The sequence below is a fragment of the Triturus cristatus genome, chromosome 7 (assembly GCF_964204655.1).
Source record: "Triturus cristatus chromosome 7, aTriCri1.1, whole genome shotgun sequence".
NCBI classification, from domain to species: Eukaryota; Metazoa; Chordata; class Amphibia; order Caudata; family Salamandridae; genus Triturus; species Triturus cristatus.
Window position 1 is genome coordinate 416599336 of NC_140590.1, and position 1041747 is coordinate 417641082.

General features: G+C 45.0%; 1 protein-coding gene and 1 long non-coding RNA gene across 8 annotated transcripts; both read left to right on the forward strand.

Annotated features, from left to right (window-relative positions):
* Window positions 1-137340: 137340 nt before the first annotated feature.
* LOC146809833 (histo-blood group ABO system transferase 1-like) lies at window positions 137341-828868 on the forward strand. 7 transcript variants are annotated; one of them, XM_085616684.1, is made up of 6 exons: window positions 137341-137453; window positions 424552-424645; window positions 510191-510280; window positions 627743-627778; window positions 680771-680905; window positions 826786-828868. In XM_085616684.1, exons 2-6 carry the CDS (start codon window positions 424560-424562, stop codon window positions 827465-827467), a joined length of 1029 nt encoding a protein of 342 aa, XP_085472810.1. In that variant the 5' UTR covers window positions 137341-137453; window positions 424552-424559; the 3' UTR covers window positions 827468-828868. The 7 variants fall into 7 exon arrangements, with proteins under 7 accessions (XP_085472810.1, XP_085472813.1, XP_085472814.1 ...); XM_085616685.1 differs by having other exon boundaries at window positions 137357-137427; window positions 826786-828862; XM_085616686.1 differs by lacking the exon at window positions 137341-137453 and adding an exon at window positions 173127-173213 and having other exon boundaries at window positions 826786-828862.
* Window positions 674624-675347, forward strand: LOC146809834 (uncharacterized). Its single transcript, XR_014966491.1, has 3 exons — window positions 674624-674717; window positions 674822-674878; window positions 674959-675347. It is a non-coding gene; the product is annotated as an uncharacterized LOC146809834 (long non-coding RNA).
* Window positions 828869-1041747: the final 212879 nt, after the last annotated feature.

Sequence of the window (1041747 nt, forward strand, 5' to 3'; positions counted from 1 at the left end):
GGATTGGAACAGCGATTAATACTGTTTCACTATTGGTGTGGGTGTCTATATCTTTACCTGGCATATTGAATCAAGGAAAGCTTCAGAGAGGAGATCGGTGGGGTGTACTGACGCCTGCAATATATCAGGCACGGATTCTTAAGCTCTCTAAAGTTTATAAAGTCCATAAAGCCTCAGAAATGGGGGAAAAAAACACTGGAGAGAACTTGAAGGGCAGTGAACTTAGAAGAGACAGCGGGGAAGGACTCACCCTGGAAAAAGAACAAATAGCAAACAATGCCACCCTTAACAAGGAAAAAGGGGACGAAACAGGTGAACCCTTACGTGCTCATCGAACTGACAAGATTTTGAGAACACAGTAATTGAGCTGGCATCAGCTCAACATACAACTAACAGACATAGGGGTCCTGAAACCAGAGGAATTAAAGCAAAGGAGAAAGAACTGGCAAAGGACTCAGTTAATGACCCGGCAAGAAATGAGGTCCAGGAAAAAAGTAAAATTAAAGATAAAAATATGGAAAAAAAACTGGAAAAAGAAAGAGAAAAGACCAAACGAAAGGAGAGAGAGAAGGAGAAAGAGAAAGAAAATGAGAAAGAGGCTGCCAACACGAAGGTGAAAGGGGTTGAAACAGTGGAAGATGTCAAATTGGAACTAATGGCTAAAAAAGCGCAGAGATTGCAAACGATAAAAAAACCTAAAAGCAACAGCAAAAAACACTGGCTTAATTGAACTTTCACAACCAAGAATCTCTAATATATTTAGCCCTTTGCATAAGGATTGCCAGAGCGATACCACTATGAATGCTGACTCAAATAGAATCCAGGAAGAAACAAGGACGTCTATAGAGATAGACGCGGTAACATTAAAGCAAAGAGAGAAAATGGAGCAATGGGACCAAAAAAAAATAAACCAGGAAATGAAGAAATTGATCCCCTTCTCCAACTCTCCTAATCTACAAAATCCTCCAGCGGGGGAAGAAGTACACTCTCCCTTGGATGAAGACTCTGACTCAGAACTATACGAAACAGGGATGTCTATCTCTAACGGTTCTAGTCAACTAAGTAATTCAAGAGAATCAAGCCCAAGTGCACGAAGGGGAGCCGTATCTCTGGAGATCTCCGGTCCCAACGATTCAAGAGTATCTAGCGAAATCAACATCAGGAAAAAAAAAAGTGGGGAGGGGAAAAAAAGGTCAAAACACAAAAAAGAACGAAACGTGCTGAATGAGGAAACTACACACCCTGGTAATAACACGGACTACGTCAGCAGTAGACCTAATCCCCCTCGGAGAAGCCCAAAGATTAAATTACCAGAAGAAATACCATGTCAAAACCCGGATGCACAGGGAAATCAAGAAAAAATCACCGAACCCTCGTTGTTCCAGGTTCTTTCCTCAATAAAAGAGTTCCACGAGGATGTGAAAAAAGAGAGCCATAAGAACCGCATGGCCATTGAAAAATTACAAGGTGCGGTGAAGAAAGTGGGCAGTATCTGCTCCGAGATATCAGAAATAATGGCCAGCGTAGAAACTCGTACTGAGAACCTTGAAACCGATGTTGCGACGCTTCAAAAAAAAGAAACAGAACAAGCTGGAATAATAAGGGATCTCATGGCCAAAGTGGAGGATCATGAAAACAGATCCAGAAGAAATAATTTAAGGTTTCTTGGAATCCCGGAGAATTTTGAGGGAAGTGATGCCCGGGGTGCAATGATCAACATACTCAAAACATCATTTCCGGAACTGGATGCTTGGGACATGGAAAGGGAAGTCCAGCGGGCCCATCGTTTTCCCCTAATACCATCAAAAAACTTTAATAAGAAAAATCAATATCCAAGGGCAATGTTGGTCTGTTTTGGGAACTTTCTCCTCCGTGAAAAAATGTATGATCTTGCTAGACCCACCACCCAAAGAGAGCACAAGGGTTTTAAATTTTACGCCAGGCCAGATTTCGCTCATACCACTGTGGAGCGAAGATGGAAAATGCGTCAGCTAATTGAACCATTTGAAAAAACCGGAGCAAAAGTATTCCTCCAAAATCTGGCACGCTTGAAAATTATATTCAAAGGTGCAACAACAAACTTTAACAGTGAAATACAGGCGGAGGACTATCTCCGAGAAATTTCAGAGACAGCCTCTCGAAAATCAGGGAAATAATTTAAATCAGATATAATTTGCAGTAAAAAAGAAAAAAAAGAAAAAGAAAAAGAAAACAATATATAAGAGTAATTAACTATTACAATCTGTATTCTGTAAAAGTATTATCGTGGGGAATTTGTGGAATTATAGTCTGAAAGGCTATAGGAATTTAAAAGTCTTTGGCAAAATAACTTTTGCAACAACTATAAATGATAAGCATATTATTTATCTATAACAAATTAGCCTAGTTCACAGGACCTGTTTGCGCAGATGTCACACCCCTGGACCAGATTGGCCCAGGTAACCTTCAAAAGTGGGGGTGGGTGGGGGGGGTTTGAAGGGGAAGGGGGAAGGCCGGACAGGTCAGACATAAAGGTTGGCAAATCTATGTAAAAAAAGAATAGGGATACGATAGTAGGGACTACAGGAAACCAGAACGTCTGGGATACAAAACATGGCACTTTTATTATAGCAGCATGGCTGGGATAAAAGTATTATCTCTGAATATTGGCGGTCTGAATGATCTTAAGAAAAGGCAAATGGTTGCTATTGGGTTACAAAACTGGGGAGCTAATGTCGTATGCATGCAGGAGACGCATATTGAAGGGTCCCAGAGCCTGCTGTTAAATACACTAGGGTATAAATTGGTGTGTGCTACCTCACAAGGTGCCAAAAATCGGGGTGTTGCTATCCTGGCTAAAGGGAGGGGATTGATGTTCAAGAATTCTAAAACTGATAAACATGGCCGGTGGGCTATCACCAATTGCTGCTATGAAACTGGATAAAATATAACAATTTGTGCTATTTATGGGAGCAATAAAGATGACCCCAGGGTCTTTGACGAGGTCTCTAACGAATTATCACACTGGTCTCTTCCGGTTTTGATCTGTGGGGACTTCAATATAAACCTTCCGATCAACTGGTCCTTAAAAGATGACTGGGTCTATAAAGGACGTAAGCCTAAAGTATATCGCTCTCTTAAAGATATGTGTCTTGTACATGGACTTGTGGATAGCTGGCAGACTTCTAATATTAACACTGGCGATCCTGGCTATACCTTTTATTCAAACCCACATCGCACGCATACCAGAATCGATTATATCTTACTTTCAAGCTCACTAATCAAGAACTCTCAAACTGTCAAACTGCCCCGGGTACTATCTGACCACAACCCTCTTTTTTGCACATTGACTATTAGCTTAGCTAAATCAGAGCCTACTTTGTGGTCATTTGAAAAAGCATTACTGAATGACCCTCAGTATCGCATCCATATGAAAGATTGGATACCCAAGTTTTTAGCAGAAAACATTAATAGCACATCAATAGAGGCTGTTTGGGATACGTTGAAAGCAGGGGTCCGGGGTGAAACTATCTCATATTCACTCAGAGTAAACAGACGAGAGAAAGAGGAGCTACGGAGGCTACAGGATGAACTTATGTTAGCAGAAGTAGGACTGATTAGCGCTACTAGCAATATAGACATATCTGGGGATATTTCTAGTACTTTAGCTCAAGTAGCAGTCGCCAAGGCAGCAATTACTAATATATTTTCAGATAAGGCAATTCGGAAAGCCACTGCTCGAAAAGAATTAATTTATGAAGTTAATGAGCAAGTGGGACATCAATTGGCAATACGATTACGACAACAGGCCAATGTTAATCTAATAATGGAGATTTTAGATCCAGTAGAAGACTCAGAACAGATTAAACAAGCATTTTGGTGGTTCTATAAAGAACTATATATGGATAATGGTAATGGAGACATCATAGAAATAGAAAGCTACCTAGAGAATTGTGAAACCGTAAAGCTTGAGGTAAATACACAGCTGGCCCTAGAGGAAACTCCAAACATGGAAGAGGTTTTGATTGCAGTCAAGAGTCTTCCTAAAGGAAAGGCAACAGGACTAGACTGTATTCCATCAGAATTCTATAGCATATTTAAAGAAGAAATTAAACATATATTTAGGGACTTAATTATACATATCTTCTCTGGAGGAGAACCTCCAGGCTCTTGGTCCAAAGCCAAAATTGTTATCTTTGCCAAAAAGGGGAAACCCCCAGAACAGCTAGGATCATACCGTCCAATAACCCTTATAAATGCTGATTCAAAAATATATTCCAAAATCTTGGCAAATCGAATAGCACCTATAATACATAAAGTCATCGTTAAAAGTCAGCATGGTTTTGTTCCTGGAAGGTCAACGATAAATCATATCCAGAGGGTTATTACACTATTTGACGGAACAGAAACTACCGGAGACCCTATGGCTCTGATACTTCTGGATGCAGAGAAGGCTTTTGATAGGGTCTCCTGGCAGTTTCTCTGGAAAGCCATGGCGGCGGTGGGATTTCGAACTAAATTCATACAGGCGTTACAAAAAATGTATGATGATCCTAGGGTTGTTGTATCTGTTAATGGAAGTTTAACCAAGGAAATTGCAGTCTCCAGGGGAACTCGACAGGGATGTCCTTGTTCGCCATTGCTTTTCGCAATATATATTGACTCCTTCATTCGTTACTTGGAGAAAAATAATCTTATAACCCCCATTATATCACAGGGATATGCAATAAAAACATTAGCATATGCTGACGATATTGCTATAGTTACTGCCGACCCCGGAGTAGCAATGCTGACCATCGAGGCCGAAGCCAAGAAATTCGGGTTGGTCTCCGGCTATGCATTAAATCAAGGAAAGACACAAATTGTTCTAAATCAAAAAATCTCTTTGGACGATCCTAGGGTGGTGAAGGGAGCGACATATCTGGGTGTTACAATTTCTTCCAAATTAGAGGAAATTGTGGACTTAAATCTTAAGCCACTACTAAATACGATACAAAAAGATCTACGACGGTTAGACAATCTCCACCTTTCTATTATTGGAAGAGCTAATGCAATTAAAATGGTGTACTTTCCTAAGATATTGTATATATTCAGGGCAGTTTGCCTAGAAATTTCTAATCAGTGGTTTACAGTAATGGAACGTACTTTTTCTAGATTTGTATGGTCATATGCTCAACCCCGGCGGGCATATAAATATCTTACCCTTCCTAAGGACAGAGGAGGGCTTGCACTCCCCAACTTAAGGAGATACTATTGGTCATGTGTATTACTATACAGCAAGGAATTATTACAAAGTCCAAATAATACAGAGGAATACACCGCTTCAATCTTTCAGCTATTGGTGGGGAATTCCTGCTATGGCTATTTTTGGAAATACATACATGACAGTTACCATAAAAAGGTCAAATTTAAGACTCTTTACAGTTGTTTTAAGGTATGGAAGGCTGTAAAAAAAGTATTAGGAATTGGACGTTTTTCATACTACACCCCAGTATTAAATAACCCAATACTTCCAGCAACTATCTTTAAAGATAACTGCGTTAATAAATGGTCTAACTTGGGAATAACACAACTAGGGGATTTTTACATTAACCAGGGTTTTAAATCTTTCAAAGTTTTGAAGGGAGAATTTGGCTTAGACTGGCGGGACTTTTTTGAATATCTTCAGATTAGGGCCTTCCTAACTCACAAATCTGGACTTAAAACATTATGGGAAGAATCTACTGTAGTTATTGTTGGACAAGCTCCCTGACGATCTAGATAAAATGGCAATAAGGTGGCAAAGTAAACTCGATATATCTAAAGAAGCATTTTTGGTCTCTTACCAGTTAGCACAAACGCTTCTTATCTCCACTAAACTTCTGGCACAATTTTATAAAACCTGTTTTTTTCTCTATTATACACCTAACAAGATTGCAAAATGGGGAACTGGTATTGGGACTTGCTGTCCGAGATGCAATCTATTTAAAGCAAACTCCATCCATATCTTCGCCTCTTGCCCAGTGTTAATACCTCTGGTACAAGATATAGAGAGGTTCTTAACCGCTGTTCTTCATAGAAAGGTTGTCTTGTCACCAACTTGGGGTGGAAAACTCAGATAAATCTGAAAACGGCTATGATTTTATTTTTGTTGCTATGGCCGTCTGGCATCTATGTCTAGACCCGTTACCACCCACTTTTCAACAGTGGCTAGCTAGGCTTTTAGCGGTGTACAACATCGAGATAGCTATATATAAGCGGAAAGGCAAAATGCGACGTGAAAGGGGCATGAACATCTGGACTCCTCTCACATCTTGGCGAGAGCAACACGTTTGATTTATTTTCAATGCTACAATGTATTTATGTTATTGTCTGGATTGGGGGTTTTTCTTTTCCTGTGAAGTATTGAATATATTTTGCAAAATTTCCTTTAATGCTTATTTAAGTTTGACATACATAAAGTTCATGATATTAATGTACAGAATGTTTATCTGTCCTGGAGGGGGAATAAATATGTTAAAAACCAATAAAAAATATTACAAAAAAAAAAAAAGGGATCACCCGTGAGGGATGGTTGGGTAGCCTGCAGCATGTTAAATAGTTCCATCCTATTGATTTTATTCCAGGCCCGAACCTTTTTCTATCCTGCCCTACTTTGATGGCTGGTGGTTTAATGGCCAGTATGTTTATATTGAAACTGATCGCCATATGGTTTGACCAGGTAATTGGATGAACAACTTCCAACTGTAGATCAGGATCATTTGAAAAATACTGTCTAAGGTACGTCCTTCAGTGTGAGTTGCTGTGTTCACAAGTTGTTTTAAGTTGAACCAGCAATGTTACCTAAAATTAATGCTGGTTCTTTGTTATTGAGTTCTTCCAAATGAAAATTGAAATCACCTACCATGGTGTCATTTGCATATTGTATATAGAATAAAAATCTGTCCACCAAAGAGAACCCGGGAATAAATCCTGGCCCAAATCAGCAAAAAGGCAGCCCCAGCCACCCCTCGTACGCAGTGGCGGCTGAAAGCTTCGGTGAGTGGAGAGGTGGGCAAATGTGTGGTGGGTGAGTGAGTGGTTTCAAAGAATCAAAACTATTAAGTAAATAAAATAAAAATGTATTTACAGTGGTTGTTGCTGCGTCGTCCTTGCTCTGGCCATCTTCCCTCGTAACTCCAGGGCCCCAGCTAACTCTCTTAACCAATCCTGGCACTGCTGTCACAGCATCAGAGCAGCGCCAGTATTGGTGGGAGCGGCTCTATCTGCGCTCACAAGAGCACTGGAGGCTTTTGCTTTCTCTAACCCAGCTGTTTTAAAACATCTGGGTTAGAGAGGTTTTAAGTGCGCATGTGTGGCTGGCTGTTGCAAGAAGGCTGGCCAAAAAGACATGTGCACTGTAAACATGTGTAAAAGGCAGCCCACCTTCTTCTCTGCGGTTGCCGCCATTCAGCAGCGGCCCCGCACCCCGTCCTGATACACTTTTGGGAGGGGGTGACAAAAAAGAAAATGGTAAATAATTAATTTCCTTACCATTTTATTTTTCCATCTCTGGAGGCATTTCAGTTGGGCAACGCTTCTCTGCTATAACAGAGGAGCCACCCCTGTGTATGAGCTATCTGTATCATTAGATTCAGAAAATAAGTCAAGACATAAAATGCTGTCACCTTCAAGTGCTGCCTACCCCCTCTCATTCACGCTACTTCCTCCACAATAGGTTGAAGCTTTGAGTAGCACTGCTCTTCACATGCTCCTCTGATGTGTGGTATCCAAGCAGACAGTTACATAGCTCAGGAGGTTAATGCGCCCTATACAGCGTTCTGAGCGAAGTCGGTCGATTTAATTCCTGTCTGCTATACCTTTCAGCTTTCTGACTTTGGTGAAAGGTCAATTATTGAATAAATTCCTGGTGTCACTGCGCTATGAAGAGTAGAAGTGTGCACTATATCTGCATGCATTATCACAGTCGCTATTCTAGTGCCAAGGTACACAGGGTTACATGGTATATACAGTGACGGCTCCTTCGCTAAGGCCCAGAAGTGTCGCCCCACTACTTTTAAGCAGTGTGAAGAAAGGAAAAATAAAATGATAACTTGTTGTTATTATCATTTTATTGTTTCCAGCTGCTTTGCTGGAGGTCGGGTGGGGCCGCTCTGCTCTCAGAGTAGGGCCGGGGAGGAGTGGTTTGCCCACTCCAAGTGCGCATGAATGCTTGACCGGCCCTCTGGAGCCGGCCAAACATTCATGCGCACTTTGTATGTTCTCCACGCAGGCTGGATTACAGCCTGCGTGGAGTTCATGCCCAGGCCCCAAGTCTCTGTCTGAGTGCTGTACCATGGCACTCAGACCAAACACAACACTGCATTGCAGCGTTGTGATTGGTCAGAGGAGCCTGGGTGCTTACCAATCACAAAGCTGCATTGCAGCATTGTTATTGGTCAGGGGAGCCAGGGTGTGCTTTCTGGCTGCTGTACTGCCTGAGTCCAACGGAGGAGAGACGGAGCAGAAACACAGGACGCGGCGATAAGGTAAGTAGGTTTTTTTTTACATTCCCCTACCTCCCCCTCCGCCCCCCTCCTCACTATCCCTGATCCGTGCCGGACGCCACTGGGTTTATAAAACTGGCGCGTAACGTGGCTCTGACATTACTCTGGGCCAATTCCATTGGTGTTATATGTGCTTTATCTCACACATGCAGGTTGTAGTGCTCAGACATAGCTTGACCCACAGTGAATGCCCATTCCACACAAGCATTGGCAAAGACAATAGGTTTCACCTCTACAACATCTATTGGCAAGGCGCTGAATGGTGGGAAGCCGACAGATGACAAATAGGTATTATTTATATATTTAATTATACCTATTACATCCTCTGTCGACTTCCCCACTGTGTTTACCTGTGCCAGCCGCAGCATGCTGCACAGCCAGTATGGCTTAAAGTCAAAAAAGAAAAGCGTTATGATGCGCCCAGCGGTAACCGCATCATAACACATTTTAATTTTTTGTTGTGCAACATGTAAAAAATAAATGACAAAGCCAATTATTTGCTTTGCCAATGATTGTTATAGCAGCTGTCTCTTTTGTGCTCACTGAAGGTCGTCCCAGAGGTAGGCGGCACCTGACATCCGCCCCGCCCCCTGAATGACTGGGTGTGTCAGTGGAAGTCTCTACTGAAAACCTCTAGTACACCTCACACCGATCAAGAAAAGGAAAAAGGTCAACGCTGACTTCGCTCAAGTGTTTCGCGCGAATTTAGGTGTGTAATCAGAGCCCGACAGCAAGGTACGGACATTTACAAAGTATGTTGGTGGTTTGCGAGGCTGTGAGAACCGCAGCACCTTCAGAATATGCACTGTTTTTTTCACAGTTCAAACGAAGTCCGTTTTGTCGGGGGTTATGGATGCCCTCATATTCGTAGACGCTCATCCTGAAATGTACTAAATTGATGAATGGATGGAGAGCGCGGGGCCCAGGGGTAGGGTTTTTCGTAGATGAAAGGTGAGCAGGCTTGCTCAGCAAAATCTAGGTGTAAACTGAATATCTCAACACGCAGCCTTTGTCGATCCACGCAGCCTTACATCCTTCTGAGGCTGAGAAAATAAACACAATTTATGTAGGTCTCAGCTACACCTGGTCGTAGTGCCTTGAGACGAAATAGTTCGCAAACTGTGTGCTTTATCTCTACTTAATATGTCGCCTCGATGTCGGGGAAAAATATACAGCTCAAGAGTCATTTGGACCAAAACCGATTAATTTGATGCTGAAATTCATTAGACTTGGTGAATATTTTGGGGGCTTATAAAACGATGTAGCCATTTTTTCTACATAAAGGGTGTAATGTAATGTGAGGCCTCATCTTTGTAAATTAGGGTCACTTGTGAGTCCCCATCAAAAATACCTGAAAAGACCAATATCGAAAACTAGTATAATTAGGGGAGAGGATGAGGCGTAACGGCCAGAACTGCCGATTTTGGACCTGGGGACGTAGGTTCTAATCTCGGCACAACATCCTGTGATTCTGGGCTATTAATTAATCTCCCCATGCCTAATCAAAAGCAAGTGACCTTGTGTAACGTAGCAGGTGCGCATGTAAAGCGCTCTGATAACTTCGCGCTATATGAATCTGTATAAAAAATGTAAAATAAATAAAAAGAATCAAGCATTACACCTGGAAGAGCACGCGATGTTTGCACCAATACCGCGTGGCCAGCGGCGTCACTAGGGTTGGTGTCACCCAGTGCGGTAACTCATGGTGACATGCGGTCCGCACCCCCGCACACCCTTAGTGACGCCACTGCTCCAGCTTCCCGCCTTAGGCACATGCGAGTGGCACACATGAACACCTGAGGCCATCGCGAGCTGTATATACAGCTTGTCATCGTTGTTTTTGAACATCACTGAAACCATAGTAAAGTGAGTATTTATTTAGCTTCCACAGTGCTCTTAATTGTAAACCAATTCGCTCTTTTTTAACCAGCTATCTGTCCGTGTTTATTTGCGTGGCAATGTTGTAGGGATCTGTGTACTGCGTAAATGAATGTTTGTTTTAAGACAACAAAGTAATAAACGAATGCATGAAGAGCTGTGACGCAATACATTTGAGCTGGTCTTCAGGTCTGCAGAAACCAATATTCTGCTCGTGTGGGAAAGAACCTTCTTCGGGGCCTGGGCTGGTCCTTTTCATTGTAAGACGCAGTTAGAACCAGTTTACGGCGCCTTTTTTTTGGGGGGGGGGGAGGGGTGCTGATGATAAACTCTACAACATATATGGTTATGCCTACACCTGTTTACGTCGTGTGATTGTAAATATGCAAAGTAGGAGTTTGTCTGTGCTGTGAGCACCCCCAAAATAACCATACTAGAGTTCAGAAGGCGAATGAGCCATCAAGATGCCTTTACATTCTGATTTCAATCTTGTCACATTTGTTGTGCATTCAGAGACCGAGGTCACATTTCAGGCTATATGTTCTGACAATTTGCTGCTTATTATGTAAAAACAGAAATTAGTGTTTATTTTTCTTTCTCTACAAAGTGAGAATGTTGCCCCACGAAAGAAAGAGGCGCCACTTCTGTTGGCGGTATAGCCTAAAGTTTATAAAAAGAGCGCGCAGCGGGTCAGCCCCCTCTGTGGAACTGGAATCCGAACTTCAATCTACAAAGTGGCGAACAGTTTCTTTTATACCTTGGCAAACGTAATGTTGTCACACAATTGCATATTAAATCAAACATTAGCTCAAGCACAACATTATGTCAATAGGTAATACTTTCTGCAAAAACCAATAATCACTCGTTTATGGAATGTGACTCATGTGCACGTTATTGTTACATTTCCACACCACGGCTGCCCTACTCGTGTCCTTGGCTTATTTTGTGTTTTGAAGCCTAGCCATGCCCTACACGCCTACTTCTCTGCAAGGCCTAACCTCCCACATCCGGTGCCTCTGGCCTGCTTTTCTACATATTTTTTCAGAGATGTATCCTTGCAATGCGGACCCGTGACTATCCATTTGTGCTGTGTGTAATTATAGTTCTTTATTCTACTAAAGCTCGTGCCTGCTTCCCTCCCCCCAGATCCTGACTCCATTTGTGCTTTCTATCCTACACCTGAAGACGGCTTAGGCCTCTATTTTCTTTTAACAAGTACATAACACAAGGATTTGTAAAGAAAGCCATAGGACTATCACGCTGGTGTACAGGGAGTGTAGGCGGAAGACCTGTAGAATGCCATCACAACACAATTTTAACACCTGTATAGGAACTGTACAAAGTATCTAAAATATATGAGCAGTTAGAAAAGCACAGTTTATGGCAATTATAAAGTAGGATGGGAATGGAGATTTTAATCCCATCAACACAAATTGAGAAACTTTACTTGGTGAAGCACAAATGATAAATATTTGGGGCATCTGATTTCCACAGTAAAACTGTACGTCTGTGCAAATGTAGTGGCCATTTCTGTGCTGTCTGTAAATTACAGTGTACTATCACACAGTGTTTTAGTAACATATGTGCGACTGTGCTTTGAAATACACCACGGTCTACACACCACACCTTTACCACTCTTTTGTGGCAAAGACGAGGCTCGTTCGTGTGATGCTTAAAGTATCACAATCCTGATGACTTCAGTGTTGTAACATTGCAGCAACCCCAATCTGAAAATGGTTCCAGCCCCACTGTAATTATGCAAGTCGGAACGGACAGAGTTTGCAGTACAGGTGCAACCCTGTTCTTTCATAAAACGTTAAGAAATGCTGTTTTAGAAACGTGGTGGAATTGCTTGGTTTGCGATGATGCATAAGCATTCCCCGCTGAACGAAACGCTGGTCGTGAGTCCATCCCTTAAAAGAAGTGTGTGGATTTGAGCTACTGCGAATATTAAAGCAGCTTTTTAATGCACACACAACTGTTTGCCCTGAGTTGATTGAACATTATGTTGAGCTTCCAAAGCTGAGATATTACATTACTTGATTGGTACTTTGCACTTCAGAAAAAGACAAGAACCCTTTTGAGTAACTGGAAATAACATAGAACAACACAAAGACAGATGGCTTACTCCTGATGAAACGCATGCAAATGTGTTTAGGACGAAATGTTGATGCTTTATCTTTTATTGTGTCTAGGATGGGGCAGCGTAATTTGGCGACTCCGCATTACTCTTGTAGCGCGGAGTTCCGGCCAAATTCCTTCCATCACTGCATGTTGGAATATTTTCCTGCAAGGCTCTAGAAATGTGAGCGCAAGCAAGATTTGGCATCCTCTAGCACCATTTTTTAAAGTGGGCGATTGCGGTCAGAAGGATGCTTCTCAAGTAGATTTGCTGCATCTCAAGTGAATTTTCTACTTGAGCGGCAGCAAAATCAACTCAAATAGCCATGTGCTCTTGTGCATCTCATGGTGTCGTTTATGCAAGTTTTTGTAGAAATGCTCACGCTACTGGTGATAAATTGCAGCGCAACATGTATATTTCCACCCGTTGATGGTACTCCGTGGAATCTTGCAGAGTTTTTATTAGGCCTGGGCAGAGTTTGCGGAATTCCACTATGCGGAACTCGGCAAAGTGACCCAAAAAACTCCACTGTGCTAAGCAGAGTTTTGCAAGCAGTAACATTTGTTTGGTCATGTCGTTCACGTTGATTTTCAGTGCCGGGTGTCTGTTTCAAACTGTAAAATCAGCACAAACTGCATGATGTTCAGTGCAAGAGGGCTCTGCTTCTTTTCTTGCCACTCTACTTTTCTACCCGAGTGGCAACTTTCTCAAAGTGAATGGAAGGTTTTTCAATGCGAGCAGTCGCGACCATCCATGAACGCCCACGTTGAGAAATCTGACCGCTCACGTTGAGAAAGCTCGCTGGGAAAAGTGGATTTTTCTCGCTCACGCTTGCCAATTTGACGTAGGCTAGCATGACAGAAGAAAAAACTCTGCAAGTTTTTCGGAACTCCGCGTGCTTTGCGGTGTGTGGGAAAAACCCTGCAAACTCAGCGAGCAGAGCGGAGCTCACCACCGAGGCCTAGTTTTTATGTAACTCTGCAGAATTAAGTTCCTCCTTCCCCCCCCCCCCCCACTTGTATCGTGATTAGATCTCACACGGGGATCATACTAAACCTTCATGTTTGCCATGGTCATTAACTGGCTATACAGCTTTTAAAGTAATTGTGATTTCAAGGCAATATGTTAGTATTTTTACCAGTTAGAGTACTGGGGCGTCTACACTTTATCACTGCTACTAATAGATTGGGTATGCATCGAAGAGAGTGGCTTATGCAGACACAAACCTTGTATGTCTGCCTATAAATGAATCCCGATAGACACTTGGGTATGGTTTATCGTACAGCATGTAATATGCAGGGCACAGCTTTGTATTTTTATGTGGCATCGCTCAGTGAGTTAATGTTGTAGCAAAGTTCCTTGTCCTTCCTGAAAGCCACACACCTGATAAAATAGCTGTTTGCAATGAGCATGTTTGGAAAGAGAAAATAGAATGTAATGATGTGCCATAGGAACTTGGTTATAAGCTATCCTGTTTAAGATACTAGAGCACGATCTGCCAGTTTCCAGCAGCTTGAATGAAATGAATGGACCAAACTGTGGGAATTGTATAGGTGTTCTTGAATGGGAGGTGTACATTAAATAAACTCTATTTCATTCAGGATGCAAAAAATATAAACAATATCTGTCTCCGAGAGGTAATGAAGACATTTTTTTAGCACTAAATTGGCATTGATGAATTGTAGTACAGGGCCCTAACGGGCTACCAGGCATATTGTTCAAGTCAAACTTGGAGTACTGGGTTTGCAGGCTTAAGGCTAGATTTCCAAAAACAGGAATTGTTATTTCCTAACTACATTTTTTACAGAATCGCCATTAGAAACTCTGTTAGAATTTGCAATTCCTAATGTAAGAAAACGTACAAACTTCAGATAGCAATTCCTACTCGGGTCTCATATCGACCTACCTCCATGTTTATTAATGAGGTAGGTTGTAATTTGCAAGCCTTTACAAATTGCAGCCATCACAAGGATGGTGGCCTGCTAGGTTCAGCTGACCACCATGTCTGTGATTGCTTTTTAATAAAGTTATAACTTTTTTTTAATTCAGCCCATTTTCTTTAAAGGAAGATGAGATACATTAAAAAAATAAAATGAAATGTTCAAGTTAAATTTTTTTTTTTTAGAGTAGGCAGTGGTTCCATGGACCACTGCCTGCTCTTAAAAAATATTTGTTTCAGCACTCAGGAAGGGCAAGAGTCTCCCAGGCACGCCTTCCCATTTGCTCATAGTTACCACTGACCTGGAGATTTCGGTAAAATATGAATGTTGTGCGAACGTATTTCACTTGCAAACCATTTAAAGCACTGCATCACAACCCTGCCAAATACCAAATTGCTAATTACAAATTGTGATTTGGTAACATGTTACTGAATCACAATTTGTGTTTTGTATATATGAAAAAGTATTTTTACATCAGAAAAAACCCGATTCTTAAAATAGGGTTGTTTCCGACCGCAAAAATGCTTTTGTACATATGGTCCTTAATTTGTTATTTGAAGCCACATTGTATACTCGAAAGGTTCCTAATTCTTCCAGAGGCTCTCCGCTTCATTGCCTTCATAAAAGGGTGACCCTACTAATTATCTATTAATTGCCCTGCTAAGGATCGAGGCAAAAACCTACTCTATTATCCCTTTAGGTGAATTAGAAAGCTGTTGAATCTAAGCAATCAATAACGTTTCTATCAAAACAGGGTTAAGGCCTACGTTTAGCACAGTGGAGAGTGTTGTAAACATGGCGTTTATTGTCTTTCTAGCATCCCGACGTTGGGAGGAGGGGGTTGGGGATGGAGAACTTGTTCACCTGGCACATATATTATTATACTGCTGCCTTCAACAGTGTAGCCTCAAATCTGGGCGAGTTGCACACCTTGTTTTTTCAACAAAGTTCTCCAAGTTTTTTGTACTTCCATTTTTTGCCATTGCGTGCTCAATGTGTCGTGCCCAGCCCAAACAGCACGTAGTAAACTAAACAACAACATATTTAGGGACAACTTTCTGCCCCCAACCATTGGCACTGCTTGTTTTCAAAGTTGCATTTGCAATTCTTTTTTTCTTTTTTTTTTCTTCTCACGCAAAAATCCTCTTAGTCATTTTTCAATCATCGTTTTGCTCCGTTAATAGACCACACTTTTACTTGAATTAATAATAGTCCTCATGCAAGGAAAAAGCCATTTCCCAAATTTCTAATGCTCCTGCTGGGCCATCCGAACCTCTTTTCAAGAACACGACTAGAGCCAAATTCATCCGTAGCAGTTTTATTAAAATCCAATGCATTTCGGGCCTCTAGGGCCCTTCGTCAGGGAAAACTGAAAATGACAATTTACACATGTTTTAGTATTACATCAGCCAATATAAGTGCACAAATACCAAAGATCTTGTGTTTAGAGTTGCCCACTCCTTTTTCTCTAAATGAGTAAAACTTAAAATGCAATATTATCCCTCCCTCGTATTACTGACATATTCAAACCACTTAAACATGGAAGCTAAACTACTACCTCCCGCTCGGTGAACTAATTATCAAACTTTTTCCATTATAGCTTGCAGCCTCGATCTATTCCTTCCTTCTTTCCCCGTCCTGTAAACATAAACCTCCAGAATCTCTCTTCCCCTTCCCATGTCATGCTCCTCAACCTTTCACCCTTTCCCCCAGCCTTCGAAAATAAACATCCTTTAATTCTCACATCCCGTATTCATCTCCTACCTGCTAAGAAGCAATCATCCTCCTCGCTCCGTCCCACATAAAGTTAGAGCGAGGAGGATGATTGCTTCTTAGCAGGTAGGAGATGAATACGGGATGTGAGAATTAAAGGATGTTTATTTTCGAAGGCTGGGGGAAAGGGTGAAAGGTTGAGGAGCATGACATGGGAAGGGGAAGAGAGATTCTGGAGGTTTATGTTTACAGGACGGGGAAAGAAGGAAGGAATAGATCGAGGCTGCAAGCTATAATGGAAAAAGTTTGATAATTAGTTCACCGAGCGGGAGGTAGTAGTTTAGCTTCCATGTTTAAGTGGTTTGAATATGTCAGTAATACGAGGGAGGGATAATATTGCATTTTAAGTTTTACTCATTTAGAGAAAAAGGAGTGGGCAACTCTAAACACAAGATCTTTGGTATTTGTGCACTTATATTGGCTGATGTAATACTAAAACATGTGTAAATTGTCATTTTCAGTTTTCCCTGACGAAGGGCCCTAGAGGCCCGAAATGCATTGGATTTTAATAAAACTGCTACGGATGAATTTGGCTCTAGTCGTGTTCTTGAAAAGAGGTTCGGATGGCCCAGCAGGAGCATTAGAAATTTGGGAAATGGCTTTTTCCTTGCATGAGGACTATTATTAATTCAAGTAAAAGTGTGGTCTATTAACGGAGCAAAACGATGATTGAAAAATGACTAAGAGGATTTTTGCGTGAGAAGAAAAAAAAAAGAAAAAAAGAATTGCAAATGCAACTTTGAAAACAAGCAGTGCCAATGGTTGGGGGCAGAAAGTTGTCCCTAAATATGTTGTTGTTTAGTTTACTACGTGCTGTTTGGGCTGGGCACGACACATTGAGCACGCAATGGCAAAAAATGGAAGTACAAAAAACTTGGAGAACTTTGTTGAAAAAACAAGGTGTGCAACTCGCCCAGATATGATGTTTAAATGTATATGCCCTTTCGAGTTAGCACCCACAGAAAACACAGTAAATTAAAGGAATATTTTGGATGAAGGTCGTTTTCTCATGCAAGGCGGAACATCGCAGTTCACGTAGCAAGTTTATTTTTGGAGTCAGAAGGACATGAAAATTGTAGCAATGAAATACTTGTTAATGTTTAAGTTTCCAACATCGTTCAGCAATAATGTAAATGTTTAGAGTTGCATCAACATGTTTTACTATCCAGTACTTGTTAAATTAGTAAAGCCTCATGGAATAGCAAAGTATCTGTTAAGTGTAAAGCATTATGGTAATGGTAGTTTTTCATGGAAGCGCGGGAGTTTACATGTGATTCAGGTGCTAATTATGTGGAGAGGAGGGGTTGGGCCGTCAGCAAGGAGGAGTTGAAGTGCAGTTATAAGCGAGGAGGGTGAAAGGGAGAGGAAAAACTTTATGTGGGACGGAGCGAGGAGGATGATTGCTTCTTAGCAGGTAGGAGATGAATACGGGATGTGAGAATTAAAGGATGTTTATTTTCGAAGGCTGGGGGAAAGGGTGAAAGGTTGAGGAGCATGACATGGGAAGGGGAAGAGAGATTCTGCAGGTTTATGTTTACAGGACGGGGAAAGAAGGAAGGAATAGATCGAGGCTGCAAGCTATAATGGAAAAAGTTTGATAATTAGTTCACCGAGCGGGAGGTAGTAGTTTAGCTTCCATGTTTAAGTGGTTTGAATATGTCAGTAATACGAGGGAGGGATAATATTGCATTTTAAGTTTTACTCATTTAGAGAAAAAGGAGTGGGCAACTCTAAACACAAGATCTTTGGTATTTGTGCACTTATATTGGCTGATGTAATACTAAAACATGTGTAAATTGTCATTTTCAGTTTTCCCTGACGAAGGGCCCTAGAGGCCCGAAATGCATTGGATTTTAATAAAACTGCTACGGATGAATTTGGCTCTAGTCGTGTTCTTGAAAAGAGGTTCGGATGGCCCAGCAGGAGCATTAGAAATTTGGGAAATGGCTTTTTCCTTGCATGAGGACTATTATTAATTCAAGTAAAAGTGTGGTCTATTAACGGAGCAAAACGATGATTGAAAAATGACTAAGAGGATTTTTGCGTGAGAAGAAAAAAAAAAAAAAAGAAAAAAAGAATTGCAAATGCAACTTTGAAAACAAGCAGTGCCAATGGTTGGGGGCAGAAAGTTGTCCCTAAATATGTTGTTGTTCAACAGTGTAGACCATTTTGTTTGTAGGGAAAACTTGCTGCCTGGGGTATTTCATATGCTTTGAGATGTATCCCCTCCCTTCACTCAGAAATTTAAGTGAGGGTAAAGGCTGGTAATGGTACCAGAGTCTCAAGATGAGGTCACACCAATAAAGGCCTGAAGCGTAGCTGCATTTTGGCGGTTGTATGACAATACCACACAGATGCCTTTACCACATTTTAATTTAATTGCGTTTTAATTTAGTCCTAACATGCCTTAACCACTACACACCCTTAAACTGTAAAATTATCCATACCCCCTTTACACCGACCCACACTTAAAATGAATATTTAATTATTTCCCATTTTTAGGGGGGGATACAGAATCTCCCACCCCACTTTTTTTTTATTTACTCCTTAACCTCTTTTACCACTACCCACCCCATAACCCTAAAATTTCCCTTACTACTCTTTACCACCACATAACCCCCAAAATTACCATTACCACCCTATACACTACCGACCTCTAAGTGCTAAATTTAGCCATACCATTATTTGAGTATACATTCACTCACTTTACCATGCGTGGTAGGGGCATATGTGTAAAGGCACACATACTTGCATGCATTGCAAAGTTATCATTGTAAAGGCTGCTTCCTGCCAAGCCTGGGAAAAGTCAAATTCCTTCAACCACTCCTTCGGTGGATGGTTCTGTATATTATGAATGAAACTAGTTCTCATCTTGAGAGGTCGTTAGAAGGGTTATGTGTTATATATATAATACAGTTAATAAACTGGATGCTAATACTTCCACAAAAAAGATCCTTGTGTTTGGTTGACAAGAAATAATTTTACTAAGACATGGTACCTGGGTCCTCTTACATCGGGGGACAGTCACAGGCTCCCCTAAATCTCGTCTGTTTTCTTTGAAGAACGAGTGTACCACTAAAATTGTCTCCTCGTAGAGGATGTATGTATAGGACACTACTCAGGCCTTCTGCTGGATCCCTACTTAATTATAAATACCAAGTTAATTCCAGTTCTTTCTTGTGGCCAGGAGGTTTTCACTATTATGGTGACTAACAGTTTGGACCGTAAAAAGAAAAGGAAAAAAAAGTAAGGCAATAAGGTTTTCTTTTTGTTTATCATATGGGCAGGACAGTTAATAAATGCACTTGCATGTAAGGTTGTATTTCTTATTTTTTTATTTTTTTATTTTAGAACATTTCTTTATTGTGATTTTCATAATACATGAAATATAACTGTAATCAATACAAAGTACCTCACTTTAATATAAATACTAAAACATATAGGATGCCAATAAGGAATAATGAGATTGAAAGAAAGAAGAGAGAAAATTACAAAAAAGAACAATAAGAAACAGAAGTGCCATCATTCTTAACCAGCACAGTTTAAGCAATAGCTAGTGGAACCCTCCTCCACATAAAACGTCCACCCCACAAACAAACATAATATGACACAAGTCCCAAGCATATCATCTCAGAATCTAGTCCTGAAATGAATGCACTCCAAACACCATGCTATTTGATTGAATAAAAGAAATAGTCCCATGCCAAAGAAAAACAATCGATGACCACAAAGTCTCACAAAGAACCTCAAACCCCACCAGAAACATGAATTTGATCTTTAACACTGTAGATTCTACATCATATGTTGCCAGCCTATAAAGCTCAGCTATCGAATCTTGATGCTTGGGCATCTGTGCTGTACACCAATGCCTCAAAACGCTCCTCTTAACCACCATAAGGGCAGTCGACATACATCTACACCAATGGGAAGTCATATTTTCCAAATCGACAGTCATGCAACAGAGCCATTTTAGTCTGACTCCTTAAAAGGGATAAAACTAGTGAAACTTAGCGTTTCCCATTTATAATGTATTTTATCTAATACAGGGTATGACCAAAGAACAACTCCAACATGTGGAATGAGAAAAAAAGGAGCTTTGTACAATTTGAAAGGAGACCAATACCAATTATGTAGAATTTTAAAATAAGCAAACTTTAAGCAAGCTTCTCTGAGCGAGCGGTCATGATACTTTAAGATTTTCTTCCAGTCACCCTCTGAGTATTCCACTCCTAACTGCTCCTGTCAGTAGAATTTAGTCGTAAAACAAGTATCAGTATAAATTGTCAATCAGTATTTGGTACATATTAGACACACAACTCTTGGAAAAACCCAATAGGCTAAGGTAGCCCACAGTCGGCAAAGCTGATAGTTGAATCGGATCTCACCCTAGTTTACCTCTCCAGCAATGTCACACTTACTAATACTTGCAGAGCTTTGACTGGGGAAGAGAAAGTTTGATTTTAATGACTCAAAGGAACAAAACAAATCCTCATCAAGGAGGTCTCCAATTGTTTTAATTCCCAGTTCTTCCCATAGAGCCCACCTAATCGACTTTCCATCTAAAGTGACTTCCTCATTGCTCCAAAGTGCAGTGTTTCATAAACTGTACTATCCACTCTCAACAGTCGGTGCAAATTTCTCCAAGTGGCCCACATAGCCCTTATGGTCGGAGGACAAAGCAGTGCTGCTGAAACACAATTGTACAAGATACCTAAACCCACAGGAGTCTTAGTAGTAGTATTCTGCTCCTCCCATGCCTTCCAATGTGGCAGATCAGTAACAGGAACCAACAGATAAGCCAGTTGTGATAAATGTTGAACCAAATAGTAAAGCTGCATGTTAGGAAGCTGAAGCAAGCCTTATCTGGAATCTGCATTTAACCTTGACTGTTTAAGTCATGGATTCCCTCCTGCTCAGATAAACCTCTTTATGCTCTGAATTATAGCTTGAAGGGTACGTGCAGGAATAATAAATGGCAACCTACCAAAAACATAGTGATATCTGGGAGCCATCGCCAAGTTAATCGTCTATAACCTACCCTAAACCAAGACCTGTGAGGCGGAACATCTCAGAAAGTCCTGTTCCATCTTATTCATCAATGGCTGGATATTATCAGCCACCATATTTTCTAGACATCTATTTATCAGCAGACCTAGAAACCTCATACCTGAGGCCTTCCATGTGAGACAAAAATCGTCTTGTATGTTTCTCTGATTCCCACATGTGAGTGCTTTCTCCTCACACTTCTATCAATTTATCATATACCCAAAGAAGAAAAAGCCTCGATTAGAGTCTTGAGTTGAGGGACAGAGGAGGCTGTCTCACTCAAAGTCAATAAGATAACTTCTGCGTATTATAAGATCTTGTAAGCAACAACAGGAGTTCTACTCCCTGAATAAATGGAGACTGACGGATTGCCGCCGCAAATGGCTCAAGTGCTAAAAGGAACAACAAAAGCGACAGCTGCAATTCTAAAGTACTGCCACCAGGAGAAAAGGCACCTGTGCGGAGCACCCTTAAGGGCTTGATGTTCTCGGACACATCTAACATTGGAAAATAGATTAAAAGCGAATCCTTGGAATAAATATTTGTCCTCAATAGAAGACCGTGGCTTTGTTGCATCATGGGCATAAAATCTTCCTAATTTAGAGATTAAATACATCATGAAATCCCGGCTATGACCACGCCAAGTATAGATCTCGCGATACAAACCAGAGAAGCATGTAGACGCCCTAATAGTCATGTAATATATTAACAAATTAGTATTACTTAACTGCTGAAGATCTATTTTTATACAATCCCAGTTATTCGCGATTTTTGAATTTAGAGCAGGCTGGCTTAAGCAAATAATATATCTATCAACTGTAGATTGTACAGTTATAAAAACTAATATGTTTTGCTTCTATTGTGCTGTTACACTGCTGTGTCAAATAAACGGAAATTGCTTAACATTCTTTTTTTATTTGATAGCCTTACTAACTGCACAGATCATATGAAATTCTATTTAACTACTAGTATTTCTCACCCATATGTTTCTTTCCCCTGCGCAGTCTACATAGCATTTTCTCGCCTTGGGCATGTACTTCTTCCCCACCTGCTTCTGGGGGAAAAAAACTCTTTTGCACAATTTTTCTATTAACAGATTCAAATTTTATTGGTAAATCAAAAAAAAAGCACCCACGTAGTATTGTAGCGGGGTGCATGTGCGGTGCGCATTACTATAAAATGACATGCTCACAGTGCTGTCCTAGATCTTCTTTTTTTTTTGGTTTCCTCTTAAGCCATGTAAAGGATGCTCTACAGCATTGCTAAAAAACTGTTTGCAAAGCCAGTAGATCCCAAAGGCAAGACATGTTGACTTTGCCATTGCTTGTTATTGTTGCCACTGCCTCATGGCTTTCATGGTCAAGATGTGGTCTAAACATTCAAATTGCTAGCGTGTGGAACTCTGCTTTTCCTTTTCAGACCTGTGCTTTCATAATCTCCATTACGGTCTTCTCCAATCCACTGCTGAGTTTATTTTCCCCTTCCCTCTGCTCTTTTACCCTGGAATAACTCAAGATTAAGTAAAAAAAACGTTTTCTTAAAGCAAAATGTTGAAAATCAGCACTTGCTTAGGTGCATATTTACGACTATCAGGCATTCGCAAAACGTTTTAGAATTCCACCTAGAAACTTAAAAAAGTCGCAGATGTTTGTGTACTTCTGGGCATGTTTTGTTAATTTCTGTTTTGCATACACACAGGCCAAAAAATGTGCAAATGTTCTTGTTGTGTTTTTTTCTCTTTACGAGAAAACATTTTCCCTATGAAGAAACCCCTTCTCTTCCACCTAACCATTTTTTAAAGGGGTTTCCTTCACCTTACACCTTGGAAAGGATTTAATGCCTTTCACAGGAGTACACCTCCAAAGATTAATATGGTGGGATTGGATAGAAAAATGGCATGTAAATGCCCCAAAACACATTTGTTTGTGGTGTTGACAACCTTTCCACGGTATTAACTCACTGGAATACCCACACTGTACCCCTGCTCGCACATTTACTCACACAGTAAGCATTGTGTGAGTGATTTACCAGTGCACAACCAACATAGTGAATTAAAAATGTAGTTTGAACTTGTAAAGTAAGCTGTTTACATATGTGATTAAAACGTATGTGGGCGAGTGGCCTTGTCAGTGAAGCTCAAAAATTCTAATACTCAGAAAAAGATGTAAATGTGGACTTGCAGGTATGTCTTATAAGTGTCCTGAGTGTAGATCTGATATTTTGGATTTCTCACAATGCGCTTGTTCTGGTGTCTTAGCCCTGCACTTACCTTTCCAAAGCCGTGACGGGAACGGCCAGCAAGGGGTCCTTCCTGTATCTTGCCAGCACTCCGCCGTGAGGGGAACGGCCTGCAAGGGGAAACATTCGTAACTTGCAGTGGCGGACGGTGACTTTTGAAAGTGGTGTGGCGTAAAATGTTTGTCATACTTCAGCATAGCGTGCGAGCGTAGCGAGCGAGCCCGAACAACCTAAGAGGGGTTCGGGGGGGTTCTCTCTTGTAAATTTTGAAAAAACAGTGCAAAAATGGTGCATTTTCAAGCAAATTTGAGAAAGCAGAAAGGTTAATAAAGCAATGAAGAAAGTGCAGTTATTACAGTAATAAAGAGATCATGTCATATAACATAGGTAGCTGCTTATTCAGTATAACCACAGAGCTTCATAACAGACTTTGAGATATAATGCATTTCTGAGTACCTCACTGGTGTTTTTTATTTAACAAACAACTAAACAGGTGGTCGGAAACTAGCAGCATTGAACATACATATGTTTACTTTCTGTATCTAAAATCAGCACGTCTGTCTTTAAGAGCAGCAAACTTTTCAATTACTTGAACGTTAAAATCTGAGATATTTTGAACTAACTTGCTCTCTATAGAGAGCATTGCCAAAGCATTTAGTCTTTCCTGAAGCATGGTGTTCCTTAGGAATGTCTTAATCCTCTTTAAGGCGGAAAAAGATCGTTCTGCCTCTGCTGTTGTCATAGGAGTGGTTATGACAATTTTAAGTAAAGCCACTGTCTCTGTAAATGTCTTTTCCATATTAAGTTTATGAATTAAAGCCAGCAAAGACCTGGCATCTCTGGCCTTTCGGTATACAGGCATTGAGTACAGTACAGTCAACTCACTTTTGAGGTCCTCTTGGTTGAGCATAGGATAAGCTTTCACAGCCTCATGCAGAGCATGCTCAGGGAAGGATTCACCATATTTTGCAAAGTTTTGACTTTCCAATAATGCGGCACTCACCAAATGTTTTGTGAAAGCACAACGTTCTTGTGCATGCACAATTACAATGTCACATATCGCCTTTGCATTTCGGACCAGAGTGGTGATGTTTTTCCTGTAGTTTGAAAAATTTGAAGCCTCTGGCAGTTTGTGTCTAAATTGTCAACCTCATTTCTCACTATGCTTATGCGCTCGACAAACATAGCAGTATTTCTTTTAACAGAGACAGTATCGATCTCTCGTGCTTGTAACTGATTGTATAAATTTTCGACAGCTGACATTATGTCTTGAAATAAAAACAGGAAGAACTGAAACTCTCTATCTTTTAGTGTTCTAGTAAAGCCACGGGCTTCACTTTGAGTTTTGAAATCAAATGTTTCATTGACTTCTATATTATGAAAACATTTCACAAGGTCCTCCCTATATTGATATATTAGTTGGACTATACGTATGTTAAAGTTCCAACGAGTTGAGGATCCCCTTGGAACCCTTTTGTCCACAATCTCCTGAAGTGCTTCCGTTCTTTTTGGGGAACGTGAGAAGAATGCTGCCATGCCTCCTACATCCTGAAAGAAAATTCGTGTCTCGGAGATCTTTGATACTGCCTGCTGCATAATAAGATTAAGTTGGTGGGCGTAACAGTGCACGTAATGAGCATAAGGGTACACATCTCTAATTCTTTTCTGTACTCCACCAAGGCTTCCACTCATTACGGACGCACCATCATAGCTTTGTGCAATAAGTTTTTTTTTGGTGCACCTCTGGAAAAATGAAGTTCAGTTGACGCAGTATAGCTGCAGTAATGGTTTCTGTAGTAGAGTCTCTTAAATGAGTGAAACCATAGAACCTCTCCACAACATTATTGTCATTGTCCAGGTACCGAAAGACTAATACGGACTGTGTTTGTGTGGCCACATCAGTGAAGTCATCAGCCTGAATAGCCACAAAGTCTGTGTTTTGCAACTCTTGGACAATATGGCTTCTCATAATTTCGAGCATACACTCCAGGAGTTCATTTTGTATAGTTTTAGAGGTGCCCTTAAAGACTGTAGATGTTGCTAAATGTGCTTCCATTTCCTTGTCTATGCTTGCTATTAAATCCACAAGGCCTTTGAATATTCCTGGATTTGTGGAATCTTTTGATTCATCATGGCCTCGCAATGCCAGTTCGAAAGCACCACAGAAACAAATGCAATCAATTATTTTTGATAGTATGTGCCTATTCCTATCAACTGCTTTATTGTGTTTCTGTATTGTTTGGCGGTATGCACTGTTTATGTGCTGCTCAATCGGTGTGTCTCCCAACATTCCCAGTCTTGTCACGTTTTGCATATGCTTTCTTGTGTGTGCATGCTTCTTGATTTTTTCAGACAGATGCTTCAAGTCTATCACTCCTTCTCTTGTCCAAGGAAAATCACCATTAAACAGCAAGCAGGGGAAGCAGAACAGTTTGTTTCTTGACGGACACCCTGTAAGCCAATCAGCTTTTGTGTACCAGGTGTTTGAGAATGTACGTGTGTAAAATGTTCCTCTGTCCTGGGTAACTTGTTGTAGTTGTAGGTCTGGCCGATCAGGTCCTAATCTCTTTATTTGTAGTTTATCTTCTAGTGGCCGTGCATGGAATGACCGTGTAATTAATTGTTCTACCGTATTCATCATGGATGTCGATGCTGTCCTTACCAATATGAAAGAAGCCTGTCAATAGTCAAAGTACAACGTATAAGATTTGGTGCAATAATATCAAATTTCAGTATAAGTACATCTATCATGTGCATTATCGCAATATATCTCCAAAGCTTCCCTTTGGACAACAGGACTGCTAAAAATACAGCCTTACTGCCTGCTGCCTCTGTGTGCCATAGTGGTTGCTGAAGACACTGCAAAAGAGACTGTTTGAGGGCCTTGAACAAGGCAAGGAAGGAATAGATAGTGCCTTTTAACAACCGTTATTGCCCAAAGCACAGGGCTAAGGCTCAGTATTAGTAAATGCTATCCACTGAGAGAACAATCTTCAGAATGTGCACCCCCCCAACCACCATGTAGAGTGACCAGTGACCACAAACATAGCCCTAATTCCAATCTAAAAAAGATATCATCAGTTTCCTTACCTTTAACACTGTTGTTTGCTGGGTCGTAGACGGGATGAAAGAGCAGCAAATGAGGTTGGGTCCTCCTGTTCTCTGTCCAAAAATTGCCCCAAAATTAGGTAGTGGTTCTTCAGTTAATGTTTCAGGCTTTACCAGGTGCTGAAAATAAAAATATAACAATTTATTTTTGAAACATTAGGGTAATCAAACAAAGACTGGGGGGGAGGGGGGAACATAACGCTACAATTTTTACCTGCTTACAGTTTGCATGCAGCTCTTAGATGACAGTTAATAATAGCTCACTGTTGTATGTTAGGATTACAACTTACAAACTGCAAGTAACAAAATGATCTCTCTGACAAATGCAGTGACTCACTGACCTATTTACATCATGTGCATTTTGTGATCTGCATCACGTACATGTTCTTTGCAGCCACAGGCACATTAACCTTCTGAAGTTCTGCGCTACCTTTCCATGAGTCAAAACTTCCATTACACAAAACTCTGATCTCTCTCTAGGAAAAACATTAGCAATATCCTTGGTGCAACAACATCAGACAGTAGACTGTACTGTAGACAGAAGGGTGGCACTGCACAGGCAGCATGCAGGAGTGAACAAGCCATTTTGCACCAGTGACAAGGCGATTTTACACCTGCATTGGCCCTGTCCAGCCTGCTCGGTTCATAATGTTTGCACTGACAGACTATTGGTAACATGACGGGGCTTATTTACAAGCCGCTTGCGTCACTTTTCCGATGTTAATAGTGACGCAAAAGTGGCGCAAGGGGCTTGTAAATCTGCCCCGACATTTTTAAGAACTAAAAATTGCATTTTGCTTTGGTCAAGTTAGTACAAATTTTGATACACAATTTCCCATAAGTTGAACCTTTGCAAAATTCCTCAGTCTGCTGAGAAACACATTTTGGCCAGGCATCTATCTTTCCTAGATACTGATTTCAAGGTGCATGGAGTAGGGTGGGGTATTTAGCGCATAGAGTAATTAGTACAAAGAAAGCATTTTTAGGCCAGAGCTTGGACCGCCGGCTGGCTAGAGTCCAACTTAAGTCACCCAACCACACACCAACTTAAGTCACCCACATAGGGGTAGTAAGCAGCTGCAGCACTATATAATTGCAACAATACAATGAAGACAATTATATTTAAACCGCTAGTGCAAGACATGCCAGAATGGAAACCAGAAGCCACCCTGGCAAAAATACTCAAGCCAGTCCCGCTCCCTTCACCTCTTCGCTCTAGCTCGCCTCATTCTCGCCATCTATTTTCTCGCTCTCCTCTCTTTTCTCTTGTCCCCTCTGAACTGTCTCCCTCTCTCCCTCTCTCTAGGCCCCCTGTGGATGCTGCAATTAACCCCAGGGAACTGGGGCAAGGGAGAGAGACCCCACCAGCGGTCCCGGGATTTCAAAACCGGCCTCCGGCCCATGGGGGAAATGTCCTATTGAATGAAAGGCCAGTCTCTGCCCTCTCATCACCTCGAGCCCACACCTCCTGTGCCACCTGGGACTCGACTACGACTACTTTATACATGAGACAGACAGGTACTGTACAGTCATTTGTCAGCAAAGGTTTCCAGAGATGGAAAAAGCATTGAATTTGTTGGAGCAAACGGAACGAGGAGGCACACTCTCAGATGACACAACTGGCACGATGCATGATCATGAGGCACCTGACTTGCCACCACTGAGGCTCGAGCCGCCCAGAAGGCGAGCGGCTTTATGTCACCGTCACATCCTTATTCCGGTGATGACTCACAATGGATGTGCCATTTAAACGGCTCGCTATAATAACCTTTCCTGGCTTGGTGCAAACAACGCATTCTGCTACCAACAACACGGGGAAACCTTGTGCGTAGGCGAGGTGCCTGCCGTATGGGACACACTTTGCAAGCTTATGTTGTGAAATGTGCTGCAACGCAGCCCCCTTACATGCCAGAAAGGATTTCCATCACACATGCATTGTTTTTTGCTTATTCCTTTTTACATTTGTATGTTTAATATGTTTTCTGTCTGTACAGCGCACAGATACCCAGACGGGTTATGTTCGCGCCATATAAAACTCCTCAAATCAAATAAACACTACAGCAGAGCTGCACTCAGTACCAACAGACACACCTTTATTCCCCGTGGTGGGCGAATAACATTTTATTATGGCGAAGAATCCAGTTTTAAGAGCACCTTGTTTTAAATGAAATCCTGCCCAGCGAAAAGTCACATTGACGTATACACATGTTCGTAAAGGCAAACCTCTAAAGGCAAGTGACAAGTTTATACATCAAATTTCGGGCTTATTGCCTCTCCAAATGTTTTTGTGTTCTCCAGTCTAGTGGGATGTTTCTATCACAAAGCCTTCTGGCTTCCTCATGCTCCTAAAGTTGCCATGCTCAGTCAGTGCCACTGCCAGCTGAGGGCGGACTGCTGGCAAGGACTGAAGGTGCCCGTTCTTCAGTAGCTACTCAGCTGGGTAAGTGCAAGTGAGGAGAGGGGTTCTTACCGAGCCCTTTGACTGAGGCCCAGTCCCTGACCTGACTCGTTATACATAAGATTCTTCTGTATAACGGGTCAGGTCAGGGACTGGGCCTCAGTCGAAGGGCTCGGTGACGTGATGGTGTACTGTACACATTACAAAAAAATACAAAAACTTAAGCCTCCAAAATCATAGTGAGTGTCGTCGTGATACATACTAGAGTCAAACTCAAAACTGACTGACTCGCTGCTGGCTCCGGCACACTGTATCTCGTCTGCTCGTCGTCGTGCTCGCTCCGACTCGTGACTCTCTCTGTCTCTGACCGTGACTTAGTCCTCGCACCTCGTGGTCGTGTCGTCTCGTGTGGCAGGCAGCAGGCACTGGCGCGGTGACGTGGTGCGCCGAACAGCGTAGAGACTGGAATGGCCAATCACTACTGCATGGCTTCACATTGCCGCAGTGTGATTGGCCATACCATACGCACGGCGCACCAGGGACCGCGGTGAATAAACTCAGCCAATCCTGGTGCTGCATTACCAGCGCCTCTGTGCCAGGAGCGCCAGGATTGGCTTAAGAGCAGGGTTAGTCCCTGTCCATAATGAGACCCGGGGGCCTGCGTTAGGAGAAGCACCCTCGGGTCCCAGTCACCTGTAGTAGTCAAAATTTCTAAGTGCCACACACACACGTGTGCACATGTTCGGGCCAGGATTCCAGAATAGAGCCCAAAACATGACATGCGCATTGCCCACTGCTCTGCTGTCTGCTGGACTGCTGCACGCCGCTATCCACGTCAGCAGCAGCCCCGCCCCCACCCCCCACACACACACCCAGGGCAGGCACAGACTGCGATGCTCGGCTGCGAAATTCATTAATTCAACAACAGAAGCTGCCGTGGCGGTGTGTCCATTGGGGGCGTTGCTTGGGGCTGTTCCAGCTTAGTGGGGCAACGCCCCAATGCCCCCAATGGACGCACCGCCACTGGTAACTTGCCTACACTTCGCCGTGAGGGGAACGGCTTGAGAGACTTCATTACCAAGCATCCCTACGGTGCTGCCTCTGACGATACGAGGCTGCGCCAAACGTCTTTTAAAAAGCCCACTGTGCTCCGCAGCGCGGGACGCGCGCGGTCGGCCCCCTGGCCAAGCCCGGACCTGTCCTTGCCCGTCACTGACAGGAACTGGCTGGGCTGGGCTACCCCCCTAACGACATTTTCCACCCACGATTACAAGGTATTGTTGTGCTTTATTGCCTGTGGGACTGTGCAAAGTGTGCATCGCCTGTGTTGTATAAATTTCAGGGTTCCCTTCTCTGCTATCATTGCAGGTTTTGTGCAGCTCATTCTCTGTGCGCTCATACTCACCTGGAGTCCTTGTTGTAGCTCTATGCCTGTTGTGAGGGGAATGGCCTTTTAAACACTTGTTTTCCCAGCATCCCAAGCCCCGGGCGCTTGGCAATAGTGTCATCAGTCAGCGCCGGGGAGGGGGTTTTAAGCGCACTGGGTTACCCGCCAAGGGCGGGCCCACTTTAGTGCGTTATAGACTGGTAAAGGCTGGGACGGGCCATCCCTCCTTTTCCTTAAGCGGAGCTCGTTTGATCTGCGCGTATACTGTGTCTAAACCTACTATATTGATTTGCCGGCTCTACCATGCCACCTAGAGATGCTAGAGGTAAAGTGGCCAATATTCATCTTACAGGAATTATGGACCAGTTCATTACCAAGGTAAATTGTGTTATTGATCAAGAGATTACGTTGTTGGAACGCCGAGTTTCACAGAACCTTGCGGTGGCCAGGAGGTCTTCAATGGGACACATCGCTAATGCACGGTCCCCTGTTCATCAAGCCTCAAACAGTGGTGCTGCTGCATGTTCAAGTCCAGACTCTCTGACTTCAGATCTATTACCCAGTGGACCAATTGTTGTTTCCGTGGGGGAACAGTCCACGGTTACTGATTCATTGTTGACAGCCCCCTGTTTGCTGCCGTTTGCTTCTAGTATAACGTCGGAATCTAGCTCCAGGCAGTTACGCGAGATGCATCCTGGGGCTATTCCTAAAAATACGCAAGGGCTTTCTATTAACAATGGTGGGAAGAGTAAGACTGGTAGAAAGAAACAGAAAGCTGTGAGTCATACTAGAAACCCTAGAATGACCCCTGCTTTACCGGAACAGCCTGTTATGGTTGCCCAAGCGAATAAAGTTGCACCCTTAGATCATTCATCACTCACCGGAACGGTATATAAGGCCGCAAGTGGGGGGACAAGCCAAGCCGATAGGGTTGAGGGAATGGCCCCTGAGTTGCTCAATATATATGATACAATCAGGCTTCTCCTTCGCCCTGTGGAGGATAGAATATATAAGATCGAACAACATTTAGTTAGGATTGAGCAAGGTCTCGGGGGAATTGTGGATTCTTTAAAGAACGTTCCCCACCCTAGGGTTTCCAATTCATTAGACACTGCTAGAGTAGAAAATGTCCCGGCACTTTTAAAAGATCCACCAGCATTGCCCTTAGATCATCAGGCCCTAACCGAAGTTAATAAGGGAACAATTGCGCCTGTTGCTATTGAATCTACCCAGCATAATATACCTCAGTCTAAAGAGGATTGGAGGATGCCTATTTCCCAGGTTTCCAGGGGGGAAAACATTCCAAATTTGCCTCCGGAAGTTTCTCCATTTGTGGTAATCTTAACAGGGGTCCCCAAATTGAGCAAGCATGAAGTTGAATCTCCTATAACTCTGAGGAACAGGGTTGTGCATTGGCTCAACAAAAATAGACCATTGCCAATACACACAGTGTGCAAGATACTTATGGTTAGGAGGGTGCCATGGGTAGGCCATTAATATTAGAGGGGAATGTATTTTAATCAACTTCAATGACCCCAATATAGTTGAGTATATCTGTAATTGGAGATATTCTAGTTCAGGAGCATCTATTTGCTCTCTTCCTTTGACCTATCTTTATCCCCCTGGTCATTTTACTTCACTAGTTGATGGGTGGACACTGGTACAGCAAGTTGGGAGGGGGTTGCCGCAAGGGGGGTGGCCTAGATCTTTACTACCCCTGGATTCTTTCTCCACCCAAAATCGATTTAGTAGTTTGGAGGCTGTCGACTGACTCCAGGGCAGAGGAGGAGTATCAACTAGTCCTTTGCTCCCCCTAGGCTGTTGTACTCCTGGTTTTATTGTATCACCAAAGTCTCCAGGTCTAGAATTACCCATCCCTGTCATATCACCACAAAGGGTTACTAACACCACTGATCCATATTTGGATCATTCTCTAAGTGCTCTAACCTCCCGTGACAGTCCTTCCAGTCACCTCAAGCTTGTTTCGTGGAATGTGGCAGGTTTGCGCAGCAAGCTTTCCCTTCTGGACTGGAATGCTTTTATTGACGGGTATGACCTGTGTTTGTTCCAGGAAACCTGGAGCCTTGAGCCACTGTACAAGCCGGGCTTCTCCTGTTTTTTTGTTCCAGCAACCTCGGTAGGTCGAGGCCGTCCTTCTGGTGGACTTATGGTATGGGTCAGGGCAGAACTTAATCTTAAGATTACCCATCATACTTGCTCTACATTAGATGTAATGAGACTTTCCATCAAGTGCTCTAAGAGTAATTATACTTGGGAACTCTTTAATGTATATGCCCGAGGAACCTAAGGGGGTGCAAAATCCTCTACTATTTCAGCTCTCTCAGACATGCTCCATTGCTGTCCCTCTGACTCCCTTCTTCTGGTTGCTGGTGACCTTAACTGCTCATTTGAGCCCCTTGCAGCAGACGACATCCTAGGAACCTATGATGAGGATGTTAGATGAGGCATTCCTTCATTGTCACTTAACCCAGTGAAGAGATGGTCATCGGTTGTTATCCAAATAAATGCTTTATTGCTAGAATTCGGGTTAAGAGCTGTCAATGGGCGCACGATTTCTGATGCAATGGGAGCTAATACTTTCATTAGGGTCTCCTGCCAAAGTAGAATTGACTATATATTGGTTGACAGGAGGGCATGGAAATTTGTTGTAGATATGGTCATCATACCAACAATAAATAGTGATCATAACCCCTTGTCCCTTAAAATATTGTAAATGTGGCATAGGAAGGAGCATACCCCTACTTCTGGAATGCGAATGCTGTCCAAGACAGTCTTACCTTCTAACTGCAATAGGTTCCTTAAATGGCCTAAGTTTAATTTGAGTGATCTAAAACTAAACACCCTGGGTCGTAGACGGGATGAAAGAGCAGCAAATGAGGTTGGGTCCTCCTGTTCTCTGTCCAAAAATTGCCCCAAAATTAGGTAGTGGTTCTTCAGTTAATGTTTCAGGCTTTACCAGGTGCTGAAAATAAAAATATAACAATTTATTTTTGAAACATTAGGGTAATCAAACAAAGACTGGGGGGGGAGGGGGGAACATAACGCTACAATTTTTACCTGCTTACAGTTTGCATGCAGCTCTTAGATGACAGTTAATAATAGCTCACTGTTGTATGTTAGGATTACAACTTACAAACTGCAAGTAACAAAATGATCTCTCTGACAAATGCAGTGACTCACTGACCTATTTACATCATGTGCATTTTGTGATCTGCATCACGTACATGTTCTTTGCAGCCGCAGGCACATTAACCTTCTGAAGTTCTGCGCTACCTTTCCATGAGTCAAAACTTCCATTACACAAAACTCTGATCTCTCTCTAGGAAAAACATTAGCAATATCCTTGGTGCAACAACATCAGACAGTAGACTGTACTGTAGACAGAAGGGTGGCACTGCACAGGCAGCATGCAGGAGTGAACAAGCCATTTTGCACCAGTGACAAGGCGATTTTACACCTGCATTGGCCCTGTCCAGCCTGCTCGGTTCATAATGTTTGCACTGACAGACTATTGGTAACATGACGGGGCTTATTTACAAGCCGCTTGCGTCACTTTTCCGATGTTAATAGTGACGCAAAAGTGGCGCAAGGGGCTTGTAAATCTGCCCCGACATTTTTAAGAACTAAAAATTGCATTTTGCTTTGGTCAAGTTAGTACAAATTTTGATACACAATTTCCCATAAGTTGAACCTTTGCAAAATTCCTCAGTCTGCTGAGAAACACATTTTGGCCAGGCATCTATCTTTCCTAGATACTGATTTCAAGGTGCATGGAGTAGGGTGGGGTATTTAGCGCATAGAGTAATTAGTACAAAGAAAGCATTTTTAGGCCAGAGCTTGGACCGCCGGCTGGCTAGAGTCCAACTTAAGTCACCCAACCACACACCAACTTAAGTCACCCACATAGGGGTAGTAAGCAGCTGCAGCACTATATAATTGCAACAATACAATGAAGACAATTATATTTAAACCGCTAGTGCAAGACATGCCAGAATGGAAACAAGAAGCCACCCTGGCAAAAATACTCAAGCCAGTCCCGCTCCCTTCACCTCTTCGCTCTAGCTCGCCTCATTCTCGCCATCTATTTTCTCGCTCTCCTCTCTTTTCTCTTGTCCCCTCTGAACTGTCTCCCTCTCTCCCTCTCTCTAGGCCCCCTGTGGATGCTGCAATTAACCCCAGGGAACTGGGGCAAGGGAGAGAGACCCCACCAGCGGTCCCGGGATTTCAAAACCGGCCTCCGGCCCATGGGGGAAATGTCCTATTGAATGAAAGGCCAGTCTCTGCCCTCTCATCACCTCGAGCCCACACCTCCTGTGCCACCTGGGACTCGACTACGACTACTTTATACATGAGACAGACAGGTACCGTACAGTCATTTGTCAGCAAAGGTTTCCAGAGATGGAAAAAGCATTGAATTTGTTGGAGCAAACGGAACGAGGAGGCACACTCTCAGATGACACAACTGGCACAGCTGGCATGATGCATGATCATGAGGCACCTGACTTGCCACCACTGAGGCTCGAGCCGCCCAGAAGGCGAGCGGCTTTATGTCACCGTCACATCCTTATTCCGGTGATGACTCACAATGGATGTGCCATTTAAACGGCTCGCTATAATAACCTTTCCTGGCTTGGTGCAAACAACGCATTCTGCTACCAACAACACGGGGAAACCTTGTGCGTAGGCGAGGTGCCTGCCGTATGGGACACACTTTGCAAGCTTATGTTGTGAAATGTGCTGCAACGCAGCCCCCTTACATGCCAGAAAGGATTTCCATCACACATGCATTGTTTTTTGCTTATTCCTTTTTACATTTGTATGTTTAATATGTTTTCTGTCTGTACAGCGCACAGATACCCAGACGGGTTATGTTCGCACCATATAAAACTCCTCAAATCAAATAAACACTACAGCAGAGCTGCACTCAGTACCAACAGACACACCTTTATTCCCCGTGGTGGGCGAATAACATTTTATTATGGCGAAGAATCCAGTTTTAAGAGCACCTTGTTTTAAATGAAATCCTGCCCAGCGAAAAGTCACATTGACGTATACACATGTTCGTAAAGGCAAACCTCTAAAGGCAAGTGACAAGTTTATACATCAAATTTCGGGCTTAATGCTTCTCCAAATGTTTTTGTGTTCTCCAGTCTAGTGGGATGTTTCTATCACAAAGCCTTCTGGCTTCCTCATGCTCCTAAAGTTGCCATGCTCAGTCAGTGCCACTGCCAGCTGAGGGCGGACTGCTGGCAAGGACTGAAGGTGCCCGTTCTTCAGTAGCTACTCAGCTGGGTAAGTGCAAGTGAGGAGAGGGGTTCTTACCGAGCCCTTCGACTGAGGCCCAGTCCCTGACCTGACTCGTTATACATAAGATTCTTCTGTATAACGGGTCAGGTCAGGGACTGGGCCTCAGTCGAAGAGCTCGGTGACGTGATGGTGTACTGTACACATTACAAAAAAATACAAAAACTTAAGCCTCCAAAATCATAGTGAGTGTCGTCGTGATACATACTAGAGTCAAACTCAAAACTGACTGACTCGCTGCTGGCTCCGGCACACTGTATCTCGTCTGCTCGTCGTCGTGCTCGCTCCGACTCGTGACTCTCTCTGTCTCTGACCGTGACTTAGTCCTCGCACCTCGTGGTCGTGTCGTCTCGTGTGGCAGGCAGCAGGCACTGGCGCGGTGATGTGGTACGCCGAACAGCGTAGAGACTGGAATGGCCAATCACTACTGCATGGCTTCACATTGCCGCAGTGTGATTGGCCATACCATACGCACGGCGCACCAGGGACCGCGGGGAATAAACTCAGCCAATCCTGGTGCTGCATTACCAGCGCCTCTGTGCCAGCAGCGCCAGGATTGGCTTAAGAGCAGGGTTAGTCCCTGTCCATAATGAGACCCGGGGGCCTGCGTTAGGAGAAGCACCCTCTGGTCCCAGTCACCTGTAGTAGTCAAAATTTCTAAGTGCCACACACACACACGTGTGCACATGTTCGGGCCAGGATTCCAGAATAGAGCCCAAAACATGACATGCGCATTGCCCACTGCTCTGCTGTCTGCTGGACTGCTGCACGCCGCTATCCACGTCAGCAGCAGCCCCGCCCCCACCCCCCACACACACACCCAGGGCAGGCACAGACTGCGATGCTCGGCTGCGAAATTCATTAATTCAACAACAGAAGCTGCCGTGGCGGTGTGTCCATTGGGGGCGTTGCTTGGGGCTGTTCCAGCTTAGTGGGGCAACGCCCCAATGCCCCCAATGGACGCACCGCCACTGGTAACTTGCCTACACTTCGCCGTGAGGGGAACGGCTTGAGAGACTTCATTACCCAGCATCCCTACGGTGCTGCCTCTGACGATACGAGGCTGCGCCAAATGTCTTTTAAAAAGCCCACTGTGCTCCGCAGCGCGGGACACGCGAGGGCAGCACCCTGGCCAAGCCCGGGCCCGTCCTTGCCCGTCACTGACAGGAACTGGCTGGGCTGGGCTACCCCCCTAACGACATTTTCCACCCACGATTACAAGGTATTGTTGTGCTTTATTGCCTGTGGGACTGTGCAAAGTGTGCATCGCCTGTGTTGTATAAATTTCAGGGTTCCCTTCTCTGCTATCATTGCAGATTTTGTGCAGCTCATTCTCTGTGCGCTCATACTCACCTGGAGTCCTTGTTGTAGCTCTATGCCTGTTGTGAGGGGAATGGCCTTTTAAACACTTGTTTTCCCAGCATCCCAAGCCCCGGGCGCTTGGCAATAGTGTCATCAGTCAGCGCCGGGGAGGGGGTTTTAAGCGCACTGGGTTACCCGCCAAGGCCAAGGGCGGGCCCACTTTAGTGCGTTATAGACTGGTAAAGGCTGGGACGGGCCATCCCTCCTTTTCCTTAAGCGGAGCTCGTTTGATCTGCGCGTATACTGTGTCTAAACCTACTATATTGATTTGTCGGCTCTACCATGCCACCTAGAGATGCTAGAGGTAAAGTGGCCAATATTCATCTTACAGGAACTATGGACCAGTTCATTACCAAGGTAAATTGTGTTATTGATCAAGAGATTACGTTGTTGGAACGCCGAGTTTTACAGAACCTTGCGGTGGCCAGGAGGTCTTCAATGGGACACATCGCTAATGCACGGTCCCCTGTTCATCAAGCCTCAAACAGTGGTGCTGCTGCATGTTCAAGTCCAGACTCTCTGACTTCAGATCTATTACCCAGTGGACCAATTGTTGTTTCCGTGGGGGAACAGTCCACGGTTACTGATTCATTGTTGACAGCCCCCTGTTTGCTGCCGTTTGCTTCTAGTATAACGTCGGAATCTAGCTCCAGGCAGTTACGTGAGATGCATCCTGGGGCTATTCCTAAAAATACGCAAGGGCTTTCTATTAACAATGGTGGGAAGAGTAAGACTGGTAGAAAGAAACAGAAAGCTGTGAGTCATACTAGAAACCCTAGAATGACCCCTGCTTTAGCGGAGCAGCCTGTTATGGTTGCCCAAGCGAATAAAGTTGCACCCTTAGATCATTCATCACTCACCAGAACGGTATATAAGGCCGCAAGTGGGGGGACAAGCCAAGCCGATAGGGTTGAGGGAATGGCCCCTGAGTTGCGCAATATATATGATACAATCAGGCTTCTCCTTCGCCCTGTGGAGGATAGAATATATAAGATCGAACAACATTTAGTTAGGATTGAGCAAGGTCTCGGGGGAATTGTGGATTCTTTAAAGAACGTTCCCCACCCTAGGGTTTCCAATTCATTAGACACTGCTAGAGTAGAAAATGTCCCGGCACTTTTAAAAGATCCACCAGCATTGCCCTTAGATCATCAGGCCCTAACCGAAGTTAATAAGGGAACAATTGCGCCTGTTGCTATTGAATCTACCCAGCATAATATACCTCAGTCTAAAGAGGATTGGAGGATCCCTATTTCCCAGGTTTCCAGGGGGGAAAACATTCCAAATTTGCCTCCGGAAGTTTCTCCATTTGTGGTAATCTTAACAGGGGTCCCCAAATTGAGCAAGCATGAAGTTGAATCTCCTATAACTCTGAGGAACAGGGTTGTGCATTGGCTCAACAAAAATAGACCATTGCCAATACACACAGTGTGCAAGATACTTATGGTTAGGAGGGTGCCATGGGTAGGCCATTAATATTAGAGGGGAATGTATTTTAATCAACTTCAATGACCCCAATATAGTTGAGTATATCTGTAATTGGAGATATTCTAGTTCAGGAGCATCTATTTGCTCTCTTCCTTTGACCTATTTTTATCCCCCTGGTCATTTTACTTCACTAGTTGATGGGTGGACACTGGTACAGCAAGTTGGGAGGGGGTTGCCGCAAGGGGGGTGGCCTAGATCTTTACTACCCCTGGATTCTTTCTCCACCCAAAATCGATTTAGTAGTTTGGAGGCTGTCGACTGACTCCAGGGCAGAGGAGGAGTATCAACTAGTCCTTTGCTCCCCCTAGGCTGTTGTACTCCTGGTTTTATTGTATCACCAAAGTCTCCAGGTCTAGAATTACCCATCCCTGTCATATCACCACAAAGGGTTACTAACACCACTGATCCATATTTGGATCATTCTCTAAGTGCTCTAACCTCCCGTGACGGTCCTTCCAGTCACCTCAAGCTTGTTTCGTGGAATGTGGCAGGTTTGCGCAGCAAGCTTTCCCTTCTGGACTGGAATGCTTTTATTGACGGGTATGACCTGTGTTTGTTCCAGGAAACCTGGAGCCTTGAGCCACTGTACAAGCCGGGCTTCTCCTGTTTTTTTGTTCCAGCAACCTCGGTAGGTCGAGGCCGTCCTTCTGGTGGACTTATGGTATGGGTCAGGGCAGAACTTAATCTTAAGATTACCCATCATACTTGCTCTACATTAGATGTAATGAGACTTTCCATCAAGTGCTCTAAGAGTAATTATACTTGGGAACTCTTTAATGTATATGCCCGAGGAACCTAAGGGGGTGCAAAATCCTCTACTATTTCAGCTCTCTCAGACATGCTCCATTGCTGTCCCTCTGACTCCCTTCTTCTGGTTGCTGGTGACCTTAACTGCTCATTTGAGCCCCTTGCAGCAGACGACATCCTAGGAACCTATGATGAGGATGTTAGATGAGGCATTCCTTCATTGTCACTTAACCCAGTGAAGAGATGGTCATCGGTTGTTATCCAAATAAATGCTTTATTGCTAGAATTCGGGTTAAGAGCTGTCAATGGGCGCACGATTTCTGATGCAATGGGAGCTAATACTTTCATTAGGGTCTCCTGCCAAAGTAGAATTGACTATATATTGGTTGACAGGAGGGCATGGAAATTTGTTGTAGATATGGTCATCATACCAACGATAAATAGTGATCATAACCCCTTGTCCCTTAAAATGCTGGAAATGTGGCATAGGAAGGAGCATACCCCTACTTCTGGAATGCGAATGCTGTCCAAGACAGTCTTACCTTCTAACTGCAATAGGTTCCTTAAATGGCCTAAGTTTAATTTGAGTGATCTAAAACTAAACACCCTTGAAGAAATTCTTGCTGATCAGACTCTTAGGCTTTCCGCAGCTTGCAGGGATAGGGTTGGCCCAGCTGCTGCAGTAAAAGTTTATGTGGAAACTATAGATTCGATCGGCACTTTGTTTCTTGATCACAGTAAAAAGCGTCAGAAGAGTGTTAAGCCAGAACAGAAGTGGTTTAATAGGAACTGCAGATCAAAAAAAGACAGCCTGGTCCTTGCTATTAAATCTAATAATCCGGGTGAGGTCAGGCTGGCAAGATTGCAATATAGGCAGGCGCTTGCAGCCGCAAAGAAGGAATGGGAAGAGCTGCGCTGGGATAGTTTAAAAAATGCGAGCCACTCAAAGAACGGCGAGCTCTTCTGGTCTATAGCGAGAAGATTTAACAGCTGCGAACCGGACCAAATTCCCAACTATATAACGGATAGGGAATGGTTCGAGCATTTCAGTAAGCTTTATGTAGGGGATGAGCAAACGGGTGATCTATGGCCCCGAGCTGGGATCACAGTTACTGATTCTGATCAGGCTTCATTTACCAGGATAAAGAAAGAAGAGGTCGAAGCAGCCATTAACAAGATTGTACCCGCCAAGGCTCCGGGGCAGGATGGTATTCCGGGTGATTTATTCAAAGCCAATACTCAGGGATGGGCCTCCTATTTTGTCTTTTTTATTAATGCTTTGTTGGAAGGCTCGCCGGTACCGAACTCCTGGAAGGGAGCTGAAGTAATCCCCATTTACAAGAGGGGCCCAAAGGGGGACCCAGCCAACTATCGTCAAATTAGCCTTATTGATTCTGGACAGAAGTTGGTTGGCAGGGTCCTCCTGGAGAGGATCCACTCTTGGGTGGATGACAATGACGCTATTTCAAAATTTCAGGCGGGCTTTAGAACTTGTATAAGCACGATCGACCAGGTATTTAGGCTGATGCTCCTATACTTGAAGGTGGTCACTATTGGCAAGAGTGGCCTTTATTTGGCGTTTATCGACCTCAAGACCGCCTTTGATCTGCTTCCCCGTGATCGCTTGTGGTTGACCCTGGAGGAGATGGGGATTCCTTCACATATTCTGAATCTTTTGATTCGGATGCACGAAGGTAACTATGCTCGCATTAAATGGGGGTCCCAGAAGCAAAAAAACGATAAAATCCCGGTGAACAGAGGGGTTCGCCAGGGCTGTGTATTGGCTCCTACACTTTTCACACTTTTTGTGAATGGTGTAGTTTCCTTCCTTCTTGAATGCAATGCCGATGTACCTGTCCTGGCGGGTGATAAAGTCCCAGCATTACTTTTTGCGGACGATACGCTTCTAATATCGAAAACACCAGCAGGATTGCAGAAGCTATTGGATCAATTCTCTTTGTTTTGCAAGCTGAAGGGCCTTGCCATCAATACCTCTAAAACCAAACTCCTCTATTGTAACGCGAGCAGATCAGCCAGATCCACCCTGACTCTCGATGGGAAGCCATTGGAGTGTGTCAGAGAGTTTGACTACCTGGGGATCAGAATCTCTGACAAACTCAAATGGCAGCCTCATATTGATAAGATGGTGTTAAATCATAGGCGGGTAGTAGGAGCTTTAGGGAGTGAATTTCGTGCGTGCACCACCAAACCCGTTGCTCCAGCTTTGGAAATATACGTTGCCAAAGCTGTAGGCTGTGCTCTCTATGGCGCAGAACTATGGGGTTTTGGTTGTGTAGATGCACTTGTCACTGGCGAAAACAAGTTCTTTAGGGAGCTTGTATGGCTCCCAAGGGGCACTCCAACCAAGCCACTATTGAGTGATTTGGGCCGGCGATTCATTGAAGACCTAGTCACCCTGCGTCCTCTTTTAAATTGGGCGCGGTTATGGCGTACCCCTGAGCTCTCTAGATATGCTGATGGCCTAAGAGAGGTTATGACCCTTCAAGGAGCCCATAAAATAGGCTGGCTAGCTAACATAAAGAAGCTTTTGGTGGCAACAGGCCTCACAACTGCTTGGGAGCCTGGGGCACTGTTAGCAAAGGAAGAAACTTAGAGAGCCTTTTGGGCATGGGTCGATCTTCAGGAGCAGAGGGATCCTAACCCAGGTAGATTGACTGAGGCATTTCGCCAGCACAAGCCTACACCCCGCCTGGAACCCTACCTAGATTTTATCACGAAGCCTAGGGACAGATCACTTTTTATTCAGTTTAGATTCAGTACCCTTCCCCTCCATGACCGTACAAGTAGGTGGAATTCTCCGCACCAGACACCTGTGGATTGCCCAAACTTTCCAGGCGTTATTGAGAATATTTCCTATTTCTTTCCTGTCTGCCCAGCCTATCTAAAACCTAGACTAAAATGGCTTAAACCTGTGTGCCTGCAGCTTGGAACGAGGGACCATTCTGTCGCACTTAGAATCTTTAAGACTGATGTTAATACTACTATAGTGTGCGGGGTGGCCAAATTTCTCGGTTGGGCATGGTTGATCAGGCAGAAGGCTATCTGAATAATTCAAATGGTTCTTAACATTTACAAAGCTGCAAAAGTTTAATATATTTTAAAAATATTTATTGTATCCAAAAGGTTTTTTAACGACTTGTTTTTAAATATTTTTCTCTGAATTGTCTTTTTATGTGTAAATGTGCTTTTATGATATTACATGTCGAAATAAAGCTTTGTTGATTGATTGATTGATTTCTCGAAACAATATTTAAAAAAATTATTTATTGGTGTGAGATTAAACAAAATAGAGCAAATGCACTTCCAATCTTCTTTTATCTCCGAGGAGTAAACATGGATTATCACAGTGCGACACCACCAATACATCCCCGCCAATCTACCTTCCATTCACACTGTGGAAAGAATTTGCTCTAGTCACTGTTAGGAGTAAATATCACATCATTGCAAGGGCACAAGGACCTCGGAAAAGAGATTGTAAATACCCACACATGTGAAAGTTTGAAGATGTTTACAAATTTCCTGGGCATTCCCACCTTGAGACACCCACTCCACAAACTTCCATGTGAGTAAGTTCTTCAATCTTGCACTGTCTAAGACATTTTGATTCTAGTAAAATTATATGTACAACGTAGTTAATTAAGGGTGCTTTCAGCCAGCTCTCTTCATCCATTAGTCTGTTGGTCTGTCATTCACATTTTGCTTCCACGCACTAAAGCAGATGTAGATAAACATATATAATGTGGTCAGCCTACTAGAGCACTGACTAACTTCCCTTTGAGTGACTGCATTTAGCTCTTTCACAAGGAGCACATCTGCACAAAAGATAGTTCCGTACAGTACCAGCGATTTTGTTTTTACTTTATTATCATTTTAGTGTTGCATTTGGGTTTAAAGCCTCATGTGATATTGGGACACTTTCTACAAGCTCTTCATGTTGCTTTTAATGTGAGCATAAGGCACATTCCAGGTTTATCAGTTCATGTCTCATGCTAGTGCTGTTGTAAATTAATTTTATAGTAGCCTTTGTTTTTTTGACTATTGCTATTTCTCAGCATACCAGATTGTGTCTATTTGAAACTGTTCTTTACAAAGTTATCTTATTTTTAGTATGCACACTATGCGGTGCATTTATAACTGGACTCCTGTATGTCATTCTGTTATGTATTTTAATTGAGTACTACATCTATACTTGTAAACCAATTTAATCTGCTTGTATGGTTCTCTAGTTTGCTTTCAGTTCTCTTGTATATCATGCTTATATAGACCTTTAACTCCAAGCAGTCTATTACAATTTCCTGCCTAAAAGGCCCAATTAATATAAAAATAATTTAAAACACCTTCATTTGTGATGTACAAATGATAAGTATTTGCTGAACTCCAATTTCCACACATTGTTGGTATGCTATAATTTTTTTTATCATTAAAGCTTCATGTCAGTGGGACGTTTTTGGCCATTTCAGTGGAAATGTGCTGTCTGGAGAGGAAAGTGCACAACCACATGATGCTTTTGTAATATATTTATTAAAAGTGTGAGTTTTTAAACATGACCTAAGGAACTTCATGAATCGATGATAACGTTATTTTTTAACTAAGAGGCAAGTCAGGGGTCATGTGTATCCTTAAGTGGGCTAGATTTTTATCATACATAGATCAAAAGTTTAGTTTTATTAAATCAAACGAATACGTTTTTGCACAGCAGACGTGCTGAACTCACATATCTGAAGTTGCTCTCATGTGATAATTGAATGCAAAGGAGACACGGCAAAATAAAATATTTACCTAGGATCACCCAATAGGAGACCAGATTGTGTGAAGCGCATTACAGTTAGGTCGAGTAGGTTATTCAGGGCACTCTACCTGCAGGTCTAGTAATAATTTTATGATTTTTTTTGTAGGCCTTTCTCTGTTTTTGTAACACTAGCTGTCTGCCTTCGCAACCCTGTCTGTTTGTCTTTCTATTTGCAACCCCATCTGTGTGTCTGCATTTTCAACCTCATCTGTCTTTTCAGCCCTGTCTTTCCAACTCTATCAACCTATGTAGATACACAACACTGTCTGCCTTTTCAACTCGTCTATCTTCACAACTCTATCGGTCTATCTGTCTTATCTAACAAATCTGTCTGCACAACATTTTCTGTCTGCATAACTCTTAACCATCTATCTAGTTAGGCAAAAACTATATCTATGCACACTGACTATTTGTGCAACACTATCTAGATATGCAACACTATCTGTCTTTGCAGACCTTTGTCTTTTTAACCCTCTCTAATTATTTGTATTAATGATTTATAAAAAAATCTACAAAGGCTCTAAAGAGACTGGCAGCCAACACCAGACAAATTGAAATTTTTTAGGGTCTGATATTAGGCAAGACCTTTTGAATTTAGTACAGTTATGTGAATAACATAGTCATAGAAGTTTTCAGTCCGGTTCTGTACTTTTGTCCATTGCTGTCATTCACGTTTTTCTTCCACCTACTCTATCATGCATTGTGAGGCAACGGGTCAGCTCACTTCAGCCATTAGCTGATTTCACTATGAGCTATTTCTATGGGAAACGTAACTCACAATTAACCAACGCGATGAGTTCCTTTTGCATGTGGAATGTTTTAATTTACGTGATCAGTGCACAATGTTTTGGTGAGTTGCAAAAGTACACCTGCAGAGTACAGGATGGTCCAATTAATCTTATGTTGCAGATAACTGTACGTTTGAAAGCCTTTTAGAGAAGCTTCATTGTGTAGTATGCTGAAAAAGTAATGAGCCATAGATTGTATCCCTATACCTAAACATGATTGGTGTGTTTTATGGAAACCATGTGTCGGTGTAGCAAAGGGTAGAATTATGTGATTTAAGGTGTGATTTAAGGTTGTGTCATTTAAGTTCAGACATACTTTTGTCCACTTTTGAGACTGCTCATAGCAGAGTAGGGTACTCTCTTTATGAGAGAACTGACTTAAGTAACTGTTCCTTTTGGTATGTTGTGTTAATTTGATTTGTATAGCACATTAATCACCTGAGACGGTATGCAGGTGCTTGGTCAGGTGTGTAGGTTTGTGGTCCCCATGGTGATTATACGAAGAGCCAGGTCTCCAGTTTTTTGCAGAGCTGAAGAAGTGAGGTGGATACTCTGTGTTGAGGGAGTTTGTTCCATGTATTGGGTACGATGTAGTTGAATGAGCTCCCTCCAGTTTTGCTTTTGCAGGTGCAGGGAATGTGTACAAGTGAGAGTGAGGCAGAGCATAGGTGTCTGGTGGGTTCTTGAAAGTGTATATGGCTGTTTAGGTATTCTGGTTGTGTGTTGTATAGGGCTTTGTATGTATGTATGATAAGTTTAAATTTAAATTAGCTGAGCTTGTGAATGGGGAAACAGTGAAGCTTCCTGAGGTGTGGTGTGACGTGGGTGCTGCGTGGGTGGTCCTCTATGAGTCTTGCAGCGGTGTTCTGGGTAATCTGGAGTCTGTGTAGGAGTTGTTTGGAGATTCCAGCATAGAGAGTGTTGCTGTAGTCCAGCCTGCTGGTGATGAGTGCTTGCATGATGGTCCGTCCAGTGGTCTGAGGCAACCATTTGAAGATTTTTAGCAGCATCAATCAATCAAAGAAAAATTTATAGTGCTTAGCTGCTTCCCTAGATGCGTCCTGGTGCTCAAAACAGAGATTGATCACTGAAACGTGTACAGTACAAGATGGAATAGTCTTAATCAAAAAGCAAGGCTTTCAAATTGTTCTTGAAGGTTGAAACAGAGGTGACTCTACTAAGACTGACCTGGAGCGCGTTCCATAGCTTGGGTGTCAAAACCATAAAGGATCTCCCTCCGTACCTAGATTTGGTGAATTTTGGGACTTGCAGTAATAAGAGAATATTCGACCTAAGTGATCATATTTGCTTGAATGGATGAAGTCTTCTTCTCAGATAAGGCTCTCACCGAAAAAGCCGTAAATGCAAGGGTAAGGGCTTTGGATTGGATTTGCTTTATGGCAGGCAGCCAATGAAATTGCTTCAGATGAGGCGATATAGACTGCTGATATGGAACTTTTCTAATAAGCCTGGTTGCTTCATTTTGGACCATGTGAAGTCTTTGACTTAAGTGGGCAGGAAGGCACAGATAGACACCATTTGCCTAGTCTAAACGGGAGGTTACCAAAGAGTAGGCCAATGTCATACATGTATCCTCCAGGATCAAATGCAGTAACTTCTTCAGAGATTTCAGTTTAGCAAAGCAGCTTGAGGACACTTGTTTAATTTGAGTGGAAAAAGAGAGGCTTGAATCAAATACTATTCTCAGGTTTCTAGCTGTAGAAGCAGTGGTTGGGGACGTATTCAGCTCCTCAGGCCACCAAAGACTAGGAGTAGGTGGACCACATGGACCAAAGAAAAGAACTTTGTTTTTTTCTTAATTTAATATGAGCAGAGCATCTGCAGTCGAGGTGTTCTTTTATATATTCAGTCACTTTCAATAGGGCAGTTTCAGTACTCATACTTTGTCGGAAGCCAGATTGCGAGTCGCAAAATCGGCCATTGGATTCTAGAAAGGAAGAGATCTTGCCATTTACCAATTTCTCCAAGATTTTTTCTGCTGCTGTTAAAAGAAAAAATGGAACTAAAATTGCTCTAGTTGGCCAGGTCTGCAGTAGGCTTCTTGCATAAGGGCCTGAGAAACCAGTGTTTCCAATCAGAGGAAAAATGGGCAACCTCTAGGGAAGTGATCAGAATTTTATTGACTTAAGACTGGGCGCCAACATTCCCAGCTGAAGCCATATCACCGAACACCTTAGTGAACTTCACTGGCTCCCAGCCAACAAAAGAATCGCCTTCATGCTCCTCACTCACGCCTACAAAGCCCTTCACGACGCTGGACCAGCATACCTGAACCACCGCCTCTCATTCCACATTCCCGCCAGACACCTCTGCTCCACTCAACAAGCCCTTGCCTCCATCCCTCGGATGCACAAGACAAGAACCGGAGGAAATCTGTCTCCTACCTTGCTGCCAAAATATGGAACACCCTGCTCCTCCACCTCAGGCAATCCCTGTCGTTGACCCAATTCAAGAAGGATCTCAAGACCTGGCTCTTCGACTGAATTCAGACGGGTCAGTAGTCACTCCCTTCCTCTTCCCCCCAGCGCCTTGGGACCCTCACAAGTGAGTAGCCGCGATATACAAAACCTTGATTGATTGATTGAACGAACACCAGTTTGATTTATAGAGGTGATCAACTGTAAGATTCAAGGTGAGCATGGATCTCCTGGGGATCTTGATTTACATTTTTCAAGGTTTTTCAGAGAAACGTCCTTCGAAATTGTAAGAAAATTAGAGACTAGAGGACTTGGTTCTAGCCCTGAGTCTACTGGCATCTCCGGTTTTATGCTTGTGGGAAAGGTTGCATAAATTGTCCGAATTTTATCATGAAATAATAATGGTAGATCATCACAAAGTTCACATAAAGGACTGATTATACTATTAACCACCTCAGGAGCTAGGAAAGATTGAACAGTTTTTTTATATGTAACATGATGTATTTGAAGCTGCCAAGATTCAAGAGCAAAAATACTCCCTCTGTACTATACAGAAGATTTGTGAAAATTTCTCTAAGCTTCTTTGTATTGTGACTTAGCCTTCAACGGTAGAATGTTCTCCAAAATTGCTGGAAATTTTGCACCGGCTCTTCTCTTCCCTTAACGTGGAAGAGAACCACAGAGCTGAGGACTTGGTCCTCTTTGCTTCCTGAGGATTTAATGGAGCCACTGCGTAGGATGTGGAAGCAGGAGGTGCAAATTGCATTGACCTGAGCTGTCATGTTGGGCTTCTTGTCTAGGATGATGCCTAGATATGTTGTGTGATCTGTGGATGTTTGTACCAGCTACAACTACCACCAGGTAGAGTCCCATGGGGAGACCTTGTTGCAGAAAACCAGTACTTGCATCTTGCCGGAGTTGAACTGCAGGCAGTTGCTTCTCATCCAGTTTGCTACTATGGGTATGCAGTTGATGAAGTTGGTTCTGGCTGTGGTTGTTTTTTCCATAAAGTAGAGGATGAGTTTGGTGTTATCAGCGTAGGAGACAATGGTGATGTCTTGTGATCAGATGATGTTGGCTAGCAGTGTCATGTATATGTTGAAAAAGGTGGGGCTGAGGGACAACCCCTGTGGGACTCCGCATATCAACTTCTTGGTCTCTGATGTGAAGGGTGGTAGCCTGACCCTTTGGGTTCTTCCTGTGAGAAAGGAACAGATCCCTTTGAGAGGGGATCCTTGTATGCTAATCTTGTGGAGTCTTGTAATGAGGGTGTTATGGGAGACTGCATTAAAGGCTGCAGAAAGGTTGAGGAGGATGAGGGCTGCTGTTTCTCCTCATTCCAGGATGATTTGAATGTCATCAGCGGTCACAATGAGTGGTGTGTGGGTCATGTGGTTCTTTCTGAATCTTGATTGTGTGTGGTCTAAAAGATGGGGAAGTTCAAGGTGGATTGTGAGCTGCTTGCTGATGGCCTTCTCAATCACTTTGGCTGGATAGGGAAGCAGGGAGATGGGTTGGATGTTGCTCAGTTGATTCAGGCTGGCTGTGGGCTTCTTGAGGAGGACACTGATTTTTTTGCAAGTTTCCGAGAAAGTGGTGGATGTGATGGACGTATTACTGATGTGGGTCAGGGTGGTTCCTACTTGTGATGTATCCAGGTTGTAGATGTGGTGGGGGCATGGGTCCTTTGGGGCCCCAAAGTGGATGGTTGGCATGATTGCCTCTGTGTCATTTCTAGTGAGGGTTGTCTATTCGTTCATGTGGCTGTTATGGTTGTTTGTGGGTGGGTTAGCAACGAGTACTCTGGAATTGGGTTGATATGGAAAGTTGCTGCGGAAAGTTGCTATAGATATTTGTGATTTTTCTGTGGAAAAAGTTGGCTAGGTTGTTGCAGAGTTGCTGTGAGGCAGTGATAGTGGGGACAGCAGCTGAGGGTGAGATGACCTCCTTAATGATCAAAAAGATCTCCTTGCAACTGTTCGAGCTTCCTTAGATGTGGTCCACTAGTGTGTTTTTTGGTGTCTTATTTCCTAGTGATAGTGCCTGAGTGCAAGCTTGTAGGTAGTTCTGTCAGTGGTGTCATGGCTGACTTTCCATTTCCTTTCTAGCTCTTTGCAGTGTCCTTGTTTGGTGTAGGAAGTCTTCTGTGTACCATCTGTTCTGCTTGTATGATCTACTATGCGTGTTGGGTTTGATGGATGGGAGGAAGTCCACGCAGTTCTTGATCCAGTCGTTGATGTTCTTGTCGAGATTGTTTGTGGGGCTAGGTTGATCCGGTGATGGGGGTGCTGAGTCAATCTGCTTCTGTGATTTTGCCCCAGCTGCGGCTTGGTAAAGCTAAACCTGGTAGGGGTGCTGACTTGAGGTGTGTTGACTTCGAAGTGGATGATACAATGGTGGTCCATATGAGCGGTGTGGTGGAGTTGTATGTGATGCTGTCGCTTGTGGTAAAAATGGGGTCCAGTGTGTATCCTGCAGTGTGTGTTGGTTCTTGGTGAGTCCAATGTTGCCCAAGCTTTCGAGCAGTGCTGTGAAGCAGGGGTCGTTTCGGTCTTCAAGATGAAAGTTGAGATCACAGAGGAGAATGTAGTCTCTACAGGCAATGGTGAGTGAAGCAGTGAAGTTGATAATGCAGTTGGTAAAGGCGAATCATGGTCCAGGTGATCGGTAGGTGAGGGTTCCATTCAGAATTAAGTTTTCTGAGATTTGCAGATTGAAGTGCAGGCGCTCCATGAATGGGATGGCGTTGTCTGTGACTGTTGCGCATTTGGTGGATTCCTTGTAGATGATAGCGAGTGCTCCTCCTTGCTTGTGAAGGTGGCCCTGTTGAGCGATCTTGTTGCCCACTGGGATTGCTGTGGTGATGTCAGGAACCGATAAAGGGTTGAGCCAGATCTCGGTGATAAAGAGTATGTTGGGTGAGTCGCTACTCAGCAGGTCCCATATTTCGGTTATATGCTTGCTGAGTGGTTGTGTGCTGAGAAGCATGCATGCGAGTGAGTGGGTGTTGATGTGGCATGTGGTGAATGGGTTGGGATATAGGCGTTAGTGCTTTTGTGACTTGTGTTGGAAGACGGTGTTGAGGGTGTTGTTAGTATTTGGGTTGGGGTGTGGGGTTGTGTGCGCATTCATGTTACAACTGCCATTAAGTAGGTCCGGGGAAGGGGAGAAGTGCAGGGTTCTGTCATGTAATTTTTTGTGCTGATGAGAAAACAAAGTCCTCTTGGTTGGCTTCTCCTTTCTCCCTTCTTCTGGTTGCTGGTGACCTTAACTGCTCATTTGAGCCCCTTGCAGCAGACGACATCCTAGGAACCTATGATGAGGATGTTAGATGAGGCATTCCAATAATTGTCACTTAACCCAGTGAAGAGATGGTCATCGGTTGTTATCCAAATAAATGCTTTATTGCTAGAATTCGGGTTAAGAGCTGTCAATGGGCGCACGATTTCTGATGCAATGGGAGCTAATACTTTCATTAGGGTCTCCTGCCAAAGTAGAATTGACTATATATTGGTTGACAGGAGGGCATGGAAATTTGTTGTAGATATGGTCATCATACCAACGATAAATAGTGATCATAACCCCTTGTCCCTTAAAATGCTGGAAATGTGGCATAGGAAGGAGCATACCCCTACTTCTGGAATGCGAATGCTGTCCAAGACAGTCTTACCTTCTAACTGCAATAGGTTCCTTAAATGGCCTAAGTTTAATTTGAGTGATCTAAAACTAAACACCCTTGAAGAAATTCTTGCTGATCAGACTCTTAGGCTTTCCGCAGCTTGCAGGGATAGGGTTGGCCCAGCTGCTGCAGTAAAAGTTTATGTGGAAACTATAGATTCGATCGGCACTTTGTTTCTTGATCACAGTAAAAAGCGTCAGAAGAGTGTTAAGCCAGAACAGAAGTGGTTTAATAGGAACTGCAGATCAAAAAAAGACAGCCTGGTCCTTGCTATTAAATCTAATAATCCGGGTGAGGTCAGGCTGGCAAGATTGCAATATAGGCAGGCGCTTGCAGCCGCAAAGAAGGAATGGGAAGAGCTGCGCTGGGATAGTTTAAAAAATGCGAGCCACTCAAAGAACGGCGAGCTCTTCTGGTCTATAGCGAGAAGATTTAACAGCTGCGAACCGGACCAAATTCCCAACTATATAACGGATAGGGAATGGTTCGAGCATTTCAGTAAGCTTTATGTAGGGGATGAGCAAACGGGTGATCTATGGCCCCGAGCTGGGATCACAGTTACTGATTCTGATCAGGCTTCATTTACCAGGATAAAGAAAGAAGAGGTCGAAGCAGCCATTAACAAGATTGTACCCGCCAAGGCTCCGGGGCAGGATGGTATTCCGGGTGATTTATTCAAAGCCAATACTCAGGGATGGGCCTCCTATTTTGTCTTTTTTATTAATGCTTTGTTGGAAGGCTCGCCGGTACCGAACTCCTGGAAGGGAGCTGAAGTAATCCCCATTTACAAGAGGGGCCCAAAGGGGGACCCAGCCAACTATCGTCAAATTAGCCTTATTGATTCTGGACAGAAGTTGGTTGGCAGGGTCCTCCTGGAGAGGATCCACTCTTGGGTGGATGACAATGACGCTATTTCAAAATTTCAGGCGGGCTTTAGAACTTGTATAAGCACGATCGACCAGGTATTTAGGCTGATGCTCCTATACTTGAAGGTGGTCACTATTGGCAAGAGTGGCCTTTATTTGGCGTTTATCGACCTCAAGACCGCCTTTGATCTGCTTCCCCGTGATCGCTTGTGGTTGACCCTGGAGGAGATGGGGATTCCTTCACATATTCTGAATCTTTTGATTCGGATGCACGAAGGTAACTATGCTCGCATTAAATGGGGGTCCCAGAAGCAAAAAAACGATAAAATCCCGGTGAACAGAGGGGTTCGCCAGGGCTGTGTATTGGCTCCTACACTTTTCACACTTTTTGTGAATGGTGTAGTTTCCTTCCTTCTTGAATGCAATGCCGATGTACCTGTCCTGGCGGGTGATAAAGTCCCAGCATTACTTTTTGCGGACGATACGCTTCTAATATCGAAAACACCAGCAGGATTGCAGAAGCTATTGGATCAATTCTCTTTGTTTTGCAAGCTGAAGGGCCTTGCCATCAATACCTCTAAAACCAAACTCCTCTATTGTAACGCGAGCAGATCAGCCAGATCCACCCTGACTCTCGATGGGAAGCCATTGGAGTGTGTCAGAGAGTTTGACTACCTGGGGATCAGAATCTCTGACAAACTCAAATGGCAGCCTCATATTGATAAGATGGTGTTAAATCATAGGCGGGTAGTAGGAGCTTTAGGGAGGGAATTTCGTGCGTGCACCACCAAACCCGTTGCTCCAGCTTTGGAAATATACGTTGCCAAAGCTGTAGGCTGTGCCCTCTATGGCGCAGAACTATGGGGTTTTGGTTGTGTAGATGCACTTGTCACTGGCGAAAACAAGTTCTTTAGGGAGCTTGTATGGCTCCCAAGGGGCACTCCAACCAAGCCACTATTGAGTGATTTGGGCCGGCGATTCATTGAAGACCTAGTCACCCTGCGTCCTCTTTTAAATTGGGCGCGGTTATGGCGTACCCCTGAGCTCTCTAGATATGCTGATGGCCTAAGAGAGGTTATGACCCTTCAAGGAGCCCATAAAATAGGCTGGCTAGCTAACATAAAGAAGCTTTTGGTGGCAACAGGCCTCACAACTGCTTGGGAGCCTGGGGCACTGTTAGCAAAGGAAGAAACTTAGAGAGCCTTTTGGGCATGGGTCGATCTTCAGGAGCAGAGGGATCCTAACCCAGGTAGATTGACTGAGGCATTTCGCCAGCACAAGCCTACACCCCGCCTGGAACCCTACCTAGATTTTATCACGAAGCCTAGGGACAGATCACTTTTTATTCAGTTTAGATTCAGTACCCTTCCCCTCCATGACCATACAAGTAGGTGGAATTCTCTGCACCAGACACCTGTGGATTGCCCAAACTTTCCAGGCGTTATTGAGAATATTTCCCATTTCTTTCCTGTCTGCCCAGCCTATCTAAAACCTAGACTAAAATGGCTTAAACCTGTGTGCCTGCAGCTTGGAACGAGGGACCATTCTGTCGCACTTAGAATCTTTAAGACTGATGTTAATACTACTATAGTGTGCGGGGTGGCCAAATTTCTCGGTTGGGCATGGTTGATCAGGCAGAAGGCTATCTGAATAATTCAAATGGTTCTTAACATTTACAAAGCTGCAAAAGTTTAATATATTTTAAAAATATTTATTGTATCCAAAAGGTTTTTTAACGACTTGTTTTTAAATATTTTTCTCTGAATTGTCTTTTTATGTGTAAATGTGCTTTTATGATATTACATGTCGAAATAAAGCTTTGTTGATTGATTGATTGATTTCTCGAAACAATATTTAAAAAAATGATTTATTGGTGTGAGATTAAACAAAATAGAGCAAATGCACTTCCAATCTTCTTTTATCTCCGAGGAGTAAACATGGATTATCACAGTGCGACACCACCAATACATCCCCGCCAATCTACCTTCCATTCACACTGTGGAAAGAATTTGCTCTAGTCACTGTTAGGAGTAAATATCACATCATTGCAAGGGCACAAGGACCTCGGAAAAGAGATTGTAAATACCCACACATGTGAAAGTTTGAAGATGTTTACAAATTTCCTGGGCATTCCCACCTTGAGACACCCACTCCACAAACTTCCATGTGAGTAAGTTCTTCAATCTTGCACTGTCTAAGACATTTTGATTCTAGTAAAATTATATGTACAACGTAGTTAATTAAGGGTGCTTTCAGCCAGCTCTCTTCATCCATTAGTCTGTTGGTCTGTCATTCACATTTTGCTTCCACGCACTAAAGCATATGTAGATAAACATATATAATGTGGTCAGCCTACTAGAGCACTGACTAACTTCCCTTTGAGTGACTGCATTTAGCTCTTTCACAAGGAGCACATCTGCACAAAAGATAGTTCCGTACAGTACCAGCGATTTTGTTTTTACTTTATTATCATTTTAGTGTTGCATTTGGGTTTAAAGCCTCATGTGATATTGGGACACTTTCTACAAGCTCTTCATGTTGCTTTTAATGTGAGCATAAGGCACATTCCAGGTTTATCAGTTCATGTCTCATGCTAGTGCTGTTGTAAATTAATTTTATAGTAGCCTTTGTTTTTTTGACTATTGCTATTTCTCAGCATACCAGATTGTGTCTATTTGAAACTGTTCTTTACAAAGTTATCTTATTTTTAGTATGCACACTATGCGGTGCATTTATAACTGGACTCCTGTATGTCATTCTGTTATGTATTTTAATTGAGTACTACATCTATACTTGTAAACCAATTTAATCTGCTTGTATGGTTCTCTAGTTTGCTTTCAGTTCTCTTGTATATCATGCTTATATAGACCTTTAACTATTATATTAGTAATTGAAGCCAAGCAGTCTATTCCAATTTCCTGCCTAAAAGGCCCAATTAATATAAAAATAATTTAAAACACCTTCATTTGTGATGTACAAATGATAAGTATTTGCTGAACTCCAATTTCCACACATTGTTGGTATGCTATAATTTTTTTTATCATTAAAGCTTCATGTCAGTGGGACGTTTTTGGCCGTTTCAGTGGAAATGTGCTGTCTGGAGAGGAAAGTGCACAACCACATGATGCTTTTGTAATATATTTATTAAAAGTGTGAGTTTTTAAACATGACCTAAGGAACTTCATGACTCGATGATAACGTTATTTTTTAACTAAGAGGCAAGTCAGGGGTCATGTGTATCCTTAAGTGGGCTAGATTTTTATCATACATAGATCAAAAGTTTAGTTTATTAAATCAAACGAATACGTTTTTGCACAGCAGACGTGCTGAACTCACATATCTGAAGTTGCTCTCATGTGATAATTGAATGCAAAGGAGACACGGCAAAATAAAATATTTACCTAGGATCACCAAATAGGAGACCAGATTGTGTGAAGCGCATTACAGTTAGGTCGAGTAGGTTATTCAGGGCACTCTACCTGCAGGTCTAGTAATAATTTTATGATTTTTTTTGTAGGCCTTTCTCTGTTTTTGTAACACTAGCTGTCTGCCTTCGCACCCCTGTCTGTTTGTCTTTCTATTTGCAACCCCATCTGTGTGTCTGCATTTTCATCCTCATCTGTCTTTTCAGCCCTGTCTTTCCAACTCTATCAACCTATGTAGATACACAACACTGTCTGCCTTTTCAACTCGTCTATCTTCACAACTCTATCGGTCTATCTGTCTTATCTAACAAATCTGTCTGCACAACATTTTCTGTCTGCATAACTCTTAACCATCTATCTAGTTAGGCAAAAACTATATCTATGCACACTGACTATTTGTGCAACACTATCTAGATATGCAACACTATCTGTCTTTGCAGACCTTTGTCTTTTTAACCCTCTCTAATTATTTGTATTAATGATTTATAAAAAAATCTACAAAGGCTCTAAAGAGACTGGCAGCCAACACCAGACAAATTGAAATTTTTTAGGGTCTGATATTAGGCAAGACCTTTTGAATTTAGTACAGTTTTGTGAATAACATAGTCATAGAAGTTTTCAGTCCGGTTCTGTACTTTTGTCCATTGCTGTCATTCACGTTTTTCTTCCACCTACTCTATCATGCATTGTGAGGCAACGGGTCAGCTCACTTCAGCCATTAGCTGATTTCACTATGAGCTATTTCTATGGGAAACGTAACTCACAATTAACCAACGCGATGAGTTCCTTTTGCATGTGGAATGTTTTAATTTACGTGATCAGTGCACAATGTTTTGGTGAGTTGCAAAAGTACACCTGTAGAGTACAGGATGGTCCAATTAATCTTATGTTGCAGATAACTGTACGTTTGAAAGCCTTTTAGAGAAGCTTCATTGTGTAGTATGCTGAAAAAGTAATGAGCCATAGATTGTATCCCTATACCTAAACATGATTGGTGTGTTTTATGGAAACCATGTGTCGGTGTAGCAAAGGGTAGAATTATGTGATTTAAGGTGTGATTTAAGGTTGTGTCATTTAAGTTCAGACATACTTTTGTCCACTTTTGAGACTGCTCATAGCAGAGTAGGGTACTCTCTTTATGAGAGAACTGACTTAAGTAACTGTTCCTTTTGTTATGTTGTGTTAATTTGATTTGTATAGCACATTAATCACCTGAGACGGTATGCAGGTGCTTGGTCAGGTGTGTAGGTTTGTGGTCCCCATGGTGATTATACGAAGAGCCAGGTCTCCAGTTTTTTGCAGAGCTGAAGAAGTGAGGAGGATACTCTGTGTTGAGGGAGTTTGTTCCATGTATTGGGTACGATGTAGTTGAATGAGCTCCCTCCAGTTTTGCTTTTGCAGGTGCAGGGAATGTGTACAAGTGAGAGTGAGGCAGAGCATAGGTGTCTGGTGGGTTCTTGAAAGTGTATATGGCTGTTTAGGTATTCTGGTTGTGTGTTGTATAGGGCTTTGTATGTATGTATGATAAGTTTAAATTTAAATTAGCTGAGCTTGTGAATGGGGAAACAGTGAAGCTTCCTGAGGTGTGGTGTGACGTGGGTGCTGCGTGGGTGGTCCTCTATGAGTCTTGCAGCGGTGTTCTGGGTAATCTGGAGTCTGTGTAGGAGTTGTTTGGAGATTCCAGCATAGAGAGTGTTGCTGTAGTCCAGCCTGCTGGTGATGAGTGCTTGCATGATGGTCCGTCCAGTGGTCTGAGGCAACCATTTGAAGATTTTTAGCAGCATCAATCAATCAAAGAAAAATTTATAGTGCTTAGCTGCTTCCCTAGATGCGTCCTGGTGCTCAAAACAGAGATTGATCACTGAAACGTGTACAGTACAAGATGGAATAGTCTTAATCAAAAAGCAAGGCTTTCAAATCGTTCTTGAAGGTTGAAACAGAGGTGACTCTACTAAGACTGACCTGGAGCGCGTTCCATAGCTTGGGTGTCAAAACCATAAAGGATCTCCCTCCGTACCTAGATTTGGTGAATTTTGGGACTTGCAGTAATAAGAGAATATTCGACCTAAGTGATCATATTTGCTTGAATGGATGAAGTCTTCTTCTCAGATAAGGCTCTCACAGAAAAAGCCGTAAATGCTAGGGTAAGGGCTTTGGATTGGATTTGCTTTATGGCAGGCAGCCAATGAAATTGCTTCAGATGAGGCGATATAGACTGCTGATATGGAACTTTTCTAATAAGCCTGGTTGCTTCATTTTGGACCATGTGAAGTCTTTGACTTAAGTGGGCAGGAAGGCACAGATAGACACCATTTGCCTAGTCTAAACGGGAGGTTACCAAAGAGTAGGCCAATGTCATACATGTATCCTCCAGGATCAAATGCAGTAACTTCTTCAGAGATTTCAGTTTAGCAAAGCAGCTTGAGGACACTTGTTTAATTTGAGTGGAAAAAGAGAGGCTTGAATCAAATACTATTCTCAGGTTTCTAGCTGTAGAAGCAGTGGTTGGGGACGTATTCAGCTCCTCAGGCCACCAAAGACTAGGAGTAGGTGGACCACATGGACCAAAGAAAAGAACTTTGTTTTTTTCTTAATTTAATATGAGCAGAGCATCTGCAGTCGAGGTGTTCTTTTATATATTCAGTCACTTTCAATAGGGCAGTTTCAGTACTCATACTTTGTCGGAAGCCAGATTGCGAGTCGCAAAATCGGCCATTGGATTCTAGAAAGGAAGAGATCTTGCCATTTACCAATTTCTCCAAGATTTTTTCTGCTGCTGTTAAAAGAAAAAATGGGACTAAAATTGCTCTAGTTGGCCAGGTCTGCAGTAGGCTTCTTGCATAAGGGCCTGAGAAACCAGTGTTTCCAATCAGAGGAAAAATGGGCAACCTCTAGGGAAGTGATCAGAATTTTATTGACTTAAGACTGGGCGCCAACATTCCCAGCTGAAGCCATATCACCGAACACCTTAGTGAACTTCACTGGCTCCCAGCCAACAAAAGAATCGCCTTCATGCTCCTCACTCACGCCTACAAAGCCCTTCACGACGCTGGACCAGCATACCTGAACCACCGCCTCTCATTCCACATTCCCGCCAGACACCTCTGCTCCACTCAACAAGCCCTTGCCTCCATCCCTCGGATGCACAAGACAAGAACCGGAGGAAATCTGTCTCCTACCTTGCTGCCAAAATATGGAACACCCTGCTCCTCCACCTCAGGCAATCCCTGTCGTTGACCCAATTCAAGAAGGATCTCAAGACCTGGCTCTTCGACTGAATTCAGACGGGTCAATAGTCACTCCCTTCCTCTTCCCCCCAGCGCCTTGGGACCCTCACAAGTGAGTAGCCGCGATATACAAAACCTTGATTGATTGATTGAACGAACACCAGTTTGATTTATAGAGGTGATCAACTGTAAGATTCAAGGTGAGCATGGATCTCCTGGGGATCTTGATTTACATTTTTCAAGGTTTTTCAGAGAAACGTCCTTCGAAATTGTAAGAAAATTAGAGACTAGAGGACTTGGTTCTAGCCCTGAGTCTACTGGCATCTCCGGTTTTATGCTTGTGGGAAAGGTTGCATAAATTGTCCGAATTTTATCATGAAATAATAATGGTAGATCATCACAAAGTTCACATAAAGGACTGATTATACTATTAACCACCTCAGGAGCTAGGAAAGATTGAACAGTTTTTTTATATGTAACATGAAGTATTTGAAGCTGCCAAGATTCAAGAGCAAAAATACTCCCTCTGTACTATACAGAAGATTTGTGAAAATTTCTCTAAGCTTCTTTGTATTGTGACTTAGCCTTCAACGGTAGAATGTTCTCCAAAATTGCTGGAAATTTTGCACCGGCTCTTCTCTTCCCTTAACGTGGAAGAGAACCACAGAGCTGAGGACTTGGTCCTCTTTGCTTCCTGAGGATTTAATGGAGCCACTGCGTAGGATGTGGAAGCAGGAGGTGCAAATTGCATTGACCTGAGCTGTCATGTTGGGCTTCTTGTCTAGGATGATGCCTAGATATGTTGTGTGATCTGTGGATGTTTGTACCAGCTACAACTACCACCAGGTAGAGTCCCATGGGGAGACCTTGTTGCAGAAAACCAGTACTTCCATCTTGCCGGAGTTGAACTGCAGGCAGTTGCTTCTCATCCAGTTTGCTACTATGGGTATGCAGTTGATGAAGTTGGTTCTGGCTGTGGTTGTTTTTTCCATAAAGTAGAGGATGAGTTTGGTGTTATCAGCGTAGGAGACAATGGTGATGTCTTGTGATCAGATGATGTTGGCTAGCAGTGTCATGTATATGTTGAAAAAGGTGGGGCTGAGGGACAACCCCTGTGGGACTCCGCATATCAACTTCTTGGTCTCTGATGTGAAGGGTGGTAGCCTGACCCTTTGGGTTCTTCCTGTGAGAAAGGAACAGATCCCTTTGAGAGGGGATCCTTGTATGCTAATCTTGTGGAGTCTTGTAATGAGGGTGTTATGGGAGACTGCATTAAAGGCTGCAGAAAGGTTGAGGAGGATGAGGGCTGCTGTTTCTCCTCATTCCAGGATGATTTGAATGTCATCAGCGGTCACAATGAGTGGTGTGTGGGTCCTGTGGTTCTTTCTGAATCTTGATTGTGTGTGGTCTAAAAGATGGGGAAGTTCAAGGTGGATTGTGAGCTGCTTGCTGATGGCCTTCTCAATCACTTTGGCTGGATAGGGAAGCAGGGAGATGGGTTGGATGTTGCTCAGTTGATTCAGGCTGGCTGTGGGCTTCTTGAGGAGGACACTGATTTTTTTGCAAGTTTCCGAGAAAGTGGTGGATGTGATGGACGTATTACTGATGTGGGTCAGGGTGGTTCCTACTTGTGATGTATCCAGGTTGTAGATGTGGTGGGGGCATGGGTCCTTTGGGGCCCCAAAGTGGATGGTTGGCATGATTGCCTCTGTGTCATTTCTAGTGAGGGTTGTCTATTCGTTCATGTGGCTGTTATGGTTGTTTGTGGGTGGGTTAGCAACGAGTACTCTGGAATTGGGTTGATATGGAAAGTTGCTGCGGAAAGTTGCTATAGATATTTGTGATTTTTCTGTGGAAAAAGTTGGCTAGGTTGTTGCAGAGTTGCTGTGAGGCAGTGATAGTGGGGACAGCAGCTGAGGGTGAGATGACCTCCTTAATGATCAAAAAGATCTCCTTGCAACTGTTCGAGCTTCCTTAGATGTGGTCCACTAGTGTGTTTTTTGGTGTCTTATTTCCTAGTGATAGTGCCTGAGTGCAAGCTTGTAGGTAGTTCTGTCAGTGGTGTCATGGCTGACTTTCCATTTCCTTTCTAGCTCTTTGCAGTGTCCTTGTTTGGTGTAGGAAGTCTTCTGTGTACCATCTGTTCTGCTTGTATGATCTACTATGCGTGTTGGGTTTGATGGATGGGAGGAAGTCCACGCAGTTCTTGATCCAGTCGTTGATGTTCTTGTCGAGATTGTTTGTGGGGCTAGGTTGATCCGGTGATGGGGGTGCTGAGTCAATCTGCTTCTGTGATTTTGCCCCAGCTGCGGCTTGGTAAAGCTAAACCTGGTAGGGGTGCTGACTTGAGGTGTGTTGACTTCGAAGTGGATGATACAATGGTGGTCCATATGAGCGGTGTGGTGGAGTTGTATGTGATGCTGTCGCTTGTGGTAAAAATGGGGTCCAGTGTGTATCCTGCAGTGTGTGTTGGTTCTTGGTGAGTCCAATGTTGCCCAAGCTTTCGAGCAGTGCTGTGAAGCAGGGGTCGTTTCGGTCTTCAAGATGAAAGTTGAGATCACAGAGGAGAATGTAGTCTCTACAGGCAATGGTGAGTGAAGCAGTGAAGTTGATAATGCAGTTGGTAAAGGCGAATCATGGTCCAGGTGATCGGTAGGTGAGGGTTCCATTCAGAATTAAGTTTTCTGAGATTTGCAGATTGAAGTGCAGGCGCTCCATGAATGGGATGGCGTTGTCTGTGACTGTTGCGCATTTGGTGGATTCCTTGTAGATGATAGCGAGTGCTCCTCCTTGCTTGAGAAGGTGGCCCTGTTGAGCGATCTTGTTGCCCACTGGGATTGCTGTGGTGATGTCAGGAACCGATAAAGGGTTGAGCCAGATCTCGGTGATAAAGAGTATGTTGGGTGAGTCGCTACTCAGCAGGTCCCATATTTCGGTTATATGCTTGCTGAGTGGTTGTGTGCTGAGAAGCATGCATGCGAGTGAGTGGGTGTTGATGTGGCATGTGGTGAATGGGTGGGGATATAGGCGTTAGTGCTTTTGTGACTTGTGTTGGAAGACGGTGTTGAGGGTGTTGTTAGTATTTGGGTTGGGGTGTGGGGTTGTGTGCGCATTCATGTTACAACTGCCATTAAGTAGGTCCGGGGAAGGGGAGAAGTGCAGGGTTCTGTCATGTAATTTTTTGTGCTGATGAGAAAACAAAGTCCTCTTGGTTGGCTTCTCCTTTTGATTACGGTTTTGGCAGGAAAACCATGATCGGGAATTCAGTGATGTCCCTTTCTGTGTAGGTCAACGATGGGCGATCCAGTGATGACACTTCCGCTGTTGATGGGAGAAGGAAAATGAAGTCCTCTTGCTTGGCTTCTTTTTTAAAATTAAGAGGCGACTTTATAAGAGTTTGTCTTTTTACTTGTATGACATTAATTTGAAGTTCAAAGGGCCCGATTCACAAAAGTAATCTGAGACAAAATCCTAAATTTACGACTTTCAGTATTCACAAAGGGCATTTAGGAGTAGTAAAGTTAGGATTTTGTCTCCGTTAAACTTAAGTTTTTTCTTAAGTTAAACTTGAGACCAAAACTTAGGTTTAACTGAGACAAAATCCTAACTTTACAACTCCTAAATGCCCTTTGTGAATACCGAAAGTCGTAAAGTTAGGATTTTGTCTTAGATTACTTTTGTGAATCGGGCCCATAGTTACAAATGCATTCATTTGTTGATAACTGATTGACCCTAATCTGAGGATTTTTGAATTTTAAACCTTTTTTTATCTTTAATATACCTGTATGGTTTGAAATCTTAGCCAAGAAAAGCTCTTACAGCCTCATGCTTATCTAGTGTCCACAACTGCAAGTCCTTTTTTAGGTCTCGCCTGAGCCAGCGCTTTAGCGCTGCTCTGGCGAGAGCTATAGAAAACGGAGATTTGGAAGTGCAAACGAGTGCTTTTCAGGCCCCCAACTACAGTGCATGTGCGCCGGGCGCGTGCACCATTTGGCAGCCTGCGTGTACATTTCGCGGGCGCTTTGATGTTCTCAGTGAGCTGCGCGGCCACTGAGAACATCAAAGCGCCCGCGAAAGTGCTCACCATATGCCAGCCTCCCCTGTGTTGGAGCTTTAAACAACTATAGGGACATCCTGTGTGACTGCAGTTAAATAACAGTCTATTTGGCAAGCTTTTGAGTCCTGCTGAAGCATTCAAATGCCAAGAAATCTTAGTGCACTGGTCCTCCTATTCAGGCCTGGACTCGTTTCAGTTTACACTTCGCTCAGTTCATTGCTTCCACACAGGCTGCATTGGTCCATTTTAAAGATGCCTGCTCTGAAATGTACGTGTGGTTTGTGCTTGGACGTTCTCCGTTATTACTTCAGCTTTAAAATGGTTGGCTGCTGTTCTTCTTTCTTTTCCATGCAGTGTTCCAGTCTCTGCAGCCATTAGACTGTATGTCCTGCAGCACAGGGAACACAGCAGTTTTCTCTTGCGTGGTTATGAGGTTTTCTGCCTCTGCCCTCTTTCAAGGTTACCTGACCTGGTAGCGCATTGAAGAGTACATACAGCACACAAGTCCAACGCCCTAGGACGGTTTTCGATTAAAGCCATCTGATTTATAGAAAGTTCCTTTTCAATTATCAAACTACCTTTCTTTTTCCTTTCGTACCTCAGAACTGATCATAAAGCTTCTCTTATGACTTTTAGTATATATGCATTCAGTATATATGAAATTTTAATGATCTAAAATGACGAAACTTACAATATCAATTTCTGAAGATTTTCTTAAGCAAAAGCAAGAAGACCAACAAAAGGATTTAGAAATGCAGATGTGCCTTAACCATGTGTACCTCTGATGTCAAGAAAATCCTGTGCTTGAATGGAGCAAATGCTGAGATTCTTGTACTTCCATCCCCTTTGAGCAGCCACAGACCCATGGAAGCCCACTCTGTACACCTACAAAGAAACCAGCATTTGGCTGCCAACTTCTTGGTTTTCCCAATTGTTGTTTTCTTATTTCTTTTTGTAAACATTTACTACAAAAACAATTTTGTGTCTTCAAAAAGCACAATAAAACAAGTGGCTAAGCTATATGTCTGCGCAAACTAGTGTGTTCCTATTTTTAAAAGTGAAAAAAAGTCTTTATACACGGTGTTCCAAGGAGATGAAATGGCCATCACACTCCAACACAGGGAAGCATCGCTCCCCACAATAATGTATAATACTCCAGAGCTCCGTAGTGTGAATTAACAAAGAATTCAAATTCATTCCAAATATAGTCCTTATAATTATCTTTATTTTCGTCTTCTTTTAGGCATCCAACAAACGTTTCAATTCTGTAGCCAACACGTGTTTTGTAATTAAGGTGCATCAACCAATGATTTCCTCAGGGCTACAACAATAAATTAACAAGCATTGGCATAGCCAATAGGTCTCGCTTTTGGGACCTTATAAGTATTTAGTTATGTAACTGTTGCATAGTTAAACACTTATAAGGTCCCAAAAGCGAGACCTATTGGCTATGCCAATGCTTGTTCTTTCATTCTACCAAATGGCAGTATATTTTTTCTTATCCACAAAATTGTGTACTTGCATAAATAATATTCCAAACACAGAATCTTTCACATATCTAATTGTCCTTGCAGTTGCTATCTTGTCTGCCACATATACATGTTTACATTGCATCACTTTTGCAGTAAAGAGGAAAAGTCAGTGTGCGAATAAACAAGTGAGAGTAAGTTATATAGCGAGAGAGACAGAGAGAAGTGGGCGAGTGAGCTTAAGAGAGACAACAGGAGTGATTGCCCAAGTTACTTACCAGTATTCTTCATTATCCTTCGCCCAAAGACCTAGTCATAGTCATTTACTTGCGAGGTGAACCCACCTCATTGGCGGGACCAAAAACAGGAAGTACGAGTGGACTTGCCTTAATCCTACACTATATGTGGTATCATTAATGGCCAATCCCATTCTTCTTGACATACGGACCCATCAGAGTCCAGTAGTGTCCAGGAGGGCCATAATGATTGTGACAAGGACTTCGTACTAAGGATAATGAAGATAACTGGTAAGTAATTTGGGCATTATCCCCATATTCTTGTCCCAGTCATTTACTCATGAGGAATACCGAAGCCAATACTGGCCGAAGATCCCATGTCCTCAGAAGTACTGCCCAGAAAACATACTTTTCCTTTAATAATAGAAGATAAAACAAATTCAAAGAAGAAGAAAACAAAGTACAAAGAATCTTCAAGTATTAAAAACTGTTCCCAACACTTTGTGACCAAATGAATTGCTCAAAACCCACCCCCTGAATCTTGTAGTGGTGCAAGAAAGTGCAAGGAGAAGCCCAAGTGCCTGCCCGGCAAATCTCTTCCTCAAGACCGGAACAAAAACAGGAAGAGGATTGTTATTGACCTTTACTCAAGAGTAACTTACTGGGAGGAGGACATAGGATGTAGAGATAATGAATGAGATCTATATAGAGTATGTCAAAAAGAGTGTGCAGGCAAGAGTAAGAAAGTGAGAAATACTGAGAGGATGAAAGAGACAGAAAATGATAAGTTGAGTGATAGCAAGAAAGAGATCACCAGTTTGACTGTTAGAGTGTAAAATTATGGAGCAGTCAGTGTAAGACTGAGTGGGTGAATATCTGCTTGAGGGTGGATATGACAAATGATTTAAGTGTTTGAGAAAGTCTGGGATACATTTTGAAGACCTAGTGACGGATAGAAGGAGCATGGAGGAGAGAGGTAAAGAGACAAATTAGCTAGTGGAATTCTGGAGGGAATCGGGGGAAGAATGCATTACGAAAAGGAAGACAGACTTCTGGCCTTCTGTGGCATGATAACAGCAGGATCAGGTATTAGAGAACTGTGGTACAGGATGCGATAAAAATTGCTGCTTGCACAGTAATTTCTGAGCACTGCTAATGTCTTGTGGTGTTTTCTTGTTCGAATGCCCTCTTTACTAGTGACCCGGTTAATTCCGATATGTATGGTAACTCATGTCACTGCGCATATTCCAATCGTGGGTTTGTGATAAATATCGAAAGGTAAGACCTGCCGATATTTAAGTGGGGGTAAAAAACAAAAAAGAGTCCGATACATGCGAATTTTGGAGCGTGCAGCGAATTATTCCCCAAAAGGTCGCAGTTGGCTCTTATTTATTGCATCTCAGAAAATTCCAACTTGGCCTTAGTCAGTATTGCCTCAGAGTACATTGCCTCCTTATAATCCAGGTTATCATTTTGAAGATGCATATATTGTCTTTTTGTGCAGAAGTTGATAAACAATCCTGGTATTTTTTAACAGTGTGGGTAATGGGTGTCACTGTTACTGAGGTCCAAAATATTGAGTCTAGAATAATGAAAGACTATGTTGCAATAAACACTGACCCACCTATCTTACTGGCGCCAATTGCTGCACAAAATATGCCCTGGTAAAGTAACTCCATAGATTTCTGCTTCCACTGAGAAATATATTTGCAATCGTCAAGTTACATGTTTTTACCATTAAATATTCAGTGGTGTGTTTGCGACGAAGTACTTAGAGCTGAGTAGTTTATGCACCTGACATAAAGATCTACTTATAAACTGTAAGGGATATGTTTGTGTCAGGACAGGGGTAACTCAAACATTCATCTTTCTCAGTGCAATACAATTAGTGTAATTGAGTTTAGTTAAGACCTATTATTATCTAGGGGACAAATATATTTTATAATCTTTTTATAATCTGTCAGTCGTTCTGTTTCCAGTTTCAATTTTAGAAAGAAGTTCTAATCCAGATTACTGGGTTAGATAGCATACTGACGTAATTCTGTTTCTCCCTAAACCAACATTTGAGTAAACCAGAACATCTATTATAACTGTGGACGGGACAGTGTTTTATCTCCCTTTCACAGTTTATTTTATGAGCCTGATATTTGCAATGTGACTTTTATCCTTGCATTCATGTTGTGATTTTTCAATATTTTTTCATGTAGCATTTGGTTACAATGAGCACTGGCACTTTATTCAAGAATATGAAATTTGGGAAAAAGACAAAAATTATTAATGTGGATTGAGGTAATTTAAATTTGGTTTAAGTATTTGTTGTTGCACACTAGCACTTTCTTTCGCACTTTCATTGTGATAATTGGAATATGAAGCACTAAGCACTTTGTAGTGGTAGTAAGGGATAACGGGGTCAACTATGAGTAACAGGCTCTTCTTTGACGGTAACAGCAACTATTGCCCATGATATGCCCTTACGTTAAATTACCATATTATTACCGGGAATAATTTCTTTTTTTGTCAGCACTAGCTGACTATATACACTAGAGCCAGAACTTTATGAACTGTTATAGTGATTACTGTTGTTTGGATGGAATACTTATTGTATTAGACAGCAAATTAATTGAATATCACAACATCCAACTCAATTATATGTTTTTAGGTCATTTAACTGGCCAGTCTTGGGCTCTTTGAGTATTTGTGGAAACATTTAAACATTTTAACCTTGTTTGTGTTACTGTACTATTGATTTTCAATAGTCTGTTCTCTATGTTGTTTTTAACCATTGGTGCACGAGTGATCAGCACATGTATATAAGGAGTTAACAAACACAGAGCATCATGTGATCAAGACCGCGAAGTAGCGGTCGAAACGCGTCATGTACGGCACTTGCCCCGACATTGTGTTTTATTTGTGAAACTTTGCCTGTGTAAGAGCACTTTGAAACTCTGATTGCCGTGGAGTGATCCGTACCTGTTTTGCGCAGCAGTGATCTGTGGGAAGCCAGGAGTGAGTAGCCATCTTCCTTGCCTACAGCAGAAAACATGCATATTTGGCAGAAAATCCAGCTTTCTTTCACATGTAGGGGCATGTTCTGCCTTTTAATATTGAAATATTTTGCACCTTGTGGAGAACTTTCCCTGTTTTTCTCCTCTTTCTCATTAACAAATTGTGAAGTGTTGTTTAAGATGGGGCCCCGAAGACCAATGACTGGCACTATCGCTGACTTGGCTCCAGCGCACACGATGAGTTCGAGCCTCGGGACACCTTTACCTTTGCTCGCTTTTTGTTCATGATTTAGCATGAGAAAGACATCCAGAACATGGCACTAGTACTAAAAAAGACCCGAACTACAGCAGTAGTGCAAAGCCAGTAGAACAGGCATATAACTGAGTGTGTTTTTCAATGAATGGCAAGTTTGTGTGCGATATAGTGGAAGTGTAAGGCTGTGAATGTAAGAATAAGTAAATGTGTGATAAATTCATGCATCCACTCATCCATCTGTCCATGCGCTCTACCTTTCCTCGTCCATGCACTTGGACTTTCATCTATCCATTGATCCACAATTTAATCCACAAGCACTATTTCATTTGAAAGTCACACCGATTGGCATGCCAATTCTTCCTAAACTGCATGGTTACAGTATAGTAAATTAAATTGGTGGCAAAATAGAGCAGAATGCTAAGTTTCAATGTGAGATGGGGGCCAAAGAGTAAACTGTATCTTTTCTAGTTCTGAAAGGCAGGATTCAGTGCCAGAATAAGTCACTGGAGAGTGTGGTTCTGAGATCAGTAGGAATTGAAAGGAAGTACTCGGGAACAAAATATCATACGAGGGAAACGCAGTGCCATTGAAAACAAAAATCCCCAAAGGAAAGTAGGAGGACAATATTAAATAGGAGGGTGGGGCACATGAGCAAAAGCTAATTGAAAGTGAATGCTTATGGACTCAGCAGCAAAATGGTATTTATGGCCAAGGTCCGTGGCATAACACAAGGCCCACTTGGACCTGTGGTGCAAGGTGGAGGGTCACCATTAGTTTACATTTCAGTATTTACAACGTCCTGTTAAAATGCCTATCTGCCACAATCTTTTAAGATTTGCTTGATACAGTAATTTCTTGCAAGCCCAACAGAGGGGCAGTACACTATCTCTGGACCACCCACCCCCCACACCAACACTATTTGTGTTACTCTCAAGTTGCCATGTATGTGCAATGCAAAAAAAGTATGAGCTATTAGCGTTGCAAATGATAAGGTAAGGTTTTTTTCCTCAGAGATAAAACACTGCAGTAGCATATGTAACGCAAAATTTCTTTTATTACTTATGATACTGTTGGGATATTTCTGAACAAAATAAATGTACAAACATTATCATTTGCAACAAAAATAGTTCAAACTTTCACTAATGCAAGACCTACTGCACTGCAAATGCTTGTTTGCCTTGGCAGCACAATCATCAGCTGCAACCTGTCCCAGGTGTAGAACCACTGTCTGCAGGTTTTGTTGCATGACTGCCAAAGCCCTGGTGTTGCTGGATACCCATCTAACCTGTTTAATATCAGTAACATGTGGTAAGTTGTCATCAATTATTCTTGACATTTCTTTGGCAGCTCTTCGTCTCGTCTCTATACCAAACAAATGTGAAAATCCATTTAAAAGTTTTTCAAACTGACCAATTGAGGGATTGGATTTTACAGTGTCTAGAATCCCAAGCTGAAGCTTCTGAGTTTCATAGTGGAATGGCAGAAGAAAAGGAATCTCTTTCTTTAGGAGTGCTACAACCCCTCCCTTAAATCAGGTAAGCATTGTTAAACAAGACAGTCAGTTTCTTTCTTTCTCTCTCCTTCAGTTTTTCCAGTGCTTGCATGAGGGGCTGCTCTGTAGGGGCACTGGAATTTGAAGTACTCACTGTAGGAGTATGAGACTACAAGACCATTTATTTCATTTCTTGGCGGTGCCATGAAACACGTCATATGTGCCTTACTAGTTTCATGAGCTCAGATTGGTTCAATGCGCAACTTGTCACATCCGCTTAAGAATGCAGCGGACTGCTACAGTAGGATATTTTTGGCAAATAGTGCAGTACATTTTTGGTCTTTCTCCCGCCGAACTTTCCTTCAGGGCTTGCCATGGCCAGGATTCCCCCAGTGTGACTAAAAATTTGTTTTCTTTTTGTCAGCATCTCACTTTTTGTTTTTAGTTATGTTAGGATTCTGTGCAGTTGTACCAGCCCCAACTTCATTTGGTTCTTTTTGATTTCCTTCTCCTGGGTTTTCTTTATCAGTGTATTTACTTTTTTTAATCCATGTTGAAGATGAATAGACTTTGTTGAGACCTATTTGTCTGTCAAAAGAACAAAGTGATCAAGTCTGAGACTATACTTGATTCAGTTTTAAACTTTCTGTCCAGAAATGTTCAGCTATTTATGGGAACATATTTTTGACATAGAAGATTGCACTTAATCTTGATACAGGTTTTCTCCTACACTTTTCCAAATTCTTTGAGAACCAAGGGTTGAGCCTGAATGCTGTAATGAACCTCTATGCTGCTACTACACTTCGCAGTGATTCTGTTTTATGCCAAGTTGTGAACTCACTGAAGACTGGTGCTACACTTGCTGCACTCTAGACCTAGAAGCCAAGAAAAAGATTTACACTTTTTTTTGGAAAAGTTCAAGCTTACATAAAGGCAATTCAAATCTACCATCAATGTAACCATTAAAAAACTAACACAAATGAAAAACATTTGAAATTATGTGTAATTGACTGCTTAAGAAAGATGTGGAATAAAATAAAGGAAATAAATAACAGAAACAAAAAAGGAAATCAGGCAAAAATATTAAAAAAAGAAAAATTGCAAAGAAAGAAGGAAGGTAATTAAGAAAGAAAAGAAAGGGGCAAAAGGGGGAAGAAAAAAGTAAAGGGCAGAAAAGAAAAAAGGAAAAACGAGGAAGGCAAGAAAGAAAGAAAATGGAAGGAAAGAGGATACTTGGTATTAAAAAAAAAGAAATTGGATACTAAAAACCAAATTACACCCCACCTATATTTCAATAGAACTGCTGAAAATTAAACACCATAACATGTGTTTTTCCCTAAGCAAATTTTATCAAGTCAAGTCAAGTTATTCTTTATTCGGTTATTAATACAAAAATAACCATAAAAGTACAAAGGCAAAATTACATTTATATAAAATTACATGGGGCCACATATGATAAAAACCGAGTAAGTTCAGATCTCAATTGTTTTCCGTAATTTAAAAACATTTTTAAGGAATGAGGAAATAAATACGACAGTTAAAATATTGTCCAATTTCTGTACAACTAAAAAAGCAGGGCGACAGCGATTAATTTCCATCATTTTTAGCAAAGGTACAACAAACATTTGTCTTGGTCTAGTATAAAATTTACAAAAGAAAAGTATATGCATGTCAGATTGCACTGATAAATCATCGCAGGGACATTTACTCATGATTTTTGACCAATTATTCATATTTGGAAAGCTGAGTGCTCTAAATAGTAGGTTAAATCTAAAACGTGTCAATAAAAACCTTTCATAGTCACTCATTTGTAGCTTTAGATATGGCTGTAAACTATAGCAGATTATGATTTGCTCATGAGCTACTACCGTAGTTTTCTTAAATTCTGTTTTTGCTCTGGTCTCTTGCAAATAGGTCATACATTTATCTTTTAAACATTTCCTCGAAATATTACAAAGAGAGAGAGGATCAGTATAGTAATCCCCTAAACCCAATAGCGTGAGAAAGTTATTGATATAATACAACCATCTGATTTTCCCACACTTCTCTAGACCCATTGCATTTCTCATAATCGTTCGGTTTAAACCAGATTCATCTACGGTCCATATTCTATGCCATAAAAGAACTGGTGCAGTTTTTATTATATCTTCTAAATATGTTTCCCCTAGTTCATTATGGCAAGAGTATGTTGACACACTCTGTGGGACGGCCAGGAGATATTTCATAAAATTGTTTTCAACAACTTGTAATGTGCTGACGTTGGCATAACCCCATAGGCCTGCTCCATAAGTGGCAATTGCTACACAAGTTGCTTTGTAAACAGTCAATATTTCTTTAATTGGTTTCCTCCCTATTTTCCGACTAAAATTTTTTAAAGCCATGATAGACTTACAGTACAACAGTTTCCTTGTCTTAATAGTATTGTTCCATAGCCCAGAGCTATCAATTAAGACTCCTAAATAGGGAAATGTTAAGGTGTCCTCAACTGGGGTATTTCCAATATAGATTGCTTTTTTCTTCCTATGAGCACCCGTCCCGCAGTGCATGGTGAATGTCTTGGAACAATTTATACTTAGATCTAACTGGTTCATAAAATCCGAAAAGGAGGTGACTACTCTTTGCATGGCCTGCGGTGTTCTAGCCATTAGCACCGCATCGTCTGCATATAGCAGAATTGGGATTGATCTATTTTCTACCATTGGTACATCCCTACACTCTGCTATCAGAGTCTTTTCCACGTTATTGATATAAAGTGTAAAAAGAAACGGCGCCAGGACGCAGCCCTGTCTTACACCCCTTCTGATTGCAAATGATCTAGTGCATTCACCATTTTTCCCATATCTTACTCGGGCCGATGCTCCTGCATAAAGGTCTCTCAGGAAGTCAATAATCTGCTTATCCACACCCAGTTTGTCCATTACTAACCAAAGTTTACAATGTGTTACTGAGTCGAATGCTGAAGTAAGATCCACAAAAGTTAAAAACATTCGTCCCTCTTTCACTTTGGTATATTTTTCAATTAAAATATGCAAATTCAAACACTGTTCAATTGTACCAAGACCTTTCCTAAAACCATACTGCAGGTCACTTAAAATATTTTCTTCATTAGCCCAAATATGTAACCTATCTAAAATTACCCTTCCTAGAATTTTAATAGTAGAATCCAGGAGTGATATTGGGCGGTAACACTTGCAGTTTTCACGATCGCCCTTTTTAAAAATTGGGACTATCAGGGATTCACACCACGATGGGAGGAGGCCTTCTTTCAGAGTGGCATTAAACATACGTGTGAGGATTGGTGCCCAGAGTTCCTTGTTATTTTTGAATATATCAACAGGGATTCCATCAGGGCCTGGTGCTTTCCCTGCCAAACTTGCATCAATACATTTCTGCACCTCTGTTATTGTTATTTTAGGTTCAAGTTGGATACTCCTCTGTACATGATCTCTCAGTTGACTGTCATCATGGATACTAACCATATGATCCTGTACAATAGAGTACAAATTAGTAAAATGTTCAGCCCACTCATTCTCAGTGATTGCTACATCTAGTGGCTCCGTATCACTAAAATTTAAAAAGGGGGCATTAACAACCCTCCAGAATGAGGCGGAATCTTTACTTAGCGAGGCGTCACATAAAGCATCCCATGCTTCTAGTTTTAGTGCATTTTTCCTATTTTTAAGGGTCTGCTTATAGACACTCCTACACTTCCTGATTAGGTCAGCATCCTTCTCAGTAGCATGTATAGCATGTTTTAAACTTTTATACGCCTTCGTACATTCAGTATCGAACCACCTCTTCTTCCTTATATTCGTTCCTTTAGAATCAACCCACAACAACTTTCTTATTTGGGCAGTGATTGATGTAAAATTACTAATAAAATCTATATCTTTGGCATTTACATCTGTACATACATAAAATTCTGGCAACATGCTTATAATTAATTTCTCCTGAAATTCTACGGGGCAAATTTTTGTCCACTTCAGAGCATAGCCATTTTTCCGGACCATAGCGATATCGTCTAATATCACTTTAGATTTGGTCCTACCACGATAGTTCTTACATCCCATGGTTATTTTAAAGCTTAATGGAAAATGATCACTAAGTGGGCAATCCAAAATTCCGTATTTCCAGATCATGTCCCTATGTCTAGAGGTCATTAGGGCATAATCAATAGTTGTATTTGCCCCTCTGCCATTGAACGTTGGTAAAAAGGGGATTTCCGGACTGATCAACTTATTTACAAAGTCCAGATCATTTTCAAATATTAATTCATTTAGACAATCCCCTCGTACAGAATGCTCAAAATGACTAAAGCCAATGTCTCTACCCTGTTGTATCCCACACAGCCCATTCTCGCCACTCCTGCATATTTGGCAATTAAAATCTCCTGCCCAAATAATACAATGATCCTCTGACCTCTGCTTAGTTACCGAAGTGATGTTACTACCTAATAGTCTAAAAACATCCCTTGGGTCTTCACCTTGGATGTTATCATAAAAATTAATCAAAATTATGGAAAACCCCTTGTTAACTGTGATCCTTATAATATGATAATATACATTATTAAAAACTAACTCAGTTTTAACTCCTACTAGGAGGTTCGAGACATACGTACACAGACCTCCTTTAGCCCTACCATAAACTGAACTAACCGCTGGGGAAAAGAATGTTTTAAATCCATTAATATGTATGGGTTCAGTTGTCCAAGTTTCCTGGAGGCTAATTACATCAAAATCGCCTACCATTTTATCCCAATTTTCATTGCCCACTTTAGACCTCAGTCCTGCAATGTTCCAACTCATAAGGGACCAAACTTCCCCACTAGGTTGTTCATCATCTAGATTGTTACTACTATCAAGAGGCATTTCCTCACCACGGAATGCCTCAATTAGTGAGCTATCACTAATAGGGACCACCTTAACTATCTCTGTTTCTATGGAGGTGTTCCGAAGCCCTTGGTCCCTTGTCTGGTACCTTTTGAGGATATTCAAATCAGTGGGTCTTTCGTCTCCCTTGAGTCAGTCAATATCTTCTAACCCCTGCAGGCTCTGAAATCTATTTGCTAAAGGGATGTTAAAATTTGGACTGACATTGTCTCTGTGTCTGTACCCATGGTTCCCAGAATACCAGGTATTATCTCTCCTTAAATCCAATAACGGGTAAAAGTAAGTTAAATCTAGAGTGTGAATTTTGCCAGTATTATAGTTTGGTTCCCATTGACAAATGTAACTCACAGCTCTTCTGTCCCTCAAGTTTATGATAATACAATCTCCTTGAATATCTTTATGCCTTTGTCCAATCCAGTGTACCCTTCTAACATTTAATATTTCTACACGAGATTGTCCAGGCAATGGCCTATTGTGATTCAGCCAGTAAATTACCTTATTCTTGAGTTCCTGATAATTTTCTATCTTTCCGTCACTCAATTCTGGTACCCCGGTTAACACTACTGTATAGGGTAATGACTGTGGAGGGAGGTCAATATGTATTTTCTTATCCTTGTCATTCTGTTTATATATGTTTTGATTTATCATTCCCTCCTTATCTCCATATCCCTTACCTTTCTCAATTCTTTTTTCACCAGCACCTGTTTTATTCGACATATCTTTCCCCCTAGATATAATAAGGGGTGCATCTTCCTTCTTGCTCCTTTCAGATAGAGTCACTGCTACTGATGTATGCGGTACACTAATAGCAACATCATCTGCACTGATAGTGCTTACTGCAGCTTGAGATTTAATCAATGCGCCATGATTTCCCAAGGATTCTAAAATACCTGCCCCTTGCTTTTCTAATCCCTCAATTTTATCAAAGAGGGTCTTTAATCTCCCTACCACTGGCAATATCAGGGACTTCATTACCTGCTCTATTTTCATCATAAAATCTACCAAATCGCTCAGTGTAATGGCTTCTTGTAAAGTGGAGGTTTCTTCAATACTATTTGGTGGCTTTCTTTTAACTCCATTCTCTTGGCGAGGGGGTAAAACAGATTTCCTGTTTTTCCCTTTTAATTTCCCTTTCTTGCACACAGTCTGTGCCACTTTTGTCTTCGGTCTACTATTCTGTACCTCCTGCAAGGAGGTTACACCAATTTTCGAACCCATAGAGTTTGTATCTTCATTTCCACATATAATTATCTCCTCCCTATGATCAGAGACATTATTCGTATTAGATTGTCCCTCACTTGGTTCTAATCTAGGAGTTAGAGACAGTCTATTGTCTCGATTCCTAAACTCATCAGGAGGTGTACTTTGTGAAGTTACAACACAAATCGGGTCCTTGACCGGGAAGTCTGCATAAGAAGCCATTAATATAGATTCTTGTGACAATTGCATACTCAACATAGCATTAGAGCGATCCTCTGTATCCTGTTGATGTTGCGCTAACAAACAAAGACTAGGAGGTAGTGATAGCCGCCTCTCAGTGCTCTCAATAGCATTGGCGACGACTCCAATTGTTTTTTGCAGCATCCTGTCTATTGCTGTTAGACTTGGGAGAGGAGTCTTAGCAGGGGCTTTAGTTTTAACGGATGAGCGAGTAGCCATCCGTATAGTTTTCCCCATTGTTCACTCAGAGTATACACTTCAACACTTAGATTTATACAATCAGCTAAATACCTGTGGTACAGGTCAAGGGGGGTGGCCCAGCCCGGCCTCCTTTGGCCCCTGACGGCCACAGACGGCCCGCCCTCTGCCCGGGCTCAGCCCGGCGTCGCCCGCGCGCGTCCCGCGACGCGGAGGAGTCCGTGGCTTTTGAAGCGCCTCCGGGCGCGCTAACTGCCGGAAGTGGGCGGGGCAGCGGTGATTGTCGGGAGCTGTAGTCTCCCCCAACGGCGGCCTGCGATGTCGTGGAGGCGGCGAGGGAGACACACAGCGTGGGCACCCCGTTCGATCAGCAGCAGCAGTCTGGCGTTTCCCTGGCGCAGGTAAGGCTCTGCGCGTTGAAGAAGTCAAGAGCGGTCAAGAGCGGCACCCCCCGCTCCGCCGAGGGGTCCGCGGCTTTTGAAGCGCCTCCGGGCGCGCTAACTGCCGGAAGTGGGCGGGGCAGCGGTGATTGTCGGGAGCTGTAGTCTCCCCCAACGGCGGCCTGCGATGTCGTGGAGGCGGCGAGGGAGACACACAGCGTGGGCACCCCGTTCGATCAGCAGCAGCAGTCTGGCGTTTCCCTGGCGCAGGTAAGGCTCTGCGCGTTGAAGAAGTCAAGAGCGGTCAAGAGCGGCACCCCCCGCTCCACCGAGGGGTCCGCGGCTTTTGAAGCGCCTCCGGGCGCGCTAACTGCCGGAAGTGGGCGGGGCAGCGGTGATTGTCGGGAGCTGTAGTCTCCCCCAACGGCGGCCTGCGATGTCGTGGAGGCGGCGAGGGAGACACACAGCGTGGGCACCCCGTTCGATCAGCAGCAGCAGTCTGGCGTTTCCCTGGCGCAGGTAAGGCTCTGCGCGTTGAAGAAGTCAAGAGCGGTCAAGAGCGGCACCCCCCCAATTTTATCAAAGAACCATTCCTGAAACAGAGTCCAGGAATGCCACGAAATTACAGCAGGCCACTACAAACGAAATTTACAACAGCATTGCAAGGAGATTGGAACTGATAAAGCGAAATATGGCTTGTGCTCACTTCAAATGTGTCCTGCGATCACATCAGGCAACACTGGTGCTTAAGGAATCTCCTTGTGTGCAGATGTGCACTTTGCGAAAGAGAAAAATGCACTGCAGCCACCCCAAATGACTTTAACCAGAGGCCTAATTATGCTGACCCATTGCAACCATGCTGTATGCTGTAGTGGGCAGAAGCAAAATGGGAATGACCCAACAACAGACCAATGGCTGAAAAGAGGTGTCTGAAAGCAACTATAAGTAATATTATACATAATATTTCAGTAAAATCAAAAGGTCCTGGCTAAAGCCAGACCTAAAAAAGCAGTGATGATGCAACAGCATTTCATACCACTTACACAGGCATGCGTGATGATGTTGATATGTATCATAACGCATACGAGCGGAATGACTCCAGGGCCATGTTTTCTTTAATTTACCCATCCGTGAAAGTTTTGCCAGTGCTTTTTACCCATGCTGTGCATCATGCGCAAAAAGCTTTTGGCTGCTGACATGTAGCATCATGAAAATAAGAAGAAAAACAAAACCTGCATGATGATGACACCATTTTCTAGGCTCACACATGTATGAGGACGTGTACAAGTGCAGGCATCACCATAAATGCATGCGCCTATGGAATGAGGGGGCACATTTTTAAAAGTATTTAATGATCAAAAATGGACACCCTTTGGCTTGCCTACAGACAGAAGCCTGTCTCATGTCCTGCCAAGGAGCTAGAATATCACTGAAGTATGTGTTTGTCAGAAATGTGTAATGAGAAAACCTAAATCCGATACTCGAATTGCCTGCGCCATCAGTGTGACATTCTTGAAGAATGGACAATGTACCGTACTGATGACACTGCCATTTGTGAACCAAGAGGCAAAGCAATTGTCATGTGAACACTGTATGTGGCCAGAATATTATAGAGGGACATTGTAGTTTATTAAGTAAAAAACAACAGGTTTTTGTACAGCTGGTATTCTGAACGCACACATTTGAAAGTGCTTCCATGCTTGATTATGGAGAAAGTTAGTTTTGGTGAAATCACATATATGCCTAAGATCACACAATTTAAGCATGGAAATCATTTTTTATCCCGCCAGCTTTTCTCTTACAAAGAGTACTTAAATAGTTTCAGACCATCATGAAGAATTCTGCAACATCACAAATAGGAGTTTACTGCAAATAAACTCTGCACTCAAGGAGGATATTGCACAATCCCAACTAATGCACAACTACTGCAACCAGTACTTAACTGTTTCAAATAAATTTAAATAAATTATTACAAATAATGAACATCTATGGCCAACAAGCCACAACTGTCCAGAATACTGGACTATCCCAGAGAATGCAGACATATCACAAATAACGGAGAGCCATCACAAACCATATCCACCTGCTGCAAACAGAAAGACAAAGATGAAGAATAACCAACTATCACAAGGAATCTTGGACTATGGTTACATAATATAAAGTGCATTTGCAGTGATATTTGAGGTTTCACTATTGTGATGATTACAAGGGGCTCTGTGATTCAGTAGTGTGATTTGGTGGAGTTATGTTGGGCCAAGTGTTTAAATATCAGGTAACGTAAGACACAGTAGTTATGCATTGGCAGAGCTGGGTTTCTATTGTAACAGTGGTCCTGTGTACTGGGATCAATTACATGGAACTTAGGTGGTACTTGTGTGAGGCTCCATGGTTGTGTTCCTACGTATTTCTCAGGTCTAGATTGAGGCACATTTACAGAGCGGCATACATACCAATACTGAAGTTGCTGAGAGTATGCAAAGCCACACGGAAATGCTATTGCCAAGTAAGATGGACTCCACTGCCGTAGAAGCTTGAGTACTTAGGTCATGGCGGAGATGCATCGATAGAGCTGTGCTGTTCCACAGGAGTCTCAGATTAGGCCTGGTTGGGATGTGGGTGTCTATGAAGAGTCGTGCAAGGTCCATCAGTTATCACATAAGGCAGAACTGAAGTGCTTTGGCACAGCTATTCATAGAGATCCTGTTTCACACTGGGTATTCTATTTGCAAGGTTTTTTGGCAGAGCTGTGCATGCATACGTGTGTAAACTAGCAAATATCAACTGAACACACCACCAGATTGTTGTATTGCCCCGTTAAATCAGCATTTTCTCCTCTAATACAATGGTATCCTTCATATCTTCCTCACCACCTCCCCAATTCACTTGTTTTGAATATCATAGCCAGAATAATTTTAATACTTGACTACTGGACGGGTATACGTTATGCTGATGAATAAAGCAGTTTTACTGAATATTTCTATTCAGACACAAGCCAAAGATGTTTGAACAAATAATGAGATTGCCTCAAGTCTGCTCTCGGCTGGAGTGAGAGTTGCAAACAGGTAGTAGTGAGTTCCTGCTCCACCATGTAGTTGTTTGCCCGCTGCTCTGCCCTTCAAAACGAACTTGGGCCCCTCTCTAACATTTCAGCTTTTTGGGGCACAAGGGCAACACCTATTACTGCTACACGTCACATGCTGTACAATTTATGGCACTTTATTTAGAGAGTGACACAGGCCTAGTGGGGCCCAGTAGCAGCCCCCACCCCAGGTGACGGAGCGGGGGAGTTCACGACACCACTGAGATGCCGATAGGAAGGTAAGGAAAAAGAGCGTTCGCAGTGCTTAATTTGAGCCTGTGCTTTCTGGTGCTCAGCACCAGCACTTAATTGGTTTCCGGTGCTCTGCACCGGCATCTAATTGTCAACACCATACTTAGAACAGTCTACCACATGGTGGTGCTGCTCATCTAATTTAGAGATGAGCAGAACAACAATTGTTTAGGAATACAATATACATTAAAATAGTGCCCATACCTGCCTCCACAGCCATTCCTTTAGCTTTGGGGACCTGGAATAATCTGAACTGTTGCATTTACATGTGAGAGAGATGGTTAGTAGTTGTTTTGGCAGCGATGACAAGGGTAATGGGCTGTGCAAGCTGCAGTGGCCGCCTGGTCAGAGCCCTGGCACTTAATATTTTACAAATTAGGCACTGTGCGTTCGACCTTTTGAAATGGAAAAAGAGCCCTTGAGATGCCTCTTCTTGCCGGGTCAAGTTTCCAGTTTTCTGCTGCTGTGTGCAGATATTGTAGAGATCCCCAAGAGGGGGTGAGGCTGACAGAAATGTCCCTCACACGAACCCCTCTGCGGATGTTTCACCTTGGGGCACAAGAGAGGATGAAGAAAGAATGGGTTGCTTCTCAAGGAAGGTATCCACCCAAAGAAACACAAACAAGAAATATGAAGGGTGCTCCAAGCAGATGGTCTGTGCCCACAGCCACTCTCACTGTAGGTAGTGCGCATGCACTTTAAAGTTGAATTTGGCTCTTATATGAAAGATGCAGGACGTACTTTTTCTTCACCCTAAGATTAATGTCGATTTTAAAATGGACTGACTACGCTTGCATAAGTTCTTGAGTGCCTTTCCAATAAAAGAATGTCATTTTCTAGAGTAGCGCTAATTAATCGGCAGCTGCACGAGAAATCAAATGCTATGTGTTATGCAGAGGGGACATTGCAGGTTGTAGACTCCAAAAATGTGACTTCTAATCCCGCTTCATCCCGCTTTACCAACATGGTGTAACCCTGGACAAAGCGCTTTATGTCCCTATTCCTTCAGCATCCTTATCTGATTATATTATTAGCACATTGAGGAGGCTACTGTATTCTATGGAAAACAACGCTCACTTTTCAAACAAATTTATTTCTCACCGACATTCAGATGGGTCTGATATCTGCCATGGCATTTAGGGTCTGGCACTAAAGTGGTGCAAGATAGGCACAGTGCCTATTTTCCAGTCTGAAATGACCCTCCAACGAAGACATATCATCATAGGCCCACTATGCCAACTTTGCGCCTGCCACTATTGATCTGATACTCTGGAGGTAACCTCTTTACCCATTATCCAGTATTGCTAGTGTTCTTTAACCATTACCTGGCAGCTCAAGAATGATAAACTCCCAGCTTAAACAATATGTATAACAGGCTAAATTAAGTCTGAAAAATAGGCAGTGGCCAATTGGGCAATTTCCTGCACAAGTGGGAAAAATACTCACAATTTGTGCAGGAAATTGCTTAATCTGGCAGCTACGTGTTGCACGTCTAGCGTGAAAGGAAGTTTGAATCTTCTCTGCCCACCAATGGAAAGATGCGCAGTCGGCACGGCTATGGCACTCCTCCAATAGCCGCGATGAGGTAAACGAGAGCCTGCGCTTCCTGCAACCACAAGGACACCTTCTAAGACACGGTCCATCATACAGACGTAGCAGTTGTATTCTGTTTAGAGCTATCTTCAAGAAACTATTACCTTTTTGAACACTCTAGGAACACTATAGCGACCACTATGACCGTGCTTATTTTACCTGAATGTTAGCGTTGTGGCAACCGCGGACTACCACTTGCTGAGACTGAAGTTTCACTCCCCCAGCCTATCATTGGCTAGAGCCCAGTCATTGGCTGTTAGCGAATGAGAGCACCCCAAAGGCTCTATCATCAGCATTTCTGATTGGCTCCTTGTCCGTTGGACAAAATAGACATTTAAATCTTCTTGCCCATCACAAAAAACAACATGGTTCAGCCATCGGGCGATATGATTCCACCACCTCTGCTTACATGTAGTAAGAGGAAAGGTATAGGCCTGGCAAGTGGATGCACTTGCCAAGTCGAAATAGCAGTTTAAAACTTCACACACGGACACTGCAGTAACAGGTCTGAGACATGTTTATAGGGCTACTCATGTGGGTGGCACATTCAGTGCTGCAGGCCTACTAGTACCATTTGATTTAAAGGCCCTGGGCACATCTGGTGCACTTTACTAGGGACTTGCGAGTAAATCAAATATGCCAACCATGGATAACCAATTACCAATACAATTTACACAGGGATCCCTTGCACTTTAGCACTGGTCAGCAGTGGTAAAGTGCCCACAGTCCTAAAACCAGCAAAAACGAAGTCATAAAAATTAGGAGGAAGATGGCAAAACGTTTGGGGATAACCCTGCAGAAAGGGCCAGGTCCAACAGTAATGACCATCGTTTGTGTGATATTCATGCAGACATGTGCCTTCTGTAGCTGAATCCGTTTTTGTTGTCTTTTGGATTCTGTGCCCCTGCTAATCCGTAGTAAAGGGCTTGGGTTTTCCCTTTTAAACATGGTAACATAAGCATCCATCAAATTGGCACATTTAATTCATTTATAAATGCCTAGGAAATGGTAATGTATGTACCTAGGGCCTGTAAATTATATGCTACTAGTGGAGGATTACAGATTGTGTGTGATTTTTTTTTATTTTTTTATTATAACTGCCATTTCAACCTGGCAAATTAAACCTTTTGCCAGGCCTAACCCTTCCTATTGTATTGTAATATATGTCACCCCAGAAGCCACCTCATCGGGCAGAGTGCATGGTATTTAAAAGATCGGACATGGGTGCCTAAAAGTTTACATATCCTTCCAGTGAAAAACTTACAAAGTGATTTTTCAACATGGCAAGACTTGGCTCTCTCATAGCAAACCGCGGGTCACTTTAAATTGTATAACTTCAGGTTAGGAATATGCTGAAACCATCGTTCAAAAACTCAAATTAATAGTAATTCACAATCTAAACTAATGGTCAAGTTTTTGGATCTTCAATTACTATTTTGAAAAGCCAGGTGGCCTTTCCCTGCCTAATCAAATGTGCCTTTCTTCCAGCATCCAGGGTCACCTGACTGTTGATGGCTCTCCTGTGGCGTGATGTGTATTCCTCCCATACAGCAGACAAAGGGCTCTGGGTGTGGAGAAGGGTGTTTCCCTCCTGAGCAGGATGGCCTGAGACGTTGTACCTAACCCCTTCCTGGGCTTCAAAGGGTAGCCTGAGGGCAGTACTCTGCCACTTTATGACTTCAGAAGATGTTTAGCTTTGCACTTGCAGATGCAGCTCGCATCTAGGCCTGCTGCCCTTTGTTTCCCTAGACAGGCTGATGCCAAACCCGGTGGAAAGATGTACTGAGCAGAACCAGTTTTAGGGTTCGATAAAGGCATGTCTCCCACTCATAGGCTAGCACTGGGTATAAAAGTGGAATCAAAGATTCTGAAATCGGAACAATCCTGGACCTGGCAAGATTCGTAAGGACTGCCCTGCTATTTGGCGAAGGAAGACCAGACATGCCTGTATTGAACCCAGAAATCAGAAGGGACTCCCGTGGTCACTTGCCTGACTTCCTGTTTCAGCTACAGTGACATTGTGACATTGTCCAGTGACATTGTCTAGAGTCCATTCCTGCTTTCCATCTGACCAGTACCAACTGGACCTGACCTACTTCCCTACGCTGGCCTCTGTTGCAGTGAGTCCTATCTGCCCAAGTGCTGTACTGAAGGTCCTAGATCCTTGGCTGGAGTTAGTGTGCAATTGTCCCTCCATAAGGGAAGGTTGCATCAATTCTGACACAGAGCCTACCAGGGGCACACAGCTTCTACTTAAAGGTTTCACCAGATCTGATGCAGAACAACGCAGAGACCCACAGAGACACACTAAGCAGATTCCAACTGGAAGCCTCACCAGAACCAGCACAGTGTGATGCAGAGTAGCACCACACAGCGCCAAAGGACGTAGAGCTCTGCAGCTTCAGACTGAAAGCCTCACTAGATCCAACTGCGCAATGCAGGACGATGCAGAGATGCACAGCTCCTGACTGAAAGCGTCACTGAATCAAACACAGCACAATGCAGAACCCCACAGAGCAGTGCCACTGCGTCTTTGCATCAAAGTCAGAAGGTAAAACTTCCAGCGGGACGAGCCTGGTTCTGTACCCAGCTCCATGACGGTCAGCCTGAATTTATGACTCTGTCCTGTTCTGGTGCGACCAGATACCTGCCTTTTGGCACTATTTTTCCCCAAAACATTAAAAACTCATTTATTAAAATATTCTCTGTTTTTCTAAATTGGTTTGGAATTTCTTGAGTTGTGGTTTCACTCCCTTACTGTTTGAGTACTACATGCATACTTCACACATTACCTCTAACACATTACACACTGCTTTTGTGCCAAGCTACCAGAGGGTTGAGCACAATTTTATTTAACGACTTTTGTGATTTACCCTGACAAGGAGTTGTGATTATTTAAAGGGGGTTCTTACTCCACTCAAATAATACAAAGTGCATATGCTTAATTAAATTGAATAAATGAGTGCTTTGCCAACCTGGAGATGAAGCCTGCACAATCAGCAAGTCCCGTAATTGTGCTGCAGGTGCACAGTGCTTGAATGTCTAGAGCACCCTATAGCCCTAACCGAGGAGTAGATGGAGATAATTTATTGACGAACTCTAGGGAAACCCTGTTTGGCATGAGTTTCTTTGTCAAAAAACTGTATACCGTTGGGCAACATTTGTATCAGTTTAGGGCGTTTCGCAAATCCAGATTTATTGCCTTGATTCAGGGATTAGGTCTCCGATAGAGTCGCAGGTGACGACCGCATGCCTCTTCAGGGGGTTGGAGGTAGCAGAAATTTTAGTAAGAATTAAAGTGATGCCGGCAAGCTTTGTTGTTGTTATTCCATTTTTAGCATCAGGTATAAGTTATTTAGCGGTTTGGGGAATTTGCATCTGTTTTAAGTGAAAAATGTGTGCACTTCAGTGCAGGGCTGTTTGCCCGGACCTTAAATTTAGCATTTTCTCAATTTCCCTATCATTTGTTTAATTCTCCTCTTTTGTTTTTAATGTTTTTTAAGAGCATACTACAGGCCCCCAGGCAGTGCTAACGGGTCTTTCATCTGTAGTGCTCCGCATCCTACAAGACTACGTCCTCTAATCCAGGAGATTTATCATGGGATGCTGTTGGCCATAGTCTATCGTGGTTATATCATTTCACGATGGCAAACACATTGATTCTACATGTGGCAGTCATGCTTGAACTTTAATACACATATAGACTATTTGCAATACCTTTACAAGTAGGACACTCGCTGCTATGTGAAGGCACCTTTTCTTTTTTATACTTGGAATCTTAATTTATCTAATTTTATCCTGTATGTTGGTGAGTTGGTGTGTATTTTATTGTGCTTGTGTCAGAAGGTGAATGTAAGAATGAGCCTGTGGATTGATGAATGGATGCATGAGTGCAAAGATGACTGGCTTTGCTTGTATGATGATGACTTATTGAGTGCCCAATCACAGTGTCACATAAGGCACTTCTGTTCGTAAGCCAGACCTATTGGCACTGCCAATACCGGTTTTCAGAAGCTGTTTTGTGGTCCTTTCTGTCAGTGCAGGCAATTCCTGACCAGCTGAGAATAAAGCATGGCAATAGTGTAGTGTTGTCTGAAGAAACACTATCCCCCACCTTGGAGCATCTAGCCCTCAACATCAGCTAACTCCCTAGTGATCTGCATCTATTTGAGTGTTGCACGAGAAACCTTTCTATTACTACACCTACGAAGACCTAAATCACTCAGGTAAAGTAAAAACGAGTGGGAATAGTCCTGTTACAATGACTCTTGAAGTTAAGTTTCCTATGTGTGCATTAAAAATCACATATATAAAATAGTGCGACAGTTTCGCTGATCTTACTCTACCTTACTAGTCTCTTTCTGCAGAATTTTTGCCACACATGATGCAAGTACAGAATGTTGTGATAAATATTGGACGATATTTATCAGGAGAAAAATGCAGGGGCGCAACCACCAGTGGTGCAGACTGTGCAGTGCTGCTGGGCCCTGAGGGGTTAAGGGCCCAGCCAGCGGTGCATCTTTAATTTACTACACCCCCAACTCTGAAAGCATTTATTATTACGGACCTTTCTGTGGCCTTGTTGTATGTGTGCTCTGGGGGAGACAACAGAGAGGTAATGGGGGGGCAGCAGATTGGCATATAGATGCTACGGGGGGGCTTGTTTTCATGCTTGGGGTAAACTCGTGCTCGTCTGAGCTGCTTTGTGATTGCAACCAATTAGAAAGCAGCACAGTTGAAACCTGCATGAGGGGCAATAAGTCAAAGAGCTCTGTTGGACTGTGTTGTAATGTTAGACTGTGTTGCATTGAATCTCTGGGAACCCCCAAAAAAGCGGCTCACATGCCCCATGCTGCCCAATCATAAAACATCATATGGCTATTCTCACTGGATTTATTTGTAGGTCTCGCCTGCGTTAGCACGCACCTGTGCTTTCGCTAGCGAGAGTCTTGTGTAGGATAATGGACTTAGAACACGGCCATTACTTAACCATTCGTTTGCAGGCTGTCATTCTTCTTTGCTGCCTTCTAATTGGTCATTGCTTGCCAGATGTCAGTTCTTTTCTTTAGGTGGCGCATGGATTAAGTTTAGTTAGTGTCCCTCCATTATCCTTCCGCTCCTTGTGCTGTGATTCAGGTAGTATTTATTTTTTTAAGCATGGACTCAGTCAACTATGTCCGTGTCATAGCACTTTTATTCTACTTTGCTCCGCAGCCGCCCCATCCTGTTCCTTCTCCCCCTCCAACCGCCCTCCGTCCCTGTTTCTTCTCCCCCTACCACCAACCCCGTTTCCTTCCAACTAAGTTTCTTTTACCCCGGGGGCATGGCCAAGCTGCGGGCTGAGATGGCCGCGCGGCGTTGAAGCTCCGCCGCCGGCCCAGCACTTACACCGCCGTTCCCGACATCCTGATGCGGGCGCTGGGTGTCCGACCCCGGCATTGACTCCCCTGTGGCCCCGGAATACTCCGAGACAACGATCGGGCCCCGACGTGGCCCGGAATGAACGGTGGAGGACGCGGGCTCCCGGCCCTCCAGCCCAAGATGGCGGCATGACTCGGCGGCTGGGATCGGGAACGCGGAGGCGGCGGCCGGCTGTGAGGCAGGTACCCGGGAGGGGGGACTGAGGGGGGGTATCGAGCGCCGGGGCTCTGACTGGTGGGGGTCCGCTCCACTCCCCGCTCCGCTGTTGGCCAGGGTCGGGCCAGACGCTGGGACTTTGCTCTGCGCTTCGGTCGCAGCCTTCCTCTGGGTCTCCTCCTGGGGGGCCCCGGGCAGATACTGTCTGGGGGCCTTGGGGGGTTGACGGGACGGCTGGTTGGCGGAGTGGGTGGGTTGGGGGGGACCCCGCGCTGGGCCGGGTGCCTGGACTGTCTCTGCCCCTGACCCTGGTTCCTTGCCTGACCGCTCCTGTGCTCGGCGGCCGGTACGGCCTGCTCTCCTTCACCCCCACCCCGCATCGCTCGGCCGCGTCTGCTGCGGCCACACCGGACTGCTCCGGATTGATTTGGGCCCTACGCTCCGCGGGGGCGCTACCTGGTCCGGGGAGTGAGGGCCTCGCCCGGCGGCTGACCAACACATGGCAATTCCGCGGAGGCTGCTGCATCGCCCGTGACACGGGCCCAGTGGGTCGCTGAGTGAACTGTCCCCTTGTGCCGCCTCCTCATTGTCCTGGAACCATCTTCCCATCGCGACGCGCTGGTTGCGGCCCAGCCGTGTGGGGGCATGGGTCGTAAGGACCCAAAGCAGAAAACGCTGCCTTTTGAAAAGCTGCCTGAACAACCGGTGGAACAGCGTCCAGATATGCCGGCCCCCTCCGGGGGCCAGCCCGGTGACCCGGCGGCCGGTGCCCCTTCCCCGGACTGGCTGCAGGAGATGCGTGCTGGGTTCAGGGCCCTCGATGGTCGCTTTGATGGCCTGGATAGAACGCTGGAAACAATGGGGGCCAAGATCCAGGCCCACGACAAGAGATTGCTGGAGGTTGAGGCCAGGATATCTGCCGTGGAGGATGGCGCGGGGCAGGAAACCAAGCGCATAGATAGACTGGAACGCATTTTGAAGGAGGTGGCCATCAAGAACGAGGACTTGGAATCGCGCAGTCGGGGCAACAACGTGCGAATTACTGGGGTACTGGCAGACTGGACGTTTTTGTGGAAAAGCTTTTTTCAGATATTTTTGGGAGAGACTCCTTCACACTGGGATTTGTGGTCGAGAGGGCGCACCGTTCCCTGGGTCCGCGGCCTGGCCCGGGGCTCTCGCCCCGCCCGCTGGTTGCCCGTATTATGAACTTCCGAGACCGCGACACGGCCCTGCGACTGGCTAGGGAAGAGGGTGAGATCACTTGGCAGGGCTCGAGACTTTCATTCTTCCCCGATTTTACCGCCATGGTCCAGGAGGCCCGTCGCAAATACGTGGGGGTTAAGGCGGCGCGCCGTAATCTGGGCCTCAAATATGGCATGCTCTACCCTGCCCGGCTCCGGGTTGACATTGAGGGCCGAGTGCGGATCTTTGACAATCCTACTGCGGTGCAGGAATTCTGCCGGACTTACAAGCTGCGCAAGGACCCTCCGGGGGGTGACGAGGATGGTCGATCTCCTCCGCGTAGTGGACCGGCGCTTAGTCAGGACCTGTTCTCTGGCTCTGGAGTCGGCTGAGTCGGCACCTGTGGACTGGCTTTATCCTTTCCTGAATATTTGTTACAGGGGACTTGGGAACTTTTTGCTTTATATATAACTGCTTTGTAGTGCTGGGTGGGTGGCGGGTCATTGTCATCCCCCTCTGGTTGACACCGCTGGGAACACTTTTGGTTCTGATGCTCTATATTTTTCTCTTTGCTTACATTTGGTACTGTTGTTTGAAGCTCTGCTTTTTTTCCACAGGTTGGGGTTTGCCTCACGTTTGCGTGGTATGGCTGGGTGGAGGGTGGGGGGATGGGATTGGTTATTTTGATTTTCTTGACATGGCTGGCATTGTGTTAATTATGCAGGTACACGGAGACACGGCTGCTTTCCTACCCTCCTTACTTGTTGCATGGCACCGATGGCTCAAATAGGCCTGAACGAGTCCCCCCTTGGCCTATCGCTAATGTCTTGGAACGTCGGGAGTCTGAACAACCTGCGTAAATGTAAACAGATATTACATTATTTGAATCGGCATAGAGTTGATATAGCTTTTATCCAAGAGACGCATTTTCACTCCTTGGTTGACTCACGCTTTGCGGCTTCATGGGGCGCTCATAGATACTTCTCCAATTTCAGCAACTACGCCAGAGGCACCGCGGTGCTGATTCATAAGAGGGTCCTGTTCCACTGCCGGGCGTTCTTGGGGGATAGGGAGGGGCGCTACTGCATAGTGCGAGGGGTGTTGATGGGTCATGCTATTGTTCTGGTGTGTGTGTATGCTCCTAACACTGATTCTCCGGAATTTTTTCATGAGCTCGCCGCCCAGCTTGCTACTCTTGAACCGGCCGGCCTCATACTTGGGGGTGACTTTAACTTGTTGCTGGACGAGAGTCTGGACAGTACTTCGGGGGCGGCTCACTCTAAGCCTAGGGCGCGACGCGCACTACTTGACCTATGCAGCCAGTTCTCTCTGACGGACATTTGGCGCAGGCGCAATCCACACACCACTGACTACACACACTTCTCCGGACAACACAACACTTGGACCAGGATTGACTACTGGCTCCTGTCCCCAGGCCTGGCCCCATGGTTCCATGCGATGCAGACCTTCCCCAGAACATACTCGGATCACTCCCCGGTGTCATTGTGCTTGGACGTTCAGTGGTCGGAGGGTTATGAGCGGCAATGGCGATTCCCTGGGAGGGCGCTCCTGGATGACTTATTTGTTCACGAAATTTCCGAGGCGATCGAGGACTATTTCACGCTTAACACCGGATCGGTTGACTCGTGGGCCATGCTTTGGGAGGGGTTCAAGGCATATATTAGGGGGATTTGCATAGCCAAACCTGCTGGGGTCCTAAGGGTGCTGCGCGGGACGATTAAACAATTGGAGACACAGTTGGAGGCAATTGACGCTGAGGCGCAGCTTGCGCCCACCGCCGAAATGTCCGCTCGTCGGCTCCGCCTCCTGACCGACTTTTGGGACGCAGCGGACAGAGAGATTTTGTACCTGGGGAAGTACCAGACTGCGCGTAGATACGGGGAGGGGGATAGACCGGGTCGCACGCTGGCGCAGGCTCTGAGACCCCCGTACAGCAAATCCTTGATAGTCGAGGTGCGGGGTGCAGATGGTTCGCTGCACACGAAGCCCACCGAGATCAGGGACGACTTCCTGGCTTACTACTCGGAGCTATACAAGACCAAGTTAGGTGAATCCTCGGCCTCTCGTGAGGCCTACTTGTCCGAAATCGCGCTAGTATTCCTCGATAGGGGTATGCAGGAGTTCATGGCGGAGCCCATAACTGTGGCTGAGGTTCGGGGTGCGATTAAGGTGCTTCGCAGCTCTTCTGCCCCCGGCCTCGATGGCTTCTCTGGGGATTTTTACAAGGCCTTTGCGGATCTCCTGTCGCCACGGCTTATTGAGGTCTACGCAGAGGCGCTGGAGCGTGGGTCCCTCCCGGCGACCCTTAGTGAAGCGGTAATAGTTCTGCTCCCCAAACCAAATAAAGACCCGACGCCTAGTGGATCGTATAGGCCCCTCTCCCTATTGAACCTCGATTACAAGATACTGGCCAAAATTGTGGCCAACAGACTGTCTCAATTGATGGAATTCATTATATCGCCCGTGCAATCGGGCTTTGTCCCGCGTCGCTCCACGTCTCTCAATTTGCGGACGCTGTTCACGGTTCTCCACAGAATCAACCCGGCCACGCCTGCTGCGGCTATCCTTCTAGACACTGAGAAGGCCTTCGACTCCCTAGAATGGCCTCTCTTCCCCACCACACTCCAGTTTCGGCATAGTGCCTACGGGAGTGGGGTAGACCGCGCGGCGCCAGGGTTATGATTCAGGAGGGGTTATGAACCTGTCAGGACGTTATGGTCATCATTGCTGTTCGTACTAGGATTCTGGTCTGTGCGAGCGTGGGCTGGTCGGGGGGTGTGGGGCGACAGCTGCAGTGTCTATGGAGACTGAATGGTGGGTCCTTTGGCGGGAGGTTCTCCTTATGTTTTTTTTTTACTTCAGACGGATGGGAGTGTTGGGGCGATTACGGGGGGCCACTGAACCGATGCCATTATTAGATGCTATTGCAGATTTGTGGGCCAGAGGTGTCGTGATGTATCTTATCAATGGTTCATTATTGAACATACAGCCAATGTCTTTGTATTGCTTTGTTTTTTCAAAATTGAATAAAGCATTAAAAAAAAAAGTTTCTTTTACCCCCTCCCATTGACAGAAGTAAAAAGATACGCTATGAAGCAGCCAGCACTGGCCACTGCATAGCGCTTTTTTTTTTTTAACAGTCCTGTCACCCACACCTCCTGCACCCAGTTACCCTTCTCCACTAAGTTGCCAATAGCTTGCCCATAGGCGAAACCGATTTGCCAATGCTTGATAAATTATGTATTTTAAAGCTTATAGAACACTACATTTAGGCTGGGTGGGCAAGGTGAAATAAAATGGCCCAAAAGCCACAAATTCTGATAAGACTTTGGTTGCACCTGTTGTGTTTTGTTAACCAACAACACTGGTATTTTAATGTCCTGGACAGTACAGAAATAAAGAAACTCGCCTAAAGCCAGTTTTTTGTCCACTGATCAATATGTACTCTAAACAGTAACGGTAAGGGGAAAGCAGTTTAACCAAACATTAGCAAAGCCAGTAGGTCTCGCCTTTGCAAGAGCTATTGCTTGGCCAATGTGCTTAGACATGTTGAACACCAATGTGGCTGCTGTTCAGCATGGCTAAAAGTTAGTTGCGTGGAGTGGGGTAGATTGGAGTAGAGTGGAATGCGGTACAGTAGAATGTGGCAGCTTGATGTCGAGTGGGGTTGAATGGAGTAGTTGGATTGTGGTTTATTGGAGTGGGGAGTGTGGTAGATTGGAGTGGGGTAGATTGAATTGGGGGACAATGGGGTGGAGTGGGGTAGATGGAAGAAGAGCAAATTGGGGAGGATTACAGTGGGGTAGATAGGAGTTGGGTAGAATGGGCTAGATTGAGTGGAGTGGGATATAGTGGGGTAGATTTGGGCAGAGTGGACTGGGGTGGATTTGGAGTAGACAAGTGGGGTGGTGGGGAGTCTGGTAGAATAGAATAAAATAGATTTAGGTAGATTCGATTGGAGAGGAGTGGGGTAGATTAGGATGGGGTGAGATAGATTGGGGTAGATAGTAGTGGGGCATCGGGTGATTTGGAGTGGTGGGTATTGGAGTGGGATGGAGTGGTGTAGATTGGGATGGAGTGGGGTAGATTGAAGTAGATTGGGGTAAATTGGAGTGGCATAGATTGGAGTGGGCGTATTGGATGGGGTAAATTGGAGAGGGTAGATTGGAGTGGGCGCATTGGATGGAGTAGATTGGAGTAGGGTAGAGTGGGTTAGATTGGACTGGAGTGGGCAAGATTTGAGTGGCATTTGATAGTATGGAGTGAAGTGGAGGAGGGTAGATTGGATAGAGTAGAATGGAGTAGGGTAATTGAGTGGCTTGGAATGGGTAGATTGAGGTGGAGTTGTGTAGAATGGAGTGGGCTGGAGTGAGGTTTGATTGATGGAAGTGGAGTATGGGTGGGCGTAGTTCGCGAAGTAGCACTTTGCGAAGCTACGCAAAGTGAAGTTCGCACTACGCGAGCTACACGTAGCACTTCGCGAACTGCGTAGTAACATGTTCGCACTGTGCAAGATGTTGTTTTCAATGATTACACAGTGCGGACAAGCAACCGGCATTGTGCAATCATTGAAAATGGCATCTTGCACAGTGCGAGCTGTAGTTTTCTGCTGCTCGAGTAGATTTTTACTCGAGCGGCAGCTTTCTCAACGCGAACTGGTAGTTTCTCATCGCGAGCAGTCGCGAGCATACGCGACCCCTCGCAATGAGAAACCTGACCTCCTCGCGTTGGGAATCTCGCCGGGAGGTTTATTTTAGATGCTCGCGATCGCCAACTTGATGTTGCTGATCGCGAACAAGGAAAAAGTCTCGCCGGGATGTCATTTTGCTTGCTTGCGGTCGCCAACTTGAAGTTGAGGACCGCGAGCAAGCAAAATATGACCGCAGCACTACGCAACACTACGCTACGCGTGTTCGCACTGTGCTACGTGCAGTTCGCGTAGTGCGAAGTAGCGCGAACTTCGCAAACTACGCGAGCGTAGCGTAGTGCTTCACCCAGGCTTAGAGTGGAGGTGAGATTGGAGTGAAGTGAGATTGATTGGGATGGAGTGGATTGGGGAAGTGTGATGGGGTAGATTAGGGTGCAGTGAAGTGGGGCAGACTGGGTGGATTAGACTAGGGTAGATTGGAGTGGGATGATTAGAGTGGAGTTGTTGTGGGGTAGTTTACAGTAAGGCACATTGGATTGGAGTGTGTGGTCGATTGAGACGGGGTGGATTGAGGTAGAGTGGATGGGGTAGATTATAGTAGATTGGAGTGGGGTAGACTGTGGTAGAGTGGGGTAGATTGGCGAGGAGTTGTATATATTGCACTGGAGTTTGAAGTGGGGTTTGCTAAATTGGATTGAAGTGGGGTAAATCAGACTGAAGTAAAGTGGAGTGGGTAGTTTTGGGGTACATTGGAATGGGTGGATTAGGGTAGATTGGGTTAGAGTGGGGTATATTGAAGTGTAGCAGATTGGGGTGGGATAGGCTGGAGTGGGATAGACTGGAGTCGGGTAGCTAGGAGTATGGTTGCTTGTATGGATTGTGGTGGAGAGGGATCGATTGGGGTAGATTGGAGTGGAGAGGGGTAGATTAGGGTGGAGTGGATTGTGGTAGTGGGGTGGAGGGGAGTGGGGTAGATTGGAAATATTGAGATGGATGTGGCGTGGATTAGGAGTGGGGTGGAGTGGATTTGGGAGGGGAGTGGGGTGGATTGGGGGTGGGATTGGGCATAAACATAGGCTTCCTGGTACTGAAGTCACCAGCTTTCAGGGGCAGCAGACTTTGGTCAGAAAACCAACATTTTCTACACAGTTTGGGCTTTTTACTGAGACATAGCATATTGTTGGTATTTTATGTGCTTTCAACCTCCTTCCAGTTAGTGGTAAAATTGGTGTGAAAGCACAATGGACCCCAGAAAGCTATACATTTCTGAAAAGTAGACAACATTCTTTTTTAAAGCAAGGTGTCATTTGTGTAGATCCTTGAAGTGTTTTTGTTTTCTTTTAGAAACTAACAGTTGAAAAAAAAAATATTGAAACAGAGTTGAACAAAACAGCCATTTGTGCCAACGTTTTTATCTGTTCATCCCAAAAAATGATCTCAAACAAACTACCCAATCACTGGTGCTATCCAGACTAGACTATGGGACTGCAACTCTCACGGGTACAACAAAATCTCACCTAGCTCCCCTTAAAACAACTCAACGCAGCAGCCAGAATGGTCACTGGAATTAGGAAATATGATCACATTTCACCACCACTCAGAGAACTAAAATGGCTCCCAGTCAAACTACGTGCCAGCTTCAGAACTGCCTGCCTCACGCACAAAGACCTGCACCCTGGAAAACCTGACTACCTGGCCGCCAAACTCAAGAGGGCTGGTCAGACAAAAAACCTTAGGAGCTCCAATTCCCTACTTCTCATCACTATGAAAACACGCAAAGAAAAAAACGCAGCACGGTCCTTCGCAGGAAACGAGCCCAAAATCTGGAACTCCATCCCAGCAGAGATCAGAACGATCTCGTCCTTCACAAAATTCAAAAAACACCTAAAAACCCTCTTCCTCAACCGCTCCCTCCCAAATGGATAGCCGCCACCTGAACGCAAATCCCTGCTAGTCGTTCCCCCTCTGACATTGTTTCTCAAAGACCTACCTCAAACTTGCCCTTCAACACATTTCCTGCTCCTCCCGCCCCCCAAGAGATTCAACCCAAGACAACGTGCACTCAATGAGGTTATCTCAGGACTCTCGTACTACCTCAATGCTGCACCGCACACTTGGAATTCCGAACCATTATTGTATAATCACTGCTCTATTGTACAACTCTTACAAAAACTGTTGTAAAGCGCTCCGATACCCCCAGGTACGGCCAGCACTATATAAAACTCCTTAATAAATAAAAATAAAATAAATCTGTACCAACTTCTAAGTATGACAGATATTAGAAAGCAACATGCCGTTACATCTGCTGGACCGTTCTGGTTGTGGGTGTATATAAGACTTGTAGGTTCACCAAGAACCAGAGGAACCCAGAGCCAGTAACTGAGCTGCATCTTGCAATGTTTTTTCATTGTGTACCTGGTATACAGCAATTCATTAAATATAAAGAGTGAAAAATGGTTACAAAGAAAACCAATATATTTCTGAAATGGGTACAAAATGTACAAAAAGACTGTGGCAATTTTTATGGGGGGGTGGTGCATTGGCACGCCCATTTTGGGCAGGCCCCACCCCTACATATTAAACAAATCCTTGGTGCCTAGTGGGCTTTCTATCACTCCCTCCCCCCGACTGGGGGCAGATCAGGGGCTATTGCCCTCATCTGCCTCAGGGGGGGCGCAGAAAGACTGTGGACTTTAATTTGGGGGGCATTGTCATGCCCATTTTGGCCAGCCCCCACCCCTATATACATAAAAAAGAAATCCCTGGTGCCTAGTGTGATTTCTGTCCCACCTGGGGGGGCAGATCGGGGCAGAAAGACTGGTATTTTGGGGTGGTGGAGGCATTGGCATGCCCATCTCGGGCAGCCCCCACACCTAAATGTGCTCTAAAACAAATCCCTGGTGCCTAGTGCGTCTTCTGCCCCCCGGAGGGGCAGGTTGGGGGCTATTGCTGCCCCATGGGGGGGGGGGCGGAAAGATTTTATATGCCCCCAACAAATTGAGGGGAGCAAAGTCTCTTTCCCAAGGGGCCGCTCCCCCCTCTCTGTTGTTCAGTGGGTGGATTCCTGCTTGGGGATCGCCCTCCTGTTGCAGTCCTCAAGCAGGGATCCAATAAGGGAGGGGTACCATTACGAAGGGGAGATTCTCCTTTTTCCAATGATTCCTCTCCTGTCTGCCTACGTGCTTGGGGCTGACATAGCCCACTGAGCACGAAGGTGCTAGCTCATTTCAGTTTTGGTGTCAGTGAAATGACGTCAGAGCGACATGCGCGCTGATCCTGATTTCACTGAAACAATCCAAACAGTCTCGGCAGCTGGGGAAGCCCTTCCCTAGCTCGCAGGGTTGTTTTGGACTACAAGAAATCCTTCTGGTGCCTGCACCAGAGGAATTTCAAGTGCCATGTATACGGACGGCTGGGAGCCGTCTGACGCACACTGGCACTGTGGCGTCAGACGTCTGCCGGTCATCCGAGGCATGGAAAGGGCTAAACGTAAGCAAACTGAAGGTTCTTTTGTTGTTGTAGTTTTATATAGCAAGAGCATCAGAGAGATTGTATGAGCACCAGTTACATTACCCAGAATCACAGCTTGGTGAGCTGAGGCAGGGACTGGAATGCATTCCCTAGTTCCAAAGTGGGCAGCTATGACCCTAATGTCGCATCCTCTCAATTTTCCTCTCTGTGAAAGGTGTCTCACAGCGAGGCCTATGAAAACATACACCCTCCTTCACCAAGGCCAGAAAGACACTGGTCTGAGTTGTCAACAACAGGCCCTCAGCGAGGCCTCTTCTCTTACTCTCCCCCTTCCCAGCCAACTATAGCCTCAAGGAGATGGCCTGGTAGGGGCGGGTTGAAGAAAATCACAGAGCTGCTGCTGCTGCTCGAGGGGATTGAGGTGAATATGGCCCAACAACCACATCACCTGTCTCAGTTTAACCCCTTCTGTGCCACGCCCTTTCCCCCTCCTGTGCCGGGCGTTACATTAGTGGGCGGGTTTCATGACGAGACTATCTCGTCATGGGCACAGAAGAGGTTAACATCACAACAGGGGAGTGAAACACTGCTTGTTAGGGTTTGTGCTGGCTCCACTGGGAACAAGTTGAAGTCTGCCATGGGCAGAACAATACTGGCCAACACTGGCCTAGCAACGCTACTGGAAGCCCCTACCCTTTCAGAGCCTACCTGCCCTTGATGCTGACCCCACATAAGTGGCCTGGTGGCGGTGGTGAAGACAGTATGGTTCTGTGGGCCAGATGACAGACCTCCTAAACACATTGCGCACAGGTGACCCCTAGGCATGTGCTGCTCTACGAGACATGATGTATCTACAATGTGTGCTTTAACCAAGCTCATCGCCTGCCATTTGTTCTTTGTTGTGCCATTCTGAAATCCTGGCTTTCTATTGGTCCATTGCTTTCAATTGTCCTGCCTCTGTGTGCTTGGTTGATGCCCAGGTGATTTCATTCATTGTTCTTGTTTGGCCATACAACATTTATGGTTCCTACTGACCCAGCGCAAGATGGCCTCTTCTCCCATGTTGGAATGCATGTCAGCCAAAGCCCCGCTGATAAAAAGCCACAATTCAAGAAATCCTTAAGAGAGTTTATTCCAATGCAACCACCGACCGGTAGCACAGTCTCAACAACAGCTCTTCCTCAGCTGGAATGCCCCACAACAATCTATGAGGTAATACATTCTATGACTACTACAAATAGGCTAATTACAACACATCCACCTTACAAAGTCATATGAAATAACAGGATGAATAAAATAATGATCTCCATTTATGACCCAATACATAAGAAAACAGAAAAACAGAGAGTGATTAACAGAAACTACACACAACAAAGAAAAATAATACTTCTGTTCAAAATATAATCTTTGAATCTCCCAGGCAGACACCTGTGTCTATTTAAATGACCAGTGTTTTGGTCTCTGTTCACAGGAACAAAACCACGAGTAACTGCTATGCAGTTAGTTGGCTCAGTGAATTTCCCCAGCCTGGACATACACCAGGTACAGCCATTATCTAGGGTCACAACATTTTATTTTTTAATTGCAGTGATGACAAAAGGACCATGGAAATTAGATGAACCTTTTGTGACCATGCTTAGCTCTCTTCACCAACACACGATCACCCAAATTCCATCTCTTTTCACTGACTGACATCTTGTCATCATACCGCTGTTTATATTTCTGTTGATATTCAGCAAGTCTGGTTTTTCTTAGCTCATCTGTCACAGCACCACTCTTCCAAACAGGAAGCCAAACTGGATTAAGCTTAGAGCTTGCCACCCTACCTCTCAAGGCTTCAAATGGAGATTTTTCAGAAATAGCATTGGGAACAGTACGGTGTGCCTTCCAAGTTTCTCTCAACACGCTGCTGAAAGAAGTCCTTGAATCTAGTGCTCGTTGAGCACAACTCTTGACAACTCTATTCATCCTCTCTGTGAGACCATTGGCCTGTGGAGAATACAGAGCTGTCTTCTGATGAATAACTCCAAGATCTGCAAGAAAAGTATCCATCTCATGGGAGGTAAACTGCACCCCATTGTCAGTGATTAAATACTTAGGAATCCCTTCCGAAACAAAAAAACCTTAAGAAATTCAATCACTGACTTAGAATTAACAGTACCCATGCATTTTGAAACTACCCATTTTGAGGTGTAGTCCACCAAAAGAACAACAAGCCTCTCAAAGGGACCAACTATATCCAAACCTAGCTTAGTCCAAACAGCATCAGGAACCTCCACAGGTGATAGGGGGTATGACCAGTAGTATGAGATTTATCATTAATGGCACACAAGTGGCAATCTTTAACAACACTCTCTACCGTTCGATCCATACCAGGCCACCAATACTTTCCCTGACCCGTGCCTTGGTGAAACTCCTTCCCAAATGTCCCTCATGAGCTAAATTGACTACCCTTTCCTTAAGCTCACCAGGCGGAACCAGTCTGTCACCTCTCATGAGATTTCCTTGACAAAAGGTGAGAACATTCCTCACAGTCCAGAAAGGCTTCAAATCACAGTCAAGATCTTTTTAATCTGGCCAACACCTGGAGATAACTGTTTTAAGGGATGAAAATACCTTATCATTGTTAGCACACGACAACCATTCTTCTTTTGATAATGAAGACTCCATCAACAAATTCACACATTCAAAATCCTCTTCTACATGGTCAGTCGTTAAGGGGAAATGTGACAAACAGTCAGCAGGCTTATTATTTTGACCTGGGATATACTGCACATGAAAATTAAACTCCTACAGGCCTTCACTCCATCTCTTAAGTCTAGGGGTCATGTGATCAGTGTGATGACACGAACCGATTTGAACAAGGGGACGATGGTTAGATTTCGCAACAAACGGAATTCCCCAAACATAAAACTTGAAGTGATGTGCTACCCAAAACACACTCAGTGCTTCCCTCTCAATACAAGAGTAATTGACCTCAGCCTCTCTAAGAGCTCTGGAGGCAAAGGCTACTACTTTTTCCTCCCCATCCACAATTTGAGAAAGAACAGCTCCAAGTCCTCTGAGGCTGCCATCAGTTGTCAGGATGGTTTTCAACTTGGAATCAAAGTGACCTAACGTTGGCATTTTCTCAATTTCAGACTTACTAAGTTGAAGTCTGAAGGACTGGGCTATTCTAAGGCCCAGCGGTGCCAGGGGACAACACCTGAAACCTTCGTGGGTTACCTGTTCCGGCGTACAAAACACAGAGACACGGGACACTTCCGGCGGCGTCAAAGATCAGCGTTTATTTACTGCAGGGATACAGAAGTCGCAAGAAGTACACAACGTGTAGGTTCTGGGAGACTGCTTCGAATTGCAAAAGTGGATCGCTCCTTTTATACACATTTTGGTCATAGAACAAAATGGCAAACAAAGGTTACAACTCAGTTCCCACAGTAAACTTCAAAAGGGTCGCATTCATGTTTCAGAAGCCCGGAACATAATTACAGCAACATTGCCGGTTCCCAACTGTAAAAGCACATCATCCCCACATTAAGCACATTCCATTCTGATTGTAAAAGAATTAGGAGAAGGGACAGAAACAGATGTAAAGGAAGAACAAGGATGCACAACAGATTGGAAAAGAGTGTAGAGAGTAATAACGGAAACTTGATTGCAGGATCAAGGACCTCGTGACTAATGCATGCATGACTGAAACAATAGACCAGCACGGCAAGATGAGCCTTGAGCGGGGCCATCTGCCTTTGCCGTGTCATTTCCCTTATCATAAAAGACACCCTCAAAGAAGCACGTGTCCTTCGTGAAAGCATGGGAATCCTAGGGTCACAAAGCAGACAAGGTCCGTTCGCTGGCTACTTGAGGGCAAGAAACAAAATGGATGCCGCATCTAAAATGGAACCCGAGGGTTCGGATGGACATACCTAGGAATAAGACGATCCGTACATAGTGGCGTAGCGAAAACGCGCACACCCACTAAACTCGTCATTTGCGGTTCGTAGATACCAAACTCGCCCATATTCGAACACACCCAAAAAGTGTCGTTCCGATTCACACGGAACCTCAGACGCTCCTTTTGCCCTCATGTAGGCAAGCACTAGTTGAGATCAGAGTCGATTTCGATATTCATCAGATCGTTCAGCTGTTGCTGGAACATCATTCTATCCATCAATGTCTCCTTGGTAACAGATGGCCGTCTTATACACGTTGTAGCACAAAGGCTACATAAGGCAGGACCACACTGCACACAAAGACAAGACGTGAACAGAAACGTTACAACAACCCCTACGATCATCAGAATCTTCCAACCCCAAGTTGATATCAGGCCCCAAAACCATCCTAGTAGTTTCCAATTACCTTCGTCCACGTGTATGGACTCGGAAATCTTATGCAACTTCGAGATGGCTTGGTAAACAGTTGGAGCGTTGTCAGGAATGAAAATGCAACAGCTCGAATGGATAACTTTGCACACACCACCTCTATCTGCAAGAACAACGTCTAGAACCATACGGTTCTGCAACGTCATAAGTCTATCCGCCTGAAGTTCTGCTGTTAAATTACCAAGAGCACTCGCAGTTATGTTAGCAGTCGACTCTACCACACGGGTCAACTGTCTTAGGTTCCTACTATTAACCATAGGTCCCCAAAACGGCAAGAAACCCTTAAAGAAGTCTCCTGCTTCTTGACCGGCAGTATCCTCTTCGCTAATAACGCCTCTGACAATTCTAGTCTTGTGATAGTCTGAGGCAACTGTAAAAGTCGGTGGCAGAAGATTCGCGATATAACAGGTACCCGAGAAATCACGGGGCAACCATGTATATGCACGTTCATAACATACAAAATTGGTACCCTTGGCAGTCAGAAAAACAGGGGAAGAGAGCATCGGTAGAACATACGTATCAGTACAAGCACTGTTCCCAAGTTGTGCTCTCGGATTTCGACCCAAACCTTTCAAGCAGAAATTACCGAGGTGGGGTACGATCCATATTGGAGACGAGCTCTTAAGCTGTCTATCACCCACTGACGTACTATACTCGGCCTCACTCAGGTCCTTATAGGCTTGCACCTCTTCATCTGGAATAAGCGATGCATCAAAAACATCTCTATCTAAATCCGCAATCGCTATCGCCAAAGGCTTGTGGTACGGCCCAGGACCGAAGCTTGCAGAGCGTGGCTCTCGACTGGGGTAGGAATCTAGTGCACTACGGAACATAGTTTGGAATGCTCGAGCTGACCCTTGGGAGCTATAAGGAAGAACCAGATACGGAATACCCCTATCCATGGTATGTGGCATTAACCCACACACCCAACAGTTGGTAGTATTCATCACCAACTGATGCTGATGTAGGAGTTGAACGAAGGAGTTATTCATGAATTCCGCACGTCTAACCTGTTCATGTTGGGGCAGAGGATGAAAAGAATGTGGAGAAACAGTGGTAATAGAGCTTGATTTAGGAGAAAGAGTAGGTGAAATGGAAGGCAATAATGACTGTATTCCAAAATACACTCCACCCACCAATAGCATAGACACAGTCAGAAACAGTAGAAATACCTGAAACAAAAAACATTTTGTTCGTACAATCTTATGCAATTTTGATCTTTGCGCCGACATCCTTTCTACTTCCAACAGCTTAGAGAATGTCATCCTCTAAAAACCGTCCATGACGTACTTGGCGCACTTCGTTCTGAGTAGCGATTATCAATTCCCAGGAGTTCCCAGGAGTCGACAAAAAGTAACCGACCTAGTGTCAGAAACCTGCTAAACAGAAGGGAGTACCCGCACGGCCCTACGGTTAACCCGGATGATAGGTTTTCCTAAACACTCGGCTTAATACAAATCTCTTTAGCTGTGAAAAGCACACATAAAAAGAAACTCAAAAAAGGATGTAATTGTTCGTAATGTTCGTGGCAACAGTAAGGGAAAATATAAGAAAAATTTTATTAGTCTTTGTTACGTGGACGAAGAAAGTATCGATTTCTTCCAGGTCGAGTCTGTTCTTCAAATAATTGTTCAGCTGGCGAAACAGTGTTCAGTCGATTGGATGACGATTCAGACCTCAAATTCTCTACAACTGGCGACTCAACAGGTGTGTCTGACTGCAATGAATTGTCTCCTACAGGTTGAGCATCGCTAAACGGCACAAAGCATAGAGGGGTCTCAGTTTCCGTTGCCGCTATACCAGTTCTCACCCAACTATCTGTTGGTGAAGGGATCGGCACCTTCTTGGTATGGCCGGCGTGTACCCAGTTCGTTCTGCCTTCCAACCGAACTGCAGTCCTTGTGGCCAATAGCACTTGGAAGGGTCCCACAAATCTCGGCTCCAAGTTGCGTTTTCGGCCAAAATTTCGGGTAACGACCCAGTCACCCGGTTGGAGCCGATGTCCAGGACCCTCTGTCTGCGCCGGCAAAGCTTCAAAGACCTGTTGATGAATTAACCTCAGTTTAGTAGTCAGATCATGAAGATAATCAATTAGCATTGGATACTCAAGACTACCAAAGGCCTTAGGTCTCGGAACTCCCCAAATGTTCGCAGGGCGGCCGAACACAATCTCATATGGGCTGAGCCCTACTCGAGAGTGTACAGTCGCTCTGGTTGATAAGAGAGCCAGAGGTAAGGCATCAGGCCATGACAAACCAGTCGTAGCTTGTATCTTCGCAAGTTTCAGCTTCAGAGTACCATTGTACCCTTCAACTAAGCCCGCTGCCTGGGGATGATTGGCACTATGGAATTTCTGTCGAATTCCAAGGCCCTTACACACACTCTGCATCACATTTCCCACAAACTCGCTCCCGTTATCTGAACACACAATCCGTGGCATTCCATACCGAGGAAAGTATTCCTTCAGTAGGACTTTCGCTGTGGACAGGGCAGTATTATCCTTAAGAGGATAGGCCTCAATCAATCTGGAGAACGCACAAACCACAACTAAAACATACTTCAGATTATTGCATCTCTCCATATGGATGAAGTCCAGCTGGATAACCTCAAAGGGACAGGCAGGAGGAGCAAAATGACCAGGTGGAGTGGGGGTGCCCTTGCCAGGATTATGCATCAAACACACCATACAATTCTTAACCACTCTCTCAGCACACTTAGCAATACCATCATTCTTCCATACAGGAGACAATAACTTGCATATACCTTTTGCACTAATATGTGACAAACCATGAGCCATCGTCACGACGGCTAATACATACGCATCCGGTAACATCCACCTCTGACGTTCCGACAAGTCAACCCAACATCCATGTATGTCCAACTTTCCCGTACTTTCTTTCCACTTGGTCCTTTCAATCTCAGTGGCCTCATTCTGAATTGCTTTCACACTCTCAACAGTGTCTTCACACATACCCGTCTCCGTCGGCCATCTCACTGAACTCGTAACATACATTCGGGTTGCGAGATCCTTAGCCGTTTCCTTAGCAATCTCGTCCGCAAATGCATTACCACGACCAACGTCATCCGTAACCTTTCGATGCGCACTACATTTAACAATCGCTACCTGTTTAGGCAATGTAAGTGCATCCAAAAGATCATTCACAAGCTGCCCGTGTTGGATCTTCGTACCATGCGAAGTCATAAATCCTCTTTCTCACAATCGACCAAAACCATGTGCAACACCGAATGCATACTGACTGTCGGTGAACACATTCACTCGCTTTCCTTTAGACAAAACACACGCTCTTGTTAGCGCAATCAATTCTGCCGCTTGCGCTGAATTCTGACTCAATCTCGCGGTTTCCACAACCGTGCTCAACGTCACTACAGCATACGCAGTCGTCACATCACCATTCGGCAACTTAAAACATGAACCATCAACATACAAAGTACCATCGGGATCTGTCAAAGGAGTGTTTTTCAGGTCCACACGACCCTTCGTTTCTTCCTCAGTTCGTAAATAACAATCATGTGGTGGTACACCATCTGTTTCCATATTAATCGGCAACAATGTCGCCGGATTCAGCACATTACAACGCTTGATCTGTATATGACTTGCCAAAAGGGTCAACTCGTACCCTGACAACCTTGCACTCGTCAGATGTTGAGGTTTTGTCCGATTCAGGAGAGTGTCAACTGCATGCGGAACCATCACTATGAGCATATTATCCATGACCAGACCTGCAGATTGTCGAATAGACACTGCAGCTGCCGCTGTCGCCCTCAAGCAACTCGGCAATGCTCTAGCTACCGGGTCTAAGGTCGAGGAAAAATACGCACATGGACGCTGCTTACCACCGAATTGTTGCGTCAAAACACTCAACGCACAACCTTCTCTCTCGTGAACGTATAGTGTAAATGGCTTACTGTAATCAGGAGTACCTAAAACAGGAGCCGAACACAACGCATCACGTAGGTCAGAAAAACTTTTCTGGCATTCTTCCGACCATGGCAAAGGAGTCGAAACATCCTTGCACGTGAGAGCTATCAATGGCTTCGCTAACAGTGAAAAATTCGGAATCCACTGCCTGCAGTATGACGTGATACCTAGAAAGGCACGCACATCTCTCTGAGTTGTTGGCACAGTCATTCGAGCAATTGCTGCAATTCTTTCAGGGGTCAACCTTCTTCCCGCCTTTGACAATAAGTGACCTAGATAGGTTACTTCTTGACAACAATATTGTAGCTTAGAAGGTGATACTTTGTGATGTAAGTCACATAGATGCTGTAACAGTGACACTGTAGCAGTTTTGCAAATCTGTTCAGTGTCAGCATCTACCAACAGATCATCAACGTACTGGATCAAAGCCGCACCAGCCGGCAACACAAACGCATCAAGTTGACTCTTAAGAGCTTGGCTGTAGATCGATGGACTCTCACAGTAGCCCTGAGGTGCGCGTTTGAACCTGAAGCTGCGACCACCTAATGAAAAACCGAATAAATCTCTGCTTTCCTCAGCAATCGGAATGCTAAAGAACGCATTCTTCAGATCGATTACCGAGAACCATGATGCAGAAGCTGGAATCAGAGTCAGCAAAGCTGTAATATCAGGCACCACGGGAAACTGTGGAACAACAATTTTATTTACTTCCTTTAAATCAATAACAAAACGATACACAGGAGGCTTAGATGGATCAGTTCGTTTCAAAATGGGTAACACAGGACTATTACACACGTTACCCCGTGTTTCCTCGATGACATCTTTATCGATCAAATCGTAAATGATCGCTAAAAGGGCTCGTTCTCCATCAAGAGAGATACGATACTGGGGAATGCGTGGCAGTCGCACGTTTGATTTCAATTGAACAACATAAGGAGGTATATCCAGTAGGCCCACATCATTAGGACCTGTCGCCCACAAAGAATCAGGAAGAGAACTCAATTCCGGTGGGAGCTTATCAGTCGACAGATACATAGGAGAGATCACTCTCTGACCGAGTGTAAGCTCCACTCCCGCAGGAGAACAGTACAAAGTCGCATATAACCGCTTCAATAAATCCAGGCCCAAAAGATTCACACCACAACCAGTAGTCAAAATCAAGGGAGCTTTTAACTCACAAGACCCAATTGTAAGGGGCAAAGGGCTAGAAACTGGATTACTAACGGGGGCGCCAGAGAATCCAACGGAAACATTCGTTAAGCCAGACAAAGGCGCGCCAGGGAGTTTCGAATGAATGATGGAACTTTTCGCTGCACCAGTGTCCAACAGAAAAGGCTCAACTACGCCCAATGTAGCAACTGCGACATAAGGCCCTCTCTGATCAACCGGAACTGATACTTCTCCCTTTCTTTGTCTATGGCTGTCCTAGTAAGTACCGTCAGCACCAACAGCATGCTCGACATAATAGTCGTCCACATGATACTGTGCAGATCTACCAGACGATGGATCGCGCCGATCAAAGCAATTTTGCGAATCTGATGAAGTGGCAAGACGCTCATTCTGATTCTGAGTAACACCGTGACCTCTACCAAGTGACGCTTGCTGAGGACCACTACGACCTCCTCGAGCCGAAACACCATTGTTTCGGTCAAGCAGCACTGGACAATTAAACTTCAAATGACCCTCACCCCTACAATATGCACATTGATTGTACCCCAACACAAAGCGAGGTGTAGAGGAGTCAGTACGCAACTGTGATCTAGAAAACTGCGGTTGTAAGCGATGTGGCTGTTGCGAGTCATTTTGATTCGAGCGCGGGGGATACGCTTGCTGCAATAAGACCTTAGTTTTAAGATCCTTCGTTTTCTTATCTGCGCGCTCGCTTTCTTCCTTCTCTCTATTTTCGTAGTATTGGGCCGTGGCTAATATCTGAGCAGTGGTAGAAACGGCCCACGAACTTTCAGAATTCTTCAACTTGTTGCTTAGTTCGGGCAACAAATTCGATACAAATTTATCAACAAACAACCGCTGACCTCCCTCAGAGCTCATATCCTGACCACTATGATCAATAAACGCCTCCTCAAATCTTGTAAAGAAATCGGAGACACTCTCATCCTTCTTTTGTTTGCACGCAGACAATTTGTCCCAATTAACGCGTATTGCTGGCATAAGTGTCTTCATAAGTGTAATTATCCTCTGGGGCAGATTCTCAATGAGCTGTTCAGGTTTAGCCCCACCAACTTGCCGTCTGTCAGCCGCCGCAAGAGCAACCCAATCACCGCCTAACTCAGCTGCGTGATTCTCTTGACGGATTTTCGCCCAAATCGGTTGAGGTACTACATTACCAAACAACACGTCAATATCGGCAAGGTTCATAACAGTAGCATCCACTAACTGGGATAATTCCTTATAATAACCTGCAGGATTTTTACGGGGTCGGGCAAGGTTTGCTTCACCTGCAAAACTTCCGATCGCTTCCATGGGAGGTGTATCCAAACTCTCTGAAAGTGTGGTAGAATAGCAGGATTAGCATTAGGATCACCTGGCATCCATACTGGGGGAACTTCCCGCATAGGATACTGACCAGGTTTTGCCATCCACTCCGCAGTGGCGTCTTTAAACAATGCGCAAGGTTGCACTGTAGAGCGAAAAGATAACAGACGCTCCAAAGCACGTCGGACGTTATCACCCACAATCGTACCAGTCGAAAACTGATTCTGAAGCTCAGTAATCTCGGGCGGTACATTGTCTACCTCCTCATTATCCCATTCTTCTCTCAAGAATTTACACATTTCCTCGAACACGAATCTTTGCGTGGGCTCATTAAACTGAGAAAATGTCTCAAAAACTATACGCGACGTGTACTTCACAGGATGCCTAATCCATTTACGCGCCATTTTCACTAACGACTCACGTTCCCTACCATCAGGAATTTGACTGCGCCTCTGAGCAACATCCGAAAGATCTGACCCGAGTACTGGTCCAAAAAACGGAGAATAGAGAGTAGCGACAGCATTAAATATACGACTACGAACAGAAGGGGAAGAAGAGGGAGGCACAGGAGCAACAACATTAGGAGTAAGCGTAGAAACGGTAGCAGTAGTCGGGGTAACAGGAGTAGTAGTAAGATTGGGCAGAAGGGATACTGGCAAAGGAGCAGTAGGAAGAAGAGCGGGTAAAGGAGGATGGACAATTTGCGGCACAAGGGGATTCGGAAGAAAAGGAGGAACGACAGGCTGACCAGCAGCCGCCAAAACAACAGATTGAGGAACCAGAGGAATCACAGGACCCACGGTATCTGGTGCATAGGGAGGTGGTGATTTCAATAGATAAGACAATAACGGATCCTCTATCACTTCCTCTCCCGTCTTATCAGAACTAGACGGTAACACCGGATAACATTTATCCACCGCCATATGATGAAGTCTAGCACTAACTTCCTGCTCCTTCTCATCTTTGTCTCGCTGATACTGTTCTGCATTTCGCATCACCGTAATGACACCTTCTCTCTTATTTTTCTTAATCTGTTTGATTTCTTTCTGCTTGGCCTCTTTGCGCCATAATCGAAAAGAATCAAACATGGCCGGCCTAGCCTTCTTTTTAAACAATTTAGCTTCAAGATTATCTAATATTGCAGTTTCGAAACTACCATGTGATGGCCAACTAAGAACACCATCATTTTTAGTGTAACGAATCCAATATTCATTATATACAATAGGACCTACGCCGTGGCGACTATAGAGCTCATAAATTGGAGTTCTAACTGGAGGTATCGGGCATGAATCCTCCAGTCGGGAATCCGTGCTGCAACATTTAAGGAAACCAAACAAAGTACTACGGCCAGGCATCGTGCACACTAGCCGAGTTTACAAACTTCAAGGGCTATCGAATTACGATGTCCTCGCAAAAATGCAAGACCCTCGGTTTTTGGCAATTGCAATCGTCAAATAAAACCCAACAACTAAGAACCAACAACGAAGAACCACAAATGCAATGGAACCATGCAAACAACAAAGTAACCGTCCCAAAAAGAAACTACAAAAACATAAATTCTGGGAGCGACCCACAAATACTTAACTGAAAGAACAATGGCGTCACCAGGAAGGCCTGTCTATCGTCTCGCCGTACAAAGGACTACGCCAGGCGCCAAAACAGGTGACAGTCAGGGCATCAGTCCGTCGCAGCCGTCAGGAGGCGGGAATCTTCGCGGGAAAAGTCTTCGGGCCACTTATTTCGAAAACTGGATCGATTAAGCGGGGTGCACCTTCCCTCGGAGATTTCACACGAAGTTCCTCACGATCGTCGGGCTTTGGACCGGTACCGCTGATGTCGCCCCACTTTGGGCGCCAACTGAAGGACTGGGCTACTCTAAGGCCCAGCAGTGCCAGGGGACAACACCTGAAACCTTCGTGGGTTACCTGTTCCGGCGTACAAAACACAGAGACACGGGACACTTCCGGCGGCGTCAAAGATCACCGTTTATTTACTGCAGGGATACAGAAGTCGCAAGAAGTACACAACGTGTAGGTTCTGGGAGACTGCTTCGAATTGCAAAAGTGGATCGCTCCTTTTATACACATTTTGGTCATAGCACAACATGGCAAACAAAGGTTACAACTCAGTTCCCACAGTAAACTTCAAAGGGTCGCATTCATGTTTCAGAAGCCCGGAACATAATTACAGCAACATTGCCGGTTCCCGACTGTAAAAGCACATCATCCCCACATTAAGCACATTCCATTCTGATTGTAAAAGAATTAGGAGAAGGGACAGAAACAGATGTAAAGGAAGAACAAGGATGCACAACAGATTGGAAAAGAGTGTAGAGAGTAATAACGGAAACTTGATTGCAGGATCAAGGACCTCGTGACTAATGCATGCATGACTGAAACAATAGACCAGCACGGCAAGATGAGCCTTGAGCGGGGCCATCTGCCTTTGCCGTGTCATTTCCCTTATCATAAAAGACACCCTCAAAGAAGCACGTGTCCTTCGTGAAAGCTTGGGAATCCTAGGGTCACAAGCGGACAAGGTCCGTTCGCTGGCTACTTGAGGGCAAGAAACAAAATGGATGCCGCATCTAAAATGGAACCCGAGGGTTCGGATGGACATACCTAGGAATAAGACGATCCGTACATAGTGGCGTAGCGAAAACGCGCACACCCACTAAACTCGTCATTTGCGGTTCGTAGATACCAAAGTCGCCCATATTCGAACACACCCAAAAAGTGTCGTTCCGATTCACACGGAACCTCAAGTCTGTCTCACATTCAGGTGACCACACAAACCGCACCCCCTTCTTTAGTAAAATCCTGATAGGCTCAACAACACTTGAAAAACTTTGACAAACTTAGAGTAGAACTCTGCCATACCTAAGAAGGACCTAACTTGCTCTTTGTCTTCTGGTGCAGGAGCTTTGACAATACTCTTCTTGTATACCATCTCCAGAAATTACATGAACGAGATAAGTAACAGACTTCAGTCCAATTCGGCACTTCTCTCTCTTGACTGTGAGTCCTCTCTCTTTCAATTTGCTCAACACAAAACTGTCTCATGTTCACACTCATCTCTACCATACACTAAAATATCGTCCTGAAAGAACAGGACGTTAGGTAGACCACCCAGAATCATCTTCATTACTCTTTGAAAACAGGCTGCCGCTGAGGCTAACCGGAAAGACATCCTCAAAAATCGATATGCTCCCAAGGGAGTGATGAAAGATGTTAAATGCCTGGAGTCCTTATAAAGCATGATCTGATGATAAGCGGATGATAGGTCTAGCACACTGAAAATGTTGGCTCCCTTCAGCAAACTAATAGACTCTGATAGGTTAGGAAGGGGCTGGCGGTCCACCCAGATCCATTCGTTCAATCCGCGCAAGTCCACACACATTCTTACAGCAGAACCACCATCCTTGGGTGCCAAAACCACCGGAGCTAGGCACTCCGAGGCCTCAATCTCTTCAATTACGCCCAACTTCAACAATCTTTCAAGTTCAAGTCTTTAAGGGTTCAACCATCAAATTTGGCACTCTCTGCACTTTGTGTACACAAGGCTTTGCTGATTTTTTAAGAATGATCCGATGCACAAAACCTTTGAGACAACCAAGAGCATCAGAAAACAACTCAGGAAAATCTTTAAAATATTTATTCACGTGGGCGTGGCTAGCCATCATGGCCGCGAGGACGTGATCCTGCTCGGCTCCCGCATCGGGGTCTGATCTTCTGCTGCCATCCGGAACCATAGCCCATAAAAACAAAGGGTCGACAATGGAAAGACATGTGGAAGGCGCGGGGATTGTTTTGAAGACCTAAGAGAGCCCCGGGAGAGCTTTAGCCCTGGGGGTTGCAGCCAAGGCGGGGAGCGGCCACGCGACTAACATGGCGGCCGGGACCTGCTATTGAGTAGTCGTGGTGGCTGGGGCGCGGCCTTCGGTGCCGGAGCCGCTCTCGGCGCTGTGGCCTTCTCTTTAGCGCCGCGGCACTGAAGGAGCAGATCACAGGGTAGCACAGTGGTCATCCAGCATCTCCGTCGATTCCTGCAATCCTTCCACTGCCAACGGTAAAATGGCGGCCAACCTGGCGTGACGGCCCAGCAAGAGAGCTCTGAGCAGCGGAACCCACCGTTGCAGATGGGGAGGTCGCATTGGGACAAATGTTGGTGAGCCACGGGCGGCTTCTCATCCGCACCACGGAGTGACCGGCTGCGAGGCCCCTGAAGGCAGAGACTACATGCACTGTATCTGGAGGTGAGAGAAAGCGCTGTTTCCCTGCAACCCCCCGGGTGGCCTCTATTTAGCTTTCAAAAGGCTCTCTCCTCCTGGTTGGTAGAGCGCTGCCCCACGAGGGTCTCCAAACATTAGAGCTGCAGGCTGGGACACTTCAAGGAGAGGAGTAGCACCGGGACAGGACCCTCCTGACCTCGGTGCCTGACCCTAAGATGGCGGCCTGATCCCCTTTCATCCCAAGCATGCAAGCCGTCCGGGGGGGTATACAATCTACAGTGGTCATCTGTGGGATGCCTGCTGGAGGCCCAGAGGTGTTCGCTTCGTGACAGGCAAGACACCCTGCCCTGCCGGTCTCTCGGGACCCGCAAATTCGCATCCCCAAGGCCGAGTGAGCAGAGGAACACGCGAACACCTCAACGCCCGGTTTAGATCTGTGATTCGCCCATATGCCTCCTAAAAAAAATCACAAAACAACAAGGTCTCCAGCTACTTTGAAAATTCTAGCACCGGGGACGGACAACCGCTGGGGCATAGCCAACAGAAGGGTACTATGGCGCTATCCAGTAAGGAGGTCCTGGCCAGGCTCAGGGACTTTAAAAGAGTACTACGTGAGGACATCAAAACTGATATCAACGCGTCTCTTGAGGCCTTTAAGTCTGACATGGCCTCTAAAATATGTGAGCTACTCACAGACGTGGACTCAGTGGGGACCCGCGTCCTTGATCTGGAAGCGAAGTGTCAGACCCTTGAAGACTGGGTCCAACCACTTAAAGAAAGCACCGAATCCCTCACAGCACAACTGAACTCTGCCCTGCTCAAATGTGAGGACCTGGAGAACCACTCTAGGCTGGAAAACATCAGAGTGCACTGCCTGGAAGAAGGACGAGAGGGGTCAGACCTGGAGCGGTTTGTCGTGGGTCTCTTCACTAGCATCATGGGATCCGATGACCCGCCAATCCTGCTAGAGCGCGTCCAGAGTGGGCCCCGCTCAACAGGGGAAACTACAACGACCTCGAGACATCCTGTCGAAGTTTACCTCCTTTAAGACAAAGGAACTGGTGCTCCACAGGGCCAGGGGGTTGTTCTGGGATTTTTTTTTTTTAAGTTGCCTTGGTGGTGTGTTATTGGGGTGTGTTAGGTATTTTTTGGGGCAGAGCTAGTTTGATGTGTGCACTTGGTGGCCTTGTTGTGTGTTTTTTTGGTCGACCACCATATTTGTCACGGAGCGTCCGCGGTGGCGGTTTTGCGTTTTTCCACCGCAAGGCCAGCGGAGTGACTGCACGTAAAATTAGGATTCCATTGAGGTGACAGCTGGACGATCCGCTGTTTCCGACCGCCATGATCACAAACAGTGATGAATGGGAGAGCTGGCGGAAGGGCTGATGCATAGCCACCACCGCGGACGCTCTGTGAAAAATATGGCGGTCGACCAAAAAAAAACACACAAGGCCACCAAGTGCACACATAAAACTAGCTCTGCCCCAAAAAATACGTAACACACCCCAATGACACACCCCCATGGCAACTTAAAAAATACAAATCCCAGAACAACCCACACAACACACCTGACAGTAATACTCCATTTTGACACACCCACATAGCTGATTATAAAACCAGCCCCTTCCCTGACCAGAATCCTGTGCACTACTCCAGCCCTGAATAAACTAAACCCTGAAGCACATTGGCTAGGCAAAACACCACACAGCTCACCAGCACAACAACACACACACACACCACCTACACCACCCTCACAACTGCACCTCAAACCATTTGCACATCACACACCATGGCACAAAAGAAAATGCCCAAATTCACTGAAAGTGAGCTGTCAGTCATGGCAGATGAGATAATCAGAGTAGAACCACAAGTGTTTGGTACCCTGGTCCAACAGACACCATTAGCCACCAGAGTACAAATGTGGACAAGGCTAGTCGACAAGGTCTATGCAGTAGGGACCACCCCTCGCACCAAGCAGGAAATCCTGAAGCGGTGGCATGACCTCAAGAGGATGGTGAAAGAGAAGAACAAGAACCGTAAGCTGGCTCAGATGACTGGCAGTGGCCCTCCCATTCCACCAAGAACATTCACTGCATGGAAGGAGAAGGTGCTTGCCATACTGCATCCAGAGAGTCTCACAGGAATAGCCGGGGAGTGCAGGCTGGTAAGTACAAACAAAGGTATACCATTACACTACTATGTACTGTCCTGCACAACTACAAAGCTACACCTCCTATACCAAATTCCATTCATCTACACCACAATACCCAACACAGGTCTCACAGATGTAACATTTACTCCATCTGAATCACCCCAAAGGTAGCCAACAACATTCCCAGTGTTGCATGTGTACAGGCAGCCAGCACTACAACTCCTACCAGGCCCCCTTGTTCCCCAGCTCAGCAAGATGGAGCACTCCCCCCCCCCCCCAGAAGCATGTGGCAGCCATTGCATTGTTCACCTTCACCTAACAGGCAGTAGACATCTTCCCAGGGAGGGGTGTTTGGGGGTGGGAGGCCTGCACTACAACTCCCACCATGGCCCCCTGTCTCACCCCTGAGCAGGATGTAGCACTCCACCCCCCAGAAGCATGTGGCAGCCATTGCATTTTTCACCTTCACCTAACAGGTAGGTAGCCATCTTCCCAGGGAAGGGTGTTTGGGGGTGGGAGGCCTACACTACAACTCGTACCAGGGCCCCCTGTCACACCCCTGAGCAGGATGGAACACTCAACCACACACCCAGAGAGAAGTGTCAGAAATTCCACTCAAATGTGACAACAAAACAGGTAAGTAGACAGTGCATGCACTACGTCATTCCTCTCAAATACATGGTGCCCTATGACAACACCAGCCCTCACATCGCAACAATATTGACCCAGATCCAATAGCCACTTACAGTGTGCAGACAGCTAAGCGTATGTAGCTGTCACAGCAACCAAAGTGTGACTCACCAAATCAGTTGTTGGTGAAATTCAGGGCACAATCATGCACAGCACTGAATCCTATCTGTAAATGCTATGGGGGAATAGCATCAAGGACCATTTGAAAACAAAGTAAGCATGGTCTGTAATACAAATAAAACAATGCAGATGACATGACAAAGGTATGCATGAGATAACAATGGCAGTTCATGCTCAGATGTAACGTCTGCCAGGCAGAGTAATCAACAAAGATGCTTCACATCAAGTTGTTGTGCCGCTAGTTGTTAGATGACAACATGTCCTTGTAACCACAAACTCTGCATGTGGCGCATGTTATTTATTGACATATCACACCATGGACAAGTAATGTATGTACCTCCACATCATGTCATGGTGCACAGTACTGTGCAGACATACAATGTGATAACTAGTTAACTGTGTGGTGTATGACCTGTAAAGAAGATACATCTAACACCAAGCAGAAGGGGTGCACTTCAATGACCATTTACCCTCTGTCTCACAGGTGACCAAGAACTGACAGCAGAAGCTGATGACACCAACCTGCAGAGCCAGTCTCCACCCCCGGAACATGGATTCTCTAATGCTGACTCTCTGGATTTCTTGGATGCGGAGCCACAAGCCGGCCCATCAGGCATGCCAGGGCGCAACAGGTCCCAGAACCCCAGCGTCCCCCCCACCACCACATCAGCAACAACAACTATGCTAATCCCTGCTGTAATGACCACCAGTGCTGCCTGAAACACTCTCCCTGCCTCAGTGGATGACCATCACACCCCACAAATAGAGGAGGTCATAGAGACTACGCGGGTGCGTAGAGTGGTGACGCAACAGGTCCGGGACAGCAGGGCAGCTGGGAGGGCCACTGGGCGTCAAAACTAACCGAACACTGGGACCGAAGCCCTGGCCAACATCGCCAGAGTCCTTGGGGCCTTTGAGTGAGCCCAGGGACACATGGTCTAGGGTCTTGAAGATTCCCGTGAGTGCCGCCTGCTGCTGAGGTGCATAGACACCCACGTGGGCCAAATAGTGGAACTCTTGGGCTAGCTTGTGGCGGTTCAGAGAGATAGGCTTGCGGGCCAAACAACAGCTCCACCTCCCTCCAGTGGCCTGCAGGATGACAGTTCCTCCACCTCCCCTGCGGCCACAGAGAGGGAAGAGTCCTCAGACCACACTGAGCCCGAAGCAGAGGCCCCTCCTGCCAAGCGACCAAGGGGCCATCCAAAGAAATCCCTGAGAGTATCCAGTGGCAAAGCACCAGCCAAACGCCAGTCAAGGAGTCAGCCATGATGGCACCCCTCTTCCCTTTTGCATTGACTTTGTTGACTGTCCTTATCCACACCGTCATGTTAATGGCTTGTGTCTGTTGGACTGGGTCACCACATCAATGTGGTGACTACTCGATTGTCTCATCTATCATCACTGACAACTCATTGATTTCCTTTTCACCTTTTTGTAAATATTCACTTCCCTGTTACATATACCCATTGTAAATAAACACTCCTTATCCACCAATGTTTTCGTGTCAGCTCCATGTTTATCACAGGATGTACAATGTTGTTTATGATTACAATGTACCAGGAGCACGGATTGTTTGTAGGCAATGAGAGGCTGAAGGAACCTAGGAAAACACAAGAGAACAATATTCACTTGTCAGGCGATGGCATCACAGCCATCACACAACACTTGTCATCAAGGTACTTAAATCTACACACATTACAATGAGGAACAGTACCGACATAGACATCCTGTATCTGTGCAAAACTACCCTGTCCCAGAAACATTAGCAGCCAGCACAGAGGCAACAACAGGCTACAGTCACAAAGCTCACCTAGGCCTTTTCATCAACAACGACATCAGCAGACAATGGCCCCGTTGTACGTTTTCACTCACCTTCAAGGGAAGTAGCGGTTGATGAGCTGTTTACGCAGATCGACACCTTCCTCATCTCCACTATCCTCGTCACTGGAGATGGGTGGGTTTCCAGGTGGGGGCCTCAGCTGCTCATCAGCATCTAGGAGCAGGGGGAGCTCCTTGCACAAGGCCAGGTTGTGGAGCATGCAGCATGCAACTACAATCTGACACACTTTTTTGGGCGAGTACATCAGTGCACCTCCGGTCTTGTCCGGGCAGCAAAATCGTGACTTCAGGAGACCAAAAGTACGCTCCACCCCACAACGTGTCCTCCCATGGGCATCATTGTAGCGGATTTCACTTGGGGTCCTGGGATTCTGCAGTGGACTGAGCAACCAAGGCTGGTTGGGATATGCAGAGTCATCTAGGTGTGAGATACACAGACCAATTTTGTAATATAACTGTGGCAGAGGACAGCACGTCACACATACAGCACGCTACTTGACTCTGTGTACTCACCCACAATCCATGCACACTCCGGAAGCAGATTTGCCATCAGCTGTGACACAATGCTGTTATGCAGGATGTACGAGTCATGGGCAGAGCCGGGAAATTTGGTACAGACATGTGGGATTGTCATATCCGTCTGGCACACCACTTGCACATTGATGGAATGGAAATCTTTCCTGCTCCTGTAGATGTGCTCACGTGCCTGTGATGGAACCGGGCCAACATGTGTGCAGTCAATGGCACCTACAACATTAGGGATGTGGCCAAGGGCATAAAAATTACCCTTCACAGCCACCAATTCATGCCTCCTGGGGAAATGGATGTATCTGTCCTTGTAGGTCATCACAGCGGACAGGACATCACGTAGCACCATGCTCACCATGCTGAACATAGGTTGCAACATCCCACCTGCACTGGACACTGTGTACTGGAATGACCCAGTAGTAAAAAAATGCAGGGCCGCCATCACCTTAGACGTTGATGTGATAGCAGTCTGATATGTTCTGCGAGGCCGCAGGTGCGGCTCCAACAGTGCACATAGGTCTTGTAGGGTGGGATGATCCAGACGGAATTTCCATATGACCGCCTCATCCTCCATGTCTGCCAGCACTGTGAAGGATGCACATTTGGTCTCCTCCTAGGTGAGATGAAAGGGGACACATGTCAATGCAATCCACCATGAGATGTGTCCAACATCTTACGTTTTGACTGACACAACGCCAACAATGACTGTCATCACAATTCAGCTTACAGCACAACTTACATGTAGGGACTCCTTCAGCTACACTAGTCATACACTTGTCCACTTTTCAAATAGTGAGTTCCTCCAAAACAAAATCTGACCATGTGAATGCCCAAAGGTACATGTCCACATCTTGCGTAACCAGCCCTGAGAGTAGTTCATACAGCATATGTGTGAAACAGCAACACTGGTGCCTCCTACCTAGCTGCTGTACCTGCCACACCTTCAGGCATAAGTCGAACGGGGCACACATTAACAACACAATGAGCACAGTCTGTGCATTAAGATCAAGTATGTACATGAGCAAAGCAACCTATACAGTGAAATATGCACATTGTGTATTCAGACATTCATCACTGTGTGTGGCTTAGTCAGATCACACATTGACATGTGTACATATTGGAGAGCCCATCACAACACTGATCTCTGTACATGCACAACAATATCACAAGTGACAAGTGAGGGAATACATGCCAATGTTTGCAATCATGTGCACAGACATGGCATGTATAGTCAGCAGTGGGCGAAATGCTACATTGGCATTGTGTTCACTATCTTGTGCCATGGATCATGTGTCCACTGTACTGAACTGGTATTGCCATTGACACACCATGATGTGCTACCGTGCTCCGCACCCGGTAATAGGCACCAATGGATAAAAGCCATATCGCGGTAGCGACCGCCTGGCCTCTGCTTTGCATCACCGCCAACGCCCATGCCCTTACAGCCAATGGGACCCGCAATCGTGGTAGTGAGATACCCATTGGGAAATGGTGGATGGCATGCTCTGCCACCCAAATCACAGTCATAGGCACCAATGGATAGCAGCCATAATGCGGTAGCGACCGCCTGGCTCCTGCGGTGTGTCACCGCCAATGCTCATGCCCTTACAGCCAATGGGACCCGCAATTGCGGCAGTGAGATACACATTGGGAAATGGCGGTTGGCATGCTCCACCACCCAAATCATGGTCATAGGCACCAATGGATAGCAGCCATATCGTGGTAGCGACTGCCTGGCAACTGCGGTGTGTCACCGCCAATGCCCATGCCCTTACAGCCAGTGGGAACCACATTCGCAGTAGCCTAATGCAATTTTTAAAACCGCTGTAGGCGTGCTCCGCCACTACAGGGCTGATCATTGGATGCAATTGAAAGCTGCACGATCACGGTAACGACCGCCTGGCCCCTCCAGTGTGTCACCGCCAATGCCCCTGCCCTTACAGCCAATGGGAGCCGCAATTGCGGTAGCCTAATGCAATTTTGAAAATCTTGGTAGGCGAGTTCCGCCACCGCAGGGCCGGTCATTGGATGCAATTGAAAGATGCACGATCACGGTGGCGAACACCTGGCCCCTGCGGTGTGTCACCGCCAATGCCCATGCCCTTACAGCCAATGGGAACCACACTCGCGGTAGCCTAATGCAATTTTGAAAATTGCGGTAGGCGTGCTACGCCAACGCGGGCCGGTCATTGGATGCATTTGAAAAAAGCTGACCTGGAACAACAATTGCAGCAGCTTAGAACCACAGAAACTACCCCAGGGGGCTATGTATGTGTGGGAGAGAGCCTCACATTTCCACTGCTTTCAGGCACTACTGCCTGACAGTTTTCATCACCAACTGCTGCTGCTCCTGTCTCCTGGACCCAGACACTGCTGCCTGACACTCCTCACCACCAACTGCTGCTTCTCCTGTCTCCTGGACCCAGACACTGCTGCCTGACTCTCCTTAACACCAACTGCTGCTGCTCCTGGACCCAGACACTGCTGCCTGACACTTCTCACCACCAACTGCTGCTTCTCCTGTCTCCTGGACCCAGACACTGCTGCCTGACACTCCTCAACACCAACTGATGCTTCTCCTGTCTCCTGGACCCAAACACTGCTGCCTGACACTCCTCAACATCAGCTGCGGCTGCTCCTGTGTCCTGGACCTAGTGATGGCGAGGACTGAGAACATCAGGGCCCGTCCCTTTACCACAGAGGAGCTGGAGGTCCTTATGGACAAGGTGATCACACAGTATGGGAGGCTATATGGTGCCCCAGATGTCATGGTAAGTATTTCAGAGTGAAAGTGAGAGGGCAGGGAGTGCACACATGAAATTAATCTGCTGCAGTATGTGCCTGAGAGTGTGGGTTTGTGTGATACACTGCCTAGCATGCTGATTTCAGGGAAATGGGGTTTGTAGCCTATTTCACACATTCCCCGGGCTGCAGTTCAGGATGGGAGGGACATGTAGTCTTTTTGCAGCCATACAGTGACACTGCTGGTATGGAAAGTGAGAGTCAGGACAGACTTTGCCTGTGCTAATGAATCTTTGAGTCCATGATGTTTTTCACAGGATCATTTGTGAAATGAGACAGACTTTGCGTCCAGAGTGTCCTGATGGAAGTGTGTTCGACTCTATATTGCCACCATGAATATGTAAGCCTTATGCACAAGAGTGAAATCCCTTTAGGTGACACCCTTGGCGAATAATTCACATATGACACATCAGATTGTTCTACTTTAGAAATGTCCCCCTTCCATTTTCTTCATAATGTGTTCTGACTTGCATGTGTAGGCACTGTTTGCCCTCTCATGTTGTACCTGTATGTGACATTTCTGCTGGCCCACGTTAAACCTCAGTGTGAGCCCCCCTGGCCTGCAGATTCACTGCCCCATTTGACAAGGCCCCATCACTGAATGGACAGAGTGAGACACATGGGTTGTCTGCTACCCTATCCATCAAAGAGCTATCTCAGGCCTGTGGATTGCACAAGACAGACCTTGTGAGAAAGGTGTGAGATTGTAAGATCATGTCCCTAAATGTGACCTCCATGACTTAGTGAGCCATTCAGGGCAAGGACATTGAGGGGTGTGCAATGTTGGACACAGTGAGTCTACCCTGCCACATAATTTCCAATGTAATGTATGTCTTGCTCACTCACAAAGTGGATAGCAGATGTGGGCCTCCTTCACATTGCTTTCTGTGCTGGCATTCTGCATGTGTATGAGATGGGCAGGTACTGTATCCATCCTCATACCTGCATGCATTTTGGTATGATGATCCCATGCTTATGTACTAGGTGTCATGCTGTATTGTCTCTGCTAAACATATCTGTGAAGTTGTGCTGAGTTTGTGCATGCTCCTGTACTGAGAGATAGTGGTACATAACTCAGTATCACTGGAATTTCCTCCTCTTGTCTCTCATGCCTACAGCTCAAAGTCCACCAGCATAAGGCCGTATGGAGGGCCATTGCATGCAAGGTGCGGGCTCTGGGTGTCTCCAATCAATGACACACACACTGTCCCAAGAGGTGGGATGACATCTGTCGGCTGAGCAAAAACGTGGCAGAGATGACGCTGGGGCTGCTCCCTCGGACGGGCAGGTTGGCGCGCCGGAGCTTGACACCACTAATGGCACGCATCTTGGCAGTGACACAGCCAGAGCTGGATGCACGTCTGAAGGACCATCAGCAGCAAGCGGGGGGTGAGTATTCTGGGAAGGGTGACTTTGGTTGTGAGTGACTGCATGTATTCCAAGCCTGAGCCAGTGCTGGGCTCTGTAATGTTGCTAGTGTGATGCAATGGCTTGTAAGTGGCCTCTGTGTTGAGTGCAGCTGTTATGCATTTTCGCAACCTATACTTTCTCATGTCATTGATGTAATGGCCCTTGACGTTGCATTCTGAATTGTGGCCTTATGGCATTGGCTGCATTGGGGTATTCAGGGACATCCCATGGCAGTGAACGGCAGTGTGCCTCATCTGAGTGTGCTTTCATCAATGTGTGCAGTGCCTGACCTCAAATTTGTGAGAACTTGACATCTGACACCAATGTGCAACTGTAGTTGTGCCCCAAAGTACGGCCTGGTGGATGGCATGGGCTCATGGCCATTGTGAACTGATATTTTGTAGTCTGTATCTGTGTTGTCCCCTTATGGTGAATCCATATGTGACTGTGACAACATGTTGGGAGGTACATCTTGTTCACCCCTAGGGACCTAGGTATGCTCAGAGGGATCTGTATGTCTGGTTACACGGAGGCACGGGCAAGCTATTTGGCTGTGTGGACATCACACAGGCCAATTATGCCAAGTTTGCATGATACCATGCAAGTTTTTGACTTTGGAATTATGGTTGCACAATGTGACTGCACAGGGTGGTGTGCAACATGGGGTATCATCATCTTGTTTTGTGCTTTGTTTGCATATGATGTTTGTGTGTATGGCACTAAACTGGACCTATGTCTCTGTATCTTCCACCATCTACCTTGGGCACAGAAGGACACGGGATGGACACCAGTGGTGAGGTATCAGGCACGACTGCTACACATGAGCACACTGACACTGATGTGTCCAGCGCCTTGAAGGGGGACAGGAGTGTGCTTGAAGAATCACAGCCAGAGACACCAACATCAACGTCATCTGAGGCCAGCAGTGACTCCTCTATGTTGGCGGGCACAGGGAGTGGTAAATCTGCCTCCTCTTCCACCACACATCGTCCAGTGCCCACCCTCCCAGCTACTTCCACTAGTGCTGCCCATGTTCACAGCAGTAAGAAGGGAAGAGGGTCCTTCCCCCCCAGGCACCGCTGCCCCTGCCCCTGTCTCCCCTGCTGCCCTCAGTGTTGAGGCTGTGGACCTTTTGCGCCAGCTGTGTGTGGGTCAGACAACTCTCCTGAATACCTTCCTAGACCATGACAAAAAGTTGGCACAGGTAGTTGCCTTCATAGAGGGCATTCATTCAGACGTGGGTGGGCTACACAGGACTGCCCAGTCTTTGTCCTCCACAGTGACGGCAGCCATTCAGCTGTCACAGGCTCAGAGTCCAGATCCAGTCCCTTCGCCACCCCCTGCCAGTGGCTACATCTGACAAGAGTGACCACACACCACAGCCCATAGGCTCAAGATACACCACACGCAGCACACAACAGCAGCACCCTAAGCGGGCCAGAGTGCAGACACCATCCCCCAAACAAACCAATGTCACCCCAGAGCGCAAAGGCAAAAGCACTTCAGGTGACACTCAGGAGCATCAAGCCAAGAAGCAGGCCTTAGGTTCACATGCATCAAAAGCACCCCCATCAAAGGATACTGCCGCCCCAAAAGTGTCTCCCAAAGACAAGCAGACAGTAGCCGTGCCTGCTGTGAAGCTGGTGCCTGCTAAGAGTCCACAGAAAAAGCCCTTTAAGGCAGATTCACCCACAACCTCAACTCCCATCCACAACCCTGGGAAGCTGGGAAAGGAGGGCACTGTATGGGGTTCACCTGGTCAACAGGGTATGGATGGGAAAAGGCAAGGACAGGCCAAGCGTACCACCGGATCCAGCAGGTCACTGGAGGGAGGGCCACCGCCTGTACCTGATGCACCATTGGTGGAGAATGTGCCTGTTGTGGCTGCCCCACCTCCCACTCCTACCAAGACCAAAATTCCCTATCGGATAATCAAGAAGTGGAAAGGCCCCACTTCACATTCTCCCTCACACACTGTGTCTCACAGCAGCATGTCTCCACCTCCACGTACCACCACACCACCCGGTCCAAGCAGCCCGCCGGCTCCCAAAGCCACTGATGCCTCTACCTCAGCTGGTCCTCTCTCTCTCAGGTCCGATCCTTCAACTGGCCCCGACACTCAGCCACCTCCCAGTCCGACTGACAGCCAAGTCTGAGGCAAAGTCCCCCTCACACACCTGTCTCTCCCACAGTGGTGACTGGACTGCCCTTTGTTATCCCCCTAGCTGTGTTGCTAACCATGGCAGTGTACAATCTCACCCATTCCCTGTGCAGGGTCTCATGCACACACGTGCCTACTTTGAAGTTTGGGCTGGCCACTGGCCTTGCGTTCATTCCTGTGTTTGCCCATTCCCTGTGCAGGTTCTAATGCACACATGTGCCTACTTTGAAGTTTGGACTGGCCACTGGCCTTGCCGTTCATTCCTGTGTTTGCCCATTCCCTGTGCAGGTTCTCATGCACACATGTGCCTACTTTGAAGTTTGGACTGGCCACTGGCCTTGCCGTTCATTCCTGTGTTTGCCCATTGTTGGAGGGAGGACCACCGGGGAGTCAGGGAGACTATTCCGGGGCACCTTCCTACCGCAAAGTTATAGCCGAGCGCCGCTGAGAAGCCCCCTGTGGGAGGTCTTTCCCCTATGATCGTAGTAGGCCCAGTAATACCACCACACAGGACTCGATATCAGTTGCTTGACTTGGTTCTTTATCAGCAGTAGTACGTTCAATATTTACAGTGGGATCGAGGGATCCGGTAAGAGTCTCAATGTCTTTTAGAGGGATAGGGTAGCGGGACAGTCTTAGTACCAACCAGGTACGGGAGGGCTCTGCGCCAGACCTTGAGTGCTGGTCTCAGAGCGGCTCGGACGTGGGGAGCCGCGACAGCGTCTGCAGGGCTCGGGTGGTAGTTCCGCTTGGGTCGAGCCGCGACACAGTCAGCAGGGCTCCGGTGGTAGGTCCGCTTCGGTCGAGCCGCGACGAGGTCAGCTGGGCTCTGATGGTAAGGTTCAACAAGGTCGGGCCATGACAGCGTCAGCAGGGCCCCAAAGGTTCGTGAAGGTCTTTAAGCACGGTGGAGCCGCGACGTCGTCAGCAGGGCTCAGTGTGTGGGTTCAGGATGAGTGTTCTTCCGTAGGGTCAGCCGCGATCCGATCAGCAGGGCTCTTGACTCCGGGATACAACTGTCGTCCTGTTGTCGGGTCGCCCCAGATATAGGACTGGAGCCCTTTGATGTCCGGACCCTTGCGCCCGGAGGGGGCGGAGAGGCCGGGTAGGGAGCGGCCAGACGCCCAGCAGGAGAGGCGCCAGGCCCCAGAGAGCTGTGGGGCGATCGCACCTAGGTGTGGAAGGACGGTTGGGGGTCCCATCGATACTGCCCTCCGCCGGGAGTGGGAAGGGTTCACGTGGTATCCCCCGGGCCAGGGGTTGGCGCCTCGATGTCGGGCCTCGCTGGGACAGAGGCCGGGTGGAGCGGAGTCACGTAGGTGGTCACGTGGAGTGGCATATAATCCAAAATGGAGGAGCCCCGAAGTGCATGGGACCTCGTGCGGCTTAGCGAGGGGGAACAGGACCACGCCACGAGGCTGGCTCCAACACGCGTCCCCCCCAGCTGAAGGCATGGAGAGTCACCCATCTCCTTGGGGGTTCTCCTCGCCGAGGCGGAAGAATCTGGACAGGCCATCAGCATTGGCGTGGTCGTTGTGGGGCCGGTGTTCCACGGTGAAGTCCATCCCTTGCAGTGAGATGGACCATCGCAACAACTTGGGGTTCTCGCCCCGCATTTGCATGAGCCACCGCAAGGGCCGGTGGTCAGTTTGGACCCTGAAGTGGGTGCCGAAAAGGTAGGACCGGAGCTTCTTGAGAGCCCATACCACGGCGAAGGCCTCCCGCTCGATGGTGCTCCACCTCTGTTCTCGTGGCAGCAGTCGGCGGCTGATAAAGGCCACAGGTCGGTCGAGGCCCTCGGCGTCCATCTGGGAGAGGACCGCCCCGACCCCGTACTCCGAGGCATCGGTCTGGACTACAAATTCCTTGCTATAGTCAGGGGCCTGTAGCACAGGGGCAGCGCACATGGCCGCCTTGAGGGCCTCAAAAGCGGTCTGACAGTGGGGCGTCCAGTGCACCGCCTTGGGCTGTTTCTTGGAAGTGAGCTCCGTAAGGGGGCCCACAATGCTGCCATAATCCTTAATGAATCGTCGGTAGTAGCCTGTGAGGCCTAAGAAGGCCCGGACAGCGGTTTGGGTTGCGGGGGGCTCCCAAGCCTGGATGGCGTCGACCTTTAACTGGAGGGGCGCCACCTGGCCACTCCCCACCTGGTGGCCCAGATAGGTCACAGATCCTTGACCGATCTGGCATTTACTGGCCTTAATTGTGAGCCCGGCTCTTTGGAGAGCGGCCAGGACTTCCCCGAGGTGTCCTAGGTGCGCGGCCCAGTGGTCGCTGAAGACTGCAATGTCGTGGAGGTAGGCCGCGCTGAAGGCTTCTAGTCCGGCCAGGACCTTGTTCACTAGCCTCTGAAAGGTCGCTGGGGCGTTCTTCATACTGAAGGGCATTACCCGAAAGTGGTAGTGCCCATCGGGGGTGGAAAAGGCGGATCGTTCCTGGGCGCCGGGAGTGAGCTTGATCTGCCAGTACCCAGCGGTGAGATCAAAGGTGCTTAGGTAGCGGGCGGCCCCTAAGCGATCGATCAGCTCGTCTGCTCATGGCAAGGGGTGGGCATCGGTCTTGGTGACTGCGTTCAGGCCCCGGTAGTCGACACAAAATCTGAGTTCCGGGGCAGTGCCGGGGGCGGCGGCCTTCGGCACCAAGACTACCGGGCTGGCCCACGGGCTGTCTGATGGCTCGATGACTCCGAGGGCGAGCATCTTGGAGACCTCGGTCTGTATGCAGGCTCGGACTCGGTCAGGTACTCTGGAAGCGCGGTGTCGCACAGGGGGGCTGTCCCCAGTATCCACGTCATGGACGCACCAGGGGGTCACCCCGGGCGTGAGAGAGAAGAGGGCAGCGAAGGGGTGCAGCAGCTTCTGGCAGTCATGGCGCTGTTCTGATGTCAGGGTGGCGGAGAGGCGGACGCCCTCCAAGGAGCCGTCTTGGCCCGAGGACCCCAGGAGGTCTGGTAGGGGCTCGGAGTCACTTTCGCCCCCATCGTCGGTAGCCAGCAGCAGGCTTATTTCAGTTCGGGCAAAGTGGGGCTTGAGCCGGTTGGCGTGCAGGACCCGGAGGGGGTTCCTCGGGGACTCCATGTCGACCAGGTACGTGACGGGGCTCTTCCTCTCAACTACCTTGAAGGGCCCGGTCCACTTGTCCTGCAGGGCGCAGAGGTCCACGGGTGACATGACCCAGACTTGCTGGCCCGGCTCGAACTCGATGGTTGAGGCATTTTCGTCATACCAGCGGTTCATGTCTTCTTGGCTGGCTTCGAGGTTGGCTTCTGCCAGGGCCCGGAACTTCCGAGTCTGGTTCCGCAGGGTCAGGAGGTACCGGTAGACGTCGGGAGGGGCATCTTGGACTTGTGCCTCCCAGCCCTCCTTGACCAGGCTGAGGGGCCCTCGGACGGGGTGCCCATACAATAGTTCGAAGGGGCTGAAGCCCAGGGATTTCTGTGGTACCTCCCGATAGGCGAACAGGAGGCAGGGCAGCAGGACATCCCATCTCCTCCTCAGGGGCTCTTCCAGGCCCTTGATCATCCCCTTCAGGGTTCTGTTGAACCGCTCGACCAGTCCGTTCCCCTGGGGGTGGTAAGGGGTGGTGAATTTATAGGTGACCCCACATTGCTGCCAGAGGGATCTCATGTACTTTGAAATAAAGTTCGTACCCCTGTCGCTCACCACTTCTTGGGGGAACCCCACCCTGGAGAAGATGCCCATCAGGGCCCAGCCCACCACTGGAGCTGTCACAGTGCGGAGTGGGATGGCCTCGGGGTATCGGGTGGCGTGGTCGACCAGTACCAGGATGAAGCGGTGTCCCAGGGCGGTTCGGGGGTCGAGGGGCCCCACGATGTCGATCCCCACTCGTTCGAACGGGGTGTGGGCGGCTGGAAATGGTTGTAGGGGGGCTTTCACTCGACCCCCAGTCTTCCCGCTAGCCTGGCAGGTCGGGCAGGACCGGCAGTGATGGTCCACGTCTCTTCTCATTCGGGGCCAATAGAAATGGGTCACTAGACGGCTGTAAGTTTTGTCCCGCCCGAGGTGTCCGGCGAGGGGCACGTCATGCGCCAGGTTCAGGAGGAACTCTCGAAATCGGAGGGGGACCACCAACACCCGGCCGGCCCCTAGTTCGGCGACTTTCTGCTCGCTATACAATAAGTCATTGTCCAAATAGACCCAGTGGGTTCCCGTGGGGTCCCCCGCGTCCTGGGCGGCTGCTTGCTGTCGGGCCCCCTCGAGGGACGGGCAGGCCTTCTGCTCTTGCTGGAATTGTTTGCGGGTGGGGCCCCCGTCGTGGCGCCACTGGGCCAGCTCGGGGATCTCGCTGAGGGAGGCGGCCTCGTCGGGAGAAAGTTCGGATGGCCAGGCCTCCTCGTCAGGTTCCTCCGTGCCGGAGGAGGGTGGTAGTTCGGAGCCCGTCGGCTTGTCGGGGGCCGTGCCAGCGGCTGGTTGGGCGGTCATGGACCGGGTGGTGGCGCAGGCCCACTCGGGCAGTCCTAGCATCCCCAGATGCTCTCGGCGTTCCACCTGGGCCCAGGGGGAGCTCTCTAGGTCATTCCCCAGGAGGCAGTCCACTGGGGAGTCGTCACGGACAGTTACTTTTAGGGTGCCGGACACTCCTCCCCACTCGAAGGGGATCCTGGCCATCCGGCACATGCTCTCGGTGTTGTCCGCGGTCCGGACAGGGCATAGGACATGTGGCAGGATTTGTTCGGGGGTCACCAGGTGGCAGCGGACAGCGGTCACACTGGCCCCAGTGTCCCGGAGGGCTTCGGCCCGTCGTCCATTGATGGTGACCCACTGCTGGTACTTCTGGGTGTTGCTTGGGATGGCAGCTCGGGGCACCATTTCTCGGGAGCCCAGGCATACAAGCGACATGGCAGCTGGTTCCCACTCGGGGGACCCGCCGTCACGGTTTTCCTCCTCGTCTTCTCCCTCCCCCAGGGCTGCGGCGGCTATTTGCCGGGGAGGGGGCCCAGCGGTCCCGTTCCGTAGGTTCACGGGGCAGGCCGGGTCGCTCGCATAGTGGCCGGTCTGCTGGCAGCCGAAGCAGGTCACTGTCGGTCATGGTCCAGGCCGTGCGATAGGGGTCCCCCTTCGGCCCAGGGTCGGGGACGTGTGGTTGGTGGCTTGGCCTCATGGCGGGCTTCTGGGCGGCCCGGCCGGGAATTCTCGACTGCGGTGGGACCCCCCTCCTCCGCCTCGCTGGCGGGGAGGTCCCGTGGTACTCCGTTGGTAGTCCCCCACGGGGTTCCGGGGGACCCGGGTGTTGACCCATCGGTCTGCTTCGGCGGCGAAGCTTCCAGGGCTCGGTCAGTTTACTGTCCAGGAGGTGTTGCCTTAGTTCAACAAAGCAGTTGTTGGCGAGGTGCTCCCAGACAATGAGGTCGAACAGTTCATTGTATGAGGTGACCTTGCTCCCTTTTATCCATCCTTCAAAGGCTCGGCTGAAGAAGTCCACGTATTCGACCCACGTGGTACCGGGGAGCTTCTTGCAGTCCCGGAAGCGCTGCCGGTACATCTCGGCTGATAGTCCGTAGCGTGTGAGTAGGGCTTCTTTCATGTGGTCGTATGATGTCATCACCGCGTCGGGGATTTGCAGCAGGGTATCCCGGCCCTCGCTGAGGAACCTCCCCCATAGGCCGGCACCCCAATCCTTCCGGGGTACCCGATGGGAGGTCATGGCTACTTCGTATGCTCGGAACCATTGCTGGATGTCGTCATTTTTATAGTACTCCTTGACGACATCCTTGGGGATATGAACCTTTGGCTCGGTCAGTGGCAGAGCGTCCCGGGCTACGGGGTGCTGGTCTCCCCCGTTTTAGATTTTAGTTCAAGTTCCTTGAGGCTCCTCTCGTGCTCGAGGGTTAGCCGTCTCTCCTCTAGTTCCCGATGCCGTTTCTTTTCCTCGATTTCCTCTTGCAGCCGTAGTTGCTCCAAGGCTATTTTCTTCTCCGCCAGTAGGAGCTCACCGTCCAGCCGGAGTCGGGCGAGGTCCATTTTGTGTGTCTGGACCCTCTCCCGTTCTCGCATTTCTTCGTGGGAAAGGCTGGTTTCTGGGACGTTTCGACCCCATCTGTCGGGGTTGGGGTCGGCAGGTTTCCGTCCCGGGCCGAGGTCCCTTCGGCTCGGGGTGGAGTGGTCTCGGGTTCTGCCCAGGCTTTCAGGGCTTTCTGCATTTCTTCCTTGGTGCCCAATCCTGTGGTTGGGATCCCTTTGTCCTTGCAGAATTGTTTCAGTTCTTTGTGGGTGTATTCTTCCAACCTTTCCGGCTGGAAGGCTGCGGCCACGGTTGCCTCTTGGCCGTCCATGGTTCCCTTTTCTTTTTCCGTCTGGTTAGGTAGTGGGTGCGTTTCTTGCCTGTACGATTGCGTCTGGCTCGGATCCCGTCGCTGGCCACCAAATGTTGGAGGGAGGACCACCGGGGAGTCGGGAAGACTATTCCGGGGCACCTTCCTACCGCAAAGTTATAGCTGAGCGCCGCTGAGAAGCCCCCTCGGGGAGGTCTTTCCCCTATGATCGTACTAGGCCCAGTAATACCACCACACAGGACTCGATATCAGCTGCTTGACTTGGTTCTTTATCAGCAGTAGTACGTTCAATATTTACAGTGGGATCGAGGGATCCGGTAAGAGTCTCAATGTCTTTTAGAGGGATAGGGTAGCGGGACAGTCTTAGTACCAACCAGGTATGGGAGGGCTCTGCGCCAGACCTTGAGTGCTGGTCTCAGAGCGGCTCGGACGTGGGGAGCCGCGACGGCGTCTGCAGGGCTCGGGTGGTAGTTCCGCTTGGGTCGAGCCGCGACACAGTCAGCAGGGCTCCGGTGGTAGGTCCGCTTCGGTCGAGCCGCGACGAGGTCAGCTGGGCTCTGATGGTAAGGTTCAACAAGGTCGGGCCGCGACAGCGTCAGCAAGGCCCCAAAGGTTCGTGAAGGTCTTTAAGCACGGTGGAGCCGCGACGTCGTCAGCAGGGCTCAGTGTGTGGGTTCAGGATGAGTCTTCTTCCGTAGGGTCAGCCGCGATCCGATCAGCAGGGCTCTTGACTCCAGGATACAACTGTCGTCCTGTTGTCGGGTCGCCCCAGATATAGGACTGGAGCCCTTTGATGTCCGGACCCTTGCGCCCGGAGGGGGCGGAGAGGCCGGGTAGGGAGCGGCCAGACGCCCAGCAGGAGAGGCGCCAGGCCCCAGAGAGCTGTGGGGCGATCGCACCTAGGTGTGGAAGGACGGTTGGGGGTCCCATCGATACTGCCCTCCGCCGGGAGTGGGAAGGGTTCACGTGGTATCCCCCGGGCCAGGGGTTGGCGCCTCGATGTCGGGCCTCGCTGGGACAGAGGCCGGGTGGAGCAGGGTCACGTAGGTGGTCACGTGGAGTGGCATATAATCCAAAATGGAGGAGCCCCGAGGTGCATGGGACCTCGTGCGGCTTAGCGAGGGGGAACAGGACCACGCCACGAGGCCGGCTCCAACACCCATTCCCTGTGCAGGTTCTAATGCACACATGTGCCTACTTTGCACTTTGTACTGACCAGTGGCCTTGCTGTTTATTACTGTGTTTGCCCATTCCCTGTGCCGGTTCTCGTGTACCTACTTTACACTTTGTACTGGCCAATGGCCTTGCTCTTGTCTACTTTTGATGCCTATCTGGCTGATATGTAATAAATACATTTACTCCTGTTGTCTGCTTTGTCAGTGTCCTTGCTTAATACAAATGTATCTGTATGGGTATGGTTTAATGTGATACATGCTCTGTATGCCACTTTAACATTGCCAATGACTTGTTTCACTTTTTCAGAGTTTGGCAGAGGTGACAGACACTTCAGTTCTTCTTGACTCTGAGGCTTGGGGGTGCAATGATGGTTGTTTGGGATGTATCTATAACACATCAAAAGTATTGGGAAGTCCCAATAACTAAGGGGGTAAGAGAGGTAGGATTGTGTAGAGTATATCCTCCCATAGAAACTATATGCACAAAAAATACTCTAACAGATCTGGAAGAAGATCTAGTAAAATAAAGGAATGGGGGGAGAGAAATGAGAACTCATAACACGAGGTTGTGCCTAATACAACCGTGGTCGTGGGGAAACTAAGTGTTTCTTTAAGTTACCCTCACACACCCTAGTGGTGTCATGCTTCATCATCGGGTCACCCAGACCCCTAGAAGTCCGGGTGGGCTCGACCACAGTGTTGGGAGTGCTTTTAATATGTTCTACGGCAGAGGGAGTTAACTAGATAAAATACCTCAGACAGATCCCCAGTATCCCTTTATTCTTGGGTCTGTCCGGGTAATTAAAATACTTAAAAAATGGGTCTTTTAGGAGTGTTATGGTCCTAGGCCAGACCCAAGAATAAAGGGATACTGGGGATCTGTCTGAGGTATTTTATCTAGTTAACTCCCTCTGCCGTAGAACATATTAAAAGCACTCCCAACACTGTGGTCGAGCCCACCCGGACTTCTAGGGGTCTGGGTGACCCGATGATGAAGCATGACACCACTAGGGTGTGTGAGGGTAACTTAAAGAAACACTTAGTTTCCCCACGACCACGGTTGTATTAGGCACAACCTCGTGTTATGAGTTCTCATTTCTCTCCCCCCATTCCTTTATTTTACTAGATCTTCTTCCAGATCTGTTAGAGTATTTTTTGTGCATATGGTTGTTTGGGATGACCTACTGTTATCCTAATCATTCTATGGTCAGGTTTGCTAACTTGTACACAGGTCACGTTTGGATGAACTGCCGGCACAGAGGGGGATTCTATCCCCAGGATTGCAGGCAGGCTGTCCACGGTCCATCATGTCTGTATGATCATTCTTGATGTGTGAACAGCAGTGTTGGTGTATGGTCATCTTGTGATGGCCTGTCTTCCTAGTCACATGGGTACATTTGTATGTGTGCACTTGAGTGGTCATGAAGTGTGAAGGGGGTGAAGTGGTCAGTGGTGTTAATGTGTGTGTGCCCCTGCAATGCCAACTACACACATGTATAGCCCAGAAGCTGAGTGCATGTTTGTTTGAATTGTCAGCCATGTGCTTGAGATTGTGTGCAGATGTAGGAGTTGTAGGTTGTGCACTGTGCAGTGTGTTGGTGTGTACTTGCACTCCTGTGGGTCACCTACTTGTTGTTCCTGCCAGTTGTGAGTATGCCGAGTGTGTGACTGCCAAGTCTGTGTTGTGTCTTGTTGATCAGCTATGTGTCTTGTTATTGTTTGTGCTCACTGTGCAGACCTGCTCAGCCACACAGACTTGTGTGGTTTTCTCATGCATTGCTGTCACTTGAGCCATTTTTGGCTCCAGTATGGTATGCGGGATGTGGAGTTATACCATCCCCTAGCTTTGCTTCTGATGCCAACCCATTGTGAGTGACTCCTCCATGTATTTGTGTATTGTACACTCCTGACCTGTCCACTACTGACGTACACAACACTTCACTCTCATGTCACCTATCCCCTTGGGTTGCCAGTGTGTGTGCCTCCCCACCACTTCATGTGTTACACTATGCTTTGTGGTGCTGATCTGTGCATAGGGACAAAGTGCCACTCAGGACAGTTTCCCAATTAGTAGTGTTTGATTTGCTTGTACTGGTTTGCAGTCATGGTTGATCATGTGCGGTGCAACTGTTTGTGCTGCACAGTCCTCTGGTCATGTTGTTTGCCCCTGGGTGTCCCTGAGTTGTGCATCTGTGGGTGTTGGGTTAGCTGTATGTGTGTTTGCTGAGGTACTGCTACCCTTCCTGAGTGTGATGTTCTCTGTGTGCTGTGCTGATTTGTGTTGTGGGAGTACATGGTGTGGTACTGAGATGTGTGTGCTACTGATTTGGTTTGTGTGCACACACTGTTTGTTGTGCATGCAGTGCTGTGAGTGTATGTTGCCTTGTACTTGCCTGGTGTGCATCCCCTGATGTCCAGCTGAGTTTGCAATTTGATGGATTGGCATGTGCATCTGTTGTGTTTTTGTTGTGGATGTATGCAGTGTTTGCGCTGTGTTGGCTCTTTCAGCTGACAGATGCTCTGTGTGTGATGTTCTATTTGCATGACATTGTATGTGAGTTGTTTGTGCATTGTGATACATTCTGATGTGTGTTGCAAGTGTAGTGTGCATTACTTATGTGTGTGTCACATGCGGCAAGGTGGATTCTTGTTCCTGAGCTTGTTTTCAGTGCACATTGTTGGTTTGTCCTCCTATTTTTGACCTGTTACTTGTCAGGATTGTGCATGGGCATGCATGTGGTACACCATGACACCATGTTGACTTGATGGGTGGTGTGGTATGTCTGTCTCTGTTAGCTTATTGTCCCATTGATCCCAGTTTGTGTCCATGATTGTTTTGAGATGATGCATTTCTTGTTTGTGTTGGGGTATGGTGTCTGTGCATTGGTCCTGAGTGACAATGTTGTGTACTCCTGTTCTGTCTGGGGTCCCATTGCATTTCCACTGTTTGTTTGGTCATATGTGAGCTTGTTGAACTTCTGTGTATGTTGTTTGTGAGGTTTGTGTTTGGCTATTGTTTTTGTGCCAGCATTGGTTCAGGCATCCCTGAGTGTGTGTGATGTTTGTGTATGCACCCCAGGGAGTGAGATTGTTTCTCAGTGTAGTCACAGGACATTATTTGCACCATTCTGTGTGTTTGTGTGAAGGATCCAACTTTTGTTTGACAGTCATGGAATGTGACAATGAGCCATGTGTGTTGTTCTGATGACATACACATGTCATGTAAGTTGTGACAAATGTGTGGCTGATTACTGTTTGACTTCAGACACTTCCTACCATCTCTGTGCCTATGCATGGCTTGCCTTGCTGTCTCCCTGAGTTGTTGCAGAGAGGTCACTGTGGTTTAATTTCACTCACTGTGCCAGCCATGTCTGATTTGATGGCCTAAGGGTGTTGTGATATGTTCCTTCTCTTGCATGTGATGTACACATGCTTTGTGGCTTGCTCCATGGCTTTCCATCACTGTCCATCTCACTTGTGGCTAGGCCATTTATTGTTCTCAATTGCTGCTGACATCTGGTATGTGTATGTGGCTGTGTGTCAGTGACTTGACAGGCAGTGTGGACAGTTCAGTAGATGTTCATGTGCAGTGTGACTGTTCATTTTGAGATTGGACTCCGTTTTCTTGACATGAGTGGAGGGTAGGTGTGAGGAGGAGGGTTGCCCTGCCCCTGAACTTCTGTGCAGGGTGTTCCTCTTCACCCCCACCTTCTGAGACACGCTCCCTGGTTGTTTGGTGTGTGTGGTGCAGTGTCTGGGTACACCTGGCTGGCTATTTTTGCAGGGGGGGCACAGGAGGGGAGAACAGCATGTCCTCTAATGGGTGTGGAGGGCCTAGTGTGTGAAGGGTGGAAGTGTGGCCCTATGATATTTGTGCACTGCCCATGCCTGGCGCTGGCCCTGCCTACTACATTGTGCGCATGTTTTCTCGCGTCTGCACCGCTGCAGTGATGTGACCGGGAGATTGCTGTGATTTCCCGGTTGATGAGTGACCTGGATGCGGAGGGGTGATTTAGTGACAGGTTGGACATGTGTGGGTACAATTGGGGGATGTGTTCCTGTCCACACCAGAATGTCTGGTGTGGACAGGAACCGTATATCAGCCCATGAGTTGTGTGTTGTGGTGTGTGCGGAGTTGTGGGATTGCGTATCTGCGGCGTCCGCGATGGTCCATGACATGCTGGTAGTGGTTCAGGAACAGCACCGGAAAGGCGTGTCAAGCTGGATCCATTGGGTTCATGACCGGGAGTCTGGTTTTGCGCTCCGCTGTCCTGCTTCCGCCATCTCTGGTTGGGTGGTTTCTCTGCTGCGGTGTGACGGGCTGTTTGGGGTATCCTGATTTGGACTGCAGTTGAGACATCATTCCGCACGACGGTGGGTCTCTATTGGCTCAAACCGCCGCGATGGCGTGCACATTTTTGGGCGGTTCACGTCGCACCACGACGGATGGGAAATGGGCTATGTTTCCCCTTACTAATATGGCGGACGCGAGGAGCGCTGCTGGCGTGCGGAAAATGTCATTTTACGCCAGCACCGCAGAGGTGCCTCTGCCCGCCATCCTAATGAGCCCCTAAGTTTAGGAGAGAGCCGTGGTGCTGTAGACTGCCTTCTATGATTTTTAACAGATCTTGTAGGAGCCAATTTGTTGGTTGCCATATTGATCCAATCAGAATAGCTTCCTGTGGCTACATTGGGATCACCCATGAGGGATGGTTGGGTATTCTGGAGCATGTTAAATAGTTCCATCCTATTGATTTTATTCCAGACCCGAACCTTTTTCTATCTTGCCCTACTTTGATGGCTGGTGGTTTAATGGCCAGTATGTTTATATTGAAACTGATCGCCATATGGTTTGACCAGGTAATTGGATGAACAACTTCCAACTGTAGATCAGGATCATTTGAAAAATACTGTCTAAGGTATGTCCTTCAGTGTGAGTTGCTGTGTTCACAAGTTGTTTTAAGTTGAACCAGCAATGTTACCTAAAATTAATGCTGCTTCTTTGTTATTGAGATCTTCCAAATGAAAATTGAAATCACCTACCATGGTGTAATTTGCATATTGTATATAGAATAAAAATCTGTCCACCAAAGAGAACCCGGGAATAAATCCTGGCCCAAATCAGCAAAAAGGCAGCCCCAGCCACCCCTCGTACGCAGTGGCGGCTGAAAGCTTCGGTGAGTGGAGAGGTGGGCAAATGTGTGGTGGGTGAGTGAGTGGTTTCAAAGAATCAAAACTATTAAGTAAATAAAATAAAAATGTATTTACAGTGGTTGTTGCTGCGTCGTTCTTGCTCTGGTCATCTTCCCTCGTAACTCCAGGGCCCCAGCTAACTCTCTTAACCAATCCTGGCACTGCTCTCACAGCATCAGAGCAGCGCCAGTATTGGTGGGAGCGGCTCTATCTGCGCTCACAAGAGCACTGGAGGCTTTTGCTTTCTCTAACCCAGCTGTTTTAAAACATCTGGGTTAGAGAGGTTTTATGTGCGCATGTGTGGCTGGCTGTTGCAAGAAGGCTGGCCAAAAAGACATGTGCACTGTAAACATGTGTAAAAGGCAGCCCACCTTCTTCTCTGCGGTTGCCGCCATTCAGCAGCGGCCCCGCACCCCGTCCTGATACACTTTTGGGAGGGGGTGACAAAAAAGAAAATGGTAAATAATTAATTTCCTTGCCATTTTATTTTTCCATCTCTGGAGGCATTTCAGTGGGGCAACGCGTCTCTGCTATAACAGAGGAGCCACCCCTGTGTATGAGCTATCTGTATCATTAGATTCAGAAAATAAGTCAAGACATAAAATGCTGTCACCTTCAAGTGCTGCCTGGCCCCTCTCATTCACGCTACTTCCTCCATAATAGGTTAAAGCTTTGAGTAGCACTGCTCTTCACATGCTCCTCTGATGTGTGGTATCCAAGCAGACAGTTACATAGCTCAGGAGGTTAATGCGCCCTATACAGCGTTCTGAGCGAAGTCGGTAGATTTAATTCCTGTCTGCTATACCTTTCAGCTTTCTGACTTTGGTGAAAGGTCAATTATTGAATAAATTCCTGGTGTCACTGCGCTATGAAGAGTAGAAGTGTGCACTATATCTGCATGCATTATCACAGTCGCTATTCTAGTGCCAAGGTACACTGGGTTACATGGTATATACAGTGACGGCTCCTTCGCTAAGGCCCAGAAGTGTCGCCCCACTAATTTTAAGCAGTGTGAAGAAAGGAAAAATAAAATGATAACTTGTTGTTATTATCATTTTATTGTTTGCAGCTGCTTTGCTGGAGGTCGGGTGGGGCCGCTCTGCTCTCCGAGTAGGGCCGGGGAGGAGTGGTTTGCCCACTCCAAGTGCGCATGAATGCTTGACCGGCCCTCTGGAGCCGGCCAAACATTCATGCGCACTTTGTATGTTCTCCACGCAGGCTGGATTACAGCCTGCGTGGAGTACATGTCCAGGCCCCAAGTCTCTGTCTGAGTGCTGTACCATGGCACTCAGACCAAACACAACACTGCATTGCAGCGTTGTGATTGGTCAGAGGAGCCTGGGTGCTTACCAATCACAAAGCTGCATTGCAGCATTGTTATTGGTCAGGGGAGCCAGGGTGTGCTTTCTGGCTGCTGTACTGCCTGAGTCCAACGGAGGAGAGACGGAGCAGAAACACAGGACGCGGCGATAAGGTAAGTAGGTTTTTATTTTACATTCCCCTACCTCCCCCTCCACCCCCCTCCTCACTATCCCTGATCCGTGCCGGACGCCACTGGGTTTATAAAACTGGCGCGTAACGTGGCTCTGATATTACTCTGGGCCAATTCCATTGGTGTTAGATGTGCTTTATCTCACACATGCAGGTTGTAGTGCTCAGACATAGCTTGACCCACAGTGAATGCCCATTCCACAGAAGCATTGGCAAAGACAATAGGTTTCACCTCTACAACATCTATTGGCAAGGCGCTGAATGGTGGGAAGCCGACAGATGACAAATAGGTATTGTTTATATATTGAATTACACCTATTCCATCCTCTGTCGACTTCCCCACTGTGTTTACCTGTGCCAGCCGCAGCATGCTGCACAGCCAGTGTGGCTTAAAGTCAAAAAAGAAAAGCGTTATGATGCGCCCAGCGGTAACCGCGTCATAACACATTTTAATTTTTTGTTGTGCAACATGTAAAAAATAAATGACAAAGCCAATTGATCTCGCATAGGCGATACCTATTTGCTTTGCCAATGATTGTTATAGCAGCTGTCTCTTTTGTGCTCACTGAAGGTCGTCCCTGAGGTAGGCGGCACCTGACATCCGCCCCGCCCCGCCCCCTGAATGATTGGGTGTGTCAGTGGAAGTCTCTACTGAAAACCTCTAGTACACCTCACACCGATCAAGAAAAGGAAAAAGGTCAACGCTGACTTCGCTCAAGTGTTTCGCGCGAATTTAGGTGTGTAATCAGAGCCCGACAGCAAGGTACGGACATTTACAAAGTATTTTGGTAGTTTGCGAGGCTGTGAGAACCGCAGCACCTTCAGAATATGCACTGTTTTTTTTCACGGTTCAACGAAGTCCGTTTTGTCGGGGATTATGGATGCCTTCATATTCGTAGACGCTCATCCTCAAATGTACTAAATTGATGAATGGATGGAGAGGGCGGGGCCCAGGGGTAGGGTTTTTCGTAGATGAAAGGTGAGCAGGCTTGCTCAGCAAAATCTAGGTGTAAACTGAATATCTCAACTCGCAGCCTTTGTCGATCCACGCAGCCTTACATCCTTCTGAGGCTGAGAAAGTAAACACAATTTGTGTAGGTCTCAGCTACACCTCGTCGTAGTGCCTTGAGACGAAATAGTTCGCAAACTGTGTGCTTTATCTCTACTTAATATGTCGCCTCGATGTCGGGGAAAAATATACAGCTCAAGAGTCATTTGGACCAAAACCGATTAATTTGATGCTCAAATTCATTAGACTCGGTGAATATTTTGGGGGCTTATACAACGATGTAGCCATGTTTTCTACATAAAGTGTGTAATGTAATGTGAGGCCTCATCTTTGTAAATTAGGGTCACTTGTGAGTCCCCATCAAAAATACCTGAAAAGACCAATATCGAAAACTAGTATAATTAGGGGAGAGGATGAGGCGTAACGGCCAGAACTGCCGATTTTGGACCTGGGGGCGTAGGTTCTAATCTCGGCACAACATCCTGTGATTCTGGGCTATTAATTAATCTCCCCATGCCTAACCAAAAGCAAGTGACCTTGTGTAACGTAGCAGGTGCGCATGTAAAGCGCTCTGATAACTTCGCGCTGTATGAATCTGTATAAAAAATGTAAAAGAAATAAAAAGAATCAAGCATTACACCTGGAAGAGCACGCGATGTTTGCACCAATTCCGCGTGGCAATGTTGTAGGGATCTGTGTACTGCGTAAATGAATGTTTGTTGTTTGTTTTAAGACAACAAAGTAATAAACGAATGCATGGAGAGCTGTGACGCAATACATTTGAGCTGGTATTCAGGTCTGCAGAAACCAATATTCTGCTCGTGTGGGAAAGAACCTTCTTCGGGGCCTGGGCTGGTCCTTTTCATTGTAAGACGCAGTTAGAACCAGTTTACGGCGCCTTTTTTTTGGGGGGGGGGGAGGGGTGCTGATGATAAACTCTACAACATATATGGTTATGCCTACACCTGTTTACGTCGTGTGATTGTAAATATGCAAAGTAGGAGTTTGTCTGTGCTGTGAGCACCCCCAAAATAACCATACTAGAGTTCAGAAGGCGAATGAGCCATCAAGATGCCGATACATTCTGATTTCAATCTTGTCACATTTGTTGTGCATTCAGAGACCGAGGTCACATTTCAGGCTATATGTTCTGACAATTTGCTGCTTATTATGTAAAAACAGAAATTAGTGTTTATTTTTCTTTCTCTACAAAGTGAGAATGTTGCCCCACGAAAGAAAGAGGCGCCACTTCTGTTGGCGGTATAGCCTAAAGTTTATAAAAAGAGCGCGCAGCGGGTCAGCCCCCTCTGTGGAACTGGAATCCGAACTTCAATCTACAAAGTGGCGAACAGTTTCTTTTATACCTTGGCAAACGTAATGTTGTCACACAATTGCATATTAAATCAAACATTATCTCAAGCACAACATTATGTCAATAGGTAATACTTTCTGCAAAAACCAATAATCACTCGTTTATGGAATGTGACTCATGTGCACGTTATTGTTACATTTCCACACCACGGCTGCCCTACTCGTGTCCTTGGCTTATTTTGTGTTTTGAAGCCTAGCCATGCCCTATACGCCTACTTCTCTGCAAGGCCTAACCTCCCACATCCGGTGCCTCTGACCTGCTTTTCTACATATTTTTTAGAGATGTATCCTTGCAATGCGGACCTGTGACTATCCATTTGTGCTGTGTGTAATTATAGTTCTTTATTCTACTAAAGCTCGTGCCTGCTTCCCTCCCCCCAGATCCTGACTCCATTTGTGCTTTCTATCCTACACCTGAAGACGGCTTAGGCCTCTATTTTCTTTTAACAAGTACATAACACAAGGATTTGTAAAGAAAACCATAGGACTATCACGCTGGTGTACAGGGAGTGTAGGCGGAAGACCTGTAGAATGCCATCACAACACAATTTTAACACCTGTATAGGAACTGTACAAAGTATTTAAAATATATGAGCAGTTAGAAAAGCACCGTTTATGGCAATTATAGAGTAGGATGGGAATGGAGATTTTAATCCGATCAACACAAATTGAGAAACTTTACTTGGTGAAGCACAAATGATAAATATTTGGGACATCTGATTTCCACAGTAAAACTGTACGTCTGTGCAAATTTAGTGGCCATTTCTGTGCGGTCTGTAAATTACAGTGTACTATCACACAGTGTTTTAGTAACATATGTGCGACTGTGCTTTGAAATACACCACGGTCTACACACCACACCTTTACCACTCTTTTGTGGCAAAGACGAGGCTCGTTCGTGTGATGCTTAAAGTATCACAATCCTGATGACTTCAGTGTTGTAACATTGCCGCACCCCCAATCTGAAAATGGTTCCAGCCCCACTGTAATTATGCAAGTCGGAACGGACAGAGTTTGCAGTACAGGTACAACCCTGTTCTTTCATAAAACGTTAAGAAATGCTGTTTTAGAAACGTGGTGGAATTGCTTGGTTTGCGATGATGCATAAGCATTCCCCGCTGAACGAAACGCTGGTCGTGAGTCCATCCCTTAAAAGAAGTGTGTGGATTTGAGCTACTGCGAATATTAAAGCAGCTTTTTAATGCACACACAACTGTTTGCCCTGAGTTGATTGAACATTATGTTGAGCTTCCAAAGCTGAGATATTACATTACTTGATTGGTACTTTGCACTTCAGAAAAAGACAAGAACCCTTTTGAGTAACTGGAAATAACATAGAACAACACAAAGACAGATGGCTTACTCCTGATGAAACGCATGCAAATGTGTTTAGGACGAAATGTTGATGCTTTATCTTTTATTGTGTCTAGGATGGGCCAGCGTAATTTGGCGACTCCGCATTACTCTTGTAGCGCGGAGTTCCGGCCAAATTCCTTCCATCACTGCATGTTGGAATATGTTCCTGCAAGGCTCTAGAAATGTGAGCGCAAGCAAGATTTGGCATCCTCTAGCACCATTTTTTAAAGTGGGCGATTGCGGTCAGAAGGATGCTTCTCAAGTAGATTTGCTGCATCTCAAGTGAATTTTCTACTTGAGCGGCAGCAAAATCAACTCAAATGGCCATGTGCTCTTGTGCATCTCATGGTGTCGTTTATGCAAGTTTTTGTAGAAATGCTCACGCTACTGGTGATAAATTGCAGCGCAACATGTATATTTCCACCCGTTGATGGTACTCTGTGGAATCTTGCAGAGTTTTTATTAGGCCTGGGCAGAGTTTGCGGAATTCCACTATGCGGAACTCCGCAATGTGACCAAAAAAATCCACTGCATTAAGCAGAGTTTCGCAAGCAGTAACATTTGTTTGGTCATGTCGTTCACGTTGATTTTCAGTGCCGGGTGTCTGTTTCAAACTGTAAAATCAGCACAAACTGCATCATGTTCAGTGCAAGAGGGCTCTGCTTCTTTTCTTGCCACTCTACTTTTCTACCTGAGTGGCAACTTTCTCAAAGTGAACGGAAGGTTTCTCAATGCGAGCAGTCGCGACCATCCATGATCGCCCACGTTGAGAAATCTGACAGCTCGTGTTGAGAAAGCTCGCTGGGAAAAGTGGATTTTTCTCGCTCACGCTTGCCAATTTGACGTAGGCTAGCATGACAGAAGAAAAAACTCTGCAAGTTTTTCGGAACTCCGCGTGCTTTGCGGTGTGTGGGAAAAACCCTGCAAACTCAGCGAGCAGAGCGGAGCTCACCACCGAGGCTTAGTTTTTATGTAACTCTGCAGAATTAAGTTCCCTCCCTCCCCCCCCCCCCCCCACTTGTATTGTGATTAGATCTCACACGGGGATCATACCAAAACTTCATGTTTGCCATGGTCATTAACTGGCTATACAGCTTTTAAAGTAATTGTGATTTCAAGGCAATATGTTAGTATTTTTACCAGTTAGAGTACTGGGGCGTCTACACTTTATCACTGCTACTAATAGATTGGGTATGCATCGAAGAGAGTGGCTTATGCAGACACAAACCTTGTATGTCTGCCTATAAATGAATCCCGATAGACACTTGGGTATGGTTTATCATACTGGAAAGTACAGCATGTAATATGCAGGGCACAGCTTTGTATTTGTATGTGGCATCGCTCAGTGAGTTAATGTTGTAGCAAAGTTCCTTGTCCTTCCTGAAAGCCACACACCTGATAAAATAGCTGTTTGCAATGAGCATGTTTGGAAGGAGAAAATAGAATTTAATGATGTGCCATAGGAACTTGGTTATAAGCTATCCTGTTTAAGATACTAGAGCACGATCTGCCAGTTTCCAGCAGCTTGAATGAAATGAATGGACCAAACTGTGGGAATTGTATAGGTGTTCTTGAATGGGAGGTGTACATTAAATAAACTCTATTTCATTCAGGATGCAAAAAATATAAACAATATCTGTCTCCGAGAGGTAATGAAGACATTTTTTTAGCACTAAATTGGCATTGATGAATTGTAGTACAGGGCCCTAACGGGCTACCAGGCATATTGTTCAAGTCAAACTTAGAGTTCTGGGTTTGCAGGCTTAAGGCCAGATTTGCCAAAAATAGGAATTGTTATTTCCTAACTACAATTTTTACAGAATCGCCATTAGGAACTCTGTTAGAATTTGCAATTCCTAATGTAAGAAAACGTACAAACTTCAGATAGCAATTCCTACTCGGGTCTCATATAGACCTACCTCCATGTTTATTAATGAGGTAGGTTGTAATTTGCGAGCCATTACAAATTGCAGCCATCACAAGGATGGTGGCCTGCTAGGTTCAGCTGACCACCATGTCTGTGATTGCTTTTTAATAAAGTAATAACTTTTTTTAATTCAGCCCACTTTCTTTAAAGGAAGATGAGATACATTAAAAAAAATGAAATGTTCAAGTTTCATTTTTTTTTTTTAGAGTAGGCAGTGGTTCCATGGACCACTGCCTGCTCTGAAAAAATATTTGTTTCAGCACTCAGGAAGGGCAAGAGTCTCCCAGGCACGCCTTCCCATTTGCGCATAGTTACCACTGACCTGGAGATTTCGGTAAAATATGAATGTTTTGCGAACGTATTTCACTTGCAAACCATTTATAGCACTGCATCACAACCCTGCCAAATACCAAATTGCTAATTACAAATTGTGATTTGGTAACATGTTACTGAATCACAATTTGTGTTTTGTATATATGAAAAAGTATTTTTACATCAGAAAAAACCCGATTCTTAAAATAGGGTTGTTTCCGACCGCAAAAATGCTTTTGTACATATGGTCCTTAATTTGTTATTTAAAGCCACATTGTATACTCGAAAGGTTCCTAATTCCTCCAGAGGCTCTCCGCTTCATTGCCTTCATAAAAGGGTGACCCTACTAATTATCTATTAATTGCCCTGCTAAAGATCGAGGCAAAAACCTACTCTATTATCCCTTTAGGTGAATTAGAAAGCTGTTGAATCTAAGCAATCAATAACGTTTCTATCAAAACAGGGTTAAGGCCTCCGTTTAGCACAGTGGAGAGTGTTGTAAACATGGCGTTTACTGTCTTTCTAGCATCCCGACGTTGGGAGGAGGGTGTTGGGGATGGAGAACTTGTTCACCTGGCACATATATTATTGTACTGCTGCCTTCAACAGTGTAGACCATTTTGTTTGTAGGGAAAACTTGCTGCCTGGGGTATTTCATATGCTTTGAGATGTATCCCCTCCCTTCACTCAGAAATTTAAGCGAGGGTAAAGGCTGGTAATGGTACCAGAGTCTCAAGATGAGGTCACACCAATAAAGGCCTGAAGCGTAGCTGCATTTTGGTGGTTGTATGACAATACCACACAGATGCCTTTACCACATTTTAATTTAATTGTGTTTTAATTTAGTCCTAACATGCCTTAACCACTACACACCCTTAAACTGTAAAATTATCCATACCCCCTTTACCCCGACCCACACTTAAAATGAATATTTAATTTTTTCCCATTTTTAGGGGGGGATACAGAATCTCCCACCCCACTTTTTTTTAATTTACTCCTTAACCTCTTTTACCACTACCCACCCCATAACCCTAAAATTTCCCTTACTACTCTTTACCACCACATAACCCCCAAAATTACCATTACCACCCTATAGCACTATCGACCTCTAAGTGCTAAATTTAGCCATACCATTATTTGAGTATACATTAACTCATTTTACCATGCATGGTAGGGGCATATGTGTAAAGGCACACATACTTGCATGCATTGCAAAGTTATCATTGTAAAGGCTGCTTCCTGCCAAGCCTGGGAAAAGTCAAATTCCTTCAACTACTCCTTCGGTGGATGGTTCTGTATATTATGAATGAAACTAGTTCTCATCTTGAGAGGTCGTTAGAAGGGTTATGTGTTATATATAATACAGTTAATAAACTGGATGCTAATACTTCCACAAAAAAGATCCTTGTGTTTGGTTGACAAGAAATAATTTTGCTAAGACATGGTACCTGGGTCCTCTTACATCGGGGGACAGTCACAGGCTCCCCTAAATCTCGTCTGTTTTCTTTGAAGAACGAGTGTACCACTAAAATTGTCTCCTCGTAGAGGATGTATGTATAGGACACTACTCAGGCCTTCTGCTGGATCCCTACTTAATTATAAATACCAAGTTAATTCCAGTTCTTTCTTGTGGCCAGGAGGTTTTCACTATTATGGTGACTAACAGTTTGGACCGTAAAAAGAAAAAGAAAAAAAAGTAAGGCAATAAGGTTTTCTTTTTGTTTATCATATGGGAGTTGGCCTGCCGCTACGGTGGAGTTCCACGCCTCCACGTAGCACCTGAGAGCCCCGCTGTCGCCCCTCCCCCTTCGTGAGCTCGTGGCTGATGGCGGCTGCTCCGCGTTTGCTGCTCTGCACCGCAAGAATGCTGATTTTTCCTCACCTTGGTATGGCACCTCTTTTGGAGTCCGATCGCCGAGATCGCCGAGATTAGCAGCGGAACAGCAGCGGGATCCGATACCGGTACCGGGACTGGGACTGGGACAGCAGTACAGCAATATCGGGACAACGATCGGTGGAAGCCGTCTGACTCTGACCGTTTGAATCACCTGAAGCACTTGAATTATCTGAACTACAGCAGTGCTATATGTTTATAGTTCTCAGCACGGTGAGCTGTCGTCATTAATTAACATCGAGGTCCTCATTGTTGGGAGCTAAGCTACTATTGCAGCAATTTCTCATTAGTTATTACTTTCAGTAAAAGACTTCTGCTATCTCCGCTGCTGTGGCCAGTCCTTGGCTATATTGTAACGCCAGCGATAGCAGTTAAAGTGTGTGAGCTATGCAAGTTCTCAAGCTCCAGTTCTAGCTTACATTTTTTTCTTTTCTTTTCTTTTTTTTTGGATTTGGCGATGCAAGTGTGGAGTTTCTTGCAGCAGTAATCCGATTGGTTGACTATTAATTCTTTACACAGTTGTATAGACAGAGGTGTTAGTCCACGCTGCTAGAGTTGTCTTCCCCGCTGCTGCACTTCTATACTTGGTATTGCAGCCGCTGTGTGGGCTTGATTCTCGGTTTTCAGTACTTTTTTTTTTTTTTTTGGGCTGAATTTCACCTCTAATACAACTGTCGCACTGCTGCTACCGCTGCTATCGCTGTACTCATATTCACTGGTGTTAAGTTATTTCATAATCACCAGTCTTAATAATGGGTAAGCAATTGACGGCGAAGGCTAAGGCCAAAATACGACGTCAGCAGTTAAAAGAGAATTCCGTAAGAGCCAAGCGGGCTGGGTCAGCCGCGGAGAGAGAAATCTCCTCTCTTGAAAATTCTGAGAGCTCTGGAGAAGGTGAGGATGGTCTCTCAGGTGGCAGCCCGACCCAGGTTATTCATCCGAGTCCTTCCAAATCTACTGTTAGTGCGGCAAAGGAGATAATTGCGTCACCAGTGGGGGGAACAGTCGTAGTTCCACTAGGTTCAGAAGCTAAACTACCTGAGATAAATCAGAACCTTAATCCTGTGGACCCACTCGAGTCACAGTCTTCATCTAAAGAGGCTACACCACTCCATGCTTCTAAGGCTTCCAAGGCTTCTAAACAATTCCCGTTGTTTGAGCGAAAAGCAGCAAGATACGACCTTAATAATACAGTTGGTGCTGGGGCAGCATCTTCAAGTGTTTCAACTTCCTTAAACTTTGCTTCTTCAACAGTTATTCCTCCTCCCATTGAAAGTTTTGTTTCGGTGGCCGGTTCCAGTACCTGTTCTACTATTCCGAGTGAGGTGATTTTGTCTCAGAGTCCGATTATGGGGATGGATACTGAAACTGTTGGGGACTTTCAGATCTCAGTTAAGGATATGCTGAATTTAATCCTCCAGGAAATTAGAGAGATGAAGCAAATACAAAAGATGGAAACGGAGGCGATTTGTAAGCGCCTGGACAAAATCGAAGATTCTATGGCTTCATTTTCTAATCGTCTGCAAGAGTCTGAGACTAGAATTTCTAGGGTGGAGGACAATCTTATCATTGCACAAAAAGAGATCATCATTGGTTCTAAATTGTCAAAGGCCTTCGAAACTAAACTGGATGAGTTAGAGAATTATAATAGAAGGTCAAACCTTCGAATAGTAGGGGTACCCGAAAATATCGAGGGATCGGACATGACAAAATGGATTACTTCTTTTTTTTCTCAAGAGGTCATCCCTGAGTTTAGGGGAGATTTAACAATTACCAGGGCGCATCGAGTACCAGCTCGCCCATTCCCCAACTCTCCGTTTCCTCGGACTATTATTGTTAACTTCGCTGATGTTCGGGTTAAAGAAATAATCCTATCTCAGGCCTTTAAGCAAAGACAATTTCAGGTTAATCCCACCACCAAGTGTCGGATTTTTTCCGATATGTCGGCTGCTGCTGCCAGACGGAGAAAGGACTTTGTAAAGATTCTCCAGTTATTTAAGGACAAAGGAGCCCAAGCCTCGATTGCACAACAATCAAAGTTAAAAGTTTTGATCAAGGGCAAATTTTATTTGTTTACAGATGTTGATGAGGCTCGGGAGATGCTTGACAAGTTGGCTTAAGGTTAGGCTAAGGTTGGAATATGGCTTGATTTGTTTAGATGGGCTTTCGCATATTTTAGTTAGGGGTTGGGGGGCGTAGGTGGGAACTCGGGGGTCTTGGGTCTCGGGGCGCACTTCCAAGGCGCTCTTATGAGAGGGGTTGGTGCCACGTGGCCAGCGTGGGAGGGAGATACAGAGGTAGTACAGGGCCACGGGACCAGGGTTAGGGGGGGGTGCACGTGGGTAGAGGGAAGCGGGTGGATAGGGAAGCAGGGAAAAAATGAAACTCTTGTGGTTCACTTTGCAAAATTTTGTTGGCAAGAAGTATTTCTTAATAATTAATGTCTATTGGAGGGGTTAGGGTTGTGTCTTTTAATGTTAATGGATTGAATAACAAACAAAAAATGCGTACTATTGAGCTCTGGATTAAAACAGAGCGCCCGGCAGTTGTGATGCTGCAAGAAACTCATATTTCTGTGGAGAAAATTAATTCTTTTTCAATGTTTAAAAATTGGTCTTTATATCGTGGGTTTTCATGCGCTCAACAATCTCAAAGGGGAGTCGCCCTTTTTATTAATCGTAATTTAGATGCAGAAATTATCCAGTTTGAAGATGGAGGAGCTGGGCGGTGGTGCTGGGCTACTTGTGTAATTAAAAATAGGAATAGGCCAATTACTTTTGTTAGTTATTATGCCCCTGTAGACGATTGTGCCGCCATTTATGAGGAGTTATTCCAGTCATTACTATTGGTCAGAGGAGATATAGTTATAGGCGGGGATTTTAATATCCTCATCGATACAAAACTTGATTCCACGGGTATTTCGAAGAAACAATCTAAACCAAAGTCATTGAGGTCTGTTATGAAGTACTCCGCAGTACTTGATTTGTGTGACCCATGGCGACTGAAATTTCCTCATAAACAAGAATTTAGTTACTGGTCGGGAAGACATAGATCCTCCTCTCGTATTGATTTCTTTTTGGCCTCCAATTCATTAGAATTTTCATATCAGAAATTTTTGCATAATGGCTTTTCAGATCACGCAATGTTGGTGATTGAGTTTACAGTAGGCGAAGAAATTAAGTCCCCTAAGAGATGGATATTTAATAAAATGTACCTACAAGATAGCATCTGGGTATCCTTTTTAAAATCCGAAATTGCTCACTTTATTGCTCGTAATCTACATACGGCCCCATTACATATTATTTGGGATTCACTAAAAGCCTTTGTTCGCGGTATTATTATCGCCAAAGACGCAGAAGAATGGCGTACTATTAAACAGACTAGGACCTTACTTTATCAAAGAATTTCCTCTCTGACTCAGCTTCGACAATCAAATTTCTCTAGTCTTGCGCAAAAAAAATTAAACGAGGCCAAACGTGAATTAAGTACGCTGTTTGCTACACAGAGTGAACAGCAATTCCTTATACAATCTCAAAGGAGTTATGAGGAGAGTAACTTTTCTGGCAAACTCCTTGCTTGGCAGGCTAAGGAGCAAGCCGCTGCAAATTCAATCCGTACTTTGAGATCTCCTACCACTCTGTTAGACACATCACAGCTTGATCTGATTGGTACTATAATGCTTTCTCACTATAAACAGATATACAGTCATCATCAGGAAATAGACCATTCTAGGCTGTTAAATTTTTTAGCAAGATATGATATGCCTTCTTTATCTCAGGCTGATAGTGGTGCAATGATGAGTCTATTCTCAAAGTCAGAGCTGGAATTAGTGGTCAAGAACCTCCCAATCGGTAAGGCCTGCGGCCCAGATGGCCTCCCCGCTGAATTTTTTAAGGTTTTCTTTTGCGCCTTTTCGGATTTGCTACTACAATTAGTTAATTATATGTTAATGAGTGGGCAAGTTCCAGACTCTTTTGGGGAGGGCACAGTTGTGAGTTTTCCAAAAAAAGGCAAAGATCCCAAAGATCCCAATTCATATAGGCCCATTACATTACTTAACACGGATTATAAGATCCTTACTAAATTATTATCAATACGTTTTAATCATATTGCTAAGGATCTTATTCACCCGGATCAGAACGGCTTTGTGGCAGGTCGACAATTAGCCACAAATACACATTTTCTCGTTGAGGCTTTAGATTATTTTCAGACCAATCAAATTCCCGCTCTAATTTTATTATTAGACGCGGAAAAAGCTTTTGACTTAGTGGTATGGACAACTTTATTTGTTATTTTAAACCACTTTGGAATTCCTCCACAGATTATTAGTTTAATTAAAAATTTGTACACGGGTGCCAAAGCAAATATCATCATTAACTCAGTCATGGTCGGTAAAGTATCGGTTCAGCGGGGCACCAGGCAAGGTTGCCCCTTGTCCCCTATTCTTTTTGCTTTTTTTATTGAACCATTAGCCATAGCCATCAGGGAATCCGATAATATCTCTCCTCCAATTTCCTCTATGGCTAAAATCAAACTATATGCCGACGATATTTTATTACTGATTAAGTCGGATATTTAATCTCAAACTGCCGTTCTTCAACTTTTTGAGGAATTCGAACACCTGGGTGGTTATCGTATTAATAAAAATAAAACTGAAATACTAGTCTGTGGGGGGGGCGAGGTTGAGCTACATACTGATTTATCCGGCTGTATTAATCCTAGACCGAAGAGGTATCTAGGAATTATGTACTCGGTTTTTGTCTCCGAGTTAGTTATGTTAAACTTTGATCCTCTACTACGCAAGGTTAAATCTTTATTTAATAGATGGGAATCGTTGCCATTCTCCATCCTAGGGAGAGTGGCACTTATAAAAATGTCTATTCTGCCGCTATTTAACTTTTTATTTTCTGCCATTCCTTGCTTTTTGCCCAGTAGTTTCTTTTCAAAAGTACAATCACTCTTCACAGGATTCATATGGGCAAAAAAAAGTCCCAGGATCGCAATGCGGATCCTTTACGCCGATACAGATTTGGGAGGTTTAGCGGTACCCAATATTAAAGATTATTATAGCGCATATTTTGCTCAATATTTAGAGCGGTTTAAATCCGGAATGCAGACCCCAACCGTGTTTATTAATTTCTTTATTAATAGAATTTGTCATGAGGCTCAGATTCCTTCTCCGTTACATATCCCTAAATTACCGAAACTCACTCGTTATAAGACGATGCTCTGGCTTTGTAAGCGTCAGGCTGTCTTTCTTAAAAGATACTCTCTCCCGCAATTTAATCTTAGAACTCCCTTAAGGAATGCTCTTCATTATTTAGGAATAAAAATTGGAGCTGATACTGTATCACAATGGGCACTTTTGGGATTTCACTCTTTGTTAGATTTTTTGAGGGAAGGGACATGGTTGTTACCTGGAGAGATGCAGCTCCTAATTCCTGGGAACTTTATGTTACTTGGTTCATATGCTTTTATTTTTAAAACGTTGGTACAAGTTGAGCCAGTCAGTATTGGTCCCTCTAATCAACTATGGGACGATTTGTTCACGACTTGTAGGACGAGGAAGCCAGGGGTATGGAAACGTGTCCTTGCAGAATATACGGCGGATGACCTTAGTCAAAAAGCAATGAAAAAATGGCAAGAACAGGAGAATCATATACTCACTATTAATACTTGGAAAATGATAAATAAGCTGAATTTCAGTGTCCTTCGAGGATCTAACTGGAGAAGAATGCTGTTTTTCAGTAAATGGCTCCTGTACCGTACCCCTGCTGCCATTGCTAAAATGTTTCCCAATACTACGGCCACTTGTTTTAGATGCCAGCAATATACTCCCGCAAACTGGTCCCACATTATAGCTAACTGTGTTAAAATAATCCCGTTTTGGAATGAGATATTCGAATATATGCAAAAGTATTGTGGGATTCGGATTACTTATAATGTTAATTTAATATTGTATGGCTACGACTCCGATTTAGGTTTGACAGAACAGTGGGTCAAATTATTATTTATTGCAATGGCAGTTGCAAGGTCATTAATCCTGCAGAACTGGAAGTCAATCCTTGTCCCTCTCTTTACTGTCTGGTTGCAAAAGATAAAGAATGTTAGAAAATCTGAAATGCGATATGCACAGCGAATAGGTGGGATTACGAAGTTTGATAGAATTTGGAATCTTCACTTTGTGTAATGGTTGATTTCCGTATTGTCTAAATTATTTTATTCATGTGATTCTGTAATGTTTTTTCTTTTGCTTGCCAAATTATATTCTTTGTATCAATTGTATTTCTGACACAAGAGTTTCAATAAAAAAAAAAAAAAAAGTGTTTGGTTGACAAGAAATAATTTTACTAAGACATGGTACCTGGGTCCTCTTACATCGGGGGACAGTCACAGGCTCCCCTAAATCTCGTCTGTTTTCTTTGAAGAACGAGTGTACCACTAAAATTGTCTCCTCGTAGAGGATGTATGTATAGGACACTACTCAGTCCTTCTGCTGGATCCCTACTTAATCATAAATACCAAGTTAATTCCAGTTCTTTCTTGTTGCCAGGAGGTTTTCACTATTATGGTGACTAACAGTTTGGACCGTAAAAAGAAAAGGAAAAAAAAGTAAGGCGATAAGGTTTTCTTTTTGTTTATCATATGGGCAGGACAGTTAATAAATGCACTTGCATGTAAGGTTGTATTTCTTATTTTTTTTATTTTTATTTTAGAACATTTCTTTATTGTGATTTTCATAATACATGAAATATAACTGTAATCAATACAAAGTACCTCACTTTAATATAAATACTAAAATATATAGGATGCCAATAAGGAATAATGAGATTGAAAGAAGAGAGAAAATTACAAAAAAGAAGAATAAGAAACAGAAGAGCCATCATTCTTAACCAGCACAGTTTAAGCAATAGCTAGTGGAACCCTCCTCCACATAAAACGTCCACCCCACAAACAAACATATTATGGCACAAGCCCCAAGCATATCATCTCAGAATCTAGTCCTGAAATGAAAGCACTCCAAACACCATGCTATTTGATTGAATAAAAGAAATAGTCCCATGCCAAAGGAAAACAATCGATGACCACAAAGTCTCACAAAGAACCTCAAACCCCACCAAAAACATGAATTTGATCTGTAACACTGTAGATTCTACATCATATGTTGCCAGCCTATAAAGCTCAGCTATCGAATCGTGATGCTTGGGCATCTGTGCTGTACACCAATGCCTCAAAACGCTCCTCTTAACCACCATAAGGGCAGTCGACATACATCTACACCAATGGGAAGTAATATTTTCCAAATCGACAGTCATGCAACAGAGCCATTTTAGTCTGACTCCTTAAAAGGGATAAAACTAGTGAAACTTAGCGTTTCCCATATATAATGGCAATATTTGATCTAATACAGGGTATTACCAAAGAACAACTCCAACATGTGGAATGAGAAAAAAAGGAGCTTTGTACAATTTGAAAGGAGACCAATACCAATTATGTAGAATTTTAAAATAAGCAAACTTTAAGCAAGCTTCTCTGAGCAAGCGGTCATGATACTTTAAGACTTTCTTCCAGTCACCCTCTGAGTATTCCACTCCTAACTGCTCCTGTCAGTAGAATTTAGTCGTAAAACAAGTATCAGTATAAATTGTCAATCAGTATTTGGTACATATTAGACACACAACTCTTGGAAAAACCCAATAGGCTAAGGTAGCCCACAGTCGGCAAAGCTGATAGTTGAATCGGATCTCACCCTAGTTTACCTCTCCAGCAATGTCACACTTGCTAATACTTGCAGAGCTTTGACTGGGGAAGAGAAAGTTTGATTTTAATGACTCAAAGGAACAAAACAAATCCTCATCAAGGAGGTCTCCAATTGTTTTAATTCCCAGTTCTTCCCATAGAGCCCACCTAATCAACTTTCCATCTAAAGTGACTTCCTCATTGCTCCAAAGTGCTGTGTTTCATAAACTGTACTATCCACTCTCAACAGTCGGTGCAAATTTCTCCAAGTGGCCCACATAGCCCTTATGGTCGGAGGACAAAGCAGTGCTGCTGAAACACAATTGTACAAGATACCTAAACCCACAGGAGTCTTAGTAGTAGTATTCTGCTCCTCCCATGCCTTCCAATGTGGCAGATCAGTAACAGGAACCAACAGATAAGCCAGTATTGATAAATGTTGAGCCAAATAGTAAAGTTGCATGTTAGGAAGCTGAAGCAAGCCTTATCTGGAATCTGCATTTAACCTTGACTGTTTAAGTCATGGTTTCCCTCCTGCCCAGATAAACCTCTTTATGCTCTGAATTATAGCTTGAAGGGTACGTGCAGTAATAATAAATGACAACCTACCAAAAACATAGTGATATCTGGGAGCCATCGCCAACTTAATCGTCTATAACCTACCCTAAACCGAGACCTGTGAGGCGGAACATCTCAGAAAGTCCTGTTCCATCTTATTCATCAAAGGCTGGATATTATCAGCCACCATATTTTCTAGACATCTATTTATCAGCAGACCTAGAAACCTCATACCTGAGGCCTTCCATGTGAGATAAAAATCGTCTTGTATGTTTCTCTGATTCCCACATGTGAGTGCTTTCTCCTCACACTTCTATCAATTTATCATATACCCAAAGAAGAAAAAGCCTCGATTAGAGTCTTGATTTGAGGGACAGAGGAGGCTGTCTCACACAAAGTCAATAAGATAACTTCTGCGTATTATAAGATCTTGTAAGCAACAACAGGAGTTCTACTCCCTGAAGAAATGGAGACTGACGGATTGCCGCCGCCAATGGCTCAAGTGCTAAAAGGAACAACAAAAGCGACAGCTGCAATTCTAAAGTACTGCCACAAGGAGAAAAGGCACCTGTGCGGAGCACCCTTAAGGGCTTGATGTTCTTGGGCACATCTAACATTGGAAAATAGATTAAAAGCGAATCCTTGGAATAAATATTTGTCCTCGATAGAAGACCTTGGCTTTGTTGCATCATGGGCATAAAATCTTCCTAATTTAGTGATTAAATACATCATGAAATCCCAGTTATGACCACGCCAAGTATAGATCTCGCGGATACAAACAAGAGAAGTATGCAGACGCCCTAATAGAGTCATGTAATATATTAACAAATTGGTATTACTTAACTGCTGAAGACCTATTTTTATACAATCCCAGTTATTCGCGATTTTTGAATTTAGAGCAGGCTGGCTTAAGCAAATAATATATCTATCAACTGTAGATTGTACAGTTATAAAAACTAATATGTTTTGCTTCTATTGTGCTGTTACACTGCTGTGTCAAATAAACGGAAATTGCTTAACATTCTTTTTTTACTTGATAGCCTTACTAACTGCACAGATCATATGAAATTCTATTTAACTACTAGTATTTCTCACCCATTTGTTTCTTTCCCCTACGCAGTCTACATAGCATTTTCTCGCCTTTGGCATGTACTTCTTCCCCACCTGCTTCTGGGGGAAAAAAACTCTTTTGCACAATTTTTCTATTTACAGATTCAAATTTTATTGGTAAATCAAAAAAAAAGCACCCACGTAGTATTGTAGCGGGGTGCATGTGCGGTGCACATTACTATAAAATGACATGCTCACAGTGCTGTCCTAGATCTTTTTTTTTTTTGGTTTCCTCTTAAGCCATGCTAAAGGATGCTCTACAGCATTGCTAAAAAACTGTTTGCAAAGCCAGTAGATCCCAAAGTCAAGACATGTTGACTTTGCCATTGCTTGTTGTTGTTGCCACTGCCTCATGGCTTTCATGGTCAAGATGTGGTCTAAACATTCAAATTGCTAGCGTGTGGAACTCTGCTTTTCCTTTTCAGACCTGTGCTTTCATAATCTCCATTACGGTCTTCTCCAATCCACTGCTGAGTTTATTTTCCCCTTCCCTCTGCTCTTTTACCCTGGAATAACTCAAGATTAAGTAAAAAAAACGTTTTCTTAAACCAAAATGTTGAAAATCAGCACTTGCTTAGGTGCATATTTACGACTATCTGGCAATCGCAAAACGTTTTAGAATTCCACCTAGAAACTTATAAAAGTCACAGATGTTTGTGTACTTCTGGGCATGTTTTGTTAATTTCTGTTTTGCATACACACAGGCCAAAAAATGTGCAAATGTTCTTGTTGTGTTTTTTTCTCTTTACGAGAAAACATTTTCCCTATGAAGAAACCCCTTCTCTTCCACCTAACCATTTTTTAAAGGGGTTTCCTTCACCTTACACCTTGGAAAGGATTTAATGCCTTTCACAGGAGTACACCTCCAAAGATTAATATGGTGGGATTGGATAGAAAAATGGCATGTAAATGCCCCAAAACACATTTGTTTGTGGTGTTGACAACCTTTCTACGGTATTAACGCACTGGAATACCCACACTGTACCCCTGCTCGCACATTTACTCACACAGTAAGCATTGTGTGAGTGATTTACCAGTGCACAACCAACATAGTGAATTAAAAATGTAGTTTGAACTTGTAAAGTAAGCTGTTTACATATGTGATTAAAACGTATGTGGGCGAGTGGCCTTGTCAGTGAAGATCAAAAATTCTAATAGTCAGAAAAAGATGTAAATGTGGACTTGCAGGTATGTCTTATGAGTGTCCTGAGTGTAGATCTGATATTTTAGATTTCTCACAACGAGCTTGTTCTGGTGTCTTAGCCCTGCACTTACCTTTCCAAAGCCGTGACGGGAACGGCCAGCAAGGGGTCCTTCCTGCATCTTGCCAGCACTCCGCCGTGAGGGGAATGGCCTGCAAGGGGAAACATTCGTAACTTGCAGTGGCGGACGGTGACTTTTGAAAGTGGTGGGCCGTAAAATGTTTGTCATACTTCAGCATAGCGAGCGAGCGTAGCGAGCGAGCCCGAACAACCTAAGGGGGGTTCGGGGGGGTTCGGGGGGGTCCTCCCCCCTTGAAAATTTTGAAAAAAGAGTGGAAAAATGGTGCATTTTCAAGCAAATTTGAGAAAGCAGAAAGGTTAATAAAGCAATGAAGAAAGTGTAGTTATTACAGTAATAAAGAGGTCATGTCATATAACATAGGTAGCTGCTTATTCAGTATACCCACAGAGCTTCATAACAGACTTTGAGATATAATGCATTTCTGAGTACCTCACAGGTGTTTTTTATTTAACAAACAACTAAACAGGTGGTCGGAAACTAGCAGCATTGAACATACATATGTTTACTTTTTGTATCTAAAATCAGCACGTCTGTCTTTAAGAGCAGCAAACTTTTCAATTACTTGAACGTTAAAATCTGAGATATTTTGAACTAACTTGCTCTCTATAGAGAGCATTGCCAAAGCATTTAGTCTTTCCTGAAGCATGGTGTTCCTTAGGAATGTCTTAATCCTCTTTAAGGCGGAAAAAGATCGTTCTACCTCTGCTGTTGTCATAGGAGTGGTTATGACAATTTTAAGTAAAGCCCCTGTCTCTGTAAATGTCTTTTCCATATTAAGTTTATGAATTAAAGCCAGCAAAGACCTGGCATCTCTGGCCTTTCGGTACACAGGCATTGAGTACAGTACAGTCAACTCACTTTTGAGGTCCTCTTGGTTGAGCAGCCTCATGCAGAGCATGCTCAGGGAAGGATTCACCATATTTTGCAAAGTTTTGACTTTCCAATAATGCGGCACTCACCAAATGTTTTGTGAAAGCAAAACGTTCTTGTGCATGCAAAATTACAATGTCACATATCTCCTTTGCATTTCGGACCAGAGTGGTGATGTTTTTCCTGTAGTTTGAAAAAGTTGAAGCCTCTGGCAGTTTGCTGTCTAAATTGTCAACCTCATTTCTCACTATGCTTATGCGCTCGACAAACATAGCAGTATTTCTTTTCACAGAGACAGTATCGATCTCTCGTGCTTGTAACTGATTGTATAAATTTTCGACAGCTGACATTATGTCTTGAAATAAAAACAGAAAGAACTGAATCTCTCTATCTTCTAGTGTTCTAGCAAAGCCACGGGCTTCTCTTTGAGTTTTGAAATCAAAGGTTTCATTGACTTCTATATTATGAAAACATTTCACAAGGTCCTCCCTATATTGATATATTAGTTGGACTGTACGTATGTTAAAGTTCCAACGAGTTGAGGATCCCCTTGGAACCCTTTTGTCCACAATCTCCTGAAGTGCTTCCGTTCTTTTTGGTGAACGTGAGAAGAATGCTGCCATGCCCTCTACATCCTGAAAGAAAATTAGTGTCTCAGAGATCTTTGATACTGCCTGCTGCATAATAAGATTAAGTTGGTGGGCGTAACAGTGCACGTAATGAGCATAAGGGTACACATCTCTAATTCTTTTCTGTACTCCACCAAGGCTTCCACTCATTACGGACGCACCATCATAGCTTTGTGCAATAAGTTTTTTTTTGGTGCACCTCTGGAAAAATGAAGTTAAGTTGACGCAGTATAGCTGCAGTAATGGTTTTTGCAGTAGAGTCTCTTAAATGAGTGAAACCATAGAACCTCTCCACAACATTATTGTCATTGTCCAGGTACCAAACGACTAATACGGACTGTGTTTGTGGGCCACATCAGTGGTGTCATCAGCCTGAATAGCCACAAAGTCTGTGTTTTGCAACTCTTGGACAATATGGCTTCTCATAATTTCAAGCATACACTCCAGGAGTTCATTTTGTATAGTTTTAGAGGTGCCCTTAAAGACTGTAGCAGTTGCTAATTGTGCTTCCATTTCCTTGTCTATGCTTGCTATTAAATCCACAAGGCCTTTGAATATTCCTGGATTTGTGGAATCTTCTGATTCATCATGGCCTCGCAATGCCAGTTCGAAAGCACCACAGAAACGAATGCAATCAATTATTTTTGATCGTATGTGCCTATTCCTATCAACTGCTTCATTGTGTTTCTGTATTGTTTGGCGGTATGCACTGTTTATGTGCTGCTCAATCGGTGTGTCTCCCAACATTCCCAGTCTTGTCACGTTTTCCATATGCTTTCTTGTGTGTGCATGCTTCTTGATTTTTTCAGACAGATGCTTCAAGTCTATCACTCCTTCTCTTGTCCAAGGAAAATCACCATTAAACAGCAAGCAGGGGAAGCAGAGCAGTTTGTTTCTTGACGGACACCCTGTAAGCCAATCAGCTTTTGTGTACCAGGTGTTTGAGAATGTACGTGTGTAAAATTTTCCTGGGTAACTTGTTGTAGTTGTAGGTCTGGCCGATCAGGTCCTAATCTCTTTATATGTAGTTTATCTTCCAACAACAATGAGGTCAATGGCGCCAGATCGCTCAGCAGCGGGTGCAGACTGCGGGCCGGACCCAAGGCCAGAAATCAATTTTATCACAAAGTTCAGTCGCACACACCAATCCTTGTTTCTCCGCTTTTTATTACACGAACAGAGCCAGTCTGTCAACCGACGCGTTTCGGCTTTGCAGTCTTTCTCACGGTAGGGAGACACTACTATCGTCATCTGTTTATAACACTCTATGGTTAAAAACAACCCCATTGCCTTCTGGGAGTTGTAGTGTTTTACACCTGATATCCCAATGACAGAAATAGCATTTGGTCTAATGCATTAGCCATTTGAATTAATCATTGCATTTCTGGTATATTATTGCATGTTGACATGGCCAATTATAATGGTATAGTACACCAATACAACGATAGATATATAAGTAGTTTGCACATATCTAAAGTATTTCAAGTGAAAACTTTAGCGTTTTGGTACCACAGTGTTTCTAATTATTCTATCTGCTGCTTGTGTTAGATTAGTATCTATTCGCTCATGTCCAGATAATATACAGATACAATTACTGCTTGTTTGATTGACATTTCATATGATTGTTCAATTGGTATAATTGTTTCAATTACTGCTTCAGAGATGAGTGTACATTTCTTCATCGTTGTTCAAGCCTTTAGGAGTCTTCGTTCGTAATCGTATTATGTACTTTGACTCCAACTGCCGCAATTTCCTTTTCCTGTCTCCTGCTCTTTCATTTAATGGTATTGTGTCCAATCCAAAGTATTCCATCTTCCTCCAATCGTTGTCTTGGCACTTTGCGAGATGTTTCGCTATCGCATAATTCATATCTTTGTTTTTCACGGCTCTAATATGTTCAAGTATTCGCTTTTTAAGCATGCATGTGGTACTCCCAATGTATTTTTTGCCACATATGCATTGTATTACAGATACAACAAATTGTGTTGTGCATGTGATTCTGTGATTTATCTTTATTGTTTTACCTTCAGGGTCAATTACTTCCTTTTTATTAATGGCAATTTTGCACGCTTTGCAGTAGGAGCATTTCTTGAATCCCATTTGTTGTTGTGTCAGCCATGTTTGTTTTGTCGGTGTGATAAAATGACTTTGTACATGTAGTTTATCTTCTAGTGGCCGTGCATAGAATGACCGTGTAATTAATTGTTCTACCGTATTCATCATGGATGTCAATGCTGTCCTTACCAATATGAAAGAAGCCTGTCAATAGTCAAAGTACAACGTATAAGATTTGGTGCAATAATATCAAATTTCAGTATAAGTACATCTATCATGTGCATTATCGCATATAGAATGTTCTCCAAAATTGCTGGAAATTTTTGCACCGGCTCTTCTCTTCCCTTAAAGTGGAAGAGGACCACAGAGCTGAGGACTTGGTCCTCTTTGCTTCCTGAGGATTGAATGGAGCCACTGCGTAGAATGTGGAAGCAGGAGGTGCAAATTGCATTGACCTGAGCTGTCATGTTGGGCTTCTTGTCTAGGATGATGCCTAGATATATTGTGTGATCTGTGGATGTTTGTACCAGCTCCAACTACCACCAGGTAGAGTCCCATGGGGAGACCTTGTTGCAGAAAACAAGTACTTCCATCTTGCCGGAGTTGAACTGCAGGCAGTTGCTTCTCATCCAGTTTGCTACTATGGGTATGCAGTTGATGATGTTGGTTCTGGCTGTGGTTGTTTTTTCCATAAAGTAGAGGATGAGTTTGGTGTTATCAGCGTAGGAGACAATGGTGATGTCTTGTGATCAGATGATGTTGGCTAGCAGTGTCATGTATATGTTGAAAAGGGTGGGGCTGAGGGACAACCCCTGTGGAACTCTGCATATCAACTTCTTGGTCTCTGATGTGAAGGGTGGTAGCCTGACCCTTTGGGTTCTTCCTGTGAGAAAGGAACAGATCCCTTTGAGAGGGGATCCTTGTATGCTAATCTTGTGGAGTCTTGTAATGAGGGTGTTATGGGAGACTGCATTAAAGGCTGCAGAAAGGTTGAGGAGGATGAGGGATGCTGTTTCTCCTCATTCCAGGATGATTTGAATGTCATCAGTGGTCACAATGAGTGGTGTGTGGGTCCTGTGGTTCTTTCTGAATCTTGATTGTGTGTTGTCTAAAAGATGGGGAAGTTCAAGGTGGATTGTGAGCTGCTTGCTGATGGCCTTCTCAATCACTTTGGCTGGATAGGGAAGCAGGGAGATGGGTTGGATGTTGCTCAGTTGATTCAGGCTGGCTGTGGGCTTCTTGAGGAGGACACTGATTTTTTTGCAAGTTTCCGAGAAAGTGGTGGATGTGATGGACGTATTACTGATGTGGGTCAGGGTGGTTCTTATTTGGGATGTATCCAGGTTGTATTACTCCTGAGGCGGAAGCCGGGAGCTCACCTTTTTAAAAATATATTGTATTTTCTGTGTCACCCTTCGCCGTAATTATCACTTTAAATCCCACTCACCTGCCTGGCTTCTCCAGACACGAGGGACAGAAACCCCTTAACAGCGCATCTCGCTGCAACAAACACTTGGCAGAAGCACTTGCCTGCCGCCATTGACGGCGAGGACACGAGGCCACGCCTCCCCTAGGCAACGCCCACCGCCCAATCCAGTATAAAACGCCGCTCGCAGCGCCACAGAAACAGAACCTGATTACTCCTGAGGCGGAAGCCGGGAGCTCACCTTTTTAAAAATATATTGTATTTTCTGTGTCACCCTTCGCCGTAATTATCACTTTTAAATCCCACTCACCTGCCTGGCTTCTCCAGACACGAGGGACAGAAACCCCTTAACAGCGCATCTCGCTGCAACAAACACTTGGCAGAAGCACTTGCCTGCCGCCATTGACGGCGAGGACACGAGGCCACGCCTCCCCTAGGCGGCGCCCACCGCCCAATCCAGTATAAAACGCCGCTCGCAGCGCCACAGAAACAGAACCTGATTACTCCTGAGGCGGAAGCCGGGAGCTCACCTTTTTAAAAATATATTGTATTTTCTGTGTCACCCTTCGCCGTAATTATCACTTTAAATCCCACTCACCTGCCTGGCTTCTCCAGACACGAGGGACAGAAACCCCTTAACAGCGCATCTCGCTGCAACAAACACTTGGCAGAAGCACTTGCCTGCCGCCATTGACGGCGAGGACACGAGGCCACGCCTCCCCTAGGCGACGCCCACCGCCCCTTTCCTCACCCTTAAAAATGTGCAACCACCGGACGCGCAGCGGACAGGCGCAGCGGGCGCGCCGTCAGCGCGCCGAAGGCGCGCCAAAGGCAAGCCCGTCTGCGCCCGTCATCGCCAAATCATCGCCTCTCGCCAGACCCCCTGGACATTCCCCGTCACCGCCCCTTGCCTACGATAGTAAGACACTTCATAGCTGGAACCCAGGAAGAACCTGCATTAACATTACAGGTAAGCCCGGTTTCACGTGCCTGAAATGCCAAACTTGCAATTTCTCCACTACTAAACCCCACGCCATTCGACAGCTCCTAGGATCGGATAAATTAACCTCCATCACGATATTTCACCTCAATGTAAGATCACTAGCTAAACATCACCTTGAAGTTAATACACTAATCCTGGATGAAAATCCAGATATCCTCTTCCTCTGCGAAACATGGCTTCGCGATGGTATCTCCACCATTCCTAACCTTACGATACCAGACGACTATTTGATGTCGACCATCAACAGAGAGGGAAGAGGTGGTGGTCTCGCTATAATCCACAAAAAAACACTCTCCTGTTCTTTTGTCAAGGGAGATCTGACAGACTCCGAATGCGCCCATTTCAAAATTTTCATAAATCCTAACTTCACCGTGTCGGGTCTCTACATCTACCGCCCACCTGGCCCCTCTTCAAAATTCATTGAGGCCCTTCTTGAGTCAACTACCTTTCTAATAACCAAAAGCCCCAATTTTACCATTCTGGGAGACCTTAATCTTCATTTTGATCTACTCAATGACCCCACGATCAAAACACTCCTTGCAGACCTCTCCGCACTACAACTCAACCCCCTCATCTCCACTCCAACTCACCTAGCTGCGCACATCCTAGACCCAGTTTTCTCAAACTTAGAAGAACTCACCTCAGAGCCACCCCTTCCTATGGGATGGACAGATCACTCCCTTATTAAACTGGCCTTACCGGTCAACAAAAGCAGGCTCAATACGGCTTCGACCAACCGACTAAAAAGACCTTGGCATAAACTGTCTCAAGAGGACTTTCATAAGACCCTAGGGGACTTCCACCTTGACAACAACTCTGATATAAATACCAACTACAGCATGTTTCATGAGTGGATTTCAGGCGGACTAGACAGCCTCATTCCAGCAAAATGGACAAAGGGTCGTAACTCTCCATCTAACCCCTGGTACAACGACACACTCAAAAATCTACGGAAAGAGTGCAAAAAGGCAGAACGCCTCTGGCGTAGGGAATATAACAGAGAAGACAAAGCTAAATACCTTCTGTTACAGAAAACCTACCACAAAGCCATCCGTGCTGCACGGACCGCTTTCTACGCCGACAAAATCGAATCTAGTCCCACCCCCGCTAAAGAAATCTTTAAACTTGTCCAAGAACTACAAAGCAACAAAACACCCCTCCCTACTATTTCCTCTGAGCAACAATGCGAAGAACTTGCCAAGTTCTTCATTGACAAGGTACGGAATATCTACACCTCCTTCCCCCAGCATGTCCCTAGTATTATCAGCAATCTTTCTGTCTCTCCTAACTACTCGACCATGTCCTACATCCCAGAAATCTCCGAAGACACCCTAATCAGACTATGCAACAAAGTCAAATCTGGCTCCCCCGCAGACCCCATGCGCCCGGCCCAATTCCTAGAGTCACTCAACTTCCTCCTACCAGCATTAACTGCCATCCTGAACCTCTCATTCACCTCAGCATGTGTACCTTCTGCCTGGAAGCAAGCGTGGGTCTCGCCTATCATCAAGAAACCCACCCTAGATCCATCCAAACCGGAGAATTTTCGTCCAATCTCCCTGCTCCCATGGCTATCCAAACTCGCTGAAGCGCATGTCAACAGCACTCTATCCCAGCATATGGTCAAAAACAACATTTTGGACCCATCACAAAATGGGTTCAGACCAGGCCACAGCACTGAGTCTGCTCTCTTAGCCACCACAGAGCACCTCCGCACGATTTTAGATACCGGTCAAAGTGCTGCACTGATCCTCTTGGATCTCAGCGCGGCATTTGACACGGTATCCCATGTCATCCTCCTTAATCGTCTGGAGACATTTGGAGTAACTGGTCATGCCTTGGAGTGGTTCAGATCCTTTCTTGAGAACAGGTCCTTTCGAGTCTCTGCCCCCCCTTTTCTATCCAAACCCCACCCTATTGAACAGGGAGTCCCGCAGGGCTCTGCGTTAAGCCCCTCTCTTTTCAATCTTTATGTTCAGCCTCTGGCGGCAGTGGCCAAAGAATGGGGCTTGACATTAGTATCGTATGCTGACGATACACAACTGGCCATCGCTCTCTCAGATGGTCCTTCCAACTTTTCCTCTAACTTTAAAAACGGACTCTCTGCGATCGCCCAATGGATGACAACGAACTGTTTACAACTTAATGGCGGAAAAACAGAGGTGCTTCTCCTTGGCAAAAACACCAGCTTTTGGAATGAGCACTGGTGGCCGTCCTCCCTTGGCACCATCCCTCCCCCCAAAACCCTAGTGAAAAACTTGGGTGTCTGGATGGACGACTCACTCAACTTCCGAACCCACACCAAAAAAGTTGCCGGCACCTGCATTGGCCTACTGAGAAGCCTTAGCCACATACTAGGCTTCTTCGACGCAAAGACCCGCCAACTCATCATACAAGCCACCATCCTCTCGCGCCTAGACTATGCCAATGTGCTCCTTCTCGGTGCCAACAAATGTGAGTTAGCACGACTCCAGCGTGTGCAGAACTCTGCGGCTAGAACTTTGGTCGGCCTTCCCCGCAGATGCTCAGCCAGAGCGACCATCAGAAAACTGCACTGGCTCCCTGTGGACTCCAGAATCAAGTTCAAGACCCTCATTATGACCTTCAAAATCCTCAAACTCAATACCCCCCCTCTGCTTCAACCCCTTCTCACTCCCTACGCGCCGTCACGGAACCTAAGATCTTCCAACCAAAACCTTCTATGCGTCCCACGCATAAAACTCTGCCGCATGGGCGGCCGCTCCTTTGGGTTCCTGGGTGCCAAGATGTGGAATGAACTACCACATCATATTCGCTCGATAGACAACTTATCAGCTTTCCGGAAAGCAGTGAAAACCTTTCTATTCCCTTGCCTGTAAACCCCTTCTTTGTACATGGACTTTCCACGCTTAGGATCTGATCTAGGTTCCAGCGCCGGGACGCCTCATTGCTGGGGCAGCTGTAGCGCTTTACCAAAACAATAAGATAAGATAAGATGTGGTGGGGGCATGGGTCCTTTGGGGCCCCAAAGTGGATGGTTGGCATGATTGCCTCTGTGTCATTTCTAGTGAGGGTTGTCTATTCGTTCATGCGGCTGTTATGGTTGTTTGTGGGTGGGTTAGCAACGCGTACTCTGGAATTGGGTTGATATGGAAAGTTGCTGCGGAAAGTTGCTATAGATATTTGTGATTTTTCTGTGGAAAAAGTTGGCTAGGTTGTTGCAGAATTGCTGTGAGGCAGTAATAGTGGGGACAGCAGCTGAGGGTGAGATGACCTCCTTAACGATCAAAAAGATCTCCTTGCAACTGTTCGAGCTTCCTTAGATGTGGTCCACTAGTGCGTTTTTTGGTGTCTTATTTGCTAGTGATAGTGCCTGAGTGCAAGCTTGTAGGTAGTTCTGTCAGTGGTGTCATGGCTGACTTTCCATTTCCTTTCTAGCTCTTTGCAGTGTCCTTGTTTGGTGTAGGAAGTCTTCTGTGTACCATCTGTTCTGCTTGTATGATCTACTATGCTTGTTGGGTTTGATGGATGGGAGGAAGTCCACGCGGTTCTTGATCCAGTCGTTGATGTCCTTGTCGAGATTGTTTGTGGGGCTAGGTTGATCCGGTGATGGGGGTGCTGAGTCAATCTGCTTCTGTGATTTTGCCCCAGCTGCGGCTTGGTAAAGCTAAACCTGGTAGGGGTGCTGACTTGAGGTGTGTTGACTTCGAAGTGGATGATACAATGGTGGTCCATATGAGCGGTGTGGTGGAGTTGTATGTGATGCTGTCGCTTGTGGTAAAAATGGGGTCCAGTGTGTATCCTGCAGTGTGTGTTGGTTCTTGGTGAGTCCAATGTTGCCCAAGCTTTCGAGCAGTGCTGTGAAGCAGGGGTCGTTTTGGTCTTCAAGATGAAAGTTGAGATCACAGAGGAGAATGTAGTCTCTACAGGCAATGGTGAGTGAAGCAGTGAAGTTGATAATGCAGTTGGTAAAGGCGAATCATGGTCCAGGTGACCGGTAGGTGAGGGTTCCATTCAGAATGAAGTTTTCTGAGATTTGCAGATTGAAGTGCAGGCGCTCCATGAATGGGATGGCGTTGTCTGTGACTGTTGCGCATTTGGTGGATTCCTTGTAGATGATAGCGAGTGCTCCTCCTTGCTTGTGAAGGTGGCGCTGTTGAGCGATCTTGTTGCCCACTGGGATTGCTGTGGTGATGTCAGGAACCGATAAAGGGTTGAGCCAGATCTCGGTGATAAAGAGTATGTTGGGTGAGTCGCTACTCAGCAGGTCCCATATTTCGGTTATGTGTTTGCTGAGTGGTTGTGTACTGAGAAGCATGCATGCGATTGAGTGGGTGTTGATGTGGCATGTGGTGAATGGGTGGGGATATAGGCGTTAGTGCTTTTGTGACTTGTGGTGGGGGACGGTGTTGAGGGTGTTATTAGTATTTGGGTTGGGGTGTGGGCTTGTGTGCGCATTCATGTTACAACTGCCATTAAGTAGGTCCGGGGAAGGGGAGAAGTGCAGGGTTCTTTGATGTAATTTTTTGTGCTGATGAGAAAACAAAGTCCTCTTGGTTGGCTTCTCCTTTTGATTACGGTTTTGGCAGGAAAACCATGATCGGAAATTCAGTGATGTCCCTTTCTGTGTAGGTCAACGATGGGCGATCCAGTGATGACACTTCCGCTGTTGATGGGAGAAGGAAAATGAAGTCCTCTTGCTTGGCTTCTTTTTTAAAATTAAGAGGCGACTTTATAAGAGTTTGTCTTTTTACTTGTATGACATTAATTTGAAGTTCAAAGGGCCCGATTCACAAAAGTAATCTGAGACAAAATCCTAAATTTACGACTTTCAGTATTCACAAAGGGCATTTAGGAGTAGTAAAGTTAGGATTTTGTCTCCGTTAAACTTAAGCTTTACTTAAGTTAAACTTGAGACCAAAACTTAGGTTTAACTGAGACAAAATCCTAACTTTACAACTCCTAAATGCCCTTTGTGAATACCGAAAGTCGTAAAGTTAGGATTTTGTCTTAGATTACTTTTGTGAATCGGGCCCATAGTTACAAATGCATTCATTTGTTGATAACTGATTGACCCTAATCTGAGGATTTTTGAATTTTAAACCTTTTTTTATCTTTAATATACCTGTATGGTTTGAAATCTTAGCCACACTCTGTCTTCCTTGTGGAGGTTCATGTTATTTAAATGTATTGATTTGACGACTAATCTCAGTCATGGATTAGGGTTCCTTATACAGCTCTGTATAGGCCCCAAATTTGCATGAAGAAAAGCTCTTACAGCCTCATGCTTATCTAGTGTCCACAACTGCAAGTCCTTTTTTAGGTCTCGCCTGAGCCAACGCTTTAGCGCTGCTCTGGCGAGAGCTATAGAAAACGGGGATTTGGAAGTGCAAACGAGTGCTTTTCAGGCCCCCAACTACAGTGCATGTGCGCCGGGCGCGTGCACCTTTGGCAGCCTGCGTGTACATTTCGCGGGCGCTTTGATGTTCTCAGTGAGCCGCGCGGCCAGTGAGAACATCAAAGCGCCCGCGAAAGTGCTCACCATATGCCAGCCTTCCCTGTGTTGGAGCTTTAAACAACTATAGTGACATCCTGTGTGACTGCAGTTAAATAACAGGCTATTTGGCAAGCTTTTGAGTCCTGCTGAAGCATTCAAATGCCAAGAAATCTTAGTGCACTGGTCCTCCTATTCAGGCCTGGACTCGTTTCAGAGTTTACACTTCGCTCAGTTCATTGCTTCCACACAGGCTGCATTGGTCCATTTTAAAGATGCCTGCTCTGAAATGTACGTGTGGTTTGTGCTTGGACGTTCTCCGTTATCACTTCAGCTTTAAAATGGTTGGCTGCTGTTCTTCTTTCTTTTCCATGCAGTGTTCCAGTCTCTGCAGCCATTAGACTGTATGTCCTGCAGCACAGGGAACACAGCAGTTTTCTCTTGCGTGGTTATGAGGTTTTCTGCCTCTGCCCTCTTTCAAGGTTACCTGACCTGGTAGCGCATTGAAGAGTACATACAGCACACAAGTCCAACGCCCTAGGATGGTTTTCGATTAACGCCATCTAATTTATAGAAAGTTCCTTTTCAATTACCAAAATAACTTTCTTTTTCCTTTCGTACCTCAGAGCCGATCATAAAGCTTCTCTTATGACTTTTAGTATATATGCATTCAGTATATATGAAATATTAATGATCTAAAATGACGAAACTGACAATATCAATTTCTGAAGATTTTCTTAAGCAAAAGCAAGAAGACCAACAAAAGGATTTAGAAATGCAGATGTGCCTTAACTATGTGTACCTCTGATGTCAAGAAAATCCTGTGCTTGAATGGAGCAAATGCTGAGATTCTTGTGCTTCCATCCCCTTTGAGCAGCCACAGACCCATGGAAGCCCACTCTGTACACCTACAAGGAAACCAGCATTTGGCTGCCAACTTCTTGGTTTTCCCAATTGTTGTTTTCTTATTTCTTTTTGTAAACATTTACTACAAAAACAATTTTGTGTCTTCAAAAAGCACAATAAAACAAGTGGCTAAGCTATATGTCTGCGCAAACTAGTGTGTTCCTATTTTTAAAAGTGAAAAAAAGTCTTCATACACGGTGTTCCAAGGAGATGAAATGGCCATCACACTCCAACACAGGGAAGCATCGTTCCCCACAATAATGTATAATACTCCAGAGCTCCGTAGTGTGAAGTAACAAAGAATTCAAATTCATTCCAAATATAGTCCTTATAATTTTCTTTATTTTCGTCTTCTTTTAGGCATCCAACAAACGTTTCAATTCTGTAGCCAACACGTGTTTTGTATTAAGGTGCATCAACCAATGATTTCCTCAGGGCTACAACAATAAATTAACAAGCATTGGCATAGCCAATAGGTCTCGCTTTTGGGACCTTATAAGTATTTAGTTATGCAACTGTTGCATAGTTAAACACTTATAAGGTCCCAAAAGCGAAACCTATTGGCTATGCCAATGCTTGTTCTTTCATTCTACGAAATGGCAGTATATTTTTTCTTATCCACAAAATTGTGTACTTGCATAAATAATATTCCAAACACAGAATCATTCACATATCTAATTTTCCTTGCAGTTGCTATCTTGTCTGCCACATCTACATGTTTACATTGCATCACTTTTGCAGTAAAGAGGAAAAGTCAGTGTGCGAATAAACAAGTGAGAGTAAGTTATATAGCGAGAGAGACAGAGAGAAGTGGGCGAGTGAGCTTAAGAGAGACAACAGGAGTGATTGCCCAAGTTACTTACCAGTATTCTTCATTATCCTTCGCCCAAAGACCTAGTCATAGTCATTTACTTGCGAGGTGAACCCACCTCATTGGCGGGACCAAAAACAGGAAGTAGGAGTGGACTTGCCTTAATCCTACACTATATGTGGTATAATTAATGGCCAATCCCATTCTTCTTGACATACGGACCCATCAGAGTCCAGTAGTATCCAGGAGGGCCATAATGATTGTGACAAGGACTTCGTACTAAGGATACTGAAGATAACTGGTAAGTAATTTGGGAATTATCCCCATATCCTTGTCCCAGTCATTTACTCATGAGGAATACCGAAGCCAATACTGGCCGAAGATCCCATGTCCTCAGAAGTACTGCCCAGAAAACATACTTTTCCTTTAATAATAGAAGATAAAACAAATTCAAAGAAGAAGAAAACAAAGTACAAAGAATCTTCAAGTATTAAAAACTGTTCCCAACACTTTGTGACCAAATGAATTGCTCAAAACCCACCCCCTGAATCTTGTAGTGGTGCAAGAAAGTGCAAGGAGAAGCCCAAGTGCCTGCCCGGCAAATCTCTTCCTCAAGACCGGAACAAAAACAGGAAGAGGATTGTTATTGACCTTTACTCAAGAGTAACTTACTGGGAGAAGGACATAGGATGTAGAGATAATGAATGAGATCTATATAGAGTATGTCAAAAAGAGTGTGCAGGCAAGAGTAAGAAAGTGAGAAATACTGAGAGGATGAAAGAGACAGAAAATGATAAGTTGAGTGATAGCAAGAAAGAGATCACCAGTTTGACTGTTAGAGTGTAAAATTATGGAGCAGTCAGTGTAAGACTGAGTGGGTGAATATCTGCTTGAGGGTGGATATGACAAATGATTTAAGTGTTTGTGAAAGTCTGGGATACATTTTGAAGACCTAGTGATGGATAGAAGGGGCATGGAGGAGAGAGGTAAAGAGACAAATTAGCTAGTGGAATTCTGGAGGGAATCGGGGGAAGGATGCATTACGAAAAGGAAGACAGACTTCTGGCCTTCTGTGGCATGATAACAGCGGGATCAGGTATTAGAGAACTGTGGTACAGGATGCGATAAAAATTGCTGCTTGCACAGTAATTTCTGAGCACTGCTAATGTCTTGTGGTGTTTTCTTGTTCGAAGGCCCTCTTTACTAGTGACCCGGTTAATTCCGATATGTATGGTAACTCATGTCACTGCGCTTATTTCAATCGTGGGTTTGTGATAAATATCGAAAGGTAAGACCTGCCGATATTTAAGTGGGGGTAAAAAAAAAAAAAAGAGTCTGATACATGCGAATTTTGGAGCGTGCAGCGAATTATTCCCCAAAAGGTCGCAGTTGGCTCTTATTTATTGCATCTCAGAAAATTCCAACTTGGCCTTAGTCAGTATTGCCTCAGAGTACATTGCCTCCTTATAATCCAGGTTATCATTTTGAAGATGCATATATTGTCTTTTTGTGCAGAAGCTGATAAACAATCCCGGCATTTTTTAACAGTGTGGGTAATGGGTGTCACTGTTACTGAGGTCCAAAATATTGAGTCTAGAACAATGAAAGACTATGTTGCGATAAACACTGACCCACCTATCTTACTGGCGCCAATTGCTGCACAAAATATGCCCTGGTAAAGTAACTCCATAGATTTCTGCTTCCACTGAGAAATATATTTGCAATCGTCAAGTTACATGTTTTTACCATTAAATATTCAGTGGTGTGTTTGCTACGAAGTACTTAGAGTGGAGTAGTTTATGCACCTGACATAAAGATCTACTTATAAACTGTAAGGGATATGTTTGTGTCAGGACAGGGGTAACTCAAACATTCATCTTTCTGAGTGCAATACAATTAGTGTCATTGAGTTTAGTTAAGACCTATTATTATCTAGGGGACAAATATATTTTATAATCTTTTTATAATCTGTCAGTCGTTCTGTTTCCAGTTTCAATTTTAGAAAGTAGTACTAATCCAGATTACTGGGTTAAATAGCATACTGACGTAATTCTGTTTCTCCCTAAACCAACATTTGAGTAAACCAGAACATCTATTATAACTGTGGACGTGACAGTGTTTTATCTCCCTTTCACAGTTTATTTTATGAGCCTGATATTTGGAATGTGACTTTTATCCTTGCATCCATGTTGTGATATTTCAATATTTTTTCATGTAGCATTTGGTTACAATGAGCACTGGCACTTTATTCAAGAATATGAAATTTGGGAAAAAGACAAAAATTATTAATGCGGATTGAGGTAATTTAAATTTGGTTTAAGTATTTGTTGTTGCACACTAGCACTTTCTTTCGCACTTTCATTGTGATAATTGGAATTTGAAGCACTAAGCACTTTGTAGTGGTAGTAAAGGATAACGGGGTCAACTATGAGTAACAGGCTCTTCTTTGACGGTAACAGCAACTATTGCCCATGATATGCCCTTACGTTAAATTACCATATTATTACCGGGAATAATTTCTTTTTTTGTCAGCACTAGCTGACTATATACACTAAAGCCAGAACTTTATGAACTGTTATAGTGATTACTGTTGTTTGGATGGAATACAAATTAATTGAATATCACAACATCCAACTCAATTATATGTTTTTAGGTCATTTAACTGGCCAGTCTGGGGCTCTTTGAGTATTTGTGGAAACATTTAAACATTTTAACCTTGTTTGTGTTACTGTACTATTGATTTTCAATAGTCTGTTCTCTATGTTGTTTTTAACCATTGGTGCACGAGTGATCAGCACATGTATATAAGGAGTTAACAAACACAGAGCATCATCTGATCAAGACCGCGAAGTAGCGGTCGAAACGCGTCATGTACGTCAATTGCCCCGACATTGTGTTTTATTTGTGAAACTTTGCCTGTGTAAGAGCACTTTGAAACTCTGATTGGCGTGGAGTGATCCGTACCTGTTTTGCGCAGCAGTGATCTGTGGGAATCCAGGAGTGAGTAGCCATCTTCCTTGCCTACAGCAGAAAACATGCATATTTTGCAGAAAATCCAGCTTTCTTTGACATGTAGGGGCATGTCCTGCCTTTTAATATTGAAATATTTTGCACCTTGTGGAGAACTTTCCCTGTTTTTCTCCTCTTTCTCAGTAACAAATTGTGAAGTGTTGTTTAAGATGGGGCCCGAAGACCAATGACTGGCACTATCGCTGACTTGGCTCCAGCGCACACGATGAGTTCGAGCCTCGGCACACCTTTACCTTTGCTCGCTTTTTGTTCATGATTTAGCATGAGAAAGACATCCAGAACATGGCCCTAGTACTAAAAAAGACCCGAACTACAGCAGTAGTGCAAAGCCAGTAGAACAGGCATATAACTGAGTGTGTTTTTCAATGAATGGCAAGTTTGTGTGCGATATCCTGGAAGTGTAAGGCTGTGAATGTAAGAATAAGTAAATGTGTGATAAATGTATGCATCCACTCATCCATCTGTCCATGCGCTCTACCTTTCCTCGTCCATGCACTTGGACTTTCATCTATACATTGATCCACAATTTAATCCACAAGCACTATTTCATTTGAAAGTCACACAGATTGGCATGCCAATTCTTCCTAAACTGCATGTTTACAGTATAGTAAATTAAATTGGTGGCAAAATAGAGCAGAATGCTAAGTTTCAATGTGAGATGGGGGCCAAAGAGTAAACTGTATCTTTTCTAGTTCTGAAAGGCAGGATTCAGTGCCAGAATAAGTCACTGGAGAGTGTGGTTCTGAGATCAGTAGGAATTGAAAGGCAGTACTCGGTAACTAAATATCATACGAGTGAAACGCAGTGCCATTGAAAACAAAAATCCCCAAAGGAAACTAGGAGTAAAATATTAAATAGGAGGGTGGGGCACATGAGCAAAAGCTAATTGAAAGTGAATGCTTATGGACTCAGCAGCAAAATGGTATTGATGGCCAAGGTCTGTGGCATAACACAAGGCCCACTTGGACCTGTGGTGCAAGGTGGAGGGTCACCATTAGTTTACATTTCAGTATTTACAACGTCCTGTTAAAATGCCTATCTGCCACAATCTTTTAAGATTTGCTTGGTGCAGTAATTTCTTGCAAGCCCAACAAAGGGGCAGTACACTATCTCTGGACCACCCACCCCCCACACCAACACTATTTGTGTTACTCTCAAGTTGCCATGTATTTGCAATGCAATAAAAGTATGAGCTATTAGCGTTGCAAATGATAAGGTTAGGTTTTTTTCCTCAGAGATAAAACACTGCAGTAGCATATGTAACGCAAAATTTCTTTTATTACTTATGATACTGTTGGGATATTTCTGAACAAAATAAATGTACAAACATTATCATTTGCAACAAAAATAGTTCAAACTTTCACTAATGCAAGACCTACTGCACTGCAAATGCTTGTTTGCCTTGGTAGCACAATCATCAGCTGCAACCTGTCCCAGGTGTTGAACCACTGTCTGCAGGTTTTGTTGCATGACTGCCAAAGCCCTGGTGTTGCTGGATACCCATCTAACCTGTTTAATATCAGTAACATGTGGTAAGTTGTCATCAATTATTCTTGACATTTCTTTGGCAGCTCTTCGTCTCGTCTCTATACCAAACAAATGTGAAAATCCATTTAAAGGTTTTTCAAACTGACAAATAGAGGGATTGGATTTTACAGTGTCTCGAATCCCAAGCTGAAGCGTCTGAGTTTCATAGTGGAATGGCAGAAGAAAAGGAATCTCTTTCTTTAGGAGTGCTACAACCCCTCCCTTAAATCAGGTAAGCATTGTTAAACAAGACAGTCAGTTTCTTTCTTTCTCTCTCCTTCAGTTTTTCCAGTGCTTGCATGAGGGGCTGCTCTGTAGGGGCACTGGAATTTGAAGTACTCACTGTAGGAGTATGAGACTACAAGCCCATTTATTTCATTTCTTGGCGGTGCCATGAAACACGTCATATGTGCCTTACTAGTTTCCTGAGCTCAGATTGGTTCAATGTGCAACTTGTCACATCCGCTTAAGAATGCAGCGGACTGCTACAGTAGGATATTTTTGGCAAATAGTGCAGTACATTTTTGGTCCTTCTCCCGCTGAACTTTCCTTCAGGGCTTGCCATGGCCAGGATTCCCCCAGTGTGACTAAAAAATGTGTTTTCTTTTTGTCAGCATCTCACTTTTTGTTTTTAGTTATGTTAGGATTCTGTGCAGTTGTACCATCCCCAACTTCATTTGGTTCTTTTTGATTTCCTTCTCCTGGGTTTTCTTTATCAGTGTATTTACTTTTTTTAATCCATGTTGAAGATGAATAGACTTTGTTGAGATCTATTTGTCTGTCAAAAGAACAAAGTGATCAAGTCTGAGACTATACTTGATTCAGTTTTAAACTTTCTGTCCAGAAATGTTCAGCTATTTATGGGAACATATTTTTGACATAGAAGATTGCACTTAATCTTGATACAGGTTTTCTCCTACACTTTTCCAAATTCTTTGAGAACCAAGGGTTGAGCCTGCCTGTTGTAATGAACCTCTATGCTACTACTACACTTCACAGTGATTCTGTTTCATGCCAAGTTGTGAACTCACTGAAGACTGGTGCTACACTTGCTGCACTCTAGACCTAGAAGCCAAGAAAAAGATTTACACTTTTTTTTGGAAAAGTTCAAGCTTACATAAAGGCAATTCAAATCTACCATCAATTTAACCATTAAAAAACTAAAACAAATGAAAAACATTTGAAATTATGTGTAATTGACTGATTAAGAAAGATGTGGAATAAAATAAAGGAAAAAAATAACAGAAACAAAAATCAGGCAAAAAGATTAAAAAAAGAAAAATTGCAAAGAAAGAAGGAAGGTAATTAAGAAAGAAAAGAAAGGGGCAAAAGGGGGAAGAAAAAAGTAAAGTGCAGAAAAGAAAAAAGGAAAAACGAGGAAGGCAAGAAAGAAAGAAAATGGAAGGAAAGAGGATACTTGGTATTAAAAAAAAAAATTGGATACTAAAAACCAAATTACACCCCACCTATATTTCAATAGAACTGCTGAAAATTAAACACCATAACATGTGTTTTTCCCTAAGCAAATTTTATCAAAGAACCATTCCTGAAACAGAGTCCAGGAATGCCACGAAATTACAGCAGGCCACTTCAAACGGAATTTACAACAGCATTGCAAGGAGATTGGAACTGATAAAGCGAAATATGTCCTGTGCTCACTTCAAATGTGTCCTGTGATCACATCAGGCAACACTGGTGCTTAAGGAATCTCCTTGTGTGCAGATGCGCACTTTGTGAAAGAGAAAAATGCACTGCAGTCACCCCAAATGACTTCAACCAGAGGCCTAATTTTGCTGACCCATTGCAACCATGCTATATGCTGTAGTGGGCAGAAGCAAAATGGGAATGACCCAACAACAGACCAATGGATGAAAAGAGGTGTCTGAAAGCAACTATAAGTAATATTATACATAATATTTCAGTAAAATCAAAAGGTCCTGGATAAAAGCCAGACCTAAAAAAGCAGTTATGATGCAACAGCATTTCATACCACTTACACATGCATGCGTGATGATGTTGATATGTATCAGAACGCATACGAGCGTAATGACTCCAGTGCCATGTTTTCTTTAATTTACCCATCCGTGAAAGTTTTGCCAGTGCTTTTTGCCCATGCTGTGCATCATGCGCAAAAAGCTTTTGGCTGCTGACATGTAGCATCATGAAAATACGAGGAAAAACAAAACCTGCATGATGATGAAACCATTTTCTAGGCTCACACATGTATGAGGACGTGTGCAAGTGCAGGCATCACCATAAATGCATGCGCCTATGGAATGAGGGGGCACATTTTTAAAAGTATTTAATGATCAAAAATGGACACCCTTTGGCTTGCCTACAGACAGAAGCCTGTCTCATGTCCTGCCAAGGAGCTAGAATATCACTGAAGTATGTGTTTGTCAGAAATGTGTAATGAGAAAACCTAAATCCGATACTCGAATTGCCTGCGCCATCAGTGTGACATTCTTGAAGAATGGACAATGTACCGTACTGATGACACTGCCATTTGTGAACCAAGAGGCAAAGCAATTGTCATGTGAACACTGTATGTGGCCAGAATATTATAGAGGGACATTGTAGTTTATTAAGTAAAAAACAACAGGTTTTTGTACAGCTGGTATTCTGAACGCACACATTTGAAAGTGCTTCCATGCTTGATTATGGAGAAAGTTAGTTTTGGTGGAATCACATATATGCCTAAGATCACACAATTTAAGCATGGAAATCATTTTTGATCCCGCCAGGTTTTCTCTTACAAAGAGTACTTAAATAGTTTCAGACCATCATGAAGAATTCTGCAACATCACAAATAGGAGTTAACTACTGCAAATAAACTCTGCACTCAAGGAGGATATTGCACAATCACAACTAATGCACAACTACTGCAACCAGTACTTAACTGTTTCAAATAAATTAAAACAAATTATTACAAATAATGAACATCTATGGCCAACAAGCCACAACTGTCCAGAATACTGGACTATCCCAGAGCATGCAGACATATCACAAATAACGGAGAGCCATCACAAACCATATCCACCTGCTGCAAACAGAAAGACAAAGATGAAGAATAGCCAACTATCACAAATAATCTTGGACTATGGTTAAATAATATAAAGTGCATTTGCAGTGATATTTGAGGTTTCACTATTGTGATGATTACAAGGGGCTCTGTGATTCAGTAGTGTGATTTGGTGGAGTTATGTTGGGCCAAGTGTTTAAATATCAGGTAACGTAAGACACAGTAGTGATGCATTGGCAGAGCTGGGTTTCTATTGTAACAGTGGTCCTGTGTACTGGGATAAATTACATGGAACTTAGGTGGTACTTGTGTGAGGCTCCATGGTTGTTTTCCTACGTATTTCTCAGGTCTAGATTGAGGCACATTTACAGAGCGGCATACATACCAATACTGAAGTTGCTGAGAGTATGCAAAGCCACACGGAAATGCTATTGCCAAGTAAGATGGACTCCACTGCCGTAGAAGCTTGAGTACTTAGGTCATGGTGGAGATGCATCGATAGAGCTGTGCTGTTCCACAGGAGTCTCAGATTAGGCCTGGTTGGGTGGTGGGTGTCTATGAAGAGTCGGGCAAGGGCCATCAGTTATCACATAAGGCAGAACTGAAGTGCTTTGGCACAGCTATTCATAGAGATCCTGTTTCACACTGGGTATTCTAGTTGCAAGGTTTTTGGGAAGAGCTGTGCATGCATACGTGTACAAACTAGCAAATATCTACTGAACACACCGCCAGATTGTTGTATTGCCCCGTTAAATCAGCATTTTGTCTTCTAAAACAATGGTATCCTTCATATCTTCCTCACCACCTCCCCAATTCACTTGTTTTGAATATCATAGCCAGAATAATTTTAATACTTGACTACTGGACGGGTATACGTTATGCTGATGAATAAAGCAGTTTTACTGAATATTTCTATTCAGACACAAGCCAAAGATGTTTGAACAAATTATGAGATTGCCTCAAGTCCGCTCTCGGCTGGAGTGAGAAGTTGCAAACAGGTAGTAGTGAGTTCCTGCTTCACCATGTAGTTGTTTGCCCGCTGCTCTGCCCTTAAAAACGAACTTGGGCCCCTCTCTAACATTTCAGCTTTTTGGGGCACAAGAGCAACACCTATTACTGCTACACGTCACATGCTGTACAATTTATGGCACTTTATTTAGAGAGTGACACAGGCCTAGTGGGGCCCAGTAGCAGTCCCCACTCCAGGTGACGGAGCGGGGGAGTTCACGACACCACTGAGATGCCGACAGGAAGGTAAGGAAAAAGAGCGTTCGCAGTGCTTAATTTGAGCCTGTGCTTTCTGGTGCTCAGCACCAGCACTTAATTGGTTTCTGGTGCTCTGCACCAGCATCTAATTGTCAACACCATACTTAGAACAGTCTACCACATGGTGGTGCTGCTCATCTAATTTAGAGATGAGCAGAACAACAATTGTTTAGGAATACAATATACATTAAAATAGTGCCCATACCTGCCTCCACAGCCATTCCTTTAGCTTTGGGGACCTGGAATAATCTGTTGCATTTACATGTGAGAGAGATGGTTAGTAGTTGTTTTGGCAGCGATGACAAGGGTGATGGGCTGTGCAAGCTGCAGTGGCCGGCTGGTCAGAGCCCTGGCACTTAATATTTTACAAATTAAGCACTGTGCGTTCGACCTTTTGAAATGGAAAAAGAGCCATTGAGATGCCTCTTCTTGCCGGGTCAAGTTTCCAGTTTTCTGCTGCTGTGTGCAGATATTATAGAGATCCCCAAGAGGGGGTGAGGCTGACAGAAATGTCCCTCACACAAACCCCTCTGCGGATGTTTCACCTTGGGGCACACGAGAGGATGGAGAAAGAATGGGTTGCTTCTCAAGGAAGGTATCCACCCAAAGAAACACAAACAAGAAATACGAAGGGTGCTCCAAGCAGATGGCCTGTGCCCACAGCCACTCTCACTGTAGGTAGTGCACATGCACTTTAAAGTTGAATTTGGCTCTTTTATGAAAGATGCAGGACGTACTTTTTCGTCACCCTAAGATTAATGTCGATTTTAAAATGGACTGAATACGCTTGCATAAGTTCTTGAGTGCCTTTCCAATAAAAGAATGTCATTTTCTAGAGTAGCGCTAATAAATCGGCAGCTGCACGAGAAATCAAATGCTATGTGTTATGCAGAGGGGACATTGCAGGTTGTAGACTCCAAAAATGTGACTTCTAATCCCGCTTCATCCCGCTTTACCAACATGGTGTAACCCTGGACAAAGCGCTTTATGTCCCTATTCCTTCAGCATCCTTATCTGATTATATTATTAGCACATTGAGGAGGCTACTGTGTTCTATGGAAAACAACGCTCACTTTTCAAACAAATTTATTTATCACTGACATTCAGATGGGTCTGATATCTGCCATGGCATTTAGGGTCTGGCACTAAAGTGGTGCAAGATAGGCACAGTGCCTATTTTCCAGTCTGAAACGACCCTCCAACGAAGACATATCGTCATAGGCCCACTATGCCAACTTTGCGCCTGCCACTATTGATCTGATACTCTGGAGGTAACCTCTTTACCCATTATCCAGTATTGCTAGTGTTCTTTAACCATTACCTGGCAGCTCAAGAATGATAAACTCCCAGCTTAAACAATGTGTATAACAGGCTAAATTAAGCCTGAAAAATAGGCAGTGGCCAATTGGGCAATTTCCTGCACAAGTGGGAAAAATATTCACAATTTGTGCAGGAAATTGCTTAATCTGGCAACTTCGTGTCGCACGTCTAGCGTGAAAGGAAGTTTGAATCTTCTCTGCCCACCAATGGAAAGATGCGCAGTCGGCACGGCTATGGCACTCCTCCAATAGCAGCGATGAGGTAAACGAGAGCCTGCGCTTCCTGCAACTACAAGGACACCTTCTAAGACACGGTTCATCATACAGACGTAGCAGTTGTATTCTGTTTAGAGCGATCTTCAAGAAACTATTACCTTTTTGAACACTCTAGGAACGCTATAGCGACCACTATGACCGTGCTTATTTTACCTGAATGTTAGCGTTGTGGCAACCGCGGACTACCACTTGCTGAGACTGAAGTTTCACTCCCCCAGCCTATCATTGGCTAGAGCCCAGTCATGGGCTGTTAGCGAATGAGAGCACCCCAAAGGCTCTATCATCAGCATTTCTGATTGGCTCCTTGTCCGTTGGACAAAATAGACATTTAAATCTTCTTGCCCATCACAAAAAACAACATGGTTCAGCCATCGGGCGATATGATTCCACCACCTCTGCTTAGTAAGAGGAAAGGTATAGGCCTGGCAAGTGGATGCACTTGCCAAGTCGAAATAGCAGTTTAAAACTTCACACACGAACACTGCAGTAACAGGTCTGAGACATGTTTATAGGGCTACTCATGTGGGTGGCACAATCAGTGCTGCAGGCCCACTAGTACCATTTGATTTAAAGGCCCTGGGCACATCTGGTGCACTTTACTAGGGACTTGCGAGTAAATCAAATATGCAAACCATGGATAACCAATCACCAATACAATTTACACAGGGATCCCTTGCACTTTAGCACTGGTCAGCAGTGGTAAAGTGCCCACAGTCCTAAAACCAGCAAAAACGAAGTCATAAAAATTAGGAGGAAGATGGCAAAACGTTTGGGGATAACCCTGCAGAAAGGGCCAGGTCCAACAGTAATGACCATCCTTTGTGTGATATTCATCCAGACATGTGCCTTCTGTAGCTGAATCCGTTTTTGTTGTCTTTTGGATTCTGTGCCCCTGCTAATCAGTAGTAAAGGGCTTGTGTTTTCCCTTTTAAACATCGTAACATAAGCATCCACCAAATTGGCACATTTAATTCATTTATAACTGCCATTTCAACCTGGCAAATTAAACCTTTTGCCAGGCCTAACCCTTCCTATTAAAAATATATGTCACCCCAGAAGCCACCTCATCGAGCAGAGTGCATGGTATTTAAAAGATCGGACATGTGTGCCTAAAAGTTTACATATCCTGCCAGTGAAAAACCTACAAAGTGATTTTTCACCATGGCAAGACTTGGCTCTCTCATAGCAAACCGTGGGTCACTTTATAATGTATAACTTCAGGTTAGGAATATGCTGAAACCATCGTTCAAAAGCTCACATTAATAGTAATTCACAATCTAAACTAATGGTCAAATTTTTGGATCTTAAATTACTATTTTGAAAAGCCAGGTGGCCTTTCCCTGCCTAATAAAATGTGCCTTTCTTTCAGCATCCAGGGTCACCTGACTGTTGATGGCTCTCCTGTGGCGTGATGTGTATTCCTCCCATACAGCAGACAAAGGGCTCTGGGTGTGGAGAAGGGTGTTTCCCTCCTGAGCAGGATGGCCTGAGACGTTGTACCTAACCCCTTCCTGGGCTTCAAAGGGTAGCCTGAGGGCAGTACTCTGCCACTTTATGACTTCAGAAGATGTTTAGCTTTGCACTTGCAGATGCAGCTCTCATCTAGGCCTGCTGCCCTTTGTTTCCCTAGACAGGCTGATGCCAAACCCGGTGGAAAGATGTACTGAGCCGAACCAGTTTTAGGGTTCGATAAAGGCATGTCTCCCACTCATAGGCTAGCACTGGGTATAAAAGTGGAATCAAAGATTCTGAAATCGGAACAATCCTGGACCTGGCAAGATTCGTAAGGACTGCCCTGCTATTTGGCGAAGGAAGACCAGACATGCCTGTATTGAACCCAGAAATCAGAAGGGACTCCCGTGGTCACTTGGCTGACCTCCTGTTTCAGCTACAGTGACATTGTGACATTGTCCAGTGACATTGTCTAGAGTCCATTCCTGCTTTTTATCTGACCAGTACCAACTGGACCTGACCTACTTCCCTACGCTGGCCTCTGTGGGAGTGAGTCCTATCTGCCCAAGTGCTGTACTGAAGGTCCTAGATCCTTGGCTGGAGTTAGTGTGCACTTGTCCCTCCATAACGGAAGGTTGCATCAAATCTGACACAGAGCCTACCAGGGGCACACAGCCTCTACTTAAAGGCTTCACCAGATCTGATGCAGAACAACGCAGAGACCCACAGAGACACACTAAGCAGATTCCAACTGGAAGCCTCACCAGAACCAGCACAGTGTGATGCAGAGTAGCACCACGCAGCGCCAAAGGACGTAGAACTCTGCAGCTTCAGACTGAAAGCCTCACTAGATCCAACATAGCGCAATGCAGGACGATGCAGAGATGCACAGCTCCTGACTGAAAGCGTCACTGAATCAAACACAGCACAATGCAGAACCCCACAGAGCAGTGACACCGTGTCTTTGCATCAAAGTCAGAAGGTAAAACTTCCAGCGGGACGAGCCTGGTTCTGTACCCAGCTCCATGACGGTCAGCCTGAATTTATGACACTGTCCTGTTCTGGTGCGACCAGATACCTGCCTTTTGGCACTATTTTTCCCCAAAACATTAAAAACTCATTTATTAAAATATTCTCTGTTTTTCTAAATTGGTTTGGAATTTCTTGAGTTGTGGTTTCACTCCCTTACTGTTTGAGTACTACATGCATACTTCACACATTACCTCTAACACATTACACACTGCCTGACTGCTTTTGTGCCAAGCTACCGGAGGGTTGAGCACAATTTTAACGACTTTTGTGATTTACCCTGACAAGGAGTTGCGATTATTTAAAGGGGGTTCTTACTCCACTCAAATAATAAGACAGTTTCTTACAAAGTGCATATGCTTAATTAAATTGAATAAATGAGTGCTTTGCCAACCTGGAGATGAAGCCTGCACAATCAGCAAGTCCCGTAATTGTGCTGCAGGTGCACAGTGCTTGAATGTCTAGAGCACCCTATAGCCCTAACCGAGGAGAGGATGGAGATAATTTATTGACGAACTCTAGGGAAACCCTGTTTGGCATGAGTTTCTTCGTCAAAAAACTGTATACCGTTGGGCAACATTTGTATCAGTTTAGGGCGTTTCGCAAATCCAGATTTATTGCCTTGATTCAGAGATTAGGTCTCCGATAGAGTCGCAGGTGACGACCGCATGCCTCTTCAGGGGGTAGGAGGTAGCAGAAATTTTAGTAAGAATTAAAGTGATGCCGGCAAGTTTTGTTGTTGTTATTCCATTTTTAGCATCAGGTATAAGTTATTTAGCGGTTTGGGGAATTTGCATCTGTTTTAAGTGAAAAATGTGTGCACTTCAGTGCAGGGCTGTTTGCCCGGACCTTAAATTTAGCATTTTCTCAATTTCCCTATCATTTGTTTAATTCTCCTCTTTTGTTTTTAATGTTTTTTAAGAGCATACTACAGGCCCCCAGGCAGTGGTAACGGGTCTTTCATCTGTAGTGCTCCGCATCCTACAAGACCACGTCCTCTAATCCAGGAGATTTATCATGGGATGCTGTTGGCCATAGTCTATCGTGGTTATATCATTTCACGATGGCAAACACATTGATTCTACATGTGGCAGTCATGCTTGAACTTTAATACAAATATAGACTATTTGCAATACCTTTACAAGTAGGACACTCGCTGCTATGTGAAGGCACCTTTTCTTTTTTATACTTGTAATCTTAATTTATCTAATTTTATCCTGTATGTTGGTGAGTTGGTGTGTATTTTATTGTGCTTGTGTCAGAAGGTGAATGTAAGAATGAGCCTGTGGATTGATGAATGGATGCATGAGTGCAAAGATGACTGGCTGTGCTTGTATGATGATGACTTATTGAGTGCCTAATCACAGTGTCACATAAGGCACTTCTGTTCGTAAGCCAGACCTATTGGCACTGCCAATACTGGTTTCAGAAGCTGTTTTGTGGTCCTTTCTGTCAGTGCAGGCAATTCCTGACCAGCTGAGAATAAAGCATGGCAATAGTGTAGTGTTGTCTGAAGAAACACTATCCCCCACCTTGGAGCATCTAGCCCTCAACATCAGCTAACTCCCTAGTGATCTGCATCCATTTGAGTGTTGCACGAGAAACCTTTCTATTACTACACCTACGAAGACCTAAATCGCTCAGGTAAAGTTAAAACGAGTGGGAATAGTCCTGTTACAATGACTCTTGAAGTTAAGTTTCCTATGTGTGCATTAAAAATCACATATATAAAATAGACATACAGTTTCGCTGATCTTACTCTACCTTACTAGTCTCTTTCTGCAGAATTTTTGCCACACATGATGCAAGTACAGAATGTTGTGATAAATATTGGACGATATTTATCAGGAGAAAAATGCAGGGGCGCAACCACCAGTGGTCCAGACTGTGCAGTGCTGCTGGGCCCTGAGGGGTGAAGGGCCCAGCCAGCGGTGCATCTTTCATTTACTACACCCCCAACTCTGAATGCATTTATTATTACGGACCTTTCTGGGGCCTTGTTGTATGTGTGCTCTGGGGGAGACAACAGAGGGGTAATGGGGGGCAGCAGATTGACATATAGATGCTACGGGGGGGCTTGTTTTCATGCTTGGGGTAAACTCGTGCTCGTCTGAGCTGCTTTGTGATTGCAACCAATTAGAAAGCAGCTCAGTTGAAACCTGCATGAGGGGCAATAAGTCAAAGAGCTCTGTTGGACTGTGTTGTAATGTTAGACTGTGTTGCATTAGATCTCTGGGCACCCCCAAAAAAGGGGCTCACATGCCCCATGCTGCCCAATCATAAAACATCATTTGGCTATTCTCACTGGATTTATTTGTAGGTCTCGCCTGCGTTAGCACGCACCTGTGCTTTCGCTTGCGAGAGTCTTGTGTAGGATAATGGACTTAGAACACGCCCATTACTTAACCATTCGTTTGCAGGCTGTCATTCTTCTTTGCTGCCTTCTAATTGGTCATTGCTTGCCAGATGTCACTTATTTTCTTTAGGTGGCGCATGGATTAAGTTTAGTTAGTGTCCCTCCATTAGCCTTCCGCTCCTTGTGCTGTGATTCAGGTAGTATTTCTTTTTTTTAAGCACTGACTCAGTCAACTCTGTCCGTGTCATAGCACTTTTATTCTACTTTGCTCCGCAGCCGCCACATCCTGTTCCTTCTCCCCCTCCAACCGCCCTCTGTCCCTGTTTCTTCTCCCCTACTACCACCGTTCCCTTCCAACTAAGTTTCTTTTACCCCCTCCCATTGACAGAAGTAAAAAGATACGCTATGAAGCAGCCAGCACTGGCCACTGCATAGCGTTTTTTTTTTTTTAACAGTCCTGTTACCCACACCTCCTGCACCCAGCTACCCTTCTCCACTAAGTTGCCAATAGCTTGCCCATAGGCGAAACCGATTTGCCAATGCTTGATAAATTATGTATTTTAAAGCTTATAGAACACTACATTTAGGCTGGGTGGGGTGAGGTGAAATAAAATGGTCCAAAAGCCACAAATTCTGATAAGACTTTGGTTGCACCTGTTGTGTTTTTTTAACCAACAACACTGGTATTTTAATGTCCTGGACAGTACAGAAATAAAGAAACTCGCCTTAAGCCAGTTTTTTGTCCACTGATCAATATGCACTCTAAACAGTAACGGTAAGGGGAAAGCAGTTTAACCAAACATTAGCAAAGCCAGTAGGTCTCGCCTTTGCAAGAGCTATTGCTTGGGCAATGTGCTTAGACATGTTGAACACCAATGTGGCTTCTGTTCAGCATGGCTAAAAGTTAGTTGCGTGGAGTGGGGTAGATTGGAGTAGAGTGGGATGCGGTACAGTAGAATGTGGCAGCTTGGTGTCGAGTGGGGTAGAATGGAGTAGTTGGATTGTGGTATATTGGAGTGGGGAGTTGGGTAGATTAGTGTGGTATATTGGAGTGGGGTAGATTGAATTGGGGGACAATGGGGTGGAGTGGGGTATATGGAAGAAGAGCAAATTGGGGAGGATTACAGTGGGGTAGATAGGAGTTGGGTAGAATGGGCTAGATTGAGTGGAGTGGGATATAGTGGGGTAGATTTGGGCATAGTGGACTGGGGTGGATTTGGAGTAGACGAGTGGGGTGGTGGGGAGTCTGGTAGAATAGAATAAAATAGATTTAGGTAGATAAGATTGGAGAGGAGTGGGGTAGATTAGGATGGGGTGAGATAGATTGGGGTAGATTGTAGTGGGGCATCGGGTGATTTGGAGTGGCGTGTATTGGAGTGGGATGGAGTGGTGTAGATTGGGATGGAGTGGGGTAGATTGAAGTAGATTGGGGTAAATTGGAGTGGCATAGATTGGAGTGGGCGTATTGGATGGGGTAAATTGGAGAGGGTAGATTGGAGTGGGCGCATTGGATGGAGTAGATTGGAGTAGGGTAGAGTGGGTTAGATTGGACTGGAGGGGGCTAGATTTGAGTGGCATTTGATAGTATGGAGTGAAGTGGAGGAGGGTAGATTGGATAGAGTAGAATGGAGTGGGGTTATTGAGTGCATTGGAATGGGTAGATTGAGGTGGAGTTAAGTAGAATGGAGTGGGTTGGAGTGAGGTTTGATTGATGGGAGTGGAGGTGAGATTGGAGTGAAGTTAGATTGATTGGGGTGGAGTGGATTGGGGAAGTGTGGTGGGGTAGATTAGGGTGCAGTGAAGTGGGGCAGACTGGGTGGATTAGACTAGGGTAGATTGGAGTGGGATGATTAGAGTGGAGTTGTTTGAAGTGGGGTAGTTTACAGTAAGGCACATTGGATTGGAGTGTGTGGTCGACTGAGAAGGGGTGGATTGAGGTAGAGTGGATGGGGTAGATTATAGTAGATTGGAGTGGGGCAGACTGTGGTAGAGTGGGGTAGATTGGCGAGGAGTTGTATATATTGCACTGGAGTTTGAAGTGGGGTTTGCTAAATTGGATTGAAGTGGGGTAAATCAGACTGAAGTAAAGTGCAGTGGGTAGTTTTGGGGTACATTGGAATGGGTGGATTAGGGTAGATTGGGTTAGAGTGGGGTATATTGAAGTGTAGCAGATTGGGGTAGGATAGGCTGGAGTGGGATAGACTGGAGTCGGGTAGCTAGGAGTATGGTTGCTAGTATGGATTGTGGTGGAGAGGGATCGATTAGGGTAGATTGGAGTGGAGAGGGGTAGATTAGGGTGGAGTGGATTGTGGTAGTGGGGTGGAGGGGAGTGGGGTAGATTGGAAATATTGAGATGGATTAGGGGTGGGGTGGATTAGAAGTGGGGTGGAGTAGATTTGGGAGGGGGGTGGAATGGGGGTGGGATTGGGCATAAACATAGGCTTCCTGGTACTGAAGTCACCAGCTTTCAGGGGCATAGCATATTGTTGCTATTTTTTGTGCTTTCAACCTCCTTCCAGTTAGTGGTAAAATTGGTGTGAAAGCACAATAGACCCCAGAAAGCTATACAATTCTGAAAAGTAGACAAAATTCTTTTTTAAAGCAAGGTGTCATTTGTGTAGATCCTTGAAGTGTTTTGTTTTATTTTAGAAACTAACAGTTTAAAAAAAAAATATTGAAACAGAGTTGAACAAAAGAGCCATTTGTGCAACGTTTTTATCTGTTCATCCCAGACAATGATCTCAAACAATCTACCCAATCACTGGTGCTATCCAGACTAGACTATGGGACTGCAACTCTCACGGGTACAACAAAGTCTCACCTAGCTCCCCTTAAAACAACTCAACACAGCAGCCAGAATGGTCACTGGAATTAGGAAATATGATCACATTTCACCACCACTCAGAGAACTAAAATGGCTCCCAGTCAAACTACGTGCCAGCTTCAGAACTGCCTGCCTCACGCACAAAGACCTGCACCCTGGAAAACCTGACTACCTGGCCGTCAAACTCAAGAGGGCTGGTCAGACAAAAAAACCCCAGGAGCTCCAATTCCCTACTTCTCATTACTATGAAAACACGCAAAGAAAAAAACGCTGCACGGTCCTTCGCAGGAAACAAGCCCAAAATCTGGAACTCCATCCCAGCAGAGATCAGAACGATCTCGTCCTTCACAAAATTAAAAAAACACCTAAAAACCCTCTTCCTCAACCGCTCCCTCCCAAATGGATAGCCGCCGCCTGAACGCAAATCCCTGCTAGTCGTTCCCCCTCTGACATTGTTTCTCAAAGACCTACCTCATCGTTGCCCTTCAACCCATTTCCAGCTCCTCCCGCCCCCCAAGAGCTTCAACCCAAGACAACGTGCACTCAATGAGGTTATCTCAGGACTCTCGTACTACCTCAATGCTGCACTGCACACTTGGAATTCCGAATCATTATTGTATAATCACTGCTCTATTGTACAACTCTTACAAAAACTGTTGTAAAGCGCTCCGATACCCCCGGGTACGGCCAGCGCTATATCAAACTCCTTAATAAATAAAATAAATCTATAACAACTTCTAAGTATGACGTATATTAGAAAGCAACATGCCGTTACATCTGCTGGACCGTTCTGGTTGTGAGTGTATATAAGACTTGTAGGTTCACCAAGAACCAGAGGAACCCAGAGCCAGTAACTGAGCTGCATCTTGCAATGTTTTTTCATTGTGTACCTGGTATACAGCAATTCATTAAATATAAAGAGTGAAAAATGGTTACAAAGAAAACCAATATATTTCTGAAATGGGTACAAAATGTACAAAAAGACTGTGGCAATTTTTATGGGGGGGTGGTGCATTGGCATGCCCATTTTGGGCAGGCCCCACCCCTACATATTAAACAAATCCTTGGTGCCTAGTGGGCTTTCTATCACTCCCTCCCCCCCGACTGGGGGCAGATCAGGGGCTATTGCCCTCATCTGCCTCGGGGGGGGGGCGTAGAAAGACTGTGGACTTTAATTTGGGGGGCATTGTCATGCCCATTTCGGCCAGCCCCCACCCCTATATACATAAAAAAAGAAATCCCTGGTGCCTAGTGTGATTTCTGTCCCACCTGGGGGTGCAGATCGGGGCAGAAAGACTGGTATTTTGGGGTGGTAGAGGCATTGGCATGCCCATCTCGGGCAGCCCCCACACCTAAATGTGCTCTAAAATAAATCCCTGGTGCCTAGTGCGTCTTCTGCCCCCCGGAGGGGCAGGTTGGGGGCTATTGCTGCCCCATGGGGGGGGGTGGAAAGATTTTATATGCCCCCAACAAATTGAGGGGAGCAAAGTCTCTTTCCCAAGGGGCCGCTCCCCCCTCTCTGTTGTTCAGTGGGTGGATTCCTGCTTGGGGATCGCCCTCCTGTTGCAGTCCTCAAGCAGGGATCCAATAAGGGAGGGGTACCATTGGGAAGGGGAGATTCTCCTTTTTCCAATGATTCCTCTCCTGTCTGCCTACGTGCTTGGGGCTGACATAGCCCACTGAGCACGAAGGTGCAAGCTCATTTCAGTTTTGGTGTCAGGGAAATGACGTCAGCGCGACATGCGCGCTGATCCTGATTTCACTGAAACAATCCAAACGGTCTCGGCAGCTGGGGAAGCCCTTCCCTAGCTCCCAATGTTGTTTTGGACTACAAGAAGTCCTTCTGGTGCCTGCACCAGAGGAATTTCAAGTGCCATGTATACGGACGGCTGGGAGCCGTCTGACGCACACTGGCACTGTGGCGTCAGACGTCTGCCGGTCATCTGAGGCATGGAAAGGGCTAAACGTAAGCAAACTGAAGGTTCTTTTGTTGTTGTAGTTTTATATAGCAAGAGCATCAGAGAGATTGTATGAGCACAGGTTACATTACACAAGATCAAATTCATTTTTGTTTTAGGCCTTGGGAAATTAAGTGATTTGCCCAGAATCACAGCTTGGTGAGCTGAGGCAGGGACTGGAATGCATTCCCTAGTTCCAAAGTGGGCAGCTCTGACCCTAATGTCGCATCCTCTCAATTTTCCTCTCTGTGAAAGGTGTCTCACAGCGAGGCCTATGCAAACATACACCCTCCTTCACCATGGCCTGAAAGACACTGGTCTGAGGTGTCAACAACAGGCCCTCAGCGAGGCCTCTTCTCTTACTCTCCCCCTTCCCAGCCAACTATAGCCTTAAGGAGATGGCCTGGTAGGGGCGGGTTGAAGAAAATCACAGAGCTGCTGCTGCTGCTCGAGGGGATTGAGGTGAATTTGGCCCAACAACCACATCACCTGTCTCAGTGTAACATCACAACAGGGGAGTGAAACACTGCTTGTTAGGGATTGTGCTGGCTCCACTGTGGCCAAGCTGAAGGCTGCCATGGGCAGAATAATACTGGCCAACACTGGCCAAGCAACGATACTGGAAGCCCCTACCCTTTCAGAGCCTACCTGCCCTTGATGCTGACCCCACATAAGTGGCCTGGTGGCGGTGGTGAAGACAGTATGGTTCTGTGGGCCAGATGACAGACCTCCTAAACACATTGCGCACAGGTGACCCCTAGGCATGTGCTGCTCTACGAGACATGATGTATCTACAATGTGTGCTTTAACCAAGCTCATCGCCTGCCATTTGTTCTTTGTTGTGCCATTCTGAAATCCTGGCTTTCTATTGGTCCATTGCTTTCAATTGTCCTGCCTCTGTGTGCTTGGTTGATGCCCAGGTGATTTCATTCATTGTTCTTGTTTGGCCATACAACATTTATGGTTCCTACTGACCCAGCGCAAGATGGCCTCTTCTCCCATGTTGGAATGCATGTCAGCCAAAGCCCCGCTGATAAAAAGCCACAATTCAAGAAATCCTTAAGAGAGTTTATTCCAATGCAACCACCGACCGGTAGCACAGTCTCAACAACAGCTCTTCCTCAGCAGGAATGCCCCACAACAATCTATGAGGTAATACATTCTATGACTACTACAAATAGGCTAATTACAACACATCCACCTTACAAAGTCATATGAAATGACAGGATGAATAAAATAATGATCTCCATTTATGACCTAATACATAAGAAAACATAAAAACAGAAAGTGATTAACAGAAACTATACACAAGCAAGAAAAATAATACTTCTGTTCAAAATATAATCTTTGAATCTCCCAGGCAGATACCTGTGTCTATTTAAATGACCAGTGTTTTTGTCTCTGTTCACAGGAACAAAACCACGAGTAACAGCTATGCAGTTAGTTGGCTCAGTGAATTTCACCAGCCTGAACATACTCCAGGTACAGCCATTATCTAGGGTCACAACATTTTATTTTTTAATTGCAGTGATGACAAAAGGACCATGTAAATTAGATGAACCTTTGTGACCATGCTTAGCTCTCTTCACCAACACACGATCACCCAAATTCCATCTCTTTTCACTGACTGACATCTTGTCATCATACCGCTATTTATATTTCTGTTGATATTCAACAAGTCTGGTTTTTCTTAGCTCATCTGTTACAGCACCACTCTTCCAAACAGGAAGCCAAACTGGATTAAGCTTAGAGCTTGCCACCCTACCTCTCAAGGCTTCAAATGGAGATTTTTCAGAAATAGCATTGGGAACAGTACGGTGTGCCTTCCAAGTTTCTCTCCACACGCTGCTGAAAGAAGTCCTTGAATCTAGTGCTCGTTGAGCACAACTCTTGACAACTCTATTCATCCTCTCTGTGAGACCATTAGCCTGTGGAGAATACAGAGCTGTCTTCTGATGAATAACTCCAAGATCTCCAAGAAAAGTATCCATCTCATGGGAGGTAAACTGCACCCCATTGTCATTGATTAAATACTTAGGAATCCCTTCCGAAACAAATAAAACCTTAAGAAATTCAATCACTGACTTAGAATTAACAGTACCCATGCATTTTGAAACTACCCATTTTGAGGTGTAGTCCACCAAAAGAACAACAAGCCTCTCAAAGGGACCAACTATATCCAAACCTAGCTTAGTCCAAACAGCATCAGGAACCTCCACTGGTGAAAGGGGGTATGACCAGTAGTATGAGATTTCTCATTAATGGCACACAAGTGGCAATCTTTAACAACACTCTCTACCGTTCGATCCATACCAGCCCACCAATACTTTTCCCTGACCCGTGTCCTGGTGAAACTCCTTCCCAAATGTCCCTCATGAGCTAAGTTGACTACCCTTTCCTTAAGCTCACCAGGCGGAACCACTCTGTCACCTCTCATGAGATTTCCTTGACAAAAGGTGAGATCATTCCTCACAGTCCAGAAAGGCTTCAAATCACAGTCAAGATCTTTTTAATCTGGCCAACACCTGGAGATAACTGTTTTAAGGGATGAAAATACCTTATCATTGTTAGCACACGACAACCATTCTTCTTTTGATAATGAAGACTCCATCAACAAATTCACACATTCAAAATCCTCTTCTACATGTTCAGTCTTTAAGGGCAAATGTGACAAATAGTCAGCAGGCTTATTATTTTGACCTGGGATATACTGCACATGACAATTAAACTCCTGCAGGCCTTCACTCCATCTCTTAAGCATAGGGGTCATGTGATCAGTGTGATGACACGAACAGATTTGAACAAGGGGATGATGGTTAGATTTCGCAACAAACGGAATTACCCAAACATAAAACTTGAAGTGATGTGCTACCCAAAACACACTCAGTGCTTCCCTCTCAATACAAGAGTAATTGACCTCAGCCTCTCCAAGAGCTCTGGAGGCAAAGACTACTACTTTTTCCTCCCCATCCGCAATTTGAGAAAGCACAGCTCCAAGTCCTCTGAGACTGCCATCAGTTGTCAGGATGGTTTTCAACTTGGAATCAAAGTGACCTAACGTTGGCATTTTCCCAATTTCAGACTTTACTAAGTTGAAGTCTGTCTCACATTCAGGTGACCACACAAACCGCACCCCCTTCTTTAGCAAAATCCTGATAGGCTCAACAACACTTGAAAAAACTTTGACAAACTTAGAGTAGAACTCTGCCATACCTAAGAAGGTCCTAACTTGCTCTTTGTCTTCTGGTGCAGGAGCTTTGACAATACTCTTCGCAAGCTCCAGCTTTGGTTGTATACCATCTCCAGAAATTACATGAACGAGATAAGTAACAGACTTCAGTCCAATTCGGCACTTCTCTCTCTTGACTGTGAGTCCTCTCTCTTTCAATTTGCTCAACACAGAACTGTCTCATGTTCACACTCATCTCTACCATACACTAAAATATCGTCCTGAAAGAACAGGACGTTAGGTAGACCACCCAGAATCACCTTCATTACTCTTTAAAAACAGGCTGCCGCTGAGGCTAACCGGAAAGACATCCTCAAAAATCGATATGCTCCCAATGGAGTGATGAAAGATGTTAAATGCCTGGAGTCCTTATAAAGCATGATCTGATGATAAGCGGATGATAGGTCTAGCACACTGAAAATGTTGGCTCCCTTCAGCAAACTAATAGACTCTGATAGGTTAGGAAGGGGCTGGCGGTCCACCCAGATCCATTTGTTCAATCCGCGCAAGTCCACACACATTCTTACAGCAGAACCACCATCCTTGGGTGCCAAAACCACCGGAGCTAGCCATTCCGAGGCCTCAATCTCTTCAATTACACCCAACTTCAACAATCTTTCAAGTTCAAGTCTTAAGGGTCCAACCATCAAATTTGGCACTCTCCGCACTTTGTGTACACAAGGCTTTGCTGATTTTTTAAGAATGATCCGATGCACAAAACCTTTGAGACAACCAAGAGCATCAGAAAACAACTCAGGAAAATCTTTAAAATATTTATTCACGGGGGGCGTGGCCAGCCATCATGGCTGTGAGGACGTGATCCTGCTCGGCTCCCGCATCGGAGTCTGATCTTCTGCTGCCATCCGGAACCATAGCCCATAAAAACAAAAGGTCGACAACGGAAAGACATGTGGAAGGCGTGGGGATTGTTTTGAAGACCTAAGAGAGCCCCGGGAGAGCTTTAGCCCTGGGGGTTACAGCCAAGGCAGGGTGCGGCCGCGCGACTAACATGGCGGCCGGGACCTGCTATTGACTGGTCGTGGTGGCTGGGGCGTGGCCTTCGGTGCCGGAGCGGCTCTCGGCGCTGTGGCCTTCTTTTTAGCGCCGCGGCACTGAAGGAGCAGATCACGGGGTAGCACAGTGGTCGTCCAGCATCTCCGTCGATTCCTGCAATCCTTCCACTGCCAACGGTAAAATGGCGGCCAACCTGGCGTGACGGCCCTGCTAGAGAGCTCTGAGCAGCAGAACCCACCGTTGCAGATGGGGAGGTCACATTGGGACAAATGTTGGTGAGCCACAGGCGGCTTCTTATCCGCACCACGGAGTGACCGGCTGTGAGGCCCCTCAAGGCAGAGACTACATGCACAGTATCTGGAGGTGAGAGCAAGCGCTGTTTCCCTGAAACCCCGGGGAGCCTCTATTTAGCTTTCAAAAGGCTCTCTCCTCCTGGTTGGTAGAGCGCTGTCCTACGAGGGTCCCCAAACATTAGAGCTGCAGGCTGGGACACTTGAAGGAGAGGAGAAGCACCGGGACAGGACCCTCCTGACCTCGGTGCCTGACCCTAAGATGGCGGCCTGATCCCCTTTCATCCCAAGCACGCAAGCCATCCGGGGGGGTATACAATCTACAGTGGTCATCTGTGGGACGCCTGCTGGAGGCCCAGAGGTGTTCGCTTCGTGACAGGCAAGACACCCTGCCCTGCCGGGCCTCTCGGGACCCGCAAATTCGCATCCCCAAGGCCGAGTGAGCAGAGGAACATGCGAACGCCTCAACGCCCGGTTTAGATCTGTGATTCGCCCATATGCCTCCTAAAAAAAAAAATCACAAAACAACAAGGTCTCCAGCTACTTTGAAAATTCTAGCACCGGGGACGGACAACCGCTGGGGCATAGCCAACAGAAGGGTACTATGGCGCTATCCAGGGAGGAGCTCCTGGCCAGGCTCAGGGACTTTAAAAGAGAACTACGTGAGGACATCAAAACTGATATCAACGCGTCTCTTGAGGCCTTCATGGCCTCTAAAATATGTGAGCTACGCACAGACGTGGACTCAGTGGGGACCCGTGCCTTTGATCTGGAAGCGAAGTGTCAGACCCTTGAAGACTGGGTCCAACCACTTAAAGAAAGCACCGAATCCCTCACAGCACAACTGAACTCTGCCCTGTTCAAATGTGAGGACCTGGAGAACCGCTCTAGGTGGGAAAACATCAGAGTGCACTGCCTGGAAGAAGGACGAGAGGGGTCAGACCTGGAACGGTTTGTCGTGGGTCTCTTCACTAGCATCATGGGATCCGATGACCCGCCAATCCTGCTAGAGCGCATCCACAGAGTGGGTCCCGCTCAACAGGGGAAACTACAACTACCTCGAGACATCCTGTCTAAGTTTACCTCCTTTAAGACAAAGGAACTGGTGCTCCACAGGGCCAGGGGGAAAGAATCGATTGAATATCAGGGAGAATCATGTGCGCTATACCAGGACGTTTCCCAGGCCACATTGATGAGACGACAACAGTTCAGCCTCATTACCACCGCGCTCTGAGAAAAGCAAATCAAATACAGATGGACATACCCATTTGGGCTAGCCTTCACTTTTAATAATCAGCACCCCCACTTTACCGAGGTTGAGGGGGCTGCTGCCCTGCTGGGCCTGGCCTGTGCACCGCTGGGGGAGCACTCTACCCCTCAGAGATCCCGAGGGGCGAACAAGACGCAAGGAAGCCACTGGAGATTGGCAGCGAGTTCTGATATCTAGCAAAAAGACCCCCTGACCGCTATGACTTGTGCCGATACGCACGTCCGCTGACAATATCTCCGCTTCAGGGGGGGACTGGCCCTATACTTCCTTAATAAATGACTCTCGTCGAGGCTGTTACCAACCTGCTAGATGGCTTAATGGCGACCCTTTGGACACAACATGGGTCATCCAGAGCATCCATCGGAGTACCAGATGCGGGAATGGTCCTGCCTCTGAGGACATCCAACAACGCAGATCTCAGGTACTGCAATGACTTTAATTCATGATTGGTTTCTTGTTGTTTCTGTTTTTTTTCTGCGCTACCGGGGGATAACAGGGGGGTTTGGGGAAGCGAGGGGGATGAGGGGTGGGACCATTTCTACAGGGGAGATGGGGGTGAAGCTATTATCATGGAATGTTAGGGGCCTCAACTCCCCTAACAAGAGACACAAGTTCTGGAAATACATCGGGGATCAGGGGCCGTTGGTGGTGGCTCTTCAAGAATCACACATAAAACGAACTGAAGAAAGCAGACTCAAGCATAGACGCTATCCCCAGATTTACCCAAGCAACCAGCACTAAAAAACAAAATGGGGTTGCTCTGATATTCCACTCTTCCACCCATTTCATACATGAGGCTACACAGAAAGATAAGGAGGGAAGATATGTTATGGTTTGGGGAACTTTGATGGGCAGACTTTGTACCATGGCGTCGGTATATATTCGCCCAATACTGGGCAAACAGACTTTCTTTCCTCCTTTTTTGATTCCTTAATGGGTTTTGCAGAGGGAGATCTGATAACCTCGTCTGGGATCCCCGGATGGATACATCACAGGCCCATAGAACCAGAGGGGGTATCTTTTCTATGTCACTTAAGCAAACCATCCACCAGTTAGGACTAGTGGACATCTGGTGCCATCTCAACCAGACAACGAAAGATTTTACCTTCTTTTCTCATGTGCACAGATCATATTCCAGCATTGACCATATGTTCTTCAGCCAATCGCTCACCCATGCCGCTACGACCTCCCTCATTCTTCCCAATGCCATTTCCGATCATGCCCCTTTGACAGGCCTTTGGGACTGGCCGGCCCCACGCTCTAAACTGGTAACATGGTATTTCCCGGAGTTCCTATGTAGGGATCGTCTACACCGAGATGATCTGCGCAAGGCAAGTAGAGACTTCTTCCTACTTAATGACCCAGCTGCCACATCCCTAGTGAATAACTGGGACTCGTTTAAGGCAAATTTAAGGGGTCACTGCATCTCTCTGGCCTCCTCCCTCAGGAAACTCTAAACTAAAGAACGCCTGGAATTAGAGCGCGAGCTGGTAGCGGCAGAAGGACAGCACAAAGCTACTCCCTCAGCCCCATCCCTGAGAAAAGTCACGGCCCTCAAGGGTAAACTAAATGCAATTTAAACGAATAGGGCAGAGAAAACGCTTGTGAGGCTTCAGGCTAGAGGCTACGAAGGAAAGGACAAGGTGGGCACTTTATTTGCCAAACAACTGCGAGCCAGGCAGGAGAAAGAATACGGAAAACAAATCATAGACGACCATGGCATGATTCACACTGGGGAAATTGAGAAAGCTTAGGTGTTTCATGATTTTTATTAAACCCTTTACCGCGCTGATAGTCTCAGAGAATCTGAGCAAACGCAGTATGTAGCTCCACATGCCCTGCCCCAGCTTTCTGTTTCCGCTAATGACAGTCTTGGGAGGAGTATTACAATGGAGGAGGTTCAGGCTGCAATTGACTCCCAAACCCCACAAAGCACCAGACCCTGACGGCTTTACCGCACAATTTTATTGCTCCTTCTCTGCCGACTTGGGTCCTCACCTCACTACACTGTTATGACATCACAACGCGGCAAGCAGGAACGCCATCCATGGGCGAAGCCCTGATCTCTATCATCCCGAAATCCGGGAAAGATCCTCAGAAATGCTCATCATATCGTCCCATCGCCCTCCTTAACCTGGACGCCAAATTATATTCCAAAATTCTAGCCACCCAACTCGAGAAATGTCTCCCTGACCTCATTCACCCTGACCAGTCAGGATTCATAAAAGGACGACAGGCACACGACAACCTAAGGCGCATCTTCCATGGAGAGCCTGAATCAGCCATGACATTGAACTCATTACCATCCTCGCAAATGTTACAAAATGGCATACTAATTTTTTCAGAATCAACCTTTCCATCACTCTCAGAAATATTGGAAACAACCACTGTGTGGATAGCATCAGGAATGTCTTCACTTGTACTCTTTTTCTTGGAAGACTTGCAGACACGGGCATAGTGTCCCTTAATCCCACAGTTGTTGCACACACAATCTCTAGCATAACAGTTGGGAAAACTTGACGAGTGAGAAAAACTACCACATCTATAACATAGCCCTCTTTGATAGACATTATTCCTCTCGCGATCAAAAGAACGTCGCTGATGCACATCTCACTCAGTATGTGGTTGAGCATCTTTGCAAGTGGTAGTGTGAGATTGAGTGTTCTTTAATGCATTTTAATTCTTGGTATTCAATGACACTTTAGCGATGTTGTCAGAGAACTCATCACCAATGTCACCATCAGATAGTGTATGTACACCATCTTGACCTTTCTTTGCGCCTTCACTCTGAGTTTGGTTACTGTCTTCACGATTTTTCCTTATTTCTTTAACCCAAGAGGAAGTATTCTCAACACCTTCCATGATAGCAACGGCTTCTGTTAACGCGGGATTTTGGGATAAAAGCTTTTCTTGTACCCTTGAGCTGTTGGTACACCTTACTAGTTGATCCCTTACAAGAGAATCCGAAACTCTCCAAATTCCCAAGTGCATGCCTGGGTCTCGAGAGAAGCAACATAGCTCCGCACACGTTCAGTGGAACCCTGGACTCTTGTGAAAAATCTGTGTCGTTCCAAAACCACATTAATTCGAGGACCAAAATAACGTTCCAACATAGTCATAGACATTTCATACACGTCTGCAGGTTCGCCATCACCATTGCCTACTGGTAAAAGATCCATGCTGTCATAGATATTTCTGCCTTCCACACCCAAGTTGCGTAGCAAAATAGCTTGTTTTCTGAAAGCCGAAAAATGTTCACCTCCTATCGCTACTATGTAGGAATCAAATAAATTGCTCCATCTTTTCCAAGGAAGAATTGGTTCCCCCTTCTCCAACAGAAATGTTGAGACATGCTAGTAGATGTGGCCATAACGCCTTAATTGTAAAAATGAACAATTGTCCAAAATTGAAAATGTTATGAACTGAAATGTTAAAACAAAATCAATGAACTTCCCAACGTGAAAATATCCTGAAATCGTGTATATGCGAGAACAGCCAGTCCTACTCACACCACGAGTCGCGTTTCGTAGCTCCGTTGAAAGCAAATTCAAAATTCACTGTCTGGGGGCCTCAGAACTTAATCAAGATGGCCACTACGTGACCTGACGCGCACATCAAGAGTCAGTGTCAGCGCGGCGTGAGCTGATCATGAATAGATCCGAATGCCGAGACGAAGCAACACACAATGGATATTTTGAAGATAAACTTGTCGCGTGTAGATTGCGGACACGCGATGAGCACACAAAATTTTAAAAGTAAGCCAATAACTGTCTAATTTAAAGATTGTTGTAATTCAGTAAATTTAAGATGTTTTGGTGAGTTCTGAGTTCCGCTTTCAGAAGAAAAAAACGGCGTAGCATGTAATCTGCTATTTCAAACGAAATCCTTTGTTCCCAATGTTTCGGCCAAAGTCTTCCCATCCAAGAATTTTTGATGAATTTTCATCATATATGGGTTCGCTGGGGAATCGGTGGTTGCCTGCACTTGTCCCCAATCAAATTTTTCGTCACCAGTGATTAAAAAGTCACAATCCAAGAAATCCTTAAGAGAGTGTATTCCAATGCAACCACGGACAGGTAGCACAGTCTCAACAACAGCTCTTCCTCAGCTGGAATGGTCCACAACAATCTATGAGGTAATACATTCTACATTCTATGACTACCACAGATAGGCTAATTACAACACCCGCCTCCTCCCGCTGGCTTCTTCATGCCAACAACCATCGGCTCTGGTTACAATCACTTGTTTTACTTATATTTTTAATTGAGAAATTAGTAGCTGCGCCAATGCATCGCCACTTAGAATGCTGTATTGCACTAAGGGAATCCATATTCTCCAGGCAGCTCTTTAATTAAATGATGCTTACTCGGTGCAGCAATTTTTTTTTCCTGACAGAACACTGTGTTCTAGGAGAGAAAGTGGAGCTTTCGCTTGCCCCTGCTTCTGTGCTATGCTCTGTTAGCAAACACTGCACATAGAGGTCACTCACCGGGTTCCTTTGTGTTTCATAATGCTAGTCCGTGGTGACTTGTTTAAGATTCTGATCAACACAACAAACAGTACACATCCTCATTAGACAACGTCTTAAATTCTTGTAAACGTAGAGAGAATTTACACTTTAGCGATGGAACCCTTTGATGTCTTTAATTGCTGGTTATTGCCCTTGATCCTGTTCATTTGCAAATATAACTAAGTTTGTGGGAGTGAACTTGGTTTAGGTTTTTAATTCTTTACAGTTCCTTTGCGTAGTATCCGAATTGGGCACTTTCACACCCATTCCCCCACTGAAGGCTGAAGTATCTATGTCAACTCCGCCGTTATATTTACATTTGGGGTTCTGTACCAAGGTAAAGTTTCAGAGCATGCGTGTTTACAGCAGGAGAGATGAACTGTTCTTCTGTTGGCAACATTGTGCTCTTTCTGAAGTTATAAACAGCCGAGTAAACTGGGGTTGTTTCCAGTCGTGCTTCTTTGTCCTGCAGCGTTTTAAAAGGGCATGACATTGGGTGATTGGGGGAGGGGGGTGTCACGCCTTTGTTTGTTCCAGCTTCGCACTGCGCTTCTGTGTTTTTACGTAAATAGACTGATCTCACACACAAAGCCACTGCGACACCTGTTAGTTAGTGGAAGGCCCTTCTAAAAGGTTGGATGCTAAGCGTTCAGTTGCTTATCGCTGTCATTTGTTGTAATCCTTGTATTAATGAGGTGAAAACTTTGCCCAGAAGCTGCACGAAGCGATACTATGCCACCTAATTAAGTTCTTCCTTGTTGCATAATTTCAGGGGCTCTGCTCATAGCTATCCTTGTGATAAGGGGATGAATAATTGAACAACCTTTTTAATAATTTAAATCATTTCGCCATGGCACCTTGACCATTTCCGCACATTTCCCAGAGTTATTAAAGTGCATATTTCGAAGAATTGCAAATTATGCTTATACCACTCATTCTTAATAGGGTCCTTCAAGAAGTTATCCTTGACTTTCCAGCAATGTGGTGTCTGGCAAGGCAGAGAATAAAACAAGTATTTGAAATGCAACAGGTCTCGCATTTACGCGAGTTAGAGCTATTGGCATTGTAAATGATAATGCCTTTTATTTATGTTTTGGTTTTTAAAACAAATAAAACGCATTGTCATTTACAATGCCCATAGCTTAAACTCGTCTAAATGTGAAACCTATTGCATTGCAAATGCTTGTTGTTTTAAACCCACCACTTCTGCTTTGATAGTCCTCCATGTGTTAACTGTAATTTACAGAATTACATCCACTGTCTCATATTATGACTTCTAGGTCTGGAAACACCATCTTGTGGATAAACGCTTTCATCTTTTGACCCTCTCAGACCAGTGCACACAATGATACTCACATTACACAAATGACAGGCCTTAAGTTTCTCAAGTGGCGAGCAAGGAGAAGGTAGAAGCATGGGATATGTTTACTAGAGGTTAATTCCATGAACGTTTAGACAATGTGCAGATAATGAACATTAAAAACATTACTAATAAACAGACTTCAAGGTTAGCAGTGATGACTGGTTTTGGTATCAAGTTATTCCCCCAATTAGGATCGAAGCTATGAAGAACATATTTATCGGAAGAGTCACGTCTTATGGAGCACTGCCTTTAGGAACAACAGGCACTCTATCAAAATAAATGAACGTGAAGCCGGGACCTAGTTATAATTCACTGCAGTTCATTCCAAGGACCGTTTGTATCAGACACTTATGGAGTGATGGCCACCATTATACAACAAAAAGACAAAATAGGATACCTCCAATCATCCATAGCAGAAAGCTTCAATTCCTCTCCCCATGTATTTCCCTTCTCCCTGTCATAAATCCGGTGATGCACTTCAAATATTATATACTTTCTTCCACTTTCATCACCTATATCACCACTGCTGGCCACCACCTACCTACTCATCATCTGTGAAGGATGCATGCTACCTTGTGTTCTATTCGGTCAAGATCTTAAACAATATGTAGTCCTCAGCAATTTTTACTAATGCGAAAGACTCCTTATTGGTCTCATCCTCAACACATTGTTACTTGAAGTGCTCAACTGTGTCACCCCTTCCTTGTTTCATAAATCGGGGATTACAAGCTCATTGTGTAAAATCAAGTCCTCTATACAATCCTTATGTGCTTGAAATGGATCCACGGGCCCATATCCTCCCTCACTCAAATTATCAGGTTGCACAACTCCTTCATTCAGCACCATCATTAAATCCTCCTGTGCCATTTGTAAAATCAGTTTTTTCGTCTACTCTTGCTGCTTTAGATTGCCCCTCGTCTGGCTTCACAGTGACATCTTCCATGAAAACGTTCAACAGAAATGTCCAGAAGTACCACCTCAATTGGAATATTCTCAAAGGTACCACAACCCACCATGTTCAGAAGCAACAGCAATGCCTGTGCAATCGTGACACCCTCCAAACCTCTATGTACAGATGGTAACTTTATGTGCTATACCATTAAACTTTGCCACAGTTTATCCTCAACACAATGCTTTGAGTTATCTCCAGCTGCATCATTTAGGAGCTGTCAATAAAGTTTATCCTTTATAATTTACAGCCCAATTCTTCAACTGGAGACAATCAGTAGAATGATGTACATAATCAGCAAAAAAATAAACCAGTTCAAACTGAAGTGAGCTCCCACTTCCAAGATAGAATCCGGCCCCAAGTACTATTCACAAGTGTTTCAAACCAGTGCGTAGTAGAAGAGCACCATTGTGTGTACGTACATACGTGTACACTCACTCACTCACTCACTCACTCACTCACTCACTCACTCTCTATACAAATAATAACTTTTCTAGCACTAACCTTGTTCAGTAATAAATACTAATTCATTTTTTATTAAGAAAGACGTTCCTTCTGGGGCAAGGAAAATAAACTACTCTAGAAGAGGCAAGTGTGGAATCGCCTTACACCTGAAGCATCACTTGCAACCACTGTGTCTGATTGTCATCTTAAAATATCTCTACCACCTAAATAAATTACCACAAACTGAGTTGATTTTTAGGTACTATTACGAACGATGTTTATGGAAAACCAAGGAGAGACGACACTTGCATGGAACTTCTGGAAGCAGTCTTTCCTGGACAACAATGAGGCAAGCGATGAACAGGATTTACTCCTAAGAGAAAAAGAGCAGCTCAGATACACCTTTTGAGCTCTGATGGCCTGCACATCTTCTTTGAACTGCCTAAAAGCAGATTCATGCAAAAACAACAATTGATGGACAGAATGCAGAACAATGTCATACATTCACCCCAGTACAGAGATCTGGGCCTAAATCCCTCGTTTTTTTGCTCACCATGCCATTCCAGTTTGAACCCAGCCATATGCAAATCAGTCTTGACCCTGTGCCTCATGGGAACAGTCCAGCCCGAACTGCCAAGCCAGGTCCTCCCTGGACTGGAAACAAGCATCCTAGGACCGGTTTCGGGGTTTCACCCCTCTTCAGCCAGGATAGCTTGATTCCAGTGGCATGGAGAGCACGGGACTCAAGCAGATTCATACACGGCCACTCGTTTTTTTTGCTTGCACTTTCATTAATAATGTAACGCCATATAGTCTAGAGATAAACCTAAGGAAGCCCGACCGTAATTCTCTTCTGTGGAAAGAGTTGTGTTTCTTTTACGTGGCGCTAACCGTTTCAGTCAGTTCTGCGCCTGCCTTGGCTCAGTATACATTAGCAGCTGGCTGCTTAGCTTTCTCCCGGCTCCCTTTCTCTGCGTTCACCACCCAAGCAGAAAGGCCATCCATTGTGCCCTGGGAAGAGAATTCCAGCTGCTGCCTTCGGTATTCCTCCTCAAAGCCGGCTTCTCCACAGCAATTCGGAATCAACAATTCCTCAGCGGGCACTGTGGACGGCGGAAGAGGCTGCAAACCTCCACTCCCACTGGAGTCCAAGAGGGACGGTGGCGCTGCCCACAAGCAGTGAGGTGGCCGAGCGAGGAGCCAGACTGACAGGTTACAGAGGGTGCAGTGCTGCCGGACACTGAATGTAGCTACTAGGCTGTGTGCTTTGATAAGGCCACAGGCCCCACCTTTTGGAATTATAGCTCAATGGTTCCTATGCATGGTGCCCATGCAGACAGGATCCCAGCCCTAGCACTGGAAAGAGAAAGCAGCAGGGAGAAAAAAAACATTTGCAATGCTATAGGTCTCACATTTAAATGCGCGACCTATAGCACTGCAAACAAACGGCTAGTCTGCTTCAAAAGTGTAAGCGGACATGGCCCGTGAATGTAAGCAAAGCACGTCGTGTTGTCATGCCTAAGCCTAAGGTAGGAAAAACTCCATACATAAATAGTACACCTACCGTGTAACAACCAAGTAAAGGGGCCAGTAGCCATAGGAGGTTACAAATGACCTTACTAAGGAGTGACTAACAAGCCTATTTAGGAATCAGAAGATAGCATTTATGAAGGAGTAAGGTTTTGATGCATTTGCGTCCTAGAAGTGGAGCAGTGAAATCTCATAGATTTCACTGCGTCACTTCTACGAGGCTAACTTGCGTGGGAACGACCTCCCTGCATACATTATACCTGATGCAGGTATAATGTAGCGCAGGGGTTTACGAAGTGACGCATCTGCTTAGATGCGTCACTTTATAAATAGTAGCAAGTAAAGGTGCCTAAAAGGAATTTTACTTACAAAAATATATTCTGTAGTTGTTTATCAAGGAATTTCTCAGTGGTTGAGTCTAATTAGATCACAAACCAAAATGTCACCAATTAAAACAATCAGTAAATGAGTAAAAAGAAGAACAGCACAAACACAGGAATATCTTTTGTTAAGTATAGAAATATATTTATATATATAAATCAAATTAAAAAGGAACGACAAACGAACAAAAGATTCAGAAATAAATCATGAAAGAGGTGTAGTGTAATTTATCCTACAGTTCATGAATAAAAACATCTATTCCAATAGAATCACAAATGACATTTCGCCTGATAAAGATAATGGTCACTTAAACACATTAAGTGTTTTTAAAGTAGATGGCAAAGTCGACGTTTCGGTCTTTAATGGCGTCAGTCCATCTTCAGGACAGTGGATATTGCATATGACAAAGACCCTTTTCCTACTGAATGAACTCAGCACGATTGATTCTAATTCGTAGAAGTAAATTTCACACCGCAATTTCAATGGCGGAGCTATCACTGATCTAATAATCAAGATCAGTCCGGCACGATAGCGACAGTTTCAGAGGGAAATCAAACAGCCTCCAATTAGGGTGTCTTGACAGTAACTATCTGTCACGACGTTAGTCGCATACGGGCATCAGTCCAATGGCAGCGAAATTTCTTACACTTTATAAATTGGGGGCATGTTTACGCAGCCAATGCATCACAAAAAGTGACGTAACAACAGCGCAAAACTGTCGCTAGGCCTCATAAATAAGGCCCTCAATATATAATAATGGTGGCTGCACAACTTTTTAATTTTGTGCTGCTTGCACAACTACATTTTTTCAATAGTATATGTTTATTCCACTGGCGTGGCACGCCGCACTTCATCTTCACCATTATGTAAGCAGCGTGGCATGCCGCATGCTTACTCTTTACTTATGGTGGCCGTGCAATTTTTTTATTTTGCGCGGCTCGCACAAGTACATTTTGTAAATGTTTCATTCTTAGCCTGCTGCACTTTTCATCAACATCAATGGCGGCCATACACCTTTGTTTTCTGTTGCGCGGCACGCCCAATTCTTTTATTTACACTGCAGAAGCAGCATGGCATGCCACACACTTCATCATTAATAATGGCAGCCATGCACCTTGCTTTTATTTTGTGCGGCTCGCCCAACTAAATTTTTGGCAAAAAATAAGTGTTCATCTGCAGCAGGACACACTGTGCAGTATATTTATTAATGGTGGCTGCAACTCCACTTCGCTAGTAAAGGGTGCGGTACCCAGGACTATTACTAGGTGTCTCTGTGGTGTTTATTTATTTATAAAGTTTTATATAACCCAAAGGTTATCAGAGGGCTTTACAAAAGGGTGTAAGGAAGGTCAAAAACCCAATATCTACATCAAGTAAGAATACACAACATGAATAATCCCATGATTGACAGAAAAATAACACATAGGAGAGTGACACAAAAAACAGGTATATAGTGGGCTACGAGGGGGGCACACATTGTGGTAAAGAAGATCAGCATCACATGATGGAACAGTGGTTGTAGGATCAATGATTTCGAGCCAATGGGCCTAGCCCAGATTAAGGTAGGAATTTTTCCATTAGGAATCTTTTGGCTTCCAGTTTGAAAGCAGTCGGTGAGAAGATTCGGCATAATTCCGGTGGAAGAGAGTTCCATATCTTTGGGGCCACACCAGAGAAGGCTCGGTGACAAGTTCTCTTTTTGCTAAGGATGAGTGGTTTCGGGAGGAAAGTGTTAGCGCTTCTTGAGGCTCTCCCACCACAGGATAATTCAAGCTTTTGCGCTTGGTATCTTGGAGTTTTGAGATGCAGGGCTTTGTGCAGCAGAACAGCACTCTTTAACTGAATTCTAGCTTTGTAGGGTAACCATTTGAGAGATTTTAGGACTTGGGATATGTGCTCATTTCGTTTCGTACCTGTGACCAGTCTGGCCACAGCGTTCAGTGATGCCCTTAGTGGAGCCAGGGTGTATTTGTGAAGGCCACAGAGCGTAGCGCTGCTGTAGCCTAATCTCAGCAAGACCAGTGCTTGGACCACCTGCTTGAAATCTTTTTGTGGCCGGAATGGTTTGATGCTTCTCAGGGTCCTCATCAGGTGGTTATCTCCCTTACACACATTGCTCATATGATTTTCCATATTCCGGTGCTTGTACTGGGTGATTCCGAGAGTTTTGGCTGAGTCAATGATGAGGGGGGTGCAGTTGAAGGCCGTGAAGTGATTCAGCTTCAAGTTCTAGCTTGGGGATATGGTTTGGGGGAGAGATGAGAAGGAATTCAGTTTTGGAAGTGTTGAGTAGTAGATGGTTCTTAGTTAACCAATTTTGTGTGGCCTGAAGGGTAGTGTTGAATGAGATGATGTTCTCCGGGGATGAGATTTTCAAATAAAGTTGTGTGTCTTCCGAGTACATATGGTAGAGAATGTTTGTGGATTTTAGTGATTTTGCTAGAGGTTCCAAGAAAAGGTTGAAGAGGAGAGGAGATAGGACGGACCCTTGGGGGACACCCATGAGTACTGGAGAGGGCGGTGAGAGGGAGTGGTTTGCCTTGACTCTTTGTGATCTGTGGTGGAGGAAGGAGGAGAACCATTCTAACACCAGACCCAAGAATCCCAGCCTGTTCTTCAGAATGGATAGGAGGTTGTCGTGATTAACCGTGTCAAATGCGGAGGAAAGGTCAAGGAGGATTAGGAGGCAGTAGAGCCTTCTTAAACAGAAAGATTGCAGCTGAGATTTGCATTAAGGGTGCAGTACCTTATGTGGCTAATAAAGGTCCCTTTACAACTCCACAGGGACACCTAGTAACAGCCTATGGCACTACACTCTTTGCTTGCTTCGTGGAATTTCTTTTCTTACTTACTTTTCAGGTCTCGCCCAGGCAGCGCATGCGTTGTCTCATCGAGAGATGCTGTATACAGTATAGTGGGGGAAGCTCCGCCCACTCTCCGAACATCTTTTTGTTTGGCTTCCATCCTAAAGGTTGGCTTCTGATTGGTTTTTCCCTTGTTAGTCCCGCCTCCTAACGTCCATGGCATAATTTGTACACATCCGAGGCTATTGGCCCCTTTACTCAACATTATTTTTTTCCCTGTGTACCCCCGTCCCCTTATGCAGTCCGTGATATTTCGCCAACTCCTCACCACCTACTCCCATTTGTGCCTTCTATCACACTCGCACTCCCACTTTTAATGCAATACATCTTGCGTAAATGCGAGTCATATTGCATTGCAAATGCTTATTTAAAAATAGTGCGCAGGCATCCCGGAAGTGACGTCCCTCGGCTGCACCAGAAAAAAAACCTTGGTTGCGCCAAGTCTTGTTTCAAACTAGGCGCTGTTCACCTCAGTGTTCGATCACCTCTGCCTGAACCTCCCCTCCCCTTCTACCTGGAGCTGCCTGTCACCATCCCACGCCTCCCAGCTGGCGCCTCGATGCCAACGGAGCCCCCGTGCCCGATCCTCTGCCTGGGGATGCCCTATCTGGACTGATGAGGATCTCGGAGCTGTGCCCATCGGACCCTCTGGGCTACCACAACGAGTGAGTACCTCCCATTGTGCTGAGCGCTGCGGGGTGAAGGGTGGGCGCAGACCCAGGCTAGTACCACGATATAGTACATAGCAATAACAGGGATATGGAGAAGCACAGAGTCCCTGCCCACTCCAGATTAACAACCGCATGATAATGTCACTGGCGGGACACCGCATGATAATGTCACTGGCGGGACACACTATCTGTGATTTAAATTCATTGTGAAGAGAAGATTCACTGGAAGAGCACGGGAGGAGGCAGTGGCGGGACTGGCCAGATGTCGGAGCCGCTCTCGGATCTGATGCGCGAAGGGCTGTCAACCTGTCCTGGGCAGTCTTTGTGTAGACTTCCTCTCGAGCTTGCATGCAGGCACACTCCTCTCGCGACATTGATTCGGCCCCTCAGCCTTCTGCCAGCCTGGGAGAGACCAGGCAGAGAGATTACGTGGCGAGGACTCGAGCACTACCTGCTGTGGAACAGGAGGAGAGGGTGCGCCCTGCCCACCTTCACACCCCCAAGCAACTGAACATTGTAAGCCCTTGTCTGACTGTGTTAAGTAAAGTTATAATGATTGTTACATGTGCACATAGGTGTGCTGAACCAAATCTGTGTTTTAATTCGTCTGAGGTGCCCTATATTAATGTTGTAATGAACATTGTAGGATCTCAACCTTTATATAGCTTTTGCGACAGTATCACAAATATCGAACTACTCTTGTGTCGCTGTTGTTTTGATTTGCGCAATCCCTACCTTGTTAACACTACGGGTCTTTATCTTATAAAGTCCCTTTAATACTTAATGCACACGTACATTTTCTAGGGCTAGTGAGAACAACTTTCAAAGCCTCCTGATCTCAACCGTAATATTTATTTTTGCGCCCACTTCAAAATAAACAATTGGTTTATCAGTGCGTCTTTTTTACCTTGCTTGATCTCTGACTTCTCCTTACCAACAAACTATGAAAGCTATACAGTTCCTTTAATATTTATATGGAAGAGAAGCCCTGCCCCCTCTCCGCCTATATTTGTTATTGCTTCGGAACATTCAACATTGGGTGGAAATATGTTACATCTACAACTATATTTTCACAAACAAACATCACACAACCTTAAGTGAAGCTGTAAAAGCTCTGTGAATTAATAATGGTGTAAAATATGCTGGCAATCTGTCAAACATAAATTTGGTCTGTTAAAGGGCTCCCCTTGTATTTACTTGTGGATTTCAAAAAGAACCAGAGCATATTGCTTTATTTTTCATTACGTTTGCTGGAATTAAACATTGTTTGAGGTAAACACTGTTATTTTTGTTCATTTGTGCCTTTGTTATTTCCTGTTTATATATGCATGTCGCACTTATGGGGGTGTAGGCGATCACTAGCTTCAAACCGGTGCAAACAGACATCACACAACCTTTGGTGAACCTGAAAAACCTTGGTGAAATGAAGTATGGTGTAATAAAATGGTGGCGCTACAGCAAAAATAAATTGGTCTGCTGGAGATCGGCCTTTGTATTGATTAGTGACAGTTTTGCCATTGAGCACTGCTGTGCAATCTGCTGTCCCAATCCTACCCTGCCCACCTTCAGTTCAGTCAGCTTGCATCCTCTGTTTTGGGACATCCAACATTGGTTGCTATATTTTACAACCTTAAGTATACTTTTGCAAACGGACATCACACAACCTGCGTTGAAGCTACAAAAGCTATTTTACAGTACACTACAAAATTATTACTATTGCACACTTTCAGAAGCGGGGTTAAAAACTAAGTAAAACAGGAACTAAAAACGGTAAAAAGTACAAGTAAGTAATCTAGGCGCTACTCTGCCACATTACACACATCGCACTATTTTTACATTTGATGAGGGTGTAAGCAAGCACTGATCACTAGCTTCAAACTGGAGTTTTGTGTTTGTTTCATGCAACATCCATAAAAAACGTTTCTTTTATATCAAAAATTGACCCAACATGAGAAATAGGAGGGTGTCCTAGATCATTTCCAGTAATATTATTGACCTGCTCCTGTTACAATATTGAAAACACAAAACTATCCCTGAATCCACAATGTCACACGATTCCACTCCGCACAATTATACACCACACCATGCCACATAAATCTACACAACGGCACACAATTCAGCCCCACACAATTCATCAGCACAGCATAATTACACTCCACATAATACCACTCAACACCACATAATTCACTTCCAAATAATTGCACTCTAATCCATACCACATGCTAGTTCTGCCCTTCCTGCTCCTGTGGTTCCAGTGAGTTTGCTCTGCCTGTGAGGCACTTATAACATAGAGAACCATGCTCTACTTTTGTGCATCTCTAATTTAGAGGCACTGGTTCCCATGTGCGCACAAGTAGCTTGCAGTACAGTTGTCGAAAAGTGAAGGAAAGGTGATCTACCGGAAAAACGGTTGGGGAGGAAACGCGCCCTAAGTGACAGAGCTGCCGACTTTGGAACTGGGAAAACCACATGATGTAATAACCCGGGGCTCATGTAAAGCGATCCAATGCCCCAGAGGCGAGTGCGCACTGTATGAAACAGCAAAAAAACATAAAATCCTGCCAGTGGCATAGCTGGGGAGGGGGGGGGGGGCGGTGAGGGCGGTCCGCCCCAGGCGGCACTATTTTGGGGGCGGAAAAAGGCATTCAGATAAGGCTTGGCTTGCTTTTGTGGACGTTCGGGACAGGCAGAGAAGGAATAGGACTCGGGCAATGTCATCTTCTTTTTTGTGCTGGCAGCTGTCCCCCCCTCTCTTCCTATTATTCCCTCTCTTTCTGTCTTGCTCCTCACTTACTGAAAACCGTGACTTGAAGAAACGGTTCACAACCTCTCTTTCCTTCTTTCATTTAGTTGCTTCCCTGTGAAATGGATCCAGAAAAGAAAAACACTCTTGCGGGAAATGCCCTTTTTCTGACATTTATCTATTCCAAAGTGCAGCGGGATGGAGACAAATAGAAGGTTTTACATATGAAAAAAAATACACACCTAAATAAAGCAAGACAGTTGCAAAGTGGCCAGGTTGGTTTTATTCACATCCAAATACATCAGCCTCACTTTACAGAGTTTGCCAGCGAAGCGGTACTTTTGTTTTCTCGTCTTTCTTTGAACAGAATTGTTGTCCCCAGGTGGGAAAGTGTACCATTCCTGTAGGGACTGCAATACCTGGTTGATGGGTGGATTGGAAAACAAAATGTGTACCATGGCTCTGTGTTTATGGATGTGGTCTTTTTAAACCATACTGCTTACGTTTTGTAAGGATATAAGCAATGGACATTGAAACGGTTCCCTTCAGGGCCCTCTAGTCATGTCCTTAACTTTTCAGGTAAAACCACTGGCTGATTTCTGAATAGTGAGTGAGAGATTGTTAAGGTAACCATGTTGTTTCTGCTTACATTTCACATGCTTTACTTAATCTTGCATTCCCTATGAGTGGTTGCTTTTTTTTAGGCAGCATATTACTCTTATCAAGTGCATCATTTGAATTGAGCCACATCCAAGTGTTTATAGCGGGCACAATTAGGTTGTAGCTGAAGGCAGTGCGAGTTTCTCTCAGTAGGGCAGTATGGTGTTCAGTGGGGGAGAGGATGTGGCACTATGGCCAGAGCTGTCGAATTTGGAACTGGGGAACCAGGTTCAGCCTTCATGACCAGTCCACCAGACCACTCTACTGAGGGAGCATATTCCCATGCTAGACCTTAGAAGGCCCCATTAGACCTTAGAAGGCTTGATGTCTTAGCACAAGCAGGTGTAGCCTAGTGGTGTCAATTGTGAGTTAACCTTGAAGGCCTGTCCACCACAATCCATACTGAGGTTCATCTCCAGTCTTGCAGGCAGGCCTACGAAGCAGCACACCCTAGAGCAACAGTGATCCAGACACTGTGACTCTGTCACTGAGGTCACATGAACCTTGAGCAGGTTCGGGCGGTGCGAACGGTGTCACCGCACTGGGTACCTATTTCGGGTGGGTGCGTAGTGTTTGCAAGTATATTATGGTTTTAAAAAAACTTGCTGCCTCCTTCCTGGCGTCCTGCAATTTTCAGAAACAATAAAAATGTCATGATAACTTCGGTGGTTAATGTTCTTCCTAGAGAGAGATCCGAGTTTTGTCTAGTGGAAAGGTTGACTCCTAGAAAGGTAACACAGAGGTTTAATGTGCCTGCTGCAAAGAACATGTACCATGCAGATCACAAAGTGCACTTCTTTAATGGGTGGACCATGATGAATGGTCATTTAATGTCAGCTGTAGATGATGGATCCCTGAACAGTGTCATGTATGTGCATGTTTGCATTGTGCTGAGGGGATTACCAGGTAATTGTTCACGCAGCTCTCTGATGGATGTCACATGCGGTTTTTCTGAGTCCCCAGACAGATCATGCCAGTCACTGGTGTATTCAACTGTGTAGCCTTGGACCGTGTCATGTATGTGCATGTAACTTGCATGATCGAGGTAACTATTAGCAGCGATACTACGTGTCTCTCGGTCCTCTTTTAAGTGCTTGCCGTCCTTTTTCCCCAGCAACCCCCCCTCCCAGGGGGACCAATCTGAGGGATAGCCCCGGGCGCCACAAGCTCTAGCTACGCCTCTGAATCCTGCTACCAACCCAAAGTTTCTTAACATTCTGAGAAAATTAGTCGGCTACGGAGATTTTACTGTGACTACCATCCTGTAAATATGAAACCGCACAAACAAAAAAAAATAACCCTGCTATCCACACGTTTCATAACATTCTGAGAAAATTAGTCGGCTATGGAAATGTTACTGTCTGACTACCATCCTGTAAATATGTTAATGTTGTTGTTTTGTTGCAAAATTATCCTAATGCAAGAATATATGCCTTGAAATGGCTGGCAAAGTGGGTTCCGTCACAATTTTAAGGTTTTGCCTTATACCGGTCTGCTAAATCAAAAGTGAAACTGCCTATGGAGTTTCATATTATTTCGCAGATAATTTACTTTTTTAAATTCAGAATTATCTCGCAAATCGAAACTTTACAATGTAAAAGAAAAAAGAATCCTCTAAAGGAATGTCAAAACCTAGTATCAACTAAATAAATAAAAGACCCGTATTTAGGAATTGCCACCCGTTTTAGCGTTTCAACAGTGAATGCTCTTTCTTAGGATGGGGGGGGCTGTTCAAGGCCCGCAGACATGAGGCGAGTCAGTGCTAGCTGATAGTGGGGGTGGGGCGGCTCTTCTTCCCGCCACATGTTTACTCTTTAAGGAGACAGATCACGTGGTCCACACGCCTTGCCTGCACACATAGCGATCGTACCTGGCCACGACTAAGCTGGTCTCTAAGTTAACATTAGCCAATAGCCAGTGACAGGCACGGGCATAGGGCTAAAAAGGCTTTTTCTGTCTTTGTTTCCTTTACTTATTAGTCATGAATCATTAATGCAGCCCTAGAACACATTTAAAAGGGCTCTCTATTTATGTGTGTTGCTACAAATATGCACAGATAAGTGCTAAAAAAAAAGCACAACTTTAGGTGATTTTGCTTGTTAGGTCTCGACCTTGCTATCGCGTAAGCGATCGCAAAGCGAGACTATAGAAAGCGGGTTTGAAAAGTGCTCCCAAAAAGCGGATTGCATGGCTAGCACGCGCACAATCACGCGCATCGTGCTGCCATGCAATCTGCCTTTTGGGAGCACTTCAAAGGGTCCGCTCCCCCGCCCCCAAGCACGCGCGCGCCACGCTTCGCCGGTCTTGTCTTGTTTTTCTTTTTTTTTTTTAACTTCAAGCGCGAGGCGCGCGTGCGGCCAATGCTGGTTATTCTCTGTATCTTGCATCTGGAAACAGAAAGCTACACAATTTTCTCCAGTTTCTCCTTCTGTTGGTTCCATGGCTCTGGGTAGTAATGCGCACATTTGAAATGGTGCTTTCAGCATGACCATTTTCATACGATCTAGTATCAAATGCAGCTACTATGTCCTTAACAGAAAAAATAATGCGCGTATTGCAGCGCAACCTTCACTCGCACACCGACAAATGCAGCGTGGGGAGCAAGGAAATCAAGTCACCCTCTTGCACAAGACAGGGTCATCATTACACGCTTCAGACACACACCCGGTGCAGTACAAGGAACTCCTCTCACATACAGACATGGGCGGCACACAACCCCCTGCAGCCACTGCGACGCACAGGGGTTCCCACCCCTTCAAAGGTCCCTCAGCTTTTAAGGGGGACTCCATTCAAGCCAAAGCCAATGAATATATGTGCGATAAGGTCTCATGGGCAGGGGCCCTCATATTTTGCAGGCGGTCGGCCGTCCCTAATAATTTTGAGGGACGCCATTGGGAACTGCACAGACCACAACAAAGCAAACTTCACTTACAAGATCGGCACTGAATGGAAACGTTCCTGGCAGCTGGGTAGCTGGCTACGGGAGTACAACGACCAGCTCACCAAGAAGCGTGAATAAACAGCATTGGAACCAATGTGCCCTAGCACAAGAATAAGATAACATGGAGGAAACATTGATTAATGCCCTGCTGCCATCAGTGTAATAAGGAGACCAACTAAGCTGGTCAGCCATGTATAGTGCGCAGAGAACAGATGCACACCCTAAAGAAATCATAACCATTATAGACACAAGTTGTGTACATCCCTGGTGGCATCAACACAAGCTTTCCGTGCAGGCAGATAAGGCATTGACAGCATCAGAACAGTCTTCCCTTAAACATAAACCATGGAATGCATGGGCAACAGCATTGCAAACTGCGCCCACACCAGTGCTTTAAATGGGCCGGTACTGTCCGGTACCAAGTCCCGGCACTTTTCTATTTTGAGACGGACAGTAGCTGCTCTAATAAATCCCCATGCCCTCCGGTGAATCTTCTGGCTGTATCCGGCCTCGGTCCAAGCATGGATTACCCTGTCTAGCAATCTTGAAAGGCTTCCCGGCGCACACACAGCCGCACCCGAGCACTTCACAGGTCTTTAAAAGACCATTTGCATGTTAATGAGGCCTCGCTGTGGTTTCACCCCTTCTAAGAACCCCTGCAGCTCCACTCTGCCTATGGCTTAAAAGATTCAGCCCCCCCCCCCGAAATTCTTTCTTAGCCCCCCCAGAAATTAGGCTTTAGTTGCGCCTCTGGCAGCGACTAGCCCAAAACAAGCATTAAAAATGCAATAGGCCTCGCCTTTTATTAAGTTAAAGTCATTTGCTTTGCTATATAATAGCATTCGCAAAGCAAATGGCTTTAACTTAATAAAAGGCGAGACATATTGCATTTTCAATGCTTGTGTTCGTTTTGGTTTGCACTTTTAAGGTCAACGTGACATTAAAACAATAAATGTATCTTTCCATGCCGTTTATTTTATGAATAAAGCATACTGACGTCAAGCCAAAAACGATAAAATTCTGATTGCCTTTTGGACGAAGGCTGCACAGTCAACAGTCACTCAACTAGCATTTTCTTCTCCAGCATAACGTCTATACGTGTGTTCATCATCAGTAGTACGGAGGCCTGCGGCTTGCATGTGCGCGCACTGCATTATTACATTAAGTAGTTAGGTAAGGTAGGTAAGGTTACAAGAACTGTGTGATAAAAATTATTTTGCAAACTAAAAAATGTTCTACGCTCTCATAATGCACATCTCTGTGTCAGTCTTTCATTTCCACTGCTACAATGCTCAATTAGCAAGTGTTAGCTGGGAACAGACAACAGGCGCCACTGTGGCACAAGGCCGACAGAGCCATCCTCTTTGAGTAACCCCTCCTTTCTCCTATAACAGCGCTTGCATCCTGCTTCTCCAGGACTCCAGCCTCTCTGCTGGAAACAGACAACAGGCGCCACTGGGGCGCAACATAGACAAAGCCATCCTGATTGATGAATGATTTAGGATTTTGACGTTATTAAAAGTAAACAAACACAGAGAGCAAAAGCAACACACAGACATCCGCCTTAATTGATGTTTCCCCTCTAAGGGCGCTTATTTTACGCCTAGCTCAAATTTTTCTGATCCACCAAAAACCTGTACTTTTTAAAGGATACTATCTTGCACAGTATTGTTAGCATAAAACATATTTTATCCTAAACATGTTGGATTAATTTCAGCATTTCACACAATTTTAGTTACAATCGGGATCACAGCCCATTTGACAGAATGTTTCTAAAAGGAAGCTGTCATTTACATTTTGCAGCTTTATCCCGTCACTGACTTAAAACAGCACACACTCCACTACCTTATTGTCTCTTCCCTTCTCTCACTCTTCCTTCTCTAATTCTCGGTATACTGAAATAACTCTAATCTAATACTATTTTGGAGCCTTTCTTTCTCTCTCACCCCTTTATTAGGTCTCGCCTGAGCCAGTGCTTTAGCGCTGCTCTCGCGAGAGCTTTTGTAAAAGGGGGATCTGGAAGTGCAAACTAGTGCTTTTCAGGCCTCCAAATACAGTGCATGTGCGCTGGGCGCGCGCACCATTTGGCAGCCTGAAAAGCACTGCCAGCCCCTTGCGACGCACCATTTTGTTGCCATAGCAACGAAAATGACGCTTTGCGTGTCTTTTTTAAAATGTCAGTCCCCCCGGGGCACAAGCAGGCATCCACTTCTGTCTTTTTGCTACGATCAGCTGTCCTGACAGAAGTGGATGCCTGCTTGTGCCCCGGGGGAACTGCAGGACGGCTGATCGCAGAGGTTTGTCTTCCCCATTTCTCTCTCACGACCTGGCTTTACTACTCCCCTCTCTGCAGCCCCCTTCTCTCAATGCTCCTCTGTCCCTCGCCATTTTTGTCCTTGCACTGTCCCACACGTGCCCGCCCTCTTTGTGCCGCTCGCTGAATGTATCCCTGTCAAGCCCTCTTCGTCTTGCACCCTGTTGTCAGCTCTTGTCTGCCATTCATCTCCAGCCAGGCCCTCGCGACGCGCTTTCCCCCCCGCTCCCCCTCAACCTCAATGCTTGATCTGCCTTCTTGACATCCATTTCAAACCCACAGAGGCATGAGACAGGCGCGCAATTCATTAAGCAACTATGGGGTTCGCATTGGTTTTCCTTCATGCACTGCCTTTCTTTTTCACTCCTCCTTGTTCTAAGGGTAGTGCATTGCTGCCGCTCGAGGCACTCCCTCAAAGTAAACAAATAAAAGAAAATGTTATTTAAAGAAAAGCCCAAAATGAACGAAAGAAAACCGGATCAGCTTAAATGGTCTATTCACTATGAAAAAAGTAAAAACTCTCGAGTTTGTCAGTGCGTGCTGTGCTGTCTCGCTAAGATTATGTAAATATATTTTTAGCCCACCACGAAATTGTGCTAACCTCGAAGTCCCATCATGCTCTCTGCGCACAGATTTGTTTTCCGCCATTTCAAAACAGTAGATGGGCTTTTGCCAACTCTTTCATGTTGCGGCGGCATTCTTCCTTGACATCTTTTGCGTACAAATAAAGCCCTGCCGAGCCTGGTAGGTGGGCTGTCATCCCCCACCGAGCCCATTCCTGCCTGCTTGTCTCAGATAAAGGCTGGCTCCTTCCTCCCAAATGGGGTCAGGCTGCCTCTGAAATCTGGGACACCTTCTTGCTAAATATTTGTTAACACTTGTTTGCTCGGCCTCCTTCCTGTGCAATATTTTCTGCTTTCCCACGTTTGTTTCCCTGAGGAGTTACACTGAATGATGAGCAGGCACTTTAACTACGTGTGAATGTGATTATGTCTCCCTGGCGCGGTGAAGCGAATAACGTTATAAAGCACAAGCATTGTCAAAGCCAACAGGCATGGATTATGTTAGCTGTCTAACTAATTTGTTCTATTATGTTGCAATGGCTTATGATGTAGTGTGATGTGCTTGGATGCGTGAACAGATATTGCATATACAGACTCCCACGCGCACACAGAAAATATAACTAAAAGCGTAAAAACACACACAAAACTCATACCGTCAGACAACACAGAGATGGGCTTACGCAAACACGTAACCATGGTTGGTAAATGGTTGGATTTTTTGATGGGTGAGTGGTACGTGGATGAACAGAGAATGACTAGATGTGAGGATGGATGTAGGTGTTTTGTTGCAATTGGAGGCTGCAAACGCGCCCAGCACGTGTCTTCTCTAATGACAACAGGGACATACTTTCATGGTGGTGACAGAGAAGTAGCATGCACAATTCACCCGAGTGTTGCTTGCTGCATCACTTCTGCCTACAACAATTCCCTCAACTCTATTGACATGGGAAGTTTTGGCTACTAAAGCAAGATGGCAGTGGCCAAATTGTCTTAAAGCCCTGGGTATGGCTAACAATGAGGAGAACTTTCTTTGCACTTGTTTACCTGCCTGCAACTTCTGCAACCACCACTAACCACTAATTAACAAAGGAGACCTCCCACTGCCTGACGCCATGTGTGCTCTTATCTTTCACCCGAGTAGTCAGCTGTTTGTCGCTAACCCAGCCCTTTCGCATTCACAGACATTTGTTTGCCTCGGGGCCCTGGAGCTCTGCGCCACCCCCAGCTAATTCAAAGGTAGTTCAGTTAAATGGATAGGGCCATTCTGGTGTTTAACTTTCAGCACCAAGGCAGCAGCAGCATGTGTAACAGGAGCTGCTAAAAGGTGCGAGAGAGCTACAACTTTGCCTAGTTCTGATTGCATCAAAGCCGTGCCTTTTCCTGAATGATCACTGGTACGTGGTAATTTCCAGTGAATCTGGAACAGGGCCACGAGTCCTTGTCCGTGTCGACTGGGCGCTTTCTGCTTCCAGTGACATAAAATGTCCATAGCACAGTGTCGTTACTGCTTATATTTTGCTGCCTCCCTGCCTGCCGTGCCCAATAATGAATTTTGGTGGAAAGCAGCTTACAACTCCCGTCCAGACAGCTCTATTCTCTGCTCTACCAGGAAGAGCCAGCCCACGGCGAAATATTTAACAGACAGCTCGCCTCTCGTGTATAATGGTGCCTATTTAAGTAGGTACTGGGGTGATCCGCTGATAACGATAATTTACACTTAGTGAATGCAAGGATTCAAACGTAATATAAACAAGCATTTGCAATGCGAGTTTGAGCTATTGACATTGTAGATTACAATGCCTTTTATTATAAACTCGCGCAAATGATAGGTTTCGCATTTGCGAGAGTTTATGCTATTGGCATTGTAAATGACAATGCCTTTTATTTATTTGTTTAAAAAACCAACACATTAATAAAAGGCATTGTAATCTACAATGCCAATAGCTCAAACTCGTGTAAATGCGAGACCTATTGCATTGCAAATGCTTGTCTGCTTTGCTTTCAAAACCCAAAATTAAATTTCATTCCACTGATTTCTCTCTGTTACCTACGTTGCTTTTTTTAGTACATAGCGTTTAATATATTGGTCATGTCGCTGCTGCAGTCAAACAGACAACATAACACATACTTTGACATACTCACTTACATACATTCACATACTTTCACATGCACCTTAGCAATAACATCAGAGTGCTCCATGACACCCCTGGCTTCACATGCACCTTCTCAATCACATCAGAATGAACCAAAGGGTTGCAAAGTGACAAAATCACTTTCTGCGGATGCAATCCGCCTTTTGGGAGCACTTCAACGAGTCCGCTCCCCCGCCTGGAATTTGCTCCCCCGCCCCCAAGCGCCCGCGCCATGCTCCGCCGGGCTTGTCTTTTTTTTCCTTATTTTTAAAAACTTTAAGCACGAGGCACGCGTAATTGACTCACTCTCACTGAGTCACTCTCTCACTAATTGACTCACTCAGTGAGTCACTGTCTCACTAATTGACTCACTCTCTCACTAATTGCCTCTCTCACAGACTCACTCTCACAGACTCACTCACTCTCTCACTAATTGACTCACTCTCACTGGCTCACTCTCACTGACTTACTCTCACGGCATCACTAATTGACTCACTCTCACTGGCACACTCTCACTAATTGACTCACTCTCACTGACACACTCACTAATTGACTCACTCTCAATGACTCACTAATTGACTCACTCTCACTGACTCTCTCTCTCTCAATAATTGACTCACTCTCGCTGGCTCACTTGCTCACAAATTTACTCACTTGCACTGAGTCACTCTCTCTCTCATTACTCACTCTCACTGACTCAATCTCACTAATTGACTCACTCTCACTGACTCACTCACTAATTGACTCACTCTCACTGGCTCACTCTCACTAATTGACTCACTCTCACTGACTCACTCACTAATTGACTCACTCTCACTGACTCACTCTCTCTCTCATTACTCACTCTCACTGACTCAATCTCACTAATTGACTCACTCTCACTGACTCACTCACTAATTGACTCACTCTCACTGGCTCACTCTCACTAATTGACTCACTCTCACTGACTCACTCACTAATTGACTCACTCTCACTGGCTCAGTCTCACTGACTTACTCTCACGGACTCACTAATTGACTCACTCTCACTGACACTCTCTCACTGACACACTCTCACTAATTGACTCACTCTCACTGACACACTCACTAATTGACTCACTCTCAATGACTCACAAATTGACTCACTCTCACTGACTCACTCTCTGTCAATAATTGACTCACTCTCACTGGCTCACTTGCTCACAAATGTACTCACTCACACTGAGTCACTCTCTCACTAATTGACTCACACTCACTGACTCACTCTCTCTCTCATGACTCACTCTCACTGACTCAATCTCACTAATTGACTCACTCTCACTAACTCACTCACTAATTGACTCACTCTCACTGACTCTCACTAATTGACTCACTCACTAATTGACTCACTCTCACTGGCACTCTCACTGACACACTCTCACTAATTGACTCACTCTCACTGACACACTCACTAATTGACTCACTCTCAAAGACTCACAAATTGACTCACTCTCACTGACTCACTCTCTCTCTCTCTCTAATTGACTCACTGTCACTGGCTCACTTGCTCACAAACTTACTCAATCTCACTGAGTCACTCTCTCACTAATTGACTCACTCTCACTGACTCAGTCTCTCTCTCATGGCTCACTCTCATTGACTCAATCTCACTAATTGACTCACTCTCACTGACACACTCAGTAATTCACTCACTCTCAATCACTCACTAATTGACTCACTCTCACTGACACTCTCTCTCTCTCACTAATTGACTCACTCTCACTGGCTCACTTGCTCACAAATTTACTCACTCTCACTGAGTCACTCTCTCACTAATTGACTCGCTCTCACTGACTCACTCACTAATTGACTCACTAATTGACTCACTCTCAATGACTCACTAATTGACTCACTCTCACTGACTCACTCTCTCTCTCACTAATTGACTCACTATTACTGGCTCACTTGTTCACTAATTGACTTACTCTCACTAAGTCACTCTCTCACTAATTGACTCACTCTCACTGAGTCACTCTCACGCTAATTGACTCACTCTCACAGACTCACTCTCTCTATCACTAATTGACTCATTGACTCACTCTCAAGCTAATTGACTCATTCACACTGACTCACCCTCACTAATTGACTCATTGGCTCACTTTCACACACTCACTAATTGACTCAATCTTAATAACTCGCAAATTGATTCACTCTCACTGACTCACTCTCTCTCTCACTATTCGACTCACTATGACTCTCTCTCTCACTAATTGACTCACTCTCAATGACTCACTAATTGACTCACTCTCACTGACTCAGTCTCTCTCTCATGGCTCACTCTCACTGACACACTCTCACTAATTGACTCACTCTCACTGACACACTCACTAATTGACTCACTCTCAATGACTCACTAATTGACTCACTCTCACTGACTCACTCTCTCTCACTAATTGACTCCCTCTCACTGGCTCACTTGCTCACAAATATACTCACTCACACTGAGTCACTCTCTCACTAATTGACTCACTCTCACTGACTCAGTCTCTCTCATGGCTCACTCTCACTGACTCAATCTCACTAATTGACTCGCTCTCACTGACTCACTCACTAATTGACTCACTCTCAATGACTCACTAATTGACTCACTCTCACTGACTCACTCTCTCTCATGACTCACTCTCACTGACTCACTCTCACTAATTGACTCACTCTCACTGACTCACTAATTGACTCACTCTCAATGACTCACTAATTGACTCACTCTCACTGACTCACTCTCTCACTAATTGACTCACTCTCACTGGCTCACTTGCTTACTAATTTACTCACTCTCACTGAGTCACTCTCACTAATTGACTCACTCTCACTGACTCACTCTCTCTCATAACTCACTCTCACTAACTCACTGTCACTAATTGACTCACTCTCACTGACTCACTCGCTGATTGACTCACTCACTGAGTCACTCTCTCGCTAATTGACTCCCTCTCTCACTAATTTTCCACACTCTTACAGACTCACTCTCACAGACTCACTCTCACTGACTCACTCTCACTAATTGACTCACTCTCAATGACTCACTAATTGACTCACTCGCACTGACTCACTCTCTCTCTCTCACTAATTAACTCACTCTCACTGGCTCACAAATTTACTCACTCTCACTGAGTCACTCTCTCACTAATTGACTCACTCTCACTGACTCACTCTCTTATGACTCACTCTCACTAACTCAATCTCACTAATTTGTGGAAATATGGATTTTTCTGGTCAGTTATGTCCCCTATCTTGGACCCCAACGGTTCTATGTGCATGTTACAAGTACATGTATGTTCCCTCCAGTTCCAGTTATGAAGACGCAAACACATGTGCGTCCACCGTCAACATGTCCTCTGTCAGATCCGCCATGAATAGGCCGGATATTCCATTCCTAAGTATGAAAAGCCACCGGCTTTATATGGTTCACTTATGCCATTTTACAGTCCAGTCAAGTAGGCCCTGATTCTGTCATCGAACTCTTCTTGCCTTCTGCCTCTGAAAGCTCCAGTCTGAGCCTGCATCTGTGACCATGAACTTTGTCTCATTCTCTGCGCGGCTCACGAAGCCTGACATCAGCCTATTCTCTGCCAAGAACTGTATTTCACCTTCGAGTTATCTGTTTCCCCCTCAGCCGATGCATTCCTGTCTAGTAGTTTAAGTAAACATTCCTTCCAGCTACCGAGCAATGGCTCGGCTTCTCTGTCTTATGCAAGTAATTCATAGTCCTGTTACCATGGAATATTCTTACCCCCTCGCATTTAGTGTAGACACTTAGACGCTTGTACACGCACGCACAATCAGTATAGAATAGATTCTGTCCGAGAGTCCTTCTTTTGTGGATAACATAGTTCTTTAAACATAGGATGTTAGATATGATTTGGGATTAGGTTGACTTGACCCCCCAGACTTTTCGTCTCCACATGTAGAGCTAAATGTCAAGTCCCCTTCACCCCCTAGTTGCACGTCAATCACACGTCATGCTGCTGCGCGCGCATCTATGCCAAGTATTATCTTATAGATCCACCTATATATGACATCATAACCAATTATGTTCCTTTTTACTCCTTATTACACCCATTTTCGGTTACGCATATGAATCGTCATTTTCCTTATCAATTGTTACGCCTACTGTATTCGCTTCATTGTAATGTATGTACTATAAAAGTCATTTCTTGTCAATAATGTATGTACTTCACTTCCTGAACCTCCGTGGTGATGGAACTTGGAGCAACCGATTATAATCGTTCATTGGAATAAAGCCCATTCCGAACCTCTAATACCACGGATTCTGCCTCTCATTTTACTGAGCTATTTTATTATGTTTCCGTATCAAATTAAGTCCCGGTAATGTATTTTATTTACCACATGAATGGCGCCCGAACAGGGACACTTTCTCATCTCACGCGCCGGCGGTGAGTTGCAGGCCCGGTCTCCTGCCACAGCTGAACGGACAATAAACGCGTACCAGCAGGATTTCCTGTATCTCCCTCCGGTCAAGCGGGGGCGACTGAGGCTGCGATCAACACCCAGACGAGGCGGTGAGAAGTGCGAAGTATCCCGACCAGAGCCTAGCTGAGAGAGCAAGATCCGAGGTATACAGAGGCCCACCAGTTTCCGAAGTCCCAAGTCGAGTCCAGTTTCCGACGAGTCGAGTCGAGTCCAGTCCGGTCCAAGTCCAGTTTCCGAGGCCTTCCGTTTCCGAAGCTACCCGGTGAGTACCATTGCTGGGGAGGCATTTCTGACGTGCACATAGGTTGTGCCGGTCAAGACGGGTTTGGGTACACAAATCCGGTCTGCACTGTTTTAGCAGTGTATATGTACTGTTTAGCAGTATATCAAGTATCCTGAAGTATCTAGTTATTGTCAAAGAATTATGCTTGGTGATTAGTCATGCAGACGATCATCATTGTTGGTTATTTTAAAGGTTAAAGAAATGTTTAATGTTTAATGTTTAATGTGTTAAACGTCCTGCATATTGTGGTATGAATGGTTGTTCATTATTGTGCTTTTGTACTAAGTGTGTTCAAGATTAAGTATCAGATCAGTTCTCAATATGCCGCTCTTTTCGAAACTAAGACAGATCACTACAAGAAAAGGGGTACTCGAAGAAGCCGTTCCTATTCCTCCTAGGGACACTCCAGGGTACTTCATGTATCATAAACATGGCCTAGACGCTATATTATTTCTTGATTTATGGGTAGACTACACCAAGGAATTACCAGAAAGTCAGAGGTGGCCCACAGCGGGAACCTGGGATGCAGAGTGCATCATGAAAGTAGAGGAAGAATTATGGAAAAAGAAAGCTAGACAATCACAGAAAGACGCCATTGAGTTATGGCGTAAAGAATCACATAGACGAACAGAAAAAGCACGTAGACAGGAGGAGAAGAGTAAAGAGAATTCCAATAAAGTTCGAGAAAATCTATTAATTGAGGAAGGTATCCGAGTGAAATCAGAACAAGTAGACAGACAAAGAAATGCCCTTATGAATGGTATGTATCCCCTTCTGGCCGAAGGATTACCTAAAGCTACTCCAGAAACACCGAAAGACTTGCCACCCCCATTATTTCCAATAAAGGTACATCCTAAGGGGCATCCTAGAACCGCAGAAGATGTTTTTCTTTCCTCATATTTAGATGACGCAGCTCCCGAGTATGCTAATTCTGCCCCACATAGACCGCATACCAGGGAGGTTCAACGCCAAGATCCAGTACCCGTATCCCTACAGCAACAGATCGTGTCACAAGTTCCGACAAGCACATCTGTTTCTACATCTGTTCCTACAGCTGCTTCTATAGCTGTGTCCACACCTATAGTTGCTGTGTCACGTTCGACGAATCCTTTCACACCCAACACCCCAGATGGGGCTACGGGAGGTGCTAGTAACATTTTTTCTACGCCACCCAGAATAAATAAACTTACGTTTCAAGAGTCAGCACATTCACGTACCCCCAAACTCATAAATGCCCGTACGCTTAAGGAACTTCTTATAGATTGTAGATATGACCCTGTGCCCGGAAAAGAGGACGAAATGACCCTAGCATCATTACGTATCAGACGAGCCGCAGTGTATTTAGGGAAATTACCAGGAATGACTGCGCATCTAGATAAAATATACCATTTTGTCCAAACAGGGCGAGATTCTGAATGTATTAACAAAGCTATGGAATACCAGAAAGTGGAAATACAGGGGGAACTGTTACGTTTCCTCATAAATTGTGTGATCAGAAATGAAGACCGACCGGGGGTAGACCCGGAAACAATGCAAATTCTTACCAGATGGAGCCAGAATATATCAGAAGGTAGACATGATAAACAAAATTGTATAATAGCCATGTGCCGAAAGATCCGTAAAGAAATAGAACGCCTACACGAAGAAAGATTAGCGGTAGACGAGTTCGAACAAAACGAGGAGGAAGGGTCAGGACTGCCCGCAGGACAGTCAGACACCATAGCCTATGTAGGTAGAAGAAGATCTTGTAATAGTACTAGACGTCCTATTGACCCGATACGTCCGATATGTCCAGATAATAACAGGAATTTCCAAATACCTATAATTAACATCAGGTCTAACGAGCATTCGTTCCAAGCCGCCGACAAACTACTCCGAGAACGAAGGGGTTATCATTTCCTCGATTCTATGGATGAACAAGATTTAGCTAGGGCAGCTGTCCATTGGGTGGACAGTCCCGGAAAATATAGTGATGATACAGTAGCACGCGCATTTTTGAATCTCACCCCAGATGAACAGCGGTTAGCTGGGATTTATATGATTCAACAACTCATTATACTATATCAGAGTCAGCATTCGGACCCTGGTCCCTTACCTGACATATTGACTGAATTACTCATGAATAGATGGAGAGGTTCAGGTACTAAATTAATTAAAGAAATTCTAGAATCAAGAAAGCAATACATTCTTTTTGTATGTTCAGAACATGTTTCACTGCCCATCAAGGAAAGAACCACGTATTACATGGATAGACAGAATCCCTTACGAGAAGTGCACCCAATAAAGGGCGAGGACAACGAGTTTAAGCGCGTATTTGTATATACGCCCATATCAAAAATAGAATTGTTAGAAATGAAGAAAGTGGTACCCAGTCATGACAAAGACCCAGCGGGTTTTCACCGAGAAATTAAAGACATGTTACTCATGGGAGAGTATACCTATCCCGACATTATGACAATATTAAAGGTATTAATGCCTGCTGGCATTTATGAGAAACTCAGGGAAAAAGAGTGGGAGGTAGGAGACCAAAAGATAGAATGGTCAGTATTAGAAGCAGAAGAAAAGGCCCGAACTGCAGGAGCAGGACTTGGGGATAAAACTAAAGCACTACCAGGTTTATTAGTACAGGTACTGCCACGTTTACTAACTACAAAAAAGGAAGATTGGGGTACAATTTCAGCCTGTAAACAGAAGCAAGATGAAGACACTAGTGATTACTATGCCCGATTTGAAAAATGTTTTGGTATAAATAGTGGCCTAAAAGCAAGTAGCGAATCATACCCACATCTGTTTGTAACAAAATTAGTAGAAAATGCCCTGCCCCAAGTAAAGAATAGAGTATTAAAATTCGAGAGTACCTGGCAAGGTAACACTCCATCACAAATGTTACAAATGTTACAGTACCATCACAATAGAATTAGAGAGGAACAAGAACATGAACACAGACGCATGAAAGACACGAAAATGAAAATGTTAGTTTCTCAGACAGTCCCAGCTGAAGGACATAAAAAGGGTATGACACATTCCGGTGATTCAGCCGGACCTGTAAAAGGGACATGCAATTATTGTAAAAAGCCAGGTCATTACGTACACGATTGTCCAGTTTTGAAACATAATATCGCCATAGGTAAAACACAAGAAAGACCACGACTACCCAGACAGGATCAGAATGAACAAGGAGCTCCGCAGCATGCACAGGCCATGCCAGCTTCACAACAGTCTATACAGTTTGTGCCAGCTGCACCAGCGCTGCCTGTTGCTGCCACACAAACCACGACACGACAACTGTACCAGACCGCACAGTACGACTATCCTGATTATCAACGATACGCATGAACAAGCCTAGAGAGGGAAGTTGACTTACCCCTTATCGAGATCCCTGTAGATCAAGAAGGACCTTATGTACATAGTGAATTATTAGGCCAAGACAGAAAATTTTTACTCGATACAGGGGCAAGTCGGACAACCATAAAACGTAGTGAAGTTCCAGGGGCACCCCTCTCAGGCTCACAGAATATTTCCCTTGGTTTTTCAGGAAAACCTATTGTTAATGAAGTGTCACAACCTCTTCCACTTACGATAGGACCTTTGACCCGAACTACAGATTTATTGCTTACTAAATCATGTCCAGAAAATCTGTTAGGAATAAAAACACTGAAAGCTCTAGGAGCTATAATATGTTGTTCTCCGGAAGGAGTAAGGTTGTTTTTACGTGATTTTAAAGGTCATTATGTGTCTAGAGACATGGATCCCCGACTGCAGACTTTACCTACACATCTATGGGCACAAGGCCCTACTGATGTTGGTTGCATGAATATTACACCATATCGAGTCACATTAAAGGCAGGAGTGGTACTACCACGAATGCGACAATACAAGTTACCACCAGATGCTGTAGTGGCTTTACTACAAATCATTGACGAGCTCATTGCCCAAGGAGTGGTTGTAGAAACCGACTCCAATATATGTAATTCACCAATAATTCCGATTCTTAAACGAACAGATCCAAAGGCCCCGCCAGTATATCGATTGGTTATTGATCTGCGCGAATTAAACAAATGCATTGTGCCACAATTTCCTGTGGTCCCAGATATCTCATCATTACTGACAGCGATTGATTCCGAAGCGACATTCTTTACTGTAATCGATCTCAAGAATGCCTTTTTCAGCGTCCCAATAGATCCGGAAAGCCAATATTTGTTCGGATTTAGTTTAAATGGACGTAGCTTTAAATTCTCACGCGCACCTCAAGGATTTTCAGAAAGCCCCAGCATCTATAGCCAAGCACTGAAACGAGAACTTGACAGTATCCACATGCCAGTTAACACTGCCTTGCTTCAATACGTCGATGATCTGTTGATCACCGCGAGAAGTGAACCGGAATGTGAGAAAGCATCACTGACAGTTTTACAATTTCTAGCCGAAAAGGGGCACAAGGTGTCCCCTTCTAAGCTGCAATTCTGTGTCCAGCGAGTTATTTATCTTGGACACTCGCTGTCCAAGGAGGGAAGGCAGCTTACACCCGACCGCATTCAGTTAATAGCTAACATGCCAATACCTAAGACACAAAAGGAAGTACGGGCTTTCATAGGCCTCACTTCATACTGTAGACAGTGGATCCCTCAATATGCATTTCTAGCAAAACCACTCATTCAGTTGACAACACAGGAGGCAGCCACATCGACTGTTCTCCCTTGGACTCAAGAACATACACAAGCGTTTGAAAGCCTAAAGAAAGCTTTATGTCAAGCACCTGTTTTAGCAACGCCATGTTACAGAAAGCATTTTACACTCTTTGTTACAGAACGCGAAGGTACTGCCTTGTCAGTACTCACACAGGAACAAGCAGGAGCACACAAACCATGTGCTTATTTTTCTAGTACATTAGATCCCGTAGCTCAGGCTTTGACTGCATGCCTAAAATCAGTGGCAGCGACAGCTTTAGCAATCAGACAAAGCGATGCCATAGTGTTAGGACATCCATTGACAGTTCAAGTACCACATGCAGTAGAGGTTCTTGTAAATAGAACGCAAACACAACACTTGACTATAGCGCGACTTACAGGGTACGAACTTACATTGTTTCAGCCACACATAGAAATCAGATGCTGTAACACATTGAATCCTGCCACACTTTTGCCAGTAACCGGAACAGACCCACTAGCCCATGACTGTATTGATGTTATTACAATCACGACGAAACCTAGACAAGACTTAACCGATGTCCCATTGTCAGATCCAGACCTGACATTGTATGTAGATGGTTCATGTATGAGAACAAATACAGGAGAGTTAGTGGCTGCTTACGCAGTCACAACAGATACTGAAGTCATTGAAACTAATCGTATAAATACTTTGTCAGCTCAAGCCGCAGAGCTTATTGCTTTGACACAAGCCTGTATTCAAGCCACAAATAAAAAAGTCAACATATACACTGATTCACGTTATGCATTCGGAGTTGTACATGACTTCGGCGTGCTGTGGCGAGAGAGAGGTTATTTAACTTCCCACGGTGCCCACATTCAGCACGGACCCCTCATTCATGCCTTATTAGATGCAATACATCTACCTACTGCAATATCAATTATGAAATGTAAGGCTCATACGAAGGTTACTGATATCATTTCTCAAGGCAATGATCTAGCCGACAGAACAGCTAAACAGACTGCTCAAACCCAAACATCCGACATGACAAAGACAATAGTCCCGATGCCGACACATTGTATGACAGTTAAAGATCCTACTTTTGACGTAATTGACATACAGACACATGCTACGCCAGACGAAATAAAGAAATGGACTGAATTAGGAGGGATCCAAACGGACCAAGGATGGATGATGAAGGAAAAGTCTGTGTGGTTCCTTCCTGATTCAATGGTCCAAGTTATAGTTAACACTATACATAGTCCAGCACATCTAGGAGAAAAAGCTATGCTAGATAGCATTCAACACATTTGGTTCAATAAACATTTACGAGCAGCAGCCAAACAAAAGGTCCGTACCTGTATGATCTGTTGTCAGTTCAACCCAGGAAAAAGCGTTCCCGTAGAACAGGGTGGATTTCATCCTCCTAATCACCCTTTTGAAGTCCTCCAGATGGATTATATCCAGATGGAACGATGTCGAGGATTCAAATATGTTCTCGTAGTTGTCTGTGCTCTGTCCCGCTGGACGGAGGCATACCCGGTTTCAGATTACACTGCCCCGACTACTGCCAAACAGTTAGTTCGAGAATTCTTCCCACGGTACGGTTTACCACGTGTTGTTCACTCAGATAACGGCCAGCCGTTCTCATCCGAATTAATGAAACATGTTTCACTTCTGTTAGGTTATCAGTGGAAATTCCACTGTGTCCGACACCCCGAAGCAGCAGGTCTCGTAGAAAGACATAATCAGACCCTGAAAATTAGATTGTCCAAAATATGCAGGGAGAAAGGTGTCGACTGGGTAGTAGCACTACCAGTTGCACTCTTTTTCACAAGAATGGTAGCACACTCTCGAACAGGGCTATCCCCGTATGAGGTGATCTTCGGCAGACCACCAAATATGTGGGGGACGCCTATACCACGCAAAATAACTGATATTGACTGTAATATGCTGACAGATTACTTGGCTTCCTTGATGTCTGCACTACAATCTTGTCGTTCACAGGTAGCTGCAGCCTTTCCCGACAACACTGAGGTGAAACCCCATGACGTAATTCCGGGGGACCTCGTCCTTGTGAGGAATTTCGACCGAAAGACTCAGCTGGAGCCCAGGTGGAAGACACCCAAGTTGGTCTTGCTGACCACAAGGACAGCCGTGAAGATTGAAGGCAGGAAAGGATGGATTCATTCAAGTCATATCAAAAAATTTCATGGACTAAAATCAGATGTGAATACCTCACCTTGTGTGTCTTCACCCATTGACTCAAAACTTCCTTTTGTGGAAAAAAGTGACTCTGAACACTATAAACTAAAGCTTAGGCCCAATCAGTCGAGCAATTTGATTGTTTAAGTCCTCTCCAAGGTGAAGCGGTTGAATTGTCTCTGACATGTATCCCTTGGACCTGAATAGAGAATACACCCGAAAAATGTTGAAACGACAGGCGTACTGTAAATCACTGCGTAGCCATTGCATAGTGACATTATTAATCTTGTTTTTCTTAAGTCTTTTAATAATTACTGCAAGTATATTGTTGCACATATATTACCCTATTGCCAGAAATGTTTACAATGTTACTGCTGAACATTCTTTTAGTGACTTACCCCCGCATGAATTGTCTTATAGACTTGCGCTGCGCAATAACACTTTCATTAGTATGTTACATCATTCCCATCAGACTAGTAATGCAACTAATTGTTGGGTGTGTGGCCGGCTCCCTCCCTATCAGAATTATGAAGGAGTCCTGCCTTTCTTTCCACATCCGTTTACACATAATGGCTCCTGTGGAGCATGGTTTAGTTTAATCAATTCCATAGACTCAGATACAGCCGTTTACCAAGACCAGTGGGTATGGGGAAATCTGAACCTAGTTTTATTCAAAATCTGTTACCCTGACAAGGAGGGTCGCCCCAAAGGAACAGGAACTGATCTAGAAAATGAAGTATATGGATTAGGTAACTTCACACCTAATCTCATGATTCTAAATGTCGAATCCGAAGTTGAACTAGTTTTACCAACCATGTCAGTATTCCCAGCGAAAGGTGAATTGTGTGTAAGAAAAGTTGGTTCCATACATATGGGCCATAATAAATGCACTACTATAGTAGAATTCAGTGATCAAGGCAAATCCTCATTTAGAGCTTATCGCCACTCCTACTTTATATGTGGTCAGACTGCATATATGCGTCTACCTCTAGATTGGGATGGTACCTGCTACATTGAATTCCTTTTGCCACCTGTTTTCCTAGCTCCTCCTGATTATTATAGAAATATTCATTTAGTACACAACAGAGAGCGGAGAGATCTCCCAATTGTCGATTACACTGAAACAGCATGGGAAAAATACACAGATTTCAATAAAGGCATCTTTCCCTATATAGGTACTGTTACTAATAGTAAGCTGATACGTAGATTAACTAGAACCCTTGAAGCAGTAGTGAATGAAACTATTTCCGCTTTAGGCAATTTAACAGAAGAGCAGTCTGCTATGCGGATTGTTGTGCTTCAAAATCGTCTTGTCCTTGACGTCATCCTGGCTGATAGGGGCGGAGCTTGTAGGGTCATTGGATCAAGCTGTTGCATTTTCATACCAGAAAATTCGCCATCTGTATATAAAGCTATAACTCGCCTTCATAAGATTGTAAGCCAGATACACCAGAACCCAGGCACTTGGACTTGGTCCGGTTGGTTTTGGAGTGTGATATCAGCCTGGGGATGGAGAGTTCTATCATTCCTAGGTATTGGCCTTCTCATACTATTCAGTTGCTGTCTATGTCTACAATGTGGACCAGCGATCTGTGGTCTGTGTGCCACATCGTGTATTCCACCACCAAGATCTCATTCGTCACGGAAGAAGAAAGAAGAACAAATGATGTTATATGAACAGATCAATGGATTGATGAAGATTGATATCTCTTGACGGGCAAGTAGGGGACAAGGAGGGAATGTGGAAATATGGATTTTTCTGGTCAGTTATGTCCCCTATCTTGGACCCCAACGGTTCTATGTGCATGTTACAAGTACATGTATGTTCCCTCCAGTTCCAGTTATGAAGACGCAAACACATGTGCGTCCACCGTCAACATGTCCTCTGTCAGATCCGCCATGAATAGGCCGGATATTCCATTCCTAAGTATGAAAAGCCACCGGCTTTATATGGTTCACTTATGCCATTTTACAGTCCAGGCAAGTAGGCCCTGATTCTGTCATCGAACTCTTCTTGCCTTCTGCCTCTGAAAGCTCCAGTCTGAGCCTGCATCTGTGACCATGAACTTTGTCTCATTCTCTGCGCGGCTCACGAAGCCTGACATCAGCCTATTCTCTGCCAAGAACTGTATTTCACCTTCGAGTTATCTGTTTCCCCCTCAGCCGATGCATTCCTGTCTAGTAGTTTAAGTAAACATTCCTTCCAGCTACCGAGCAATGGCTCGGCTTCTCTGTCTTATGCAAGTAATTCATAGTCCTGTTACCATGGAATATTCTTACCCCCTCGCATTTAGTGTAGACACTTAGACGCTTGTACACGCACGCACAATCAGTATAGAATAGATTCTGTCCGAGAGTCCTTCTTTTGTGGATAACATAGTTCTTTAAACATAGGATGTTAGATATGATTTGGGATTAGGTTGACTTGACCCCCCAGACTTTTCGTCTCCACATGTAGAGCTAAATGTCAAGTCCCCTTCACCCCCTAGTTGCACGTCAATCACACGTCATGCTGCTGCGCGCGCATCTATGCCAAGTATTATCTTATAGATCCACCTATATATGACATCATAACCAATTATGTTCCTTTTTACTCCTTATTACACCCATTTTCGGTTACGCATATGAATCGTCATTTTCCTTATCAATTGTTACGCCTACTGTATTCGCTTCATTGTAATGTATGTACTTTAAAAGTCATTTCTTGTCAATAATGTATGTACTTCACTTCCTGAACCTCCGTGGTGATGGAACTTGGAGCAACCGATTATAATCGTTCATTGGAATAAAGCCCATTCCGAACCTCTAATACCACGGATTCTGCCTCTCATTTTACTGAGCTATTTTATTATGTTTCCGTATCAAATTAAGTCCCGGTAATGTATTTTATTTACCACAAATTGACTCGCTCTCACTGACTCACTCACTAATTGACTCACTCTCAATGACTCACTAATTGACTCTCTCACTGACTCACTCTCTCTCATGACTCACTGACTCACTCTCACTAATTGACTCCCTCTCATTGCCTCACTCACTAATTGACTCACTCTCAATGACTCACTAATTGACTCACTCTCAATGACTTACTAATTGACTCACTCTCACTGACTCAGTCGCTCTCTCACTAATTGACTCACTCTCACTGACACTCTCACTCATTCACTCATTGACTCACTCTCACTGGCTCACCATACCACAGGAATGTTCCACAGGCAAATTAAAACTTTCTTTACAGTATCCTTGTTGCATCCTTTTGTAGTGTGATCGAAGTATACTACAGTTACACATATAAAGGAATCAAGGCCGAAAGCAAGTACATTAAAATGAAGTAAATATTGCCTACTTGCCACTAGATATATGGGAAATAGTAACTGTGGTTCAAGCATGCAGACAGCGCGGCTTGTTTGCAATTACATTACAAATGCTAACTTAACAAGTGTCAGCAGGAAACAGACCAGAGGCGCCACTAGGGCAGAAGCCAGACAGAACCAACCTCCTTGATTGCTGTTTCCCCTCAGCGGAGTCCGTGCTGCATATACTTAAGGAGCCTGAGAGGTTAATAAGGTCACATTTAAAATTCTGCTTTGGCTTCCAGCGCTTAATATTTGACTGCTCCCACACGCAGGGTGCCAGAAGAAACGGATATGGTGTGATACATAGAAGTAAGAGGGAACAACTGTCAAAATTGAAAATACAAAAAAGGAGTTTTAATAAAGGCGCGTTGTTAGAAACATGCATGCCAGGGTACAACATACATGTTACACAAATATACTAAGAACTATACATTCTACTATTATTCACAATTTTTTAGGTCTCGCCTGAGCCAGCGCTTTAGCGCTGCTCTCGCGAGAGCTTTTGTAAATGGGGGATCTGGAAGTGCAAACGAGTGCTTTCAGGCCTCCAAATACAGTGCATGTGCGCCGGGCGCGCGCACCATTTGGCAGCCTGCGTGCTCACTTTCGTGTCCACTTTGATGTCCTCAGTGAGCCTCGCGGGCACTGAGGACATCAAAGCGGACGCGAAAGTGCACACCATTTGCTTTCACTTTCACGTACTTCTCGCTCCCTGTCTTTATTTCTCATCTTTAACCCCTCGCGTTTACCACTCTCAGACGTTTCTTCTACTTAGCCTCATATTCGCCTCTGTGACTCTTCTCTCACTCCCACCTGTTTCTCTCTCGTTCCCTTTTCATGATTTTACCTTTTGTCCCCAACAGCCGGGCCGTGGGCTTATTACCACCTCCGTGATTGCGCGGACGAAAAACAAACTTGTCGCCTAAGCAGAGCCACCCCGGACTGTGTTTTTACTATTTGCTTAACTGCAGTGTTGTCTAAACGGCTCCCACCGCCTTATTCATGTGCGTTCTTATACAGAGCAACAAAAAATGCAAGCATACACCAAGGGCACCTTCCGGAGGCCTGTCTGGGTTCCCGATGGATGATTCAGCGGGAGAAGGGCCTACAGGCTTCATTGCCTAGAAAAACCATCCCCGCTCAAAGTGGTCCTAGAAAATACAGCCAAGCATGCCCCCCACTTCATAGGCAACACGCATGCACAGATCCGTGCGCTTCCTATGGAACTGCTGGCGTCCATGAGCCGCCTTATAACAAAGCTGTGATATTTGCAGACCGTTCTGCAGTGTGAAATGGTGTCCGTCTGCAAGCCCTAGGCGCGAAATGTCACGGCATCGGCGAGGTTTCTGCTTGACTAAATTCTTCTACATGTATTTAATTCTGACTCTAGCCTCTTCATGGAGGAGATGTTTGCAGTGCCTGCAAGCATACACCAAGGGCACCTTCCGGAGCCCTGTCTGGGTTCCCGATGGATTATTCAGCGGGAGAAGGGCCTACAGGCTTCATTGCCTAGACAAGCATTTGCAATGCATTAAGTCTCGCATTTACGCGAGTTTGAGCTATTGACATTGCAATTAACAATGCCTATTGGCATTGTCATTTACAATGCCAATAGCTTTAACTCGTGTAACTGCGAGACCTATTGCATTGCAAATGCTTGTTTTTGTACTTGCTGGGACATCAAAATAGCAGTGGTGCTGGTAGAAATCCGATCAGCTGGTAACTCCAATCAGAAGACTGAAAGTTTGTTGCAGGATCAGCACATTATTTTAATTCTTCTCCACTCTCCATCCCTGATTGCCATTATAGCTGTAGGTTAGCTTATATCTGAAACCCGATGACAAGTCACTCCTCATTCTCACTGCTTGCCCTTCATTTTCACGCTCACAACGATCACAGTGCTCACAATGCACTTGCGCCATTCATCCTTCTCCTACCCTACCCTACACGAGCACACCGCTCGCCCTGCACCAGGGTCGGACTGGGACCCAAAACCTGCCCTGGCAAAGTGCTTTTTCAGCCCCCGAGGAGTTTGGGGGTGCGGCCGTGCTGTTTACCAGGGCCGGTTTCTGCCAATTTCGTTGCAGCGGCCGATATTGCAGCTATGCTGCAAAAACGGCCCTGCAACAAAATCGACCCCCAAGGGCCCAAAACTGGCCCCCAACCCTGGCGGCCCACCGGGGAGATACCCGGTGCCCGATGCCCGCTAGGGCCAGTCTGGCCATGCCTTGCACGCACATGACACTCCACTCATTTGTCATTTTCACCACTCAACCTACACTCCGTGATCACACTGCATTCCCACTGCTAACCTGCACTCACACATTCATCCTCTCACCCTGTGCTCACACGAGCACACCGACCACCCTGTACTCACAGCGAAGACTCTTTATTCAAGCCCTATGCCATGAACTCATGCGTTCTCCCTCCACCTACCCTGCAGTCACATGAGCACACCGCTCACCCTGTACTCACCGCGATCACACTGCACTCACACCACTTCATGCACTCACGTTTTTCACCCTGCACTTACACAAGCACACTACTCACCCTGCACTCATGTGACACTTCACTCACCTGTCACTCTCACAGCTCACTCTGCAATCTGACTCAAGCAAGCACATCGCTCACCTATAGCTGCCAAGGTTTCAGATTGCTATGTGTGACTTTTTCATAATGTCAGTGTAATTATGAGTGACATTTCAACCACTGTTAAAAATGAGGGTCTCTATTTGGCAGAAGTAGGTACCTTTGTCCGAATAGGGACCCTTGCTTCTAGTCTGGGGAAGGGGGATACACTCCTAAAATAACCCCTGCTTAGCCCCTTGGTAGCTTGGCATGAGCAGACAGGCTTATCTCGGAGGCTGTGTGTTAAGCATTTATGAACACATACAGTAATACAGTGAAAACACTACAAATGGACACCACACCAGTTTAGAAAAATAAATAATCTTTATCCAAACCAAACAAGACCAAACAAGACAAATCCACAATACAGTAATAAAAATATGACTTTCAAATGGTAGAAATAGTTCAGTTCAAAGTAAACTGCAGATGCAACACTTTTCACACAAAGTACCTTGGATGCGTTGCGCACACAAACAAAAAGGGCCGCAGGGAAAGTGATGCGTCGGTTCCTTACACTCAGGGAAGGTGATGAATCGATTCCTTGCTCCGGGGGACCTGAAGCGTCGGTTCCTTACTGCTGCGCAGGGGAGGTGATGCATCGGTTCCTTACCGGAGAGGAGGTGATGTGTTGGTTTCTTAGTGTGTGGGGAGGTGATGCGTGTGTTTCTTACTGCGTCCCCCAACGATGCCACAGATTTGGTGCCTCAATGGCGACGATCTATGACAATATGTGGGTTCTTGCAGCCAACAAGCAGACCTTGCTTCGGAATCGATGTAGTGATCCTGGACTTCAGAGATCGGTGCACTCGATGCGGCGTGCAGCAATTTCTCAAGCCGCGGGCAGGTGCTGCGATGGTTTCTTCAGCGATGCGTCAGAAACAGGTGCGAATGCATTGCGCTTCTCAAAGTTGTGTTACTTTTCCCAGATCCCAGCGGCAAACAGCCGTCAGAGGTCCAAAACAACAGCAGGCACCTCTTAGCAGGTCAGAACTCCCAGCAAGGAAGTTCAGGGGGGCTGGTGGTGAAGTCTTTCTGTCCCTGAGACTTCAGAACAGGAGGCAAGCTCAGTTTGAAGCCCTTGGAGATCTTCCTCAAGCAGGGGACACAGCAAACCGCAATGTCCTTTCTCCTTTCTGTGGCAGCAAGTAGCCACTACAGGCCAACCCCAGACAGCAAACAGCACAGAGTCAGTATTCCTCCTCAGCTTCTCTGGCTCTTCTCCTTGGCAAAGGTTCCTCTCGATTCGCAGAAGTGATCTTTGCATTCTTTTTTATCCCTGAGACTTCCAACAGGAGGCAAGCTCTACTTCAAGCCCTTGGAGAAAACTCTAAGAGCAGGATGAGGAAAGTTCAGTCCTTTTCCTACCCAAGACAGTAGCAACCACTGCAGTCCAACCCCAACAGCACACAGCACAGGGGCAGTACTCCTCGTCCAGCTTTCCAGGTCCTTCTTCCTGGCATGTTCCTTAGTTCAGCAGTGATCTAAAAGTCTGGGGTCTGGGCCCCTCTTTTTATACAGTAAATCTGTGTTCTCTCCTGGCCCAGGGCTCTGAGTCCAGTCCAAACGAGTTCTGGGGGCACTTTGCAAGTACACAACAACCTCCATCGTCAGTGTGAGCCCTGGCTCCAGACACACCACAGGGGGCGGGGCCTATTCAGGTGCAGGTGCTACTCCTCCCACCACTCCAAATGCAGATCTATTCCGCCTAGTGTGGACTCATCCAGACTCTCTGGAGCCACTGCACATCCCCAGCCCCTGTCACTCCAATGCCAGACAGTCAATACACATCCTAGCGGAGGCCCACAGGATGGCTAAACAAGAAAATACCCACTTTCTAAAAGTGGTATTTTCAAACACACAATATAAAAAACATCTTTACTAAAAGATGCATCTTTGTATTCTGAGTTCAGGCATACTAAACTTCAACTTCCTATCTTGTCCCAATGGGAAGTTATATTTATAAGATGTTCTAAATAAATTCCCATTCTATCCCATGGGGGCAGATAGCCTTACAATAGTGAAAAACGAAATTGGCAGTATTTCACTATCAGGACATGCCACACACTACAGGGCATGTCCTACCTTTCACATACACTGCACCCTGCCACAGGGGTACCTTGGGCCTACCTTTGGGGTGGCTAACATGTAAGAAAAGGGCAAGTTAGGGCCTGGCAAGTGGCAGCACCAAACTGCACACGGACACTGCAGTGGCAGGTCTCAGTTTCATTTACAGACTATTTATGTTGGTGGCTCAATCATTGCTGCAAGCCTATTAGCAGCATTTGATTTACAGGCCCTGGGCATACACAGTGCACTGTATGAGGGACTTAGCAGTAAATCAAATATGCCAATCATGGAATCACCAATCCATAAACCCAATTTGTAAGGGAGAGAATAGGTTGGAATTAAATAAAGTCTGATCAGTGCTACCGTACATAATGATGCTTAAATTAGCCTTTGCGGCACCTTTCATATTTAGCTGCCAATTCTAGGCCATGATCACAATTAATTGCTCACTGGCTCTGCAAGTAGTAGCTGTGCTGAATTTTCTGTGTCTCTCAAAGTTGGGCCTCGCTGTACTAATGAATACATTGTTTTGTACTGCTGCATACCTTTCCCATGAGATGGATACCTGCTCCTACTGGCTCAGCTGCAGGCACAGACAGAATGACTTTGCCAGAGAGATAGTGTGTGCCCGGTCTCAGACTCTTAGCTCATCCTTGTGTGCCCCCTTTGTTTCTTGCTGCCTTCCGTGGAAAGTTACTGGGTGGGTGTGTCTTGTGCTCATGCTGAAATGTATAATTGTCACCTTTATGCTTAGGAAAGCAGTCCCTCGGCCTTCCTCTCAGGAGACTGGACAGACCGTACTCCACTGCAGCGTAAGATCAATAAATGCTGTGGTTTGTATTCTCCTATGTTTGACCGACTCTTCATTATTGGGAAGGCAAAGAGGTGGTCCCGAGTGACCCGGGTGACCCTATTCGGGTCACTTCCTTCACATATTCACTTTAGTACTGATCAGCAGTGGTAAAGTGCCCAGAGTCATAAAACCAACAAAAACAGGCCAGAAACAGAAGGCCAAAAAGTCTAGGGATAAACCCGCTGGACAAGCCAGATCTAACAACCACTATAATTGACACTTTCCCACGAGCAAAATCAACAAGTAAAGACGAGGGAACCATATAAATATCAGACATTACACCCATTTGAGCAACAAAAAAACTCTAGGAAAATCTTAAAACCGCTGCAAATCACCAGAAATGGAAGGGCACTGTGGTATCCTAGATGTGTTCTGGAATCTGACCTTTCATCCAGCAGAGCTCCAGAGTTTCGTCACAGTACTTTCGTGGCAGGCAGGCGGAAGTCAGCGCTCACGGACAGTGTGGCAGTAGTTGCGACTTCAGCCGAGCTGCTTATTACTGATTACTGATTCGTGGCAGACAGGTTGTTGTGAGGCTGTCTGCAGATTCGTCACTGAAGCGACTTCCGCCGAGCTACTTATTACTGATTCGTGGCAGGCAGGCGGAAGTCAGCGCTCACGGACAGTGCGGCAGTAGTTGTGAGTCTGTCTGCAGATTCGTCATGGAAGCGACTCATTAGTACCTGGTGTTACTTTTATAGTTAACAGCTGATTCGTCATTTTTTTTTTTAGCTGTATAAGAACCCTCATTTGTCTATCATTATATGCGTGTATTTCCCTTGCTTGAAATTTTATACCAGGTTCTAGTGTAGATAATAAGGAAGGAAGGTGGTGTCTGCTGGAGGGTGACTTCATCATTTTTCTTGTATTGTGTGTTCATTTACACAGTAGAAGTAATGCACAGTTAGCATGTATAGTTTCTGCTAATGTTTGATTTTTACATAAGTCCTTTCTGTGCAGTTGATCTCTCCTCGTTTATAAGTTGAGCTGTTACACTTCAACAACTTGGGGTGCATGGTTATATATATATATTTTTTTTTGTCGTAATAACAAAAAAACAAAAAAAAGGAGTTAGGCAACCATGCAAAACGTCACTTCTCCCCCCTTTTTCTTATCTGAACCTGGTGAACCCAACATTAAATGGAAAAAGTGGAAGAGAGTGTTTGAAAGATATGCGAAGGTCTGTGGAGTGAGTCTTAGTGCAGAAAGAGGGACTTCTCTTCTTTTACATTGTCTTGGGTCTGAGGGACAAGATGTGTTCGATCATTTGGCGGATCTTTCTGATGCTGAGAGTAGGGGTCTTAATGAATATGACATTTGTATTAAGAAATTAGATAATCATTATTTGCCAAAGGTCAGCACCATACTCGAAAGGTATCAGTTCACGAAAAGAATCCAAAATGAAGGTGAATCTGTAGAGGTGTATGTTACACAGCTTCGTAAGCTAGCGGCATATTGTAAATTTGATCAGCTATTAGATGAAAGGATAAGAGACCAGTTTATGTTAGTTTGTAAATTGGAAAAGGTTTGTGAAGAACTATGGTTAAGAGATGAACCTTCTCTAGATGAGGTATTGCAAGTGGCAAAGAGAATTGAGCACTCTTTGAAATGTGTAGACACTCTAAAAAAAGATGTACGTGTATCTGTTCAAACTGTTAAGGAAGAAAACACAGATAAGAGCACATCTAAGGGTGAAGCTACTGTCAGAACAAAAAACAAATCTTTTGTTCCAAAATGTTTTAGGTGTGACAAGTTAGGACATTATGCTAACGACAAGAAATGTCCTGCCTTGAAGGTGATTTGTGCAAAATGTAAGCGTAAGGGTCACCTCTCGTGGTTTGTAAAACAAAAAGTTCAAACAGCAATGTTAAATCCGTAGATACGGAGGTTCAAGAAGAAGACTTTGTCTGTGGACAGATAGTGGTCCAAGTTGAATCTGTGGTTCACGAGATTGCTCCAAATGAACAAAGATCTTGTCCTCTGGATACAATACAAGTAGAGGGTGAGTCAACTAAAGTACTTTTTGACTCTGGGGCAAAAATTACAATTATTTCTAAAGCTTTCTATCACACAAAGCTTGCGCATAAATTACCTTTACTTAAGGCTGATATACGTCCATTGCCGTATGGAGGAGAACCCATACCGCTGTGTGGATATTTTATAGGTTTGATTGAATATCGAGGACGTTATGTGTCCGGAAAGATATAGGTCTCCAAGAAGGGGGACAGTATCATCAGCTGGTTTCACCAGGCTGATTTGGGTGTTATGTTAGACCCTGGGAATCCCTTTCCAATTATTCTTAAACAACAAATTCAGAATGTTCTTCTTACTTCTGATACTGATATTGTGAGTGACATCAAAAGAAAATTTCCGAGGGTATTCAGGAAGGATTTAGGTTGTCTTAAAGATTTTAAGTTGAACATACCTCTACGTCCTGATTCACAACCTTCTATGTGTAAAGTTAGGAGTGTTCCTTTAACGATAAAGGAAGAGATGAGGAAGGAATTGCAGAAGCTTAAAGAGGGTGGAATTATTGAAGAGGTCACTAACACCGAATGGCTTGCTCCGGTTGTCGCTGCACGCAAGGCCAATGGGTCTCTTCGCTTGTGTGTGGACTTGAGGCAACTAAATGAGTGGGTGATTATAGACAAGTATCCCTTACCCAATATTTCAGAGTTACTTACACTTCTTGGTGGTGCCAAAATTTTCAGCACCATTGATTTAGCGTCAGCATACCATCAAATTGAGCTGGAGACAACCTCGAGGGATCTGACGTCTTTTATCACACCCTTCGGAACTTATAGATTTGTTAGGATGCCGTTTGGGCTGGTCTCGGCGGCATCTGTTTTTCAAAGGGCTATGGAGAAAGTTCTTGAGGGGTGTGATGGAGTCTGTGTTTATCAAGATGATATTTTGGTGTTTGCCAAAGATGAAGACGAGCATAGGAAAATGCTATTTAAAGTTTTAGAGAAACTTGACAATGCAAACCTAACTATAAAATTGGAGAAGTGTCACTTTGCAACTTCTTCAATTCATTATTTAGGGCACACAATTTCTGGGGAAGGGATTTCTCCGAAACCCGATTTAGTTGACACAATCTCTCACATGCCTCTTCCAGCATCTAGGGAAGAACTGATGAAGTTTTTTGGTATGGCAGAATACTATAACAAATTTGTGGAGGGATTTGCAGTGCATTGTTCCAACATGAGAGCACTTTTGAAGAGAGGTGTGGAATTCAACTGGTCGGAAGAATGTGATAGGGAATTTGTTGCTCTTAAGAAGAAACTTAATGATGCTCCAAATCTTAAAGGTTGTGATCCCTCAAGAACATCTGTGGTGACCATGGATGCAAGTGTTAAGGGTTTGGGAGCAGTGTTACAACAGGAAGGTGACCATGGTTTGGAAACCATTACTTTTGTATCTAGAGGTTTGAAGGATACAGAATCACGGTGTTCTGTTATTGAGCGTGAAGCTCTTGCCGTGTTCTGGGCTATAAAAAAACTTAAAAGATTTCTGTGGGGAACTACATTTTTTATTAAATCGGATCACAAACCTCTATGTGAAATTTTTGCAGAGAAAGGTATTGATCAGGTTTCAGGAAGGATTTGTAAGTGGGTTATTGCTCTTCAGGAGTATGATTTTGAGGTGAGATATATCCCTGGTGTGGAGAACACAGTAGCTGATGCTCTTTCTAGACTTGTAGAGTGTTCTAGTGAGAAGCAAGATGATGATGATTGGGAAGAGAGTGATTTGCATGTTTGTTTAGTGGACTCTAGTATTATTTATGAAAATGATTGGCGTATCAAGTTATCTCTTGATCCGGTTTTGTCGGAAGTGATGAGTCTAATTCAAAATGGTTGGAGTAAAAAAAATGTTGGGTCAAATGAAGTCGCAAAGTTTTGTGGTGTTAAGGATGAGTTGGCAGTGAGCAAAGGTATGCTCCTACGTGGTACTAGGTTGATACCTCCTTCAGTGTTCAGGTAGGTTTTGGTGGACAAGGCCCATGAATTACACTCTGGTATGTCCAGGACCAAAGAAAGACTTCGTACCTCGTATTGGTGGCCTGGTATGGATTTACAAATTGAGAGGGTTATTAGAAGTTGCATGGTTTGTTCCACAAGTGATAAAACAAAAATGGTAAGAGTGCAACCTATGATTCTTAGAGAGCTTCCTTCTGGTCCTTGGAAAGAGGTAGCACTTGATATTGTAGGTCCAATTCACTCGAATGGGCAGCAAACTTTTATTCCTGTGCTTTTGGATCTGTATTCGAGGTGGCCTGAAATACAGTTTACTTCTGGGATTGAAACTAATCATGTGATTAGATTTCTGGAAGCTCTGATGGCTGGAGAGGGTTACCCAGAATCTATTTTGACGGACAATGGTGTACAATTGGTTTCGAAAGAAATGGAGAGTTTTCTAAAATTAAGAGGGATAAAACACAAAAAATGTTCTCTTTATCATCCTGAAACCAATGGGGTGGTTGAGAGATTCAATAGGCAACAGCAACAATTACTCGGGGCTGGTGCACAGGCTGAGGGTGGCATATACCCTGTGCTATATATAAGCTATAATGCACTTTTGTGTCGGCCCAGAGTGCCTTTCAAGTTCAACAGCATGGTAATATGTCTGGTTTATCTGTGAGCAGTGTGTACAACTAAAGTATGCATATATTTATTTATTCAACCATACATATTTTAAAGGTCTACCACTTACTTCATCGTAATTTGTACAACACTGTTTTCGACCCGTTGAGCAGAATGGCTTAGAAACATGAAGCTTTTTTTAAACACATGCCCATGAACAGCAACATTGTATGCAGGTAAGTGAGAAAAAATGAAATTGTTAAACATGCTATTTTATGGGGAAGCGTATGGCTGCTTCATTATAGCGCACCACAGTTAACACAGACCTTTGTAAACCCAGTTCTACATCACCATTTCAGCTGTCGTGATTTACAAACTGTTCATTCTGTTCTTCTTCTGCCCCCAAGCTGAGTTAGCGTGACTCTCCACCACTGATGACCGGCCCTATCACCGCTTTCTCCTGACTGCATGATATAGCAGTTCACTCTCCCTCAACCAGTGGCCATGAGACGGCTGGATGCTCAGAAATAATTCAACAGTGGGTGGCGAGGCTAATAATCTAGCTCCTGGACCCCAGTGCGGGAGGCCCGGCAGGGCAGGACAGGACAGGTCTGAGGTGTGAAAAGCAGTGTGCTGCGAGCCAGCTGCCGAGCACCATGATTCCCCTGGCCGGGCCTGCAAAACAATATGTGAGGCTGAGCAAGTAGCCGGCCAGTACGCAGCAGAGTCCTCACAAAATGTAATAACTCCAGTCCCGTGCTCTCGGGTAGCAGGACGCAACGTCACATCCTCCTGTGGCGCTACGGCCAATCTGTATCACTCAGTCCATTTGCACCGCAGAAATCAAAGATAGATACATTATAGCAGCACTGGCTGAGCCTGCTTAACTGCTGGGAGCGCCCCAAGCCTATGGGAGCAGCCCGCGTAGGCACTTGTGCGTGCTGCCATCTGCCACACACAGTTGTTTGCAGCACTTTCTTTGACAGCTGAGACTACTGCATTATGCCTGACAATGCATTTCAGTGCGGTGATGCAGAGCACCATGCTGAAATGTTAGTCTAACACCTGATGTGTGGTACTTGGCAGGACTGGACTCACCATGCATTTATTCCTCCCGCTGTGCACTTTCACTCGCACCCAAACTCGTCACATTACTCACCCTGCAGTCACTCCTCTCACTCTACTGTGTGTCACATCGCTAAATATGCACTAAAATATGCACTCACATAGGCACTCCTGTCACTCACAAAGCTCACCCTTTACTCACAATGGCACAGCACGCACCCTGTACTCATACCACGCAAACAGGCACACCACTCACACTACACTTACTCCCTTCACTCACACAGACAAACTTCACAGCCTGCATTCATACAGGCACTCTGTTCATCCTTCCTGCACACAGAGACAATAGTCTGCCAGAACTCATAGGAGTCCAACACTCACCCTGCACTAACTCCTCACCATACACTCACCAGTCACTCTCACAAATCACCCTTCACTCTCGCTGTTCACCTTGCACCACACACAGGCACACCACTCACCCCTCATTGTACTGCTCTCAGCACCCTTCGCTCACTCCTTTCACTCTGCATGGAGTCCTCTCAGTTGACGCTCACTTGGGCCCTCCTCTCACACTGCATACATCATCACATTTTTCACCCTATACTCGCACCACTCACGCTGCACTCACACTATTCACCATCACCCAGCAGTCGCATGAGCACACCTCTTACTCTGCACATATAAACATTACACAGCTGTCATGAATATACACATTTTACAAAGGCACCCACAGAATACCTGCTCTTTCCGTAGGACTAGATGCCTACTTAATTCTGTCTGCAACAATGGGGCTGGTGCAAGAGGGGAGAGTGGACTGAGCATATGGGATGGCACAAGGAGGCAGACTAGTGTTGAGGGTTTGGGGTATGGTGCTGGATTGAGGATCGTGTGACACCGTCAGCCACTCCTGGCTTACCATTCATGTTTCATTCCGAGACATGTAGGTTTTTTTTTTTACTTTGTCCATTAGGGCTCAAAAATGCAAAGTATTACTGGATAAAATCCATGATTGCAGAATAAGATAAGCATTTCATAGGATCAGTTGGATGCTGTGATATTACATGTTAGAACATGGATTCGTTCATTTCCAATACTGTAACAGCTGGATACACATGTGAAACCAAATATAAGCCATGTGCAGCTATTTTAAGGATGTGCTCTTTTCATTCACTTAATGAATGATAGTGGAGCACTCCTTTCTTGATGAAAATCATCCATTTAACCCTCATGTGCTACATTGATAGGCATGATGTCTAGCATGCCTATGTAAACCTCAAAATCATGCGTTCAAGTACTGGTACTTGTTTCAATGTGCAGTCTTGCAAATACAAATGCTTACACGCATACTCTTTTAACACAAAATGATTTGTATTTATTTAAGATGTGTTCACCTCAAATCTTCATAAAACATGTACAAATATACAAAAAAAAAAATTCAAAATGTACATTAATACATCTAGTTATTAACAAATCTGTAAATGACAGATCAGAGAACCTAACCAAAGGGAAGGGCCCCCGCCTAAATGTGCAAAACAACGCCCTGAATCTAAGAAGAGAAAATTCTCTTCTTGAGCCCTTACTCACCAAGGGTTGCCCCTAGGTGACATGCTTCATCATTGGGGCCATCCCAGACAGCTACTGTCTGGGGCGTGCTGCAACTTGCGGAACTACTTAGGAGCACTTTTTGTGAAAAAAATGTGTAGTGCAGTGTATGGGGGAGTGGTGATGGTGATGCTAAAAATACCTATCTAGTTAGCGATTAATTTATTCCTGCTCCTAGTTGGTATGGATAAAAAGGGGTTAATAGTAGGGAGGAAGTGTAACTGCTATGTGTATACTGTCCTTAGTATTTGGTTGACATGTTTCGACTACAATAGAGTAGTCCGATGTGTTCCAAGGTGTCACACTGGATACAAGCACTAATTATAAATTTTACTACTAAGGACACCGACAAAAACCCTAGAGGAATGCATTGATTTAAGCACTGCACACGGTTTGGACCTGCCCATGTGAAAGGTGGACAGGCAATATGTACTAATCTCTTTGTCACTTTATCTCCTTGAACAGATACTACGAGTCTGATTTCAACCGTATGTATTTAATTTTGGTGCTCACATATTAGGTGTGCATCAGTTCTTTATTATATTATTTCTTTAGTATAGGATTGTTTTTCTCATAGAGTGGTACGCCTGGGGCTGGTCCCCATGTGGTCCTGAATTAGAGGTTTAGGGGACACCTCGAAACATGTCGACCAAATTCTAGGGACAGTATACACATAACAGTTACACTTCCTACCTACTATTAACCCCTTTTTAGGTCTCGCCTGAGCCAGCGCATGCACTGCCTTGCGAGACATTTAGTAAGGGGCTTTTTAAAGTGTTACCAGAGGCTTTTGCTGGCCTCAAGCTTGCATTCACGCCTGCAGCCGCCATGTGGGTTTGTCATGGCTCATTAATCCTTGTGTGCCTCTCTCCACCTTGCTTGCGCTTCAAATCCCTCCCTCACCACAGATCGCGTCACCATCTCTACCGGCTCCTTCACATTTCCGCTATTGCTATTTCTTGCACAGCGATCTGTGCAGTGTTTCCTCGCAATTCCCTCCCCCACCACAGATCACGTCACTATCTCTACTGGCTCCTTCACATTTCCGCCATTTGTTCGCGCGGCGATCTGTGCAGTGTTTCCTTGCTGGTCCCTTGAATGTATTCCCCCCCCCCGCCCTCCACTCGCCTCTTCTCTCCCTGTATACAAAAGCCCGAGGGAGGAGGAGGAGTCCCGATCCAGTACCGGATACACAGCGAACACCAAGGAACAGAAATGCCGCTCAAAGTGCAGGTGGAACTTCAAATACGGGCGGTAAGCCAAAACACCTACATACACTGCTAACATACGTTGAAACACAATGTGATAAACAAACAATGAGCAAATATACACACATAATTACACACACATTCTTTTCACCAATACATAAAAACATTCACTTACACTGCACATATACCCGTCCATCCATAAACACAGTCATGCTGATCGCGGCCTCTATCACGCCAAGGATTATAGATTTATATTGACTCTGAAATAGATTCCAGTTCATGGCATTTGTGGCTGAGTCCATTAAACAGCAGCTCATAGGCTCCCCACACACATGTAAACAAATAGGACATGATAGGAAACTGTTGAGGTGTCAGCTAACTGAATACTCTATCGCGCAAACATTAACAGAGAACATATTGCACAAGGGCAACAATGCACACCGCTGCAAAGGCAAGGTCGCGTATGTGTCTGCATCTGTGTGTGTGTGTGCCTGTGTGCGTTTGCCTGTGTATATGAATGCATCTATGTGTGTGTGTGCATGCCTGCGTGTGAGTGCGTGCGTGTCCAGGGCAATGTAATCCTTCACTTCTGTCAACATGAACAAATGTTTTCTGAATGAGACATTCACTGTAAAGTGTCGCCAGGAATTTCCGCAGTACTTCTCGGCTGTGAGATGGGCGGGGTACCTTTTGGGGGCACCCCCATGGCCAGCTGACCCTTTAACATTAGCAAAACCCACTGAGCGCCTGCTTTGGACTTGGGGATTGTTGAGGGCACTGGTGGTACATCACAGTACATGCCAAGCCCCTGCAGGCGGGCACAGCAGGACTTACACTCCTTCAGCATTCACAAGAGTGATTGCACCCTGGCACCTCATACTTTCAAGTTTTGCCGGCGACCCTTGACCTGTCGCTGAGGCTTTTATTTTCGCCTTGAGAAGGAACAAACCAGTCTTTCTTAGTTAGAGGCAGAGCTGTGACCAGCAGAAGAGAGGCCCCTGCAGTGCGTTGGTCTCTTATCTTTCTGTGGAAGGACCAGAGTTGCTTCCTACTCTAGCGCTTTGCGGTAGCCTGCTTGGTGTCTTTTGAAGTGCCCGAATGAGCTTGTTCCAGATATTTTGTCTTGGAATTTGCAGGGCATTGCTTCTTGTAACGATTCTATCCATTGTACCATTTTGCCGCTTTGTGACAGTCGGAGTAGATTTTGTTTTTGTGGTTACTGCCATGGACTCGGTGGTGCAGATATGTTGTTTTCAAGGTTCAAAAAGCCATTTTGCAACTGCACAGGAAGATTGTAAACATCCCCCGGTCTCTTGCTTCATACTCTTCATCCTTGCTACACATGGTAATTGGTGCAGAGTGTGTTTGTACCTCATAATGATTGTTAATGGAGCAGTCCTGCGGCCTAGGCCTATAATACATTTAAGCTGCCATTTTTCAGCGGCTGTAGGGTCGGAACATGTCCCAGAGAGCCTGCGTCTGCATCTCTGCTCACAAAATGCTTTTTCTTTTACAAGATGCTAATTCAAGGTTTAAATAATATACCTACAAACACTTGAATCAAAAATTCTAATGTCTACAGTGCTTGTCATTCATTTACTGAATAAAATGTGTACAATATTTCAATGCTAGAGATAAGGTATGTGCTCTCTGAACACGTGAACCAAACAGGGCAGCTCACAAACAGTAGATCATCCTCTCTAGGGAATCCTCGGTGCTGAACTGTGATAACATAGATGACCAATGGCAAGGGCCACTGGAATTGTGCGATTGTGTGGATGGACCGTGGCGATTTTTGCATAATTGCATATTTGCCGCATTTGCCACATAATCTGCAGATTTTACCCAAAAAATAGTTGTTTCTAGCCTAAACGTTTCAAAAGGTATTAGAAATGCAGCGACATGTGTTGCAGCGCAGTGGAAGCTTGACCGGTCACCTTTTCTGTTGCTTATTGCTATATTAGGGTGATAACACGGTAATAATGTGGTGCAACTAAAGCCCATACAGTGTTAGCAAATTTAAACACGCATTGGCATAGCCAATAGGTCTCGCTTTTGGGACCTTATAAGTATTTAGTTATGTAGCACAATATCCTTGGTGCAACAACATCAACTGTTGCATGGCTAAACACTTATAAGGTCCCAAAAGCGAGACATATTGGCTATGCCAATTCTTGTTATCCATACTGACTAGGAGAAGGAATAAATTAATCGCTCTCTAGATAGGTATTTTTAGCATCACCACTCCCTCATCCACTGCACTACACATTTTATTTTTTCACAAAAAGTGCTCCTACATAGTTCCGCAAGTTGCAGCACGCCCGAGACAGTTGCTGTCTGGGATGGCCCCAATGATGAAACATGTCACCTAGGGGAAACCCTTGGTGAGTGAGGGGACTCAAGAAGAGATTTTTCTCTTCTTAGATTCGGGGAGTTGTTTCGCACATTTAGCAGAAGCCCTTCCCTTTGGTTAGGTTCTCTGATCTGTCATTTACAGATTTGTTAACAACTATATACAGTCTGGAGGATGAACCTAACGTCTACCTCCATCTCCACCCTTTTTTGTTTACATTAATACATCTATTCATTCTGTTCACATCCCAGAATTAAGCCTTTAATTTGTTATACATGTATTCTTTTCTTTCACGCCTAATGCATATCGGGACATGCGTCCCTTCATCAGGGGCCAAATCTGTAAACAACAAAAATAAATATAAAAATGACAATGTGCAGTGTGAACCATTCGTCTTACTTATAGGGGAAGCACTACTACTTGGTGCTGTAAAATATCATGCATGATAGTGATAATAATGCTGTCATGTGGTCTTGATTGAATTTAAAGTGCAAATCCCATGCTGCGATATATCAAGGGAGGGCCTGGCTTGGCAGTTCGGGCTGGACTGTTCCCATGAGGCACAGGGTCAAGACTGATTTGCATATGGCTGGGTTCAAACTGGAATGGCACGGTGAGCAAAAAAACTACGGATTTAGGCCCAGATCTCTGTACTGGGGTGAATGTATGACATTGTTCTGCATTCTGTTCATCAACTGTTGTTTTTGGATATATCAACCAGTCATTGAACCTCATGTGTTGCACCTTGTGTGTTTCAAGATATGTAAACTGAATAAGTGTGTGAATTTAGGTATCGCCTCTCCCCATCCCTGCCTGCAAATTAGTTAGTCGCACACAACTTACTCAATGTCAGAACCGACACTGCACTCCGGTTCGTTATGAGCAAAAACTATCTATTAAAAAAACACACCTATGTTTTTTAGGCAAACACGAAACTCGTTGACACTTATAAATTAAATCAAACTTTACTTATTGACTAACCTGAAGGATGTATGATAATCCAATTTCGTGCTAATCAAAACGTTGTTGCTCATTTCTGTAATACCAAAATAAATGGCCCATCCCCTCTCATAGTGTGTAACAAACAGCGTCCTCCTCGCCAAATGTTCAATAGACTAAGACATTACAAAATATGACCCCACCGTCGCTAACGTCAACCGCAATATAGGAAGAATCCAACAACTTCCAGACACTCCGACCGTTCGAGAGACCCGACGCTAACACTCACTTTTCAAACAATTCTACCCAGGTAAAGTATCACTGATGGACTGCTGCGCATCAGCGTTTGATAATCAAAACTTTAACCGCCATCTTGGGAAAGAATTAGAAACGTGACTGAAATAGAATACCGTGGACGCAAGAACAATGGTTACAATTATGTTGCTCTCACTAATGTACCTCTATGACATGCCCCAATAACATGTGATATCCAAAAATCCTAAGGGTGTCCACTCTCGGTTTATCCTTGTGGGAGATCATACTCTGAATGTTGAAAACCTGGGCTCATACACGTCTTCTTGTAACCAGAAGTAATCTCTTGAAGGAGGTGATTCTAGGCTCTAATAAACCATAATACTAGAATTACCATTAAGTTAATAACCAGAAGATATCCAGGCACTGTCCTGCATTACACTGAAAGCATTGTAATTCCAAAACTTTATTGATAAACCGTAAACAACATTCTCTGAAATTCAATCACTAGGTTCTGGATGTGGTTATTGCATGTTCAAGCATGCAAAATATTAGAGTGTCTAACACAGCAACATGGTCACCTACTGTATGAGTGATGGAATTGTGTTGAATCATGAGTCCTGATGTTCACTCTTTCATCTTATTTTGTGACAGAAAACCACTCATATCGATTTTTTTCATTAAGCCCTCTTGGCTGCTTGTGTCCAATTTTTTTTATCCAAAAAATCACTCTTTGCAATAAAGATCTGGTTAAATCTTTACCCGGAGTAGGTGATAGAGTTTCTATTACCTGAAAGCGTAATTGAGATATAGTGTGACTTTCTGTGGAACAATGTACTGCTAGGCTAGAGGTTTTATTTGCTCTTCGTATAGTACTTTTGTGCTCTGAGATGCGTGTCTTCATTTTTCTCTCTGTTTTACCAACATAAAGTAGTCCACATGGACACTGAATGCTGTAAATCAGATTTCTAGATGCAATCTGCTATATGGGTTACCTCAATGATTTCTCCAGTTCTTGGATGTGAAATTTTGGTACCAGCTATGACATTGTTAAAGTGTATGCAGTTTTGACTTCTCTTTGTTCCCTGTGGTGTTGATCGCTTCTCATATTTCGGTGTCATTAAAAGCTCTTTGAGATTCTTGGATCACCTGTATGCGTATAGTGGTTTTTCTTTGAATATATTTTTTAAATCTGGTTCATTGCCGAACTGGTTGAGTATTTAGAAATAAAAACTTGTCATTGAGATCTAATCTTTTTGTTTTTGTCAAGAGTATATTTTTATATTCATGCAACGTCCTATTTATTGCTTCGTCCAGAATACTCATGGGGTACCCCTTATCAATGTATTTCTGTTTCTGTATTGCCTACTTTCCTCCAGTGTGTTTACTTCTGAGCAAATCCTTTTCATCCTCAGGTACTGAGAGTATGGTAAGTTACGTATGAGATTGTTAGGATGTGCATGAAAACATGTTGTTTTTGTCTGTTTCTTTTCTGTTTACTTGGGCTTGGAGTCCCGATTCTGTTTTGACAAGGAGTACATCCAACAATGCAATGGAAGTATCACTGATAGTGTGTGTAAATTGGATATGAGCATTATATGTATTCAGTTGTTGAATCTTTTTTTCAAGTTTCTCTTCTGAGTCAGTCCACATAAGGAATATGTCATCAATGAATCCGCAGTAAAGTTGTATATTATCCGTCCATTCTGGGTTGCCGTATACATGGTCTTCCTCAAACTTAGCCATGAAGGTATTTGCATAGGCTGGGGCTTCTGCAAAGCCCATTGATGTTTCAGTCAACTGTAAATAAAAATGGTCTACCCACTGAAGGTAGCTGTGATGAAAACAAAAATGTAATAACTCTAGTAGGAATACTTTGTCTGCTCTAATCTTTGGTTGTTTTAACAGTGCCCACTCAAGAGCTTCTATTTCTTCCATATGTGGTATTGAAGTATAAAGCGATTTGACATCGATGGTACATAATGTATAATCCACTCTCTTCAGATTAGTTACTTGCTGGAATTTCAGTAAAAATTCTGTTGTATCTTTCACATAAGACGGCCATCCTTGCACAAAGGGTTATAAGATATTGACCTAATGGTTCAAACAATGTTCCACATCCTGTTACAATCGGTCTGAATAGTGGATCTTGAATGTTTTTGTGGATTTTTGTTAACATGTAAAGACGTGGTCTACGTGGATTTGAGACTGTTAGAAAAGACTTCGTAGTGGTACTGTACATTTTGAAATTAAAAAATCTGTGTATTTGTACATGGTTTATGAAGATTTGAGGTGAAGACATCTTAATTAAATGCAAATCATTTTGTGTTAAGAGTATGAGTGTACGCATTTGTATTGGCAATAGTGCACATTGGAACAAGTACCAGTACTTGAATGTATCACTTTTCATTCACACCATACTTGTAACAAACATTAACAAAGCAATATGCTATTATTTTTGAATAACGTATAGAGAACATATTTTTATTAAGATACATTAAAAGACAAGGCAAGTATAGCAGAAGCTGCTGGGCAAGCTTTTCTAACACAAGACAAGCAGATTGACTAATGGAAGTGTCAGTGGCAGTGTGTCCGTGTGTGAGTGTGACAAAGTACAAAAGTAGAAAAGAGTGCAATAGATATAGTGAGAATGTGTGTTTGTGAGAATGTGTGTGTGTGAGTGCATATGTGTTGTGTGCAAGTGTGCTGTGGATGGGAGGTGTTACATATGACAAACTGCAGGTCCTGACAGGCTTCTATTAAGACCCCATCATTGGCTGTGTGGACTGGAACTGTCTGAGAAAAACGCTAGCCCAGTCATACCCAGCGGCAGGAACACAGAACACGCACCAACACAACTGGCCAAAAGCCCTGGCATGATGCACTTAATTCTTAGCATATGGGGTGGATCAATAGCAAAATTTTGGAACTGATATTTGAGGTAACTCTTGTCATTTAATTTCCTGTACTCATTTTATATAGAGGGTGTCCAATAGCGAAATGCTGACCCTTGTATACTGGAGGGAATTTTTAGAGGTACCCATGACTATGGCTGAAGAATTAATGGTAAATGCCTGGTGCTGTCATATTAAATTAATTCTTTGGCATAAAGGGCTCACCCATGAAAAAATGATGACCTTGGGAAGTCTACTCTTCCCTTAAATCATCTCCAAGAAGTCTGGAATTTGGGGGAAGTATCACACCCACCACTAAATATTTTTCCTTCTATAATGGGTATGAGGTTATCTCTGACCCTATTTCTGGAAATGCTTGTCCTGCCCCATTGCTGGAAAGCTTTAGGGCGGTGCGACCAGTGCAGCTGCACCTAGCGTTAGCTTTGGTGGGGGACGCGGTATTTAAAAATATATTTTTTTTAAAGGCACATGAACTTCCTTGTGCATCAGCAATAATAAAAATGTCAAGATGACTCTGGTGATTAATGTTCCTACTGTGGAGAGATCTGAACTTTGTCTAGTGGCAATTTTGTCTCATTGTAAAGAAGCGCGGAGGTTTAGTGCGCCTGCTGTGAAGAACGTGTAGCATGCAGATCACAGAACTAAGTGTCAGTGAACTATGAGTAGCACTATAAAAAAAATTAAATGTATGTTAGAGAGAGGCTATGGAGAGATGAGGTGCACTGTTAGAGATTGGTAGTGAGGGAATTCATGTAGTAGGAAGGGGCGGCTCCTCCGCAATGGTGGAGGAGCGTTGCCCAGCTGGCTCAGAGACAGCAGCTAAAAAAAATAATAATTTTGTTTTTGTTTTATTTTTAAGCAGCTGGCTCAGCCTGCGTGTACAGGCAGGGTCATGGGGGTGGAGATTAGGAGTGCTATGTGTGCTCTCTAATTGCCCGCCAAACACACATGCACACTTAGGTTTCGCTAATTTGGCTGTATTGAACAACTGGGTGAGAGAAACAACACAGACTCCCTGTGCCTGAGGGAGCGTCTTTTCAGCCTGCTCAGGCCTATCCCCATGCTGCTCACGTAGCATGAGAGAATTGCGGGGATTGGACAGGAAGTCTGATGCAGCCCCAGTGCCTGCTGGGAGAAGGAAGAAGAAAGACCAGGACTGACGGGCGACGTGGCCGGCAACTTAAGGTGAGTTTCCCTTTTTCTTAAAACAATTTATTATTAAACGAACCCCAGCGCTCCCTTTTTATTTTTTTTTAATTTTTTTTAGTTTCATATGTGTATATATATTTATATGTGTCTCTCCACAATTCCACTAAAATATCCGTGCGCTTCATTTTGATTTTTTTTTTAATTTTATTTATTTACAAATACAGAAAATACAGAGATTTGACTTTTTCGGCTCCCACCCCGCCATCCCCCCACTCCCCACCCCCTGCTACTGCGAAGATACTAAATTTCAAGAACACGGAGGAATAAAGAATTTGGGAATATTGAGTTCAGAATCGCCAAGGAGAATTTTACAAGGTAAAAGAGAGAGCAAAAAAGAGATAAAAGGGAAAAAAAAAGAAAGAAAAGAAGGGACAAGGGACAAAGGAAAAAAGAAGTCAGATTAGCCGTATGGTCCAGACCATTCAGGCTGTTCCAGCCAGGTGGTGAAAGGTCCCCAGATATCTAGCCCCTTCTTTCGCCCTTTACAGCCTTTTTTAGCAAACACAGCCTTTTCGAGATGGTAGGTTGCAACTAACCTAGCCAACCATTGGGGGAAAGAAGGTGGATCGATCTCAATCCATGCTGACGCAACGCAGATCCTCCATACTGTCATAGCAACAAAAATAAGCGCTCCACCTTTTTCCCTGTTGACCTCTTCCTGTGTCCCCAACAGTATGGTTATGGGAGTCAGAGCTATAGTCTGTGTAATGACCCTCCGAAGAAAGTCATGTATTCTGAGAAGAACTGGAGTAAGTTTTGGGCAGGCGGCGAACATATGTATTGCATTAGCGCCAAACTCCGAGCACCGGGGGCACAATGTCCCTTTGCCTGCTCCCCATTTGGCAATTTTGCTGGGTGTAATATACAGAAAAAAGATGGTTTTGAAATGTTGCGCCTGTAATTTTGCTGACAGCAGGTCGCTTTGGGAGAGTATCAGTGAGTTATAGAACATACTATGCGGGGCCCTAGTTTTATGAGCCACTTGTCTGCTATCCTAGGCAGGTCATCTGGGGTTTGGCTGTTTAAAGCAGAGTAAATGAGACCAATCCTGGGGATCGTTGGGGCCCGCAGTGTTTTGATAAATTCAATCTCCAAAAACCCTGCAGGTCCCCCGGCTTTTCGGGAGAGAAAGTCGTGAATAGTAAGGTGTTTGAAGATGTCATGATTTTTTAGTCCATGATCTGCAAAGGATTTAACTCCTTTGTTGGAAATTAGGTCTCCTAGCTTAGTGATACCGGCCTTGTACCAGTCCAATAGATAGGACCTGCCAAAAATAGCAGGCAGATTGGAGTTCTTACTAATAGGAGTATAGTAATTGAATGTTCCCAGCCCGTAGGTTTTGCGGATATTACGAAAGACCTTCAAGGAGTTCATCAGCGTCTTGAACCTAACGCGTTTGTAATATCCAAAGGATACTTTCCTGAACAAACAGCAGCGGGTCTCCTCTCCCAATAGAAGCTGAAATGGTAAAGGAAGACCTGTTGAGGGAGAAAGAGAGTGTTCCTTCACCAATTCAGTGCTGTATGGCAAAACTGAGGCCCAATAATAAAGTACTATGTTAGGTAAAGCCCAACTACCCCGCTCCCGGGGGAGAGACAGTTGCTTTAGTGCCCGCCCAGGTTGTGAATAAGCCCAGATAAATTGCGTAAAAAGTTGTTGAAATTTCTGGAGCTTGGCCTTACTAAATTCCAGTGGGATGGAGCGAAAATAGTAGAGCAATTTCGGGAAGTAGGTCATTTTGATTAGGTTGCATCTGCCTACAAAAGTCAGCTGTAAGTTGTCAATTTGTTTGAGGGCTTTCCTTGTTTAGGTAATCAGGGGGGATAGATTCTCGGTTACAATTTCATCTATGTTGGCAGTAATAGTGACCCCCAGATATTTGGCCTGCGTAACAATCCGGCTATCAATCCAGTTTACTTTATTATTCGTTATTATTTGGGTTTTGTTTTTGGTCAATGCATATCCCGAGAGCAAAGGGGAGCAGGAGCATCCTTGCCTAGTGCCCCGAGAGATGTTAAATTGCTCGGTTAACCTCCCATTAATCGACACACAGGCCATCGGGCTCTGGTACAGAGCCCGTACAGCCTGCGTGAGTTTTGGCCCAAAGCCCATCCTCTTCATGACACACCACAGGAACTCCGATCAAATGCTTTTTCAGCATCTAGTAGAATCAGAGACATTGGGTCTCCTGTCACCTGTGCTGCGTCAAACAAAGTAATGGCCCACCTAATGTGTTCAGTGGTGCCCTTCTTTGGAATGAATCCGTGTTGCCATTCTGACACCAGGGATTCAACTACAGTAGATATTCTTGTTGCGAGTATTTTGGAATAGACTTTGGAATCGCAATTTATGAGTGTGATTGGCCTGTAGGAGCCCATCTCTAAAGGTGATTTGCCTTTTTTAAGAAATATAGAAATTTTGGCATTGGACCAGGTGGCAGGAGGGGAAGCCCAGTTGAATGTAGCGGTTACTACAGCAAGAAAGATGGACTTGATTTGGGGTGCGAATATTTTATAGAACTCCACGGGAATGCCATCCATTCCTGTGGCTTTCCCATCTGGAAGGCTAGTTAAGGCTTCTAAGATGTCACCCCAAATCGGGGTAACTTCTAGCTGCTCGCAATTTTCCTGGTTGAGCTGTCTTAGCGTCTTAGCTCTACCTTGTTTATATATTTGGTAATTTCAAGATCTCCTGAATCGGCTGACCTACTATTCTCATCTAAATATAACTTGGCGTAATAATCTCGAAAGCCCTTTTGTATTTTAATAGGATCACTGGTATCTATCCCTGTAGGTAGTTGGATCGCAAGTATTTCCCTGTCTGTGGCCTGCTGTCTGGTTTTGACAGCAAGGTGATGACCGATGCGATTGCTACATTCAAAGTCCATTTCTCGCATTGCCGCCCACTTTGCTGCAGTTTTTTCAACAAATATCGCCCCTTTTTCTGACTTGATAAGTATTACTTCATTTTGTGTGTTCTCAACATCCTGTCCAATATGAACCATTTGGACTAGTTTCGTTTCTGCATTTTTGAGTTTTTTCTGGAGATCGATCATTTGTAATTTATCTTTCTTGTTTTTCCTAATAGAGAACCTTAAGGTCTCTCCCCGAATACCGCTTTTAGTGTATCCCAGACTACCATGGTTGAGGCCGTTCCAGTGTTTATTTCCAGAAACTCCTGAATCCAAGCCTACATCTTGCAAAAGTGCTTTCTGGAAACTCTATCTTGGTGCTTCTTTCCAATTCTCTAGCCCCCCGTTATTCAAAATAAGAGGATTATGGTCTGACATGAAATGCGGTGCCGTGTCTATGGTGCATTTGCCTAATAAGGAGGATGAAATCAGAAAATAATCTAGTCTAGCAAATGACCGGTGCGGTGCAGAAAAGTAGGTATAGCCAGGTTGAGTGGAGTTAAGCGTAGACCAGACGTCGCTCAGCCCATGGATTTGGGCTAGATTAGTCATTGCTTGAAACACTAAGGGTTTCCTGCCTTTATACCTCCACTTGTTGTCTATTTTCCAATCACAGGGCAAATTAATGTTAAAGTCACCGCAGATGATTATTGGAGTGGGTCAGTGAGCTAGCTCCCCAGAAATCAAATTAATGATTCCTGGGTCATCAGCGTTGCTGCCATAGATAGAGCATAAAGTAAAAGGAGGATTAGGGGAGAGGTGGCATTCGGAGATTACCCATCTACCCAGTGAATCGGATTTGACACGCAGATTTTTTAGAGTTTAGAGGAAGTCTCCTTTCGACCATAATTCCTACCCCTTTCATTTTGGCTCCCTGTGTAGTAGCCCCTATAACCTTAAGCCCTAGTGAGTTTAATAGGTGTTTTTGTGATCCCTCTATGTGTGTCTCCTGGAGACAGATGATATCGCCCCTCAAAGAGCGTAAACCTTGCGCTACTTTTTGCCTTTTTAAGGCATCGTTTAGCCCACAAATATTAACAGAAATGAACCTGAGAGTATTTATTTTAGCCATTTGGGTGTTTTGAGTGAAATAGGCCAGAAATTTCTTGATTCGTTAAGTATTCTTCCTTGGTGAATTCTTTAGTCGTGCCCATTGTAAAAGTGAGTGAGTGATTGTATGTGAGAAGGTGTCCTTGATTCCTCTGTGTCATTATAGAAAACCCCCTCCCCCCCAACCCACCCCCCCTTCCTTGGAGCAATCAGGAAAAACCTGAATGACGGTGGTCAGTGGTGAGTCTCATCTGCTAACCACGCCTAAATAAGTTAAGTGTATGTTCGGCTAGTTTGCTCTTAAGAGTTAAAGTAGAGCACTACTAAATCGAAAGACTTTATACTTCGCCTGAAACCAAGCTGATATAAAGAACCCCCAGAAAAGTAAAGATGAGAAGGTTAAAAAGGAGTGGAGAGAGCCAAAAGACATAGGTATCCCTATTTAGCCCTCCCTGTCCTTCCCTCGCACTACCCGTACCCGTGTCTGTGCCTGTGCCTGTGTCTGTGGTAGACTCTCTATCTTGGACCCTTCTTGGACTTGATCTCCTCCAAGTATTCCCCAGCCTTGATGTCGGACAAATATATTTTAAAACCCCCATTAAAGATTACTTTAAGTCTGGCAGGGTTCATGAGGTAAACTTCTGCTCCTAACTGCTGAAATTGGGAGATTAAGTGTCTCAAACGCCATCTACGCTCCACTGTCTGATGGCAAAAGTCGGGTTTTGCAAAAAAGGTTATTCTGTTGGCCCCCTTTTTAGAGTTTGGGTGAGCCTGGTCATAAATCAGCTGCCTCAATAGGAAGTTCCCGAAGTATACCTTGGTTGTCCACCTGCTGCGCTGTTGCCGTCGCGTTCTTGGTTGTTCACCTGCTGCGCTGTTGCCGTCGCGTTGTCTCCTTATGTTGAAGGGGAAGCGATGAGCCCTCTGCACCTCACGGTCCCAATCCCAGCCTGGGTGTTCAGGGAAAGATTCTTGTAGGAGTTTTACAATGAACCGCCTAGGGTCTTCGCCTTCTTTCCCTTCTGGATTACCAAGCAAGCGAAGATTGTTCCTGCGTTGGCGGTTTTCCTGCTCCTCCATCTTCGACATAATATCCACTAGACAGGCGGCATTGGTCTCGTTCTGTTTTTAAGCAGTCGTGGTCTCTATTTCCAAGCATTCGGTGCGTCCCTCGATCATGGAGACATGATCGCTTATGTCGGTGCATGTCTTTTTCAATCGCCTTAAGCCTCCTTGCAACTTTTTAGCAGCCCCTTTAGCTGCTCGATTGTCTAACCGGACCTCTTCCTGGAATTCTTTAATTGAGGCTAGGATTGATGCTAGTGAGGGCTCAGTGGTGACCGTTGGTAAACTCTTTGTCTTTGTCTTTTCCCAGGTTGCTAGGTGAGAGTCGTCTTCATCCAAGGGATAAGACATCTGTGAATCAGAATAATCCCACTTGAGTTGACTGCGTCTCTTGCCCTTGCTTCTTGTTCTCTTGGGCCGCTGCACCATACCGGTGTCTTTGATCGTTTCCTTGCTGTCGTCTTCGCTTTAGTCAGTCCCCCCCTCGTCCGAGGTGGTCTCTGTACCATCAGATACCGAGTAGAAGTTCTCGGGCCCAGTTTCTGGGGTCCAAGGTGCTTTGCACCGGCAGCAGCTTCCAGGCCCTGGATGTAGTTAGCAATACCGGTTTCTGGGGCTATAGAGGGAGTACCAGGACTACTCGGATGGGGCTGCCTTCGGAGTTCAACATTGTGTCAGCTAAAGTTGGCTGGTTTTCCAGTTCAATCGCCTTTTTGCCACTTTTGACTTTAGAAAGACAAGGGGAATTGCTCAGCATTTTAGCTGAGCCTTGTAAGTCCGCAATAATTCCTGCGCCAGGTTGCGGCACGTCCACTGTGTTTGATTCTGCTGAGTCGGTCTCTTGATGCTGTTTTAACACGGGCGGTTGTGAAGTTAGTGGGTCCAGGGGGGCGATCTCGAAGGCGGGGGCATATAAGGGGGTCTTGGCGTTTGCAGTGGATGGCTGTCCTTTGGCACACAAAAACATTTTTGCAAGTGGTGGCTGAGCGCCAACTAAATCTTTAGATGCCCCAGCTCCCCCTGGTCGCCCTGGCAGTTTTTTATTCCCACTAACCTCATGTCTGGACCTGGAAGTGCTTCAGTATAAGCCGCATCTCTAGGCTCAATGTTAGTGGTGACAGCTTTCGATTTGTTGCCCTTCTTGGCTCCCCTGCTGCTCATGGTCAGGGAGCTACGATGGTACTGCTGCTGCCGCCGGCGATTTCCCTCGTGTCCTGGAAGACTAAGCGTCGTGAAGATCGAGGCGGTAAATACGGGGGGATCAAAAGACAAAAGTGAAATAATCCAGAAGAGCCGAGCTAGCGGGCTCCAGGCAGGCAGCGCCCAACGATCCATGGGGTTTAGGAGGCAGACTTCCAATGTTGCTGTGCCTCTTCGAGACAATGAGCCGGGCGTTAGCAATCCTCCCACTGTCAATCGGTGCGTCTGTCTGAGCATCGCAGGGCGCCTAGCCGATCGGCTACGCGGCTGGCGTGAGCGGCTGATTAGCGCGAGTGCTTCACGCTGACTCCATCATCGCTCGGATCTAACACTATCGAACCCCAGCGCTCCCTATCCAGTGCGCACCCTCTCCCTGTCCTTCCAGCTTTTGTATGTGGTAGGAGGTTATGGGGGAGGAGAGTGCCAAAAAAGACGATCATAAAAGCCGCCACCAGTGCTCAAGCTGGCCCTGGCTGGGAGTCAAACCCCCTCGCCCCCTCATGAAGTTCGGGTGTGGTATAAGCCTGGGCGGAGTTCTGCATTCAAAAATCTCAGCCGCGTTCTGCAAGTGGTGGAGTGTGCTGGGTCGAGCCTGTTCGTATTGATTTTTAGCACCAGGTGTTTGTCCTGCACTGGAAAATCAACGCGACCAGCACCATGCGCAGTTTAAGAGGGTGCTGCTACTTTTCTCCCGCTCTAGTAAATTTTCGACTTGAGCAGCAACTTTCTCAATGCGAACAGCAGGTTTCTCAATGCGAGCGGTCATGCCCATCCACGACTGCCTGCATTGAGAAATCTGACTGCCCACATTGAGAAATCTCGCCGGGAGGTGAATTTTTCTCGCTCGCCAACTTGACATTGGGGAGCATAAGCAAGAAAAAAACTCAGCGGAGCAGAGTTTTTTGGAACTCCGTGTCCTCCGCGGAGTGCGGAAAACTCCACGACCGGAGTTCACTGCCTGTGCTTAGTCTAGTTGCGCCCCTGACCAGTGATAATAGCTTGATGGTAGCCTTGGGCTGTTCTTTCACTTGTGTTTTATCTGCCACATCCTAGTGCTGTGACAGATGAAGCAAAATACCCATCTTACAATTCACTAGGGCCTAGTGTATGAATAGCAAATAGGAAGCTGTTGAGGAGCAAAAGAGGGACAAGATGCAAGCTCCAACAACTTGAACCTCCCTTATTCTTTTAGCACCTTCCTGTTGATGAGTCAGAAGAGGGAGGTAATAGAAAGGCAACAAGGCTCGTAAAGAACCCTGTTTAAACACTGTTCCCCGAATGATCTCCGAGATAGAGGCCACAAGGCTAGTGCTTGGGGTTGCAAAGGAGAACCAAGGGGTCGTAGCTGCGACCTACAGCAACTCCTAAATTATATTCATGCCCATGCTCCCTGGTCTGAGGGGCAACTCATATACTGGTCTCCTTCAGCTTGCTCCACCAGGTATACAGGTTTGCTAACATATTGCCATTTGAATTCTCTGGGTTTTAATGCCCTGGTACAAAGCAGGATTTCCTTTCAAAGTACTATGTAAACATTAAAACCAGTGCGCCAAGCAGCCACGGCTGTCCTAGTCCATGGCGCATTGCCAAGCAGCCAATCGGCAAAAAAGAGACTATGAGGGCAGGCCTGAGTGTCTTGCTAAATTTCTTTGCCTGGTTATAACAGACAAGGTGGTTTTCTCTTGAGAATCCCTCTACATTGTTGCTCTAGGCTCACCGTTGCTGTGCCCCTTCCCTATCCTCTATGGTGCTGGGAGGTGGGTGAAGGTCATTTGGGGGGGAGAGTTACCAACCCAGACTTATTGCTTCTGTGCAGCCCACTGAGAAATTAAAGCCTCTCTGGAGAGTGAGTCCCCTGTGAACACGATGCCCAGTATGACTGGGCCTTTTATCCCTCAGACCTAACTTATAGCTGATCCGTACTAATGGTATTTAATACAAAGAGTAGAAGCAGTTCATTGAAAAGTGATGGCGGAAAAGCAGAACATGTGTATAGAAAAGGGATAAGGGCATGGCTTTAAGTGGGGCTGGACCTGCTAAGTCTCAGACCCGGCAGTAACTTAAACTTACTTTAAAACCCATAGTTAGTGGGCCCTATAATTATGTCTTTAACTTTACAAGCACATTACTGATTGATGTCTCAGCAGTGACCATAAAAACCCTCAAAGTAATCCATGTCGGCGATGCAATAACTATTTACATTTAATTTTTTCCTTTATCTATATTTAGTGGCTGTGTGTGTCCAAGTTGGGGAGGGCATGGGAATGAGGAAGGGCTGGATGGAAGTACATGAGTAAGACCGAGCGAAAAGGCAGCGATGAAGAGGAAGCAGATGTCCTTTGCGATATGCAGATGGTGGATTTTAGAAAAGATACAAGGGGTAAAAAAAAGTGTAGTGTCGCGTATATAAAGAAACCCTAACTCGTTTGATTCCCACGGTACACCATAGGCCTGTGACATAAGCACTGGAGGGATGAGTTGAAGACAGGCTTAGAATGTGGAGTTCTGACTTACACGCAGCAGAATAAAGACGTGTACTACTACTCTCTATGTGTAGCTTGGTTACTGGCGAATACCAGGGCTGGTAAGATGCTACAGAAAGGACGCAAGTGTCTAATGGAATGAGAGAAAATAGAGGAAAGTGGTGTGAAGGGGTGAACACAAATGATTGAGACACTGGACTCCTGCCTCTTCCTCAGACCTTAGCAATGCTTAATTTAACAGTCTCATATTTTCAGAATTTAAATATTTTCAGTTCTAGTTATTCACAACAAAATCATTGCTGTTACTCATTTAACTAATACTGCAAACGTGTATTGGCGAACATGTTGTTTTTTGTGTGATACACCTGCATGTAATAGCAGAAAACTCCCGGGCACCCAAATACTAGTTAGGTGTGATGCTGTGGGAGGCACAGGGTTTAGTTCACATTTTATTAGCCACACCCTTAATTGTTTCAGCATACCCACTTGCAAGAGACCACCCACATTTGCACACCACATAAAATACCGGGTGTGGGAGACATAGAGGATGCAGAGCTGAGCAGGAATCAGCGTGGCATGAAAAGAGCAAAATAGTAGGAACGGGGCAAGAGAAAAACTTTGTTACATAGAGTGGAAGATAGAAAAGAGGAAGAGGAGTAACGAAATGTCTGGGAAGTGCGCTGTTGTCAGCAGAAAAAAAGGAACGTTGTTTGTTGCAAGGAGCGAGGAAGACAGAAATGTTCACAAACCTATTGCCCTTTCAGTGTGACCAGTCCAGTCAGCGATAGAGAGATAGATGCAGCAGAGTGGGGGGTGAGTGTCTGAAAAGTTTCAGCACTCCGTCCATCATCACCTTGTGTTTGCTTTATTCATCCTAAGTTGGCAGGTTATGCCCAGACATGGGTCTCTTGCTCACTTTGCCACTGGATTCAAGCTAGCCTGGCTGATGAGGGCAGTTATCCTGAAAATGGTTCCAGGATGCTTGTTTCCGGTCCAGGGAAGACATGGCTTGGCAGTTCAGGCTCGACTGTTCCCATAAGGCACCGGGTCAAGACTGATTTGCATATAGCTGTGTCTGAACTGGGGTGGTGAAGTGAGCTAAAGAATGAGGATGGATTCAACCCAGATCTGTGACTGGGGGTGAGGGTCTGAAAAGTTTCAGCACTCCGTCCATCATCTCCTTGTGTTTGCTTTGTTCGCCCTAAGTTGGCAGGGTTTGCCCAGACGTGGGTCCCTTGCTCACTTTGCCACTGGATTCAAGCTAGCCTGGCTGATGAGGGCTGTTAGCCCAAAACTAGTCCCACGATGCTTGTTTCCGGTCCAGGGAAGACCTGGCATGGCAGTTCGGGCTGGACTGTTCCCATGAGGCACAGGGTCAAGACTGATTTGTATCTAGCTGTGTCTGAACTGGGGTGGTGAAATGAGCTAAAGAATGATTATGGATTCAACCCAGATCTGTGACTGGGGGTGAGTGTCTGAAAAGTTTCAGCCCTCCGTCCATCATCTCCTTGTGTTTGTATAGGTAACACATGTCAGTAATCCCTGTGGTGAAACGTGCGTGCTAGTTTTTTGTACCCAGATAAATTCCTCTTTCTGCACAAAGACTGCTCACCTATCATTTTCCCCAACTTAATTTTGGCAGGTAAAACCTTCTGATATTTACTGGTGGAAAATGCAATGTAAATACCCGGATATGCAAATTTCGGCGCAGCGAGCATCAAAATCTGTATGGTATGTCCCATTTTTGAGGGCTAAACTTGGAATAGATGGTAAATAACCGCAAGGGCAGATTTTACAGTGTGCGGTAATTATTAAATCCAACACTGGGGGAACTCATAATTAGGGGTGGGCGGAATTTGCATAGTCGTGCTACGCAAAGCTCTGCCAAACTGTAAAAAAATCTCCACAAGCACGCAGAAATTCCGCAAACACGTGGAATTGCTTGTTCGCGATGCTTTTTTCCTGTTCGCGAATGCTGTTTGCGTGCTTGGGGGGGAAATATCTTGCGAACACACATTTTGAGAACGCGCACAAGCAAAAAGTTCCGCAAGGCCGCGGAACACAGAATTGTGGGCAATTCCGCGTTCTACCCAGAATGCGAAAATACCCAAATTACCCAAATTCCGTGAGTGGGACGGAATTTACCACCCAAGCCTACTCCTAATCAAGGCCCCAAGTGAAGTTTGTGTGTTAAGGAGCTGCAGAGTGCAAAGCCAAGGTCTTATGTAACAGTATAGTGAAATGTCTCTCTTGTTCTATGAGGTGTGGCCTTGATCCACATTAATTTTACTAGAATAGTTTAAATATAACAGATTATTTCTATTTCACCTAGATATGCAAATGAGATATACAACATAGCAGAGAACACGTCAGAAATAAGCCCCCCTCTCCTAGAAACATATAGTTCTTTGTAGTCTACATCAATTGAGACTAATTTGGGTTTTAGGAACATTAGTTAGGGGTGCACTTGATGCAGTTATCTGAATAACTGTTAGTTGACATGTTCAAATCACAATAAGGTAGAACAGGGGTTGAGCACTGTTGGAAGTGGGGGTCCTTATCGGTTACCGCCGCCACCAAATGCTGAGGCGGGAGTTCCTGACCCCTCGCTTCAACGTTAGGCTAAGTAAGGACACCGTTAGAGATAGCCCTACTCACCCCCTTAGTAGCTTGGCACGAGCAGCCAGGCTTATCTCCAAGGCACGAGTGTACAGTATGCGCAACCACACTCACAGTAACCCAATGATGCCACCACAAATAGACTCCACACGAGTTTTGATAAAATGAGTATAATCTTTATATAAGAAATTATACGATATGACCACACAATAGAAAATCAACATATAAGAATGGGTAGTGTTCTTTCCAGTGGGTTGGTAGGTTCTAATCCCAACCACCGCTTCTAACCAACTGTTAAGCTCACTTCTAACTGTTTCCCAAAAGATTAGGCAAGTCGAATTGCTAGAATCACACACGTTGCAAACTGAAACAAATGCTGCAATGCGTAACGATATTCTCTTGTACTGTGCAACCATAAGTAGCGCCACAGTCATGTACTTTGCAATTGAAGGAATAATGCAATGAGTATCACCACCAGCCTACCCTGTACCAGGAAAAAACAAAGCAATGCGTCACGCTACAACCCTGTATGGTGCAATGAAGAAATAATACACTGCGCCACGTTATAATCATATACTGTGCAGTGAAGAAATAAAGCAATGCTCCACGTTACAATCAGGTAATCTGCAAGTGAAAAATAACGCAGTGCATAGCGCACCAAGCATGTAGGTCATCAGGCACAAATTAGTTCAGGCGTCATAAGACAGTTCAGTAGTTTGTTAGCAGCAATAATGAAAAGTGTAATACCACAGTTTTAGGTGCTCTGTTAACCATGTCCCGTTATGGATCAAATGATGACACAAAAGTACTGCTTCCCACTCTGGCCCCAGTACTGCCCCTCCTTGGGTCAGCATGGGCCGAGATCCAAGCTGAAGGAACGGCTCGCGCAGCTGACAGAAGCGAGAGGCCGAGAGAGTGTCCCTCCGGGCCTGCACCCCAACGCAGGTGGTGATCCATGTTACCGGGGGGAGGGGGGGCGCGACCCCACTCTCCTCTCCGATGTCAGCGACTTGGGCCGTGATCTAGAACTCCGTCACGGGGTGTGGCAGACTCGGGCCGGCGGACTCGGACTGGCGGCTCAGCTCATCCGTGGCTGCCGGTCCGGGCCGCTGTTGGTTTACTCCGAGGGCCCAATGACTTGGCCCTCCTTCCGGCGGTCTCAGTCAACATCGAGATTTGCCCTCAGCACTGTGGAGACTTTACTTCAAATTTGGTGTACACCCTACCCAGGCACTCCTCACCAGAGCCTCGGGTTGCACACACTGTGCGTCCGAGACTCACCTCTTCTCTAGTGCTCATGACGACCCGGCACTCTTCACCAATGCCACGCTTGCACTTCGACACTCACCCTGCGCGTCCAAGTCTCTCCTCTTCTCCCGGTGCACGTGATGTCCAGGCTCTCTTAACCAACGCCCTGGCTGCACCATGACACACAACACACACTCTGCACGTCTGAGTCTCACCTCTTCTCCCGGGTTGACACAATGTCCAGGCGCTCTTCACCAACGCCCTGGCTGCACCACGACACGCAATCTGCGCGTCCAAGTCTCACTTCGTCTCCCCATGCACACCATGACCAGGCGCTCTTCACCAACCCCTTAGCCTGCACCACAACACGCACCCAGCGCGTCCGAGACTCAGCTTACTCCTGCGTGCCCACGATCACAAGGCACAACTTCTGAGGGTCTCAAGCTGCATAAGCACGTGCACACCTCATTGCTTGGGATTTCTCCAGAAACTTTTATGATCCTGTATTTCCAAACAGGGAGCCAGCTCACCTCGGGCCCTTGGGGTTACAAGACTCAGGACAAAGCACAGTCTTCTTCAAGCAGGGGGACCCAGCGCCTCCAAGCACAGTCCTAACAGCCTCTCCTTTAGTTAGAACACCAAAGTGCAGACCAGCCCCAGATCACGAAGCAAGGATTGGTCTTTCCACAGCAGTCTCTTCAGTTGCTCCTTCTTTAGCAGAGGTTCCTCTTGACCACAGAATTGGTCCAAGCCTTTTCAGTCTCAATCCATATCGGTTTCATTCCCTTCTCCACACGCCTTTGCATTACTAGCCCTGGCACACACAGTGCACATCACTAGGGACTTTACTAGTAAGGCAAACATACCAATCATGGCCAACCAATCACCATTACATTTTACATAGGGAACACTTGTACTTTGACACTGGCAAAGTACCCAAAGCATCTAAATTGCAAAGGAGGCAGAGGCAAAAAGTATGGGGTAATCACGCCAAGATATGCTAGGTCTAACACGCATGCACTCCAGCCGAAAAGTGGGGGGAACTACCCACCCTCATGGGAGTTCTCATCACTGAGGTGGAAAAATCTGGACAGACCATCAGCATTGGCGTGTTCTGTTCCCGGACGGTGTTCCACCGTGAAGTCCATCCCCTGTAGGGAGATGGACCACCTCAACAGCTTTGGGTTCTCACCCCTCATATGCATCAACCATCTGGGGGGCCGGTGGTCGTCTGAACCAAGAAGTGGGTCCCAAACAAGTAGAGCCTCAGCTTCTTCTGCGCCCAGACCACAGCAAAAGCTTTCCTTTCAATTGCACTCCACCTCTGTTCCCAGGGAAGTAGACTACTGCTAATGAAAGCTAACGGTTGGTCTAAGCCCTCATTGTTCATTTGTGAGAGCACTGCTCCCACCCCATGCTCTGAAGCATCTGTCTGCACTATAAACTCTCTGGAATAATCTGGCGCCCATAACACGAGTGCGATGCACATGGCAGTCTTCAGGGCATCAAAGGTGGTCTGGCAGGCATCGGCCCAGACCACCTTCTTGGGCTGTTTCTTGGACATCAGTTCTGTCAAGGGGGCAACGAAGGTGCCATACCCCTTCGCGAACCGTCTGTAATACCCAGTGAGTCCTAGAAAGGCCCTCACTCCTGTCTGGGTCTTCGGAGGTTCCCAAGCGAGGATGGTATCAATCTTTGCCTGTAGGGGTGCTACCTGACCGCTCCCCACCAGGTATCCCTAGTACACAACTGACCCCTGCCCTATCTGGCACTTGCTTGTCTTGATAGTTAGGCCCGCCCTCTGCAAGGCCTTCAATACTTTAAAGAGGTGCTGCAATTGTTCCTACCAACTGGAGCTGAACACTGCAATGTCGTCCAGGTAAGCAATGCTGAATTCCTCCAGCCCACTTAGCACCTGGTTAACCAGTCTCTGGAAGGTGGCAGGGGCGTTCTTCAACCCAAAGGGCATAACCCTCCGGCGTTGAGAACGCTGACCTCTTCTTGGCCCTCTAGTTCAAGGCAATCTGCCAGTACCCCGAAGTCAAATCAAATGTACTGAGGTACCGGGCAGCTCCTAGCCGATACACGAGCTCATCAGCTCGGGGGATGGGGTGCGTGTCAGTCTTCGTGATCGCATTGAGCCCACGGTAGTCCACACAGAATAGAAGTTAGGGAGTGGCACCCGGTGCAGCAGCTTTTGGTACAAGGACCACTGGGCTGGCCCAGGGGCTGCTGGATGGCTCAATCACCCCCTAATGCCAGCATCTTGGAAACCTCATTCTTGATGCTGGACCGACCTTATCAGCTACCCTGTAAAATTTTTGTTTCACAGGCAGACTGTCTCTGGTGTCCACATCATGGACGCACCAATGGGTGACTCCTGGGCTCAGGGAGAACAGGGAGGCGAATGGACCCAATACCCGGTGACAGTCCCTCTGCTGTTCCGGGGTCAGGGTAGGCGAGAGGTACACCCCATCCACTGATCCATCCTTCTCCTTGGCTGACAGAAGGTCAGGAAGGGGTTCACTCCCCTCTTCCGCCCCGTCATCTGTAGCCAAGAGCATGGTCACCTCAGACCTCTCAAAGTGCGGTTTGAGGCGGTTAACATGGAGGACCCTCAAAGAGCTCTTAGGAGACCGGAAGTCCACCAGGTAGGTCACTTCGCTCCTGCACTCCACCACCTCATAAGGCCCAGTCCACTTGTCCTGGAGCGCGCAAGGCTCCACTGGCAACATCACCCACACTTTCTGCCCAGGTTGAAACTCGACTAGAGTGGCATTCTGGTCATACCACCGTTTCATATCCTCCTGGCTGGCTTCCAGGTTCGCATGAGCGAGCTACCTGAAATGCCTAGTTTGGTTCCTGACGGCCAACATGTTGCTGTATACATCCTGGGGGGGTTTACTAGGAGCCTTCTCCCAGCCCTCCACCAAACTCAAAGGTCCTCTGACCGGGTGCCCATACAGGAGCTCAAAGGGACTGAACCCCAATGACTTCTGTGGCACCTCCCTATAGGCAAACAGTAGGCATGGCAAGAGGAGGTCCCACTTACGCCTCATGGGTTCTTCCAGACCCATAATCATGCCCTTCAAGGTCCGGTTAAACCTCTCAACCAAACCATTGCCCTGGGGGTGGTAAGGCGTGGTGAACTTATAAGTTACACCACACTCCTTCCACTTAGATTTCATATACTGCAATAGGAAATTAGTACCCCTGTCAGACACCACCTCTATGGGGATCCCCACACGGGAGAAAATCCCCATCAGTGCATGGCCCACCACAGGCGCCATCACCGTCCGGAGAGGGATGGCTTCCATATACCGGTTGGCATGGTCCACCAAGACCAGGATGAACCTGTTGCCTACGGCCGTCAGTGTCAATGCCCACCCTCTCAAAGGGTGTGCTGACGACAGGGAAGGGTTGGAGGGGAGCCTTTTGTTTCCTTCCACTCTTACCACTCACCTGACAAGTCTGACAGGTCCTGCAATGAGTATCAGAACTCTTGCGCATCTAGGGACAGTAGAAGTAGGTGACAAGCCGCTCAATGGTCTTGTTCTGTCACAAATGTCCTGCCAAAGGGACATCATGAGCCAACCTCAATAGGAAGGCTCTGAAGCGCTGGGGCACCACCAGCACCTGGGCTGACCCCGGTTCAGCCACCCTTGGCTCACTATACAGGTGATTGTTTTCCCAGTAAATCAAGTGTGATCCCAACTGATCACCTGCTGCCTGGTTTATTGCCTGCTGCCGTAAGCCCACAAGAGAAGGGCACAACTTCTGCTCCTCACAGAACTCCTCCCTGGAGGGCCCCCCCTCCAGCTGCCATTCGGTCAGCCCGGGTAGGTCCCCCAGTTCAGCCACTTGTTTCCCCGTAGGTTCCAGGGCATTCCCCTCAAAGGGTGCCTTCTCCTTGACCGTGGGGGCTGGGTTCCCACGCCCCCTGCCTCTTATCATATTGGCAGGCACCTGGGCCACTGTTTCAGGCTCCAGGTTCTCTTGAATACCTTTACTGGCTACCATAGACCGAGTGGTCGCACAAGCCCACTCAGGTAGATCCAACATCTCCAAATGTGCCTGGTGCTCCGCCTCCTTCCAGGGGGAACTCTCCAGGTCATTCCTAGCAGACAGTCTACAAGCATGGATGGACTTACAACAACCTTCAAGGAACCTGAGACCCCTCCCCATTCAAAGGAAACCAGCGCCACCTTGCAGAGGCGATCTGAATTGTCTGCTAACATTACAGGGTGAAGCACAACAGGAATTACTTGCTCTTCGGACACCCACTGACACCGGACAGATGTCAAACTGGCACCAGTGTCCCTCAGAGCCTCCACCCTCCATCCCCTAAAGAGACCAAGGTCATAATCGCTTGCTCCTCCCCATTCCAAGGACTCAGTTCCTCCCTCAACGCTACACTCACTAACCCAGGTGTTGGAGCACCAGTGGGTGCAGATTACTTTTTGGGGCATTTAGGGGAAATATGCCCCACTTCCTCACAGAAGAAACACATAGGTGGACCTCGGGGCTCCTTCTTGCCCTTGAAGGCCCAGGCCCTCTTGGCCTCGGGAGACTGGGACCCTTTCTTGGGGGAACTACTTTGGGCCCTTTAGGGGACTCCTTGTGGTTACCCTTGTCCTCCCCAGCTTAACTCATGAACAAGGAGAATCCACTTCTCCTCCAAGATGAGAGCGTTCCTGCTCTCCTCTGCTTGAGTTTTAAATTTTAACACCTCCAACTCATGCAGCCTGACCCTTTGGTTTTTTTCTCCAACTCCTCTGGTGAAAAACTCCTCCCTGAATGGCTACTACCAGCCCCTACGGCTGGTCCCTCCATTGGCAAATCCTGTGGACCAAATCCATTCCGTGGGTCATCCTCATCCACTTCACCATCACCTGTCTCCTGAGCCTCTTTGGCTTCCCACCAGACCCTCAAGGCCACTTGCAGCTCCTCCTTCTTGCCGCTACTCTTCATGGGACATCCCAAAGCCCTGCAGAATTTCCTCAACTGATCAACCTTGTAGGTAAACTGTGCCTTAAAGTCAAACTCTAATTCTGCAGTCTCAGTCTCACCGGCTATCTGGCTCTCCCCCGAGACATGATGTGTGGATTAAAGGTTACTCAACAATAGAACCACCAAATCAAAAACAATATGTTGTTGTGTCGCGGTCTGCAATCAATTTATGATGAACACCAATTACTGTGAGTGATTTTGCACATACGCGTTTACTTTATTTTAGGATCGAATCCCACCTCTCTGCCACCAAATGTTGGAAGTGGGGGTCCTTATCGCTGCCACCAAATGCTGTAGGCGGGAGTCTCCGACCCCTCTCTTCAACGTCAGGCTAAGTAAGGACACCGTTTGAGATAGCCCTGCTCACCCACTTAGTAGCTTGGCACGAGCAGCCAGGCTTATCTCTAAGGCACGAGTGTACAGTATGTGCAACCACCCTCACAGTAACCCAATGATGCCACCACAAATAGACTCCACACGAGTTTTGATAAAATGAGTATAATCTTTATATAAGAAATTATACGATACAAAATCAACATATAAGAATGGGTAGTATTCTTTCCATTGGGTTGGTAGGTTCTAATCCCAACCACCGCTTCTAACAAACAGTTAAGCTCACTTCTAACTGTTTCCCAAAAGGTTAGGCAAGTCGTATTGCTAGAATCACACACGTTGCAAACGGAAACAAATACTGCAATGCGTAACGATATTCTCTTGTACTGTGCAACAAAGAAACAATGCCATACATAGCACCACAGTCATGTACTTTGCAATTGAAGGAATAATGCAATGCGTATCAGCACCAGCATGCCCAGTAACAGGAAGAAACAAAGCAATGCGTCACGCTACAATCCTGTACAGTGTAATGAAGAAATAATACATTGCGCCACGTTATAATCATATACTATGCACTGAAGAAATAATGCAATGTGCCACGTTACAATCAGGTAATCTGCAAGTGAAAAATAATGGAGTGCGTAGCGCACCAAGCATGTAGTTCGTCAGGCACAAATTAGTTCAGGCGTCATACGACAGTTTGATAGTTCGTTAGCAGCAATAATGCAAAGTGTAATACCACAGTTTTAGGTGCTCCGTTAACAGTGGCCCCGTTATGGATCAAATGATGACACAAAAGGACTGCTTCCCACTCTGGCCCCAGTACTGCTCCTCCTTGGGTCAGCATGGGCCCAGATCCAAGCCGAAGCAATGGCTCGCGCAGCTGACAAAAGCGAGAGGCCGAGAGAGTGTCCCTCCGGGCCCGCACCACACCCCAGGTGATGAGCCACGTTACCTGGGGGGGGGGGGGGGCGACCCCACTCTCCTCTCCGACATCAGTGACTTGGGCCTTGAGCCAGAACTCTGGCAGGGGGTGCGGCGGACTCGGGCCGGTGGCTCAGCTCCTCCGGGCCGCTGCTGGTTTACTCAGAGGGCCCAATGACTTGGCCCTCATTTCGGCGGTCCCAGTCAACACCGAGATCCACCCTCAGCCCTGTGGAGACTTTACTTCAAATTCAGTGCACACCCTACCCAGGCACTCCTCACCAGCGCCTCGGGTTGTACTTCGACACGCAAGCCTCGCGTCCGAGACTCACCTCTTCTTTGGTGCTCACGACGAACCGGCGCTCTTCACCAACACCCTGCTTGAACCTCTACAGGCACCCTGCGCATCCGAGTCCCTCCTCTTCTCCCGGTACACACAATGTCCAGGTGCTCTTCACCAATGCCCTGGCTGCACCACGACAAGCACTCTGTGCGTCCGAGTCTCACCTCTTCTCCCTATCTGTTTCATTCCTTTCTCCGTGCGCCTTTGCATTACTAGCCCTGTCACACACAGTGCACATCATTAGGGACTTTACTAGTAAGGCAAACATGCCAAACATGGCCAATCAATCACCATTACATTTTACATAGGGAACACTTGTACTTTGACACTGATCAGCAGTGGCAAAGGACCCAAAGCATCTAAATTGCAAAGGAGGCAGAGGCAAAAAGTATGGGGTAATCACGCCAAGATATGCTAGGTCTAACAAGCACCCACTGCAGAAGTTTGTGTATAACTCACAAGGCACAAGTTTCAACCTGAGCGAGGCAGCGAGGCAGCGAGCCAGCGTTAATGATGAATGTTCTAGAGCAGATCTGTGTGCACAATTAATTTGCAATTCAAGCTGATTAAGATGATTTCAGAGCTGATTTGATTGCTGTAGAGATGTGTGTATCAGCAGTAAGATACTTCCTACATAATTTGTGTGTATTCACGGTCTGGTCCTGAAAGCTCAGCTTTTGTTCTAACAGATCTCTGTCTCCGAGTTTGTTGGAGGTACGGGGACTGCCTAAAACTGGATTTCAGTGTTACGTTACATGTGGAAGGACACAGGGATTATTGTACACTCTCTACATACCCCCAGCCCTCAGAGACCACTTTTTGTGTGGCCCAAAGACATCTGCCATCTTGAAAATGGCCAAAGTGGGTAGGGGTACCCCAAGGAACTTTACCCTATTGTTTAGGGCATAACCCAGGGGCATTCCTACCCACAAGCTTGTTCCAGGCATAAATGTGACCTCTCTAGGCACTCACTTAGGAACACTCCTGGACCTGTGGAAGATCAGCAGAGAAATGAACCTGCTGTCTGAGACTCGAAAAGAGCTTTAATGACCGGACCTGCTGTCCTTCATGTAACTAGGACAAGAAAGTGGACTCAAAGGGTCATAAGACTGACCTCTTTTTAAAGCTACAGCGTTTCAAAAATCTACAAGAGGCCTTTCCTGCAGCTGACCAGTTGCAACTGGACCTGGACTGGGACTCTCCTGTTGGTCTCTTCCTGCCACCCTGTGATGAGTCTCCAAGTTTCTCCCCTGAGATCCTGGGGGCTTTAGAAGTGTACTCCTGTGGTGGATTGGGACTTCAGTCTGATGGTAAAATCTTTGACCAGGACGAAACTGGTTAGTTTATCTGACCACGCTCCATTGCGATCATGTTGAATTGCATCTAGGTCTACGGAGACCATTGACTATCGGTGCCACTTTGTGTTTTTGGACCTATTTCTACTAAAAAGTTTAAAATATATCTCTGGTTTCCATGATTGGATTTTTTTAATTTTAGTGTTTCCTTTGTTAAATTTTACTCTATCTTTCTAATTTGGTTTGGTATTTTTATTGTTTTGCATTGAAACTTTTTACACATTGCCTCAAGTTAAGTCTGTCTTTTCTGTACCATAGCTACAGGGGGCTGAGCTCGGGTTAATTTAGTGACTCTCAGGGTACACATAAACAAGAGTTGTGATTACTCCTTGAGGTGTGTAGTCACCCAACCTAAATAATAATACAATTTCTTACACAGATTTAGTTTGCCAGAATGTTTACTTTTTCAATCAAATATATATTTTGATCCAAGCCTAGGGAGACAGAGTATAGGACAACCGCCACATATGTTTTTCTACACCTTCCATTGGCATTGTGGTTTGTGTCTCACATTTGCTTGCTTTCTATTTCCTGGCTATTTTTATTCGAGCCTGTGTGATCTTGTTCGATTGCATGCACTCTCGCTTGCAAGACCTATTGTTTACAATAAAGGGCTTCAAGCATGCCCATTGCTTAACATTCATTGGTTTTAGTGTCCTTCTTCTTTGCTGTCTCCTAATTGGCCAGTGCAGGCCAGGTGTCCATTCCTGTTTGGACCAAGCAGTGGCAGCTGCTCCCATCCAATAAAAGTGGGGCAGGGACGGGGGAGAACGGGGTTAAAAAAAAAAAATCACTTGCCAGCTGACCAGCTCTCCTCCGTCCTCTGCTTCTGTGTGGAACGGAAGCACACAGGCTCCTAGACTCTTAAGCCAATCACAACGCTGCTATCAACAGCGTTGTGATTAGTCCGAGTGCCGTGGTTTGGCGCTCAGACATGCAGTCGGAGCCTGTGCATGGTCTCCACCCAGGCTGTTTATTACAGCCTGGTGGAGAAAATGCTAAGTGGGCATGACTTTGGTTGCCCCAAAACGGGCAGCCAAAGCGTCATGTGCACTTAAGTGCATGAACCACTCCTCCCCCGCTGGATGTGAGGCAGCCCAGCCCTGCCACGTAAAACTGCCTTATCATGGAAAAATAAAATGATAATAGTAGTCTGTTATTATCATTTTCTTTTTCATTTTTTGCAGTGCTGAAAACCAGTGTGGAGCAGCCCTGGGGCCAAGTACGGATAGTTTGTAATTTGTGTCAGTCCAGCTCTTGTGCTGTGCTTGAGGTCCATGTTTTTTTCACTTTATTTTTTGTTTTCACCACCATCACTTTATTTTTGTGCAGTTGTTTAATGCGCGAACTCGACTTGAAAGTATTAAAGCTCTTTACATGAGCACCAGTTCCACTATAAAGTTATATTACACAAGTCATTCATATTGGATTTGTAGGCATGAGGAGATTAGGTGATTTTCCCAGAATCACAGAATATTGATGGTGGGGCTCAAACCCAGTTCTTTAGATCCAAAGATTGCAGTTCAGGCCGTTATGTCACATCCGCTCCTCTTCTCAGTGTTGCTGCTTTTTTAATCCACTCCCACCCACCATTTCTCTGTGTAGCTGACCCCCGTTCTCCCATGTTTGCCGCTTGTTTAACTGAACAGTACAGTACCTTTTATGAGAGAACTCTAGTCCCAGCAAGTGCTATAGTATCTTTTCATCTTTACAAAAGACTCCGCTTCACACCGCTTGATAGTTTTAAGAACCCCATCTTTCCAGGAGGGGTTATTTCTATATTATTTCAATTGCAGTCTGTGAGAAGTTGGCCTGGCATATGCTGGTCACTAGTTATAGTGGCCACCTTGCACCAGTCCAGTTCGACTCTTATGGTAGCTAGGTTTAAGACAACCTTTTAAAGAAAGCTATCCTAGTGGTAGCTGTGGAGAGCAGCCTTCTGGCTAAGTCTCAGAGGAATGTAAAGCAGCTTGTTTTACCTTATAATCTCTTGAATTACCAAATGAAAGGACACCACACAGGTATATATATTAAATATATATGTATTTATTTCTAGACACACTCTACTAATCTCTTTATGAGATTAGAAGCCAGGAACACATTCAAATATCAACGTTTCACAATATGTTAAGCACAAATATGGTTGGGGCCCTAGGGGCATACCAGACCATATACTAAAAAAGAGGTTTAGGAAAGTCGACTTGCAGAATGACAAGCCCTAGGGCCTGTAGAATCGCTGGGGCTTTACTACTGCAGTGAAAGTAGGTAAGTAACAGACCCACGGGAGATGCATGCAGTGTGTGAACACAGCCGCGGGTTCCCCATTGATTACAATGGAGCAAGTCGCGGTTTGATTTTTAAAGTTTTAGGGTACTTCAAGGAAGTCTACAAGCAAGCCACTTACAAGGTAAGTAATTCGAGGGCCAACACACACTTTGGCACCAGAGTGCACGAGTTATCTCACCCAGGGAAGCCGGGTGCATAGGTGTCTTTTGGTGTCGGGTCACGTCTGTTACGATTCCGTCCCCCAGTCCAACTTTCCTCAGGATTCTGGTGATGCAATAGGGGTTCCACCTCTTGACACCCCCAACTCCTGCACTGATGGCACGGAAGGTTAGGGTGATCAAGTGAGGGAAGGAAAGGAAGGGAACAGCGGGGATTAGAACCTGTAAAGGAAAAACAACATACAAACACGAAACAATACAATGGTAATGTCATGTAAGGCTACTCTCTTACATCCTCACTCTTAAAGTCTCACTACAAAGGAAGACCCCCTCTTTGAGATACCAAGCTCTTACTCATATACTGATTACTGTTAGCACCAATATGTTCTCCCATTCATACTAGCGATTATCACAGAGCCCAGCCCCCCCCTCAGCACCACACATTCATCCATGGCATGACAACAACTGAGGGAAAATAATGCCCCTTCCCCGTCTTGGATAATGAAATGTCTTGACAGGGTTTCATGAAACAAAACTGGTGATTAACAGCTCGCTGCGTTCATTGGCCTCACACAGCGTTTCGAAACGGTTCAGAGAAACACCCCCCGGAACTGAGATTAAATCAAATAGTCTTCAGAATACGGTTACTACACCGCTGGTGGAATGTGCTTCCAAACGAAAGGAAAGTACTGGACTTCTCCCCCAAACCTCTTTAACAAGGTCTCAGACCGGGCGTGTAGGTAAGAAATGTTTCACCCACACCTTCGAACTCAAAGCAGTTGGCCACTCCGTGTGAGTGGGAGTCTCCTGAAGGGAAAACAACGAGACAAACCCCCGCCGGACGCGGGGACAACCAACACTTATCTGGCAGTTACAGCCGTAGTCTCCTGGGGCTGTGTTGCAACGACGTCTTCAGCAGCAGCGTTGCGGCTTTTAAAGTGCACTGAAATGCGGCAGAGACCGGGATCAGCTTGTCAGCTCTGTCCCTCACCGCGAAGGAGAACCGATGCCGGGCTCTCCCTTCTCCAAACGAGATCTGAAACGGTCTCGCACTCCGGAATTACGCACGACGTCCTGTGCGTGCGTCGATCCTTTTGTACACGCGGCTCCACCCCCACCCGGTCCTCGAGCATTCTGGGGTTTGTAGGCCATGCAGGCGCGCACTACCCGATCCCTGACAACATCGCTGTTTTCTATGGAGACCAAAGAAAACTTGCTGCTTGCGGTGACTGAAGAAGCGTCCGGTGGAATCCAAGGCTGGATTCTAGATGCAGATGACCTGAATATTGAAGGGACAGTTTTCTCAGTCAATTGCCAGTGACCCGGGGCCAGGAAGATAGATGCCCACGAATGTCGGTGATTTCAGGGGATCAAGGGTGACCAGCAGCTGGATTCTGAGTGTCCCACAACGTCTGCAGCTGACTGCGGTGTCAGCAACCGGATTGGAGCCAACAAGCCTTGGCAACAGCAAGTCTTGTGATGGGTGAAGAAAGTCGATGGTGCAGACCAGCAAGGTCTGAGGGACTCACCCAGCAAGGGTGTGTGAGGGCAGGCCTGGAGCAACCAGGGGAGCCCTTTGAGTTGATAAGAAAGTCTTCGGGGGACCCACAAGCCAACGGGCAAGGGATCGCGAAGACACCTCTTGAGGAAATGCTTCACAGGAGCCCACAGTCACTCAGGACAGGGTTTGCCTCTAATTTTTGCTGCAAAATCTGCTGGATGCTTGGGTCACAAGTGGTCCAAAGCACAAGTTCATAGAATGTCGTGAAGGGGTTGCACTTGACAATAGTGCACGGTCCGGGTATTGCTGTTCCTCGTCACTCGTGGGGTCCACTCACCTCAGCTCTGCTGGGGACTCACAATGGCCGTCGAGAAGTCAGGAAATCCACTTCTGGAGCTGCAGGGACTTCGGACTCCGGCGGGAGCGGGAAAAGTTTGTGACCGTTGATTAGAGTTTCTGGTGCCTGCCAAGCAGGGGAGTCACTCCTTGACTCCAAGGGTGATTCTTCTGTTTTCCAAAGGTAGTGGAACGTCGAAGGGCCAGGATCCTTCTTTGTAGAGCGTCGTCCAGGGTTATCTGATTTGCAATGGCAAGGTTTCCCTAACTTATACTAAAGGAAATGGGAGGGACTAGCTCTGTGACCACTCCTCCCCCAGTGCAGGACTTCAAAGCACTCTAGGCGTGCACCAACCCAGCCCCAATACACTAAATCCTGTCTGGAAGGTGATGACACCTCCCTGTGACAGGATGCCTATTGTTGGGCCTCCTCCACTGCGAGTTTCAGTCAGCAGCAGGAGGGCAGCCCAGTGTCTGTGCTGGTGGCATCCATTTTGTGATGCCAGGGCTCTTTCAGATTTCTACCGTGTTTCCACAGTGGGTGCATGTCGTCCCCTCTAGAAGGGTCGGATCATACTCCCACACCAGTTACTGGTGTGGGGGTATGATTCCAAGTTGTTTGACACCAAACACGACATGTTTTGATGCAGTCATTCCAAAGTTAGCATTTACCGGTAGGTTATAATGCACTTAAGAGTATATGGTTTAACCGCATCCACAAACAGCCACAGGGAATAGACCCTGCCAGCTGCCCAGGGGCCCTGCTCAGGCAGAGGCACCCCACTCACATTGTAAACCAAGCACCCTGCCCTCAGGATTGATAGGGCCTGCCTTAGGGGTGACTGATAGGTGTATATGTGTGTGTATGGTGAGATATAGGAACCTATACCTCAGTGAGGAGTGCTAACACTACCTTACCCAGGCTGCAGTAGCAGGCCTGTGGTGTCAGATTTAGTCTGCTTCCCAGGGGTGGCATAATACATGCTTCAGCCCCTGGTAGGCCTGTGAAGTACCTATGCCCTTGGTACCTAAGGTACCATATACTAGGGGCTCATAAGGTACCACAGTATCCAATCCCTAGTGCATCTAATATGCACACCAGTCATTTAAGGGAGTGAGCAGATAGGCTGGGGTCCTGGATAGCAGGATCCCAGCCAGACTAGTCAAAAACCATTCAAACACCAGAACAAAAAGTGGGGGCAACCATACAGTCAGATTCCACCTTCCTACACAGTCTGTCTGCTCTTAACATGAATCTTTTTTCTAAAGGAACAATGGCCCCTTACACACAGCGTAGTATACAACAATAGTGCATGCAAATATAATGAAGTCTATGTTTGGAATCCAAATGGGAAAACATACATTTATTGATAGAGAATAAAAGTTAATTGAAGTGGGGGAATGTAAAACGAAAAGGTACGTCACTGGGACTTCAAAACTCGGGTATTTATAACAAGAGGCTAAGGTAAGAAGAAAATGGTCAAGCCACTAATACACAGTACCTTTGCTCATATATCAAAATAAACAAAAACCGAGGATTAAGTCAAGGCAATATAGTCAACATTTGATCCCTTAAGTTGATATAGAGATCATCATCAGGACATAGGTTATGCCTGAGGACGGGTGCTTGACAGGAGTATTCACGAAATATATCATCCGAATATGTTATAAAAGTCAGGTCACCGCAAGATTGGAAAATCACACGGACTGGCCCAAAGCTGCACACAGTAGTGTGTCTTTGCAGTGCGCGAGGACGCTTAAAGGTGTGCCCACAACCATGCAAGGTGAATACCCGACATGCATATTCATACGAATATGGTATAGTAATCAAATCGTGACAGAAGTCCAGTAGATCACGGAGACCAACCCACAGCAACAATTGGTGACTGCAGTGCCTTGACGTAATCTTCTGTAATTGTTTATTTTGATACATGAGCAAAGGTACTGTGTGTTGGTGGCTTGAGCATTGTGTTCTTACCTTAGCCACTTACTAAAAAGACTTTGAAGTTCCAGTGACTTAAGTTTTTGTTTTTATATTCTCCCACTTCAATGAACTTTTTATTTTAAATCAGTGAATTTGTTTTTCCATTTGGATTCCATACATTGACTTCATTATATTTCTATGTAGTATTGTTGTGTATTTTCTTGTGTGTAAGGGACCGTTGTTCCTTTAAAAATACTTGTACCCCAGGTCCCTTAAGATACCTTGGGTTCCCTTGTTTCTTTAAATGTACTTTACATGAAAATAGCAGCAGTGGAAATACCGCTAGAATTTTCACAAGAAGTATAACATTTGTCATCAGAGTAATGTGCACCTGGAGAGGACTATGAGAATTCCATGGCATGGGCATTTCATTGAAATTCAGCTCATCGTCAACTTCATGTAATATTTTCTTTCCTTTTTAAGTTAATTAAATGTGATGTCCCGTGTTCTTTCCTCCGTCTGAGATGCATTATGCTTCATAACTTGAGGCCCCACGATTGTTTCTGTTCAGTGTCTGAAATGTCTAAATCTAATGTGCATGTCAGCCAGACACTAAGAAATGTATACAACGCAACTGGAGGTACTTCTGGCAGGGAAGGGTGAAAACACCATGTAAAAACTCCAGAGCTCAAGGCTATCTTTGCGTATGAACTCTAAGTCTATCGATGCAGTTCCTTGCCTCTCACAATGTAACTGCGGCAGCGCAGGTTCAGTTCTTCAAAATATACACAGATGGACACATCTGTTACTTTTTTTTTATTTGATGACGGTAATTTATTTCCAAGATCGGTCTTGTTTTCTGGATCTAACCAGGAACCTTCCTTTACAGCATCAAGATCGGGTGATGTGGTCCGTTGGCTAGACTGCCGACTTTGGTACTGGAAACCAGGGTTCGAGCCTCTGGGTCGCGTCCACATCCTGTGATTCTGTGCTAATCACTTAATCTCCCCGTGCCTGAATGTGTAATGTAAATACGGTGCTCCTGTAAAGCGCTCCAATACCTTAGGGTCGAGTTTGCGCTATATAAATATGGCAAAAAAATAAATAACTACGACAGAAGAGAGCCCAGGACTAATGATCCTGCCACTTTCTTTTTAGGTCTCGCTACCTGTCCCTGTTTCAGCTACCCACTCTAGCCCATCCTTGTTTTTTCTCTCCCTAGCCCCATCTCTGTTTCTTCTCGCCATTCTAATCCCCCTCTCTATTTATACTTCTAACAGAAGGAATAAAGAGCGCAATGAAATGGCTACAGCTGGCTACATCATAGTACTCTTTTTTTAAATCATCCTGTTATCCACCCCACCTGCCCCCGTTACCCACCCCAATGGATCCCCCATCCCTCTGTTACCCACCCCCACCTGATTGCCAGAGCCAGTAGCTCACCCATAGGTGAGAACTGTTAGCTTTGCCAATGCTTGTTTTGTTTTCGGGTGTCCAGCTTGAATTTGTCCCTTCCCTGGCCAAAAGCCTAATTTCTGTATTCTTCCACCACTACTGAATTTCTGTAAAACAGGCATTTACATCTTGTTCTTATCCTGTCACATTTGCTGTGCATTCAAAGACAGAGGTCAAATGTCAGGCTCTGTCTTCCAGGGAGCTTTGTGTTTACTTTACTTTATCTGACTTCAAAGTGAGAGTATTTATGTGACAATTGTGCTGGCTACTCTGTGTGTTCTATATAATATCTCTTGTTTTCTCGCTCAAAACTAAATTTAAATGTCTATAAAAGAACTGTGCAAATATTTCAGAATATGGAATGCACAAATAAAGCACGTTTTATGGTAATTCAGAAGTGTGGTGGAAACAAATATTTTTAATACCATCAAAACAAATCTATACACTAGGTGATTACTTTTCCACAAATTATCGTTCGAGCGCTGTATACTTTTATCAGTAAAATTGTATGTTTATGTAAATGGTAATGGTCATTTCAATTGAAAAAGTGTTGTCTGTAATGGCAGTGTGCTACCACACCATGCATACTTGACTTTACCCCACTCTTCTCTGCACTAGTGGCAGCTGGTGACATTTGAAAATGGTGGGGTTTAAAAATTTGGGATAAGTGCCCTGTGGCGAACGGGCATAGCAAGTGAGAACATTTTGAACAAGCATTTGCAATGCAATAAGTCTCGCATTAATTACGTTTGAGCTAGTGGCATTGCTAAATATTGCAACACCAATTGCAACAAAAGTCTATAAATTGTAGGCCCCAAAAAGTTTTTTTTTTTTGTAGCAGTGGTGGCATGCTGCGCTTTAGATGAATATGTTTAAAAGTAAAGTGCGCCATACTGCGATTGCTACAATAGTTAATTGTGAATGCGTTAACAATTGATGTGTGCACTGATGGCTGGTAGTGTGTCTGCCTGTAGAAATTGTGCACTGATGTCTGGTGGTGTGTGTGCCTGGTGAAAGTGTGCACTGCCGGCTGGTGGTGTGTGTGCCTGGTGGAAGCGTGCACTGACGGCTGGTGGTGTGTGTGTGCCTGGTGAAAGTGTGCACTGACGTCTGGTGGTGTCTGCCTGGTGGAAGCGTGCACTGACGGCTGGTGGTGTTTGTGCCTGGTGAAAGCATGCACTGATGGCTGGTGGTGTTTGTGTCTGGTGAAAGCGTGCACTGACGACTGATGGTGTCTGTGTTTGGTGAAAGTGTGCACTGATGGTGTGGTTGTGTGTGTGGTTGTGTGTGTGTGTGTGTGTGTGGTTGTGTGTGTGTGTGTGTGTGTGTGTGTGTGCGGTTGTATGTGTGGTTGTGGTTGTGTATGTGTGGTTGTATGTGTGTGTGGTTGTGTGTGTGGTTGTGTGTGGTTGTGTGTGGTTGTGTGTATGTGTGGTTGTGTGTGTGGTTGTGTGTGTGTATGGGTGTGTTTGTGTGTGTGGTTGTGTGTGTGGTTGTGGTTGTGTGTGGCTGTGGTTTTGTGTGTGGTTGTGTGTGTGTGTGTGGTTTGGTTGTGTGTGTGTGTGTGGCGTGGCACCGGTACAAACAAAGGGGTGGAATAATTGTGCGCAAAGAACTGTAAAACCTTGAAGACAGTTCGTGTTTCTTCGAACGCCATTACAAAAAAAAAAAACACAAGGTTAATGAACTGTAAAAGCTTAAGACACTTCGGATGTATTGCAAGTATGTGTTAAGTACGTGGAATGCTCAGTAAGCAGGGCTGATTAATTTGCTATGTAACAGATGCATCTACATCCAGGATTTCATTTGTTTGCATCGAATACCGCAAGAATAAACTACATAAAAATGAGAACTTTTAATTACTGTAGTTTCTTGGTATTAAACCAGCAGTGACGACCTGATTGCCTTTGACCCACTGGAAGCACAATAACTGCTTGACGTTACCCTGGTATTTAAACGGCCCTTCTCGTAATTTGATCACATGAAGGGTTAAGACGAGAGAGGGGGGAGGAGTTGCAGCAACAACAGCCAATGTGGGCCAAGACAAGGGAGGAGGGAGGAAGCAGCGGGCGACGAACTGCTGAAATGATCTCTTGGAGAGTGACTGGCCAAAATTAAACAAAACAAGCAGAGACTTAAAACCAGTTTCAATTTTACAATGAAATTATTATAACTGGCCAACACCCACAATGCGGTATTTGTTCCACGCAGACACTGCAACTTGGAGTGTGACGTAGTATTGGGGGATGGCAGTGTTTATGGTAGTTTTCTTGTGCCGTCCTGAGGCACACGCAGTACCAATAATTATGTTTAGTACTGGTTCAACCCGCCTCAACAAGTCTGACTGCTGCTGGGCATCTCTGCCAACAATATTATAATTTATATTATTTGTACGAAAGGCTGTGTGATCGCGTGGCGGTAATGGGAAGTAGACTAAACAAAACATGAACACGGCGCCCAAAGTAAATAAAATAACAAGGGGAAAGGACTGCAAAGGAGAGCGCGTGCCGCTTTTAATATAGAAAGTATTTTAGATTTGGTGGATGGGAATAAGTGCCGTGCAGGAATGGGAGTTAGGAATGCTGCCATATAAAAGTAATGTCTGCATACTCCGGGGTGGGAGGTGGTGTTGGGGGAAGGCATGGGGAGATTAAGTGAATTGGAAGCAGCACCCTGGCGAGGAAAGAGTGCAAAGACAAACATGCTTGAGAGCAGTGCTTAGGTAATTTACTTAACTGTAGCATGTAGGTAGGTGACGCCCTTTACACAATGAACTGGACACCCCAGCAGCTATTTCACAATGAGATGGCCACTCCGGAGCAGAAGGGGGTGTTAGGGGAAGGCAGAGAGAGATGAAATAAAGTGTAAGCAGCGTCAGGTGTTGCGGTGAGGAGAGGGCAGAAATAAAAACAAATATGCTGAAGAGCTGTGCCCTTATTTAATGAGTAAGTCACTTTCTTGTAGCATGTAGCTGCCATCCTTTACACAGACAACTAGACGCGCCTGCTGCTATCTCACGATTACATGCACACTCCGGGACTGGAAGTGTTGTTGGGTGAATGCACAGGGAGATAATTGAAGTGAAAGCAACCCCCCTTAAAGGACCATGCTTTAAAATGAAGCGCAGTGTACCGCGCTGATCCTTTAGAAAACTAAAAAGAAAATGCAGAGTCCGAGATGACTGTGAAGAAGGAGCACCTAGATACAATAAATAACATTAAAAAAACGTTTTAATTGGGGAAATGTGGCTGGGGAAGCCTGTAGCTGTTCCCCAACACCAACTATCGGTAAATGCGGTCAGGGAAGTCCGTAGCTGGTGTGCTTGCAACAACATCTACGAAAATGTAATTTACAAACAAGCCCGGCGGAGCGTGGCGCGCGCGCGCTTGGGGGCGGGGGAGCGCATTCCAGGCGGGGGAGCGGACCCTTTGAAGTGCTCCCAAAAAGCAGATTGCATGGCGGCACGATGCGCGTGATTGTGCTCGTGCTAGCCATGCAATCCGCTTTTTGGGAGCACTTTCCAAACCCGCTACAATAGTCTCGCTTTCAATCGCTTACGCGATAGCAAGGCGAGACCTAAAAAAGAGTGTGCAAATGGTGCATTTTCAAGCAAATTTGAGAAAGAAAGAAGGTTAATAAAGCAGTTGTGGAAGTGTAGTTATGACATTAATAAAGAGATTTCATATGATATGGACAAAGGTAGCTGCTTAATCAGTATAACTACATAACTTCATGACACTTTGAGATAATAATGTTGAGTACCTCACAGATTTCTTTTTTTATTGATATACCTTTAAAAATGAAATCTACTGAAAATATACAAATTATTGTGATTTGTCGAATTGGACACTATGAGACAGCAAAGAATAAATATTAAAGGGCAGTAGGGCACCTTACAAGACACTGCATCTCATTCAGGGGTATGAAGAAATAGGATCACATCACCCCATCCTGATGATAACTCCATTAGCTACCCTTGCTAGGCCACTACATCATGAAAATCAGCGGCATCATTTACCAACATTGCAAATGATGCAGCTGTTGTTCATGAGGTAGTGGTGGCCCAGCTAAGTCATCAAGACCTGATGCAGCTCCCCTCATATATTGACTGGCAGAAGAAAGCTTGCAACAAAAAAAATGGGTGTTTTGGATCGGATAGCAATTGCAAAGGAGGCTGTATGAGCCCACACTACTTAATGAGAGAAGTGCTAATAAAACAATCATAAAATGAAGGGCTCTGCAATGTCTCAAATGCTCAGCATGGAGTTTCAGAGCAACCATATGGTAAATGTTTGACAGATTGAAGTCAGGCGCACACCAGTGAGTTCAGTGACTCTAATATATGAACAGCAGATGAGGAACAACTGAGGAGGTCTCAAACTACCAGCATTCAAGACATGTTAGGATTAACACATTGTTCACTTTTTGTAGAGAAAATAAGCACATCTGTCTTTAATAGCTTCAAACTTCTCAATGACTTGAACTCAAAGTCTGGGATTCTCTTCGCAAGGTCTCTCTCTACAGAGAGGATTGCTAAAGCATTTAGTCTTTCCTCAATCATAATGTTCAAGAATGTCTTAATTCTGTTTAAAGTGGAAAAACATTGTTCCGACCCTGCTGTTGTCATAGAAGTGGGAATTACTATTTTTAGTAAAGTCACTGTTTCTGTAAGTGATTTTTTCATACTAAGTGTCTGAATTGAAGCGAGCAAAGAAATGGCACCAGTGGCCTGCCGATATGCATGCATTCCGTGCAGTACAGTGAACTCAATTCTCACATCCTCTTTGTTGAGCATAAAATAAGCTTCAACAGCTTGTTTCAGTGCTTGCTCAGGGAAGGAAATTTAATTTGTAAACTGATCACTTTGCAGTAATGTGACACTAACCAAGTGCTTTGTAGAAGAAAAATATTCCTTTGTATGCACAACTATAGTGTCACATATATCCTTTGCAATTCGGACCAGAATACTGATGTTTTTTTGAGAATTGAGAAACTATAAGCGTTTGGCTGTCTGCTGTCTAAATTACCAATCCCTCCTCTGGCTTTGTTCATGCTGGCGACAAACTGAATGGTAGCTCTTCAGACAAAGACAGAGGCATTATTTCACGAAACAAAAACCGAAAGACCTGACACTCTCTAACTTGTAGTTCTAGCAAAGCCAAGGGCCTCATTTTGACTTTTGTATTCAAAGTCATCACTTCTATGGCTTCTATGTTGTCAAAACATTTCTCAAGATCAACCCTATACTAGGCTGATTGTGCGTATGTAAAAGTTCCAACAAGTTAGGGATCCCTTTGGAAGATTTCTAGCCACAGTGTCCTGAAGTCCTCCGTTCTTTTGGGGGACCGCGAGAAGAAATCTGCAATGCCTCCTACATCCAGAACGAAAATTATTGTCTTTGAGATCTTTGCAACTGCTTGTTGCATAATGAGATTAAGTTGGTGGGCATAACAGTGCACATAATGGACATTAGGGTACACATCACTAATTTATTTTTTTGTACTACACCAAAGATTCCACTTATTACTGAAGTACCATCGTTGCTTTTTGCAATACGTTTTTGTTTTTGAGGGTGCTCTGCAAAATTCACATTCATTTCACAGAGTATAGATTTAGCAGTGGTTTCTGCACTAGAGTCTCTTGGATGTGTGAAACAGTAGAATCTATCCACCACTTTACTCTAATTGTCAATATAACAAAAGCTTAATATGGATTGTGTTTTGGTGGCCACATCAGCGGTGTCATCAGCGTGAATAGCCACAAAGTCTGTGGTTTTCAACTATATCACAATATAGCTTATTATAATATTTAGTATGCACTTAAGAAGTTCATTTTGTGTGGTTTTAGAGGTGTCCTTAAAGACTCTAGAACTTGTTAAAATGCACTTCCATTTCACTGTCTGTGCTTGTTATTAAATCCACAGTATACCAGGATTTCAAGAACTTCTAGATTATTCATGCCCCTGTAATGCCAGTTTAAAAGCACCACAGAAACAAATACAATGAGTTATTTTTTACAGTATGCATCTATTCCTATCAACTGCTTCATTATGTTTCTCTGTTTTTCAGTAAACATCGCTTATGTGGGCTTCAATGGGTGTGTCTTCCACAACTGGGGCTCCTCTGCTAAGGCGGATGAGCGTTGCCCCACTGCTCTGTGAGCAGCAAAAAAGGAAAAATGAAATGATAACGCATTGTTGTTATCATTTTATTTTCCATTCTGGCTCAGCTGGTGAGGGGCGGGCTAGGTTGTAAGAGAGGAGCAGGGGGAAGAGGGTAGCACTCTCTTGTGCGCATGACTGTTTGGCCGGCCGTCTTAGGCTGGCCAAGCAGTCATGTGCACTTAGCATGTTTTCCACCAGGCTGTATTGTACAACCTGGGTGGGGAACATGCACAGCCTCCCAATCCCGATCTCAGCACCGAGCCACGGCGCACAGATAAATGACAACATCGCCTCAAGGCAGCATCTTGATTGGCTAGGGGAGTCTGTGAGCCTGTTTGCTTCCTCCCCCTGGAGTCCTGGAAGTGGCTGAAGAGGACCAAGAGGCGGCAGCAGCAGGCTGGCAGGTAAGTGTTTTTTTACATTTATTATTTGATTGCCCACCCACCGTCCCTTCCGCCTTGTTAAGTTGGAGCCTTCACTGGCCTCCCAATATTCCCAGTCTTGTCAGGTTTTCCATATGAATTCTTACGTGTGCATGCTGCTTTTTTATCCGACAAATTTGTCCAAAAAATGTCACCACCAAACAGCAAGTAGGGGAAAGCAGAACAGAAAGTTTGATGAAGTGCTGCCTGTAAGCCAATCAACTTTTATGTATCAGGAGTTTGAGAATGTACGTTTGTACATCTTACCCCTGTCTTGGGCACTTGGTTGTAGTTTTAGGACTGGCCGGTCAGGTCTTCATTTTTTTTGCAATTAATTTGTCTTCATGATTCAGTCCAAGGAATGGCTTTGCAAGTAGCTGCACTACTGTATTCATGGTGCCTTACCAATATTAAAGTTAGCCGTCAGTAATTAAAGTACAGTGTATAAGGAATGGTGCCAACATAACTCATGTTTTTGAACAAATGCATATCTTGTGTATTATAGCAATATATTTCCAACAAAAACCCCCCTTTGCAGAGCATGACTTAATAATATAGCCTTATAGCCTGCTGTCTCGGCAGGCCATACTAGTTCTTGAATCAGAGATATATCTTGAGCTACAGGTGAGGGCCTATATCAAGGCTTGGGAGAGGGCCTTTAACAACTGTAATATCAGCTGGCCTACAACGCTATCATCACATTACATTCCATCCACTGAGGGTAAAATGTTCTAAATTAAGAGGGAAAAAACAGAAAGACAAATGATGGAATGTTGGAACAGAAGGTTGGCAACAGCCATTAGTAGCCCTGAGCCAATTCATTGTTTCCAATGCAACTCCCAAAATTCCACTCTTTTCATATTGATTACACAGTTCCATGCCTCAAATTGTTACTGATGTGACTCCACCCACCATGTAAACCACATTCATTGCCTTTAACTGCTATGTGAAAATAATAATCCACCGGTTTCCTTATCTTAAACCCTGGGGTTGTGCTGGTTGGAATAGCAGCAAAGGAGTTTGAGTTCTGTACCCTCTTGTATTTTGTCCAAAGATTGTGTAAAGATATTCAGGCTTTACCAGACATTGAAAAGAAACATAGGGGCACATGCATCAAGCTAATTACCGGTCGCAAGCGGGCCGATTCGCAGAATCGGCTCTTTTGCGACTGTTAATTAGCCTTTTGGGATGCATCAAGCCCAAAGCCATTCGCAAAATAGGTGATCACAAAATTTGTGATTACCTATGTTGCGAATGCAGTTAGCAAATCACAATTTGCGAGTCCCTAAATACAATGCAAGAAGCATTCTCAGAATGCGACTTTGCATTAAGGAATTGCAAATTACCATCAACTTCAAGTTGATGGCAATTTGCAATTCCTTAGAAAAATGCACGAAATTGCATTTTTCTAAGTGCCATGTCGCGCACACACATCGGGCATGTGTTTGCGTCACATATGCACACATGCCAATTTTGGGAGTGTATCAGGGTGGAATTGTTTCCCATTCATTCCTATGGGCCTGTAGGCCCATAGGAGTGAATGGTAAGGCATTCCGTATTAGCCAATCACAATTTGCAATTCGTTAATAGGGAATGTGTAGGAATCCCAATCTATTTACGTTCTAATTGCTAGTGTCTCAGCAGGCACTCCATCGAGGGCTGACCACACTCACACCCATCCAACACAGGTGCCACGAGTGACGTGGGCCTGTTAATAAAAGGGCCAGAGTGCATGTGCTCATGGCCAGTTAAGGAATCATGCTCCCAGTGTCTACGTTCATTATTACCTAGCATGTGGGCCTAGGGCCCACAAATCTACAATGGCAATGAGGATGAGATCCCTGTGTGTGAGCTGGCTGCTACTTTACTATTCGTCATGGAGGAGTGCGTAGCCCACATCTAGGGCACCCCTTGCACCTGCTGCTTCCTGCCAAGAGCTGTGAAAGAGAGAAAAACATCACAACCAGTACTGTGCTCGAGGCCACTTGATGCTGCCAACTGAGACCGCAAGAAGCAGATCTTCCCTCCCGCACTTGCAACGACCACGAGTGGCAAGAAGACTCCATCCACCCTCTGGCAGCCCAAGTGCCCACAGGTTAGAGGAGCGGAGATCGCTACCCATTGGTTTTCCGAAGGCGAGGGAAGTGTGGATTGGCCTGCGGCCGTGTCCCATGTGAGTATCACTTCCCCTACAGTGACAAGGACAGTGCCTGCATAAGGTATGGCCTGCAGCACTGGAGAGACTGCCGGGGCCTCCCAAAAGATGCATCCATAGTGCCACAGGGCGGCTTCTTACTGCACCACACTGTGGCCGTGCACATGACTGCAATTAAAGTGGCCTGCTGCAGTCCACCTCAGAAAGGAACATGTAAAGACTCGCACAGTACAGTCAAGCACACTGTCTGCCGCTATGCAAGTGTGGCACCTCACCTTTAACTAGTTAGTACTCCACTAACCGTAAGACTAAGCCGGTACCTGCCTGAATGTCAAGATGAATGCCCACAGCGCCCGCATGAGCCGAAAGGGCCTGCAGGCTCAGGAAAGCTGCCGCGACCCGAGTGGAATGGTGGCGGAAGCGTCTAGCGACGGCCCAGAAAGAAGACAAGTAAGTGCTCTGCATGCAACACCCAGGGCTAACCTGGTGAGAAAGTATATGTCCTGCTGCACAGAAATTGTGAACCCCCAGCACCTGTAGTACCTGCGTGGACGATATGACTATCCTTACCCATAGAAGCAAGCCCTTGATTTTCGTTCGATCGAGAACATTATAGCGGACCGGCTGTCTGGACTGAAGCATGGCACCCCACCTAAAGCTGAAAGGAGACCTTTCGCCTCATTTGCAGCTCCAGCCCCTGCGCGGCCTGCGAGGAAAAGAAAAGGGGACTGCCTACCTTGCTTCCCACAGCTGCACCTGCATCTACAGCCCTCGCGAGGCCTGCAACATGAGGGAACACTTAGATAATTGTTTCTGACGCAGGCATGAGTGAGAGCCGGTCAGGGCCATAAGCAGTAAAGCACATAGAACAAGCCCCACTGTGCCCATGTACACAGAGCCTATGACAACTTCTGTTGCCTCACGCTGCATCCACACAGCTCTGCCTGGCACCCGCAAGGAAAGTGAGAAGCAGGGACAGTTGCGAGTGCATGGAGCACCCTTTAGTAGACATCTGCAGTGCCACCTGGTGGCCACAGTGCCACACTGCACGCAGTCAGAGAGACTGCTACGGTGGGTGGGAGAGAAGACTTCCCACAGCAGACCGGTTGGTTGCAGCCTGCCTGAAAAGGATGGAACTAGACGGCACTCTACTCTATGCCACTCTATTCCACTCTGCTCCATTCCTCTCTACGCCTCTGCAATCTACCCTGCACTCCTCCACTCCACCCCACTGCACTCTACACCAATGATCTCTACACCACTTTCCCAAAATCCTAACACTCTGCACCACTGCACAGTTTGCCACTATACTCTACAACACTCATTTCTATGCCACTGCACTTTGCAACACAATACACCACTACACTCTGTCATTTTACTCTGCATCTCTCTATGCCATTGCATTCTACATCCATCCACTCTGCTGTTCACCATTGCACTCTACAACACTCTACCCTTTAACCCTACTCTGTGCCACTCTACTTTGCTCCACTGCACTCTATGCCCCTGCACTTAACTCTGCACCACTCTACTCTGTGCCAGTGCACTCTGCCCCACTCTATTATGCACCCATCTACTCTTCTACTCTGCACCACCAGCGCACTCTACGCCACTGTACTCTAAGACACTGCACTCCACTCTGCAAGACTGCACTCTCCGCCACGTAACTCAGCGCCACTCTACTCAATGCCTCTACACTCTATGCCACTGCACTCTAATCCACTGAACTATTCTCTGAACCAGTCAACTCTACACCACTCTACTGCACTCTACGCACATGCAGTCTATGCCACTGCACTCTACACCACTCTGCTCCATCCACTCTCCCCTGCAACACTGCACTCTATGGCACTTCTTTTTAGGCTGAAACAATCTACTCTGCGTCACTGCACTTTACATCGCTGCACTCTAAGCCACTCTGTTCTGCACCACTCCACTCTGTGCCAATGCACTCTACGCCACTGCAATCTGCTCTGCACCACTCTATGTCTCTGCATTCTATGCCAGTGGACTCTACAATACTTTACTCAAAACCAATGCACTCTACGCCAGTATACTCTGCATCACTGTACTTTACGCTACTTCACTCTACTTCACTCTATGATCCACAATACTCCACACTAAGGCTCTACTCTATGACAATCTGCTCCACTCTATGCAACTGTACAATACTACCACACTTTACAATGCTCTACGCAACTCCCTCTATGGCACTCCATGCCACTGTACTCCACTGCTTTACTCTGCTCCACTATATGCAACTCTACGATGGTACTCCACTTTGAGACGCTCTATGCAACTCTTCATACCACTCCATGCCACTATACTTAAATCTATTCTGTGACACACTTCTATACTCTATCCTAGCCTACTCCACTTTATGCCATTCCGCTCTCCTACACTACTCCACTTTATAACACTCTACTCCATTCTGCACAACACCCTATATGCCACTCCTTTCTGCTCTACACAGCTCCACAACACTCTATGCCACTTCTCTCTACTCGACACGCTACTCCCCCTAAAACACTCCACAGCACTTTATGCCACTCAATTCCACTCCACTCTACTTTACTATGCACCACTCTGTGACTCTCTATGCCATTCCATAACACTCTACTCGACTCCAATTTATGACATTCCAATCTTGTTTACCCTGCTAACCTTTAGCTATGTTGAAAAGCAGCCATGCTGGTGTACATGCATAATCAAGACTTACTGGATTTGCTAGTGCTTGTTAAATTATAGTATTCTGGACTCACACTCATAAACTCCCCCCACCTGTCTCAACAGTTCAGGAGGCTGTGGAAATCTCATATCTTGTTTAATAGAAGTGTGGAAGCGGGCCCATATTTTGTCAGATTGGGGCAGTGTGTCTCCTAAAGTTGCCATAAGGTGTTTCATAGCATGGATAGTCCATGGTTTCATCCACAGTTGTCCCATTGTTGGAAATGTCATGCCCTGTTATCTCTGGGCTATCACCAAATGAGCAGCAAACAATGAAGTAGTAAATTTATCAGGGGCTGAGAAGAAAGAGAAAACTGCTTTTTCAAACTGAATCCTGAAAAATAAACAATTTGATATAAAAACACATAGTGGGTAATGTGCCATTGCGAGTTTTGGTGGCATTTACAAACCAATCTACCATCATCTTCATAGTTTATGATGTCACTAAAACCCCTGGAGGCAAGATTAGACCATATTATACTGTTAGCAGTTGGTGCTTTGCAATTGAATTAGACGTACAAAAAACTTTCCTTTGCCTGCCTCCTCAGATAAAAATATAAATTTTATGGAGGATATCAATGTGCCAAAAGAAGGGTCTTCAATCTGTTTGAAAACCTAAAAGTTGAACACAGATATGTAGAATACAACTACAAATGACACACCTGATGTGATAAAATGTTTATCTTCTCCAGAAATCTGTTATGTTCTTAATTCTATTTCTGCTGCCATCAAATTAAGAAGGAGATTTGCTTTATGAAATTGGAATTCCTCTTAAGCCTGTTGATTTGTATATATTTTATTTTATGCTTTTATGGTCTTCCTAATGACCAAATAAAGATTAACAGACTGACACACGTGATATTACAGGCGAGATTACGTTTCTCATTGCTAATAACCCTTCTAGAGGAATGACTATGAATATAATATTTATTAAATTGAGTACATGTTATTTAAAGAAGAGTAGGCTGCTATCCAGGAAACTATCATACAAAAGTTTTTTTTAAACTTCTATCACAGCCCTGTATCCGTTAAGGAGAATGAGCTGCATTATTTATATGTGTGTATGTATGTATATATGTGTATGTATGTATATATGTGTATGTATATATATGTGTAAAGGGATCCCAAGGAAGCCTGAGGACACCATTTCAAACCGGGACACACCATTTGGATTTGCTGCGCCTTTGCCCTGAATAGTGGAAGCCTAATGGGTTTCAGTTTTTTTGCCTTCCCCACGGAACACTTGTGGTAAATATTTAAATTACCTGTACTATTTTTTATGCGGTAAAGTCTAGTAAGAATAACTCAGTCAAAATAAGAGGCAGAATCCGTGGTATTAGAGGTTCTGAAAAGGGCTTTATTCCTTACAAAGGAATTATAGTTCGAACTAGGCAACCATATTCCATCACCACGAAGGTTCAGGAAGGGATCAGCAAAGCATTATTGACAAGTAAAGATATTTATATGAAAAGCATTACATTAAGACAGATGCAGGAGGCGTAACAGCTGATAATACAGATAATACTACACATACGTAATGAAAATAGGCGTAAACATAGGCGTAAACTAAAAACGTCATTAAACATGATGTCACAGGTGGGTGGATCCATAAAAGAATCCTGCAATGTCAGTAGAAATACTTGGCAGAGATGCGTGCGCAGCCGCATGACATGTGATTGACGTGCAACTAGAGGGTGAAGGGGACTTGACATTTAGCTCTACATGTGGAGACAGAAGTCTGGGGGTCATGTCAACCTAATCCCAAATCATATCTAATATCTTATGTTTAAAGAACTGTATTATCCAAAAGGAAAGGTCTCTCGGACGGAATCTATTCTATACTGACTGTTAGTGCGTGTACAAGCGTCTAAGTGTCTACATGAGATGCGAGGGGGCAGGAATCCTCCATAGTAACGGGGCTATGAATTACTTGCGTGAGGACAGTGAGGCCTGGCCCTTTGCTCGGTAGCTGGAAGAATGTTTACCTAAACTACTAGACAGGAATGCATCGGATGAGGAGCGGAGCAGATAATCTTGAAGGTGAAATACAGTTTTTTTGGCAGGCAACGGGCCGGATCAGGCATTGTTAGCCGCGCAGGGAGTAGGACAAAGTTCATGGATACAGATGCGGGCTCGGACTGGAGCTTTCAGAGGTAGAAAGCAGGAAAAGGCTTGATGGCAGAATTCAGGGCCTACTCGCCTGAATTGTAAAACGTGGAAAGTGAACCACATAAAGTCGGTGGCCTTTCATACTTAGGAACGGAATATCCGACTCATTCATGGCGGATCTGAAAGAGGACATGTTGACGGTGGACGCACATGTATTTGCGTCTTCATAACTAGAACTGGAGGGAACATACATGTACTTGTAGCATGTACATGGAGCCGTTGGGGTCTAAGATAGGGGACATAACTGATCATAAAATTCATATTTCCTCACACTCAACAGAGAGCTTTCTGGGAACTGTAGTAAAATCCTGGCTACTGTGGGTGTACGAGCATGGGATCTGGGGTCGCAACATCCCTTCCAATGGGATTAACGCAGGACACTTAAAGGCATGGGTGGAGTTAAATCGCTGTAGCAGCGGAATCTGAGGAAGGCTACTATGCCAAAATGCATCATGCCTGTGCTGTCTGAATAAACGGCTTCCAAAGTTTCCCCAAGTGGCCTCTTACCTTTCTCATCGGAGGGGTGTCTGTCTGATGTCTATTTCGCGCCAGCCAGAGGAGTGCACGAGGCCCCACTCTGTAAAGTGGCAGGAGAGATGCTGGCATCAGCTGTCGAAGCTTTCTTTTTCTCCAAGTTATTGCATCATTTCCTGCCCATCTCAAGTGCAAGCAAAAGCCAGGGATGCTGCCAGGTGCAGCTCGTGATTACACGAGGAGCCGATTTCACTGCAATATCGACTTGCGGCCCGGCTGACACCTGCGCTGGGGGCTGGAGCGTAAAGGGGACCCAACGAAGCCTGAGGACACCTTTTCGAACCGGGACACTCCATTTGGATTTGCCGCGCCTTTGCCCTGAATAGTGGAAGCCTAATGGGTTTCAGTTTTTTTGCCTTCCCCACGGAACACTCAACAGAGTGGTGCTTTCTGGGAACTGTAGTAAAATCCTGACTACTGTGGGTGTGCGAGCATGGGATCCGGGGTCGCAACATCCCTTCCAATGGGATTAACGCAGGACACTTAAAGGCGTGGGTGGAGTTAAATCGCGGTAGCAACGGCATCTGAGGAAGGCTTCTATGCCGAAATGCATCATGCCTGTGCTGTCTGAATAAACGGCTTCCAAAGTTTCCCTGAGTGGCCTCTTACCTTTCTCATCGGAGGGGTGTCTGTCTGGTATAAATATGTGTATGTATGTGTACATGTGTGTGTGTGTGTTTATATATATATGTGATCAAGACCGCTGTGACGGTCGAAACGCGTCTGAACCGAATTATGTTAGTTGAAGAATAAACTGAGCACCTTTTTTTGCACCAGCAAATACGTGTCCGTGTCTTTGGTGGTACCGGCTGGTACTACGGAAGGTGGATTGGATATATATGTGTGTATATATATATATCCTCAAAAAAGTATCACCGTTACATAGTCGCATCCACCTAGCATGAGGGTGGTCCGTATCAGGACAGATCCTCGCTGGTTCTCTTCAAACTGCAAGGACACCAGGTCCAAGGAAAGGGTCGCTTCAGGGTGGTGAAATATCTTTTATTAATAGTAATGAAAGTCTAGTACCAACGCCTTTCGGCTCAGGACGAGCCTTTATCAAGGTAACACCCAACCACCAGTCAACATAAATAGTCAAACAAGCATGAACCCTGGAGAAAGCACAAGCACCCTTAAGTGACCGTCTTCTTGGGCCTGGTGTCCTTGCAGTGTGGTTATAATCAGCGGGGATCGCACCCGCTACAGAGCAGACGCATGCTAGGTGGATTTGACTAAGCAACTGTGATACTTTTTTGAGTGTTTATTGTACAGTATGGTTATGTACCCAGAGATGACTTGGGTGAGGCTACCCCCATTCAAATTTGCTTGTGGGTTTGATGCTGAAATCTCATTCACTATAGTTTCACAAATTTTGATAAAGTAGCCTCTACGGACAATCTAAATGAAAACGAAACAACTGCACAACTACAATTTCTGCCAGTATCATTCATCAGACTGGTGGGAATGCCTGCTGCAGTGTTGCTGTTGAGTAGGCTAGCCACAGCATCTTTGACTCCACACTCTCTCTTCATCCCAACTCCCTTTCCCCTGGGATTTGCCACTAGAGCAGTGTCTCATCCTGTAAACCGAGGTCAAGTCTTGGGAGAATTTGGGAAACTAGCATCGCCACCCCATTTGAATCATCTGGGATCCAGGTAGGAAGCCACACACCTAACAATCCTTTTGGGTGGCACCATGACCAATCAAGACCAAATATTTATGGATGATCTAGCATGTGCCATATCAGGGGACCTCAATGAAGCCAATAAACTGTGTTAATGCAGCAGTTGCAACTATATCTGAATAGGTTAAAAGCAGAAAATGCAACACTTAAGGAAGAGTTGAAACGAGAGAGGACATATTTCACACAATGGAGGGATACTAAACCCAAGGATAGTCACCCAGTTTTAACTCCACCTGTGTTTGGTGAACAATTTCAGAGAGGGGTGTTTACAACTACTGACCAGAATCTGCATGTATCTGCCTCTATACCCAGTCCTCTGCCCTTAGCAGCTCCAGAATGCTTTCATGGCGACAGTACTTAGTTTGCAGCTTGTAGGAGTCCATGCCAATTACATTTTCTATGCAAACCTCGGGCGTTCCCCCAAAGACGCGGCTAAAGTAGCGTTTGTAATCTCTCATTTGTGAGATGCATCCGCTAACTGGGCAATTGCTTTAATAAAAACCCATTTTGTACAACTATTCTGCTTTCAAGGCTTCCATGGCTAAGTTTTTGGAAAACATGTTTTTTTATCCAAGCAAATGACAATGCGTTATTAAACCGACGACAAGGTTCTAAGGACCTGCTGACTTAAATCACTACTTTGTCGACTGGTGGCAAAAACGCGCTGACACGGAGAGAAAAGAACATCCTTATTCTATCGAGGGTTAAGAGATGACCTTAAAGATTCCTTCTTGCCGATCATTGACCTGCCCGATAATTGTGCAGAATTTATTGATCTTGTGGTTAAGCTAGATCACCAATTGGATGAGTGAAAGAGCTTGTGGTTAAGCTAGATCACCAATTGGATGAGTGAAAGAGTGACCGATCTTGCAGTGACACCAGAGTAATTGTTCTCAAAACTGAGAAGGACTCACAGTAAGACTCTTGATACTGAACATATGCAGATGAAAGCTATAAGGGGTCCACTATCTAATGAGGAAAAGGGACATCACTGTAAATTAAGCATATGTCTTTTTTGTGGCAAAGCAGGTCATTTTGCTAGAGAATTGTCTGCAAAACCAAATGGCAGTGCAAGTGTAGAGTTCGATGAAGAACAGGGAAAACTAAGGTTCTGGCCCAGAAGGGAGATCGTCTTGTTGAGAGAACCCATACAAATCTCACAATATCTGACCAATGTAGGAACACTAATTACCTGACACCTGACTATCCGAGTAACATTAATCCTATCCTCACATAATATCCATGCTTATTGACTCTGGGGCCACAAGCAATTACTTTGATCTGACCCTAGCTGCCAAGCACAGGCTCACAAAAGTTCCCAAAGAAAAACCTGAGCCTGTGCAATCAGTAGATGGTTCAGAGTTGTCTTCCGGACTAATTTGTTTATAGACAAAGACTCTAACCTTAGTGTGCGATGATGGGCATACTGAACGACTTGTCTTTGATCTAATAGACACTCCCTCCTTTGGGGTAAATTTGGGAGTCCTATTTATAGAGAGGGGGGACACTAGGAGCTGATTATTAGGTCCGGTGACCCTTGCTCTCAAAAAGTAACTAGTACACTAAGGGAGTCACTGTTCCTTGTAGAGAAAGAACGGGAAGAAACTTTTGTCATGTGCTACTCTGGCTGTTGGGGACAGTGTGTCCTCATCATATTGCCCTCACACCCCCAGAAAGATGTCATGCTTCATCATTTGGGCTTTGCTCCTGGTCGGGCCGGCGCTGCAATGCCCTACGGGCCTCCCAAGGGTCTCTTTATCGGAGATATTTTGATGAGAAGCCGTTTGGGTGCATGGGTGTAAGTGGCAGTGAAGTCTGAAGTAGTGTGTTAAAAAATGACTGGAGGTAGTGGGTGTTATTTATTAGGGTGATCCCTCTCTCATTGTTAAAACGAAGTGTGTGGTGCTCTTCTTGGGGATTATATGTCCCTTTGTAGCTGGTTATATGTCCCTAATGGACATATATAACAGTCAACATGTTTCGCGCTGTATGTAGCCTCAGAAGGAGATCCAAATCGCTTCTTCATGACCAAAGGAAGTTCAATTTTAGTATCTGTGGCAGCCTGAACTAACCAGTGCTGCCGAATTTGTAGATAGGGGTAGGATTTCCTTTAATATTGGAGTCAGGACCTCATGAGATCAGTGAGGGCATTCGGGAAGGTTCTCCCGTAGTAGCAGGGCCGATCCACCTGCATGCCTCTCCCTGTCTCCGCCTGTCCAAAAATCGATAGGGTACACTGACCCGTAAAGCTTGGACTCCCCATTCTGCACAACTACCTGCTACCAAGAGGCTCCAGATTTGGGAATACATCTGCATTGCGAACAGAAAGCCTTAAACTACCCAAAGAATTCCAGGACTTTCAAGATGGTTTTGACCCTGTGAAAGCCACCCAACTGCATCCACGCAGAGCCTTTGATTGCCCCATAGATCTCCTATTGGGAGCAACGCTGCCCTGCAGTAGAGTTTGCGCGTTGACAGACCCTGAAACTCAATATCTAGGCAAATATCTGGATGAACATCTAGAGATGGGTTTTATGCGCCACTCCACTCACCTGTGTCTTCCACATTCTTCTTCGCCCCCAAAATGAATGGGAGGCTTAGGGTTTGTATGGGTTATAGGGAGGTCAATAAGGTGACTATTAAGAAACTCTACCCTCCGCCATTAATTTCGGTACTACTTGATCAGATCATAAATGTCACCATTTACACAAAACTAGATTTACGGGGAACTTACCACTTAACCCCATGTACGAGAAGGCGATGAATAGAAAACCCCCTTTAGGTCTAAGTTCAGGTTGTTTAAGTATACTGTTATGCCCTTCGGGATATGTAATGCTCCTGCAGTATTTGACTATTTCATTATCGAGGTCTTCAAGGAGTTTTGGGATGTTTGTGCAATAGTCTAGATAGACGACATTCTGATTTACTCAAACTCAGAACAAGAACATCTACAGCAAGTACACTCCATCTTGCAGCACCTTAGGGAAAACACTCTCTTTGCTAAATCAGACAAATGTTCCTTCTGACAGGCATCACTATAGACCCCAAATAGGTTGAAGCCATTACCCATTGGCCAACTCCAACAAATGTCAAGGAAATTTAAAAGATACTTGGCTTTACCAGTTTCTATCGTTGTTTCATCATGTACTTTTCAGGGATAGTGGCGCACATAACACAGCTGCTAAAAAAGGGGCAATCATTCACGTGTTTTCCAGAAGCCAATCAGGTGTTGCAACTGGTAAAAACTAAATTAACCACTGCACCCATTCTTCAGCATCCCAATCCAGACCAGACCTATTACATCAAAGCTGATGCTTGGCTGATAGCCGTGGGAGGTATTTTATCTCAAAAGAACCCAAGAACCAGCCACATGCATCCCATAGCCTTTTATTCCAAAAAAACTTCAACCAGCGGAGCACAACTATATGGTGGCCGAAAGAGAACTTCTAGCCATCAAACTGGTGTTTACTGAATTGCGGCATTACCTACAGGGGGCTAAACATACAGTTACAATATTCTCAGATCATAAAAAGGTACAATTCTTTAGCTCTGTTAGGACTCTCACCCCGTCAAATTCAATGGCTGCATTTCTTTAGTAGGTTTGATTTAATCATCACCTATCGCCCAGGAACCAAGCAGTTACAGTCTGATGTTCATTCTAGACTGAGGTATGCTCACTCTTCCCATTCCACATCAGACTCCCCTACTATCATTCTATTGAAAAAGATAGTCGCACTGAGGAAGGGTGACCACTTTATGGTGGCCTTACATGAAGAATATAAAAAACTAAGGGCTCCATGCATCAATGAAAAAAACGGTCGCAAACGGGCAGATTCTCAGAATCTGCCCCTTTGCGACCGATATTTTTGCATTTGGGATGCATCATCCCAGTAATGTAGTGTTGCTGTTGAGTAGATTAGCCACAGCATCTTTGACTCTAAACACCCCCTCCATCCCAACCCCTTTCCCCCTGGGATTTGCAACTGGAGCAGTGTCTCCTCTTGTAAACCGAGGACAAGTCTTGGGAGAATTCGGGAACTAGAGTCGCCACCCCATTAAAATAATCTGGAATCCAGGTAGGTGGCTTACAACACACTTACACACTCAGTCACTCACTCATACAGCCAAACACCCACTCACCCATGTAGTTACTGACACACCCACTCACCCACCCATACAGCCACTGACACACACACTCACAAATATAACCACTGGCTATTCAGACACCCACTTATATACTCATACAGCCACTCACACACCTGTACAGTCACTCAGACTCCACTCACACACCAATACACACAGCGACTCACATAAACTGTGCTAAAAAAAGGAATCACTTAGTAGTAGTACTCAAAGTATTCTAATTTGACTTTTGTGGTACTTTTAGTATATACGTTTAACACACGAATACCTTTAGAAAACCCTCACAATCAATGAATGTCATGAGTGATGTCATCAGTGACAATCAATGAATGTCATGAGTGATGTAATATGTGAGGTCGTAAACAGTGCTTTGCGGGGCATAAGTTATAGTTATCTCATGTAACTAGAACTGCTGAATTTCACTGGTTTTGTACGATAAATCGGAGCCTAACTATAACGTCCCTGCAACCTTTGTTTTTTTCAGTGAAAATTTATATATATATATTTTTTTAAAATATATATATCCATAGGAAATATGTTGTCTTGCTAATAGCTTTGGCATCGTTTCATGAATCTCCACAAAACTTTCAAAAAAGGTGCTCCTTTTTGACTAGTTTGTCCATGGAAAGGTTGAGGGTGATCGTCAAGTGGGCGCTGAGGAAAAAAAAGGGGTCCCAAATCACAAAATCCCCATGTACATTCCATATACTTCTTTAGGCAGGGCTACAGCAACAACTGCTGAACGTAATTACACCAAATTTGTCAGGAAGCTAGATCTTGGTTCACAGATTATGCTTTTTTGTGATTCTATGCAAATCAGTTGAGCAGATTTTGAGAATTTAAGGTTCCAAAATATTTGTATAGAAGGAGGGTTATGTTTGAGGGAGTCCCTCAAACGAAGTTTTAAAAAACAGAGCATTCTGATTGGCCCAAGGAGATTTTTTTCCCCTTGGGCTACTTCCCTCTTTTGGGAATCTGACTCCTGCTGGAACACGCCCTCTGATTGGTCCTCGGCATCATCAGAAAACTGCTGATGGCAGCCAATATAGGAGTCTGGAACTTAGTCCCCTGTCCTGAATTTTAAGAAAAAAGTGATATAAGGGCAGTGGGCACCAAAATGAATGGTATATTTTACCACAATCCTGTAAAACTCCTGCGGATCGGAAAGAAAATTGTGGCCCAGGACAGCCTGCATTGTTTAATTAATGGGAGGGGACTCATGCCCCGCCCTCTCCAAACTGTATGGGACCCCATCCCTGATTCACGATACTTTAAATATGGTGAGGTTGTGCGTGGCCGCCGGCCCCGAGGACCCCATCCTCCAAGGCCTAATTTCATATATATGGGCAGGGGCCTGAGAGGCCCCCTCCCCATAGCCTTTAAAAGGCCCTGAGGAGCCCATCTCCTGGGTCATCAGTTTTTGAAAAAGGGAGGGAGGCCACAACCCCACCACCCCCGCTCCCCCCCAAGCCTTTATTGGCCCCGGAGACCCAATCCCCGGCCAGCTCATTTTCTTCTTCCTGAAGGGCCCATGCAAGAACTACAAACTTTGTCAATAGATTTTCTACATGTCGCACAGCAGTTGATCTGCTGTGCAACATGGCTTAAAAGAATAATAGCAAAACTCTGTGATGCGGCCAGCATTGTCCGTGCCATAGATTTTTATTTTCAATTTACAATAAAATATGAAGGAAAAGGGGAGGAAGGAAGTGAGTGCAGGAGGAATAGAGCGGTGGAGGGGAGAAGCGATGGAGGGAGAAAGGAAGTGATTAGTTCAGTGAGGTAGGTAAGGGAGATGTGATGAATAACGAAAGAAAGAGGAAATGGGGAAGGAATCGAGATAAGGAAGGGATGAAAAGCGAGGATGTGAGGAAAGGAAGAAGGGAAGGATGGAGGGAGAGAGAGAGAAAGGAAACGAGGATAGGAGAGAAAGCAGAGGGGGCAGGGAAAGAAAGAAGAAAAAGAAAGACAGGACTTGGTGAAAGGCAGAAGGGGGAGGCATGAGTGACTGGAGTAAATGAAGGAGAAATAATAGATGGGAGTAATGGGGAGACATAAGGCCAGGTATAGGTATCAAGGAGTGAAGAGAGATTAAGAAGGGCAAGAAGGATGGAGGAAAGGATGGAATGAAGAAAGATAGTGAGGCAGAGTTGAAGATAGGCGGAAGGGACACTAAGTAAATAGGAGGGAAGGAAGGAAGGGTTTGAGGTATGGAGGAGTCGACGAAGAGTGAAAGATGGTGAAAGATGGTTGAAGTAATAAAGTGGGAAAAGGAGGGAAGGTTATTAATGAATGGAGGGTTAGACAGAGGAAGGAAAGTAGTAAGTAAGGAAAAGTATGGAAAGGTGGGATTAAGGAGGGCAAACAGGAAGGGAAGAATTAGAGAAGAAAGAGGAGAAAGAGAGAGGACGGATGGGCCTGAAGGAAGGATATAGGGTGGAAGAGTTGGTGGAAGAGAACGTAAAAGAAGATAGGAGTGTAGGGTGTGTTTGAGGGAAGGAGGTAGGGTGGAAGAGATTAAAAGGAAGGGAGAGAAGAAGTAGAAGTAAGAAAAGAAAGGACTATGTGAGATGAGCGAAGGAGAAGGAAGTGAACGAGAAAGAGGTAGCATGAGAGGAAGAGACGGGGAAGTGGTTTTGGAAGTAATGAAGAGAAGGGAATGAGATAAAGAAAAGAGAAAGTGAAGGAAGGAAAGGAAAGCGGAACAAAGGTACTGGAAAGAAAGACTATCTGATAGAAGGACACAAGGCAGTAGAGCGTGGATGCAGTGGAGAAGAATGAAAGAGAAAAGAGGACTAGAGGATGGAAGCAATGAAAGGCAGGGAGGGAGGCGAGGCAGAAGGAGCTCACTCATGCTGCGTAAAGTATATGCTTGAAACCTAACACGACCTTTGGAGCCGGGAAAGGGCTGTCATCATGTCAGTTCCCTTGACATGATGGAAGGTTGGCGTTGGGACCTGGATATGTCCTCGGTGCGGGCTTAGAGTCGTGGAAACAGGAGTGAAACAAAGAGAAATACTCTGTGTAAGAGAAGCAGGTATTGGCACTTGCGGCACCTGGAACCGGACCCAGAGATGCTGTGCCCCACTGATTTCGAGCTGTCAGAGCTGTGGCCTACAAACACATACTGCCCTCTCACCCTGATTGGATGCAGATGGTGGCCTGGTTCTCTGCACTCAGCTGCCCACAGTTTGTGATTATTGTCTGCCTTTAGAGGAAAGGTCCAGGGATTTGAATGACCATATAAGACAATAATGAGCACAAAAAAAGAAAAAGGTTACAGACAGCAGAGGATAGATGCATCTGGTCCGAAGACACAAGCTGCTGCATCCCAAGATTGAGGGGTACCCGTTTGTCACAAGGGGAGGGAGGGGGAGAGTGTGTGTATGTGTCTCTATCTAGGCAAAAGACAATTTCTGCATGAGAGACTTGGAGATGGTGTGCATGAAAAAATTGAGGAGAATGCTTTGTGATGTGCATCTGTATCCCAAGATAGTAGGTATTTACTAATGTAAACATGGGACAGTGGGGAGGGGAACTAGAGAGACCAAGATGAAAAAGGATGGCGTGGGAGGGACAGGGACTTTCAAGCAGTGCTCTAGCGCTACTCTTGAAAGACAGGCATATTTCACCCCTGCAGTCTCCCACAAACCTGCACCTGCACTTCGATAGCAGCCTGGCTCTCCATACTCAAATGCCCACAGCTCTTGACTATTTTCGGCCCTTAGAGGAAATGTCAGATGATTTGAATGATCATATAAGACAAAATTTAGCTAACAAAAAAGGAAAGACGGACATGTGGCCAAGACGCAGATGGAGTGAGACACGCGACTCCGGGTCTCCGCTCCACCGCGTCCCGATACTACTGCTGTTCCCTGCCACTTGGTCTCCTAACCTGGGTAGGGAGCTTTGCCTGTAAGCAGTGGCACTGTGGGGAGCTTCTGCCCGATTGAGGGGCACTTGATCATGCCCACAAGCAGGAGAGCCTTGGAGGTTCCTCCAGAGATCGCTCCCGCCACCATTTTTGGAGATGGGCCCTGCAGCGTGAAGGGCTGCTGATCCGCGAGCCCAGGCCTGAAGTGTGCCGGTGAGGGAATACCGCAACAGAGCGGCCCCTGGAATCGGTGCCTAACCCTTGAGGCCTTCTGAATGCTGGGGACCTTGTGGAGGAGCCTCTCACCTCCGCTGCTTCATGGTGCTACTGTTTGTGCCTGGCAGACGGGGAGCTCTGAAGGCTCCACCGGAGATTGTTCAGGCTACCATCTGGAGAGACGAGCCCTGCTGTGTGAAGAACTGCTGAGCTGAGATCCTGGGCCAGGGGAGTGCAGGTGAGGAGATAACTCACCGGGGTGACCCCGGTAGTTGGCGCTTCAACCCCCCCCCACCCCCCGGGACGTTTTGGACACCGGGGATGGCCCGGTGGTGCCTTGCAACCTCACTACATTCTGGCGCTGCTGCTGTTCCCTGCCTCCGGGGCTGCTAGCCGGGACAGGGTGCTTTGCCTAGAGGTGGTGACACTACGAAGAGCTCCTGGCAGATTGAGGGAGATCCTGCTGTGCTTGGGAGCCTGCAAGCTTTGGTGGCTCCCCTGCGGACAAGCCCTACAGTGCGTACATTCTCTGAGCTGCGAGCCCGGGCCTGGGATGTCCCAATGGGGGGGTAGCACATCGGGATGACCCCAGGGTCGGCGCTTGCCCCCTGGGCTCTTCTGGAAGCTGCGGATGGTGTAGTGGTGGCCTACAGACCAAGGAAACCCTGTGAGTCTTGGGGGGTGATTGGACTGGGGAGACCCCGTTGTGCAGTGGGAGAGCCCCGCCACACCCCTGGCCTGACTGTACAGGGGGTTCTTGGAAGCACGGCCTCCCACCGCCATTTTGAGCTTGAGCGAAGCGGAGAGTACCAAAAGGTTGCAACTGGGTCTTGAAGCCCCCATCCCCCCACGCGAGGCGAGAGTCCCCCCCTCCTTTTCTTTTTTTGTCTTTGAGCCTGGTACTGTGAGGTTGGGAACAGAGGGGAATCTTGAACTACCCCCCCACTTCACGGGCTTTGCTGTGGATCACGGGGACCTCACCTGGTATATACTTGCAGTAGAGCGGTCAGCTAGGGGCAAGTAGAGAGCTGTTGGACTTGCAGTATCTCCTCGACCGAACCCAAGGCTAATCTGACCATATAGGGAAGGGATTACCACACTTGCACTATTAACCACCCTTTCACTTTGCCTTGGGGGCTGAGTCTTATCTACGGTTGGAACTGTGCTCTCCGCCTACCATTTTGCCATGCCTCCTAAAAACAAAGCAAATAAGGTCGCTGAATCTGTCACGGGACAACCCAGTAAAGTCCCTTTGGTCTAAAATGAACTCGCAGCTTCAGGAAGACTCTAACTCCTCCATCCCGGCATCAGGGAAACCCTACTTGGAAGTGCCAATCACCCAGGCATTTAAGGTGTCCATGTTTGCAGGAAATGAAGGACGAAATTGGATCCCTTAAGCAGGACTTCAAGACTGGGATGCAGGATATCCGCCAGGAGTTCACAGAGATCGGTGATGGAATGGACGGCCTCAAACACACCATGGACACTATGGTGGAGGACCATGGAAACCTGTGGAAAAAAAGGACAGTAATTGAAGAGCAAAATATCACCCTACGGCTGAAACAAGAAGACTTTGAAAATTGCAGTAGGAGAAATAACCTGCGCATTCGGGTGTCCAATTGGGGGTGGAAGGAAAGGACATCATGGCGTTTACGGCAGAACTCCTACAGGCTATCATGGAGAACAAATACGCTTCACCACCTCTGCTGGACAGAGCTCATTGAGTCTTTGGCCCTCGCAGTCGGCCTCACTTCATTCCAGACATCCTTACCAGAGTTTGCTACTTTACTGACAAGGAAGCCATCTTGAAAAAAGTTCAAAGGATCAAATCTGTTTCGTATAAACGGCTCTCAATTCAAATATTCCAGGACCTGGCCCCGGCCACAATCTGGCAGAGGAAGGACTTCAAAACCATCACAAACCAGCGCAAGGACCTCAACATTAAGTACCAGTGGGGCCACCACTTTGCTCTGATGTTTGTCTGGGAAGGCAAACAACATGTCCTACGTTCCTTGAGAGAAGCACAACCACTTTTGCAGCTTCCTTCGAAGCCTGAGGGAGAGGACCTATTGTCACCACAGGAACCCCGAGATGGGCCCCTCCGCCCAATATGGTCCACAGTCATGCCGCCTAGGTCCAAGCGTCACATGCAAGAACTCAAATCTTCCCAAGTTAAAAGTTAAACAAGATATCATAAGCCACATTCATTCTCTTAGCGGTTCCTCTTCTCCAGATCAGTCGCCAGACCTCAAGGAGTGATATTCTCTGGATGTGCTTGTCCTCTGATCTTCCCTGGTGATGCTTACAGCTAGTTTCGGATGACGCTTCAATTTCCTCCTGTGACATAAAGTCCTGATTCCACCGGCCCCTGGATGAGGTATGAGATGTTGCATACACCTGAGGGTAGAACGCGGATCTTCAACATGGTGCAGAGATGACTTGGTGTGCCCCCGACAACAACTTTGATTTAGATTTCCTTCGAGATGGCCCGGTGGTCGGGGCAACCACTACCTTTTCTTGTACTGCCATGGGCCGGTGGTAGCGGAGACCCGCAAACCTCTTTCGATTGCACCCTCCCCTACCCCCCAGAGTCTTTAAGGAGAGTAACTTTTCCTGAATGGCCCGTCGAAATTGACAATGGGCTGTTCTCGACAGACTCTGATATTATGTGGCCCAGTTGGCAATTGTTATTGTATTTTTTATGTTCCCTATCTTTCTCCCTTTCCCACTTGTTTATTTTTTTTTCTGGATGCTCTGCTTTGGGGAGATTGTGGGATGGGAGTGCTTCATTGTGAAATATTTGGGCTGACTCGAGAATTTTCTGTAGTTACGGAGCTTCTTGAAGGGTAAAAAGATTTTTAAAAAAGAGACAATGTTTATTTAAACTATTGTGCTCTAAAAATCAGTAATTGATCAACAATTAGACAACAATACCTATCAAAAAGATCATTAGCATGATTAACAAACCATATACCATAAAAACCCTGTCATTGTTATAAAACAGATTAGCCAAACCCCCCTCCCCCCTTCCTTTCTGCTGAAACTAAAGGATTATATATTATAGATCTCTGGGATTAGTGGCGGACACCGTACCTTTGCATACATAGGTGGATGTTCTCCATCTCAGTTGACGGAGCACTTTTGCTTCAGGACCTTCACTGTGTGTGTTTTTCAGAACCTCTGTCTGTTATATGACAAAATATGTGTGTTCACAAATAGCAACTGCATTCTCTTGTTACGTCTGACCAGAGAGATGAACAAGTGGCAGTGTTGTTTATCCGTGTCCAGGGTGTTAAGACCAAATCCCAAGAAAGGAACAAAACATGTAAATGTGCAGTTTCTGTGAGAAAATAGTGTGTCACAAAGGTAAGCGTGCCATGTGGTACAGTGTGCAAAACAAAAGTGACCTACAACGTGCAAAATTAGGCTAACATAGGGGAAACGACAATGAGCCACACAAGAAACACATATTATTAGACAGCCTGAAAACACAAGTACTCCTAAAGAGTGCTTGAAAACAATTTAATAAAGTAGCTCCAACAACCGCGAGAAGTGTAAGGAAACATGTTCTTGGTTCATGCACCATGGGAGGGCTAAATGCAAGAAGGGGGCATGACACCTGCATGCCAGGACAAATGGCATCAAAGAAAATGAGAGAAACAGAGAAGTTTACTAATGGAAGGTTCACATATAGTACAACACATGTCCCTTCGTGACAGTGCATGCACCGTCTAGCTGAGACCTAAAAAGTACTATGATGCACCTAGCACTGAGTGCATGATAGCTTTTCTTTTTAACAAACTTTCAGCCATGCTGCTGTACAACATGGCTGGCTAAATAACATTGACAAAACTAATAGATCTTGCATAGGTGTAACCTATTGGCTATGCTAATGCTGGTTATTATTTTCCTGCCACTGAGAGAGTAACCTAGCAATGTTTTTAACGGTCACCTACTCTCCTAAAAACATACTGTGTATTCCCAGAGCCATAATTTTCAAGGGCTCTTTGTAAAGTAAGCCAGTGAACCCCCTAGAGATTGTCAGTGCATGGAACACTGTTGTTAAACTCTTAGTTGAGTGTGGAGGGGGTAGTTATTTATAATCATGTATTCTAAAGCTTTTTTCAGTTGAGTCACATTCTCATATTATAATCTCTGTTATTAAAGATTCAAATCAGACTCAAAGTATAAATCTAACTTCTAATGATCCCCTTTTGCTTCTTCTTTTCTACCCATTTGTAGTGTGTTGTTAATTAGGTTTATCTCACCGAGATCTCTTGCATAAATTCAGATTCTTTAGGCTCAATATAATTTCTTTCGTCCATTACCCTGAATGTTCTTCAGTTTTATCCATCTTCTGACTACTATAAAGTAGCCACCCAACCAAACGCAGAAATAATTCACTGCATTATACCAGGCACATAAAATATTCCAATATTTCAGAGTCATTCGGAGTACCCATGAGTAACCTATGTACCATGTGCAAATCTCTCTAAAGCAAAAAATCATGCATAAGCCTACAGAAATATATTGTGTGCCAGGTGTGAAAATGTTAGCTCAATAGCAAGGTAAATGAATGTGACACTAGATCAAGTGCATGCCGTTTGTCCCACTTAAAGCTGATACCTAATTCTATGTTGAAAGAAATACCCACTGGTTTATATTCTTTGATACCCATCCCTGTCCGAGTTAAGAGCACTTTCTATGCCACTATGATGCTACATATGCTAGCCTACAAGAAGTACCACTCAAGTATACCAGGGTACATCCTACATTTCTAGCCTGTCAAATATGATGAATGATAATTAACTGTTATTGTGGTTAGAATAGATACAGAGGACTTACAAGGTCCAGCTCTGAGACAGGTATTACTTAGATTAAAAGGGAGCGGGCCCTATGGAGAGAGGCGCTTAGGCTTCAGCCTAATGTTGGTTGCCATGAGTATAGGATTTGACAGTCAGAGTTGTGCCCTAAAAAGACTGATTGTAGTGTACGTTTTGGCTTGTGGCAATGTTTATACTCAATACAGCAGCACCTAGTTGTTTATGGTGGCAAGACAATGATCATGGTTGTCATCAATTTTCACTCCTACATATCCATGTATACAACTGAATCAATTTCACACATACTGGCTCCCCTCCATCCCCTGTCTGTGTGAAGGGGGCTCATTAATTGGTTTCATATTACCATAGGAAGAAGGCTGCATGGTGACATGTTAGCCAACGTGCAGGGTTCTTGCACTTTATGGTGAACAGATGTCTCGTATTTTACACGGTGCCCCATAGTATGCTTTTATATATACAGCTCTTTTCAAGCCAGTGCTCTGTAGGTACAGCGACAGGACCATAGGCATATTATAACAAGTCAATAAGAAAATTAAAAAAATAAAAAAAACCTGGACTCCTTAAGATTCTACAGGTACTGTAGACATATATCAAGAACAAGCATTGGCAAGGTCCGCAAGTCATGAGGGCACCTGTTGGAATATTAAGCATGGCGCCCGTGTTGCTGCTAATGTTGAAAGTTGAGCGTGCGCCCGGGTTGGCGGATGGCAATGAGGAGCAAGCTGCAATGCTGGCAAAAAAAAGAAACAGAAAGGGAGTGGCCACTAAAATTAAAGTGTGCCGTGCCTGTTAAAAAATAAATAAATACATAAAAATTAAAAGAAGCAGGTTGCAGGGAAAATATAGGCGCACAACGACAATAAGGAGCAATCTGCAGTGCTGCCTACTACAACAGAAAAATGAACAGAAGAGGCACAGTCGCATGCAATGCTTGTAGAAAAGAAATCAATAACATAGATTATAAGGAGCAAGTTGCATGGAAAAATAAAGGCGTGTGGCCGGTATAGTTACAGCGTGCCATGCTGCAAAAAGAAAAAAGTTGTACTTGTTACACTGCATCTGACAGCCGCTTGAATGCTTCCATATATTCTGTTAATGTAAAAATGCACTTCAATAAATGCGCTGCGGTAGGGGGTTGTGGGCGGCGGCAGCCACTGTTGATTGTACGGTGATGTTATTGTAAAAACTATCGCCATGCTGAAACCTAAAGCACAGCGCCCGAGGCCGGTGGGGCTGCGGACGGCAGGCAACATTTTTTAGGGTGCGCCATAATGTTAAATAAAGTAGAAGAAACTCAATAATGAAAATAGTGCTTACAACACTAAATGACACTTACAATGTAACAACTGAAGTAAAGTGACCAGTAGCCCTGGAAGGTTACAAATGAAGACATGGCCTTGCTAAGGAGGGACTAACAAGCCCATTAACAAATCAGAAGCAAGCATTTACGAAGGACAAAGCCACAAGCCAATGGAAAATACAGGCGGCGAGTGGGCGGGGCTTCTCTTCCGTACTCTACTACAGCAGATCGTCAGAGAAGCGCTTGCGCACTGGCTCAGGCACGACCTAAAAAGTTGCTTCTAAGTGATTAATGTTTTATGTTTGTCCCACCTTTTTCACAATTGTTAACTCACATGGAGTATCACCGCAGGACTTGTCATCTTGCATTTGTGCCCTTGTATTTCATGTCTTTGAAACTTTTTTTTAAGTGGCGATGGAGGAAGAGCCTCTGCCTTGATGGAGAGAAAGCTCCGGCCAGGTGCTACTTCGTATGTCTGTGTCCGACTATCAGGCATGACTGTAGCAAAGTGGCTAGGCGGCTAAGTGGCTGTGCAGCCGTCTGTTACACCACCCTGCCTGGATGGAGTAACCTTTCAGGTTTCGGGCGCACGGGGGGGGGGGGGCACCAAGCAATGGTGAAAGAAAACAGGGAGCGGGGACTCCACCACTCAATCCGCCGCTCAATTCCTCTTGCAGCATTGCTGCAGAAACAGCATGAGGGACTCTGCCGCTCCGTGCCATCGCACCACGTCACTGCCGCCTTGTCCAGCCGCTGCCACAGATTCCTCTCCTGACTCTCCCGGGTCTCCCAGGTCTTTGAGCTCTCCCGGCTCCCTGTTCCAGGCACTAAACTCTGCCGTGAGCTGCCGGCGCTGATTGCCAAAGATGACGTGAGCACGCTGTTTCTGTACACAGGGATTTATGACAATCACTCAAACACTGCACAGCTCGCAGTCTTTTTTTGCAGTCAGCTGCCAGCCTCCTCTGGTTAAGAGATGCTCAACTTGACTTAAGGCAGCTTGGCATGAGGGATGTGGGTGATCGATTTACAGGTGATACAGTGATACTGGTATTCTATCAGGATTTTGGCTACTGACTTGTAGCTGCCATCTCGCTCTTGGCCTTGCTCTGTTGGGAGTGTATTGTGCGCATTCTCTGCCACGCTCCGCTGGGATCTCACCTGCTGCCCTGGATCGATAGGTGTAACTAATTCCAACGGGCAAGAGGCGGTGGAGGAGGTGGTGGAGGAGATGGAGGGAGGCAGCAGTGAGGGGTTGTGAGCTGAGCTGGAGCTCTACCGGCCCCCTGCAAGGCACACCCAGATCTAGCTGGGCCGCTTTCGCAGGGTCATGGGGGCTCACTCTTAGCGGTAACAGCTGCTACAGCATCCACGCTCGATTATACACTCCACTCACCCCCTGCCTCCGTCCTTTTCTCTCATCCTTGACTTCTCTGCTCAGATGAGGTGAAGACCGAGGAGCTTATTTATGAGCCATTGCGTCACTTTTGCGGCGCCGGTGCATCACTTTTTGTGACGCACCAGCGGCGTAAAAAAATGCGCCATGTTGCGTCATATTTACAAAGTGACGCATCTAGCATTATACCTGCGTCAGGTATAATGTATGCAGGGTGGACGTTCCGACGCAAGTAAACCTTGTAGAAGGGATGCAGTGAAATCTATGAAATTTCACTGCGCCACTTCTAGGACGCAAATCTTACGCCTGCCTCACAGCAGGCGTAAGACTCATGCAAGCACATTTGAAATGGGACTTGCCCATGTGAAATGACCAATCGCTGGAGTTGCGTCACTTTTGTTACACACTCCAGAAATGCGTCATTTTTGAGCCTACAGATACATCAGAAATACTGATGTATCTGTAACTCCTTGCGACATGATGCGTCAAACTGTAAATATGACGCATCGTTGGTGTCGCAAGGAGGGCGCAATGAAAAGTGACGCATCGATGTTTTCACACACCTTTTTCAAGCAGCGATGTGTCACTTTTCATAAATGAGGCCCAGAGTTTCCCGGTGACTGGTAGCCAACGTTTCCTCTGTAGGTGACGTCAAGGGCCTTCAGACCTCCGCAAGCTCTGAAAGTAGCCCTGCTCTCTGGCTTCCAGCTTCGTGTTTGTGTTTTGTTGTTCAGTCTCAGCACTCTGCCTGTTTCACATACGCTGCGCTTTCCTACAAAAACACAATAGCACACACACTGCTCTGGACCCCGGCTTTTTGTATGATACCCTGCTCTCATGAATATAGCATAGCCAGCAGGTGAACTGTCTATGTACAGAGCCACGAGAAATAGAAGAACACATCGAACACGTGCCTAAAGACAGGCTGACATAAATAAATGGGGTCACCACCACAGGAACCCCGAGATGGGCCCCTCCGCCCAATATGGTCCACAGTCATGCCGCCTAGGTCCAAGCGTCACATGCAAGAACTCAAATCTTCCCAAGTTAAAAGTTAAACAATATATCATAAGCCACATTCATTCTCTTAGCGGTTCCTCTTCTCCAGATCAGTCGGCAGACCTCAAGGAGTGATATTCTCTGGATGTGCTTGTCCTCTGATCTTCCCTGGTGATGCTTACAGCTAGTTTCGGATGACGCTTCAATTTCCTCCTGTGACATAAAGTCCTGATTCCACCTGCCCCTGGATGAGGTATGAGATGTTGCATACACCTGAGGGTAGAACGCGGATCTTCAACATGGTGCAGAGATGACTTGGTGTGCCCCCGACAACAAATTTGATGTAGATTTCCTTCGAGATGGCCCGGTGGTCGGGGCAACCACTACCTTTTCTTGTACTGCCATGGGCCGGTGGTAGCGGAGACCCGCAAACCTCTTTCGATTGCACCCTCCCCCACCCCCCAGAGTCTTTTAGGAGAGTAACTTTTCCTGAATGGCCCGTCGGATTGACAATGGGCTGTTCTCGACAGACTCTGATATTATGTGGCCCAGTTGGCAATTGTTATTGTATTTTTTATGTTCCCTATCTTTCTCCCTTTCCCACTTGTTTATTTTTTTTTCTGGATGCTCTGCTTTGGGGAGATTGTGGGATGGGAGTGCTTCATTGTGAAATATTTGGGCTGACTCGAGAATTTTCTGTTGTTGGGGAGCTTCTTGAAGGGTAAAAAGATTTTTAAAAAAGAGACAATGTTTATTTAAACTATTGTGCTCTAAAAATCAGTAATTGATCAACAATTAGACAACAATACCTATCAAAAAGATCATTAGCATGATTAACAAACCATATACCATAAAAAACCTGTCATGTTATAAAACAGATTAGCCAAACCCCCCCCCCCCCCCCTTCCTTTCTGCTGAAACTAAAGGATTATATATTATAGATCTCTGGGATTAGTGGCGGACACCGTACCTTTGCAGACATAGGTGGATGTTCTCCATCTCAGTTGACGGAGCACTTTTGCTTCAGGACCTTCACTGTGTGTGTTTTTCAGAACCTCTGTCAGTTATATGACAAAATATGTGTGTTCACAAATAGCAACTGCATTCTCTTGTTACGTCTGACCAGAGAGAAGAACAAGTGGCAGTGTTGTTTATCCGTGTCCAGGGTGTTAAGACCAAATCCCAAGAAAGGAACAAAACATGGAAATGTGCAGTTTCTGTGAGAAAATAGTGTGTCACAAAGGTAAGCGTGCCATGTGGTACAGTGTGCAAAACAAAAGTGACCTACAACGTGCAAAATTAGGCTAACATAGGGGAAACGACAATGAGCCACACAAGAAACACATATTATTAGACAGCCTGAAAACACAAGTACTCCTAAAGAGTGCTTGAAAACAATTTAATAAAGTAGCTCCAACAACCGCGAGAAGTGTAAGGAAACATGTTCTTGGTTCATGCACCATGGGAGGGCCAAATGCAAGAAGGGGGCATGACACCTGCATGCCAGGACAAATGGCATCAAAGAAAATGAGAGAAACAGAGAAGTTTACTAATGGAAGGTTCACATATAGTACAACACATGTCCCTTCGTGACAGTGCATGCACCGTCTAGCTGAGACCTAAAAAGTACTATGATGCACCTAGCACTGAATGCATGATAGCTTTTCTTTTTAACAAACTTTCAGCCATGCTGCTGTACAACATGGCTGGCTAAATAACATTGACAAAACTAATAGATCTTGCATAGGTGTAACCTATTGGCTATGCTAATGCTGGTTATTATTTTCCTGCCACTGAGAGAGTAACCTAGCAATGTTTTTAACGGTCACCTACTCTCCTAAAAACATACTGTGTATTCCCAGAGCCATAATTTTCAAGGGCTCTTTGTAAAGTAAGCCAGTGAACCCCCTAGAGATTGTCAGTACATGGAACACTGTTGTTAAACTCTTAGTTGAGTGTGGAGGGGGTAGTTATTTATAATCATGTATTCTAAAGCTTTTTTCAGTTGAGTCACATTCTCATATTATAATCTCTGTTATTAAAGATTCAAATCAGACTCAAAGTATAAATCTAACTTCTAATGATCCCCTTTTGCTTCTTCTTTTCTACCCATTTGCAGTGTGTTGTTAATTAGGTTTATCTCACCGAGATCTCTTGCATAAATTCAGATTCTTTAGGCTCAATATAATTTCTTTCGTCCATTACCCTGAATGTTCTTCAGTTTTATTCATCTTCTGACTACTATAAAGTAGCCACCCAACCAAACGCAGAAATAATTCACTGCATTATACCAGGCACATAAAATATTCCAATATTTCAGAGTCATTCGGAGTACCCATGAGTAACCTATGTACCATATGCAAATCTCTCTAAAGCAAAAAATCATGCATAAGCCTACAGAAATATATTGTGTGCCAGGTGTGAAAATGTTAGCTCAATAGCAAGGTAAATGAATGTGACACTAAATCAAGTGCATGCCGTTTGTCCCACTTAAAGCTGATACCTAATTCTATGTTGAAAGAAATACCCACTGGTTTATATTCTTTGATACCCATCCCTGTCCGAGTTAAGAGCACTTGCTATGCCACTATGATGCTACATATGCTAGCCTACAAGAAGTACCACTCAAGTATACCAGGGTACATCCTACATTTCTAGCCTGTCAAATATGATGAATGATAATTAACTGTTATTGTGGTTAGAATAGATACAGAGGACTTACAAGGTCCAGCTCTGAGACAGGTATTACTTAGATTAAAAGGGAGCGGGCCCTATGGAGAGAGGCGCTTAGGCTTCAGCCTAATGTTGGTTGCCATGAGTATAGGATTTTACAGTCAGAGTTGTGCCCTAAAAAGACTGATTGTAGTGTACGTTTTGGCTTGTGGCAATGTTTATACTCAATACAGCAGCACCTAGTTGTTTATGGTGGCAAGACAATGATCATGGTTGTCATCAATTTTCACTCCTACATATCCATGTATACAACTGAATCAATTTCACACATACTGGCTCCCCTCCATCCCCTGTCTGTGTGAAGGGGGCTCATTAATTGGTTTCATATTACCATAGGAAGTAGGCTGCATGGTGACATGTTAGCCAACGTGCAGGGTTCTTGCACTTTATGGTGAACAGATGTCTCGTATTTTACACGGCGCCCCATAGTATGCTTTTATATATACAGCTCTTTTCAAGCCAGTGCTCTGTAGGTACAGCGACAGGACCATAGGCATATTATAACAAGTCAATAAGAAAATTAAAAAAATAAAAAAAACCTGGACTCCTTAAGATTCTACAGGTACTGTGGACATATATCAAGAACAAGCATTGGCAAGGTCCGCAAGTCATGAGGGCACCTGTTGAAATATTAAGCATGGCGCCCGTGTTGCTGCTAATGTTGAAAGTTGAGCGTGCGCCCGGGTTGCCGGATGGCAATAAGGAGCAAGCTGCAATGCTGGCAAAAAAAAGAAACAGAAAGGGAGTGGCCACTAAAATTAAAGTGTGCCGTGCCTGTTAAAAAATAAATAAATACATAAAAATTAAAAGAAGCAGGTTGCAGGGAAAATATAGGCGCACAACGACAATAAGGAGCAATCTGCAGTGCTGCCTACTACAACAGAAAAATGAACAGAAGAGGCACAGTCGCATGCAATGCTTGTAGAAAAGAAATCAATAACATAGATTATAAGGAGCAAGTTGCATGGAAAAATAAAGGCGTGTGGCCGGTATAGTTACAGCGTGCCATGCTGCAAAAAGAAAAAAGTTGTACTTGTTACACTGCATCTGACAGCCGCTTGAATGCTTCCATATATTCTGTTAATGTAAAAATGCACTTCAATAAATGCGCTGCGGTAGGGGGTTGTGGGCGGCGGCAGCCACTGTTGATTGTACGGTGATGTTATTGTAAAAACGATCGCCATGCTGAAACCTAAAGCACAGCGCCCGAGGCCAGTGGGGCTGCGGACGGCAGGCAACATTTTTTAGGGTGCGCCATAATGTTAAATAAAGTAGAAGAAACTCAATAATGAAAATAGTGCTTAGAACACTAAATAACACTTACAATGTAACAACTGAAGTAAAGTGACCAGTAGCCCTGGAAGGTTACAAATGAAGACATGGCCTTGCTAAGGAGGGACTAACAAGCCCATTAACAAATCGGAAGCAAGCATTTACGAAGGACAAAGCCACAAGCCAATGGAAAATACAGGCGGCGAGTGGGCGGGGCTTCTCTTTCGTACTCTACTACAGCAGATCGTCAGAGAAGCGCTTGCGCACTGGCTCAGGCACGACCTAAAAAGTTGCTTCTAAGTGATTAATGTTTTATGTTTGTCCCACCTTTTTCACAATTGTTAACTCACATGGAGTATCACCGCAGGACTTGTCATCTTGCATTTGTGCCCTTGTATTTCATGTCTTTGAAACTTTTTTTTAGGTGGTGATGGAGGAAGAGCCTCTGCCTTGATGGAGAGAAAGCTCCGGCCAGGTGCTACTTCGTATGTCTGTGTCCGACTATCAGGCATGACTGTAGCAAAGTGGCTAGGCGGCTAAGTGGCTGTGCAGCCGTCTGTTACACCACCCTGCCTGGATGGAGTAACCTATCAGGTTTCGGGCGCACGGGGGGGGGGGGGGGCACCAGGCAATGGTGAAAGAAAACAGGGAGCGGGGACTCCACCACTCAATCCGCCGCTCAATTCCACTTGCGGCAGAAACAGCATGAGGGACTCTGCCGCTCCGTGCCATCGCACCACGTCACTGCCGCCTTGTCCAGCCGCTGCCACAGATTCCTCTCCTGACTCTCCCGGGTCTCCCAGGTCTTTGAGCTCTCCCGGCTCCCTGTTCCAGGCACTAAACTCTGTGCCGTGAGCTGCCGGCGCTGATTGCCAAAGATGACGTGAGCACGCTGTTTCTGTACACAGGGATTTATGACACTCACTCAAACACTGCACAGCTCGCAGTCTTTTTTTGCAGTCAGCTGCCAGCCTCCTCTGGTTAAGAGATGCTCAACTTGACTTAAGGCAGCTTGGCATGAGGGATGTGGGTGATCGATTTACAGGTGATACAGTGATACTGGTATTCTATCAGGATTTTGGCTACTGACTTGTAGCTGCCATCTCGCTCTTGGCCTTGCTCTGTTGGGAGTGTATTGTGCGCATTCTCTGCCACGCTCCGCTGGGATCTCACCTGCTGCCCTGGATCGATAGGTGTAACTAATTCCAACGGGCAAGAGGCGGTGGAGGAGGTGGTGGAGGAGATGGAGGGAGGCAGCAGTGAGGGGTTGTGAGCTGAGCTGGAGCTCTACCGGCCCCCTGCAAGGCACACCCAGATCTAGCTGGGCCGCTTTCGCAGGGTCATGGGGGCTCACTCTTAGCGGTAACAGCTGCTACAGCATCCACGCTCGATTATACACTCCACTCACCCCCTGCCTCCGTCCTTTTCTCTCATCCTTGACTTCTCTGCTCAGATGAGGTGAAGACCGAGGAGCTTATTTATGAGCCATTGCGTCACTTTTGCGGCGCCGGTGCATCACTTTTTGTGACGCACCAGCGGCGTAAAAAAATGCGCCATGTTGCGTCATATTTACAAAGTGAAGCATCTAGCATTATACCTGCGTCAGGTATAATGTATGCAGGGTGGACGTTCCGACGCAAGTAAACCTCGTAGAAGGGATGCAGTGAAATCTATGAAATTTCACTGCGCCACTTCTAGGACGCAAATCTTACGCCTGCCTCACAGCAGGCGTAAGACTCATGCAAGCACATTTGAAATGGGACTTGCCCATGTGAAATGACCAATCGCTGGAGTTGCGTCACTTTTGTTACACACTCCAGAAATGCGTCATTTTTGAGCCTACAGATACATCAGAAATACTGACGTATCTGTAACTCCTTGCGACATGATGCGTCAAACTGTAAATATGACGCATCGTTGGTGTCGCAAGGAGGGCGCAATGAAAAGTGACGCATCGATGTTTTCAAACACCTTTTTCAAGCAGCGATGTGTCACTTTTCATAAATGAGGCCCAGAGTTTCCCGGTGACTGGTAGCCAACGTTTCCTCTGTAGGTGACGTCAAGGGCCTTCAGACCTCCGCAAGCTCTGAAAGTAGCCCTGCTCTCTGGCTTCCAGCTTCGTGTTTGTGTTTTGTTGTTCAGTCTCAGCACTCTGCCCGTTTCACATACGCTGCGCTTTCCTACAAAAACACAATAGCACACACACTGCTCTGGACCCCGGCTTTTTGTATGATACCCTGCTCTCATGAATATAGCATAGCCAGCAGGTGAACTGTCTATGTACAGAGCCACGAGGAATAGAAGAACACATCGAACACGTGCCTAAAGACAGGCTGACATAAATAAATGGGGTCACCACCACAGGAACCCCGAGATGGGCCCCTCCGCCCAATATGGTCCACAGTCATGCCGCCTAGGTCCAAGCGTCACATGCAAGAACTCAAATCTTCCCAAGTTAAAAGTTAAACAATATATCATAAGCCACATTCATTCTCTTAGCGGTTCCTCTTCTCCAGATCAGTCGGCAGACCTCAAGGAGTGATATTCTCTGGATGTGCTTGTCCTCTGATCTTCCCTGGTGATGCTTACAGCTAGTTTCGGATGACGCTTCAATTTCCTCCTGTGACATAAAGTCCTGATTCCACCTGCCCCTGGATGAGGTATGAGATGTTGCATACACCTGAGGGTAGAACGCGGATCTTCAACATGGTGCAGAGATGACTTGGTGTGCCCCCGACAACAAATTTGATGTAGATTTCCTTCGAGATGGCCCGGTGGTCGGGGCAACCACTACCTTTTCTTGTACTGCCATGGGCCGGTGGTAGCGGAGACCCGCAAACCTCTTTCGATTGCACCCTCCCCCACCCCCCAGAGTCTTTTAGGAGAGTAACTTTTCCTGAATGGCCCGTCGGATTGACAATGGGCTGTTCTCGACAGACTCTGATATTATGTGGCCCAGTTGGCAATTGTTATTGTATTTTTTATGTTCCCTATCTTTCTCCCTTTCCCACTTGTTTATTTTTTTTTCTGGATGCTCTGCTTTGGGGAGATTGTGGGATGGGAGTGCTTCATTGTGAAATATTTGGGCTGACTCGAGAATTTTCTGTTGTTGGGGAGCTTCTTGAAGGGTAAAAAGATTTTTAAAAAAGAGACAATGTTTATTTAAACTATTGTGCTCTAAAAATCAGTAATTGATCAACAATTAGACAACAATACCTATCAAAAAGATCATTAGCATGATTAACAAACCATATACCATAAAAAACCTGTCATGTTATAAAACAGATTAGCCAAACCCCCCCCCCCCCCCTTCCTTTCTGCTGAAACTAAAGGATTATATATTATAGATCTCTGGGATTAGTGGCGGACACCGTACCTTTGCATACATAGGTGGATGTTCTCCATCTCAGTTGACGGAGCACTTTTGCTTCAGGACCTTCACTGTGTGTGTTTTTCAGAACCTCTGTCAGTTATATGACAAAATATGTGTGTTCACAAATAGCAACTGCATTCTCTTGTTACGTCTGACCAGAGAGAAGAACAAGTGGCAGTGTTGTTTATCCGTGTCCAGGGTGTTAAGACCAAATCCCAAGAAAGGAACAAAACATGGAAATGTGCAGTTTCTGTGAGAAAATAGTGTGTCACAAAGGTAAGCGTGCCATGTGGTACAGTGTGCAAAACAAAAGTGACCTACAACGTGCAAAATTAGGCTAACATAGGGGAAACGACAATGAGCCACACAAGAAACACATATTATTAGACAGCCTGAAAACACAAGTACTCCTAAAGAGTGCTTGAAAACAATTTAATAAAGTAGCTCCAACAACCGCGAGAAGTGTAAGGAAACATGTTCTTGGTTCATGCACCATGGGAGGGCCAAATGCAAGAAGGGGGCATGACACCTGCATGCCAGGACAAATGGCATCAAAGAAAATGAGAGAAACAGAGAAGTTTACTAATGGAAGGTTCACATATAGTACAACACATGTCCCTTCGTGACAGTGCATGCACCGTCTAGCTGAGACCTAAAAAGTACTATGATGCACCTAGCACTGAATGCATGATAGCTTTTCTTTTTAACAAACTTTCAGCCATGCTGCTGTACAACATGGCTGGCTAAATAACATTGACAAAACTAATAGATCTTGCATAGGTGTAACCTATTGGCTATGCTAATGCTGGTTATTATTTTCCTGCCACTGAGAGAGTAACCTAGCAATGTTTTTAACGGTCACCTACTCTCCTAAAAACATACTGTGTATTCCCAGAGCCATAATTTTCAAGGGCTCTTTGTAAAGTAAGCCAGTGAACCCCCTAGAGATTGTCAGTACATGGAACACTGTTGTTAAACTCTTAGTTGAGTGTGGAGGGGGTAGTTATTTATAATCATGTATTCTAAAGCTTTTTTCAGTTGAGTCACATTCTCATATTATAATCTCTGTTATTAAAGATTCAAATCAGACTCAAAGTATAAATCTAACTTCTAATGATCCCCTTTTGCTTCTTCTTTTCTACCCATTTGCAGTGTGTTGTTAATTAGGTTTATCTCACCGAGATCTCTTGCATAAATTCAGATTCTTTAGGCTCAATATAATTTCTTTCGTCCATTACCCTGAATGTTCTTCAGTTTTATTCATCTTCTGACTACTATAAAGTAGCCACCCAACCAAACGCAGAAATAATTCACTGCATTATACCAGGCACATAAAATATTCCAATATTTCAGAGTCATTCGGAGTACCCATGAGTAACCTATGTACCATATGCAAATCTCTCTAAAGCAAAAAATCATGCATAAGCCTACAGAAATATATTGTGTGCCAGGTGTGAAAATGTTAGCTCAATAGCAAGGTAAATGAATGTGACACTAAATCAAGTGCATGCCGTTTGTCCCACTTAAAGCTGATACCTAATTCTATGTTGAAAGAAATACCCACTGGTTTATATTCTTTGATACCCATCCCTGTCCGAGTTAAGAGCACTTGCTATGCCACTATGATGCTACATATGCTAGCCTACAAGAAGTACCACTCAAGTATACCAGGGTACATCCTACATTTCTAGCCTGTCAAATATGATGAATGATAATTAACTGTTATTGTGGTTAGAATAGATACAGAGGACTTACAAGGTCCAGCTCTGAGACAGGTATTACTTAGATTAAAAGGGAGCGGGCCCTATGGAGAGAGGCGCTTAGGCTTCAGCCTAATGTTGGTTGCCATGAGTATAGGATTTTACAGTCAGAGTTGTGCCCTAAAAAGACTGATTGTAGTGTACGTTTTGGCTTGTGGCAATGTTTATACTCAATACAGCAGCACCTAGTTGTTTATGGTGGCAAGACAATGATCATGGTTGTCATCAATTTTCACTCCTACATATCCATGTATACAACTGAATCAATTTCACACATACTGGCTCCCCTCCATCCCCTGTCTGTGTGAAGGGGGCTCATTAATTGGTTTCATATTACCATAGGAAGTAGGCTGCATGGTGACATGTTAGCCAACGTGCAGGGTTCTTGCACTTTATGGTGAACAGATGTCTCGTATTTTACACGGCGCCCCATAGTATGCTTTTATATATACAGCTCTTTTCAAGCCAGTGCTCTGTAGGTACAGCGACAGGACCATAGGCATATTATAACAAGTCAATAAGAAAATTAAAAAAATAAAAAAAACCTGGACTCCTTAAGATTCTACAGGTACTGTGGACATATATCAAGAACAAGCATTGGCAAGGTCCGCAAGTCATGAGGGCACCTGTTGAAATATTAAGCATGGCGCCCGTGTTGCTGCTAATGTTGAAAGTTGAGCGTGCGCCCGGGTTGCCGGATGGCAATAAGGAGCAAGCTGCAATGCTGGCAAAAAAAAGAAACAGAAAGGGAGTGGCCACTAAAATTAAAGTGTGCCGTGCCTGTTAAAAAATAAATAAATACATAAAAATTAAAAGAAGCAGGTTGCAGGGAAAATATAGGCGCACAACGACAATAAGGAGCAATCTGCAGTGCTGCCTACTACAACAGAAAAATGAACAGAAGAGGCACAGTCGCATGCAATGCTTGTAGAAAAGAAATCAATAACATAGATTATAAGGAGCAAGTTGCATGGAAAAATAAAGGCGTGTGGCCGGTATAGTTACAGCGTGCCATGCTGCAAAAAGAAAAAAGTTGTACTTGTTACACTGCATCTGACAGCCGCTTGAATGCTTCCATATATTCTGTTAATGTAAAAATGCACTTCAATAAATGCGCTGCGGTAGGGGGTTGTGGGCGGCGGCAGCCACTGTTGATTGTACGGTGATGTTATTGTAAAAACGATCGCCATGCTGAAACCTAAAGCACAGCGCCCGAGGCCAGTGGGGCTGCGGACGGCAGGCAACATTTTTTAGGGTGCGCCATAATGTTAAATAAAGTAGAAGAAACTCAATAATGAAAATAGTGCTTAGAACACTAAATAACACTTACAATGTAACAACTGAAGTAAAGTGACCAGTAGCCCTGGAAGGTTACAAATGAAGACATGGCCTTGCTAAGGAGGGACTAACAAGCCCATTAACAAATCGGAAGCAAGCATTTACGAAGGACAAAGCCACAAGCCAATGGAAAATACAGGCGGCGAGTGGGCGGGGCTTCTCTTTCGTACTCTACTACAGCAGATCGTCAGAGAAGCGCTTGCGCACTGGCTCAGGCACGACCTAAAAAGTTGCTTCTAAGTGATTAATGTTTTATGTTTGTCCCACCTTTTTCACAATTGTTAACTCACATGGAGTATCACCGCAGGACTTGTCATCTTGCATTTGTGCCCTTGTATTTCATGTCTTTGAAACTTTTTTTTAGGTGGTGATGGAGGAAGAGCCTCTGCCTTGATGGAGAGAAAGCTCCGGCCAGGTGCTACTTCGTATGTCTGTGTCCGACTATCAGGCATGACTGTAGCAAAGTGGCTAGGCGGCTAAGTGGCTGTGCAGCCGTCTGTTACACCACCCTGCCTGGATGGAGTAACCTATCAGGTTTCGGGCGCACGGGGGGGGGGGGGGCACCAGGCAATGGTGAAAGAAAACAGGGAGCGGGGACTCCACCACTCAATCCGCCGCTCAATTCCACTTGCGGCAGAAACAGCATGAGGGACTCTGCCGCTCCGTGCCATCGCACCACGTCACTGCCGCCTTGTCCAGCCGCTGCCACAGATTCCTCTCCTGACTCTCCCGGGTCTCCCAGGTCTTTGAGCTCTCCCGGCTCCCTGTTCCAGGCACTAAACTCTGTGCCGTGAGCTGCCGGCGCTGATTGCCAAAGATGACGTGAGCACGCTGTTTCTGTACACAGGGATTTATGACACTCACTCAAACACTGCACAGCTCGCAGTCTTTTTTTGCAGTCAGCTGCCAGCCTCCTCTGGTTAAGAGATGCTCAACTTGACTTAAGGCAGCTTGGCATGAGGGATGTGGGTGATCGATTTACAGGTGATACAGTGATACTGGTATTCTATCAGGATTTTGGCTACTGACTTGTAGCTGCCATCTCGCTCTTGGCCTTGCTCTGTTGGGAGTGTATTGTGCGCATTCTCTGCCACGCTCCGCTGGGATCTCACCTGCTGCCCTGGATCGATAGGTGTAACTAATTCCAACGGGCAAGAGGCGGTGGAGGAGGTGGTGGAGGAGATGGAGGGAGGCAGCAGTGAGGGGTTGTGAGCTGAGCTGGAGCTCTACCGGCCCCCTGCAAGGCACACCCAGATCTAGCTGGGCCGCTTTCGCAGGGTCATGGGGGCTCACTCTTAGCGGTAACAGCTGCTACAGCATCCACGCTCGATTATACACTCCACTCACCCCCTGCCTCCGTCCTTTTCTCTCATCCTTGACTTCTCTGCTCAGATGAGGTGAAGACCGAGGAGCTTATTTATGAGCCATTGCGTCACTTTTGCGGCGCCGGTGCATCACTTTTTGTGACGCACCAGCGGCGTAAAAAAATGCGCCATGTTGCGTCATATTTACAAAGTGAAGCATCTAGCATTATACCTGCGTCAGGTATAATGTATGCAGGGTGGACGTTCCGACGCAAGTAAACCTCGTAGAAGGGATGCAGTGAAATCTATGAAATTTCACTGCGCCACTTCTAGGACGCAAATCTTACGCCTGCCTCACAGCAGGCGTAAGACTCATGCAAGCACATTTGAAATGGGACTTGCCCATGTGAAATGACCAATCGCTGGAGTTGCGTCACTTTTGTTACACACTCCAGAAATGCGTCATTTTTGAGCCTACAGATACATCAGAAATACTGACGTATCTGTAACTCCTTGCGACATGATGCGTCAAACTGTAAATATGACGCATCGTTGGTGTCGCAAGGAGGGCGCAATGAAAAGTGACGCATCGATGTTTTCAAACACCTTTTTCAAGCAGCGATGTGTCACTTTTCATAAATGAGGCCCAGAGTTTCCCGGTGACTGGTAGCCAACGTTTCCTCTGTAGGTGACGTCAAGGGCCTTCAGACCTCCGCAAGCTCTGAAAGTAGCCCTGCTCTCTGGCTTCCAGCTTCGTGTTTGTGTTTTGTTGTTCAGTCTCAGCACTCTGCCCGTTTCACATACGCTGCGCTTTCCTACAAAAACACAATAGCACACACACTGCTCTGGACCCCGGCTTTTTGTATGATACCCTGCTCTCATGAATATAGCATAGCCAGCAGGTGAACTGTCTATGTACAGAGCCACGAGGAATAGAAGAACACATCGAACACGTGCCTAAAGACAGGCTGACATAAATAAATGGGGTTGTGAACTTGTTTTTAGTTGAACCGCAGATGGAGTTCAACCATTTAAACTGCGCGAGAGAGAATAGACTTTTTCGGAGAATTAAAAATACAATAAGAATGGGTTCTTTTTGTGTATCCGACTACGCGTAATAGTGAATGACATCCTTTTCGTGTAACATTTTAAAAATATATGCAGCAGCGGTCTTAGACTGCCTCGCATTAAACGGTTTGTTCATTTTGCGCAGAACTTAATAATATTTAGTTCTTGATACATTTTTGGCCGGTTCTTCTGAATCTACTCCAGTAGAAGATGGCTGCCTTTTTAAACAGACTGAAGAACGCATTAAACACAATTATAGCTTTATTTGCCAACACGTCCCTGTCTTTTTAACTTTCGCACAGCAACCATATTGTAAATTGTCTGGTGGCCACTGATCCCATTGAAGGCTAACTGAAAGACTTATAGACATACCTTAGATGAAACTCTGCTGATGTTTTTAATATTAAAATTAAATAACACTATTACTTAACATATCAGGCAAAAATTTGTTAATTGAAAACATTGTAATCTGCATCCATAAAGTGTTTATTATTGCACAATTAAAGTTTTATGGTTTGCTTTTCAGTCAGTGGAAACCATGCAGTCATTCTGCTTTCACCCTCACTCGCTCGCGCTCTCTCTCGCCCTTGCTCACTGCCACGCTCTTGTGGCCTGGTACTCCCCCAAGTCCCCTCTTTACCTTTGGTACCCACACCCTTGTCCAGATGAGGTCTCCCTCCCTCCTTCAAGGCAAGTATTGAGACCACACCAATTTTTGGATTTTTTGGATTAGTGGGGTGTAACCCCCCGGCCGTATTTATTGCAAAATTAAAAAACATTATTTATTAACATTATGTACAATTACGCAGAAAGGCCAAATACATTGTTAGACCGATGATGTCACATGGCTATCCTTAACTTCTAATACACACGACACTCCTACCGTAAATCTAACAATGCATATATTCACTTTCTGCGTGTCCCCTCTAGAGCCTACGGCACGGTAAATGACTGGCAGCCTCCAGATCCCAGCAAACTAGCAAACTACGCGAAATTACTTGGCCGGAGTTGGCTTGCGCAGGGGGTACAGCCTATCGGATGGAAACTTTCCCACGGGTCCCCCCTGCGCCCTGTGCCTTAAACTCCATAACGGGGGCTGCAGAAATTCTGCATACTTGCGCCCTGATGCGCATGCTCGTGCGGGGGTGGCCACAGGCCCACTGGAAAGAATGACTCCTCGGCCCCCGCACCCTGACAGCCTACCTACCGGCTGTCACTGCCCCTGGAGTTACATGGTTCTGACCGCTAAGGACCGAAGACTATGCTTACCAATCATGACCTTACCGCCTGACCGGAGACACACACAACTAAATACGACATTATTACGTGAAATCAAATAACATGTACTGACATCTATTTAAACGTTATATTTCAATCACATAACTCTGTATTAACCAATCCTGTACTTGACAAGCTTACAAATACTGACACTTTTATTATTATCAAATCACCAAACATCATATGTTCCTTAACTATCTCTTGAGATACCTGTAATAAAAGTAAAAGAGATAAGCAACTGCATTACTGCCCAACACATTTAAAGTGTACCTAATCATCAATTTACATTAATTCTATTTCCTGAGATACCTGCAATAAAAGCAAATGAACAAAGCAAGTACATTACTGACAAACACATTTACAATGTACCAAATCATCAAATTTTCATTACTCCTATCTCCTGCGATACCTGCAATAAAATCAAAAGAACAAAACAAATACATCGCTGATAAACACCATTAAACGTACCCAATCATCAAGTTTGCATTAATGCTAGCTCCTGAAATACCTGAAAGGAAAAAAAATGTAATAGAACAAACCAAAATACATTCCTGGCCAACACAATTAAATTGCCTGCCTTAGGGGATGGTGGGTGGGGAAAATAGATTATGGGCCGCTTGTGGCCCGGGTGCTGTGCCCGTGGGGAGAGCAGAACAAGAGACTGTTCTGCTCCCCAAACCCCCTTTTAAAGGGAGGGGCACGGGCAAGGCCGGTCTAAACCGGCCGGACCCCCACGCTGGATGCCCGCGTGAACCGGAAGCACTAAATTGCTTCCGGTTCACGCCCCGCAGAAACGCCACCTATTGGACGCATAATGGGGGAGTGGGAGTGCTCCCACCTCCTCCTTTCTCCCGGGGACCGGTCCGACCGCCATAATGGCTGCGCGCGCTAATTAGCACTCAGCCTTGTCCATATGGCCTGGTACTCCCCCAAGTCCCCTCTTTACCTTTGGTACCCACACCCTTGTCCAGATGAGGTCTCCCTCCCTCCTTCAAGGCAAGTATTGAGACCACACCAATTTTTGGATTTTTTGGATTAGGGGGGTGTAACCCCCCGGCCGTATTTATTGCAAAATTAAAAAACATTATTTATTAACATTATGTACAATTACGCAGAAAGGCCAAATACATTGTTAGACCGATGATGTCACATGGCTATCCTTAACTTCTAATACACACGACACTCCTACCGTAAATCTAACAATGCATATATCCACTTTCTGCGTGTCCCCTCTAGAGCCTACGGCACGGTCAATGACTGGCAGCCTCCAGATCCCAGCAAACTAGCTAACTACGCGAAATTACTTTGCTGGAGTTGGCTTGCGCAGGGGGTACAGCTTATCGGACGGATACTTTCCCCGGGCCCCCCCCTGTGCCCTGTGCCTTAAACTCCATAACGGGGGCTGCAGAAATTCTGCATACTTGCGCCCTGATGCGCATGCGCGTGCGGGGGTGGCCACAGGCCCACTGGAAAGAATGACTTCCCCGGTCCCCGCACTCCGACAGCCTACCTACCGGCTGTCACTGCCCCTGGAGTTACATGGTTCTGACCACTAAGGACCGAAGACTATGCTTACCAATCATGACCTTACCGCCACAGGACAGCATAGTTGCCCGACTATCTGTCCTCCCCCTCAGGCCACTAGGAAGGTCATACCCTGTAAGTCGCCTGCCCTGAGACTTAACTACAACCCTTTGTCCCAGGCGAGCCGGGTCGTTACCCCCTAGGTGCATGTCCCTGTAACTATACTCTCGTTCCCACATTACGCACCATGGCCTCAGGAAACTGCAAGCAAACATAAAAATAGCGCATCCGTCAGTGTACTGCCCTACTGGCAGGCTAAAAAACGTACACTACTGTGCATGATACTATGTACCAGTGCACTGATGCAAACTTCTCCCTGAGTCACAGGGTAAAGAAGCTTGCCATTCACGTGAAACGGAACCAATGGGCTAACTCTATTCTTGTTCCCAACTTACGCCACATGACCTCGTGAAACTGCATGCAAACATGAAAATAGAACATCCGTCCGTGTATTGCCCTACTGCCAGGCTAAACTTACACTACTGTGCATGATGCTATGTACCAGTGCACTGATGCAAACTTCTCCCTGAGTCACAGGATAAAAATTGCAATTCATATGAACAGAACCGATGGGCTACCGCAAATCAGCCGAATCCAACCCGGCGTCGTGGATGGCGAAACTCATGACTCTTGAACTGGAAGATGGTGAGGCGTGACCCATCGCCACATAGCAAAAGTGGCCCTGACAGCTCGCCGTCATTGCGGTGTGGGTCACCCCACAGATGTCACCCTCATGGATCCACCATACATAAAACGCTGATGATTAGTGCTCCTCACCTTTGGGTAAAAGATGCGGTTTGCATGCCAGGCCCATCGGCTACCCCATACTATCTAGTGTGAAAAGTGTAGAAAATACAGGGTGCGTAGGTATTGTATGATACGACCTGGGCATCTAATGCCGGAATGTGCCCAAGCATAGGTACCGTGATACAAGCATGGACATCCATTGCATAAGTGTTCGGGCACTAGGGCACTGAGTTACTGCGTGACACAATACATTATTAGTATAAGTGTACGAGCACAAAAAGGGGGGTGACGAACCCCAGGCATGTAAATCTTGATTACACAAGCACACAGGGTGCAGAGGTACCGTGCGACACGGCCCTCCCAATGCCTCCGCGTTCAGTCACAAGGGTGCTGAGATTTTACGTGAGACAATACATAACTCATCATAAGTATATGCGCACAAAGGGTGCATAGGTACTGTGTGACAAATCACAGGCCTGTCTTGCGTACGTGTACCAGCACACAGGTGCATCGCTATAGGGTGACACACCAGCTTCCAATGCGTACGTGGCCTGTGATGGGTGCATAGATGTTATTTGACAACAGACTCCTAATTCATATTTATATTTGCAATACCACCCGCTTGCTTATGGGACTCTCGAAGGTGTGACCATGAGGCCTGGGATGTAGTGACATAATAAGTACTGATAATGTATGCAAATGACCACACAGAGACAGGCGCCTTTCGAGACTGACATCAAAAAAGACTTGTAGAATATTGACGTGACATCACCCCGGTTTGCAACGCCTTGATGTAATGCCCATAGTAAGCAGTCATGCTTCTACCATTTCGTCATCAGGGCGAGCTAACCAGGCCGTCTTCATGCTTTAACAAGCAGGAATATGTTCGCATTCGCAAGGCTTTACTTATGGAACTACAAGAATAATGGGTAATATACCGTATATATACACCTTGCTGGCTGCCCTGAAGCGGGGCTTTTAAAACTTAATATTGGCATCAGGCTTTCAATTCTGACCGCCTTGCATAGCCTCAGTTCCATTACATAAGGAACATTGCATGTGACTTTCAACGGGAGCGCCTAGCATCGCGCCATTTGTATTGAGGGAAGGAAGATTGAAAATCATATTACAATTAAGAGCGCCTATTATAGCACCAGTTGCTTTACCTGAGGAACCTCTGAAATCAGGCTTTCAATTATGACCGCTTAGCATAGCCTACATAGGGAACATTGCACGTGATTTCTCTTGAGAGTGTCTGGCACACACTCTGCCCTTTTCTAAGGGTTTTCCCAGTCGATCCCCTATGCCACCCATGGTAAACCAATCCCTGTCATCAGATAGAGAGTATATGCCCTACCGGCACTGCTCAGTAGTGCCCCTGAATCTAAAGGCCTCTTGCCTCTGCCCATGATGTCATTTACATTGAAAATGCAGTTAGTGAGGCACTGTGGTGTAAAGAAGTACCTTCTACGCACCGTATTATCTGTGAAATTCAGCTGCTTCCCGTACAGTTTCGCAGAGCTCACGTCCACCAGAGGGCAACTTGGCGCTGAATAACAGATGTTTATTGCTACCCAACTCAATGGTATTCAGTGTATCAACTCAGAAGGATAAAGGCTGAATGAATCCACCGAGATTTGAACCGGGGACCCTGAGGTCAAACCCAGGCCCCTAGAGTGGACACATTAGCCCCTTAAGCCCCCAGGCCCAACTCCGTATTGAAGACAGCTGCAGATCTTTAATAGTGCTGCCAAAATTACCCACTGAGACCCTTCCTGTTTCTTTTATAAGACGTCCTGATTTACAGAAACTTTTTATAAATTTTTTAAGAACAACCACATTCCTCTGCAGCATGTTCCCACTGGGCTCTCGCAAGGCACCCACAGGAGATAAAAGGAACACAGCCCTTTAAACCATCAGCTCCGCAGTTATTCACGGACATCGGGGTGAGAGAAAGCAGACCCAACTTCCTGTACCATTAGTCTGCATTAGAAACACATCCGCCTGACTTATATGATATGTGTTCTGCATAGATTCAACAATATCTAAAAAAGGAGGTGGTGTATGTGGTGGATTTGGGAAAAAGGGGGTGGTGATGGACAGAGTTTCTGAATGATGCAGAATACTCTTACCAAGTCAAGAGATCATGGTATTAATCCATCACCGTTTTTTAGCTCACTGCACCATCCCAGCTCAGAACCTGGCTACATGCAAATTAGTCTGTACCTGTCCCAGTGCATGATGGGAACAGGGCAAACCAAACTAACAAGCCAATTCTTATACTGGGAAGGAAACAAGCTTCCGGGGACCGCTTTCTGGCATCACAGCCTTCGTCGGCCCGGCTTGCCTGAATCCTGATGGTGCAATGAGCAAGGGACTCACGTCTGGGCATACCCGCCCACACTGAGTGTGGATAAAATCGATTTGGGAAAAAGGGGGTGGTGATGGACAGAGTTTCTGAATGATGCAGAATACTCTTACCAAGTCAAGAGATCATGGTTTTAATCCATCACCGTTTTTTAGCTCACTGCACCATCCCAGCTCAGAACCTGGCTACATGCAAATTAGTCTGTACCTGTCCCAGTGCATGATGGGAACAGGGCAAACCAAACTACCAAGCCAATTCTTATACTGGGAAGGAAACAAGCTTCCGGGGACCGGTTTCTGGCATCACAGCCTTCGTCGGCCCGGCTTGCCTGAATCCTGATGGTGCAATGAGCAAGGGACTCACGTCTGAGCATACCCGCCCACACTGAGTGTGGATAAAATCGATTTGGGAAAAAGGGGGTGGTGATGGACAGAGTTTCTGAATGATGCAGAATACTCTTACCAAGTCAAGAGATCATGGTTTTAATCCATCACCGTTTTTTAGCTCACTGCACCATCCCAGCTCAGAACCTGGCTACATGCAAATTAGTCTGTACCTGTCCCAGTGCATGATGGGAACAGGGCAAACCAAACTACCAAGCCAATTCTTATACTAGGAAGGAAACAAGCTTCCGGGGACCGGTTTCTGGCATCACAGCCTTCGTCGGCCCGGCTTGCCTGAATCCTGATGGTGCAATGAGCAAGGGACTCACGTCTGAGCATACCCGCCCACACTGAGTGTGGATAAAATCGATTTGGGAAAAAGGGGGTGGTGATGGACAGAGTTTCTGAATGATGCAGAATACTCTTACAAAGTCAAGAGATCATGGTTTTAATCCATCACCGTTTTTTAGCTCACTGCACCATCCCAGCTCAGAACCTGGCTACATGCAAATTAGTCTGTACCTGTCCCAGTGCATGATGGGAACAGGGCAAACCAAACTACCAAGCCAATTCTTATACTGGGAAGGGAACAAGCTTCCGGGGACCGGTTTCTGGCATCACAGCCTTCGTCAGCCATGTGTTGGGGAGGAGTGACAATGCGATAGGCATACATGCCAACATTTTAAAAGAGGAAAGTGGGAGATTTTAGAAAAATAATCGGGAGATTTGATTTTCTCCCCTTGACTTCTATCGAGGTATGAATCGGATCTACTGTCATGTATAGAGTGTGCTGCTGCAGGATCTGATATTAGAAACGCAGATTAAAAACAAATCCCTTACTTTTGTACTACAAACTGGAGAGCAAGAGAAAATTAGACCAGTTGCATTCTCTCAATTTAAATAGTCAGTTTTTCCTTTACCTTTCAGGAGCACGGAGAAAGCGCAGGCAGAGAGTCCGTGACAAAGATTTTGTGCATTGGCATGTAGGAGCGGGTTACTGGCAGTGCATACAGCGAGTCTCACTAGACCAGTACCAACTGCAGCCTGCTGAGGAATGCGGTTTTTAGATCTCGTCTAGAAGCGCGCATGCGCTGCATATGCAAAAAGACCTTTAGCCGTCGCTTTGGCTTTTCAGCCAAAAACGTGCATGCGTTCCATTGCCTTCAATGGCAACGCGTGCACTTGTGGAGATTCACTTGCGGGAGCGCGTGGCGCCATATGGTAGCAATTATCGCTCCTGGCGCTGCTCGCTCTCGCAAGTGAAACGGCCAGACTTTTATTGCAGAGTTTCACGCACGCGGCAAATGCTTTTTTTTGTTTTCTTTACACTGCCATGTCACTTTCAGTGAATCCCCTCCCACTCCCTCCTCGTCAGCTTCACTTTTTTTTTCAGAGCACTGATATTTAAAGACTTTGGGGCAGATTTATGAGGTTTTGCCGTAGGGAAGCGCAGCAGGCCTTCCAGCTGCGCTTCCCTACGGCAAAAGAAAAGGGCAGGGATGTGCCGTATCTATAAAATGCGGCGCATTCCTGTCCTTTTCCCCTGCGCCGGCGCACAATGAGCTGCCTGCACCAACGCAGGCACCTCTGCACCATGGAGTAAGGGTGCCTGCGTTGCGGAGATGAATATTTTTATACAGGAAGGGAAACCTTTCTGTACAAAAATAATCACAAGAGGTTTTTCCTCTTTGTATGGGTGCTGCAGAATGCAGCACACATAGAAAAAGGAAAAACGAGGAGAAATAAAGATATTTCTCCCCGTTGCGCCTCCCTTACGCCTCCCCTGGGGAGGTGGAAACATTTGGCGCTGCCTCAGATTTACGATTTCTGGTAAATCTGGGGCAGTGTCAAAAGGCCATGGGTGTTGCTGGGAACGCCCCCAGCAACACCCATTGCACGCCCCTTTAACGCAGAACACTGCGTTAAAGGGACTGATATTTATGAGGCAGCATTAAGCCAAAAAAAGTGGCTCAGTGCTGCCTGATAAATATCACGCAGGCTTCTGCGCCACGGAATGTCACAAAAAGTGACGTTCCGATGGCGCAACGGGCCACATAAATCTGCCCCATTGTGTGTTTCCCGTACTTTAAGGCAAGCGCGCGCACGTATAATTTTTTTCTTCTTAATCTAAAGTATTTGCTAATAATTACAATTGCGTATTGTGAGCCGACAACAAGGCTCGAACACTGGTCCTCAACTCCCAAGTCGGCAGCTCTCACCGCTGAACCATAATGTCGCCCTCAGAGAGCAGCATTCATTTTAAATCCTTGTTTGCTTCATTGCAGCTGGTGTTCCCGCAAGACGGCGGGTGCTACCTCCGAGCCTTTTGCAGCTCTCGCTTCATGCCATTCATGCTTGTTTGCATTGGCTGTCTTTCAGGGACCAGGAACGCAGTGTTTCTGGCAGTTTCTGCCTTCTATGGTGCACTTACAATTTACGCATATCTGCTCATCATGGCCGATGTTCTCAATCCAAACTGCTAAATCGTGTGCACCATGTGATGTCATATGAGTGAGTGCGTTGTATCTAAATATTCAGGCACCTCATCATCCCTCACATGTTTACAGACTTAAGGTGTTTTTGTGTCTGAAGAGAAAGACTGCACTGTTGTTGTGGAAACCTAACATGCAGTCCAGAGCAGCCCTGGTCACGTTCAAGGTGAAACAAGTGCTTTAGAGTGTAATGAGGTCTTTTAGTGACCTGTCCTTCTCTAACTAGAATAGTATTTGCATTCGTGTGTCTCAAACTCTTGGTTGGTTTGTAATGCTCATTTATGTTGACTTTATGGTCGCCTCCCATGCCATGACTCAAATGTGTGAAAGGCGTGTTCGAGGAAATGTTATCTTAGTTAGAACACCCTATCTGGTCTCTGGCAGCAACATTCATTCCAGCTGACACGCCCGGCATTTGCCAAAGCCAGGCTCTCCCTCGTTGACACCATTAATCGTGCTGCTTGTCACTGGTTTCGTATGCGGATTGTATCTTCCTGTATTTTATCTCAGAAGCATGTGTTGACTCTGTAGCATGTGGGTGTCAGAATGTCAGCACCGCCTTAAGCCAGTGCAACAAAAGTCCCCTCTTTCAAACGTAATATTTAATTATTATTTTTCCTCCACAGTGTTGGCCTTTTCCTGTTAAGCTAGATCTCTGTTTCATATCTCTATCTGTAGTGATTTCTGGTGTATGCGCTCACATTACAGTCAGTGCCACCAAGCTCTCCTAGACTTTACAACTGACATCAGCCTGTAGCTATTGTGACCTTAATGCAGCATCGTACACTCATGTTCATGAAGCAGCATCCACTTCTTACCTACCCTCTTCAAAGGGGGTGTTTACCCCTTCTGGAATTCTACCCTGGTCAGTTTTTGTTAAAACATTCAATTTTTTTGATTGAATTATTGACGTCTTTAAAGATTGTGTTTTCATTGGCTCAAGTTTTACAACCAGCCTGCTCTTTGCAGTCCAAACGTAATCATGCTGTGGCCCCATGCCCTAATTGTTGCATCACCTGCATGTCCCCGAAGACTTCCTCTGTTACACCAGCTCTGTAAGTGCTTTCTCCCTGGCGCTTTCAATTTCAAGCTGTGACAGCCATCCATCTCACGCCCTTCATAGTTTTGCTAACTGTAATGTTCCCATTGAATTTCCGGATAGTAGTAAATGGCACTTGTAATTGATTTGTAGAGCGTATTACTTTTGTACCTTACCGTTTGCAGGCGTGGTAGTCATTTATTAGGTCTCGCCTTGCTATCGCGTAAGCGATCGCAAAGCGAGACTATAGAGAGCGGGTTTGAAAAGTGCTCCCAAAAAGTAGATTGCCTTGCTAGCACACGCACAATCACGCGCATCGTGCCGCCATGCAATCCGCCTTTTGGGAGCACTTCAAAGGGTCCGTTCCCCCGCCCCCAAGCGCGCGCGCGCCACGCTCCGCCTGGTTTGTTCAGGTTTGATGCCGCGGTGGGGGGCGGGTGCTGGTGCGCACAAGGCAGAGCAGTGTTAACTGCTTGCGGTGATTTACTGGCTTCACAGGTGATTTCTGGCTTGCGGGCGCGTTTATAACTGATTACACACAGTCTAGGTAAAACTTAAGAGGTAGAGCAGTAGTGTTGCTGCGTACCCACGATGTTGCTGTGAGTTCACCCGAAGGTCACCAGTTAAGGACACATTCATTATTCAAAAGGCACGGGGAGATTAAGCGATTTGCCCAGTACAATCACTTATTTCATGGTGCTCGGTCCGGCCGCAGCTCTGTAGTGCAGTGCTGCTCGCACCCATGGCACGTTGTTTCTTTGTGCCTGAACGCGCTTTCATTGCAAAACACATTCATGCAATGTATTTATGTTGTTTGTTTTTTAATAACCATAACACCGGTTTCACTGGCCGCCATGCAGATTGGGAACGTTATTCTGTCACCGCGGCGTCCAGCCCAATGCCCAGTTTCATGTTTTGTTGTTGTTATTTTTTAATGACCATGGCGCCTGCCTCCCAGGCTGCCATGCACAGATTGGAAATGTATGTTTTTTTCCAAACACTTCCTGCTTGCGATTGCGAAGCCAGTGCTTGTGAAGCTAGCACTTTGCCTCCCAGTATTGGTGCTAATACCTGAGCCCGGGGTATTGTTCAGTCACAAGGATCTTGGTTCGGGCCCCGGGTGTTAAACCTGTGGACTCTCTCAGCATGGCAGATCCCCAAACTGTTGGATGTTTCTGCACCCTCGGCCCCTCCCGTTCACTGCTAGCGGTAGGTATCGTGGGAAACAGTTTTACTAATCAAGGAGTCTGACCGGACTTGTTTAACTCAAAGCGGGAGGCGCACGTGCGGCCAATGCTTGTTTTTTTTGTTGTTGTTAACACCAGCCTTCCCAGGCTCTTCCTCCTCCTCCCCCCCCCACTCCTAAGGTTCAGCTGCCTCCTTCCGGGCTCAACCTCAAGCTGCGCAGGAAGATTAATCCTTTTAGGCGGCTACTTTTTCTGCACCAACTCGGACTGTGCTTTAGTAGAAGTTGAACCTTTTCAGGGCAGCGTTACACAGCAGGGTTAATGCGAGTGCCTTAGCGGATCTAGCGCCTGGTGCTTCTTTTAAACACGGAGTTACATGTTTCTAAAGTAACTGAAGTGTTTTTGTGTAAAGAATGGATGTAGAGATTATATACTGCGTGCTCCCGCCCCATGAGAAAGGAAACACGGGGGCTGGGTGACAGTAGGGTGAGGGGTGTCTTTCAGTTCTGGAGTGCACTATCGCACACAATTGGGTCCGAAGACTCGACTTGCGCAGGAGCACACCACAACAATAGCTTTGCATACAGCACGTCATGCGGCACATTGTGGTTTCTAGGCGTTGTAAATGACAGTTGTATTTCTTCGAACCCTTCAGTGTTCCGCTTCCCTCACAAAAAAGTAAGTTTCACAGAGAAAATAATGACACAGAAGAAACCGCATTATGCAGAGCACTAACAAAAATAAAATAATATATTTTATAACGCAAGGAAGTGAAATCCTGGGGGGGGGTGAGAGGATGTGGCTTAACGGACAAGGCGGCCGACCTTGAATCTGAGAAACCAGGTTCGAGTTTGGCAAAAGGCTCACAAATCCTATGATTCTGGCCAAATCACGAAATCTCCCTATGCTTAGTAATGAATGTGTCCCTCTGTTATGCAACTGGTGCTCGTGTAAAGTGCTCCTATACCTTCGGTTCGAGTTCGCGCTATATAAATCTTCCGTAACGTTTCTCATACCCGGGGGGGGGGGGGGTGTTTTTTTGTTGTTTTTAACACCAGCCCTCCCAGGCTCTTCCTCCTCCTCCCCCCAATCCGAAGGTTCAGCTGCCTCCTTCTGGGCTCAAACTCAAGCTGCGCAGGAAGATTAACCCTTTCAGGCGGCTACTTTTTCTGCACCAACTCGGACTGTGCTTTAGTAGAAGCCGCACCTTTTCAGGGCAGCGTTACACAGCAGGGTTAATGCGAGTGCCTTAGCAGATCTAGCGCCTGGGGCTTATTTTAAACACGGAGCTACATGTTTCTAAAGTGACTGAAGTGTTTTCATGTAAAGCATCGATGTAGAGATTATATACTGTGTGCTCCCGCCCCATGAGAAAGGAAACACGCGGGGCTGGGTGACAGTGGGGTGAGGGGTGTCTTTCAGCTCTGGAGTGCACTATCGCACACAATATTGGGTCCCGAGACTCGACTTGCGCAGGAGCACACCACAACAATAGCTTTGCATACAGCACATCATGCGGCACGTTGTGGTTTCTAGGCGTTGTAAATGACAGTTGTATATCTTCAAACCCTTCAGTCTTCTGCTTCCCTTACAAACAAGCATTGAAAATGCAATAGTTCTCGCCTTTGATTAAGTTAAAGCCATTTGCTTTGCTAATGGTATTGTATAGCAAAGCAAATGGCTTTAACTTAATGAAAGCCGAAACCTATTGTTTTGTTTTAAAATCCCTCTGATCTGGCTATCCCGGGTTTGATCTGAGCCACCACGACAGCTTGCAGTAGAAGAGGCTCCCTGCACTGCATTGAGGTGTTAACACGCAGCACACTCCAGACAAAGGCCTACAAGCAGATCTTATGAAGGCCCTTTCACATTCAGGGACGCAGGGCAATTGGTTCGGAATTTACAAGCTCTAAACAAATGTCCGCTTCCTTTCATCTTGGGAGGGCGGGGTGACGCAGGGGGCAGAGGGAAGCGACGAATAGTGAAGTATGTGACTTTTACAACTTCCTCTGGGCAGGCAGCCTTCCAGCGAATTTACTCGGGAGCACTGTCCATGCGGACGAGCAGAGAAGTGGACACAAACATTACTGTATTCTGCACTGTTGAACAGTTAGACAGTAACATGCGCCTGATCCGCATAAATGCTTACTGCTGTTCTGATCAAAGCCGAACCCGAGGCAGCGAATAAGGGATTACATTGCCGCACTGAGCTACAGTCTTATTTAAATAGGGTTAACTTTACAGTACAAGCATTTGCAAAGCAATAGGTCTCGCATTTATAGGAGTTTGAGCTATTGGCATTGTAAATGACAATGCTTTTTATTTAAGTTTGGTTATTTAAAACATAAATAAAAGGCACTGTCATTTATAATGCCAATAGCTCACACTCGTATAACTGCGAGACCTATTGCATTGCAAATGCTTGTTTAATAAGGGGTTTATCTGGTTTCCTGTTTTCACTGATGAATGTTTGAATTCCGTTTGTATGGCGGCTGTCTCTTCCTCTTCTGCCCCTCACCGAATTCTGCATCTCACTGAATTATTGAATATCCTGTTGGAAATAAAATTACGCTGCTATGGATTTTTAGGTCTGGCTACTGACCTTTTGTTCTTCTCCCACCACCTCAGCTCGTATCTTACTTCCCCCACTCCACCCCGCTCGTCATTGTTTTTTTTTTTACAACTTCTTCCTCTATTTTTCCCGTCAATACATCTTACTCAGCTGCATTACATTGATCCTCTGTTGCTTCCCCCCCCCCATCTTTTTTTCCCTAAACTATGTGTTAGGAGGCCCAGGAAGCTGTAAGTTTCTAGTGGGCTGTTCCTTTCTGTAAATGGGTCCTTTCACTTTTTATGAGACTACTTGATATCTTTGTCGCTCCACATGTGCAATTGGGAAGCTCCAGCAGATTTAAAACGTGACAGTGAGGTTGGCCTGTAAACTTTGGAAATTGGTCCACCTTTTTGCTGCACCTAGGTCCCTTCACTGACATCCTTTGAAGCAGCATGTAAGTTTTAAGGCAACCCCATTAACCACACACTGCCACCAGGTGAAATGTGATACCCATCCGAAAATGTGGTTCATCACCCCACATAGTGGTATCAAGCCCTTACCTTGGTTCTCCTGGCCCTAGTTATCTCCCGTATTGACTATGCAAACTCACTGTATGTTGCCATTCCGGCTTACCAGCTTCACCGCTTACAACTGGTCCAGAACCAAGCAGCCAGACTCATCTTCCACCAACCTAGACATCAACATGTCCGCCCCTTGATGAAGAGCCTCCACTGGCTTCCAGTTGCAAACCACTGCGCATTTAAACTGGGCTGTACTATTTTTAAAGCCCTAGCCGGCCTAGGCCCAGCTTTTATCTCATCCCTGATACTTCGCTACACACCTTCACGCGCTCTCTGCTCCTCTCACTCAAATTTGCTCGTCGCCCCCCCTTCAAGCGGAAAAAACACGACGGCCTTAGTTTTTCTCTCCTGGCCCCCCAACTCTGGAACTCCCTCCCTACTGAGCTCAGGTTAGTAACCTCTTATTCCAGATTTAGAACCCTTCTTAAAACCCTTTTATTCACACAGGCATATGCGTAAGCCATGACCATTACACTTCTGCTGCATCTCTCCCACTAGCGCCATGAAACCGTTTGGTGTACGAGCGCTCTATAAATATTTTTAACATAACCTAACAAGCAGCATATAAATGCTACAGTGCAAATAATGCAGATCTTACAATATAGTCGATTTCCACACTCTAGGGTTTCCCGTTCTTTTGCCTCCACAGTATTGAGACAGCTAATCTTCCTCTGAAAAGAAACTGGATAATGAATGGTCTGCAATACAAATTCACTTCAGTAACAACTGTAGTAACTTTATGCGAAGTATGAAAGTGCTTATGTCTGTACAGGCAAAAAGTGGCTATTCTTTTCTGAGACCATGTTGTTCCCAACGTCGACATTTTTTAGCATGTTCTTTTAATTTGCCAAGTTGTATTATCTTATTGGTACCTAAATATCATAGAGTATCCACCGGGAAGAGCATTGCCAAGGGTAAGTAACTTGTTCATCCTGATGATGACCTTTTAACATGAAGACACGGTTTAAGCGCTCTTGACATCACTACAAACAGGTTCCTTTACATTATATGAGTGATGCTATGGAAACAAATTGAATAGGATGCCATGATCATAAATATTGTGTATCTTGATTGTTTTTGGTTTACATACATTTTGAGTCACTTTTTAGGTCTTGCCTAAGCAGCACCCATATTTTCAATTGGCTCCTCTTGCTGTCCTTTGTAAATGGTGGCTTTTGATTCGTGAATAAGCTTAGTAGTCCCACCTTAGTACTTCCCTCTCTTCTATTGTTGCCTCCCAAGAGGACAGTCCCTCTTACATATATCCTTACTCTCGAGATATCATTAACAATTGTTAAATGGTAGCGGCAGTTTCAGTCGATAACCTTCCAAGTATTTGCCCGGCGATAATCGCCTCTCATACCACTCGATAATTTACCAATAAAAGAGGCAGGCGCCGGAGACTGGAAGGCAGGAAACAAGGTTTTATTCCGTCGGAGCAGAACACATCAGATCAGACAGCAAGGTATCGTCACGAGGTGCTCTAACTGCATCTCTGAGACCTGGTCTCTTATACACTGGTTTATTGCTTTATTACACATAGTACATTCTTGAGATTCTTTTGAAGTACGGGGGAATATCCCCTGGAGCCCCGGTTCAGATCCGATCCCACACATAGATACAGTAGAAGTTCTCACCCTACCCGCAGTGGGAGATGGCTATCGCGCAGCAGGGAATTCCGCTAATTCCCGGGGTGTGTGCAACTGGCCGGGTCTCAGGGGGTAGGGGCTTTGATCTACTGTAATCCCTTTGATGTGGGGTGTTTCCCTTACAGTAGGGGCAATAAACTGCATCCGCAGGGCTAGGTGATGGCCTGGGACCAGTTCGGTCAATGGGGCGCAGAGGAAGGGGGTTATCAAAGGAGAGGCATGACCATGTATGGGTTTGTCGGTCGGAAGTGGTTCCGTAGCAGGGTCGCGCAGAAGGAGAGGGTTTATGGCCTGTATGAGAGAGCGGGGGGTGGCCGGCGCGCGGGGGATGCTTGCAGCGTCAGGGGAACGAGCTGGTGATTGACAATGAGAGAGTGGGGTGCCTAAGATGGCGGCCGTGCATTCGCTGTGCGTGGCGCTGGGGAGAGGCAAGATGGCGCAGATAATGTTCAGTTTGCAAGCTAAATTTCCACAGTCCTCCCTTTTAACATATCTCGCCAGCTTGCCTGGCCAATATTCACCTTTGTTAGCTTTTCAGTTATAGTATCGTCAATGTTCGTCATACATTTCTTAAAGATACAGAGTCTTTAGGGCAGGCAGGAGTAATCTGACACATTTGTACATTGTCTCATACAGTTTGATAAAGTAGGCGAGGAGGAAGTACATTCAGAGTTGCAGTATAGTCGTGTACATGGCTGGTGTTGTATGAGTGTTACCATAAAAAGTTACATTTTCTTAACTTCCCAGTGAACAGTCGGAAGTGACTGATGCAACATCATGAAAACTCAAATAGGAAGATAGTTAATAAAAAAGGTGGTTGGGAGAGGATTTTCAACTTAACATAGGTTCTTCTTTCCAGTGTCCTATTATAAAGAGCCATCACTGGTAAGCTCTTGTTGTTGTTCTTCTTTCGTTGGCACTGTTGAGCACCGGCGGTGGAGCTAAGGTCCAGCTCAAATCTGATGTCTCACGTGGCAGGGTGTTACCACTCACTGTTCTCTGATCACAGTCCTGTTCCTTAACACAGTTCACCACAGGAACTTTTGAGACAGGGTGCCGGCCCTTTGTTCCTCGGTAGTAGGTCAAAGTCATAGTCCAAATGAAAGAGGAAGAGAGAGTGGGGTGGCATGGGATTGGATCAGAAATGCGGACCAAGGAGAGCAGAATCTTATCAGCACTGAGCCCATCAATCGGGCCCGATGGGCTGAGACTTCAGGCACGCTGGTCAGTGAGCAGGGGCCTCGATGTAGCCCTTCGCGCTCATCGTTCTGAATGGTGTCTCGTCTCATACCCTTGTTGCTTCGTCGCTTTCCCCTTGGTCGATGTCATAGATGCTTTATGATCCGTAGCCAGACTGTGCGTCACGTCCGACCCCTTTCTTCCGATGGCTGCAGGTTATCCTTGAATAGGTTATAAGAAACGAAAGTCTTAGAGATCTTGGCAGGGAAGACATTTACGTACTTCATTCTCTCTCCCAACCACTGAGTTGTTGCGGAAATGTTCTTATCTGCTACTACATGATTGGTGCCTATTAGCTCTGATGTTAATGTGTGTGTTACTAATCTATTAATTACTGCGGTGGTGCAGGGTTCTGTGGGTGTCCCTGCCCATCGTCTGGCCTTCTAGGTGTCGGTTTCTGCGCCTTATAATACAAGGTTTGGTAATACCCGTAAGTGTGAGGTGCTACTGTCATGTGTTCATGAGTATCCTTTCCATACAGTAGGTGACCCTTTATCGGTTTAAGACAGGGCCATCAGCTGTTTCGTTCGGGATACTCTGAGACGGCTAGTATAGGGCTGGAGTTATCTCTGGGAGAACAGGGTGCTTTAGACATTCTATTTCGGGCTAACTGGTCAGGGGTAATTCTGAGTGGTGGAGATGGTATCCTTTAAGAACAAAAAAACCACTGACATATAGTCCCCGTGTTGAGGGTCAGATTGGGAGACATCAGTCGTCTTACCCGTCCTTTCCTTCTCAGCTGATTAGGCTTAACGTTCGCAGAAAGGAGAGGTAGTAACGTGGTAAAGTATGGTCGTTTTTGTTTCTGTCAATTTGTTCGAACACCACCGTGTTCAGGCCAATTATACACTTACCAAAGAGGTGTATGTCGTTAATTTATTTAAGAAGAAAAAGAGTGCAAGAGAGAGTCTTTTGCGAGGGAGGGGGAGGGAGAGAGAGAGAGAGGAGAGAGAGAGAGAGAGAGAGAGAGAGAGAGAGAGAGAGAGAGAGAGAGAGAGAGAGAGAGAGAGAGAGAGAGAGAGAGAGAGAGACGTGTGCATCAAGTAGGCTATTTTGGCATACATACGACACAAAACGAGAGAGAGAGAGAGAGAGATGGGTAAGATAATAGGCCACTTGGTGCACACACAACATGGAGTAGCATGGGTCTGTTCCATGTAAGAAAACACAAGCGGGGAAAATACATAAATTCGGTGATCACGTACACACAAATGTTGGATAGGGTGTGACAGTACATGCATCAAGACGGGGACTCAGGGCTGCGTTGAGCACGGGGACCTTCTCCTTTCCTGTCCTCCATTCCTATGCAATGCTGCGTACCTTTAGTATTTGGTAGTTTATCTTATGGGTTGTCTGACCCTTTATTCTCCTCCCTTTGATCGGTGGACGAGTACTTCAATCATACAATGACGCTCTCTTCAAGTGACCCAAACATGAAATGCATACACATTCATATCGTATAGTCGTAGTACACACGCACAATCATGTCATACAGTTTTCCATGTTCCCAATGATGATCTGTAATTTTTCGCACTATCTCGCAACATTTGTCTATGTTTTCCCTGATATTGAACTTGGTGCGGTCCATGTCCACTCCACTCTTCAGTCGGAACTTCGTCGTGACCTATAGAGGGGAAATAAGAGGGGAGGGGAGGTGCAGTATTCAAAATACCCCAGCGCGCGCAGACACGAAAGGTTCTACCTACCATGTACCAGGCTGGCCGCAGGGGTGGGTAATACCACGGACCTATTATTCTTTAGTTCGATGCAAAGATGCTCTAGTTCATTCATCTCCTAAATTCGTGTTCCCTGGTCGTGCATGTAGTTCTCAATTGGTCGTGTATTATGGTGCAGGATACCATACCTTTGCGTGCGACATATACCTTAAGTCATAGCTCATTATTGATTTGACAATTCTCGGAAAAAGGGCAGGCGTGATTGGTACAAATTTCGTTAAACAAAAAGATTTTTAGGCAAATTGTGTCTGTATTATCTGTATGCCTTCGCTTAGGAGTAACAATCATTTATTGAAAAGAAAAACCTTCAACAACCTAGATGATTAGTCATGACACTGATTTCGTAATTCCTTTTTAAGAAGCCCTTTATTTAAAACAATGTCAGTATGGAAAGACGGGCCTACAGCCGCCATAGACCGGCCACGGTGTGAGAGGCGTCGAGCAACATGAGCAACACTGGATTAACATGAAAAAAATCGGTTCCCCCCTTTCCCCCACCATCATGTGTGGAAGCATCGCATACATATATATATATCTCTTTTTAACACAAATGTCACGTGACTGGAACGCCACAAGGAGTTGTAGGCCACTCCTACATCAGCGCCATCTTGGGGTGGGGTCGGGCCAGTGCACAGTCTAAGTCTTTCCATGAATTAGCTGCCGAACCAGAATTCCTTTCGGTAGTTCGAGAACTTTCGTTAGCGTCAACTTTGCGTCAGCATGGCGTCACTGCAACCTTGTAGCAATGCCATGGTTCGTTCTTAGGGCGGGGCAGCAGGCGGGTTCTTCCGCCGACACTCTACTTTCTCACTGCACCAAGCGGAGGCAAGGTGGCTGCCGCCCGGGGGGGGGGCAAAAAGAGCAATGGCGGTGGTTTTGTCCTTACCGGAAGTCCGCAGGAGTCGAATGTCAAATGACTCCAACCAATTCTGCAAGGCTGAGGGGAGCGTTCTGTCAAGAGTGGGGCCCATGCCCTAGCAAACAAGCTTTCGAGTCCAGAATTGTCTCACGGTGGGCCAGGCCTGGAACCGGAGGGGTCAGCCGCCGGAGTTCAATGGCAGCAGTAGCAGCAGCTCTTCGGTACGGCTATCGGAGAGGGGCCAACAGCAGCTACAGCGGCAGTTCAGATGGTATTGCCACCGGAGTGGCATAAGTTGCAGCGACAACAGCAGTCCGGAGGACATCATCATCGGAGTGGGCCCCTACTTACTTGGCTGCGGGGGCCCACTCCCCGCGTCGGGTGCTAGCGGCAGTCCTGGTGAACCCTGTCCTTGGGTGGTTGCCTGGCGGCCGCGTGCAGGGGTGCCGGCTCAGCCGAACGGCGAATGAAGTGGCAGGGCGCAACCCAGCTGGCCGACGTGTGAAAGACCTGGTTGGGGTGCCCTCGTCTGCTGGCGAGCCTCCACCTGGGGAGGTGGGGGAGGCCCGTCCGCGTCGCCTCCCCCTGCCAGGGCACCAGCCCTCATTAAAGAAAGAAGAAGCAAATGGGAAGATCCGCACGGCGTGCCAGGGTGAAATTCAGCAGGCCGATGAAAAAGATGGCAGGGTGCAGCTTAGCTGGCCGGCGAGTCAAAGACGGTTGGGTGCAGCTTAGCTGGCCGGCGAGTAAAAGGCTGTTGGGGTGCCTGGCAAGCCTCCACCTGGGGAGGTGGGGGAGGTCCGTCCGCGTCGCCTCCCCCCGCCAGGGCACCAGCCCTCCGGCGCTTCGTATAGCCTCCGGCCTATTCGCACAATCGGCCGCCACTGATGTCAAGGGACTCCTGCATGGCTTTTATAGCCCAAAATCAACTAAAAAGGACCGCCCAAAACAGGCCAATGTTGCAACTTCGAGGAAGGAGAGGCGAGGACGGTGTCACGTGGACGAAAATGCTTTGGGATGCAGGTCGCAGCAGACTGTCATGTAAATAGTTGTTTAAAACATGTTCTAACCTGTTCATTTTTGCCGGAATGTTGTTATACTTATAATTTATTAAAAATGTTTGACCATACTATTTTGCTGGAGCGTTGTACGTATCAGCGATCTGGTTAGCGTATTCGGCGTTGCTCGATTGCACGTGATCCTAATCAAGTGTGGTGGCGTTGATGGTGGGTATCAACAAACTTCCGGTTGTGTCTATTGGGGTCCCTATTTTTGTTCAGTTCCAAAAGGACCGGGCACTGGGATTTCCAGTGTCCGAACCCTCTACAGAACGCACATTGGTTCCCATCTAAGTCTCTCCGTCCGTTGTAGGGTGTAGGTGTATGGTCTCTAGGGGGTAGCTTTCTAGGGGCGGTTGGTTGGTAGTTCTCCTTCGGGGGTTCCCTTCCTATTGTCACCCCTTGCAATTGTGCTATCATCACCCTCTCCTTTAATTCCTTTTTCTTCTTCTCTGACGCCCTATCGTTCTCGTTTTTCTGGTTTTCGTAGTATTGGGCCATCTGGAGAATTGCTGCGGGTTTGGAGGCTGCCCAACTACTCTCGCTGGTCTGTAGTTTCTGGGAAACTTCTGGCGACAGACCCTTTACATAATTCTGGACAAAGAGGTGGTGTCCGGTTGCGGTGGTCATGTCTTGGCCACTGTAGTCGGAAAACACAGTCTCGAATCGGGAGAAGTATTCAGACACGTCTTCCTGGGGTTTCTGGCGGCAAGCCGTCACTATCGACCAGTCTACCTTTCTTTCAGGGATTAGAGTCTTCAGCTTTTGTACAATCTTATCTGGGAGCTCTAGGATGGCTTTCGGGGGTTTCTGTCCTGGTTCTCGCTGTTTATCTATGGTATCGAGTTGTACCCAGGTATATCCGAACGGCTCAGCGTGGTCAACTTTCCGGATTTGTTTCCACACATCAGCCGGCAGACATAGCCCAAAGAACAAGTCGATATCTGCTAGCGTCATTATCGTTGAGCCTAAGGCTGTACCTAATTCAGTGTAGAAGGCAGTCGGGTTCTTTCTCAAGTCGGGTAGGGTCTTTCTAAAGGTCAAAATATCTTGCCGGTCCCACGGCTGGTAGACCCAGTTATATACAACCCTTCCCTTCGCATCTTGGTGGTTGATGTCGTCGTGTGTTCCCTGACCCCGTGGGGGGACCCAGTAGGGGGCAGCTTCTTTAATGGGCATCATGGCATCGGCCCTTCCTCCCTGGGGTTTAGTTGCTATGGGGGTTTCTGTTTTGGTTGTTTGTCCATGTTCTTTAAGGTGTCGGTAGACCTCGAGTGTACGAGTGAAGAGGTTCGCTACATCGCCCTCTCTTTCTTCTCCGATGTCTACCTTTCTATATAGGGCCGCTAAGCCTTCGGGACCTTTATCGTGGTACCTATCCTCATATGCATTCAGGGCGTGATAACAGAGCCGTACGACAAAGTGTCGTCTGCGGTTGTCGGCATACGATTTATACACGTCCGTTATATACTCCTCACTTTCTTTTCGCTCCACCAGCGTCCCTACTATCTTGTCAATTCCTGCTCGTTCATCTTTAGTTAATCGATTCATTCTGGTGGAATCGTTCTTCCTCATCTCATGGTCATCTAGCGTTATAGCCGACGTTGGGTTCAGTACAGGAGGCTCAGCCGGCGCGGAGGCCGTGAGGGCCGAGGCCCCTGTACTGCTTTCGTTCGTGTTCGGGGGTTGTGGGTGTTGCACTACTGGTTGGGAGGGTGCATACGGAGGGGGCATGTAAATGGTCGGGGGACCTAACAGTAATTCGTCATTCGTTTGCTGCTTGGAGGACAACACAGGGTAGAGCAAAGAAGGGGTCCTAACAGCGTACTGGCCTGAGGTTTCGGGCTCCTGTCTTAGCTTAGTTTCCCTTCTCTCCTTTATGTCTTCTTCTAACTTTTTAGCGGCAAGGTGAGCTGCCTTTCGTAATTCCTTTTCTGCTTTTACTTCTTCCCTCTTTTTCCGTTGCGTCGCTTCTTTGCGCCACATGCCAATACTGTCAAGCATAGTAGGCGTCGTCTTATTGCTACGCAGAGCTACTTCTAGCGCTTCTATCTTGCGGTCGTCGAAGGATCCCATCAGTGGCCACTGACTTTCGGGCTCCTTCTTGGTATATTTATGCCACAGCTTGCTATAAGCCACGGCGACTAGTCCATATTTAGTGAACATGTCCTTATTAGGGGTGCCTTCCAGTGGAGCCGGGTGGTTCACCTCTAATAAGCGGTCCGGGCAGAACCAACTACCAATCAGTGGGGAGAAGATAGGCATGACGGGTTTCAACGGGGACAAAAGTCAGCACTACCTATCTTTTCACTGCTTGCAAAGACTAGACAGAATATCTCTATTCCTCGTTATTTGTAAGCAGAGAATACCTCCAAAGAACCAATATCGAACAACTAGTGTTCGGACAATCAATCAATCAATCAATGGGGAGATAAAGATAGGCACGACGGGTTTCAATGGGGACAAAAGTCTGCGTTACCTACCCTTCACTATTTGCAAAGACTAGACAGAATATTCCTATTCTACGTTATTTGCAAACAGAGAATATCTCAAAAAGCACTATTCTTCAAAACAATCAATGTTCGGACAATCAATCAATGGGGAGATAAAGATAGGCACGACGGGTTTCAATGGGGACAAAAGTCTGCGTTACCTACCCTTCACTATCTGCAAAGGGAGAGAGAGAGAGTATTTCTACTCCTCCCCGTTTGTAGACAGCGAATATCTCAAAAAGAACAATCAATGAGCAATACTAGTATTCAAACAATCAATCAATTATTTCGCACTTTTGTCGTGTTTCACGACCTTACCCGGACCGCATGGACAGTTTCTCGTCTTCCGCCTCCAGCGCCCGATCGTCCTCTATTCTCCGTATTTGCCGCGGCACTCCTGATGGTTCCCAGTCAGGACCGTAGATCACTCGAGAGAGGTCTGCTCGGAACCAGTGAAGTTCGGATGATCGGCTGCCAGACGAGGGTCTATTGGGCAGGAGCTCTCCCGATCGTTGCAGTCGTTCACTCTGTCGTCGGGACCTCTCCCACTGGATCCACGTGTCGCTGATGGGCCCCACGTTTGGGACGCCAATTGTTAAATGGTAGCGGCAGTTTCAGTCGATAACCTTCCAAGTATTTGCCCGGCGATAATCGCCTCTCATACCACTCGATAATTTACCAATAAAAGAGGCAGGCGCCGGAGACTGGAAGGCAGGAAACAAGGTTTTATTCCGTCGGAGCAGAACACATCAGATCAGACAGCAAGGTATCGTCACGAGGTGCTCTAACTGCATCTCTGAGACCTGGTCTCTTATACACTGGTTTATTGCTTTATTACACATAGTACATTCTTGAGATTCTTTTGAAGTACGGGGGAATATCCCCTGGAGCCCCGGTTCAGATCCGATCCCACACATAGATACAGTAGAAGTTCTCACCCTACCCGCAGTGGGAGATGGCTATCGCGCAGCAGGGAATTCCGCTAATTCCCGGGGTGTGTGCAACTGGCCGGGTCTCAGGGGGTAGGGGCTTTGATCTACTGTAATCCCTTTGATGTGGGGTGTTTCCCTTACAGTAGGGGCAATAAACTGCATCCGCAGGGCTAGGTGATGGCCTGGGACCAGTTCGGTCAATGGGGCGCAGAGGAAGGGGGTTATCAAAGGAGAGGCATGACCATGTATGGGTTTGTCGGTCGGAAGTGGTTCCGTAGCAGGGTCGCGCAGAAGGAGAGGGTTTATGGCCTGTATGAGAGAGCGGGGGGTGGCCGGCGCGCGGGGGATGCTTGCAGCGTCAGGGGAACGAGCTGGTGATTGACAATGAGAGAGTGGGGTGCCTAAGATGGCGGCCGTGCATTCGCTGTGCGTGGCGCTGGGGAGAGGCAAGATGGCGCAGATAATGTTCAGTTTGCAAGCTAAATTTCCACACAGTTAATTTGTTTGCTTTCGTGTCACACCACGTTATAGTTTCACATGTTTAAAGCTTGGGCCCAGCGTGCTACAACTGCTTCAACAGTAAATAGAAACAAGCATTGGCATAGCCAATAGGTCTTGCTTTTGGGACCTTGTAAGTATTTAGTTATGCAGCACAATATCCTTGGTGCAACAACATCAACTGTTGCATGGCTAAAAACATATAAGGTCCCAAAGGCGAGACCTATTGGCTATGCCAATGCTTGTTTAATGCAGGAATCGGGAGGCGGGAGATTAGCCTTAAAAACGTTACTCGCGTCTGAATCGGGAGTATTGCCATGCATGGCGGTTGCCCTTAAGGAATAGATTTAATCGTCCACCAGGGATTGAATACATTATAACACCACTAGAAAACAAACACTGTCAAAGCCAATAGGTCATGTTCTTTTCGCCTATGCTAAACACTAATATTAAAAACCGTTGGGAAAGCCAGTGGGTCTGTATTGGCAGCCAAAAGGTGAAACCTATTGGCTTTGCCAATGCTTGTTAATGTTGGTGATCCATCAGAACAAACCTTAGGGATAGAGGATATATATTACGATAATACCTAAGGCTCTTTTAGGTAAGGCAGTATTTTGCTTTGCTTACTGTCATTTTCTTTGCATTTGTATCTTATGACTGTATGCCGGCTGGTTGCCAAATGGTTGACTTGTGGAAAGCTTACGCTCCGTACAATGGGCCTGAGTTTATTATGGTGACAAGCTAATGAAAAAGGCTCGATGCATGATTGTTTTGTTTATTACGAAAAGTAATGATAAAATCAATATGCCTGACATATTGATAGTGAAAACCCTCTGCTAAATAGGCACTTGGATTGTTATTACTCTGAATCACACATTTACTTACACAGTAAGTTTTGTAATTTACTAGAGAAACACCAGCTTTCTGAATTGTAAAATGAATGTGGCTCACACTATGTGTCTGTGTATAGATGTAAGCACACAGTGTGTGTTTCTTTGTCAGTGGAGCCGAAAGAGCCTAATTATCAACAAAAGATGTAAATGTGCACTTACAGGTTTAGTATGTCTTATAGGTGTAGATTTGACATTGCGGAATTGTCAAACCCTGTCCACATTATAGTTTGAAGAATTACATTTAGTGTGAGATTAACCCCTTCGCTGCCAGGCCTTTTCCTCCTCCTGTGCCACGCCCTTTTTTGGCTATTTGGGGTAGTGCGCGCTGAGGCCCCTGTAACTTTTTGACCACATAAGGTATCCATGCCAAATTTGCGTCCTTTTCTTCCAACATCATGGGAATTCTGAGGTTACTCAGGGTTTGTGGATTCCCCTGGAGGGGTCACAGAAATGAGCCAAAATACAGCAAAATGTAGGTTTTTTTGGGGGAAAATGGGAAAAACGGGCTGCAAATCAAAGCATCTTGGTTTTTCCCTGCAAGTGTTATCACAAAAGGGTTTGTGGGGCTGAAATCACCATTTTCCCAGCTTTTAGGGGATATCAGACTTTTGTCAGAAACCCAACATTTTTTACACAGTTTTGGCATTTTTCTGGGACATAGCCTATTTTTGCTATTTTTTGTGCTTTCGACCTCCTTCCAGTTAATGGTAGAAATGGGTACAAAAGCAATAATGGATCCTGGAAAGCTATACATTTTGAAGAAGTAGACAAAATTCTGAATTCAGCAAGGGGTCATTTGTGTAGATCCATCAAGGTTTCTTTATAGAAACTAACAGTTAAATATAGGATAAAGTGAAAATTTGTTGAAAAAAAGCGCCTTTTGTGTCAACGTTTTCACCTGTAACTTCTTCTAATTTTGACTGCTCTTTGAAAGAAATATATCGTAACATCCGCTGGACATTTCTGGTTGTGGGGATATATAGGACTTGTAGGTTCACCAAGAACCCGACGAACCCAGAGCCAAAAACTGAGCAGCAACTTGCAATGGTTTTTTATTATGTACCGGGTATATAGTAATTATTCTGTAAAAATGTGTACATGGAAAAATCGGTATGAAAGACACCTATGTATTTCTGAAATGGGAACAAAATATAGAGTTTAGAAACAGTAGATATTTGCACATTTCCGAAATTGGGAATACTCATACTAGCATGAGAATTATCAGTCATTTTTTAGAATGACTTATTTTTACACAATGTCTTTCATTTGGAAGGCAGAAATGCATCGAAAGTCAATAGGTAATAACAGTTCCTTTACAAATCTGAATTACCCTAAGTCTCCCGATAAAAATGGTACCTCACTTGTAGGGGTAGGCATAGTGCCCACGACAGGAAATGGCTCAAAACCCAACGTGAACACACCACATTTTCACAATGCAAAATTACCCTTTTTTAGCAAAGTGCCTAGCTGTAGTTTTTTAACCCTAGCTCTGCTGGCACCTAGGGAAACCTAGCAAACCTATACATTTTTGAAAACTAGACACCCAGGGGAATCCAGGATGGGGTGACTTGACTGCCTCCCACCATGTTCTGTTACCCAGAATCCCTTGCAAACCTAAAAAATTGCCCAAAAAAACACTTTTTCCCCACATTTCTCTGGTGGAAAGTTCTGGAATCTGCATGGATCCCCAAATTTCCACACACCCCGCGTTCCCCAAAGTCTTCCGAGAAAAATGGTACCTCACTTGTGTGGGTCATCCTAGTGCTCGCGGCAGGAAACGGCGCAAAACGCAACGTGGACACACCTCAATTTCGCTGTGAAAAATGACTCTTTTTTGGCAAAGTGCCTAGCTGTAGTTTTTGAACCATAGGTCTGCCGGCACCTAGGGAAACCTAGCAAACCTATACATCTTTTAAAACTAGACACCCAGGGGAATCCAGGATGGGGTGACTTGACTGCCTCCCACCAGGTTCTGTTACCCAGAATCCCTTGCAAACCTATAAAATTGCCCAAAAAAAGACTTTTTCCCCACATTTCTCTGGTGGAAAGTTCTGGAATCTGCGTGGATCCACAAATTTCCACCCACCCCGCATTCCCAAAAGTCTTCCGAGAAAAATGGTACCTCACTTTTGTGGGTCGGCCTAGTGCCCGCGACAGGAAACGGCGCAAAAATAACGTGGACACACCTCAATTTCGCTGTGAAAAATGACCCTTTTTTGGCAAAGTGCCTAGCTGTAGTTTTTGAACCCTAGCTCTGCCGGCACCTAGGGAAACCTACCAAACCCACACATTTCTGAAAACTAGATACCCGGGGGATTCCATGGAGGTATGGCTTACGTGGATCCCCCAACGTTTTCTTACCCAGAATGCCCTGCAAACCTCAAATTTAGCTGAAAAAATCACCTTTTTCACACATTTTTGTGTGGGAAAGTTGTGGCATCACTGGGCTGACACAAATTTCCTACCACCCAGTGTTCCTCCGGGTCTCCCGATAAAAACGGTGCCTCACTCGTGTGGGAGGCACAAGTACCTGCGACAGGCAAGGGCCCAAAACGTATTGAGGCGACATGAAAATTGCCTACCTCAAAACGACCTGGTTTTGCAAGGGGGGTCACCTGGGTTTTTGGCTTGGTGCTCGGCGGCCACCTAGGGGAACCTACCAAACCCACACATTTCTGAAAACTAGACACCAGGGGGATTCCAGGGAGGTATGGCTTGCGTGGATCCCCCAACGTTTCCTTACCCAGAATGCCCTGCAAACCTCAAATTTAGCAGAAAAAATCACCTTTTTCACACATTTTTGTGTGGGAAAGTTGTGGCATCACCGGGCTGACACAAATTTCCTACCACCCAGCGTTCCCCCGGGTCTCCCGATAAAAACAGTGCCTCACTCGTGTGGGAGGCCCAAGTACCCGCGACAGGCAAGGGCCCAAAACGTATTGAGGCGACATGAAAATTGCCTACCTCAAAACGACCTGGTTTTGCAAGGGGGGTCACCTGGGTTTTTGGCCCGGTGCTCGGCGGCCACCTAGGGTATCCTACCAAACCCACACATTTCTGAAAACTAGACACCCGGGGGATTCCAGGGAGGTATGGCTTGCGTGGATCCCCCAACGTTTCCTTACCCAGTATGCCCTGCAAACCTCAAAGTTAGGCAAAAAATTCACCTTTTTCACACATTTTTGTGTGGGAAAGTTGTGGCATCAGCGGGCTGACACAAATTTCCTACCACCCAGCGTTCCCCCGGGTCTCCCGATAAAAACGGTGCCTCACTCGTGTGGGAGGCCCAAGTACCCGCGACAGGCAAGGGCCCACAACGTAGTGAGGTGACATATAAATTGCCTACCTCAAAACGGCCTGGTTTTGCAAGGGGGGTCACCTGGGTTTTTGGCCCGGTGCTCGGCGGCCACCTAGGGTATCCTACCAAACCCACACATTTCTGAAAACTAGACACCCGGGGAAATCCAGGGAGGTATGGCTTGCGTGGATCCCCCAACGTTTCTTTACCCAGAATGCCCTGCAAACCTCAAATTTAGCTGAAAAAAAATCAGGTTTTTCACACATTTTTGTGTAGGAAAGTTGTGGCATCAGCAGGCTGACACAAATTTCCTACCACCCAGCGTTCCCCCGGGTCTCCCGATAAAAACTGTGCCTCACTCGTGTGGGAGGCCCAAGTACCAGTGACAGGCAAGGGCCCAAAACGTATTGAGGCGACATGAAAATTGCCTACCTCAAAACTACCTGGTTTTGTAAGGAGGGTCACCTGGGTTTTTGGCCCGGTGCTTGGCGGCCACCTAGAGGGGAGCAAAGGCCCTTGCCCAAGGGGCCGCTCCCCCCTCCCTGGTGTCTAGTGGGTGGGTCCCTGCTTGGGGATCGCCCTCCTGTGGCGATCCCCAAGCAGGGATCCACTGGGGAGGGGTACCATTGGAAAGGGGAGATTCTCCCCTTTCCAACGATACCTCTCCCGTCTATCTCAGCCCCCTGAGCACGTACAAAGTAAAACCTGAAATGAGCCTCTTGGCTCATTTCAGTTTCACTTTCACTGTAATACCGTCGGCGCCGATCGTCAATACAGTGAAAGTGGGGGGGCCTCGGGAGCGCGCGACTGTGCTCCATGACGAGTCCAGCTCGTCATAGGCACAGAAGGGGTTAAAAAAATAGAGCAAGTGTATTTCCATTCATTATTTGTTTTTTTCCCTCCACAAGTTAAAGATGGTTTATCGAGGTGAAACACCTTCCAACACCCTCCCCCGCTACTCAACTGCCATTCAGTTCCCTTCAGATGAATGTTCTGAAGGAAGATCATACCATACCATGTAGAAATAAGGGTGGAGGAGAAAATGACAGCCACTTACACACCCACCCATACAGATACACAGCCACTCACTTATGTATACAGTCGCTCACACACACACTCACTCTTCCCTACACCACTCACACGCTCATTCACTCACTCACACAGTCACTCCCAAAGCCACTTACCTTAGTATAAATGTTTAACACTCAGTAACTTTCAAAAAACACTTGCAAGCACTGGATGATATCAACAGTGAAGTAATCAGCATAGACCAACCTGTAGTCTTCATCTCCAAGAGGTTACTCTCCAGGGAATGATGGTGGAGTGCTATAGAAAGATTAGCCTTTGCTGTGGCCTGGGCCCTGAAGAAGTCGAGACCATACCTGTGTGGTACTCACTTCCTTATTCAGACTGACCACAGGCTCCTCAGGTGGCACTTGAAAATGAGGGGTGTGAATCCCAAACTGTTGAGGTGGTCCATTTCTCTACGGGGTATGGACTTCAGGGTGGAACACAGACCAGGGGTAGACCATCTGCATTGGTGTGATCTATCCAGGTTTGTTCTACCTTAGTGATGAGAACTTCCTAGAGGTTAGGTAGATCTCCCCACTTTCAGCTGGGGGAGGGCATGTGTTAAACCTGTAAGCCTTCAGTTGGTCTTGCCCCAAACTTCTTGCCCGCTTACCTCCTCTTTTTGCAGAATGTGTTTTTTGGCCTTAGGACTCTAAGTACTTTACCACTGCTGACCAGTGCTAAAGTGCATGTGCTTCTCTCCTAAACATTGTATTATTGGTGTATACACAGTTTAAATATTTAGTTTACTTAGAAGTCCCTTGTAAGTGGTATACCATATAACCAGGTCCTGTAAATTAAATGCAGCTATAGTGGGCCTGCCTCACTGATTGTCACCCACACCAGTAGCTCTGTATACATATCTCAGGCCTGCCAATGCAGAGCCTGTGTGTGCTGTTTTACTGCTATTTCGACTTGACATTTAAAACTTTTGCCAAGCTTTAAATACCCCATTTTAGTACACAAAAGTCACCCCCAATTTAGGCCCTAAGTAACCCATAGGGCAGGGTGCTGTGCATGGTAGAATATATACTTTTACGTTTTGTATGTCCTGGTAGTGAAAAAAAACCTAAATTAGTTTTCCACTACTGTGAGGCCTACTCTTCTCATGGGTTAACATTGGGAATTCCTTAATACACCATTAAGCTGTAATTCCTGATTAGAAAGGAGTAGTGGTCCCATGTTTTATATCTTTGGAATGGGATAGTAAATATTTTTACCTAGTAAAGTTTGATTTAACAATACTATTTTAGAAATGCCACCTTTAAAAAGTGGAGGACCTGGCTGGGCATTTTTCGGACTTGACTAATCCCTTCAGGTGCAGGATCAAGACTGATTTTCTAATGGCTGGATCCAAACTGGGGGGGCGTGGTGAGCAAACAAATGATGGATTAAACCCAGATCTTTGTGACTGGGGGTTAATGTTTGCATTGTTAAGCATTCTGTTATCAATTCTTATTTTTGCTTTTGTTGCCCTAACTGAGAAGAGTATGCCCAGACGTCGGTTCCATGCTCACTGCACCACTGAATTCAAGCTAGCCTGGTTGATGAGGGGTGATAACCTGAAACCGGTTCCAGGATGCTTGTTTCCGGTCAAGGGAGGACCTGGTTTCGCAGTTTGTGCTGGACTACTCCCATGAGGAGCAGGGTGAAGACTGATTTGTTATGGCTGGGTCGAATATGGGGTGGTGTGGTGAGCAAAAAAATGATGGATTGAACCCAGATCTTTGTGACTGGGGGTGAATGTTTGCATTGTTTAGCATTACGTACAACATTTGCTCTTTTTACCTTTAGAAATGGACTTTTCTCTGTTCTTAGCTCTATGTGCCTGCAGCCTGTCTCTAATACACGGGTGGGTGGGGTGGGTGACAGCTACACTTTGTGCATTCTCGCTAGACAACAATCATTACTTAACTTAGCAATAATCGATCTTCTGTGACCAGGTGAAGTTTTGTGTCTGTCTTGGTGGTCCTCCACTAGCCAGGATTGGGCTGCAAGTGCCATCACTCACATTCTTAGCTGGTCCTGATGCTTGGCATGCAAGCCCGGCCCCCTTTGGGCCATCTCTCTGGCCAGGGTAGTTGAATCCTTTATGAGCATGATCACTAGACTTTGCTAATTACTTTAATGAGGTGTTGGTAGGTGAATGTTGCCTGTCACAATCGTGCCTTAGCCTCCTGGGGCCTTCTTGAATTGCACCCAATGGTGGCCCTGATTGGAGTAATCAGAGGTCACTAGCCCACTTTAGTAACTTTGGCTTTGAGGTCTTAATATGAATTAAGCTTCTCCTGGTCAGACTTCATGGAACCGCCCCCCCCCCACCCCCCCCTTCCCACACAGGCAACAATTATTTGACAAACCCATTCACAATCCGTCAACTCTGCTGCTGCTATCTAAACTGTGTCTGGAAAAGACACGTCAGTAATTGGTCTATTTGGAGCCACCTTTTGGCAACTGTTTCCCTAGGCACATTTCCTTGCTTGTGGAAAATTGCAGACGCTGCTTAATTGTAACGGAGTTGTAATTATCCGGTACCCTTACCCACCCATACTCTGAGCGAGGTATTTGCTGGGGTCGGGAAGTGTTTCTACTCTGAGCTCTGGTGGGTTGCCTGAAGCGTAACACATGCCTACTGTATTTATTGAAATGAAATCCGCATGTTTTAGATTTTATCCGACATTTTCACGTACTAAATTTCGGTAAACTTGACCTGACAATCATTCAGGGTGAAAAGTCTATAATCATTGCATGATTCCTAATTTCAGATTCTGGGGTCTTCGAGTAATCCTCACTGGTTCTCCTTGTCCGTGGACTTAAGTTTTCCATTTAACAGACCATCAGGATTAAAGACGTCCTGAGCTTTTAATCCCCAAATCGTGTGGTAGTTTCAGATTTGTATGCACACACATTGGGATTCCTGATTGAGAGGTAATCACCCCACGTGCTAATTAACGAATGGAGAGATTAATGTACCACAGCAGTTTTCGGAGACCCATTTTACCAGGAAAATAGTGTCAAAATATATTGGGGTGGGGGTGGGGGGGGAGGCATCCCCTGGAAAAAACACATCGCCAGGAACAAAAACGGTGAAACATGCTATAATCATTCATTGTGTTCTTAATTGCTTCTCTGCTGGTGCAACGATGGAACGTATGGAAATGGGTGCTTCGTGCTGTGTTGGTTTGGGTCCTGGTGATTGATGTTGGGTGTCTGCTCAGAGTATGTCTTTCTTCCTCACAGGTCAGGCACCTCTGCTCTCAGTGGTCTCCTCGTCGACAATTTGTAATCGCCAACTCTTACGCGAGCAGCTGAAATCCAACAGTATTTTGGTAAAAGTAAGGAAATACATCAAACTTGTGAGTTGCAAAAGGGTATTTAGCAGGAACTCGTGGGACTGAAGCAGTATGGAGAGGTTAGAGAAAGAGGATGTTTTCCTCGTAGCCAGAGTGTTCTAATAGGGGGATGACTGTCGGGTATGGCTTAAAAGGGTGCATGCTGCCATCACCTTTCAAAAGATATGCCAATTTTGTGTCATAAAAACATCACGAAAACAAAACCCACTTACCGCAGGCAAAACCTGCTCCTGCTGCTGTCCGATGAAATGGAGGCATTGATAACTTAATTATAATGTTCAGTGAAAGAACCGCGAGGAATGAGCAGGTGTCTGAGTAGAGGGAGTGTTATTTAATTAGCAGCTGCAATTCTGTTTGTTTGGGGGTTTAAAATGACAGCATATTGGTTTCCTGCTCAGTTTCTTAAGCTAACTCCCAAGCTGCTCATATTACAAGATCATAGGCAAATTCATTCCACTGGCCACAGCATTTTAGGCGAAAACACAAGGAGTAGAGTAACAAAAGCTTAGGGGTCCCTTCTGCAAGGGGTGGTGAGGGGACCCCGTGCCGTATACAATCTCACCCACATAATAAAATGAAAAAGTGGAATACTATTAGCGCCAAAGAAATTATAAAATCAGACCCCTTCCCCCCCAGCAGCTTGGGTGTAAGTCTAAGAAGAACATGTATGTGAAGGTACGTCCAAAATGGTATGGCGGCCCTGTGGTTTCTATGTTCATTCATTTCATTTCATTTCATTTATTTATCTTTATTTCGGTCTCTCGGACCATAAAAGAATACAGAAAAATACAATAAAATCATGACAATATAAATGTATTCATATTTCATTAAAAAATAGGAAATTACTCAATTTAAAATAAATCATCAAGTTAGTTCATCTGCTGAAGTAATTTAAGATGACGCAAACGGATAAACCACATAGACGTTAAAAATTTAGCAACAGCAAAGGCTATTGAAACCGAAAGATCTGTCTTCAATATTCTAAAAGCAGGGAAATACTGTCTAAAGCCCAGATTTCTAAGCAAAGTGAGAATCCAGTACATCCTTGGTCTTTGGTACGCTGGGCAGAAAAATATAACATGCAAATCTGTCTCTTGTTGGTGCTTACAAAATGGGCATAGGACTGTGTGATCTGAGTGTGCCCAATGTGCCGTGTACACCCTAAGAGGGAGAGTATTATAGCGCCATTGCATAAAAAGCTTCCTTGTGAGTGGCGGGCCCATGTCATTAAAAGTCGGCTCTAGATAGTATGAGTCTTTGAAGGCCAAGAAATAGGCAATGTGGGACCCCTCCCGCACGTTTGATATAGCATCTCGTAGGCAGTGCTCGTAATAAGCCTTCGAGATTAATTTGCGAGAGACCCTGGGGCATGCTGTTCCAGGGTTGTGCCACAGATCTGATCTGTCTAATAGCTCACAAGTGTGCTTTATGTAACTTAACCATGGAATTTGTATATTCTTGCAAAGACGCAAAATCTCTGCCAGCTCCGCTCTATATTTAGAGAGTTCCGGCGAAGACCAGATTTTGCACCAGAAGGTTAGGGGTTTAAGGCCCAACTCTTCTGAAATCGGTCTTAGACCCAAATCTAGTCTAAGTGGCAGGAGAGGTGTACTTACAGGCAGGGCTGCCAACTGCCTGGGAAAAGTATTCTCCGTTACCTGAAGCTTCTGCATTAGCGTGTGCCCCCAGATTTCGGCTCCATAAGTGACTGTCCCTCTAGCCTGTACTTTGTAGATTTGTATACGAGGGCCTAGGGGCCTATAGGTCAGTCCTTTGGTCATCCTGGCAATGCCGCCCACCAACTGAGTCAATTTGATATTTGCCCTTGTTTTGTGTGCGTCCCAGGTCATAGACTGATTAATAACTATCCCCAAGTATTCAAAGGTATAGACCCTCTCTAGTCTAGAGGCCCCTATGGTAGGGCTCGCGCGTGTGGTAGGGGGCGGGTTGAAGATCATGTATTTCGTTTTGGCAGCGTTGATCTCCAGACCGCGTTCCACACAAAAGCTCGCAAACCCATCCAGGACCCGTTGCAGACCCATAGGGGATTTGGAAAGCAGCAGGGTATCATCTGCAAACATAATTGCAGGAACCCTGCTGCCATCCAACTTTGGGGCATCGATGTTACTCAGGGCGCTAAGATGATTTATAACCCAGTTGACAAAAAGACAGAAGAGGGTCGGAGCAAGGACACATCCTTGTCTAACCCCCCTGTCAACGGGGAAAGCGTCCGATAGAGTGCCTCTTCTTCCACATCTGACCTTGGCAAAATTACCCTGGTGCAATCTTCTCAAAATTGAGAGAATGTCAGTAGGAACCCCCAGGTCCATTAGCACCGCCCATAATTTGTCCCTGGGCACCAGGTCAAAGGCGGCGCGAAGATCCACAAAAACTGTGTACAGGCTGCCGCCCTCGATCAGCACCGTCTTCCAGTATAAGAGATTTAGACTGAAGATTTGGTCAGTGGTAGAAATACCTCTTCTGAAACCTGCTTGATAAGGGCTCATGATCGCCGAATCTTCAATCCATTCCTGGAGTCGATTTAGAATGAGTCTGCCAAAGATCTTCTGTGGAACATCTATAAGACTAATAGGTCTGTAGTTGGCTGGGAGCAGAGGTGAGCCCTTTTTGAAAATTGGCACAATCTCTGCGCCCAGCCAAGTACCTGGCACGGCCATGCCTCCAAGAATGGCATTGAAGAGAGTCATAAGGTAGGGGGACCAGACATCTGGTTCCTGCTTAAACAAATCACCCGGCAGCCCATCCAGCCCTGGGGCCTTTCCTGATGCGAGTCCAAGGACGGCAACACGTACCTCCTTGAGTGTAAACGGCTCGCCAGTCTCGACGGGGCAGTGGGATTGGCTAGGCTTTGCCCTGGCGTCCTCGGGTCATTTGTAGAGGGATTGAAAATGGTTCTGCCATATCTTAGCTGAAATATTAGGTTCTATGGCAGATGTCAATTCCTCTGAGCCTGTGTTGACGCAGCGCCAAAATTTGCGCGAGTCCGCACAGGCCAGGGAGTTGGTAAGTTTAATCCATTTATCGTGTTCCCACTCACTTTTGGCATTAGAGGTCAAATACTTGTATGCCAATCGCCTCGCCCTGATGTCCTCACTATCCTTTCCTTCTTTGATTGATCTAAGAAGATCAGTTTTTGCCTTACGGCAGGCACCATTATACCAGAGAGGGCCAGATGTTTTTCCATTGGACCTGGTTGTTTTTTTAGTTAAAAATTCGTAGAGGGTTTTAGCAAGGGCAGCATGTAGCTGTCCTAATTGGAAATGGGTGTCCACGGTGGTGTCTTTCATCATAAGCGCCTCCACCTTTTTCAAGTACGGGCACTACCTGTGCATATAAATTGGGTAATTTGGCCGGATGGGAAGATATTAACGCCCACTTTATACTACGCCTATTATTCCCAAGGACCAGGCTCTCCTCAGTTGCCTCCCTTTGTTCCCCCGTGGCCGTGGGACCGGGATGGCTATAATTTAATTCGAGGGCGTTATGATCGCTATCGTCCCTGTTGGTAACCCAGAAATCTTTAATATGCGACCAGGAGGGCAAGGGGACCAGAATGTAGTCCAGCCTAGACTCACTACCCTGCCTGTTAAAAGTACATCTTGCCGGAATATCGGAGTTAAACCTTCCATTGCATGCCCGCAAGCCGTATTTCAAAGTTAGGGAGGTGATTTGTAGGGCCAGGGGGGACCATGTTTTTGGAGCCGGAGCCTGCGGGGGCGGTATATGCCAGAGGAGATCCTCCTCCATAGCCAGGCCTTCCATGGTACCCAAGAGGGGCTCATAGTGGCAAATAAAATCTCCTCCTATGAGGTAAGGGGTGCCCTCTGCTATGTCGTTCAAGAACAGAGCAAGCTCCGCAATAGTGGGTGACTCCTGGGTGATGTTAGTTGGCCTGGAATAGATATTAATCAACAGGAGACTTTGGGCATTTGGCCATTCCAACAATACAGCAAGAATATCTGCCGAGTTAGTAGGAAGTACATCAGCCCTGCAACCCAGGTCGGTGGCAACCCATATTGCGAGGCCAGAAGGGCGCCCTCTACCCCCCCAGGATGCGTGAGTTGAGAATGTTGCAAAACCCGTGTGGGTGATGTCTTCTCTTGCCCACGTCTCTTGGAGCAGGCAAATATCTTTCTGCTCAATGAAGGGGCTCCAAGACGGGTTGTCCAATTTGTTGGCTAAGCCTGCCACATTCCAGGATAAAATCCTAAGGGAGGAGGAATTATCTGCCACGGGGGAAGGACTTAGGTATGCAACCTCTTCCGAGGCCATCCTCCGAATTTGGCTCAAACCATGATTACTTCCATGATTGACCCACTCAGAAGGTGGAATAGAGGTTAGATAAGTAGTCCATAATCCTCCCTCTGCATAAACTTTAGTGTGCAGAGAGTGCTCCTTCTCTTTCAAAGGTACTAATTGACTGTTGGTTACTTTGTTCTTATTTTTATTCGTGACGCCAGCACCCTCTGACACAAACGGTCAATCCACCATATCTAGACAGCTAAATTGGTTGTGAATTTGAACGTAATCTGATCGGGGAAAACCTATAGTCAGGTTCTCTCTACCTGCCCCATGTCCCCTACTCCCATTTCTCCTAGGTACAAAAACCCAGCCTTCCTCATCTTGATCAATAATTGTGGGGGGATAGAAAAATGAAAGGGGGAGGCATTGGATAGAAGATCCCGTTGTGATATGCGGGCAACTACATATAAGTGACACTGTGTAGGGATCCCTGAAGTTGATCAGTACACAGTCACCCTTAATGGTTTTTTTGGTGTTCCCGAGCCACGGAAGTCTCCTCACCATGAGGACCTCGCTGTTAATGCCCAAAGGGAGGGGCCTGTTTTTAGAGAGCCAGTGAATGACCTTGTTTTTCAAGGCCACCACTGGCTCACTACTTGGTGGTTTTAGTTCGGGAACACCCGCTAGAATGACTGTGTACGGAGCTGACTCAGGCGGAAGATTAACTGGCCTGTGTCTGCTCTCTTGACCCTGTATCCGTGTTTGAGATAGAGTTGGCATATCACAAGGGCAAGGAGTGGGTTTGCAAGATTGAATCAAAGGCCTAGGTATTTGGGAAGAAGATGATCTTAGAGGGTGTGGATGTACAGACTTTTGTGCATCACAGCCTTCCCTGAGTTGGAGTTGGGGTGCTGTCATAGAATTCATGTTTGCACTAGGTGTTTTGGAAGCATCCACTAGCTGGTCAATTCCCTTTTGAACATTTATTAGGCGTGATTCCAAATTTGCAAGGCGGTCTATTAGGGGGGTGAGCATTTCATTCATCAGAGATTTTATATCAAGAAGGGAAAAAGGAAAACCCTCCACCCGTGATGTAGTGCTTTGGTTAGATGGTCTATTAACCTGGGTTAGAGGTGTATCCAGCCCCGTACGATTCGCGCCCTGATGGTTTGCTTCGCCCCTTGGGCTGAGCTTTGGGATCTTTGGCCTGCGCCCCCCTACAGTTTGGACCCTTCTTTTTCTTTTGGGAATTGCTCCCTCCCGGTCCCCCTGTGATGGCTGTATGATTGGATTGATACCATCAATAATAGGTGCCTCAATGGCAATGTCTGCTTTACGAGTAGCTTTAGCCATAGAAAGCCTGGGAGGTGGAAAAGGTAATAGGCCAAGATCTACGGAGGCAGAAATATCACAATCTACAATGGATAGAGACGAGATATTTGACTCCAATGGTGGGAGAGATCCAAGTTCCCCCCCAACATCAGGAGTAACAGTTTCTGGGGGTTGTGGTGGGGAGGTAGCATGTGTAAGAGGACCCAATGACGATCTTCTAACCCAGTCAATTTCGAGAGAAATACGCCTCTCTAAGGTTGTTATATCATCGATCAGCAATGAACCAGCCTTGGCAAAATACAAGTCCAAAGTACCTGTAGGCTTTACAGCGCCCTGCGCAGTTTTGCTCCGGGTTTCTCTGGCAGACATGGTAGGTGCTCTACTCCTCGGTCTTCTCCCACGGGCTCTGAACAGCACAGGAGGGTGGCCCTGTCCCTGCCTCTCCCGTACTCGAACGGCCTCAAACGGCCCGCTCTTTGCCCGGTCTTCGCCCCGGACTGCGCCCCGCTCGCGTCCCGCTCACGCGAGAGAGGGAGGGAGCAATGTAGGAAAGATAATCAGGGGGAGGGATCGGGAAGAGGACCAGGTGCGGCCGATCAATCCAGCAGCAAGGCGCCCTGGTCCTCACAGTCCCGCAATCAAAGGGTAGTCAAGCACGTCCCTTCCGCTCCTCAAGCAGCAAATAAGTTCTCCGTGGCAGCCCCAGTTGGGAAGTGAAGGTCCGAGCCTGCGAGTGGCGCCCGCGAAGCGGGGGCCGCGAGGCTTAATGTAGGTGCTGGGGGAAGGGTCGGGAAGAGGACCTGGTGCGGCCGATCAATCCAGCAGCAAGGCGCCCTGGTCCTCGCAGTCCCACAATCAAAGGGTAGTCAAGCACGTCCCTTCCGCTCCTCAAGCAGCAAATAAGTTCTCCGTGGCAGCCCCAGTTGGGAAGTCAAGGTCCGAGCCTGCGAGCGGCGCCCGCGAAGCGGGGGCCGCGAGGCTTAATGTAGGTGCTGGGGGAAGGGTCGGGAAGAGGACCAGGTGCGGCCGATCAATCCAGCAGCAAGGCGCCCTGGTCCTCGCAGTCCCGCAATCAAAGGGTAGTCAAGCACGTCCCTTCCGCTCCTCAAGCAGCAAATAAGTTTTCCGTGGCAGCCCCAGTTGGGAAGTCAAGGTCCGAGCCTGCGAGCGGCACCCCTATGTTCTATTTCACCATGGAGGTAGGTGCAGCTTTAAAGGAAAAAGTTTACCAGCTGAACAGTGAAGTCCAAGTTCAGTATAGCTGAGGCAGGCGAGGCAGTGCCACCGCCCACCTGCAATTAGGTGGTAGACTTGCCAAAGTTTACGTGATGCACCAGGGCTGGACTGGCTACAGGGTAATCTCGCAGTGGCAGCAAACACATGTAATCTCCCAAACGTTGCAGAACACCTGGACAGCGGATCTTTACAAGTTCAAAACTGCCCTTATTTACAAATGTGGCCACCTTTTAACCTTGTGCTTCGCTACCAGAGGGCACTTTTATTTTGTTCTCAGGCCTATTCTCTGTCCCAGTCCAACCCTGTGATGCACTACATGTTTTTCATCAATTGCTACACTCTGCTAACTTAAAAATGCCTTAACTTCTTTTTCAAGCACACTTGCTGGGAAGAGTGTGAGTGTGAGTGTGAGAGAGAGAGAGAGAGAGAGTGTGTGTGCGCGCGCATACACACAAGCAGACATTTCTCGGTTATGATGTACTGTCTGGCCATACCCTTTTCCCTGGCCAGACTATTTTTCAGGGCCTCCTCTACCATTTATCACACATTCCTAATGTTCCTTTTTTTAAAAATTGCATTCCAGACCATTGATTACACTTTATCCGGCCCGAGCCGGAGAGTACAGGCTCGAGCTGGAGAGTACGGCCCGCCTACGGACGTAAAGTTAGGAGTCGTAAGGGATTTCTGTGAATGCCAAAAATCGTAAGTGCCTTCTGTGAATACCAGAAGTAGTAAGTTTAGGATTTTGTCTCAGATTGATTCTGTGAATCAGCCCCTATATTTGTAATAAAGTTTAAGAAAAATACTACCAAACTGTGATTTTTAACATTTTACTGCACATTTTCCCAGGGAGCAGGTCTAGAAATTCCTAACTTTTACAGCCATCACGGAAAGAAAAATCACAGAATATTATTGTACTTCTGGATGTGCTCTAGCACCCAGCACTAGCATCTATCTGCAGGAACAAATCTCATATGCAGCTTTAAGAACATTGCATATCTCATAGAAGCATTAGATTCTCAAAGAGACCTGTATATGCAACCAGAGAAATAATGGGTCCAGGTGCAAATTATTATTGAGGAAGTTCCATTCAACTCATGCTTTTAGCCTTGAATGGTCCACTATACAAGCTATCAGAATCCTCCGGTAAATGTAATGTAAATTGGAAATAAATTATAGAAATGTAATTTCTATCACATCTTTCCAACTGCAACAGCTGAAAGTTAACACTTGCCAGCTGACACTTCTCTAACTATTCTCTAGCACATATCTAGTAGAAGTGGCCTGCATAAGAAAATATTCGGAAACCCATATGGTTGGGCATACATATTGAACAGTATATGTGACAGGGCAGAGTCCCAAGGAACCCTGTGGTAAGACATAAAGTAGATGGGGATTTTTTTTTTTTTGATCAGTTGGGGGAAAAGCCAAAATTCTTACAGCTGCACCTAGGATATCTAATATCCATCACCCTAGACTTCTGCCAAGATAGCTTTGAGCATGTTGACCTTATCAATCACAGCAGATAGTAGCTGATGTTCCAGAACCAGTGCAACTGGAGTCTGTGAATAAACATGGGCTGGACAGGACAGAAGGCATATTTTCCTTAAACAGCCATTGTATAAATTCACGAGTTTCAGCAATCCAAATTGGGTCCGAGAGCAAGGCTTTGTCAAAATACCACCTGCTAATATTTTTTTCTTTAGTGGCGGGTAAATATAATACCAAGGAGACTAAAGAGTGATCTGAGAACACATTAGAAAAGATAGCAGATTCCACTCTTACAAGATGATTACTTATCAAAAACAAATCCAGTCGGGATGCTGTTTTATATCTGAGTAGCACGAAAAACTCAGTACGGCCTGGGTGGTCGACCTGCCATGGATCTAATAGGGTGAAATCTTCTTTCATAATTTTTAATAATCTAGCTATCTTTGGTTTTAATTGCTGTTTACTCTTCTTAGATGTATCCGGGCCTAGATCTCGAATAAGATTGAAGTCTCCAACCATAATTATAAAACCATGAGCGTTTGTCAACAAATCATAACTCTGTTTCAGGGCCTTAGTGTCATCAAAAATTGGCCCATAGTAATTAAGCCGCACAAAGGCTACCCCGTTAACTGAGACTTCGATCCAGATCCATCTTGCTCCCTCATCCTGAATCACCTTTCCCAGCTCCCAGTCTAGCCCTGAAGAAAGTATGATACCCACCCCAAGTACAAAGCAAAGTATGCATGAGCATACTTCTTGGGGAGTGCAAGGTTAGGGGAATTGGACTTAAAATGTGTCTCTTGTAAAAAAAAAAATCAACTGTGGGGAAAAGGATCTTAACCATTTTAACATTGCTCCTCTTTATTGTACATTTACATGAAATTACCTTCAGTGGTTGTGTCATGCTTCAAAATAAACCATGCAACCTTAACAAATACATGATATAATCTCTCCTACGAAGATGCATTTCTGATGTAATGGACACCTTTTTGATTTTGCCCGTAGTGTCACGCCAAATATCCGCTCACCGACCAACACCAAGGGGCCGATTCCGATAACCTGTCGGACAGCTGTCCTTAGCCGTACCGTGCGACCGACATGTACCCGGAGCCGGTCCGTCCTGTAGAGTAAGTAAGATGCGCATAACTGCCAAAAACACGACCGACACGTAGGCTGTGATTCAAGCTCCATTCTCCGTCCGAGCCGTAACTCCAAGCGCTGAACCGAGTCGCCCGGAAGCAGTATCCATAGCAGTTTCCGGCATGACAAGTACGATGCGTACTTCCTACGCGCCGGACGGGTCCGCACATACGGGACATCACAGCATCCGGAAAACAAGCATATCAGCTACGACTCGCGCCACAAATCAATACACGACTATGAGATGGACTAGCTTGCAGCGGGTACAAGACGGAGCAACAAGCAGCGTGTATGACACGAACACATCATGAATCCCATCGCGCAGGTCATACCAGTACTCTACATCTATGACCGGCTCAGGAACCAACGCTGACGGCGCAGGCGGTAAGTCAGACACCTACCACATAAACAAATGACACGTACCCGCAAAATGGCACACACACACAAGGGATCCACATCCTGACCACTAACAACAGCCCACCATAGGGGTTGCATGGCCAGCACCACTAACACCCCCACCCATAGGGGACCTGTTGCCCATCACTACTGCCACCCCCACCCATAGGGCTCATGTTGCCCATCACCACTGCCACCCCCAGCCATAGGGCTTATGTTGCCCATCACAACTGCCATCCCCAGCCATAGGGCTTATGTTGCCCATCACTACTGCCACGCCCACTCACAGGGGACCTGTTGCCCATCACCCCTGCCACCCCCACTCACAGGGGACCTGTTGGCCACCCCCCGCCACCCCCACCCATAGGGACTATGTTGCCCATCATCCCTGCCACCCCCACTCACAGGGGACCTGTTGCCCATCACTACTGCCACCCCCAGCCATAGGGACTATGTTGCCCATCACCCCTGCCACACCCACTCACAGGGGACCTGTTGCCCATCACTACTGCCACCCCCAGCCATAGGGACTATGTTGCTCATCACTACTGCCACCCCCAGCCATAGGGACTATGTTGCCCATCACTACTGCCACCCCCACCCATAGGGGACCAGTTGCCCATCACTACTGCCACCCCACCCATAGGGGACCTGTTGCCCATCACCCCTGCCACTCCCAGCCATAGGGCTTATGTTGCCCAGCACTATTGCCACCCCCAGCCATAGGGACTATGTTGCCCAGCACTACTGCCACCCCCACTCACAAGGGACCTGTTGCCCATCACCCCTGCCACCCCCACCCATAGGGCCTATGTTGCCCATCACCCCTGCCACCCCCACTCACAGGGGACCTGTTGCCCATCACTACTGCCACCCCCAGCCATAGGGACTATGTTGCTCATCACCCCTGCCACCCCCACTCACAGGGGACCATGTTGCCCATCACTACTGCCAACCCCAGCCATAGGGACCATGTTGCTCATCACTACTGTCACCCCCAGCCATAGGGTCTACGTTGCCCATCACTACTGCCACCCCCACCCATAGGGAACCAGTTGCCCATCACTACTGCCACCCCCACCCATAGGGGACCTGTTGCTCATCACCCCTGCCACCCCAAGCCATAGGGCTTATATTGCCCAGCACTACTGCCACCCCCAGCCATAGGGACTATGTTGCCCAGCACTACTGCCACCCCAGCCATAGGGCTTATGTTGCCCATCACTAGTGCCACCCCCACTCACAGGGGACCTGTTGCCCATCACCCCTGCCACCCCCACCCATCGGGCCTATGTTGCCCATCACCCCTGCCACCCCCACTCACAGGGGACCTGTTGCCCATCACTACTGCCACCCCCAGCCATAGGGACTATGTTGCCCAGCACTACTGCCACCCCTACTCACAGGGGACCTGTTGCTCATCACCCCTGCCACCCCACTCACAGGGGACATGTTGCCCATCAACCCTGCCACCCCCACCTATAGGGACTATGTTGCACATCACCCCTGCCACCCCCACTCACAGGGAACCTGTTGCCCATCACTACTGCCAGCCCCAGCCATAGGGACTAGGTTGCCCATCACTACTGCCACCCCCACTCACAGGGGACCTGTTGCCCATCACCCCTGCCACCCCCACTCACAGGGGACCTGTTGCCCATCACCCCTGCCACCCCCACCCATAGGGACTATGTTGGCCATCACCCCTGCCACCCCCACTCACAGGGGACCTGTTGCCCATCACCCCTGCCACCCCCACTCACAGGGGACCTGTTGCCCATCACTACTGCCACCCCCAGCCATAGGGACTATGTTGCCCATCACTACTGCCACCCCCACCCATAGGGGACCAGTTGCCCATCACTACTGCCACCCCCACTCACAGGGGACCTGTTGCCCATCACCCCTGCCACCCCCACCCATAGGGACTATGTTGCCCATCACCCCTGCCACCCCCACTCACAGGGGACCTGTTGCCCATCACTATTGCCACCCCCAGCCATAGGGACTATGTTGCCCATTACTACTGCCACCCCCACCCACAGGGGACCAGTTGCCCATCACTACTGCCACCCCCACCCATAGGGGACCTGTTGCCCATCACCCCTGCCACCCCCACCCATAGGATGGGTGATGCGCAACACATCCAGCATACTCCAACATCAGGTATGTCTGCCAAATACATCCCCCATAACATCATGACAACAGTGTGTAGTCTGTGACAAATGCCCACAACAGTGATTATGGCCACAAACCTACAATGTAAGTAACAGCACATGTGTGACCAACACATGAGTGTGACATACACAAGGCAAGCATCACCATAGCACTGTGGCAATGTAAAAAGAACACCCCCTCACTGTGTAGAACAGAAGTTAAGTGTGGGCTTCCAAAATGCAGCAGATGTTGAGCATTGTGGTGATGGGGACTAAACCCCCCCTCATCACAGTGACCAAAAGGTAAGTGTCATCATGGTCAAAGCTGCAAATAACAAACAGCATGTATGATCCCTGCTCCCAACACATTAAACACTTCTGGGGCAAACCAGTGGTTGTGTCCCATACACACAGAGATGTGGTGAGGCTAACAGTGCTGTGAAAACATAACACACTCCCGGCCATGTGCAGACAAGCAACACACATGGGGGCTGATAATGCATACAGTGTACAATGACACAAGAGCAGAAGTGACCATCAACAAGCATGCACACATCTCGAAAATAGACACACCAATCAAAACAGCATGTGTAGACTGTAGGTGTCAGCTCACAAACTCACATTCCATGCCAGCAATTGCACCTAACAACCAGGATGAATGTGCACAATGATGTGATATGACTCACAGGAACAGCAGGCAAAATCACAGAAACAACATCCAGACAAAGGCCCACAACAGCAATACAAATGCACTGGTGTACATGCACAAACACAAACAGGCAAACTCACACTGCACATCTGACACAGTATGTGTGTGTGTGTGTGTCACAGTATCCACAGGCAACTACACAACACATGAGGGGGCAGAACCACAGTGACACAGATGTGGACACAGTGCCATACAAAAGTAAACCATCACTGGGACGCCCTCAGTGGGCAATCAGGCATTGGGAGATGAGAGGGAGCACAACAGACACATGTGACACAAGCTGGAATGAACACCAACTAACACAGAAACAGACTGACACACAACAGCTCTACCCCCAGGGACCAGACATTGGGGTGACACAAGCATGCATGACACCTCCACTGTGATGACAAAGGCAGATGTCATACAAACTGGGAAACCCAGACATGTGTCCTGTTCCACAAACGTACATCACACAAACACAAATCACTCAGCATGGCCCCTCATCCATGGACAAACGGAAGCTAGGGAACCATCCATGAAAACATTTACATCAGTCCACCCTCAACACCACACACCCTGAACTGCAACAATGTGTATCTGTGAAGCCCACATGGACAGGTGACATTGCACATGCACCCATGACAAACACAGGAATGTTGGAAGGAACTACGGTGCACAGACACATCACACAAGGACAGTTTACAACCCTGGGGAATGACAGACATACTGCACAGTATGCGGTACATGGCCATGACCTCAAAGCTCACGTAACCTCCAGAATCCCTGCCACAGTCCCAGAACAATGCAGAAGCCAAGGAGACCCACAAGGCACACATGCTGACACCTGCCAGCATCGCAGCCATGAACCTGGCAAGTGGGAGCAGTCACACACACATACAAATGTCTCAATCACTGAAAACTACCACCTAGGGACAACTACATGATTTAGCAAATAAACAGGTGCCTTGTGGAACACTGACTATGTCCCATCTTTGTCTGACAACATCATCACCACTCAGAACTGACAAATCCCAATGATGCTACACCAATTAACAGTAGTGTGTCATGCAACCACACATCTGGTAGCCCATTGGAAAAGTAGTGGGATGAACACAGTACCACTCAGCAAGCATCAACAACAGGAACATATCAAGGGAACACTGTCTGTGTATGAACAGGGATGTGGAGACACACACATGCTCGTACAACACACACCATGGGCCCAGGCCATGTCACTGGACAACACACTTACTTGAGGGGACCCAACTCCTGTGGGAGCCCAGCTGTGCCAAACATATTCACCGCAAGTCTCACTCATGTCTGCAGAACACTTGGTCAGTCAGCCATCAGTTACCACACAATGAAGGCTCTGGTCACAACAGCCTGGGTACGTGAGTCTCCCCTAAGTCATCTGCACATACCCAAAACATATGTCTAGCAAGTAGCACAGAGTACCCAGTTGCTCCTATTACAATGATGCCCACACCTGTAGGTCCAGTGTTGATGAGCACAAAGTATGTGGAAGTGACAAATTGGACAATGGGAAGCACATCATATGTGCATGGGTGCAAGCCAGAGATGTCACCATGCAAATGAAAGGCTCACAGAGAGATGTCCACAAATAGTTGATCCTGACACACCCAGGTAGCTGCAAAGGATGACATGGATACCCACCAGAATAGGATACATATCTCATGGACCACAGGGAGTACCTCACAGCAACACATCAGTATTCAACATTGTAAACAAAGCATCACCGGTGCAAGGGCATGTTAAACATCATCAACATAATGTACAACTAAATCTAGTTCACAGGGAGAAAGAAAAAAGCTTTATTCAGCATTTTAAAAGTTAAACGTCTGTGCAAACAAAAGGCCAATCGCCAGTCCATGGCCAAATGGCAAGGAGTGAAGTAGAGTGACAACTGTCACACCTTGCTTGCCTGCACTGCTAAGGACAGGGTCATCCCCTCGGAAGGGCATACATGGGGGCAGGCAAGGCACCGCAGGGACAGGATCAGGGTGCAGCAGAAGGAGGCAGTGAAGAGGTGGGGGATGCAGGCGAGACACTTGCAACTGCAGTGGAGTTGACTGAAGTGGTGGGTGCTGTCACAACTGTGGGGCTCAAGTCAGATGGGGTAGGTGCCGGCACAACTCCAGTGGGCAGGTCAGATGGAGTGGATTGGCTCACCACTGCAGTGCCCAAGTCAGGCGGGGTGGTTGTGGACTCCAAAGCAGTGCCTACATCCATGGGAGCGGAATGGGGGACAGGTGAGGTAGGCAGGGCAGGGGGGGCACATGGTCCCCACATCAGTGGCACTAGCTGCCTGACCAGGTGTGGAGGAGCAAGTGCTAGGGGGGATGGCCTTAGCATTTTGGGGATGGTGTATCTGTGGGTGGGGGATCCCGGGGCAGGGAGTGGCAGAGGAACCTCTGGAGTGGTGGCCTGGGGGATGGAGGACGGAGACTTTGCCTTGGAGCTGCGTAGTGGTGGGGGGGTCTTGCTCTTCTGGAGCCGGGGGGACTTGTGGGTGGGCTTCTCTGTCTGACTGCACCTGGGGGAGGGTGTCCAGGTGTGAGAGGCACTCCCCTCTGTGTGTGGAGACTTCCTCTTCCCCTTGTAATCAGAATCTGCAGGGTTGGTGGGGAAGAGGCTAAGGTCACAGAGGAAGAGCTTCTGGGGGGATGGGGTTGCAGGTGAGGCAAGGGAAGGGGGCTGGGAGGGAGAGGTCTCGGAGGACTGCGTAGTGGTTGTGGATGACTGTGTGTGTGTCTGCAAACCAGCCGCTGTGAGTGTGGGATCAGTCCCCTGCGCTTGCTTGTGTACACGTCTAGACCTTGGTTTGGGGGTTTCTGTTCTTGGGACAGGTAGGGTGCTAGGAATCGTGGGTGGTGCAGGGGTAGGAGGGGTGCGGGACTGTTGGAGGAGGGACACTGCTGCCATCAGGGAGGAGGCCACGGACTGATTGGACCTCTGTAGGGCAGACATGCCCGAGGAAATGCCCTCCATGAATGACACCTGTTGTGTCAACAGACCCGTGTGTGCATGGAGGACATTCAGCATCGACGTCTGCCCTACATGGATATGTTGAAGCAAGTCCACAGACTCCTTACTCAGTGCAGCAGGGGACACAGGGGCAGGGGGTGCGGTGCATGGCACAAAGGAGACATGCTCACGAACACGGGAGCCCACAGGGACCTCTGGGATGGGAGCCGATGGGAGGGGGGTGGTGGTGGCGGGGACAGCCTCACTAGTTGGGATTTGGTGGCTGATGACACCCGCCTCCACAAGGGAGTCATCCTCAGAGCTGCTGTGGCCCTCAGCTGGGGGTGATGGTGCTGACGACTCCTCTGTGTGGGTCCACTCGCCCTCCGTACCACTGGGTCCACCCGACTCCTCTCCTTCTGTCCCTGTAAGGCTCTGTGGCTCCTCCTGGTCCATGGAGCTGTCCCCTCCTGTGGCCGTGGATGTATCTGGATAGGAATAGGAAGTAAGAGAACAACATCAGTCACCTGCACCGACTGCACACACCACAGTGAGTACATCACACCACAGGGCAAGCCCTGGCATCATCAGCTGAACACAGCTCAAAGTGCCAACACTGTTTAGGATAAGACAATTCTCATTCGCAACATCAACCATGGCACACATATCCCTCCTTGACTTTCACACATATGTCTGTTGCATGTTGGATGCTAATACCCCAATGTGCCAACATGCACCACCCACACATTAGTTGTACATGCAAGTGAACATGTAGGAGTATGTCACTATACACACAGCACATCTCTTGCTACTGACTCAGTACAGGTGTCCGGATGAAGGGATGGGCAGAGACTCATTTCACATGCTTGGGATGCATACCAGCAACACACACTATGATGTACTCATGTCCTGATGGGCAATGGCACAATGGGGTGCATGGTGCACACTTGAACACAATGCAGGATCACTCATAGCAAGTTAAATTCCATGGCACTGGTATGCCCTGAAAGTCAGTCAACACTGTCTTCTGTCACAGGGGCAGGGCATCCAGACAACAACAATATGCACTGACTCACAATCCTAGCTCATGGGTAAAGCTAACTCTGCAGATGACCGGCGCACTTGCCCATCCCATGCAAACAACATATCCAGGACCCAGAAGACCCCACATCATGCAAATCATACATATGAGTCTCTGCAAACACAAATCCCTGTACATTAACACATCACAGTCTGCCATGCATGTAACCCAGCTGCATGAAGGACACAGTTGCATACACCATTGTGTGCTGTCAGATAATCACACACCTATATGTCACACAGGTCTTGTCTCTCACAGTCACATCGCAGATGTCATGCTGACCCTCTGAATCATGGACACCCCAGTTGTACGTAACAACAAGCCACACCCTAATGACACAGAGGCAGACACCTTAGGGCACATGTCACTAAGCACAACCTGCAATTTCATACACATGAGTGGGATTACAGAGTGTTTCTAAATGCCCTTGAGGAGGCATGACTGCCCAGGTCTACGTGAAACAGTGTTTGGCCCTGGACAGTAGTCAGGTGGCTAAGCAAGTGTGACATACTTGATATACATACTCCTGAGGCCCAGAAATTGGAGTCCCCTGCTGCATGGGTTTGTTTGGAATACCCCTGCCACATTTTGCGAGTCAGACCAGCTATTGGTACACATCTCAAGGGCACACACAGATCACATGTTAGATCTTAGGCATTGTGTAAACAATTGACCCACCCATGAAACACACAACAGAGTCACGGGAACAGATGCTGACCGGTAGCTGAAGCATAGCTGACTGCAGGGACACAGTGCCCTAGTGACACAAGCAACAGACTGGAGGGGCCACACCTGTGGAACAGATGAGAAGGGTGCATCACACAATTGAGGGACCCGAGTATTGGACTACAAGACCTATGTAATGTGGAAGTGTGACCAGGCCAAAAGACTGCTATTAGCATGTTAGACATAGTACACAGAGCAGGCATGGACTTACCCCCTTCCTGCTGCTGTCTGGCCTTCAGCTGCCTATCCAGGTCCGGGAAGACCACCGCCAGGATACAGAACATGTGGGGAGTCAGGGTCCGGTGTCCGCCCCTCCTGCGTGGAGATGACAGCTTCAGCTGGACTCTAGCTGTCCTCCGGGTCCAGCCCCGAAGGTCCTGCCACCTCTTCTGGCAGTTGCGGATCCGGGGGGGGCACAGCTGTTTTTTTGGCTGGCACTTTGTGCAGCCACTCCCAGGCTGTGCACGTGTACATGGGGGCAGAATCCTCTGTGTGTTGTGCATATTACCACTGTGATATGCAATTGGACAGTAATGGGCATGAGTCACGGACACAGTGTCAGGTTGGATATGTTTAGGACAGGTCACATACACCCTGAGTCCTGGGGGTGATGGCATGTACGTCACAGTGAGACCTGTAGCCACAATACTGATGTGCACCCACAGTCTGTGTGCATGTTGTGTCTCAGATGTGTCTGATCACATGTTACCAATGGGTGACAGTCTCCACATCCATGTGGTATATGCATCAACCTTGATGGGGTGTGTGTCTAAGAGACGTACATGTAGGGCCGGCAGGAACAACAGTGGCCACTACCTGTGGGACTTACGCTTGCCTTGTGGTGTGTACGTGCTACGCCATGTCCATTGCTGTGTTGATGTGGCAATGCAGGGAGACTGGGTTTCTGCATGGCAAAGATCTGTGATGCCTGGGAGACATGAGGCCTCAATTGTCACTGTGGTGTGTGTCTGGAGGGTTGCAGCAGCACATAGGTTGGGTGACACAGCCAGATGATTGTCCATTGCACTACATGGGACTCATGTGGACATGTGGAATTGAGATGTGAGGTGGTGGTCTTGTGGGTGACATACGTGTCCATGACCAACAGCACACACCTCAGTACATTGTGTAATGTCATGAACTAGCATGGGATATTGATCGTGGGCATGGCCACATGGGTGGATGAACTGACAATCTTCCTTTGTGCATCTCTGTATTGCAGAGCACCATCTGTCCATCAGCCGTTCCCAGACCTGGCAACCATGCAGGAATGCGACTGCATCAGACGGTGCCGCTTCACCAGGCCACTGAATGCAGAGTTGGCGGAGCAGTTGGCGCCACATCTGCTACCTGGTCGGACATACCCTACAGCCCTGACCCCAGAGGTGAAGGTGATGGCAGCCCTGCACTTCTTTGCTACTGGTACCTTCCAGTACACTGTGGCTGCTGCTGGTGGGATGTCGCAAATGATGTTTAGTCGTGTGCTACGCGATGTCTTGGAGGGGATGTTGCAATTCCTTGACCTGTATATCAAGTTCCCGAGCCCAGCTGAACTTCCTGAAATAAAGGATGGCTTTTATACACTGGGGAGGATGCCGAACGTCATCGGATCTATTGATGGGACACATGTTGCCCTGATACCACCACAGGCACATGAGCAGGCATACCGTAACAGGAAGCACTACCATTCGATCAATGCTCTGGTGGTCTGTCTTGCTGACATGTCAATCACACATGTGTGTGCACGGTTCCCTGGTTCTTCGCACGATGCCTACATTATGAGGAGTAGTCGCATTGCAACGCTGATGTCACAGATGCCAGCTTAGCATGCCTGGCTTGTCGGTGTGTACTGACTGTTATTCATTGTGTGTGTTTGTCAAGGTTGTATTCCGCACTCCTACAAAACTCAGCTACTTTTTCATTTTTGTGTGTGTAGGTGACTCCGGATACCCCAACATGCAGTGGTTGCTGACACCCCTCAGGAACCCTATGACACCAGCCGAGCTGCGCTACAATGAGGCACATGGTCGGAGTAGGAGGGTGATTGAGCGGACATTTGGCCTCCTGAAAAGCCGCTTTTGCTGCCTGGACAAGACCGGAGGGGCCCTCCCATATTGTCTGCTGCATGCTACACAACATGGCGGTGCGGAAGGAGGTGCCTCTCATCCAGGATGACGATGACCAACGTCCGGCACCTGTGGAGGATCCCGGCCTGGGCCAAGATGCCAGTGATGATGAAGATGATGGTGACGTCTGCTCACAGCTCATCAACAACCTCTTCACCTGAATGTGAGTTTCCATGGTTGTTATGTGAATGTATGGAGGCAGCCTGGAATGTGTTGTGGCAGCTCTGTTGCTGTATGAGTATGTCTGTGTGCCACTTGACTGGATGTGTGCTGTGATATGTCCATTCAGGTGGTGTGTACTCCACTTTAGGGTAGTACTGCTGACTAGTGTTTGTGTAGGTGTCTTGCAACATGTTTTGTGCATGTGTATTGCATTTCTCTCCTGTTCTTCTGTGCTTTTGACTGTATTTTGTCTGTCCTTCCCAGGGTACTTTGCCTGTTGTGTGGTCAACACTGACCCCCAAACCCCAGAAGCCAACACCAGTGTGGAAGGTGACAATTCCTATCAACTGATGTACCACACATCCCTAAACTTCCATTCTCCAACACTTTGAGAGCGTGTGCCCACTGTTACGTAGTATTACCGTGCAACTGGTGTGGAATAAACGTGTTGCTGATGTGTAATGAACCTGTGATACGCTTTGTTTCATGCGTTGTCTGTCTTCCCACATCTGAATGACATCTGCTTACCTCACCTGTGGACTTGTTACCACTGACTTGGGTTGGTGTTGTGTCTGTGCATGCCAATGCGTTTCAGGTCAACATCATTGTGTGTGATGAGTAACATGGCCATGGTGAGTATGTTTTGTGTTGCCATAGTGGTGTATCTCTCTCACATGTGTCACATCCCCATGACTCACCTTACGTTGGTCACATTGTTGCAGTATTTGGCATGCACTGTGTTGTGTAGCAGATCGACATCTCCCTGAACATGACAAGTTGGAATCACAACAGAGGCAAGTATGGTGTTCTGGTGAGTTTATTTTCAAACATGTGTGAGGGAAGTTCACAGGGTGGTGGGTGCTGTACAGTGGTTTGGGAATCCAAAGTTCACATTGGAGTTGGAAGTGCTGGTAGATGTAATGTCCAGAGTAAAGTCCACAGTCATCTGATACATTGGCACAACATGAACCCTCCACGTCATGTGGGCGAGTTGTGTGCGATTGGACAAGGTGAACATTTTGCGCACAAAGAACATTGTCCAGAACAGATTTAGAGGCCCTGGGGGATGTGCTGGGACATCTGCATCTCACATGTCCTTCTTCGGACGACCCCTTTTCTTCCGGGGGGGGATCCTCATGTGCAGGCCTCTGCGGTGCAGGGGACTCTCGGCCAGAGTCCTCCTCCCTCCCTGTGGCGCTGGCAGATGGTGTTGCGACAGATGTTGTGGGCACACAGGGGGGTGTGGACAGGTTGGTGTTGATCTGGCGGAGGCATTGTAGTATGTCACGATGCACCGCAGTAATGTCTTCCCACTTGGCTTCCATGCGGGCATGGTGGGCGACCTGCTCATGTTGCATGTCCTTGAGGATCGCCACTACCTGGCCAAACCCTCCTGTGCTATCCTGGTACCCATCGAAGATGTGTGCCAGGTGGGGGTCATCATGCAGTCCAGACCCCTCTGCAAGGCGCGCCCTGTGCCTCCCACCCCTCCCAGCACCCCTCTCCACACGGGCAGGACCAGCGGCGGGACGCACAGGTGACACTGGGACCCCTTGGGTGGTGTTGCTGGTGGTGTTTGCTGTAGCTTCCTGGGGGTCCTGTGTCCCTGTGCTGTGGGTGTTGATTGGCCTTGGTCTGTCGATGTTGGTGGGGGTGCCCTGTTGGTGTCCAGATGCTGGAGGCGTGGGTACAGGGGGGGAAGATGTTGATGCTGCTGGTGCTGCATGATGGCTGTAGGAGAGTAGGGTCTGCTATCCTATGGTCACCCCAAATTTTTGCTTTTTGCTTCACTGGTTTTTGACGTATTGAGGCTGTGGGCCTGCTAATCAGACCCCCAGCCTGCTGTTCTCTCTGCTAAATTGACACTATGCACTTTAGGTGCATAACCCATTGGAACTGGATCACCCTGTGAGCCCCTGTAGTAGTGTACCCTAGGTACCCAGGGCATTGGTGTATCTAAGGCCTACCAGGGGTTGAAGCATGTATTGTGCCACCCCTGGGCTAGCCTAGCAATTTGACACAACTGGCTGATCACTCAGCTGGGGTAAATTGGTGTATCCACCTCTTACTTAGGTGTAGTATGCCTATACCTAACCTTAAATGGGACACATGTTAACCTATAAGTCACTCCTATGGCAGGCCTTAACAATCCTGAAGGCAGAGTGCTTGGTTTCATGTCAGATGGTGCTCTGGCATGAGCTGAGCCTGTCTGCTTTGGTCGGAACAACTTCCTTCTACCGTTTCCAGATATCGCCATACCATATACTCTTAAGTGCATTATGAACCTCGCGGTTAAATGCTTTCTTTGGTTTGGCTTTATCAAAACATGTCGAGTAAGGTGTCATGCGAATTGGAATACTAACCCCTCGCCAATTCTGGCGATGGGGTTAGCATTCCACCCTACTAGAGGGACACGACATGTACATAACCTGAAACCCGGGTAAAATCAGACATAGCCTCAGCTCCACAAAATGGACGCTGCCACCACAGACACAAGTCTTCCCTCCTGCTGCTGGGAGTCCTTCCAGCTTGGGAGACGTGGACAAAGGGTTTCCTGCCAGGGGAGGTGCGAGCACCACCCCAGACAGGATTTTGTGTATTGGTCAGGTAGGGCTTGAAAAGAAACAGACATGCCTGAGGCTCACAAGGAGCCTCAGTGCATATGCCAGTTCAAACCGGTCCTGGGGCACACCAGCCCCAGACCTGGGGCGAGCTGGACAAAGGATTGGGGGTGTAACCACCCCCCTTCCTGGTCCCACCCTTAGGGAGGGACCTAGCAGGTAGTCCGGCCCCTAGAATCCGCTTAAAGGTAGGAGCTGTGTCCCAAGACTTTAGACATCCTGGAGTCAACTTGAAACTAAGAAGAAGACGGGAACTTAGACGTTCTGCTGCACAGAAGACTGAAGGAAATCTCCCCTATGGTCAGGGAGTGACCATCTTGCTAACGCAAGCACCATCCAGCAAATCGACGTCTGCTTTGCCGCCGCTTCCTGCCGGAGCCCGAGCCCAGAGACCGACAAGGACTAGACCTCCAGACCTCTCACCGCCCGATCCACAGTTCCTGCAAAGAAGGAACCCGTGGAGGCACCGAGACCCGTGGAGCCAGCCACTTTGGAAGACACTCGAATAAGCTGAAAGCGCAACAACAGAGGCTCCCTCTGAGTTGTGCTTTGGGTCCTGAGAAGCCCAACATCCAAGCAGCATCTGCACCAAAGGTGAGCCCGCCAGCATCTCCACGATCTGCGTGGGGTCCCTCTGCACTTCGCAACTCGACGCGCCTAACCGGTTACTGGTCCGTTGACTAGTGGCCATCTTGGCGACCATCTTGAAAAACTACGATGCTGGTCTGGTTGCTCCAGACTGGCCCCTGCTTCCCTCCAAAGGAGCAGCCCCTCTGACCTTGCTGGTCAGAGCTAACAGCTTTCTTCGATTCCTGCGACTCCTGCTTTTGCCAAGGCTTGTTTGCTTCTCCTGAGTCGCTGACACCGCCGACAGCGAGAGCCTGCGTGGGACAGCTTGTGAACCGACTCCTGGACATCGTCGACCTTCAGGGACCACTTGGCTGCAGAGACAAGCTACATCTCTTTGCCTGTTTGCACCTGACATCGCCTGGTACCTACCTGGTGCCATGCTGGTCACTGGCTAGTGACTGTGAACACTGTCCCCTCTGCTTACAGGTCTTCTACACTTCCGATCCATCCTTGGATCCACCGCATCTCTTCTGGACCGACCGCCTGCAGCATCTTTGTCATCAGGCTCCATTGAACAGATAGACGAAACCCGACGCACTTCGAGCCCTATGCACCAGCTTCCTGTGGGTGAGGTAAAGCTGGCACTCCGGTGCACAAGTGTAGAGTAACATCTCTAATGTCTAGGTTTGAAGTCTTGAATTCGTAGTCCAACCAGAAGACCCTTCTAGCAGTAACTTTTGAACATTTACGCACCCATTGAAAACCGATGGGCGCCCGCGTGTAACTTTCCTCACTGCACACGCGACCCGTGGACCTCCTGGTCACTAACTAAAGTTAGCTCCTTGTAGGCCCAGCGATTCTAGAGGCCCTAGGCCTTCTCATTTTCCTGTTCGTGGTACTTATACCACTATTTTAGTATATGGTTTGAGCGGCCACCAGGGCCTATCCATATAAAGTGCAACTTTCGTATATTGTGATACTTTCTTGTTTAACGATTTGTGCTCCTGTGCTCATAAAGAGTCTAGGGGATACTTTGTGTACACGGGCAGTCTTGATTTGTGATGGGGACATGGATTTGTCCCTCACTGTGAGCCCCAGTAATCTGGGCAAGTACAGACAGACTCCATTGATAAATACAAAAGTGGCTCAAGCCTACAGGGACACATGTGCCAGTGTCACTATGGTGACACCAGGCTTTGTGGATCCTGGACAGTACATACCAGGTGAGAATTACCTGGTGACCAATGCCAGCAATACCACTACTTCCCATAGTGTGGCTATTGTTAACTTCTCGTGGGGAGGGGTAACTGGCCTCAAAAGGGTTGTGGTTAGTGCAGACCTCCCAGTAGAATGTTTGTTGGGCAATGACCTAGAGAGTTCTCCATGGTCAGAAGTGGAGTACAGGACACATGCAGAGATGTTAGGTATATCACCACATGTCCTTGCTGTGACCAGGTCACAGGCCAAAAAGTGCCTTACTGAACCTCAGGTCTTGGATCCTGGAACAATGGACCAAGCACCTTCCAAGAAGAAGAACAGGAGGGTTAAGGCTGTGCCTTCCCCCCTGCCTCCAAGTAAGGATCAGTCTTCCCAGGAGGATGATCTTGAGAACCTTGAAGGAACTGTCCCTGAAGAGCTTGAACCTGACCAGGTTGAGTTTCTGGGGACAGGGGGACCTTCTAGGGCTGACTTGGGGCAGGCTCAGTTATCCTGTCCATCTCTTGAACCCCTCAGACAGCTGGCTGCTGCTGAGGCTGCTGGGAATGCTCAAGGTACCCATAAAGTATATTGGGATGATGGGCTCATTTATTCAGAGGCTAGAGACCTAAAACCTGGTGCACCCAGGAGGTTTGTTATACCTCTGCAATTTAGGGGCTTCCTTCTTACCTTGGCCCATGATATTCCTCTAGCAGGACACTTAGGCCAGAACAAGACTTGGGACAGGCTTGTCCCTCACTTTCACTGGCCTCACATGAATGAAGATACCAAGGAGTTTTGTCGCTCCTGTGTGACCTGCCAAGCCAGTGGCAAATCAGGTGGCACAACAAAGGCCCCCCTAATACCACTACCTGTGGTGGGGGTTCCCTTGGAAAGAGTGGGGATAGATATAGTGGGTCCCATGGATCCCCCACTGCATCTGGGCACAGATTTATACTGGTGGTAGTGGATCATGCCACCAGGTATCCAGAGGCAATTCCCCTTAGGACCACAACAGCTCCTGTTGTGGCCAGGGCCTTACTGGGAGTCTTCTCCAGAGTGGGGTTTCCTAAGGAGGTAGTTTTTGACAGAGGTACCAACTTCATGTCAGGATACTTGACAGCTATGTGGAAGGAATGTGGTATCAACTACAAGTTCACCACTCCTTATCACCCACAATGCAATGGGCTTGTTGAGAGATTCAACAAGACCCTAAAGAGTATGATCAAAGGATTACCTGAAAAGCTCAGGCGAAGATGGGACATCCTTCTACCCTGCCTTCTGTTTGCTTACAGAGAGGTGACCCTCTCCCAGACCTGTTGTCTCAGAACCCTGAAGATGGTTCAGTTAAAGGAGTGACCCTTGGAGGCAACCTCCAAGACAAATGGTCTGGACCCCATACAATCCTGGAAAAGAAGGGAGAGGTTACCTACTTGGTGGACCTAGGCACTCCCAGGAGTCCCCACAGGGTACTCCATGTTAACAGGTTAAAAGCATATGTTGACAGGGCAGACATGGGCTTGCTCATGGCTACAGACGAGGGACAGGAGGAAGAGAGTGACCCTCTCCCAGACCTGTTGTCTCAGAACCCTGAAGATGGTTCAGTTGAAGGAGTGACCCTTGGAGGCAACCTCACTGAGCATCAGCAAATTGAATGTAGACAAGTTCTACAATCATTTCAGCATATGTTCTCACTGATACCTAGTCAAACTGACTGGTGTACCCATGTGGTGGACACCGTTGACAGTCTTCCTGTGAAGAACACATTTTACAGGCAACCTGACCATGTCAGGGACTGTATAAAGACTGAGGTACAAAAGATGCTGGAACTGGGTGTCATTGTGCCCTCAGAGAGCCCCTGGGCTAGCCCAGTGGTTCTGGTCCCCAAACCTCACACCAAAGATGGCAAGAGATAGATGAGGTTCTGTGTGGATTACAGAGGACTCAATGCTGTCACTAGGACAGACGCACATCCTATTCCAAGGGCAGATGAGCTCATAGATAAACTGGCTTCTGCTAAGTTTTTGAGCACATTTGATTTGACAGCTGGCTATTGGCAAATCAGGTTAGCTGAGGAGTCTAAGGCCAAAACAGCATTTTCAACCCCAGGGGGGCACTACCAATTTTTGCTGATGCCCTTTGGTCTGAAGAATGCACCTGCCACCTTCCAAAGGTTGGTGAATCAAGTCCTTACTGGGTTGGATGACTTTTGCGCAGCATATCTTGATGACATTGCTGTCTTTAGCTCCCCCTGGGAGGATCACCTGATCCACCTGAAGAAGGTACTTGAGGCTCTGCAAAAGGCAGGCCTCACTATCAAGGCTACTAAGTGCCATATAGGGCAGAGTAAGGTTGTGTACCTGGGCCACCTTGTAGGTGGAGGCCAAGTTCAACCACTGGAGAGTAAGATACAATCCATCAAGGACTGGTCTCCTCCCACCACCCAGACTCAGGTCCGAGCTTTCTTGGGATGACTGGGTACTACAGGAAGTTTGTTAAGAACTATGGGTCCATTGTGACTCCTCTTAATGATCTGACATCCAAAAAGATGCCCAAAAAGGTTCAGTGGACAGTAAGCTGTCAAAAGGCATTTGATGACCTGAAGAAGGCCATGTGATCTGCACCTATCCTGAAAAGTCCTGACTACTCCAAAGAGTTTATTGTCCAAACAGATGCTTCTGAGTTGGGTGTGGGAGCTGTGCTGTCACAACTTAATGTAGATGGTCAAGACCAACCCATTGCTTTTATTAGCAGAAGGTTGACCCCCAGAGAGAGGAATTGGTCAGCTATTGAGAGGGAGGCCTTTGCTGTGGTGTGGGCCCTGAAGAAGCTGAGGCCATACTTGTTTGGCACTCACTTCAAGATTCAGACCGACCATAAGCCCCTCTTGTGGCTAAATCAGATGAAGGGTGAAAACCCCAAACTGCTTAGGTGGTCCATTTCCCTACAGGGGATGGACTTTACAGTGGAGCACCGGCCAGGTACAGACCATGGGAATGCAGATGGTCTCTCCAGGTACTTCCACTTAGGACATGAAGACACGACTGGTCAAGGCTAGCTTAATGTGCCTGCGTTTGGGGGGGGGGTTGTGTAGGAGAGTAGGGTCTGCTATCCTATGGTCACCCCAAATGTTTGCTTTTTGCTTCACTGGTTTTTGACGTATTGAGGCTGTGGGCCTGCTAATCAGACCCACAGCCTGCTGTTCTCTCTGCTAAATTGACACTATGCACTTTAGGTGCATAACCCATTGGAACTGGATCACCCTGTGAGCCCCTGTAGTAGTGTACCCTAGGTACCCAGGGCATTGGTGTATCTAAGGCCTACCAGGGGCTGAAGCATGTATTGTGCCACCCCTGGCCTGGCCTAGCAATTTGACACAACTGGCTGATCACTCAGCTGGGGTAAGTTGGTGTATCCACCTCTTACTTAGGTGTAGTATGCCTATACCTAACCTTAAATGGGACACATGTTAACCTATGAGTCACTCCTATGGCAGGCCTTAACAATCCTGAAGGCAGAGTGCCTGGTTTCATGTGAGATGGTGCTCTGGCATGAGCTGAGCCTGTCTGCAGTGGTCGGAACAACTTCCTTCTACCGTTTCCAGATATCGCCATACCATATACTCTTAAGTGCATTATGAACCTCGCGGTTAAATGCTATCTTTGGTTTGGCTTTATCAAAACATGTCGAGTAAGGTGTCATACGAATTGGAATACTAACCCCTCGCCAATTCTGGCGACGGGGTTAGCATTCCACCCTCCTAGAGGGACACGACATGTACAGAACCTGAAACCCGGGTAAAATCAGACATAGCCTCAGCTCCACAAAATGGACGCTGCCACCACAGACACAAGTCTGCCCTCCTGCTGCTGGGAGTCCTTCCAGCTTGGGAGACGTGGACAAAGGGTTTCCTGCCAGGGGAGGTGCGAGCACCACCCCAGACAGGATTTTGTGTATTGGTCAGGTAGGGCTTGAAAAGAAACAGACATGCCTGAGGCTCACAAGGAGCCTCAGTGCATATGCCAGTTCAAACCGGTCCTGGGGCACACCAGCCCCAGACCTGGGGCGAGCTGGACAAAGGATTGGGGGTGTAACCACCCCCCTTCCTGGTCCCACCCTTAGGGAGGGACCTAGCAGGTAGTCCGGCCCCTAGAATCCGCTTAAAGGTAGGAGCTGTGTCCCAAGACTTTAGACATCCTGGAGTCAACTTGAAACTAAGAAGAAGACGGGATCTTTGACGTTCTGCTGCACAGAAGACTGAAGGAAATCTCCCCTATGGTCAGGGAGTGACCATCTTGCTAACGCAAGCACCATCCAGCAAATCGACGTCTGCTTTGCCGCCGCTTCCTGCCGGAGCCCGAGCCCAGAGACCGACAAGGACTAGACCTCCAGACCTCTCACCGCCCGATCCACAGTTCCTGCAAAGAAGGAACCCGTGGAGGCACCGAGACCCGTGGAGCCAGCCATCTTGGAAGACACTCGACTAAGCTGAAAGCGCAACAACAGAGGCTCCCTCTGAGTTGTGCTTTGGGTCCTGAGAAGCCCAACATCCGAGCAGCATCTGCACCAAAGGTGAGCCCGCCAGCATCTCCACGATCTGTGTGGGGCCCCTCGCACTTTGCGACTCGACGCGCCTAACCGGTTACTGGTATGTTGACTAGTGGCCATCTTGGCGACCATCTTGAAAAACTACGATGCTGGTCTGGTTGCTCCAGACTGGCCCCTGCTTCCCTCCAAAGGAGCAGCCCCTCTGACCTTGCTGGTCAGAGCTAAGAGCTTTCTTGGATTCCTGCGACTCCTGCTCTTGCCAAGGCTTGTTTGCTTCTCCTGAGTCGCCGACACCGCCAACAGCGAGAGCCTGCGTGGGGCAGCTCGTGAACCGACTCCTGGATGTCGTCGACCTTCAGGGACCACGTGGCTGCAGAGACAAGCTACATCTCTTTGCCTGTTTGCACCCGACATCGCCTGGTACCTACCTGGTGCCACGCCGGTCACTGGCTAGTGACTGTGAACACTGTCCCCTCTGCTTACAGGTCTTCTACACTTCCGATCCATCCTTGGATCCACCGCATCTCTTCTGGACCGACCGCCTGCAGCATCTTTGTCATCAGGCTCCATTGAACAGAGAGACGAAACCCGACGCACTTCGAGCCCTATGCACCCGCTTCCTGTGGGTGAGGTAAAGCTGGCACTCCAGTGCACAAGTGTAGAGTAACATCTCTAATGTCTAGGTTTGAAGTCTTAAATTCGTAGTCCAACCAGAAGACCCTTCTAGCAGTAACTTTTGAACATTTACGCACCCATTGAAAACCTATGGGCGCCCGCGTGTAACTTTCCTCACTGCACACGCGACCCGTGGACCTCCTGGTCACTAACTAAAGTTAGCTCCTTGTAGGCCCAGCGATTCTAGAGGCCCTAGGCCTTCTCCCTTTCCTGTTCGTGGTACTTATACCACTATGTTAGTATATGGTTTGAGCGGCCACCAGGGCCTATCCATATAAAGTGCAACTTTCGTATATTGTGATACTTTCTTGTTTAACGATTTGTGCTCCTGTGCTCATAAAGAGTCTAGGGGATACTTTGAGTAATAAATACATATATATATTTTGAATATATATCTGTGTGGTGTCCTTTCATTGGTATAAAGGGGGGTTACATATGGTAAAACAGCTTGCTTAACATGCCTAAATGAGTTTAGCCTAAAAGACTGCTTAGCCTACGCTACCACTAGGGCAGCTGGTCCGAAAAGGTTGACTTACAACCACACCATAAGGGTTGCTTGGCATGGTACAAGGTGGTCACTTTAATTAGTGAACATCATATACCAGGCCAACTTCTCACAATGGCTCACACCGGAGGGGCCAAGTTCGTCGTTGCCATCTGAAGAGGACAGTGAGAGAGTCAGACCAGAGAGCTCAGTGTCCACCAGAGTCTGGGACTGGGTATCCTCATCATTTGGTGCTGGGTGCCTAGCACCACCTGTGTTTGGAAGAGACACACAATGTGATTTATGTTTCTACATGCATCATTGGTTCACAAACATGACATTTTCTACTTTTCTAACAGATGCCTGCCTGTACACTGCTGTTTCCCAGCTTGTCACGGACAGAGTTTGATATTGTTGTTGGCCATTTGCCAGCATGGCCTTGTGCTCCCCACAACAGAGCCCAGTGTCAGACATCTTGTCAGTCCCTACCCACTCCCTGTGAGGCAAGTATGGTTCAGTTTGATCTTGCTGGGCCACGTGGGTGGGTGAAGGTTGTCTGACTGCAAGTCCCATCATACTCTTGGCTACACCCCTCTTCCCAGCATGCCCATACTTCCTCCCTCTTGACTCTGCTTCCCTGTGAGGGGGTGTGACAGCAATGGCAAGATGGCTGACTGTGACATCCTGGTGTTTGTTCAGCTACAAGTCCAAAGTGAGCCCCTGTGCTTCACACAGCAGCACCAAGTACGGGGTATCTTTTGCTGATATTTCGATGAGGTGTGTGTCAATGCATTGTACCCGGCGAGTTGTGTGGAGTTTGTGTTGAGGGGGGGTCTCGCCATGCTGATTAGTATGGTCAGGGGTGTCAGTCCTCCTTCCCATCATGATACGTGCTTCCATTGTAGGGCGTGAAAGTTGTCTTTCAGGATGTCAGTCAGTGGTGTCCTGCTTCTGATTGGCACACAAGCCCTAGCAGGGCCTTGTGCTCCCCACAGCAGGAGCCAGTGTCAGCCATCTTGTCAGTCATTTTCCACTCCTTGTGGTGTGGGCATGTTTCTGAGAGGTCTTGATGGGCCAATCAGGAGGGGGAGCATTATCTGTGACTACAGGCCCCATCATGCTTTTGGCTACACTAACTTCACCTGCATCCCCACTATTCCTTCCTGACAGTCAGCTGCACTGTGAGGTGGTGGGTTTGTGGTGTCAAACTGTCTGGCAGGGTCTATTTGGCTTAGTGCCACTGGCTTGCTCTATTTGTTTGTAGGTTGGTGCATGTCATGACACAGTTCCCAGTCACTATGAGATGGCAGGTATGGTGTTTGTCTGACTGGCATACACATCTTGGGCTGATTATCTATTGGTTAGTGTAGCTTTGGTTGTGGTGCATGGTTTTACTGTCCTCTTGCCACACAATCTTGGGTATGTTGTTTGTGTACTGACCAGGCTCTGGGATGTCTGTTAGGCCATGGACGCTCTCTGGTGGTAGGATTTCCCGCACCTTCTCCCCCCAGGTCCTGAAGTAGACTGGTTTAGCAGGAGGGCCACTGCCGGTGCACTGACTCAGGGCGTGATCTTTTTTGATGAGTTTCTTGACCCTCCTGCGCACGTCATACCACCTGTTCTGGATATCGTCCTTTGTGCGCCTTGCTGGTGCTTGGGCGTTCACCTTGTCCACAATCCTCGCTCACATCTTGGTTTTCTGTGTGATGGGGTCCTTTGGACCAAAGTACCAAACAAATGTAGCTCTACTCTGATGATCTCGTCTACCAGCACTTTTAACTCACTATCTGTGAACTTTGGATTCTTCTTTGGAGGCATGGTGATGGGTGGTGGTGGTGAGGGATGTGTGTGTGAGGGTGCAAGTGATGGTGGGTTGGTGTTGGTTTTGCTGGGTGTATGTGTGTGTGCTTTTGTGTGAGGTGCTGATGGTGTGTGAGTTGTGTGATGGGTGAGTTGTGAGTGTGTCTGTGGTTGCTGTGTACTGGTGTTTGCTGCTGGCTGTGTCTCCTGTTTGCAAGGGATGAAGGTAGTGATTGTAGTTCTTTATATAGTTGGAGTGGTGGGTGTGTCTTGGTCCCATGGTTTTTTTTTGGTATTTATTGGCTTTGTCATTGGTAGTTTGGTCCTTTTTTTGTCTTTTTTCCTTTGTGTTTTGTAGGCATGAAGGAGACGTTCATGTGACGGAAACGGACGCTGCTGTTGTCTCGTGCGGGCTTCTCCGCCTCGTTCACACTGCCTATCTTCTGTGTTTGGTACGCGTCGTTCGTGGCGGTCTCTATTGCTTGTGTGCCGGGTTATCTGTGCATGTCGGTCGTGCGGCTTGTTCTCCGTGCGAGTCGGTCTGGTTTTACACGCATTGCATCGTACTGCGCAAATCGTACATCGCGGGTACGAGTCGGTCGGCTTCATTCCGGGTTCGTGTCGGTGATATTCGCATCTGTTTTCCGTCCGGATCACTATTTTCCCTACGGCTCGGTCGTACGGCTTGTATTCCGTATGTGTCGGTTGTAATTCACACGCGTTGCATCGTACTGCACAGGTCGTACGGCGCTGGTCCATGTCGGTCGGTATTCGGTCCGGGTCCGTGTCGGTCGGTTCGTTTTCTGCCCGGAATCGGAATCTGCCCCCAAATGTGCAAGCTTTGCTTGTCCCCTGATCACTGCGAGGCCAACTGCAATACCTGCAAGCCTTTCCGATGGAAAAAGACACTTCTTGATTGAAGGGCGTGTTGAGTGGAGATGTCTCACTGCACCAAAGACGATACACCCAACATTTTCGATGGGGAGCATGTCCTGGAGGAGCCTGCTACAGAGGTGGAAGAAGAGGCATTCTCCATCGAGATCTCCAACTCCAATGTGAAGGAAGAATTGGAGTAAACCCTACCACTCGGGCAGCACTTGATTACTGTTGCCCCAGACCCTGCTCCAATGCCCCAAAACACTTTCAAACTTTCACCATCCCCTCCTCGTAGAGGTCGCCGGACTGCCACTGCCATCTGGCAATGGTTGGATCTGAAAAGATACTTCAGATGCCCCGCCTTCGGGCCCAATGCAAAAATAACAGTTGATGGACAGAATGCTGCACAATGTCAAGTATTCAGCCCAGTAGGGAGATCTTTCTTTTTGAATTTGTCACCCTAAGTGGGAAGGGTATGCCCAGACATGGATCCCGTGCTCGCTGCACCACTGGATTAAGGCTAGCCTGGCTTGTTTCCGGTCCAGTGAGGACCTGGCTTGGCAGTTCAGGCTGGAATGTTCCCATGAGGAACAGGGTCAAGACAGATTTGCTTATGGTTGGGGTCAAACTGGGGTGGCGTGGTGAGCAACAGAATGATAGATTGATCCAATTTCCTTGTGACTGGGGGGTGAATGTTTGTTGTTCAGCATTCCGTTCATCATTTGTTTCTTTTTACATTTGCTGCCTTCGGACCCAGCACCGAAAACCTCCAAAAAGGCTAAGTCCTCAGGTTCTACCTCTTCGGATCGAGCACATACCTCAGTCTCCACTAAGCCTTCGGGCCCGACGCGGCAACCCTCATTCGGTGCCGGACAAAAAAATCTCACAAAGTCTCGATTTTGAAATCGGCTGAGCTGAAACCCTCAAAGCAATCCTTCGTTTCCTTGTCCCCAGTCAAGCCTATAAGTGAAAAAAATGACATTAGACTAAGAAAAAACCTCCTTCAACAAGGCACAGGGTGAGTTATAACCACCCCTCCATTGAAGAGGCAGTTAACTTTTGAGGAGGAATTGGACTTTCCTTTACCTCTCAAAAAGAGGACAAAGAACATGGCTATCAGCCCTACACATCATCCACCATCCCCCTCTCCTCCACCTCTTCCAGCATCGCTACCTCCACCATAACCTCCTTCTCCATCTCCACATCTTGACCCTCTGGATAATACACATCCAGGTTCACCTAGGTCTTACACAGGGGGTATAGGAGAACCATTAGGGGAGCCTGATCCTTGGGACACTTATAATACAGACCCAATGACTCCCAATGAGCCAGATCTTTATTCAGCTTGTCCCTCTCCTCCTAAAGCTCCTAGTGCTTACCAGCAAGTAATTGCTGGGGCAGATACGTATCATGGAGTCCAACTACATAGTAATTAGAACAAGTCTTCCTCTTTGATACACTGTCAACCCCACTCATAAAGACACATAGTTTCTGCCCATGCTCCCTGGCATGTTGCATCATGCTGATGACATATATAAAGAGCCAGTGTGTGCCCATGTCATAACCCAATGGGTATATAAAAAATATGAAGCAACTCCCTCAGGCCCCCTTTTCATACATAATCAGGTACCACCAGACTCCATTGTTGCTACCTCAGCTGATAAACAAGCCAATAGTCAGGCAACTGGAGATACGCCACCTCCTGAAAAGGCGTGTAAATGTATTGATGCTTCAGGTAAATGACTAGCTGCTCAAGCAGCTAATCATTAGCACATTGCCAATTCCCAGGCACGCCTCGCAGGTTACTATAGAGCCCACTGAAATGGAAGAATTGCCACAGCATCTCTTAGAGGAACATAGAAAAAGGGATCAACAAATTGTTTGAGGGTCAAGCCTTCACTAACAACTCTATTCGATGTGCCTTCTCTGCAGTGGATGCAGCTGCTAGGGGCGTCAATACTAGCATAATTCTCAGGAGAAATGCTTGGCTCAGATGTTCTGGTTTTAACCGGAGGTTCAAGAGGCAGTTTTAATCAAGCCTTTGACACAGAACAACTATGTGGCCCTCAAGTGTTCACCACATTAGATAAGATAAAGAAAGACACCGATACTGCCAAGGCTATGGGAGCTTTATAGACTCCTACTCTTAAAGAGCTCCATTTGTAGCTCTGGATACAAAGGAGGATACAAATTCCCCACCACAGACACCTCCACTTCTTAACAGAAGCAGGGCCAACCCACCTACACTAAAGGGTTTTTACAAAGGCTCCTTAAGAGGTAATAATAAGAGGGAAGGGCAGGAGTGCTTCAACATGTGGTGCAGCCTCCACTGCCAAACGGTGACTACCCAATCCTTCCTCCCCAACCATACAACACCTGTCAGGGAAAGACTAAAGTTTGTTCACTTGGTCTGGAAATCCATCACAACAGACCAGTGGGTCCTAGCCATTATCCAAGATGGCCTCTGTCTGGAGCTCATTACAACAACACCCAACATCCCACCTCACACACACAGGTTATCACAGGATCACCTAACACTGCTAAAACAAGAGGTCCAAGCCCTTCACCCCAATGGATATATAGAACCAGTCGCCCTTCATCAGCAAGGCACAGGAGTATATTCTCCGTCCTCCTTAATTAAAAAAACTGACAGGTCTCTAAGACCGATCTTAGACTCAGACCTCTCAACTACTGCATTCTATCAGAACATTTTACATGGTCACTCTACAGAGTCTCATTCTACTTCTACAAAAGGTTGACTTTATGGCCACTCTGGACCTAAAGGATTCTTACTTCCATATACCCATTCATCCTGTTCACTGCAAATACCTCAGCTTTATCATAGCAGGAACACACTACCAATTCAAAGTTCTCTCCTTCAGGGTCACTACCGCACAAAGGGTCTTTACAAAGTGCTTAGCAGTAATTGCAGCACAGCTAGGATGATAAAATATTCATGTATCCCCATACTCTGATGACTGGGTCATCAAAGCCAGCAGCCATCACCAGTGTCAGCACCACATACAGCTGACAATAGATCTGCTCCACAAGTTAGGGTTCACTGTTAATGTCCCCCAAATCTCATTTTCAATCTCTTTAACTTCAACCATACTCAGGAGCAATCCTTAACACACATTTGGGGATAGCTTACTCCAACCCTGCTTGAATGTAAAACTTTCATACACTTCTACCTTCAATTCCAGTCAAACAAAACACTCGCAGTTCAGACTGTCATGTGTTTACTGGCTATGATGGCATCTTGCATTGCCATAGTTCCCAATGCAACACTACAAATGTGCCAACTACAGCAATGTCTCTCTCAGAGGTCTCTGTCACAAGGTCACCTTGAGGATCTAGTGTTGATTCACCGCCAAACTCACCTTTCTCTGCAGTGGTGGAACCCCAACAGTCAGTTGCCTGGACCCTGTGCCTCAAATCACTCTAACAGATGCTTCAGAGATGCGTTGGGATACACTCCTACAAAACCTCACAATACAACTCTGTGGGATGCCAAACATCAATCTCTACACATCAACTACTGGGAACTTCAGGCAGTATACCTGGAACTGAAACCATTCCTACCTCATCTATCTCACAAGGATGTCCTCGTCCGGACGGACAAAAGACAGGCATGTACTATTTACAAATTCGGGGGGGGGGGGGGCATTGTCTTCTCAGTTGTCGCACCTCTCTCAGAACATATAGAACTGGGCTCTTCCCCATCGCATTAGTTTGTTTGTGGAATATCAACGATCTTGCGGACAACTATTTTAGCAGGATGCACCAACAGACTTGTGAATGGTAACTTAGTCACAAGTCCTCCTTCCCTACTTTCAAAAGTGGGGGTTTCCTCACATAGACTTGTTCGCCACAGCCGAAAACGTAAAATGCCCAAACTTTGCATCCAGATTCCCTCATGCACTATCCAAGGGCAACACACTTTTGATGAGTTGGTCAGGGATAATTGCCTAGGCTTTTCCACCTCTGCCTCTCATTCCATTTCTGGTTTGGAAACTCAGGCAAACATCTCTCAACATGACCCTTCTAGCTCCCACCTGGGCACATCAGCCATAGTTCACAACACTACTAGATCTCTCAGTAGTCTCACATGAGAAGCTCCCAACATCCCGGACCTTCTCTCTCAGAATCAACAACAAATAAGACACCCAGGCACCAAAATCCTCAATCAAGTGATATGGCTCCTGAGGTCTTAGAGTTTGGCTATTTAAACTTACCATCAGAATGTATGTATAATCTTAAACAAGCATGCAGACCTGCAGCTAGAGACTATTATGCTGCGGAATGGAAACGCTTTGTTTGCTACTGCCAACCTAAACAAATGAATCCTATCAAAGCCACAGTGCAAGACATTATTTGTTACTTGCTTGATTTACAAAAGTCCAATTTAGTTGTCTATCTCCAAAATAGGCATCATCTTTCACTCTTTAAAAGTATTCATGGCAGGACTCAAACGAATCATTCCACCTCATGTACCTCCAACGCCCTCTTGGAACCTAAACATTGTGCTTAATATGCTCATGGATCCTCCTTTTGAGCCTATGCATTCATGCCCCCTTCAATTACTATCATAGAAAGTGGCATTTTTGTTTGCCATTACCTCACTCAGGTGTGTTACCTAGGAGTCATCTTTGATTAAACTCTTATCTTTGACATCCAGGTCAATAGGTCCGTGAGTTCTTACTTTTTCATTATTAAAATGCTGAGTAAGATTTTCCCTCTTATACCAGTTGAACTCAGGGTAGCAGTGGTTATTGATCTCATTACATCACACTTTAACTATTGTAATGCACTATATTTAAACATTGATAAGGCATTGCTGAACAAACAACAAGTCATCCAAAATGTGGAAGCCCACCTGGTATTCGATTTACCTAAATGCCTTTCAGTTAGAGAAGGCGTGCGTTCCCTGCTTTGGCTGCCTGTTAGGGAGCGTGTGACTTTTAAAGTCCTCTGTATGGTACTTCAGGCTCTGCACCTCCAGGAATTGTTACCACTGAGGTCAGAATTTCATTTGCACTCCTTTGAGAGACAGCTTAGATCCTCATCTTTTAGGAAGGTGAACATTCTGAGATTTCAGAAGGCCAGATGGGGTGGTCGCTTCTTTTCTGTAGTAGCAGGTAAACTGTGGAACACGCTGCTTTTAAACAGTACTATGTAAAACTCACATATGGACTTCCACAAGCAAAATTGGCTTTTCTCCTTTCCATAACTGTAACGTTTGTGTCTCTCATCGCATTCTTCTTCTCCATTGCAGCACTTTGACGTCCATGGGCATAATGAGCTTTATACATTTAAATACAAATACAGAAGAAGGGAAATAATGGTTCACTAAGTAATAAGTAAGGCTTCCTGTTTTCCGTTTTTACGGATTTTTACAGATAAATACAGACAGAAAACAATGTGTTTTCTGTCTGCATTTATTTTTAAAAGTGGATAAATACATAAAATTGTGCTTCTTTAAAATTACTCTCCAAGCTGTCTTTCTTGAATTGTAGCCTAACAGCATAGGATATTAAAAAATAGAGTGAAATGACTTTAAATAATGGCATATGTCAACATACATTTGTTGTATAATGCTAATATTTAGTTGATATATTATGTAATATTTGTCCGCTTAAAAACCTAAATTAAGACAGACCCCAAAGTATGAGTGCATGTCCTGTCAGTTAAATAAATATGGAAATTTACAGTTTTGCAACTTTATTTATACAAGAAAGACAACATAAATATGGATTAAGACAGTGTTAGACAGACCGGGAGGGTCGGCCGAGGACAAGGGGAGAGGTCTCCGGGGAGAGCCGTCTCCAGCGATCGTACAGACGAGTAACTTCCCCCCCACAGATGTACACCACACAAAGATAGGTTTTAGCGTTATTTATAAGCAATCTTTAGGTACGATAGAATGGTACAAGGAGGTCAGGACTCAGGGGTCCCCTCGATTCTAGTCTCTTGGTTGGGAAAGGGGGTAGCGGGACAGTCTTGTTACCAATCTGGTAGATGCGATGAAATGATGGATAGCTCACAATCCTCGAGCTCGGTGTTCTAGTTGGACGGGCCGCGGCAGCGCCAGCAGGTCCCGGTGAAGGTGGTCGTTACACGGTCCGCGGCAGCGCCAGCAGGTCCCGATGAAGGTGGTGGTTACAACGGTCCGCGGCAGCGCCAGCAGGTCCCAACGAAGGTGGTAGTTACAACGGTCCGCGGCAGCGCCAGCAGGTCCCAACGAAGGTGGTAGTTACAACGGTCCGCGGCAGCGCCAGCAGGTCCCGATGAGGATGGAGGATGCAGAAGGCCGCGGCAGCGCCAGCAGGCAGAGTGATAGTTCACAAGGCAGGGCTACGGCAGCGCCGGTAGTCCGTCAAGGATGAGTTCTTCTCGGTGTCTCTCGACTCCAGGATACAACTGCCTTCCTGCTCTGGAGCTGCCCCAGTTATAGGTCTGGCGCCCTTTGATGTCCGGACCCTCGCACTTGGAGGTCGGGAGGTCCGGGGTGAGGGAGTCCAGACACCCAGCAGGGGGGTGGAGCCAGCGCCCGGGGGAGCTGGGGGGCGATCGGCACCTGGCGGGGGAGGGCCATCGACACTTCTTTCTCCCATCGACCTGCCAAGTGGTCCGTTCACCTCCTGGGTGGATGGTGGTGCCGGGATGTCGGGGCCTGGCCAGGCCCAGGGTTAGGGTCGAGCTGAGGCCACGCGGCCTCGTGGTGCAGTGTCCAAGATGGCGGCCGGGCCGGGCGAGGGAGCCGGTAGTGGTTCGGCCCCATGATACAGAGATGTCCGGGGGCAGGAGTCCCGTCTGGAGACGGGGTGCGGGTTGTTTCGGTGGGAACACCTGGAGGGCCGGGGCTCGGGCCCTGTCATGCGGGGAGGGAGCAAGCCCTTCATGTGGCCTGTCCAACATGCGTCCGCCCCAGCTGAAGGCGGGGAGAGTCACCCATCCTCTTGGGGACTCTCCTCGTCGAGGCGGAAAAAGCGTGACAGGCCATCTGCGTTGGCGTGGTCTTGGCCCGGTCGATGTTCCACAGTGAAGTCCATCCCCTGCAGGGAGATGGACCAACGCAATAGTTTGGGGTTTTCCCCCCGCATCTGCATTAGCCACTGCAGGGGTCGATGATCTGTTTGCACCCGGAAGTGGGTACCGAAGAGGTAGGGCCGGAGCTTTTTGAGGGCCCACACCACTGCGAAGGCCTCCCTCTCGATGGTGCTCCATCGCTGTTCTCGGGCCAGGAGGCGTCTGCTGATGAAGGCCACCGGTTGGTCAAGTCCCTCGGAGTTCAGCTGGGAGAGGACCGCCCCGATGCCATGGTCGGAGGCATCTGTTTGTACGATGAATTCCCGACTGTAGTCGGGGGCCTGGAGCACAGGGGCGGTGCACATGGCGGCTTTCAGCTTCTCGAAGGCCGCTTGACAGTCTGGGGTCCAGTTGATCTTCTTCGGGTGGTTTTTGGATGTGATTCCCGTGAGGGGCCCCACAATGCTGCCATAGTCCCTCACGAACCGCCGGTAGTAGCCGGTGAGCCCCAAGAAGGCTCGGACCTCGGTCTGCGTGACTGGGGGCTGCCAGGACTGGATGGCAGCGATTTTGAGTTGCAGAGGGGGCCACCAGACCGCTTCCCACCTGGTGTCCGAGATAGGTCACGGACCCCTGACCAATTTGGCACTTGCTGGCCTTGATGGTGAGGCCGGCCCGTTGGAGGGCCTGCAGGACCTCACAGAGGTGGTGGAGGTGGTCGGACCAGTGGCGGCTGTACACAGCGATATCGTCCAGGTAGGCGGCGCTGAACTCCTCGACCCCCGCCAAGACCTGGTTCACCAGTCGCTGAAAAGTAGCTGGGGCATTCTTCATGCCGAAGGGCATGACTTTGAAGTGGTAGTGGCCATCGGGGGTAGAGAAGGCGGATCGTTCTTGGGCCCGGGGTGTGAGACCGATCTGCCAGTAGCCCGCTGTCAGGTCGAAGATGCTGAGGTAGCGGGCAGCCCCCATGCGGTCGATCAGTTCATCCGCTCGGGGGATGGGATGAGCGTCGGTTCTGGTAACAGCATTCAAGCCCCGATAGTCGACGCAGAATCGGAGCTCAGGAGTGGTACCGGGGGCAGCAGCTTTGGGGATCAGCATGACCGGGCTGGCCCAGGGGCTCTCCGAGGGCTCGATGACCCCGAGCGTGAGCATCTTTGATACCTCCTCTTGGATGCAGGCCCGTACCCGATCTGGTACGCGGTACGCCCGGTGTCTGATAGGGGGACTGTCCCCAGTGTCCACGTCGTGCAAGCACCAGGGGGTGACCCCTGGGGTGAGGGAAAACAAGGTAGCAAACTGCAGCAGGAGGTCCCGGCAGCCTTGGCGCTGTTCCGGGGTGAGGGCATCGGAGAGCCGGACCCCGTCCACGGAACCATCTTTCTCCCGAGTCTTCAGGAGATCAGGGAGAGGCTCGGAGTCTTCTTCCGCTCCACTGTCTGTAGCCATCAGGAGGCTGAGCTCCGAGCGCACAAAGTGGGGTTTGAGTCTGTTGGTGTGGAGGACCCGGAGGGGGTTCCGTGGGGATTCCATATCGATGAGATAGGTGACGGGGCTTTTGCGTTCGACCACTTTGAAGGGCCCCGTCCACTTGTCCTGCAAGGCACATGGTTCGGTGGGGGACATCACCCATACTTGTTGGCCAGGTTCGAATTCGATGGAGGAGGCATTTTGATCGTACCATTTTTTCATGTCCTCCTGACTGGCCTCAAGGTTCGCTTTCGCCATTTCTCTGAATCGCCTGGTCTGATTGCGTAGGGTCAGGAGGTACTTGAAGACGTCTGGAGGGGTCTTTAGGGGGGCCATCTCCCAACCTTCTTTGACTAGGCTGAGGGGCCCTCGCACAGGGTGCCCGTACAAGAGTTCGAAAGGGCTAAAGCCGAGGGACTTCTGGGGAACTTCTCGATAGGCGAAGAGGAGGCACGGAAGTAGTACATCCCACTGGCGACGGAGGGGTTCTTCCAACCCCCCAATCATTCCCTTGAGCGTGCGGTTGAACCGCTCGACTAGTCCGTTTCCTTGAGGGTGATAGGGGGTCGTGAATCGGTAGGTGTCCTCTACTGGAGCGATCGGGGGAGGAGGTGCTGGCCATTCTGGTTCTTCTGGTCGGGGGATGGCACGGGCGGCCATGGACCGGGTGGTTACGCACGCCCAGTCCGGGAGGCCCAACATCCCCAGGTGCTCTCTTCTTTCTACGGCGGCCCACGGGGAACTCTCTAGATCATTCCCCAGGAGACAGTCCACGGGGGCATCATCTCGGACCGTCACCTTCAACATGCCGGAGACTCCTCCCCATTCGAAGGGGACGCAGGCCATCCGACATAGACTCTCCGAATTGTCGGCTGAACGGACGGGGCAGAGAATGTTCGGCAGGATCTGCTCTGGTTTTACCAGGTGACAGCGGACGGCCGTCACACTGGCCCCCGTGTCACGTAGTGCTTCGGCTCGGCGTCCATTAATGTTCACCCACTGACTATATTTTCTGGTGTTGGCGGGTAGGGGAGCCCGCGGGACCAGGTCTCTTCCCCCTAGGCACTCTAGAACCATGGCGGCCGGTTCCCACTCTTGTTGTCCCTGCTCGTATTCTTCCTGTTCTTCGGAGATTTGTTCTCCCCCCAGGGCGGCGGCAGCTACCTGGCGGGGTCTCGGAGTTTGGTTCTGTGGACAGTTCGGGTCATTGGCGTAGTGGCCGACTCGCTGGCATCGGTGACACGTGACATTGGCTCGAAGCCCCGCGCGCATGGGGGGGTTGCCCCGGCTGGCCGGGGGCGGGGTGCTGGCAGCGGGAGCGGCCGGGACGGTGTCTCTTCCCCGTCCCTGGCCTCCTCCTCCTCCTCGGGGACGGTGCTGACCTTGGTTGTTCCGGTTCTGTTCGTGCGGCCCTCTCCGGCCCACTCGGGTGCTTTCCCACCGGTCAGCTTCGGCGGCGAGTTGCCGTGGGTCAGTCAATTTACTGTCGAGGAGGTGCTGCCTGAGCTCAACGAAGCAGTTGTTAGAGAGGTGCTCCCACACCATGAGATTAAAAAGTTGCTCGTAGGTCGTTACGTGGCTTCCCTTGATCCAACCCTCGAAGGCTCGGCTGAAATAGTTGACATATTCCACCCAAGTTGTACCCGGGATGCGGGTGCAGTCTCGGAACCTCTGGCGGTACATTTCGGGTGTGAGCCCATATCGGGTGAGGAGGGCAGCCTTCATGTGGTCATAGGATGACATCAGGTGGTCTGGGAGCTGTAACAGGGCATCGCGGCCTTCATTGACGAACCTCCCCCATAGACCGGCTCCCCAGTCACTTCGATCGATCCGGTGGGAGGTCATGGCGATCTCGTAGGCCTTGAACCACTGTTGTATGTCGTCTTCTCGGACATACTCTCGAACGACATCCTTGGGGATGTGGACTTTCTTTTCTGTCGCTCCCGGGGTGCGCGGTCGCTCGGGCACCTCCAGTTCTTTGTTCTGCTTCCGTAGGTCTATCTCTGCCAGTTTGCGCTCGTGTTCGTATGCTAATCTCTTTTCTTCGAGCTCTCTCTGCCTCTGTTTTTCTTCCCGTTCTTCTCGGAGCCGCAGATGCTCTAGGTTCAGTTTTTGTTCGGCTAATTTTAGTACACCGTCCATTTTGAGCCGTGCCATTTCTAACTCATGTAGTCTGTTTTTTTCTCTCTCTTGGATCTCTTCCTGCGAGAGGCCCGTTCTTCGCTCTTCGGGAGCCGTGGTGTTCCTCTCTGATGCTGCAATGTTTTGGTCCGGGGATCTGGCGGCCCCGGTTTCTGCCCACGACTCAATGGCGTGCTTGAAATCGTCTTTGGTACTCAGGCCGGTGGTAGCAATGCCTAGTTCAATGCAGAATTGTTTCAATTCACGATGGCTGTACTCTTCCAATTTCTCCATCTGGAATTTCTCGGTGGATCCGCTCTCTTTGGTTGACATTGTGGTTTTGTCGTGGGGTGAGCTACTCTCTGTACGATTACGCGTTGATTCGGATCGCGCCGCTGGCCACCAATGTTAGACGGACCGGGAGGGTCGGCCGAGGACAAGGGGAGAGGTCTCCGGGGAGAGCCGTCTCCAGCGATCGTACAGACGAGTAACTTCCCCCCCACAGATGTACACCACACAAAGATAGGTTTTAGCGTTATTTATAAGCAATCCTTAGGTACGATAGAATGGTACAAGGAGGTCAGGACTCAGGGGTCCCCTCGATTCTAGTCTCTTGGTTGGGAAAGGGGGTAGCGGGACAGTCTTGTTACCAATCTGGTAGATGCGATGAAATGATGGATAGCTCACAATCCTCGAGCTCGGTGTTCTAGTTGGACGGGCCGCGGCAGCGCCAGCAGGTCCCGGTGAAGGTGGTCGTTACACGGTCCGCGGCAGCGCCAGCAGGTCCCGATGAAGGTGGTGGTTACAACGGTCCGCGGCAGCGCCAGCAGGTCCCAACGAAGGTGGTAGTTACAACGGTCCGCGGCAGCGCCAGCAGGTCCCAACGAAGGTGGTAGTTACAACGGTCCGCGGCAGCGCCAGCAGGTCCCGACGAGGATGGAGGATGCAGAAGGCCGCGGCAGCGCCAGCAGGCAGAGTGATAGTTCACAAGGCAGGGCTACGGCAGCGCCGGTAGTCCGTCAAGGATGAGTTCTTCTCGGTGTCTCTCGACTCCAGGATACAACTGCCTTCCTGCTCTGGAGCTGCCCCAGTTATAGGTCTGGCGCCCTTTGATGTCCGGACCCTCGCACTTGGAGGTCGGGAGGTCCGGGGTGAGGGAGTCCAGACACCCAGCAGGGGGGTGGAGCCAGCGCCCGGGGGAGCTGGGGGGCGATCGGCACCTGGCGGGGGAGGGCCATCGACACTTCTTTCTCCCATCGACCTGCCAAGTGGTCCGTTCACCTCCTGGGTGGATGGTGGTGCCGGGATGTCGGGGCCTGGCCAGGCCCAGGGTTAGGGTCGAGCTGAGGCCACGCGGCTTCGTGGTGCAGTGTCCAAGATGGCGGCCGGGCCGGGCGAGGGAGCCGGTAGTGGTTCGGCCCCATGATACAGAGATGTCCGGGGGCAGGAGTCCCGTCTGGAGACGGGGTGCGGGTTGTTTCGGTGGGTAACACCTGGAGGGCCGGGGCTCGGGCCCTGTCATGCGGGGAGGGAGCAAGCCCTTCATGTGGCCTGTCCAACAGACAGAGAAAATGGCAAAAAAATAAATATGGATGAATACAGATGGAAATGTTAAAAAAATGAATACCATAAAACCAGGCGCCCTCTAATAAGTCAGCAAGGCCCAAATTCAGAGAGTAGGTTTGAGTAAAGTTCCAAGGTGTGTTTGTGATTCAGGAGTGCGTAAATTTTCAGGTAGGGTTTGACAGATAATGTATGAAAGAACATCCTTTTCTGTTGTGGTCCACTGACTTTCGCCTTTAGGACTTTAACAGTGCACTTTCTCCTCAAAATAAAACATCTAATGACCCTTGACTTCAATTCTGTTAGCAAGGTGATTTATCTGCTGTTCATTGGATAATTCCTTCTTCTCAACATCTTGGTGGCCCAAGAAATTCTATTGCGTCTTTTATCCAACTGCCAGAGGAAAATGCGAATGGCAGAATAGAGCCCCTGGCACCAGATACAGTTGACCACAATTTTAACCCCATGTATACCCAAGAAGTAGGCCCATCTGCGAAGAGGAAGCGCTAGGACAGGGCATAGGCTGAGGCTGAGGCTGCTATAGGCCTGGGGTAACCGATGAGAAGGTTAAGGATAAAGTTAGACTTGCTGGTAGAGCGTGTATGAGTAATCAATCAGGACTAGTTCCCTGCAGCTGCCCCAGTAAAAATAGAGTATTACACCCCTAGTCAGAATAAATGGGGAGCCTAGCAGTCCTAAAGCTTTCTGGCTTTAAGACTCCCTCAAAAAACCTGACTACACTGCATCTGTCGACCCAAAAGATGCATGTAGTGGGGCCATGGCAGGATGCAGTCATCACAACCTGTAGATACTAATGCAGTTACCTCACTGTCCATCATTGTGGGGGAACTTCGGCCTGTTTTGATCGCTGTTCTGCCTGGCGATAATCACCGTGCTAAATGAGAACACTTGCCCCAAGCAGTTGTACATTTTAGTTCTGGTCAATGTTCCTTGTCTATCGAAACCCAGGGCAGAAACCCAAGCTAATCTCAAAAACAAGGTTTGCCACTGAATTATTAAAAACCAGCATCTCGGAGTACAATGACATTCTATTTGTCACAAGGGTGGGCTGGATTGTGCCATCTAGTAAGCAATATTCCGGGGACTGTTTGGTTATACATTGTAGCATTCTGGCTCTAGCTGGCCTTATAATTTCTAATTGTTCCCAACATGTCTACTGAAATCTTAAGAACAATCGTATAACTGCTTTGACTTGGGCTATTTCTATCGTACATTTGTTGGCACACAGCCTACCAGAAGAGGTCCACTATCTAGACGACCTGAATATCTCAATGAGTCCCTCCCTAGCTTCAATAGATTCAGTCCCCTATCTGACCTGGAGGCCCTGAACTGACTTTCAACTGTCTATGCTGCTCCCATTGAGATGAAGGTGGGGATTGGGTAACAGAGATGTGTCTGTCTCCAGTGACTGACCTCCTGAGCCGCACCCAGATTCTGCCCCCCTTACGAATCTGATTTTCTGGAACATTGCTGGCCTGAGCTCTAGGAAGTCAGACCCATTCTGGTTTAGTTTAATTATAAACTGTGATAGTGTGATGCTGCAGGAATCTTGGTTATTGGGGATTATTACCTGGGTTGGGCAAGACACTTTCACTGTACCATCCACCCATTCTGTTGGGGAGGGCTGGCCACAATGGTTTGAGTGTCTGTCATTCAACATTATTCCTATAGCATGCAGCCACCCAGGGATTCAGGTCCCATTTATTGTTCATTCCAGCATCGTTAATTATATACCGATTTGTTTTTATAACCCAGGGGCCGAATTGGGTTGTCAAATTAAGGTACTAGTCAATGTTATTGAGATTCTGAGAATTGGAGCTGATTGTATCTTCAGTGGGTTTTCTGTGGTTGTTGGTGGTGACGCCATTGCTAAGCTTGGCTCATATGAAACTTACTGTGATCATTTTGCTGTGAGGGCCCTGGCTGAGCCTGCCCTAAGGTTGACCATAGAGGGCAATTTCTCTTGAAATATCTGTTAACATTTAACCTCTGTAATCTAGCCTAAATTGGGGATAATTTAGCATCTCAAGTCCCTACCTTTATTGCTTGGGAGCAAGGCTCTATCATTGATTATGTTTTTCTTTCCAGGGATTTGTCTGCCTGCCTCTGTAGTTACCAGGGGCACCATCACCAGTGGGTAGTGATCACATCTCAATTGAAATGAAATTTCTTTTGCCGATAGCCCAACAATTAACCTTATGTACATGAGTCACTAGCCTGGCTCCCAGGGACAAGGGCCTTAGATGTGTATCGAATGAGATAGATTTTTCCTCAGTATTGGCCACCACCATCAGGGCAAATCTTAGTCTGATTTTAGACCATCTGTTAACTGTAGATCACCCCTCATTGAAAGTAATTATGACCTTTGAGAGCCTAAATCATTTTATTAAGCCTCTTCTTAAAACCCCACCAAACATGTCAATACCATCCATCCAGGCTGGTTCAATAAGGACTGTAGGCCTGCTAATCATATGCTGCTGGTCACCTCAAACAATTGCCCCAGAGATAGTCTTCTTATAACCAAAGTGAGGCAACTCTATAAATCAACCCTCAAAAAGCATAAGTTATTCCTTAAGGAGGAAGCCTGGATCGGTCTTACCAGGTCATGAAAGGAAAAGGACACTAGAGGCTTTTATGCAATAGTAAATGGTAAAAAGCAAACTGAAAATAGGAGCAATGGTCTGGGTACTAACAAAAAAGCTTCTAGCTGGCTCAGTCACTTCAAAGGCATCTATTCATTTGATAATTGTCTGTTCTCATATTTGGACGAGGCTCCCCTTCTTTTTCCCTTACGTATTAGGTTTAACCTTGATGAGGTAATTACGTTTATCTCTTACAGCCCATCTAGAAAAGCACCTGGGCCTGATGGGGTCCCTATGGACCATTACAAAGAGAATATTGTTCTGTGGGCCTCAATAATTAGCATTATACTGAATGCGGAGGTATCCTTCAGGATTCCTCTCTCCTGATAGCAGGTTATCATTGCTGTAATTAAAAACAAAAAGGCCGGTCTCTGCTGCTATAAGCTGATTTCACTCTTGGACTCTGTGGTTATAGTGGTGGTACGGATTGTCCTGCAAAGAGTTTAGGCCTTGGTTAAACAGATTAAGATGCTAAGTATGGTTCAATATGGGTCTAGAGAGGGCTTGTGGACACAGGAATCTCAGCCGATTGATCAGGAAATGTTCCTTTTTTTAAATGTTTAAATTTTTATTTTTTATTAATCCATAGTATCACAAAATCATATCGTACATCAGACATTCATATGATCAAAGAACGCGCCCAAATATAGATACCCATTTTTCATTTTCTTGAGCCTTTAGCTGAGAATAGGGTGAATTCTAAATGAAATATATTATACATCCTGGCTTTCCACATTTCAAAAGCGGGGGCTTTGGGCTGCAACCATGAGGCAGAAACACAAAGATGAGCCACAGCTATAGCTATAAACAGTAAATAACAATGCTTGTACATAGGTCTTCCAGGCTCTAAATCTTGACCGATCCCTAATAACATCATGGATGCAGAAATTTTAATAGGTACACCAGTAACAGCTGATAGAAACTTTTCGATATAACCGATGTAAAGAGCCAATTTACCACAAGAATAAAAAATATGTAAACTATCAGCATTATCAGTCCCAGAGCAAAAGCATTTACCAACATTTCTTCCCCCCCCCCCCCCATTTCAACAATTTTGCTGGCGTATAATATAGGTTAAACGCAGTTTTAAAAAATTAGGCTTTAAGATTCGCAGATAAGAGGGCTTCACTGGCTATTGCAATATCTTTCTCCAGGAAAACTTCCTGTTCTCCTAGAACATTGGCCCATTTAACATTATGCTTCTCCAGATGATCTACCCTAGAGGTTAAAAGGATCTTATAAAAAGAAATAATAATTGTCCTGACGCCTAATGGCTTCAATAAGTTTATGCGATGCTAGCGCTAGATTTTGTCTACCCAGAAAATCCAGAATCTGGAGAAAGTTAAAGAACTGCGTCCTAGGTAAATTATATTTCATTGCAAAATCCAAGAAAGTAGGATAAAGCCCTCCAGACTCATAAAAATCTCCGTTTTGTAAGATACCCCTACTTCCAAAAAATTAATGCCACATGATCCCAAAAAATCGCTGGAAGTATCCTTAAAGCATTCGCAGGTGTGTAATATGTGATCCCCTCCCCAACATTTCTTTTCCTAATAACCTACCACACCTTAAAAGCAGCCTCTATAACTTTAAAGCATGTTCTCTTATAGTAGCTGTGGTCCGATTCTTTAAACAGGCAGTTTTTAACCTCTGTTCCTAAAAGCATATGATAGATTGATGGGGCTTCTGCAGCATTGCTGACCTCCTCTCCGGTCAATAATATCCGCATTTTGGACAAAAAGCAAGTATAATAATAAAATGTAAAATCAGGGATCGACCAGCCACCCCTTTCTCTTGGGAGAATCATAAATCGTGCGGCTCGTCTCATTTGCCCGGAACCCAAAGAAATTTAGCACAACGTGCCTGCAAATGTTGAAGTTGAACCCGCAGAACTTCTAAGGGAACGGATCTAAAAAAATATAACACCCTAGGGAGTATATTCATTTTTAAGATGTTACCTCTGCCCACCAATGTGAGATGAAGATACCCCCACCTTTCTAAAGATTCTTTTACACTGCTCATTATAGCCACCCAGTTAGCTTCCACCAACTCCTTCATAGACGATCAGATTTTTATCCCTAGATATGTCACTTATCTGACCACTCTTGGATTATTGGGCATACTATTGTTTGTGAAAAGTATTTGCGTTTTTGTTGTATTCAATTTATAGCCTAATATCTCACCAAATTCTTGAGCTAAGCGTTCCACCTCCAATATAGCCGTAACCGGATCTGCAGTAGTTATAGCTATATCATCTGCATAGGCGAAAACAGAGTACTGATTCCCCTGAGCAATAAACGGTTTCACCAAGGTGCTTTTCTCCAACATACTTACAAATAGATTGATATACAGGGCAAACAATAGGGGTGAACAAGGACACCCCTGTCGAGTCCCTTGAGTTATTTTTACCGGCTCCGATACCATACCCATTGAACATATCCTGGCTACCGGTGACTTATATAGTACTTGTATAGCCTGAATAAACCCTTGGCCAAAACCTAACCGATACAAGATGTTCCATAAGTAGTCCCAAGCAACGCGATCAAACACTTTCTCAGTGTCAAGCAATATTAGCCCCAAATCCCTCCCTTCCACCTTGACAATATCAAATAAAGTCACCACTTTATTAACATGAGATACTGTCCCTCGGCCAGGAATAAAGCCATGTTGATGTAGAGAAACAAGTGGTGAAATAACCTTTGCCAACCGATTTGCCAATATTTTGGAATAGATTTTCCCATCACAGTTAACCAGTGAAATCGGTCGGTAAGACCCCAGAACCTTTGGCGGTTTTCCCTTCTTCTTAAATACCACAATGCTGGCTTCATCCCAAGACCTAGGTGCATGCCCATTTTGTGCTGCTCGAATAGTTGCCAAAATATAGTTTTTAATATCCTGGAAAAAAAAAACCTATACACCTTCCCCTGGGAGCTTATCTGGGCCTGCAGCTTTACCAGTCGCCAAATTATTAATAGCCATCTCTAACTCCTCCATCGTAATACAGCTGTCTAAAACCTCTGCCTCCTCATGATCTACCAACATCAAATCCGCTTGAATAGCGGAATTGCTTGCAGAATCCTGTGGCTTCTGTTCAGTATATAAATCTGTTTAAAACTTATCAATAATCGCAAGGATCTCTCGAGGGTCATGAGTCATAGCTCCTAAGTTGTCTCGAAGACCCGTAATTCTATGGGATGCTTCCTTCGTCCATAGCCGTAAAGCTAAACATCGGCCTACCGCCTCACCATACTCCTGGCACTCCTTTTTATAAATTAAATATTTCCGAGCATTTTCCTTATTTCATAGAATATTAATATTTGCCCGATATCTTGCCGCACTAGTTTGAAGATCCGCAATATCATCGTGTTGCAAAATTCCTTGTGTACGTTTTTCCTCGCTAATCTCAATTTAAAATAAAGTTCCTGTAATTCTAATTTCGCTTTCTTTTGATAGTATATCCCAAAACTCAATACTTTCCCTCTTAAACAGGTTTAAAAAGTATCCCAAAGAACCGCTACATTGACAGAGTGTCTATTATTGTCCAAAAAATCTTTAATCCATATCTGCATGTGCTCTTTAAAAACACTATCAAGCAAAAGTTTCCTAACAAATGAGAAAGTTCTTGGGGCTCTGACTACAGAAAGAGCGGGGATTTCCACTACTATTGGTGCGTGATCAGAGGTAACCCTAGGAAATATATGCATCTGGGCCCCCGTGAGTAATGCAGAAGATATAAAAAAGTAATCAAGACGTACTAATTTCTGATAGGGAAGAGAATAAAACGTGAACCCAGGCACCGGAGCTCGAAAGAATCCCAAGCATCCAGTAATCCATGATCCTTTAACAAATTATACAGTGCCTTAAACACCCTGGGTTTCCTCCCTGTGTACCCTTGTATCCCACCCTGTAGTCCTTTATTAACCAAGTTTATATTAAAGTCTCCACATAATACCAAAGGCACCGGCCACAATGCTAGCTTTAAATTCAATTCTTCCAAAACTAAAGATTCATCAAGATTAAACCCATAAATAGTGCATAGTGTACATTGTTAACTACTCAGGCAGCATTCCACAATTGCCCACCGTCCCAATTTATCTGCTAAAAAAATGACCCGAGGTCCAGATGGCCGGTTTAGCAAGTATCACTACTCCCCGTGTCATTAAAGCTTGTTGTGAAACAGTCAAGAGTACAAAACCTAAATCTGTCAACATTTGACGTTTCCACGTTGAAGTTACTATCCTGAAAAATAACTTTAAGTTTGGCTGGGTTTAATAAAAATACTTGCGCCCCTTTAGCCTGAAACAACGGAATAAGCTGACGTAGCTGCCAGCAATTCTCAACTGTGAAGTGGCAGAAATCTGGCCTAACAAAAAACTCAAAATCCTTCCCTGCCCTTTTTTTATCTGCACGGGCTAGCTGGTAGACATCTTCCCCAGCTAAAAAGTTATTGAAGGAGATCAAAAATGCTCTGGGCCTATCAGATGCTTGACCCGCTCTCGGATGGCGAGTAAACGAAAAACAATGTGCTCTTTCTATTTCTCTATTCCAGTCCCACCTAGTTAACTCAGGGAATGCATCTGTAAAAAAATCAACAATAAACCTCCGGAATCTGTAACACTCTAGGGTTTTTCCTGTGTGAACGATTCTCTAAATCGGCCATCTTCCACTGTGTGTCTTGTTTCATGGTACGCAAAGATTCAGTCAAGGCCTTTTGCGCCACAAGTTCATCTTCAAGACTTGAGATGCGTGCCTCCGCTTCATTAAATCTTGATGTAAAATCCGAACAGGTTTTAGCAATGCGGTGTACTGAGTTTTGAAGTTTTCGACAAAGATTCTGCACTCTCTGACTTTCCAATCTTGTTTCCTCCCGGTGGGACATTATTGATTGGTAAATTAGGGCTAAAGATATATCTTCTGGAGGGTTAGGTGATCTGTAGCCTGCCAAGCTGGTCCTTTTCAGATTCCATATTACTGGTTTTGTGATATAATCTATTACGAACAGAATGAGGACGACCTTCCAAGAACTCGCCAGAATCTTTCAAGTACGCCCTGCTATGATCGCTGCCACCGACACCATTTGCTTGGGCTTTGAAAATTGCCGCTAAATCCTCACAAGATGATGTAGACTGATCAGATAATGAAAAATATCACCGGATTCTGTATCCTGTACTTGGGGATTAGAAATTTTATCTGAGATTACCCCAATATCAGAGCCCCCTACAGTATTAGCCATTGCCAATCTTACACCAGAGCTTAAGTCAGGTGTAGCACAAGTAATCACATCCGCATTGGGGATCCCCCCTGTAGTAACAGAAGCGGAGAGAGAGCTCGTATCGTCCATCAGAGAGTGCTTATCTTTACTCCTCCGGTTATCAGGCATACCGTCATTGTTTGGCAAAGTCAAAGAAACTAAAGAGGAGAGGCTCCATTTTTATCACTCGTTATCTCCTCCATTACATGAGCATCAAAATCTTTATCAGCTCCACCTTGCTCTCCTGCTACGTCCACCTCATCCACTTGTGAATAACACACATTCTTGCCCCTTTTTTATCTTTGCCAGCAGTAAAGAGCTCCGGGATAGTACTTTTAGCAAAACTGTCAGATTTCGGCCCCTTAACGGTTATGTCATCTTTTACAGTTTTTGTAACAGCTGGGAGATTACCTGGCGTCTTCACTCCTCCAACGGCGTTCCCTTCGCCAAGAGGATCTTCCTGTGGAAGCACTCTCCCACGTGCACCTTTGGGAGGCATTGTTACTGGCTCGGGATACTCCCCTCTCGAGCCTCCGTATCGCCTCTGGGGCGGACAAACAGCTCAGTGCCAATGCAGCGGGACCGCACAGCAGCTCCACCGCAAACAATCAAGCCTCGCTGTGACCACCACTGCGAAAACGCTCAGCATCCCACAGCTTTCATCACCAGGTGAGTCCGTGACTCAGTATTTCTCTATGGTTCTCTCCCGTTCTCCTCCTGGATTCAATCAGTGCATTATCATCGCTTTTACTGCACTACCGTTTATGGACTCGAGCATCAGGGAGCGGTCAGCTCACACATCCGAGCTTGCGGACGCCATCTTGCCTCCTATCAGGAAATATTCCATTGCCAAGAAAGGTTCTCTTTATCTCACCTTCATGTTCCAGAGTAGAGGATTTGATCGAGTGACACAATCTAAACTATGGCATATCCTTCACTGTCATGGGCATGCCCTAATATCCAGTGGATTTCTTACGAGCACTTCATCATGGGATCTCCGCAATAGTTAGGTACGGCACATAATGAGAATGTACATCTTCTTTTCCCATGTCCCAAGGCATTTGCCTAGCAAGGGTGTGTCCTTGCCCTGATTCTGTTTCTCTTGGATATAAATCATTTCAATTAATTTCTTCTCCCCTAGCGTAAACCCACAGTAAATTCCAACTCTTTGCCAGCGTGTTTTTATGCCGATGATGCAGTCCTACTCTCCCCTACACCCACTCATCTATGGGCCCTAGTTGAGATTTTTTGATATCATTTATGGATTACCTGGACTTAGACACCAGTATCATTCATACTCATTATATTGTGTGCGATGCACAGAGCAGTAAAGTTTAACCAAGTTTATTCGAGAGCAGCAAGATTACCCAGATTGAAGAATTCCCTTAAGTAGGCTTAACATTTGTCGGCTGTTAGAAATTTACAAGCAGGAACCACCATTATAGTCGGGGTAAGCTAGATACACATGAAAAGATAATCCGTGCTCACCCTCTGGTAGCTTGGCACAGAGCAGTCAGGCATATCAAAAGAGGCAATGTGTAAAGTATCTGTGCAACACATGCAGTAACACAGTGAAAACACCACACATGGTTACAAAAAGAAATTATATTTTAATGAGTAAAGCAAGACCATGACGGCAAAAATCCAATTAGTAGAATCGGAATTATGCATTTTTAAGGATGAAATTAAATTATAGTGCTTAGAATAATAAAGCTCCAACCTGAGACATATGGTTGCGTTAGACCGGGGTAAATCCAAAGTTCAGGCAGACTGCGATAGAGGGCAGTCTGGTTACAGGGCTCACGCAGGTGCTGCTGAAAAAGTGCCTTGGGTGGGGGAAGCATCAAAAACGTAATGCAGGGTGCAGAGGAGGTGAGGCGTCATCGTTGATCCCATTGTTGCAAGCGATGTATCGGCTCTGTACAAAGTTGTGCCTTTGAAGTGGGAGTGACTTCAGAGAAGGGTCTTTGAAGTGCAAACGGCTGTTTCTTCCCAGCTCAGGCTCGAGGTGGGGATAATCAGTGCTTTGTGTGGGAAACAGCACACTGCCTATTCAGGTGTAAGTGTCCGCTCTCCCCTCTCTTCCTGCCCAGGAAGAGATATCAGAATGCAGATGAATTCTCTGTCACACCTGCCCTTTCTGTGTTTGTGGCTGTTTGGAGTCCTGTTTGATGTATTCGCAAAAGTCGGCAGCAAACCAATTTTATTCTTTTGTAGTTTTTATCAAAGTCCCTGACACAAGTTGCTATTCTGTGGGAGCTTTCTTAAAAAGTGTTCTTTTTTTAAGGCAGCTTGCCTAATTCTCTGTAGAGGACACACATTACATCAAAGCTCCTAATCTGCTATTCGTTCAATGATTTTAATGTTTTATGACAAATATGTATTATTTTTTAACATCGCTGTTCTTTTATGATTATATATTTTTAACCCCTTCGCTGCTGCGGACATTCCGCTGCAGCGCTGGGGGGGGGCAGGGGGGCAGCGCGGTGGGCCTGTGCTCATGACGGAGCCGCTCCGTCATGAGCCACAGTTGAGCTGTGCTCATGACGGAACGGTTCCGTCATGACTCCGCCCATTTGCGTTGTCGCCCCGCACAGGCGGGGAAACAGCGCCGCGCAGGCGGAGCGGCCGCCAACAGGATTGTCATGACGGAACCGTTCCGTCATGAGCACACGCCAACCGTGGCTCATGACGGAACGGTTCCGTCATGAGCGGGGAAGGGGTTAATTGAATGAAGAAATCAATCAATGTACACAATCAAATGTACAAAATCGTTCAATGATTATTCCAGCAGGGATTGCACAACACTTTGGGACCAGATGTCATAACATCAGAAATGCTCATTTAAAGTGTCGACGCTCTGACCGGTTTCTTAAACAGATGGAGAGCTGAAAAGGACTATTTGTTACCACTTTAGACCGTGGCAAAACATTTTCATCAGTTGAACTTTAAAGAACTATGTTGCTTTTGGCTTTTAAATGTAGCAGCATTTGTTGACTTCTATAATGTAACTAGAGAACGGAACACTCCACAAAAGCATGACACACCACACTAACCTAACACAAAACAAAATAACACAACAAAAAACATAACCAGGTTCAAAACAGTTACTAAGGAAATACAACACAACACAATGCAATAATGTAACATGAAATACACCGCACAAACAAGAACATAGCATATCACCATCACAACAAAGTGTTAGACAATACAATAAAATACACAACCACTACACAGTAAAACAACTTAAAAACATAGTGCAAAAAAAATCACAAAATTATGGAATGACACAAAGTAGCACAGTAACAATGAAAGTACAGAAATAACAACACAACAAATACACCAACACAATACACCACAGTAGTACATTTTTACAACAGCAAACCAGTCCACAAAGCAATACAGAATATTATCAGAACAACAATAGAAAAAAAGAACACAACCTAATACATTAGAACTCTAAGGGCCTTATGTAGGTAAATTACATTTACCACTTCATAAATAACGAATGTTACCGATTCGGTATTTATGAATCGGTAAATGTAATGTAGGGAAAAAAATACCGAATCGGTAAGTGTCGGTATTTTAGAGTCGGTATTTACCGATTCGGTAATGGCAACCTGTATCTCATTGATTCCTATGGGCCAGGAGGCCCATAGGAATCAATGGGAAGCCAGTTACCATTACCGAATCGGTAAATACCGAATCAGTAATGGGGGAGCTTAATCAAGGGTGGCAGGGTGTCACATTGACACCCTGTTGCACCCCTGATTTCTGCATGTGTGCACATGTGGCACACATACATGCCATGAGGGCATGTGTGTCTGCCACATTGCACACATCTAAGGGCTAAAAAATGCATTTACTGAGTCATTTGTCATTTACCACCAACTTACAGTTGGTGGTAAATAACGACTCCCCACACCCACCACACACTCCCCCTACATCTCATTTCTGTATTCGGTATTTACCGAATCGATAAAATTACCGATTCGGTAATTTTACCGATTCGGTAAATTACCGAATACAGAAATGAGCCCCCTACATGTCAAAAGCCTAAATACCGGTCGGTAACGGTATAATTAAAAAATCGGCCGTTACCGACCGGTATTAGGCTACGTACATATGGCCCTATATGTGTGCTACGGTGCTGTTTTGTATTGGTGGTATTGTAGTGGCAAGCAGCTTTGTATCACTGTTGTATTTTGTTCTTTTTGTCTTGTCATTCTTGTATTTTAGTGGCCTGTTTTATTTTATTGTTTTCTCTACTTGTTGCTTTGTTATTGTTTCATGGTTGTGTTATTATTTTGTGATCTGTTGGTGCTATTGTTGTTTTCTGTGCATTATTGCAATTTGGTGGTGTTATTATGGCGTTCAGATGCCTAAACAGTTTGTCTGCTTCAATATGCATCCATAATTTTGTCACACATTACCACCTCCACAAATCTGCTTTTATAACACAGTGGTAATCTACCAAGCACTAAATTACCATACCACCCTTTACATGTAATAAAGCTAACCAAAAAGGTTTTGTGATCTGGCTTACAGAACTTGGGTGTACAAGCCAGATACAGGAGTGTCAGATTCATGCCAGATTTTTAAGATAGCTGCGTAAGTTTTTTTTTTTTACATACAATGAATCAATATGAAACATATTTACCTAATCAGTAATTACCCTGTAAACCTGCTATGTATCCGGCCCATTTGGATCTATATCAGACAACCCTGAATAAAGGTTATAATCATACTGTTTACCTACACATTAAAAGAGGCAATATAAAACTAGCAAATGTACAGCTGCATTGTTCAGAGTTTGCTGTCCTGATTCACACAGGTAAACTGTGGAAGAGTTTGGGCCACATTACGAGCGTAGCCTATATTCTCACATTTGCAGCCATACTCTTCATGTCCACGGATTTAATAATAATATAATAATAATAATAATCTTTATTCGGCAGTTATCACAGCCATAAAAGAAACCACAGTTAAAAACAGCATCAAGTACATTTGCTAGCAACAAGTCACCCAGGTGTACAAAATCTTAAATTGTCATTGGTCTCAGTACAATTCTATTAAAATGGGTCCATAAAAATAAATACACATGCAAGAAGTAAAAACTATTAGAAATTAATTAAAATCAAATGTGCAAATACGCAGAAGTCCCTCTGAAAATCAATCATTTCTTGATTTAAATACTACTCTTAAAATAAATTGTGATAATAAAGAGCTTGAACATTTGACATTAATTGCAAGTGTAAAAGTGCAACATATGCCTTCTTGAACCCCGTTTCTTTTAGGTAGGATTTAAAATCCAGATGCCTCAGATAGGTATAATATTTGCATAAAAATACAAAATGTAGGGTATCCTTTGGAGACCTATTGTCGCAGCGACAGGGACCTCTATCTTGTATACGCAGAACAAAACCTGAGGGGGATGCTAATAGATAATGTAACATATTTAGTCTAAAACGGGAGATTAGAAATCTATCATGGGCATTGGTCAAAATGGAGAGACAAGTCTCCATACCCTGTACTGACTTAACTAGAGCAAATCCTCTCACCATAGGTTTTCTAAATTCCATACTCTCTCGATCCACCATGACTTTTTCAAGAAGCAGGTCTTTGACCAGATTTTTGTCCTGTTTCCTTAGTTGATAATATTTTATAAAAATATTGGCTCTTCCCATTGCCGATAAAGTTTCCTTTATATACCTTAACCATGGAATTTTAAGAGCATTGTCAAGTGAAAGGCAATCACGGATTACAGCCTGGTTAAAGAAGGCCTCTTCTTTAGACCATACATTCACTCAGCACAACAGGAGCTTAGCAGCGACAAGGTAAGATATATACTTAATGCCTAGTTCATCGTGTACAGTGTAAGATGGAGTGTCCTGAGGGACTCTAAACTTCCGCCTTAGAAATGTGTTTTGCACCACCTGTATTTTTTCAACCACCATGGACCTCCAGACCTCTCCTCCATTCCAAACCATAGAGTTACAAGAAGACTGATACAATTTTAAAATCACCCCAGTGGACCATGTACCTATTCTGTGTGTGATTTAGTAAAATTAGGGGACAAGTCCAACCCATTCATAAAGGAGACAAACCTGTCTATTAGGACTTGCAACACCCACGGTGTACGCGCTTAGAGAACGGCGTCATCCACGTACAACAAAATGGGACTGGTCTCCTACCTATTCTTGTTCTAGATGTATGTAGAATTGTCAGGGCAGATTCTAAACCATTTATATATAAAGCGTGGAAGAAAAGGAACAAGGATACACCCTTGGCGTACCCCTCTTGTGCAAATAAAATTGTCAGTGAGTGTACCTAACTTTAGCAGTGGTGTCAGTATAGAGGGTCATTAGAACATTTATAATTGAAGGCTCCACTCCCAGCTCCTCCAATATCATCCACAGTTTGTTGCCGTTCACTCAATTGAATGCTGCGGCCAGGTCCATAAAACCCCCAGAAAATGATCCCTCCTTGGTAATCGTATATTTAGAGATTAAAAGATAAAGGTTCAGACACTGGAATACTGTAGATTTATTTATACGAAAACCTTATTGCACATCTGGTAAAATTGGATTATTGTCTGCCCACTCAGCAAGCCTATTTAATGACACCCTCCCCTGAACCTTCACCGTCGAGTCAATAAGGGAAATGAACTGATAACAATATGGATTATCCCTATTTTCCTTTCCACTGATCTAATATGCATTGGCCTCTAGGAGCCACCTGAGAAAATAGGGTTGGGTGAGGGGGCTTGGTTTTGGCACTACGTCTCTCTTCAATTCTCCTACGTGGTCAGGGAGAGCCCTTATAAGCAGTGGCAGGCGGTGACCCTCAACACTGGAGGGGCGTAGAGGGGGCAAAAGACAAACCCGGTAGGAGAGCCAAAAAGGTAATTAAAAAAAGGATAAAAACTTATTTACCTGTGTTTCCTCTCCTCTGTGTAGTCTTCTTTCTTCTGCCATCAGTGTGACAGCACCTTGAGGAGCATCCGGCAAGTCCCTACCTTATATCCCAATACTGCTCTCATGCTGCAGATGAGACTAATTCTGGAAGACCTTACCGCCTGGACAGAGGATAAATCCATCATCCCTATCAATCAAACAGGCTTTTGTAAGGGCATGGGCACAACCACAAACATTCTAGCCCTGTCCCTATTGATAGATAGGATGAAATTAGAAAAACGACCTCTATTTATATGTTTCATCGACTACTCATCAGCATTCGATACCAGTAAACTCTGGCATAAGCTAATGGGGAAACAAATACCATCTGCTCTCCTAAACCAGCTAATACTCCTTCACACAAAAACATGGGTTCAAGTCAAACTAGGAGACGGCAGGTTCGTATCCCGGAAAATACCAACGACTATGGGGCTCAAACAGGGGTGCGTACTGGCGCCAACACTTTTTAACCTGTACATGTCCGATTTAGCATCGGAATTAGACACATGTAATTCGCATGCGCCAAAAATGGGTGGGTTGCCACTTTCCAATCTCCTGTACGCTGACGACCTAGTGCTGCTGAGCCGGACTCCCATTGGCTTCCAACATCTATTAGATACAACCAGCAGTTATTCAGCAAAAAATGGTCTATCTATCAACTATGATAAAACAAAGGTAATGAGGATTCATCCAAGAAAGGACACCTCCAAGTTCCGCTGGCATATGGCCAATTTGACAATCGATGTGGTAGACCAATACAAATACTTAGGAGTGATTTTAGATAATAAAGGCACATTTAACGCAAAAAAAAGATGTCATCAAAAGAAGAGGCAACTCTATTTCCGCAGCAATAAAATCCATCAAGCATACAATAACCGGTCCAAACCTTACTCCACTATTACAAGTTTGGCGAGCAAACCTCATTCCGGCAATCACTTATGGGAGCGAGTGTATGAGGGGAAGAGACACAGCCACATTAGACAGTATTGTCTCAAGAGCGGCCAGAATGATTTTTAGCCTACCTAAGTATGTTTCACCGGCACAAATAAGGCTGGAATTTGGCCTGCAAAGCCAAGAACTAGCCCGGAAAGGAGCCTATGCCAAGAGTCGGTACAAAATCAAAAGAGCGGAAGCAGGAACATTGAATTCTTACCTATGGACCGAAATACAACAAAAGAAAGACTGTGCAGCCATGAGCTACCTGATCGCATCAAAAGACCGTCTAGGACTGGAAGGAACTTTGGGCAGTATCAGGGTCCTATCCTTGTTTTAAACAGATTGTAAACAAGACAGTGAAAACACTATCATTACTAGAAGACAAGGCGGCCCTCACAGAAAGAACCCATGGATGGTTCGTTGTGCAAAGCTACGTCAAGCCCGCCCCGCAATCCTATCTAGGTGAAGGCTTTAACCGGAGGAAGAAAGAAAAATATCTTCTTCTCTGAATGGGCATTTTACCAACATTGCAGCACCTTCCCCCTTGGAAAAGACCATCGGGTCAGACAACGTGCCGTTTATGCAAGGAAGCTAACAAAAGCATAATGCACCTTTTGTGCATCTGCAGAGAATTACAAGCAGAACGACAATATTTTCTGAATCCACACTTCATAAGCGAGGGGATAAGAACATGTAGGCAAGCAGTAATGGTATGCCTCGGAGGAGGGAACCTCCAGCTGGCGTGTCGCTTCGTACAATTCATGGAAGCAGCTGGGGTGAAACTCTGCCGATAAACCACTAGTATCACCTACCACTGAATCATTCTTCAGTTTTTCTTTCCCAACAAACAAGATGCACTCAGATTGCCCCTCTTTCGGACAACTGATGTTCCAGCATGACTGTTAATTGCAAATTACTTTTACCACAGGCAGCAAGCAATTGGTATATTGCATAACCACTCCTCTAATCGAACTGCGGATGTGGTTTTATTATAACTTTTAATCTTTTAGTCTTATCTCTCTCATAAAAATGCTTAGAATCTGACAATCCACTAAGAAACAGAACGATCAAATCTCTTATCAAAGTACTGTAATTGATACAACTGCGGACATTTGTACTAAAGATGTAAATACAATGCATGGATGTTTTATGAAATGACACTATTGAGAAGTTTTAAATTAGGAACCTTGCTGCTGTAACTTTTGCCACTTTCTTTTAAAGAGAAATTGTAAAGGTTTTAATTGACCGGACAATAAACTATTACTTACTTACTTACTTACTCATGCTGCATATGAGCAGCCCCAGGATTGGCTGGAGCGGTCTGTCTCGATGCTCCTGGAGGCCTGTGCCTGCTCTCCACCCAGCTGTCCGGAACAGCTAGGTGGAGAGGTTTATATTGCACATGTCAGGTTGACCATCGCAAGACAGCTGTCCAAAGTGACTAGCGCGGTGTAAACTGGTGGAGTGAGCACCACTCCCCTGCTGCCAGCCAGCAGCAGTGCCCCACCCCCAAACACTGCTTGGAGCAGTGAAAAATAAAACAGTAATTCTTTTTATCACCTTTTTTTATTTTTCACTTTTGCTTTGCTGGCAGCAGGGGGTACGGCGCTTCTCTGCCCTAATGGTGGGCGACTGCTGCGGACATGTGTGTGTTTAAAGGACCAATATAGGCTAATGCTGTCAAATTTCTTTGCACCCTTAATTTGAGGTATAGTAAAGGATAATTGAGTACTTTTAAAGTTAAGGGACTGCAGTCACACATGTGGTAGGAAAATTGTATGTGTGTAAGTCAGAAATCTCTTTGCATCCCTTGGTGAACATCCAATTGGCTGTAACAAAATGTACACTCACAACATATTTTTCATATGAGCAAATGCCTGATGTTCCGTGCGAGCAAAATTCAACCTTTTGCCTATTTGTACTACAGCAGATTGGGAGAATGAGCTTCTGAGCCTCCACACTGTGTCACCTGCTTATATTATTTATAGATTTAACTTTAAAAGATACACTGGATTAATTGTACCTTTTTTACGGTTCAAGGTTTGATCTGTTCTGGTCTTCTCTCCCTGCTAGGGTCCACCATGTTCTGGGACACAGACACATATGTGATGGATATCTTAATTTTGCGCTCCATTGTTGCTGTTGCCGCCATCATCTTCATTTACAGGTATGTCAGTTATCTCTTCAGTGGTTTCTTGGCCGAGAAGACACATTTGTGACTCAGTATGTTGAAACAAAAGACTGTATCCACGTCTAAGCCATTGCTGTACTGTTCCTTGTGGCAAAAATCAGCTCAAATCATGGGCCTCATTCGTTAAGAGGCATGCTAGCTTTTGCCATTGTTTTTCATGGGAACGATCAGCCAAAGCCCTGTGGGTGAATTCACTGGCTGTATTAGCACCATATACTGTAAGATTACACATTTTTAATGAATACTTTTATTTGATTTATTAAAATCATAAATGGTGGAACATACCACCATGTGGTAAACAACAACATATTGAATAAAAATAAAACATGCCCCCGTGTCCTGGGCAACATTTCACAGATCTACATGATGAGTAAAAACAGGGAGAGTGTTTTTAAAAATACAAGAAGAATAAAAACAGTAATAGCATTTCATAAGACAATGGCCCTCTCATTAAAAGATTGGGGCCAGCAAATGACTGTTATAACATGGGATGCTACACAAGTTAGGGCTTATATTTAATTAGATGTGACTGTCCCCCTTGTCTCAAGTGAAGTGCTTGCAGTGACTTGGAATAAAAGAGAAGAGGAGGGGGAGGAGAATGGCTGTGCAGTGCATCAAGGAGGATCTGGGTCCGGCTGCAGAGTATTCATATGTCCAAGTTCCTATTTTGCTGCTGCCTTTTTTTCGAGCTCTTGAGCAGCAAATGTCAGGAATTTTATTGTTTTGCAGGAAAGTTGTATCGAAGACCCACTGAGGCATTTTATCACAGCTGCCCTGCAGGTCCTGACTTGTGTTTCTCTTAAGATTGGCCTCAGGAGGATCTTCCTTAGATTGTGGAAGGCCGGGCAAATACATAATGGATGTAGTAACAACTCTACTCCCTTGTAATAGAGGCGACAATCCAGAGATGGCCAGGTCCGTAACCATTTTGGGGTAAGGTCTTTGCTCGGAAACCACCCCAATCTCAGTAAGCTTAGTTTCCTCTAATAGTGATCCCTAAAGCAGTCTTGTAAATAGGATTGTTGTTTCAGTTGTTTATACATTGCATCACGAACCAGGCATGACTTTTGCCAGCCACTAATGCTTTGTCTATTTGCAACGATGCTTGTTTGATGGCTTGGTGGTTTGTTTAAAAGCAAGATATGACATTGGTGAATGCCAAGCTTCTTCCAGGTTTAGCGATAGAAGCGCTTGCCTAAGAGACTTGCATGTGGAATTGGTCTGCCTAGCCTGTTTTTCGACCTCTTCCCAACAGTGATGGGGAAGCGTGTTGTCTTCGGCATCCCTCATGCGCCAGTAATATTTGGCCAGGACCCCTTGTCTGGCTGAAATCTGGTTTCTGGTTTGTTAATCTGTATTCCAGGCGTATTTGCACTTGGAAAATATGGCGCAGAATTGAGAACAGTTTAAAAAAAAATCTTGATTGAGCAGGTTTAGCATTTTATGTTTAAAGTATTTTATTCATTCAGTGTGTCACATCCAAACTTACATACCGCAATACGAGATTTGCAAATGAAAAAAGGGCAGAAGTTCAGCATGACACTACATTGCAATACAAACGTTCCCCGCCCCCCCCAACTACCCAACGCCCCCCCGAACCCCCCCCAACCACCCCCCCCCACCGTCCAGTGCGCTACTAACCTGCCGCCCATCTCCCAAAGCTATAGGTAATTGAGGAGGAGGGTTTCAACCCAGTCACTGATCTGGCGTTGCCGGGCTCGTAAGCCGCAGGAGGCGAAGGTACCTCGGACAGGTGAGCTCCCGAAACTCTGTGAGCAGCAGAGAGTGGAAAGGCTGCCACAGTTCATTAAATTGTGTCACATCCCCAGCCACCACCAGAGACAATTTCTCCATCCCCAGCACGTGCCACAGTCTGTGAAGCCAACCCGTTATTGTGGGCACTGTGTCTGTACGCCAGTGTATCAAGATATTCTGAACTGCGGAGCCGAGTGCAATGGCGATCTGCCTACCTCTTCTGGACTTAAGGGGATACATTAGCTCATTTGGGAGTCCCAGCAGGGTATACGCCGGGAAGCGCGGGAGCTCTATGCCGAAACGCAAATCAATTTCATCCAGCACTTCCTTCCAGTAGGCAGTTAAGAGGGGACAGTCCCAGAGAATGTGCGTGAGCGTTCCCCTTTGCCCGCACCCTCGCCAGCATGTATCTGTCTTACTATGATCAAACTCATGAATCCGCTCAGGCGTATAATACCAGTATGTGGACACTTTAGTAAAAGTGTCGGTGAGGCCCATATGGTATGCAGAGTGGCGCGCCCTGTAAGATATGTGGTCCCAGTCCTTGTGGCTCAGTGTCCGCCCAAGCTCCCTCTCCCATCGAGCCCTCCCTGGGTTGTGGAAATGTGTGGAAGGTAATTGCAGAAACTTATACATGTCCGAGATTAGCTTCGAGTCCGACATACGGGACACCAGCCACCTCTCACACGGTGAGAGCCTCCTGTCCGCCACATCCCTAACCTGTGGCTGAAGGGCCCAATGCCGGACCTGCATATAGCGGTGTCTCTCCGTTTCGGGAAATGAGAAGTCCTGCCGAAATTGTGTAAACGGGATGACCCCCTCCGGGCCATACAGGTGATATAATGCTCTACACCATGCCTGCCGCCAATGCGTGAAGGCTCCCCTCTCCGTCCCAGGAGTGAAGGCGGGATTATCCACCAGCGGCGAAAGCGGCGAGGGAAACGTGGTGAGGCCATATCGGAGGTAGGCCGCATCCCAGACTCGCAGAGGCACCCTAGTAACGAAGGAGGCGTAAAGGTTCCTAGGCCGGTGGTACCGGTGCAGGAACGGTATCTCCTGCAGAGGTCGCCCCGCCACCGCTTGGTCCTGGAAAAGCCAATGCTTATCCGACTCCCACCTGCACCATTCGACCAGGTACCTCAATTGCGCCGCTTGGAAATATTTACGGAAGTCGGGAATACCTAGTCCCCCAGCCTCAGGGGACATAAGGGAGAGAGTCCTACGTAGCCTAGGCTTTTTCCCCTGCCAAATGAACCGGGCCACGTCCGACTGTAGCTGCTGTGTACACCCCGTAGGCGGCGGCAGCGGCAGGGCCCTGAACAAGTAGAGTACTTGCGGCAAAATCGTCATCTTGACGGCAGCAATCCTACCCAACCAGGCAAGAATGCTGCGATTCCAGCGGCCCAGCTCGCTCCTGATCTTGGCACCCAAGGCTGAGTAATTGGCTGAAACCATAGCGGGCAACGTAGGGGCGATCAGAATCCCCAAATAAGGTATCGCCTCCGAGGACCAAAGCAACGGGAACCTGTCTTGCAAATGCGCCTTAGTGTCAGCCGCCAGGGAGATATCCAAGGCCACCGACTTCCCCATATTTACTTTGAAGCCCGAGACCGCCCCGAACGCCGCCAGTTCTTCCATACAGGCTAGAAGCGATGTCCGGGGTGCAGCCAATGTAAAGATGACATCATCAGCGTAGAGACTGACCGCGTGTGTGAAGCCTCCCATCCGTATCCCCTCCACCGCCGGCCGCGTCCGCACCCGTTGAGCGAACGGCTCCATGTAGAGAGCAAAAAGCAGGGGCGAAAGCGGGCAGCCCTGCCTAGTACCTCTCTCGATGGGAAAGGCCGCAGAGGTGTGGCCGTTAACCCGGACCACTGCCGAGGGCTCCCTATAGCAGTTAAGGATCATGGAGCGGAACCGATCTCCTATACCCGCCTTCACCAGCACTTGTTCCAGGAAGGGCCAATGCACCCGGTCAAACGCCTTTTCCGCGTCAACCGTGAGCATCATCCTCTCGCCCGGGATCCGGGAAGCCTTTTCCAGCAGGTGGACCACCCGCTTCGTATGATCCACCGCCTGCCGCCCCGGAACGAAGCCCGCCTGATCCGGGTCGACAAGGTCGGGCAGATGAAGCGCCAGGCGACTGGCCAAAATTCCAGTATAGAGTTTCAGGTCGACATTCAGGAGAGAGATCGGCCGATAAGATCCACAGTGCTTAGGGTCTTTCCCCGGTTTGGGGATGACCGTGATGGAGGCCCTCAAGAGGTCAGGTGATATGGCACCAGGTTCCGCAAAGGAGTTGAAGAGACGCGTGAGAACGGGGGCCAGCAACCCGCAGAACGTCTTATAGAAGAGGGCCGAGTAGCCATCGGGGCCCGGCGCTTTGCCGTGCTTGAGTCTGGCAATGGCCGTCACCACCTCCTCTATGCTAATAGCCCTGTTCAGGTGGTCCGCCTGTACGGGATCTAGGGAAGGCAGAGTGACCGAGTCTAGATAGGAGGTCATAGCCGGTACGTCCGTCGGGTCTCCCGCGTAAAGGCCCCCGTAAAACCCCCGAAACACGGCCGAGATGCCTGCATCATCTGTCACTGCACCGCCCGCGGGGTCAAAGAGTTCCTTCACCGACTGGCGCTGCCGGGTGGCCCGGAGTCTATTGGCCAGAAGTTTGCTACAGCGATCCCCCCCCGTGTAGAAAGCGTGGCGCAATCGGAGGGCCGCATATTCCGCCCGGTCCACATCCAAGGCAGCAAGAAGTTTCCTCGCTTCTTTGAGCTGCCGCCAAATCCTCGGAGCCCCCGTTCTGCGGTGTATCAGTTCCAGCTCCCGAACTCTGTCAGTAAGCTCATCCCTCTTTAGCTTGCGCTCTCTATTTTCGGCCGCAGAGATTGATAGGAACTCCCCTCGGAGGACCGCCTTCAGGGCTGCCCACTGGGTGGCTCTGGTGGTATCTGTGTTATCGTTATGTGCCAGATATTCCCGAAGCACCCGCCCAATATGATCCGTAACCGCCTTCCTGTGTAGTAGAGTATCTCGAAGGCGCCAGACCCTCTCCGGGGCGGCCGCCGGTGGCAAGCAAAAGGAGGCCTCAACAGGGGCATGGTCCGACAGGGAAATAACCCCCATGTCCACAGCGGACGCCAGGGCCTGCGCCGGAGAGGTGACCAGGAAATGATCAAGCCTCGCATAGGTCTTGTGCGCGTGGGAGTAGTAGGAGTAATCCCTGGCCGCGGGGTGCTTCTGGCACCAGAGGTCCCCGAGGTCCACCTCCGCAAGTCTAGCCTTACAGTCGGCTGAAAATTCCCCAGCCTGCGGGGAGCGCTGCACCGAACGGTCGACCGCCGAATCAAAGACCATGTTAAGGTCGCCCCCGAGAATGACATGCCTATCCGGCGAGGCCGAAATCTCCTCCACCACCGACTGCAAGAACCGCTCCTGTCTATCATTGGGGCTATAAAGGGAGCCTATCGTGAATGTAATGCCCCCCACCCGAAACCTATGTGCCAACAGCCTCCCTTTTATCTCTGCCAATTTGTGCATGTGTTCCCCCCGGAAATGCCACTAGAATCGCTACCCCGGCTGTCTTGGCAATCCCGGGAGAGAAAAACTGCGTCGGGAATTTACAAGAGCGTAGCCGATGTGTATCCTGTGGTAACAGGTGGGTCTCCTGAAGAAGGCATATGTCCGCCCGTGTATTTTCTAACAAAGAAAGCATTGCGCGCCGCTTAACAGGATTGTTCAGACCCCTGACATTCAAGGTCACAATCTTAAAGGTATGAGGGGGCATAGTCAGACAGGTGTATAAAGGCGCTAGCGTCCTGCGTGGCGATCATAGGGAGCAGGCACACCCCCCCTCCCAAACCGCCAGTCAGTCTCCCAAGGACAGCATGCCAAGCCGCTCCCCCCCGCGCTGCGCGGCCTAATCCCAATCACCAGCCCCGATGTGGCCGGGTCTCCCCCCCCGCACTCCCCAACCCTACAATCCGCCTCCTCGGGCACCTCCTCATCGGCACAAAGCAAGACAAAGGCAGGAAACACAGACATAGCAACAGCTCCGGACAGAGCGCACTGGACTACTCCCACCCCCAACTCCCCAGACCCCCCCCGGCCCCCCACCCCCCCAAAACAACCCCAACCCCCCCTCCCAGTCCCCCGAACCCCACTCCAAACTCCCTGGGTCCCCGCCCAAGCCTCCTTCGATAACATGCAAACAGTCCCTCACGTGTCCCCCCCAAGTCCCGAAACTTCAATGTCCAAGTCCTGCCCCCTGGGAAGCAGGTCTTCGGTGAGGTATACTAGTGAACGTCCAGCCACCACTCCTTCCCCGCCCGCCCCCGCCCCGCCGGCCCCCAAACCTTTATAGCAAATAAAGGCTGTGGTAATCTCCCCCCGGAGCTGCCTCACGCAGTCAATGCTACGTCGCTGACGCCTGTGTTCCCGGCCACTTCCATTACCGCATCGTCCATGCCGGCCCTAATGGTGGGCGAGTCCGGGCGTGCAGTTCGTCCATGGGGCCGACGCCCCGAGACCCTCCGCCATCCATCCTCTCGGGGGCGCCCCCGCCTCTGCGCGGTCCCCCTGCCTCCGGCACCTCGATTCCCAGGACCCCACATGTCTCCTGCAGGGAGCGCAGTTGATGCATCGTACCATTCCAGCGGAAAATGAGGCGAAAGGGGTGCCCCCAGGTATATGGCGTGTCGTGCGATCTGAGAAAGTCCGTAGCCACCTTGAACGATTTACGCTTCTGCAGCGTGATGGCTGACAGGTCTTGGTAGAGGGCCACCTGATGGCCTCGAAAAGTCAGAGACTGCCGCTTCCGCGCCTCCACCATGATGCGCTCCTTAAGTGGGAAATCCGGGAGGAAGGCCAGAATGTCCGGGGCCGCGTCGACGCGCCTCGCTGGGGTCCCACTCTATGCGCTCGGTCGATCCGTATAGGGAACCCATCCGCTTCCCCCAATATCTCACGGAACAGGGCTTGCATACAGCCCGCGACGTCTGCCCCCTCGGCCATGGATGGCAGTCCGCGGACCCTGATGTTGTTCCGCCGAGACCTGTTTTCAAGATCCTCGGCGTGTGCCTGGAGGTCAATCTGCTGGTCCCTGAGGCGCAGCACTTCCTGTTGCAGTTGTTCGACTTCCTCGTCTCTTCTGCGGCCAGTGTCCTCCACCGCGGCCACCCGCTCCCCCAGGCCATCCACTTCCCGGCGCATCTCCCGCACCTCACCTTCCACTTCACTCTTCAGGGTTTGGAAGTCCTCCCTAAGGGTGCTGAAAAGAGACTCCATAAAGGACCTGGTGAGGGGAGGTTCTCCGTTTCCAGTGTCCTGCGCCCCCCCGGAGGTGCCAGGGGACTGCTGCCCAAGATCCGCCCGGTGCTGCTGTCGTCCTAGTAGTTCCGGTAGGGTGCGCTCCCCCTTCCTACCTCCTTTGGTGCCAGCCATGGTCACCGAGGCACGTCCGCTCCCGGACCCACACAGCCACTGGTCCACCTCCTGCAGTCTCCGTCCCCGTGGCACAACGGGCGCCGCTCTCGCCTCCCCTCAGCGTGGTTTCCGGCTCTCCCTCGGGACCACCCGCACCACAGGCGTGAAGGCCGTCCCGCTCCGTGCTCGCGGCTACTGCCACTTGTGGTATGCTCTGCATAGAATGTTATCACTCGTGTGGGGTTCCACGTTCCGGAAACCTGATTTGGCTACCTCGCTGCTTACTTCACCACTCCTTCCGGCCTCTCCCACGGCGGGCACCCCTACCTCCGCATCCAACGCTGCAGCTGCGCCAATGCCGGTGCCGTTGGGCCGCACTTCCCTCTGCTCTGTCCCTTCCCGCTGCGGAAAGGGGCCCGCGGACCCCAATCGCCCTCCTGCACCACCACGTGGGCTCCGAGAGAGAAGTTCCGCAGATGGGCGAGAGGGGAGACCGTCACCCCCTCGCCTCTCCAGCTGGGCCGTTGGCCGCCCTGAATGCACCGCCGTCCCGATTTCCTGGGCAGTCGGCTCTCCGTCGGGGCCCTTCACAGTCCTGCCCCCCACGCTCCACACTGGCCCACCTTGTCTCCCGCGGCGGCGCTCCTCTCCATTCGCCGGTCTCCTGCCGGTGGCTGCCGCCCCGTGTGTCTGGTCCAGGTCCGTTAGGGCCCGGGGGGGAGAAGACTCTCCCCGCTCCTGTGTTGCGCCAGTCGCCTTAGCGGGGGCCCAGCGTCGACATCCCTGCGTGCTAGGGCTGCACCTGGTCTCTCCGAGCCCCCGGGGGGGGGATCCGCCGTGCTGTCACCCCTCGCCGCTGCCTGCGAAGGATTCTGACCGTTAACTGGGCCAGGGCCCGCCTCCGTCGATCGCTGGCCGCCGACCGTCCCTTGGTCAGCACAGGCAGGGGGCCGCGTCTCGCCGCAGCGCGTCTGCAGGCCTCTACAGCACACCGGGGCTCTCGCGTGATGCGCCGGCCGACGGCAGTCACGTCAGGCTCGGTGCGCTGCCCCACCTCCTCGCGGCACCTCGGCTCCGTCCGCATTTTCGCCCATCACCGGGTCTCTCCGGGAGCAGTACGTCGCCCACCGGCCTGCACCGGCGCTCCGCCGCCTCCGCCACAGGTCCTCTCGCTGCTTGGAGGGAGATGCAATGCAGGAACCGAGGCCAGGGGCACCACGGAGCAGGAGCCGACAGGGAAGGCGTCCGTCTACTCCGCCATCTTGGCCACGCCCCCAGGTTTAGCATTTTAGAGTCTTTGGTGGCCATAATTTCCGAGCCATATGTAATTGAGGGCAGATATTTAAGCATGTATATAGGATGTTAGAGTTGTCAATTGCTTTCTTGGCTAGGAGAGTTAGTGCTGATAAGTTTGTTAGGGTGCCCATACCGGCCCGGAATCCTGTTTGTGTCTTTGGAATCAGGTTTTTGCTTCTGACCCAAGTCTCCAGGTCTGCCAGTAGGTTGGATGCGTAGATCTTGGCCTCAACGTCTATTAGGGCTATTAACCTATACTTGTTTTGGTCTGAGCGTGTCCCTGAGTTATGAATCGGTTGGAGGATGCTGCCCCTTCAGGAGTCAGGTATATTCCCGGTCCTTAAACTGTTACAGAACAAGGGGGATAAGAAGCTAGACCAAAACTTAGGATCTTGCCTGAATAGAGCGTTAGGTAGACCATTTGGTCCGGGAGCCCCGTCCGCTCTCAAGTGGTTTACAATCCTCAGAACCTGCTTTGTGTTGAAATCTTTTATTAGCATTTCAGAATCATTAAACAAAAACAAGAAAACTCAAATACAAGTAATAAGGGTAAGGATCATATGATAGAAATTAAAAAAGTAAATCCATATATAAAACAATGTTTAATATTATGCTATCTAGGACAATAAATATATATAACAATATATAAAGGAAAGTGTGAAAAAGCATATACAATCAAGTTTTAAAAACTAAATAACAAATTCAAACATGTTAAGAAAGTAAAATAGGATTCCATATCTGTGAAAATAACTCTAGTTGATCTTGAATATTATATATAATCCTTTCATGCGAAGCATTTTGAATCATAGCAGATAACCAGGACTCTTGAGATGGTGGAGTGGAAGATTTCCATTGTCTTAATATACAGATTTTAGCATTTGCAAGCGCGGTATGTAGGAAACGAGATTGTGGTTTAGAAAGAGTGGGAACATTTCGGAAATCATGTAATATAATATTAGCTGTGGAAAGGGGTAAATGCAGTGAGATAGACTTATGTAAGGTCTGACCTATGTAAGACCAATAATGTTTAACCAATGGACACGTGCAAAGAATATGAACAATATCACTTCCAGAAGCATTACATCTCCAACAATTGGAATGCGGTAACAAGCCTGCCTTATATAATCTAACCGGAGACCAATGCCAGCCAGAATTTTAAATAAGCAAAACTTGAAACGTGCTTCTCGAGATCTCTTATCCAAGCCATCTAGTATATTCATCCATTCCATATCTGAAAAAGAAGTCTGTAAACGTGTTTGCCATTTATGTCGGCGATCGCAGGATAATGGGTGTGAAAATAATTGAGATGTAATTTTTTCTAAGATTAGGAATAAATAATCCCACTCCACTCTATCAAATGCCTTTTCAGCGTCTAATGATAATGCCAAAGCATTATCCTGTAACAATTTAGCAGTATGCAGAGTGTGAGCTAGGGAGCGTGAATGATTTCTGGAAGATCGACCAGGTACAAAGCCCACCTGAGTATTATGAATGAGAGAGGGAATAACTCTGCGCAGACGAGAAGCAAGAATACTAGCTAAAATTTTAATGTCACAGTTAAGAAGTGAAATGGGACGATAACTGCTACAAAGAAGTGGATCTTCTAGAAATGCCGCATGCAAACAGTCTATAATTTTATCTCCAGACCAGCGATAAAATTCTGCTGGAAAAACCATCCTCTCCTGGTGCTTTGTGATAAGGAAGTTTAAGGATAGCGTGAGAAATCTCTTCTTTACTAATGTCTTCATTCAGTATGGATCTATCTTCATCAGAAAGAGATGGTAGTTCTAATCCATTTAAAAAAGACAATATTTTACCCTGATCTATATGGGCGTCTGGAGTGTATAAAGATTTATAGTATGTGGCAAATTCATTAGCAATATCCTGAGGACATGTTAACATGGAACCCTTAGAGCACGGGTACTCATAGTACGGCCCGCGGGCCGCTGGCGGCCCGCCCGCCCTTCATCGGCGGCCCGCGGACCCTTGCATACAGTATGCAAATTCCTTCCTGTAAACAGAGAAGATGGCCGCAGGCGCATACGTAGTGAATACGTATTCAGTACGTATTCACAACGTTTGCTCCTGCGACCATCTTCTCTGCTTATCTCGCCTCTGATTGGCCTGGGCCGCTGAGACGTGACGTGACGTCACACACGGCACCCGGCGCGAAGCACAAGCCCTTTAAAAGTCAGCTGTAACTACCGCTTTTACAGCTGACTTTTGAAGGACCTTTGAAGAAGCTTCCAGTGTCCGTGGCCACGTCGACGTCGACCTCCTCGCAGCCCGCAACCCCGGGGAGGATCTTCATTGCAGCCGGATTCGACCTCCTCGCAGCCCGGGGGAGGATCTTCATCGCAGCCAGATTCGACCTCCTCGCAGCCCGCAGCCCCGGGGAGGATCTTCATTGCAGCCGGCAAAACTCTGATATCCGTCAAGCTGAAGGTAAGTGTATGTAATGGTTGTTACCGCTTCTGTTTTGCCAGGTGCTGGCTTCCTGGGAGAACCGTGTTTGAAAGTTTATCATGCTTTTGAAGCACCTGCTGCAGCGTTTCTTTCTGCAGGCAATTACCAGGCCTCTCATAAATGGTCATGATAACTCGTGCGATTAATTATCTTCCTGGAGAGAGATCAGCATTTTGTATCTTGAGGTTTTGACTTTTCGGTGAAGTTAGTGCACAGGGTTAACATGCCTGCTGCATAGAACGTGTATCAAGTAGAGTACAGAGTGCGTATGATGTCAACAGATCAGCAGATTACTGCTTTTAAGGGAAACATCCTTTTGTTACTTGCAATTTATAATTTAAAGTCCTAATATAGAACAGCGAGCTATTAACTTTCATCCCAGAACGGCATACACTCAGCAAAGTATACATTATTAGAACATTGATTAATGTTGCAAAAAGGGTTAATTTGGCTGGAAATAGATTCTTATTATTACAGAAAACTCCCAACTATGCTGTTTCTTTTTCGACTCTGCGTGTGTGCTTCTCCACACCAAGCACTCTGAAGGTGACTGAGCGGGAGGGGCTGACGCTTCAGGAGCAAGGGCATCTATTCAGCCCTGAATCACGCTGTCTGCAATTTAGAGGGGCCTCACACATTCCTTTTCTGCCCAGGGCCCCAAACATCCTAGAGCAGGCCCCGATTACCCCGAGGCAGCACATGTTTTTCTTCACAGAGCTCAATTACTGTCCTTCCTGTTTTAAGGTAGCTTTGTGGGAGACGTTGAATGTTTTATGGACTAAAGTCGTGGCACCTTTGCCTTGCATCCTTGTTTTTACTTTCAGCTAGCTGGAGATATTTAAGAATGCAGCAAATCAGCTGGCATAGACGGCAAAGTTGAGCTACAATGTTTTGTTAAAATTGTCACATCGAGCAGTAGATGATGTATTATGTGTCAGATATGGCAGGGCCCACTGCAGGGGCCTGTGTTCTACCTCATGGTCACAGGTACAAATCCTGGCGGGTCGTGCCTTTCATCCATCTGAGGTTGATAAAATGAGTTGGGTAGAAATAAACATCTGTTATTCAGCGCCAAGATACCTATGGGTGAACTTGTGCTTATATATACGTGTGTGTGCATGCTATTTATTTCAAATCCCTATTGAGTGACACATTTCCTGCATAAACCACTGGCTTTAGGAAAGCCTCCTGTTTTTCTTTTACAGGTTTACCCATTACTTTGTATGTTTAAACAAAACATTACTTTGGTGTTGCTCACAGATCTGTTGCGAGAAGTGGTGTTGGTCCATCGGTCGTGACGTGGTGTCTGTCCATCGGTCGTGGGGCGTGTCGGTCCATCGGTCGTGTCGTTCCATCGGTCGTGTCGGCCCATCAGTCGTGGGGCGGTGTCGGTCCATTGGTCGTCCGGTGGAAAATCAGATTCGTGGTCCTTGTTACTTTTTGCATAGTAACAAACTAGCTGGAGAGCTCTGCAATGGCCTACAGCCCAGTTTCCAAGCCCTGCAAATGACCCAGATCGATACAGAGCGAACGAAGGACCTTCCAGGAAGCATGGGAAGAAGAGTACTTGTTTGTAGAATGCCCAAAGGAAAAAGCCACCTGCTTGCTTTGCAAAGAGAAAGTAAATGTTCTGAAGAGGTACAACCTGGAACGGCACTACAAAACGCAGCACTCTGGATACACTGCGAACTTCCCACTGAACTCAAAACTGCGATCTGCAAAAGTGGCATCGTTGAAGCAAGCTCTTTTTTCCCAGCAGAAGATCTTCCTTTGCCAGATGAAGGAATCTGAGGCTGTAACAGAAGCGTCTTTCAAAATATGCTACTTGCTTGCCAAACATAAAAAACCATTCTCAGATGCAGAGCTTGTGAAGCAATGTTTCCTTTCAGCAGCCGAAATTTTATTTGACAATTACACTAATAAGGCCAGCATTTTAAAGGAAATCGGTGCATTGCAGCTATCGGATTCCACGTGTGCACGCAGAATAGAGGCAATGGGACAAAACATCCAGGAGCAGGTGATCAATGCAGTGAGAGAGTCACCGTTCTTCAGCATTGCCATGGATGAGTCCACAGACATAGGCGATGTGGCCCAGTTATTAGTTTGGGTGAGGTATCTGGACCAATCGCTTCATCCCAAAGAAGAGCTCCTGTGCCTTTTACCACTGAAAGGGCACACAAGAGGAGAAGATATACTGGATAGCATGTGCAACTACTTTAAAACAAATGACATACCACTGAATACTCTTGTCAGCATAACAACGGATGGGGCTCCTGCCATGGTATGCCATGACAGAGGCTTCGTATCTATGCTTAAAAAGAAGCTCATAGGACAGACTGTGATAGACTACCACTGCATTATTCACCAGGAAGTATTGTGTGGAAAATTAAAGCATGGAGAACTGAATAATGTCCTAAAAGGTGCAGTGAAAATTGTTAATTTTATCCGTGCCAAAGCTCTCAACCATAGACTTTTTAAAGCAATGCTGCAGGAATCTGAAGCAGAATATACCGACGTCTTGATGCACACTGACGTGCGTTGGCTAAGCAAAGGGAAGGTTCTGGAGCGGTTCATCGCATTGCTTCCTGAAATTGTACTCTTTGTTAACAGTAGAGGTCAATCGTTCCCAGAACTAACGGATGTGAAATGGCTTATTATGCTCCATTTTCTTTCAGATATTTTCACACATTTTAATGCTCTTAATTTGACCCTGCAAGGTAAACAACAGCTTGTGTACTCCCTCATGAATGGTATTTATGCTTTTGAAAGTAAGCTTGTGCTATTCAAAGAGCAGCTGGATGATAGTGACTTCACCCACTTCCCAAAACTCTTAGCTGTGATGCAGAGGTTTCCAGATGCACAAGAAATTCTGTCAAACCTAGACCTTGGTGCATGTCTTGAGGAAATATCTGGGGAGATAAAACGACGATTTGCTCAATTCCGAGCCCTCACCCCTCTGTTCAGGCTGGTTGAAAACCTCTGGATGGTGAGTGCACGAAATCTTGACGTTGTTGCCCTTATTGGCATGGAAAGGGCTCAAGCAGAAATAGAGCTCATTGACATGCAGCACAATTCAGCCCTCGAAGCATCTTTTTTGGGGCAAGCACCCAAAGAATTCTGGAAAATTGTGCCCCCTGACAAGTTTCCTCTTCTTTTTACAGTGGCCCAGAAGGTCATTTGTATGTTTGGGTCAACATATGCTTGCGAATGTTCATTTTCCACAATGGGACTGTTGAAGAGCAAACTCAGAAATAAACTTACAGACATACATCTGGAGCAGCTTTTAAGGCTTGCCGGTTCCAACTTGGTACCCGATTACAGAAAACTAATCGGTGACATGAAATGTAAAATAAGTTCGTAGTGTTTGTCTTTAACATATCTATTTTTGGGACTCTGAAGTCTGTGCTGCACTGGGCATATGCTGAATATCCGGTTACTGAAAATTGCCATGCAAACCCACTCAAGATTGCTATTGTCTGCTAATAAAAAAACATTATAAACATGTGCTCCATGTAGTTACATCTGCTTTGGAAATACAGCATTGTCTAGTAATGTTTTGAAACGGCAGTGATATTTTTCCCCCCCATAGCCCCGCCCCATTGACCCCGCCCCCACTGACCCCGCCCCCAATGACCCCGGCCCCACCAGTGCGGCCCTCGGCCAGAAACCACACTGTAAATTTGGCCCCCGAGAGAAAGTTTGTGAGTACCCATGCCTTAGAGGATTGTAAAGCAGGGATAGCCATAGCAACCTCCCTTTGCTTCAATTGTGCTGCTAGAAGTCTACCCGCTTTTTCACCCTGTTCATAATGCCTCCCTTTCATTTTTTGTAAGGCATATTCCGCCTTAGAGGTGAAAAGAGAATTTAATGCCATGCGTGATTGCTCCAGTAATTTTCGATTTTGTAAAGTGGGGCTTTTAGTATATAAACGTGTGAAATTGGTAATGTCCTGTTCCAATTGATTTTGTTTAGCAATATTTTGTTTGTTGAACTGGGCTGCATCTCGCATAAGTCTACCACAAATTTCAGCTTTAGCAGCAGCCCATATGACCCTGTGAGAATCCACTGAATTTTGATTAAGTGTGAGATAATCATGAAGATGTTTTTGCAATTGTTTTTACCAAGGGGTGTTTTATGATGTTGGATGTTCATTCTCCAGGGTTTACGACCTGGTTTGGGTGTCCTAGTCTGTAGACACAAGAGGACCGGAGAATGATCAGAGGTGGATGCCTCCAAAATACAAGCATCTTGGATCGATTGGACCGTTCTCTGAGAAATTAAAAAGTAATCCAATCTCGATAAGGTGCCATGGGAGGGAGATGTGAATGTATATTAAACATCATTTGGGTGTGATAAGCGCCAATGATCTATAAGGCCGTTGTCTGCAATGATATCATTCATAAGGGCTCTGTCCGCTGCATTATTCTTATCAAGTGGTCCAGTTTTGTCCAAAACTGGATCTCTCACCAGGTTCCAATCGCCTCCGATGATGTATTGTGAGGCATAAATCTCCAACAGCAAACGATTCAAACGTAGAAAGAAATCTTTTTTAGCACCAGTAGGAGCATAAACTGAACCCACACATATATGAATATTACCAATGCACATTTTTGCAAAAACATATCTGCCTTGTGAGTCTTCCCATGTTTTAAGTACACAAACTGGTAATGTTTTTCCGATAAGGATTGCTGCCCCACATTTTCGAGTAGGGCCTGCTTCTGAAGAAGTCCCATTGCTGATACTACTGTGGATAACTTTACCCACCCAATCTCTACAAAGTTTTTCAGACTTGAGTGTATTAAGATGAGTCTCTTGAAGAAGAGCCACATCCACCTTTTTAGATTGTAAATAAGAAAGAACCTTCTTCCGTTTGATATAGTGTGTTAATACAGTGACATTCCAGGATATAGCACATAAATCATGAGCAAGGACCATGTTAGAAATAAAATTAAATAAATTTTAAAAAAAAAAGAGAGACTTGCAAAAAGATGTGATGGAAATGGGTATAGAAGAGGAAAGGAAAAAACCCACCAATAAGAAAGATAAATAAAGATAAAGTATAGAAAGCAAATAAAGAAAGATTTATAGACTACAAAAGAATAATAGAAAGAGTATAATATAACAATAGACTTTTAACCGCGGGTCTGGGCGCACTAGAGCACTGCTCTGGGCCGGGACTCCATTAATAAGGAAAATTCAGGGCTAGAACATTTAAAGAGAGAAAAAAGTAGGGGAAAAAAAAGCAATTTAAAGTGGCCAATAACATTGATATGAGAAGCTAGGAAAGAAAAACCTGAAAGAATAAAATAAAGTAAAAATAGTAAATATGAACTAAGCTGGTAAAGAATATGAAGTAGGGGTGGGCGGAATTTGCGAAATTAACTTTCGCAAATTATCGCGAAAATGTTTAAAATTATCGCAAACAAGCGGAAATATCGCGAAGATGCAGAAGTTTTTTTCCGGCATGTTCGCGAGATTTTCTGAATGGTTGCGGGTCGCCAACTTACCCATGTGGTTGCTTGCGGGCGCGGCCATCTTGTTTTGAGTTGTCTCGCGGTGCATGATCGCGAGAAGAAAGACGTGATCGCGCGACGCATGACGTCACTGTGGGTGCGAACTGTCGCGAGACAGCGCAAATGGCTAAAAACAATCCAACATCTCATGAAGAACGCGACCGGATCAAGAAAACTTGTCGGCGAACGCAGGGATTCAGGTAAGGCGATCGCACGCGAGAGTGTATTATTTTACAGCGCGAGCAAGAAACAAATTGTCGCCAAGCTGCGGAAACCGGAATGTTTTACATTTTCGCGCTCTCCGCGGAACGCGAAAATGTCAAATTATCGCAATTTCCGCGAATGGAACGAAATTTTCGCCCAGGCCTAATATGAAGGGATTTAAAATCTGCCCTTTAAAGGATAGCATATTAAGAGAGCATAACATTTATAATATAACATTTTGGAAATATATTAGAAGATTTAAGTCATAGTAAACTAAATATTGATAAAGATATAGGATTTGAAATATATAAATATCTAAGAATAGGTCAAATAGTCAACATCATAGATAAAATAACTATATTGCATGTGATAGATAAATCATGCTCTAATAACCTATAAAGGACATCATCAAGAAATGTAATAGTAGTGAATAATCAAAATCCATAACCTAAATAATAGCCCTAATAAAAGATAAGCATGAAAATTTAATACTAAGACATTTTGATTACTAATATATGTAAAATGCTACAGAGTTGTGACTATCTATTCATGAATACAAGAAAATAAATAGAACATTCCAAAAGGACAAGAGAATTTAACCAGTAAAACAGCACAGAGTTCATCTATATCTGTCAATTAGAGAGACATAAGCAAAAGTAGCTGCAACCTACGGCTTAATAAGTTATATAGGAGCCATGACATCAAAATTATTTCTCATTAGAGGCAGACTTTAGAGGAGAACGGGACTTATCTCGACGTTGTTCCTGAGTTAAAGTAGAGACAGTGTTTAAGGCGGAAGATGTATTATCTTGACTGTGAATAGACCGTTCAAATTCTCTGCCTCTTCAACGGGATTCATGTAGATTGCGACGCATGTCATCCACAGATGTGGGAATAGCTTGAGGATTCCGAGAAGGAGCAGGGGTAGGAGCAGACTGCGTGTCCATGTCTTGAGATGTCATGTCAACCAAAAAATGTTGTAATTCATCTGGAGTGTAGAAGTCTCTTGTGTCCCCATTCTTAGAGACTCAAAAGCGTGCTGGATCAGACAAACCATACTTAATTTCCTCAATTGAGGTCTCATGGAGAGAAACGCTTTCCTTCTTTCATTGGTGTCACGGGAAAAATCAGCTGCCAATCGTATTTCATAACCGTCATAAGAGTAGGAACCCTGTGTATGTGCTACTATAGTTGTCGAACTTGCTCATGCCTTAGGAAACAAGCAATAAGGGGTCTTGGACGTGTGTCTTTACCGTGCCGTGGATGACCTAATCGATGTGCTCTCTGGATCTCAAGCGGTGGATCGAACTGAATGCCAACTAATTTAGGGAGGACATCACACAAAAAGGCTCTGGTATTCTGGCCTTCAATTTTTTCTGGAAATCCAAAAAACGAAAATTGTCTCTTCTGCTGCGGTCTTCTAAATCCACTAACTTACTACGCAGAAAAAGAAGTTCTTCATCTCTAGACTGCGTTGAAGCGATTTTATTTTCAACAATTGTCAAACGTTGAGCAAGACCCTCCGTTTTAGCATGGAATAGTGCTATGTCAGCTCGTATTGATTTAGTTTCTGAGGTAAGAGATGAAAAGTTTATATCCATGTCTGTTAGCCGACAGCTGATTGTTGAAATTTCTTGGAAAAGACGATCCATGGCAGCATTGGATACCGCCATGGAAGTATTATGTGCCTTATTAGAAGTTGATGCAGTGGAGTTTTTCCCAGACATCTTGCGTGGTTGTTTTAATACATCAGCAAATAAAAGTGAATGAGAAGGTTTGTTTCCACTCTTTTTATTAGACATTCACTTCTAACTTCAAATGTCGGAGAATATTTAAAACTGCAGACAAACAACCCTTCAAGTAGAGCGAATGTAAGGCACCAAGATGAGTAATCTTCAGTTGTGAATAAATAAATAATTATCAGGATATTAAATGAATTAGCACTTAAATGACATATGAGCCAGATTCCACAAAGCAAGATATAATCAAGTGCTATTGGAGTCAAAAAGCATTGAGGAAAATATCGCAGCATTTTTATGTAAATTAGTAGAGTAAGCAACCAGTAGGCCTGCAGCTGAAAAACCTCCTTATTTTAATGAAAATGATCATGAGAGAAATAGGTTTGATGATATCATTTGAGTATTGTGGTAGAGCATGAAAAGCATGACCAACAAAAATGAGCTCTTAAGCTGATAGACATATGTCTAAATGGAATATTGTAAAGACTTAAGTTGTGAGGAGAAAAAGAAATGAGGAGTTTGCGCTATATGAATAGCATTGATGCATATTTATGAACATGCAGACAGCATTCAACCTTTCATGGAATGCTGGAAAAATCACTGCCACAATGATTTCCCTCACTTACTTTCAGTAACAATCCTCATGTGAGAGAAAAAAAAAATGCAGATTGAGCAGTTCTGCACTTTGATTATGTTAAGCCTCAAGTGGAGTCGTCATTCATCATATATAAAATATGAGACCGGGAATATTACATCCAGACTGACGCCTGCAACACTTGTAGCCCAATTAGCAGGTAAGCAGTGAAAATTATGTGCTATCAACTCACTTCCTTTTTTAACACATGTCTGTACACCGATTACTTTTAGCAAAAAGTAAAGCTGCCTTTTTTCATAAATAAAGATTGTTTCTTAAATCCAGATTCACATTGTTCCATTCTTAGTCCATTTAGCAGAGGAGTCAGAAGGAATACAAGTCACACATGCTCCAGGGAACATAAATTATTACTGGGCCTGGCAGCCATGTGTTGAAGCAATGTTTCTTATTTCACTGAAGCAGTTGAAAAAAGCTTAACCTTAACCCAGAGAACATAAATTACTGCTGTCCTGGCAGAAGTGTATTGAAACAATGTTTCTTGCTTGAAAAGAAACTGTGGAAAAATGCTTAAAAAGGCAACTTAATAAAATGAGAGGAGCAGTATTTCTTAAAATTGTTGTATTAGCAGTCTTGTATAATAAAAGGGAATTGTGATGTGTTTTTTTTCCTCAGAATACAACACTTCAGTTATAGATGATTATAAAAAGGGCCGGTTTACCTCATAAAGAAAAAATAATTTTGACCGGGAATGTTTCCTCCAGGGTGTCTCTGGAGTCACAGCCCAATTAGCAGTGAGGTCATGGGGAGTTCAGGTTATGCAAGCACCGGGAATCCTAGGATTCTGCTAGGCCAAGCCACAATGTATCCACACCTCAGAAAAGCCAGTTAGAGATGGTCTAGAACACCGAATTTTCACAGCTGACAGCTTCAATGTTCTGATTACTCAGGAATGCCAAAAGAACATCCTTAGACACCTGCAAATAGATGTTCAATCCATTTGAGTGCCGACTCGGAGCAGAGCCTCACAGTTAGGCGGTCATCTTCCTACGTGGCCAGACCACGCCCCCCTCAGAACCTGCTTTGGAGTTATCTTGTCTGTTCCTTTTTGGTGCTCCAGAGTGGCTAGCTTACTGCTTTCTATATAGGTTTCTCTATTTGTGATTTGTCATTTAGTTTGGAATGGCTTTATTGGGTCTGGGGTTGAAGCTTCCACTGATACCAGACTAAGGGTGTGAGGTGAATCTTTTTGCTTGTTGGGATTCCCGGCTTCTGGTGTTGTTCTCAAACTGAGGGTCGGATTGAGCTCTGTTGGAATATCAATTATGCTGTCTATGCGCATGTCCATTGTGGTATTGTATGTTGCATCAATGTGAGCGCTCCAAATTTGATCTGTCATGTAGATTACAAGTTACAAACCTTCATACACAGGCTGTACTTGTTGAGTATTTATAGGACGGAATCAGAGAGATTATTGATCACCACTGGTTAAACTTTGTTACACTGGAAGCACTTGTTGGGAATCCTGGAGTGGAATGGCTGGGAAGGCTACACTGCGGAGAGTTAGGTGATAGACAAAAATCCTTCAATTGAACTTATTCGTAAAAAAGGTTTTTCCTGAGGGCTCAAAGTAAATTACAATTACATCTCCCAACAATTTCAAGTTGCTGCAGGGACAGCCCAGTGGTGCATATTCAATTTAACTTCAGTGATGAGAAACTTTAGTTTATACTCCTGGTAGCCACTGTTTACCACAGTCTACATTCACCTACCCTCATACTCTGAACTGTCTACTGCATTTGACACTACTGTCCTCTCTCTACTTGCTGAGCATCACAGGCCTAATATATTAATGGCTTGTATTCTCTAGCACGTTTTCTCAATTGCCTGGCAATTCAAGTTATGCACATGTGACTCATTTACCATCACAGACTGACAAACCTACTTAGAGATATAGTGGTGCAGATGAAATACGTGTAGTCAATACATGCACAAACAACTTGTACTGACCCACAGGCACATACAGTATGCATACATGTACTGCGCAGACAGTGTGCATATGTAAATTATAACTGTGTTTATATAGCGCTTACTACCCCAGATGAGGCATTGAAGTACTTTCTCGGGAAGCATGCTGCTCCGGAACCTATGGGAAGTGGTTAGTCCAGAGTTATTGGCTACAGTTAGGTACTAATGATAACGTTAAAAAACAAAAAAAAGCACAAACCTTTTACTTTAAGTTTCAATTTAAGTACATCGTAGCAACATTCAACTGGTCTGGCATCTAAAGGTGAAACGATGTAGACATCAACTACAACATTTGGGTTACAACAGATGCACAAGGTTTCTTTTCAGTAGTTCAATGAACACACCTAAAACAGTGACACCTGCTTTGACTGTCAAGTGGTGCAATGAAGCAGTGTCGAAAAGGAGAAGATCACATCCACAAAAGCAGCATGCCCAGAAAGGAGCAGTTAGATATTCCAATTACCAATGTGTTAAAGAAATTATAATGCTCTAAAACACTTAAAATGCATGAAATCCACTCACAACTTTGAGAATTTATTACATTGGGATGTGGCATTGCTCAAGGTCATCCACTGTAAGGGTCTGGATAAGTGATGTTAGAACTGTCAGCCTTAGTCCCCCCAAACATTTTGCCTGACTTCCTCCTTTTTCTACTGATTCTTTTTGTTGGCCTGTAGGACTGTGAGCACTTACCAATGCTGACCAGTGCTAAAGTGCATGTGCTTCTTCCCTAAACATGGTTACATTGATTTAACCACAATTGGGTTATTTTATTTCTCTGTAAGCCACTAGTAGAGTGTCCTGGGCCTGTAAATTAAGTGCTACTACAAGGAGCTAGGTAGTGCCCAGCTGTCCTGTTGGTATATATGTCCTTTTCTAGTAGTGTCCTAAAATCGTATGGGCTCACTTATGGTTTAATTACCCTGTAAATGTTTAGTGGACTCCATTAAATATGTCATTTCATGGATACTAAACTGATGCATATTTGTGCTTCAGTGTGTACTCGTAGAACTAAATATATATTATTTCCAATAATGTCTGTATAGTGAACACCTACAGGAATAGGCACTGCTCAACCTTCATATAATGAGCAGCATTGATGTTTATTCGCTTTTCTTCTGATGGACAACCCAGGAATAGGTAGCAGGAAAACCTGACTGTAGCCAGGAATGCCATGAAACCTAATGCCTGGCTTGCTTCAGAGTAACCTGCCCTGTCGCCTGTAGAGCTGACCTGTGGCCTGAAGGGTAAATGGTGGTCAAGAGACCTTAACATGAAACAGGAGATCTGAACAGGGAGAGCTGATGATGGGCCTCAAGGTCATAAAAACAGACCTGCTAGAGGAATTCACAGGAAGAGGCTCCTCCAACCACAGTACCTGAAGTGGCAGTAATTTTGGACATCCTGATGCCTTGGCAGCCCAGTGGAAGGCCTTGCTACTTGAAATTGCTGTGAACTTCCTTGTGCATCGAGCAGTTTTCAGGCAAAAATAACAATGTCAAGATAACTCTGGTGAATATTTGTTACTACTTTGAGCGATCGTATTTTCGTCTAGTGGCAGTTTAGGCTCATCATAATGTAGCATGGAGGGTTAAGGTGCTTGCTGCAAAGAATGTGTACCATGAAGATCACAGAACTGAGTGTGAGTGAACAATGAATAGCGCTATAAAAAAATTAAATGTATGTCAGTTAGGGGTTACGGCAAGATGAGGTGCACTGTTGGAGAGTGGAAGTGAGGGAATTCATTGAGAATGATGTTATGGGGGAGGGAATGCCAAAAAATACTGTCGCACCGGGTGCCCCCAGCACTAGAGCCAGCCCTGACTGAGAATGCTAGTCCTCTACCCCCTAAAGTTCTGGTCTAGTTGCGCCCCGGCCCCATGTATTGTTATGCGTTGATTTCAGCCTGGTTGAAGAGTTTTAAAATTAAAGAAGCAGCAGCCAAAAACACGGAGCATTTCAAGGTGATGGGGCCGGGTTCCACATTCTGGATTTACTCGGAAACCCCCGGTTGATGGATCATTGGTTCCTGCTAAAAAGTGTAGAGGGGAGAAATACATTGTTCAATCAAATCTTACAATTCCAATAAACCATGACTAACTTTAGTTAGTTTATTAAAAAGCCAGGAATAATTAGACATACAGAAACCTCGAGATGAGGGTGTAGAAATAAATCAGAACTAATACGAAGCCAAACCTACAGGCGAAATTCAATCCGAGAAGCATGATGAGCAGTTCTTGTATCAGGACGCAGACGATAACTGCGTCAACATCAAGCGTAGTCTTCATTTGAGGTTCGTAAGTAAAAAGCATTAGTCTGTCTCTACACTACCATTAACGTGACATCCCTACTTAGCATTTTCCCCACGCAAGTTCAGGAAAAGGTGTGAGCGCGTGAAGACTTCCTGAGCAGTGCACTCACGTTGAATGGGTCAAGTGGCATAAAGCTACTAAGCTTGTTCTAAGATTATCCCTTCTTTTTCTCCAATCAGATCTTCTCTCCTAGCTCAAATTCCCAGGGCACTTTCCCTAACCCCAACACCAAAATTTATGACTCACCAATCCTTACATCACGCGATCGCCCCATCCAGCTAGACACCTCCCTGTAGGTAACTTTCCAGGCGGCTTCGATCTTCCCAGCCTCTGGCTCGATGACCTTGATTGGGAAAGAACACCGTCCCACATTATCAGCACTACTTGTTCAAATGTATCCTCTCCTCTTCTAGCCTAACTCCTAAAACAAAAGCGTAATTCTAACTAACAAAGACAAATTTCTCCACCTGCAACAGAAACGTGAGAAAGAAAAGATCCTGCATACACATGAATATTACAAACAACATTTGTTAGAGAGCCAGGGAAAGATACACATGAGGCCTACAAAATCAGCTAACATAAGAATTAATATGAACTTCACTAAGCACACATATAAATGAACATTATTACTGTGCACATGTAAATCAGGGCTTACACGTTAGCAAATTAAAAAATTCAATTTTCATTAGTCATATGTATAAACGCGTCATGTATAACACAATTACAATGTTAATTTCTCCACGCTATACAAAAACTCTATCACTTCACTTTACACGCTATTACATTATCCAGTCTTGTAACCAATTGTTAATACAACAAAGGAATATATGCAGGTGCAAACTACTCATGATTATAATGCATCTCTACAAATTGAAGAGCACAATCGAACTCTGTCAGTCCCCCCTTCTGATGACAAGTGTCGTCACAATCCATTACATGTAGAAAGAACCGACCTAAACAGAAGTCGTAGCTGGTCTTCCCTATCAAAACTTTTCTAGGTTCTTGAGATTCTCATAGTGACTGTCCTGCAGTCCCTCCATCCTCTCTCACGTTGCCTATGAGAATTCTCAACCTGTTTTGCTTTATGCCCTTTTTATGCTCTTATCGTTACAAGGAAAAGAATCACCGAAATCACAATTATAATTGGCTTCAAAATGTAACCAAGAAATCCCTTCCCAAGATTTGCAAACCATCTTACAATCTTTCCAAATCCTATTCCATCCTTGTCTCAAAAACCTTCTGTTGCCAGGTCCTGTACATGGTGTATCTCAGTAATGTTACTTATATACTTCCTCAGATCCTTGCTAGGGTCTAGGACAGAAGTGCAACACTGTTGAACCCTGTTAGACATGGCATCATTGGCGTGAGTCTCCCTTCCCTTTTGTCGGATTACCTCCTCTGTTTTTGATATGTTTTTGCTGGTTAAATGCGTTGGGCACTGTGCCACTGCTATTCAGTGCCACAGTGCAAGTGCTCCCTATGTTAAATTGATGTATTGAATAGTGACTCCATGATTGGGTTATTTGATTTACTTGTCAGACCCTAGTACAGTGCACCATGTGTGCCCAGGGCTTGTAAATCAAATGCTGCTGGTGGGCTTGCAGCACTGGTTGTGCCACCCACAGAAGCAGCTTGTAAAGTGTGTCTCAGGTCTGCCATTGCAGAACCTATGTGCAGTATGGTACTGCCATGCTGACTGACCAAGTGCACCCCCTTGCCAGTTCCTAAACCTTCCCTTTTCTTCATATCAGACACCCCTATGGTAGGCCCAAGGGCAGGGTGCATTGTAAGTATAAAGTAGGACATGCCCTGGTGTGTGTAGCATGTCCTAATAGTGAATTACAGACATTTTCGTTTTTCACTATTGCAAGGCTATCTGTTCCCCCATAGGCCAGAATGGCCAGTTTGATTATTACATCTTATAATCCTAACTGACTCAGGGAACATGGTAGAAATTCGAATTTAGTATGCCTGAACTCAGAATGATAAAATACATCTTTTAGTAAAGTTGGTTTTAACATTCTGTGTTTGAAAATACCACTTTTAGAAAGTAGGTTTTTTCTTGTCTAACTATCCAAAGCCTGCCTCTGCTAGGTTGTGTATTCCATATTCCTTGTCTGGAGTTTGAGTGGCAGGGCTGGGGAATTCCAGGAGACAGAATGAGTCAGCCCAGTGGTGAATAGGGAGATCTGCATCTAGATGGGAGGGATGAGTTGCACCTGGGACCTGAATAGGGCTGGGCCTTCCTTCCACAATGCTGGCTCCACCTCCTGGGGTGCGGTTGATGTCTCTGCCCTGCACTGTGAAAGAAGAGAAGGAATCATGTCAACAAAGTGCTCCAGGGCTGTGCTTTCCCTCCACAATGCTGGCTCCACATACGGTGGGGCGTTTGATGTTTCTGCCCTGCACTGTGAAAGGAAAGAAGGAGTCCTGTAAACAAAGTGCTCAAGAACTGGTTTGGACTAGGCAGAGGCCTCTCTGCCTAGAGATAACAAAGGATTTTGGGGTATAAATATTGGGACCCAGACCCAAGAACTTTAGATCACTTCTGGGAACAAGACAAACCTTTTGCCAAGGAGAAGAACCAAGGAAGCTGCAGGAGTTTGGACTGCCCCTCTGCCAGTGTGCTATTTGCTGGGTTGGCCTGCAGTGGTGTCTTCATTGCCAAGTAAAGGAGAAGGAACTTTTCAAAGGACTTTCATCATCTTACAGAATATTTCTCTAAGAGCTTGAACTTGTGCTTGCCTCCTGCTGAAGTCTCAGGGACAAAAGACTTCACCACCAGCTCCCATCTGAATTTCCTTGCTAGGAATTCTATCTGCAGAAGCCTGCGTGTCGCTGGAAGCGCGACGCAACGAGAAGAAATGTGTTGCCGCCGCAGCTGTAGTCGTCGCATCGCCGGAGAAGCGTGCCGCCGCATCTCCCACGAAGCGTGTCTTTGTCGAAGCTGTCTGCTGTCGCATCACTGGAAAAGCGTGACGCCATCGACAGGGTCGCCATCGCATCGCCGGAGAAGCGTGTCGCAGGGCCTGTCGCGGCTCCAAAGTACAGAGTCGTCGCAAGGCTGCCAGGGCGTGAACGCGTCACTGTCGCATCGCCGCATCAAGGGCGCCATCTTCTCGCATCGCACCAAGATTGTTGCATCGAATCGAGGCGCCAACTTGCGCATCGCAACCGGGCTGCAGGCCGATAACCTACCCATCACCCCCTCAACGGTAAGGATCACGACGCATCCCCTACTCTGCGCAAGCATTGAGGCGCGACGCATCATCTCTCCCGGAGCACGGAACCGACGCACCTCCCTCTGCGAGCCTTTTGTTTATTTTGCGTTACGCATCCAGGCACTTTTGTGAGAACTGTGTTGCATTTATCATCAACTTGAACTAAGTAACTTTTACCATCTTTTAGTCAATCTTAAGTACAGCATTGTGGATTTTTGTCATTTGTGGTCTTGTGTTAAGTTTATATAAAGCATACTTATTTTTATAAAAACCTGTGTGGTGTCCATCTGTAGTGTTTACACTGTATTACTGTATGTGTTCACAAATGCTTAACACACTGCCTCTGAGATGAGCCTGTCTGCTCGTGCCAAGCTACCAAGGGGGTGAGCAGGGGTTATCTAGGAGTGTAATCCCCTTATCCTGACTTAGAGGAAAGGGTCCCTATTTGGACAAAGGTGTATACCATTGCCAACTGGAGACCCCCAGTTCTAACAAACCCTTAACATTTTACAGAATTTTCCCTCTTTTGCTAACAACACATTTAAAGCAAGGCGGTTCTCTATCACCATAGCTCTTATCGACACCATCTCCCCATCCACAAGTAACAAAGGCTGCGCTGTATTTGCTGACAACTTATCCACAATAGTTGACAACCTTCTAATCTTTATCATTCAAACCCATTCCCAAACTCGGTATCATTGCTCCAAATACATCTCCAACTATCTCTCCTGCACTTGTACCTTGCCTCTCTCTATGGTGTGACTCCCCATCCAAGGGTCCCAAATCTTCAACGTGGTATATCTTGGGAAACACAACAGCCACATAACATGTGCAATACCAATTCAGTGGCAATCGTACATACTAATTTTTCCCACACACAAAATACACATTCGGTACCAGTTGTACCGCTTCTTGCAACAACTTCTTTGTAATTGCTTCAATTGTGGAATGGATCATCTCCTTCCTCTCCGGAAGGACTCAGAGAGTCCGCCTTCCCCCCTTCAGATCCACAGTCACGGAGATCATCTGCGGCGTACCTCAAGGATCCTCCCTCAGCCCCACTCTCTTCAACGTCTACATGACCCCCCTGGCGAACATCGCACGCAAACACGGACTCGACCTTATATCATACGCCGACGACACCCAGCTCATCTTATCCCTCACTAACAACCCCACATCAGCTAGGACCAGACTACATGAAGGAATGAAGGAAGTGGCGAACTGGATGACAGACAGCCGTCTGAAACTGAACACAGACAAAACGGAGGTCCTCATCCTTGGCCCCACTCCCACCGCATGGGATGACTCCTGGTGGCCCCCCGCCCTAGGCAGCACTCCCCAACCCACCGACCACGCGCGCAACCTCGGCTTCATCCTGGACTCTTCCCTCACCATGACCAGACAGGTGAACTCGGTGACCTCGGCATGCTTCAACACCCTCCGCATGCTCCGCAAGATCTTCCGCTGGATCCCCACCGACACCAGGAAGACCGTCACCCACACCCTCGTCACCAGCCGCTTGGACTACGGGAACACCCTGTACACCGGCATCACCACCAAGCTGCAGAGGAAACTCCAACGGATCCAGAACGCTGCCGCAAGACTCATCCTGGACATCCCTTGCCACCACCACATCTCCGGACACCTGAAAAAACTCCATTGGCTACCCGTCAACAAGCGGATCACCTTCCGACTACTCACCCACGCACACAAAGCCCTTCACAACCTCGGACCCAAACTCATCAACAACCGTGTCTCCTTCTACACTCCCCCGCGCACTCTGCGCTCCACCGGACAGGCCCTGGCAGCCCTACCCCGCATCCGCAAAGCCACCGCCGGAGGAAGATCCTTCTCTTTTCTAGCAGCGAAGACCTGGAACTCTCTGCCCAGCCACCTTCGCGCCATACCTGACCACCTCTCCTTCAGAAGGCAGCTCAAGACCTGGCTCTTCGAGCACTGACCCCCCCCCCCTCCCTCCCAGCGCCTTGAGACCCTTGATGGGTGAGTAGCGCGCTTTATAAATGCAATTGATTGATTGTGAAAATTTGATCACACTCAGTCCAACAAAGATCTTATCATAATAGGTCTTAGCAAAGTTTTCCTCGTTGTTCAAAATCTAAAGCTATTGGACCATAACTCCTCTTTGCCTTGTGTGCTAATTCCTCCTTGATCCAATGAGATTTTCCCTATCTATTGTTAAACTTAACTGTTAATTGCCTATCTCTATCCTCTACTTGATCTACAAACTTCTTCTCTATATCATTCAATATACAAGTCAAATTGTGGCAGTGTGCGTAAGCTATGTCTAATGTAACAATAGGTATGAAATACTTCCTTATCCACTCTTCCTGCTTATAGTAGTCATACTTATTCAGGTGCTTGGAAGCTGGAACCTCTGAAAGCACCACATTGTAGTTAGAAAAGTAATATTCATAGTGACGCTTATCCTAAAACATGCTAAGCAATAAGCTACTTGTGATACCACATGTCTGAGGCAGGTGATAACAAATCTATCTCATCTACTGACACAGGCAACTGCATACACACAACAGTCTCTCACATTCATCATATTTACATACTCCTACAACAACCTTGCATAAGCATTCAATGTATAATCACCCTTAGACAAATCTACATGCAACAAGCGACTAGTTTGATCTGGCATAGTTTTATCAGCTCCTAATGTACCCTCTTGTATGCTAGAAGTGGTAGGTGCGGATGTCCCTTGTATTCCCACCACTTCAGCTTCTGCTTCGAGTGAAATTTTTACAGACATGGTAATAACTACTGCTATAACCACTATTACTCCTACTATAAGTGTACCTATTATACACTTTGCTCTATGGTTCGGATTTCCAGACTTCATCTTTAACTGGGTTCAGGTTAGCACAGCAAGAAAATCCACGCAAAGTCTCTTTTTTCTGCCAATTAGCAAAGTTCATGCACAGTTCCTTGGAGTCCTGGAAAACAACCTCACAGCTCGTTGTACAATTATTTACACAGTTCAAAAGGCTTCCTTAGCTGTCTTTCTTCCTCTGCAGAAATCTCTGATTTTATTCTTTCACTCGGGCCTAGGTTATCTTCTTTGAATCAAAAGCATTTTATTTACCGTTCACAGTTCAATCAACAATCTCTCACAAGATCAGAGCCAACTTCATCAAAGACATGCTGTAGGATCTCAAGACGAACTGCGGCAATCTCCTGAGCTGGTGGCGGATACCCAAAAGTTGGAAATGAAAGATCTTGCAAAATCAAACTTCGCAAGCCACTCGGTATCGGATGATTTGGTACAGTCATTGTCAACACTCCATTGGCTTCTATTCCCGTGACTAACAGTTCAATCTCAGTGATTAGTTCTGAAGCTCTACTCGCCACTCATGCAGACCTCAGTCTACTGGTCCCCACTGTTCCTGTCATCTGTGACCAAATAAATCCACTCTGGGCAGCGTATCTCTGGCACGGCACTCTTGCTCTCCTCGATCTCCTTAAGCCCTCCTGTGCTTGCTCAGTGACCCTCCGTTCTGTTTCAGGGACAGGGGCAAGGTCTCTCTCAGGAGCAAGTCCCAGGTTCTGTCTCTTTTGTCTCAACGGCCACGATTCTCTTGAAACTTCTGCTCTTCTTCTCTGCACCCGACCACTTTCCACACCAGTGTTTTCAGCCGAGTGTGACTCTGTACTACTCGCAACGTTGCTGTCTCCCTCAGAGTCGATACCTGGTCCTTGTGTAGCGTGACCCCCCCCCCTCAGCTTGCTCTGATGCGTAACCAGCCTCGTCAGGAACCCCCACAGCTTGTCCTCTGGTGGCCTCACAACCACAGCTGGATTTTCTTCAGGGAGAGGAGCTGTTTCTTCCGAGTGTCCTGAAACTCTGCGAGTGTGGGAGGCGTGAATCCAATTTAGCAAGCCTCCACATTTCAAAGCTGTATTTGTCACCAGAATCACTTGGTACGGACCCCTCTAGTGAGCATCAAGACAGTTCTTCCTAACATGACAGAGGTCCTTCGAGGTTGGTGCAGTAGCAGCTTCAAAAAGGTGAAAGATAGAATGGACCACGTCAGCCAGTCCTTTGAAATCATCAGGGATCAAATCATAGGTGAGGTTTATCGTTGCTGTAGACGGCACTGCTGGCAAGCGCATCGCCCTCCCCATAAAATTTCATGGGGCGAAAGTACTATCCTCCTATCGGTAATGTTATACACATTCATTAGCTCCAAAGGCAATGCATCAAGCCACTTCAAAGATGTGGAAGAACACCCCTTTGCCATCCTCATTTTGAGAGCCCCATTTATCTGCTTCACAAGACCAGACAGCTCCGGCCTGCAACTGCAGTGCAATATCTGATCAACTTGTAAGGCATTCTACAACAGCTTCAAAATCTCACTGTGGAAATGCGTTCCTCTATTCCACTCAAATGAAGTTGGAAAATCAAAGCGCGGTATGATTTCCCTGAGCAACAGCTTTGCTATCACACCTTCTCGTTGTATATGGTTCCACCCACCATGAGAAACCACACACCACAACCAGAATATATATCAATCCATTGCACCTAGGCATCTCAATAAAGTCAAGTTGGATTTTGTTAAAAGGTCCCCCGGACCTTCCAATGAGACTCAATGTAACCACAGTTTTCTTTCCAGCATTCACCTGTGGATACATAACACATCTGTGAGACACCGCTTTAGTAAACACACAGAATCGTGGATTGAAGCACGTTTGTCTGAACACTCGCACCGTGGTATCTCTCCCAATATGAACTGCTCCATGAATCTGGCTAACCATAAGGCTCAGTAAACAATCCGGCAACTCTGCTCGACCATCAGTTGAAACCCAAATGCCATCATGTCTTTTCTTGCAACCTGCTTTAATCCAACCAGCTCCTTCTTGATCTGACACTTCTCCCTACAGAAGCTTGAACTCATCCCAAGTGTCCGCTATGGCTAACATCATGCTGAGCTCAGTTCTTTCTGTGCTCTCACCTATATTGTCCCCATTAAAAATGCAACCTTGTTCAGCGCAAAAAGGTGCAACTTCATCCGCATACCCTATTGCTCAATGTTACGAAGTCCTCCCCTTCCCATGGGCTGTACACTTGACCATAGCTACTTTTGTTGGTCGTTGAAAAGCTTCCAACAATTGTCTCACATATTCCCCCATTTCTGATGGGAGATCCTGATGACTTTAAGAACCCCCTCTGTGACCATAGCTGTCCAAAGTCATGAACCACAATGAACCCATATTGGCTGTTGGTGTAGATGGTGAATCGGATTTGATCAGAAACAAAGCATGCTTGTGTAAAAGCCATGATTTCAGCTACCTGTGAAGAGTGTACTCCCTGTAAACAAGCAGCTTCCACAACTCCAGAAATAGTACAGACAGCAAACGCTGCTCTCAAGCATCCCGCAGTGTCTTTTAGACATGAACCATCAACAAACAGGATTTGGTCTGACTCAGGCAGAGGTTCATCAACAATGTCTGGACTCAGTTTGGTGTAAAGTTCAATCACATAGAGCAAGTCACGATCCTCAGAATCTTCCTGTTCAGTGTTTGGAATCGGCATCGAAGTAGCAGGATTCGACACAGAACATCTTTTCAAGGTTAGATTTTCGGAGGCAAAAATAACCTGCTCATAACGTGTGAGCCGGTTATTCGCAAATACTGTGTCTTGGTTCTCGTCATCAGGAGCTCAACTGAGTGTGGAAAGTAAACAGTAAGAGGATGACCCATCACAATTCTTTCATACCTTTCAATGCTGACACTGGTTGCAGCAACGGATCTGAGACATCCGGGCAACGCTCAAGCTACTGCATCAAATGTAGCTGAAAAGTAGGCAGCTGGTCTACGGATACCCCCATGTGTCTGGGTGGGTATAGACCGTGCACAACCCTCCTGCTCACAACAGAATAATGAGAATGCTTTGTTGTAATCAGGCATTCCCAGAGTCGGAGCGCGCCACCGGCTTTCTCTCAGCTCTAAGAAGGCAACCAAGCGATATCAAAGGGGATGATGGGCCGAGCGTTTGAGCAAATCAAACACTCACCCCCAGACAACTGATCTGGGTTTAATCCATCATCAGGCAACCAAACAGTCTTTATCCCATGGTACCAGATCACTCGCACCCTTGTGTGTCAATCTCTGCAAAGGTTTTGCTTTCAATGAGAAGTTGGGAATCCACTGACAACAGTACCCAACCATTCCCAAAAACATCCTGACTTCCTTTTGTGTGGTAGGCGCATTCATTCTCATGATCGCCTCAATGCCCTCTGGTGACACCTTCCTCTTGCCTTTCTCAATGCTATGACTCAAATATTGGACTTCAGGCAAACAGTTCTGGAGTTTGCTCAGGGCACCTTGTGTCCTCTTTTCGCCAGGTAGTTTAACTGAGCAATAGTATCGACCCTACAAGCCTCCTCAGTCTCCGATGCAATTAGGAGGTCATCAATATACTGCACAAGTACTGAACTCTGCTGCACTATTAAACTCTCAAGGTTCTTTTTCAAAATCTGATTGAAGATTGACAGACTCTCAGTATACCTTTGTGGGATACGACAACATGTTAACACACGATTTTCCAGAGGGAAAGCAAATAAAAATGGGCTTTCCTTGTGTAAAGGTATCGAGAAGAACGCCTGACATAGATTAATCACTGTAAACCATTCAGCCTCACAAGGTTGGAACAAGATCACAGATGGATTCGGTACCACAGGACAACATGGAATTCTGATCGTATTGACCTCTCGAAGGTCCTGCACAATCCTGTACTTCCCACTCGGTTTCTGTGATCCCATTAAGGGCGAATTGCATGGGCTCCTCATGAATTGCTTCAGAATGCCCTGTTCATTCATCAATTCAATCACAGACGTACTTCCTGCCACCGTTTCCGGAGTCAGATTGTACTGGGGTGTTCTTGGAAACTCAGCATTCTGCTTGATTTGTATCTTAACTGGCTCAACTCCTCGAATCAATCCCATCTTTTCTCCCGTAAAGTCCCACACTACTGGAGAGACATAGTCCCTGAAGTCTTCCACCGTCAACACGGGGAACATCTCTATGCAGAGATTCTGATTCACCAGTTTAAATGCAATGTCATCATCATTAGTCTACAGATCTACTCCTTTGGGCGTGCAATAGATAGTACATTTTAATTTACACAGAAGGTCACGACCCAACAAACAGACTGGACTTGAATCACACACACAAATTGGTGTTGGTCTTGAAAGATTCCTATTCTCACATATATTTTGTCTGTTAATGGGTTTGTCATTCTCTTATTGGCAACTCCTACAACTTTGATTGATTGTCCCGTGAGGGGTAGGTTTGGGACTACTGCGGACCTCACAGTAGAATGGGTAGCACCAGTATCAATCAAGAATGTGATAGGATCACTGTCTACATCTGACTCCATGTACAGTCCTTTCTGCTCTACCTCCAAGACTGCTCCAAGAGTACAGTCTTCCTCCCTCCTCAGGCACCGTCATTGCAACGGGTCAGGTGAAACTCATCTAGTGTTTCGATAAAGGGCATCTGCTGGTATACTAGATTCCCTTTTGGAATTCTCGGAGGTTGGGGAACTTGCATTTGCTGACTTGAACTCCCTCCGTTCATGGACCTGGATCTCGTTACGGTACTTACGACCTCAGTACCTGCACTATCGCCTCATCTTGAAGCTGATTTGCTGGATTTAATCAACACTCGTGCTTCCAATGCCTGATTTTGTGACAATAATGACATGCAGTGGTTTTCTTTAGGGTACCAACCTCAATTCCTGTCTTGGGATCTATTCCTCTCCCTCTTCCCTGACCAGTATGAGAAAACAACCCTCTATGATTATTTTCCTGCTTCCGACCCAACGTTCCTCCACTAGTTTGCACTTTGGCTACCCTATTTGCATTCCTCCTCTGGATTAGCATCAGTTTATCCTATAATTTCTGTTGCTTAGAGTCCACTTCCTCTCTACAGTATCAGGCATATCGCAGAATCTCGTCCGCTGACGTGTTGTGCCAGCAAATCAAATGATGTTTGATAATTAAACTAATTTCTGGTCTCAATCCTAAAACAATATTGGAATGAAACTTTCCCATGTCCTTAGAGTCTAGGGTGTCCAACCCACTATACTGCTTAAAGGCTTGCAAGAGTCTTTCATAATAAGCATGTACAGTTTCCTTGGGCACTTGGGTGGTTCGATCTATCTTAACCCAATCAATATCTTGTGGTGAGATCTTGGATTGGAACCTTGTGATTACCTGCTGTGAGAAAGTGCCCTCTTTCTTGCATGGTATGCCCCCACTTTTTGCAGAATTGCTGATGTACTTTGACGGAGTGTGCCCTGGGCTCCTGCCAATCAGGTACCCAGGGCCTGTGTTCCTTCCCTAAACCTGCATTGAAGCCTAAACCCAATTGGCATCTCTGGCCACATGTCAGCCCCTGGTAAACGGTACCACAGGTACCCATGGCATTGTGACGAGAGAAGGCCTATAAGGGCTGCAGCACTTATTGTGCCACCCTTAGAGGTCCTGTACCCTGACACTCACACACTGCCTTTGCAGGCTGCGTGTCTTGGTGCAGAACAAAACAAAGAGTCAACATGGCACACATCCCTGTGTGCCATGCCCACAAACCACTGCCTTGGCATACATCAGTCACCCCTCTAGCTGGGTGCACTATGCCAGTGGTGAGGGTACAGGTGCATGAGCCCTGTACCCCTACAGTGCCCAAGTCCATTCCTGGGCCTTGTAAGTGCAGTGTTGTCATTAAGAGTATATGGTGCTGGTAGTTTGTCATTACGAACTCCACAGCACCATGATGGCTACACTGAAGACTGGGAAGTTTGGTATCAAACTTCTCAGCACATTAAACCCACACTGATGCCAGTGTGGGATTTAATGTAAAATGCACGACAGAGGGCATCTTAGAGATGCCCCTTAAAACTTGACCAACTTCCAATGACCTGACTGAGTGGCTGCGCAGGCTGCCACCACAAGACATGTTTCGGGACACCTGGGTCGAGAGCTTGCTGCTCTCGGGGGCCTGAAACAATGCACATCCTAGGACCATCTTCCAAGCCTCCTCCCCGAGGATGGGCAGGGTTCACGAAGGAGAAGCTTCAAAGACATGCCGCCTTTGTGAGCCTCTCCAGACCATTTGCTGCTTTCAGCAACTGGTTCCCACTGGTTCTACCCCCCACTTTGGGCGGGAGAACCGGCAGGAAAAACAAGTGAGGAAGAGAGGTGTGCCCACCTCTGTCAACTCCACCCCTAAGGTGGGGGAGGTGAGGTGAAGCACAACCTGGAGACCCCGCCATCTTTAAGATGGGGGGACCCAGCCAACCAGGGACAGGCTCCTGCCCCCCTCCCACTGGAGAGTGGCAGAATAGGGGGTGTACCCACCCCAGGGAAGGGACCCATTGGTCCCTGCCCTTTACCTACCTGTAACACCCCTAAATTTAGTATTTAGGGGCACCCTGAATCTTCCTTCCTCAGATCCAGCAACCACAAGAAAAAGAAGAGAATAAGAAGGACGAGAAGCCGTGTAGAGCTAACAAGAGGACGACGCCCACTGACTTGGCCCCAGCCCTACAGGCCTGTCTCCCCTCGAACCTGCTCCTGCAAAACCCCGGTGTGTCCAGTGGACAGCAACCTCAAAAACCCCAGAGGACCTGCCTGCCTTCACTTTCCAAGCTGTTTCTCCCGTGAACACCGGACCGGTTTGAGCTGCAGCTTCTGGTGCCAGCCAGGAACCGCAAATCCCGCACACTCTGCACCCGCCGATTCCAGCCTGAGCTTGAGTGGACAAATACCATGAGGAGGTCCCTCCCGGCGATGCTGACCCGAGATCCGGCGACCTCCGACCTGCCTCAAGCCTCCCGAAGATGCTTGCAGCCTCAATCCAGAGGACCCCCTCTACTGCGACCAGAGCGAATAAGAAAATCCAACGTCCCAAGGCACCCCTGCACCCGACGCCCCACGACCTTATGTGCCCAACCCAGCAGTGCCTAACCAACCCTCAACTTCCCAACCTATCCCTCAAAGTGGTGGTCACTCCTGGAAGATCCTCGTCCCCGAGCCTGCAGTGCTTCTTTGTCCCGGAGAATCTCAATTGAAATCAACAGGGCACCCGACCTTAAAACAGCACCCTGCACCCGGCCGCCCTAGTGCTGCTGAGGGAGCCCCTTTGGTGCTAACTTGGTCCCCAACTTGCCCTGAGCTTAACCCTAGGAGCTTTGCTCCAACAATCCCGTGGCCTGCTTCCCAGCAGCCACCAACCGGAGTCCCCCTATCCTCCATATGATAGCATTGGGCCTCAACGCTCTGCACCCGGCCGCCCTAGTGCCACTGGGAGTGCAACAACAGTGCATCACTGGCCCTGGGAGACCCCTGAGTCTTACTCTAGAACCCTAACTCAAAAGACCGATTACCTACCTGGAAACCAATAACCTCTTTTTCCTCATAGAATAACATTGACACTTTTTCTCCCAAAAGGTTTGTGTCGACTTTTGAAAAATACAAATATACCTTAAAAATCAGCCGAATAACGAAAATGCATTTTCTCACCTGTTTTCAGGAAATGTCCCAGTGCTGAATCTAGGGATCCAGCACTGAGTAAGAAAAAGTATTGTTAACATAACTTACCTGCTAAGTGAATTTCCTCCCAAAGGATAACATTGGTGATGCTAGGTGAGAAAGTTTTAAGTGTCAACTTTTGAAATGCAATAATATTCTTTAAAAATCGTACCTCTAGCTAAAGCGCATTTACTCACCTGTTTTCAGGAAATGTCCCAGGGCAGAATCTAGGATCCAACCCTGTGTTAGTAAAAGTAATCTGAAAAGTAATTAACTGTTTTTTACTTAAAAAGCCCATTCATTATACCTGCAATGTGTTGCAAACTGCTTACTTAAACCTGTAACCAAAACCAGTACAAGTTACACTGCAATTTTGAACTGTGTTCATACAAGTAATTTACTACTGAAATTTTTTTTTTATGCTTACCTGTACCGGGCTTGCTTGGTTCTAGAAATAAAACAACAGTATATTTTTTATACAAAACAATTGGCCTAGAGTTCAGTTCTTGAGTGTGTGAATTCATTTGCTGACTGAGTGTGTACAGCAAATGCTTAACACTGTCCTCTGATACTGCCTTACTACTCAAACCAAGGTACCACTTTAGAGAGTAAGGTTCTATCTAACTTTAACCTCTGCCAAACCTCTGGAGACCCTTGGACTCTATACACACTGTATCCCCCTTTGGTGCAGTATACATTTTTTTAATTTCAAAAGTTTTTTATTGATTGTTTCCAAATAAAAATCTTACATACAATACATGGGGGACCTAACAAAATCGACATAGACATAGACATAGACATGGACATACAGGAGTAAACAATAGGAATAAAGCAATGATTACATGGCCAGTAGAAGTCACTAGTAGACAAAATGGTATGTCGGTACCTTGCAGAATAAACACATGTAGTATCACAGTAACGCTCCTTGTGCGGCTGTATCTGACAACGCTCACATGAGCGGAATCTAGAGAGCATCAGGGAGAACTTAGCAGAAGGAACAGACCATAGGAATAATTCTTATCCAGTGACAGAGGATCGCAGGCATATGAACACTAGGATAAGAGATCTTGTAGAGGGATATTACTATAAATGGTGAGATTCATGGAGGCTTGTGTGAGGTAAAGTAGAGGTCGAGAGTGTCCCACATGTGTCTGGTGGAAGGTCTCCACGGAGAGTTCTGGAGGGTTATATTGGCAGCCCCTCTTAGGTTAGTGACCCAGTTTAGCCAGCACTTAAAGGAAGCTTTGCATGTGTCTTTCCAGTTGCTGAGAATAATTTTAACTGCGGCTGTTAGTAGTAAGTCAAGAAGCGCCCTATCATTTTCATTGAGTGACCTCGCTTGGAGGAAGCCAAATGCTAGTGTCGGGAGATCTCTACTAGGAGAATATGAGAAAAGTTTACGTATGAAATCGAAGATCTTGTCCCAGAAGGGTGTCACACATTCGCATTGAATTAATAAGTGTTCTAGGTTGCCTGTTTTGCATTTGCAATTCCAGCAGATGGAGTCATCCCTGAGTTTGTGTAAGTAGAGTCTGGCTGGAGTCCAGAAGGCCCTATGTAGCAACCAGAACTTCGTTTGTGATAATACTGGGCTGATTTTGTATCTCATGGTTGATTTCCAAGTTTCGGTCCATTCCAGTTCCGAGATCGTAAAAGAGGCATGTGATTCCCAGAGGGATATGAGTTTCTTATTGAGGGTAGAATGTTGTGGGAGTATTAATTAATTTTGATAGGTAGCTCGGGAGGGAAGGGGGTAATGCTGAAAGTTTTGCTTTGGTCACTGCTGATTTTATTTTTAGGAAGTTATAGAATTCTAGCAGATGTAGGTTATATTTGGACTGTAATTCTTTAAAGGAGAGAGGGTAGGCCCCATTGGAGAGCTGATGAGGAGAATAGATCCCTTTATTAATTCCAAGATTCGTTATATAAGGGTTTTCCCTTATAGAGTATTTTATGATTGTTCCAGAGAGATTCAAGGTGAGAATGCTTAAGGCTAATCTCTAAATGCTTGTCAATCTTTAGTAGGGCAGACTATGTGTTCTTGAAGATTGATTTTGAGCAGGTGATCGTATTCAGGTTTGTGGTCAGGAGGGTTGCTGGTGCAAGATTCATAAGAATTGATTTCTCAATGTCTAGCCATACAGGGGTGTATTCGGCCGATGGCATCAGCCAATAAGAGCCTTGTTTTGCCAAAAATGTCGTCAGGTAGAGCTTAAAGTCAGCTAGATTGACCCCTCCCAGTGATTTGTCTAGTCTAAGTTTTTTCATACTAATTCTTGCTTTTTTCCCTTTCCATAAACATTTCGAGAGTAAGGTGTCAAGTTTATGGTGGAATTCCTCAGTTAGTATTAGGGGTAGCATAGTGATTAGGTAGTTCACTAGTGGGGAGATCATCATCTTAATGGCCTCGATCCTTCCCCACCATGTTATAAATCTAGGTGACCATGCATCTAGAAAAGTTTTAATTTTCTCTAGTGTGATGGTTTCATTACGCTGGAGCGTCTCTAGTATTGTGCTACCGAACTTAATCCCCTAGTGCTTAATGTATTCTGGTTGCCATGTGAGTCCAGAGTCACCAAGCATGTCCCGAGAGCTGAGAATATTCAGCAGTTTGACTTCAGACTTATCCCGGTTTAACTTATAACCGGAGTGGATAGAGTATCTTTCTATGGTAGACATAAGTGCCTTGATGAACTCACCCGGATTTTCTGTAACCACGAAGATACAGTTTGCTTATGTGGCTAGCTTCACACGAGTTTCTCCGAAATTTACTCCCTTAATTTCTTCGTTGCATTTGATATCTGTGATTAGGGGTTCTATGGCCAAGAGGAACAGAGCCGGAGAGAGGGGACAACCCTGTCTAGTTCTGTGTTCTAAGTGGAAGGATTCCGACAGTGTACCATTAATGGCAATTCGGGCGGTAGAGTTAGAATAGAGTGCTATCACCATGTTGATGTATGATTCGCCAAGATTAAAACATACCATACATTTCTTTAGGAAAGACCATGATACCCTGTTGAACACTTTTTCTGTGTCCAGGGTAATGGCAACGGAGGGGGTGGCCGTTATCTTGGCTTTTTCCAAAACGTGACAGAGTAATCTAGTGTTGTCATTAGACATGCGATATTTTAGGAACCCCACCTGTGAGTTAGTGATCAGTTTTGGAAGGATAGCGTTGAGTCTATTGGCTAGAATTTTTGCATAGATCTTGCAGTCCAGGTTGATGAGTGAGATCGGTCTATAATTTTTTGTTAAGAGGGGGTCTTTACCTTCTTTCGGAATGACGATAATATTGGCTTCACCCATTGATTTGGATACACAGCCCTCCTTGGCTATAGAGTTGAATAATTTTAGTAGAGTGGGTCTTAAGGATTCGACAAATGCCTTGTAAAAGATAGCCAAGAAGCCGTCTGGGCCTGGGGCTTTATTGTTTTTGAGGGATTTGATAGCGATCGAGAGTTCTTTTTCAGTAATGGGAGTCCCTAGTGCATAACTGTCTGATTCTGATAGTTTTGGTAGGTTCAATGACTGTAGGTATTTAGCGCATTCCTCCGGATTCATTGTTTGTTTATTTTTGTATAAATCTTCGTAAAAGGCATGGAATGTGCTTAGTATCTTATTTTGTTTGGTTTGGATATCATTCTTGGAGTCTTTAATCGAGGAAATAGTGAATTGTTTCTGTTTATGTTTGAGATATGACGCTAGCAGTTTCCCTGCCTTATTACCCTCACATCGTTTGAGTGCCTTGAATTTATTTATCCACACCCCAGCGCGTTTGCTCACTATTTTATTGTATGCATATTTCCTCTTAATTAGTTGGTCCAAGGCGGCTTTGTTGTTGATATTCGCCGAGTGTGAAGTTTCGAGTAACTTGATTTCTTTTTCTAGTAATTCAAGTTCTAGGTTTAGCTTTTTGTTGACCTGAGCTTTGATACCGATAGCGACTCCTTTAATGGTCGCTTTAAGCGCATCCCATAGGGTTGGTGTGCTTATGTCGGGGAGGTCATTTAGAGTGAAGTATTCCTTAATTTCGTTTTCAATTTTTAGTTTATTAGCTGGGTCTGAAAGTATGTCATCGTTAAAGCGCCATCTTTTTGGGGGTAGGATGGTGTGGGTACCTGCAAGCTTAGTGCTGATACAGGAGTGGTCGGAAACTAGTTTGGGGTGATATCAGTTACATCTATGAGATGTGTGAACGGACTTGAGAGATGAATATAGTCAATCCTGGAGTAGGAATTATGTGGTGCCGAGTAAAATGTGTAGTCCCTCATGTCTTGGTGTTGGAGACGCCATGAGTCCTTTAGGTTAAACTTGGAACCATTTTTTTTGAAGACCTCATGTGAGCTGGAGGGATGGTATTCGCATTTAGATTGCCGGTCTATATGAGGGTCCATTGGTAGGTTAAAGTCACCGCCCACTATAATAAGATCTTCCTGAGGGAGGCTCTCGAGAGTATTAGAGACCTTTTCCCAGAAATCTGGGTCATCGGTGTTCGGCCCATAGATGTTGACTACATGGATAGGGTTGTCATCTCTCTGTAGGTGTGTGACTAGGAGCCTACCATCGTCGTCAAGGGTGTGAGAGGTAATAGTGATGTTGGATCTTTTTGAGATAAGGGTGATTACTCCTTTTTTCTTATGGACTGCCGGGGAGGATAAAATATGAGAGCTCCAGTTGTGTTTTATGAATCCTACATCTTCTTCTGAAAGTTTTGTTTCCTGTAGTAGAATTAGATCTCCTTTAGTTTTTGCTAAGTACTCAAAGGTTTTCCTTCGTTTCACAGGGTGATTGAGGCCTTTGACATTCAGAGATACAATATTGAGGTTATCCGTTAAAGTTTTATGTTGTGTCATCTATGTGACTGATTTCGCTTAGAGTGTGGTAAGTCCTATGGTTGATGTACCTGTGCAAGTGTCAACCCTGAGTCGTTTGTTGTAGGTGAAACATGTATACCGGGTTATGGAGCGAGTCATTAGTGGGTTGTTTCTCGCAACGGAGTATGGATGGTAATTGATCTTGAACAAACGTACAGGATAGACCACAACTGATACTAAAGCAAGGTTTGAGTTAACAAGCAGACATAAATGGGATAAAAACATAGTGGAAACAAACAAATTTACATATACCCCCCATCCCCGTCCCCCCCGCCCCTAGTCCTCCCGCCCCTCCCCCCACCTCCCTTCCCTGAAATACTCGAACTCAGGAGCTGCGACGGTAGGTCTGTCTAGGGCAGGGGTCTTCAATCTGTGGGGTGCAACCCCCAGGGGGAGCCTGGTGTCCTAGAAAGGGGGTCGTGCATTCCCTTCGCACTTTTGCCTGGAACTGCCTGAAGCTGCAATCCAAAACGTTCGCTCTTCGTTTTGGATTCCGAATAGTGGCATCTTCAGGCGCTCTCTGATTGGAGGACATCGTGAAAGCATACAGCGTCATCAGTGATTGTACTCCAATCAGAGAAATTGCAGATTTAACATCAGAAAATGCTGGAAACTGGGGCCATAAGTATGCTCTGGCGAAGTGTCTAGAGTGCTTCAATGTTTGTGGTTGCTGCTGCCTTGCACTCCTGCTGCATTTCCTGGACTTCCTCGTTGTCCTTGCGCTGCTGTGTTTTTCCAGGAGCTGGTGTCCTTTTCGTGCTTCTTCTTCGTGGCTGCCTTTGAAATACGATCCCGTGACTGTTTCCTGGTTTCCGCGGCAACCAGAACTTCGAGTTTGTGTTCGATAATAGGATTTTCTTTAGAGAACAATGGTTCTCTTTCACATTTATTTGATTTGGGGGCACTAACAAACAGGATTTATATAGCACGTACACTGCCAGTAGTTACAGTAAAACCTTGAAAAATACATAACTAATGAGAGCAGATGGTTTAGTGAGATCGGGTGCCTCACAAGCAAGCAACGCTGTCAGTGTTTTTAGATCACATCTCGTGTCCTTTGCTATTAAATAGTTTCTCTCTCCCCTAAATCAAGTCCATTCTTACTTTCTCTCCCCATTCTTGTTTCCATCTAATATCTTTCTTAATTACTCCTTGTATTTAATTTTTTTCTTGTATTAACCGCAAATATATTTTAGGCCCAAGTGTTTATATGAATGAAAGAGTGAGAGGAAGAGAAACGGAGAGAAAGAGAGAGCGAGACTGAAGGTGAGAGGAAACCGGGAGATCAATCAGGACAAAGAAAGACAAAACCGGGGATGGAGAGAGGATACAGGAGGCGTGATAAGGACCTGGATAGAGAGGGATAGCGGAAGAGAAAAGTGAACAGTGGGAGAAGGTGCAGAGTGCCTGAGGTGGAGGATAGGTGACAGGCATGTTTGCAGAATAGCAGGAAAGGACGCAGTGTGGGAGAGAATAGCTAAGGGGGGGAGAGAAAATGGTCCAGTGTAAAGGCCAAGGTCGAGAATAATGGGGTACATTTGGAGGGAAGGTTGGGACAAAGAGGAGGAAATGGGCAGCAAAGTCAAATAAGGAATTGCCATTTTTCTGCACACACTGGAAGCTCTGAAAACCTATTCTCCTCTTCTGTATTTGGTCCTGTACAAAATGTATTTCAAAGACCACTCTCCAAGTGTAACAAAGAAAGCCATTATCTTCTCTTTCACAAAATTAATCCATGTGCTGACTCTCAAATAATGAAAAAGTGGAGAGAGTGCGTAGATGATTTCACAGAGGTATCCCTGAATTATTTCTTTCTGAGTACCTCTCGAGCAGGGGTCTTCAGTCTGTGGGGCGCAACTCCCAGGGGGGGCGTGGAGTCCTAGAAAGGGGGTCGCGCATTCCCATCGCACTTTTACCTGGAAATGCCTGAAGCTGTAATCCAAAACGTTTGCTCTTCGTTTTGGATTCTGAATAGTGGCATCTTCAGGCGCTCTCTGATTGGAGGACATCGGGAAAGCATACAGCGTCATCAGTGATTGTCCTCCAATCAGAGAAATTGCAGATTTAACATCAGGAAATGCCGGGAACTGGGGCCATAAATATGCTCTGGGGAAGCGTCTGGAGTGCTTCAATGTTTTTGTTGCTGCTGCTGCCTTGCACTACTGCTGCATTTCCTGGACTTCCTTGTTGTCCTTGCTGCTGCTGTGTTTTTACAGCAGCTGGTGTCCTTTTCGTGCTTCTTCTTCATGGCTGCCTTTGAAATACGATCCCGTGGCTGTTTCCTGGTTTCCGTGGCAACCGGAACTTCGTGGAACTTGTAAGTAGGCTGCCTCTGCCCCAACTCCTCCACCATTCCCTGGCTTTTTACCCCTCAGACCCACACACAAGCATACACGCACGCACGCACACACATTCTTAACTCCAAAAATTCACGCCCACCCTTTCCCCACTGCTGTCTTTGGGATTCCTCTGCTAAAGTAAGTCACACAACAATAACACGAGGTTGGAATAGTGAACGCAGGCTGGAGAGCATTTCTCATAGGTTCAGCCAGGCACCTGCTGACATGCCTTGGCTGTGCTTTCAGATCTTTTATACTTTGCTTGATATCACCAAAAACTCTGCACTGTGTTTTATGACTATTTAAACATTCTCTAAATATGTTATTAGTACATGAGCTGATACTGTGTTTCTGTGTTAAAGTACAATTTTCACACATTCCCATTCTCTTCCATCATCTGCTTGAAACCTCATCTCTCCTTCCACCCATCTTTGTCTTTTATTCTCATTTCTTTTCTTTCACTTTTGTCCTGCTGCTGACGTCACCCATATAATGTTGTCAAATGTGCAGCTTCCACCATAGAAAGCCCAGGTGTTCCCTTCGCTGTATTTCTGTTTGGAAGATTGTCCATGGCAGGGGGGTCAAACTTCCTGTCTCTCTTCTTATCTCCTCTCCCTTAAAATCCTTCAAGTGGCTTCATGTCCGTTTTTGTTTTCTCTAGACCTGTCCTCCCACTGCCCCCGCTGCCACCATTCCAGGGCAGGCATGGCTCTCTGTTTCGCTATTAAGTGCATTTCCCACCATCAGAATCATGTGGGTCCTGTCCCCTCATCTCTTCAAGCTCTGTATTAGACAAAGTGTATCCTTCTGCTCTGAGTAAGCAGTGTCTCTCCCACACTGGGGCTCTCTCAGGTGGGTCCTGCCCTCTCACCCCTCCAGTGGGTCTGCCAGGGCCTAACACTCTATTCCACAAGGTCTCCCTCTGGTGTCTTCCACAGTTGGGGTCTCTCGGTGGGTCCTGTCCTCTCATCCTTCATCTGGCATGGCATGGCCTTGCCCTCTGTGCCACAAGGTCTCCCTCTGTTGTGAGTAATGAGTGTCTCTCCCACACTGGGGCTCTCTTGGGTGAGTGCTGCCCTCTCACCCCTCCAGTGGGACTGCCCTGCCCTGGTTCTGTTCTACAAGGTCTCCCTTCCATTATTATCCAACATATTAACCAGGGAAACTATGTTTTGACATTAATGTTTTTCTGGAGAACAGGTGGAATGAACACTTTTTTAATTTGCCTCAAACTTCCTGTAGAACCTCGTCTCTCTGTAGAGAGGAACACTGTGTTTCCTGTTCTGCCTGTTTATTTGAACAAAGTATTGCTTTCTGGGAATTGTAGTCCTCCAATGTTTGAGATCAGTTGGATTGCTGCACCTGATAACAATAATTTGTAAAAATGAAAGCCTGAGAGTGGATGCATGGACCCTCTTTTACTAATGTTTTGTAAGGGTGTTTGCACTCTGAAAGGCTACACAAAAGTTATTGTCACTCTAATTACTTTTTAAAGGCCTGTATGCTTTATTGCATTGTTATGCACCCTCCAATATATACTTTAGTAAATAAATGCCATGGTGTTTGGCCTTCATTCTGAGATCTAGATCAATAGTGACCTGGTAGCATAGTGTAATTTAGCGTCCCTATGAAAACTAGGGTTCTTTGCAGCGCTCTTAGGCTGGCTTCAGAGCCTGGCCTCTCGGTAAAGAGGGATGCAATGTGGTTCCCCGGAAAAGGTAAGTAAGGTGTGACCCTGAAGAGGCAGGACTGGGTGGTCTGCTCCATAGCACCCCCTGGTAGTATGGAGGTTGTCCATGAGGAGTAAGCAGGTGGTGGTTTGCATCCCAATTTTTATTGATGGGGCAGAATGAAACCTGGGGGAGGGCAAGAAGCAGTGGCAGTTGGCATGGACCCTGAGAAACGGAGATGGGTAGGTGAGTCTATCCTAGATACTGCATTGTCTGTGATTGCCTTGTGGGCTGTGGCCCAGGTCCTGATCTCTGAGGGTAGCAACCCTGAGACAGAGAGAGTAAGGACTAGGAGGCAGGTTTCACCTGCAGCAGTGAGGCTAAAGGAGGGTAGTAGGAGAGTGGGCCATGCTTAAAAAGAATTGCTGAGAAACATTTTCTCCTCAAACCAGTCTCTTGCTGTCTGTATTTATCCATATTTATTTTGTGAATAGATGATGTGATAACTCGTATTTTTCCACATTTACTTAACAGATAGACGTGCACTCATACTTTAATGCCTGTTGCGTTTTTAGACAATTACACTGCCAAAATAATATAATACACACATCAACCAATTGGCATAATAGCACAAATACCTGCAACAATTAATTTAAGCAAATCTCAGTGAGCTTTATAACTCCCTATGCTGGCAATATGTACAGCTACTGGCCTGGATGTCAATAAACTCAGCAAAGAGTCACCCAAAAGAAGCCAATTATCTGCATTTTTCCACTTTTAAAAGTAGATACAGACAGGATATACAATGTTTTCTGTCTGTAGTTATCTGTAAAAATCTATAAAAATGGAAAACAGAGAGCACCAATTATGAGGAGTGCTAAGTTCTAGAACTTTTTGTAAGGAGGGGGTCCTCATGCCTGAAATTTTTGACTAGGGGTGTCTCGGCATCCAAAAGTTTGAAGACCTCTGGTCTAGGGCAACACGGAGTGATTTGATTAAACAGTGTCTCGTCAGGAGAAAACATGTGTGAGTTAACTATGAATGTGTATGAATGTATATGAAGGTGTATAAGGGGTATAACCTGTAATCTCGAAGAGACGCGAGTGAGAATTAAGGTGAATTGAATTGAGTTGGGTGAACAATAGGAACTCAGGAGTAGCCGGCATTATCTTTGCGTATGTCAAACCCCAAACGATAAGAACAAACATTGTATCCTATTGGGTTATGAAGAACGTACATGAGCGAGCATGAGTTGAATAACAGAGTGATTGGCAAAGTCACTAATGAGCATTAAGGTGATTTGAATGGATCGGACAGCATTCAATTTGTATGCATTGAGGGCAAACAGGTATTGTATGAACTTTACATAAACATTGCATTGCATAATCATTTCATAACATTGCATAAACACGTGACAGTGCTTGGCTATACAAAGCGAGGTTGTACAAAGAGAGGATGTCAGATTAGATGATAGCAGGATTTCCAATGATTTCCAATGGTACAACAGATCCAAGGAGAGCAGTTCAAAGGATATCAGGTTTTCCGTTTATTGGAGGAACCTCCAGATAGGTCCATCTCCTGGGAGGGAGACTCTTCCAGGTATCGTACGAGGTCCTGAGGATTAGTAAAGACGTGTGAACTGCCATTCTCCATAATCTTAAACTTAGATGGACCTGCAAATGAGAATTGGATGTTTTTTGCCCTTAATCTGTCTCTCAGTTGTAGGAAGCCTTTTCCCTTGTCAACTGTCTCTTTAGAGTAGTCCTGTGTGAAGTTTATCGGTTGGCCTTCCCAGGTAACGTGGTGATTCTTCCTGGCGAAATTTAGAATGAGTTCTGTGTGTTGGTAGCGGAGTGGTTTGCATATCATTGGCCGTGATCCTTTTTTGTTTGGAAAGCTAAAGGTTGGGATTCTGTGTGCTCGGTCTAGTTCCAAACCATGGTGGAAGTTTAGACCCGTTATCATCGGGATCCAGGACTCAAGGAAGGCCACGCAAGAACCGGCATCTGACTCTGATCCTTGCGGAATGCCAAAAATGCGTATGTTCACTCTTCTGTTACGGTCTTCCAACTCAGCGTTTTGTTTCTTGAGCTCATTGGTGATGATGTGGAGGTGTTTGATTTCTTTGATGGCTTGGGAGGTTGTGTCTTCAGCATCACTTATCCTTTGTTCTGCTTCACCAATTCTTGTGTTCATAGTGTCCACATTTGCGCAAATCGCACTAAGTTCCAATTGCATGGAATCAGTGTTTTGCTTTGTAGATTTCGCTAGATCATGTACCTCCGCCAATTTTTTGAGTATCATATCCATTGTACTGTTTGTCTGGTTTGGCCTTTATTGGTGAATCTGATGTGGCTGGTTCAGGTTTTACTTTCTTGTATGAAGATCTGCCTTCCTTCTCCGCCATATTCGAGCAGGGTTTAAGCGGTGGACGTGGTTAATTGAATAGGCTCAGGAAGAAGACCGCCCCTGGAACTGATAAAAATATACAAGGCAAAATGTACAAGTGTAGCAACATATGGGGCAGGGATATGGGGCCATCGGAATGTTTCCGAATTGCAAAAAGTGGAAAATGCTTTCCTTAGATACTTATTGGCGGTTCCGGCTTCTACGTCCACCTACGTTTGCCATGCTGAGTTGGGAGTTTCATACATTACGGATATTATAAAAATACAACCCCCAATTCTCTGGCATCGCATTTGGAAGTCTGAGTCAAACCGCCTTAACCAGGCAGTCCTACTTGACACCCTTAAATTGGACCATTGTCTCGACATAAAATGGATCAAATATGTGAAGGATTTTATGATAGACATTGGCAACCCTGAATATTTTAATAATCCCCCTTCCATGTTACCTATCTCAAGGAAAGATTTTAAGAAACGCTGTATGTATCACATGGAGAGCCTGAGATTTGCGAGTGAAGCCACAAAACCGTCTGTCTGCCAAAATCTTATGATATCATCTTCATTTGGCATGCAACCGTACCTATACAAATCCGATAGAAGATACGATCGATTTGTTCTCACTCGCTTTCGATTGAACATTTTTCATAGGCTGGTGACATTTCCAACTATTAATAATTGGTCAAATGAACTACCACACTGCCCATGTGATTCTGTCTCCACGCAATCAACTATCCACGTAATTTTATTCTGTAAATTTTATGAAGATTTGAGAAGGAAATGGATAAAACCAATACTCAAAATTTGGGGTATCCGCCAATGCCGTCCAGCATTTCTGGCACTTCAATGTCTCGATAATGAATGCGTAAATTACAATATTATTGTATTTTTAAAAAGTTTGATCAAATGTCGAAATAATATTGATGCAGGACCATTGTGACAAGGACAAAAGTAGAACGTTACACAAACAAAACCAAACGTTGTTTTGGATTTATCCCCCTAAGCATCATAATAATGCAGTAGGGGGTGCTTGTTTCTTTCTTTTGTGCCAAAGCTGTAATCTAATCCTATTGCCCCAGGAAAATGAATGCTAAGTATGGGATTAATGTTTTGTATTTTTATCATCGTCGTTGCCCACTCATCATTTTAATTCTCTAACTACTAAAATGATATGCTGTCCTTTTGTGTTTATTTGCTGCTATATTCTGTATTAATATTAATTAGAGCCTTGTAAATGAGTTTGTTGGCATATGGTGTGTAAATATATATTTTTTAAACTACTTGTTTTTAAATGTTTAAGACGTTCTGTTAAATTTTACATGCTTTTATGGATAGAAATTAACTTTCCGAATAAAGCTTATTCTGATTCTGATTCTGATTCTGAATAGGCTCAGTACTCTCTTTTGCGGACTTGGGTATCAGACATTTCTTGTTGGGTTTTTATTCTCAGAGATTATTATCGCAGAGAAAGCAAGGATGTGGTGCAGATCTTCTGTAGAAAATGTGGGCAGAGCGCAGTGTATCGATGGATCAGTGCGGTTTGTGATTGGCCAGACAGGAAATTGATATTGAGGACTGTTGTGGTAATAAAATGTTGCCAAGTACCTCCCGAAATCAGTTGAGGATCAGTGGTGGTGCTGTTAACGGTAAAAAGTACACCAGTGAATTCCAATGAACTCCAACACACTATATATTTAACTGTGCTCAAACTGGCATTATCAGTAGTGACAGCCGTGATAGCAATGTCTTAGAACGACGTTGTCAGGCACAATGGCACAAAAGGCATTGACAGAAGCGACCTCAGTAGGTGACAGCAGTGGGTTCAGCTTGACAGTTCAGACCATCCGGATAATAGAATCGGAATTACCTTCCTCTGGTGGTAGAGACCTCAATTGAGGGAAAGGCACAGCCGAGGCACAGGCTGTAAAGGACTGCACAGGCTGCAAAGGACAGGCAGATCTATAGTGGTAGCACAAGGTTTTAGTGGTAGCACGAGGTTTTGTAATAATTAGTTTTGCAATTAATAGCTTGAAATATGAGCCCTTAATGAACTACTTAAAGTCATGGTGTGGTTTGCAATGAATGCACTGCCTCAAATGATCACAGCGCGAGTCGCGCAACGTCGCCATTTCGGGAGTACCCGGTGTGTACCACTCGGTGCGCGTTATCCTGCGGGATAGATGTATGGCGGCTGACACAGAGAGCTCGATGCCCACATGCTTGTGGAGGTCAGATGGCCAGAATTTCCTCAATATTATACATTTACATGCATATTTACATTTGCACAAGAGTCCTTTAGCCTGACGGTTCCGATTTCGATGATATGAGTGCTATCAGCGTTACCAGCATTGTCAGTTGAGCGCCATATTGGGGTCAGGCACAGCGAATGGAGCACATCGCGTGTCAAGGCAGTTTATTTGTTTATTTGTGAATTAGTATTGGACCCCCAGTTAGTGAGCACAGTGTCGCTAGCCCACTCTCATCCTGCATTCAGGATGCCACCGATACGAAATAACTCACTGTCGCATTCGCACGTTCATGCATTCACGTGGAGACCAGGAGCGGGACAGATTGCTCAGACTAGCACCATTTCGGAGGACAGGTAGGATGAAATGACATATCTATGTGGTGAGCTAGAGCTGCAGTTTTGGTATCAGTGCGTCGCTGCTCGCTCGCTTGTATTCGCTTTCATGGGTAGGACTATTGCAAGGCGCTTATGGGATGATTTCACCGACCAGTACCTCTAGTTCCCTTTTGATGTACGGTCGTCCCGGGAGCCGGCATTTTGTGGATGACACGTCGGTGAGAGTCATATTTTTCCCTCGGAGTTTATGGTCTTCCCACAATGAATGCGACCGATCTTTTAGCTGACCCTCACGCTCCACATGTTTAGGTGCCAGGAGACGGTGTCCGCAGCTTCAGCCGATCACTTTTACTCCTGATTAGCTTGAGATATCGCTCCTCCGTGTTCCGAGCGATGGAATCAGGCAGCCATAGCCACTGCCGTCCAAGCCATGCCCCCTTTGGTGCAGTATATATATAGAGCCAGTTCCTTACACCTGCTCAAACTTTTTCATGACAAAAGGTGAAGGACCATGTCTTATGGCGTCTCGGTCTGGTTCAGCAGATGGCCAATGATCAGCAATTTTACAAGCAGACTACAAATCACTAGGTACCACACTGTCAAATAGAGTGTTCACATCAATCCACAACACCTTCGAAATCTTCCCAAAATGATCAACTTGTTTGTACCATTTAGCAGGTTTCTCCCTCAGCTGATGAACATTTTTGTAAATACTGCCAAATCAACCCTGCTCCAAGGCACATACACATACCCTCTGCTCGCTACCTCTTGCAATGGATAACCCTCTATTCCAGCTGTCCCCCCTTTGGAGGTGATGTATCTCCTATCCCCTTCTTGAAATTCTTTTTCTTTGACTATCTTTCCTCCCACTTCTCAAGCATGCTCCATGCGCGTATCCATACAACCAGTTCTTGAATGTGTTTACTCAAACCTATATCTCTTTTCACCTTCAATTCCTAATCACTATAATTTAGACTAGGACTTCCCTGTAATATTTTTGTTTTGGACAAATCCATATCATACTTTTGGGCCAATTCAGTCAATTTCTCATGTGCCCGCCTTACGTTACGAGTAACGTCCTTCGCCACAGCTCCTCCTGCTCATAAAGTTCTATCCTTTCAAAGAGCAGGCATCCACAGATTATCTCCTCTACTTCTGCCTTCAACCTTACTATGTCTAACACCTTGACCTTTACTGCAACTTGGCATGCTACCCTGTTCTTCTCTTTTGCTGCTCTGATTCCAGTGGCGATTTCCTATCAGTATATTCTGTGAGACATGCGGACTCCCAGAAACTCCCTGATCGAATCCTACTCCTGACATCCTTTCCACAGGTCCTCTAACTGGAGCTTCCCACATCCTCAAGTCATCACCGCAATCTAACACACAGCATCCCTATTCATACTCACTCCACCGTTCACCGCTGTTCTCACTGGACTGTCCATCTCCGTTGGTCTCTGCTAATCTCTCTCGTTCTCAGCTCTTGATCTTTTGGACTCTCATTCTTTGGGGCTCTATGGGGCTAAACTTTTCCTAAAATTTTCTAGATTCTCCCATCACTTCAAGAGGACATCATCCGACATTGCTTCCAACTGATGGGGCTAGGTTCCATGTTCTAGATTTACTCGGGAACCCCTGGTCGATGGATCATTGGTTCCTGCTTAAAAGTGTAGAGGGGAGAAATACCCTGTTCAGTCCGATCTTTCAATTTCAATGAACCATGACTCCGAAGAATCACTGACTCCAGGTTCTAAGTTTACTTATTTTATTACAAGGCCAGGAATATTTGAACATACACACACCTCAAGATGAGGGTGTAGAAATACATCGAAACTAATACACAGTCAAACCTATGGGAGAAATTCAATCTGTGAAGCATACAAAGGATGACCAGTTCTAGTATCAGGACACAGAAGATAACTGCGCCAGCATCAAGAGTATTCTTCATTTGAGGCTCATAAGTAAAAAGCATTAATCTGCCCCTACACTACCACTAAGGTGACATCCCTACTTAGCATTTTCCCCAGGCAAGTTCAGGAAAAGGTGTCAGCGCATGAAGACTTCCTAAGAAGTGCACTCACGTTGAGTGGGTCAAGTAGCATAAAGCTACGGAGCCCGTTATAAGATACTCCTCCTTCTCCTCCAATCAGATAACCTCTCCTAACACAAATTCCCAGGTCACTGTCCTTAACCCCAACACCAAAATCTTAGGACACACCCATCCTCACATCAAGCGATCATCCCATCCAGCTAGACACCTCCTCGTAGGTAAGTTTCCAGGCTGCTTCGATCCTCCCAGCCTCTGGCTCAATGAACTTGATTCCCAGGCTTTCTATAGTGAGAAAGAACACCATCCCACATTATCAGCACTATTTGTTCAAATGTATCCTCTCCTCCTTAAGACTAACTCTTAAAACAAAAGCGTTAGTCTAACTAACAAAGACAAATTTCTCCACCTGCAACATAAACGTGAGAAAGAAAATATCCTGCATACACGTGAATATTACAAACGACAATTTTTCGAGAGCCAGAGAAAAATACACATGAGGCCTCTAAAATCGTCTAACATAAGAATCAATATGAACTTCACTAAGCACACATACATCAACATTATAACTGTGCACGTTCAAATCAGTGCTTACACGTTAGCAAATTAAATTCTCATTAGTCATATGTGAAATCGCATCATGTAGAACACAATTAGTATTAATTTCTCCATGTTATATCAAATCTCTCTTGCTTCACTTTACACGTTATTACATTAACCATTGTAATAACCAAATGTTAACATGGCAAAGGAATATATACAACTGCAAACTACTCATGATTATAATGCACCCCTACAAACTGAAGAGCTCAATCGCACTCTATTAAAGGCGTTTTTCTCACTACCATCAATAGACATATTAGCACAAACAACCTTGCAAAAAGTGGCAGCTTTCCGTCGAGATGCGAGAGCTGCCAACCAGCCTAGGCCAGACAGGTGAAGTCTCAGCTGCCCATTTTCAGCATTTCCTGATGCACTCACTTTTTTTTTTTTTTTTTTAATAGTGATAATACCTTAGTCTATCTAGTGGATCTAACCTTATGCATTGACTTGACTTTATATAAACCTTTTTAATTCATAAGAATGGTAAACATCAGTGCCAAGTCTGCAAGTCAAGTTTTACAGGAATGTAGTGAAAGGCCTCATCGGAGCCGTAAGACAGGCCTCTGAAGCTCCTGTGGCGCAGAGGTTGGGGGAAGAGGGGAAACCCTTCAGAGCCCTTAGGGCCAATGAATATATGAGAGATACAGGAGTCTTAGGAGCCCCTCTTTCAGGGCCGGCTCCTCCGTTAGAGCGGAGGAGCGTTGCCCCACTTAAAAAAAAAAAAACAAAGTCCCTGATACGAAAAATAAAATGGTCATTTATTGCCATTTCATTTTTCATGCCCGGTCCTGAACAGAGCAACAGAACGGGGGCGGGCTGCCGCTGAGTGACAGCAGCAGGGAGGAGGGTGAGCTGGCTGTGCACTGTTTAAAGTGGGCATGTCTTTGCGGCCGGCTGTTTTGCGATGGCCAGCTACACATGCGCACTTTAAACATCTCTAACCCAGCTGTTCAGAGCAAGCCAAAGCCTGCAGAGCTCTGTGGAGCACCGAGTGAGGCCGCACCTAAAAATCCAGCGCTTCTCTCATGCTGGTGAGAGCAGCACCAGGATTGGCCAAGGGAGTTGCTACATCTAGTTCCAGTTCCTGAGTAAAGAAGAGGTACGTCCTGAGACAAGCTCTGAAACAGCCACGGCCCGTGCAGGAACGGTAGGGCTGGGTGGGGCAGGGTCGCCTGTTGAATCACCCCCCAACCCGATGCCACCACTCTTACCTGCACGGGATGCTCCTGCTCTCAAACGTGCAATTTGTTTTTACTTTGGCTTCATCAAATGAACCTGTGACCTCTTTCTGTGCATTCAGGAAGTTTCACTGAGATTTCAGCTGCTGAAAGCGATGAAGGAGTTATTCCAAGGATGCTCTTAGTGAGAGCCTAGGGCATTTAGAACTAGAGATTTTCTCTATATTGTATGTGGAAAATTTCTTTCTAATCAATTAGAGCTGAATTTACGCCATTTGTTACTTGGGGGGAAATGCCAATATTAAGTCAGTTGCTGAGCGTTGCAATAAAGCAGCTTGCAAGGCTGTGGATGTTCACCTACTTAGGCAGGCATCCCTGCTTTGGGACGCTCACATCTTGTCTCTTTGAACACATTCGCACACATGTAAAGTGACCCCATATTGGTGTAATCATCTATGCGCAAATTCCTACACATATGTGAACTCCTATTTAGCTGGCTCAAAACAAAAAAGTACTTTCAATCCACAAAGGTTTTCACAACTCCTGCATCAATCCGTTTCCACAGATTGTATGAATTCCATGTTACTAACCTACATGAATGGAAAAAAATGCAGCTGCACTTTAAACCTTTACTTTTTTCACCGGGGTGTAACCAGATGGATGTTCAATACCTCAATTAGTCTTGGGGTTTTCTCCGCTCATTTCTTCCCTGGACATAGGACTGCCATGTCTTTTAGGATAGTCCCATCATGTATACCCTGTTTTACATACATTTCCTATCAACATGACAATAACAATTCTAAACAGGTGACCTTTTACCTAGTAAATAACACCAAACCTGAACATACATATATCCAGTTATCTTATTGTTAGTTGCAGAATAGGTAATCAAAAACGCTGTTGGCTTCTTGTGATTTTTTTCTTTTACTTTTTTGATGTTCCAGCCAACACGCGTTTCGTCGTCCGGGAATAAAACCCACGGCTTCCTCAAGGCTGCCTTGAAGCGAAAAATCGTGGTAAACCTCTAAGCCGGTTATACTCCTGTCCCGGCCAGTAGGTGGTGCGTATATGGTCAGTTGTATTTCAACAATACAAGAATAAAAATCCAATTATTTCTGAGACCTGACACGCCGATCCGCGTCGTATTGATGAGTGGAATATTTAGGGGAATCAACAATCGCGCGGTAGATCCACGAATATGGACGTCTATCCACATGCTCACCGGCTCCCAATACAGCTGTGGCACAGACATGAAAACATGTGTTGGCTGGAACATCAAAGAAGAAAAATAAAGAAATCGCAGGAAGCCGAACAGTGTTTTCGGTTGCCTATGCTTCAACTAACAGTAAGTAACTGGATATATGTGTGCTCGGGTGTGGTGTTATTTACAAGGCAGATCCACAGGCTTCATATGTGGCAGATTGGGTGGTTCCCCCACCCTTGAGCACCAGAACAATTGTTATTTAGCCAAAACTTCACTGTGAAGAGTTAGCGCCAATACCACACGGGGACAGATCACCCAGTAAAGATTGTGTTTGACCTTTTACTTAGTAGCTTGCTCCTGTCTCCAGACACCAGTCTCTAGGTATTCTACCATAATCCCTGTACCTGACGTACACAAACATGTCCCTAGGCACAGCAGATTTATTCTGTATAAGGGTCACCACTTTTTTTTCATCCTTGGCCAACAGCCAGCTGTACATGATCACACTTGTTTAGAAAAGCATCGGTGATTGTTTTCAAAACATTTGATGTTTTCAAAACATCCATGGTTGTTTTCAAAACAATGTTGGATTTGGCCCTTTTTGCAGGGTCATCCCTGAACTTTTTGCCTTCCTCCTGTATTTTTTCTGACCTGTTGTTGGCTGTTTTATGACTCTGGGCACTTTACCACTGCTGATCAGTGCTAAAGTGCATATGCACTCTATTGTAAATTGATGTATTTATTTCTTTATTTTTTTTTTTTGATAGTTTTGTATAGCGTGAACAAGACCCTTGCGGGTATCAGAGCGCTTTACAGTGCAGATATATCGATATAAAAATGTAAAAATACAATGAATTAGGTGAATACAGTAATGGTACACATTGGAGAACAGCACATATTTACAAGAGAGTAAAAATGATTCAGGGGAATTTGGCCAGGAGAATCGATTTAACTTCTTTTTTTTAAAAAGCTGTGGATAGATTAAGTCTCGTTTCTGGGGTCAAGGCGTTCCAAATCTTGGGAGCCACTCCTGAGAAGGAACGGTAGTATGTTTTCTTCTTGGAGAAACGTTGTGGTTTAAGTAGAAGATTGTTGGAGCACCCAGTAGATCTGTTACCACCCGATAGTACCACTTTCTCCGCTAGGTATCTTGGTGTTTTGTGATGTAAAGCCTTGTGTGTCATACAGGCGATTTTCAAATGGATTCTGGCCTCAAAAGGTAGCCAGTTGAGGGCACGAAGGTCAGGGGAAATGTGGGAGTTTCTTTTGGAGCCTGTGAGGAGTCTGGCGGCTGTATTGATTGAGGCTCTTAGAGGAGCGGTCGTTGATCTGGGCAGGCCGCAAAGAGCAACACTCCCATAATCCACTCTGGGAATTACTAGAGATTGAACTGCTTGTTTAAAGTCACTTGCCGGTATGAAGGGTTTCAATTTTCTCAGGGTGTTCATCTGGAAATTAGCTCCTTTAGTTGCAGCGCTGAAGTGCGTCTGCATATTTAGATTATTGTCCAGGGTTATGCCTAATGATTTAGCAGAATCAATGATGAGAGGTTGACCATCGAGAGCTGTAATGTGCTTCATCCACTCGCGGATGATGGTTGTTTGGTTGGGAGGAGCGACTAAGAGAAATTCTGTTTAGGGTGTTTAGTTTTAGATGGTTCTTTGCCAGCCAGATCTGTATTTTATGGAGCGTTGTATTGAGGGACTTGATGTCTTCAAGTGAGTGGACCTTAATGTAGAGAGTTGTGTGTCGTCAGCATACATGTGATTTTGGATATTTGAGGAGTTGAGAAGCTCAGTGAGTGGTTCCATAAACAGATTGAAGAGTGTCGGGGAGAAGGAGGAACCCTGGGGTACTCCCAAAGTGATCGGGGACGGGTTAGATAACGATTGGTTAATCTTGAATCTTTGTGTTCTGTTTTGGAGGAAGGAAGTGAACCAGTTTAACACTGTACCCGATAGTCCCATCCTGTGTTTCAAGAGGTCTAGAAGGTTGTCATGTTTGACTGTGTCGAAGGCTGAGGACAAGTCCAGCAGGATTAGCAGGCAGGCCTTGTTTTGATCCAATATTTGTAATGCGTCATCAATTATGTGGGTCATGGCTGATTCTGTACTGTGCCCTGATCAAAAGTAGGCCTGGGCAAAAATTTCGTTCCGTTCGCGGAAATTGCGATAATTTGACATTTTTGCGTTCCGCGGAGAGCGCGAAAATGTCAAAAATTCCGGTTTCCGCAGCTTGGCGATAATTTGTTTCTTGCTCGCGCTGTAAAATGATACATTCTTGCGCGCGCGCGATCGCCTTACCTGAATCCCTGCGTTCGCCGACAAGTTTTCTTGATCCGGTCGCGTTCTCCATGAGATGTTGTATTGTTTTTAGCCATTTGCGCTGTCTCGCGACAGTTCGCGCCTGCAGTGACGTCATGCGTCGCGCGATCACGTCTTTCTTCTCGCGATCATGCACCGCGAGAACAACTCAAAACAAGATGGCCGCGCCCGCAAGCAACCACATGGGTAAGTTGGCGACCCGCAACCATGCAGAAAATCTCGCGAACATGCCGGAAAAAAACTTCCGCATCTTCGCGATATTTCTGCTTGTTTGCGATAATTTTAAACATTCTCGCGATAATTTGCGAAGGTTAATTCCGCAAATTCCGCCCACCCCTAATCAAAAGCCTGATTGGAATTGATCGAGCAAGTTGAAGTGGTCTATGTGATTACTAAGCTGCACGTGGACACATTTTTATAGTAGTTTGGCCAGGGTCGAGATGTTGGAAATTGGGCGATAGTTATTCAGGTCAGATGGGTCCGCCGATGGTTTCTTTAGGATGGGGGATACCTGACCAGCCTTGAGGATGTCTGGGATGATTACTTTTAGAAGAGAGGTGTTTATAATCCTAGTCCATAGGGGCACTAGAAGTGGAGTGAAGGTTTTTAAGTGGGTTGCTGGGAGAGGGTCTGTGAAGTGATTGGAGGGATTCAGAGCCGTGAGCATTTTTAAGATAGTTTCTTCATTGTAGAAGTTGAAGTCGGTCCAGGAGGTATGGATCTTGAGTTTGAGCTTTGTAGAGCATGTAGTCGGGGTACCTGGTGTGGTGAGTGAGGCTCTTGTATGCGGATCAGTATGGGATAATAGATCGTTAAGTAGGTCTGTCTTTAAGTTTTCAGTCTTTATTATGAAAAAGGATGCAAGCTCCTCTCAATTGGGGAGTGTTTCAGGGTTGGCTTGGCCGTGAGTGGGAGACACCCTTAGATTGAACTTTGATTATTTTGAAAAGTCTTTTAGGACGATTCTTGGCTTGGTCTAATTGTTGACGTATGAAGTCAGCTTTTGATCGTCTAATCTTTCTATAATATGAATTTCTCGTGCTTCTTAGCAATTTGAGGTGGGCAGCGGATGGAGCGGCTCTCCATTGTCTTTCAATTGCTCTTAGTGATCTTCTGTCTTCGTTTAGCCTACCATCATACCACGGGCTTCATTCTTTTGCGGTGACTTTTTTCAGTTGTAGGGGAGCCAAGTTGCCTAGTACCTGGTTCATAGAGTGAAAGTAGTGATTGGTCAGATCATGTACAGCATTTAGTCCATCCGGTGGGGGTGTGGGGATGTAACTAGCGGTTGCAAGAGAAGCAGGGTTCATGTTTTTTAAGTTCCTCTTCCAAATTTTTGTTCTCGTAGGTTGGACAGAGAGTAGTTTGACTTCTTCCTTGATATGGAAAGTAATTATGTGATGGTCAGACCAGTCGCAAGGGAGGATCGATTCCAGCTGGGTAGAGTCTGCTTTGGCAATTACTAGGTTGAGGGTTGAACCCTTTTCGTGGGTGGGGGCTGTCACAGATTTGCAACAAATTAAGGTCGGACATAAAAGGCTTTGAGGCTATTGACCTCTGGGTCATCAGGATCATTCCAGTGGAGGTTGAAGTCCCCCAGGAAGATCTCAGTATTTTGTTGTCCGACATTTACAGCTAGGATATCCATTACGTGTTCTATAAAGATGGGGTTGTTTCCAGGAGGGTGGTAAAAAGAATGTAGCGAGCATAAAGGCTTGTTATTGCTCGTGATGTCTAGGCAAAGGTATTCACAGGAGGAGAGCGCCGGTGAATTGGTGCGGTTCACAGAGAGGTAGTTCCTATGGATTCAGGCAATGCCACCCCCTGGCCTATCGAGTCTATCTAGCCTTGTAATGTAATAATTAGGGGGAACTAGTATGTCTAAGAGGGCCGTGGATGTTTCGTTTAGCCAAGTTTCCGTTAAAATTATGAGATCTGGTTAATTCGTTATTATGAGATCAGCTATATTGGCGGCATGACGTGCTGCCTATCTACAGTTTAGTAGGCTACATTTTAGCTGGGTCATGGTGGGAGCGGTGTTGTGGTTGTGAAGGATGGGTACCTTCTTGAGGTTATTTTCAACACTACCTCTGTGAGTATGACTTGAAACTCTACAGGCATTGGGATGGATGGGGTGGATAAAGGACAGTTTTTGCAGGTTGTCCATCTGCACAGGTTCAGGGGGAGGGGATGAGAGTTCGTAGGAGTGAAGTAGGGAGGTAAGATCTTTCGGTGATATGGGGATTATTTTCCTGGTAGGATGTGATGGGGCATTAGGGTAAGGTACTGTTTTCCATCTGGGGGGCAACTGAGACAGGGGGCTAGTGCATGGCCGATGAATATGTTTCGTTTGTGGCATGTGTTGTTGCAGAATCAGGTTGTGAAGGGTTTGTATGTCCTCTTTGCTTTGATGTAGGGATCGTAATATCGCATCAAGTCTGTGGTCAGATTTAGGGGCTATCTTAATAGCCTGGACTGTGGTTAAGTGAGGAGGGGTTATTGCTTGTGTGGGGTCCAGGGGCATGCCGTGAGCTAGTTTGACGTATGGTAGTATACCAATGTGATAGTCCGTAGGGGGAGGGGTGGAGAGGGGACGTGGCAGGGTATTGATGCGTACTTTAGTAGGATCTGATTCGATGTATGGCAGTATTTCTAAGTGGCAGTCACTGGAAGGGGGGGTGTACAGAGGTGATGGGAGGCGGTGTTGATGTGAGCTGAAGGCAGAGGGACCGTATGATTCATAGTGCGGGAGATGGGCATGATGAGACTGCGGGCTGACCAGAAGTAGGTGTGTAAGGAGCGATTAGAACCGAGTCACCAGTGAAGTTATTGGGTATGGCGAGGGAAGTGGGGAGGGGAGTACAATAAATAGGATGGGTGAAGGTGTGGTTGAGGAGATGGAGAGTGTTAGGGCGAGGGGGCGTATGGGAAGGCAGGGGGCGAGTTAGTGCCAGTGTAAAGCGAGGTGGGTATGGAAGAAATTATGGTGGAGCTGGGGGCAGAATAAGGATTATGGATTAGTGACTGGCTTATTTTGTTTACTTGTCAGACCCTAGTGCAGTGCACTGCGTGTGCCCAGGGCGTGTATATCAAATTATGCTGGTGGGCTTGCAGCACTGGTTGTGCCACCCACCAAAGCAGCCTGTAAAGTGTGTCTCAGGCCTGCCATTGCAGAGCCTATGTGCAGTCTGGTACTGCCATGCTGACTGGCCAAGTGCACCCACTTGCCAGTCCCTAAACCTTCCCTTTTCTTCATATCAGACAACCCTAAGTTAGGCCCAAGGGCAGGGTCCATTGTAAGTAAAAGGTAGGACATGCCCTGGTGAGTGTGGCATGTCCTGATAGTGAAAAACAGCCATTTTCATTTTTCACTATTGCAAGGCTACCTGTTTCCCATAGGCCAGAATGGGCAGTTTGATTATGATACCTTATAATCCTAACTGACCCAGGGAACATGGTAGAAATTTGAGTTTAGCATGCCTGAACTCAGAATGATAAAATACATCTTTTAGTGAAGGTGGTTTTAACATTCTGCATTTGAAATACCACTTTAGAAAGTAGGTATTTTCTTGCCTAACTATCCAAGCCTGCCTCTGCTAGGTTGTGTAGTCCATGTCTGGTGTGTGAGTGACAGGGGCTGGGGGATTCCAGGAGACAGGGTGAGTCAGCACAGGGCTGCATAGACCAATCTGCATGTAGAGTGGTGGGAGGAGTTGCACCTAGGACCTGAATAGGGCTGTGCCTGCCTTCCACAATGCTGGCTCCACTGCCTGTTGTGCGTCTGATGTCCCTGGCCCACACTGTCAAAGGAAAGAAGGATTCCTGACCAGAACTGGTTTGGACTAGGCAAAGGCCTCTCTGCCTTCAGACAACAGAGACTATGAGTATAAATACTGGGGTCCAGACCCCAAGACTTTAGATAACTTCTGGGAAACAAGAAGAACCTTTGCTGAGGAGAGGAACCAGAGAGAGAGACTGCAGGAGGAGACTATCCCTATGCTGTGTGCTGTTTGAGGATTGGCCTGCAGTGGTTACCTGATTGCCAAAGAAAGGAGAAAGGACTTGGTGCTACTTTCATCAACTTGTAAGAAGATCTCTAAGGGCTTGAACTACTAGAGCTTGCCTCCTGCCTGAAGTCTCAGGGATACAAGACTTGACCAACTGGGACTCTGAAGTGCCTGCTGTTGAACTGGGCCTTCTGAGAGACTGTGTGTCGCTGGGAGCTGGAAGCACGACTCAAGATGAAGAAGCGTGTTGCCGCCACAGCAGATGTCGTCGCATCGCTGAGGAAGCGTGCCGCCGCTGTCGCCATCGCATCGCCGAAGCGCCTCGCATCACTGGAGAAGAGTGTCGCCCTCGCAGCAGACGCCGTCGCATTACCGGAGAAGCGTGTTGCTGCTGCAGCATCTGTCGTCGCATCGCTGAGGAAGCGTGCCGCAGCTGTCGCCATCGCATCGCAGAAGCGCCCCGCATCACTGGAGAAGAGTGTTGCCATCGCAGCAGATGCCGTCGCATCACCAGAGAAGCGTGTCGCAGGGCCGGTCGCGGCTCAAGAAGATTCACTGAGTCGCCGCTTGGCCGTCTGGGGCGTGCATGCATCAACCCTTTGTTGTCGCAACATTAAGAAGACGCCTACGGCTACAAAATGTATAGAGAAAACACTATTTACAACAATGAATACAAAATTATACATACCAAAATCAGAATTTCAATTTATACAATCATCGACATGATTTTGGATATTATTAAAAAATGGGAAAAACAATAGGCAGAGAAAAAAGTTATCATAAAACCAATTCATACAGTTGATTTTATGAATTTAGAAAATGGAGGAGCAATCCTATACAGAAAATAGAATTTCATGTTGCACTGTTTGCATTCAAACATATGATCCATTATATATTATTCCTTCACATGGACAGCCTGATCAATACTTTTCATCTTTTCACAGCTAAATAGCACATACCTCACAATATATGGTATAATGCGTTTTTCTCATGCCGATGTGTTAAGGCCAGCTGATTTAGAGCAGCATTCTGGGCGGTAGAGTTGTATCCACTCAGAGGTTTACAGTGATAACCGTCTGTCCTAAACAGTACACACAATTGCACAAATATAAGGAGAAAGCCACAGTTATAACCACAAATGACTAACTTATATGTATGTATAAACATTCTTTAGTAAAAATATTGATTTAAGTGTCCAATGTGTTGAAGAGCACCACAGTATCACGATAGGACCCAAAATTGGACCAGTTATTAAGTGTCATTAGAAGTATAGACAGGTCCTAATAAACACACAATCCAAAGTATGCAAAATATACCATATCCGATGAGCACTTATATACACTTAAAAAATAATAAAATCTATATTTTTAGGACAAACAATGATGGGTCCACTGATATTTTCATACTGACCTAAACTACTGTGGTGTACTGCGTATCTCTACTAAAGTCTCATTTAGAGAATGATCTTAACATTTTGATTATATCACAAACAGAAGTCAAGAGTACGGCTTCAGCTATACAATCTACACTTTCGCCAGCAAGAGATGTTGTCTGACCTTCATTGTGCAATATTAAATTCAAAACCTAATTCCATTTTGTCAGCCTTACTCTCGTAACATTTACGACCACAAGGTGTATCAAGTACAACTTAAGTTAAACCACAGTTCATAGTTTCACAATGAACCATAAAGAGAAGCAAAAAAGAAAAACGGCTTCTCTATTTAAAAACCTGTTTCATCAAGTCTGGAATACAATCTAAAAGATGTAATCTCAACCCTCCTTAATATCACCGTGTGACACTGTTAGATCGGCCATCTTAAAATGGGTTGAGGAACCCACAAATGAATGAGTATGCATACTATGTATTTAGAGTATACAGGGGCCATCGTATCCTATACCATATCAAAGATACGAGATTCCAATGTCCTCACGCTAGTCCCACAAAAAAAAAGAAAAGAAATCCCGGGATTAGTTTAAATTGCCCCAAATACTCACAGTGCATAGATGCATCCGTCTTCACAAAAACGTCTCGGCTCGAAAAGTGTTCGCGCTCTAACCGAAAAGCTGTTCCTTATATACGCCTCAATAATTGGTAAATTAATCAATTAGTCAAATCTTAGAAGACTTGTTAAGGCATACTGAAATGGTAGTGGTCGATCACGAATATGAGCGCCATCTTGGAATTACCCAACCCTTACTGTTACTATAGGTTTTGTTTTTAAAGAAAAGGAACATATGTGACCCACCGGGAACCATTGTGTCTTCCCACATTATCACTAAAATATTTCTCAAAAGGATAAATTTAATATTCAGAAAATTTCATTATAAGTCAACTGTATTTTCGGGGAAGAAGAGCTAATTCACATATATATTGCAGACAACATATTTGTATATATTTAAGATTGAACCAAAGCTATTGTATAAAGAGTCTGAATACTCCAATTAGATCAAAAATCTCAGAGTGCCGTATCAGATCATGTGATCCACGACACTCCCACCGTACTCCGATGAGCGCCATTTTGGAATGGTCTTACGAGTGTCCGAAAACCATGTCAATTATAATTCCGAGATCAGAAATCTCGGAGTGCCATTTCAGATCATATGATCCACGACACTCCCACCGTACTCCGATGAGGGTCATTTTTAAAATGGTCTTACAAGTGCCCAAAAACCATGTCAATTATAATTCAGAGAAAAACGTTTAATAAATATTATTATTCGGCGAACATCCCACTTATAAGTATTTATTTAAAATTAATTTTTTAGTATTACGTTTTTAACCTTAACACTGGAAGTGCATTTTATTAAACTAACATACTACTAATATATATATTATTTATTTTTTAAGGTTATTAACATTTGACCTAGGCTACAATATAGAAGACTCAAGGGTATCTTAAATTAACCAAAAGTATCGGAGTCATGTTACCAACAAGTGATCCCCGATTCTCACAACTTATTCTAGTGAACACCATTTTAGAGCAAGATGTCTCTTGAATCACAGAGACATATTGGGCCCGATTCACAGAACTAACTTAAGACAAAATCCTAAACTTACTACCATTTTGGTATTCACAGAAGGCACTTACTCATTTTGGTATTCACAGAAGGCACTTACTCATTTCGGTATTCACAGAAGTTAGGAGTCCTAACTTTAGGACTCCTAAATGCCTTCTGTGAATACCGAAAGTCTTAAAATTAGGATTTTTCTCAGTTTAGTAGTAGTATAGTTAGGACTCCTAACTTTAGGACTCCTAAATGCCTTCTGTGAATACCGAAAGTCTTAAAATTAGGATTTTTCTCAATTTAGTAGTCCTAAGTTTAGGACTCCTAACTTTAGGACTCCTAAATGCCTTCTGTGAATACCGAAAGTCTTAAAATTAGGATTTTTCTCCGTTTAGTAGTAGTATAGTTAGGACTCCTAACTTTAGGACTCCTAAATGCCTTCTGTGAATACCGAAAGTCTTAAAATTAGGATTTTTCTCAATTTAGTAGTCCTAAGTTTAGATTTAGGACTACTAAATTGAGAAAAATCCTAATTTTAAGTCCTTTCGGTATTCATAGAAGGCATTTAGGAGTCCTAAAGTTAGGAGTCCTAACTATACTACTACTAAACGGAGAAAAATCCTAATTTTAAGACTTTCGGTATTCACAGAAGGCATTTAGGAGTCCTAAAGTTAGGAGTCCTAACTTCTGTGAATACCGAAATGAGTAAGTGCCTTCTGTGAATACCAAAATGAGTAAGTGCCTTCTGTGAATACCAAAATGGTAGTAAGTTTAGGATTTTGTCTTAAGTTAGTTCTGTGAATCGGGCCCATTGTCTATAAGTATTACAAATATTATAAAATCATTATATTCATGACAAATTTACATAAAAAGCTTCAGACACTCTATAGCAAGCGCCAATCTGAAAAGGCATATCTTATGTCAAAGGAACATATTGCCCATAAAGAAACTCAGCGATATGTGTGCTGACCCCGATGGTACTACTCATTAAAGCCTAGGGAAATATACATCAATCCCATCTGCTATTACAGCATATTCTTTTTGTAAGGTTTAGGTAAACACAGGGTCCTATCTCATATTTCGCTGACTTTTTTGTAAATTATACAAGGCACCCAATATGTAAAGTCCTTGTTACACAATATTGAGCCAATTACGTAATCCTTAGAGACAAGTTTAAGTGACCTAACCCAAAGTAAACATGTCAAATTGTTCTAAGTATGCCAAATAAAATGCCAGTCTGAATATTACTAAAGTTAACCAATACAATGTATTGTTTCTAGAACATCAGACATCCATCTTGAAAGTAAACTGGAATACTCTATGCCATAAAGGAATATCCTACTGGATTTTTAAGTCTGATCTAAAGCTAAACATGCAAAACCATACTGTACGGTTTATAGAAAATAGTGGAATTTGCTGTTGACATTCAGTCCTGATGTTACACATTGTAATCTGCAAATTCACCGAGCTTCCATCTGTCTAAGCTCCAACATCCTATTTCCCCCTCTAGCATTAAGGCCTATGCAGTCTATTGCATGAAATGTGATATCTCTTTTGCTGGGATGGATGTCAATAATATGTTGTGCTATCGGATTCTGGATATCACCATTCTTTATACTTCTTATATGTTCTTGAATCCGGATTTTGAGACATCTGATGCTGCTACCGACATAGATTTTACCACATGCACAATTGATTACATACACAGTATGTGTTTTATTGCAGTTGATAAACGTCATTATTTGATATTCTCTAGGCCCATTGTATTTAAAGGATTTCTTTTTGTTTAATCCATATTTACAGACTGAGCATCCCCCACAGGTATAAAAACCTTGTGCTTTCTCTGGTAGCCACGTAGATAAAGATGGTTTTAATACCTATACATGGCTTGGGCATAAGATGTTCTTTTTTGTAGAACCCTTTCGATAAACAACTTTGGGGTTCTGTGAGTATTTGGGGCAATTTAAACTAATCCCGGGATTTATTATTTTATTTTTTTGTGGGACTAGCGTGAGGACATAGGAATCTCGTATCTTTGATATGGTATAGGATACAATGGCCCCTGTATACTCTAAATACATAGTATGCATACTCATTCATATGTGGGTTCCTCTACCCATTTTAAGATGGCCGATCTAACAGTGTCAACACGGCGATATTAAGGAGGGTTGAGATTACACCTTTTAGATTGTATTCCAGACTTGATGAAACAGGTTTTTAAATAGAGAAGCCGTTTTTCTTTTTTGCTTCTCTTTATGGTTCATTGAGAAACTATGAACTGTGGTTTAACATAGGTTGTACTTGATACACCTTATGGTCGTAAATATTAAGAGAGTAAGGCTGACAAAATGGAATTAGGTTTTGAATTTAATATTGCACAATGAAGGTCAGACAACATCTCTTGCTGGCAAAAGTGTAGATTGTATAGCTGAAGCCGTACTCTTGACTTCTGTTTGTGATATAATCAAAATGTTAAGATCATTCTCTAAATGAGACTTTAGTAGAGATACGCAGTACACCACAGTAGTTTAGGTCAGTGTGAAAATATCAGTGGACCCATCATTGTTTGTCCTAAAAATATAGATGTTATTATTTTTTAAGTGTATATAAGTGCTCATCGGATATGGTATATTTTGCATACTATGGATTGTGTGTTTATAAGGACCTGTCTATACTTCTAATGACACTTAATAACTGGTCCAATTTTGGGTCCTATCGTGATACTGTGGTGCTCTTCAACACATTGGACACTTAAATCAATATTTTTACTAAAGAATGTTTATACATACATATAAGTTAGTCATTTGTGGTTATAACTGTGGCTTTCTCCTTATATTTGTGCAATTGTGTGTACTGTTTAGGACAGACGGTTATCACTGTAAACCTCTGAGTGGATACAACTCTACCGCCCAGAATGCTGCTCTAAATCAGCTGGCCTTAACACATCGGCATAAGAAAAACGCATTACACCATATATTGTGAGGTATGTGCTATTTAGCTGTGAAAAGATGAAAAGTATTGATCAGGCTGTCCATGTGAAGGAATAATATATAATGTATCATATGTTTGAATGCAAACAGTGCAACATGAAACTCTATTTTCTGTATAGGATTGCTCCTCCATTTTCTAAATTCATAAAATCAACTGTATGAATTGGTTTTATGATAACTTTTTTCTCTGCCTATGGTTTTTCCCATTTTTTAATAATATCCAAAATCATGTCGATGATTGTATAAATTGAAATTCTGATTTTGGTATGTATAATTTTGTATTCATTCAGCGAGGACATTGCCGACTTCGTCAGCCCGCATGCCCTCCCCTCCGCTGACTACATCCTCCTGGGGGACATCAACTTCCACCTGGAGAACAACAACGACCGCAACACCATCACCCTGCTCGACAACCTCGCCAACCTCGGACTCAAGCAGCTGGTGTCCACCCCCACCCACCTCGCCGGACACACACTCGACGCCGTCTTCTTGTGCAGCAAAGACATCGCCTTCAGCCACGCCACTAGACTCCACTGGACGGACCACAGCTGCATCCACTTCAACTTCAGCAGAACGACGATCCACCACCACCAGCAACCGGTTGCCCGAAGAAGCTGGAACAAGATCACAGCTGACCAACTCGCCGCTTCCCTGAGCCAGCACCCTCCCGCCAGCTCAGCAAACCCCAGCCAGGCCGCCGACAACCTCACGAAGTGGATCAGCAACTGCGCGGACGAACTCGCCCCTCTGAGGACACCGCCTAGCAGACCCGGCAGCAAGAAGGCCCCTTGGTTCACCGACGAACTCAAGAGCTCCAAGAAGAACTGCCGAGCCCTCGAGAAAGCCTGGAGAAGGGAACCAACACCAGACAACATTACCGCCCTCAAGCTTGCCACCCGGAAGCACCACCAACTGATCCGCGCCACTAAGAAAACTGCATTCAAGGACCGGCTGGACAACAACGCACACAACTGCAAGGAACTCTTCAACATCGTCAAAGAGCTCTCCAACCCCAACGCCGGAAACAACGACATCACCCCATCGCAAGACCTCTGCAACTCCCTCGCCTCCTACTTCCACAACAAGATCGCGGACATACACAACAGCTTCAGCACACAACCGACGCCCGCCACGACCGAACCACCGCCCCCCACCACCACCCTCCGCGCCTGGACTCCGATCAGCACGGAAGACACCGTCCGCATGATGAACTCCATCCACTCCGGATCTCCAACCGACCCCTGCCCTCACCACGTCTTCAACAAGGCCGACGCTGTCATCGCACCCCACCTGCGGAACATCATCAACACCTCCTTCGACACCGCCACCTTCCCGGAGAGCTGGAAGCACGCCGAACTCAGCGCTCTACTCAAGAAACCTACAGCGGACCCCACCGAACTCAAGAATTACCGCCCCATCTCGCTCCTCCCGTTCCCAGCCAAAGTCATCGAGAAGACCGTCAACAAGCAGCTGGCCGCCTTCCTCGAGACGAATGGATCCCTCGACCCCTCACAGTCGGGCTTCCGAGCCAACCACAGCACCGAGACCGCACTCATCGCTGCTACCGATGACATCCGAGCCCTGATGGACAACGGAGAAACAGCGGCCCTCATCCTCCTAGACCTCTCCGCGGCATTCGACACTGTCTGCCACCGCACCCTTGTGCAACGCCTCAACAACGTCGGAATCCAGGAGAAGGCACTGGATTGGATCAGCTCCTTCCTCAACGGAAGAACACAGAGAGTCCGCCTACCACCGTACAAGTCAGAGGCCACCAAAGTCATCTGCGGCGTCCCTCAAGGATCCTCGCTGAGCCCCACCCTCTTCAACGTCTACATGAGCCCCCTCACGGCCATCGCACGCCAACACAACCTGAACATCATCTCCTACGCTGACGACACCCAGCTGATCCTCTCCCTGACCAACGACCCCGCCGCAGCCAGAGCCAACCTTCACGAAGGAATGAAAGACGTAGCCGAGTGGATGACGACCAGCCGCCTGAAACTGAACTCAGACAAGACGGAGGTCCTCATCCTGGGCTCCTTACCCTCCGCCTGGGACGACTCCTGGTGGCCCCCCGCCCTGGGCTGCGCACCCAAACCGACAGACCACGCACGCAACCTGGGCTTCATCTTGGACTCCTCCCTCACCATGACCAGACAAGTCAACGCCGTCTCCTCGTCATGCTTCAACATCCTGCGCATGCTACGGAAGATCTTCCGGTGGATCCCCACCGAGACCAGGAAGACGGTCACCCAGGCCCTCGTCACCAGCCGACTGGACTACGGCAACGCCCTCTACGCCGGAACCACCGCCAAGCTCCAGAAGAGACTCCAGCAGATCCAGAACGCCTCAGCCAGACTCATCTTTGACATCCCACGACATAGCCACATCTCCGGACATCTGAGAGACCTACATTGGCTTCCCGTCAACAAAAGAATCACCTTCTGCCTCCTCACCCACGCACACAAAGCCCTACACGATCAAGGCCCCAGCTACCTCAACAACCGCATCAACTTCTACGCTCCCAAACGACATCTCCGATCAGCCAGCCACGCCCTCGCCGCCGTCCCCCGCATCCGAAGAACGACAACGGGAGGAAGATCCTTCTCCTACCTGGCCGCCAAGACCTGGAACTCCCTACCGACCGACTTGCGCCTGACCCAAGACCACCTCTCCTTCAGGAAGAAGCTCAAGACCTAGCTATTCGAGCAGTAGCAGCACTCCCCCCCCCCCCCCGAGCGCCTTGAGACCCTCCGGGTAAGTAGTGCGCTATATAAATGCCTATGATTGATTGATTGATTGATTAAATAGTGTTTTCTCTATACATTTTGTGGCCGTAGGCATCTTCTTAATGTTGCGACAACAAAGGGGTGATGCATGCACGCCCGACGGCCAAGCGGCAACTCAGTGAATCTTCTTGAGCCGCGACAGGCCCTGCGACACGCTTCTCTGGTGATGCGACGGCATCTGCTGCGATGGCAACACTCTTCTCCAGTGATGCGGGGCGCTTCGGCGATGCGATGGCGACAGCTGCGGCACGCTTCCTCAGCAATGCGACGACAGATGCTGCGGCAGCAACACGCTTCTCCGGTAATGCGACGGCGTCTGCTACGAGGGCGACACTCTTCTCTAGTGATGCGAGGCGCTTCGGCGATGCGATGGCGACAGCGGCGGCACGCTTCCTCAGTGATGCGACGACAACTGCTGTGGCGGCGACACGCTTCTTCATCTTGAGTCGTGCTTCCAGCTCCCAGCGACACACAGTCTCTCAGAAGGCCCAGTTCAACAGCAGGCACTTCAGAGTCCCAGTTGGTCAAGTCTTGTATCCCTGAGACTTCAGGCAGGAGGCAAGCTCTAGTAGTTCAAGCCCTTAAACCTCTGAGTGGATACAACTCTACCACCCAGAATGCTGCTCTAAATCAGCTGGCCTTAACACATCGGCATAAGAAAAACGCATTATACCATATATTGTGAGGTATGTGCTATTTAGCTGTGAAAAGATGAAAAGTATTGATCAGGCTGTCCATGTGAAGGAATAATATATAATGTATCATATGTTTGAATGCAAACAGTGCAACATGAAACTCTATTTTCTGTATAGGATTGCTCTTCCATTTTCTAAATTCATAAAATCAACTGTATGAATTGGTTTTATGATAACTTTTTTCTCTGCCTATTGTTTTTCCCATTTTTTAATAATATCCAAAATCATGTCGATGATTGTATAAATTGAAATTCTGATTTTGGTATGTATAATTTTGTATTCATTGTTGTAAATAGTGTTTTCTCTATACATTTTGTAGCCCTGAAGAAGTCCAATTGTGGACGAAACGCGTTGGCGGTTGCAAAAAACGTTTTAAAAGATTAAGAAAAATGAATAAAGGATAAAATCAAAAAGCACAAGATGACATCGATCTTTCTTTGGGAAAACAGTTGTGTCAAAAATTACTGTCTGTGTATTATACATGATTCATTCTCTATAAGTGTGCAGGGCTGTTTGTTTTTGTATGTTATTGGGGAGACCAAGTGGGTTTTCTTTGGTTTCTTCATATTGGGACCTAGCGGATTGGGTCTCAAGCCCCTTTTGCACCTTTTTTCTATTCGTATAAGTAGGGACGTTAAGACTGGTGCAGGTATCTATGCTTTGATCCCAAATCTTGTATATTACATTTTAGCAAATTACTTGGAGTGCACATTTTAGGAATATGAAAGTGCCTCTGTTTTTATCTGAACTTTTTCTGTTCATCTTATTAGCACTATGGTAAAAATGTATCCACTATTCACTATATGTGCACTAGCAATCGCTTTTGTATGCTGGTCTCCTGATTGTTGCAGCACATATGTTTTACACTAGGCTGTCGCTGGACCAAGAAAATCTTATTGAAAATTCCTAATTGCCATCCTGTGTGTTTTCTGAGAGAAAGAAAGCACAATTGTCTGAGCGAAACATACTGCACTGTTTTTCACGATCCCTGAGGAATCAGGGTTGTCATGTTCAGTGGTTGCCACAGACTACATACACCGCTTTAGAATACAGGGGGTGGTAGTGGCTCTGTTGAGCTAGCAGGTCTAACAGCTGACATCCTGTGGGGGTGTCTGGAAGAGGTTGGGACACCAAGCCCTCAGTTTAGGTCATCCAAAACACACAGATCCAGGGGGACTCCTAGGAACTACATGATATGGCACCACCAACGTTGGCTTGGTCCCTATATAAACAGTGAAAATCTGAGTAGTTCAGTCGTGCTTTCACAGAAAGCCCTACTCACACCTTATCAGAGACGTCTGAAGTGGGAAGGGAAAATCCACCTCAGCTGAGCAGATATACTCTGTGTATTGGGTGTAGATTTATCAAGCTTGTAAGGATAAACAGTTCCCGAAGTTGTGCAAAACCCTTAGTTATTCTTCTCCTTTTGCAAATGACCGACAACACAAGTGGTTTGTGCTTGGGAGAAGACGGAGCTGCAAACGCTCTTAACATCACAGAAAACTGCAGACATGCGGTTACTATGAAATTGTTAGAACATGGCATACCAGCAACTGGTGGCTGTGTTACCTTCCTGATCAAGGCACACGAGGTGTTCGGATAAGAGGTAGTCTATTCCTGGGTTCAGTTCCCACCTGCAGATCCAGTGACTAAATTGCTGCACACATACATTGTGCCAGAACCACCGGAAGAATACATTCCATATGAAGAAATTGGAGTCCTTTAACTTACCAGCAGCATAAAAACTGGTTTTAAAGTTGCCCTCCCACACACATCTGTCGTGGGACTCTTTCCTCTCAGCATAGAAGGAGCAACCTGGCCGGTCTTAGCGACATACAGTCCACATCCTGAGACAGATACACTACCAGTGGATGAAGTACGTAAAATATAAAAAGACATAGTCCGGCTATGCAGACACATTGTGCAGTTTGTCATGCGAACATTAACAGTCCAACCTGCAAGAAATGCTCCAACTGGTCCACATCAGACCACACCTACAATTAACCCACAGACCCCGAAATCAGTAATAGGGACAATCCCTTCCAAACAGGAGCAAATTTTGTTCTGGATAGCACAAACAATTGCACAGCTGCAAGCTGTATTTTCCCATACAGGTCCACAGGAAAAACATAGAATGCTAGTGATTTGCTTGCCAATGGGGATGGTTCCCTTGATTGAGGATTATACCACTTGAGGAACAATCTTTGCTGCTGTTTACGTCAGAATACACGGTACTCCTTCCTTAGCAGAAGTCCCAGAAATATTGAAACAAATACAGAATGAATACGTGACAGGACCTGCCCTGGATTTGGGAATGAAATTGTAGGGTGATTTTGCCCAAGTCTCGGCAATAATGATGAGCAACATAAAGGGGGAGGCAGCAGCAGTGGCCATACACAGGCGCCTTAGAGAAATTGCACCTAGAAATAGGGAGCGAGACTTACCAAAAATTATCTAAGAAACTTATGCTGAATTAGGTAGAGATAATTTGGGAACCAAAGCCGGGAAGCCACAAATGGCAGGTAGTCCCGACAAGGAGAACTCGAAGCAAGCACCCACTTCTTGTAAAAAGAAATGGGAAAACAAAAATTCTAACAATAATACTTCAGAAAAGAATTCACGATCATGGGGTGGGTCTCCTCAACAGCAATCCTCTGAAAAGAGGTACAACCGTAGGAATTGTGACAACCTTAGGAAACCTGATAGGTATGAGGACACTGATACATGTTCCTTTCGTTCCTTCCAGGGTTCATCAAAAAACTCGGCGTGGGACGGGCGATCAGAAGAAAAGACTGAAGATCGCCCAAAGACAAAAAGGGAAACACATCGCACTTCAGATTAAGCAAAACCTCAATTCAAAAAGAAGAAAGTAGCTGGCTTAAAGATTAGAAATGCCCAGATTACTGAGGACTCATCTTCTGAACGGGGAATGGGCTCTGACGATGTTAGACAGCGCAACAGAAGTAACAATAGCTTGCCAAAACCTGAAGGATTTTCTGGTGACAGCAGTATTGAATGAACATATCACAGTGGAAACACCTGATACCAGAGCTAGTGTCCCGCATAGACTGTATGAAATTACACTTTAAATAGAGGGAGACATCTCAACAAAGGTTAAAGGTCTCTTTTGGGAGCACTTAACATATGGATACGATATACTGCTAGCAGAAAGGGATCGGCCCCCTGAGTTTGTGATGGATTGCGTAAAGAGGGAAAGCGTCATTTTGCCTGGTTTATCCGACCTCGTTCTGGAATCTTTAAAACATTCATATGCACAGGAGGTGTATGCTAGCGCTAGCTACGGCATTATACCGCAACCATGTAGGGTGGGATATGGAGTCAACTCAGCACGAAATCCCATTAAAATCTACTCCAAATCCACAGAGACATTACCCTATTAAAAATGATGCAAAAAGACAGGTCTAAGAAATCTTAGACCAACTCGAAAATCAAGGTGTGATTAGGACGTGCACCTCCCCGATGAATAATCCTTTGTTTCCAGTAATGAAACCTGACAACACATTTCTAGTTTTAGATTACCGACATTTGAACACATGCACATGAACATTTGCAGTTCAATGTGCACATAGTGCCACATTAATGAATAACACTGTGTGGCAGAAATACAAAACATTAGACATCTCAAATGGATTCTTCTGCCAGAATATAGCTCCAGATAGCAGATATTTAACAGCATTTTCCACGCTCTGCACTCAGCGAACTTTTTGCCATTTGCCTCAAGGGTATTGGAACAGCCCGGCGCTATTTTCGGCAAGAATGTCAGAAATATTACAAACTTGCGATGAGGATGCTGTGTCCTATGTAGATGACATCTACCTAACGAACAATGAATTACTTGAACACTTGAGCATGGTGAACAAAATAATTGTTGGATTCGCCAATTTGGGCTTCAAATTTAATTTTAAGAAATCTAAAATTGCCCATCTCAATGTCCTGTTTTTGGAATATTAGCTATCAAGTGAAGGCAACAGCCTGGCAGGCAACTTTGTAGAAAAATGTGTGCTGCTCCAACCTCCAAAGAATCTATATGGTTTGCAATTCATTTTAGGATTTCTAAATTTTGGCAGAACATACATTCTAGATTACGCATAAAGAGTAAAACATTTCTACGACTTAGTCTGACCTGATTTCAGACCACATCAGTGGACACAGCAACACACAAATACTCTCCATTCAGTCCAGGCTGACATGATAGCATCTAAACACTTGCACAGGCATGCAAATTCTACAAATTTGGTGTTTCGGGTCGTCCATGGTTTATCAGGATATACTTATCTCACTTTCAATGAAGGCGAGACAGATCCAATTGCATACACATCACATTTATACACAAATGCTGAAATGCGATTTGCGGCAATGGAGACGATACTGACAGCAGTACAGACTGCTGTAGTGAGAAAAAGAACACTAGCACAAGGGAAACGCATAATTGTTGGAACCCCGGTACCAACTTTAGTAGCTGTTACCAAAGAGAGCATTCCAAATACAAAAGCATTACATCCACGATGGGTACAATGGGCTAATTCTCTCACTGCAACAGATATAGATTACAGATACAATTCTACATTAAAAATACAAGCATTCCTGCAGTATGAACAAGAATATCCTCTCCCGAATGAAATCTTGCTTCTAGAGAAATATGAATATATTATTTACTGATGGATCTGCTCAACCTGCCATAGGAAGTAAACAGTATAGCGCTGAGTGTGCTATGGTAAAAGGACATATCTGGGATGGTAGGTTCCATTCCAGCAATACGACTACACAATCTCTATGAGATTGTACAGCACAGTTGACAGAGCTAAAAGCCCTGATATTAGCACTACAGTACACACATCTGGAATTACCTGCACTGATATTGTGCGATTCGTTTTACTGTGTGCAGTCTTACAATGAATATCTTTATTACTGGGTCAGAATGGGTTTAGAGATTCCATGGGTGGCACAATTAAACAAACTGTTATGGGAACAAGTGGCAAAGCTGAAAGCATGCCTGCAACGTGCTCAAGTTATTGTTACCTTGAGTCACCAGCGTGGTGGCATACACGTTGAAGGGAATTTACTGGCTGATGAAGCTACCAAGGTGACAGTACGTACTGCTGTCATTGCTACAATCACTCGTTCTAGCACGAGGATAGACGGAGAAATACTGATAGCTGTCAAAGCCTCAAAGAACGGCTCCGCAATTCCAAAGGGCTTCCCACTCAAATATTCCTATAAATTAGATGCGCAAAACACACGGTACACTCAAATTCCAGGAGTGGGGGATAGAGTTAGACCAAACACAGATCGTAGATTAGGTTTAATTTTAGCTGCACATGAGGGTCTGGGCTCTACACACGCAGTAGTCACTGCTACAGTTTTGTTCCTAAAGTGGAGATTCTGGTGGCCAAGTGTGTCGAAACAAACAAAAAGACTTATGTCTTAAAGTGTGACATCTGTCAGCAGGTGAAAGGTTCCACCGTAGCACGGCCACCAAAAACACCACTACAGACAGACCTCTCGGATGTGTCTATTTAGATCACTGCGGCCCCTCATATTCAGACGGGGCTTACAAGTACATCCTGGTGGCAGTGGAGTCATGCTCTAGCTTTCTATGGGTTTGGCCTCAGTGCTCGGCTGACCCTGTTACTGTTATAAAGGATTATGAGTCTTCATCGGGACATTCGCAATTGGCATGTTACATTTCGACGTTGACCCTGCGTTTAGCTCTCTGGCTTACAAGGAAGCCATGGAAAGTATGGGCGTGGGCTTGTGGTACTCCTCCCCCTCCCATCCAGAGGGAAACTTGGTGGTGGAGAGGAAAAACCTTGACCTAAAGCAATCCTTAACAGCAAGCGCCAAAATAGAGCCAAAAGACTGCATGAAATGCCTACAGCATATTCAAAATGCGGGGGTGCGCCTTGTCCTCAACCTACCTAGATGCGCTTCAATGACTAAAGCTCTTGATTCCTTTCACTGGCTGCCTATTGAGAAGAGAATTCTTTTCAAAGACTTGTTTCTGTCATCGGAGTATACAGGGCAAAGGCCCCAGCTACCTGCACGGCTTCCTCACTTTGCACAATCCTAATAGACAGCCAAGATCGACAGGAGCGCATCTACTCAAAATCCCTAGGATAAGAAAGGCCGGGATGGGAGCTTGCTCATTTGGCCATTTAGCGGCCAAAAGCTGGAACACACTCCTGTTTGTGCTACGTGCAGAGAAATCTGAACCCACCTTTTGTAGAGGGCTAAAGACCTGGCTATACCAACTCTAGTCCGGTATTCATTCTTCCACTCCTGCTAATGTGCTTCTAGCACAGGGACACACCTTTGGGGGTAACCAGGCACTCTACAAATGAACTATTTTTATTATTATTATTAGGTGCGGGCAGTAGGTGGGTCAATATATCAAGAACACAGTCTGCACTACCTATCTATTTAAAAGAACGCGATTAATTCATTAAATATACCACTCCAGCTAAACCATGTGCTCAAACTGAGGAAAATGAGGCAGTTATTTAAAAAAACATTTTATTTTTGTTTTGCTATTATTCACAAACCTAACAGTTTATAAATCATGTCTTTACATCATAAAATATATACAAAAAATAACACTGGCCCTCAATGGTGAAAATTCCCATGGACTACCTTTCATACCAATCGTTCATACACTCTCACACCCACATAACCCATTCAGACTGTGAAGACACACTTAACTTTCAGATATTATACTAGGATATGATACCAGGTCCCTATAGAGATGCAACATAGAAACAAACTTTTTTTGCACTTTCATAAAGCAGTTGAGTTGCTGGTAGATGATGCACAACTTATAAAGATTTACATCAAGGGTCACAACGTCACTTTGAATGAATAAATGGAAGAAATTGATCAAATCAGCAAATTTCTCACATAAATACTGCACAGTTGTGTCAGTTGAAGTAGCACATGGTCTAGCCAATGAGTGTTGAATAATAAAATATTATAGCCTGTTAAGATAACTCTGCACACATTACAAAAGTACATTAACAAAAAACAGACACCAAGTGTGAAAACGAAAATAGGAAGAAAAATTGATCCGCAACAAATACACAATAATAATTGAAAAAGGAAAAATAAATAAACACAGACAGCACAACCTTCAAGGTCCCTAATTAAGGGGAGATGTTTACAACCCAAACGACAGTATTATCATGTTTTCTTACATGCTTAAGTCTAGTCAAAAACTGACTGCATAAGTTACTTGCCTGGTGAGGAAAGGAAGACCAAACAGGATATATTTGTCTACTCGAAAGATTCAAGCAAAATGATTGAAATGATGACTGGATCTGCAGCAGAAAGCAAACAAACAGTATGTATAACATCCAAAATCAGGATGCATTCTGATGAATGGACAAAGAGAAACGGAAGGCCATTTAGTTACTAACCTGCACAGAAATGATGAATAGGAACAACCAATAGTGAAAACGTTTGAGGATGGCAGCAGGTGTATTCGAATTGGGGCGCCCATCCACTAGGTGGCGTCATCAACCCATAAATGGAAACGGGGAAAACGAATCGTACTCAGACGTACTGTTAACCCCCCCCAAAAAAATTGCATGAAAGTAACGTAATAGGCCTGAGGGGTTTGTTTAAACAAGAATCTCATAGTGGAACAGACAAGATGGCTGTTCTAATGTCATCTCTGTAGAGAGAGTTTGGTCTCAACTTATAAACGGATTAGAATATAAAATATCAACCTAAGACGTCTTTCAAGGCTTAGAATATCTACCAAAAATCGTACTTGCTGACCTACTTCTGACATAGTTTCAAGCATACAGACGGCATCGCACCGATACTATAGGCACTTTAAACGGCTGGACCGAGCAGCCGAGCTCGTAATTAAAGAACATATTGCTACATTGTTTAAAGTATACAGATAGTGTTACACTGGAGTTGCTGATTTTCAAGAAGATAATAACACAGCGGTCTACCTGGGAGTGGACAGGTATCGGCTATCAGGGCGGAAAATCTGCATTTGTCAAGGCTGCTCAAATGCCAGAAGTTTTAAATGCAACGTGGAGCCTTCTGAAACATACAAGGCATAAAGATAAGCGGCTCGAACAAATAAAATTTACCAACAGCAAAAATTGAAAGAAATAATTCACACAATAGCTTGCAGATAGTAAGTGACACTACCTCGTAGTTCGATATGGCTTATCTTCCTGTGTCTTAAATGAGCAGACCATAAGGTAGCGGCCCAGTGATAAAAACAGTATACAAATCCAGATCAAATGCTCCTGAAACAAACGAAAGGCTGTAGTAAAATCGGCAGACTACGAGATAATGCCATTCAATGCAAGCTAATGTCGGCAAATACGGCGATCCGTGAATACCCGCAGAACGCTTTTAAGTGGAAACGCGGGAAAAGCCTGTTGTTTAAATCCTATCTGGCACACGGTGGGTGTGAACTGGACGTATCATCGTGCAGTTCTGGGGCGGGGACTATTACCTGCAGCACGAACAGAGAGGAACTTAAAGGGGCAAAGGTCCAAAAATGATTGCAAAATAGAAACTAACGCTGTAAATTGAAATTATGCGTTTCCCACGAGCATAGAATGACAACGATTCCCTGGATCTACTAGAAAATCTGAAATACTGCACTAATAAAAAAATTTAAAAACCCAAAGCAAAAATAACTACATCATGGAAAATCGCCAATAATCCTGTGGAGACAACCGGGAAACCGGGTTTAAGTGATGGTGCCAATTCATGGAGGGATTATTCTAACAAGAACATGTTTAAGTGTTTAAGTAGGTGGGTCAATAATCTATACGAGATCCAGAAAGCACTGAATAATATGCTAAGAAAATGCTTGGGAGGACGTACCCCCTATGAAATCCTGTTTGGGACAAGAATGTGGGTACCTGACCTCGATTGTGCCAGCACTGTGGTGGATGTAAAACCATTTCAACTGAATGATCATTTGGCTGTTTTACAGGAACTCATTGAATTCCAGGCATTACAAAGCAACGTCCAAGTAAAACACAACGCCACTGGGGAAGTGAAACTGGTTCCGGCAAGACCTGTCTGGGTCCCAAAGTTTGGGAACCTTGTCAGAGAAAAGATTGTGGGAAAGAAGGAGTTTGGGCCCTCTTACAGAACACCTTTACCTGTCCTGGCGGTTCAAAGAACAAGAACAGTTCTCTTCCGCTTCTTGCCAGCCGAAAAGAAAAAAGATCTGTCTCCATTGATCTGATCAAACCACACTATGTGGCTGATTCTCAACAGCAGGCCGCATGGAGTCCTGAGTAGCCGCAGATCTCCACTCGCTACTATACAGGAAGTTCAGATGGAAAGACTAATAAGGTTTCAAGACTCCTCTGTGTCAGATGCCGCAGTATCCACTCACACAGATGGGGGCATCTGAAACTAATACATAGGCAGAAAAAACAGGGGAAATTGAGAAATACAATCAAAATGAAATTATCCTGCCAGAGAAATATATTAGAAATGCTGATCATCACTGATACAGATATATATGTACATTAAAACTGGCCTACTGCAATACAGTACACAAATGAATTTGGTATAAAGATTTATCAAATGTATTCAATATATTACAAAGAATACAAATATTCGAAAATACAATCTGCTGAACATAAAATATAACCCAAGCGCAACCCGACAACTCACACTCACTGATGTTCACTCAGACCAGTGCATACCCATACCCATACATACACAGACGTCCTAAAAACTAAGGATTCACAACATTTTGCATATTAATATATATACAACGATTTAAAGACCTCCTTTGATCCTAAACAGTTAATGACACTGTATAAGTCCACAAGATCATATAAGTGGAAGAAATGATCAGTTCAATATAATTTCATAATTGAAGAGCTGTAGTTAACACAAGTCATCAAATGGAAAAATCTAATTCTTATTATTATGAAAGGGGGAAACCAAAGCACAAAACTTCGGTACTCACCTTGGAACTCCGTATCAACTGGCTGCTCGTGTCCAGAAAGGGACCTTCCCATATCCATTTTCCAGGTTCCAAGGCTTATCCATTCACCGCTTCGGACTTATTGGCGGACTTAGTTTACCTTTGGCTGGATCTCAGGCGCTTCCTTTTGTTGCTTGTCTTGTTTCATTGCACCCTGAAGAAAGTGAGACCCACACCGGGGTAACACACCGAAACGCGCGTCGGTGCTGGAAGTTTTAAGTTTACTTGCTTTCCCCCTTTCATGTTAAGAAGAATTTGATTCTTTCATTCTTTCATTTGATGACTTATATAGTGTCATTAAATGTTTAGGATCAAAGGGTTCTTTGATTATTTGTATATATATTAGTATGCAGAAGGTTGTGAATCCTTAGTTTTTAGGACATATTCACTGGCCTGTGTGAACGTCCGTGAGTGTGAGTTGTCAGGTTGCGCTTGGGTTATATTTTATGTTCAGCATATTGTATTTTCGAATATTTGTATTCTTTTTAATATATTGAATACATTTGATTAAAAAAATTACCGAATTAATTTATGTACTGTATTGCAGTTGGCCAGTTTTCATATACATATATATCTGTTATCAGTGACGATCAGCATTTCCAATATATTGTTCAGGCAGGATAATGTTGTTTTGATTGTATTTCCTAGATGCCGGAATATCCAATAACTGAGTACAAATTACACCTATTGAAAGTGAACAACAGACAAATGACACTGAAATGCAAATTGCAATTAGGCCTACTAATGAACTTTACCTCAACGTGTCTTCACAAGAAGCAACTGCCAGGACTACAAACACTGCTGAACTCCCAAAGAGAGATTGAAGTGTGTCTGGCTACTTCATCAACTTCTATAACTTTTCTTCAGATCCAAGTGAACCTGAGCAAACGCCACCTATTTCCAAGAAAGAAATATTTTGACAAATCTATCACTGGCTGAAAACTTACTTGGTGTGCCCTAGGCTGCATCACTGGTTTGCATTAGGGATCCTGTTCCTTTTAATTTAGATTCACACAGTAACTGTCTTTTTTCTACTACTAAATGGACATTATCTCCCACAACGCTCTGTAGTACAACCTCTGAACTTGGTTTTGAAACCACATACGTCATTACACCGTGAAAAGAGAAACCTGTCCCTAGTGAACATTTCAGCAATTCCAGTACCGGATGGTATAGTTTGGGATAGGGTTTCATATGATGTATTTGGTCCCACCGAACATTTGAAAATTTCACACATGTTTAAAATGTCAATGAATTATTTCATTACCCCGAGTACACTCTCTGATGATTGAGACATTGAGCCCGTAAATGCTATGCTTTCAGATATAGAACAATTTGCTGCATTTTCTTACAGGAAATTGTATGAAGATACACCTGACTACGATAGCATGTTTTGCTACCAGCATTATTGTCATCACTTTTTGCACAGAGCTAGTGTTCCACACACTACAAACACTTACCACCAATGGGAACATTGACCAACGCCACAAAAAGGTAGTTCTGCCACATTTGCACAGAAATGTGCATACCTTTTAGGGTTTAATACATCAGAGCCAATATTCCTACTACTATAAGTTAGTACAGACTAATACAACTGCACAGAAAATGATGCTGACAAATACCAAGCTCATATATTCAGCACCTTTCATCTCCCAACTGTCTATACAAGGTTTTGACTATTGTAGGGACACAATAGACACAAAATCAATCTGGGGGATGAAAGATTGGCAGGTTCAGGGAACAGAGGCTTTATTTAGAACTTGCCTCATACCATTACAGATGATATTCCTGAACAGAACAGTGCAACAAACTACCTGCTACGGGTTCGTAAAATTGAAGACTTGAAAACACCACGCATCCCCTTACCTATACCTATTGCAGGTATATCGAATGACACACTTTTTAGTGAGGAGGCAATGGTTGCCATGCTACAGAATGGTACATACAATTCTTCAACTCCCAATTGGAACGGATGGTTGTTGTGGCCTATCGACACAAATAGGTGTCAAGCCAGATTCAAGGGTAACACCAAAGGGTTTAATATCCATAGGCCTGACTCACACTTTGTACTCACAGACGACCCAGGGGTAGCGACTTCTTATAGTGTTGGGAAGTTATGCTTAGAATGGCTAAAAACCTCAACACTACAACTGGTGAAACAGCACTTGTCCCTTCTAGCAGACGACATGGATCTTAGGGATGTCTTGTTAGGTTCCAAAAAACAGCGTCAAAACCACTTCTTGTATGCCATCTACAATGAATTATGGAATGTCTCCCGACAAGATGCTGCTGAGAGATTGCGGGAAATTGATAGGATTAACCTCGAAAATGGCTTGGCTGTGGTAGACAATGGTATGACCACACTTTCCTCACATAGTTATTCATTGGGCAACATTGTGTCCTCCGCACGCAATCAACGTAATGGAACAAGATTTGTCTATTCTACGGCATGGCATATCTCGATTGCGCCGCATTATGCTTTTAAGCTGGACGCTGCAATCATTGCATTCAGGACACGTGCCATGGAAATACATTAACAGAACAAGTTTGTTTTCGGTTTATAATCTGACTGACAGACAGTTGACTATGGCACGCAGAGATGCAAAGTACACCAGGCTGCTCATTGAGAAATTTCACTGTAGCAGAGTCACCGTTTACAGAATGGTTAATTCATGGATATATCACACTGCCAATCACAACATTTCAGTTCCAATATTGCCAAGCAGACAGATACGAAGCGTTGGGTGAAGGGTTCCTACAGGAAACCTGGGAGTTACCATATAGATATAGGTGCAGAAATAAGGGCACTGAAGTTTTCTTAAGTGGTAAAAACTATGGGAAGGCTTTAAGTGGATCTTTAGTGTGCAAAGAAGTGTCGCTTCATAGAATGTGTAATGCGTCAAAAGCAAACTTATCTTGCTACTTGAAAGGCTCCCCAGCTGCCGTGATTTATCCGGTTTTTGGACAATGAAAGGCCTTAGGAGAGGATGCCTCCTGATCTTGACACGAGTAAAGCTCGGGTCATATCCGGGGTGCAAATGTGGCTTGTGAAGGTTGGTAAACTGCAAAAAACACACAAGTTAGAGAGTGTCCACCAGCTTTCTAAGGCATCCACTTCCCGATTGACCACTCTACCCCAAAAGCAATTGTGTTAACACATAATTTTACACTATAGGGGGAATATGATATACTTGATAAACAATCCATGTGTGCACCACCTACCTGCAGCTTTGCTGCTGGGAATGAAATTATTTGCACACTTAGCTTCATAGAGGTGGACAAATATCTGAATGAATTGTCCACTGCAAGAGGTGATTCTGGTTCTCTTGTTCCCTTCACAGAATCTAGCCACCAAGCAAGCTCCCAGTGGCAGCAATCTTTGAAAACGTAGAGGAAGGCCAAATTAAATAAGCATTATTATGTAAACCAGGAGATACCAATTTATCCCGAGAAGCATAATGTAAGATGCATACCAACAGTTTGTGCTTTATATTTTAGCATTAAAGATTTATAAGTAATGTTTCTGTGTATTTGTGTATTTTCTGTTTTATCTGTTGATGACAGACTGCACTATATATGGATAACCTGAGATTTATTCATATCAATGAAAGCCTTGGTGGCACTAGCTATACCATTATGAGAAACATGTGTTTGTAGCTCATCTCCTGTTGACTCAATGCTCACTGTTGTTTCTTTTCTTTCTACAGGTATACAGAAAACTACACACGATATTATCTATCGCTTCTCTTCTTCTCTGTGGCCCTTATAGTTATATTTGTTGACATTTACTTTTGCAGGTAAGAAATAGTAGAGTTTTAAATTATACCTTTTTTGTTTTTATTACTATACTTTTGCCCTAATTATTTTGATGCTGAGCAGTTTGAAATAAAATCATTGGTATGACTGAGTACACCAGTTGGTCTGCAATTTGGTTCAGTGGTACACATGTGTAGTTCTGCGGTATGTGCTGGTAATCTTGCTCTGACTCTTACTTGAGTGAGTACTTACTGAGGTGCACTAAAAAATAAAAGAATGCAACACACCTGCACTCAAAAATGTGATTTGATAGTACCAAAATGCCAGTGACCATGTGCTAGGTTGTTAATGAATGAGTTATTTCACCATGTTCCTTGTCCATAGTACCACCACCTACTCTGATGAAAGTTGCAAGCACCTCAAAAGCATCCTCCACCACCAATTAATTCCACTTAAATTAACAGGAAAGATCAAGTGTCAGCACACCACCCAGGGCAGTCTTTTTTTCTTTACCCGAAACCATTGGAGTTCATTATCCTGATGAGTGTTGGAAAGTAAAAAGAGTAACTCAGGTGTAGCCCAGGCAACAGCCCATCACTACATTGCTTCCGGAATCTCTTCCAGCCAGTAGTAAAATTACTGGTTTAAAATAAAGACATATAGATACATCCACAGCGACATGAAGACACACAAAGCCATGTCCCTTTTCACCTGAAGCACTGCTTGCCTGGCACATTTTCTACAGCAATGTGGACACCCAAGCATAAAGGCTGGAAGTCTTTCCCTCAGGAAGAAAGACTGATCTCCGATAAGTCCTAAACGGTGGACTGATAAACTCAGGTTTTTGAAAGTATTGTAGGCAGAGTATTTATAATTGGTGCAGGAAATTATAGACTTTTAATATTTGGCATACCGGCTCTGAGTCCCTTGTCAACTTGGTGTTGGTGTAGGCATGGATCAACTAATCATTTAGGGTGGTTGAGGCTGAGGTCATTTGGCACCGCTATTAATGATACGAGGACTTCGATGCAACGGTCTAACAGAAGATTTTAGGTCAAATAGAAGAATCTGAAACTGCTATATGTAATACACCACAGACACAGAATGTCAGCAACCATACATGACCTACCAGAACATGAACATTGTGTCCTGGAGTGATATGGAGTCTTTCCTTCAAATTATTAGAAGTCTTCAAACAGCTACAGTATCAGATAAACAATGGGTATAAGCCTGGCTCTGCTACAGGACCGGAGTAATTGCACTGTGCTCAAACAGTTGGAGAATTTTTTCTCTCAGGGCTAAAACCTTGAAGGGAGAGGCGAGAAGATAGTAAAATTGTATTGGGCAGCCCTGATGCAAACTCAATTGTCTGTCAATTTGTGTACTATCCCCATCATCCAGCACTACAGGATGAGTCTGTTGAGTTTTGCAGAAGTAAGAGAGATAGTAGGTCCTCAGTATTGACTGCTGTGTTACCTTTACTGGGAGGAGCGGTGTATCTATGCGTGAACATTTCTCTGATGGTGGTGTAAATTGCATATTCAGTGGAATTTTGCATTTCACAAATCCTGAAAACTATTTAAAATTAAACCATTAAGCAGTTTCACAGATTTTTTTTTTAGTAGAAACTGTCCCACAGAATACAGGGGTTGAGCAAAATTCTGTTGCATTTTCGCCACAAATCAGTCTTGTTACCTGTGTTTCCAGTGACTTTTTTAAACATGAGCTATGCCTACATTCAATTTTTACTTGAGTCATCCCAAAATATATTTTGTGTAATTTCTGCCTACTTTACTGGATTATTTTTTGATGTTTTGCATATCCTTTGTAGGGAGCAGGGGTAGGTTATGTAATTTCAGGCTCCTTATTTTAGGTCTCAGCCTACCAGACAGCGCAACTGTCTGGTTTCCTAAAGACATCTTGAGGACATTCAGAAAGTTGACCTAGGAATGCAGTCCACCCATTGCTTACCATTGACTTTGAGGTTTGTAACTCACATTTTCTGGCTATTTGCTAGCTTTATTTGCTTTCGCCTGTCCAATTAGAGTTTGTCCATCTCGTTGCCCAAACCATGGTTACAGTATTCTTCCACAAACTTGCTTTCTTTAAACAGGTCTTTAAATCTTGTTCTTATCTTGTCCATTTGCTGTGCCTTCAAAGACTGAGGTCAAATGTCAGGCTATGTCTTCCTGGGAGCTTAGTGTTTATTTTTCTTTCTCTGACTTCAAAGTGAGAGGATTTATGTGACCATCATGCTGGCTACTGGGGATCTGCTTGAGTAAGGCAGTACAGATGTTTTTTTCTAGAGCACAACAACATTTAAAATATAAAACAAATATATAGATCTCTCTCACGCTTTATTTAGCTTCTATATTTCTATGTGGCATAAAGTTTACTCCTTTCCTCACAGTTGATTTAGTAGTATTGCTACAATCTATGTCCAGTTGAGGTAACGTTCTCAAGAACATTTTTTATGGTTAATTGATTTGTCTTACGGTTTTAGAAGTTGCCACTCAGTTTAAATGTAAAGTATTGAAAAGTGGCTCATCTCCTAAAACACATCCTAATGAAAATATTTTTTCATCTACATTAATTCTAAATATCAACTCATGCTCCTATGTTGGAGCATATACTAAAGTGCGCCTATCATATTGAAGACCATTCTGTTCTATCAATGGTGTTCCTATATTATTTAGTTTAAACCGCAGGATACAGAGATCTAGATGATAATCTTATTTCATCATGTACCTGATGTCGAAACGGTGTTTGTTATTAATAAAACTGAATTGGCCTAAATATCTATAATCTTTAGTGACTATGGCCTCACTACTTTGCACGGTCTCCAAATATTAGGGGAAATTATGCCGGTCAGGCTCTTTCAATATCTCTATAGTGTGCATATAGAGAAGCAGCGTTAATGCTCCCCATCTTTATAAACTATGTCTGCAGTGTTTTTAGTAGTAAAGCACGTAACAGTTGCCCAGACCAACCCTAATGGTAGCTAAACCGGATCTTGTTTGGAAACGTGCCAATGCCATCTAAAGACATAAGATGTGAGTGACTTCCCTATTATTAGTCTTTTTCCTCATTTCTGTCTGGGCCCACTGATATTTTGTCAATTCGAGCTGTCAATCCCTTAAATAATTTCTTATATAATTCTTAAGAACTTTTTCAAGTGGACTCGAATTGACAATACATATGAGGGCCCAGACAGAATAGGGAAAAACACAGAGAGCGATGTGCACTTGGTGGTGTTTGGCGGCTGGGGTCGCTATGCCTGACACTCAGCCTCTTGCTACTAGAGCACCCACCTATATACCCACAAGCTGCTCTCTCTGCTTCACTGCAACCAACAATACACCATGGCAGACACAGAGCATGGAGCCCAGAACCGGTGTGTGTAGAAAACTCAACGCAGGTCAACGGTAGGGGTGCACATGGAGGGAGGTGAGGTAGCAGCGGGTTTAGATCCTGTCGCATGAGTAGAGCCATTCTGCGTAAGCGACCCAACCAGGTTTGGGTGCAGCTTATAGACCAGGAATGCTCCCAAGGATGAACTAAGGACCATCTGTACTGTCCCTGTCAGCTACGCAGCAGAATCCGGATTCATCCTATGGCACTTATCATTACAGTATTCCGTTCATAATGGAAAAGCCTAGACCTAAAGCATAGAGCAGAAGAGTAGCTCTTACAGGGAAACTGTACAGATTCACCTGGCTCTAGATCACATCTTAAAGCTTCAGGCAAGGATCGGAAAAATGCCCAAAAGGAAAGTCTTGCCTTGGACAAATGCCAAATCTCACTTAAACGCCCCCGCTTTACACCTATATCCGCCCCCCTGAAGATTGCGCTCTGTACCTTTCCCCTCAATATGTTGGTAAACTGAGGAGAGAAGCTCTGCCAAGAAGGCCCATCTATAGCCACAATACCGGACCTGAATGCTCTCAAGGGTTGCTCAGTGAATACTTTTATAAAATCCCTCTCCAAGAAATTCATCCCTGCCCTCATTGGGCCTATCGGGGTCCAACAAGCCTTCAACAACCCTAAACAGTGAAGGCAGAGCGGCATCGCCTGCTGTTGGGCTAAAATCCCACAGGTCGCACTCCTGCCCAGGGTTAAGCTGGGTGGATCAGTGCATTGAGGAGACACTTCAACCTTATTCTCCATCAGGTTATAAGGAGATGGCTGCTCATGGAGTTGCTCCTGAGAGATCAGTAACAGGGGGAGACAACCCCCTCACTAGCTCGCCGTGTAAAGACGTGGAAAAATAAAGATCCGCATAGCACACAGCACAGGCGGATGGTGACTCCTCAAGTGCACCCAAGGGTGACCGCCTCTCTCCGTCTCCATGTTAGGTAATACCAATGAGACAGGAGCCGGGGAACAAAATGCATCAGTGTTTCTTCCCACCCCATCGGCCGCAAAGAAGTTAAGTAGGGAAAGTATATCAGACCAGGAACTGGGCAACCTATCAGACCACTTTCTTGCTACACTGAAGGCCCAAATTGAAGATTCACTAGCGCAAGCACCAATATTTGGGAGAGATGACTCATGTAGGCCCACCAGCCTCACAGACGCGGGCACACGCCAGAGTCAGAGTCAGAAACAGCTTTATTCGATTTTAAAAACAAAACCATAAAAGCATACACATAAATAAATACATTTTTGAAGAAACAACATCGAATATCTTAAAAAATACAGGATTAAAAAATGATCTAATTCATGGAGATCCTAAATCTCAAAACTGCCTTAAGAAATTGGGACACAGAAAAGATAAGAAATTCATCGTCTAGCATTTGCAATTTGACCAATGCGACTCTACATTGCCTCAGCCCTAATTTTATTAAAACGGGTCGGAGCAAATTTTTCCTTGGTGTAGAATAATATTTGCAAAAAAGAATACAGTGAAGGGATGATTGGGCAGAGACCTGATCACAGGGGCAAGGAATGAGGTCCTTTGACCAACAGTTAATGTCAGGAAATGTGACTAATCTAAAAAAGACATTTAACCTGAAACGGGTCAAGAGCATTCGAGAATAACAGCTGGGGACTAAATTCAAGTACGGCTGTAATCCTTGATTTTGAATAAGTAATTGATTAGCCATAACAGAGCTCTTACATTTCTCTACTTGCCAGCGTTTTTCTATTAAGAAGTGCAGGCAAGATTTCTTGAGGTTCTTTCTTGACAGGTCCGCTAAATTTTCTGGGGAGTCGAAGAATTCTGGGTGGCCCATCTTAGTGAAAAATGTTTTGAGATAGTTAAACCATGGAATCTTTGAAGCCCCATCAAGACTTAAACAGTCCCTGATTATATCCCTATTCAAGCCTGTCGCAGTTCCAGACCACACCTTGTGCCACAACAGAATAGGCTCCAGCTTAATAAGATCCGAGATATATAATATACCCAGTTCTTGGTGGCAAACATAAGAGGAGGTAGTCCTGGGCACAGCCAATAAAAAGCGGAGGAAGGCATTCTGGCAAGTCTGGATCCTCGAAGTATTTACAATCCCCCAAACTCCTGCACCATACAGTGCTGTCGATACACATTTAGATCTATATATATCTAGCAACACTGGTACAGGACGGCCTCCTACCTTGTTTGAGAAATGCTTAACGGCCCCTATGGCTCGTGAAAAAGCTAGTTTTCGTGATTCCCCTGCTGCTATCCAGGTACCCTTTTTATCAAAATTAATGCCCAAATAGGAGAAGGTGTTAACAGTCAGAATTTTTGTGTTGGACAAAAAGGAGTTGCAATAGAGATTATTCTTTTTTGTGCAACACATAGTAAATGTTTTACTTATGTTAATCTTTAGACCCCTATTACCCATGTAATCTGAGAAATTACTAATCGATCTTTGAAGGCCAATTTGAGTCCGAGCCATAATAACAGCATCGTCTGCATATAAGAGGATGGGGATATAGGAATTGCCTATTTTTGGATAATCCTGTTTGTCTTCCAAAAGGTGAGATGCGGCTGAGTTAATATATAAATTGAACAAAAAAGGGGCTAAAATACAGCCTTGTCTCACTCCCTTACCTATAGGGAATTTGGAAGTACAGTCCCCCCGATCCCCAAAACGAACCCTGGCACCTGCATCTCGATATAATTCTCTGATGAATATTAAAAGATTTGGGTCTACTCCCATGTCCTGCATAATTAGCCATAATTTATTATGATTAATGCAGTCAAAGGCCGAGCTTAAATCTACGAATGTGAGAAATAAGTTCTCATTTTTGGCCTCGACATATTTGGCTACCAATAATGCTAAGTTCAAACCTTGCTCCGTCGTCCCCAAACCTTCCCTAAAACCATATTGAAATTGGGAGAGAATGCCACTTTCGTCTGCCCAAGTTTGCAGTTTACTGAGGATAGCTCTCCCAGGGATCTTCATGAAAGAGTCAAGTAAGGAGATCGGTCTGTAGCACATAGGTGCATTGCGATCTCCTTTCTTAAAAATGGGCACCACAATGGCTTCTTGCCACGTCTTTGGGAAGCCCAAATTTGTAAAGCTGTTAAGGACATTGGTTAAAAGAGGGGCCCATAGCTTAGTGTTGGCTTTAAAGATGTCCACAGGTATTCCATCCGGTCCCGGTGCCTTGCCTGCTGGGCTCTTATCAATAGCTCTCGTGATTTCATCCAAGGAAAAGTCTACATTAATAGGATAGGGCAAAACATCCTGAGATCTTAGATTGTTTCCCCCATCTAAAACTACCTTGGGGTCTTCTTGATAAAGCTCCCGAAAGTAGGTCACCCAAGTCTCTTCTGTGATGGAAATTTCAATGGATGCTGATTCCTTTTCAGTAAAGAAGGGGGCATTCACTGCTTTCCAAAAGGCAGTATTGTTTTTTGAATGGCATGCTTCCAATAGGGTGTGCCAAGCATCTTGTTTAATTAGTTTTTTCCTTTTTTTGACTGCCTGTTGATAGGCTAGTCTAGCGGATCTAACCTCAGCCTTATCCCTAGGGACTCGCTTGAGTTGGGTCATTAAGAGGGCGTGAGTCTTACTGCATTCTCTATCAAACCATCTCCTCTTTCTATTGGTCCTAGAATATGAGGATTTTGTAAGTAGCTTTTCCAATTTCCTCAGTGATACTAAGGAAAGCGTCGATCACTTTTGAAAATTCTGCATTCTCAGTAAGGCAGGTATTAAATTCCACTTCCTTAGATCGAATTAAGGTTCCTAGGAAGATTGCTGGTTCCACTTTTTCCCATTTTAAGGTGTAACCATTCTTTGTGGCAAGTTCTAGTCTATAGTTATATAGGTTCTGAACTATAGAATCAGTGGTACTTTTGCCCATCGGAATAGTAAAGGACATACTGAGTGGTAAGTGGTCACTCATTGCTATCTCGCATCGTTCAAATGCACAGATGTGATGTGAGTATCGTTTAGATACTAGGAGAAAGTCAATGACTGAGTTGCAGCCTCTTCCTATGAAGGTGGAATTAAACGGCACTGGTGGTGAGCAGAGTTCATTTGCAAAGCCTAAATCCAGGGAAAACAGTATATCATTAAGTTGGTTTCCCCGGGAGGTGTGAGAGAAATGCGATGAAGAGAAACCTTCCCTCTCCCCCATGTCACATATATTTTGATCACTATATGGGCATAAAGAATAGTTAAAATCACCAAGCCAGATCACACAGGTATCCAAGGGTACGTTTTCATCTATAACATTTAGGGACTCATGTAATTCTTTTAAGGTTGGGGCCCATAGGTCTTTTGGGATATTATTGTAAAAGTTAATCAAGTTTATGTGTATTTTACGCCCAATCGTTATGGATAAAACTTGGTAAAAAGCTGAGACTGGTGAAAAGGATATCTTTAGTTCCTTTAAGCAATTTGACACATAGGTGCATAAGCCCCCTTTGTTTCTCCATCTAAGGGTGTGTATTGCTGGCGTATGGTAAGTGCGGTATCCGTTCATATGTATGGGTTCTACAGACCAGCATTCCTGAAGACAAATGATCGAATACTTTTTTAAGAAAGAAGTACAATATGTATCTCTTAGCCTAGGAGACAAGCCGGCAATGTTCCAAGACAAAAAAGTAAGAACAGGACCTGAATCACCCTCTGTCAGGAAGGAGGCAGGAATAATTTCACAGGGAAAGGCCCTTGCTAAATTTTCTGTGTTAGGTCGAAAAAGATTGGTTTGTGACTCATCACCCATAGTACTTATGATGGTAGTTTCAAGATTGTCCCCAGGGGGGTCTAGCAGTTGTACAGGCCATTGATCGGACATAGATGGTGAAGCGTCATCATGAGCAGCCTCCCCTAAGGACTCAAGAACGTAGGGTTTTGAGGACAGTCAATCGACCATATCCAAGCAACTATACCTGTTTGTTCTTGGAAAAGAGTCCAACCAGCCCTGTTCTATCGGTGCAAAACTACCTCTTTCATAATTAGTGCTAAGGTTACCTCTCCCTACCTTGATCCACATGTCATTGTTTGCTTGATAAGGATAGAAATGCGCAAGGGGTAGTGGGATGATATTAGTGTGATGCGAAAAAGGGCGTACCTGTAGGATGTGTTTTACAGCCTGCATGTCGTTAAATTTGACAACTATGCAATCCCCTGATGAGTCTTTATTAGTTCTGCCCACCCAACTAACTCTCCGGGCAAACAAGATCTTAGCGTGGGTACAGGGGGGGAGCGGATGATTGGTATTGAGCCAATGCATTGTTTTGTTTTTTAGCTCATGGTAGGTCTCGATGTTTTTTCCTTCCAGGCTAGGTACCCCCGTCAATACAACTACATATGGTGCAGATTCTGGTGGGAGATCTATGATAGGTAGTTTGTGAGTGTTACAATGGGAAGGCTCAGGTCTATTCACCTTTGCATTTATGTTCTGTGACAGGACATGATCAGCTAGAACATTAACAGTGGAGGATTTCCGCGGGGATGTAACTCCTGTGATAAGGTTTTGTGTACCGCTACTATTTATGGTGTTAATGTTACAAGCGGTGCCCTCGCCTTTTCCCCGAGATGTTCCTAACAGGGGGGAAGTAGTTTTCTCTTTAGGGTTGCTTGCGGCATTAACAAGTGGGGGCTGTTTACAATGCTCTCTATGAATATCTGTTTTCATCAATTGATTGAGTTCAAGATTGGTCAGAGCGGTTTGTTCTATTTTCTTAAGACGCTCCTCTATCTTGATCAATCTATCGAGAAACGGGCGGGTTGAATGTTCAAAAACCTCCCTTATTTTTAAGTAGAAGCCATCATCTAGTTGTCTAGGGAGGGCTGCAGTGGCTTCAGTCAATGATGGGTCAGCTGCTCCCAAAGTATAATTAAGTGGAAGTTTGGCACTTTTTAATTTAGTCGATCGTGGCTGCTTCCCCTTTTTCCCACAAGGGGCAGCCTTCTGTTTTGGCTTAGACCCTAGAATTGGGGCAGGGGAAGATGGAATAACCTCAGATGTTACATGTGTTTGAGCTCTAGTAAGTACTCCATCTGGATGATTAGTTACAACATCGGCAGGGGTAGAATCAGTCCTGTTGTTACTTCTAGTGCCTATAACCCTTTTCTTTTCCAAAATTATGTCCATAGAAGAGTCAGTACTTTCCCCCTCACTAATCGTACAATTAGTTGAAGTGGAGTTTGCATATTCAACCACAGGGCACACATGAGCAATTTTCCCTAAGGAAGAACGTTTATCATTTAGGGGGTCCAATGAGAGACGTCGCTCTGTGAGATCAATTTCACGAGCTAATAAGTTGGTTGCTCTTACGATAAAATTGTCTAAAGTTCCAGCTATGGAAGTGCCAGCGGCGATGCTCTTAGTCCTGGGCATTCCTCCCGTAGTTTTCAGCATAGATAACTCTTGCTAGTAATTTAATTAGGTGCACGGGGGGTGGCCCAGCCCAGCCTCTCCAGACTCGAACGGCCTCAAACGGCCCGCTCTTTGCCCGGTCTTAGCCCCATGCTAAGACCCGCGCGCGTCCCGCTAGCGCGTGTAGGCAGAGAAATGTTCATATAGTGAAGGGCAGCGGTGTTGGGGGAGGAGTCAGGAAGAGGACCAGGTGCGGCTGTTCAGCTTCACGCGCAGCACCCTGGTCCTCGCAGTCCCGAATACGCCGGTCTCTCGCAGCAATACGAGCAACCAGCGACGTCCCCTCGCCAACCGGAGGCACAATGCAAAGGAGCTAACACCAACAATGCTCCAAACAGCAAGTAGCAGAGTCCCAGTCCCTCGGGCGGCTCCCGCGAAGCGGGGGCCGCGAGGCGCGGTGGTGAGTTCAAAGAGCTGAGGTAAGAATCCAGGCAATCCCAGCGACGGCTAACAGCACAGACCAGTTTCTCAAACGCATTTTCCCTTTCTGGCTCCTCCAGCCCCTCTTTGGCCACATAAGTTACGATCACCAAGGCACTCCTATGGCGATATCAAAAGATGGAACTCCAGATAGATCTAATTCAATCCATTGCCGGGAGCTTAGTGGACCTGGGGCTTGGAATAAGCTCATTGGAAGACCTTTCTGGAGGCGATGGGGTGGACAAACTTTGCTTATGCTCCCTTATGATTGACAAAATAATAATTTTGACTGAAATGCCACAGCCCCTTGTGGAAAGCGCTAAGAGCAAGGCTTATTGTCCTGGGATACATAGAAATGAATTGTTCTCAAATAGCTATATAAATATCTGCACATTTACATTTACATCTGTCCCAGTCAAATCAACTGACAATTGCTGCTGTCCTTCCTCAGTCATGGTAACAGAGGTCCCCCACGAAATTAAAAGAGGGCCCTACTCTATCATTAAACCGCCCACCCACTCCCCTTGCATCGTAGTAGACATGTCCACTCCGAAGCTCTTTCCCATATTTGAGTTGCTACCTAAATCAAACACGGAGATCCCAGAAGGTACAAACATTGAGCTGTTCGCAAGAAACAACGAGAAACCACACACCTCTGGACAAAATGCTAGTGGGACTGTTCACAGAGGACGTAGCCAAGAGTTCTTTAACGCTCTAAATAAATCAACCGTGGCTCCTCGAGAGATCAACTGTGCTCAGCCAACAAAAGTCAACGTACTGGGATCTGGGGATGTTCTACTAGCTACAATTGTCTCTGAGAAACAAACAGCGAAGATAAGTACCTACACAGTCCTTTCTTATACCGACTCAATCAATAGACCATCACTCCTTCAGGGCTCTAAAGTAATTATTCTAAACTCACTCACAAAAGGGCCTCTCAGTTTGCCATCAGCGGTATATACTTTTTTTGGTCCAACATTCCTCTGCCTGGGCCAGAACGCCCCAATAGGTAATATGCAATGGGGACAAATAACCAATGGTCCTGCTTCAAACATGGCATCAGCAGTGACCTTCACAAATATACCTGGCCTGGGGCAGAATTGCTCTGTAACCAAGCCTTCACCAGACCATACACGCCGCCTCTCAGCTGAGTTTAGGCCTCCACCTCCCCAATCTGAGTTTTGGAGTCCTCTCCTACTAGGTCGGGGGGAGTCGCAGATGTGATCACCATGAACAGTTTGAACTGGTGTTCATCCCACACTATACTCCCAATGGCTACCACAAGATAATCAAAAGAGGTAACCTTTTACGTCTATTCCAACATTGAAAGACTTGACCTCTGATGACTTAACATCTATAAAGTTTCCCCAAATATCAGAAAGAGGAAAGTTGGAAGACATCATAACCACATGGTTGAGAAAGGCAGACCGAGACATCTTCTTGAGTGAAGAAAGGATTATTGAGGAGTAGGCTATTGAGCTATCAAAGTTGCACCCCCCCCGAAATACCCCAACGTGCTTCTGCAGCAAGAGCACCCCAGGCCATACAGGAGCATTTTGAGGGGTGTGTGGGATGCTACCCCTGACTGTCTCCCAAGTGTGTCAAAAACAAAAAAACTCCTTAAAAGTATCATAAACTCAAAATCAAAGAAATGTAAAGTGCATAGGAAGAAGTAAGAATTACGATGGGTGGGGACAGTTGGGTAACCACCAGAGCAGCAGCCTAGAGATATACTCCAAGCCACTTCTCTTCGGGACAGTTTTAATCCCAGAAGCCAAAGACTGAGACCAATCTTACAATCACATCATGGAATGTGGTGGGCTTCAAGACAACTTTAACCGGTAAGTATTTGCTGGACTACCAGGACAGAAGTAGCATACTCTGCCTGTACGAGACCTGGGCAGTAACACCTTCAGTTCTGCATTGATTCTATGTACCCTCTAAACCTGCAAATCGCTCCAATCTTTTTGGTCATGCATTGGGACGCCTTTCAATCTACATCAAGCATTCATGCAAGATTGAGGTTGTGCCACTCAACCCAACCTTTTTACCCTTGCAAGTAGCAACAATCTCAGGGGCAACAATCTGCCATAAAATAACTGAAAAACTGTTACTACAACATGCCTACACCAACAAAATCATCTGCCCTCAAGAGCTTGGAGGAGATCTTTCTGGAGTTTGCCATTATGAAATCTTGCTGGTGTGGCATTTTAACATTAGGGCTTGGGGAGCACAAGCAACTCTGCCCCCAAAGCTAAAGAACAGGGAAAAATAAACTTCCAGTTAACCTCAACCAAACGATTATACGGCGCTCAAGGCCCTCATTTGAAGATTTCCTCTACCTGTAAAGGAATCCTAACTATTGATTTTATCTTTCTGTCAGAATCCATAGTGAGCCATCTCATTGATTTTGAGATTCTCAACAGACCTGAAAGTTATCACAATCCCCTGACTCTAACTCTTGAAGTAACAGCTCCCATGGCAGCCAAATGCTGGACAGTGGGCTCTCTCATGGATGTTGAAATAAGTACGCTTGTAAGAAGGATTAAATGGAGGGAGACAGACACCTCAATGTTGGTCTAGTGGCTAGGAAAGGTGATTGCAGAGCACAATACCCTCCCCCAGTGGGACATACACCATGAGTGGGATAGACTCACAAGTGAGTTAGGGGGCCTGCTAGCTGCAGACAGGTGATTGTCAGCAGCACCCAATGGCTAAGGGGAGGAACAGTTCCAACAGCAATACAACAAGGTCATTGTAACAACTCAAAGAGCACTGAGGACGTCCTTAGCTCATTCCCACCGTGAAAACTGCATCAAACATCGTTAATCTGCATAAAAGGTACAACAAAATCAATGTGGGAGACAAAGAAAGCCTTAGAACAAAAGAAATGGCTACAAATAAGCAAAATGCTCAAGGAAACAAGTCTAGCCTGCTTCTGGAACTACATTAATAAACTAAACAACAAGGAAAATGGAGTCCCAGAAGGATTCTGGGTGACACACTTAAAGGCGTTATACACTGATTAGTCAGCCGTATGTGATTATGCTGACAAATGGAGTATCGCAGATCAGTCCTCAGACAACACGCCGGAACTGACCTCAGGGGCCCAGGTCTGTAAACTTATAAAAGCAATGAAAAAAGAAAGAGCACCTGCTTTAACTATGCCTTCCTCTCTGCTCAAGTCCCAGACACATGGAGGGATCCACTTTGTGCCAAGTACTCAAGAAAGGTGATCCGACAAACCCATCCAACTATCGTCTAATAGCATTTCTTGACCTAGAGGACAAAGCAGACGCCAGAACTCTTCTTAAATATCTAAAGGCCTGGGTAACGGGCAACAATGCATTGCCTATTTTCCAGACATGGTTTCTAGCAGCTGCGTCAGCAATCAATATCACCACACTCTCAGTTCTAAGCCATCGATCAGTTCAGAAAAACCAGTCACCGCTCCCCTGCTGGTTTATCATCTACAGTGCTGCCTTCAACAAGGTAGACTGCACCTTGCGATGGAAGGAAATTAAACATGTGGGGCATCCCCCTGAGACTACCAGAGGCAATCATTGCCCTATATTCTGACACGCAGGTCTGAGTGAGAACAGGCCCACAAACCGTCACCTCTACAATTACACCACCTCTACAAGTTCTTGCACCTCTCCTTTTTAACCTACAGACAGCGGACCTGGGCTTATTCTTGGAGGCTTGCTACTAGGTTCCCCTAAGACTAGGTCAGTCAAATTTACACATTCTGCAATACACTGATGTCATAGTTGTAATGGACCACACCAAAGTCTGCATATAGCGAGGAATGTATGATGTTACTTAGCATACCGTTACTCCGCAGGTATTTACTTCGAAGTTTTTACTTCGCAAATACCTTTACTATGCATGATTTTAGTGAGCATGCTTTTACTTCGCAAATATATACAAATACATTTTAAATGCTTTTACTTCACAGTTAATTATTACACATACCGTTACAACGCGTAATCGATACATTAAAACAAAAAATGTATCGTAATATTAACCTATCCCCTGGCATGCACCCTGAACCCTAAAAATACCCCCTACATCCCAAAACCCTATCTCACCCTAACCCCTAAAAATATCCCAGTACCCCAAAACCTAAACGCACCTGGAACCCTAAAATTACCCCCTACCCCCGCAAAACCCTAACCCACCCTCACACCTAAACTTACCCAAGCACCCCAAAACCTAAATGCACCCTGAACCCCAAAAATACCCCAGCACACCAAAACAAATGGACCCTGAACCTTCAACATACCCCATGCACCCCAAAACCCTAACCAACCCTGACCCCTAAAAATACTCTGCACCCCAAAACCTAAATGCACCCTGAACCCCAAAAATACCACAGCACCCCAAAACCTTAAACGCACCCTAAACCCCCAACCCTCAAAATACCCCATGCACCCCAAAATCCTAACCCACCCTGACACCTTAAATTACCCCAGCACCCCAAAACCTAAACCCACTCTGAACCCCAAAAATACCCCAGCACCCCAAAACCTTAACTGCACCCTGAACCCTAAAAATACCTCCTACACCCCAAAACCCTAATCCACCCTGACACCTAAATGTACCCTGAACCACAAAAACACCCCAGCACCCCAAAACCTTAAATGCACCCTGAACCCTAAAAATACCCCCTTTACCCCAAAATCCTAACCAACCCTGACCCCTAAAATTACCCCAGCACCCCAAAACCTAAATGCACCCTGAACCCCAAAAATACCCCCTACACCCCAAAACCTGACCCACCCTGACCCCTAAAAATACCCCTGTACCCCAATACGTAAATGCACCCTGAACCCTCAAAATACCCCATGTACCCCATGTACCCCAAAACCCTAACCCACCCTGACCCCTAAAAATATCCCAGTACCCCAAAACCTAAACGCACCCTGAACCCTAAAATTACCCCACACCTCAAAACCCTAACCAACCCCGGCCCCTAAAATTACCCCAGCACACCAAAACTTAAACGCACCCTGAAGCCCAAAAATACCCCAGCACCCCAAAACTTAAATGCACCATGAACCCTAAAAATACCCCCTACACCCCTACACCCTAACCCACCCTGACCCCTAAAGATACCCCTGTACCCCAAAACTTTAATTTGCACAGTAACTCCATTATGCGTAGTAAGTGCATGCGAAGTAATGGAACATGCGTAGTAAATTCACGCTAAGTAAATGCATGCTAAGTAATGGTATCTGTGAACTTAAATATGCGTAGTAATGGTAATACGAAGTAGTGACTGCGTAGTAAAGCTACAATACCTACAGCGAGCTCTGAGCCGCCTCCACAAATACCACTGGGAAAATTACCTAACGATAAATGAAGACCAAGGCTCTGATCTTTGGCCGCTATAGGAACAAGAAACATCTCACATGGCGCATAGGGAGCAAGCTCATCACATCAGAAAGAAAGTATAACTACCTGTGTTTGGTTTACAGATATCTATAAACCTGCTGCCCACATAGCTGCGCCTTTCTTTTTCAGAGAGGCTATTACATCCAGTGTCAATTGCCTTAATACGAAATTAAAAAGTGCCTATGGGGCACCTATACTTAGGGTCATGAAGGCGACCCTCCTCCCTGCGCTGCAAAATAGCCATCATGCCTTTCTCGAGGACTGTGGTCCTTGTCTAGAGCAAGCACAGTCTACAGACAATAAGAAATGTTTCCAAATGCCTCTTCAAATCCATAGGACAAGACTCCGCCTGGAATTTGGTCTGTCAAGAAATACTTTGGTCTGCGAGTCAGATACTTGAAATATTACATTTGGGTCCTGAAAGAGTTCGACACTCACTTAAAGCCCACCTGAAAGATATATTCGAGACCCTGGGGAATCCGTGGCACCAGCAAATACGAAAATAACATTTCTTCTTTTCAAATTCAAGCATCAGTGTTAACATCTGACACTGTCTGCTACAGGGCCTGCAAAACAGGGTAAAAAGTAGGCAGCTGCAATCAATCTTGAACCAACTGGTTAGCTCTTCCCCAAGGTCCTCCGCCATTTTGTTTCCTTTGAACAATTCGTACTTGGTACACAATCATGTCTATCGAGGCCTTCAATAGATGGACGTGCAGAGATACATGTGCCTACTAGGTTTACTAGTTAGTGGTCAATTTTAACCTGAAATGGGCCCCTCCTGGAAAGGAAGGGGCATGCAGGTTAAGCAATTTTAAGCGTTAATCATGGATGCACCTTTGGTGCTGTTGTCTCACACTCAATGTCACCAGGAGGTCAAAGTTAAAACCAATCTACTTGACCCAGGCGGTTGGCACTTGCCTGAATACCACATCATAATGCTTCTCCCAAACCGATGTAAGATCTTTATCGAGGTGCAGAAAATGTATCAAGGAAAGGGGAGCTCGACCTCGAACTGCCGAGCTCCAGCCCACTATCTTTACCCAAAACTGATAACCGAGTTCTGCACGTAGAAATCCTGAACCTTGAAAATAGTGCGGTATGGGTTTTTTGGTCTAACTGTGGCAACAGATGCGGGAAAGGGGTAATTATCAGCATGACATGCGTTTTGATATTTGAACATTTAACAGTGTAATAGAAGTCATTCCACTTCATTATATTAACTGCCCCCCCACACCTTTCCTAGCTTCCCTCAAAGTACATGGGGTCGGGATGACTAGTCGTTAATTCGGGTTTCCAACTACCCTCTTCCAGCGAGTGTCCTTTGTGCTTGGGTCACCCTTTTTTTGGCTGGGGGGACTAGATCTTGCACTCCCACTGCTTTTCTGCCTCAATGCCAGCTTTCAAGGGAATCAGTTTTTTGATCTATATGAAGAACTTTGTCCTTATAATTGGGGGATGAGGGGCAATTTGGAAATTATTTTTAGTTCCTACAACCATGTTGATTTATGTGGCAATATCAAGGAGCTAGCTCGGAGTGAACCATCTTTATGCACTATACGGCACACTTTTCCTTAGCAGATTATGCCACTAATGCACTTTAGTTTAAGAGGCCCTCCTTGTGCACGGGTGTATGGGGAGATAAAGGGTCTACCTTGATTCAAATGGTCCGGCATGGCTACTAACTGTCTTCAGACTTAGCAGACTGCAGTTTTCTTTGCAAAACACAGAAATCTTTCGCACCATGCACTTTAAACACTCAGCTTCCTGTTTAAGCCCCTCCTTCTGCTCATGCACTTACAATTTACGAGATTCACAAAAGCTAACTTTAATCCCCTGTTTCTCTATGCTGTGGATCCTGCGCTTAATGGGACAGTAAAATATGGCTTTTAATTTCTTGTAATTTTAGTATTTGGATGGATATTGTAATTTCAATATTGTATGTACGTAAACTTACCTTTTTTATTCACTAATCAATACAAATTGACATTGACAGTTTACGCCACTCCACTCTACACTACGCCACTATACACTGAACTACTGCTTTCTATGCCAATTCACTCTATACCACTTTACTCAAAACCAATGCACCATACGCAAATGTACCTATGCCAACTACATTGTACTACTGCCCTTTAAACCACTATACTCTACAACATTTTACTCTGTCACTGGACTCTACACCACTCTACACCATTGTGCTCTATGTCACTGCACTCTATTTTACTCTGCTTCACTGTACTCCACCTCACTGGTCTCTGCACCACTCTACTCTGCAACACTCTACGACCCTGCACTCTGACACTCTATGCTGCAAGACTGCACTCGGTGCCACTGCACTCTACTCTGCACCACTCCACTCTACTACACTCTATACCACTGCACTCTACCCTGCACCACTCCAATCTGCAACCTCACTCTGTGCCACTCTGCACCACTCTACTTAACTCTGTGTCACTCTACTATACGCCATTGCACTCCACGCCACTGCATTTGGCTCTGCACGGCTCTACTCTGTGCCACTTCACTCTATACGATGCACTCTTCCAGGTGGTCCATCTGGTTCCACCCCACCTGGACCTAGTGGTTAGGCTAGGCTCACCCTGACCTTTAATACCCTTATTCCTTTTTTCAAGCTCGGTGTACATTATTTGGCATTGGCGACTGCAATAGAAATGTTTCTGTGATGCCTAGCCAATCACAGTGCAGGAGATTTGTCAATCTGAAATGGAAAAAAAGAAAAAGCTCCCTAGTACATGGTGTGTGCATATATTCTTAGGTCTGAACTTTAAGGTAGCTTTGGCTCTCTCCAGCTATTGTTTTTGAGAAAACAAAATATATTATACATATAGAGTGGCTTTTTGTCAGCCCTGTACATTCGATAGTCTGTTCAGTTGTCATTCACTCTTTGCTCCTCCCACCACAGCATGGGACTGTGGGTAGGTCCAAGTCAGCCATTGCCTTCCCACAAAAATCTGTCAGCGAACTCGTATGCTATAAACTCCTGACATGCAGTCGTGCTTATGGAAGAGAGAGAAGGCTGCTTTCATTTTATCATCTGCTGTTCTGTTTTCCTAAAAGCACTCCCAGTGGCTCACAGGTGAAGAACTGAGTTCCCTGTTCGACAGTAGATGTGTGTTTGTTAGAATCCGGGTTCTCTGGTTGGCACAGGTAGGTACTTGTGACAAGCAGGGAACCTTTCCTCTAGTCAGGGTAAGGGGTTACACTCCTAAAATAACCCCTGCTCACCCTCTAGGTAGCTTGGCGCGAGCAGACAAGGCTTATCTCAGAGCGCGTTAGGTTAAGCATTTGTGAACACATACAGTAACCAAGTGACAACACTACAGATGGACACCACACAGGTATTTATATTAAAAATAAGGATTCTTTATATAGGATTATCACAAGACCATTAAACGATTAAAAATACACAATACAGTTGCTTAGTTGGTATAAGATTGCTTAGTTTCTCTTAAGTTCTTAAATGCGACACTTTAAGTCAATGTACCTTAGATGCGACACGCAGGGCAACGAAAGTGTTGCAGCGATGCAGATGCGTTGAAGTTCTTGGTGCAAAAGAAATAAAGACGGGATCTTCCAGATGCGTTACGCTTCTCCGATGTTGCGAGAAGGCTCGACTCGATGCGTCAGCTACAGCGGCGTCACCTTTGGCGAGATGCGACGACAGCGGCCTTGGCAGCGGCACGCTTCTCCGTGGATGCGAGGCGCTTTTCTGGATGCGGTTCAATGCGACAACTACGATGGCTGCGATGGCGACACGCTTCCTCCTCAATGCGAGACTCTCCTCTCGATGCGGTGCAATGCGACAGCTACGATGGCTGCGATGGCGACACGCTTCTTCGGCGTTGCGAGACACTTCCGGAATGATGCGAGACGCTTCTGCTCAATGCGATGCTGCAGCAGCGACACTCTCTGCGAGATGCGACGGCAACAGCTCCTACGGCGGCACGCTTCTCTTCCTTGCATCGCGCTCCCAGCTCCTTGCGACACGCAGTCCCTCAGAAGGCCCAACAACAGCAGCAGGCACTTACAAAAGACTCTGGGGAGCTGGGAGTCCACTGGTCCTGGGACTTCGTTCAGGGGGCAAGCTCAGTTCAAGCCCTTGGAGATCTTTTCAAAGCACAAGTTGAAGCAAAGTCTTTAGTAGTCTTTCTCCTCTCCTTCAGCAGCAAGGCAACCACTGCAGGCCAATCCCCCAGGTCAGGGACAGTACTCCTCCTACAGCTCTCCCAGTTCCTTCTCCTCAGGCAGAGGTTCTTCTTGTTTCAGCAGGATCTAATTTCTTGGGAGCAGGGTCCCAATACTTATACCCCTAATTCCTTTGTTCCTCTGGGGTAGAGGGGCCTTTGCCCAGTCCAAACCAGTTCTTGAGCACTCTGTTGACATGACTCTGCCTTTCTATTCAGGGTGCAGGGCAGAGACATCAGCCGCTCCGCAGGAGGTGGAGCCAGCATTGTGGTAGCAGAGCACAACCCTATTCAGAGCCCAGGTGTACTCCTCCCACCCATCTGACTGCCAATCTTCCTATTCACCACCAGGCTACCTAGCCCTGCCCCTCTGGGTTTCCCCAGCCCTGTCACTCACACAACCAGACAGGCAGATACACATCATAGCAGAGGCGGGCTGAAATGGTCAGGCAAGCACATACCAACTTTCTAAAAGTGGTATTTGCAAACACAGACTATTAAAATAAACTTTACTAAAAGATGTATTTTATTATTCTGAGTTCAGGCAACTAAACTCGAATTTCTACCATGTTCCCTGGGTCTGTTAGGATCATAGGATGTAATAATTCTAGAAGCCCATTCTGGCCTATGGAGAATAGGTAGCCTTACAATAGTGAAAAACGAAAATGGCTGTAATTCACTATTAGGACATGCCACACACATCAGGGCTTGTCCTACCTTATGCTTACAATGCACCCTGCCCTTGGGCCTACCATAGGGGTGACTGATATGAAGTTAAGGGAAGGTTTAGGGGCTGGGAAGTGGGTGCACTTACCCAGTCAGCATGACAGTACCAGACTACACGCAGGTTCTGCAATGGCAGACCTTAGATACATTTTACCAGGCCGCTTCTGTGGGTGGCACAACCAGTGCTGCAAGCCCACTAGCATCATTTGTATTTGCAAGCCCTGGGCACTCCTGGTGCACCTTACTGGGGTCTGACAGTAAACCAAATAAACCAATCATGGAATCCAACCAACATATACATTTTAAATAGGGAGCACTTGCACTGTGGCACTGGTTGGCAGTGGCACAGTGCTCTGAGCAGCTAACACCAGCAAAACACATGAGGCACAGCGACAAAAAGTGGAAGGGAGACTCACGCCAAGGTGCCAGGTCTAACAGTGTTCTTGTGCTTAAATCGATTTGTCAGTGGAAACAGGTCTATGACACGTCTATACTTATTCAGTTGGAGCGTGGTGGGGGGCAACCCGCAGCAGAGCACAATGGAGGAAGGAGTAGACCTCCAATCTGTGCTCTACTAGTAATGCTAAGTGAAGTGTAATAGATTACACCACCTCTCCAGTGTTTATATGCCAAGTTAGGTGCCGATCACGATCCGTTAAAAAAATTCCCCGTACGACTCGTATCCGGTCTTTTTACCGTACGAATCGTACAAGTGCCGTACAAACTGCCAATCACGATTCGCATGGTAAAAAGTCCATACGAATCGCATTGGGAATTATTCCCCAAACGTCCTCGGGTCGGAAAATGTGTCCGACACGTCCTCGGACGACTTACTGTACAAATGTGAAAAGTGAAGTCCGACCAAGGAATCACGATCCATCCTGTGCGTCCGATGTTACAACCGTATGGAAAAAACACCGTCTGCACCGAACTCCCATAGCAACCATGGAGACATGTGCCCGCATACGCGCACAACACTCCCCCCAGCCCCCTAACGTTCGAGACGTACCCCCCGTGTATGTACACCCCCACCCGTGTATGTACACCCGTGTACGTGTCATACCCCCGTGTATGTACCCCCGTGTACGTGTCGTACCCCCGTGTATGTACACCCCTGTACGTGTCATACCCCCGTGTATGTACACCCCTGTACGTGTCATACCCCGTGTATGTACACCCCTGTACGTGTCATACCCCCGTGTATGTACACCCCTGTACGTGTCCTACCCTCCCCTGTATGTACACCCCTGTACGTGTCGTACCCCCGTGTATGTACACCCCTGTACGTGTCCTACCCCCCGTGTATGTACACCCCTGTACATGTCGTACCCCCCGTGTATGTACACCCCTGTACGTGTCGTACCCCTCCGTGTATGTACACCCGTGTACGTGTCGTACCCCCCGTGTATGTACCCCCGTGTATGTGTCTTACCCCCACCCATGTATGTACACCCCTGTACGTGTCGTACCCCTGTGTATGTACACCCATGTACGTGTCGTCCCCCCCGTGTATGTACACCCCTGTACGTGTCGTACCCCCCGTGTATGTACAACCGTGTACGTGTCCTACCCCCCGTGTATGTACACCCGTGTACGTGTCATACCCCCCGTGTATGTACACCCCTGTACGTGTCGTACCCCCGTGTATGTACACCCCTGTACGTGTCGTACCCCCGTGTATGTACACCCCTGTACGTGTCCTACCCCCGTGTATGTGCACCCCTGTACGTGTCGTACCCCCGTGTATGTACACTCCTGTACATGTCGTACCCCTCCGTGTATGTACACCCGTGTACGTGTCGTACCCCCGTGTATGTACCCCCGTGTACGTGTCGTACCCCCGTGTATGTACACCCCTGTACGTGTCGTACCCCCGTGTATGTACACCCCTGTACGTGTCGTACCCCCCGTGTATGTACACCCCTGTACGTGTCGTACCCCCGTGTATGTACACCCCTGTACGTGTCCTACCCCCGTGTATGTACACCCGTGTACGTGTCCTACCCTCCGTGTATGTACACCCCTGTACGTGTCGTACCCCCGTGTATGTACACCCCTGTACGTGTCCTACCCCCGTGTATGTACACCCGTGTACGTGTCCTACCCCCCGTGTATGTACACCCCTGTACGTGTCGTACCCCCCATGTATGTACACCCCTGTACGTGTCCTACCCCCCGTGTATGTACACCCGTGTACGTGTCCTACCCCCGTGTATGTACACCCCTGTACGTGTCGTACCCCCGTGTATGTACACCCCTGTACTTGTCCTACCCCCCGTGTATGTACACCCGTGTACGTGTCCTACCCCCCATGTATGTACACCCCTGTACTTGTCGTACCCCCCGTGTATGTACACCCCTGTACGTGTCCTACCCCCGTGTATGTACACCCGTGTACGTGTCCTACCCCCCGTGTATGTACACCCCTGTACGTGTCGTACCCCCCTCTGTATGTACACCCCTGTACGTGTCGTACCCCCGTGTATGTACACCCCTGTACGTGTCATACCCCCCGTGTATGTACACCCCTGTACGTGTCGTACCCCCGTGTATGTACACCCCTGTACGTGTCCTACCCCAGTGTATGTACACTCCTGTACGTGTCGTACCCCCCGTGTCTGTACCCCCGTGTACGTGTCGTACCCCCGTGTATGTACACCCCTGTACGTGTCGTACCCCCACCCGTGTATGTACACCCCTGTACGTGTCGTACCCCCGTGTATGTACACCCCTGTACGTGTCGTACCCCCCGTGTATGTACACCCCTGTACGTGTCATACCCCCATGTATGTACACCCCTGTACGTGTCGTACCCCCGTGTATGTACACCCCTGTACGTGACCTACCCCCCGTGTATGTACACCCCTGTATGTGTCGTACCCCCCGTGTATGTACACCCCTGTACGTGTCGTACCCCTCCGTGTATGTACACCCGTGTCGTACCCCCCGTGTATGTACCCCCATGTACTTGTCGTACCCCGTGTATGTACACCCCTGTACGTGTCGTACCCCCACCCGTGTATGTACACCCCTGTACGTGTCGTACCCCCGTGTATGTACACCCCTGTACGTGTCCTACCCCCCGTGTATGTACACCCGTGTACGTGTCCTACCCCCGTGTATGTACACCCCTGTACGTGTCGTACCCCCGTGTATGTACACCCCTATACGTGTCCTACCCCCGTGTATGTACACCCGTGTACGTGTCCTACCCCCCATGTATGTACACCCCTGTATGTGTCGTACCCCCTGTGTATGTACACCCCTGTACGTGTCCTACCCCGTGTATGTACTCCCGTGTACGTGTCCTACCCCCGTGTATGTACACCCCTGTATGTGTCGTACCCCCGTGAATGTACACCCGTGTACGTGTCCTACCCCCGTGTATGTACACCCCTGTACATGTCGTACCCCCGTGTATGTACACCCCTGTACGTGTCCTACCCCCGTGTATGTACACCCGTGTACGTGTCTTACCCCCCGTGTATGTACACCCCTGTACGTGTCGTACCCCCCGTGTATGTACACCCCTGTACGTGTCGTACCCCCGTGTATGTACACCCCTGTACGTGTCGTACCCCTCCGTGTATGTACACCCGTGTACGTGTTGTACCCCCCGTGTATGTACACCCCTGTACGTGTCGTACCCCCGTGTATGTGCACCCCTGTACGTGTCGTACCCCCCGTGTATGTACACCCCTGTACGTGTCCTACCCCGTGGATGTACACCCCTGTACGTGTCGTACCCCCCGTGTCTGTACACCCCTGTACGTGTCCTACCCCCCATGTATGTACACCCCTGTATGTGTCCTACCCCCCGTGTATGTACACCCGTGTACGTGTCCTACCCCCCGTGTATGTACACCCCTGTACGTGTCGTACCCCCGTGTATGTACACCCCTGTACGTGTCCTACCCCCGTGTATGTACACCCGTGTACGTGTCCTACCCCCCGTGTATGTACACCCCTGTACGTGTCGTACCCCCCGTGTATGTACACCCCTGTACGTGTCGTACCCCTCCGTGTATGTACACCCCTGTACGTGTCGTACCCCCCGTGTATGTACACCCCTGTACGTGTCATACCCCCACCCGTGTATGTGCACCCGTGTACATTAGAGTCGTACCCCCACCCGTGTATGTACACCCGTGTACGTCAGAGTCGTACCCCCACCACAACCTCCTAAGTACGGAGCGCACCCCAGGTCCCAACATTACAACCGCATGTACGAGTCGTACCAAGCCACACACAAGGACAGCACTGTACAACAAAATGGCCCATGTACACCCCGTACACACGCTAAAAACGCATGGACACAACCAGGACAAACCAAAACAACACAAGAATACACCATTCGAATGGCACAAAGCCACTAAACATGTCCAACAACCACTAAAACAACACAATCACTGACCTGCAACTGCCAAAAACAAACAGAGGCCCCAAACACCACCACTCCTTATAACACACCCACCCAAACTTCAAACACAGCCACACCCACCAATTGACCAATAAAAAGGGCCCACACACACAAACCATGAGCCTTTGCAACAGACTCACTGCTGCCAGACCCCACAGACAACCTACAGCACCAAACTAGAAGCTTCACCACACCTTACACTTGCACACCTTCACACAACCACCTTCACAAACACCCCCTCATCACATTCACACACACACCTGCACAACCACACCCACACACCCACAACCATCCACACCCACCCCCCCCACCATCCACACCCACACCCCCCACCATCCACACCCACACCCCTCACCATGCCCACTAACAAGAATCCAAAGTTCAGTAACCGATAGTTGGAGGTCCTTGTCGATGAAATCCTCAGAGTCGAGCCACAGCTCTTTGGAACATTGGTCAGACAGACCAGCATTTCAGAAAAAACAGCCATGTGGCAGACCATCGTCGATGCTGTGAATGCTGTTGCGGACACCAGAAGGAACAAGCAGGAATGCCAAGCCAGGTGGTACGATCTGCGGAGGAGGGTCCGAGCCAAGATGACGGATGAACACAACCAGGCCAACGTCACTGGAGGAGGGCCGTCCCGCAGACCCGTACACTACCATCCCTGGGAGGAGAGGGTGATGGCCATACTGCCGGTGGAGGCAGTTGCAGGATTAGGAGGACTCCGAGACCCGGGCGAGTACACAAACAACGCACCTCACATGGGGGGAACGTCTTCCACAACCAAACTCACAAACAGGCACGCAACTACCCCAAGCTATCGCATGACTTAACCACACTCCATGAACACGCACATGCCACTGGCGCCACCATGCCCCATGCACCCAGCTGGACAATGTCAAGTCACAGGCCACAGAAGACACCAACACATGACACGGTAACCCGGATGGCGGGAGGGTGGGCCCAAAAAATCACATAGTGAAACTCAGAAGCAGACAACAATGCCCTCTGCCCATATGGCCTAGGTCACAGCCAGACAAACAGTGTGTCCCCACACAGGAAAGACTCGCCAGCAAATGGCGGACGCCTTGCATTAACACATGGGGGTGAAGGCACTGTTTTGCACATGACAGCAGCTAATGAACAGCCACCATTGTGAAAGAGTGGCAGCACACACCACCACAGCAGCAGTGCAGAGACACACACTACACCCAATGGGTGCCTGGAGATCAGAAACAAACTCACATCAACAAGCCAAGGGCCATTCAAAGATCTGCTAACAGTGTGTGCCCAGGAAGCTGGGCTGAGGTGACAGAGGGTGACACACAGAGGGAGGGAGAGGGGGACAGAGAGGGAGGGAGAGGGGGACAGGGAGGGAGGGAGACACAGGGAGACGGACAGAGGGAGGAGGCTGACACACAGAGGGAGGGAGAGGGGGACAGAGAGGGAGGGAGACACAGGGAGACGGACAGAGGGAGGAGGCTGACACACAGAGGTAGGGAGAGGGGGACAGAGAGGGAGGGAGAGGGGGACAGAGAGGGAGGGAGACACAGGGAGATCAAATCAGCCATGTGGTGTGTGGGAATGTCTGCTCGTCAGCAGGTGGACTGCGTGCATGTAGACAAGGGTGGCCAGTGCCAGCACCCCCCCTCTCCTCCATGGCAAAACACAGGGCCATGTCACAACCTGTGCACAAGCACAACGACAGCTACCTGCATCATTGAAGTGTGTGTAACTACTTCATGTGCCCACGTACAGTGCAACACGGAAGGCGCCAATGCACGGCTCGCCACACCTGCCCACTCCACTGCTGACTGCAGTCACACTTGACGCAGCAAGTAAGACTGTGCCACACATAGTTAAAGGCGCCAAAGCTGTGCCCAAGGGACACACCCATGCACAAGTGCACTGTGAGTGGAATGCAAGACAGATCCAAATTCCCAGAGGAAATGTTCCAACTTTGAAACTGATGAAACATGGATGTTGCATGGACCAAAATTAACATTGTCTCTCTCACACACAGGTCAACCTCGTGGTTCACCCCCCAACACTGGGGGGGAAGACTCACAGGACCCGGCTCTGCGGGAGGCCGATCCCACCAGCAGCGACGACTCTCACCACTCTGTGGACGACCCCGACCAACCTGGCCCCTCTGGTGTCCAACGACCTGCAGCACCTGCGTCAGGTACAACGGGGCCAACCACCACCCCCACTCCTGCCACATCCCAGGAGACACCCAGGATCCCTGCCCCACCACCACAAAGCAGCCAGGCTGGCCAGGAGGGACACGGTGTCCCGGGCACCCAGGAGGAGGCAGGCGACAACGCCAATGCCACCCCTCAGGGGTCCCGGAGACCCGATGTGCCCACAAGGGCAGGCCAGGTGCAAGTGGGCAGGGGTGGTGGGAGTGGAGGACGGCGGAGGCGCCAGCCTGACCAGTTGGCTGTGGATCCGGTATATTCCCATGTCCGAAACATCCTGGACACATACCGGCAGGACACCACGGGCCTGGCCCAGGTTGTGTCTGTCCTCGAGGGGATCAAGACCCAGCAGGCCCAGCAACATGCGGAGCTACATGCCTGTCTACTGCAACACCAACGGAGGATGGAGGACGGACAGGCTGAGCTCGTGACGGCGTACACAGGAATTCACGATACACTCCGTCGGATGGCTGACAACATGGGCAACCCTCCCTGTGCCAGAAGGCGTAGAACATCACCACCCACAGGGAGGGATCAGGAGGAGGAGGAGGAAACATCCGATGGAGCATCCCAGACATCGTCACGGCCTGCTTCTGAGGGTCCCCGCAGGAGGGCGGGTCGTCCACGGAAAAGACCGTGAGGGTCGGCGCTACAGCACCTGGCCCACTGGAGCAACAGCAGCACAGCATCAAAAGACATTCTCTGCCACATGGCCTTGCTGGTCACTGTCTGACCAATGTTGACAAAGACTCTGGCATGGACTCTGAGGATTTCCTATGGCAAGGACACCAACTCCCCTACTGAACACCCGAAAAGCCCCTCATGTCATACCCCCCCCCACTAAAATAAAAAGTCACACCATGAAGAGAAGATGCCTGCTGGTTGCATTATTACCTTACATCTGTCTTGTAAAGTCTAAACATGCCTGAGTTCTCTTTTGACTTCAACCATCCACACCCTGGGGCCTGAGTCTGGCACAGGACACACGGGTCACAGTGTATTAGGCAAGACAGACATGGAGCACCATACACACCCGTGATGGGCCCAACCAGCTGAGGGGGTGGCCGCACAACCGTGCTGACAGACATATTGAGTACAGCAACAGTCATGCGCAGAGGTCAGGGATCATGTCCAGTGTCCTGGGGGCACCCAGGTATGTGTAGACAGGTGGCAGAACCATGTCCTGCAAGCTTGAGTCCGGTGGATGCACATAATGGGGGCCTGGCCAACGTTGGATGCATGGGGATGGCACATGTCACAATACCCACACAGTCATGGACATCATGCACAATACACAGTCTCATCCCACACACAGAGCTTGCATCTTGCTACTCGACACATAGACACATAGCCACTATCAGGGAAAACCATGCCAGACATGCTGGATGCACCGTGGCAACACACCAGCATTGACTGAGAAGAGGCACCTTGGAGGCATAGGGACACCTTTATTAGTCATGTTTTCGGGATTGCAGAGGCAACTTGAAGTACACATGAACACTTCATGTGGAGTAACATGTGGGTCCAACACTGGCACCCCCCTTCTGCAGCACAAATGCGTGATAGCCATGGAACTGGCACACAAGTGTCGGCTAACAGCTAAACACCCACAGCTGCTCACGGAGAGCCTGCCATACACCATTGATCCGCTGATGTGGAAGTCCCACAGCATGTCAAGCCAATGCAAACCGTATGTGTCCGAGGGCAGTGTTACATTCATTGATGCCATCATCACAATCCACTATCCCATCACTGATGACTGTCAACAAGTCTGACCATCTATTCAGGTGTACCCAGCTGCATGTCATGTGGACCATGGTGATGCAACATGGCTGCAGAGGAACCAAACATCGACAGGGGCAGTGTGCATACATCGTGAACAACTGCCACACCCAATACACCCCTGATGCATCCCTTACCCTAAGGAGACTTCCAAACGTGTCCGTGCCTGTAACGCTGAGTCAGCACACGATGACGTGTCCATGAGGAATAGCAGTGCCACAACAATGCAAGCAGCAGACGGCATGCGCAAGTACCTGGGGAATAGAGACACACAAGAAGTCAGCCACAAAAAGCACAGCCACTTGCATGTGCATTTACTCGACACATGTATGGATGACAACATGCTAGGTCACAATTATGACTGGGGAAATACAACCATCACTGGCACCATCACTCCAGTGACACACCCACACACACCTCTGACTCACGTGCCATACATGCAGGTGGAGACACACATCACAACACATGCCACACGGGGACCAATGCGTGCACACTCAGACACTGGTACTCACCACTAAGCAAAGAAGTCGCGTATGAGTCGAGTCCGGATGTCCTCTTGCGGCTCCACATCCTCCACATCACTAGCCCCATTGCCAAGCCCTTCGTCCTCCACGGGTGGATGGTCCTCGTCATCTTGATCCAGGATGAGTGGCACAGCTTTCTCAACTGCCATGTTGTGCAGCATGCAGCAGACCATGAAGATTTTGCAGACCTTCGCCGGGGCATATGGGAGTGCGCCGCCGGTCTTGTGTAGGCACCTGAATCGGCTCTTCAGCAGGCCAAACGTCCTCTCTATCACTCGCCTTGTCCGGCCATGGGCGGTGTTGTAGCGGAGCTGGGCCGGCGTGATGGGGTTGCGGAGAGGTGTGATCAGCCATGGCATGTTGGGATAGCCAGCGTCCCCTACATGGGAAGCACATGGACATCGTTAGAACAGGAGAAGCGGTCGTGCTGGAAGTCTACGCAAAATACAGGACAGACAGACTGTACCCACCAACAACACATGCTCGTTCGTTGCGCAGCTGCGTCATCATTTCAGGCACCCTGCTACGCCTCATGATGTAGGCATCGTGTGCTGATCCTGGAAAACGAGCACAGACATGTGAAATCACCATGTTGGACAGACACACCACAAGGGCATTGATGGAGTGGTAGTGCTTGCGATTCCGGTACGCTACCTCCTGTGCCTGTGGTGGTACCAAAGCAACATGTGTCCCATCTATGGACCCAATGACATGGGGCATCCCTCCCAGGGCATAGAATCCACGCTTGACCCCAGTCAACATTTCAGGGGTAGGAAAATGTATGAAGTCATCCAGGTGAATCAACATGGCCTCTAAGAAATCATGCAGCACACGGCAGAACATGCTCTGGGACATGCCACCAACATGAGCTATGGTATTTTGAAAGGTACCCGTGGCTAGAAAATATAGGGCTGCCATTACCTTCAGCTTGGGTGTCAGTGCCGTAGGATACCTGTGCAGCGGTTGCAGGTGTGGTGCCAGTCTCGCCGTCAAATCCAGAATCAACCGTTGGGGGAAGCGGTAGCACCGGATACAATCATTCTCCCGCATGGCAGCCAAGTCCGAAATTGGTCGGGGAAGAGGCGGCGCTCTGCAGTAATTTGGAAGTGACTAGGAAGAGTGAGTGCATCACAACAACAAATAATTTGTCCTGAGCACATGTTAATCTGTCTATACACATATGCGACATATGGAGTCAGGTATGTGCCACATGCCCTGGACACGTATGGCTGGCAGGTGACACTCCTACCAAGACCCAGCTACACACGGAGATTGAGAACCTCCACATGCCATGGCATGGGATTAGCTGTGTCCCAGTGCAAGTGAACAGCCAGACGCAAGACAGGAGTGACATACACCCACACATCAGCAGAAGTAGGATGTCGATTGCAGAGACTGGTAGCGGAACACTAGAGCCACAGGTCACATGACATTACACTAGGACAGCCCACACAACTTGCCATGAAGGTGCACATGTCATGACTCACCACACATTCATAGAGAGGATGCAGACATGTCCTTGTTACGCTACTCTGTGACCCATGCATACATACGCACCTCACATCCGATACCACATGTGGCACGGTGTGCGGAACAGTGTGCAATGTCAATCTACACACAGACACATGTTGGTTGCTGCAATAGCTGCAGCTTTTGAGGGTGCTCCAACATCAACCTAATGGGAAACTCCCACACATACATGACATAGTCACATCGTGCACCGTGGGTAGTGACAAGTCAGGTGTGGTAACCCCTGTACCGGGCATCAGGGGCAACTTCCGTGTGTTGGTGTCCGTGCCATGCCAGTGTCGGTCATCCCAAGTGTGCAGTACGACATGCACACATGTCAAAGGAGTCAAGGGCATGCCTGGCACACATTGCACCATGACACATTACATCTGTACACATCTCATCATACATCTGGTGCCTTCTCGACTCAGGAGTAATGTGCCACATCACAGCCTGTCACACCTGTGCCCCACACATGTAGTACTACCCAGACAAGGCCTTGATGTCCATCCATGGACAAGTATGTCCGCCCTATTCCTTCCTGTGTAATGCCTGTCACCACTGTGATGTGTGAAAACCGCCGTACTGCTGCTAAGAGTGCCTGTGTACGTTCCCATATCACTATGGGAGTGCTGCCGTATGTGTACCCATAGTGATGGTGAGCGTACAGGCATGTGTACGGTCATTAAGTACGCATACGCGAGAACACCAATAGTGGTACGGACTGTACACACGCCTGTACGTTCACTATCACCATGGGTGTCCTTGCGTATGCGTACTCGTACTGGTACGGCCCGTACACACGCCTGCACATTCACTATCACTATGGGTGTCCTCGCCTATGCGTACTCGTAGTGATAGTGAACGTACAGGTGTGTGTACGGTCCGTACCACTATGGGTGTTCTCGCGTATGCGTACTCGTAGTGATAGTGAACGTACAGGCGTGTGTACGGTCCGTACCACTATGGGTGTTCTCGCGTATGCGTACTCGTAGTGATAGTGAACGTACAGGCATGTGTACGGTCCGTACCACTATGGGTGTTCTCGCGTATGCGTACTCGTAGTGATAGTGAATGTACAGGCGTGTGTACGGTCCGTACCACTATGGGTGTTCTCGCGTATGCGTACCCGTAGTGATAGTGAACGTACAGGCGTGTGTACGGTCCGTACCACTATGGGTTTTCTCGCGTATGCGTACTCGTAGTGATAGTGAACGTACAGACGTGTGTACGGTCCGTACCACTATGGGTGTTCTCGCGTATGCGTACTCGTAGTGATAGTGAACGTACAGGCGTGTGTACGGGCCGTACCAGTACGAGTACGCATACGCGCGGACACCCATGGTGATAGTGCACGTACAGGCGTGTGTACAGGCCGTACCAGTACGAGTACGCATACGCGAGGACACCCATGGTGATAGTGCACGTACAGGCGTGTGTACGGGCCGTACCAGTACGAGTACGCATACGCGAGAACACCCATAGTGGTACGGCCCGTACACACGCCTGTACGTTCACTATCACTATGGGTGTCCTCGCGTATGCGTACTCGTAGTGATAGTGAGCATACAGGCGTGTGTACGGGCCGTACCAGTACGAGTACGCATACGCGAGGACACCCATGGTGATAGTGAACGTACGCACGCGTGTACGGGCCATTGCTATGCATTTGGTGTGCCCTAGGGGCCCGGAACGCACCGTACCTGTGGGTGAAGCTCAATTTTACATAGGGGACACATGAGGGACAAGTATTAAGGCCTACATGCATGCTGGTTGTCATGGAGACCAATTTTTAAGTTTGAATTTGTTCTGGAAGGTGCACAGCAGAAGTCAGTTGGAATGAATCTACTTTCTTGCAATGTGTTTGTGGGGTTGACATCATGCTGAAGAAAAAAACACAATAAGAACCCACTGACTGTGCTAGGTTTGAAGGGATTGGAGGAAACATAGGATGCAAATGTGAGTGACCAATCACTCTGTACTCCTGTGCATGAAACAGGCCAGCAAGGCAGATATAAGGCAGCCAGGTCCCATGAGGGAGCACTTGCCTGCACATATTTCGATTCTACCACACTGCTGCTGCTCCTGATTCCCTGGAACCATGTCAAGGTCTGTGGAGAGGTCACAGCCATTCACCCTGGAGGAGAACCTGGCATTGCTGGATGTGATCCTCCCACAGTACCCCCTGCTGTATGGGCGACCAGGGTATCAGGTGAGTGCAGAGCTACTAGCACAGACTGTGTCCCTTTTTTTGTGACTGTGACTTCTGCCATTGTGTCCAGGTGTGACACACATGCTATGTACTGTAGGGGAGGTTCCAGGGGGGGGGAATGCCTGATGTCTCCCAGCAGTGCCCAGAGACAGGAGGGGTGTGTGCAGAGGCCTCCCAGCAGTGCCCAGAGACAGGAGGGGTGGGTGCAGAGTCCTCCCAGCAGTGCCCAGAGACAGGAGGGGTGTGTGCAGAGTCCTCCCAGCAGTGCCCAGAGGCAGGAGCGGTGGGTGCCTATCACTCCCAGCAGTGCCCAGAGACAGGAGGGGTGTGTGCAGAGGCCTCCCAGCAGTGCCCAGAGTCAGGAGGGGTGTGTGCAGAGTCCTCCCAGCAGTGCCCAGAGGCAGGAGGGGTGGGTGCCTATCACTCCCAGCAGTGCCCAGAGACAGGAGGGGCGTGTGCAGAGGCCTCCCAGCAGTGCCCAGAGTCAGGAGGGGTGTGTGCAGAGTCCTCCCAGCAGTGCCCAGAGTCAGGAGGGGTGTGTGCAGAGTCCTACCAGCAGTGCCCAGAGACAGGAGGGGTGGGTGCCTATCACTCCCAGCAGTGCCCAGAGTCAGGAGGAGTGTGTGCAGACTCCTCCCAGCAGTGCCCAGAGTCAGGAGGGGTGTGTGCAGAGTCCTCCCAGCAGTGCCCAGAGACAGGAGGGGTGGGTGCCTATCACTCCCAGCAGTGCCCAGAGACAGGAGGGGTGTGTGCAGAGTCCTCCCAGCAGTGCCCAGAGACAGGAGAGGTGGGTGCCTATCACTCCCAGCAGTGCCCAGAGTCAGGAGGGGTGTGTGCAGAGTCCTCCCAGCAGTGCCCAGAGACAGGAGGGGTGTGTGCAGAGTCCTCCCAGCAGTGCCCAGAGACAGGAGGGGTGGGTGTGATGCACAGTGTGAGCCTTGATAATTGATTGTGTCTTTGCCCTCATTCCACCTGTGTACTTTCACTGGCACGTACTGCTTTTGCCCTTCCCCAGAGGAGTATGTCCCTATGGCAAAGGTGCAATGCGTTGGCTGCATGACATGCCTTGTTGTAACCAGCTAATTTGTTGCCATATGTGTCTCTGTGACATGTTGCAGGTGTATTGATGTAGTGTCACTTGTTCATCCTCACAGGTAGGCGCCTCTGCCAAGGAGCAGATCTGGCTGACCGCCGTCAGTGCCGTGAGGAGTGCGGATGGTCGGAGGCGGAGCCTGTCCCAGGTGAGGAAACGCTGGCAGGATATCCGGTGCTGGACGCGGAGGATCGCACGGGTCCTGCTGGGGGACTCACCTGAGAGCCATAAGAACCGCGGGCGCCGCCGTCTCTCCCACATCCACAAGCGTGTGCTGGCGGTGGTATTTCCAGACTTGGACAGGCGCTTACAGGAGATGCAGCAGCAGGAAGGGGGTAGGTACATGTGTGTTTGTTGTGTTTCACCAGCATTTGTAAGTGCACTGTTCCATGGATGCACTGCCAGGGTTTAATGGTGCTGTGCAGATCCTGTTACCCACAGTATTGCAGTGCTCTCCTGCCTCCCTTCCCCTCCTTGCAATGTGTTCCCTGGTCTGTGTGAAGTCACTCCGTCACAAGGTTATGTAGCCTGGCACCTTCTCCACGTGTACAATGCCTGCAGCATCATGTGTAGGGGTGGTGTGTAACATGTTTTGGGACCTTGCCTGTGCCCTGTCCAGTTCTGGTCTTGTGGGTTCCATGTCAGTTGGCACTAATGCTGAGTCCAGACATGGGAGTTAGTCTCTCAAGTGTGAGGCCTTACAGCACGCATGTCCTATGTGGTGGCCTGTGACATGATGTGCATGAGTGTGCGGTACGCATAGTATGGGGATGGTAGCGTGTGTTGCAGTCATTCCCATTCAGGAGCATGGAGTTGTGTGGCCACTACTGTCCCCAGGGGCATATTTTCCTAGGTATCATGTGTGTAATCTGAATATGTTGACAATCTCTGTGTCTACAGCATAGGTTGTGCTCTGTGCCATTGTCCTCTGGCCAAATGTATATTGACGTGAAATGTAGTACAAGTGTCCACTGTACAGACTGACCTGATTTTCCTCGTTCATACTCACGGTGGACATTGCCTGTGTGTCTTGTTACAATCATCTGATGATGCCCATTTGTACATGATTATTTGGACAGGCGCACCTTGGGTATTTTGTGTGCAACCTTGATTTGTTGCATCCCATGTGTATTTCACCCAGACTAAGGGATGTAAGTGCTTCCTATGTCTCCAAATAATAGTCTCATGTAGGGGGTGGGTGGTGCGGCCATGGCCTTCATGTCACAACCTGTTATCTCCTTGCTAGGACTGGCCAGTGTGTGATGTTTGTCTGGACATGCACTCAAGGTGCAGTGTGCCAGTCATGGTGGGCATGTTTTCAGTTTAACCTATGCTGCATGTGCCTCTTGTTCCTGGATATGGTCCCTGCTCATCCCTATTTCCTGCCACGCTGTGTGGTGCAGATGCAGTGCTGTATTGTCCCCAGGGCCGTGCTCCTCAGTCAAAATTCCATTCCATCTCATTTGCTATTGTGTCATGCTCTCCATAGTTTTTCGGTGGCATGGTGGGTCAAACAACTGTGTCTTGCATGCCCTACATATGTACCTTGTTTTGTAGATGTAACTCTTCTTTTGTTTCAGGCTATGCACTGTGACCTATGTAGATTGGACTCATGTGACATATGTATGCAGGTGTATGATTAATTTCTGTCTCTTCACCCTGCCCACAGCATCGTCGGGGGACACGGAGGGAGACATGGGCACAGACGGAGCAGAGGGACCGAGCACCAGTGCAGCGGTGACATCGGGGCTGGCACATCAAGTGGGACTGAGGCGGAGGAGAGTGAAGCCGGGGACCTGTCGACTGGCACAACAGAGTATGAAGCTGACGGGTCCGAGGATGATCTCTCCGAGTGGGCGGCGGCTGCACCAGCAGCTGACAGTGGCACTACATCTCGCCCCGCCCCCTCCATTGCCATCAGCCGCCTCCCACTTGCTCGTGTCCCTTCCCAACGTGCCCGGTCACCACATGTCTCCTTCCTGCCAGGCACCACACCCCCTGCCCCTGTCACCTGCCACAGGTCACATGACATTACACTAGGACAGCCCACACAACTTGCCATGAAGGTGCACATGTCATGACTCACCACACATTCATAGAGAGGATGCAGACATGTCCTTGTTACGCTACTCTGTGACCCATGCATACATACGCACCTCACATCCGATACCACATGTGGCACGGTGTGCGGAACAGTGTGCAATGTCAATCTACACACAGACACATGTTGGTTGCTGCAATAGCTGCAGCTTTTGAGGGTGCTCCAACATCAACCTAATGGGAAACTCCCACACATACATGACATAGTCACATCGTGCACTGTGGGTAGTGACAAGTCAGGTGTGGTAACCCCTCTACCGGGCATCAGGGGCAACTTCCGTGTGTTGGTGTCCGTGCCATGCCAGTGTCGGTCATCCCAAGTGTGCAGTACGACATGCACACATGTCAAAGGAGTCAAGGGCATGCCTGGCACACATTGCACCGTGACACATTACATCTGTACACATCTCATCATACATCTGGTGCCTTCTCGACTCAGGAGTAATGTGCCACATCACAGCCTGTCACACCTGTGCCCCACACATGTAGTACTGCCCAGACAAGGCCTTGATGTCCATCCATGGACAAGTATGTCCGCCCTATTCCTTCCTGTGTAATGCCTGTCACCACTGTGATGTGTGAAAACCGCCGTACTGCTGCTAAGAGTGCCTGTGTACGTTCCCATATCACTATGGGAGTGCTGCCGTATGTGTACCCATAGTGATGGTGAGCGTACAGGCATGTGTACGGTCATTAAGTACGCATACGCGAGAACACCAATAGTGGTACGGACTGTACACACGCCTGTACGTTCACTATCACCATGGGTGTCCTTGCGTATGCGTACTCGTACTGGTACGGCCCGTACACACGCCTGCACATTCACTATCACTATGGGTGTCCTCGCCTATGCGTACTCGTAGTGATAGTGAACGTACAGGCGTGTGTACGGTCCGTACCACTATGGGTGTTCTCGCGTATGCGTACTCGTAGTGATAGTGAACGTACAGGCGTGTGTACGGTCCGTACCACTATGGGTGTTCTCGCGTATGCGTACTCGTAGTGATAGTGAACGTACAGGCGTGTGTACGGTCCGTACCACTATGGGTGTTCTCGCGTATGCGTACTCGTAGTGATAGTGAATGTACAGGCGTGTGTACGGTCCGTACCACTATGGGTGTTCTCGCGTATGCGTACCCGTAGTGATAGTGAACGTACAGGCGTGTGTACGGTCCGTACCACTATGGGTTTTCTCGCGTATGCGTACTCGTAGTGATAGTGAACGTACAGACGTGTGTACGGTCCGTACCACTATGGGTGTTCTCGCGTATGCGTACTCGTAGTGATAGTGAACGTACAGGCGTGTGTACGGGCCGTACCAGTACGAGTACGCATACGCGCGGACACCCATGGTGATAGTGCACGTACAGGCGTGTGTACAGGCCGTACCAGTACGAGTACGCATACGCGAGGACACCCATGGTGATAGTGCACGTACAGGCGTGTGTACGGGCCGTACCAGTACGAGTACGCATACGCGAGAACACCCATAGTGGTACGGCCCGTACACACGCCTGTACGTTCACTATCACTATGGGTATCCTCGCGTATGCGTACTCGTAGTGATAGTGAGCATACAGGCGTGTGTACGGGCCGTACCAGTACGAGTACGCATACGCGAGGACACCCATGGTGATAGTGAACGTACGCACGCGTGTACGGGCCATTGCTATGCATTTGGTGTGCCCTAGGGGCCCGGAACGCACCGTACCTGTGGGTGAAGCTCAATTTTACATAGGGGACACATGAGGGACAAGTATTAAGGCCTACATGCATGCTGGTTGTCATGGAGACCAATTTTTAAGTTTGAATTTGTTCTGGAAGGTGCACAGCAGAAGTCAGTTGGAATGAATCTACTTTCTGGCAATGTGTTTGTGGGGTTGACATCATGCTGAAGAAAAAAACACAATAAGAACCCACTGACTGTGCTAGGTTTGAAGGGATTGGAGGAAACATAGGATGCAAATGTGAGTGACCAATCACTCTGTACTCCTGTGCATGAAACAGGCCAGCAAGGCAGATATAAGGCAGCCAGGTCCCATGAGGGAGCACTTGCCTGCACATATTTCGATTCTACCACACTGCTGCTGCTCCTGATTCCCTGGAACCATGTCAAGGTCTGTGGAGAGGTCACAGCCATTCACCCTGGAGGAGAACCTGGCATTGCTGGATGTGATCCTCCCACAGTACCCCCTGCTGTATGGGCGACCAGGGTATCAGGTGAGTGCAGAGCTACTAGCACAGACTGTGTCCCTTTTTTTGTGACTGTGACTTCTGCCATTGTGTCCAGGTGTGACACACATGCTATGTACTGTAGGGGAGGTTCCAGGGGGGGGGAATGCCTGATGTCTCCCAGCAGTGCCCAGAGACAGGAGGGGTGTGTGCAGAGGCCTCCCAGCAGTGCCCAGAGACAGGAGGGGTGGGTGCAGAGTCCTCCCAGCAGTGCCCAGAGACAGGAGGGGTGTGTGCAGAGTCCTCCCAGCAGTGCCCAGAGGCAGGAGCGGTGGGTGCCTATCACTCCCAGCAGTGCCCAGAGACAGGAGGGGTGTGTGCAGAGGCCTCCCAGCAGTGCCCAGAGTCAGGAGGGGTGTGTGCAGAGTCCTCCCAGCAGTGCCCAGAGTCAGGAGGGGTGTGTGCAGAGTCCTCCCAGCAGTGCCCAGAGGCAGGAGGGGTGGGTGCCTATCACTCCCAGCAGTGCCCAGAGACAGGAGGGGCGTGTGCAGAGGCCTCCCAGCAGTGCCCAGAGTCAGGAGGGGTGTGTGCAGAGTCCTCCCAGCAGTGCCCAGAGTCAGGAGGGGTGTGTGCAGAGTCCTCCCAGCAGTGCCCAGAGACAGGAGGGGTGGGTGCCTATCACTCCCAGCAGTGCCCAGAGTCAGGAGGAGTGTGTGCAGAGTCCTCCCAGCAGTGCCCAGAGTCAGGAGGGGTGTGTGCAGAGTCCTCCCAGCAGTGCCCAGAGACAGGAGGGGTGGGTGCCTATCACTCCCAGCAGTGCCCAGAGACAGGAGGGGTGTGTGCAGAGTCCTCCCAGCAGTGCCCAGAGACAGGAGGGGTGGGTGCCTATCACTCCCAGCAGTGCCCAGAGTCAGGAGGGGTGTGTGCAGAGTCCTCCCAGCAGTGCCCAGAGACAGGAGGGGTGTGTGCAGAGTCCTCCCAGCAGTGCCCAGAGACAGGAGGGGTGGGTGTGATGCACAGTGTGAGCCTTGATAATTGATTGTGTCTTTGCCCTCATTCCACCTGTGTACTTTCACTGGCACGTACTGCTTTTGCCCTTCCCCAGAGGAGTATGTCCCTATGGCAAAGGTGCAATGCGTTGGCTGCATGACATGCCTTGTTGTAACCAGCTAATTTGTTGCCATATGTGTCTCTGTGACATGTTGCAGGTGTATTGATGTAGTGTCACTTGTTCATCCTCACAGGTAGGCGCCTCTGCCAAGGAGCAGATCTGGCTGACCGCCGTCAGTGCCGTGAGGAGTGCGGATGGTCGGAGGCGGAGCCTGTCCCAGGTGAGGAAACGCTGGCAGGATATCCGGTGCTGGACGCGGAGGATCGCACGGGTCCTGCTGGGGGACTCACCTGAGAGCCATAAGAACCGCGGGCGCCGCCGTCTCTCCCACATCCACAAGCGTGTGCTGGCGGTGGTATTTCCAGACTTGGACAGGCGCTTACAGGAGATGCAGCAGCAGGAAGGGGGTAGGTACATGTGTGTTTGTTGTGTTTCACCAGCATTTGTAAGTGCACTGTTCCATGGATGCACTGCCAGGGTTTAATGGTGCTGTGCAGATCCTGTTACCCACAGTATTGCAGTGCTCTCCTGCCTCCCTTCCCCTCCTTGCAATGTGTTCCCTGGTCTGTGTGAAGTCACTCCGTCACAAGGTTATGTAGCCTGGCACCTTCTCCACGTGTACAATGCCTGCAGCATCATGTGTAGGGGTGGTGTGTAACATGTTTTGGGACCTTGCCTGTGCCCTGTCCATTTCTGGTCTTGTGGGTTCCATGTCAGTTGGCACTAATGCTGAGTCCAGACATGGGAGTTAGTCTCTCAAGTGTGAGGCCTTACAGCACGCATGTCCTATGTGGTGGCCTGTGACATGATGTGCATGAGTGTGCGGTACGCATAGTATGGGGATGGTAGCGTGTGTTGCAGTCATTCCCATTCAGGAGCATGGAGTTGTGTGGCCACTACTGTCCCCAGGGGCATATTTTCCTAGGTATCATGTGTGTAATCTGAATATGTTGACAATCTCTGTGTCTACAGCATAGGTTGTGCTCTGTGCCATTGTCCTCTGGCCAAATGTATATTGACGTGAAATGTAGTACAAGTGTCCACTGTACAGACTGACCTGATTTTCCTCGTTCATACTCACGGTGGACATTGCCTGTGTGTCTTGTTACAATCATCTGATGATGCCCATTTGTACATGATTATTTGGACAGGCGCACCTTGGGTATTTTGTGTGCAACCTTGATTTGTTGCATCCCATGTGTATTTCACCCAGACTAAGGGATGTAAGTGCTTCCTATGTCTCCAAATAATAGTCTCATGTAGGGGGTGGGTGGTGCGGCCATGGCCTTCATGTCACAACCTGTTATCTCCTTGCTAGGACTGGCCAGTGTGTGATGTTTGTCTGGACATGCACTCAAGGTGCAGTGTGCCAGTCATGGTGGGCATGTTTTCAGTTTAACCTATGCTGCATGTGCCTCTTGTTCCTGGATATGGTCCCTGCTCATCCCTATTTCCTGCCACGCTGTGTGGTGCAGATGCAGTGCTGTATTGTCCCCAGGGCCGTGCTCCTCAGTCAAAATTCCATTCCATCTCATTTGCTATTGTGTCATGCTCTCCATAGTTTTTCGGTGGCATGGTGGGTCAAACAACTGTGTCTTGCATGCCCTACATATGTACCTTGTTTTGTAGATGTAACTCTTCTTTTGTTTCAGGCTATGCACTGTGACCTATGTAGATTGGACTCATGTGACATATGTATGCAGGTGTATGATTAATTTCTGTCTCTTCACCCTGCCCACAGCATCGTCGGGGGACACGGAGGGAGACATGGGCACAGACGGAGCAGAGGGACCGAGCACCAGTGCAGCGGTGACATCGGGGCTGGCACATCAAGTGGGACTGAGGCGGAGGAGAGTGAAGCCGGGGACCTGTTGACTGGCACAACAGAGTATGAAGCTGACGGGTCCGAGGATGATCTCTCCGAGTGGGCGGCGGCTGCACCAGCAGCTGACAGTGGCACTACATCTCGCCCCGCCCCCTCCATTGCCATCAGCCGCCTCCCACTTGCTCGTGTCCCTTCCCAACGTGCCCGGTCACCACATGTCTCCTTCCTGCCAGGCACCACACCCCCTGCCCCTGTCTCCACTGCTGCCGCCAATGCCGAGTCTGTGGACATCCAGCGGCAGTTGCAGGTTGGTCAGGCTGCGATCCTTAATGTCCTCCATGGCCACAGCCAGGTCCTCAACAACATGGAGGCATACTTGGAGGGCATTCATTCATCGCAGGCTGACCAACGCAGCTTGCTGAGGTCGATAGACTCGACACTGACTGCAGCAGTGGGTCTCCTGCAGTGCTACGTCCCACCCCCTACCCCTGCCCCATCCACACTTCCCACTCCCATGCCTGTCCCACGTACACCCAGACGTCAGCATGCACCCACCACAACACACACAGGCACCACACCAGCAGGGAAGGTCCACCGCACACCTCCTGACACGCACACACAGGGTGAAGTAGGCACACCCTCTGGGTCGGGGGGCAAACGTGTGACACGCAGCCAGAGTGGGAGTCCGCATTCCACCCAATCCACTCCCTCCAAATCCCCTCCCCTCAGCTCTCCTGGCCACATCTCCCCCAAAGACTCCTTCATGGCCGCTCTGTCCCTGAGCCCCACAGTGACGCCACCACCTAAGCGGTCAAGGAAGTCCTCGGTCAGGGTGGTTGATTTCCCCCCCCTGTCTACACCCTCCCCCAGTGGCGCTGTGACCCATCCCTCTGACCCCCCCCCCTCCTTGGGGCCTGTGGTTCCTTCGGGTGCAGGGGATACCCTGGAGGACCTTGCTAAGGTGTGCAGCGAGATCCTGGCCTCTGCCTTTGGCCCTGCCCCACCCCCTGTGGTGGAGTTCTCCATCCCTGCACCCACGACGCCTACCCTTCACCCTCCTGTCCCTGCGGTGCCTGTTTCTTCCCCTCCACATGATGCCCTCACCCCTGTGGAAGACGACGGAATGTAACTGTGCAGGCAAGCTAGGGGACACGCATCCCACTGTGTCCCCCATCCAGCTGTGACTTCTGGACTGCCCTATGGGCTTTGTAAATATTGAACTTTCTACGAACATACAATTTTTGATCATGCTGATTAAAGCCATTTTTGTTTCCTTTGAACACTACTGCTTTTCTGATATCGCTGTTGGTGGGGCTGCTACATGATTTTGGGTGGTGATCATGTGTTGGTTGTGTGGGAAATGTAGTAGTGTGCTGGTCATAGGGGGGACCCTGGGATCTGTGTGCCATCACACGGTGTTAGCTAGGTTTCTGTGTTCATGTAAGCAGTTGCTGCATGGTGAAATTGTCCAAAGGTGTATTCCTTCCTCTGTGTACCCTGCCATCTTCCCTGCAGGGTGTTCCCAATGTTTAGCGCAGAGCTGTGTGTGCATTAGCTGGGTGTGTGACGGACTCCTACTTTGCACATGCATGCTGAGCGATGTCTCCATCTGCATCTTTCGTGGCATTCTTGGTAGTCATTGTACTTGTGTATGTGGACTATTGACATGACTTCATGTGTACATGTATTCTTTTCTGCGCTATGCACGCGTATACTCCCAGCCTCGCACACATGTGGTACATGTACTGCAGGGTCTTTGTGCACCTGACTGAAATTTGTGGGCATGGTATCTGTGGCTACTCCACCCTTTGCATTTCATGGGCACTGCTGTGAGTGTTAGGCACACACCCCTCCTGTCTCTGGGCACTGCTGGGAGTGATAGGCACCCACCCCTCCTGACTCTGGGCACTGCTGGGAGGACTCTGCATACACCCCTCCTGTCTCTGGGCACTGCTGGGAGTGATAGGCACCCACCCCTCCTGTCTCTGGGCACTGCTGGGAGTGATAGGCACACACCCCTCCTGTCTCTGGGCACTGCTGGGAGGACTCTGCACACACCCCTCCTGTCTCTGGGCACTGCTGGGAGGACTCTGCACACACCCCTCCTGTCTCTGGGCACTGCTGGGAGTGATAGGCACCCACCCCTCCTGTCTCTGGGCACTGCTGGGAGTGATAGGCACCCACCCCTCATGTCTCTGGGCACTGCTGGGAGGCCTCTGCACACACCCCTCCTGTCTCTGGGCACTGCTGGGAGGACTCTGCACACACCCCTCCTGTCTCTGGGCACTGCTGGGAGGACTCTGCACACACCCCTCCTGTCTCCTGGCACTGCTGGGAGGGCTCTGCACACACCCCTCCTGTCTCTGGGCACTGCTGGGAGGACTCTGCACACACCCCTCCTGTCTCTGGGCACTGCTGGGAGTGATAGGCACCCACCCCTCCTGTGTCTGGCCACTGCTGGGAGTGATAGGCACCCACCCCTCCTGTCTCTGGGCACTGCTGGGAGGCCTCTGCACACACCCCTCCTGTCTCTGGGCACTGCTGGGAGGACTCTGCACACACCCCTCCTGTCTCTGGGCACTGCTGGGAGTGATAGGCACCCACCCCTCCTGTCTCTGGGCACTGCTGGGAGTGATAGGCACCCACCCCTCCTGTCTCTGGGCACTGCTGGGAGTGATAGGCACCCACCCCTCCTGACTCTGGGCACTGATGGGAGGCCTCTGCACACACCCCTCCTGTCTCTGGGCACTGCTGAGAGGACTCTGCACACACCCCTCCTGTCTCTGGGCACTGCTGGGAGTGATAGGCACCCACCCCTCCTGTCTCTGGGCACTGCTGGGAGTGATAGGCACCCACCCCTCATGTCTCTGGGCACTGCTGGGAGGCCTCTGCACACACCCCTCCTGTCTCTGGGCACTGCTGGGAGGACTCTGCACCCACCCCTCCTGCGTCTGGGCACTGCTGGGAGGACTCTGCACCCACCCCTCCTGTCTCTGGGCACTGCTGGGTGGACTCTGCACCCACCCCTCCTGTCTCTGGGCACTGCTGGGAGGCCTCTGCACACACCCCTCCTGTCTCTGGGCACTGCTGGGAGGACTCTGCACACACCCCTCCTGTCTCTGGGCACTGCTGGGAGGACTCTGCACACACCCCTCCTGACTCTGGGCACTGCTGGGAGGCCTCTGCACACACCCCTCCTGTCTCTGGGCACTGCTGGGAGGACTCTGCACACACCCCTCCTGTCTCTGGGCACTGCTGGGAGTGATAGGCACCCACCCCTCCTGTGTCTGGGCACTGCTGGGAGTGATAGGCACCCACCCCTCCTGTCTCTGGGCACTGCTGGGAGTGATAGGCACCCACCCCTCCTGACTCTGGGCACTGCTGGGAGGCCTCTGCACACACCCCTCCTGTCTCTGGGCACTGCTGGGAGGACTCTGCACACACCCCTCCTGACTCTGGGCACTGCTGGGAGGCCTCTGCACACACCCCTCCTGTCTCTGGGCACTGCTGGGAGTGATAGGCACCCACCCCTCCTGCCTCTGGGCACTGCTGGGAGGACTCTGCACACACCTCTCCTGTCTCTGGGCACTGCTGGGAGTGATAGGCACCCACCCCTCCTGTCTCTGGGCACTGCTGGGAGTGATAGGCACCCACCCCTCCTGACTCTGGGCACTGCTGGGAGGACTCTGCACACACCCCTCCTGTCTCTGGGCACTGCTGGGAGTGATAGGCACCCACCCCTCCTGTCTCTGGGCACTGCTGGGAGTGATAGGCACCTACCCCTCCTGTCTCTGGGCACTGCTGGGAGTGATAGGCACCCACCCCTCCTGACTCTGGGCACTGCTGGGAGCGATTGGCACACACCCCTCCTATTTAACAATATGTACGCTTAGTCCATACACGTGTGTGGGTTCGCTCCATGGGGGTACGGGTCGTACTTTCACTGTTGGGGTGGGGGGTACGCTCCATACGTCCGCGGGTGAGGGTACGGGTCGTACTTACACTGTTGGGGTGGGGGGTACGCTCCATACATCCGCGGGTGAGGGTACGGGTCGTACTTACACTGTTGGGGTGGAGGTATGCTCCATACGTACGTGGGTGGGGGTACGGGTCGTACTTACACTGTTGGGGTGGGGGGTACGCTCCATACGTCCGCGGGTGAGGGTACGGGTCGTACTTACACTGTTGGGGTGGAGGTACGCTCCATACGTACGCGGGTGGGGGTACGGGTCGTACTTACACTGTTGGGGTGGGGGGTACGCTCCATACGTCCGCGGGTGAGGGTACGGGTCGTACTTACACTGTTGGGGTGGGGGGTACGCTCCATGCATACACGGGTGGGGGGACGTGTCGTACGTACACTGTTGGCATGGGGGGTACGCTCCTTGCATACGCGGGTGGGGGTACATGTTGTACTTACACTGTTGGGGTGGGGGGTACGCTCCATACGTACGCGGGTGGGGGTACGTGTCGTACTTACACTGTTGGCATGGGGGAACGCTCCTTGCATACGCGGGTGGGGGTACGTGTCGTACTTACACTGTTGGGGTGGGGGGTACGCTCCTTGCATACGCGGGTGGGGGTACGTGTCGTACTTACACTGTTGGCATGGGGGTACGCTCCTTGCATACGCGGGTGGGGGTACGTGTTGTACTTACACTGTTGGGGTGGGGGGTGCGCTCCTTGCATACGCGGGTGGGGGTACGTGTCGTACTTACACTGTTGGGGTGGGGGGTACGCTCCTTGCATACGCGGGTGGGGGTACGTGTCGTACTTACACTGTTGGCATGGGGGGTGCGCTCCTTGCATACGCGGTTGGGGGTACGTGTCGTACTTACACTGTTGGCATGGGGGTGCGCTCATTGCATACGCGGGTTGGGGTACGTGTCGTACTTACACTGTTGGGGTTGGGGGTACGCTCCATGCATACGGGGTGGGGGTACGGTCCGTACATATCCGTCCCCACGCTATGTGATGCTTGTGCGGGCCGTACCCAGGCCTTTGCCACGTGGGTACGAGCCGTCCCGCCATTGTTGGGGTGACGTAGGTGTGGGCGTGGTACGACTCGTACCCACGCTCTTAAGGTGTGGGTACGGGACGTACCTGTCTGGTTGTGTTGCTGGTTCGCGTCGTCAAGAACTTCCGTTGTGGCGGTCGCTGGCTTAGCTGGACACGCCCCCACCCCCTCGTAGTGACCAGGGCCTGAGGGTCAGGTATGTCCAGGGCATGTGTGCTGTGTGACTTTGGTGGGGGTTTTGTGGCCTGCCCTGGTCCTGCCACCCTCCCCCCTTTCCCCCCTCCCTTAGTTGTTCTGACCTTCTGCGGCGTCTGCGTCGGAACCTGTAGAGGAGGTCGACTGCTATGAGGGCCGGGATGACACGTAGGTTCGGGTCCATGTCTGTCCATCGCGTACGGGTACTCCTTGTTTGCGTCGTCCTGTCTGTCCGTGGCGTACCGGTACTCCTTGTTCGCGTCGTCCTGATTTCCCGGCAGTTTTTGGCAGCCGGAAAATATTCACCGTGCGGGATGACGTCGGTGCGAATCGTAATTCCTGGTTCGTGAATGGCAGGCTGCGTGCGTCCCGACGTCACGTCGGCGCTTTCCCGGATCGCATTTGTACGTTTATTATCGTCGGTCGGGGTTTTGTACGATTCGTACGGAAATGGTGTTTCCGTGCGAATCGTAATTCCATGTTTGTATATGTTGACGACCGGGTACGCGTCGGACGGAGAATATGCTCCGTCCGACGGTTCGTACCCGGTTTCTTTTTACAGGATCGTGATCAGCACCTTAGTGTTCTTGGGAACACAGGTTAGTTGGTTAATGTTGCTGCAGATCGGTCCTGAATCCTTTTGAATCATCTGAGCATTTCAAATATCAGACAGAAAAAAAGTACTTAAGTGTCTTACAAAGTGAATACCAACAGCTCGTGGCAGGAATGCTCATATTGCAGAGTGTTTGACAGATTTTCATTATCTTTAGTAGTGGAATCCTCCTAGTGCATTGCCAAATCCAATAGATCTAGCGTCCTCAATTGGGGGAGGTAGGGTGGGGGGGGAAGGATATACGTTTATTTATTTATTAATGCAAGCATATGGCATAAAAAAGAATCTTTACTGCCTAAGCATTTTAGTTAGATGCTCGCTGTAAAAATGTACATTTCTTTGTATAAAGAAAGTAATCCCCAGAAATACATTTTGCATACGAGATCCTTGATGAGTGGTGGAACCGAAGATTTATAGGTTCCACAGTTCCCCATTGCTGTGGCCTACTCAGAATAGTAAGACCTGCGCTAAAAACGCTACCGCCAAAAAGGATTCCCATTTTACTTGCTTTTATGTGCTCTATGTTCGAGAACCTGGAGGAATGGCTGGAAGCCTTGATGGAAATTATTTCAAGACCATTGGGGGCAATTTAAAGCTTAATTACTGGTCAACACCTACCTGCAGGGTGCATGTCCCGTCTGCTTAAAAAGGACATATCAAAATCAGCATAGGAAGATTGGTCCTTTCATCAAGGTAGTGTTAATACAGACGGCAATATCAAGACGAAAGCTTTGCCCTCTAGTGTGGTTATCCATGCATGTGCAGTACTTCCACAAGGAAGAATTACTGATAACTATCTCTCACTTGGTGGGAGCCAGCATGCATTGAACCTTCCATCTGCAGCTACATCCTATACTAATATCTTAAAGGGTGCCTCTCCCTCTTGCTCGAAAAAATCTTAAATTTAATAGAGTAACTCACTAGTTCAAGAGTCAACTGAGAGATACACCTCACATGGACATTAATATGGAGTACCATGTGTAGTGTCTTCCCCAGCCTGGGTACTCGTGAATGACTATGCCAAACATGGAGCTTAGTATAACACGTCTTTTTTTGTCTGCGTGTAACTGAAGTCAACTTTCTAAACCTGCATTTATTTCGCTACACTCTAACACTTATGTCATGGTTCTATGGAGTCCATCAGGAGCTACAAAGGTTTCAATCATTTCCAACTCAGATAACACTAACTTCCCCCCGTTAAATAAAAAATTATTTTTTTGTTACAAATATACAAACAATCATAGCTCTTCAAAAGTCTTCATGGCGCTTTGATCACACATCTCGACTGTGTCTTTGGAAAGTGGGGATATGCAGTAGAAATGTCCATGACCTGCGTTGGCGATGTAGGAACAACAGCAGTCAGGGTTTTCACTAGTCCATTCAGACCCAATCTCTACATTGACCTCAGTGCCACATGTCAGAAATGTGAGGAATCTCAACTTCCTAGTACATTGGGCAGTCACCATTTGTCCTTTACTGGTCACAACATGGACGGGCTCAACATTGAAGGGAGCATCAGATTTTTTTAATCTAGATTGACGGACAAGCACTCTATCTCCTCTAGTGAAAATAACGTCTTTCGCATGTTGGTACTTGTCTGCATAGGAATTCATTTTCATTTTATGATCAAAGTCTTTTACATGGGTTTCAACCTCAACACCTGATCTTCTGGTGGTCCATTGAGGTAACTTGGTCGTCATGGCGCTCCCAAACATCAAGGTTGATGGGCTATTACCTGTGGTCGAGTGAGGGGTCAAAAGGTAAGTTCGAAGAGAAGACTGTAAAGTGCTCTACTATCCAAAGATGTCTGGGTGCTAAGATTCAGAGAGGAGAGAAAGGAAGAAGAAGCATAGAGCTGAATGGGAGCACAAAGGAATCACCAATCTCCTAAGCCTATTTGTTAAATAGCCAGGTTTTCAGCATTTTGCAGAAAGCTAGCAGAAGGCTTTCTTCTTCATTAGCGACAAAGAGTTACAGAGTATTGCTGTACTCGCTATGAAGCTTCTGCCTCCCCATGTGGCTCTTCTGACCTTTGGTATTGCAAGGTTAGCAATACCAAAGGTAAGGACCTTTTTGGCATGCACCATTGAAAGTACTGCTTCATACAGTCAGGACTTTTACTATGCAGTGTCTTAAAAGCAATATGTAAGGATTTAAGTTTGATCTGTTTTTTTTTTTTAACGGAATCCAGTGGAGTGATGGAAGGACCGGGGAAACTGACTAATACTTAGGAATTCCCAGCAGAAGCCAGGCAGCTGCATTTTGAATAATCAGCAGTTTATGAAAAGATTCTTTCTGAAGCCTAACAAATAGTTCACTGCAGTAGTCTATTTTGGCAAAGATGAGAGCCGTGATTACCAGTTTTCATAGGCCCAAGGGGATGAAAGGAAAAAATGTTCTGACCTTTTTGAAAATGAAAAAGCATGAGGAGGAGATGGAGTTCACCTGCCCTTCAAATGACAGTTTGTTATCAAAGTAAACTATATATTTTTTTACTTTGGTGACTGATATGTGAAGCATCCCTAGCTCCTAAGACCACCATTTAGGGTACCAAAAAGGCGGTATTCCTGATGAACAAGACCTCAGTTTTGTCTGAGTTTAGTTTTAGACAGTTAATTGCTATCCATCTTCTAATTTCCTGCTTGCAGTCATGAAAGCAGGAGACAGCCTTGTCGGGCTTCCCTACAACTGACACCATGATCAAGGTGTCCTCCGCGAATGAAAAGCAGTTACATAAATATGAAAAGCAGTTGTATTGATATCTGGCCTTCAATTCTCTTTCAACTCTTTCATTGAGATGTGGAAAGCTGACCTCAATCTCAGAGATCTCTTTTGTGGCCACGATTCCACGATGTCCTTCATGGGCTACTTCAATTAACTGTTGTCGCAGACCCTCCGGAATAACATTTCTGGAACCTCTTAGAATAATGTCTTCCTGAGTAACGGACAGTTCATCTTTGACATTTATAAACTTCTGGTATTCACTGGTAAGATTTCAAGGGTACTGGTGCCAGGACTGGTGTGTAATAATGACTTTTAGTTTTACCATGTCACTATCTTGACTCGTGGCAGTGAAGATTTGTTCTAATGAAATGGCAGCTGGCATGCTTGATTTTACAATGAAATTTACATAACAAAATGAGCAACCTACGCTGGCTGGAACTTATAAGAAGCTACAATGTCATTTAATTTCAGGACACATGGGCCACTAACATGTGTTATAAAGCCAGGGTTACACATCGTTTACACTAGTTACCTCAGGGCTCTCAGGAAGGGCCAAGGGTGGGTACTAACCTTGATATCCACAACATTTCTTATTATGGATGGGCGATTTAAATACTTGATGTAAGGGGTGAGGCACAGTCATTTGTGGCTTAATTGACCTTCAGGGAGAATCGTTGAAATATCTTACCCATAACTCATATGGTGATGCCCTCAATGAGCTTGTTGATCCTTTAATAGCTCAGAAGAGAACGCGGAAAATAACAAAACTGCATTGTAAAAGAAAAAGCTGCATTCTTCTGCAGTGTGCTAGATAAAGCAAAGAACCACACCAAAGAACTTTTCAACGTCATTAAAAAACAAACTTCAAAACCAGCAAAACAAAATCCTCATGTCTCTAAAGAACAGTGTGACAATTTCGCAAAATTGTTCAATGACAAAATCACAAATATTGGACTCTCCCTAGATCTCCATACCCCACCTGAAACCCTTCTCTCAGAATGGAGGGAATCAACACACCTTCACTCTCCTCAAACTCCCAAGAAGCTAACACCCTCCTGGGGCCCTCAGGGTGCGTTAAAATCCTACGTTCTCCCCTAAATCACAGGAGCTTAAGGACCTGCTCACAGAGGAGGAAATCTCAAAGATGATTGCAATCTCCAAGCCCTCCTCTCACCTACATGACCCTCGACTGGCCTAACTGGCACAGTCTCAACCATGCCCCAACACCTCTTTGGACTAAGCTCCAAGAGAAAGGGGTTGATGCCAGATTGCTTCAAACTAGGTCAAATCACCCCCTTGCTAAAAATAAAATAAAAAAACAGGTGCTGACCTGGATGACCACAACAACTTCAGGCCTGTCTCCAACCTTTCGTTCCTGGCGAAAATTCTTGAGAAATGTTTTCTCTTCAAAACAAGAAAGAGTATGTAGTTCCTAAAGAGAGTCGTGAGCAGGTAAGAGAGCCAAAGTAACTATTACTACGGAAGTAGTCCAACTGATATTACAAGGGGATAGGGGAATTCCCTTGTTTGGAACTAGGGCCCTCACACACCCAGCCAGCTAGGTGTCATGCTTCATCATTGGGCCTGCTCCTCGTCGGGTCGGCACTGCAATACCCGACGGGCACCCAATGCGGGGCTCTTTGGCGGAGATCTTTTGTTCCACGCCGTATGGTGTAGTGGGGGTGAGGGGCCCAAAGTGAGTAAATGTGGTGAGTGCAGTGATTAAAAAAGGTAAGGGAATCCAATAAGAGACCTTTATTCAGATAGGTTCCCTGCCTCATTAAAATGAAGGTCGAGTGGCGTATATGTGGCTGTGATAAATAAAATCATTTACGCTCTACTCGTATTTGTACAGGTCAACATGTTTCTTGCCTTGCTCGTCAGGAGGATCGAATGGCAATTCATCAGGACCAAGTGACATACATCTGCACACCAAGGAGAGGTGGAAGCACCTACCTCCCAACTAATCAAACTGTGGGAGAAGTGACCACAATGATGGAGGACGACCTAAAGAAAAACAACAATAACATATTTGTATATATCGTTGTAGACATAGTAATAGTAACGACTCTCTCAACACTGCAATTATACGTTGATAATAATGACCCTTGGTAAGAGAAAACATGCTTCACATTGTTGCAAAATTAAGTGTCAATGTTTCTTGAAAGGCTTACAGTGAGATCATAATGGAAGACTTAAAAACAGGACTCAAACTCGTCAAGAGGATAGTGGCAAATGGACTCACCTACAATTGTAGGAGTCATACCTCAGCAGTTGCCGGCGGGTCATAGGACACCTATCATGTAGTGTCCTATAGGGGCAGAATAGTGAAGAAATCACCAATTAGTTAAAAGCACACCTGGGATAAAGAAAATACCTATGATGCAAAACAAGCAGTAGGGTGGGAGCATCTTGTCCCTGTGTCGCGGCTCATACTGGTGGTGGTTAACTAATGGTTAAAGGCACTCGCTTACCGCTAGATTCAGCCGCCTCTCACCCAAAGCCAGCACCTCAGTTATATAACAACGGCGGCCGGAACCGCTCGTGGATGAATACGAGCTCACCTGATCAGCAATGGATCCTACTATGAGACCTACCCCACCGCCGGTGGAGCGGGATGGCTATAGTCAGCTTGAGTGTGTGTCTCTATAGCCACCGGCGCTAAAATGCAGGCGGGGCCAGCCCCGGAAGGGTAACTGCACGTGATCTCGCCTAGAACTAGGGACACCATAGGCTCATACGCGGGGGTAACCGTGTCGGCCATCTTGAAATGGTGTAAACCCAGTAGGGGCAAGTAAATTACCTGTGTTGCAGTGTCCTAGGTAGGGAGCTGAGAATGGAACGGGGTTCCAACCCAAAAATAAAATAGAAAACAGGCAACCAAAGGAATAAGCGATTGCGTAGTTGTCAAAAAAGGATAATATCAATTAACGGTCTGTTAAAAAAGGTGTAAGGTGAATACACTGTAGTAGGTGTGTACTGCTGTTCGCTGAGGATGTTAAATGCGTCAGGTGGAAAAGGGACACAACGATGGCTGTATCAGGAGTAAAGAATCCAAAGGCCACTAAAACCAGGACTCAGAAAGAGTACCCCTCAATGTGTGTGCAGACAAGGTGAATGCTACATCAAAGAGGAATAAAAAATATATATACATTTTATATATATTGGATAAAAACAATGGGCCAGAAGAGGCAATTTGCATCTTTGGTAACCTGAAGAAGTCCCACGGGGGTAACCCGTGCATATTACTTAACAAAAAGGGGGGACAAGTGGGCTTTAAAAGGTCCTACATACATGCCCATACGAATCAAAACAAGAAAGAGTATGTAGTTCCTAAAGAGAGTCGTGAGCAGGTAAGAGAGCCAAAGTAACTATTACTACGGAAGTAGTCCAACTTATATTACAAGGGGATAGGGGAATTCCCTTGTTTGGAACTAGGGCCCTCACACACCCAGCCAGCTAGGTGTCATGCTTCATCATTGGGCCTGCTCCTCGTCGGGTCGGCGCTGCAATACCCGACGGGCACCCAATGCAGGGCTCCTTGGCGGAGATCTTTTGTTCCACGCCGTATGGTGTAGTGGGGGTGAGGGGCCCAAAGTGAGTAAATGTGGTGAGTGCAGTGATTAAAAAAGGTAAGGGAATCCAATAAGAGACCTTTATTCAGATAGGTTCCCTGCCTCATTAAAATGAAGGTCGAGTGGCGTATATGTGGCTGTGATAAATAAAATCATTTACGCTCTACTCGTATTTGTACAGGTCAACATGTTTCTTGCCTTGCTCGTCAGGAGGATCGAATGGCAATTCATCAGGACCAAGTGACATACATCTGCACACCAAGGAGAGGTGGAAGCACCTACCTCCCAACTAATCAAACTGTGGGAGAAGTGACCACAATGATGGAGGACGACCTAAAGAAAAACAACAATAACATATTTGTATATATCGTTGTAGACATAGTAATAGTAACGACTCTCTCAACACTGCAATTATACGTTGATAATAATGACCCTTGGTAAGAGAAAACATGCTTCACATTGTTGCAAAATTAAGTGTCAATGTTTCTTGAAAGGCTTACAGTGAGATCATAATGGAAGACTTAAAAACAGGACTCAAACTCGTCAAGAGGATAGTGGCAAATGGACTCACCTACAATTGTAGGAGTCATACCTCAGCAGTTGCCGGCGGGTCATAGGACACCTATCATGTAGTGTCCTATAGGGGCAGAATAGTGAAGAAATCACCAATTAGTTAAAAGCACACCTGGGATAAAGAAAATACCTATGATGCAAAACAAGCAGTAGGGTGGGAGCATCTTGTCCCTGTGTCGCGGCTCATACTGGTGGTGGTTAACTAATGGTTAAAGGCACTCGCTTACTGCTAGATTCAGCCGCCTCTCACCCAAAGCCAGCACCTCAGTTATATAACAACGGCGGCCGGAACCGCTCGTGGATGAATACGAGCTCACCTGATCAGCAATGGATCCTACTATGAGACCTACCCCACCGCCGGTGGAGCGGGATGGCTATAGTCAGCTTGAGTGTGTGTCTCTATAGCCACCGGCGCTAAAATGCAGGCGGGGCCAGCCCCGGAAGGGTAACTGCACGTGATCTCGCCTAGAACTAGGGACACCATAGGCTCATACGCGGGGGTAACCGTGTCGGCCATCTTGAAATGGTGTAAACCCAGTAGGGGCAAGTAAATTACCTGTGTTGCAGTGTCCTAGGTAGGGAGCTGAGAATGGAACGGGGTTCCAACCCAAAAATAAAATAGAAAACAGGCAACCAAAGGAATAAGCGATTGCGTAGTTGTCAAAAAAGGATAATATCAATTAACGGTCTGTTAAAAAAGGTGTAAGGTGAATACACTGTAGTAGGTGTGTACTGCTGTTCGCTGAGGATGTTAAATGCGTCAGGTGGAAAAGGGACACAACGATGGCTGTATCAGGAGTAAAGAATCCAAAGGCCACTAAAACCAGGACTCAGAAAGAGTACCCCTCAATGTGTGTGCAGACAAGGTGAATGCTACATCAAAGAGGAATAAAAAATATATATACATTTTATATATATTGGATAAAAACAATGGGCCAGAAGAGGCAATTTGCATCTTTGGTAACCTGAAGAAGTCCCACGGGGGTAACCCCGACGAGGAGCAGGCCCAATGATGAAGCATGACACCTAGCTGGCTGGGTGTGTGAGGGCCCTAGTTCCAAACAAGGGAATTCCCCTATCCCCTTGTAATATCAGTTGGACTACTTCCGTAGTAATAGTTACTTTGGCTCTCTTACCTGCTCACGACTCTCTTTAGGAACTACATACTCTTTCTTGTTTTGATTCGTATGGGCATGTATGTAGGACCTTTTAAAGCCCACTTGTCCCCCCCTTTTTGTTAAATGTTTTCTCTTCCCAACTCAACCACCACATTGACTCGAACATTCTTCTTGACTCTCGCCAATCAGGTTCTAGGAAAGGACGCAGCACAAAAACAGCTATACTTAATATTGCAGATGACATACACATATCTCCGGACAAGGATAGATGCTGCCTCCTCATCCTCCTAGAATTACCAGCGGTCTTCCACACGGTCAAGTTGCTTTTAGAATCCCTCCACAAACAGGCCGGAGCAAATGGCCTGGTTCTGAAATGTTTCACCGCTTACATACACATTTGCTCTCAACTAATAAAAATAAACTACTTGACCTCAGATAACCAGGGGTGCCCCTCAAGGCTCAATCCCCCTCACCTACACTCTTCAATATCTACATTGAACCCCTCACCACCATACTCAAACAAGAAAACATCCCATTCTACCTCAATGCAGGTGACATCCATCTCTACCTAGAAATATTCTCTCTAGAGGACTTATGTTGGCTAAACACCACTCTCACTGAAGTCCAAAACTGGCTCTCCAACAATCACCTGAAACTCAACCAAGACAAGACTGAAACCATTCTACTTTCCAACAATGGACAAACCACTCGGGTCCAAGAGTGGCTAAATACCATTGATGCTTTTTACAGCAAACTGACTCCTGCTGAATTCCTCAGATCTCTGGGGATCACCCTGGACCCAAGTTTGAGCATGTGCCAACACAGAAAGAATCCAGCAAAGAGTGCCTTATGCATCCTAAAACATCTTCACAAAATCAAGCTCTACTTCCCTCTGAATTATCTAAAAATTGCCACACAAGTAGTGGTGCTATCTAGGCTGGTCTACTACAATGCCACCCTCACTGGCATTGCAAAGCTGTACTTAGCCCCCTAAGAGCCACACTAAATGCAGCTGAAAGGATGGTCACTGGAGTATAAAAACACAATCACATATACCCTCCCTAAAACAATCTAAAGTGGCTCCCGATTGAAGCCTGTTGTTTCAAAACTGACTGTATCACTCACAAAGTACTTCACACTGGGAAACTAGTCTACCTTGTGTCCAAACTCACTAAAGCAGGCCAGTCAAGAATGTTAAGAAGCACCAACAAGCTGCTTCTCATCCCACCCAAAAAACAGAAACAAAAGCCCTTGCAAGTTTCTCCTTTGGGAATGCCCACAAAATCTGAAACTCTCTCCCAGTTGACATCAGAACTAATCCTTCCTTCATGAGCTTCAAAGGACAATTGAAAGATCTTCTCCATAATCAGTACCTCAACCCTTCAGACTCCAAAACACACTACTGGAATCTACTCCTCGAACTACATACTATCTGTTCAGTTTCATCTCTAAAAGAAATTGCTCCTATGTGCCATTCAGCAAGTTTTTCGCTCTGTTATCAAGGTCAGCTTCCACTGCTTGAATATGTTTGTAAAGCGATCCGATATCCTCGGATCCTGCCAGAGCTATATTAAACTCTTTAAATAAATAAATAAAAATACCGTCTCCAGTTTACTTTTGACTAATTTACTAAATTCCCAGTTTTAAAGCCATCATATATGGTTAGGGAACACTTTAACATTATGTAGTATCCACTGTTGAAATGTTATGACATACTTAAGGTTCTGACACTTCCTTGGTGATGGAATGTACATATTTGAAGTCTAGAGTGTTATTCAGATTCATTCCCTGGAAGCTGTTTTGATGAGCGCTAATAAATACTACTTCTCTACCTTCAAGCTGCGTTGGTGGTCACTTCAATTGGCGACGCGATTGGGATTTTACTGCTCATCTCAATACCCATGTGTGCGGAATCTCTCCATTCGAGACTTGGCTTTGCAAATTATTTCTTTTACTAAAGAATCGACTTTGGATCAAACAATATTTGAAACTCATTGAAAAGATCTGACGATTTTTTTGCTGCCGATGGGACACTCGGTCTCGGCTATCACTGTTATCATCCAAAGTCTGTGAATTTCACTTACTTCAGTGCGGAACGAGAAGGTTCATTTTACAGCGTCAACCAGCATTTTCATCTAATATCAACAATCTCAGGAATCTCATCCTACCTTCGGCATCGGGTTTGGTCTCCGTACTACATTTTGCTGATAGCTTGGTTGGTGAATCGCTTCAGGAGGTGTACCAGACCCGAGGAAGCCGTTGGTCTTCACTCCTCTATGCCAGCTGATCAAATGATGACGTGGGAGGCGCAGTGGTGATGACGCTGTCACGTCTGTCACGTTGATTGAGAATTCTTCCTGCTTCGACATCCCAGTTGTGAGGTCAGGGCGTTCTGGTCTGTTCACGCGGTAACGTTCTTCAGTAGTCAAGTCGGTGCGTACTCTATGTACTCTGAATATAGTTTTACCCAGCAAGATATTCACAACGAAGGGGACTGTTAGATATTGCTCATGGATCAAGGTACTGTTGTATCGCTCCGCAATTCGTCTTTCATGTAAATCTACCCATCTGAGCAACGATTATCTACGTTCTAGGAAACGCATTAATAACATTGGAGCGCCATCTTGTGGATATTTATATAAACATAAAAGACTCACTTAATGCACTGGGTAAATGGTGACCTTTAATATTATTTTTTTTACATTGCAGGGGCAATCTCACCAAGTATTTCAATATTAGAGTAAATCTTACAATGATTGAGTGATATATTTAAAAAAAAATAATAATAATAAGAGAATAGTAGTTGGTAAAGGGAGAATATTTGTTGTTTACCTTAAAATTTCGTAGCTTGTTCTAGTTGCATTTTTAATCATGCAGAATGTACAAGCACCTTCTCCTTTCCTACAGCTTCCGGGAGACCCACCAGTAGAGTGGAAAGTGTGGTACAGGGCATTTACTAAATATCTAGGAGCCATTGGTGGCCTTAGGTTTAGTGCTGAACGCAAGAGGTTCATCCTTGAACACAACCTTGGTTTTGAGGGTCAGGCTGTGTTAGAACATTTACCTTTACCTGTAGTAGCAGAGGGTGATGAACCATTGAATGATTTTGATCAAGCAATATCAATGTTAGAAAAACAATTCCATGTTGAAGAGTTTGGTAGTAGCTAGGCACAAGTTTTTTACGAGGGATCAACAAGCTTCTGAAAGCATTGTGTCATATGTAGCTTCATTACGTATATTGGCTTCTGAATGTGAGTTTGAAAATTTTACGTCTCAACTCATCAGGGACCAAATTGTTGTACGATGTAGAGATAAAAAAGTTCAACAGAAGTTATTAACTTTAAAAAATCCTTCTCTTGAAGAAACGGTCTCTATAGTCAAGAGTATTGAGTTATCCCAGACGTCTTCCAATGAGCTTAGATCAGACAAATCAATGATTGGTGTTGTTAATGAAGGGAAAAATGTGGCGGAGAAGAATAGTGGGTCTGAGAAAAATAGTAATAAGATAAGAAACAATTCTATGTTCAAAAGAAAAATGTGTGTCCCAATTGTGGTTTTCCTTCGCATTTCCCTAACTCCCGTATTTGCCCTGCTAGGAATGCGTCTTGTAGAAATTGTGGTAAGCAAGGTCATTTTGCCAAAGTGTGTACTTCTAGGAGGAATATTAATGTTGTGTGGGAGGAGAATGACAAAGTGGAGAGTGACACAGAAGTTGTAAGTTGCATGAGTGATTTAATGATAGTGGTCAAAGATGATTGTGAGGAGTGCGCAGATTCCATTGTTGATATCATTGTTGATGGAAAAAGTTTGAAATTGCTTGCTGATTCAGGAGCACGTATGACGATGATTACTGAAGAGTTGTTTGGATCTGTGTGGGGTGGTAAGCACCTTGGACCTCCTGATAGAAGTCCTGTATCATATGAAGGAAGGAAGATTCAACCAAAGGGTTTTTTTGAAAGTACATTAGTCTTCAAAGAGAGATCTATAACTGGGAAGATTTATGTGGCTATAAAAGGGTTAAACATCTTAGGGTGGTATCACCAAGTTATATTCAGGATGACCCTCAGACCTGGCACAAAGGAACCAGTCTCCATTGTTAATGAATTTACAGGTGATGATGGACCTTCCAATTGGGAAAGAAAATTTCCCAATGTTTTTTGTGACACACTAGGTTTAATCAATGGTTTTAAACATCTCATCAAAGTAAAAGAGGGAGCTATTCCAATTAAACATAAATTGTGAAATGTACCCTTGAGTTTTAGGGAGGATTTAACAAAAGAGTTGGAGAAGGTGTGTGAATCAGGCGTGATTGACCCCATCGAGTCCTCCCTTTGGTTAAGCCCATTGGTGGTCACAAGGAAAAAAATGGGAATCTCAGAGTCTGCATTGATTTGCGCTGTCTCAATAAAAATATATGGGTGGACTCACACCCTCTACCCCGCATTGATGATATAGTTGCTAAGTTCCAAGGTTTCAAATGGTTTTCGAAGATAGACTTATCTTCGGCTTATCATCAAGTTGAACTGGATGTATCGTCTAAACATTTGACTGCTTTTGTTTCTCCATCTGGGACCTTCCAGTTCAAAAGGATGCTGTTTGGGCTAGCTTCAGTGGCTTCCATGTTCCAGCGTGTCATGGAAAAAGTCCTGATGGGAGTTAATAACACTGTTGTTTTCCAAGATGACATCCTCGTGGCAGGAGTTTGCAGCTCTTCACATGACAAAAGCTTGCAAGAAGTCTTAAATAGATTATAAGAAAAGGGAATAGTGGGTAACTTAAGCAAATGTATTTTTTGTGTGGAGTCCATCGATTATCTAGGACACTGCATATCTGGAAAGGGGATTCTTCCTAGAGTAGATCTTATAGTCTATTGTCAAGGTTCCTTTTCCCAAAACCAAAGAGCAGGTTTCTTCTTTCTTAGGGATGTGTGAGTTTTATTCAAAATTTATTTCCAATTTTTCAGCCAGGACTGCTCACTTACGTGAACTTTTGAAGAGAGGAACTGTTTTTGTATGGGATCAAAGATGTCAGACTGATTTTGATAATATTAAGAGAGAACTTGGCTCTTGCAAAATTTTGACACCATTTGATCCTTCTTTAGAATCTATTGTATCTGTGGATGCAAGTCTTGATGGCCTGGGTGGTATGTTGACTCAAATGGAAGGTAATGTTGAACATACGGTTGGTTTCCTCTCTCGATCATTACGTCCCAGTGAAAAAAACTATTCTGTCATCGAGAGAGAACTTCTGGCTTGTTGTTGGGCAATTGAGAGGTTTAAAAGTTTTCTCTGGGGTAGATCTTTCAAGCTATTGACGGATCACAAACCTCTTATTCCTATCCTCAGTGGTGTTGTAGTGAAAGACCACACTCCCAGGATCACTAGATTGAGTTCCAAACTCCTTCAATATAATTTTGTGGTTGAACACATTCCTGGAGGAAAAAACATAAGACCTGACCTACTCTCTAGACTGCCTTTACCGGAGGTGAGGAGTGAATTTACTGGAGATGAAGATGAGGAATGTTTAATTGCAAGTATTGATGTGTGTAAAGTGGGGTGTTTCAAGGAGGAAGAGTGGTTTGATGCAATGCATTCTGATTCTGTTCTCAAAGAAGCGAGAAAATGTATCATTAAAGGTTGGCCAAAGGAAAAACATCTGGATAGTGAACTGCAACCTTTTTCAAAAGTGGCTGATTAATTGTCTCTAGAAGGGGGGGGGGGGATGATTTTACGTGGTGATAGATTTGTACCTCCTGCAAGTTTGAGAGATCGTATAATTATGGCCGGACATGAAGGTCATCTGGGGCAAACATGCACCATACGTAGAATTCGTTCAATTTATTGGTGGCCTTCAATGGATCGCCATATAGAGGATATGGTTGAGAGGTGTTTTACTTGTTGTGCCAGTGACAAAGTAATCAAGACTGTTATTCCTCCCAAAGTGAAAGTTGATTTACCATCTGGGCCTTGGATGAAACTGGCGCTGGATTTTATTGGCCCGTTTAATGCTTTGCCCAACAAATACAAGTTTGCCTTGGTCATTGCAGATTACTACAGCAAATAGTGGGAGGTTTGTTTTATGACTGATCCCAATACGAATTAAGTTATTAAGTTTTTAGAAAGCCTTTTTGCAAGAGAAGGGTTTCCAAAGGAGTTAGTGTCAGACAATGAAGTACAGTTCATCTCCAAAGAAATGTCCAGTTTTTTAAATCAATCTGGTATTAACCATCGGCGAGTGGCTCTTTACCACCCACAAGGGAATGGTTTCATTGAGCGCATGAATCGCATATTGGTGGATTGTGTGCAATGGGTGATTTCTGGTAATATTGATATTAAGGAGGTGTACAGAGTATGCTGTGGGCTCATCGCACCACACCGGGCACTGAGTTTGGGAAAAGTCCTTTTGAGCTATTGGGAGGGAGAGTTGCTACGTTCAGCATGTGTCCAGCGTGGAGGAGGCAGTGGGGACTATTGTCCAGGTCGTTTGTGTCATCTTCTCAGGAAAGAGTTGTGAGAGAGACGCATTCTATTGCACACAAAAAAGCTAATGCGAAAGAAAACACTTCATACCATTCAGGACAAAGTGTTCACAAGGAAGGATGGTCCACAAAATCAAGGCGGGAGATTGGGTTAAAATAAAGAATCCTCATAATGTACCCAAAGGTCTCTCAAAATTTAGTCAAGCGATGTGTGTTGATTCAGTTTCACATTATTCTGTGAGAGTCAATGGGAAGAATTGGTGGAATGTATCCAGGATTTATAGAATGCCTGATAAAGTTGTACATCAAATTAGATGGAAATTCAATCCTGTTTGTCTTTCTGGTAAATCATCACTTGATAGTGTGGAGATTGACTTGAGTGGGAAAAGTTCAACCAGCAATGGTATACCTCAAAATATGTCTACTCCTGTAGTGAGGAAGAGTAGTCGTAGGAGACTTGTTCCCAAACGTATGGATTTATGAAGTGTATTAGTTGGTGTAAGTTAAATTAAGTTTCGTTATCAGTATTTATCTATTCTTTTCTTTTTATTTATTTTCTCTATTTTTGGTCTGCTTATTATTGTATTTAATTTTGTTTTTATGGTTTCTCTTTTTCTTCTTAGTTTATTCAATCTTAATGTTTCTGTGAGAAAGGGAGATATTGTAGTATCCACTGTTGAAATGTTATGACATACTTAAGGTTCTGACACTTCTTTGTTGAAGGAATGTACATATTTGAAGTCTAGAGTGTTATTCAGATTCATTCCCTGGAAGTTGTTTTGATAAGCGGTAATAAATACTACTTCTAGCTGCGTTGGTGGTCACTTCACATGATCTATTTTATTTTGATCTCTGATGTTCTGTTTAGTGTTTGTTGTGGATATGAAGTGTTAGATAATGTTTTCAGTGATCATTACTTGCTCTCACTATCCCTTTACTGTAGCGAACCTCCTGTGGAGAGTCGTAGACTTAATGTACATTTTAGTTGCCACAAAAAATTAAGGTGTAATGCAGAAATGGGAAATAGTTGCCAAATCAACATTTTTGTTGTTGTATTTTTGCATGTAAAAATGAGGAATTCTCCATGTGTTTAAATGACAATGGGGGACCACTACAGATCACCACATGCTACAACTCGCTCTGCAGCTCCATTAGGGAGTTGTTGTCTATGTCAGTTTCGAATAGCATCCAGAAACCTTTAAGATGGTTTGATTCAGATTGCTCAAAAACACATGCAGAGAGCATAACAAATGGCTATAGCTATAGCAACTAGGAAAAAAGAAATCAGAGCTGAGGCCTCTGAATCTTTGTTAGCAGCTAGTACCCTGAAAGACTCCTGGGAATTTTGGAAAGTTATCAATCTCCCTTTTTTTAAACTAATTCTACAGACAGGGGTTGAGACCGTGATTGCATCTGATACCTGGGTCAATCATTTTAATGAAGTGTATGGTAAATCTGGCTTGCCAAACAGTTTTTGTGCCATAAGAGAGAATGGCTAATGGCACACGGCACAGGAAAAAAGCTTTAAGAGGTCATATGGCCAAAAATAGGTGCCTGAAAGTGAGAGCACGTGTCTCACCGGGATCCCCGCAGACCCATTCAAAGAAAACTCTGAATTTGGGGCACCTCTGTTTACCAACATTTTGAATTATTTTTGTAAGAAAGGGCCTCCCAAGTCTTGGTCACTCTGTATAAAAGTGCCTATACTCAACAAGCATTTGCAATGCAATCGGTCTCTCCTTTGAGACCTTATAAGTATTTAGTCAAGCAGCAGATTATCCTGGGTGCTGCAACATGGAAGCTTTAACACTAATAGGAACACCAATGTAATGCCCCAACACCCTTATTCCAGCTTTTACAACCAACTTATGCAATATGCATCTTTATATGAAATATTATTAAACGTTTCATAAATTTACGTGTTATCCCTTTGATTCTGCAGCTAATGCTCTTAGCCTTAAAAAGAGCTTGACGCGACCCAAACATTTTCCACCCTATCTCACAGATTAACTCTACTGCTAAGATCATGAGTAGATTTCTTTTATTTTAGACAGTCTAGAGGTTCGGGACAAGGAAAATAACATTATATGTGGTTTGGAGTTTGGGTTTCAGACAGGGTTAGGCTCTGTTGAACAGTGCCTCTTTTTACAGTTATTAATTAATAAATACACTATAGCAAAATCTGTGAATGTCTACCTTGCCTTCATGGGTCTGAATTCAGTTTTTGATCACGTAACTTGCTCCAAGTTCTGGGGCATGGAGGCTAATATACCTAGATGTTTTTTAAGGCAATTACATAATGAGGTATCCGCTTGCGTAAGGTACGGTTCAGAGGCAAAGAATAATCGCATTGTTTAATCGCTCCCAAGGAGTGTGACAAAGGGGCGTAATGGCACTCTCTTGTTGAAATTATATTCAAATGGTTTTGGAAAAACAACTTATACATTTTAATGTGGATGCTCCATGTGTTCTCTCCCTGTGTTCCCCATGCAGGCGATGCAGTGCTCATTGCCCGGAGGCAACTCGGGCGGCAGAAACTGCATGATAACTTTGTAAGCTTTATGAAAGATAGTGAGGTAACAAAACTCACATCATGATATATGGGCCCGGGAGGAATAGGACAAGCCCTTTTTAGGTCTCGCTGAGTCAGCGTGCATGCGCTGCTCGGAGAGATATTTTCTATCTGAGTTTTCAAAGTGCTGCTGGCTGGCCTAGCGCTTGTGTGCACGTGAGCGTGCACGCGCACAGCCGACAGCTTTCAGCCCCGCACCGTCCGCATCGCACACCACTCGCCAGCGCACGCAGCCACCAGCTTTCAGCCCCGCACCGCATCGCACACCACTCGCCAGCGCCAGCCTACTTTTGCCATCGAGCGGCGCGCGCACTTGTTCTACTTGTTTTACTTGTTCCTTCTGTTTGTCCGTAATTTTGATCGTTTTAGGTAAAAGCCCTAGAAGTTGTGCTTTCAAACAATTAATGTTATGCCTTTCACTGTCCGGAGCTACCTAGGATTGGCTTGAAAGCCATAAGCCAATCCTAGTGCTCGCTGCTCCACTGCACGACCAATAAGAGCAGCTTTAGGGTGCCCAGGACCTGCTGAGCATGCTTTTGGTCGTTCGTTTCCGGTTTACACTACAGGGTCTGACTCGTGTGTTTTTGGGAGAGCAACGTCGTGTGCCAGGCCAGCAGACTCAGACCTTGAAGAACCAGAGCACAGAGTCAGCCACGGTTTCCATTACCCCCTACAAACAACTTCTCGAACACTCGATAAGTTAAACAAATGTGTTTTTCAAGTATTTGTAGGTCTGAAAATGATATATGTCTGTTTTTGTATATTTTTGTCTGTCTCTGTTAACTTGTGAGTTCCTATCTGTCTGTCTGCCTTCTACCAAGTCGTTTGCCTCTCTGTTTGGCTCTACCAGTTTGTGGCTGTCTGTCTTCTAATTGTCTGTCCACCATTATGGACGGTTGGTCACCCTGGGCTCCTGGCTGGTGGGTAATATGTATCGTTTCAGAACCCTCTGTGCACCGGGGCTAAGCCCCTGCCCTCAGTCTGTGTGGGAGGAGGAAGCGCCTTTACTGCTACAGAAGGCGCTCCTGTATCGTTATGTTAACAGCTCTGCTCCCATTCTTTCCCTGCCTTACTGCTCGGACAGCAGCACAGAAGGTCACTTATTGCATGGACATGTCTGTCCCACTGTCTGCCGGCCAATGGGTCACTACTTTAATGGCAACCACCCAAAGGAACAGGGAAACCGAATACACCAATTAGCACCTGTTTAGATCATTTAAACAGACAACAACGGTCTCATATGCACTAATTGCATTAAACATTTTACTATTTCTAAGGACTAGCTATACAAAGTAATAACAAAGCTGTTTTGCAATTTTAAATACTCTGTAAGTTCAGCCAAAGCTGCTAAGGATCCATTACCCCCTGCAAAGAACTTCTCGAGTGCCAGCATTTTGCCTTTCTGTCTGCCTAGCTTGCGGTCTACCTACCTTCCTTTTCATAGCGAATTAAGCGGTATTGGCTATGAGATCTCGAAAGTAAATACCAAGGAGCATGAAACTGCCATACTAATGCTATCTATAGCATCCCTCGTTATACTGTCTGGATTACGTTGGGCTGTACATCACAGTGACATCACAGTGTGATTCCATGCATTTTCTGCTTCTCAGTGGTAATATGTCTGATAGATGCTGCTTACGTGATTCAATTTCTGTGGCAACATTAAAACTTACATAATCAGTAAAGCACAAGCCATGTCGAATCCCACAACATACTGCCTATTTGTTGGGGTTGTTCTCTAACAGGAACACAAAGGTATGAACGGCCACTCACCTCATTTGTAAGGGTTTCAGGGAATCTGTAAATATTAAATGGCCTTGTTAGTCTCTAGGAATAAACACCGCTCCTGGTATGGTGCTTTGACGCGAAGTTCATTAAATGGAAATGGCTCAAACATACCTATAACATAGTCCCAGCAGTGGTCAGAGGAACCCGTTTCCTAGTATTTTAGAGAAATACTCAATAGTTTCTGCAAATATTCCTGTACTGTTTTCTGGCACAGGTTTGAATTTCCACAAACATAAAGTCTGGGAGAGTGAGAGGAGTTTTGCAGAGAGAAATCCATGCCACCCTTTCTTACAGTGGTATCCAACACAGAATTTGCTTCCATTAACCCACATGGGGCGTATGTTTCTTTACCTTCAGAACATTCCACAGCTTTATGTTGGTAGTGATGATGCCAAGTCAGGTTGATTGTGGGACTTGCGTAGCAGATTATCTATCAGCCTTTCCTACTGTTTCGCTAGTAATGGATATCTCTCAATCTACTGGGTCTGCAGCCCATGACATTACTTATACCAGTGCATGCTTACATAGTTGTATTACGCAATGGATGTAAAAGTACATTTTCTTTCAAGGTTAAACATGAAGGAGGCTATTAATCTACCTTTCCTGAACTGCAAAATAATGAGTTCTCCATTATATCCACTGTGTGTTTATGTTGCTTTTTCATGGCTTCTCATGTCACCAGTTTTATGTTGTCTCATATGGTTGGTGGGGTTAATATGCTAATGTCCAAAGGTTTACTCTGTCTGGCATACATTCTCAATGTCACTGTGGGGCATATTTATGGGGAATTGGCGTATGGCTGCCCTACACAAATGTGAAAGGGCAGGAATGCACCGTATTTGTGCAATACGTTGCATTCCTGTCCTTTCACCCTGTGCTGGCGCACAATGGGCTGCGTAAGGCCAATGCAGGCACCCTTGCACCATGGTGCAAGGATGCCTCAGTTGCATGCAGGGTTGTTTCTGTGCAGGAAGGGGCACCTTCCTATTAAAAAGCAATCCAGAGAGGCGTTTTTCTCTTTCTATGTGTTCAGGACACATGGAAAAAGAAACAAGCATTGGCATAGTCAATAGGTCTCGCCTTTGGGACATTATAAGTGTTTAGCCATGCAACAGTTGTTGTTGCACCAAGGATATTGTGCAGTATAACTAAATACTTATAAGGTCCCGAAAGCGAGACCTGTTGGCTATGCCAATGCTTGTTTGTCAATGGGAGCAAAAATCAGATCTGCTCCCACCTTTCAATCCTTAGGAGTGCTATTTGATGAGATCTGTACCAGTAGGATGCAGTCTCTGAAATGGTACTCCCCCCAACAGACCCCTTCGCTCGAAAGGGGCAAATGTTATGCTACTACCCAGAATCCGAAAGGCCAACTGGGTTGACAGAAGCTTCACAGCACGATCCATCAAACTTTGAAATAGCCTACCGACCGACATAAGGGCCCTGCCTACATTAACTGCCTTCAGGAACGCTCTTAAAGCCTGGTTATCAAGTAACTAGGGCTAAGTGGATTTGCTCAGGACTGCTAGCACCAAGACACCTCTGGCATTCGTGCGCTCAATAAATTGTTAAAACATAACATAATCTGTTAGGCGTTGCAAAGGCAGCTAATTTTGCTAAAAGAGTTGAGGCACTTTTTAAGTTTACAAAGAATGACAGATCTAAACCTGTTAGGGAACTAGTGGAAGCGTACAAAGATAAATGTTTAGAAATAGTAACTTATGGTTCTGGGAAATGGGGGATGAAGGATTTCCCTACTATACAGCAAGTTGAAAATGGGTGCCTTAATTGTTGACGGTCCCGCAAGGTACTGCTATCCATATCGGTCATGTGGAATTGTCTTGACTATTTCATTGATTTTATTAAAATTCAATCACTTTTTTTGTGGCTGTCCATTTTCTCCAAGCAGGTAACTGGTTTTAATCACAAGGTGCTTATGGACTATGTGAATTTGTATAAGGCGACCTAGAAACCATTGCTGGTGTGCATAAAGACTGTATATAATGGCCTGTGTAAGCCTTAATTTGACACCACTCTAGATGGCTCTTTTACCGTCATTCAAGAAGACGCTGAAGGATCACTTCTGGGCTTGGAGTAAATATAATAGAAACTATATGGAGAATTGCAGAATCATACCCTGCTAAAGTTGAGACCAGGTATGGAAATGTACCTCATGAAGGTTTATATTAATTATCATCAGGCTCTGTTGACTAGACTGAGTCTAAGCACATTGCACTTTATGGCTGTCTTTCCAGAGCCAGTTAGCTATGCAACAAGCCTAGATGTGTGCCCTTGTGATGGTCTCACTGCACAATCTACTCTGCACCATATGTTGTTTTGTAAATTATATATAAATATAAGGAAACAGGTTTTACTACCACTCCTAAAGAAGACCCATTTTAGACAGTACAGACCACCCATGTTTTACATACAATCGCAGTCGTCTGAGAGTCTGCCTGACGACAGTGAATTTTATCCAGCGTGCAATCAACCGTAGGAAAAACTTGGGCTCTGCACAAATTAACCCGCAAATTGTCTTTGATGTATTTTAAAAATTATGGATTTATGACGATTTTAACTTGGTCTTTGGATTTTGACATTTTTTATTATAAATTGGAGAGGTTTATTTAATTAACTATGTGTAATATATTAATGTACTGCGTGCTATTGTAGTGGTATGTGTATATGCCTTTTATGGCCTATTTTCCCTGAATAAAGCTTTTTTGACTGACTGAATATATAGGGAAAGAGTTAAGGACATATCAAGAGTGATTCTTGATGTAAATGTAGCAAACTCTGCTTGTGAAAAAATGACTCCTGGTGTACTGCCTGAGTAGCAATGACTCACAGACTACTGCTTGTGTCCTCCTTAGTGGCTTCCAGACACTTTGGTCTGTGGGGCCGTGCCACAGTAAGTTTTCCACCTTCCTTGCTGTGATGCAGTTACTGTGCTGTGCTGGAAGCGGGTGTTGCCTATTAACAGGGACAGGGTCTTTTACTTTGTTTGGCAAGACACTTGGGGAGAGCATGCCTGCTCTATATCTTTATTTGTAGTGGTATTTCCATTACTCAGTCCTTTTATTTACCATAAAGAGCACAAGTCAATGTTAACTGCCCATGTTAAAGGTAAACTTGTATAAACTTTTTTCTAGATTATAGTTGCGGCTCTAAACAAATACCTAAAAATTAGGCATTTTTAAGTATACATTTCTAATCTACTCAGAAATTATGGTGCTAGGATGTTAAGCAGATCTGGCAAATTGGAATTTTGCTGGCGGTGTTGTCCTCATGCACTAAAAATAGGCAATTTATAGGCCATTTTATGGACTTTGGGGTTCCCGCTATGTGACAACCGTGCCTTAATTTATGGTATTGCAGTAAATTATTCATCAAAACTACTAAACGACATTACATCTGCACAAATTAGCTAGGCACTATAGATACCGCCATGATTTTTCGGACATGGGCCGACCAACCTCCATATGTCTGGTGTTCTCTTAAAAATATCAAAACATTTTTAACCAGGGGTCTCCAGCTCAGGCCTACCAGTCCCTGATCCTTACCAGATGATTTAAACAGTCCTTTTTTTAAGGGATGCTGCCCATTGGGAACAAGCTTAGAGCCAACTGGGGTTAAGTCAATGCAAGATTTCCCTAAAAGCTGCTAATGTTCATAAATTATTAATTCCACAATTGTGGTAAAATGCCGAGTCCCTGTAGTACTCATGGGGCTCTCTTCAGGGCTTTGACTTGGTGTGATCTAAAAAAACTATAAACAACGTTGCTATTTTGTAAATAGTTTCACCCTTTCTCAGTCTACTGTGTAAGTTTATCATGGTCGCTACACAATACCTGGTAAGTGCATGCTCTTTTGCTGCAGGATAAAGTACTCTTTGCTGATGATTTAAAAACAAAGTCATTGACTGTTCTGTCAGGTGCTGCAGAAAATGAAAGAGAATCAATCGTTAAGCGACTGATTGTCAGGTTTGCTATCAAGAAACACTCAAAGGAGTTATTGTGGCATCTTACTTAATTCATGGCGGCATCACTGCCGATGTATCTATCTTATTTAGAACGCGACGGTGTCGCGTGAAGAGCACATCTTCAGATACAGATTAGGTTCTTTCTGCAAGCAAAGAACAGACATTTAATTCATGTCGCGACTTTGGAGGTTGCCGCTTTACAATGCGGACCGAGAGGCAAAACAGGGGATTACTTTTTGATCGGAGAAGCTTGAGCTTTCAGGAATCGTCTTTCCTAGACACAAAAATGGAGTGTTTTGGAGCGTTTTGGACCGTTTCTTTAATTACGTTTTGTTTCTTTCTGAACTCAGAAAACAGGCATATAGTTAGAAGCACTTCTTATGGATTGCCGTTTTACTTTGCGGACATACAGTGTTGTACGTGATGTAACGTACTAGACGGCAGTCAAACCCCATAGTCCTGTTTCTGCTCGCACGCCGCCTGACGTCACTGGCCAATCCGGTGTCGAGGATGGCTGTGACGTCGGGGGGCGGGTAGGCAGGCTAGAAGAGCGCGAGGACGCGAGCCGGCGGTTTTCTCCCCCGCTGCTCCTCGTGGGCCGTAACTTTGGGTATATACATAATAAACGTTCAGAAGCACAAAAATCCTGTTTCGCCTCCCTCATTGGTTCCACTACAAATGGCGACGAGGGTTAAAACGAACGTTACGGCCCGCGAGTGATTTTATTGCTGCCTGATGTCCCCATGTGCTGAATCTACACGCTGGTCTCGCCTCGCTGATTCCCAGGCTCAAGATTCCCTGCTGATGATTGCTGCTGCCTGCCTTTGCCTCCTGCCTCGAGGCCCTGCTGGTGTGCTGCTGAGTGCTGCCTGCTGTCCAGTGGTGCTGTCTCGCCCCGACGACTCCGTGAGCTGCATTGGTGAGCTGCTGTGGAGGGGGCGCTTTCTTTGCTGATGGTATAAACTTCCACTTTCCTGAGGCTGCGTTGATTGCTGCGGCGCCCGACTCCTGCCTCCCTGCGACCGGGGTGTCCTTCCGAGCTTGGTGGGGATTGTCCAGGATCTGCGCCGCTGTCCCACGTGTGCCCGCTCTCCTGCTATGGCGCAACCCATCAACATATGTGTGCCGCCCCTCTTTCTGGACTCCCCTGGTAAGCCGTGTATGAAGTGGAAGGGGTGGCTGCGCGCATTTGAGAATTACATCGTCTCCATTGACGGCGAGGGATATAGCGCTGCACGCAAGAAGTCGCTTCTATTCGGACTGTTGGGGAAAGCAGGCCAGGAGGTTTTTGACAGCTTGCCCGTCTATACGGACCCTCCGGGGGCCCTTGCCCCTCTAGACGTGTACCAGGAGGCGGTCAAGCGGCTCGAGCTGCAATACTCTGAGGAGGGTAATATCATGGTGGGGCGCCATAAATTCGCTTTGCGGAAGCAGGAGGAAGGTGAGACTATCGAGGAGTATATTGCCTGTCTACGTGTGTTGGCTCAAGACTGTGAATTCGGGGAGATGACTGATACTTACCTCAGGGACCAGGTGGTGTTCTACTGCCATTCCAAAAAGGTGCAGGAACGGTTGCTTTCTTGCAGGAATCCGTCGCTGAAGGATGTGGTGGCCATTGCGAAGGCCGTTGATCGTTCCATGGTGTCCACGAAAGAACTTGCGAGCACGAGCCAGGCTTCTAATGTGTTCTTGGTGCAGGACAAACATAGAGGTGCATCTAGAACCCCAGACAGGGTGGCGAGCGAGAAAGGGGGGGGCAGGAAGCCACTCGCTTGTTTTAGGTGTGGGTCAAGGGATCACCTGGCGGATAGCAGGACATGCCCGGCGCTGTCCAAAAGTTGTTCTAAGTGCAGGAAAGTGGGCCACTTCGCGGCAGTATGCAAAGCCAGGAGACCTGGTGGGGGCATGAAAGTGAGCTCGGTGAGCGACTGCGATGCTGATACTGATGCGGACATTGTATTGTCCATTGATGCTGAAGATGGGAGAGTGAAGGGGCCTATTGGCTCCGTTCTGATTGGTGCAGTTGAGCTGCCATTTACGGCCGATTCTGGTTCCCCCATTACCCTGATTTCTGACACCACGTATGAGTTGAAATGGCAAGGTGTGAAATTGCATGAGACGGATGTGAACCCGAAGGCGTTTGGGGAGAAAGACATAGAGATGATGGGGTACTTCTGGGACTTCCTCACCTTCAGGGGGCGAACAGTGAGAACGAAGATCTATGTGGCTGAGAAAGGGAGGAGCCTGGTGGGGTGGAAGGATCTGGCCAAGCTGGGGGTGATGCTAGTCCCGGGGGCGGATGATCCCATAGTCCTGAGGGATGATTGGGTCGGCTACGTGCAGCCGGATGATTTACATGAGGGCTTAGCTGAGGTCATCGGCAAATTTGAGTCTGTGTTTGAAAACAAGGTAGGGCGTGTGAGAGGATTCGTGCACGCTATACGACTGAAGGAGGATGCCGTGCCGATAAAACACAAGGTCAGGTCTGTTCCCCTCTCTGTCAGGGGGGAGCTAAAGGATGTTCTAGATAGGTTGAAGTCGGAGGGAGTGATAGAGGAAGCAGGTGCATCAGAGTGGGTGTCCGCAATCGTGGTGTCCAAGAAAAAGAGGACTGGGGACATTCGGCTGTGTGTAGACCTGCGATCTTTGAACAGAAACATTCTGGTGAACTGCCACCCTCTACCCAACATCCAAGAGATCCTGGCTTCTACATCTGGGTCGCGATTTTTCACCTTGATAGATCTGAAGTCCGCATACCACCAGGTGTGCCTCACGGAGGAGTCCAAGGCACTTACCACCTTTGTTACCCCGTTCGGAGCCTACAGGTACGTCCGCCTTCCGTTCGGCCTCGCCTCAGCTTCCGGCGTCTTCCAAAGGTTGATGGATTTGCTCTTCGGCGACATGAAGGGGGTGGAAGCCTTCCAGGACGACATTCTAGTCCACACGGCGGGTGAAGAGGAGCACCTGGAGATGCTGGGAGAAGTGCTGGGGGTGCTGCGCGACAAAGGGATGACAGTCTCCAAGGACAAGTGCAAGTTCATGGAGGGCAGGATCGACTACTTGGGACATGTGCTGACCGCGGAAGGCATTGCGCCTAAAGATGATTTGGTGAGGGCCATACGTGATGCCCCGTGTCCCGGAGACAAAGACGCCCTACGATCGTTCCTGGGGCTCAGCGAATACTACTCCAAATTCATGCAGGGATATGCGACCATCGTGGAGCCCCTAAGGAAGCTACTGAGGAAGAACGAAAAATTCACGTGGGCGCATGCCCAACAAGCTGCTTTTGATGCAGTCAAGCAGGCCATTGTGGCTGCTCCCGTGTTACAGCCATACAACAGGGCATTCCAGAATGTGATCACAGTCGACGCAAGCGCCAAGGGTATCGGTGCGGTGTTTTGCCAGTTCCATGGGAAGACGGAGAACACGGTCGCTTTCATTTCCCGGTCACTGAGTGACGCTGAGAAGCATTACAGCACCATTGAGAGGGAGACGCTTGCATGCGTATGGGCCGTGGAGAAACTGAGGAACTATTTGTGGGGCATGGAGTTCGAACTGGTCACGGACCACAAGCCTTTAATCTACATGATGGACGGCGAAGGCCGCGGCAACGGGAAGGCCAGCTCAAGGCTTTTGCGGCTGATGTCCAGGCTGCAGGAGTATCATTTCACCATTAGACACATCAAGGGCGGCCTCAATTGCAGGGCGGATTGCTTGTCGCGCTTGCCGGTCAGCGGCGAGGGGGACGGATCCATGGATGACACGGAGTGCGTAGTGGCGCTGGTGGACGCTACGGCCATCTGCGAAGGATCCATTTCGGAGGAGGAATGGATGGCGGCCCAAGAGAAAGACACGACTATGCGTAGGGTGATGGATCACATAATGGCTCGCTGGCCCCCGATCCGGAACTTGAACGGTGCGCTCAGAAGTTTCCAGCAGGTTAGCCCCGAACTCCCCATCGAGGGCGGCTTCGAGAAAAGACATGAGCTGTTTGTGCCACCGGAAGGGTTGAGAGATAAACTAATACGGTTAGCTCACAAAGGTCACCCGGGCGCTACCGCCACAAGGAACTTACTCAAACAATACTACTGGTGGCCAGGGATGTGCGGCGATGTCAGCAGTTTTATCGACTGATGCGGACCATGCTTGAGGGCCGACAAGCACTGGAAGACGGCGAAAAGTGCGCTGCAGCTGGTGGACATTCCTGCTGGTCCATGGATCAAAGTCGCTATTGATTTCGCGGGCCCGTTTACCCTGCTGCCTGACGATTGCAGACATCTCATTGTCCTTACGGATTACTTCTCCAAATGGATCCACTACAAATTCGTCAGGGAGGTTACCACTGAACGAGTGATCAGGGAGCTGAAGAGGGTCTTCGCTAGTGAAGGACAGCCAAAGATTTTGATGTCAGACAACGGGACACAGCTGGTCTCCAGGCAGATGAAAGACTTCCTTTCCAGATTGGGGATCAAGCAGGGGAAAACCCCGCTCTACAGCCCTAAGAGCAATGGGCAGGTCGAGCGCATGAATAGGTTCCTGAAGGAGGGTGTGCAGCAGGCAATTGCCTCCAATTTGGATGTAAAGGCATTTCTGGCGGACAAGGTACACACATTTCACAACACGCCCAATGCTGTCACGGGGCACACTCCGTTCTACCTGATGAGAGGGAGAAGGTGTATGAGCGAGCTTACTCCCAAACTTGATAGGCGGTATGACATGAGGGAGGAACCTGAAGATGTATCCGATGAGAGGCTGAGGGTCAAAGAAAGGATTGTGGCCAAACAGGAAAGCAACAAGCGGTACGCTGATGTGGTGAATAGAGCCAAAGTCAAAGAGGTAGCGCAGGGGGATTGGGTGTTGGTGAAGAAACCAACCAGAGTGTTGAAGGGAGAGTCTGTTTTCCAGACCCCTGCACGAGTGCAAGGAGTGACTAAGGGAGCTGTCTGTTTGGAAGGTGGGGGATGGTGGAGCAAGGACGACATTGTCAGGCTCAAGGCAGGTCAAGAGGAGATTATCATGAGATGCAGCCAGGTGCATGAGAATGAGGTCGATGATAGTATGTACGAGTGGCAGGTGCAAGAAGACATTGATGGTACCACTGAGGACGGTACGAGTGCGTGCCATGGCCTAGCGGATGATGAAAGCCATAGCGACAGCAGCCCCATGTCAGTGAGGAATGACAGTCGCAATGTGATGAGTGCAAGCCAAGGTGGTACGGGCAACCGCAGCGCGGGGGCCAATCTGCAAATCACTCCCCGCAGACCTACAAGGCATATCAGGGCACCAAAAAGGTTCGAAGATTTTGTTATGAGATGATTGTTATGTAAAGTTCTCTATTTTGTTAAGAAAGGGAGATGTTGTACGTGATGTAACGTACTAGACGGCAGTCAAACCCCGTAGTCCTGTTTCTGCTCGCACGCCGCCTGACGTCACTGGCCAATCCGGTGTCGAGGATGGCTGTGATGTAGGGGGGTGGGTAGGCAGGCTAGAAGAGCGCGAGGACGCGAGCCGGCGGTTTTATCCCCCGCTGCTCCTCGTGGGCCGTAACTTTGGGTATATACATAATAAACGTTCAGAAGCACAAAAATCCTGTTTCGCCTCCCTCATTGGTTCCACTACATACAGTGAAACAGAGGCTTACTGTTTAGTTGATGAAGCAAGGGTGTTCAGTCATCGTCTTTCCAAACCGCAGTGTTCGCGGGTACTTCCGGTTTTGACAGGCTTCTTAGCAACACCCTTCTGGTAGATTACAAGTTGCTTTCTGGCTGTTGTAGTAATTCTGGCACTCCAAGGTTTCTTCATACTTTTTAGTGTGAACATTGTTGGCACTTCTGCAGCTTATTGTGCCATTGAACATTCAACACATACGGTGGCATTTAACTTGAGGCAAGCTTTTTCAGTTGTCCTGTTACAAACTGAATTATGTTGCATGCTGGGAGTTGTAGTGATTGGAGGAATAACAATTAAGTCCTAGATAATTCTAACATTTCGTTCAAGCCATTGATCATGCTATTGAATTTCAATGTTGAGTATGCCTCCTTCTGTAGCCAGGATGCGTCTATGTCGCCACCTCGAGGGTTTGGTTTCATCACTGAAAGGACAATACATTTTAGTTCTTTGTCACTGTATTTCGTTCGTTTCGGTGAAATGAGGGACCACTGGGGTTGACAACACTTTTTTATGTTCCTAGAACTGTGCTGTACAATGTGTTGAGTCACTTGCTGATTGGTTTTTCCAATGTATATTTTTGGACAAGGGCATGTGACTGCATACACAACGTTTTTTGTTTTGCAGTTGGAAAATTCTTTGTGAGTCCATTTCTGGGTATTGTGTATAAATTTAACTCCTACTACTGGGGATTCACAAACCGAGCAGTTGCCACACTTGTGGTGCCCCTCAATAGGTTTCAAGTTCCATTGCACTCTTAAATCTTTGTTTTGGCTGGGCATAGCAATATCAGCTCTCACGGTGTGTTGGCCAATGCTGGCATTCTTTTTCATAGCAACTATTGGTCACTAGAAAGGGTATTCCAAATTTTTGAGAAGATGCCAATTCTTCAGAATAATTTGGTGGAATTATTGGTGTGTGGATCATAGGTCGAAACACAAACCAATTTGTCCAAGGGTTGTTTGATTTTTTTTGTGAGACGATCTTCATGTGGTGTGTGCCAAGCTCTTTTCATAGCATGCTTGAGTAATTTTCTAGCATACCCCCTGTATTTCAATTGATCACAAAAAGCAGTAGCGTGGATTTCAAAATCTTCTTTGCGGGAGCAATTTCTCCCGATTCTCAATAGTTGCCCATACGGTAAATTATCCTTCAAATTTCTTAGGTGAGAACTCTTGTAATGAAGGATTGCGTTGTTATCTCTCAGTTTTATATGTAACGTGGTCACCAATTCATTTCCATGAGGTAGATCTTCAACATCAAGGAAAGTCAAGTTTGTCTTACTTTTGGTGATGCTGAATTTGATGTCCTCATGCCTGGAGTTTACCCATCGAGGGAAATCTTGCATTGACTTAACCCGAGCTGGTTCTAAGCTTGTTCCCAATGGGCAGCATCCCTTAAAAAACGCATTGGCATAGCCAATAGGTCTCGTCTTCGGGACCTTATGTGTTTAGCCAGAACTTTAGGCTATGTTGTAGAGCATTGTGGCTGCTGTGCATCATGTTGAAAAGTTATAATAAAAAGTGTTAAGCATTTTTGTTACATTTATACAAACCAAGAAGATATTATATACAACTGAAAAACCTGATTAAAAAAAGATTTTAATTTAAAAATGTCTTCTAGTTTTTTTGTAGTTGCACTGCTTACCCTCTGCTCACAAAGAATATCATACAAACACAAAATTGTATAGGTTTTAGTTGTGTAAATGAAATGAAAGTTTACCGAAACACAGTATTTACATAGATTTACATTTAGAAAATCTAATCAGCATGGTGCAATGAACTTTAAACTGTGTGCGTTCAAAATTGAAAGGAAAAAAGGTAACATAATTAGTGTGACACGGTGGTGGGAAAAGTACATGGAAGTTGGTGAATTAAAAAAATTAAGTAATTACACCTATTGTGCCTCGTACATGAAGTAAAACGATGAAGGGTTGCAGAAAGCGGACAGTTCATCATGTCCGCTTCAACAGAAAGCACACAACATTGTATGTGCTCCAGCGGAAAAGGGCAAATTTACATATCCTCCCTATGTCACAGACTCGTCACCACACTATCTCATTCATACATGCATTCATTGCCAACACTCATCCGTCTCACTCTAGGCTGCACACAGGAGGGAAGAAGCGCTGGACATGTGGGGGTACCTTGTTACCTATCTGGAGTAATTCATTTATGTTCTATACATTATATACATCTGCACCTATAGAATCCTAACTTTAACATCAAGGCACTCCACCACTTGGTCGATGGACCAATTAATTGGACTGGTTGATGGTGGTTTAGAACCAGCTAAAACACACTTAAAGCTTCGGAACCTTTCGGTTAACTTTCGATACCTTATTAAAGAATCACAAACTCATTTGTTATTAATCAATGTTTTAGTTTATCTAATTAATTCACTCTGTGTTGGCATATTCAGGATTACAGTTCAAATCATATTTCTATTGAGCGATTTCCGATCTTTGATCTTAAACATAAATTGACATAACTTTCATATTTACCTAAATTTGAATATTGGCGACCACTTCCAGAAGAATCCGTCAACCCACAGCAGTAATCAAAATCCCTTCAGATGGAATCGTCCTTTTATAATCAAAGAAATCAAAGAAAACCCAGGTAAGTTCAGGAAGTCTCCCTCAGCACGACGCAGTCCCCACGATTTAGCCAAGGGACCAGGCGATCGCGCCAACGAACCAACAATCCAGCAAATCGACTCTCCACACCAACAGCCACCAACAGCGATAAGGATAATACTACCCCTCTTCTAAATCCCCCCTTACATCCTCTTTTTCTCCTTACTTTTAGGACAATGTGCAACAATTTAGGAGTAGAAAGTGTTTTGATTGGCTAAATCCTTGTAAGTCTCTTGAATTTTCCCATGTTTGCCTATTTCCCATGAGACTGGGCATGACATTTCTCAATTGTATTCTTTCGGTAGTTTCACAGGCAAAAGTTCCGAAGAATCAACATGTAAGTTTTCTTATACAGGTCTTTCATTGTCCCTCAGTCATTCACACTAGCTTTTATCTTGGCAGTCCTCCATGTTCCTATCCTTGACAAGGAACATCTCTGCTCTCGTCGGAGGTCGCTTGGAGATCTTCAGAGCCATCCGAGTCTGCGCAGTAGACATCGCAGTAGACATCGCGCTCACATGACGGTGGTCACTTCCGAACTCCATTTTATGTACTGCGGCCTAGTAGGCTCGAATGCCAACTTAAGCAAAAAGAAACATAACCGTAATTAATATATGGAAATGAAGATTCTAATGTTAAACCCGCACTAATCCCAATATATATTAGTACTTTCCTAGCTTGTAGCAACATTTAAAGCAATAATACTCACCATTCTGCAACACTGGAAGCACAAACCATCACAAAAGCAACATAAATCATGCAATTCTCTATTTCAACACATCCTACAATTAGTTTGCATACCACAGTTAATCATTTAATTATTTGCCATGTAATTAGCATTTTAGACCCACGTGTATCTTGTGTTTATTAAGGTGCAATGGTTGATTAATTATACCACTTCACACAATTCGTACGAGTTAATATTTAGAATGATTACGTAATTAATATTTCATGCAAAAATAGAGGAGGTATACAACATTTTGCTTTACCTGCTCCATCAATCCCCCTTTGGTGATTTTTAACATCACCACAAATCCCGCTAAATGTCAACATTTTTTTATTTTTGCGGAAATGATTTCTCAGTTCCATTACATTTTGTTACATCATAGTATCTCCCATCTCATCTTCCCTTGTTTTCTTGTACATGTTCTCTTTCCATTCTTCTAGTTCTATATCTCCTACTTCTCTTTCTCTCATTTCCTTCCCCTTTCTTTTCACAATTTCTCTTATTATTCTATTTTGTAATTTTCTTCTTTTTATACATACACACCCTAATTTTAGGATCAGTATCCGTATTGCCACTCAAGTCACTGGCATTAGTATTTTACCTACAAATGAACTACCTAATTTTGTTAATAAACCCTTTATAGTAGAAAAACCTTTACCATGCTTCTCCCAAACACTTTCAACCTCCAATGGAATAATTTCCTCATGCAAATCAGTTATATTTTTAATGTATTTCTTTAAATGTTGGCTCTCGTCAGGAATATAGGTACAGCAATGTTGTACCTTCAGCATTCCACAGACTCCTCCCTCTTTGGCTAATATAATATCAAGTGCAAGTTGATTTTGCATAATCATGGCTCTCATGGCAACCATTTCGGTATTTACCATTAAGAACCATCCAGCTGTGCTTGTCGATAAGCGATCCACATCTGTAGACAATTTTCTAATTTTATGTGCATTCAGAGATATTCCTACAGCTGGTATCCGTGCTCCAAAAATATCCCCTACAATTTCTGACCAACTTTCCCTCATTCTACGTGTTAGTTGTCGATCTACTTCGTGCAAACCGTCCTCTCCCCTTCCCACATGAAATATTTTTGGGAAGACCAGGCCTAGGTAGCATGTACCATACCAGTGGTCCGGTAACCTATAATAAGCCCTGTTCCCACAGATGTAATATATTCCAGGGAATACTGGACCATTTCCTCCTTTAAATCCCCATCCTCCCATGATCTTAAATACATCATGGCATTCACTTGCACCTACAAAATAATTATCATAAACAGTGTTATCTCTACTGATGCACAATTTCCTTCTCTGAGGCCAATCCAAAGCCATTGTAGGATTTGTTTCTCCCTTTAAATGGTTTTCCCTTTCAGCACCCCAAAATGTTGTTTCCATCTTTTTCCCAGACACCTTTCTTTGCATCTTAATTCTCCTCTCTTCTACCATGTCCAAGAAAGTTTTTTCTTCTTTTCTCAAACTACAAGTAAGATTATTCTTAAACACGTCTTCTAAAGTTAACTCTCTAGTTTCTAAGAAAAATGTACCTAAAATTCTACCAGGAATCACCTTATTTAGTTCAGGGGCTACACGTATCTGTTAGAAAACATTATCTACATCAGTATAATAATATTCTAATTTCCCTGTTCTATAGAACAAGCTTGCTAATATACTACAAGTTATTCCATATGTCAAAGGAAGGTGATGATAGGTGGCACCCTCTGACACCGATGCAGGTAACTGCATACAAACATAGCAATCTCTAACTTTCATAGTCTTTACATATTCGTACAGCAACTTTGAAAAAACATTATTAGAAAAATCATTTATAGACCTATCCTTATGGAAATCTGTTCTATCTACCAGTTTAGTAGCATGAGTATCATAAACCTCTTCTCTATTAGTTCTGTTCTCAGTGTGGTTTTCTACCCTTTCGACAATCACCTTAAATGAAATTGTTATAGCTAATATGATCCATAGAAGCATTAGTAATCCTGTACAACAACAACACACTTTGCACCATCGTCGGAGAAACCCACATGTAGGTTTTCTACCTTCTGTGTTTGCTGTTTTGGAAATGATCAGTGTGGCTTAGCCTCTTTTCATTCATGACTTAATTTTAACTAAACCTAAGGCTTTAAGTGCCTACTTGGTTCTTTCGGTTACGTGTCTTGTCCAGTGTTTTAAATTCTCTGTGTCTTTCTTCGTCACTTCAATCTGTTCATGGATCGTCTTTGTCTCTGTTTTCACATTCTTGGTTCAGAACTTCCTGATCATCCGTTTCCTCTCTGATATCAGATAACTCTCAGGATTTCCAAATCTTCTTCTTCAACCACTTCTGGTACAGTCACTCCTAGACTTCCTTGGCTGTCTGCTTCCTCTTGTATATCAGGAAGTGCCACATACGTCCACTCTGGTGACTTGCACTTCTGATTGGGTTTCTTTATTCTCTTCTCTCTTTTCAAGTGTGCCTGATCAGTGTCTTCTGATTTCTCTTGACTAGACACTTCATTCACCTGTTCAGCGTTAGATCTTACTCTCGTTAGTCGGTATCTCAATCTTTTAAGTTTATTAGGCCAAATTTCCTCTTTCGACGGTCTTTTCAACCTGTTCCCCTTCTCACCTCGCTCTGTTTTCCAAGCTCTTTTCCTCAAGATTCGTCCTCCTTGGCCTTCTCCTTCACTTTTTTCAGACTCTGTGTCGGTTTGACTTTTACCTTCTTTGGGTTTTATTCTCAGGACCTCAGGTTCACTAGCTACATTTTTCCCTCCTCGTGTTTCTTCCATGCAATCTTCCTGCTGACTAACTGTCCCTTCTTCAACCTGGATGTGTGTTGTCCCTACACCTCCTCGGGGGTCTTCCGCAATAATCTTACCCTTACTCTCTGTATCTAATTCCTCACCTTCTATTTCTACGATTTCAGGCTGAATTTCTCTCATGCTTGCACTTGGTGCTTCTTTATCAAGAATTTCTTGCTCTGTTTCTTCAATATTCTCTTTTATCCTTTCTTGTATTCCCACCTGTTTAGTCTCTGATTCGGAGCTAGTGTCGGAAATTTCCAGTCGTCTCCTCAGTGGTATGTTCTCCGGCTCCGGAACTTAGCTCAACTCCACTTCTCCTGTTCTCTGGGTTTGTCTAGTTCTTGTTTCCTCTGATTTTGACTCAGAACTGGTATCAGACTCTTCCAAATACTCTTCCTCAGAGCGGTTTATAGGACTAGGGATTTGAAGAGTATGACTAGCATGAATCCAATTCTTTATCTTGGCACACTTCACAGCAGTTGTCGTGGTCAGAATCACTTGACGTGGTTTCCCCCAGTGTGGGACCAGACAAATTCTCCTTCTATGCACTTTGATTCGCACCCAGTCTCCAGGACTCAAATCATGAACTGGCTTCTTTTCAAGGGTGGTTGCATCCGGTCCAACCTGATGAAACACAGAATGAACGGAATCAGCCAACCCCTTGCAATAATCCAAAACGAAGTCATCAGATATAGGCAGTAGTTTGTTGACAGGAATGAAAACATGTCTCATTGCTCTACCCATAACAATTTCATGGGGGCTCAGGCCAGTGTTCCTATCAGGAATCGACCTAATAGACATGAGCACCAGAGGCAAGACATCTGGCCATTTTAGACCGGTGGCCAAACACATTTTTCCCAATCTGTTTTTAATGGTGCCATTTATTTGTTCCACTAGTCCAGAAGCCTCTGGGCGATTGGCACAATGTAGTTTCTGTTGTACATTCAATGCTTCACAAATCAATTTTAAAATTTTGTTCTGAAAATGCTTTCCTCTATCTGATTCAATTGTTACTGGGAAACAAAATCTAGGAATGAACTCTCTGAATAGGAGTTTCTCTATAGTAAAGTAACTCCATCGCTCCTTCTAGTCGGGTAAGCTTCCACCCAACGAGAAAACAGGCAGACAACTACCAGGACATATCTTAGCCGATTACATGGGGGCATTTCAATGAAATCAATCGGCATTCTGGTGAAAGGACCTCCCTCCCGTCCTATGGTTCCCAAACTCACCACTGTTTCCCTTCCTGGATTGTATTGCTGACATATAAGGCATCTTTGACACAGGCTCTCAGCTGCAAGCCGGAACTTGGTGTTATACCAGGTCTGTTTGAAAAGTCTACCTATATGTGCCTGCCCATGGTACATCCGTGCCATTGTAGAGATCATGCTATCAGGCATTACTGGTCTTCCATCACGATAAACCCAAACCTTGTCTACCTCGCGTGGTGCACATCCTGATTTTATCCACTGTTTCTTTTCCTCCTCTCCTGCCTCTTCCTGTAACTGCCTCACCTCATCCCAGGTATTCACCGTGTTAATAAAAAGCAAGGGACATGAGTTAATTTCCTATTCCCAATTCCGGGAGTTTTGGTTCCGCGCACAATACTGTGCTATGTCATTCGAAAATTCATTGCCCGCAGACACATAGTCTGTACCCTTTGAGCGGGCTGCACATTTTACAACTGCGATTTGCTTAGGCAGCTGTATCGCCTCAAGCAATTTTCCAACCACTTCTGCATTCCTGATCGGAGTTCCACTCGATGTAAAGAACCCTCTTTGAGACCAAATCTGTCCAAAATCGTGCACCACTCCAAACCCATACCGACTATCGGTAACCACAGTGACTTGTAGATTCTTTACCAACTTGCATGCTCTGGACAGTGCAAACAATTCAGAAACCTAAGCTGATTTGACTCCTTTCAGGCAAGACGCTTGCAACACAGCCGCTACAGTACATACTGCATACGCAGCACTCACAATTCCTTCTTCAGTTCTCAGACATGACCCATCCATAAACACAACATAGTCACTTTCTTTCAGAGGCACATCTTTTATATCCGGACGCGTCTTAGTGCAAAAATCAAGCACTTCCAAACAATCATGATCCACGTCATCCTTCACTTCCACATTCACAGCATCAGGTAGCAATGTTGATGGATTTACATTAAGGCACCTCACAAGACTCACGTTTGTAGCACCCAGAATGACCTTCTAATATTTAGTTAGACGACTATGCGTCATAAACTGTGTGCGGCTTCTTGTCAAAAGGATTGCAACATCATGGGGAACAAACACTCTCACAGGATATCCCATCACAATTCCTTCACTCTGCTCCAAACTCTTACAGGTAGCAGCCACTGCTTTCAAACAACCAGGCAAAGCTACGGCTACAGTAGCTAATACAGCTGAAAAGTATGCAACTGGTCGTTTTAATTTTCCATGCCTTTGTACTAACACAGAGAGTGCACATCCATCTCTCTCGCTACAATATAGCCCAAATTCCTTTTCGTAAACAGGCATTCCAAGAGCTGGTGCTTCACACAAGCTGTCTCTCAGTTGTCTAAAAGCCTTTATCTCCTCTTTATTCAGTTCAAGGGGGTCTTTCACATCACTTTTTGTCAAGTGTACCAAAAGCGTACCAAAGGTTTCGCAATCAGCGAAAAGTTGCTGATCCTCTGGCGACAATATCCCACCATTCCAAGAAACATTCTCACTTCTCTCTGAGTCATTGGTGCTCTCATTCCTTTTATTATCCTGTCTGCAGTCACTTTCCTCAGGCCTTTCTCAATCTTATGACCTAAGTATTGTACTTCCTCTTACAAAACTGTAATTTTGATGGGGATACCTTAAGTCCTCCATCCGCCAAATGATTCAACAACGCAACTGTGTCCACCACACATGCCTCTCGCGACTTCGATGCCACCAATAGGTCATCGATGTATTGCACAAGTACTGAACTTTCGGGCATTTTCAAATTTTCTAAGGACTTCTTTCGAATCTGATTAAATATCGACGGACTTTCTGTATACCCCTGTGGGATACGGCACCATGCCAAAGTACGTTTGCCGAACCGGAAAGCAAAAATGTGTTGGCTATCGGGGTGCAATGGGATAGAAAAGAAAGCATGACACAGGTCGATGACTGTGTACCATTCCGTATCATGGGGAATTTGATATAGAATTACCGAAGGGTCGGTACAATGGGACAGCAGGGTACAACAATTTTATTAACTTTTCTCAAATCTTGTACTATCCTGAAAGTTCCGTTAGGCTTCTTTAAACCCATGATTGGTGAATTACATGGACTACTCATTATTTCTCTCAAAATTCCCTGTTCAATCATCTTGTCTATTACAGGCGTCACTCCTGCAATTATCTCTGGTGTCAATTTATACTGTGGAATATTCGGGTAGCTTACTCCTTCCTTTACAGTTATTTTCATAGGGTCCACTTTTTTCATCAATCCCATATCTTCTCCCGTTTCACTGTTTTCTTCAATTCCTAAGGAAATTCCTCCTGATCAAATACAACAAATGCCTCAGTAATTTCAGGTTCCAAATTTGCAATTGTCATTCTATACAGTACATTCTCATCAGGAGTTTCAAAAGCTATGCCATCAGGGGTACAGAAGATAGTGCAATTCATTTTGCACAACAAATATCTCCCTAACAAATTCACGGGGCTAGAATCACACACGACGAATCGATGCATTTCGGTGAATTTCCCTATTCTAACTTTAACAGGATCAGTAAGATAAGTCTTTATCTGTCTATTTGAGACTCCTACTACTTGGATTGTGTCACCAGAGAGAGGAAGATTTTTAACATCAGCTGATCTAACAGTTGAACGAGTAGCACCAGTATCTACTAGGAAAGTAATTTTTTCATCATTTACCTTTCCATCCACAAAAGGGTCCTGTTTGGTCTACCTCTAGAGTTGCACCAAGTACGCACTCCTCTTCCTCTCCTAGACACCGTCAATAACTCTCTTCTGACTCACTCTCATCGATCTGCAGCCAATACTGCGAAACAGCACTAGCGTGCGGTAGCTTAGTTACCTGTTCCTCGGTGTAGAATCCTGTCTCATTACAGTATCTCTGAGGATCTACGCTCCGTGGAAAAGGTGGCTTTGGCATCTGACACTGTGGGGTAACAACCTGCTGCCGAAGCGGCGGTTGACAACTTACCTCGTTCTGCACCTGTGGATTCAATGATGGATTATCACCATTAGCACTCGGGGGCAATTTACACTCGGATTTCCAATGCCCTAATTTTCCGCAATTATGACATGGCCATTTCTTTTATGCTTCCTCTAAGCTGATTTGTCCCTTTCCCTTTCCAATATTAGGTTTTTGTCTAACTTGGCCCATGCCATTAGCCTGCTCAATCAACTGGGCTTCTTGCCTCTCCGCTACCTTAACTTGTGCCCACATTCCCTTCTCTTTCAGTTTGCGTTGTTTGGCTTCGATTTCATCACTAAAATATTTTGCATGTCGTAACACTTAATCTATCTTTTTATTTTGCCAATCCACTGTATGCTGTTTGATCAATTTGCTTACCTCAGATCTTAAACCATAAACAAATCGATATACAAAATGACTTAAATCCTTCTCACTCAATTTCTCATTACCACTGTATTGCTTAAAAACTAACAGTAACCTTTCATATTAGGCGTGAACAGATTCTTTAACCTCTTGGTGAGTTCTATCAATTTTTACCCAATTGGTTTCCTTTGGCGGCACTTTGTTTTTCAAAAAAGTAATTACCTGTTCATATTTCCTCATTACCTTTGGATCAGGAGCTCCCGTCTTAAGATCCCTAGGATACTCTTGAGTTGGCCAACCTACTGTAATTTTACATTCTGCCCATAAATCTGCAGGTACAATTATATCAAAAAGACCATTCAGATCTATCCACAACACTTTCGATAATTTAACAAACCTTTCCACCTGCCGATACCACTCGACTGGTTTTCTCTTAACCTCGGGAAATCATTGGTAAATGATAAAATGTCCTGCCTAGTCCAGGGAACATGTACATAACCCCCTCCTGGGATCTCCCTCATGGGACATTCAGTTACTACTGGCTCCTTTTCTCTTACCAGAAATGCTGAAAAGGTCTTATCTGTCGTATCCTCTCTCTTTCTAAACCACCTACTTTTCCACCTATCTACATCACCCCATTTCCTTAACAAGTCAATCAGTTCTTTAATTTGAGTAAATCTCCCTGCAGTATTCAAATTTTCAATATCTTTCTCAGAAAACTCTACTCTCTATGGTTTCTGTAATGATCTTATTTTCTCAAAGTCAATACCCATTTCACTCGCTGTCTCTTCAAGTTTCTCATGCAAACTTCTCGCTCTCCAAATTATACTTTTGCAGAGAAACATTAGCTCCTCGTCCTGATATGTTTTTAATTTTTCAGTTGGAATGGTCCCTACTATTAATTCTTCCAAGGTTACTTTTAATTTTGCCACATCTAAAGGTTGAGGTTCTGTATCTTTCCGCTGTAAACACCTTAACCAATCGCTTAATTCCTCAGAAGTGGGTCCTACAGGGATTGTCTCATTTCTTATTCTATCCGTATTTCTCTCTGGGGTTTCTGGCGCCGATTCTGTTGTCATCAGCGTCTTACTTGCTGGGATTTGATTTATAGTCAGATTTTTAGGAGTGCTTAAACCTGATGTTTCTGACATTTTTCCCCATGCATTTCCCCCAGCTCCACTTCTTTCTACCTCGATTTGTTTACTACTATTGTAGGGAACTGTTAAACAATGCTCACTATCTTTCTGTTTATCAAAGACAGGCATCACCGGCCCTATAGTTACAGGTACAGTTACTGCTTCCATATTCTTGGTTAATTCTCTCAGTTAATTCCAGAGTAGTTCTAGCTAGTTCAACCGAATTTTCATTTCCGTTCCTAACAGGTTGTGACATTTCAGAGTCTCTAAATGGATTATTTATCCCTAAATCAGGTGGGGTTTGCTCAAGATTTTTATTCAGCATGGTTTCTTTTACCGGCGCACTTGGCGTCCGCAACGTAGAATTTGGTTGATACGGGGGAGGATTTTTATAAAACATGTCCTCTAGCACTTCATCCTCCGATTCCTTCACACCATACTTATAACCTTCCGACCCTGTATTGTTTCTCTTTTCTGTACACTTTCTTCCACTTGTCTCTTCAGTATTTCTCAAAGGACACATACCATCAGTCATGTGTGCATTCCGCCATCTTCTCATTCGGTCCTCATGACTTTGTTGCCCACACTGTCTACCGAACATGTAATTATACCTTCTTCCACTCCGATGCTGTTCCCTTTCATACATCTCTTCTTCCCACTCTGTCAAAGCCTCAAACTGAGTAGGTCTAGGCCTCGGTTCCAACCTCAACGAACCACTTTCTGGAAATGCTAGGACTCCTTCTTCTTTTGTATACTTTGCCCAATTCTCTAGCTAAATACATGTATGGTACCCATATTTCGCTACCATAAAAGATGCAGGCGATTTCGGTGGAGGAAGTATCTGTCCTTCCCTAGTCACAATCGGCTTATCCTTTTTAAATAGACTTTTAATTTTCCCAAACCATGATTTTTTCTCTTTCGCAGGTGGTTCATAGTACATCATTTTCATTTTCCCTAGTTCTGAACCACTAGACTTTTCAAATCACTCCTCTTGCGACTATTCTGTAGTCTCTCCAATCCCAGCAAGACCCACACTAACGCACCAATCCCGTGCATCTAAGTCACTCCTGAAGTTCTCCAATCCCAGCGCGACTCACACTAATGCACCAATCCAGGGCGTCTACGTCACACTGGTAAATTGTCCACTTCTAGCGCGGCTCACACCAACGCACCAATCCGTGAAAGCTTTGTCTCCCTGCAGCTGGCCAATCCCAGTGCGGTCTTTCTGACGTCAGCGTTTCTCGCTACTCCTGCTTCTGCTGACCCCTCCTTTACAAAAGTTTATCTGCAAACTTTTCTTACGTTTCTTTTAATCAAAATCTGCTAGTAACAACATAAAAACACCACGATTGCCTGTTTCGCTAAACCAAAGAGATAGTTTTGGTCATTTACACAAGAATTATGTATTTCCAGTAGGCAGCGCTCACCTCTTCCCTACCACAGAATTATTCCGTTTCGCCGATAAAGTAGCACTTCCCTCTACCTGACCCTTCTAACAAGCAAAGAGGCTAACCGTTTCTCTGGGGATAAAACACATGTGGAGACTACACTGCTCCTGAGAATTAAGGCCAGAGTTTCACAAGAGAACCTGTTGCTATTTCACTCACGCTCGTTCACACAGAAATGTACCTGTCGATAACACATGACAATGTCATCAACTCGAAACCAGACAATGCGTTGTGCAACGTCACTTGTCACACGTTTCCCCGTCTACATACAGGACAACCAACTTCCTACGTCCCGGAAGTCTTTGAACCAATCGACAACATAAAACACAACACGACTCAACATAGAATGTTAGAACATAAATCAATAATCACCAAACCAATGCAATAAACCCATAACTCTGCTACCAGAAAAACTGCTCCAGTGGAAGAGGGTCCTCCCTATGTCACAGACTCGTCACCACACTAGCTCATTCATACATACATTCATTGATGGGGCCATAGCACCAACACTCATCCGTCTCACTCTAGTCTGCACACAGGAGGAAAGAAGTGCTGGACATGTGGGGGTACCTTGTTACCTACCGGGAGTAATTCCTTTACGTTATATACATCTGCACCTATAGAATCCTAACTTTCACATCAAGGCACTCCACCACTTGGTCGATGGACCAATTAGTTGGACTGGTTGATGGGGATTTAGAACCAGCTAAAACACATTTAAAGCTTCGGAAACTTTCGATTAACTTTCAATACCTTATTAAAGAATCACAAACTAATTTCTTATTAATCAATGTTTTAGTTTACCTAATTAATTCACTCTGTGTTGGCATATTCAGGATTACAGTTCAAATCATATTTCTATTGAGCGATTTCCAATCTTTGATCTTAAACATAAATTGACATAACATTTATATTTACCTAAATTTGAATATTGGCGACCACTTCCAGAAGAACCCGTCAACCCACAGTAATAATCAAAATCCCTTCAGATGGAATCGTCCTTTTATAATCAAAGAATACCCAGGTAAGTTCAGGAAGTCTCCCTCAGCACGACGCAGTCCCCGCGATTTAGCCAAGGGACCAGGTGATCGCGCCAACGAACCAACAATCCAGCAAATCGACTCTCCACACCAACAGCCGCCAACAGCGATAAGGATAATACTACCCCTCTTCTAAATTCCCCCCTTACATATTCTTTTTCTCCTTACTTTTAGGATAATGTACAACAATTTAGGAGTAGAAAGTGTTCTGATTGGCTAAATCCTCGGAATTTTGAAAGTCTCTTGAATTTTCCCATGCTTGGCTGTTTCCCAATTGTATTGCATGACATTTCTCAATTGTATTCTTTCGGTAGTTTCACAGGCAAAAGTTCCGAAGTATCAACATGTAAGTTTTCATATACAGGTCTTTCATTGTCCCTCAGTCAAGTTCAAGCAAGCTTTATTCGACAATTGTCATAAAAGCACAATCCATGCATTAGTCATAAAAATTCATCTCCTTGCTTTAAAACAAAAGAAAAAGTCTAAAACATTGCTCGATAAAAACTTTATAGTCTAAAAATGCAGATGCGATAATTTCATAATAAATATAATACAAAACAGGATATAAAAAACCATATCTTTCCAAATCAACCACTAATCGTTTTCCTCCTTAGAGTCCAAGACCACCCTAGAAACTTTGCCACCGATATGTAAACAAAAGGAATGGTACTCGTGCAGATAATTCTAACTGCTAACACACCACTCCTAGTACCTAGTAGCTTGCACATGGGTCTCCGCCATACACTGCGCGGGCAGAGTATGCTGGGCACCCAAATAGAATATGGGTAACTGATTCCGTGGATGCTGGGCAACTAGGACAGATGGCCATTCCGCCTTGGGACCATCTCAATGTAAATGCTCTAGTTGGCAAACTTCCAATTCTAAGCTGAAAATAGAGCTTCCTATCGAGTGGCTTAGTTATGTCATCCCAATATGCTTCAAGGCCAATTACATCTTTGAAATCTAGGAAAATCCCTGTGAGCGAAAGTGGAGCACTTGTCCTAAAAGTCTTAAATGCAACCATCTCCCAATATTTGTCCTTGAGAACCCTCTTAGATGGAAAACTAGCATTGAGAGGATCCAACCAGAGTGGTTCCATTCCTAATTCTCCAAGAATGTCCCTGATGCCAGTTAACCATTTGATTTTATGAAAGGTGTCATACTTGATAATATCCATAAGGCCTGTGGCATATGTTCTTAATTCAGGAGTTGTCCACAGGCGCCTCCAATATAGAACCGGGTGCAAAGTAGCAATAAAATTAATTGGTTTCATTCCTAAATCATAAAAGAGGGGACACATGGGAGTACTCTGGGGTAAATTAATAAGATTACATAGAAACTTGTTCTCAGATACAGACATTTTTCTTAAATTCTCAAATCCCCAAATCTCAGCACCATAGAGGGCAGAACTAACCACCTTCGCATCATACACTCGGAGGACTGGAGCAATTGGCTTGGTAAATGATTTAGCGAACTCAGAGCATAGAGCTCCAGTCAATTGACGGTGTTTAAGCGTTGCCAGCTCTGTCTGCCGGTTTCAATGCAAATCATGTTGAACATTTACACCCAGATAACTAAATGCCCTCACTTGTTCAAGCGGTAGGTTATTCATGAAAAGTTTTCCCTTAAAAGTTTTGTGCTGATTAAAAGACATGAATTTTGATTTTAACACATTTACCTCGAGGCCTCGTGTGGTGCAGAATTCTTCAAAAATAGTGAGTGCTCTCTGTAATCCACTTGGGGTCTTGGAAATAATTAGGGTATCATCTGCAAACATTAAAATGGGTACTTTGACACCAGCTAAAATTGGGGCATCTATATTGGCTGCGATCATTAATTTAGCTACACCATTAATGTACAATGAAAACAAGGTGGGTGCTAGGACACAGCCCTGGCGTACCCCTCTCTCTACTGGGAACTGGCTGGTAACATTTCCAGTGGAACCCCACCTAATCTGTGCGTAATTATGCTCGTGGAGTCTGATGACCAGTGTTATGAGGGCACAAGGCATACCCAAGTCATGCAAGACCAACGATAATGTAGAGAGGCGAACAAGATCAAAAGCCGCCCTTAAATCGATAAAGGCAGCATATAAACGCGGGGTGGGTGGAAATTTGTGGATCCACGCAGATTCCGGAACTTTCCACCACAGAAATGTGTAGAAAATGTGTTTTTTTTTACAATTTTTTAGGTTTGCAAGGGATTCTGGGTAACAGACCCTGGTGGGAGGCAGTCAAGTCACTCCATCCTGGATTCCCCTGGGTGTCTAGTTTTCAAAAATGTATAGGTTTGCTAGGTTTCCCAAGGTGCCCGCAGAGCTAGGGTTCAAAAACTACAGCTAGGCACTTTGCCAAAAAAGGGTCATTTGTCACTGCGAAATTGAGGTGTGACCACGTTGCATTTTGCGCCATTTCCTGTATTTTATTTAAAATCATTCTGCCTAGAATATTTTGCATTGAATCTATCAAACTAATCGGGCGGTAATCACCAGGGAGTGACTTAACCCCCTTTTTGTAAACTGGTATTATTTCCGTTCCATGAGACCGGAATGGGTGCTCCTTTTGCCACTGCATTTGCTAGTAGCAGTATATACCTACCCCAGGAATTTTTATCATACAAAAATGTGTCTGCTGGGACACCGTCAATGCCCGGTGCCCTGCCAGCAACCACAGACTCCAGAGCCAAATTTACGTCCCCGATGTTAAATGCCTCATCCAAAAAGGGTGTATAGGTAGGTAGATCCCTTATACTTAGTGCCTGGCTTTTTGCATATTGGGGCATAAAATAAACCTCCCAGTCGTCCTTAGCAACCCAGTTTTGAGGTTTTTCTGGTTGCCCACCACATCCCCACTTAATTATACCCCAGAAACACTTTGAGTTTTTAAGGGCACTAGCTTCTTTAAGCTCTTACCACCTCTGTTCGTCCCATGCACGTTTTGCTTTATGCATTAGATTTTTGTATAGTCAGTCCTTGCGCAGCGGACAGCACTACTAGGCCCTGCTTTTATAGCCTGCCCCAAAGCGAAACGTGCTTGCCTACATTCTTTGTTATACCAGCGTGGCAAATTATTGGGCAATTCCTTACTTGACTTGTGTGGTCTAACGAAGAGGCTTTTTAGTTGTTGAAAAAGCGTTTCATGAATCCTGGTAAAAGACTCAAGATCTGAGCCGCTACTAAGAATGGTCCCCAGCTCATGGGTTGCGTGTGCTAGCTTACTGGAAATAAAATCTATTTTCACCTGGTTATCTACCATTTGCGCCCACTTCAAATGGCGCATATCATTTGTAGGAACAAACACCAACAGCCACCAACAGCAATAAGGATAATACTACCCCTCTTCTAAATTCCCCCCTTACATACTCTTTTTCTCCTTACTTTTAGGACAATGTGCAACAATTTAGGAGTAGAAAGTGTTCTGATTGGCTAAATCCTCTGAATTTTGTAAATCTCTCTTGAATTTTCCCATGTTTGCCTATTTCCCATGAGACCGGGCATAACATTTCTCAATTGTATTCTTTCGGTAGTTTCACAGGCAAAAGTTCCGAAGTATCAACATGTACGTTTTCTTATACAGGTCTTTCATTGTCCCTCAGTCATTCACACTAGCTTTTATCTTGGCAGTCCTCCATGTTCCTATCCTTGACAAGGAACATCTCGGTTCTCGACGGAGGTCGCTTGGAGATTTTCAGAGCCATCCGAGTCTGCGCAGTAGATATAGCGCTCACATGACAGTGGCCACTTCCGAAACTCCATTTTATGTACTGCGGCCTAGTAGGCCCGAAAGCCAACTTAGGCAAAAACAAACATAACAGTAATTAATATATGGAAATGAAGATTCTAATGTTAAACCCGCACTAATCCCAATATATATTAGTACTTTCCTAGCTTGTAGCAACATTTAAAGCAATAATACTCACCATTCTGCAACACTGGAAGCACAAACCATCACAAAAGCAACATAAATCATGCAATTCTCTATTTCAACACATCCTACAGTTAGTTTGCGTACCACAGTTAATCATTTAATTATTTGCCATGCAATTAGCATTTCAGTCCCACGTGTATCTCGTGTTTATTAAGTTGCAATGGTTGATTAATTATACCACTTCACACAATTAGTACGAGTTAATATTTAGAATGATTACATAATTAATATTTGATGCAAAAATAGAGGAGGTATACAAAATTTTGCTTTACCTGCTCCATCATATGCAATGTACTTCATTAAATAACATAAAAGGTCATGAAAAAACAGTATACAAACATTACAATAGGAAAACCGAATTTGCTCTTAAAAGAGACAGAAATAGACTGAGACTTCACTAAAAAAGAAATAGTGACCCGAAATTAAAATATTTTCCACTGTTTGCATTCCTTCAAGTGACTTTGCTGGAAGCTTAAGGTTATTATCTCTGAAAGTCACGGAATGCACTATTTATGGGCTGTAAATATGTGTTAACATTTGGAACTTGTGTTGGTCCGGGAAGCACAAACAAGAAGCCTCCAGTTACCTGTGTGATAGGAGTGAAAGCTCCTCCATCTGTGGTATAAACAGGAGCAGTGACGCCGGTAATGGGGCTGCGTCACGGGCACAGGCAGGCACCTGAGGCGCGAGTGCACCAGCAATTAGGAAGTACAAAGAAGCAGCCTCCGGTTATCTGTTTTGCATAGCAGGCGGCTGTAGCGAGCAGTGACTAGACAAGTAAAGCAGAAAGCGGCAGAAAGTGGTAGTGTGGGGAGGGTAGCGCAAGACGTGAGGTGGACTGCAGTGACGGGCAGAAAGCGGCAGAAAGTGGTGGTGTGGGGGAGGGCAGCGCAAAACATGAGCTGGTCTGCAGCGATGGGCAGAAAGTTGTAGTGTGGGTAGGGCAGCACGAAACATGAGCTGGTCTGCAGCGACAGGCAGAAAGCGGCAGAAAGACGAGATAACCAGCGAGACCAGCGCTGACCGCCATCTGTTTCCAATTAACGCGACCGCGAGACACAGGCGCGATAATTGGAAACAGATGGCGCTGCTGCTCGCTCCCGAGCACCCTAGACCAGGGGACAGAGAAGGCGGGACATGCACCCGCCTTCGACCAATTGCGTGCTGTCTTTCTTTGAAAGACACATGCACAGGCCAATTGCGGGTTAATAAAAAAAAGCACACGCAAGCGTGTGCTCAGGGTTCAAAGCCTTTACTAAATGCCTCGCAATGCGGCACATGCACGCTGGCTCAGGCGAGACCTAAAAAGGACTGTTTAAATCCTGTACAATGGGATTGCTGCATGTATAAAGTTCATGAAATGACTGACTGGTATTTTACTTTGAAGTTGTGTTCATGTATTGTTGTTTATCACGTTTATAATTTATCTTATGTACTTGTTTGAAACAAAAAGTGTTTTCTCCATTTCTGACATAAATGATATTAAAAAAAGAATAAAAGGAAAAAAATAAAGGAATGGTTGAATAAATAACCAGGACCAACCAAATCAGGTATTGGTTCTTTGTCTGTTTAAGTAGATATCAGCAGAGAAAGTTGTAGCTAGGTTCCTTGTTTTACTACTTTAATTAGACTATCTAGCTACTGGTACCTAGGCCTACCCCTTCAACTGACTTTTAGAAAGTTGGCATTTTCTTACCGTAGCCATTTGGTGCCTGCAGGCTGTCTCTGGGTCCCATGATTGGGTGTAGTTGACAGTTGAGCTTTGTGCATTCCACCAAGACAGCCACGCACAGTGGGGTACTTAGGTGTGACTGGATGGCCCATCACTGGCAGAATGGGAGGGAGCTCCACTTACATTTGAATAGGCTGCGTCCTGTCTCTATGCAAAAGGTGGCCTACCCCCTGTACCTAGTCTGGAGCCAGGTCTGGGAAGGCATGACACCTGTGCACTTCAAAGACATGCCTCTAGAAGCGTCTCCCTACTTCAAAGGCACAACTGGGTATAAATACTAGACCCCAGACACCAACTCTTCAGTGCATTTCTGCACCTGTGGATACTCTGACAGGAAGAAGGACTGCTGTGCTGCTACAAGGCCAGTCACTCTGCTGGACTACTGCTCTAAAGGAACTGTTATCCTGCTGTGCTAACCTGCTGCCCTCTTGCTTGGGTGAGAAGGACTGGACTGGCATCTCTTGAACCTAGAACCCAGAGTGACTACAAAGGCTAGTTAGCTGGCCTCCTGATCTGAAGCCTTAGGGACACAACAGGCTTCCAACAACCTTGCACCTGCAACTAGACTCTGCTGTCTGTGAGTCTATCCTGCCAAGTGATGCCACCCAAGTTCTGGACCCTTGGAAGTTGGCCTAAAGTGCTCTGCCAGCCTCAGTGGATCAAGCAGAACCGACGTTCTGAAAATGAACCCTTCTGCTGGGTCACACCCAAACCTTTTGCCTTCCTCCCCTCTTTTGCTGAACATTTTTGTAGGCTTACGGACTGTCCACAAACAAAGGGCTGCATACCTCCTTGTAGTGCGTCTGGAGCCAGGGCAGGAAGGGAGGACCTCTGTACACTTCAAAGGCATGTCTTTGAAGTCTCCCCTTTTTTCAGAGGCACCAACGGGTACAAGTACTTGATCTCAGCCACCACCACTTCAATACACTTCTGGACCTGTGGATACTTGCCAGGAAGGACTGCTATGCTGCTGAAGGACTTCCACTCTGGTGGACTGCACTCTTTTGGACTATTGCTTTGCTGTGCTGATCTGATGCCTGCTGCCTTCTTGCCTGGGTGAGGACTGGACCTGCATTTCTTGAGCCCCAGAACCCAGAGTGACTCCAAGGGCCTCCTGATCTGAAGCCTTGGGGATATAACAGGCTTCCAACCCCTGAAATTGGATTCTGTTATCTGTGAGTCTGCCCTGTCAAGTGGTGCCACCCCAGTCCTAGACCCTTTGAAATGGGCATAAGGTGCTTACCCACGGAACTGTCACATCATCTCTGCTGAGCGACGCATCCCTGAGCAGAACTGATGCTTTGCCGCTGCTGCTTGGATTGGACCCATTGCAAAAACTTGCATCTCTGCCGCAACCGACATCTTGGACCGCTGCATCGCCTTCAGAACTCCCAGTGCGTAAAACTTCCCCTAGCTCAGCTCCTTGCATTCCTCGTTGACGGCAGCCTCGACGAAACCGGCAAGACTCCACATCACAACTTCACTGCTCATCCAAATCGACGCATCACATCCCTGACACCGCACTTCACATCGCAAACCCTGTCGACGGGATCCTCGATGTCGATGCAACAGGACTTTGCCTCATCTCAGAACTGATGCCTCACCCCAGCTGCACGACTCGTCTCCAACATGGATCTACACAAAGCTCCGCAACCACAATTTAAGATACTTTGTTCAGAGAGCCTAAGTGGGTGCCTGTAGCTGGCCTGCACTCCATCACGGTCAGCTTGAACTTGTGCCAGTCCGGTGCGACCAGATATCCCTTGTTAGCACTTCGTGATGGGTTTTTTGCACTAGATTGCACTATAAGCATTATAATTCAATAACTCAAGTTCTACAAATTCGATTTTTGTCATTTTGGCCTTGTTTTATCTATTAAAGTCAGGTCTATTTTTCTTACTTGGCATGTTTTTTTCTTTTTGTTTTTTTTTGTTTTCTCTGTGTTACAGTTTGAGGTGTTTCACAAGTACTTTACACATTGCCTCTAAGTTAAGCCTGACTGCTCTGTGCCAAAGTACCAGATGGTGAGCACAGGTTAATTTAGGGTATGCCTTCCCCTTACTCAGACTAGGTTTGTGGTTTCTGCTTGACCAAGGCTCATGCTCTAGCCAACCAGTTACCCAATTTCTAACACAACGCATCTCCTCTTCTGCATGTTTATAAACCCGAGCAGAACCAACGCATCACCACTACGGCATGGATTAGACCCATCGCAAAGGCCTGAAATTTCACCGCAGTACCATTGAAACGTCCACTGTGAAAAGCATCCTCGACGTAGGCCCTTACATTCTTCGTCGACAACAGTCTCAACAATGACTTGCTCCGAAACACACCCTCGCGGGCACAGTCCACCAACAGTGACTTTGCCAACATTAGGCCCAAATTGGCAGGTGGTAATCTAGTGCATTTTTGGGGCAAATACAGACCTCCCTACAGGGTTAGTAGCTTCCTCGTTAGCCCAGCCATTAGGTTTCTGCACAGATGGGGGCATAGACATAACAAGCATTGCCAAAGCCAATTGTCTCACCTATGCGAGAAATATTGGCTTAGTCAATGTGTTTTATCCATGTTGCCTCAGCATGGGTGACAGTTGGAGAAAAAAGTGATATGCCGCGACCAGCACTGGCCACTTCACAACACTTTCTGTCTCTCAGGAATGCAGTTCAAGCAACACAACACAAGAGGGGGTGGAAGCGATGGGATAAATAACACAATGCAGGAGGGGATTGGGAGAGAGTGGGAAAACGATGACGACTGGGTAACGATAACAATGTGGGGCAGGGTAATACTGGAGAAGAAAGTCTGCAAACACACTCACTTTTATGGAGTGCTGCAAATAAAATAAAAAAGTAGCTTCTAAAGCGCAAGCAGTGGAAGAACATGGTCAAGGACGAGGTACTTTGGACATACCACTATTCTGAGATCTATAAATGATGCATCAAAAAGGTAAGCAGCTAAGGCTTTATGTCAAGTCTCTTCCAAAATGTTGCAAACACAAATGGTATGTCACACCAAGGACATAAGTCATGGGCACTGTCCACCTTCACATTTGAACAGCACATTTGAAGGTTATGACAGATCAAGTAAAAATTATTTGAAAAGAGCAAGAAATGTTGCTACTGTAGAAACATCCAATTACATAAAATGTATGCAAAGCCAGCTTTAAGATAAATATAAAAGAGTTGAGAGTACAAATATGGAGGTGCTGAAACGCAAGCTTTTCTTTATCCATAAAAAGTAGGAAATTATGTTCTGTTTAACTACATTTACATTAAAAATTCCTTCCTAAAATTGCTAGTTGAATTAACGCAGTGGTAATGGAAATTTCATCAATTCCAGAAATATTTCATGAACCTTAAAGTGTTGAGGAGGATGAGAAACATTATAATTGTAAAGATACCCGGATTGCTTGCTGCCAGGAAGTAAGGGCCAGATCTACTAAGAAACCATTTTGCGATTCCCTAATTGAGAATCCTTGCAATTTGCAATTAGGTAATCGCAAAACCGCATGTAGGAAAGCGTGTTGAACACTTTCTGTGATTCCCAGTGGGAAGCAATTGACATACCTCATGAATATTAATGAGGTAGTCTGCAATTTGCGACTCAGGTCAGCAGACCACCATGTCTGTGATTGCTTTATTTATTTTTTTTGTAAGGAAGCCTGTTTTCCTTAAAGGAGAATTGGATGCGTTACAATAAGAAAAATTAAAAGTTTTCGTTACATTTTTTTTAGAAGCAGCCATTGATCCCTTGGACCACTGCCTGTTCTTAAAAACGTTTTTCGCCTACATTCCCAAAGGAGAAGGGGTCTCTTGGGGACCCCTTCCTGTTTGCGAATGGGTTACCACCAGCTTGAAGTTGGGGGTAACTGAGAATGTTTTGCAACCGCATTCCTGGTCGCAAAACATTCCTACATACCAGTGCTACTCGTTATTAAGAAGGTACGCCCTTAACACGCCCCTTCCTAATAGCAACTCCCAAACCACATTTTACGAGTCGGTCTTAGGTTACCGTCTCCCAAAATAAGGTTGATACATGCCAAAAAGCATTTTACCAGTCGCAAACGGCCTCATTGGTGTGTGTGCAACATGAAACATTGAAAAATGCACAAAGGTTTTGCAAATTACCTTGAACTTCAACTTCATGGCAATTTGCGCACCCTATTAGCAAAATCGCTAATATTTTTTACTTTAATGCATTGCATTTAAGCAATCTCAATTTGGGATTCCTTAAATGCAATCGCAATTTAAGTAATCGCAATTTAGCGATTGGTTAAATTGCAATTTTTGCATTTGGGATGATGCATCCCAAATGCAAAAATACCGGTCGCAAAGGGGAAGATTCTGAGAATCTGCCCGTTTGCAACCGGTTGCATGTGCCTGAAAATTAGGATTTTTGTCAAAATCCTGTTATTTGTACAAAAGTCTCCACAAAGTCGTTAAACCGCTAAACTGTGTTAAACCCACCTGCCCTGCTGGTCAGTAAAAGGCAGATGGGCAGGAGAGCAGGAGAGAGTTGTTTATATTTTCTCTCCTGCTGTACATGGCATAAGCACTACAAACTTCCTGGAGGAAAAGCCGCCTCCAAGAAGCAGAAAAGAAAACAAACCTGCACTCGCCCTTCCCAGGTCACCTTTTTACAGCCCCCCACCCTGAAGACCCTTCCAGTTTTCTCTTTCCTGCTGTCCCTGTTCACCTTTTCCTAGACCCTCTGCCCCCTCCACTCCTTGCATCAGCCTCATGCTCAGACCAGCATGAAATGCATGCCGTTGCAGAGAGGTGCTAGGTAGCCCCCTCCACCCACTTCCACCTTTCATTAAAATGGGGGAGTGTGGAGGAGCCACATTAACAGCTCCCTCCAGCAGAATGTATTTCACGATGGGATGATACATTTCAGGACGTTTTAAATTGTAATAAGCTCTCTCTCTGGCATCACACATCCCTCCATTCAAACTCGGACTTGTGTGCTTTGTGTTGGTTTGCTTACAGTATTTTTCTGACCGGCTCATTGTGTACCTGTCACAGAAATACAGCAAATTTTGCTATTTTTTACCGTGAATTTATAGTTTTGCGGCCCAAAAATTTGGCAAATCGATCCGCGATATCCTGGCGATCTGAAGAACGACAATTGCTCATTACAAAGTTGTTTGCTGGATTGAACAAGCACAGAAAATCGACACTACTCAGACGATGATGATCCAAAAAACCGCACAATAAAAGCAACCGGCCAGCAAGCCGAATTTCGAATTTAAAAAGTAATGTGGTCCATGTGCATGCCACCTCCACAAATCTTTACTTTAATTATTTGTTGTTAAAAACAGATACACTAATGACTCCTGATTTGCAATTTACAGTGGTGGTGATTCACTCGCACCAGATGCTTAATTCAGATGTCCCCTAACCCAGGGGCCGCCGGTAAGTTTAGGAGGGAGGGGGCGGACGGAACACACACGAACACATACAAATACAATTTCACAGCCATGAATTCACGTGTGCACACACACGCTCAGACACACACACACACAAACACATCCATTCACAACACTCATTACCAAACATTTATACATACACACTTACCTGCAGATCTGTCTCGAAGGTCCCAGGAGGCTTGGGACAGCTGCCTTCCCTCATTGGCTGACCTAATGTCAGCCAATTAGGAAAGGCAGCAGTCCCAACGTCATCACAGAGTGGGATGGGGTCAGTGAGACTGCTGACCCCGCCCCACTCTATGATGAAGTGTCACTGATTTAAACCCTGGCGCACCCAGGGTCGAGCGTCTAACTGAAGCGCCCAGGTGCAAGACAATCAATGACGCTGCCCATCGTCACTGAGGGGAGGGCCTCAGGAACCTTTGCTGAGCTGAGGAGGTCACGCCCACAGGAGCTGTGACTTCCTCAGTCCAGCAAAGTTCAGCTCAGGCAGCCAGGAGCCTGCGCATTTAGCACATGTCTGGCTTCAGGCTGCCTGACCTGAAAATGAACAGTGTCTGTCAGGCTGACCTTCGTTCAGCCTGACAGACACTGTTCATGAGGGGCAAAAGGTGGGGGGCTTGGCCCCTTAGCCCCAATGGACCAGCAACGACTACCTTGACCCCGCCAAAACCCCTCTTCCCCTTTCTAGGTCCCCAATGTTCAACAGTACAGGAATATCTGGATCCTCCTCAAAGATGCATATGCCCTATAGTCACCCAGAGTTTAATTTATAATAAAATAAAAAGCGCAGAGGATCATATGTTGCCACTGTCTGCCAGAAGTTTCCGAGATTAAAATACAACACACTGTATGTACAGTAAGAGACAGCTTCTGCAGCATTTTGTCACTATATACAGCCAGGCACAGTTGTACACTAGCGCACTGCTCATCACACCACTAACAAAAAATATAAGAACAAAAATTCATTCCGGCCACGTACGTCTGGCAAAACAGCATTGAGGCTTTCTTTTTGATGGAAGAAAGATCCTTGCCTCTGAAATATCGTACATTTATTCTCAACGAGAGGTCATTAGGAAGCCAATGCAGGAGTTTTTAAAAGGCTTAAATAATGTTGAATTCTGAATACAAGGTACACACACCTTTAATTCCAAACCACGACTGCTCATCTTCACAGACCGAATCAGATTCAGGTCTTTTTTGAAAACTACAAAATGCGCTGCAATGCTCTTTCTAAAGTCAGATTGTGTGCTGCAAGAACACCAATCAAGTTCGCGTGAGTGTAGGAAAGTGCCCTTTTTAGGTTTTACCTGTGTGAAATCTATTGTTAATATATATCTTAAAAGGGGATTTCATCCCTCCCCCTTGCTTTTCATTGGTTCCTATGCTTGTCACTTACTTTCCCTCCATTCCGATTGGCTATAGCATACTATTTCCTGTTCTTCCTTGTGTGTTTGCTCCTATCAGTTTCCGGAGGACCAATTACTGTTTCCATCTGCTTTTGAAGCTGTGAACTTTTTTTTTAATGTTGTGCCTGCACCGGGCTTGCATGCATATCATGACAGCTCTGATCATAGCCTCCCTCTCATACCAACTGCATGTGCCAGGTCAGTTTCATGCCGGCTCATTTATCATTATTGTCTTTGTCGTTGTTGAACAGCCTGACTTATGGCTGCCTCTCAGGACTTTGCCTTGTTTTAATGAATCACATGCGATATACCTCTCACCACGTTGTTGTTTTGTAATTCCCTCACTGCCAGTGTACTCTGTCACTTTAATAAAAAGGACACATTCATTTTTGTCATGCACAGGGAGATTAAGTGATTTACACAGAATCACAGGATTTGAGCCAACCCGAGACTCGAACCTGGTTCCACAGTTTCCAAGTCGGCAGCTCAGACCGTTATGTTACACCCTCCTCTGATTGCTCCAAGTGTTGTTCCCAGTTACGGTGTGCACACCCAGCCGCTGCTTGAATTACGAACTGTTTGAGTTCCCTCTGGACGTTAACAAACAGCAAATGCCTGGCTGCGGGCCAGCACCGTGATTCTCAAAAACATGCATGACAGAAATAAAATGAATGGTTTACATCTTTTTGGTCACACAGTAAACGATGTCAACAAATGGTGGTGTCCTCCGCATGGCTGCTGTCTGCTTAAATGTTAAATGTAGTTTTCTGGTCAATCAAAGTGAAGAGCATTGTTATTTATGTCAATGATACAGGCCGCACCCTGCTATGAAGTCCTCTTTCAATGGCGGTGGTGATGGGTTTATTATGAGACGTTGAGAGGCGTGGATCGTCGAGCACCATGTTTAAAGTGAGTCAACATCTCTTGACAATGCTGCGTAGAGCAGCGAAAAGCACATTGGCCTGCAAGAACAGCAGGTGGATGCCATTTGTGTATATTCAAGCTGAGAGCAGACACCTAATATGGCAGGCTAGTCAATGCTTAGACACCTAATATGGCAGGCTAGTCAATGCTTTTGAAAACGTCAGGTTGGTGCCATATGTTGATGGTGAACGTCATGAGCCCACAGAGAGGGACTAGGGTGGGGCAGTGGGAGGTGGAGGTGCTGGGACTGTAAGAAAAAAGCACCATGAACCATTCCCTAATCTTTGACTGCATTGCTTCGTTTCAAGCTAGCCAGACACTTACAAACACCTGTTCATTCCTGCCCGGAGGAAGCCAGCTCTTAAGATGCTCGAGGCACGTGCTGTTTACAAACCAGCATACCAAGATACACAAGTACAATTGATAACTCAAAAACACAGTAGTTATGTAATTAGCCAGCATGATAGTTCAGTGGGTTAATGTCCTATCATCAAGTTGTGTGGGTCACAGTTAGAGATGAAGGCAGAACAATGCCGCCTTTCATCCTTACCCGAGTAGACAGTCCTCCTGGGTAATTAGCTGGGAGCATAGACCAGATGCCCGAATTTGACTTGGAGACCTGAAAAGGAACTTACGATCATTGAGGGGCTGCCCCCATACACACCCCTCTTTTTCGCATAGTATAAACCTATTCATAAAATACCTGTGTGAACAGTGAGATCGCCACCGCTCACCGTCAGACCCGCCTGCATTTTAATTTCAGTGCCGCCCTCGTTCTTTTACAGGTTATATTTGGCGCCGCTGCATTGGGAGGTAAAAGGAAAACCATTACCGGCCTAAAAATACAGCCTCTAGTATTAGGAGGACAAAGGCAGCAGCGGGGCGTGTCGTTATGGTTCAGGCCTATGAAAGGCTCAGTGCAAACAGCTTTGTTCTGAGCCAGGATGCATCAGGTGCGCGTGCTACTGTGCTGACGCCCAGACGCAGTGTGGCTTCCCAACTCTGTTGTGACATACCAGGGGCTGCAGGGGCGGTTCTTTTATGGTGAGTTTTGGGTAATTCTAAATTGATAATTTCTGCCTTTTGACTCAGCCCACTGAAGCGATATAACCGGCTGGTACCCAGGAGACAGGGCCACCTGTGCAGGGTGTGACTGTACCACTCAACTCTACGAGTAAATAGAAAATAGTGTCATTTTCCTTCTCAAACGCCAACTTTTGAAATCCTATTCTAACGAGGTTTAATTGTATAAAATAAACACCCTGTGTCCTCTAAAAACCACCATTGCTTTTACACTACTCGGCACCCAGGTTCTTTGATAGTTATAGCAGGGAGTGCTAGGGTTGAATGGACCCAGTCGGGAAACAGCCACTACAACGGGCCGTTTCCACGCATACATTTACCCACGCATGCTTTACAACAAATGCGTGATTACCACGAATAGCCTTTACCACGCATTCCTTTACTACGAGATACATAGTAAAGGAATGTGTATTAAAGGCTAAAATTAAAAAAGGATGTTTGGGGGGGGGTCTCCCCCCCCAAAAAAGTGGGCTTGTGGGGGTCTCCCCCCCACAATAAACGCACCTGTTTCAGACGCGATGTGGAGGCAATCGGCGTCGTTAGAGGAAATGGAAAAACACTTCCGCTTACAGCGTGGCTGCAACTACTTGGTGCAAACTTTCCTTGCTGTTGAGCATATTTCACGTCTCTGTAGTTCTTTCCTAGTGCACTAACCTAGTGCACTAACCGTTATTGTCACAAAAATCTGGGGAAATTACACGTAGTTCACAAAGTCTCCCCTGCAGACCCGGCTCTAGGAATTTTTATTTGGACGGGCCAAGGGTGCATTTGGATGGGCGACTGCAGGCCCTATTTGTCGCTTACATATCTAGCCAGGCCTGCTTCAGGGCCCTCCTTTATCTCTCCTTAGTCTTACAAGGCCCAGTAAAACGCGCTGTTTTCCAAATGTTTTTCTAAATATTATCTGTCTCAATAATGTGTTTTTTTCATGTAATTGTGGGAAGAGGAGGTTTCTGAGGTGGGAGTATCAAGCAGGTTACACTACTCGGGCTCCCTCTGTGCGAACCTTCAGGGAGAATCCCTCATTACTATCTCCACAAGTGCCCCTCATCTCTCCGTAGCTCCTCCATAACCTCCTCCTTAGATTCCCTCACTGCCACCCTCCAACAGTGCCCCTCATCTCTCCAAAGCCACTCCTCCATGACCTCCTCCTCGGATCCCTCACTGCCACCCTCCAACAGTGCCCCTCATCTCTCCAAAGCCACTCCTCCATGACCTCTTCCTTAGATTCCCTCACTGCCACCCTCCAACAGTGCCCCTCATCTCTCCAAAGCCACTCCTCCATGACCTCCTCCTCGGATCCCTCACTGCCACCCTCCAACAGTGCCCCTCATCTCTACCAAGCCAATCCCCCATGACCTCCTCCTCAGGTTCCCTCACTGCCACCCTCCAACAGTGCCCCTCATCTCTCCAAAGCCACTCCTCCATGATCTCCTCCTCGGATCCCTCACTGCCACCCTCCAATAGTGCCCCTCATCTCTACCAAGCCAATCCCCCATGACCTCCTCCTCGGATCCCTCACTGCCACCCTCCAACAGTGCCTCTCATCTCTCCAAAGCCACTCCTCCATGACCTCCTCCTCGGATCCCTCACTGCCACCCTCCAACAGTGCCCCTCATCTCTCCAAAGCCACTCCTCCATGACCTCCTCCTCGGATCCCTCACTGCCACCCTCCAACAGTGCCCCTCATCTCTCCAAAGCCACTCCTCCATGATCTCCTCCTCGGATCCCTCACTGCCACCCTCCAATAGTGCCCCTCATCTCTACCAAGCCAATCCCCCATGACCTCCTCCTCGGATCCCTCACTGCCACCCTCCAACAGTGCCTCTCATCTCTCCAAAGCCACTCCTCCATGACCTCCTCCTCGGATCCCTCACTGCCACCCTCCAACAGTGCCCCTCATCTCTCCAAAGCCACTCCCCCATGACCTCCTCCTCGGATCCCTCACTGCCACCCTCCAACAGTGCCCCTCATCTCTACCAAGCCAATCCCCCATGACCTCCTCCTCAGGTTCCCTCACTGCCACCCTCCACCAGGGCCACTCATCTCTCCAAAGTCCCTCCCCACATGACCTCCTCCTCGGATTTCCTCACTGTCACCCACCAAGGGGTACTCATCTCTACGTAGCGCCCTCTCATATGCATTTCATTTGTTGTATAGCGCTACTCATATCAGTGTAGGGTGTCACAGAACTTTACATCACGCACACATACAGTGACAATGAATCAGTAAATCAGTCTACAGGGAATGCCACTTAAGCCAATGAGGATTACAAGGTGTAGGAATCACGTCATTCATACTGGTGGGCAGTATATTTTAAGAGGCTTAGGTATGGGGAAACACAAACTCAGGATTTAAAGAGTACTCCATTGGTTGGGGGTTAGCTTTACTGATAAAAATGTATATCTGCCCAAACAAACTCTTTGTATCATAATGAAAGACTGGGGAAGTTCTATCTATATCACAATACACAAAAAAGGACAGCTCTAACTATACCATTCAGGTTTGTATGCAGCTCTTTCATAGGTCACTGTCCTATGTTAGGATTGTAATTTCTGAACTGCAAGTAACACAAGGATCTCTGTGGCAAAGGCAGTAACCCACTGAGCTATCCACATAAAATACAGTTTATCTGCATTTCAAAACTACCAAAAAGACAAATGATTGCTCTCCAACAAGATCATAAATCACCAGAGTTATCTGGACATTATTTTATTATTGTCTTGCATCCCTGGCAGAGTCCACCATGAAATAAATAGCCACACATTCTCTTACTTGCTTGGTTTCTCCTCACAGCCCAAATTGAAAATCAGCTGCAGGGGCCAGGAAAGGTGATTCAGGATAAACAAACTTCTTTTCTCCAGCACTGTGTAGAAAAGGATATATCCATGCAGCAGGACAGAAAGCAAAGGTTACCTGGTGCCAATGAAAGGATTTGTCCCCTTCGCCCCTATTGTACCTGCAAGAGTGGGCGGGGACACAGCCCACCTTACTAAAAGAAGATGCGTGATTGGGAGTGCCTGTGAGAGCTGAGAGCCCAGGTCCAATCGCGCAACTCTTAAAACAGGAACAAAAACAACGTTCGGAGGAACGTTTTAAATTAAAGTGGCCATTTTCTATTGGACGTCATGCAGTCACTGCGAGGGCCAAGGCTCATGTTTGGGTCTAGAACCGGGCCTGCTCCACTGTCCAATCAGTGGGGAGAAAAAAGGTAGGTAATGTATGTACTTGCGTACAAAACTCTCATGAGTGACCCAAGCAGACCCGCAGCTGGGGTAAAAGATGCAGCATCCGGCTTCAGCGTTCTTGCGAGACTATGCTCATAACATACCCCAGTTTACGATTACGGTCTTTGCATTGCATTTACAGACGTTTTTTGCCATGTTGCGATTTCTCATTAATGTGTACCAGAGGTGATACTTTCAGTAGGTTTACAGTGATGCAAAATGAAAAGGGAGTTTAACCGTCAAGATAACTAAAGACTTTTTGACGCAATTAACATATCTCATGGTGATCTCACAGATACACAGTAGCTGCAGCTACGAAGTCAAAACTGTGGTCTTGAAACTACAGCTTAAGTGTTCACCATCCCTTAGAGAAAATCAGCCCTACCGCAACAAACCAACAGTTTGTGCTCGGAAGAAAACAATGCGGTCCTCCCCGCAATTTAAAATATGGAACTGATCACTCTTGAAGCATATCGACAATGGATTATCAAACAAGATACTTTGTAATGTTTTTTTAAATATTTAAGACCAAAGGAAGTGACTAAGCAATAGTTCTGAACACATTCTGAGTAAAATATATATGCATATGTGGCATGTCACGCAGTTTGGTGCTCACTTTCCCTCCATGTTAAAGAACAGTAGATGTTTCAGCACCCAGGCTAATGTGCGGCATAGCTAAATACATATAAGGTCCCACAGGTGAGACAGAAGGCATTGCAAATGCTTGTTTTTTGTATTACTTTTTCTATGGAATTTGAATTTCCTCTAGCAGAAACAAACTCACAAGTTAGGTGCAATTTAGAAGCTAATCTCACTGAATTTTGCAGAGGACAATTTACTGTGAAAGTAGAAGTAAATTGGTTTTGGACAGCTCATATTGAATACTAGTATTAGTAAAAAACATTAAAAGAAACTCATTATTCATCTGTCAATATAGAGTGTTGGTGGGGCTTATGGAGATTTCCAACAATGCTAGAACCTGAAAAAAGCTATATCTGTTGGACTAAAGTGTAGACTAACCGAGTCCCGCTTGCCAGTGACGAGCAAGACAGCTCTCCAATGTATTCATGGGAACCATGGACAAGTTGGACCTAGTGCTGCTCTGCTCTGTTTGCTTGTCATGGGAGATTTTGGTGCCTGGTGATCCTGAAATGAATTGTTATCTGGGAAACTCCGGAGGACCCAGAAACTGAAGCCTAAGCATGCTTTGCATGCTCCTGTGCCCGGATTGTGGACAAGAGGTATTGGAGTTTTCCCTGAAATATCCCTGCCTATTTTGTGTAAATTAGAGGTGGCCAGTGAAATGTAAACTCAAAAAACGTATAAAATATTTCCATTACAAAACTTCCATGGGAAAACAGAGATGAAGAGTCCTCATCAATTCCACAGAGATATGACGTCATAGTTTTGCGAAATAATTATTCAAGCAAAAGCTTCTATATTACTAGGCCACCTGCACACAGGAGAGCAACTCCCAGGTAACTGGAGAGCGACTGGTAACTCCCGAGCTACTTGTTGGTGACTCCTGCTCTAGTATCTGGATTATGGATGTGCACCAGGAGGCACCAAAGGGCAAAAGAGGACCGGGTAGAAGCGTTATTTCTGCTCACTTTGCAAAGTTAAATCCCTAGGTCCACCCACAGGCTAGATTTCAGACATCACTGTGCACAATCTGTCTGGAACCCAACATGGTGACATCAGAAAGTAAACTTCCCCCAAAGATAATTGAACAGGGCCCAAAGTCTGCAGTCGGAGCCCACAGGTTTCGCTCTCGGCATGAGTTCAGATTTCTGACTGTTTAGAATTCACAACGCTTTTTATAGCTGAACATGGAAACTTTCACCTGCCACAGTTTCGCAGGCCTAAATTTGAAAAAGTTTTATAAGTTACTTTTTTTGTTTATGAAGGCATATATCTGTATAGTTTCAGTTGTGAAACTAGAACAGCTCAAGTGCAAACACACTTATTTTTTTTACTCCACATGAAATATTTCCTTCCCCTACATCTCCACCAGTTATAAAGCACGTGCCCTTCTCCTTGCCACGGTGGGAATTTCACTTACAGAAAACTGTCTATGTAAATAAATTGGATGCAAGTGTGAAATTGACTTCTATGAATTAAAAAAGTCATTCTGCACTCCTAAAAAAAGCTATTAGTTCACACTAATGTTCTTGGGTCCCACCTACTCGTGACCGTATGAGCAGTACACTGCCTGCAATGTGCAACAACCCCTTCAAAATTCACTTTTCCTGATAATTGTTTGCAGCTCCTTCCCATTGCTTACAGCAGCGTGATATGTGATGAAACGAGCACTGGTGGTGCTTTAGGTGCTGGAAGAGAGCCAGGGTGAGAGCTGAAGCCTAGCAATATGCCTAAGAATATTGAACCCATGCTATCTGGGCAGTCAGGTGCTCCAAGTGCTACAAGCATGCATGCTGCAGTACCAGCTCCTGAAATGGTGGCTAGACAGTTGGAAAGTGAGTAAATATGCATTTACTTCTGGCAATAAGGCCATTAACACAGTCTAGGGCCCAGAATAGGTCTCAATAAATTATTCCCATGCTCAACCCTTAGTAGCTTGGCTGGGAGCAGGCAGGCTTAACTTAAGAGACTGGTAGGTAAAGCATTTATAAACACCATTTAAGTGCATAATTAAGAAACAGCACCCAATAAAAATCCCACACCAATTCATAAAAATAGGAAATATTTTAATCTTTAAAATGACATCAAAATGACAAAACATCCAATCTAGGGAACCGGAGATATGATTCGGACATCTGGTCACGCTTGAGCAAGACAAAGTCAAAGTTTGAACCGACCACGATGGAGCCCTGCTCAGGTACCCCTCACAGTAGGCCTCAGTCGAGATTTTATCTTCAGACTTAGAAACATTTCTTGAGCTTTTTCTTCCGGGGACCGTAAATGCTTTTCACCAGACCGGATTCGGTGAGGGTTCGCCAGCTTGCTTTCCAGGGAGCTCCCAGTCAAACTCTAGAAGTCCGACCTCTGGAGCTTTTCAGGGGGATGAACCAGCAGTTCTGGCCGGCTTGCGGTTGAAAGTGGGTGGCTTGGCTCTTGCTGTTGAGTTGATCCCCTTATGGAGCTTTTTTCCAAAGTTGCTCCAAACTTCTGAAATTTCTTCATGAAGCTCCTCTTGAGGGTCCAACATGTCCAAAACACAATCCAAGGGTCTGAAATCTCCAGGATGGTCCTTGAAATTCCCACAATGCACCTGGACAAAGTCCTTACAAATCCACTGGATTCACTCCAGGCAGAGGATTCTTGGTGGTGATGGTCCAGGTGAGTTCTGATAACCTGTAGCTTGCAGGAAGTCCACTTCTGGTTTACTCTTGAAGCAAGGTACATCCAAAGGGCTGTAGTTCCAGATAATGCAGCAAGAAAAATCAGTCAGAATGCAACTCCTGATGGTGCAAATCAAGTTTCCAGCTTGGCAAGCCTTCTTCTCTTCGTTTAAATCAGCAGCAGATCTGAGAGGCTCTGCACCTCTCACATATTTATTCAGTGTTCTCTGAGGTAAAGCAGTAGAGAACTCCTGTCCAGTGAGGTGCTGGACAATGCTGGGCAATACCCCAGAGCATGACCACCTCCTCCAAAGTGTGGCATAATCTTCTCCCTGAAAGCACTATTCCTCCAAAATTCAGTGTGGCTGAAATCCCAGCAGAGGAGCAAGAACTGGTTAAACCAACCTCCGGTATGGCTTATTTCCACACATCTCCTCCCCTACCATCTGCAAATTCCTGCCTTAAGCCTGCCATCTGGCTGGGTCGGAGAGGCCTAGGGTAGATGGACCTCAGGAGGTTCAAAAGAGGAATACGACTGCATGTCCTATTCCTCTTTTGAACCTCCTGATTTACGACCCCTCCCTCCAGCTCTGGCATTCCTGTGAAACAGAGCTCTCTCCAACAGATAGCCTCTCTCTGGGTGCGCCACTTATCACTTCCTCAGAACAGCAAGGCTAATCTTGTTAACTCTGATCAATCAGGGGAGACCACAGGAAGGCTGAATTTTGGCTTACAAAGTCTTATAACTTATGTTAGGATAATTTTCCACAATCGCCTATTGTTGAGTTTATCAATACCATTCTCCTAACTCCTTGAATGGTATTTTCATTTAATTCCTAGCGATAGTTATGAGTTCATAAACTATTTCAATGCTATCCCATGGGGCTGACAAATGCAAAAAGAACTATTGATGGACAGAATGCAGAACAATATCATACATTCTTCCCAGTACAGAGATATGGTCCTAAATCCATCGTTCTTTTGCTCACCATGCCATTCCAGTTTGGACCCAGCCATATGCAAATCAGTTTTGATCCTGCGCCCAATGGGAACAGTCCAGCCCGAACTGCCAGGCCAGGTCCCCCTGGACTGGAAACAAGCATGCTAGGACCGGTTTAAACCAGATCTCTTGACTGGGGGTGAATGTTTTGATTTGTTCTGCATTCCATCCATCAATTGTGTGTTTTTCGATCCCATGGGGCCAGGCGTCTACAATGGAGAAACTGCAATGTGCGATTTCTCCATCATCAGAGCATATATATTATCTTTTATAAGGCCCCTGCTTATAGTTACAGGACTGCTCACCCCTGGGACACATGAGGAGACTTTAGGGGTCCTGAATATGTCTAAATAGTTTTGATCCTCACTCCCAAGTGCTTCTAGCTCCAAAGTCGATTTTGAGAGGCACTTAACAACCATGCGGAAAGTGAAATGTTCAATTTCTCTATCCTCAGAGCATATAAAACATCTTTTATAAGGTCCCTCCTTATAATTAAACACCTCCCACCCATGGGACACCCAAGGGAGACCACAGGGTTACCTAATATGCAAGATTATTGTAGATTAACACTTTTAAGTGCCCCTACCTCCAAGTCGAGTTTGGGCACAATTTACATTTAAAAGCAGTGCTGCAATACAGGGCTGCTTTTAAAATGACCTTCGGCTAACAGTAGGGCACACCTACAAGTGCAGAACGGGCAGCTGGCCACTAAACTGCCATGCCCTATTATATAATAAGGACTTATATGTAGTTTTACTCCCCCTGCCCTATTATGTACTGGGGACTTATAAGGTAGGTAATGCCAATCATAGGTGTACCCTAAACCCTTACTGTACCCTAATGTATGTGTGTGTTTTCATTGTGTTTTGAAACATTGCACTGGCCAGGGGCCTTGTTAGACAGAGCACATTGAAAATTAGAGTCAATTACCATCAGTACCAGTCGGCAACAAAAATGGGGTTGCACAGGGCATACAGGATGACTTTGTAACACATACCTACAGCGTCGGAGTACTGTGAGGGCGTGAAAGTGTCTATGGTGCTCATGCCACAGTCCAGCCTTGCTTGGCATCTGTGCTGTTGGTGGCCCTTGACCTACATCTGCCCCACCATGCCTGGTGCCAAATCATTGTGAATCCTATCAGAAGAACTGACCAGCGTCGGAATTTACTGGTGAGTCTCGGGGGGGAGGGGAGGGGCAGGGTGAGGGAGGAATGAAGCCCTACATGGTTGGGCAAGCAGCGGGCTAGGCTTGAAGCAGGCTATGCGAGGGCACACTCCACCGCAGGGACTAGTCAGCTGGTGACCCTGCTGGAAGCATAGAGAAGGAACGCTTGGACTTGGGATTTGAGGGACAATGGGGGCAAAGCCAATTAGTAGCGAAGAGCATAGCGCAAGGTAAGTGTGAGCTCACCTACTCCGAGAATGTAAAGGAAGACAAAGAAACTGCATAAGAGATCAAGAACTATAACACAAAACAAATAACCCAGACGAATCCAGAACAAAACATGAAACCCTAAAGTTGTTGAAAAGTAGCACTCAAATTCATAGTAACTCATCCAACATGACATAAATAAGTACCTCCCACACCAGGAAGTATGCGATCTACAAAGACAGGAGCAATAAGGGAAAAAATCAAAACACTTGGTAATGACAGTAGGCCTATCAATTTGTAAGAGGGCTAGAACTGCAAGACATGATGATCTGCTTTCAACTATTAACTCAATCACTAAAACTGCAAATTCCAAAAGTCAAAAAGAGGAAACTCCCAATTTTTCCACTTCATATCAGGCAAGCTACAAATCCTAGATAAAAATAACAAAACAGCAATGCATATGAAGTGTCAAAGCCTGAAAGAAAAAAGAAAGTGCAATGGTTAAATTCAAAACACTGATTTTTTAGCAGTGGAATAGCAGACATGGAACAAAGGTTTGCAGGAATGGCAACTTATTCATATGTTCATGAAGTCACTAACAAGGCACAACGTTCAACACAAACACAGTTGTAATAATTTACCAGCACCACCACATCAAAAATATCCAAAACATTGTGAATGCACCACCTGAACACTGAATTGATTAGAGAGAGAGAGAGAGGACGAGCAATAAAAAACTAACTAAAAAAATTGTGACTTTAAAAAAAAAAAGGGCTTAGCCTGCTCCTAGCGCATGTTGCTGATGACGAGGGGAGACTCTGCATGGTTAATGGACTTAGTAAGCCTGATAGTCTATCAATATCGGCTCTGGGACCAAGATAGCAACAATTTACGCATCGAAGAAGATCCAAATTTTCCTAACGTCCGAATTACACCCTACGTCACACTCAGAGGATATGTGTACTTGCTGTGTCTTGCCCAGTGGTCCAAGCGAATAACACCTCTCACTTCTTTCCGATACTACCAGTGTTAAGAAACCGACAGCACTGGGAAAACCCTTTAGACTAAAAAATAAGATTGAGGTGTTGGCACTATATCACACCCAGGGCCTATGCGTACCAGCCGGGTTTCGCCAAGCGGTATGGCCTCGCCCCTGTATCAGTAGTCCAAGTGACTAAACAACCTTCATGTATCCTAGCTTGTTGGCTTTCGAAGAAAGGTTAACCTCAGTGGGATCGCCACCGAGGCCACCTTGCAGCTACTCAATTGGACATATGAAGTGTACAAAATGTCAAATTTCTGTTAGTGGCAACGTGCCCAAGTAAATGTTTTGCGCTTCTTCCTAGTATGCCATATGCCAAATGCTGGGACTAAGGATTCACCCCACAGATTCAGCAGACCTTTCAATCAATTGCGGTGTCTGTTCACCTTCCCTGCCGCACAGATCTTAATCAATTCGTATGGGGTCCTTTTCCTTCGGCTGCAGTCGGGCTCGAAGAATCCATTTTTAATGGCTGGCTCACCTAACTTCATGTGTCATCTAACTTTATAGGGTTTTGGGAATGCGTGCACCCCTCCAAAAGGGCCAGAGAACTCCGTACTGACTTTTGTTAAACATATGCAGAAGAAATCACTCCATTCCTACTAGCTGCATATAATGAGGCTTTTGAGCTGGGAGTATTGCCCTGATCCCTTAGAGAGGCGATTGTGATAATCCTGCTCAAACTGGGTAAACACCCTAATTACTGTGCATTATATTTGCTGCAGTGCCTGATAAATGTGGACAAAAAAATCCTGGATACATTTTTGGAGAATACACTGCTCCCACAGATACCTAGGTAGATTAGGCCTGACCCGACTGAATTTATACTGAACAGGTTTCAGCAAACAACCTACATACGCTTTTTGCAGTGACTCATCAGATTGACCCAGAGCTGTTGGCACTACCAAAGTCATTCAATTCTATTGAATGGTCATTGCCGACGACAATTATAGAAAGATTGGGTGTATGGGTAAAGTTATGCTGAAATTGTTCTTACTTTTATACTTAGCCCACTGCCAGGGTTAAGGTCAATGGTCAATTACCAACCCCAATCACAATTAGTAAAGGAACACAACAGGGTTGCCTCTTGTTACCCATTCAATGTGCTCTGGCAATGGAACTGCTCGCAAACATATTGAGGTAATACCATCATCATAAAGGCATAAAATCGGGGACTTGAAAATCCTTGCTATGAATGTATGTTTTTAATATTAGTCAAAGATCCAGCACAATCATTCCTCTGATCATTTAAGAGCAGCCCTCTGTAGGGGAAATAGGGGGTCCCATGGACCCCGCAGACATCCCCTTGCAGGTGGGTGACGTCATTGACTGCACCCGCCTGCAAGGGGATCTGTAAACCCCCTCAAAAGTGCAGACAGGTTGTCGTCTGCACAGTGAAACATGGAACGGCACAGTGGAACACGGACCGGCTGCATCAAAGCCGCTCCTCATTTCACTTGAAAGCACTGCCCCCATGGCAGCACGAGGTCGCGGCTGCCCTGGGGACAGCGCATTCTGTGTCATAGGGTGCACTTTCTCTGTTTGCGCAAGATGCACCTGTTTTAAGGTGCACCAGGCGCAAACAGGGAAAGTGCACCCCAATACACAATATGGCCCCAATGTAAATATATTGTGAACTTCAAGAATGTTTCTCTAAACATCAGCGTATGAGTTCTGAAAAGACACACATTTTCATCTGGCTTTTAAATTTGGTATACATATATTAATTCAACCAAGCAAAAACTTCTAAGTTAGTAGGCTGGGCTGTGCACAGGAGAGCTACTTCCAGGTAGCTCAAGAGCTACCAGTAGCTCATGAGCTACTCGTTAGAGAAGCCTGCACTAGCCTTATCGTTGGCAAAATGCTGAATGTCTCTGGCCAGCAGTCCTCTCAATATGGAATACTGAATGGGAGACTTCTCAATGTACATTTAGCAGTCCATGTGTAGGCCTTCCGCGGCCTTCTCCAGAGATATTTAGGGCTTATTATGGACATATCTTGCAAACAAATGGCTGTAACCCTAATTCCATTTGCACATTCTGAACATATATGGATTTTGTTGTCACTAGTTTGTGTTTTAAGCCTTCAGATTTCGCAATGATATGATACTGCTGCCAACTAATGTTTAGTCTATTAGCTATACTATGGTAAAAAGTGTGCTCAATTGATCTATGATGTGTAATGCCCTCTAATAAAGGGACAAATGACAGTAGTAGGTGTTCCAAAATGTAATTTTTGTGTACTGTATATATCTTCTAAATTTCGTTTTGTTGGCTCTGACATTTTCAGAGTGGTAGGGTGTGTGTAGTTTAATGTGCCTGATGGTGTGTAGACAATATGTTTATCTTTTTGGAAGCCACGATTTTAAGTGTTACTAAATGCCTTATTCGTCGTCTGGTCGATTTGTGTGTTGCTCAAGGCTCACCACATAGGTGACTGCCTATTTGTGGTGCATGTTAAGTCCACTCAGTACTGGAGGTAGAAAGGGTTTCTTCACACATTTGCCTAAGATCATCCCTTCATGTGTAACCCAACTACTGTAATTCACTCTAGATCTAGTAATTTTGTAGAAGAGTAGATTGCTCTCATATGCCCCTAGCAGAAGCATTAGCGCTTAAATATCCTGGCCTCCCTCAAGCTACCACCAGTGCAAAAAACGATAGTGAACATATATAAGGTGCACATTTTAATCCTGTATTTTTTTAAACCGATGACATGGCAACGCTTTAATCAAACTAAAATTGTGCTTCTCCGAAGCCATTTAAAACAATTGAAGTGTTCTGTAGTCATATATCTTAGTGACATGCTGATGAGTTGTACAAAATTATGGCAATAAAGGTACTATACTCTTTTTTTATATCAATATGTTATCCCTCTTCCTTTACTGTCCTTTCAGATTAAGCTATGAGAATTCAAACATCTTTCAACATCCGTAAGTGTTTTTGTACCTTTATTTTCTATGAGCACATTTGTTTTTAAAAAATTTGTGTGTGAAGGAACATTGTATCTCTTGAAATCTCAGACCAAGAAAGTGCAAGCAAGCCACTGATGTGTCTAAACATTAAAAAAATACAAAAATGAGGAGTTGGCCTAACGGCCAGGGCGGCCGACCTCAAATCTGGGGAACTGGGTTCGAGTCTCGGCAATGGCGCTGAACATCCTGTGATTCTGGCCAATCACTTAATCGCCCTGTGCCTAACAAAAACCTCATGTAATGCAACTGGTGGTATGTAAAGCGCTCTGATACCTGATTCGGGTCAACTTCGCGCTATATAAAACTCTGCACAGAACTATGCGCAGGAAACCAGGACCTCAGTGTATTGTGGTGTACCAGAAAACTCACCTCCGTACCTAGAACCCCTTTCCGACTAGCATCAGTGTCTCATTCGTTCACTGTGCTATATCGAAGCTACCAATGATTAGACAACCCAGAACAAGCAACTTAGAATTCTCTCAGGAATGGTGGGAATCAAGAACACCTTTTCGTTGTTATTCTCATATCCGTCCACAACATGAGTAATCAGAGACACGGAAAAGTTTAAAAAAATTTATTTTTAACTACGTGCTCTAAGATGTAGCATTTTGGCTAAAATAAGCAAACAAATGATCAGAAATAAAACCATCAGCATTATTACAATTCCATAAAAAACAAAGGGAGAAATCATATTATAATGATAGTGGAAACAGGTCCTATAATACCTTGTGTACCACCCTCCCCTGGCTAATAAGCTAGTTTTATAATAATATTAATAGAAGGTCTCTAGGTTTGCATGGGGGACCCTATACCTCCAAGATCAGCTTAGGTGAATCACATCACAGGATCAGCACTGTTCTCTGTGTCGAGAAAGGATTTCTCCCAGAGTGCCAGCATCATGCATGCAATGCAATATTAAAGGCACCCGAATTTCAGATATTTGCATCTGTGTGCTTGTTGTGTCTAGAGCGTGGGCCGATCAACCTGAATTCAACAGCATACATTGTTATTTGACCTTGACGGTTTTTGCACACAGTGTTCAGACTAAGGTACCAGTGCACGTCTAGGGATGTGAAAAACAGCTACCGGTAGTGGCGTGTGCAAAAGCAGCAAAGTGGCAAGATGGGGTTAACATCTAAAACGCTTATGCTAACATAGCAATGTGTGCAGGCAAAACCCTGCCTTCACTACACCCTCCCTTGATTGGACCACAAACAAAATAGGTAAACAATGTAGGAACGCAGAGTTCAAGTTTGAATGAGTCAGAACCAAGTTCATAATTTGGCAATCCGGGTAATTGGTAGTGAAAGGTTCGAAAGTTTCTGTTGGGGAAAAAAAAAAGATCAATCAGGGATGGTATACAGCCCATTCTGGAGTAAAAAATAAAAACTAAAAAAATTTGAGTTGGTACATGCGGAAGATGGACAACTGCCAATTTAATCCATCAACGTATAGGCACAGTATGTTGCAACAGCTTCCAAGAGGAAGTCATTGTAATCTTCAGTAAATGATTCAGCCATCCAATCTAATAAAGTAAACAAACATACATGTTTGTCGATAACCGGAGCCTCTAGCACCATCAGAGGACAACTTGCGTGTTCTTCGAGATAACTTCGGCTGCAGAATATATATCTCAGTTTCCTAGGATTCCGTGCGCAGCTGCACTGGCCATAATCCCGTTCCAGAACAGTCCAACTCATGAGCCACTAAGGGACTCATCAGTCGATCATAATCCGGGGCAGGAGACGCCATGTTTGATAGGCACAAATCCAGAGCCCATTCAAATGAACAATCTAGGCAATGGAAAACAGGTTGCACGCAAGTAAAGTATGAGAACTGGAAAGACAATCCATGGGCTACGCTCAAAGTGGCCAGAGGTAGTGTTCCATAGTATTCAAGTATCCGGTTGCGCAGTTGGAGCAGCTGGGGCAAGCTGTCGTATGATACAGATCGGGCAGCCATTGCGGAGCAAACAAACTAACATCAGCACACCAGCAGTCAAGGCGAGGAATAACAGAATCCCGCAGAAGACACTGGAAAAAATAGAATGAAAAAATGCCGATATCACACCAAATATTGTTTGGAACGAGGTCACAAGGCCGGAACCCACAACTTTGAAAAAATGAGCCAAGCCAGTTGTTGACAAAGCATTGATTATAGTGTGAATCAAAGCACCGAAATAAAGTGGGAGATAAGTATTTAAAAGCGCATGCACCTCGGTGCGGGTGTTAGCTACGTGAAGGACAAATGTTTCACGAGAGGAAGTTAGGGCAACTTATTTTTGGGCAATAGAGCCCTTATTCTGCTCATCTTGTTGAACTCTGCTTTCAAGGTTGGTATGGAAGGCCAGATGGATACATCGAGTCAACCATGCGGGGGTGGGAAAAGCACATTCTTACAACAGACTACTCGTTGGGAGACAGTTACAATGTACGGAATATCTGCTAGCATCCTGCAACACGCCTCAAATAGCTACCGTTAGCTAATAACGTGAAAGTCGGTGTAATCGCTTGCACAGGATTTCCCTTCAAGATGCAAGCTAAATTTGGTGCGTGCACGTTGCAAGCGCAATGCAATTGGATGTTCCTGCAAACTACTGAGTAATCAGGTGTAGAAGGGCACTCTTCTCCTTTTAAATATACCTCTTTACCCTCTCTCAGACACCTATGTAAATGGGAGTGACCAAACTTCATGGAGAAAAGCAGTACCTAGTGGCTCATATCTGCTCAAGGTATAGTGTTTCATACATGAACTGAACTTAAACAACAGAAAAGGCAGAGTGATTAACCCATGGATAAGCCACATAGCTGAATTAGATTTGGCTACAGAGAATGGTAAAGGTTACAACTTTTCAGTATGCAATAGTGAATATGTGGCATCCTTCGTGGACAAGAACTGTTTAGCAGTCAGATTAAACGGCAGGAATAAAGATGATGTATTCATGTAGTTCCAGGGAACTTTCCCAGCCTTCAATGTTTGTAAAGTCCATGCAAACTGCATTATAGAACGCAATCGATTTTGACCATGGTATAAGACAGACATGTCATCCTGTACAATATCCACAACAGATGAAACAATATTATCTAATGTTTAAATTCTGGAAGAAAGAGTGTTAATGCTATTATCAATGACAGGAAGCACTTTTTCCAAATTTGCTTAATCAATAGCTCTCAATCTAGAAGCATCTTCAATTTGAGACAATTTCCAAACTTCGTTGTATAGCATATACCCATCTTTTGGACCTGCCTTCCACAGGACCCTTAACAAAATCATTCAAATCTCCATCGTCAGTTAATTTGGACAAATGAAGTTTAACTGACGCCAAGGTGGAATGTTTAAGCCAGTTTTGACATAATTTTCCTACCGAATCGGTAGTAATAGAATGGGAGTGTGAGAAGTTGGCCTGATATATGCTGTCCACTAGTTATAGTGGGCACCTTGTATCAGTCCAAACAACCCCTTATGGTAATAGGTTAAAGACAACCTTCATTGAAAGCTATTCGAGTGGTAGCTATGGAGAGCAGCCTTCAGGCTAAGCCTTGAAGGAATGTAAAGCAGCTTGTTTTACCAGTCTATAATCTCTTGAATGACCAAATGAAAGGACAACCACACCAGGTATATATTTAAAATATATGTATTTAAGATAAAACACACCTCTCTAGTCTCTTTATGAGACTGGAGTTCGAAGTACTTAAGTTACAAGTTAGTCATCAACAGTAATAGCACAAATACACGTTTGGGCCCTAGGGGCGTACCAAACCATATACCAATAAAGTGGTATAAGAACCACGACTGAACTAGACACAAGGCCTAGAGCCTGTAGAATCGCTGGGACCCCAAGGAACCACCCAAGGTAGTGACACACGGGACACACGGGGCCGTGTGCAGTGTGTGAACACAGCCGCGGGTCCCCTTTAGCTTCTATGGGCAATGTCGCGTTGGAAATTTAAAGATTAGGGACACTTAGAAATGAATCAGGACCAAACCCTTTTGGACTTGGGAAGTTCTAGGGTTAGCATGCACGGAAGCACCCGAGTACTCGTGTTACCTCACCCAGGGAAGCCGGGTGCATAGGTGTCTTTTGGTGTCGGGTCGAATCGTCGATTTCAATGGAAGCTGGCGAAGAAGTGCTGCTGCCGTGAAGAGGAGAAGTGTCCGAAGCAATCCTAGCCTGGATCTAGAATGGAAGGAACCTGAAAGCAGAGGAGACAGAGTCTGGGTCACTTACCAATGCCCACAGATGTCAGGTGCTTCAGGTGAGTTGACGGGTGTCTTGACTCTTCAGCCTCGAGGTCCAGGAGGCACAGATGATGACCAGGAGCTGAATTCGAGGTGTACTACAAAATCTGTCGAGTGCTGCGGTGTCAGCAACCAGATTGGACCCAGCAAGCTTTGGCAACGGCAAGTCACTTGGAATCAGAGAAAGGACGTCGGTTCAGACCAGCAAGGTCTGGGGGACTCACCCAGTGAGGGTAAGTCGGGGCACATCTGGAGCAACCAGAAAAGCCCAATCAGAAGAGGAGTTGCCCTCGTGGGAACCTACTAGCCAACGGGCTAGCGATCACGTGGAGCCTCGAGTGGTTGCACTGGAAACCGGACCACGGGTCACTCTTGGAGTGGAGGCCAGAAATCTTCAGAGCAGGAGATGCTCAAGGCTGGGGCTACTCTGAGCCCAAAGCACAACTTCGATGGAGACCAGGAAGATGATGGTGTTGCAAATGTTCACGTTGTCCAGGGGTCACGGTGCCACGTCACCCACGATAGCCACGGGCCTCAGCTTTGCTGTGAACTCAGGGTAGCCTCATGGAAGTCTGGAAATCTACCTCTGGTGATGCAAAGACTTCGGCATCCGGCGGGAGCATCAGCAATGCAGACCGGTCAGTTCCTTTTTTGGTGCCTGCCAAGCAGGGGAGTTACTCCTTGACCCCAAGGGAGATTTCTTCAGTCTTCTAGTTGAAGTAGAACGTCGAAGGTCCAGGATATAAATTGCAGAGTTTCATCCAGGGTAATCTAAGGTCGCAAGGACTCGGCTCCCATACTTATACAAAGTTTGGGGGTTGGACATACTCTAGGGACCCACCTATGGGAGGGTTTGGAAAGAGGGGTGGTTACACCCATTTCCTTTGTCCAGTTTCGCGACAGAGCAGGGGCATGTAACCCCTGAAACTGGTTTGAACTGGACTATGCACAGGGACACCAAGTGTGCCCCCAGTGCAGGACTTCAAAGCACCAGAGAGTGCTCCCGCCCAGCCCCAATACACATCTGCCTGTCTGGGGAGGTGGTTACACCTCCCTGGGGCAGGAAACCTATTGTCCAGACCTCCCCTGCTGGATTTTCGGTCAGCAGCAGGAGGCCAGACCCGTGTCTGTGGCAGAGGCATCCATTTTGTAATGCCCGGGCTGTAGAAAGTCCTACCGGGTTAGACCAGTGTGAACATGTCTCTCCCTTTAGAAGGGTGGAATGCTACCCCCGCCGCAAGAAGTGGCGGGGGGGCAGTATTCCAAAGTGTTTAACACCAAACACGACATGTTTCCGTGCAGCCATCCCAAAGTTAGCATTTGGTCAGGCTGCACCACAAACAGCATCAGAGGAGGTTCTCCGAACACTGCAGAGCGGTTCTGCTCATGCAGGGGCACCCTCTCACAAAAAAACAAGCACTCTACCTTCAGGATTGTTCAGGCTTGCCATAGGAGTGACTGATAGGTTTTATATGTGTGTGCAATGGTAGTGATATATAAGCTTGGGCAAAGCATTACGCTACGCTTGCGTAGTTTGCGAAGTTTGCGCTACTTCGCACTACGCAAATTACACGTAGAACAGTGCAAACACGCGTAGCGTAGCGGTCATTTTTTGCTTGCTCGCAGTCCTCAATGCCAAGTTGGCGACCGCGAGCAAGCAAAATTACATCCCGGCGAGTCTTTTTCCTCATTCGCGATCAGCAACAGCAAGTTGCCGATCTCAAGCGTGGAAAATAAACCTCCCGGCGAGCTTCTCAATGCAGGGAGGTCAGGTTTCTCATTGCGAGTGCTCGCATATGCTCGCGACCGCTTGCAATGAGAAACTACCAGTCCGCTTTGAGAAAGCTGCCGCTCGAGTAGAAATCTACTAGAGCAGCAGAAAACGACTGCTTGCACTGCGCAAGATGCAGTTTGCACTAATTGCACAGTGCAGACAAGCATCAGGCACTGTGCAATCTGTGCGAACAGCATCTTGCACAGTGCACTACGCAGTTTGCGAAGCTACGCATTGCTCGCTTCGCGTAGCTACGCGTAGCGCTACTTCGCAAACTACGCCCAGGGTTAGTGATATAGGTAGCCTATACCACTGTAAGGGGTGCAAGCACCACCTTACCCAGGCTGCAATAGCAGACCTGTGGTGCCATTTTGGAGTGCTTCCCAGGGTTGGCATAATACATGCTTCAGCCCATGGTAGGCCTCTAAGGTACCTATGCCATAGGTACATAGTATACTATATAATAGGGGCTTATAAGGCACTCCAGAATCCAATTAGAAATGTACCTAATGTACATGGAAACCATTTTAGAGAGGAAGCAGCTAGGATGGGGTCCTGATTAGCAGGGCCACAGCCAGACTAAGGACGAAAAACAGTGAAACACCCATGTGAAGCAGATCCTACTCTCCTACAGGGAGGTTTCAAACCGGGGGTCAACCCTAACCTGTGTATAGCCTGAACTCAGCCCCAGAAAACGATGTTGACATGAGTCTGAAGTTTTTTGCCATAATAACCATCCGTGGGGATCTAAGTTGGAAATATTGAAGGATGTATTAGTAATTAGTGACTGCAATTCATCAAGGGACATAGCTGTGTGATTATCCCAGGTTGGATAAGCACCCAGGTTAGGAATAGTAGGGGCATTCATTTTTGTAGAAGTAGCCAATCCAAAGCAAGTGGTTTAAAAAAAAGTAGAATTCAAAAATAACATATGGTTCGGGATAAGGCATGCACGATGCAAAGCTTCTGTACCTTGGACTTGCCTGGCTTTAGAACCCCAAACAGATTTAAGAGCAATGGTATCTTTCCACAGCTCACAGCCCCCTATAGTTAATTCATCCATAAAGGACTTCGAATGCAGTAATTTAGTGTGTGTAAGTCTAACTTTGGAAGCCGACTTAGCAGATATTTTATAATAAAAGGCTTCAGGTTTAGATACACTGAAATCGGTAAAATATGTAAACTTTTTCACTAGAGTTGTGGAACTGCCTTCAATGGGAGCTGGACAATGTTCTCATTGTGTATAATTAATGACATTTATAAATGTATTCCCTTTATGCAAGAAATGATTGCCATAGTGTTGGTAACAAAATAACTCTCCATAATTCACTGAGTCTAAATACAAATCTTCAGCATCAAAAGCAGCATAATATTTCAAATCAGATAAAAGAGCCTCAACGGCTTGGACATCCCAAACCTCAGAGCGTATGTTTTGTTTCACAACATCCCCCATAGAAACACAAAGTACATTGGGGACATTAATCACCTCTGTAGGGCCATGAATTTGAAATTTTACAGCATCCCATACAATCCCATCTAGTACAGGCCAGGCAGTAATATTAACACAAGTCTGGTCCCTCTTCATGATGTGTGATGAAGAGTGGGGTGCCACAGTTCCATCAATTAATCTAATTGCAGATCTTTCGGTAAGATAATGTCCATTCACTAGACGAAAAAAGAGAACCACAAATCCAATCGACATAAACAAAAAAATAGATATGAGCACCAGCCAAATGTAAGTCCAAGGGGGAATTAAAAAATGTCTTTTAAACCAAACAGCAAAAATAGAAATTTTCGATGGGGCATTCGATGTTGTAGAGTTAGTGTCAAATAAAAAACGTGACTGGTCAACTGCACTTGATTGCACACCAGGCAACGATACATCTGTGGGATAGGTATACTCAGTATCTTCATGGGGACCACCAACCGGTGGAGTCAATAAAGGATTAGTAACTGTATGCATCTCGATGGCAATGTCAGGCCTTGTCGTATTCGCCGGAGCCAAAACCGAACTTCTCAACATTGCTGGACAAGAGAAGAATCGGCCACTCGTTGTAGTTTGACATTGTCAATGGAGATGTACCTGTTATCCTTGCGACCAGGAAGTGGGGGTAAAATGACTGTTCTCGTACCCTGCACGCCAAGCACTGGAACAGGTGCACGATAAGAGGAGCCAAACTCCTTCTTGTTCTCCACCTTCTCACGGACCAGGTCACCAATTCGAGGTAGCCAGCCAACTACCTGAATCTGAAGTGCAGCATCAGTTGTGGAGGGCAAGTGTTCCTTTGCAAGACTGTCTCGAGCCTCTTGTAGATTCTGTAACACAGCAGAATGATCATCTACATCAAAGGGTGTGGCTGACGCTGCCATGTCTAGACCATCAAGGTCCGGGACAAACATTTTTATGCCAAAGAGCATTTCGTATGGGGTCCACCCACCCAAGAGACCTTCTAGGGAGATTATTAAGTGCACGTTGGATGCTATACAAATGGGCCAACCAGTTCCTGCCAGTACCTAAAACCCTCGCTGTCAAGGATTGCTTTAAGTCACGGTTCATTCGCTCCACAACAGAATTGCCCACAGGCCTATATGGAGACGAAAATTTGACTTGAACCCCTAAAGACCTCATGGCATCCTTGTACGCCTTAGAGGCGATCGCCGGACCCTGATCTGAATGGAGGGTACCACATGCAAAAATTCCCACAAAGACACACAAATCCCTGATGACAGTTTGAGCATCAGCACTGCTTTGTGGCCAGACCCATAGAAAACGCGTGCACGAATCCACTGTAACTAAGATGTACTTATATGCAGTATAAGAGGAGAAAGGACCGCAGTGATCCAAATAAACACATCCAAGTGGTTTATTAGGTATGTACAACTGTGTTTGAGGTGGACGCGCAGCAATCGAAGGTTTAATCTGCTGGCAAATGTCACAAGTAAGGACATAATCACGAGTCTGTTTATACAATCCGCGCCACCAGTAACGTTGTTGTAAGATAGTGACAGTCGCTGAGACACCTGCATGGGCTGAGGCCATACCTTCGTGAGTGGCTGTTATCACAGAAAGTCTACGGTCGCGTTGGGAATCAACCTGTCACCAACGTCGTTAATTCTCACATAGGTAACTTTATAAGGACTTAAATGATAAGAGTATTTAGAAGGGAAACCTCAAGGACAATTATCACCCTTCTAGGTTGCAGCAATGGCTGCCAAGATGTCATCATCAATCTTACTTTTGGATCTCGTAACTGCTGCTACTAGATATGTTGCCACTGCTGTTTTCGCTGCTTCATCAGCTAAACTGTTGCCAAAAGCGTATACCCCTACGCGCTCGTGACCAAGAGTATGATTTACATTCACGAGCGGCATACCTTGTTTAAGTTCTGCGACTCGAACCCAAAGCTTTTTATGTTTGATTGTCCTACATTTGGAATCACGATAATCATTTTGAGTCCAAAAGAATAAATTGTCGTTGAAAGACTGAACACAGTAGTATGAGTCACTTTCAATAAGAGTAGTCACTAGAGGATCAGCAAACTCTAGTGCAAGCACCAGAGCATGTAGCTCTGCCAACTGGGTGGTACAATCACCCAATGTCTGCGTATGCACGACATCAGACTTGAATTCTCCATTCACAAAAGTACCAGCCACTATTGCGCAGGCCGCTGAATAAGCATGCTTAGATTTCGTCGCCGGTTGCGCCGAACCGTCAGTGTAAATGATACAATGGTAATCCTCAAGCGGGCTCAAGGACAGAGTAGCTGTGTGAACAAATTCATATTGTAAATTCTCCTGAGTCTGCAATGAGGCATCAAAGATAAATGTGACAACTGGAGACGTCAAAGAAGTGGCCCATTGTATCCAACGTGGATGCAAAGCTTTAGAATTCGGTACACTGGCCTTCATCACTGCCTCAAGGGCAGGATACGGTGTGACAACCAACATGCGTTTCCCTTGCGATAGCGCTCTCTCTTTCAGAATCGCCATCTGTACTGCAGTCAGCACCTTCTCGACTGTGGAAAAGCGCATTTCAGCTGAAGTGTACAAATGTGACTTGTAAGCAATAGAGACCGTGTCCCCTTCATTAAATGTCAAGTATGTGAAACCCACTGCACCATGCACAAATCTGATTACGAGGTTTGTGTGGTTATCAAGAGTCAATAAGTATTTAGAGGCAAGAAGATCATCCTGCAAAGAGTGCAGTATAGCTGAATGTTCTGGCAGCCAGCAAGATTTGGTAAAAGTAGGTTGTACCAAGGCATATAGCGGCTTGATGAACAAGTTACTTACCTTCGGTAACGATGTATCTGTAAGAAACATTAGTTAGTTAGATTCCTCACCTTAGAATATCCCCAGGCGTCGGACTGGATCCGGAAGATTTTCGTCAGCAATACCCCTTGCGCGTCGCTAGGCGTCGTCTGCGGCTCCGCGTCCGTCGTCGGCGTCGTGCGCCGGAATGACGTCGTTGGAGTACGCCGCCCTCGCGCGCTGATGTCAGTTCTTGTACATAGCTTTCTGCGCCAGGAACGCAGAGCCATGCAAGAGACCGACACTGGTGCCAAAAAATTCTAGGGCCCTGAAAGGGATAGCCTTAACCCTAGATGTCAGTTCGCAGAATGGGGAGGATGGGTTGGTCGGTGAGGAATCGAACTAACTAATGTTTCTTACAGATACATCGTTACCGAAGGTAAGTAACTTGTTCATCTGAAAGAAACACGTTAGTTAGATTCCTCACCTTAGAATAGATACCCAAGCAATACCAACCCCGGTGGTGGGTCTGCGAACCAAGATCACACCAGAAAGTCCTGAAGGACAGAACGGCCGAAGAAGCCATCCCTCCGGACTTGGCTGTCTAGGCAATAGTGCCTGGCAAACGTGTGCAGCGAAGCCCACATCGCCGCCTGACAGATGTCCTGCAAAGGGACTCCCCGTCCCAAAGCAGTAGTAGCCACCATGGCCCGAGTAGAATGGGCTCGCAGCCCAACGGGAGGGTCCTTTTTCGCCAAGGAATAACAGATTTTTATACACAAAACGACCGACCGGGAGATGGTTCGTTTGTGCACAGCTTTTCCCTTCTTTGCACCCATGTAGCCAACGAAAAGCTGGCCGTCCACTCGGAACTGTTTTGTGCGGTCCAAATAAAAGGAGAGCGCACGTTTTGGGTCCAGACGGTGGAGCCGCTCTTCCTCTTTGGAAGGATGCGGAGGCGGAAAGAAGGTGGGCAAGGTGACAGATTGCCCAAGATGAAAGGGGGTCACCACTTTCGGTAGAAAGGAAGGACGAGGCAGAAGGACAACCTTGTCCGGATGAACAGATAGAAAAGGAGGCTTGGACGATAGAGCCTGGAGCTCACTCACCCGTCTAGCCGAGGTGATGGCTACCAGGAAAGCAGTCTTAAGAGTTAGAAAACGAAGAGGACAATTGTGAAGAGGCTCAAAGGGAGCGCATATCAGGAATGTTAAGACAAGATTCAAGTCCCACTGAGGCATTATGAAAGGGACAGGAGAGAACGTGTGAGTAATGCCTTTAAGAAAGCGTGACACTACAGGGGACTTGAAAAGAGAGGGCTGATCAGGAAGCTGTAAGAAGGCAGAGAGGGCAGCAAGATAACCTTTCAAGGTGCCCAGGGCAGAGCCCTGCCGGGCCAAAGAAAGAAGAAAGAGGAGAACCTCAGAAAGAGGGGTGGAAAGGGGATCCACAGCCTTTGCTGTGCACCATGCCACGAATTTGTTCCACCGGCAGGCGTATACCGTCTTTGTGGAGGGACGCCTGGCTGCCAGAATGATATCACAGACTTCAGGAGGCAAGTCAAATGGCATCAACTGCCGCCGCTCAATCTCCACGCATGGAGGTGGAGGCTGGACAGGTTCGGGTGGAGGACCGTCCCCTGCTGCTGCGACAGAAGATCCTCCCGAAGGGGCAGACGTATCGGAGGATCGGTCAACATACTGAGTAGCTCGGGATACCAGTACCTTCGTGCCCAATCTGGAGCCACCAAGATGACTTGGGCCCGGTCGCGCCTGATCTTCATCAGCACTCTGGGCAGAAGTGGTATAGGCGGAAAGGCGTACAACAGACCGCAACTCCACTCGCGACAAAAAGCGTCGCCGAGCGAGTGCCGCCTTGGAAATTCCAACGCGCAGAACTGCTGACATTGCGCGTTCTCGTCGGTGGCGAATAGATCTAACCAAGGCTCTCCCCACTGCTGAAAGAGACCTTGCGCCACCTCGGAGTTCAGACGCCATTCGTGATCCATCATGCACCGGCGGCTGAGTTCGTCTGCTCTGGCGTTCAGAGAGCCCGCCAGATGTTGAACCACCAGGGTGATGCCCTGGTGTTCCAGCCATGTCCAGAGGTGCAGAGCCTCCTGACAAAGGGTCCACGACCCCACCCCGCCCTGTTTGTTGCAATACCACATGGCGGTGGTGTTGTCCGTGAACACCTGCACGACACTTCCCCGGGCAGAGGGAAGGAAGGCTTTCAGTGCAAGTCGGATCGCTCTCAACTCCAACAAGTTGATGTGGAGGCGAGACTCCGCCGGAGACCAGAGGCCTCTGATCTCCGCCTCTCCCATATGGCCACCCCATCCCAGGAGGGACGCATCCGTCACTACGACATGCTCCGGTAGGGGTAGGGAGAGGCTCTTGCCCGTGACCCAATCGCGTCCGTGAGCCACCACTGCAACTGCTGTGCAGTGCCCTCCGAGATCAAGACCTGGTCGGACAGGTTGCCGTGATGCTGGGCCCACTGAAACTCCAGGTCCCACTGCAGAGCCCGCATGCGCCGCCTGGCGTGATGCACTAGTAGGATGCAGGAGGCCATCAGCCCCAGAAGCCGCAACACTAGCCTGACCGAAACCCAGGATAGAGGCCAAAAGATGGGAATCAGGGCCTGTATATCCTGGACCCGCTGTTCCGGCGGATGAACCCGGAACTGCGCCGAATCGGGAACCGCTCCGATGAAGAGGAGCTTCTGAGAGGGGCTCAGGAGTGACTTCGGCACGTTGATGGAAAACCCTAGCAAATGCAGGAGATCCGCCGTAGTCTGGAGGTGGGAGACGACTGACTGGGGCGAGCCCGCCTTCAACAACCAGTCATCGAGATAGGGGAAGACTGGAACCCCAGATCTGCGCAGATGAGCTCCGACCACCGCCATCACTTTCGTGAACACCCGAAGGGCACTGGTAAGGCCGAAGGGGAGCACGGTGAACTGAAAGTGCTCCTGACCCACCGTGAACCGCAGGTAACGCCGGTGGGCCGGCAGGACGGGGATATGGAAATATGCGTCCTGCAAGTCCAACGCTACCATCCAGTCTCCAGGGTCTAGGGCAGCTAGAACCTGAGCCAAAGTCAACATTTTGAACCGTTCCTTCCTGAGGAAGGCATTGACGTTCCTGCGGTCCAAGATAGGGAGTAGGCCTCATTTGCCCTTCTTGGGAACCAGAAAGTAGTGTGAATAACAACCACAACCTACTTCTGGGCTCGGAACGCGCTCGACGGCCTCCTTGGCCAAGAGGGCCGAAACTTCCTCTTGTAGAAGATTCAAATGATCCCCCGAGATACGGTGGTGCTGCGGTGGCATGGCTGGAGGGGTCGTCTCGAAGGGGAGGGAGTAGCCCCTTCGGACGATTTGCAGCACCCACCTGTCCGAAGTAATGGTACGCCAGTGAAGCAGGTGATGGCGAACCCGGCCTCCCACTGGCGTGGAATGGGCCTGAAAGCTCGGACTAGGAAGGCTTTGAGGCGGATGCTGCCGGGGTGGATGTGGACTGACCGCGTCGGCCTCCAGTACCGCCTCGGCGGAAACCACGTCCGCGTGCAGGCTGGTTCTGTGGCCGGTGGCTAGGCGGACGTGAGGAGGAGCCCCTTCCTTGGCCACGAAAGGAGCGAAAAGCGGAAGTTTATGCCGCGGGGCCGAGAGGCCCAAGGACGTGGCCGTAGCCCGGTAGTCCTTGAAGCGAGCCAGCGCACTGTCCGCTTTCTCACCAAAAAGGCGAGCGCCATCAAAAGGCATGTCCATGAGTGTGCTCTGGACATCCCCTGAAAAGGACGTGGACCGCACCCAGGCGTGACGTCGAAGCGCCACCGTGGTAGAAATTGCCCTACCCAGCGAGTTCGTAGTGTCAAGTCCATATCGGATTGCATGGCGCGCTGCATCTCTCCCATAGGCCAGAGCCGAGGAAAGCCTTGCCCGGGCCTCCTCCGGGCACAGTGGCAGCACGTCCTCCACCGTATCCCACAGAGAGTGGGAATAACGGTCCAAGAGACAGGCGGTGTTCAAAGACCGCAGGCCCAAACTGAGCGAGGAGAACAGCTTCTTACCAAACTGTTCCAGTCTCTTGGACTCCCGGTCCGGAGGAGCGGACGGGAAGGAGGATTGGGAGGTAGAGGCCTGGATAACCAGACTCTCGGGGCTGGGGTGTTGGGACAGAAAAATGGGGTCGCCCGGAGCAGGGCGGTGGCGCGTGGCAACGTTCCTATCCACAGGAGGGACTGTGGAGGGCTTGGACCAGGTGCCCTGCAGAACGTCAGTGAGGGCCTCATTGAATTGCAGCAGAGGCTCAGTGGAGCATGCGGCAGACTGAAGCATCTCAGTGAGGATGTTAGTCCTCACAGCCACGGCAGGCAGCTCAAGCCCAAGGGCTTCGGCCGCCTTGCGCAGCACCACAGAAAAAGCTGCACCCTCCTCCGAAGCCACAGTCGGAGGAGAGATGAATCCAGTGTCCGGTGAGGTATCCAATCCACTGGCCTCCCCCAGTTCATCTGCCCAGTCCTGAGAAAGGTGCCACTGAAGGGCCATAGGGTCGTCAGACCCCTCCCATTCGCCCCGTCATCCGATTCCTGGTAAACAGGAGGAATGATCGGAGCCGGTCGATAGACAATATGTGTCTCTAGCGGCGTCGGATGCGACGTTGGGCGGCGCCGCATCGGCGTCGGGACCGGACAGGGGCTGAACCGGGGATCGACGTCGACCGGAGCCGGCGTCGGGGGTGGTATCGGTGTCGGCGCCGGCGGAGGAGGCGTAATGAGGTCGACCGGCGTCGACGGGGGCCCAGGCTCGGGCCCCTCGGGGACCTGCGGCGTCGGGGAGTCAGGGCCGGAGCCACCGGCACGCGAGGTCGCCCAGTCGAGTCCGCGGGGCCTGAAGGCGCGCCAGCGGGCGTCGACGGCAGGGCCAGGCTCCTCATGGCCGAGAGGAAGGCACTGACCTCCGCCGGCGTCGCGTCAGTCCCAGGGACCGGCGGGTATGGGCACTTACGCGGCGCCTGCGGCTCCTGCGGAGCCGCGGGGGTGGAACCACCCGGACCCTCGGCCGAGTCGCGCGACCGGCGAGGGGAGTCCGAAGAGTGGTGTCGCCTCTTGGACTCCTTGGAGTGCTTCGACTTACCCGAAGACTTCGAGCCAGACGAGTGACGATGTCGAGTGCGGCTCCGCGACCGATCCTTGGACCTCCTCCTGGACCGGGATCGAGAGGGGCACGGAGCCGAGTGGTGAAGCTCGAGAAGCTTGCGGGACCGCTCCCGCCTAGCTTTCGAGGTCAGGGCCATACAATCGGAGCACGACTCCGCGTCGTGGTCGAGGCCCAAGCAGTACAGGCACCGGCGGTGATGATCGGTCACCGACATCAGTCGGTGACAGTCGTCGCAGGCCTTGAAACCAGGCATCCTACCGGCACCGTCGAGAAGTGACCAAAAAGAGTCGAAAAAGTTAGTCGGAAATTGACGAAAGGGGTAGCTCTCCCGGATCGGCGCTTACTGGCACAGAAAAAAGAAGAACTGACGTCAGCGCGCGAGGGCGGCGTCTAAGTACTCCGACGACGTCATTCCGGCGCACGACGCCGACGACGGACGCGGAGCCGCAGACGACGCCTAGCGACGCGCAAGGGGTATTGCTGACGAAAAATCTTCCGGATCCAGTCTGACGCCTGGGGATATTCTAAGGTGAGGAATCTAACTAACGTGTTTCTTTCAGATAAGCTGGGCATAATTGGGAGTGTAAGTACGCCCAAAATTTAAATAAACCAGCAAAGATTGTAGTTTTTTTCAGAGTTGATGGAGCGCGCAAACATGCGAATTTCTCCAGGAAGTGAGGTGCTAAACCTCGTTCAACGTTGTTGAGCTCATAGCCCAAAAACAACACTGTATACTCTGCAATGAGTGATTTTGCAAAGTTAAATTTGTAACCGAAGTCCGTAAACATGACAATGATGCGGTCAACACGACACAGACGCTACCATAATTTGTCATCTCTGAGACAAATATCATCAACATACTAGTACGCATCCGGGTCAATGCTCTCTAACACAGAGACTACACGTGTGGCAAAGACACCTGGACTGTTTTTGTAGCCCATGGCTAATTTTTAAACTGTTTTTGTTTGCCGCCAGAAGTAAAGGCTGTCCATTGACTACTAATAGAGGACAGGTTATGGCTGTAAAAGCCATTGGAGATGTCAAGTGTTGTCTTAAACCTTTTTCTCACAAGACTATCAACAAGGGCAGAACTATGGCTGTTTTGTACTGCGCACGTCCGACAATGAGAGTTCAAATGCCGATAATCAAAAACTAGGCGGTACGAACCATCAGATTTGGTTACAGTGATAAGTGGATTATTTATGGGTGACACACATGTTTCAATTACACCTTGATATTCCAATTGTTCAAGCATTTCTGCGACTTGAGATCTAACTTCTTGGCGCATGGGATATTGGGGTTGTGGCTGTGGCATAGACCATAACGGAATCTCATGGCTTGGTGATAATTTATCCCACCCAACCAGAGTACGGTACAATGCCCGGGCGAGCACCTGTGCCCACTCTTCTGCAGAGTTCTGAGCTTTCTCCTTCGGCACAGTGTGCGCGAAAGATGGGAGGATTACCTCCTCCCCTCTGGGAGCTGCCAAAATAAAAGCTGGGGGCCAGTCCACCTCTGCTAACAAAATGTCATATGTAGAGGTCAGATTTTCCCCAAAAATCCCTTTTATGGTACGTTGTATGTCACCTTCAATTAAAAGGACTATGTCATATAGTCTGTCAGGGGAAGCCACTCTTGTGTCAGCAGTTTCTACAGTAATAAATGTGTCAGTTGCTGTCGCCTTCAGATATGGACTCAGTGCTTGCAGCACTATTGTATCCTCCGCTGCGCTATCTAGCAGCGTTAGTGCCCAAGTCAGGTTCCAAAGCTGTGTTCTCACTATCTGTGGCATACCTCGCTGTTAGTGCAGCAACTTTATTTTTCTGAAATGGAGGTCGTTGACGTGAAAAGTCGTCCTGCTTGCCTTTACCGTCAGCCGGGCGGGGCTGCTCACATCCTTGAGTGGCACCCCGACCTCTGCCGCATTCACCTCCACCGGCTTGTGAGACCGATGTTTCCTGTGAAGAACTAGGAGAACGTTGATCAGGAATTTGAAATCTATCAGGAGACCTAATTCTTGTGCGATCGCGCAATTCATATGTGCGTTCAGCAGTCACTGGTATTGGTGACGCGGGACGAGGCCCTTGTTTCTGTTGCTGCTTTCCCTGTTTTTTACCTTTCCAATTTTGTTTAGGAAAAACAGGACGGTCGTCTTTCGTAGACTTAACCGTCTGAGTTTGAAATTGCGCTGTCGTTTTAGCAAAAGGCTTAACCCCCAAACTATTGCGGCCAATGGTCTTATTTTCCTCCGCAATAATTCTCGGTAACTGCCGGGGCTTATCGATGTCGTCCACAAGGCGCAACGCATTCGACACCTGTAAGTTAACAGCATCTCCCTTGACATTAGCAAGAATGAGATCAGCAACTACATCGAACACGCCGACAAGCCTCATTCCCAACTCGACCACCGCCTCCGGATCGTGCTCATCCTGAACACGCTTCATCACGAAGGGCAATACAGTCATAGACGGTGTGCCGAAGCACTTCTCGTAGACCGCTGCAAATACTTTACCCCATTCTCACAATCTGTCACCTCAGGGACTAAGTCTTTCTGCAAACTAATTGTAAGAATCCTGTGTTTTTCCACAGGAGTAGAATTAGGAAATACTGCTTCCAGCTGGTCAAATTTCTCAGCAACCCAATAAGGCATATCGTCCTTATTCTGGGGGCGCTTGCCCATTACCGAATTAACCATGACGGGACTAATAGTAATCCCGGCTGGTCCAACTGGTTGCGTCCCAACCCCAGGTGATTGCACGAGACGTATTGCAGCAAAGCCCTATACATCGCAATTAAGCGCGGTATGTAGTAGACGTACGTCATCCACTGGGGCTTGCAAATATCATGGATGAGGTGTGAACCCAGCCAAGACTGGCCAAGTGGCCCCAGGAATGGACAAGGGACCTAACCGAACCGGAGTTACGGTGTGGGGGAGGGCGCTATTGAACCAAATACGATGCTGCCAAGCGGAAATTGGAATTTCCTGCGTCCTATAAGGCGTTTAATTGGCTGAACTGGAGTGAAACGTCTTATCATCCGCATTCACCTCCGGAAAAGTAACCCAAGAGTAAAACAGCTCATAGGGGACTCACTACAAAGATAATTGACATTCCATCGTCTGGCACCCAGAACTGCGTCAAATTACGCCGGAGAGGTGCGCGACTATGCGCTGCAATAATAACTTCAGCCATAAGAACACAGAGAAGAAAAACAATTTATAATAAACCGTAGCACAAAAAGGGTAATTAATTCAAAATGAAACCTTTTTAATTGTCAAGTTTGAATGAACCTTTAAGTCAACTATATAGGTAGGTTTAAACCGTCACTCCCGTTAACCGGAAACAAGAGTGAGGGTGTTGTGGACAAATATAAGCACTACTAAGGCGTCTCAAACATAAGACCAAAACGTTAGGTGCGCCATGTTGCGGGGATTCTGCTCATGCACAGAACTATGCGCAGGAAACCAGGACCCCAGTGAATTGTGGTGTACCACAAAACTCACCTCAGTACCTAGAACCCCTATCCGACTAGCATCAGTGTCTCATTCGTTCTCCGCACTATATCGAAGCTACCAATGATTAGACAACCCAGAACAAGTGACTTAGAATACTTTCAGGAATGGTGGGAATCAAGAACACCTTTTCGTTGTTATTCTCATATCAGTCCACAACGTGAGTAATCAGAGACACAGAAACGTTTTAAAATGTTTATTTTTAACTACGTGCTCTAAGATGCAGTATTTTGGCTAACATAAGCAAACAAATGATCAGAAATAAAACCATCAGCATTGTTACAATTCCATAAAAAACAAAGGGAGAAATCATATGATAATGATAGTGGAAACAGGCCCTATAATACCTTGTGTACCACCCTCCACTGGCTAATAAGCTAGTTTTATAATAATAATAGAAGGTCTCTAGGTTTGCATGGGGGACCCCATACCTCCAAGATCAGCTTAGGTGAATAACATCACAGGATCAGCACAGCTCTCTGTGTCTGGAAAGGTTTTCTCCCAGAGTGCCAGCATCATGCATGCAATGCAATATTAAAGGCACCCAAGTTTCAGATATTTGCAGCTGTGTGCTTGTTGTGTCTAGAGCGTGGGCCGATCAACCTGAATTCAACAGCATACATTGTTATTTGACTTGACGGTTTCTGCACACAGTGTTCAGACTAAGGTTGCGGTGCACGTCCAGGGATGTGAAAAACAGACCGTTCTCATGTGAAGAAAAAGCAAGCAAGCAGTTTTACTTATAATAACAGCTACCTGTACTGGCGTGTGCAAAAGCAGCAAAGTGGGAAGATGGCGTTAAAATCTAAAACGCTCATGCTAACATAGCAATGTGTGCAGGCAAACCCTGCCTTCACTACACTATGTAAACTTAAACTTATCACTGCTTCATTGGTGAACAAGGTTTAATATGCCAGCTACTTCCAGGGTTCTTCGCTCAAACTGCGTCAGCCTGACCTGCTCAAAAGGGCTTCAAGAAAGATGCAATCAGGACAGTCCTTAAGTGAACTGGGATCAAGATTCTGGAAACATTTTGCTCTTGCATTGAACTCATTTAATCGTCATTTAAGAAAAAACCTGAAGACATGCATGTTCAGGGAGCCGTCAGGCAGTTAGCTTGATTTTGCTGGACTTTTGCCTTTTTATTTTTAAAGGGATCAGTCCCTTTTCACACAAATTGCTTTTCATACTCACAGACCACTAGCCAATTAGGGTACCTATCTCCAGAGGTAAATTTAATCTTATCTAATAAAACGTAATGACACTTATGCAGCACACTATTACATAAGGGTTGCTCTTAGGCTCTGACATGAGAGAAGAAAGTTACCTTTAGTTCGAAAGAGAAGGCCTTTTAGTTTACAGTCATGTCAGAGAATATAAGAAAAATAGTTCCATGGTGGGCGACAAAGACCCAACATTTAAATGCAAACAATGCAAGGATTGTCTGTGGAAGTGACATGGCCACTTTTCGTAAAGCCTCAGGCCAAAAGGACCTTGCATTTTGTGCCCTCTGGCTGTGGGAAGATATACTTGTGTAGAGCCCATTGCAATAGTCCAAGACACAACAGGTGGAACATGGATGCTTTTGCTACATGGTTAACTTGGGTTTCCTTCGAAATTTTACTGAACAACATTTTTGACCTCCGTTTTATAGACTAGAGTCGCCAGGGGTAATCTGGCAACTAAAGGAAATAAATATTGTTACATTTAGGCAATGTGCAGAAGAGAGTAACACTTGACCTTCCCTGTAGAGCTCCAACTAACAAGCTGTTCTTACATTATTTTCTGTAAGTCAATCAGCAAGGATCTCCCAATTTGTCAGGTACCCTTTAGCTTGACAGGAATTGAGTGTTGACTGCAAAGGAGTTGTTTTACAGATGGTATATGTGAGGTCTTCAACATGTATGTTCCACTTTGGAACTCTATGCATAGGATGTAAAACATAGAATGTTGTGGGTGAAAGTTCTCAGTCAGTTTCAGCAGAGCAAAGTTGAAGGATGAGTTGTTCTCAAATAAACCTTATCTCGTTTTTCTTACATAGTCCTTTGTGAAGTCTGCATCTTGTAAACGCCACACTGGCAATGAGGAGCCTACTAAGATATGAGGAATACCTCAATGTGGAGATCAGCGAGGCAGCAGTGAAGTTATGATCCCTCAGTGCAGAAGCGGAGTTCAGCAGGACAGTGGGGAGTCCTATGCCGTTTTCCCTAACATGGGGGAAAAGTTGCTTTTACTGAGCTGATTCAGCTTCCTAAATACAAGGTGTGACTGCATGAGATGGCACAGGAGGTGAGGCCTTCAGATTTGGCTAGAATGCCTCTGTGTTTCATGGCAGCAAGAAAAACACATTTGGTCCACTGTAGAAACAAAAGGGTGTGGGGAAGAAACAAGCATCAACACATAGTGACAAAACAAAGTGTGGGCGTGGGGAAGGATCGAGGTCGAGACTATGTCTTGATACAGAAGGTTTTATTTTGAAAGCACGTCTCCTAAATGAAGCCAGAGTTATGTCTCGGTATAATTCTTCTTATCCGGGGTCTTCTTCACTTCAGCCTTCTTTCTCGTCACCCCCTGGTCTGGTCTGTTTCCTCTTGACCGCGGCGCTCAGGTGCATAGAAATAAGGAGGGGAAAAAGTATCAGTTTTCTGTAGCGTTGTGTATGGGGAAAGGGAGCGAGGTTCGTGCTCGGTCCTGTACAACAAGGTGAACGTGCTCAGGGAGTCGGGAAGTGCGGAGCAGGAGGATAGAGGGTGAGAAAAAATACCACTCTGCTCGCCGGACTTTCCCTGTGTCCCTACCCACTCCGCAACCTTATTCCGTACCTTCGAAAGCCACACTTCTCCTGAAGCATGGCTGGGCGCAGCATGGTAACGTTGGCCCCCTGGCTCCTTCAGATCCTTCACCTCCTCCGTGACTCGTAGCAGCGGCACTAATACGGTTGTTGTGGTTTCTGGGCTTCTCATCTTGACGTCTCTTTTCTTCATGTCCTCATCGACTCCGGAAGTCTCTCTCCCCTCTGCTCTAGTTTCCTTTTTTCTTATTGGACCTGAAGGGCTGACGTCCGGAAAGGAGGCGGTCCTCCCGTAGTTTACGTCCCAGTTAAAGGGACCGGTCTCCACTTCAGAGCTGTCCGCTTTATGCGTAATAAATGTACTCGGGTCCCAGTCATTCTGTTGGGAAAGAAAAAGGGGAACAGTAACAGGGGGCGCAGTCTACCAGTCTTCTCTTGTTTCAAGTGTTCCTGGATCCGGGGGCGCACTGTGACACAAGGGCTATCAGCCATAGAATTTTGTGTCATGGATGTTTTGGTGGCCATTTTGAATGCAGTGGAAGTAGCAGTCTATGGTCATGACGCTTTAGCGGCCATGTTGTGTCATTTGGAAGCGCTGCATAAGTTCATGTTGTGAGCATGGCATATTAAACTTGGAAAGACACCCCTTTCAAGCCTTCACACAGTGATAGGCACACCTCAATTTATGATTCGCCTATATTTGGTATTTCAGAATTACAAACGATCATCCTGGTAATCCGTCTGTCAGCAGTGATAGGCACACTGTCATTTCTATATGATCATTTTACAGTCAGCCTGTTATCAGTGACAGACACACTATATTTTACAAGAATAAGTGGAACAAGTTCTGGGAGACTATTTTGTGTGGTATTGCTATATCTATTTATGCATACTACATTTTGAATTAATATATTAAATGTGTGAGATGGTTTTTAGTTAGAGTACAGGGTGATATAAGTCAGAAGAGTGTATACAATTTAGTTTAGATAGTGTAACAGCTGTGTGTTGGGAGTATTTACTATGAAGATAATGCAGGCTGTAACGCCACCACCATTCTTTTTGAGTAGCCTGGGGGAACCACCAGTGAGGTGCAGTAAATGAAGAAAAAAATATTTGCCCATTACGCAAGGGTTTGTGGCACTAGTTTCAGTGTGGAAAAAAAATATTAATTGCTGATGCATTGTCTGGGAGGTGAAGGGAAGAAAGTTTTGAAAATTTGCTTCGGTTACGTGGAGAAGAACAAAACAATTTGAAGGATTCAGACAAATTTGTTGCAAACAGATTGCCATTTTCTTCCAAGGGTGAGCACAATCATGGAAAGGTGTCAATTTGGAAAAAGGGAACAAGGAAAAGAGGAAGCTGTAGACAAATACATCACTATTCTCAGAATGTTGGCAGCAATATGTAAGTTTGGTGCGATACTTGAAGAAAGAATCCATAACCAATTTATACTGAGATGTGGGAGTGATAAAATCAGGGAGGAGTTGTGGTTAAAAAATAAGCCACCTTTGGAGGAAGTCATCTTGGTGGCAAAGAGGATGAAACACATGCGCAAATGCATATCAGAGTTAACCTCTGGCAAGGCGAAATGCGATACTCTAACTGGGAAAGTAGAAGAAGTTGTATGTGAGGTTAAACGGAAGGATTTTGATAAAGACATAAATATGAAATTCACTGATGAATGTTTTAAGGGTGGAAGAATTGGCCCCAAGCTGAATGCTAATGAATGCCTGGCATTAAATAAATATTGTAATGGCTGTGGTTAAAAAAACAGTCATTTGTAGGTCTCTCGCCTAGCGTTGTAGTGTGTAGCGCTGCCCGCGCAGCGAGAGACCTCTTGTAGTGGTTTGAAAACAGCCCTAGGAATCGCACGCGTTTGTGCGTGTGCTTTTCGTTTTGGGCCAGGCTATTGGCCTTTGCGTGCGTCTTTTTATCCAAGTCAGAACGCAATTGGCCAAAGGCGGGCGCATTGCTCCGCCCATGGCCTATTGGTGTCTGTTACGCACACCACTGCCATGTGGTTTCAATTATCGTGCCCAGACACGTCCGCGATAATTGAAACCACATGGCAGCTGTGTGGTGCGCGCGCGCGCACCACTCGCAGCCTCACCTCCTGCTCGTTGACTCTGCCCCGTACCATCTCTTAAGGAAAAAAAGTGAGCAAAAAAAAAAAGCAGCGCTGTGATTTATTGGAAGGAATGCGGCTCCATGGCCAAAACAAACAGCCGTTAAAGCTGTGTGTATATGATGTAGAAACATCTCCCACCACAGAGAACCTCGCAGAGGCAGGTGCTCTGTCATTCCACCGACAGCATGTTATGCTGTCAGATTCACCGACAGCTGCCTCTTTACTCTGCTCTGAACTTAAACCAGGGGAGCCCCGGCCTCGAAACTCAGTAAACGGCCCTTTTGGCAACACCGCACCAGGTTAATATGAGCATTTGTGAGCACTGGAAGTGATGCCTCCTGTCCGAAGAACTGCCCACTCCACCAGTGTCACGTACAGAGGTAAATAATACAGTTTTTATGCTAATATAACCGCACTTGAAAGGTTACTCTAAGCTCACTGTGGTCTATGGTGCAAAATTCCAGTATACCAGTCAAAATGGTTTCCAGTGTGTACATTTGTGGTATGTGGATCTTTTGACAGTGCCTTATGTATGTCTAGTAATAAGTGGGAGCAGAGCTACTTAAATAAAACATATATAAATTGAAACCACAGGGCACCATCGGGCACCAATTACCAGTTCCAGTATTTAACTGGAATTTCCCCCACAGCAGATCTGCAGCATCCCAAAGCCCCCATGCTGATAGCTGGACAGAGTGCAAACTCATCTATAACTAGTCAGATGAAACAGCCACTAAGGGGAGCGAGCTATGAGGAGATGAACAGAGATGCCAAAGATCACACAGTGTCGTCAGGTGAGCAGCAGGATTAGGACCCAGGGCTATTTACATTAGTTGTTTTTAACTTCCAGTATGGTGCTAAGCACGACTTTAGATTCTGTACTTTAGTCGAAACTGATTGCAAAAACACTGAGCTTGACCAGGCGAACCATGGGGAGATACATGGACCCAGGATCACACGGTGTCAAGTGAACATAGCAGGATTTAAACTCCGGATTCTTGATTCCCAGTGGACGATCTAGCCATTGGACCAGCCGCGATGTGATTCTATATAAATCACAGAACCATGTTGTTCTAATCTGTAACTTGCACGTGTTGTAAGTGGTCCCCATCATGCTTTGAATAACGTGCCTAAAAATCTAAATCCAGAGAGGCGCACAGAGCCTGGCGCCTGCGAATTTCGTCATTTACTCTGTGTCGCTTTAACTGAAGTCATTGAAGGCTTTAATTGAAAAATCCCTGCTTTTTACACCGCGTGGTGGCGCAACAATTACAGTTGGAGGGACGGACATCTTCTAGATATTCAGTCAGAGAGTATGTAGTGCGTGCTAGAAAAGTGCCACAGATACCACTTCTAGCACACACTTGAGAAAAGCTCAGTGAGAATGCAAATACTCTGCTTTTTCTGACAGAATTGAAGCTGCGGGTGCTACCCTACCCTCCGTACCAGCCCTGCTGCAGGGGCACGGCCCCTCAGGGGATTCTTTGGGGAGGGCCCTCTTGGTCTCCAGTCACATGAGACAGGACTGCCACTGCTCCCTCAGACTCTGGCCCAGGCCTTTCCGAGGTTCAAGTGGTGAGGGCGGCAGGGACCAGACCGAGGGGTGCGGGATCGCTCAGGGCAGTCCCACATGCGAGGCAGGCCACGGAGGGTCGAGGCACACCGGTTAATGAATGTCTAGAATCACGGGGGAGGCGAGGAGTAGCCAAGAGGCGTAGAGTACATTCACCCGATCTCCCATCGCTGCTATCCGTCATTTATTCCTTCCTTTCACCATCTTGCTGGCACCGTCTTTTGTTTCTCTCTTCCTTCGTCTTTCACTTCCTCCTTCTTCGCACCTGTACATCTCTTTACCCCCCCTTCCATAACTCTCCAATCCACTCCCTTCCAATGCCCTGCCCATTCTTCCCCTCCTCTCTCCTTCACTTCACTTCCCTCTTTTCTTCTCTTTTCCTCTCCTCTCCTCTTCTCTCCTCTTCTCCTCTCCCCTCCCCTATCATTCTCTTCTCTTCCCTCCCCTCCCCTATCCTTCTCTTCCCTTCCATGCCCTTCCCATCCCTCTCCTAACCCCCCACCCCTCCTTCCCTACTCTTCCCTTCCCATCATAGATCGGGCACTCAAGCCTCCACACAGCATCTCCCCTCAAGCACAAAGCGCCTCTTCATTCATACATACACTTTACACCGCACCCTACAGGAAGACCTGCTTTCACCACCCCCTTTTAGAAGAACTGCTTTCAAGAATGCACAGCCTCTGTCAGCTGGTGTTATGGACTCCGTCAGTGATATGTGTGATCTTACAGCAGTCAGTCACCCACAAGAAGACGCGGCCTCAAGGCGCCTGTATTGTCACCTTGCATGAAAGCAGGCTTTATTATGCGGCACCAGTGTTTGGTGTAGACTTGCAGATGTCCTCATTGTTTAGAAGTGCAAGTACAGTGCATTGTATGAGAAGTAAATTTAGCGGTGGTGACTATGTATTCTGTGAAATAGTAAAAAATTAAGCCAATCAGGAAAAAGACATTTTCAATACTTCTCTGTGCATACATATGTAGGGAATATATATTATTACCTTTGCATTTTGTATTGTTGCATTTATACATCACTCCATACCCTGAAGAGGCACCCGAGAACATACTGTATGCATTTTGCACTATGTTTTAACAAGCACAATGGTTACTGGGTGAGGAGTGTGTGCATTTGTTGAACGCAATATTGCAAATATAATCACTGTTAAGTGATTGTGGCGTATAGTTATCATTTCATAGGATCATAGAATCGTATGAATTATATTTTATATACGAATCAATGCTATTTCATTGCACTGGAGCTATGATTTCTATCTGATATGATAACTCCATATCAAGTTTAACAAGCAATTGCAATGCAACAGGTCTCACATTTAAACGAGTTTGAGCTTTGACATTGTGAATGACAATGCCTTTAATTTATGTTTTCGTTTGTGAAACATAAATAAAACGCAGTCTTTTACAATGCCAATAGCTTAAACTTGCGTAAAAGCGAGACCTATTGCGCTGCAAATGCTTGTTTAAAATGTTGCAGAAACAGATCTAGGAAGAATGTAAACAAAGAGATAAAAGAAGTTTCACAAGAAATTGTATTTCAAGTGGGTGAAATAAGTGAACATGAGGAACACCCCAGTGAACTTGTGAAAGTGGATGACGTAAATGTATTAATGAGATTTGACTCTTGTTCACATCTAAGTTATTTCAAAGAGTATGTATGAAAAGTTTTTTGCAAAAAACAACAACATTTAAATGTTTGGGATATTTTGAGATGTCTTGAGTTGGGAGGAATCTATTTAATTAGAAAGATTTATGTATCCACTAAAGGGGAGGAATTATTAAGTTGGTCACATCAAAGATTGTTTGGAGTGGTTCTGAATCCTAATGCAAAACCACAGGTTCAAAATTCAGGAGGTAGAAACAAGAAACATTGATTTTGTGTCTGAATTTGCTGATTTATTCTGTGAAACTTTAGGTTGCATGAAGGGATATTAACATCACATCAAACTAGGGAGGGGTGTGAATCCAGTAACTGTAAACGTAAGGTGAATTCCTTTGGGCTTGCAAGAACAGGTGGACTGAGAATTGAAAAAAGTTGGTATATTCAGGTGTCATAGAGCCAGTTGAAGCTACAGAGTGACTGGCTATCATTGTGGTGGCTAAGAAGCCCAATGGCTTAATGGCTATAAGATTATGTGTGGATCTCAGTGCACTTAATCGAGAAGTAGCAGTTGATCAAAGTCCTCTTCCTAATATAGAAGAATTAATTTCAACATTGGGAGGATCAACATTTTTCACAACACTAAATCTCACCTCACCATACCACCAGATCAAATTAGATAGCATGTCACAAGAACCTATGGAATTCATAACACCTATGGGAGCTTTTAAGTTAAAAGAATGCCATTTGGACTTATGTTGGCTGGCCTCTGTTTTTCCACTTACAATGACCAAAGTATTGACAGACATAAAGGGTGTGAAGTCTTACCAAGATGATGTTAGTTTTTGGTAGCACTATAGAAGAACATGATTCCAGGGTGAATTTAGTGCTGAAAAGGTTAATGGTTGCAGGCTTAACTTTGAAGAAGGAAAAATGTAAAATCAGTATGCTAGAAGTTGGTTATTTTGGACATTTATTATCCAGTGATTGAGTTAAATCTAAAGAAGAATGAATTTACACCATTATTAAATTGAAGGAACCAAAATCTAAGGAGAAAATCAGTTCGTTTTGCGAATAGTGCAATATTATGGAAAATGTATAAAGAATTTGGCAGAAAAATTGTTAAACCGGAGTACACCGTTAAAGAAACGCAAGGAATATGAGTGGCATGAGTAATGTCAGTCGGAGTTTGAGTCTGTAAAGGAAGATAAGATATGCTCCATGTTTACAAGCCTACATTCCAACTGAGGAGACATGCATTATAATGACTGCCAGCTCTAAAGGTGTGGGGCAGTTATAATTCAAAGAAGCAAGGGCCAAAAAGGGTTGATTCTGTGTGCCTCCAAGTCATTGGGTGAATCTGAGAAAATTATTCAGTTATAGAAAGGGAAACTCTTGCCATTTTTTGAGTGTCAAAGTTTTGCAACTTTGTTTGGGGCACAGTGTTTGGGTCTATACTGACCATAAGCCTTTAGTAGAGGTTTAAAAAAAATAAAGATTTAATTTCTTCAAGGATCAGAAGATGGGTTATTGCTCTGCACGTGTTTGATTTTAAGGTTGAATACATGCTAGGAGTAAAAGAAATGTTACAGCATGTTGATAGTCTGTCTCCTCACACTTCAACAGGCAAAACTCAATTCAAACTGTTTAAAGGAAGAGCTCCTAACACTATGTTATGTTTTGTATGACTAGATTGCGATAAAGGTGTGAAATTTAATGGAGTTGGTTGGTGGAAAGTGTGGGAGAAGACGTTTTTTAGTCAGCGAAAGAGAGACTTTGATGTGAGGAAAAATGTAAAAGAACTTGAAGCCGGGGTTGATGACTGTGTTAAAATTAGAGCACCAGTTGGATGTGCAAAGTGGTTGAAGCTCACAAAGGCACAGTAAGTGATCAAGACATTTCATAATGCTGTGAAAACGGCAGATGGAAGGATCTGGAACAAAGGTTGGGTTGTCCTTCTTGACTCTCAGAAGTATGAAATGAATGAGGAAGATAAAACATGCGTTCCTAAAGAAGGGAACAGCTCTCAGAATGGCAAATGTTTCTTGGAAAAAAAGAAGAGCTCTCAAAATTATAAAATAATTTTTACTGGAGTGAGTCAGAGAAAGAGTAATCGACCCAATTATCTCAAGGACTATGTTACTAACTAAGGGAAATGTATTTGACTTTTGTTATGTTTTAGGAATTATCCATGTATATTAGGATAGTTTAGTGGTAGTACTTAAATGTGAATTAAGTTATCACTTTAGATATTAAGGAAGGGAGGAGTGTGATGTCTTCAACATGTATGTTCCACTTTGGAACTGTATGCATAGAATGTGTATGAGAGTTCATGGTCATTGCTCCCTAGTAGTGGATGAATGAGGTGTTCTTGAATATACCTTAACTTGTTTATCTTATCTGGGCCTTTGTGACGTCTGCATCTTGTAAATGCCGCAGTATAATCCTATGAAGGTCATAAGAGACTACATATAAATATTAAAACTGTGGGGTGGCAATGGAAACCTCTGGGTAACCTTGAAGGGCACAGCTATAATGAGAAAGCAAAACTGCCTGGGTTTAGCACATTGGCTTCTGTGGCTCAGTTACACAGAAAAAAGGGCAGGGGAACTCGTCTAACCCCCACAACAGGGAAGAGTTAATAAATTAGCAAATGTTAGTTCAAAATGCCATAGAGAGATCTAAGAGGAACAAGAATCCCATCTTTAGTTTATACAGCAGTTTAGCGGGTCTTATTCACCATGTTGGGCAGTAGTTTCAGTGCACTGGAATCATTGGCTGAAATACTGATTTTTTTTGTATCTTACAGTGAGTAAGATGAGACTGAAGTTTACTTCCAACTATTCTTTCACACGGAAAATTTCATTGAGCAACTCAGCAAGATGTTCTACTGACTCCACCTTGCTTTTACCATTAGAGGCTGGCTGCTTTTCACCCTGCTGTTGGGTGTGCTGAAAAGTTGCAGCCAACAAGCCACCAGTGATTTATTTTCTCTCAGGAAGCAAACAAGTTTCTCAAAATTTGGTAGATATCCCTTTACATGTACGAAGAGTTGAGTGTTGTCTGCTTAGGTCTGATATTATAGATAGTATAAGCTTATGAGGGTCAGAAGAGGCTGTATATAAATATTACATAATTCAAGGCGACAATGGAAAACTCTTTTTTAACCTTAAGGACCCATTATTCAAAGTACCTGCAAAAAGGAGCTTGTTTGACTCGTGCAGCAGGGACAAGGTAGTCAGGCAGCAGAGGATGAGCCACAGTGTGAAATGGTGCAGATAGAACCGTGACTACCAAAAATCCCATCTCTCCTTCATCACCCTTTTATGGGGTATGTTAAAGGTGGGTTTGAGCTAAATAAGTATGAAGCTTGATAGTAGCCATTTTTTTTCCTGGAGAATATAATGCAGTACCTCAACAAAAGCACGTCCTACCCACTGTTTCATACTTTTATCACTAGAGGATGAAACTTTTCACCCTGCCCAGGGGTGGGCTAAATAACAGCAGTTGCAGGATGAAAAGAATCTGCCAGACATAATGAGCAGATGGCCACAAACCAATGAGGCATCCCTGAATTCTTGCAAGATTGTGCCTATTGTTGATGATCCCAGGGGACATCACTACAGTATACAAAAAAATTATGATCGATTGCTTCGATTAATCTCAGCCACTGGTAATTATTTTGTGCCGCATCATTATCGTTACTTTGCATACCATGCAACATCTGTTTGGACCCAGCTATATGCAAATCATTCTCTACCCTGCACCAATGGGAACAGTCCAATCTGAACTGCCAAACCAAGTCCTCCGTGAAGCTGAACACAAACAACCCTGGACTTGTTTCACCCTAGGTATGAGCTCATCAGCTGGGTGTACCTTGGGTCAGAGAGCTTCAGAAAATAGCTTTACACAGGCTGAATTTCAAAGTTAGAGTATTATACAGGCAGAGAACATTTGTAGAGATGGACACCATACATGCTACTGATTGACTGGCCATCGAAAATAAAAATACAGAAGTATGAGCTATATGGAGGTATTTTCAGATGTTAGACAACGCCAAATAGTTTCTTCATCAGTGGATGATCTCCATCTCTTCCTTGCCTGGAGGATTCCCTACATCCCTTGTTTCTTTTTAAACTCCTACCTAAATTTACTAAGCAAAGCCAACTCTCTGCATGTTTGCATAACTGCTTTTGTCCTTCGTATATTCTCTCGTCTTGTGGGCCTTCTCAGATTTATTTGTATTTCCCTTAAATATCCTCCAGCAGGTTGTTAGCTAGCTCTCCCATACTCGTGGGCACTCTTCAGACATCTATCTATCTCTCCACTTGTTTCCTGTTGAACAATTTTGGTAGTTTCACTGTCCAGTGAAATGCCAAAAGATTCACATAGTTCCATCGCCGTGTACCTTCTATTTTTTCTGCGTCTCAAAAAACTATCAGCTCTATTTAAACTATAACAGTCATGTTTCTACTTTTGCTTGTCGTTTTAAATATCCGAATTCTTAGATAAAGAACCTAGCTAGAAAAAAGAAGGTTTTCGCTCCATATGAGTCAGGAAAAACATGGCGAGAAAGGAAAAATGTCCTTTCTTGAGTCCCCTCACTCACCAGGGTTTCCCCACGGTGACATGCTTCATCATAGGCGTCATCTCAACCCGCTGCGGGTTGAGGCGTGCTACGACTTGCGACACTACGTAGGGGCACTTTTAGTGAGGAACTATGTGTAGTGCAGAGGTATGTGTGGAGTGGGTGAGTTAAAAATATCTAACTAGTGGGCAAAATAACTTTAATCAGGCTCCTAGTTGATATGTTAAAAACGGGGTGGGTCCCTAGGGTTCCTGTCTTCAATGGGTCAGGTGTCCCTAGTGGACGTCAACTAGTATCGAGCTTCCCCAACGCTCTTCTTCAGGACTCGCATAGGGTCCAGCCCTTTGTGTACCACTCCTTAGGTGATCTAAAAGTGAGGAAAAAAGTGCCCTGCCACTAATAAGCAAGCAAAGTTAATACATACAATATAATAATCAACTTAGTATCTGTGAATAAAAATGAAGACAAAATTATCAAGTACTACCTACTCCCAGTGGGGTAGGTGAGTTCCAAAATGCAATACAACAGTTCACTCATTTGTTCAGGGTGTGTGTGTTAATCCAGCCTTAACACGCTTTTTCATGCTTGGTTAGTAGGCAATACACACTCCTTATCAAACCACCTTAAAAAGTGGCTTTGTAAACCTGTGCCCAATGGCACTTTCAGAAACCAAAACAAAAAGGATCACCTCGTGACGGTACCATAATGAAAAACATGCCGAATCACTGGAGAGCGTTTCCGGTTATGTACTTCAGTTAAAACATGCTTTTTTTAGTAGAGAAGCAAAGGTTCTGTTAAATCATGCTTATTTAGTCAAATAAATGTGACATGTTAAATAAAGGATCGTTGGTTATGCCTCTGTTAGTGTCAATGGTGGTTATTAGTAATACGCGTATCACGTTAACAACATGAAAAACAACACATATTAGGGAAAAACACATACTGGTTACGAAGCATAAATCTGCTTCATGGTCTCCTGAGGGGCTGAGAGGATTTCACAACTGTGCGCTACAGGAGAAAAGCAGGACAAAGCAAAGATGAAGGCTTCGTTAGCTAAAGTGGGGCAGAAGTGCACGGGTGAGCTATTACGGGTTCCGCTGGCTGCCCGTTCCAGTCCTGAAAAGGAAAAACTTACTTGAACGTGATTTACTCTCTGGCGGATTCACCTGTATACCCTCGCAACCGCATATGAGCGAGTCACTGCTGGGTACGGGTTTATGTAGGAAGTGTTCCCGCCTAGTCATACTAGGAAGGCTAGAGCGGGAACCTTCACAAAATGGCCGCCGCAAGTGGCTAAAGCGGTCGGCCCTTTTGGGAGAGTGAAAAACGGGTGAAATAAACAAAAGAATGTTGACAATACACTCGGGGGGTGCGCAGGGGCAGTAATGACCTTCTACAATTGTGGATGATAGAAAAATAAATAATAAATAATAAAAGATGACATTACAAAAAATGACATTACAAAAATTATAATACATATACGTGGGCAATACAGTGGGGGCGTAGGGGCTATAATGACCTCCTAAATTTGTGGATGGTAGCTATAAGGACAATACATACACAAAGACAAACACGATTGTGGGGTGTCTGTTTCGTAGTGTATATGTCCCTGATTAATATGTTGGGTACTCAGGAGAGTCATGTGTTATACCAAGGGGTGGTGGGTTTTTACAGCGAGTTCTGTGTGGGAAAATATTGTCATCCAGTTCTTGAGTGGTGCTATCTTGAGAACTGGCCCCAAGGGATGTTATCGTTGAGACCCTGGCTGTCCGTGCGCAATTTGAAGACCCATCGTTGTTCTTTCTCAAATAGTCTTTGCTCTAAGTTGTCACTGCCCTTGGCACGTTCCAAGACCACCCACTTCATATCGTTGGGTGTGTGTTGGTTCTCAATAAAATGTGATGTCATTTTCGTGGTTGCCCTTTTGCACCTGATGTTACTGCGGTGCTCAACAATCCTGGTACTCACTTTCCTTGTGGTCATCCCCACGTAATGTAGGTTGCAGGTACAGGTGATCAAATAGACCACACCTGTAGTGTTGCAATTTGTGAAGCTGCGTAGTTCCCAGGTCATTTGATTGTTAAACTCAACCTTTTTCGTGGCTGAGGTCAAATGGCAAACACTGCAATTTACTGCATGGGTAGTGTCCACCAGGCAGAGTGTGCAGGGTTCTTTGCCCATCTGTTTTTGCGTTGTTTTTGGGGCGAGTGTGGACAAAGTAGTTTCTCAGGTTTTTCCCTTTTCTATGACTGAACATAGGTCTGGGTACGTCAAGTTTGCGACTGTTCTGTGTCCGCCAGTGTTTTTTGATGATCTTGGTAACTTTATTTGATGCAATATTGTAGGTAGTTATACAGATTGGTCTTCTGTCCTGTTCGGAATTTTCTCTCTGTTTTGGTTCCAGGAGTGCTTCTCGGTGATTGTTAGCCGCTCTTTTTTTGGTTGTTGAAATTAATTGTTTTGGATAGTGTCTTGCTTTTAACTTGGCCGTTAAGTCTCTTGCTTGGGTGTTGTAGTCTTCTTTTTCAGTGCAATTTTGTCTGAGTCGTAAAAATTGGCTGAAAGGAAGGTTATCTTTCAATTGCCTCAGGTGGAAACTATCGTAGATTAACAGACAGTTCCTGGCTGTTGGTTTGAAATGTGTGGTGGTAGTCAACCTTCCTTGCTTGGCTATGATGTTGAGATCAAGGAAGATCAATTGGGACCTACTCATGGTGTGAGTAAATTTCAAAAAGGGGTCGTGAAGGTTAAGCCAACTAATGAAGTCAGTGGCTTCTGACTCATTACCTTCCCAGATCAATAGCACATCGTCGATGTAGCGTCTCCAAAGCTTAAAGTGTCCGATGTGGGGGTTGCAGTTGTTCAGTATCTTCTGCTTCTCAAGGTGATGGACATAGAGTCCCGCCACGCTCGGCGCGAAAGTGCTCCCCATACTGGTTCTGTGTATTTGGCGGAACAGGGTGTCTTCAAACCTAAAGTAATTTTCCGTTAGGGCCAGCCGGCAGCATTCAAGGACCACATGTTTGGGCGTGTGGTAAACCCATGGGTGTTGAAAGAGTACTTCTTTCAGAATTTGTAAAGTTTCCTTGTGCGATAGACTAGTATAGAGACTCTCTACATCCAGGCCAATCAGGATGTTGGGGGTTGGGTTGAATTGTAAGTCTCGTAGGAGGCATAGTACTGCCTTTGTATCCTGTAGGTACGTGTTAGTACTTTGTATGATGGGTCGTAGGAAGGCGTCGGCAAATTTTGAGAGGTTCTAGTATTGAACCAGTGCCTGACACAATAGGTCTTCCTGGTGGTTTTTCCATTGATTTATGGATTTTTGGAATGGTGTAGAAGTAAGGGATGATGGGGTTGGTGTTCTCCAAAAAATCGGCTTCCTTTTTAGATATCCAATTATTCGCTGTGGATTCTTCCACCAAATACGCAATTTCTATGCGTAGACATTCTGTCGGGTCTTCCTTGATTATGGTGTAGTTTCTGTCATCCGCCAACAGTTGTAGACATACTTCTCGGTATGCAGTAGTGTTTTGTAGTACTATGGCACTGCCTTTGTCAGCTGGTTTTATAATCACTTGTTTCTCCATTGCCAATTGTTGTATGGCCTCATGTTCCTTTTTGCTGGTGTTGTGGAAAGTTTTTATTGTCCTGGGATCTATTTCGGACACTTCCTTGAGAACTGCTTTCTCAAAAGCTAGTAATTCTACGGGAAGATTCGCCACTGGCGGTGTAATGTTGGATTTTTTGTGGAGACCTGTGTCGCTTTCCGCTGTAGGGGTAGATGTTTTATCTTTGAAATAGACTTGCAGTTTTATTCTTCGGATGAACTCATTTAATTCACTGCAGAGTCTGAACTTATCCAAGCACGGAGTTGGCCCAAAACCAAGTCCCTTTTCTAGAACTGATTTTTGTGTTGAAGTCAGGATGATGTCTGATAGGTTCACCACTATGCTGGTTGGTTGCTGGTAGATGGGTTGTTCGGTGTGCCCATGCTCCTGGTATGGCTCCTTGAGGTTTCCAGGGGTTGTGCCCATTGCACCTGTTGGTTTCTTCTGGATTTTCCCCTCTGCGGTCCCTTGGACCCTGTATGAGTCCTGCAGAAGAGCATTGGGGAAGCTCGAAACTAGTTGACGACCACTAGGGACACCTGACCCATTGAAGACAGGAACCCTAGGGACCCACCACGTTTTTAACATATCAACTAGGAGCCTGATTAAAGTTATTTTGCCCACTAGTTAGATATTTTTAACTCACCCACTCCACACATACCTCTGCACTACACATAGTTCCGCACTAAAAGTGCTCCTACGTAGTGTCACAAGTCGTAGGACGCCTCAACCCGCAGTGGGTTGAGATGACCCCTATGAAGAAGCATGTCACCGTGGGGAAACCCTGGTGAGTGAGGGGACTCAAGAAAGGACATTTTTCCTTTCTCGCCATGTTTTTTCTGACTCATATTGAGCGAAAACCTTCTTTTTTCTAGCTAGGTTCTTTATCCGAGAATTCTGATTTTTTGTGTCTACTATTGAATCAGGAGGGTGGACCTAGCATACCCCTCTTCCTCCCTGTTAGAGTCGGGGATCTCTGGTTGGTGCAAGGTTGCCCTTGTGTCAAGCAGGAACCCTCTCCTCCACGTCAGGGCGCAGGATAACCCCTCGCGAATGACCCTTGCTCACCCTCTAGGTGCGTGGCGTGAGCAGCCAAGGCGATTCCTCAGGCGTTGTTGGTTAAGCACTTACAATCATGCACACAGTAAATACATCAATCCCCCCCAGAAACGGACACCAGACTTGGATATATATAAAAATACGGTTCTTTATGTAAAAATAAGGTATATATATCTCAGCAGACTTATCACAAGACCAATAACGTTTTCGCTATGCCACCAGGTTGTAACGCGGGCAAATGTTCGTTGTTCGTAGCTTCAAATGGATACTTTGTAGTTCTCTTGCAAATGTTACTTGTGGTTCCAGTACTCACAGAGGTCGGCTCTTGCGAACGGGGAAATAAGGCGTTGCGGGCCCCGAGCCCGATACTGGAACTTCTTTCGTGATGTGGAGAGTCAGCACAGGGCGGTGCGACTCTCAGCTTGGGAAGTGTTCTTGGGTCCTCAATCAGCAGGTGTGGGCACGTAGGCAGGCGCGGCCAGCGACCCTTTAGCACGGCGGTGCAGGAGGGTCTCCACAGCGGGGGCGGCGCGGCCTGAGATGTCCGGGGACAGCGAAGCGGGGTCGCAGGGCACGGTTAGTGCAGCTGGACGACCCGGCGTAGATCACAGTCGTCGGACGGCTTCCGGCGGGAGGGGTGATAGCGCGGTCAGCGCGCTCCAGTAGCAGGCGGTGACAGGGATGCAGGCGGCCTGGCCCGGGGACAGAGAGCGGCTCGGGACGGAGCGGGGCTCTCACGGGTTTGAGGCAGGCGAGCTTCTGAGTGTCACGGCCCTAGGAGGGGCGATGAGGGGCGCAGTCTCTTTTCCAGCGGGATGCCCACACGGCTCGAATTGGAGGATGAGCAAGAAGCACAGAGAACCCACTGTTCCTGGGGTTCAGTTCAGGGGGCAAGCTCAGATCAAGCCCTTGGAGAATGTTCAAGCACAAAGTAGCAAAGTCTTTTCAGTAAGTCTCTTCCTCTCCTTTCTCAGCAAGGCAAGCAGCAGGCCAGCTCCTCCGGCGTCTTCTTCTCCTTCTAGTCGGGCAGAGGTTCTTTGTGGTAAACAGGATTCTGATTTCTTAGGAGCCAGGCTCCTACTTTTATACCATGATTCTATTGTTCTTTAGCGCCAGGGGGCCTAGGCCTGGCTCAGTCCAGTTCTGGAGCACTTTGTTATGGTGACTCTGCTCTTTCCTTTCAGCAGCAGGGCAGAGACATCAGCCGCCCCACAGGGGGTGGCGCCGGCTTTGTGGTGGCAGAGCACAGGTCTATTCAAGAGTCAAGGTGTACTCCTCCCACCCATCCAGGTGTCACCTCTCTACCCACCACCTGGCAGCCAACCTGTCTCTGGGGATTCCCCAACCCTGCTCCTTACTGTTGCCAGGCAGAACACATACACACAGCAGAGGCGGACTGAGATGGTCAGGTCAGTAAATACTAACTTTCTAAAAGTAGTATTTACAAACCCAGGATATTAAAATAAACTTGACTACAAGAAGTATTTTATTATTCTGAGTTCAGGCATACTAAACTTGACACTTCTACCATGCTCTCTGAGTCCACTGGGGTCACAGCGTTGGCGTGATCCCGGCAGCCCATTCTGGCCTATGGAGAGCAGGTAGCCTTCAATAGTGAAGAACGGAAATGGCTGTAATTCACTACTAAGACATGCCACACACATCAGGGCATGTCCTACCTTATGCCTACAATGCACCCTGCCCTTGGGCCTACCAGAGGGGTGGCTAATATGTAGGTAAGGGAAGGTTTAGGGACTGGCAAGTGGGGGCACTTGTGCAGTCAGCGCGACGGTCCCAGACCGCGCACAGGGTCTGCGGGGGCAGACCCTAGACACACTTTACAAGGCCGCTTCCGTGGGTGGCGCAACCAGCGCTGCAAGCCCACCAGCAGCATTGGCATTCACAAGCCCTGGCACCCCTGGTGCACTTTACTGGGGACTGACAGTGAATCCAATAAACCAATCATGGACATCAATTACAGGTACACTTTACCTCGGGAGCACTTGCACTGCGGCACGGATTAGCCGTGGCGCAGTGCCCTGAGCGGACAACACCAGCAAAACAATCGAGGCACACCATCAAAAAGTGGAAGGGAAACTCACGCCAAGGTGCCAGGTCTAACACTCCCCCCGTTTTTTGATTTTCTACTTTTGTTTGAACATACGTAAAAAATATTGTTTTACGATTTGCTGAAGAAACGCTGCTTCTTTTTACATCCAAGAAGGAGTATTTCCCTCTTTTCACATATCTCGCATTTAACAAAAACTGAATAATCTGTACTTTGGCCCACAAATATCCTTCAGATGGCTTTGGACTGGCATCAGGTGGTGATAAGTGTCAGACTGAGTATTACTATACGCCATACCCACATGCCATTCCTTTAGTGCTGGGAGTGGTCCCTTTGCCCAGTTCATCTCTATTGTACACCTTGTAAGTATTAGCCCTGGTACTACCAAATGCCTTAAGGCCTTCGGGACATCCTTACAGGGCCGGACTGGCCGTAGCAGGCACCGGGCAATCCCCCGGTGCGCAGCACGGGTGGGTGCTGGTTTTGGGCCCCAGGGGTCCGTTTTTGTTACAGGGGGGGGGGTGCGGCCGAGCACTTTGCCAGGGCTGGTTTTCGGCCGATTTTGTTACAGGGCGGCCTGGCCAGGCCTGCATCCTGCATCCTTATCATAGCCCAGCAGCACTAGTAGGAGGGGGCTGGTTTTGGGCCCCTGGGGTCCGTTTTTGTTACAGGGGGGGGGTGCGGCCGAGCACTTTGCCAGGGCTGGTTTTCGGACGATTTTGTTACAGGGCGGCCCGGCCAGGTCTGCATCCTTATCATAGCCCAGCAGCACCAACAGGGGGGATGGCTCAATACGTTCACCAGTTATCTCCCACAACTTCTCAGGGCTGCGCCTAAATAGCAATGCACCCCCTGACAGGACCATGCTACATGGGCAAACCCTGCTTCCTCCTCCCCGCAGCAGAAAAAGCTAAAATTGTTCCTCAGTCCATAACCACACAGTAGGGCCAACATGTGATACACCTTATTGAGGTTTTTAAAATAGATTAACCAATGCCGACTATTCAGGGAAGTAGACTTGACAACTGAACAACATTGTTTGTCGCTAATTAGCAGTTCTAGGTCCTCCTACCAGTCCAGCCGGACTTTTGGGACTCCGGGGCCACCGCACATCTTGAGAGCGCACATACAATTTCACTATAATGCGCTGAGGTGTAGCCACCTGCTACTGGTAAGTCAATGCTGGCAACTCTGGATTTTCCAACAAGGTCTCCTCCAATAGTTTGTGCATCGTGTCTCGAACACTATAGTAATGAATCTGAGCCATGACAGTATGCTTGCCACCCTGCGCGCTTACCTGCTCCCAGCTACACATCTTCCTGAAGAGGAAGAAGTCGCCAATGCATCTCAGTCCCAGCCCCTACAATTCACCTGTCACCCACTCTCCTGGTCCACGGAGAATCACATGCACCGCTCCGGCAGCACCCACGGCGAGTAAATCAGTGATCCAGTCTGCAGCTCGGCATGCCACTTCCTAGAGTATGCCGCAGTATTCAATACATCAAAGGTATTATAGTGACGCATTGGCTTGTCAAACAATATCTTAGGCACTGAAAGAGGTGAGGCTGTGTCATGTTCAAGCCACAAGTGCAGAAAGTTACCCAGGCCGGGCAAGCAGTAGTGGGTAAATATACACTGCACGGCTCTATATTAGGCATCCAGGTCCGGGCCTTTTAACCCACCTATTCCATAGGGGATAGTTAGTGTGTCCCAGTTCAAGCGCGGTTGCGTCACAGCCCAGGCTAAGCAGCCCAACAAAGTTTGCAAATTATGAAATACAGCACTGGACAGAAGGATCTGGATGTTTGTGAATAGAAACAAGAATCTGAGTAGCACCACCATCTGCATTATGGTGATGCAGCCACTAATCGACAGGGGTAACTGATCCAGCGGTCGACCGCCTCCGTGAGCTGCTGCAATGCCCTGCCATAATTATCCAGCATTACCACAGACGGGTCCATGTAGACCTGTATACCCAAGTACTGCACCGAATCTGTCATCCACTGCAGTGGGTACTCCATTTGTACCGGCGTTGTAGGTGCGATAAGCGGGCATATAAGGTACTTATCCCAGTTAATACGCATGCTGGAATGCCCACCAACAGCACAGCCTCCCGAAGAACAGGAAATAAGCTATGTGCTGTATTCTGCACATATAGGAGTGTATCGTCTGCATAAGCAGAAATGATCAGATTGTAGTACAGGAAGCGAATCCCCTGGCGTGCATGATATTTGTGTAGTGCTCAAGCCAGCAGTTCAGCCACCAGGGCATACAGCAGTTACCACAGAGGACAGCCTAGTGCCCCTCATAATATATATGGCTCCCGAGACTACCTGTTGCAAGGTGGAATATTATGAGGTATGACTGGGAGGACTTACCATGCAATATTCTCACAATACACAGAGATGATCCTCTGATTCAACAAAAATAATCCTTCACTCAGTCCTGGTAGTGTGGCAAAGAGAAGTCAGGCTTTACTGGAGGAAAAAGTGTTAAGCATTTTACAGTACCATTATGGTGCATAAGTAATTCAGAGGACTTGAAAGAAATCCAACACCAATTTATGAAAACAGAGCTTATTTTTATAGACACCCAAAAAAACTTTGGGGCATATAAACAAGGGCCTTATCTCCGCTTTTTTGGCTTTAAAAGCCCAAAAAGCGGAGATAAGATTATCGCCCCATTTACAAGTGGATGCGAAGATGCATTAGCGCATGTTAGCACCCGTTTTCCTGACACATCACTGGGCGTACCCCTGATGGACTACCTTGTAAATTATTGCTAAATACACCGCAATATTTACAAGGTGGCCCTCAGGATTTTAGCAGACGTTAGTTTTTTTCGCCAAACACTAACGTCTGCTAAAATCCTGACTTAGCTATACTTACCATTGGTGGTGGATTATCCTGCTACGACCACAGGGTCGTATCAGCAAGGTTATTGCTGTTTTCAATGGAACATCGCTGAAAAACCAGCGATGTTCCATGGAAAATATCTCTATCGCTGGGATAATTATCGCCATTGCACTATGAGTTGTTAATACAGCGCTAGCATGGCGATAATTATCAGCGATAGCCGGCGATAAACATTTTTACGCTGAGGGCTGCCAGCGATAATTATCCCTGCCGTTTGGTAATATGCCCCTTTGTATCATACATACAACCGGAGTTGTGGTTTTTTAAAGAGTTTAAAAGTAAATGCACTTTAAATTCACAAACTGGTTCCATTGAAGTCAGTGGGGGAAAACACAAGTGACTCTCGAACGGTCACTTGCAGGGTGAGTTCAAATCAACCCTCTTGTGGATTGTTACTTTGTTATCTTGCCTAGGGAGTCGGGTGCAGAGTTGACTTGGCTGTCCTTGGTACTGAACGGGATCCATGGGAGCTGTCAAACTTGCAGCACTTGACAAAACCACACTTGGAGATGGAGTTCCACTCTACCCGTGAAGAGTAGAGGCCTTTGGGGTCCTAGGCCCTTGTTTCAACAGCTGGATTTCTTCTACCTTGCTCGTCGGCTCCGGGTGCAGAGGTAGCTTGCAGCTGTCAATCACCGGGGCAGGTCACCAGACACTCGACAACTCTAACTTCAGGATGCAGGAACACAGCCAAGCTGCCATTGCCGACGTTAGTCGCTGTGAGGTGCTCTCGGGCTGGAGATGTTGTTCAAGGGGTCGATCACCCGACTGGCGTTCACCAAGCCTTGGTCCACGGTTACTTCAGCGGCTGGAGGTTGACAGGAATGGAGTAGCGGCTTGAAACTTGGTGAAAGCTTGGCTACCACTCCAGCCTTGCAGGACACCACTCCTCTTAGGGCTCTTTCTCGACAGGCCCAGCGGGTCACAAGTCTTGTCACGCAACAAGTCGATTTTCCTGCAGCTTGCAGGAGACTGGTCCTACCACTCCAAGGGAGTCTGCTTCGGTTTCTGGTATCCACTGGAGCCCCTTTTGCTGGCAGCAATGAGCTTTTGCCACAGACACACGTCGAACACATGGTTACAGTATATGGTCTCTTCAGGGCAGACTCCAAAGTCCTGTTGTCGATGATGGCGTATTCTTTGTGCCTCTTCTCGGATTCAGAGTCAGAACTGAGTTTCTGTTGTCAGGGGAGCCCCTTAAATCCTAGTTTAGGGGGAGTTAAGTGGGCGAGGGACAGTGGCCAATGGGCTACTGGTCCCTTCGACAAACCTGCCCCTGAGTTGACAACACCATGTGGGTATACATCACCTTTCTACCCAAAGTCCTCTAATTCAGGGTGATCCAACATGGCAGAACCTTTCCTTGGCTGTACAGACCTCCTAGCCCAACCTAAAGTGTGGCTAGCCTTTTGGATGTGTATGCATTCTGACTAACTAATTTTCCCACTTGTTGGGCTGGACAAGGCGGGAAGGGCTTTGTGCTTGAGTGGGGGACAAGTAATTGCACATCAAGGGCGGTGAAAGACTTTAATGCTCACTGCTTTGACTGTAAACACTAGCCATTCTGGGAAGAAGGAGGTGTGACCTCCTTCCTGCCTAGGCCTTTGCCTCTGTCCTTGGAAAGTGCTATCACATACCACCAGGAGGGCAAACTCTTGTCTTTGCCACTTGGGGGAACCCACCAAGGCACTGGACCACTAAACTTTAGGTGAACACACACTCTAGGTGGCACCTACATGCATGCCATCTCACCTTCGACACGCAAATCGTGTTGGGTTTGAAAAAGCACAGTGTTTGACACCAAGAATGACACAATTCGGTCGTTACATACTGGAGCTGGCTATCTCGAGTTTTTTTGGTAGCCAGCCCTTGTTACTCGATGGATTATCGGTAACTTACATTAAAACCTTGTTTCACAGGGATACCGTATGGACATGTGTATAAACATTGATATCAGCACCTTTATTATAATGCACTCTACCTCCTGGGCTAGGGAGAACAACCTTAAAAGTATCCTACTTATATTAAGGTAGTGGTGTGGCTCTAAAGGCACATGGTGTGTGCAGAGTCACTCTCGAGCAGACAGGCTGCTAGTGCAGGGCTGCAATGGCAGACCTGCACACTTACTTTTACTTGGATTGCATAGGGTGGCACAACCAGTGTTGCAGCCCTGGAGACCCCTTTACCACCCTTGCCTTGGGTACCGCTGGTTTGATATACTAGGGTCTTGTAAGGACACAAACTACTTTGCTAATTGGGTGTACCAATTCACATCACTTTTAGGGGAAAGAGCACGGGCACACGGGCTTGGTTAGCAGGTCCCAGTGCATGATGAGAGTCAAAAACCAGCATCTAACAGTCTAAAATGGGAGGCAACTGCAAAGAAGCCCAGTTTGCTACACCCACCCCCCGTTCCAGCCAACACGCCCAGGTGACTCAACCCACCCCAGGGAGAGTAATCCGGGCTTGTTAGGTGAGGAAGAAGTAAGCAAACTGGCTTGTTTTTTGTGCAGGGTCTATTCTGCCAGCTTGTTACAGTCCCTCCCCGGTCCACCGCAGCCAGCCCGTGCTGATTGAGTGGAGGGAGGCGTGACTGACAACACTCACTTCTGGGTAGCCGCCCCCGCCTCCATTTTTTACCAGGGTGACGGTCTAGGCTTCAGGAAGTTCTTCTACCAGCCCAGTGAAAAGGGGCCGATGGCGCGGAAGCGCAGTTAATTCCTGTTCTCAGCTCACAGCTACTCATGTTGAAGGTTAGCTGTGTAGTTATTTTCTGCGTTAGCGCCTTTGTCTGATGCAAGCTTCATTTTTAGCCAGCACCAACTGTTACTGTGTTTAGCCTGCACTAATTGAATATGTGTTTTTAAACGTGCACTTATTGAATCTGTGTTCGAAGCCTGCACCATTTGAAACGCTACCTTTCCATTCAATTTGGGAAACGTTGTGCGCTCAAAAAATAACATTACTGTCACGAAAGATTCTTTGCACATGTTCTTACCTGATCTGACTCCGATTTAGGGGGCCAGCTTGTTACAGTCCCTCCCCGGTCCACCGCAGCCAGCCCGTGCTGATTGAGTGGAGGGAGGCGTGACTGACAACACTCACTTCTGGGTAGCCGCCCCCGCCTCCATTTTTTACCAGGGTGACGGTCTAGGCTTCAGGAAGTTCTTCTACTAGCCCAGTGAAAAGGGGTCGATGGCGCGGAAGCGCAGTTAATTCCTGTTCTCAGCTCACAGCTACTCATGTTGAAGGTTAGCTGTGTAGTTATTTTCTGCGTTAGCGCCTTTGTCTGATGCAAGCTTCATTTTTAGCCAGCACCAACTGTTACTGTGTTTAGCCTGCACTAATTGAATATGTGTTTTTAAACGTGCACTTATTGAATCTGTGTTCGAAGCCTGCACCATTTGAAACGCTACCTTTCCATTCAATTTGGGAAACGTTGTGCGCTCAAAAAATAACATTACTGTCACGAAAGATTCTTTGCACATGTTCTTACCTGATCTGACTCCGATTTAGGGGGCCAGCTTTTTACAGTCCCTCCCCGGTCCACTGCAGCCAGCCCATGCTGATTGAGTGGAGGGATGTGTTATGTTTCAATGGGGTAACCCGATAGACCACTGGACTCGGGTGTATAGATTGGTATATGAAAAAACAGTCACAGTGGAGCAGTTTATCTTAATAAAAACACAAGTATGTGAGTATACACTTAAATCGAGTTATGACAACACCTTATTGCCCCATGCACTCTTTTAAGAAAGGTAGAAATGTCCGTGATCAAGTAGTAAAATCCTTTTTGGACACACCGCCTAAGCCAACAATCGAATCAATGTGGCAACTACCGGCACCAGTAGGCCATGTCAAATGTGGACAATGTAAAGCCTGTGGTCTCACTATTGAAACTAAAGTGTTTCAATTGAACAATTGCACGGTGCCCCTAAAAACATTGACAAATTGTAACACTAAGAATGTGATTTACGCCATTGTCTGTCCCTGCAATAAGATATATGTGGGTCAGACCACTCAGAGGATTAAATGCCGTATCCTACAACACTGTAGCAGAATAAGATGCAATACCACGGGGGCCCCCATGGTTGAACATTTTTCAGCATTTAATCACCCCCCTGAATCGATGAAATGGCTAGTTCTGGAGGCCATCACTCTGGGTATCAGGGGAGGCGACCTGGGAGCAATCCTCAACACTCGTGAATGTAAATGGATGGACAGGTTTGACTCTGTCCTCAATGGCCTTAACGAACTTGACGCTACGTATGCACAATTATCCCTGTTGAATAACACCTAGCCTAAAATATGGGGTAATCTTGACCATCCATAATCATTTGCTGCATGACACATTTTTTCCGCCCCTGGAACCTACTATTGCCTTGATTCCCTTTCAAAATCTGAACTACACTCTATCTAGACATATATTGTTATCTTGTTGAGGGCGATTTATCTCTGCTTCAGAATGTAAGCTGCTTTTGCAGTCAGGTCACTACCTCGTTGCATACATTTTAAATAGGATACGTTAATGCTTGCCTCTATTTTATATGCTGCTCTATGATTTGTTTTTCATGTTCATGGTTTCCAAGCTGACGTACATTTGACTAAGTGGCTTTACCTATTTTTTGCATTAACGCACAACGCTGAAAATATTATGCTTCAATGTTGTAAACAAGAAACTTAGAGTGTAAGCTGTAACACAGCAGTTTCAATTGACACATTTAAGTGCCCTTCGCGCGCCTTTGAACGCTGTCTGTCGATCACGGGTTAACACTTTCAGTTTTGCAGCATCTGAGCTTTCAGCTGCGTTGTTACAGACACACCCTCTGCCCCGGTCCAATGGGCTCGTCACGTGCCTCTTGCTGACGTACTTGTTTTCGTCAGTTACTTAATGAGCGACCTGACACTTCCCAGGGTTAGCTGTCAGATGTTGTCGACGCTACCTGGGAGGTATGTCATGCCGCGGAGCAAGCGCGCGTCTTCCAAGAGATTGCAATTCACCGCGCTTCTCACTTTCTTTTTGCTCCACTAAGAGATTAAAAGCTGCCCCTCTTCACCTCTCCATTTGCTATTCTTCCGTTGTTGGCCACATCGTAGTTGGGTTGAGTTATAATAAGAACCATATGTAATTAGTTTCCATGCTTTAGAGCCGTTAGGCGGTTTTATATATTTTTTCAAGTTTTGATTTTGTGAAACGCTGCGAGCTTAATCTCTCATCTTCGCCTGCCTCATACTTATTGTCCGGGCTTTCAGAGGTTGGGGCTTGTTACGTGTTAAGTCCATAACACGCTGGATGTTCTTCTTAAATTTAGCGGATTCATATCCTCCAAACCCCGCAGCGCTGCCCATAGTTACCCTTGATGTCCCCTCACGGTGACTCCCTTTTTAGACATTTTTAGATACATTTGCCCCCATAGTTTTCCCGTCACTTGTGTGGGTCCTTTGATGTTTGTACCTTATTTGGTTTTGGTACATCTTCAAACTAAGTGGTGATTTGAAATTCAATTTCTTTACCCCCCCAGCGTTGGTTACTTTTGAACCACTGCCCACTGTGATTCATCACATACCGACAAGAATATTGCCATCAATAGCACCGGTTGTTCAACATTGAATGGTGAGTAATACACCATCTTGCTTTGGCCAACAGGCCCCAATTGAGACCTCATACAGATGTACAATCTCCCCTTGTTCCGTCTTTTTGTTTTTGTTTTGTTTTAGGAGCCGTTCGGGCCCACTCCACAAATAATCCAGCATGAGTTTTCCTTGCTGTTGCTGGTAAATATCATCTTATTTCTACCTCATGACAATTAATGATCCTAGAGACACACCGTATTAATACTACTCATTATCTCTAGGTGTAAGTCCTTCTTCCCTACCCCCCGCTGGTCCTGAAGAAGACCCCGCTTCCAAGATTTCCTAATTGCTGGCTCGATTAGGGGTCGAAACGTCGACGACTTTTCCCTTTGTTTAATACACAAGACTGACAGTGATTGTACAACTGCTTTTCTTGCTAATGTTATTGCATTTGTGTTATTGCCATTCGAGTGGCAGGTTAGGTCTTCAAATTCATTTTGGATGTTCTCAAACACACGACCTTCCCCTTCACTTTGTCTGCACTTATCCCGATTTATGTTGCACTTTTCACTTCACTTACACCCGTAGTAATTGAAAATGATGATTGTGACATGCATTTGTCTATTTAATAGGTTGAAATGTTGACCCTTTTCTATGCTGAATATGATTAAATGAGGTCATTTGTGTATCTCAATAAGGTGTTGTCATAACTCGATTTAAGTGTATACTCACATACTTGTGTTTTTATTAAGATAAACTGCTCCACTGTGACTGTTTTTTCATATACCGATTGAGTGGAGGGAGGCGTGACAGACAATACTCACTTCCGGTTAGCCATCCCCGCCGCCATTTTGTACCAGGGTGACGGTCTAGGCTTCAGGAAGTTCTTCTACCAGCCCAGTGAAAAGGGGCCGATGGCACGGAAGCCGCCCGAAGGCGTGCCAAAGGCAAGCCCGTCTGCACCCGTCTGCGCCAGTCTGTAGCCAGACACCAGAAACGCTGCCCCTTTCACAAGAGGTGGGCCAACCTACACCACTAACAAGCTGTTAGCTTTGAGAAATGGAGTGAACAACTGCAGATCGCCCTGCGGTATCACTTTCGAGGGGCCTTTCTGCTGCTTTAACTGTGGCTTTAGTGCCACTCCTACACTGCCATCACGCAAACATCACTCTCAGCATAAAAATACGATTAAGATTTTTAACCTTAACTGCCGTTCGCTAGCTAAATACTATGCTGACATCTACGACCTGCTGGAGGACGCCTCCCCTGACATCCTCTTTCTTACCGAGACATGGCTCTCGGAAGACATGACCGCAGAACCTAGTCTGGCGCTTCCTGCAGGTTATAGCATTCTCACTCTCAATAGGGCCTCGAGAGGAGGGGGCATTGCTATTATTCACAAATCTATCTACCCCTGCACCCTCACTAGGCAGACTATACCCGGAAGGGAATGTGCCCTCTTTGAGGTCACACAAAGCCAAAATTATACCTTGTCAGGGCTTTTGATTTATAGGCCCACTGGGCCATCTGCAGACTTTAAGGCAGCTCTTGCAGAGGCAGTCAGCATATTGGCAGTTAATGCCGCCAACTTTACAGTCACTGAGGATCTGAATATTCATCTAGACAGATTAGACGACCCTGATGTGACAAATTTCATAGCAGATATGGCAGCTTGCCAGCTGGTTCAACTGGTGTCGAACCCTACTCACACGGCCAGTCATCTGCTGGACCCAGTTTTCTCTAATATACCTACACTGTCAGTTCTCACCCCCATCCCTATGGGGTGGTCTGACCACTACTTGGTCCCTATGCTCCTTCAAGAGATAATCCCCCCACAATATAAGGCCCAAACATCCTCACTCAAACGCCCCTGGCGCAAGCTCAACTGGGATTCCTTTCAGGACCGCCTGTCTACCACTTGCCCCAGCTTCCCCAATGATCCTAATAAGGCATACAAGGCCTTAACAGATTGGATCAGTCAGCCACTTGATGGCCTTATCCCTGAGAAATGGTCACTCAATCGTAAATCCAGGACTAGACCGTGTTACAATAGCGACCTAGCTAATTTACGCAAAGAGCGCAAAAAGTTGGAACGTATCTGGAGAAAGGATTTCCACACCGCTGCGAAAGACAACTATCGAGCGGCAGTCAAAGGCTACCACAGAGCCATTCAATCGGCTCGAGCAACGTTCTATGCCGACCAAATCCGTAACAGCGACAACCCGGCAAAGAGCATATTCTTGATACTCTCCAGCTTGAAGGCTCAGCAGACCAATACAGGACAGAAGATCCAGTCCAACGAGCAGTGCGAGGACCTCGCCTCTTTCTTCATTAGGAAAGTAGATAACATCTATAAATCCTTTTCCACTACTGCTATCACCCCTCTAGCTGCAGGACGTGAGCAGATTGCCTATACCTTGGTGTCTTTCCCACCAATCTCCACAGACCAGCTGCTCGCTCTCTGCAGGAAAATTAAATCTGGCTCACCCGCTGATCCTCTTAAACCTGATCAATTTAGGCAAGTGTTTCCCGCGATTATGCCCTCCCTGAGGCAGGTAATCAATTTATCGCTCTCCACAGCAATTGTGCCCAAGATATGGAATCAGGCCAAGGTGCTACCTCTACTTAAAAAAACCTCTGCTTGACCCGGCCAAACCTGAAAACTATCGCCCAATCTCCTTACTCCCCTGGGTAGCCAAGACCACGGAGGCGCATGTCAACTCACTCCTCTCCGACTTCATGACCAAGAACAACACGCTGGACCCCTCCCAGAGTGGTTTTCGACCTGGTCACAGCATGGAGTCTGCCCTCCTGGCTGTGACCGAATAACTTTGGTCTGCTTTAGACGCTGGGCAAACGTCGGCACTGATCCTTTTAGATCTCAGTGCCGCGTTTGACACAGTGTCCCATGCCATCCTGTTACAACGCCTGGAGGAAACAGGGATTGTTGGCCTGGCCTTGAAATGGCTTACATCGTTTCTCAGTGAGAGGTCATTTGTGGTCACTGTTCCCCCTTTTGCCTCTGGCGCACACCCTATTAAACAAGGTGTCCCACCGGGTTCCTCCCTCCGTCCCCTACTATTCAATCTTTATGTTCAACCACTGGCCACGGTGGCTAGAAATAGGGGTCTGACCATGGTCTCCTACGCCGACGACACTCAGCTGGTGGTGGCACTCTATAGTGACAACAAGAAGGACGCCCAAAATGCAATGCAGCGCGCGCTACGAAATTCGTTTTATTTATTTAATTGTTTACTTACCTCCAATTATCAATATTCCAGTTTTTAGTACCCCCCGCCCTGCCTCTCTGCCCCACGGAACTCCCTCTACGGGCCGCGGCTGCTACTGAGTATGTATGTTTCCATGATATAATTCTTGTTCCATCACATAAAAGAGATTAATAAAAGGAATATAAAGGAAATGTATGTTGGTAAATATAACGTAGCCACTGTTTCCTTGCGATGGTCTGCCTTTAATTTAATGGATGTGACAAATGAAAATCAAGCACACAGGCATGATAAAATACTATGTCAAGGAGAGATGTAAATATAAACTCATACTTTTTAGAGGCTTTATGTGAGTGCATGTCTGAAACCTGAAACGCGAAACCAATGTAAAGTCCTTTCTTAAGTGAGTATCTTGAAAGTAAATAGAATTAAAAGTAATTTCGGACTGGCAAATCATTGCGTTTATTTGTACCCTGAATTGCTGGTGAAACATTTTTAAATGTGGTTGCACCTAAAACACACACTTACATCGTGCTTCTACTACTGCAATGGAAAGAGTTCATTTAGGTGTGTATTTACAAAGAAAATCATGCAAATAAAGCCTTCGTTTAGGAGCACTCGGAAAACAGCGTCTTGCATTTGACCTCGGTCGTTGAATGCATAGCAAACGTGACAAGATAAGAACAAAATTTGCAGGCCTGGTTACAGAAACAAATAAAAGCCTTAGTTTAAGTGTTGGTTTTGCAATTAAATCACATACACTTAATTAAAATTAATGTTGCACCAGCAAATTAGAATAAATTCAGTATGTTCAAAGTATTTAACTTTGATTTGCTGGTGCAACATTACATTTAATTAGGAATGCGTGTGAATTACTTTTACAACATGCGCTTAAACAAAGGCTTGCATCGCTTCATTTTGGTTGTAAACATGCACACAAATAAAGTCTTTAAATTCAAGTGATAAAAGTGTGATTTAGCCACATAGTTTGCAAATCAATCATGGGCACTCAGAATTACAAGTATATCCTACCGATGCGGGACCTAAGTGTTGACGTACACCAGTCATGTGCAAAATGCGTGTGAATGACTTTTACAACATGTGCCGAATCAAAGGCTCTGTATCGCTTGATTTTGTTTGTAAACATGTACCAAAATTAATTCTATAAATTGAAGTGATAAAAGTGTGATTTCAGCACGCGTTTTGAAAGTCAATCACCGGCATGTAGAACTACAAATATATCATACCGATGCCGAGCCTGAATGTTGACATACACCAATCATGTGTAAAATAGCTAAATTGGAAAACAGCATCTGGCATTTGACCTCGGTCTTTGAATGATTAGCAGATGTGATAAGATGAGAACAAGATTTACAGGCCTGTTTACAGAGGAGCTTGGAGTAGTGAGTCAATCAATCAATCAATCATAGCATTTGTAGAGCGCGCTACTTACCCGTGAGGGTCTCAATGCGCTGGGGGATGCTGCTACTGCTCGAAGAGCCAGGTCTTGAGGAGTCGTCTGAAGGTCAGTAGGTCTTGGGTCTGCCGTAGGTGGATGGGGAGGGTGTTTCAGGTCATGGCGGCGAAGTGGGAGAATGATCTGCTGCCAGAGGTCGCTCTTCGGATGCGGGGGGACTGTGGCCAGGGCGAGGTCGGCGGAGCGGAGCTGGCGGGTGGGTGTGTAGAAGCTGAGTCGGCTGTTGAGGTACGCTGGTCCGGTGCTGTGGAGTGACTTGTGTGCGTGGGTGAGGAGATTGAAGGTTATCCTCTTGTTGACGGGGAGCCAGTGCAGGTCTCTAAGGTGGGGTGTGATGTGGCTGCGGCGAGGGATGTCGAGGATCAGGCATGCAGAGGCGTTCTGGATGCGTTTAAGCCATTTCAGGAGTTTGGCTGAGTCTCCTGCGTAGAGGGTGTTTCCGTAGTCCAGCCTGCTGCTGAGAGAAAACAAGAAAGCTCATGTTAAAGTGCACTTTAACAAAGAAAAAAGTAGTTCCTGAAACAGATTCTAAAATTAAAGCAGTGGGGGGATAGTTTAATTGGTCCATTCTCTCTAGGAAGGTTAAACCCTGGAAGAGGCATGACAAATGCATGCCATGGACAAATTGGGATAAAAAATGAGTGATGATGGAGACAACAAATGGGAAGTCTATGGGTGGGCTGAAGCCCACAAAGTATATACAACATGCCTCTTTAAGACAGCGCATGCGCTGTTTAGAAAAGACTTAAAATGGTACCTGTCACCCTTTAATGTTTTTACTGTTGAGTAAATGTGTGCCGCAACTGCGTGTACTTACGCAGAAGTAAACTTCAACAAGGTTTGCGATGTGAGAGGATGAAGGTGAGGGTTTGTGAACGCACACAAACTTGTAAGATTGTGAACAAGCAAAAACACCACTCTGTCCCTTTCCCATCCTGGATATTGTTGGAATTTTACTCTAGAAAAGAAATGTAGTAACTGTCTTTCTAGAGTTAGAAGGGGAATGGAAAACTCAAAGACTTCGTGGGGTGTAGGGCAGAGGTTTCTTCACAGGAAAAAGTGCATTTTTGCTTTTGGCTCCTATTCCTAAATGTGACTGTTATTTCTTGCGTACAAGTCTGCGTTGTGGAAACTGCAGATGCCGCATGCCATTCCCATTATTATGCCTGGAAGGCACTGACTGTTGCAGCTTTCAGGTGTTACTAAAAGTTCCCAAAAGTTGAACATGTACACCTGTGTGCCAGAGTTTCTCAGTGAGTGTAAGTGTATGACTACCTGTAGGTGAGAGTGAAGACATTGTTAGCTACACTGCTCTTACAAACCTTAAAGCAGTTGTTGTAACAAGAGGTTTTCACTGCCATTCTAACTGCCCCCTCTTGTTTGTTTTAGAAACAAAAAGGTGACGATTCTCACTCCCTGGCTGGCTCCTGTGGTCTGGACTGGGACTTTCAACAGAGACATTGTGAACCAGCAGTTTAAGGACAAGAACTGCACCATAGGCCTGAGCGTGTTTGCACTTGGCAGGTATGATCAGGTGTGAAATTATTCCTTTTGCATTGTTTTAACATGGTTCATGTGCACTCAAGTAAAGATAAATCTTTCAGGGTGAAGGTGAGTGCATTCTAACCCTGGGTGCAGCAGGCGTATTGACTCTTCACGAAGTTCCACGGCGTTGGAAAACAACTCAGTGGAACTTCGCTACGCGCACTCGCAAAGTAATAACAAGCATTTGCAATGCAATAGGTCTCGCATTTATAAGAGTTTGAGCTATTGGCATTGTAAAATTACAATGCCTTTTATTTATGTTTTGGTTTTAAAACAAATAAAAGGCATTGTCATTTATAATGTCAGTAGCATAAACTTGCATAAAAGCAGTGTGCGGCGTGCAGCAGTGTGCGGTGTGCAGCAGTGTGCGGCGTGCAGCAGTGTGTGGCGTGCAGCAGTGTGAGGCGTGCAGCAGTGTGAGGCATGCAGCAGTGTGCGGCATGCAGCAGTGTGCGGTGTGCAGAAGTGTGTGGCGTGCAGCAGTGTGTGGCGTGCAGCAGTGTGTGGCATGCAGCAGTGTGTGGCGTGCAGCAGTGTTTCGTGAAGCAGTGTGAGGCATGCAGCACTGTGTGGCATGCAGCGGCGTGCAGCAGTGTGTGGCATGCAGCAGTGTGCGGCGTGCAGCAGTGTGCTGCGTGCAGCAGTGTCGTGCAGCATGCAGCAGTGAGTAATGCAGCAGTGTGCAGCAGTGTGTGGCGTGCAGCAGTGTGTGGCGTGCAGCAGTGTGCGGCATGCAGCAGTGTGTGCAGTGCAGCAGTGTGTGGCGTGCAGCAGTGTATCGTGTAGCATTGTGCGGCGTGCAGCAGTGTGTGGCGTGCAGCAGTGTGTGGCGTGCAACAGTGCGTGGCGTGCAGCAGTGTTTCGTGTAGCAGTGTGCGGCATGCAGCAGTGTGCGGCGTGCAGCAGTGTGCTGCGTGCAGCAGTGTGCTGCGTGCAGCAGTGTGTGGCGTGCAGCAGTGTTTCGTGTAGCAGTGTGAGGCATGCAGCACTGTGTGGCATGCAGCGGCGTGCAGCAGTGTGCAGCGTGCAGCAGTGTGCGGCTGCAGCAGTGTGCTGCGTGCAGCAGTGTTGTGCAGCATGCAGCAGTGAGTAATTCAGCAGTGTGCAGCAGTGTGTGGCATGCAGCAGTGTGCAGCATGCAGCAGTGTGTGCCGTGCAGCAGTGTGTGGCGTGCAACAGTGTTTCGTGTAGCATTGTGCGGCGTGCAGCAGTGTGTGGCGTGCAGCAGTGTGTGGCATGCAGCAGTGTGTGGCGTGCAGCAGTGTTTCGTGTAGCAGTTTGCAGCGTGCAGCAGTGTGCGGCGTGCAGCAGTGTGCGGCGTGCAGCAGTGTGTGGCGTGCAGCAGTGTGTGGCGTGCAGCAGTGTGTGGCGTGCAGCGGCATGCAGCAGTGTGTGGCGTGCAGCAGTGTGTGGCATGCAGCAGTGTGTGGTGTGTAGCAGTGTGCGGCGTGCAGCAGCGTGCGGTGTGCAGCAGTGTGCGGCATGCAGCAGTGTGAGGCGTGCAGTGGGAGGGGGAGTGGGAGAGGGGGGGAGGGAGAGAGGCGGGAGAGAGGTGGGAAGAGGGAGAGAGAGGGGGAAGAGGCAGGGAGAAAGAGAGAACAAGAAGAAGAAGAGAGAGAGAGTTAGGGCGAGAGAGAGAGAGGGAAGATGGAGGGAGGGAGCGAAAAGAGAGAGTGATTGCGTGTGTGTGTGTTTAGTTAAGTTATGCTGAATGTTTGCCCAGCACTTTATGCACTCTGTAAGATTAACTCAAAGCCTTCAGGAGGGACAGGCGAAATGAAACAGAGGAACAGAGACAGGGGAAAAGAACAGATATGGAACTGAGGAAGAAAGTACAACCTTTAGGGATGGAGTGGTTTTCTCCAAAAAAAGGTATGGACTTGTCTGAAGCCTGGGTGTTGCTGAGAGTTTTGTTCTGCGCCTGCGTTTGCCTAGATCTTACACAGAGTGTTTTTATATCTGTTAATTAGTTCTTCTCATTAATACACTTAAAATGTTTCAGTGAAAAATAAATTATCATTTTATGAATCAGTTGTTTCCTAATAGACAGATACCCCAATAACATATGTGAAACAAGATATATACAATATTGCACGTGAGGTGATTACATAAGAAGGAAGAAACTACACGTACCCACAGGAGTCAGTAAGAAAAGTTCACTCGTGTGTGCATTAAACGTGGGCAAATCTATATCACAAGGATAGAAATCTGACCACTGTGCTAGGTTTTTACTCCGAAATATTTTTCGCGAGGGCAGTGGGGCGGGGGGGGGGGGGACAGTGAATTGTTGCACGCAGGGGGCGCACGTGATTAAGGACAGCTGGTAGGCTGCACTAATGTACGGTTTCCTCTAGTTTAATGTTGTACCTGATAATGTGAGACGGAGAACTCAGCTGCAGAGCCGTGCTCAGCACACCCCCTCCTCACCCCTCCCCCGGGCAGCCGGGCTGTGCGCACTGTGTGGATATACCTGGACCACGACATCGGTGTTTGTAACAAACTGAGACCGGTCATACACTTGTCACACACCAGCTGCCATTAAAATGCCATTATCCCACCTTGATCAACACTGATCAGCACGGCACGTGCTTCATTTACTTAACACAACATATAGCGCTGCCGCCTCTCGTCAGGGGTGCCAAGCGCTACATAACTGTAATTTTAATGCAGTTCAATGCAGCGCCTAGGCGGATGCCGTCTTATTTCAGGAAGATTTGGAAATATATGCTATTTCCAGGAAGCCTGTTGTAGGCATATCAATTTCAACTATATCACGGAACAAAGAGATGGTCACGAGACGTCCTCGGGAGGCGCGTGCTGCCTCCTACCTGGCGATGTATCCGAGTGTGGGAGAAGTCAGATACTGCAACGACGCACAACTTAAAAAATAGGAAGAGAGAGGCTTAGATGGAGGCAACGGGGGCCTGGATGGGTTAAACAGAGAAGGGCAGAGAGAGAAACAAAGCAAGGTAGAAAGGGGAGGTGAAAAGAGAGAAAAAAACGAGCGAGGCATGCAAAAAGAATGGGAGAAAAAGAACAAGGGAAGTAAGACAAATATAGAGCTCAAAGAAAAAGGAAAGAGTGTGAGACAGAGAGCGAAGAAAGAGTAAAATGGAGAAAGTGAAATACAACCAAAGAGAAAAACAACGAATACCAGCGAAGAAAGAAATATAGGGGTCAAAATGAAGAGAAAGCGTGAGACGGAGAAAGGAAAGAAATAGAGAAAGTGGAATATAACGGAAAGAGGATGGAGTAAGATACAAAAAGAGAACGGGGAAAGAAGATGCAAAGTTAAAGAGGAAGAAAGAAAACAAGCGCGCACTGAAGCTGACGGAGTGGGAGGGGGAGTGGGGGCGGGCACGCAGGCTGCCAAATGGTGCGATGAATCACGGCTAAAGTGAAAGCAAACAAGTGGTTGCAGGACTCCAAATGGTGCGCGCGCCCGGACGGGTCACATGCACTGTAGTTGGAGGCCTGCAAAGCCACTGTTTGCACTTCCAAAACGCGCTTACTATAAGTCTCGCCAGAGCAGCGCTAAAGCGCTGGTCAGGCGAGACCTAAAAAAGGCACTTGCCTACCGTGGCTGCCTCCTCCTCGCCAGGGCCACTCTCCTTGCTCGTCCTCACTAACCCTGTATTAAATGGTAATAGCGCTATCAACTCTGTAAGAAGCGGACCATTTTAAGTGGGACCACTGATTTGAAGCGGATTAGTCAATACCTGTGTTTTTCTCAGTGTCTTCTTAGCAGTCTCTTTGCATCCAGTGTAAAGTCTCCATCCTGGGAGTTGGGGCATTGATTAGTTCACATGCTGTAAATACTCCGCACTTGACCTCCTCCCAGGGCCTCGTGCTAGGGGATTACAGTTGGAACCGTGGTTCCAGTGAGGAATGGAGTAGAACTAGGGGCGTTGGTAATTCTGGTTTCAATTCTCCTGTCTATTCCCACCTTATCCCCATCAGCAGCTCCCACCCCCATAGTTTCCCTTAGAGATTTCGACAGCTTTCAGCAGTTGGTGTCACTGGGAGTTTTCTCACGAATCTTGGTGGGGTGGTAACTGCGGTGACCGACAAAGGGAGCTTTTTCAGTGCTTAGAACCGCCTCCCCTGGAAACTAAACTGAGCGCTATCCTTTTCATGCAGAACATCGAAGACACTGCTAAATGGAAACATATTTTGGTCGAAATCCATCCATGCCAAATTTGATGTGTTGAACTAACCGCAAAAGGCACTGTGCTCTTATGCCAGCTAATTAGTCATCCTCTCCTTACACGACATGTGTTTACATAAGAACTAACGCCTGCCCGCGGGAGAGATTGCAAATGAAAAATGTTCTTTGTGTTGCTAAAGCCAAACACTTTGATACTGCATGTCAGCTGCTCTATCAATGATCCAGAGGGCAGGAAGAGTGCAATGCAAAACAAAAGGCACTATCACAAATGGCATGCGAAGTACGTGGCTTATGGCATAGCTATGGGTGACTGCAAGGGCCAACAAGCTTAAAAGAAGCAGTCTTGTCTATAAGGAAAATCATTTCACCACAGACTGGTGCCTTGCAAAACGAATATGACCAGATAGCAGTCTTAATGTCCGGTTACAACACGTGTGGCTATGGCTCATTCCCACCAGTCTTTCAGAGTTACCTGCTTATTTGGCTGTAGCCTGTCTTTGCATGGGCGTGGCCTGCCTTTTTGGAGTTTATTTCAGCTTGCTGCCTTCCCAAGCCATGGTGAATTTGCCAGTGCCGGTGCTGGGTGCAGTTGCCACAGTTTCCCTTTGCATTGTACATCAATCCCAGAATGGTGGCCAGTACACATGGATTTAGAGTCTGCTGGTATGATGGTGGTCAATGGTATATGTGCTGTTGGTTGGCTGCTTGATGGCTCCCGCTTAAAGATTCCTTCCTAGGAAATAGATGCGATATTTGACACTATTGCAAGATTGATCAGACAAGCCGGCCAGATCTGCATTTCACTGCCTTAATGATTGTTGAATGTATTGCTGGTGATAACAAGAAGTTGGATCAGTGCTTTACTCTTGCGCAAAATAAAAATGTAGATGGTTTCTCTTCTCTCATATTTTTAGCTGTTTTGCACCCTTGCTTCCATTTTCCTTCAAAATGTGCTCATCTCTGATGACCCCGGTGCAGTCGTCATGTGCCATCCTGCTCCTGATTTTGTCTTTCAGACTGACCTGGTCTATTTGCCAGTGCAATCTACCTGTGTCATGATGTACATTTCGACGGGCAATGCCCTGGATGTTGCTCTCCAACAGTCTTCCAGAGACTCATGGATGTAGTGTTACACACTTTGTGCTACTCATACTATCATGGGTGACTAAAGATCCCATGACCAGACTGCACACGGTCAAACATTGACGACAGATATCCTATAGTCATGGTTACCGATCGTTTTACCTGTGCCCCAGTAGATAAACTGACCTCTCATCTGCCTGTGAAAATGTGTGTAACTTGTCCAATTTCAGTAAATGTAAGAGGTATGTATGTGAAGCAAGGAAGTAGCCAGAAAATTTAAATACCCCCCACTTCAAACCGAAGCTCTTATGGCACCAAGCAAACAAAGCAAGTCATCTCAACCCTCCTAAGAAGAGCTCGCTTGTCTCTTTCATCCATGCATCTATCCTTCTATCCACCAGCTAATATCCTCAATTTCACCTTTATATTCCGTCATGCATTCAATCTTTCATCATTCAGTCTTTCACCTTCTGTCCATCCGTCCACCCATATTCAAACCTATTCATCCATCCATCTTTTCTGTCATCTACCCATCCATACATCCATACATCTACCCTTTCACTGCATCCATCCTTGCACTCAATCCATCTGTCTTCCCTTTCACTCATGCATCCATCCTTTCACTCAGCCATCCAATCATCCATCCTCTCACTCATCCTTCCACCCAACCACTCATCCATCCATTCATTTACACTTTCATACATCCATCCACTCACTAATCCATCCATGCTTTCACTCATCCATCCATCCATCCAACATCCCATTCACTCATCCATCCATCCACCCTTTAATTATTCCATCCACCATCCCTTTCACTCATCCATCTACCCTTTAATTCATCCATCCTTTCACTCATTCATCCACCCTATCACTCATTCATCCACCCTTTCACTCCATCCATCTACCTTTTCACGCCATGCATCCGTCCATTCTCTTTCACTCTTTCTCAGAAGAGACCCACCATGAACTCCAACCCCACTTTAGCTGCTAAAGCAGGGGGTTCATGACATCCTGATGCAAAGTAGTGCTTGGATGCATGATGGGTGTGGTACCCTTAGATGAGGACTCTCCCTATATACATGGGCCAAAAAGTTGTGAGGTGCTTCATAGGTTTAGTAGACGTCAGAAGTGGGCTGTCTCCCGTTCCCTGCATGCCCCTAGTGTTGCTGTCCAAACCTGTTGCCTTCTCTGTAAACTGTATGTGTCTGGGTTCGATTCCCTTAACTTTCGAAGGAGCAGCAAGAGCTCTTTATTTCCACCTTTCCTGATCTTTCCCTATGCTAAGCCAGTTCCAGCAGATCAGCCTATGGCCTTTCGCTTATTGCCTGAGCAAAGGCCTATGACCAAGGCCATTGCCATTGCACACACTTGCCAAACCAGCTTTGGAAATGCCAGTATGTCTGGCTTTAAAGGAATCTCGTATGGTAATATGAAGCATAGGAATGGATACTTATTTGTGTGGAAGCAAAGAACTGTAGAAGAGTAATATGGTGTAGGTTAAAAGGTCGGGTGACAGTTGCGATTATGAGCTAGACCTAAACATTCATGTAGGTTAATCACTGACCTCCTATCTGTGCTGCTGCCAGAGAAAATATACCATAGGTTTTCTAGTTATCTAAGACACCCAAATAGCATTACGTCATGTGTGTGTCCTTGAAATTGCAAGCTCAGGTAGCTGAATAAATAAACGAAATGTTCAGAGCAGTGTGGTGGGCAAGCGCTTTTTGTGTGGAAGCACACAACTTCTGTGTAATCAAAACATGTGCTCCTTACTCCCAAAATGTGGGAGGAGCCAAGGCTCCTCTCTAGTGATGCTCACATAATTGTCTGCGTGGGCTAAGCCAGAGCATAAAAAGGGATGGACTGCTTACTTATCTCCAAGATATTGTGTCCTGATGTGCTCAGTAAGAAAGAACTCAGCAAATAGATCTTGATTGCCTAAGAGGTTGTTTGGCTCCATTTAGCAAACTAAGTGGATATTGTAGGACGCCTGCCATCCCAAAGAAATCATTATGATGATCTACCATTGATAGCTGGTTGCCATGACTGCCTTAAGGTCACAGAAGTCCTTGGATCACCCAACTCTTTTCCTGCTGCTGCAGCAGCCTCCTGTCCTCCTTTTGACATGAATGTCTGAAAAACTGTAAAGGTGTTCCCCACACTGAGCCTGTTGTAGCATCCTCTCCCTTCTGTCCCTGCCAATTTCCGCCCCATCTCCCTCTTGCCATTTTTGGCTAAGGTGCTCGAGCGCCATGTCACCTGCGCTCTGAGCTCCTTTGTGGAGATGCATGGAGCTCTTGCCCCCCGCCAGGCTGGCTTCCGCCCCGCACACTCCACAGAGTCCGTTGTCATCTCGGTCCTGGACAACCTCAGGGAGGGTATGGATACCAATCAGCGCCAGGCCCTAGTGCTCCTCGATCTCTCAGCCGCCTTTGATACGGTGGATCACACCATCTTGCTTTCCCGTGTCAGGGCGGCGGGGATCGGGGGGACCGCTCTGGTCTGGCTCTCCTCCTTCCTGAGGGACCGCACCCAGGCTGTCCGCCTGGGTTACTTCACAGCGGACGTCCGGAAAGTTCAGTGCGGGGTTCCCCAAGGCTCTTCCCTTTCCCCCCTTTTGTTCAATCTGTATGTCGCCCCTCTTATCTTTTCCCTCCAACAGATGGAGGTCGCCGTATTTAATTATGCGGATGACCTCCAGCTTGTTTTCAATCTATCCTCTTCCCTCTCTTCTGTCCTAAACTTTCAATCTGTCATGCTCCATATCAGGGACTGGATGAACCACAATCACCTCAAACTCAATCCCGACAAGACCGAGCTGGTATTGACGGGTGGTTCATCCAGCCCCTGGTCTCCTCTTTTCTGGCCCCCCTCCCTTGGCCCCTCTCCTGTACCCTCTTCCTCTGTCAAAACACTAGGCATAAAAATCAATTCTCAACTCACCCTTCACTCCCAGGTTAGCTCTGTGGTATCTTCTTCTTTCCTTTCACTGCGCACTATACGCAGGGTGTCCCGTTTCTTCACTTTCCCCGCCCTTAAGCTCATCATCCTGGCCATGGTGGTGTCCCGCCTGGATTACGGCAACGCCCTATATGCCGGCATCCCCGCATATAGCCTGCGACGCCTACAGCAGATACAAAACCAGGCGGCCCGCCTGGCCTTCAAACTCCCTAAATTTCACCACTCTACCCCTCTTCTGAAATCTTTACATTGGCTCCCGGTGCGAGCTAGGGTCCAATTCAAGCTCGCTTCTATCACCTTCTTGGCCCGACTTGCCCTGACACCGGCGTTTATTTCTTCCGAGATCATTCCATACGTTCCCACCAGGGAACTACGCTCGTCCTCCCAGTCCCTCCTCTCCATCCCACGCTACCGGAGAAAGAAGTGGGGAGGTTCAAAATTTGCCACCCTTGCCCCGACCCTCTGGAACTCCTTTCCCCTTGAACTTCGCTCGATCACCCTGTACCCGCAATTCCGTAAACACCTCAAGACCTTCCTGTTCATGAAGTCTTTTGAATAATACGCCAGCAGCTTCCCCAGTCTTCTAGCCCAGGTCCCTGTTAACTATAGCGCCAAGAAACCGCTGGTAGACGTGCGCTCTATAAGTAATTTTAAACTCAAACTCAAACTCAAACTCTCCCCCTTATGTGACTGACCCTGAAGACACAAAAGGGATTAGTTCTCAGAAGCCCGCTCTATCTATGGACCCCACCGACAGTTGACATAGAGAGATTGCTGATACTTCCTAGATCAGTGCTGGTGTCTGTAGCACCACTGCACCTTGGGGCTCGAATCTCCAGGTCCTTGTATTTCCCTCCAGAATCAAACTGCAATTTGGCTGCTTTCCTCACCCTCACATCTTATTTTAAGCATTTTAAATACAAGTGAAGATACAAAATTTCCATATACTCTTACCTGGCTATCAATGTATCTTTAGCTAAATTAACACAGTTATAATGGAATTCACGCTTAACAGAAATAAAGTCTATTTTTGTTTCTAAAAATATGACACTAGCTGGACATTTAAGTAATTGTGTGGGATACAAATGTAAGCTGAAATAAACCTTCTACCATCCAACAACCCTTTAAAATTAAGTCTTAACTGTGCTATCCAACAATTTCCTAAAAGAGGAAGCTTAAAAAGTAATTCTTTTACAGTCAGTGAGGTTGCAGTTGTATCTGGCTGCTGTGGTTCCTGGGACAGCAGCAATATTTGTACAAGGGTTGCCCAGTTGAGCTAGAGTTGCATAGAACCGGCCTCACGTCTGTTGTTTTTAGGTCGAACTAGAGAGTGCAGCTGTCTCTTCGAGACCTGCTATAATCAGTCTTTGTGCATCAACTCCATCCCCTTTATTGCAAGTGCTTTTCATTTGTCTGTGTCAGTGTGCTTCAAAAATCCCTGCTTGCTAGTGGTCAGTCCTGCATCTTTGCCCCTCCTTTCTCTCTTCTGTTCCTCCCATAGAGCAGGGACTTAGCACTGTCTCATTGCGCTATGGTTCTTCATCCGTTCTCTGGGGGACTATTTTTTTCTTGGTTTCCTGCTCTGTTTCTGTTTGTCTGTGTTTAGCTTCAGTGCCCAAGCTGCCTACATTCAAATATAGCATTCTTCCAGCCACCTCCTGTTAATGCCACAGTTGTGTTACTGCTGCTTATTTTACTGCTGCCTCCCCCACCATGACTCGGTTGTTTGTGTTAATAATTGTGGACATACTTAATCAGCCTTGCGCTGATTTCCTTTTCATTCATTTGTATTTTCTCTGCTCTCCTTCCCCTCTCCAAATCAGTCATTGGGCTCCAGCATGGCCTGCCTAAAAGCCATGCCGACAGAGAGGTAGGAATGTGCCGACAGTTTACAATGCCCTCACCTTATGCTAAAGAGCTGTAGGCAGATACTGGTGTCCCTGCCTCGCCTGCTGCTGTAATTAACTCTAATCAGATCATCTGTGCTTTGTGGAATGCTTCATTTTTCAACCTCTCACAGAGGCCCCTGGGAGATGCTCTTTGATTGCTTGTTGTTGTCCTCATTCAAAACTGAGGAGGGAGCACAACGCCCACTTCACGGCTGCCGCGCAACATTTCTGCATTCAAAACTGAGGAGGGAAATGTGCCATAAGATGTGGGACACAACTGAGAGGAACAAATTAATGTCATTGTGATCCAGCGGCTTAACGTCTCCTGTCCGTGCTGGTCAAATGATGGAGACATTGGATGTGATGACTGATTAAGTTTGGGGAAAAGGGTGTGTATACAATAGAACTGAAAGTAAAAAAAAATATTTTCATAGCATGATAATGGATGCAAAATGATCACACTAACGAGTGTTAGTGAATGTATCCGAGGTATTTCCATGGCAAGAGTAGGATCTCACCACTTCCAATACTGATGGGCAGAGAGGACCAAGAGATATTGCTCATATTACAGAAAGTTGAAAGAAGCATGTCATCTTATATTACTTCATTATCTCAATTGTGAGACAAATACATTTTTAGATTTCTTCTGACGTATAGGATGTCAAAGAGATAGTAAGGACATGCCTCCTTACAAATGACTAAGGATATGTTAATATATTTTTTCCTTTTGCGAGAAACAGTATAACAATTGGAATGGACTTCCTTCTCTTGAAGTTTTCATCCTCATCTTGTGTTGCTGGAGCTACTGTTGTAGTAGAGTACGGGAGAGAAGCCAGCTTCCACTCTCCACCCATATTTTTCATTGGCTTGTATCATTGTCTTTAGTAAATGCTGCCTTCGGATTCGTTAATAGGCTTGTTAGTCCCTCCTTAGTACGGCTTTGTCTTCATTTGTAACCTCCCATGACTACTGGCCCTTTACTTCGATTGTTACATGGGACTTGTTATTTAGCCTGTAAGCACTAATTACTTTATTGAGTTTCTCTTACTGCAGGCTGGACATGCGCTGCTTCAGCTTGTGTTTTTTCAAGCAGCTCAGCCGCCCCCATTACATGGGCGCCTGCTTTCATTCACTTAAACCCGGCATTATCTTGTGTCTGTTTCAACCCCCCAAGTATGGAGTCAGGCTGCCTGCCTTCCTCAAAGGAAGCAAGTACGGTACTTTGACCTGCTGGCCTCAGGAGATGCATCAACTCTGTAGCTTTGCTTTCTGCACTTTTTTAAATTGAAATAGAAAAATCAGGTTTTCCTCCTGGCTCGGCTTATCTCTAACACTCCAGACCGGAAGATGCATATTTTAGAAGTGGGGTGTGCAGGGGGGACTCTTCAGGAGAGTGAGTGCGGATAAACGAGTACAGCGCCGCACCGAGAGGCATTTTAGCGCATGGCCATGCACTAATGTCTGCAGCTCCCACAATGTGTAAACTCAAAGGTTGCCTTGAGGCACTATTAATCTGTGTGCTACACATTGCACATAATTGACTGCAAATCAGGTTAGGGTTGAGGTTCCAGCAGGGCTGGCTGTCCCTTTCATCCTTCTAAGGGTGGTTTAACTCAGCACCATTGTTGAGTTGGATTAGTATATCTGTCTGTGTCAGACCCGGCATAAAGTAGTTGGTCACTTTCTATGGCTGCTAAAATTTGCTTCATTCTGAGTCGCCTGCGGTGCCCGTATATGTTTCCATCGTCTTCATTGCTTGATTTTGCTGGTAGCAAAGTGTCACTCATAATCGTTTAAATGTCACTCATAATTTCACTGAAATTCTGAAAATGTCACACGTGGCAATCTGAAATCTTGGCAGCTATGTAAAATGGATTTAGAAATAGTTAGTGAATTAAGTCATGTGAATTCCGGGTAGCACATTATCCTGTGCTGACAGGTTGTTTTCATAAGCCTGGTTTATTAACAACAACACCACCACTAATACCACCACCATCAACAACACCACCTCCACCAATACCACTACCAATACCACCACTGCCAATACCACCACCACCAATACCACCACCACCACCAATACCACCACCATCAATACCTGTAAGGGCTGCCAGGTACGTTCCACAGGAGCGTCAGGAACCTGAAGAAGAGTCCACAATCTTCCCCTACGGTCTTCCGACTCTATCAGACTCTAGAATAATGTAAGTATGTAATACAACAATACACTTAGATAAACAAAAGGCTCACCCCATAGGTATCCAGGAGGAATATGAATTGTGCAGAATAGTATTATCCCACTGTTTCGCAATACAGAGAGGAGCTTACTTGTTCCTCTAGGGGGGTTAGGAAGTTCATCTACCAAGGAATTCAATCAGGCGAAATTAATTCTACATTCACTATAAACAGCAATATGTAAAATAAGGCAGCGCAATGCGCTGTTACCGTAATCCTGGTGTTAAGCGCCTTCACCTGAATGTAGAACAGTGGTCCACGCCAGTCTCCTGCAAGTAAAGTAAGAAAAGAGGTCTGTAGTGTGAAGACGAGATAACTTCTCTCGACAACGGAATGCCAAAACACAGCCAAGACACGGGATCTACTCTGGCCGTTTGGGCGAAGCCCCAGTACCGGGAACACTTGCAAGGGGACACAGTACAGGCATCCACGGGCTCAACCCGCGGTAAAACTTTGGGAAAGAGACGGGCCAAATTATGCAGAGCACTGGTACAGTAAATACTGGAGGGTAACGTATACCAGGCCCCTTAAGGAAACGAAGAGGTCGGAGGAAAAAGATAGCCGTTTAAATTAACACGGCAACGAACACACCAAACAGGGAACACCGCCGCCAAACACTCGTCAGTTACCAAAGTGACGACAACGGAAGCAGGATCTACCAGGGCGGAAGTCAGGCACAAACGATAGGGACGGAAATGAGGCTCGGAGCAAGAACGCTAAGCAGCGTCTGCTTGCACCTCCGTCCCTTAAATACTAAGAGAGGTTGGGGGCAGGACCGCGGGGCATGACAATACCGCTACCACCAATACCCCTGTCAGGATGAGCTCCCTTCCTCTGGATCTGGACGTGAAGACACAATGGACCCACCTCTCGATACCTTCAACTCTGGCTTTAGTTTCACAGAGTATTGAAGTGATCAAGCTGGGGGAAGGGAAATTAGGATGGGAACAGCTGGGAAGGAGATCTGAAAGAAAAATGTTAATAATGACACAGAATCACATAAAACAAATATGACACTTTGGACTGCGCCTGTCCAAGCAGAACCTTTATGAGCTTCTAAATGTTCTGTCCCTAGATTCCTACGAGTATATAGGTGAGTTTAAACAACACTCACTGACTCTTGTTTAACCCCTTGAGTGCCCTGCCCTTTCCCCGCCCTGTGCCACGCCTTTCATTAGCGGGCGGGGTTCATGACGAGATAGTCTCGTCATGGGCACAGCGCAACCGCGGCCCATGACGAGACCATCTCGTCATGGGCACTCAAGGGGTTAATATGTCTCCTGTATCGCAGTGACTCTATTGCGCAAAAAGGAACGTACTTTGACCCCGAACAGCTGCACAATGAGTGAAAAGCAAATGCACGCTTGCTCAGCAAAGAAAGGTTAAGTTGTATGCCTGTGTCACTAAAGCGTAATCACAATGAAGGTGCGCTAGCACTGTGCGCCTATGGATCGTTCCAATATGCAAATTTGTGTGGCGCATGAAAAACAAATATGAAGAATTACGGTATCTCCAAACTGCAAAGAGATGCTTTTGTCATCCTCTTACCTTCAGAGTACGACCTACTCTGAATTGAATTGTGGCCGGGAAACACTGCGGGAGCCGGCAGAGCTGAATTGTGACCGGGAACACTGCGGGAGCCGGCAGAGCCTGCTGGGGGCAGCGGGAGGGGCCAGCCACGATTAAATATTCTGGGCAAGACTCATTGGCAGGTTTCAAAAGAGACGTGTGAAACACTGGGTGGATTCGTAACAAACTAGGTAGCTGTAATTTATAGATAACAGGATTAACTTGACGCACAATCTTATCTGGCCCAATTAATTTTGGATGGAATAAGCTTTTTACTTTGAAAGCAACATTTTTGGTAGACAGCCACACCTTATCCCCTGGATGATAAATTGAGCCGAGTCTATGATGCTTATCATATTGTTGTTTATAGTTTTGTTTAGCTTGGGTAAGTTTCCTTTGAATCTGTTGGTGTATTTGTTGCATGTGAAGAACGGCATCCTGAACATCTGGTGTATCAGAACTTATCTTTGGTAACGTCACTGGGAGTGTTGGGGACATATCCATACAGGCCAACAAATGGGGATGTACCCGTGGAAGAATGAGGTGAGGTGTTGTAAGTTAATTACGCCATCCAAGGTAAGTCCAACCATGAGTTTTTTGCTTCTGAGACATAGCAACGCAAATATTGTTTCAGGGTTTGGTTGAGTCACTCAGTTTGGCCATCTGTGTGAGGGTGATAACTGATGGACATGTGTGGAAATATGGATTTTTCTGATCAGTTATGTCCCCTATCTTGGACCCCAACGGTTTCATGTATGAATCACAAGTACATGTATGTTCCCTCCAGTTCCAGTTATGAAGACGCAAACACATGTGCGTCCACCATCAACATGTCCTCTTTCAGATCCGCCATGAATAGGCCGGATATTCCATTCCTAAATATGAAAGGCCATCGGCTTTATATGGTTCACTTATGCCATTTTACAGTCCAGGCAAGTAGGCCCTGATTCTGTCGTTAAGCTCTTCTTGCCTTCTGCCTCTGAAAGCTCCAGTCTGAGCCTGCATCTGTGACCATGAACTTTGTCTCATTCCCTGCGCGGCTCCCGAAGCCTGACATCAGCCTGTTGCCTGCCAAAAACTGTATTTCACCTTCGAAATTATCTGCTCCGCTCCCTGCCCAATGCATTCCTGTCTAGTAGTTTAAGTAAACATTCTTCCAGTTACCGAGCAAAGGCCCGGCTTCTCTGTCTTTATGCAAGTAATTCATAGCCCTATTATTATGGAAGACTTCTGCCCTCGCATCTAGTGTAGACACTTAGACGCTTGTACACGCACTAACAGTTAGTATAGTCAGTATAGAATAAGATTCTACTCTAAGAGACCTCTCTTTTGGATAACATAGTTCTTTAAACATAGGATGTTAGATATGATTTGGGATTAGGTTGACTTGACCCTCCAGACTTCTGTCGCCACATGTAGAGCTAAATGTCAAGTCCCCTTCACCCCCTAGTTGCACGTCAATCACACGTCATGCTGCTGCGCGCGCATTCCTGCCAAGTATTTCTGCTGACATTGCGAAACTCTTTCATGGAACCACCCTATTATGACATCACACCTGATGACGTTCTTTAGTTACACCCAGTTACGCCCACTTTTTGCTACGCATGTATGTTTTATCTACACTATCAATTGTTACGCCTCCTGCATTTGCTTCACTGTAATGCCTATTGTATAAAAGTGATTATTTATCAATAAAGTATGTACTTCACTTCCTGAACCTCCGTGGTGACGGAACTTGGAGTCACCGATTCGAATCGTCCATTGGAATAAAGCCCATTCCGAACCTCTAATACCACGGATTCTGCCTCTTATTTACTGAGCTATTTTTATTATGTTTCTGTATCAAATTAAGTCCCGGTAATTAAATTATTTACCACATGAATGGCGCCCGAATAGGGACACTTTCTCATCTCACGCGCCGGCGGTGCGTTGCAGGCCCGGTCTCCTGCCACAGCTGGACGGACAACAACGCGTACCAGCAGGATTTCCTGTATCTCCCTCCGGTCAAGCGGGGGCGACTGAGGCTGCGATCAACACCCAGACGAGGCGGTGAGAAGTGCGAAGTATCCCGACCAGAGCCTAGCTGAGAGAGCAAGATCCGAGGTATACAGAGGCCCACCAAGTTCCGAAGTTCCGAAGTTCCGAGGTTTCCGATGTTCCGAAGTGTCCGAAGTTTTCGAGTCGAGTCCAGTCCAGTTCAGTTCCGTTCCGAGGCCTTCCGTTCCGAGCTACCCGGTGAGTACCATTACTGGGGAGGCGTTCTGACGTGCACATAGGTTGTGCCGGTCAAAGACGGGTTTGGGTACACAAATCCGGTCTGCACTGTTTTAGCAGTGTATCTGTACTGTTTAGCAGTATATCTAGTATATCAAGTATATATAAATTCAGAATAATTCAGTTAATGCCGAGTATTATGTTTAGTGATTAAGTTTCCTTAGATCGTCATCATCATTGTTGCTCATTTAAATGTTAAATGTTAAATGTGTTAATACGTCCTGCATATTGTGGTATGAATGACTGTTCATTATTGTGTTTATTGTATTAAGTTTGTTCAAGATTAAGTATCAGATCAGTTCTCAATATGCCGCTCTTTTCGAAATTAAGACAGATCACAACTAGAAAAGGGGTACTCGAAGAAGCTGTTCCTATTCCTCCTAGGGACACTCCAGGGTACTTCATGTATCATAAACACGGCTTAGACGCTATATTATTTCTTGATTTATGGGTAGACTACACCAAGGAATTACCAGAAAGTCAGAGGTGGCCCGCAGCTGGGACCTGGGATGCAGAGTGCATCATGAAAGTAGAGGAAGAGTTATGGAAAAGGAAAGCCAGACAGTCACAGAAAGACGCCGTTGAGTTATGGCGTAAAGAATCTCATAGACGTACGGAAAAAGCACTTCGACAGGAAGAGAAAAATAAAGAGAATCCAAATAAAGTCCGAGAAAATCTATTAATTGAAGAAGGTACACGAGTGAAATCAGAACAAATAGACAGACAAAGAAATGCCCTTATGAATGGTATGTATCCCCTCCTGGCCGAGGGATTACCTAAGGCTACTCCGGAGATACCAAAAGACTTGCCACCCCCATTGTTTCCTATAAAAATGCATCCTAAGGGGCATCCTAGAACAGCAGAAGATGTTTTTCTTTCCTCATACTTAGATGACGCAGCTCCCGAGTATGCTAACCCCGCCCCACATAGACCGCCTGCCAGGGAGGTTCAACGCCAAGATCCTGTATCTCTACAGCAACAAATCCTGACACAAGTTCCGGCAAGCACATCTGTTTCCACATCTGTTCCTACAGCTACTACTATAGCTGTGTCCACACCTATAGTTGCTGTATCGCGTTCAACGAATCCTTTCACGCCCGATACCCCAGACGGGGCTACCGGAGGTGCTACCAACATTTTTTCTACGCCGCCCAGAATAAATAAACTTACTTTTCAAGAGTCAGCACATCCACGTACCCCCAAACTCATAAATGCCCGCACGCTTAAGGAACTTCTTATAGATTGTAGATATGACCCTGTGCCCGGCAAAGAGGACGAAATGATCATGGCATCATTACGTATCAGACGAGCCGCGGTGTATTTAGGGAAGTTACCAGGAATGACTGTGCATCTAGATAATATATACCATTTTGTCCAAACAGGGCGAGATTCTGAATGTATTAACAGAGCTATGGAATACCAGAAAGTGGAGATACAGGGGGAACTGTTACGTTTCCTCATAAATTGTGTGATCAGAAATCAAGACCGACCGGGGGTAGATCCGGAAGCAATGCAAACTCTTACCAGATGGAGCCAGAATATATCAGAAGGGAGACATGATAAGCAAAAATGTATAATAGCCATGTGCCGAAAGATCCGTAGAGAAATAGAACGCCTACACGAAGAGAGATTAGCGGTAGACCAGTTCGAACAAAGCGAGGAGGAAGAATCAGGACTGCCCACAGGACAGTCAGAAACCATAGCCTATGTAGGTAGAGGAAGATCTTGTAATAGTACTAGATGTTTTTCTGACCCGATACGTCCGATATGTCCAGATAATAACAGGAATTTCCAAACACCTATAATAAATATAAGGTCCCCCGAGCATTCGTTCCAAGCCGCTGACAAATTACTCCGAGAACGAAGGGGTTATCATCTACTCGATTCTATGGATGAACAAGAATTAGCCAGGTCAGCCGTTCATTGGGTTGACAGTCCCGGAAAATATGGTGATGATACAGTAGCACACACATTTTTGAACCTCACCCCAGATGAACAGCGTTTAGCTGGGATTTATATGATTCAACAACTCCTTATATTATATAAAAGCCAACATTCAGATCCTGGTCCCTTACCCGATATATTGACTGAATTACTCACGAATGGATGGAGAGGTTCAGGTACTAAGTTAATTAGAGAAATACTAGAATCAAGAAAGCAGTACATTCTTTTTGTATGCCCAGAACATGTCTCACTGCCCATCAAGGAAAGAACGACGTATTACATGGACAGACAGAATCCCTTACGAGAAGTACACCCAATAAAAGGCGAGGATAATCAGTTTAAACGTGTATTTGTATATACGCCCATATCGAAAATAGAATTGTTACAAATGAAGAAAGTGGTACCCAGTCATGACAAAGACCCAGCGGGTTTCCACCGAGAAATTAAAGACATGTTACTCATGGGAGAGTATACCTATCCCGACATTATGACAATATTAAAGGTATTAATGCCTGCTGGCATTTATGAAAAACTCAAGGAAAAAGAGTGGGAGGTGGGAGACCAAAAGATAGATTGGCCAGCATTAGAAGCAGAAGAAAAGGCCCGAACTGCAGGAGCAGGGCTTGGGGATAAAACTAAAGCACTACCAGGTTTACTAGTACAGGTACTGCCACGTTTATTAACTACGAAAAAGGAAGACTGGGGTACAATTTCAGCCTGTAAACAAAAGCAAGATGAAGACACTAGTGATTTCTATGCCCGATTTGAAAAATGTTTTGGTATAAATAGTGGCATAAAAGCAAGTAGCGAATCATACCCACATCTGTTTGTGACAAAATTAGTTGAAAATTCCTTACCCCAAGTGAAGAATAGAGTATTAAAATTCGAGAGTACCTGGCAAGGTAACACCCCATCACAAATGTTACAAATGTTACAGTATCATCACAATAGAATCAGAGAGGAACAAGAACATGAACAAAGACGCATGAAAGACACAAAAATGAAAATGCTAGTCTCCCAGTCAGTTCCAGCTGAAGGACATAAAAAGGGTACAACACATTCCGGTGATTCAGCAGGACCTGTAAAAGGGACATGCAACTATTGTAAACAGCCAGGACATTACATACATGATTGCCCAGTCCTAAAGCGTAATATTGCCACAGGTAAAACACAGGAAAGACCACGGCCACCTAGACAGGATCAGAATGAACAAGGAGCCCCGCAGCATGCACAGTCCATGCCAGCTCCACAACAGTCTATACAGTTTGTGCCAGCCGCACCAGCGCTGCCTGTTGCTGCCACACAAACCACGACACGACAGCTGTACCAGACCGCACAGTACGACTATCCTGATTATCAACGATACGCATGAACCAGCCTAGAGAGGGAAGTTGACTTACCCCTTATCGAGGTCCCTGTAGACCAAGAAGGACCTTATGTACATAGTGAATTATTAGGCCAAGATAGAAAATTTTTACTTGATACAGGGGCAAGTCGAACAACGATAAAACGTAGTGAAGTTCCAGGGGCACCCCTCTCAGGCTCACAGAATATTTCCCTTGGTTTTTCAGGAAAACCTATTGTTAATGAAGTATCACAGCCTCTTCCACTTACGATAGGACCTTTGACCCGAACTACAGATTTATTACTTACTAAATCATGTCCAGAAAACTTGTTAGGTATAAAAACACTGAAAGCTCTAGGAGCTATAATATGTTGTTCTCCTGAAGGAGTAAGATTGTTTTTACGTGATTTCAAAGGTCACTATGTGTCTCGAGACATGGATCCCCGACTGCAGACTTTACCTACACATTTATGGGCACAAGGCCCTACTGATGTCGGTTGCATGAATATTACCCCATATCGAGTTACACTAAAGGCAGGAGTGGTACTACCACCAGATGCTGTAGTGGCTTTACTGCAAATCATTGACGAGCTCATTGCCCAAGGAGTGGTTGTGGAAACAGACTCCAATGTATGTAATTCACCGATAATTCCGATTCTTAAACGAACAGATCCAAAGGCCCCGCCAGTATATCGATTGGTTATTGATCTGCGCGAATTGAACAAATGCATTGTGCCACAATTCCCTGTGGTCCCAGATATCTCGTCATTACTGACAGCCATTGACTCCGAAGCAACATTCTTTACTGTAATTGATCTCAAAAATGCCTTTTTCAGCGTCCCAATAGATCCGGAAAGCCAATACTTGTTCGGATTTAGTTTAAATGGACGTAGTTTTAAATTCACACGCGCACCTCAAGGATTTACAGAAAGCCCCAGCATCTATAGTCAAGCACTGAAAAGAGAACTCAACAGTATCCACATGCCAGTTAACACTGCCTTGCTTCAATATGTCGATGATCTGCTGATCACCGCTAGAAGCGAACCTGAATGTGAGAAAGCATCACTGACAGTTTTACAATTTCTAGCCGAAAAGGGGCACAAGGTGTCCCCTTCTAAGCTGCAATTCTGTGTGCAGCGAGTTGTTTATCTTGGACACTCGCTGTCCAAGGAGGGAAGGCAGCTTACACCCGACCGCATTCAGTTAATAGCTAACATGCCAATACCCAAGACACAGAAGGAGGTGCGGGCTTTCATAGGCCTCACTTCATATTGTAGGCAGTGGATCCCTCAGTATGCATTTCTAGCAAAATCACTCATTCAATTGACAACACAGGAGGCAGCCACATCGACTGTTCTCCCTTGGACTCGGGAACATACACAAGCTTTTGAAAGCCTAAAGAAAGCCTTATGCCAAGCACCTGTTTTAGCAACACCATGTTACAATAAACAGTTTACACTCTTTGTTACAGAACGCGAAGGTACTGCCTTGTCAGTACTCACACAGGAACAAGCAGGATCACACAAACCATGTGCTTATTTTTCTAGTACATTAGATCCCGTAGCTCAGGCTTTGCCTGCATGCCTAAAATCAGTGGCAGCAACAGCTTTAGCAATCCGACAAAGCGATGCCATAGTGTTAGGACATCCATTGACAGTTCAAGTACCACATGCAGTAGAGGTTCTTGTGAATCGAACGCAAACACAACACTTGACTATAGCGCGACTTACAGGGTATGAATTAACATTGTTTCAGCCACATATAGAAATCAGATGTTGTAACACATTGAATCCTGCCACACTTTTACCTGTAATCGGAACAGACCCACTAGCTCATGATTGTATTGAAGTTATTACAATCACGACGAAACCCAGACAAGACTTGACAGATGTCCCATTGTCAGACCCAGACCTGACGTTGTATGTAGATGGTTCATGTATGAGAACAAGTACAGGAGAGTTAGTAGCCGCTTACGCAGTCACAACAGACACTGAAATCATTGAAACAAATTGCATAAATACCTTGTCAGCTCAAGCCGCAGAGCTCATCGCTCTGACACAAGCCTGTATTCAAGCCACAAATAAAAAAGTCAACATATATACTGATTCACGTTATGCATTCGGAGTTGTACATGACTTCGGCGTGCTGTGGCGAGAGAGAGGTTATTTAACTTCTCACGGTGCCCACATTCAACACGGACCCCTCATTCATGCCTTATTAGATGCAATACATCTACCCACTGCAATATCAATTATGAAATGTAAAGCTCATACGAAAGTTACTGATATCATTTCTCAAGGCAATGATCTAGCTGACAGAACAGCTAAACAGACTGCTCAAACTCAAACATCCGACATGACAAAGACAATAGTCCCGACGCCAACACATTGTATGACGGTTAAAGATCCCACTCTTGACGTAATTGACATACAGACACATGCTACACCAGACGAAATAAAGAAATGGACTGAATTAGGAGGGATCCAAACGGATCAAGGATGGATGACGAAGGAAAAATCTGTGTGGTTCCTTCCTGATTCAATGGTCCAAGTCATTATTAACACTATACATAGTCCAGCGCATCTAGGAGAAAAAGCTATGCTAGACAGCATTCAACACATTTGGTTCAACAAACATTTCCGAGCAGCAGCCAAACAAAAAGTTCGTACCTGTATGATTTGTTGTCAGTTCAACCCAGGAAAAAGCATTCCCGTAGAACAGGGTGGATTTCAGCCTCCTGATCACCCTTTTGAAGTCCTCCAGATGGATTATATCCAGATGGAACGATGTCGAGGATTCAAATATGTTCTCGTAGTTGTCTGTGCTCTTTCCCGTTGGACAGAGGCATACCCGGTTTCAGATTACACTGCCCCGACTACTGCCAAACAGTTAGTTCGAGAATTCTTCCCGCGATACGGTTTACCACGTGTTGTCTACTCAGATAACGGCCAGCCGTTTTCATCCGAATTAATGAAACACGTTTCACTTTTGTTAGGTTATCAGTGGAAATTCCACTGTGTCCGACACCCCGAGGCAGCAGGTCTCGTGGAAAGACATAATCAGACCCTGAAAATTAGATTGTCCAAAATATGCAGAGAGAAAGGTGTCGACTGGGTAGTAGCATTACCAGTTGCACTCTTTTACATGAGAATGGTAGCACACTCTCGAACAGGGCTATCCCCGTATGAGGTGATCTTTGGCAGACCACCAAATATGTGGGGGACGCCGATACCACGCAAAATAACTGATATTGACTGTAATATGCTGACAGATTACTTGGCTTCCTTGATGTCTGCACTACAATCTTGTCGTTCACAGGTAGCTGCAGCCTTTCCTGACAACACTGAGGTGAAACCCCATGACGTAGTTCCGGGGGACCTGGTCTTAGTGAGGAACTTTGATCGGAAGACTCAGCTGGATCCTAGGTGGAAGTCGCCGCAACTGGTCTTGCTCACCACAAGGACAGCCGTGAAGATCGAGGGCAGAAAAGGCTGGGTACATTCAAGTCATATCAAGAAATTTCATGGACTACCATCGGATGTAAATACCACACCTCGTGTGTCTTCACCCATTGACTCAAAACTTCCTTTGGTTGAAATGAGTAATCACGAACAATACAAACTAAAACTCAGGTCTAACCAGTCAGGCAATTTGATTGTTTAAGTCCTCTCCAAGGTGAAGCGGTTGAATTTGTCTCTGACATGTATCCCTTAGACCTGAATAGAGAAAACACCCGAAAAATGTTGAAACGACATGCGTACTGTAAATCACTGCGTAGTCATTGCACAGTGACGTTATTAATTTTGTTTTTCTTAAGTCTTTTAATAATTACTGCAAGTATATTGTTGCACATATATTATCCTATTTCTAGACATGTTTATAATGTTACTGCTGAACATTCTTTTAGTGAATTACCTCCGCATGAGTTGTCTTATAGATTTGCGCTGCGCAATAACACGTTTATTAGTATGTTACATCATTCCCATCAGGTTAGCAATGCTACAAATTGTTGGATATGTGGTCGACTCCCTCCCTATCAGAATTATAAAGGAATTCTACCTCTCTTTCCATACCCGTTCACACACAACGGCTCCTGTGGAGCATGGTTTAGTTTAATTAATTCCCTAGATTCGAATTCTGCAGTTTATCAAGATAACTGGGTATGGGGAAATTTGAACTTAGTTTTACTTAAAGTCTGCTACCCTAACAAGGAGGGACTTCCCAAGAGAACAGGAACTGATCTAGAAAATGAAGTGTATGGATTAGGTAATTTTACGCTTAATCTTATGATCCTAAATGTCGAATCCGAAGCTACTCCAATTTTGCCCGCTATGTCAATATTTCCAGTAAAAGGTGAATTATGTGTAAGAAAGAATGGTTCCATACATATGGGCCATAGTAGATGCACCACTGTAGTAGAATTTAGTGATCAAGGCAAGTCTACATTTAGAGCTTCCCGCCATTCCTATTTCATATGTGGTCAGACGGCATATGTACGTTTGCCTCTAGATTGGGATGGTACCTGCTACATTGGATTCCTTTTGCCACCTGTTTTTCTAGCTCCTCCTGATTATCACAGAAATACTCATTTAGTACACAATAGAGAAAGGAGAGATCTCCCAATAGTCGATTATACTGAAACAGCATGGGAAAAATACACAGATTTCAATAAAGGTCTCTTTCCCTATATAGGTACCGTTACTAATAGTAAGCTGATACGTAGATTAACTAGAACCCTTGAAGCAGTAGTGAACGAAACTATTTCCGCCTTAGGCAATTTAACAGAAGAGCAGTCTGCTATGCGGATTGTTGTGCTTCAAAATCGTCTTGTCCTTGACGTCATCCTGGCCGATAGGGGCGGAGCTTGTAGGGTCATCGGATCAAGTTGTTGCATTTTCATACCAGAAAATTCGCCATCTGTATATAAAGCCATAACTCACCTTCATAAGATTGTAAGCCAGATACACCAGAATCCAGGCACCTGGACTTGGTCCGGTTGGTTTTGGAGTGTATTATCTACCTTTGGATGGAAGGTCCTATCCTTCCTAGGTATTGGCCTTCTCATACTATTCAGTTGCTGTCTGTGTCTACAATGTGGACCAGCGATCTGTGGTCTGTGTGCCACATCGTGTATTCCACCACCAAGATTTCATTCATCCCGGAAGAAAAAAGAAGAACAAATGATGCTATATGAACAGATCAATGGATTGATGAAGATTGATATCTCTTAACGGGCAAGTAGGGGACAAGGAGGGAATGTGGAAATATGGATTTTTCTGATCAGTTATGTCCCCTATCTTGGACCCCAACGGTTTCATGTATGAATCACAAGTACATGTATGTTCCCTCCAGTTCCAGTTATGAAGACGCAAACACAGGTGCGTCCACCATCAACATGTCCTCTTTCAGATCCGCCATGAATAGGCCGGATATTCCATTCCTAAATATGAAAGGCCATCGGCTTTATATGGTTCACTTATGCCATTTTACAGTCCAGGCAAATAGGCCCTGATTCTGTCGTTAAGCTCTTCTTGCCTTCTGCCTCTGAAAGCTCCAGTCTGAGCCTGCATCTGTGACCATGAACTTTGTCTCATTCCCTGCGCGGCTCCCGAAGCCTGACATCAGCCTGTTGCCTGCCAAAAACTGTATTTCACCTTCGAAATTATCTGCTCCGCTCCCTGCCCAATGCATTCCTGTCTAGTAGTTTAAGTAAACATTCTTCCAGTTACCGAGCAAAGGCCCGGCTTCTCTGTCTTTATGCAAGTAATTCATAGCCCTATTATTATGGAAGACTTCTGCCCTCGCATCTAGTGTAGACACTTAGACGCTTGTACACGCACTAACAGTTAGTATAGTCAGTATAGAATAAGATTCTACTCTAAGAGACCTCTCTTTTGGATAACATAGTTCTTTAAACATAGGATGTTAGATATGATTTGGGATTAGGTTGACTTGACCCTCCAGACTTCTGTCGCCACATGTAGAGCTAAATGTCAAGTCCCCTTCACCCCCTAGTTGCACGTCAATCACACGTCATGCTGCTGCGCGCGCATTCCTGCCAAGTATTTCTGCTGACATTGCGAAACTCTTTCATGGAACCACCCTATTATGACATCACACCTGATGACGTTCTTTAGTTACACCCAGTTACGCCCACTTTTTGCTACGCATGTATGTTTTATCTACACTATCAATTGTTACGCCTCCTGCATTTGCTTCACTGTAATGCCTATTGTATAAAAGTGATTATTTATCAATAAAGTATGTACTTCACTTCCTGAACCTCCGTGGTGACGGAACTTGGAGTCACCGATTCGAATCGTCCATTGGAATAAAGCCCATTCCGAACCTCTAATACCACGGATTCTGCCTCTTATTTACTGAGCTATTTTTATTATGTTTCTGTATCAAATTAAGTCCCGGTAATTAAATTATTTACCACACATGTTCAATGTGATTTGTAACGTTCGACAGCATTGTTGCCAGAATTTAGATGAAAATTGGGACCTACTGTCGGATAAAAGTACAGCAGGCAGTCCGTGGTATCGTACTATTTGTTGTAAAAATATTTGTGCTAATTGACTGGAAGTTGGTAACTTTTTACAAGCGATAAAATGAGCGTACTTAGCTAAACTGTCTATGACCACTAAGATAATTGAATGTTGTTGCGTTGGAGGTGATCCTGTGATGAAATCCATTGATACGTGTCCCCACGGTGTGGAAGGCGTAGGAAGGACCTGTAACAGGCCCTTTGGTATACTGTGGTCGGCTTTGTTTCTTGCACAGGTTTCACACTCCTGAACCATCTTCGCAATGTCTTTGGTCATTGTTGGCCACCAGAAGATTCGTTGTATTTTTTCTATGGTTTTCTTGGGTCCTGGATGACCCGCCAACGGAAGAGAGTGTAACCAATAAAACACTGTTTCTTGTAATTCTTTGGTGGGCAGATACGCTTGTTGTCCATGAAAGGGTGTCCCTTCTTTCACTGTATGCTTACTGTTTCGTTTGATCCAGTTTGACCAAGAAGAAGGGGAAAGTGGGCATGAATGTTGTTTGATTTGTGGGTCTCTAGTTGGCATAGGTAGGTACCTGTGACAAATAGGGACCCTTGCGTCTAGTCAGGTTAAGGGGGTACACTCCTGAAATAACCCCTGCTCACCCCCTTGGTAGCTTGGCACAAGCAGACAGGCTTATCTCAGAGGCAGTGTGTAAAGCATTTGTGAACACATACAGTAATCAAGTGACAACACTACAGATGGACACCACACAAGTTTTATATAAAAAATAAGTATTCTTTATATAGACTTATCACAAGACCACAAACGACACAAATCCACAATACTGTTACTTTAAAATGGTAGAATTAGCTTAGTTTTCTTAAAATGGTAAATGCGACACTCAGAGTTCAATGTACCTTAAGATGCGTAACGCAAGACAACAAAAGTGTTGCAAGGACGGTGATGCGTTGAAGATCTGGTGCAAAGAAACAAAAATGGCGCTTTCTTCTAGATGCGACACGCTTCCCGGTGATGCGGCGGCGTCTGCTGCGACGTCGATCCCCTTCTCCGGCAATGCGAGATGTTTTCTCACGATGTGAGCCGTGACAGGCCCTACGACACGCTTCCCAGTGATAAGACGGCGTCTGCTGCGACGTCGATCCTCTCCCATGGCGATGAGCCGTGACAGGCCCTGCGATACGCTTCCCGGAGATGCGTCCGCGGTGACGTCGATACTCTTCTCCAGCGATGAGCCACGACAGGCCCTGCGACACGCTTCCTAGTGATGCGGCATCATCTGCTGAAACGTCTATCCTCTCCTCTGGCGATGCGAGGCGCTTCGTGTTGTGAAGCGTCAGCTGCAGTTCGGCGACAAGCTTCTTGTTCGTGAGTTGTGCTTCCAGCTCCTTGCGACACGCAGTTCCTCAGAAAGCCACGCAAAACAGCAGGCACTTCTAGAAAACTATTGGGGAGCTGGTGGGTGAAGTCTGTTGTCCCTGAGACTTCTTTTATAAGGTAACAGTGGTTCTGTCGGGTGAAAGTATTGCTTTTCGCATTAGGCCTAGTCACACATTGTTTAAACAATATAAAACAAATATCATTATACTGAAAACAACACACAGGACAGTTCAAATTCAAAGTAAATTCTTTATATATGAATTGCGTCATTCATATATACATACATTAATATTACCCGAAAGGCCGTCAGGCAATAATGTGGTGACACGAGTGACAAAGTGAATACTAAGTGCTCGGTGACAGTGTGTGTGAAGGTGTGATATGTACAGTAGTTTAAAATCGAAGTTATTCGAAAGTGGCCAGGGAAATGCAAAAGTTCAAGCTGCGCAATGGAAGAGTTCTTTCTTTGGCGCAGATTCTATGCAAAGGTCCACGGAATAGTCGACGTTTCGACCCTAGTACTGCACTCTTGAAAGGTCAGTGCGGGTCTTCATCAGGACTTGAAAATAAGCGAGACGGCCTATGAGTAAAAAGGGGGGGACTTAATTAGGTGTGTGTTAACACTGGAAAATATGAAACATGGATTAGGGTGGTAGATGACTCACCTTGAAAGGACTAAATCTAAGGAGTGGGTAAGTATCCGGCATATGTCTCAGGATTCACTCCAGTGGTATATCGTGTGGATGGGACGATCAATGTGTCTGGTGGCGGTATCTAGAAGATAATGAATAACCAGGGTTTCAGCGGGAAAACTATTCCCAATTATCCGTGTAGTTGGATAAACTAGCGCATAGATGACGCTCACCAATTGGCTTACGAAGCGCTGTCTAAGTTCAAGCCCTTCTGTCTCCTTAATGTGGGTTAAACAGCTTCAACAGACGAAGTTTGTTTCTGAAAGGAAGCAAGGTCAAAATTGAGCTACAACGCTTCTTTCGTAAAATCAGGTTGAAGTACTATTTTAGCAAAAATACCTACAACCCGGTACCGACTGCCACAGGATTTAGACCCATCTCAACTTTCACCCCAGGGGCACATATGGTGAGTGATAAAATACTTGCATATGAGAAGATTGTACTCGAGGAAACCATGCAAATTGTGTCAGCCAGGAAGTACATAAAACACAATATCAGCAAAGAAGAAAAGAATGCTTTACGTTCCCTGAGCGACAATAAAAACATCATTATCAAGTCGGCTGATAAGGGCGGTGCAGTGGTACTACAGAACACAGACGATTACGTAGAGGAGCTTGAACGACAACTAGGAATGGAGGATAGTTACCAACCTACCCCACGTGACCCTATGCCTCTTTTAAAATCCATGATAGAGAAGGTGACAAAAGGAGGTCTTGCACATGGATTCCTAAGCCAGCATGAATACGATTTCCTCAACAACAAAGACCCTCGAACACCGACCATATACACCTTACCTAAAATACACAAACGATTGGAGAAGCCACCTGGAAGGCCCATTGTCTCTGGATGCGGCTCAATCCTTGAGCCACTCAATCAATTTATAGACCATTTTTTACAACCCTTCGTATCAGAAACAAAATCTTTCATAAGGGACACGACACATGCCATCCAAATGCTGGAAGGTCAGTCATTTGATCCCCATACGCAGCTCTTGGTCACACTTGACGTGTCCTCCTTATATACTTCAATTCCACAAGACACTGCGTTGGAAATCATCAGAAATACATTAGATTCCAGATCAAGACCGCACTGGATCCCCACCGATTTCTTGATCTCCTTACTGGATATTGCCATGAGGAAGAACTACTTCATCTTCAAAAAACAATTTTATTACCAATGCAAGGGCGTAGCCATGGGGGCTACATATGCCCCAAGTCTAGCGAATGTATACATGGATCACTACGAAGAGGAACATCTATATAGCCTGGACAACCCATACCTGAATGCCATCGTAGTATGGAAGCGTTACATAGATGATGTGATAATGATTTGGAATGGGGATAACATCGAGCTGAATAACTTCTTGACCTGGTTGAATATGAGATCTCCGGATATCCAGTTCACAATGGCAAGCAACAACGAAGCAATTGACTTTCTGGACTTAACATTCCGTTCACAAGATAATCTGCTATATTGTGACTTGTACCGAAAACCGATGGAAAGAAATTCTTTACTCAAATACCAGTCCCATCACCCACGCAGCCTGCGAGACAACCTCCCTTATGGCCAATTCCTCAGACTGAGGAGGAACTGCACAAGAAGGGCAGACTACTTTAGGGAATCTGAAATACTCGTGTCAAGACTCAGAGAGAGAGGTTATCCAAGAGGCCTTCTCAAACGGGCAAAGAAACGGGCATGGTACTGCCCTCGTGAACAATTGCTGGAGACTAACCGTAAACAACCAGAGACAGACAAAATAGTCTGTGTGACTACATTTAATTCCAAAAGCAATGAGATAAAGAAGGTTGTAAAGAAGTATTGGAACCTGGTCGCAAGTGAACTACAAATATCACAAGACCCCACATTCGCCTTCAAGAGAGGAAAAAACATTAAGGATTCAGTGGTAAATGCCTACTTGGACACACCGAAACAACCTGACCTCAGGGACCTCTTGGGGTTAACACCAGTATCTGGACATCACAAGTGTGGGCATTGCAAGGCGTGTGACGTTTGCCAAGAAGGATCTACATTCACAAACACTGGTAGAACATACAAGCTTTCCCAGTTCACAAACTGTAACAGCATGAATGTTATTTATGCCATTCAATGCCCTTGCGGACTTACATATGTGGGACAAACAACTCAGAAAGTGAAAGTACGAATTCTCCAGCACATGAGCAGACTGAGATGTAAGGTGCAGGGGGCCCCCATGGTAGAACATTTTACCTCACACAATCATTCTCCCAATAACATCAAATGGTGGGTACTTGAAAAGATTATCCCTAGCACCAGGGGTGGGTCAATTGCGAGATCATTGAATTACAAGGAGTGTAGATGGATCCATTTACTTAACTCGGTCCAGAATGGGTTGAATGAGATGGAGGAGATCGCAAAACAAATGGGTCTACTCTGATAACTATCATTGCCTGATTCTTTCATGATGCTGTGCAATCACCTTGTGTAACTTTCCGTCTGTATACTTACTGATGTACTGTGTTCCGGTTCCTGAACTTACCCATGTAATGTGCATGCTATGAATCACACTATGTAGCATAATATCATCAAACTACCTTCTCTTTCCTTTAAGTGTAATTTCACTGTGCATTCAACCCATGCTGGCCCATCTAATGTTCATTTATCATAAAGATTGTGCACAGACAATGCACGTCTAATAGTGTGACTGCACGGTTTCATTTGGCCACTCAACAATTGAAGTTTCCATACGCTTGTGCTACGCATCACCAGCGTTGCATTCATCGACGTATGTGAATCCAAAACACTCCGTTTTAACATTGTTACGATGGTAACGTATGACACTCCTTGCCACAGGTGGCAACGTAGCATACGTAGTGACGTTTGCGGGCGTTCGCGCCGCGCATGACTCAGGATTCACTCTTCGACACATGGGATCCCCCGGATGACGTATTTGCATTTGGTCTCCATGACAACTCACGTTTTTTGACGTTAGCACAATCTGTTGCCGAGCAACCGACAGCGCTCGGCGTCCACGCGCACGCCACACTGAGCATTTAGGCAGACGCACGTCAGACCTCCTTGCTGATTAAATCATACGAGCCAGGACCCAGAGGCCGGCGGTTCGTTCTTCCGAATAAGGTAATTGGGATCCCCATACGATCGCGTCCATTCATAGACCTTGTTCTTTCAGATTTAAGGCAATCAAGCCTAAACCTGAACCCTGCTTCCTTTCAGATAAATTTCGTCTGAAGAAAACAAGATTACTTACACTAAGGAGACAGAATTTAGACAGCGCTTCGCAAGCCAACAGGTGAGCGTCATACTTGCGCTAGTTTATCCAGCCTGATGGATAATTGAAATTATTTTTCCCGTTGAAACCCCGGGTTTTCATTATCTTCCAGATACCGATTCAATCATACGAGCCAGGACCCAGAGGCCAGCGGTTCGTTTTTCCAAATAAGGTAATTGTGAATCCCCATCCAATCTCGTTCATTCACAGACCTTGTCCCTTTGGACCCAAGGTATTCTAGCATAACCTCGAACCTTGCTTCCTTTCAGAAACAAACTTCGTCTGTTGAAGCTGTTTAACCCACATTAAGGAGACAGAAGGGCTTGAACTTAGACAGCGCTTCGTAAGCCAATTGGTGAGCGTCATCTATGCGCTAGTTTATCCAACTACACGGATAATTGGGAATAGTTTTCCCGCTGAAACCCTGGTTATTCATTATCTTCTAGATACCGCCACCAGACACATTGATCGTCCCATCCACACGATATACCACTGGAGTGAATCCTGAGACATATGCCGGATACTTACCCACTCCTTAGATTTAGTCCTTTCAAGGTGAGTCATCTACCACCCTAATCCATGTTTCATATTTTCCAGTGTTAACACACACCTAATTAAGTCCCCCCCTTTTTACTCATAGGCCGTCTCGCTTATTTTCAAGTCCTGATGAAGACCCGCACTGACCTTTCAAGAGTGCAGTACTAGGGTCGAAACGTCGACTATTCCGTGGACCTTTGCATAGAATCTGCGCCAAAGAAAGAACTCTTCCATTGCGCAGCTTGAACTTTTGCATTTCCCTGGCCACTTTCGAATAACTTCGATTTTAAACTACTGTACATATCACACCTTCACACACACTGTCACCGAGCACTTAGTATTCACTTTGTCACTCGTGTCACCACATTATTGCCTGACGGCCTTTCGGGTAATATTAATGTATGTATATATGAATGACGCAATTCATATATAAAGAATTTACTTTGAATTTGAACTGTCCTGTGTGTTGTTTTCAGTATAATGATATTTGTTTTATATTGTTTAAACAATGTGTGACTAGGCCTAATGCGAAAAGCAATACTTTCACCCGACAGAACCACTGTTACCTTATAAACGTACTGCCCAGGTTCTGAGGGATACTGGGTTACCCCATTATTTGCTTAGAGTCCCTGAGACTTCAGCAGGCGGCAAGTTCTCTTCCAAGCCCTTGGAGATCCTTCACAAGTTGAATAAAGTGCACACAAAGTCCTTTCTCCTTTCTTTGGCAGTCAGGCAAACACTGCAGGCCAATCCCACAAGCAGCACTTCAGCTTAAGGATAGTCTCTCCTCAGTTTCTTCTGGTTCCACTCCTCAGCAAAGGTTTCTTCTTGTTTCCCAAAGTGATCTAAAGTTCTTGGGTTTGGATCCCAATATTTATACTAAGTTTCTCTTTGTTCTCTGAAGGCAGAGAGGCCTTTGCAAAGTCCAAACCAGTTCTGGTCAGTCCTGGAGGACTTTGTTGACAAGACTCCTTCTTTCCTTTCAGAGTGCAGGGCAGAGACATCAGACACACCACAGGAGGTGGAGCCAGCATTGTGGAGGGAAGGTACAGTCCTATTCAGGTCCCAGGTGCAACTCCTCCCACCCATCTAGATGCAGATCTCTCTATTCAGCTCTGTGCTGACTCACCCTGTCTCCTGGAATCTCCCAGCCCCTGTCACTCAAACTCCAGACAAGGAATACACAGCCTAGCAGAGGCAAGTTTGGATGGTTAGACTTTCTAAAAGTGGTATTTTCAAACACAGAATGTTAAAACCAACTTCACTAAAAGATGTATTTTATCATTCTGAGTTGAGGCATACTAAACTCGACTTTCTACCATGTTCCCTGAGTCAGTTAGGATTATAAGATGTAATAATCAAACTGCCCATTCTGGCCTATGGGGAACGGGTAGCCTTGCAATAGTGAAAAACGAAAATGGCTGTAATTCACTATTAGGACATGCCACACACACCAGGGCATGTCCTACCTTATACTTACAATGCACCCTGCCCCTGGGCCTACCATAGGGGTGTCTGATATGAAGAAAAGGGAAGGTTTAGAGACTGGCAAGTGGGTGCACTTGCCCAGTCAGCATGACAGTACCAGACTGCACACAGGGTCTGCAATGGCAAGCCTTAGACACACTTTTACAGGCTGTTTCCGTGGGTGGCACAACCAGTGCTGCAAGCCCACCAGCAACATTTGGATTTACTAGCCCTGGGCACTCCTGGTGCACTGTACTAGGGTCTGACAAGTAAACCAATCAGCCAATCATGGAATCACTAATCCATACATCAATTTACAATAGGGAGCGTTTGCACTGTAGCACTGGATAGCAGTGGCACAGTGCCCAAAGCATCTAACACCAGCAAAAACACATGAGGCAACAGCAAAAAATGGAAGGGAGACCCACGCCAAGGTGCCAGGTCTAACAGATGTTATCTAAAAATTGTTCTGCTGATAGCACGCACAACACCTTAGATGGGGTAATTATAGATTGAGGTGTACCTTCTAGCTTATGTTAAGAAGAATCTTTTCTAGACAAGGCATCAGCTTTTTTATTGTCAAGTCCCGGTCGGTAAGTCACAATGAAATCATATTCTGCAAAGAACATCATCCAATGCAGCTGGCGTGGCGTTAAAATCCTAGCTGAACTCATGAATTGAAGATTTCTGTGATCTGTATATACAGTGACAGTAAAGCATGCCCCTAAGAGGAAATGTCGCCATTCTTTGAAGGCATCGTGGATGGCAAGCAATTCCTTCTCTGCTATTGTGTAATTGTGTTCGGCAGGATTGAATTTTCTGGACATATACGCCACTGTATGTAATTGTCCTGTAAAAGAGTGTCTTTGGGATAGGATGGCACTGATGGCAACTTCGGATAGATAAATTGAAACGCAGCTGGTGCGTTGCACAGTCCAAATGGCATGACTAAGTATTCGAAGAGACCATATCGTGTTTTAAATTCAGTCTTACATTCGTCTCCTTTTCTGATACGAACCAAATGGTATGCTCCCCTGAGGTCTAATTTAGTGTAAATTACAGCTGTTTTCACTTGATCCAAAAGGACCGGAATCAGTGGAAGGGGATATTTATTCGTAATCGTGATCTTATTCAATGCTCTGTTATCGATGCACGTTCTCAAATCACCGTTGGCTTTTGGAATAAAAAAAAGTGGAGATGCTGCTGGAGACCGAGATGGCCGTATGAAACCGTTCTCTAGATATTGATCGAGATATTGCCGCAAGTGTTGATTTTCGGTTTCAGAGAGAGCATATATTCGACAATTTAGTACACAAGAACCAGGTATCCGATCTATCAGACAATCATATGTCCGATTTGGTGGCAAAACGGCAACCTTGGATTCACTGAAAACATCTTGGAATTGCGTGTATTGACTATGCAGGATAGTTTCCTTTTCTTCGGCTGTGGCAATATGTTCTTGTACAATTTCATTGGTGTTAATCATTGGAGAAAGAGTTTGACAGTGAATGGAAAGAAAAGGAAGTTCTCTTTTTTGCCAATCAATCACTGGATTATATAAGTAAAGCAAAGGCTTTCCAAAAATGAAATCATCTTGCGGGGCTTGGATGACATCAAATTGTACTTCTTCCGAATGTTGCTGTTCTTCAGCATCTGTACAGCTCATGCGAATTTTGGTAGTTTGCATGGTTACCGGAACTCCTGACAACATTTTTCCATTGACTGCTTGTACGATTTCCTGTGTTTCCTTCCGTACACATACGATGTGTAGCCTTTGGGCTGTTTCCAAGTCTACAAAATTACCTGTAGCTCCAAAGTCCACTAATACCTCCAACTGATGGACTGTGGAGGTAAGTAAGATGTGTACTGCCAAACAAAAATAAGCCTTGTAATTTGTGACACAAGAGTTTATTGAAGGGAAGGCAAGAGTACCCAAGAGATCCCCTTCCAAACACCTTGGGCAAATCAGATTTCTGTTGACTTTTCTGTAAAAGCTGCAGAGGTTTTGGCAAAGGAATTCTTTCCTTTAGGTTTAACTGGGCAGTCCTTGACAAAATGCCCCTTCCGACCACAGTACAAACATTGCCCAGTCTTATGACGAGTTTCTTTTTCATCTTTAGACAACGGTTGTCTAAGAGTTCCAATTTCCATAGGTTCTCCTGTTGAGTCTGAAGGCATAGGTTGTACCCTGAACCATTCTGGACGCCAATTAGATCTGTCTGTTTTTTTCCTTTCTCTCTTTCTCTTGGAGAGTCTGTTATCTAAACGCAGGGTCAGGTTTATTAATTCTGGAAATGTGGTTGGCTGAGGATCAATTTGGGCTAGAACATCTTTTAGCTCGTCTTTCAGACCTTGATAGACTAAAGCAGCTCTTTTTTCCTAAGGCCAAGAGGTTTCAGTTATTAAGCGGTTGAAGTGTGATAAATACGAGACCAAGTCTTTGTTCCCCTGCTTTAAATCTAATAATTCTCTGTCAGCCGACAGAGTGACCACAGGTATGTCAAATATTTTCTCAAACTCCTCGTGAGAAGTTGGCCTGGTATATGCTGTCCACTAGGTATAGTGGGCACCCTGTACAAGTCCAAACAACCCCTTATTGGTTATAGGTTAAAGACAACCTTTATTGAAAGCTATCCTAGTGGTAGCTAAGGAGAGCAGCCTTCAGGCTAAGTCTTGAAGGAATGTAAAGCAGCTTGTTTTACCAGTCTATAATCTCTATAGTGGCTAAATGAAAGACAACCACACCAGGTATATATATAAAATAAATGTATTTATTTCTAAACACACCCTCCTAGACTCTGTATGAGGCTAGAGGTCAAAACACATAAGTTACACTTCAATAATCACAGTAAAATAGCACAAATATACATCAAGCCCTAGGGGCGAACCAAACCATATACTAAAATAGTGGTATAAGAACCACAAGGCCTAGAACCTGTAAAATCGCTGGTTCCCCAAGGAACCACCCAAGGTAGTGACACAGGGGACCCACGGTGGCCGTGTCAAGTGTGAGAACACAGCCGCGAGCTCCTGTTAGCTTCTATGGGGAAAGTCGCGAGATTAGGGACACTTAGAAATGAGTCAGGACCAAACCCTTTGGGACTTAGGAAGTTCTAGGGTCAACACCCACAGGAGCACTGGAGTACTTGTGTTACCTCACCCAGGGAAGCCGGTGCATAGGAGTCAAATGGTGTCGGGTCGCGTTGTTGATTTAAATGGGAGCTGGCGAAGAAGTGCTGCTGCCGGGAAGATGCGAAGTGTCTGAAGAGATCCAGGCCTGAATCAAAGATGAGAAGAACTTGAAAGCAGATGGGACAGAGTCAGGGTCACTAGCCAGTGACCAGGAAGGTGATAGACAGATGCCCACTGATGTCGGATGATTTCAGGTGAAGAAGGTGAAGCTTGACTCTTCAGCCACGAGGACCAGGAGGTGTCGAGGATGACCAGGAGCTGGATTCGAGCTGTCCCATAAAGGATGTCGAGTGCTGCAGTGTCGGTGCCCAGATTGGCCACAACAAGCCTTGGCAACAGCAACCCACGCAGAAACAAGAAAGATGCTTCGATGCACACCAGCAAGGTCTGAGGGTCTCACCACTTGGTAGGAAGTCAGGGCACGTCTGGAGCAACCAGGGAAGCTCAAGGAAATTCATATTTACCTCCCCAGGGACCCACCAGTTGATGGACCAGGGATCACGATGGGACTTCGAGACAAAACACAAAATGGCAGCCCACGGGTCACTCGGGGTGACTAGGCCAACATTCTTCGGTGGATTCTGTGCTCAAGGTAAGGGCTACAAGTCAGCCTAAGCACGACTTCAGGAGACTTCGAGAAGTCAATGCACTTGTAAAAGTGCACGGTGACCAGGAGTCCCGGTTCCACGCTACTCACGAGGGCTACAGGTCCCAGCTTTGCTCGGAACTCGGGTCAGCCTCTGAGATGTCTGGAAATCTTATTCCTGGGCTGCAAATACTTTGGAGTCCGGTGGGAGCTTCGGAGATGCAGACCGGCAAAATGCTTCATTGGTGCCTGCCAAGCATGGGAGTCACTCCTTGACCCCAAGGGAGATTTCTTCAGTCCTCTAGTTGAAGTTCCAGGATTCAGCTTCAGAGTTTCGTCCATGGATATCTAAAGTTCTGGTTACAGAGGTTCCTTACTTATACCTAAGAAGGGGTTGGACTAGCACTGGGGACCCACCTAGGGGAGGGTTTGGAAAGAGGAGTGGCTACACCCATTTCCTTTGTCCAGTTTCATGCCAGAGCAGGGGCTGGAAGCCCCCTGAACTGATTTGAGCTGGACACCAAATGCGCCCCCAGTGCAGGACTTCAAAGCACTCTGAGAGTGCTCCCACCCAGCCCCAATACACATAAGCCTGTCTGGGAGGTGGTTACACCTCCCTGTGACAGGAAACCTATTGTCCAGGCCTCCCCTACCGGAGTTTTGTCAGCAGCAGAAGGCCAGACCCGTGTCTGTAGCTGCAGCATCCATTTTGTGATGCCAGGGCTCTATTAAGTTTCTACCGGGTATACCAGTGCTGCCATGTCTCTCCCTCTAGAAGGGTGGGATCATACTCCCACACCAGTTACTGGTGTGAGGGTATGATTCCAAGGTGTTTGACACCAAACACGACATGTTTCAGTGCAGCCAGTCCAAAGTTAGCATTAACCGTTTAAGATATAATGCACTTAAGAATATATGGTCAGGCTGCGCCACTGACAATTTATTCATACAACAAAGATTTGGCACATGCAGGCACTTTCTCAATTTTTTAATTTATATATAGGATTACAGTGAGGAAAGATATTCTTATCTAGATCCGCAGCCAACTATCTTATAGCACAATCTGGCCAAATCCTATGTGCCCACTGATTTTAAAACAACTAAACGAAAGAGAAGGAAAAAAAGTGGTCAGTCAGTACACTCATATCAATACATATCCCCAATTTCAAGCGTGTATGTGCTAAAAAATATGTGAAGAAAAGAGAAAGTATCTCATGTGCGCACCACCAGAGGAGCTACTGGTAGGTTCTCACCATCTTGCCCAGGTTTGTATCATCATCGATAACTTTCTCAAAAGAAAAAGTGATGTGTCCAGTAGAAAAGGAAGTGAAAAAGATAAAGACCCACTGAAGACTCAAGAAGTCTCTGTTTAAAATTGGACTAAACTCACAAAGACTGGTCACTTTTATTCCGATCTGTGAGTCTGCACCGGATTAAAAACACAGCATGTTGTAGAACAATTATTGGCAATTATTTTATGGCAATTTCATCAGCGCACCAGAGGTCAGCAATCACCTCTCTGGACATCTAACAGACTGACAGACACACAAAGAAAAGAGTTTGTTTAGAGAAAATACCCCCAAAAACAGGCTCTCTTCAGTACAGGTATAAATTAAAATTGTAGACCACGGCCACGTAGCTAGAAATTGGCCATTAGTCCTCTATTCAATTTCACAATAGTTACCTAGTAGGAGCTATGGGCCCACATACCAGCTCCCACCACGTCGTAGGGATGTATATCATATACACTTTTTATCCCTTCAAATAGCACTTTTGTTGCTTAGTGTTAAGTCTGTGGAAAGAAACCATGCATCATATATTATATCTATTGTGTACACTGGAGATTGACAGCATATCAATAAAACACGTCAGTCAACGGCACACTGTATCTCAAGTTGCCTTGTAAGAGTTTCCAGGTATCCATCATGTACATCGGGCGCTTGAAAGCTCACGTTTAAAAACCACAATCAATATCCACGTGATGCAACACTTACAGGCACATGCATCAAACCTTTTTGCGATCGCAAAGGGTGCGAATCGCAAAAATAGGCCGTTTGCGATCGCAAAAGTCAGTGTTGAAATGCATCAACTGTATATTTGCGAAAATCCATTTTTTCGCAAATATAAGGAATCGCAAAACATTCTGCGAATCAAATAGCGAATCGGTATTAGCGTGTCCCAATTACCGAATCGCAAACAACGAATCGCAAAATGTATGCATGACAAATCGCAAATAGCGATTTCCATGAAAATCGCAAATTAGCGATCGCTAAATAAGAAGGATCACAACCAGGTGGTAATCATGAGTGCAAATCACAGACAGGTGAAAACCAACTGAAACCCATTTAAACACACCCAGAATGAGCCAGCACTGTTCACAATGGCAGGGATTTACCTGATGGCGAGGAGGATGAGGCTGCAGGCTGCCGCACAGAGACGGAGGCGAATGAATGAGCGCATCTTCAGAGTCCGCATAACTTTGCTAGGCCAGCAAGAGGATGAGATATACGACAAGTATAGGCTCAATGCAGCAATGATCCATGACCTAATCAATGAATTGGACCCCATAATGCAACGACAGACACGTAGGACCAATGCCATCCCAACGCATGTGCAGGTCCTATGTTGCCTACACCTTCTGGCGTCAGGCAGTTTTCAGGGGGTCATTGCTGTTGCGGGAGGTGTGTCACAAAGCGCACTTTCAAGAATATTGAAAGCATTCCTTGATGCCATGATGGCCGTGATCGGGTCTCATATCAAGTTCCCTACCACCGCGCTTGACCTTGCAAAAACCAAACAGGAGTTCTACCAGATAGCTCGTTTCCCACATGTTTTGGGTTGTATTGATTGCACCCACGTTGCAATATGTCCCCCTGCAACACAGGAATATATATATAGAAATAGGAAATCTTACCATTCCCTCAATATTCAGGTTGTTTGCAATGCCAAAAACATTATCACTGACATTGTTGCGCAATTTCCAGGGAGTGCACATGACTCTTATATCTTCAGGCAAAGTGGCATACACACCCGTCTTGTCAGGGGAGAATTTGGAGAGGGACATCTGCTTGGTAAATATGTGTTATAGTTTATCACTGTCATTGTACGTATGTCAATGTGAAGCTGCCACTGACTCTTTGCTCCATTACATGTAGGTGACAGCGCATACGCCTTGCGTAATTACCTAATGACGCCTTACCTCAATCCCACAACTGCCAATCAACAGAGGTACAATGCAGCACATATTTCGACAAGGAACATCATAGAGCGCACATTTGGGCTGTTGAAGAGCCGATTCAGATGTCTACATAAGACCGGTGGAGCACTGAAGTACAACCCTGAACAATGCTGCAAGATAGTAGCGGCATGTGCCATGCTGCACAACATAGCGACAAGGGGAGGAATGGACATCGAGGTGTCTGACAGCGATTCGGAGGATGGGAACCAGCAAGTGCCACAACACCATGCAGCACAAGGGGCAGGCGCAGCAGAAGGGCGTAGGAGAAGATTTGACATCACACAAAATTATTTCTGAGGTGAGTAATGATGACACAGAAACTGACTATTGCTATCAGAGTATTCTTTAATTAAATAAAATTGCCATGAGTGTTCAAGCACACTTGTAATCTGACCAGTGCAATGGACATAAGTGGTTTGCAAATGTCAATTCACTTGTCACTCTGTGAAAAGTCAAATCCAAATAAATGGTTACGTCACCATAGTGGAATGCACTTGTACATGCCAGTCTAGCGCTTTTTCCCACGAACACCCAGACGCCTGTCAGACCCAGCATTGTCATCCGTTATGTTGGAAGCGGCGGGGGTACTGCTGCGTGTGTTGCGTCTTCCTGCAGTGCGGACTGGAACTGCCACACTACTTAGGCTTGAGCCACCCTCACTACCCTCTTCGGGCGTGGAATTGTTGGCCGCAATTGTGGAAGCATTTAGCAAATCAACTGCATTTGTGACCTGGTCCAGTGCTTTAGCCACATCGCCGCTCCAATGGCACATTTCAGTTTGCATGGTCACAGACCTACGTGCCAGCAGTGCAGTTGTCGTGGCCAATCTATTGTTTGATTTAGCAAACATTTTCAATTGCAGCATTAGTTGACGATGCTGTCTCTTCTGGGATACATTTCCCTCATGCATCACCTTGCTCAGTTGCTGCACACTTTCTGACAGTACTGCTATGTTGCTAGCCATCTTGCCAACTTGCAATTGTACTAATCGTGTGTTTTTTGTCTGCAGGCGCTGCATACGGAGCATCTGTCCCTCAAGACCACCCCAGACATCACTTGGTTGCTCCTCCTGCTGTGTCCTGAGTGCTCTTCCTCTCCTACGCCGGGCTCTGTGATTAGTTCTGGGGACCTGTGGTTGTGTTTGTGTGATGGAAGTTGTCTGGCCATGGCTGCCACCTGGTGTTGCATCAGCCTCATCATCTTCACACTCCATGGTGACTAGGGATGGAACAGTAGCCCTGCGTGACTTTGTTGGACGTGAGGGATTTATTTGCACCACAGGTGTGTCCATCTGTTCACCTGCGCTGGTGTCCTGCATGTCTGGGGAATCGCTATCCACATCTTCTACACGTTGTGCATCTGTGAGGTGAAACAGTGCAACACTGTATTATTTCATGTCTGTGATATTAATTGCACAGTAATAAATTTCTGCCTTTGTAAATGATTTTATACTCTATTCAGCTTTTTTGGGTTGTTACTCTGAGATTTGACATTTTAACTGCTTGACCTGACTACATCTCCCATAATGCCCCTCACCTACTGAATGCATTGTGTACTGGATGTTCAGGGTCTGCACTTGGGCTGTGCTATGGTCGAGTTCTACCTTTACATTTTGTAACACTAAGAAAACATACATTCATCTTACCTTCAGATGTGTTTGCTGCTCCGGACGTGTCCAGCTGGGTCACACCAACAACAGCTTCTGGCTGGATGGTGGATTCAATCAAGTCCTCCATGGGAGTGTTCCCAGTGTCTGTTGGTGTTCCCCCTCCTGTCTTCTTTGCCTCCTTCAGGCGGTCAGCTATGCGCACCTTAGCCCGACTGCGCAAGTCGTACCATCGTTTTTTGAGTTCTTCAATGGTGCGGTGTGTCACCCCAATGGCATTGACCCTGTTTTGGATCCGGAGCCAGATTTTCCTTTTCTCCTGCTCTGCCACTTTCAATGATGCCTTTCCAAACAGCTTGTCATGGCTGTGGACTACTCCCTCAATGAGGGTGTCAATTTCTTTTTCTGCAAATTTAATTTTGCGTTTCCTGCCTGTTTGGCTCTCCTCTGCTGTTTGTGAGGCTTCCATTTGATATCACAAGTTTTTCTTCTGTCTCTGTCACACTCCTGTTCTGCTCCCAGAGCCAGCTCCCTCCTCTCCCTGACACTGTGCACTGGAAATGAGGCTGGTGCTGCTCACTTCCTGGTTGTGATGTCATCAGGATGCATCAAAAAGCGACTTCGGTATTAGCGATTTCGCTAATTGCGAAATCGCTAATAGCGAGTTCGCAAATGCCGAAATCGCAATTTATTTAGCGATTTTTAGCGATTCGCAATATTCTCGCAATGTTTTTGTTGCATCGTGTTTTGCGAGTCTTTATTTGCGATTCCTTAAAATTCGCAAATAAGGACTCGCAAACTCTCTTTTTGATGCATGTGCCTGTAAGTCTTTGAAATTGCGGTGCAAATCGAGGCATTGACCCTCTTGATACTTTAACCATGTGTACAAATATCATAGAATTGCGATTAGCTCCACTCTACATCATTCATTACACCAACACTACTCCTCTGGCAAATCCTACAGCCTTCTCACTGTTCGTCATTTCATTATCTTCTTTATCTTCTTTATCTCGGTATTGAAAGCTCTAACGGTGACTATGGCCCACCGAGTCATCAAAACATGGTGAGCAGGTAAAAAAAGACACACTTGCTCCCCCTCATCTTCTCAGACGGACTGCGCTCGAATCACTGTCATCCTCAATCATGCGCCCCCACCAATTTCTGCCAACATACTCTTATCGCTCTCCTAGGGACTCCAAACGCGAAATCAACCCGGCAGCACCGCCGCCGAGCAAAGCTAGTCTATTTAAATGTAACGCGCTCCCTCTCACAGCGCTCCATGGTCACATGACCCCCTCTGAAGGCTCTGCAGTATTCTAGCAAGTACGAGCGCCATCTTAGAATGGTGAGGGTGCATCATGAATAATGCCCTGCAATACTCCTAATAAAACGGTGTAAATCATACCAAGTTTGCTAAAAACCACCTCATTTAATATAGCAATACCCTGAAATATCATGACACATTCCGCAGCAGAAGTGTGGAGTTTAAAAGAATATCAATCCAAATGCATAATTATACACATGTATATACAGGGCATGTCTCAATGCACTACATGGCCTAATAGTCAGCCCAAGAGGGTGTTATCACATCTACATACATAACCGAGGTAGGCTCCTGCATCAGCCCCAATCGTCAATGTCAAAACTAGGGCTGTCGTGGTTTTGTACGGCCAGTACTCATCTACTGATCTTATTCCACTCAATCTGATCATTGAGGCAAATCTGATCTACCTTCTCAGAAAAAGTCCAGCGTGCTTCTTTTGTGGCAAGTTTTTTATCAAGACAGCTTACGTCACCCACTACCTTCTCCAGCACCACCCATTTTAGTGCTTTATGATTGTGTGGATGTTCCCTGAAATGTTGTGCCAGGCGTGTGGTCAATTTTCCTGCCTTGATTGTGCTAAGGTGTTCTTGCACTCGAACCTTGACCTTACGAGAAGTTAAGCCTATGTTGTACATTCCACATTGGTAACTTAGTCTGTAAATCACATTTGATGTGTTGCAGTTACTGAATTTATTTAAATACCACGTCCTCCCAATAAGCAGCTGGATTTCAGTCGTTTTTTCTGTTAACTCACAGACTGAACAGCAGCCACACGGGTAATGACCCGATGGAATGGAGGTATTCACAGTACACTGCATCGGTCTTGTATGGACCAATCTGTCCTTTAAATTCTGAGCACGTTTGAACGCAAACCTAGGTTGCGGCATTTGGAATTCATTGGTAGACAATAATGACCAATGTTTTCTTATTGCTTGACGGATCTTAGTAGTGAGAGGATCAAACGTAAGCACCACTGGCAAACAGTCCTTAGATTCTTTACAGTTTCTTTCGAGAAGTGCATCTTGGGGGTGTTATGAGCCCTTTTACGAGCTCTAGTGACAATTTTTCTAGGATAGGCTCACTGAACTAATTTCTCAGTCAGACTTTCAGATTGTTGCCAAAAATCATACGTCGAGGAACAGTTCCTACGATATCTAAGAAACTGGACCACCGGGAGATTGTCCCTCAGGGCTCTCGGGTGAAAGGATTGATAATGCAACAATGAATTTTTGTCAGTAGGTTTTTGATGTATAGTTGTACCAAGCTTGTTATTGATCACTCTAATGTCCAGATCAAGATAAGTCGCTCTTTCATTACTTATCTGCCAAGTGAACTTCAAGCACTCATCTCGACCGTTCAGCCAATCCAAGCACTCATCTTGACCATTCAGCCAAGACCTAAACATAACAGATGTTTAGGTCCTGACCATACACATAGAACATCATCAATATACCTCTTCCAGAGGCAAATATGCCTCTGGAAGGGGTTAGATGACTGATACAGATGGTATTCCTCAAACTGGCCTACATAAATGCAGGCTAGACTGGGCGCAAAGGTTGCGCCCATTGAAGTACCCGATACTTGCAAAAACAATTCATTCTTGTAACAGAAATAGTTGTGGGTCAAGGCCAACTCGACACATTGCATCACAAAAGACTGAGGAGTGTATTATTCTGACAGGGGATTTTAATTGCCACTTGTGCCCTTATAACAGTTCTGGTATATGTGGAATGGTCAACCTAATTGGCGACCCATGTACACATTTTGAGCACACTCTGCTGGGAAATATGTTTAATAACTTAATCTTTGACTGGGACTTGGGATTTGCAAATGAATTGTGCACGCCTCAGGTTTATTTCCAGCCTAACTTTAATGGTCGCAGTCTAGAATCTGTTATAGATTATACTATGGTTAGCACCACTCATAATCGCAAAGTCCTGTTGTTTAAAACATTAGACACTGCAATGAGTGACCACTTCCCGATCAGCTCAATCTTTGATATTGATAGGGGTGCTAGATCTGCCCAGAGTGTAGTGGAAAATCTCTCCCACCATGCTATTTCTTTGGCAAGACAAAATGGTTATGCCATAAAATGGAAGAAGGTCGACCCATCAAACTTTCTCCAGAACTTGATTCTGGATCAACATGAAAACGTCAGGATCTGTCTAGAGATCGACCCAGACCCTAGTTTGATTATCTGTGCCTTTGACCAGATTACCTCATTTATTGCCAAAAAGTTAACAGGAACTCTACGAGACAAGGCCAATCAAAAAACCATCGGGTGGTTCAACTCGGATTATTCCAAAGCACACTCTAACTTAAAGCAGATCTTAAAGAAAAAACCTAGGGATAGGCTGGAAGTTGGAGCTGCCAGGGCAGCTTATAAAATATCGTTAAAAAAACGGAAGCAAGATCTCAAGGAGAATGCGTGGAATGCATTGGTAAAGGCAAGCTCCTTGAGAGATAACACTGCATTCTGGAAAGCAGTAAACGCCCCCTTCTTCGCAGAAAGAAATTCTGATAAGCTGGAACCTGCGATAGAAGAATCAATCTTGGTGGATCACTTTACCGAGCTTTACAAAAAAGATACTTCGCTCGTTATAGCCTCTAAACCCCTAATCCAGCAGGCCGATATTGAACCTACTGTCCCTGTTTTATTTCCCGTGGGGATTGTTTTTTCTGTCTCAGAAGTAGAACTGGCCCTACAGGAAAGTGCCAGAAACAAAGCCCCTGGGCCTGACGGGGTCCCTACAGACATATATAAAGATACCGTCTCTTTATGGGCCCCTTTGTTGACTAATGTGTTAAACAGTTTTAATATTAAGGGGTTCCCATCGACCTGGCAGGAAGCCATTGTGGTGCCCATTTTCAAAAAGGGAGATCGAACCGATCCCAAATGTTATAGGCCTATCTCCCTACTCGATTCATTGATGAAAGTGGCAGGCAGAATCATTTTAAACAGATTGCACATTTGGGCAGAGGAACACGATGTTATTTCTAAGTTCCAGTACGGCTTTAAGGCTGGCCTAGGTACTATTGAACAAGGGCTCAACCTGGCCTTAATAACTGGCAAATACACGATGGTAAAAAAGGGTAACCTTTTCATGACCTTTGTTGACCTTAGCTCAGCATTTGATTGCCTGGACCACGATGTACTTTGGGACACTTTAATAGGTTTGGGCATAGATTTAAATATCATTAATTTTATCAAAGCACTATATAGAGAGGCAGGGGCCAAGGTGCGTTTTGGCAACAAAGGGGAGTGTACTGCCAAGTTTCCAATTATGAAAGGTGTCAGACAGGGTTGTATTTTGGCACCTTTTCTTTTTAATCTGTATATAAATGAAGTGGCAGAATTTTTAATTAAACAAGAGTTAGATTATCCTCAAATTGACGGCACCCCAGTTCCCATCTTATTATATGCTGACGATGCAGTTATCATGGCTAGAACTCAGCTGGGCCTTCAAAAGGCTTTAACCAGCTTTTCTTTCTTTATGAGTTCTCGGGGTTTAAAAATAAACATAGGGAAAACCTTTACCATGTGCTGCTCGTCAAAGAATAAACTCTCTTGTAAGACTTTTATTGACAAGTCTAAGATAGAACTTACTAGCTTTTTTTCATATCTGGGGATTGTTTTTAATCAAAAAGGAACTTGGAAAGCAGCAATTAGGGCTAGGAATCTCGCTTTTGCCCGTTCGTTAGGAGCAATCAGACAGTTTGCCAATAAATTAGGAGGCAGACCTGTACGTATCCTATTAGACATCTATAAGTCTAAATGCACATCAACTGCTTTATACGGATCTGGCATATGGGGTATCGCAGACTCACAGGAAATCCAAGTAAAAGAAAACACTTTCCTACGCTATCTGTTAGCGGTCCCTAAATCGACCTCCACATATATATGTCACAGGGAATTGGATTTGGTCTATAATTCGGATCTCATTAAAATCAACCCATTACTCCTATGGCATAAGATATGGACCTCAGAAGCAACTGTTTTTAATAGAACTATTCTGAGTGACTGCCTTAAATTAGAGAGATGGAAAGACATTCATTGGATCTCCTATGTAAAGGAGTTTATGACTAATATGGGGCATCAAGCTTTTTTTGATAATCCCTCCTCGCTATCTCTGATCTCTAGAAAGGCTTTTAAGATAAGTTGCCTTGCTTTCCTTGAGAACAAAAGATGCCTTGAGGAGAGGACTAAGACATCAGTAATTCAATACAATGCACTTGTTCAGGGCCCCGGCTTGCAGCTTTACCTGTCCCCGGACTACCCTGCTTATGACAGAATGCTGCTATCGCGACTGAGAACTGGTACTTATCATAGGTTGATAACATTTCCAGCCAGAAATGATTGGTCTTCAAAATTAATTAATTGTCCCTGCGATGATATTGCTCTGCAATCTTCGATACATTGTGTTCTCTTTTGCAAGTATTATGCTTGGGGAAGAAAGAAATATCTGATTCCCCTTCTTAAGTTCTGGGGCCTAAGACGCTGCAGACCTGCGTATTTAAAGTTACTCCTATTAGATGATGAACTAACAATTAGTGCTGTATCCAAGTTTCTAAAATTCGTAATTCGATGTAGATCAACCCTGGATTAACTTTTAATGTTTGTTTTTATGTCTGCCATCTCCTTTTTCATGATGAATATAACTTGTATGCAATTTGTTTTTGTTTTTAATGATGTTTTATTGATTGTGCTTTTATGATTTTAATTTTAAAATCGAATAAAGCTATCTTTGACGTTGACTTTGACTTTGACTGAGGAGTGTCGTAAAACCACTCCTGTTCCCCAAGAGCACGAGCTGCTGCTACCAGCGTCGCCTCTTGGGGTATGCTCGTATATAAAGACTCAATGTCAATTGTGACTAAAAACTGTTGTAAAGGGTCAAAATCCATATCGTCAATGATATTTAGAATGTCGGTGGTATCCTGAACGTAGGACAATTGTTTAATCACCGATTCTCTCAAGAAGAAGTCTGCAAATTGCGACAAAGGTTCAAGAACAGAGGAGATACCCGAAACTATAGGGTGCCCTGTGGAGGCCGTGGGGCCTTATGAATTTTTGGCACAATGTAAAACGCCGGTGTTCTGGGTTTTACATTAATCAAGAAATCTGCCTCTTTACATGTTATCCACTTTTTCTCTTTTGCTTGTGAAACCATCTCTGTGATTATACTTAGGAGTTCGACTGATGGATCCCTTGGGAGAGGTTGATCATTTTTCTTTTCATGCAACAACCTCAATACCTCTAGTTCATAGTCACAAGTATTCATTAACACCACGGCCCCGCCTTTATCGGCAGACTTGATAGTTATAGATGCATTATCTTGTAATGATTTAATTGCCTGCCAATCTATCGTATTATTAAAGGTGTTTTGCTGATGTGATTCTTCCAACAACTTGATCTCATCTAATACTTTTTTGCTCAAAAATTAAAACTTCTGGGCCCAATGATGAATACGGTGAACAGAATTGGGACGGACGATGAAGATTAGTAGAGAAGACAGAGGGGAGATCTTGTTCCTTATTAGCAAAGAATTTCTTGATCTTAATTTTTCTTATTACTTCTTGGACCTCCATCCTACATTTAAATGGGTCATGGCGTGGGTAGGGACATACCATAGACCTTTATTAAGGACTCTCAACTCATTTGCTGTTAACTGATGATCAGAGAGGTTTACCACAATGTTGTTTATGTCGGGGTCCTGCCCCGGCTGCGAGTTAGACGTGGTGAGTACATTTGCCATGTTTGTGTCTGATTCTGCCTGGCCCTGCCTCAGCCCATGGGTCCTCCCCCTCTGTTGCCCTGCTGGGCCTGGCCTAAAAAAGAGCGTAGTAGGGCTCCCAAATCCTGATTGGACTGTTCCTGGGGGCTAAATCTAACCCTCCCTGGATCTGATGGATTTGACACTTCTTCTTCACTCGATGTGTTGTCAAAAGTCCAATTCTGTGGAGTTCGTCTAGTTTATTGACGTCCACCTCTTTGATGTCTGATTAATGGAGCCTGTTCACTTCCTGATTGGTAATACTTATCTTCAGTATATGGAAATGCCCACTCATGGGAATATCTCTCTAAATTCCTTCTGAGTCCTTTTATTTTTTGGTTTACCATGCACCACTGACAACCCAGGAGAAGAGATTCTGAAGGCTGCAGAGGGGCTCAGCTCATGCCGGGACACCCTCTCACATATAACCAAGCACTCTGCTTTCAGGATTGATAAGGCCTGCCATAGGAGTGACTGATAGGTTTGTATGTGCAGTGTTAGGTGAGGTATAGTGAACCTATACCTCAATACTGGGTGCATGCACCACCTTACCCAGGCTGCAGTAGCAGACCTGTAGTGTCATTTTGGGTGGCCTTCCAGGGGTGGCATAATACATGCTTCAGCCCCTGGTAGGCTTCTGGGGTACCTATGCCCTGGGTACATAGTGTACCATATACTAGGGACTCACAAGGGTACCTCAGGATCTAATCTTTGGTGTACCTAAAGTACATGCAATCAATTTAGAGAGGAAGCAGCTAGGCTGGGGCCTTGGATAGCAGGGTCCCAGCCAGACTAAAGTCGAAAAAGAGTGAAACACCAGCAAAAAGTGGGGGTAAACATGTGAAGCAGATCTTACTCTCCTGCACTCCTCCACAAATCTTCGCCAATTATACAATAACTGGCTGTCTTGCTGCACCACAGGAATGGCCCAAGTGGCTGCGTCTCCAGATAGGTAGGAGATTAAAAAGGCAATCCTGGATTGGGGGTCTGGAAAAGCAGCAGGCCTGCATGTAAAATGCAATTCCACTTGAGTCAAAAGAAATCTGTACCTTGGAAGGGTCACCAGAAAAACGCTCCGTAGGAGCCAAAGGAATCTGTGTAGGGATGTTCACAGCAATGTTAGTGGAGGATTGTGAATCTACTCTCGACGTGGGTGGCGACGTCTGGGGGAAAAGTACTACCAGCCCCCTGTTGCTGCATGCGATCAACTTTATCATAAAGCACTGCATTTGTTGCCTCTACTAAATTCTTTGGCATTTGAGTGATTACCTTCATATGGTCATCTAAGTTGGCCATTGTAATGCCTCGTACAGACCAGGAGGAATACAATTAGTGGGCTCACTATTCTGTTAGGATGAGCTCTCTTCCTCTGGATCTGGCCGTAAAGACAAAATGGACCCACCTCTTGATACCTTCAACTCTGGCTTTAGTTTCACAGATTATTGACGTGATCAAGCAGGGGGAAGGGAAATTAGGATGGGAACAGCTGGGAAGGAATTCTGAAAGAAAAATGTTAGTAATAACAGAATACATAAAACAAATATGACACTTTTGAATGTGCCTATCCAAGAAGAACCTTTATGAGCTTCTAAATGTTGTCACTAGATTCCTACGAGTATATAGGTGAGTTTAAACAACACTCACTGACTCATGTTTAATACTGTGCCCTGTATCGCAATGACTCTCTTGCACAAAAAGGAACGTACTTTGACCCTGAACAGCTGCACAGTGAGTGAAATGCAAATGCACTCTTGCTCAGCAAAGAAAGGTTAAGTTGTATGGCTGTGTCACTAAAGCTTAATCACAATGAAGGTGCGCTAGTACTGTGCGTTTATGGATCGTTCCAATATGCAAATGCGTGTGGCGCATGAAAAACAAACAAATTACTGTATCTCCAAACTGCAAAGAGAAGCTTTTGTCGTCCTCTTACCTTCAGAGTACGACCTACTCTGAATTGAATTGTGACCGGGAACACTGCGGAAGCCGGCAGAGCCTGCTGAGGGCAGGGGGAGGGGCCAGCCGCGATTAAATGAACAGCCGACTGTACCACTGGAAATCTTCAACTGCAGAGACTCCCACTCAGAGAGGCCTCAAGGATCACCAAGGCACTCACCAAAGATCTGCAAGAAGGGGCAATCAGGAAACGGAACCAGAGCCAAGAGCGGAAGCTCCCCACATGTGAAGACTCCGAGAATAGTGAGCACGGAGGAAGAGGCGTGGCTGATGAAGACGTGGAAACGCTCACCATGCCGCCCTCCAGCATTATGGGAAATGTAGTCCACAAACAGAAAACACTTTCCTGCAAAACAGTAAAAGAGCTATCATCATAACTATACAAAGGATAACTCAGAGAAAGGCTAAGTAAATCACATTACCTTCAGTGAGAGCAACTAGCCCAACGTCTAGCTACTGAAGCGGCTTCATGTGCCTTGCCACAACCCACCTTTGCGCACAGAGGCCTAGGTACATGACTCCGGTGCAAAACAGAGATGTGTGTAGTGAGTGGGATGGGCCCTAGACCGTGTGCCGCCCTGGACCTGACAACCACCGCCACCAATACCACCAACATCAATAACACCACCACAACCAATACCACCAACACCTCTAATACAACCAATACCACCACCACCACCAGCAATACGAACACTAATTCCACCACCAATACCACCACCACTCAAACCCACTACCACCACCACTCAAACCTACTACCACCACCACCAATACCATCCCCACCAATACCACCACCAATACCACCACCACCACTAATACCTCCACCACTAATACCACCACCACTAATACCACCACCACCAATACCACCACTACCAATACCACCACCACCGCCATAATACCACCACTGCCACAATACCGCCACCAATACCACCACCACCAATACCAACACCACCACCAATACCAACACCACCAATACTACCACCAATACCACCACTACCAATATCACCACCACCACAATACCACCACTAATACCACCACCACCACCACCAATACCACCAATACCACGACCACTTAATACCACCACCACTACCAATACAACTACCACCACCAATAGCACCACCAATACCACCACCAACAATACCACTACCACCAATAGCACCACCAATACCGCCACCATCAATACCACCACCAATACCACCACCACCACCAATACCTCCACCACCATCAATACCACCACCACCAATATCCCTAGCACCACATATACAACCAATCCTATCACCACCAATCCTACCAACACCAATACCACCACAAATACCACCACCACCAATACCACCAGCACCACCACCAATACCTACACTACCAATATCGCCACCGCCAATACCACCAGCAATATCAGTACCACCACTACCATCAATACCAATACTGCCACCAATAATACCACCACCAATACCAATACCACCACCACCAATACCAATACCACCAACTCAGTGCCTCTCGCTCACTAGTAATAACAGAGGCACTTTACGAGAATGGAGCTGCAGCTGAGACCATGCCTCCCTTCCTCCATGACTGCCATAAAGCACAGCCTGCCCTGCACCATCAGGTAAAGCTGGAGTGTTTTTTATTAGGCCAAAGATAGCAATGACATTATGGAATGCCACACTGCTCACTCCAATCATGGAGAGGCCAGGAAATAGCCCCCCCTACCGATCTTCCTCCTGAGCCGTGACAGTGTAATCACAGAGCGAAAGGTGTTGGAGAACTTTGTTAGTGTTTATAGCTCGGATCATATGTAACTCTCACTTCACACTTTGTGTCTGTGTAATTTACAACACTTACACATCTTCTTCACTGCACTATTTATCACTACTTTGAAGACGTCGCAGGCCGATCTTTTCCCCTGATATGTACAATCTAACATGCGGTCGAAAAGGTCCTAGGATGCTTGTTTCCAGTCCAGGGAGGACCTGGCTTGGCAGTTCGGGCTGGACTGTTCCCATGAGGCACAGGGTCAAGACTGATTTGCATATGGCTGGGTTCAAACTGGAATGGCAAGGTGATAAAAAAAAAAAATGATGGATTTAGGCCCAGATCTCTGTACTGGGTTGAATGTGTGACATTGTTCTGCATTCTGTCCATCAACTGTTGTTTTTGCATTCATTTCCAGAGCAGCATCAAACCATGAAGTCACACTTCATAAGGAATCCTTAGAGGAGGATTTTCTGTTTGAGACCTTAGGAACATCACATAGTACAGCACAATCTTTACCTATGTTAAACTGCATGATGCGCCATGACGATGATATTTTTAAAGACCCTATATGGGCTTGTATTTCAACACCTAGGGTTGACAAAAAATACAAACCTCCTCCAACTGATCCAATTTTTATTAGAGGACAGTTACCACTAAATTCTTTAGTTGGGTCAAATGCTAGAAAAAGAGCTACTTCCCAAACTATACCAGATGCACCACCTCCAGACAAGCAGTCTAATGCATCAGGGAAATGGGTAGCTGCACAATCCGCCAACCATAGCTAACACACATGGCCTACTAGCACAATATGACGGGGCTCATTGGGATGAAATGGAGCAGTTGATCCAATTTCTCCCAGAAGAACACAGGAAAAGAGGGCAAGAATTAGTGCAGGAGGGTAAACTCCTATTTAATTCATCTATTAGATGTGTACTAGATGCTGCCAATACAGCAGCCAGGAGTATTAACACCAGCATTCTTCTTAGAAGACTCGCATGGTTGAGAATCTCTGGGTTTACACTGGAGGTCCAACAAATTATTCTTAATACCTCCTTTGATAAACAAAATCTTTTTGGACCTCAAGTAGATGAGTCACTTGAGAAAATGAGAAAGGACACAAAATTGGCGAAATAAATGGGTGCCCTCCAGTCTCCATCCAATAGAGGCTCATTTCACCGCTCATTCAGTAGAGGGAGATCCAAAGGTAATTCTTCAGATCCAAATGCATCCTCCTACAAGTCAAATACACAACCCTCACCATCAAGAGGATTTTATGAAGGTGGTTACAGAGGAAACAATTTTAAGGGCAGAGGTAAAGGTACACCAACACATACCTCTTCATCTCCCAACAAACAGTGACTTGTTCACTATTCCACCTGACCATCTTACACCGGTTAGGGAAAGATTGCAACAATTTTTCCCCATTTGGTAATCAGTTACAAAGGACAAATGGGTATTAGACATTATCCAACATGGTTACTGCCTGGAACTAAACAATAACCCTCCAAATATTCTACCTCGTACTCACAGAATTGTGTTACTACTCAATCAATTCATCTTTATTAGATTCACACAAATTGTATCCTAAAAAAATACATAAAAACTGTAATAGATTAAAAATAGTAATATAAAACAAATACAGTAAAATACTGAGTACGCTTTCACATACTGCAAGTAAAGTCTTTCTTCTCATTAGTGTAGCCCTAAGAAATCTTGCAAGTACCACACATGTAGAAAGGTTTGGAAGAAATGGCAGATATAAAAATGCCGGCCTATATTGTTTAAAATTTAAAGATTTCGTTAAAGGTACAATAAAAGATCTTCTCAAATCTGAATAAAATGTACAAAAGAACACTTAATGTATGGTTGCTTGTTTAGACAAATTGTCGCAGTGGATTAATTCTCTTGACCAATTTTTAACATCTGGGAAATGGCAATGGAAAATATCCAATCAAAACGCATTAGAACAAACCTGGGCTGAGCATTAAGAACATTAAAAAGGTACGGTTGCATTGAAAAGGTAGTCAAAACCATTTGATTGTGTTGAACAGTTGATTTGGCCAATTCCACACACAGCCTCAGGTCTTCCAATATGTTTAAACACTCTGACTTTAGTGATTTCCTCGAAAAATTTCTCACAGTTTCAGGTTGATCATAACATTTTGGGCAACTAATATCTGACATAAAATAATTAATACATTTTAACCAGGGAATTTTTAATGCAAACTCCGAGTCACAGCGGTCCGTTACTATGGCATGGATGAGTTCCATGTAGTCCGAGGTCCTTATTTTGTGCCAAAGAAGGACTGGCTGGATCTTGATCAGATCTATTAGATACTTAGCGCCCAGTTCAGAGTGGCATACAAAGTTTGAGCAGCTAGAAGGGAGTGCTAAAGATTAAAAAAATAAATAATCCACCACCTGTAGTGATTCAACGTTTAAGTATCCCCATAATTCAGAAGTGTACGTTGCAATAGTTCTACATTTTGCGTTGTAGATGGTTAAGATTTCCTTCAGCTGATTGCTCCCCAGTTTCCTTGCAAAGTTACACAGAGCAATGATAGGTCTAACAAATTGCTGTCTTCTTGAGTTAATAGAGCTTTTCCAGTTCCTTTCACAATCAAATAAAATACCCAAATATGAGAAGGGCGGGGTTAGAGGTAAAATATTTTTCCCTTTTAAAGATGTTACGACATTTAGTTGGATTACAGCCTACTCTCATAACAAATGTCTTACTTATATCAATTCGTAACCCCAGATTTTCCATTAAATGGGCAAATCTATCAAGGAGATGATGCAAAGCCAGAGGGGTGCACGCCATAAGTACCGCGTCATCCGCATAAAGCAGAACAGGTATTGGCCGGTACTTAATTTGTGGCAAATCCGTACACATACTAGCAAGTGTGTTACCCAGGTTGTTAATTTGCAGGTTAAACAAAAAAGGGGCAAGTACGCACCCTTGACGAACCCCTTTTTCGATACTAAAGTGTACATTTACCCTTTATTCCAAAATGGACCCTAGCGTAAATATAAATATCTTAAAAAGTTAACAATAGCACAATCAATTCCCATAAAAATAATTACAGACCAAAGCTTATCGTGGATTACACAATCAAATACTGATGGAGCAGGAGCGTACTGCTGGCAGGAGCGTTACGGCGCTTGCTGTGCAATTTTTAAACTCACCTGTTTATTTTCTTTTAGGTACCCGGATTCGCGCTTCTCTGCTCCCCTCACTTGCACTGTAATCGTGCCCCTCACCGCCGTTTGGCGGGCTGGTTCTGGGGAGGCGGACATCTTGGTTTGGGGTGGTGAGGATTGGTCCGACAGCGCTCATTGCGCATGCGCCAGCGGGGGAACGCATATTTAAAGCGAGTCCCCGCCTTTCCCTCCCCCTGACAAGGAGCGTACTGCTGGCAGGAGCGTTACGGCGCTTGCTGTGCAATTTTTAAACTCACCTGTTTATTTTCTTTTAGGTACCCGGATTCGCGCTTCTCTGCTCCCCTCACTTGCACTGTAATCGTGCCCCTCACCGCCGTTTGGCGGGCTGGTTCTGGGGAGGCGGACATCTTGGTTTGGGGTGGTGAGGATTGGTCCGACAGCGCTCATTGCACATGCGCCAGCGGGGGAACGCATATTTAAAGCGAGTCCCCGCCTTTCCCTCCCCCTGACAAGGAGCGTACTGCTGGCAGGAGCGTTACGGCGCTTGCTGTGCAATTTTTAAACTCACCTGTTTATTTTCTTTTAGGTACCCGGATTCGCGCTTCTCTGCTCCCCTCACTTGCACTGTAATCGTGCCCCTCACCGCCGTTTGGCGGGCTGGTTCTGGGGAGGCGGACATCTTGGTTTGGGGTGGTGAGGATTGGTCCGACAGCGCTCATTGCGCATGCGCCAGCGGGGGAACGCATATTTAATGCTCCTCCCCTAGCGCAGCGGGATCGCGCAGCGGGCGTGTCTTTGCGTGGCCGGAGTCGTGCCAGAGTCCTGCCCGTCTGCGCCCGTCCGCGCTAAGGCCGTGCGGGTCGTGGCGGGCTCTGGCTCTGGTTCGTGATAGTTATAATTACTGGTTTGTTGTCATGCTGACATATTCTAGGGAGAGCCTGATGTCCATCAACCAGGTGAGCCGCTGCTGTGCACTTCCGCCTGTCCATCCTCTCTGTGGTCCGTATCGTTGTCCATGCAATGGTCTGATACTCGACCCCCCAATGCCTCTCCCTCGGAAATCTCCCTCTGTTGTCTATTATAGCAGGGTCTCTTCTCCCTCTCTGCGGATAATGAACCTGAATGTGAGGTCGATCTTGAAACATCAGCAAAATCTGTATGATCTCATTGAGGATGAAGCTCCGGATATCCTGACTATAACTGAAACATGGCTTCAGGAAGCTGACACTGCCATTCTCAATCTGGCATGCCCCTCTGACTATTCGATGTACACCTTGAATAGAGCATCTAGAGGGGGTGGAATAGCGCTGATAGTTAGGTCTTGTTTTCCCTGTGTGTGGAACAGCCTTAAGATCGCTGGCTGTGAAAGCGCCTCTTTCAAAGTCTCTGTCAACCCTGAGTTTACACTGTCTGGGATGGTGGTATATCGTCCGCCGGGCAGTGACGTGCTGTTTAGAAATGCTTTCTCGGATATTGTCGGCACTTTGACCACTGACTGCGCCAACTTTTCTATACTGGGCGATTTAAATCTGCATTTCGATACACTGTCCAGTTTGACAGCTCGTGCCATCGCTTTGGACTTAGAGGCGTTTCAATTGTTCCAGCTAGTTTCCCAGCCTACGCACATTGGGGGACATACTTTGGACCCTTTTTTCACCAACTTGACTGAGGCCAAAGTCACTGCGATTACCCCAGTAGAATGGTCTGACCATTTCCTGGTGTCTATCCAGTGTCCCGTATCAGTGACTATTCCCACTTCTTCAGCTAGACGGGTACTCAGGAGATCTTGGAACAAACTCAGGCTGGAAGACTTTCACCATCTTTTGTTGGTGGAGCCCTTGGGCCCATTGAACAATGTTGATGAAGGGTATGATCTCTTCTGCTCCTGGCTTACTAGGGCTCTGGACGCTCTGATACCTATTGTATCGACCAAGATCAATCCTCGCGAGTCGAGTCCCTGGTATGACGGGGCCTTACGCGCCTTGAAGGGAGCCTGTAGACGGGCGGAGAGGGCCTGGCGGAAGACATATGGGGCTGACTTAAAAGCCGCATATGCTGCTTCAGTTAAGCTTTATCTCCGGGCCATATGTCGTGCTCGTGCGGCCTTCTATGCTGAAGAATTCCGGAACAGCACCAACCCGTCGAAGGCCATCTTCAAAGCGGTTAAAGATCTTATGGCCAAACGGACTATCTCTTTAGCCGAGAGCTCTGTCTCCCATTGTGAATCCCTGGCTTCCTATTTTTTGGGAAAAGTCCAAGCCATTTATCGGACTTTCCCTAGCATTGGGGTTCCGCTGGGAAGTTCCAATGAGGCACTACGTCAGATCTCCCTGCCTTCATTTCCCCCTCTTACCTCGGACGGGTTTGACAAACTTGCTTTGCAAGTTAAATCAGGATCTCCATCTGATCCAGTAAGGCCTGCTCTCTTTCGAGACCAGACCTTTTTGGGGCGCCCTGTTGTGCGTTCCCTTGTCAACCTCTCTCTGGAGTCGGGGGTAGTTCCAACTAAATGGAAGCAGGCGGTAGTGTCTCCGATCATCAAAAAACCCTCCTTAGACCCGTCTAAGCCTGAAAGTTTTCGCCCCATCTCGCTGCTACCTTGGCCGGCAAAGTTGACAGAGGCCCATGTCAATCTGGCCCTGTCGGAACATCTAGCCCGGACCAACGCCCTTGATCCCACACAGAACGGTTTCCGCGCTGGTCACAGCACGGAGACCGCTCTCCTCGCAATGGTGGAATATCTGCGTGCTAGGTTGGATGCAGGTCAGACGGCGGCGCTGATATTGTTAGATCTCAGCGCCGCCTTCGACACTGTATCTCACGGCATCCTCCTGCATCGGCTCGAGGAGATCGGTGTCAGTGGTCTGGCGCTGCAGTGGTTCCGCTCCTTCCTGGACAACCGTTCCTTCTGTGTGGCCATTCCTCCCTTTTCGTCCAGTTTCCAGCCTCTGGCCATGGGGGTTCCGCAAGGGTCTTCGCTAAGTCCCACGTTGTTCAATCTTTACGTGAGACCGCTGGCTGATGTCGCGAGGCAGTGGGGCCTCACTCTGGTCTCATATGCCGATGACACTCAGCTGGCGGTTACCCTTAGCGGAGATGCTCATCAAGATGCCCCCAGGTTTCAGTCTGGACTGAAGGCGGTGGCTTGCTGGCTGACAGAAAACTGTCTCCAGCTCAATGCCACAAAAACAGAGGTGATGGTTGTTGGGAAGGGAGTGGAGCTTTGGGGCGATCAGTGGTGGCCTTCTGAGCTGGGCCCCACTCCGACCCCAGTGTCGGAGGTGAAAAATCTTGGGGTCTGGTTGGACGTTGGCCTTACCTTCATAGGACATACCAAAAAAACGGCAGCCTGTTGTTTTGGTCTGTTAAGAGGACTCAGACCAGTTCTTAAATATTTTGATGCCCCAACCAGACAGCTTGTAGTCCAGGCTACTATCATCTCTCGCCTGGACTACGCTAGCTCTCTTCTGGCTGGGGCTAATCAGGCTGAGTTAACTCGCCTACAGCGGGTTCAAAATGCTGCGGCCAGAGCCATTGTTGGCCTACCCAGATTTTGCCCGGTGGCGAATGTCCTCCGTTCCTTGCATTGGCTCCCTGTAAGGAAGCGTATTCTTTTCAAGGTCCTTTGCTTGGCTTTTAAAATATTAAGAGGTATAGGCCCTGAAATTCTGTCCAATTTTATTTCTTTTTATGTCCCCACCCGTAGCCTCCGATCTCAGGGCCAGGCCCTTGCTGTGGTCCCTAGATTTAGACTCAGTCGGATGGGGGGTCGTTCCTTCAGCGTGAAAGCTGCACTAATTTGGAACACCCTCCCAGTTGAAATCCGTCAGTTAGACGATCTGCTTTCTTTCCGGAGAGCCATTAAGACTTTTTTGTTTTAGTTGTTCATCTCAGGCTTTCCCGTTTCTGTTGTGTTGTCTTCCTCCTTGTCTTTGCGCCGGGACGCTCCTTGGCTGGAGTAGCTGTGCGCATAATAAATCAATATAACATAACATAACATAACATAAATCAACAAAAACCATATACAGATTGCCTCTTTTGATGTATACATATTTGCCCAATAAGAAGCTCAGGTTGATGGCTTGCTCCGTGGTCCCAATTCCCTGCCGAAATCCATATTGAATGTCAGAGATCTGGATAAGAGTATACGCCCCACCACCTTACCAATAGAATCGAGCAAGGAGATGGGTCTATAATGCGCGTGGCAGTTGGGATCACCTTTGTTAAATATTGGCACAATATGAGACTTGGCCCAGGAAGAAGGGAATCCCACACTCTGGCAAGATCTAAAGACGAGGGTCAAGAGGGGGCCCCAAAGATCAATGTGAACCCTAAACCGTTCAAGCAAGGGAAGTAAAGCTCGAGGACCAGATGAGGTACCGATAGACATAATTGCCAGGGTGACCTCTTCCAAGGTGAAAGTGAGAGCAGACCAATCTAAGGCAGAAGTGGAAATCAAAGGAGCTACCATAGGAACTGGTAAAGGGTGGTTACTATTATCACTATCACAATCAGTTGTAGCCACATATAAGTTAGAAAGGTGTGCCACCAAGTCCTCTTCAGTCACTGCAACCTCTAGTTTCGGCTTATCACCCTCACTAAAGAAGGGGGAGTTGATAACGCACAAGAAGGCGGTAGTGTCGTTGCTACGACTAGCCTCATACAGTTTCTCCCAAGCCTCCTCTTTTAAGAATCTTTTACGAGGTTTTGGAGTGAGGCTGTATAATTGTCTCCAGTGCTAGACCTCCCCAATGTTTCTAGGTTTGTTTTTCAGAGCTCTCATTAGGTTTTTATGGGTTTTAGTACATGGATGATTAAACCAGCCTGTCCTCTTTACTGCTCCTGTCTTTAATTGCTCCCACAATTTGTCCAAAATAACAGAGGCTTCCTCTGAAGTATCAAAACATCAAAGGCACTCTTTTGTTGCTGAATTAGTTGCTCTAGGAAGCAAGTCGGGTCAATCATGGACCATCGTACGGTATAGCCATTCAATCGAGAGAGCGCTAGGTTCTCCACAGACAAAGTGTGATGACAGGCCCTTTTTACTAACCCAGAGTTCAACACTAGGCTCTGAGAATAATGGTCACTCATTACAAAGTCGTGTAATATAAAATTAGTGACTAGGGCCGAGTAGCTATTGGGGAAGAAATCAATGACACTTTTACCCATATTAACATTGAAGGTGCAGGATACCTCAACTGGGCTATCCCCTAATTCATTGCGGAAGCCTAAATCATATTTAAAAATAAGCTCATTGAGTTTCTCATCATAATCTGAATGAAGGAAATGGGTGACATCATCATTTGTGGGTGAGGTCATGCCACAGATACTGTTGGATGACAGTTTACAGGGTTAGATGTTAAAGTACCCTCCCCCCAAACTAGGATTTTATCCCCGTTCTCCTTAGAAAGTATAGATTCCAGATCAGTATCAAGTAAGCCCAGTGTAACCAGTATGTATGAATCACAAGCATTGTTATAAAAATTAACTAAAATCAGCTTGGAGGATACAGAAAGCTTAACAATAACAATTTGATAAAGTGCTAGGTAGCTTAATGTTTACAGTGGAAGAGGGTAGATTGATACATAAATGCAAAGACCTCCCTTGGGTCTACCATGCCTGATGGAATGGCAGGAAAATACAATTTTAGGAAATCATTCAGGTGACATGGTTCAACAGCCCAAGTTTCCTGTAAGCAGATAATGGCAAAATTAGTTCCAGCATAAAACAGTTATATTGTTTAGATATGGGGTTATAAAGTCCACATTTATCTTCTCGACTCAGATTGTTCCGCAATAATTTGGAGATTTAAACCCCCCTCTGGCTGGATAATTTTGACAGGGGTTCAAGTTATGGAAGCGGGTTTGTGCGATGTGGTTCCCACCAATGATTCAACCTTCAGTCAATCTGCCCCAGTAAGGCTGGAAAGGCAATCAAACCTGTTGGACGTTGTGATAGGGTACGAAAGGGGAATTACATGGATTGGATTCAAGGGTGGTTGTTGCAGTATACATTGTGTTTGGGGGAATCGTTGTATCAAGACATTCTGCTGACTGAGCAATTGTCTTGGGGGCTTGTAAAAGAAACCGAGCGGAAGAACTGAAATTTAATTTTGAGTAGGGAGCATTAACTTAGCCCTGGTCAATATCTCATTGACTACATCTGGAGTTTTGGAAGAGAGCACCACACAGTCGCCCGGAAGCACTTTGGTACCTCTTCCAACCCACCCAACCCGTCTGGCCATCTTGAAATCTGCAAAAATTGCTTCCCCATCCCCACTTTAGAGTTTAGCCAGTTGAGAGATGTATTTCTCAGCGAATCCCATGTTTCATGGTGTGGAGCATCTATGGGCGGAATGTTTGCCAGAATGACCACATACGGGGTAACAGCAGGAGGGAGATCCAGTTGGTCCATAACCAGTGGAGGGTATGTAAGGGCAGTTCTCCCACAGTAGGTGTTAAACATGGAAACTGGTGATGCCACTTTATTATGGGCCCTGACTGCAATCGTAACTGAAACATGTTGTGGCTGGGGCACTGATGTTAACACTGGTTGGAGGGGTAACTCACACATCCCTGGAGCAAGTTGTTGTACTGGGGGAGTTATAAAAGATCTAGGGGCAACACCATCAGTATTACAATAATTGTTTGGTCCTTCCCTACCGTTCACAGAGTGAGAATTGACTGGGCCTAGTCGTTCTGCACAAGTTAACACAGCACATTCAACGGCTTTAAGTCGGTCTTTAAGACTAAACACAGAGGATTTAATAAGTTCTATCGAAGCTTATACAGAGGTTGCCAGTGAGGAGCAGTCCCGGGGTGCAGAGAGAACAGAGGGCAAGGGTTTGCTAATGTCTCTCTTGGGCTTAGAACTTGATATCAGTTTCAGCATGAATGCCCTTTTTATAGCCTTTGTTTTCCCATAACATGATACCGCAATAGTATTGGCAGAGCGGTTTTTGGGGAATTTAGGCCGTTTAGATGGGAGAATGGAGTTTGAGGTACCCGGTAAGGTGAGGGTAAGATTATGAACAATCTCATTTTTATCTTTAATCGCTATGTCTGATCTCATGGGCTGCAATTCGGGCAGATTGTCAGCATTTGAGGAAGTAGTACATGAGTTAGAAGGTTCAATGCCACTCACAGAACAGCTAGTTAAAGTTTCTCCCACACGTAGGATTTGCTTCTCGATAGCCCCCATTGCCCCTGTTATATAGTTCATGATGGAATGCCGAGATTTTGGTGGTGATTTTGCTAGGGCAGAGCTAGGATGTTTCCTTTTCCCCATTTTTCTTAGGAAACGCCATTGTTTGGATCCAAAATCTACATGTGCTAATGATAGGACAATGTATATATGGAACTGACATTAAAAGAAGGGTTCAAAATTACAGTACCATAGCCAGCTGGGTCATCAAAAAACAGGAAGGTGAAAGACTAAAAGTTGCTGCCAGGAAACACATTCAAGAGGGGTGGCTCAGCCCTGTCTCCTCCTCCCACTTATGGGCGCAGACGCTGCGGGAGCTCCGAGCTGTCTTTATGTGCCTCCTGGTGCGGGAAGACCATGTTGGCACCTCCTGGTGCTAGGGCTGCTGGGGAATGGAGTCCCCAGTCAAACTGCGGCATGCAGCTGAGAAGGGAATTTTGTTACAGCACCAACAGCTCCTCAAACAAGTAGTACACGCTCTTTTAAAAAAAGGAGCTATAGAACAAGTTCCTTTACAACACCAAAGATCATGAGTTTACTCCCTTTACTTCCTGATTCCCAAAAAGGACGGGTCCCTCAGACTAATCTTAGATCTGAGACCGTTAAACCTATACATTCTGTTGGAACACTTCCATATGGTTACCCTTCAACAAGTGCTTCCACTGTTACAACAAGGCAACATTATGTGCACATTGGACTTAAAGGACGCATACTTCCACATTCCTGTCCACCAAGCACATCACAAACATCTCAGATTCAGAATCACTATCAATTCATGTCTTCCCATATCTGGACAATTGGCTCATCAAAGCCACCACACAGAAAACGTGTTTACAACACACTGAAGCTATCATAAACCTTCTCCATCAAGTGAGATTTACAGTCAATGGACAAAATTCCCATGTTCAACCCTCACAACTTCAGACATATCTAGGGGCAATGCTAAATACTCATACAGCTCTAGCCTCTCCCAATGCATTCAGAATTCAAATTTTTCAAAACTTACTACTACAGTTTCAAAACAACCAATATCTAACAGTCAAAACATTCATGCAACTATTGGGAATTATGGCATCATGGATTGCAATAGTGCCTCACGCAGGATTACACATGCATCCTCTACAAGAATGCTTAGCACGCCAGTGGAATCAATCACAGGGTCAATTAACAGATCTAGTGTTGTTAGACACCCGCACCTATTGCTCTCTGTAGTGGTGGAACACACAAAACCTTTCAAAAGAGTGGCATTTCATCAACCCTATTCCACAAGTCATGCTAATAGGGCATGCACCTCTCACAGGTTGGGGTGCCCAACTCCATCACCTAACAATTTAAGGTTTATGGGACACCAAGTAAAATAGTCGACACATCAGTTACTTGGAGCTTCTAGCTGGTCATCTAGCACTAAAAGCTTTTCAGCCTCACCTCACAGGGAGAGTTGTCCTAGTCCAAACGGACAATATGACAGCCATGCACTATGTACAAAAACAGGGGGAAACACTCTCTACAGCTGTCCCACTTCTCTCAGACCATGTGGTGTTGGCCAATACATCATAAAATTCATCTCCTACCAGAACACCTTCCAAGCATGCAAAACCTGTTTGCCGACCTTCCCAGCAGGATCCGGCAACAGGTCCACGAATGGAAACTTCACTTCCAGGTTCTTCTTCCATTCTTCCAATAATGAGGATTTCCGCACATAGACCTCTTTGCCATGACATAGAACTCAAAATGCCCAGACTTCGCCGCTAGACTCCCACACCATCTATCCAAAGGCAATGCCCTATGGATGAACTGGTCAGGGATATTTGCTCACGCTTTTCTGCCTCTTCCTCTCTTTCCAATCCTGGTTCAGAAACTCGGGCAGGCATCACTCACACTGACCCTAGTGGCTCCCGCATGGGCTTGTCAAACGTGGTTCACCACACTACTAGAAATGTCAGTGCATCCACATCAAAATCTGCATCTTACTTACAATCTTCTCACACAGAACCATGGAGAAATCAGACATCCAAACCCCAAGGACCTCAACCTAGCGATTTGGCTCCTGAAATCATAGAGTTCGGATACCTAAATCTACCTACAGGATTGTATTGTATGACAATTCTTAAAGAAGCAAGAAAACCTGCCACAAGAGCATGTTATGTGGCAAAGTGGAAAAGGTTTGTTATATATTGTAATAATAACGCAATTGATCCGCTAGATGCATCAATGCAAAATATTATTTGCCATTTGTTGTATTTACAATGAGCGGGCCTAGCCTACACATCTATTCGACTACACCTTGCTGCAGTAGCTGCATATTTGGAGAGCAGACAACATTTATCCTTATTCAATGTTCCACTAATTAAAGCTTTTATGGAAGGTCTTAAAAGAAGAAAAACACCCAGAGTACCACCTACACCTGTCTTGAACCTGAACATTGTCCTCGCAGGGCTTATGGGTCCACCTTTTGAACCATTACACAATTCCTCATTAAAATTTCTATCTTGGAAGGTTGCATTTCTGATTGGTATCACTTCACTGAGACTTGTTGGTGAGTTGCAGGCATTAACCTTAGAAGAACCCATCTTTCAACTTCATAAAGATAGTGGTTCTTCGTGCTAACACTAAATTCCTTCCAAAAGTATTTTCTGCTTTTCATATCAACCAATCAGTTGAGCTACCCCTGTTTTCTTCCCTCAACATGATTCAGTAGCAGAGTTTTACATAAGCGTGATGTCAAAAGAGCACTATTGTACTAACAGCCTCATGCATCAAGCCAAAATCCAGTCGGTAAAATACCGAATCGTTATTAGCTCCCGGTAGCGAGTCCCAAATACCCAATCCCAATGCATCAACCCAAAACGTGAGCAAATAACGAATCGCAAAATAAATATCCGCTAACATACCGAATCGCTAATACCCAAAATGCTAAATTACCGAATCGCTATATACCGATTTTGCAGTTACCGAAACACTAACAGCTCCCGGAAAGTGCCAATAGCAAATAACGAATCGCACCCCAATGCAACAAAACTCGCTAATAACGAAAATCCCAAAAATCGCTATTTTGCAAGAGCTAAATAAGGGGAATCAAAACCTGGAGGTAAAGTTAAAAAAAACAAAAAAGTTAATGCAAAAAAAATTTCAACATGTGCAAATGATTGAGGCAATCACTAAACCCTTAAATGTGGCCCAGGAGACCCTGTTGGCTCCCACAAAATGGCTGCCCTCTACGTGCTTGCAAGGAGGATGCGGATCAATGCAGCAGGACAGCGCAGGAGAAGGGTCCAGGAGCGGGTTTTCAGACTGCGCATAACCTTGCTCGGGCAGAATGAGGACGAGGTGTACCAGAAATATCGCCTCAATCGTGCCATGATCATGCGCCTGATTGCAGACCTGGAACCATTACTGCAGCACCAGACACACCGGACAAATGCAATCCCTGCGCACGTTCAGGTCCTATGCAGCCTGCACCTACTGGCCTCAGGGAGTTTCCAGGGGGTAATTGCGGTGGCCGGAGGTGTTTCTTAAAGCGCACTGTCACGCTTCTTCAAGAAATTCCTCGATGCCATGCTGACAATGCTCCACACACACATCAGCTTCCCCACAACCCCACAGCAGTTGGACCGCACCAAACAGGCTTTCTACCAGGTGGCACAATTCCCACATGTGATTGGATGCATCGACTGCACGCACATCCCCATATGTCCTCCCGCAGCAAATGAGTACATTTTCCGGAACCGCAAGTCATACCACTCGATCAACGTGCAGGTTGTGTGCGACGCCAATAACATCATAACGGACCTAGTGGCACAATTCCCAGGGAGCACACACGACTCCTACATCTTCCGCCACAGTGGAATGCACAGGCGACTAATCAACGGAGAATTTGGAGAGGGACTCCTGCTAGGTACGTAGAAATACGCTTCCCCACACCAACACCACACATGTATGTACATCACCAATGCTAAGTCTATGCTTCTATCTTCTAGGTGACAGTGCTTACGCCCTGCGTGAATACATACTCACCCCATACTTAAATCCAGCAACCCCGCAGGAACATCACTACAACGCTGCACACATCAGCACTAGGAATGTGATAGAGAGGACATTTGGGATTCTCAAGAGCCGCTTCAGAATCCTCCACAAGACTGGCGGCGCCATGCTATACCAACCTGAAACATGCTGCCGGATAATTGCTGTATGTGCAATGCTGCACAACATTGCCACCAGAAGGGGGATACCCATAGAGGTGGACAGGGATGCGGAGCACCGGGATGACCAACCACCCGCCCAACAACGACAGGCACACATCCCAAACACAGCAGAGGGCCATAGGAGGCGGACATACATAATGCAAAATCATTTTTGAAACATTGGAAAATGAGACATTACAAGTTAGTTTGGGGTGCAACTGTTTAATGCACAGTAGCACAGAGGATTGTGCAACAAAACTAGCATTGTAAGTCATGCTCCATTCGCATTAATGTAAATTAAAGGTGCCTTAAAGTCACGCATGTGCATACACAGTATTTGGATGGCCATGGTTGCCCCACCATGGTCCTGCATGCATGTCCAACTGTCTAGTGGCGCTTCCCACGTACCCCAAGCCTCCGCCCAGGTGTATCCAATGCCTCACCACGGCCTGTCCCCGTGGAGGCACGCGAACTGCGGCGCCTGGTGCTGGCCTGTGCCAGTGACACGCTGCTGACACTGGAGGCAGCCTCACTTGTGTCATCCCCTCCCAATGCAGCAGCACTGCATGTGCTGCTCTGTAGGTGTTCCATTGCACTGATGATGTGTCCTAGTGACTTAGCGACATCCCCGCAGAAGTGCCCAAGGTCCACCTGCAGGGAGACTGAGCGGCGTGCCAACACTGCGGTGCTGTTGCTGTGCCGTGTTATGGCCTTGGTAGCGGCGGCAGAACGCAACAGTTGCTGCCGGTGCCTCCTATTATGGCACTCATGGCCCTCCCTCATGGCACGGGTGAGCTCATGTACCTCCTCCCTGAGCTGCGCATTGCCCTCTGCAACTGCTGTGGTCATGTCCCTGACCGCCGTGCTCATGTCCGTGACTGCTGCAGTCATGGCGCGCATCTCCCTGGCAAGGCGCACGATATTGCAGCTAATGCTAGCCACATGTCGTCCCTGCAGGCGCTGTGTACGCAGCATCCTCTCCTCAATTGCAGAGGTTGTTGGGACATCCTGTTCGGCTGAGGAGACGGAACTGCGACGAGCCCTGTGCCGCCGTGTGTGTCTTGCGCCTCCAGGTGGTGCATCAGGTGGTGTGTATGTGCGCTGCCTGGGTGCCAATTGCGAGGAGGGTGTATCCATCTCCTGCAAGGGCACAACTTGGGACCTGCGCCTCTGCGCTATTGTGGCTGTAGTGGCTGCAGCCTGTTTGGCTGGTGCCGTTGCTTGTGGCGCTGAGGCTGGTGGCGTTGCTGGTGGTGCTGGTGGAGCTGGTACTGTTGGTGTGGCAGGTGTTGGCGATGCATGCGCGTCCTGCGCTGTCTCCTGGTCTGACTCTACGGGTGTTTCCGAGATGATCAGCTGGCCGCTGTCGTCCGAATCCCCAGGTGATGCATCTGTGTGTGAAACAGTGCATGGTTAGTGGGACAATTACAACTACATAGTGTTGTACACATTAATGTCCCTCTGTGGTACACTAAATGAACAGTCTCCATCCATGTTCAACTGCTGTGGTGTATGGTCATTGGATTTACGCCTGTACATGCACACTGGGCTGACTAGACTACAACTCCCAGGATGCACTAGTGTCATGTGTAAAGCTGTCTGTGCCAGCGCTGCAGACACACTGAGATCGGGCTGGGGGCGTGGAAATGGATTTACGCTACGCTAGGTGTGGGCACAGGCATGCATCTTACCTTGGGCACTTGTGGCTGCGCCGGACGTGTCCATCTGGGTCACCCCCACGACGGCTTCCCGCTCTATCGTCCCTTCCACAAGGTCCTCCAGGGCTGTGTTGGATGGTGCTGTAGATGGTCCGCCTCCAGTCCTGCTCGACTCCCGGAGCCTCTCGGCAATCCTCTCTTTGGCACGCTTCCGCAGGTCGTACCACCTTTTTTTGAGGTCGTCGATGCTGCGGGTGGTGACGCCAACTGCATTCACCCTCTCACGGATGCGCAGCCATATGCGCCGCTTCTCCTGCTCAGGCACCTTGAGGGACAGCTTGCCAAAGAGGCGATCGTGTTTGCTGGTGACTCCCTCGATTAGGTACTCCAGCTCCCTGTCCGAAAACTTTCGCTTTCGCTTGCGTGCTGACTCAGCGCTGGATGGCACTTCCTGCGCCATGATGTGTGTTTCCTTGGATTTGCTGAGTCGGTGTGGCCTCACTCTGCACAGGCAGTCCTCCTTCCCAGCTCCTGTCTGCTCCTCTGTCGAGGCTATGTGGGTGGGGCTGCAGTATTTCCTGGTTGGTGATGTCATCTGCACGTTCCCGGAGCGACGCGGCAAATTGCGATTTCACTATTACCGATTCGGTAATAGCTAACTCGGTATTACCGAACTCGCTGTTAGCTAATTCGGTATTACCGAACTCGCAATTTGCTAATGGGAGTTTGCATGCCCCGCTATTGAGAAATCGGTACATTTAGCGATTTTTAAGGAATCGCTAAATTTTACCGAATCTGTTGATGCATGCCATATACCGATTCCTTAATGGCGATTCCTTATTTTTCGCTATTAAGGAATCAGTATTCCTTTGGTTGATGCATATGCCCCTATATTGTTAGAACAAAAGATTTCTGCAAAACAAAACAACATTTTTTTTTGCATTTGCTCCACCGCATAGAGGAAATCCCATATCAAAATCTGGCATTTCTAGATTTATTGTTAAATGTATTCAAACTTGTTTATGTTAAAGCTAAAAGAACTTTAACTATACCTCCTAGAGCACATTCTACTCGCAAACTAGGAGCATCTATGGCCTTTTTAGGTAACATTGCCATAACCAACATATGTAAAGCAGCATGGTCTACACAAAAACACTGATACAAAACATTATTGTGTGGATGCATTAGCACATCAACAGGCCAATGTAGGACAGGCAGTGCTAAAAACACTCTTTTAAACAACTGCAACACCCACTAGTTATCCACTGCTTTTGGAGGGTACTGCTATATATTCTATGCAAAGCATGTGTATCTACAGCACACATGCTTCAAACGGATTATGTTACTTTCCCTGTGCGCATCTGTTCTTGGCATGTAGAACTGTAGATTCACATGCGCCCTCCCTTCTCCCCAGACACCTATGGTTGTTGCAGTTCCTATTATTCACATTATATGCGCATGGACATACTGCACTTACTTACTCCATTTTCACTCTCTTGCGGGAAAACAATCTAACGATGGAGTTGATTCCTATGCGCACTATCACCAAAAGGAGGAGTCACCTTACTTTGTGCCTGGAATAGACTTTCTCAAAGAAAAAAAACTTGCAAACATCTGAACCCAACACTATATGGCAGAAGTATGTAGAGCATGTAAATCTACAGCGCTACATGCCAAGAACAGATGCTTACAGGGTAAGTAACATAATCCTTTTAAATTGTGTTCCTCTTCCCACCTCCCCGCCCCACCATCCCCGTCCGGTAGCAGCCGATACTGCACACACACAGATACTTTTTTCCACTAAACCAAAAAAATACACAGTATATACAGAAAACAGATGTGCGCTATTGTTTCTTGAAATATATTCTATTGCACAACTCCTAGGATTCTGAAGATATAATTGAAATGTATACATGCATAGACAGCCTTACAGTGTTAAAGTGTCTGCCCCCCTCGTTATAGATACACAGTTAATCTTCAGGTTGACCATTTCTTAAATCTTGGTTAATAGGGTAAACACTCCACCACCTTAAAGTGCCTTCATATAGAATATACAGAATTGTGTTTCTTAAAAAGCTTGTAATTTGGTTTTCTTTTTAACTGAAGCCATTCTGCAACGGGTACTCTACAATGATACTTAAATGAGTATAAAGTATTACCAAAAGAATGATTTCATAAGCACTTTTCCCTTCCAGTGGTGTCCTGCAAAATGATAGCCCGCCAGCAAAACATGATCAGTGGGTCCTTGAGTCTCCCATATTTCATAGATATTCATTGGTCTTGGGCCATATGGGGCCCCCTGAAGTGTTGGGGGCCCCTGGAGGGTTGGGCCCCTCCCTGCACTGTGGGGGCTGCATGGGCCTGCGTTAGGCCGCTGGTCCCTCCTACTTCCCTGTAACATTTTTTTCCTACGGCCATTGAATCTCCTGGCTTACATGAGTCCCTTCAAATACCCACCGACTTTCTTTTAATTTTTTTTTTTTCTCATTTTTTTAACACCTTGTTGTAGGTTACTCCTGAATGTCCTGATGCTATCCAAAATGACTGATGTGGACTCCTTACTCATAATAAATTGGTGCAGGCAGAATATATAGTTGGTAAGAGCCACCTCGTGCTGCTAAAGAAACTCAAACTGCATTTTGCTCAAGAGGTTTTCATTCATTACTCTGCAGTGCTATTTATTTGCGCCTACCAGAGACATTATGTCTGTGTTTCTCATGTTTACAGTGGCCATTTACCTTTACTGCTTAGTAAAGCTGTGCAAGCCCGCCATGGCCACAACTGTGCCGAGTGAGGACTACAATGCTATTGCCCGAGTCAGTCCGAGCAGCAGAGCAGACCAGATCTTTCCAGCCCAGCCTTACCTGCAAACAGGGCCGGACTGGCCGTAGCGGGCACCGGGCAATCCCCCGGTGCGCCGCACGGGTGGGTCGGTTTTGAGCCCCTGGGGGCTGTTTTTGTTACAGGGCCTTTTTTGCAGCATAATCGGCCTTGTAAAAAAATCGGCCGAAAACCAGCCCTGGAAAGAGCTCGGCGGCACCCCAACCCCCCCCACAGGGTCAATTGGTTATCTGAAAGAAGAACCACCGTGTTTGTAAGTTGAAAATTATGGCCAACCGCAGTGGAGCGCTGGTCGAATACAAAAAGTGGATTGGACTTGGTCAGTGCTTACTTTTGAACATGGAAGAAATTTGAACAAATAGTTCTCTGAGAAGATAGCAGTTCAGCACAGCAAGGCTGTAGACGGTGTCTGAGGAGGAAGCATTGTTGTTGAGCCAGTGGACGAACTTGCAGTGAAGATTTCCACGTTCGGGTATAGTCTCTTTTTTGGAAGTCGAAAATCTCCAGCGGGACAAAGTTGACTGCTGTAGCCAACGAGGGTTCCACAAGGCCGAATGTTCCTTAAGAAGAACGTAGCAGGAGCTGCCGCAAAGCCGAGCTGACTGGTGATGCACCTTGGGCTAATAGACAAGCAGGTTGGTCCTGATCTCCTCTTGGTTACCAGATCAGCGTTTAGCCAAAGAATTTCTAAGACCCAAGTTTTGTATTGGCTATCTGGGCACCTTTAACCCCACCATCATCGGCTCAGAACTAGAGGAGCACCATTTGAGGGGGTGGAGTTAGAACTCACTCAGGTTGGGTTCAGCTGCGGGTTCAAGATGGTTGGAGCCTTTTCTGTCCCTGAGGGTCTAAAAAGTATGCCAGCTAACTAGCCCTTGGAGGCACTCCTGTAGTCCTGGGTTCAGCAGTGGACCATGGCTCAAGCAGCAGGGCAGGCCTCTGAGGGTTCAAGGCAAGCTTCAGGCAGCAGACAGTCCTTCCAGATGCAGCAAAGCAGTCTTCTAATATCAACAACAGGCAACAGCAGTAGGCAGTCCGTCGAGTGTCCTTCCGCAGGACCTGAAAGGAGGTCCCTCTTCTTTGCTTCATTCTGGATATGGATTCTGTTCATTTCTGTCCTACTCCCTCCCTCACAGACCTCATTTGATACTTGCCTGCTGTTCGCTGTTTTTACTTCCTTACTGTCACTCACCTTTTGTCTCTTCTTTAGTCTCACTCTTGCCAGCTGCTTCTACTTCAAGCACACTCATGATTACCTAGTATGTGCCTCATCCCTTCTTGTGTACTCTCCCCCTTGGTACACCGCGCCCTGTACGTCTTCTCTGGTCTCCGTCTGACCCTGATCCTAGTCCTAGATGTATTACTCCCTCAAAATTCTCTCTCTTTACCCTCTCTACAACCTCCTAAACTATTCTGGTTCCTCTCCAAATACCCCCATGCTCCATTCTCATGGTTCTTTCACACTCTCCCCGGTTCTTGCCAGTTAATTTTATTTTGTCCTCTCTCCTTTCTTCCTGCTTTGCCCTTTACCGCTCCACCAGAGTTCATTAATTACTAAAGAATTGATGTTACCTTTACCGTCTCACCTCACTGCCCCCATCTTCATCCCTCAACCAACCTCCCATCTCCTGAGTTGCACAACGTTACCGTACTTTCTACCTAAAACCTACTTCTTAAATAAGTTTTCATTATTGTGTTTGACCTACTGTAATGCAAGGTTCGGCTTTACAGTTCATAAAGTGCTTATTAAAACCCTTAAATAGAAGGGTGTATGAAGTTCTACTCTTCACAAAGCTCTAACTGACCATGTGTAGAACAGTGCTGCATGTTGAAAGACAATGGGGCTGTTCAATACAGTGTAAATCATGATTCCATTTACAAATGGGTATTTCACATGCAAAGCTCTATAGATAGAATTAACAAAATTCATAAAACCTTCTTGCTAAAATTGTATACTTTGTCTCTCTTACATTATTTAAAAGGTGGTTGCAAACCTAAATGTTCACACACTTTGGGAATAAGAGCAGCAAATACATCAACAATGCCAGTATCACAGGTAGCTGCAAGGTAAGGTGACAGTGTCTTGGAGTCTGTAGACATACTTGGGGATATGGGAGAGGCATAATAATTGGCATCCATGGGAAACTACCCAAGAGTCCTAGTGGCTCAGCGTGAGCCACAAATGTCCCTGGATATTGCTACATATCTAGCCAACCAAGTGCTTAACTGCTGGTTTTGGCTGGGACAGGGAATCAAGAGGAAATAGATAAAAATAATGAAACGTGATGCAAAGAAAGATGCATTTACAAAGCTAAGGCACCACCCTATTAACTACACATGCAGATGTATTTATCCGGCAGCCAGTCTGTAGTTGGTGCGGCATTCAAGGCTCTCCACAGATGTTCAAGAACTCTGGTGTCCAGCAAGATTGGTTTCTGAGAAACCCTCCTCTGTCTGATGGTAGCATCACCAGCTCAGATGGCTTCTGGTTCTCTGGAGGTGCAAGACATGCTTGAACGTGCTGGGGATTTGATGCAGGACAAAAAAGAACAGCAGGACACTTAAGCAGGACATTGGCTCAGTTCCAGCCATGAGTACGTTTTTCGTAGAGTGGTAGAGCTTGCCCTGCATGCTTTTGATACGGTTTTGCAATTAGTGGTCCAGGGAGGTCCAAGACCTAGAAAAGATCTAGCTGCAGGACCACTCAAGCTTATATTCCCAAAGCCACAATAGTCCGTTTCCCAGTCACAACAAAAGGATCGTTCTGTTTCCAAAATACAAGCCAATTGATCAAATTTCCCTTTTTAAAGCAGAATCTGGGTATCAGAGGACTCTTCATTGTGCAGGGGTGCCCTATGAACCTGATGGCCTGTGTGCTAAGAAGCTATCTGGATTCCCTATAGACTAATTTAAAGCATCTCTGTGGGCAGCACTCGTCCTTCATCGTAAAGATGCCAATATCACAGTATGAGAAATGATAGAGAACATTAAGGTCACTCTAACTTAAGTATACTAGTAATGGTTTCCAAACTCTTTGTCATAATTCATGCCCACTAAAATTCATGAAGGCTAGCACCGGCAATCAATGCTTGTAATATTCATGTATAAAGGAATGGTCCCAGAACATATATACTTATGGAGCAAAATCAAAAAGAAACATCACAAGAAATTTAAAGAACAATATAGTGATGCCAAAGTGTTATTTAATCACACTCACCAAAAGTATCATTTCTTTTTCGGAATATATCTACAATAATTATGCAAAATACAACACAACAAAGTGCCCACAGGGGAGGGGGGGGAGTGAAATGTGTGAGAAAATTGGGGGGCAAGTGACTTCAGATTTGGCAGTATCACAAATCAATTGTTCGGCATACTATTCTATGCCACATAATCAAACAGAAGTGCATTCCTTGGATATACAATCGTTTGAGCGACCATGTACGTTAGAACAAACACAGTGCAAAATACACTATTGAAGGTACTGGTATCAGTTATATGTCGACGTTTCGACCCCTTAAACCAGGTAGGTTGATTAGGTCCTTACTGACGGGGTCTTCTTCAGGACAAGGTGACGGTGGGGAGAGGGGGCACCTAAAGAATGATAATTAAATATTAAAATAGCTCAGTTCCTAAAGCAACATTTATTAGGACTCACAGGGATATATCACCATATTTACCATTTTTAGAAGGAATAGAACCTAATAGGTACTGGCTGGACGTCAAAGACAAAGGGGCTGTAAGGCTCCACGGGCGGTGGGAGTAAAAGACACCCGAAACAATAAGGTGTCATGGTAAGGGTGATTCATAGATAATTAAGCTGGATAATCAAAAAACGAAATGCCAATTAATGCAACTCACTTAATGAAGATAATTCTGCAAAGATAAATTTGAAGCAGCTTCGCTGGCCGTGGACAAACCATCGGTTGGAAACGTGAAATGAATCACAGTAAGTTTTAACCTCTAAGGGTAAAGAGAAAGGTAACGAATGTGAAGGAAATTCTTAAACCAAATCCTTAAAAAATACTACTGGGAATTAAAGCGTACAGGACAAGTAACCAAAATCTAAGATCCAGTATGACTCAACGGCCCATGTGGAACTAGTCTACACATTGTATGTGGTGCAAAACAACATTGTGAAACAAAATATGGAGAGGTACTGCTAAGGCTTGACATCCTTAAGCGGATGAACAAATACATGCCTCAAAGGAAAATGGAGAGATAACGATCAAAAAATGAACCCGAGGGTTCCATCGAGACATCATCCATACAGGAGTTTTACAATGAAAGGGAGAAGTCTTTCTAATCATTGCCATGCAGAGTTACGACATAAAAAATGGCTACGATAACTAACGGGCGTGATACTTCAAAGGGTAAATGAGATTACAAAGAAACTCTTCAAAGTAGGTGCCTCGTAGGGATAGGAAAATAGCCTAACGTTCAATGAATTAAGTTAACCTCTAATGCCGAGCAAATATATAAAAATTGCAGAGTGGCACGAGCTGGTCATAGCGACATCAAATTAAATTACAAAACGGGCAACTCTAGGCAGGGATTACCCATAAGTGGAACGGCGGGAGGGAATGGGCCTACCATCAATCACTCGAGGAGCTTGATTCTTCCGAGAGTGAAAGGAAAATTCTGCCGCATCGGTCCCTTATTTGTACCGCGAGAACGCCGGCCACCGCAGGGCGTCCCGAGCGGAGCAGCCGCTAGATTCTGACAGGAACAGTGTATTGGAAGAAAGACATCAAAAGGGTGTATGCAAGGGAAAAATTTGAAATCAATGCCATGGCGATGGTGCGGTTATAAAATATAGCAGAGACCATAGGCCATATTTAGAAGTGGTATAAGAGGTCGAAACGCTTGTATAATAAAGAGGAAATTTTACATTCTCAGTTCTTCGTCAAACAGAAACCTCAAAATTACAAGTGATCCAGATGGAGAGACCCCGGCAACACTACATCACTTATATGTAATATCAGACTAGTTTAAAAACACATATATAGGTATACTTGTATATGCATCAAATCAAACAGTCACTGACAATCTGCATAAGGCCGTTGCTTAGCAATAGAGTACATTAATCGGCATTAAAATGATAATAATCACCCAATGATCCACCAAAAAGTACATACGGATGGCATAAACACGTAATTGATTAAGAATGTTAATAGTGCGGTAATGCACGTATCAAAGGCAGAAAATGGAGTCCCCAACCCGCCCTATGTGCTAAGACAGGCTAGATAGCATAATCACATAATTGGTTGGAAGTAGACAAAAATGCTGTGATGCACGTGTCAAATGACAGGAAATGGAATCGCCATACCGCCCTATCTGCTAAGACAGGCCAATTGTGCATTGCTGGGATCAAGTTAATTCAAGCCATTATTGATCGTGTCCAAACGGATCATCAACTTAGATTCCCTCACAGTAAGGATCGAGGTTATGTTGCCTCCTCTTGGGCCCAACTCTGTTTTCTCAATGACAAGCCATTGCATTTGATCAGGCCTGTGCCCCGATTGATTATAGTGTTCGACCAGGGGTGCACCTGCAACACGGCATCTGATCCTGCTTTGATGTTGCAGTATCCTTGCTTTGACATTCTGCTGTGTTTGACCAATATAAAGATATCCACAAGGACAGATGATCTCATAAATCACATTAGTGGAATTACAATTTGTATGGGCATGCAACGTAATAGTATGGTGTTTGTAGATGAATTCTTTGGTTTGTATGGTTGTTGAGCATGCTTTACAGGATCCACATTTGTAGAGTCCTTTGATGGGAGGTAGATTCCAAAGTGACTGAATGGTTGGTTCCACTGGGTCCTCCAAATAGGAATGTACTACGTGGTCTTTGATGCTCATGGCCTTTTTGAAAGAATGCATGGGTAAGTTGGGTTGAGCAATCTCCGTAGAAACCAGATTCCAATGATGGTTTATTATCTTCTTAATAGCATTGCTCCTGGTGGAGAATGTTGTAACACAGATCATTCTTTTGGAAACGGAGTCATCATGGTCTTTTGCCACTAGTAGGGTTTCTCTTGGGTTAAACCAGGCCCTTTTCTGAGCTCTCTTGACCAAGCGTTTGGGATAGCCCCTTGAGATCAATCTGGTACTGAGATCCTCAGATTCCGACAGGTAGTCTGTGCGCTTAGTGCAATTCCTACGGATCCAAAGAAATTGTCCTATCGGAAGGTTGTCTCGCAGGCCGCGTGGATGGTAACTACTGTATCTTAGGAGCGAGTTTCGTTCAGCAGGTTTCCTGTATAGGGTAGTGAACAGTTTGTTATCTTCACTAAAGAACTTTAAATCAAGAAAAGGTATCTCCTGGGGATCAGACTGGATAGTGAACTGGATATCCAGATCACAATGGTTCAGCCACTCATGGAACGACTTGAGTTGTACTGCGTCCCCATTCCAAATAAGTAATATATCGTCGATATATCGTTTCCATAGATCAATATGTTGATGAAAGGGATTGGTATTCAGAACATATAGCTTCTCAAAACTATCCATATAGAGGATGGCTAGATCCGGAGCAAAGGCAGCCCCCATCGCCACACCCTTCGTCTGTATGTAGTAGTTGCCTTGAAAATAAAAGAAATTCTTCTTCATGGCAATGGTGAGGAGCGCCAAAATGAATTCCGTAGGCACCCTCATCGGAGCAGATCGTAGGTTCAGGAATTCATGAATGACTCCCAACGCTGGTTCTTGGGGAATACTTGTATATAATAACATGTTGTAATATTCATGAACAATACATTTGAAAAAAATATAATAAACAATGAAAAGACAGCGTCTGCTTAAGTCTCTAGGCTAATTTTAACCTCGGGGCCATAAGGCAACTGCCTTTGGTGTACCTAGGCATCCCAATACAACATTTGGCTGACACAAGTATTTGAGTCAAATGAGGGTGCTCCCTTGAGACCGAATGAAAGACATTCTTCCCTTTATGCGGGCACCCCAAGTGGTCCCTTGCAATTAGGGGCTCCACAAACTCTGCAAGTTGTGATCATTTGTAATAAGAACATTGACAAAAGTCTTTTAAATCACATTTCTCGTTGTCCAATGAGATTAGCAGAACATGAAGAGGGGCACATATAGCTAAGCCTTAATACCTATTATAGTTGTAATGGTCTCTTTTCTTCACTATCTATGGTGGCCCTAACCAGTAATCCTATACCTTGCTTTAGGAAACAGAATTAGGAGACACTATTAAAATGTATACGCCTGAAAATATGCATTGTTTAGAGCACCAAATGGCTGCACTAACTGAGATCATTAAGGAACATTGCAGCCTCAGACGTTCCCTGAATCTGCGAACACAATGAGATCTTCAGGTGTCTCCAAAGGCAACCAAGAGACCGCAAATACTGTGTTGATCTGAGGATCTTACATCCAACTTCTCTCTCTGCTTGTGCTAGCTCTCACCTCGAGCATTTCCTTCAGCCACAAGATTCCTTATCACAAACATCCACCATCCCAACCACAAGGACATATAGAATGTACCGAGCACAGATGAGGCTAGCCACTGCTTAAACTTAGCTCTGCAAGAAACTTTAAGGCAGCAGGTATCTTTGTTCAGTGAACAAGAACTCTTGGAACATTAGCTAGAAAACATTTTTAACCCTGTTCTTCTTGAAAATATTCTATATGAACATGTTTCTACCATCATAAACTTTATATGACCCCTCCTACAATAAATGATTATAGGACCCTTAACAAAATTGCTCCTATGTGGTTAAGACTCCGTTTAGCAGAAAGGTTATTAATTTCTTTTTTTCTTTTCATTGCATTCTTTTCCAGATCATGCATTTTGACTACCTTAAGAATACTGTTCCTCTGGAAATCTTTTTTTTGTATGATTTGTGATTTTTTTAAAACACATTTTATTGATTTTTTGGATGTGACCATGCGAGCAGATTTGACAACATTGTATCAACAAAACATGCCCTGACATCAGCTGCTTATTGTGGCCCCCAAATAATCCCCTTTGCACTCTCACCCAGGCTATCAGTCTCCATAGCTTTAAGTCTCCTTCTCTAGGGCTCTACATGGTTAGCTGACGAGGTCCAGGACAATGCCTCGGTAATGGCTCAAGCCCCCCAAATATAGAGGCATCTTCTGAACTCGTTTATCGGCTGTTCGTGGTCATGCACCAATCTAAGCCTTTACGCTAACCCTCCACTGAGGTGGCCTCCCTGTCTTTCCATTGGTGTGCTGTATCTCTCTTCGCCAGCCCATGCTCGGGTAAAGACCGCTGTCACCTGTTAGACTCAATATCAGTAGGGATGTGGACAATAGTTTAGGGCCGGAGGTACTGGCCATTGCAGCACCAAGCCCAGGTCAGCAGGCACTGACCCCCAAAAGGGAGCAAGCTGCCCATATGGTACGTAAAAAGTTACCCTCTGATGGGGAACAGTGGATGCACATCTGGGAGGTTATCGCTTGAATTTTCCACTACCCATTTCAGGTAAAATAAACCCTATGGAGGTACTTCAACTGGATGATTTGGAATTTTGCACCTATGGATGTCTCAGTTCCCCCATCATAAGGTCGGCTTCTAGTGGATTGAACACCCAGAGTTCTTCCAACCCCGGAAGGTAAGGTGTTACATGTCTCAGCTGAAGGAAGCAGAAGAACTCACTGGGTTGTTGTTAATATTCCCCCTGATGGTCTTGGTAGGATTTCAGTAACTCCTCCCCCAGTAACGTCCCCCAAGGTTGAGATTCCAATAACTTCCAATTTTTTTAAGCCTGCTAGTGCTGAAATGTGTGGTAGCATCCTACCCTCCCAAAGAGGTGTCTCCTTGGTCAAGAGCCCACTCCGCCCATGGCCTTAAAGTCTCTTTCCAAAGCTACAGCACTAGTCTAGTTGCCAGAGGAAGCAAGGGGTCCACCCGCCCACCTTCTAACAGATGAATCATTGAGACACCCTGCAAAGCCCATTCCTCTGGCACAAAGGCTTAGTTACCTCGCGTGTCATATCGCTATCTGTTGATAATGAACTGATGGGAAGCTCATAGTACCACTCACAAGCCGTCCTGCAATCATAATCATGGACGTCATTTAGGGTTCACCAGGGGTCACAGTTGAGACCCCCAGCTTGCCCCTTGCTGCTCCTGGCACTTCCTTTGCGACCCCTGGCCTCAGAGGTGGCAAAACCAGGCCCAAGAAGAGTTGTCTGTCATTATTAGAGTCAAGCTCTAACCTTGAGGCTTGGATCTCACATTAGCTGCAAAGACCTGAAAAGTGCAGTCTTTTAGGAACGAAACAAAACAAGCCACCTCGAGGCAGAACTGTCAAAGCCTAGAGACTCCAGTCAGCCAGCCAGGATAGATTGAAACACTGTGTAAAAAGCCTTGCTCAAATCCAGCAGAATGAGTCTGGTAGTATCTGCAGTGTCAAAATATTACCTTAGATGTTCCGTCACCCCAAAAAGGGCGGATTCAGTGCTGAGCCCAGCCCTGAAACCGGCCTGCGAGGGATGAAGAAAAACATGGGTCTCAACAAATGCATTAAGTTGGGTGTTGACATGCTTTTCAAGGATTTTGGATAAGTCCTGTAATAGGAAAAAAGGGCAAACATTCGTCAAACAAGAATGATACCGATTAGCTTTTTTCTTAAAAGAGGAAGAACTAGAGTGTGCTTCCACCTCTGAGGCATGATCCCATTACTCAATGATGAATTAAGGAGCTCCAGAATCATTTAAGACAGATGTATCCAATAGCCTGCACTTGACTGGAGAAGAAGGATCTATCGGAGTATCTGATTTAATAGATTGTAAGGCAATGAGGAAGGATGCAAGATCCATAGGAGACCATGCACTTACAAGTTCCCAATTAAGAACACCCAAATCTTCAATAAAGGATAAATAAATAAAGGATGCATTTTGGTTGTTATTCAGATCCTCAAGATGGAGATTAATATCTTCAAGTAAAGAAAAATTAGCAATTTGTAGTATGCAAAATATGGGGGGGGGCAATAAGTCAGGTGGGAGAGTGCACCACTTACCAGGAAACCTAGGGGACGATCGATCAGAGCCCATACATTTAGGAGTGAGGGAAAGTGTAAATAGCAAAACTTCATAATAAGGGATCAGAAGTTCATCAATTTTGCTTTTGTAATCTTTAAAAAAAATAATGGCAATTCCTTGCCAATTCGATCTGGTCTGTCTATCTCAACTAAAGAGAAATTAGCAGGAAGTGCCACAATAATATCTGACAGAGAACCTGTGTGTAACAAGGGATCAGTCAGCATCTGGGTTATAATCACAAATAAAATAAAATAAATGTTGTGGATGTTTAGGGAGCGAGCGACAGTTCAAACTGAAAAAAAATAAAAGGACTGAGTAAGATGGTACCCATCAGAAGGCCCATTTGCAGGAGGGTCAGTACGCTCTGCTGCCAATACAAGCTTAGAAGGCGAGTGTTGTGCAGTATGAGCATCAGAAGAGTTAATATGAGTAGAACAAAAGTTGCAGATCAAGTCTCGCCCCCGGATTAACGACCTGACAACTTGTTTTGCCAATCGGCCGCAAGAAGTTCAAATAAGTTCCAGTGTATTACCTCACCTCTGTCTGAAAAGGACCAAGGTTCCTAGCCCCTGGCCCCGGTTGGACGCGGATGGGTGTAGACGGGCATGCTTTAGGCGTACCAGTGGCAGGCTCGCTGCGTGTCCAATCAGCCATTAATTTAAGGGCGTTCCCCTTGAGCATCGGGCCCGCTAAATGAGTCGTAAGTGAGTCAGTATTCATGCTCCTCTTCCCTCTGCACAATCGGCACAGAAGCCACGGTGGAACAAGGAAAGGACAGTAAATAGGAAAGTTCAGTAAAAGAAAGCAATAATCAAAACACAATGAAAGTGCACAATAACCTTTTTAAAAGAGTTTAACAGCTAACAAGCGGAGCAACGTACCTGCCGTCTATCCCTTGAATATTTAGTGAGTGTTTTTTATAGAGCTTTATGTGAAAATTGTGTATTAAAATGCAGTAGTAAAACCCACTTTTTAACAATTTTCTCCCACCCTTCTTTCTTCCCTAGAAGAATATATAATATTAATAATGCAATTATGTAACTTCAGCAATGTTAGTTATTCTGATGTCATCAGGATTAAAGTTATGTGACCTCACTTCTTGGGATGATGGAGGGTCAAAGGTCATGTGATAGAATTAAAGTCAAAGGGTATATGATGTCACTTTCGCGACCCCTGGCATTTTGGTGAATCGACGTCCATGTTCAATAAAGCTTTGATGTAGAAAGGTAAAATGTCGTGTATTGTTCAAAAATAATTCCCAAAGAATCATCCCTTAGAAGAAAGGGCATCCAAACAAACCAGAAAAGGTTTGTGCTCACGGAGTCAAAGCACTTAGTGGATGCATGGTTGGGGATAGAAAAGCCCAAACGAGTTACAGAGAAATGTGGTAAAGTGGTGAATCACTGTCAGTCGTTTGGGGCAAAGAGTGAAAGATTTACGTTTTTCCCCTCTCTGGCACAGATGATGCGGGTGTGCAGGGGGTGTACAGTGGCTCCTTTCCAGGCGCGTAGCTAGGGGGGTGCGGTGGGGGCGGTCCGCCCCAGGCGGCACTATTTTTGAGGCGGCAGCCGCGCGGCATTGGTGGCCCGTGGTGGGGGCCTTATCATTTGTTTGGACACTCAGTCCACAGTAGTGTCCTGTCCCCAAATAAATGATAAAGACAGCCGCCACGGGCCGCGCGGCCCCGTCTAAACAGCAAGCGCGCGCACCTGCTTTTTAAGCAGCGACGAACCCAGGATGTGGTTCCTGTCCCAGGGCCGTCAATCTTGTAGCGCGCGAAAGCGCTACCAATGACGGCCCTGGGCATAATGTTTGGCCAGCCTGCGCTGAAACGTAGCGCAGCACGGCAGCAGTGACGCGTCACACGCTCGCCTCTCCTGAGCGGCCGCCAGCACAAACATAGTAGGTGGTGTTATTATAAAATGCATAATCAGTCCATTTTTATTTGTATTCTCCGTTTCACAGGGTACTCGGTTAGAGTCTTTCATTTCTATAAATCGTGAAGGTCTCTTGTCCACCTTCAAAACTCTGACCTATTCTTATTGGGAGCGGAAAGCCGTGCAGATTATTGTCCCGCTCACGTTACCATCAAAATAATATTGCAGACGCCTCCGATTACTTTCAGTGGACGCCCTATCCAAACTCCCCTGAAGATGCAGCTCTTTGTCACACTGGGGCAGCCCTGGACAGACTGCGTTTTCGTTCTAGAACAACGGGTGATTAAATCGCCATCTGAAATAACGCCCTTATGGACAGCTGGCTGACTGTATGCGAGACTGTGTGTTTGGGGGTACGATCTGGTAGGAAAGAAAACGTGACTGCAGTTCTCTTTGTTCAATGACGTATTCTTTGGTTTTGCTTCATAGCTGTTGAAAGTAGTTGGCAGACTCTACTGCTCCCTGCGGTGTACTATGTGCCATTTCTATGTCCTGCTACATGCTTCGTGAATGCATACTTTTGATATAGCCGTTACTGATTCTCTCCCCTTGTTTAGCACAGCCTCTTTGAATCTTTGCCTAAGATTGGTTTGGGGAAACTGACTCAAAGTTGCTTAATAAGGGCCCTTTCCTCAGGGTTTTCTCATCAGCGCGGAGTCAGGCTTGTACTTTTCCCTGTCAGAATTTGGTAATATATGTAATTGGGATTGTGCTGTATTATGAGTTGCCTATTCAGCTGCGGGACTAATTCTTTTTGGGTAAGCCTATTAATTGGCTTGGTAAACTGCTCCGAGTTATTTTTTTACTGGAGTTAATTTAGTAATCATATATTCAGTTAATTAAAACCTTTACATGATGAGAGAAAATGCAAGTAACAAATATTTTTAAAAAGCATGTACTCTATCAAAGAGCTTTTTTAAAAACATGTTTTAAAAAGGCTGTATGTATGCTCTGCCACCCTTCCGAGCGTACACACGAGTGCCAATGATCATTTAAACTTTGTCCTTAATGGAACACGAACGTGCAAGTTAAAGTTATTATTTTTTCTTGTGTTTTTTCAAATGTATTAATTGTTTCAAAAACCACTAACTACCCACCATTGTGCTGCAGTTGGGTTCCAGATACTATCGACCAAGGGTTGTTAAACAAATTAATCCTCTTCGTTCTTCTCGTATGGTCCAGCTGGCCACTGTGGCTTGCCTCACGGCCCCCGAAATGGGAGGGCTCGGGTCACTCGCTCAGGTCACTGATGTAGCAGCAGCTGAGCTTGCATTGTTTTTTTGGGGGTGACCTAGTGGTTAATGCTCTGGGTTTTTGGGGGGGGATGAAGTCAGCCTGTTCCGTTCATCGCCAATAGCTCTGTTAATCACCGAGTGCTCCGATCTGTGAGTTGTGAATTGTAAGGTCTTAGAAGCTACCGAAGTGTGGCTTCATGCCGCACCTCTGGTATTAGTTTCTGCCCAGATACTTCCTGTTGGTGAACCTGCAAGGCCAGAAGGCGTCCAGCCTTCATCCCCCAATCATAATAGCATTGTTTAGAGTGTAAAAGTGTTTTTTCTGCTCTGGTGGTGGACAGAGTGGGTGTAGAGTGTGACCTATGTGGGAGTCGTTTTGGTGTTCTTGATGTCTAGCGGGTGGTTTTACTGGCGTTGTTCTTGTAGCAGCAGTTAAGTATGGAGTGGTGTAAAGAGGAGGAAGGGATACATTTACTTATGCGTTTAGCTACCATTTTAGTGCTGGTGGGCCTTCATCAACTGAGACTTGACCTTTGAGGTTTGCTCTATGCTTACGCCGCAGTTTCACACCCTTTCTTGTGCAGTGGAGTAGAAAGTGGCGTCGTAACTTAAACCCTGTCAATCCACCCCTGCTGCTCTCCGTCATTTTTCCCCAGGTCCCCCCCTCCCCCCCCGCCGCTACCTGCCATGGGCGGCAATCTGGGGGATAGCCCCGGGCACCATGAGCTCTAGCTACGCCACTGCTCCTTTCACTGCTTCTGGTTAGCAGGGAACAGATGATGAGTTGTAATCCCACTGGCAGGTTACTCACAAGTGTAGTGGATGGGACCAAGTTCAGTGGTTCTGCTCTGGCTCAGCTGATGAGGTTGTCGTATCATACAGTAGGCTATGTTCATGCTTGTTCTGCTTGTTTTTTTGTTAATCTTCGTATTGCTTAACTGTGGTGCTGCATTGTGTGGAACACACATTATGTTATAAAATATATTTCACAGGTGATATAATCCCAAATTGCATTATGTGGTGAAGGCAAGGTCTTTTAAAATCATTCTCATGCTACAGGACCGATGATCCAAATGAAATATATGTAATCTTCGTGTTTGTTGAAGAATTATGTTTGATGAATATTATTGTTCCCATGATCTATGAGGATTCAGCATTATCTTTATATACGTTCATGAAACACCCAATGCATTTCGGACGCACTGTTCTTCGCTAAAGGTAATACATCTTAATTCACTCACAAAACCTGGAACCAACCACAACTCGAGTAAAAAAAACTATAATGGCATCTCGAATGTATACACCTTGTCATCTTGATTACTGAATCTAGATCAACAAATAACACATGTAAAAAGATACAATAAGTGTAAAATGTTTGCTTGTGACAGTAGATTTGTGGTACCTATATTCATGGGAAATATCAGACCAAGAAGTGCAGTGGTTCAAGCACTTTATAATTCTCGAGTATTCAAGTGCTTTAAACTAATTCATGAAAAATGAACAGTGGGGGAAAAGACCATAAAAAGTGTAATGTGAAACCGGGGCTTAATCTTCATAAATGAGTGCCATGATTTAGGCACCTTTTCTTTTAGGGTATCCAAGTGATTTAAACTAATAAGCCATAAAATAAGCCGTGAGAAAATCAAGCATTTGCAATGCAATAGGTCTCGCATTTGCGAGAGTAGAAACAATTGGTGTTGTAGAATGTCTTTTTCCTATATATTCCAAAGGAAAGAGATTTGGGGCATAATATGGCTCAAACCTGGAAAGGGGTAGGGACGTGAAGGAGGGAAAAGAGCACGATGGAACTGGAATGGAATTAAAGAAAGCATGCTGGTATGTATTGAAGGTTCATCTTGGAGGTTGGTGAAGACAGCTCACCTGTAGGCCATGGGCTTCAAGTCAGTGCCAACTGCCATGAGAGGTATATGCAGAATCTATTAAAACGAAAGGTTCTTTAAAACGTGGCAGCGAGTAGTATAATCTGATACCATCGATCATCATGCGTGTCCTTAAAAGTGACAGGTCCCCCCTTTTGGTGCCCCCGCCCTTCGCTGTGTCCTTAAAAGTGACATGTGTGACTGCAAAAGTGACATGTGTGGCTGCAAACGTGAGATGTCTGCGAGTCCTTGAAAGTGCCAGCTGCTTGTCCTTAAAAGTGACAGGCATCAAGCCCATCAGGGTGGTTGTAGGCGTTCAACGGTCCCATGGGCCCGCCTTGGGGCGTGGCTTCTTATGTAGACATCAGCGAACCAGAGACCTATGAGACGTGTATGTCCTTGTTGTGGTGTAGAAGGGCACGCCCTTTTAGGATCTGATTAGGATACATATAAGGCCTCCTTAAGAACCTTGTACAGCAACCAGCCGCCTGAAGACGAAAAGGTTCCCACAGCAGTATGAAGAGATACAACCCGCTCGCGAAGAGCCCCATGTGGGGTGGCTCCCAGCCCACTATCGATAGATATTACCATAGCATAGCACCCCTGGTAATGGACGAGAATGCTCAACCAGAAACACCTAAGGATATGGGCTGCGACGTTACTGGTTTTGGTACTGACGTTTGTTGGGGGGTGCAAAAACTCAGTCTCAAGGAGTGTTTATGCAGGATGTCTCCGATTAAGGACGCCAGCAGCGAGAGTGAGGTCTCATGTAGCGGCAGCGTGTTTGGTGGCCTCAGTTTCGTGGACATGGAGGAAGCTGAAGAAGCTGTAGCACCTCCTAACACAGCCGTCTATGAAGACATGGATCTTCAGGAGGATACGAAGCCTGAGAAGGACGTTGTGCAACATCTGTGTACAAGCGTCGAAGATGACGGGCCATCGATGGACATTAGCGACTCTCAAGATTTCAGAGCCGTCGCCGAGGACGGTGAAAAGGCTGTGGTTAGTAAAAAAACAATAAAAAATAAAAAATGTTATGCACAATCAGTTACAAAATGATGTATTTTTATGTCTTCAACTGCGGGCATGTCAATCGTCCTTCTTTTTTTTTTTGACCCCATAGAGAACAAAACCAGCTGGATGCATATACTATATAAAGCACTATGGTGAAGAAGTTGAACCACCTCCTAGCACGAACGTCTATGAAGACATGGGCCCTCAGGAGGATATGGCTGCTGAGGAGGTTGTTCTGCAGCAGCCTGGTACAAGCGTCGAGGATGAGGGGGCATCGCAGGACATTAGCGACTCTCAAGATTTCAGAGCCTTCGCCGAGGGTTGTGCACATGCTGAGGTTAGTAGGAAAAGCTTATGAGCAGGCATCTACATGATTGTTGTATTTTGTTTCTGCGACTAATGGACTGTCATTTCTTCTTTTGAACCTTAGAGAGAAACTCCAAAAGGACCTGCGGCAGAGTGGCGGCCTGCAAAAGCGAGCAATGTAATCTTCAATTGCCTGTGGTGCTCAAAACAGGCTGAAAGCTCCACATGCCAAAACCGTGAGGGTTGCGACAAGTGTGTTTGCGGCTCTAAGAGCGATGCCTGTGATAAGGACGATGACGGCGTGTCCTACTATGAGAGGCGAGAAGTTAAGGGTTTTGCAGCGGCGGTGATACTAAACTGTGTCAAGCGTTACTATTACAGCCTTTGTCACGGACATCAAATTAATGATCCACAACAGGCCGCTCACGAATGTTTGTGCGAATCATACAGAACAAGAACAATACGCTATATCTGTGGTTTGCTAGACCCGTACAAGGTGTATAAACTGCTAAGGGTGGTGTACGGTATGCACCCTGAAAGGAAATATGTACACCCCGATATGTTGAGGATCCTGAAAGCGGCACTCAATGATATCTGACACGGTTATGCCCCGAGCGTAAAACTACCTGCTATGTATGAGCTGTGTCCTGCTTTTGATAGAAAGTTGATAGAAAGACTCATAGAAAGACGTATGTGTAATATTTATTAAAAAAATAGAACAATAGGGTCTTTGGCCCCACGAAGACTGTTTAAACTAAGGTCTTATGTAATGTGAAATGATAGCGTGTATTTCGAAGAAACTAGTGGAGTGTCACACCTTAAGGTGGCTATGTTTTAATCCTTACTTATGACAATTACTGTGAAAATGTAAAGTATCTTTTGCACAGGTCTTGACAGTATTGTTTTTTAAATAAAACGATCTTACACAAAACAAGCGTCTTTCATTTCATTTGTTGTAACAGATGCTATCATGTCGAGGGCTCGGTTAAGAAAACTTTATTATGATGCAAGGGGTGTTGGTTGCTATGGAGGCGTCGAAGCTCTATACAGAAGGGCTGTAGATGAAAATGAACCGGTAAGCAGAGACCTTGTCAAGATGTGGCTATCGGGAGAAGAGGCGTATTCACTCCATAAACAGGCCCGAAGACGTTTTAAGAGACGCCCCACAATCGTTAATGCGCAAATAGATTATCAGTGGCAAGCGGACATAATCAGCCTTCAAGATGTTGCAAAACATAACAACGGCGCCTGTTATATATTAACAGTCATAGACGTGCTGTCCAAGTACGCCTACGCAGAAGCGCTACGCGATAAAAGTGGTGCTAGTGTCACGGCCGCTTTTAAAGTCATCTTCGGGAAGGGTCGAATTCCTCAAAAACTACAAACAGACGCTGGTAAAGAATTCTTAAACAAGACATTTCAGAAATTATTAAACCACCATGATGTTCAATATTTTGTAACCCACACGGAGGTAAAAGCAGCAGTTGTAGAACGGTTTAACAGAACTTTAAAGTCTAAGATGTGGCGGAATTTTACAGCCCATAACACCTACAGATACGTGGATGTTCTACAAGCATTTTTAGATGTATATAATGCCAGTTATCACAGGACCATCAAAACAGCCCCCGTAGAGGTCACTCCTAGTAATTCCTTAGCTGTTTGGAGGACCGTGTATGGACGTAATTTTGTTACAAAGGTGAAGAAACCCATTTTTAAAAAAGGTGATCACGTGAGGATTTCAAAATTGAAAGGTATCTTCACGAAGGGCTACCAACAAACTTTTAGCGATGAAATATTTATAGTGGAACGTGTGGAGCTTAAAGAAGGGCTGTATATTTACAGGTTAAAGGACTACGCAGGGGAAGCTGTGTCGGGGATCTTTTACAAGGAAGAGTTACAATTGATACCTGAGGATCCGAACCGTGTGTATAGGGTTGAAAAGGTTCTGAAGAGGAAAGGTCGAGGTGTTAACAGCCAGGCGTATGTCAAATGGAGGGGATGGCCTGATACATTTAACAGTTGGGTACTGGCCAGCTCCCTGAAAGGTGTGTGAGCTAAGGACCGCCTGAAAAAAAAACAGCTGATAAGATGGAGACAACGCCCTTTTATATTACCCTACCATCCAACGCTTCTAAGGCCATGTTCCCCGACAATCAGATCTCTAAATACACCGTGAAATTGGCTAAGCCGGTGGACCTGAAAGGGGATTGGGAGGTGGCCCTAACAGAAATCCAATACCCTAGAACTTGGAATACATTTACAGCTAGTGAAGCTAAGTTTTACATAAAGCGTGATCAGGACAATGTGAACATGCACGCTGGCATACCGTACGGTTACTACCCTACCGTTGCAAGTGTTGTCGATGCAATCAACAAATCCATAGCCAGCATTGAATCATATGCGAATATTCATCTGTCTCTAGATAACGTCAGAAGGAAGGTGTTTCTTAAAGCCCCGAGTCGAGGCACGACATTTAACAGCACCGGTAAATTAAGAAGGGTCTTAGGCACCGTGTTGCATGCGAAAAGTCTGGCGGAACAGGATCACACGTGTCCCGATATTAACGGAGGCTTCTACACGCTCTATGTGTATAGCGATATAGTAGAGGCCCAGAGGACCGGGGATAGTTACGCGCCGCTGCTAAGATGGGTCCACGTACAGGGTGAAAATATTACGATGGTCAATATTCAATTTAATAAACCCGACTACGTCGCAGTTTCTAAAAACCATTTTGACACTATTTCAATTATGATCTACGATGATCAGTCTGAACCGGTGGCCTTTAAATACGGGAAAGTTATTGTTAAGCTTCATTTAAGACCGAGACGCGACAGCGGCTATTAATCAGGCATCATGGTGGTCGTGAAAACATACGGGGACCCGTCTATGTACAGGGACTATTACAGAAACCAAGCCGGTTATGGAGGGCCCCCGTACTTTCAAGGGTCGCCTGTTATGTACGGGGCTGGTTTAGGGGGAATTCTTCAGGAGCCTGTTTAGAAGAGCTATGCCGTTCTTGAGAAGAGGTTATGAAATTGCAAAACCACATGTTAAGGCAGCGGCTACGAGCATTGCCCAGGATGTGGTTGGTTCTGTTACTACGGCTGTTGCAGAGCGCATGAACAAACAGCCGCAAGAAGGATCGGGGTTGCTGTACACACCACGCGCGAGTATTAAAAGGAAGCGTCGTGCTTCGAGACTACGCGGCCCCCGGCCCCCTATAAAAAAAGACGGAGCTCTTCAAAGCGCACTCAGAAAAGAAGAGCTCCAAGACGGAAGAGAGCTGCAAAGAAGAAGAGAAACGGCTCTAAAGTAAATATTTTTTAAAGCATAGCCCTCATTGTCCGGGGTCGTGAGGGGGGTGTTTCCAGACCTTTAAAGAGCATGCTATACAGTAAGATAATTGGTAAGAAACAACGTTGGCTGCTCGACTTTAACAACGATGCAAGCAACACGTGTCTGGCGGCCAGCATCGTAGGTCTGCTGATGGGGCGCAACACCACCGACGCGGTCATCATGTCTAGAGCGGCTGAAGCCCATGAGGTTCTTGAAATACCTCCCGACCGTATGGTCGGCTTTGGCGATATAGGTCTTTTTGAGAACTATTTCTCTGTGACGGTGAAAGTTCTTTATCACAATGGCTCTTGGAAGTACTTTACAACAGGCATCCCTGTGAGAAACAAGACCGTATATGTGCTTCACCACGAAAATCACTTTTACGGGATCTTAAACCTTAAAGGTTTTCTGGGTGTCAAGTATGTGTGCACCCACTGCGACCATATATACAGCACTAAGGACCGTCATCAGTGTGAAATGCACTGTAAGATGTGTCAGAGGGATGGTTGCGTCGTAGATACCGCCCTGAAGGTGAGGTGTCGCACCTGTAAGCTGTTTTGTCGCTCTCAAGACTGTTTGACCATCCATAAGAAAGCTGTTAAATGCACCCCTAAATTGGATTGTTTTGAGTGTGGTCGGTATGTGGCATCTGATCACAAATGTAAAGGTATGAAATGCCCCCGATGCCATACGTCTTATGTGGCGGGTACCAACCATCGTTGCTACATGGTTAAAGGCCAGCCCCAGACCAAAACCGAAGCATACATAGTGTTTGATATAGAGTGCACACAGGAGACGGGTGTACACCAACCTAACTATATTTACGCACACCATCTAACTTCTGACGACAGCTGGGAGTTTGAAGGCCGAACGTGCGTTAGTGATTTCCTTAACACTTTCATTCAAACCAAATTCAAAGGGTATACTATGCCGGCCCACAGCTCAAAAGCCTACGACTCATTCTTTATTTTACAAAATATGATTCGTGAAAAGGTGCAAGTAGAACTCATTACTCAGGGTTCAAAGCTGATGTTGTTAACAGTCGGACATTTACAAATAAGGTTTATAGACACTCTGAATTTCCTACCCATGAAATTGAGCAAGCTGCCAAAAGCCTTTGGTTTCCCAGGGTGTAAGGGCTATTTTCCACACTTTTTTAACACATGGGCGAACAAGAATTATGTGGGGCCCATGCCAACTCCTGACAGTTACGGGGTTCAATATATGATGCCCGCCGAGAAAGAGAGCTTTCTACAATGGTACTCTGAAAACCGTGAAAAAGAGTTTCATTTTCAAACAGAGTTGAAAGCTTATTGTCAGGCTGATGTAATGATCCTGTGTCAGGGCCATCAAACCACGAGTACTTAGGAAATCATCATTCAGGGTTAGGATATTACGAAATAATGTCCTGAAGAAGAAGCGCAGTCCTTTCAGTTCATACAGAGATCAAACGATTCCCAAGATGGCTGCCGAGTTAGGATCGTCAGAACAGCAGGTTAGCGCTCTAGCAGCGCTTGACAATCGCGATGTTACAGGTGCGCAGCCGTTACAACGGCGCACTTCACCAAGTTACTGAGGAGATTAGGTCGTGCTTCAGAGACACGTCGCGAAGTTAGTCAGGGAATTTATTCATCGCGTTCAAAGCACTAGCAAGAGTCAAAGCTGAACCCTGAGAGAAGAAGTTATCGAGCAATTGAAGTTTCCAAGTAAGACTGTTCCATTTTTTAGCACTTTAATTGCTGTTGAAGAAAAGAAGTACTTTTTAGTTTTTGGTTCCAGTATTTCATCTCGTGCTACAGAATATTTAAAAGGTCTGACATCCTAGAGAAACTCAGCTCCTGCCCAGGAAAATATAGCGCTAGAAAACAAAACTTAAGAAGCATATTAGGGCAGTGAGTTCTGGGTAGACAAGGAGAACTCCCGGTTGAAGGAGAGTTTAGCATTGAGAAGCTAGAGTGGCGATACTCTCACCGTAGATGCAAGGAAGGAAGTTTACCTCACAGAAATACAAGAGAGAGATAGGAGCACATAGATACTTAGGTCGATAGACACACTGAGCAACGAATGATCTTACCAAAACAGAATCCAGTTGGAGAGCGCAACTAGGGTCAAGAGGGTAAGGAGCCCCACCTCCCCTAGAAGAAGAATACAAGAGCTTAGAAAGGTAGTGGGGGAAGTCAGAATTACAGTAACATTGTTCCATATTTAGTTGCAGCGACAACTAAGAGATTACAAGATAGAAACCAAAAGAAAGAAGAGGAGCATTGGTCACAAAAGGATAGGGTAGGTACTCTGAGGGAGAATTCATAGTACACACATAAAGACAAAAGAGAAAAGAGGTACCAAGAGTATAACAATCCTTTTCTTTTTTAGAGAAGACAACACCTATCCTGTCCCTCAAGAAAATAGATGGGCGAACAACCGAAGAACCGAGAAGGTTGAAGCGTGACTGTCTCTTCTCTGTCCAATTCCCCTTTCCCCCTCCAGAGTTCCTCGGTGTCATCGCATACTAAGGGCGTTGAGCACTGGGAAGGCTGGGAGTGGCATTGGGAACTTTCGACATTCTGCTCCTGAGCGTGAAGAACAAGGCATTCCTGCCAGAGTGAAGTGCCCACGTAATTGTTCGCACCTGAGCAGAATGGCGGAAGGATTAGACCTAAAAAAGTTAGGAGATATCCTGGAAGGTATCCAGAGGGAGTTGGGTTTAGTGAGAGAAGAGAATAGGGAGTTGAAGAAAGAAACTACCGATTTAACATTTAAGATGAATAGTATAGCGTCTGGTCCTAGATTTTCCGCATTTTCAGAAGAGAGTTCCAGAGATGCACCAGACTCCCAACCAAAGGTCACTACACAAGTCATTCACTCCCTGTCCCCTGTAATACCTCTGGCGCCGCCAGAGCGTTTCAGTGGAGACCCCCAAAAGGCGCAGGTGTTTTTGACACAATGTACGTTACACTTTATGTGTCGTCCAGCACTTTTCCCCGATGCGCAGTCTCGTGTGGCCTTTATCCTGTCTTACTTAAGTGGAGACGCCGCGTCATGGTCTATGCCCTTGGTGACCAGCAATGCTCCGATCTTGTATGATTTAGATGAATTTAAAAAAGAATTCCTCCGAATCTTTGACAGAAGAAGAGTCTCCCAGGCAACAGATAACGAATTATTGGAAATCAAACAAGGCAATCGAGATTTGGTGGCATATTTAGCTCAGTTCAACAAATTGGTGGTGGAGACAGATTGGCCGGAGAACAAGAGAGCAGCAGTGTTCTACCGTGGGTTGAGAGACGAATTAAAGGATGCATTAGCACAAGTACCAAACAGGCCTGCAGAGATTTCAGCATTAATAGACCTAGTCTTAGAAATCGATTTTCGCCAGAGTGAGAGGAGAGGAGAGAGAAAACGAGATTACCTCCCCAGTGTGGCCAGATTTGATCGTGTGAGAACTGAAGGCAGTAAAGATAATGATTCAACTCGTGGGAGTGAACCAATGCAAATAGGAACCATCCGAGGGCCGCTCTCTAAAGAGGAGAAGGAAAAACGGAGGGCAAACAAGCAGTGTCTTTATTGCGGCGCTTCTGGACATTTTGTCCGGGATTGTCCTAAGAGGCCAAAACTGAAGACGTCGGAAAACGTTTTGCACCACCAGTAAGTGGAGTTGGACTGGTGGTTGCAAATTCAGAAACAGCTCCAACCAAACACACCTTGGCAAACACCTTACAGTCGACTGCCCCACATATGGTAATGATGATGACGTTAAGGTTTCGAGGAAGAACCTTAAAGCAAGTGACGGTCATGATGGATTCGGGGGCGACAGGCAACTTTTGTGATTTAAAATTTGCTGAGAAGATTGGATTAAAAGCAATCATGAAGGAAAAAAGCGAGGCAGTCAGAGCGGTCGATGGAACTAATCTTTCGTCAGGGCCCATAGTGAGTCATACGGAACCAGTGGAATTGGAATCTGAGGAAGGTCATCGAGAAAGTTTACAATTTAATTTAATTGATGCTCCACAGTTCCAATTGATTCTGGGGCTACCATGGCTCACTGAGCACAACCCTACCATCAATTGGGCTGCGCGTACAGTAACTCTAAACTCTAAATACTGTCAAGAAAACTGTTATCAAGACCCTCAACTTGATCAAGTAAAGACGCCGGCTTTTCATTTGAGTGAAAAAGAATCCGCACTCTGTGTGATAAACACCATTGAACTGCCTGAGGAATACATTGAATACGAGAAGGTTTTCAGTGAAGCAGAGGCTGAGAAGCTACCCCCACATAGGGGCTACGATTGTAAAATTGAACTAGAGCCAGGAAGCAATCTCCCTTGCAGCAGAATTTATGCCTTGACTGAGCGGGAAGATGAACACTTGAAGAAATATTTACAGAAGTATTTAGAAAATGGATTTGTAAGACCATCACAATCTCCAGTCTCTTCTCCACTTTTTTTTATCCCGAAGAAGAATGGATAATTGAGAACATGTATAGACTACAGGGCAATAAATCGGATAACTATTAAGAATCGTTATCCATTGCCATTAATCTCTGTGCTGTTGGATCAGGTGAAGGAAGCTAAGATCTACACCAAACTAGACTTACGAGGGGCGTATCATCTAGTCCGAATACGTGAAGGAGATGAATGGAAAACAGCATTCAGAACCAAGCACGGGCTTTTTGAATATCAAGTAATGCCCTATGGTTTGTGTAACGCCCCAGCTGCCTTCCAGCATTTCATAAATGATGTGTTAAAGGAATTCATTGATCGAAACGCCATCGTGTACATTGATGACATTCTCATCTACTCGAACTCAGTAGAAGAACACACAGAGCACGTGAAGAAGATCTTGCAGAAACTACAGGAAAACAGTTTGTTTGTCAAATTGGAGAAATGCGCCTTCAGTGTTTACTCGGTGGAGTTTTTGGGGTTTGTGCTAGCACCAAGTGGAGTGACCATGGATGAGAACAAGATTAAGGCAGTGTTGGAATGGGAGTCTCCTAAAAATGTAAAGGATGTGCAGAGCTTCATTGGATTTGCGAATTTTTATAGGAGATTCATTCCAAACTTTTCTCAGAAATTGATTCCAATGACTAGATTACTCAAGAAGGGAGTCCATTTTGAATGGACCTCGGAAGCAGATGAATCATTTAATCAGCTAAAAAAAGACTTCACCACAGCACCAATATTACTTCATCCAGATCCATCAGAGCCATTTTTTGTGGAAACTGATGCCTCCAATTGGGCATTGGGAGGTGTGTTGTCGCAAAGACACAAAAGCACCGGACAACTGCATCCAGTAGCTTATCGTTCCAGGAAATTAACAGCAGCGGAAGCCAACTACACCATTACTGAGAAAGAGCTGTTAGCTATCAAGGATGCGTTCAAGGAATGGAGGCATTACCTGATGGGGGCAAGGCATGTTGTGACCGTTTATACTGACCATCGATACCTAAATTTCTGAAGTCAGCCAGAACTTTAAACCCCCAGACAATTACGCTGGTCCTTATACTTTGCGGATTATGATTTTGTCATTACCTACCGTCCTGGTTCACAAAATGGTAAGGCCGATGCCTTGTCCCGAAGAGGAACAGGAGAGTTTTCAGAAGAAGTCAAGGTACAGACCATCCTACCAGCAGAAAAGATAATTGGGGCAGTTTTGAGTGAGTCGCCAGAAGAACAAGATCAGGTATCAATGACTATGGTAGAAATGGAGAGTTGGGTCGCAGAAGATCCTGAGCGGGAGATACGAGGAGGTTTACCATATCATCAAGGAGCTCTTTACCTGCCAACCCGCGAAATGCAGCAGAAAGCTTTGAAGGAAAGTCATGATGACATATTGGCTGGGCATAAGGGCATTGCAAAAACTGAAGACTTGGTGAGACGGCGTTTCTGGTGGCCCAGCATCACAAAAGATGTGAGACAGTATGTAACCACTTGTGAGACTTGCGCTAGGGGAAAGTCGGAGCGGCTTGCGCCTAAGGGGTTACTTCACCAATTGCCAACCCCCCCTCGCCCATGGCACACAATAACTTTGGATCTCATAGTTGATTTACCATCCAGTAAAGGGTATGACACAATTTTGGTGTGTGTAGACGCATTTACTAAGATGGCTCACTTCATACCTCTAAAAGGGGTTCCCACATCAGCAACCTTGGCACAGGCTTTTAGTCAGAACATAGTTCGGGCCCATGGTATCCCTAAGGTTTTGATATCAGACAGAGGTTCCCAATTTTTATCCCACTTCTGGAGAGCCTTTACACAAAAGTTAGGTATTGATACTAGGTATACCACCAGCTACCACCCAGAAACCGATGGCCAAACCGAGCGAACCAATCAGGAACTAGAGCAGTACCTAAGGTTGTGTATGTTAGACCAAGAAGGTGATTGGCCGGATTACTTGTGGGCAGCAGAGTTTGCTCATAACAATGCAAAAAATATGTCCACCGGTTACTCACCTTTCTATCTGAACACGGGTAGGCATCCCCATCAATCTCTAAGCTTTCTAGATGTAGACGTTCCTGCGGTAACTGATTTGGTAGAACATCTAACACGAGTACGTAAATCAGCCACAGACAATTTAACCAAAGCAAAGGCCAGTTATAAATTCTATGCAGATAGGAAAAGACGAAAGGAACCAGATTTACAGGCAGTGGATAAGGTTTGGTTAAACACGAAGAACCTTAGACTCAAGGGAGTAAGGAAGTTTCAGCCTAGATTTGTAGGCCCTTATTTGATTGAGAAGAAGCTAAGTTCGGTTAATTATCAGCTTCAATTGCCTAAAGGCTTACGGGTTCACCCCGTGTTTCATGTCTCTCTATTAAAAAAGGTTTCAGATGCCTTAAGAGTAAAAAGACCCCCAAAACCCATCCAAACCGAGCAGGGAGAAGAATTTGAGGTACATCAGGTATTAGATGCTAAGGTACGAAAGGGTCAATTGTATTATTTGCTGGATTGGAAGAACTATGGGCCTGAGGAAAGATCCTGGGAGCCATCCTCTAATGTTCATGCACCTCATTTGATTAAGGAGTTTCATAGAAGATTTCCAAATAAACCCAAGCTGGGAGGAAGCTCTTTGAGAGGGGGTACTGTCAGGGCCATCAAACCACGAGTACTTAGGAAATCATCATTCAGGGTTAGGATATTACGAAATAATGTCCTGAAGAAGAAGCGCAGTCCTTTCAGTTCATACAGAGATCAAACGATTCCCAAGATGGCTGCCGAGTTAGGATCGTCAGAACAGCAGGTTAGCGCTCTAGCAGCGCTTGACAATCGCGATGTTACAGGTGCGCAGCCGTTACAACGGCGCACTTCACCAAGTTACTGAGGAGATTAGGTCGTGCTTCAGAGACGCGTCGCGAAGTTAGTCAGGGAATTTATTCGTCGCGTTCAAAGCACTAGCAAGAGTCAAAGCTGAACCCTGAGAGAAGAAGTTATCGAGCAATTGAAGTTTCCAAGTAAGACTGTTCCATTTTTTAGCACTTTAATTGCTGTTGAAGAAAAGAAGTACTTTTTAGTTTTTGGTTCCAGTATTTCATCTCGTGCTACAGAATATTTAAAAGGTCTGACATCCTAGAGAAACTCAGCTCCTGCCCAGGAAAATATAGCGCTAGAAAACAAAACTTAAGAAGCATATTAGGGCAGTGAGTTCTGGGTAGACAAGGAGAACTCCCGGTTGAAGGAGAGTTTAGCATTGAGAAGCTAGAGTGGCGATACTCTCACCGTAGATGCAAGGAAGGAAGTTTACCTCACAGAAATACAAGAGAGAGATAGGAGCACATAGATACTTAGGTCGATAGACACACTGAGCAACGAATGATCTTACCAAAACAGAATCCAGTTGGAGAGCGCAACTAGGGTCAAGAGGGTAAGGAGCCCCACCTCCCCTAGAAGAAGAATACAAGAGCTTAGAAAGGTAGTGGGGGAAGTCAGAATTACAGTAACATTGTTCCATATTTAGTTGCAGCGACAACTAAGAGATTACAAGATAGAAACCAAAAGAAAGAAGAGGAGCATTGGTCACAAAAGGATAGGGTAGGTACTCTGAGGGAGAATTTATAGTACACACATAAAGACAAAAGAGAAAAGAGGTACCAAGAGTATAACAATCCTTTTCTTTTTTAGAGAAGACAACACCTATCCTGTCCCTCAAGAAAATAGATGGGCGAACAACCGAAGAACCGAGAAGGTTGAAGCGTGACTGTCTCTTCTCTGTCCAATTCCCCTTTCCCCCTCCAGAGTTCCTCGGTGTCATCGCATACTAAGGGCGTTGAGCACTGGGAAGGCTGGGAGTGGCATTGGGAACTTTCGACATTCTGCTCCTGAGCGTGAAGAACAAGGCATTCCTGACAGAGTGAAGTGCCCACGTAATTGTTCGCACCTGAGCAGAATGGCGGAAGGATTAGACCTAAAAAAGTTAGGAGATATCCTGGAAGGTATCCAGAGGGAGTTGGGTTTAGTGAGAGAAGAGAATAGGGAGTTGAAGAAAGAAACTACCGATTTAACATTTAAGATGAATAGTATAGCGTCTGGTCCTAGATTTTCCGCATTTTCAGAAGAGAGTTCCAGAGATGCACCAGACTCCCAACCTAAGGTCACTACACAAGTCATTCACTCCCTGTCCCCTGTAATACCTCTGGCGCCGCCAGAGCGTTTCAGTGGAGACCCCCAAAAGGCGCAGGTGTTTTTGACACAATGTACGTTACACTTTATGTGTCGTCCAGCACTTTTCCCCGATGCGCAGTCTCGTGTGGCCTTTATCCTGTCTTACTTAAGTGGAGACGCCGCGTCGTGGTCTATGCCCTTGGTGACCAGCAATGCTCCGATCTTGTATGATTTAGATGAATTTAAAAAAGAATTCCTCCGAATCTTTGACAGAAGAAGAGTCTCCCAGGCAACAGATAACGAATTATTGGAAATCAAACAAGGCAATCGAGATTTGGTGGCATATTTAGCTCAGTTCAACAAATTGGTGGTGGAGACAGATTGGCCGGAGAACAAGAGAGCAGCAGTGTTCTACCGTGGGTTGAGAGACGAATTAAAGGATGCATTAGCACAAGTACCAAACAGGCCTGCAGAGATTTCAGCATTAATAGACCTAGTCTTAGAAATCGATTTTCGCCAGAGTGAGAGGAGAGGAGAGAGAAAACGAGATTACCGCCCCAGTGTGGCCAGATTTGATCGTGTGAGAACTGAAGGCAGTAAAGATAATGATTCAACTCGTGGGAGTGAACCAATGCAAATAGGAACCATCCGAGGGCCGCTCTCTAAAGAGGAGAAGGAAAAACGGAGGGCAAACAAGCAGTGTCTTTATTGCGGCGCTTCTGGACATTTTGTCCGGGATTGTCCTAAGAGGCCAAAACTGAAGACGTCGGAAAACGTTTTGCACCACCAGTAAGTGGAGTTGGACTGGTGGTTGCAAATTCAGAAACAGCTCCAACCAAACACACCTTGGCAAACACCTTACAGTCGACTGCCCCACATATGGTAATGATGATGACGTTAAGGTTTCGAGGAAGAACCTTAAAGCAAGTGACGGTCATGATGGATTCGGGGGCGACAGGCAACTTTTGTGATTTAAAATTTGCTGAGAAGATTGGATTAAAAGCAATCATGAAGGAAAAAAGCGAGGCAGTCAGAGCGGTCGATGGAACTAATCTTTCGTCAGGGCCCATAGTGAGTCATACGGAACCAGTGGAATTGGAATCTGAGGAAGGTCATCGAGAAAGTTTACAATTTAATTTAATTGATGCTCCACAGTTCCAATTGATTCTGGGGCTACCATGGCTCTCTGAGCACAACCCTACCATCAATTGGGCTGCGCGTACAGTAACTCTAAACTCTAAATACTGTCAAGAAAACTGTTATCAAGACCCTCAACTTGATCAAGTAAAGACGCCGGCTTTTCATTTGAGTGAAAAAGAATCCGCACTCTGTGTGATAAACACCATTGAACTGCCTGAGGAATACATTGAATACGAGAAGGTTTTCAGTGAAGCAGAGGCTGAGAAGCTACCCCCACATAGGGGCTACGATTGTAAAATTGAACTAGAGCCAGGAAGCAATCTCCCTTGCAGCAGAATTTATGCCTTGACTGAGCGGGAAGATGAACACTTGAAGAAATATTTACAGAAGTATTTAGAAAATGGATTTGTAAGACCATCACAATCTCCAGTCTCTTCTCCACTTTTTTTTATCCCGAAGAAGAATGGATAATTGAGAACATGTATAGACTACAGGGCAATAAATCGGATAACTATTAAGAATCGTTATCCATTGCCATTAATCTCTGTGCTGTTGGATCAGGTGAAGGAAGCTAAGATCTACTCCAAACTAGACTTACGAGGGGCGTATCATCTAGTCCGAATACGTGAAGGAGATGAATGGAAAACAGCATTCAGAACCAAGTACGGGCTTTTTGAATATCAAGTAATGCCCTATGGTTTGTGTAACGCCCCAGCTGCCTTCCAGCATTTCATAAATGATGTGTTAAAGGAATTCATTGATCGAAACGCCATCGTGTACATTGATGACATTCTCATCTACTCGAACTCAGTAGAAGAACACACAGAGCACGTGAAGAAGATCTTGCAGAAACTACAGGAAAACAGTTTGTTTGTCAAATTGGAGAAATGTGCCTTCAGTGTTTACTCGGTGGAGTTTTTGGGGTTTGTGCTAGCACCAAGTGGAGTGACCATGGATGAGAACAAGATTAAGGCAGTGTTGGAATGGGAGTCTCCTAAAAATGTAAAGGATGTGCAGAGCTTCATTGGATTTGCGAATTTTTATAGGAGATTCATTCCAAACTTTTCTCAGAAATTGATTCCAATGACTAGATTACTCAAGAAGGGAGTCCATTTTGAATGGACCTCGGAAGCAGATGAATCATTTAATCAGCTAAAAAAAGACTTCACCACAGCACCAATATTACTTCATCCAGATCCATCAGAGCCATTTTTTGTGGAAACTGATGCCTCCAATTGGGCATTGGGAGGTGTGTTGTCGCAAAGACACAAAAGCACCGGACAACTGCATCCAGTAGCTTATCGTTCCAGGAAATTAACAGCAGCGGAAGCCAACTACACCATTACTGAGAAAGAGCTGTTAGCTATCAAGGATGCGTTCAAGGAATGGAGGCATTACCTGATGGGGGCAAGGCATGTTGTGACCGTTTATACTGACCTTCGATACCTAAATTTCTGAAGTCAGCCAGAACTTTAAACCCCCAGACAATTACGCTGGTCCTTATACTTTGCGGATTATGATTTTGTCATTACCTACCGTCCTGGTTCACCAAATGGTAAGGCCGATGCCTTGTCCCGAAGAGGAACAGGAGAGTTTTCAGAAGAAGTCAAGGTACAGACCATCCTACCAGCAGAAAAGATAATTGGGGCAGTTTTGAGTGAGTCGCCAGAAGAACAAGATCAGGTATCAATGACTATGGTAGAAATGGAGAGTTGGGTCGCAGAAGATCCTGAGCGGGAGATACGAGGAGGTTTACCATATCATCAAGGAGCTCTTTACCTGCCAACCCGCGAAATGCAGCAGAAAGCTTTGAAGGAAAGTCATGATGACATATTGGCTGGGCATAAGGGCATTGCAAAAACTGAAGACTTGGTGAGACGGCGTTTCTGGTGGCCCAGCATCACAAAAGATGTGAGACAGTATGTAACCACTTGTGAGACTTGCGCTAGGGGAAAGTCGGAGCGGCTTGCGCCTAAGGGGTTACTTCACCAATTGCCAACCCCCCCTCGCCCATGGCACACAATAACTTTGGATCTCATAGTTGATTTACCATCCAGTAAAGGGTATGACACAATTTTGGTGTGTGTAGACGCATTTACTAAGATGGCTCACTTCATACCTCTAAAAGGGGTTCCCACATCAGCAACCTTGGCACAGGCTTTTAGTCAGAACATAGTTCGGGCCCATGGTATCCCTAAGGTTTTGATATCAGACAGAGGTTCCCAATTTTTATCCCACTTCTGGAGAGCCTTTACACAAAAGTTAGGTATTGATACTAGGTATACCACCAGCTACCACCCAGAAACCGATGGCCAAACCGAGCGAACCAATCAGGAACTAGAGCAGTACCTAAGGTTGTGTATGTTAGACCAAGAAGGTGATTGGCCGGATTACTTGTGGGCAGCAGAGTTTGCTCATAACAATGCAAAAAATATGTCCACCGGTTACTCACCTTTCTATCTGAACACGGGTAGGCATCCCCATCAATCTCTAAGCTTTCTAGATGTAGACGTTCCTGCGGTAACTGATTTGGTAGAACATCTAACACGAGTACGTAAATCAGCCACAGACAATTTAACCAAAGCAAAGGCCAGTTATAAATTCTATGCAGATAGGAAAAGACGAAAGGAACCAGATTTACAGGCAGTGGATAAGGTTTGGTTAAACACGAAGAACCTTAGACTCAAGGGAGTAAGGAAGTTTCAGCCTAGATTTGTAGGCCCTTATTTGATTGAGAAGAAGCTAAGTTCGGTTAATTATCAGCTTCAATTGCCTAAAGGCTTACGGGTTCACCCCGTGTTTCATGTCTCTCTATTAAAAAAGGTTTCAGATGCCTTAAGAGTAAAAAGACCCCCAAAACCCATCCAAACCGAGCAGGGAGAAGAATTTGAGGTACATCAGGTATTAGATGCTAAGGTACGAAAGGGTCAATTGTATTATTTGCTGGATTGGAAGAACTATGGGCCTGAGGAAAGATCCTGGGAGCCATCCTCTAATGTTCATGCACCTCATTTGATTAAGGAGTTTCATAGAAGATTTCCAAATAAACCCAAGCTGGGAGGAAGCTCTTTGAGAGGGGGTACTGTCAGGGCCATCAAACCACGAGTACTTAGGAAATCATCATTCAGGGTTAGGATATTACGAAATAATGTCCTGAAGAAGAAGCGCAGTCCTTTCAGTTCATACAGAGATCAAACGATTCCCAAGATGGCTGCCGAGTTAGGATCGTCAGAACAGCAGGTTAGCGCTCTAGCAGCGCTTGACAATCGCGATGTTACAGATGCGCAGCCGTTACAACGGCGCACTTCACCAAGTTACTGAGGAGATTAGGTCGTGCTTCAGAGACGCGTCGCGAAGTTAGTCAGGGAATTTATTCGTCGCGTTCAAAGCACTAGCAAGAGTCAAAGCTGAACCCTGAGAGAAGAAGTTATCGAGCAATTGAAGTTTCCAAGTAAGACTGTTCCATTTTTTAGCACTTTAATTGCTGTTGAAGAAAAGAAGTACTTTTTAGTTTTTGGTTCCAGTATTTCATCTCGTGCTACAGAATATTTAAAAGGTCTGACATCCTAGTCAAACTCAGCTCCTGCCCAGGAAAATATAGCGCTAGAAAACAAAACTTAAGAAGCATATTAGGGCAGTGAGTTCTGGGTAGACAAGGAGAACTCCCGGTTGAAGGAGAGTTTAGCATTGAGAAGCTAGAGTGGCGATACTCTCACCGTAGATGCAAGGAAGGAAGTTTACCTCACAGAAATACAAGAGAGAGATAGGAGCACATAGATACTTAGGTCGATAGACACACTGAGCAACGAATGATCTTACCAAAACAGAATCCAGTTGGAGAGCGCAACTAGGGTCAAGAGGGTAAGGAGCCCCACCTCCCCTAGAAGAAGAATACAAGAGCTTAGAAAGGTAGTGGGGGAAGTCAGAATTACAGTAACATTGTTCCATATTTAGTTGCAGCGACAACTAAGAGATTACAAGATAGAAACCAAAAGAAAGAAGAGGAGCATTGGTCACAAAAGGATAGGGTAGGTACTCTGAGGGAGAATTCATAGTACACACATAAAGACAAAAGAGAAAAGAGGTACCAAGAGTATAACAATCCTTTTCTTTTTTAGAGAAGACAACACCTATCCTGTCCCTCAAGAAAATAGATGGGCGAACAACCGAAGAACCGAGAAGGTTGAAACGTGACTGTCTCTTCTCTGTCCAATTCCCCTTTCCCCCTCCAGAGTTCCTCGGTGTCATCGCATACTAAGGGCGTTGAGCACTGGGAAGGCTGGGAGTGGCATTGGGAACTTTCGACATTCTGCTCCTGAGCGTGAAGAACAAGGCATTCCGGACATCCTGCGACAAGCGTGTAACCTCTTCAGAGACACTGTGGTGGTGATGACTAAGAAAGTCAGAATGTTGAAGCCTAAGAAACCACAAATGACAAAGAAAAGCCGTGTCTTGAAACCAAAGATGACGCAAATGATAAAAGAGGTCGAATACATAGACCCTTTTCAAAACATCACTTTGGCATCCATGTGTATGTCCATCTACAAACACATGTTTTTAAGACCTCAAAGTATCGCTCTAGTGCCGCCAGACCTCTATAACGGTAAACAGAAACGTTATTCAACCCCCTCGATCAGGTGGCTCATGTACATCTCTGAGAAGGAAGACGTACATATTCAACACGCCCTGCAGGGTGGTGAATACCGGGTGGGGCCCTATTACCTGGATGGGTACGCTGTAATTAACGGTGTGCCGACGGCCTTTGAATACATCGGCTGTTTTTACCACGGCTGCCCTCAGTGTTACAAGCCCCATGAGTTTAACAAACTTCTGGGTGCCAAATTTGAACACATACACCGACATACTCTGATGAAGGCCCAGTATGTTGAAAAATGTGGATTTGCTATGAGGGTTCTATGGGAGCACGAGTGGTTAGAGATGTTAACAACCGACACCGAACTCATCTCTTACCTTCAGAGTCGTGATTTACCAGAACCCCTGGAACCCCGCGATGCCTTATTCGGAGGCCGTACAAACGCCATACAACTGTACAGGGCCACGGGTGAGGATGAGAAAATGCACTACTATGATTTCACCAGCCTGTACCCCTTTGTAAACAAAATGAAGGTATACCCCTTAGGACATCCTACCATCATATATAGAGACTTTAAGCCCCTTTCGGAATACTTTGGGCTAGTTAAATGTGAAATCTATCCGCCAAGGCAGCTTTACTTTCCAGTGTTACCCTACAGAGTCGATGGTAAGCTGATGTTCCCCCTCTGTCGAACATGCGCATTGCTTAAAGAGACCGGTGGTTGCAGTCACACCGAGGAACAAAGGATGCTCACAGGGACCTGGTGCAGCATCGAGGTCGAAGTGGCCTTAGAGAAAGGTTACAGGCTCGGGAGGATACACGAGGTGTGGCATTTTAAGAGGACCACGACTCGGCTCTTTGCCCCGTGCATTAATCTGTTTCTCAGAGACAAACAGGAGGCCTCAGGGTATCCCGAATGGTGTACTAGTCAGGATGCAAAGCAGAAATACTTCGATGACTACTACGCTCACGAGGGTATACATTTACGCCCCATTTGATAGAGGTCAACCCCGCCCGTCGCCAGTTAGCTAAACTCTGCCTCAACTCCTTATGGGGAAAATTCGCACAGCGTACAAACCTATCAAATACGACCTTAATAACAGATCCTGACGAGCTGTTTAAGTACCTATTTGCCCCCTGTTATGAGGTGTCCAGCTGTAATTTTATCGATGACGAGACAGCGGCAGTGTGTTGGAAATACACAAAAGCATACCCCACAACGTGTAACAACATAAACATCTTCATAGCCTGTTTCACTACAGCCCACGCCCGTCTAGAGCTCTACAGGGTTATGGATAAACTCCAGGACCGCTGTCTGTATCATGATACCGACTCGGTGATTTTTCTGAGTAAACCCGGGGATGAAGACCCGCCTCTTGGGGATTATCTGGGTGATTTGACCAGCGAGCTCGATAAGGGTGAGCATATAATAGAATACGTCTCGTCAGGACCTAAGACCTACACCTACCGCACAAACATGAATAAAGTGTGTATGAAGGTCAAAGGTATAACCTTAAATGTCAGCAACACCCTAAAAATCAATTTTGACAGTCTAAAGAATCTGGTGCACGAATACGCTGCATCAGCCGATTGTGAAACTGCTAAATCCATAGTTGTGAACCAACCATGCATAGTCAGATCCAAAAAGAAGTGGGAAATTACAACGCGGCCCTTACATAAAACCCTGCGCGTTGTTTTTGATAAAAGGATCCTGACAGTGGACTATAAAACAATCCCTTATGGTTATTAGAGCCATTAGAGAGACACCCCCCACACCATGGACACCCGTTTGCAACATCCCTTCTCCTGCGTGTTAGCGGGCCCCTCAAACTGTGGTAAGAGCCATTTTATAAAAAAGCTCTTAGAAAATGCGCCCTCTGTTTTATCCCAAACCCCTAATAACATTGTGTGGCTATATTCCTGTTGGCAGCCTCTTTATACAGCCCTGTCCCGTAGTTTCCCACATATCCGTTTTATAGAGGGTATACCCGATAATCTCAACGATGATGAGTTACTGCCGCCGTCCCATATAAACATGATCATTGTCGATGACCTTATGCGTGAAGGGGGTGATCATCCGGAGTTAGAGAGAGCTTTTACGCAGTATTCACATCATCGCAATCTAAGCATATGCTACATTGTACAGAACTTGTTTTACAAGGGCAAGAACAGTCGGTCTATAGCTCTCAACACTTCATACCTTGTTTTATTTAAAACCCCCCGGGACAAACAACAAATAGCAGTCATAGCTAAACAGATGTACCCCGGAAACACACACTTCTTCCTGGAGGCCTTTAGCGACGCTACGGCAAAACCCCATGGCTATCTGTTGGTCGACTTAAAAAATGAAACTCTAGAAGACTATAGACTGAGGGCTGATATTTTTCCCCCCGAGCTACCAGTCGCCTACACCCCAAAGACCAGACCCCGGCCCTATAAAAAGCAGCTTTGACGTGTTTTAGAGACATTTACACACGGACCTTTATTATATAAGGTGATGACCATGTCTGCCCGTCTACGCCGCAATCTAGCTCTCCTGAAAATGCTTGTTACAGCCAGTCCTCAACACAGAAAGGCCATCCTGTGCACTGCTTCTGACGACTTAGTGGCTACCATTTCAGAAATAGCCCTAAACACCCTAAAAGGCAACGTCCCTATATCAAGGAGTCAGTTACAGGTGCTGAAGAAGAAGAGGAGTCTTATCAAGAAGCTCAGTAATAAAAGGGCCTCACTCATTACAAAGAAGAAACTGGTGAAACAATCTGGGGGTTTTATAGGTAACTTGCTGGGCATTGCTATACCAGTAATTACAAGCCTCCTCTCGGGACAGTAATGGAGCATGCCACAAAGATGTATTTGGTTCCTAAACAACAAATGGACCATCTGGGTTCTTCCACAGACAACGCGTGGGATATACGCAGAAATGAGACTCTGCGCCTGGATGCGGAAATTAAAGACATTTTGAACCGCACTGATCTAAACCCCTACGAGAAGGCAAACCTTTACACCAGCACCCTTAAAAACTTTTTAAGTTACTACAACCAGTGGAATACTGAGAAAAACAAGCTGACTCTATATACCCCGGACTCTGAACAACCTGCAGCCCCTGCGAATACCCCTCAAGCCCTACAACCACCGCCGGACCTTGCGTCAGCCCCAGATCCCTTTGTTGATGAACTCTTAAAAAATATAAGTCAAAGACATAGAGGTGCAGCGCAAATGCTGATGAGTAAACTGGCAACTTCTAAAGACCTCGCATCCTGGAATGAACGAGGCAAATTTCTCTACAAGGGACAGCCGGTTGTTGGGTCGCACATGTACGACCTGGTTAAAGGGCTCACGCACCCCAAAATGCTAACGTCTCAAAATGCACCGCGTGGTTGGGATCATTTTCTGCGAGCCGCTGCTGAACTCAACATCCCTTCGACGCTCATTGGTAATAACGATCATCGCCGTATGTTTGAAAGTTTAAAGACAACCCTCCCACCATCACCGCCCGCCTCTGAAGGCCTACGGATATCTCCCTCTTGGACTACCCCTATGACACCATCTACATGGCGAAAAAAGCCTTTGTCCATACCCCATACATGGATTCATCCATAATTTTTAAATGTACCTATTATGTGTATAAGCGTGTCTGATTTTCTTCATATATTTCTTCAGCAAAGTTTGTCAGTGTAATGCACAACTTACATACATGCTTGTAATAAACACTTTTATAACTTTACAACCGTCTCAAGCATCTTTTTAAACCTTTTTTAAAAATAAAAAATAAAATATGATGCATGAATAAGCAGTGAAATATAAAGTCTGAATGCTTGCTTTTTAAAAACAGTGTCTTTTATTGTAGACGTTCATCATTAAGCACATACAAGTTATAAACCCTTACAATTTTGACAAGCTACATATTCGGTTCTAGCAGGTCTGACCGAGGCCCTTGTGTTTTCTTTTACATATTTCGTAACTAGACTATCGTTGTTAACAAGGTCCCTCGAGTATAGATTTAAGAAATTTCTAAATGAAATACCCTCTGACATTTTACTGATAAAATAAATACAGTGTTCACAGCATGTCATGGCTACCGAATCCTGGACCCTCAGTTTATTAAACACCACTCGCTCCGCAACTTTTTTCACAAACTTGAATATGGGCTGTGTATATATACGGTGTTCAGGGAACTCTGCTGTACTGTCAAACACGGTAACCGTGTCGCTATCTATAAACACGGCAGCCCAATGTGTTCCACTCTTGTAATGCGGATCGGTGTTAAAGACTAGGGTGCATGGTCTTTCTGAGCCTATTTCAGCCGGTAGCCCATCGCTAGGGAAAACACCTAAAAAGTATTTCCGAGCGTATTTATGCCGACTTAGGAAGTCCCGTATCTGCACAGTGTCCATTTCACAATTGTTTTAAAGATAGTCAAACAAAATCTGTCTGGCGTGGTTGATCTGGATGAGGCTGTCGAACACTGAGAATACGATCATGTTCACATTCGCCGCTAGAGGGTTAGTAAATCGTATTTCAGCTTTTAGATTCCCATTTTTGACCAGGTTGTAGTGCCCACCATCTTCCATGTCGGGTGTCAGGTCGAATGCGAACAGAGTGTATCCGGTCCCATAGCCTTCACGTGACACGGCTACACCGCAGTCCCTTAGATGTTTCCCTGTTATTGAAACCAAACCCTGAAATTCCCGGATATAGTTGGAGGTTTTAAAACTGGGTGTGTAGGGTTTTGCAGGAATCACATTGCCCTCATGGACCAGCACGGCGTAGTTGATGCTGTAGTGTTTAAAATTGAAAGGGTTTGAGGCATAGGTGCCACTAAAAGCTGTATTGTCCACGAATCCGATGATGATGAGTTTGGGAAGTTGCCCCAGAAATAAATTCTGCTGTTGGGTTAAGCGAGTCCCTGCTGGAATACTAAACACCTTCAAACCCACTCTTTCCACAGCGTACTTGGCGTTCGATATTTGTAAAGCGTCGGCGTGCGCTAACCTGACATTAGGTGACACTTTCACTCTCTTTACAAACAGGCTCGCTGATAGTATGTCCAGTTTGTACTGTTCCGCATCACCACTGATGAGGCAGAATGAGTCCTTGTTGCGAGTGAGTTTGATCTTAAGATCAATTCCGTTGATGAGCAGTTTATCTTGGAAGAAGAGGTCTGAATGTATGCGCCCCAGGAGGTCAAAGGGGCGATTGCCGGCTGCAAACCCTGCCCGTTTTACAAAACCCCTATTGGCACCGTCCAGAGCCGTGACTTCGAACTGTGCGTGTGTATCCCTGTAGAAGAGCCCAGTTGAAAGCTGCGTGTCGAGGGCGTCACTGCTGTAATTTAGAATGCTCTCGAGGTAGGCTCTGTAGGCGTACATGTTATCGTTCTGTGTGATGATTCGATCGCCCAGGGTGATGTCCACCTGGTTAAACATGGTCGCTAGGGGATAAGCGATCGTCGCCACTCTAGCGGCTGCTGCTATGTCGGACCCATCCGCTTTTACGATTTTACACACAAGATGCAACAGTGTGTTGTTGAGATCCAAATACATATCCGTGGACCCCGACACACAAAGCTCTATAGGGGCCAGAGGTGTCAATGCTGCTAAAGGTGATACCTCCATGAAGAAGCTGTTTTCGATGCTCGTCTGCGTTGGTTTTAGAGTGAACAAGTCTAGCTCGGATTTGGCGCACTCACCAGATGCACAATGTACGAAGGCCATGGTTTAGTTTACGATGCTTTAAAAAAATATTTACTTTAGAGCCGTTTCTCTTCTTCTTCGCAGCTCTCTTCCGTCTTGGAGCTCTTCTTTTCTGAGTGCGCTTTGAAGAGCTCCGTCTTTTTTTATAGGGGGCCGGGGGGCCGCGTAGTCTCGAAGCACGACCCTTCCTTTTAACACTCGCGCGTGGTGTGTACAGCAACCCCGATCCTTCTTGCGGCTGTTTGTTCATGCACTCTGCAACAGCCGTAGTAACAGAACCAACCACATCCTGGGCAATGCTCGTAGCCGCTGCCTTAACATGTGGTTTTGCAATTTCATAACCTCTTCTCAAGAACGGCATAGCTCTTCTAAACAGGCTCCTGAAGAATCCCCCTAAACCAGCCCCGTACATAACAGGCGACCCTTGAAAGTACGGGGGCCCTCCATAACCGGCTTGGTTTCTGTAATAGTCCCTGTACATAGACGGGTCCCTGTATGTTTTCACAACCACCATGATGCCTGATTAATAGCCGCTGTCGCGTCTCGGTCTTAAATGAAGCTTAACAATAACTTTCCCGTATTTAAAGGCCACCGGTTCAGACTGATCATCGTAGATCATAATTGAAATAGTGTCAAAATGGTTTTTAGAAACTGCGACGTAGTCGGGTTTATTAAATTGAATATTGACCATCGTATTATTTTCACCCTGTACGTGGACCCATCTTAGCAGCGGCGCGTAACTATCCCCGGTCCTCTGGGCCTCTACTATATCGCTATACACATAGAGCATGTAGAAGCCTCCGTTAATATCGGGACACGTGTGATCCTGTTCCGCCAGACTTTTCGCATGCAACACGGTGCCTAAGACCCTTCTTAATTTACCGGTGCTGTTAAATGTCGTGCCTCGACTCGGGGCTTTAAGAAACACCTTCCTTCTGACGTTATCTAGAGACAGATGAATATTCGCATATGATTCGATGCTGGCTATGGATTTGTTGATTGCATCGACAACACTTGCAACGGTAGGGTAGTAACCGTACGGTATGCCAGCGTGCATGTTCACATTGTCCTGATCACGCTTTATGTAAAACTTAGCTTCACTAGCTGTAAATGTATTCCAAGTTCTAGGGTATTGGATTTCTGTTAGGGCCACCTCCCAATCCCCTTTCAGGTCCACCGGCTTAGCCAATTTCACGGTGTATTTAGAGATCTGATTGTCGGGGAACATGGCCTTAGAAGCGTTGGATGGTAGGGTAATATAAAAGGGCGTTGTCTCCATCTTATCAGCTGTTTTTTTTTCAGGCGGTCCTTAGCTCACACACTTTTCAGGGAGCTGCCCAGTACCCAACTGTTAAATTTATCAGGCCATCCCCTCCATTTGACATACGCCTGGCTGTTAACACCTCGACCTTTCCTCTTCAGAACCTTTTCAACCCTATACACACGGTTCGGATCCTCAGGTATCAATTGTAACTCTTCCTTGTAAAAGATCCCCGACACAGCTTCCCCTGCGTAGTCCTTTAACCTGTAAATATACAGCCCTTCTTTAAGCTCCACACTTTCCACTATAAATATTTCATCGCTAAAAGTTTGTTGGTAGCCCTTCATGAAGATACCTTTCAATTTTGAAATCCTCACGTGATCACCTTTTTTAAAAATGGGTTTCTTCACCTTTGTAACAAAATTACGTCCATACACGGTCCTCCAAACAGCTAAGGAATTACTAGCAGTGACCTCTACGGGGGCTGTTTTGATGGTCCTGTGATAACTGGCATTATATACATCTAAAAATGCTTGTAGAACATCCACGTATCTGTAGGTGTTATGGGCTGTGAAATACCGCCACATCTTAGACTTTAAAGTTCTGTTAAACCGTTCTACAACTGCTGCTTTTACCTCCGTGTGGGTTACAAAATGTTGAACATCATGGTGGTTTAATAATTTCTGAAATGTCTTGTTTAAGAATTCTTTACCAGCGTCTGTTTGTAGTTTTTGAGGAATTCGACCCTTCCCGAAGATGACTTTAAAAGCGGCCGTGACACTAGCACCACTTTTATCGCGTAGCGCTTCTGCGTAAGCGTACTTGGACAGCACGTCTATGACTGTTAATATATAACAGGCGCCGTTGTTATGTTTTGCAACATCTTGAAGGCTGATTATGTCCGCTTGCCACTGATAATCTATTTGCGCATTAACGATTGTGGGGCGTCTCTTAAAACGTCTTCGGGCCTGTTTATGGAGTGAATACGCCTCTTCTCCCGATAGCCATGTCTTTACAAGGTCTCTGCTTACCGGTTCATTTTCATCTACAGCCCTTCTGTATAGAGCTTCGACGCCTCCATAGCAACCAACACCCCTTGCATCATAATAAAGTTTTCTTAACCGAGCCCTCGACGTGATAGCATCAAATGAAATGAAAGACGCTTGTTTTGTGTAAGATCGTTTTATTTAAAAAACAATACTGTCAAGACCTGTGCAAAAGATACTTTACATTTTCACAGTAATTGTCATAAGTAAGGATTAAAACATAGCCACCTTAAGGTGTGACACTCCACTAGTTTCTTCGAAATACACGCTATCATTTCACATTACATAAGACCTTAGTTAAACAGTCTTCGTGGGGCCAAAGACCCTATTGTTCTATTTTTTTAATAAATATTACACATACGTCTTTCTATGAGTCTTTCTATCAACTTTCTATCAAAAGCAGGACACAGCTCATACATAGCAACATAGCAGGTAGTTTTACGCTCGGGGCATAACCGTGTCGGATATCATTGAGTGCCGCTGTCAGGATCCTCAACATATCGGGGTGTACATACTTCCTTTCAAGGTGCATACCGTACACCACAAGATATAGCGTATTGTTCTTGTTCTGTATGATTCGCACAAACATTCGTGAGCGGCCTGTTGTGGATCATTAATTTGATATCCGTGACAAAGGCTGTAATAGTCACGCTTGACACAGTTTAGTGTCACCGCCGCTGCAAAAACCTTAACTTCTCGCCTCTCATAGTAGGACACGCCGTCATCGTCCTTATCACAGGCATCGCTCTTAGAGCCGCAAACACACTTGTCGCAACCCTCACGGTTTTGGCATGTGGAGCTTTCAGCCTGTTTTGAGCACCACAGGCAATTGAAGATTACATTGCTCGCTTTTGCAGGCCGCCACTCTGCCGCAGGTCCTTTTGGAGTTTCTCTCTAAGGTTCAAAAGAAGAAATGACAGTCCATTAGTCACAGAAACAAAATACAACAATCATGTAGATGCCTGCTCATAAGCTTTTCCTACTAACCTCAGCATGTGCACAACCCTCGGCGAAGGCTCTGAAATCTTGAGAGTCGCTAATGTCCTGCGATGCCCCCTCATCCTCGACGCTTGTACCAGGCTGCTGCAGAACAACTTCCTCAGCAGCCATATCCTCCTGAGGGCCCATGTCTTCATAGACGTTCGTGCTAGGAGGTGGTTCAACTTCTTCACCATAGTGCTTTATATAGTATATGCATCCAGCTGGTTTTGTTCTCTATGGGGTCAAAAAAAAAAAGAAGGACGATTGACATGCCCGCAGTTGAAGACATAAAAATACATCATTTTGTAACTGATTGTGCATAACATTTTTTATTTTTTATTGTTTTTTTACTAACCACAGCCTTTTCACCGTCCTCGGCGACGGCTCTGAAATCTTGAGAGTCGCTAATGTCCATCGATGGCCCGTCATCTTTGACGCTTGTACACAGATGTTTCCCCACATCCTTCTCAGTCTTCGTATCCTCCTGAAGATCCATGTCTTCATAGACGGCTGTGTTAGGAGGTGCTACAGCTTCTTCAGCTTCCTCCATGTCCACGAAACTGAGGCCACCAAACACGCTGCCGCTACATGAGACCTTACTCTCGCTGCTGGCGTCCTTAATCGGAGACATCCTGCATAAACACTCCTTGAGACTGAGTTTTTGCACCCCCGACAAACGTCAGTACCAAAACCAGTAACGTCGCAGCCCATATCCTTAGGTGTTTCTGGTTGAGCATTCTCGTCCATTACCAGGGGTGCTATGCTATGGTAATATCTATCGATAGTGGGCTGGGAGTCACCCCACATGGGGCTTTTCACGAGCGGGTTGTATCTCTTCATACTGCTGTGGGAACCTTTTCGTCTTCAGGCGGCTGGTTGCTGTACAAGGTTCTTAAGGAGGCCTTATATGTATCCTAATCAGATCCTAAAAGGGCGTGCCCTTCTACACCACAACAAGGACATACACGTCTCATAGGTCTCTGGTTCGCTGATGTCTACATAAGAAGCCACGCCCCAAGGCGGGCCCATGGGACCGTTGAACGCCTACAATCACCCTGATGGGCTTGATGCCTGTCACTTTTAAGGACAAGCAGCTGGCACTTTCAAGGACTCGCAGACATCTCACGTTTGCAGCCACACATGTCACTTTTGCAGTCACACATGTCACTTTTAAGGACACAGCGAAGGGCGGGGGCACCAAAAGGGGGGACCTGTCACTTTTAAGGACACGCATGATGATCGATGGTATCAGATTATACTACTGCAGCGTTAGCTACAAATTAATTAAATTATCTGGTCTTGCAAGGTCGAAACCAGGAAAATAATCCATACCGCAGATAGGAAAAGCTTCAAGCCTTGGAAAAGAACATGAACCTGGTTAAGTTCTACATACAACTGTGTGGCTTGCAGGCCTACCTGCAAAGTAGTCAGATTAAGTTCAGGCACAGCAAGCTGAGCAATGTGTTTGTCAAAAATATTTTAAGATGGAAGGGGCTGTCCCAAGGCTATTGTAGTAAATATTTAAGAGACTGACAACTGTTGCTGTAGGAGGCAAGCAGGCACTACAACCAAGACAAAGTCAAGAAAGGCCCACTGACAAACAGCTCTTACAGAACCACTCCTCAACAGGCTGGTTAAGACTAACTTAACTTGCGTGTCGCAAGTGGCGAGCGACAACTTAATAAAAGTAGCAAGGAGATCAGTTTATCTCATCAATACATCTGTTCAATATGTAACCAAAAAGAGACGCATAGCACTTTACAAAACTCCAAACAAGCAGAGTTCATGGGGTGTGCTGGCACATCACCAGAACCAATAAGTAGAAACACATTTTTCAAACTAGAGAGCCAGGCTTATAAATTCTCCAAATGTTATTAAGGTGATTCCAGTCTGCTTCAGTTGCATGAGCGTCTTGAAACCTAACTTCAAAGGCAGTGGTGTAGGTAGGGAATGCAGGCCTGAATAGGCATCCAGGATGCGGGACTAGTCTGACTTGGGGCATGAGTACCATGTCTCTAACTGTGCCGGCTAATAGAGAAGGATCTAACAACTTCTGGAAGTTTGGAACTGCCAGTGTTAGAAAGGTAGGAGTTGAGTTGTATAAACTACTCATATTTTATGGAGTATAGGGCATATACTGAAATGAGGGCATGGGGGATGCAGGTTTTGACAAGTGACACAGAAGTACTATTTTAATGGACAGTATGAAGACTCTTACCATGAGGTAGCAGACCTGTCACTGAGTGGGACTGTCTGTTATGGCGGTGTTGATTTAATCACTAGGAAGGAAATCGTGAAATCTGAAAACCAACACACTGAGTGTTTTGGAGAATGCAGGCCTACTTGTTTGGAAAAGGCAAATCTAACTTGGTGAGGAAGGCTTCTTGTATGAAAAATTTAAATGTTTGTATGGGTTGGTAGAGGCCTGTATTATTGAGGAGTCATGGGGGACTGTGTGAGTAGCTGGATTTTAAAATGGTACTGTGTACTTGTAGGCCACTCACCTTCCATGTCCAAGTCCCTCAGTCTGCTAAGCTGGTGGTGGTTCATGTCTCCAGCATCCCCTACGTGCACTACTTGCGGCACTTAGACTAGCCGAGCCGGCAAGACAGTGTCCTGCATGGTGCGGCCTGAAGCACAGCCTCTGGCCTGCCTGTTGACTGGGCTGAGGGCAGAGCGGGTGTGTTTGTGGTCGGCGGTAGAGACACGTGCACGTATTTGCTCGCAACTCGTCCAATTTTAGCACCGAGGGTAGTGGTCAGCGAGGTGCTCGCCTGCTTTGCTGTTTAAACTAAACACGAGCTAAGCCAAGCAAAGCAAGACCTCCCCAAAGGAACACATAAACGCTTGCAGGGTAAGGACACTGTGGTTGGTCGGTGCTGAGGAGGGAGAAACGGAAGTGATGTATAGGCAGCACCAACCAATGAGGAGGCAGCAAAGAAGAGAGATGCAGGAGTGAACCAATGGCAAGCAGCAGGCTAGATTACAGTCCTATTGTGATTACAGCAGGTCTTCCAGACAGCGCATGCACTGCCTAGGCTCAACCTAAAAACATGCAGTTATAAAGTGGAAACAATTAAGCAAACAGGAGTTAGTGTGGTGTCAAAAAAACTAATCAGTCTGTGTCTTTTTTCGGGTGGAAAACTTAACCTCAGTCTGCCCACGGTACATCTCCCTGGAGTCGAGTTGGCATCCAACAATTGCTAGAAACCGACTAAAAGTTGATGTACACATATATTCCAGTGAACCTCCAGGTGCTTGCACTTGTGGGTGGAAAAGAATCAAAACCATAACGGCCAGTGCTGGAACTGGTAAAACTTTACTCTAGCAGCCCAGAAATTGGGGGTCCTGGTGGGGAAGAAAAAGGTGGTCGAGTCACAGTGGTCAGAGTCATGAAAAGCAGTTAGACAATTTATATATGTATTTTTCAAATAACCCTGTCATAAAGAAATTGGCTCCAAGGAGAAGCATGACAGTAAATCTGTTCTGGCTTAATTGGTTGCAGAGCAACATTTTAAAATATATTATGGTGATCAAGCACTTGTGCAGAGAGCTTTCTGTGCACATAAATCTCATGGAATAACAATAATGGTAAGATAACTCTGGTGGTTAAAGGACTTGCTGGAGAGATCTGTGTTTTCTTGTCACAGTTTTGAGTAATAAAGTAATATAGAGAGTTAGTGTCTCCTGCAAAGCACATTGTAACATGCAGATGACAGATTATTATGCTATTATTATGCTATGTAGATGGGTAAGTGGGTCACGGCATTTGACACAAAGATCCTTGTATTCTTGCAGGTCATACATTGCAATCCTTTTAATAGAGAATAGGAAGCTATCAACTGACATCAAGAACCTAAATGCAAATTGCAAGACATGTTAAAAACCTTACTGATTTTTCTAAATCTGTTATTGACTCCTAAAAAGAGTTTTCTGAGGTAGTAATAAAGGACAACACCAAGCACTGTGTTATGTTTTAAATTCTGAATTTGTGATTCTCCCATCCATGTAATCTTAGCATATAATCCCTACCAGTAAAACAGTGTGAAACTCCTACACCATGAAACCCTCTTTGTCTTGAGGAACATCCTGTACTTTGATTACACTGCACACTTGTATGATTTACTGTCAATGTGGTGTGTGTGATGTAAAGCGCTCTGACACCCTACAGTGGGATAAACAGCGCAATAAAAGTATTAAATAAAATAAATCAGATAGTTCTATTTAAATTATTATTCATGTAAATATTAATACATTCTGATACATCTGATATTCATGCAGTGCATGCATTTCTCTTACCCATAGGGGTTACACAAAGTTAAAAACCTGCCTCCAAATCTCTTAAGTACTTAAGTGTCTCTTAGCTGTGTGCCTTTGTTTTTTCACTGTATTGGCGTCTAGGTGTTAGGCTGCAGATACCTCCAAACCAGGCAGCCCCCAGCCAGGACTCTAATCGAAATAAAGGAGGGTTAATGCCCCTTTATATTCTTCCATAGTTTTGGGCCTGATCCAGCGGGTTACCAACCTCAGGTACTCAACAACCATATACTCACCTGGGCCCATAAACACACACACATTCACATAAGCTAGTAGATACCGCTGGGGTCAATTTGTTGTACTAATACCTGTAAGATGAATTTATCTTATCATTTCTTACCAAACCTTCTGACGGAATGTACTTTCCTCTGGTCAATGGACCTTTTAGTTAACTGTTGTAGGCGGAAATTTACATAAAATAGAACCTTCTTCAAATAACCACAGGCTCGGGCGAGTTTTAAATGTTAATCTAGTTAAATTATCTAGTTAAATTAATGTGAGCCAAGAACCTAAGTCGTACACTGTTTTCTCCAAGGAAAGACATCAGATTTTAAACAGGAAATCAGTAAACAATGTTATTACGATGACAGTACCTGAATAGGGAAAAAATAGAGAGAGCAGTAAAATGGCATACTACACAGAATTATAGTTACCTAGGATGGTGTGGAAACCAACCCCTTGGCCAAGGAGTTGGAAATGGGTCCTCTGGGACAGATTAGGTGACAGAGGTTCAGAACAGGATTCAGGGACAGGATAGATGACCTCTTCAAGATACGACGCCTGCGTCGCACCCCTCTCTGGCACTATCTTCCTCCTCGATTCTTCTGAGATCTTCTTCTATTATGTACCTCCTCGATTCTTCTGCGATCTTCTTCTAGTTAATTAGGATTTAGGCTCTAAATCTGCAAATCGAGTCTTCTTTAGCAATTATTCAATTCTCGGACAGCATCTCGGTCTCTCAGCATCTCCGTCTTTCTTGGTGTATTCTAACTAACTACACTACCACAATTATACCCTTCCAATGGCATGTACCACCCCTAAATGTTTCAATTTTATGAAATTCATAATTCTGATTGGACAGGGAAGGTGTGATGATCATCACACCATGCTAAGTTTTAACGATTTTCTTTAGTCTATTGTTCAGCGTTTCCGCTCCTTAGATTTATTTTCCCAAGCTTTATTTAACATTTTTATCAATAAATGTATACATTTATTCATTTTCTCATTCATCAATCAGGAAGACAACTTCTTTTCCTAGGACACGTAGTGATTGTGGCCTTGGCTGAAGTTCAAGAACGTCATTTTGGTTCCTGGCGGGTTACAAGTGTGCATGTGTTGGGTATCACATGGCACATTGACCTTAATATCGTTCTGAGGCCCAAATAAGAACTAAATAGAAAGAGACAAAGAAACATATTAGAAATCAAAATAAAATTATTTCACTGTATACCACCTATCTCTACTCTAATCCCATTTACTTATAAACAATTTTCGCATTAGCATTTTAATACAGTTGCGGGGTTTAGTTTCAGCAAAAGCATGTGCTTTAACATGTGAGTTTCAAGCGGCCATCTTGAAAGGAATTGCGCAGCTGCAAAGATTTCCCTCCAAGCACAGACTCGTCATTACTACGTAGATGTAGTTAACACATGTGCAGTACAGAATTCTGCGTTAGCAGCAATTTTAGTCACACTCAGGTTACTTGTTAGTACGACACATATGCAAGCTTCCCCTAAACTTAAATGTGTGAACTGTAATGCACGTTAGTATTCACAAACACAATTATTACGGTATTACTAGTTATCTGAGAAGATTGCATCCGAGCAAGTCTCTTTTATGCGAGTCCTTGTTCCATCAATCCCCTCTCTGATGGCATTTTATACCATCACTAATTTCCCACCACCAAATCAGATGCCAACTTCTCAATTCCTTCTTCAACCTTTCCATTTCCTTCTTTTTCGTTATTGTACTGTAAACGTCTTATCTTTTTATATAGATCTCCTTTTATTTCTTCTAATTGTATCTCATCGTATTTTCTTTTCTTTCCCTTTTCAGTCACTTCATATCTCTTTCATTTCTGACAACATTTGAACCATATCATTATTGTTAAGACTAATAGTGTTCTCCAAATATTCGTAATATTATTTGACCTATAATACTCTTACCTATGTTAGAAAACCAGCTCCCTATGGTAGTGATACTATTTGTTAGTTTTTTCCATACACTGTCAACTTCCAGTGGTTTCAAATCTTTCTCCAGTTTTGTAATATTTTTAATATATCCTCCAATTTCAATAATTTTGTCCGGAATGTATGTGCAACTATGTTGCGCTTTCAGCATTTTACAGACTCCGACCTCTTTTGCCAATAATATATCAAGAGCAAGTCGATTTGGCAAAACCATAGATCTAATTGCAACCATTTCTGTGTTGATCATCAAAAATACTCCAGCAGTGTCAGTAGATAACCAATCAACTATTGTAGACAGCTGACAAATTTTTTGTCAATTCAGAATTACTCTCACTGAAGGTATCAATGCACTAAATATATCGCCTACTATTTCTGAAAAACTAGCTCTCTTAGTACATGTTAGTTCCTTTGCGACTTCATTGCTTCCAATGATTCTTTTCACTTGGTACACCTTCGGGAATACTATTCCGAAATAGCCACTCCCGTACCAATGATCAGGCAGCCTGAAATAGGCTTTATTGCCACACACGTAATAAACTCCAGGAAATACTGGATCTGTTCCACCTTTTAGTCACCATCCCCCAATAACTAAGAAATTATGTTCATATTCACTGGAACCAATAAATGCATTGTTATATTCAGTCTTTAATCTATGGAGGCAGATCTTCCCTTTCTTTTCAAAGTCCAAGGACATAGTAGCATGAGTCTTGCCAACTGTATACATTTCTTCTTTTTTTTTTCTTTTTAAGTTCAAAAGAATTTTATTATAAGAAAAGGGGTGTCAATACAGAATAAACAATGTCACAATCATGTCATTACAATACAAATTAACTGTAATAAAAAATCATACACAATTCGGACTTATTAATAAAAGGAGAGAGAACAAAACTAAATATGCAAAACGTGAATAACATTATACTAAATAAAGATTAGGAACAATTGGGGTGTTCAAGGAGGTTTAAGAACTTCTTGCTGAGCTGGATGGAGTTGGGAACATCGTTTGGCACTAGCTTCAATATACATTGTAACAGGTGACCACAAATCTAAGCGTTTTGTCGCCATTTGTATAGGGAATACAAAGGAAGTGTCCAGCCTGTGATTATGCCATATCATGTACCACCAAGCCTCGTAAGAAATTTTTGTAAAGTCTTTCCAATTTATGGTAATTTGTTGAAAAGCAACCGCTAATAGCAAATCAATAATTTTGGTATTGAGTGTAACAATATCCCAAATGGATGATAAACATCCTAGAAAAACATGAACAAAAGAGAAACGAAATTTAGTTGCAAAAATTAGATTAATTTGGGTCCAGACTTGTTCCCAGAAAATGTGTACATGTGTGCATGAGAATAACATATGAAAGAAGTCAGCGTTTGGAAAGGAGCATGTCCAACAATTATGCGGGACTGCCATGAATTTTGTACTCAAAACTTTCGGTGTGAGCAAAAGTCGGTTATAAACAAAAAACAATGCTTGCGTTGTATTGGCTGCCCTTGAAGATTTACGCATTTTGGTCCAGAGATTCATCCATAGTGACAATGGCCATGAGGTGTCAAAATCGTGTTCCCAAACTAACTTTGTTTTTGATTTCTGTTTAACTGTTGTAATGTCATATAGCTGGCGATATAAAGTAGAGGCTCTGGGGGAATTTTGTAAAAGAGTATGAGTCTGTGAGGAAGTGTTCAACCCTGTGGGAGGAATCTGGGAAGTAGGCAATTGAGAGTAAGTGTCCATCACTGTCTTGTTGAGAAGAGTATATTTATTATTAAATGAATTAGGTAAATGATATAATTGACTGAGCTAAGCGAAAGATAAGAAGTCAGAGTGTGAGAACAATTGATGTATCCAAAGAAGACCCTTTTGTCTCCACGTTTTCAATAGATGGGTTTAAGTTTAATGAGCAGGTTTTTATTGTGCCAGATTGTTGAGATGAGAAATAGGTCCGTGGTAATAGGAGTTGGAGTAGGAGATACCTCCAAAAGTTTGGAAGTTAATTTAATTATAGGAGTAGAAAGGGAATGTGGTTTGCGCGAGAAGGATAGATATTCTGAAAAACAGAAGGGAAACAGGAAAAGACGCTCCACTGAGGTCCATAGAGGTTCATTATCTGTAGAATCAAGCAATCAGTGGGAGGCTTGGCGCAAGAGGAAAGCCTTATGGTAAATGTGAAAATTGGGAAAGTTGACTCCACCCTCTGTTTTCGGGCTTGATAATCTTAATATGGACATACGGGGTTTCTTGTGATGCGATTACAAGGAGGAGAGAATGGAGTTAATCTTCTTAAACCATTTATTGGATATAGGGACTGGTATATTGGAAATAGTATACATAATTATAGGTGATAACATCATTTTTCTAAACGACCCCACCAAGATAAGTAGAGAGGGTGCCATTTAGAAGTTAATTCAGAGATTTTTTGTACGTATTTATTCATGCACGAAGAGACTGTGTCCGGGATTGAAGACGTAAAATATAGGCTTAAATATTTAATGTGTTGGGGACTCCAAGTGAAATTAGAAGTGCTAAAGTCCAATTTAAAGGTATATTTGGTTAAGGGCAAAATCTCACATTTGTCGTTATTCAATTTATAACCAGAAAAGAGAGAATATGAGCGTACTTCCGCTAGGAAGGCAGGAATAGAGTCAGCTGGCCATGACATGAGAAGTAAAATATCATTGGGGTAAGCTGCAAGTTTAATGTGAATATGTGAAGTTTGGAATAAATGTAAGCATGTATTTTGACGCAATTTGGAAAGAAAAGGTTCCAGTGCCAAATTAAATAAGAAAGGAGAAAGAGGACAGCCTTGACGGACTCCTCTACCCAAATCGAAAAATGAGGAAATCAAACCATTAGCGCAAACTGCTGCGCGTGGGTTGGAGTAAAGGAGAGATATCAATAATACAAATTTGGGGCCAAAGCCATACCATCTGAGGGCATAAAATAAATAAGTCTATGCCACTCTATCAAATGCTTTTTCAGCTTCCAAAGCAATTGCCACAAGGGGATGTTTTAGATGGATGGATTTAGACAGGACGATAAATAAAAGTCACATGTTATCTGTTATAAAGCGCCCCTTAACAAATCCAGATTGTTTTTTGTCCAGCAAATTTGGTAAAAAGGAGTTTAAACGTATGGCCAATGCCTTGGAATTTGTTTTATAATCAATATTGACTAAAGATATAGGCCTATAATTTTTACAGTGTGTAGGATCTTTGTCTTCTTTGGGGATGACGCAGATATGTGCTTCTGAGAAGGAGCCGGAGGACCTGTCCAGTGAGCAAAAGTGATTTATTAGAGAATGTAATTTGGGAATTAAAAGTTTGGAAAAGTGTGTGTAAAATTCGACAGCGAAACCATCTGGGCCTGGTGCCTTGTCCTTTTTAAGGCTGTGAAGCGCCTTCAAGAGTTCTTGCTGTGATAGGTCTAACTCTAAGGGGGTCAAATCAGGGATATTGTGTTGGGGTTTCTGGATGGTAGAGAAGAAAGAAGACAGGGAGTGTTCCGTGGGTTGTGTTTCAGATGTGTATAGTGATTTGTAGAAGAGAGAAAATTTGTCTAAAATTTCAGTGTCCTTAAACTTTAAAACAGAATTTCCGTCCAAAATAGATTCAATATTCAACTTATTCTGTCGGACTTTTAAATAATTGGCTAGTATTTTCCCAGCTTTATTTTTCCCTCCATAGAATTTTGTGCTAGATTTTAGTAAATATAATGAGGCGTCATCTGTCGATTTTTTTGTTGAATTGCAGTTTTGCATTTCTAAGCGCAGTTAGAGATTCCTTTGAATGGGAAGTGAAATAAGAATGCTCCAGTTTCTTTAATGCTTTCTAACAATTTACTGGTATGTCCTCGCGCAATTTTTCGTTTTTAAACTACAAAAATAATAATAAAATCTCTCGCCGAGGCTTTAAAAGCATCCCAAATAGTTGAAAATGGTAAAGACTCCGTATTATTTATCATGGAATATTCTTCAGAAAAGGTAATAAAGGAAGCAGTAAACTCTGGATTTAAAAGAAGAGCGTTATTAAAACGCCATCTTCGAGGACCAGTGAGTTTAGGCAAAATGTCGAGACAGACTGAGACGGGGCATGATCCGATAACAAAATGGGGCCAATTTCTGCATTAGTGAGGGATTGAGAGATATTGTGAGAAACAAAAATGGAATCAATTCTCGACTGAGACTGATATGTTGGAGAATAAAATGAATATTCTCTAGAGGTTGGGTTACACACTCACCACGTATCAAGGAGTTTATGTTGAGTGATGGCGTGAGAAATCGCTTAATGAGGTTTATTAGGGACAAAGGAGGATTTAGAGTTTCTGTCTGTGAATGGATCAAAAACTTGGTTACAATCTCCAGCTAGTATAAAATTATCTTCTATGCAGTGGGAAATTTTCTTTGCAAATGTAGACCAGAATGTAGTATCGCCAGAGGTAGGGGTGTAAACATTGAGAGGAGAAACTGGAACATTCTTTAGTAACAATTTAACATTTATCCATCTGCCCTCGGTATCTGATTCTTGTGATATCAATGTAATTGGAAGTGATTTACAGCACAATATCATCACCCCATTGTGTTTGCCATCCCCTTGAGAAAAGAAAACATTTCCTACCCAACCCCTCTTTAATTTAGCGGACTCGGTATCCGAGAGGTGGGTTTCCTGCAAGAATGCAATGTCAGTATTTAGTTTCACCAAATGAGATCGAACTCTCTGCCTTTTGATGGGAGAATTTAAACCCCTAACGTTGCACGCAATCAATCTTAACGACATAAGCTATGAGTGCAATATTGAGCACAAAATATGAGACATAAGTCCAAATCACTAAACCAACAGCAAAGAGAATACATGAAGAGAGAAAGGAGATAAGTTGTTTTTAGTTAATTCTGAGATTTTTTGTATGCATTTATTCATGCACAAAGAGACTGTGTCCGGGATTGAAGACGTAAAGTATAGGCCTAAATATTTAATGTGTTGGGGACTCCAAGTGAAATTAGAAGCGCTAAAGTTTGATTTAAAGGTATATTTGGTTAAGGGCAAAATCTCACATTTGTCGTAATTCAATTTATAACGAGAAATGAGAGAATATGAGCGTACTTCCGCTAGGAAGGCAGGAATAGAGTCAGCTGGCCGTGACATGAGAAGTAAAATATCATTGGCGTAAGCTGGAAGTTTAATGTGAATATGTGAAGTTTGGAAAAAATGTAAGCATGTATTTTGACGCTATTTGGAAAGAAAAGGTTCACACAGTAGGATAAGTTAGCAAAAGTAAGCAAATGAATACGAGAGTGAGAATCAAGCATGCTGAGGAAAAGAGAAATTAATGTATCAAATGGATAATAACAAAGTACAAAGAAGTAAGAATTGAAGTATGAAATAACAAAAGAAGATATACATCAAAGGGAGAACAGTGAAGCAAAAATATATGAGACACCAAAATAGAGAATGGGAAGATGCTTTGGAACAAAACAAGAATCAAAGGACAAAACAGTTAACATACCTACAAAAGGGAAACATGAATGCGAGGGTGGGTGAAACCACATGGAACAGACAAGATATCCAGCGAGGGTCAAACCAAACCAAGGAAGGAACACGCCATTTCGTGATCATAACTCTGGGAACGAAGAGAAAAAGAAAGAGAAAAAAAGATGAGGCGAACATTCTAAAACAAATTGAGAGATTCAATGAAACATGAAGATTGCAACTACTGAGTAAAAATATCCAGAATTCCAAAAGCAGCAAATAGCTATAACATATGGACGTGAGGCATAAACTGAGATTATGGAGCAGAAGAAAAAGTGAAAATCACTTGGAAACCGGAAGAAAGCCTGGTGGTAAGCGAGGAGGAAGGTCTTGAAGAGGTCATTAGAGTAAGCTTATTTGAATTAATGAATCTTTGCAGATGGATTGGATCCTCATATGACGTTGTTTTATTGTTGTATGTGACCTTGAAAAAACATGGGTGAAACAGACCGTATCTAGCTCCCATGGCACGGAGATCAGGTCTCATATCTAGGAAGGCTTTTGCGTCTGGCTGCCGTTGCTTTTGAATAATCTTGTGCAAAAAATAATGTAGATCCAGACCAGTTATCCGTTGTATAGCTTTGGCAACTGCCAGCACTTTCAGTAGATCCGTGTACTCTAAAAAATAAAGAATAACTCCTCTGGGTCTCTACGAGGATGAGGAAGTAGTGGGAGCGCACCCCAGTCTGTGAGCGCGCTGGATATTCAAGAAAATATCTTCTGGTAAATGGAGGATCTTTGGAAGGAAGGATTTGAAGAAAGTAATAGGGTCCATGCCTTCGACCCCTTCATTCAATCCATATAAACGTAAATTATTCCTCCTATTATGGTTTTCCAAGTCTTCGACCTGCTTCTGAAGCGTTAAGACTTGAGTGTGCATGAAGGAAACATCTTTAGTGGTCTCTTTGAAAGCAGAGACATTTTGCTCCACTACTGTAAGTCTGGAGTCCATTTGTAGCCAGTTATCCGACAAAGTTTGTAGCTTGGAATTAGTTTCTTCCATGAAGGGTCTGAGTGCTATGATTTCCTGTAGTAGCATCTCCATTGAGACTGGAGAGGTTGGTTTAGGTGGCGAAGGAGGGTCCTGTTTCAGGCACTTCACATTGGACTTTCCTGATGTAGTACGTGCAAGGTCCATTGTTGCGTTACTGCCTTCCATCGTGGGAGATTCAGTGCTTTCCAGTTTTGAAAATTCTGAAAAAAGTTTTGAGTTTTTGATAAAGACATGTTTTGGTTGTGAGGCAGCAAAAAAAGACCCTTTCGTTCTGCCCATCGAAGTATATAGTAGCAAATATAGAGATTCTGGAAGAGAATTGAGGCTATGAAGTAGGAATGTCAAAACATGAAGAGGTCAAGCCATCCTGTTGAATGAGCCAACCAAAGAAGCAGTATGGTTGGAGAAAAGAAAATTGGTCATGTACAATGATCCAAACGAAGATTAGTAATGAGACAAATCAGGGTCCGTTGTAAGCTTTGTTGCCGATAGAGCTCCTAAGCTGGAATGTGTCTGTCTCCTTATTTAATGCAAGTTCATTAGGTATAACACGTCAGCCTTATTTTCACAAAAATATGCAGGTGAAGCCATATTACATACTAGGCAAAAGGAGAAGAAAAAGCACCTTCAAAATACATGTTGATCTCATGTCTCCTCAGAGAGTTTTGTGGTGAAGGTCAAAAACAACTTTCAAAATGGCCGTCTCATCCACAAAGATTGAAAGGAAAGCAGTTAAATATGATGCAAAGTGGGCAAACTGCAGCTTACATAATACTGCTGAAAATGGGCACTAAGGGTTAAGCAGATTAATTGTAGTAGAAGCCCCAGGAAAAAATGATAATTTTCGCCACCTTAGGCATACTGTAAACGCTCTCGGCGGAATCTTCAAACAAAATGGCGGCCGCGGGAACACGAGTCCGCCTCCGAGCGTTTACCTGGAGTTATCACTGTCCGCGGTCTCAGGAGCCAGCGAAAAGACTCGCAACAGCTTCAGGCATCATTTATAGTGAGGCTCCGTGGTGTGTCTTCGTGCTGAGTTTCCTGAAGGCATGTCTTCACATGCTCGGAGCGGGAGCCTCACCAATGTGCCGCCATGTCCTTTGGCATCAAGCCACACCCCCCCACCCCCATAAATTTCTTCTTTCTCAGCCCATTGAGGTATTTGAGGTTTCGGTTCAGAAGACCTTCTTTGGAAGTCCTGCCTCCTTTGCTCAACTAAATTCAAAAATATCTTTTCTTCTTCATGTAATTTACATGTTTAATTGTGCTTGTGTGCTTCAGCTATATCTATTGTTTTCATAGTTAGAAAATATTCTCCCATAAACTGTGCATCCTTGGTACTAAGAACTGGGTTCATGCGCTTTCGCATAGGAACCTCAGAAAAAATCACATCTACATTAGAATAATAATATTGTAACTTTCCTGTTCTATAAAACAAACTTGCTAAAATACTACAAGAAATACCATAGGTTAATGGAATATGGTGATATGTTACACCTTCTGCTACTGAAGCAGGTAATTTCATATACACAACAGTCACTAACTTCCATAGTGTCTACGAATTGCACTAATAACTTTGTAAATACATTTAAAGCAGTGTCATTATTTGTCACAGTGTGCTGTATATCCAACTCATCTGATGCTCTTAAATCTACTCTGTCTCTTTTAGTATTAGACTCATCTGGTGCTTCTAATGCTACTCTATCTCCTTTAATGTTAGCTACCCTTTCATGTGTGTTTGTATTATTCTTTTCTTTTGTAACCATCAAATAAGGGATGGCTACTGTTAGTACTAACCAAATTATAAGTACTAAAAATATACTACATATGCATATTCTACAACATCTTTTTACACAATTTCGTTTTGGTTTTCCATCAGCCCTATCATCAGCCATTTTGGGCTCAGAAGTTTTCTCTTCTTTACTTTCGAATTATTTGTGAAACATACATCCTTGGGGAATTTTCACGTTGGTCTATCTTCTTCGATAATCGGTTCTGCATTTATTTCTTCATCACTTTCTTCATTTAAATCTAGATTCTCGAATTCTTCAATAATTACATAGGTCCATTCAGGACCCTTGAACTTATTGTTCAATACTTTTAATTTTTGACTTCTGCGTTTGGGCTTATCAGTAGATGTCCCAGACTGACTAGAAATTTTGTTTACCTGGTCAGGTTCTTCATTAATTGTCTTGAAATGATACTTTAACCTTTTCACACCACCTGGCCAGTTATCCTCTCTTCTGACCCTTTTTACTTGCACTGCACTGTCACTGTCTTCGAGTGCTCTTTTATTTTCATTAAGTTGTAGCACAATCTGGTTATTTTCGTTTTCACAATCCCTCTCTGTCTGACCTTATCCAGGGCTTATTTCTGTAACGTCAGTTTCTGCCTAAATGCGTTCTTCTTCCCTGGTCTGACCCTCTTCAGGTTTTATTTTGATTTTCTCTTCTTCTACCTGAACGTGTTCTTCTTTTCCTAACTGGTCCTGCTCAGGTCTTACTGCACTTTGGTTTTCTACAGCCTGAACGTGTTCTTCTAGACCTATCTGTCCCTCTTCAGACTCATGAATGGTTTCATTCACTTCTTTCTGAGTAGATTGTTCTCTCCTTGTCTGATCCTGCTCAGGTTCTCCAACAGCTGTACTTTCACTTTCCCGAGCTTATTCTTCTATACCTGTCTGGTCCTCACTATTCTCCTGTCTCTCTAACCGGATTTGGCTTCTTGTTCTCACATTTACTTTAGGTATGTCAACCACTGGTATCTAGTCATCCTGACTTATTCTCGGTTGTTTTAGGTCAGCTACTTCAGGATCTGTTACTCTAGATCCTTCAGCTGCACAACCTTCTGCCGCCTCAACTGCTTGAGTCAGTTGGGGATCTTCCTCGGCAGGTGCTGGTACTCTCTTAGTATGGCTTGCATGAATCCAATTAGGGAAGGCTGCACATTTCACTGCTGTTGTTGTAACCAATATAGCCTGATGTGGTTTTTCGCACCTGGGTGCTAGGCACGACTCTCGAGTGTGATTCTTCACCAACACCCAGTCACCGGGATTTAGATCATGTGCTTGATCTGGCTGCCTGGCAACTGCGTCCTCTCCAACCTGGTGAGAGATAGACCACACTAGGTCAGACAGTTCTTTGCAATAGTCCAATACCAAATCATCAGATATATTCAACAGTTTGTGTCCTGGTATACATGCTTGCCTCATTGCCCTTCACATGAGTATTTCATGGGGTCTCAATCCTGTATTCTTGTCAGGAATGCTTCTGAGTCCCATCAGAACAAGAAGTAAAGCATCAGGCCACTCCAGTGGGGTGGATGGACACACCTTTGCCAGTCTTGTTTTTATAGTGCCATTCATTTGTTCTACCACTCCAGAAGCCTCTGGGCGATATGCACAGTGCAGTATTTGTTCAATTTTAAATGCTTCACAGATTAGTCAAATTATTTCATTATTAAAGTGAGACCCTCTATCTGATTCCAAAGTTACTGGAAAAACGAACAGTGGAATCAGTTCTCTCAACAAGGTTTGGCAACTGTTATACTGTCATTTCTTCTAGTAGGGTATGCCTTCACCCACCATGAGAATAAACAAACTATGACAAGTATGTACTTCAAACCTCTGCAAGGTGGCAATTGTATGAAATCTATTTGTAGCCTTATGAAGGGACCTTCTGCTTTTCCAATTCTTCCCATACTGACCACTGTTTTTCTGCCAGGATTCATTTGTTGACAGGTTAAGCATCTCTGGCATAGACTCTCTGCTATATTCCTGAACCTTGGATTACACCAATCCTGCCTAAAGAGTTTGATCATGGCATCCCTTCCTCTATGGGTGTCTCCGTGATACATCCTAGCCAATTGTGAAAGCATAGAGTCTGGCATTTATGGCCTGCCATCTAGGTAAATCCATACATCATCTTCTGACATCTTTTGGCACCCTACTTGCACCCATTCTTCTTCTCTCATTTCTACCTCATCTTGCAGTTGTCTTACATATTCCCATGTTTCCAATCCTGAGAGTAGCATAAATTGGCAGCTAATTCCACTAGTTTCAATTTTCTTGTTTACCGCCAATTTATTTCTGGCACAGTAATGGGCAACCTGGTCAGCATACCTATTATCAGCTGTCACATAGTCCTCTCCTGACTGATGTGCAGCACACTTGACCACTGCCACTTCTTTTGTAAATTGTATTGCTTCAAGCAATTCTTTTACGAAATTTCCATTTTTCATTGGGTATACTGAAGAAGTTAGGAAATCCCTCTACATCCAAAGCTTGCCAAAATCATGCACAACCCCGTAACCATACTGGCTATCAGTAAAAATGGTTACTTTCCAATTTTTCCCAATTTTGCAAGCTTTAATCAAAGCTATCAATTCGGCTACTTGTGCAGATTTGACTTCTGGTAAATAGGATGCCTCGACTATTCCAGCCAATGTACACACAGCGTAAGAAGCACTTAGTCCTCACTCCTCATGGGGCATACACGAGCCGTCTACAAATAGCTCATGTTCAGCATTTTTCAAAGGTTCTTCCTGTATGTCTAGACAGGGTTTGGGGCAAAGTTCAGTCACATCTAAACAGTCGTGCTAAACCTCATCTCTCACCTCTTCTCCATATACATCAGGTAATAAATTGGCAGGATTGAGTACGGTACACCTGACTATTGTCACGTTTTCAGCACCTAATATGATTCTTTCATACCTAGTCATCCAACTAGGAGTAAGATACTGAGTTTGAGTTCTTGTTAAAAGAATTTCAATTGAATGTGGAACATGCACCTTTACCGGATGTCCCATCACAATTGATTCGCTTTGTTCCAGACTCATGCAGTTTGCAGCTGCTGCTTTTAAACAACCAGGTAAAGCTGAGGCTACAGGGTACAAAGTAGCAGAGAAGTATGCCAATGGACGCCGCATCAAACCATGTCTCTGGGTCAAGACTGAGAATGCACAACTATTTATTTCACAGTAATCTGGCATCTTTAAGGCAGGGGCTTCACACATACACTTTAGTAATTTTACAAATGCTTCTATACTTTCATCATCCCATTCTCTTTTGCTCGTTTCTTGGTCATTTGTATTAGGGGTTTGGCTAGCAGAGAAAACCCTACAATCCACTGCCTACAGTATCCCACAGCTCCAAGGAACATTCTTATTTCTCTCTGGTTTTGCGGCAATTTCATTTGTCTTATTATTTCTATTCTTTCAGGGGTCACTTTCCTTACTCCACGTTCTATTTGGTGTCCTAGATATTTGACTCCGGGTCTGCAAAACTGCAACTTTTCTGGGGACACTGTATGTCGACCATCAGCCAAATAGTTTAAGAAGGCAATTGAATCAGTAACACAGTTATCTCTTGTCTTAGACGCGACTAACAAATCGTCAGTATACTGCACCAGTACTGATCTCCTGGGTAGCACTAAGGTTTCTAAGCACTTTTTCAATATTTGATAAAAAATCGAAGGACTTTCAGTATACCCTTGAGGAACGCGATTCCAGACTAAAATACGGTCCTCAAACTTAAATGAGAAAAGATACTGACTATCTGGGTGTAATGGAATGGAGAAAAAGGCATGGCATAGATCGATTACAGTAAACCATACTGCCTTCCATTGTATGTGGTACAGAATCACTGTTCGGTTGGGCACTACCGGGCAACAAGGTACAACAATCTTGTTAATCTTTCTAATATCTTGAACTATTCTATATTTTCCGCTGGGTTTCTTAATGCCAATTATAGGTGAATTACAGGGACTGCTCATTATTTCCTTTAGAATGCCTTGTTCAATCATTTGATCAATTTCTGCTGCAACACCAGCTTTAACCTCGGGACTCATTTTGTATTGTTGAGTATTTGGGTAAACTGCACCTTCCTTCACAGTTACTTTTACAGGGTCTACATTTTCCATTAACCCTACTTCTTTTCCTGTAAAATCCTACGCATCTGGATTTACTGTCAATTTGACCCAATCCGGTAAATCGTCTTTTGTTATCATGGAATAAATCTCGTCTACCTCTGTGCCTTGTTTTGGTAACATGATTTTGTAGACTCCGTCTTCATCTGGGGTTTGAATTGCAACACTGTCAGGTGTGCAAAATATTGTGTAGTCTATTTTGCACAGTAGATCTCTTCCTAATAAATTTACGGGACTGGAGTCACATACCACAAATTTGTGCATTTCCCTGAAGTTGCCAATGCGTACCTCTATTGGATCTGTAATAGGGGTTCTAATCTGTTTATTTGAAACGCCCACTACTTGGATCGCTTCTCCCGAGAGGGGTAGGGTTGGGATGTTTGCTGTTCTCACAGTAGAACGGGTAGCACAAACAAACAAAAAGGTAATATCTTTTCCTTCTACTTTACCATCAATATAAGGACCTCACTGATTTACCGGTTAGGATGCGCCAAGTATGCACTCCTTTTCCTCCCCCTTCAGCCACCGTCATTGGTCACTGTCATCGAAATAAGTATCCTGTAAAAGAAATTGTGATGTTACAAAATTTTTCTTACCACTTCCTCCTTGAAATCTGGTGTCCGCACTTGGCCTGGTTCACAAAATTTGGCATAGGGGCAGGTGGCAACTGACTCTGTAGATTTAAAACCTGCTGTGGATGACTCATTATCACCTCATTCTGCGTCTGTGGATTTAAATTTTGATTTGCGACATTATTATTCGAATATTATTATACTCTTTTTTTCCAATGCCCCAATTTTCCGCACCCATGACAGGGAAACCTTTTCTATACCTCTTCTCTACTCATTCATCCTTTTTGTTTTCCCCCATTATTTTCATTTTGGCCTTGCCCCTTTCCTTGATTTACTGTCTGACTGTTTAGTTGGAGTTCCTGCTCTTCTGCTAATTTTACATCACATCACATCACCTTTTCTTCTAACTTCTTTCGTCTATTGTCAATTTCATCTCCGCAATACTTTGCGTATTTAAGAAATTTAAGATTGTCATCTATTGGTCTCGCTTGCCAACACAACATGTGCTGAAGAATCATGTCACCAATTTCTGGTTTCAATCCTGTCGCAAATCGATACACAAAATGTCCCATATCTTTATCTTCAATGTTCTCAAAACCAATATACTCTTTAAAAACCTGCAGTAAGCATTCATAATAAGTATGTACAGACTCATTTCTATCCTGGGTCATTCTATCTCTCTTCACCTAATCTGTTTCTTTTGGAGGAATTTTTCCTTTCAAGAAATTGATCACCTGGTGATATTTCTTCATTACCTCTTCTGAAGGGGCTCCTGTTTTCGCATCTCTATCGGGTATTCATCACTAGGCCAATCAACAGTAATTTTACTTTCTGTCCATAAATCAGCACGTACCACTATGTCAAATAAACCATTCAAATCTTTTAACAATACTTTAAAAACCTTCACAAATCTTTCAACTTGCCGATACCATTCAACTGGCTTTTCTCTTAACTTGGGGAAATCATTTGTAAATGACAAAATATCCTGTCTGGGCCATGGAACATGTACATATCCTCCTCCCTTACCTCTCTCATTGGACATAATCTTTCAACCTTTCCTGTTTCTTTAAACAAAAATTCAGAAGTTGTTTGATTGGCATGTGCTTCTTCCTTTTTTCACATCCATCTAGCCTTCCATTTGTCTAGATCACCCCATTTTTGTAAAATGGTCATTAATTCTTTGACATGTAAATTTCTTCCGGACACATTTATATTTTCCAAGTCCTTATCACTGAATTCTGCTCTGTATGGTTTCTGTAATACCTTGGATTTCCCCATTTTAACTCCCATTTTAGAAGCTAGGCCTGTCAATTTCTCAAAGAATATCTTTGTATTTCTAGTGATACTTCTACAAATGAACAGTAACTCTTCTTCACGGTAAGTATTTAGCCTATCTAGTCCCACGTGTCCAGCTATCATTTCTTCCAATTCCACTTTCAATTTGTAAATATCTAAAATTTTCAGTGGCTGTTTTGACTTGTCTATTCCCTGTGCCCATCTTTCTATTTCTTCTGGTGATACTATTGTTGCACTCTTGACTCCTGTAGATGTTTCTATTTGTACTTCCTTTGAACAACTAGGTGTAACTCTTCTCGGGGTTTCATTTCTCTCCTCTTATCGACAAATCCATTAATGATATCACCGAATAACATTCACTGCCTTGATCATCAATTATTATATTCTCTTCTCTGGGTTCAATTGTAGGTGTGGACATGACTGGTGGTTTGTGACCAATAGTTTTATCTATATATAGTGGAATCACTGGACCTATGGTCACTGGTATAGTCAACGCTTCAGGGTGGGTACTCAATTGGGTTATTTTCTGTATTAATTCTTCTCTATTCTTATTTATTGCCTCTCTTTCATTTTCCTGAAGTACCCTTCCGTTCGTTGGGTCATGTATAATTTGGGGAGCTAATGGTGTTCCGAAAACCGGGGCACTAGGAGTAGTTCTACTGAGTCCTTCTTGGTAAGGTGGAGGGTTTTTCATTAAAATGTCCTCCAAATAATAATCTTCCAATTCTCCACTACCTGTCATCGTTAAATGTTTTGTATTCTTTGTGCACTTGCCTCCTGTCTGTTCCTCAGCCATTAGTACAGGATATAATCCTTCAGTCAACATTGCTTGTCTCCATTGTTTCATCTGATTATCTTGTGATTCGCACAATAGTCTAGGATAAAACCCTCTAGAGCTTCTGCTACTTCTGGATCTATCATGCTCAAATGCTTCAGTCTCCCATTCCTCTGAAGTTTCATATTGGGTTAATCTTGGTCAGGGCTCTAATTAATTCATTCTTAATCTCAGATTATGTAGAATTCTCCCATTAATCGTACAATGTTCTGGAAAAGCTAGCACTCCAATTTTCCAGCCATACACAAGTATGATAGCCTCTTTCCATCATCATGTATGATGCAGGCATTTTCGGGGGAGGGATAAGAATTGCCTCTCTAGTCTTAATGGGTTTAGCCTTTTTAAAATAATTTAAAATTTTCTGCATACATGTCATTTTTCTTTTTTCTCCGTACATTTTAGGTGTCGATCCTTTTATATATTGTTCTCTGGCAAATCCTAAATACCTTCTGTCTGGGCGATTCCCTATTAATGTTGGATCGTGTCTCCACATGCAAAGCCCACTGTCAATTATTATTGTAGCTTCTATTTTACTAACCAATTAAATGTTCGTTTTTACTCTAATAATTGACCAATACCAGCAAAACTTCTATTCTTTCGACCAATCAAATTCTATTTTACGCTATGCGTTTAGCCAAAACTAGCGCGGCCTTTCTGTGACGTCAGTATCACTCCTTACTACTGACCCCTCCTTTACAATTTCGCATCGGTCACACGCCCACTGTTCCAACCAATCCCAGCGTGGCCCTCTGTGACGTCAGTGTACCACCCGCAGCTGACCCCTCCTTTACAAGGTAATAAGAATAACTTATTTTCTTACAATTTTCATACAAAATTAATTAAATGACAACATTGAAACATTCACTACTCTGTTTGCTCCACTAAAATCAGAAAGTCGATTTACATTTACTGCGAGTATAAGCTTTCCGCTTACTATTGACACACTACGAGTAAACTCTTCGCTTACTCTTCACTCAAGCGCCGACAAACCTGCTACTCCTTCGGTATTACCCTTTCTAGGTGATTTAAGACCAAAGTTTCATTAGCGAACTCTTTGCTATCAATCACTCTCACTTTTATACAAATTAATCCCTAAATCAGCACTGCCAGCCTTGCATATCCTTTCAGCGCTAACTTTAACAAACGAGTAACCTCACTGCAGTGTGGTTTCCATTCACCACCCACTATTCAATATTCCTGGGAATTTCCAAACAACATGAAACAAAACACAAAAGGATTTGTTAATACATAATCAATAATTAGAAATTCAATATTTTCACCTAACTAGTTAATAAAATATAACTATAGCTCTGCTACCAGAAAAACTGATCCAGTGGGTTACCAACCTCAGGTACTTAACTCCCATATACTCACCTGGGTCCATAAACACACACACATTCACATAGGCTAGTAGATACCGCGGGGGTCAATTTGTTGTACTAATACCCGTAAGATTAATTTATCTTATCACTTCTTATCAAACCTTCTGACCGAATGTACTTTCCTCTGGTCAATGGACCTTTTAGTTAACTGTTGTAGGCGGAAATGTACATAGAATAAAACCTTCTTCAAATAACCACAGACTCGGGAGAGTTTTATATGTTTATCTAGTTAAATTCATGTGAGCCAAGAACCTAAATACAAGTCGTACACCATTTTCTCCGAGGAAGGAAATCAGATTTTAAACAGGAAATCATTAAACAATGTTATTACGATGACTGTACATGAATAGGGAGAAAATAGAGAGAGCAGTACAATGACATACTACACAGAATTAAAGTTAACTAGGATGGTGTGGAAACCAACCCCTTGGCCAAGGAGTTGGAAATGGGTCCCCTGGGACAGATCAGGTGGCGAAGGTTCAGGACAGGATAGATGAACTCTTCTAGAAACGATGCCTGCGTCGCACCCCTCTCTGGCACTATCTTCCTCCTCGATTCTTCCACGATCTTCTTCTATTATGTACCTCCTCGATTCTTTCGCGATCATCTTCTAATTAATTAGGGTTTAGGCTCTAAGTCTGCAAATCGAGTCTTCTTCAGCAGTTATTCAATTCTCGGACAGCATCTCCGTCTCTCAGCATCTCCGTCTTTCTTGATGTATTCTAACTAACTAAACTACCTCAATTATACCCTTCCAATGGCATGTACCACCCCTAAATGTTTCAATTTTATGAAATTCATAATTCTGATTCGACAGGGAAGGGGGGATGATCATCACATCATGCTAAGTTTTAACAATTTTCTTTAGTCTATTGTTCAGCGTTCCCGCCCCTTAGATTTATTTTCCCAAGCTTTGTTTCCCACCCGCATTTCACATTTGTATCAATAAATGTATACATTTAATAATTTTCTCATTCATCAGTTAAGAAGACAACTTCTTTTCCCTGGACATGTAGCGATCGTGGCGTTGGCTGAAGTTCAAGAACGTCATTGTGGTTCCTGGCGGGTTACAAGTGCGCATGCGTTGGGTATCACATGGCACATAGACATTATTATCGTACTGAGGCCCAAATTCGAACTATATAGAAAGAATCAAAGAAACATGTTAGAAATCAAAATAAAATGATTTCACTGTATACCACCTATCTCAAAGATTTCCCTCCAAGCACAGACTCGTCATTACTACGTAGATGTAGTTGACGCATGTGCAGTACAGAATTCTGCGTTAGCAGCCATTTTAGTCACACTCTGGTTACTTGTTAGTATGACACATATGCAAGCTTCCCCTAAACTTAAATATGTGAACTGCACGTTAGTATTTACAAACACAATTATTATGGTATTACGAGTTATCTGAGAAGATTGCATCCGAGCAAGTCTCTTTTATACGAGTCCTGGCTTCATCAGGCCCAATCCTCGAGAGTAATTAAAAAAGCCTCCTGACTGCCTGCAAGTTGCTGTTTCAAGCACAAAACATGCAGGGGATGCTGAATTAAGTCCCATGCTGGTAAATTACACAAAGATCAATTCACCATATTTTGCTGGGGACAGACGGATGCCTGATCCAGCTGAATAATAGCTGCTGAATAGGGCATCCTCCAGGTTCACCTTTCTTTCCAGAGCTGATTGTAGCCATTTTGAAAGGGTGTGAATCATTCACAGTGCAATGCAAAAACGTTCTATTCCTATTTACGAGTCGTGATGTGTCACTCTAATGAAATTTAGAATATTTAAACTAAACTCATGTAGGAGGTAACCAAGAATAAGTAAACACTCAAAGAACTCAGAAACCTTCTAAAGATGACTTAAAGCTAAAGCTCCTGACAGGGAATTCAGTTACCTTGCGAACCTGTGGGATCTAAAGAAATAAAAAGAAATAAAAATGTTACTTGAAGGAAGATTGTCATATACAAAGGCTAATGAAATGAAAAATGTTTTTTGTAAATAAATAATTATATTTAATCTAATCCTATGAAAATTGTGATGTCATTTTACGTTGAGGCTTGGTTATCTGTGTGTGAATGATGTTTTGAGTGCACAGAGTTCTAGACATGTTCATCATTTAATGACATTCATAAATGGTAGCAAAACTGTGTTGTCTGATGTTGTAACAGGAGGAAGTCCAGGTAGCCGTAGAATGGGTTACATGAACAAGATTTATTGACACTTAGTTACTGGTAATTAAGATGGTAAGTTTCAGGTAAGTAGTTAGGTAAAGAGCAAATAGCCCATAGCTTACAGCCCCATCAGGGGCAGCCTCCTTGCTGCTCAGCCAGCACACTCCAACTGACACTCTACACCTCACCAGACACTCAGGCATTCCATTACATCACCAAGCACTCCAGCATTCCACTACACCATCAAGCACTCCAGCACTCAACCTGGCCGAGCAGCAGGGAAGATTTAACTAAGGAAAGGGTGCATAGCAACAACTCAAGTCACAACATCTGGATATGACGTGTTGCAATTGGGTGCACTCAATTAATACGTTTTAAATTTTAAATTCACAAGACTTCACATGAACATCTTAGTGGCAGTTCAGCAAGCATATGGCAATTCATGGTTGGACGCACATTTGCATCATGTAAACATCACCCTCATAAACAAAGGGTGCATGGCAAGACAAGTGAGCTGGTGCACTGACCTCAGCCTTGCATTGTGTGCTAATTACGGGTCACACTCTGCAACAAGAAATCACAATTTTCAGATGGCTGTCCTTCTGAACTTTCAAGGCAATGCTCTGGAATGTTGGACTTATGCTCTGAGCTAAAGAAGGCAGGTCCTCTACACAGCTTCTCTTTTTGAAATGCAGGAGCAGCAAAGTACATTTTCAGTTTTCATATGTATGAAGTCCTTACCCCTTCAAGGGAGGCAGCAAGGGATTCTTCCTCTTGTCCCAACCATACTCTAACACAACTTTACCACAATTCTTTAGATCTCTGCTCAAGGCCGTGTACACCCATAATAGTTTATTTTATAAATTATTAGGTCACAAAATGTGCCAACTAATTGTTACAATATTCTCATGGTGTGCTAATATTGCTCATAGAAGAGAGTGGTTACAAATAAAGTATTGATGACTAATGATATTATTCCTTTCTAGAACTAATATAGATATATATATCAAAAATGGATAAGGTGACGCAGTCACAAGCCCAAAATGGAGCCTATGACTGCCCAGTAGAGGCTTCACCTCATCTCTAATTAGCACAAATCAGTGCATCAATAAGCCATCAAACCTATATACAGTACACCAACTGTTCACATATACTGGTTGAAGTTTATACATTTTCATCTATTCAATAGTTAGCAAACAGGGTCCCCACGTTTTGGCAAAGATGCCTTGATCACAACCTTGTTCATTCATCCGAGGACACCATGCTTAAGTGTTATTTACCAAACAGTAAAGACAGACAAGACTAATTCTATCATTACTATAGAAACAATACTGTGGTAGGATATTAACAAGTGTTACTGGAAAATGAGGTCATAATTCATTAAATGAATTACTTAATGATCTAGACCTGTTTTCTTATGATTGTGGCAAGAGTATGTTCTCGTAAAATCTGTGATTCATTAAAAAATATAATCAGACTAAATTTCAGGGTACTTGTTGGACCTGACCCTAAAGTGCTTGTGTTCTCTCATTTAACCATGGTTTAATTGACTTACACATAATTGGCATTTTTATTTAGTTGTAAGTCCCTTGTAGAGTGATATACCATATAATAAGGGCCTGTAAATAAAATGCTACTAGTGAGCTTGCAGCATTTATTGTGCCACCCACTTAAGTAGCACTTTCATACATGTAACGGGCCTGCCATTGCAGCCTGCAGTTTTAAGCTGCCATGTTGGCTTGACATTTAAACCCCCTTGACTAGCCTTAAACTTCCTTTTTATCACATATCATTTACCCCTAATGTAGGCCCTAGGCAGCCCATAGCGCAGGGATGCAGTGTAATGAAAAAGTGGACATATACTTTTAAGTTTTACATGCCCTGGTAGTGAAAGACTCCTAAATTTGTTTTTCATCACTGTGAGTCCTACCCCTCCCAATAGGATAACATTGGGGAATCCTTATTACATTTAATAAACTGTTATTTTCAATAGGGGGCTGGTTATTCCTTAATACATTTAATAAACTGTTATTTCCAAGTGGGTGCTGGTAACTGCATCATGTTTGGTGTCTTTGGAATTGTGACGAAAAACCCTATTTAATGTTACATTTGAGTTTTTATCACTATTGTAAAAATGTCACTTTTATAAAGTTGGCATTTTTGTGCCCTTAGCCCTTTAGTGCCTGTAGCGTGACTTGGGTTTAGGCTGAGTATAACTGACAGTTACACTTTGTGAGTTCCTCCTAGACAGTCACATAATAGAGGGATTAGATGTTCCTGAATGGGCCATCTGCTTCGGGATGGGGGGCAGAGCTGAGCACCTCTCCACTTAAAACTGAATAGCTTGTGCTTTGCCTTCACACACAAGGCCTAACAACCCTGCATTGTCCCTTCAGCCATCTTGGAGCCAGGACAGTGGATGCAGGAGATTCCATGCACTGAAAAGCCACTGTCTAGAAGTTTCTCCCACCTTCCAGAACCAGGGCACCAGCGTATAGAAGTAGGAACTCAGACACCAACTCTTTACACTTCTAGACCTGTGGATACGCTGTCAGGAAAGCCTGCTGTGCTTTTTGAAGGACTGTCTTTCTGCTGGGCTGCTGCTCTACACGACTGCTGACCTGCCTGGATTACTGTCCTGTTTGTCCTGCTACTGTGTTGCCTTCTGCCTGTGGATAAGGACTGGATCTACAACTGACTCGAGACCTCCAGAGTGACTCGCGAGGACTAGTTTACTGGCCTCCTGTTAAGAACAACAGGGATGCAAAAGGCTTCCTTCATCTTGAACCCGCACCTGGACCCAGCCTGTTTGAGTCCTAACTCTCCAGGTGGTTCATCTCTAGTCCTTTACCCTTGGAAGTGGTGCTGAAGGTGGCCAGATAGCCAAAATTCAAAAGTGGAGACTTCAAATTTCTTTTGCTAAAAACTGCTCTGAGAACCAGTAGGAGACAAGGACCAACCTACTCATCTAACCACTCGATGTGCGTCGCCGGTCGGATTGAATTTGCAGCTTCTCCCACTACATATTTCTCTGCTGCAGCAAATCGGTTTCAGTTGTCCTGCGCCAAAGGGGTATGAAACTGTCTTCGGCTACAATTCTCTGCCGTGTCTGCTGAAGATGTTTGACTTCCATTTCAGTAGATAAGTCCAAATGCAGAATTTTCACCACAGCTTCAACTCAAGGCTATCTGGCAATAATGCTCTCTCAACCGATATATTCTGCAGCTTTGGCCTGCTGACCTTTACCTTCTCAAAACATTTTTCTCAAGATGATTTCTAAGTCCGAATGTAAGCACTGAAAGGGCCCAATCCACTTCATGTATCCAAAATGCGCAGTAGTTTTTTTACTTTGACCCGATCTTGCACAACTATATTACCGCTGTTGGCGCTTTGAACTTTTAGGCACTAGTTTTTTTTCTAGAAATGTTAAAAATCGATAACTCTAGTTCTACGGATTGTATTTTTGTCATTTTGGGTGTCAAATCATTTATTACAATTTACCATATTTTTCTAAATTGGTGTGGAATTTTTCTTGTGTTATGTGTTCACTTTATTACTGTTTGTGTGCTGCATAAATACTTTATTGCTGTAATCTGTCTTTTTACTCCCTGCTGCCCCTTACCCTTTCCTTCCCATTGGTTTCTTGCCCTCTGAAGACCACCCTTCCCTGGCAGCAATAGAATGTTCCTTCTGGAGTTCATTTAGAATGTTGGTGCTCTCTGTCACTTGTGGATGACCAGAATAAAGAAGCTCTTCAACTTACCGTGTGTGGACCTCCGTTACTTCCTCTTTTCAACACTGGCGATGTGGATGGGAGTGCCAAGAGTAAAATCTTGCGTAGAGTTCCATTATCTCCTGTGGAGGTACCAGTCACTCCATGGTCCAAACTAGCTATTGACATAATTTATTCCATGGAAAGTCTGGGACCCCAGAGAAGATTCATGTTTGTTCTGGTGCACTACACCTCTCACTGGATAAACTTCAAATTCACAGCATCTACCACAACCAAAAATTTCATTGTATTCTTAAAAACTGTCTTTCGCAATGAATGTATCCCAGCTATTTTAGTTACAGATAAAGGAGTACAATTTACATCTGAAGAGATGAAAGAGTTTTTGAGAGAATTGAATATTAAACATGAAGAAACTGCACTATTCTGCCCCAAGGCAAACGGTCCCGTAGAAAGTACGAATTGCATGATAAAGGAACACATTTAACAAGCGATCACTATTGGACTCAGGGTGGATGAATCCCTTAGAGAATGTGTTTGGGCATACCACACTGCACCCAATATTGTCACAGGAGTGTCCCCATTCGTTGCCTTAAGGGGAAGAGAGGCGACCACCAAAATGAGCCCTATGTGGCTAAATGGAGGTAAGAGTGCTGTAACCAATGGTTGAGAACATCACAAGACAACTCAACAGCACCAATTGAGATATAAAAACTGGGATGACCAGAAACATGGTGTGAAAGGCCACAACCTGGAGTCAGAGAACTCTGTCCTGGTAAAGAAACCCACAAAAGGACATTTTGGTGAATGCAAGTTCCTACCTTAACAATTAGTCAAAGTAGGAAGAAATGTGGTCCGCCTTGGGAATGGACAAACATGGAGTGGTACAGACTTGTAAATGTAACATGAGATTCCCTTTATAAGGGAGGTGTATTGTAATTTGTCTTTTTATTCCCTGCTGCCCCTTACCCTTTCCTTCCCATTGGTTTCTTCCCCTCTGGAAACCCCCCTTTCCTGGCAGCAATAGAATGTTCCTTCTGGAGTTCATTTAGAATGTTGGTGCTCTCTGTCATTGTGGAGAGTGGATGACCAAAATAAAGAAGCTCTTCAACTTACCTTGTGTGGCCTCCCTTCTTTCCTCTTTTCAACATTTACACATTGCCTCTAAATTAAGCTTAACTGCTTTTTGTACCAAGCTACCCAGGATTAAGCACAGTTTTAATGTAGTGACTTTTTCTGGTTTGTCCTACAAGGGATTGTGGCTGTTGCTTGACCATGGCTCATACCCCAATAAACCAATAACCCAGTTTCTCACAATACTACATTTTCATCCACATCTATAAATCCTCCTTTACGAATTTGATACTATTTACACCATTTCTGTTCAAAGGCTGTGTAAGTGGTATGAATTGTAGACTAGGAGTTATTTGCCTGTGGTACTAAGAATTTATAGACATCTGTTTTAGAGAAACCTAATCCCTTGGCAATTCTGTGAAGCATTACACTTTGTATTGGGAATTCAACTGGTGACCCTTGCTAATAAAAAGCCATAAAAAGATGTAAACAAGCATTGACAAAGCCATTAACTTCCTGGAATAACATATATTGGCTTTGCCAGTGCTTTTTTTAAACTATTTTTTTTTCATTTCAACAGCAGCAAAAACATACACATCGGTAGTGGCAGATGTAAATGCTATTAACAGGTGGCCACCGTGGATACACGTGTAGCCACCATCTTCAAATACGGTTTTGTTTACTTTAATACATCCTGTTCAGGAGCAGGTGTTGGGGAGCAAGGAGAGGGAGAGAGAAACAGAGAGAGAAAACAGTCCCTCTCAGGCACTGCAAAGAAAGTCCGATGCCAGTAGTGGAAGGTTACATCATTCATTCAGAATACTGAGAGACTGAAATGATCCTCAGCGAGGTAAATGTAAGAATAGGAATGAAAGCCATTGAATCAGGTGCTAACTGAAAATCCACTTTAAATATATGTAATGTTTGAAAAAGAATAAGTCTTGGCCTAAAAATGAAGTAATCACTTTTCATTGTCTAATGTTGTTACTTCTTCTTTGTCCTCAGCTATTGGATGCTTCTAAAACCCTTCTTGGAATCTGCTGATAAGTTCTTCATGATGGGGCACAAGGTGATATACTACGTTTACACAGATCAACCACACAAAGTCAAGTGCACCACGAGTCGTAATGATCGAGACTGTAAGGTTTACAAAACTTCATCATATGATTCCAAGGCAAGAGTTTTCATGAAGAGAATGGAAATTCTGCACCTGGACATCAAGTCGAAGAACATCGATGTGCAGTATTTAGTGTGTGCCGATGTTGACATTGTGTTTCACGATCATGTGGGTGTGGAAATTTTGAGTGACCTCGTTGCCACATTACATCCTGGATATTACAAAGCCGGTCGTAGGGACTTCACTTATGAACGGCGCCCAACGTCCCAGGCCTATATCCCAATCAATGAAGGAGATTTCTATTACCAAGCTAATTTATTTGCAGGCAAAGTGCAGGAAATTTACAGTCTGACCAAAAGTTGTGACAAAGCCATTAAAATAGATGATTCCAATGGCATCATTGCAGTTTTCCATGATGAGAGCCATTTGAATAAGTATCTACTCCACCATAAACCAACAAAGATTCTTTCTCCAGAATATATCTGGAGCTCTACCATTACACGGACATCAGAAATACAAAGTATAAAAATTATTCATGGTGATAAGAAAATATCAAAATGGCTCTTTTAACTTGCATTTTGCTTTGCACCAAAGCTCTGATCTTATTCAAGAAGAAAGATTTGTAAAGTGATTGAATCAGCAATCAAACATTTCTGTCTGTATGAAGGTCCAAGACAAAAATGCCATAATGTATTTTTAAGTAAAGAAGGCCGAGCTCTTTACCTACGCTTTCTAGGATAATATCCTGCATAAGGAAATCATACCTAGGACATAGGAAGGAACGCATCTGCAGTTAAACTGGAGATGGTATAGGTTATAGGGAATGTATGTGTTTTGTGATAACATTGGCCCTGTTTACGAAAACTGCATCAAACTTTAAACATTGGCCAAAAATACAGAATATGCTTTTAGTCAAATCAAGGATTTACACTTGGAGGGTTAATGATGGAGCACCTAAGCATACCATTTAAATTCGGATAGGTAAGTTTAAGGCAAGGCTAAAGAAGTAAAACTGCGGCATATACAATTAGACTGTCTTATCTTAGCCTGAAGTAAACAAGTGATGGGTAGGATGCTTGAATTAATTTCACCCACTGGTAATTACTTGAGCTACATCCCAGTCCATTGTTTTAAGCCAACAGTACATATTTTTGCCAGCAGCACCATTCTTTACATACTCCAGATATACATTCAGCCACGCAGCAGGTGGATGTCAGTTGTTGCATTGGATGTCTTCACATTGTTGGTTAATACATCGCGTCAGTACATGTAAAATACCCTTACCTTGCAGTACTTTACATCACAAGTACTTTACTTCAGATGTAAGTTTGTCTTATATGTATTTATATTGAAAGTTCATTAAAAAATGAAAATGATTTCTAAATAATTCAATTATGTTTTAATTTTATAATAGTTTAATCATATTTTAGTAATCTTTTTTCATTTTCTGAAACTACTCACCCTTGAGCCCTAATACAAAAATTACTACCGTTATGCACTACCTATCCCCAATCGCTAAAAACACTTTCTATCCTTATACACTACCCAGTCCTGCACCCTAAAAATTCATTACTACCAGAGGCAATAACTATCCCTTTGTCCTACAAACTGTTTACTACCCCTAAACATTACCCAGCTCTGAGTCTCAAAATGTCTTAACTACCTCTATAAATACTATAAAATGTAAACCATTATAGCTTAAATGCATTTTATTTGATTACTCACTTATTTTGCATTCACTGTAAATCATTGTTTCCTAATTGCATAAATTACATTAAATTTGAATTGCTATTAATATGTTTATTAAATACCCTAAAAAATATAAGTGTATATTACATTATATGTACAAGAATGTATATAATTATGATCGAGTCACTTTTAACCAATAAAAAGTAACGTATCTCTTATATAAAGTACTGCGAAGTAAATGCTGAAATCCTACCCTTGAATAAAACCTCCTGATGCACTTTCATGTGATGTAGTGTCCCATGATGTAACAACTGTACACCATTTTATACATGCAGACATGTATATAGAAGATGGATGCATGAGTGGGTTGATGACTGCATGGGTGCATACATGAATGAAAAGCTGGTCATGTGGTTGTAAGTGCTTGCAATGACTAAAAGGCGAATGGGCGTGATTGGATAGTTCAAGAAGCAAGTATAAGGCATCAGTGGGTGGATAAATGCTTAGGCATTGATGGACGTACAAATGCTTGGGTATAGAAAATGTAAAATTCAGTATGTAAAAAACAGCAGTTACTTAGCAGTTGGGGAAGTACATTTAATGCAATCAGAGTCATAACATAATTGCCACATTTATGAGACTTTGGGCCAGCCTTGGAGTGTGAGGGGGAAAGGCGTATAGACCTTCAAGAACAATTCAGGGAACAGAATGTGGAATGCCTGCCTAAAGTAGGAGGTGCCAGTTCATAAGCATGTGCTGACTAGCTCGGGGTATGGGATAGTGCACCGCAGACACACGAGTGGACACTGATATGAATTCCTACAACGTACTGAGCTGGCCGGCTCAGCAGTGAGCGGAGCAACTACACATACGCTGATCTTTCAGGCAATCTCAAGAGGGTAAAACCTAACCCACGACATGCTGACCGGCTTAAGACTCTGTAGGGGAGCAGCAACGCACATGGAGGAAATAGAAAATAGCGTGCTGGCCGGCTCAGGAGCAGAAGTGGAGCAGCAGCGTGAACAAATATCAGGGGGAAAATGAAGGCGAGACACGCCGGCCAGCCATAGGGTAGGAGGAGAGGAACAGCCATGTACAAGCCTGCGGGAAGGGTGAGACGCGCTGTCCAGCTCAGAAACAAGAGGAGCGGAACAGCCACGCACTCACCAACAAAAAGGGTATCTCGAGGAAAGGAGACTTCAGAAGGTCCCCGGGAATCTGCGGCCAAACAACAGGAACAGTGCAGGAAACTGAACGGAACGCCAGACACAGGTCTCTCGGATAGCGTGGCAACCAGGAACTGACAAGGGGGGGTGTAGTCACATCACTAGAACAGTAAGCCAAGCAACAGCTTACGTAGGAGATGGCCTTTTACGTGTCTTAGGGGCCGTCTCTAAATTACCCACAGTAGTGAATGTCAACATCCCTTGATCTATGCATTAATGTTCGTTCCGTTAGACCCCTATGGCTTGTAATAATTTCTATTCCTAACACAGACGTCTTATGGAGTATTATGAGTAGGGGTCTCTGAGAAAAACACGACTGAGTTACTTCAGTATCTAGCGTTAAATTTGTGCCTTACCAAAACTGTTGGGCGCCATGTAGTGTAGTTCCTATATCCCTGAAAGGCTCTTGCACATTGGAATAATATACACTATAGTTTTGACATAGGACTGAGGTCAGTATGTCTCTATCGAGTACATTAAACTTAATTACTTGCGTGTGCCATCTAACTCAGAGGTCACTAGAAACTTCTCGAATATACAAGAAGGGATTAGTTTCTGACAACCGCATAAACATGACAACTTTGTTTCCCTTAGAGTTGGAAGAATCCCAGAACCGTGGAAACAATAGATAACAGTTTCACTCAGTCAATCGTGCATGCTTCGTTTCTACAGAGTTGCACAGAAATAGAGAGACGGGCACTTCAATAAAAAGGGGTTTATTGAACAGTCTTATTTCTCATGCAAGAGATATGAACTGCTACAATCGTAAGACAGGATGCGAAGTGCAATACGTACAGGGTTAGCAGTAAGATAAAATAATACTGCAATAGCATGGTTTGTAGCTATGACATATATTCATAAAATACATACATAAATAACACAGTCTAAAATGTGAATACTCATCTGATGCTTCTAAATATTTCTACCCCAGTGTACCTAACCTAAGTGTAGTACAAGGTAAAAAGTAGGTGCTGTTTTCTAAAGTATAGCTAGCTATAGTTTTACTTTTGCCAAGAGTTGCCAAAAGTTTCTCTAAGTTCTGGTCTGCTCCATACCATAGAATGTGTGAGGTTGAAATCTCTCTCCGGGACTCAATATCTAACACCCCGCAAGGAGAGTCAGAAACACTGGAGCTGGATTCTCTGCAAGGAGGATGACAGCGTCTGGTCAGTGCATCAGGCGGGAACTCAATCTTCTTCCGAACTTGCCGTGGCGAACCGCAAGTAGGCAGTCGAACTGGACCGTACCGGAACCGTGATTTGCCAGTACAAGTGCAGGTATATTTATACCACAAAGGTGTTTAGGAATGCCTGTATTGACGTAAAAGTCAGGTATCGGAACATCATGAATTAACCCCTAAGGAATAGATATTCATGCATAATAAATGAGTTCTTGGAGAAATCAATATCCAAGCAAGGGAAATTCCTAAAGGCTTAAGAGTCTGGTTTCCCAAAAACTTGTTGTGACGTGGATTGACGGATGTAGGAAACCATGTCTGTATTTGGTTAGTATGGACAATGCCTAAATAAGGCCTGGATTTTCTATGCCTAAATAAGGGCAATATGAATTGTACCTACATAAGGGCATAAATCGGGAAACCTATATACGGAATCTAAATATACACACAACAAAACCGTCACTGTACAAATAAATACACAGGTAACTTTTGCCAGTTATGCTTTACTTTTGCACTTTTTAAATATAAGTGAGAAGTCTGTTTTTAAATCTTCTAGTAAGTGCATCGACCACATATACAAACATACTCAGTTTTTACTCAATCCTGTCTTCAATTCTATCTCTTCTTTAAAACTATCAACTGTAATATATTTCTTGTTCTACGACTCCTCCTCTTAATAACTCTTCATTTTCCCTAGAATCCTGTTCAGGACCAAAGAAACAAAACTACACACCACTACAAACCTTTTCTGCGTCTGCCACACTACCATGCAAAAGTGCTCTATTCATTTCTCCTAAACATAAAGCATGAGTTTTCACATAACACAGCCTCCTACCTAAAGTTCGTATTGCTAAGTGGTATAACTTATTTTGTGCTTTAAACGTTGCCTTGGAATTTTCTTAATATATCAATGGATTGCTGTCTAATACTATAAACGCTACTACAATTCCATTTGTATACAGTACCCTGACTACACCTTCCTTGTACCTCTTCTTCAATAACTTATTCTACATTTCTAGGTACCATCACCTCTTTTGCTATAGGGCTACCATTCTTCATTTCATAACATCCTCCTCTTTAATCAATAGCATGAACTGATTTGTTGTCATGGAGTTAGCTTTCTTCATTAAAGAAAGGCTCTGTACAAGAAGTATGTTTCAATTCTCCACTAAAAACTGTACAATAGTTAATTTAATTCACCAATCTTTTCTTCAGGTTTTGTCTCCTCTTGCACAACACTATTTAGTCAAGAGTCTTCATTCTATTTTTGAAAAGCTTCCTCTTCAAACCAAAGGCCTTATCAACTACTCTCTCAACTCGTTCTTTCTGTTTCACTACATCTCTCCTTCTTCTACACTTTTTTAAATTTAACACTAAATTTACAAGGTTGTAACTAATCAATCATTATAACATTTGCTCAAAACCTATGCAGCCATCTAAACGCCCACTTACAACCCATGCAGTCATTGAAATACTGAGCCACACACGTGCACTAATGAAGTATTCAGGCTCTACTCATGCACTTATGTAATTACGTAGCGAGTACCATTGTAGTAAACTTATCACCCATATTGTCTAAAAACTACATATTTCTCAGTAAAACTTGTAAATACATGGGTTTGTGGTTGAATACATCAATACTCCCTGGATGATTGAATGAGTGCATAGGTAGTGCCTAGGTTATTCCTTAAGGATGTCATAACTTCATGGGTCATTCCATATCTACATAATTACTGCCTGCATGTTTGCATGAGTACACCACTAGTATCTGGGTGTTTGGAGGAATTAATGAATAGAGCCTGAATGATTCGACAAGTGTATGACTAATGCTTCAATAATTCAATACATGCATAGATACTGGTAGGATGATTAAATGAGTGCAGGTCTAGTGCCTGGATGATTGCAAGAGTGTATACATAATATATAGGTGATTTATACAGTGCATGTATAGTGCCTACATGATTCTGTAAGCCCATGCATAGCCCTAAACCTATTGGATGAGTGGATGAATAGTTTTTCAGCGATTGGATGCAGCCCATGTCATTTTGGTTAACTGAACAGGTAGTGCCTGGATGCTTACATAACTACATGTCTGGTGCCCGTAGAATTGAATAAGTGCATCAGTAGTGTTTACCTAATTAGATGAGTACATGACTAGTGTCTGAGTGACTGCATAATTTCATTGTTAAAGCTTGAGAGATTGGATGAAAGTAAGTATACTGCTGGGGTGATTGTATTAGTGCAAGACTATTGGCTCAGTAATTAAAGGACTGCAAAAGTACTGGATGGCGATAGGTTTACTTAAACAGTGGTACTCGCTAAGTAATTACATGAGTGCATGAGTATACTCTGAGATTTTCATCAGTGCACGTGTGTGCCTCAGTATTTCAATGACTGCATGGGTTGCAAGTGGGTGTTTGGATGGCTGCATAAGTTCTGCCCAAATGTTATAATGATTGCATAGTTACTGCCTTGTTAATTTCATAAGTCAGTAGATAGTACCTAGGTGATTAGATGAATCTATACGTAGTGCCTGCATATTTCAATAACTACATATTTTCTGCCTGCCTGGTTGCAAGTGTACATTTATAGTTTCTGGATAATTGAATAACTCCATGGATAGCGAATCATTGCTTTGATGACTGCCTGAGTAGTGGCTGGGTGATTCCACAAGTGCCTGAATACTGCCTAAGTGACTGAGAAAGTGCCTTCATTCCTTTTAGATAAATAACAATTGTCACTATATCTCTGAATCTTTGGTTATCATCTCCTGTCAGTATCAGACTACCTGTTTTACTGTGTATCAGCTTTTCTTCTGAGGTAGATGTGATTGAAACCTGGGTATCAAACTTGATATATAATTACATACATGGTCCTCTAGAAACATACATTGCTTTGCTACTAAGCGTGCACACGTATCAGTAAGTTCCTAAAATGCATTTTGAAATTGTTCAAAGCACAATACCTATGAGAATGGCATATCTTCATCATTTCTCAAATACTTCTGCTTCTAAAACATATTTTCAGCATATCTCAAACAAAAGCTACACTTGGAATGAAGCTGGCACAAGAACTCTTGAGGCATTCTGCACAATTAATCCTTCTCAATTTTAAACAAAGAATATTTAAAGAAGAACACAACCCACACAATATACATGAAATACATGAAATTTTCATCTGCCTTACTGAACACAGATCAAAATGTAAACATATATGCGATTTTTTTAATAGATGTACACCTTTAAGCCATCTTAACCAAAATGCATACCTCTCTGCATCTTTAAGCTAACTCAAAAGTCCCACCGTATGTATAGCGATTTGCAAGCACAAAAACTATTTCTCACCATCTAAACTTATGCAAAGGGTTCATACAAGTTAAAAACCACATTGACAAACACTTACCAATATATACCTAACAAGTATTACTTCTTTCTAATTCATATACTTGCAGGCAACATGTTCTTGTCTATCATTTCTCACTACACTATTCCTGTTTAATAATGTTACTAAAAGTACTACAACTCCCAGAATGCAAATGACAGCCTCGGGCATTTACCTTTTGACATACGTATTATGACTCGCATGCAGTTTTGACACCATGCCGACCCTGACACAGTGTCGAGTAAAATACTAGGGTCTTCCCAATGTTACCAATTCCACTTTTCTAGAGACTAATATCACTTACTAGCGTACGCACCTCATGCTATGCACCATTCAAGTGAGACGCTTACATCAGGTGCATTACACTAGATGCAAGATCTATCTTCCAGGCTCCAGTATTGAGCATAAGAAACATATGGGCTAGCCACAACTTGAGGTTTGGCACATGTGTACACTGTGTTTACTGTATTCTATGTATATACTTTACCCTTCCATCATGGCGGCCATGTTTTCAAAAATAGATCAGTACATGTGCTTAGTCCTTTGTCTATTGTTACTCAGGAAGTGTATGGAAGGATACAAGAATTTCCACTCTGTTGTGTGACCAAAACCATCTTTAGTCGAAACGCATCACGGAGAATTGATGATGCTTGACTAAATCCACTTTTTTGCTGAATGGAATGTTTCCTTACTTATTTGCCAGAGAGCACACATCTACTGGTGTTTATGCAGGATATATATATATATATATATTCACTGAAAAAACCAACATTTTTAAGTGCCTTTTTAAATTTTGGAATTTGCATTTAAAAAACCTTAGAAATTCACTGAAAAAACCATAGGTTTCAGGGGCGTTATAGTTAGCTGGACATTTCCCTCGTACAAAACCCTAGAAATTCCCCCGTTATAGTTAGTTCAGCTAACTATAACTCGCGCCCCCGCAATGCACTGCTGATGACGTCACATATTAGATCACTCATGACATGGTCAGTGACATCACTGATGACATCACTGATGACATCTGAAATGACATCACTGATGACATCACTGATGACGTCATCCAGTGAGTGTGTGTTTCTGTAAATTTGAAATATGTTTAATATATATATAGGGAAAAACCTATGGAAGAATGAGTGGGTGTATAAGTGTGTGAATGGATGATTTAGTAGGTGCATGACTGACTTTATAAGTGAGTCATGAAATGTATCTTACTGCAGACTAGGGACTAAACTGTGTGAATGTCTGTATCTGTCTGTCTGTTGGTGTATACGCGGCTGCATGGTTTTGTGAATAGCTATATGAGTGTCTCTATAGGTTATTGATTGGTTGTCTGAGTATCTCTATGGGTGCCTGAGTCTTTGTGTGGGTTGGGTGTGTGTGACTCTGTGCATACATGTGTGAGTGGGTGATTCTATGGGTGCATGGTTTTAAGAGTGCATCTGTGATGGACTGTATGGTTAGGTGAGTGTATGTAGGGGTGTGTTAGTGATTGAATGTATATCTCAGTGGTAAATGTGTGACTAACTACATATGTGAAAGGCAGTATATATGTGTGTAAGAGTATATAAGTGGGTATATGTGAGAGTGTGTGATTGTGAGAGTGGCTGTATGGATGAGTGTGTGCTTGTATCAGTGATTGTATAAGAGCGTAAGAATGTGGTACTATTTTTATGAGTAAGTGAACTTGTGTGTGTATAACTGCATAGGTGAGTAAATGGGAGTGTGATTAATTATTTGCATGACTGACTAGGTATGAGAGTACCTCTATGGAAGATTGGTGGTGTGTGAGTGTCTATGTAGGTGTATAAATGCATATGATAGTCCTGTACTGAGTGACTGTAAGTATGAGTGACTGTACAGGTGAGTGAGTGGATGTGTGTTTAGATCTAAGAGTCAATGAGTGGGTATATAGTTATTGGTATTGGAGTATCTATGGTTTTGAGAATGGACGTCTGAAATTTTGATTGAGTATATCAAAGGGTGTGAGAAGATGCCCTAATTTATCACATGGATGACGTCATCAGTGATGTCATTTCAGATGTCATCAGTGATGTCATCAGTGATGTCACTGACCATGTCATGAGTGATGTAATATGTGACGTTATCAGCAGTGCATTGCGGGGGCGCGAGTTATAGTTAGCTGAACTAACTATAACGGGGGAATTTCTAGGGTTTTGTATGAGGGAAATGTCCAGCTAACTATAACGCTCCTGAAACCTATGGTTTTTTCAGTGAATTTCTAAGGTTTTTTAAATGCCAATTCCTAACTATAACGTGCATGAAACCTATGGTTTTTTCAGTGAATTTCAAAGGTTTTTTAAATGCTAATTCCTATCTATAACTTATCTCTAAAGATATCATGTGTAATGATTTTCATTGGATTTCTATATTTTTCAATTTCTGTGTGTCAATTTCATTAATTATGTTTTTGTGAAATTCTTTTTTAACACTATTTTTTTAACCTATTTTTTCATTTAAATCTTTTCAAAATTAAAAAATATTTTTTGTTTTTATTGGGTTTTTCAAACGTATCTTTTTATATTTTTAAAAATATTTTTTTAACTATATGTTCAAAAGTTTATTTTATATATTTGTTTTCCATGTTTTTTGGATCCGCGCACCCTATGCGCACTGTTCTCGATCCCTACGCGATAGCATCCGCGCATGGTATGCGTTGGGTACATGTTTAGTGCGCGATCGCAATGCGACAGGTACGCGACTCCCAGCCTATACGCGACACATTCGATGTACGTAACGCGACATTTACGCGCTTCCGCGATGCGTCATATGCGTGTATGACGCGGTAGGTGCGCGGATCCCGCGAAATATTTCATTTAAAAAACATATATATATGTATTTCATGTGAATATTAATTGAAGACAAACTCTAAACTAGTCTTAAAAGTAATATATTTTTATATCTAATCCTATATTTCTTTTTAATTCAATTTCGCGCTGGGTGCGTGCTGCATAAGCGCAGGGTGCACGGATCCCATGTGACCTGCAAAAAAAGAGATTTCATTGGTTCATTACACTTCCTGTTCTAACTATTGAAAGACCCCACCCGTTTCAATCATTCTTCTTTCACCTTCTTTGGAGGAGCATCTCTTTGCAGAGATTTTTTTGGACTAAGTTTACACTTAGCTCTAACTTTTTTCTCCTAAAAATGGCTTCAGGGCAGCAGGCATCTCCTGCATCTCCTCATACATCTGAGGATGAATTTTTGGAGGAGCCAGCAGGCACACCACGTTTTTCTTCAGTGGTGTGGACATTTTTTACTTTTCCCGAGGGGCAAACGAAGACCAATGCCACCTTGGTGACGTGCAAGATCTGCAAAAGAGTGTTGTCTCGAGGGGATCCGAAAAAGAAATACTCATGCGGGACAGCCAGCATGATGAAGCACCTATGGACCCTTCATCCTAACAATCTTGCATGAGAAGAATGCCGACGGATGAGAGACACTCCTGCTCCTGCGCCTTCCACCTCATCACAGCCGAGCACTTCAAGAGTGCATCCATCAGCCCAAAACTTGGACATCCGTCCTCAATTTCAATTTTTAAAAGTGCTCTGCACTAAGTGCAATGCGACTTTGTGCTACGGGGAGCAGTCGATCTGTTCTGCCGCCGGCAAGAAAGTCACCATTGCTAGTTTTATTTTTTATATATTTTTTTCGTTCCCTGAAGTTCATTGTTTTGTTCCTCCTGTTTTGTTTCTTGTTTTGTTTTTCCCAGAAAAACCAAAAAAATCACAAAATCGTTGGAAAAAACAAAAAAAAATATAAGAACTAACTTTCCTGGTTTAAAAAAAGAGCTAAATTTCTTTGTTAGAGTGTGAAAGTTTAGATGAATGTATGTGTAGTACGTAGTTGACTGAATGAATGCATTAGTAGCGTATGGTGAATGTATAAGTGCAGAACTATGAGGAAGTGCTGCAGCATCACACAGTAACCTCTTTAACTGCAGTGTGCTGTAGTACTTCCAAAGCACAGGGATGCAACATATGTACATAAACATGTTGCAAATCTATGCTTCTCTCTGCACGGCTGCTTAAACTGCAGCCATGCGGTGACACAGGCACCCTTGCACCATAGTGCAAGGATATCTGTGTCATGTGCTGTTTGTTTTTCTGCAGGAAGACACACCTTCCTGCACAAAAACAATGATAAAATGCATTTTTCTCCTTCAATGTATGCTGAACTTTTAGCATGCATTGAAGATATAAAAATGTGGAGAAATGAAAACAATTCTCCTTGTTGTGCTTTCCTACACCAATTTTAGAATGGTGAAGCATTCACACACATATCGAGATTTATAAGTGGTGTGCATGATTAGGTTATATTTACATGGAGTAGAAAAAGTGCCCAGAGTGCCTTTTCCTCTCTTTGTAAATATGAAAGAGTGTCTTGCTCAATAACTATGTTACAAAAAGTGACTTATTTCCGGTTTTAAAATTCCTTGCGAATGATAGAAGGTAAGCACAGAGTTTTGTCTGCAAAGATGTTCAAAGAAGAATGATTGAAATGATTGCGGTCCTTCAATAGGTACAATGGGAAATATTATGAACCCCTCAGATCTCTTTTTTTGCAGGTTACATGATATCTGATTATGGTCAGATTTCAAAACTACATTGGTATAAACAGAGTGTTTTTAGAAACGTGTTTCAACTTTGTAGCTTCTTGCAGACCTCCTCATTCTGCATATTGAGACTTAGTTAAACTTACCTTCACAGTAATAGGAATAAAAAATGGTATACATTTTTTTTCATATTTTCATTGCAATCTAAATTGATATAAATTGCTTATTTTAAAATTTGGATCTGTGAAAGTAAAGAAAAAAAAAAATTATAACATGTAATAATACATTTTTTACACCACACAGCATAATTTCCAAAAAATCATTTGTTTGCCTTTTTTGCTGTTCGCAGAATATATTGAATTTCACTAGAAATAGTGATTTCAATCGTACTCATCACTTAACAGAGGGCAAAAAAAAATAATCAGAAAGATTGCTAAAAATAAAACAACATGCTATTCTCAGTAAAATACCAGAAAATACAAATCACACATATATGAAATGCTTACGGTTTACAAAATTTAATACCTTTAACTTATAAAAACTGTAAATATTGCCGCTTTAAAATATTCACCGAATCAATGACCACCAAAAAGTCCATAATTCAAAAATATACCTTTCCTTAAGGCCAAATGGTATTTTTGCACTCCTTCTTTATGTAAATTGTCCAATGGTAGTCCTATTAAATTATAATAATAAATTCCTCAGAGAATGAATTATCTTCCTAAAACTTTGACTTTAAAAATATTAGGTAGGAATTTTGTAATTCCCTAGGCAAACATTGTTTAAAAACCAACTGGGAATCATTACAAAGTGTCCAGCCTTTGTCACATTATAGATAGGCAGTGTAATGTCCAGATGTGATAGAAGGACCATCATGGAAAGTTATTGCAATTGCTACAAAAGTCCTTCCTGATATTGATAGTTGTGCTGCTACAAATTGCTTTATTAAAGTATCCAATTTTCTTCCGTCAGCTGTACAACATTGCATCATTAAAATTATGTATTTTCCATATTTTGTTAAGAATAATGTGGATAACATTTCTGATTTAAATTGGCTACACTCCATGTTTTGATTTGCACCTTTAACTAATTTATTGAAAGACACTGATTTACAGTCTGGTAATGTTAAATACAGAAATCTCTCAGTGTCTACATTGGTGCTACATGTGTACATGCAATTTTCACAATGACGTTTCCATTTGTAAGAAAGGCCAAAAATATTTTCTATTTCTACACCTTCATTTTCAAAAATAGTAAGTATATACATTAAAAATTCCTGAGCATCTTGTTGGATATTTTGTGAAAATTGTGTAGAACCAGAACACACATCCAAAAGACTACGAACATCTGAAACAGATTGTATTTTACTTGTATCTGTTGTCAATTTTTCATAAACAGAATGCAACAGAGAACAAAATCTTTTTTCCCGATTCTGCATCATTTGTTCTCGCAAACCTTCCAGATAAAAAACAACATTGACCACTACATTAGCATAGCAGTTGACACCAGAACTATTTTCAAACTGATAATTAGCATAGCAGTTGACACCAGAACTATTTTCCAACTGATAACCAACAATCTCTTCAACAGTGTCCAATTTCTTTTTACCTGCAATCACAACATTATCTTGTTCTTTTCTCTTCTTGACACCTTCAGAACAGATATTCTCTAACCTTCTTTTTCGACCAACCACACGCTTTTCAAATACAGGATATTGACCTAAATTTGGAGCATACACCCTTCTTAACCTATTATACTCTTGTACACAGTTTGCATCTGCAGTAACCTTCGTCTCATCAAAATCAATCAAAAACAAACCACATAATGTTCTGACTCGCGACAAAGCAACATATGCCATACTCTCTTTAAATACGGTAGATCCAATGTTCACCAATGCACTGTCTACACTTAATCATTGAGATTTATGAATAGTCACTGTGTATGCCAGAGAAAATGGAAATTGTTTCCTACGGACATATAAATCTTTAACAAGCAAAATACGAACTGAACAACAACCAATTTCTTTAACTTCATCAATCTGATCAAATTTAATTTTTAAAAATTCAATTCCTTCTTTTTTCTGATAATTCACAAAATCCACCACTTTACCCATTGCACCAATAACTAAACCTTTCTCTACATCCAAATTACGCCTTAAAATTACCCGACAGTTTACACACAAATATAGTGTCTTTTCTAAACCAGCAGTTTTAGATATTTTTTTTTCTAAACAATCCAGTTTTGATCTCAACTTTCCAGTCAAAATAATAGTGATTCCTACATGCTGTATTTTATCGATGGCTTCCATTTTCACAATTTCTTCATTTTCCAGTTTCAATAGTTCTTCGTTGAATATGGAACACTCGCGCAGTGTTGGCATTAAGCAAATCACTGATTTATTTTTAGCAATTTCCACGTACACTTTTGCAGGAACTGCATTTTCATTTGGAAAGACATTGCAAAGTAATCGACTCTCCAAAGCTTGTTTGCCTTGTTTTGAAAGAATTCCAATTCTTATATATTGAAGAATACTTCCATATTCAGCATCATTTGCCTGTTGCATATTTGTTGTCAGTTCTTTGTATTCAAAATGAGTCCAAATGTTCACATTACCAACACTGCCAAGAGACTTTCTGGTATCTTCATGGGCTAGTGTTTTAAATACCGGTTGTCCTTTTACCGGAGTCAGTTGCAGTAGATCTCCAAAAACTATGACGTGTTTTCCTCCAAATAACACGTCATACTCTGTTTTAAGAATTTGCTGCATTCTTAAATGCACAAAGGCAAGCATCAAGTTTGAGACCATGCTCACCTCATCAATAATGAGAAGTTTCATTTTCTTCAGGACTCTTGAAACTTCACAACAAGCTTCTCCAGATAGCTTGTGGCATTCCAATTTGTTCTCATGCTCTACTGGCAACATTAGTAAACGATGTAAAGTAATTCCTTTAATGTTATGTGCTGCCAACCCAGTTGGAGCAGTGACAACACAAGACAAATGCGAATCAGTTGTTTTCTGCAGATAACTTGTAATTACTTTAATTAAGAAACTTTTTCCTGTTCCAGCATGACCACTGACATACATTTGGATAGGTTGAAATGATGTACATGAGCACCCTCTCTTTTCATGAAGTAATCCATGGTCAATCTGCTCTTTCACTTGCTGATATTTTTGCTTCTGTTCAACATTTAGTTGTTCTTCCAAGTTTCCTAACTGTATTGCATCTTCTTGAGCTTGATACATTGCTGTTTCCACCTCATTCATTGCAATCGCTGCTTCATTTTCAACAATTGGTTGTCCTAGTGGATCTTGACTCAGTGCAGCAGAACTTTGACTGTCTTGAGAACTGTCTCTAGCAATCTCAGCTGCAATTGTAGGTACTTGATCAAATTCGGCATTCAACATTTTGACATAAATTGCGAAAGCACTGCATTGTATGCTATCTTAAGAAGCATTAAATGAATCTTCATCTCTGGGAAAATCTCCAAGTAATTCCAGTTCTGAACGCCATGGTTTGAACATTTGCAAAAGGGCTAAATAGTAAAATTCCCTTTTGTCAGCAGTGTCGCAAATCAGTTTCCTGTGAATAATTAAATTTCCTTTCCTTTGTTTCACCAGACATCCTTCGGAACCAATCACTGTATACTTTCCATCGTTGATGTTCTCTGTAGTATTACATTTAAAAGTGTAGTTTTGCAGCACTTCATAGAGACACATGTTCTCAAGATGATGACTTCTATTTGGGTAGTATGTGTCCAACATATTCGTTTTCAAATATCTGTACTTTCTGGTTCATTTTCTGCTAAATATTCAATTTCTTGAACAGATTTCAGTACCCGATTTCGCATTCCTGCAAGACCTAGACTCACCCAAATGATTCTTCTACTTTTGGAATATAGACTTGCAGATGATAACCGATCTGAACATTCATATGCTCCAATTTCACGATGCGATAACATCTTCAAACTGAAACTGTATAATTTCTTACTTAGAGTCTTCTCGTGAGAAATCTCTTCCCACATTTCTTTCAATTCAGTCTTTTCTGATTTAGTAATGTAAGACGTTACATATCGAGCAACAGCAATGGAATTGTCCGCAACATACTGAATATCCATGTTAGCGTTCCACATGGATAAAATAACTGGATTGTAGTCATTTATGTATTTCGATTCTTCGCTTCTTCTTAAGTTGTAGGTGTTTTTCAGAGACTTTCTTGTGATGGTATGTCGCATAGCTGACATAAAACTGTTCACTCTTCCTTTGGATAATACAGGACGTGGAAATCCAAAACGACATTTGGTATAGAACTTATCCTTTGACTTGTACTTTCGTCAACAGTATTTTCCACACCTGTGGCTTTGAAATCGTAAGACTTGTTGTTTTATGTTTTTATCTTCTCTGCTATTGGGAAGAGCACATGTAGCATAATCTTCAATGAAAGACAAAACAGTTTCATCTGAATCTGTTCCAAATTTGGGGGCGTCCTTGATCCATAACAACATATGTATGTGAGGAGCTCCTCTTGCTTGATACTCCTTTCTCCGAAAGAAATCCACAACTTCTCCAAGAGGAGGATTCTTTTTATTTCAGATGAAAGACATCATAGCTTCAAATCTATGATTGAAATATCTGCATACATTGACAGGATCCAAAGAGCACAATTCTCCAGGTGTCTTGTATTCAATATTTTTTATATTGGAATTTGCCTCTAGAAAAAATTCAAGTAAGCATCCCAAGCATACTCAGCACAGCTTAGTGTAACAAACCATGAAGGAGTTCCCAAGTTCCGTAGCATAAATTTCAGTTCTCCATGTCGACGGTACCAATATTCATTAGTACCACGCTGACATGCCATGGATTAATCAACTGAGATTCTAAATGATCATCTCTCTGATGTACTTTATCCATAAAATCCTTTGCAGTTACATTTTGAAGATGCATTCCAGTTTTCAAAATGTGATTTACTGCATATGAAAGTCCAGACAAGTCACTTTCAAACACAAGATGAAACATATAAGGGATACATTATCGAAATCTTGGATCTTCTGCATATAATCTTGTTGTCCGATATTCAGATGCAGGAATCTGCACAGGACGTTCATCATATCGTCCACCTTTTCCTGTTGGAAACACCTGCGGGAAACAACGAGCTTCCAAGCTCTCTTCCCATACACTCATGGGACTTCCTGTTGCTTTTTTCATTTGAAACAACTCAATTGTATTCCCCATCACCTCTTTGGAATGAAGTGGATGTACACTGTAATGTTCATAGATTTCTTCACATCTGGACATGTCCACTTTTTCTGTTTGTCCACTTAATGTTTCAGTATCTTCTGCTAAATCTATTTCATCTTCTCCTACAAACACATTTCTATAGCACTCATTATTTTTTAACAGATACAATGATGCCTTTTGCACTTTTCTAACATCCACTAACTCTTGCCAAATGTTCTCATCTTAGTAGGAACACCATTAACTAGAATGACTAGTGGCTCATTTTCTGCATGGTCTACACCAATAGTTTCAATATTTTTCCTTAAATCTAACGGTAAATACACAACTCTTCCTTTCAATCCTCTTTGCAACCTGTTTTGGGCTCCATACGAACAATAGCCTGAATCGGGTGAACACAGTGTATGAGAATAGACTCATACGTATTTAAATCTATCAGCTCTGGAGGAATAGCAACCAACTCTAGATTATTATGAACAGCTCTAGCAGGCATTTTATTCTCATCTAATTTGTTATAACAATATTTGCAAATACGCCGCTCACATCCCAAATCAAAACATTCCTCTACCAACAAATAAGTTGCAAATTCCATCCACTTATCATTATCTTATATTTCACTTTTCAAATACAGATTGACACCCCTAGTCTGATTTTTATAGTGACTTCGCTGACATCAAATACAAGAAACATTTAGTCTTTCACCTGAAATTACCTTAAATTTTGTGATTTCATCCTCAAATTTTTCTGTAATTACGGGTTGTTGTCACGATACTCATGACCACTGATCCGTTTGTATTCCCTCACACATGTTTCCCCTAGGAAAAACCCACCCCTGACCCGTGCACCAGCACAACCTTGTGATATGACTGTGTCCTTGAAACTGTATTGTATTTATTGTAAGATCTAATATGTATTGTACTATCATGTGTTTTGCCAATTGTAACGTCTGTTAAGGTTTTTGCCTTCATACATAAGGATTTGGTGCTACCGTTATGTTTTGTATAAGTGAGCCCGTTCCTAGAAAAGATGCAGTAGCTGGGGGCATGAGAGGCACGTGTAAGCGCTGGGAGTGGTTCGCGCATTGCCTCCAAGTACACGTTTGCTGGCTACGTGAGAAGCACGTGAAAACACCGGGTGCGGTTTTCCTATTTAAACCGCACCCAGTGTTCTGGAAGGCGCTTTGCCTTCTTCCCGTCTAGCGCATCGGACCGCGTTAGAAATCCTCCGTTTCCTGACAAAGCCTTGCCTGATTTTGGAAGCGGAACGTCTTCGCAGATCTCCGGAGCTGAAGGATCTCTTCTCCTCGACGGCAGGCCCTAGAGAGAGAAGACAAGGATGAGGAGATAAGTACTTTGTTATTTGGAAGGCGCCCAACGAAGGAAAGGTTCTTTTGAAGATAGAGACAGAACAATTTTTGGAAAGCTTTCCACAAGGAAGGTTACGGGAACTTTTGCAGTCAAGACAAAGAGCATGGACTATTTAGTTATTTTCATTTAACACTGTGATAATAGAAAGAAATGTTAATTATTGTTAGTGCGTGAGTGAAATAGGAAATCTACGTATGTACATAGTATATTTTTAAAGTACAGGTCAACATTTGATTTGAGAGAAGAATCTAAGGAGTATTTAACATTCGGCGTCAGCGCGAGGGGTAAAGTGAGTACCCAGAGAAAGTGAGCTATTTTGTGGTGTGGTAAAATCGACAAGGAAAGGATGGCATAATCATGATGTTGTTTATTTTTAACCATAGAACATAGAATATTGGCGCTCAACATAAAGACCCATCAGGAACACAGCTTTCCTCCACTCATCTCGCCGAATCTACCCTCTTCACGCGACTCAAGAATATACTGGGACGTAGGCTTCACAAGAGTTGTACGCAGGTAGGCAGAAGCACTGTCTGAATAAACCATGTAATTAAGAAACAATAGGAAGACACTAAAAAGGGCTAGATAATTTAGTAAATCTGTACATTTATTGTTTACCAGGTCGTCAACCGAGAAGCTCCGCATCACGTCCAGTATCCGGCCCTCCTCCTAGGTTTCTAACCCATATCTAGTAGAGAATTAAAGTATACAGGTATTAATTAGATATTTGGGAGGTTGGTCTCTTGCGTCCCTGCGAAATTACTACGTCGTGAAAACTCCGTAAGGTAAGAGACGACGTGGTGTCTTGACAGAAGGCAAAGCCCACGTAAAATATTTCGCCTGGACGCAATGGACCAAACCGCGCAAATCTCACTGCAAGACATTGCAACAATTTTGACTGAAATTAAAAATGAGAATGCTGCTTTACGCAGAGATCTGTCAGTCTTACAAGGCGCAATTCAAAAGCCTCTCCTCAAACCAGCAACCTTTCCTAAGGCATTCACTGATTCCGCAACCACATCTTCTAGTACTCCAACTCAGATTCAGGTAGTCACCCCAGTTCCAATACCACTTGCACAACCAGAGAGATTTTATGGAGACAATAATAAATACTCCATTTTCATGAATCAATGCCATTTACATTTTATAGCCAAAGCAAACGCCTTTCCTGATGATTCCTCTAAAGTAGCCTTTGTGCTATCCTATTTGGGTGGAGACGCAGCTCTCTGGTCTGTACCTTTGGTAGAAAGAGACGACCCTATTCTGTATAATTTCAAGGCATTTGAGCGCGCTATGAAAAAACTTTTTGCCAAGCATGTATTTGTTCAATCTGCTGATAATGAGCTCCTGAATTTAAAACAAGGAAATTCTGACTTGCTTCATTATATTTCAGTCTTTAATAGACTGGTCTTAGAGGCAGATTGGCCAGAAAATAAAAGGGTATCGCTCTTTTACAGAGGGTTAAAAGAGGCGTTGAAGGATATGGTAATGCAAATTCTAGAACCTCCAGAAGATGTAAATGATTTTATAGATTTAGTAGTTAAATTAAACCACAGATTGTCTGAGAGAAGGGGAGAAAGAGGGAAATCAGATCACAAGTTGTTCCTGTTTAAAGAAAGAGCCACCACAGTAAAAGACGCACCGCCTAAAAACGACTCTGTAGAACCCATGCAAATAGGTTCAATTCGTGGCCCTTTATCCAAAGAAGAAAAGGAGAAGAGGCGGAAACTCAATCAGTGTCTTTATTGTGGAAAGTCAGGTCACTTTGTTAAGGAATGCCCTACACGTCCAAATAAGTGGAAAACTAAAACTTCAGAGGTAGCATTAGTTCAACCTCAATCGGAAAACTAGCACACTCGATGAAAGAGGAGGTCAATTCGTCGGGTGCAATCTCCAGCCTGGCCTCTACAGTGCCTCCTTTAGGGAGTCGTCATTTGTGTATTAAAGTAAAATTAACAGCCTTATCTGATCCCAGGAGTTCTTGGGAAGTAGACGCTCTGATAGATTCAGGGGCCACTGGCAATTTTATTGATACTCATTTTTTGGAGAAATTGGGTTTTAAAACAGAGAGTAAGAAAAATCCAGAAATTGTAAGGGCAGTAGATGGGAAAGAATTGTCATCAGGTCCCATCCAAAAACAGACGGAATGTTTAACCATGGCGAGTTCTAGCATACATAATGAACTCATAATATTTGACATCATAGACGCACCTCAGTTTAGGTTAATTCTGGGAATACCGTGGTTAAAACTACATAATCCCAGTATTGATTGGGAAACACTGAGCATTACGTTTCGATCAAAACATTGTCAACAGCAATGTTTTAACGAGAATCATCAAGAAAATCTAGTACAAGGATATGATTTTCCAATCGAATCCTCAAGTATTCTTTTATTGGAAGGGGTACCGTCTGAGTATTCAGATTTAATTGATGTTTTTGACAAAAAAAAGGCAAATACTCTTCCTCCTCACAGGGACTTTGACTGTCGAATCGATTTAACTCCAGGAGCTACATTACCTTGTAGTAGAATTTATGCACTGACCGAAAAAGAAAATGAACACTTACGAAACTATTTGGATGAATATCTAGACAATGGGTTCATCAGGCACTCTAAGTCACCAGTCTCATCTTCTCTTTTTTTCATACCAAAGAAGGGGGGGGAGTTACGCACGTGTATTGACTATAGAGCCCTGAACAACATTACAATTAAAAATCGGTACCCGTTACCTCTAATTCCAACTTTATTGGACCAAGTAAAACAAGCTACAATTTATACTAAATTGGACTTGCGAGGAGCATATCATCTTGTACGAGTTCGGGAGGGCGATGAATGGAAAACTGCGTTCCGCACAAAATTCGGCCTCTTCGAATATCAAGTAATGCCCTTCGGACTCTGCAATGCTCCAGCAGCTTTCCAATTTTTCATAAATGAAGTATTGCATGAATTCATAGATGTTTGTTGTGTCGTTTACATCGATGACATACTCATTTATTCAAATTCTAAAGAAGATCATGTAAACCAAGTTCGTGCCATTCTTCAAAAATTGCTTTCTAATTCCCTCTATGTAAAGTTGGAGAAAAGCCTGTTTCATGTATCCCATGTAGAATTCCTTGGTTACATAATTAGCCCTTCAGGCATAGAAATGGATCCAAAAAAGGTGGAAGTGGTAAGATCATGGCCTAAACCTATATCTGTGAAACAAGTACAAAGTTTTTTGGGTTTTGCAAATTTCTACCGCCGTTTCATTCAATACTTTTCTCAAATAATTACTCCAATTACACGGCTCTTACGTAAAGGGGTTAAGTTTGAGTGGTCAGATTCAGCCGAAAAGGCATTTCAAGAACTGAAGACTAAATTTACCACAGCCCCTATTTTGGGTCATCCTGACCCTTCGCAACCGTTCATTGTGGAGGCGGATGCCTCTCAGTTTGCTCTAGGAGGCATCCTATCACAACGCGATAAAAACACTGGTCAAATGCATCCAATCGCCTATTATTCCCGAAAATTGTCTGCACCTGAACAAAACTATGCCATAGCAGATAAGGAATTATTGGCTATAAAAGCAGTTTTTGTGGAATGGCGCCATTACTTGTTGGGAGCCAGACATCCAATAACAATTTACACAGATCATCGCAATCTACAAGCCTTAAGATCTGTCAAGGCCCTCTCAGCTAGACAATTACGATGGTCTTTGTTTTTCAATGACTATAATTTTATAATCACCTATCGACCAGGAAAAGAGAATTTGAAGGCGGATGCCTTATCTCGAATAGGTGAAAAAGACTGTGAAAACAATATCATAGAAAAACCAGTATTACCAGCAACTTGTTTCCAGGCCTGTTTAAGCACTTGTGATATAATTACTGAGTTAAAGGACACTTTTAAGAAACAAGACTTTGACAAATGGAAAGAAGAATACCCATGTGTCCAAAAGAAAGACGATTTGTTGTTTGTAAACGACCAAATTTTGGTACCTTCTGAAGAAAATCAACAAACGATAATACGTCTTCATCATGATACTTTGTTGTCAGCTCATCCAGGTATAACTAAGACATTTGAGCTCATCAAAAGAAAATTTTGGTGGCCTTCAATGTTCAAAGATGTACAAGAATTTGTAAAAACTTGTAATATTTGTTGTCAAAATAAAACATCTCATCAAGCTCCTAGTGGCCTACTGAAACCTTTACCCATACCACCTCAACCATGGCACACTATCTCTTTAGATTTTGTAGTAGAGCTTCCTCCCACCAAGAAAGGTTTTACTACTATTCTCACTGTTGTAGACCAGTTGACCCGTATGGCCCACTTCATACCCTTAAAGAAGCTCCCCACCGCTTTGGAATTAGCTCACATTCTTATGCTTAATGTAATAAGATTACATGGAATTCCATCGGTGGTTATTTCCGATAGGCGTTCTCAATTTATTTCGCATGTTTGGAAAGAGTTAAGTAAACTTTTGCATATGGACGTCAGGTTGTCTTCAGGTTATCATCCTCAAACGGATGGGTTAACTGAACGAACCAATCAAACTTTAGAACAGTTTTTGCGTTGTATGTTAACAACAGTAGAGGAAGAGTGGTCAGATTTGTTAAGTGCGTTGGAATTTGCATATAATAATCTAGAACATTCTTCTTTAGGTATGTCACCTTTTTTCTGTAATTATGGATTTCACCCAAGAAACATACCTTGTGAGATAAAAGATTCCTCCGAGGTGCCATCCATACATGACTATATTTCAAAATTGAACACCATTCATATGGAAGCTCAATACCAGTTAGCAAAGGCTAAAGAGAGTCAAAAGAAAGCTGCTGATAAACATCGAACCATCCAACCTACGTATGTAGTAGGAGATAAGGTTTGGCTGAATACACGAAATGTACGGCTAAAGGGAAATAAAAAGTTTCACCCACGATTTATTGGTCCGTTTGTAGTAGAAAGGGTGATAAATCCGGTTTGTATTAAACTTACACTACCTCAAAAATATCAATGTCACCCAGTTTTCCATGTGTCATTAATCAAACCATTTCATCCCCATACTCGAATGGTTCGTCCACCTCCTCCAATTGTTGTAGAGGGTAATCCAGAATTTGAAGTCAAAAGAATCTTAGATTCCAAAAGAGTGCGTGGAAAATTATTCTATTTAATTGATTGGAAAGGTTATGGCCCAGAAGAACGATCCTGGGAACCTTTAACCAATTTAAAGAATGCTCCACGAATGATAAAAAACTTTCACATTAGATTTCCAATGAAACCGAGACCAATAGCCAGAATCTTAGGGGGGATCTTGAGAGGGGAGTACTGTCACGATACTCATGACCACTGATCCGTTTGTATTCCCTCACACATGTTTCCCCTAGGAAAAACCCACCCCTGACCCGTGCACCAGCACAACCTTGTGATATGACTGTGTCCTTGAAACTGTATTGTATTTATTGTAAGATCTAATATGTATTGTACTATCATGTGTTTTGCCAATTGTAACGTCTGTTAAGATTTTTGCCTTCATACATAAGGATTTGGTGCTACCGTTATGTTTTGTATAAGTGAGCCCGTTCCTAGAAAAGATGCAGTAGCTGGGGGCATGAGAGGCACGTGTAAGCGCTGGGAGTGGTTCGCGCATTGCCTCCAAGTACACGTTTGCTGGCTACGTGAGAAGCACGTGAAAACACCGGGTGCGGTTTTCCTATTTAAACCGCACCCAGTGTTCTGGAAGGCGCTTTGCCTTCTTCCCGTCTAGCGCATCGGACCGCGTTAGAAATCCTCCGTTTCCTGACAAAGCCTTGCCTGATTTTGGAAGCGGAACGTCTTCGCAGATCTCCGGAGCTGAAGGATCTCTTCTCCTCGACGGCAGGCCCTAGAGAGAGAAGACAAGGATGAGGAGATAAGTACTTTGTTATTTGGAAGGCGCCCAACGAAGGAAAGGTTCTTTTGAAGATAGAGACAGAACAATTTTTGGAAAGCTTTCCACAAGGAAGGTTACGGGAACTTTTGCAGTCAAGACAAAGAGCATGGACTATTTAGTTATTTTCATTTAACACTGTGATAATAGAAAGAAATGTTAATTATTGTTAGTGCGTGAGTGAAATAGGAAATCTACGTATGTACATAGTATATTTTTAAAGTACAGGTCAACATTTGATTTGAGAGAAGAATCTAAGGAGTATTTAACATTCGGCGTCAGCGCGAGGGGTAAAGTGAGTACCCAGAGAAAGTGAGCTATTTTGTGGTGTGGTAAAATCGACAAGGAAAGGATGGCATAATCATGATGTTGTTTATTTTTAACCATAGAACATAGAATATTGGCGCTCAACATAAAGACCCATCAGGAACACAGCTTTCCTCCACTCATCTCGCCGAATCTACCCTCTTCACGCGACTCAAGAATATACTGGGACGTAGGCTTCACAAGAGTTGTACGCAGGTAGGCAGAAGCACTGTCTGAATAAACCATGTAATTAAGAAACAATAGGAAGACACTAAAAAGGGCTAGATAATTTAGTAAATCTGTACATTTATTGTTTACCAGGTCGTCAACCGAGAAGCTCCGCATCACGTCCAGTATCCGGCCCTCCTCCTAGGTTTCTAACCCATATCTAGTAGAGAATTAAAGTATACAGGTATTAATTAGATATTTGGGAGGTTGGTCTCTTGCGTCCCTGCGAAATTACTACGTCGTGAAAACTCCGTAAGGTAAGAGACGACGTGGTGTCTTGACAGATGTACATTGTCTTCAACATTTTGCTCTACTAATGTGTCAGTTTCTTCACTCTCTTGCTGAGGACCAAAGTAACAAAACTCAATATCATCACAGTACTGCTTCACATCTGATACTGACCCACGCAAAAGAGCACTGTTCAACTCACTCAACTTTAGTGCTGAACTTTTTGCATAATACAATCTTCTCACTAACTTCCGCATTTGAGTATGATGTATTGCCAGCATTTTGAAATGGTGAAAAACACTTTGACAAACTTTCCTAGAAAGACATGCCAGAGAATGACCTTGCAAACCAGTATGTTTTCTCACTCTGCAAGGGTCTAGTCCTTGCAACAGCTTAATCTTTTGTTTTACACTTTTTTTAGTATAGGCTCGTAAAAAACTACATAATTTTTCAATAGATTCCTGTCGTACACTGCAAATACTACTGCAATCCCAAGTGTACAGAGGGTATTTAGCACGTCTCCCTAAAACTTCATCAGCTATCACTTCTTCTGCATTTCTTTCAACCATTTTCTCTTTCTCAATTGGACAACCGTCGCTAACCTCATAACCTCTACCACTGGTGTCAACTGCATACAATAATTTTTCGCTCTGTGAATAACTCTCTTCGTTAAAAAAAGGCTCTGAACTGGAACTGTGTTTCCATTCTCCCAAAAAAAATCACAATTTTTTTTTATTAATAACTCTTTTCCTCCTACTTTTGGCCTTCATTACATGGATTGGTTTATCTAGTGATCGAATTCTGTTTAATACTAAAATAAACAGTTTCCTTTTTATTTCAAAAGCCTTTTCCACAATGTTTTCAATATGCTTCTTCTTTTTATAAAATAAAGCTCTCTTATTATATTTCTTTACATCTTTCAGCAAATTATGCACTACTCTCTTGTAAAATATTTTTTTGCGTAATTCCTTATACTGATTTTGCCTTCTTTACCATACTTTATCTCCTTTGACTGACCATTTGCTTTTCCTCTTATTTTGAATTTTTTTCTTACTTGAAGAATTCTCAGTAATCCCAGCATTATGTACATTCTGTTTGGTCCCACAAACATTTTTAATAAATTGCTTTGTGATCTTACCAGAAGAAATTTCCTTTTAGCCACATTATCTTGTACATTCAATACGTGTGGTTGATGTTTCTTCAAGTAATCCTCCTGTCTCTTTTTTTTTCTGGCATGATTTCTCTATTTCAACGTTGAAAAACAGTATCTGTAAAAAAGAATCACAAATAAATGTATATTAATAACTTTTAAATGTATACGGGCCTGATTCACAGAACTAACTTAAGACAAAATCCTAAACTTACTACTTTTGGTATTCACAGAAGTTAGGATTTTGTCTTAAGTTTGTCTTAAGACAAACTTAAGACAAACTTAAGACAGACTTAAGACAGACTTAAGACAGACTTAAGACAAACTTAAGACAGACTTAAGACAGACTAAGTTTGTCTTAAGTCTGTCTTAAGTCAGTCTTAAGTTTGTCTTAAGACAAACTTAAGACTAAATCCTAACTTCTGTGAATTCCAAAAGTAGTAAGTTTAGGATTTTGTCTTAAGTTAATTCTGTGAATCGGGCCCTACCTCACTAAGGGCCATATGTAGGTACGGACACATTTACCACTTCATAAATACCGAATTTTACCGATTCGGTATTTATGAAGTGGTAAATGATATGTAGGTAATTGGTCGGTAAATATTACCGATTCGGAATGATTCGGTAATTACCGAATCGGTATTTACCGATTCGGTAATGAGGCATACCTTCCCATTGATGGGAAGGTATGCCTCATTACCGAATCGGTAAATACCGATTCGGTAATGGGGGGAACACAGGCAAGGGTGGCAGGGTGTCACATTGACACCCTGTTGCACCCCTGAAACGGCCATGTGTGCACATGTGGCACACATACATGCCCTAAGGGCATGTATGTCTGCCACATGTGCACACTTCTAAGCGCTTTTAATTGCTTTTAGTCATCAATACTTTATTTACCACCAACTATTAGTTGGTGGTAAATACCGACTCGAAACAACACCCACACAGTCCCCCTACATCCTGATTTCTGTATTCGGAATTTACCGAATCGGTAAAATTACCGAATCGGTAATTTTACCGAATCGGTAAATTCCGAATACAGAAATTCACCCCCTACATACCAAAAGCCAAAATACCGGTCGGTAACGGTATAATTACCGAAAATCGGCCGTTACCGACCGGTATTTGGCTACCTACATGAGGCCCTAAAAGACTACATGCTAACTGACTGAATAACTACAGTACTATAAGGAGACACACTGGGTGAGTGACAGGGTGTTTGCTAGAAGTGTATGTACTGACTGGGGAATTGGGTACTGACTGAATGATTAGAGTACAGCAAGGAGAGTGCCTGGGTGAATTTATAAGTGGTTGGCTTTTGGCACAGTGAATGGATTAGTACTTGGTACTAAATGGATCACTAGAGGAGTGCAAAGGGAGTGACAGGATGTTTGCTGGACTGTATGGATACTGACTGGGGAATTGGAGGTGTGAAAGACAAGTGTGTAGGTGGTTAGAGGACTGCATGCATAGTGGATAGGGGTTTGAAGCAGTCCATGTGCTAAGGCCTGGGTCGCTGAATGAGTACTTGGGTACTGACTGAATGATTACAGTACTGCAAGGAGAGTGCATGGGTGAATTTATAAGTGTTTGGGTTTTGGCGCAGTGAATGGATTAGTATATGGTACTGAATGGGTCACTAGAGAAGTGCAAGGGGAGTGACAGGGTGTTTGCTGGAGTGTATATATACTGACTGGGGAATTGAAGGTGTGAAAGACAAGTATGTAGGTGGTTAGAGGACTGCATGCATAGTGGATAGGCGTTTGAAGCAGTCCATGTGCTAAGGCCTGGCTCAGTGCATGAATACTTGGGCACTGACTGAATGATTAGAGTACTGCAAGGAGAGTGCCTTGGTGAATTTATAAGTGTTTGGGTTTTGGCACAGTGAATGGATTAGTACATGGTGCTGAATGGGTCACTAGAGGAGTACAAAAGGAGTGACAGGGTGTTTGCTGGAAGTGAATGAATACTGACTGGGGAATTGAAGGTGTGAAAAACAACTGTGTAGGTGGTTAGAGGACTGCATGCATAGTAAATAGGCGTTTGAAGCAGTCCATGTTGAAAGGCCTAGCTCACACCATGAGTACTTAGACACTGACTGAATGATTAAATTACTGCAAAGAGAGTGCCTGGGAGAATTTATAAGTGTTTTGGTTTTTGCGCAGTGAATGGATTACTACATGGTGCTGAATGGGTCACTAGAGAAGTGCAAGGGGAGTGACAGGGTGTTTGCTTGAAGTGTATGGATACTGACTGTGGAATTAAAGGTATGAAAGAGAACTATGTAGATGGTTAGAGAACTGCATGCATAGTAGATAAGCATTTGAAGCAATGCATGTGCAAAGGCCTGCCTCACTCCATTACTACTTGAATATTAACTGAATGTTTACAGTATTGCAAGGACAGTTCCTCGGTGAATACATAAGGAATGACTACCTTTTACTTCTACCTGAACTTGAGAACAGGAAGTTTTTTAAGAAGTTATGCATATTCAAAGAAATGAACTACTCAAATGCTTCTCTCACAGTGGTTACACAAATGCACACAGACTCACAGTGTGATTTTAGACAACAACCACTATCCCTAGGAGTTTACCAAAACTCATTCACTACTGTGGAAGTGGTAAGGGAACTGCACACAATCTACATATTTCAGGACTGCACTTTTGTGTCAAAGCCTGACTCATTTAATCAAAGCATAAGCAAAGACTGGCTTCTAATGCTACTAAAACTTGACAACATGACAGTTTTTTAAAGAGTTATCTGTCAGAAAATACATGATGTTACCAAATGCTTCTCTCACAGTGGTTCACAAAAGCACACACACTCACAGTGTGATTCTAGACAAGCACCACTATCCCTAGGAGTTTACCAAAACTCATTCACTACAGTGGAAGAGGTAAGGGGACTGCACACAAACTACATATTTCAGAACTGCACTTTAGTGTCAAAGCCTGACTCATTTAATCAAAGCATAAGCAAAAACTGCCTTCTAATGCTACTGAAACTTGACAACAAGACAGGTTTTAAAACAGTTATCTGTCAGCAAATACATAATGTTACCAAATGCTTCTCTCACAGTGGTTCCCAAATGCACACAGACTCACAGTGTGATTCTAGACAACAACCACTATCCCTAGGAGTTTACCAAAACTCATTCGCTACTGTGGAAGTGGTAAGGGAACTGCACACAATCTACATATTTCAGGACTGCACTTTTGTGTCAAAGCCTGACTCATTTAATCAAAGCATAAGCAAAGACTGGCTGCTAATGCTACTAAAACTTGACAACATGACAGGTTTTAAAAGAGTTATCTGTCAGAAAATACATGATGTTACCAAATGCTTCTCTCACGGTGGATCCCAAAAGCACACACACTCACAGTGTGATTCTAGACAAGCTCCACTATTCCTAGGAGTTTACCAAAACTCATTCACTACAGTGGAAGAGGTAAGGGACTGCACACAAACTACATATTTCAGAACTGCACTTTAGTGTCAAAGCCTGACTCATTTAATCAAAGCATAAGCAAAAACTGCCTTCTAATGCTCCTGAAACTTGACAAGACAGGTTTTAAAACAGTTATCTGTCAGCAAATACACAATGTTACCAAATGCTTCTCTCACAGTGGTTCCCAAATGCACACAGACTCACAGTGTGATTCTAGACAAGAACACTATCCCTAGCAGCTTACCAAAACTCATTCACTACTGTGGAAGGGGTAAGGGGACTGCACACAATCTACATATTAAAGTACAGCACTTTTGTGTCAAAGCCTGACTTATTTCATCAAAGCATAAGCAAAGACTGGTTTCTAATGCTACTAAAACTTGACAACATGACAGGTTTTAAAAGAGTTATCTGTCAGAAAATACATGATGTTACCAAATGCTTCTCGCACAGTGGTTCCCAAAAGCACACACACTCACAGTGTGATTCTAGACAAGCACCACCATCCATAGGAGTTTACCAAAACTCATTCACTACTGTGGTAGTGGTAAGGGAACTGCACACAAACTACATATTTCAGAACTGCACTTTAGTGTCAAAGCCTGACTCATTTAATCAAAGCATAAGCAAAAACTGCCTTCTAATGCTACTGAAACTTGACAACAAGACAGGTTTTAAAACAGTTATCTGTCAGCAAATACACGATGTTACCAAATGCTTCTCTCACAGGGGTTCCCAAATGCACACAGACTCACAGTGTGATTCTAGACAACAACCACTATCCCTAGGAGTTTACCAAAACTCATTCACTACTGTGGAAGTGGTAAGGGAACTGCACACAATCAACATATTTCAGGACTGCACTTATGTGTCAAAGCCTGACTCATTTAATCAAACCATAAGCAAAGACTGGCTTCTAATGCTACTAAAACTTGACAACATGACAGTTTTTAAAAGAGTTATCTGTCAGAAAATACATGATGTTACCAAATGCTTCTCGCACAGTGGTTCACAAAAGCACACACACTCACAGTGTGATTCTAGACAAGCACCACTATCCCTAGGAGTTTACCAAAACTCATTCACTACAGTAGAAGAGGTAAGGGGACTGCACACAAACTACATATTTCAGAACTGCACTTTAGTGTCAAAACCTGACTCATTTAATCAAAGCATAAGCCAAAACTGCCTTCTAATGCTCCTGAAACTTGACAAGACAGGTTTTAAAACAGTTATCTGTCAGCAAATACACGATGTTACCAAATGCTTCTCTCACAGTGGTTCCCAAATGCACACAGACTCACAGTGTGATTCTAGATAAGAACACTATCCCTAGCAGCTTACCAAAACTCATTCACTACTGTGGAAGTGGTAAGGGAACTGCACACAATCTACATATTTCAGGACTGCACTTTTGTGTCAAACCCTTGCTCATTTAATCAAAGCATAAGCAAAAACTGCCTTCTAATGCTACTAAAACTTCACAACAAAACAGATTTTAAAACAGTAATCTGTCAGCAAATACACGATATTACCAAATGATTCTCTCACAATCCTTACCCAAATGCACACAGACTCACAGTGTGATTCTACACAAGCAACACTATCCCTAGCAGCTTACCAAAACTCATTCACTACTGTGCAAGGGGTAAGGGGACTACACACAATCTACATGTTAAAGTACAGCACATCAGTGTCAAAGCATGACTCATTTTATCAATGCATAAGCAAAGACTGGCTTCTAATGCTACTAAAACTTGACAACATGACAGGTTTTAAAAGAGTTATCTGTCAGAAAATACATGATGTTACCAAATGCTTCTCTCACAGTGGTTCACAAAAGCACACACACTCACAGTGTGATTCTAGACAAGCACCACTATCCCTAGGAGTTTACCAAAACTCATTCACTACAGTGGAAGAGGTAAGGGGACTGCACACAAACTACATATTTCAGAACTGCACTTTAGTGTCAAAGCCTGACTCATTTAATCAAAGCATAAGCAAAAACTGCCTTCTAATGCTACTAAAACTTGACAACAAGACAGGTTTTAAAACAGTTATCTGTCAGCAAATACACGATGTTACCAAATGCTTCTCGCACAGTGGTTCCCAAAAGCACACACACTCACAGTGTGATTCTAGACAAGCACCACTATCCCTAGGAGTTTACCAAAACTCATTCACTACTGTGGAAGTGGTAAGGGAACTGCACACAATCTACATATTTCAGGACTGCACTTTTGTGTCAAAGCCTGACTCATTTAATCAAAGCATAAGCAAAGACTGGCTGCTAATGCTACTAAAACTTGACAACACGACAGGTTTTAAAAGAGTTATCTGTCAGAAAATACATGATGTTACCAAATGCTTCTCTCACAGTGGTTCCCAAAAGCACACACACTCACAGTGTGATTCTAGACAAGCTCCACTATCCCTAGGAGTTTACCAAAACTCATTCACTACAGTGGAAGAGGTAAGGGGACTGCACACAAACTACATATTTCAGAACTGCACTTTAGTGTCAAAGCCTGACTCATTTAATCAAAGCATAAGCAAAACCTGCCTTCTAATGCTACGGAAACTTGACAACAAGACAGGTTTTAAAACAGTTATCTGTCAGCAAATACACAATGTTACCAAATGCTTCTCTCACAGTGGTTCCCAAATGCACACAGACTCACAGTGTGATTCTAGACAACAACCACTATCCCTAGGAGTTTACCAAAACTCATTCGCTACTGTGGAAGTGGTAAGGGAACTGCACACAATCTACATATTTCAGGACTGCACTTTTGTGTCAAAGCCTGACTCATTTAATCAAAGCATAAGCAAAGACTGGCTGCTAATGCTACTAAAACTTGACAACATGACAGGTTTTAAAAGAGTTATCTGTCAGAAAATACATGATGTTACCAAATGCTTCTCTCACAGTGGATCCCAAAAGCACACAGACTCATAGTGAGATTCTAGACAAGCTCCACTATTCCTAGGAGTTTACCAAAACTCATTCACTACAGTGGAAGAGGTAAGGGGACTGCACACAAACTACATATTTCAGAACTGCACTTTAGTGTCAAAGCCTGACTCATTTAATCAAAGCATCAGCAAAAACTGCCTTCTAATGCTCCTGAAACTTGACAAGACAGGTTTTAAAACAGTTATCTGTCAGCAAATACACGATGTTACCAAATGTTTCTCTCACAGTGGTTCCCAAATGCACACAGACTCACAGTGTGATTCTAGACAAGAACACTATCCCTAGCAGCTTACCAAAACTCATTCACTACTGTGGAAGGGGTAAGGGGACTGCACACAATCTACATATTAAAGTACAGCACTTTTGTGTCAAAGCCTGACTTATTTAATCAAAGCATAAGCAAAGACTGGTTTCTAATGCTACTAAAACTTGACAACATGACAGGTTTTAAAAGAGTTATCTGTCAGAAAATACATGATGTTACCAAATGCTTCTCGCACAGTGGTTCCCAAAAGCACACACACTCACAGTGTGATTCTAGACAAGCACCACTATCCCTAGGAGTTTACCAAAACTCATTCACTACTGTGGTAGTGGTAAGGGAACTGCACACAATCTACATATTTCAGAACTGCACTTTTGTGTCAAAGCCAGACTCATTTAATCAAAGCATAAGCAAAAACTGCCTTCTAATGCTACTAAAACTTGACAACAAGACAGGTTTTAAAACAGTTATCTGTCAGCAAATACACAATGTTACCAAATGCTTCTCTCACAGGGGTTCCCAAATGCACACAGACTCACAGTGTGATTCTAGACAACAACCACTATCCCTAGGAGTTTACCAAAACTCATTCACTACTGTGGAAGTGGTAAGGGAACTGCACACAATCTACATATTTCAGGACTGCACTTTTGTGTCAAAGCCTGACTCATTTAATCAAAGCATAAGCAAAGACTGGCTGCTAATGCTACTAAAACTTGACAACACGACAGGTTTTAAAAGAGTTATCTGTCAGAAAATACATGATGTTACCAAATGGTTCTCTCACAGTGGTTCCCAAAAGCACACACACTCACAGTGTGATTCTAGACAAGCTCCACTATCCCTAGGAGTTTACCAAAACTCATTCACTACAGTGGAAGAGGTAAGGGGACTGCACACAAACTACATATTTCAGAACTGCACTTTAGTGTCAAAGCCTGACTCATTTAATCAAAGCATAAGCAAAACCTGCCTTCTAATGCTACGGAAACTTGACAACAAGACAGGTTTTAAAACAGTTATCTGTCAGCAAATACACAATGTTACCAAATGCTTCTCTCACAGTGGTTCCCAAATGCACACAGACTCACAGTGTGATTCTAGACAACAACCACTATCCCTAGGAGTTTACCAAAACTCATTCGCTACTGTGGAAGTGGTAAGGGAACTGCACACAATCTACATATTTCAGGACTGCACTTTTGTGTCAAAGCCTGACTCATTTAATCAAAGCATAAGCAAAGACTGGCTGCTAATGCTACTAAAACTTGACACCATGACAGGTTTTAAAAGAGTTATCTGTCAGAAAATACATGATGTTACCAAATGCTTCTCTCACAGTGGATCCCAAAAGCACACAGACTCATAGTGAGATTCTAGACAAGCTCCACTATTCCTAGGAGTTTACCAAAACTCATTCACTACAGTGGAAGAGGTAAGGGGACTGCACACAAACTACATATTTCAGAACTGCACTTTAGTGTCAAAGCCTGACTCATTTAATCAAAGCATCAGCAAAAACTGCCTTCTAATGCTCCTGAAACTTGACAAGACAGGTTTTAAAACAGTTATCTGTCAGCAAATACACGATGTTACCAAATGTTTCTCTCACAGTGGTTCCCAAATGCACACAGACTCACAGTGTGATTCTAGACAAGAACACTATCCCTAGCAGCTTACCAAAACTCATTCACTACTGTGGAAGGGGTAAGGGGACTGCACACAATCTACATATTAAAGTACAGCACTTTTGTGTCAAAGCCTGACTTATTTAATCAAAGCATAAGCAAAGACTGGTTTCTAATGCTACTAAAACTTGACAACATGACAGGTTTTAAAAGAGTTATCTGTCAGAAAATACATGATGTTACCAAATGCTTCTCGCACAGTGGTTCCCAAAAGCACACACACTCACAGTGTGATTCTAGACAAGCACCACTATCCCTAGGAGTTTACCAAAACTCATTCACTACTGTGGTAGTGGTAAGGGAACTGCACACAATCTACATATTTCAGAACTGCACTTTTGTGTCAAAGCCAGACTCATTTAATCAAAGCATAAGCAAAAACTGCCTTCTAATGCTACTAAAACTTGACAACAAGACAGGTTTTAAAACAGTTATCTGTCAGCAAATACACAATGTTACCAAATGCTTCTCTCACAGGGCTTCCCAAATGCACACAGACTCACAGTGTGATTCTAGACAACAACCACTATCCCTAGGAGTTTACCAAAACTCATTCACTACTGTGGAAGTGGTAAGGGAACTGCACACAATCTACATATTTTAGGACTGCACTTTTGTGTCAAAGCCTGACTCATTTAATCAAAGCATAAGCAAAGACTGGCTTCTAATGCTACTAAAACTTGACAACATGACAGTTTTTAAAACAGTTATCTGTCAGCAAATACACGATGTTACCAAATGCTTCTCTCACAGTGGTTCCCAAATGCACACAGACTCATAGTGAGATTCTAGACAAGCTCCACTATTCCTAGGAGTTTACCAAAACTCATTCACTACAGTGGAAGAGGTAAGGGGACTGCACACAAACTACATATTTCAGACCTGCACTTTAGTGTCAAAGCCTGACTCATTTAATCAAAGCATCAGCAAAAACTGCCTTCTAATGCTCCTTAAACTTGACAAGACAGGTTTTAAAACAGTTATCTGTCAGCAAATACACGATGTTACCAAATGTTTCTCTCACAGTGGTTCCCAAATGCACACAGACTCACAGTGTGATTCTAGACAAGAACACTATCCCTAGCAGCTTACCAAAACTCATTCACTACTGTGGAAGGGGTAAGGGGACTGCACACAATCTACATATTAAAGTACAGCACTTTTGTGTCAAAGCCTGACTTATTTAATCAAAGCATAAGCAAAGACTGGTTTCTAATGCTACTAAAACTTGACAACATGACAGGTTTTAAAAGAGTTATCTGACAGAAAATACATGATGTTACCAAATGCTTCTCGCACAGTGGTTCCCAAAAGCACACACACTCACAGTGTGATTCTAGACAAGCACCACTATCCCTAGGAGTTTACCAAAACTCATTCACTACTGTGGTAGTGGTAAGGGAACTGCACACAATCTACATATTTCAGAACTGCACTTTTGTGTCAAAGCCAGACTCATTTAATCAAAGCATAAGCAAAAACTGCCTTCTAATGCTACTAAAACTTGACAACAAGACAGGTTTTAAAACAGTTATCTGTCAGCAAATACACAATGTTACCAAATGCTTCTCTCACAGGGGTTCCCAAATGCACACAGACTCACAGTGTGATTCTAGACAACAACCACTATCCCTAGGAGTTTACCAAAACTCATTCACTACTGTGGAAGTGGTAAGGGAACTGCACACAATCTACATATTTTAGGACTGCACTTTTGTGTCAAAGCCTGACTCATTTAATCAAAGCATAAGCAAAGACTGGCTTCTAATGCTACTAAAACTTGACAACATGACAGTTTTTAAAACAGTTATCTGTCAGCAAATACACGATGTTACCAAATGCTTCTCTCACAGTGGTTCCCAAATGCACACAGACTCACAGTGTGATTCTAGATAAGAACACTATCCCCAGCAGCTTACCAAAACTCATTCACTACTGTGGAAGTGGTAAGGGAACTGCACACAATCTACATATTTCAGGACTGCACTTTTGTGTCAAACCCTTGCTCATTTAATCAAAGCATAAGCAAAAACTGCCTTCTAATGCTACTAAAACTTCACAACAAAACAGATTTTAAAACAGTAATCTGTCAGCAAATACACGATATTACCAAATGATTCTCTCACAATCCTTACCCAAATGCACACAGACTCACAGTGTGATTCTACACAAGCAACACTATCCCTAGCAGCTTACCAAAACTCATTCACTACTGTGCAAGGGGTAAGGGGACTACACACAATCTACATGTTAAAGTACAGCACATCAGTGTCAAAGCATGACTCATTTTATCAATGCATAAGCAAAGACTGGCTTCTAATGCTACTAAAACTTGACAACATGACAGGTTTTAAAAGAGTTATCTGTCAGAAAATACATGATGTTACCAAATGCTTCTCTCACAGTGGTTCACAAAAGCACACACACTCACAGTGTGATTCTAGACAAGCACCACTATCCCTAGGAGTTTACCAAAACTCATTCACTACAGTGGAAGAAGTAAGGGGACTGCACACAAACTACATATTTCAGAACTGCACTTTAGTGTCAAAGCCTGACTCATTTAATCAAAGCATAAGCAAAAACTGCCTTCTAATGCTACTAAAACTTGACAACAAGACAGGTTTTAAAACAGTTATCTGTCAGCAAATACACGATGTTACCAAATGCTTCTCGCACAGTGGTTCCCAAAAGCACACACACTCACAGTATGATTCTAGACAAGCACCACTATCCCTAGGAGTTTACCAAAACTCATTCACTACTGTGGAAGTGGTAAGGGAACTGCACACAATCTACATATTTCAGGACTGCACTTTTGTGTCAAAGCCTGACTCATTTAATCAAAGCATAAGCAAAGACTGGCTGCTAATGCTACTAAAACTTGACAACACGACAGGTTTTAAAAGAGTTATCTGTCAGAAAATACATGATGTTACCAAATGCTTCTCTCACAGTGGTTCCCAAAAGCACACACACTCACAGTGTGATTCTAGACAAGCTCCACTATCCCTAGGAGTTTACCAAAACTCATTCACTACAGTGGAAGAGGTAAGGGGACTGCACACAAACTACATATTTCAGAACTGCACTTTAGTGTCAAAGCCTGACTCATTTAATCAAAGCATAAGCAAAACCTGCCTTCTAATGCTACGGAAACTTGACAACAAGACAGGTTTTAAAACAGTTATCTGTCAGCAAATACACAATGTTACCAAATGCTTCTCTCACAGTGGTTCCCAAATGCACGCAGACTCACAGTGTGATTCTAGACAACAACCACTATCCCTAGGAGTTTACCAAAACTCATTCGCTACTGTGGAAGTGGTAAGGGAACTGCACACAATCTACATATTTCAGGACTGCACTTTTGTGTCAAAGCCTGACTCATTTAATCAAAGCATAAGCAAAGACTGGCTGCTAATGCTACTAAAACTTGACAACATGACAGGTTTTAAAAGAGTTATCTGTCAGAAAATACATGATGTTACCAAATGCTTCTCTCACAGTGGATCCCAAAAGCACACAGACTCATAGTGAGATTCTAGACAAGCTCCACTATTCCTAGGAGTTTACCAAAACTCATTCACTACAGTGGAAGAGGTAAGGGGACTGCACACAAACTACATATTTCAGAACTGCACTTTAGTGTCAAAGCCTGACTCATTTAATCAAAGCATCAGCAAAAACTGCCTTCTAATGCTCCTGAAACTTGACAAGACAGGTTTTAAAACAGTTATCTGTCAGCAAATACACGATGTTACCAAATGTTTCTCTCACAGTGGTTCCCAAATGCACACAGACTCACAGTGTGATTCTAGACAAGAACACTATCCCTAGCAGCTTACCAAAACTCATTCACTACTGTGGAAGGGGTAAGGGGACTGCACACAATCTACATATTAAAGTACAGCACTTTTGTGTCAAAGCCTGACTTATTTAATCAAAGCATAAGCAAAGACTGGTTTCTAATGCTACTAAAACTTGACAACATGCCAGGTTTTAAAAGAGTTATCTGTCAGAAAATACATGATGTTACCAAATGCTTCTCGCACAGTGGTTCCCAAAAGCACACACACTCACAGTGTGATTCTAGACAAGCACCACTATCCCTAGGAGTTTACCAAAACTCATTCACTACTGTGGTAGTGGTAAGGGAACTGCACACAATCTACATATTTCAGAACTGCACTTTTGTGTCAAAGCCAGACTCATTTAATCAAAGCATAAGCAAAAACTGCCTTCTAATGCTACTAAAACTTGACAACAAGACAGGTTTTAAAACAGTTATCTGTCAGCAAATACACAATGTTACCAAATGCTTCTCTCACAGGGGTTCCCAAATGCACACAGACTCACAGTGTGATTCTAGACAACAACCACTATCCCTAGGAGTTTACCAAAACTCATTCACTACTGTGGAAGTGGTAAGGGAACTGCACACAATCTACATATTTCAGGACTGCACTTTTGTGTCAAAGCCTGACTCATTTAATCAAAGCATAAGCAAAGACTGGCTTCTAATGCTACTAAAACTTGACAACATGACAGTTTTTAAAAGAGTTATCTGTCAGAAAATACATGATGTTACCAAATGCGTCTCGCACAGTGGTTCACAAAAGACACACACTCACAGTGTGATTCTAGACAAGCACCACTATCCCTAGGAGTTTACCAAAACTCATTCACTACAGTAGAAGAGGTAAGGGGACTGCACACAAACTACATATTTCAGAACTGCACTTTAGTGTCAAAGCCTGACTCATTTAATCAAAGCATAAGCAAAAACTGCCTTCTAATGTTCCTGAAACTTGACAAGACAGGTTTTAAAACAGTTATCTGTCAGCAAATACACGATGTTACCAAATGCTTCTCTCACAGTGGTTCCCAAATGCACACAGACTCACTGTGTGATTCTAGACAAGAACACTATCCCTAGCAGCTTACCAAAACTCCTTCACTACTGTGGAAGTGGTAAGGGAACTGCACACAATCTACATATTTCAGGACTGCACTTTTGTGTCAAAGCCAGACTCATTTAATCAAAGCATAAGCAAAAACTGCCTTCTAATGCTACTAAAATTTCACAACAAAACAGATTTTAAAACAGTAATCTGTCAGCAAATACACGATATTACCAAATGATTCTCTCACAATCCTTACCCAAATGCACACAGACTCACAGTGTGATTCTACACAAGCAACACTATCCCTAGCAGTTTACCAAAACTCATTCACTACTGTGCAAGGGGTAAGGGAACTACACACAATCTACATGTTAAAGTACAGCACATTAGTGTCAAAGCATGACTCATTTTATCAATGCATAAGCAAAGACTGGCTTCTAATGCTACTAAAACTTGACAACATGACAGGTTTTAAAAGAGTTATCTGTCAGCAAATACACGATGTTACCAAATGCTTCTCTCACAGGGGTTCCCAAATGCACACAGACTCACAGTGTGATTTAAGACAACAACCACTATCCCTAGGATTTTTCCAAAACTCATTCACTACTGTGGAAGTGGTAAGGGAACTGCACACAATCTACATATTTCAGGACTGCACTTTTGTGTCAAAGCCTGACTCATTTAATCAAAGCATAAGCAAAGACTGGCTTCTAATGCTACTAAAACTTGACAACATGACAGTTTTTAAAAGAGTTATCTGACAGAAAATACATGATGTTACCAAATGCTTCTCTCACAGTGGTTCACAAAAGCACACACACTCACAGTGTGATTCTAGACAAGCACCACTATCCCTAGGAGTTTACCAAAACTCATTCACTACAGTGGAAGAGGTAAGGGGACTGCACACAAACTACATATTTCAGAACTGCACTTTAGTGTCAAAGCCTGACTCATTCAATCAAAGCATAAGCAAAAACTGCCTTCTAATGCTACTGAAACTTGACAACAAGACAGGTTTTAAAACAGTTATCTGTCAGCAAATACATAATGTTACCAAATGCTTCTCTCACAGTGGTTCCCAAATGCACACAGACTCACAGTGTGATTCTAGACAACAACCACTATCCCTAGGAGTTTACCAAAACTCATTCACTACTGTGGAAGTGGTAAGGGAACTGCACACAATCTACATATTTCAGAACTGCACTTTAGTATCAAAGCCTGACTCATTTAATCACAGCATAAGCAAAAAGTGCCTTCTAATGCTACTAAAACTTGACAACAAGACAGGTTTTAAAACAGTTATCTGTCAGCAAATACACGATGTTACCAAATGCTTCTCTCACAGTGGTTCCCAAATGCACACAGACTCATAGTGAGATTCTAGACAAGCTCCACTATTCCTAGGAGTTTACCAAAACTCATTCACTACAGTGGAAGAGGTAAGGGGACTGCACACAAACTACATATTTCAGAACTGCACTTTAGTGTCAAAGCCTGACTCATTTAATCAAAGCATCAGCAAAAACTGCCTTCTAATGCTCCTTAAACTTGACAAGACAGGTTTTAAAACAGTTATCTGTCAGCAAATACACGATGTTACCAAATGTTTCTCTCACAGTGGTTCCCAAATGCACACAGACTCACAGTGTGATTCTAGACAAGAACACTATCCCTAGCAGCTTACCAAAACTCATTCACTACTGTGGAAGGGGTAAGGGGACTGCACACAATCTACATATTAAAGTACAGCACTTTTGTGTCAAAGCCTGACTTATTTAATCAAAGCATAAGCAAAGACTGGTTTCTAATGCTACTAAAACTTGACAACATGACAGGTTTTAAAAGAGTTATCTGACAGAAAATACATGATGTTACCAAATGCTTCTCGCACAGTGGTTCCCAAAAGCACACACACTCACAGTGTGATTCTAGACAAGCACCACTATCCCTAGGAGTTTACCAAAACTCATTCACTACTGTGGTAGTGGTAAGGGAACTGCACACAATCTACATATTTCAGAACTGCACTTTTGTGTCAAAGCCAGACTCATTTAATCAAAGCATAAGCAAAAACTGCCTTCTAATGCTACTAAAACTTGACAACAAGACAGGTTTTAAAACAGTTATCTGTCAGCAAATACACAATGTTACCAAATGCTTCTCTCACAGGGGTTCCCAAATGCACACAGACTCACAGTGTGATTCTAGACAACAACCACTATCCCTAGGAGTTTACCAAAACTCATTCACTACTGTGGAAGTGGTAAGGGAACTGCACACAATCTACATATTTCAGGACTGCACTTTTGTGTCAAAGCCTGACTCATTTAATCAAAGCATAAGCAAAGACTGGCTTCTAATGCTACTAAAACTTGACAACATGACAGTTTTTAAAACAGTTATCTGTCAGCAAATACACGATGTTACCAAATGCTTCTCTCACAGTGGTTCCCAAATGCACACAGACTCACAGTGTGATTCTAGATAAGAACACTATCCCTAGCAGCTTACCAAAACTCATTCACTACTGTGGAAGTGGTAAGGGAACTGCACACAATCTACATATTTCAGGACTGCACTTTTGTGTCAAACCCTTGCTCATTTAATCAAAGCATAAGCAAAAACTGCCTTCTAATGCTACTAAAACTTCACAACAAAACAGATTTTAAAACAGTAATCTGTCAGCAAATACACGATATTACCAAATGATTCTCTCACAATCCTTACCCAAATGCACACAGACTCACAGTGTGATTCTACACAAGCAACACTAACCCTAGCAGCTTACCAAAACTCAGTCACTACTGTGCAAGGGGTAAGGGGACTACACACAATCTACATGTTAAAGTACAGCACATCAGTGTCAAAGCATGACTCATTTTATCAATGCATAAGCAAAGACTGGCTTCTAATGCTACTAAAACTTGACAACATGACAGGTTTTAAAAGAGTTATCTGTCAGAAAATACATGATGTTACCAAATGCTTCTCTCACAGTGGTTCACAAAAGCACACACACTCACAGTGTGATTCTAGACAAGCACCACTATCCCTAGGAGTTTACCAAAACTCATTCACTACAGTGGAAGAGGTAAGGGGACTGCACACAAACTACATATTTCAGAACTGCACTTTAGTGTCAAAGCCTGACTCATTTAATCAAAGCATAAGCAAAAACTGCCTTCTAATGCTACTAAAACTTGACAACAAGACAGGTTTTAAAACAGTTATCTGTCAGCAAATACACGATGTTACCAAATGCTTCTCGCAAAGTGGTTCCCAAAAGCACACACACTCACAGTGTGATTCTAGACAACAACCACTATCCCTAGGAGTTTACCAAAACTCATTCGCTACTGTGGAAGTGGTAAGGGAACTGCACACAATCTACATATTTCAGGACTGCACTTTTGTGTCAAAGCCTGACTCATTTAATCAAAGCATAAGCAAAGACTGGCTGCTAATGCTACTAAAACTTGACAACATGACAGGTTTTAAAAGAGTTATCTGTCAGAAAATACATGATGTTACCAAATGCTTCTCTCACAGTGGATCCCAAAAGCACACAGACTCATAGTGAGATTCTAGACAAGCTCCACTATTCCTAGGAGTTTACCAAAACTCATTCACTACAGTGGAAGAGGTAAGGGGACTGCACACAAACTACATATTTCAGAACTGCACTTTAGTGTCAAAGCCTGACTCATTAAATCAAAGCATAAGCAAAACCTGCCTTCTAATGCTACAAAAACTTGACAACAAGACAGGTTTTAAAACAGTTATCTGTCAGCAAATACACGATGTTACCAAATGCTTCTCGCACAGTGGTTCCCAATAGCACACACACTCACAGTGTGATTCTAGACAAGCACCACTATCCCTAGGAGTTTACCAAAACTCATTCACTACTGTGGAAGTGGTAAGGGAACTGCACACAATCTACATATTTCAGGACTGCACTTTTGTGTCAAAGCCTGACTCATTTAATCAAAGCATAAGCAAAGACTGGCTGCTAATGCTACTAAAACTTGACAACACGACAGGTTTTAAAAGAGTTATCTGTCAGAAAATACATGATGTTACCAAATGCTTCTCTCACAGTGGTTCCCAAAAGCACACACACTCACAGTGTGATTCTAGACAAGCTCCACTATCCCTAGGAGTTTACCAAAACTCATTCACTACAGTGGAAGAGGTAAGGGGACTGCACACAAACTACATATTTCAGAACTGCACTTTAGTGTCAAAGCCTGACTCATTTAATCAAAGCATAAGCAAAACCTGCCTTCTAATGCTACGGAAACTTGACAACAAGACAGGTTTTAAAACAGTTATCTGTCAGCAAATACACAATGTTACCAAATGCTTCTCTCACAGTGGTTCCCAAATGCACACAGACTCACAGTGTGATTCTAGACAACAACCACTATCCCTAGGAGTTTACCAAAACTCATTCGCTACTGTGGAAGTGGTAAGGGAACTGCACACAATCTACATATTTCAGGACTGCACTTTTGTGTCAAAGCCTGACTCATTTAATCAAAGCATAAGCAAAGACTGGCTGCTAAGGCTACTAAAACTTGACAACATGACAGGTTTTAAAAGAGTTATCTGTCAGAAAATACATGATGTTACCAAATGCTTCTCTCACAGTGGATCCCAAAAGCACACAGACTCATAGTGAGATTCTAGACAAGCTCCACTATTCCTAGGAGTTTACCAAAACTCATTCACTACAGTGGAAGAGGTAAGGGGACTGCACACAAACTACATATTTCAGAACTGCACTTTAGTGTCAAAGCCTGACTCATTTAATCAAAGCATCAGCAAAAACTGCCTTCTAATGCTCCTGAAACTTGACAAGACAGGTTTTAAAACAGTTATCTGTCAGCAAATACACGATGTTACCAAATGTTTCTCTCACAGTGGTTCCCAAATGCACACAGACTCACAGTGTGATTCTAGACAAGAACACTATCCCTAGCAGCTTACCAAAACTCATTCACTACTGTGGAAGGGGTAAGGGGACTGCACACAATCTACATATTAAAGTACAGCACTTTTGTGTCAAAGCCTGACTTATTTAATCAAAGCATAAGCAAAGACTGGTTTCTAATGCTACTAAAACTTGACAACATGACAGGTTTTAAAAGAGTTATCTGTCAGAAAATACATGATGTTACCAAATGCTTCTCGCACAGTGGTTCCCAAAAGCACACAAACTCACAGTGTGATTCTAGACAAGCACCACTATCCCTAGGAGTTTACCAAAACTCATTCACTACTGTGGTAGTGGTAAGGGAACTGCACACAATCTACATATTTCAGAACTGCACTTTTGTGTCAAAGCCAGACTCATTTAATCAAAGCATAAGCAAAAACTGCCTTCTAATGCTACTAAAACTTGACAACAAGACCGGTTTTAAAACAGTTATCTGTCAGCAAATACACAATGTTACCAAATGCTTCTCTCACAGGGGTTCCCAAATGCACACAGACTCACAGTGTGATTCTAGACAACAACCACTATCCCTAGGAGTTTACCAAAACTCATTCACTACTGTGGAAGTGGTAAGGGAACTGCACACAATCTACATATTTCAGGACTGCACTTTTGTGTCAAAGCCTGACTCATTTAATCAAAGCATAAGCAAAGACTGGCTTCTAATGCTACTAAAACTTGACAACATGACAGTTTTTAAAAGAGTTATCTGTCAGAAAATACATGATGTTACCAAATGCGTCTCGCACAGTGGTTCACAAAAGACACACACTCACAGTGTGATTCTAGACAAGCACCACTATCCCTAGGAGTTTACCAAAACTCATTCACTACAGTAGAAGAGGTAAGGGGACTGCACACAAACTACATATTTCAGAACTGCACTTTAGTGTCAAAGCCTGACTCATTTAATCAAAGCATAAGCAAAAACTGCCTTCTAATGTTCCTGAAACTTGACAAGACGGGTTTTAAAACAGTTATCTGTCAGCAAATACACGATGTTACCAAATGCTTCTCTCACAGTGGTTCCCAAATGCACACAGACTCACTGTGTGATTCTAGACAAGAACATTATCCCTAGCAGCTTACCAAAACTCCTTCACTACTGTGGAAGTGGTAAGGGAACTGCACACAATCTACATATTTCAGGACTGCACTTTTGTGTCAAAGCCAGACTCATTTAATCAAAGCATAAGCAAAAACTGCCTTCTAATGCTACTAAAACTTCACAACAAAACAGATTTTAAAACAGTAATCTGTCAGCAAATACACGATATTACCAAATGATTCTCTCACAATCCTTACCCAAATGCACACAGACTCACAGTGTGATTCTACACAAGCAACACTATCCCTAGCAGTTTACCAAAACTCATTCACTACTGTGCAAGGGGTAAGGGAACTACACACAATCTACATGTTAAAGTACAGCACATTAGTGTCAAAGCATGACTCATTTTATCAATGCATAAGCAAAGACTTGCTTCTAATGCTACTAAAACTTGACAACATGACAGGTTTTAAAAGAGTTATCTGTCAGCAAATACACGATGTTACCAAATGCTTCTCTCACAGGGGTTCCCAAATGCACACAGACTCACAGTGTGATTTAAGACAACAACCACTATCCCTAGGATTTTTCCAAAACTCATTCACTACTGTGGAAGTGGTAAGGGAACTGCACACAATCTACATATTTCAGGACTGCACTTTTGTGTCAAAGCCTGACTCATTTAATCAAAGCATAAGCAAAGACTGGCTTCTAATGCTACTAAAACTTGACAACATGACAGTTTTTAAAAGAGTTATCTGACAGAAAATACATGATGTTACCAAATGCTTCTCTCACAGTGGTTCACAAAAGCACACACACTCACAGTGTGATTCTAGACAAGCACCAATATCCCTAGGAGTTTACCAAAACTCATTCACTACAGTGGAAGAGGTAAGGGGACTGCACACAAACTACATATTTCAGAACTGCACTTTAGTGTCAAAGCCTGACTCATTCAATCAAAGCATAAGCTGAAACTGCCTTCTAATGCTACTGAAACTTGACAACAAGACAGGTTTTAAAACAGTTATCTGTCAGCAAATACATAATGTTACCAAATGCTTCTCTCACAGTGGTTCCCAAATGCACACAGACTCGCAGTGTGATTCTAGACAACAACCACTATCCCTAGGAGTTTACCAAAACTCATTCACTACTGTGGAAGTGGTAAGGGAACTGCACACAATCTACATATTTCAGAACTGCACTTTAGTATCAAAGCCTGACTCATTTAATCACAGCATAAGCAAAAAGTGCCTTCTAATGCTACTAAAACTTGACAACAAGACAGGTTTTAAAACAGTTATCTGTCAGCAAATACACAATGTTACCAAATGCTTCTCTCACAGTGGTTCCCAAATGCACACAGACTCACAGTGTGATTCTAGACAAGCAAGACTATCCCTAGCAGCTTACCAAAACTCATTCACTAATGTGGAAGGGGTAAGGGGACTGCACACAATCTACATATTAAAGTACAGCACTTTTGTGTCAAAGCCTGACTTATTTAATCAAAGCATAAGCAAAGACTGGTTTCTAATGCTACTTAAACTTGAAAACATGACAGGTTTTAAAAGAGTTATCTGTCAGAAAATACATGATGTTACCAAATGCTTCTCGCACAGTGGTTCCCAAAAGCACACACACTCACAGTGTGATTCTAGACAAGCACCACTATCCCTAGGAGTTTACCAAAACTCATTCACTACTGTGGAAGAGGTAAGGGGACTGCACACAATCTACATATTTCAGAACTGCACTTTAGTATCAAAGTCTGACTCATTTAATCAAAACATAAGCAAAAACTGACTCAAATGCTACTAAAACTTCACAACAAAACAGATTTTAAAACAGTAATCTGTCAGCAAATACACGATATTACCAAATGATTCTCTCACAATCCTTACCCAAATGCACACAGACTCACAGTGTGATTCTACACAAGCAACACTATCCCTAGCAGCTTACCAAAACTCATTCACTACTGTGCAAGGGGTAAGGGGACTACACACAATCTACATGTTAAAGTACAGCACATTAGTGTCAAAGCATGACTCATTTTATCAATGCATAAGCAAAGACTGGCTTCTAATGCTACTAAAACTTGACAACATGACAGGTTTTAAAAGAGTTATCTGTCAGAAAATACATGATGTTACCAAATGCTTCTTGCACAGTGGTTCCCAAAAGCACACACACTCACAGTGTGATTCTAGACAAGCACCACTATCCCTGGGAGTTTACCAAAACTCATTCACTACTGTGGAAGTGGTAAGGGAACTGCACACAATCTACATATTTCAGGACTGCACTTTTGTGTCAAAGCCAGACTCATTTAATCAAAGCATAAGCAAAAACTGCCTTCTAATGCTACTAAAACTTGACAACAAGACAGGTTTTAAAACAGTTATCTGTCAGCAAATACACGATGTTACCAAATGCTTCTCTCACAGGGGTTCCCAAATGCACACAGACTCACAGTGTGATTCAAGACAACAACCACTATCCCTAGGAGTTTACCAAAACTCATTCACTACTGTGGAAGTGGTAAGGGAACTGCACACAATCTACATATTTCAGGACTGCACTTTTGTGTCAAAGCCTGACTCATTTAATCAAAGCATAAGCAAAGACTGGCTTCTAATGCTACTAAAACTTGACAACATGACAGTTTTTAAAAGAGTTATCTGTCAGAAAATACATGATGTTACCAAATGCTTCTCTCACAGTGGTTCACAAAAGCACACACACTCACAGTGTGATTCTAGACAAGCACCACTATCCCTAGGAGTTTACCAAAACTCATTCACTACAGTGGAAGAGGTAAGGGGACCGCACACAAACTACATATTTCAGAACTGCACTTTAGTGTCAAAGCCTGACTCATTTAATCAAAGCATAAGCAAAAACTGCCTTCTAATGCTACTGAAACTTGACAACAAGACAGGTTTTAAATAGTTATCTGTCAGCAAATACATAATGTTACCAAATGCTTCTCTCACAGTGGTTCCCAAATGCACACAGACTCACAGTGTGATTCTAGACAACAACCACTATCCCTAGGAGTTTACCAAAACTCATTCACTACTGTGGAAGTGGTAAGGGAACTGCACACAATCTACATATTTCAGAACTGCACTTTAGTATCAAAGCCTGGCTCATTTAATCAAAGCATAAGCAAAAACTGCCTTCTAATGCTACTAAAACTTGACAACAAGACAGGTTTTAAAACAGTTATCTGTCAGCAAATACACAATGTTACCAAATGCTTCTCTCACAGTGGTTCCCAAATGCACACAGACTCACAGTGTGATTCTAGACAACAACCACTATCCCTAGGAGTTTACCAAAACTCATTCGCTACTGTGGAAGTGGTAAGGGAACTGCACACAATCTACATATTTCAGGACTGCACTTTTGTGTCAAAGCCTGACTCATTTAATCAAAGCATAAGCAAAGACTGGCTGCTAATGCTACTAAAACTTGACAACATGACAGGTTTTAAAAGAGTTATCTGTCAGAAAATACATGATGTTACCAAATGCTTCTCTCACAGTGGTTCCCAAAAGCACACACACTCACAGTGTGATTCTAGACAAGCTCCACTATCCCTAGGAGTTTACCAAAACTCATTCACTACAGTGGAAGAGGTAAGGGGACTGCACACAAACTACATATTTCAGAACTGCACTTTAGTGTCAAAGCCTGACTCATTTAATCAAAGCATAAGCAAAAACTGCCTTCTAATGCTCCTGAAACTTGACAAGACAGGTTTTAAAACAGTTATCTGTCAGCAAATACAGGTTGTTACCAAATGCTTCTCTCACAGTGGTTCCCAAATGCACACAGACTCACAGTGTGATTCTAGACAAGCAACACTATCCCTAGCAGCTTACCAAAACTCATTCACTACTGTGGAAGGGGTAAGGGGACTGCACACAATCTACATATTAAAGTACAGCACTTTTGTGTCAAAGCCTGACTTATTTAATCAAAGCATTAGCAAAGACTGGTTTCTAATGCTACTAAAACTTGACAACATGACAGGTTTTAAAAGAGTTATCTGTCAGAAAATACATGATGTTACCAAATGCTTCTCGCACAGTGGTTCCCAAAAGCACACACACTCACAGTGTGATTCTAGACAAGCACCACTATCCCTAGGAGTTTACCAAAACTCATTCACTACTGTGGAAGAGGTAAGGGGACTGCACACAATCTACATATTTCAGAACTGCACTTTAGTATCAAAGCCTGAATCATTTAATCAAAGCATAAGCAAAAACTGCCTTCTAATGCTACTAAAACTTCACAACAAAACAGATTTTAAAACAGTAATCTGTCAGCAAATACACGATATTACCAAATGATTCTCTCACAATCCTTACCCAAATGCACACAGACTCACAGTGTGATTCTATACAAGCAACACTATCCCTAGCAGCTTACCAAAACTCATTCACTACTGTGCAAGGGGTAAGGGGACTACACACAATCTACATGTTAAAGCACAGCACATTAGTGTCAAAGCAAGACTCATTTAATCAAAGCATAAGCAAAAACTGCCTTCTAATGCTACTGAAACTTGACAACAAGACAGGTTTTAAAACAGTTATCTGTCAGCAAATACACGATGTTACCAAATGCTTCTCTCACAGTGGTTCCCAAATGCACACAGATTCACTGTGTGATTCTAGACAAACAACACTATCCCTTGCACTATACCAAAACACATTTCTTCATCTAGAAGGAGTACTACATTCTAGTGTAGAAACATAACTCATTTCACAAATTCATAAACAATGACTGGTTTCTAATTCTACCAAAATATAAAAACAGCACAGTTATCTGTCTGCAAACACATGAAAAACACAAATGCTTATCACAGAATGGTTTCTACATGCACACACACTGTCAATAAGATTGTGGACAAAAAAAGTAATCCCTACACTTTAGCAGGAGAAATACATTAGTCTGATTAAAATCAAAATAGTCTACATACATCCCCTCACAATTAAGTAACTCAGCTTTCAAGTTGTTTTGTAGATTAAGAAGTATATCAGTCACACACCAGATATCAGTCACACACCAGATTTTCTTATACAGAATCTCTGCACTGTGCACCTCTCCGCAAAACCAAAGAATGGCAAAGTTTCCCTCTCATTTTCCACACATATACATGTAAACATCAAATCACATTCCTTCCCACATAAATTCAAGAGCAAACACACATTTCTATTGGTTAAACATTTCAACCCTTTCAAAATGACATAAATTTGAACCCTTCCCCCAATCTGCCTTCTGCCTGTTACCATAGAAACAGGTCATGGAGCACTGAACTGAGCACACAGGTCACAAGTTCAGCACACAATGTTGCTAATCAAGACAGCAAGTGTGCATGACTTTTCAACATATCAGCTTATCATATATAATGTTCCTTACAATCAGGTTTTTGTTAACCAATAAGAATCATGCGTTTAAAAAACAGAAATATGCACCCTACCTTTCAGTGTAGAAGGTTGTCAAACAACCAATGATTTCTTGTCTTTTTTCAAAACTGCATCTTAGCCACCATTTTAGAAAAATCTTACTTTCCAAACTGCCATTTCATTTACAGAGACAATCTGAGTGCATCAAGACCTCCCTTCAAGATGCTTAGAGTGTGGATTGTGGGACACAGCTATATTTTCTGGAGCCAAAGGTATGCAGAAAACAAAGGCATTCACAAAGACCTAGGTTTGCCAAATGTAGACATTAAATGGATTGGACAGAGAGGGTTAAAGTGGCACCAATTGATGCCATTGGTGAAATCCTTCATGCATATCCAACACCCTGACCTCATAATAGTGAACTGTGGTGGCAATGACCTAGGCATTTTGACTGGGGTAGGTCTGGAAATGCTTATGAAGGACACCTTTGCAGAACTGATATCACTTTTCCCCAAAACTGCCTTTGTGTATTCTAACATATGCCAAAGGCAGAAATGGAACTGGTCCGATCATTTTTGTCCACAAATTGAGAAAGCTAGGAAACATGTGAATAAATCTGTTTCTGCTTTTCTCCGAGACTATAGAATGGGGTCCATTTTCAATAACAATCTGCGCTTTCATATGCAAGAGATGTATAAGAGAGATGGAGTACACTTTACTGATGAAGGAAACAGAGTCTTCCTCAACAACTTTAGACTCTGTATAGGTACTTACTTATAAGTACCAAAAACTCTCAATGAGCACAATGGCTCTTTTTAGAGCCACTCAAGAAAAAAACACTTAAGCTTGATGTTTATCTCCCAAAAATGTCAATTTTGTTTTCTTGGATCCGCGCACCCAACGCGATAGGAACCGTGCACCCAACGCGATAGGATGCGCACACCCTTCGCGCATTTTGCCGTTTTCTTTTTTTTTTAAAAAGGGGGCCCCAGGGGGTCCTTCTGGGACCCCCTAAGCAGATCTAGAGGGTCAGAGTATTTCCACTCTGCCCCCTTTATTTTTTAATTGAAATTTTTTATTAGGGTTTTGCATGCATTTTATCACATTGAACTTTCACAGGTATAAACGTTAATCATTTCAGCACATCATCATGAACCTTTGCGTAGCCTGTAGTGGGTGGGTACTGTAGTCCATTAGCTGCTGAAGCCTCCTGTTATGACCCGAAAGACATGTCTCCCACAGGTGTGTTCTGCCGGGCCCCCGTGCATATCATCGCGGTGGTGCCTACATTTCCCGTCTCGTTCGGGGTCAGCTCTGTCTCCCCAACTTTGTCTATGCAGCGTTTCCTTCTTTCCCAGTATTCCTGTCAGGTCATGCAACTAGGACAACGGCGTGTGAACTGCCAACTGGGGCGACTGCCACCTTTGGGGTGGCTTGGGAAGGGTCCTAGGGAGGGGGGGGGACCATGAAACTGGGAAAATGGGGGGGGAAGCAGGGAGTGAAGCATGAGAGGGGGGAAGGGTGCGGGACTGATGAATAGGAAGTTCCCGTGGTGAATGAATGAATGAATGAAATGAAATTTATATTGCGCAGGACAATAACCCTCAGGTATCAAGGCGCCTAACAAAAACCAGAAAATGATCAGAAGGAGGAGACAGGAAACCTTACATGTAGGCTTGCCGAAAGAGAAGAGTTTTTAAAGCAGAGCGAAAGTCCTGCAAGGACGGGAGAGATCTCAGGTCCAGGGGGAGGTCGTTCCACCACTTAGGAGCAAGAGTGGAGAAGGCTCTACCTCCCCACTTGGTTTTTCGCACACGGGGGGTAGTCAGACGCAGTTTCCCAGAGGAGCGCAAGTTCCTTCCGGGAATATAGTGGGAAATGATGGACCCAATTCCTGTATCGCTATTTTTGGCAATGGCTCTGTAGGTCATGCATAGAACTTTGAATCGGATTCGTTGTTCTACCGGCAGCCAATGCAGTGTTTTCCTGGCTGCAGAGGCCAAAGACCGTCTGGGGGTGTCCAAGACAAATCTGGCTATGGCGTTTTGGACTACCTGTAAGCGATGCAGCTGGCCTTTGTTAAGCCCAGCATACAGTGCATTGCAGTAGTCCAAACGCGATCCAATGAGCGCAACAGCTATTTGTTTTCTTGCCTGCAGGGAGAGATAGTTCCTGATCCTTTGTAAGGTATGAATCAGACCCCAGCAGGTGGAAACAGTTCTGCTCACCTGGCTGCCTAAGTCGAGAGCAGGATCTATTAGCACCCCGAGGTTCTTGGCAGATGTTGTAGGGGAAGGGCATGTCCCTAGTGAGTCAGGCCACCAATTGGCTGACCAGATGTTTTCTTTCCCCCCGAACACCATCACCTCAGTCTTCTCCCCATTCAGTTTTAGAGAGTTCTGAATCATCCAATGACCAACCGCCTCCATACAAGATCTAAACCTGGAGGCGATTAGATCATCAGAATGGGGAAGAGAGACGAGGATTTGCGTGTCGTCTGCATAAGAGACTACCTCCATCCCGAAAGATCTTATTAGTTTGGCCAGTGGGGTCACATAGATATTAAAAAGGGTTGGGCTAAGAGCCGACCCTTGAGGGACCCCACATAGCACAGATCGGGATGGAGATAGGAACTCCCCCAGCTTGACTCTCTGCTCCCTCCCTGTGAGGAAGGAGGTCAAAAGATCCAACGCTGCGTTCTTCACCCCCACCTCCCTCAGTCGAGATGTAAGGACTGAGGGGGAGAGGGTATCGATGGCCGCAGTTAGATCCAGCAGGACCAGGAGAGAGGTCTGGCCCTCATCTACTGTCATGCGAATTTTATCGAGCACGATGGTGAGGGCTGACTCGGTGCTGAATTCTCTTCTAAATCCATGCTGGGAGGGATCTAAGCATTCCGAGCCCTCCACAAAAACAGCGAGATGCCCGTTGAGATAAGTCTCAAGCATCTTCGCTGGGGCGGGGAGCAGAGAGATAGGCCGGTAGTTTTTTAAGTCACCCGGGTCCAAAGAGGGCTTTTTCAACAAGGGTTTTACTACCGCCTTCTTCCATTCCATAGGGAAGATACCATCTCTAATAGCTAGATTCATTACCTGTAGCAGTGGAGGTAAGAGGGTATCCCTACACTGCTTGATGACCTTCAGTGGGCAGGTATCCAGAGGGGAACCAGACTTGGTCTTAGTTAGCAGTAATTCAAGATCTTGTAGGACCAACGGGGGAAAAGAGTCCAGGGTGCTTGGGGGGGAGATTTCTGTGAAGGTCAGACTCATCTCTACCCCAGGTATAGAAGCACTAAGACCAGCTCTTTGTTCCTCGAGGGCCAAATGGATATCTTGGATTTTAGTGTGGAAGAAGGAGGCAATCTTGTCGCATAGATCCTGCGAAGGAATAACAGGATCGGGGGCTTGCAGTTTGACCAAGGAATCTACAGTTTTAAAGAGCTCCTTCGAAGAGGAGAGCGAGGTGGTCACAGTAACAAAGTAATCTTGTTTAGCTTGCAAGATTGCAACCTTGTATTTTTTGACAAGGAGTTTATGGGCTTCCTTGTTCTTAAGGTCCCAACTAGTATGCCAGAGCCTCTCCTTTCTCCTCACCTCCTGCCTAAGGAGCCTGAGGGAATCAGAGAACCAGGGGGCAGATGGTCTCTTTCTGGCTCGGCGCCGGGATTGTACTGGGGCCAGTTTATTCAAGGCCTCGGTAGTAACCTTTTCGAAGCGAGCGACTGCAGTCTGTAGGTTATCTAGGTCCGTGATAGTAAGTCTAGCGGCCCAGGGCTTAAGAGAGTCGCTGTTAATATTCCTAACATTTCTGGCAGTCTCCATTAGGTGGTTCCCTTTTGTACCGGAGTCCATCCTATGATATTTCAACAGAAAAGGGACCGCCAGATGATCCGACCAAGAAAGATGAATAGGGTCCTTAGTAGTCAAGCGAGGGTCATTGGAAAAGATACCATCCAAAGTGTGTCCTGCCCGATGTGTGGCTCCGGAGACACGTTGTGTGAGCCCACAAGATTCAAGGGCCTCAGTGAGACAGGAGGTATCAAAAAGATCAAGCCGTTCAAGGTGGTAATTAAAATCACCCATGATAGAAAAATTGTCTCGGCCAAAATAAGGTTCTAGGGACTGAAGAAAATTGTGCGTAAAGTGAGTCCTCGAACCGGGAGGTCGATACACTAAAATACCATTAAAGAAGGGGCGTTGCGCTTCCTTTATGGAAAAGTAAAGTGCTTGAAAGCTCTCTGGAAAATCAAGTATGGGGACGATATGACATTGTAGGTGATCTTTATGAAGGATCGCTATCCCCCCTCCCACTCGTCCCTGTCTATCGAGTCTGGCCAGGCAGTACCCTTCCGGGACCGCCTCGATGAGGTCTGGGTCAGATGAGTCCTTGGCCCATGTTTCGGTCACCAATACAAGGGTGGGTGTTCTATCCAAAACCATCTCCTTGAACATAACCTTGTTCTTGACAAGGGAATGGGCATTAACCAAGATGCCCTCTATTCCTACAGAATTAGGACTCGATATGCCGGGGGGTTCCACAGGAGGATGGATGGGGGCGGAGTTACGGGGCCTTGACGTCGAAGGACAATCACATCGCAGTGGGAGGAGAAGGTCATCCGGTTCATAAGAGTGAGAGCAGCATTTAGTGCGAGGTTTTAGGGCCAGCAATTGGCTGACGGTGTAGCTGCGAGAGGGGGAAGGCATTTTGGCAGAGTCCCAAGGCCAGCCGTCCAGCCCGTCCTCCGCGCGGACGAGCGCAGACGGGCAGGACTCTGGCTGGACTCAGGCGTGATGCAGGCGCCCCGCTGCGCGTCACCGCTGCGCAACCAAAGAATGGCTCAAATAGGCTCAAAAGGGCGACATCTCGCGAGATTACGCGAGCGAGCCCCTGCCCAATCCAAGATGGCGCTCAAAAGCGCAGCCCCCACAACCCTGTGATCCCGGACCCGCCAAAGGCGGTGTAAATGGTCCCCAGGGGGGGTTCTAATGTGCAGGAATGAGGCCAGGAAGGTCAGCGAGATAAAACCAGGGTAAGAATCACCTAAAATAAACAAGATACAAAACAGGGAAGTTAAAATGTAGAAAGCTGCCGAAAAGCGTAGCTAGCGGCTAGCGCGCTCGATGTGAATGGTCACCTTCTCCAGAAGTGGATTCTCCAGAAGTGGATTGTGTATGGACTGATGGCAAGTGCGTGTGGCACGCCCTGGGGCTCACTAGGGGGAGGGGGGGGCGGGCCTACTGTTCGAAGCAGTGCAGGAAACTGGGTCTGTACTCGCCCTTCACGTCTAGGTGTGCTACCTGCCTAATGAGCCATCCGCGTCCTCCACTGGTCCGGGGCGGTCGGGGGAAGCAGAAGAGGCGTGGGGGGTGGGTTGTGTCGCGTCCGGGACATCTCCCGTCGCGTATTTTTGCTTAAAAAGGATGAGGAGCTGTGCCCACTTGTTGGACCCGGCCTCGTGGCGTGGTCCTTAACCCCATGGATTGTGCCCGTTCCCCGCCCCGGCCTTCACGGGCCACCCGTCTGAACTGCACCAAGGCCCTTCACCCGGAGCTGCACGTGGTCGCATACTCCTCGTGGCTCCGCCATCTTGTTGGCATCCACGTCACACTGTGCACCAGCCAGCGCGACCCCGCTCAACCCGGCCTCGACCCCAGTGAAGCCCCGACATCGAGGCACCACGAACTGGCCAGGGGGTGCTGCAGGAACCATTCATCGCCCCCGGCAGAGGACAGTATCGATGGGACCCCCAACTGTCCTCCCCTCTCGAGGTGTGATCGCCCTGCAACTCCCTTGGGCCTGGCGCCTCTCCTGCTGGGCGTCTGGCCACCTCCACCCGGCCACTCCGCCCCCCCGGGCGCATAGGTCCGGACATCAAAGGGCTCCAGACCTATATCTGGGGCGACCCCACCACAGATCGGCAGTTGTATCCCGGAGTCGAGAGCCCTGCTGATTGAATCGCGGCTGACCCTACGGAGAAGAACTCTTGTCGGAACCATCACGAGCCCTGCTGACTGCGTCGCGGCTCCTTCTTGTGAACACTTTGAACCATCTGGAACATCGGAGCCCTGCTGACGCTGTCGCGGCCCAACCTCGCTGAAACCTTCCTCGGAGCCCTGCTGACGACGTCGCGGCTCGAGCTGAGCAGAAACCATCTTGAGAGCCCTGCTGATTGAATCGCGGCTCTCCACGAACTGAACGCTAGAGCCCTGCTGACGCCGTCGCGGCTCGACCCCTCCGAGATCCGGAGGTTCCCCAGCTTGAGGAGAAGAACTGGGCCCCAGGTACCCTCGTACCGCATTCCTGCCAAAGACTGACCCGCTACCCCTACCCTTCCAAAGAGACATTGAGACTTTTGGTGGATCCCCCGATCCCTTCGTGTAAATATTGACCTCGTAACCTTTTTATTGCTGATAAAGAATTGCTTGTCGTAAGACAACCTCCTTGAGTCCTGTGTGGTGGTGTTACTGTGCTAGTACGTGATAGGAGAAGGATCTCTCAGGAGACTTCTCGGCAGCGCTCGGCTACTTCATACAGTGTGAGGGTCCCCCCCCCCCTTGGTGGTCTCGCCGACTCCTCGGGGTACGCCTTCCAACATTTGGTGGCCAGCGACGGGATCCGAGCCGAACGCAATACGTACCAGCCAGTACCCACTAGCTACCCATCCAAACGAACAGCATCATGAGCAGCCAGGAAAACAACGCGACAATGGAATTGGAGGAATATACGCACAAAGAGTTAAAACAGTTCTGCAAGGACAAAGGCATTGCAACCACCGGCCTAGGTACCAAAGAGGAGATGCAGAAAGCTCTAAGGGCATGGTGGGAGGCTGGGGCAGGCCCCTCCCAGGAAGAAGGTCCCTTGCCCCTGACTGAGACCACATCAACCGCACTGACTCCGGCAACCGGAGGAAGAAAGAGCCTAGAAACCGGCCTCTCCGAAGACGAAATTCGAGAGCGGGAGAAGGTCCGGAGCCACGAGCTAGAGCTCGCACGACTGCGGCTGGACGGCGAACTCCAGCTGGCAGAAAAGAAACTGGCCCTAGAGCAGCTACGGCTTCAAGAGGAGATCGAGGAGAAGAGACGACACCGGGAGTTGGAGGAGAAGAAACTGACTCTTGAGCACGAGCGCAGTCTCAAGGAGCTCGAGATCAAGGCCAAGAACGGAGGGACCAACACCCCCAGTACTAGAGACACTCTACCGCCTTCCGAGACCAAGGTACATATCCCGAAAGAGGTCGTCAAGGAGTATTACAAGAATGACGACATCCAACAATGGTTCAAGGCCTACGAGGTGGCCATGACCTCTCATCGGGTGCCCCGAAAAGACTGGGGCGCGGGCCTGTGGGGGCGGTTCCTGAGTGAGGGTCGAGACACGCTGCTCCAGCTGCCGGAGGAGGTGATGACCTCCTACGATCACATGAAGGAGGCCTTGTTCACCCGCTACGGGCTAACCGCGGAAATGTACCGCCAGCGGTTCAGAGACTGCAAGAAAATCCCGGGTACCACATGGGTGGAATATGTGGACTTTTTCAGCCGGGCCCTGGAAGGGTGGATCAAAGGGAGCAAAGTAACCACCTATGGGCAGTTGGTCGACCTCATCGTGTGGGAGCACCTCTCCAACAATTGCTTTGTGGAATAAGACAGCACCTCCTCGACAGCAAAATGACCGACCCACGAAAACTCGCCGTCGAGGCCGATCGATGGGTCAACTCCCGGGTCCCCCGGAACTCAATGGGGGAGTACCAGAGGAACCCCACCGGACCCCCTCGCCAGCGCGGTGGAGGGGGAGGGCCGAACAGGAACCGAGACCCTCCCGCCGGGGCCCCCAGGAGTCCCCCTCGAGGGCCACCGCAGCAACAACTCTCCCCGAGCCTAGCCCGAAGGGGGGCGCCCCCGGCCAGACCCGGACCACGGCCACCAGTGACCTGCTACGGCTGCCAACAAACCGGACACTATGCCAGCGATCCGGTCTGCCCCCTGAACCGAAGAAACGGGGCCGGCGGGCCCCCGCCCCGACAGCTGGCGGCCGCCGCCCTGGGAGAAGGAGAAGAGGAAGAGGAGACCCTCGACCGAGGAAACACTGAGTGGGAGCCGGCAGCCATGTCCCTGGTCTGCCTGGGTAGCCGAGAAATGGTACCCTGCACCCCCATCCCAAGCAACACCCAGAAGTACCGGCAGCAGGTCACGGTCAATGGACAATGGGCCGAAGCCCTTCGTGACACAGGCGCCAGTATCACCGCTGTCCGCTGCCACCTGGTGACCCCTGAACAGGTTCTACCGAATGTCCTGTGCCCCGTACGGACGGCCGACAACAGTGAAAGCCTGTGCCAGATGGCCCTGGTCCCCTTCGAGTGGGGAGGGGTGACGGGCCTGCTGAAGGTGACGGTGCGCGACGACGCCCCTGTCGACTGTCTCCTCGGGAACGACTTGGAGAGTTCCCCATGGGCTCAAGTGGAGCGACGAGAGCACCTCCGCATGTTGGGACTGGCTGACTGGGCCTGCGCCATCACCCGGTCCATGACCACCCGGGCCCCCCGCTCATCCTCGACCTCCGGGGCCGCCCAAGCCGAGGGGCTCACACCCCCTCCCACCAGCAGCGAGGAGGAGGCGGACACCGACCCTGGACCCAGCGAATCCTCCCCCGAAGAGATGGTGTCCCCGAGCGCCCTACCAGAACTGACACAATGGCGACATGAAGGGGGCCCCACCCGAGAGCAGTTCCAGCAAGAACAGCAGTCCTGTCCCTCTCTCGAAGGGGTCCGACAACAGGCGACCGCGCAAGCCAACGGGGACCAGACCGGCACCCACTGGGTCTACTGGGCCGAGGGCCTGTTGTACAGTGAACAGAAAGTGGCAGAACTCGGGGCCAGCCGCGTGTTGGTGGTCCCCCTCCGCTTCCGGGAGTTCCTTCTCAACCTGGCACATGATGTGCCCCTCGCCGGACACTTGGGGCAAGACAAAACGTACAGTCGTCTGGTGACCCACTTCTACTGGCCCCGAATGCGGAGAGACGTGGACAACCACTGCCGGTCCTGCCAGACCTGCCAAGCCAGCGGGAAGACGGGGGGTCGGGTCAAGGCCCCCCTCCAGCCCTTTCCAGCCGTCAGCACCCTGTTCGAACGGGTCGGCATCGACATTGTGGGGCCCCTGGACCCCCAAACCGCCCTGGGCCACCGCTTCATCCTGGTCCTCGTGGACCACGCCACCAGGTACCCGGAGGCGGTCCCGCTAAGAACTATAACGGCCCCTGTGGTAGGCCGGGCCTTGATGGGGATCTTCTCCCGAGTGGGATTCCCCCGCGAAGTGGTGAGCGACCGCGGCACGAACTTTATCTCCAGGTACATGCGGTCCCTGTGGCAGCAGTGCGGGGTCACATACAAGTTCACGACCCCCTATCACCCTCAGGGGAACGGACTGGTTGAGCGGTTCAACCGAACATTAAAAGGGATGATCCAGGGCCTGGAAGAGCCCCTCCGGCGGAGATGGGATGTTCTACTGCCGTGCCTCCTGTTTGCCTATCGGGAGGTCCCGCAGAAGTCCCTGGGGTTCAGCCCGTTCGAGCTATTGTATGGACACCCGGTCCGCGGACCGCTCAGCCTGGTCAAGGAGGGTTGGGAGATGAAGCCCCAAGGCGCCCCTCCTGACGTCTACCGATACCTCCTGACTCTCCGGAACCAGACCCGCAAGTTCAGAGCCATGGCCGAAGCCAACCTCGAGGCCAGCCAGGAGGACATGAAGCGGTGGTACGATCGGAACTCCTCTACCATAGAATTCGAGCCCGGACAGAAAGTATGGGTCATGGCCCCGGTCGAATCCGGCGCCCTCCAGGACAAGTGGACTGGGCTCTTCAAGGTAGTGGAGAAGAAAAGTCCCGTCACTTACCTGGTCGACCTGGAGTCCCCCCGGAACCCCCTCCGGGTCTTACATGCGAACCGGCTAAAACCCCACTTTGCCCAGACCGAACTGAGCCTGCTGCTGACGACCGACGAGGGGGGCGAGGACGACTCCGAACCCCTGCCCGACCTCTTGCAGTCCAACATTCATGACGGATCGATTGAAGGGCTCCAACTCGCCTCTTCCCTGACTCCGGAACAGCGCAACGACTGCCAGCGACTGCTGCGGGACTACGCAGCCCTCTTCTCACTCACCCCGGGGGTGACCCACTGGTGCGTCCACAACATCGACACCGGGGAGAGCCCCCCCGTGCGACACAGAGCCTACCGGGTGCCTGACCGAGTGCGGGCCTGCATCCAGGCGGAAGTAACGAAGATGCTGGCCCTGGGGGTCATCGAACCCTCTGACAGCCCGTGGGCCAGCCCTGTCGTCCTGGTGCCCAAGGCCACAGCTCCCGGCCACCCCCCAGAGTTGCGATTCTGCGTGGACTACCGAGCCCTGAATGCAGTAACCAAGACAGACGCACACCCGATACCCCGGGCCGACGAACTCATCGACCGCCTAGGGGCCGCTCGCTACTTGAGCACGCTGGACCTCACCGCCGGGTACTGGCAAATCCAGCTCACCCCCGGCGCCCAGGAAAGATCCACCTTTTCGACCCCGGATGGGCATTACCACTTTCGGGTGATGCCCTTCGGAATGAAGAACGCCCTGGCCACCTTCCAAAGACTGGTGAACAAGGTTTTGGCCGGGCTTGAGGCCTTCAGCGCGGCCTACCTAGATGACATTGCCGTGTACAGCAACCACTGGGCCGAGCACCTCCTTCACCTGAAATCCGTCCTGGCTGCCCTCCAGCGGGCCGGGCTCACAATCAAGGCCAGCAAATGTCAAGTCGGCCACGGATCCGTGACCTACCTGGGCCATCAAGTGGGGAGCGGGCAGGTGGCCCCCCTCCAAGCAAAGATAGATGCCATCCAGACCTGGGAACCCCCCACTACCCAGACCGCTGTCCGGGCCTTCCTGGGCCTCACCGGATACTACCGGCGGTTTATCCGGGACTATGGGAGCATTGTTGGCCCCCTCACAGAGTTAACGTCCAAAAAGCAGCCCAAGAAGGTACACTGGACACCCCGCTGCCAAACAGCCTTCGACACCCTAAAGACAGCCATGTGTACTGCTCCGGTGCTGCAAGCCCCGGACTACCAGAAGGAGTTTGTGGTACAGACGGACGCCTCCGAGTATGGGATCGGGGCCGTCCTATCCCAAACCGACGAAAAGGGGCTCGACCGACCAGTGGCCTTCATCAGCCGACGACTACTGCCCCGGGAGAAACGCTGGAGCACCATTGAGCGTGAGGCCTTCGCTGTGGTGTGGGCCCTCAAAAAGCTCCGGCCCTACCTCTTTGGTACCCACTTCCGGGTCCAGACCGACCACCGGCCCTTGCGGTGGTTAATGCAAATGCGGGGCGAGAACCCCAAGCTGCTGCGGTGGTCCATCTCTCTACAAGGGATGGACTTTGACGTCGAACACCGGCCCGGCAATGACCACGCCAACGCCGACGGCCTGTCCCGCTTTTTCCGCCTCGACGAGGAGAATCCCCAAGGAGATGGGTGACTCTCCATGCCTTCGGCTGGGGGGGACGCCTGTTGGACCCGGCCTCGTGGCGTGGTCCTTAACCCCATGGATTCTGCCCGTTCCCCGCCCCGGCCTTCACGGGCCACCCGTCTGAACTGCACCAAGGCCCTTCACCCGGAGCTGCATGCGGTCGCATACTCCTCGTGGCTCCGCCATCTTGTTGGCATCCACGTCACACTGTGCACCAGCCAGCGCGACCCCGCTCAACCCGGCCTCGACCCCAGCGAAGCCCTGACATCGAGGCACCACGAACTGGCCAGGGGGTGCCGCAGGAACCATTCATCGCCCCCGGCGGAGGACAGTATCGATGGGACCCCCAACTGTCCTCCCCTCTCGAGGTGTGATCGCCCTGCAACTCCCTTGGGCCTGGCGCCTCTCCTGCTGGGCGTCTGGCCACCTCCACCCAGCCACTCCGCCCCCCCAGGCGCATAGGTCCGGACATCAAAGGGCTCCAGACCTATATCTGGGGCGACCCCACCACAGATCGGCAGTTGTATCCCGGAGTCGAGAGCCCTGCTGATTGAATCGCGGCTGACCCTACGGAGAAGAACTCTTGTCGGAACCATCACGAGCCCTGCTGACTGCGTCGCGGCTCCTTCTTGTGAACACTTTGAACCATCTGGAACATCGGAGCCCTGCTGACGCTGTCGCGGCCCAACCTCGCTGAAACCTTCCTCGGAGCCCTGCTGACGACGTCGCGGCTCTAGCTGAGCAGAAACCATCTTGAGAGCCCTGCTGATTGAATCGCCGCTCTCCACGAACTGTACGCTAGAGCCCTGCTGACGCCGTCGCGGCTCGACCCCTCCGAGATCCGGAGGTTCCCCAGCTTGAGGAGAAGAACTGGGCCCCAGGTACCCTCGTACCGCATTCCTGCCAAAGACTGACCCGCTACCCCTACCCTTCCAAAGAGACATTGAGACTTTTGGTGGATCCCCCGATCCCTTTGTGTAAATATTGACCTCGTAACCTTTTTATTGCTGATAAAGAATTGCTTGTCGTAAGACAACCTTCTTGAGTCCTGTGTGGTGGTGTTACTGTGCTAGTACGTGAAAGGAGAAGGATCTCTCGGGAGACTTCTCGGCAGCGCTCGGCTACTTCATACAGTGTGAGGGCCCCCCCCTTGGTGGTCTCGCCGACTCCTCGGGGTACGCCTTCCAACACCACTCCATAGATATTGGGTGTTTGCGGGCACCCTTCGCCTCCTCCTCCCTCAGCAGCTCCTCCTCTGCCGCCCCCCATTTGAGCACCGCACCCGCCCATGCCGGACCAGATGGCCCCTCTGGGGCCCTCCAATGCATCGCGATGTTCCTCTTCGCGAGGAGAATGGCCAAGGACATGAACTTCCATTGCACCTTCGCGGTTTTCTTCCTCGGGGATATCCCCAGCGCACATTCCTCCCAGGAGGAGGCAGTCGGGATTTCGGTTGTAGCTCGAACGGCTTGGTGCACCCCAACCCAGAAACGTTGTATGGATGGACAGGCCCAAAACATATGTGTGAAATCGGCGTCTACCAGTTGACAGCGGGGGCATTCAAATCGTGTATCGGTGTAAAACCGGTGGAGTTTGTCCGGAGTGAGATACGCCCGGGGTAAGATATTGAATTGAATATTTTTGAATCGTGCATTCCTGGACACCTTTTTTGGGGATTCCAGGGCTTTACGCCACTCTGCGTCATTGAATACTCGGCCTGCATCGTCTTCCCACGTTTCCCGGAGTTTGTCCAGGGAGACGTCCGCTAGTTCCCGGATCGCTTTATAATGCCAGGTGATTAGGTGACTGCCTGCTCCCATTCGCAGCACTGTGTGTAACACCGGATGCATCGGGGGTTCCCCGTCGCGTGGGTTCCAGAAGCGGCTACTACTTTCCAGTATTTGCCTGTGTCTCAAGAATTGTCCCTGGGGGAGGTCATACCACTCCACCAGCTGTCCGTACGTCCTCAATTGCCCCTCCTGGAACAACGCCTCCATCTCTGTGATGTTGTGGTCCGTCCACACTTGGAGGGCTTTCGCAGTGTAGTACCCGCTCCGCTGGGGGAAACCCACCAGGGGGAGTAGGGGGAATATAGTGGCTGGACCTTAGACATGCGGTGTATCCACATGATGCATCTGCGGGCTATGGCGACCTGGAGCGGGTGCGTGCGCGTCGGTTTAGAACCCGGCAAGAGCATTCGTCGGATCGTAGGTAGAGGCAGTCTGCCTCTCTCGGTGATCGTCTCCTCCACGTGCCGTTCCACCGTCCATTGGGACAGCCACTGGAGCTGTGCCGCGAGGAAGTATGATTCGAAGGACGGTGCTCCCAGGCCTCCGGCTGTTGTTGGTAGGTACAATGTGCGCAACGCCACTCGGTGCCGGGTGCCCCCCCATATCAAGGCTGCTAACAGCGTGTCTAGTTCCCGAAAGAAGGAACGCGGCGGGATTATAGGAAGGTTTGCAAAGTAGTAGAGCATTCTCGGTACCATGATCATCTTTGCAATGGCGATGCGTCCTGTAGGTGCTAACGGCAGCGTCTTCCAGAACCCCACTGCCGAGCGCAGGCTAGTCAGCGCCCTTTGGTGATTTCCCTCGAAGAGGTCTCTGGGGGAGGGGTATAGGTGCACCCCCAAATATCTGGGGGCCGCCCCCTCCCACAGCAACGTCTGAGCGCCTAGTATTATCGCTAGGGGCCCTGCGTGGGTACCCAAAGGGAAAATGGACGATTTTTCCCAGTTGACCCTGAGTCCCGAGGCCTCCCCGTACTCCTGCAGTGTCGTCCAGATTGACGTGAGGTTGGCCGATATATCACGGACATATATCAGAAGATCGTCCGCGTACAATGACACACAATGGGTGACGTCCGCTATGGGAATCCCCCATGCCTCCCCCCCCCGTCGCAACCTTATGGCCAGGGGCTCCATCGCCAGGGCGAAGAGGAGAGGAGAGAGGGGGCATCCTTGCCTGGTCCCGCGGGTCACCGAAAAGGGAGCTGATACGAGTTTGCCGAGTCGCATTCTGGAGGTGAGGCCCCCGTACAGTAGCTGGGTGTAGGCCAGCAGCACGGGTCCGATACCCACGCATCGCAAGACCTCGAATAGGTAAGGCCACAGCAGGGTATCAAACGCCTTCTCCAGGTCCAGGACCAGACATGCCGCCCGAGGATATCGTTCTTTCGTCTGATCCTGGATGTGAAAAAGGCGACGCAAATTATGTGAGGTGTTACGCCGGGGAACGAACCCGCATTGGTCCGGATGCACCAATGTTGGGAGGATTTGACTGTAGCGTTCCGCTAAGATTTTCCCTAGAATCTTGCAGTCAGTGTTCAGGAGCGTTATCGGCCGGTAGGAAGCCAGGAGTGTGGGGTCTCTGTGTGGCTTCAAGAAGGTCACCAAGATCGACGTCCGCATCGAGTCTGGGAGCATTTCACGGGCTACCGCCTCTTCGTATATGGAGACCAGACGCGGCGCTAACAGTGTCGCGAACGTGTGGTAGTACTCAATCGGGAATCCGTCCGTACCCGGCGCCTTCCCGCGTGCTAGGGCCTTAATCGCTTGTTTCACGTCGACTGGTTTGATCTTTTTGTCTAGTTCCTTCCCAATTGTGGGGGGAATCTTGGGCAGGGACGACCCGCCTAGGAAACCGACGAGGTCCCCCGAATTCTGACCCGTGGGGACCGGTATAAGGTCGCGTAGTATCCGTGGAAGATGTGCAGGATATCAGCCTGCGAACATTTGATCTGCCCGTCTGAGGCCATGAGTTCTGTTATAGGGTGTGGTGTTGTGTCTTGTTTGGCTAGCCAAGCTAGGAGGGATCCCGCTCTATTCCCCTCTCGGTGTGTCCTTGCCGCGTATGCCCGAAAGTTGTATTTACGCAGGTCTCACAGCGTTGCTGCGTGGGAGGATTTGGCTGCCGACAATTGCGCCGCTGTGGCGTCTCCCTGATCCACCCTCTTCGAGAGTTCCGCAAGCTGGGTCTCCGCCCTCTGCAAGGCCCTGTCCAGCACTCTCCTGACCCCAACTACTTGCTGGATGCAGTGGCCTCTGGCGCTCACCTTAAATGCATCCCACTCTAACGAACGCGTGGAGGCCGTGTTGTCATTGTGCCGAAAGTGGCCCTGCATATACTCCTCAAGGGTTTGGCGGAATACCGGGTCTGTGAGGCATTCCTGGGGCATCCTCCATGTTGGGATCGGGGGGTGAGGTGGTTTCCATCTGAGGACCGCAGTGTGCGCGTCGTGATCCGACACTATTCTGCCTAGGTAGTCCGAGTCTTGTACTGTGGGTAAGAGCGACGTTGAGCATAGGAACCTGTCTAAACGGACCCGCAGATCGTGTGGGATCGAATGAAAGGAGTAAAGCTTTGTGGTGGGGTGGCGAGTCCTCCAGATGTCTGCTAGCCCCCATCTGTCTGCCCAGCTGCGGAGGCCTGCGGCTTGCTTGTATGATGATGAGTGGGCCTGCGGGGGGTGTGATCGGTCTAGGTGTGGATCTAGGGTGCAATTGTAATCCCCTCCCAAGAGCCATGGGACCGACGTGTGGTGTGCTAATGTGTATGTGAGTTTGCCCCAGTAACCCTCCTGTTCTGTGTTGGGGGCGTATATACTCCCTATCAGTAGTTGTTGGCCCTCTAGCAGCCCCGTTAGTATCGCGTAATGGCCCTCTCTGTCGACGAGTCTGCTTTGCTCTTTAAATGGCACCCCCGGTCTGATCCATACTAGCGCGCCCCTGGCAAATGCGGAGTAGGTCGTGGCACATATTATAAGTAAATACAAAAATATCTGCTGTACCTATAGTTATTTTATGAACGCATCTAAGTCGTTTCTTAAGACAGAAAAGAACCACTCTTACTGGACTGTGTAAGGATTACAAAACACATAAGAATGAGGTATTAATCCATATTTTAATTTTTGACCTTGTTAGAAAAATACTTATTCAATGAATACGTGAGATTTAAACATTATACCAACATTTTCATACAAGCAAAACCCAGGACCTATTCGTCCTACAATACATTGGTACCCATGGACAATCTGTGGAATAAAATTATTCACACATACTCATTCATACTCGGACACATTCATACATTATAACAAAAGACACATGACCCTAAATGCTAAAAATAGAACAAAATGCAGGCCCAAGATAATGGTAAGCGAGTCTTCTTAAGTGTTAAACATAAACCGAGGGGTACAGAAAAGAAGAATGGCATATGATAGACAGAATGGGGTAACAAGAAAAGTGTGTTCTTGTAGTATCTTAATAAATCTGTGTGGTGAACAATCCAGTTCAAATATGCCGACGCGCGTTTCGGTGTGACGCCCCCTTATAAACGGGGCAACACCTTCTTCAGGGCAGGAAATTATTCAGACATAAGTTCCATGGGACCTATCAAGTGATAAATAACAATTAGTGAACAAAAAACTGTTAATTCTAGACATATCTATTAGATAACACTGATTATTTATAAAGTTACAACATGCAAAATACATTTAAAATAGACACTGGTCCAGATCCATGAGTGGTTAAGCATTTAACATGTTAATTATGTTATGAACGTTGCACACATAATGGAAAATAACGAACAAAAAGGCAAGTGAGTGAAGTTTATGAAGGGATACACAAGCAACAAATGGTTTGGTTATATTGACAATTGATCAAAAGGAATCCTGGATATATAGCTAGGACTGGATACCGTTGCATAAAATCTGGTAAACAGCATTTAGATAAACTCAGTAAATAAAATATCGTTTGGGGATTCACCCTGGTCGTGTGTCCCCATATATCATCAACAGAATGATATCACCTAAGGGATGGGTGAGTTTCGAGGACAGTAACATATTATGCCTCGACACTTTCTCTGTAGCCGGTCCACTTCCCCCGTCGTCAGATGCGTCTCTTGTAAGAGTGCTACTTGGGCCTTCTGTCTCTTGATGTAGGCATAAATAGAGTATCGCTTGCGGGCGGTATGCATTCCCCGGACATTCAGTGTCAGGAATTCTATGTCCGTGTTAGGAGAGTTGTGAGACATGTTGTGGGAGGTCATGTGTATACGTCCTTGTTGTATTGTGGACCCCACAGCCGTCGCGCCCATCCCCTCGCCCGCCACCTACCGTCCATCTGTGTACTGCATCGTCCATGAAGGTCGCCTTGCCCGCTCTGGGAATGGTGGGGAGGGAATACATAGGGTAGGGGGGTGAACTGCAACAACAGTGGGAAACAGTCCCAATACTGGGGGCGCATCGTGCGAGGTGATGTGCCCAAACTGGTTGTCATGGTGAAACTTTAGTTCTTAACTGTGGGGGTGGTGGCTCTGGTAGCTGCCGACTCTCGCTCTGGCGGCTGCCCGTATATTGTTGATGTCTATAAGTGTCCTGCCCGGTGTCGGGCTCATTGGCTAATCTGCTCCGTTCGGTTCGTAGGGCCTTGCATGTCCGTTTCCCCGCTAATCCGATCCGTTGATGTCTTGTCAAATGAGTGTGTCCGCGGTCTGGGGGGTCTCCACGGGGGGCGTCATTGAGCCCTCCCGCGACCTAGGCGTGGCACTCCTCTCGTCATCCGATCTGAAGATGTGAGGACCACGTTCTGAGTCTGATCCTCTGTCCTGGGGACTCAGAGTGGCCACCGCTTGGAGAGCCTTCCGGCGCTCCGCAATGATCTGTGCGAGGTCCGGGGAGCTGGCGGTGGTAGTGCCGGTCCGCACACTAATCTGCGTGGAGGAGGCCCCCCGGGGTCGGCGGCCCAGGCGCCCGGGTATCTTTTTCGGGCGCGGGCTGGGGCTGTCTCTGGGGCGCCGTGCATGCTGTTCCACCCATGTTGCCGCTTCTACCGGGTCCGTAAAGAAGTGCGTCTCGCCTTCATAGATGATCTTGAAGCGGGCCGGGAAGAGGAGCGCATATTGTATGTTCTTCAGGCGCATGGCGCGTTTCACTGCCAGGAAGGTGGCCCGTTGCTGTTGGACCGCACGGGAGTAGTCCGGGAACAGCATGACCTGCTTCTCCTCTATCTGATGCCGCCCCCGCTGTCTGGCTGCTCATAGGATAGTGCCTCGGTCCTGATAATGGAGGAGCTTGAGCAAGAAAGGGCGAGGAGACATGCCCGGCTGTGGTCTGCGAGCCGGCACCCTTTGGGCTCTCTCCACGGAGAAGAACGCGGTGAGAGCGTCTGCTGGCGTGAATGTGGCTATCCAGTCGGTGATGTATTTGATCGGGTTAGACACTTCGATTCCTTCCGGCAAATTCATGATACGGATGTTGCTCCGCCTGGAGCGCCCTTCTAGGTCGTCCGTCTTGTTCTCCAGCGCCTTTATCCGAGTTTGGAGGTCCTGAAGCGTGTTGCAATGCTGTTGCACCTGCGGTTCCAGTGTCTGGATAGTGTGTGCGCTTTGCGCGACTTTGTCCGCCAGTTTTCTGTGGTCGTCACGAAGGAGGCCCAGGTCAGATGCCAGCTCGCCGAACTTCCCTTCCATTGCCACTCTAGATTGTTCTATGGCCGCCAGGACCTGGTCTAGTTTCCTGGACGTGGGGTCATCCTTGACTGGCTCGGTGCTGTGGGGGGGTCCCGCTGATGTCGATGAGGTCATTCTAGGCTGGAGCGAGGCTGGCGGCACCCCCGCCGTTTTTTGACGACCCATTGTGGGGGGGGGACCCTCCCCACGTCGATAGTTGTGTCCGCTTACTGGTTCCCAACCTCGGGCTGGCCCGGCAGGCCCGTTCTCTCGTCAGGCGGGTCACTCTGGAAGGCGGTCTCCTCTTGGCCGGGTCCCGCTGTCCCGTGGGTGAGCGCACCACCCGCGCCTCCCCAGATCGTCGGCGCTCTCGACTCGCGGGGCATCAGTGGCCCTCCAGTGTCCCCGGGCCCGACCTGCCCTCCGTGTGGGGGTGAGTGTTCCGCTGTCCCTGGTCCCTGGGAGGTGGAGTCGAGCCCGTTCCTTGGAGCGCAGAGGTTCCCTCGTGAAGCCTCACACGCCGGGCGGGTCCCGTGCAGCCCGTCTGTTCTCGCTGTGGCAGCACCGCAGGCCCCACACTCCCCTTGCGCTCCTTGACCTGACAGTTCCCCAGGCACGATGGGGTGCGAACGGCCGGGCTTCCTCTGTGGTGCGCTCCACGTCTCCCCGCCGATCCCGCCTCCGAGCAAGCCGAGCGGCTGTGCGCGGTCCGGGGCTCACCTCGTTCCTCCACTGGTGACCCGGTTCAGAGCTCCGCACACCCTCTGCTGAATGTCTGCTGGCGCCCGCTGGGACTGTGGTCGGGGCTCCTCGTCCCGGGCTGCTCCCGAGGGTAGCGGGCTGCTCTCCCCGCCCCCGCCGGATGATCCGCCGTCTATCACCCCCCGACTGTATGTGGGGCTGGGGTCCCTCGTTATTGCCACGTAGCGATCGCCCAGATCGGGGCTCACCTGCTGCGTAGTTCACTCCGTCAGGCTGCTTGCACCCCCGCATGAGTCCAGCCCGGCATCCTCGGTCCGCCGCTCAGCCGTGGGGGGGGAAGGGATCGGCGCTCTCCCGCCTCTCTGTCACCGCAGCCGTTGGATCGTCCAGGTCGCCTCCTCGGGTCCAACCTTGGCCCCACGGCCACGGGACTCTGGCGCGGGTGGCCGCGATCACCAACAGGGTCGATCGTGTCGCAGGGGTCTCCGGAGTCCCCCTGCCTCGCCGCCGCTCCTCTCGAGCCGATCACCTGTCCGCTATCTTGTCCGCGGCCGGCTAGTGCCCGTGTGGAGCCCCCGGCACTGCCACAGCCGCAATCTCGGGGATTCGAAGCCTGTTGGAGGTGTCGCCGCCTTTGCTGGGCTCGGTCCGACTAGTTCCAGGGTCGGTGGAAGCCCGGGGCAGGTAGCACTGTCGCGTTCACGGGCCGCCGAGCGGGAGCGTCAGAGAGAGGAGTCCGCCATCTTGGCTGGCTCGACCACGCCCCCCCACTCTGCCCCCTTTATATGTTTTACACACTTATTCCCCTTGCTTCTTCAGCCTCGCTTCTACCGAGGCAGAAAATGGCCGCAAACATATCCTGATTTCGAATGTAGACAGCCAATTAGCATTCAGCGCGTGATCGTCAGGGTGCGGTCGGTTCGGGGAGGGTGCGCTTATTGTGCGGGTAGGGTGCGCGGATCCTCCCCGGCCATAGATATCACTAACTTTTTTACCCTAATTTTCTCAGGAACTACTGAACAGATTCACACCATTTATGCAAAAGGCACAAGTCTGAACTGAGGACTACCTCTTTGCCAAATTTGGTGTAAATTCCGTTCAGCAGTTCGGGCTGTAGCTGCGACAACAGATCCTATGGGAAATTGCATGGGGAAAATGCGTTTTGGGACGCCCCTTTTTTCTCGGCCCCCGCTTGACAAATCACCACGAAACTTTCAGGGTAGGAGCGGAGCGGAGCTGGCCGCGAAATTTTCCAAAATTTTGAAGATTCGTCAATCGGCGCCAGACTTATTGGGAATAAAATGTTGCAGATTTCCTATGGAAAATAGGTCCTAACTATAACTATCTACTGGCGATATATATATATATATTGCATAAACACCAGTAGATGAGCGCTCTCAGGCAAATAAATATATATATATATATATATATATATCAGCTCCGATGCTTGCAATAATGATGCACGCTTTAGGCACTCACGGGGACTGTTGAAATAATCTTTTAATCATTAGCAGACGCGTTTCAGCATTAGCTTTCATCAGTGCTTTTTAAAAGATATGACAATGTCCAAATGCACGGCGCGTCTTTTAAACACATAAGGTCTCACATGATTGGCGCTTTCAAATGGTGGTAACTGAGGAAGGACTCAAATGAAATTCACCTCCCCAGGCTGCCCTCTCAGCAAGACAATGTTCGAATTTATAATAACCTTGGCCATATCGACTTTTGTTGCATGGTAAATGTTTTGTTATGCAAAAATCAAAGTTCTTACTGGTATGGCATGCCAGCTGTTATTCAGAGCATTTCCGATGTTTTCACCACCATATCGCCGTGCATTAAGTCCCCTCGCCAAGCCTCAGTTTGAAAACCAGGATGAATCCGGTGGCAGCAGTAGAATCACTGTGTGCCATGAATTTGAATAATTCACGACCTTTGGTCGACAGAGAAATCCTTTTGAGACGGTTCAGGCTCCTGTTACACATACAGCTCCAATTTCCACCAAAGCAGGTTTGCGCCGAACTCTTAAGGCGGGTGCCATGAATTGTGAGGATGGAACTCACATTAAATACCAGCTCCGACGCTTGCAATAATGATGCACGCTTTAGGCACTCACGGGGACTGTTGAAATAATCTTTTAATCATTAGCAGACACGTTTCAGCATTAGCTTTCATCAGTGCTTTTTAAAAGATATGACAATGTCCAAATGCACGGCGCGTCTTTTAAACACATAAGGTCTCTGCATAACAAAACATTTACCATGCAACAAAAGTCGATATGGCCAAGGTTATTATAAATTCGAACATTGTCTTGCTGAGAGGGCAGCCTGGGGAGGTGAATTTCATTTGAGTCCTTCCTCAGTTACCACCATTTGAAAGCGCCAATCATGTGAGACCTTATGTGTTTAAAAGACGCGCCGTGCATTTGGACATTGTCATATCTTTTAAAAAGCACTGATGAAAGCTAATGCTGAAACGCGTCTGCTAATGATTAAAATGATATATATATATTCCAAAAGCCTCCGCGCTCAGAAATGCACTCCACGAGGAAATGTTCAACTGAACCTTTATTTCAGCAAGCGGTTTGAAACGCCCAAACAATTCATGTCTCTTTCGCGTTTCGGTGCACACCTGCACCTTAATCATAGGGTTAAAGCAAGTTAGAAAAAACGGCATTGGACTACCACATATTTGACCCTTTTAGGTATGTGTGCTCCAGTGCACAGCATCCTGGGAGCGGTAGTCCCGATTCTTCTCCTTTGGTGGAGTCCGTTTTCACAACAAAGTTTAATCTGCCAATATCCAATTTATTTTCATCGCCCTCCAGTGGGCCTTAGGCTTGAAAAACCACTCCCCCAAATTTCGGATTTCCTCGTGCTGGATCAGGCTGTGACAATGCACAGCCACACAGACCTTCCTTCAATCATTAGGTGGTGCAACTTCCCACGGCTGGAGCTGCCGTGTATAACATATTCCAAAAGCCTCCGCGCTCAGAAATGCACTCCACAAGGAAATGTTCAACTGAACCTTTATTTCAGCAAGCGGTTTGAAACGCCCAAACAATTCATGTCCCTTACGCGTTTCGGTGCACACCTGCACCTTAATCATAGGGTTAAAGCAAGTTAGAAAAAACGGCATTGGACTACCACATATTTGACCCTTTTAGGTATGTGTGCTCCAGTGCACAGCATCCTGGGAGCGGTAGTCCCGATTCTTCTCCTTTGGTGGAGTCCGTTTTCACAACAAAGTTTAATATGCCAATATCCAATTTATTTTCATCGCCCTCCAGTGGGCCTTAGGCTTGAAAAACCGCTCCCCCAAATTTCGGATTTCGTGCATTGTCACAGCCTGTTCCAGCACGAGGAAATCCGAGGAATAAGATGCAGGTGCATTGAAACGCGTAAGGGATTGTCAATTGTTTGGGAAGGTGAGCCGGTTTCTGAATAAAAGCTTTGTCAAGCTGTCCTTGTGTGGAGTGGCGTCTTTGAGCTCAGAGGCATCTTTGGGACATATATATATATATATTCACTGAAAAAACCATGGGTTTCACACACGTTATAGTTAGGAATTAGCATTTAAAAAACCTTAGAAATTCAATGAAAAAATCAAAGGTTTCACACGTTATAGTTGGCTGGACATTTCACTCGTAAAAAACCAATGAAATTCCCCCGTTATAGTTAGTTCAGCTAACTATAACTCGCGCGCCCGCAATGCACTACTGATGACGTCACATATTACATCACTCATGACATGGTCACTGACATCACTCATGACATCACTGATGACATCTCAAATGACATCACTGATGACATCACTGATGACATCATCCAGTGAATGTGTGTTTTTCTGAAAATTAAATATGTTTTACATATGTATATCTCAAGGTCAATGGAAGAATAAATGGGTATATAAGTGTCTAAATGGATGCTTTTTTTTAAAAAAAAAATTTGTGTAACTGACTGATTAAGTGTATCATAGTGAATACATGGCTTACTGAGTAATGTTTAAATATGAAAATATCTGTATCAGTCTCTCACTTTGTGTATAAGTGGCTGCATGGGTTGGTGAGTAGCTTCATGGGTATCTATATAGGTTATTAGTTGTTTTTTTAAGTATCAGTCTGAGTGTCTGTATGGTTCGGTGGGGGGTATTATGTAGTGCATAGGTGCATGAATGAGTGATTCACTCTTTGTATGTGTTGAAGACAACATGTGTGCAGGACTGTATGGGTGGATGAGTGTGTGTCTGGGTGTGTTAGTGAGTGAATGACTGTCTCAATAGTGTCTTTATGAGTAACTACATATGTTTTAAACTAGTATATGTGGTTCAGGCGCAGGATATCTGCAGAAGAGATTGGCTTTTTATCGCCCCGCCCGCTCACTGCGTTCGGAATCCCTTTTCACGGCTGTGGTTCCACGTGTGAAGAAGTCTCGGATTGGGGGGCGCTCTTTCAGCTTCAAGGCCTCCCAGCTGTGGAACTCGCTCCCACTGGTACTTCGTAGTACTCCCAACTTGCTTCAATTCAGAAAGAATTTGAAGACCTGGCTTTTTAATCTTTCTGTTTAGGTGGATTTTCTTCTCTTTCTTTTTCGGGGCTCCTGTTTTTCTTGTTATGTTGTTATACACTGCAGCTGTATGTGGAAAGCGCCGGGACACTCTTTTAGAGTAGCCGAGCGCTATATAAACGCATTCTAACATAACATAACATATTGGTGTATAAAAGTGAGTATATGTGAGAGTGAGAGATTGGAAGAGTTCCTGTATGAATAAGTATGTGTTTCTATAAGTGATTGTTTAAAAGACTAAGTATGTGTAAGTTTCCGTAGAAGTAAGTGTGGTGGTGTGTGTATAACTGTATATGCAAGTAAATGGATGTTTGATTCTTTATTAGCATGAGTGACTATGTGTGTGAGTAACTCTATGGATGAGTGGCATTGTGTAACAGGATGTATAGGTGTATGAGTACATATGATGAGTGAGTACATGTATGAGTGACTGTATAGGACTGTTGGTGAATGAGTGGATGTGTATGTGGAGCTTAGAATTACTGAATAGGTTGTTGTAACTGATATTTGTATGTCCATTGTTTTGAAAATTTTAGTTTCTATTTTTGAATGTGTGTATCAAAGGTTATATTAGGGGAAGAGGAGGTCTGCCACTCTATCACAAGGATGATGTCATCAGTGATGTCATCAGTGATGTCATTTGAGATGTCATCAGTGATGTCATGAGTGATGTCAGTGACCATGTCATGAGTGATGTAATATGTGACGTCTCTCAGTAGTGCATTGCGGGCGCGCGAGTTATAGTTAGCTGAACTAACTATAACGGGGGAATTTCATTGGTTTTTTATGAGTGAAATGTCCAGCTAACTATAACATGTGTGAAACCTTTGGTTTTTTCATTGAATTTCTAAGGTTTTTTAAATGCTAATTCCTAACTATAACATGTGTGAAACCCATGGTTTTTTCAGTGAATTTGCAAGGTTTTTTAAATGCTAATTCCTAACTATAACGTGTGTGAAACCCATGGTTTTTTCAGTGAATTTGCAAGGTTTTTTAAATGCTAATTTTTTTTTTATTTTTTTATTTATTTATTTTTCAATTTTTTTAACATATTTTTATTTTAATTTTCTATCCTTTTTTAAAGACTATGGTTAAATTTTAAAAGTTCTACAATATGTTTTTTTTTTACCATTTTTATAAAATAAACAGGTAAGATTTATTAGTATAACATATTGGGTTTTTTTTCCCTTTTTTTTTTTTTATTTATTTTTTTAACGTGCGCGTACGGTAAGCGCACGTCTTGCTTTCATTACGTTAGATTTCTACGCTGTTTGCGTTCATTTACGCAATTTGCGTAGACGTACGTCACGCGCGGGCAGCGCGTAACGCGTACGCTGCACGCGCTTGTTACGCGGAAGTGAAGGGGCGTGCCTGTTTTGCGCATGCGTACTTTTACCGTAAGCGCACCGTAAGCGCACCGTAAGCGTAACGTACGCGCACGGTGGGTCATGTGATCATGAAACACAACTTTTGATTGGTTGAAACTACTTTCAGTTCTAGAACTCTCCTACACCACACCCATTCCCCTCATTTCTGCTTGTGATCCCTTAGGAGAAGGAGCTGAGTTGTCTTTGTGATACGATGGCAGAACAGCAGAACTCTTCTGAGAGTGAGGCTAGCAGCACTACCTTGAGGCAGAGAAGGAGGAAACAAAAGAGCTCTTTCATATGGGAGTATTTTTCTTTTCCAGAGGACAAGAAAAAGGTAAATGCACCCTTAGTGACTTGTAAGCTTTGTGGCCGTGTACTTTCAAGAGGGAATCCCAACAAGAAGTATTCCTTCGGGAATCACACCATGTTGAGACACCTTCAAGATGTACACGGTAGGACATTTGCTCGACATACTGAAGGTAACCCTTCAGTAAGTCAACCAAGCACATCCACAGTAGCTCAGCCTGGTCCATCATCTGCAGTGCCGAGTCCATCTTCGGCAGGTCAGCTGAGCCCTTCATCTGTGGGGGGAGCATCTCCTTTTTCTCGTCCTCTGGAAATCAACCATCGGTTTTCGAGGGTTTTAGTTCGGTGCGCCACTTGTCATGATCTAATTTGTCATAGGGAGACCAGTGTTGCCCTAGTGAACAATTTAATAGATCAGCACATTTGTCGTAGAGACTAATATTCCCACTCTTTCTTTCCTCTGTCCCTGCATGAACACAACCGCTCTTTTAAAAGCCAACCTTACCTTTTAACTTTTTTTTATATATTTTTTTAAACTTTTTTTAATTTTTTTTTTACCGTACGCGTACGGTACGCGTAATTATTATTATTTTTTTTAAAAAACACTAAAAATCAATTATCACATTACAAGGTCCTTGAGAGACTACAATGAAAAACTGAAAATGTGATTGTGGAGAAGTGGAAAAAAGGGACCATGAAATTTTTGACTTACCATACCCACTCAAAAAATTCTTTATTAATTTAATTTTCATTTTAATTGCTTTAAAAATGGTTCAAGTTTTCGAAAATTTTCTATCTCAATCTGAAAAAAAAGAAAAAAGTATTAATATTTAATAAAACATTTTATAATACAGTACACATATTTACATATTTTCCCAAAAAATGTTTTGCCTTTTTTTTGCTGTTTTCAGAATATATTGCATTTCACTATAAATTGTGAAAGCAATTGCATTCATCATTTAACAGCGGGCAAAAAAAAATAACAATCTCAAAGATTGTTTTAAAAAAGCCCAGAATGTCTTTTTGCATAAACATAACTTTATAGAAATGCATAATATTCTTAAAAAATATCATCAAATATCAATACTTATTTGTTTAAAATACCGTCTGACAATTTTGTTTCAGAAGTATAATCCCAAAAATATTATATCTCAAATAACTCCACAATACATGTGGTTCCATTTCCTTTAGGCCAAATAGTAATTTTAAAATTCTTTTTTGATTACATTTCCAATGTTAATCCAATAAAATTCCAAAATTTAAATTGTACAGATCTCACCGATTGTCTGTAACATTTTGGTTTCCGAAAGATTAATTAATAATTAAATAAGTCCACAATAGAATTGTTTACCTTTCCTCATGGCCAAATAGTAATTTTGAAAATCTTTTTTGAATAAATTTCCAAAGGCAATCCAATAACATTCCAAAATTTAAATTGTGCAGATGTTACCGATTTTGTCTAAATTTTTGGTTTTCCAAAGTTTCATTAAAAATTTAAAAAGTCCACATTACAATTGGTTACCTTTCCATTAGGCCAAATGATAATTTGTAAAATCATTTTTTTTGAAAATTCCAATGGTAATCCAATAAAATGGTAAAATTGTTTTGTATAGATCTTGCCAAGTCTCTCTAAAATTTTGGTTTCAGGAAGATTAGATAGGAATTTGCTAAATCAAAAGGCAAACGTTGCTTGAAAATCAATTTTGAATCATTACACAGTGTCCAGCCTTTTTAACATTTAAGATAAACTGTGTAATGTCCAGAAGTAACAGTAGGTCCTTCATGGAAAATTATTGCAACTGTTACAAAAGTTTTTCCTGAAATTGATAATTGCTGTCCTGTAAACTTCTTTATTAAAGTATCTAATTTTGAACCATCAGTTTTACATCGTTGCATCATTAAAATTACATATTGTCCGTATTCCTTTAAAATTAACGTTGAAAACATTTCAGATTTACACTCACTGCATTCCATGCTATGATTAGCATCTTTAACTAATTTAGCAAAAGTGACTGTTTTACTTTCTGGCAATGTTAAATAAATAAACCTTTCAGAATCAACATTAGAGCCACATATATTGTAACAGTTTTCACAACTATGTTCCCATTTATAAGAGAGACCAAACAAATTTTCAATGGGAACCCCTTCTTCTTCCAGTACCTGAAGAAAAAACATCAAGAATTCCTGTGCGTCTTGCTGTACATTTTGAGAAAACTGTGTTCGTCCTGAACATACATCTAAAAGTTTTCTAATTTCAGTAGCACTTTCTATTTGAGTTTTATCATTACTCAGCTTTTGAAAAAGGAGACTCAACTCAGAACAGAATCTTTTTCCCTGATTTACTATTATCTGCTCTTGCACACTTTCCAGATAAAATGCAACATTGAGCACTACATTAGCGTAGCAGTTGACACCAGAGCTATTTTCAAAATGACATCCTACAACCTCTTCTTCATTTTCCTTTTTCTTTTTGCTTGCAATTACATCACTCCTCTTTTTTCCTCCTCTCTACATCTTCATTACAGATATTCTCATTTCTCCTTTTACGAGAAACTCCAACACAGGATACTGACCTAAATGAGGAGCATAGGTTCTTCTTAATCTATTATACTCCTTTACACAATTTGTATCAGCACTAACCTTTGAGTCATCAAAGTCTATCATGAATAAACCAGATAATGTTTTCACTCGTGACAAAGCTACATAAGCCATACCTTCTTTGAACACAGTTGAACCAATGTTCACAAAAGCACAATCTACAGTCAATCCTTGAGACTTGTGAATAGTTACAGCATATGCTAGAGAAAACGGAAACTGCTTCCTACGTACATATAAGTCTTTCACAAGCATGAAACGAACTGAACAACGACAAATATCTTTAACTTCTTCTATCTGATCAAATTTTATTTTTAAACATTCAATTCCATCTTTTTTCTGATAATTAATAAAACCCACAACTCTTCCCATAGCTCCATTAACTAAACCCTTTTCAACATCCAAATTTCTCCTTAAAAATACTCTACAGTTCATGCAAACATATAGATTTTTTTCTAATCCAGCTGTTTTGGAAATGTTCTTCTTTAGTGAATCCAATTTATTTTTCAGTGTGCCTGTTTATGTGATAGTAATTCTTCCATCCTCAATTTTGTCCACTGCTTCCAATTTCCTGATATCTTCCTTTTCCAATTTTAAAAGCTCCTCATTGAATATTGAGCATTCACGTAGAGTTGGCATTAAGCAGATGACACTTTTCTTTTCTGCAATGTTCTTGTATATCTTCTCTGCAACTATTTCTTCCTTTGGAAATAAATTATGTAGCAGCCGACTCTGTAATGCTTTTTTGCCAACTTCTGTGAGTAGTCCAATCCTGATATCTTTCAGAATACTTCCATATTCTTCATCGTTTGCTTGCCTCATATTAGTAGTAAGTTCCTTGTACTCAAAGAAGGACCAAATATTTGCATTACCGATGCTTCCCAATGACTTCTTTGTGTCTTCATGTGTCACAGTATTAAACACTGGTTGTCCTTTAACTGGAGTAAGCTGTAGAAGATCCCCAAAAACTATGACATGTTTTCCACCAAATAACATGTCATAGTCTGTCCTTAGAATTTGCTGCATTCTTAAATGCACAAAGGCAAGCATTATGTTTGATACCATGCTCACCTCATCAATAATGAGAACTTGCATCTTCTTCAATACTCTTGAAACTTCCAAGCATGCTTCTCCAGTTAGCTTGTTGTGTTGTATTTTGTTCTCATGCTCCACTGGTAACATTAGCAAACGATGTAAGGTGATTCCTTTTATGTTATATGCTGCTAACCCAGTTGGAGCAGTAACCACACAAGACAAAGTAGAATCCGTTTTTTGCTGTAGGTAGCTTCTGATGACTTTTATTAGGAAACTTTTTCCAGTTCCAGCTTGTCCGCTTACATACATCCTGATTGGATGAAATGATGTGCATGAGCACTCTTTTTTTCATGTAGAAATCCGTGATCAATTTTGTTTCTGATCTCTTCATAAATTTGTTGCTGCTCTTCGTTCAGTTGTCTTTCCAAATTTTGTAAGTCTATAAATTCTTCTTGAGCTTGATTCATAGCCGTTTCCACTTCATTCATGGCTATTGATGCTTCATTTTCAACGATTGGTTGTCCTAGGGGATCTTGACTGAGTGTTCCTGAACTTTGGCTGTCCTGAGAACTGTCTCTAGCTACTTCTGCTGCAATTGTAGTTTCCTGTTCAATTTCTTCATTTAACATTTGCAGATAAGTTGTGAATGTATTGCATTGTATGCTGTCTTTGCAAGCATTAAATGAATCTTCATAGCTTTGAAATTCTCCCAGTAGTTCATCCTCTGAACGCCATGGTTTAAACAGCTGTAAAAGAGCCAAGTAGTAAAATTCCTTTTTGTCAGTAGTGTCGCAACTCAGCTTCCGGTGATTTATCAAACTTCCTTTTGTTTGCTTCACCAAACATCCTTCCTCACCAATGACTTTATATTTTCCATTTTTTATGTCTTCTGCGGCTTTCCGTGAATAAATGTAGTTCTGCAGCACTTCATAGAGACACATGTTCTCCAGATGTTGACTTCTCTTGGGATAATATGTGTCCAACATGTTTGATTTCAAAATATCTGTACTTTCTGGGTCATTCTCGGCCAAATATTCAATTTCTCCAACAGATTTCAGTACCCGATTTCTCATTGCTGCAAGGCCTAAACTTGCCCAAATTATTCTTCTTGATTTCGAGTAGAGACTTGCAGAAGATAACCTATCTGAACATTCGTAGGATCCAATTTCTCGATGCGATAACATCTTTAAACTGAAACTGTACAGCTTCTTACTGACAGTCTTCTCGTGAGAAATCTCTTCCCACATTTCTTTCAATTCAGTTTTTTCAGATTTAGTAATATAAGACGTTACATATCGAACAACAGCAATGGAATTGTCAGCTACATACTGTATATCCATGTTAGCATTCCACATGGATAAAATGACTGGGTTGTAGTCATTTATATTTTTTGATTCTTCTTTTCTTTTTAGGTTGTAGGTATTCTTAGGTGATTTTCTTGTGATAGTATGTCTCACAGATGACATAAAACTGTTTACTCTTCCATTTGAAATAACAGGTCTAGGAAATCCAAATCGACATTTAGTGTAGTATTTATCTTTGCTCTTGTATTTCCGTCGACAGTATTTTCCACACCGATGACTTTGGAAACGTAAAACTTGCTCCTTTAACTTTTTCTCTTCTGTGCTTTTTGGTATAGCACATGTTGCATATTCTTCAATGTAAGATAACACTGCTTCATCAGTATCTGTTCCAAACTTTGGGGCATCCTTGATCCACAACAGCATATGAATATGAGGAGCACCTCTTGCCTGGTACTCTTTTCTCCAAAAGAAATCCACTACTTCTCCTAGAGGTGGATTTTTTTTATTGCAGATGAAGGACATCATAGCCTCAAATCTATGATTGAAATATCTGCAAACATTAACCGGATCCAATGAGCACAGTTCTCCTGCTGTCTTGTATTCGATGTTTTTAATGTTTGAATTTGCCTCTCGTAGAAAATCCAGTAAATCATCCCAAGCGTACTCAGCACAGCTTAGGGTAAGGAACCATGTTGGTGTTCCTAAATTTCGTAACATGCATTTTAATTCACCATGGCGTCGGTACCAATATTCATTTGTCCCACGCTGACAAGCCATCAGATTGATCAGTTGTGTTTTCAAATGATCATCTCGGTGCTGCACTTTCTCCATAAAATCCTTAGCAGACACATTTTGTAAATGTACTCCACTTTTTAAAATGTGATTTACTGCATAAGATAGTGCAGACAAGTCGCTTTCAAATAAAAGATGGAACAAATAAGGAATACTTTGTCGAAATCTGGGATCTTCAGCATATAGTCTTGTAGTCCGATACTCAGAAGCTGGAATCTGTTCTGGACGTTCATCGTATCGTCCTCCTTTTCCTTTAGGAAACAGCTGGGGAAAACATCGAGCTTCCAAGCTCTCCTCCCATACACTCACGGGAGTTCCTTTTGCTTTCTTCATCTGAAACAGATCAATATTGTCTCCCATAACTTCTTTTGAATGAAGAGGATGTATGCTAAAATGTTCATAAATTTCTTCTTCCTTTGACTTGTCCACTTTTTCAATTTGTCCAGTTGGTGTTTCTGTGTCTTCTTGTAAATCTTCTTCTTGTTCTTCTATATTAATTGTTTCATACCATTTGTTATTCCTTTTCAAATACAAATTTGCTCTTTGTACTTTCCGTACATCTACCAGCTCCTGCCAAATCTTCTTATTCTTTGTCGGTACACCATTAACCAGAATAACTAATGGTTCAGTTTCCAAAGTATCCGCATCAATAGTTTCCATATTTTTTTTCAAATCCAAGGGCAAATACACCACTCTACCTTTTAAACCTCTCAGTAAATCTGAAGGAGGTAATTTACCAGTTTTGGGCTCCATACGTGCTATGGTCTGGAACGGATGAACACATTGAATAAGTATAGACTCGTATGTATTTAATTCAGAAAGTTCAGCAGGAATAGCATCCAATTCTAAATTATTATGTACAGCTCTGGTCGGCATTCTATTTTCCTCTAACTTGTTGTAACAGTATTTACAAATACGCTGATCTTCACCCAATTCAAAACAATTTTCTAGAAATATATATGTGGCAAAATCCTTCCACTTATAATTATCTTCATTTTCACTCTTTCTGTAGAGATCAACATTCCTAGTTTGTTTTCTATAATGAGTTCTGCGGCAACAAATACAAGTAATATTTGGTCTTTCATTAGAGATTATTGCAAATTTTGTTATGTGATCATTAAATGTCTTACTTACAGAGGGTTCTACATTCTCTTCCACTTCTTCCTCATTTACTGTGTCCTTTTCTGCACTGTTTTGTTCAGGACCAAAGTAACAAAACTGAATTTCATCAACAACCTTCTCTACATCTGATACCGATCCACGGAACAGAGCCCCATTCAATTCATCTAACTTTATTGCTGGACTTTTAGCAAAATACAACCGTCTCACAAACTTTCTCATTTCAGTATGATGAACAGCCAGCATCCTAAAATGATGGAAAACACTATTACACACTTTTCTAGATAGACAAGCCAGAGAATGACCCTGCAAACCAGTATTCTCTCTCACTCTGCATGGATCTAGACTTTGAAGCACCTTAATCTTCTGTTTTACACTTTTTTTACTATATTCTCTTAGAAACTCACGAAATTTATCAATAGATTCCTGACGCACAGTGCAAATACTACTACAATTCCAAGTGTACACTGGGGCTTTAGGACGTCTCCCCATAGCCTCATCCGCCATCACTTGTACCTCATCTCTTGGAACCATTATCTCCTTCTCCATTATGCAACCATTTTTCACTTCATAAGCACGACCTCTGGTGTCAACTGCATGCAGCAAACTATTACTTTGAAAATAGCTCTCTTCATTAAAAAAAGGTTCACTACTTGAACTATGCATCCATTTTCCTAAAAACACTTTACAAAAGTTTGTTCTGTTCACTACTCTTTTCCTTTTGCTTTGTGATTTCAGTACATTAACCATTTTATCTAATGTACGCATCCTATTCAAAATTAAAATGAATAGTTTCCTTTTTAATTCTAATGCCTTTGCTGCAATGGCTTCAATTTCTCTTGTAATATTTTGCCTTTTGCTTATATTTCTTCACATCCTTTATCAAATTGGACATAACTCTTCTCTGAAACATTTTTCTACGTATCTCTTTAAACGCTGTTTTTCTGTTTAAGTTAATCTTTATTGTTGCAGAAGGTATATTTGCATTAACTAAATTCTCAATTTTTTCCTGTTTTTTTCTATTGAAAACATTCTTTCCAGTACAGACATTTTGTACATTTTTCCTTTTTGTGAAGATGTTCTTTAAAAAATCTTTTGTCTGCTTACCAGAAGATTTTTTCTTTTTCCCAACATGAGCATCTCCAACTAACTTAGGTCCTCCAGTTGTCTTCAAATAAATAGTTTTTTTTTTGTGGTCTTTCTTTAGTCTGGATTTTGTAGGCATCTTAAATTTTGTTCACTGCTCTTCAGCAATACCTGAAAAAAACTAAAAAAAAATTCCTTTATTTTATTTAAATATATTACTACATTTTTTATGATCTTTTGAAATCTTAAAATACTATAAACCCCTTTCCTATAAATGGAAATCACAATAACATCTTCACAAATTAAATATCTAAAAACAATTCTTGTGTGCACACAGAGTCATGCTTTGAAATTAGGCCGAAAACGAAATTTCTTTGCTAATTGCAAAGCATACTTTCTACTACTTTTTTGGCAAGTGATAAGTACTTTTACAGTCTGACACATTTTGAATCCACTTTTCAGATTCTGAAAACAGCACATGTCCAAACAGCTTTTTCAGACCAGCACCATGTGTAACCTGGGTGACTGACTACACTCCAGCAAGGGCAACCAGCCTTAGTGATGCTGAATGTATTTGCATTACTGATTAAAACCTCAAACCCCACTCGGTTGTCATTACTATGCATGATTCCACAGGATAAGCAGCTGGCTGTGTGCTAAGAGTCTGCTTCTGCACAAAAAAATGGCTCCCCCTTTACATCTAATGCAAATGTAAATTCACCAGAGCAATACGCAATAAATCTCTGCCTGTAATTCCTATTTGCACACAGAGTCATGTTTTCTTATTAGTCACAAAACGAAATTTCTTTGCCAATTTGAAAGCACACTTACTACTCTTTTTTTTGGCAAGTGATAAACACTTTTACAGACTGACACATTTTGAATCCCACTTTTCAGATTCTTAAAAAAGCACATGTCCAAACTGCTTTTTGAAACCAGCAACATGTGTAACCTGGGTGACTGACTACACTCCAGCAAGGGCAACCAGCCTTAGTGATGCTGAATGTATTTGCATTACTGACTGAAACCTCAAACCCCACTCGGTTGTCATTACTGTGCATGATTCCACAGGATAAGCAGCTGGGTGTGTGCTAAGAGTCTGCTTCGGCACAAAAAATGGCTCCCCCTTTACATCTAATGCAAATGTAAATTCACCAGAGCAACACGCAATAAATCTCTGCCTGTAATTCCTATTTGCACACAGAGTCATGTTTTCATATTAGTCACAAAACGAAATTTCTTTGCCAATTTCAAAGCACACTTACTACTCTTTTTTTTAGCAAATGATAAGTACTTTTACAGTCTGACACATTTTGAATCCACTTTTCAGATTCTTAAAAAAGCACATGTCCAAACTGCTTTCTGAGACCAGCAACATGTGTAACCTGGGTGACTGACTACACTCCAGCAAGGGCAACCAGCCTTAGTGATGCTGAATGTATTTGCATTACTGACTGAAACCTCAAACCCCACTCGATTGTCATTACTGTGCATGATTCCACAGGATAAGCAGCTGGGTGTGTGCTAAGAGTCTGCTTCTGCACAAAAAAATACCTCCCCCTTTCCATCTAATGGAAATGTAAAATCACCAGAGCAATATGCAATTAATCTATGCCTGTAATTCCTATTTACACACAGTCATGTTTTCACATTAGTCACAAAACGAAATTTCTTTGCCAATTTGAAAGCACACTTACTACTCTTTTTTTTGGCAAGTGATAAACACTTTTACAGACTGACACATTATGAATCCACTTTTCAGATTCTGAAAACAGCACATGTCCAAACAGCTTTTTGAGACCAGCAACATGTGTAACCTGGGTGACTGACTACACTCCAGCAAGGGCAACCAGCCTTAGTGATGCTGAATGTATTTGCATTACTGACTGAAACCTCAAACCCCACTCGGTTGTGAATACTATGCATGATTCCACAGGATAAGCAGCTGGCTGTGTGCTAAGAGTCTGCTTCTGCATACAAAAAAAATGGCTCCCCCTTTACATCTAATGCAAATGTAAAATCACCAGAGCAATACGCAATAAATCTCTGCCTGTAATTCCTATTTGCACACAGAGTCATGTTTTCATATTAGTCACAAAACGAAATTTCTTTGCCAATTTGAAAGCACACTTACTACTCTTTTTTTTGGCAAGTGATAAACACTTTTACAGACTGACACATTTGGAATCCACTTTTCAGATTCTGAAAACAGCACATGTCCAAACTGCTTTTTAAAACCAGCACCATGTGTAACCTGGGTGACTGACTACACTCCAGCAAGGGTAACCAGCCTTAGTGATGCTGAATGTATTTGCATTATTGACTGAAACCTCAAACCCCACTCGGTTGTGAATACTATGCATGATTCCACAGGATAAGCAGCTGGCTGTGTGCTAAGAGTCTGCTTCTGCATAAAAAAATACCTCCCCCTTTCCATCTAATGCAAATGTAAAATCACCAGAGCAATACCAAACAGCTTTCTGAGACCAGCAACATGTGTAACCTGGGTGACTCACTACACTCCAGCAAGGGCAACCAGCCTTACTGATGCTGAATGTATTTGCATTACTGAGTGCAACCTCAAACCCTTAAAGTATTCCTTATTTTTACCAGTACACCTTAATTTATCGTGAAAACATAGTCCATATTATTTTACATGTTCCTCACATTTAAATTTCTCCCAAAACAGAAAATAATAAACACAACTTCAACAAAAGGAATTCCAATTCTATTATTCATTTCTTAATTTACCATATACATCCCCTCTCAAACTCTAAACTCACCTTTAAAATTAGTTAGTTGTGAAAGAAATGTGGCACTCAAACAGCAGATTATCAGAGCCAGGATCTCTGTTCTTTACACCTCTCTCCTCTCAGCAGAACCAGATAATGGCAAACTTTCCCTCTCTTTTTCCACACATATACATGTTAATTTCAAATCTCAGTGCTTCCACCTTTTTTTCAAATGTAATCACACATTTCTATTGGTTGAAAACCAACCCTTTTCCAAAAGTACCCTTCCCCCAACTTGACTTCTGCCTAGTACCCTTCCCCCAACTTGACTTCGGCCTGCTACCATAGCAACAGCTCATGGAACACTGCTGTGTGGAGTTAGGTCAGAAGTTCGCCACACAATGTTTCATTTCCAAAGAGCAGGAGTGCTTGACTTTTCAAACCTAACAGCAAATCCATAGTACTGTTCTTTTTTCTGTACCAATACAAAACATGCTTCTATAAATTTACACATACAGCCTAGTTTTTATTCTAGAATGGTATGAAACAGCCAATCAGTTCTTTTTTTTATAAAAAAATATGTATGCCTCCATTTCCAAACTGTCTTTCATTTCTTTTTACCATTCTACTGAATTACACCTCCTGAGTGCATCCAGTTCTCCTTTGAAGATGTTCACAGTGTGGATTGTAGGGCACAGCTATGTCTTCTGGAGTGAAAAGTATGCAGAGAAAACAGATATGGTGAGAGACCTTGCTTTGCCAAATGTAGACATTAAATGGATTGGTCAGAGAGGGTTAAAGTGGCACCAATTGATGCCATTGGTGAAATCCTTCATGCAAATCCAACACCCTGACCTCATAATAGTGCACTGTGGTGGCAATGATCTAGGCACTTTGACTGGGGTAGGTCTGGAAATGCTTATGAAGGAGACTGTTTTCACTTTTCCCTAAAACTGCCTTTGTGTTTTCTAACATATGCCAAAGAAAGCACGTCAACAAATCTGTTTCTGCTTTCCTCCGTGACTATGGTATGGGTTCCATTTACCACAACAACTTGCGTTACGACATGCAAGACATTTATAGAGGAGATGGTGTACACTTCACTGATGAAGGGAACAGAGTCTTCCTCTTGAACCTTAGACTCTGCATCGGTACTTACTTGTAGGTACCAATAAAAAATCCCTTCATAAACACAACGGCTCTTTTTAGAGCCCCCTAATATCAAAACACTTAAATCTGCATTTCATTTCTTTTTTTTTTTTTTTTTTACCGTACGCGTACGGTGAGCTTACCGTACGCGTACCCCGCGATTTTTTTTTAAATCAATAAATGTTTTCTTTGTACTTTTCTGTCCTTCTTTGACCCCCTTACAAATGTTAGGGGGTCTGTAACTCTCTTCCTTGCCCCCTTTTCAAGTTATCACCCTTTTTTTTCTGAGTGAAATACACAAAATGGCGGCCGGCGCTTCCTGGTTTCGACCGATTCGAATGTTTACTAAGATCTAAGAGCCAATCAGAATCGCGCTCGCGCACGTCACCGTATGCGTACGGTAAGCGCACCGTAAGCGCACCGTAAGCTGGCTCAGATATATATATTGATTTAAAGGCTATTTTCTCAGAATCTACTGAACAGATTTACACCAAACCTACAAAAGGCACTTCCTTGACCTGAGGACTACCTCTCTGCCAAATTTCAAGTAATTCTGTTCAGCCGTTCGGGCTGTAGCTGTGTCTAAAGGTCCTATGGAAAAATGCATGGGAAAAACGCGTTTTGGGACCCCCCTTTTATCTCAGCCCCCGCTTGACGAATCCCCCCGATACTTTCAGGGTAGGAGCGGAGCGTAGCGCCCCACCTATTTTGAAAAATTCGCGAGGATTCGTCGACCGGCGCAAAAGTTATTCAAAATAGAATGTTGCGGATTTCCTATGGAAACGTGGTCCTAACTATAACTACCTACTGGCGACCGCCAGTAGGTAATATATATATATATATATATATATATATATATATATATATATATATATATATATTCCAAAAAGTTGCTCCTTCTGACTGCTGGGGACCCGAGGGGGGGGCGCACACACCGGCGGAGCACGCCGGTAAATCAATCCAAACAAATAACACACTGACGTGCGCTCTCAGAAAAACGAACTCCACGTTAATTCCAAAATTCAAGGGTATTTATTCACAACGCATTTCGGCTTACTGCAAAGCCTTGTTCACGTGAATAGCAGTGCAAACGAACATGACTGATAAAGCATTAGGCAGTTGACATAAAAAATGGACATTCAAAGTAAAAAGATGCATCAACTAATGACGAGCAGCAGACATCTTTGAATGTTGTGTTGCCTCTAAGTTATACAAGTAAAATACAATGCATAGCAGTAATTGTACAAATTAAATATCGCATTAGTCATTGTTTTGCAGTGAAAAAACTCATGATCTACATAAAAATCTGAGTAATCATTGATGCCAACACAAAATGAATAAGGAAAAAATAAAAATATAAACTCCTAATAAGGCAATTGTTTGTCGTTGTGACAAATGTATGGTTACAACAGACTGCTGCCAACAATGTCTCAGTAATATAACTAAAATAAATTAAATTCAGCCGAACAGAAATACAGTCAGTTGAGGGCAAGCGGCGGACATCTTTGAATGTCGTGTTGCCCCTAAGTTGTATAAGTAAAATACTATGCACAGCAGAAATGGTATAGGTGAAATACCGCATTTGTAAAAATAAGCAGCAAAAAGACTCGGGACCTGTATACAAAAATACAAAATATACAAAATCTGAGTAAAAGTTAGTTCCTGCAGAATGCGAGTAAATACGAATGGTAAATATGCTCATGATAAAGCGTACATCTGCCACTCTGAAAATATGTGGTCACGTGACGGCTGCCAAAAAATGACTCATTGAAATGACGCATTATGAACTAAGCAAGAAAGAAGGAAAAGCATGTGACTGATCCCAAAATATATATCATAAAGCCTGGTTGTAATCATGTGCAAAATCCAGTCTCATTTAAACATTCAGCAAGAACATTACCACTGGATTTTGCTCCACAATACTCTCCAGTTAATGAGCAGGTGCGTTCACCAGAAGAGTCAGTAGATTATTTTACAGGGGATGGAGATGGGAGGAACGATGACCAACAGTCAATACCGCCACAGAATGACTGGGATATTATTGATACAGATCCACCAGACAATACTGATCCTGATATTCATCCATCTAAACCCTCTCCACCAGATGATCCACTACATATCATGACATTATCAGTAGAGAAGGTAATTTCCATGCGGTACCATTACCTACTAAAGAAATAGAGGATGATTTTTTGTTTGAGACTCAACACAACAGTCTATACAATATCTCCCTATGTTAGAAAGAATGCTCAGGCATTCCGCTGATAGATTCAATAGCCCTATCACATCTTGAATTATCACTCCTATTGTTGATAAAAAAAGTATAGGTCTTCTCCAGCAGACCCTATTTACAGTAGGAGTCAACTTACACCAGACTCATTGGTTGTAGCTACTGCTCGCAAAAGAGCAAACCCTTAGGCGACGGGTGACGCTCCACCTCCATACAAAGAAAGCAAACGTATAGACGCGGCAGAAAAAAGAGTGGCAGCTAAATCATCTAATTATTAGAGGATTGCTAATTCAATAGGCCTATTATCAGTATATGATCAGGCACACTGGGACGAAATGGAAGAAATTTTACAATGTCTCCCAGAGGAACATAAAAAAGGGCATACCTAATTGCATCAAACGGTAAACTTATTTAGAATACAAATATAAGATGTGCCCTTGATGCTGCTGATACTGCAGCTAGAGGACTAACCACTTGCCTTATATTATGAAGACATGCCTGGTTAAGAGTATTTGGTTTTAAACCAGAAGTACAACAACATTTAGCAGGACTTCCATTTGATGGAGAGCATCTTTTGGATTCCAGGTAGACTCTCTCTTAGAAAAGATTCAAAAGCAACAAATATCACAAATGTTTACAGCACACACAAACAACAATACATTTACTTCATCAATAGGTTTTACAATAAATGAAGTAAAGTCACACATACTTGGGAGATATACTGAATTGTCAAACAGGAGTTGTCTACCCAAATGCAGCTAAGGTACAAACATTCAACATCCTTGTGCCACTGTTTCATCCTCAAAATCAGTTATCAGTTAGCACAGTTATGCGCCTACTGGGAACAATGGCATCACTTAACGCCATAGTACTTCATGCCAGAATTAATATGTGCCCTCTACAACAATGCTTAATGCAACAATAGTCTCAAGTGAAGGGTCAATTAAACGATCTAGTGTTGATTATCCATCAAGTTTGCCAATCTTTGAAAAGGTGCAACACCAAAAATCGGATGGCCGTTAATAGACCCAATTCTATAAATAACCATATTAACAGACGCATCAATGACTGGATGGGGAGAGGACTTACAGCAAATGACTGTACATCTGCATTGGGCACACAGTCAAACCCTACTACATATCAATCACCTAGAGCTGCTAGCTGTTCATCTAGTGATAAAAGCATTCCGTTCCTCACCTAATATGCAAAAGAGTCTTAATCAAAACATACAACATGACTACCATGTACTATCTGCAAAAATGGGGGGACAAGATCTCTATAGTTGTGTCTCCTAGCACAAAACATCTGGAAATTTGCTCTACATCACAGCATTCAGTTATGTGCACAATACATTCCAGGAGTAGACAGTGATTTGGCGGATCTCCTTAGCAGGACACACCAGCAAGTACACAAATGGGAACCCAACATACAGGTCCTACCCCCAGTCTTCCAACAGGGGGGACAACCAGACATAGACCTATTTGCAACACCAGAGCATGCAAAATGCCAAAACTTCGCCTCCAGATTCCAACATCTACAACCCAAAGGCAATGCCCTATGTATCAGTTGATCTGGGAGATTTGCTTATGCATTTCCACCTCTCCCCCTGCTTCCATTTGTAATTATGTGGTATACAACGTTACTGGAGTTATCAGTAGTCCCACATCAACTGCTACCCAACAGACAAGACCTACTCACTCCAGGTAACAGTAAGACATCCAAATCCCAGATCACACAATCTTGCAATTTGGCCCCTTGGTCTTAGAATTTGGATGTCTAAACCTACCACAAGAATGTATGGAGATTTTTAAAGAAGGGCCCACAACAACGGCATGCTATGCAGCTAATTGGAAGAGATTTGTTCATTACTATCATTCTCAATCTGTTGATCCACTCAATTTTTCACCTCAAAACATTTTGTTACCCGCTTTATTTACAAAAAGCAGGATTAGCTTTTACTTCTATAAAAAATAAATCTTATAGCTATAGCTGCATACCTTCAATATAGAGAGCAGAACTCTATATTCAGAATTCCTATAATTAAAACTTTTTAGCAAGGCCTTAAGAGTTATTCCACCTAGGGCTCTACCTACTCCAGCATGGAACCATAATATTTTGCTTACAAAGTTATTGGGCCCACCATTGGAAACTTATTTTCTTTTCCCAAAGCAATTACTTCACTCAGAAGAGTAGGAGAAATTCAAACACTAACTTTAGAGTCAACTTTCTTCGCAAATACATAAAGACAAAGTAGTTCTAATAACTAATCCTAAATTTCTACGTAAAGTAGTATCACAATTTCATGAGTCAAACTATTGAATTGCCTGTATTTTTCCTCAATCTGACTCAGTGGCAGAAAGAGTCTTACACACTTTAGATGTGAAAAGAGCACTAATGCACTTTATAGATAGAACAAAATCATTAAGGAAGACTATTTGTGGTGTTCTCTAAACCACATAATGGTAAAGCAATTTCCAAATCAGGTATAGCACGCTGGATAGCAAAATGTATCCAAGCCTGCTATGCTTAAGCTAAAATAACTCTTCCTATCCCACCAAAAGCCCAATCTGCACGCAAAAAGGGGATTCTATGGCATTTTTAGGGAATATTCCAATAGCTGACATATGTAAAGCAGCTATATGGACAACACCATATACATTTAGAAAACATTACTGTGTAGATGTTATGGCATGACAGCGAGCTAATAGTGGTCATGCAGTAGTACGTACATTATTTCAAACAATTGCACTTGGCACAAGTTAGTCAATACTTCCAAAAAGAACTGCTTTGTATATTATGCTAAACATGTTTATCTACAGCCACACATGCCACCAAACGGTGAGTGGTACCCTGTAAGTATCTGTTTGTGGCATGTAGTGCTGTAGATTTACATGCGCCCAACATCCTCCCCGGTGACTTGTGTCTATTACACTTGGATACATTACTTATTACATTATTACATTACATTATACAGCATACTTTGTAAATGTGTGTACAAAAAGGTGTATGCATTTCTTTCTGTTCATAATACAGGGCACATGGGTATTCACTAGTATATTTGAGGGGCTCTATAACACTTATATACATAAGACATGTCTGCCTGTGCATCTGAATGAGAGCACAGCTGAGAAGATTCGACCACCGATAGGAGAAGCTACCTGTTTTTTAGGCTACCATCTTCAGATGCATTACACATGTGAGAATACATGTACAAGTAGACATATACCTCAGTCAAGAGAGAACGCAGACCTTCAAACTTGACACACTGCACTTCCCATTTGAATACAGGAAGAGGCGAGAGAAGTCTAGAAGGAAGCAAGATAAGTGTAGAAAAAAACAAGGGAGGTAAAGAAAGAGTATGAAATTTGCAGAGAGGCAGGAGAAGTGCAGAAAGAAGCAAGAGAAGTGCAGAAAGAGGCAAGAGAAGTGTGAAAGAGGCAAGAGAGGTACAGAAAGGGTCAAGAAAGGTGTAGAATGAACCAACAGAGGTGAAGAAAGAGACAAGAGGGTGCATAAAGAGGCAATAGAAGTACAGAAAGAAGCAATAGGTGCAGAAAGGTGCACGAGATGTACAGCAAGGTGCAAGAGGGGTGCAGAAAGAGGAAAGAAGGGTGCAGAAAGAGGCAAGAGAAGTGTAAAAGAGGCAAAAGAAGTACAGAAAGAGGTAAGAGAGGTATAGAAAGAACCAACAGAGATGCAGAAAGAGGCAAGATGGTGCATAAAGAGGCAAGAGAAGTACAGAATGAAGCAACTGTACAGAAAGGTGCAAGAGGGGTGCAGAAAGAGGCAAGAGAGGTACAGAAAAAAGCAACAGGGGTACAGAAAGAAGCAAGGGGGTACAGAAAGAAGCAAGAGAACTGCAGAAAGAAGCAACAGGAGTGCAGAAAGAAGCAACAGAGGTGGAGAAAAAGGCAAGAGAAGTGCAGCAAGAGGCAAGAGAGGTGAAGAGAAAAGGAAGAGGGGTGCAGAAAGAAACAAGACAGGTACAGAAAGAAGCATGAGAAGTGCAGAAAGAAGCAACAGGGGTACAAAAAGAGGGAAGAGACGTGCAGAAAGAACAGACTGATTGCCAGGAGGCAAGAGAACTGCAGAAAGAGGTACAGGGGGGCCGACAGAGGCAAGAGAGGTGGAGAAAGAGGGAAGGGGTGCATAAATTTGCAATAGAGGTACAGAAAGAAGCAATGACAGTCCAGAAAGAACCAAGAGAGGTGCAGAAAGAGGCAAGGGAGTTGCAGAAAGAGGGGTGCAGAAAGATGCAAGAGAGGTGCAGAAAGAGGCAAGAGGGGTGCAGAAAGTGGCACGAGAGGTGCAGAAAGAGGGAAGACCAATGCAGGAAGAGGCAACAGGGGTGCAGAAAGAAGCAAATGCAGTGTGGAAAGAGGGAAGAGAAGTGCAGAAAGAGGCAAGAGAGGTGCAGAAAGAGTCAAGAGAGGTACAGAAAGAAGTAAGAGTGGTACAGAAAGAAGCAACAGAGATGCAGAAGGAGACAAGAGAACTGCAGAAATAGCTAAGAGTTGCAGAAACAGGCAAAGGGGTGCAGACAGAGGCAAGAGATGTGCAGAAAGTGGGAAGAGGGGTACAGAACGAGGCGATAGGGATGCAGAAAGAAGCAACAGAGGTCTGGAACGGCAAGAGGGGTGCAGAAAGAGGCAAGAGAAGTACAGAAAGAGGCAAGAGAAGTGCAGAAAGAAGTAACATAGAGGCAAGAGAGTCGCAGAAACAGGCAGGAGCAGTGCACAAAGTGGGAACAGAGGTGTAGAAAGGAGCAATAGAGGTGCAGAAAGAGGCAAGAGATGTGCCGAAAGAGGAGAGTGAGGTACAGAAACAGGAAAGAGGAGTGAAAAAAGAAGCAACAAAGGTACAGAAGGAGGCAAGAGTAATATAGAAAGAGTCAAGAGAGTAGTAGAAACAGGCATGAGAGGTTCAAAAGAGAAAAGAGGGGTGCAGAAAGAGGCAAGAGGGGTGGAGAAACAATGAAGAGAGCTGCAGAAAAAGCAAAAGAAGTGAGAAAAACATCAGAGGTGCAGAAAGAGACAAGAGGGGTGCAGAAAGAGTGCAGAGGTGTGGGGAAAAAAGCAACAAAAATATAGAAAGACGCAAGAGAGATGTAGGAAGAGGCATGTGAGGTGCAGAAAGAGGCAAGAGGTACAGAAAGAGGGAAGAGAGGTGCAGTAATAGGCAAGAGGGGTGCAGAAAGAGGCAAGAGAGGTGCGGAAACAAGCAAGAGAAGTGCAGAAAGAACCAACACAGGTGCAGAAAGAGGAAAGGGAGGTGCAGAAAGAGGAAAGTGAAGTGCATAAAGAAGCAGCAGAAGTGCAAAAGAAGGCAAGAGATCTGTATAAAGAGACAAGAGAGTTACAGAAACAGGCAAGAGAGGTGCAGAAATATGGACCAGGGATGCAGAAAGGTGCAAGAGAGGTGCAGAAACAGACAAGAGAGGTGCAGGAAAAAAGGGAACAGGGATGCAGGCAGAGGCAATAGAGGTGCAGAAAGAAGCAAGAGTATTTCAGAAAGAAGCAAAAGAGGTACAGAAAGAGGCAAGAGGGGTACAGAAAGAGGCAAGAGAACTGCAGAAAAAGGCAAGAGGTAGAGAAAGAGGCAAGAGAGGTGCACAAAGAGGGAAGAGGGGTGCACAAAGAGGAAAGGTTACAGAAAAAAGCAACAGAGGTGCAGAAAGAGGCAAGAGGGGAACAGAAAGAGGCAAGAGAAGTACAGAAAGAAGCAGAAGAGGTGCAGAAAGAGGCAACAGAGGTGCAGAAAGAGGCAAGAGAGGTGCAGAAAGAGGGGTGCAGAATGATGCAAAAGGGGTACAGAAATTTGCAAGAGAGGTGCAGAAGGAACCAACAGAGGTGTAGAAAGAGGCAAGAGGGGTGCAGAAAGAGGCAAGAGAAGTGCAGAAAGAAGCAAAAGAGGTGCAGAAAGAGGCGAGAGAACTGCAGAAAAAGGCAGGAGAGGTACAGAAAGAGGCAAGAGAGGTGCACAAAGAGGGAATAAGTGTGCAGAAAAAGGAAAGAGGGGTGCAGAAAGGAGCAAGAAAGGTGCAGAAAGAAGCAACAGAGGTGAAGAAAGGCAAGAGGGGTGCAGAAAGAGGCAAGAGAGGTACAGAAACAGGCAAGCGGAGTGCATGAAGAAGCAACAGAAGCACAAAAGGAGGCAAGAGAAATATAGAAAGAGGAAAGAGAGGTGCAGAAACAGGCAAGAGAGGTGCAGAAAGAGGAAAGAGGGGTGTAGAAAGAGGCAAGAGGGGTGCAGAAACAAGGAGGAGAGCTGCAGAAAAAAGCAAGACAAGTGAAAAAAAGAAGAAAAGCAAGAGAAGTGCCGAAAGAAGCGATAGAGGCGCAAAAAGAGGCAAAGGGGGTGCAGAAAGAAACAAGAGAGGTGCAGAAAGTAGCAAGGAAAGTGCAAAAAGAAGCAAGCGAGGTGCATAAAGAGGCAAGAGATGTGCAAAAAGAGGCTAGAGGTGCAGAAAGAGGCATGAGAAGTGAAGAAAGAAGCAACAGGTGCAGAAAAAGGCAAGAGGTGAAGAAGAAAAAACAAGAGAGGTGTAGAAAGAAGCAAGAGAGGTACAGAAAGAAGAGAGGTGCAGAAAGCGAAAGATGTGCAGAAAGAGGCAAGAGAAGTGCAGAAAAAGGAAGAAAGGTGCAGAAAGAAGCATGAGTGGTTTTCTCACCATTATTACCAATTTAACACCCACATTTAGCAATAAGTAACAGGTGACCATTCCAGGTTTGCAAAGAGCCTGCCACCAGGCTGTAACACTTGTTGCTGCATTTTTGGTAATGTTTGAGCCGTTTCAGCTAGAAACCAGTTTTTTTTTTCAAATCTGCAGATTATGCAGCAGATGCTAGATTATGTGTCAAATGTATAATTTTGCAAAAATCTGTGCAGCCGATCAGTCACATAATTCCAGTGGCCCTGCTCAAACCTCTGACTAGGCCCAGAAGTGCTCCTTAGTGGTTCCTTCTTTTTTTGTCTCATTGAGTTTATAGTTTATTTTTATGGAAATGAGGAAGAGTAAACCTGAGGTTAGCACTCCACAACACAGACTACCATACCACATAATTACTCTCCATAACACACATTTCCACTCTACATAATTCCTATACACTAAATACCACATACTTTTTATCCACATAATTTCACTGCATAATATATCACATAATTCCACTACACACAACGTACATCCACTTCACTTTTACAATGCCAATAGCTCTAACTCTCGCAAATGCAAGACCTATTATATTCCAAACTCTTCTTTAACTAGGAGTCGCATTTGCAGAGTGGTGGAGAAAGGGGGCTGGGCCTCTAACCAGTACCCGGGAATTCTGCTGCGTAGGACTTAAAGGAGGAACCAGGAAGGCTTCTTGGCCCTCTAAAGTCCCTCAGGAGTAAAGTGGACTTCATACCCCAACCAGTAGTGTGCCAGGAGGCATGTTTGCAGAGTGGTGGAGAAAGGGGGCGTGGCCTCCAAAAACCTCTTAGCAATCCCACTTTATGGGACTTACTGGAGGTAACAGGAGGGGTAGCCATCCTATTACCTACAGTAAGTCCCACAAAGCAGGATTGTTAAGTTCTCATAGCAGGCCACACCCCCTTTGCCCACCACTCTGCAAACGTGCTCCCTGGTGCACTCTTGGATGGAGATTGAAGTCGCATTCGCTACTGGAGGTCCTTAGGGGCCAACTAGCCTACCTGTTACCTCCAGTAAGCCCCACACAGTGGGATTGATGAGAGGTTGACAAGGCCATGCCCCCCTTCTCCACCACTATGCAAGCGCACTTCCTGGCACGCTCTTGGTTGGGGATGAAGTCCCCTTGCCTCTTGAGGGTCCCTGGGGTCCAACTAGCCCTCCTGTTACTTCCAGTAAGCCCCGCACAGCTCAGCTTGATTGCTGAGAGTGGTCAGAGGTCATGCCCCTTTTTTCACCACTCTGCAAATGTGCCTCCTGGTGCACTGCTGCTTGGGGGATGAAGTCCACTTCAGTCCTAAAGTCCTCAGGACACAAGGGGACCTCCTTGCCCTACCAGCAGTGCGCCAAGAGGCACGTTTGCAGAATGTTGTAGAAAGGGGTGTGGCCTCGGACCACCTCTCAGCAATCCCACTGTGTGGGACTTACTGGAGGTATCTGGTGGAATAGTTGGCTCCTAAGGACCCTTAGGGTTGAAGGGGACTTAATCTCCCAAACCAGAACGTGCCAGGAGTCGCGTTTGCAGAGTGGTACAGGGAGGTGGTGGGGCCTCAGGCAAGTTGCTGGTTTCTTTTTTTTATTTTAGGAAGGGGGGCTGTGTGGCCCCCTTCTCTTAATCCTTTTGGGCCCCAGGGACTCCATCCCCGGGGCATGAGCCATTTAAAAAAAAAATTTGAAAAGGGAGAGGGGCGTGTGGCCCCCCTCCTGAGTCTGATTGCTGCCCCGGGGAACCCATTCCCTGCCCTACCTTTTTTCTTAATTTGAAGGGGGACCGTGTGGCCCCCCTCCTGAGACCACTTTTGGCCCAAGGAACCCCATCCCCTGGGGCCCAGTCTTATCTTTTTTTTAAATAAAAATAAAAAAGGGAGAGGGGCACGTCGCCCCTCTTCCAAGGCTGATTGCAGCCCCAGGGACCCCATCCCCCGGGGTCTGGTAAAAATCTTTTTATAGAAGTGGGGCCACATGCCCCCCTTCCCTGGGCCACTTTTGACTCTTGGGATCCCATCCCCCGGGACCTGCCCTGCCTTTTTTTTCCTATGGAGGGGGGCCCCCCTCCTGAGGCCATTTTTGGCCTCGGGGACCCCATCCCCCGGGGTTTGGGCTCACATTAGGGACCACAGGGGAACCCGAATGGTCCCTGCCAGCTCTCGGCCTCCTGTCGGAGCCGGCATTGCTTTTGGGCAAAGGGAGGTGATGACATGCAGCTCCCTTTGCCCAATAGCAATACTAATTCGCTTCATGGAAGTGTGGGCTGCTCTCACTTCCCTGATGCGAAGCAGATGTTTGCTATGACAGGGCGGGAGCAGTGCTCCCGCCCTGCCAATGCAAACTGCAATGTCCTGAGATGGGCACCCCAGGACATTACTGGAGCCAGCCATGGGGTTGGCGGTCCCCAGGGCCATGAAAGGCTCCCAGCAGGTTTAAAGCCCCGGGGAGGTGGTGGTGGTCCCCGGGGCCGAGGGGCCGCAACAGACCCCGTATTTGCATAATCAATGCCCCGGGGAGGTGGCAGTCCCTGGGGCAAGGTGGGGGCATGAGAGCCCTCCCCCACACCTTTTATTTTTTTTTTAAATCCCTGGGGTGGTAGTGGTCCCTGGGGCTGCAGGGGGCATGAGGCTCCCCCCGCTTTTAAATATTGAAGCCCCAGGGAGGTGGCAGTCCCCATGGCAGTGTGGGAGGGCAGGATCTCCCCCCGCACTTTATAAAAAAATTAAAAAGCCCCCTGGATGTGGCAGTCCCTGGGGCTGTGTGGGGCAGGAGGCCCCCCACATTTAAATATGAAAGACCCGGGGAGGTGGCAATCCATGGACCAGCGTGGGGGGGCAGGAGACCCCCCATGCATTTTATTTAAAGAAAGCCCAGGGGAGGTGGTGGTCCCCGGGGCTGCAGGAGGGGCCATGTGCCCCCGCATTTAAGAGTATAGACCTGGGGAGGTGGAGCCCCCTGGGCAGTGGAGGCCCTGCAGCCCCTGCTACATAAATAGCCAGTTCGTCCTACTACTAGGCTCATGATTTGGTGTGTGTTGACTTGAGCAGGGATTTCTCTCCCGATAACTAGCCCGTGACACCTCTAGGCTCATGATTTGGTGTGTGTTGGCCTGAGGGGTGCTCTCTAATCTGATAGCCATCCCCTGATGCCCATGGCACATGATTTGGTGTGTAATCTAAGCGGAGCTGTATATCCTGGTAGTCGGCACCAGACACCAAGGGCTCATGATTTGTGTTTTACTCTGAGCGGTGTGCTGTGCTGTGTCCTTGTAGTCAGCACCTGACGCCAGGGCGCTTGACTTGGGTTTGTGTTCGTGTGATAGCCAGTACCTGATGTCCCCGGGCACATGACTTGGGTATGTGTTCGCGTGATAGCCGGCACCCGATCAGGGTCGGACAGGCCCATGGCACTCTCAGGCAGTGCCCAAGGGGCTGGTCTGGCAGGTCAGTTGTGGGTCAGTTTCCAGTTGTTTGTGGACTTTTTATGGACTTGCGGCCGGTTTTAACTGATTATTTTCCCGATATTATCACAAGCATTGCCCACAGCAAGCTCAGATCCCTGCAGACTCGGATACCTTACAAAGAGGCCACACAGCGTCTTTATAAGTTCAAAGCTGCCCAGATATGCAGATGTGGCCCCCAATATTATCCGTCTGGTTCACTAACTGAGGCCCCGACTATTTTTTGCCCCAGAGCGCGTGTCAAACCGTGATTTCGTCTGAGCGGCGCCGTGTATCCTGGTAGCCAGGGGCACATGATCTGACATGTGTTTTTCTGCCTGGCGTGGTCCTTCGTGATAGCCAGCGCCTAATGCCCCCCACAGCTGTGATTTTGCATGTTGGTTCGAGCGGTGCTGGCTATCCTGTCAACCAGCACCTAATGCCCCCGGGCACGTGATGTGAGTGTGTGTTCGCATGATAGCACCTGGTGTCCTATGGCATGTGATGTGGGTGTGCCCTCGCATGATAGCACCTGTTGTCCTATGGCACGTGATCTGTGTGTGCACTCTCATGATAGCATCTGATGCCCTATGGCATGTGATCTGGGTGTGTGCTCCCATGATAGCACCTAATGCCCCCGGGCACGTGATCTGGGCATGTGTTTGCATGATAGCACCTGGTGTCCTATGGCACTTGATCTGGGTGGGTGTTTGCATGATAGCACCTGATGTCCTATGGCACGTGATCTGGGTGTGTGCTCACATGATAGCACCTGGTGGCTCAGGGCATAAGCTCTGGGTATGTGTTCGCCTGAGCGGTGCTGCTTGTGTCATCATAGTCGGCACCTAATGCCCCGTGCACCCGTTTTGGGTGTATGTTCGCGTTATAGTACCCGAGGTTGAGGGTACACGACTTATGTGTGTGTGTTTGTGTGTGATCGCATGATAGCCAACACCCAATGCCCCAGAGCTCATGATCTGGGTATGTGTTCACATGATAGACAAAACCGATGTCCCAGGCACATACATGGCCCCGTCTGTGTGTGTGTTTGCGTGATGGTACCTGGCGTCCAGGGCACATGATCTGTGTGTGAGTGACTGTGTGTGTTCGCATGATAGGCAGCACCTAATTCCCTGGTGCGGTGTTTACATCGCCCCCTCCTCTTGTTGCGCCATCGCTCTCAAGTGTGCAATGCTCGATCTGAGCTATCGTTACACCCATCTCCTCCCGAAGCTGAGGGTGGGACAGCAGGGTGCCGGAGCCGTGAGTGCGCTCTTGTGATCTCACACTCGGTGATCTGGGTAGAGGCCCCTGGAGAGCACTCCGGTGATCTCACACTCGGTGAGCTGGACAGAGACCCCTGGAATGCACTCCTTTGATCTCACACTCGGTGAGCTTCTGTCAATAAGAAGATGTATTTTTCTGGTATGGGGATACAAGCCACCAGAGCGCTCTATTAATATATATATATACACACACACACACAAGCAATGATTAATTGTTAATTATTATTATATATGGTTTGCTTTCGGCATAACACATAAACATGGTTTAAAATTAGCCTCAGAAATGTACTAACAAAGCAACAGTTAATAACATTTAAAGTGGAGTTATGGTTTCGATTTAAACCAAAATTACTGACATTTTCGTGTTATGGACTGTAATCCATAATACAAACAGACATGTAAACTATAACTTGTATATTCAATAGCCTTTGTTTTTTTCAGTGAATTTGTTTTTTTTCATCATACACCACTTCTAACAACGTCCAGCCCTTAAATTGCCATGGCAGCCAACCTCTGCTGTGCATGGCCTTTGGCTAGGCGCAGTGTGGGATGGCCCTTTTAATTATTTTTTGTATCTTTTAGGGTTTGTGGAGCATGCCGTCCGGTTTACTAAACTTCATTGACTCATGAACCCATGTTGGACCTTTAGTGATGTCTGCAGACCTAGTTCTGGATCTGTGGACTCTGCAAAAGGCCTAGCACAGGACCAAGCTGTGGGTGAATCCAGCCTAAGGGTCTTTTAAGCCTTTGACAAAATAGCTGTTTTTGTTTTTAATTTTAACCTAAGGGGGTCCCTTTAGTGATTCCCAACTGAGCCAAGGGGTGAGAGGATGTTTTCCTTCCCCTCCTTAGGAATCTTTTTAAAAAAAATATTTTTTTTTTGTTTGCACTTGGAGATCAATCGCCTGAGTCCTGTAATGAGGTAAGCCCAGCAATCAGAAAGCTAATTTCTTGTAAACTGCTGAAAGGATTTACAACAATCAAAGCAAAAACATTTTCTTGAGTAAAATTCTACTTTCATGCCAAGTATGATGTAATTGTATTCAGCATTTTATGTGTTTCGGAGAGCAAAAGAATTTGGAAAATAAAAACGGGAAATGTTATTTTTTTCTTCGGCCCAAACCTGATGGAACTCGCCACGCTGAAGATCAATCAGAAGTTTTTCATTGGAAAGTCTGACCACACAAGTGTTTTTTGTTTATAGATATATACATATATTTCATTTTTGAATAACTTTATTGCTCAAAATGCAGCAGCATGTGCATTACGCAGTTGTCATATGAAATTGATTTATTGTTTTTTTAATATCTCTATCACTGTTTGACAAACCTTCCCCCAAAAAATTACATCCGCTTCAGCTCCTACCTGGAAAGTTTTGGGCTGATCTGGACAGCGGGGGTGAGAAGAAGGGGCTCCCAAGACTAATTTTCCCCTGTATTTGCCTTAAGGATTTTTGAAAAGCGCTGTATCTAATATGCATGACTGGAATTTCACAATATTTGGCAGAAAGCTCGATCTTTACCCAGAAAGCAATGCTTTTTGTGATTTGGTGTACATCTGTTCAGTAGTGTAGGAATGAAGGTTAAAATTGCATACATATAGCCACAGATAGTCATGTTCTGAGAAACAATGTTATAGACAAACTGAAAGCTGATCAAATCAATGGAGAAGATCGACCCATGACCCCGTGCCCAGGTACTCATAGAAGCAACATAGGCAGCAGCCCACCTGAACTAAAGGTGGTTGTCCTTAATACATGCTCCCTACAGAAGCACCACCTAGAAGTTTTATCACTCCTCCATGATCGTGACATAGACATTCTGGCGCTCACAGAAACATTTCTAAGTGACACCTCAGTTCCAGACATTATTGCCGCCCTCCCAGGTGATTTTGACGCCTTGTGGCACAATAGACAAGAAGAAACAAGAGGAGGGGGTGTAGCCATTCTCTTTAACAAGCGATTAACAGTTGCAAAGATAATGGCAGAGAACATAGGAAACGCAGACTTACTGGCGGTCAAACTATCACTGAAATCCTCTTGCCTCCTACTCATGGTAGCCTATCGTCCCCCACGATTTATTTATTTATTTAGAAGGTTTTATATAGCGCTAGCTCCACCCGAGGGTATCAGAGCGCTTTACATCAGCAATGGAAGTACATTATAAAAACCAATCATGGCAGTTGAACGAAACGGTTTATACAGGCGGTCAAACAGAAATAAAAATACAGGAAGAAATTTAGGAAACATAGTGAGTAAAAGTACATATGGGATGAGGTAGAGAAGCAAGTTGCAGGGACCAGAATGTTATAGTAAAATAGTAAGTTGAACAGTACGCCAAGGAGGACTCATAAGACATAATAGGAAGCGGGTGGTAAAGTGAGGAGGAGGGGGAGAGGGAGGCGACAAGAGAAGGGGGGTGGGTGAATGATTGGGGAAGGCGGAGTAGCCTAAGGAGGGAGGATGAGAGGTAGTCAGAAAGGAGATCAGGAATTTAGTTTCCCTAAACTTTAGTGCGAAAATGAATTTTAAGGTCTTTTTTTAATCTGGAATAGGAGGGGTTGCATCGAAGGTCTTTGGGGAGGGCATTCCAAATGGTTGGGGCCTTGCCAGAGAAGGAGCGGGACTTCGAGGCAGTTTTTTGAGTAGGGGCGTATGAGAAGAAGAGTGTTGGTGCTTCTCAGTGTTCGGGCACAGCCAGCTTTTTTAAGTTTAGTTGTGAGGTAGGATGGGGTCTTCTGGTAAAGGGCTTTGTGAGTAATACAGGCAATTTTATAGGAGGATCTGCCTTCGATGGGGAGCCACTTGAGGGACTTGAGGGCAGGGGAGATGTGGTCAAAATGTTTACAGTTTGTTGTTAGTCTGGCGGTGAGGTTGAGAACGGATCTGATGGGGGCCAGGTGGATATTGGGGGTGCCAGAGAGAAGGGCATTACCATAGTCGATTTTGGATAGAACCAGAGACTGGATAATTAATTTGAAGTCTTCAGCTGGGATAAAAGGTTTGATTTTTTTGAGGTGCCGGAGAGTGAAGAGTGCACTTTTTGCTGAGTTCTTAACATGGGAATTTAGTGTGAGTTTATTGTTTAAGGTGATGCCGAGTGATTTAACCGAATCGGTGAGGGAGAGAGAGCAGTTTAGCGCGTTAAGGTCGGCGATCCATGATTGAATGGGGAGAGGGTTGTTTTTAGGAGAGAAGAGGATGATCTCAGTTTTGTTAGGGTTGAGTTTCAGAGGATTGTTGTGGAACCAGGTTTGGATCTTGGATAAGGCTGTGTTAAGGTACAGGATATCAGCATGGGATTTTATTTTATAGTACAATTGGGTGTTGTCAGCGTATAGATGGTAGTTGATTCTTTCTTGTTTGAGTATCCGGGTAAGGGGTTCGATAAATAGGTTAAAAAGAGCGGGAGAGGGGGAGGAGCCTAGCGCGCAACCAAGATGGCCGCGTAGGCTTGTGGCTCCCGAGGGCCTCCGCAACCTCCCACGTCTATCCTGTCATAATCCTGATTTTTTCGACGGGCTTTTGTCTATGATCTTATGCTAAGGTGCCACTCGTTTTCCAAATCGAAATTGGACTCCGGGAACCTGGTTTTTTGGCGACCTGAAGTTTGCGGCCTTCTCCGGCTTTGGTCCCGGACTCGGGTTGGTGAGGTGCCCGGCTGCAAAGTGAACAACAGCGGCATGCCAGGCTGGGCCTGCCCTGGAACTCGTACTTTCACTTTCGGTTTCGAGTTGACCGACCGACACTGTTGAGGAGACATCGGGAGAGCTGCACCGAGTGCGGAGTGCCAAGCCTGGACATCAGCTAGCGGCCCGGATCCCCGGGCCTTCCTCCGGGTGCTGGAGGGTGCTGACCTTGCTGATCGCCAACGATGACGACAAGAGTGGATGGCGACAAGCTAAAACCCAAATCTACCTGGAGGGGAGCCTATTCTCAGGCCAACAATATGGACCGCTATGCTCAGCCAAAGGGATCCCCTAGTGGATCACGTAAATCGCCTGAGCCGCCCAAGGAGGCCTCGGGCGCATCACCCGAATTGACTCTGCTGGATGTCATGGGGGCCATCGAGGAGATGAAGGTGACCGTGAACCAGCAACTGGATACTCTGGCCAACAAGTTGGACTCGGTGCTGATCGATGTCACCTTGGTCAGAGCAGACCTGTCGAAAACCAACGACCGGGTCGACTCGTTGGCCCAAGCGGCGTCGAGCCTAACGGTGGATGTGGCCGCTTTGCAGACGACGGTGCGGAGGTTGCAGCTCGCAAGCGACCTGACCGAGCGTCGCCTCGAGGACTCTGAAGGCAGGGCCAGGCGGAACAACGTCCGCATTATCGGCGTGCCCGAACGATCGGAGGAGTCTGCTGTGGACCTCTTTGTGGAGGATCTAGTGGTGACTCATCTAGCACCCAAAGGGCTGAGCAAATTCTTCGCCGTGGAACGGGCCCACAGGGTTCCAGGGGGTGCGCCTAAGGTGGGTGCCCCCCCGCGGCCGATCATTGCCCGACTTTTTAATTTTCGGGATAGAGACGCTATCCTGCAGGCGTCGAGGATGGCGGGGCCATTACGATTTGAGAACTCTAATGTTAGCTTTTACCCAGACTTTACGCAAGCGGTTCAAAAGCAACGGATGGGTTTCTCGGCCATCAAACGGCGCTTGAGAGACATGGACTTCAAGTATGCGATGCTCTTCCCGGCTAGGCTGCGAGTCAAGCTAGATGGTCGCTCACACTTCTTCGACCGGCCGAGGCGGTGGGAGAGTGGCTGGATGCCCTGCCCAAGAGTCGGGAGCCGGAGGGGCGGATGACGGAGAGCGGAGAAGGTTCGCCGGAGTAGGAATGGAACTGTGATTCTGGCGCTGGACTGCTTTGGTAGCGTTTTGCGCCTGTGGCTGCACCGGACTCCAGTTGTTGACACTTTGCCCCGTGGTGTTTGGAGGTTGCGGGGGGCTTGCTGGGGCCCTTTCCTCCTTCTGGGGTTCCTTTTTTTTTGTCCTTCTTTTAGTGAATTTTATAATGGGGCGACAGGCACACTGCAGGTTGGGGGGGCTGTTTGGGCTCACGCAGGGGTGCAGGGAGGGGGGAGTTTTGTTGGGGTTGATGGGACGGGGTTGGGGATTGTTTGTTTGTTTCACAAGGCGGGATAATATTTCATGCTGTTCTACTATGATTGTGCCACCCGGGAGGGGGATGTTCTGTGCTGGGAGGGATGGGGGGTAGGGGGCTGAAACTTCTTTCCTGGAATGTGAATGGGCTGGGGGACAGGATAAAGCGGGGGGTAGTCCTGCAGTTTCTGAAACGTATTTCGCCAGACATTGTGTTCCTGCAGGAAACACACCTCATAGGGAACTCTTTCCATGCCATGAACAGACGAGGGTATCGCCTTCTGGCCCATTCTGGTTTCACCTCTGGCTCGAGGGGAGTGGGCATTTTGGTCAGGACCTCTCTCCCATTAGTGGTGGATGAGGTGGTCCACGACGACAGAGGGCGCTACGCTGCGCTGGTGGGGAGGTGGGAGGGTAGGTTGATTACGCTGGTCACGGTCTATGTCCCGCCGGGCCTGCAGACGGCCACCTATGCTGATTTGGGACGTCTGCTGCTTGGGCTCCCGGGGGGGGTGGTGGTCCTGGGGGGGGATTTTAACGCTGTTGTTTCCGGAGTTGAGGATCGATACCCCCCTAGGGACCTCCCTCGGGCCCAGGGTTGGCTGGGGGGTTTTCTGGATGCCCTGGGACTGATAGATTGCTGGCGGTTGAAACACCCTGGGCAGGCGCAGTATACCTTCCATTCTGGGGCCCATGGTAGTCTTTCGAGGCTTGACTATATGCTAGTTCCTGCGGCCCAAGCTGGGATGATCGGGGAGGTGAGACACTTGGCACGCGGTATATCAGATCACTCCCCCCTTTTGTTGCACCTAGATATCGCCCTGGGGGCGGAGGGGAGGGTGGCGCCGATCAACCCCTGGTACCTACGAAACCCCACAATTCGTGCAGACTTGGTCAAGTCTCTGGAACATTACTTTAAGGACAACGTGGGGTCGGTGTCTTCCGCCATCTCCCTTTGGGAGGCCTTTAAAACGGTGCTCAGGGGACAGGCCCTGTCTCTCATTTCCTCCACCAAAAAATGCGCTGCGCAGGAGGTTGTTCGGCTAGAATATGAGATTACTGAGTTGGAGAGTGAGTTGGAGCAAGGTGTAACGGATGACAGATTGCATATCTTGGAGCTCAAGCAGGCCGACTACAAGGCGCTGGTTACTGAATCTGCTAGGAGTATGAGCAGGGAGCAACAGGGACGTTTGTAAGATATGGGTGATAAGGCCGGGAAATTGATTGCTTGGTTGGATAAGAAGGAGAGAGCGAGTCGAGTGGTACCGGAGGTTGAGAGGGTGGACGGTGTGCGTGTGACGGACCCCGGTGATATAGTTGATTGCTTTGCGGAGTATTTTCACGGGGTCTACTCTCCAGTCTCGGAACGCTCGGAGGAAGACTCTCGACTGCTGCTTCGAGACGTAGCTCTGCCCTCCTTGTCCGATGAGGATAAAGTAGTGATGGATGCGGCCCTGTCGCCAGATGAGATTGCTTTGGCCATCCGCTCGATTGTATCGGGCAAGGCCATGGGTCCTAACGGACTCCCCATTGAATTATACAAGTTGCGCCCAGATGTTATTGCGCCTTATCTCAGGGACATGTTCCTTGAGGCTAGGGCGGCAGGCTCCCTCCCCTCTGACCAACGTCTCGCTACCATTGTTGTTATCCATAAGGAGGGGAAGCCCCGGGATCGATGTGCTTCTTACAGGCCCATCTCCTTGTTAAACGCGGAACCTAAAATCCTCGCCAAGGTACTGGCCAATCGTCTGATCCGGGTTGTGGGCGACCTGGTTCATCAGGATCAATCCGGCTTTATACCCCATCGCAATACCGCTTTGAACCTGCGGCGGTTGCATGGCGTCCTTGTTCGCGCGCCATTCCTTCGTGAACCGGCCATCTTGGTGTCCTTGGACGCTACCATGGCGTTTGATACCCTGGAATGGCCATACATCTGGGCAGCATTGGCGAAGTTTGGTTTTGGCCCGGGGTTCATCAGTTGGGTGAAATTGCTCTATGACAATCCGCTGGCACAGGTAGTGGTCAACGGACGGGTATCGGCTCCCTTTGTCTTGGGCAGGGGCACCCGACAGGGTTGTCCGCTGTCGCCTCTCCTATTTGCGCTTTGTTTGGAGCCCCTTGCGGAGTGGTTGCGATGGGAACCCTCGATGCGTGGTCTTAGATGGACGCCGGAATACGAGGACCGGGTCTCCCTATACGCGGACGATATACTTTTGTATCTTGCATCGCCGTGCAAATCGCTCATTGTGTTGGTGGACGTTTTGAGCTCCTTTGGTCGCAACTCCGGATTGGTCATCAACTGGGCTAAGTCCTGTGTATACGTTCTTTCCGGGGAGGCCCCCCCCCCTTCCGCGGGGGTGCCCTATCCAGATTGCGACGTCGGGATTCACTTATTTGGGTATTTTTATAACACTGGACCCAGTGGCCCGCTACGAACGGAATCTTCTCCCCCCCCTCCAGCGCCTAAGGGCGGATGTGGCGGGTTGGCGGCGGCTGTCGCTCTCGCCACTTGGCCGGGCAGCGCTGTTCAAAATGATGTCGCTGCCACGCTTTTTGTACGCCCTACAGAACACCATGGACCTGGTGCCGGCCCGTTATTTTCGGGAGGTGGAGTGTCTCCAGCGTCGATTGTTTTGGGATGGGCGGCCGCGGATTGCTCTTGCCAAACTAACCCTGCCATGGTACGATGGGGGGGTCGCCCTCCCGGACATTAAGCGATACTACTGGGCCTCCCAGTTGGCTGCCGTCAATCACGGGATGTATGGCCCCGCTTTGAATCCGGCTTTTGAGATGGACAAATTGCTATTGCCGGGCGGTGACTATAATCGAGCATTATACTCGGGGTCCCTCGATGCGCGGTTGACGGGCCCGACGCGTGTCGCGGTACAGGTGTGGCATGCAGCAAATGCGGCGATGGGGTGGAGGGATCGCTTGACTCGGGCTACACCATTGTATACATCTCAGCGCTTGGGCTATCTGTATACTACGAAAGGCTTTGAGAAGTGGGATACGATTGGTATCAGCACGGTAGGGGATCTCTGGACGAAAGGGAAATTCAAGACGTTCGACATTCTGAAAACTGAATATCAGTTGAATGATAGGGAATACTATCGGTATGCTCAGGTTCATCATGCCCTGTGCTCCGTGTTTCCGGACGCGGCGGCTATTCCGGAGAATTCCCCGTTGGAGGACAGGGTCTTGGACGGCCATGTGCCGGATAGCACCATTTCGCTGATTTACAAGAAGCTTATTAATGATCGGGTGGGTTTGCTGGCCTCATTGCGGGAGACTTGGATTGCCGACGGTTTGGAGCTGGACGACGAGGATTGGGTGTCAGCGGTGGCCTCCCCGAAAGAGGTGGCTATCCCGGCCCGATTGCGGTTCGTCCAGCTTAAAATACTCCACAGAGTGTACGTCACGGGGCCTGGTTTGATGCGTATGGGATATTCGGTGGATGGGTTGTGTAAGCGAGGCTGTGGGCTACTGGGGAGTTTCCTCCATATCCTGTGGGAATGTCCGGAGGTGACTCGGTTTTGGTGCATGCGGTGTTAGAAGAAGTCACGCATGTGGCCTTGTTGCCGGAGGCACGGCGATGTCTGTTGAATGTCTGGGAGCCTACTGATTACAATGCGACGCAGACGCAGTGGGTGACTCTGGGCTATATGGTAGCGAAGCGTGACATTGCACAATTGTGGGGCTCCCAGAGGCCGCCCACGGTCAGCGAGTGGAAAGAACACATGGACTGGTGTATGTTCAGAGAGAAAACGGTGTACGTGGCGAGAGGCAAGCCTGGCAAGTGGAGTAAGGTGTGGGGTCCTTGGAACTCCTATCGCGGGGATATATGTGCCCCGCCTTAGACACGTGAGATAGATGCCGCGCTGTCACCCTAGCCCGCGCGTTCCTGTACGCTCCTGCGACATGCGAGTTTGGTTTCTTCGGCCTTGCCCCCCTCCCCCTCTGTTTACCCGGGTTGGTTTACTCCCTCGACACGATGGGCACATGCTACTGCTTTAAAATTCCTTGCCTTGTGTGTTTGTTGTTTTTCGTTTCTTAAAATATGAAAACCTTTGTTTGTTCATGGACTACAACTGCGGCCGACGGCAAGGATTTACTCTCCAGTGACCCCCTTTTATGGCTTCATCGACGTGAATGTTTCAGCTGTACCTAGGGTCACACTGCATTTTAGCGGCCGGCCTATTGGTTGTAGGCCCATACTTGTATTTCTCTGAAATTGTAATAAAGGTTTTTCAAAAAAAAAAAAAAAAAAAGAGCGGGAGAGAGGATGGATCCTTGAGGGACACCAAGGGAGACAGAGGTTGGGCTAGAGAGGCAGTTTTGAATGTTAATTTGTTGGGTTCTATGTTGGAAGTAGGAGGTGAACCAGTTAAGGACAGTGCCACTGAGGCCGAAGCGATTTTTGAATGTGTTGAGTAGGGTTGGGTGGTAAACTGTGTCAAATGCTGCGGAAAGGTCAAGAAGGATGAGTAGGTAGGTCTCGCCCTTGTCCAGGGCTAGGTGAATATCATCGACTATGTTGAGAAGTGCAGTTTCCGTGCTGCAACCTTTGCAGAAGCCAGATTGAAGAGGGTCGAGCAGGTTGAATGTGTCCATGTGTTTGTCCAGTTGGAGAAGGGCGCATTTTTCCAGGGCTTTGGAGAGGATGGGGAGGTTGGAGATGGGGCGAAGATTATTAGGGTCCTTGGGGTCAGCTTTAGGATTTTTGGGGATAGGAGCGATTTGCCTGAGTTGAAGGGAGATGGGCACACTCCCTGTTGAGAGGGAGGCGTTGATGATTTTGGTCCAGTAGGGGACGATGACATGTTTGAGATCTTGGATGAGTGCGGAAGGGAGGGGGTCTTTGGTGTGGAAGGAAGGTTGATTTTGGCTAAAATGTTGAAGACATTCTGTTCAGAGACAGGGAGGAAATTATGCCATGAGGCGTTATTTTTAAGCGGAAGGGAAATGGGTTCCGGAGGGGTAAGAGAATGGAGGGGGTGTGAGGGAGTCAGGGATGTGTTCAAGGGGAGTGGTGGAAGAGGTGTGGTAATCAGGGGTGGGTGAGGGGTGAGCGCGGGTAGAGTATCGAGGAAAGTCTATTTTTGCGATTTTTTTTCACAGAAAAAGTTGGCAATTTATTTGCATTTGTTAATGGAGGCCACCGGGTTAAGGGGTGCAGGGGCGGTTTGATTTCTAATAATGTTGACCAGTTCTCTAGGTCTGTTTTTGGTGCGAGAGAGTTGTAGACGAAAGAATGACGCTTTCTTGGAAAAGATGTGTTTTTTGTAGGAGGATCTCCCAGTTCTAAGGAGGGCAAGATGGGATGGGGAGGGGTGTTGTCACCACGTTCTTTCTGCCAGTCTCAGCGAGCGCCTTTCTTTATTAAGGTCTAGAATGAACCATGATTTATTGGGGGCTTTTTTGAATGTTTTAATTTTCAGAGGGGCAAGTTGGTCTAACACCTGCGATACAGTTTTGTTGAAATGCTCCGTGAGTTCATTTGCATTTGAAGGGGGGTTGAGACTAATTTGGGATTGGAGGTTATGTTCCAGTGCGCCAGGTGGGATTTGTTTAAAATTTCTGGTTACAATTGTAGCTTTATTGATTTTTATGGGGGCAGGAGGGGCTGGGGGAGATATTGTGAGCAGAATGAGATGGTGGTCAGACCAGTCGATGGGGATGATGTTGGATAGGGATGTAAGATCTGGGTAGATGATGGCGTCTAGAATAGCTCCTTTGGCGTGGGTAGGGGAGAGGCAAAGTTGCTTGAGGTCGCTAATCTCAAGGAGATTATTGATGAGGTAGATTGCCGGGTCATCAGGTTCATTCTAGTGGAGGTTAAGATCTCCTAGGAAGAGATTTTTGGAGCTGGAAAGTAACGATTTAGTTAGGAGGTCGGAGAATTCTTCTGCAAAGGGAAGGGGTTCACCAGGGGGATGATAGATGTGATGCAGTCGTACTGGGGGGGGGGAGCATTTAATTTTAATTACATTTAAAGTATTCGAAGGTTGTGTAGTTAGTGTTATTAATAGGGGTTGTAGTTATTCTTTAAAAATGATTGCTAGGCCAACCCCCTATTTTTTCAGGTCTGTCTCTTCTGATGATAGAGTAGCCAGGGGGGGTCAGAAGGTCGATGATGGGTGTCGAATGGTCTTTGAGCCAGGTTTCCGTGAGGAAGGCGATGTCAGTACCTTCATTAAGAATGGTTTCTGAGATTTCTGTCGCATGTCGGACAGCTGAACGGCAGTTCACAAGCATGTAGGTAAGGGGTTTCGGGTAGGCGATGGAGGGAGTAATTGAATGCTGGTGAGTTGGGGGGATCTGGGGGAGCTAGGAGGCTCAGGGATTCTGCTGGTCCCCAAAATAAAAGGGATTTTGGAGTGAGGGGGGAGATTCTTTAGGTGGGGGTCATTAAGGTAGGTGAGGCAGAGAGCAGAGAGGTCAGGGGCGGAGTAGGTGTTAGAGGTTCGAAGGGGTCTATGAGAGCAGGTGAGGAGTGGCATTGTTAACCCATTATTGTGATTTAAGTGTTTTCGAGGGTTAGCACATGGGGGAGGGGGCCCAGAGGGGCGGGATATGGGTTTGCAGGATTTGAGCCGATTGAAATCTTTTCTGAGACGAGATTATCGTCCAAGTTACGAAGTATCTGGCTGAGGTTGAAAAGGAGGGAAGTGGAGGTGGTAGGAGTGGAGGGGGGGTTAGGGGCAGAGTGGCTAGGAGATGAGGTTGACATCTTGGAATGAGCGGTTCATCAGGAGGGAATAATGTGGGTAGGTCTGTGTTTGAATGAGGAGTGTGGGAGGCCAGGGGAGGGGAGGGTAGTGCGGCCCGGTATTGGGAGGGAGGGATGGGAAAGACGTGCGATAGCTTGGAGGGGGTGAGGGGGAAGGGGGAGGTGAGGGGAGAATGTGAGGTGTGAAAGGGGATGTGGTATCGGTGTAGTGGGTGGGTGAGAGGTTAGAGGAGGAGGGGGTCAGGACCTGAGGGATAACAGTCGTAAGGGGATGGTTTATAAGGGGATGGGGTGTTAGGGAGGTGATAGGGTGTTGGAGGTGGATGGTCATTTGGGGATATGGGAGTTTGAAGGAGTGGATTAGCAGAGAAGGGGGGGATGTTTCCAGAGAGGTGGGTATAACCGGAGTTGCAGAGGGGGATGTGTCATTATGGGGGGGAGTGTTGTGTTGGGAGTGGCGTTAGTCTCTGGGAGGTGGAGGATAATTGGGAGTAGGTGGGAAAGGGAGCTGGAGTGGAGAGAGGGGACCGGATTGCATCAGGGGAGGGTTCGAGTGAGGGTGACATAGAAGTGTCATTTGTGGAGGAAGGGACAAGGACATGGGGTTTTAGTCATTATGGGATGGTTTAGAAGGGGAGGAGGGGTACTGGGGAGGTGGTTCGGTGTTGGAGGTGGATGGTCATTGGGGGGTATGGGAATATGGAGGAGTGTATTAGAGGGGCAGTGGGGGGAAGATGTCAGAGTGGAGGGTGGGCTAGGAGTTAATGAGAAGGGAGAGTCATAGCGGGAAGGAGTGTCATGGGGTAGTGAAGTGATTCTCTGGGAGGTGGAGGGTATTTGGGAGTGGATGGGGCAGGTAGCTGGTATCGGTGGAGGGGATAGGATTGCGGTAGGGGAGAGTTCAAATGAGGGTGCCAGAGTAGTAGTTGTTGTGGGGGGACTGACATTAGGGAGAGGGTTAGGAGTTGTGGCGGTTGAGGGGTGCTCTGAGGGATTGAGGGACTGGGAGGGTGTTGAAGGAGGAGAGGGTAGTGTCAACTGGTTAGAAAGAGTGCTGAAGAGGAGTTCTGAAATGGTGAGGTGCTGTTCAGAGACTTGGATCAGGATATTTCCAGTTTTGTAGATGGAGATGGTTATTTCACCAGGGAAAACGAGGAACGAGATGTGGCAAGTTTAAAACCATGGGGGATTTTGATTGCGCCAGATACTGGGAGGTGGTGTAAAAAGGTGCTCTTCCATTTGGAGGGGCGTTTGGTGTAGAAAATATAGTTAGTTTTAATGGGGGACATGGGGCTGTGATAGTTGTCTTCAATTAGGGTTTCAGGATGTTGGATTAAAAATTTATGTTTAAGAATCTTTTTGGCATTTTGCGAAAGGTTGGGAGGATATGGAATGGTCCAAGAGTTGGGTCTGTGTTTGGTGAGGGTGGACTGTTTGTCGGTTGGGGTCTGAGGGGGGGTGGTGTGTGGGTGGTAATGAGGCGGGACATGGTGGTGAGGTTTGGCTAGTAGAGAGAAGGGGAGCGAGCGAAGAGGTGGGGGAGAATTTATTTCTTTTTTTTGGAAGAAGGGGGCTAAAAGTAAGAGCGCAGAGGGAGAGGGAGAATTTTAAGACGAAGGGGGCTAAGGTAAGAGAGCAGAAGGGGAGGGAGTGGGAAGGAGGAAGGGGTTGAGTTTTTGGGAGTCACGGCATCAAAACCGGGGGGGAAGTGGGTAGGAGAGTAGAGGATTTGGAGGTTTGAGGGGGGAAAGGGAGAAATTGGGTGTAGTGGTAGGGTAGGACGGGGAATATTAAGATTTGGAAGGTTGTCAATATAGAGCAGAGAAAGGTAGAGGTAGGTGACCAGGCTAGTAAGATAACAATGTATCACACATTATATACTGATTGACACTGATTCACACATTATAAACTGATTGAACAAAGCGAGGCTGGAGGGGTCCTTGCACATTAATCACGCATTATATAGTGACAGCCTCACACTATTTCGGGGTCATTGTTCGTCAAAGGGTTCTCAGAGGCCCAAATGAGACGCTGGGCTCAAGAGGTCTCAGCGTGGTGCATGGAGCCACTGCTCGGACCTACCTATCAGTTCGCAGGCCTGGATCCAGGGGGCTATAGTGGACCAATTTTGTTATCAGTCAGTCATGGCAGGGACCCGCAGCTGGGGACTTTGATTGTGTGGGTCCCAATCAACGGTCTCAGACAGGGCGAGGACAGGGGAGACCCTGCATGTTTCAGATGGCAGGCCTCATTCGGTTTCAGGCAACATCGGGGCCAATTGGCGGGCTTACCTCAGGGTCATAGTGCTCTGATCGTCGGCCACAGGCCATGAGAGGGTTTGTGAGTTCCGGCTGGCCCCACTCGGCATGTCTCGCACAGCCTCAAAGTAACTTCTGGTCTATTTTCAGCAGGCTCATCTAGGCCCTGATCAAGAGCCCCCGAACGGGGCAATGACTGTGGAGTTTTATTCAAGGACTGGGGAATTTTATTCAAGGACTGGGGGGGGTATCAGCAGGCCACAGTCTAGAGGGCTCAGCCTGCCTCAAGTAATGTCGGGGATTTCAGCGGGTTCAAGGCGCCTGCCTCGTAGGGATAAAGCAGTCAAGGCGCAACCCTTGACGTGCTCACTCAGGGTCACGGGCTGCGGTCTCACCTTAGGTGCACTGGCCTCAGAGGGCCAAGGGTAATCCAGGCGCAACCATCAGCGGCCTCATCAAGGGTCACGGGCCCCAATCGTCAGACATCAGGCGAGGCGCAGGGCGGGGGAGTCACGAACGACCTCAGACAGATCACACACGGCTGTAAGCGACGTAGTCGATCCCAGCGGGCTCACCCCAGGCACCATTCTCGGGGGGCTTGGTCTTGGTTCAGCAGGGTCTCGCTCGACAGGCCTCAGGTGAGGCACGGGCAGGGGGACACGATAGGCCTCAGACAGCAGGCCTCGGACAGCCTTTCTTAGATTCCAACTGCCCTGGTCGTTAGCCTCAGGCGAGGTGAGGGCCGGGGAGTCTCTGCCAGTCCCGATTGATGAACCTCGGACGAGGCGTGGGCCGGGGAGCCACGACAGCCAAACGGCAGGCCCCAGTAGATCTTGAGGACCTCAGCGGCTCCGACCGTCAGCCCCAGATGAGGCGAGGGTCGGGGAGTCTTAGCAGGCCTCAATCCGCAGGCCCCAGTCAGCCACAAACGACGCCACCGATTCCAGTGGGCTCCCTCCAGGCGCCTGCCTCAGGGGGGGTTCAGGGTATTAAAGATACGTTTCCAGGGCCTCAGCTTCCAGGAGTCTCGGCCGCCCCAGACAACTGGCCTCAGTCAGCTGCGAGCACCGGCCTAGATCCGCGGGAGCGCTGGCATAGATCGACGGATTCACCCTGAGCGCCGTCCTCAACGGGCCACAAATGGTCTCAACTCCAGGTGTCGGTCCCCGAGTCTCACCGGGGCAGTCCTCTCAACCGGGGAGCGGGAGCTGCAGGGACCTTCAGTGCGGGCGCCTGCCATGGGGAACTCAGGGTTTCAAAGACGTGTTTTCGGGGCCTCAGTTTCAGGCAGAGTCTCGGCCGGTCCCAGTCAGCGGGCCTCAGTCGGCTGCAGCAAAGGGTTCACCCTAGGCGCTGTCCTCAGGGGGCGCTCGGGGCAGGCTAGGTGTGATTTGGAGGCCTCCGGTTCCAGGTGGCGACCACAAGGCCACAACGGACTCAGCCCCAGCCAGGCATTGGTCCCCAAGACTCACCGGGGCCTTTCTCACGACCGGGGAGTGGTCGGCTCAGTCTGGAAGCTGCAGGTATCTTCCGTGCATGCCTTTGATGAAGCCAGGGCAAGTGGATGATCAGTCGCGACGAGTCCTCGCCGAGTCCAGGGGTAAATCGTAAATAACGAGTATTCTTCAGGATTCTTTGAATGTATATGCGATATTAGTTACTGGTTGCAATACTATGGTCAGGTGGGTCAGATGGCCAGGTATTTAGGGGATAAATACCGATTAAGTATTCCCCAACCCAGGAGCTCGGTGGAGGAGCTCCTATTCGGTAGCCATCTTACCTGTGTATTATCCCCTAGTTTCAATGATCTCTTTTTAGAGGCCATCACTGACCTTTGTTCAAGGTACAAACGACTCCTAGTGGTGGGCGACTTTAATTATCACTGGGATAAAATACCGAGAGAACCGCCTTCCAGTCAGCTCGAGTCAGTGATGAGCTCGATGGGGCTTCATCAACTGGTCGATTGCCCCACCCATCTTAAAGGTCACACCTTAGACCTCATTTGGACCTTGCAACCATAGGCAAGGCTATTGGAGATTAGCCCCTGTGCCTGGTCCGATCACTCGCTAATTAGCTGCTGGCTCCCGATGGACAACCAATTGCCACAATCTCCCCCAGAGTAGAGAAAATTGCGTTGCTGGAATAAAATCAAGCCAGAGAAACTAGTGGACACCCTACTCAGGCCCCCCCCCCAAACATAAGCAAGGGAACCTTGACCAAGAGAGCGAAGCCCTCACGGACACTCTGCGTAGAGCTATGGAGCAAGTAGCATCAGAGCGGAGGGACAGAATTAGAGACAAGGGAAAGGAGGCCCCCTGGTTTAATGAAACTTTGAGAGAAAAGAAGCAAAGCCTCTGCCACTCTGAGAGGTGGTGGTGCAAAGGCTACAACACAGCTGAACTGGCAATATATAAAACCCTACTCACCTCTTATAAAAAAAATCATCATAACCTGGAAAGCTGAATATTATGAAGCAAGAATTACAGATGCGGCAAATAAACAAAAAGAAACGTTCAGAATACTGAAAGAACTCAGCCACAAATCTGATTCAAAATCAGCTACTACGCCCATAGACTGCAACGCATTTCAGACTTTCTTTTTCCAAAAAAGTCAGGGACATCATCTCCGAGATTGAGAACACCCTGATTATTCAGGGCTCCCTAGTGCAGCATCAGGTCTCCCCCCCGGCCCTGTAAGCAGCTCACCAACTTCCCTAACTTAGACTCAGTTTCCCTGTTATCACTGATGAATCGCACCAAATCGGGCTCACCTGCTGACCCTTGTCCCCCAAAGATTTTCTGATTGGCCCTTCCAGGGATGGAAAGTCAGATCCTCATGTTACTAAACCACTCCCTGAAGACTGGCTATTTACCATCCAATTTGAAGGAGGCCAGAGTCACCCCCCTGCTAAAGAAATCAGGAGCAGATGCTGCTGATCCCAAGAACTACAGGCCTATCTCCCAGCTGCCGTTTCTAGCAAAAGTCATAGAACAACACGTCCTTAAAACACTCTCGACCTTCTTGGAGGACAACCAGCTACTCCGAGCTCAACAGGCGGGTTTTCGAGCCCACCACAGCACTGAGTTGGTAATGCTGTCTGCTCTTGATGACCTCAGAATAATGGCTGACAATAAAATACTGAGTGCCCTGATTTTATTAGATCTATCAGCAGCATTCGATATGGTCAGCCATAAACAACTACTGGCCCGAACCACGAACTTGGGCATATGCGGATTGGCACATCAATGGCTGGAATCATTCTTGTCAGGTCAGTCTCAGAGGATCCAGTTCGGGGAGCAGGTCACCCTCACTTGTGGAGTTTCCCAGGGCTCCGCATTGTCCCTGCTCCTTTTCAACATATACTTACAGCCCCTGGTGGTGGCCGTAGCCCGTATGGACTGCCGAATCTTCAATTACACGGATGACACTCAACTCATCCTTCGGATCGATAATTCCACCCACATTCAGGAGCTGGCGCAAAACATCCTTAGATTTATAGTAAATTGGATGACAACAAACCTCACTAAAAATTAACCCTGACAAAACTGAAGTCCTTGGCCTCCCCACAAAAAATAACCCCTGGAATGATCTTTTCTGGCCCCAAGATCTCGGTGAGACCCCTACACCAGTACCAGTCGTGAAAAGTCTGGGCATAAAAATAGACTCTGACCTCTCCAGGGTCAATCAATTCACCACAATGGTTGGAACCTGTATATGGCTCATGAGACAGCTGCGGAAACTTGTCCCCATCCTCTCAACAACATCAATACAGATGATAGTGTCAGCCACAATTGTCTCCAGACTGGACTACGGGAATGCCCTTTACATAGGCCTCCCCCAGAGCCTCATCCATAAGTTACAGGTGGTACTGAACGACGCAGCCAGGATGATATTTAGGCTCCCCAGAAGTGCTCACACCACCCCTTTACTATGCAAGCTGCACTGGCTCCCCATTAAACAGAGAGAGAAGTTTAAGGGTCTCTGCATTGCCCATAAGGCAATTTATGGAAATGCCCCAACCTATATTAAAGACCGCCTCAAGAACTATGTTCTGGGCCGTACATTGCGGTCATCACAGGCCTGCCGCCTGTCCACCCTACTTTGCAACACTGTATCCAAAGGGGGCAGAGCTTTCTCTGTCCTACTCCCACAACTTTGGAATCAGTTGCCGGATCACCTTCGCAGAGAACCTGCACTCCTCCCCTTCAGGAAACAACTCAAAACTGTCCTTTTTAAGGAGGCCTTGAACACTGGTTAACTATCCCTTCCCCTCCGTTGCTGTTTATGTCACGTCAATTTGGCCATCTCTCTAAAAGCGCTTAGAGACCTGTCTGTGATTTAGCGCTATATAAAAATAAACTAACATAACATAACATATTTCGGGCCACTGCAGTACAGCAGGACCGGCAGATCAAAAGAAGATAACATCTGATTGCTTGCCATCGAAATCTACAAAGATGTTTTAGCAGCCACTTTAGAACTTGGGGACTCGGTCCGCATGTCATGGCCCCCCTCCCCAAGCCATGTGTTACCCACAGAGACCCAACCCCCTGGGCCAAAAAACAATATATCTCCCACTTCTGTGGGAGCACAAAGGCTTCCATCGGATGTGAATAAAAAATAACCTCCCTCCCTGGGAACAGTGAATGTCTTCCTGCCTCGGGAGCAGAAAATAAAGCTTCTCCCTCTAGGCGGGAGCACATTCATTGTTGCCAGCTCCCACCGGCACCCAGGAGAGGTCAGACAACATATATTAAAACAAATTAGTGCAAGCTTACTTGCCTGTCATAGAAGCATAGGCTAATGATTGCAAGCGAGACAGAGCAGAGCATTAGTAGGTGAGACCGAGGCTCGGCACTCTTTGAGTCAGATTGTCTACAGGGTCATGCCCCCGGGCCTATCCCTATAAGCAGTATCACAGTATATCTGTTGGGGCAATAACATATGCTCCTAATGCAGGTAAGTAAGCCTGTGCTACCTTGCTTTGAAATGCTTTCTGTCCTGTATTGTTTTAGAGATCAGGACTATGGAATTAAGACAATGATGAACAGATAGAGGGAAACTAACATTAGTCCTGACAAAAATACTGTACCCTGAGAGGCCAAGAAACAGCGGGCTGAAATATGTGGATGTAGAACAGGGTACAAATACATTTTATCCCTTTTAGAGCATCCCCAAAACTTTTAACCATAGCATAGGCACCTTAAATTAATGGTTCACTGTTGTGCATCTTACGTTTTTTGATCATATAGTAACCAGACCTCCATCTGTGATGTCAAAAGTGCTCCCTGAAATATGGTCCAGCTCTCACTGGTTTATGGGGACCAAGATGAGACCCAATGATGAAGCATTACACCAATAGAGTGTGTGAGGGTCACACACAAAGCACATTAGAGGCATCAAAATTCAGATTATTGTTAAAACATGAACGTCCATCCAAGAGGAGAGGGTACTTTGTGGTTGTTATTTATATTATGGGAAGACTTAATCCTGTGATGCCGGTTTGGGTTTGCGAAACCTCTCTACCCCCCATTCTAGACAGTGTCTAGGTACACTCCCCAGAGTTTGTGTAAATGTTGTGTTGCTTAAAGCCATGCCATGCATTTTGTTCCTGAGTGACACATCTGCTTTGGGTGCAAGGCAGGGCCTTTGACCATACGCTACGGTCAACAGGCGTGCTCCTGGAATAAGGCCTCTGTGGACAGGGCTCAGCAGCATTCGATATGGTGAGCCATAAACAACTACTGGCCCGGAGACACAAACTTGGGCATATGCGGATTGGCACATCAATGGCTGGAATCATTTCTGTCAGGTCGGTCTCAGAGGATCCAGTTGGGGAGCAGGTATCGGGCAAGGGCACCCTCACTTGCGAAGTTCCCCAGGGCTCCGCACTGTCCCCGCTCCTTTTCAGCATTAACTTACGGCCCCTGGACATTGAAAATTGAGGAAGTGCTCGTGCTTTACAGTGCAGCTAACTAGGCTGCAGTGTTGGATGATAATTCACTAGAATGAAGTTAGGACTCCTCAACAAGACTTGTGTTTTCAGACTTCACAGGTTCTCTGGTAGACGTGTAAAACGTGCTTGTCATTGGCCTGTTGACAGTGTGTCCAATGGGGGTTTCCGTTGGAAGATTTAGTACTTAAACTGAGAGAGTGCAAAATCTCATGACATCAAAAGAAGGCATTATGTACATAGTGTGCATTGTATATTAACGAAACAGCATCTCTGTTTAAAAATAACTATCTTAATTAGTGCAGGAGTTGATGGCTGGAGAGGCGACATTATGTACATTGTATGCATTGTATCTTAACAATGTAGCATCTCCATTGAAATTACAGAAAAGAGGCCAGTGTGCGATTACTTTTTTGTCCTGAACGGCTCAGGTTGAAAGAGTGCTTGTGTTTGGCGGGGCGCCGGGTGGGGAAGAATATTTGTCGGAGAATGCTCTTCACAGATTGGCTAATGGACAAGGCACTAGCGTGCAAACCTTGCTTATCAGTGATCAATTGATGACTTCAGAGTAGTTGAGTGCTGAATTTTTAATCGCTTGAGAGAGATAAGCATGCCGCAGGTTGCTGGTCGCAAGAAATACTGCTTTAAGCCAGGCCTTGAGGGAGTTCTCTTGAGCATGTATGATCCTGATGTCATATTTTAGGAGTGCTTCTTGGCATTCTAGTTCTTAGCTCGCGAGGCCTAACTGTAGTCTGGGCCTCGTCCTTCGCACGCGCCGAGGTATCTGCAGGATTTTCTTATATGTGGCACATTGGATGGAGTCCAGCAAGGGGGGCAGCGCACCGGGAAAGGCTTAGTGACCGTAGCTTAACGATAGTGTCCATGTGCCCCTTAGAACTCTTAGAATGGATTCAAACGTGGGGCTCAGTCGGCGGCTCCTTATGCTTGTCTACACCAGCACCCTTCGTTCTTAAATGCTTTAGGTGCACCGTTGAGGTGGCCCCTTCTGAATTCCAAACGCTTTGATAGATATTTTTTGTTGCATCTCGCCAAGTCTCCAACGGGCATTTATTTTTGGGGTTGTTTGCCAAAATAATTACTTTTGTTTTGTCTTGATTAACTTGTAGTTTATTGACACCATTATACCTATGTAGTGCATTGAGTGCCCTCTTTAGGCCTGCCTTTATTTTATCCATGGCCACCATGTCTTCTGCGTACTGCAAAATGTTGGCCCCGGCCTGTGTGATTAGGCTGGCACCTTCCAGGGCTTTTCTCAGGTCAGCGCAGGGGGGCAGCACACACCCCTGTTTTAAGTCACTGTTTAGTTGGAACTTCAACCGTTACTGTGGTGGGGACCGGTTTTAATGCGAACCCAAGTCCCGAAATATAAGGATGTATTGCCTTTGAAAGCAGGGGGGAGTGGGGCAGTCCCTGAAGTTACCTCAAAAGCGTCCCCTCTGTCCACCCTGTCAGAGGCAGCACTGTAATCAATGAGGCACCCGAGCAGCGGTGACTTCTTTTCCCCAGTGGCTGATGACAAACAGGCCAGTGCTGTGATATTATTGGCAGTGAGAAGGCTGCTGCACTGAAACTTGACTGGAAAAAAGGGAGGATATAGAAGTGGGAAGCATGTTTTCCTGTCCTTTATGCAAGCCAACATTTCTCAGATTTTGTGTTGCAGAAACATAGTAATCAGAGAAGGTGAATCCATAAACTTGCAGGCAAAAATAAAAAATCTGACCCAGATCACTTGCAGAGTTACAACATCTGGCTACTTTTCATCCATCCACGCACTCTGGCAGATATCCATCTATACATTTATGCAAGCATTTGAATGCCCACTCACCCATTCATATACTCACTTTGTTCACAAACTCACCCACCCATTTATCCATATATTCATTCACTCACCAATTCGTTTGACGCACACATGTATCCGTCTACCAGCAGCCTTACAAGGGTTCCACCTCTTACACTCTAGGAAAGTATGCAAGTAGGTTACCCTTCCAAGCACACACACACTTGGCACTCAATGAAGAGCGACTATAGCTGTTGCATCGACGTGATGACTCTGTGGCATTTTGAATGAGGAGATTCATTGCTCCTACGAGTTAGCAGCGCTGTAGGCACTATGGGCCATATGTAGGTAAATTACATTTACCGATTCTTAAATACCGAATTTTAGATTCGGTATTTATGAATCGGTAAATGTAATGTAGGTAAAAAAATACCGATTCGGTAAGTGTCAGTATTTTAGAATCGGTATTTACCGATTCGGTAAATTACCGAATCCTGAAATGTCCCCCCCTACATACAGAAAGCCTGAATACCGGTCGGTAACGTGATTTTTACGGAAAATCGGCCGTTACCGACCGGTATTGGGCTACCTACATATGGCCCTATATCTTTATCATCCTGCAGTCACACCCCACTAAAATAAACGTTTACATAAGAAGAAGAAACTCATGCAGCAATCGTATGCCGGTGAATGGAACCGCACCTCTGTCTGTCTGTTGTCTTCTGCTTGGGCAATGTTGTATTGAACTGTAAAGTCTGGTGCATTGCCATGCATTGTAAAACTTTGGAATGTCCTGTATTACTTTTCATCAAGCCACCATTGTGCAGTATTCCATGAGGTTTTTTTGAAGCTTAATTACGGTAAGATAAATGAAATGCAATATTACCTTTTATTCAAGCTACCATTGTCACTATTGTACAAACCTGTGATCCTTATACCACATTTCTGAGTTTATTTGCATATTAAGAAGCATGCAGAAATATAGGCCATAGTATGAGCTTTCTAGTAGGATGACTTTTGCTCTAAAAATGTAAAACCTGGTGCATTAAAAGGACTGTCATGTTTTTCCAGTCCGTCAGTATCCCTTGATGCTTTACTCCACCTATTTGCCTAAGAAGAAATTTATAGAAATGGTGACCACACTGCAAAAAGGATGCTGTTTGTAATTGTGTGGGCCTTAGGCCCACATACTATTAAATGAGTGAGGCATACACAGTGGGTATATGTACTGAACTGACCACGAGTATGTGCGCTCGGCCCCTTTATTGACAGGGTCACCTGACCGGTGACACCTGTGTTTTGTGGGGTGGGTGTATAGGCCAGCCCTCAAAAAAGTGGCTGGTAAACTAGTTCATACTAGAACGTGTCCAGCAGGACACTACATTCCTCCCAAACTTTTTTTGGAAAATATAACAAGTCCAGCCTGTGGGAGTAAAACAAAACACAAAAACACCACTTAGTCTGTCAACCTTGAGAGGCAGTCCTCAAGACAACAGTGGACAGGTGAAGCTGGGAGCACCCAGGCATCTCTTCACACGTCTATGGTTTAACCAGCTACCACTGGGCATGGACACTGGGTAGATGGAGTCCAGATTCTTTGACTGCATGTCAATTGGGTGAATGCCCACTCATGCACTGATGGTTGGTCTTGCGTGTTCTCGCTGTCATGCGGTTGGCGTCAAACAGTTCAAACTTGGTGCATCAGTAGGGATAGTGGAGTCCACTGTGGACCTTACTCTTAGAGGTGTTTCCGTGAAGGCAGGCCTGGTCAGGACTGGGATGGCATCGACAATGCTTATGATGTCTTCCTCTGATGTCCCATTGCCTCCCAGTACCTTGTTAGTGGAGCAGCTTCCAGACTATCTCTTGTGCGGGATTCCCTTGAGGCCTGTTCTGATGGGTTGCAACAGGACGGTGTACACTGTGTAGGGCTGTGTGTGGACTGCTTGGAGGCCGCTGCAGGATCACCGACTAAAACCACAGCCAAGTCAGTCAGGCAACAGGAAGGGTGGATGATTCATGGTCGGTGTGCTTGCCAACAGGACCCAGGTGCGGTGGGCTGTCAGATAGTCTCAGGACACTTGGTCTCTCATGTTGCAAGCGTACCTGTCTTCTCCTGGATAAGGTATTCCTGCTGTGAAACAGGATCGCTGTGGGAGACAAGGATCTCCTCTTGTTTGCGATGGTGGCAAATTGCCACTCGGGTTGTGCGACTTCTCTCTTGTCTGTAATGAGTCGGTGAACGACTCAGTCTTGAGGGACTGTGGGGGAGGCCTCTCCCTGGGCAGTTAGTGACCCACTGCGGGGCAGTGCTAGTACAGTTGGGAGTATGCTAATAACTTCCTTCATTTGGGTCACACTGGGCCTGTCCTCCCCTCTTGCTCTCAGGAACACTTGTGATATGCATACATAAGGGCATATTATCAAGGTCCGACGTTAAAATTATCGCCTCTTTATCGGCAGAAAATAACTGCCGCTAAAGCGGCAATAATGGGCTTTATAATATACCCTTGTGAATTCCAATAGAAGTACATGTTCTGGTGTGAACATGGGCTTTTGTTGGAATTCTCTGCGGCATATTATCAAGCCCATTATTGCCGCTTTAGCTGCAGTTTTCTGCTGATAAAGCGGCGATAATTTTAACACCAGACCTTGATAATATGCCCCATAGTCTCTTTCCAGGGTACCCTCTGCTGGCTCCTGGCAGCATGCATGCGCCTTGAGTGAGCATGTTTGCTGATTACAATTCCTTTCAGTGCTGAGGGGCTTTTCACAATGTAGGAGTGGCTAACACGTGGTGTGCCTGTCAGATCATTTGGGGCCGCATATTTGCAAACTGTGCCACAGCAGCTTTCTCAAAGTGGGGTCGTGCGTGTGTACCCTGCGTTCTTTATTCCTGTGCAGTAGTGAGAATAGCCACTTCTTTATTCCCGTGCGGTAGTAAAATTAGCCACTGGGAGGCACTGCAGCCACTCCTCACATGCTGCTGCAGCCTCCTTTGGTCTGCGGGTTGCGTCTCTCCGCAGGAGCTGCAGCTACAGGTGTGGGCATCCCTTCATGCTGATGCGGCCTCAGACCATTTTTGTTTCTTTGCTGGCCAGGTCACTGCACCTTGCTGGCAGGTGGGTGAAATAGAGGCGCTGTTTGGGGCATTACAGGCTTTGTTCACTGGGCGACAGGGTAGCTGACACGTTTTCTTACCAGGTTAGCCTCCTGCAAGTCACTTGTTCAGATGCGGTGCACACGGGTGACGCTAGGTGGTGCTGGGAACGCTTCACAAGGCTGCAGCAGCTGTCTTTAATACTGTGGGCCTTGCAAACATTGGGGTGCAAGTGGAGCAGTTAACTCTTTGTGCTGATGCGGCTGTTGTGGCAAATTAACATGAAGGGCGTGTATTTTCTAATGAGGCACTGTACATCTTTTCAGTGGCATGTCTATAACCAAAAGGTCGCCAGGGCAACTTGCTCGCAGGCGGGGTTGCACCTACTGCAAGTTGCCACAGAAGCTGAAAGTACAGCTCTGGGCCATTCCTGCCAACGCGATCATATCATCCATTTGTGTGTGTAGGGACACAGCGGAAGGGCACAACGGGGAGTAGTCCACTCTCCTCCGGGCTGGTGCTGAGCTTCTTTGTGGGCCCTTCCTGTGCATGCAAGGCTTCTGCTGGGTGTGGACACAGGAGTAGGCCCGGGAATCGCCCTCCCTTTTCCTTTCGGTGCTGTGCTTAATTTGTGCCGGTGCTTGCCGGTGCTTAGCACCAGCACTTAATTATCAGTATTAATTATACAGTCACGCATTTAGTGCACGTCAGTAATTGACAATTAGTGGCACTGGCACAGAGAGCGTGTGCTGCTGTACGTCCGTAAGTGCTGCTGTCACTTTACCGTGTACTGGTTGTGTTGTTGATGACTGAACAGGACTGATGATCATGTTGAAGAACTTAACTGAATCGTGACGTGACTCCGATTCTCATTCTCACTCTTTCACAACTCACAAGACTTCTGCTCAATCCGCGGATCAGTGTTGCCGGCCCAGTGGGCGGGACACTGAGTTGGGCAGGGCTTTGCCTGGGCTGGTCTTCTTCTGCGGGGGTTGGGGCTGTGCGCGGCAGAGGCAGCGATGCGTGCTCAGATTTTGCAATTGAATGCGCGCGCATTCGCTGCTTTAATTTTGCTACGGCACACCCCAGCATACCCGCACGGCCGCACCTCACCACCGTGACCGGCACCGCATCCATCACCGAGTATCCACACTGGTGGTTGAACTCCAACGGCGCCGGCGGACCAGGCGAGGGCGAGGCATGGCCTGGGGTAGGCCGGCGGCCTAATCATGATTGATGAGTTAAAAATAAAGCTGCGCAGGTGAGGCAGGGCAGGGCCTGGCAGGCTCCGTGATTACTGTTTTTTTTAATGTTGAATGATCTGATGATGAGTGGCCGCGGCCCTTAGTTTGATCAGATGTTGTCAGTAGTGGAGGTTGCGCAGTTGTGGGCCGGCCCGGCAGTGCTGCCTGGATGGCTCAGTACTACAGTACTACTGGGATGGATTCAGTTTCGGTTCAGGGCCAGGCTCAGCAAATCTGTGGGGGCTGGGGCTGTGCACATACTTTTCACATTGCAATGCGCGTGCATTAGCTGCTTTGCTACACCCCTGCATACCCGCACTGCCTCAGGCTCACCACCACACCGTCCGAGTCATCGTGGCCAGCTGGCCGCCGCTCAAAGTAGCAGGACCTGGACGACGTTGGCTGCATTGAGGTCAGTGGACTCGGTGGAGTAGACTACTGCTCTGCACTGTGCAGTACATAGAGTTAAGCACCACCAGGTGAGGCATGGCCTTGGGTAGTCCGGCGGCGGCGGGCAGCCTAATCCTCATGAGTTTAAAATAAAGCTGCGCAGGTGAGGCAGGGCAGGGCCTGGCAGGCGCAGTGATTATATGTTTTTATATTGACTGATGCAGTGTCTGATGATGACTGGCCGCGGGCCTGCGGCACTTAGTTTGATGATGTCATGTTGCGCAGTTGCGGGCCGGCGCAGGCTGCCTGGATCATGGATTCAGTTTCGGTTCAGCAAATCTGCGGGGGTTGGGGCTGTGCGCAGCAAGCAGCGTGCGCAGATTTTTTTCACATTACAATTGCGCGCACTTTCGGTGCTTTGCCACACACACCCCAGCATACCCGCACTGCCTCAGGCTCACCACCACCACCGTCCGATTCGGAATCGTGGCCATTCACATCCAGGCCTTCAGGGGTGAAGTGGCAGACAGGACCTGGCAGCAGGGCCCAGTACTGAGCAGGCTTAATCAGTTAAAAAAAATAAAGCTGTGCAGCAGCCTAAGTAAGGCTGCAGACTCTGCACTAGCACTGCAGTAAATCTGAGTCAGTTTGCCAGTATATTCTTGTTTTAAAAGCACCTGCTGCCGAGTTCCTGGGCTCCAGTAATATTCAGGCATAAATTAAAATGTCAAGATAACTCTGGTGATTATTCGTCTTCCTGGACCTGGAGAGATACAGGAGTTTTGTCTAGGGGAAGTTGTGACTGCTTGAAAGGTAGTACAGGGTTATATACCTGCTGCAAGGACCGTTTATCATGCAGATCAAGAAGTGCATATAATGTAAAATAGGTCAGTGTGTGTTATTGCTTCTGTCGGAGAGATCCTTTTGTTACTTGCAGTTTGTAAGTTAAAATCCTATCATAGAACAGCAAGCTATTAACAAGTCTGTCATCAAAGAGCCCCATCCAAACGGCAAGTTATATATTAGAGCTATATGTTTTTTTGCCCAATCTTTCCTTATCCTAATCTTGGAAAAAGGGTTAATTTGGATACAAATCAATTCTTATTGAAGAGAACCCCTAACAATGCTGTTATGTTTTAAATTCTGAATTTGCGCTTTTCCAGACTTCGAACTCTTAAACTATATTGCCTACAATGACAATCATGGATGACATGTGACTCTTATACCTTGTAATCCTGCCTGATGTAAGATTTCCTATATACTGATTTACACACGTAGGATTGTATCTATGCAATGTGTGAATGATGCAATGTGCTCTTACACCTTACACTGTTCACAGGGCAGGGGAACCTCCTATCAAAACCTTACTATGAGGAAGGCTTCCTTGCTGAAATTCGGATCAGGTATATATTACATCTGACTTTTAGCAGTGCCAGTTGAAGATGTGGGTGGAGCTAATATAGTAAGTGGGTGGAGCCAGTCGAGGATGTGGGTGGAGCCAGAGAAAAGTAGGTGTGGCCTCCAACAAACACATGAGCACCTGCACTTCATATTTTACAAATTAAGCACTGTTTCGGTGACAGAAGGTAGATGTCGGGTGCTTGCCAAAAGCTCTGCAGGGTCGTTGCTGGCTGCAAGACCTCACCTTGTCATAACTATGAGCCTCGCCGGTCTCCTTCACAGGGAGGCAGCACTACATGGACTTCTACACGATGTTCGCAAACTCACTGAGTCTCACCTGCAAGTACACGGCAGTAGTAGCGGCGAGGCCAAGGGGCACCCTCTTCTGCGAAGTACCCACTACTACGGGCAGACTGAGGCGGCAGTTCTGACCCCGATCTCCTCCTCAATCATGGAGGTGAACTGCTAGGTGGCACGGCATGGGGTAAGACCCCTCATCGCAATTGTAATGTTGTGGGACCTAGGCCCACATTCTAGTAAATGAGTGATGCAGACACGGTGGGTATAGTTACTGAACTGGCCTCGAGCACGTGCGCTCGGGCCCTTTTTTTGGCAGGGTCACCTGACCGGTGACACCTGTGTTGGATGGGTGTGGGTGTAAAGGCCAGCCCTCAAGTGTGGTTTTGAGTGGCTAGTAAACTAGTGCATACAGGAACACTAGAACGTGTCTAGTAGGACCCTACATCGAAATTTTGGCAAAATATTATTTCTTTAAAACTGTTTACAAATGCCTTTATTTTAGTCCATCGTGGTGCCTAAATTATTTTGAATCAAGCTGCAGAAAGTTTGTATCTTCGCTATTTAATTGAAAGGGTATTTGTTTGCTAGGTGACCATTAGAAATTTCACATAAAGTTTATGAACGGAAATGTAGCCCTCTGTGGTTTAATATTTGACCTTTTAATAAATGTTTTCATGAAGGCGTTGGGAACCTTAAGGTACTGCATCCTTTTTGCTGATTTGGGAGGAACATCTAGCAACAACCTATGTTACTGCACCCTTTATGCTGACTTGGGAGGGGCATCTAGTAACAACTTGTGGTTCCACACTCTGGGCAGTTTCCAAGATAAGGAGTAACGAGCAAATGAAAAAGATAATTGTTGGGGAGGATGGAGAGGAGTGTAGCTTAAACACCATTGCTCAGATTTACTGTCTGTTTGAGCAATTCACAAGGGTAAACTTAGACCAAAAGTCTAACTTTACTAGTAGTAACTTACCTTTGTGAATACCAAAAAGTAGTAAAGTTAGACTTTTGGTCTCAGTTTACCTTTGTGAATACCGAACAGTAGTAAACTTACACAAAAGTGCAAGTTTACCTTTGTGAATTGAGCCCATAATGTGCAATACTGCCACATGTGTTGAAGGACGTCTTTCCATCATACCCCAGCATCTCAGGTTCCCTAAACCAGGCCCCAGTCAGTAAGATGTCAAGATGTATATGTAATTGCCATGCTCTCGTATGTCATGGGTGTCAGCTGCTGCACCTGTCACATTGTTCCCACCTCAGTATACATATACAGAAGCTTGAGACATGCAGAATATATACATGTTCTTGCAATTTGTGACACCAAATATTGCTTCACTTACGTTGTTACTCGGTACACAGGCATAACACGAGACTCCTCTATATATATATATATATTCACTTAAAAAACCATCGGTTTCACACATGTTATTGTGATAGGTGGATATTTCACTCGTAAAAAACCAATGAAATTCCCCCGTTATAGTTAGTTGAGATAACTATAACTCGCGCGACCGCCACTCTATCACAAGGATGATGTCATCAGTGATGTCATGAGTGATGCCACTGACCATGTCACGAGTGATGTAATATGTGACGTCATGAGCAGAGGATTGCGGGCGCGCGAGTTATAGTTATCTCAACTAACTATAACGGGGGAATTTCATTGTTTTTTTACGAGTGAAATATCCACCTAACTATAACATGTGTGAAACCTATGGTTTTTTAAGTGAATATATATATATTCACTGAAAAAACCATAGGTTTCAGGGGCGTTATAGTTAGCTGGACTTTTCACTCGTACAAAACCATAGAAATTCCCCCGTTATAGTTAGTTCAGCTAACTATAACTCGCGCGCCCGCAATGCACTGCTGATGACGTCACATATTACATCACTCATGACATGGTCAGTGACATCACTCATGACATCACTGATGACATCTCAAATGACATCACTGATGACATCATCCAGTGAATGTGTGTTTTTTTCTGAAAATTACATATGTTTTATATATGTATATCTCAAGGTCGATGGAAGAATAAATGGGTATATAAGTGTCTAAATGGATGATTTGTTTTTGAAAAATTGATTGTATAACTGACTGATTAAGTGTATCTTAGTGAATACATGGCTTAGTGAGTAATGTTTAAATATGTAAATATCTGTATCAGTCTCTCACTTTGTGTATAAGTGGCTGCATGGGTTGGTGAGTAGCTACATGAGTGTCATTATAGGTTATTAGTTGGTTTTTTGAGTATCAGTATAAGTGTCTGATGTCTGTATGGTTCGGTGGGGGGTATTACGTAGTGCATAGCTGCATGAATGAGTGACTCACTGTTTGTATGTGTTGAAGACAGCATGTGTGCAGGACTGTATGGGTGGATGAGTGTGTGCATGGGTGTGTTAGTGAGTGAATGACTGTCTCAATAGTGTCTCTATGAGTAACTACATATGTTTTAAACTAGTATATGTGACTATTGGTGTATATAAGTGAGTATATGTGAGAGTGAGAGATTGAAAGAGTTCCTGTATGAATAAGTATGTGTTTCTATAAGTGATTGTTAAAAAGACTAAGTATGTGTAAGTTTCTGTAGAAGTAAGTGTGGTGGTGTGTGTATAACTGTATATGCAGGTAAACGGATGTTTGATTCTTTATTAGCATGAGTGACTATGTGTGTGAGTAACTTTATGGATGAGTGGCGTTGTGTAACAGGATGTATAGGTGTATGAGTACATATGATGAGTGAGTACATGTATGAGTGACTGTATAGGACTATTGGTGAATGGGTGGATGTGGATGTGGATCTTACAATTACTGAATAGGTTGTTGTAACTGGTATTGGTATGTCAATTTTTTTGAAAATTTTAATTTCTATTTTTGAATGGGTGTATCAAAGGTTATATTAGGGGGAGAGGAGGTCTGCCACTCTATCACAAGGATGATGTCATCAGTGATGTCATCAGTGATGTCATGAGTGATGTCACTGACCATGTCTTGAGTGATGTAATATGTGACGTCATCAGCAGTGCATTGCGGGCGCGCGAGTTATAGTTAGCTGAACTAACTATAACGGGGGAATTTCTATGGTTTTGTACGAGTGAAAAGTCCAGCTAACTATAACGCCCCTGAAACCTATGGTTTTTTCAGTGAATTTCTAAGGTTTTTTAAATGCTAATTCCTAGCTATAACGTGCCTGAAACCTATGTTTTTTTCAGTGAATTTCAAAGGTTTTTTAAATGCTAATTTCTATCTATGCCTACAGAGATAGGACATGTGAAGAAAGAAGGAAAAACGCACAGAAAGAAAAAAAAGAAATGCAGAAAGAAGCAACAGAAGTCCTCAAAGACGAAGAAAAGTGCAGGAAGAAGTACAACGTGCAGAAAGAACAAACAGAAGAGCAGAAACAAGCCTTGTTGCAAAATCATCCTGTACTCTCAACTTTTTCAGACGGATACTGGTGGTAACTGAGTCTGACTAACCAGTCCTAGAGCCAGTGCTATGTTAAAAGACACTCAGAATACAGTGAAAACACCTACATACACTAGGGCACACTATGTGTTGGGGTCCCCCTGTGATTAGCATGACCTCCTCTGTAAGCCCCTAGTATATAATAGGGCAGGGGATTAAAACGACCTCTTAAAACGCACCACAGGGCGTGTTTGAACACGTCACCTCATGCCCCGTCCCCTCCCTTCCCCACTGTGTAAACACGCCCTGTAGCCGTTTTAAGTTGGGAGATTAAGTCCCCTTGAATCCTGAGGGTCCCTAGGGTCCAACTAGACCACTAGGTACCTCCAGTAAGCGCCACAGAGCTGCGTTGCAGAGAGGTGTAAAAAGTGGCATGGCCTGCACCACCTCTCTGCAACGCAGAGCAGTGGTGCTTACTGGAAGCACCTGGTGGGCTAGTTGGACCCCAGGGTCCCTCAGGATTGAAAGGGAATTATTTCCCCAACTTAAAAACGCGCCACAGGGCCTGTGGGCGTTCTGAGTTGAGAGATTAAGTCCCCTTGAATCCTAAGGGTCCCTAGGGTCAAACTAGCCCACTAGGTACCTGCAGTAAGCGCCACAGAGCTGCGTTGCATGGAGGTGTAAAAAGGGGCGTGGCCTCAGAACACCTGTCTGCAACGCAGCTCCCTGGCGCATACTAGAGATACCTGTTGGGCTAGTTGGCCCTCAGGGACCCTCAGTATTGAAGGGGAATTAATTACTCAACTTACAACTGGCCAGGGGGCGCGTTTGCAGAGTGCTGCAAGGAGGGGGCGTGGCCTCCGGCGCGATGCCGGTCTTTTATTTATTTATTTTTAAGAAGGAGGGCTGTGTGGCCCCCTTTCTTTTTCTAATTTATTAGCCCTGGGGACCCCATCCCCCAGGGCCTGCACCCTAATTTTTTTTTAATTTAGGGCCAAAATTAATTTGGCCCTCCCAAGGCCTTAATCAGCCCCGGGGACCCCAACCCCCAGGTCATGGCCTTTTATTTATTTTTTTATTCTTTAGGAGGGGGGCTGTGTTGCCCCCCTCCTCCGGCCACTTATGGCCCCGGGGACCCCATCCCCCGGGGCCGACCTTTGTTTTTTATTTAAAAAAATATATATATATTTATAGAAACACCTAGGACATGCTGGACAAACCGTATGTACCTATCACCATGACGATTTGCGTGATATTCATTAAAAGGCGACTATGCATACAATGAATCCACGTAGAATGTATTCACACCGCTAGTGAAGCTCTGACATGTCTGACACCCTACCGTGCCTAATCCCGGCGCCCCCGCTGGTGGGTACTCTCCAAGTAGACACCCTTGTCGTTTATATATACAAACATGGGTAGCTATTGACGGGCACATTTAATACACATGCACACCAAGCCATTCAAAGGGGATTCGACAAAAATTCGACCAAACTATGCAAGAAACCCCCTCACGGTTAATAAAACACACATCCACCGCCGGATGTGTAATACTTTTTATTTTACTCTCTGGAAAGGAGACAAACCTCACTTGAGAGTCACAGCATGCTCCTGGCTGAGCCCAATGCTGTGTTACACCCACCAGTGCCCGCCGAGTGCCACACACCTCTGTGTTGTATTCCACCAGCTAGTGCGTATGCTATGACACTCTCTAGCCCATGTGCACTGTAACACCACCCCGTGAATATGTCATGCCACACTTGCCTTCGCACGGGTTATATTGCCCCATCTAACGTGCCTTCCTCGATGCCTATGTTATAAAGCACAGCGCTATGCCATACATATTACAATCTGGGATCCATATCTTTGTCACAGTGCATATGCAATGTTACACTACCCAGCACATATTTTATATTACAACTTTAGAGACTACTTAGGTTACACAACACTGCCCGGTGCATATTACACTCCAAGACGCATATCACATAGCAAGCGCTAGTGCCTGTGCTATCTCGCGCTCTCCAATGAATCTGTCATTGCGCACAATGTATTGCATATTATATTTCACGCCCCGGTTCATCTTATATCACACTTTTTGGTGCATAGTTTATACCATATACTATATCTAGTTTTCATTTTCAATCATGCTCTCAGGACTATGTTCTATATAACACTGCGTCCACCTACCCTTTTCACGGGCATTACATTTTGCGATGGGTGGTGGAGGGTCAGGGGATGTTTCTGCCAAGTGAGCCCGGAGTCACAGTCCCAAACGTCCTCTGCTTCCTGAATAAAAGTGAGATTATGCTGCATACTTGTTCATATTTTAAGTAGTTCGCACAGACACACATTTTAAAAACAATAAAGTTCCTAATACCCACCTTCTATGAACAGTTAGCTTGCTGCCCCATCCACCTCCTCCCTATCCTCTGTTGTCTGAATCCATGGACTAGCCTCCTCCCTCCTGCCATGCATGGTCTGATGTGCTGCCACTGCCTTGCATTTAGCCTGATGTACCAGTCAACTCATCCTGCCCTCCATTGCCCAATTCTATGGCCCTTCATTGACCTCCTGCTTAGCCTCTGTGCTTTGCTTGCTGCCCCTATTCTCCTTCCCCCTGCCCTCCGATGTTTTTGTGCATGCCCCTGCTCCATCCTTTTTGACCACCATGTTCCATGGACCTTCCACTCCTATCTACTCTGAGTGTTCTGTTGAGCTGCCACTCCCCTACCACCTGCCTAGCATTGTCAGATGACTGTAACCTGTCCCTGCCACCTCCACCCTGCCTGTCCACATGCCATGCCCCTATCCCCTTCCTCCCGTCCTCCATGGTCCATTTTACTGCCACACCCTTCTGCCCTCCCTGGTCTGTTGTGCTGCAACTGCTCCTCCTGCCTGCCCCACGCGGTCTGTTGTGAGGCCCCTTCCCCTGAACTCTCTTGTCTGTGCCCAGGTCCTGACCCTCCCTTCTATCCTCCATGGTCCTTTGTGCATGCCCCTGCACCCTCCTTCTTGCCCATCATAGCCATTGTGCTGCCACTAACCCTCCCGCTTGCCATGCATGGTCTTCTGTGCTGCCATGGCCCCTCCCACCTTCCCTGTGTGGTCAGCTAGCTGCTCCTGACCCCCTCCCACCTTCCCTCCATGGTCTGTGTGTATGCCATCATAGTCTCACTGTTGCTCTCCATGGTGTGTCTTGTTTCTAGTGCCCATCCTGCCTGACCTCCATGGTCATCTTGCTGCTCCTGCCCTGCCCCCTTGCCCCCAGCCCTCTGTTTCCATGTGCAGACCGCTATTCCCACCCTCATGGCATGTCGGATCCATTGTAATGCCCCTGATCCGTACATCCAGCCATTTATGGTATGTTATGCTGCAGCTTTCTCTCCTGTCTATCCATTATGGTCAGCTAGCTACCATTGCCTCTTTCCCCTCTGTTGTATGTTGTCCATGTGCATGGTCCTGTCCCCTCCCTATTGCTTTCTATGGATTGTTGTGCTGCACTCCCGTCCCGCATGCCCTGTGTGGTGTATTGTGCTGCTGCAAACCCTGATGCCTGCCCTGTAGGGTCAGTTTGGTGCACCTCTCAATGTCCCTCCTGTCCTCTGTTATCCGAGTCCATGTCCCTACCCCAATTCCTCCTGCCTACCATGATCCAATGTACCATACTTGCGAACATTTTGAACTTGGTAAGAGGGAGATTTTGAAATAAAACTGGGGTATTGATTTTCCCCTTTGAGTTACATTGAAAAAGAGAAGATTGTAGACAGGAAACAGATCAAGTAAAGCCCATTTGAGCTTAAAAACATTGGACGTTTCCTGGCTGAAACGGGTCTGTTGGCATGTATGGTTGTATGACCACTGCCTCTTCCTTCTGCCCACAATGGTCTATTATATTGCCACAGCCTCTCTTGCCAGTCCTGTATTGTTGGTTTGTTGCCCCTGCCCCCCTTTCCACTGCCCTCCATAGTCTGTTGTGCTGCCACTGCCCTTCCTGCCTGCCTAGTGTGGTCAAATTGTTGCCTCTGCACTCTCCTACCTGCCTTCAATTTTCAGAGTCCGTGCCCCTGGCCTCTGCCTCTCAACAGTATCCCAATGAACAACTAGATTGCTAACATTCTATATTTATCACAAAAGTGTGGAATGCCTGACGTCATCTTGATGTAATCAAAACTGTAATGCCTAGAGCATTTCCTTTAGAAATTACATATATGAGAGGGTCTTATTTGCATCAAAATTATGGTTAGTGCTCTAAAAAACTAAAATGAGGACATATTTTCGGAGTTTTCAAATAGCGACAAAGAACTTTTAAATTATTTGTAATCTTAGTTTATTTATCCAGTTGACCACTTGATTAAATGTTGCATCCAAGGGGAGAGGGTGTGGTGTTACTTCCAGAGCTGCAGCCTTTGCAACTGGGGAGCCAGGTTGGAGTTTCTGCTTCAGCTCAACATTCTGTGATTCTGGTCAAATCACTTAATCTCCCCATGTCTACAACCAAAATGAATTTGATCTTGTGTGATGTAACCAATGTTCATGTAAAGCACTCCAATACCTGACAAGTCTGCACTATATAAAACTGCAAATACACAAAAAATAACTGTTTTGCACACTTCTGTCATTGGGCTACATTTGGGCTACATCTGGGTGATATTTGGGCTACATTTGGGCTCTTTTGTCTCTGGTGGCCATTTTAGGAGATTTATTTGTTATGAAGTTTCCTAATTTCCTCATTTACTGCAGTCTCCTCAGTAGGAAATGCTTTCAGTTTTTTACTTTGATTCCATCAAGAAGGTATTCAGATATGTCACACATTTGCCATAAATTCTGAATGTTAGCACTCTAGTTGCTCATTAGATCACTGTAGTAAAGCTACTGCTCACCACGGAAGTCTGCTGCTAGTATTAGAAGTGCATATTTCAGTCTGCATATCAGAATTTTTTAATGAAATAGAAGAGGATTTGAGAAGTCACTCAAAATGTGCCCTAATTTTTCTTTCTTCAGCACTAATCATAATTTCTATGGCAAAATGAACCCCCTCATTGTGTTCCTTTTTAAATTAAATGTTTTAAGTGTTGCCAGTTTATTCCAATCAAGATGGCTTCAGGTGTGCCATATTTTTGTCAAAAGTAAGACAGTAAGCGCTCTAGTTGTTCTTAAGAACACTCTGGGACATTCTGTCATTGGGCTATACTTGGGCTACATCTGGGTGATATTTGGGCTACATTTGGGCTCTTTTGTCTCTGGAGGCCATCTTGGGAGATTTATTTGTTATGAAGTTTCCTAATTTCCTCATTTACTGCAGTCTCCTCAGTAGGAAATACTTTCAGTTTTTTACTTTGATTCCATCAAGAAGGCATTCAGATGTGTCACACATTTTCCATAAATTCTGAATGTTAGCACTCTAGTTGCTCATTAGATCACTGCAGTAAAGCTACTGCTCACCAGGGAAGTCTGCTGCTGGTATTCAAAGTGCATGTTTCAGTCAGCATGTCAGAATGTTTTTATGAAATAAAAGAGGATTTCAGAAGTCAAAATGTGCCCTAGTTTTTCTTTCTGCAGCACTAATCATAAATTATATGTCAAAATGAACCCCCTCATTTTGTTCCTTTGTAAATTAAATGTTTTAAGTGTTACCACTTTATTCCAATCAAGATGGCTTCAGGTGTGCCATACTTTTGTCATAAGTAAGACTGTTAGCGCTCTAGTTGTTCTTTAGAGCACTCTGGGAAGCTGCAGTAGAACACAAAGGAATCAACTGACAGTCTCTGCCCTTGTTGGATGTACATGTTTTACTGAGAATGTCAGACTTCATTCTTACATGACTGAGAAAGATAATGTGAATTTACAGAAAATATGCTCTCAGTTTAGCTTATAGATCACCTTCCAAACCTCTGTGGGAAAAGTATGAGAAAATAGTTTTCTCTCAAACATGGTTTGTGATATCACAGCAGAAGGCTTTTTCACATGGTAAAATCACCTTAGAACACACCACAATTCCTAAAATGAGTATGGTACCATCAACAAATGATTTATAATGTAACTAAAGTCTTAAAACCTTGTATTAACTGCAATGCTTTTTAATGAGGTGTTATCATGTATATTGGTCCCAAGATGGCTGCCAACACTTTTTGGATGAAGTACTGACAGCCAATCAGATCTCACGATGAGATGTGTGGTTAGGCTCCGCCCAGATATGTATGTGATTTTACTTCTGATTTTCTCAGGAACTACTGAACAGATTGACACCATATATGCAAAAGGCACATGCCTGACCTGAGGACTACCTCTTTGCCAAATTTCAAGTAATTCTGTTCAGCCGTTCGGGCTGTACCTTGGACTAAAGGTCCCTATGGAAAATTGCATGGGGAAAACGCGTTTTGGGACCCCCTTGTTTCTCAGCCCCCGCTTGACGAATCCCCCCGAGACTTTCAGGGTGGGAGCGGAGCGGAGCGCCCCACCTATTTTGAAAATTTCGCGAGGATTCATCACCCGGCGCCAAAGTTATTCCAAATAGAATGTTGCGGATGTCCTATGGAAACATGGTCCTAACTATAACTATCTACTGGCGACCGCCAGTAGATAATATATATGTATATATATATGTATATATATTACCTACTGGCGGTCACCAGCATGACTGACTAGGTGTGTGAGTAACTCTATGTATGAGTGGCAGTGTGTGAGTGTCTATATAGGTGTATGAGTGCATATGATAGTCCTGTACTGATGAGTGACCGAAAGTATGAGTGACTGTATGGGTGAGTGAGTGGATGGGTGTGTAGACCTAAGAATCAGTGAGTGGGTATGTAGTTATTGGTGTTGGAGTGTCTATCAATCAATCAATCAATCAATACATTTATAGAGCGCGCTACTCACCCGTGAGGGTCTCAAGGCGTTGAGGGGAGTGGGGGTGCTGCTACTGCTCGAAAAGCCAGGTCTTGAGGTGTTTCCTAAAGGTGAGATGGTCCTGGGTCAGTCGTAGGTGGGTGGGTCGGGAGTTCCACGTCTTGGCAGCCAGGTAAGAGAATGATCTTCCTCCTCCGGAGGTGGTTCTGTGAATCTGTGGTACGCTGGCGAGGGCGAGGCTGGCGGAGCGGAGCTGGCGGGTTGGAGCGTGGAACATGAGGCGGCTGTTGAGGTATTCGGGGCCCGTGCTGTGGAGCGCTTTGTGTGCATGGGTGAGGAGCCTGAAGGTGATCCTTTTGCTGACGGGAAGCCAGTGCAGTTCTCTCAGGTGGGCAGATATGTGGCTGTGGCGAGGGATGTCGAGGACGAGTCGTGCGGATGCGCTGGAGCCTTTTCTCAAATTTGGCTGTGGTTCCTGCGTAGAGGGCGTTCCCGTAGTCCAGCCGGCTGGTGACGAGGGCCTGGGTGACCGTTTTTCTGGTTTCGGTAGGGATCCACCGGAAGGTCTTTCGGAGCATGCGCAGGGTGTTGAAGCATGAGGATGAGATGGCGTTGACTTGCTTGGTCATCGTGAGGGAGGAGTCCAGGATGAATCCCAGGTTGCGTGCGTGGTTGGTGGGTGTCGGCACGGTGCCCAGTGCTGTGGGCCACCAGGAGTCGTCCCAGGTGGATGGGGATGTTCCGAGGATGAATACCTCCATCTTGTCTGAGTTCAGTTTGAGACGGCTGAGTTTCATCCATTCTGCGACGTTTTTCATTCCTACCTGGAGGTTGGATTTGGCGGTGGCTGGGTCTTTGGTGAGGGAGAGTATCAGCTGGGTGTCATCAGCGTATGAGATGATGTTGAGGTTGTGTTTGCGTGCGATGGCGGCGAGGGGGCTCATGTAGATATTGAAGAGGGTTGGGCTGAGTGAAGAGCCTTGGGGTACGCCGCAGATGATCTCGGTGGCCGTTGAGCGGAAGGGAGGAAGGTGGACTCTCTGGGTTCTGTCGGAGAGGAACGAGGTGATCCAGTCCAGGGCATTACCTTGGATCCTGGCATTGTGGAGGCGGGTTATTAGGGTGCGATGGCAGACTGTATCAAAGGCGGCTGAGGGGTCTAGGAGGATAAGAGCGGTTGTTTCCCCGTTGTCAAGCAGGGTCCTGATGTCGTCGGTGGCTGCGATGAGGGCGGTCTCGGTGCTGTGGTTGGCTCGAAATCCGGACTGGGATGGGTCGAGGGAGCCATTTGCCTCGAGGAACGCTGTCAGCTGTTTATTGATGGTCTTCTCGATGACTTTAGCAGGGAAGGGAAGAAGAGAGATGGGGCGGAAGTTCTTGAGGTCTTTAGGGTCCGCCGTGGGTTTCTTCAGTATGGCGTCGATCTCAGCGTTATTCCAGCTCCCTGGGAAGGTGGCGGACGTGAGGGAGTTGTTTCTGACATTCTGTAGGTGGGGTGCGATGATGGAGTCGGCTTTGTTGAAGATGTGGTGAGGGCATGGGTCAGAAGGAGAGCTGGAGTGGATGGTGTTCATAATGTGGGTGGTGTCTTCAGTGCTGATGGGAGTCCAGTTGCTGAGGGTGGTTGTCGGGGGCGTTGGTTCTGTGGTTGGGGGCGGAGTCTGAGTCTCAGTGCCAAAGTTGTTGTGCATGTCGGCGATCTTGCGGTGAAAGAACGTGGCGAGGGAGTTGCAGAGTTCTTGTGATGGTGTGATGTCGTTGCTGTTGGCGCTGGGGTTGGAGAGCTCTTTAACGATGCTGAAGAGTTCCTTGCTGTTGTGTATGTTGTTGTCCAGCCGCTCCTTGAACGATGTCTTTTTGGTGGTGCGGATCAGCTGGTGGTGTTTGCGAGTGGCGTTTTTGAGGGCTGTCAGGTTTTCTGTCGTCTGTTCGTGGCGCCAGGTTTTCTCGAGGGTTCGGCATGATTTCTTCGATTCTTTGAGGTCGTTGGTGAACCATGTGGCTTTCCTGTTGCCGGGCTTGCCTGGAGGGTTCTTCAGTGGTGCAAGGGTGTCGGCGCAGTTGATGATCCACTGTGTGAGGTTGCGGGCTTCGTCTATGGTTTTGAGAAAGGCAGTCTGTAATTTAGAGTAGGTTTATCAATGGTTATATTAGGGTGTGAGAAGATGCATCAAATTATCACGTGGATGAAGTCATCAGTGATGTCATCAGTGATGTCATAAGTGATGTCACTAACCATGTCATGAGTGATGTAATATGTGACATCATCAGCAATGCATTGCAGGGGCACGTGTTATAGTTAGCTGAACTAACTAGAACGTCTGAATTTCACTGGTTTTGTACAGATGAAATGTCCACCTAACTATAACGTCCCAGAAACCTGTGTTTTTTTTCTGTGAATTTCTAAGGTTTTTTAAATGCTAATTTCTAACTATAATGTCCCTGACACCTGTAGTTTTTTCAGTGAATTTCTAAGGTTTTTTTAAATGGTAATTTCTAACTAAACTATTAGGTCCCTGAAACCTCTGTTTTTTTCCTTGAATAAATATATATATATATATATATATATATATATATATATATATATATATATATATATATATATATATATATATATATATATATATATATATATATATGTATATATATATATATATGTATATATATATATATATATATATATATATATATATATATATATATATATATATATATATATATATATATATATATATATTTCCTACTGGCAGTCGCCAGTAGGTAGTTATAGTTAGGACCTATTTTCCATAGGAAATCCGCAACATTCTATTTGGAATAACGTTGGCGCCGATTGACGAATCTTCGTGAAATTTTCCAAACTTTTGGCCAGCTCCGGTCCGCTCCTATCCTGAAAATTTCACGGTGATTCGTCAAGCGGGATTCGAGAAAAAAGGGGGTCCCAAAACACGTTTCCCCATGCATTTTCCCATAGGACCTGTTGACGCAGCTACAGCCCGAACTGCTGAACGGAATTACACCAAATTTGGCAAAGAGGTAGTCTTCAGTTCAGACTCATGCCTTTTGCTTAAATGGTGTAAATCCGTTCAGTAATTCCTGAGAAAATTAGAGTTTAAAAGATAGATATATCTGGGCGGAGCCTAACCACACATCTCATCGTGAGATCTGATTGGCTGTCAGTACTTCATCCAAGAAGTGTTGGCAGCCATCTTGGGACCAATATGCATGATAGTACCTCATTAAAAAGCATTGCAGTTAATAGAAGGTTTGAAGACTTTAGTTACATTATAAATCATTTGTTGATGGTACCATACTCATTTTAGGAATTGTGGTGTGTTCTAAGGTGATTTTACCATGTGAAAAAGCCTTCTGCTGTGATATCATGAATCATGTTTGAGAGAAAACTATTTTCTCATGCTTTTCCCACAGAGTTTTGGAAGGTGATCTATAAGCTAAACTGAGAGCATATTTTCTGTAAATTCACATTATCTTTCTCAGTCATGTGAGAATGAAGTCTGACATTCTCAGTAAAACATGTACATCCAACAAGGGCAGAGACTGTCAGTTGATTCCTGTGTGTTCTACTGCAGCTTCCCAGAGTGTTCTAAAGAGCAACTAGAGTGCTAACAGTCCTACTTATGACAAACGTATTGCACACCTGAAGCCATCTTGATTGGAATAAAGTGGTAACTCTTAAAACATTTAATTTAAAAAGGAACAAAATGAGGGGGTTCATTTTGCCATAGAAAGTATGATTAGTGCTGCAGAAAGAAAAATTAGGGCACACTTTGAGTGACTTCTCAAATCCTCTTCTATGTCATTAAAAAATTCTGACATGCAGACTGAAACATGCACTTTGAATACCAGCAGCAGACTTCCCTGGTTAGCAGTAGCTTTACGACAGTGATCTAATAAGCATCTAGAGTGCTAACATTCTGAATTTATGGCAAATGTGTGACAAATCTGAATGCCTTCTTGATGGAATCAAAGTAAAAAACTGAAAGTATTTCCTACTGAGGAGACTGTAGTAAATGAGGAAATTAGGAAATTTCAAAACAAATAAGTCTCCCAAAATGGCCACCAGAGACAAAAGAGCCCAAATGTAGCCCAAATATCACCCATATGTAGCCCAAGTATAGCCCAATGACAGAATGTCCCAGAGTGTTCTAACGAACAACTAGAGCGCTAACAGTCTTACTTATGACAAAAGTATGGCACACCTGAAGCCATCTTGATTGGAATAAAGTGGTAACACTTAAAACATTTAATTTACAAAGGAACAAAATGAGGGGGTTCATTTTGCCATAGAAAGTATGATTAGTGCTGCAGAAAGAAAAATTAGGGCACATTTTGACTTCTCAAATCCTCTTCTATTTCATAAAAAAATTCTGACATGCAGACTGAAACATGCACTTTGAATACCAGCAGCAGACTTCCCTAGTGAGCAGTAGCTTTACTACAGTGATCTAATGAGCAACTAGAGTGCTAACATTCAGAATTTATGGCAAATGTGTGACACATCTGAATGCCTTCTTGATGGAACCAAAGTAAAAAACTGAAAGTATTTCCTACTGAGGAGACCGCAGTAAATGAGGAAATTAGGAAACTTCGTAACAAATAAATCTCCCAAGATGACCACCAGAGACAAAAGAGCCCAAATGTAGCCCAAATATCACCCAGATGTAGCCCAAGTATAGCCCAATGACAGAATGTCCCAGAGTGTTCTTAAGAACAGCTAGAGCGCTTACTGTCTTACTTATGACAAAAGTATGGCACACCTGAAGCCATCTTGATTGGAATAAACTGGTTACACTTAAAACATTTAATTTTAAAAGGAACACAATGAGGGGGTTCATTTTGCCATAGAAATTATGATTAGTGCTGAAGAAAGAAAAATTAGGACGCATTTTGAGTGACTTCTCAAATCCTCTTCTATTTCATAAAAAAATTCTGACATGCAGACTAAAACATGCACTTTTAATACCAGCAGCAGACTTCCGTGGTGAGCAGTAGCTTTACTACAGTGATCTAATGAGCAACTAGAGTGCTAACATTCAGAATTTATGGCAAATGTGTGACATTTCTGAATACCTTCTTGATGGAATCAAAGTAAAAAACTGAAAGCATTTCCTACAGAGGAGTCTGCAGTAAATGAGGAAATTAGGAAACTTCATAACAAATAAATCTCCCAAGATGGCCACCAGAGACAAAAGAGCCCAAATGCAGCACAAATATCACCCAGATGTAGCCCACATGTAGCTCAAAGACAGAAGTGTGCAAAACACTTATTTTTTGTGTATTTGCAGTTTTATATAGTGCAGACTTGTCAGGTATTGGAATGCTTTACATGAGCATTGGTTACATCACACAAGATCAAATTCATTTTGGTTGTAGACATGGGGAGATTGAGTGATTTGACCAGAATCACAGAATGTTGAGCTGAAGTAGAAACTCCAGCCTGGTTCCCCAGTTGCAAAGTCTGCAGCTCTGGAAGTAACACCACATCCTCTCCCCTAGGTGCAACATTTAATCAAGTGGTCAACTGGATAAAAAAACATAAAGATTACAAATAATTTAAAAGTTCTTTGTCGCTCTTTGAAAACTCAGAAAATATGTCCTCATTTTTGTTTTTTAGAGCACTAACCATAATTTTGATGCAAATAAGATCCTCTCATATATGTAAAGGAAATGCTCTAGGTATTACAGTTTTGATTACATCAAGATGACGTCAGGCGTTCCACACTTTTGTAATGAATATAGAATGTTAGCAATCTAGTTGTTCATTTGGATACTGGTGAGAGGCAGAGGCCAGGGGCACGGACTCTGAAAATTGAAGGCAGGTAGGAGAGTGCAGAGGCAACAATTTGACCACACTGGGCAGGCAGGAAGGGCAGTGGCAGCACAACAGACTATGGAGGGCAGTGGAAAGAGGGGCATGGGCAACAAACCAACAATACAGGACTGGCAAGAGAGGCTGTGGCAATATAATAGACCATTGTGGGCAGAAGGAAGAGACAGTGGTAGTACAACCATACATGCCAACAGACCCGTTTCAGCCAGGAAATGTCCAATGTTTTTAAGTTCAAATGGGCGTTATTTGATCTGTCTCCTGTCTACAATCTCCTCTTTTTCAATGTAACTCAAAGGGGAAAATCAATACCCCAGTTTTTTTTCAAAATCTTCCTCTTACCAAGTTCAAAATGTTCGCAAGTATGGTACATAGGATCATGGTAGGCAGGAGGAATTGGGGTAGGTACATGGACTCGGATAACAGAGGACAGGGGGGACATGGAGAGGTGCACCAAACTGACCCTACAGGGCAGGCATCAGGGTTTGCAGCAGCACAATACACCACACAAGGCATGCGGGACGGGAGTGCAGCACAACAATCCATAGAAAGCAAAAGGGAGGGGACAGGACCATGCACATGGACAACAGAGAACAGAGGGGAAAGAAGCAATGGTTGCTAGCTGACCATAATGGACAGACAGGAGAGAAAGCTGCAGCATAACAGACCATAAAGGGCAGGAGGGACGGATCAGGGGCATTACAATGGGACAGACAAGCTAGGAGGGAGGGGGCAAGGGGACAGGGCAGGAGCAGCAAGATGACCATGGAGGTCAGGCAGGATGGTCACTAGAAACAAGACACACCATGGAGAGCAACAGTGAGAGTATGATGGCATACACACAGACCATGGAGGGAAGGTGGGAGGGGGTCAGGGGCAGCTAGCTGACCACACAGGGAAGGTGGGAGGGGCCATGGCAGCACAGAAGACCATGCATGGCAAGCGGGAGGGTTAGTGGCAGCACAATGACTATGATGGGCAAGAAGGAGGGTGCAGGGGCATGCACAAAGGACCATGGAGGATAGAAGGGAGGGTCAGCACCTGGGCACAAACAAGAGAGTTCAGGGGAAGGGGCCTCACAACAGACCGCATGGGGCAGGCAGGAGGAGCAGTTGCAGCACAACAGACCAGGAAGGGCAGAAGGGTGTGGCAGTAAAATGGACCATGGAGGACAGGAGGAAGGGGATAGGGGCATGACATGTGGACAGGCAGGTGGGAGGGGAGTGGCAGCTCAACAGAACACTCAGAGTAGATAGGAGTGGCAGGTCCACGGAACATGGTGGGCAAAAAGGATGGATCAGGGGCATGCACAAATACATCGGAGGGCAGGGGGAAGGAGAATAGGGGTAGCAAGCTAAGCACAGAGGCTAAGCAGGAGGTCAATGATGGGCCATAGAATTGGGCAATGGAGGGCAGGAGGAGTGGACTGGTACATCATGCTAAATGGAGGACAGTGGCAGTGATGCAGCGTGGAATCAAAATGTCTCTCTTCGTCACAAACCAAATACCTCACTAACACATTCGATTAATACATTCACTGGTGGGGCCCATAACACCAACATTCACACATCATTGGTCTGCCATTTTCTGAGAGAAGAATGTTCCAAACGCTGATATGAAAGGAATATCTTCTGTACTAACGGAAAATATATCTTTACATAAATATATCTTAAGAATTTTCAATTCAACACTTCTTGTACCTGAACTCCTAGATATTTCTTCCACTTAACGATGGATCCAATTTAGTTGAGATGGTAAAGTGATTTCTCAATCCTCTAACTCACATTTAAATTTTAAACATTCTCTATGAATAAACAACTCAACTCATTTGTATGTAATCATTAATAAATTTTTATCTAATTAATGCAAACCTTTAATAAATCATTATTCAAATCACAGATCACCATATTTACCTAATCTGGCTATTTGTCGTCCTCTAAGTCAATCATTGCAGCACTGTACAGTCCCATAGATTGGGTCGAGACCATAGCGTGTACAAATCAATCTATGCCCATTAAGTAAAAGCTCTTCAGTACATCAGGAAATTGGGCAGCAATTTAGTCCGTCAAAGATTCAGGGAAACAGCTGTCCAGCAGTGTCACCGTCCTCTCCGTCAGCATAACATCAGGAAAAAAAAGAGCGAGCACAACTCCTTATTCTATTGCCTTTTTTTAATAAAATCAATGAAAATTTGTAACAACTATCAGTTTTAGACGGATCTCATTGGTGGGTTTGGGGTCGGTCGGTGAAGTTCTCACATAATTCGTAAGGTTAGGTCATCGCACTTGCTGGTTCTGGTGTTTAAAGACAGTTTATTGTTCTTCGCTTCTTGGCTTCTCTCCCAGTATGTCCTTGGTAAGAACAGCTTAGCTGGGGTCAGGACGAGGCCACTGTTGCACATTGTAGCGCAGGCGCACTTCACCCAGAACCTCATGGAGTATTGTCAGTTACGTCGAGTCAAAGGGGCTGCCATTTTGTGACAGGCCCAAATGGTCAACTTAAGTAAAACAAACAAAAAATTTAATTAAAACATGGAAATAGCTAATAAAATGTTAAACCCTCACTAATTCCCCTATGTGTATGTAATTATCTAGCATAATAGCAACATTTAAAGCGTTTATACTCACCCAGTGATGTAATCTGGTGCAACTTACTCTTTACGTCACAAAAGCAACATATATCATGCAGAATTCTAATTTTCTAGTATTAGTATGCGTACATATTTTAGTTTACAAATATTTTAGCCATGCAAATGCAAATCCCATGTATAATTCATACATTAATAAAATTGATTAGTATTCCACTACAAACATTTAATATGATTATAATTAATTAATTATTCTAATTAATATGCACATACAAATTGGGGGGGCATACAAAATGTTGTACTACCCACACCATCAATCCCCCTTTTGGTGATTATATCACCACAACATCAAAATGTTGTATTTCTTTACGGAACTTCAAAGTAATTTCTTGCTTTCCTTTATAATTCAGTTTCCCCTATTTCTTCTCTTTTTGCTGATTCGTACATACTCTCTTTAAACTCTTCCAATTCTATCTCATCAAATTCTCTTTCTTGTTTCTTACCTCTTCTCCTTAATTTTTCTCCTTTTACCTTTTTCTTATTTTTATTCTTTTTACAACAAATATAACCTAATCTTATCACTAATATTATAAACATTACACATGTTAAAGGAAATAATATTTTACCTAAAAATGTACTACCTAGCTTTACTATGAAATCTTCAATAGCTGATATTTTCTTTCCAATCTTTTCCCAAACACCTTCAACCTCCAGTGGTGCAATTTCGTCATGCAATTCTGTAATGTTTTTACTTTCATCAGGAATGTAAGTACAACAATGTTGAACTTTCAGCATTCCACAGACTCCACCCTCTTTTGCCAATAATATATCAAGGGCAAGTCGATTTTGCATTACCATAGCACGCATGGCAACCATTTCAGTGTTTACTAATAAGAATCCTCCAGCGGTGCTTGTTGACAAGCGATCCACTACTGTTGACAATTTTCTAATTTTGTTTGCATTCAGAGATATTCCCACTGCTGGTTCCAATGCTCCAAAAATATCACCCACAATTTCTGTCCAAGATTCTCTCTTACTACGTACTAAATAACTACCTAAACTATGTACAACATCTTCTCCTCTATCCATATGAAAGATCTTCGGGAAAACCAGGCCTACGTAACATGTGCCATACCAATGGTCTGGCAAACGGTAATATGCCCTGTTCCCACATGTAAAATATAATCCAGGGAAGACTGGATCCTTTCGACCTTTAAATCCCAATCCACGCATGATTCGGTATGTATCATGGCACTCACTATTACCAAAAAAGTAATTATCATATACAGTTTGATTCCTTCTAATACACAATTTCCTTTTCTGGGGCCAATCTAAAGCCATAGTTGGACTAGCTTCACCATTCAAATGTTTTTCCATTTCTACATCCCAGACTGTTTTCTCCACCTTTCCTTCAGATGCCTTTCTTTGCATTTTCAATCTCCTTTCTTCAACCATATCTAAAAAAGTATTTTCCTCTTTCTTTAAGCTGCAAGTCAAATTGTTTTTAAATATATATTCTAATGTTAGTTCTTTAGTTTCTAAGAAATATTCACCTAATACTTTAGCAGGTTTTACCTTATTTAGTTTATTAATTGCAGGTACTTGTGCAAAAATGTTATCTACATCTGAAAAATAATATTCTAATTTTCCCGTTTGATAAAATAAACTGGCTATGACACTACATGTTATTCCATATGTTACTGGAAGGTGATGATAAGTCACTCCTTCTGAAACAGAGGCTGATAACTGCATGCAAACGTAGCAGTCCCTTACGTCCATTGTCTTTATGTATTCATACAATAATTTTGAAAACACATTGTTAGAAAAATCAGTTATAGACCTATCTTTATGTAAATAATTTTTATCTATTACAGTCGGTACTACCTTTGGAATCTTTCCTACATTAGTTTTGTTCTCACTATGACCTTCTATTGTATTTATAGTAACCTTAAAAGAGATCAGAAGAGCAAGTATGCTCCACAGAAGCATTAATAATCCTGTACAACAGCAACACATTTTACACCATCTCCTCAAAAAGGTACATCTACCTTTGCTACTATCTATGTTAGCCATCTTTGCTAAAATGGACCGCGTCTTTTGACTTTAGCCTCTTCTACTTCACAACTAATTTTTCTAACCCAAGGCTCTAAGCACCCATTTGGTTCTACCAGTTTTTGTGTTTGTTTTGTCTTTTTCAATAATTTTCTTGACTCATTCAGTTTGGCATTTCATCATTCTTCACTTTTCTTTCCTGATCTGTATACAGAATGTCCTGAACATCCGTTTCTTCTCCAATATCGGACAAGATAACTCTCAGGATTTCCTCTTCTTCGTCTTCCTCAACCACTTCTGATACAACCACCTCTGGATTCCCTTGGCTATCTGCCTCTTCTTTCACTTCAGGCAGGGCCACATACGTCCATTCTGGCGATTTGTACTTCTGGTTAGGTTTCCTTGTTCTCTTGTTTTCTTCAATCACGATTGTTTCTACTTCTTTTGATTTTTCCTGACTCGTCACTTCATTCACCTGCTCAGCCCTCGGTGAATTTACTCGTGTCAATCGATATCTCAATTTTTTAATTTTATTCAGCCAAACGTCGTCCCTTGCAACTCTTTTCAATTTACTTCCTTTATCGTTCTTTTCAGTTCTCCAAGCTCTCTTTCTTAGAACTCGACCTTCAGGTATTTCATCTTCGCTTTCTTCAGACTCTGTCTCAACTTGCTTTTTACTTTCAACAATTTCCTTTTCCACCACTTGTTTTATTTTCCCTACTTCTGTCCCTCCTCGAATATCCGACACACAATCTTCCTGCTGACTACTTATCCCTTCACCTAACAGGATGTTGCTGTTCTCTACGCCTCCTCGGGATGCTTCCGCAAAAATCTGTGTCTCTCTCTCTCTGTCCCTGTCCCTTGTTCACTTAAATTGGTTATTTCAGGTTGAATTTCTTTCAATCTTTCATTTGGCACTTCCTTTTCACTCATTTCTTTAAGCGTCTCTTCACTGTTTTTCTCTTTGTTCTTACCTTGTTCTTTCCTGGAACATTGCGTTCCTTGTTCAATTTCGGAATCTGAACTGGTATCAGAAATCTGTAGTCTTCTTCTCAGGGAACTACTTCTGGGGACCAATGTTAGACTTGGTTCTCCTTCTTCCCTTTCAGGATTTTCTCTTGTTTTTGACTCTCCGTCATCTGACTCGGTACTGGATTCTGATTCACCAAAATATTCTTTTTCTGTGCTGTCCACTGGATTTGGAATTCTCAATGTATGACTTGCATGGATCCAGTTTTTCAATCCAGCACACTTTACAGCTGTCATTGTGGTCAGAATGACTTGTCTTGGTTTGCCCCACCTTGGAACCAAACAGTTTCTTCTTCTGTGGACCTTTATCCTTACCAAGTCCCCTGGGCTCAGATCATGCGCGGGCTTCTTTTCAAGGGTGGTGGCATCCGCTCCAACCTGATGAAACACAGAATGAACTGTGTCAGCCAGGTTTTTACAGTATTCCAACACCATGTCATCAGTTATGGTCATCAGCTTGTTGACTGGTATAAACACGTGCCTCATGGCTCGTCCCATAATTATTTCATGGGGGCTTAACCCTGTAGTTCTGTCTGGAATTGATCTAATAGTCATGAGTACCAGAGGCAAGACATCAGGCCATTTCATACCTGTGGCCAAACACATTTTCCCTATTCTATTTTTGATAGTACCATTCATTTGTTCCACCACACCAGAAGCCTCTGGTCGGTAGGCACAATGTAGTTTCTGTTGTACATTCAATGCTTCACAAATCAGTTTTATGATCTCCTTATGAAAATGTCCTCCTTGGTCTGATTCAATTGTCACTGGAAACCCAAATCTAGGGATAAATTCTCTCAAAAGTAACTTTGCCACTGTCATCCCATCATTTCTCCTTGTTGGAAATGCCTCCACCCATCTGGAAAATAGGCAGACCATAACCAAAACATACCTCAGTCTGTTACAGGGCGGCATCTCAATGAAATCCACTTGCATTCTGGTAAAAGGCCCTCCTTCTCGGTCTATTGTTCCTAGACTCACTACTGTTTTTCTCCCAGGATTGTATTGCTGACATATTAGGCATCTTTGACAAAGACTTTCTGCCACAAGTCTGAACTTTGCATTGTACCAGGTCTGCTTAAATGACCTGATCATAGCATCTCTCCCTATGTGTCCCTGACCATGATACATCTGTGCCATGGTAGACATCATGCTATCAGGCATAACTGGTCTTCCATCTCGATAAACCCACATATGATCTTTCTCTCTTGGTGCACATCCTGCTTTTACCCACTGTTTCTTTTCCTCATCTCCTGCTTTTTCCTGCAACTGTCTTACTTCTTCCCATGTCCCCACAGTGTTAGTAAACATCAAAGAGCAAGAAATTATTTCCCGTTCCTTAGCCCGATTAATAGAATTCTGATTTTGTGCACAGTATTGTGCCAGGTCATTAGCATACTGGTTTCCTGTGGCAATATAATCGCCACTATGACTGTGGGCAGCACACTTAACAACAGCCAATTGCCTAGGCAGCTGTATCGCCTCAAGCAACTTTCCTACCACTTCAGCATTTTTAATGGGAGTTCCACTTGAGGTTAAGAATCCTCTCTGCAGCCATAACTGGCCGAAGTCATGGACAACTCCAAAGCCGTACTGGCTGTCAGTTATCACAGTTACTCTCACAGTTTTCCCAATCTTGCACGCTCTAGTCAGAGCCACAAGCTCTGCTACTTGGGCCGATTTGACTCCTTTCAGATATGATGCTTCCATCACGGTTGCGACCGTACATACTGCATATGCTGCACTAAACACTCCTTCATCTGTTCTCAAACAAGACCCATCAACAAACATCACAAAATCACTTTCCGGCAAAGGTTCATCTTTTATGTCCGGTCGTGGTTTTGTACAAAAATCAAGTACATCCAGACAATCATGATCTGCTTCATCTCTGACTTCCACATTCTCAGCATCAGGCAACAATGTTGAAGGATTCACATTCAAACATCTCACAAGACTTCCATTGGTTGCACCTAATATAACCTTTTCATACTTAGTCAGCCGACTATGTGTCATATACCGAGTACGACTCCTTGTTAAAAGGATCGCCACATCATGAAGTACAAACACTTTCACTATCCCATCACAATTCCCTCACTCTGCTCCAAACTTCGGGATGTAGCAGCTACTGCTTTCAAACACCCAGGTAGGGCTACAGCTACTGGGTCAAGCATTGATGAAAAATATGCAATTGGCCTCCTCAGTTTTCCATGCTCCTGCATCGACACAGAGAGTGCACATCCATTTCTCTCACTGCAATACAACTCAAACTCTTTCTCATAATCAGGCATACCTAATGCAGGTGCTTCACACAATCCATCTCTCAATTGTCTAAATGCTGCCAATTCTTCCTTGTTCAACTCGATGGGATCTTTCACATCACTTCTCGTCAGTCGCACCAAAGGTTTTGCAATCAAAGAAAAGTTACTAATCCACTGACGACAACATCCAACCATTCCCAGAAACATTCTCACCTCTCTTTGGGTCATGGGTGCTCTCATTCATTTTATGATCCTGGTTCTGTCTATCATTATTTTTCTCAGTCCTTTCTCAATGTTATTGTTCACACACAAACTGGACAGCGGACCAACTTGGCAAAAGGCACAAAATTGATAAGTTAAACCAAAGATTATTACCACCAGAACCAAAAATCCTTCTGTGTGCAAAATCACAAAGGCACCCTCTGTCCAAAGGAACCACCCCGATACACAGGGTCAATAGAACAAATGCATTTGTATCATGATTGCACCACTGTCATTCAAAATATGATCAAATAGTCCGCATTGAATCCATCAAATGATTAAATGTCCTTCTTTATTATTGATTTGTGATCTTCTTTTCTTTAAGAAAACACACAGCCAACGCGTTTCGTTCTCCACAGAGAACTTCTTCAGGTCTGTAAAATTAACACATTTGTAAAAGACCCCTATTTATAAAAAACCATGTATGTATACAAACATGTAAAAATACAATATCACATTTAGATGAAACACACATGACATCATATCTCAAAAGGAAGAAGATAATAAGAAAATCATCACCATATATGACAAATTGAATTGTATCAGAAATACACATTGATGTGTGCTAGCCTTATAATTTTACTCTAGAAGAATTGACCTATGTATGACCGTTTATAAAAAATAGCCTACCAAAAAATTTGATACAGAATTTTACAAAAAACAAATCGGATCGTCAATTACCCATAACCGTATAAAACCAAGACAGTGATGTTGTGTGTCGACTATGACCACCATACTTAAAAAATGAAATGTAATTTAGACCGTATTTTCAATTTTACAATTTTCTCTATTGTATCTAATTATTCTTTGTGGATAATAACCATATATGACTGAGCCACTCCATCGAAGCTCAATTGAATATAACATCGAGATGTACACAACCAAAACCAATATTTCTCATATTGGCAAATGATACGCGCATTAAATAAAGTATTACGTGAAAAGGCAATATGAGGGATGATGTGTATCTTACTCACAAGTGGAAAGGAAAAAGGAGAGGGGAGAGGAGGGGTGATGAAAAAGAGAGATATTTTGACATTAGTTTAAGAGAAAGGGGACAATAGATTCACAATCATAATGTGACAACTTGGCGTTGGAGAGAACATCCAATTGGTGTTCCTCCAAAAGAGCAATCACAAAGCAAAGTGAGTAGTCCAATTGCTTACAAGTGAGGGCCCAGATGGCTGTAAGAATATAAGGAAAATTGAATGTTTTAAAAATATTGGCCAAACTTCTGGGGAGAACATATGTGGATTTCAGATTTGGTTAATAAAATCCAAGCAAGGAGACCCAGACAACGTCTGAAAGGTGTCCACTCACAGGTAGTAATGCATTTCTTCATCCGAATTGTGACCCATCTCTATGCATCTAAGACGACAAATCCACATGGCCTCTTTTTTACGGAGGGTTAAATCTCTATTTCCACCCCGAGGATTAAGAGGAATATGTTCGATGACATGGAACCATATTTTGTAATTTGCACTATGATGTTCTCTCATGTGGTATGTCATGGGATATTTTGAGTCATAATTCTTTAAAGCTCTTACGTGCTCCTGGATGCACGATTTGAGTGGACGCACCGACTGCCTACATAGATCTTATTGCAATCACAGCCCAATACATATACAACATGACTTGTTTTGCAATTGGTAAACTGTTTTATGTCATATTCTTTTGTTGTATTGTAATTGAATTTTTGGAAATTATTCCCTACCAAACGAGCAAACATTACAACTCGAACATGTATAAAAACCTTTTGGTGTAATGGGCATCCATGTTGTAGGACTTGTTTGTCTAGGGTAACTAGGGCACAGTAGATTGCGAAGTGTTTTGCCTCTCCGAAATGTAACTCTGGGTGTTGCTGTAATATGTTCTCTCAAGTTAGGTATCTCATAGAGCAATCCCCAATGTCGCTTGAGGATATTGAACAGCCTAGCACTGTTGTTTGTGTATTGTGTGATGAAGGCTAAATGTGACCCTTCTTTCCCTTTACTTTTGGCTCTTGCATGTTTTTGTAATGTACTTGCTCTCGTAATATTTTTGAATCAGCCTTTGTCAAGATGTCTTTAGCATATCCCCGTTGTCTAAACCTTTCTTTTACTTCACTGATGTTATCCCTGAATGACTCATCTGAGCTACAATTGCGACGAACACGCACCATTTCTCCAAATGGTATGTTCTTGATGACTGATTTAGGATGTGAGCTTGTTGCATGCAATGTACTATTGCATGACGTACTTTTGTGAAAGATGGTGCTGTGTATCTCATTATTATTGATATAGAAAAGAATATCCAAAAATTCAATACTGCTTTGACTGTACTTAAGGGTAAGATGTACATTATGGGGATTACTATTTAGGAAAGCATGATATTCCATAAGTTGGCTAGAGGTGCCTTTCCACAACAAAATAATATCGTCGATATACCTCCCCCAGAAGACAATCATGTCCATCCAGGGGGAGGCATATTTTCCCCAGGCATGCTCCCTCTCCCACCAGCCCATAAAAAGGCCGGCGTACGAGGGAGCAAACCTACTTCCTTGGATTTGATGGAACCAGGTCCCCTCATGTAAAAAGAAATTACGTGATAGGTTAATATCTGTCATCTCCATCAACATTTTGTTGTGTTCTGCATGGTCAGCCGTGCGTGTAGCCAAAAAGGAGTGAACAGCCGTCATGCCGAAATGTTTGTGGATGCATGTGTACAAGCCACTCACATCCATGGTAACAAACATTAAATCATCCGACCATGCTAAGCCATCAAAGTTTTCTAGGATATCCCTGGATTCTTGTATAAAAGCAGGCAAATTAGTTACAAAGGGCTGGAGAAAACCATCCACATATTGGGAAAGTCGTTCCGTAGGCGAGTCTATTCCTGAGATGATGGGGCGACCTGGAGGGAACACGCCCTCCTTGTGAATTTTTGGAAGAATGTAAATGCAAGGGGCGAGGGGGTTACTAACATTCAGATATCTGCATTCTGCTTCCGAAAGCAAACCACTCTCACCCCAATCAAAAACTTTAGCATTTATATATTTGACAAGGGAGGGAATTGGGCTATCAACCAATTGCTGGTAGCAGTTAGAATCCCCAAGCTGTCTCTTTATTTCAGCTGTGTAGTCAAAGGTGTTCATGATAACTACATTCCCTCCCTTGTCCACTTCCTTGATGGTTATAGAAGTATCTTTCCTAAGGTCTTCCAATGCCTGTCGTTCATTCTTGGTCAAATTGCACTTATATTTTGCATATTTACCAGGTGTATCCATCAATAAATATAGATCCTTGGTGACTTTCTCTTTGAATAGGTCTATATTTGTGTGTGTGTTATTGGGTATGAATTTAGAGCGAGGTTTGAGCCCACTAGAAACTCCCAAGTTTTCTGTAATGTTTAAATCATCCCTAATGTCTTGGATTGTATAATGACCCTCCCCCGGGATAGACAATAACATCTGTAAATTGAGTAAGTCGGAAACAGTATGTGTCACTGTTTGTATTGGTTGTACATTTGAGTAATTAATGATGGGATTATATTGAAAATGATCTTTTAATTTCAATAATCGTACAAACTCAAACAGATCGACCATCATTTCAACTGGATATCCCCACTGGGAGGGACAGAAACTCAAACCCCTACGTAACACTTCAATTTCTATATTTGTTAAGGCACGATTGGATAGATTCACAATTGTCAGAGTTTTTGGTTCCACATCATCCTATACAGTTCCAACTACATTTTCTTGGACCTGGTGTCCATTGCATGGGTCATTTCTTTTTTTGTTCCTCTTTGCCTTTCATTTCTTTCCTCCCCTCCTTGTTTTTGATCTTTTTGGACCACTTTGTTGCCCAGCCTGATCCTTTCCATTTCTAATAAAAAAAATTGTTGCACCGGGGAGGTTGTTGATGTTGTGCCTCCATCCCGGGATGTTCCACTTTCAACTGAAGAAATAGAGCTGGTACTCACTGATATGCAGTCAATTGACTCTTCTCTAGGTCTTTTGCCTTCCCCTCCTGGCTTCACATAGTCAAATTTATGGGCAAAGGTGTAAATGCGTCCATTTTTATAATCATTATCATCTCTTTTAATTTTTCTAAGTTTTTTGTCTCTCAAATAGAGCTGGTAGGACTCTATCACCCTATCATAAACCTCATAGTTTTTCTTAATTACTTCCTTTAGATTTGAACATTCAATTTCTCTCTCCAAAGTAATTATGTCCTGCTTTAAGCTGGCTACTTTTTTATCGGAATGTCGAATCAGAATGCGCATCATGGTGTTCGATGCTTGTTGTAAATTATCCTCCCAATCCTTAAATCCCTCCTCATCGAGGTCCTCAAACGTTGGGAAGATAAGTATTCTTAATCCACGAGGGATCTTCTGATTATCGAGGTATTTTTGTAGGATGATACCGTCCCACCAGCGGGACATTTCCTGTTTTTTTATCCTCTCTAATTTCTTAAACTTTATCTCTTAAACCTGTAATTTCATACGTAGTATGTATGTATTTGTGATGTTCCCTCCGGCAATTCCACCTAGCCTATACTTTTGGTTTTTTGTTATGTTTATTTATACATACAGTTGATCTAAAACCATTGGGCGTATAGGTCACTTTGAATTAGGACGACACAGTCATAAATATCATACCGGTTTTTCTTCGTGGAAATTCAAAATGGTACGTTTATTTACTCTTCTAGCCCTTTCTCCCATCACTGTTCTTTCTCTTTTCTCTCCTTTTGTTTTTCAAGCAACAATAGTATATGTATAGTTCTGTCTCTATAGTGATTAATGTTTCAAAAAACTTTCAATCGCCTAATAAGATCACTGTCGATATTTTGGTGGACATGAATGTCTATGTTTTGTCTTAAACACGTCTTGGTTTTATACGGTTATGGGTAATTGACGATCCGATTTGTTTTTTGTAAAATTCTGTATCAAATTTTTTGGTAGGCTATTTTTGATAAATGGTCATACATAGGTCAATTCTTCTGGAGTAAAATGATACGGCTAGCACACATCAATATGTATTTCCGATACAATTCAATTTGTCATATATGGTGATGATTTTCTTATTATCTTCTTCCTTTTGAGATATGATGTCATGTGTGTTTCATCTAAATGTGGTATTGTATTTTTACATGTTTGTATACATACATGCTTTTTATAAATAGGGGTCTTTTACAAATGTTTTAATTTCACAGCCCTGAAGAAGTTCTCTGTGGAGAACGAAACGCGTTGGCTGTATGTTTTCTTAAAGAAAAGAAGATCACAAATCAATAATAAAGATGGACATTTAATCATTTGATGGATTCAATGCGGACTATTTGATCATATTTTGAATGACAGTGGTGCAATCATGATACAAATTCAATCATTTCTTTCTCAATGTTATGTCCTAAGTACTGTACTTCCTTCTTACAAAACTGCAATTTTGATGGTGACACCTTCAGTCCTCCATCTGCTAAATGATTCAACAATGCTATAGTGTCTATCTCACATGCTTCGCGTTTTTTCGATGCCACCAGGAGATCATCGATATATTGAACCAACACCGAATTTTCGGGCATTTCTAGACTCTCCAAAGACTTTTTCAATAGCTGATTAAATATTGAGGGGCTTTCTGTATACCCCTATGGAATTCGGCACTAAGCCAAGATACGCTTGCCGAAACGAAATGCAAAAATTTGCTGACTGTCATGGTGTAATGGGATGGAAAAGAAAGCATGGCATAGATCAATCACTGTATACCATTCTGCGTCATGGGGAATCTGATATAAAATCACTGATGGATTCGGTACAATGGGACTGCATGACACAACGATTTTGTTTATTTTTCTCAAATCTTGTACTATCCTGAACTTCCCATTAGGCTTTTTCAGTCCCATTATTGGGGAATTATATGGACTACTCATTATTTCTCTCAATATTCCTTGTCTTATCATTTTCTCTATCACTGGAGTTACTCCTTCAATTATTTCTGGTGTCAATTTATATTGAGGGACATTTGGATAGCTTACTCCTTCCTTTATTGTTATTTTTACTGGATCTACATTTCTCATTAATCCCACATCTTCTCCAGTGAAGTTCCAAACTTCCGCTTTTACGGACTGTTTTAATTCTTTGGGTAATTCCTCAGGGTTAAATACAGCATAGGTCTCAATAACCTCATTTTCCATGTTAGCTATGGTCATTTTATACAGCACATCATCATCTGGAGTTTCAAATGCTATCCCATCCAGAGTACAAAATATAGTGCAATTCATTTTGCACAGCAAGTCTCTTCCTAAATAATTCACAGGACTGGTATCGCACACGACAAAGCGGTGCATTTCCAAAAATTTCCCTATGCTTACTTTCACTGGTTCTGTAAGGTAGGTTTTATTCTGTCTGTTGGATACACCAACTACTTGGATTGTTTCATTCAAGAGAGGAAGATTCTTAACATCAGCTGATTTGACAGTTGATCGAGTAGCACCAGTATCAACTAGGAAAGTAATATTTTTATTATTAACCTTCCCATCTACAAATGGGCCTGTTTGGTCTACTTCTAGAGTTGCGCCAAGTACGCACTCTTCTTCCTCCCTTCGGCACCGTCAATAACCCTCTTCTGAATCACTCTCATCGCGTTGTAGCCAATACTGCGAGACAGCACTAGAGCGGGGTAGCTTATTTATCTGTTCTTCATCGTAGAATCCTGTTTCGCTGCTATACTTCTGAGAGTTTCTGCTCTGTGGAAAAGGCGGTTTTGGCACCTGATTCGGTTGGGCAACAACCTGCTGCTGTCGCTGCAGTTGACCACTCACCTCATTCTGCACCTGTTGATTCAATGATGCATTTTCATTATTAGAACTTGGGGAAATTTACACTCGGATTTCCAATGTCCTATCCTACCGCAATTATGGCATGGAATTTCTTTTTAGCTTCTTCTATATTAAAGCTTCCTTTCCCTTTCCCAGGACCAAATTTCTGTCTTGTTCCTGTGTTATTTGCCTGTTCTGCTAATTGAGCTTCCTGCCTCTCTGCTACTTTTACCTGTGCCCACATAGCCTTTTCTTTCAATTTTCGCTGTTTTGCTTCAATCACATCACTGAAATATTTAGCATGTCTCAATACTTCATCTAATTTCTTATTTTGCCAATCAACAGTATGTTGTTTCATCATTTCACCAATTTCTGGATGTAGACCATATACAAATCTGTATACAAAATGACTCAAATCCTTTTCGCTCAGATTTTCATCTCCACTAAACTGTTTAAAAGCTAATATTAGCCTTTCATAATATGCATGCACTGACTCTTTACTTTCTTGGTGTGGCCGGTCAATTTTCACCCAATCTGTTTCTTTAAGAGGTACCTTGTTTTTCAGAAATGCCATAACCTGTTCATATTTCTTCATTACTTCGGGGTCTGGAGCCCCTGTTTTTGGATCCCTAGGATATTCATGAGTTGGCCAATTAATCATGAGCTTGCACTTTGTCCACAAATCTGCTGGTACTATTGTCAAATAGACTGTTCAAGTCAATCCATAATACTTTAGACAACTTGACAAATCTATCCACCTGCCTGTACCACTTGACAGGCTTTTCACGCAGTCGAGGGAAATCATTCGTATAGGCCAAATGTCCTGTCTTGTCCATGGGACATGTACTTTTCCTCCTCCTGGAATCTCTCTCATAGGGCATTCTGTTACTACCTTTTCTTTTTCTCTTACAGGGAAAGCTGCAAATGTCTTATCTGAGGCATCATCTCATTTCCTATACCACCTGCTTTTCCATTTTTCCACATCTCCCCATTTCCTCTATAAGACAATTATTTCCTTAATCTGACTTATCCATCCTGTGGTATTCAGATTTTCAATATCTTTTTCAGTGAAATCAATTCGATATGGTTTTTACAAAGCCTTTACCTTTTCAATATCCATTCCCATTTCATTTTCTACTTCTTCTAGTCGTTCATGTAGGTTTTTTGCTCTCCATGTCACACTTTTGCACAAAAATAGTAATTCTTCATCTTAGTAAGTTTTTAATTTCTCTGTGGGGATAGTTCCTACTATTAGTTCTTCCAGTACCATTCGTAACTTGGCCACATCTATTGATTGGAATTCTTTGTCTTTTCTCTGTAAACTTCTTAACCATTCACTTAATTCTTAGTAGATGGTCCTACTGGTTTCTCTATGCTACCCTGTTCTGGAATCTTTTGTGCTTTCAATATTGACTCTACTGTCGTTATACTCTTTTCGGGAAAATTCTGACTTATGAATGGATTGCTCGAAACATTTGGTTCGATCATACTTATTGTCTGTCTCCATGGATTCTCATTCTGGCTCGGTTTTAGCTGTTCAACCTGTTTATGGCTCTTATAAGAAACTGTTAAACAATGTTCGCTAACCTTTTGTTTATCGAAAATAGGCATTACCGGACCAATAGTCACCGGAATTGTTACAGCTTCCAGATTTTTAGTCAATTCTCTTATTTTCTCTGTTAATTCTAAAGTTGTTTTCGCTAATTCTGCTGAATTTTCACCATTTACTCCACTCTCTGACTTCTTTTCTACCTCTCTAATGGAGTTTTTTCCTCCAAATTTTGAGACATCGGTTCTGTCTTTATAATTCGTAAAGTTTCTTTCATCTGGGCACTTGGTGTCAATATTTCTGGTTCTGGTCGATACGGTGGTGGATTTTTATAAAACATGTCATCAAGAACATCATCCTCTGATGCTTTCACTCCATACCCTCTTGACCCTATATTATGTCTTTCTCTGTACATTTTCGCCCTCCATTATCCTCTGCAGTTCTTACAGGAAACAATCCTTCAGTCATACTAGCATTCTGCCACCTTCTCATCCGATCATCATGATTTTCATGTCCGTATTGTCTCCCAAACATGTACCTATATCTTCCACCATTCCTCTGTCTTTCTCGATCATGCATCTCATCTTCCCATTCTGTCAAGGCCGCAAACTGTGTCGGTCTAGGTCTTGGTTCTAAATTCATCATTTTCTCTCTCAAGTTTCTCAGAACTGCCAAATTAAATGAACCATGTTCTGGGAAAGCCAGGGCTCCATCGTCCTTTGTATATTTTACCCAATTGTCTAACCAAATACAAGTATGATACCCATATTTAGCAACCTTAAAGGATGCGGGGGTTTTCGGTGGAGGAAGTAACTGTCCTTCCCTTGTCACAATCGGTTTTTCCTTTTTAAACCACTTCTTAATTTTTCCAAACCATGACTTTTTCTCCTTTTCTGGTGGATCGTAATACATTTTCCTGTCTTCCGTGTATCGCTAGTCTCTCCTTACAACTGTACTGCTATTCTGTCCAATCGTAGCGCGACTCACACTAACACACCAATACGGAGTGTCTGCGTCACATTCGTGATTCTCCAATCCCAGCGCGACTCTCACTAACGCACCAATCGGGAGTGTCTACGTCACCCTGTAATTCTCCACTCCTAGCGCGGCGTACACTAACGCACCAATCAGGAGCGTCTACGTCTCTAGCTAACTGGCCAATCTCAGCGCGGTCTTTCTGACATCAACAGCCGCTGCTCCTACCCCTGTTTCTACTGACCCCTCCTTTATGAAAATTTCTCGGTAAGCTTTCAAACCTTTTCAAATTTACAAATCTGTTAGTAACTACATAAAAACACCACCATTGTCCGCTTCGCTAACCAAAGAATAGTAGAAAGACCTTTTTCACAAGAATTCCGTCTTTCCCGAGAGCAGCGCTTACCTCTGCCCCACTACGCAATCGTTACTTCCATTGATAAAGTAGCACATCCCTCTACTTCACCCTTCTAACAAGCATCAACTAACCGCTTCTCTAGAATTAAGACACCTAGTTGGAGACCCAATGCTCCTGAGAAATAAAACCAGAGTTTTGCAATTAATCGGAATGCCTTTTATTACACACACTTCCACACAGAAAAATGTAGTTCATTCACACAGAATCCTGTCTTTCCCGAGAACAGCGAACAGTCTGTCCTGCTACAGGATTATAACACCCGTTAACAAAGTAGCACTTCCCTCTACTTTGTCCTTCTTGCAAGCTCAGAGAATACCTGCTACCTTTTCAGTGATAAGCGTTATCAGAGTACCTTCTGGCCTCCTGGTACCTATGACCAAAATTTCACAAGTAACCTTTGCTATCATACACACTTCTCTCATACAGAAAATATCTCTAATGGCAACACACGACGATGTTTCCGAATCGAACCCAGACAATGCGTTGTGCAACTCCAATCGTTACACGTTTCCCCTGTGTACCTACAGGGCAACAACAATTCTGTCTTTCTCGAGAGCAGCGCTTACCTCTGCTCTACTACAGAACCGTTACAAACTTCCGACTTCCTACATCCAAGAAGCCGTGCAAACAACATAGAACTCGACGCAACTCAACATAGAGTGTTAATACATAAACCAATACCAATCAATACTCAATAAGCAATATACAAGCAATAATCACCAAACCAAAACAATAAAACCATCATCTTGCTACCAGAAAAACTGATGCAGTATGGAATCAAAATTTCTCTCTTCGTCACAGACCAAATACCTCACTACCACATTCAATCATTTGAGATGTCATCAGTGATGTCATGAGTGATGTAATATGTGACGTCATTAGCAGTGCATTGTGGGCGCGCGAGTTATAGTTAGCTGAACTAACTTTAACGGGGGAATTTCAATGGTTTTGTACGAGTGAAAAGTCCAGCTAACTATAACGCCCCTGAAACCTATGGTTTTTTCAGTGAATATATATATATATATATATATAACATATTCAAACTTTACAGAAACACACATTCACGGGATGATGTCATCAGTGATGTCATCAGTGATGTCACTGACCATGTCATGAATTATGTCATATGTGACATCATCAGCAGTGCATTGCCGGGGCGCGAGTTATAGTTAGCTGATCTAACTATAACGGCCGAATGTACGAGTAAAATGCCCAACTAAATATAACATCCCTGAAACCTGTGGTTTTTTCAGTGAATTTCTAAGGTTTTGTAAATGCTAATTTCTAACTATAACGTCCCTGAAACCTATGGTTTTTTTCTGTGAATTTCAAAGGTTTTTTAAATGCTAATTTCTAACTATAACGGCCCTGAAACCTGTGTTTTTTTCAACAAATATATATATATATATATATATATATATATATGGAAAGAAAGGAGTTGCCCCCAGGCGAAGCGCACTCTTTCAACAAACTTTATTCCACAGAGAGCAGCTTCAGGTTAGATGCACACACAGCAAACAAATGCCTGACGCGTTTCAGAAGGAGACTTCCTTTCTCAAAGGCTGCATGCATCAAAAGTCTGTGCATAAAAGTCCACCATTTTATAGCATCATGTGACTCTCATTATCCTCAGGTGAGTTCAAAGCAAGTGCAAAGCATCCTGGGAGTGGTAGTTTAAAACATAAAACCGATGTGGGCTGCCAGTCTTTCACATGTTCAAAAACGATTTTCTTTTTGCCAATGCATCTCACCTCAAAGCACTCTATTTCAGGGGGTCTGTCGATCCGCAATTTGCTGCCCAAATAGGTAGACTGCGACCCGCTAAATTGGCGCGGTGGTGCACTTCACGGCCGGGCCAGCCGTATTGTGTGGAAAGAAAGGAGTTGCCCCCAGGCGAAGCGCACTCTTTCAACAAACTTTATTCCACAGAGAGCAGCTTCAGGTTAGATGCACACACAGCAAACAAATGCCTGACGCGTTTCGGAAGGAGACTTCCTTTCTCAAAGGCTGCATGCATCAAAAGTCTGTGCATAAAAGTCCACCATTTTATAGCATCATGTGACTCTCATTATCCTCAGGTGAGTTCAAAGCAAGTACAAAGCATCCTGGGAGTGGTAGTTTAAAACATAAAACCCATGTGGGCTGCCAGTCTTTCACATGTTCAAAAACGATTTTCTTTTTGCCAATGCATCTCACCTCAAAGCACTCTATTTCAGGGGGTCTGTCGATCCGTAATTTGCTGCCCAAATAGGTAGACTGCGACCCGCTAAAGTGGCGCGGTGGTGCACTTCACGGCCGGGCCAGCCGTATTATGTGGAAAGAAAGGAGTTGCCCCCAGGCGAAGCGCACTCTTTCAACAAACTTTATTCCACAGAGAGCAGCTTCAGGTTAGATGCACACACAGCAAACAAATGCCTGACGCGTTTCGGAAGGAGACTTCCTTTCTCAAAGGCTGCATGCATCAAAAGTCTGTGCATAAAAGTCCACCATTTTATAGCATCATGTGATTCTCATTATCCTCAGGTGAGTTCAAAGCAAGTGCAAAGCATCCTGGGAGTGGTAGTTTAAAACATAAAACCCATGTGGGCTGCCAGTCTTTCACATGTTCAAAAACGATTTTCTTTTTGCCAATGCATCTCACCTCAAAGCACTCTATTTCAGGGGGTCTGTCGATCCGCAATTTGCTGCCCAAATAGGTAGACTGCGACCCGCTAAAGTGGCGCGGTGGTGCACTTCACGGCCGGGCCAGCCGTATTGTGTGGAAAGAAAGGAGTTGCCCCCAGGCGAAGCGCACTCTTTCAACAAACTTTATTCCACAGAGAGCAGCTTCAGGTTAGATGCACACACAGCAAACAAATGCCTGACGCGTTTCGGAAGGAGACTTCCTTTCTCAAAGGCTGCATGCATCAAAAGTCTGTGCATAAAAGTCCACCATTTTATAGCATCATGTGACTCTCATTATCCTCAGGTGAGTTCAAAGCAAGTGCAAAGCATCCTGGGAGTGGTAGTTTAAAACATAAAACCCATGTGGGCTGCCAGTCTTTCACATGTTCAAAAACGATTTTCTTTTTGCCAATGCATCTCACCTCAAAGCACTCTATTTCAGGGGGTCTGTCGATCCGCAATTTGCTGCCCAAATAGGTAGACTGCGACCCGCTAAAGTGGCGCGGTGGTGCACTTCACGGCCGGGCCAGCCGTATTATGTGGAAAGAAAGGAGTTGCCCCCAGGCGAAGCGCACTCTTTCAACAAACTTTATTCCACAGAGAGCAGCTTCAGGTTAGATGCACACACAGCAAACAAATGCCTGACGCGTTTCGGAAGGAGACTTCCTTTCTCAAAGGCTGCATGCATCAAAAGTCTGTGCATAAAAGTCCACCATTTTATAGCATCATGTGACTCTCATTATCCTCAGGTGAGTTCAAAGCAAGTGCAAAGCATCCTGGGAGTGATAGTTTAAAACATAAAACCCATGTGGGCTGCCAGTCTTTCACATGTTCAAAAACGATTTTCTTTTTGCCAATGCATCTCACCTCAAAGCACTCTATTTCAGGGGGTCTGTCGATCCGCAATTTGCTGCCCAAATAGGTAGATTGCGACCCGCTAAAGTGGCACGGTGGTGCACTTCACGGCCGGGCCAGCCGTATTATGTGGAAAGAAAGGAGTTGCCCTCAGGCAAAGCGCACTCAACAAATTTTATTCCACAGAGAGCAGCTTCAGGTTAGATGCACACACAGCAAACAAATGCCTGACGCGTTTCGGAAGGAGACTTCCTTTCTCAAAGGCTGCATGCATCAAAAGTATGTGCATAAAAGTCCACCATTTTATAGCATCATGTGACTCTCATTATCCTCAGGTGAGTTCAAAGCAAGTGCAAAGCATCCTGGGAGTGGTAGTTTAAAACATAAAACCCATGTGGGCTGCCAGTCTTTCACATGTTCAAAAACGATTTTCTTTTTGCCAATGCATCTCACCTCAAAGCACTCTATTTCAGGGGGTCTGTCGATCCGCAATTTGCTGCCCAAATAGGTAGACTGAGACCCGCTAAAGTGGCGCGGTGGTGCACTTCACGGCCGGGCCAGCCGTTTTGTGTAAAGAAAGGAGTTGCCCCAGGCGAAGCGCACTCTTTCAACAAACTTTATTCCACAGAGAGCAGCTTCAGGTTAGATGCACACACAGCAAACAAATGCCTGACGCGTTTCGGAAGGAGACTTCCTTTCTCAAAGGCTGCATGCATCAAAAGTCTGTGCATAAAAGTCCACCATTTTATAGCATCATGTGACTCTCATTATCCTCAGGTGAGTTCAAAGCAAGTGCAAAGCATCCTGGGAGTGGTAGTTTAAAACATAAAACCCATGTGGGCTGCCAGTCTTTCACATGTTCAAAAACGATTTTCTTTTTGCCAATGCATCTCACCTCAAAGCACTCTATTTCAGGGGGTCTGTCGATCCGCAATTTGCTGCCCAAATAGGTAGACTGAGACCCGCTAAAGTGGCGCGGTGGTGCACTTCACGGCCGGGCCAGCCGTTTTGTGTAAAGAAAGGAGTTGCCCCAGGCGAAGAGCACTCTTTCAACAAACTTTATTCCACAGAGAGCAGCTTCAGGTTAGATGCACACACAGCAAACAAATGCCTGACGCGTTTCGGAAGGAGACTTCCTTTCTCAAAGGCTGCATGCATCAAAAGTCTGTGCATAAAAGTCCACCATTTTATAGCATCATGTGACTCTCATTATCCTCAGGTGAGTTCAAAGCAAGTGCAAAGCATCCTGGGGGTGGTAGTTTAAAACATAAAACCCATGTTGGCTGCCAGTCTTTCACATGTTCAAAAACGATTTTCTTTTTGCCAATGCATCTCACCTCAAAGCACTCTATTTCAGGGGGTCTGTCGATCCGCAATTTGCTGCCCAAATAGGTAGACTGCGACCCGCTAAAGTGGCACCGTGGTGCACTTCACAGCCGGGCCAGCCGTATTATGTGGAAAGAAAGGAGTTGCCCCCAGGCGAAGCGCACTCTTTCAACAAACTTTATTCCACAGAGAGCAGCTTCAGGTTAGATGCACACACAGCAAACAAATGCCTGACGGGTTTCGGAAGGAGACTTCCTTTCTCAAAGGCTGCATGCATCAAAAGTCTGTGCATAAAAGTCCACCATTTTATAGCATCATGTGACTCTCATTATCCTCAGGTGAGGTCACATGATGCTATAAAATGGTGGACTTTTATGCACAGACTTTTGATGCATGCAGCCTTTGAGAAAGGAAGTCTCCTTCCTAAACGCGGCAGGCATTTGTTTGCTGTGTGTGCATCTAACCTGAAGCTGCTCTCTGTGGAATAAAGTTTGTTGAAAGAGTGCGCTTCGCCTGGGGGCAACTCCTTTCTTTCCATATATATATATATATATATATATATATCGAATCCTCCTTCCGAAGCACCAGCCGGTACTCCCAAAAGACACGGACACTCAAATGCTGGTTCAGATTTTCATGCTCGATTTATTTTAAACAAAGGATAGGTTCAGACGCGTTTCGACCGACACAGCGGTCTTGATCACATATATATATATCCACAGCAATGACTCATGTTTATTCGGCATTCGGCGCTCTTGGCGGTGCGAACAGCGTGGAAACGGCAGAGTCGGCCGTTGTAAATATCAATCAAGTTCCTTTGCAGGATAAATCCACACGCACACCATTATTGTTCTTAATGATGTCAACTCTTGCCTGTTTTTCAGACATCCAAAGCCAATGATTAAGGGCAGGAGCCCGAAACGCGTCTGGCGTAATGACTGTTGTGCTGATCCGACCAAGTTTGCCAAACAGCCTAGAATAAATTCTGAAAGCTAATACTTACCCGTGTGTTGGGCTCCTTCGTTGAGGTAACTTTTGCGGATTAATGTTAAACGGCCTTCCTAGCCGCGGAGGAGTCCCGCTGCAAAGTTTGTCAAATTGCGCACAACACAAAAGAGAACACAATGGCGAATCAAAAGAAGTGGAAAATCAATCAATGAATTAACTGTAAAAGCCAATATGTGGTTTATATAACTGAATGCCCGTGCAAACTTGAAGTACATGGGCAGCACGGTTTGTGAACTCAAAAAGCGCATCCTTGAGCATGTGAGGGCAACAGTGAATAAAGATCAGTTATGCTGTTACAGAACACGTGGAGAAATACCATGAAAGTGACTGGAAGAAATTGAGTTTTTATGCTGTAGAAATGGTTGATTGCCATGTGAGAGGTGGCAATTGAGAAAAAACTTTGAGACAGAAAGAATCACGTCATATTCTGTCATTCAGAACTTTGGCGCCCCAGGGCCTCAATAAGGATGAGGAGATGTACTCACATCTATAAGTGTTGTACTTTGATATTTGGGACCGCGTAGGAGACAGGGCCCTACCCCTGTTTATTCATGTATTAGCAAACCGCGATTGGTCAATGCGGTATTTACAAGCGCTTTGCATAACGTCCCATTGCCAAATGCACTATGTATACGTTATTATACATTGACTCCGTGGGTTCCATCTTGGAGCGGTGGCCATCTTAATAGTTGCCCTCACATAGACAAACACATTATAAGCAAGTACGGGCCTTTAGAATACATGTACTTTCTGCTTGACTTCTCCATGACCTGGGCAGCTGGTCTCCGCTGCCCCAGGTCAGTCCGGTCTCACGAGCTCCCCATCCTCCGGCCACCTGTGATTAGCATCAGGGCATGACACACCATAAAACCTTTTTCATCCCACACAAGCCTCCGGCTAATCTCTTTCACACCTGACTGTTCCTGCTTTATGGCCTGTTTTTCTAAACAGGAGATGCCCGTGTTCAACTAGGGCCTGTTGATATCTGATGTGGGATCTGAGCCTTGCTGGGTAAATAATTGCGGGCTGGCTTAACTGGAATGTGGGATGGTCATCATGACTCTGCTCTTTCGTTTGTAATATATACTTTTGAATGACCATACCATAAACTGAAGAATGTGTGCCTGAAGCACAAGAATCTGTATATAAGGGAAGACTGTTTTTTGTTCTGGAGACTGCCTCATTCAGTTGCTAAGGCTTCTGTGCGACGTAGTCTCACTCATTTGAGTTTAATAAAGATGTCTTTTCATATTTCAGCTTCTGTTGCCAAGTTCTTTGTGATATTATCAAGATATGCAGAATTTTATAATACCACATCAGGAAGTACTCGAAGTCATAGGGTGCTACCCCTAGCACCTCTGGGGTCTCAAAAATTGAAGTACTTCAGTTTGGCGCCCAACGTGGGGCCTCATCAGGGAAGTGACTTTCTGTGGGAGTGATCTTGTCAGGAGACTGAAATCTACTGGAAGGACAGAACGGGATTCTACCAAGAAGGTACTCTGTGCACAGGGATTCTGGAGATTCTTTGATTATGTAGTCCGGTATATTTCTGCTCTTCCTGATTTTGATCCTCCACATGATGTCACTCAAAAGGTGAGAAAAAGAACCCTTTTGGCGTGAGTATTATAAAAGACGTTTGGGCATGTAGAACTTGACAATTAGAATTTGGATAACCTTTTGATTATTAAGAATAAGAATTAAGTATAAGTGGGTCGCTCCCAGTCCTTTGGTTCTTTGGGTCTTTAATTTGGTTATCGCAACTACCAAAGCCGAGGGGTTGGTTTCTTGGTTTCTGATTTGGTCATTGCAATTACCAAAACAGAGGGTCTCGCATATTTGCGAGTTTATTGGTAGAGATAAACCCTTGAAGTTTGAAGCTAGATTAGTGAGCTATAAGATGCCTGATCTTAGCAAATTGGGAAATGTAGCTTTTGGTTTGTATAGGTTTTGATATGCGAATTGCAATTTGCGTAGGCAGGTAATGAGGAGATATTTCTCCATTTGGTTTTGATTATAATACTTGCGTTTTCCGCAGTATTTTTGGCATGCCTGTTTGTAAGCTCACATGGAAAAATGTGTTGCTTTTTGTTTTAAAAGGTACCATAGTGTGGGAAATATCTAAATAGGTTAGATTTAAAAACATATTTCTTCCTTGGTGATTTTATATCCCCAGGGAATTAAAATATGACATAATACAAAACAAGGATCCTTCGTTCTGCGCAGTTTTACGAATGAAGATATGCACAACGATTTTGTGTGGTGTTCTGCTAGGCAGAGCTAGTGAATTGAGCGCATTCACTACTTCTTGGACATGCATCTGTCTGTGGGGCTGTTCATGCAGCCTTTTGGAACACTATTGAAAAGCGTTGCTTGTAAATATGACCTACAACAGTATTTGCAAATGGTTTGTTTCAAGTATAGTCTGTGAGCTGTTCTTTCTTTCTGTCATGCGTATTGATTTGTAAGTCAACTGTGTGTTTAAATGTCTGTGGTTTTTTTATCATTAGTGCAACTTCTGTAAGTAAATTGCGACGGCGCTATTTATGAAAAATGGCTAAAGCGCGCTGTATTGTCTGTTTAACCCCTTTCTGTTTATGTCTGAAATGAGCTCAATATGTGTTTGTGGGTCTTCTGATGTTTCCAGTCTGTTAAGCAAATTGTTGGTTAATTAATATCAAGTACAAACTTAGAAAAGGAATCCAGAAATGAACCATGTGATGTGCTAAAATAGCTATATGGTGCTCTTTAATTTATAGAATGAGCAATTGTGCACATATACAAAACTGCCGTTAAATGCTTAAAGGATAAAATTAGAAACACATTCAATAGATATAAATCAGGCCCCCAAAAACGAAATTATCTATTTTTTTCAAAAGTAAATAAATTTACATCATTTTCCTTAGATGCATTGTATTAGATGTTCACAGGAAAACTTTTCAGCTGCAGTATATTTGATAGGAATGCTCCTTCAGCCAGCACTTTCCCAGTTAAACACGGGTTGAATTTGGCAGAACCGTCCTTTTAAATGAAAGTGGCGCAAAAATGTGACGCGTTTCAAATTGGGCTTATGCACTTAGGCTTGTGAGTTAAATGTGTCCAAAATGATAGGCAAGGGATGCAGCTTGTTTTTTATACATGGAATTATCACAAAAACGAATAATTGGGATTTTTTAAAAGAAAATTATTAATCATGGGAAAAATTATTTTAAAAAAATAAGTGCTTTTCAAAATCGTTTTTTGATATTTATAAAGCTTAATACTCATACTATGACCTCCTAGCATTAGAATTTGATTTAAGTTGTGTTGCATCACTAAAATGACAAGCATTCGCGCGTACAATTTTCCCTTGGCGCAGGCGCAAACAAGCTCATTTTTATAAAGTATAAGTTATTATTTCCAATGCCTGACTCATGGGTTATGTAATAGACATTCTGGTAATGCATATTATGCAAGAAAATTGTAGGATATTCATTTTTTAATGCTTAAAATATCAAAGTCGAATTTGGGTAAAAAAAACTGTTTCAATTGCATTTTCTTTCATTCAGAGTACTGTTTAAAGTGTCTCAGGCTTCAGTAAATGCATACGTTTAGGTTTTGATATATATTTACATGTTGTGCCTTCTTATGATTCAATGAGTCAATGTGCCAGTACAAAGGCTTGTTTTAATATCAGGGTTGAAGGTTCTAACTTTAGCTGTGTCTGTCACGATACTACTGAACACGCTATGAAAAACAAGACCTTTTTAAAAACTTGGGGAAATTAAATAAAATATGGTATCGCAACCCGCAACTATTTGATGTTAATAAAAAACGGCCTTAATGAAGTTAGCACCCACACGGAGAAAGAGAAATGGAGAATTGTTTTTTGATGAAGGAAATAGAGGATGTTTGTGAGCAGGTACGTGATGAAGTCAGTAATGATAGAGGGGTGGAGAAATGTAGAACTACAGTTATAGGAACTGGGTAATACGTAGGAAGGAGAAGAACAATTGGGAAAATAGAATGCCGTGGAGGGAAGAGAGATGATGAAGGGGAGTAATAAAGACGTGAAGAGTAGCGTGAGGAAGGTTGTATTGACGAAGGGAATAAAGAGGAATGTGGTACCGGTTTGAGTAAGTAGGAGGGGAAAGATGAGATTGCAGGTTCTAGCAGTAGGGGTGAAAATATTGTAATTACCTGGCGGGAGGCACTGAGTTTCATATGCTAATATGAAAGCGACAAACAGAGCTTGAATAAAGGCAAATGACTAAATGATGAAGAAAATATCAAAACTCATTGCGAATACAATTCACAGTGCCAGTGGACTGGGGCAGAAAGCGGTCTCATTTGCTGGAGTTCAGTCTAACTTTAGCTGGGCCTACTGAGACGTTCATTCATTTAAGGTTGATGAAATGTATATCATTGCATAGGATTGCAACAAGCATTTATTCTAAAAACTGGTATGTGTATTATTAAGTTTTGTGAATTATTCACAGTACATGTAGTTTAATAATCTGGGAATAGGGATAATTTTTTAGCGCCTAAAAAGGAGAAATTATTTTTCAAAATAGAGCGAATTATTGCAAGTTAGGAGGAATTAGGAAGGCCTTCTGGCTTTGACGAATTCAGAGTGTCAGAAGCTGGGGGATGGGAGAGCCGCAGAGGCTGGCTCGGTCACGCTGCTGAGATGCTATCTTTCCCGTAAACAATGAAGTTGACATTTATGACCTTTTAAATTAGGGCCTTGCCTCTGTGGAATGCAGAATGCCCTTGCTACACGGGCCTCTCAAGGTGGGGTTTCTGGTTTCTCCATAGCATCACTAAAACTAAAGAACTTAATTCCACCGGGAAAATATAGCAAAGGGGTTTTCTTTGAAAGTCCAAACATCATGTTAAATGCTTTGCTGATACATTGGTGCTCTAAAAAAGAAAATAGAATGATGCCTGCTATAGTTGCTCTTCTTTAACAGAAAACGAAGTGTTGCATTAAGTCTTAGACAGACAAAAAGATTCTAAAGTTTTTTTTAAGGCTACATGCCTAAATGTGAACGAATTGCTATCATGAATTGTTCTTGCTGGTCCTGTATGTTAGAAGAGAAACAGTAGAGTTATATTTGACAGCAGATTTCCATTGCCTGGTGATCTACTGTCAAAAAGGAGGGTAAGTATTTTAAACCTGACAAATTAAACAGGCCCAAATATTGGGTTTTGGGCTGCAGTTTTACAGTGCATAAAGTACATGACATGGTGTTTGTGTGTCACCGCTTTTTACATATGCTATTGTTTTGTCTATGCTTTTTGTGCTTGATATACAGCAAGTATATCTGATGGCTTGATGTTTTGTGCGTTTTTAATTTTTTTTGCATGTTTTCGTTGTTTTTGTTGCTGCTTTTTATACTATTACAAGTTTACCTGCGTTGTGAAGGGGATGGTCATGACGATGCCCATCGCTACGCAACAGTTGGTTGAACTTGTTCTGGTTACTAAATTCCACAGCTAATGATATTTTCATGCTGTGAGCATGAGAGACAACACTTCACCAGTGCATGTCTAAATTGGCTATAATGGTATTACAGAAAACTAAAAGAGATCTACAGGATCAAAGTGTGTCACCTGTCACCTGTCACGTTATACTGCCCTTCCCTTAAAGGAACAGGCAGCCCTACATTTATGTATCCTTGATTGGACCTAAGGATGAAATTATAGATCTGTGACTCAAGGTGGCCTAATTTCTATATTACATGAGGTAATGGTGTCCTGTCTCCTAAGTAGCATATGGCCTTTGCTTCTTAAAAGGAAACTAGGTTTTCATTTTTCCCTGCAGAAGGAACTGGAACATTAGCTAAGATTACCGTATATGGTGTAGTCGCCAGCGGTAGAGTTAAAACGTATGTGACTTTGGCCTTTTGTGTATCACCCGTACTCTTGGTGATGTCACATGCCTGACTACCACCCAAGTAAATTCTTGTCCTTCCTATAGATTTTTATTTTTTATTGTTTTTGTTTCTTCCCTGCCCAATGTCGCATTATGCTTAGTGATTGGGGATTTCAGTTGTGTCCTAGTTCCAATTCCCTTTTCCGTATTCCTTTCACCAGTCAGCCCATTTATTATTGTAGGTGTATTGTTCAGGTACATACTTCCAGACTGCAGTGATGCACCAGGAACCCCCATATTATGTACAATTCCCTTTTTGCATGACCAGACTGGTTTCCAAGAATTTTCCTTAGGCCTGCTTCAATGTTTTCCAGCCTGACTGTCAGGATAGCGATAGACTGGCTAACTGACTCAATATTATAGTAAGACAAGTTTTCCATACCAATAGGAGATATCTTGCGTTTACCCTTTTGAACACGACAAATTTTCAATGTCTATTTTTTAATGTGGTTTTTACCCTTTTTGTTCCTGCTGCTTTAATTTTTGGTGGGATCAGATGTGTTCTAATCATGCAAATATCAGGACCCTCTAGTTCTTGTCTTTTGTTTTCATATCTGACTATTAGCCTGTGTATTGCCTAGTGCACCTGATGTGAAAGGTTTCTACATGCCTATGATAATCTGTACCATGTGATTTCTCTATTGAAATGTCCTAGATAAGGAATTTAGAAACACTTATATGTAATCATTCAGAAAAAAAAATGTGTTTGCCCTATTAGACAATGCCACCATATGTGAAGACATCCATTTTAGATAGAATTCTCGTGTAGTTATCTACCCTTAGATGATGGAGGCTCTCACACGGAAACCCAATTGAAAAGCTTAGAGGCACTGTTTTGCCTACTGCCTTTTATTTGTATTGCTTCCTGAGAAAGACAGTGTATTCTGGACCAAAATTATCCCATGGCGTGTGGCCACTCCTTTTGAAGGACCGCAGGCCACCTGTTTACAGTCCCCTTGTTATACAACAAACTGTTTAAAGCATCGCACTTGCTTCATCAGAAGGCATTCAACATCAGAAAAGAAGGAGGAGCTGGTTTTGCCACAGAACCAGAATTCCAGTGCAAAAGAGCGCCTGTCATGTGCTGGTAACCTCTGACAGTGTGCAGTCCCTTGAGCCCCTGGGCCTGAGTTTTTGGCCACACACACGCCCTCTTTTCCCTTTGCTCCAATGGAAGTGCAGTGCACCGGCGGATCCAAGATTGACAGAAGGCACTACATTCCAGTGCCCATGGAAGAGCAGCCTGAGCGTCCTCTGACACTGAGTGACGAGTGTTGGATCCTGAGAATGGTCCCGGGTCTGCACAAGATGATCTTTGCCCATGACCAATGGAGAGCATATTATTTGTAGTGTCTGCAGCAGAGGAAAGACACAGGTGCACTGCCTTGAAACATTGAGACCCTCGAGTGAGCTGTGAGTGTTTCCCAGGAGGGCACTCCAACTGAGCAGTACTTTCTTTTCTCATGAAAGGCTTGAATGAAGAGGCCCATGCAAAAGAAAACAACAGAAGAAGATTTGATGGACAATAGAAGCCTGCCAGAGAGGCTTTTTGAACGGACTCTGGGCATAGGTGGTTTCACGAGAGGTTTCCGTGTGATTGTATAGACTAGGTGTTAGAAGACTGTTTGTTTTGCTGGCATTGTCTAGTATAAGCAGAATAAAATCCATTTTCTGTGGAAAGGTGCCCCCTTTTCACCTCAGAGCATTGATGAGGGTCACCACTGTTTCACCTGAACATAAAAATTATTATTTCATTTGTAATAGTGGTCGCTACTTTCTCCCGTTGTCTATATATTCTTAATACCGTGTTTTCTAGTGTTTTTTAAACATGACGTTGTCATTTATGGGTGGGATTGATTTTCTCTACTCATTGACTTCTGCACCCTCTGCCCAACCTATGTCTTTTCCCACTACTGTTTCTTTGCACTCTTTTCACCCTTTTCCTGAACATGAGCAGGTTAAAAAAGATCAGAATTCGTAAGCAATTCTTCTATACAGCTTCTGCATCGACACTAGTTAGTAGTAAAGATCACTAATTGTTGGGGGTGTGATCTTATGCCACCTAGATAGAGGTATTCCTTATTTTGTCCTGCCATATGTGGCCTTTGTGCTACTACATGTGTCCCGTGAGAGTCGCTAAGTAATAGGATGATGCTACAGCAACATCTCCAAGACTTCATGTCTGTAGACCTGGACTAAGATCAGTAGGAGTATAGTGATTGCCTATGTAAGGGCAAAAGGAGGGTCTGTCGTACTTTGATATTTGGGACCGCGTAGGAGACAGGGCCCTACCCCTGTTTATTCATGTATTAGCAAACCGCGATTGGTCAATGCGGTATTTACAAGCGCTTTGCATAACGTCCCATTGCCAAATGCACTATGTATACGTTATTATACATTGACTCCGTGGGTTCCATCTTGGAGCGGTGGCCATCTTAATAGTTGCCCTCACATAGACAAACACATTATAAGCAAGTACGGGCCTTTAGAATACATGTACTTTCTGCTTGACTTCTCCATGACCTGGGCAGCTGGTCTCCGCTGCCCCAGGTCAGTCCGGTCTCACGAGCTCCCCATCCTCCGGCCACCTGTGATTAGCATCAGGGCATGACACACCATAAAACCTTTTTCATCCCACACAAGCCTCCGGCTAATCTCTTTCACACCTGACTGTTCCTGCTTTATGGCCTGTTTTTCTAAACAGGAGATGCCCGTGTTCAACTAGGGCCTGTTGATATCTGATGTGGGATCTGAGCCTTGCTGGGTAAATAATTGCGGGCTGGCTTAACTGGAATGTGGGATGGTCATCATGACTCTGCTCTTTCGTTTGTAATATATACTTTTGAATGACCATACCATAAACTGAAGAATGTGTGCCTGAAGCACAAGAATCTGTATATAAGGGAAGACTGTTTTTTGTTCTGGAGACTGCCTCATTCAGTTGCTAAGGCTTCTGTGCGACGTAGTCTCACTCATTTGAGTTTAATAAAGATGTCTTTTCATATTTCAGCTTCTGTTGCCAAGTTCTTTGTGATATTATCAAGATATGCAGAATTTTATAATACCACATCAGGAAGTACTCGAAGTCATAGGGTGCTACCCCTAGCACCTCTGGGGTCTCAAAAATTGGAGTACTTCATAAGGAAGCCCGTTTTTCATGAACTGTAAAAAGATCATGCAAATATGGAATTGATATCTCATACCCTGTATAGTACACTACAGTCAGAAATAGCCTTTGTAAGAATCTCTCTATCCAGACAGGGATCTGGTAATTACATGGAAAGACCTGAGTGTACTCTTGAAATGTAACTTTTAGATCACACACTTCCCAACTTTTACTAGGGTCTCACTAATGTTTTTGGTTAAATATGACATAGGTCTCGTATTGTAAATGTAATGGCCCACTGGAGGGCATAATAGTAAGTACACAACCAAACCCAAGGCATTTTGATTTAATTCTCGAGATTACTTAATAAACAACAATACCCAATAGAGGGTGATAAACCAAGGTAACAATGGGAGGAATGTAAAAGTAATAATACAGGGATACCTGGGTATGGGCAGGGCGAAAAGAAAAATGTCCCACTAGCGGGCATGACTGGTGTAACAAAGGGAGAAAATCTCTCATTAAATCATACAATACAAATTGAGACCAACAGTCGGTGAAGGCATAACGAAATGCGCGGACTCACAATAGAAGTAAATACGCCTATTTTTCACCTTCTAAACATTGTAATTTCAACAGTGGACCCTAAAAACATAATAACATAAAAACACATTGCACCATCACAGTAAACAATAGCATAGTTACAAATGCCATGGTGGACACAATTGCACATTAAACAATTTTTTCACTACACTACTAAAACCAGAATGCAAGATGACACAAAACCAGGATGTGATGTAACACCATGTGATTAATTTAAAAGAAACAATGGTTGAGACGTTTTGTTACCTCTGAGCAAGGTCTGTGGGGAGACTGAAACGCATTGGGTTTTGGACATTGTCATGAAATGCTGTTGACGTAATAAAAACTGAATTTTCAACACCCATTTACCAGTGAGTGCGTGTGGAATATCTCTGGAAAAGAAATGCTGGTCTCACTATATTATATATATATTCAGTGAAAAAACCATAGGTTTCACACATGTTATAGTTAGCTGGACATTTTACTCGTAAAAAACCAATGAAATTGCCCCGTTATAGTTAGTTCAGCTAACTATAACTCACGCGCCCGCAATGCACTGCTGATGACGTCACATATTACATCACTCATGACATGGTCAGTGACATCACTCATGACATCACTGATGACATCTCAAATGACATCACTGATGACATCACTGATGACATCATCCAGTGAATGTGTGTTTTTCTGAAAATTAAATTTGTTTTATATATGTATATCTCAAGGTCGATGGAAGAATAAATGGGTATATAAGTGTCTAAATGGATGATTTGTTTTTAAAAAATTGATTGTGTAACTGACTGATTAAGTGTATCTCTCACTTTGTGTATAAGTGGCTGCATGGGTTGGTGAGTAGCTACATGGGTGTCTATATAGGTTAGTAGTTGTTTTTTTGAGTATCAGTCTGAGTGTCTGTATGGTTCGGTGGGGGGTATTACGTAGTGCATAGGTGCATGAATGAGTGACTCACTGTTTGTATGTGTTGAAGACAGCATGTGTGCAGGACTGTATGGGTGGATGAGTGTGTGTATGGGTGTGTTAGTGAGTGAATGACTGTCCCAATAGTGTCTTCAGGAGTAACTACATATGTTTTAAACTAGTATATGTGACTATTGGTGTATATATGTGAGTATATGTGAGAGGGAGAGATTGAAAGAGTTCCTGTATGAATAAGTATGTGTTTCTATAAGTGATTGTTTAAAAGACTAAGTATGTGTAAGTTTCCGTAGAAGTAAGTGTGGTGGTGTGTGTATAACTGTATATGCAAGTAAATGTATGTTTGATTCTTTATTAGCATGAGTGACTATGTGTGTGAGTAACTCTATGGATGAGTGGCATTATGTAACAGGATGTATAGGTGTATGAGTACATATGATGAGTGAGTACATGTATGAGTGACTGTATAGGACTGTTGGTGAATGAGTGGATGTGTATGTGGATCTTAGAATTACTGAAGAGGTTGTTGTAACTGGTATTGGTATGTCCATTGTTTTGAAAATTTTAGTCTCTATTTTTGAATGTGTGTATCAAAGCTTATATTAAGGTGAGAGGAGGTCTGCCACTCTATCACAAGGATGATGTCATCAGTGATGTCATCAGTGATGTCATTTGAGATGTCATCAGTGATGTCATGAGTGATGTCACTGACCATGTCATGAGTGATGTAATATGTGACGTCATCAGCAGTGCATTGCGGGCGCGTGAGTTATAGTTAGCTGAACTAACTATAACGGGGCAATTTCATTGGTTTTTTACGAGTAAAATGTCCAGCTAACTATAACATGTGTGAAACCTATGGTTTTTTCACTGAATTTCTAAGGTTTTTTAAATGCTAATTCCTAACTATAACGTGTGTGAAACCTATGGTTTTTTCAGTGAATTTCTAAGGTTTTTTAAATGCTAATTCCTAACTATAACGTGTGTGAAACCCATGGTTTTTTCAGTGAATTTGCAAGGTTTTTTAAATGCTAATTCCTAACTATAACGTGTGTGTAACCCATGGTTTTTTCAGTGAATTTGCAAGTTTTTTTAAATGCTAATTTTTTTTTTTATTCTTCATTTTTTTCAAACATATTTTTAATTTAATTTTCTTTCATTTTATAAAGACTATGCTTAAATTTTTAAAATCCTTAAATTTTTTTTTTTAATATATTTTTTAAAATAAACATGTAAAATTTATTACCAGATTTTTTTTTAGTTTTTTTTTTTATAGTACGCGTACCGTAAGCTCACGGTAAGCGTACGGTTTACGCAACGTCCGTAATCTATCTACGCTGCTTGCGTATAGTTACGCACTTCGCGTAGCCGCGCGTACTGCGCGTGGGACGCGTGCGCGCTTACGCCACACGCGCACGTTACGCGGAAGTGCCGGGGAGTGACTGTTATGCGCATGCGCGCAAGCGCGTGTCTTTTTTACGCGCACGCGTACTTTTTGCCGTAAGCGTACCGTAAGCGTACCGTAAGCGTACGGTAGGTCATGTGATCTTGAAACACAACTTTTGATTGGTTGAAACTACTTTCAGTTCTAGAACTCTCCTACACCACACCCATTCCCCTCATTTCTGCTTGTGATCCCTTGGGAGAAGGAGCTGGTTTGTCTTTGGGATACGATGGCAGAACAGCAGAGCTCTTCTGAGAGTGAGGCTAGCACCAGCAGCACTGTCTTGAGGCAGAGATCGAGGAAACAAAAGCCTTCTTATGCCAGCAAAAGGTGAATGCACCCTTAGTTACTTGCAAGCTGTGTAAGCGTGTACTTTCTAGAGGTAATCCTAACAGGAAGTATTCCTTTGGGAATCACACCATGAAGAGACACCTCCAGGATGTACACAGAAGGACACATGGTCATCTTTTTGGAGGTAACTCTTCAGAAAGACGAGCCAGTACATCCACAGCAGCTCAGCCTGGACCATCATCTGCAGGGCTGACTCCTTCTTCTGCAGGTCAGGTGAGCCCTTCATCTGTGGGGGGAGAATCGCCTTTTGCTGGCCCTCTGGAAATGAACCTTCGATTTCGGAAGGTTGATATTCATTGCACATTTTGTAAAGGTCTAATTTGTCATAGGGAGACCAGTGTTTCCCTAGTGAACAACAAAATAGATCAGCACATTTGTAGCTTTGAATGATTTTCCCATGCTTCCTTTCCTCTGTCCCTGCATGAACACAACGGTTCTTTTAAGAGCCAACCTTATCTTTCATCTTTTTTTTACATATGTTTTTTAAAACCTTTTTTTTTTTTTTTTTACCGTACGCGTACGGTGCGCGTACCTTTTTTTTATTTTTTAAAATAAACACTAAAAATCAATTATCAAATTACAAGGTCCTTGAGAGACTACAATTATTATTATTGACTTACCATACTCACTCAAAAAAATATTTATTCATTTGTTTTTTTTAAAAATAGTTTTAAAAATGGTTGTAGTTTTCGAAAATTTTCTATATCGATCTGAAAAAAAAGAAAAAAGTATTAATATTTTTTTAACAATTTATAATACAGTATACATATTTACATTTTTTTCAAAAAAATATTTTTGCCTTATTTTTGCTGTTTTCAGAATATATTGCATTTCACTATAAATTGCATTCATCATTTACAGCGGGCAAAAAAAAATAACAATCTCAAAGATTGTATTAAAAAAGCCCAGAATCTCTTCTCACTTAAACTTATCATTACAGAAATGTGTATTCTCTGTGTCTGCCTACACTCCAGCAAGGGCAACCAGCCTTAGTGATGCTGAATGTATTTGCATTACAGACTTAAACCTGAAAACCTCACTGGCTTCTAAATACTGTGCATGACTATACATGGCAAGCACATGGGTGTGTGCTAAGCCTCTGCTTCTTCCCCAAAAAATTCGCTCCCCCTTTCCATCTAATGCAACTGTGAAATCACCAGAGCAAGACGCAATAAATCTCTGCCTATAATTCCTCTATGCACACAGAGTCATGTTTTCACATTAGTCCCAAAACGAAATTTCTTTGCCATTTTGAAAGCACACTTACTGCTCTTTTTTTTTCGGGCCGAGTGAAAATCACTTTTACAGACTGACACATTATGAAACCTTTTTTAAAAATGTATTTAATTGCACATGTCCAAGCTGTTTTTTTTTCAGACCAACACCATGTGTATTCTCTGTGTCTGCCTACACTCCAGCAAGGGCAACCAGCCTTAGTGATGCTGAATGTATTTGCATTACAGACTGAAACCTGAAAACCCCACTCGCTTGTAAATACTTTGCATGACTATACACGGCAAGCACATGGGTGTGTGCTAAGACTCTGCTTCTTCCCCCAAAAATTCGCTCCCCCTTTCCATCTAATGCAACTGTGAGATCACCAGAGCAAGACGCAATAAATCTCTGCCTATAATTCCTCTATGCACACAGAGTCATGTTTTCACATTAGTCCTAAAACGAAATTTCTTTGCCAATTTGAAAGCACACTTAGTGCTCTTTTTTTTTTCGGGCCAAGTGAAAATCTCTTTTTACAATTTGAAATCACTTTTACAGACTGACACATTATGAAACCACTTTTTTTTCTTTTATTTAAATGCACATGTCCAAGCTGTTTTTTCAGACCACCACCATGTGCATTCTCTGTGACTGCCTACACTCCACCAAGGGCAACCAGCCTTAGTGATGCTGAATGTATTTGCATTACAGACTTAAACCTGAAAACCCCACTGGCTTCTAAATACTGTGCATGACTATACATGGCAAGCACATGGGTGTGTGCTAAGCCTCTGCTTCTTCCCCCAAAAATTCGCTCCCCCTTTCCATCTAATGCAACTGTGAAATCACCAGAGCAAGACGCAATAAATCTCTGCCTATAATTCCTCTATGCACACAGAGTCATGTTTTCACATTAGTCCTAAAACGAAATTTCTTTGCCAATTTGAAAGCACACTTACTGCTCTTTTTTTTTAGGGCCAAGTGAAAATCTCTTTTTACAATTTGAAATCACTTTTACAGACTGACACATTATGAAACCACTATTTTTGATTTATTTAATTGCACGTGTACAAACTGTTTTTTTTTCAGACCACCACCATGTGTATTCTCTGTGTCTGCCTACACTCCAGCAAGGGCAACCAGCCTTAGTGATGCTGAATGTATTTGCATTACAGACTTAAACCTGAAAACCCCACTGGCTTCTAAATACTGTGCATGACTATACATGGCAAGCACATGGGTGTGTGCTAAGCCTCTGCTTCTTCCCCAAAAAATTCGCTCCCCCTTTCCATCTAATGCAACTGTGAAATCACCAGAGCAAGACGCAATAAATCTCTGCCTATAATTCCTCTATGCACACAGAGTCATGTTTTCACATTAGTCCCAAAACGAAATTTCTTTGCCATTTTGAAAGCACACTTACTGCTCTTTTTTTTTCGGGCCGAGTGAAAATCACTTTTACAGACTGACACATTATGAAACCTTTTTTAAAAATTTATTTAATTGCACATGTCCAAGCTGTTTTTTTTTCAGACCACCACCATGTGTATTCTCTGTGTCTGCCTACACTCCAGCAAGGGCAACCAGCCTTAGTGATGCTGAATGTATTTGCATTACAGACTTAAACCTGAAAACCCCACTGGCTTCTAAATACTGTGCATGACTATACACGGCAAGCACATGGGTGTGTGCTAAGCCTCTGCTTCTTCCCCCAAAAATTCGCTCCCCCTTTCCATCTAATGCAACTGTGAGATCACCAGAGCAAGACGCAATAAATCTCTGCCTATAATTCCTCTATGCACACAGAGTCATGTTTTCACATTAGTCCTAAAACGAAATTTCTTTGCCAATTTGAAAGCACACTTACTGCTCTTTTTTTTTCGGGCCGAGTGAAAATCACTTTTACAGACTGACACATTATGAAACCTTTTTTAAAAATTTATTTAATTGCACGTGTCCAAGCTGTTTTTTTTTCAGACCAACACCATGTGTATTCTCTGTGACTGCCTACACTCCACCAAGGGCAACCAGCCTTAGTGATGCTGAATGTATTTGCATTACAGACTTAAACCTGAAAACCCCACTGGCTTCTAAATACTGTGCATGACTATACATGGCAAGCACATGGGTGTGTGCTAAGCCTCTGCTTCTTCCCCAAAAAATTCGCTCCCCCTTTCCATCTAATGCAACTGTGAAATCACCAGAGCAAGACGCAATAAATCTCTGCCTATAATTCCTCTATGCACACAGAGTCATGTTTTCACATTAGTCCTAAAACGAAATTTCTTTGCCAATTTGAAAGCACACTTACTGCTCTTTTTTTTTAGGGCCAAGTGAAAATCTCTTTTTACAATTTGAAATCACTTTTACAGACTGACACATTATGAAACCACTATTTTTGATTTATTTAATTGCACGTGTCCAAGCTGTTTTTTTTTCAGACCAACACCATGTGCATTCTCTGTGTCTGCCTACACTCCAGCAAGGGCAACCAGCCTTAGTGATGCTGAATGTATTTGCATTACAGACTTAAACCTGAAAACCCCAGTGGCTTCTAAATACTGTGCATGACTATACATGGCAAGCACATGGGTGTGTGCTAAGCCTCTGCTTCTTCCCCAAAAAATTCGCTCCCCCTTTCCATCTAATGCAACTGTGAAATCACCAGAGCAAGACGCAATAAATCTCTGCCTATAATTCTTCTATGCACACAGAGTCATGTTTTCACATTAGTCCCAAAACGAAATTTCTTTGCCAATTTGAAAGCACACTTACTGCTCTTTTTTTTTCGGGCCGAGTGAAAATCACTTTTACAGACTGACACATTATGAAACCACCATGTGTAACTACAACAAAAACAATTCCCATTTCTATTATTCATTTCTTAAGTTACCACATACATCCCCTCTCAAACTCTAAACTCACCTTTAAAATTAGTTAGTTGTGAAAGAAATGTGACACTCAAACAGCAGATTATCAGAGCCAGGATCTCTGTTGTGTTCACCTCTCTCCTCTCAGCAGAACCAGATAATGGCAAACTTTCCCTCTATTTTTCCACACATATACATGTAAGTTTCAAATCTCAGTGCTTCCCCCTTTTTTTCAAATGTAATCACACATTTCTATTGGTTGAAAACCAACCCTTTTCCAAAAGTACCCTGCCCCCAACTTGACTTCTGCCTAGTACCCTTCCCCCAACTTGACTTCTGCCTGCTACCATAGCAACAGCTCATGGAACACTGCTGTGTGCAGTTAGGTCAGAAGTTCGACACACAATGTTTCAATTCCACAGAGCAAGAGTGCTTGACTTTTCAAACCTTACAGCAAATCCATAGTACTGTTCTTTGGTTACACATTTTTTTGTACCAATACAAAACATGCTTCTATTAATTTTCACATACAGCCTAGTTTTTATTCTAGAATAGTATGAAACAGCCAATCAGTTCTTTTTGTTTTAAAAAAATATGTATGCCTCCATTTCCAAACTGTCTTTCTTATCATATTGCCATTCTACTGAAAGACACCTCCTGAGTGCATCCAGTTCTCCTTTGAAGATGTTCACAGTGTGGATTGTAGGGCACAGCTATGTCTTCTGGAGTGAAAAGTTTGCAGAGAAAACAGATATGGTGAGAGACCTTGCTTTGCCAAATGTAGACATTAAATGGATTGGTCAGAGAGGGTTAAAGTGGCACCAATTGATGCCATTGGTGAAATCCTTCATTCAAATCCAACACCCTGACCTCATAATAGTGCACTGTGGTGGCAATGACCTAGGCACTTTGACTGGGGTAGGTCTGGAAATGCTTATGAAGGACACCTTTGCACAACTGTTTACACTTTTCCCTAAAACTGCCTTTGTGTTTTCCAACATATGCCAAAGGCAAAAATGGAACTGGTCCAATCATTTCTGTCCACAGATTGACAAAGCAAGAAAGCACGTCAACAAATCTGTTTCTGCTTTCCTCCGTGACTATGGTATGGGTGCCATTTACCACAACAACTTGCGTTATGACATGCAAGACATTTATAGAGGAGATGGTGTGCACTTCAATGATGAAGGGAACAGAGTCTTCCTCTTGAACCTTAGACTCTGCATCGGTACTTACTTGTAGGTACCACTAAAAAAATGACTTCATAAACACAACAGCTCTTTTTAGAGCTCCCTAATTTCTAAACTCTTAAATCTGCTTTTCATTTATCTATTTTTTTTTTTTTTACCGTACGCTTACCGTAAGCTTACCGTACGCGTACCCCGTGATTTTTTTTAAAATCAATAAATGTTTTTTTTGTACTTTTCTGTCCTTCTTTGACCCCCTTACAAATGTTAGGGGGTCTGTAACTCTCCTCATTGCCCCCTTTCCTTGTTTTCACTCTTTTTTTTCAGAGTGAAATACACAAAATGGCGGCCGCCGCTTCCTGGTTTCGACCGATTCGAATGTTTACTAAGATCTAACAGCCAATCAGAATCGCGCTCGCGCACGCCGCCGTACGCTTACCGTAAGCGTACGGTAAGCGTACCGTAAGCGGGCTCAGATATATATATTGATTTAAAGGCTATTTTCTCAGAATCTACTGAACAGATTTACACCAAACCTACAAAAGGCACTTCCTTGACCTAGGGACTACCTCTCTGCCAAATTTTGAGTAATTCTGTTCAGCCGTTCGGGCTGTAGCTCGTTCTAAAGGTCCTATGGAAAAATGCATGGGAAAAACGCGTTTTGGGACCCCCCTTTTATCTCAGCCCCCGCTTGACGGATCCCCCCGAGACTTTCAGGGTAGGAGCGGAGCGTAGCGCCCCACCTATTTTGAGAAATTCGCGAGGATTCGTCGACCGGCGCCAAAGTTATTCAAAATAGAATGTTGAGGTTTTCCTATGGAAACGTGGTCCTAACTATAACTACCTACTGGCGACCGCCAGTAGGTAATATATATACACACACATATATATATATATATATATCGATCAAGTTCCTTTGCAGGATAAATCCACACGCACTCTACTCAGACCTTGTTCACTGAGTAGACTGAAACACGTTGGGTTACTAACCTGCTTGCCATGCTGTGGATTAAACTGATTTGGAAATAACACTATACCAGGGAGTGCGCACAACGCAGACCTGAGCGATGCCAAACGGTAGTCGCTATGAGCAGGACGGGTGCTTTGATTCCAGGCAGCGAGGTGTTTATCAAAATTATGGAGGAAGGAATGGTGTCCCACTGTGGTAACACTTGGACTTTATTTTTGTTGCTGGTTCAACAGCTCACAGTAGCAACACAGAGTTGGAGCACCACAATGACCAGAAGGCTGTGCGATCGGCCGTGCCCACTGGGGAGATGGGCTTAATCAAATTTCAGGTGCTCAAAATGTTTCCCTGCATACAGACATCCAAAGCCAATGATTAAGGGCAGGAGCCCGAAACGCGTCTGACGTAATGACTGCTTTGCTGATCCAACCAAGTTTGCCAAACAGCCTTGAATAAATTCTGAAAGCTAATACTTACCCGTGTGTTGGGCTCCTTCGTTGAGGTAACTTTTGCGGATTGATATATATATATATTTTCGAAAATGTCGATTCCAGTCAAGGGAAGAATCCACACGAGCCCACTCGATCAGTATAGCAGTTTTTTCTTCAACAGACAGAAGAGGACGACGCGTTTCGACCACGTCTGTGGTCTTGGTCACATGACCATTGTTTCCATTTCCACCATTTATAAAGGGTGAGTGCACTTTTTTTTCCATAGACATAGAAAAAATATAGTTTGTTGTAAACAATGAAAATCATGTAAATTGAAGTTACAAAATACAGATCAAATAATACAGGAAATCTGTGACAATACAATTGTTTACATTGATTGTTCGTACCAATACAAATGTTGGTGAGTAACACAAGAGTGTAGTGTTAATTTAGTTAAGAGGCCATGAAGGACTAGTGCCTTACTGGTAAACTATGTGATGATTTTAGCGTGGTTTTTTTTTTATAAAAGGATATTCTCACGTCAGTCACGAGTTGAAAAAAGCGATGTGATGGAGGGTCTAGTGCCCTTTAACATCTATCCAATGTTGACTTGGAGTGAGGGTGACTCCGGTGCTCGTAACTCTATCACAGATGTGAGATACAGGAAGATTCATAGTGGTGTTCCTGTATAAGATCAAGGAGACAGATTTGATTAGTGACATAGTTTAGCAAAACCATTATTCAAAAACACAGCTGTATTTCACTCTAGTTGGTTACATGTAATTTGCACAATTTGTTAAACCTGTACATTTGTTTGAATATAGACAAGAAAAAAGTGCATTTAGTTTAAAAAGGCTAGACCCGTTACCACCCACTTTTCAACAGTGGCTTGCTAGGCTATTAGCGGTGCAAAACATCGAGATAGCTATATATAAGTGGAAAGGGAAAAGGCGACGTGAAAGTGGCATGAACATCTGGTCTCCACTTACATCATGGCGAGAGCAACAAATCTGATTTATTATCAATGCCACAATGTATTTATGTTATTGTTTGGATTGGGGGTCTTTTTTGGGTTTGTTTTTTTCTTTTTTTTTTTTTTTTTCTTTCCTGTGAAGTATTGAATATGCTTTGCAAAATTTCCTTTAATGCTTATTTTAAGATTGACATACATTAAGTATATGATATTAATGTACAGAATGCTTACCTGTCCGGAGGGGGAATAAATATGTTAAAACCAATAAAAAAATATTTTAAAAAAAATAGTTTAAAAAGGTTTAAAAACAAGGGGGGAGAAATATGGATCGGGCGTGAGTAGCCCACCAAGGTCTTAATGTTTCTGTATCTGGCTATGTCTCATTATAGGTGGGAATACAGTTCCTCGTCCTGATTCAGGCCATCCGGAAATTTGGTGCCTGCTAGGAGGATGAAACGTGATTCAAGTTTGCGTAATGAGGCAATACGGTTTCCTCCTCTAGGGTTGGGTTTGACTGTATCCAATCCAAAGAACTTGGCTTTGTTCCAGTCAGCCCCATGTTCCTTTGAGAAGTGTCTTGCCGTGCTGTAAGTTTGATCGCAATTAGTAATTGCTCGCCAGTGTTCCAGGACACGTTTTTTAATCGGGAAGGTAGTCGACCCGATATACCATAACTGGCAAGGATATACTATTGCATATACCACAAAGTCAGTATTGCATGTAATGAGTTTCGGAATTTTCCAGAGGGTTTTCGTTCTTTCTAGTGTGACTTCTAATACATTGTTGCTGTTTTTACATGCCTTGCAGTTCCCGCATTTTCGGAAACCCTTCGTTTGCTGGAGCCAGCTTGTTTCCTTCGTTTGTAAATGCCTATGTACTAGCATGTCTTTCAGAGATGGGCTTCTCATGAATGTCATCGATGGAGTAGCCCCTATCTCATTTCTTAAAATTGGGTCCTGTTTCAGGATATCCCATCTGTTTCTGAGGATACTTCGCATTTGGTTCGATTGACTACAATATTTGGTTATGAATCTCACTGTTTTTCTGGGAGTGATTTCATTAGTTTTGGTATGTTTGGTTTTGTTGAGAATCTCATCCCTGGATTGGCTTTCTACTCTTTTTTCAGCCTGAGATATTGCTTTCTTAGAATACCCTCTTTCCTTGAATCTCATTTTCATTTCCTGCTTCGTGGTTTCATATGCTGCGGTTGTGCTGCAATTACGTTTCGCTCTTAAGAATTCGCTGTAGGGGATTCCCCATCTGAAACTCGGTGGATGAGAACTGGCAGCATGCAGGATAGAATTTCCTGCTGTTTTTTTCCTGAAAAGATTAGTACTGATTCTGCCGTTCTCATTCCTGAGCTTCAGATCTAGGAAATCAACACATTCTTGACTGTAATGTCTGGTGAAATTCAGATTGACATCATTCTGATTAAGACAGTTAATAAACAGATTGAGTTCAATCTCCGTTCCTTCCCATACAAAAAAGATGTCATCAATGTACCTTAGCCATTTAGATACACATAGAGTCCAATGTTCAGTTCGTTTGTTCCAGAGCACCTGCTTCTCCCACCAGCCCACCATGAGGTTGGCGTAGCTGGGAGCAAAGCAGGTGCCCATTGAAGTACCTTGTAGTTGTTTATAGAACTCTTTCTCAAACATGAAAACATTCTCCTTTAGACAGATAATAATCATGTCCAAAAGCATGAGAGTATGTTCCAAGAATTCTATTCTGCGTTTTTTGAGAAAGAATTTACAGGCTTTTATACCATCATCATGTCTGATGCTGGTATATAATGCCTCCACGTCCAGACAAACCATCCGGTGATTTGCTCCTAATTTCACATCCTTGATTTTAAGAAGGAAATCTGTGGTATCTCTGAGGTAGGACGAAAGATCCTTGACAAAGGGAAATAAGAAATGATCGACATACGTGCTAGTGTTCTCAAGCAGACTATTTTTTGATGAGACAATAGGTCTCCCTGGAGGCTCATTCATGTCTTTATGTACCTTGGGAAGAAGGTAGAATGTCGGGATCGTGGGAGTATTGTTTTTAAGGAATTGTTTCTCATCCCATGAAAGTAGGTTTTTGTCATGCCAAACCTGGAGTTTATCATGATAGATATTTTTTAGTTCACTTGTATATTTTCTATTTACTTTGCCATAGCAGGTAGGGTCATTCAGTTGGCGCAGTGCCTCTTTGGTATACATGGCTCTCGTCATGATGACGACATTACCTCCCTTGTCGGAGGGTTTAATCACTATTTCTTGGTCCTTTTGTAACCTGTTGACCACCCCCCACTGATTTTTGGTCAGATTGCTGCTCTGTGTATTTTTCTTCTTAAGAAGCTCAAGAAAATCTTGTGCCACCAAGTCACTAAAAACATCAATATTGTCTTTAGCTAGCGTTGGAATATACTTAGATTTGGCTTTAAAATCCGTGTTAATGGTTTCTCTGGTGTCTAAGTCAAGGGTAGTAACGATTTGGGACATCTGGGAACAATCGAGGGGGTCAAATGTTTCATTTACAACTGCGGAAGACTCCGACTGTTCAAGAGTGGTTATGGCATGTAATGTGGGTATATCACCAATAGATAAGCCTATATTGCCGGTAGTTAATGGTCTAGGTGTTCCCTCGGTTTTTTTGTTTGCATGCATTTTACATAATTTCAACTTTCTTTCAAATTTATATAAGTCAACTTGTGCCTGTGCATAATCAAAACGCATCTCTGGACAGAAGGACAGACCTAATTCAAGTACATTAATTTCATCTTTGTTAAGTACTTTTTTTGACAAATTAATTACCGTCATTTTTGGTGTATTGTCCTCCATTATAGTGTTGATGTCTTCTGGCCTCTTGTTCCCATTCCAGTTGTCCTTGTATTTCCTGCGTCTGATGTTTCTTTTGTAGTTCTGCCTGCGCTTTCTTGTTTTTTTCTTTTCGGTCTCCCACGGTTTGATTGTTCCTTCGCTTTTTGGAGGAGGCGTAACTCCTTGGAAAAAACCTGCTGGTCGGTACTAGTTGAAGCGATACTGTCAGAGGATTCCAGGTCTGAACTGAAGTCAGTTGTAGATCCTTCTTTGCTTGACTCAAGAAGACTCAGTGTTTGATCTTTTGCGAAGTCTGTTCTCATTTTGTCAAATTTCTTAGCAAAGGTTAAAATTCGTCCTGACGCATAGTCTCTTTCATCGCGTGTAAACTTTAGTTGTTTCCTTGCTATGACGTCCTTTTCAACGTTTTTCATTCGATCATCAACTGATCTTATCATTTCCTCAGCTTCTTTTTGATTGGTTTCTTTTTTGAGCTCCTCCAGTAGGTCCTGGATTTGTTTCAGTAAGTCTTTGTGTTCATCCCAGGCATTTGCTATCAGTATCTCTAGCATCCGCTTTGAGCAAGCTGTCGTATTGTCAATCCAGTCTTTTAATACCTGTGGTTTAGGTATTGATAGCGTGGGGGTGATGAAAATCCGCAATCCTCGAGGAATGCGGTTAACATCCACATAGTTCTGCAAGGCAGTTGCTTCCCACCATCTACTGATCTCTTTCCGCCTTAGACGTTCCAGGATATTGCCTTTTTGTTTCAAGTTGGTTTGTGTGGTATCAGTCTTGGCATTGCCTGTTTGTGCATTGGACTGTATTTTACTGAAAATTGCCTTGGCGGATTCCTCACGTCCTTTCATAAACTCGTCTGCCATGATTTCAATAATATAAAGAAAGTGCGTAGTTTGCACTCTGCTCTGTTACTGATCGTACGTTCTGAGCCCGATGGCTCACGTAAACTCTGGTCTGTGCAGGTTACGGCGTGATTCAAGAAAGATACGAAGAACAGAGAAACGGACGCACCGATGCGCTGTCTGCTTCTGTTCTCGGTTGTCAAGGGAATGAGGTATACGGAAGGGGGCCGCACACGAGAGCGCGCAGCACCTTGCCTCCTCTCCCTCGTTATTGAGACGGACAAAGCGGGACTCCAGGAAGTGCTCGCACAATTCGACACAGTGCGCCGCTGCCTTGCTTGGGCTCCGTAGTTGCCGGTCGGTTTGCTCTTTTGCCGTAGTCAGTACTTTTCGCCATTCAGACCTGACAATCAGCCGGCGGGTGCTCATAAGTTTCAAAAGGACCAATCGGAGGATGGGCGGAAGAAGAGCACCCTTCCTAGCGAGTCGGGGCTTCGCTGGCGGTCGCCGCCGCCAAATTATTTTCGAAAATGTCGATTACAGTCAAGGAAAGAATCCACATGAGCCCACTTGATCAGTATAGCAGTTTTATTCTTCAACAGACAGAAGAGGACGACGCGTTTCGACCACGTCCGTGGTCTGTTTCACATGACCATTGTCTCCATTTCCACCATTTATAAAGGGTGAGTGCACTTTTTTTTCCATAGACATAGAAAAAATATAGTTTGTTGTAAACAATGAAAATCATGTAAATTGAAGTTACAAAATACAGATCAAATAATACAGGAAATTTGTGACAATACAATTGTTTACATTGATTGTTCGTACCAATACAAATGTTGGTGAGTAACACAAGAGTGTAGTGTTAATTTAGTTAAGAGGCCATGAAGGACTAGTGCCTTACTGGTAAACTATGTGATGGTTTTAGCGTGTTTTTTTTATAAAAGGATATTCTCACGTCAGTCACGAGTTGAAAAAAGCGATGTGATGGAGGGTCTAGTGCCCTTTAACATCTATCCAATGTTGACTTGGAGTGAGGGTGACTCCGGTGCTCGTAACTGTATCACAGATGTGAGATACAGGAAGATTCATAGTGGTGTTCCTGTATAAGATCAAGGAGACAGATTTGATTAGTGACATAGTTTAGCAAAACCATTATTCAAAAACACAGCTGTATTTCACTCTAGTTGGTTACATGTAATTTGCACAATTTGTTAAACCTGTACATTTATTTGAATATAGACAAGAAAAAAGTGCATTTAGTTTAAAAAGGTTTAAAAACAAGGGGGGAGAAATATATATATAGATATATATATTATCTACTGGCGGTTGCCAGTAGATAGTTATAGTTAGGAGCTATTTTCAATAGGAAATCTGCAACATTCTATTGGGAATATCTTTGGCGCCGGTTGACGAATCCTCACGAAATTCTTCAAACTTTTGGCCAGCTCCGCTCCGCTCCTACCTTGAAAGTTTTGTGGTGATTCGTCAAGCGGGGGCCGAGAAAAAAGGGGGTCTCAAAATGCATTTTCCCCATGCAATTTCCCATAGGATCTGTTGTCGCAGCTACAGCCCGAACCGCTGAACGGAATGACACCAAATTTGGCGAAGAGGTAGTCCTCAGTTCGGACTCGTGCCTTTTGCATATTTGGTGTGAATCTGTTCAGTAGATCCTGAGAAAATTAGGGTAAAAAAGTTAGTGATATCTATGGCACCGTACGCGAACCCTCCCCGAACCGAGCACGCACCTTCCCGATCGCGTGCTGAATGCTAATTGGCTGTCGAGCGTCTCTCTACATTCGAAACCAGGAACTGTTGGCGGCCATTTTCTGCCTCGGTAGAAGCGAGGCTGAAGAAGCAAGGGGAATAAGCGCGTAAAACATATAAAGGGGGCAGAGTGAAAATACTCTGACCCTCTAGAGGTGCTTAGGGGGTCCCAGAAGGACCCCCTGGGGCCCTCCTTTTTAAAAAAAAAAAAACAGCGAAATGCGCGCACGGTGCTCGCATCCTATCGCGTTGGATGCACGGATCCTCTCGTGGTGGGTTTGCGGATCCAAGGGAAAAAAATGAAATTGTTGGCAGATAAAGATTAAGCTTAAGTATTTTGTTCTTGAGTGGCTCTAAAAAGAGCCGTTGTGTTCATTGAGAGTTTTTGGTACTTATAAGTAAGTACCTATACAGAGTCTAAAGTTGTTGAGGAAGACTCTGTTTCCTTCATCAGTAAAGTGTACTCCATCTCTCCTATACATCTCTTGCATATGAAAGCGCAGATTGTTATTGTAAATAGACCCCATTTGTAGTCTCGGAGAAAAGCAGAAACAGATTTAGTCACATGTTTCCTAGTTTTCTTAATCTGTGGACAAAAATGATTGGACCAGTTCCATTTCTGCCTTTGGCATATGTTAGAATACACAAAGGCAGTTTTAGGGAAAAGTGAAATCAGTTGTGCAAAGGTGTCCTTCATAAGCATTTCCAGACCTACCCCAGTCAAAGTGCCTATGTCATTGCCACCACAGTGCACTATTATGAGGTCAGGGTGTTGGATTTGCATGAAGGATTTCACCAATGGTATCAATTGGTGCCACTTTAACCCTCTCTGTCCAATCCATTTAATGTCTACATTTGGCAAACCTAGGTCTTTGTGAATGCCTTTGTTTTCTGCATACCTTTGGCTCCAGAAAATGTAGCTGTGTCCCACAATCCACACTGTAAGCATCTTGTAAGGAGGTCTGGATGCACTCAGATGGTCTCTGTAAATGAAATGGCAGTTTGGAAAGTAAGATGTTTCTAAAATGGTGGCTAAGATGCAATTTTGAAAAAAGACAAGAAATCATTGGTTGTTTGACAACCTTCTACACTGAAAGGTAGGGTGCATATTTCTGTTTTTTAAACGCTTGATTCAGATTGTAAGGAACATTATATATGATAAGCTGATATGTTGAGAAGTCAAGCACACTTGCTGTTTTGATTAGCAACATTGTGTGTGCTGAACTTGTGACCTGTGTGCTCAGTACAGTGTTCCATGACCTGTTTCTATGGTAACGGGCAGAAGGCAGATTGGGGGAAGGGTTGAAGTTTATGTCATTTGGAAAGGGTTGAAATTTTTAACCAATAGAAATGTGTGTTTGCTTTTGAATTTATGTGGGAAGGAATGTGATTTGATGTTTCCATGTATATGTGTGGAAAATGAGAGGGAAACTTTGCCATTCTTTGGTTTTGCTGACAGGTGCACAGTGCAGAGATTCTGTATAAGAAAATCTGGTGTGTGACTGATATCTGGTGTGTGACTGATATACTTCTTAATCTATAAAACATCTTGAAAGGTGAGTTATTTAATTGTGAGGGGATGTATGTAGACTATTTTTATTTTAATCAGACTAATGTATTTTTTCTGCTAAAGTGTAGGGAGTATTTTTTTTCTCTACAATCTTATTGACAGTGTGTGTGCATGTAAAAACCATTTTGTGATAAGGATTTGTGTTTTTTCATGTGTTTGTAGACAGATAACTATGCAGTTCTTATATTTTGGTAGATTTAGAAACCACTTATTGTTTATGAATTTGTGAAATGAGTTATGTTTCTGCAGTAAAATGTAGTACTCCTTGTAGATGAAGAAATGTGTTTTGGTATAGTGTAAGGGATAGTGTTGTTTGTCTAGAATCACACAGAGAGCCTGTGTGCATTTGGGAACCACTGTGGAGAAACGTTTGGTAACATTGTGGATTTGCTGACAGATAACTGTTTTGAAACCTGTCATGTTGTCAAGTTTTAGTAGCATTAGAAGACAGTTATGGCTTATGCTTTCATTAAATGAGTTAGGTATTGACAGTAAAGTGTAGTCGTGAAATATGTAGATTGTGTGCAGTTCCCTTACCACTTCCAGTGTAGTGAATGAGTTTTGGTAAACTCCTAGGAATACTGGTGCTTGTCTAGAATCACACTGTGAGTCTGTGTACATTTGGGAACCACTGTCAGAGAAGCGTTTGGTAACATCGTGAATTTTCTGACAAAAAACTGTTTTGAAACCTGTCATGTTGTCAAGTTTTAGTAGCATTAGAAGCCAGTCTTTGCTTATGTGTTGATTAAATGAGTCAGGCATTGACACTAAAGAGCAGTCGTAAAATATGTAGATTGTGTGCAGTTCCCTTATCACTTCCAGTGTAGTGAATGAGTTTTGGTAAACTCCTAGGAATACTGGTGCTTGTCTAGATTCACACTGTGAGTCTTTGTGCATTTGGGAACCACTGTGAAAGAAGCGTTTGGTAACATTGTGTATTTGCTGACAGAAAACTGTTTTAAAACTTGTCATGTTGTCAAGTTTTAGTAGCATTAGAAGCCAGTCTTTGCTTATGTGTTGATTAAATGAGTGAGGCATTGACACTAAAGTGCAGTCGTGAAATATATAGATTGTGTGCAGTTCCCTTACCTCTTCCACTGTAGTGAATGAGTTTTGGTAAACTCCTAGGGATAGTGGTGCTTGTCTAGAATCACACTGCGAGTCTGTGTGCATTTGGGAACCACTGTCAGAGAAGCGTTTGGTAACATCGTGCATTTGCTGACAGAAAACTGTTTTGAAACCTGTCATGTTGTCAAATTTTAGTAGCATTAGAAGCCAGTCTTTGCTTATGTGTTGATTAAATGAGTCAGGCATTGACACTAAAGAGCAGTCGTGAAATATGTAGATTGTGTGCAGTTCCCTTATCACTTCCACTGTAGTGAATGAGTTTTGGTAAACTCCTAGGGATAGTGGTGCTTGTCTAGAATCACACTGTGAGTCTGTGTGCATTTGGGAACCACTGTCAGAGAAGCGTTTGGTAACATCGTGCATTTGCTGACAGATAACTGTTTTGAAACCTGTCATGTTGTCAAGTTTTAGTAGCATTAGAATCCAGTCTTTGCTTATATGTTGATTAAATGAGTCATGCCTTGACACTGATGTGCTGTACTTAAATATGTAGATTGTGTGCAGTCCCCTTACCCCTTCCACAGTAGTGAATGAGTTTTGGTAAAGTCCTAGGATAGTGTTGATTGTCTAAAATCACACTGTGAGTCTGTGTGCATTTGGGTAAGGATTGTGAGAGAAGCATTTGGTAACATCGTTTATTTACTGAAAGATAACTGTTTTAAAACCTGTCATGTTGTCAAGTTTTAGTAGTATTACAAGCCAGGCTTTGCTTATGTGTTGATTAAATGAGTCAGGCATTGACACTAAAGTGTAGTCGTGAAATATGTAGATTGTGTGCAGTTCCTTTTTTTTTTTGATCATCTGTTTTTATTGTTTTCAAACACAGTTACAGAAATTCGGCTTACTTGCATATGAGTTCCTTTGTCGTAACAGCATTATATATTACACATGATAGGGACATAGTTGGGTTGCAGAATGGCAACTCTACCCAGTTGCTCGGAACCACTAATAAAGCATAGATCTTAAGCATTGCCATCTACGGCCCACCATCTCCACACATGAGCACATCAGGATGTCCCATTGAGTCCCTCAGCCGAATCCATAGCTACTTCCAACAAACAATAATGAAACAAAACATGTAAAACCTCAACCACCTCGAAATTAGACCAGCTCCATTATTCATATTCCTAGCTCCGCCCCCGTCTGCTCCCCTTCTCCAGTGATGATGTGTAGTGACTAAGCTGTGGCACACAATCTTGTGTCTCTAGATGCGTATCTCACATCTCCTAGTCTAGGTGTAAGTCATGCGTGGAACACTACGAGGTCACTCCGACAGATCTCCTGCTGCCCGTCCTGAAGTCAACCCCCCACCTGTCAGCTCGTCCCCCCCCATCTACCTCCTCAACATGCCTGAGCGTCCGGAGTAACTCCTAACATTGCGCGGCTATGGGCGTCTTCCTCAGCCCTAATGTCTCCTCCCGTCTGATGGCAGTCCCCTCCGCTCCGGCCCATGCAGCAAGCGAGTGACTCCATGCCTGCGGATGAGGTGGGTCTTGCGCCTTCCACCTCCTGGTTATGAGGTGTTTTGCGACCGCAAGCCCCAAATCCAAAAACCGAGACGTCACCTTAGTTGTCTGCGAACTGTGGAAGTGATGCAGCAGGTAGACCACCCAGTCAAAAGATATGTCATGTCCTGTTATAGTACGCAGGGAGTCATGAATTGTACGCCAGTAGGAGTGTAATTTGCAACAGCCCCACAACATGTGTATGAGATCAGCCCCCGACTCAGCGCACCTAGGGCACCTTGCGTCCGTGCAACGGAAACAACTATTAAGGGCCGCGGGGGTAAGATATGCCCTATGTATGACGAACAGTTGTATTTGTCGGAGGCGCATATTTCTAGGTATACGCACCGGGCCTTTCAATATGCGTTCCCACTCTTTATCTGTCAGTTGTCTCCCCAGATCTACTTCCCATTTGCACCTGAGCGGCTCTAGGGTAATCGCCGTGTGTGTCCGCAGCGACGCTGCGAACCATCGAATCAGGTGTCGGCACCTTCCCAGGACGTGTAAATACTGTATGGTGAGGTGCTGGCTGGGCTCCGCGGTCATGTCTCCCCACCAAGCAACCAAAGTCCTAACTAAGGAGTGATAAGTCAGGAATTGTCCCGGCGACAGTCCCCCCTCTTCCACCAGCAGTTCACACGAGAGGAGCACTCCATCCTGGTACAGATCTCCTAGGGTCTGAATATCTGCCTCTCGCCATTGTGTAAGCGCGAGGGAGGTAAGCGGTCCCGTCCCACTGGGGGTGCCCTCTAACGGCAGCGCTGGTGCATATGGGAGCACATGCCGAGTAAGGAATAGGCTCCTGCGGAAGCAGCGATATGCCACAGCAAGGAGGAGCGGGGTTGGCACTGCACTCCTGGAGGCTGGATGGAAAAGCACTAGCAACTGCTCAAGCGAATTCGGCGGCGATACGGACGCGGTGTCCTCACGACCCCTATCCACTAACCAACGAGCTATCCCCTGCAGCTGGGCCGCTAAGTAATAATGCTCAAAGCAGGGTGCGGCCAAACCTCCTTGGTCCGTAGGGAGGTAGAGTTTTTTGAGCGACATCCTGTGTCAGCTATTCCCCCAGATGAAGTCCCTGAGAAGGTGTGACAACTTAGTGAAGAAGGCTGCTGGGATATAGAGGGGTAGGTTAGCGAAATAATATAGAAGCCTCGGGAGGATCACCATTTTGGACAGCGCCACTCTACCTGTGACCGTTAGCGGCAACGCGTTCCAGAAGCGTATCTGGGATTTAATGGCCATAAAGGCCTTACCCAGATTGCCATCTAGTAGGTCCGCCGGTTGACGGTAAATGCGAAGTCCCAAATACCGGAAGGTGTCTCCCCTCCACTGTACTCTAGTGCCATTTAAGAGGTATCCGGGGTCCTGCCGCCCTTCGCCGAATGCGTAGAGGTAAGATTTACTTGCGTTCACCCGAAGTCCCGAAAGGGCAGTGAAGTCACGTAGAATATGAGCTAGTTGAGGTGGGATGTCATCGACGTCTCTTACGTACACCAACAGATCATCTGAATAGAGTGACACCTGATGGACTGCGTCCCCAGTGGTATGCCAGCCCCCATCCGTTCTCGTATAGTCACTGCCAGGGGCTCCATCGCCAGGGCGAACAGGAGCGGGGATAATGGGCATCCCTGTCGGGTTCCCCTACAAATCGGAATGGCGTCAGAGATATACGGACCCAGTTGCACCCGCACCATAGGATCTTTATAGAGGAGACCCACCATTTGCAGAAACCCCAAGCCAAGGTCGTATCGCAGCAGCAGCGCCAAGAGATATCGCCATTCCAGGCAATCAAATGCCTTTTCCAGAGGTAATATTACGCAGCCCGCCCTAGGCCACTCCTGTGCGCTATCTGCCGCTACCCTGAAAAACCTCCTCAGATTTAAGGACGTGCTGCGTTTTGGCACGAACCCATTCTGGTCTTTGTGGACTAGGTGCAAAACCACCTGCGCCAATCGCTCCGCCAACACCTTAGCTAGGATCTTACAGTCGATGTTAAGAAGCGCTAGCGGGCGGTAAGAGCCCAGGTCTGTGGGGTCCTGATCCGGCTTGGGTAGAGACACCAAATAAGCTTCACCCATCGAGGGAGGCAGCGCGCCCGCCTCAACCGCCGCCCTATATACCCTGTGGAGGTGTGGCACCAGACGTTCCCGGTAGGCTTTGTAGAACTCCGTAGGTAGCCCGTCTGGGCCCGGAGTTTTCCCAGATGCCATAGAGGATATGGCGTCTCCTATCTCCTCCAACGTAAGAGGACAGTTAAGGGCCTCCATATGTTCTGCAGTGGCCGTTGGCAGCTGCGCTTGTCCAATAAACCGCTCTAGATCGTCTCCCGAACAACAACCTCGCGCGTGATACAACTGTGTATAGTGATCCACCAGGACCCTGTGAATCTCCCTTTGGGTACACATGAGTTCTCCCTCCGGTGTGCGTATCACTGCAATCGGGCTCGAGTGGCCTCCTGCTTTAAGAGCCAGGCAAGCAGCCGGCCCGCCCTGTAAACCGAGGCGTGCGTGCGAGCTGTGTGCGCCGCACGATTCAGACACCTCAGGCGCTCCAGGAGTGCAGCATGATTCGCGCGCAGATCTGCTAGTTGTTGTGCTCGTTCACCACCACCCTCCCGCTCGTACTGTAGCAGCTGGGATTCAAGACGAGCGAGCGACCCCGCTAGCTGTCTCCGCATATTCCACGTGGCTCCCAAGCAATGACCTCGGATCACCACTTTAAGCGCGTCCCATTCCACCCTTGCGTCACTCGCTGTGCCCTCATTGAGTTCGTAATAGGAGAGGAGAGCATTCTCCACTGAGGAGCGAAATTCTGGATCCTCCAGCGCGGTAGGTTGAAGACGCCACGTGGGTATGGGCGGACGATCCGCTTCCCAGCTAAATTGGAGCCACAGGGGGTTATGATCAGAATGCGTGCGCACCAAGTATTCTGTGTTCACCACTAGCGGCAGCAGTACCGGAGATCCCACTATCCTGTCCAGTCGCACGTGTAAGTCATGCGTCTTGGAGTAATATGAGTAAATACGATCTACGGGGCACAGAGCCCGCCAGATATCAAGCACCCCCCACTGCGAAAGCCAATCAGTCAATGCGCGTGCCGTGGAGGCCGCAGACGTCGCGCGAAGCAGAGGAAATGACCTGTCTAGGTGCACATCTAAGACAGAGTTAAAGTCCCCCCCGATCAGCCAGGGGAGCCCGGCGTAAGGAGTCAGCGCCAGCGATAGTTGTGTGAGGAAGGGTATTTGGTCGACGTTCGGAGCGTAGATCGAGGCCAGTAGTATAGGTTGGCCATTCAGCGTTCCCCGTACCAGTGTGTACCTACGCGCAGTGTCCACAGACACGTCTTCACGGACGAAGGGAACACCCACCCTGACACACACGAGGGTGCCCCTGGCATGTGCCGAGTACACCGTGCCGTACACCTGACCTCTCCAGCGCCTGCGCAGCTTCTCTAACTCGGGCGGTGTCATGTGCGTCTCTTGCAGCAGAGCGATTCCAACTGAGTGTCGCTGGAGGTAGGCAAAAATGGAGGACCTCCGCGTGGGAGTGTGCATGCCCCGTATGTTCCACGTTAGAATATTAACGCGTGTCAGAGCTCAGCTGTATTGAGATTGGGGAGACCGGGCTCGGGACTCGTGGCAGCCAGCATGCGCTGCGGTAAATTAAGGGAGCTGTAGTCTGAGGCAACGGTGTCAACATAACGATAACAACTACTTAACGGCTGGGGCGAACCTCACAAGTGTGTCCGTCCAAACTTACGTAACCTTACGCAGGTGAAATCTAGGTCAGGGTGTGACCTGGGGGAGTATGCGTGTAGATGATAGCTCGCTGTCGCTATCCCCGTGTGCCCTTCAAGTGTGGTGCGCCGCTAAGGAGTGTTACCCAATGATGGCTGGTGCAGCTAGTACGGCACCGGCAAAGTCCCCGGGAATCACTCCCATCCCCTGCTCTCCCCTGGGGAGTTTTGACATGGGACAGGCAGCCATGGTCTCAACAATTCCCTCTCCCAGATCGGCAGGTCTACTAGGCCAGGTCCATCACCCAGTCTCCCTCTCCTCCCCACCCACATACATCAGCCAACTGCGAGATACTTGCACGAGCGATACATCTTAGACCATCCCTCAGTCTAGGATACCATCCGCAGTCTGTGGAGTGACCACTGGCCCACGAAAATCTTCAGAGTGTGTTGTCGACGGCGACATTGATCTGCTCACCAGCGCCTCGGGTCGCTCCTCCGTATCTGATGGGTCTACCTGACTTGGACTGGCAAGTGTCGTGATCGCCTGCAATACATTTTGGCGCTCCAACCTCATTTTCTCTGGCATTGGAGCCGCTGTCCGCGCCGGCATCTCGCGCATTTTCCTGCGCCGCTTTCGACGCCCGTCTCTTTTATGTGGTCAGGCTCCGTCCCCTGGGTCGGCCGGCCTCGGCCCTGTCCATAGTCCTTTCTCCTCTAGCCAGTTCCAGACCTCCACTGGGGAGTCAAAGTAGTGGGTTTTCCCTTTGTCTACCACTCGCATCTTTGCAGGGAACAACAGACAGTACAGCAACGCTAGCTCCCGGAGGTGGTGTTTCACTGTCATGTAGTTGTTTCTGCGGCGTTGCACCAACGCAGTGTAGTCCGGAAAGAGCATAACTTGGCTGCCGCTCACCGAGAGACCATTCATATTACGGACTTCTCTGAGAATGGCGTCCCTGTCAAGTAATTTAGTAGCTTAAACAGGAATGGTCGCGGCCGGGCTCCCGGCAGAGGCCTTTGGGCAGGCACACGATGAGCTCTTTCCACCGCGAATTGGGTCGACAGTTTTCCTGGTGGCATGAATGTGCGAAGCCAGGCCTCCACATACTGCTCCGGGTCTCGCCCCTCTTCTCCCTCCGGCAGGCCCACGGCACGAACATTATTGCAACGGGAGCACCCTTCTGCGTTCTCCGCCCTGTCTTCTAGAGCATGGATACGATCCAACGTATCTTGTAGAGCAGCGGCATGACTGCGAGTGACCGGCTGCAGCTCCTTAAGTGTTTGCCCCTGGGTGGCGACCGTGTCCGCCAGCTTACGATGGTCCGCATGGAGGAGCATGAAGTCGGAAGTGACTTTATCTATGTGGTTCTCCAGAGACGCCCTAGTGTGCTCCAAGGTTGTCCCTATTCTCTCCACTGCGGCCAGCACAGAGTCCATCTTGGCCGCCAGCGCCGCAGACGACGATCCCTCTTCCATCTCTTCTCGATGGCGGGTGCGGTCAGAACTCGGTGCCTGCAGCGGGCCCTGCTGCATCCTGGCGCGCATGCGGCCCATCACCAATTGCTGCGCCGTGGGCATCTGTCACCAATCGCCAGTAGACTAGGTGCACCCGCGGCGTCGTCTCGCCAACCGCCCCAGAACAATGGCGGCCGGCCAGCAGGTGATTTTCGCTTGGCCGGTGCCCCCCGATGAGGGCTCAAAGGTTCCGCCCCACAGAAGGCTCCGCACGTGTCCAGCCGCAGGTAGGATCCGCCGGTGGGGTCCATAACAGTCTTTAGAGGCTGGCCTGCGCCCACATGCGCTCTCGGACACTGCCCTCTACGTCCTCAGTGTGCAACAGGCGCGGGCACCTTCCCTCTCGGTGACCACGATCTGGCCCCCAGCTCGTCATCCACGGAATGGCGCCCGTCAGGAGCTAGATGGGGCAGCACACCGCAGCACTCAAGGGGCAATCGCACCCCAGGGTGGCAGGCAGTAGTCTGGCGGGAACCCCTCAGCTGGAGGCGGTGGCACCCCCCGGTGGGGCAGATCTCCGGGCACAGCCTCGCCCTCTACTATTTTCTCTACACCACAGGTGTCAGCCCCTCGTCTCCTCCCAAGAGCACGGCCAGCAGCTCCCACCGCAGACTCACCACTCGCGTTGCCGCACCGGGACAGCAGTAGCAGCTACTCCACACACCCCACCAACTCCTTCCTCCGGGCTGAAGCGTTATGGCGGCAGGCCCACCACCGTATGTGCCCCACGATGGCAGAGTCACTCGCTCACCCTACCCAGCCATTCATACATCTCCACTCTCTCTGGGTGGGTTTCTTTCTCCCGAAATATGGGTGGGCAGGTGAGCGTGTCTTCCCGTTGAATGATGGCTTGAAAAGCGAGACGATGATTATGTCTCTGCAAATAGGTGGAGAGGGATGAGTCTAAAGCAGATTTTTCAAGAGCTGCACTCTGTTGAAATTTAAAATAATAATGGTATTGTTTCCTCTCAGGCGGTATTAGTGTTTGTGCAGGTCCCCGCTGAGAAGTGCCTTGAGTCCCTTGAGTTTTAATCGCTTTGTAGTTCTAGTTATTTCAGCCGGCGAGGGCGGGCATTCGTGAGGATTCTTTTTTTACCTTCTCCCACGTCGAGGGGGGCTCTCCACGGCTCTTCCCGCTATGATTCCTCCTCATCTGGCTCGTCGTTCGGCTCCGTCTTTCCCCTGCCCCCGTGTTGTCCTGCGGTGAGCGACCCCAGGGAGCAGGTCGCAAAATGGCCGCCGCCGCCCGGTTCCCACGTCTCACAACGGTCACCAATGCTAGTCCGGGGCCTCCGGTGCCCAGCGATCCGTGATCGCGCAAGTCGCTCCAGCCCCCGGCAATCGTCCATCGCCAGTCACCTCAACAAGGTATGTTGCCCAGGCGCGCCGCTCACCAGGTCTGGTCTCCGTGCCTCCTTCCTTGAGGGTGCCCCCATACCGGCAGTCCGTCACAGGGTTCCGCTCAGTGCTACCAGGGCCGCCGCTTCAGTCCACACGTAGCCTCCTCCGCTGCACCCGCATGTCAGGTCCCACACCCGGGGGTCTCCTCCGCTAGCCTCACGTCTTTGTCCAGCATTCACCTCCGCCCTGCAATTGCCTCCGGCCACCGCAGCTCCGGGAGCGAGCCCCGCGGCTCTCCTGGTTCACCGCCGTTCACAGCTCCCAGGGCCAGACGTCGCCGGCACTACGCAGCCTGTTCGCCACAACCATAGCACTCCGGGGTCTCGCCAGCACCCCTTCCTCTCCACACCACCTTGCCGCCGACGTTCAGTGCAAAGGCAGCACCTCAGGATCCCCGTGAGCAGGATAACTCGGGGAAATGCAGCGGAGCTCTACGAGTTTGCGTCCGCCATTGTGGCCAGTTAGCCACGCCCCCTATTGTGTGCAGTTCCTTTACCAGTTCCAGTGTAGTGAATGAGTTTTGGTAAACTCCTAGGGATAGTGGTGCTTGTCTAGAATCACACTGTGAGTCTGTGTGCATTTGGGAACCACTGTCAGAGAAGCGTTTGGTAACATCGTGCTTTTGCTGACAGAAAACTGTTTTGAAATCTGTCATGTTCTGAAGTTTTAGTAGCATTAGAAGCCAGTCTTTGCTTATATGTTGATTAAATGAGTCATGCCTTGACACTCATGTGCTGTACTTAAATATGTAGATTGTGTGCAGTCCCCTTACCCCTTCCACAGTAGTGAATGAGTTTTGGTAAAGTCCTAGGATAGTGTTGATTGTCTAAAATCACACTGTGAGTCTGTTTGCATTTGGGTAAGGATTGTGAGAGATGCATTTGGTAAGATCGTTTATTTACTGACAGATAACTGTTAGAAGCCAGTCTTTGCTTATGTGTTGATTAAATGAGTCAGGCATTGACACTAAAGTGTAGTTGTGAAATATGTAGATTGTGTGCAGTTCCCTTACCTCTTCCACTGTAGTGAATGAGTTTTGTTAAACTCCTAGGGATAGTGGTGCTTGTCTAGAATCACACTGTGAGTCTGTGTGCATTTGGGAACCACTGTCAGAGAAGTGTTTGGTAACATCGTGCATTTGCTGACAGATAACTGTTTTGAAACCTGTCATGTTGTCAAGTTTTAGTAGTATTACAAGCCAGTCTTTGCTTATGTGTTGATTACATGAGTCAGGCATTGACACTAAAGTGCAGTTGTGAAATATGTAGATTGTGTGCAGTTCCCTTATCACTTCCACTGTAGTGAATGAGTTTTGGTAAACTCCTAGGGATAGTGGTGCTTGTCTAGAATCACACTGTGAGTCTGTGTGCATTTGGGAACCACTGTCAGAGAAGCGTTTGGTAACATTGTGCATTTGCTAACAGAAAACTGTTTTGAAACCTGTCATGTTGTCAAGTTTTAGTAGCATTAGAAGCCAGTCTTTTCTTATGCGTTGATAAAATGAGTCATGCTTTGACACTAAAGTACAGTACCATGTAGTATTGTCTTTACTGCCCCAGAACTGAAAATTTAATATTTTTACCCAGGCACTGTCCTAGAAGTAGTCTGATGATTTAGTCAGTTTCTAAGTACTTATGTTGTGAACCATTCATTACCAAATAGACTGCTTCAAATGTCTATGCAGTATGCATGTAGTTCTCTAACCACCTACACAGTTGTTTTTCACACCTTCAATTCTCTAGACAGTTTCCATACACTTCCAGGAAACACCCTATCACTCTCTTTGTAGTCTTCTAGTGGCCCATTCAGCACCATGTAATAATTCATTCACTGTGCCAAAACCCAAACATTTATAAATTCACCAAGACACTCTCTTTCCAGTACTCTAATGATTCAGTTACTGTCTAAGTATTCATGCACTGAACCAGGACTTAGCACATGGACTGCTTCAAACCCCTATGCACTATGCATGCAGTCTTTTAACCACCTAGATATTTGTCTTTTATACTTTTAATTCCCTAGTCAATATCCATATAGTCCAGCAAACATCTTGTCACTCCCTTTGCAGTCTTTTAGTGACCTTTTTAGTACCAAGTACTAATTCATTCCCTGTGCGAAAAGTCTACCAGTTATAAATTCATCCAGGCAGTCTCCTTGCTGTAGTCTAATCATTCAGTGAGTACCCAAGTACTCATGCAGTGAGCCGGGCCTTAGCACATGGACTGCTTTGAATGCCTATCCAGTATGCATTCAGTTCTCTAATGAGCTACACAGTTGTCTTTCGCAGCTTCAATTCCCCAGTTAGTATTCATACACTTCTAGCAAACACCTTGTTACTCACCCAGTGTGTCTGTTTTTAGTACTGTAATCATTCAGTTAGTTAGCATGAAGTCTTTTAGTGAGGTAGGCTTTAGGGCATGAACTGCTTCAAAGTAGTATGCATTATGTATGTAGTGTTTTAATCATCGTCACACTTGTGGTTCAGGGCTATAGTTTTTTAGTCTGTTTTTATATAAAATGTGTTTGTACAGTAATGGAATATTATAAATTTGGAAGTTATTAATATACATTTATTTGTGACTCTCTTTTGCAGATACTGTTTTTCAACGTTAAAATCGAGAAAGTATGCCAGAAAAAAAAAGAAAAAGAAAAGAACAGAGACAGGAGGATTATTTGAAGAAACATCAACCACAAGTATTGAATGAAAAAGATAATGTGGCTAAAAGGAAAAAATCTTCTGGTAAGATCACGAAGCAATTTATTAAAAATGTTTGTAGGAGCAAACAGAATGTAGAGAATGCTGCAACTTCAAATAATTTTTTAAGTAAGAAAAAAAATCAAAATAAGAGAAAAAGTAAAAAAGCAAATGTTCAGTCATAGGAGATAAAGTATGGTAAAAGAAGACAAAATCAGTATAAGGAATTACGCAGAAAAATATTTTACAAGAGAGTAGTGCATAATTTGCTGAAAGATGTCAAGAAATATAAAAAGAGAGCTTTATTTTATAAAAAGAAGAAGCATATTGAAAGCATTGTGGAAAAGGCTTTTGAAGTAAAAAGGAAACTGTTTATTTTAGTGTTAAACAGAATTCGATCACTAGATAAATCAATATATGTAATGAAGGCCAAAAGTATGAGGAAAAGAGTTATTAATAAAAAAAAATGTTGTGATGTTTTTTGGGGAGAATGGAAACACAGTTCTAGTTCAGAGCCTTTTTTTAATGAAGAGAGTTATTCACTAAGTGAAAAATTATTGTATGCAGTTGACACCAGTGGTAGAGGTTATGAGGTTAGTGATGGTTGTCCAATGGAGAAAGAGAAAATGGTTGAAAGAAATGCAGAAGAAGTGATAGCTGATGAAGTTTTAGGGAGACGTGCTAAAAACCCTGTGTACACTTGGGATTGCAGTAGTGTTTGTAGTGTACGACAGGAATCTATTAACAAATTATGTATTTTTTTACGAGTCTATACTAAAAAAAGTGTAAAACAAAAGATTAAGCTGTTGTAAGGACTAGACCCTTGCAGAGTGAGAAAACATACTGGTTTGCAAGGTCATTCTCTGGCTTGTCTTTCTAGGATAGTTTGTGAAAGTGTTTTTCACCATTTCAGAATGCTGGCAGTACATCATACTCAAATGCGGAAGTTAGTGAGAAGGTTGTATTATGCAAAAAGTCCAGCACTAAAGTTAAGTGAGTTGAACAGTGCTCTTTTGCGTGGGTCAGTTTCAGATGTAAAGCAGGTCTGTGAGGATATTGAGTTTTCTTACTTTGGGCCTCAGCAAGAGAGTGAAGAAACTGACACATTAGTAGAACAAAATGTTGAAGACAATGTAGAACCTGTAATTACAGAAAAATTTGAGGATGAAATGAAAAAGTTTAAGGTAATTTCAGGTGAAAGACCAGACGTTTCTTGTATTTGTTGTCGGCGAAGTCACTATAAAAATCAGACTAGGGGTGTCAATCTGTACTTAAAAAGTGAAATAGAAGATAATGATAAGTGGATGGAATTTGCAACTTATTTGTTGGTAGAGGATTGTTTTGATTTGGGATGTGAGCAGCGTATTTGCAAATATTGTTATAATAAATTAGATGAGAATAAAATGCCTGCTCGAGCTGTTCATAATAATCTAGAGTTGGTTGCTATTCCTCCAGAGCTGATGAGTCTATTCTGATACAATGTGTTCACCCATTTCAGGCTATTGTTCGTATGGAGCCCAAAACAAGTAAATTACCTCCATCAGAGTTGCAAAGAGGATTGAAAGGAAGAGTTGTGTATTTACCATTAGATTTAAGGAACAATGTTGAAACTATTGGTGTAGATCATGCAGAAAATGAGCCACTAGTCATTCTGGTTAATGGTGTTCCTACTAAGAATAAGAAAATCTGGCAAGAGTTAGTGGATGTTAGAAAAGTGCAAAAGGCATTATTGTATCTGATAAAAAATAATGAGTACTATAGAAATGTGTTTGTTGGAGAAGAAGAAATAGATTTAGCAGAAGATAGTTAAACATTAAGTGGACAAATTGAAAAAGTGGTCCTGTCCAGATGTGAAGAGATCTATGAACATTACAGTGTACATCCACTTCATTCCAAAGAGGTGATGGGGAATACAAATGAGTTGTTTCAAATGAAAAAAGCAACAGGAAGTCCCATGAGTGTATGGGAAGAGAGTTTGGAAGCTCGTTGTTTCCCACAGTTGTTTCCAACAGGAAAAGGTGGACGATATGATGAACGTCCTGTGCAGATTCCTGCATCTGAATATCGGACAACAAGATTATATGCAGAAGATCCAAGATTTCGACAATGTATCCCTTATATGTTTCATCTTCTGTTCGAAAGTAACTTGTCTGGACTTTCATATGCAGTAAATCACATTTTAAAAACTGGAATGCATCTGCAAAATGTAACTGCAAAGGATTTTATGGATAAAGTGCAGCAGAGAGATGATCATTTAGAATCTCAGTTGATTAATCTGATGGCATGTCAGCGTGGGACTAATGAATATTGGTACCGTTGACATGGAGAACTGAAATGCATGCTACGGAACTTGGGAACTCCTACATGGTTTGTTACACTAAGCTGTGCTGAGTATGCTTGGGATGATTTACTTGAATTTCTTCGAGAGGCAAATTCCAATATAAATAATATTGAATACAAGACACCTGGAGAATCGTGCTCTTTGGATCCTGTCAATGTATGCAGATGTTTCAATCATAGATTTGAAGTTATGATGTCTTTCATCTGCAATAAAAAGAATCCTCCTCTTGGAGAAGTTGTGGATTTCTTTTGGAGAAAGGAGTATCAAGCAAGAGGTGCTCCTCACATACATATGTTGTTATGGGTCAAGGATGCCCCCAAATTTGGAACAGATTCAGATGAAAGTGTTTTGTCTTTCATTGAAGATTATGCTACATGTGCTGTACCAAATAGCAGAGAAGACAAAAACTTAAAAGAACAAGTCTTACGATTTCAAAGCCATAGGTGTGGAAAATACTGTCGACGAAAGTACAAGTCAAAGGATAAGTTCTATACCAAATATCCTTTTGGATTTCCACGTCCTGTATTAGCCAAAGGAAGAGTGAACAGTTTCATGTCAGCTGTACGACATACCATCACAAGAAAGTCTCTGAAAAACACCTACAACTTAAGAAGAAGCGAAGTATCAAAATACATAAATGACTACAACCCAGCTATTTTATCCATGTGGAACTCTAACATGGATATTCAGTATGTTGCGGACAATTCTATTGCTGTTGCTCGATATGTAACGTCTTACATTACTAAATCAGAAAAGACTAAATTGAAAGAAGTGTGGGAAGAGATTTCTCACGAGAAGAGTCTAAGTAAGAAATTATACAGTTTCAGTTTGAAAATGTTATCGCATCGTGAAATTGGAGCATATGAATGTTCAGATCGGTTATCATCTGCAAGTCTATATTCCAAAAGTAGAAGAATCATTTGGGTGAGTCTAGGTCTTGCAGGAATGCGAAATCGGGTACTGAAATCTGTTCAAGAAATTGAATATTTAGCAGAAAATGACCCTGAAAGTACAGATATTTTGAAAACCAATATGTTGGACACATACTATCCAAAGAGATGTCATCATCTTGAGAACATGTGTCTCTATGAAGTGTTGCAAAACTACACTTTTAAACGGAATATTACAGAGAACATCAACAATGGAAAATATGGAGTGATTGGTTCTGAAGGATGTCTGGTGAAACAAAGGAAAGGAAATTTAATTAATCACAGAAAACTGAGTTGCGACACTGCTGACAAAAGGGAATTTTGCTATTTAGCCCTTTTGCAAACGTTCAAACCATGGCGTTCTGAACTGGAATTACTTGGAGATTTTCCCAGCTATGAAGATTCATTTAATGCTTGTAAAGATAGCATACAATGCAGTGCTTTTGCAAATTATGTGAAAATGTTGAATGATGAAATTGATAAAGAAGCTACAATTGCAGCTGAGATTGCTAGAGACAGTTCTCAAGAAGGTCAAAGTTCTGCTGCACTGAGTCAAGATCCACTTGGACAACCAATTGTTGAAAATGAAGCAGCGATTGCCATGAATGAGGTGGAAACAGCAATGTATCAAGCACAAGAAGATGCAATACAGTGAGGAAACTTGGAAGAGCAACTAAATGTTGAACTGAAACAAATATATCAGCAAGTGAAAGAGCAGATTGACCATGGATAACTTCATGAAAAGAAAGACTGCTCATGTACATCATTTCAACCTATCCGAATGTATGTGAGTGGTCAAGCTGGAACAGGAAAGAGTTTCTTAATTAAAGTAATTACAAGTTATCTGCAAAAAACAACTGAGTCGCATTTGTCTTGTGTTGTCACTGCTCCAACTGGGTTGGCAGCACATAACATTAACGGAATTACTTTACATCGTTTACTAATGCTGCCAGTAGAGCATGAGAACAAATTGGAATACCACAAGCTATCTGGAGAAGCTTGTTGTGAAGTTTCAAGAGTGCTGAAGAAAATGAAACTTCTCATTCTTGATGAGGTGAGCATGGTTTCAAACTTGATGCTTGCCTTTGTGCATTTAAGAATGCAGCAAATGGAGGAGGAGCCTAGCGCGCAACCAAGATGGCCGCGTAGGTGCGAGGCTCCCGAGGACCTCCGCGACCTCCTGAATTAATCCTGGCGATATCCTGTCCTTGTTGAGGGGACTGGGTTGGGGAACCCGAGCTGAGGCGCCACCCGTTTTTCGGGCTCGAATTGGACCCCGGACGCCGGTGGGAGCACCGATCGAAGGTTGCGGCCTTCTCCTCGCCGGCCCCCCGGATTGGAGTAGTGGGGCGATCCGGGGACAAAGTGAACGACAGCGGCGGGCAAGGCTGGGCGACTCGCGTACCCCGCACTTTCACTTTCGCTTTTGCGCCCCTCCTTGCCCTCCAGCGAGGTGGGGTTGCGGAGCGGGGTGCGGTGGTGTGGTCTTGTCCACGTGCCCGGCTGACCCGCCGGCTGTGGGTTGACCTGCTGCTCGGTGGTCGCCCCCGCCCCCCCCCCCCGGAGCCCGTGAATTGGTATAGCGGCCCGCTCGAGGAGATTGGCACGACGGTGGGAGAGCAAGCATGTCCACCAAACAAGATGGCGACCGGGCGAAGGTGAAGACGACCCGCCGTGGCACGGCGCACCAAGCTAACAGTATGGACCGCTACACTCTCCAGAAGGGTTCTCCGGAGACATCGCGCACTTCCCCGGCGGGCCCGACGGAGGCATCTGCTCAGCCTGTGGATCTGACCCTCCAGGACGTCATGGGCGCCATCGCAGAGATGAAGGCCTCGGTGGACCAGCGTTTCGATACCCTAGCGCAAAAAATAGACTCGG

What these genes read in the sequence shown, in the direction of transcription:
- LOC146809833 (XM_085616684.1), top strand. Translation starts at nt 424,560, where the DNA reads ATGTTCTGGGACACAGACACATATGTGATGGATATCTTAATTTTGCGC. An exon ending in GTTGACATTTACTTTTGCAG is followed by an intron (nt 510,281 to 627,742) that starts GTAAGAAATAGT and finishes CTGTCCTTTCAG; the next exon opens with ATTAAGCTATGAGAATTCAA. An exon ending in TCAAACATCTTTCAACATCC is followed by an intron (nt 627,779 to 680,770) that starts GTAAGTGTTTTT and finishes TGTTTGTTTTAG; the next exon opens with AAACAAAAAGGTGACGATTC.